General features: G+C 47.6%; 1 protein-coding gene across 5 annotated transcripts; it reads left to right on the top strand.

Annotated features, from left to right (window-relative positions):
- Nucleotides 1-170,767: 170,767 nt before the first annotated feature.
- Nucleotides 170,768-945,045, top strand: TFDP1 (transcription factor Dp-1). 5 transcript variants are annotated; one of them, XM_069637131.1, is made up of 12 exons: nt 170,768-171,064; nt 172,867-172,951; nt 350,581-350,647; nt 381,258-381,364; nt 562,602-562,723; nt 582,307-582,472; nt 621,844-621,987; nt 748,828-748,896; nt 822,897-823,048; nt 872,038-872,204; nt 902,491-902,569; nt 943,792-945,045. In XM_069637131.1, exons 2-12 carry the CDS (start codon nt 172,940-172,942, stop codon nt 943,952-943,954), a joined length of 1,248 nt encoding a protein of 415 aa, XP_069493232.1. In that variant the 5' UTR covers nt 170,768-171,064; nt 172,867-172,939; the 3' UTR covers nt 943,955-945,045. The 5 variants fall into 5 exon arrangements, with proteins under 5 accessions (XP_069493232.1, XP_069493234.1, XP_069493233.1 ...); XM_069637133.1 differs by lacking the exon at nt 170,768-171,064 and adding an exon at nt 171,861-172,010; XM_069637132.1 differs by lacking the exon at nt 170,768-171,064 and adding an exon at nt 171,868-172,055.
- Nucleotides 945,046-984,925: the final 39,880 nt, after the last annotated feature.

The raw sequence follows: 984,925 nt of genomic DNA, 5'->3' as shown, positions 1-984,925 counted from the left end.
GAGGTGCTGGGTGCCTTTTGTGTGTGAGTGAAAGTATGTGCAAGCATATGCGTGTTGACTTTTGTGTCTGAATTGAATGATAAATAAAGCATTGTTTTTATGTTCTAGTGGAATTAAGTTTATGAAAGTTATGATGTGTCACTGGGTGCATGGCAGGCCGCCTGAAGATGTGTGGGGGCCCAATTGAATTTTAAAGATACGCCACCAGTCTTATGAAAGTTATAACAGAGCGTCAGCAATGGACTCTTGTGGTGTAGTAGTTTAGTGTTATCCCTAAGGGATTTAGGTTGTTGGACCGATGTACAAAATCACAGCGGAACTAACCGTAGTCATTTTCGCTGCAAATACGTTTTTACCTCAGTACAAAAAACCAAACCCATGTCCCCTCAAACCGCCAGTAAACCCATAAACCCCCGCCACTTACCTTTTCTCCATCCGCTGCCTCTCCTGTAACCTGCAGTGTCACATCCATCCCCTTAACGCGGGTTGAATCTGATGCTGCCACCAATCCTGAGGAAGCGGGGTACACCCCTGCAACCACTGCGCTTCATGTTCGGTATCTTCGGCTTCAATCTAATGCTAGTGACCGATCGGTCAAATATACCATGCAACCAAATTATTTTTAACAATTTGCCTGAAGCGATTCCCTCAGAGCCACCATCCGCCCTCCCTTCAGCCCACCCCTCTCCTTCAGTTGTCATGTCCCCCGTCCCCCAACATTTTCAGCAAAGTTACTCCACTGCTCAATATGATTTTTTTTTTTTAAATAATTTTGTTTAGGTTAACACTTGACATTACACATTCTCACTGCCTAGTATTGCAAAGTATGAATCTAAATGCATAATTTGGAGATATTTCTTTAGTTAGAATGCAGCCACTGCACCACATGTGGTCATACATTTCTTTACCCAGATTCCGTGACAATAGTCAGGCCCTGGGTCACTCGTTCGTTTTATTGTATTGAACCATGCTATAGAACTTTGATATGAAATGGCCTTTGTAAATTGACAGTGTAGTTGATCCTGCAGTGTACTTCTCGTTGCTTTGGATCTGCACCCAAACATTTTGGCGCCTTAGATGCAATTAAGAAGGGCCATTTGGGAACATATCTGAGTATCCATCCCTTTCCCAGGCGTTTCAAATTGTGGGCAGTCGGTACAATTAAAAATCCTGGATTTGTAGATCCCCCTAGAGAGTATGATTTAGTCATGTCTCCTAACTTCATGCGCGCTATACCTGGGTACCGCCTTCTCCATTTTTGAAAGACACAGCGACCCAGTATTATTGGCACATTGAGGAAATAGTATTGTAGCTTAGGGAGTGCTACCATCTTCAGTAGCACCACTCTGGCATCAACGAGATGGGCAACGTTGCCCCTGTTCCTAGTTTAGATTGTAGTGAATTTAGATATGCTGTCATGTTATTGTACAGTTTTAGGGTATAATTAAATACTGTTACACCCAGGTATTTTATAGATTGTTGGGCCCATTTTAAATTGCCCATGTTGCTTGGAGGGACTTTTTGGCTCGTTGGTGGGAGTATTTCAAATTGAGACCAGTTAACGGACAAGCCTGAGTGTTTACCAAATGTAGCTATACAAGACATTATTGGAGCCAAGTTATTCTACAGCATTGGGTCGTTCATAGATGCACATGTTGTTTGAATATTCCCCGTCATCAGGCTGGGAATCCTCTGTAAAATTAAAGCAGTTTGAATTTTAAAAGTTGTAGTCATTTTAATGTTTGCTTAGAGTTGTTTGGGGTCATCTTGCCGTATAGCTAATAGGCAGAGTCTCAATGAGCTCCACTCCTAGATGCAATCTTCAGATTGTTTACTGCCGATCAAGTGTTGGGAGTCCTCTTCTTTATTCAATGTTTTACGATACTCGGAAAATTACAAAAAAATATGACTTCACAGGAACTCCTGGTACTTTGCTTTTTGGGAACACAGGACACCTAGGAAGGGTGGTTCCTTGCTCCACTATAGCTGATCCAAAGGTGAATAAAAGCCCTTTCAAGACACGCTCTCTTGCCATCTAAAAAGAATATCTATGTTGAGAATCGGCAGGAAGAAGGCTTATATTGCCTGTAACCTAGCCACAATGTTAACTTGTGTTCCATCTGCCATTTGTTTTCTGACAAAACCCTCAACAATTGACACAGAAGGTTAGTGGCTTAACTGAATGAGGGGATAGTGGCTGTGGATTTGACTTCTTGCAGGAATCATCCTTTTCTCTGCCACAGTAGGCCCCAAGAGCGTACTCCCTCTTCTAAGAGGATGAGATCCCACGAGAAGGCTTCCTGTGGAAAAAGGGTGAAGCAAGGGCATTCCACCCATGCTCTGACTTGCCTGGAAAAGGCATGCATACCACCAAACTGATCTCATAAGAAGCTTCAATTAACGATAGCTGTGGCGCCTGCTTGATCGATGACCCCTTTCACCTTGCTTTCGGCATCAATGGCTCACCTTTCATCCATAAAACATTGTCGACAGAGCTTACTTGACCAACTGTCCTGCTGACGCCTTCCTCGCAATGACCCATAAACATAAATATTCGTACACCAATCCATTGACAATGGTCACATTGGCGATCAAGACCACTTCTACGATCACAGTAACTTTGTTGACTGTAAAAACCCTGTTGACATTGATGATGGTCTTGTCAGTGACTACATCTTTGGCTGTCTCAACAGCATCTACAGATAATGTCTCTTGCCCATGGAAAGCACTGTTGTCTCCTATTCCAGATCCTTCCCACGTGCCTCCGGAGGACATTTTAGAGCATGTCATCGATACCGATTTTGAGGGTTTGGAAGCTATTTTTTCAGAAGTTAAGGAGGAGGAAGACCTCTCATTGCTTCTGGCTCAACCACTTCCACAGCCACCTCGGACACCAAGAGCTCCTCAGCTGGTGTCTGCTACGAGTTAACAAGAAACCCACTATTTATCAATGGCTATCTTGTTCACTTTTGCAGAAACAGGTGTCGGAGTTGCAGTCTATCCCCAGTCATCCCAACCGTTCCACCTATACTGAATCTGCCGCCTCTTCTGCCTCATTACAGCAGCTACATTGCTCCAGTGTCCCCTCTTCTGCTTACAGAGCTCTCCGAATCTGAATCGGAAGACAACACCTCTCAAGAGGGGGGTATTCACTCACACGGCTACCACGGATGAGTTTGACGACTTGGTCCTGGTGGATGGTGAGCCTGATGACCCCACTCCCCCACCCCCAATCAAGGATTCCTGACAAAATTAGGATATTTCATGCCATCATGTCAACAGCTACCAAGATGTTTGACCTGCTTCCTACCCATCAAAGGAAAGAAGGTTTCCTGTATAAACACAGGGAACAGGCTTAAAGACTGCTGTTTGCATTCCTATATTGGGCGGCATCTCATGGGATGGTCTTCTGACCATGAAGAAACCTGTTCATTGTCCCTTCTAAGAAGGACAGGTTTAAAAAGGACCAGCCATCTGGCAATGCCCCTACATGTCTACATACCCAACCAAGCCCAGATTCTGTAGTTTCTGCAGCAGCTCGTAAACGCTCCGCCACACTTTGTGTGCTGTGATTGCAGAGTATGGAAGGGTGACAACTATATGCTTTTAGAAAGTGCATTGTGTCCACAGATGCCACCACCATCAAGGGTGCAAACTCTTTGGCTTTCCTATCCCTCTATGACCGGGAATTGTGGTAGGAGATGTGTCCCATGATAGACTTCTTGCCGGATGACAAGAAAGAAGAAGCCTTCAAATGCTTTAATAAGAAAGAAGCTGCATCAGATCATGCAGTATCAGCAGCCGTTGGCACTGGCTTTCGCCAGATGGTGGATTTTGTAGTTCTGTGCCGTCAGGACTGGCTCAAGGCTACTAAATTCCATCCGGATGTTCAAGCGAAGATTGTTGACAATGCCCTTCAGTGATGAGCATCTCTTCGGGAAAAAAGGTATGACACCCTCCAGGTCATCAAGACTGACACAGACAGGGGAGGAGACAAGATGGCAGACAGGATGGTTGCGCCTTCATGAAGCTCCAGACGGAGGTGGCAGGGATAGTGCCTTCCTGGGTCGGCTGAACCTACCTGAAGGGTGGAATGACACTGCAGATGAAAGCGCTCCAATACGGCAGCCCTATACTTGGTGCCAAGCTGAGGGCTTGGCATAACTGCATGTGGCGAGACGGCGTGGCTTTAAGGGTCCCGGGCACCATCTTGGCCTGGTGGGAGTTCTGTGTACACGGAGGAGGGAACGCAGAGCTGCAGGGGGAGCCAGGTGATGAGAGGTGCACTAGGCCCTAGTAGCAGCAGCAGAGTTGGGCATCCTCAGAATGGCGACCTACTGCCGAAGCAGCAAGATGAAGGATAACTTGCGAGGCAGGGAACCCAGCAGGACCCTGCCGGAATGGAACACAGAGCACTCGCAGAGAGATGATGCCCCAACCAACAAGCCCTGAGAGATACTGAGAGGGTAAGCAATAAACATAATTGCATGACACAACAATGTCTGCACCCTCCTACATGGGAAATCACACTGATGGTGACAAGGGAGAAATTAAGGAGGAAGAATGCGAGACCATGTTAATGGGAAATAACCTCCCACAATAGTGTGAGGTAGGAGGAGGGACCCCCGCTGACTGCACCATACCCGAGATTGCGTGACTGTGACCCCTGGAACCTATCCCACAGATGGGCAGCCAATAAGTAATGTTGGGCTTATTAGGGATACAGCCCCTACATTGCAATGTGTGCTGGAGTGGCTTGACGATCACAAAAAGTCTGACCAATTAAAGCCTCAACAATCTGCAAGAGGAGTTGATTCCGTAAAGAAGGCAGAAGGCGAGCGGTGGGAAGGCAGTGTCAATGCGAAAGGTTACTAGGCGCTGTGCAAAACGCTGAAAGGCAGCATCCACAAACATGTTTAATCCCAGCAAACACTGGACCATGTGAGGATGGCACAGTCACAAAGTTCCAGCCCTGGGGTAAGTACCCCTGTTACTTTTACCAAAGAAGACCTAAAGGACTGTCTGCAGACCCTACAAGACAATCGTGCACGTGAAATGACGGACCTCAATGCGTGAGTAGTGAAGAGAGGGAAAGAACTAAAAAAAGAAATTAACACGCTGGGAGACCAAGTAAGCAAAATGGACCAGACAGTGAGTGAGATTGTGCACCGGACACCTATTACTACAGAAGAAATAGAATGTCTGGAGACTGCAGTGAATTACCTAGACACTAAATGCAAAGACCTTGAAAACAGGTCAAGTGGAGAATCATCCTCAAGTTTGAAAATAGACAAAGCGCATAAGGTGGGACCTGGTAGACCCTGGGAGCGAAGTGAAATACCTGGAAACATTCTATTTAAACCACATGATTATGTGCTAAAGGAAAAGATGTTACGAGCACACAGGAAAGAGTTCCAAGAGACTTCAAAGGCTCAAAAATAAAGCTGTTCCAGGAAGTATCAAGCATCACACTCCAAAAGAGGCACCACCTAAAGCCAATAGCTGACGAGCTTAACGAGGGAATTCAATATAAAGGTACGTTCCCCAAAGGGATACAATTCAAATGGAATAAACAAATGCTCAATGACTTCGAGAAAGGCGGTAAACTGCGAACAATTGGGAACTCGGAGCAGCAGACACCGTCGAGCCATAAGAAAATCCCAAATCTTACGACAAGCATGTGGTCCATGAAGACAAGCAAAATAAGAAAGAACACCAAAAACACATGAAGAATTGCATGATAAACCTTGTGACAAACCAAAGATGATTGGCAAACCACTAACCGCCGTACTGCTGAAATCACAAAGAGAAAGTAAAAAAATACAGAAAGTCTCCATATCAAATAATGTCTTCAGCCCCATAGAGGAGATGAAAGATGATAATCGGCAACCTATGAAAATAGTCTTTAAAGAAGTTATTGACTAATGCCGCTGGGTTGGACATTTTGTGGAGGAGCACCGGCTCAGAATGAGCGGGTCTGCAAACCCAGCAGGAACACCTTGTAATATATTTAAGAGGAATGGGGAGGGTATGGTGAGGGAGGGGTGTTGATCCAGCAAGGCAGAGTACCCCAGAATGGGTGGAGGTGCATAAGGTAACTTTGATTAAGCTGTAAGAATGTTTAAAATAATATCTCTGAATATTAGATGGCAATCGCACCACATGCACAACGCTTTGAGCACTACATCTTTAAGATTCAGGGCAATTCTTGTGAATGCATTGCCACGCCATAAGTCTCTTTTTGATGAGACATTTTGTCCTCAAAATATTTTGAATCTATCTTCAATCTTATCTATTGAATTGAAAAACAAATTGAGTGGTACATATACCAAATCAATTGTGACATCTAAAACTGCACCTCCTGAAGAACCGCTTAACATTGCAGGCGGGGAAATGCCTGTCGGGGTTCAGAGTTTCACATTACTCCCAGTAAGGAGCATATTACTTTTGATCCAACTGAACTCTCAGTGAAATTAACTGAGGTTTAGAGGTTCATGTATTTGAACGTACCTATGTCACTCCTAGTAAGGAGCACATCATCTTTGATCCAATTGAATTATCAGTGAATTAAACTGATGTATCAAACTATTTAGTTGTGTTCATTATTCAGACTGTCACCATATGATTTCAGGTTATAGCGCAACTTGGGACATTCATTCTTTTTAAGCTGAATATTAGAGGGCTAAACTCTCTGAATAAGTGAATGACAATGTTTCACCTGTTCAAAGACCTCAATACAGAATTTGCCCTGATTCAAGAAACTCACCATCTGAGCAAAGATAAAAGTTGGCTCAGAAACCGAGAATATTTGCTACAGTTCTTGGCAACAGTGCTGTTAAAGTCGGCCGGGGTGGCAATCATTTGCAGGACATCTTAGGGGTTGGAAGTCTTGGACTCTCTAGTAGAGCCAGAGGGAAGTTTGTAGCTGTAGCTGGTAAGATAGGAGTCCTTACCCTGATCTCGATGTATGCCCGAAACACGAAGCAAATCTAGCTTTTACAGAACCTAATGCCGATGCAGGCCCGTTTTGCAAAAGGGGAAATTATACTAGTTGGGGATCTGAACATACTCATGGAAAAACTCATTGAAAACTCTGAGGGTGACTGCGCACAGGGGGCGCAGGCTTCAGCAGCGCTTAGCAAGACCTACCCAATGCACGCCTATTTGATACATGTAGTGAAACACATGGAGACGCACTGGATTTTTCGTTCCTCTCCCGATTACATAGAACACAAACTAGAATCGACTAGTTCTCTGCCTCACACACGCTGATGGCTGCAATTTCAGAGTGGCACATGAGAGATATTACAATCTCAGACCACGGCCCAGTCAGCATGCAACTCACTATCGAAATCCTTCCCAGCACATGCCTTGCATGGTCTGTCCTCAACATGTACTCGGAGACTGGATAATTAAAGAGGAAGCAGTGACACAAATAAAGGAATACTTTGATAATAACCTGCCATCCGACACAACATTTAACAATAAGTGGGATGTGTTTAAAATGGTTATTAAAGGAAACGTCATGCTTTGAGTACTGTAAGGGTGCAGAAGGAAGAGATTGACACACAGGTGGCATGATTGTTGGCATAAACGTTCATTATCTCAAAATATAAAGAGAGAACCTAGGTTTCCCGTTCTCTGTGGAGTATACCTCTGGTACCTCTAGGAGTTTGGGAAATAGGGCTCTGCCTAGAATTCCCTGAGCAATCTTCTTGTTGGTTTTAACGTGGTAAGTAGGTTTACCATTATTCTGGAGTAAAATCGTAATATCTCCTCTACAATCTGGGTCCACCACCCCAGCCATTACTTCCAGTCCATGTTTCAAAGCAAGCCTCGTTTTGGAGAGCAATCAGATGTATGTACCCTTGGGGGCTGCCAACACTGGGTATAAATTGTCGTTCTCCAGGCTCTATGGTTATAGCATGGCTACTGGAGAGTTCCAACCCTATTGACTCTGTGGTAGCAATGGATGGGGTAATGGCTCTGTCACTGAGTTTTGTGAATTTAAGCATCCCCCAGTGTGTGTCAACTAGGCCGGATCGAACTCCTGATACCATGTGCATGGGTGCAGAAGGCGTAGACTGACACACAGGTGGCATGATTGTTGGCATACACTTTAATTATCGCAAAAAATAAAGAAAAAAAACCTAGCCTTCCCCAACTCTTAGAGGGGTTGCCCTGCCTCAACTTAAAATACTACGGTTGCTGTCAGAATTAATAGTCCACCACCCTGTGTCAAAACCCTGCTTCTGTCCCTTAAACTAAACTAAAAAGGTAGTGGATCCTCTGGACAGCGGACCACTGTTACGACTGTTAGGCAGAATCTTTACCCGGGTGGGGGGGGGACTGACTCCCTTCCCCAGGTTTCAATTCCTTTTCAAAGCACAACACAAAGTTTCCCAGTTGCAGTGCACAAAAGTAGCAAAGTTCAAGTTCACAATGTAAAGTTCCAGCTCTAACATCAACATTCCTTACTGCCCATAGTTGTCTTCACTATTGGGTTCCTGCAGAATGCCTCCCTTCTCCAGGTGTCTTGCTCTTAGATATTCCACAATGCCAGGGGGATGTCTCCCTTCCCCTGATTAAAACCCACACAAAAGGCAAAGTTAAAAACAGTTCTCTTGGTCAGATAAAGGGAATGGTTTTCTTATCCAGGTGACAACACAAAAGGCAAAGTTACACACAACTGGGGAAATGACTCCCTTGCCCTGGTCTTGATTACCAGGAGAATGACTCCCTTCTTCTTGTATCTTGACTCTAGGATTTGTACCACCTTGTTTACTAGGAGAATGCCTACCTTCTCTTAGTATCTTGACAGTTACATGCAACCAGGGGCAAGGACTCCCTTCCCCTGGTCTTTATTCCCAGGAGAAGTACTCCCTTCTCCTTGTATCTTTCAGTCATCAGCACAGTTCCAGATCACCAGGGGGAATGACTCCCTTTCCCTGGTCTCTCACTCATTTGAGTTATACACAGTTCTTAACTTCTCTTCTTTGATTGGACTCACTTGGTGTCTTCCCTTTACTAAGTAAGTAGTGTAACGAGGAAGATGACGCCTGCTGTATGTGGATTACGGTTCCCTGACCCTGGCTTCTCTTGCTGCTCAGTTTGGCCCACTTGGTTCAGTCTCCTACCAAGTGGGACCATTAGGAAGATAATTTACTTCATGATTTGGATCCCAGACTCTGGGTTCTCTCTCTGGTTCAGTACTGTTGGCTCGCTCTCCCACCAACTACTGATGCAAGGGAGATGTCTTGCTTCTCAGTGTGGGTCCTTGACCCCCGTTTCCCTCCTTTGCATGCTCAGATTCCTGGGTTCGCTCTCGCACCAGGTACTGTTGCGAGAGAAATTGCTCACTTCTCGTTGTGGGTCCCAGACCCCTCTCTGGTGGTCAGTAGTTTTTGTGACGCCACTGGGTCGAGGAAGCTCTCCTATTCTGGAGAGCCTTCTTGTTGCCGGCCATGTATCCCTGTTACTGGGGTTGGGTAGCTCTCTCATCCTTCCTGGGATTGGGCGTCCTCACGGCAGCAACATCATTCCTTCTCGTTGGCTGCTCGGGTCTGCAGTTGTCATGACCCTCGCCCAAAACCCCCTCTGGCAAACTGGACTTATTCTCGAAGATTGCCCATTTTATTCCTGTCAAAGGCCTCCCAGATGCAGCCACTTTAGCAAAAGTGTTCCTGGAGGGTGTAGTTAAGCTACATGGCTTCCCTTCGGTTCTGGTCTCTGATCGAGGCAGCCAGTTTGTTTCAAACTTCTGGAAAAAATGTGCAATGGCGCAGATCGACGTTTGGCTATCTACCAGTCACCATCCCCAAACGGACGGCCAAACCGAGAGAACCAATCAGACACTCGAGCAACATTTACGGTGCATGCTGCACCACGAACAAAGGAATTGGAAAGACCTACTATGGATAGCCGAATATGCATATAACAATTCTTTGCATTCAAGTACGGGACAAATGCCATTCTATACCCTTTATGGCAGACATGCATTTACCTCTGAACTAGACCTTCCAGCCAGTTTGGAAATGCCAGTGGTAAAGACTCTACACACAACCATTACTCAGGCTTTCAAAAGGGCAAAGGAACACCTTATTCATGCTAAAGAAAAACAAGAGATTCGCCGACCAACACCGGAAAAAGGCCCCTGATTATCAAGTAGGAGACAAGGTTTGGTTAGCCGCTAAATTCGTACCCATCAAGGGAACCCGGACCTTTCATCCCAGATTCTTAGGACCCTATACCATTAAGGCAATTATCAACCCAGCAGCCGTGAAACTGGATTTATCACCTAATCTACACATCCACCCGGTATTCCATGTGTCCCTCCTGAAACCAATGCAACCTGGCACACGGATTGGGACACCACCTAAGCCCATACTTGTTGACGGAGAACCAGACTTCGAAGTCAAAGATATCTTGGACTCTAAATACTCTAGGACCAAGCTATATTATCTCGTTGATTGGAAAGGATTTGGACCACAAGATAGATCCTGGGAGCCCAGTGAGAATATCCACGCACCATGTCTAATCAGGAAATTCCATCGGAACTTCCCAACCAAACCTGGGCCAGACAGAAGGAACACCATGGGAGGGGCCTTAGGGGGGAGTGCTGTCACGACCTTCGGCCAAAACCCCCTCTGGCAAACCCATTGGCCAGGTGGAGTCAGGACTTGGGCCTCTAGAGCCAGTTCGCCGCGCTGAAGCTCCGCATACCTAAGGGAGAAAAAGGAGACATTTTAAACCAAGAAAGGCATGCAGGATAGCAACAAAACTAAAAAACAGCAATAAGACCTACCTGAACAATATGAAACGGGCCGGCATCAGTGAAGTAACTGGACCGCACTCGCCCATGAAAGACAACGCGTCCCTGCAAAGAAGGCAGGACGGAGAGCACGCCTAATTCTACCACAAGGTGAGGAGAGGGCGCCAGAGGGACTGAAATCCTACGGGGGTGGAGGGAGGATACCTACCCCAGTCGGTCAGTCTTGAACACAGTCCTCTGTATTTTCAGGCAGAACCTTCCCCGCAGACCACATTAGGGCAAAGCTGAGAAGCATACCAGCGAGTAACCCGGCTGGGTGGCGTCCCTGTGGATATCAGGTGAGCGTAACAGCGGTTCTCTTCTCTGCTTCCAGGTTTCTTTGGCCATGCCAACACATGATTCCTCATTAATAGCGGGGAGATTGCCTCTTGCGTGAACTCCTCAGGACCTTGACGGCTCTTGCCCTTGTCCACCACTCTGCATGGTTCTTCTCTCTTGCATGCGATTTGAAACTCCCTGGTTCGTTGTGCGCTGTAGGAGAAGACGCCAAGTCCTTTTTCCATTTCCTTTTTTTCTCCACCCTAGCGCAACATCCACACCTGCACTGATAGCTGTCAAGTCAATCGCTACTCCCCCTAGCGGCAACCCAATACTAGGGTCAGACAAATCCTTGGGGCTCTTGAGGATCTTCTTCGTCCCAGTACCTTCCACTTTACAGATATTACAAAAGTACATGGACCCATCCTGATCATGGGAGGGTGTTTTACCATAGGGGACTGAGGGAGTGTGTAGGATAAAGGTGGAGCGTGTATATATTGCATTCTCCCGAGATGTTCTCCCTTGTCCACAGTTGGGAGGTCTCCTCCCATGAGAGCCTCCTGCTGAATACCACCCCCAGGGGGTCTATTGGGTTGCGGCCTCACCAACATGTCCTCATGGGAAGAGTCTCCCCTCTGGGAAGAAGTGACAAATTCTCTGGATTTGTCGCCGTACCCACCTGCACAGGGTAAAAAGGAGCAAACATGAGAAATTATTGCTAATTGAGAATTATTGCTAGAGCTAAAGGACCTGGAAATACAATTTAAATAAAATGGATCACTTCAAAAGCCTCAGAAAGATAACTAACAGCAAAGAAACCAACTAAATACACTAGCAAGCAGTAGAACAGCATGAACGCTCCTAAACCTTAAGCATACGTACTACGAGAAAGCAAATAAATCTGATTAACTCTTGGCTCAAGCTCTCAAAGCAAAGCAGGCTCAGGTGCGGATTAAAATGCTAAAGGGAGCTAGGGGCTCTCTGATGCATGATAGTGAGGGCATAGTAGAAACCCTACGGATATTTTACAAAAGATTTTACACTAAAGAAGGGTCAGATGACGCACTAAGTCATAACTAAACTGAGGAGGTAAAATTGGAGCATATCACAGAAAGTCAGAAGGAGTTATTGGATAGGCCCATAGCCTTGGAGGAGATTATACTAGCCGTAAAGTCTCTAAAAATCAACCAAGCCCTGGGTTTGGACAGATTGACGGGCCAATTTCATAATGTGTTCTGCAGGGAACTGCAATAGCACATAACAGCACTTCCTGTCATCAGGTAAAATCACAGACAGCATGAACCAAGCCATAATAAGTGTAATACCAAAACTGGGCAAGGATCCCGAGAACTGCGGTTGTATCAATCTATAGCTCTGTTAAACCTAGATGAAAATATTTTGGTAAAAATATTGGCGATGCGGCTGGAGCCGATACTACTGCATTTTATCCACCCGGACCAGGCTGGGTTTGTGGCAGGGAGCCAAACCATCGACAATGTCAGGAAATTGGTCCATTGGATTGACAAGACAAGGAGATTTCAGGGTGAACCGCCCTATTGCTGGTACTGGATGCTGAAAAAGCTTTCGACAGGGTTAACTGGACCTTCCTGGAGGTGGTTTTAACAGACTCAGGGTTTGGACTCAACATTATAAAGTGGATCTCTTCAATCTATGTGGAACCCACGGCCAGTGTGATGGCAACTTGAATACTATCGGCCCCTCTGCGATTAAGTAGAGGCACTAGGCAGGGCTGCCCGTGCTCCCACCTAATCTTTGCGTTAGTTATGAAGCCATTCGCTAGGAAAATCAGAGCAGGCACAAGGATACATGGGATCAAGTTTGGTCAATAGCTTTATTTGCAGACAGTGGTATACTCTTCACTGTTTCTAATTATCTTCTCATTGATCGTTATTCTAAGCTTTCTTCTTATACTCTTAGGTCTTTCCGCTGCCTTCGACACTGTTGACCACACTATCCTTCTCTCGTTGCTTAATCATAGCTTTCGTGGGTCTTTTGAACTGGTTTCGTTCTTATATCTCTGCTCAAACTTTTTCTGTCTCCTGGCATAGCAAGTCCTCCTCTACCCACCCTCTCACCTATGGTATACCTCAAGGTTCTGTCTGTGGTAGTCTACTTTTTAAAAAAATCTCTACACTATCCCGCTTGCTTCTATAATTTCTTCCTTCAGGATATCCCATCTTTATATGGATGATTCCCAAATTTTTCCATCCTTCTTTGCCTTTATTCCTACTCTCCCATCTACCATTTCGTCATATCTCCTTGCGATCCAAGCTTGGATGACTATGCTCTATGTTCACGTAAAATCATAAAAAACTGAGATCATCTTCCATGCTTCTACAATTCTCTGCCCTCTTCCTTCTCCTTCTATTTCCTTTCTTCCATCCTCAATTGTACACTCGCCTACGGCCCGCAAATTTGGGCATTATGTTCGACTCTTCTCTGTCTTTCTCTGCCCATATCTCTGCCACTTTACGGTCCTGTCATTTTCAACTATACACTATTCAACAGTCCGGTCCATTCCTCACCACTCAAACTACTAAGTCTTTACTCTCGTCTCTTGTATTCGCTGGTCTTTTCTACTTCTTTACTATGTTTCTCGGTCTCACTGCCTATCGACTTGCCCCTCTCTGTTCAATCTAAAATTCCTCTGCTTGTTTACTTCTTAATTTATCTCCCCGTCATTCTATTTCTTCTGCATTACTTTTCCTCTGTTGGCTTTCTTTTCACTTGCTTATTATATAATTTTATTTGTGTTGTTTTTAAATGTCTCTACGTTCTTGCCCCACCTTAACTCTCCTTACTTATCTCCCCTCTCCTATCTCCTTGTATTCCCCCTCTTGTCCTCTCAGGTCTCAGTCCCAACTCCTCCTAGTCATCCTCCGTCCCTGCTGTGCTTCATCTTGCTTTTGTTCTTTTTTCCTTCTAGCCCCTAAATCTTGTAATGCCCTGCCTTCATCCATTCTATCTCTACTTTCCCCCTTTTCAAGGTTCGCCTCAGAGAACATCTGCTCTCTGCCTGATCATGACGTCTTGATGTGCTTTAAATTTGATGTACTGTTTTTATATATTTGTTCAGCGCTTTGGAGTAAAGCACTGTAAAACTACAATAAAATACCAAATCCTACCAATTAGGAATCCAGGGGCCTTAGTATCACTGCTGCAAGAAGAGCTGGGGAAATATGGGACAGCCTTGGTCTTCCGAGTCAACCACAATAAGTCTGAGATCTTAAATTTGACCACACCCACAGTCAAGAGGGCAGCTTTACAGACTGCATACTTTGAGAAACCAGAGGGTATTTCACCCGCTAGTCCCCAGGGATCTCTCTATCTGGTGGATCAAGGCCCTTGGGGTGGACCAGTGCGGGAGGATCATCTGGGTGAGGGGGCCTTTGGGTAGTGGGGGTGAGATAGCCGATGGTGAGACACAGTATTCCCCCTTTTTTGTTCATCTACCCCATCCTAATTTTTAGGGTTTTCTGAAGTACCAACTCCCCCCACCCCTTTTTTTTACACAAACACTGGGCCGAGGAAGGAGGTGACTGAGTAACCAGACTAACTCTCTCGCATCGTACGGGACATGTCCCGTTAATCGGGTCAGGCACTTAACCCTAAATGCATACACCTGATACCAATTAGCTCTCCACACACAAATAAAAGGCAACCTCTAAAGAGACACTCTGAGCAAGGCGGAACACAAGAACAAGCAGAACTTCCGGGATGAAGGCACACCTACTGGAGCAGAGCAACAGACCAATGGACGAGAGTAGCGGGCCGAAAACCCCAAGGCTTCCCTATTGGAGTTCGTTGGCTCCGACAGGCCGCGGAAGACGCGTGGAGAAGGCCAGATCCCACAGGTGATAATTGCATTGTTTCAAGGACGCCAGCTACCCTTCCAGGTGAACGGCAGAGTTGGGGAGGCAAGGTCAAGCCTGTGGTGCTAACCTTGACTTGAAAATCAGAAAGTGCCAAACAAGAAAGAAGCGCACACGGGCAGTGATTTTGCAAGCGACCTGAGAGACCGGTGTGTGTTAAAGTGAAAGAAGTAGCAACATCATATAACAATTGAAAGCTGCACACGTGTTGATGAAACGCGAAGAAAGGCAGACCTTTGAGTGAACTTAAAAGTGAGATACAGCTGCAAGATAAGTGATACTTAGTAACAGAGTTGTCCGGTGAAAGGAAATAGCCCGTTCGAAAGTCTCTGTGAAAGGTGCATTGTTGGAAGCTAAAGGGCGAACAAACCGCAAGAGTGAAAGTAAATGGTGAACGTTGAATCGAAGTGGTCCTGCGGTGGTCTATAAAGAAAATGACGCCCATTCAAAAGACTGACATCCAGAAGTGGTACAAACCCGATTGAGGTAGACCCGATATATTCTCCTTGGGGGAGGGAGCCCCCTTGCAACTTAGTTAACTGTATCGTGAGAGGTCAGAGCCTGGCAGAGGGAGACATACGAGAGCTGTGTGACGAAATGTCAGAGCCCTGCAGTTGGGGACCTCTGTAAACGTTTTGGTTAAAACATTATTTTGAAAGCCAGAGAAAGGAACTTTAAACATGGAAAGCCAGACAGGCTTCGATCCACGGTTGTGAACTGTGTTGAAAGTTGAGCCAGATTGTGTCATCTTGCCTGCAAGGATCGCTTTACCTCGTGAGACCTAACGTGGGGAGGAGAGCTGGTTCAGCCACATTATCATTTGAACACAGACTTTTCCTTTTTGCACTTTTTGTACAGGAGCTAGGGCAGGCATTACAATTTTGTTAGTATAGTTCCTTTTGATTTGACAGACTCCATTAAGACTGTTTTGTTTATCGTTTGATGGTCGAGAATACTCCCATCTTAGATATAGGGCAGAATAGGAGTTTCTCCAACCCCAACATTATCAATAAAGGTTTTTCAAATTGTATCATTATGTGTCAATACTTGTGATACCATGCCTTCCCTAAAATACCCATCGAAAAGGGCGAAAACTATTCTTAAATACCTAGGAGTGTGACTATCGGCTAACATCGGCAAATTCTATGATTTAAACTGTCAAGAAGTCCTTACCCAAGTTACAGGGGATACGTCTAGATGGGGAAAACTCACTCTCGTGGTTCGGCAGAAAACACAATCTAAATGAATGTACACTCCCCACCTCCTATATTTATTGCAGGCATTGCTGACCAATGTCCCCAGATGAGAATTGGGTAGGCTGCAAAGGGACATCACAAAATTTATCTGGAGGGGAAAAAAGAGCAGAATCCAGTGGTCAAATTGGACAGGAGCGGTGTTCCTATACTTTCTTTTTTTAAAGGTTTTACTGTTCCTATACTTTTATTTTAAAAAGAAAATGTTCCGGAATGGTTTGGTTTTAAAATAAAAGTGTAGGAAGGAGTTGAAACTTGCACTTTAGTGCACTGCACTGAAGATTCCCTTAAACAGGAGGTGTGTTTGTTTGGGGGTTTGGATTGTGCATGGGAGTGGCGTGGCGATGGGGTTTGTGGGGAGCAGGGGGAGGCCAGCAGGGAGCATAGTTACACTACTTCTTTTCGTACATTTCGACCACTGGCAGAATCTCTAAATCAATTTTGGTGGCAGAAACAAACAAGGGAGGGTTACAAGATCCAGACATACTGTGGCACGGCACCTACGAATGCTAGGACAATGTTGTCGAGCAGATTCACTGAAGCAGTGGTGGACAATGGACAATGCAGTGGGAGGGATCCCATTGTGGAGAGCCCTCTGGTTGCCTAAACAAGCAAGACCTGCTCCTCAGTACATTAACCCAGTAACACAATCTAAACTACATGCATGGAACAAGCTGGCGGTGACAAAGGGTCTAATTACCTTTCCCTCGCCATTTGCACCGTTTCACATGTCAACCCAGACTTTACCCTTAGTGTTGGATAAAGGTGCCCTCTGGGGCTATAGGGACAATAGAGGGTGGTGCATCTCAGATTTATTCCATAACGGTGTAGTCACAATATTTTGTTATTGTTAACAGGAATTTCCCTCAAGGGAACCAGACCTCTTCCAGTACTATCAGATCAGACATTGGGCCATGAGTAAAGAAATAAGGGATGCAGCAAAAGACAATTGACACATTTTGAAAAATGAATTTTTAGTAGAACATCAACGAAAGGGTTGATATCCAGATTATACCGCATTTTTCTAAGCGCTAGTGGCGAAAAGAAGTGGACCTACATGAAGGCATGGGAGAAGAACCCTAGATAGGGAGATTACAGATAATGAATGGGAGGAGACCAGGACCAGAACGAAGAATGTCTCCTCAGCAATTCAGCTTCAAGAGCCAGCCTACAAAGTTGTGGCAGGTTATACCTGACCCCGCACAAATTAACAAAATGTGTCCTGTGGTGCAAGGAAATTGTGGGAGGGAATGTGGTGGGGATGCCCCAAGTTAAAAACCTTTTTGGGAAAAGGTTATATTATACATAACACAGGTATTGGGGCACGCCTTCCCTTTTGATCCAGAATTGGCGATACCTGGGATCCCGACTGAGAAAATATCCCTGCTATTTAATAGACAGGGGAAGGCGATAACCCTGATGTTGTTAGCGGCTAAACATATTCTGATCTCGAAATGGAGGGGACTGGATGTGCCACACATAAACCTCTGGTGGACCAAACTATGGAACACGCTGCGTCTATAGGCAACTGTTGTTCGATGACTAAAATGAATGTTGAAATGTAATAAAATGTTTTTGAGACAAAAAAAAAGTCTGACACGCACACTGCTCAATCTTTGGTTACCTTGGAGCAGCGGCAGCAGTCCTTTAATTCCTGAAAATCACTGTTTTCCATGACATCTCGTGATTACAGGCTGATCTAATCACAATGGTTATGTGATCTTTTGCTAAAATAAATTACTTTGAGCTAATTTACTTCGAAAGCATTTCTTCGAAATGTTTCTTCTAATTTATTTATTTTTATATTTGGGGGGTCCCCCCAAACCCTCCTTCCAATTCACTGCCACCCCTGTCCCAAACCCCTTCTCACTCATCATTGTGTGCGTTTAAACAACTGGATACCATCACAATCATATAGTTCCAGCACCTCCACAGATAATTTCAGAGGAAAATCTCAGTTCTATGGGGACAGCCAGCGATGTCGAGATTACACCCAGGTGAGAGGTCAACCCAGTAAATGTGCCTGACCAGTACGCAAGTCCACTCTTCCACACCCCTGTGGGTGGGCGTCTCTCCCATTTCCTTGACACATCATCACCACAGACGGTTGGGTGCTCTCATTACTCTGACATGGCCACACCATAGAATTCCTGCAACAACCGCCCAATGTTCCTCCCTCCACAAAGGTGGAGAAACCTCTTTTAACGCTGCAATGCAAAGTCCACACCCTCCTTTCCAAAGGAGCAGTAGAGCACGTCTCTCACCCAATGGGGTCACAGCATTTACTCGAGCTATTCCCTCCAAAGAAAAAAACCAGAATGTTGGAGACCAATATTGGAGCTTTGTCTCTTGAACAAGTTTGTTTGATCCCACACTTTCAAGATGGCCACTCTCTAACACATCCTTGGTCAGCTGCAACAACGGGATTTCTTGTCATTGCTGGATTTGGAGGATGCATTCTCTCACACCCCTATTCATCGTTGCCACAAGCAATTGCTCAGATTTACTGTGGCAGGAATACGCTATCAGTTCTAGGCCCTACCCTTCGACCTCAGATCTGTGCCTAGCTCCTGTAGTGGCTCACCTCCGTCGCTCGGGGGCCCATGTGTATCCATAGCTAGACGATTGGTTAGTCGGCCCCGTCCCTTCCTCATGCCCTAAAACACACCAAAGAAACAATCAGCTGATTATCCCCACTGGGATTCTCCATCAATCACAGCAAATCCTGCTTGGCTCCTTCTAGCACATGCTGTTCAAGGGAGTACAATTGAGCATATTGTCTTGCACCGCTACCCTGTCAGTCAACAGGGTCAAGTCCATTCTTGTGAAAACCCACCTGTTCTCTCGGGAGCAGGACACGGTCTGCAAACTGAAGTCTCTCTTGGGAATGATGTCCTCGTTTATGCGTTCCCTCTGGTTACAGTCCTCTAAAGGGTCCTCCATGCTTTTAGACCACATCAGTGCAAACTGATTTTAGTGGCTCCAGCCTGGCTGAGACAGTTCAGGTTTTCGGAGTTCCTCAGTCTCTTGTTGGCACCTCCCATCAGACTGCCTCCAGTCTTCAACCTCCTGTCCAGGGACAAGAGAGCGGCCCTGCACCACAATCTGTCCTCCCTCAATCTGATGGCCAGGTCCTGCTTCCTAGAATTTGGACAGGTCCCCATGCCACAGGACTGCAGAGACATTTTTGCTAAGGCTTGTGCTCCTTCTACGGTCACTTGCTATAATTGAAAGTGGAAGCATTTCACGACTTGGTGTACCAACAACAATCCCTTTTGCTTTATGCCTCATGTCTTTCTGCCTTAGCTATTGGAATTGGCCTGCGGTGGTCTTGCACATTCCTCTATTAAAGTTCATCTAGCTGACTTCAAGATGGCTGCCGACGCAAGGTAAACGTGTCGGCAGCCGCTCTCCAAGGCCGAAGCATAACAGTGTGCAATCCACCACCCCAAACCAGCGTAAAGGTGCCAGGAGAGAGTGTTACCGAACAGAGGAGAAAATACAATTTCAGACGACATATTTCGGAGAATTCAGTCGGGGAACCAGCAGAGCGAGCGGGGGAGAGGGGGGGGCTGAAACAGCCTGTCTCCAAGCCTGCAGTGCCAAGGAACTCCTTCCTTGGCACTGCAGCGGGAGGAACAACGAGCGGTCCGCAGCTGTGTGCGTACTCCAAGAGCCCCCGGGAGAACAGTGTTTGGCTGCCCCGTCTCTGAGCTCTCAGAAATAAGGAGACTGCAACGAAGCGGGAGAAGTGGAGACCCAAAGTCCAGCCCACAGCAGCAAATGGACCCCAGCGGGCCCAAGGAGAGCAGCGCACAGTTGCCCCTTTCCTCCATAACTGGAGAAAGGAGGCTGGGTGGGAGGGCGTGCCCCCTTTGGGGGGTGTCGGAGGAGAACTGAGTCCCCCAGGGGAATGTACTGGCACGTGCGGGGGCTGACCCACCATCCAGCAGTGCAGAGAGCATGACGAGACTAGCACCTTACGTCTCAGCCAGGCACCAGCAGCATTGGGAGCAGGGTGCGCCTCTGGGTAGGAACCAAGAGACCCCAAGCTGAAAGAGCCAAGGGCCCAGGAGTAGCAAGGACCCAGTGCCCTAGCCTTGTGGGAGGAGCTCTCCACCCATGAGGGAGTCCAGAGGATATGGACAGGTGCATGTGAAGGACCCCGATTTCCCGTGAGCACCAGTTGATGTGCGTGTAGCCCCGAGTGGAGGAGAGGAATTGCAGGCCTCCGGACAGTGACATGCCCCCAGCAGAGTCGAAGACAGCAACCTCGGCTCCCAACAGGGACTGGGGATCGGGAGAGGGGGAGCCCCTTCCAGCAGAAGGAGCTGCGGGACCCCTCACCGGGCGAGGAGCAACCCTGCAGTAGCAGGGAGGGGGGCGGAAGGCACATGGAAGCAAGAACAATCACCTGGCAGAGGTTGAACATTCCCCCCCCCCCCCCCGCTAGCCGGACCCCTGGCATAACACCAGGCATGGGAGAGACCTCCAGGAAGTTAACTAGGGGGAAACAACCTGGGGCCTTCAGATCCCCAACAGGGAGAGATTTATAGTCTGCAGACCAACGGGGCGGAGGAGTACAGATCCCGCAGCAGAAGAGCTTGGCTGAAGTTGCAAAGCCCGGCCCAGATAGAAGGCAAGGAATTGGCACCAGGGCCCTGGTGAAAAGATTAGGGGGGGACCCCCCGCCCTCTCAGGACAGTCTCGGAGGGCCCCCACCACCAGAATAGGGGAGGGCCATTTGGGATCCCCCATGCCAAAGATATTCCCGGGAGTTATGGACACTGGAACAAAGGGACGGATGTCAAAGGCAAAGACTCAGTCTTCGAGGCAGTTACAAGCAACCACAGAGTTGGTGGGCACCATCCCCACTATATGGGCAATGCCAGGAGGGGAGAAGGAGAGCCAAAACATGGCTGAGCAGGGGGGGCTGGAGCGGGGGAGCCTATATCCCGACAAGACCTCCACACGGACATGCTAACCATCTAGACCTCGCTCATGAAGGCTTTTCAGGAACAGTTTTAACTTATGAGGTCGGACTTGAACGCAGCCCTGGCACAAATGAAGCTAGAGGTGGGACAATTAGGGAAGAGAACAGACCTTCTGGAGCGGGGCCTTCAAGAAGTCTATAAGGACACCACAGCTAACAGTGAGGCCATTGATCGGCTGAATGTGGCCACCTTGTACTTGGAAAGGCAGTTGGAAGACATGGAAAATAGATCCAGAAGGATCAACATCAGAATTAGGAATCTGCCAGTCAGTAGTGGACAAGGAATTGAAGGCAGGAAGATCTTTGTGGATATACTCGGACGTAGGTCCGGAGGCAATCGAACTGGACAGAATCCACAGAACAGGACGAAAGCCACAGGGAGCTTGCGATAGGCCAAGGGATGTCTTGAAGACATGGAAAATAGATCCAGAAGGATCAACATCAGAATTAGGAATCTGCCAGTCAGTAGTGGACAAGGACTTGAAGGCAGGAAGATCTTTGTGGATATACTCGGACGTAGGTCCGGAGGCAATCGAACTGGACAGAATCCACAGAACAGGACGAAAGCCACAGGGAGCTTGCGGTAGGCCAAGGGATGTCTTGGCACCCTCTAGCCCGGAGCTTGAGATCAGGGAGACCTGGGAGGCGTCTGGATGGAAGAGAGAAGAGTGGAAAAGATGGCAGCTAGATACGGGAGGCAGGGAGCAGGGGAGACATAACCCTTCAAGTGGGCAACGCATAATGGAAGAGGGCTTTACACTCCTCTTAAGAGGAAAAGGTTGGAGTAGTTTATTAAGGGAACAGTCCCAGATGTCCTGGCGTTACAGGAGACGCATCTCCTGAAGAGGGATCAGACCAGGCTCAAATTGCAGGGTTAACTCACAATTTATCATGCCACAGGCCCCACCAAGACGCAGGGAGTGGGTGGTGTTGGCGATTGAGAATGGTATGGATCTCAAAATGAAGGACACTGAAGCAGAAAGAGGCAAGCTACATACTTGTAGCAGGTGAACTCGGGGGAGGCGACATATACTCTGGCCTCCGTCTACGCAACCAACACAGGGTAGGAGGCATTCTTGAGGGAATTCCTGGCAATAATGGAGGGATTTGCAAAACTCCACATAATTATTGTGATTGAATTCAACTTGGTGTGCACCCGGGAAGGGGATAGATTAGCATCCTGGCATACACAATCAAGGGCAGTAGCCTCATCCTCACTCAAGGACTGGTTTGACTAGTTGGGACTATGGGATGTTTGGAGGGGAGTGAAGGGGGACGCAGCAGGTACACGTTCCTGTCCAGTGTCCATGGTACACAATCCTGCGTCGACTATATATCGACTATATATATATATATGGGTTTCGGCCCACCTCTTGGGAGCTATGGGGGGGCCCTTCGGTATAGCGGACCACGAAGTAGTAACAATGAAACTGCATCTTGCAGGATGCAAGAAAAGGATCTGGGGCTGGAAGTTGCCGGGGGAACTAACCAGATACACAGTTATTAGAGAGGAGATCGGAGAGTTTTTTGCGCTGAACAAGGCAGCCGACACGGGAGAGTGTGTCAGATGAAATGCCTTCAATGCGACAATAAGGGCAGAATATGTAGCCCCTGAGGCACAAAGGGAGAGGCAATTGAAATTACTCGAGACCCAACTAGAGAGAGAAGTGGAGGAGGCAAGGTGTTGAGCAGGCATGACACCCTCAAAGAAAAAGATTAAGTGATATAGACGGGCGTTAGGCCAGCCCAATGTACTCAGGACCAAAAGAGTGGAGGGAGCATTACTTTTCGCACGGCACACATTTTATGCAAAAGCCAACAAGGTGGACGCAGTCCTCGCTCGAAGGCTTAAGGGCGCGGCAGGGGACAATACCATTATAGCTATAAGTGACGAACAGGGGACCCGCCACTCCAACACGGAGGGAATCCAGAAATGCTTTGCTGCCTTTTACACTGACCTTTACAAGACTCTGGCCCACAAAGCCAGTGCCGAATAAAATTTCTGGAGGGGATTCAACTTTCCTCCCTGGGAAATACTTGGAAGAGAGGTCCCTCAGGAAGAGGTGCTTAGGGTAATAGTAGCCTCCCTCCTAATAAGGCGCCGGGTCCAGACAGATTTACGGCGACATTTTACAAAACATATGCAGGAGTACTGACCCCATAGCCATCCAGTTTATTTAATCACTTTTGGGAGACAGGAAGGATAACTTTCATCCCCAAACCCAACAAGGACAGCACAAGGTGCACATCTTACAGGCCAATAGCATTGATAAATGTTGATGCTAAAATACTAAAATCCTGGCCAATAGACAAGAGGCATACCTTCCGAGCTTGATCCACCATGACCAAGCGGGATTTTTACTAGGGAGGCAGACGTTTGACAACATCAGGCGAGTTTCACACTTACTGGAGAAGGCCCACAAGTCTGGGTTGCCATCGATTCGCCTATCCATGGATGCCGAAAAGGCTTTCAACAGGACGGAGTGGCCCTTTTTGTTTAGAGTGATGGAAAGGGTGGGGGGGATTTTCTCTGGATGGTACAGGCCAACTATAAGACACCCAAGGCATTCCTCATTATCAACGGGTCCACGTCCCAGAATATCCAAGTAAGCAGGGGTATCCCCTCTGCCCCCTGCTCTATGCAATATATTTAGAATCATTACTACAGGCCCTGAGGGATTCTTGGGAGGTGCACGTGGTACCCTTTGGAAGGGTCCAACATAAAGTAGCTGTATTTGCAGACAACATGCTCTTAGCACTAACAAAGCCAAGGGAGTCGTTGGGGGTGTGTAGGAGGCTACTAGAGAGCTTTGTGGAGGCCTCCGGGATTAAAATCAACATTAAGAAATCCAAATGTCACAGTGAGGGGAAGGGAGGTACCGGAACTGAAAGCAGCATCGCCTTTTTCGTGGAAGTCAGAAGGAATAAAATATTTGGGAGTTTGGATCAAGTCACAATTCTCGGGTTGGTATGTGGCCAATTAATTACCTGTTCATGCTCCCAGCGATAAAATTAGACCTGCAAAAATGCAAGACCCTCAGGGTCTCATGGGTGGGTAGAATGGTGGCAATTAAGATAGTGACGCTCCCGAGGCTATTCCTGTTCCAAACAATACCGACAGCGTTGTCAAACAGCTTCTTCAAGAAAAGGAGAAAGTTGATGAGTGAATTCATATGGGTGGGGTAGAGGCTGAGCCCTTTTGACATCCCAGAGGAGGGAAGGAGGGGTGGCGCTCCCCGACATTTGGCTGTATTATGAGGCGGCCCAGATGTGTATTATACCCGGGTTGGGTCGTTTCTTCCACCACTGCAAGTGTCTCACTTTTGGACATCTGCAGGGTGGCTACATGTAGGCCTATTGGCACCATCACAAGGTTCTATTGCGTGGACGTGCAGGAGTCCAGGGTCGGCCAAGCAGTGCTTCGCCATCTGTTCAGATAGGACGAGTTATTCCTGAAGGTGAGCCTGTTTCCTTTGTAAACACCTGTTCTTCTGTATCTTTCGTAGAGTCACATGCAACCCTCCCACATACCCAGCTATTGCTCTTCTTGGAACTTTCACATGTGCTATGCCAGGGGTCCCCAACCTTTTGTTAGCAATGAGCAACATCTGCGTGTCAGCATTATGCTTGTTCACAGTTTTGAATCACTGCTGCTGCAATATTAGTTTCTGTACATTCTACATTCTGGAGTCACTATCACTACTTCAGCTTTGTCCCTGCGCACTTTCGCTAGGGTTCTGGAGATCATTGCGAAGGGGGGGAATGCGTAATGAATGTCCTGCCCCCAAAACTGAAGGAACGCGTCCGTCCCCGATGCCTCCGGGTCTAATCTCCAGCTGAAGTAGTTTCTCAGGTGCGCATTCAGTCTGGAGGCAAAAAGATCCGTGTGCAGCGGTCCCCACTTGTGCTGTGTTTTGTCGACAACTGATTTGTGTAGCCTCCAGTCGCTGGAATCTACCAGATAGTGAGAATTCCAATCGGCTACAGTATTCTTTGCTCCCGGAAGGTTTTCCGCTCTGACTGCTATGTTCTTGCTCAGGCAAAAGTCCTTGGCAATCTCCACTAACATCTTGGATTTTGTCCCCCTTAGCTTGTTGATATACCTCTCTGCGGAGATATTGTCCATGCAAAGCAGAATGCAGCATTTTGCTCTACCCCTGGAAAAAGCTTTCACAGCGAAAGATCCTGCCAGTAATTCCAGGCAATTGATATGTAGCTCCAGCTCTTCTGGAGACCACTTTCCTCCTGTCTCGGTGCTCCCGCACCTGGCCCCCCAGCCGGACCTGCTGGCGTCTGACTCAATAATGAGCTTGTGCCTGTCTCCGAAGATAGCCCTGCCGTTCCATGCTTCCATATTGCTCAGCCACCAACAGAGCTCCGCTCTACTGTCCTCGTCTAGGGGAACTTGATGGTGATAGTGCCATCCTTTCTGAAGGTTCCTGATCTTGAGCCTCTGAAGAGCTTGATAGTGTAACGGTCCGGGGAAGATCGGCTGAATCGAAGCTGCTAGAAGCCCCACTATCCTGGCCAGATTCCGAAGCGAAATAAACTGACTCCCCAGAGCTGATTTCAGCTCCTTCTTGATAACTTTTATCTTGGCATTCGGCAAGGCCAATATAGCCTTTTTTGTGTCTATAACCAAACCTAGAAACTCAAGGTTCCTGGTTGGGACTAGGACTGACTTCTCCTTGCTGATCAGAAAACCTAGACTGGATATAAAGGCGGTCGACCACTGAACCTGTCCCTGAAGTATTTCCTTGCTCTCTGCCATCAGCAGGATGTTGTCTAAATATATAATCATCCATATGCCCTGTTCTCTCATCGCGGAAGCTATGGGTCTCATTATCTTCGTAAAAGCCCAAGGCGCTAACGCCAGCCCGAAAGGCAATGTCTTGAACTGCCAAATCTCTTTTTTCCACTCGAATCGTAGAAAGTGACGGCATGCTCGCAGTACTGGAATTGTGAGGTATGCGTCTTTTAAATCTAGCCGAGCTAGCCAGTCGTCTTTCCTTAGGAGGTCCGCCAATAAATGCATTCCCTCCATCTTGAAGTGCCTGTAAACCAGCCACCCATTCAATTCCTTTAAATTGATAACTGGTCTCACCTTTCCTTTGCGGTGCACTAAGAACATGTTGCTCAGAAAACCCCCTGTCTGCGACTGCGCTCTCTATCGCCTGCTTTTGCGCTAACATCTCTAACTCTGCATTCAACAGACTCCTCTCTTCCCCTGAGGTGTGCATGCGCTGCGGGGGGCGTGGGCTGCTTTGGTTCCCCTACGAAGTCTAGCATAAAGCCCTGAACTGACAGAAGCACCCACGCGTCTGCTGATACTGCGCTCCAATTGTCCATAAAAAGTAATGTTCTCCCGCCTACGAGGGGATAACTCGCTGCGTTTCTCCTCACCTGAAGGGCTATTCTGGTGTTTGAAGTATCCCCTTCCGCGGCGTCCTCTAACACCTCTCCCTCTGCTCGGGAAGAATGAGTCATGTTGGCGCGACTCCCAGTATTGGGCTCTGGGGCCCTGAGGTCTCCTGCTAAAGTTGTTGCGGCCGGACGAGCGACCTCTGTTACGACCGGCCCCTGCAAAAACTTGCGTAGGGAAAACTTTCCTGATTGATGATTGTGCTCTCTCCAGCGCGGTGTAGGTCCCTACGAACCTGTTCATCTCTTTGACGAACGTATCGCCAAATAGAAGGCCTTGCGCCCCCTCTCCTGCCTCGTAGGAGGCTAAGTCTCCCAATTTATTATCAATCTTTAAGAGCGCGGACCTGCGTCGTTCTGCTGAAATGGCGGTGTTCGCATTTCCCAAGAGGCAAACTGCTCTCTGAGCCCAGCCCGCTAAGACATACGGGTCTACTGGTTCTGAGGTGTCCTTTGCCCTCTCCGGGAGGTCCATGATTTTTGCTAACGGCCCAGATAGGTCCAGCACCTTATCCTGACAGGATCGCCATGCACGATCCATCCCTCTCCTTGTGCCCTTTCCTGGTTTTGTAATGAAAGTCAGCATTTTAGGATCAAGCTCCGGGGTCTCCGCCACTTTCCCTGTGAGCTCTGGCCTGGGACACTCAGATTGCAATCTGAACCTTATCTCCTTCTCCAATGGCTTCCTTAATTTCTGGGACATGTACAGAACCACTTTAGGGGATGGTGTCCAGTCAGTAGATCGTGGATGTCTGATGCCTTCCGGCTCAAACATATCCGACATGTCCTCCTCGGGGGCATCCTCCACCAGGCTGGCAGTTTTATCTGTCTCTCTTACTCTCTCTTTTCCCTGAATGCTCTCTGACAGACTCCTCACCTCTTCCTCGTCATATTCGTCTGAGAAAACCAGTGTAACCCCTGTGTTTTTCGCCCCTGGGGTAGGGCGTACGAGGCTGGGCAGTGCTGATCTAGAGAGGAACGCGTCCCTCAGCCTGTCAAAGGCGTCAGCTGCATCTAGGGCTTTTTCTCTCTTACCCATGTCAGAGCCCGGGGGGTAGAAGAGTGCTTCCTCTTCCGGGCTGCTTTACACCCCCTGTGATCTTTTTGTAGAGGCTTGGTGGTGGAGGTCCCCTCTCCAGGTTCAACATTCTTGCCAGCACTAGTGCCCAATATTTCTTCCAGGACTTGAAGCCTGTCCTGAATAGGCTGAAGACCTTTTTAAAGCTGTGCGGGAGGTCAAATTCCTCTTCCTGCAGCTCTTGCTCTTGGTCGCAGTACTCCTGCCTGTAATCTTCTTCCCTGTCACAGGCCATGTCTGCTAACCTGAGCTGAGAGTCTTACTGCTTGTTGCTAGCAGCTGTTTAGTTGAATTGTTCACAGGGAAAACAGCACACGAGCGAGCACACTGCCGTGTGCTTTTCAAATACTTTTTTTTTTTTAAGCCTCTAAAGTAGCTTCTGCAAGCAAGAGCGCGCTCTCCGTGTGATCGGGTCTTGTTTTGCCATAGCGGCCGCGTAACGTTTGAAAAAAGAACGTTGCGCGATGAAATGTGTAGTCTGCGCATGCGCGGAGCCTCTAATGAGCTCTCATGCGTTTCCGCCTCTAAGGGGAATACGCGCTTTTGCGCACTTTTTCATTAACGAGGGAATGGGATCCCTGATGCGAGCAAGATGACTCGCGGGAAACCCATTCCCTCGAACACACCAGTCTGACGCCGAGAATCCCCACCGCGGTCGTTCGAAACGAAAGGTTTCACGCTCCGTGATCTACGCGGCTGAATAACACACGCTGCGCTCGCACGCTGAAATAAACATTTTCTACACGCTGGCTGATAAAACCCATGCCAGTCTACTGATTGCTATATCTATAACAATAAGTGTCAAGCTAAACTCAGTTATTGTATAAAAGTCAGCAAACATGAGATGAGGAACACTTAACTGTCGAGCAGCAAAAAAGAAGAGGAAAGGACCTAGGGGCACTAGACTTTGTACTTACCCAAGGGCTATCATTGGTGGACAGAAGAGAGGGTAAGGACTACAGAGCCTCTAGGACTCTTGGGAGAGGGAGTTTATATATACGCCCTTCATGTTTTGTTTTTTCAATTTTTTCAAGCCCTTTGGGCATATGTAAAAAAAAAAATATATATATAAGGTTTAAAAGTGAAAGTTTTGAATTGCTGTTGAGCAGTGGAATAAAGAAGAAAAGCATAATGCTCGCCTCAGGGCTTGTAATAGAATTAACAGTAATCTCATCCAGGTGTAAATCTAGTCCAGGCCATTCAATATAGCCTTAAACATCATTCGACATTAAACTTTTATAGAAATACAATCGTTAGTAAATTAAGTGGCAAACAGTGCATTTTTAGGCACTAGACCAGCAAAATTAATCAAAAACATTGCAGGATGAAACAAAATATGTGAGTGCTTGGAGTTCTCTCCCAGGAAATGTTCAAGAGATTAAACGGCAAATGTATTTTAAGCACGTTTCAACAGTAACATTTACTCCAAATTAGAACACCCTGGTGGCGTTTCCACACACCCGATTGACTAATCTGCGGGCTGTAAAAAAAATGTATAGCCTGCAGATATAATGTAGCCCGGAATATTTAATTACCCGATAACTCTGCTGCAGAGTTGATTGCTGCCATAGCTGCTGCTGCTTCCCTGTCACGACTGTGTCCATTTCCGCACCTGCACTGGCAACAGTTAACTTCTTCGCGTTGCCATGCATGCGTGCCTAACGTGGCCCCTTTAAAGCATTAAAAAAGATCCTACCTGAGAGTGAGTGTCTTGTTGAAAGACATATTGCTAGGAAATTGCATTTTTGTTTCTTGCATACGTAGACATGTTTCACGTTTTTAATACAGTCCATTAAAAACACCTTATGGCATACTTTGCGTTTCCAGGCTCCAGTCCAAGGGGCCAAGCTGTCAGCAGCAAAAACAGTAGTTTGGGTTTTTAACCTGCTACATTTATTCCGATTCTATGATGGGTTTTTTCAGCTTTCAGAATGGTATGTGGGATTTCTGTAGGTGTATTGTTATGGTGGCTAACCGTGGCTAATCTATGCCCAACAAGTACTGGCAAAGTCAACCATCCTGATTACAAACATCACACAGGGATGCAACGAGCAGAAAACAAAGCTCCATTGAAAAAGGTAAATTTATCTTCTAAAACTTTTAACCCCAACAGGAAACATCTACTAGATTTTATTTAAACCTTATTTATATACTTATATAAATATGTTTACACAGATTTCTTGCAGTAACAATATTTGTACATTCTGGCGTTCAATGCAGGCCAGTATCTCGCTTGCCTTGATGTGATTTTTCAGGCCCCTCACATTCTAACTCGTGCACCTAATCTCTGCCCCTCTAATCGTCGTGTTTTTGGTTGCAATGTGTGTAAGCGCAAATATAGTGGAATAATGATGCCAAGTGTTATTTGAACAACTGTTCCACAACTGAACTCCCCTTACCTTCACCACAACCCCAGCTAATGTGGTGCAATACTCTAACATCTTCAATTACAAACAACTAGTAACTATGCAATTTTGCTTAAAGGGGAAAATGGTAGGTAGTGCCCATCGCCAAGCCATTTAGCAAACATTATGACAATTGCGTAGCTATCTCGGATAAAACGACCCCTATCAAAAAGGCAGACATTTTTAGAAATTGAGGGTACATACGTTGATCTGGTGTAATTTAGCATACAGAATTGATAGTGGTATATCTATCAAATTGTAGTCTGCTGGTATCTGCAATTTTTTTTAATGAAGTGGACAGCCTCTTTGGGTGCAGCGAAGACGTATCATTCAGCTGAAAACGATGTAGCCGGAAACCACATTGCATATTTAATGTTTATTTCGCAGAGAAGCTTCTGGACACCTAGTAATGATCTATGTTCCTTTTATACTGCATTGGAAAAATCAGGGTACAAAAACACCTTACTGTTTCGTATGCGTGTTCTGTTTTGTCTCTAGCATATCGCAGTACCAGATCACTATCTCGTTAGTTGAGGATGGAAGCTATGATAGGTCGAGGAGGGGCTCCGGCTTCAATTTGTTTGTCATAGCTTGCTGTGCTCTTCAACTGTAAAGTGTCGGAACAAGGTAGGATTGCTGAGAATCCTTTTGAGTAGGCTTGCAACAAAGTGTTCCACTTCCTTGCCCGACTCATTTTCAGGCGCTTCTACAATTCTGATATTATTGCGTCGGGAGCCCGATTGTATATCCTCTCTCTTATCCTGCACAGTTTAAGGTTTCTGCTTAGACTGTCAAGTGCCAAACAGATAGCCAGGAGGTCATCTTCTGCTCACCGAAGCCTTGTTTCAGTTTCTGTAATCCAAGCAGTTTCTTTACCAAACTTGGCCTTTAGAGCATTTATACTGTCTGTGATATCTAGTTTAGTATTGCTCGAGGAAAAAAACAGCTTGCATTCTCCTTATTTATTTATTTTTGCATGTGTAGAATGCACCAAGCCCGTCTAGGTGCTGGTTACAGTAAGCAGAACTTGGCAGTGATTACAGAAGCAAGATTAGTAGAGCATGTTGTTACATTGTCCATGTGTTGGTAAAAAAGAACAAACAACTGTACAGGAATCAATTGAAAGCTGACATGAGATTATAAATGTAGTCGGAAGCGCCAGGTTTGGAGACATTTATGGAAGGTCCAGAAAGAAGGTTCCCACCTCTGTAGCAACTGTTGCATATCTGGGGTGGTGGCGGCACCCATCTGTTGTGGTTATTCTTTTTTTTTTTTTTTTTGCTATTGTTGCTAAATTAGTTGCCTTAAACATAGTTTTAATGAATGTATCTACATTGCTCTGCTCCTTGCCACATCCACGAGTCATATTAGCCCAACCATGATTTCTGCCAATGAACAGTTCACGCCTAGTTTACATAGGAGAGCAGACTTGTGCTATTCCACGTTTTTACTTTGCGGATTCAAGGTGCAAGCCCCTATATGTGCACAGGATCTCAATTAGCTTGTTAGTCTGTCTTCCTATAAAATGCCATATATTCCCCAGAAAGCTTGCTGCTTACTGGGTGCTGGTGTCTGGTTAGTGTTGTTACCTCTTGGTGTGACCACTGCACAGTGGTTTCAACGTGAACTTTCAGTGAGCTGTCATTCAGTAGGGTGTCAATGACTGACTTGGCAGTCATTCCCTGTGGATTGGCATAAGGGGATATGGGATTATGATCAGTAATCCCCACTTGCAACCTATTGCCTGAGGTCTCCAGAGTGAAGGGGCTAATAAAATTAGGCCTTGTTTCTGGTAACAATGAGTCTACTCCTAAAAGTGAACTCTGCTGGAGTAAGTGAATTCTTCTCTCACTTCTGTCAGACTGGTGACAGAGAGTGAGGCCCCTACATTGGTTTTCCTCTGGGGCCCCCATCATGGGCCAGAAGGAATGTGTGTTAGACCACAAAGGTAATATCCTGACACTAGGATGCATCACAAGGGGAATGTAACACACCAACTGTAGGAGGAAGAGCCTCACAACCTGAGTAACCTCCAACCTCTCAAGGTTTGCTCTGTGGGCTCACTTTGCAGTGACCCACCTTCCTTTTGAACCCTTTGCTTCACTGGAGGAGAATCCTCCAATTGGAAGCAGGCCTTTCCTCGTAGGCCTAACCATGATGGTTTCCTTTTCTGTTGGCCCATACTTCTTGTTCTCCTAGGACTCTCCCCTACCTGTATACTAGGCAGCCGAGGAGGCCCATAGGACTCAAGGTTTTCTGGGGGTCCCTCGTCCAAACTAGGAGTGGGGACACTTCCAACTACCTCAACATCAGTTGTGTAGGTAAGGCAGGAGGAATATTCTCTTTTCCTCTGCCTCTTTTTCCAACTCCACTGGCAATTGTTTTCCCCTAGGCCTATGCTTTCTCTTAGGCTTGGCTAAGACAGCCTGATTCTGAGGCATAGTGCTTGGAGGGTCTGGTGAGGGCCTGTCAGGACCTAAGTCTTGAAGACTCAACTCACCCAGCACTCTTCTAGGAACCATTCTCCTTACATTGACAGATGCCCTGACCATTTCTCTATTCACAGCTTGAATGAGAGGTGCTACTGGAACATTAAGAGGGGGCCTACCAGCCAACTGAGTATCCCCCAGAAGAACTCTTGCAAGAACCTGTGGGTTTACCGTGAAAGAAGCTACTTCAGTAGGACTGGGTCCAGTGTTCCTAACAGTAGAGGTAGTTACACCTACTACCTGAACACTATCCTCAACAGAATTATTACTATACAATAGGACTGGGATGGGAGCCAATGCTCCAGCACTACTAGTTTCCCACGAATCTAGAGAAACTTCAGACTCGTCCTCTGAGGGAATGTAGTCTAAAGGGAAGGACACCCCTGTCATCTCTTCTTCCTCATACTGAGAGAAGGACAGACTGGCAGAGTGGACCCCCAAGGTCTTACCCTTACATTTGTGGTCCCCCTTCCTGTGGTCACTTACTCCACAAGTGTAACAAGCCCCACTGGCACTTGACACACAGGGAGGCTAGGTATAACCACTTACCTTCTTGGGAGGGTTAGTCCCACTACCCTGATCTGATGACTTCCCCTTATTAAACTTTGTGTGGGCGTTCTTGGACCTAGTTTTATCAGTATCCCCACCCTCTTTCTCTTTCTGCTTCTTTCCCTCCTCCTGCTTACTGAAGCAGGCTTGTCCTTATGGGACACTCTATGTGAAATCCATAAGGCAGCAGCAATGGCTAGCCTCTTTGGATTTAACTCCTTTGAGTCAGCCAAATGCTACTTAAGCTCTGGGGAACAAGAGGCAAAAATATGTCCAAGCATGACCAAATTGATCAAACATTCAAAGGTGGTTACCTGATAGCCTTCTATCCAGCCACTCAAGTTGTTCAGAGAATCTGCAACAAAACCTACATAGGCCATACATTTTCTTTTTGTATTCTCTAAACCTCCTCAAGTATTGGGCAGGAGTCTTCCCAAACTTGAGGATCGGAGATTGCTTCAGTTTTACAAAGTCTAATCTATCAGCATTTGACATTTCCATAATGGCACCACAGCCAGAATGGGGCAGTCTGCTGATCAACCATGCAATCCTGTCAGCATCACTCACTCCTTGTACCTCACATGCATATTCAAAAGTTACAAGCCAGTCAATTATATCATTCTTTTCCTCATATATACTCAGGAGATCTTTAGGAAACCTAGGATGTGAAGAGGACCCAGAACCATCTCCAGATCCTCTGGAAGAACCTTGTGAAGCCTGAATCTTGGCAAGCTCCAGCTGGTGATATCTCTGCTTCTCAACCCTCTCAATTTCCAATTTGGCCATGGCAAACTCAAGTTCTTTTTCCTTGAACCTGAGGGTGTCTTTTCAAATTGAACAATGCCTCAGCATATGGTCAATTGTGAAAAGGTCAATTGTGACCCTTTAAATTCGGTCAAATTGTAAACGGACAATTTGGGTAATACCTTTCAAAATCCAAAATTTTAACAATTAACTCTGCTTTTAAGCCAGAGACTGTAAAGTCTCTCTCAACACATAACTTTCTCAATTGCTCCACATTTAAGGCACTCAAAGTGGTGAAGGTGATTGTTTCCATGCTATTCAGTATAGTAGGTGACTTATATCTACAAGGCAATCAAATATTAAAGTGTCTTGTGTAAGTATAATCTGGTCACACCATCAGTGATCTACACTGTGGTACCCAATACAGATCCTATTCAGATGTTATGTGGAGAGGGCCATCCCACCGCTGTACACCAATTTGTTAAGACTGATTTTCTATACTCTGGCCTGGTGGACAGATGTATAGAAGGACAACCTATATTGTGACAAGGACAACTCTGGGAAACTGTAGCCAACCCAATTTAGGTAGCAGTGACGGGTGGCCTAGGCTAATTTCTTCAGAGAGGTGAGAGTGTAAAGGGTCCACAATGAGGTCACACAATGGGAGTCACAAATTGCACTTAGACAGGATGTATAAAAATAGTTGTGTCATTATGGCCAACACACACTATAAGAAAATGAATACAAGCAGGTAGACCTCTAAACCAATAACATCAAACTAAATACATATATACATTCACAATACAAATCAAAATACTCCTGCAAAGGAATGAATAGATAAGTATCATACACACCAAGATCCACAGAGATCATCCCTAGCTAAAATTGTCCAACCCTAAGTTGTCTGGGGCCTTGTGCCCTATTGTTCAGGATACAGTTCCACGGAATTTAGGATGCAAGAAAAAATGTAGGTTGGGTCTCTGGGGTCTTTTGATGGGTTCTCAGAGTCAGGGTTCAATGTAGACAAGTGCCCAAAATTACCCCCAACAGTCAGAAGTCTTGACAAGGCAAGTAAAGGCAAAGCCAATAGTATAAGACATAGAATAATTATAAGCCCATTGACCTATAATGGGAGTATAGGGGTAAGTTAAAAGCTTTGTAACTTACCCCCCACTCTGAATCTTCCCAAGTCTTTGTAGAACAAAGGAAGGGTGTCCTGGCTTGCTTTTTCCACTGAAATCTGCGGTCCTTGATTTCTAGGGGTTGCAGGTTTGAGAATAACTCTGGTTGGGATCTTTTGCTGGTGCAAGGACTCTCAGTGAAGAAATGCAACAACAAACAATGCTGCACCCCTCTAGGTACTGGACACATGTCGGAAAAGCAGGTTTCGGAAGGTGCATGCAGCGCACAGCGATGCAACAGGACTCAGTAGCCGCGGTCGGTCTTTCCGGTCTTCTCGGGTCCTCTTGGTGCTAGGACGCCGACATTTCACAGAGGGTGATGTTCCAGTGGCAGCTGAGGGTGTGCCAAGTTTCAGGCAGAAACTCGGAACGACGACGAAGTTAACCCAGTAGCCCAAAAACAAAACTGGTCAGCCACAGGACGATTACCGGGCACTTCCGAAGACGGTTTTGTGCTGGGCACCGAGTAGATGTCAGCAATGGATGGTCCCTCCAGGGCTACCAAAGATCATGAGGCAGACAGGGTTCCACCAGAGCTGCAGCAGAAGTCGGTTGCCAGGCCTCCTTCAGTCAGGTTTCAGGTTTCTTTGCGGGTCTTCTCAGCTGGACAGAATACTTGGCTCCTTCAGGTTCGAATCTCCCACTAGCCAATAGCAGACCTAGCTCACACACACACACCCCACAGTGGTCCAATCGGAACCACTGGCGGGAACACTCATGCATACCACTCAGACACACAGAAACCAGGATGTGGATTAGAGTCAGAGGACCCAGCCCACATCCTGCCTGCAAACACACTGGCAGTCCTTAAGGATCTTCCTGGACTCTGAGGCCACAAAGAAGGCTAAACAACAAGATGCAAAAAGAATGGGCGAAAAACCTTGTGGCATGGCCATGTTTGACCAGCAGCCACAGTCAGTAGCCAAACGCAGTAAATGCAGTAAAGCTAAAACTAAATTCCCCATAAAATGGGGAAAAGTCGCTGCTGCCACCAGCCCATCTTTTAAGCACATCTAGATTAACCATAAAATCCTTTGAGTGTTAGTCTAGGGCAAAACAAAAATGCACCGCATTGTACTGCAGTGTAAGCTGCTTTGTGCAATGATAAAAAGTTACCACAAGTGATACAAAAGTAACCACAAGTTGCAACATAGTAACACAACTAAGGGAAACACTGTTTCCCAGTACTGATAGACTTAAGGACATATCAGTTACCCCATAACATGTGAGCAAAGGCCAGTATTGCAAAAAGTAGAGGTCAGATTCAAAATTAAAAGCAAAAGGTTTAGGGGTTCCATAAAGATGGAAGGAGCGGTGCAGTAAAGAGAATCTTTCCTAACACTCACCAGAAAGCCATTTGGCCACGAATTGTAGCTGTCTAGCGACAAAATATACTTCAAAGTTAGGCACCCTTATTCCCCCTTGTTCATACAAATTCTGAAGCTTCCACACTGCCACCCTGCACCTTGAATTATGCCACAAGAAGCTCCTACATATACTGTTCAGTCTTTTGAAGAACGTTTTCGGTATCGCAAACGGGACGTTTGCAAAATAATGAGAGAGTCTCGCACCACCATCTTCAGCAGCGCTGCTTGCCCCATCATGGATAATGGCAATCTGGCCCAGAATCACATACAGTTCTCAATTCTGTCTACTGCTCTCACTGTGTTCTGTGCGTGTTCTGTCCTGGGATCATGATAGATGTCCACACCCAGTTACCTAAACGTGTCTATCTCCCATTTAATGGTTAGTACCGGCACGTTGAGCACGTGCCTCGCAGCATATCCCCCCAGAGGGCACAGACTTGACTTCTGTGGGTTGATTGTTATGCCTGACAAAGCAGCATAGCGCTTCATCATGTCCAGGGTGTATTGCAGATTCGACTCGGAAGTACAGGAGCATGTCATCCGCGTACAATTAAATCAGATGCTGCCCCCCTGCACCCAGGTGTGACTATGCCAGCCTCTTTATACTCTTCCCGCAGGTAGACCGCTAGTGGCTCCAGTACTAAAATGAATAGCATCGGGGACCAGAGGCATCCTTGCCTCATGCCCTTACTTAACTGCCATTTCTCTGAGATGTTCACACCCGTTTTGACCCTTGCTGTTGGTTCATTACACAGCAACCTCACCCACTTGATATACGTGGGTCCCATACTGAACCGCTAATAGCCAAGGCTATCTGACCGAGACAAACGCCTTGACTGCATTGAGTGACGCCACCGCCAACTGTTGCTTGAAATCTATTATGTGGTGTAATCTCAGATTATTCGTGATATTTCGGTGTGGGACGTATCCTGTTTGGTCCGAGTGTATATGCCTGGCAATGGCCAGTTTGAGCCTGTTTGCCATTAAAGCTGTGAGAATCTTCCCGTCCTAATTTAGTAATGAGAGGTGCCTGTATGAGCCACAGTCCGTAACCGGCTTGTTCGGTTTAAGCAGGGGAACAATTATCGTCTCTATTAAGGATCCGGGGCAACCTGCCCGTGTCCAGCACCTCGTTCAGCATTGCTAATAGTGGAGCCAAGACTTCCGTCCTATATTCTTTTTAAAATTCACTGGGAAGCCCATCTGCCCCTGGGACTTTGCCTGTCGGTAATTCCTTTATCACATACTCTAGTTCTTCTAGAGTGATGGGACTTTCCAGTCTTTCTCTCTCATCCCCGTCTAGCCTGGGGAGCCTAATCTCTGACAGTGCTTCTTCTATCTCGGACATCTGACACTCTGAGGATTCTCCATATAGCTGCTTGTAATCATCATAAAAACATTTATTCACCCCATATTGTGTCTCACATAATTCACTGTCACTACCCACAATTGCTCTGATTGGTTCTCGTTTACTCTCATTTCTGTAAAGCCAGGCTAGCATGCGTCCTGGCTTATCACTTTCAGCATGCTGTCTCTCTACATACTTCCTGTAGCTCAATTTGCTAAGCCTGTTCCAGTGTTCTCGACATTCTTGCTGCAGACGGGACACCTCCTTGGCCTCTTCCAGGGACATATCTCCTAATTGCTCTATGGCCTCTAGTCTGTCTTCTGCTTTTTGGAGATCTTGTGTAATAACATCTTGCGTCCCTTTCGACTTTGCTATAGCCGCTCCTCTCACCACTACCTTGAAGGCCACTCCCAGTGTACCTGCTGATTCCACACTGCCTGTGTTATGCTCAAAATATTCCTTCACTTCTGTCCTCGCATGTTCCCGAAACCCACCATCTTCAAGTGCCTCGACCCTAAGTCTCCAAGTCGGGATCCTAGCCCAGGGGGAAATGAACTGCCACGCAACCAACAAGGGTGAATGATCTAAGAGGACTCTTGCTTTGTATTCAACCCTTATGACCTCGCCCAAAGCTTCTTTTCCCACAAACACATAATCTAACCTTGTATAGAGGTTATTGGAAGCCGTATAATGAGAGTAGACCCTGCCCTGTGGGTTAATCATCCGCCACACATCAACCAACTGGGATGCGTGTAATAGCGTGTTTAGAGCTTTAGCTGAAGGAGCTGGGTGGGTAAATCTACCATCCGATCTATCCATTGTAGGTTCCAGCATACAATTGAAATCCCCTCCCCAAATCAATGCACTATCCCCGTACAAGCCTATCAAGGGGTATAGGTATATAAAGTAGGTTGCTGTGTCGTGATTTGGACCATGCGTACTGATAACACCTATTTGCCTGTTTTCCACTATTCTCCGTAACACAATCATCCTGCCATTGTGTCCCGGAAGGTCTGAAGGACCTTGAATGGGACTGTCAGTGCCACCCATATTATGACCCCTCTGGAGTATGCTGAATAAATTGAGCCGAAAGTCACTCCCCCCACTTCCGTGCTAGGGTTTCTTATCTGTCCTTAGTGAGATGAGTTTCTTGTAGAAAGAGCAATATCTCTTTTTTAACGTCTCAAGTATGCCATTACCCTGTTTCTCTTAATATAGCTATTCAGGCCCCTGACGTTCCAGGTTACTATTTTAAGTTCCCCCATCCCATCCAAAAATGACTGCTCTCTTTCTCCACCCGTTGCATTTGATAGTCCACCCTGGTGCGTATCTGTAGGCAAACTCCCCTCTAACACTCCCCACTCCTGTCCCACCCCCTTCCCAACAATTGCCCAGTTCCATATTAGGTGCTCAGGCATCCCTGCGTCTTGCCCCTGTTACTGGTACAAGTACCAGAGTTCAGGTTGCAGCAGGAGGATACGTAACTGCTAGTATCCTAACTACTCTAATCTAGTTTGGGGTGTAGGCTGCTTCCTCCTTGTGCCGTCCTCGTGAGGACCAGCACCAGTGGTTCCTGCTTATTAAACATTTTTGTAACAGCAATTACAACTGTCCACTTTACAAACGTGCCCAATAATGTCTTATGGACGTGTATCCGCATGATTACAGATTGGTTAGGCGTAACGCTCCCGTTTGTCCATCTCGCCTCTCGGCTGAACGTCTGCCTGGTCCATCAGGTTCGCTTCATCCATCCATTTACTCGCTTCTTCTCGAGTCTCAAAGAAGATGTCTCAGCTTTTGTATAGGATTTTTAATTTGGCCGGATACAGCAGCATGTATTTGATGTTTGCATCCTGCAACCTTCTCTTGACTGCCGTATAGTTCATCCTCTGTTTCTGCACCAGGAATGTGTAATCTGTGTATGGAGTAATGTTAGCCAATGCTTTTCTAAACGTACCGCCCTTGCAAAAAAGAATTGAGGATTTTCTCCCGATCTTTATAGTTGAGTATCCAGGCTATTATTGTCTGAGGTTGAGCTCCAAGTGGTGGCCTTCTTGTCAGTGCTCCGTGCGCTCTCTCCACTGTGAAGCCTTGCGTGAGAGCCCCTGGACCTATTTCCTGCAGCAGCATAGTCTCAATGAAGTTTGTTGGGTTTGTGCCCTCCTCCCCTTCCGGGAGCCCAATAATTCTCACATTATTCCTTCTAGCCCGTCCTTCTGCTTCCTCCGCCCTGTTTTCCAGGTTCTGCATTTGTTGCTGTAATACAGAAACTTCCTTGGTATTCTCGCTGCAGGTGGTTTGTTTATTTGCACCTCCTTATCCAGCATGCCTGTATCAAGAACCTCACATCTTGTCTCAGGAGGTTTACGTCAATACTGATAGCGTCTATCTTCAACTACAATGAGGGCTTCCAGGCTGCTATGGCTTCCAAAATGTTCTGATCTCCGCTCACGGGGCTTCTGCTCCTTGGGTCACTGGGGCAGTCATCTTCGTACCGTCCACTGCTTGAGCAGGTTTGGCAACGACTCTATAGAGGATTGTCTCCCTTTGTTTTTGTTGGCTTTGGATGACATGGCTGCTTGAACAGTGTCACTGCACGCTTCGCCTAGTCGCATGTCAACCTATTTGTGTAGTCTTAGTCCCCTCTAGTGCGTTTTACAGCTGCTCCTGCTGGTAGTCTCTGTGAGGGCCTACTGCATCCCCATACCGTCCACCCAGTCGTTTTTGGTATCCATGCTTGTCTGCTGGATGCCCTGCTCTTCCCTTTGGCAATGTCCTTAGGCCACTTCACGAGAGGCCAACTTTCACTGTACTTGGTATTCCTTGGGCCTTTTTGGTGCATCACTCTTGTCTTCACTGGGTGTCGCCCCCTTGTCCCTGTGGCACCCTTTTCTGTATGCTACATAGAGCATCATGTTCAGCAGCCTACTTGATTGATTCAGGCTTTCCGGCCGTGCCACACTGGGTGCTAGTGCCTTATTTGTACTCACGGTGCCGGGGCTGGCATTATAACTTCTGTCATCCCCGCTCCAAGTGGGCGATGCACTCCCTTGATGGGGTAATGTACTCCCCTCACCAGGGTGAACCCGGGGAGCAGCTCATGCCCGGGCCTCTGCTCTGTAGCCTGTTCTGTGGCCGAAAGGCTTCTTCACCCTGTGGAGCAGGGTCTTCCGTCACCTGCCTGGCCTCCTTACTTTCATATGCACTGTGTAGAATGTTTAGCAGTGTTTCCATGCTGCTGGCTTATGATCCGGCTCAGATCTGTCTCCATCCACTTCCTTCGGTGTCGCACAGGCCCTAGTGGTCTTGCCGATCTGCTATGTGTTACGCTGCACTGTGCGCTTGCTTCCAGAGCCCCACCGGGCAGACCATACTGGATGCTGCATATGAGGCTTCTGTTGCTTCTTCTGCCTGTACTCCGTATGGTGGAGCAGACCCTGGTGGGAGCAGTAAACGTTATTGGGTTTGTAATGTGCTACGCACCCAGCACTGCGCTGCATAGGCCGGTTCAAAAGGTGGACCGCAGTGGAAACAGTGTAGTTATTGGTTCGGCACCTGTGATTTCTCCGGCGCTTTGCTACATGAAATAGAGCCAAGGCGGACCATGGTGGAAGCTGCTCTCTAGACAATTAATTGGTTTCTCCAGCATGGGGTCTGGCATGGATTCACATGCTCATGAATATTCCCCGTCGTCGGGCTGGGAATCCTCGGTAAAGAAAAAATCAGTATCAGTTTCGTTTCTGATCTGTCTTTTCGTAGTAGTAACCAATCACTGATCTCTGCGTCATACTGACCACAGCCAATGACTGCCCTCTACCTAAGCCCCGCCTCTGGCAGCCATCTTCAGATTTTTACTGCACGTTCAAGTGCTGGGATCCTCGTGCTATTGCTCTCGAGCGTTAGTGCTATTTTTCACGTTTTTTCTCAAAAAATGTCTTTTTTCGGTCAAAAGAGCCTCAAGCTCCACCATTTCTTCATCCGATCAACGGGGACCTGTGTCGGCTTCGTCTACGCCCCTCAAGGGTGAAGATTTCGTCGAGCCACGCTTTTGGAGGACTCCAGAAGTTTCTCAGGCCCATCTCGGACATGGCCCAGGAGAAGGGAAGCTCGACGCCCGGAAAGCTGTTCAGGGTCTGCCCTGGATGCCAGCTTCAGAATGTCTTTAAGGAGGACGAACACTCCCTTTGCCTTTACTACCTACATGAGGACAAGACGCACGTGGAGAAGGACTGTGCGTTTTGCGGCAATATGTCAGAGCGGACCATGAAGGACCGCCATCAACGTCTCGCCAACTGGCTGGAAGGAAAGAGCCCGTCAGGCGAGAAGAAGAAGAAGAAGTCTGAGCGGTCTTCTAAGACCTTTGAAGGCGCCCCGGCGACGGGGGTCCAACAGAAGGCCAAGCACCGCGAGTCCGCTGGCACCGGGAGCACTGAACGGTCGGGCTCTACGGGCACCAGGCAGGGCGCATCCTCCCCGGCACCATCAACCACGAGCCAACGCTCTGGCTCGGGTAAGAGGAAGGCCAAGCACCCGGCGAAGCTCCTGGAGAGACCCCGGTCGAGCTCGAAGGCCCCATCGGAGGGGGAGCGAGGCGGTGACCCTCCCCCCAAGGAGAAGGCGGTGAGTGCACCTAAGGTGGTGAAAGCCTTAATCCATCCGGCCAAGGCCTCTATCGAGACAGTCGCGGCGGCCCTGGCTCAGCCTGTGGAGGCTACACCAGTGGTGGCGACCTCGGGGCCCAGAGTCTCCCTGCCACCGCGGAGGGAGTCCTCTTTCATGCCCATCGACAGGACCCCCGTGAAACCTCTGACGGAGAAGAAAAGGGGGGGGCAGGAGGTCGTCGTGGATTCGGCCTCAACCTCTGAGGAAGAGCTGATCGAAGTCTTAAGCCACGGCGTTGGTGTGGAAGAAGACCAGCCCGTCGGGAGGGACCCCGACGTAGGAGACGACGAGAACGTCGAGGGTGCCGACAGGGCTCCTGACCGCCCGTCGGACTCCCCTCAACCAGTGCCGCAAGACAACTCGGCGGCCATTTTGTTGGCTATACAGTCCTTATGCTCGGAGATAAGGACGAGACTGCTGTTACCACCAACGGAGGAACCGCTCCCGACGGGGGACCCGGAACCAGGGCCTTCTGGGAGCCCTCCCCCTAAGAGAAGAAGGATTCATCCTCCACCTCCTTTTCAGCCATTGCGCCCTGTCCAGCCCTCCTCCCCGTCCACCACACGTGGGGATGATACGGGGACTGACACGGCCGCGACGGGTACAGACGACGAGGTTTACGACGAGGATCTCCTGTCGTCACCTCCCACCCGGGCTTCCCCGCCCGACGAGATTGGGTCGTTTCACTCCATGATCGCCAGGGCATCCGAGCTTTTCCAGCTCTGCATGGAAGAGAAGATGAAGGAAGGTTTCCTTTATCAACGGCGCGAGGCCAAGAGGAAGACGGTCCTCGCTGTACCTCTACTGGACGATATTTGGGATGAGGGCCTCGCCCTCCTCAAGAACCCATCCACGACGCCGGCTACAAGGGATCGGTACCAGAAGTAGTACCGGGTCCCGGACGCGGCCCCCTTGTGCCTTCGGGCACAGCCGACCCCAGACTCGGTCGTCTCTGCCGCGGCCAGGAAGAAAGCGGGGGGGGCGCGGCCTCTACGTCGGCCTCCCCGCCGGACGGCGAGGGAAAGAAATTAGACACAATGGGACGCAGAGTCATCTCGTCGGCAGCAACGACGATTAAGGCGGCCAACGCCTTGGCTATCGTAGCCCGCTACGACAGGGAGTTGTGGTACAAACTGGCCCCCCTGCTGGACTTCCTACCAGACGACAAGAGGGCAGAAGCCCTAGAGATCTTGCAGGAAGGAGAGGTGGCGTCGGACCACGCCATTACGATTGCGACGGACATCGCTGACACTGGATTTTGCCAGTTGGGCAACGGCGTGTGCCTTTGGCGGCGTGGATGGCTCAAGGCTACTGACTTTCATCAGGACGTGCAGACCAGAGTCTTGGACATGCCGTTCGACAGAAACAACCTGTTTGGGAAAACAGTGGACGATTCCCTTCAAGCCATCAAGGCGGACACGGAGACGGCCCGGGCTCTTGGGGTTCTCCAGCAACGGCAGCCACCCTTTCGGAGCGGCGGAGGCAAACAGGGTGCCTCCAAAGGTTCCAGCGGCGGATTTTCCACCTACCGTCAAGCGGCCCGTTCGTCGTCACAGGAAGCTTACAGGGGACGAGGCAAGTCAGGCGGACCCCGCTGTCGTCGCCAAGGAGGACAAGGTGGCAAAGCCTCGTCGAAGCAGGACTGAACCGGCCGTGGGGTCAGGCCCTCACCGAAGCACCCCTGTGGGAGGCCGGCTGGCGAGCTTCGTCAGCGTGTGGGAGTCCATCTCCACTGACCGTTGGGTGCTGGACGCCCTAGCTCAGGATCACGCGCTCGAGTTTCTAAAGAGGTGCCCGTGCGTCCCCCCTGTGGCCAGGAAAGAACATCACGTCCCTCAACTTCTCTTGGAGGTAAAGGCGATGCTCAAGAAGGGTGCCATCGAGCTCGTCCCAAAGAGGCTTCGGGGCTCCGGAGTTTACTCAAGATACTTCCTCGTCAAGAAGAAGACGGGAGGATGGCGTCCCATCCTGGACCTACGACGACTGAACAAATTCATCAAGGCACAGAAGTTCTGGATGGTCACCCTCCAACACGTCCTGGGTCAACTGGAGGAGGGCGATTTCCTGTCGTCGTTGGATTTGGAGGATGCCTACTTCCATATTCCCATCCTAAAGGGACACCGAAAGTTTCTCAGGTTCGTGGTCCAAGGGCGTCACTACCAGTTCAGAACCCTTCCCTTCGGATTGAGGTCGGCACCCAGGGTGTTCACCAAGTGCCTCGCACCGGTGGCGGCGCAACTGCGCCGAGAGGGGATCCACGTCTACCCCTACCTGGACGACTGGCTCATCCGAGCAAAGACGAAGGAGCTCGCCGTGGAGCACACGGCAAGGACCGTCCAACTACTCATGGACCTGGGATTCTCCATAAACTACGCCCAAGTCCCATCTGGTGCCCGCGCAAGATGCACTGTTTCTGGGAGCGAAGCTCGAAACAGTGTCGCTTCTGGCCTCTTCGTCGGAGGAAAGGACGAGGGCCATCTTGGGCAAGGAGCAGCGGATGTTGGTTGCGGACGCGGCCAGGGTGAGGTCCATCAAGTCCCTTCTCGGAATGATGTCTTCTTGCATTTATCTCATCCGCCTGTGCAGGCCCCGGATGCGCCCGTTGCAGGAGTTCCTGGACGCGCGCTGGATCCAGACAACGGGCAGCTTCGAGGAGAGGGATCACACTCGACGAGAGTTTCCGACGAGCGATCCGGTGGCGGGGCACCCGCACGCATCTGATGGCGGGCATGGACTTCCAGACCCCCGGGCACCAGGAGACAGTGACCACGGATGCCTTCCTGGAGGGGTGGAGAGCGCACACCGAAAATCTGCACGCGAGAGGCCTTTGGCTTCCGACGGAGAAGTCCCTCCATATCAACGTTCTGGAACTCTGTGCAGTGTTTTGGGCCCTCAGGTCCTTTCTTCCGTCCCTCAAGGGCAAGGTGGTGAGGATCTTCACCGGCAACACCACCACCATGTTCTACATCAGGAAGCAGGGCGGAAACCGGTCCCCAGCCCTGTCCAAGGAGGCGCAGGATCTGTGGCATTGGGCCGTCGCCCAAGGGATGTTTCTGGTGCCGTTTCATCTGGCAGGGATAAAAAACACCATCGCCGACTGGCTCAGCAGAGAGCTGCGCTCGTGCCACGAGTGGGAACTACGACAGGATCTAGTGGACCGCCTCTTCCGACGGTGAGGCACACCCCAGATCGATCTGTTTGCGAAGGCGACGAACTCCAAGTGCCGGAGGTTCGCCAGCAGGACTCCCCAGCCGAGGAGCATGGGCGATGCTTTCTCGTTCCCCTGGGAGGGCCTGTTTCTATACGCGTTCCCTCCATTGCCATTGTTGATCCGGCTCATCAACCAGCTCAAGAGGTCACGGTGCAGGATGATCCTCGTCGCACCTGCGTGGCCGAGGCAGATATGGTTCCCGGACCTTCTGGACTTGTCAGCGTCCCCGTCAATCAAGCTGCCAGTGGACACGGATCTTCTCTCCAGGGAAGGAGGCGCCATCCTCCATCACGACCCGAAGTCGCTGAACTTGCAGGCCTGGCTCCTGCGGCGTTAGAGTTTGGAGGATACGACATTCCGGCCGACTGCAGAGAGGTTCTTGCAAAGGCCAGGGTGTCCTCAACTCTTAAATGCTATGGACACAAATGGAAGAGGTTCTCTGTCTGGTGCCACGCACAGAAGATTAACCCTCTACGGATTACTGCCCCCCCCGGTACTGCCGTACCTTCTGACGCTGGCCAAGGCTGGACTGGCTCACGCGTCCATCAAGATTCATCTTGCTGCGATCTCCCGATACACCAGAACCACGGGGCGGACGTCTTTGTGGTCTCATCGTCTGGTGAAAGAATTCATGAAGGGACTGTTCAGATCGTTCCCGCCGGTGAAGGCTCCGGCTCCGGCGTGGGAGCTCAACATTGTGCTGACCAAGCTCATGGGACCTCCGTTCGAGCCTCTGCACTCGGCTCCGTTGAAGTTCTTGTCGTGGAAAACAGCGTTTCTTGTGGCCATCACCGCCGCACGAAGGGTGGGAGAGATCCAGGCCCTTTCCTGCAAGCCCCCGTACTTGACTTTTCACGACACGAGGGTAGTGCTCAGGACGCACCCCTCCTTCATGCCCAAGGTACCGTCGGACTTCCACCTCAACAAACCCTTGGTGTTGCCTATTTTCTTCCCGTCGCCTTCGTCGCTGGCCGAAAGGACTTTGCACTCGCTGGATGTGGCTAGAGCGCTGAAGTTTTACGTGGAGCGCACGAAGTGTTTTCGGAAGACGTCGCGACTTTTTGTGAACTTTGGACCTGTCAATCAGGGGAAGGCTCTCTCAAAGGCCTCCATTTCCAGATGGCTCTCCGGCTGTATCATGTACTGTCATCGGTTGGCAAACCGACCGCTGCCTGGCCGTCCGAGAGCCCATTCCACCAGAGCGATCGCAGCTACCACGGCGTTCCTATCTGGTGTGCCCTTGCTGGACATCTGCAGGGCTGCTACGTGGAGGTCGACGCACACCTTCACGAAATTCTACTGCGTCGATCGGGATTCCAGGGAGGAGTCCAGGGTCGGTCAAGCAGTGCTGCGCAATCTGTTCGCCTAAGGTGAGCCTGGTGAGGAGGTAAGAATTGCTTAATGTTGAGTTTGATGTAATGCTTAATGTTGAGCCTTTGCCACCTCCCGTGGTTGTGCATGTGTGTACTGCTATGTATTCTTTATTCATGAACATGTGAATCCATGCCAGACCCCATGCTGGAGAAGGAACAAGTTACTTACCTGTAACTGTTGTTCTCCAGCATGGGTCTGGCATGGATTCACATGCGAACCCTCCCGCCTACCCCTCTGCGGCTCTTCACTTGGTCATACTGCCACTTCACGTGCTTCCAAATCTGAAGATGGCTGCCAGAGGCGGGGCTTAGGTAGAGGGCAGTCATTGGCTGTGGTCAGTATGACGCAGAGATCAGTGATTGGTTACTACTACGAAAAGACAGATCAGAAACGAAACTGATACTGATTTTTTCTTTACCGAGGATTCCCAGCCTGACGACGGGGAATATTCATGAGCATGTGAATCCATGCCAGACCCATGCTGGAGAACAACAGTTACAGGTAAGTAACTTGTTCCTTCTCATTCCGCACAGCTGTGTAGGATGACTCCAGGGTGGACCACAGTGGGAGCAGTCTCCAAGGTATTTCTACTATTATGCCTATCTCTCTGCGCTCCGCTTCCTGGATTCTATGACGTATGTGCTGTCTGTATGGGCTCAGAACTTTGAGCTTTGCTAGCTTCTTCCAGCCCGCAGCCGCTTGCCGCAACATGGCTACCGCCTCACTGGACTTTCTGGTGAGCGCCTTCGTGGGCCAACCTGCCGGTGACTCGGGTATCGCCACTTGTCTTCCCTTGATTGTGTACCCTTCAGCACTTCGGTGAGGTTGAGTGTACAGCCGCATTGTATCTGCCGCCGTACCACCTGAATGCTTCCTTGGGATGCGAATCCTTATGTCTCCACCCACTTGTTGTGCACTGCTGCAGACTTTCTGTTGCCAAATAACAAGTAAATGTTCTGTTTCTCGCCCTCTTCATGGGCGATCATCAGCACGGCCTCTTCTTAATCACGGGCATCTGTCTCCATGCCACCAACATCTCTCGTGTTTGAAGTAACTTCCTAGGATCCTGCCAGATCTGCAGGAGCTCAGCGGAAACAGGACCTACTGCATGGCTCCTTAGCCATGCCTCCCGCCCGATAACAATCTTATACAGATTAGGCAGAGTTGAGAAGCAGATTTGCAAGAGCAGCTGTCGGACGCAGCTTGGAGCAGGACCATGGGGTATCACAAGAAAGGGTCCAGAAATGCGAAATTACAGCTGATCCAATTATATGTCACTGAAAGAGCCTATTTAACCCCAAATAAAATGTTAAAATTTAGTAATGCAACAGAACAAGCCTGTCCAAAATGTGGCCTGATCAACGCAGACCTCGTGCATATGTTTTGGGCCTGCGCAGACATATGCCGATATTGGGATTGAGTGGCTCATGCCCTAACTAAGGTTGGCTTGTTGCCAGACTAGGTCACCCCCAAGGAGTATTTGCTAGGAATTTTTCAGAGACCAAAACATGCGAGACATGTAAGTAAATTGAGAGACCCGAAATACATCTTGGTGAAGCGTAGGATAGCAATGGGGTGGAAAGCACGGAATGGCCCAGCAGTTGGTGTGTAGTTGCAGGACCTACAGAAATGGTCATTGGCAGAAACTTCAGTGTTGCAGGAAACATCCTGCCAAGGCCAAGAGGGGCAAAACATGGATTTAGTGGCCAGGAGGCTTATGTTACAGGAATTGACATCCCCTGCACACAAAGACACCCAGACTCGGGCACATGCGCCATAACAATCCGCGGAATAGAGATTATGGAGAAAGTTCAAGCAGCTTTACATACCATAGGTAGACATTACAAGTGGAGTAGGCTGGGGGGGAGGGATTTACGAGGGTGGGTAGGCAGGTTTGAGCAGACAAATAATGTGATGTATAATTGGAACTTATGCACAAAGTTTGTATGTTATTTTGTTGAAAATCAATAGAAACTGTTTTAAAAAAACAGTCTCTTACTGCAGAGGGCCTGTCTGTCGTAACACACAAATCTCAAAGGTCCATTCTTCTCAGGATTTTCATATGCAGAAGTTCTCGCTTTCAATGTTCATCATGGGTCTCCTTCCTTTAGGCCTGGACCCCTTTTACTGCAATGTTTACTCTTGGTCTCCCTCATTCGGGCTTGGACCATGGGTCTCCCTCGTTCGGGCTTGGACCATGGATCTCCCTGGTTCGGGCTCGGATCATGGATCTCCCTCATTCGGACTCAGATCACGGATCTGCCTCGTTCAGGCTTGGATCCCTTTAGCACAATATTCACATTTGGTCTCCCTCGTTCCGGCTCAGACCATACAATTTTACTTTCTACATTTTCCTCTTGATAGCAAAATCAAAGACTTTCAAATATGCAATGGGTTTTGCTTAAACCGTCGAAGGACCACTTTGATTCACTCACACAATGTTTGTATCAACCTTTTACTTTAGATTCTCACTTCTTGGTGGGATACCTTACAGAGACCTTCGATTGAGCGCCTTCGTGCTGTACCTTTGCTTCTCAAGTTCAGGTCTTCATTAATAGTTTAGCTTTACTCTTAGTCTTTCATCACACGCGTTTAACAATGGTCGTTCCTGCATTTGTTATACAATGTTGCCGCTTGCAACCTTGACTTCAACACAGACTGGTCTGGCATCGGACTCCCCAACTCACCAGCTGTGTTGATCTCTCTGGCACTAATTTGTTCTTGGAACCAAGGACGATACCGGGGCAGATGCTGATCCTGCCCATATTGGTCAGTTACGCAGGAGTGCCTCCGATATCTCTGACACGCAATGGAGGATTCTTCAGTCTGGTTTCCTGGCGTTACGCTTTGACTGTCGAAGGTTTCTTGAAAGTAACAGTTTCTTGCTGAAAAGATCAAGGGTATTTCCCTCATTGCAAACCCTTCGTGGTTTGCCGTCTTTCTCCACTCATTTATCCGTGTGGGGAAGTTTAATGTTAATCCGGCGTGAGTAATCACCAGTAATTGCCTGACCTCGCCTGACCATTGTAGTGGGACATGTCAGGTATACTGCTCAGGTGTTAGTCTGTTTTCTCCCAGAGCGGGTTGTCAGTGCGGAAGTGTTTGTGTAGTGAAAGGAGGAGAGGTAGAGTTCCCATGCATCCTACCTGGTAGGATAAGAAAGAGGTTTTTACAGAGGGAGGGATACCGCGTCTCGCATCCAGTGTCCCGCTCGCCGAACACCCCTCACCCAGGTGATCCTCCCACACTGGTCCACCCCCAGGAACTGGATCCATAAGTGATGGCGGTGTCCTCGCCACCTGGATGACAGACCCCTGGGGACCAGTGGGTGAGACACCTTCTACTTTTTCACAGATTCCAATATTTTCTCAACCAGCATAAGCTCCCTTTGTAACTGCAATTTCCGTTTTTCAGCCATAAGGACCCCCTTAAACCGTATATATGAGACAACTGACAATTTCCCTATATTCAGTGCCTCCTCCAGTTCCTGAATGGATATGAATGAACCCCCTGCCACAGCTGTGCCACCCTAGCTAACCCTGCATCCAACCATACCTGATATCCTGATGAGTTGAGAATCTCCTCTCTTATCCCTGGCGCCCACAAGTGGCTCATCAGAGACGGCCACATAGTAATCTCTTGAATTCCTACCCCGGTCGCTAAAGGTCCCAAATGACCCACAGGAAGGGATGATCCCAAATTCTGCATGGGATCTTTACCCTGGGGACCCACAACCATTCCCCAACTGTGGCTGGTCTGAGGTGAAGATTCTCCAGAGCAACCCATTGCCTGTCCCGTTCCTCCCATAGGTGGGGGACAAGAGACCTCACCTGTCCAGCCTTGTAGTTCCCAGCGAGGTCTGGGAAGCCAACGCCACCTCTGTCCTTAGGAAGAACCAATGTGTCATATGCTACCCAAGGTTTTTTCCCCTGCCACGAAAAGCGCAACATAGGCCTCTTCGCTTCCCTAAGCAAAGCCTCCGGAACCCAGATCGGAAGCATCTGGAAAAGATGCAAAACCCTAGGGAGGAATTTCATTTTCAAGGCGTTAAGACACCACATCCACGAAATAGTAAGCTTACCCCAATTAGCCATATCGCAGTATAAAGTTCCCAACCGGGTGGGGTAATTAGCCTCACATAAGTACTCCAATTCCTGGGTAATCACCACTCCAAGACAGCTCAGCGTCTCCAACTGTACTTCCATCCCCAGACCTTCCAATGCCCCGAGAGACCTAGCACCATCTTCATCAAACGGGAACAGAACTGATTTGGCTCTATTTACTTCAAAATCCGACAATGTTCCGAATTGGCCTATCTCCTCCAACACCCCTGGAATCGAGATATGTGGGTTACGCAAATGCAACAACACATTGTCTGCGCAAACCACCAACGTATACTTCGGTCCCCCCTACCTGCGGGGCGACCCTAAACCACTCTGCCAGTGGCTCCATTGACAAAGCAAATTAGAGGGGCGAGAGTGTGCACCCTTGCCGGGTCGCCCTTTGCCACATGAAGGCCCTCAAGTATCGTCCATTAACCGCCACACTTTCAGATTGGCCCGAGTACAATTCCCGAATACCCAACAGCATGTTTCTCCCAAACTCATACTTCTCCAAAACCCCATACAAAAAGGCCCACTCCGGCCTGTCGAAGGCCTTCTCCACATCAAGGGCCAAAGTGTCAGATTACCCCCCTTGTATCGAGCCATATCCATCAGGTGCAGAGTTTTCCGCCGTGTAGCCTCCCCTTAATAAACCGCTCTTGATCAGTATGGACCAAGCGCTGCATCAAATTCTTCAGCCCAGTGGTCAATACCTGTGTAAAGATGCATCTATGTGATGTTACCGAATTGAAATTGCAGAGAATACTTTTTTACCAAACCTTTTTTTATCAAACAAATATCAATTTGTAATGTTTTTATTTGGGGGGGGGTCCCCCAACCCAATCCCCCCCATTTCCCTGTGCTTCTAAACCATCCCCAAACTCCTCCTCACCCCTTTTCACTCCTTCGCCCCAAACTCCATATACATTTAAATAAATAATTCGATATTTTTTCGGTATTTCGGTTTCGGTAAAAAAGTTATTTTCCGTTTTATATTCAGTAACATCACTGGATACCGTAGAAATCTTTGCATCTAGATTAAGCAAAGATATCGGACGATACCCACTGCACATCCTATGATCCTTGCCCTCCTTTGGGATTACTGATAGCAAGGCGTGCCAAAGGTTTTGGGGGCCCTACCGTTCTCCAGAATATGATTAAACAACTTAACTAAGTAAGGGGAGAGGCAGTCTGCAAAACATTTATAAAACCCTGGTGTGAAACTGTCATCCCCAGGGGCTTTCCCCATCTGCAATCTCCGAATGGCCAAAAGGACCTCTTCGAGGCATACCAGAGCCTCCGTGGCTAGGTCCTCCTCTCCACTCAACCTTTCCCAGTCCAGCTCTCCCTCAGAGCTGTACAGTACCTCATAGTACCTAGTGAAGCCCTCTGCTATCCCCTCTGAGGATGCCTCCACTTGTCAGTCTGCCCCCTCAATCCCATCCACCCATCGCTCAGCCCTCTGTCCCCGCAAACACACCACCAAACTCCCATCTGCCTTTTCCCCCTTCTCATAGTACTTCTGTCTCGAAAATTGCAGTAGCCTCTCGACTATTCCAAATTCCAATGTCTTCAATTCCTCTCTCTTCACCCGTACTTCTCGGTTTAACCCCTCTCTCCCCTCCAAGCAGGACCGTATAGTTCCCTCCAACCGATGAATCTCCTCTCCCAACCAATCTTCTTACAAAAGCCACTCTCTTTTCCTTCTCGCCCCCTCACGAATCAACAACCCCGGCCATGTAGCCTTAGCTGCCTCCTACACCGTACAGAAGTCCACTTTCCCGGTATCGTTAATATCAAAATACTCTACAATGCCCCCCTGAAATCCTTGCTAAACTTTGCATCCTTCCAGAGGGAATCATTACATCTCCACAGGGAGTACCTACTCTGTAATCCCATATGGGATCCCATATGGGGGAACTCCATAGATACCACGTTATGGTCTGACCTACTAATGGGCACCACGTAGCAACTTTCTGCCCTGCTCAGCATTTCCCTTCCCACACAGACATTGGCTATTCTCGTATACATGCCATGTGTGGGGGGTGGGGAGGGCCCAGGGTCCAGCAGATGGCGTTGTCTCCATGCATCCACCATACCTGGTCCTCTCTAGGCTGGACTACTGCAACAGCCTCTTCCTCAATCTCCTCCTTTCCTCCCTACGCCCCCTTGAGCTAATCCAGAATAGGGCTGCAAGACTTTTCCTTGGCCTCAAGTCCAGGGACCGTATCTCTCCAGCCCTAAAATCACTCCACTGACTCCCGGGAGCCGCAAGGATCAAATTCAAGACCCTCTGCATCATCCACAAGGCTTTCTAGGGTCTGGGACCACGCTATCGCCAACTCACCCTCCCTAAATACTCCTCTGCTAGAGCCCTCCGCTCCTCTGAATCCAACTCTCTGCTTGTCAAACACTTCTCCGAGCAGAGAGTGGGAGGCAGGTCTCTTGCTTTGGCTGTGCCTCCCTTTGGAACAGCCTCCCTGCCCCTCGCAGACTCGCACCGACCTCCTTAAGTTCAGAAAAACTTCTCAAAACTCTGCTTTTCTCTACCTCTTTCCCTTCCTTGCTAATCACCCCAGGCCCTCTATCCAGTCGACACCAGCACCCTCCCCCCTCAGTACTCCCCCTGCGGGCACCCGCCTTGCGGCTGTGCATCCCACCTGTGGGATTCATCCACCCTAGCACTTAGCTGGAGACCTCCTCCCTTGTCATTTCCCGTCCGCCCCAACCAGCACTTGTCCATTCCTTGCTCCTCTTCCACCCGTCCCTATCTCCTGCACTTCTCTTCACTGCACTTGCACGTCCGAATGTCACAAGGCCTAGTAGGACCACAATTGTTTTACTGTTTTGCCAATATTATTTACTCCCCTTGCTCCCTACCCACTTTGCCTTGTGGCACCTGAAAACCCCATTTCTGTTGTATAGGCACCTAATAAATGCTCAATATATAAAATAAATAAATAAATACCAAACCTATCCAAACAGTCCCTCAGACACACTTTGCCCGCTCCAGACTGCCTCTCCCTTCCCCCCTAATCCCCACCTTCAATGTCCACCTATCCAACAAGGGTCCTGGCCACATATTGAAATCCCCTCCCAGAATAACAGGACCCCTTGCATCCTTAAACAACTGGACAAGTGGGTCCTCTAAGAAGGCTTTTTGCCTGGAGTTGGGGCAGTACACTGTGGCCAAAGACAGCCAAGCCCCACCCTTGGTTCCCAACACCAGGATGGCTGCCCCCCCCCCTTTTTCCTTCCAAACCTTGATATTATCCAATTCTACCTGTTTGTGTATCAAAATCCAAACCCCCCGCCCCCTTTCCGGACATCACTGGAGGCCCAATAACTACCACCAATCAACCCTGAGGGAATACGATGCTCCTCCTCAGCCAGCATCCTTGTCTCCTGCAACATTATCACATTCAGGCCTGATCTCTTAAGGAGTGCTTTGTTGGGGAGATCAACCCCTTCACATTCAAAGTTCCCATCACCAGGCAGTCGAACCGCCCGCCCCGCCCACTGTTTGTCAACACCACTGCCATTCCATCAACTGTTTCCGTGCACCCGAATTGCAGCTAACACATGCAACTTCACTGACAACCCCAACTTGTCCCTGCTTCCACCAAAGCCACCAGCCCACCCGCTCAGCACACTCAAACCAGGCCAGACCGGTACCCCTCGCACCTCTCCAAAGCCTCGAGACGCCCATCCAAAGCTGGGCCACCATGGGAAGATTCCTCCACAAGCTACCCCCCCAAAACAGACCTGTGCACCATAGCTCAAAATGAACGCATGCACCGTAAACCATTCAAGAAGTCAAAACAATAAAGGAACCCGAGGAGCACTCCCTGGGCAGTCACTTCACTGAGGAGGGAGTATTGAGTTTCCTAAATGTACGTCCATGAGAGACCCTCCTCCGTTGAGGCAGTTCCCCCAAACTCTCCTGCGCCACTATCTGATCACCTTCTCCAGTCCCGTCACCTTCACTATTCTTCTCTCCTTCTGAAAGGTGCCCTAGGACCTGCTAAGCTTCTGCCCCTTTGGTCCCCCAGTAATCCACTTCCTTAATCTCGAAAACCAGAGCAAAAAGGTAGGTCAACCTATAGCAGGTCCCACTGTAAGACAGCCAGGAGGTGAGAGGGTGGCAATCCCGGTGCCTGGCCAATGTAAAACTTGAAAGATCCTGGTATATCGGGATCAAGTACCCCTCATATTGAAATGTGCATAGCTGTTTCGGCCTCTCTAAAATCACGGCCATCCCAGTGTACCCTAAGTACATGACCAGCACTGATCTCTGCCCTTTGCCCCTGACCAAGTCTCCACGATGGGCTCACTCTGTTTCCACCTCCATTCCCCCTCGGCAAACAGGACATTGACCAGCCCCTTGACCTTTCGCACCACATCATTGGCAGATTCTCCCTGCTGCTCCTTGAGGCCGAAGACCCAGAGATTATTCCTTTGCTCCCTATTTTCGAGGTCGCCCATCTTCAACTGGTAGTCCTCGTCCCTGGACTCCCGATCAGACAGTATCCCCTCAAACTTCATTTAGACTACATCAGTACTGATTTGGTTGTTCTCCATTCCCTCAAACGTAGTCTCCAGCACTTCCACCCGACACCTCAGATCAGAACCTGAGGCCTGTAGCTCACTTGCAGTGCCTGTATCTCTTGCAAAATGTCCTTTATTTCCTTCTTTGTAGACAGGGCCTGCGTGCCTCCCCCGCTTCCCGTCTTGGAGGCCCATCCATATCTTACCCCTCCATAGCTTTGGCCTCAAACTGTTGCAAGCTCCCTCTGCTGTTTCTCACCCTGGCTGCCAGTGTTCCAGTCCACACTGTTCCTCTGCCGAGGAGGGAACAATACCTTGCAGTGTTCCCATGGCCAAGTGGCACCACAAAGAAATATTAAGCACCGGGCCAACACATCTCAAGGGCCCATCCTAGCACCTTGAATTTACTCCAACGAACCGGGAAGACCTCGCTGAAGACCTCGCTGGGATGGTCCTCCACTACCACGGACCGCAAAGGCAGTGCCTTGCTCACTGCCGTACCAAGTGTGCAGGAGCCAGTCCCTGGTTCCTTCCAGGTCCTTCACAGCTGTCCTTGCAACTTTACTTGGGCCCTAAAACCCCCTGGCACAGCAGGCGAGGGCTCACCACCAGAGCACTCCACCCCCACCTCTCCCTGGCTCATATCAGGCTCCACCGCACTCCAGGCCCCGGATTCCAGTCTTTGGGGCCATGAAAAAGGGCTATATTCCAAGGGGTAGATTCCCTCCAATAGGTACCAGGACTCACACCCCCTCGCCTTCCAGAGACCTACACTATTCCTCAGACTCCCCATCGGGGTCCTGGTCTGGGCTTCCACATGTCCAACGGCCATAGGGCCCAAATTCACTCCAAGGGTGTTGGCGGGAAACCCTCCGGTCTGCCACAAGCCCACCACACCCAGCCTCAGGCCCTAGCCATGCCACAGTCCCCGAATGGGGGCTCTCCAGAGCACACTGCTACCTCCCCTCACTGACAAGGGTGCTCCGACACACCGGCTCCACCTCATTTCCTGCGCATTACTCTGTTGAAGCACCTGGACCAAACTCTGCTGATCCCCCACATCCTGCAGCCACCGACGGACTCCTTCTTTATTGCGCTGTTTGGCAGCCGACAACCTGCGTGCTCCACAGCCTGTGTTCATGGCCGCACAGTTTCTCAGGGTGTGGGTGGACCGAGGATCGCCAGCCAAGTTCATTGTGGACGCAAGGGCACCCGTGCCCGCACTCACAGGTAGCCAGTGCTAACGGTCCCACAGCAGGCCAAAACTCCACAAAAGCCACTGCCGCCAGTCTATTGGAGCCAAAATTGCACCTGCTCCAATCCAGGCACTGCGGCACCACTTCACGCCACCTCAGGAGTTGCACCCCGGGGCGCTGCCTTACTCTCCACATTCTCACTCAGGTAGGCCTGCCTGGGGGAACGGGGAAGACGGAGCGCCATCAACACGCAGCCATGCTTGTCTGCTCCCGCTGGTGGTCTCCTCATCGGTTTTTAAATACACTATGCACCCACTCCTCAAGGGAGTTACCAAACAGCATCTTCCCTTCAAAAGAAATCTTCAGCACTGCCATTTTCTGATGCCCATCAGAATACCAATGCCGGAGATGCAATTGGTGGCCGCTGTATACCATGGATACATTGATTACCAGTTTACACCTGGGGAACAGAATTGCTTACAGTACGAAGTTTATGTACTTGTCAGAAATCACAATACACAATGCATACTACAATGACTAGTTTGCTCTAAATTATGCATATTGATTGTTTATTATTTGCAAATGCTGATTCAAAGCTAAGACTACGCTAAATCAATGAACTGTAATTGATATTTTTATGTTCTCTTTATTCTGTTCTTTTTTACACTGTTATCTTTTTGAAATTGTTAATGGATTTTATTTGCTTTAAGTGAAACAAATTGATACAGTAAACAAATTGATTTTCACTGACATAGTGTCACAAACTTGTTGATTATTGCTTCACTTTAGTTCAATGTGTTTTGTTGAATTTGGATAAATAGTATTGGAGCTATGGGTGGGGATTCGTAAATTCAAATACGTGGATCTTTAACTTTAGCGACCCAGAATAAGGATAGTCTGAACAATTTAACCTATCCACTATACTTATTGTTTTCTCCTTCAGAGAATACAGGGGTACACTTCTTTGTTGACCGGCTGTATACCACAGCCCCATCGTCACTGCTACCGCCTGGACCCCATCATAAGCCAGATCGAAGAGCAACTCCACCTGCGACTGCATAGTCTGCCGTGAGCAGTCATCCCCTTCCTCCACGAGCCTCGCCAACCGTTGAAAGCCATCCAGTTTAGTCTCTGCTGTGTCGGAGGCATACGTAGCCTCCCATATGCGCCCCAGCGCAGGACCTTTTCAAAGCAGAGTCTGCCTTCTTGTCTACCTGTTCACACACAGCCACCTCCTCGGCCGCTATGGTAGAGCGACCCAAAAAAACTCAACAGTATAGTACACATGTGGAGAGCCTGAGGAAGCGCCATATCCTACCCTTGTAAGGCGTAGAGTTTGGACATTAAATGAGGAACCACCACCCTCTACGGCTCCTGCCAGTACTTCATGACCTCCTCCTTAATCTCTGGCAGCAAAGCCAGCAGCACCTTGATCGTCTGCTTATTTTGCCAAGGAGGATGCTGGGCACCAGACACCATAGCAACAACTGGTAACGCCTGCTGAAACACCACGTAGTCTGCCACTGAGCAAGGACTGCAGGCAGCGCCTCCTTGTCCATCAGAGGGAGCACATGACTCACCTTCCGAAGAAGAGGAAGATGAGAGCTGCAGCCTGGACCACCTATCGGGTCTGGGCGGCCCTTCCTCAAAGCCGCCTCGTAAATGTGGACCAACTGCTAATCAGACGCCGTAGGAGTCTTCTCACTCTTTGAAGTGGTCTGCCGGAGCTTGTCCGGTAAGAAAGAGGTCTCCAGAGCTGCCCACCTCTTGAGGTCTGCCTCCAGGTCACTGAAGAGGGGGAGGAGGCGTGTTGGCTGCGTATAGGCCTTTAGGGTTTGCCGCTATGTGTACCCACAGCTATTTTATTGCATTTGCGTTCCACTCCAGTGGGCCAGCAGGTCAGAGGAGGTTCATTGTATTGTTAGACATTCCCACCCCAGGCTCCTGGATTTAGCAAAGTTTTTGTTTTTGTTTTTTTTAAAAAAAAATGTATTATTTTATAACAACACTCCAAACATTACAAACAATTAGGACTTCTGTGTTTAAGTTTCACAACGTTACATTACAGAATACACTCTTCTGTCCTCCCGCCTCCCACCCCTTTAACTCGAGCCCCTGTGTCCATGTCATCAGCCTGTTCATCTTCAGGCGTGTCTACTGCCAATATCTCTTCCGTGTCATCATCACTATGGTCGGCCTGGGAGGGGCCCGCCATTGAGGCCACTATTAGGGGTCTCACCTCTCCCCACCCCCCCCCCCCTGCTGACAGCTTCGTACCAGGCAGCCGTTTCTGCCTCTGCCCACTTCATGAGGTCAGCCCACGACATCTCTATTCTAGGTCTATGGGCTGCTTTCCAGCACATTGCAATTCTCCATTTGGCCAGGATGTAGGTCAGGTCCTTCATCTTACTAATGTGCCTAAGGTCACGTAGTCTGGGAAAGCCCCCAAGCATACATGCCCAAGCTGACTCCACCTTCAGCGTAATCCCTTTTCCTGCCAAACGTATCTTCAGTTCTGTCCAAAACCTTCCCACCTCCGGGCAAGCCCAAAACATGTGTAGCATCCCAGCTTCCTCATCCCCGCACCTAGGGCATTTCTGTGTCAACGGGCCACCAAACCTGGCAATTTTACTGGGGGTCAAATATTCTCTATGAGTGACATATAATTGAATCTGCTGGAGCCTCGCGTTTCGGGACACCTTCTTATGATACCTTTGGACTCTATCCCATTGCCCATCTGACATGGGTTCTTCCACCTCTTCTTCCCAATCTCGCCTCAGTTGGAGCAACTCCTTCCCCACTCTGGTCCCCAGTAGCTCATATATGTGGGATATTTCATGCCCACCCTCCGAGATGTCATACATCGTCTCGATGGTAGCATCAGGTTGTTTTCCGCAAGCACTGCAGCAGGCCACCTTTCTCGCACTCGTTTAATGATTGTGGAATAGGTGATGTGTTGGCCCTTATGCACCCCAGTGTCTTCTATTAGCCTCTGAAAGTCCAGTGCCTCCCCCCCCTGCCATATATCTCCAAGTGTAGCCAGGCCCATCGGTTCCCAGTATCTACAGACCCCTTTTATCATTTGGGAGTCCTCTCCGCATAGCGCCACTAGCGGCACCTGCATGGAGAACGGAGCTGGGTATCCCACAGTCTGCCATGCTCTATGCCACACCTCCCAGCCAAGCACCAGCAGCCTCGCCATTCCTAGTACCTTTTGGTTTAGGAACCACACTGTCTCTCTAAGAAAGTAGGGAGCAGGATCCTTACATAACAACCTGGTTTCAGCCGTTTCTTCTTCAGACAACCACAACCACCTGGCCACATATTGCAGCTGTCCCGCCAAGTAATACAACTCAAAATTACACGAGTTTTGTAATTTCCAGAGGGCTACCCTGTTCCTGGAGGTATGCTATATAAACCCCTGCACAGGCTGTGAAGCCTGGCAAAGAAGCGCTTGGGGATCACATATGGAATGTTTCCAAAAAAGTGTAACGGTCTGGGCAGGACTACCATCTTAATCAGAGCCGCTCTCCCCATCATAGCCCGGGGTAGTCTAGACCAAAATCCCATGTTATTTTTAATGCCTTCAACTGCCTTTTCTGTGTTGCGTTTTTGTTCTTCTCCTATCGTGTGGTATATGTCAATTCCCAGGTATAGGAACGTCTCGGTTTGCCAGGGTATTGGCAATACCGGTAGGCTCCTCGGTAGGGCACGTCTGTATCTCCCCAGGGGGAACATGCTGGATTTCTTGGGGTTCACTACTATGCCCGAGAGGGTAACGTATTGTTCCATCACCTCCAGGACATATTGTAGGTTCTCCTCTGGGAAGCGCAGATATAAAAGTATATCAGCATACAATGATCTAAGGTGCGAGCCTCCCGCAGTGTGGATCACTATCTCACCATATTGTTGTCTGAGGCATACTGCCAATGGCTCCAACGCTAGGATATATAGCATAGGCGACCAAGGGCAGCCCCGTCTGGTGCCCCTGCTGAGTTGCCATTTATCTGAGATAGTAGTGCCTGTTTTGACCATTGCGATTGGGGAACTATATAACATTTTAACCCACCTTAGGACCCCGGCCCCATTCCAAATTCTCTCAGAGTCCAAAGCAACCAAGGCCATCTCACTGAGTCGAAGGCCTTAACTGCATCCAGCGAGACGGTTGCCAATTCGCCAGGGTCCTTCTCTGTGTTGTCAATGATGTGGTGGAGTCTCCTCTGATTATCTGTTATATTCCTACCAGGGACGTAGCCTGTTTGGTCGGGGTGTATCAGTCTGCCGATGACTCGCTTAAGCATGTTTGCCAGCACTGCCGTGAGGATCTTGCTGTCCTGATTAAGCATCGATAGGGGTCTATATGACCCACAGTCTGTGCTTGGCTTACCTGGTTTTAAGAGCGGCATGATCACGCCTCCCGTAGGGACTCCAGCAGCCTACCGCGCTCAAACACCTCATTAAGGATGGCCAGCAGCGGGGGGAGCAGCTCTTGTTTGTATGTTTTGTAGAATTCGCTGGGGAGCCTGTCCGACCCCGGAGCTTTGCATGTGGGCAGGTGCTGGATCACTGTCTCTAGTTCTTCTGAGGTGATTGGGGCATCCAGGTCTGCCCGTTCCAGATCGTCTAGAGTTGGCAAGCCTATGTCTTCTAGTGTGTCCTGGATCTCTTGGTCCCTTTCTTCCCCTGCGTCCTCATAAAGACGTTTATAGTATCTAAGGAACTCTTCGTTTACTCCCTATTGGGTATACCAGTTCTGGCCTCCGTCCCCCCTAATTTCCCTGATCATTGGTTGTGATGTTTCGTTTTTATATAACCAGGCCAGCAATCTGCCCGGCTTGTCTCCTGCTGCATGCTGCCTTTTGACATATTTCTTATAGTTCAACTTGCATAATCTATCCCAGTGCACATTGCTGGCTTGTTGTAGCAGTCTCATCCTTGCCCCATCCTCCCGAGAGATGCCCCATCCTCCCGAGAGATGCCCCCTTACGCATTATGTCTTCCAACTCCCTCTCCGTTTCTTGCAACTCACGTTCTATCCCCCCCTGGAGCCCTCTGGATTTTGATATGGCTACGCCCCGCACCACAACTTTGAATGTCTCCCATACGGTTCCCACAGATTGGACGCTTCCGGTATTAATATCGAAGTACTCAGTGATCGCCTCCCTCAGGTCCTCCCGGAATCCCGAATCCTGCAGGGCCTCGGCTCTGAGCTTCCACGTCAGGATTCGCGCCCTAGGGGGTTGGTGTCACCACTCCAGGACTAACGGGGAGTGGTTCGAAAGCACTCTGGCCTTATATTCCGCACCCACCATTTCCCTTACTAACTCGGCAGCAGCAAACACATAATCCAGCCTTGTGTGCAGGTCATGTGGTGCCGCGTAGTGTGAGTACTGCCTGTCCGCCGGACAGCTGCCTCCAGACGTCTACGAATCCAAAATCTCTCAGCAGGGCCTGTAACGCCTTTGCGGTCGGGGTTGGTTTGTCTAGTTTACCATCTGACCTGTCCACTTTAGGATTCAATGTACAGTTAAAGTCCCCTCCCCATAGGATCGTGCCACCCAATTGGGGGCGAATTTTGACGTATAGAGTCCTAAAATAGGCCGCTGTATCTTGGTTAGGGGTGTATAAATTTATAATGCTCACTTCCCAGTTTTCCAGCATCCTCCGCACTACTAGCATTCTGCCTTCCGGGTCCCCCGTAGACTGAATCAGTTGAAATGGTTCATGCGGTGCCACCCATATGATAACTCCCCTTGCGTATGCTGAGTGTGTGGCTCCCGTGATGCTCCCTTTCCACTTTCTCTTGTCCACCTCCAGCTTCTCCCTAGTAAGGTGGGTTTCCTGTAGTCAATCCTCATCCTTCTTAGGTACATCATTACTTTGTTACGCTTCAGATAGCTATTAATGCCCCTCACATTCCAGGTGACCACTCTAAGGCTACCTGACGCCATTTATAAAGTATCCCGCTTCCCCTCCCAGTTTCCCTTCCCGCCTAATATAACTCAAAATTTGGCTCGCTCCCTTCCCAGTTCCAACAAACTCCTCCTCGCCCCCTTTCCCAACTTTAAACCACTGCACACAACCCCTTCCCTCCTCCCTCCCCTCCCAACCCCAACAAGTGCCCAGCTCCATCCCTGGATCTCAGCTTCCCTGCGTTTGGTCCTGCCCGGAATGCCGAGCCCAGGAACCCGGCAGGGTGTCACCAGGCTACCGGTGACCTAACTAAACTTCTCATTGTGGGGGTATGAAGGCAGGATCTGTAAGGCTCCCGCGCTATTATCAAGGTTTCTCCGTGCCAACGGATCATGCATACTTGTATGGCCCTAGCAACACCCGCCCAAAGGCTATGTCTTATACTATATTCAAGTCCCATTGTCTTAGGCTGTGACACCCTGGGTGCCACAGACATCCGTTATTTATCTACTCCTTCTCCTGTCTGGATACCCGATTCTTGGGGGTAGCTCTGCATGTCCAGCCACCCCATAGCGTCCTCTGGGGTTTCGAAAAACAAGGTTCTGTTCTTATGGAACACCTTCAGTTTTGCCGGGTAGATCAGCATATACTTGTGGCCTGTTTCACGCGATCTTCTTTTCACAGTCCCAAAGTTCATGCGTCTGCGCTGCACCTGCAAGGTGTAATTTGGGTATGCGTTTGTTTGCCGACCCCTTTTGTATTGTTCCTCCTTTCTGAAAGTGTTCAAGAATTCTTTCACAATCCCGGTAATTCACGATCTTGGCGATCACCGACGGCGGTCTCCTCATCAGGGCCTTGTGCGCTCTTTCCACAGCAAACCCCTGGGTCAACACTCCCCCGGTTATCTCCTGCAGCAGCATGGATTCAATGTACTCCGTGGGGTTGGGTCCCTCAGCTCCTTCCGGCAATCCAACGATACAGATATTATTTCTTCGGGCGCGTCCTTCTGCCTCCTCCGCCCTACTTTCCAGGTTCCCCACGCATTGCACTAGGGCGTGAAGTTCCGATTTGTGGGTTGCGCAGTCCGCTGTGTACGGGGCCACCTCTTTTTCGAGGTTCCCTATGCGTTCCGCCAGTGACCGGACATCTTGCCGGAGAAGATTCACCTCCTCCTGCACCGCCCCGACTTTGAGCTCTAGTGCCGCTTTCAATTCGGTCATGGCCAGTCCCACTTTGGTCTCCCTGGCCACTTTCAAGTCAGCAATCGCAGCAAGGATCTCCTGGTTTGTGCCTATAGTGGCTGTGCCCCCCACGGGGTTTTGTCTTTGCTGCTGGCTCCTTCTGCGCCCAGCGATGTTCTGGCGTATTCGTCGAGCTTGGGTTGCTTGCTCTTTGTTCTCAAAGGTTTATTGGTCATCGTGTGTGGCAAGAAGTGCGGGCAAGCCCCACCACTTTTGGCCCCCGGCCTTTCTACAGTTTTAGGCTGCTATTAGTGTTAGGGCCCAGCCAGGCTGTGTCAGGGGCGTCCTTAAGATGCCTGTTTTGTTCCCTGAGTGGCATGTGTACAGTGCTGCCCACGACCTCACACCGCACCTCGATACTCCGTGGGCCCCGTCGCCAACATCCCGACTTGGCAGGGTCTCATCCCATCCGCAAAGGTCCTCCTTTGCTGGCACACACGCCGGGCTCCACCTGTCCCGCCAGGACACGACGGGCCCAGTCTCCACTGCGTCTCGCCTGCCACCTTTCCCTGTGACGCAGCAGTCAATTTATATTGCCCTTTGTTCGCCGGCCGCCATTTTTTTCAGCCCAGAGACTCGGGCTCCCCAAATCTTCCAGCATCCGTTCCACACCCGTCACGCCACGGATCGGGCCCTTATTGCGCTCCATTCATGCCCCGATGTTCATTCATCCATAGGTGTGCGGCAGGCACATGTGGCAAAGATGAAGCACGTTCATATCCAAGGATCAGTGTCGGATCTGCGGGAGCCGTCCAAGAACACGTCCACTCACGCGGCCATGTAGCCACACCCCCGATTTAGCAAAGTTAATGGCAAAGCCGGCAACCTTTTCAAAGGAGTCAAGTTCTGCTAATGCCTTTGGCAAGGAAGATTGGCTATTAGTAAGTGAAAGCATTACATTGTCTCATAAAGAGATACTTTATAATGTTTGCCTTTTATTTCCACCCCTTCAATGGAGACGTTACAGTTTCGTTTGGCAAACAGCTCCATAATTAGGGCAAAGATTAATAATAATTTAGCATTTATATAGTGCTAAAAACCCTCAGGCAGCTGAGTGCTGCTTATTATTACCCACGGTGTGTGGTGCTCATTTATCGACCTCGAAAGGATAAAAGGCTGAGTTTGTCCCTGCCAGGATTCGAACCTGCGTCAGCAGGCTCTGCACAATTGTCAAAGCGAGCGCTCTGTGCTATCGGACCAGCTATCCCTGTCCTGTTCCGTTTTTGCCACTTCTACTAGATTAAGGGCCCGCCGAATATTGTCCCCAGTACTTCTCCCTAATATAAAGCCTGCTTGGTTGGCGCTAACAATTTCGGAGAGGACCTTCGTTAGTCTATTAGCCAACACTTTTGAGTAAATGTTCACATCAATATTAAGAAGCGATATGAGGCACATTCTCCTGGGTCTTTTCCTGGCTTTAACAGCAGAATAGTGGTGGATTCTTGCATGGAGGTGTTTGTGATACCTGTCTCCCTGAGTGAATTGAGGAGCTCCGTCATAGGACCCATGAGGGGGGCACTAAAGAGTTTGTAGAATTTGGGTGAGAAATCATCAGGTCTGGGGGCCATAACTTTCAAGGATTTTATTACTGACTCACCTTCCGCTGTGGTAATTGGGTGTTCCAGGGTTTCCCTAGCTACCTGTGAAAGGCCAGGAAGTGCGGCGTCTGCAATATATTGCTCCTGTTGCGATAATGATCTGGGAGTGGCTGACATAGTGTTGATTAAGTTTGACATTGCTAGTTGTAGCTTGGTTTCTTCTGAATATTGAGTCGAGCCATTTGAGTCTTTTAGGCCTGTAATCAAGTTCTCTGTTCAGGCTTTTGTTAGCTTCCTGACCAGGAATGCATTGGCCTTCATGTGGTTGGCATAATAGCTTTGCTTAGTTCGTATAAGAGTTTGGGCTGTTTCTTCTGCATAATGGGCTTCTAGTTTGTTGCGCACAATTCATAGGGTTCCAGCTGCTTTGGGAGACCAATCCTTCTTATGGTTTAGTTCAGCTGCCACTATTTTGTTTTCCAATATCTCTTTATTTTTGGATCGGCGCTTCCTGTAAATCACCGCCTGGGCTATCAGTTCCCCTCTGATAACTGTTTTCATTGCCTCCCACCTGGTGGCAACCGAAGTAGGACCTACATAGTTTTCTTTAAAGTAGTTATGAATGGCTTTGGTTAAAGCATCTCTGAGGGCCATATCGTTTAGGATTGGGTCATATAGGGACCACCAGGGTCTAGGAAGAGGGTCAGGGTTGTGAATTCAGGCCGGAAGGATGACAGGAGCATGATCTGAGATTATCTTTGTCCCAATCTCTACGGCATCGGTATACAGTAGGAGCTGGGGGCTGGTCAACAAAAGTTTGATGCCTGTGGAAGTGTGGTGTATGTGCGAAAAGAAGGAGAAGTGCCTTGTTTCCGGGTGTAAAACCTCCATGAGTCCACCACGCCCAGAGATTTGAAAAAGTGAACTAAGCTCAGGGCAATTTTGAAGTCGCTTGGTGCCAGCTGGTAGGATTTATCAACCTCTGGCTCAGGGACCCCATTGAAATCTCCTCCTATCACCACTTGGCCCTCCAGGAAAGGGAGCAATTTGGACTCCAAGTCTAACAAGAAAGCTTTCTGTCTCTCATTGGGAGCATAGACTGAGACCAGGGTATACAATTGTCCAAACAGCTTACCTTTGATGCCAACATATCATATTGCAGTGCCACCTTTTTTTGGAGCTGCTTGACGCCAGACACTGTCTTGGGAAGGCTCTTCTCCGTAGGCATGAAAAGTCTACTATGATCAGATGAGTTTGTTGGAGGAAAATGATTGAGCTGGCCAAATCCCCTGCGTCGGAGTGCTGATCTGCGTTTGTTGGAAGAGTTCAGGCCTTGGATGTTAAGAGTTATTAAGCAAAGCTTTTGGTGAAGCAGAGAGGCCTCCCGTGGTTCCATTTCGTCTGTCGGAGAAATAGGGTTCGGGTTCCTTTTGACGTTCAGCTGCCATCAAGTGCCCTGATCTCTATCCATTTCCGTTGCAACAGGGTTTTCAACTTTTATAAACCAATGTAGAACTTAAACTGAAGAACAAAAACAAAATCAAAACAGGACTGTAGGCCATATGGCAATTGAGTGCACACTCTAGGCTGGTGTATACCGTGTACAGTGCAAGCTCCCTCCATGTCGCATCATGAGGAGCCAAGGTGGGACTTACTGGAGAATGTGGCGGTGAAGCATTTGTTGGTGTGTCCGATGAGATTGATCATGTCTGCTGCGGCAAGAGCCCTGGTTTCCGTCCCTTTGCTATTTTCACCCAGGCATTTTGTCGAGGCTTCGGGACCTCCCCTGTCCCCCCGACAGGTGACGCATTTGTGAGGTCTTCCTCCAAGGTCAAGAGTCCTCCAGTCAGGATGCCCCAGCTTCCTCCAAGGAGTGTATTATTTGTGTCTGACCCTCGAAAGTGAATTGGACGGTTGCAGGGAATAACTAATGATATTTTATTTTCCGGGCCTGAAGCTTAAGGGACTTTCTGCCTTTGCACCGTAGCTGTTGCCAGGTCTTGGTAGATTTGTATTTGTGCCCCGTGGTAGGTTAAGTCACCTTGCAGCCGGCTCATAGTCATGATCTCCTGTTTAGTGAAGAAAAAGTGAGCGCGGGTAATCACGTCTGGTGGGTCCTTTGACAAGGCACCCATGCAGACCCACAGCCTGTGGGTGTGATCTAGTAGCAGTATTGCCTTATCACAGTACGGGAGGAGTGTCTGGAAGAGGTTGCTCACGTAGTCTTATAAGGCTTGGTCAGTGAGTGACATAGTTACCCCTCTGATCCTCACGTTAGTCCTGCGGGCGCTGTTTTTGATATCCTCTTGCTTGAGCATCATTCCTTAATTTTTCTCTTCCAGGGCCTGGCGTTTCCTTCGTAAGTCCGTCGGTTGCGTTACGTGATCCAGAGCCTGGCCTTCCATTTTGCTGACCACCTTAGAGGAGATTTCTGTCATGCAATGCCGGAATGCAGTTTTATACCTGACAGGAGCGATTGAATTTCATTTTTTGTTGCCCATTGCCCTGCCGGTCTCTCGGGCGAGTGAATCAAGGAGCGTCCAGCCTCAGGTTTTTTGCCTTTGTCATGCAGCTGTAGCAGGGTGGCTATATCTGCAGATCTGTGGGTTTTTTGCTGCTTAGACATTGCAGATGGAGTCAGAGTGACCAGCACAGGTCAGACAGTCCTAGGAACTCTGGACCTGTGAATGCAGCCTGTTTTCCCGCTACCCGGCGCTCTTCGGCACCTGCAGTGGGTAGGAGATATGGGGGAGCTGGATCATGGTTTATTTAGTCCTGATTTTAGGTCTGGAGTCCTGGTGCATGCGTGACGTTGCCAGGGCCAGCAGTTACTCCTACTTGCCACTGGTTTTATGCGTTTCTGAGTGCCCATTGGTTCTACCTCCTGGGTGAAAGAGGGAGGCAATCCCCGTCACGGCTGAGAGGAGGGGGAGCGGGAGGAGGTCTGGGCGTGTGTTCCCTGTGAGTCGCAAACATGCTTATAAGCCTCTCACTGTCGTCCCTCCATTGCTCCGGCGGGTGTGCTGCCGCACGTAATAAGTCCCTGAGCTCCTCCTCACTCTGATCCCCTGTTCTGGTGGATCCTCCCTCATGGAGCTTTCTGACCCTCTGATTCCCCCAACCCCGTCCAGCCTCCTCCTTACCCTCAGACCCGCCGCCTCCGTGGGCCAGGGCAGCCGTGAGGGCCTCGTTCTAATTCAGGGTGTTGGCAGAGACACTTCGTTGATGTAAGCGGGCGTAGCGGGATCTCAGTCCTCGTCCTTTGTTTCGGGCGCCATCTTGGGAGATGCTAATGGAGCCCGGCCCCAACTCTCATCAGCTGTCCCGGGGCTTGTAGCGCCGTCCCTCTCCACCACTCTCCCAAAACCGACTATGGGTATTCCACTGCTGGTTCCACCAGTTGGCGTTGGGAGCTAGGCTCCATGTTGCGCTAAGCTTTACAGGAACCTTGGGTTCTACGCGGAGGATCTCAGCGAAGCGGCCACATTTCTGGTGCTTGAAGCCACGCCCCCATATCTAAACTGTTTTAATTGTGCAAATGTTTTCTGCGTACCTTTGAACTGTGCATATGCAAATGTTACATAGCGATATGACAGTTGTAGACAAAGTTGCCAAAAAACACTCCTACCTACTTGTGAAGTGCCCGTCGGCTGTTTTGTTGTATCCGATAGCGGTATTCAGTGCCTGCTTCAGTTTCCCTTCATGCATCTCTGTGCATTTTTAAAGGCAGTCACCGGGGCTGCCTGTGACCGGGCCCCGGCTGCAGCATGAAGAGCCCTAAGCGGGAGCAATGCGCCGAAGTATGCAGGAGTAATGTTATAAGTAACAAAGGCTCAGGTCTGGGCCCCTCTTATCCAATGTCACCAAGAAGCACTGTCTTAGCAGCTTCCCAAGTCTAAAAGTGAACTCAATGAGAGAGTCCTTTTGATTTTCCCAGGAGTATCACCTAAATATAGAAATAGCCGCCCTTTTTCGCACACAAATCATGGGCGGGTCGCTGTTTGTGTAGTGACACAACTGTGACCAGAAAAGAGATTAGATGGTGCCCATTTAGGGGCCTGCCTGTGGTCCTGCGAGATATGATATGCTGTTGCTTGACCTGATTGTTGTTCCTTTTAGTGAGCTCAGATTTATAAATTTCACACAATCTCTGCTGCCCATCCATAAAGCATTATTTAATGGCTGTGGCGCTGCCCCGTGACGGGGCACGCACGCGGCAGCGTGACATTGCACGCCGCCGCATGTTGTATAAATTAACGGGGCGTTCCCGGCCGCGTCAGAGCGACTGGGAAGCCCGAACTGTAAGGACGTGTGCTCCTTACAGGGTGGGGGCTTATGGACATCGCGCGGGGGCGCTGCACACACACACACCCAACAGTAGCGACGAGTGGAGGCTGATGCCCGGACCCGGCGGTGAAACGATGCGCAATTTTTTCTTCCCTGAAACGGAACGAACAGTCGTTTCGTTTCATGCCTTGGCCGTGCGTCACACACGCGGCTGGCGGCCATTTTGTCTGAGGCCGTGGAACTTCAGTGAGCTCCGGTTTGGGCGGTGAGTGGCATCCAGGCTTAATTTTTGGATACACTCCTAGCAGGCAGTTATATCTGCATGCAATTTTGTAATTTTTCCAACATTTGGGATTCCTACGTTGAGTGTAAGCTAGGAGAGGGGCTATAATGGCTGGGCCTGCTTAGCACAATCCTCTTGTCTTGGCTCAATATTTGGGACTCCTACACCCACTGGGTGCTACTGCAGCGAGGAGGCAGGTGCTTCTTCATCCCCTTCATCATCAGGCTGCTGAGGACTCATCTTTATCATCAGGGTGGACTGCTGCAGTGGTGGACCCTTCGAGTTCCACCATCTTCCCCCGGATGAGCCTGTATTTGCCTGGGTGGGGCATCAAGAATGGTGGGTGATTGAGTTGCGGCCCCCAAAATCCAAAGAGGGGGTGCCTGTGCGCTCAAGCCCATGAGTGATTCGGAGGACCAGGACGGTGGTCAAGCAGCAGCTCAACAACAGGCCCCTCAGGCTCCGGTGCCTCCAGTGCAGCCACAGGTGGCTGCTCCACAACAACTCCCTCAAGCCCAGGTGGGTGGTCAAGCTCCAGTACCGCCCGTGGCACAGCCGATTGCTCAGCAAGGACCTCCCATCATGGCCCAAGCACTTGCCCATGCGGCCCTGCAGCCCATCCCCAGGTTTGAGGTGTCGGGCCCAACATCTAGCATTGGGCCCAGGTGGAAGAGGTGGGTTGACCGCCTTGACATGTACTTTAGGGCCGCACAGGTGACGGATGATAACAGCAGGGTGGCAACGATGCTATACTCGGCGGGGCCTTCGGTCCAGGACATTTTTGAGTCGCTTCCAGCAGGGGATGGCTCCAACGATGCAGCAAAGACTGCCCTCCAGGCTCACTTTCTGCCTCTTGCCAACTCGGACTATGAGAGATTTGTAATGCTGTCTGCCAAACAAAAGGAGGACGAAACGCTGGACACTTTCTATGGACGCCTGCGCCGCCTCTCCCTGGCATGCGCGTGGGGAGATGCGGAGGACATGATACGCACTATGCTGATCCAGGCCTGCTCCTCGGGCAAACTCAGGAGGCAAGTCCTGAGGGAGCCGGGAATCACCCTACCCTGCATCCTCAAGCTGGGCCGGTGCCTCAAGGTGGCGGAGGCTCGGGCAGCCAGGATGGAGGCGGGGTCCCGCTCAGTCAAGTCTGAGGAGGTGTGTGCCATGTGGCGGGGTGGCAGAGGATTGAGAAGGCCTGGGGCAGGACCCTGTGACAGAGCGGGAAGAGCAGGTGAATCTTGGCAGAAATGCAGATATGACCTTCCGCACCCAACTGAGTGTCCGGCGGCTGGAAGAATGTGTGATAGGTGCGGACTGCCTGACCATTTCTCAAGGGTGTGCAAGGCAGCCCTGCCCGTGATGGTGCCGAGAGGCCCAGCTCGGACCGGGTTTCAGCGCCAAAACCGACCACCAAACGTGGCCCAGGTGGACTAAGGTGGGGAAGATGCCCACGTGGAGGAGGCCGACGAGGAAGACGAAGAGAACATTTTCTTTGTCTCCAGTGTGGAGATCCTGAAGAGCAAGAACAGGAGACAACCGAGGTGCGTGGTGGAAGTCAATCAATCGCCAGTCCCGGTCCTGGTAGACACTGGAGCATCGGTCGATGTGATGGCCCGGGGGCATTATGATGCTCTGGACTCGCCCCCCAAGCTACTCACACCGAAAGCTCACATCTTTGCATTTGGGGGACTGGAACCAATCCCACTGGATGGTGCTTTCGTGGCAAAGGTGGAACTTGAGGGCTTGCATATCAAGGCCCGATTCTACGTAACGCCAGTAAGCAACAACACTCTCCTGAGCTGTGCCGCCGCTGAGGCTCTCGGAATTGCAGTTTCGCATATTCAGTGTACCTTGAGGACATTAATGATCTGCTCGACAAGTATGCCGCCCTCTTTAGTGGAATTGGACGGATGACTGGTGACCCGGTGAGGATGCATATAGATGACTCTGTGCAGACCATTGCCCTGAAACACCGCAGGGTGCCATTCCACCTCCGGGAGCAGGTGGACAGAGAACTGGATAACCTGGTGAGCCTCTGCATTATTGAGAAGGTGGAGGGACCGACTCCTTGGGTATCCCCGATTGTGGTGGCAAGGAAGCCCAAGCAACCTGACTCTGTCCGGATCTGTGTAGACATGAGGCTGCCCAACAAGGCCATCAAGAGGGAGCGGCATCTCACCCCCACCATCGATGACATTATTGCAGGGGTACAAGGGGCTCGTTTCTTTTCCAAGCTGGACCTCCGGGCGGGCTATCGTCAGGTAGTCCTCCACCCGGAATTGAGGTATATCACCACATTCACCACTCACCGGGGGTTATACCGCTACAAGAGACTGAGTTTCGGGGTGTCATCGGCAGCAGAGGTGTTTCAGAATATCATCCGAGGCGCCCTCGCAGATCTGGAGGGTGTGCTAAACATCAGCGATGATATCTTGGTGTTTGCAAGGACCGAGGTGGACCATCTGAGAAAGCTGGCGAAGACGTTTGAGAGACTGCAATCGCTAGGCCTCACCCTTCACCCCTGCCACTTACTTCACTTTACTTTCACTTTATCCCCACTTTGCTCTCACTTTACTTTTGCTTTCTTCACTTCAGCTCACCCTCTACTTACACTCTACTTACTTTGACTTTACTTTAACCTTTTGTTTTTTTAAACCCTCCTCCACCATCCACCACTTGACCCATGGCGCTTCAGAGGTTATGCCCCTGCTGCCTTCACATTTCTAGTGACTGCGCAGTCTCTTGTGGTTTCTGACAGCCCTTTCAGCCTGGATGCACCATGTACCTCCACTGCAACAGTTCCCCTGTAAAATTAAACAGAAAATGTAACAATGGTCATTCAAACATTCTTCCTGGTGTGGGTGGGCAGGCATCCATTGTCCTGAGCTGTAAATCCTGGCAAAGAGGGTGCCTCTGTGCGAGTGCTGCTTATATACACCCCTTCTGTGGGTTGGGCAAGCATCCCTTCCCTAGCCATTTCCTGTCCTTTCCCCCCAAGGGTTCTGGGGTTGACGACAAGGGGACCTTAAGAAGGCGCCCAGAAAACAGGGCAGCGTCCTCTTTCCTTCCCCCTGGATATTGCGGAGGGGTTGGGTGAAGGCCCGCGAAAAATGGGCCAATAGCCCGCGAAGAAGAAAGGGGGCGGGATTCTCGCAAAACGGAAGCACAAGCCTGCGAAAGGGCAAACAAAGGGAAGGGGCGAGCCAGGCAATATAAGTGGCTCAGCCAGCAGGCAGCATCTTAATTTTGCTGCATCGACGCTTGAAGGAGTCCGGGAGCTGTTTTTCTTTCTGCAAGCATCAGTGACCAGATTGTAATAAATGAAAGGAGGTCGATGCAACAACGTCGCGGTTGCAGATGGCGTACTTGATCAGGAGCTGCACCCTGCACCGGAGGATTCGGAAAGCGGATTGGGCAGTGCGTGTGCCCGAGAGGTCACTGTCCCAGAGGAAGCCACTTGGTTCCAGTCGTGGTGAAGTGTACAAAAGATAGTGAGTGTGCCGGTCGGGCCGCTGCCTGCGACAACACCAGCCTGCATACACTCGGAGTTTAGTGAGATTCGGAAACGCAGTGCGCATGCCGTGTAGGCCGCTGCCAGAGGGACGCTGGGCTGCAAGCATAGACAGCAACGCAGCAGTTGAAGGAGCCATCCTCGAGCAGGTCCTGCACTGGGGGATTTTTAAAAGCAGAGCGGGCAACGCATGTGCCAGAGAGGCCGCTGCATCATAAGGAGGCGCCCAGTTACAAACGTGGGGGGGTGTGATTAAAGCAGTGTGTGTGCCAGTCGGGCTGCTGTCTGGGAACACCGTTCTACATACAATCGTGGTATTGAAGCTAATCAACATTGGTCTGGAACACAAAAGCAGGAAATACTAATGATATCCACAGTAAGGCAGCCGCAATCCTTCTTTTACACGGCTGCAAGGAAATCTGATCTAGAGGAGGCAAAACGATAGACTTGGCAAACAAGGAAGCACGAACAATTACTTGAGCAGTGCATGTGGAGAAGGCTGCGTGTGCAGATCATTTCCGGGGCAAGTGATTTATGTTTCACAGTTCCAAAGGGCCTCAAGCACAAGCAAAGGATGTCGACACAAGAGGCTGGCACACCAGGAGGGAGCAGTGCAGAAAAAGACCTTGAACAATTTCTGCAAATGGCAAGGATGGCAGCAGCCAGACACAGGACCAACTGGCTGCAAAATGTTGCAACAGAGCTGGAAGGTGAAGTAGCTGGACCCTCAAACAACAGGTTGCACTCCCCATTGTTATTTCCTGCCTCTACACAGGAACTGGCTATGCAGGAGCTGATTGCAATGGGAGACTACACAGGAACTGGCTATGCAGGAGCTGATTGCAATGGGAGAAGAGGAGCCAGGGCCCAAGAGGAGGAGGACACTGATGGCGAAAGCTAAGGCAAAGGGGCAGCAAACAGAAGACAACAAGAAAAGAGGAGAAGCTGGGAAAACAGCTGGGGGGGGATAGAGGCAGAGGGAAGAAGCAGGGGCCTGTTGCCACCCCGGCAGCCCCTCCCATAGAGGTTCCAAGGGCAGGCTGCAGTGGACCCAGCACGCATTCAGCCAGCATGGCAAAAGGAGGCACCAGGGGGACCTGCATCCTTGGAGCAAGTGAAAGGTATTGTGATGCAGTGCTTGCAAGCATGGGGTGATGGGGTTAATGGGCAAATGCTGCGTGGGAATGTCAATGCTTTTAACCAAGTAGGGAGGAATTTTAAATATGTTCACCAACAGAGGAATGCGCAGAGAGGTGTGGTTATTGGGCCAGAAGGGGCTTCTGGGGCTGTGTGACAATGAGACAGGTAGGCGGCTTGATGAAAATCAAAATGGGTCTTTATTCAGACTATTTCAAAAAGGATAAAAGAAAATAAGCTTTAATCAACATTTTCTGCAGTGTCCGTTCTCTGTGCTTATTCTTCTTCTCTGATCCTTGCAGGGGATCTGGTAAGGACTTCTGGCAAGGCTTCTCCTCCTAGTCCTCATACACCCACCAGCCTTCGGCAGCTCCTGATGTCCTGTCTGGTTCGATCTGCAACAAAACCAAGAATGAACACACTCTCGCCTTCCAGGGTTGTCTTTATATAGGCGGAGTTTAACAGGCCAATCAGTGTTCACTTCCTCCTCTAGTCTATATAAACTCTCCCAAGCCCCGCTCCCTTTTCCCTTGAGGCATTGCAAGCTGTCTTTGACCTCGACCTCCACCCGCTCCCTGTTCCAGTCATCTCTGACCAGGTGAGTTTTTAGTTCATTCCTGGAATGGTTTTGGTGGGTCTCTGGGAGTCTCGTGTTTTTGTCCTGCTCTATTATGTTGTCGCAACGCTGTCTTTCATAATCCGCGGCTCCGCGGTTCTCAGTTGGGTTACAACTGCCGAGTACCCGCAGGTTTCCCATGCCGCGGCAGCCCCGCCTCTCCCTGCTCGCGGTTCCTTGACTTCTCTGCCGGCTGTCATAGTCGAACGTCGGCGTCTCTTCTAATTGTTAAACGAATCTTCACGAGATCGTGAGTTACCTCTGCTTCCTGTAGACCGTGGAGTTGAGGTTGCCAGTATGTCGATGGATGATGGCCGATGAATGGGTAACGCGAGAAATTAGCCCAATCCCCTCCTGGCGATATAACACAGGACGGCACTGAACCAACTCCCAACGCCACGGGTGGCACTTCTCAGAATTTGCGTGACGTCGGGACAGTGTTTCCACTGGCTGAGAAGGCTTGATGAATTCACCGATGATTACAGGGCTGAACTCAGGAACTTCCAAAAGGCAGTAAGGCACAGGTACCGGCAGGGCACAAGACAGGCAAAGGAAGGCAAACTGCAAGAAAGGCAGTACTGACAGGAGAGTCCCCACTACAACTAGGAACCCAGACAGGACCTACTCTACCCTAAACTAGGGATAGGCAAAGTATCAGAAATAAAGGGCAGAAAGAGTAGGAGGATCAGGAAGCAAGACGGGAATAAGGAGATGAGGCAGAACTAGGCAGAAAAGGTTAGAACAGGGAACTGGAGGGCTGGAAAACAAGCGCCAGGACTCCAGCAGCGCATACACAGTAACAACCGCGTTGAGACGCGTTGTCCCTGTGTATGCGGTGCCCTTTTATGGCCCGGGGTCAAATCGAGGCTTGGAGCGCATGTTCCGACACTGCGCATGCGCGGGACTGACGATCCGCGCATGCGCAGATCCTCGCAAGATGGCGGCGTCCACGGCGCCCATCCGAACCGCGGTTCTGCGTGAGGAGAGACGCCACCGCGGGTACAGTCTCCATGAAGGAGGAGACCGCTGCGGCCGTGGACCAGGGACCCCAGGACAGGTAAGTGGCGCCCGCGAGCGAGCGCGCGGCGTGACACTAATTCACATGAGTGCGACAATCTGAGTCTCGTGTGTCCGCCCGAAGGTTCCATGTCTTTCAGACCGCTGCCAGAATCGAACGTCGGCGTCTCTGCTACTTCGCAGAAAGGCTGCGTTCCGACTCTTCTGGGCCCGTCCTGGAGTTCCGTATTACAAGTCTCCGTCTGTGCTTTGGCTGGATTAGATGTCTTCTGACCCCACCATTCCCCAATAGGGTGGGTTTCTGGGTCTCGGGCCCCTCTGTGGTATAACTGACCCTCTTGACTGTTACATACACCCCCCGAAGCATCCAGCCGATCTGGCTGGTCAGGATTTCTGGATAGGTATCTGGAACTAATTGGAAAGCCGCTTGTCGGTGCACTGTTTCAAAACAAAATTCCTGTAGGGTCAAGAACCATCTCAATACTCGTTGGTTTGAGTCCTTGTGCGTGGCCAACCATTGGAGGGGAGCATGATCTGTAAAAACTGTAAACTTTCTTCCAGCCAGGTAATATCTGAGTGTCTCAATGGTCCATTTGATAGCTAGACACTCTTTCTCAACGGTAGAATACACCACTTCATATGGTAAGAGCTTGCGACTTATAAAGGCCATTGGCCGTAGATCAGTTTCACTCACTTGTGATAGTACGGCCCCTATTCCTACTCCTGATGCGTCAGATTGCACAAAAAACCTTTCTTGAAAATTGGGACACCTTAGAACAGGTTATTTTGATATTATCCGTTTCAGCTCTGTAAAGGCTTTACAAGCTTCTTCATCTTTAAGCAAGTCGCCTTTGTAGGAAGATTTGAGAGCCTCCGTCAGCGGGCTGGCAATGGAAGAAAACGAAGGTATGAAGCGCCGATAATATCCAATGAAGCCTAAAAAGGCTCTGATCTTCTTCTTATTGCTGGGCATAGGAAGTTTCTCTATTGCTTCAATTTTGTCCAACTGGGGTCGTATAACCCCGCCCCCGACCAGCTATCCCAGGTATCGAGTCTGATTGGCAGCCAGTAGAGTTTTCTTTGGGTTTATGTTAAGACCTGCTGATTGCAATGATTTTATTATGGATGATAGTTGATTCAGATGATCCTTCCAGTTTTTACTGTATACAACTATGTCATCCAGGTAGGCTGCACTGTATCCCTGTTACGAAATCCCCTCGCCTCGGTGCCTCCGCCGTATGGCAACGCTGGAGGTTACCATGGAGACTGGGACTCCCATTCTCACAGTCCCGATTCCGTGGAAGTCATGTGACTTCACTGTCACGTTTACGGCGGGATAGGCTCTGCCCCCCCTACACCTAAGAGGTGTTCAAAAGAAGCCCGCGGAGACCAGAAGGCTGCTTCTAATTAGCGTTACTTTACCGGACTTACTTACCTTGTGCTGATCTGTATATTGACCTTGGATTTCCTTCATCGACCCTTCTTTGCCTGTTCCTTGGATTTGTCGACTCGGCTTCTTCGACATTGGTCTCGTCCGTCTGCCGAACCCCTTGCCTCCGGGCCCCATTCTGCACTTACCTTCCGCTGGCTCCGCAGTGTATTTCCTTATCACAGCAATCCCTTCCAGCCTTGTGCAAGCGGTGCTGTGAACTCCCAGCCGCCCAGACCCTCCAGCCTTGCGCAAGTGGCGCTGTGAACTCCCAGCCGCCCAGACCCTCCAGCCTTGCGCAAGCGGCGCTGTGAACTCCCAGCCGCCCAGAAATCTCTATTCATCACGTTTCATAGCTGCCTAAGAAGAACTGCTGCCTTTCATCCCTAAAGTAAGACTGTTCTTTCTTTATCCATCTCCTTTGTCAGTACTGTTGTATATTCTTGGCTTGGGCATTTGTCTCAGGATTGAGATTCGAGTTACTGTGCCTGACCTGCTTTCCTTTGGATCAATTTATCTGGAATACTTCAACATCATAAGTGATTACTGTGCACCTGAACGCTATCCTGAACCAGTGCACCATCCCGGACCTAGTTGCACCCCTCGTGCCGTTCGGGGTAGTATCCCATACTAATTACCTATTTTTTATTTTATCCTGACGTTAATTTTCCTATCTCTAACTCTCTCCTATTAGGGTAAGCTGTCCAACTATATCCTGTACATTCTGGGATTCTGTACGGGCATAATTAAGGTTAACCCAACATTTTATTTTTTTTTCTCTTTCTTAGTAGTTGCCGCTCGACTACTCTTCTTGATACCTTTACCAAGCCTTATCAAGCCTCCCTTTCAGGTATTGTTCTCTCTTGCAAACACCGTACTTGTGTTGTGTTACCCAATCATTGCCTTGTAACAGTGTTTACTTTTTTCCACAGCTTGGTTTAGCGGTGTGGGTATCCCCGCTCTTTTGGGTAACCAATTCCTTTGCTTGTATTAACTGTTACGCTCACCTGACTCCCACGGAGGCGCTGACCTGGTTCGCGCTGCTGTGACCTTTTCTAAAGTGATGCACAGGGTTCGGAAGACGAACTGGACCGGGCCCCCAAATCTGGCTTGTCTGGCTCGCAGAAGTATCCTTCTGTAGGCGAAAATAGGGGATTAACTGTCTGCGGGGTAATGCAATCGGCATCCCACTTTCCCCTCTCACCCTCCTTGAAACCCTTCTGTGATTTCTCGTAGCGTCTCACCTTAGGGTCTGGAAGGACGAGCTCTCCATCCTGCTTCTGATGCAGGGGCCCGTTGGTATCCAGTTACTTCACTGGATTTTCGGATTGGTGAGAACCAAACCTGCTTGGCTTCCAGGTAAGTTTTTTGATAAGAGGTTCCCCTTGTGTCCATGCATTAATGTACTAATGCTAGTGTCTTTTTCCCCATAGGGGCCGGGGTCCGGAAATGCCAGGATGCGGTGCGGACCTGAAATGAAGAGGGAATGAATCAACAGGTAAGTCTTAACATGGAGATTTAGCTTTCCTTATTCCCTTCTCTCTCTCACCTTTTGTTCTGGTCTTTTTCTCCCTAGGCGCTGGGGCATGACTGCGAATCCGGATGATCGCTACTGAACATGGAGGCGCCCTGTAAAGGTGAGTGGAATGCGGCGCTGCAGCGATCGACACAATGAGCTTTTAAATAAGTCTTCCTTTTCAGGATTGTCGGCGAGATGTCTCCGGGATGCGGATTTAGCAGGTAAGGACTTTTCCTTCTTCTGTTCTCTTCTTCTCTTCCTTTGCAGGTGATCCAGGATGCTGGCAGGCGTGGCAGAAGTCAGGATGCAGGAGAAGACACGGTGAGCGTCCAGCTGCCAGATGCATAACAACGCGAAGCACGTGTGGCTGTTCGGGTGGGGTTTAAATAGCCTTGGAAGAAGTTCCAGGTATGTATCCTTCCTCCAATCAGGTATGTATCCTTCCCTGACCACGCCCGGATGGTAAATTAGTCCCACAGGTAAAGTAGTTCCTTTCAGGCCTCAAGGAGGCCGGGATCCTGCAGCATGGTCTGCATCAGGTAAGTGCACCCAAGTATTCCCATAATGAGCCTAGCGCCTATGGCGCCAGGACTGATGTCTTTTATGAGCCTGGCGCCATAGGCGCCAGGACACTGTCCAAAGGGCCCCTATATGGGGTTGCTGGGTCCTTCCTTGGGGACTGGATGTCCGCTTTTGGGGACGCCGGGCTTGAACCGGCTCCCCGGGAGCGGGCATCATGACATTAACTCTAACAACAAAGGGGTGTGTTGCATTAAAGAGCTCCTCAGGTTGAGGAGGTCTGGTTCTGGAGAGTTCAATATCTTGAACATACCAACTTAGACTGAAGGCTTACCGGAGCTGCTCCCTCTACCCTAGTGTCCAAAGGTCGAGCAACGCCCCGACCTGTTCAACTATCGGTGAGTAACAATCCCTTATGTGGAGCGAGAACCTGATTCATCAGTGATTGAAAAGTTGCTGGGGCTCCATGTAAACCACATAGTAGTACTGTAAATTGATATAGACCAGAAGGGGTAGAAAAAGCGGTTTTGATTTTATCTTCAGTCCTTAACAGAATCTGCCAATAACCCTTTGTCAGATCAATGGTACTAATATATTTAGCAGTGCCTAACTGTTCAATAAGTTAATCAATATGGGGCATGGGGTAGGCTTGGTATGTCGAGATGGAATTAAATTTTCTGTAGTCCATACAAAAGCGTATACACCCATCCGGTTTTGGGACCAGAATAATAGGGGATGACCAGTGGCTACATGATGGTTCAATTACCCCCAGTCTCAGCATCTCCTCCACTTCTGCTTGCACTGCATTCCTTTTTGACTCGGGCAATCGGTAAGGACGGATCCTTATGGTCTGTCCTGGTTCTGTTTCAATTTTGTGTTCTGTCCTGGTTCTGTTTCAATTTTGTGTTCTGCCAAGTGTGTTCTTCCTGGGTAGAAGGAAAGCACCTTACTTAAAGGCTCAAGGTGTTCCTTCAATTCTCTTTTTTCTTCTGTTTTGAGCTGTTTTACCCACTGAACTGAATTGAATGCAGGTTCCTGGGTCATTCTTGTGACAACCTGTATGGCTTTGTCCGTGTTCTTCCATTCCTTCAGCAAGTTTACGTGGTAATTCTGTGTTTTTTCCTTCCGATCCGGTTGATCCACCAAGTAGTTTACTGGACCTAATATTGCCTTTATTTTATATGGCCCCCTCCATTGGGCCAACATTTTGTTCTGGCTTGTGGGCAATAATACTAACACCTGGTCACCTATTTTAAACTGTCGAACTCTGGTGTTCCGATTGTAATATTTTTCTTGGGTCAACTGGGATCTTCCCAGGTTGGTTTGTGCCAGTTCCCTCATCCTAGTTAAATTATCCTGGTGTTCGATCACATAGTCTGTTAGGGTGGCAGGATGCTCTTGACCTTCCCATTCTTCTTTGGCAATGTCCAGTATTGTTTTCGGTTTATGTCCAAACAATAATTCAAAGGGTGAAAAACCTGTTGAAGATTGTGGAGTATCCCTTAATACCATTAGGACGCAGGGTATTGCTCTGTCCCAATTCTTTCTGGTAGGTGCCGTTACCTTCTTAAGCATTAGCTTAATGGTCTTGTTATAACGCTCTACTAAACCATCGGTTTGTGGATGGTAAACCGACGTACGGATTTGCTTTATTTGAAGCTGTTGACATACTCTTATCACTCCTGATACAAAATTTCGACCTTGATCCGTTACTATTTCTTATGGTATTCCAACCCTGGCAAAGAATGGAATCAATTGGTTGCATACTTGGATGGTAATTGTTCTTCTCATTGGAAACACTTCTGGATATCTTGTAGCATAGTCCACCACTACTAATAGATATTGGTATCCATGACTACAGGGTTCCAGTGGTCATACTATATCCATGCCAATCGTGAAGAATGGTTCTTTGATTAATGGCATAGGTATTAATGGGGCACGTCTTGGTTTGTTTGGGTTTGATTTTTGGCATGTGGGGCATTCATCACAATACTTTGCCACTTCCTTATCAACCCCTGGCCAGTAAAACCGTTTCAAGATTTTCTCTAGGGTTTTCTCTCTGGCCATGTGACCGCCTGTCTGGTCATCATGAGCCATCCCCAGGATAGACTTTCTGAAACTTGGTGGTACTAGAAGTTGCTCCATCTCCTGTTCATCAGGCTTTTTGTTAACCAGGTATAGAAGCTCCCGCCGTACTTTAAACCTCGGATAACTGCTTGTACTTTCTGGGTCTTTCATTGCTTGCTCAAGGACATGCCTTAAGGATGGGTCAGTTAGTGTTTTGCTTCTAAAAGAAACTATTTTATCTTCAGAAATCCAATTTACAAGTCCACTGAAACTCTCCACCCATCTCCGTTTCTCTTCTCTCACCTCTCTTCTGGTTTTCCTGGGTATTCTCTCACTATTCCCTTCAATATCAGTTTCTGAGAAAGGAGCTCTTTTTAAGTTGGGCAGGTCAGTCCCTATTAACACAGGAGCAGGTATATGAGGCATGATGGCTACCTCCATTGGTGTGTGAACCCCGTTAACCTCTATGTTTACTTCCTTGGAAGGTTAGGAATTTACATCCCCATGCACACATTTCACTGAAATATTTTGCTTCCCCTTTTTTCCCAAGACACTTACTTCTGGTCTGATGGCAGTTTGCTCGCTTCCACTGTCGACCAGGCCCTGTCGGGGTACACCGTCCACTGGAACTTCCACTGTATAGGGCTCTCTTCTCCTTCTAAACTCCCGGTTCTGTATTCAACCAATCTCCATAGGTTCTGGTTTGTTCTTCCTTGGGCAAAATCGAGCGATATGTCCCCACTCCCCACAATCATAACACTGGGGTTGCCTGCTGGAGATGGGCCATGTCGAACCTCTTGGATCCATCTTGGTTGGCTTTACATCTCCCGAATTCATGGGTCGAGGAAGTAAGGGTTTATTTCCTCCTTCTACAGGATTTATCCTGGCTCTACCTGCTTTTTGGAATGCTGTGGCAATGTCTATGGCTTCAGTGAGAGTGGGTCGATGGTGTTGTCGGACCCATCTTTGCATATTGCTTGGAAGAGCATTCACAAACTGCTCTAACTTCACTTTGTCCATGATTTCAGGTATAGTGCAGTTGGCTGGTTTTAACCATTTTTCGGTTAAGTTGTGTACCCGATAGTACAGTTGCCTCGGAGTTTCCCCATTGCGGAGTTTGGTTTCCCGAAGCTTCTGACGATATGCCTCCTCATCCACCCCCATCCTTTCTAGGATGGTTCTTTTTATGTCCGTGTAACTTGTGTCTCCTTTAGGGTTTGCCGCCTGGTAAGCCCCTTGCATTGAGCCTGTTAGCAAAGGAGTTATGAAGTGCCCCCATTTCTCTACCGGCCACTGGGAGTTTCTAGCGACCCGTTCGAAATTCGTAAAGAAATAACCTGGATCCTCACCGGCCTGGAATTTCTGTAGAATGTTGGCAGGGGCCAGCGTCATACCTCTATGAGCGACCACAGTTTCTGTCACTTTCTTAAGGGCATCCTGGGAGGCAGCTTGCAACTGTAAGGCTTGTTGTATGGCTTGTCGATCCGACTGGGCTTGATGTCCCTGCACCTGCAACAGTTGCTGAAGCTGTTGCTGTCCTTCTGCTAAGGCCTTGATGATATTCTCCATACCGTGTTTCAGGATCCCACTGCTGCCACCAAATTTGTGACAATGAGACAGGTAGGCAGCTTGATGAAAATTAAAATGGGTCTTTATTCAGACTATTTCAAAAAGGATAAAAGAAAATAAGCTTTAATCAAAATTTTCAGCAGTGTCTGTTCTCTGTGCTTATGCTTCTTCTCTGATCCTTGCAGGGGATCTGGTAAGGACTTCTGGCAAGGCTTCTCCTCCTAGTCCTCATACGCCCACCAGCCTTCGGCAGCTCCTGATGTCCTGTCTGGTTCGATCTGCAACAAAACCAAGAATGAACACACTCTCGCCTTCCAGGGTTGTCTTTATATAGGCGGAGTTTAACAGGCCAATCAGTGTTCACTTCCTCCTCTAGTCTATATAAACTCTCCCAAGCCCCGCCCCCTTTTCCCTTGAGGCATTCAAGCTGTCTTCGACCTCGACCTCCACCCGCTCCCTGTTCCAGTCATCTCTGACCAGGTGAGTTTTTAGTTCCTTCCTGGAATGGTTTTGGTGGGTCTCTGGGAGTCTCATGTTTTTGTCCTGCTCTATTATGTTGTCGCAACGCTGTCTTTCATAATCCGCGGCTCTGCGGTTCTCAGTTGGGTTACAACTGCCGAGTACCCGCAGGTTTCCCATGCCGCGGCAGCCCCGCCTCTCCCTGATCGCGGTTCCTTCACTTCTCTGCCGGCTGTCATAGTCGAACGTCGGCGTCTCTTCTAATTCACATGAGTGCGACAATCTGACTCTCGTGTGTCCGCCCAAAGGATCCATGTCTTTCAGACCGCTGCCAGAATCGAACGTTGGCGTCTCTGCTACTTCGCAGAAAGGCTGCGTTCCGACTCTTCTGGGCCCGTCCTGGAGTTCCATATTACAAGTCTCTGTCTGTGCTTTGGCTGGATTAGATGTCTCCTGACCCCACCAATCCCCAATCGGGTGGGTTTCTGGGTCTCAGGCCCCTCTGTGGTATAACTGACCCTCTTGACTGTTACAGGCTAGTACACCCGGGAAAGCGGGTATGGCGCGCCTGGCGAATTGCCACAAGGGGTAGTCACGCAGTTACAGCAAGTAACCACAATGGTGTCCGGCAGTCAGGGGCAACGGAAGATGTCGGGGAAATTATACCAATTATGGGAGAGGCATAGCAGGGTTCGCACCAGTGCAGGCAAAGGGAAATGCGTTAGTGCGGCATATCCCGATGTTGTACAAAGAAAGGATTTGGCAAAAGGAATTTATTGATATTTTCACATTGTTTGATTTGAAGCAAACAGGTCTTGACATGCGCTAAATTTCAGAGAAGGAAAGGGAGAAGAAAGACAGGGAGAAGGTGAAGGAGAAGACCCTTCAGAATTGGTTGGCAGGTTTCAGAGTGTTGGCTTCCATTATGGTACAAACATTCCCTGAGGATGCGGGTGCATTATGGACAAATGAACAATACATTCATGCCGCTTACTTAACTTATGGGGGTGATGCATGGTTAAGATATGACAAAGGTTTCCTTTAAAGATGCAGATTAGGCCCGCTATGTCATGGGATGAAGTGGATGTTGCAGGTTTCATTGAAAAGATGGTAGCAGCAAAAGAAGTTGGGGAAAGGGCCCAGGTTGAGAAACTTTATTATAAGAAAGAGAAATTGACATATGGGGACAGGAGGAGGGGATCCTTTCTCAGGCGTTCCTCTTGGAATAATAGATCCAGCTATCAACAGGGGGAGCAAGCGACATGCTGGAAATTTGAGCAAGGTTATTGCCCTTTCAGAAAAATCTGTAAATTCGAGCATGCATGCACCAAATGTTCAGGGACTCATAGCACGTTGTCATGTGATGGGGGGAAATATGTGTGCTAGCACAAAGCCAAAGGACAGTACAAAGCGAAATTGACACCTCATTACCTACACCCATACTCCTTGCCAAAATGACACCATTCCTAAACTTCTACCATAACAGTGCAGACGCAAAGCTAATTTGGGAGGGATTTAGAGGGGGGGATTGTAATCCCTGGTACTGGTTCAGTATGCAATATGGAGTCTGACAACTTGAAGTCAGCGCTAAAAATGATAGAGGTAGTGAAAATGAAAATTGCAAAAGAAGTTAGTCTAGGAAGGGTGGCCGGTCCATTCGCCACCCCCCACCCCTTGGAAAACTTTAAGGTATCACCCTTGGGATTGGTGCCCAAGAAACAGGAAGGGCAGTTTCGACTCATCCAGTACCTATCCTTCCCAGATGGACAATCAGTGAACGATGGCATCGCAGAGGAAAACTGTAGGGTGAATTACTACGCCTCCTTTGAGGATGCATTGGAGCTGATGAAGGCCCTGGGGAGAGGGGCACTAATGGGGAAAGCAGACATTGAATCCGCCTTCAGGCTATTACCAGTCAACAAAGGAAGCTATAATTTGCTTGGCTTCAAAGTTAATGGGCAGTATTATTATGACAAATGCTTGCTCATGGGTTGCTCAATTTCCCGTGCATACTTCGAAAAGTTTAGCACGTTTTTAGAATATGCACTAAAACAGAGTGCCGGGGAAGGGAAAGTGATGTATTATTTGGATGACTTTCTGTTCGTGGGCAGGAAAGGGCCAGAGGAATGTGGCACTTTAATGGACAAGTGCAAGGCATTGACACATGAGCTGGGAGTTCCCCTAGCCAAGGGAAAGACAGTTGGCCCACTCCGAGGCTAACATTCTTGAGAATTGAGATTGATTCAGAGGAAGGAATAACAAGGTTGCTAAGAGACAACGTGAAGAATCTAATGGACACTATGAATTGATTGAGGGTCAAGAACAAGGTGACATTGAGGGAGCTACAGTAATTGGCAGGGAAATTGAATTTCGCCGGTAAATTGATCCCAGCGAGCAGAGTGTTCACCAGGACCATTGAGCTAAAGACAGTGGGGCTGCAACATGCATCCCAACATGTCTGGCTAGGTGTGGAAGTAAAAGAGGATTTAAAGATGTGGGGTGATTTCCTGCATAGGTTTAATGTGGTTCTACTATGGAGGGAGCAGTGGGCAAGTAGTGAAAGTATGAGGCTTTTTACAGATGCATCAGGCGCTCACAGGTTTGGTGCAATACTGGGGAATGAATGGTGTGGGCATGCATGGCCGGCATCATGGCATGAAGAGGGCATAACCCGAGACATCACACTGCTGCAGTTGTTCCCCATTGTGGTTGCATTTCGATTATGGGAGATGTGACTGGCCAAAAAAAGGGATGATTCTGTGGTCAGATAACCCAGCAGTGGTACAGATCATAAACCAAGGCACATCTAGCAACTTAAGGGTATTGAGGTTGCTCAGAGAGCTTGCAACGAGCTTGCTCACTTTAAACTCTGAAGTAAGAGCGAGACACATACCGGGGGCAAGGAACGTAGGAGCTGACTCTCTCTCTCGTTTACAGTGGGGAAAGGTTCAGGGACAGCAGACCAGAGGCAAACGAGAGGATGACCCCATTCAAGGGCCAATGGTGGGGCATTATTAGGAAAATGTGAGCACACTGAACAGCACAGCATTGGCGCCAGGCACAGGAAGGCGATACAAAGCATGTTGGGAACGATTTCTGACTTTCAAGGAAGTTTTCCTGGCGGAGCATCAGGGGGGATCTCTGGGGCGTGTATTTATCGGCTGGGGCTGGCAGATTCAGAAAACCAGATCCTGGGTAGTGTACCGCCTAGCAGCAATAGCCCACTACCACAAGCTGGGAGGAAAGCCTGACCCGACTAAGGAACATTATGTCACAATGGCGATAAAGGGTTGGGCTAAACGCACAGAGAAGAAAGCTGATCACAGGTGCCCCATAGACATTTTGAAACTCCACAAGTTGATGGGGAATACTGCCAAAGACATGCCGGAGCGAATGTGAGGTGGTACTGTTCACGGCAGCATTCACCTTGGCCTTTTTTGGGGCGTTCAGAGTGAGCAAGTTGGTCCCAGAGAATAAGGAGGGCTGGGGTACAGGTTTTTTGACGCTGGAAGAGGTCATGATGGCAGGGGATCGGCAGGGGATCGGGCACAGATACACCTAAAAAAGTCTAAGATGGACCAAAAAGGGAAGGGGAGAACAATCGTACTCTGTGGCATTACGGAAAGCCCATGCTGTCCAGTAGCGGGTCTGGCTGCATACCTGAAAATAAGGCCGCCCGCAGGAGCAGGTACGCCTCTCTTTTTGCACAGGGATGGGATGGCACTGAGCAGGTATCAGTTCAAGAGCGTGATGGACATGGCGCTAAAGGACATGGGAGTAACAAAGGAGGTTTGCGGGACACACTTGGTCAGAATTGGGGCAGCCACATCAGCAGCAGTGCTGGGCATGAGGCCAGAATCAATAATGAGGATAGGGGGATGGAAGTCTAGCCGTTTTAAGACATATATAAGACTGGACAAAATGTGATGCTAATATGCCACCTTCTCATCTCTCCTCAAAAAACAGCAGTCGTATGGAGGAATTGGTCCGTTTGGGTGGTGGGTCATTCCTTTGTGACGACAAGGGCCAGGGATAAATGGACCCAGAGAGGGAGAGGTTGACTATAAGTTGGTTTGGTGCCACGGGGTGGCAGGGATGAAATGGGAGCAGCTGGAAGGGCGTGTGCAAAGGTTGTTGAGTGAACATCCCAGGCCCGACGTGCTAATGATTCATCTGGGTGGAAACAACCTCACAAGCCTAGGCAGAGGGGCACCAATGAGGGAAATGATGGACACCCTACAAAAATTGGCTTCTCAGTTAGGAGACACAGAGATCATGTGCTCTGAGGTTATACCAAGGCAAAAGTGGAGAGGAGCTGAATGTCATTCAGCTGTGCAAAAATCAAGAAGGAAGTTGAACGGGGCTATGGCCAGGTTTTGCAGGGCAGAGGTTTCACCCAGGTCAGGCACGGTTTGATCAACCTAAAGTCTTCACAGTATAATGAGAAGGATGGAGTGCACCTGTCTATGGCGGGCTTGGATTTGTTTTTCTGGAACTTGTTCACAAGGCTGCTGGAGCTATGAGCCATGGATGGGGGGAGCCTCGGAGGGCCGTGGACCCCTCAGTGGCGTGGTGGTGTTTGAGCAGCCAGTGACACTGTAGGTACTACAAACAAGCCACTGGAAAGCGGGAGTGGTTTTTCGCTCCTCTCGCGATCAGCGCTCCTCTGAGGCCGAGGGGCGCTGGAGGTACCTAAGAGGGCTTGGCTTCCCCGGGCAAAAATGGTCCTCCACCAGCCCAGGACCACTGCGAAGGGCAGGTGGGGCGTAGACAATAATGGTTGGGGGAGCTCTGGCTAGAGTGGACTGGTTTGGAAATTGGGGGAAGCAATGTGGAGATGGAGCAGTCGGCTGGTCGCCGCACTTGGAGAAGAACAATTTTACAAAGTTGTGTTTTGCTGTAATGACAAGCATGTCGTTTTTAGTAATGTGATAATAAACCTGCAGCATTTTATGCCAACAAAGGAACAAATGTCTCTATCTGCCCTTTTTTCGGAGTAAGGGGAGGTAAGGGTAGCCAATGGAAAAAGTGATGCTGTTGGTTTATTTATGGACAAATGCCCAGGTTATAGAGCTGACGACGAGGGGAGCTTAAGGAGGCGCCCAGATAACCGGGCAGCGTCCACCACCCAATGAACACCCACCTCACATTGCTCAGCGCATTACCTCCACGTCTACTCTTCCTCGTCCCAGTACTTACCTCATGAGGCCCCTGCCTCCGACACAGGACCTTCTTCTATTTCTTTAAATCCCTATAACTCCTCCCCCACATCCACGTCACTCAGTTTAATTTTTCCTGCCTCTGGCAGGTTGGACTTTTTCTTCCCGGTGCGGGGCACCGGGGAGCACCGATTGCTGGCCCCCTGGGGGGGGCTGTGTGGCGGGCCCCTCAGCTCCCTCAGGTGCGGCGCTGCTCCTGGGCCGCCTGCGGGGCTTGGGGTCACAATTGAGCTGGATTGCCTCGCTCGGTTCTTTGCTGGGCTCCAGACCGCAGCGTGAGCTTTGTGTACCGGGTCCTGCACGGCCCTGGGGAAGGTAAGGAGAGGGGAGAACTGGGCTTGATGTTTTTCCCCTCTCCTCCTGTTTTGGCCTTCTTGGTTCGACAGGCCGTTTCCTCGTGGTCCGTGTACACATCTTTATTGGAAATGATGGCAAGCACTTGGCGGTATGGGCTAGCCTTCCCTTTTGTTGTGAGGCCTCTCTGCTTCTTGTTGTGGGGTGACAGTGGCAGAGAGTCTTTGAGAGTGCGGGGGCTCTGTTCTGTCGCAGGCATGTCACATACCACCCGCTCCTCGGACACACACAGCCCAGGATGCACCGGATGTTAGCTGCATTCTCTGGGGGAAGGTACGGAGAGGGGAGGACTGTTCTTTATATTTTTCCCCTCTCCTGCTGGTATGGCCATCTTGACTCCTTCAACGGGCCGTTTCCTTGTGCTCTGTGTACACATCTTTATTGGAAATCATGGCAAGCACTTGGCAGTATGGGATAGCCTTCCCTTTTTTGTTGTGAGGCCTCTCTGCTTCTTGTCGTGGGGTGACAGTTGCAGAGAGTCTTTGAAAGTGTGGGGGCTCTGTACTGTCACAGGCATGTCACATACCACCCGCTCCTCAGAGACACACAGCCCAGGATGCACCAGATGTTGGCTGCATTCTTTGCGTGCTGCCTGTAAATATGGCGCAGATTTGGACACGTCTGCAAGCGGCCGGAAGGGTACCGGCCTGGCATAGTCTACACATCGGGTTCGAGTCTTAGCGGTGCTGACTCTGTCCTTCATCCTTCCTAGACGACGCATTGGAACCATTTAGAGCATGGGGATACCAGCTACTGGATACAGGGCTGAAGCCACCTCTCAGTCATGTGGCGAGTTAGTGGTGTGTTTGGGTCTGTGCTAGCTATGGACGCAGACTCCTTGTCCTGTCCTCTTCCTCTGAACTGCCCGAGGGAAGGTCAAAGGAGTTGATTTTCTTTTCCCTTGTCCGGCATGGAATTATGGAAAATGCATCATGGAAGTAACGGCCAAGCAGGGGGTTCCCAGTGTCTCTTATTTTAGGGCCTAGGTCCTCTGGTGATAAGGTGTGTCTTTCACGCCTCCTCTCAGACTTGTGGGAAGTGATAGGGCACATGGTGGCACATGTCTGTGCTTAGAGGGGTTCTCAGAGCCCCTGGTGCCGGTGGAGGGGGATGTCACTTCAGTGGGATTTCCAGTATAGGCATACCCCAGGTAGGGGGTTGCCTTTGATATCTGCTATCCGGGATGGATTGCTTTGTCCCGCTTTGTGACAGTACTCTGCCCTTTTGATGCCAACCTGGTGGCTCCTCTGTCGGCTGAGGGGGGCCATGGTCTGCTGCACTTCTGGGCTGTCCTGTATCTTCCTTTTGATAGGTTGGATCTTTTTGTGGGCTGACAAGCATGCTGTTATATTGTGGCGCAGGCCTGCTTCAACGTCCTGTGATTTTCCTCTGGTGCTAGTGCAATGACTGGCGGTTTTTCTCTGGCTCCTCGTCTTTATCTTCTCGAGGATGTATGGGACCGGTGGGGTTTGGCTTCCTGGGTAATGGGCTCCTTCCGGAGAGGGGTATCAGTTGCTGTTCCTGTCTCCTCCTGTCCAGGTTTGCATGGTTAGGACTTTGGTACCTAGCTCGCGGTCCAAGTAGTTGGCCATGGGATCCGTTCTCTCCGAACGGTTGTTGTGGGTTACCATCTTGCCCGTTCCTCTCTGTTCAGGGTCAAGTTTTCTACTTGCGGGTGTTCCTTGTCCCTATGCCTTCTAGGATGTGTCACCTGCTTATGGGTGTCAAGGCCCTGCACTGCTTGTCCGGACGTCTGGGGAGGGCATACTCTGGATGTTGTGCATGGGGGCGCATGCTGGGCTGGGTTCTCAGAAGGCAGTATGTCTTGGCTTGCCTGTTGCTGCAGTTACAGGGCACGTGGCGTCTTGCGTGTCTTCGGTTACGTCCCCTGGTGTCTTAAACTCTCTCCCACTGGCTCCCGACATCTTGGCTTTCGTAGTTTTGTTTTCAGTGTCCCCAGCACTGCGAGTCTCCCTGCTATGGTGGCGGGGGGGGGGGGTGCATGGTCCCTTCCTCCTATGGCCTCTCTTACTATCGACGTCAACAGAAAGGGTCTACATTGGGGGTCCTCTCAGCTCAATGGTTGTGAGATCTGGGGAGAGCCGGCGATCATCCAATTGGCAAGAGTTGTGCCATTGTCCAAGCTCTGGTGTACTTCGAAAAGTTGCTGGATGGTCGGCGTTTTTTGGTCTGATCGGACAATACGACGGCCTTGGCATATGTCAACTGCAAAAGGGGTTCTGGCCGCTCCTTGAATGCTCTGGCAGCGCTGATAGGCACCTGGGAGAAATCTCATCTGGTGTCTCTGGTGACCTCATGTATCAGAAGGGTGGACAATGTTCAAGCGGATCGTCTCAGACGCCGGTTTTCACTCCTCTGCGGAACTGGTCCTGTTGGCCCAGGTCTTTGCGGTGATCTGTGTCAGATTAGGGTCCTCGGTTGCAGGAGCCTTGGGGCACTCCACATGTGATTGGGATAGGGTCCGCAGCCGCGGTGGGGGTGAAGACCTTAGTCGACCTGTCAGACAAAAATGACTGGATCCACTTAGTGGCATTCTGAGAGAATGCAGTAGCCGAGGAGAGGTGTTGAGTGAGGATCTGGTGGTCAACCAGATCGAAGGCAGAAGATAGATCCAACAAGAGCAAAATGGACAGTTTTCCCTTATCTTTGGCATCATCCATTTGGATTTTTAGATCCAAGAGGGCAGTTTCAGTCCCGTGCCTTGGTCTAAAGCCGGATTGTCGCAGGCCTAGGAGGTTGTTGTCTTCCAAATGTTGTTGTATTTGGAGGTAGGCAACCCTGTCTAAGATTTTGAGGAGAAATGGGACTGCGGTGATGGGCCTGTAATTTGTGGGGACTTTGGGGTCTAGGTTGGGTTTTTTGAGCAGGGGTAGGACCCACGCTTCTTTAAGGTTATTGGGGACCACTGAGTTTTTGAAGGAAGCATTGATCAAGGAGGTGATGAGAGGGGCTAACTCATTAGCCCCGTCTTTGATGACGGATGCGGGACAAACGTCACCTTTGCAGTTGGATGGTTTGAGACTGGCGATTATCTTGATTACTTCCTCTTCTGCGCTATCTGATTTAGAGCTAGTTCTAGGGTATTGTATAGGTCTACAAGGGCTGATGGGTTGTCATTTTGCATAGGTAGATTAGTTTTACTGATAGGCACGAGAAGAGGTCTAAGGTTCTCTATAGTGATGTTACGGTTATTTCTGGAGATTATTTGAGGTAACCTAGTGAGTAGTGTGGTAGATGGTATGGATCTGGGTAGAGAGAAGGTAATAAGGTGGTGGTCAGTCCAAGCACAAGGAGTGATGTCGGTCAGTGAGAGGTTGCAGTTGGCGTCTGCAAGCCAGTCCAAGGATCTTCCTTTTGTATGTGTAGGTTTATTAATGTGTTGAGTGAGGCCTAGATGAGTAATGGTGTCATTAATGGAGGTGGCCTGATTGTCATTGGGGTCATTAAGTCCCAAGTTGAAGTCGCCCATAATGATGATTTGAGATTTAGGTTTCAGGTTGGTAGTGAGTAAGAGAGAGAGATCTTCTTCAAAGGTGGAGGGGGGTCGTGGAGGTCTGTATATAATGTGGAGAAGGATAGTTTGGGTGTCAGATAATGGGAGTTTGGCGGATAGGAGTTCGGCTGAAGGTAGGGTTGTGCTAGTTACTTCTCTGATGTTTAGGGTGGATTTCGCAATAATTGCTATTCCTCCTCCTATTCCATTTTTTCTGTCAGCTATGACGATGGTGTAGTTATCCGGGGTGGCTAGAGCTATTGTGGGACCGGCTGCTAGGTGGAGCCATGTCTCCGTGATAGCGATAGTCTAGGTTGTTGGTGGAGATAATGTCGGCGACATCAGTAGTGTGGGCTACCAATGAGCGTGCGTTGATGAGAGCTCCCTTGATGGAGATCAGTGGAAGGTTGACTTTCGTGTGTGGTGGTGGGTGAGGTGTTGCGGGCTTGTGACTTGGTCGAGGGTCAGTAAGTGAGGTGTGCTGCATGAGATTCCTAGCCTGATTAGTGAGCATTCTGGTGAGTTTTACATCAGGATTAGTGCGATGGCTGAGTCTAGCGTTTCTAATCATGGTCGGTGGGGCTGCGTTCAAGAAGGTGGTAGAGGGTACAACAAGGCGAGAAGCTAATCTTGTATTTCTAAGAGGTGTGGGACAGGGTATTAAGGGTGTAGGTGGGCTGGCAAATCTGTTTATCCAGTCCGCTGGAGATAGTAAGTCTGGGTAAAGTGGTGTGGTTGTGTAGGCACAGTTCTGAAGTGAGATATTCTGGAACAGGGGGAGGAGAGTAGCTATTGTTAGAGTGGCACCTCTAAGTGAGGCCATCATGGGTAACTTGGCTCTGGAGATAGAGGCAGTGAGGTGCATAAATTATTAGCAAGAATAGTTTGTACGTTCAGCTAACGTGTGTGGACACTAGTTAGGCGTTTCAATGGCAATAACAAGGGTTTTCTCTGCAAGAGATGTGTATGGCTGCCGCCTTGGCTGGTATAGGCATTTTCATCAGCCGCTATGGGTTGAGTTTCTCCCACTCGGGAGTTGGTTCCTTCGTGGTTGGTGTTTTGTCTGTGGGAATGTGAATTAAGAGTTATTGTGGGTGTGTTTTGCTGCACTGTTTTTTGCTCTGTGTCTCGTTGGGACCTTTTCCCCGTTGCTGTTTTGGTATACCTCATGAAGTAAGTACTGGGACGAGGAAGAGTGGACGTGGAGGTAATGCTCTGATTAATTACTGGTAATCTTCATTACTCCTAGTCCTACTCTTCCTCGTCACAGTACTGACGACCCTCCTCACCCTTCCTGCGGGGAAGGTCCCATGCTCTGGCTTGGTAATATGAAATTGAGTGACGTGGATGTTGGGGAGGAGTTATAGGGATTTAAAGAAATAGAAGAAGGTCCTGTGTCAGAAGCAGGGGCCTCATGAGGTAAGTACTGTGACGAGTAAGAGTAGGACTAGGAGTAATGGAGATTATCGGTAGGTAATCCGAGCATTAATAACGTTGAAATGTGAAATTAACATGGGGAACTATCGCAAACACGCTGCTGCGCTGAGAGTGCCTTACCACCGAATGACAGACAAAGGTTCACGTCATACCTCTGGGCGTTTTACAATACGTTTTTTGACAAACCCCTCCATTCAACAAATCAGCAGTTAGAGTTCTGGAGAAGTAATTTCTGTTTTTCCTGGTGGTGGCCATTTTAAAGACAGGCAAATGTAATAACAATAATACACGCTAGGAATAATGGGCGGAGCCAAAAGAGACTCCGCCTGAGCCTGGAAGTGCCGCGTCGCGCGCAGTCCCGCGTTTCTGATGTGTCAGTTCTGTTGTTGTCACGTGCGCTTTAGCTACAGAAGGTTAAATGAGGCGGCTTTTTCACCAAAGGCGCGTTTCCGCCACAGTGGAGTAATAGGATATGAAGCTTTGCACGCAACTGTGATGGATCGAAGTTTGATCATTAGATGAAGCCTTCCTTTAAGATCGACACAGTAGAACGCAGAAATAGTCTGTGTGGTGCAAAACGGAATTCCTCCTAAATGTAGAGGCCAGGCAAGCATTTGTGGCATGGCTTCGTTGGAAGGTTGTGAGAAAATTGGGCTCCCGTTAGGGTGGAAATGCTTGTGCTTTAGTTGGTATTACGGTCGTCGCTCTCACATTTTGTATTTCCTTTTTATACTGCCCACCTCATGACCGTAGTCGTTTTAAAGGACCAGCACTTGTTAGTTTAGTTGCGAATTGTCACCCAGTCCTGGGTGTCCGCTCAGAGTGTGGTTGGTGGGGGTGAAAAGAAAAGGGGGACAAGGAGCGAGCGGATGAGTGGCAAAAGTCAATGAGACCATTCCATACGCGGGCTTTTGTGTAGATGCATGTACTAGCTGCCACGTGGCGGTGGCTCCCTACCATATGTGAAACCTTAAGCTTACCGGTCTTTGTATGCTAAAGTAGCATCATTGTTCATATATATTGTATTAACTTTTAGGAAACAATTGTCAAATGACATGAGCCCAACGATGTCATACGAATAACGCAATAATATAGTGATAAGGCAAAGTAAAACCACTATAAAAATATACGTGCAAACATTGGAAATCACCGACGCTAGATGTACCTGTAAAGGAGTAGTAAGTGCATTTGGCAAACTGTTTTGTTCTCCCAGACTTGCTTCATATTCTTGTAGGGCATTAAATGCGTGTAGGTAGGTAAAAGACACACCAATGTCCATGCCTCTGCAGTGTAAAAATATGATATAGGTGTCTCCATATTCAAGCTGGCGAGTCAAACCCAAGTCACATGTTCAGGATGTACATACAAAATATCTTTTATGTTGTATGATATGGCATTTGTATAGAACCTCCTGCCATTGGTATGACGATGTGGGGTGAAGTGAACGCCCTTGGAAGACCCAAGTCCAAAATGTGAGATTTGAAGGATGAATTCTAGAATGTGTGTGTGCATTTTCTGCCAGCACAAAGGTAGGTATAGTGACTCATGCAAATCTGGATAGTGGATGGGTGCTGTGATAGACTGTCAGGAGGGTAGGCGAGTCGAGACTGGTTATGTGCACAGCTGTTCCACATTTTTCGCGGGACTCGGCTGCATTCTAATGGCACTGGTGATGTGTTGTGCAGTTGAGTAGTGATTTTGGCACATGAGTGCGGGTGGCCGTGCCCCGAGAGGGATACAACCATGTGCTTTGTGATGGAGTGCTATATGTATCAGTGAGTCAAGGCTGATATCTAGTTACAATGATGTTATGCAGATCATATTATATGGATTGGCTGGAATCCATTCTGTGTGGGCTAGGTACTTTCTTGTTGGGAGTGGCTCATTCAGTGCTCCCACCTTCCTTTAAGGGGCTGGTAGTATACCCAATGCAGAAGGGAAGAGCCAGGTCTTGAGAGCCTTCTCGTAAAGCAAGGTGATCCTCTGTGGGGCAGATGCTAAATGGAATTGAGTTCCAGATGATGGGAGCTTGAATGGAGAATGAAAATCCCCCTGTTCTGGTTAATTTTGCTACTGGGATGACTAAGAGGACAGCTATGCCTGACTTTGGGTTTTTGGTGGCCCAGTAGGGTGTGAGTTTGTGTTGTAGACATTCTGGTCCTGTGTTGTGCAGTGTTCTGTAGGGTTATGCACATTGCCTTCAAGTTGGATCGTCCCTCGATCAGCAGCCAGTGAAGGACACAGAGTGCTGTGTGATGTGTTCTCTAGGGCATAGGACAAGAAGGAGCCTCACTGCAGTGCTTTGACCCGTTGGACTTTTCTGAGTTGTTATGAAAGGGGCCCCAGGTCTAGGGTGTTAGCATAGTCTAAGCGTGAAAGGACGATAGCCACAATCGCAGTGACTGGGAAGGTCAGGTAAGGGAAGATACATTGGAGAATGCATAGGTGTAGGTAGCTGGATTTTGTCACTGAGTTGATGTGATGGGATAGTGTCAGACCTGAGTCTATAGTGCATCCAAGGTTTTTACTGTGTTGGAGGTAGAGGGGGTGGGCTTAGAGAGAGAGAGAGAGAGAGAGGGAGAGGCCAAGTGGTGGTTTGGGGGAAGAGGGCAGTCTTCCCGCAGTTGATTTCAGATTTTCCAGGGTTGAGAAGAGGTGGTTATCAGTCATCCAGTGGTCGATTTCTGTTTGGCATGATGCAAGATCCGGGGAGGTGGAGGAAGGGTATTTTGGGATCTTGAAGTTCGTTTGGGTGCCATCTCTGTAGTTGTAGCAAGACAGGCCATATGAGCGGGGAGGGGTCTCAGCTTGAGGTTAAAAAGCAGAGGGGAAGGAGAGGTGCCCTCTGTTACTCCATGAGTAACGGGATGGGGAGTCGAGGAGAAGGGAGGCATGTGTATTATTTGGGATCTGTTGGAGAAGGAGGAAATCCACTTCAGAGCTGTGTCCCTTATGTCGAGAGAGTGCAGTCTGTCTGTGAGGGTGCCATGGTCAATGGTGTTGAAGGCTGCCAATAGGTCTGAGGTTCTTTTGAGATTGTCCCAGATGGAGACTAGGCACAAGTCAGTTCCTCTTAGGGGTCTGAAGCTGCATTAGCTTGGTGTAGGCTGTGATTAGTTTAGCTATGAAGCGGTTGTTCGAGATAGGTCTGTTGTTGGATGGTAGAAGGGTGGTGGAGGATGGGTTTTTGAGCAGGGGTTTGATGTGCAAGGTCTTGAAGACTGCCGGGAAAGTGCCTGAGGTAAGACATGAGTTAATAATGGATCTGGTGATGTTGCTGTTACAGGTTGAGGCTAGGATTTCTTTTAGAAGAGTAGAAGGACGGGGGTCTCCTGAGGGGTGGCTATTAGCTAGCAGCTTTAGAAATTCAGGCTGGGGAAGGGGAGAGAAGCAGGAGAAGAGCGAGTAAGTGGAGGGCAGGTCTGAGAGCCTGTTTGTGGATGCTGGGGAGTGGTGTGAGAGCAAAGCTATTTTAGTAACAATGGCAGGGTTTCTTTCCAGGGCTATGTTCTGGAAGTGGTCTGAGAGAGAGAGAGTCACAGAGTGCTTGGGTGCGTGAGGGGCGGGGGGGCGCTCGTGCAAAAGGGACCTTCAATTCGGAGTTAATCTTGTGGAGTTCCCTACAGGTGTTTGGGGCCTTGGGGATTCCATTCCAGTAAAATTGTTTTTCTTGCCTTGCGTATTTCTGCCTGCTAGGCTTTGAGCTGTTGGTAGAAGACTATTCTACGGCGACGTATCTGTCCACCATCTGCATTCTAGGTTGTGGTTATGGGATTTGAGAGCTGAGGTTAACCATCTGAGGAAGGGTCTGTGTGTGTTAGAGAAGAGTTTGAAAGGGGTGAGTGGGCTAAGAGCTTCTGAGAGCCATTGGTAAAAGTGGCAGATGGAGAACTGACCCAACAGGAGTTGTATGGAGAGCAGGGAAGCAAGCAAGCAGTCTTCCAGGCCTGGAGTTACTTTGCCTTTGTTCCTTAGAGGGGAGTGGGTGTGAGGCCCAGGGAATTTCGGGAAGGGTGGGTGGTCTACGGTTGAGAGAGTGAATAAGATGGCTGCATGGTCTGTCAAGACTAGTGTGCAAAGCGAGAGGGTGATCAGTTCAGGAGAGCTGAAAATTGAGTCTAAGGTGTGGCCTACACAGTGGCTATGATATGATGTGGCATTTATAATGCGCCTGTACACAAGTGTATCTAGGCGTGACAAGACAAGGAGGGGGGAACAAAGGGAGGACACAAACTATCTTGCTAGGCCTTGTTTCATTCAGATCACGCAAGTGCAGGGAAGAGGGAAGGGGAGAAGTGCAGTTAACTCACAAGTGCAGCCAGCGGGTGGCTCATAAGTGCAGAGAGAATGGACTGTAGGATTGCAGATACAGACCCTTAAGTGCTGGAGGGCCCAGAGGCAGTGCAAGGACAACTGGATATGCAGGAGCCTGGGCCTGAGTGCAGAGGATGACCAGTGTGCGGAGCAGTTGGGTGCATCAGCAGGGGAGCGGAAGAGAACACGGAAATGAAAAGGAAGGTCTTGAGTTTCTTCCGGAGGTGGTTCTCCTTAAGTTTGAGAGAGGCAGGGAGGCTGTTCCAGAGGGAAGCCCCAGCTGCGGAGATAGTTCTGCCCCCAACTCTGCTTGGAGAAGCATCTGACCCTCAGAGAGTTGGAGATGGATGAGCGGAGAGCTCGAGAAGGATGATGTTTTGGAAGAGAAGGTTGGAGGTAGAGCGGCCCCAGCGAGCCTTGTGGATGATGCAGAGGGTCTTGAACTTGATCCTTGCAGCCACAGGGAGCCAGTGAAGAGATTTCCGAGCTGAGAGATAAGATCCCTGGGCTTAAGGCCAAGCACAAGACTTGCAGTCCTGTTCTGGATAAGTTGTAAAGGTCGAAGAGTAGAGGCAGTAAGAGTTAGAAAGAGGCTGTTGCAATAGTCCAGACTAGAAAGGACCAGAGCTCTGGAGACGGTGAGCTTGTGGGGGAAAGTGAGAAAAGGAAGAATACCTCTGAGGAGGTGCAGCTGATAATTTTACTTCTTAAGAGACATCAGAGATGTGGGGAGAGAAGGAGAGGGTGGAGTCGAAGATGACACCAAGGTTCTTAGCCTCACAGGAAGGAGCATGAAGAGGACCCAGAGTGGGCGGCCAGGCAGAGAGGAAAGGCGGGAGCGGGTGTCCCAATGAGGAGGATCTCCGGCTTACTGGCATTAAGGCAGATATCATTGGCGGCAAACCATTCCTGAATTGCGGCCAGTCTGGTATGAGAGAAGAAGCAGAGGTGGCTGAGGGGAGCCTGAAAGAGAGCTGAATGTCGCCTGCATAACCTTGAAAATTGGAGCAGAAAGTAGCAATGCGGTAGGCAAGAGGTGCCAGGTAGTGGTTGAAGAGTCGGGAGAGAGGTTAGACCCCTGCGGAACACCACAAGTAGAGGAAAGACCCCAGTTGCATATGCAGTCCTGATACTAGTTTTCAGGTGTAGGGATTTCAGGTTGTCCAGAATGTGTTGTGTCATGGGTTTGTATGGGACATCAAAGCAGATAATGAAGTCTCGTAGCAATGTGAGGGAGGGTTGAGGGCCCATGATGGCAGCTAAAGAGTCGTTGAGATTGTCTGCAAAGTTTCTGTTGTAGCTCGGGGGTCTATATACAAGAATGGCGCTGCAAGTGTGTGGGGGTGAGGCAGAATGTTACTAGGAGTGATTTGTAGTCAGTTGCAGGCTTGTTCCTCAGAGTGCGAAATGGAGCGGAAGGTTATGTATAGGATAGCAATGCCACTGCTGGTTCTGTTATTCACAACAAGAGTGTAGCGGGAGGGAAGGGCTCGTTTGCAGTGGGCCGGAAGTCTGGGGAGAACCAGGTTTCGGTGATGACGCTGTCAAGGCCTTCAGAAGAAATGAGGTAGTAAGTGTGGCGTTTTTTGTGTGCAATGGATTTGGTATTGATCAGGATGTACGTTAGTCCGTTGCTATGTTGAGTGTTTGATGCAAAGGGAAGAGGACTCTGTGGGGGACATGGGAGTTGGTGGCTGATGGGTGGTGGTTGGAAGTAAGTGTGGGAGAGGGCTGGAGCTATCATAGTTTCCGGGGATAGGGTGTGCTGTGTGTGTGTGAGTGCGAGAGAGAGAGAGAGAAGAGAGCTCACGAGGTCAGAGTCCTCTGGGTATTAGCGGGGGTCGTGACTTATAGTGGTGGGAGTGTGTGTGAGGGGTGAGAACTAGAGATCTTGTTCTGGGGTTTGAAGGGGGATGTGGATACTGAGTTGAGGGGGGGATGGGAGGGTATGCAGAGCTGCGACTGGGGGATTAATGCGTGTTTCTTTTTGTGGGGGAGAGGTCAGGTGAAAGTCTTCTAGGGTCATTGTGAGTCAGAGTTTTGACTTCTAGAGGAGCAACGCAGTACCAGGCATGGTTTTTAGCTGGTTGAGGAGAGATTTCACTGGGTTGGGTGGCGCGGGGGAGTCTGTGAGTATATATGTGTGGGGAAATCATGGGTTTGGAAGAGAGAGAGGGTGAGGTGTGTAGTATAGAATGCACCCGGGTAGGACAGTGTCTGTTTTTTTTAGGAGATTCTGGGGGGCACAGGGCATGTGTGGGAGGGTTGGCTGAGCGGGGGGGGGGGTTGTGGCTAGGATTGCCCAGGCAGAGGTTAGCGATGCAAAGTGTGGGTCATGGTGGCGTGGTTGAGAGGAAGGATTGCATGAGGGGGTGGTGGTAGGAAGGTCCATAGAGGGAGGGGTCTGGTTGAGAGAAGGGAGAAGGGCAGGTGGCCTGGGTAATTCAGGTGGGAGGCCTGTATGAGTGAAAGGGGGGGTCTGGGATGGCAGGGGGAGGGTTGTGGTCTCAAGGCGGGTAAGGATGAGGGTGGGCTCTGGGCGAGGTAGCGAGGGAGTTACTTCTGCCCCTCAATACGCCTCTATCTTTGGAGCTGCTAAGCATGACTGGGGACCTGCGCCCTCGGCCTTATGGGAGGGAAGTGTAGGGATGCGGGAGCAGAAAACCAACTTGAGTCAAGAGAGATCTGTACTAGAGGGCTTGGACATGCAGGCAGATCTCTAATAGTAGCCTACTAGGCAACTGCAGTGAGGTGGAGTCGGGCGGAATATGGGCTGCTAGCCCAGTGCCTAAATCAGTGAGGAAGAAAGCCAGAGTGCTGGAACGGACCAACAGTGAGATTCAAAATGCAAGCCCACAATACCCCTGTGGAAAAATGCAGAGCAGTGGCACAAAACAGCAGCTAGACTACAATTGCAAACCCACAACACCCCCCTATGGAAAAATGCACAGTAGTAGCACAAAACAGCAGCTAGATTAAAAATGCAAACCCACGACAGTATCCCTGTGGAAAAATGCAGAGCAGTGGCACAAAACAGCTAGATTAAAAATGCAAACCCACAACAGTATCCCTGTGGAAGAAAGGCAGAGTAGTAGCACAAGATAGCAGCTAGATTCTAAATGCAAACCCACCACAATACACCTTTGGAAAAATGCAGAGTAGTAGTTCAAAACAACCACAAGATTAAAAATGCAAACTCACAACCATATCCCTGTGGAAACAAAATTATATCTCCTACCCGGTTGTCGCTTCAGACAGCAGTTGAAGCTTGGCAGGACTTGGGCATCCAGGGTGAATAGACAAACGGGGATGGAAGGTGACTCAGACCGTGCTCTTTGCCTGAGCCCTTATCCAGCTGCCTGGGCAAGGCTGCCCTAGTGTCTGGCTTTGTGTCACTTGGGGCCTGAGTAGGCCAATCCACTGCAAGAAGGAGGAGATGGGGGAAGAGGATGGGAGGCGAGCAGGAAGGGGTTAAGGGTACGGGGGAAACGCAGATTGCACTTTACACACCAGAATTATTTTAAGGGAAGCCCAAAACTGGGTATTGCTTTCTGTATTTGTGACTGGGAATGGATGGGAGCTGAGCAGCACTCACTTTCTGTTCTGTGAGAAAGGTATGTATGATTAGAAGAATGACATCGTAGGTGGGCTTACAACTTTTGAGTAGGCTTGTGAGGTGCAAGAAGTAGGTGAGCAGGACAAGATTGCTTGACCACCCCGTTCTGGCTGCAAGGCTATTATAAGAATGTCAAATGCTGACCGAATGGACTTTGACAACTCCTGCCCAATACTTGAAGAGGTTCAGAGAGTACAAGTAAAAGGATAATCATACTTGGGTGTCTTTTGTTACAGATAAATTGGAAAAACCTCAGTGGCTGGCTAGAAGTCACAATGTAACTACTATTGAAGGCATGACCAATCTGGTCATGCTGCAATGTATGTGTGCCTATTGTCCCCCCGATCTTAAGCAGCATTTGGCAGATTCTAAGGAGTTAGATCCTAAAAAGCTGGAAGTTGCTGCTGATGGATTAAGTTACTTACCTGTAAATCCTGTTCCCCGGCATTGGTTTCTTTCATGGATTCACATGCTCCCGAATACTCCCCGTTGTCCGTCTGTGAATCCTCAGCAACACCAAAGCAGTTCACCTTCCAATTCCCCAACTACCTGTCATGCCCGATTGCCTGTTATGCTGGTAGGATGGCTCAGTGGGTTACACACTTGTTGCTGTGATCTGTGTTTGATCTGCAGGTCGCTGGTTCGGATCCTGACTAGGCCAACTGCGCCTTTCATCCTTCCGAGGTCAATAAATGAGTACAAATTTCGATTGGGTGATAATAGTAATGTGTGTAAATGTCCTATGTAAAGTGCTTTAGATCAAAGGGCTATATACAATTTTTTTTTATTATTATCCAAAATACCTTCAGTTATCCCTCTGTAAATACCTCACTTCTCGAGCTCTTCGCTCCTCTACCTCTAACTCCCTCCGGGTCAATCGTTTTTCAAAGAAACGAGCTGGGGGTAGATCTCTATCTTCCGCTGGGGCCTCCCTCCAGAACAGCCTCCCTGCCACTCTAAAACTTGAGGAGAACCATCTCCGGTTCTGGATACACCTCAAAACCTTCCTCTTTGCTTCTGCCTTCGCTCCCCTTCTCCCCTACTGATCTGCTCTCTCTTGATTCTGTGCCCCTGGCCACCCTCTGTCCCCTGGGCCCAGGTACCTGCCCACCCTGCCACCTTCCTGCACTGCCTCCTGGCCACCCCTTGCACTGGGGACTGTGTCTGTACCCATACAGCACTCCCTGCCTTTTTCTTCTTTTTCTGCACTTATTCAGACTTACCCAGTCTGCTGCCTTAAACACAGCACTTGCCACTTGCTGGCTGCACTACCACAATTTGCCTCCATTTTTATTTATTTATTTATTTATTTGCGCTCCTCGCCTCTGCACTTTCCGCTCTCCCCTTTCATGCACTTTTTCCCTTTTCCCTTTCCCATTAACTTGCACATTCTCAATGTCAATGGGCCTAGTAAGATCGTTTTTATGTTGTGCTCTGTTCTCCCCTGTTCCCTTCCCTTGCCGCGCTCTGAAACACTTGTGTACGAGAGCGATACAAATAAAATATCATATCATACCAATTATTACTTCAGTGCTCCATTAGTCACCCTGGCTGACACTGCCCAGCCCTGCCCTGGATCACACTACCAACAGCAAACCAGACCATGAATCTAATATGTGGTATGTTACATAGTTTGTGATTAATCTGAAACTTGGATTCATTTAATTGTGGAATAATGTATGACCCCAATATTTTAATGGGTCTGAATTGGGGCGGGTGGCCACTGAACAGGCAACACTTAGTAGTTTTGCTTGTCATTTAATCAGAGCTTGAAGGCAGGACTTTAGATCATAGCAATCTCCCCCAGGCAAACTTGCCTTGCTCCCTGTTAATATGTTACACCACAGACTCTAATATACAAATAGCATGCTTTCCACACAGCACCTCAATAAGAGAAGTCCTTATTGTGAATATCTAACTCCTGGTCTGGTCACCCTTCCAGCTGACACACATTACACGTTGTATCATTGTACCTCTTGGTTCTACTTTCCCACTTTATCAGTACTTCTGCACATTCCAACTCCTCATCACACCTTATTGTGACCCAGGCCAAGACATTGCACCTTGCCATCTGTTTTAGAGGATCGGTTCAGGAGAGATATGCCAGCAGCCTGCGGTATGATCATTAGCACAATATAGCAACTGATTTGTTTTTATTCAATGAAAATTAAACGTCTTTTACTGAGAAACGGTATACAAAGGACATATTGTTAGCTAGAACAGTCTCTTTGTAGGGTGCTTTACCTGAGGCTGATGCAGCGTAATACTCCAGAGATCTCCCTTGTATGAGAATGTGATCTTGAAGCCAGTCGCTTTCAGAATGGTCTTAATTTCCGGGGGGCCCGGAGTTCAATTGATGGGGAGAGCATGGATGGTGAAGGAGTGGAAAGTAGCACAGGGGGATTGGAGGTCAGCTATTTTGAGGATGGTTTGGGAGCATATAATGTAAGGCAAGGAGTAGCAGGATACATAAGCAGCCGACTGGGGAAGCATTAGCCCAAGGATACATTTAAACACAAATAATAGGGAGTGATTTTGCATTGTTAGAAACTTACTGAAGGTTGTGCACTTATGTGGATGAAGATCGTGGGCGTTGTAGTGAGAACGGGTAATGACGTTTAGTACTTTGTTAAGAGGAAAGAAGGGAAATCTCATGAGAAAGCTGGAGCATTACTCCAGCCTTTTGAGGACCAGGGAGTTGAGGAAGGCATGGTATCAACAGCAGACACAATAGATGCAAGTTTCAAAAACCTTTATTTTGTATTTGATTAGGTTGGGAGAATGCCTAACTGGCCCTACCTCTAGAATGGGAGTAGTCCCAATCATTAAACAATTAAAAAACAAGTCCAAGTCAGTCTGGTCAAAATAAAAAGGCCTACATTAAAAAAAATAAAAACAAACCTTGCCCTCGTTCTCAAATGACAAATGTGTAAGGGGGATATAAAAAGGAAATATAGTATCTTAAAAGAAATATCAGACTGTCTTGGGTAACAACTCTTACCCACGTTCAATAGGACAGGGTCTCAAGAGTTTCTTAAAAGTATAGGTGGATGGCACAGTTCCATCAGTCTGGCACACTTTGGCTTACTGCTACAATTAAACCCTTCAGGCTTGGGCTTCAAGCTTTTTACAGTTCAATAAGTTCTTTAGGCCTCGTCTGCCTTGCCACAAATGCGCAATTCAACTCTTGATTTTTAGTGAACCACCATTCAACACAGGCTTCCCTCCGCCAGGCTCAAGCCTGTCTCTCTTTTCACACTTAACATTCACTTTACCACAGCTCAGCACAGGCTTCCCTCCGGTGGGCTCAAGCCTGTCTTTCTCTTTGTGGAAATTCCCTTCCCCGTGTTTAGTTTCATTGACCTTTTATCCGTCGAAGATTTTCAAAACTACAAGGATTTTACGTAGACCTCTGCATGACCACTTCAACCTCTCTTTAAACAATTTGACAGTCTTCATCAACTCACAACACCAATGCTTCTTGCTACTTGTAGTTTATTGGAATTATTATTTCTTTACTTTGCCCTCTTGGCGTGCTTAAAGTTCATACTTTGCCCTCTTGGCGTATTTAAAGTTCATATAGATCGCTTTTCACTCAATCAACTCTCATTCGGGGTTGCAGTTACTTTCTTAACTTCGTTTCCTGTTTTATTGACTTTAGACATTTCACAGAGACTTTTAAATGTGCGATTCCGCCTAGTAGGACCACTCTGTTACTTTGTATACTTTCATCACAATTCAACAATTGTCTTTTCCATTATGAGTTTTATCAGCACACAAGCAACCTTCAACTCTTGTTACAGTTACTTTTGCTTTTAACACAAACCGGGCCTTTGTTGCCTTCAATAACTGACTGGTCGTGTTAATTGGGTTTCTTTCTTCCTTCAATGCCTTTCATGTAGCAGTCAAGGCTGTTACCTCCTCTGCTCCTCCCCAACTTTGCCGTTCAATCGCGAGGGTAGCGGCCCGCCTTGAAGTACTTTGAAAGTGTATCCTTTCACTCGGTTTCAGTCTTTCAAGTAGGGAATTCTGAACCTGGCTCTCTGCAACAGTCGATCAGCCCCTTGGCCTTCCAACCCCGATAGCCTGGTTCGCATAAGCCCTGGAAGCGCTGCTCCTTCTCGTACCCATCCTCGCTCACAGTGTGCCTGTGCCAGCCTTCTTTTATCCTGACAGGGAGTGTTAACAAGTGGCAAGTGTGTGTAGTTAGATTTACGTGCCTAACTCTGCCTGGTCTTATTAAAGGGACAGTGCCATTGCAAGTCACTAGAGGTATTCTTGCTGGCCTCATTCCTAATTTTCGTCGGCTCAATGGTGTTGTCAGTGTGAAGTGGGAAGGAATTATGGGAGCTGTAGTTTCCCATAAAATAGGTGGGGTTAGAGGGGTTGTGGAAAAAGGGGATGCCATGTTTCACCATTGGGTGCTTTTCCCCCACTTACCAAGGACCCCCTACCCAGGTGATCCTTCCGCTCTTGTCCACCACCAGTGTTGGGATCCAAAGGCGATGGCCTTTCCGTGGCCACCTGAGTACGAGATGCCCAGGCACTAGGTTGTGAAGCACCCTTTGGTTTTTCACAGTGGTGATGAATGATGTGGTAGAGCGAAAGGTGAGATTGGGATGGCTTTCATGGAATTTCTCGAAGTTAAGTCTGCAACTGTAGAAATGGAAGCGGTAAACTGCTGGAGTGTCCAGCTGCTGTAGGTGAGACTGATTGCATGCTTTGGGGGATGGGTTAAGGAGGCCTTAGGGAAAGGATATAGGAAAGGGGAGAGGCAGGGTGGCATTGGCTGCCTTGGAGCTCAGTATTAGGCAATGCTGCACTATCCAGTAATGGATAGCAGAGTGGCGGTTGGTGATGCCAGTGGACAACTCTGTGGTAAAGAAGATTAGGCCATCCTCTGCAAAGAGAGGATATTTGAAGCCAAAATAAGAGATGAGTTTGCAGAGAGAGGAGGTGTCGATTTTGAAGAGTTGGGCACCACCATCGCACCGTTTTGTGACCATTACCGGGAGGAGGGCCCAGTGTTCCAGTAGATGGTAAAGAAGCAGTCTGGCATGTAGGATGAGAATGGGAGGCTGCAAAAGGGTAAGATAACTTTCTCCGACTGTGTACAACATCATGCAATCTTACCTTTAAACAACTCAGTCCTACACCAGGAAATGGGGGAAACCAATGCATGTAAAAGAGTCGGACTCTAACTTTTTGACACTATATTGTTTAATGAATTGCCTGCCTGTTTGCTGATTGTGAAGCGGCTGAGGAGCAGAGTTATTATCCATAAGAATCTGGTGAAAAATACAATTGTTTGCAATGCTAATTCTTCTGCCGAAATCTCTGGATTAGCAAGATATTTTGTAGGGGAAGGAATGCTCAAAAAGGAGCAACCTAGTGCCATACCTGGTAGGGTTGGCAGATTTCCTTTAATGTACTGGTGGTGTTAAGGCTGTTTCCAAGCTCCCCCTGCTTTGGAATCTAGTGGAACTACAGATTAGGGAAATGAAATATTATCGGTTTGATTTGCTTTGTACACTTCATCCAACTCTATTGCTCTAGGCACCTAAGTGGGGGTTTGGACCTGTCTGCTTACAGATTTCAGGGGGAGTGATAAGGTTTAGAGACCTGCACTTATTGTCATTACGCTGTTTTTCATGTCATCTAGGATGCTGGTCCATGGGCGGGGAGCTATTTCAGTGAAACATCCATCACGCTATACTTATGAGGGATTCCCGGTATATACACATAAGCAATAGATGTGTACGAGACACAGACCCTCGCCAGACTCAAAAGCACCATCTCTAAATAATTGGGGCTGTCTCCCTCTAGACTCTTGCAGTTTCTAAACTGACCCAAGCACAAGAGCAGAATACATATAACGTGCTACACATTAACAATGAGTTTGTGTCTTTTTTTTATGAAAAGGCGCAATTGGTAATCTCCCCTCATTATGGGTATCCAGTGATTCCCTCGAATACATAGCATTGAATGCAAAAGCCTTGGAAAAAAATCCATCGAAAAAATGAATTGTTTTGGTAGGTAAAGGTTTTTTTTAATTAAAATGGGTTTTAAGGGATAAAAAAACAGGGGTTAGGGGGCCCCCATTAAAAAAATAGAAAAAAAATCATTTTTCGATGCATTTTTTTTTCCAGGCTTTTGCATTCGATGCTCTGGATGTCGAGGCTATCACTAGGAACCCTCATGATGATAAACTGTGATATAGAGAAAGTCTATCTGGCTTGTACTTGTATAGGTGAATTTGAGATGATTATTTTGTTCATTTAGCCATTCAATTAAAGTCTTGGCCTCCTCCTGTGGACCTTCCCAGATCAAGATGTCATTAATATCGCACTTCCATGCTTTAACATATTTCTCAGAGCGATTCAAGTCTGAATAGATCTTAGCTTTTTCAGAACCTTCGACATACATGTTGGCTAAACTGGACGCCATAGTGGTGCCCATCAATGTCCCTTCTACCTGATGGTATGTAATCCCCATAAATTCGAAATAACTCTGGCTCAATATTAACTCAATGCTCCATAGAAGGAAGGAATTAGGAACTGGATCAGTATCCGTTCTATTCCATAGTACTTCCTTTATCACCTCCAAGGTTGCTGTCTGGCGAATTCTAGTATACAATGAGACAATGTCAAGACCAATAAGCAGATTGCTTTTAGGATCGAATTCGAATTTATAAATGCTTGACATTGGGCAAATAAGTCACTTGGCTGTGGTTCACGCATGGGATAGTGTGGTTTTATTAATGACATATTTTGGGTGACAAGAAGTGATGTGTATTGTGAAGAGGCGCCTTGATGTGGTTCTGGTCTCCAGTGATTGAAGAGAGATGATGGATTTATGGGCAATTTTTAAAATTGTTATATAAAAAATAAAGTTTATTTTTTTAATGTTAATGTGTAGCACCTTACATGTATTTTGCCCTTGTGCTTAGATCAATTTAGAAACTGCAGGAGTCCAGAGGGATGGAGCCCCAATTATTTAGAGAAAGTTAAACATCCATCTCCATGGCATTTGTACATAGCTTGAGCATGGCCTGCCGATTGGTGGTCTTTGCCCATAGGGTTCTTTTTGGGAGGTGGGATTTGACTTTTTATTGGATGTAAGATTGGTGCTGTGTGGGCATTTGTGTGTGAGGCACAGTATTTTGAGGCAGATCTTGGCTTGCCATGAGAGGCTGAAAGTCATACACTGCCACTCTCTCACTGAATCTTTAATTTTTCTGTAACTGTTTTATCATCCCTTACTTACCATTGTTAGTCCTAATTGCATGACTTGTCAGAGAAGCAAATACTGTTGTTACCACCTTAGAGAGGTAGAGGCGAAAAACGGGGGGAGAACTGACAGCAAGGGTAAAAAAGAAGATTCAGAGAAGAGACCATGCGAGATAGAGTAAGAAGAGACAGAAGAAGGAATGGAGACAGAACGGGCTGAGAGAACTGGCAGGGTAGGAGAGACATATCTGAAGTCGAAAAGAGAAGGAATAAGAGGCAGAGAGGAGAGACTAGAATGGAAAGAAAGAATGGACTAATCACAAGTGATGGAGGTTCAAGAGACAGAATGGGTGAGGGTGAATAGATTCAATAGACAACGTGAGACATGAAGGACAGGGTGTGCAGAGACTGGCTTGGAGGGACGATGAGAAACAAAACTAGAGTAGGGCAATAGGAGATCAGAGGGGCTTTACTCAATGAGGGGAAGGGCCAAGAGGCCATAGCAGGAGTGTTACACATATACAAATGACAGGGAGCAAACTGAAAGGAGTTGTGGCCATAGAAAATAATTTTGAGGGTTGAGAGAGAATACAAGAGGCAGAAGTTGCAGAACAGGATAAGAAAACGGATAGATGAAAAGAGAGAAAAGATAAAATGTGGGAGAAGAGAGACTGTAAATAGAACAAAGTTGCAGATCAAGGGTGATACAGAACCAGGTGATAGAATGAGAGATGAAGAGACCGAGTTGGGGGTTAGGAGGAGGCAAGAGGTGGAATTTAAAAGAGACAACAAGAAACCAATTTAAAGAGATGGAAAGGACAGAGAAGTAGGACAAGGCAGGAGAGCATGTGGGAGGGAGAGGTTAGGATCGAGAAAGCAAGGACAGAAAGGAAGATTGTAACAAACAATAAGAAGAGATTGAGAAGACAAGAGTACAAGCAGAAAGGTAAGAGAGCGGGTAAAATTGAATCAGGACAGGAAAGGAAGGAGATAGAACAGGTTCAAGAGAGCAAAAAACGGAAAGAAAGAATAGGAGAAAGAGTTAAGAATGAAAGAATGCGAGAAAAGCTGGAAGGTATGAAAGCGGGATCAATAGACAACCAGGCAGTGGCAATGAATTAAAAACAAGAAATTAGATGTAACGATATGAGGGAGACTGGCTGTACTACACAGTGTAAGTCCCATCCTTTTTGTTTATTGTTTATGGTTTTAAAAAAAACTTTACAAAAATTCACAGCACAATAAAAGCAATACAAGTCATAACACATTTTTCTCATGATATTTATGAGCATAAAGCATACAATAACATTTCAATCAGCATAGAAGAATACTTAGAAAATAAAAACACCATCTTTCTAACTAGCAAAATAAAGCAAGGTGAAAAAAATCGAACAGTAGAAGCATCAATCTGAGTTGAGTCAAAAAAAGAAAGGTACCAATATCTAAGTCCCATCCTTAGCTAATAGTGTACTGCTGTCTGGTTGGGAACTATGCTTCTCCCTACCCCTCCTTGTGTAATGAAACTTGGGACACAATGATTCTGGAACAGGCCTTTGTTTCAACCCTTCTGCCACACAAACCTTTCAACTCCCTGATTTGAATGTGTCTCTCTTACTAAATGCCTCATGTGGACTTCAGTGTAACGGCTCCACCAAATCTCTGCTTTCACACACCTTGAGGACAGCACAGATTGAGAGCTATGTATGAGCATGTGGGTAATTGGTCTCTTGGCAGACAAAAGCTCCAAATTACCACCTGTGTGGGCAGGTGGTCTGTGTAAAGCTATGCTTCACACACACAATTTCCAGAGACCTCATTGACAAGAGAGACTTGACTTCAAAACTTTTTTCTCAAGTGGCATGAAAACGTTTGGAGACCACTGAAATAATACCAGGCTGAAATTATTTTCCTGGTAATATGTCTGCAAAGGTTGACTGTGGATGCCCTCTCCTCTCTGTGTGGGTCACAGCCAAAATATTTGAGTTGATGTAATACTTGGGACATGGTACCCTCGCCTTTCTCTTACTACCCCATATAAGTGATGGTCTCCTTCAGGTTTGTAGAACTCTGGGGACAAATCCCTAGATATGGAGGTAGACACTGTCCTGAAGATCGGATCGAAAAAACTGCTGCAACATGAATGCTTCGAATAACTCTCCTGACTGCGTAGCTGTGCCTGTTGACCACTGGACTGGACTTCCCTCTACTTGGATAAGACCAAGGACTGTACCAACTTCTTTTGACCCACCAGGATATATCTTGTTTCAGGCCTTGAACAAATTGCCCTTAAGAAGTCTTGTTTGCCTACTCTCTCTGCTGAACAGTCAAAGAAGCGGTGAGGACACCAGAACAGAGAAGTACTGGTTGTTGAACAATTTCTAAAACCTTCATTGTTCTCAGACTGAACTTTGAAACCAAATAAAAAACCCGAAATGCTTGCACTGCCAGGAACACCCACCTTACCGGATGTGTCGTGTCTGGTGTTGTCTAGCAACATTCGCTGACCTGATTTACTCTACCAACAGAGTGATCTGCACCAAATTGTAGTTCCAGCACTTTGCTTTGAATTGGTTCCAGCTGTTCCCTTTGCTTTAAAATCCATTTTCAGGACCTCCCTGGTGCCACTGGAACCTCTGCTCCCCTGGAACACCCCATATGCATATTCTGACCTTAAATGGATCAAGCAAAGCGACTGACATCTACATTTGTAAACCATCAACAATGTTTGACAATCCTTTTAAGAGCATTTGGTACCCCAAAACTTGACACTCTGTTCAGAAGAGCCCAAGTGGTTGCAATAGCAAGTGCTGTCCTCCCCTCGCCTCCATTCCTACCATGCAGTGTCAGTGTTCTTGACCATTCAGAATTCTGTTCATCTCCTCTGCGTTATTTAGTTGGAGATCTATATTGAGGTTGAGTAACAATTGGCCCAGTGGTTTCTTTGGAGCTCTCATTTCTGAACGCTGACTGTGCTGATACCCGTTGAACCTAAATTTGGCTCTTATGCTATGGTTAACCAGATCCTTGAGAGGAGCTATCAAATGCTTCGTCTTATGAATTTGGGTCTTTCTGGATTTTATTGTATCCTAAACTGTACATGAAGATATACCTGCCTGCAATGTGATATAAAGTATATACAATCTCTGCAGAGTTCTAAACCATTAGGAGTTGGGAGCTATTTGCCTCCTGCTTGTAGCCTGGAAGAATATAGTTAGCTTGACGCAATTGACTACTAGGCGCTAATAAATAATGGATGAATAATTCTGTTCTATATATACAAAATGCATGATGGTGATGTTTTCAACTTTGTACTGGAAGCTACTATGCATAGTCTTTGAGCGGGATTCTTTTTTCCAGTTTGATACATTGCAATTTTTCAAACATTCTCGTAAAAACGTTCGCGTTTTACCCCCAGTGGTATGAAGTATCCAGACTTTCTTGCATGCTTGCTGCATCTATGAACTTGAGATAACACAACTTGACATTTTCTGTAGCAAAAATACATTTTGGATTGTGCCAGGCAATATTCCTATGCATTTCATACCAAAATGTGCACTCGCTACTCTCCATTGGCTATAGAAAATTGACCTTTTTGTGCATAATAAATGGTGTGCTCGGTGCAAGTATAAAACTGAGAGGTAGGGTTACTTTTTATCCCGGGCTCATAGCTTGCAATTTCAAAATTCTTCTTTTATGCAATATTGCATCTGTGTTGGAAGTTGAACAAATATTCCCCATGATCATATTTAATGAGCTCTGTGTTTTTAAACCTGTTAAATTGTTTAATAGGGGAAACCTGCTTCTACTTACCAAGAATCTACTTTTGGACATTTGGAAACCTCACTGTTAGGTGGTGATCCGCGCATAATACAAAGTAGACACGCTCATTCACTTTCTTTTTTTGAAAATCAAATCTTTGTTGTCATTTTAGCATTTTAGATCCATCAACAATATCACCAACTTGTACAATATATGAGTTACGTTTACCCTCCCTCTCCACCAACTTCTTTCCCTCCCCCTGTATGCAGTGCAATAGACTCCTATGTTACTTCCCCACAGCCAGGAATTTCCTACTTATTCACACATTTCTATCCCCATGGGTAAGCTATCAACCATATTTTTTGAAGAAGGGCAGCCATATTCCTTCTATGTCTGACTCGTCTCGTCTATGAGATGTCAGGTATTCCATGTCGTGGATGGACCTTGCTTTTTGGACCCATTCCTTCTCTGTGGGCACACTCCCCCCTCTTCCATTGTTGGGCTATGCAGCATCTCACTGCCACCAACAGGGTGTGGACCATGTGATCCTCCTCCAGCCCTCCCTCTCCCACAACTGTCCTGCCCTGGAGAGCGCCGCTTCGTACCACTGTTGGAACCTCAGGGGGTCTGTGATGTGATTCGTATAGGTGGTGCCCAAATACAGCTAAGGGGAGAGGGCCAAGTTGACCACCATCGGGTGACACTTCCCTCATGCCAGATTGACCAGAACACGTCTAAGATGGAATGTGTCAATATTCACCTAGGGATTTCACTTTATGGAATCCACATCCACTCCTCCAGCGTTACCGGCCGTAGGATGGCATTGTCCATATGGACCCACTGCTTCTTTGTTCTGGGGTCTAGGTGGTCTACCATAATCCGCATTTGGGCTGCTCTGTAGTATGCTCAAAGGTCTGGTAATCCCACTCCACCGTCACCTTTTGCTAACAAGAGCACACTGAGTTACTCTGGGTTTCGCTTCTGCCCAGAGAAACCGTAAGAGGGCCTTCTGAACCGTGGCCAGGAAGTTGGCCGGCACTGTCGTGGGGAGCATTTGGAAGAGGAACAGCCACGTGGGGAGGACCGTCATCTTGATACAGTTTAGCCGTGCCATCCAGGATAGGCCAATCCTACCCCAATGCTGCAGGTCCTCCTTTATCGTATTCCACAGGGGGGGATAGTTCTTCGCAAATGAATTCTCGGGTTCCCTCGTAATTTCTATCCCTGGGTAGTGAAAGCCCTCCGGCTGCGTCCAAAATCCCCATTTACCTATCCAGTCGATGTCCGCCTGTTCCCAGTTTCCCATTAGGAAGGCCACTGATTTGGAGAGGTTGAACCAGAAACCCGACTGTTCCCCGTATTCCTTCATCCCCTTTAGGAGGGGTGGCACCAATGACTGTGGGCTATTGAGGTAGAGCAGCACATTGTCTGCAAAGAGGCTTGCTTTATACCTGTTTCCTCTTATGTGAACTCCGGTGTCCCTGGACTGTCTCAGGCTTATTACCCATGGCTCCATCACCAGGGCATACAGCGGTGGGACAGGGGGCACCCCTGTCTTGTCCCTCTGTGGAGCCCTATCATCCTAGACATGTTCCCATTAACCGTGTCTCCTGCCCTTGGATTATGATATAGGGCCATTATCCATACCATCAACCGCTCTCCCATTCCTATCTCCTCCAGCACCCCTTCCATGAATGACCAGTTCACCCTATCGAACGACTTTTCGGCATCCAGGGTGAGGACCAGGGCCCCCGCTCTTTGTGTTATTGGGTCATATAGGATGTGTAGGGTATTTCTTGGCTCATCAGATCTGTGCTTATTTTGAATGAACCCTGTTTGGTCTGGGTGTATGAGGCTAGGGAGGTGTACCTCCAAGCGGGATGCCAGAATCCTCGTAAAAATCTTTGCGTCCAAGTTGATCAAAAATATGGGCCTATATGAGGCGCAGTCCGTTTTGTCCTTACCTTGCTTGTGGATCACAGTTATGAGTACCTCCCAGAAGGTCTGGGGTATGTCCTCTGCCCATTTTATGGACTTAAGGACCTTCGCCAGAGGCCCTGCTACGCTATCCTGAAACTGCTTGTAGAAGCCTGCTGTGTAGCCAGCTTCCCTGGGTACCTTTCCCGTTTTCAGCTGACCTATTGATCTCTTAACTGCTTCTTGTGTTATTTCCGCTTTGAGTATGGATTTCCCCTCTGTCTTGAGGCGGGGTATGGGGAGCCTGCCCAGGTATTCCTTGATCGCCCTTCCTTGAAGATTTACTGGTTGGGAGTATAGTGCTTCATAGAAGTCTGCAAAGCAGTCTGGGATGTGGTCCTCAGATCCAAGTGTCACCATGTTCTCGTCCCTTAACCGGTGGACCCGCCTGTCTCCCCTACATTCCTTGACTCTATTTGCCAGCACTTTTGTTTGGTGTATCATCTTCTTTGCCACTTCCCCTATCAAGGGCAAGTGTAATTCTTGCCTCTTGTCCCTCATTGTAGCCAGTAAATCTTCTCTGTATACTCCCGGTCTTGTCAACCTCGTCCTCATGTATCGTAACTGTTCCTGTATCTTCCCCTCCATCAGTGCCCTTTCTGAGTTTTTTTCGGGCCCCTTCTGCTAAGAGTATGCCCCTCGTCGCCTTGGCTGCCTCCCAAAACCGTCTTTGAGTTTGTCTCCCCTGTGTTGTTCAATGCAAAATATTGGGTGAATTTCGTCTGGAGGAAGTTCCTGAATACTGAGTCCTTAAGGAGGCCATCGCTGTACCTCCAACGTGGGCGTTCCCTTCTTCCAACCACCAGTTTGTTGTAACCCTCTTATGGTCAGACCATGTCACTGTTTCCACCTCCCCTTGTTGCCTGTCTGGTGTGCGCCCCTTTATCAAGTCCTGCCACCCCAATACCAGGTCTGTGCTTTGCCCATTTCCTCCCCCATTAAACAACTCAGACAGTAACATGACAACGGCCCCAAACTCTTCCTTCTCAACTATATGTACTGTGTTAGGGAGAATTCTCTGGTAAGGCTAATTTCCCAAACCTAGTGAGTCCCCCAGCAGCTTTGCTGGATTTTTGGGGTTTAATTTTTTCTCCTGCTAAGAGTGAGACTCTTTTTCTCCCACTCTTAGGGCCTCATTACACGGTATGCGGTAACCATGGCGCTATTAGCGCCATGGTTGTCGCCGGTATTTTGCCGTGTCCGCCTTGGTGGATGGTGGAATTACCGCCCTACTCCAAGGTGAACGGGGCGGTAATTCCCCATTCACCAAGGCACTTCCCCATTCCCATTTTTGCCCCCATATGGCTCAATGGGAATGGGGAAGGAGCTAATTACGGTACCACAAATTGCAGTACTGTAATTAGCAACAAGGACCCTTTGCGGGCACGTTCCTTAACGGCTGGTAAAACCAGCCGTTGAGGTCGGGTCTCGCAAAGGGACCTCGTAGTAAGGCGGTAAGGGTTTACCGGTACCGGTGCCCTTACCGGTACCGGTAAACCCTTACCGCATTCCGTGTAATGAGGCCCTTAGTCATGATTTGAGAATGTCCTTTGACTTTGAAATGTGTTTTATGGGCTATGGGGTCTTTTACTCCATAGGGCTTCATGTGTTTTTGGTAAGTGTGTTACACAGAACCCTCAGTCAGTAACACAGGGGTGATAGTGACCCCTAAACATAGACTCCATACCCTGGGACTGACTACTGTCTCCCAGGGCATGTAAAGTCACCATTGACTTTACTTGTCTTAAATTGTGAACAGAACCAGTACAAACCATCATATTGTGGAAGTACTGGTAGGGGTAATTCGATTGCCCCTGGGTCTGTTTTCCAAGGGGGCACTGTCCAGTCCCCCCTTGTCGAGTTTCTGGCTGGTGGCAGTGGTTACCACGCAAAATATTCCACCGGAATATTTCCTATGGGATTTTCCCATTCATTTTAAACGCACAACTTTTTTTGATGCAATGTTGAAGATACCGCTGGGTTATTTATTTAATATTTATTCCCCGGTTGGGTCTTTTTGCCAGGACTCGGTTTTAAAATGGCGTTTGTGTTCGCCTCTGAAACTCCAACCCAAGTCGAGCCCTTTGTTCCACTTTTGGCAGGCTTCTGCACAGAAGCCTCTAAAAGTGGTGCCACTCTGTCTGGGTCTACAGGATGTGTGGGAGGGGGGGATAGGCACCCTGGACTGAGTTGCCTTGGCAACTCCAGTCACACTCTTGTGTGATTGGGCCAGTGGTGAGCCGCCCGGAACCAGCGGGAAGTCCTCCATTTGAGTTGAGACAGTGCTGAGTGCATTGTGTGAGGGAGGTGTTCCATTGCATCAATAACCCTAAGGGAAGTGAGTTTTTTAAGTCACAATCAGCCACTTAGCCATCACTCACACAAGTGTACTTTTAGGAAAGCCACTTTAAAGATGTTTTGGGAAACAAAAAAGCAGGGCTTTGGGGACTGGAACTTCAGAAGTCGCCACAGTACCTAAAGAATCCGAAGAGGGGAGAAGCTGAGCCATCTACAACGACGACACCACCGGTGGAGCCCTGCTGTACGAAACTCACCACTTTCCCGACGACAGAGGAGATCTTCTTCCAGGAGAGTCTTCTTCCCCTTGAACTGGTGGGACCAACCAGTTCGCCTTTTTCGCCTTCCTGGATCGTCTCGTGGTCGAATCGCCCGTGCCCAGCACTCCGGCGGCCGGATAGCCACGCTTCACCACTACCGCGAATAAAAGGGTAGTACCTTTTAACCTGGAAACTCTGCGGCTGGTTTCTTCCCTGGCAGTGCAACGACCTCCAGCTTTCCTCCACGTCGGGATCTTCTCTTCCCCAGGACGAAGCTCCGACTTGCACCCGCTGCCAGGAACAACTGCCCCTGCTGGAGCTTTCTCACCCTTTTAGGTACTGTGTCCCGCCTGGTCTCCCTTGCAACAGACTGTCCAAGGTGTCCCGTAAATCCTTGTCTCTCTATCCTGGGGTGACCTCGGACCTGTTAACCTTACCGTTCTAACTTCATCCAACCTCTTTTGACTTTTCTGCAAAGACTTTGAGTGCATTTCCACTGTGATGTCTTGGGCACATTTCCCCTTGCTCTCTCCAAGAGTCCAAGAGTGGGCCTGGCCTCTGAACTTTTTGCTCTACAGTAGACCCTGCCTTTCTTGACTTGCTGTGGTTTCTTAAAAGTGTTGGTACTGTGTTATTTTCCTATTCTGCCTTTTCCCTCCCTTTTTAAACAAATTATTGGAGTGCCATCTACGGTTATGTGCCCACCTCTGTTTTTCTAAATAAGTGGTGTCTTAACCTAGACTTGTCAAATAATTAATTAGGGAGGTGTATATACTTCTAGTGACTGTGTTTGAACTTGCTTGACATATTAGTACCAGCATATTTTTACAAGTGTGTTTTTAAATAAATCATTATATACTTTTATACCAAAGCTCTGGTCAGTGTTTGCTTGTGCTACTGTATTTTTAGCCCTATTGTGTATACTCTATATACTACCTAACTCTTCTTGAGAGAAGTCTGACTGCTCAGCCACAGCTACCAGGTAAATCTGGGTGGTACAGACTGCTACCAATTGGGTTTACTGCTAACACCTGTAGTCTTAAACTTTTTGCAGTGCTCCCTAAGGGAACTGCACAGGTTTCTGCCTAACAACTGCACCCCTCCCTTGCTTCACCTGCCCCCTTCCGCCATAAGCTCAACTTTAAACCATATAATGGAGTCTTGCACCCTGGGCTCCTTGAGCCTCCTGGGTTGATCAATTAGCATCAAAGCAACTTGTATCCCTTCAGGTCGCCTCAGGTCTGGGAGGTGGGGTGTTGAGCTTCGGAAATTTCCTGGCCCCATGTGTTTTGCGCCTTTCATGATCCATCTTTGGGCCTCTAAGTTCACGTCTTTTGAATGGCTCAACCTCTCGTCCATCCCCTGTTGATCCTGAGGGCGTCCTATGAAGTCCTCTTGGCCCTCTTGATGTCTTCCTCGTGCACCAACTGATATCTCGGGAGGATAGCTCAGCGGCATTGGGCCTGCCTTGGAAGCAAGACGACACGGAGCAACACAGGTCCGATCCCTGTGTCCGCACTTAGAAACCTCTGGGTATTAATTTATTAATAGATAGAATTAGCTTCCCTGCTTGGCTTTGTGTGTGATTGTGCGATTTTAATTTGACAGTTATACACAGCGCCTTATTCATTGGTATACACTGTAATCAACCTGCCTACACATTTGTTACACCATAGCCCTTCTTGCTCTTATACAGCTTAAGGCTTCAGACTTTATCTTAGCATATCTTACCCAACTAGCGACTGTGCCGCCATAAGATGTGTTCCCCAGGAGATTTTCTACCTCTCCTCACACTGTTCTTAATCCTAGCTTGTATTAATAGAAATCTGTTATCCCCTCTCCAACTCGTAGACTATAACTCCACAATGACACAGATACAAAGCCTTGTATTGCTCAACCCTAATGATCATATGGGTCTACAACAGCATCTCCTATACGACAGCCATCCATGTAACACCACCTCTAGAAATGTTAGACTACGCTCGTGACTCACCAAACTATACGAACCATTAGCCAGAACTCTCACTACCTCTAACCGTAGGAAGATCACTCCTGTAATCCTACACAAGAGTGCTGGAAGCCTTCACAACCTCCCACAGAGGTTACATACTGGACTTACTCACTCTATGACCACAACCCAACCCAAAGGCACCCTTATAACCACTATCCCTCACATTAAAGGTGCTTTAATTAATGCTGCATCCATGGTAGCTCATGCCATAGAGATCTCAGACCTTATCCAAACTGAAAACGTAGACTTCTTGGCCGCCACCGAATCCTGGTTACACGCCGCTGCAGGTCCAGGTCTTATGTTAGCAATTCCTATTGGATACACCATTCTAAGAGCGGATAGAAGCGATGCATGTGGAGGAGGCAAAGCCTTGATTGTCAAATCAAGTCTGACTAGCACCATCTAATGATATCAATTCATGCGAAAGTCTTACAGCCAAATTATCGATCAACAACTCTCAGACCCTAACGATTCATTTGATATATAGGCCGCCAGCCCTATTGGAACCTTTGAGGAGGATATTTCAACTATCCTTTCCAAAATCTTAAAACACTCCACACAAGTTGTTCTCCTTGGTGACCTCAACTTGGGTTTCAACGACCCCAAAGACCTTTGTGCAACTAGCGTGGCTAACATTTTCACTGAATTAGGCATTTTCAAAAGAGTACTCCAACCAACCCATAACAAAGGGAGAATACTTGATTGGGTAGCGGATTATAACTGTAATGTCTCCATTTCATCTATCCCCCCCCCAGATCTGGACTGAACACCATCTCATAATTTTCACCCTCGCAACTAATAGAGTTACCTCCACTCATTCCCAGCGGGCCCCACCTATTCCAACAAGGAGCAAAAAAAACATAACCCCGATAATCTTCTTCCCTTGATTTTACTTAAACTTAACTCGTTACCAGAAACCTTAGCCCTGAAGTCCTGGTGAATGAGTTCAATAAATCAATGTCCACAGCTCTTGACTTAATCGCACCGCTTAAAATGAGACAAAGTAAACCCAAAGCCCACCTCAACTCCTGGTTTACACCTCACCTGAAAACACTCCGTACCAAAAAAGACAATACGAGATCGCATGGAGACTACACCCATCTGATGCAAACAAAAACAACCTCAAGGATATAGCTAGAATCTACAAAAAAGAAATACTGGTGGCTAAGCGGGAAACCTACAATAACAGAATATCCCAAGCCAACTCTAGTATAAAGGAACTTTTTGTCATCCTGAAAGAAATAAAATCTCCTATCCCAGTGCCGGATAACTGTGTAAAAGATAAAGACTGGTGCTCTAATATACAGCAAGCTCTGGCCAACAAAGTCTCAACTCTTCAGGCCAAAATCGCTAAGAAAAAAGACTCTCTAACCCAAACCTCCACACCCAAAACTCGTCTCCAAAGTGTCCATTACTGAGACAGAAAAAATTATCCTATTGCTCAAACCATCAAACTGTCAAGGAGACCAATGTCCAGCCCAACTAATAAAGGATGCAGCTAGAGACCTATACCCTTTCATTTAAAAACTCATGAATGCCTCCTTTGCCACGGGATCTATACCTAGAAACCTCAAAGAATCCTGGGTGCTCCCTTTACTCAAAAAACAGATGCTAGACCCTTCCATTCCTACCAACTACCGCCCAATCACTACAGTACCCTTTCTATTAAAAATCAAAGACAAAGCGGCTTACCTACAAATTCAAAAACATCTGGAAACGAACCACTTGTTAGATGCACGCCACTCTGGTTTCCGACCCCAGCACGGGACTGAAACGGCCTTAATAGACCTCAAGGCACAGATTGGTGAGCTTAGGGATAAAGGGAAATTGGCGCTACTCCTCCTTCTGGACTTATCTGCTGCATTTGACCTGGTTGATCACAAGGTTTTATGCAGGCACCTTGATCTGGCTGCCCACTTTTCTGAAGAAGCCATAGCTTGGAAACAATCCTTTCTTAATAACAGGATCATGAGAGTCTTCTCTCCCTCGGCAGCGGCAGACCCCATCCCTATTACATGCGGAGTGCCCCAGGGCTCCTGCGTCTCACCCACCCTATACAATACTTTCACCAAGCCCCTTTCGATGATCTGGACTCTCTCGGTATCACCTACACTAACTATGCAGATGATACCCAGATTCTCCTACCTCTTACTGGTGATTATGACAAGGATTTGGCCTTGATGCACTGGGTGTATCTCATCATTCAGGCATAGATTGCCACCCATGGACTATGTCTGAATGACGGTAAGGCCGAGATCATCATCCTGGGCACATCCACTACCCTTAAACTGGGACCTAATTACTCCACCTTCAACATTGACAATAACCTGATTACCACTGCTCATGAGGTAAAAACCTTAGGTTTTTATCTTGATTCTACCTTATCCGTCAATAAACAAGTTAATGCGATGGCGTCCGCCACTGCTTACACTTGCAAATTGATTAGAGCAGATAAACCCTTCTTGTCTAACAGTTGTATTACCTTGGCCAGAGTACTTATTCTCTCAAAGTTGGATTATTGTAACTCTCTCTACATCGAGGCAAAACTATCATTAAGAGAATCCAACTCCTTCAGAATAATGCGCTCGGAGCAGCATTAGGTATCTCCAAGAGTGACCACATCTCTGATACCAGAAGAGCTAACAACTGGCTGTCGACACATGAGAAAATCCAACTAAAAGTTGCCTCACTTGTACATGAATGTCTAAACAATGCCGCACCCTGCTATCTCTCTGATAGACTCAGCAGAAAATGTTTTACCAGACCCACTAGGTCTGCAAACTCCAACTAGATCACATTACCCCGATTCAATCTTGCCAGAGTTGGGGGATGCAGCTTCCAGGTCAAAGCAGCTCAACTCTGGAACTCCCTACCTAACTCTCTGCGATCAGATCAACCCTACCTTACATTCCGACAGAACCTCATAAAATGGATCAAAGACCATGACTTTTAAGGACAGTCCCTACACCTACCTTGATTGCTCCTCCCTGGCTATCCTTGTCCGGCCATATTGTATATCTGTATACTTATACATACTTATTGACCCACAGGATCCTTGTGCAACTATGATTGATTCTTCTCTTGACTACCCCTGTCTTGCCTCCTTATATACATATACAAACTCCTTGACCCACAAGGACTTGTAGGGTCCCCTCTTAGTGCCTACTAGTGCCTACCTTTGGCACCACATGTATATATGATTTTGAGTTGTTTTGCTTGTATAATTATGGTTCCGTTCGTGTATTTAAACTGTTTATGTAACTAAGCTGTAATATGTCTTATGCAATGCGCCCTAATACCCTTGGGTCTGGTGCGCAATATAAGTAATAAAACAAACAAACAAAACATAAATAACCTATCATATCCCCCCCAATTCGAATAGGAGTGCAAAGGGGTATGCCCACCTGTATTGCACCCCTTTTTCCTGTAGCCACCGTGTTAGTGGGGGGCCACATTTCTTGCGTCTCAAGAGGGTTTGTGCTGAGAGGTCCTGAAAGATAGTCACTTTAGAGTACTTGTAGTCGATCACACCCAATCTTCTTGTTTTGTCCCAGATATCGGCCTTGTCTCTGTAATAGTGCAGATTTGCGAGCACTGATCGTGGTCCCCTGGCACCACCTCCTGCCCTGTGAACCCGGTCCAAAGCCACTTGTTCACCTTCTTTGGCCCCCTGGACCATCCTTATTATTTCTTGAATTTTTCTTTCAATTCCTGCCCCGGATTCCCCCTCTTTTTCTTCCAGTCCAAAAAAGCGGAGGTTGTTGCGCCTCTCTTGGTTCTCTATATTGTCCACTTTGAGCCCTATGTCAAACTCTCTCCTTTCAGTGTCCCTGAAGCGAAACTCTTATCTGGGATTCCAGGGCCCCTGACGAGGCTTGATTCGCTTACACCCCTTACACTCGTTCTTCCAGGGTGACTACCTTTGAGGATAGATCTGCCACTTTTGCTCCAATGTGCATTCCGTGGATTTCCTCTAGTATCATTTGGATGTCACTTTTTATGGCCTCGATTTCCATGGCACCCTCCCTCCGCCTTTGACCCCTCCGTCTGGGTACTGGAACTGCGAGAGAACTGTCTTCCAGCTCATTCACTTGGTGGGGATTTAGTGTTGCAGGGTTACCTCTGTGGCTTTCCCTCCTTGCTTCTCTTTCTTCTTTTTGTTTCCCCGGGCGGTGCACTTACCACACCAGAGTGTGGTGGGATTTGGAGAGACCTTCTCCATCCACTCCGTTTGCAGGGTCTTCCTTAGTGCACTTTCACTGACTACTGTCCGGTACTGGCCTCACTGTGCTGTTACGCTGCCCAGTGATCCCTATTGCATTGATCCCGGGGCTCGGAATCCGCTACAAAATCACTGTTACATAGGACAGGGACCGGGCTACTTAATGAGGCATCCATCTTGCCTGCGCCCGCTGGCGGCTTTCCATTGACTTTCTTTGAATTGTGTATACGATAACTTTGGGCACTCCCTGGCAAACTATCACATCGCTATTGAGTAATTCATAAGGAGTCCTCTATCAGGTCTTTAAAAGCATATTGTGTCATAACTTTGTATTTATACTTAAACATTGCTCTCATCTCTGGTGAGAATTAGATTTGTGGATGCTTTGTACAAGCCCATTGTTCCCAAAAGTTAGCAACTGCTCTCTGGGCCATGCCAGAGGCCAGCAGGTACTTTTATCTCCCACTCATCAAATCTTTATTTTGATCTTGGTCTGTGTGTGGTTGTGGTCCTTCCTTTATTCACAATGTTAAAATGTTGTTAACCTATCTGTTTGGGTCTCTGTAGCCGTGTGGGAGTTACAGAGGGAATAACGTATAGGTTTTTACAGTTCTCACAATTCTTTTATTCAGGGTAGAAATACAGGATTTGGGGAAAATTAAAGACTGGGTAGCAAACAACTGCCCAAGGACTTGGCTTCTCCTGCCCATGGCTTGCAGTTCATATCTGGATCCTTCTCTTGTCTTCGGGTTTCCCAAACCCGGTTGTGGATGTTTCAAAATGGGGACCCTCTAGAGTCCACGGGCTGTAGCTTGGAGAATGTCTCGGGGGGGTTAAGCATATGGGTAGAAGAAAAGCTGCATTTTCCATCTCAGGGACCAGCTCCTCCAGCAGCCAGCCAGGCAGCAGGGTTTGGGATATACCTATTGGGTGACTGCCTCCCTGCACTAGGGTCTTGGTCCAGAGTTTACTCCCCTCCTCTTTGTCACTGCTGTAACCTACCTTTTCCTCAAGGAGGCAGCACTGGCTTGTTCCTCCTGCCTCTACAATCTGCCCTGTAGTGCACAAAGAATTCTCTTGTGCCTCTGGCTATGTTTTCGCTGTTCAACAAGAATACCACCAAGCGCGCACAATATACGCCCCGCGAAACCTTACTTACTCCCAAAGTACGAGACACAGAAAGTGAAAAACTCATAACCTGTGTAACTACCTTTGGCCCAAATACCACTAAACTTAAATCCATCATTAAGAAATTTTGGCCATTGGTACAATTGAGTCTTCCGAATGCACCTACACCAAGAATGGCCCTTAAGAGAGGCAAGAACCTGAAGGATATGTTGACCCATGCCAGGTTAAACAAAAAATCCCAAAGGACAAAACTGTGGAATATGAGGGAAATAATGGGCCATCACCCATGTGGTACATGTAATGTTTGTAAATTCACAAAAAAAACGACATCATTTCAAATAGAGGACAAGGAATGGAAGATCAGACACTTTTCCAATTGCAAAACTACCAATGTAATATACATCATCGAATGCCCCTGTGGGCTCAGGTATGTTGGCCAAACTCAGAGACAGGCCAACAAGAGAATTGGTGAACATCGCTCCAGGATTCGATGCCGAGTTCATTCAGCACCATTAGTGTCTCACTACATGGAATACCAACATAGTGTAGATGACATACTATGGTGGGTTGCTGATACAGTGGTTAATACCACCAATGCTTCTAACGCCCTTAACTACAAGGAATCATGGTGGATCTTCAAACTCAAAACCATTACAAAGGGCTTTAATGAAGCCATACCAACCACCTATGGCTGAACAGGGATATTCCCCTACCTAGTGTTCCACCTAGGCCTAACAACAGTACTTTAACACCTTATTCCGACATTCCAAGGTCAGCCTCACATAGCCTCTTCTGTTATATCAGAAACTCTTCATACTAGATGTGCTGTCACATATCTAGTAGTGCCCATTAGGCTACCGACAACCACCCAGGGGCTCTATATATATCTGCACTTTGTGATTAATATTAACAACAAGCGACTACAAGAATAATGTCTATCCCAATGAGTTGTGAATTTGTTTCCGCCAAATTTGTATTTCACTTTTGATACAGTATATTTTATTGTCACCTTGTTTATATGTGGTACTAGCCAACTCAATTACGCCCTTGACTCCTCAACGTGCATCTCTCATTACACATGCACCCGTCCCTGTGAACACTTGTCAATTGTTGCACTTCCAATGTGTCCTTTATCCTTCCCTCCCCTCTTCTTTTCCTCCGTCCTATGAACCATGAGACGACAAAATAACATCTAAGAAGTAGGAAGTACCTACCCGCACACACGGTCCAAATATACAACCTAAAACAATACGAGGGGTCGCGGCCAAGCGTACAGTAGCTAGTTCCGTTACGGGTGCCATGACAACCCATAGACACCGCACTAAGTACGCATGCGCAGAGACTAAAACAGAGGTTCCCTGCGCAAGCGTACTATATGGACAATGTTACAGCTTTGTCTCCCTTTTCCATGCGCAGAAACTAAAACAGAGGTTCCCTGCACATGCGCACTGTATAAACAGAGCTTTAGCTTCTCTTCTTTGGTATGCAGCTACGTGAGCCGCCGCATCCGTAGCAGCCTTACAGCGCACGACACCACAGGTGAGAGACCCATGGAAGTTAGACCATGTGGGGATCAGGAACGCCAAATTCTGACCCTATGTTCCTGGCCCCACTAGCTGATCTTCACCAGCAATCAGAACACACGAGCTGTGCAACAAACGTGCGCTTTCAGCCGCACGTGTGGATTTCTTGTATTTCGCCACCCCCACTAATCAGTTGCCGTCCTATTTTACTTTATTGTTTTTAACAGGGTTACTGAATAAATCAATAGAACGGCCCACAGCTGTCCACAGTACCCTGTTACCGGCTATGTGACTGCCCTTCCAAATCCTGATATCTAATACCAAGGCATCGTGTATACAGGACTGCCTTCGCGTAGAATGCAGCACAACAGTTTCTGCGGGCTCAACACCAAGATACCCCAGGTTCTGCATGGTCACTCTGTATACTTATTTTAACAGCACCCAGAGTATGTTAAATCTCAACATATGACTGAGAGACACTTTTTCTGTCTCCCTGTCTCCTTTCCAGTATCTGTAGTAACCAAACAATCCACGCACAACTCTCGAATTACCAGATATCTGATGTTGGAGAGCCTAACAGTATTCCCCGCCTCCATCTACGTGAAGCCACCTTTAGAACCCTGTACTTTTTTCAGGTTAGTACCTAAGTGTCCAGCAAGCACTAGGACAACTCCACTGTTGTACCTATATTGGTTCTGATTAATTTTTTAAAGCATGCAGGTCAAACTACCTACAGACTCAGCTTTCTTTTTAGATGTACTCTGTAGTAAGTCTGCCCTTGAATTTTACTTAGAATCTTCTTTATTTTTTCCCCTCCTTTTCTCCACACACAGGGGAGACCAAGTCAAGGCCCAAGAAGAAGGCTTATTGCCGAAACGTCACGGGGCTACATAATTTTGTGGGCTACATTCCCACAGTCCCGTCTCATAACCTGATTTGATTCCTGACGTTGACCAACGACTAGGTCCCTGTCTTCTCTAGAGCTTACAAACACCATACAGTCTTGATTATATGTTTTATTCAAGACACGAACAAACAATATTAATGGTGATTTTGTATATCACATTTGTTACACTCTTTTAGTGCATTTGTTGAATGTTTGTCACAACCATGTTTGTCACTCACTCTTTCTTTTTTCCAATGCATTTGTAAAACAAAATGAATGTATTCTGATTTAAGATGCATATTATGAAATAGCATTTTCTACACTTATTTTTGTAAAAACCTTAAAAGCATAAAATATGTTATGTACCTACTAGCACTAGCAGAATAATAAAAGTATGCTATGATGCATTTCCATAAGGGTCTATTTCTTGCTCATCTTTTAAGAAAACCTATGACAGTCAGTTAAATAATATAACCACTGTCATAATTAGCATGCAAAGAAATTCAGCCTTTACCATACAGGTAAATGGACCTAAAGTAAGTGGCAGGACGCCCCCCCACTTGTTTCAAACAAGAGGAGTGAAGCAGGGATGTCTTTTTGCCCGTTTTCTTTTCTGCCTTTTTGTGAATACGGTTGGAGCAGTTTTAGAGGCATCAGATGATGCTCCACGCATAGAATGGGAACCAGTTCCTTTGCTATTATTAGTAGATGATTATGTGCTTCTACCCAGGGCAGCAATTGCCTTACAATCTTAACCTCTGCATGTTGACCAATATTATGAATGAAATTATCTCAACAAAGCATACATTGAACACAGTGATTTTTGTTCAGCATAGGAAAGGCAAAAAGCCAAGGGAATTTTTTTTCTGGCTGCAAAACCCCTGGAACAGGTTGACTAATACCTGTATCTAGGACCGACCATTTCATCCACCACAAATTGTAGACGGCATGGGGTCTCCGCAGTTCAGAAAGTGGAAGCTGCTGGAAATGTGTGAGGTGGAGCACATACAGGGTGTCCTGCAGACCGCAGGCAATGCCAAAGCAGCCACCAACATCAGGAATAACGGGAATACTGCGGATTCAGCATCCCACGATGATACAGGTGTGTTATCAAATTTGCCAGCCTGGTTTTGTTTCATCGGTACACAGAAGAAGAGCCACACTGCCCGATCGAGGCATTCTCTGCAACCCCAAACCTCATTCAGAGTTCAATTTCAGACACCTGGAACAACGAGTGGAGAGCAGGAGAAGGAGAAAGCCAGACACTTGCTGCAAGCAAACCGAGGGACCATGCGGGTAGGTCAGCGGAAGCAGGAAAACTCTATCTCGTTGCATGCAGGGAAAGAGCCCTGTAATGAAACACTGCGGAGTGGGGTGCCACCCTGGCGGCTGAATCTGAGATTCAATTTGCAAAATGTTTGTCTTGGGTTGATTAAGATATGTATAAAGTAGCACTGCCCTCTATGACAAAGACAATTCCCTGGAGAAAAAGGCTTGCATTTGGACGGATTTGCATACTGTGAGAAACCTGAAGGTGTCTCCCTAGCTAGTCCCCGGGGATCTGTCATCCAGGCGGCCAGGACATGGCCATAGCTATTGGATCCAGTTCCTGGGGGTGGACCAGTGAGGGAGTATCACCTGGATGGGGTGTCGGTGGGAGAGGAACACAGACGGATGAGACAGAGTATCCCCCTTCTTCTGATACCTTTTCCCCATCCTACCACATAGAATATTCCAAAACACTGCTACCCCCCCTTTTCGGACACAAACACTTTCGCACAACATGAAATGCAACGCACTAACACCAGAGCAGTTTACCTGACATGTCCCAATACAAGGGTCAGGCAAAGTCAGGTATTTGACCAGAATCACACACACCTGATGGCTCTTTCCCTTCCCCACAGGGATAAAAGGTGGAGCATGAGAGCACAGGACAAGCAAGGCAGACCACACGATGTGAGAGCTAACTCAGCACAGCAGTTCAAGAGGGGGAGAAAGACGGCGCAGACTGAGAAGGTGGCAAGGAGAGAAGCAACCTTGCCCTTTCCGACCAAGGCCCGTGAAACATCTGCAGAAGGAATTATAAGACCGCGAACAATAGCCAGCATGTGTTGCAGCAGGTGTTTATGGTACATGAGACCCTCCTCCACTGATAACCAAGCCGAGGAGAGACTCTGTGATACCAACCTTGACCCGAAGGAGAAGAAAGCCAAGTGGTTCATCACAGCCAGTGAGTCGAGGGAAGATCCGAAAAGAAACTGAACTGTGTTGAACGATAAATAGCCAATGGCTAATTTGATCTTTCGAGAACCTTAAAGATACTATTGGTGAAAGAGGGGGCAAGCCAGCAACAGAAGAGGCCTGCAACACGTGGGTGCTCACGCAGGAAACCCTGTGTGATTACCCCATGGTAGAGACTACCGCAACCAGAAGGCCTCGGGTGAAAGTGGACATACAGTGGTCTTGTAAAATCCTCTGTACCTTCGAAAGTCTTTGACCGACAGATAATTGAGTAAGCAAAAAGAATCCTGCATGGTGAAAGTTAGTACATGAACAGTGTGTTGACAGATATGACCCCGACGTAGGGATGTTCACAGTGAAATTGTGAACCCAAAGGAGGGAGGTTAGCGTTTGAAAAGGAGACTGAACCCGGAAGAGGGAGATCCAGGGGTGGAAAGTCACCACTCAAAGTTCATTGAGAAAGGAATTGTTTGATTGATTTGTTGAATACAACTTGAGAGGTACCTGCGCCCGGAAGAGGGGGACCCAAGGGTGAAGCCGTCACCCAAATTGTATGTGGAACAGAACTTTGTGTTTGTTTGTTGAATGCATCAGGCCCTCAAAGGAGGGAAGACTTTTTATTGGAAAGAGACTTAACCATCAAAGAACCTGATAGCTGGTGCAGAACTGTCGACTCATGCTGGGAAGGCTTGAGTGTGTGCTGTGCTCAGGAAATCCACCTTGTCCCGTGCTCAAAACGTGGAGATGGGAGACACTGTCAATCGCATCCTGGCTTATTATTTTGTGAACACTTCTTTCTTTTTTGAGAACACTATCCCACACTTCTTTTTGTATTTAGAGTAAGGATTGGCAATAGGTTTTCTTAGTATAGGACCTTTTATTTTGACATGACGCCACAGGGACTGCCTTATTTTTCATTTGATGGTCGACGCTTGCTTCCATCTTAGATTTAGGTTTTGGTTATACGTTTTTCCACCCTGTATTTATAGTTCAATGAACACCCTTGAACTGTGATCACTTCTGTCTGTCTTTACTGTTGCCACCATGAGTTCTTTACATATGGTGTCAGGTGTGGGATGTGACACAATTGAAACTTAGATTTAGGTTAGCCATTTTTCCAATGTGCATTTATAACTGAACTGTGATCACTTGTCAAGGCGTGGTTGTCGCGTGCGGTGTGAATACCTCTGTCCCCAAGTACCAGTAAGGGAGAGTGAATGCACTCACTGACCGATCTTTAGGGCCACAGGTGGCTGGAACAGTGGCACTGGGTCTCCAAGGCTGAAAGGAAAACAGAGCAGACATGTGAAGATATAAGTGCAAGTGTATCAATGACCACCTACCTAGTGGGAGACTGTGGCTGGCATGGAGATGGGAGAAGAGGAGCAGGGTTCCCGCAGTGCAGCAGTCCACAACCCACCCTAATGTGGTGCAGGGCAGATAGCGAGGTTCCAGTGGCCAGGGGCTCCATCGGGTGGGAGTGGAAGGAGCAGCCCCCAGCAACAGAGACAACCAGTTCCTCAAGGAATGAAGAAACCAAGTATAGCGTTCAGTGGGCAGTTCCAAAGCAATCTGTTAGGCAGTCCAGGGTCAAAACCAGGAGGAGAGCGGTTCAATGGGAATTTAAAAAACGCAATCCATTAGGCATTCCAAGGTCAATACCGGGTGGTCAATCCAATAGAACATATCTGTGGGGAAATCCAAAGGGTACGTGATCCAAGAGCAGAAACAATGCTCAAAAAGCCAGGAATTCCAGAAAAAAGGGCAACAGCAAAACCAAACAATCCAGAACGCCACACACACCTGCAAAAGCACAGCTGCGAAGCAACATGTGCTGTAACGTGAGCGTATTTTTGTGGTCACCGAGGTAACCACGTACGTGACGTCACATGATCCCTGGAAGTGACTGCAGGTGACCTCCGGGTGTCCTGCAGTCGCCATGGCAACCTCCATTGGAAACGCAGCTTGAACCGCACACGTGATGGTCTCTGGTGCGTCCTCCGATGCCTGGCTTGAATAATGGTGCTGAAAGGGACTACAGCGGGACCAGCATGAACACAGAGTCGGCGGGTGGCTGTGTGATAGGAGGTAAGCCGACTTCGTGATTGCGACATTGTAAACAAGGTGGATCTGAGCCTGGCAGAGGGGGATCTACAGTAACGATCATGATATAAAAGTAATCTGAGCCTGGCTGAGGGGCATCCAATCACCTGAATTCAGTACTTCTAAGAGGAAATTAACTTTGTGTTTTGTTTTGATACATCACACCCTCTGAATCAAGAGACTTTGATAAGTAAAGAGACTTGGACACAGAAGGCCCTGATGCTGGTAATGGAACTGTATCATCATGCCGAAGAAGCCAGAGTGTGTGCTTTGTTCGCTTGAACCGCCTTGTCCTGTTCTGAAAACGTGGTGAAGGGAGGCCAACGGCCTGAACATCCTGACATATCATTTTGTGAACACTTCTTTCTTTTTCATGAACAGTACCCAACACTATTTGTATTTAGCGGTAAGGACTGGCATTTGTTTTTTTTTTAGTATAGGTCGTTTTATTCTGACTGCACTCCACTAGGACTACATTATTATTATTTGCTGGAAGTAGCTTGCTCCCATCTGTAGATTTAGAATAAAATAGGCGTTTATCTCTCCTTTGAAGTCCAATAAACATCATTGAACTGTGGTCACTTGTGTCTTACTAGAGCGCCAGGGGACCACTCCGGTGGTGATAGTGCGTGGTAAAAATGTCCTTTAACATTAACATTGATACCTTGCCTTCCTTTCACTAAAGAGTCAAGACCCCCTCACAAGACCTTTATATTGTTGACCCTTCCCACCTAGGAATTCAAGGATCACTGGATGACCAATACAATCAGTAAAGAGAAATGGTGGATAGGTAGTCATAAACTGGATACTGTCCAAGACTATAGATACTTGGGAGTTAATATCAACACATCTTCAGGAGAACTAACTTACAAATTAGATGTGTTGAATAAAATGAATAAATTAACAGCCCAAGCTAAGGTTCTATCATGAGTACATTGCAAATGTACTTGTAAACAATTATTGATTTTTTTATGTCCAAAAAGTAATCCCAGTAATCACCTACGGCACTCATATTAAAAAGCCATCAGATCAGCCTAAGTGGAATTACCTAGAAGGTACATTTTGGGAATTGGGTTTGGGATTTCCAAGCAGCACCCCAATGTTGGTCATTCGTTTTGAGCTTGGCTTAACATCATTGCAAACAGTGGTAGATGGGCAGATGTTGGCTTTATACAGAAAATGCTTGTTACAGGATTATCACAAAAAGACATTAATCCCCAGATTAGCAGCTGCTGCCTTTAACAGCCATGCCAATAATTATCTTACTTTTTGGAAGGATCATTGCCTCTTACTACTGCTTAAATACGATAATGAAGAACAATTATTGCCAGAGAATCCAGACTGTGCCAAACGGAAGTTATATCAATCCCAATGCATTAATTTATGGGACTAATGTCAAAGATACTGTATAATGAAATCTGGCTGCTTTGTTGTCAAAGCGAGGAGACAACGTCCAAAATATCTATAAAATTTCCTGATCCTGCTTATTGGAATGCTATATTACGAATGCGTTTAGACCCTTGGCCCATCAAAAGTGTTTTAGCAATTTGATCTAAGGCTCGTTTACAAAACAACAGCTGCCACTTTTGCAATGATGTTTTAGCAGGCGAATCATTCATGCACCTTCTTACCCAATGCCCATCTTTGGCTCAGCCCATGAAAGAAGGTTTTTATACATTTTTTGGCGGATTTAACTTACTCTCATTTACTGAAATGTGGTCTACAATATTTAATGCTGAGCATATCTCCTTGAACATAGCAACAGTATCCTTTTTAAATAATTTGAAACTTTGAGAAACAAAATCACTTTATTGCACTTTTAACTTGATCTTAATTGTCTTAAAAGATGTTGCTTGTTTTAACTGCATTTGTTAAATGTGATAATTGTGTGTCTTTGTTGTGTGTTCTTTTGTATGACTTTTAATAGTTTGGAACTAATTGAATTTTTTACAGTGTAATAATATGGTATGTATTCATGTTTTGAAAAGGTTAACATGTTTAAAAAAATAAAGTATAATTGAATTGAGAATACAATCAAACTCAGGATTAGTTTTATGCCTATGACCCTGACATTTACATTATGCCGTCCGCAGATTACCAACATCAGCCTGTGGCTGACTCTCCCATCGACAACCAGCTCCAACACAATGAGCTGCTACTCAAAGCTGCACAGCATTTCAAAATAGATACACAAGAGGATCAACATGACACAGACTTTGTAGACGACATTCTGGGAGATGAAAGAAATCATTAACCGAGTTTATCCCTATTCTACAGTCATTTCATAGATGCATCTAGCCATCTCTACTTACGCCTAACCTAACGAGAGCGGTTAATCCCTGCATCGAAAACATATTCAAACCTGCGCCAACAGACCCCTTTTATATTAGAGGTCATCTTAAACCTGACTCTTTATTAGTAACAACAACTAGAAAAAGGGCAGGCACTCACTTGGCTTCCACAGAGGCACCTCCAGACAAGAAGAGTACAGAAATCTACACTCTTGGCAGGAAAGTTGCATCGTCCGCTGCATATCAAAGACAAATTGCAATTTATAACTGCCATGTGTGGGATTCCATCCAACAGCAAAGCGATGCTGTCCCTGAGCCCTTACAATCTCAGTTCATTAACACCATCTCCGAAAGGAAAACAGGTTGCAAGCTGCATCCTAAAAAATAATCTGGATGCAACTGATAATGCTGGACGCACCGTAATCAAACGTCATGCTTCAAGACAGTCAGGTTTTAAACTTGAAACGCCAGCCACACTTCTAAATACGCCAATAGAACCAAATGTACTGTTTGGCAAAGCAGTAGAGGATGCACTAAAAAATGCAAAACAAGAGCATGAGCCTCCAAAATACCAAGGCCGAATAACTAACAAGCCCTTTGTCCAGCAAGGGGCGTTCAACACCCAGCTTTTTTTTTGTGGACAAGGTTACCCACGATCCATGGGTTGTGACCAAGGCCAGTCCTCATCCTGGGATAACACTCTGGGTCAGTCAACTGGATACCCAATTAAGAGAAGTATACAATGTCTAGAAGTAGAGGTAGAGCCTGCGCCACTAGAGGATCCCCTGACGCCTCAATTCTGGTTCCCTCCCATGCAACTACAGTTGGAGGTCGAATTTGTCAATTCACCCGCGCATGGGAGGGGATCACATCCGACAAGTAGGTGTTGCCCACCGTGGCAGGGGGATATTGCATTGAGCTTCTGGAAACCCCTCCCACCCGCCCCCCCAAATCATCTGCTAAAACGTCAGAAGATGACGGCACAAGATAAACTAATTCTGCTACAAGAAGTAAAGTCCCTACTGGAAAAAGGTGCAATAGAGGTAGTCCCAGCAAACCAGGTAAACAAGGGTATCTATTCAATGTACTTCCTTGTGCCCAAGAAAGACTTAACTATGTGTCCTGTACTAGACTTGCGCCCAGCAAACACATATGTCAAACCTCAAACGTTTCACATGACAGCGCTACACGAAGTAATTCCTCTGTTAAAACAGTGGATTTCAGGGCAGCACTGGATATGAAAGATGCATACTTTCATATTTCAATGTTCCCAGCGCACAGAAAATATTTGTGCTTCAAAATAGCGGGTGAACATTACCAAGTCAGTGTACTCCCCTTTGGCATTTCATCAGCTCGAAGAGTGTTCACAAAGGTATTAGCAGTAGTGCCAGCGCACCTATGCAGAGAATCAGTCCCAGTGTACCCTTATCGGGACGACTGGCTAATAACAGGAGAGTCACCCCAAATATGCATACTCAACACCCAAAGAACAATCAATCTGTTGTTCGAATTAGGGTTCTCCATCAGTGAGAAAAAAAATCAAGATCCATCCCCAGTCAGGTAAAACAATTCCTAGGAGCCATTATAAAGACTTAAGGGGAGCTAGTCTTCCCCTCAAACGAGAGAGTACACAATATGCTATTTCAAGTACCTCAATGCGCCTGCTTGGGATGATGCTTGATGCATTTATCTGGTTCCACACGAGCGGCTGTGCATGCACCCAATGTGAGAGTGGCTAGAGAAACAATGGTCTTAGGCAAGCGGTCAGTGGGACGTTTTAGTGGTTGTTTTCGCTAACCTTAATATAAGCTCTACGCTGACAGACAAAAGACAACATGTTAAAAGGGAAACCTTTTCGCTACCCACCAGTACAAGCCACTCTCACAACAGATGCCTCACTCTCAGGATGGGGAGCTCATTACCTCCATCATACTGCACACAGCGTGGGGACACAAACAACAGCCAAAAACCACATAAACCTACTAGAATTGCTAGCAATCCTCAAAGCACTACAAGCTTTTCAACAACACCTAGTGGGACAAACAGTGCAAGTCCTCACAGACAGTACCACTGCCATGTTATATCTAAACAAACAGGCAGGGAGACACTCTCTAAGTCTGTCCAAGTTATCCCAAAAGATATAGAAGTGGTTGTTCAAACGAAACATGTTCCTGGTATCACAACATGTTCCAGGGGAACACAATGCTCTAGCAGACACACTGAGCAGAAGTCTACAACCACCTGCAGAACACGAGTGGCAAATTCACAAAGATATTTTACACAATCTCTTCACCCAATGGGGGGGGGCATCCACCTCTAGATTTGTTCGCAAAAAAAGCAACACGAACAATACCCAGACTTCGCATCTAAAAGTTTCCTCAACCAGGATCCAAGGGGAACGCCATGTGGATGAGTTGGGAAGGGAAATTTGCCTATGCTTTTCCACCGATACCACTCCTGAACAAGATAGTGCACAAGATGTACCAAGAATAAGTCACAATAATCCGAATTGCTCCAATGTGGGCACGACAACCATGGTTTCCACACCTACACAAATTAGCAATGTGCAAACCAATCAATCTTCCATGCCCTTTCAACATGCTGTCCCAACACAAAGGGGCAACATTACTTCCATATGTTCAAACTATGAACTTGGCAGCTTGGGTCCAGAGTCATAGAATTTGGGCAATTAAATCTTCCACAAAGGTGTATGGATATCCTCAAAGAAGCACGGAAATGTAACACTAGACACTGTTATTTTAACAAGTGGAAAAGATTTGTCATTTGGTACAGGTCATGCAACCTATATCCAATTGACTACTCACCATCTCACATACATCACTATATACTTTATCTACTAGACTCAGGTTTAGTATTTAATTCCATTAAAGTATACTTAGCGCCTCAATCTGCTTACGCTATGTCTCAAAACAAAGTGTCATGGTGGAAAGTACAAGTGATCAAAGCATTCGTGGAAGAAGTAAAAATACTATACCCTCCCATTTCGAATCCTCCACCAGGTTGGGACCTTAATATTGTTCTCACAAAACTCATGGGTCCACCCTTTGAGCTGATGCACAAAGCTAGCCTAATATATTTAACTTACAAGACTGCCTTTCTGGTAGATATCATTTCGATAAGAAGGGTCAGTGAACTACAAGCACTTTCAGTACAAGGCCCTTTCATTATCATCCATAATGACAAGGTGGTTCTGTCACGCGATGCGTTCCCGGCTGGCGTCTGTGACCCCGAGTACGTCTCTCGACTTCCTGAGTCCTATCACGCTCAGCAGCTACATGCACTCGACGGTCTAGTCTTTCTCCATTCGAGTACACAAAGCGCTACTTAACAATGCCTCCCTTTTAGTCCTACGCGTTGCAACTGCTCACGGTCAGCTGTGCTCCCTTGCTGCCACGGTTTTGCTATACGCTGTTGTTTTGCTCCTCTGAGCATTCGCTATCTACTTTCCTCTTCCTTTTCCTACCTCCCCTTTTTCTTGGTTCCAGTCCTCTCTTGGTTCCTCTGCTTTCAGTTTCGGGGCTCTCCCGGTTTGCCTCCTCCTGCAAACTGCTCCGGCAGTTCGTGCATCCAGCTTCCTTCAACTTTCTTCTGGAGTGTTTCTCTTGTCATCCTCCGGTACTACTATTTCCATTCTGGGTCTCCCGCTTCTTCCATCCTCCGAACCCAGCATCCATCAGGAGACCTGCCGGATCCTTATCTTCAGTGGGTTTTTTTTGCCAGTACTTGGCTTTTCTTCCCCTTTCTGTCCCCCCGGGGAGGGGGTCACGGCCAGGGCGTTTTTACCCGCTCTCACTGTGGCTTCCTCTTACGGGAGACTCAAGCAGCAAAGAAAAAAAGAAAAGGATTACCAAGCGAATCGATCTCTCAGCCCCGTGGAGGAGGACTCAGATACTCCAGGTGAGGAGTTAGAGGAGGGAAGTGGGGATACCAACATAACATCAGGGAAACCGGTTGACAGGTTCTTAGAACACATCCTAGGTTTTCACCAAAATTAATATCTAAGTTCCATGTTAACCTATCTATTGAACTTCCTACCTTTTTCCAAAATCCATCAAATTCAGCTGGAAAAAACCTCCATACACTAGATCTAAGGAGGGCGGTCTTGTACTAGATAAACAAAACTAAACCACTAAGGAAACCAGATCAACTCTTTGTTTCCATACTGACTGGCAGAGAATGAGATCATATTTCTAAAACACAATGGGCCTCATTAAGAGGTGGGCGGTAACGGATTACCGGCACCGGTAAGGGCAGCGGTGCCGGTAATCCCTTACCGCCCTACTACGAGTTCCCATTGCGGGTCCTTCTTTAACGCCTGTTTTTTTCAGACGTTAAGGACGGGACCCGCAAAAAGGGACTCTAGAGCTAATAACGGTACCGCAATTTGCGGTACCATTATTAGCGCCTTCCCCATTCCCATTGAGCCCTATAGGGGCTCAAATGGGAATGGGGAATGGCCATGGTGAATGGGGAATTACCGGTCCCGCCAACCTTGGAATGGACCGGTAATTGCTCCATTCACCAGGGCGGAGTCGGAATGAGTTTGGAGGCAGCCATGGCACCATGGCCACCTCCAACCTCGTAATGAGGCCCAATCTCCAGATGGATAGTCAAATGCATACAAATTTGCTACTCACTATCAAAAAAGACTTTAGGTTTTACACCAAGAGCTTACTCTACACGAAGCACAGGAGCTACTTCAGCATTTATTGCAAATGTTCCTTTAGACGCAAATTGCAAAGCAACTACTTGAAGTTCCATTTATACTTTTAATCAGCATTATTGCATAGACACACACTCTAAATTAGATTCACAGGTGGGACAAGCTTTATTAAAACATCTATTTGCGCTGTACCTTCTCACAACCCACCACCTTCTCCAGGTACTGCTTGCTAATCTATGCATAGCATGTGATCTAAGCAGATCTACAAGCCTCAGAAGGCATACATTACTCACCATAATCGAATTTCTGATGCTTGTATCTGCTTAGATTCACATACGCTCTCCCTTCCTCCCCTCCTAGAGTTTAAAGGTGCATAGATGTTTCTCTAACTTTACTTTTCAACTTCATCTGACTTTTACTCACGCTAACACTTAATTCTCCCTCATGTCAGACACAAAACAATCAGAGGGACTTTGAAGCATGAAGGACCATGTGTACGGTAGACGTCCCTTTTAGAGTTTCGAAAAATAATCATGTAATACTCTGTGACTGCCACTAGATGTGGGCCCATACATAGCATGTGAATCTAATACAAAAAAGGTCCCCAGTTGGGGAACTCCCATCCTCTGCACACTATCATGCATGTGCATAATGCCAAACTGTTCAGGGGGATGGTAGGAGATTCCTGTTATTCAATAATTTTCAATATAATATTTGTGGTTAATTAACTGTTGCTTGACACAGTGTACGCTCTACATCAATTTTGCAAAAGGTATTTATTAAGGCCCAACGCCTTTTGAGGTTTTCCTTTGTCTTCATCAGGGGCATAGTTCACATGATTTCTATAAAAAACATGAAATAATGCATTTTTAATATAATGTTGAACGATTTGTCCTTCTTCATAAGCCTCATTACCAATCAATCAATCTTAAATGCTCATCAGTATTAGTTCAATAGCATATAACCTGTGCTAATAGTATCAGATTAACATACAATGGCTACGCACAGGATTATAATCAATCTAAGAGATCATGTGCATTCAATGACATCTGTGCATGTGTGGCGTAATTACAACAAACACAAGTACCCTTGTTATTGACAGTGGTGCAACGAACATTGTGCTAGCCAAGTTACAAGATCACATTCAGATAATTTAAGTAGCATCCCAGTATCATCAGAGGATTATTTCACCAATAATTAAAATAATAATTATAGTGTCATGCTGACTTTAGTGCTCTGTTACACTAAACAAGCAGCTGGCTCGATTGTATGCTTTACTCTTCGGTATCTTGCTGGGAAGGAACTCCTTATCTGTGGTGGTACGAATATTACATCAATGTCTGGACTCTTATTAAATTATAAGATAAAGAATATCCAAAAGAGGATCATCATTAAAATGATGCCTACCCTGGGTATTAGAATGTAATTCCTGCTGTTTTATGCCAATATTGATCAATCCCTGGGACTTCTGCGTCCTGATACGCTCTGGAGAAAAAAGTTATGCAGATCTAAAATTTGTATCTCCAAGTGATGGTTACTTCATGGGTTTCAGTCAGTTAAGGGCTATACTAATCAGTAGTAAGTTTTAAAGAAGAGTAACATGCCATCTTCTTGTAAGAATATCACGAAGCAAGGCACTTCAGAAAATGGCAGCTTTAAATATAAATGTGATGGCGTTGTGATGACATCATCACGTTTGACGTGCGTGACGTTATTCGTGTAAACATTGTGTTGTCACAAATTGAAAAAACTGCACGTTGTTAGTCTTGCTTGGAAAAAAGGGGGGGGGTTCCATATTAAACTCAATTCCTAAAACGGAATGGGCTAAAGGGTCTTGTAAACTGGGAACGATAAATAAAAAAGTTCTCATTAGGTAAACAGGATAACTTACATGACTGACTGCGGTCACAAAAGAAAGAAATTATAAAAATAATAATTGATAAAATCATCAGAAATGTAAATTCAATAAACAGTGTCTTATCCAGGTGACCAAATCAGCTAGCCAATGGAAATCAAAAAGTGGGTGACCAAGTGTAGGTGACCAAGTGAAACCTGGGACTCCTATAATGGCCCAATTTGTTTATAGAAAAAAATCTAAGGAAAGGTTAAAGGTGGATCCACCAAACTAAACTGTATTCCAAATCAAATGTTATCAGTCATGTTTCCTAGTTAGTAATATGGATTTACAAAGGGCAAAGTCCAGGTAAAAAACGGTCTTAACCCTGGCTTTGCCCAAGCTCACATTCTTAGTCTAAGTAGAAACTATATTATGATTCAAGAACCAATGTTGTATATGGATCCTTACTTGTGCAATATGTCCATTGAAGTACTGCTGTCTCCATCCCTCATCACAATAATTCCCATACAGTTTCTACGCATTCAGAATCATATGTGATCAATCAATTAGCCTAGTTAGTATTATGGATTTATAAATGACTAGGTCAAAAGCTGTCTTCACACAAGCTCACATTCTTAGTCTTAATACAAACTGCATTTTGAGACAAGAACAAATGTTATTTAAGGCTCCCCAGTGGAATGTTGGTTATACATATGTCCATTAAAGTACCGCTGTCTCCATCTCTCATCCTAATCATTCAAATATCCTTTCTCTGCATTCAGATAACCACTGCCGTATGGAGGCGTGTGGCATGTCTTAACCCAAGCTCACATTTTAAAGCAGGAAAATTAGCGACTACATGTTAATATGAGAAACATTGTTGTATATCGATCCCAAATGGATGTTAACTATACATGCCCTCTTATAAGCTACTGCTGTCTCTAATGAGTTTATAGTCTCTCCTCATGATCATACATGTGTAGTTTCCAAGTATATAGAAATGTTATGCTATATTAGTTCTAGGGTTTGGTTGGCCATGTGTGGCTCTATAGGAATGGGCCCAAGTAGAATTCCTCATTCTTCCTAATGGAGTCATTCAGTCAAGTTTGTGAATCCAAAAGAGTTCTCTCCTACAGTCTTTTCGCTAGATCTCCTCCCCTTTGAAGGAGATGTAATACTTCTAAAATAATGCATCTAAGATGTGCTATAGTATGTCTATGGTCTCTGAAGTGTCTATATGCTGGTGATTTAATTTTGCTGTCCTCAAATTCGACTTGTGTTCTGTCCATCGCTCTTTGGCTTTCCGCGTAGTCTTACCCACATAGTACATACCACAAGGACATCTTAAGGCATATATAACGTTCTTGTTGTCACAAGTTGCGTAGTCATGAAGATGTATTTTTTTGCCTGTATGTGGGTGTCTGATGTATTCTCCTTTGATCAGGTTGGAGCAGTGTTGGCAATTAAGGCAGGCGAATGCCCCACACTTGCGTTTTTTCCAGGAAGGTCTGTAGAGGTTGCTTAGGTTTTTCATCCCTTATCAGGGTCCCTCAGATTTCTCCCTCTTATATGCCATCATGGGTGGCTCTGGAAAGAGGTGGTGTACATTGGGATCAAGTTTCATCAAGTTCCAATTTTTGTTGATGATTTTTTTAATTAGCTAACTCTGTGAAGAGGATTTGAGTGGGTGGATCAGTCTGGTATTATCCTTTTTGTTTTGTCCTTTAAGAAGAGACTCTCTTTTCAATGGTCCAATTCTTGTTATCGCCTTTTCCAAGATTTCATCCGGGAAGCCCCTTTCTGAGAATCTCAATTTCATATTCTCATATTCTTTTTGTAGAAGTTCTGTGTTGGATATAATTATTTTTAATTTCAAGAATTGATTGAAGGGTAAATTCTCTTTTAGATGTTTTGGAGGAAAACTGTTGAAATGTAAGTTATTATTAATGTCAGTAGGTTTTCTGTAGATGGTCGTAAGTAATTCTGTCCCTGGGTAGTTAATGGCCACATCGAGGAAGTGGATGTCAGAGTACCTATTTCCAAGGTAAATTTAATTCTGTCATGACAAGAATTCAGATATTCAAAGAATTCCAGAAGTTCTTCTTTAGTGCACTCCCAAAACCCAAATATATAGGCGATATATCGTTTCCAGAATTAGATTTTGGTAGCCCGTGGTTTTTTGTCCAGTACGTATGTTTTTTCCAGTTGGTACATAAATATGTTTACATAAGATGGTGCGACTGAAGAGCCCATAGATGGAATTGTCCGTCATACCTTAAATAATTATCATACAAAATCAGGTTGATCAATTGTATTGCAAAAACTTTATGAATCTGGGTAGTCCTGTTCCAAAAGGAACCATTCCAGAGTGTTGATACCTTCACCATGGGGAATCGATTTGTATAGACTGTTCATGTCCAGAGTAAAGAGGATCAATGCCGGGTTTGTGAGCTGTAATTCATCCAACAATTGTAGGAAATTATCTGTATCCTTCAGATATGTAGTTGTGGACTGTACCAAAGGTTGCAAAGCTGTGTCCAGATAGATAGCTAACGGGTGAAATACACTTTCAGTGCCTGCCACAATTGGTCGGAATATTAGATTGTTGGAATTTTTATGAATTTTAGGAAGTGCACAGAACACAGGTGTAACTGGAAATTTCCTTAATAAGAATTCACTTGTGTGTTTTGTTATCCAATCTGATTCCAGTGCTTTGTTTACGGTATCAGTGATCAACTCTTTTATTGAGGTGAGTGGATCATTATCCAGAGTAAGGTAGGATCTGGGGTCCATCAGTAACTCTAGGCAACCTCAATGGCACAGAGAGGTGTCCATATTCACCAACGCCCCCCCTTTGTCTGCCGGTTTCATAGTGATGGTGCTATCTTCAGCAAGTTCTTTAAGAATTTTGAATTGGTGTCTCCTTATGTTTCCTCTCTGCTGTGTGCTGTACTTGATTCTCCTCCGTTCCTTTGTAGTTTTCAGTTTGAACATATTTATAACGGGGTGATTAACTTGAGGATGGAAAGTACTCTTATGCTTCATCTCTAAAAATCCATCGTAGACAGTCTCTCCAGTGTATCTGGTAAGGTGTCAAAAAATGCCTTGAGTTCCATATTATGAATTAGTTTGAATAAATTGATTTCTTCCTCAAAACAAGTGGTGGTGTTAGCTGGAATAAAGGACAAACCTAAGTTCAGTGTCTCCATTTGTGTGGTAGATAACTGTTTAGATGAGATATTCAGTACTATGGAGTCCTTTATTATTTCCTTGGTTTTGGATTTCTTTTGACCTCTTCTGCTCTTCCCCCTTATGAAAAAGGCACCATGATGTTTGTTGAAGTACTTGGTTATTGGGGTACAGTTTCTTTCGCTAAGGTGCTCACTGTGATAAGGGTATTTGCAATATCAGTACTTTCCCCTTCATCACTTGTGATCTCACTGCTGTCCATATTGTCCTTATTGGGTGCTTGTCTTGGTGGTCTAGACAGTTTGTCTGGTGGTGTTGTAAAAATCCTGCCACGTATAAACTATATATCTTGCATAATCAAGTGTGTCTCTACGAAATGTTCTAATCTTACGTTGTTCTATGTCCTTTTTGTAAGAATCCAATTTTTTATTGGTATCATCCAATATCTTTTTGAGATCGTCACTTGATTTGAGGATTGAAAGCTGTTCTTGTATTTCTTCAAGCTCTTGGTTGATGTTAGATAATGATTTGGCCAATTCTTCGATTGGGAGTAGTATCATGGTTGAACAAGCATTTATTAAAAAAATGTTTCCCAATGTTTTACAAATTCTTGATTCTCTTTACAGAGTGTTGGGTGCAGATATACTCTTAGACCTCTTGGGATTCTCTTGGATTTATGGTACTGTGCTAGCGTGGTTGCATTTAATTGCTGAGAAATCTCTTTACGGATCAATATTTCCAATTTGGTTATAAGTCTCTCTGGGTTGTCATCAACCAGTGCTTCTCTATCTAGGTCTGTAAACAGACCCAGGATTCTTGTTGCCTCGTCTTCACTAAATGCTAGGGTAGTAGCTGATTTGTTTGTCAGTGAATTCATTTTGGACAAATACCTGCTTTAGTTTTCGGATGCAGTCTGTATTTCATTATGCCAACCCAATGAAGGGTCACTAATAAATCTATGACGATATACCCTGCACTCCTATTATGAGGATAGGTTAGTACTGAATTGAAGTAAATGGGGTAAAAGTGTGATTTATGATCGTGTATTCTTATTTCAGGTGCAGAGGAGAAAGGTCAACCCTGGCATATGGGTTGAAAAACTAATACAATACAAAAAGGTTCCCTAGTTGGGGAACTCCCGTCCTCTGCACACTATGATGGGCATAAAGCCAAACTGTTCAGAGGGATGGTAGGGGATTATTGTTATTCAATAATTTCCAATATAATATTCGTGGTTAATTAGCTGTTGCTTAACACAGTGTACGCTCTGCAAAATCAATTTTGCAAAAGGTATTTATTAAAGCCCAACGCATTTTCAAGATTTTCCTTTCTCTTCATCAGGGGCATAGTTCACATGATTTCTAGAAAAAACATGAAATAATGTATTTTTAATATAATGTTGAAGGAGGCAAAGAGAAACATCAGGACACTGACCCAGAGACGAGTGCTACACAACTATTCCCTGCAACTGGGATCAATTCCAGAGAGGGAAATTCACCCAGAAGGGGAGCTACGACATTGCCGCAGAGATACTGCCATGAACCGTCACAGGGACAGAGAGCGAGCGAGCCCGCTGACATGCGCGTCAATGCCACAGACCTTGCTTACCTGCCAAAAGGACCATAGAGGCCCAGACCACTTGGTATTGAGCAGGGAGGAGGGCCCATCCTTGCCTAAGAATTCCTGGGGACCCCAGGGAATGGGGTCCCTGCGAACAAAAATATGAACATTGACCTTTATGGGCTGCCAGCTTCAATAAGCAACGAGCCTGCTACAGAGAAATTGGGTGGGGCTTATCCCCCTACTTATGCCTTATTAAGCATCATCCATAAGCACAATGGACGATCTACTCTTCCCTAAGCACGATGGGCGATCTACTTATAGCTATCTTACCGAGTGAGCGATCTACTCAACAAGTAGCTGCCAAACACAACCTATGAAAAAGTAAAGGATATACTGGTGTTAGAGCAGTTTATAGACCCTCCACTCCCTTACTTGCAGATGGTCATGTGGCAGCTTCAAAAACCCACTCTTGAGGAGGCTATGCAGGCCGCAAATGCACCTCAAAGAGCAACGTATGCCGAGAGCGTAGTGGAGCCCCTAAAAATCCAACTGACCCAAGAACATACGGGTGGGGATGAGAGGAGAGTCTGTCATTTAGGAGGCCTGGTTCTACAATTTCAAATCCCATCGAGTCTAAGCCCAAAGCTCACAGAAATCAGGACCCCCAGCCCGTCCAGAGTTGATGAGGTATTATGCATGCAGAAAGCAGGTCACTTAACCCGATTTTCCAGAAAAGCAGAAAAAGGAACCAATGACCTTGGGCTCCTCCAAACCAGAACCAAGTCAGACCTAGGACCCAAAGAGTACACTCAATGGACCAAGAAGGATCATGACCCCCCGAAGACCCTACAGATCTGCTCTCTGAAGAAGAGGAGAATCCAGAATCAGGAGCCTGGGCAGTTTGTACCACTTGCAAAACCGACTCTTATGTTCCATCTGTCGGTCCATGTTCATAGCATCCACCCCAACTTCTACTGAATTCCTGGAGAAAGAGAACACCCATTCAAGCAGACCTAGTGGAGAAAGACGATTTATACGCTAGGCAATTAACCTAAATTGTTTGTGTATATGGAGGCATGGATCTCCACGGCCAAGCTAACGTTACTCTTCACGTATTGCAACAAGAGGTTACTATGCCCATGATCATCATGCCCAGGTTACGCGAAAAAGTTCTAATAGACACGGACTTCCCACTCTTCAATACATGTCTGAGTGGTTCAGGGGTCCAGACCATCTTATCATGCATGTGGGAATCAGCCAGTCAGCAACAAGGGAGGGTTCAGGAAGAAAGGGGTGAAGTGTGTGACAAGGCAAGTATTCTGGTTTCTTTGCAGGAGATTGGAGGATGAGGGAGAAATTCAGAGCTAGCCCCAACTCTGAGGGCAGGCTCACCTTTGTTCTGAAATCTTTCTGTACAGACCCCTGTTAACTCAACTCATGCCATTGCTTGCTATTCTTCTCTTGTTTTTTTTAAAATACCATGGCCGAGCCACAAGACAAGGAAACGCATCAGGATTTGTAACCAGAGAACAGAGATACAAAACCATTAGTCCACAACAGGAATCGACCACAGAGAGAGAACAATTCGCCTAGAATCGGAGCTCTGACATGACTGCAGAGACGCTGCCATGATCTTCAACAGGGAGAAAGAAAGAGGAAGTCTGATACCACATATAGCAACACCTCAGACCTCCCGAAAGTGCAGAAAAGAACAGAGGCCTGTGCACGCCCACCCTACCCCGAGACCATCAGGGACCTAAAGGGGGGGACTGCCCCTGCCCCCAAATGGTCTTACTGGGAGACCCCCAGAGCTGGGTCCCCGAACACAAACATGAACATGGACATTTCCAAGCTGCCAGCTTCAATACTTGGTGAGCCTGTGCAGAGAAAGGGGGTGGGGCTTAGCCCCCTACTTATGACATTTCACTACACACATGAACCGGGTGGGGAACACAGGGCCTGATTGGACATGGAAAAAGGACCAACCCTGGCAGATAGAGTGAGATATAAACAGCAAACAGGAAGCTGTGAGTGTGGCATTTTCGGGTGAGGTCAGGGGTTGAGGTGGACGATGGCCAAGAGACCAGCAGGAGTGACAGAGTGTGGACGCGATTTGTGGAACAGGTGTGGTATTCTCTAGGGAGTAAAAGTGGGTCTGCAGTGTGAGTGAGCATGATTGTGTGGTGAGTGTGTTAGACAAGGTAGTGTAAGAGTGATTGTGAAGAGTTTGTTATTGAGCGAAAGGAGGGTGCTAGAGTAGTGAAGGAACAGGTAGTAGTTTGAAAGGAGGAGGATGGATTTGGAGGAAGAATTTGGTGTTTGGAGAGAGGAGAACAGAGAAGGAGGTAGGATCGGAAGGAGGATTAACATCAAAGGGTGCAAGCAAGACCAAGGGGGAGTGAAAACATCGAAAGGAATAGAAGAGTGGTGGAAGGAGTGAGGTGGAGGGGACAGGAGAAAAGAGTTGTAAAGGGAGCACTGAGAGTATTAGATTAGGCCAAGCACAGACCTCCATAAACGATCCTCATTCCTCTCTAGCCATTTATTGATTGTAGGAGATAACAACTCAAGTCCATACATTATTTTCTGAACATCTTTCTGTTTATAGAAATGTAGTAGAGGAAACATGGAAAAGCAACATAATCCCGTGATAATCAATTTCATTTGTATTAGCAATGCTTTTCATTTCACAATAACCATTTTTTTTTACCATGGAAATACTAGATTTTGTAGCATATGCATAGCCAAGATAAACTACAGCTGCCACCTTTGGTATTCTCAGACTATTTATAATCCATGTAAAATTGGTTCTTTTGTGTTTTCTTTTATTATACACCAGTATACGTGATTTATTTGGGTCGACCTCTCTGTAATTCTCTTTAACATATTTACCCACCACGTCTAGGGATCTCTGTAGGCAAATTGGTGTTTGATCAAAAAGATTTATTGTTAGCTGTCTCCACAAGGGATACCAAGAAATGGGAGTTTGTTGCAGGAGGCCCACCACACAAAAGAGTTAAGAGATACAGGGAAAATCAAGTGGCAGCTAAATTCTGGATCGACCATTTCTCATCTCTATATTAGGGGCAAGCGACTAGGCATGTAGGTGAAACCCGTTGTTCTGCAATACGGCTTACCCTGAAGGAGGTGGAGATGGCAGTTGACCAACAGTCACACAAACGTGCCCCAGATGCGGTCCCTGCAGACTTGTATATGGGTGTAATGGATCTGTGGGTCCCCCTCTTGGCAGCCTGCTTTAACTCCTTCTTGGAACAGGCATTTTTCCACAATCTTGTAAATGCGCAATCATCAATCTCATTTTTAAAAAGGGAGACCATGGAAGCCGTTTGTCTTACCAGTCAATTTAACTGCTTGACACCTCCTTCAAGGTTTTTGGCTGCATCGTATTACAACATGTTGAGGACTAGATTCTAACTAGCCACTTTCTCTCAGAAGTCCAATATGGCTTCAGGCCCGGTCTGGGTACTCGTGATCAAGACCTTAACTTGTATTTGGTAGGGGCATCCTCTGTCTTCGGCAGGGGTGAATCAATTTACTTGGCTTTTATGGACCTAAGCACAGCTTTCGACAAGGTGTACAGAGCTTTTCTGTGGCGAGTGCTTGGGTCCATGTGCTGCCCAGCCGAGTTATTAAAGGTTTTACAAATAATCCATGAGGACACCATGGCTTGTGTCCGCTTTGGGGAACAGGGCCAATGCACATAAACTCACTGTCTCCAGACCTCTGGTCCTCTTAAGGCTGGACTACTGCAACATCCTCTTTCTAAATCTTTCTGCCTCTACTCTCTGTCCTCTACAATTTATCCAGAACAGGACTGCAAGACTTGTCCTTGGCCTCAAGCCCAGGGATCGTATCTCTCCAGCTCTAAAATATCTTCATTGGCTCCCAGTGGCAGCAAGGATCAAGTTCAAGACCCTCTGCATTGTCCACAAGGCTTTCTGGGGCCTGGGTCCGCACTACCTCCAACTCTCGAGCTCTCCGCTCATCCACCTCCAACTCTCTGAGGGTCAGCAGCTTTTCCAAGAAGAGATTTGGGGCAGATCTCTTTCTTCGGCTGGGGCCTCCCTCTGGAACAGCCTCCCTGTCTCTCTCAAACTTGAGCAGAACTATCTTCGGATCCGGAAGCAGCTCAAGACCTTACTCTTCGATTCCGCTTTCTCTCTTCCTCTCCCCTGCTGATGACTCATCTGTTCCACGCACTGGTCACCTGGCCACCCTCTGAATTTTCACCTCGCACTGCCTTCGTGCCCCTCTCCCTCAGCACTTGTGATCTGTATCTGTAACCCTACAGTGCCCTATCTCTGCAATTATGAGCCACCCGCTGGCTGCACCCTCTGATTACCTGCACTTAGCCACACGCTGGCTGCACTCTGTTACCTGCACTTCTCCATCCCCCTCCCTTTTGCACTTCTCCACCGCCGTCCCTTTTTTGCACTTCTCTCCTCCCCTGTCCCTGCAATTGGGTTTACATCCTGTACAAAATTATTGTGGACACAAACACAGATTACTCTTGGTTGGGTGCCAAAGCACGCCCATTATTCGCGTATGCCGATGATATGGTTCTTATTGCTCGGACATTGAAAGCCCTTCAGAAGCTTATAAATGTTTATACCAATTTCATAACTGTCTTAAAGCTAACAGTAAACACGAGTAAGTCGGCAGTAATGGCATCGGATAACTGGAGGGGGGTGGCCCATGTCCAAATACAAGGCATCAAAATGAAACAATCACTGGGGGTATTTCAAAATTCATGAAGATGTGTCATGGCCAACCTTTGAATCTAATTATGGAAGTTTATCGCGCACAAGTTAAGGCAGCTACAAACTATGGGCAGGCGCCGTGGGGGAATGAAAACCCACTGGCCAATGAGGTGATTGAGAACAACTTCCTGAAAAAGTTACTGAGGTTTCCTAACTATGTGGTGCATGTTGAATTGGGTAAAGCTCACTTTGGAGACAATTAATACGAAGTGACTTTTTTGTACTGGCTTTGCATTTGCTCAAACCCAAGAGGCCTTCTGACCCACAAAATCATCAGAACCCCGTTGCAGAGTTCTTTTTGGCACAAAGTACCTTGGCTGAAATGGATCTCTGAGTGTCTGAGACAGGTGAATGTCCCAAATCCACAGTGTCCTGCTCAATTGTTATCTGCTGTTGAGAGCAGAATTACAAGCGGGCCTTTCGCTCCCTAATCTCAACAAATTGAGAGTCAAAATGGGCTTTCCCTTGAATCTAACAGGAAACACTTACCCTTCACGAAACTGGACACAATACAGCCCTATTTGACACATAGCAATAAACCTTTAGATCGATGGGCATTGACTAGGGTGATTCTGCTGCAGAGAGATAACAAAAGGAAATGGCAGGGTTCTGAGCAGACTTTGACCTGTCCGGGCTCCAGTGGTGCGAAAGAAGATCTTCTACATTTTGTGTTGTTCTGCCTTGTTATAATGACATCAGAAAACAAACCATTATTCCACTTACAAGAGGAGCTCATTTTACTGAGTGCCGCCGGGCTCTCATATTTTTGTTACAAGCTGAACCTGTGGTGGTTGCTTGGTGTTCTTTAGAATACCTGAGGAAGGCATGGTACAGAAGAAAACATATTGCGTACGCCTTGACATAAAAAGTTTTAAACTGAGTGTACTTTTAATATTGATGACTGTTTTATGCATCTGTAGTATATGGAGTTTTATGTGTTTTTTGTACATGGAGTTTTATTCTATTTGACTGTGTATATTTGTATGTTTTGTTTGCGTTTATGGATTTAATCCAAATAAACTTTAAGAAATAAACAAAGAATAATATCATCCGCATATAATAGCCAACCGCCTGCCAGAGACGCCAGAAGTAATAAAATATTATTTATTATTATTTAAGTGGGGGCAAAGTATTAAGTGTATCCAAGTTCTTCGCAATATCAGAGATCTATAATTTGAATAGGGTGGGGGCAAGCACACAACCTTATCTAACCCCAAACTCAATTTCCCCTATGGCAGCTCCTGCAGCATTTAACCTGACACTTATGCACATGTGGTGGTATAACAGTCTAATCATACTTAAGAGACCTTCAGGAATATCCCAGAGTTGAAGTTTCTGCCACAATCGCTGCCAATCAACTCTATAAAAAGTTGCAGACATATTGAGGAAAGCCACATACAAAGGCCTATTTTTCATAGGATGGGCCTTTTCAGCCATTAAGGTAAATGAGTCCCATCCACATTGTTTCCAAAAACCTGTTTGCCTTACATCAAGAATATGCTGTCTTTCTGCCCATTCCGTAAGATCTTTTAAAACAAAAACAAAAAAAAGAAGAACCACTCCCAGCCTCCACATCCCTTTTCATTGAAGATACATAATACATTTACCATGCATTTTTCATAATGTGTATAATAGAGTACAATCATCCAAAAGATATCAATCAGAAATGTACTTATTTTATCCTGCGTCCAGTTTAATCCTTGTCAAGACTTGGGAAACCACCCCAAATTCTATCAAAAAGCTTCTCCTTTTGCTGCATTGACAACACCACTCTTTCTATCCCACACAAAGAGTACATTTGCTCCATCTACATTTCCACTGTGGGGTACGTAGCTGTTTTCCACTGACGAAGAATATTTTTTTTGCCACTAAAGAGGGTCTTAAAATCCAAGTCCTGTGATGATAGTCTAAATCATCCAAATCTGTATCCTCGCCCAAAATCAAGGTTGCAAAGTTAAACTCATTTTCCTTTTTTAAGACTCTGTTCATCACCTCTATTATTCCCTTCCAAAATGCTCTTACTTTATGGCCTTCCCAAAACATATGTTCTGATGAGCCACGTGCAAAACCACAATTCCAACATGCTTCTGCAGAACTCTAACCCTGTCAATACATACGTTCAGCAGTCCAAAATACTCTGTTCAATTTTGTTTTCCTCCTTTTTATTTCTCGTTTAAATTAGACATATAGAATTAGCATGGAGCTTAAGGGGTGAAATGGGGGGTCTTCGGATTGTTTTAAAATGTATTATGATGTTTATGGTTGAGTCATTTTCAGTACTTTGTATTATATGTTTGTATGATGGTAAATTGAATAAACTAGTTTAAAAAAAAGATCTTTCAAAACAAGAGACGATGCAAAGATCTTGCTCATGGAGTTAATAAGGGTTTTAGGGCGATAGCTGGAGGGCTCACTTTTGATACCTTTCTTGTAAATAGGCACTACTACAGCCGACTGCCATGACACTGGAATTTTGGTGAATGTGACTATTTCTAACAAAAGGGAATACAAGAAGTTTGCCCATAACTCTGAATCATTTTTCAGCACTAGATTGGATCCAGGCCACATGCTCTTGAATTGTTCTGTTTCATTATTTGATCTTTAATATTGTGATAGACAACGCTGGAAACTGGAATGTGGTAAAATAAAATAAATCCTTTAATTCAGGAATCAGCTTGATGGGTACAACTTCACAAGATTAACTCAATATGTCCTTACATTCAGGCAAGTTGTCCCTCCTTGAGGATGTCTTCTTCCTCCTGGGTTGAATTGACCAAGGCTTCTAATAGGCCCAGGGGTATTTCCTTTCTTCGTTTGAAACGTGTGTCTCCTACAAGAATCAGAGACAGAATGCTACTTAGTAACAAATTGGCGGGTCTTTATAGGAATGCCTCACACCTCTCACCAATCACGGTTTCTGTTGCTGTTGGGGTGAAATATTGTAGCCCTGCCCCCTTCCTGAACCACGGATTCCCAGGGCCACCATAGCCCACCGCTGTTGCCACCGTGGTACCAAGCAAATCCGTTTCCTATGTACTTACACCCATCTGGCGGCTGGGGGTGTGACGTCTTTGCGGTGAGCACAGAGGATGTTCTCCGAGTAAGTGTGGTCGTCTTCCGCTTCGGTCCCAAAGCAGACCAGGTCCTGTTCCCCTTCTTTTGTGCTTGAGGATGTGGGCTCAGTACCTGCTTCCGTCCCTTGACTGGTAATGCTACTTTGTCAACCCGCTGACTGCTGCTTTCCTCGCGTCGTTGCTCCCTCTCCTGGCTGTGCAGTGTGCTCTATTGTTATCAACAGCCGAAAAAAACACTCTGGCATGGTGTCAAGTCACTCTGACCCAGGGACACCCTGTCACAAATACCATGTAAATCCCATTGAATCATCCACACTTAATTTCTTCCATAGGGATGAGTGGACTTTCGATTTTATATAAGGCAAATATATTAGAAAAATATGCAAGCCAGAGCTCTTCAGCTATCCCATAATGCTGCATAGATTTCTGTTTTTCCATTGCCTCATTCAAAATCCACCAAATGCGTTGGCTATCATGCTGTGCGCATTTTAGTAATCAGAGTATTTGTAAGGCAGCATCCCAAATCCCATTCAATCACTAACAACTGGATAGAGTAGGGACAGTTAGAAAGTCCCTGAGAGAGGTTAGACAGCCAGCATTTACATAATCATATTCATCAGAAGCCAGCTTGTAGACAGTAGTATCAACATTCGGTAGAACTAACCACGGGTTAGGGAGTATGGTCATAACAAAACGAGAGAGAGACAAAGAGACACACAGACACTGACGGAGACACAGATGGACACAGAGGCAGCGACAAATGGCTCTAGGGCCCACAAGAGGAATATTTGATAAAACCTGACCCATCTGTGCGATGTTGAGTGATTCTTGTCCAATTCATGACAATATAGAGACAAAAACACACACCGCTTATAAATAATCACACACTGAGCTTCAAGGTGATATGCACCTTGAAGCTCAGTGTGTGACTGGAGAGTTGGCCATAGGCTTTTGATACTGATTTAGACGACTTGGCTAGGGATTGTGAACATTATTATGTTCCTTTATTCTAAAGTTAGAGAGGTTAATCCTTTTTATGGTTTGCTGCTCTGACAACTCAATAAAGGTGTCTCATACAAAATTGAAACCTCTGTGTCTTGCCCTAAAGGTATATCAGGCCTGCCCAGTGCCACACATTGAGTGTGACACTCACACATTTCTATGCACTCTCACATTCCAGCAAGCCAAGGAAAATGCCATAGGATAGATGGCAGAGCAGATGCAACATTAAACCTAGATATAAACATACATGTCAACCTTTTTCGGCAACTGGGAGGGAGATTTTCCCACAGAAAGTGGGAGAATTAATTTTCCCCACAAAATAGCAACAAATTTGTTTTTAAAAATTGGGTGTCTCCCACCTAAATCAAGATGGTTGGCATGTATGTATATAGCTCATACTCGTACTATATGCAGATTATAAGCAGTCTCTCCTTCTACAAGATTCGCCTCCATAGTCCTCTTCCCCTATCCCTACACCCAGAAAACATGCTGCTCTCTGCCATTCACTGCATTACCTTCAGCTGGTGCTATCAAGCTTCTTTGACATTGCCAATATACAATCTGAAATTCTGGCACTCTGCCATACCTTTGCAATGTTGACAGTAACTCCCAACTGCTTAACCTTCATAGTGTTGACAATTACCTGCCTCAAAGCATGCTCTAGTGAGGGAGGGCTTTTCTATTTAACACAAAGGGTGGTTCATTAGAATCAGTCAGTCACTATGGAGTAGTATTTGTCGATTTCTAGCTTATCAAGGGACACAAGGCAACTGCCAGTTGCCAGACATCTAGTGTTTGTGTGACACTTAAGTACTTGAATGCACTCTTCTGCATCCAAAGGAAAATGACACATATAGGAGAGGTATCAAACAAGTGTATAGGAATACCTTGATGAAATGCTCGTTTTCAAGATAACTGCTGTTCATCTGTAAGCTTTCTGAAAAAATTGCCGTAACACGGGTGATTTCTTTTTTTTTAAGGTAAATTTATTGCAGATGGGCCCACCAGAGCCAACACGCCTAACATTCAACTGCTAATCGCCGTGTTCCAGTTTCACGAGCCTGATAGAACTTTCAACACAGCTCATGAACCTGGAACGCAAGGCAAAAGTAAACAAAAATGAATCATTATATATCTCCCTCCCCCAGAACAGAAACTAAAACCCAAAGAAATAAACATAACAAAATATAGCATATACGAACATAACAAGAACTAAAAGAAATTCATCTGTGAGGTTTTCACTGAACAAAATCCCTCAACCAACTCGGTTTGCATGCAAGTCTCTTTGGGTCATCACTGTTAGTCACTTTAGAACTTGTACTTGAGGCATCACTATCATCCACCTTACGTGTGATTGTCACATCACTCACAACCTGAGCTTCCTCACACCTTTATCCCTCACTGTCTCAGCTCTTGCCAAACTGCCCTGAGACCACACTTTGCCTCCTTCCAAGATGACAACGCTTCCACGCACAGCAGCAATTCTCTTTGCGCCAATGAATTTATTATCTACACACTTTTGTGAAAACCTGGGGTTCTTCACTAACACCCAGTCTCCAACTTTCCACTCCCTACTCTTCACACACTCTCTCCTGTCAAATGACTATTGATTTTCTGCCCCTGTTCTATAAGTCTCATAATAGCGCTTCTATCCACTACAACTGCCCCTGCCAATCCTAGCCAACCGGGACAAAGCTTAGTTCCTGGCTCCCTACCCTTGAGTGACACAAAGGGAGACACTTTTGTAGTGGAATGAGGAGTAGTTGAATAACTCCACATCTTGTGATTTAATACATCTCTCCAGGACTGTCCAGTACGCATCGCAAGCTGAATACCTCCCTTGATATACCAGTTGACCCTCTCAACCAATCCATTTGCCCGTGGATGACAAAATGCTGTTCTAATGTGTTTAATGCCATATCCCTCTATGAATGTCTTCATAAACTGGGAAACAAACTGCACACCATTGTCTGACCCTAATTCAGAAGGACAACCCTCCCTGGGAAATACTTTTTCTAAGAAAGAAACTAAATCTCTAGCTGTCACTTCCCTGGTTGCTTCCCACTCCACCCATTTGGAATGAAAATCAACAAGAACAAAAATGTACTTGAACCCATCACCCAAACCCGCCACGGTCCCAAAATATCCACAGCCAGTTTCTGCCACGGTTGAACTTGCACAGTATTAGGAATCAAAGGTACCTCTCGCACAACCTTATTTTTATCACTCAGTTGACATGCATTACAATTTGTTACAAATTCTTCAGCCATCCTATCCATCTGGTGCCACCAGTAACTATGTCTCACTCTCCTCTTGGTAGCTCCTTCACCCAGATGGCCTTGATGTGCCAGTTCTAACAAAACCATTCTCACCCCTTCTGGCGGAACAATACAGCCCCCCCTTCCCAGTCTGCTTCCCACCATACTTAATTCTTCTCTGACTTCCCACCAGGTCTCAAACTTCTTCTCAAGAACCTCCTTTTCGGGCCACCCGTCCAGAGTCCACTGCTTAATAAGTTTAAGATCCTGATCTACAAGCTCAGCTTGTTCCCATTCCCTTCAGTCCACACTGACTAGCTCGGCAACAACACACTCTTCACAATCCTGAGCTTGTCCTGGTTGGCCCCGATCCAAAGGCATTCTTGACAGACAATCTGCCACCAAGTTCTTCTTTCCTGGCATAAAGCTAACATCAACATTGTACAACTGGAGACCAAGACCCCATCTGCTTATCCTTGAAGATCCCACAGGCCATCTGCCACTATCAAGCAACTCTACCAAGGGTTTGTGGTCTGACCTTACAATGAACCTTCTTCCCCACAGAAAGTATTTAAAATGATTGACAGCGTAGAACATGGCCAACGCTTCTCGCTCTATAACTGAATAATTCTTTTCGGCTCCTTTGAGGGTCCTAGAGGCAAACGCTATAACTCTCCCAACCTTATTGGTATCATATTGTATTAAAGTGGCTCCTATGCCCAACATGATGGCATCAACCACTAGTACAGTTCGGTCAATGGCATCAAATTTCTCAATGGAAGGAGCTTGTATAATTCCTTGTTTAATCTTTCTAAATGCTTCCTCACATTGCGTGGACCACTGAAACTTCACACCCTTTCTCAATAAAGCCCTTATAGGAGTGAATATGCTAGCAAAATCCTTCACGGACCTGTGGTAATACTCTGATAACCCAAGAAATTACCTAACTTGATCATTATCTGAAGGACATGCAGCTCTCTCGATGGCATGCACGAGACTCAATTTAGGTTTGATACCTTGACTCGACACAACATGACCTAGGTACTAAACACTGTCTACAGTTTACACTTACTCCTCCTTACTGTTAGTCCAGCCTCCCGCAACCTTGATAGTACAACTCTCAACAACTGATCATGTTCCTCACAAGACTCAGCGAATACCAAGATATTCGGAAAACCATCCATCACTGTCTCCATCACTCTCTGAGAGACCTCTGCCGCCGATGCCACACCAAACGGCATCCTGCAATATCTAAATGTCCCTTCAGTGGTGATGAAAGCAGTCAGATGTTGACACTCCTCTGAGAGTGGAACTTGGTGGTAAGCTTGCGAGAAGTCAATCACTGAAAAGTTTTTCGCCTTGCTCAACGTAGCCAGCTTTTCACTGATTATGGGCAGGGGATGATGGTCTACCAAAATGTTCTTATTAAGATCCCTCAAGTCCACACAGTCTTATGTCTCTGCTGGATTTTGTAGCTACGACAATTGGCGACAACCACTCTGATCGTTCCACCCTTTCTATGATGCCCCTCTGGAGTAAAGTTTCAATCTCTGCCTTTACTTTGTCTTTAAGGTTCTGTGGGACAGGTCTGACTTTATGTACTTTTGGGACAGCACCTTTCTTTAACTTGATTTCATGCTCATAGCCTCTCAATCTCCCAAAGTCCTCTGTAAACACATTTGGGAACTCCTTTTCCCAAAGGTCCCTCACTTCTGCAGTCGTGACCGGGAACTCCGCATTGGCTTGTATTCTTATCCCCAACAACTTCTGCTCGCTCCATCCTAAAAGCGATGATCCTTCTCTTGTGACAAAAATTTCAGTTTGCAACTCCTCCCCTTAAACTTTATGGTAGCAGGACACTTCCCTAAAACATCTATCTTGACGTTGCTGTATGCATATGGTTCAATGTCAGGTTGCTTCAGATGCTCCATCTTGCCATTTACACAGTTCTCAAATGTCTGTCTAGACATTATTGTCCACGGGGAACAACTGTCCACTTTCATGGTGACTACTCTGCCATTACCATAAAGACGTCAATAGGCCCTTTTTCTCCTTTTGACACGTCTCCAATTTCCAGGACGTGTTTAACTTGCACACGTTGAAATTCAACAACATTTTCTTCCTGTTCAGGACATCTTGTATTTGTCTCAATACTTTCTACTGAAGAATTCTCCTTGCAAACTCTGGCAAAATGCCCCTTCTTTTTGCACTTAAGACAATTGGCATTTCGGACAGGACAAAACGGATTTGAAGAGACATGTCAAGTACTGCCAGACTTAAAACACTTTAAACTTTTCCCAGGGTTGAACTTCTTGCCACTTCTGACTGCTGCAACTTCATGGACTTGTTTCTCTGCCTTCATACTCGCCATATACTTGGATGTTTCTTCCATTCCTCTCGCCACTTCTACTGCTTGTTCAAGAGATAGGTCCTTTGATAGTAACTTTTCATGTACCCTACTGTTGTTTGTGCAGCATACAAGCTGATCACGAATGAGAGAATCGGCCAAAGGTCCAAACTCACACGGATGGCTCAGGGTCCGTAGTGCGGCAATAAGGATTTCAACTGGTTCCTGAAGCTCTTGGCCCTTTGAAAAGAACTTATGTCTCTCGAAGGTAACGTTCTTCATTGGCTCAAAGTGTAGTTGTAATTTCCTGATTGCTACTGAAAACTGATCTTCGTCCCCTTGTCCTACCTCCGTAGGTTCTGACAAGCCATCAAAGACACTGCATCCTTCAGTTCCCAAATTGTGCAATAATACAGCCTCCTTCCTGGCTGGAGCAAACTTATCCCCCCTATGGCAATTAAGTAAGTGTCAAATAGCTTCTTCCACTTGTCCCATCTGATGATTGGCTTACCAGGTTCTGCCAGAAAAGGTGGGGGGGGGGAGACATGCTGACAGCTGCCATTGTTGCTAATTTTGTAGCACAAAATTATATAAGTACGTTAAACTCTTTGAACTGATGATAAATCAGGTTAGTGCTGGAAACAGGTGTGCAGTCATAATGTCGAAAATAAAAAGTTGAATGCCAAAAATGTCGAAAAAAGAATGTCGAAAAAAAAAAGTCGAATCTATTATTTTTTTATTTATATGTATTTTTTGGGTTTGGTAAGAATAAAAAATGGGTAAAATAAAAAAAATAAAAAAGGGGGGTTAAGGGAATCCCCCCATTTCGAATAAAAAAATTATTGAAAAAAAAAGTTACTTTTTTTTAAACTTTTTTTTTCTACATTATGACTTTCGACATTTTTGTTTTCGACCAAATGACTATAAACCCTGGAAACATGCAATCTGACTGTAATTTCACTTGGTGTCTCCTTTGCTGTACTCCCTCTACTATATTCACTATCCTTTTTGTTCAGGGTTCTCTTCGCATTGAGCCTTCCTTGCCTTAATATGGATGTAAACCCAGACCAGGTTGAATGCTCTTTAAAGAAAACAGTTGCTCCTTGTTTATATGCAAAAGTAACTGGTATGTGGTAGTGCCCCTCTACACAGCTTTATACGGTAGGGGAGAGCAATACAAACCATGGGTGTGACTGGGCCAGCCCACAGAAAGCAGGAAGTTGGCTGGCACTCCTCTCACCAGGTATCCGTCGGCCGCTGCAACGCCCAGCGGAAGGGCAGAGCGGCTAATCTGTTCACAGGTCGTGGACCGACCTAGACTGGAAACGTCCCCTTTCTGCGCTGCTTCTAAAACTCCATGTAACACGGAGCAGCACCTTTCTGCCAGCCGGAGCTGACACGGACAGAATTCAGTCAGCTGGCCACTGCGACACCTTGTGGAGAGGCGGAGCGGCCCCTCCTTTCGTCGCACTCCTTGGCCGGCTCCCAGCTGACAGACTGTAGGCGATGTGCTCCGCTGCCCGGATGACAGGAACCGACGTGCGGCAGGCCCGCCTGGGCACCTCATCGCTAATGAAAAGATTGGCGTAACACGGGTGATTTCTTTTTTTTAAGGTAAGTTTATTGCAGACGGGCCCACCAGAGCCAACACGCCCAACAGTCAACTGCTAATCTCTGTGTTCCAGTTTCACGAGCCTCATAGAACTTTCAACACAGCTCGTGAAACTGGAATGCAAGGCAAAAGCAAACAAACATGAATCATTACACTTTCCTTCTCCAAAATGTTCTTTTTAAGTCCTTTTCTGAAATTGGGGATTCCCATGCTCATGACTACTGGAACAAACTTAGCAACTCTCTGCCACATTCTGGGCGACTGTGTTGGCATTAGGATTTTACTGCCAAAGCCCGTTTACGTGTCACCCAGAATGTCACACAAATAAATATGGAACTATAAAACAGATGTACATTGCAAATATGTAGATGTCACACATGCACAACACAACCAGAAAACAAGTTTTCAGTTTGCGTATGTCTGACATATAAATGTTTGGAATAGACTTATGAGTGACATACCAATATTTTGTGTGTGACATTTTGAGTGACACTTAAAGAGGTGTGGGCAGTAGAACCCTGATGTTAGCAACCTGAACATAATGTGGCAGAGAGAGGCTGGTTTGCTGGATTTGAGGCAGTAGGCATGCGAAGTGGGTTCCCTAAAATACAGATAAGGAATGGGAAAGGACATCTCAGAGAAGGAAAATGTACTGATGGAACGGAAGGGTCTTGAGCATGTTGCCATCTTGTCTTGTGCCCCATGATTGGTGCAAGTCCACTCAATGGTGGCAGAAATAGGTCATTCTCTGGACCTCATCAAGAGCGACAAATGTTGAGAAGGACCAGCCAATAAGGGACCAATCTCTGTCAGGTGACCAAACCTTACTCTGATTAATCATCCTTTAACCAATAATAGGGCATAGGGCCGGTAGAAACGGCATCCTGGGAGAACACTAGCACCTCCTTAAACAGAAAATCCCTCCCTTGGGCAAGCTCCCAGGCAGGTAATTGTCAGAACTATGAAGGCTGAGCACTAAGCAGTAACTGGCAACAATGTAAAGGTGTGGTAGAACTGACAGGTTTTCAGTTTGGGTATGTTTGACAATGGCTAATCCCCCACACTAACGTGAGATGGGGGTTTAGATTCTATTAAAGACTGTCACGCACTCCACTCCCTCTGGGGGGTCCCATTCCTCATCCCCGTGCCCCGAACACCCCTTGCCCTGTTGCCCGGTTCCGGGACTCACAGGTTGTCTCTTCGCCCCAGTTGCCACGGCGCCGACTGGAGACGTCGACCTCCCTGGTGTCTTCCGTAGCGGCTGCTAGACCGACTTCTTCCGCGTCACATGACCGCTGCCTTCCGCTCACGTGTTTCTGGACTACACTCACGTGATGCGCTCGCGGGTCAGGTGACTGGGAGGAATTAGCAGGACCAGTATTTAAACGGCTCTGTTGCGGGACTTTGGTGCTTCACAGCTGTTTCTTCGGATTCCTGTACGACGCTACATACCTTTTGTTTCACACCTTTTGGATCTTGACCTCGGATTTGTTTCACGGACTGGCAACGGATAACCCTTGGCTTTGATACTTGCTTTCGGATCATTGTTACAACCACGGACTGCTTCACGGACTCCTTCTACGTTCCGCCCTGCTTGTGCGGATTCTGGCATCAGGTGGGCCTGGCACTTGCAACCTTGCTGGGATACTCACATTCTGGAAGAACAGCTTTGCTGGGTCTCGGAACCTTCCCATAGGTTTAACCGCCACTCCACAGACACCTTTTGGTAAGACCGTTCCACTTACTTGTTGATTGGTTGTTGATACTGTTTTGGCTTGACACTTAACCGGTGTTTCCTTTACAGTGGTTCGGGGTTCCACGAGTACTGCAGTTCCGGAAAGAACACCTCCCACCTGTGGCCTCAAAGGCGGCACAGAGAGTGACTCTGATTCTCTCTGTGCTGCACTTGTGGACAGAGGACTCTTCTGCTACACGACAGTCAAGACACAACAGACTGTGAAGCCATCCTGTCGTGTAGCTATGGAGGGAGCTGCGGATGACCCCTTGACCACTATGGTTCAGGCCATAACCGTGTTACGTGCGGACATGGCCCCAGCTAATACAGCCATTCACCAACGCTTGGATACCATCTAGAGTGCTAGACACCCTCTACCCTCAGATGCTGAGTTTGGGGATACCCCACCAGGCCCCTCGCCCGTCCAACCTCCCGTTCCACCCCTTCCTAATCCTGTCCCCGTAGTTCTGCCCTCTCCTTTTCCTTTGGCTGCCCCTGAGAGGTATCATGGGGATCCCGGCAAGTTTAGAACCTTCTTGAATCAATGCAAATTGCATTTTTTGTGTAGACCCATGGCTTTTCCAGACTCCACCTCTAAGGCAGCTTTTACTCTTTCTCATTTTGCAGGCACTGCTGCTGCCTGGGCCAATCCACTCCTGGAAAATAACAACCCAGCCCTTTACGACTTTGATTTGTTGGTCACTGAGATGTCACGAGTGTTCGATACGCGCCATAAGGTCCAGTCCCGAAACCTGGAACTCCTGGACCTGGGGCAGGGTAGGGGGTCTTTGATCGAATACATTACTAAGTTTAATCAGCTTGCAGCCAAGACTTCCTAGCCTAAATCCAAAAAAGCTGTTGTGTATTATCGCGGCTTAAACAATGCCATGAAGGATGCCCTTGCGGTTGTTCCCTCATTACCGACCTCTTACCATGATCTAGTCGATTTAACTCTACAATTGGACGCTAGACGTTCTGAACGTAGGGCTGAGGCCGGTCTCCTGCACACCACTGTCCCATCTCCTTCCACCTCGGCCCCCTCAAACACCAGTTCCGAACCCATGCAAATCGGGGGCATCAGGAGCCCGATCACACCCATAGAAAGGGAACTTAGGAGGGTGGACAATGCTTGCTATTATTGTGGTCTACCTGGCCATTACGTGAAAGAGTGTCCTCGTCGCCCCCAAGCTAAAACCATTGGGTTTTCGGAGTGCTCGACCCTAGACTCGGGGACCGGGTTGAGCGCTCCCTGTCATACCCCGAACCCTGTGTTTGCTTTCGGCCGCATCAGACCCATATATGTGCAGGCTATTCGACAACCCACACCTGACATCTCACACCCAGTTACAATTTTTATAGATTCCGGGGCTACAGGTAACTATATGGATATCACACTGGCCCAAACCCTGAACCTACTTCTGCTAGCCAAAACCCGCCCGGAACCAGTACAAGCAGTGGATGGGACTGCTCTGGTTTCCGGACCAATCAGACAGCAGACCGCCCGATGCTCTTGACCATACAGGCTATACACAGGGAGACCCTGAGTTTCGATCTCATCTCAATGCCCCAGTTCGGTGTAATTTTGGGAATACCTTGGCTACGGGAGCACAACCCCTTAATTGACTGGAGGGTTCGCTGCATTTCGAATCCGATCTCTGTCAACATTTCTGTCTAACCGCAGCCACCACTATTGAGACACCCGCTCAAGCATTGGGGGTCATGGCTTAATTATCTCTAGAGGATTCCCTTGCCCCCTCCACAGAACACCACGTGGTTGGACTTGTCTCCACACTCATTCCGGCCCAATATCAAGACTATCTAGAAGTGTTTGACCATGGTTCATCAGAAGTTTTACCGCCACATCGCCCATACGACTGCCCAATAGATCTGGTTCCGGACAGCACTATGCCCACAGGTCGTATCTACTCCTTGTCTCCTACTGAAGATCTAGTCCTCAAAGAATACATTCAAAAGTCCCTCTGTCTGGGCCAGATATGTCCTTCTAAATCCCCTGTGGTGAGTCCCATTTCCTTTGTCCACAAGAAGGAGGGTGACTTACGCCCTTGTGTGGACTATCGCAGACTCAATGCCATCACCAAGAAAGACCGCTACCCCATTCCACTAATCACACCCCTATTGGACCGTCTCACACATGCCACTGTCTTTACCAAATTAGACCTCCGCGGTGCCTATGATCTGGTTTGTGTGCGTTCCGGGGACGAATGGAAGACCGCCTTTTGTACTCGCTATGGCTTGTATGAGTATACGGTCATGCCGTTCGGTTTGTGCAACGCTCCGGCCACGTTCCAGAGGTTCATGAACGATATCTATTCTGACATCCTGGACGTTTTTGTGGTGGCCTACTTGGATGACATCCTGATATTCTCCCAGACCATGAAGGACCACGTACAGCACGTCAGGGAAGTATTGTCTCGCCTACGGACGCACTCCTTGTTTGCCAAACCCAAGAAGTGCCAGTTCCATGCCGATTCCGTAGAGTTTCTTGGTTTTCACATCTCGTCGGGAGGGCTAGCCATGAACAATTCCAAGGTTCGCGCAGTGCTGGATTGGCCGGTCCCCGATTCTTTGAAGGCACTCCAGTCTTTCCTTGGTTTCCCTAACTTTTACAGGCGATTTATCTCCAGGTTTTCTTCTTTGGTGGCTCCCCTCACTTCTCTGACTAGCCCTCGCACACCTTTTCTATGGACGGACACACATAAACAGGCCTTTGAGGCTTTAAAGACAGCATTCACTACTGCTCCCATCTTACAGCACCCAGACCCAGAACTGCCTTTCATAGTGGAAGCTGATGCTTCATCCTTTGCCTTAGGTGCTGTATTGTCACAGACTTGCCCTACTTCAGGTCGCCTTCACCCTGTGGCCTTCCATTCCCGTAAATTCACAGATGCTGAATCTCACTATACCGTGACCGAAAAGGAACTACTGGCGGTCATGGATGCCTTCCGCGTTTGGAGGCATCACCGCTTGGGTGCTAAGCACCATGTCACGGTTTATTCTGATCACCAGAATTTACAAGACCTGGCTTCTCTGAAGTGTATCAACAGCAGGCAGGTCAGGTGGCATCTCTTCTTTGCGACCTTCGACTTTGTGATCAAACATTGCCTGGGTAATACCCATGGTAAAGCCGATGCCTTATCACGTTCCCCTGGGGGGGTGGCCTTGCCGACGTTTCCAGACACCCTTCTGGACGTCGGCAAAGTGGTTTGTTTGTGTACTCCAACTCAGCCCTTACTTGACGCGATACGGGGTTGGGTTACTTCACACCCAGGCCAGTTGTCCGATTGGGATTTGGTGGTTCACGATGGTCTCCCCTTTGTTTCTGATCGTCTATTCATGCCTACGGTAGACACCCGCAACATGGCCTTGGAATGGTCCCACGACGCCCCGGTTCATGGTCATCCTGGGCAGAAACGCACTTTGGCGCTGCTGAGAAGGTGGTGCTGGTGGCCGTCTATGAGAAAGGATGTTGAATCTTACATCAACGCATGTGCAGTTTGCGCACAGTGTAAGCACCGTAGGGGTCGCCCTGTGGGTCTCTTACTTCCTTTACCTGTTCCTCCCAAACGTGGCACACCCTGACCATGGATTTTGTCACTGACCTACCCCGGATCCGGGGCTTCGATACCTTGTGGGTGGTCATCGATTCCTTTTCCAAGATGGCTCGTTTTATCCCTTGTAAGGGCATTCCCTCGGCGCCTACACTGGCCCGGTTGTTCTTTGAGAATGTCTTTTGTCTTTTCGGGCTTCCCTCGGTTCTCATCTCGGACAGGGGTTCGCAATTCACTTCACGTTTCTGGCGGGCCCTGACTAGGTTGCTCGGGATGGACGTTTGTTTCTCCTCAGCATATCACCCTGAGACGGACAGTCAGACCGAGCGACTGAACCAGACACTGGAGCAGTATTTACGTTGTCTGACCCTACAGCTGCAGTCTTCCTGGTTGAGCGTACTGCATCCTGCGGAATTCGCGTACAACAACGCTGTCCATTCTTCCACTGGTTTCTCTCCATTCTACGTGCTTTATGGTCAGCACCCTCGTGTTTTGCCCTTCACGGATTTGCCCACTTCTGCCAATCCAGCTGCCCTTGCATGCGTTAGGGACCTGGCCTCCGTTCACGCTCGGGTGTCGACTCATCTTGTCGAAGCCCAGGCGTCCATGAAGGCGCAGGCGGACAGGAAACGGGTGATGGCCCCGTTGTATACTGTGGGATCCCGCGTTTGGTTATCCACCCGACATCTGCACTTGGTGGTTTGTCGCAAGCTTCTACCTCGCTTTGTGGGTCCCTATACGATTACTTGTGTTATCAATCCTGTGTCATATCGACTAGCTCTCCCAGGTTCCTGGCGGCTTCACCCTGTTTTCCATGTTTCTCTGCTCAAGCCCTGTCCCGCTCCCACACGGCTTCGCTCTCCTGGGGCCCCGGTGTCTCTATCCACTCCGGATGTTTTTGAGGTCTCTGCCATTCTGGGTTCCCGTATCTCTAGGGGCGTCTCCAGTACCTTGTTGATTGGTCCAGGTATGGCCCCGAGGAGCGGTCCTGGGTCCCGGCTACTGATGTCCAGGCTCCCCGTTTGGTGGCACGGTTTCATAAGGACCATCCCTCGTGCCCACGGGGCCGTGGGCCTTTGGGGGGGGGGGGCTCTGTCACGCACTCCACTCCCTCTGGGGGTCCCATTCCTCATCCCCGTGCCCCGAACACCCCTCGCCCGGTTCCGGGACTCACAGGTTTTCTCTTCGCCCCAGTTGTCACGGCGCCGACTGCCACAAAGCTTGGGTCGGCATGCTCTTTGCACGTGGAGACGTCGACCTCCCTGGCATCTTCCGTGGCGGCTGCTAGACCGACTTCTTCAACGTCACATGACCGCCGCCTTGCGCTCACGTGTTTCTGGACTACACTCGCGTGATGCGCTCGCGGGTCAGGTGACTGGGAGGAATTAGCAGCGCCAGTATTTAAACGGCTCTGTTGCGGGGCTTCGGTGCTTCACAGCTGTTTCTTCGGATTCCTGTACGACGCTACATACCTTTTGTTTCACACATTTTGGATCTTGACCTCGGATTTGTTTCACGGACTGGCAACGGATAACCCTTGGCTTTGATACTTGCTTTCGGATCATTGTTACGACCACGGACTGCTTCACAGACTCCTTCTACGTTCCGCCCTGCTTGTGCGCATTCTGGCATCAGGTGGGCCTGGCACTTGCAACCTTGCTGGGATACTCACATTCTGGAAGAACAGCTTTGCTGGGTCTCGGAACCTTCCCATAGGTTTAACCGCCACTCCACAGACACCTTTTGGTAAAACCGTTCCACTTACTTGTTGATTGGTTGTTGATACTGTTTTGGCTTGACACTTAACCGGTGTTTCCTTTACAGTGGTCCGGGGTTCCACGAGTACTGCAGTTCCGGAAAGAACATCTCCCACCTGTGGCCTCAAAGGCGGCACAGAGAGTGACTCTGATTCTCTCTGTGCAGCACTTGTGGACAGAGGACTCTTCGGCTACACGACAGTCAAGACACAACAAAGACGAGGAGACGAGTATTATGGATTACAATCTTTACTCTGAAACCACAGCAGCAAAGAAAAAAACTTTTACAAACAAAAAAGTTGTAAAGAACAGAACTAATTGGAGTTCAATGTCAATGTAAGGGAGCTCCCCAATCCATCATGGAGGACAGGTCATGCCCTGCAGGAGACCAATGAGCAGGGACCCTTCCTTATATAAGTCCATTACTCTAAACCCAACTCCTATTTCTTTGCTGCTGACACCACAGCTAAGTTACTCCTTTTTGTTGTGTCTTGCATGTTAGTCAGTAGTGGGCCTTAGTAGTACAATAGGCCTTAAAAATGTGTAAATATGATGCATTTCTTCATTTTTATTGGGTTCCTCTATCATGTGAGGAATATTTATGGTTTTGTCATTGTATCTGGAAAGGTTGTGTGCGGCCGTTAGTTTTGCTAATGTGTTTTCTTTTCACAATGTAGCGCTCGCGCTGGTATGCCTCTGGCTATTAAGCCTGTTTTGATAATGTTTTCTAATGTTTATTTAGCCCACACGCGCTGGGCTAATGGAAACTTCTGCTTCTTTCCAGGCGCGCGCGCGGGCTTCTTTGATGAATTACTGTCCTGGGGATTCCAGGTGCTGAATGCTGGGCCTGCCTGCCCTGTGTGGTCTCATAGGAAGCTACTGTTTCAGACACGGTGCACACAGACACTTGGGAATACTAGGTCTGGTCCATGAGAAGCTTCTGCTTCAGTCCCGGCGCGTGGACCCATTTCATTTCAATTTCTTTGAGCGTATTTACAAAGCTAGTGTCCGGGGCACAGCCAGTAAGCTTTGTGATTTGTACCTGAAAGGTTGGGGGTTTGAGCCAATCCTCCTACTTTAAAATTCTGAAAGTGTTATGAAATAAAAATTATAATTTTAAAAGGGGCGCACAGCCCTCTTTTTGTTGGTAAAGCTCTTTCAGTGAGCATATCTACAGCGTGCAGCTGTAACCTCCTTTTAATTTGAAACGCCTCTACGTTGATCAGGAGTGTGGCTCACAGTTACAAGATGTGGAGTGCGTGGTACGAGAGCTTCGCTGGATTTGTCTTCATCGTTTATCATCTGATCTGTGCAGTGGACTTCTCATTCAAGACAGCTACAGAAAGAGGAGTTGGATTTAGAGTAATGGACTTATATAAGGAAGGGTCCCTGCTCATTGGTCTCCTGCAGGGCATGACCCATACATGCCAACATTCAGATGCACGTGGGAGGGAGATTTCCCCAGGGAAATAGGGATATGCATATTTCCCCATAGGAATGCATTGGGGCTACAGTTATTTTAGGCAGGAGAGTGTGAAAAATAGCAATATTTTTCACCTAAAAATCGGGAGTCTCCCGCCTAAATCGGGTGGGTTGGCATGTATGCATGACCTGTCCTCCATGATGGATTGGGGAGCTCCCTTACATTGACCTCTATTTAGTTCTGTTCTTTACAACTTTTTTGTTTGTAAACGTTTTTTTCTTTGCTGCTGTGGTTTCAGAGTAAAGATTGTAATGCATAATATGAGCCCCCCTGTCTTGTCATAGAATTACATGCCTATAACATAGCTCTCAACCTTTTTCGATGCAAAGGCGGGTGAAATCACCCGATTTTCTGTTTGGTGGGTGAGAGGCCCATTGAAATGAATGGGCGTGCACGAGGCTTGGCGGGTGACTCACCTGTTTACAAGGCGGGTGACACCCGCCAAAAGCGGGTGAGTTGAGAGCTATGCCTATAATGGATTTATAGTGGCATCTCATAGCTCTCAACTCACCCGCTTTTGGCGGGTGTCACCCGCCTTGTTAAGCTATGAATCACCCGCCAAGCCTCCTGCACGCCCATTCATTTCAATGGGCCTTTCACCTGCCAAAAACACAATCGGGTGTTTTCACCCGCCTTTGCTACACAAATGGTTGAGAGCTATGGGCATATTCATGTTTTTTTATATGAGATTTTGAGTGATGCATGCGGGGCTTGGTTGAAGAAGCCGGGTGCCAACAGCTAATGTGGTTGAAAGCAGAAAGCAGCTGGTTTCTGGGTGTTAAGGGCCGTAGAAAAGAGCAGGGAGACTGCCGATAAGGGCTATGGAGGACATTGTGCAGAAGGAAAGATTGCTGATTAACAACAGATATGTTTAGCATGAGCTACACCTCTTGAAGGTATAAGATAGCCTCTAGAACCCCTCCAATGCGTGTCATTTTCCTTGACTTGCTGGAATGTGTGAGAGTGCATAAAAATGAATGTCACATTAGATGAGTGACATTTGACTCTGTTATATTATTGTATGAGGTTTATGGAATGAAACACATAGCTCTCTGATCTTATGAAAGTGCCCTGTGCCAATTTAATAAGCTGTCTGAACGTATTACATTCTCCCGTCTTCTGTTGCTCTGATCATGCTGTCACCGCATTAACTCCAAGATGTCGCAGCAAATAAGCTGCTCGTTTTCAGCGTTTATATTTGTCTGCTCTACAGTGTAGCATACAAAGTAATGAAATGAGGATGGGTGTAGTTAAATGTGCCTTTAGTTTATTAGAATACGATGCTAGTGACAGGTTTTCCAGAGTTACTTGTCTGCGTTGCTTAGGAATCGATCGAAAATACACCGTCCTAACATGGCTACCGCGTTCGCTCCATGAAAGGCGCAGACTATGGGTAGAAGGTTGTGCCAGTAACCCCGTCATTCGCGGCGGCGCGCCTGGACTCTGTGCTGGAGGCGTGGCCTTCGCGGCCGGCGCGCTCAGATGTCGCGTTGGGCGCAGCCAATCGGGGGCGGGCTGAGCAGACGCCGCCAAGCTCGGTTTCTCGCAGGTGACGGCGGCTGCCAGAAGGAGACCCGTAGAGGAAGCGGCAGTCAGTGACTGGTGTGAAAAAGTGAAGCAAGCATCATTTCTTCTCCTTGAAAACAAATGACAACGGGTTGAGCACAGCGACTTGGCAACCTTGTTACTGTAACCAGAAAAGGCAGCAAGTGCTGTGGCAGATCCGTGCAGCGATGGAGGTCAGGGGGCCTCCCTGCAAGCACTAGCTTAGCACAGTCCGTGGTGAGTGTGCGGCAGAGGAGCTGATTTTGAACGCCTATCGTTTGTCAGTGAATTCAATGCGTAAAGGACACTAGACGTTTGGAATGCCTTGGAGTCCGTCTACTATACTTGAGTTACTTGAGGAAAGTGCACATTAGCACACAGAAGAGTGGGTAGATTCTTATTACACCGGTAGGTGGTCTGGCTTCCCCTAACCGGTCTCTGACATGCCTTCTATTGGGCTACGTCTTGGGTCTCCCACCATGGGTGGAGCTGTCAAACTGCAGACTCTCTTTGACCCAGCTGCCTGCCAGCTTCGCAAGGGGTACATGAAGAGGGAGGGAAGAGTATGAAACTTGCTTCCAGGCTGTGCTGGTGCACTTTTCCAAGTGGTAGTGCTGAAACTATTAATGGATATCTAACGGGTCTAATGCTTTTATCTCAGCTTGGCATCCAAGGTCTCGGATGCTGGGGACTCTTCTGTCGCCCTTTAGTATGCAGGCACGCATAATATTAAACCTGCCCTCTCCAAGAGGCAGTTTATTGTACGGTGGTTTTGTAAAAGTATCGCGTTTTTAAGCAGGTCGTGTTGGGGATATTGCAGCATACTTGCTTATGTGTGGTGGAAAGATAACGAACTGTCGCCTTGTTCTTAATCTGCATTGGGGGTTAACACAGCATACCTTTTTTGTGGGGGAGAGCAGATTTAAACTTTGAAATAACTCAAATCATGGTTTCTGGGAGCATGGTACTCCTTGGTGGCTATGCACGGGGCTGGCAAGCCTCTCGCATCGTGCTCGCTCACAGGGAGCCGCCTGCTCCTGCACGGAGCAGGACAGCTGTCCACGGTCTTGCGTTATCCAGTCGGCACCCCCGGAGCGACAGTCCATTCTCCTCCTGGTAGTCTGTCTCTGCGGTGCACCGGGGGTGGTGTCTGCTTCCTGCATAGCACCGAGGCCGCTGGCATGTAAGTGTGCCAGACGGGCTGCGGGTGTGTTGCATGCGGGAAGAGGTAAAATGGCTGCCCCGATCCCTGATTGTTTTTGTTTCGGTGACCGGGGCCACCCGTCCGAGCGGATTGTATGTGAGTCTGTGCTCGGCTGGTGACTCTTTTCACCCCAGTTGTTCTTGCAGCCCCGAGGTCTTGGGTGCTCTTTCTGTAGCCCCCGACCTCTGAGCTTCCTTGACGTGACCCATATGCGCGGCGATGAGTCTGCACGAATTCTCCCCGGGGTCTTCAGCTCGCTGCTCTGGGTGCTGAGCATCGCGGCCCAGATCCCCCTTGGTTTACAGAACTCGCCTGTTAGCTACCCTCCTCCCGCCGTTCGGTGTTTAGGACGGGCTACGGGAAGATGGGGGCAGGGGTTCTCCACCAGTCCAGTTCTACTCGACCACAAGCCGGACCCGATTGGTTCCGTCTTTCACTGCAGGCCATGAAATCTCTTCCTGGAGTTTATCAACAGCGCGACCTGTGTGGTGGTAATGTACTCTTCGGAGGGAGCATGAAGTAATCCAGGCCAGGCAGACTACCCCGCCCTCGGGGTGCATATGCACAAGACGGGCCCCTGCCCCCGCATACTGACAACTGTGTCAAATTCTGCTCCCAACAACTTTCTCCTCGCCTCCCCTCGGGACATGCGCGTAAACAAAGGGCACATTGTTAGTGCTACAACGAGGCCTGACAGGTGGGACCCTCTGTTACCCCTGCACGCCTCTTACCTACAATTAGACGTGACTTTGTATTGTTTTAAAGTAATTTAATAACGAGTTCTCTCTGTATCCGGCAATGTATTTCATGTTTGTTTTTTTATCTTTTATATTAGGTCATCAAAGTTGCTACAACCTTCTTCACCAGAAATTGATTCCATATAGTACAGCTTCCAAGAATCCAATAACATGGCAAAAGATGTGAGTATTGGCACTATCATGTCATGTCTTTGTAATACAGGAAAACCTTCATCATCAATCGTCTGACGGCGCCATTCTCACAGCTTCTGGTAGAGTATGTATATCTACAGACTAGCAATGCCACCACAAGAAAAGTTGTTTCCACAGTACAGTTAGGGAGGCATGTTAAGTTCAGTATGAAACGGTGAAACAGACAAATTGTTGCTGTACTGAAAAAAATATTTCTTCAATTTGATTTGCAGGTTCGTTTAAATCCCACTGCAACGTTGCATTTTTTTTAAGCATTGGGGCATGCATTTTAAGCTTGTAGTACCACAAACCACTACAGAAGTTTGAGGATTTTTATCTTGCGCTTCACCACCACTGAGCAATGTTGCATTACAAGTTTCCACTAAAGGTAGTAGAAGACAGTGCCTTTAATCAGATTCATACATTCTTCTTTTTTTTTAATTGTAAATTTGGTACTTTGAACATGCAAACTTTAATTACATTGTTTGCCAGTTTTATTCCATTTGAATCCACACCTTCTCTTCCATATTACAATTGCAAAGAAAACAAGTAAAGTAAGAGATTGTTAAGGTAAAGGTGAAAAGAAAACTTTCTCGCTGATGCAGCCTAGTTACTTGTAAAAAAGTTCATCAATCAAGAGCAGGTCCAAGTAGTTGACTATTGCACAAGTCAACATTACATTTTTCCCACCGAGGATTGTAAACCATCAGTCTTCCATGTTGAGGTTTACTGGGGCATATTTGCCTAAGTAGAATGTTCTTTGGGTTTTTAATTCCACACATTCAATTATTAAATGTTTGCATGACTCTACATTTGCGTTGAAGAATCTGCATTGATCATCTTCCGTATCTTTGGCATGCATCTTGTGGAGGAGCTCCTTGTTCCTCAAGGCATTCAGCCTCCATTTCAAAAACTTGTCTCGGTGGTATCTCGAGGTATTGTTTTAAGTAGGAGGGGGGTGAATCTAGACGATTCGCTACTCGACCCAGACAGACCGCTGAAGCTAGATTGTTGTAGCATTCTTGGTTCAAGATCCATTGCCATTGTTTTATTTTTTTCTTTGCAATTTGAGGGTGACTTAAGTGTGTCCATTTTAATGTCTGCACATACTAGTAAAGCTTTAAGTTTTGCTGCCCAGTCTTTGACCAAAACACTCTGTTGCTCTAATCCGAAATTACTGAAAATTTTGTATGCCTGCTCGGGAGTGCTTAGACTCATCTTCCTGAGCAGTGACATTGACTTCCATAGCACTGTTCCTTGCATTGAGTCTAGGGCAAGTTCATTTCTGATCTTAATGATGGAGATGTATTTGGGGAGCTTTAGGACTTTTCACCAAAATAGGCCTTCTAAATGGGGCCAAATTTTGTGATTCAAGTTCCAGGCTGCTTCCGCACCATAAGTTAAGGCTGGCACGACTTTCAGTTGAAAAAAAACTCACGTACAGGGAGTAGCGAAAAGTTGCCATATACCCTGTGTAGTTTTGTGGCTTGAAGCGGAAATGTGGTAGTTCGGTGTATTAGATCCTGCGACCACCCCCATTCATTAAAACCCACATTTAACTCTACATTTAACTATCACTATTCATTTACATCATTGCCCAGAGAAGAAACCCAGTTCAGTGAACACATTTAAGTCTCGGGTTACAATATTAACTACACTAAATAATCACTTCTAAAGATATGAACTAATCGCTATAGACTTGCCTGATTTTAAATAGAAGTACATCAGATATCAATCTGGGGAGGTCATAAGTCCTAGGAGCCATATTCAAATGCAATATTCCCAAACATGCTGATCTCCAAGTCGATGCTCCGTTTCCCTCGTAGGGTTTTGCAAGCCTAAAGTGAAGTTCATATACATGTATTAAAGACAATTTTTGTAGATGCTAAAAAAAACTTTTGGCAAGGCAACACTCCCACCCTGTCTTTCCAAATAATCTTCTGCTCTTGCGAATGTGTGTCTCAAGGAATACCTTAGGGAGTTGTAAGAGAAGGGTGCTCCAGACAACAAACACATTTTAAAATTGATTTGGGATGATTACTGCGCACACATAGTCCTGATATTGTAAGCTATAAACTACCTTGCATGAGGTGCTGGGAATTTGTTTGGCAACGAAATACCCGAGGCACATTTCGCAAGCAATAATTCCCCAGGTCTTGTTAATTTTCGGTCTTTTCAATGTATGGACATTGGCTCAACTATTATATTTGATTGCACAGCATTTGGTGCATTCTTAATTGCCGGGTCAAATCGTTATATAACATTTGGTATGTTTTAGCTGTGAAGTACTTCAGACACAGCTGCGATTGAAAACTGCCTCACACTGGGGAAGTCATTGCAACCATTTGCCATTTGAAAAAAGTATCAGTGTGGAAATGGCAAGGTCTTTTTTCCACCTGGATTGAGGGAGTGGTGACGAGGGAGGCAGAGAGGATGTTACATTTTCAATAAACAAGCGCTAGATGAGAACACCTTTACCCACTTGCCTAATGTTCTCCGTAGTTGCTGTGGAAGCCGGCCGGCCGGCAGTGGATGTTCGAGGCTGAGGACTCTGGGTAGGATGAGGAAAACATTCCTGCCAAATGGAGGTAAACTGGAAATATGCTGATGGCCCGTTATTCCTGAGCGTTGTGGTACGCTAGCCAAATGGCCTGCAACAGACATGTTCACTCCCTCCCAAGGAATGAGAGATTTTGAAGAGCTGAACAGTGACAAGAATCTGAAGGCTGCAGGGAGGGATTAAGGAGCAGTAGAAAAACTGCATATTGGAAACTGGAAGCATTACATAGTCCTAGCTAGTGCTTTAACTGGCCTGCACACTCGGGCTGGGCTTTGGGGGGGGGGGAACGTGGCTTGGCACAGGGTCGGTGCTTCAATTAAGAGGCAGCACTTACATCACCTGAATGCTGCATATTGGGCCATGCCCCGTAAGAGCCCCAGCTCAATTGTGCAAAAGGACAAGAGCCGTGGCATAATAGGCACCGTTCAGGTTGGGTAAGTGTTTCCTTGTCGTTAAATTGCATCGCTGACCCCCTGACAGCCGCCTTTCACTGCAGAGGGTGATGATCCCTGCATCTCTAATGAAAGGGGTGCCTGGAAGGGGGTTGGAGATGCAATGGAAAGCTAGGCTTTTTTGTTTGTAAAGCCTGAAGTTCTACCTTGCGTCTTTACAATAAAAAGTCTTGCCTTTTAATTGTCTCCCCGCCCATGCCACTTGCCAAACTCCTTTTTCATTAAAGGTGCAGGGAGGTCGGCTATACAATGGCAACACTTGCTTACACGAGCGTCAAGACTTTCCAAAAAAAGCCTTGCCACTACCAGCCTTGTGGGCTGGGGTTAGCAAGGGACTTCGGGGGCCCAGTCTCAAATGCAATTTTCGTATCTTGCTGGGGCTCTGCCCCGGCTACCCAGAGCCTACTTATAGCCCTGGTCCCAGCCATTGTTATCACAGTCCTTACGGTATGATTTGAAGGCTAAATTGAAAGTAGGATTCTCCGATCCTGCATTAGTCATCAATATTTTTTGTATTGCCTCGTCACTAGCATGTGACTTATAAGACCCAGCCAATCCCTCACTACTTAATACTAAACTGTCTCTGCAAAGGTTGAGTGAGGTGGACTGTGACACAGAACACTAGAACTCGGTGTTATGAAGATTAGTGCTAAGTAATTGGGCCATTGCTGCCCTAGTCATTCTTTATTATATGTGGCTCTACCAAGCAGTATCCCTGAGACTTCTATCAGAACATAGCTTGAATTAAAACCAGGAATGCGGTGGTGAACAATGGGCAGAACTGCCCTGCAGTCGCAGGATGTCCATATCCATCATTATATAGTGGAAACCGTCACAGTAATTGTTCCCCCATCTGTCAACAAATTTATTTGTGCGAAGAATCCAAAACACTGCTCACGGCGTCAACCATCAGCAAGCATTGGTAAGAGCAGCCCGCTAAAGCTGTCTGCCCAGGGGAAAAAAGTTATTGGCTCTTTTTCATATCCCAAACAAATGTTAAACTGATTGCAGAAATGAGTTGGAGTGTTGCAAAGAAATGCAGCCCAAGGTATGTGGAGAATCTGAAGCACTCCATGGGTATTGTTCCCGGGTGCTAGAAGGGACTACTTGCAAGATATGGAAATGGACGTAATGTTTAGATATAGGGAAGGGCAGCAAATAAGCGGGTCGCCAACACCTTTAACAAGACCACGTCACTAAGACTGAGGCTTGTACTGGCCTACCAAGCAGCTGCAATGTAGCCAAAAGTGCTATCTTCACTTGAAGCCGCTGGCATAGTTCTTGTACACTGCAAGGCCCTAAGGAGGCCCTAAAATTGGACCATGATCGATGATGCCAAATACTGCAGAGTTGTGAGGCCACATGATATATGATAAGGCATTTGTAACGCGCCTATACACAAGTGTTTCAAGGCGCGACGAGGCAGGGAGGGGGGAACAAGGGGAGACCGACAACGATCCTACTGGGCCAGGTGTCATTCAGATCGCGCAAGTGCATGGGTAGGGGGGGGGACGGGGAAATGGAAATGGAAAGGGAAAGGGAGAGGGGAAAGTGCAGTACAGGGTTAGTAATGAACAAGATAAATAAGGGCCAGCTGGTGGCAAGTGCAAGATAAGTGCAGACAAGTGCTGAGAAGGGGGGCTGTAGGGATACAGAGACAGTCCCGCAGTGCAGGGGTTGCCAGGAAGGCAGTGCAGGGGTGAGTGGCTGGGCCAAGGACCGAGATTGGTGAGTGGCCCAGTTGCTGATTCAGTACAGTTTCAGTGATTTAGCAGGGGAGAGGGAGAGAGAAAGCCGAAGCAAAGAGGAAGGTTTTGAGGTGCTTCCGGAACCGGAGATGGTTCTCCAAGTTTCAGGGAGGCAGGAAGGCTGTTCCAGAGGGAGGCCCCAGCTGCGGAGAGAGATCTCCCCCCAACTCGTTGCTTGGAGAAGCGGCTGACCCGGAGGGAGTTGGAGGCGGAAGAGCGAAGTGCTCAAGAAGGAAGATATTTAGGAAGGGAGAGTTGAAGGTAATTTGGCCCCAGGCCCCAGAAGGCCTTGTGGACAATGCAGAGGGTTTTGAACTTAATCCTCGCAGCCACAGGGAGCCAGTTTAGCGATTTCAGTCCTGGAGAGATACGGTCCCTGGGCTTGAGGCCAAGGACAAGTCTCGCAGTCCTGTTCTGGATGAGTTGCAGAGGGCGGAGAGTAGAGGCAGGCAGATTTAGATAGAGGCTGTTACAGTAGTCCAGCTTCGAGAGAACCAGGGCTCTGGAGACAGTGAGCTTCTGGGGGAAGGAGAGGAAAGGAAGGATACCTCTGAGGAGGTGCAGCTGGTAGTGTGACTTCTTAGAAACGTCAGAGATGTGAGGAGAGAAGGAGAGTGTGGAGTCGAAGATGACCCCGAGGTTTTTTGCCTTACAGGTAGGAGCAGGAAGAGGGCCAAGAGAGGCCGGCCGGAGAGCTGCAGGGAAGGAGGGAGTGGGTGTGCCGATGAGTAGAATCTCGGTCTTACTGGCATTAAGACAGAGGTCGTTGGCGCACACCATTCCTGGATAGCAGAAAGACAGTCAGAGATGAGGGAAGGAGAAGAAGAGGCAGAGGGTAGCCTGAAAATGAGCTGGGTATCATCCGCATAGCACTGAAAGTTGGGGCAGAGAGCAGCGATGAATGTTATGTTGATTTATACTATGCACCGCTACCATTTGCATGGTCTCCAGGCACTGTAATGGCACTGTAAGAAAGTGGTTGGGGTAGGATAGGGAAGGAAGAGGGATAGGATAGAGGTTTTGATCTTCTGTTGATGCTTGCAGAACCAGGAGGAACCAAGCCTTTGTGTCGGCTTTCTGAGTGTGCTTTGACTGGGTGCATTGGGCTTGTTGTGTAGCGTCCAGTGTCTCGGTTGTTGGCTTGTGGCTGTTCGTTCTTGTGCCGGATGTGTGGCTTGTGTTTTTTGTGTGTAAAATGGCTAGCCATTTTGGTCATGTGTAGTATGTGGGATATATGCCGGAGAGGAGCAGGGGGTGGTTGGTAGTAGGTAGTGTGTGGTTGTTTTTTGTTGGTACCAGGATCCATACTGTCCCATGATTGGCTTGTGTCCGAGTATGAGCAGTGGGAGGTGCCAGTGCTTCTCTGTGCATTGAAAAGCCACGTTTTCAGAAAGTTGGGTGATCTTCTGTCCTTATTTCGGTAAAGAGTTCCATAGTTTTGCTATCAAGCAAGAGCATGCGGTTCCTGTGAATTTCCTTTTCTCGTAGTGTTTCGATTTGGAAGTTATTGTCCGATCCTAGGTTTCTTCCTGGTTGGTAGCGGTTGATTTTGGCTTGGAGAAATTTGGCTCCGTGCAGTGATCTGTGAGTGATGCAGAGGGCTTTGAAGTTAAGGCGTGTGTTTAATTTTTTATTTTTTTTATTTATTTGACTGGAAGCCAATGTAGACTTCTCAGGGTTGGGGGCTCTTCTGTTTAGTCTGAGGAGTAGTCTTGCTGCAATATTTAGGATGTGTTGGAGTTTTTTTGTGAGCCGTTATGGCATTCCATGGTAGAGGCTGTTTGCGTAGTCTAGTCTCGATAATACCAAGGAGATGATTGTGAGAAGGTTAGGTATGGGAGTAGCCCTCTAATTAGTTGGAGGTAGAAGCATTTCTTTGCTATTGCGTTGACTTGTGGTTCTAGTGAGAGTCTGTCCATGAGTATTCACTGGTTTTTTTGCCACGGAAGATGCCTTGCATGGTGGCTTCCTCGGTTTGTGTGCCGCATGTTTTGGTCAGGTTTAGTTGAGATTGTTGACTGCCATCCAGGTGCATATGTCTGTGAGGCATTTGGCGGTGTTTGGGTCTTGGGCGGGGGTGATCTTGAAGATGAGTTTGGTATTGTCTGCATAGTTTGTAGGTGGTCAGTCCATGGGTTTGAATGATTTTCATTAGGCGGGTCATGTACAAGAGGCATGGAGAGATGCTAGATGTTTGCGGTATGCCGAAGCTAATGGTTTTGGTGTTAAATTTAAACGGCTGTATGTATGTTTCGGTTGATGCGGAAAGATATTAGCCATTGTGAACAGGCCCTTTTATGGCGCATTCCTATAGTTCCTGGTTTAAGATTGTGTGTCTAATTGTGTCGAAGGTGGCTGATGTGTAGTAGCATGAGGGCTAATGGGGTGCTGTTCCCTATTTTAGGGTTTTCCATACGGATAGAAGCTGACTTGTGAGTTGTCCTATATGGTTGAGTAGTATTTTGTAGATGTGGTTCTCAAGTATATTCGCTGGGTGTGGTAGGATAGACATAGGTCTTAAGTTGGTGGGGTCTTAAGCATTTCCTGTTTGCTTTTTTTGTAAATGTTTTCATTTTTTTTAAAAACATTTTTTTTTTTTAGGATGGGCTTGATGTGTGCTGGTATGAAAGTTTTAGGTACTATTCATGTGTTTAGGGATAGGTTCACTAGTACCTGGAAAATGAGGATATGAGGCTGGTGGACTATTTCTTTGAAGATGCCTGGTGGGCATGGGTCGCTAGAGGATCCAGAGAAGTTGGTGTCTTTTTTTTTAAAATTTTTTAAAAATTATTCTTTTTTTTTATCATTTTGTTGAAAGTTTTCATTTGTAGGTTCGAGAGTTGTGCTGGTTTCTAGTGGTTCCAGATTTGTGTTTATTGTTGCACGGCTTGCGTCGATGGTCTGGTTGAGTTGCTTCTATTTTGGTGCTAAGGTAGTTAGTAATGTTATCACATAGGGGTTGTGATGACACAACATATTTGAACAATGTTGGGTTTTTGATTTCCTTGATGATTTTGAATAGTTTTTTGTGGGTTTGATGCCAAATGGATTCTTGTGGTGTAGTATTCTCTTTTTGCTTTTAGGACTGTTAATTTGTACATTTGGTGGTGTCGCTACTTTTTTGTCCGATTGGTTGTAATGATCCTCCATTGTTTTTCCAGTTTGTGTTTTATTATTTGTTTGGCGTTCGTCTGTGAACCACTTTCTGTGCAGTAATCTTTAAGAGTTTCGCAGGTGCTAGTTGTCTAGGGCCTTTTTCTTCCACTGCGTCTAGAGTCCTTCTGTTTAGCTCACAGATGTTTGGTTTATTCCATTGGGTCTGTTGGGGGTTTCTGGTCAAGACTCTTCCACTTTCTTTTGTTAGTAGCTTGAAGTACTGCGTTCTGGGCATTATGTGGTTTGGGATTTTGATGGTGCATGGGTGGTGATCACTCCGTATGATCGGTAACGGGGGGCGGTGATCTAGAGTCCATCTCTGCAGAAAATTGCATCCAAGGCATAAATTAGTTTTCAAAAATTGATTAGTAGAGTTTGCTACTTTCTTGATTACTAATAGAATAGGTTTGTTTGCTAATGTACTAATATTTTTGTAACTAGAAGTTATTTGTACCCAAGACATAAAAGGAGCAACAATACAGCAGGTTTGTGTACCACTGAAGTTAGACATTAGTGAGGAGTCGGGCCTTGCAAATTCTTTATTTCGCTAGACTTGCAGGTCGTGTAATTTAGGTTAGCTACTCGACCTAAGAGCAATGCCCTCAACCCATGACAAAAGATGAGAAATGTAAACGCGATTCCTTGTTTGGTACGCTGCTGCCAGCCATGCACAGTAAAACATTTGACGTTTATTACAATCAAAATAAATGTTAAATAAGTTTCAAACAGCCCCTGCAAATGGTATTCGCCCTTCATAAAATCTACTCGACTATGCGAGTGGGCGAAAATACGGCACGTCATGGATGAGCGTCTATAAAATGTAAAAGTTTAGCTGCATGAATTGACACAGATATGATAAAGGCTCTGATAAGTTTGGCTACTGCTCTCCTGCAGGTGCTAAAATATAATGCAATCGTATAGCAAAGCGAGCTCCGCAGGTTAACTACAGTGTATGGTAGTGCAGTAGGTCTGTAGACATACAAACTAGATGCAACTATTGATCACTATTTTGTGTAAACATCTAGTTGGCTTTGTGTATTCAATATGCAAGAGGAAAGAGTACAAGACTAAGCAGAGTGGGTGGCTAAGCAGGCAAAGAACAGGGCAAACTAAGAAAATTGTGGCTGTCAGTAGCTGGTACAAAGCAACAGCATGACAAGATAGAATGTCAGGGAGTATAGGAGCACCATTTGCTGCAACCAACAAGTTACAGAACTAGCTTTGCCATCAAAAGCATTTTGTCGTGTGATCATGTACATATTCAGGAGTATTCGCTCGTCAATTTGATCCCTCCCCCCAACAAAATGAAATATAGTTGACACTGAGATGTAGATACTCTAACCTAAACTTTACTGTAAAGCATGGAGATGAGTGTTTTACAACATCAGTACTGTAATTATGCGTTATCTAATGAACTACTTAAGTTTAGGCTTGGAATTGCATGACTTTCTTTTAAAAACAAAGTTAAAACATACTGGTATTTGCCAGACCGGCTATAATTGGCTTAATAAAATTATCATCCGGATTTACTTCTGGATTGCAATTATTTGAAAAAGTAAAATACATTCTTGCCTAGAACTTCCACACAGGCCTTTTGCACAAGAGTGGAGGAGATGATTATGCACTCTTTCTCCATTAGCCCCTTTGAACTTACAGAGAACGGATAATAGCTAGCGTTGCTACACAAGAGTCAATTTTGATTAGCAAACCTACAGAATTGGATAGCAAATTGCGACTGCTTAATCTTTGCCTTGGTGTCCAAGGTGTGTCTAGCACAGCGGGTGGTTCCGTTTGCTATTTGTTTAAAGTGGAGGGTTTCCAGCAGGGTGCTGAGGGAGTTGGCTGTGTTTTCATTTTCCCTTTCGAGCCAGATTTTGAATAATTCTGTTGTTGTGATAATTGGAAAGGTTGGCAATGTCGTCCGTGAGCTTCGTTGCAAAGGTGGGGTTGTAGGATGGCGGACTGTAGTTCGGGAAGAACATTAGGTAGACTTTGTCACTGTGCTTGGTGTTGATTAGGAGCGATCAGTCTGTTATCTCGGTTGGTGGGAGTTCGGTTGGTGGTAGTGGTGTGGTTCAGATGTGCACTATTTCGTTTTCCAACCTCCTCTTGGGTGTTCTCTGTTGGAATGTATTAGTTTGAAGTTGTCTTGTATGGGTCAGTGGGCAATAGTTTTGTAATTGCCAGTACGCATGTTTCTGAATTCAAAAGTCAAGCCTATATGGAGGGTCCTGGCACACATATTGCTGACTGAGGGTAAAAAGTAGAGAACTGGAAGAGCTCCACTCATGGCAACCCTGGCGACGTTCAGCATTACCGGAAGCCAATATAGTCAAATAAGGTTCTTGGTTAATTATGCTTGTAACAGGGGGAAATGCCAAAGTCTTTCTAACATTAATATCTGCAAAAAAGGTGGTTTGGATTGGGAGTTTTTATGTCGGAATGTGAGCCCTTGTCCCCAAAAACAGTCGCTCCTAGTGACGTCCCAGATGCCCATTATCTGTTCATTTTGACAAAAGTCACACTATATGCGACAGCCCAATGCTGAAGCCGTTGCCATCATCAGACTGATGTGGTGCAATTGTAGGCGAAGTCCAATGAGGTTCTGAGCAGGAATAGACTGGCTCTCCCACAATGCAAGGGGAACTCTTTTTGCCCTTCTATATAAATGGCTCCGAAAGGGGAACATGAGCACTGGGTGAATTCCAAAATATTCACCTTTCCTCCGCAAATCTGTAGTATCAAGTGGCAAAGGTGACCTGGGGGTTGGGAGGGTGGAGGCAACAGGTCCATCCCAAAGCTTTAACTCTCTTCTCCTGAACTCTTTAGGGTGAATAGACTAGAATCTATATTATACAATTGTCTTTGCATTGCTCCTACTAGGCGGGATATGTAGCTTGTGGAATAACAAACACGTCAGGAGGAGTGAGAAAGTTAGGTAGTACATCCTAACTCTGTTCCTATAGGGGTCAGAAGGGTTCTGGGATAATGCGGTACGCGAGGCACAAAAAACCAAGCAAGGCATGTTGCCATCAATAAATACATTACTATGACTCCAATTACTGATCATGTGGGCACAACCAGCTGAGCACTTAAATACAAAATATCTTTACCCCCTTATTGTTCGAAACTAGAACTATTTAATTTCTGAGTTCAATAGCCTAGCTTTTAACCGGGTACGTTTTACTTACTCTGCAGTACTGTATAATTATGAAAATGAAGATAAATGAATGGACGCTGTCAACCATTCAGTGCCCTACATGACTGGAAGCTGCTGCTCCCTCTCTGCATGTAACCGGAAAGTCTTCTACCACCTAATTTCTTTCTGAGCTACTAAATTGATTTTTTTTTTTACTCTTCTGGCCACATTGGCTCCTGATCCTCTCCCTCCCGACCTATGAACAATCAGTTTATGTATTAGACCAAGTAGTGCCACTCTGGGGGATGGCTTATTGCAGACTCTCGTCCAGCAGTGGACCTGTTGTATGGGCTGTCCTTCTCCTCTGACTGCCTGTGCAGAGACTGCTGCTGAGCTGATCCTCGCTGCCAAGACTTTCTTTGGCATTTCAGATGATCATGGGCGGCGAAAGAGGAGCATTAAAATTGCCAAGGGCATTCATTGCTGTGCCCTTCAATTTTTGGATAAGATGGAACTGATATCGGAGAACTATTATCCAGTGGGGGTAGGTGGGGTATTGGCAGTGTTCCTTGCCCTGAAGTGGTTGCAACTTGTCCACTGTGGTCCCATATCCCTTAGCCCGCGCCCTCTCCCGCTGCTGTGCTCAGACTTCTGTGGGGCAGTGACTCTTCTTTTTTATGCGTCTTTCCCGTTTGGAGTGTCGTGCTCTGTGCGTTCTTTGACCTGGGCTTCTCGGTTTTTCAGCACAACTGTGGCCTCCTGAAAGTAAAGACACACATTGGTCAGTATCCGGATCACATTGAAAGGCTGGAGAGAAGGGCCTGTGAACACTCACTCACATGGCAATGGGTGACAGGAATTGGGTCCCACTCTACTGCCGGAGTCTGCCTCAGGGGTATGACCAGCTCTGGGTTCCTCCCTGGTAAACCTCCATCACTCTACTGAGGGTTCCTGGCCTCCCTTAACAATGCCAGGTTACTGACATTGTCACATGTACGACTATGGTCCCATTAATAGCATAATTCTGGTGCAGATGATCATTTGGAATTTCACCCACCTGCCTGTGAGGTGGACTGATGGATGAAATCTTGTTAGACTGTCGCTATGCATTATTTTTTTTAAACATTTCTTTATTAACTTATTCGCACAACAAAACAATACAAACCAAACAAGCAGTGCAACCTTCAACCTCTTCATTATACATCCATCATTTCTAGTCACTGCTCCCGCCCTCCCCCCCAACCCTACCGTACGAGTCTATTTCTTTTAACATTCCGTTTCGGCATCCTATGGCACGGTCTCCCCTTCTACAGCATCTGCCAGTTCCTCAATTGACCCAAACAACTCGGCTATCAAAAGTTTCCAGGCCATCAGGGACTCGGTCCCCCCCCGCCCTCCCTGCGTTACTAGCCTCTTGCCACACCATGGTTTCAGCCCATTTTTGTAAATCTTTCCACCACACCTCCACATTTGGCATATGGCAGGTCTTCCAACCCATGGCAATTCTCCTTTTTGCAAGCACATAAGCCAGGTCCTTCAGTTTACTCACATGCTTGAGCTTCCGTGATCTTGGGAACTCCCCCAACAAACAGACCCACACTGTGTCCACTACAATCTTAACCCCTTTTTTCTCCAGCTTCTCTTTTACTGCACTCCAGAAACGTTCAATGACCGGGCATGACCAGAACATATGAACCATGCCTGCGTTCTCCTCATCACATTTGGGGCATGCCTGCCGTCCTGCGTTCTCAAACCTCGATATCCTCCCAGGTGTCATGTATGCCCTATGCGTAACATATAGTTGTAACTGTTTCAGTTTCGCATTCCTAGACACCTTCTTATGATACCCCTGCACCCTTTCCCACATCCCACCCGTCATCGGGGCACCAACTTCTATTTCCCAGTCCCTCCTCAACTGCGTGGCTTCCTTCCCCACTTTAGACATCAACATTTCATATATTCTGGAAATATCATGACCCCCTTCTGCTATGTCATATATCGTATCGTATCTATGGTGGCATCTGGTTCCTCCTCCAACAATGTTTCAGGCCATATTCTCTTAATTCGCTGCACCATTCTGTAATATGTAATGTACTGGCCCTCGTGCAACCCAGTTTCTTCTTGCAGCTCCTTGAAAGTAATACTAGAGCCCTCCCGCCAGATGTCTCCCATTGTTGCCACCCCAACCAGTTCCCAGTGGCTCCTGATTGTCATTCTTAGCTGCACATCTGCCCCCGTTCATACAACCAGTGGCATCTGCGGAGAGCATGGGGACGGGTTCTCCATCATCTGGCATGCCCTGCGCCATATCTTCCACCCTAATAGCAGCATTTTAGGGCGCCCCGTCATTTCCGCCCTGGGCGCCCACATCAATTCTTTCAGGTAAAATGGTGCACATTCTCGCCCAAACAGCCTAGATTCCGAGGTTTCCTCATCAAAAAGCCATTTGGCGACGTATTGCAATTGACTTGCCACATAATACACCTTATAATTGGGCAGTTTTATCCCACCTTTTTCATGGAAATTCTGTAGCTTCCATAATGCCACTCTATTCCGCGTGCCATGCTACAAAAAGTCCCTACACATGCTATTAAGTTTGGTGAAGACCTTCTTAGGGATCATGTACGGTATATTCCCAAAATAGTGCAAAAGCCTTGGCAGAACCACCATCTTTAGCATTGCTTCCTGGCCCATCATTGCTAAGGGTAACCTGGCCCAGAATTGTATGCCCTTCTCAATTTTTGTAATAGCTACTTCAGTGTTGCACCTATGCTCCTCTTCTACATTATGGTATATGTTGATTCCCAGATACCGAAATGTACTGACCACCCATGGTACCTGTAATACAGGCAATTGCGCAACTGGGATCCCTATGTACCTCCCCAATGGGAACATGCTGGACCTCTGGGGGTTCACTGCTATACCGGACAACCGAGCGAATCTCCATCACTTCCAGGATGTACTGGAGATTCTCTTCTGGGTATCGCAAATACAGCAGAAACAAGATAAGTTCCCAATTAAGGAACTCCCGTCCCCTGCACACTTTCCAATGTCTGGAAAACCAGACAAACAATTAGTTTGTATTCTAAACAGTGTTTCTAATAATATCTTTTGAAACCATTGCATTAAACCAAACTTAAGAAGGTCAATTATTAAAGAAATCAACCTTCAGGCAAAGTAGGTCACAAGAACCAAAATTAATATTTATTCTTGATGTTGAAACTGTGGATGGCCCAACGTGTATTGAGTGGTACAACACTTCATCTGGGGGGAAATAAAAAATTCTAAGGAAAGATATGTACAAAATTTACATTAGTGATATTTTTCATTAACAACAATTTTGCAAAACAAGTCGTTTCTACAAACTTCAACTGGTATACAGGATAATTGAATGAGCATAGTTAACAGTAGATATCCAAAGTTCTGGGTACATTGATGTAACAAAATAACATGTTTTAACTGGACAGCTACCATAACATTTCTATTAGAACAAAAGCAGTAGATCGGTGTCATGGGATTACTTTATAAACTGTGCTGTGCACAAGGGTGACTATATGATCATGGAATAGATATAACCAGTGTGGACTAAAGAGTAACAGCAGATAGAAGTAGCTCTAACCTTGTGAATTTAGGAAAATATCTTCAAGCGAAGAGGTAGTAGGTCCGGGGAGAGTATCCCAGGTAATCGATGAGACAGTACAAGATGAGTATTGTCAACAGACTCATATCTGTAAAAGAGGAGCGAGTATCAGAAGCTAGTAAGAGGGTGCAGGAAGAGAACTACGGCTAAAAAAATAATAATCAACTTACAACTGATGGCTATCTATCTGGACACTGAATAATCGTTATAGCCATGGTAAATAATAGACCTTGTGACTCTTGATATGAGTTGTTTTTAGATTAATATCCTTGATCCTTCGCCCCTCTTTTATGTGCCACCAGATCCAATATGGACTCTAATACATTCCAGGCACATCATTCATTCATGCATGCATGCGGTGCTTATCACTATATACTACTCTAATAATTAAATAACGGTCGCTTTATTGACCAATTACAGCGGTCCTACACTACAAAGTCCTCACTATTCTAACAGAACACTCTTGTGGTCTGTGCACTGGATATCCTCTGGTACATTCAACGAGTACCACCTTCTTCCCCCTACAGGGGCCTCTTTTTAGCTGGTTAAAATAACAGCAAGCTGTTTTTTTTACCATACCTCGATTTTGATCTCCCTCTCCGAAAACATTATTAGGTTGTTTCTTTGGGAGCCTTTTCTAGGCTGCTCAGTGTTTTTATGTTCCTCTGTTCACATTAACTCTCCGTGACACGGATGCCATGCTTTGGCGCCGTTCACACCATTAGCAAGATTGGCCTTGTCTCCAGCCGAACTAGAAGTACTTTGCTTTCCTGCATCTTTTTCACGGGCCTTTATACTCAACTCTGAGGTCCCATGTGCCTTGTAGGGATCGCAAGTTCGCCGTCTCGGGTTTGTTTACACATTACGTCATGCACGCGTTAACGTGATGACATCATGTTACCAACATCCCGGGCCTCCATTACTCTGCCTCACACTTTTCCGCAACAATTAGTCGCTTTGTGACAGTGACAATAGTTCCACTATTGTGATGTCTTCCCCAGATAATACTTATGGCGCTATTGTTAAACAGGTAAGATCTTCCCTACCAAAGGTATTCTTGATATGCACAGGAGCCCTCTCTGTGCAGTACCTCCTTCCCACTAAGTCCTGCACCTCTTTAGCTATTCTTCCCAATTTCTTTCCCGCTAAGATTTTTTCCACTCTTCCCAGTTATTTCTTTTAGTGACAGTGGATACCTGCTGAACATTTGAAAAAGATATTGGCTACAATCTGGGTTTTTCAAGCTACCTCCTTGGACCACCAGGATCCTTGGGAACTATACCATGGCTATAACGATTATTCCGTGTCCAGATAGATCGCCATCAGTTGTAAGTTGATTATTATTTTTTTAGCTGTAGTTTTCTCTTCCTGCACCCTCTTACTAGCTTCTGATACTCGCTCCTTTTGTACAGATATGAGTCTGTTGACAATACTCTTGTACTGTCTCATCGATTACCTGGGGTACTCTCCCCGGACCTACTACCTCTTCTTCGCTTGAAGATATTTTACTAAATTCACAAGGTTAGAGCTACTTCTATCTGCTGTTACTCTTTAGTCCACACTGGTTATATGTATTCCATGATCATATAGTCACCCTTGTGCACAGCACAGTTTATAAAGTAATCCCATGACACCGATCTACTGCTTTTATTCTAATAGAAATGTTATGGTAGCTGTCCAGTTAAACATGTGGATATCTACTGTTAACTATGCTCATTCAATTAGCCTGTATACCAGTTGAAGTTTGTAGAAACGACTTGTTTTGCAAAATTGTTGTTAATGAAAAATATCACTGTAATGTAAATTTTGTACATATCTTTTCTTAGAATTTTTGATTTCCCCCAGATGAAGTGTTGTACCACTCGAAACGCGTTGGGCCATCCACAGTTTCAACATCAAGAATAAATATTAATTTTCGTTCTTGTGACCTACTTTGCCTGAATGTTGATTTCTTTAATAATTGACCTTCTTAAGTTTGGTTTAATGCAATGGTTTCAAAAGATATTATTAGAAACACTGTTTAGAATACAAACTAATTGTTGGTCTGGTTTTCCAGACATTGGAAAGTGTGCAGGGGACGGGAGTTCCTTAATTGGGAACTTATCTTGTTTGTTATTACTCTGTGCAACCTAGGTGTCAAGGTTGCCTATCTCTCCTCTGCACCTCATATCTATTTTCTATTTTCCTTAAATTTCCTACTTGGACAATAATCCAATACACTATTACCCACATTAATAGGGTGTGCCATATCTGTCCAATTTTCTCCTATCGCAAATACAGCAACATGTCATCAGCGTACAGAGAAATCGGATGTCTCTCCCCCTCTACCTCAATGCCTATGATGTCATATTGCTGTCTGAAGTATATTGCAAGAGGTTCCAGGGCCAATATGTAGAGCATTGGGGACCACAGACATCCCTGCCTGGCGCCCCTGCTGAGCTGCCACTTTCCCGATATCACAGACCCTGTCTTAACCCTAGCCAACGGTTCGCTATACAATATCTTTGCCCACCTTACATATCCAGGCCCTAACCCATAACACTCCAGGGCCGCAAGCAACCAGGGCCATTTAACTGAATCAAAGGCCTTTATTGCGTCTAAAGACACAATCGCCATATCCTCATCATTTTCGCCACCACTCAACAATTCTATGGAGCCGTCTATGGTTATTGGTAATATTTCTGTTTGGGACTTAGCCGTCTGATTTGGGTGTATAAGTTTGCTAATGACCTTCAGTCTATTTGCTAGGACAGCTGTGAATATCTTGCTGTCTTGATTCAGCATCGACAAGGGTCTGTACGAGCCGCAATTGTGCCCAGGTTTGTTGGGTTTGGGGAGCGGTATTTTGACGGCCTCTCTCAATGATTCGGGCAAGCATCCCGTCTCAAATACTTCGTTTAGCATTTCTAGCAATGGGGGAAGGACCTCCTCCGCATACACTTTATAAAACTCACTCGGGAGTCCATCGGTCCCCGGGGTCTTGCTAGTGAGCAGCTGCCTCACCACCTCCCCTAGCTCTTCTAAGGTAATTGGTGCATTTATTTCCTCTTTCTTCCTCACTTATCTTTGGCAATCCTATGTCCTCCAACGCTTCTCTTATCATGGCACAACTACTTCCACCATCATCTCCATATAATACCCTATAATAGTCCATAAATGTTTGATTGACTCCCTCTTGGGTGTCTACTACGCTACCGTCCTCTCTCTATGGTCCTGATTATGTCTCGGAGTTTCATTCTTAGATAGCCACGCCAAAAGTCTTCCCGGCTTCTCACCACCCACATGCTGTCTCTCTACATATTTTTTATAATTGAGGTTACATAATCTGTCCCAGTATTCTGCACATTATTGCTGTAGCTTGAGTGTCCATTCCACCTTCTCTGCTGTATCATCCCCGCCCCTCAAAGCTTCCTCCAGTTTCCCTTCCGTCTCCCGTAGGTCAGCTAGAATCCCACCTTGTAGGCCCTTGGATTTTGCTATGGCTACTCCCCTCATCACTACTTTAAAGGCCTCCCACAGTGTACCCGCCGAATGCACACTCCCAGTGTTTGTTTCAAAATAATTCACAATCTCCTCCCTCAAGTCCTCCCTAAAGAAGGGGGGTCTCAGCGCTTCCGCTCGTAGACGCCATGTCGGGATCCTCGCTCTGGGGGGTGGGGGGGGGGCAGTATTGCCATACAAGAATCGGGGGCGAGTGGTCCGAAAGGACCCTTGCCTTGTACTCTCTTTTGCGTGATCTCTGCTATCATTTCAGGCGAGGTAAAGACAGGAGTATTGTCTCTCCTGGGGGTGGTTCACTCTCCATGCACCTTCCAAGCCAAAGTCCATCAGCAATGCCTGTAGCGTCATAGCCGCAGGGGCAGGTCTATCCATCTTCCCATCCGATCTGTCCACCCTTGGGTTCAGTACACAGTTGAAGTCCCCTCCCCAGATCATCGCGCTTCCCATACATGCGCTCAAATTATTACATAATGTTCTAAAGTACGCCGCTGTGTTCTTGTTCGGGGCATACGTGTTGACTATACTTATCTCACTATTTTCCACCAGTCCCCTCAATATAACCAATCCACCGTCCGTCTCAGCTATCACTTGCAATCGCTGGAAAGGGACATGTGGCGCCACCCAAATAAGCACTCCTCTCGCATAAGCAGAGTATGATGAGCCCACAATCACTCCCTTCCATTTCCCAACTATTTTATCCATTCTTTCTCGTGTGAGGTGGATTTCCTGCAAAGGTGCAATATCTATTTTTTGCCTACGCAGGTACAACATAACTTTGTTCCTCTTTAAGTAGCTGTTGAGCCCCCGTACGTTCCATGTGACTATTTTAAGGTCCATGGCTTGTTCGAATTCCATTCCACCTCCCACAGGTGCAGTCTACCACTAAATTCAATTCCAATCCGCATTAGACTCAACTCCCCTTAACCAAAAACACCCTAAACTCCCCATATCCCCCCCCACCTCCCATCCCTGTCCCAACTTCACTCCCCTTAACTGTTGCCCAGCTCCATCCCTGGATCTCAGGCTCCCCCGCATCTAGCCCTTTCCGGCCTTTGCCTGTACTCGAAGCTCTGCAGGGTCATGCCGCACTAGTGGCTAGCCTACTACTACAACTCTAAATCGGGGGGCAGGGGGTAGGGTGCTTCACATTGCTGCTCCTATTCGCTTCAGTTTAAATAAGCATAGCTACCCAATATACGCATGTTTACTTATTGCTATATTCCAGTCCTTAAAGTTTGTTCGGGACAATAGTATCTTAACAATATGTTAGCCATATTTGGTCACACCCAACAATATCAGTCTTCGTCTATGCACCACTAAGGTACTCGCGCTGCGCCTTATAAGTATGCATTCAGTGTACCAGTCATTTATCGTGTATTACTTGCGCCTGCTCAAAGTCTTGTTCCGGGCAACCCTGCAGGTCCAGCCATGTTGTTGCTTCTTCTGGAGAATCAAAAAAATGCATTTTGCTCTTGTGCACCACCTTCAATCTTGCAGGGTACCGAAGCATGTACTTTATGCCAGCCGCGCGTAGCCTCCTTTTGATTGTCACGTAGCTGTACCGTTGCCTCTGGACCAACATTGTATAGGCAGGATACGCTGTGACAATGTTCGAGGCCCTTTCAATTGTCCCTCCTTTTCGAAAGTACTCCAGTATCTTCTCGCGATCTTTATAATTCAATATTTTGGCGATGATCGTTCGGGGAGAGGCTCCGGGCCTAGGCTTCCACATAAGGGCTGTGTGTGTGCGCTCCACTGCAAACCCCTATTTCCTGCAAGAGTAGATTCTCAATCTAGTCTGTCAGGTCCTGTCCCTCCACTCCCTCCGGCAGTCCCACCACACGGATATTGTTCCTCCTCGCTCTCCCTTCTGCCTCCTCCGCCCGAGTCTCCAGATTAGCTACCTGTTTGAGTACGTGGATCTCATTTAAGTTGCTGGTGTCCGTGTTGATTTTCACCGCTCTTTCCAAGCTGCTCGTTCTCTCCGCCAGCCACCTGACGTCTTGCCTCAGCAAGGTAACTTCTATGCCTACTGCGTCTATTTTAGCCTCCAGAGAAGTGCGCCGGTCCGAAATCGCTGTCCCCCATGAATCTCGCAGCTCCATTATGGCCGCAAGTATCTGATGATTGTCAGTCGCTGCAGCGCTCTCCCCGGTGCCATCAAGACTTTAGACGTTATGGCCGCTGGAGATAGTTGCGTTTCGGCAAATGCCTCCATCGTGGATTGCTTATTCTTGTTTTTACTCACAGCCCCTCGCCCCGTCATCTTGCAGCCTCAGTTATGCACTCAAGGTTGACTGGCCACAAATGTGCAATCCTACTTTTCTATATAAACTCGGCACCCGTGTACCTCCCCAGGTATGGGGCAACCGTCCTAGTGGAGCCCTGCGTTGGCTTATGTGTGCTAAGCTCCAAGTTCAGAGTGGGTTGTGCCCTCCCACATATCAAACGTCTCGCTGCATCTTAGTGACCACGCTCCCCCTTGGTATAGTCGCCTATCCTGCAACGCACCACCGACTGAGGCCCCGGCTGCTCAAGCCCGCTGTGCACGCCTTAGTTTGCTTGGTGACGACCACTATTCACTTCTTGTGCTTCTCGTAGACCACTGGTCATCCTAGCTCTCCATAGTACCGGCGGCTCCCCTTATTCTTTCCACATTGCTACCAGAGGCGCAATGGCGCTTCCATTGGGGCCTATTCATTCAGTTCCCCAGTTAATGCGTTCCAATGGCCAGTATATGCATCATAGGGTCACCCTGACTGGTCTTTTCGCCGTTCTCAGCATCCCGGGAAGGGGCCCTGCCCCACACTGTCCACCCCAATAGGAGTTCTCTTCCTTTGACGAGCACAGCAGGGGGGGGAGGGGGCACACCACCAGTTGCAGCTGTTATTGTCCGCCTGTATTCAGGGGCAGTTTCCCACTCCTTAGTAGGTTAGCCTGTCTTCAGGCGTTGGTTAAGTGTTATTAATTTACTGCAATGATCCCTAAAATATGTCACTTGGTGTGTGGGGTTTCGTTTGCCCCCTCTCCCGGGGATCGTAAGCTGCAATCACAGATTCCAGGCAGCTTCCAGCTCCCCCTCCCCCTGGCCTGTTTGTGCGCGCACTGGAGCCCCTTGTGAATGCACCTCACCTCGTATACAACTGTCGCCCGCTCGCGCGGGTGTCCCTCTGCCAGCGATGCTCTCCCAGCGCGCATGCACTCTGCTGTTCCTGCTCCGGGGGGGGGGGGGGACACGGGATGCGCTCCCGCGCCTCCCGATCTGCTTAGGTGTTGGGACCGCAGCCTTTCTGGTGCACGCACGGCAGCGAGCCACCTCGCTATGCTCGTTGTGCTGTGCAATCCTGCTTACGAACTCCTCCGTGCGCCTCAGGAGCTCGGGCTCGGCACCAGTTTCTGATTCCAGGCTCATATGCTCTGGTATCCCGGCCGCACGTCTGCCTTCTTCCATGAGCCTATTGCGCTTCCGTCCGCAGCCCGTTAGTCTTCTTTCCCGTTGCCGTCTTGAGACCCTTTGTTACTGCGCCGCCACCATCTTGCATTTGTTGCTGTTCTTAACACTGCTGGGATCCACACGGCAGATCTTCTGTTTGCGTGGCGCGATTTGCTAATTGATGTGCACACCTTTCTCCCTGCTCTTTCACTCGTCCATACAGATATTTTGGTGTGACGGTCCTCCGCCGTTTAATTTGCGTTTCCAGGATCGTCTGAATGGATCTCGGAGCTCTGTGAAGATGCAGTCTACTCCATGGCTGCCTTGCCAACCCCCCCCCCGCTATGCATTTTAAGGAATAAATACATGCGCTTAAGTTATTTAAGTTGGAGAGTTTGTGTTGGTACACCCACAAAGGATGTATACTGCTCAACTGAAATGACATGGGGCAGCGAGTGGTGTACTTGTCAGCTTAATTAACTGGTGACCCAGAAGGAGTCCGACTACATTGGGTCTTAGTTGATGAAGTTTATTTAAATAAAAAGAAATATGCCCTATAGCTATGAGAGTAATTCCTTACCTAGCAAAACTAAGGTGAAAGGTGCACGTCAAGTTCAAAGTAAGTCTCCTAACCAAATTCTAAAAAACCAACTGGCCCTACCACTTTAGAAGGCACCCAACTAAATGGAAAAAGGGGGGGCTTGCACACTAGCCTCGGTATGGGCTTCTGCCTGGCCCGACTTGCAGTGAACTTGTTCAGTCTTTAAGTGTCTTTAGAACCTCAGGATATAGTTTTTCCAGGCTTCACACAGATGCGTATAAATAATAATTATCTTCATTATGGGTATCAGTCTTCCCTTTTTCAGAGCGAAAACTTGCTTGGTTTTTCTCCCATTTTTATTTCAAATGTCCAAATCCCCCCCCCGGGATTACTCAAGAAGACACTTGGATCCCTCCCACCTTTGTGGCATTGGGACTCCTCCAAAGTCCTGTGGTTCTCGGGTGTGTGTCTTGTGTCTCAATGATGGTATTTAATTTATGTTGTCGGCTTGTTCAGGTATTGCAGTTTCCGTGGCCTTTTACATTTGGCTAGCTATGCTGCCGAACATTCACCCTCCTTTCACTCTATTCCCCTGTAGCCTTGTCTGCTATTCCAGTCTCACTATGCAGTGGTTGTATATTTTTCACACTGTTTCTGTGGGGCTGTGCACCTGTTAGCTTCTCAAGTTCCCTTGATTTTTGGCAGCTATTCCAGCTGTAGCCTACAATGTTTCTCTTTTTCACTCTGTTGTTCATACCTTTGTCGGTACTCTGAAACCAACCTCTGCAAATTGATGACTGCCATGTTCCCGTCTGTATTTTCCTCTGCGTAACAGGTGGAGCTCAGGGTCCGAAGCTCGTCTCTTGTCTTGGCGTTGATTGCTGGGCACCTGGCCCACCACTGCCCTTCAGTGGTCACTCCACCAGAGAATGGTTGTCTTCCCGCCTTGTCTCCTCACAACCTCCTGCTCCGTCAAAGCATCCCGTCCAGCTAGTGGGTCTCCCCTTGTTTACCCCACCGCTGGCCCCAGTCTTGAAATGGCTGCAACGCCCTAGGACGTCGTTACTGCGCTCTGTGCAGCGGTTCTTCTTGCTACCTCGGAGTCTCTTCTCCATTCAGTCCGTTCTCTCCTTATGCACATCATTGGAATTAATGGAATTGTATCCGTCTTCTGTAACCATGGCATTTGGATGACTTATAGAGTTACCTGAAGCCAATAGTCAAATAAGGTTCTTTGGCATTTCCTGTTACAAACCTAATTAAACAAACAAAGCCTTTCCAACATCCATATATGCAGAAAGGGTGATTTGGATTGGTAGTTCCCTGTTGGAATGGTGGTCTTTGTCTCCAAGAGCAGAGTCTGTCCCAACGAGCTCCCACTTGACCAAGCCCCTGAGGAGGCTCTTGCGTAGCGGGCTCACCTCCCTAGTGTCGCAGCGTGTGGCTCCCCTCTGGGGAGAAGTGACGAATTGTCCCGCTTCATCACATAAGTTAATGTGTAAAGATCCTGCACAAGCCCACACATAATTGGGGGGGGGAACATATTCCTAATGGTATTTAGCCCCAGTGACTTAATATGTCACCATTGGGTATTTAAATGTGGACGGTCTAGAGATTGACAATCCAACTAATTGGAGCATTTTCTGTCATTAAGAGGGTTGAGCGTGACAATCACCCATTGCTTTTGGGGATGAGTGAGCACCTGTGGGTGGTGCACAGCGGTAGATTAGCTGGACCTGGGTAGAGTGCACGCCACCTACAAAATTGTGGGACATGCCAGGAAAAAGTGGGGAGGGATGGATCTTGGGGCAGTCCTACAATCAGTTTATGAAATCATCCAATTGTTGGATGATTGTGCGAGGGTTGACTTGGGTGATGCCGTGTCCTTGATCTCCCTCCATGAGGAAATGATGGTGCTGGTGGGACTGTTTTTCTAAGCCTGCAAAAGCTTTGCACAGTCTCCCAGAGAAAGCTACCCCTTGGCGATCAAGAATATAGGTCGGCCTAGGGGAGGCTTATAGCATTGGTGAAGCATCCTCTGTCTCAAATGGGTGGGGAGGTTTGGCTGGCAAGATGGGAATATCGTAGGTTGCTGAAGGACAAGAAGTGGGCGGCATGAGGACTCGAGGAGAGCATTAGGCAGAGGATTCAAAGGGCTTCCCGGTACTGATGGGAGCAGGCTGTAGATGGGAGTCAAAATCTCCTGCACGGAACAATCCCAGAGCAAATATGCGTAGAGTACTATGGTAGCCTATATCGTGCAGAAGGGGCAGCTTTTACAAGTACTAGCTCTACCAGAGCGATGCTACTGGGAGAGGGTATAATCTGGCCCAGCTGATATTCCAATAAAGAGGTGGAGAACGCACTAATAAGTCAAAAGGCGGGCAAAGCTCCTGGCTTGGATAGGGTCCCAATAGATTTCTATAAGTGAGTTGCATTTTCTGAAGGTTTAAGCACTCACTCGATCAAAGTCTATGCCTGCGGCTGGTGTGTGACAAATATGCTGTCCTTAGAAAGATCCGTGTTCATGCAGTTTTTGTAGATTTGCGAACTGCTTTAGATACTGTTCCAAGACTTCGTCTAGGGGAGTTGTTAAAGGAACTCTGCATTCTGGGTGCACTTTTGTCTGCAATCCAGAGCCTATATACAGGTAATAACGCAGTGGTCCGGAATGGTGTCCGCCAGGTGTGTGTGTTGGCTCCCAAACTGTTCTGTATTTTTATCAATACTGTTTTAAAGGAGCTTTTGGGTGCACAAACTGAAGCCCCATCCCTGGCGGGCTTAAACTGCCAACTTAGCTGTTTGCGGATGATGCAGTTCTTTTATCTTGAGCACCTGCTGGTGCACGCAAGCAGCTGGACATTCATGTTCCTTTTTGCAAGAGGAATGGGCTCTCTGAACAGTCAATAACTTACAACACTGATGTCGGGAGAAAGCCGATGGGCATTCGACTTAACTTGGACGAGGGAGCAATTGAGCAAATCACTAACTACGACTATCGTGGGGGGGGGTGGGGAGTCATAGCATCCTGTGGTTGGTCACTCCATATGGAGAAGGCTAAGATCACGTTGGTTGGGTATTGTGGGGTGGTACGTGTCTATTTGAAGGCATATAAAGCGCAGGCACGACAAGCTGCATTGTATGGGGCGGATCTTTGGGGCAGGTGAATGTCCACCACCTAACGGTTGTGGAGAATGAATACTTGAAAAATATACTTGGGTTGCCTACTAACACACCAAATACACCAGTGTTGCTAGAGACTAATATGCAGGGAATCGAGACGATCTGCCAGCTGCGACCAGTGCTCTATTGGGTCTGTTTATGGACAAAGAAAAATCTTTGCAAATTAAAGAGGCATTGCTGGATGTATTGTCGCAGCAAGGGAGTACCTCCCTGAAGGGGGTTATCCATGTCAAGGATATGTTTGGGGGGGGGGCGAGGGGGTGGTAGGGTCTTGGGTACTATTGGTCTACCCCATCTGTCATGCTAGATGTCTCAATCCATTGTAAAGAGCGCTGCATGGGCTAAGGCGGAGGGAGACATCTTGCTGAAATCCCAGACCTCTGACTCGCTGGCCCGTTATCTTGCTGTTATAAAAACAGGCAGGCTGTGAACTACTTGGATTATGTTCCACCAAGCAGGAAGAAGACTTGTACTTAAAGTTTCGTCTTGGAATCTTGCCCACTGCCACACTCTTACATAAGTGGAATAGGGAAGTCTCCCCAAAATGCATTTTGTGCAATGAACCTGTTGAAGACCTGCAACATTGTTTTTCTTTTGCCCCGGGTCTAAGCCCCGGAGGAAATGCTTTTTGAAGCTGCTTTTTGTAAACGGTGGCCGTAGGTCAATTCCTGAAGCCATGGCTATGTGCTTGGATTCTGCTGATTTTCTTGATGTCTTTGCAACCAGTAGATACCTAGCGTGGGCATGGAGAGTACGCCTAAAGAAGCCAAAAGAGCTTGTATAGCCCCTTTTGGAGGTAGTGCAGTGAGGCTGTGAAATGCATGCCGTCTTTTTATTAGACTGTATTTTTGACGAACTTCTAAGTTGCTGATTTTAATTATTGTATTTATGCATTGTTGCTTTTGACTTTTTGTCGCAAGAAAGCCCCTGACCTGAACAATCCATCTCTTGGCTAACATACTCCTACACAAGGGAGATGAACAATGTTGACTGTCACTAATTTCTGGATCGAAACCCAATTGTAATCCTTCTAGTAATCTTTAAATATACATCTGCAATGTTTCTCGCTAGAAAGTGTCTTTTGGCTTGTGGTTCCAAAATAGAGCCACATTTGGGCACTTTGAATTTCCCAGATTGCCCAAACTACACAAGCCACATTAGACAATGTTAAGAATGTTCACTGGTGAAGGTGAATGTTCACTGTTGAAGGTGGATTAATTGATTCTTATGATTCCCTTATGTGCCTGCTAGTTTCTTAGTATCCTTAAGTGGCTTTCCTTAATTGGTACACTAAGGATTGCAAGAAAATGAAATCCCTTTTTATTAAAAACTGTAAAGGATCCAATAAGAAACCAGGACAGATTGGCTAAGCTCAGACTGCTTTATAAAAGAACACTAAAACAAGCAAAAACCTAATTGATGCAGAAGGATTGGCAACACTTAGAAGCAGCTGCTAGAAATGGAAACAAATTCTGAAAGATTTTATCCAGGTGGCTGGGGGTAGCCCATAATGCTGATAATATATTACCACTGGTTTAGTGGGTTAGTCATTTTCCCAGCTAGATCTCCCTCTTGCCTTAAAGGAATGGTCCGGTCAGAAATATTATTGTCCCTATGGTTCGGCCATGTGTTTTTAACCATGCGTTGATCGATCGTACAAACATTTCCTTTGCACCTTACCAGAGTTTTCGTCTTTGGAACACAAGCGAAATCGGGCAGCAGGGCGCGGCCATCTTGTGATAATCTTATCACTTGCCGCTTCGCCCCTGGGTGAACTGCCTTTGTGGCACTAAATCATATCCCCCTACCCCGGAGCCTGACCTCACCAAATCATTGATATTCTCTGCCTCTCTTCGTGACATTACTGGGCAGCGTAGCCAAACGCGTCCAGTCGCCACCTACGCAACTTGACGCAGAACCCGGAAAACAACACTCCTCGTCTCACAACACAGCGTGTCACAATTCGGAATATGAAACTGTACTTTAAAAGGAAACAGCAATACTGTACAATTGGTAAAGTACATTTATTTCACATTAAAGGTTTCGAGAACATTTGGCGATTGACATATTCAATCAAAATGGAACTTTTTTTTCTTTGCTCTCGATCCGCAAATGTTTGAGTCACACGCTGCTCCTTTTTGGTACACAGGGTGTTCGTTTTGGGTAAATGGAGCACTTTGGTCGCACAGTGAATTGCAAGGCTGGTGCATCAACTCGGCACTAGACCACCGTAAAGGTTATGTTGCTCCTAATCGATGGTACAGCGTAAGGGCCTTGGCGATCGTCCCAAAAAAGTCAAATCAATCCAGTGATGACATGTAGCTGCAGCTGGCAGTTGAAGAAACCGTCGGTTGGGGTTTGGAATAGATGACAATCGCAGAATGGCAGGATGTACCTGTTTGCAAAACATAAAAATAGAAATGTGTCTCAGTAGCCGATCTTTATTCCAATTAATCATTTTATTTATTAGCGCTGAGGTGACACAATGTGAACCGAGAGAACGCAACATGGAATCTCAAAGTACTCCGCTATTTGCTTTCGAGGATAGTGCAATGGAGTATGTTCAGCTCTAAACGTAATGCGTAAAATGAGGCAACAATTCGAGGTGCACAATGTAATCTATTAGCGTTGAAACAAGGGGGAACCGAGTGGTGGTCTACATGCGTGTCGATGCTGGACTGCACATGTGCCCGGTAGGAAGACCAGCACACAAAGGTTGTACTTGCACTTCATTGCAATATGCCACACAGAACGAACAAGTACAATGTAACCCAGCAATAACGGTCAGCTATTTGTATTTGGACTAGTTCTGGTATAAAATCGTCTAAAGAGAAACTTATGTAATATTCGGCATTTCCATTCGCTTGGCGTAATGCAGACCGTAACGCAGACTGTTTGTGTCAACGATTTTTCATAAACTTAACTTACATGTAACTAGGTCAAGTTTTGGAATGTACAACCTTATCATATCTTATGTTATTACACTCCTCCTTCAATCCCTTTCAGAATGGTCCCTGTCTCTCAAGGTAAAAAAAAACAATAGAACCTTATACTGTGGGTGCGACGCATGGGCCTCCCCAGCTCCCAAGCAAAACATTCAAAGCTGGTGACCTTCACTTGCAATGAACATACATTCTTAGTTTGCAACATCCCGTGTCAACGCATCCATGAGAACTGGAATTTCGAAGCACGGCCCTGGAGGAAAAAATTGGTTGCTGTTGCTGTTCGTGGCGCTGCTGAGGGGTAGGGGAAACTTGCCAATGACAGAATGCGCCCTACTCCAAAATTGTAGTCGATGAAAGACAAAAACGGAGTCAGTGTGTCTAGTAATAGCCCCACCTCTGCTTATCTCACGGCCTCCTACCCCCCTGGCATGTTTTCAGTCAGTACTTCTTGCGTGCCTAGTATCTTAAATAGCCTAGGTCTCATCCCTTTTGTGTGACAAGCAGATATTCAGCTGTTTGGGGAACTGTATGGCAAGGCAACTGCCAAAACCCAAAGATTCTTACACTGTTATCCATCGGGCACTAACACGATAAATGAAGGTCCCACAGTAGCTTCACTAAACTGTGAAATGTGAAAGCAGTGTTACATTGTATGTCAATAGGAATAATTGTACTATTTTAATAAAAAAGGACTAAGAGGATAGAAGAACTGCGTACTTTATTTGGACACTTTATAAAAATATTTTTGGCAAAAATAAAAACAGATAGTAATCATTTGTACCGGGATTTCAACTTTTCAACGATCTCTGCTTTGGGTGGACATGGCTTGTTGGCAATGTTTTTTGGCAATGTATGTGTGATCTGAACAGATTTGCGTGCAATTCCATGAGTATGCATCTCTACGACATTAATAATAAGATATTTAACAAAATCTAATTCCATTTCCTCATACTGGTTTGACCACCTATTTTATGCTGCTTTTCGTTAAGGCCATAGTAAGTTTCCTGCAGTCCTAGATTGTTCACGGCCTACATTCTCAGTATGCGCTAATACCGCTAGTAATGTCCTATATTTCATCCCTCCGATGCCGAAATGCAATCTCTTTGGCCTGTACTTTAGGCACATATTGTGGAACACCTCCAAATCTCCTGTGTGACAGAATTCTGTGAGTCCCTTCAGATCTCTTGATAGTTTGGTAAAACACAATCTTCTCAAGGGCTTTGTGTGGAGGTGAAGATGGAATCAACCACTTCTTCATCCGTGGCTGCTCCGGGGACAAAGGGCCATGTTCACATTGGTGGAAATGTTGGTTTTCTGTCCAGTGGTGAACGTTGGAACAGTGGTGCATTAGTGACCGCCATTTTTCCAGTACAATTTCCACAGACCATCACATGTTTTGGTGCTCCACCAAAGATGGTTGCTGAAAGACTGGGACCACTGTGAATACTTTCCAAACATTTTTTTCTTTCCCTGCAGCAGATATTTTTTGATTGATTTAGCAACATGCCATAAATCAAATTGATGTTTAATATTTGGAAACTGCTCTCTCATTGTCGTGGCTATTGAAATGTGTCTGTCCGTGGCTATGAGGTTGATTTGCATTCCTCTCGATTGTAGATCTTCCAGTGATTTTATAAAACCCAAGTTTCTCCAAGGCCACTGAGGATTTACATTCGGACATCTGTACGACCACCGAACTCAACATTTTCTTACTTTCCATGTCCTGAAAGTGGTATGTGCAGTACTTGGCAGAAAATCCGGGGCTGTCGCACTGTCCATCACCGACTAGCCTGAACCGTTTGTCGGAGAATGTACTTTGAATAGACAATTGTTCAATTTTCCAAGCTTCATTAATGGCAGGGAATAGTTGATATTTGTAGTACTATGTTTTAGAAATGGAGTCCCACAAACTGACAGACTGGATAACTTCCTGAAACTAGAGCCACTGAAAAGTAAAGCTGCTGCACGCAGTAGATTGCCAGCTGGCAGTTTCCCCAGCATCGGTTGAGCGGACTATGAAAATGTTTTATGTAACTTTTGACAGGTGGCATGTATTTTGAGGTTTCTGCCTTGTTAGACGAGTCACATTCACCAATGGCTTCCCACATACTTCCCCTCTCACTGAATGCACACATTTCAGCATCTTTATAATCTCCATCAAGCTGCTGTCAAATACTATGTATTTGGCCTCCTTTATTAGACTGTCATCCTGCCTCACTGTTTTGGATTGAACCGTTGTGGACAAATCAGCCAAACTGGACATACTATAGTTGAGACTGCCTTTGATAGTGGAGGGGGGATGGATGGGCCTGGGGCGTGCAGACAAGGCACTGGAACACTGCTGAATGGAGACACACTTGATTCACTTAAAAACTGAAACAACCATTGATTAAAAATGTTTTATTTTGTTTCTTATTTTGATGGCACAAAACTACTACGCATTGTAAAGGTCTGGTTGCAGCACAGCGAGGGAAAATCCCCTGTACTGACCGTTGTCAGTGGGGAAAGTTTCTCTAATGGCACCAACGACACAGGCGGGTATTACTCGAGCGCGGTGTCCAAGCCTCCCATAAAGCCACCATGTAAAAGAACGATATGCCACCAACCGGTACCACCGACTATTACTAGAGATTACAAGACTAAATTGATATGACAATGATATATTGAAGTTACGAGAATATAGGAGACCCCAATGAAATAGTAGTGGCCTAACTGACATCACAATCGGAGTATACTTACTCGTTACTTGGATTACGAGGGCGATCTGTTGCGCGAAGTTCGTGCATAAGCAACATCAAAATCCTCAACACGGACCGTGTGAGGCAGGCTGCCCTGAAGTCTGGCAGCTCGGTAACGCATTGCGGCCGTGGCTCGCCTTGCGATATGTAGGACAAGCATCCAGAGTTTCTCGGCAGCAGCAGTTCTCCTCCTCGGTTGGCATTAGCGCGCACCGATTGCAGGTACCCCAGGTGGAAACACCGTCCATGCGACTAGGCCCAGGCTCTTAATCTGTTGAGTCGTCCTCCCAACTGTCGTCCGAAGCCCCATTGTTTCCGCATCTTTCTCTTTCCAGTAATTCCTCCTCGGAATACTCTGGCTCGTACTGGTAGGGCATTATTGTTGCCATTGTGTGGTAAACAAACGAAAATAATTTATAGCAATGCTACTGCTATCTGTTCACACGGGCTACAAGCAACGAGGGTAGCTGAACAGAGCACAAACGAGTCAAAGAATGCTCAAAGAAATACAGTGAGGAATGGAATAGAAAATCTGCTGTTGTGTGTTGTGAAATGGTCTGTTTATACTTATTGACTAAAGAGGCGTCCTGCCATTTCCATGGCGACACTTCATTAGCTGAAGCGCAGAGACTGTTGACACGAGACGTGCTTTAGCATTGTGAAATGGGCGGTTTGCGTCTAGTGTTGTCAGGCTCAGAGGCGGGGGGATATGATTTAGTGCTGCAAAGGAAGTTCACCCAGGGCGTTGCGGCAAGTGATAAGATTATCACAAGACGGCCGCGCCCTGTTGCCTGCTCGCTTGTGTTCAAAAGACAAACTCCAGTAAGGTGCATAGGAAATGTTTGTACGATTCAACGTATGGTTAAAAACACATGGCCGAACCATAGGGACACTAATATTTCTGACCGCACCATTCCTGTAACAAGAAATTCTGGGTGGGTTTGTCATTACAACCCATGCACAGCCCTCCTCCGAACAAACGCTGATGCATTTACCGTTAACTGTGTCCTGCACTTTGCACCCTCGGACTGGGGTGCAGAGCACCAGTCCCAGATTTGATTTAATTCGATGAATTCAAATATAACCACTCATTTGGGTACCCATATTTACTAAGATCTTCAATGCAATAATAGCTAATAATTTAATCCATGTAGTTGCAAGGAATCTGTGATAATACACATCTTTCAAAAAGTGAAAGAATGGATCCAGGATGCTATCCAGCTTCGTTACTTGATTCCTTAGCATAATGGCTGGATAGGGTGAACTTTAACCGGTCTAATAGACTGTGCATTACTAATATTGGTTCTATGGGATCTTTTGGAATATTAAAGGCTGCGCACCAAAATACTTTATAAATTGTATTTTTCCTCGCGGCAGATTTGGATACTATTGTGTGGCAGAGGCACGACAATTCGATTTAGAAATGCCTCCGTAGTGTAACCTTTTTGTTTTCACACAAGACTGTTTTATCTGACACCACTAATATCTTCTCTGAGGAACAGTTTGGATTCAGAAATGGAATGGGGAATGTCAAAGGCCGATTTTGGACAAATATGTCCTGGGGTATGGCTGCCCGATTCACCTGGACCTGAGTTTGGCATTCAATAATGTGAACCGGCATAAATTGTGGTCTATTTTGCATTGCCTGGTCTGCCTTGGCCACTCTTAAGCCTGTTAATTTCACTACATAACCTTGCTGCTAAGGTGAGATTGGACCGCAAGGTTACCACATCATTCAGAGTATTGCATCGAGTAAGTTAAGGGGGTGTGTTGGCCCCATTATTGTTTAATCTCTACATCAATACATTGTCATTTGATCTAAATAAACTAACAAAGGACATGCCCAGAATAGAAGGCAAAATAGCTAATGGCTCTCCTGTTTTACGCGGATGCCGTCGTCATACTGGCCCGCATACCAATCACCTTCCAAAACTCATAAATTGATAGGTTTGCTATATGGCTCCTCAATCTGTTTTGAATGCACAAAAGTCTAACCTTGTGTGGGTAAGCCTGCTGGTAACGTACATTGTATCACAGCATCTGGTTGCAAATTAAAGTGGGGTACTAAATACTTGGGAATTTATATTTAATAAAACAATGAATTGGAGTGACCACATAAACTTGCTCGAGCAATTTAAGCTATTATCTTTGAGAGGGACATGGGCTGTCATTTGCACTGTGCAACACATGGACTAACTGGTCTACAGCAATTCTGGCATCACAAACCTCATTAAGGGAGACCTATACAAGAGAACCAATTTATACAATCCCACTGTCTATAACCCGTCCCAGTCGCACTCTATTTAATTTTTTATTTTTTGTCTGAGCTTTTAGTTTTTGTGAACTGTTTTATTTTGTATTTTTAAGCAATAAACCCTGTGCCGTGGGGGGGGGCATTACCGGTCAGGTAACGTACCGGGGCCTATAGTTACAGGCCCGAGCGAATGCCCTGGGGCATGCATTACCTGACTCGATAATCCCCCCTGACCCCCCCCCCAATACCCTGTTCTGAGACTTCTTATTGGCTGAGAGGCAATCCCCCTTCCCGGCGGGTACTAATATGATGGTTTTTAATCTCTGAAATAAGGATTCGCTGACAGGTGGCTTGTCGGTCAATTGTAGAAATAACACACCACCTGATCATGTTGGTCATTTGTTAGACATGTAAAAACTCGATCATATCAAATGGCTAAATTAGGGTTTTGTTATGAAAGCATAGCTATTTCAGCAGCTGTGATTGGCTGGCTTTTATTTAGGCTTACAGAAAATTGCCCTCAAACATCATTCTTCCAAAGGGAAAGGTTTTGGAGGCATGCACTGGTCTTTTGATATAAACTTGAATCGAAGTTGTGACCCATTATTGTCGTCATTCCTTTTAATTCAGAGAATGTGTATGTAATCTTACTTTGCCGAGCAAATCTCAAATGAAGATCTGCATCAACAAAGGGAAGACTGAAATGGAATTGGATCACTGAATGTTCTGTTCTTTAGATCTGTGCTGACAGTAAATGTGTTTCAGTTTTAGATGCATTTTATTGACCAAATAGATGGAACTAACTGCTAAATGAAGTTGGTCATAACTGTCGAATACCAATTTCCTATTGTATACAAATGGGACTAGTAGTGAAGGTCACCTGTAATTCTTGAGTCAAATCTATTTGACCACTTTAAGGCATGCCAACCTCAAAGATTAACAGCACAGGGTGTTGGCTAGATAGCTTTAAATTATTATCTAGGAATTCTTCTGGCCAGTTTTCCACTAAGTGTTCAACGATTACCCTTTTCTCTAGATCGCCTTAGGTTTTACTTGTCTGCAGCAGACGCTTGAAAAACTAACTTCAGATACAAATTAAACAGAATGTTTAATTTGAATGTTTTTTTTCTTTCTGTAAAATATGTATTTTCAAAGCATTAGCTGCTTCAAGCTACGATTAGCTAAACTAACAACACTTCAAAAAATCAATTTGCCATTGAGTTACTATTTATTTATTTACTCACGGTATAGCAAACCCCTTCAAGTGCAGCAAGCGTATGGAGGAAAGTGTTTGAGATGAGAGCAAAGGATGGAGATGAGTCTGAGTAAATCAGGAAGGTGACCTTACAAAGAGCAAGGGTTTTACCTCAACATAGCATTCTCGTATGTACTTCCAAACCAACATTCAAGCTGTCCCTGAAAGAATCGCACCCTGACTGGGGGGGATTGGGTTGTGGGGGAGGAGACTGGGTGGGCGGGGGGTGGTGAGTGGGACTGGGTGGGCGGTGGCCTGTTGGGGTGCTCTTCCTAGGCGGTGCACCACTGGCCACCTTTCTTATAGGTATAGCAGAGAATGTCCCTCATCGCCAGATTTCACATTCAATGTATCGTGCTTTCAAATAAAACCCCAAAATGTGCCAAAGAAAAAGTGAGACTAGACTTGTGATTAGATCACGTCTCTTCTGCATCCATATAGCATTGAACGTTGGGGCAGAGAGCAGCAATGCGGTGGGCAAGAAGTGCCAATAAGAGAAGTTGTGTAATAAAACAAAGAAAGATATGCAGATTCTTTGTCAGAAACTTCCAGCGCGTTGTTATTCATGATGTTGAAAACATTTGATTAGTGACTTAAAGCAACTTTGCTTTGCATCTCAAGAGAGTAGACATCATGGATATAAATCGATGTTTAAATGGGCGCTTTGTGCTGCTCACTTTTAACTATCACAAATTTGCTTAGATAGAATTGTGAATACTAGCATGCCTAGACTTGGATAGAATTGTGAATATTGGCCTGTGTCGCATCTGGATAGGAGTTTGAATATTGGCATGCCCACGCTTGGACAGAATTGTGAATATTAGCATGCTCACACTTGGATAGAATCTGTGAATGTTGGTATGTCCACACTTGGATAGAATCTGTGAATGTTGGCATGTCCAGACTTGGATAGAATCTGTGAATGTTGGCATGTCCACACTTGGATAGAATTGTGAATGTTGGCATGTCGCGCTTGGATAGAATCGTGATTACTAGCATGTCCAGACTTGGATGGAACTGTGAATGTTAGCATGCTAAAGGTCAGGAAACCCACTAACCAATATAAGCTCAAACTCTCCATACTTCTCTCTCAAAAACTCACACAACCATCTCTCGCACAACAAGCCGCACGCACTTCACAACACTGCAACAACACATAAGCCGGAGCAACAGCACACGCGGACTGACTCCGATCCAACACCCGCACCAAAACTCAGTATCTGGTGTATACCGAGCTGAAGTTGCCAACAGAACACCACTCCTCTCACTGTCCTACTCCCTCTTCACCTTACTAACGCATCCCACCTTATCCACAAATCCGCCAGAGTGCCTGGGGACCAATTCCGTTGGTGACGGTGCGCGGTACAAATACCTTAACATTTAACATCTGTGGAAAACAATACTGCCAGGGGATTTTTTGGTAGCGTGCACTGTTGTGTTAATTGGGCCTTCAGGGTGAGGGGCGAGGGGGAGAGTCGGATTAAGGCAGCTTCCTTTGCCGTCGGGTGTTCCCCGCCTTCATTTGGCGCTGCTTGTTCGTTTTTTTCCGGCTGGTTCAATGCTGGTATTCTAGCCTACGATATCTGTGGCACTTTGGAAATACATTTGGAATACATCTTCTGAACTCTCTTGGAGGACCGTTGATGCCCAGGAGTGTCGCTCAGCTTTCACTAGTCTTGTAGTGGGCCGCAGTGTTTTGCTTCTCCCCGATTTATTCTTGCGTATTTACGAAAGAGGAATTGGAAACTGGGACGCCAAAAACTGCGTGGTTTTTTTAAAAAATATTTTTGATATTTTGACATTGATATTGTGACTGCTTTTGTGACATCTTAAAGTTGCTATCTATCTCGTAGCAATCTCATATCACCCACTTGACACAGCGTCTGTCTGTGTGCTCGGGACTTGTGTGCTTCCTGCTTCCTACTTTTCCTTTCCTTTGTGGACTCCTGGTTGACTCCTTGTTGACTATTGATTGTCGCCCCATTGTGCTGCCCATGCATTAACTTAATCCGCGTTTTTCACATGTTGCATTATTGCATGTGTCTTTATTTGGCTGAAAGGGTTATATTATTATTACGTTAGGTCACATTATTTTACTAAGCACACACGCACCCATATGTGTGAAGCCGCTTTTGTAGAAAGATAGACCTGCCTTACGAGAATACCTAAACCGGGGATCACACATGAAAAGCGATTGCAGGATCTGATATGGCGAGGGGGGAACATAAATTTGCGTTGTGAGGATGGGAGGGCTATCATTGTATGCGGCTTTATCAACTAAACGGAGCATTTTAAAATCAACACAGCCAGCAACCGTAAAGTTACATGTGAGTTTTCGCTTTATAATAGTTATTGATCAGGACTATTTGAGTGTGCTCCAGAATGTTTCTCTACTAACCTGCTTCTAAAAAAAAAAGGGCTGCGAGGTTCTCCTCTCCCTCTTTTTCCTTGTGTGACGGGTTATTTCCTCTCTAGGGCGTTGCAAGATTGAACTTCCCCAGAGTTAAGGAGTGCTTCTCACCCAGGCAGTGTGCAATATTGAGCACATTTAATTGATTTTTGTTGTCTGTGGGGCTGCGAGGATGGGGTTGCTCCCCTCTCCGCACATTTTTGGAAAATTGCACACAGTTTTGTTTGTCTCCTTGCGGGTCATGTATATATTTCATTTGATCTTTGTACATTATGTATTGTGTAACTTTTTTTTAGAATACTATATGCAGTGTTGCATTTATCTATGGGCCCTGCTGATGACTGAAGCCTTTAATGCGTGCCTAACCTCAGGGCATTATCCACCGTTGTGGAAGACGGCAACCATCTTTCCCATTTTCAAAAAGGGGGACATCGCTAAACTTTATCGCCCCATTTCTCTGTATGACAGTGTATCAAATGTTTGGTTGGGTGTTGGGCCACATAGACTGTTGGCTTACTGAGAGGGATATCTTAACGGATATGCAATTTGATTTCCGCCCTGGTTTGGGCACCATGGAGCAGGTGCTAAGCCTGTACCTACTGGCATCAAACTTTTTCTGTAAGGGCGAGGTAGTCTACCTTGCGTTCATGGGCTTGATCACAGCTTTTGATAAAGTTGATCGTGCAAAGCTGTGGGCCGTGCTTGTGTCCATGGTCTGTCCTGTGGATATTCTGGAAGTGTTTTGCCGCAGATCCACTCGAACACCAAAGATAATGTTTGGTTTTGGACCAGTGGGGAGGTGCACCGAGTGGTTTGACATCCTATTGGGCGTAGGTCAGGGGTGTGTATTGGCCCCCATACACTTCACTCTGTACATCAATGGGCTGTTGCAGGCTTTGTTGAACAATGCTGTGGACCTTCTGTGAGTGGGGGGGCATTCCCCCCCCCATTCAGACAGTGCTTTTGGCCAGAACTCCCAGGGCATTATAGGCCTTGGTGGACGCTTATGCCTCTTTCATGACCAGCCTAGGTCTATAAATCAGTGCTGTAAAATCGGCGGCCATGAGTTGTAATGGAGGTAGGAAGTCCATCAAGATGCGCCCCATAATCTGTAAGGGGAATGTGATCCCGAAGGTGACGGAGTATGACTATTTGGGTGTCAGATTCTGAGTCTCTAACAAGTGAGGGGCATATAACAGTCCCTGAAAATGTGTCAATACCTGGGGGGTGGGGGGGTCTCCTGTTTCTTGACTAAATGTAAAGGTCAACACCTGGTACACCATGCAAGTCAAGGCAGCCTCTCTTTATGGAGCAGGCTAAGGAAAATCGTTACTTCAAAAGGTTATTGGGAATCCCTGGTTCTTCTTGTGCCTCAGTGCACCAGGAATTGGGGGACAACCTTTTTGGAGGACGATTGGGCAGCTGCCCCAAGCATGTTATGACTAAGAATTTGGGGCAACACCAATGCCTCGTTGTGCCACTTTATAATAAAGGCAACCCTGAGCAAGGATCTGTGGCATTAAATACCTTGGCTAAATCAGTCAAAGAGCTGATATGTAAGGCAAAACTTGTGGTCATGCCTCCCGCCACCAGGATGTTACAAACTAAGGAAGTAAGTTCCGCCAAAGAAGCAATAACACGGAAAATTGTGGCTATACGCGCCAATATAACACTGGTGTCTCAGGCGGATGGTCACCATCAGCACGTAAGTGCGATGTCCACTCTACAGCCGTATCTTGTCTGGGCCAGGGTAGGCCATCAACGCTGGCTCATTACAAGGGCTTGTTTTGATTGCTTACGCCTGAGAGGCAATACGGCATATTGGGCAGGATACCCGGATGATCCAAGTTGTCAGTCTGTGGTGCCCCATCGGAAAATTTGACCCACATTTTTTGTCCAGGGCATGGGGTCATCAGAGAGCGGACTATATTGCAAGTCCTAAGACTCACAGATTTGCCCCAATACAGGCCAGCCATGCCTTTTTTAATTAAGGGCAGAAACGAAATTGTCAGCTTGGGCCCTGTTGTATTTGAAGGATGCAATTATAGAAGGGTGTTTTTGAAAAGGCAAGTGGGCAAATTTTAATTATAATTATTATAAATGTGTATTCAACAGCAACTTTTTTCAGTGAAGGTTTTAAAATGTATTGAATATCTTTGTATTTTAAATGCACCAATGAATTATGCTTCACTGATATTCATTAAACACATACATATAAAATATTTTATTATTCGAATAAACATTCACAAACAACTAGTGGGTTTTGTATAGTGTTTTTGTTGCTGGTTATTATTGTACATGGTGTTTTTAATTGAAGTGTGAGATATATAGCCTGCGGTAGTGGCCATGTAGTTATGGTTAAGTTGCTAAACCTATAGGAAGAGCACTTTTTGGGCGGCTTATAACTTCGCTCCCCCTGGACGAACCCTCACCAAACGTTGCAAAATACGCGTATGGACCACTCTGAATTTCTTTTCAAAGTTTGGTCTAGGAGGAGCAAAGTTATAGGCGGGTGGGGGGGGGGGGGGGGGAGGCCCAAAATTTTTTTTTTCCCCCATAGAGAGAGAAAATTTGCTCACGCCTACAGCCCAAACGGCTGGATGGATTTTTACCAAATTTGCGGCGGCTTGGTCCGGAAAGCGTGCTTTTGTAAATTTGGTGGAAATCCATCCAGTATTTTTTATTATTTCTGTTTAATTTTTTTTAAACGACCAAAAAGTAGGTCTAAAAAAATTAGTGATATCTATGTTCGCTCGGCGGACATGACACCGATTGGATAATCAGCTTGTCATGTCCACGGACATACAAGTCCGCTGATGGGTTGGGGTGAAGCATGAGGTGCGTCACATTCTTTCGATGTACCTGCCATATTGGATCCACGGACAGCGTGGCGTGCAAGTGATCATGAATCTAATTTTGGGTAGTTGGCTAAAGTGGCTGAAATACTGTATTTTGTTTTAGGTGGGAGAAGGCCGTGATGTGTTCACGGTGTCCGCGGTCATCGCAGTTGTCCCTGGATCTACTTAACCCTGTGCGCACTACTGGCTATTTTACTTTAGTATGATGTTGGTTTTGGGTCGTTAACAGAGCATTGAGTGAAGAGTGTATGTATTGAGGAGTTTGTGCGTTGGTTCTAATTGTTTTAGAATGTTTTTATAGTGGATAGGTTTTGAGGTGGATGCGTTTGTTTTTGGGTTGCGGTCATTTGGTAGGTGTTTGCTTCTATGGGTGTGTTATGCTGCAGTGCTTGTGGTGTTTGTGGCCAGGGCTTAGAGTCTTCGGCCATGCACCAAAGACTCTAGGCCCTGGCCACAACCACCGCAGCATAACACACACATGCTAACAAACATTTGGACTGTGGTATGTGGGCTGCTTAGTGGATATGTTTTCAAACGTGTGTGTACTGGTTGGCAGTAGTGTAATAGTGTTTATAGGATAATGAGATGTGTGTTTGTTGGATTGTGTTCAGAATGTTGGTATTGAAGACTCTAGGCATTTTGGGTTGTATTTATTGGTGAGGTGTTCGTTTTCATGGCTGTGTTATGTTGCGGTGTGTTTGAGTCTAATTATTATATACTTACTGTTTCCTTTGAGGCTGTATGTAGAGTTTGGCCAGGCCATGCAGTCAAGATTGTAGGGTTAGGGTTTGGCAACAAGTACTGCAGAATAAGATACCCATGGAAGCAAACATTTTGTATTGTGGTCTATGGTCAGGTGTTTGCTTGAATGGTTGTGTTATGCTGTGGTGTTTGAGTCCAATCATTATATACTTACTGTTTGACTTTTTGTGGTTGTATGCAGTTTTTACATGACATGGGTAATTGGAGCAGACATCTGTGATAAAACAAAAGATCACATGTTAGTGTAGGTAGTTTATAATGAGTTATTGCATTGCATAGTAGACATTTCTGTATTTTGTCGACCCTCATAGTTAGTACTTTATAGTTCAAACCACTGTACTGTGCAATTTGCTCAGTTCCTGTGTTTGTTCATTAAATCATTGGGTCTGTGGGAAAACAATCCATGCTGGATTTTAAAGAAAAACCTTAATATATTTCTTTGGTTGATTTCAATGGGAGGAATTGAATGGATATATGGTTTTTGATTTGGAAGTGGTGGTAGTATTGTTGCAATTATATAGCAGTTGGTGTATTCTAATTATTTCTTGTTCCATTTTAGTGGTATTCATCTATCTGTTTCCTTGTTGCAGAAATTTGGGGCAGTTGGATACCTGTTGGCGTATTGTAACTGTTTATAGCTTTGAAGTTTTGTTGATGTTCATACACAGATTAGTTGTTAAATTTTGGTTTTAAGAATATTAAATAAGCATTTACAAGATTTGCTGGTAATCTGTTTTAGAGTAATGGTAGTATCATTACATTTGAACTTTCCACAATTCTTTTTTTATATATGCAGTGTAGTGACCTGCATTGGTTGTGGCTCCTGCGTGGTAGTTTATACCTATTGTTGTGAAGGTTTTCTTACCAAGTGATCCTTGTCCATGTGTGAATCCAGTCAGCTTGCAGTTGTTTTTGGTACCATCTGCATTGCAACGTAAAAGCATTGCTATTACATGTTTACTATGTGTCTGTATTTGTAAGGTGGAGCGATTATCTGAATTGCAGGTAGTGCATAATCTGCCATGCTTTGCATGTTGTATAAGTTGCTGAAATGGAATGGAATCACAATTTGGTATGGATACATACACAAAGCGCTCATTGGGGATTTCTTCTTGTGTAACATTGTTGCAGAGAGTGCAGGTATGTTTCCACATGTATGAAATCTGAAAGATTTCATTTATATGTATTTTTGTTTTCCAATACTTTTAGTAAATGCATTAGACATTCTTGTGGATCTTCTTGTGAGTTTATAGTGAATTTGACCATTCCAGCACAGTAGTCCAATTCCTGCCTTATTCCAGAAACACTGTTGTCAGGATTGTTGGTTGCATTTCTGTGAAGGGCTAACATTTGCAAACGCAATTGGTCTGTCGTGTGTAAGTTAATGTTGTCGTCAATTGGTGGCAATTGGAATAGAATATTGATTGCTACATTTGCATAGCAATTTACACCAGTTATATTTGTAAATTTGAATGGGCATGACAGTTCTGTGTCCAAGTCATTTGTTCGTAGTGCACATTGTTTCTTTGAAGAGGTAGTTGACTTTGTGCACTAGATCCTTCATTGGTTGTGGTCCTTGATGAAGTATTTTCTTTTTTTCTTATTTTAGATTTGATTGATTTTGAACAAACCAATTCACATTATATAGTACATAAGTATTAGCTCGTGGTTACATTACGAGAGCAGAGCTTTTAGCATTGTTATACTTTCATTATTAAACGTGTCTTCATTTTCTGGATGTAACAATTAACAAAAATCCTTGCCTCGCTCACCTCTCTCCCCTCTGTTGGTCGAGCAGACGTCTTACAAATATTGTATATGTGTGGGGAAAAAGTGGTCATAGTACTACTGATGTGATGGTTTCTCAGTTGGGAGATCTGAGCTGTCTTCCTAGGTCATCTGTTGATTCCTCCGACTTGCAGTAAGTTCCTGGGGGTTTGTCAGGTTTGGACTTTGAAGTTGTTGCGAGTTGTTTATTTTTGAAGTTCATCCATAGTCTTGCATTGTGAAGCTTTGTTGTGCAGAGAGGCTGTGATCATTTCCATTATGTAGATATTGGAAGCTATATTGATCCACTCGTTTTTTCCGGGGACAATTGTGGATTTCCATTTCATTACCAGTAGGGCACGAGCCGCCAGTATTAGTTGGGGGGCCAGTCCTTTGATTCTAATCCAGTCGTCTTCATTCCTCTCCAGTCCAAATAGGATCAAGTGAGATCGGCAGCTCTTTGTATGCCATCTATTTCTTTGATCCACCCCAGGACCTCATCCCAGAAAACCTTTGTGCGGTCAACTCCACCACATGTGCCAGTAGTCTATTTCCCCACATTTTCTCCAGCATCTTGGACTCATTGTTTGGGACATTTTAGAGAGCCTGGGTGGATCATATTGCCACCTGTGTAGTAATTTAACGGCGTGAAGTTTGTATTGGCTAGATGTGGATGTTTTGGATGCTGCCTGACACATTATTTCCCACTGATCAGGGCTTATCTCGTCCCCTATGTCTTTTTCCCATCTACTTCTCAAAAGGTCCGTAGATCCATCTCCTGCCTCTATAAGTTCTTTGTACATTGCGGATATCGGGCCCTACATTTCAGATTTGGAGTCTAGGAGTTTTTCAAATGGGGTAAGGTCTCTCTTCAATTTGTCCTTCAATTCAGGTTTCGTTAGAACGCCTTTTATCTGTATGTATTGGAAGGTGGACAGTGGGCCTATTCCTAGGGCCTCAGTCAGTTCCGGGAGTGGGATGAAAGTCTTTTTTGCTGCAATTGCCCCACCCTTTCCAGGCTCGCCTCATACCATGATTGGAACCTTCCTACATTTGGAATGTGGTCGTTTATGCCAGGGCACCATAGATGGCTGAGCTGAGATGGCCAAGTGGTAATCTTGCGCATTTATTTGCCTATTCGCCATATACTCCATATGGTGCTTAATATTGGGTGGCCTTTGAGTCTACGCTGAAGTTTTTTGTGCGGGGCCCATAGCCACTCTGATACCGTAGCTGGTGACAAAAATGGTTGTCCATTTGAATCCATTGAAGATTTTTGTGGTCTCGTAGTTGTGGGATTAGAATGCGTAGTTGGGTGGCTTTATAATAATTTTGTAGGTCCGGGAGCCCTACACCGCCTTTGCCTTTGGGAAGTGTTAGTGTGTTGTATGGGATTCTCGCCTTCTTCCCCTGCCAGAAGAACCGTACCATAAACCTTTTGGCTTCAATGAAGAATCCTTTTGGTATTTCAACAGGTAGCATTTGGAAGAGATTCAGGAACTGGGGGTGGGGGGGTATACCATTTTAACAGCATTAATACGTCCTAACCAGAAGATCGTGAGTTTGTTCCACTTATTTAGATCAGCAGCGAATCGAGAAGGGGAGGGAAATTGGCCTCATATAGGTCGGTCAGAGTTTTGGTCATCTGTATGCCTAAATATTTCAATGTGGAATGTTCAATCTTGAGGCCTAGTGGGAGGAATCTGGTTTCGTTTTCTTCTTTGGATCCCTGAAGGGGAAATAGTATTGATTTAGTCTTATTCACTTTGAACCCAGAGAGTTGCCCATAATCTTGTAATAGATGAAGGGCACAGGGGATGGATATGCAAGGGTAGGGAAGGAGAGTCAGGGGGGAGAGTGGAGAAGGGCTTTCAGGGAGGAGCGGAAAGATGGGTATGTGGGTGAGGAGCAGATCGGGAGAGGTAGGACGTTCCAGTGGAGGGGGGGGGCCAAGAGTTGGAAGGAGCGGAAGCGTGAGGAGGCACAAGGTGCAGGGGGTACAATAAGGTATAGGTCAGCTGAGCGGAGAGAGCGGGAGGGTGAGTAGAATGAGAAGAGCGAGGAAAGATGGGTGGGGGGGTGAGGTCATAGAGAGATTTGTAGACAAGGCAGAGGAATTGGAATTTCAGTTGTGAGGAATGGGAGCCAGCCGAGATGGGAGAGTGAGGTAGATAGTCTCGAGGGCCGAGGAGGCATACGAGTACGGATGGAGGAGTGGTAGATGGATTTTAAGGGGGACAGATGGGAGATAGGGATGCCAAAGAGAAGAGAGAAGCGGTAGAAGAGACGGGAGAAAACTATGATGCACAATGTTTAGGGTTTCTCCCTTCTTTGGGAATTACCATTCAGTGCTCTTTTGAAGGAGTCTGGGGCTTCTCCTGTCTCTAGTGTCTCGTTAAATAATTCCATCATAAATGGTGTTAGCTGCTTATTAAAGGTTTTGTAAAATCTTGCCGGATAGCCATCTTCCCCCTGGAGATTTGCCTACGGTTAACCTTTTAATAGCATCTTGGACTTCCTGTTCAATTATTGGGGAGTCTAGCGGAGTCGGATTCTGAATGTTATTTTGGGCATGTTCATTGGGGATAGGTAGGAGTCTAATTGGCCGGGGATCGATTCTGAGGTAAATAGGGTTTCAAAAAAGTTGGCAAAAAACTCTGGGATGGTGTGAGGAGTGTCGTGGATGGGTTGCCCTCCATTATTTCTTCTACCTTGCGCTCTGACCTTTGTTCTCGAAGTCTGGTGGCTAATATTGCATCGGCCTTGTCCCCTTTTTCGTAAAGTTTCTGTTTAAGGAATCGTAATTTACGCACTACTTGTTCATGCTCCAACAGTCGTAATTCCTCCCTTTTCTGTTGTGCTGTGTTAATTTTATGAGGATCTACCCCCGGCTCCTTTCTTATGTCCCCTTCCAATTGACATTGTGTTCTTTCATCTTTCGCTCCCTCTTCTTAGAGGACCCTTCACATATTATTCATTGATTTCAGTCTCCATTTCTGTTTTGAAAACGGCATCTTTCCCGAGGCTCTCATTACACCGCCATTTCCCTCCCGTGACAGGTAGGTCTACCCAGTTAATGTCTGCCAGGACCATGTCATGATCTGACCATGTTATCAGAATTTTTTGTGTGCGTTGTGGTGTCAAGGAGATCCCTTGTGAGGAATACATAATCAATACGGGTGAGTGTGTTGTAAGGGCTAGAATAAAAAGTGTATCCTCTATCCGTGGGGTGCAAGATTCTCCACACATCCTTCATTTCGTATATGTTCATTATGTCTAAGAGTTCAGTGCGATTGCCTTTATTCTGGTTCCTCGTTTCGGGGTTACCTGGTTTCCAGTCTTTGGCCGAATCTGCCCACTGTTTAAAGTTGCCTGCCGGAATAATATGACCGAAGCTTCCAACATTATTTTAGGGATTGTTTTCTCAAATTTGGCTTGTCTGGTGTTGGAGGGGGGGGGGGGGGAGTATACCGTAGCAATTAACTTTACCTTTGCAATTTTCCCCATTATCAGAAGAGCACGTCCTCCCACATCAGACCATGTCTTGTCTACCTCAAAGTTAATTCCCTTCTTAAGCAGGATTCCCACACCTCCTTTCCTGAGTGGCCCAGAGCCCCAGAATTCCAGCCCTCCTCGCTTCCCAAGAATGCATTGTTCCTCACCCTTTGCAAACTTTGTCCCCTGCAAGAGAAGGATGTCAATTTTGGATCTTCGAAATTCTCTAGCTACCAGTGACCTCTTGGTTGGTGAGTTCAGGCCTTTCACATTGATTGTCCCTACTGTAAGGGAGTCCCTCCCCTTCAGCTTGTCGGGTGATGCCATTGTTGGTCTTTGTTGGGCAGTTGATTGTGAGCAAACAATCTTCTGGTCATGGAACAAAGTCCCACAATGTCTTTAGTGTTTCGGATTAACTCGGATGTTGCTGATACCTTTTCCCAATGTCTATTCCCCCCTTCCCTTCCCCTCCCTCCCTGAGTTGGTGGCGTTCGATTGAACCTGGGTGGTTACTTTGGTCCTGCATCGAAACACCTATGGGGACCGTTACTTCACGTCCCGTTACTTCACGTCCCCTTGCTTAATATAACATCTCAATCTTAATTGAGCCCCCTATGCCCCCCCATGTTTGTGTCTTGACCTTGTTAACAAAAAGGTTTTTTGTCCAATCAGGTCTCTATCTTTTACATTGAAATAGATGTCATCTTACCAATATTCGTGGATGATAAATTGTCTGCCTCCGGGGAGACGTTGCCTCTTCGGTATTTTCTCGAGCCCTTCATGCGTCTTCTCCTGGGACCTTGTATGCGCCATCCTCTGTCCTCTCGTTGTGGCCCTTCCCGGTTATCATCTTCTGAGCGTGGTCCAAGTAGGTCTGAGATGTATGTTTTGATTTCCTTTTCCGAGCTCAGCTTTATTTTGTTGCCTTCGTATTCAAATGAGAGGGAGAAGGGGTAGCCCCATCTGTATCTTATGTCTTTTTCTTTCAGATGCCTTGTAAGGGGTCCGCACACCCGCTGGAGTGCAAGCATCAAGGATGATAGGTCTTGATATATTGAGATCTGAGCACCTCCCAGAGTGATCGTGTCGCTGTTCCTTGCCATTTCAAGGACCCTGGCCTTATCTTGGAAGCAATGGAATCAGGCGAGCACCGATCTCGGTCTGCCCGGGGGGCCTCCGGCTCTATGTATTCTTTCGGTTTTGGGTTCATCAATGGCATCCTCATCGACTAGGAGTTTGATATCATATAAGGTGTTTCTCAGGTCGTTCTCCATCTAATACCCCCCCCCACCTCCCCCCACCCCCCTTCTCGTTCCGGATTCAAAAAATATGTATGTTCCGTCTTTCCCGGTTTTCCAAGTCATTGAGCTTAAGTGTAAAGTCTTCTTCCCATTGTCCTGGTTCCGTCATCCTCTGGTCGAGCTGTGCCTCTAGGGTGTCTATGGAGGCTTGGTTATTCTCCAATCCTTCCTGCCTTTCTTCCATGCTGTCTAGGCAATTTGTGATCTAGTCTATTTTGCATCCAATGTTGGCCCCCAAGTTCTTTATTTCTCCTAGTAAGGCAGCAATGTCCCCTTTTGGTAGCCGCTGATGCACTTGTCGTAGTGTCTGTTTGCCATGTTGAGTTCGCTGGCCCCAGCGGGCAAAGAGGCGTAGGCGAATGGAGCTAATTTCTCTGTTATACTCATGGGGTCCCGGAGATCTCGGCGGTGGTGTTGGTTCAGAACTAGGCCAGTATCGTAGATCTTGTATGGGAGCCGTTTTGCCGGGTTGGTTCTTCAATTCCGCTTTTCTATGTGCACCGCAGTAGTTGCTTGAGGGGTAAGCTGTTGTGTGCTCAGGCCCCTGGGGTTAGGGCTTTTCCTGTTGTGTTCTCTGTATGGCGGAGGTTAGCGACTTCTTGAAACTTGGGCTGTGTTGAGTTGGGTCTCCCTCTTTGCTGCTTGTTGGGGCCAGGCGGGAGGGTGTAGTATGGAAATGTTTAAGTTCGCGGAGAGGTGTTTGCAAAAGGATTCACTTTGCCTGCCCCGACTGTATCTGTGACCTATGTCTGTAGCCTCTTATTTGTCTCGAGGGGTGTCATAGGCGATTCATTTCATGAAGACCTTTTGTTGACTCAGGTCTTGCAGGGAGAACCTTCTGGTAGGCTTTTGCCTTCGTTGAGCGGAGCACCGCGTGTATTACGCCGGTGTGCCCCGTTCAGTGTTCGCCTGGTTGGGGGTGTCGGATGCCGGGCCCGATCTTTATGGAGTGAGGGGGGAGCACTCAGACACTACGTGTCGCCCGCCCTACCTTGTGGTATGCAGGGCTAGGGACCCTGCGGCTGTTATCTCATCTCTTTTTGGGCACTTCACCCCTGGGGACAGCTTGTGGCACAAAATGCTAATCGTTGGCTCTGGCTGCAGTGGACTGAGTGTTCAGGGCTGTGGGGTCCACGCTGAACAACCCGCCCTCCTTGGTACTATGCCCATCACTTAGTGTTGTCCTCCTGGGTTCAGCGCCGGTGGATGGGTGTTGAGATTTCCTGTGGGGCCAGTCCTCACTCTGTGTAGGGTTAGTTTGTTTGTATTAACTTGTATTTTGCACCATGTGCACTTGAGCAGTGTGTAGATTGGCGAGAATAGTACTGGCCTGTAGGGCCACAGCAGGTCCGGGGCATCGCGTGACTGTCTGGTGCCCTGGCAGGTGCTTTGCGAGTGGTCCGTGGAGGCGCTGGGACTTGAAGGCGAGGTGGACCCAATATGTGCGCCTGCTCCCAGGGGGCAGCAACGCCTTCTCCGCGTTCCAGAGGAGTGATCCCTGATTCGTTGATGCTGCAGCGGGGGTAAGGGGTGCCTGGGGACACAGAGGACGTCGCCCAGGCTTGGGTTACAAGTCCACTTCTGGCGTGGGGCCTTGGGCTGCTTAGTTTGCCTCGCCCAGGTCCAAGCCTTGGGCGGGCCTCCTTGGAGAGCCGGAGAGCGCAACATGCGTCGGCTGCTAGGAGTGGGGCGAGCAGTGCGCGGCTGGGGCACTCGCCTCTTCTGTTTGTTGGGGCACTGGAGTCTCCGCTTCAAGTCTCTCGTTCGCAGAGAGTAGAGGCAGTGCACCGTTGTGCTTGAGGGGCTCCTGGGGGTATTTTCTTTCGGCGGGGTTGCCCTTGTGTTCAGGCGGTTTCACTTTCAGGTTAACCAGCCTGGCAAGGCCATTCTGTGTCGTGTCGATTTTCTGGCATCTCCTCTGCCGATTTTCTTCGCAATTTCTCCCAGTTGGAGGGGGTTGGTATTCCCACGGTTGCTGTTTCTTTTTCACCTATTTGGGGGTCCTGTAAGTGGGGCCTCAGTCCACTTTTCGGGGGTCTAGGAACGGAGCTCACGCAGAGAGCATTGTCTCTGCACCCCCTGGTGGCCAATCGTATTAGCTTCTTTTAATTTCTTTGGAGAAATTGCTGTGAGATCCTGCATAATTTGAGTCTGAAGTAGTTTGCTTTTACAAACTTTAGCTTTTTGAGGAACAGGATAGGTTTTTAGATAGGGGCGTAGAGTGAACGCAGTCTATTGTATTCTAGAATGCAAGGGCTATCAGCATTTACTTTACTTGCATCAAAGTTGATTAGAAATAGTCCAAGTGTACGTAAGCGTGATAGTGCTATATAGCTCATGCCTGCTTTTAAACCATTCACACATATATCCACCAATCAGCTAACAAACGCTACATATAGCCTATCAACATATTAAACTTCCACAAACCAACTGCCACTAAACAATGTTCTACAAATCGTTTGCCTCTGCATTTCCTATACTTATACCAACAAATTGTGCATAGTGCTCCTATAAATTCACATATGCATTGTGTAGTTAGAGAAATGCATACGTGAAAGGGGCAGTACGGATGGGCAAGTTGTCATGGGAGCCCATTAGGGAAGTGCCAAGGGATGCCAAAGTGGAAGGCGTCTAGCTAACTGCTGGGGCAGAGAAGTACCAAGGGCGGGGCTACATCCTAACCATAACATCCCTTTTTAAAAAAGTTTTTTTTCTGTGAATTAAATAGGTTTTTATAAGTGAACATGTTTCATAATGTTACATCACTATATTAGTTAATAACTCGTTTTTCATATATGCAAGAACTATAAACCACCTGTAACAAACATATTTATTGCAAAACGTACTTAAATGTGTCATTATTAGCAGTGCATGATAGGGATGCAAGTCATTGTTCAGTTGCCTAGGGCATGAGGCCAGCACCACCAAACCACCCCCTTTATCCACTGCACCTACCCAGCATCCTAGTTCAGTGTTCACTATACCCTCATATTGTGACCAATGACCAGTGCTCATAGCTTGCATGGCCAGTCTCCACAATCCATGGGGAATGGTCTTCGGCCATACCACCCTGCCCAATAGGCAAATCAGAGTAGACCTTTGTCCTTGCCGAGGGCCAGGCCCACTGTCCATGGCAGAAAGGGTATATCCCTATTTTGTGTAAATGCATTTCATCCTTTTTTTCTAAAAATTAAAACTTAGGACAGATCTGGAAGTGCACTGGCATGGAGTGCGTGGAATGAAGTGGCTGTATTTGGTAACTTTGTGCTACTTTGGTGACAGTGTTATCCAGGCATTATTATTCATTGTGGAGGGAACAGTTTAGGACATGTCTCTGGAATCTCTTTGCAATTTGCAATGAAAGAATGACTTGGGGGAAGTCATGGACATGTTTCCAAACTCCTGAGTAATTTTTTTCTCATATTGCACGAGACAAATGTGGCTGTGTTCTTCATTTGGCCCACAAATGGAGAAAGCGAGGGGCAACAAGGCTGTTTGTGCCTTTTGGCATGTCCTCTTTTCACAATGAAAATATTATGCTTCGTAGTACACTAATTTTTCGCAGAGATGGAGGTCATCTTACTTATGCTGGCAATCAGATTTTTCTGATATATAATGCATGCTTGTGGAATCTTCTTAGATCACATGCTGTGCATAGGCTGACATCTAGTGGAAGCTGCAGAGTATTAGTTTGTTTTCCGAAACTCGAAAATGGGCGTCGACACAGGGCGTGCCAGTAATACTATCCCTAGTGTGACGTCCACTGTACCCATGATCCCTCACGCGTCTAGGACCCTCAGATTGTTTTTTTCCGCCATGCTGGTCGGAAGCACTGAGCGGAGTTCCCGGACTTAGTCAGATTTTGCTAATATTGTTATATATTTCCCCATTTATTCCACCTCTACGTCGAGTCTCCGAACATCGACACTCGACGCTGGATCAGAGAAAATTCAACCGTCGGACTACAGCGACGGATTTGGGCCTCGGAAGGCCTCTGGCCTCGGCCCGGGCCTCGGAAATCCTCTAGACTCGGCCCTGCAAGTAGGGAGAGTGGGGGGTGGCACATATCCTACACTCTGTTTAATATAGGTACATTACTTATATTCCTACACTCCCAGCCCGCTGCCATAGGGTGCGTATGGAGGGTACCCCTTTCAATTATGCCCCAAGTGCAACCCCAAGTATCCTTGGGCTGACAGATGCGCCACGTGTAACCTCTGCTTGCCGAGGGACCACCCCGAGGCGAATTGCAGAGCGTGCAGTCGGTTTAAACCGAAGACCCTTAAGGACCGTTCGACAAAGCGTTGGGCCCACCACGCCAGGCGACAAGAGGCCATGGCCGCGGAGGGTGCCTTCAGCGTTGGCAGCGACGCTGTACTTTCGGACGGCGAGGGCAATGTGGCGTCGATGGACAGCCAAGCGCAAGTCCCTGCCCTCGGAAGGTTGTCCGGCAGGGCAGCTATGGGGAAGACCCCCGGCGACACGAGCGCTACCCACACCACTTCCAGCAAACAGAAGTCCAACCGAGGCTCGACGCGCATGTCGAGTTCTCGGCAAGAGGCACGTAGAGAACGGTCCACCGAGTCGGTGTCCTCTGGGCGTTCGCGTTCGAGATCGCCTCATGACACCAAGCAAGTCTCCACTGTTGCTAAAAGTGCCTCGCTCCCCTTAGTGACTGAGGTTCGGTCGTCGGAGGACGACGCCGACCTCTACCCCCAAGCCACACTCCAGGAGTCGGTGTCTGCAGGCAGCGGCAAGGCTGCTACCGAATCCCTCTCCAGAGACAGGGACTCTACCCCCGAATTTCGACGCCAGGCATCGAAAAGCTCTGATAGGGCCCAAAAGACGGGGGAAGCACTCTTCCACCCACGGGGAGGGGGGGGAAACAACAAAATAAGCAGTCCCAGCCTACTTCCTCTCCAAAACTACATTCTACTCCACCTCAACAGACGGACAAGTCTCAGACCCCTGTCCTTAAGGCTCCTGTTCAGGCCAGTAGGTCTAGCCAGGATAAAACGGAGAAAGCACTCCAGGAAAGAGTTATTCCCAGTTCAAAGGAATGGTCCAGTGAGGACATAGACAGAGTAATGTCAAGGATGTCATCATTGGCAGATTTCTATGCCAATAACCCGGAACACTTTCTCTCTTATACACCAGAAGGGTCAACTCCCTCAGGCTCAAAGGATCCAATACCCCCAAGTAGGAAGTCCCGGGGTGAAGCACCAACTCTAGCCTCAAACCCCTTCTATATACAGCCTTATTCTCAATACCAGGAAGATCCATCCTTTGTTGAGGATCCAGACGTGGGCATGGAGGAGGAAGAAGAAGAAGAAGAAGAGACACCCAAGGTGCTCAGGAAGAAAGGGACTTTGCAGAGGAACTGGTGGGAGAGCGGAGACCTGTTGCTCAGGTCTTCCCTATCCTTAAATCAATACAAAGGAGGATAGACCCTTCACTTAACCCCAATCTCACTAGGGCAGTAAACCCCAGAATTGAAAAGCTTTTCAGGGCAGCCCAATCTGACCCTCTATACATAAGGGGACATCTCGAACCGGACTCCCTGGTTGTTACAAACACCCTTAAGAGGGCGGGAACACCCTTGTCATCGTCCGAAGCTCCCCCTGACAAGGAGAGCAAGAAGATTTATGACTTGGGCAGGAAAGTTGCCTCCACTTCCGCCTACCAGGCAAGGATTGCAAACTCCACCACCCTGCTGGATAGTTACAGGTGCCATCAATGGGAAGAAGTCGTGGCTCTCATAGACTCCGCCCCAGAACCCTTAAAAAGCCAATTGGCACGAGTTTCGGCAGAGGGGGGAGCCGTGTCAGGTTGCATTTTAAAATCAACCTTTGATGCCGCGGATAACGCCGGCAGATTAATTGCTGAAAGCGCGGTCATCAAGAGGCATGCTTGGCTACGGCAGTCTGGTTTCAAGGCCGAGACCCAAGCATCATTGATAGATAAGCCGGTGGAGCCGGATCTATTGTTTGGAAAGGCGGTCGAGGACGCACTAAAGAATGCCAAGGACGAGTACGAGACACTCAAGTCCCTAGGGCAACTAACCAACAAACCCCCTAACCAGAGAGGGAATGGCAATTTTCGTCGGCCTCGCGGACAAAACTCCCAAAGAGGCTCAAACTATTCCCAAGGCCAGGCTACTACATGGAACACAAACCAGCAGTCTACCCAGAATTATGGCAGGGGTAACAAGAGGTTGTGGTAGGGGTAGAGGCAGTCCCAATAAAGGAGGGGGCACGCCTCCACAAAAACAGTGACGCTCCGTTTTGGGTCCCTTCTCACGCATCCCCAGTAGGGGGACGCATTTCTATCTTCACCCAAGCTTGGGAAGGGATCACATCAGACAGATGGGTGCTTTCCACAGTGTCCGCAGGATACTGCATAGAACTCCAAGAGCGTCCCCGAAACCACCCTCCACGAAAAAGAATACACTCCTTAGACCACCAGAAGATCCTACTCGAAGAGATCGAAATTCTTCTTGCAAAGAACGCAATAGAACGCGTCCCGGGACACCAGGTAAATAAGGGTATTTATTCAACTTACTTCCTTGTGCCAAAAAAAGATTTGACAATGCGCCCAGTATTGGATTTACGGCCTGCAAACAAGTATGTCAAGCCCCAAAAATTTCGCATGACTACTCTCCAAGAGGTAATTCCCCTCCTAAAGGGGAATTACATGGCAACATTGGATATGAAAGATGCCTATTTTCATATTTCCATGTTCACAGCGCACAGAAAATATCTGTGCTTCAAGGTGGACAGTCAGCACTACCAGTTCAAGGTACTGCCCTTCGGGATAGCCTCGGCTCCAAGGGTATTCACCAAGGTACTGGCGGTGGCGGCGGCACACCTACGCAGGGAGGCACTCCCAGTGTACCCTTATCTGGACGACTGGCTCATCACGGGGGAGACCCCAGTAATTTGCACTACAAACATTCAAAGAACTATCGACGACCTCTTCGAATTGGGCTTCTCCATAAACGAGAAAAAATCAAGTCTGGTGCCCAGCACCTCCAAACAGTTACTAGGAGCTGTTCTAAATAATCAAGAGGGGTTGGCTTTTCCTTCAGAGGAAAGAATTCGGAATATACTACTGCAAATTCCGCAATATCAAACCGGTCGCCAGATAACAGTACGCAAAGCAATGCGTTTGGTGGGCATGATGGCGTCATGTATTTACCTGGTCCCCCACGCGCGCCTGTGCATGCGTCCCATGCAAGAATGGTTGGCGAAACTGTGGTCTCAGGCAAGTGGTCAGTGGGACGATCTAGTGGTCGTTTCGCCAACACTTGTACAAAGCCTCCACTGGTGGACAAGAGACAATCTATCCAAGGGGAAACCCTTTTACGATCCCGAGATACAGGCGGTAGTTACGACGGACGCATGCCTGACAGGATGGGGAGCTCACCATCTCCACCACACAGCTCAGGGTCTCTGGTCTCACACAGTGGCCAAGAATCACATCAACCTGCTAGAGCTTCAGGCAGTTTTCAGAGCACTTCAACTGTTCGAGCCCCACCTGTTGAACCTGTCGGTACAGATCCGGACGGACGGCACGACAGCCATGTTCTACCTGAACAAGCAAGGAGGGACTCGTTCGCCAAATCTGTCCGGACTTGCCCAGAAAATTTGGATATGAGCACTCAGACGGAACATCTTTCTGTCATCTCAACATGTTCCATGGGATCTCAATTCTCTAGCGGACGCTTTGAGCAGAGATCCCCTCCCGGAGGAACACGAATGGTGTCTACACAGAGATATCGTAGAAGATCTCTTCTCTCAGTGGGGTTTCCCCACTATAGACCTATTCGCCACAAGTGGAAACAGACAGTGCCCAGGATTCGCATCCAGGTTTCCCCAACCAGACTCCCTGGGGAACGCCCTGTGGATGAACTGGTCAGGGATGTTTGCGTACGCTTTTCCACCAACTCCTCATCAGGAAGGTGGTGAACAAGATGAACAGAGTCGATGACGCTCGTCCTAGTTGCTCCCATGTGGGCGAGACAGCCATGGTTTCCACACCTACGCAGACTCTCGGTGTGCGATCCCATCAAACTCCCGGGCTGGTACAACTTTTTGTCCCAGCACCAAGGTCAGAAGGTGCATCCTCAACCCAACTCCATGAACCTAGCAGCACGGCTCCTGAGGTCATAGAGTTTGGACATCTCAATTTACCACAGAGGTGTATGGACATCCTAAAAGAGTCTAGGAAACCGAACACGAGGCATTGCTACTTCGACAAATGGAAGAGATTCGTTATCTGGTGCCAGTATAAACAAATCAACCCAGTTGATTGCACTCCTTCCACAATCGTGACATACATGCTCCACCTGCTGGACGCAGGGTTGGTTTTCAACTCACTAAAGGTACACCTGGCAGCACTGTCAGCGTACACCACCTCACATAGCAAGGTGTTGTGGTGGAAGGTACCCGTGGTTAAAGCCTTCATGGAGGGAGTAAAGAGACTTCATCTGCCTATATCTAACCCACCACCAGGATGGGACCTGAACGTGGTGCTATCTAAACTCGTGGGCCCCCCCATTCGAGCCCATGCATAAGACAAGTCTCAAACACCTGACCTATAAGACTGCATTCTTAGTAGCCATTACATCCGTAAGAAGGGTCAGTGAAATTCAGGCTCTGTCAGTGCAGGATCCTTTCTTTACTATTCATAAGGATAAGCTGGTTTTACGGATGCATCCCTAGGTTCTCACCTAAGTTTATTTCCAAATTCCATGTAAACCAGTCCATCGAGCTTCCGGCTTTCTTCCAAAACCCACAAAGCTCGGCTGAGGTTAAACTACACACCCTAGATGTGCATAGGGCAGTCCTTTACTACGTAAACAAGACCAGACCGCTTAGGAAAACCGATCATCTGTTTGTCTCCGTAGCCACAGGCAAAGAGGGAGATCGCGTCTCTAAGGGTGCCATCTCAAAGTGGATTGTCAACTGTATCCAGCTGTGTTACTCTTTCTGACAAAGCTTTGCCTTTTACGCCCAGAGCCCACTCGACAAGAGGCATTGGGGCCACTCTGGCTTTCATTGCAAATGTTCCCCTTGACACCATTTGCAAAGCAGCTACTTGGAGCTCTATTCACATTTTTACTCAGCACTACTGCATTGACACCCATTCCAAGACAGATACTCAAGTGGGACAAGCGGTTCTTATTTGCTCATGACCCTTCTCAAATCCCACCTCCTTCGAACACTGCTCGCTAATCTATGCACAGCATGTGATGTAAGCAGATTCCATAAGCCTCAGAAGGGATACATTACTCACCGTAATCGTATTTCTGATGCTTGTATCTGCTTAGATTCACATGCGACCCACCCTTCCTCCCCTCTGAGAGAAGGCGCATGGATGCTTGTAGTCTTAGCTATCTGCTTGGATCATCTGTACTCCAGCTACTCCATGTCAGAAAAAATACAATCTGAGGGTCCTAGACGCGTGAGGGATCATGGGTACAGTGGATGTCACACTAGGGATAGTATTACTGGCACGCCCTGTGTGGACGCCCAATTTTCGAGTTTCGAAAAACAAATACTCCACAGCTTCCAGTAGATGTCGGCCTCTGCACAGCATGTGAATCTAAGCAGATACAAGCATCAGAAATACGATTACGGTGAGTAATATATCATATATATCTCAAAATGCATTACAACCCTTTTTGAAATTCTAGCAATTGAAGTTTTTGAAACGCAAAAAAACACCACTCCCTCACCCTCCCCCCCTAGAAAAGAGTGCAATGGTTTTGATAGCGCAGCATCACAAATATTTGTAATTTCCCCAGAAGGCCTGTCTGGCCTTCTAAAAATGCTGCGAGCCCTGCAGCATTTCATTGGCACTTCTATTTTTGAACTGATTTTTTTTAATTTTCTTTTATTTTCTTGGGTTTTAGTTGTCATGTCTGAAAAGCCAAAAAAAATACAAGACACAAGGAAAGGAAGGGCCAGCAACCACTGGGATAAGAAAGGGCAGGTGGCGAGAGGAAGGTGTACTGTGGACCTTATTCGGGTAGTGGGCAGCCCTTCTCATGCTCCCGGACCACAGCCTCGAAAGCACTTCGAAGGCTCCCCCCTGCAGAGTACATCTTTGCAGTACATGCACAATACTGTGACCCTCAAAAGGTAAGAGGTGTACAGCATCACCTATGGCCTGTGAGGCAGCTGAAGGGATGCGCTGCCCCACAGGAGTGCCTCTTGTGGTGGCAGGAGCAGAAACTGAGGATGCTGCAGAGGAACTCAACCTGCTACGTTTATCGCAGGGTACAACCTTAAGAATAGCCCCACCGTGGAATGAACTTGGGTGCCGCTTCATTTAGGTAGTACCGTAGCTCTACAAACCTGGTTTGCTACGACTCTGCACCAACTGGCACTGAGTGCAGCGCACCTTGTTTGCACAAGCTTTCGGTACTCCAAGAGTGGCAAACAACCTCCACAACCAAGATTCACGGTGAGTGCTAGTATTAGCGACTTCCACTATCTCATCCTCTTCATCCTCCTCTGCATCCTCACGCCTGTTACCCTCTCCAGGCCCGCGGGGAGGTGGTTGTGGTGGTGGAGGGGTTGGCGGCGGTGCTGAGGCAGAAGTAGCTGCAGCAGCCATGAGTGCCATCTTCAATGGTGTCAGGAGGCACAGCAAAGGTAGCAATTTGCAGAATATAAAACTCAGCAGTGTCTGTCCTGGAACTCCAAAAACAGAATGACAAGCAGCTCTGGGGTGTGGCCTTTTATTGGGGTGCTGGGGAGCTGTCCACGAACACTTCGAACACCAAAAAGGGTTCAAAAAGTATGCAGATCTCGTTAGGTACATGGTCTGGGACATGTGCAAGGTTGTGAAGTTAGGAAAATACCTTGCATTGCTCAAAGAAGCACTTTCTTGATGTTCGGGAGCCCGGACTGTGTTCGCGAAGAAGGACCCACGCTTAGCGTGGGTGCGTTCACATGATGTTGCGGACATGTTCACAAATGGGATGGGTGTCCGTAGGGCACCAAATGCGTGGAGTCAGTTGTACACATGTGTGCGAGTGTTCTACGGACAGTGTTCGTGCCCCCAAAATAATTAAAAGTGAGCCACACTTGCAGCAGACAATTATGGACAGGCGCAAGGTTCGTAGTACCCATGGGTGCGATACGCATGCGTGCTGGTGTTCTATGGACAGTATTCAGGTCCCCGAACTAATTAAATGTGCATCACAACTTTGCGGACAGGCTGTGTTCTACGGACATATTCATTCTGATTGCAGACAATGCGAACAGGGGGAATGGGGTGTTCTTAGGACACCTTATTTTGAATAATAGCAGACAGGATTTTGTCCTGCGGACACCTCCATTTTGATAACAGTACAGACAGGCATAGTGTCCTTGGGACACCCCCATTTTGGTTAATTGCGGACATCCCGGACAACCGCGCTGTCCACGGACACCCTAACAGCCTTTTTGAAAAAAGAAAGAGGAATATAGTAACGGAATGCATAACATTTTATTATTGTATAAAAATGATGAAAGGGATGGGGGAAGCAGAAATTGATACAAATACAGGGGAATTAAGGGTTTGTACATGTAGGGGAGGAAGAGATTGAAGTCTCATCACGTTTTTCGTGATGGGGATTTTTTGGGGATGGTTGGCTGGGACATGGAGAAGGGGTACAGGTACATGTGGGACAGTGATATTTAATTTTTTCCATGATCTGGTTCTCTACAAAGTTTTTAAAAATAATGAAATTGATCATTAATTGATCAATTGTTTGCTCTAAACGCTGCAAATGATTTTCCAGTGTCTATTTCAGTATTCTTATTGGCTGTATGTTCTGTTAAAAAAAAAGTGTCAAGTACACATAAAATGTTTAATTGGCTTATTTAGAAAGTGTACAGTCTACCATTAGTATCACTGTTCTCACTCATTTCGTCCTGAGAAATTATCTTCTACCCATTCCAAAGTACTAGACCTTTGTGTTACACTTAAATATAGGAATTAATGTAGTGTACTTACCAGTTTGTTTTTTAGTTTGCTGTTACTGCTTTGTAGGTGTGCTGTTGTGTGGTGCAGTTTCTGTGAGGTCATTCTGCTGGAGGCATGTTTTTTTGGTGTGTTACATATGCTATCTAATTGGACTGTTGGTGTCTTAGATATACAGTTTGCACTTTATTTTTTAATGTTATTTATTTATATGCTGCTCTTTGAACATGTTTAGTGTTTTTATTGCATGACCGAACAATGTAAGATACCGCCTGAGTTTTTGGATAGTGTTGATGTTGACCGAGTCCATCTGCGGACGTGTGCACGGTCTGCAGACATCAGAACCACTAGCATAGGACAAGGGGGTTCAGTATGTTCTGTTAAATTTATTTAAACTAAAATAATCCAACTAAAAACCTATGAAATTCAGTGAAAAAACGTTGTTAAAGGGACTTTGTAAAACCGAAAAACCCTAGAAATTTGCTAGTAAGCTAAGCCACCGTAACTCGCGCCACCACCATGCACTGCGAAGACTAATACCCATGACATCACAAATGACATTACATATGCATTTAGTTTTTATGTGCCGTCTCTACAAGGATTTTTTAAAAATAATTTTGGCCTAAAAAGGTAAAAAAATCATTGGAAGAACTATCACTTGCCAGATAGTTATTAGGTCATTCATTGCTATAAACATTGTTACTGACTTCTTTCCAGTACATGAATTAACTTGTATAGAGCTGCAATATTCAATACCTTATTAATTTGGATAGTAAAATGATGAATCCTTTTATTTAGCATTTTGTGCACTGACAAATATACTAAGTACCTAACAATGCCTTCTTTACTGCATAATTGTAGTAGTACACATAAAAAGACCACAATGCTTAGAAATAGGAGTATATAAAAGGACAAGCAAAAAGAGCAGAATTACAAGAAGTGTTCATAACCTGCCTATTTAAGTTCATGAACAGACATGATTGCTGTGTCTCAAAGCTGTTTATTCACTCATATTTGTCTTGTATAATGTGAGTGAATTCTAAGGAAAGTAGTTTAAGTACATAAAAGAAGAGTAAGGTATACAAACATAGTATCTTTTGCATTTTTACTTCCTGACTGTTATTGAAAAAAAACACCTGCCCTACATATGTTGGTGAACAAAAAAGAAGGTGCAGTAAGATATGTCAGGAATGACATTTGTGATATCATCTTTGATGTCGTGGGTATTAGTTTTAGCAGTGCATGATGGTGGCGCGAGTTATGGTTGCTTAGTTTACCATAACTGGCGAATTTCACTTTTTTCCCACTGAATTTCATGTTTTATTTATTTTAATTGTTTTTGCAATATACTCATTTTATTAAACAGAATTTTCTTTAGCATGTTTTTACCAATTCTACATCATAATGGAGACTCAAATGGAAATACATCTGAAAATATGTTTTAACAGTTTGAGAAGGATCAGTGTGTTCTTGGTTGCACAGTGCATGAGTGTAATCCATGTTCGAAGTCCATTTTAGTTTGTATGAAATTAACCTGTTATTTAATATGAAAATTTCCGGGAAAAAAAACCCCCCTGGGACTACACCACCATTCCTGATGCACAAGTGGTCTATGCTCGAAGTCTTTTAGTCTTTTCCAAAGATGTCTTATTTTTTCATAGAAATGTTTATTGGCATTTATAACAACTGAACAAAATAACCTTTACCCCGCCCACCCTCTCCCAAAAATACCTGCCCTCCCACCCCCACAGGTCTTGGTGCATCGCTACATCTCTCTTAGGTTCTGTCTTTTGTTAAAGTCATTACATCGCCCGTCTCTCACCGCCTCTCTCCCATGTTGCTGGGCAGCCCAAGTTCCACCATATGGAGCTACTCAGGATCCTGAGACCTCCCAATTCATTCCTTCCCCCCTCCCCACCCCGCACCCAATCCCCGGCCCCACCTTAGGCCAATCCCAGAAGCTTCAGGCCGCCCTGGAGCCTCTTTTAAGAAATTTTAAAACCAAGTCCCAGTCCAAAAGAAACTGCTGGTGTTCTCCTCTTAGCTATTATGTCACCTTCTCCAGAGCCGCTAGCCTCCAAATCCTTCCTACCCATTCATGCTCTGTGGGCGCTTCCTTTGCCTTCCATTTCTGTGCTATTAACTGTGCCCCTGCCATCACCAAGATCACATACCTTCTTTCGGGCCTTCGTCTGCATCTTGTCCAGAGTACCATCCAGCCCCAAGAGAAACAGCCCAGTGTCTATACCTCCAACAATAGCAATGCCCATCGTATCCTGCACCGCCTCACGAATCTTGTCCCAAAACGGGGCAATCTTCGGGCATTGCCAACAGACGTGTCTCCAGGAGCCCTCATCCCCAAAACCCCTCCAACACAAAGCGGTCTTGGACCGAATATTTTAGCTACCCTGTATGGGGTAAGGTGTCTTTGATAGATCAACTTCACCCACATTTCTTGGATTTGTAAGGAGTTTGTCTACTTGGGAGTAGACACCCATAGGGATTGCCACTGCTCCAGTGCTATTGATTGCCTGGTTTCTTTTTCCCAATTGACCATAAAGCCCCTCTTGCCCGCCACTTCCCCTTCCTTGACCAACCTATACAAGTCACCCACAAGGTATCTGTCCCCCGCTTTAGTAGCCACATATTTCTCAAATTGAGTAAAGTCACTTGTGGCTGCCCCTTTTATAGCTGGATGCAGGGCCCAATGAAATGTCATGTTTTTTTATCCTATCTATCCTATCTATCTATCTATCTCTGCTTGGATCACATGCTTTGCGTAGGCCGACATCTAGTGGAAGCTGCGGAGTATTCGTTTTTTTTTTGAAACTCGAAAATGGGCATCGACACAGGGCGTGCCAGTAATACTATCCCTAGTGTGACGTCCACTGTACCCATGAAGCCTCATGCGTGTAGGACCCTCAGATTGTTTTTTTCCGCCATACTTGACGGAAGCATTCCGCGGAGTTCCCTGGCTTTCAGCCATATTTTGCTAAAAATCAATAATATTTACCAGTTTATTCCACTCCCACTTTATTCCTAATGGCAGCGACGCCGTACTTTTGGATGGCGAGGGCAACGAGGCGTCAAAAGACGCCCACGCGCAATCCCCGACCTCGGAAGGTTGTCCGGCAGGGCAGTTATGGGGAACACACCCGGCGACACGAGCGCTACCCACACAACTTCCACACCGAAGTCCAACCGAGACTCGACTCGCGTGTCGGGTTCTTGGAAAGAGGCACACAAAGAGCGGTCCACCGAATCGGTGTCCTCGGGGCGTTCCCAGTCAAGATCGCCTCACGACACCAGGCAACCATCCACAGGTGCCAACATTGCCTCACTCACCAAAGTTATGGTGGAAGGCTTGTCAGAAGATGAAGCCGACCGCCAGCCCCAGGCCGCTCACCAAGACTCGGCGTCAGCACACCGTTCGGCAGCTGCTTCTGAATCCCGACGCCAGGCGTTGAAAAGCTCTGAGAGGGTGAAAACACCGGGGAAACCCTCTTCCACTCAGGGGGAAGGGGGGGGGAACAGCAGAAGAAACCATCCCACCCTTCTTCTGCACCACAGTTACATAAAGACAGTGCTAAGTCTTCTGAGAAACGGCTAGCCAAGACCCCTGCACAAGCCCATAGGAACCCTCTCAAGAAAAGGTCATGTCTAGAATGTCCTCCCTAGCAGACTTCTAGTCCAAAAACCAGAATACTTCCTCTCCTATACCCCTGATGGGGCTACTCCCTCAGGGTCTAGGGACCCGCAGCACCCTGGTAAGAAACCTCGGTTTGAGACCCCAAAGCAAGGTCGGTCTTCAGACCCTTTTTACATGCAGCCTTACACACAGTATAGTGAGGATCCAGACTTGGTAACATTGGACGACCAAACTAGGGCGGACTATTATGAGTCGTCGTCGTCGTCTTCACTAAAGCGGCAGAACACTTCCGCATAGACATTCAAGGGGCACAGGAGGAGAGGGACTTTGCTGAAGAACTAGTAGGAGAAAAGAAACCCATTGCTCAGGCCATTCCAATTCTCAAGTCCATTCAACGGAGAATTGATCCTTCCCTTCTCAATCCTAACCTCACCAGGGCAGTAAACCCCAGAATTGAAAAATTGTTCAGGGCAGCCAAATCAGACCAGCTTTACATAAGGGGGAAACTGAAGCCTGACTCCCTGGTAGTTACTAATACCCGGAAGAGGGCGGGAATGCCTCTCATCATCTGAGGCTCCCCCCGACAAGGAGAGCAAGAAAATCTACGGGTTGGGAAGGAAGGTAGCCTCCACTTCCTCGTACCAGGCAAGGATTGCCAACTCCACCACTCTGCTGGCTAGCTACAACTGCCACCAGTGGGAGCAAGTAGCTGCCCTCATCGACTCCGCAACGGAACCCTTAAAAGGCCAGCTGGCGTCAGAGGGGAGAGGCGTGTCCAGTTGCCTCCTTAAGGCAACCTTTGATGCCTCAGATAACGCCGGCAGGCTAAAAGCAGAGAGCGCTGTCATTAAGAGGCATGCTTGGTTAAGACAGTCAGGGTTTAAACCCGAGACACAAGCATCCCTAATTGACATGCCGGTGGAGCCTAATCTACTGTTCGGCAAAGCGGTAGAGGACGCATTAAAGAATGCCAAAGATGAGTATGAGACCCTGAAATCCCTGGGACAGTTGACCAACAAGCCCCCTAATCAGAGGCAATAGTAATTTTCATCGCCCACGCGGCCAAAATTCACAAAGAGGCTCCAACTATTCACAGGGACAGGGTACATCATGGAGTAACAACCAGCAGGGTACATCATGGGGTAACAACCAGCAGTCTACCCAGTTACAGCAGAGGAAACAAGAGGGGCCGTGGTAAGGGTAGAGGCAGCCCCAGCAGAGGCGGCACGCCTCCCGCAAAACGGTGACGCCGCGTTCAGGGTCCCTTCTCACGCATCCCCAGTAGGGGGACGCATTACCAACTTCACCCAAGCCTGGGAAGGGATCACATCAGACAGATGGGTGCTGTCTACAGGATACTGCATAGAACTACTCGAGCGTCCCCCGAAACCACCCTCCACGTCAAATACATTCCTCAGACCACCAGAAGATCCTCCTCGAGGAGTTCGTCCATTTTCTAGCAAAGGGCGCGATAGAACTCGTCCCGGGCAACCAGGTAAAAAAGGGTATTTATTCAACTTACTTCCTTGTGCCAAAAAAAGATCTGACAATGCACCCAGTATTAGACTTATGCCCTGCAAACAAGTGTCATGCCCCAAAGGTTTTGCATGACTACTCTCCAAGAGGTAATCCCCCTCCTAAAAAAGGGGAATTACATGGCAACATTGGACATGAAAGATGCATATTGTCATATTTCCATGTTCCCAGCGCACAGAAGATTCTTGAGTTTAAAGGTGGACAGTCAGCACTACCAGTTCAAGGTGCTGCCCTTCGGTATAGCCTCGGCTCCAAGGGTATTCAGCAACGTACTGGCCCTGGCGGCGGCACACCTACGTAGGGAGACAATCCCAGTGTACCCTTACCTGGACGACTGGCTCATCACGGGGGAGACCCCAGTAATTTGCAGAACAAACATTCAGAGAAAGATCAACCTCGAATTGGGTTTCCCCATAAACTAGAAAAAAATCAAGCCTGGTGCCAAGCACCTCCAAACAGTTTCTAGGAGCTGTCCTAGACACTTAAGAGGGGTTGGCCTTGCCATCAGGTGAAAGAATTCGGAATCTACTACTGCAAATTCCTCTATCAGCCTGGTCGCCAGATAAGGGTGCGCAAAGCGATGCGTTTGCTAGGCATGATGGCGTCATGTATTTACCTGGTGCCCCACGCGCCTGCGACCCATGCAAGAATGGTTGGCGAACCAGTGGTCTCAGGCAAGTGGTCAGTGGGACGATCTAGTGGTCGTTTCACCAAACCTTGTACAAAGTCTTCTCTGGTGGACCAGAGAGAACCGGTCAAAGGGGAAACCCTTTTACGATCCAGAGGTACAGGCTGTAGTCACTACGGACATCATTATACAATATGTACTAAATGCCTCTTAGATGTGACCTTGATTCTCCTTGAAACACATTACCAAATCTACACACTGAATATCACATAGGTATGTTTGTATGGCACCACTTGCCTGGGGAGTCAAAAGTAAAGGTGGGGAGCTCACCTCCTTCACCACACAGCTCAGGGTCTCTGGTCTCACACAGTGGCCAAGAATCATATCAATCTGCTAGAGCTTCTGGCAGTATTCAGAGCGCTTCAAGCATTCGAGCCCCACCTGTTGAACCTGTCAGTGCAGATCCTGACAGCACTACAGCAATGTTTTACCTAAACAAACAGGGAGGGACTTGTTCGCCAAATCTGTCCAAGCTTGCCCAGAAAAGTTGGAGATGGGCACTGAAACTGGACATTTACCTGTCATCTCAACATGTTCCGGGAATCTCAATTTGCTAGCAGACGCTTTAAGCAGAGATCCCCTCCTAAGAGAACACGGATGGTGTCTGCTCAAAGAAGTCGTACAAGACGCCTTCTCAGAGTAGAGTTTCCCCACTACAGACCTATTCGCCACAAGCGAAAACAGGCAATGCCCAGAATTCGCATCCAGGTTCCCCCAGCCAGACTCCAAGGGGAACGCCCTGTGGATGAACTAGTCAGGAATGTTTGCCTACGCTTTTCCACCGACCCTTCTCATGAGGAAAGTGGTCAACAAGATGCACAGGGAATCAATGACGCTCATCCTAGTTGCTCCCATGTGGGCGAGGCAACCGTGGTTCCCACACCTACGCAGACTAGCGGTGTGCGAACCCATCAGGCTCCCGTGCTGGTACAACCTACTGTCCCAGCACCAAGGACAAACAGTGCACCCTCAACCCACCTCAAAGAACTTGGCAGCATGGCTCCTGAAGTCAGAGTTTGGACATCTCAATTTACCACAGAGATGTATGGACATCCTAAAGGAATCTAGGAAACCTAACACGAGGCTCTGTTACTTTGATAAATGGAAGTGATTTGTTATCTGGTGCCAGAATAAGCAAATCAACCCAGTTGATTGCACTCCTTCCAATATTGTCACTTACATGCTCCACCTGCTGGATGCAGGCCTGGTATTTAACTCAAGAAAAGGTACATCTGGCAGCGCTGTCAGCCCACACCACTTCACTACAAGGTTTCGTGGTGGAAAGTACCAGTGGTTAAAGCCTTCATGGAAGGGGTAAAGAGACTCCAACCTCCAATTACTAACCTACCACCTGGTTGGGACCTTAATGTGGTGCTTGCTAAGCTCATGGGCCCACCATTTGAACCCATGCATAAAGCCAGTCTCAAACACCCGACCTATAAAACTGCCTTCTTAGTAGCCATTACATCCATAAGTAGGGTCAGTGAAATTCAGGCTCTGTCAGTGCAGGATCCTTTCTTTACTGTTCATAAAGATAAACAGGTTCTACGAACACACCCTAGGTTCTCACCTAAGTTTATTTCAACGTTGACCAGTCCATCGAACTTCCGGCCTTCTTCCAAGAACCCAAAAGCTCTGCTGAGGTGAAACTACACTCTAGATGTGCGAAGAGCGGTCCTCTACTATGTAGACAAGACCAGACCGCTATGGAAAACAGACCAACTGTTTGTCTCCGTAGCTACAGGCAGAGAAGGAGATCGCGTTTCTAAATTGTATCTGTTACTCCCTTTCTGAAAAAACTCTGCCTTTTACGCCAAGAGCCCACTCTACAAGAGGCTTTGGGGCCACTCTGGCTTTCATTGCAAATGTACCCCTTGACACCATTTGCAAAGCAGCTACTTGGCGCTCTATTCACACCTTACTCAGCACCACTGCATTGACGCTCATTCCAAGACAGATACCCAAGTGGGGCAAGCGGTTCTAAGAAATCGGTTTGCTCAGGACCCTTCTCGCATCCCACCACCTTCTTTCTAATACTGCTCGCTAATCTATGCACAGCATGTGATCTAAGCAGATTATACAAGCCTCAGTAGGGATACATTACTCACCGTAACCGTGTTTCTGATGCTTGTATCTGCTTAGATTCACATGCGACCCGCCCTTTCTCCCCTCTGAGAGAAGGCGCATGGATGCTTGTAGTCGTATCTTCTTATCTATCTGCTTGGATAATCTGTACTCGCGCAACTCCTCATGTCAGAACAAATACAATCTGAGGGTCCTACACGCGTGAGGGATCATGGCTACAGTGGACGTCACACTAGGGATAGTATTACTGGCACGCCCTGTGTCGACGTCCATTTTTGAGTTTCGAAAAACAAACTGTAATACTCTGCAGCTTCCACTAGATGTCAGCCTATGCACAGCATGTGAATCTAAGCAGATGCAAGCATCAGAAATACGATTACTGTGAGTAATGTATCCCATCTATATCTATACTTGATTGGGCATTCTTTTATTTTGGGCTGTTATACTTCAATGTTTGACTACTGAACCACATTCACACCGCTCTTGAAAGAATAGCTTTCCGTCTTCGAATTTAAAAAAAAAGAAATATATCTATACATCTCCAACAATACATGGTTCCAGTACATTAAACATAAACCTGCCTGTTTTTACCTTTGATATGTTTGCTCCTGGTTTTTGAAGTGTTAGAGGTGAGTAGGCACTTAAACCTATGTGTGACAAATTGAATTCTGCCCTGCATGAGTACAAGGATGAGAAGATGGGTTGTTTGCCAGGAGTTGCTTTGGGGAGCCAAAGGTAGCTCCTAATAACTGTTGGTGTCAAGTTAACCAGGATCTTTTAGGCTACAAAAAGGAGCCAACTATTTCCAGCTCCCATCAATTTCAAATCTTGCACCATTCGACTGCTTCTAATGGGCAAGGATCCTTCCATTTTTTTTTTCTTTTTCCCCTGACTTTGTGACATGATTTGGATGCAGCTGACAAAACCTACCTATAGGCATTCGATGGTGGATTCTCATCAAACTTCTCAAACATCACGGATCGCCCCAGAGGGTACTCTTCAGGAAGATTACCCCACCCTATTGCCTAACAAAGCATGGCAAATTTGTAGATGTTTGTAAAAATGTCCCTCTATCAATCTATACATCACTGTAAATAAGACTGTTACTATCCAGTCATTAACCACAATAGCCCAACCTTGTTAATACCCTATTGAGCCCAGCCTCTCACCCTTTGGCTCTGCAACAATCAATTGCCCCAAATTGGCATTCTCAATGTCTGCTGGTTTTTCCATCCAGTCATGCCCGTTTTCGTTTGCCATATATTAAGCACCAGTGTACTCCAAGGGATTGTAATTGGCAACTGTTGACCTGGACCAGAAAGCATCTCCTGGGTATCTGGCATCAGCCGTCAGACGGGAGCTGCTTCTTGTGAACCAGGAGCTAGGTTGTATCTAACACTTAGTCAAGGTGCAACATCTCATTATACAATATGTACTAAATGCCTCTTAGATGTGACCTTGATTCTCCTTGAAACACATTACCAAATCTACACACTGAATATCACATAGGTACGTTTGTATGGCACCACTTGCCTGGGGAGTCAAAAGTAAAGTAACTCCTGGTAGCTGTTTTTTTAAGCTAAACAGGCTCCCCTTTGCTATAAGTTGGCCCTAAATGGCTTCCAGCCATTTCGAACCATACCCCCCAATTTAACTGTTGGGTCTGCTCCAAAGAACCCACGCCTCTGCTCTATTCTGATGGCTGGATTATTTTCGTCCAGAAAGAACCATTCGTTAGCAGCCACAAACTGGATCTCTCAAATATTTGTGCAAAGTAGGCAGATTAAGCCTTATAGCGTTTCCAGCACTATTCTGGGCACTGCACAACCCCAGAAAAATGTACAAATACCCCTCCCTAATTGGTCAGTGTTGTAAGGGGATGTTAGATAGTATAAAGTGAGGACATTTTGGAAAAGTGTTAATTTTACGTACCCTCTTAACCATTAATGACCACGGTAGATTAGAGCATCTTTTCACATCCAATATGAATTTGGTCACCAGAGGGTTCCATTGACCCTGGTCATCAGTGATTCGTGCAGCAACTTTTTCCAGTCTATAAATACACCCCCCCCCCCCCCCACCTCCCCAAAACCCATTTTGTTAAGCAGGGACCAAAGGGACGGCCATTCGATTGGGCCTAAGACCTTAATAGCTTCCAGGTGCATTATGATCGGCTGCTTCGATGGGGACCCTGCCATTGCTGCTGCAGCAAAGGGTCTGCATGAATTCCATTTAGTTATCTGTCCAGCATAATTCTGATCCGGATGGATCAACTGAAGGAGAATGGTTAACATTTGGTTAGTACGCACTTTAGTCAAGAGTTTAAGCTTTGTTGAATAGGGAAAAGAGGTCTATGACTCGTATCTGTCTCTAGAGTTCCCGTTCTTTTGGATACCCACTATTGTGGACTCCTTTATGCCCCGTCCCGAGACAATTTCCTCTCCTCCCTGCACCTCTTGAACATGCTCGAGTGGTGGCTCCTCTAGATTTCCACCAGGAAAAAGTTCTGATAAGCATCTGTTGAATGCTGCGTTCTACCTCTGCTCTCAACCCCTCCACCCCTTTAGAGGTTCTTTCACCCCCCTTCTCTGTTCATACTTCATGCTAGAAGTTTACCATTACTGTCCCCATACATTTAAATATTTCCCCTTCTCGTTCAGTTCAAATTCTTAGCCTGTTTTAGGGAGCCAGCTGTACCCTCTCTCAGGTGCCCTCACCAAATTCCAGGTGCCCAGGTTTTCTTGCACACATAGCTATTCAACCTTAGCTTCCATGTTTCCAGTTCCTGGTGCCTCTCCTTCTTTCCTCTCATCTACATCCTGGCCTTCCCCTTTAAAACTGTCCTCTATGCATCCCACAGGGTCCCAACACTATCGACCGAGCCCTCATTCTCCTGTAGGAATGTTGTCATCTTACGTAAACTGTTACGTCCCGTCGTCCGCAAATGGGAGGCATTGAAGGTGCCACAGAATTTACAACCCCAATGTAGCTGGAATCCATGAATGATTTGACGGACCTCTAGGGAGGACTATCATTCCCTTAACTCTATGTACTGCCCCCACCTCCCCCTTATAGGCATTAATGTGTAGTCCAATCGTGAGAACAAGCGTTGGACCTCCCAAATGGAATGAAAAATTACTGCCTTGCTACTCCCTTTGCACACTTATCGGTCTCATCAAGCCCACCCAGTCAGCCTTGTGGCGGCTTGGCTTCAAGGATCGAATCCTTTATCGCCACCATTAACTCCCCCGACTGGGGGTCGGGGGGGGTTGGGGATACTCCTTATTAAGCATAATCTGCTCTTGGCCAATTGGCCAAGAGACACAAATGTAACCACTTTGGCAAAGCTGAGAAACAAATTGCCTTTCTAACCGTAATGGCAACTCTCCTAGATACCTTTTTGTAAATCCTTTATAAAACCCCTTTGTGTACACATTCCTCCCCAAGACAGTTGGTTCCTAAAATGCATTTGCTGCAACAAGACTACAAAGGGGTTGTGTTGCCGCAGGAACTGAAATATCGCCTCCCTCAAACACTGAACTTGGCGGCCTGGCTCCTGAGTTCATAGTTAGGTGATCTGCAACTCTCTCAGAGATGTATGGACATACTCGGAGGCAAGGAAACCTAATACACAATGTTGTTGTTCCAAAAGCGTTTTGTCACCCGGTGCAATTCTAAGAGCATCAACCCCATTGACTGCTCTCCTACCCATATTGTTTCGTACCGGACTCATTTACTAGACTCGGGCCTGGTTTTTAACTCTCTAAAGGTTCACTTAGCTGCTCTTTCAGCCTATACTACGTCACAACAGGTGTTGTGGTGGAAGATACCAGTTATTAAGGCTTTCATGGAGGGAGTAGAATTCACCCTCCCATTTCTAACCCGGCGACCAGATGGGACCTAAATGTGGTGGTAACTATATTTATGGGGTTGCCGTTTGAGCGCACGCATAAAGCAAGGATCTCACCTACAAGACTGCCTTGAGTCAGTGAAGTACAGGCCCTCTCAGTTCTAGACCCCTTTGTTACGGTTCAGCGATAAGGTGGTTCTGCGCACTCACCCTAGGTTTGCGCCTAAATTAATTTCATGGGAGAAAGAAGCATGCACACACTGGATGTACGCAGGGCAGTCATGTTCTACATGGAAACTCGACCACTAAGAAAAACAAATCCGTTTTTCGTTTCAGTGGCAGCAGGTAGAGTGGGCGAGCCTGTCTCCAAATCGAGGTGGATTGTCAAATGCATCACACTGTTACCCTCTTGCTAAGAGAACTGCCCTTCAAGCCTAGAGCACACTCTGCTCAAGGCACAGGGGCTTCCATAGCATTCATTGCAAATGTTCCCCTAGAGTCCATTTGCAAAACGGCAACCTGGAGTTCTGTACACACCTTTACAAAACACTATTGCCTAGACACTCATTCTAAGTCTGATTCTCAGGTGGGAAAAGCAGTACTAATACCTCTTTTCGCTACTGTTCTTTCTCACAACCTAAGCAGATTAACAAGCATCAGAAGACCTGCATTACTTACCGTAAAAGCATTTCTGACTATCTGCTTAGAGTCACATGCTCCCACCGTTCCTCCCGGCTCGGATTGAAGGAACATAGACGTCTACTGCTTTTCTCTTTTCTGTACTCAGTCACGATAATCATAAGGCTCCCTCGCGGCAGAAAAAATACAATTAGAGGGACTTCAACACGTGAGGTATTTTGGTACTCTACATGTTAGGATCACGATTCTCGAAAGACAAGATGCAATACTCCATGGTTACCACTGTATGTCGGTCTATATGCACAGTATGTGAATCTATAAGCAGATACAATCATCAGAAATGCTTTTACAATCAGTAATGCATATCATATGCCCTTTCGTCTCCTTTCAAGGTGGGCCATACAGCTTTAAGCGCCAGATGATCAAGTTTCTTTTTCAATGCTAAAGGTGAGGGCGGGCCGTTTTAGTCAGAGCTTCTGTCCCATACCAGGTCCCATGCTATGTTCAGATACCCCATCAGAATAACTTCACCCTGGGCAAACTGTTATAATTTAGCTAGTACAGATTTAAAAAAACAAAACTTTCAGCCCAGTGTTTGGGGCATATGAAGAAGCAAATGTTATTGGTCCCCTTCGTACTAAAAGAAAAAGAAACCAACCCTCCTTATCAGCTTGTGTTTCCGTAATCGTAACCTGCGTGTGCGTTCTAAGGGCTATCAACACTACTGCTGACTTGCCCTTTGAGTTCGGGAAATGATTTAGTTTCAACTAAAGGCGATCTTGATGCTTAATATGCATTTCCTGTAGGGCAATAAGGTCAGGCTGATGTACATTTTAATACCCGTTCCAACTTCCTGCTCAACCGGGAATTGAGCCCCCTAATATTAAGCGTTAAGCATCTGAATGTAGCAGTATATTATTAGAAAGCTATCTTTGAACACCCTCTGAAAGTCAAACCTTTATAAACCTCAGATTGTCTTCCCATGTAACATCCCCCATTCCCCATTCCCCATTCCCCTCTCCCTGGTGTAGGCCATCCTTACTACTCTCTCCACGTAATCCGTCCTCAGAGATTACCTATCCTCTAAGCCAGGAATATGTGCAGGGTATACTAAAACACTCTGGATGAGTCTGTTTTGGAACCCAGGAAAAGCTACAACTGTGTCCCTTCTACACAAATAACATTCTTGTTCTCAGTGCACTTTTTTTTATTTCACCTTAACACTTCCTTCTGAGCTAATCCATCTCGCCTTGCCCAGTCAGCATGGTGGTGGTTTCTCCGGTGGGGGTGGCGCCTTTTGGACTTTTGCTCTCAACGTTGGACAGTTGTCCATTCCTAGTGTCTTTGACCACAGGGGAGTGCGTGCCAAGGAAGCAACTCCCTGATCCGCTTGATCTTCCTGATCGAGATGTAGAATCCGCACTCCCTCCTCCTCGTTAGTGATGGTGTTTCTCTACCAACGTAAAAAAGTCCAAATGGGAAGTAGCTTCCCATTTGGACTTTCTTACGTGGGAATGGAAACATCAAATATTGCTGGACTTCCCTCACATCTCTCTTTGCTTTTGCAGTGTGTGTGGGGAGATATCCTGAGATATCCTGATGCAATTGAATCTCGTTCCTGTTGATTTGTGTTGCTTTTCTGGCTTCCCGTAAAATCTGTTTCTTCGGAGGGTAACATGCCAACGCTACCAGGGTGTCCTAGATTAAGTAGCAGGATCTTGGCGCTTCAGATCCATGCTGTGAATTCTGTCTATATGTATAGCTATCTCTACTTTCGCCTTAAATCTTGAGACTCCTGCAACTTCCTCTTTCAAGCGTGAATCAATCACTGCCTCTGCAATATTTTGTATGCGGATATTGGATCTTCTCGACCTGTTCTACAGATCCTCACATTGCATCTCTACGTTGAAATGCCCCTTGCCAACTGATCAAGAAGCTCTGCTGATTGCATATATTCCTGGTCTAAGTCTTGGAGTGCCTTCTCATTGCTGTCTGGTCTTTCTTTGAGAGACGCAATATCTTTATGTATATCTACTTATGCAGATTTAAATTCTATAGTAAAGTTCTCTTAGGAAGGAAGACAATTTATGCTGGAATTCTTGGAAGCACCGTTCCACATTGTCCTTTGAGGACACCATATCGATCCGTCTGTTCCTCTAGCAGCTCACTTTGGTTTTCACGTTGTTTCTGGAGACCCTCCAATCGTAGCCAACAAGTTCTGATAGGGTTCTCCTTATGGGTTGATGGAAGTTTGGGAGGGCGGTCACTTCTTTCCTCCTTGGGTCGTGGCATTGACCAAGTACACCCGTGTGATCAGACCCTATAAATATTGTTTCTACCTAGAAGTCCTGTTAACTTCACCTGTGCTTTCAAAGGTCAAACCTTCCTGAAGATATTCGATGCAGAAATTGTAGAGGGGAAGTTTTCCCTGCTGCCCCCAATGTGCAGTATATCAGCACTGGAAGTTGCCCCTTCTCCATCCAGATATTTACCATGCCCATGAACATAGCCACACCTACAGCAAGATATACAGTAATAACCTACAAAGGTCTGTCTATAAGGCAGTCTGTATGTTATGTCGGTCGCTGCAACATATTCACACGACCTTTTGCAGGCATGTTTCCTCCTCCCAAATGTTCTCACTGTGAACGCATACTATTCCAATTGGGCTGAGCTGTGTTGCCCAGATTAGAGAAGCAAAACTGAAGCCCTTCAGTCAACCGGGCAAAAGTCTAAGGAGAACTACGTTCCACAACATCACCAGAGATTAGTCCATCGAGCCGCAGAATCGTGTTGGCTCTAATTATGCTCACCGCATATTCAACAATGAGGCGGGGACACTCGGTAGCGCATCGCAGTACCTCGGTCCCCTGTGTTGGCTCCTTGTTCCTCGCACCAGCCCACACTGCCCAGGGAAATCACTTGGGGCAGAGAAATAAACTTGTGCTTTGTGTTGGACAATGTGTTTTTTTTCCCCTGCCCTTCTACAGTTTGCAACTCTGCTCAAGCAAGGCACAGCGCTATGCAATAGGGGGAGGCAGTTGTAAATTGCACTCTGCTTTGCAAAACTGATACCTTTAGAGTGCAGGGCTGCTTCATTGTCCCTCAGCGCGTCGGACAATATCTCCAACTTCTTACCCCCGACTTGGAATGCAGGAAGGGATCACAATCGCCCACTCTTTTGCCTGAGGGGTCAGGCAGAATGCAAGTCCACAGTGGGGGGGGGGGATCCTCCGATATCCCTAAACCCAACAGTTGACGTGCCCAGCCTGTAATCTGTGTAGTCACCGCCTCAGGCCTCGATACCTTGCAGGAACAAATATAGTCTCTTCACCTCTTTCCTTTTACTCAAAGCGCAGGCGGAATCAAACAGCTGCTTGATCAGACTCTAAAGGGGACCGGGCGTGGTTCAGATAGAAAACCACCATAAAGTCTTCTCGCTGTATTTTCCAAGGTGCCCTTCTCGGTAACAGCTTGCCGCTCATGTCCGATGCAATTATCTGCTGAATGTTATGTTGATTGCGCCGATTTAAAGCTCTAAATAACGTGCCTTCACTGTTTGGTGGCCATTTTGGAACCCCTTGGGTGCTCTTTCCATTTGATTTTTCGATTGGTCCCTGGTGAGTGTAGGAAGACCTTTTGTGAAATAGCAGGGTGTCCATCACATTACTCCCAATGTGTAGTGACTGAGCAGTCAGGAGCGGGTTAACTGGTACGATTCATCCCAGCCCATACACATTTCGCATATACTGAACAAATATATATACATAGTCATTTGTTGTTAGAATAAGGACAGTCATATACATCCTGCAATAATACACTTCTAAAGCAAGCAAACAAGAATATAACCCAGTAATGGGCTATCTGCTAATTCTATCTCATTCTTAAAAGCGCAATATATATAATGGATTTCCCAAATGGGAAAGTACTAATTTTATATAGTCGATAGAAGTAGGGAGAAAAAAATTGTTCATCCAGAGGGCCAACAAACAGTAGTAGCTGAAATTAGAAAAACACTAATGGGCCTAAATGGGTGCCAGTACATTGGTTTCAAATGACAATATTTTATGTCATCACAACCCAGTGAGTCCATAATGTGCTATGGGAAAGGGTGAACGTTTGTAGTCTTCAAAAATATATATGGAACCCATGTTGCCATCTACAATTGTGCTTTGTTATTGAAACCCCAGAACCCAAAAGTTAGACTAGAGTAAATGTTGGTGTCAAGGTGCATGATATATTTTTTTTTCCTCACTTTGGAGAAGTTTTGAATCTTTACAAATATTTTTCTCATAGCAATCAACAGGACCAACCCAATAGGCCTGACACTTATGGGGGACCGTTGGTTATGTCAACGGACAAAGCAGACCCCTGAGAAGGGAACATAATATAGGATTGGGGTCTAAGGATCTGGAGACAGGCACTCCTGTTGCTGGCTGAGTTTAATTTGTCCTAGGAAGACCTGGTGAATGGATGAGTATGGATTTTAGGTTGGGCAAGTGTCAGTTGGAAGGTCCAGTTCATGCAGATCAAACCCACAACACAGCAGACTTGGAGAAGGTAAACCCAGTGAGGACATGCAGATGACCCACGAGGCAAAGTAGACCACAGTGAAACGAGACCACAGTAGGTCCTATCAAGGGCCACAGGTCTGCCCTGGGATGAAGGAGGATACAGCTAGCCAGCAAATGGTCCTACTGCTGAGGCAGGGGATGTGGGTGGCCTAGGAGGTTCTACAACAGCACTGAAGTGGTGTAGCATCACGCTACTCTGACTTGGGCCAGGAGGATGTTACCAGTAACATTGCAGGCAAAAAATATTCCAGCAAAGACCACAAGTAATACCATTAGGTAAGAGTGGATTAGTTTCAGGAAAACCCCAACAAGGACTTTCCAAATCCAGGAGAATTGGGGGACAAAGGATCAAGGGGCACAGACAGTTTGGGTACACTAAGACCCTTGACAGCACCAGTATTGGAGTTTCAGGTGGGAATCTGAGCCATGTTCCGGGTCTCCCATCATTAACTCATTACTCTGGTTGCCTTAAGCTAGCACACCGATCCTGCTCCAGGCAGCAGACGGTTTTGGGAGTCGAGCGAGCCAGACTGACTCTAAGTTAGCCCTAAAAACTGCCAAACAAACAGCACTTTCACAAAGGATGAGGAGTGGGATGTCTGGGCAAACCTAAACTGAAAATGCCATTGTGGGCCGACACCAGCAAAACTTCAATTTTGGCCGTGCTCCCAAGCCCACTCAAACAAATGGGCCGCAAAACAAAATGGGCTGGGTGCAGGGATTAAAAAGCCATAAACCAGCCAGTGCTCCAAGATTTTGAAGTGGGAATTTTACTCCCCCCCCCCCCATTACTTAGGGAGTAAAAAAGTACCATTTCCAATGTGGTTCTGTAATAAAAATGTTGCACCCATTTCTTAATGCACATTGAAAAATACATTTTACCACTTCAGGTCAAGCAGGTGTTAATAGTAATTTATTCCTTTGGCACTACATGTGCTACTGAGACAAATGTATCCACTGGGCTTTGCGTGAAAGCGGAGCCAGTTTCATGTGTATTTTCTGTTTATTATTGGAGTATTTTGTTTTTCTTTGTTGGGAGTTTTTGACTATTTATAGGGAACACAAGTTGCTGATGGGCCCTTTCTGTAGAGCGGTTGCCACCCCAATGTCTACCATATAGGTGCATTGGCCTACTAAAGTGGTTGAGGGTCAACAACCCTGGAGTAGCCAAAACTGAATTGCAGTTGCCACCAGCCTACTCCACAATACTTTATGTTTGATAGTCATCCTGGAACCACAATCGGGTGCTTAAAGACCCCTGCTCGGCTACTAAGGACAGCACACCAGAAAACAAGAAAAATAGGAGCAGAGGTGTTCGAATGGAAAACCATGGAAGCTGCCAAAAAACGTAGGGGACCAAAGAAGTTGTAAGCAAGAATTCCAAAAAAGGCAGTCTCCAGCCCATCCTAACCATTTGCTTTCTTTTCTTCAATCATTATCTCGCACACATTCCCAGATCTGTCGATAATTACTTCACCTTGCTATTCCGCGTTCCCATATCAAGAAAACAAGGGTGTGGCTTGATCTCTGTTGCCTTCTACGTACCTACTGGCCTGTATATGTCTAGCAAATATGAGCATCAAAGGATAGAAATAGATGAGTTGGTGCATAGTTCGAGTATATAGCCGGTTCAACTTTGTGGAACTGCAAGTCCAGTGACATTACAATAGTCTATCGATAGTGTGATCAAGCAATGTTTGGCACACTTTAAATACGTATTAATAAATCAAATGTCACTTTTTACGCCAACCATTCTTCCAGCTCCACACATAATCGGATTAGTTCATGAACGGAAAACTGTTTGAGGAAAACCCCCTCGAGCAGGAGCCTTAGTGCATTGCTGTACACCATTTCATAGAAACCATCATGTTCTTTTTAGTCAAATGCATTTCTTGGAGGATATTAATATTTACCCTATCTAAATGAATATCGACTTTGCATTAATACTTTTCATAATCTAGACTCCTTGCATTCCATGTTGGCATCCAAACGTTTTTACCAGTTTCCCACCTTTACTTTAGATCCACTACTGCTACATTGGGTACAAATCCACAGCCCCCTTCACTTCCCGTATTTTGCTTTGCAACTTTATGCTGCATGTGTGTTTCCCCTCATGTTTATCAAAGGGCCTGCCATCCCTGGTTTCTGTGTAGTGCTGGTGTGCAACCCTCAAACATGCCTCCCCCGCCCCCCCCTCCTCTCCCAAATCTGCTACCTCTTCTCTCATATGAAGTAAAATTCCCCGACACAAATATTCATTTTGATTTTTCACACCTGGGCACACAATGCACCACAGCTGCTCTTGGGTGTCTGCTCCTACGAGAAGAGCAGCATTAGTCATCCAAAGTAAATTTCTTTAACATTTTTATTTGTATTTTTAAACAATACATATCCATGTTAAGTTCACCCCCATTGGTCCATGGTACTTCTCTCTACTCCTGTAAGTGTCTCCACCTTAACATTGGCGAGTTTTATGTCACATGTGCGTGTCTGGGTCCTTCAATGGCCCCTTTCCCATCCTGGTTTGAGGTTGTCACACCAGCCCTAAAAGGTGCATTCTCCTTTGGCACCAGGACCCTCTGGGCCCTCACTGTAAGTACTCCACCAACCCCGACCAGTCTGTTGGGTAGATTTCTGATGGACCCCTTGCAGAGAGTAGTTTACCATTCGAGCACTGCACAATTCCATATTTTTCCATCCCACTCATGTTCCATCGTGGGTTCCTTAGACTTCCACTTTTGTGCTAGTGCCAGTACCCATGCCATCAGGATGAACTATATTTTGCGCTCCACTTTCGAGGTTAATTCTTCCAGTGCACCATCCAGGCCTATCAGTGTCAAGCCTCTATTGCCTCTACTCTTTACCCCCAAGATTTGTTCGATTGCCTCCTGTATCAACCCCCCAGTACTCTTGTACACGGGGACAATCCCACCATATGTGGCACCATGTTCCCTCCATCCTGCATTCCCTCCAGCAGTGCTTGGATTCCCGGGGATACATTTTGTGGAGTATTACTGGGGTAAGTGCCACTGTAGGATCAGTTTTACCCGTATTTCCTGGATCTGGAGTGACCTCGTAAGCTTGGGTATGTTCATCCATAATTTTGTCAAGTCTGTTTTCTCTATTGGGTGTCCTGTGATCGTGTCCCACCATCCCCCTTTTTTGTGTGCATATATTGTCACTACTAGCCACCTGTCCCCGGGGTCTGTGGTCGGATATTTCTCAAAGGAAGTTAAATTGTGCGTCGCCACCTCTTTCATAATGGAGTGCTGGAGCCAGTGCCTTATTTGGGTAGATCTAAAGCACTCCCCTTCTCTGACCCCGAAGTCTGCCTTACATTGGTTGAAAGACTTCACCTGTGATCCCTCGAACATGTCTCTGATCTTTTGCCACCCCCATCCTGCCATTTACTGAAAGCCTTCCCTCTCCACTCGGGGTAAACTGTGCATTGACAAAGATCGGTGTTAGCGGGGACGGGTAGGAGGTGATGTGGGCGCGTTTTAATAGATTTGTCCCAGGAATCCCTGACTAGAGAGTATTGTTACTATACATTTTGGCCGATCTCTCTGCCTTGGGCTTCCATAGTACCTCTTCCAAATTCTCACCTGCCAATACCATATCCAATGGTGCCCAAATCTTGTCCTGATCGCCCTTCTGCCATTCTCTAATCACTCTAATTTGCGCAGCCAGGTAATAAGCTTTAAAGTCTGGCTCTCCCAGCCCCCTCTATTTTTGGGCATAGCCGTTACCTTTTTCGATATCCTCGGTCTCCTGTTGTGCCAAACAAATCAACTTGTATGTTTTTGGATAACCCTAAATAGGGAGGTGGGTACATGCTTTGGGAGAGCCGAGAAGTAGTAAAACACTTGGGGGTGGGGGGAGGGGGGAGAGAGAGAGAGAGAAGTATGGCCCTCTTTAGCACGTTTATTCTGTCTAGCCATGTTATGGACAAAGGACCCCAGTCGATCAGTTTGCTCTTAATGGATTCTAGCAGGGGCGGATAATTTCCCATGTAAAGCCCTCATGTTGTTTTTGCTAGTTTGATTCCTAGATACGTTAGTTTTCTCGACCCATCTGTACAAGGAGCCCCTTTTGAGTTCAAGATTTACTTCCTGTGGGATTGTCAAATTTAATATTTCGGGCTTGTGTGTTTATTTGTATTCCTGCCACGGCCCTGAATTGCTGCATTTTTGTCTATTGCCCTTAGGGAGGTCTCCGGGTGAGTGATAGTAACATGTCTGCAAATGCTGCCATTTTATTTCTCTTCCCAAATGGCACGCCTGCTATTTTATCGTTGGCTTTAAGTGTTAACGCATGAAGCAGGGGTGACTAGGGGCAGCCTTGTGTTGTGCCACGCTGAACTAAAACTGGCTCTGTTAATTGGCCATTTATGGCTAATCGCAGCAGAGGGTGTTGGTAGCTAGCTTTAACCTTAGCCAAGAGTTTGTCCCCAAAGCCCATCTTTTCAGGTTGTGAACAAGAACCCCCACTCAACCCTATCAAAAGCTTTCTCAGCTGCCAGAGCTATGAGGAGACCCGGAATTTCTTTCCCATTAGCCTTTTCCATGAGGTGCGCAATCCTTCTGATGTCGCTGGTTTGTCGACTCCCTAATGAAATGTGACTGGTCTGTTTGAACAATTTGTGGGAAGATTTGGTCAGGTCTAATTGCTAATGTTTTTGTGTAAAATATGGCATCTACATTAAGGCGATTGGCTGGTATGAGCCGTACGCTGTTGGATCTTTTCCCTTTTTTGGGGATAAGGACCACTTTTGCCTCTTCCTTGATTTGTGTAATGGCCTCCCGGAGCTAAATCCGTTAAATTAGGGTGGTTAGGTATGGTAATAGGGTTTCTCTGTGCGTCTTCTAGAATATGTGGTGAATCCGTCCGGACCTGGGGTCTTATTGGAGGGCAATGCTTTTATTGCCACCACGATTTCCTTGATGGTTGTCTTGTTCTAGGGATTCCCTCTCTTGCTTGGTTATACATGGGAGGCTAATATCCATGTATCCTTCTTGTGCGTGTGACAACAGGTTGTCCGAGCTGTAGAGCTCGATGTAATATCTGAAAAACTCTTTTAATGTCTGTATTTTCAAACTGTATTTTTAATATAGTTTTAGCCTTCTCCTCTTCTCTGCATCCTGGCTAGTAACCTCTGACTTTTTTTTTCCTTTTATGTAATACTTCAGTTTAAAGGATGGTAGGGTATGTTCCACCGCCCGAGCTTGTATTAGGTCTAGTTGGCCTCTTATTGTCCTGTATTCCCACCTTGTATCCCTGCTCGCCGCCTGATCCCATCCGAGTCATTCTCTTTGAGCTTCTCCAAGTTAATTTCCTCGCCCTGTCTCTTCGTGCCTTAATGGCTATAGTTATCCCCCTTATTGTCGCCTTAAACACGTCCCACCACCTTGTCTGCGGCGATGTATATCTGCAGCTTTATCCTCCTCAAAAACCCACTATCCCTTCCGTAATCTCGTGTCAGTTTATCCTTAAACAGGAACTCGGGGTATCTACATTTTTATACACCTGGGGGACCTTGTTTTCTTTTCATTGTTAGTCTTTTGGGGGCATGATCTGACTGTATTATTGTGCCCACACTTATCCCTTTTATCCGACCTAGATGCCCACACATAGTCTATCTGGAGTGTGAGCTGTGGATGCGAGGCTAGATAATGTACCCATTCTTATCCCCCTCTATCTCTTTCCATATGTCAACTAAAGCTAGATTTCGTATTTTCTCCTTGAGCTCTCCCGAGGATTTCCCGTGTGTGCTTAAGCCCTTTTTGCTTCTGTCACCTGCAGGGTCCCACGCCATGTTGAAGTCTCCCCTTTGGATAATGGGGGGCCTTTGCACATTTCTGTAGTCTGTTCAGAGCTTTTTGAATGCATCCTGTACTGAATTGGGAGCATATATCGTGGCAACCATATAGCCATCGCCCTTTAGGGTCATCACTAGGTATGTTCCTTGGCCATCCCTGTCGGTTTCTGTGACTGTAAGGTCAAGATCATTTCTCATGGCAAGGAGTACCCCCACCTTTCTTGCTAGCATGTGTTGATTGGTAGATTCGGCGAAACACCAAATTCATATCCTGTCTCTATCCCGGATGTGAACGTGTGTTTCCTGGAAAGCTATTATGTCCGGTCGTTCCCGTTTCAGGAATCTTATGATTAGTTAATTTGTTTTTTTTTTCCTTTTGACTGGGGAGTTTAATCCGTTGACATTAAGGGATATGAGTGTGAGTTTGTTGTCGCTAGCCATTGTCACATGGGTGTTCCTATGTTTTGTTACCTCCTGATGGACCCTTGTCTGTACCCCCCACCACTCCCATCACCCCTCATCTGGGTGGATTAAACCAGCCTCTAACCCCCCCCCCCTATTCAGTGTCTTGAGGATTGAAACCTTCACTTCTCCCAGATTGATCCTCAGCAGGTTCTCCTGAACCCATTCCAAGATCACCTTTCCCCTCCATCCCAGGACCATCTATATAAACCCTGTTGCTGTTTGCCTTCCCCAAGCTTGGGCAGTTTGTGTGCCCCTGTATTTATTGCTGCTTGGTCAGTCAGCGTTCTTTGCAGGACAAATTTCCTTCTGTTGCTTTCCAGCAGTAGGGCCTTTTAAATGTGGCTGTTATCCCCCTCTCTTGGATCGTTTGAGTCTCACTGTCTACCCTTCCCAGGGTTTATGGCTGCTTTGTCCGTCTGAGGCATGCCCTTGAGGTTGGTCCTCATCTTAAATCCCCAGAAGTCTTGTTCCCTCTTCATAGGATGTGATTCTGTGTTGCTTCCCCTGCGAGTCGAAGAGTAAGCCAAGTGGGAGCATCAGTCTGTAACTGACGTGTTTGCCTCTTAGGACTGACGGGACTGGAGCCATTCTTTTCCTCTTGCTAAGGGTTAACTGGGCTAAATTCTGGAAAAGATGCATTGCTGTCCCATTGTAGGTTATTTGTTTCATCTTCCTTGCTTTTAGGAGTATCGTTTCTTTAATTGCGTTTTCATGAAGGGCTGCCAAGACATCCCTTGGCCTCGCCCCTGGCTCTTGCCTGTGGGGTCCCACCCTATGAATCCTGTCAAATTTTATTTCTGGTGCGTCTTCTGCTTCCAAGAGGTCGGCAAAAATGCTTCTGACCACTGCGTCGAGATCCTTGTCCTGGACCTCGTCGGGGAGACATTAGTCGGATGTTTGATCTCCTGGATCTATTTTCCAGGCCTTTGGCCTGGAGCTCGAGATTGTGATTCGCCGTTGCCAGGCTCTCCAGCTGGGTGTTGGATCTCCTTGCATCTTCTGTCAGCTCTTGGATCGCTCTTTCGTTAATGTCCTCTTTCTTCTTCCATTTTGTTCTCGTTTTATTTCATGCAGGCCCCCCGCTAGATCCTCTCGTATGTCCATCTGATTTTTAACTATTAGCTATTTTGTCCTCAGTCATTGAAGTCCTGCTTGAGAAGTGTTTGTGTTACTGGCACTGGCTGGTCTTGCGGAGGCCTTTCTCCTTTTGCTGGTTGAACTTTGTAACTCCCCAGGGTAATTAAGTTAGCATCTCTAGCCCAGATCTTTTGCAGTGCTCCTTCCTGATTTCTTCCTAGCTCCTTTTAATGGGGTTGGTGGTTCTTCCCCCTGGACTTCGATATGTTTGAGCGTAGATCTCTATGCCGCTATGAGGGTGGGCCCCCTCCTCTGCTGGGGTGCTTGTGCTGCCTTCTTCCTGCCCCCGATCCCGGGTGGATGATTGTTTGGGGTGTGCCTCCCCTTTGATGATTAGCATTTGTCAGACCCACTTCCGTGGCCTCTGGGCCTGTTCCACGGCCCCCGGGCAGGTGACATGTGTGTCCTCGATTCGCGGGTCCTCGGTCAGCAATTTGCCTCCCTGCCGGGGATCACAATAATGGTGCGGGTGGGGGGGAGGAGGTGAGAGGATTAGGCTGTGCTCCCCCGCTCGAGGACTAATCGGCGGGGCGTTCTTCCCTGTTTGTCCTGATTGTATTCTGGGGAAGGGATGTCCTGTGCTGGGCCTTCCCGGGTGCCTGTACGGCCCTAAACCGGGCCCCTCTCCTTCTCTGCCTGTCCCCTCTCACCTCTGTGCCCGGGGTGGGTGGCATTCCCTCCGGTCTCCTTCACACGGGCTGCGGATGTCGGGGCCATCGGTAGCTCCACTGTCACTCTTACTGCAAAGGGGCCTCACACGAGTTTACCGCTCTCCTGTTTCCTTCGGTCCTCCTTCTCGTTTAGGTCCCGATGGGTTGTTCAGTGTGCCAGGGTGGGGTGGATCACCTTTGAGCGCGCTGGTTTCTTCATCCGGTGCTGAATCAGTGCGGCTCCTCCACAGGTGCCCGGCGTCAGTAACTGTCTTTGCAGTCATGAGGTGTTCCGCTGTGCAAGCCTCCCCCTCGCTCAGAGCCAGCTCTCCTGCTCGAAGTTGTGTCCTGGGGGCCACTCAGTTCCGCCTCGGTCCACTCCCCCCAACATGAGGGACGTGAATCCAGCTCTTAACAGCTTCCTCCGCTCTCTACAGCACCTGGGGTGGGCGGTGAAGGCTACTGATTAAAGGCATGGTCTAGTAAAATTCTTTTATTGTCCCTACGGGTCGACCATGTTTTAAGCTCAAGTGGCTCGATTTTAGAAAACTTTCCTATGGACCTTACCCGAGTTTTCGTCCATTAAACGCACGCGAAAACAGGCACCAGGGAGCCGCCATTTTGTGATAATCCTATCACTTGCCGCATCGCCCTGGCTGACCTGCTTTTGCGGCACTAAATCAATTCCCCCGCTCCCGAGTCTGACATTATCAAAACATTCATATTCCCCGCCTCTCTGACGTTACTGTGCTGCGTAGGCAAACGCGCCCAGTCGTCTTCTACGCGACTTCACACAGCACCCGGAAACCAACACAGACCATCTCACAACAAAGCGCGCCACAATTCGGAATGTGAAACTGTACTTTAAAATCAAACAGCAACACGGTACATTTGGTAAAATACATTTATTTGACATTAAATGTTTAGAGAATATTCAGCAATTGCCATATGAACTCCGAAAGCCGTTTATTTTCTTTTATCTGTATCCGCAATGGTACACAGGGTGTTGCTTTTCGTTAAAAGAAGCACTTTGGAAGCACGGTGAACCGCAAGGCTGTTCCATCAACTAGGCACTCGTCCATCGTAAGGGCATGTAGGCCCTTGGCGATCGTCCCATAAAATTGTCGGTGTGCTCCAGTTGTTGACACGAAGCTGCAGGTGTCTCACGAAGAAACCGTCTGCTGGTGTCTCAAACTGATGGCAGTAGCAGAAGGGGAGCAAATACCTGTTATGAAAACAAAAAAATTATAATTAGTCTCACCAGCCGATCTTCATTAATATTACTCATTTTATTTATTACAGCCGATCGGAAACTATTTGCTTGCAAGGATAGTTCAATGGAGTATGTTCGGCTCTAAAATCAATGCGAAAAGTAACGAAACAAATCGAGGCGAACACACAATTATAAACGACAGTCTACATGCGTGAGGAATGACGATATGGCATTTGTAACGCGCCTATACTCAAGTGTTTCAAGGCGCGACGAGGCAGGTGGGGAACAAGGGCAGACGGACAACGATCCTACTAGGCCAGGTGTCTTTCTGATCGCGCATGGGGAAGGGGGGAGGGGAAGTAAAAGTGCTGTACATGGTTAGTCGAATACAAGATAAATGATGGGGCCAGCTGGTGGCAAGTGCAAGGTAAATGCCGGGAGAAGGGGCTTAAGGATACAGAGACAGTCCCGTAGTGCAGGTAGGCAGTGCAGGGAAAAGTGGCTGGGCCAAGGACCAAGATCGGTGAGACCAGTGGACCTGCATGCCCATGTGCCCACTACGAACACGTTTTTCTTGCTTTTCCTAGCTCTTCATTTATTCATGCATCCATTCATTGAATCTTCATTCCGGTATAAAAGCGTATAAAGATTTACTCACATATTTGAAATTTCCATTGTGTCCCTTCGTAATGCAGTCTGTAAAACGGACCGTGCTCTTGACAACGATTTTTCGTATACTGAACTAAAATGAAACTCTGTCTAGTTCCTGAATTTTCTGCCTTATCGTCTCTTACGTTATTGCGCACCCCCTTCAAATGTAGTTCTTTCGGCATGGTCCCTGTCTCAAAAAACAATAGACCCTTATACTTCCAGTGCGACTTGTGGGCCTCTTCTGGGCGCGAGCTGAAAATCAAAGCCGCTGTCCTTCGCATTCTTTATTTACAACATCACGTAGTAAAGGCATCTGTTAGAACTTGAAGTTTAGAATCCCTCTATGTAGTGCGCCTCAAAGAGCAAATGCGAACTGGCTTCTCTCCCAAATGCCACGGCCCGCTTGGCGCGTTCTAAGTCCCCCAATTATGTCCCCGTTGTCTGCGAGCTTTGCAGCCCAAATGGAGACATTTAATTTTTGGCAGAAGGTCAGGGAAAGTATAAAGTACCACAGGAGTGAGTTAAAAGTGAGATTTATTGTTTTATTATTTGCAATACGCAAGCCTCCCCTCCGTTAACAGTGCGCAGCATTTACATGAGATGAGACATGAGAAAAATATATACATACACATATATGAGGTGAATAGAGAGAATTCAAAGATGACACCCAGCTTATTCGCCACCCATGATGGTGAAGGTAGGGGTTAGGGTTACAGGTACACTGTACAATAACATTTATTTACAAAAAGACAATCGTATTGCAATTATTTAAACCCGGATTTGTACTTCACAACCAGCTGTGCTTCGGGTGGGCATGGCACAGTTGCAATGTTCGGTGGCAATGGATCACTGCTCTGCACAGAAACGTCCAAAATTCCAGATCTGTGCTTCTCTAACACAGCAACAATAAGGCCTTTCACAAAGTCGAACTGCATTTCATCATTGACTGGTTTGATCACCCATTGCTTACTTCGTTTTGAAAACCCCTTAGTGTAGCGAGGCATCCTTACTTTACCCCTAGTCCTAGATTGTTCACGTCCGACATTGGTGTTATGGGCCAAGACCGCTAGTAGAGTGCAATGTTTCATGCCCCGATAGCTAAAATGCAAGCGCTTTGGCCTGTACTTTAGGCACATATTGTGGAACACCTCCAAATCTCCTGTGTGACAGAATTCTGTCAGTCCTCTCAAATCTCTTGATAGTTTTGTCGAAAACAATCTTCTCAATGGCTGTGTGTGTGTCGGTGAAGATGGATTCAACCACTTCTTCTTCCGTGCCTCCTCTGGGGACAAAGGGCCATGTTCACATTGGTGGAAATGTTGATTTTCTGTCCAGCGGTGAACGTTGGTACAGTGGTGCATCAGTGACCGCCATTTTTCAAGTAGTATTTCCACTGACCCTTCACAAGTTTTTGAGCTCCACCAAAGGTGGTTGTTGATAGAATGGGACCACTGCAAAATACTTTCAAAACCTTTTTTTTTTTTTTTCTTTTCCTGCAGCTGAGATTTTCTTACTGATTGATTTAGCAAGATGCCATACGTCAAATTGATGATTAATATGTGGGAACTGCTCTCTCATTGTCTTGGCAATTGAAACGTGTCTGTCCGTGGCTATGAGGTCGATGTGCATTCCCCTTGATTGTAGATATTTCACTGATTTTATAAATCCTAGTTTCTCCATGGCCACCGAACTCACAATCTTCTTACTATCCATGTCCTGAAAGTGGTAGGTGCAGTACTTGGCAGAAAATCCAGGGCTGTCGCACTGTCCATCGCCGGCTAGCCTGAATCGTTTGCCTTTGAATGTACTTGCTAGAGACAATTGTTCAATTTTCCAAGCATCACTAATGGCCGGAAACAGATAATCACGTTGGTATATGTAGTACAGCGATTTAGAAATGAAATGGGAGTCCCACAAACTGAAAGAAAGCCTCTAACTTTCTAAAACTGGAGCCACTAAAAAGTGATGCAGCTGCACACAATAGATTGCCTGCTGGCATTTTCCCCAGCATCGTTTGTGCAGACCATGAGAACCTATGATTTAATCTACAGGCGGCATTTATTTTGACGTTACTGCCTTTTATTTGACGAGTCACATTAATCAATGGCTTCCCACATACTTTCCATCTAACGGAATGCACACATTTCAGCATGCTTATAATTTCCATCAAACAACTGTCGAATACAATGTATTTGCTCTCTTTCATTAGACTGTCATCCTGCGTCAACGTTGTTTCGGCCTGTGACGTTGTGGAGATTTCAACACATTGGAAAGTAATATCGCTGATATCAAGTTCTGATGCGTCTATGGATGCTGCGACTGGTTCATTCTGTCATTTTGACATCTATTAATTCAACATTGATGGGAGAACACAACAATGTCGACAGGTTTTTGGGTGGCAAATTTTTGGCGGGTGTAGATTGTGTAAATTGATCTGCAACTACTTCAGAGCTATCTTCAATACATTCAATAACATCTTGTGGTGGTGCGGTCGCACTGTAGCAATGGTCCAATGCAACTTTGCTGTATTCTCCAAACAGTTAGTTCATGTTCTGGCCATTGAACATGAGCATCTCGAGCCTGAACACGCCTCGCCTCAATTAATAGTTCCTCCATAGTGTACATGGTCTGGAAAGCAACATCTCTCATTCGCTTCACTGTCTGTGTATGTATAGTTCTGACACCCACGGGTAACTGGAGGAGAGATTGGAAAAGGGATGTTCAGTTTAAACACAAGATAAAGTGTAGTCCAATTGACTGGAAAAAAACATAAAATAGTCCCTAGCACAAACTGTTTGTAACCTTCTTTTTTTTTTTGTTTTTTTTTCTTTGCAACTTTTTTGACTCGACCTTCAACATCTGCACGCTGTAGCTTCGATTCGTTTCCGCATGTCCTCCCTTCCTCTTGCGCTGCAACGATTTTCTGCATCCGCATAGACAGCACGGAATGAGGATCCATCGTCTCCCTGAAACATAGTACTTTCCTTATTATGTATCAAAATATTGTTAGCATAAAACACACGTGAGGACGAACACACAGGTACATCTCGATAGCCAAACACGATTTAAACATTGTGTGCAACAATCAAATGACAAGTATTCGACCAGTGATGATCTATTTCGATGGAGCTGTCAGTATCCATACCTCTGGCTCTGCATGGACTGCCATGAATGGTTGTATTGGAGAGGAGGCAACAGCATCTCCCTGAACACAGTACTTGCATTAGTATGGTTTTCAATATTGGAAACATAACACACACTTGGGGTCGACTGCACAGGTACATATAAAGAGAACCACAAATGATGTATTGTCTAAAAGAATCAAGGAAAATCTAAATATGATCACATTTCATCGACTTATTTCTCCGATTTATTTACATCTGCATCATCTAAATGGGATGTTGTGATTGTAGTGGAAGCTCCGTCGTCTCCCTGAAACACAGCACTTGCATTAATAGGGAAGAAAGTATAGCAAATGGAATCACGTTATATGATCACGCATGATGGAGCTGTCAGTATCCATACCCCGTGCTGCTGAAGAATATCTATGGATGTTGCAAATGTAGTGCGCACTTCCGAAAGCTGTTGCGCCGATTCGTATACGCATGGCCCGCTTCCACTTCCCCTGAAATTACTTGAATGTCGGGCTCTGCATCAAGTGCAGGGGTTGACGCTCCATCAACTGCCTGAAACATAGTACTTGCATTAGTGAGGATTACAATGGTGAAAACATAACACACACCTGGGGTCGACAGCACAGGTACATATCAACGGCTAACCACGAATGAAACATTGCGTAGAACAATCAAACGACAAGAATTCCAGCTCTGACGATGACGCTCGATGGAGCTGTCAGTATCCATACCCTCCTGCTGGTGAAGAACATCTAGAAATGTTGTAGATGTGGCAGACGCTTCAGCATCTCCCTGAAAGACCGTACTTGCATTACTATGGATAACACTAATTATAACTGAAAACGAACACCAGTGGACGACAACTAAGGTGTATATCAATTGGAAAGCACTAACCAAACATTCGGTAAAATAATTACACAATAGAATAAAACTTTTTTTTTTTTTATAACTGTTTATTGAGTTTAAACAACAAAGCATTAAGAAACGAACATGAATGAGACATGAATCATTGTTATACACATGTTTGAAGGCAATTGGCCACAATAACAGCACGCGTGGGCCCACTGGGTCGAGGACCGCAAGACATCAATAGGACAAGGCAGGCAAACAATGCTGGCAGTGTTGGTGATGAGCCCCCACTCGCTGGTCTCATTGAGCAACTAGCCACTTACCCCATATTTTTTCAAATTTGCGGGGGCAGCCCCTTGCATTATAGATCCGGCGCTATAAGGTTGCGCACCTGTCCAACTCGTTACTCCAACGGTTCAGGTTCAGTGGGTCGGCAGATCCCCAGTTGGCCGCAATAAGTCTTTTGCCTGCCCCCAGCGCAATTGTGAAAAAACATTTTCCCATATTTAGACAGGTCCACTTCACCCCCGATGCCCAGGAGTACCATCTTGGAATCCCTAGGGATTGGTGTCGCTAGAGCGGCTGAGATTGTGTCAACACAGTCCCCCCCCAGAAGGCCTGTATCGCCTGGCATTCCCATATCATATGGTAGAAGGTGGCAGGTTCAGTTTTGCATCTAACACATGTCCCGTCTACTACACCCCCCCCATCTGGCCATTGCAGTGCGTGAGTGGTATGAGAGATGGAGGATCCTCAACTGTATTAGCCTAAGCTTGGATTCTATACCAATTTCTCTGGGGGACATTAACCCCTCCACCCAATCTTCAGGTTCCAGGGGACCCACATCTCTTTCCCACTTTGCCTTTAGCCCGTCGAGCTGTGCAGCCCCGAATGAGTTAAGTGCCTGATGGAGAGGAGAAGTGACCTTAGAAGAGATGTGCTGCGGGAGAATGTTGGTCTCAATGGGAGAGCAGGGGGGGGTATGATAGTTGTGTCGGGGAATTGGGTTCGGATGGCGTGGGATAGTTGCGCGTGCCGGAACCGGTCCATGGGTGCCAGGTTGGATTGTTCTTGCATGGTCTCAAAACTTAGGAGGCGACCCCCTTGAAGCACGTGTGCTAGTGGGTGTATTCCTTTTGTCTGCCAATGACCAAAGGGGCCCATTTTCACTAGTTCTGGGAGCAGCGCATTGTGCCATATGGGTTGTCAGTGTTGGCTGTCCTTCCCAGCCGATTACTTTGTGTGCTGCCCGCCAGGCGCGACGGATGTGGTGGGTCATTTTGGGCAGCGCCGGGAGTTGATCGTGGGTGGCGTAGAGGATTTGCAGCGGTGTTAGCGGGGCCATGGTCTCTAGCTCAATACGGGTATGTGGCAATGTGGGGTCTGCGTGCATCCAGTCATTCACTACTCCCATCTGTGTGGCCAGGTAATGGGTGTGTATGCAGGGTAAACCGATGCCTCCCTCCCACACCGATCTCTGGAGTGTGTCAAGGGCCATCCTGGATTGTTTCCCACCCCATAGCAGTGTGCGCAGGTTCTTGTCTGAGTGCAAAGGTTTCTCGGGGGATGGGGAATGGGGCGTTCTGGAGGACATATAACAATCTGGGAAGGGTTATCATTTTGAATAGCGCGGCTCGGCCCATTAGCGATAGGGGAAGAGATTGCCAATGGGGGGTGTCTCTGTTGAACCGCTCAATTACTGGTTGTAGATTAAGTTGGGGGAAACCCATCAAGCATCGGGTCAAGCCGTATACCCAGGTATTTAAATTCCCTGATGGAGACATGATATGTGCAGGTCTCCGGGATCGCAGACTCGCTGCCCTGAATCGGGAAGAAGATGGTTTTGGCATCATTAACCTTCAGGCCTGCAAAGTACTGGTATTCCCTGAGTATGAGGGAGACCGCCGGGCACGAGATGCTCGGGTTACTGAGATATATGAGCAGGTCATCCGCATAGAGCGAAAGGCGGTCTTCTCCCCCTCCTGGCCAAGCGAAACTGGTCCAGTTGGTATTAGCTCTAAGCTCAATCGCTAGTGGCTCGATGGCCAGGAGGAACAGGAGTGGGGATAGCGGGCATCCCTGTCTCGTGCCCCAACCCAAGGGAAATGATTTGGAGGACCTGCCGTTCACCCTCACCGTGGCCTCTGGGGATGCATATAGAAGTTTTACCCAAGATATAAATGTCTGCCCCAGGTTCATCCTAGCCATGATCTCCCACAGAGCATCCCACCCCACAGCGTCAAACGCCTTTTCGAAGTCCACCGCCAGGAGGGCGAGTGGGGCTGGTATTGCCTTTGCCCTGGACAGCGCCAATTGGACTCTGCGTAAGTTCATTCGAGTCGATTTATTGGGCATGAAACCACATTGGTCCGGGTGGACGAGGGTCTCAATCACCTGCAGTAGTCTGTTAGCGAGCGTTTTGGCGAGAACCTTCGCTTCGCCGTTGATCAGGGAAATCGGACAATAGGAGGCGCATTCCTCCGGGGGTTTCCCAGGCTTGTGTATGACAACTATGCATGCCTTCCTGAGGTCTGGTGGGAGTGCTCCTAGTTTTCTGCTGCGTAGAAACATGCGATGCATGTGGGTAGGTAGCCTGCCGCCGAGGCATTTCCACGTTTCTGTTGGGAACCCATTGGGGCCCGGGGTTTTCCCGGGTTGGAGTTGTGCCAGCGCTTCTTGGACCTCAGTATCGGTGATGTCAGCATTCAGCAGATCGGACTGGTGTTGTGGGAGTGTCGGAATCTCGATTTGGTCGAGGTAGCGAGAGTGGTCCACTGGTGGATTCCCAGTGAGAGGGGTATAGAGGTTTTTGTAATAGGTGGCGAATGCCTCGACAATATCAGAGTCTTCTGTCAACAGTGTTCCATCCGGAGATCTGATCGCCCTTACGTGTCCCCTGCTTTGTGTGCGTCTCTCCAACCAGGCCAAAGTCTTGTTAGCTTTGTCGCCCCGTTCATATATTTGGCTCCGGACTAATTGGTGGGCAGTTCGTGCGTTGTCTAGGGACAAATTACTGAGGGCGTCTTGCGCTGTGGGCGTCGCTTCCTTTGCTTCTTGGGTGTTTTATATGAGGATTTGTCGTTCACACTCAAACGCGTGCTTCTGCTTCCCTGACCTTCTGGACTTGACGTTGTTGGTAGGCGGAAACCACGGAAATTGCCTCCCCTCGTAGGACTGTTTTGTACGCCTCCCAAATCGAAATCTGGTAGTCCACTGAGCCCTCATTGAGTTCGAAATATTCCGTTGTCTTCCTTTCTAGCTCCTCCGCAATTTCAGGAAGACCCAGATGGTATGCATTTAGGCGCCAATTACGATCCGGACGGCAGAAGGTTTTCTTAACAGTTAGAAGGAGCGGGGAGTGGTCCGAAATTCCTCTTGCGAGGAATGCAGCGTCGAGAAGCCTGTGGATTATGTTGCGGGGGGTGAAGACGTAATCAATCCTGGCGAACGATTTGTGGACCCCCGAATAGGAGAACCCTGCCTCGTCTCCATGAAGTGAGCGCCATGTGTCCACCAATCCCGAGGCCTCGGCGAACGTGGCGAGCGGTGTGGGTGTGGGGCGTGTTCCAGCTCTCCTATAGGTTCTATCGACTGCGATGTCCATTACTTCATTAAAGTCCCCTCCAAGCACCCACGTATCAGCCTCTTCCTCCAGGAGCAGGCTCTGTAGTTTGGAGAGCAGTTCTTTTGTCAGCGTAGGGGGGGGGCATAGATTGCTGCCAGGCCCACTTCTCGCCCCAGATGTCCGCCAGCAACAATACATAGCGGCCCCGGGGGTCTGCCCTGATCTTCCTGACCTGGAGGGGGACACTCTTGTGAACTAGTATCATCGTACCCCTAGCACCTTTCGTGAATCCGGCATGGTAGACATTCGAGTAGTTGGATCTTTTGAAAAAGTTGGTGTTTGTGCCTATCAAGTGTTTCATTTAAGAGGGCAATGTCCGGCGAGTGCCGGTTTAGGTACTGGAGCACCAGTCTCCGCTTAATGCTGGAGCCAAGGCCATTGACATTCCAGGACAGTATTGTCACCTTGTTGGGGTTCTTCCTGTCTTCGTGAGTCTACTTGTTGGGGTGGCTGGGAGGATTAGTGGCAGTTGCGCTTTTTCCGGGGGCGCGTGTCGATTTCCTCTCAGGGGAGACGTCCAGGGTTTGCCTCGCATTGGAGTGCCTGAAGACTGGCAGACAATTGTGTCCACGGTCCTGGCCCAGAACAGTGTTTGTCTACCTTGCCTGCGCTCGTCGGATTCTAGCTTTCTTTTCTCGTGATTCCGTTTCCTTGAGTCTCCAACTCCCCCCACCCTGTACCCCCCCCCCCCCCCCCCCCCTCCCCCCAAAACTGGGAGCACCTGTCGCCCAAACATTGAACTTATAACTTGGTAAACTTAAACTTCGTCGGAATGACCCGAACTAGGGTGGTAACCCCTGTGGAGCTACCTGGACTGTGCTTGAGACTGCAGTGCCTAGGCGGCCGCAGTGGTGTCATTTCCGTGGTATCCCGTAGCAGATTCAATTCTGTGATGCCCAGGCCTCATACGTTCTCCGTGGTATTTCTGGTGGGGCGCCGCGGTGAGTCGGTTTCCGGGTCTATCGGAGTGAGAGGTGGCGAGTTCTGCCCGGGCTTGCGGGCGGACGGTACAGGGGGCGAGCGTCGGGCCGCAGGCCCATTGAGGATCTGTGTTTCGAGCCAATCCCATGCTTCTTTGGGGTTGTGGAATAGGTGGGTCGTGCCCTCGTAGTGGACCTTGAGCATCGCCGGGAAGAAGAGGGCGAACTTGATTGACAGAGCGAAGTTTCTTCTTGACAGAGTCAAACGACTGACGAGCCTTCTGGACCTCTTTGGTATAGTCCGGGTAAAACCCCACTTTGTAGCCGTTGTATGTGATTGGGCCAGAGGTCAGTGCCATCTGTAGAATAGCGTCCCGGTCCCGGTAGTTGAGGAGGCGCGCAGTTATAGTTCGCCCGGTGGGTACCCTATGTGCTCTTTCAATAGAGAAGAATTTCGACAGTTTCTTGGGGACGAATATGTGAGTCAGCTAGTCTTCCAGGAAAAGTTCGACACTGGGGCCTTCCTCTTTCTCCGGGATCCCAAGAATCCTGAGGTTATTGCGGTGTGCCCTGCCCTCACTGTCTTCGGCTCAGTATTCAAGTTGGTTGACTTTTTGGGCAATTATGGCGACTTGTTGTTCCAGCTGGCGTACGTTGTCTTCTGTGTCTGACACTCTTTGTTCCGCTTCTCCAACCCTAGACGATAAGTTGCGGAGATCTTGGCGTAGGAGAGACACTTCCATGGAGACTCCACCTATTTTGAGTTCCAGCGATGTTCTCGAGTCCCCAATTGCCTTCATTAAGTCATTCAGGGAGAATTGGGGGTCCTAAGTTTCCACTCTCTCCTGCTTCCGCCAAGTTTTGTGTCCCCTGGCGAGGGGGGGCCTCCACTGTGTAAGAGTCTATTTTACTCTGCAGGGTCTGTCTCTTGGCCTTGGCCTTGCCCATGGCCGAGTCGGTAGTTTGTGCGAGGATTTGGGCCCGGGTGGGTCTTGTGGGTGCCCAGCGGGGATTGACGTGGAAACCAAGGTGGGGTGTGCTTGCTGGGCGTCTCTTTCGCCTCTGTCTTCGCTCCCGGGCCTCGGCGGGGCAATGTGGATTGGTGAGAGCCGATCCCCTGTTCTGGCTGGTCTGGTGCGCTAGTTGGAGGGTCAGGAGTCCGCTGGCGGGGGGATGTGTCCGTAGTTGCTTCCTTTTGAGGAGGAGCGTAGTCTCTGAGTATGGGCCTCTCCTCGGGAGCTGCCGGACGTGTGGGGAGGAGGGGTGCCGCGTGGGCGGGACTCAGCCCCGTGGTGGTGGTGCCCCGTGAGGGTCGTTCTGCTGCGTGTCTTCCCTGGTTGCGGTCGTTGCACCGCAGGGGAGAAGAGCGTCTGGGGGGGCCTGCCGTGGGCAGGGGGAGGCTCAGTTGTTTGTGGAGAGAGATGCCTCCCGCCGCTGCTCTTCGAATTCGGCTCTGCTGCGCGTAAGCCACGTGGGGAGAGCCGTATTACCGTTGTCCCCAGGGTATAAGGGGCTGTGGGGGGGAGATATGGCGATTCCCCCGTCTCACTCACACGCGTACCTGATTGTTGCTGGGCCCGTGTGCAGCGTATCGTCCATCAGCAGGGGAGCCCAGCACACGGTCCTTCTTGTTGTGCTACGGCTCGACCCCGCGCGTTGCAGTCTCGCTGATGGGGGGGGGGGGGCCTCGATCTCCAGGGGGGGAGGTAGATGATGGGGGCCTGGGCCCCGAGCAAATATGCAGGTTGGCGTCCGAGGAGGGGGTATGGTGTGTTATAACACCCGCCCCTCACTAATGCCTCCCGGGTCCGCTCACTTGCAGCGCTGCCTGGGCCCGGAAGGGTGTCGTCGCTAATGGCCTCGGTTGCTGCGGGTCTCGCCCTCTGCTGATTTCACCAGGGTCGGGCAGGTGCAGGGACCGCCACTGGTTCTCCGGTTGTATCGACGGTTCCCTGCCGGGTCTTGCGGTCCGCCCAGCCGAGCGTATGCCTTCCGTCTCCGCTTCCAGAGTCTCCAGCGTTCGCCATGTCGCGAAGTGGCGGAGGGACGGGCGGTCGCTTCACCCGCGCCACAATGGCCGCGGATCGCCTGCCTGTCGAGTACAGGCCGATCCTCGCACCCCCTGCTCCGATTCGTCACGGGGATGCAGCGACTGCTTCCTTGTCGTGTCCGCCACCTCCTATGTGCCGCTGGGGTGTTTCTATTCAGCAGAAGAGGGATAAATTGCAGGATATATGCAGCCGCCGCCAGGAGCTGGTGCGATTAGGTCCGCATGCGTCGCGCGCGCATGCACAGTCCCCCTAGAATAAAACTATTACTTGACATGCATAAAACAAGTCTGTAGCGGATTAGCCTATTAAGATTACCTGATACGCGCTAGAAGTGGTTGATAACTGCGACCACGTCAAGGATGTAGAATGTTCTTGCTTCAGATTCAAGTGATAGTCAAGAAGTTGTAAAGGTAAATTAATGATTGATAATGAAATGCCAATATTAAAAATAGCCATGTAAGGCGACAGAATACTTGAAAAATGCTCAATACAGCACAGTTCCCTGTTCCCATATATATACATTGCGTTTGTGGGTTATGAAATCGAAAAATAATATATTGTTAAATTTCATTATTCAAAAAACTATACACTCATATCAATATCAAAATTATTACAAGGGATAGAACACCTACAATATCAATTAATCCATTCGGCTACCTACACACTACCGCAAGGCCTAAAGCTAAATCCGGACACTTGACTCACCGGTGGCGGAATGTGGACGAATACAGTGGGAATAGCGTTTTCGAGCAATTTCCGTGTCGTTTGCCGTTTATTCTTCTTTGTTACCCAAGATGTTGTGTACATGTCCAAGGAAAAGTGCCGGCTGCAGATGCGGTATCGATCACCCCTCTTGTCCTGTTAGACTTGTTGGACTCTACTTTCCAGCTCATCCAGTGGATATCTGCAATGTCTGACCCATTCTCTTATTCGATCAACAGTTTTCGGGAATACATGCATTGTAGTGACTTCAGATTTTGCATGGGTCTTTGAAGGGCAACCACTAATCGCACAGGCAGGCATTGTTGATAAATCTGAAAAGTAAATATCGACATTATTATACAATCTTCAAGAATAAAGATTTGATACAAAAGTAAATGAATCATACAATGATCAATGCAAGGTTTGTTTTGGTCGCAGGAACTATACCAGTTCATTATGTGCGGCTTAGTATTTGCAGAAATTGCAGAAATGTATAAATGATGTGACTAAAATCTGAACATGATACTCGTCCCTTGGATGTTCTGTCTTGCACGAGAAGGAAACATGCTTACAGTATTGTCATGATGCCTGCCCCCGGGAAGCCAGACCAGGCCCAGCAACCCCGGAAACAGGCATCATGCCATTTGAAGAATGCCCAAAAACCCCAGTTAGGGGCTGTTTGGGTGCAGGCCTGGCACCATGGGCGCCAGGCTCATTACAGAAAACTTAACTAATGCAGACCATGCTGCATACTCACCTGGTGCAGACCATGCTGCACGAAGCCACAAGCCAAATGGGGCTTAGGAGGGACTATTTTTCCTAAGGGACTACTTTTTTCTCGGGTGGGGGCTGTGGAAGAATACTTACCTGGGACTTCTTCCTAGGCTATTTAAACCACGCCCGGACAGCCACACGTGCTTCGCGTTATTCTGCATTCAGCAGCGTAACGCTCACCGTGCCTCCAGCATCTTCCAGTCTTCAGCCACGCCCGCTCAGTCCTGGACCACCTGGAAACGAAAAGAAAGGAGAAGAGGTTCAAACTTGAAACCTTACCTGAATTCTTGATCCATCGCGCCATCTATCTTGAAGGAGTCATCGCACGCGCATCGTCACGCACCTCGCAGCGCCGCGCTGCACTCACCATCCAGTGCAGCTTTTCCTCACTCCCATCGCAGACTCTGCATTTCCACACCGCTCTCCGATATCTAAGGGGACAAGAAAAGCCAGGTGAGCACGGGAATGCAAAAGGGCAATACAAGCTACCCCCAAAGACTTACCGGATTACCACGGAGGGTACTCGCCTCATCTCGGGTCGGCGCAGTTAACTCTGCATCACCGCCGCACCCCGACCCCTAAGGGTAAACCACTGGACATTACAAGCAACCCCCCAAAGACTTGCCTGATTTACCGCAGGGGGTACTCACCTCATCTCGGGTCGGCGCAGTTAATTCTGCATCATCGCCGTACCCCGGCCCCAAAGGGGAAAACCACTATAGACTTACCTGACTCTCACCAACTGCCCTTTGGACTCTTCGTGGTGGTTAAGTCGGCAACCTACAAGGAATCGGAAAGAGTGAAGATCAGACATTTGAACTCTTACAAACTATTGGATCCTAGAGTCAATACTGGAACTCACCAATTTCTCCACGCCAGTGAAGTAACTGGTCATCTACGCGCCCCTGCGCTCGATGCAGGATGGAGAGCCCACCTTTCTAAACCATCAGGTGAGAACAAGAGGGAACATCGGGAGTGGAAGGTGGGTTAACGCTCGAATTACGGGAGGTTAATTCCCTTTCTCCTTTGCAGAAAGATATTCATACGAGCCGACAAACGAAGTAAGTGGGGGTGTCCAGTCAGTCATCTCGGCTCTACGTGGCACCAGACCGACGTCCCCGTGGGAACCAGGTGAGCGTAACAAGTATAGACTGGACCCCCGAAGGATGCAATTCGATGACAATAGACACAGATGAAAATAAATAGATCTATTGATAGCATAGCAATGGAAACTCAAGTCAATAGCAATGAGACCAATGAACATAGCACTATTGTGTACTCTACTCGCAAATAGATGGAAATTTAAAAATCTGCGAAATATGACTAGGATACATGGCCTTACCTTGACCAACAAACAGTTGGATTCAGCAAGCAGAGCAGTATGTTGCAGGAGAATAGGTGGGTGGCCACAGGTAGCACACTGATGGGTTTGCTCTAAGCGGTCACAGAAGTTCACAGATCGCACGACGACGAGCAGATTAGTGTAGATCTCAGTGGTTGCCAGGTAGCACGTTCAGGAGTTGACTTGCAAAGCACAAAGATGTTCTCGTGAGACATATCAAGTGGTTTATAAAGTATTTGAATCAGGGGTGTGTTTGTGAATGAATGACGTATGTATGTCGTGGTATTAGGGGGGCGGGCTGCTTTAAGGGGGAGGCCTGGCTGGAGACACGGGGTCTGAGGAGGCCATGTGAGCAATGGCCCCTTGGCATGGAATACCTTTTGAAGTGTACATGCAGTTTGGCACCTTGGCCTTTCGCGCCCCTGACAGCCCCCCATGCCAGCCCTCATCCACTGGCGCGAACCGCCTTTGATAGTATATCGTTGCTTATCAATAACAAATGCCACATACCGGAGATTCTTGTGAGCACAGACCCACACTTCAACCGGTGTATTATAGTGGTCAAGACCCTAAGGCCTGTATAATCCAATGGTAATTGTTAGTATAGATGTGTGACTTTTGTAGAGACATAACCTACTGAAAGACTTTGAACAAGTGTTATATAGTGCATGCATTATCGAGAATATGTTATGTTAGCTTAGATAGATGGTGACCACTCTGCTTCACAGCGACCAGACCTTCACCCATTCGGAGCACAGATGTCTGACGTCCATCCTTGAATGGAGACACACTTGATTCATTTAAAAAAATCGAAACGACCGTTGTTAAAATATATGTGGTGTTTTATTTTGTATCTTACTTTCATGACAGAAAAATACAAGACTTTAAAGATTATACAGGTCAGGTTGCAGCACAGGGATAAAATCCCCTGTACTGACCGCTGTCACTCGGGAACGTTTCTCTAAAGGCATGAACGGCACAGGCGGGTATCACTCGTCGAACGCGGAGCCACCATGTAAAGAAACGATAGGCCACCAGCCTGTACCAGCTGTGAAAAGGAATGAAACAAACTGTTTTTAAATGACCAAGATAAGTTTAATAAACGTTTGTTGTCAATGACAATTCTTGTAACTAATGGCATTCTGCACGGACAAATGCTATCTAGACAATGCACACTATTGAACGACTTACATGCGTTACAATGATATGTAGATGTAATTTTGGATATAGTAGAAGAACATGAAATAGGAGTGGCATGACAAGCAGAGTATACTTACTCGTTACTCGGATTACGAGGACGAACAGTTGCGCGAAGTTCGTGCATAAGCACCATCATTCTTCTCAACACGGCCCGTGTGAGGCAGGCTGCCCTGAAGTCTGGCAGCTTGGTAATGCATTGCGGTCATGGATTGCCTTCCGAAATGTAGGCCAGGCATCCCGAGTTTTCTCGGCAGCAGGAGTTCTCCTCCTCGGTTGGCATTAGCTCGCACCGATTGCATGTGCACCAGGTGGAGACGCCGTCCATGCGACTAGGCCCAGGCTCTTCATCTGTTGATTCGTCCTGCCAACTGCCGTCCGAATCCCCATAGTTTTCGCGTGCTTCCCTTTCCAGTAGTTCCTCCTTGGTATACTCGGGCTCGTACATGTAGGGCATTATTGTAGCCATTGTGTGGTAAACAAAGTAAAATAACTTACCGAGATGGTACAGGTGTTCACACGGGCTACAAGCGGCGATGGTAGCTGAACAGAGCACAGAAACGAGTCACAAAATACTCTTAAGTAACACAGAGAGAAATGGAATCGAAAATCTGCTGCTGTGTTGTGAAACGGTCTGTTTATACTTATTGAGGAAAGAGGCGTCCTGCCATTTCCATGGCGACACGTCATTAGCTGAAGCACAGCGAATGTTGACACATGACGAGCTTTGGCGTTGGGAAATGGGCGGTACGAGTCTGCTGATGACAGGCTCACGGGGGGGAATTGATTTAGTGCCGCAGAAGCAGGTCCGCCAGGGCGATGCGGCAAGTGATAGGATTATCACAAAATGGCGGCTCCCTGGTGCCTGTTTTCGCGTGCGTTTAATGGATGAAAACTCGGGTAAGGTCCATAGGAAAGTTTTCTAAAATCGAGCCACTTAGGCTTAAAAAAACTTGGCCGACCCGTAGGGACAATAACATTTTTTACTAGACCATGCTTAAGGCTCCATTGGTCCCGATGTTCAGGAGAGCATTGTATATGGTGCTCTCCACCTGGCGGCCATCTTGGAATTCCAAAGGAAATTTCTTAAAGTAAACCACCATCTTACGATCATCAATGTTTTCATATGTGCAACCGGTGCATCACATTCATCATATCACAGTTCAGAGTGTTCCACAACACATTTCACCCTGTAACGTGTCACTGGTCACAAAGTTCATATAGTTGTGTGTATGTCTGAGCAGCCACTCCAATATCTTTTGGCATGCTTTGTTTTGCTGTATGCTTGCACTATACTCTATTGTACATGCTCTGCCCTGCTTTGCAATGTTATGCCCACTTAGGTTTGGCCAGGCACACTCTAATGTCATGCAATGGTTTTAAGCCATAGTAACATGTGTTTTATTTGTTTGCTGTGTGGGGTTTACAACTCTAAATGCATTTTAACAGGAATTCGCCTGATTTTTGTTTTTTCCCACTTATATTTTTGTGAGTTGACGCCCCGCCCCCACCCCCTTTTGGGAGTTTGAGAGGACATCATGCCAGTTGCATTTAGCTAGCTGATTAGGTCATGTCAATTGATGTGATGTTTATTGCGTAGTTTTGCTTTTGTCTGCTGTTAAAGTCCCTTAAAGCAGTCATAAGGCGGCATGTAACACTACCCTAAACATAAAGATAAACAGGACGGGAAGGTTAGACCCGGAAATGTAATCTGGTAATCGGGCTTTGCACCCCTGTTTTGACCAAATACTCGCATGCTGCCATCTTTTATCCGGGCAAGGTAACTGCAGCTCAGGTCAAGGAAAAATCAAAGGCTATATTAAACACTTGTGTAGGAGTGGGATACAAATAAAATATATCACATTATGCATATTAAATACCATTAGCACTCCGCCTAAGAGGATCTATGACTCGCACTGCTGTAAAATTTCCCATAAAGGTGCCAGTACGCGCCAGGAACAACCCAGAAGCCTGGCCCTGGGGTGGTTTCTCCCAAGGCAGCCATGGTTGAAAACGTACCCTCATTTAATTGCTCTTATTTCCTTCCAGGTCTATATAACCTGGCTGAGTCCTCTGGGACCAAATAAAATGACTTTGCCCTGTTTTCTTGTTCATAGTTTAAACATGCCCAGGTTCATAATGACACCCTGGAGCTGTGAAAGGCTCTCAAACGTCTGACAGCCGGTGAGCCAATGGCGTGTTTACTTAAACATTTTAGCACAATCGTAGGTACCAAGAGAGACTACTTTGGTGTGTTGGTACCAAAGTGTCAGAACATACATGAAAATCAAGGGATTTTTGTCAGGGAGTGTCGAAAGGTGAATTCGCGTTTCTGATTAAAACTCCTGCTTAATGTTCTTAGGATTTACAAGTGTACAAACGTGCCCAGATCATCATTTCTCTTGCCCGCAAATCTGTTTTTGAGGCACATTCACATATGTTTAACCTCTATTATCTCCACATTGGTTGGCTTGGGAGCTTTTCGGTACTGATCTTTGGATGCACCGGTGTTCAGGTTTGTTGGCCTGGGACCTGAAACTCCCCAGCCTGCCTTACCTGCTCTTCCGTCGTTTGATGTGGCTTTACTGCAGCATAAAGCACTGTACATAGCGTGCCATAGCCTTGTTACAGTTCAACCATAATAGTATAACATGAGAAATAGTATAACCAGTAACTTTCGCTTCCTGTAGTCCCGTGAATGGTCGCACATCCACCTTTTACATACTTTAATTTACATAGTCTAATTAAAGTAAACTGTATACGCAGCTATATTTTCTCACTATAGAAGGCAGAGTATTAATCTCCAAGTAAGGCACTACCTCGTTTCACCTTGAAATAAAACAGTCTAGCATGACTTTACAATAGGAAACTCTTAACTAAGCCTGTTTTTCTTTTCACCCATTAGTATAGCTGGAATCAACCGGTTTCTTGACGGTATTTGTAAAAACTGAAATATAGGCCTCCTGTTGGTTTTCCCGTGCTGTCTGGCGTACATGGTAGGCTGGTGGAAGTGCAAACTGATGTGAGATTTCACTTTAAAACAGTCTAAATATCTCTGCAGATGTGGCTCAGGTTAACAATCGTAAGCACAGAACCAGCAGTTTCATTTGTAATATCCATTTTGCTTAATCAAGTTTTGCTTGATGTGCAAGTTCTGTTTGTGCACTACTTTTTTTTAGCAAATAGGTGTGTGTGTGTGTGTGCGCGCACCCACACAAGGAGAAAAATAGGAGATTAATTTGATCTTTGGCATGACTCTCCAGTTGGCAGGAAAAACATGTAAATGCTATTTGTGGTAAAGATGTGAATGAAGCTTGTGAGTTACCCACTTCCATCTGGGCCTTGTGTGATTCTGAAGTTTGACCTGGGCTGAAAAGTATATAAGGTCCCAGGCAAATGAGCCACACAACTTCCAGGATTGCCCAAACGCACTCTAGTCTCTCAAGCATCCGACAATGCATGCTGTACTAATTTATAATTCTCCAAATCTGGATTGGAAACGGAACCCATTTATGTCCTAAAGTCTTGTTAGCTGCTCCCTCGCTTTTGCAGAATCCTGGTTAACTTAACAGGACTGACATGCATCCATGTTATCACAAAACATTCACCCCTGCTACATTCCTTCCCCGCCACCTGTGTTTGTAGCATCTATTTCCCGCTTTCTCATTATTTCCCATGCGCTCATTTTCTTTCTTCCAACATTGGTCCTCCACTACCAAGTTCTTATTTTAAGTGCAGATATCCCAAAAAGTGAACTGGGAAAACTAGCATAATAAAGACACCGCGACTAGATTTGATGCTGCTCATTTACCATCTGTCTGTACAGTTGTAATAATGTTGCCTGCCCATTGGTTAGAAATGCCAGTGCACAACAGGGCTATCCACGGTGCATTCCTGTATCTAACCTGCTGTCATGGTGCCCCATTAGTCTCCTTAGCCTACTGCCAAGGCGGCTGATGCCGGCTGACTTTCTCATTACCAGGCTGGTGTGGAAGCAAACGAACGCCAAACCATGTCAGTTCAGTTAAACGGACATTTTATTTGTTTAATTACAATGCAAAGAAGCAATCTGACAGAGTAGCCCTGTCAAAGAATGAACTCCCAAGTGAATAAAACTCAATCTTTGTTTTTCTCTTAGACTAATACTTTAGGAGTTTCTTGTTGCCCCATTAAGGTAATTAATCTCACAACCGTGTATTAGTTCTTACTTCTAAAACCATATTCCATCTCATACCTGCACACCTGTGCTCCGTGATGAGACCACGTTGTCCTTAATCAACCTTCTCACTCGTCTTATCCCAACTGAGCGTAAAGTTTCTGACACTTATCCAATCATGCCACCAATTGGCATATTATATGTCCGACATTCATCATTGATGGTTAAATTTTTTTAAATTTTTATTAATGTTTTTAAAAACGTTTCAACTTTTCACTCCTTGTCCCTGAACATCTCATTACCTACATTACAACGTACATCCATCCCTCCCTCCACCCTCCCCCCGTGGAACAGTCTCCTCCTGCTATCCATTGTTCTCCTAGTCGTGGTATGTGGACAATTTGTTCATTTGTTATCAGTCAATGGTTTTGGCCGCCTGATTGAGGCACAATCTGACATGCATTATGGGCTTACTGTGGTGAGACTCCTCTAAAATGTAAGTTAGCCTTTTCTGGACGTGGTCAGCAAGCCATTAAAGTATATTTATTCATGAATCCAACCCATAGCAGTTAATTTGTTGCAGATTTTCCATGGAGGGCTGTCGTTATCCTATCCATTGTACAGATAATGGTGGCAACATTGATTCTTTCTTTCCCGGAACCTTAGCTCCTTTCCATTGCATCAGACGGCAAGCCTGTGCAGCCAGTAGCAGCAGCGCTGCCACCCCTGTCCTTTTCCTGCGGTCCTGCTCATACTCCTCCAACCCAAATAGTATGAGGAAAGGTCCATTAGTACATTGGATCCCGTCCAGTTCCCTGATCCATCCCATGACTTCATTCCAAAACACCTTAATAGGAGGGCACCCCCACCACATATGCCAATAATCCGCCCTCTCACCGCATTGGCGCCAGTACAGGGGGCTTGTTGACTGGAACATTTTTGATAATCTATACGGGTCAAATTGCCATCTGTGTAGTAGCTTGATGGCATGCAGTTTGTACTGGCTCGCGATTGATCTTTGCAAAGCGCCTTTGCATATTTCCCCCACGGGTCGGGATCTATTTCTGATCCGAGATCCCATTGTCATCTGAGCCTCAGATTTATAGTTGACCCCTTCCCAGAATCTATCAAAGCTCTGAACATGGCAGAAATATGGCCCTTAGACTCTCCTTTTGTCTAGAAGCTCTTCAAATGGGGTAAGATCTCTATGGATTTTCTTTCCATTTGTCCCTCATACAGATTCCTTTAAGCTGAAGGGAAATATCGGTAGGGGACCTATGCCCAATGCCTCCTAGTTCTACTAAAGTTGCCCTCCCTCCAGAGTTCACCCTTTCTCTCGAGACCCGCTTCAAACCAAGATTGGAATCTTTCGTGATTAGGGATGTCTTCTCGAACCCCAGGTGTCCAGATATGATTCGGGGTGGGGGGTCTGGTGGGGAAGACGGCCATGAAGTGACCCCCCCCCCCCCCGCATGTCAATCCCTTCCCGCCAGATTTCCCATCTGGTGCCCAATGTCGGGTGGTCCCTAACTCTGCTTATGAGCTTGCATCTCGGGACCCATAGCCATTCTGCAACCGTGGCTGAGGTTGTCTAAGTCTATCCATTGAAGTCCTTTCTGCCCTCTCGGATGGGGGATAAGAAGTCTTGGCTGCACCGCCTCGTATTACTTCTGTGGGTCCGGCAGGCCCACCCCACCCTTGTCTTTGGGCAATGTTAGGACCTCGTATGATACTCTAGCCTTCTTCCCTTGCCACAGAAACCTCAGGATTGCCCTTTTTACCTCACCAAAGGAGGGTTTCGGAAGTCGAATCGGGAGCATTTGGAATGGTTAGAAGAATCTGGGCAGATACACCATCTTCACAGCTTTCAGTCTCCTAAGCCAGGACATAGTGAGTTTTTGCCATTTTTCTAGATTTCCCCGGAAGCTTGAGAGAAGACGAGGAAAGTTGGCATCGTATATGGTGTCTAGGTCACAAGATTACTTCCCAGATAACTGAGGGTGTCACCTCCAATCATTAGGCCCACTGGGGCAAATCTACCAATCTCCCCCTCTCCCCCTTGTCAGGTTTCTGCAGTGGAAATAAAATTGACTTGGCCCTATTGATCTTGAAGCCAGACAGCTCCCCTGTACAGTTCAATCATGAGGATTGCTCTAGGTATGGATGTCAGAGGTTTCTTTGTGTAAAAGCAGGTTGTCCGCATATCGGGCCAATTTGTATTCTCTCCTGCCCACCCTAAATCCCTCTACCTGTATGTCTCCTCGAAGTCTCTGGGCCAGGGGCTCAAGGGAGAGGGCAAACAATATCACAGAGAGGGGGCAACCTTGCCACATTCCTGTACCTAGGTCGAACCATCAGGAATAATCCCCATTAAGTTACCGACGATTTGGGGGACGTATACACTGCCTTCATTCCCCTTCTAAACCTAGCACCTAGTCTCACTTTGCCCAGTACCGCCTCCAGGAAACTCCATTCCACCCTATCGAACGCCTTCTCTGCGTCTACTGAGGAGGACCGGACCCCTTTCAATGTTTCGTGGCTTGTGGATCAAATGCAATGTCCGCACCCTATCAGAGTGTATCAAACGAGTATTTCAAGTCTTGCTGCAAGTACCATTGTGTAAATATTGGCGTCAATGTTTAGTAGTGGTATGGAGGCCTTCCCTGTGATCCCCTGCCATGTTGCCTTTTCTGCTTCCCACACCGTCGTCCTTGGTATCTCTCCCGTATTGTTAGTTTTGAAGTATTCCCTTATTTCTCTCTCCATCTCAGTTCGAAAGACCCGATCTTTCCACAATGACTTGTTACATTTCCACTTTGATCCCTTGTGCGGGAGGCCCAGTTCAAATCAACCGTGACATGTCCTGATCGGAATATGTGATCGGCGAGATCAGAGCCCATTGCCACCTCCCACAGGCCGCCTGTGACGTATAAATTGTCTATCCTTGTGAAGGTACCATGGGGTGCCTAGTAAAAGGTTAAAAGGTGTACCTTTTCTCATTCTGGTTAACACTCTGCCATGCATCATGTAGCCCTTAGACCTAGCATTTTCATGATCCCTTCTTGAACTTCATCTAATGGGTCTCGCTTTTCAGGGTTACCCACTTGCTGGTCTAGTTTAACATCTGCACAGAGGGTCTAGGTCTACCGCCATTTCTTCTTCAGTGCACCTATCGACCCGGCAGCCAGTCCTGTAATTCAGTACACACGTCACCACTTATCTTCTACTTGAAGATCCCGTTCCTAACCTTTCTGCCCCCTGACTCCTCCATAAAGGCATCCGATACTGCCCGGTTAACATCACCAAGCCGAGTTCAGACCACCAGCGGAGAACGGATACCTCTTGGTCCCTTCCTAAAACACCCTCATTAACATTCAGCCCCTTCCGTTCCTTCCCCAAAAGTCAGACCCCCCAAACTCCCACATTTCTCACACTGAATGCACCCCATTAGCAGATGCACCACAAGAACCGCAAAGGTCCAGGATGCCTCCTGGTCCCCATTCCCAAGTACCTGGATTCTCTAGAACCGCTCCCGCCCAATGTTATTGTAACCATTTGAGGTCCGGGCGTCAACACTTAATGCAGTGTTTATGCGGCCATATTTCCTTAGGTCCAGTGACTCTCTCCAGAGTGCCCCGGGCCTAACCTGCTTCTAGCACTTCTGGAGATTAACATGTGGTTCTGCACCATCAACTTCCAGCTTTGTAAGGGGAACCACACTCCCTTAGGTCGGTGTGCCGATGCTCCTTGGGTCTTTCAAGCATCCATCCCTGGGGAGGCATTCATCTTACTGTATTTCCTGGAGCCTGGTATGAGTCTCCTTCTCGGTCCTTGAATACGCCACTGTCCGTTGTCATCTCGCCTTCTGTCTTGGTTCTGCCCATTTTCCCGGTTGTCCAAAAGCTCAGCAAATCAGTTTTTTGTCCCTCTCCGTTCTCAGCCTCTCTTTGCGTCCTTCCAATTCAAATGTAAGAGAGAATGGGTAGCCCCATTTATAGCGGACTCCTTGTTCCTTTAGCCACTTTGTGAGGGCCATGCACATCTGTCTCAGGGCCAGGGTTAGTGATGACAGGGTTAGTGGAAGATCGTCACTCTCGCTGCATCAAGGGTAACTGGACCACTGCGTTTTGCTTCTTCCAAGATTCCAGCCTTGTCGCGGTAGTTGTGGAAACGGACTAGTACAGTCTTCAGGCCTCCATCCCCTGCTTTATGTATCCTTTCAATCTTTGGTTCATCAATGGCGTCCTCTTCGAAATAAGAGCTTCATGATTTCATGGAGCGTCCTTTTCTTGTCCTGTTCACTCCTTTTCTATCACAGATGCCAAAAAGTCTTACGTTGTTCCGCTGTTCGTGATTTTTCAAATCGTCCATCTTTCGGCGGAATTCCTCTTCCTGGGTCTCTATTTCAGTTATTCTCTGATCCATCTGCATCTCAACAGTGCTCACCGAGGTCTGATTGTTTTCAACTCCTTTGAGTGTCTCCTCCATTTTGTCCATCCTCTGGGTGATTGTCGACCTTCCCGCCAATGTCCGCCCTCATGTTCTTGATTTCTTCCAGCAAGGCTGCCACGTCTCCCTTGGTTGCCGCAGCATCAGTCCCGGAGTTCGCCATGATACCGGTGCATGTGCGTCGCCCCCTGCTCTCTCCTTGTAGCGCCTTCACCTTTTCAGATAGTTCAACGCCCTCAGTGCGGCGGGACAATCTGCAGTCTGGCTTCTTCGCGTTCTTAGGGTCCGTTCCACTGTCCCTGTGGCTGGCACACGCCCCTATGTCGGGGGTCCACCCCACACTAAGGTCGCCAAGCTCGAAGGTTGGCGGAGTCACTCCTCCAAGGAGTTTGTTTCTTTATTGGCATTTTATTATGATTACAACTTTAGTATGTCATAGTTAGCATGTTATTTGCAAGTCTACAGGCAACATGTAACACAAAAGCAACTTTCAAAGAAAAGAACATCATAAACTGTCCATGTGTTTGACAATATAGTCTGGTGTGAACAGTTCCAATGTAGGGGGAAGCGTGGGCGGCGAGGAGGGAGGAAGAGCGGGGGGGGGGCCCAACCTTGACCCCATGTGTATCTCGCCACAGACGCTGCTGTGGGTAATGAGTTCCAGTGACATCTGGGTGGACGTGTTCAAAGAAGCTTATCAGAGGGGTGAAACATGCTCCACGTTAGTTCCTTCCAGGCGTCCAGCGCCACACTTGAATCTTCAGTGGATCTGGCGACACTGCCCTCCCAAGCTTTAGTTTCGGAACCCACCCAACGCTCCAATTCTCTGTACCATGTGTTGTATTGTGGGCCACCAGGTAGTTTCCAGGCTATTGCAATGGTCCTTTTGGCTAGCACACATTATGTCCATGAGTTTCATTGTGTTTGAATTTGGCTAGCCTGGGCTAAGCTCCTAAGACATTCGCCGGGGGACCATTCATACCGGGACATGCGTGCCTCTTTGCAGGCCTGTTTTATTTTAGCCCATAGGCACTGCACCTTTGTGCATTCCCATAGCATATGGAAGAGGCCTGCCTTGTCGGTATTGCACCAAATGCAGTTAGGTTGCATTTGTTGAATCTTGCTATCCTGTGTGGTAGATATGTGCGGTATAGTACGTTCAGCTGGATTAGTCGGAACCTGGGATTCTTAGGAAATGTAAGAGCCCTGTCCCACTCCTTGGCGGTCATCACTAGCCTGAGATCTTCCTCCCACCTGGATTTCAATTTGGCGCTACGAGGGTTAGGGGATGTCAATTAGGTGGCCGTATATCTGGGACACTGGTTTCCACCCTCCCCCCCCAAGGTTGTATAGCAATGTCATGAAGGGATGTGTTTCGGGTTCCTCAGGCCAGGTTTCCCATTTGGCCCGCACTATTCTATGGATTTTTTTGGTACCATAAAAATTGTCCGCTGTGTATGCCATCCTCTGCCTGAGGCAAACTCTGGGAAAATGTCCTCGGTGTAGAAGTCTTTCCCAGAGTCTAATGCTCTTCAGATCGGCGTTAGTTTTGCATAGGTCTGAAATCATTGGGACTTCTGGGAAATATGGATGTTTTAGGCGCAAGAGCGTCTTGGATCTGTGCCATATTTTTCCTTCCCAAGGTAACGAAGAAAGGTGCTTCGCTCGGGAGGTGTTGGGGCGCCCAGATAATTTCTTTAGTTGTATCGGGGAAAACATGTGTTGTAGTAGGGCAGTCTCAGATGTGACTTCATCCGCTAGCCACTTAATCACAAAGCTAAATTGGGCCGCTAAATAATATTTCTCTAGGTTTAGGAGTTGGCTTCCGCCCTGTCTGTATGGTAGGACCAGTGTGGATAGTGCCACCCTGTCTGCCCTTCCCCCACAGGAACTCTCGGAATACTGCCTCAAGAAATCGAAAGAAGGGGGTATTGATGTAGTAGTGCACGTTTCGGAATCCATATAGAAATCTGGGAACGATCATTTTGATGATCGAAGCTCTACCAATCATTGACAAGGGAAGTTTAGACCAAAAGCCCATTGATTTGCACAGTGTGGGAAGCGCTGCCCTAATGTTGGTGGTTCTTGCCCCTCAAGTCTGCCAGGGGAAATGGCAGGATTTCGACTTGGTAAACTGTATTCCTGAGACCTTGGCATCGTTATCCAGGACTTCTAGCATTGTTGTTACATTAAGGTGTGGATCCCTGAAATATAGGAGATCATCCGCATAGAGGGAGATAATGTGATTTACCCCTCCAACCATATGCCTGCATCGAAGAATTGTTTCCTGAAGTAAATGGGTTCTAATCCCAGTATGTAAAGCATGGGGGATAACGGGTAACCCTGCCTGGTGCCCCTGCATATATCCCATGCTGCTGACACATTTCCTAGATTTCACCTCTGATCTTGGTAAAGTACTTTGACCCATCTAACAAACCAAAGCCAAGACATTCAAGGACTGCTATCAACCACTCCCAATATATAGAATCAAATGCCTTAATGGCATCTAAAGATAGTAGTTCGTACGAGCCTCTGTTTAAATTGGTTTGGGCTATTACATGCTGGAGTCTGCGTAGGTTCATAGTAGTGTTGCGATCCGGCGCAAATCCACTTTGGTCAGTATGTACTATTTCACCTCTAAGCCTGGAGAGCCTCTTAGCTAGTACTGTGGTTAGTATTGTTACATCGTAATTGAGCATTTCGAGTGGGCTGTAGGAGTCGCACTCGTCCGCAGGTTTATTGGGTTTGAGCATTGGAACCACAAGGGTCTCTCTCATGCTTTCGGGTAGGACCCCTTGTTCATATGCCTCCTAGAAGACCTTATGTAATAGGGGTGTCAAAGAAGATTTGTAGGTTTTGTAGAATTCTGAGGATAGCCCGTCACTGCCGGGAGCCTTGCAGGTGGCCAGGGATTTAATTGCCTCAGCTATATCTTCCTTGGTGATGTCTGCTTCTAGGTCTTCAGATTGTGCGGGAGATAGGACTGCCCAGACTATCTCTTCTAGCATGTCTGTGATCTTGTCCGGGGAAACCCAGTCTTCATGGGAGTACAGCTGAGCATAGAGTTTAAAGGTGTCTCTGAGTCTGGTGTATGGTGCCGTTATTGTCTTTCAGTGCAGAGGTTTGATGTCTAGGGTGTTCTTTTTTGCAGAGCCAGGCCAGTACGTGGCTCGGACTGTCTGCTTCCGTGTGTACCCTGGTGGTGTAATAAAATTTAGCGAGCCTTCCCCAAGCTTTTTTGCATTAATCTGAGCGTTCAAAGTTGATCTTCCCCCTGTTAGCTATCTAGGGAGGTGGATTATAGTCTCTCAATTTCTTTTTCCCGTTGCTCTATTTCCTTCTCCAATAGTTTCCTGATGCGTTGCCGCTTTTGCTATGATTTCTCCTCGTATTACTACTTTCATGGCATCCCATACCATACTCCTGTGTTTTACACTTCCCATGTTTACCTCGATATAGTTCTCTATGGAGTCCTGGAGTTCATCTCTGGATGCCAGATCTTTCAGAGCTTCTAAGGGTATTCGCCACATAGGGATTGGGGGGGGGTTCCATTGCACCACTAGGGGTGAATGGTCTGAAATGGATCTCCCTAGGTATTGCGCCCCTTCTATTTGGAATAAATGTTCCTTGCTTATAAAAACGTAATCTAGCCTAGTGTAGAGGCCATGTGGGGATGAAAAATACAACCCCTTTCCCCAGGGTGTAATTCTCGCCATGTGTCTACCAGTTCCAGTCGCTCCATCATGGTGTTTAGCGTGATTGTGGCTGCCGTTGGGCCCCTTGGTGAGGACCTATCTAGTTCCGGATTGTATACACAATTAAAATCTCCTCCCCAGATAAAGAGGCCGTTTCTGTATTGTGCAATTTTGGCATACATTGAGTTCAGGTGAGCTGGGATGTTATTGGGGAGATATGAGTTCACGATGCATAACTATTTGTTCAACATGTCCCCATATTATCATAAACCTGCCCTCTGGGTCCTTCTCTGTCTTTTAATTGGAAGGGGAGTTGGGGGTTAATCCAGTTGAAAACCCATCTAGCATATCTGGAATAGGTGGCCCCAAACCCCTGCCCACCCCAGTGTTCCCGTAATTTGGATTCCTCTGTACAATGGGTCTCTTGTAGTAGAGCTATTCCTACCCCCTTCCTGTGCAGGTAGGATTTGATTCTGTTCCTGCGGAGGGAAGTGCCCAATCCCCGTACATTCCATGTCATCAATGTCATCGCCTTGATTTTTGTTGCCATGGTGTTTCGGGGGAGGGGGGGGGGGGTTCCAAGGTTCCCAGTACCTCGACGGCAATGCCTGCAGCTGCGTTCAGGCAACAAGAATGCCCCACTGCCCCAAAGCCCAGCCCCAGCAAGCCCGCCCCTCCCCAAATCATTGCGTTGTCACTTGGAGACATCTTAACTGCGTTAACCTTCATTCCAGTGAATGAAAAAACAAAACCGAACAAAAAACTGCCCCCAGCAGTTGTTTCCAACAGGCAACGCTCAGGGGTTCCTGAGCCATTTGACGCGGCTAATGTGTCGGCAGCCGGCCTGCACGGGTTCCAGTGGGGTGGGTCGTAGCCAGTATACGTTTGGTTCCTTGAGCACCCGTCCAGTGTCGCTACCATTGGCAATACAGCGTTGGATGGTCTTAGTTGACCTGCATCGTGTCGGTGTGATATTGCACGGTATATCGTGTGGAGCTTGTTGTCTTCATCTCACGTCCGCTTTTCTTTTCATCTCGCGTCTGCTTTTGTTGGATTTTCTTTCTTCGGCTAGGTTATGTTCCAGCCACATGTTTGCTGCAGCTGGGGTCTCCAGAAATATTGCCTTTCCTTTATAGAGCACTTTGAGGCGTGATGGGTAGAGTAGCATGTATTTGAGGTGAAGTTTCCGTAACCTCGCCATCACTGGTACGAAAGTTTCTTGCGTGTTGCACTGTGGGGATGTAGTCTGGATACATGACAATCCTAGAGGAGTTTCTCCTAATCTCCCAGCCGAACCTTGAAAAACTTAGTGTTTCTCTGTCACGAAAGTTTAAGATTTTCGCGATCATTGTGCATGGGTATGATCTTGGTGGGGGCCGCTTTTGTAGGGAACAGTGGGCCCGCTCTACAGAGAATCCCTGGGAGAGTTTTCCTACCCCGATTTCTTGTTGCAACATAGTCTCTACGAATTCAGTTGGGTTCGATCATTCCATATCCTCCGGAATCCCTAGGATGCGAATATTGTTGCGACGGGCACGTCCTTCCGTATCTTCGGACCATGCCTCGAGTCGTGCCACCTTCATCTCCAGCTCTTGGACCCTTGCTTTCAAGTCTGAGGTCGTCTCGACAGTGTCTTGCAGGCCAGCTTCTGCCGTTGTCACTCTTTCAGCCAGGTTGCAGGCATCTTGGCGCATTAGCTGCAGATCTGATTTGACCTCTTCTATTTTGGTGTCAATAAATGTTCAAAGTTCTGCAGTGGCCTGCAGCACTTGCGCATCTTTGGGTTCTTCATCAGGGTTTGATGGTTCCCTATCAATACTGGCGTCGTGTTGCGGTTCTTTAGGCTTGACGGTTGTGAAGGAATCCATTATTGACGATTTTGGTTTGCTCTTGGAGGGGGAAATCTTTATTTGGGTCTCCCAAGTTATTAGGGTGGTTGTGGGGGTTCCCGTTGCCCAGTTAGCGGTGGTGTGACCAGTGGTAAATGGACCCTCCCTGGAGGGGAGCTCGTATTTAGGCCTTCAGGCGAGCAGATGATTCGCTACGTGGGTTCAGGTTGGCCCACCTCAATGCACTCTGCCAGTACGGGCTCCCAGGGTGGAGTGAGTTTGGTTCTGTCCGCTTTGTTCACTGTTCCGGCTTACACCATGGTTCTCACTGTGTTGGTTTCCGAGTGGTTTTCCACCACGTAGTCCTGGACAGGTGGCTCCTTCCAATTTGACGTGGTTGGATCATTAGTCTGTCTACAGGAGTGTGGAGCTGGGCGGTCAGGTGTGGATCAGCCAAATGTTTCACTTTGTGATTCAAGTAATGCGTTTTCGTCCCGTAGTGGCCTAGTCTTAAGTTACTCTATTACCACAGCCTCAGATAGTGCGATCGTTGTGAGTTTGGTTACTTATTCTAGCCAGGACCTATCTTTGGTCACGGTCCGCTTCGTGTTGCTGCGAATATGGCACAGATTGTTGCAGTGTTTAAAGATGTTTGCGGCCCCGGGGCGGCGGTTGGTATTGAATGGAGTTGAGGCCCCCATCGACAGCTGGTTAGGGCTGTGCTTGTGTCCTCTCCTGAGGCACTTGTGGCAGATGCTTAAGGGCTAGTGGTGGTAGCTGCTTTCGGTCGCCTTGAGCCAGGCCTCTGCGCTCACTGGTGATTGTTATGCCTTTTAGGTGCAGGGGCCTGGTGCTCCTTTGTGTGGCATGTGGCTGGTTGCTGAGTTATCCTAGCTTAAGCAGAGTTTCAGATGTCATTTTGCATTATATTTCCTGTGTGCCGCCGGGGGGGGTGCTGTGTGGCAGTGCTCCATCTATCTGTGAGCGTATCATTGGGCTCCACAGCGTTCCCTGCAGCATGCTCCAGTGTGTACCCAGCCCCACTGAGCAAGCTGTTCGTCCCCCCTCAGGGCAAGTGTCCGTGGAGCTAGCTGGTCCGACTGGTCTGGAGCCCAAAGTGTTAGTATAGATGGGGTGTCCAACGCAATCTCCCTTTTACTCACTGTTAGTCACAGGCCGCAGTTCTCGGCCCTTCGATCAGGGCAACTCTTCCTCCGCGCTGCGCCATGGTGTTGCACCTTATTTTGTCCTTCGTTCCTCCGCAGGTGCCGGCAAGTGGTCTCCCGCTGCCCCTCTCATCTTCTAGGACTTGTTCGGTCTGCCCAGCGCGGCTACCCACGAGCGAGTCGCGGGGCTCCGTCTTTCCTGGTATCCCTGCAGGGCGACTCGCCTTGTCTCCGGTATCCGCTCCCCATACTCGGTGTGGTTCAACCGGTAGCCCCAGCGCCCTGCCCCCGTCTCGCAGGGTTCGATGTTTCGCTGTTGCTCGGGGCCCCGGTGTGTTTTCTCCATCGCCGGTCTTGGAAGCAGCAGGTGCCTCTCACTGTTTGGGCAGCAAGGATATTGAATCCAGCAGTTCCCCCACACGTCTTAGCTGGATTCCTCTGTTCAGCCGAGCTGTCTCGCCGCCGTGGGTGGTTCTTAATTCACCGTTGCCATTTTGAGAGCCGCAGGGGCGCCTCTGTAGATGCTTTGTTCTCCCCTTTGCTAACTCCGATTTTATTCAGCGGCAGGACTGGGTGTAGGGGAAGGTTTCTTCCGTCTGTGGATGCAGGTTTTGTTGCTTAAATCGGCATTTGTACGCCATAGCACGATCAATTATGGGATCTCCGGTGGGAGCTCTGTAGGTTTCCGTCCTCACACCATGTGTGCTGGCCACACCCCCCTTGCTTGCTTCTGCCCCTCTAGTGGGTACTTGCCCATATATTGGGGGTTCTCCCCGCAGGGAAGCCGTTCAGGGTGGGGGGGGTTAATCGGTACCCACCCTTTCTGGCCGCTTGTCTCTCCTCTATATGCTCCGCCGATGCCTGGCTGCCGCTCCTCCTTGGGGCTTTTTCCTTCCAGGGGAACTGTTCAGCGTGAAACACTTGCTCCTCTCTTCCTGGGGTGCAATCTTAATTGCTTCTATTTTCCCTCTGGCCAAAGTCTCAGAGGCAGGCACACGCCCCAAGACTGGGGGACCAACCCTCTCACTGACCTGGGTTGCCATGTTGTCCTGATTGCCACTCTTGGAGATTGGGGGCTGACTGGGGGAATGGGTTGCCAGTGAACCGTAATTTCTCTGACTAGTCCTAATGGCGGTGTCCGCACTGCCCTCTATCCAGGTTCGAGGCGCTGTATACTGCCTCCGCGATGCGGCCCAAGATTACCTCTTGGACAACGCAATGTGGACCGGTCTGCGCTGTTCCTCCTTCTCTTTGAATAGGGTGGTGGCAGCAACAGCCACCTTGTTCCTTCGCCAATATCGGTCCGGGAAGCAAAGCTTCCTGTAAGCCCTGTCACTTCCTCGTCTGGGCGCGCCGCAGGCCAAGAGGCCGTCTGCTCCTCCTCTTTCACCACACAGAGCAGACCGGATTCTACTTTCACTTTCTCTGCGATATTCGTTGGGCCTGTTCTCGGTTTGCACGAGGATTATTATAATTCCCCCCCCCCCCCCCCCCTCCTCAATCTTGGGACAGTCAGTGCTGTCCTGTTTTCTCCGGTTTTCTCCGCTTGGTGGTGTGGGGGGGGGGGGTGCAAGTGGGGGCTCAATCAACTTTTCTGGACCTCGGGGTTAGAGGTCTACGCAGAGGCTTCCAGCTTCCCTGTGCCCCCTGGTGGCATCCGATGGTTCCATTTTTAATTGTCTTTTTAATGTGGCTGTTTATATGAAGCTTTCCCCCCCTTTGTTCAAACCACCACCACCCCTTGTACTTTTACAAAAGTACAGCAAAATACATTACATTTTATGTAAAGGTTTCAGAACTAGCCTCTCCCTAACCTGGAACACTGCGATCTGCTCTCCATTTTCATAACTATGCTGATGTTTTTCTAATCTCAATTAAAACAATTTCAATGTGCATCAGATGTTGTTTTTCCTGTATGCTAGGGGAGTTTCTTCCTTCCGTGGATTTTCTGTCAATCATATTTTCATTGGCTGGGCATGAATATGAACTGAATTATTTTTTATTTGTTTACACCTCCTACAGGGTCGGCCATATATTTTGGGTGCTAAAATATTGGATACCAACTGGTGTACCCACAGGGAATGTTGGGCTGTGCCTCCACCTTTACTGCAAATTGCAGAGTGTGTATAATGTGGCTGTTGTATATCCTTTCGAAGATGTGATTTTCCCTGTCTCCTATGTGACTTGCAATACATTTATTCTTTTCTCCAATTCTGAGATGCTCCTGATCTGGGGCAAAAGCTCAGGCAGGTTTTGGAAAAGATGAACTAGGGTAGTTAATTTAAATGTACTATAATGGCCAATACTTCCCTAACCACCTCTGCTGTCCAGGAGGCCATGTGCCACCCGCTGTTCACTGTGAAATAAAAATTGTGTGATGGTATCATTAACCCAAATGATATAGTTTATTTATATAGCGCCTATACAGAGTTTCAAAGCGATTCCCGACCAGGGAGGGAAGAAGGGAAAATACAAAAACATTCTTACAGGCCATGAATAACAAGAATGTGAAATTAACCATCGTACTCGGCCTAGCGACATTTCAGATAGTGCAAGTGCTAAGACACAGAAATAGGAATAGACCGGCGACTACCATACTAGGCCTGATGACATTTCTGGTAGATCCAGAGAATTAAACGAGGTGAGGGAGAGGATAGGAGAAAGGAGGGAGAGAAGCAAAACAAACCACTATCGTACTAGGCCTGACGACACTTCAGATACTGCTGGAGGGGAGAATAATAAGTAATGGGGTGGGGGCGGAGAGACAAACATTTGTTACTATCATACTAGGTCCAGGGACAATTCTGAGCGAGAGAATTAAAAATGTGAAAAGAGCAGCGAAGCAGAGGGGAGAGCGAAAACAGTTGCAGAGGTCAGTAAAACACATAATGTTGCTGGGAACAGAAAATGTAGGCGAGGATTTACGGTCTTACACCAAAATGCGACCCTTGCACCAAAACATTTGACAACAAAGGACAATTCTTTACTTTTATCCTTCCTCCAACATACCAGCCCACTACTTGCACTATTCCACCTGGAATGTGTTTGAGAACAAAAACCTGAAACTGTGGAGGCTCCATCGGCCAGCATTCCCACTGTTTCCCAATTCCTTCACTCAAGCGTTGGCACTGGGTTGCAGACTACTTTTCTCCACGGCCCTTTGGGAGTCTCATAAATCGTGATTGATTACTGAGTTCCATAGGTATCCATCCAAGAGTCCTAGCAGCATTTATTTGGTGGGAGCACATGCAGACATTCTCAATGTTCATTACATGCTGTTGGGGTTCACCCGGGCCCGCGGTGCTCTCCAAAGGCTAATCCTTTCCTGTGGGAATACTGGCAACTTGAACCGCGACATACCAACAGGGAGTGCCGATGACTTGGCTCACCGTGTCATCGATACACCAGCATTATGATGACTGGAGACACAGAAGACGCAGCGGGCCACAGTCCTTGATCCAGCATTGCGTCATGAAGGCAGGATGGGGATGCAGGTGACACCAAGGACCGCTTCATGACCTATGGGGCAATGGAGTGGCGGCGCACCGAGTGTTGCAGATAGGTACTTTCCTCTAATCCACCTGGTCTCGCTCCGGAAACAATGTTGTATAAATGTCTGTCGGAGAACAACCTAGTGTTCTTGCAACGGTTGCACATCAGGATTCTGGGGCAAGACATTTAGGGAACCAGGTATTTAGCCATTTTAGACTGTTGCCTGCTTTATGTTCAATCAGGTTTACAGTGGACTGCAGCAATATACCAGGTAAAGGGTTGAGTGGGGTTTGGGAAGGAGTCTGCTGTAGAAATGATTTCCAGACTTTGGTTGTATTACTACGTCTGCCTAAAGGTTTGTTTGTATTCTCTGCAGCTCCTGTGCCGATTTCTAAGAACTAGGGGGTGTGTCAAGTAGCCCTCCCGCCTGTGGGGGAATCCTTCTCCCAGCCCTTGGTGTCTGGGGGGGGCTCCTCCTGGGTGAGTGGTGTACGGGCTTCAGGACTTCAGAGGACTACCCTAAGGAACACTCTTCCTTGTCTAGCCTGACAGATTGTTAGAACCGTATTCCTCCTGAGTCATGGAGGCAGAACTGAGGCTTGGCTGCAGTAGTACACAAATGACAGGCAGTAGCCACCTCTCGTCAGGAAAATGCTGTGCTTTTTTCAGTCCATGACTGCCCTACAGTCTACAGTGGAGCATCTGGCAAAGCTTTTTCCTGGTCGCAACCCTTGGAGAACAGGTTTCTCATCCACAACCTCTTCAGTTTTTTGGGATGCGTATCGATTCTCATCCTGTTGTCACACCCGCTATGTGACCAAGCCCGGGCAGTATGACTAGTAGTCCTTCCCCTCCCATGCCTAAAAAATATGGAGGAGACCCAAGAGATGTCGAGGCATTTTTGTCCCAGTGATGTATACTTGAATAAACCCAATTGTATGCTGCCGATCAAGCCAAAGTGGACTTTATATTCTCCCCTTTTTGTCCATAATAGCCAGTTATTAAGACTATGATGGTTTCTTGGAATCTTTTCAGGCCATGTTTGACCGTCAGAATGCCGTTCAATCCCTCAGTCAAGAACTATTCAATATAAAACAGAGGACCCGAGACGTGCTTACCTACATTGCTTATTTTAAAGGGTTAGGAACTCAAATTGAATGGCCAGATGTCCAACTCACAATCTTCCATAAAGGGAGGACGTGAAAGATTCCCTATGCCAAGTAGTGGCACTACCAGATACCCTCAATGACTACATTGCTTAAGTTATCAGTCTTGAACAGCGATCAAGTGATGGGAAGAGAGAAAGGAGGAGATGGGAACACAGATTAGTCTTTTCTCTCGAAAGACCGCCTACCCCTTCCAACGGAATCAAACCAATGCAATTGGGTAGTATCTAGGGCAGATTTCCTCTGAGGAGAGGGAACATAGAAGATAATCTTTCTACTATGGCGAAACCTTATATCCGGCCTGTTTTTGCCCCCGAAGACGATCAGTATTGGAAACCAGTCTAACTGCCCTCAATAGGAATCTTCGAACGGGTGTGAACTCTCGGGAACGCTGCCTGTTACTTCAAGTCATTCCAATCATTTTTTCATTTCAGTTTATTTAAGATTTTAACACTTGGCATGGGAGAATGGAATCGCCCTGGTAGATACAGGTGCTACTGGTAATTTCATCTGTCTTGCCTTCGCACATAGGTAGAAACTGCCTTTGAGAACCAGAGCCAGTACTGAACCCATACTATCAGTTGATGGATTACCATTATCAGGACCCCTTTCTTTGCATACCCCGAATTTGGTAATGGAGCGTGCTACGTATCATGAATGTTTCATTTGATGCATTAGCAGCTCGACCATTTTCAGATACTACGTATTCACTGGTTAAAATACCACAATCCTTTGATAAATTGTAGGAACCAGAAACTCACCTTTCAATGAGGACAATGCCCTCTGTCCTGCTTCAAGTCCTTGCATCAGTTTTCTCGTGCAGAGAGGAAAAATCCCTCCAATATCCTCCCTACATGCCTTGGTCATGCCCCCACAGCTTCCTCCATAGTGTCGCAATGTATTTGACCCCAAGGAAGCCAATCAGCTACCACCCCAAATAGAATAAGATTGTCGTATTGAATTGTAGCCCAACTCTAAGATCTCATATGGGAGAACATATGCCCTTTCTGTGAAAAAATAAATAAAATCTGAAACAATATGTAAAGGATAATCTGGAGAAAGGCTTCATTAGGCAGTCTGTCTCCTGCCGGTGCTCCCATCATTTTCATACCTAAAACAGATTAGGCAAAACTCAGGCTTTGTATGGATTACAGGCAACTCGACGCCATTACTATAAAAAAAATCATTATCCCTTACCACTCATACAGTTCTTGATGGACCAGGCCTGAGAGTCATATTTACACGAAACCTGATCTGAAGGGTGCATACGGCAGAAGGGGATGAATGGAAGTCCGCATTCAGGACCCATTTTGGCCATTTTGAATATTTGATGATGCCCTTTGGGCTCTGGAAAGCCCCTGCTATATTCCAGCATTAACTTAACATATTTAGTGATCTTTTGGACATCTCAGTTGTCATATATAGATCATATATATTTTCATCTTCTCCCCTTTCTGAGACCCACAGACCTCCTGTACAAGAAGTTCTGGCACAATTTCATAAACAAGAGAACCTATTTGACCTGGTTTATGACTCTAGGAATGGACCCTAGGAACCATTTCTGCTATCCTGGAATGGCTGGCACCTTCTTTTGTAAAGCATTTGGAGATATTTAGGCGTTTCCAATGTTTACCACGGATTCATTCAAAGCTGTTCAGAACTATTAGTGCCTTTAACGAGGCTCCTAAAGAAAGATGTAAAATTTGAATGGGACCATGCCTCAGGCAATGATTTTGCTACTTTCAAGACCCTGTTTACCACATCTCCCATCTTAAGGTTACCTGATCTACCTTATATTCCGGAAACCGACCTCTAACTTGCCTTCGAAGCCATACTTCATAAGAACCAAGAGGCTAAGAGTGCCCATCCCATTGCATACTATTCCCATACCTTAACACTTGTGGGGAAATAATTTACACGATCTTTTAAAGAGTTTTTAGCCATAAAGGAAGTATTCCTGTATTGGAGCCGTTTGTTGGAAGGAGCCAGATCTACATGGACCACCGCAATTTAGGTTTTTTATAGACCTCTCAAGGCATTAATCAATGACAACATTTTTGCATTAATTTCTTGCATGTTTTTGATTTTCAGGTTACCTTCAAATCAGGAAAACAAAATGCCCAAGCTGGTTCCTTGTCTTGGGCTTACAAGGGTGATGTAGACAATATTCGCGGAATTCCTTTTTTGTCCCTCGACAGGTTGGTCTCCATTGTTAATCCCTTGACAATTTATCAAGAGACCCTGAAAAAGACCTATACCAGTCAAATGGGACACCTTCTTGAAATATAATTCCAATCACACAGAGAAACAGGGCCTATTGTTCCATGACTAAGAATTATGGTTACCTACAAGAAAGTCAATATACACTTTTGTATTGGTGTCATGATATCCCAGGAGTAGGCCATTTGGGTGTCAAGAAAACATTAGAAAAACTACGATACGCATGGTGGAAGACACTGTAGACAGACACCATGGATTATATCCTGGTATGTCGAATCTCTGCTCAAGCAAAGATGTTCAGAAAGAAACCCCAGGACTATTTTAACCTCTCCCGGCTTATCCATGGCATACCTGCTCTATGAATTTCATTCATGACCTCCCCGATGAAAAAGGTTATTCTGTGTTCTTAACTGTCGTGGAGTCTTACAACAAGATGGCTCATTTCATTGCCTTCAATGAGATATCTTCACTGAAGCTGGCTAATTGCTTTTTACAACATGTTATCTGCTTATGTGGTATTCTTAAGGTAATCATCACGGACAGAGGATCACAATTAGTTTCTCGGTTCTGGCGAGCTGTGAGTGAACAAATGGGAGTGCAGTTGAAATATTCTACTGCTTGCCACCCTCCGAGTGATTGAGTGAGTGAGCGAGCTAACTTGGTGTGATCGGGGATGGAGACACTTATCTTTAGCAGAATTTGCGTAGAGCGACTCATACCACATTTCCATCCAGGATATGCCGTTTCATTTATCATTGGATACATCCTTCCTCTATTTCTGTCACTCAACTCGGATGTCGCTGCTTCCAGAGTTTATAGCTGACATACAGGATGGATTGCTTAAGGTGAAAACATCTGTCTGCAGCCCAGAATCTGGTATGTAAATACGCTAATCAAAAACTAAGTCTAGCTCCTCCATTCCTTGTCAATGATTCAGTATGGTTATCAACTCTGCACATAGCTCTTCCTTCTTTCAGTAAGAAGCTCAAACTGTGGTTCAACAGTCTGTTTTTGGTGACTCGGTCTATTAATCCGGTGGCTGTGGAACTCCACTTCCAGCTCATTCCTGCGTCCATCCGGTTTTCCCCGTGTCCCTTCTGAAACCTGTCCGGAGTTCCTCCTTTATCCACTGCTCTGAATAGACCTCCAGCTGTGTCTCCTCGGTATGAGAACAAGGTCCCAACATATTGTGGATTTACGTTTCCTTCGACAGAAGTTGCATGATCTTGTTCATTGAAAGGGCTATAGGGTGGAGGACAAGTCATGGATGCCAGTCCAGGACGTTATGGCTCCTAGGCTGGTGTGGTCTCTTCATGACCAGAACCTTGGTAAGCCGGATGGGAGACCCCCTTGTTTCCTCCCAGGCTTGTGGGGTTCGGGCATGCCGTTGAGGTTCGCCATGCCCTGTGGTGTGATCCAAAGGCTAATCCTTTCCTGTGGGTGTACCGCGCCCTGGCGACTCAGTGCAGTCTCTTACCAACAGGGAGTGCCGATGATGCAGCACGAATCGTTGTCGCTACTCCACTGGGATACGCTGATTACGTGTTCTGCCCTGTCGGTTCTCCAACATTGCGCTCATCAATGCAAGTTGGGGATGCACGTGACGCTAAGTACCGTGTCGACACAGGGCCAATGGCATGGAGCCGCACAGAGCGTGGCCATGTGGATGGGTACTTTCCTCTAATCTGCATGGTTTTGTTCCAGCGTTCGCCACGAAAACAATCTTGTATAAACTTCAGTCGGAGTTCGACCCAGCGGTCTTGCAGCGGTCGCACACCATGATTCTGGCGGCAAGGCATTTAGGTAGGTATTTATTAATTTTAGACTACGTGTTGCCTGCTTTATGTTGAATCAAGTTTACGATGGACAGCAGCAGATACCAGGTAAAGGCTGGAGTCTGGTTTGGGAAGGAGTCTGCTGTATAAGTGATTTCCAGACTTTGGTTGTGTTGCTAACTCTGCCTAAAGGGTTGTTTGTATTCCCCGCTGCAGCTACTGTCCCAATCTCTGAGAACTTTGTGGGGGGGGTTGTGCATCAAGTAGCCCTGCCGCTGGGTGAGGGGGGGGGGGGGGGGGGAGTGCCTTCTCCCAGTATAGTCCTTTAATGTCTGGGGGGGGGCAGGCTAGTCCTCAGATCTAGAAACCTAGGCTAACTCCCATGGGATTATCTCAAGATATCAAACAGGGTTTAGGAGAGGTCTGGCAACCTCTTGAAATGGCCTCGTCATATATACAGTCAGCAGCGAAGAAATTTCCAGGGGTGGACATCCCTTGTTTGTGGCATGTCCCAGGTTTTTGATACTGTTAATTGGGACCGCCTCTGGGTGAAGCTGAGGGACTGCGGTATGCCTGATAATTCACTGGCAATGTTGATTAAAATCTATAACACAGATATGCAGGTCAGACTCCATAGATCTGGGCTCCTCTAAGCTGATTGCAATAACCAGGGGTGTTTGGCACGGCTGTTTATTAGCCCCTTTTTCGTTCTATCTTTTTTCATCCACTCCAGAGCAACATAGTTCCAAACCTTCCCAACCCATTCATGCTCTGTGGGAGGATCTTTCTGCTTCTATTTCTGTGCCACCAACATCACCGCCACCATCAAAATCACATCTGCCTTTCTTTGTGTTTTTGAGGGTAGGTTCCCCAGTACCCCACCCATCTCCCAACATGGCCCCACCAACATTGTCAAGGATCTTTAGAGACCAAGATCATATTAATTGCTGTGCGGACCATATCCCATAAAGGCAGTATAACTGATCATTCCCACCAGATATGTTTCCTAGACTCTATTTCCACACATCACCTCCAGCATAGCGCTGGTATGTCCGGGTAGTACCTGTGCAGTTGTTATGGGGGTGAGATGCCATTGAACCTATACCTTAACCCACCTCTCCTGAATTTGGACAGCTTGTGTAAGTTTGGGTATATCTGCCCACAGCTGAAACCACTGTCCCCCACCCCCCTCTAGCAGGTGCCCCACTGCGGATTCACTTTGAATCATGTAAGGCCATTCTGGGTTTTGCTGCCCTTCTGCAAATGTTCTATACATTGCTCCTACCAAGTGTTCATCTCCTTTGTTGGTTGTGACATACTTCTGAAAGGGGGCGAGTTCCCTAGTCACCACAGTTTTGATCGATGGGTTCGAAAGCCAGTGCCTCAATTGCCAATATCGGTACCTCTCACTCGCACCACCCCCAAATACTGCTTGCATTGGTCGAAGGATTGGATTTCCTCACCCACAAACATGTCCTTGCAATTTGACACCCAGCTGCTTCCCACCTGGCAATAGCCCTCTTTTCCTTCCCCACTGTAAACTTGGGGTTCCTAAATGAGCATGTCAGCATGGATGGGAAGGTAGTTGGGACCACCTGCCTCACCAAGGTATCCCAGGAGTCTCCCGTTAGGGCTGTTAAATGGCTTAAATACATATTCTCTGGTTGCCAAAGTACTCCTCCAATGGTGTTCCCACCACCGCCTTGTTCAGCCAACACAAGATTTTAGTGCGGCTGCCTGTGAACCACTCCCAAACCACTCTGAACCGCAAGATAATAAAGGCAGACGTTTGGCACCCCAACCCACCATTGCCTTTGAGGGCCGTTAGTAGTTTCATGGCTACCCTAGGTCTCTTATCGTTCCGGATGAATGTCCCCACCTGTTTTGGAGAGTCCTAAAGAAACTCGGCTACCACCACTGATAGGGCCATAAAGTGTTATAAAACCTGGGCACGATAACCAATTTTAGGACATTGACCCATTCGGACAATAGCCCTTTCACTTTCTCCAGCAGGGGTGTGTAATTATCTTGGCAGAGGGAATCTAGCGAGCTGGTGATCTGGACTCAGTATTTGCTGTATTCAGCCTACCTATAAGATAGAGCCCTGTAATTCCTGGTTCTTGGTGGGAAGGTTTAACAGTTCTGACTTGTGAGCATTCATCTTTAACCCTGTGACTGCCCAAAAGAGCCAAAGTTCCCTCTGAATCACTGGGAGTGTTGTGTCCGGCTCTGAGATAGTGAGGAACATGTCATCAGTAAAGACCATAACTTTGTGCTCTTTGCCGCAGAAGGAGATACCCTTGATGTCTAGAGTTGCCCTAATTCTTGCCAGAAGCGGCTCCAAATGGATCCCTTATAAAAGCAGGGAAAGCGGGCACCCCCGTTTGGTACCTCTTGATACTTGTGGCCTCCAGGCGAGATGTCAGTTAATCACCAGGCGAAGAGAGGGCATTTGCTGGTTGGCTCTGACTAGCGAGAGGAATTTAGACCCAGAGCCCATAACCTCCTTTGTGCATAAGCAAAACCACCATTAGACTTGGTAGAGTGCCTTCTTGGCATCTAATGCAAGCATGAATACGGGGGTCCTAGATTTATTGACCTTTTCTATTAGGTTGCACACCCACCTTATGTTGGCCTGCCTTTGCCCAATGAATCCCGACTGATCGGGACTGATCAGTTTGGGGAGAAATGTATCCATGCACTAAGCCAGCACCGTAGTATAAATTGCTGCATCAAGGTTAATGAGGGCTATAAGGCGCTATGCACTGTATAATGTAGCATCCTTACCAGGCTTTGGGAGTAATACAACCTTGGCTGCTTCCATTGATTAATTTGCCCATCTCTACCAAAGGAATTGTTGAACTGGACTAGCATAGAATCAGTGCTTCCTAAAGGGCTTATAAAAAATGGCTGAGAAGCCACCCAGACCCAGGAGTTTTCCCCAGTGGCAAGTAGGCAATCGCTGCCCTTACTTCATTGGGTGAAATGTCTTTAAGTTCTTCCTTTCCTCGGGTGTGATCTTCGGTAGGGGCATTGGGAGATACTCTGCCTGAGCACCTTTGCCGGTGGAGTCTTATCTATAAGGAGGTATAATATTCCATAAACGCAGACATGTCGGGACGAGAGGTGCTTTCCTTCCCCATCTTAATTTTGAGGATCATTCTCAACATCGCCACCTCCTTCCTGTCTTGGCAGGAGGCAATCCGCCTTATTTGCTTTCCAGTAATACCTCTACTGGATGTAGAGTAAAGAGCGCTCGGCGGACCTGGACTGTAGTATGTCTAGTTGGGCCCTTATTAGCCTATATTCTTTCCACAGTGTACTCCCTGCGTTGGCCACTATCTTAGCCATTACCTGCAATTGACTGTTGTCTATCCCCCTTACATTTATTTGCCCTCGTGGTGGGCTTAGATGCCTCCCACACAATATGGTCCAGTACTCACTCTGTTAAGTTGAAAGAATTCCTCTGTCTTACTCTTTAGGTCATCACATATAACTGTCCTTGAGCAGATGGTTGGGAAATTTCCATCGGCACAAGCCGGGATCGTGCCTCCCCATATTTATAGCCAGAGCAATGGGCGCATGGTCTGAAAGCGCAATTGCCCCCAGCTCCACCTCCAATAACTGCCCCAGGAGTGTGCTAGGGATCTAAGCATCATCTATCCTTGAGAAGGATCTGTGCATATGGCAGTAAAATGTATATCATTTTTCCCTGCCCCTCAGTTCCCTCCAACAATCCACCAGAGTCAGTTGGGACATGAACTCTTTCAATTTGCCCAAGGCATTCCCGGATTGTGAAACATCCTCGCACTCCTATCAGACCGTGGGTCCCACGCTAGAATAAAGACTCCCACAAATATTAAGTACCCAGTGGTGAACCTCTCCATCTTAGCCAGCATTGCCCATATAAATCCTACTTGACCTGTGTTTGGTGCGTAAATTGCTGCTATAGTGTATGTCCCATCTCCCAGCGGATCGATGCAGCCAGGTATCTGCCTTAGTTATCCACCTCAGTGGCAGTAACACATAAACCTGGTAGGTTCTGGGTGGCTTCAACACCCCCCCTGTCTTTCCCTGGCCATTGGATTGGAACAAATTACAATACCCTTTGAGGTTCAACTTCTGCCTGCCGGGCCTCTGTATATGTCTCCGTAAGGGCCACAATTTCAGGCTTTACCCCTCCCAAGAACTGCTCCACCTACCTCCTCTTGACCGGGGAGTTGAGCCCTCGGACATTGATGGTGGTAATGTGAAGCATCTCCCCTTTACTCATAACAATCATGAATTAAAGCTGCTCCTAATGCCGGATGCCCACTACCGGAGTCTCCTCTGGCCCCCCCCCCCCCACTCCTCAACCTACCCTTCCCAAGCCCTAACCCTTCTCTTGCCACCCAACTCTGGTCTGGCTCAACCAACCTGTAGCTCCCCTCGGCCCTACGTCCTGGGAGTTGAGCCCCTGTAATAACCCAGAGTAAACCTGTGTGCGTCCCCTGAGACCCATGTGGCTAAACCAAGATGGTACGCACCCCGCCCACGCCCCCAGTGCCTCCCATGTTTCCCTCCTCCCCCCAGACAGCATAATGCCTTTGCTTTAGTTCCCCCCCCTCCCCCACTCCCGTCAACATGGTGATCTTTGTCAGTGGCCCGAAGAGCCCCCCCCCCCCATCTATCCTCATCATGCGGGGATTTGGCTGGGTTGCAGGCCCCACGCTGGGACCGTTGTCCACTCCCAGTTTCTTTGATGGGCTCTCTCGCTGGCCTCCGTTCCTGTATGGGGGGCAGGGGGAGAGGGTTGCCTCCTCCTCTTCGATCTTTAGGCCTTCTTCGCAGGTAGTAACTGGTGTTGCTGCCACTCTAATTCGAATAACATCCATCTATAGCGCACCTCAGCCTGCACCAACGGACTGGTCATCCTTGGCTTCACAAGAGTGGCTTGTGCTAGATCCTGAAATAACTGGAGCTCTGACCCGCTCCACCTGAACCTCCTGGCGGCTGCCAATACCTTCTCCTTCTGACCATAATTGTGCAGAGCCACTACCACATCCCTGGGTCTAGCCCCTGGCTCTCCTCTTAGGCTCCACTCTGTGAATGTGGTTGTGCTGTATTCTTGACCCATCTTCCATATCCAGCAAGTCCGCAAACACCTGCTGTGCCCCCCCCCCCCCAAGGTCCTTATCTGCTATTTCTTCGTCTATGCCTTTTTTTCGTATGTTGGACCGTCGTGAGCAGTTCTCCAGGTCCTGGCTTTGAAATGCCAGGTTCTGGGTGTCCCTTGCTAACTTGATCAGCTCGTCTATCTTCTGGGTGTCCTCTACAATTTCCTGTATCGCATTCCCTGCCGTGTCGGATCGTTACTCTAGCTTCACTATGTTGCCTTTCACTTCCTTCAGCGTTTGGGCAAGCCCCCCCCCCCTGGATCAAGGTCAACTGGCACTGAAGTGTGTTCGAGATGTTGTCCTCAAAGTCATGGAAACACTGCCGAGAACCTCCTGGGTAACCAACTGACCCTTCACCGGGGTTGCCATGCCGTCAAGATTTCCCTCTGGAGGGGGCCCCTGTTTGCTCCATAGAGCCATCTCCTCCTTCCGGCAGAGTGTTGGCAGATTGCTCTCCTGTATTTTTTGGGCAGCTTTGGGGGCTGGCTGCGAGTCCTTATTTGTATTCTGACATTTTGCTGGCGGACTTAGTTTTTGTGGGGGGGGGCAAAGGGGGTTGATCCTCACCCCTCCCCCTGGTGCCTTGCAGCTCTGCTGGACCCCCGCCGGTGAACTGCCTCAGTATGTAAGGGGACCCACCCTGCCTCCCTGTTAGTCCCTTGTCTTCTGCTTGCCTGTCGTGTCGCTTCTTTCCTTAACGAGGCTGGGCAGGCCTCCAGCGTCACCGCTCCCTTAGGTCCCCTGGGGACCCAGACCAAGTCCAGCAACCCCGGAAGCAGGCATTGTTACCCCAAGCAAGCCAACAACCCCCGCTAGGGGCTATTTGGGTGCAGTCCTGGCGCCTAAGGCGCCAGGCTCATATGGAGTCAGTCCTGGCGCCATAGGCGCCAGGCTCATAGATTAAAACTTACCTGATGCAGACCATGCTGCAAGAGCTCCAAGCCAAACGAGGCTTGGAAGGGACTATTTTACCTAGGGACTATTTTTTTACTTGGGTGGGGCTGGGGAGGAATACTTACCTGGGACTACTTTGGAGGCTATTTAAACCACGCCCGAAGAGCAACACACGCTTCGTGTTGTTCTGCATCTAGCAGCGTAATGCTCACCGTGCCTGCAAGTCTGCATCCAGTCTTCTGCCACGCCCGCCTCGAGTTTGGAGCTCCTAGAAAAAGGGAGAAAGAAGGAGAAAAGGTTAGAACAAGAGCAATACCTTTGATCCTTACCTGAATTCCCGATCCATCGCGCCTTCGAACTGGAAGAAAGAAGTTATTTTATGCACGTCGCCTCGCCTCCTGCAGCGCCGCGCTGAACTCACCGGCCTTCGCAGCATCTTCACATTTCACTGCATCCTCCTGCATGTTCCCGCCGCACTCCGGCACCTAAGGAGAAGACAAGAACAGCAAGGTGAGCCAAGGAAATACAGAGGAATACCCCCCATAGACTTACCTGATTTGACCACCGGGGGTACTATTCTTCTTCACGGGTCGGCGCAGCTTCCACTGCATACTAGCCGAACCCCGCTTCCACTGCATACTAGCCGAACCCCGGCCCCTAAGGGGAAACCAAAGGACAGCAAGGTGAAACAAAAGACTTACCTAATTTTACCGCCGGAGGTATTATTCCCCGAGTGAATAAGGGAGAAAGCAACAGGTTACATATGGACATTATTTTATCGAACTGTGTTGGATAATACAAATCCTTACCAGAACATTACCGGTTGCCACGAGGAACTCTTCTGTAGGGTCAAGCTGCAACCTGCAAGGAATCGGACAAGAGTGAAAGTCAGGCATTTGAACTCTTACAAGCAACATACTTACGGCGTCTTGCCGGGAATATCGGAGTCAATATTGTCCTGGAACTCACCAATTCCTTCGAGCCAGTGAAGCAAATGGTTATCTACGTGCCCCTGCGCTCAATGCAGGATGGAGAGCTCATCTTTTCAAATCAGGTGAGACTATAAGAGGGGACATCCAAGGTGATCAGTGGGGAGAACAGCGGGGGGGGGGGGGGGGGAATTTACGCTCAACTCCACGGGTGGTTAATTCCCTTTCTCCACTTGCAGAAGATTATTCCTACGGGCCAAGCAAACGAAGCTAGGTGGGCCAGTCCGTCATCTCGGCCCTACGCGTCACATTGGTGGAGACCGTAGCAGTCCAGTCCAGATCGACGCCTCTGTGGGAGCCAGGTGAGCGTAACACAGAAGCCACTCCACCAGGGCCCAAAGCCTGTTTCCAGGCCTCAAAACCTTGTCAGGCGGCCCCAACCCTGTCACCACCGACTCCCCATCAACACGTGGGCTTCCCACACTTCAATGACCCTCGCTCATGCTGAGATCTGGCTGGGTAAAACACCACCCTGCTGTCCCAGGCCCATTCTGGGGCAAGCAGGTGGTTTCACTGGTAAGCCTGTCCTGTGATGGCATGGCCAAGGCTGTGGATCCACTGGGGCCTTTCACACTGCTCTGTTGCCTAGGCTCTAGACCAGGCGGTCTGTCACCTCCCAGCTGGCCCCAGACATCATCTGCGCCTGGCCACCACTGCACCCCTGTGGGCTGCATCTTCCTCAGTGCTCCAGGCAGGCCCCTGCCAATCCTGCTTCCTCACCTCCCACTCCAGCTGTGCCTCCTTTGGTCTGCTCTGCAGGATCAATGCCGCTCGCTCCTACATCTTCCTCCGGCCTGGGCCTCTATCCAGCTCCTCCACCCATTATGCTCACTGTGTAATCAGCTCTGAGACCATTTCTTGAACATTGGGAGGCCTGAGGGCACTGCTGCCACTTATTGCAGCTGGAGGGAAAGCGCCTCTTTATCACAAGGTGCGGCCGCTGGTGCTGCTTCTTCCCCTTTGCTCTACACTGGGCCCTCAGGGCGCCACTGTTGCCCGGCTTGCAGTGTGGCCATCCGTGGAATCGCTGTGCCTGTCACCCCAGGACCAGCGTTCTTTGTTTCGAGCACTGCAACCTGCCCCCTATACCCTGCAGTGCCGCTGCTGTTCCTACTGCGATGCTGGCTTTGCCTGGAGAGGATTTTCCCTCAACTTTATTTCGAATGGATCTTGTTCCGCCAACATATTCCTCATCTATGACATGTAATGTCCGCAGCAGAGCAGAGCTGTTGGCGGAACATGGAGTCGAAAGAATGTCACCAGTTGGTAAGTAACTTGTTCTTCTTCATTGTGTTTGGCCCTGGGGGGGGCAGTGGGAGCATTATGCTTATGCAGCGCTCCTCCCTGCGGCCATCTTGGAACAGTCTAATTACTTTTTTGTTAGGGAGAATACTCTCTTTACGCTGAATTTCCTAACCTAGTGACTCCCCCAGCAGCTTTGCTGGATTTCTGGAGTTTGTTTTTTTTTCTCCAGCCAAGAGTGAGCCTCATTTTCTCCCTCTTGGACATGATTTCTGGTGTTCCTTTGACTGCTAATGTGTTTTATGGGCTATGGGGTCCTTTACTCCATAGGGTCTCATGTGTTTTTTTCTATGTGTGTTACACAGCACCCTCCGTGCAGTAACACGGGGTGTCATAGTGACACCCCACCATAGACTCCATACCCTGGGACTGACTACTGTCTCCCAGGGCATGTAAGGTCACCATTGGCTTTACTAGTCCCAAATTATTAACGGAAACCAGTACAAACCATCATATTGTGGATGTACTGGTCGGGTCAATTCGATTGCCCCGGGGTCTGTTAGTCGAAGGGGCATGTCTTCGTCCCCCCTGATCGAGTTTTGGCTGGTGGCAGTGGTTACTACTTTTTATATTCGACCGCGAATATATTCCTATGGGATTTTCCCATTGTTCAAGGCTACCCACTTTAATTATTTAATTCTCATAGCCTCGATCATACCGCCGGTTTATTTATTTAATATTAATTCGCCGGTTGGTATTTTTTGCCAGGACTCGATTCTAAAATGGCGTTTGTGTTCTAAGTCGAGCCCTTTGTTCCACTTTTTGGCGGGCTTCTCCACAGAAGCCTCCAAAAGTGGTGCCACTCTGTCTGGGTACCACAGGGGGTGTGGGAGGGGGTTTAGGCACCCTGGACTGAGTTACCTTGGTAACTCAAGTCGCACTCTTGTGTGATTGGCCCAAGTGGTGAGCCGGCCGGCTCACCACTTAGCTTTTTTGATTGACAGCTAGGCTGAGTGAATGGGGTTGTGCTGCATAAAAGCAGGGCTTTGGGGACTGGAACTTCAGAAGTCGCCACAGGACCTGAGAATCCGACGAGGGAGAAGCTGAGCCGACCTACCACGACGACACCACCGGTGGAGGCCTGCGGAATCGACTCACCACTTCCCGACGACAGAGAAGATCTCCAGGCTGGAGAGGCTTCTTCCCCTGACTGGTGGGCACAACCAGTTTACCATCTTCTCTTCGCACCCCAGACCGGCTTGTGGTCGAATTGCCCGTGCCAAGCACCCGGCAACCAGGTAGCCACTTACCACTGGACCGCGAATAAAAGGACCGCTCGTTTTAACTGAGAACTCCACGGCTGGTTTCTTCCCTGGCAGTGCAACGGACTCCTGTCTTCCTCCCCGACGAGATCCTCTCTTCCCCCGGACGAAGCACCAACTTGCATCTGCTGCCAGGAACAACTGCCCCCGCTGGAGTATTCTCACCACTTTAAGGTACCGTGTCCGCCACGCCTCCCTTTCTAAAGATTGTTACAAGGTAATAATAATCCCTTAACCTTCTGGTCTGGGCTGGCCGCCTTGACCATCTAACTGGTCCCTTTCTTTGGTCCAACTCTTTTTGAACCTTTTCAAGACTTTTGTGCACTGCAACCGTGTGACCTTGGACACATTTCGTTCTGATCCTCTTAAAGTGGATCCGGCCTACTGAACCCTAACTTCACGGTTTTACTTTGCCTTCCTCTCTTGTTGTGTTCTTGTAAAAGTGTTGGGATATGTTTCAATTTATACTCTGCTTTTCTCTCCCTTTTTAAAACGAATTATTTGAGTGCCATCTGCGTTAAGCGCTCACCGTTGTCTGAAAATAAGTGGGGCTTTACTAAAGAATTGTCTAATTCTTTTAAGGGAGTGTATATCTTTTAGTGATCGTGTTTTTGAATTGCTTGCTATTAGTGCCGGTGTGTTTTTCTAGATGTGGTTTTAAATAAATAATTATCTCTTTTACACAAAGCCCTGGTCAGTGTTTACTTGTTCTACTGTGTTCTTTTGACCTATTGTGAATACTCTGTATACTGCGTAACTCTTCTTGAGGGAAGTCTGACTGCTCAGCCACAGCTACCAAGTGAATCTGTGTGGTACAGACTGCTACCAAGTGGGTTTACTGCCAAACACCTGTAGTCTTAAATCTTTTGCAGTAGTCCCAGAGGGAACTGCACAGGTTTCTGCCTAACACTTTTAATGAGCAGGAGAAGGCCTACACTCTGGCTTGTCAAATGGATGGCTTTTCGAACAATTTGGAATGGGAAGTTAGTGACATTTTGCTAGCCTTTTGGATGGATTTCAGATACTAGACATTCATCCGAGATGGTCCACTTATGTTCTGGGATAACCAGTCTGGCTGTTGCATACCACATGTGGAGATGTGCAGCTGCAGTGAGAGGACCCCCTAAAACAAGTTACATTGGGAGCGTAAGGAGTTTAAGTCGCACCTTAAACTCGAAGCATTTCAATGGGAGGGAATGGGCAGCGAACGTAGAGCATCAATATATCTATTGCATAGAAAGGACCTGCATAGTAAATACATTCAATGTAAGACCTGGACCCCCACTTATCTGTAGTTTCCCAATATCAGGGGGCAGCTAAATATTGATGTTCTGAAAGAGGAATGATGAACAGATTGCCAAGTGCATGGTTCTGTAATGCAAGGAATCGTAATTGATGGCATACCGTCTGTAGGCCACATGATTAGCCTAGGGTTCGGCCTATCTTTAACTGCAAAATACGACACATCAAATCACTTCTGTGACACGGTTTTGATCACTTTCATACTGTATTCATCATGACAGTATCTGATGCCGTTCATTTTGCCTGTGGGACTGGGCTGATTAAAGTAGGCAACACGGTGGCTAACATTTCTTGATACTTTTCATCAGAGATCCAGTTTGAGTGCGTAGCAATCATGGAGAGCTTGACCCATGGTCCTGTCGCCTGAGCCACGAAAAATACCAAATACCAGTGCATGTCACAAAACATGAGAACATCCCACAAATTGCCACACAATTGTCCTCCTATATCGGCAGCTTTTAACTTAAGCTGTGGTAGCCCTGCGTTGTCGTTACTATGCTTTGTTTCAAAGCTTTTTGTATTTGGGGCTAGATTTAGGATTTTTTTTATTTTAACATGGTCACCGGTCTCCGCCTCAGACCCTAACACTACCCTGGTCCAATATTTGTCTGTTAGCATCATAAAGACAACAGTCAGCCAAGTCGCAACCGTTTTATTTTTACTACTTTTTCCCCAAAAATCTTTTACAAAACTTTATTTAGATAACAGGCGGACAGGTTGCGTTGACGTTCATTCTTTCACATTAGTACAGTTATCCGCTTTCTTGCAGGTGACATTTTACAACTGTTTTTCCCTCACTTATTCCCAGAATGGTCCCCAGATATCCTTGGATCTACTCATTGCCATCCCTGTCCCACTATATGCCCTCCTCTTTCATGTACATAAGTCAACACTCTGAGCCATTAACGTATTGTTGATGCTGATTTGGATTTCCATTGTAGCCATATACACTTCTTCGCTATAACGCATCCCATGTTAAACAGTCTGCGGGTTTTGATATTGACCTTTCCGATATCTCCCAACAGGTTTTTAAGGGGAAGTCTGGTAGGGGTGGGGATCTCTGTAATTGTATGGAGTGCTCCGGCTATTTCTCTCCAGAATAGTAAAGCTTTGGGGCAACTCCAAAACATATGGATCATACCTGCTCACTGTGCCCCACATTTCATGGATTTGTCTGATGCGTCCTGGGAAATTGTGCCACCTTCGCTGGAGTGTAATGCAACCTATCAGTACTTCGAATTGTATGAGTCGAAGGCGGGCATTGAGAGAGACGTCCTTGGTTAGGCAGCAGAATCTCCGCCACTTGGTTTAGTCTATGCTTGTTGCAATGGCCCTCTCCCATTTTCCCTTTACTGTGTTGCGTTGTACCATATTGTCCTGTATCAGCCCATATAGCCTTGATCAGCCGCTTCCGCTCCTCTCATCGCACTATAGCCTCTATGCAATCAGAGGGCTCTGGTTTCCTTGGGAAACGATGGCCACCTCTTTCGCACTCCCGCCCACATTCTAAGATATTGCAACATTTTGACTAGATTATCTCCCAATGTTGCCTTGTATTCATCCTCTGTTACGAATTTGCCCTCTGGGTATAAATCTCCGAACTTCATTTCTTTGCCTGGGTCCCATGGGATTTCGACATCTATATCAAATGTTGGGGGGTGGCCTGGCAGTTCCATAAGGGAAATTTGCTACTGTATGGGGCGGGTATATCAAAGTGCTTAAATATTCAGTGCCACACATTTACTGTTGTGCATACCGGATCAAGTGTGCATGTGTCCATGTAGTGGTGGTCTAAAATAACCGATTTAAGGTCTGTCGGGGTGGCTCCGTAATGCGCTAGGGCTTGGTGTCGTGGACTGGTGCCCGCCTGGTACCAGGATCCTACATAATGAGCCTGTCAGCAAAGAGTACAGTTCAAAATCTAGCTAGTCGTCGCATCCCTCCAACCCCCCAGCCATATGGTTCAGTCAATGTTTTCCTGCTCATATGGGCCATCCCACCCTGCCAGACAAATTTTGTTGCCAGTGATCTGAGTTTCACAAAGAATTTACGCTCCAGCCATATTGGGATGGTGTTGTAGTATATTAGCTTGTGCACCACTACCATCTTAAGCAGTGAGACCATACCGTATACAGACATTGGAAATTTAGACCATACGTCTAATTTCACGGCAAGTGCATTAGAGGTATGCTTCGTAATTCTTTTCATACAACAGTTTCTGTGTTGGTGATATCTTCACCCCCAGATATTTTGGGCTAGTTTTAGCCAATTTGAATCCACATAAGTCTTCTGCCTTAGTAGTGCCATCTGTTAATGCGAATAACTCTGACTTTGTAGCATTGGTTATTATTATTATTTATTATTTACTCACCTTGAGTGGTTCATGAATTTGGCTACCTATTCCATGACTGGTTTAATATTTGATCCTGTGTTCCGCAAATATAAGGTGTCGCCATACAGGGAAATGTGTGGGGGTCCGCTAAATGTATCCCTCTGTGCCCGTCTCACCTGTCACGTGTGGGGTTCAATTGTTAGTGCAAACAGGAGGGGCGAGAAAGGGCAGCCCTGTCTGGTTCGCCTGGCCAGTGGAATTGGTCGATTTGTAAGACCTTTGGTACAGACTTGTCGTCGGGTTAATCGATTAACCACTGAAACGACTCCTCAATCCAAACCGCTTCAGCACAACAAATAAGTTTTCAGCGTCAAGCGAGGCCACCACCACAGATGCGTAGGGGTCTATCTATGTAATAAATCCCAAATAATCACCTGAAATTAAAGGCCATGGATGAAACCAGATTGGTTGGGATGCACGAGAAGGGACATGTATGGAAGGAGCCTAGTTGCCAAAACTTTGACCTGTATTTTTGCATCGGAATTAATCGACGACAATGGGCGATATGAGGCTACTTTCCTCGACGGTCTGCCCGGTTTCAACAACACTGTTATGATCGCCTCAGTCCTTGTTGGTGGGAGGTTGCAGTTTGTGTACGTTTCTTCCCATAACTTAAGTAGTTGTGGGGCGAGGATATCTTTATTTCTTATATAATTCCATTGTCGGCCCTTCTGGGCCCAGTGTTTTGCCTGAAGTGATGGCCTCTTATATTTCCTTCAGTGTAACCAGCTCATGGACTGCCTTGCAGGCTTCTTTGCCAATATTAGTGAGTGCTTTCTCTTAATACCAGTCTACCTCTTTCTTAGTACAGGTGTCTGTTCTAGCATATAGTTTCTTGTAGTACTTCTCAAATACTTTGTTAATCTCTTCTGTCTTTGATGAGAACTGCCCCTCCTCCCCCTCTATGCCTGTGATAATCTGTGCCCCTCTTGCCACGCACCACACCGGCCAGGTAACGGCCAGGCCGATGCTCCTCCCCATATCTACGGGCTTGGACCAGTTTCATCATAAGATGTGCCTCTTGATCCGCCGATTCGCAGAACTTCAGCAGATTTCCCTTGATAATTACCTGGAGGGCCCTGTCTCCCGTAGTTCCATAGTCATTTTCAAGCCTGCAAAGTTCCTGCTCTAAGTCCCCAACTCCTTAATGGCGTTCTTTCAAATCCCTGATTTGACCAAAAGTGTTGTGTCCCATAACCATACTTTGAATGTTTCCCGTATTGTGAGACCGTGCCCTCATTGGTTTTAAAAAACATATCCATCTCTTCATGTAAGGCTGACACCAATGTGGAGTCCAACATCTTCCATTGTAATCGGGGCTTTGGCATCGTGCTCAGTGAAATGCATGTTGCCACCTGGGAATGGTTTGACAGGGTATTTGGCAAGATCTTGCTGCCGCAGAGCTTGTACATCCATGTCGTTGACCTCAAACAGTAATTGATGCGGGGCATTGTCGTGAACCGATGAGTAATGTGTATTCGGTTTCTTCCGGGTGTTGTCTAAGTGTTTGAGCAGTCGCCATTACCCCACGTTGTTGTGTGCTAGACCCATCTTTAGATACAATGAGAATTGTATTGATGTCCTTATGATATGGGGAGAAGATTTCCAGTATTCTCGAAACCAGAGTGTAAAAAGCGGGGTCATCAATGTTTGGACAATGTCTTTACCAACATGATCTTTTCCCCTGCTAGTTCACCTCTGATGACTTATCCCCCTTAGTGCTCCACCTGGACGTCATCAGTACTGAAAGCAAGTGATTTATGTATCAATGTGAGTACTCCTCTCGCCTGAGATGACTAGGAGGTGTAGCATCGTCGTCGCCCCCACTTGGGTGCAAACTCATTGTGTGGAGCCCAGTAGATGTCTCCTGTAGAATCACAATTTTAGGGGAGTGTCTTTCAATGTACAGTAAGAGCTTTCTGGCTTTAATGGGGTTAGTAAGACCCTGCAAGTTCCATGAGATCAGCACTGTTGGATCACCCATTTGTTTCTTGTTTTCGCTCAGTAAGTGAGCCTGCATTGTGATGAATGCAGCTTGGCCCCATGGCAGTCTGTCAACCTTTCTGCCAACTTTTATGTAACACTTCTGTCTCTTTATCCCATCTGGCCATTCCCAACTGTGCGATTGGGGTTCTGCCCTGACCCCCACCCAATACCCCTCAACATCTACCCCAACTTGATGATGCACCCTTTGTGTAACCATTTAACTTCCCTGGGGCGCGTTGCTAACAGCTGCCATCACTTGGTCTGCCTGTTGAGTGCATCCGCACAGGTTTACAATTGGACCGTCTTTTCGTGCCAGTACATTTGTTATAAACAAACTGTTGCGTTAAGGATACAGTGGAGCCTCCCACTTAGTCCCCCATGTCTTCCAATCTCTCCCAGTGTTGGGCCTCGGTTCTGGTCTTCACCGCAGTCCAGCGGCGGAGGGGGAATGGACGCCTCCACGTAATGCATAGCATCTGCACGATTCTCAAAAAAGTGTGCTCTCCCTCTGTGCTGAATTTGCAGTTTTGCCGGAAACATTAAAGCATATGAGACACACCGTGCTCTCAGCAATCGCTTCACTGGGTCGTATGTTCTCCTCTGGGCTTGTATCCCGGCTGAAAAGTCTGGGTAAATGTGTATGTTTGCGTCCTATCGAAGTGTCCCTTGCTCTCTTGATAACTTCAGGATGAAGTCTCTGTCTCTATAATTAAGCATTTTGGCTATGATTGTGCATGGATGGGCGCCTGGTCTTGGTGCGAGGGGGCGGTGTGCACGCTCAACCAAGAAGTGTAGCAAAAGCACCGATACAAATAGGGTTTTCAGGAGTATTTCAATTAATGGTTCAATTGGACCCTTACATGCCGCATCGGGCACCCCCTACAATGACCACATTGCTTCCCCTTAGGCGCGACTCCAAATCTTCCCAATATAATATATTTCGTTTATATTGCGCTCATACACCAGTGTTTCAGAGCATGACGAGGCATGGGAGGGGAACAAGGGAGGACAAAAAACAATGATCTTACTAGGCCCTGTGACATTGAGAATGCGCAAGTGCAGGGGAGAGTGCAAGGGGCAGGGGTGGAATGCTAAGTGCTGAACACGTGATCAAAACAGGTAGTGCGGTCAGTGGGTGGTAAGTGCAAGAATAAGGCTCAGGCGGCGGGTATCTAATTAGGGCAGCAAGGGGACTGTAGGGTTGCAGATACAGACCCTAGTGCAATGGTTGCCAGAAGGCAGTGCGGGTATGCGGCTGGGTGGGCAGGGATCTTGGCCTGAAATCGGAGGGTAGCCAGGAGCACATTGCCGAGGCACAGATAGCAGGGGAGAGGAAGAGCAAAGCCAGAAGCAAAGAGAAAGGTCTTGCAGTGCTTCTGGAACCGAAGATGGTTCTCTTAAAGTTTCAGAGACGCAGGGAGGCTATTCCAGAGGGAGGCCCCAGCCGAAGATCTACCCCCAACTCGTTGCTTGGAGAATTGATTTGACCCTGAGGGAGTTGGAGGAGCAAAGGGCCAGAGTAGGAAGTTATTTCCGAAGGGAGAGTTGAAGGTATTGAGGAACCAGGCCCCAGGAGGCCTTGTGGATAATGCAAAGGGTCTTGAACGCAATCCTTGCAGCCAGTGGGAGCCAATGAAGAGATTTCAGGGCTGGAGAGATGGGATTCCCTGGGCTTGAGGCCAAGGACCAGTCTCGCAGTCCTGTTCTGGATGAGCTGCATAGGGCGAAGAGTAGTTGCAGGCAGATTTAGAAAGAGCCTGTTGCAGTAGTCCAGCCTAGAGGGAACCAGAGCTCTAGAGAAAGTGAGCTTCTGGGGGAAGGAGAGGAAAGGAAGAACACATCCTGAGGAGGTGCAGTTAGTAGTTTGACTTCTTAGAGACGTCGGAGATGTGTGGAGAAAAGGTAAGTGTGTAGTCAAAGATGACCGAGGTTCTTAGCCTCAAAGGTGGGAGCAGAGAGAGTGCCAAGGGAGGCCGACCAGAGAGTGGCAGGAAAGGAAGGTGCAGGTGTGCCGATGAGGAGGTTCTGTCTTACTGGCATTAAGGCAGATGTCGGCGGCACACCACTCCTGGATTGCAGACAGTCCGAGATGAGGGAGTGAGAAGAGGTGGCAGAGGAAAGTCTGAAAATGAGCGGCGTCATCCGCATAGCACTGAAAATGGAGCAGAGTAGAAATGCGGTGGGTGAGGGTGCCAGGTATTGGTTGAAAAGCCAGAGAGAGAGGTTAGACCCCTGGGGAACACCACAAGTGGAGAGTGAGGTAGAGGGAAGTAAGGACGGGGAGTCTGTTGGCGAGGAAAGAGATCGACCAGGTCACATGGCCTGATCAATGATACCCATGTTATCACAGAGGTGGTTGAGCAGGGTGACCTGGTTGACTGTGTCAAAGGTAGAGGAGAGATTGAGTAGGATGATGAAAACAGATGGGATATTAGAATCAAGGTTGGAAAGCAGGTCTTCACGGATGTCAGTAGAGCAGTTTCCGTGCTTCTGATAGCTCTGAAGCTAGACTGATGGTCTTGGAGACAGCCGACAGAATCAATGTGAAGATAAAGTGAGAGGCATTTAAGATTAATCCAGCTTAAAGTTCTATCTTTAAGCTGGTAATATTGCGGTTGAGTTGGCCCACCTTGCCAATTCTTGTCTCTGCTTTATTGATACGGCCGCTCTCCTTTTCTAACTTGGATTTAAGCGATTCTATGGTCTCAACGATGTCATCCAGTTTCACATTCACTGACATAATGGCCGATAGCAGGTGGTCCTCGCTGGCATTTTCAGTTGTTGCTTCCAGGCCGCTGCCCCAGGGTGGATCTGATGCTGCTTTTTAGGCAGGGACCTGGGAGCTAGTAAAGGAGTCCCTTGGGCCTTTATTTTTCTTTTCCTGCGCCTTTTGTCATGCTGTGCTGTTGCTTTTAAAGGGGGATGTTTCTGCAGGTACCCGAGGTAGTGACACTTTTCCACGGAGTTCGGCTTGGCTGTACGATGCAGAGGGGTTCTCTGTTGCATCGGAACCCCTCTGCGCAGCTCCTGCTTCTGATGTTGCTTGGATAGTGGTGTTGTATCTTTTGCAGTTGTTTATGTTCGGGCTGTGATCCTCACCAATGACCAGCGCGACTTGGGAAACTTGAAACTGAGGTGCAGACCCCTATGTTTGCCGGGTTCTGGCCTTCGGCAGGGGTGCAGTGTCTCAGATGTGTGCTCCTGGCCTGCCTTCCGACACCTTGTGTTTAAGATGTAATCTGTTTATGGATGCCTGCAATGCAACAATTGAGGAGCTCATTCTCGGGTATCTGTGGCACCCTGTCAATCTGGGAGCCCCACACCAATTTACTGCTGGCTATGTGAATGTGGGAGGTACAGGAGCGGTCTGTTCTGTGGGTGCCACCCCAGTCACTGTCATTTCGCCAAATTGCATAATGCACTTGTTGGGCAGTGTCTTCAAATTTCTGTCCCCTATAGTGTCTGCCCCATGTTATGGCCTCTATTGGATTGCCGACTTGTTTTGGCTTACACTGTGGTCCTGGCCACACCGAGTGACCTCCTGTGTGCTGTGTGTTGAATTGCCTTCTCTAAGCACCTCCTAAATTTCCTTGTTGTGCAAGGCCCCCACTCGCGGTGCGCTGAGGCTGGGTGAGGAGGTGCCCTGAACTGCCGTGGGTTGGCTTTTTTTTTTTTTTTTAATGCCTAGGGTGAACTGGAGACAGATTAGAGGGCTCCCTCTCGTTGTCTCCCTGTCTCCCTCCCGTCCCTTGCGCTCGCTCCCTCCCGTCCCTTGCGCTCGCTCCCTCCCGTCCCTTGCGCTCGCTCCCTCCCGTCCCTTGCGCTCGCTCCCTCCCGTCCCTTGCGCTCGCTCCCTCCCGTCCCTTGCGCTCGCTCCCTCCCGTCCCTCTCCCGCCGTCCCTTGCGCTCGCTCCCGCTCTCCCCCCTCCCGCCGTCCCTTGCGCTTGGTCGCGCTCTCGTAGTGTTCTTTTTCTTCTGCTAGTAAACAGTTTCACTGTTGTATTTTCAGTTGCAACCTTTGAACAAAAGCAGCTGCACTCGCTTCTTGCAGTGTCTGTCAAATGCCAGATTTGAGTGGAAATACTTTTTCAAGATGTTTAAGGGGATGGTCCTTGGTTCTGTTTGCAATTGTGAATTGTCACCCAATTCGTTCTTTTGGGGCAGTCCACTGGCGGCATTGCTATTAAATTGTTTCTTGCTGTGTTTAATTGGTATCCTGTACCTGACAGTGTTTCTGGCCAACCCCAGTGTTCAGTTAAACATTGGTACAACTCGGCTTGCAAGATTACTCCTATTGGCTGTTTCATAGCTGCCCAGTGTGAATGTGTCTTCTATGGACTGCTCTTGGTTTTGGCAATTAGGTGCTACGAATAATCCAAAACTATTGCATTGTAGTAGGAGGCTATGGCGTGAGAAGGGACCAATGGCTTGTGAGTGGTGTTCGGTTATTTACACCCCCCCCCCACCCAATTAACTGCCCATGCTAATCCCTATGGCCATGCCCAACCCCTACCTACCCTTTGCTGCCCAATAAACATCCTCCTGGAATCTTTGAACTAGCACTTAAAACGCACAAATCAAACTTTGGACTGCGTTTCTTTTAAACTGCCACAGTTCATGGCCTAATTTTAATTGTAAATTTGCTACTGCTGTAATAAAATGCATGAAGCAAGTGTGCCTTCCGCCCCTTGTTTTCTGTTATAAACGTCAACATTGTAGCTTGTGAACAGCTATCTGGGATTTTCCAGGCACTGATATCATATGCTCTGGAAATATCTCCATTTTCCAGCTTTTGCCTTCTTATTACCAGGTAGTGACCTGGGACATGCTTATCCAAGGTTTACACAAAAGCCAAAACAATTGACTTTGTCAATGCTTATTTTTCCTCATTTGTTTGAGTGCAGGTGGCCCCTGTAAAGCCACTGCATATCCACCATCTTGTGTTTCTGCATCTATCTCGTTGTGGCTTGTAGCTGTGCTGCTATGGGACCATACTGTGCTCATCTAGTGGAGACAAAAGGGCAAAAAGACTGTGCTGGTGTTTATCAGTTTCCTCTGCCTCCCCACTTGGGGAATATGCTGAAAGGCTTGCAAGGCAATTGCTGTGCTTGTAATGACACTGCAGGGTTTGCTGGATATGAAAATAGGATTAAGATACTACCTCGGGGGGGAAATGCGGAAGAGCTTAGCAGATCCAAGCAGCTGTTGGCCAATTATGGAACCATTAATACGGGTCTCTGCTTCCAAGCAGTCCATCTGTTTGGATAGTATCCAGCTGTAACCGAAAGCCAAAAAGCCTTTAATTACCTGGAAAACCCACATCCCATTTGACTAGATATAAGTCAACTTTCTGAGCCTTTGTTAGAGATATTCCTGTATCTAAAATCTGTAAGACGGAAACCTGGAGATTCATTCTTTCTTGGTGCACTACCTAGATTTGCATGCTGGAAGAGATGCTTAAGTGCGGCAGGCCTTACTGTGCATCCGGTTTGTCTAACCTCTTACATATAGTACTTCTTGTTTTTTCAGATGTATGCCTTTACTTCAGCATTCACTTCACCATACTTTCTCCATATCACATTTACATAGTCATCATACCTTTATTACAGGGGACGCCCCTTGTCTTTTCTAACCCATTCTTCCTCCTAATCACTTCTTGACTTCAACCCTAACTTCTCCTTCACCCTTACATTGCAGCTAACCTTATAATCCATTGCCACATTGACAATGTGAAAATGCAGACCAAGTTAAGGTAAGAATTAAATGTTTGACAAAGTGAATGTGCAAGATGCATGTGTTTGAGCGTTTTGGGCGAGGTAAAGAGTGAACACTGTTTTTAATTTCTTCGCTGTGTGCTTGGTAGTTAACCATTGTTTTGAGTCAATGAAGAAATAAGTTACTCATAAATCCAGGTCTTCATCCGGGAAATATAACCCTCCCACATTGCCTCAACAAACCAATCTTATACACTTCATTGAAACAAAGTTACACTTAAGTGTTAACTATCTCCAAATAGGTCTTTAACAAGAACATAATTCAAGATGCCAGCCTCTCCACGAAGGCCACGACGCCAAGGCTATCGTTTGTCAGAGCCTGTCAGAGCCGGGAGGACTGGGAGGCCTCCTCGTCTCCTTCGTCGGTCAGGCACTGTGGTCTTGGCTCTGCCCCCCCGGGCGTCTGCGCTGCCCTTTTGGGTGGACATAAGCCCACTGACCAGCGCGCGCACCCCGAAGTACATTCAAGTACTGTTTACTGTTCACGTGGCACGGGTCGCGGGGGCCTCCTTCATGGGGCAAACTTCCAGGGCAATACTGGCATAAGGCAGGCCCCTATTGAGAGGCTTTGGGGGTTGTTTTTGGAGCTCGTTTTTGGAGCTCGCCCTAACCTGGAAGAGAAAAGCTTTTTTTTCGGTGAGTGCCGTATTGACGGCTTTATGTTTAGTGAGTGTCATTTTGTGTGCATAATGGGGCATATTTGACTCGCTTCCTGTCTGTAATATACTTTGAATGTGTACTGCAATTGAGGTGGGTAATCTATGCACATAATAGGTACTGGAAAGTGCTGGATGCACTCTCTCCTCCATGAATCTGATGGAGTGCAAGATGGTTTTTGATTCTGTGCGGGCCAATTAAAATTGATGCATGTAGCTAGGTCTCATGCTTCCTTGGGATTGTGCCGCCACTGTCTTTAACTGCGTAAGACCATTCTCACTGTCTTCTTGCTGGAGTATGGTTGGTACACTCTGAAACGGAAAACTGGTAAAACCTATTCAAGTAACTAAAAAAAGTACTCTTTGGCAAAAACGTTTTTTTGTATTTAAAATGGATAGCCTGTCGGCGGAAGGTCCAGTCTGATCATTCCTCAAAAAATGGCTTTAACGGTGAAAGTGCACCAAATGAAGAACTGCCCCATGTAAAGGGCATGGTGACATGTATGGGGTGCTACCACCTCATCTCAGTAAGAAGAAAATACGGGGAACAAGCACTTTGAACTGTATGACTAACTGTTCGGGTAGTGCCTTTTCATCTCGGGTGGAAGACATTTTAGGATACAAGTACTCTTATTCAGGCCCGCTAGCTGCTCCCCTACAGAAGAGTTTGTCAAATGCATATGAGATTTCCCGTAGATACTCTGGGGCAAATAGAAGAAGCAGCAAAACCCAAAAGAGGGGCTGACACATCCCTTCTGGCGGACTTTGGGCAGAACTTGACAGAAGGGTCAGGCTGTCAAAGGAGCCATCTACACCTATTAGACCCAGAGTGGGGGGGGTTTTGATAATGTCCATCTACATGAACCCATTGAGGAGGCTCTATTCTCCCTCTGCCCGTTGGGTAAAAAAAAAAATTGACATTGGTTTCGGGGCTAAGGAGAAAGCCACAAACGGGGGATTTTGGGGGGCAGGGTGGTCCTGCGGCCAATCAGATAAAATCGTCCAGCCCAACTTCCCATACATCCTCCATATTTAATCAGTCTTTTGGAACTACTGATCCCCTTATAGGACCGCTATTTGAGGGCATCAATCAAAGAGGACGCGGCCACGACATATGCCACGTTTCCTGTATTAACCAGGATTCTGAAGGGCCACGAACGAACCCATCTAGATATCCAGGAACTCAGATCTATATTACTGGTTAATACAGAAAAGATCTGTAAAGTGGAGGGCTTCCACTTGGCAATGGAAAGATGTGCACTTCTGGGGGGGCATGTTAAACCACAAATTTGTATAGTCTCCCACGATCAGATAGTGCAGACAGATTGTGAGACGGAGATATGTCCTAAATCCTATGCAGAAGCCCTCACCCAGGGAAACGAGGACTCTTTGGCTGCTCTGTTGAGTGGTCTGGCAGAACTTAAAGTTCTGGTGTCCACTAATGGTACTCAGATTATGAATCTAAGGGAGAAGATCGAACTGGTTCACACAAACTTTACAAGATTGGATGAGATGCTAACAACTAGTGTAAGCATCTCAGAGGTTCCGATCAATGCGCCTGAAACGAATAGTCCATCTGCATTACTAAGGGCTCTAGGGGAGGGTGGGGAGCCTGATGGTGGTGAGGGGGGTGTCAAGAGATCGGATTCCTCCTTAGAATGTCCAACTAACCATAACCCACATCTATCTTGAAGAGAGAAAAAAATGAGGGCCAGGGCCATTAGGCGTAGGACGGCTAGGACTAACTGCGGTGTGTAAAATTGTGAAAGTATGAATTTACCGGCACTAAAGATACACAATTCCAATGCCAACTTGAAAGATATATGTGGATTGGCTGTTGAAGGTTGTATTGACCTGTTCCAACTTGATGATGAAAGCAAAAAAGCCCTAGAATTGAAAGTACTGGGGACCCCCAAAAAAGCTAATCAGGGAGCGCCTGACCCCCAAACTCAGTCCTTCAAGCTCAGCAAACTGTAGAAGGAGATTATGGGGAAGCATCTGATACCCTGAATGATGCCATGACCCACAAGGGAAAGGCACAGGCTCATAAACAACCGGAAAAAAAGTAGAAAATAAAACTAACAAGTCCAAGGAACTATAAATGGCCATAACGTATTGTACACTACAAAAAATGCCATAAAGAAAACAAACTGTAACAAAAAAGGAATGGTTGCAAACGATAAGATGGATAGCAAGCTCTTTTTCACCCCAAAAATTTAAAACTGCTCTTTTAGGAGTGAGGAGATCAAGAGCTCTTCACCAGCTCCCAAAATCTCTCCTTTAAAACAAGTAATTCAAAATTCTCCCCCCCCGTAGTGCTAGAGAAGACGAAAATTGAGAATGTAACCATGGAAATGCTTAGGGGAGTGGGGCACTCCGTTAATACAGGGGGAAAAACTTTGGGAGGGGAAGCCCACACATCTGAAAATGCGATGGGAAGGATTGCTTTGGGGGAAGCGTTGCAGCCCTCGATACCTAGCCTGGTTCCAAGTGAGGATATCAAAATGTTGGTTAAACAGGGCTTACAGAACCTGCTTGAAGACTCTAGGAGGGCAGGTGCTACAGCTTCAGGCACCCGTAATTGGATGGAAGCAAGGCTCCAAAGTAGTGGAAAAAAGGATAATTCAGAAGGAGTGACTGGGGACAATATTGCATTTGGACCTATTTATGATAGTGATACCAAAGGCACATACCCATCTAAGTCACCAACTGATACAGGGCTGGGGCGAGATAAAAAACCTCCTGACTCAGAACTCGGGAGGCCTTGCAGGGCATGGCAAGGAGGCAAAGGCTCCACCTTCTCACCATGCATTTGTAACCCAACCCTCCCAGGCATCCGCCAAAGTGCAGCAAAGTGAGAGGTGTGAGCAGTTGGAATTGAGACACAGCTCTGAAAAAAATACGTATGATAAGGCACCCAAAGCATGGATGAATTTGGTACAAGCTGCACATCATTATGAGGGGGGGAAAACAGTAAGATGCTTTTGACAGAGGTACGGGTATCCGGTAATGAACTGCAGAAAAAGGTGGAGAATAAAACCAGCTCTGAATACCTGTTGGGGGAGGAAAAATACAATTCCCATAACTCCACTAAACAAGCTACAAACAGGTGGCCTAATAGAATGGATTGGAGACATCCTGCCTTTACTGATTGCCCTAGCATTATGCTATACTCCATGTTCCCGCAAGGGGGTCTCACCTCACTCAATCGCCATAGAATACTAACTTTATTCAGCGAAATCCCAAGGCTTCCCATGATCTCTTCAGGTGATATTAAACTAGTTGATTTTATCCATCCCCTGAGACTTGACTGTTAGACTGGTATTTTTTTCCCAGGCTATCATGGATCTAGTCGCCTCAGAAATAGTCTATCCTCCCCTTTGGCTTTGATTTAGAACCATTTAATAATCAGCTTATTAGCCGAGGGGTTGAGGTAGAGGCAATTTATCCGGTGGATGTCAACCCCAACCCACACTTTGAGGGGGAGGAGGGTGTAATACGACAGAATCAAACCTCTGAGACTGACCTAAAATGGCTGGCTCAAACTCTGAGCGATTCATTAGCGAAGATTCAAGCGCTGAATGTGAAACTATAGCCTGTGCCATCATTTTCAGTGATTTCCTGGAATTCTCGAGGTAATAAAACTTTGAGGACGGAGTCTGACTGCTTATTCTTCCTTTCGGAGGCTAGTATTTTCTGTCTTCAGGAAACTTGGGCACTCTCTCTGCTGGTGTTAGATGGGTATAGCTTCCACCAAATTACAGTGGAAAAAAAGTCCAGGGGAAGGCCCTCGGGGAAGGGGGGGGCGTGGGGGTTTGCTTATTGCGGTACGCAACACCTTGCCCTTCAACTGCCTCAAGGTCTCTTCTCCACATAAAGGTTGCATTGCTATGTTATCACACTTCACTTGGCCAGTTACCGTCCGATACTTGTTGATTGTTAATGTTTGTTGGAGTCCTGAGTTCGATCTGAAGGAATTTATTAGTATGGTGGATGAAATTATACAGGAGTGTCAAATAGCATGTCAAACTCTTGAATATCATGGTCATGGGTGATTTCAATGCAGATGCGGGCACATGCTCCGATAACATGGGCTCGTTAAGGAAACAAGTACAGGGCCATCAGTGGAATGTTTTTCTGAGGAATTGGGGCCTAATTTGCGTACATGATTTCCTTAGTAAGGACATGATTGATTATACTTGGACTAATGGAACTGAATTTTCTACCATAGATTTTATTTTTGTAAGCACGTCTTTAAGTAACTTTTTACTTGATTTTGAAATGATTCCATCATTGGTCAGTGATCATAGTATCCTTAAATTGACCAGACAGGTTCAAACCATCCCTGTGTCCCATGAAGTATTTCCTCTGATGATGGAGATTAATTGTGCCGGGAATAGTATTAATTGGCACAGGGACAATGTTGAGAAAGTGAACAAGGTCTTTCTTGAGGATTATAACAAATATGACTGTGAAAAAAAGATCTTGATGTATGCACATTGGGAATTTAACGGCTATATTAAGGATGTTCTAGGGCCAAAAGGGATTCGGAGACCCAAGAAAATGGGTATTATTCATACTCACGTTTTCGATCCGGCTTTACATCAGCTTAAAAGGGATAGAAACCGTGAGATTCGGAGACTACAGAAGCTCCCGTTCACCCTACCTTTGGGAGAAATGATCAGAAAAGTGAAACATAAATGGACATCCAGGATACGTGCATTGAAAGCAAACATGGTACAGAGGGATGCAGAAAATGTACTTGAGACTTTGTCAAAAACCAACACAAGACACTTTTGGTCCCTCGTAAACGGAAGAGGTGATGTGCATGCAAGAGAACAAGGAGTGCATATCCTCGGCTGTCTGGGAGGGGCATTTTGGTTCTCTATATAAACCATTGGTTTCTAATTGGGTGGTTCTGGATGAGATTTCATCATGTCAGTGGAACGTCCCTTTTTCTTTACAGTATGTCCAAAGACTGATCTCTAGATGTTCGTCTTCTCGTGCACCTGGTCCAAATATGCTTGCCAATGTGGTCTTTAAAGGTAATATGACTCTGTAGGCCAAAATTCTGTATCTATTGTTTAAGAACATTGTTATAACTAGGGTTTTTCCAACTACTTGGCATGTCTTATGATGATCTGATTTATAAAAAAGGCGATAGGTCTATAACTAATTAGTGAGGATCTATCGCCCTACTTGACGCTGACTCTAAGGTACTTGCGTCTTTGGTCCTTGAACATATCCATGTTTGGATGGAGGAAGAGGCAGTATTGTCACCGCAGCAAATTGGGTTCAGGAAAGCGGTGGGGGTCTTCTATTAACCATCATGCAGCAACAGACCAGACCGAGGTAGCCAGCCTATGTACTTGGCGTCAATTGACCTTTGTTCAGCTTTAGATTTAGTTGACAGATCCACGCTATGGAGTAAAATGCTTGCCCTGGATATGCCTTTACAGCTCCTAGCTATCCTATATAATCTTAATGCAGAATCCAAAATAAGGGTACGTCTCAATACCGAGGGAACCCTTTCAGAGGAAATCATTACAGGAAACGGTCTTAGACAGGGGTGCATATTTGCGCCAACTGTTTTTAATTTGTACTTGTCAGATGTTGGACTGTGCCTGGAAGAGGCATTCTTTGCTGCACCAAAAGTAGAGGGTACTAGGATTGTGTGGACCGCATATGCAGACGACGTATTATTGTTTGACCTAACGCCTTTGGGCCTGCAACGAGTTTGGTCTTCCTTTAAGAAATACACAGTGGAAAATGCACTAGTCATAAATAAAAAAAAACCTTTATGCAATTGAGCTACAGGAAGAGGCTAACCAAATTTGCGTGTTTCTTGGGTCACACTAAACTTGCTATGTCATGCTTTCAGGTACCTAGGCTATCCAATTTTTGAGTGTAACCAGGACCAATCTATGCAATTATCTGGATAAAAAAATAACTCCATTGATCTCGCAACTATTAAAAATTGATAATAAATACGGGAAATTTTCGATGCTAACGTGCCTAAAAATGTACCGTAGCAAAACCATTGCCCAGTTTTGCTACGGGATGGAATTGGTCTTGGTTCAGGAGTGAATTTCAGAAATATGAGGCACGTTTGTTAAAGTCCCTGATCTGGTACCTCCCAAAGTGTGTTCCACTAGCGGCAATACGCTTCAAACTTGGGCTATACTCTCTCTCCAGTGTAATCCTTTGGCGTAGAGTATCGCTGCTTAGGAAACTGCTTGTGAGTAAGGAATCTACCCTGTATGGAATCCTTGGACGGTGCCTGGTTGCTGGTAAGGAATCCTCTGTGGTACTGCAGGATCTGGAAAAGGAGGCTCCTGAAGTTTTGGCATTAGTAGGGGTCTCCAAAGAACTGCTTATTAGCAATCCAAATAAGGTGAAGCTTCTTCTGCAATGTGCAGACTGGAATCGGACGGTGAACTTAATACAAAGCAAAAAACTATATGCACATCTGGTTGGTAACTATAAAAAAAATTGCTACCACAGAACCCTATCACAGAAGATTTCCCAGCAAAGGGCACGGACAGGAATTTGTGCGTTTTCGCTTTAATGTCCTGGCAACGGGCCAAATTATGAGCATAAGGCAATGTGTGTCTACTCCCATAGCTAAATGTCTATTCTCTGAACTAGACATCAGGGAAGTAACTCCAACATTTGCTGACACAATGTTCAGGATTAAGACCTGCACGTATTGAATATTTTATTAAGTATGTGCCTAACCCAGAGTTTGTTGATTCGGAAGCCCTCTGGAAAGATATGTTGCACGGCTCGAGGGTTAAACTACAATTGGCGGTAGTACGCTTTTTAAAAGTTAAATGCGATTTATAGGGGGGTAGCTCGGATAGAAATGATGGCTTCTTTTTATATTCAGTATTGCTTTGTCTTTTGTGGTTTAGTTTGTGTAAGTAATTTTTCCTTTGTTTGTAAAAACTAGGATTTGTTATATTGTATGTATTGGATTCTATGTAATGAAATTTTATGTAATGTAATTCTATGATCTGTTATCTGATTTCTATATTTTGTAAAGGTTACTATTTAGCCAAAACAAAAACAAAAAATCCTCAAAAAAAATTATAATTCAAGATGGGATCTGCTGTGATTCCTTAAAGGCGGTGTAACTTGTGTAGTTTCTGCTGCAAATGATGTCCGCCATTTCTCCCTTTTTGTTTATCTATGGAAATGGTTCTTGAAATGCAGTATAGGGCTACTGTTTTTTGTGGTTGGCAATTGAGCCAGATCCGCATTGTTAACGAGAAGTTTAATATTGTACATGCAAGAATGTTCTCTCCAGTTTAAAAACCTGCTTGAATACCGCACATTGGTGGAGATATTCAGTTTATGAATTAAATAAAGATAACCAGGATCAAATACTAGATTTTCAAGTAACTATTCCGTCCATCTGTTTCTACAGACCTTGGTGGTATTCTAATTCAGCCCAGTACACCTGTACATTTTTGTTCTCGCTGACTTGGCAACTGTAGGACCCTGGGATGAGCCCATAACCTTTTTCTTTCTACACCTGCCCCTTTTAATGCTCAGTCATCCTGCTTGCAAGACCCTAGCCTACTTGTTGCTCCAGAACAGGCTGCTTCTGCGGTGCTTTTGAAGGGCCTATGGTGACTGGATAAGAGCGCTCCAGTCCAGATACCACAGATGTCCGATGTCCTGCAGTCCTTAATGGTTTTACTCCCTCAATCTGGGATCCTCCTTTTGCTAAATTGTTTGCTACTTGCAACTACTCTCCTTGAGGCACGTAGTAATATCACCTTATCAAGCAGGGTGAATCAGCTTGCTTCCCACAAAAAGGCTAAAGCAGATGGTCTCTGGCACCCCAAGTTTATTACTGAAGGCAATGCCACATCATGCCATTCGAGATGGGACTTTTGCTCCCGATATTCTTTCAGTTCTAATGTATTTTTCCAAATTCAATGCACTGCTCAAGGAAAAAGGGAGAGCCTTCAAATGGGGAAATATCTAAAATGTCCAAAGACCCTCATTTTGGGACAGTGTGATTTGTAGTATTTTAGATCTACTTATCAGACTTTTGTCTGACCAAATGCAGATCTGAGCTGGAGTTCCCTCCTCTAAGATGTTTTAAATAAAAGTAAAAATAACTGCATCATTACTGTCTCATTCAAGGGTGCACAACAGATTTAGTTGGAGGGCCGAATATACCACACAAGTCCCATAGAGTGGGCCGCACTATCCATGGGAATGAGCATTTGGAATGGGCATCGGTGTGTAGATGAGTTTTTTTTGTTTTTTTTTGTTGGATAAAACATTTTTTATTGGTTTTACAAACTCTCAAAAGAAGCTACAAGAAGACAGACTTACATTCAACCATCTACAAACATATGTCGTGATCACGGCTATAATCATAAGAGTTGTCCACACAAACACTTCAGAGGATGATTTAGGTTACATACTGCGCCAGGCAACCGTCTTTATACTGTTTGTGAAGGGTATATTCTGTGTTCCATCTCTGCACATGTATTCATGTCAGTTGTCGATTTGGGCCAGGGTTGGAGAATCCGCGGCGCCCCATTTTTGCGCGATATTAAGTTTCATCAGTCCCGTTGCCGTAGATAAGAATAGTTTCTCCCATTTGTTTATGGTCTTCTCGTCGGGTATACAGAGTAGGAGTGACCTTGGCTCTAGCGGTATGGTGTGGGCAAGAATCCTAGTCAATTTGTTGCAGCATCTGCTCCAGAATATTTGAATGCGAGGGCATCCCCAAAGAATATGTATGAAGGTACTCGCCTCTTGGTGTCAGCAGAGGCTATTCGGGTTCGGAGCCCGTTCCCAACTGTGCAGTGCGCTTCTAGGGTAGTACACTCGGCGCTGTATTTTCAGCTGGATTAAGTGGATTCTAGAAGAGGGCAATCTCTCGTGGGTGCATTAACACCAGTATCCAGTCCTGTGGGCCCATAGCACCTACATCAGATTCCCATTTGGCTTTATGACTGCCGAATTCAGGAGTAGCGAAGGCAGATGTAGCGTTGTATAGAGTGGAAGTGAGCTTTGTGGGGATATGGCAGGGAATACGTTGCGTTCAATGGGTGTACATAAAGGTCCAATGGTGTCTGTCGGGATAGGTTTCCTAAGGGCATGGGACAGTTGCGTGTAATTGGTAGTGCTCTGTATTTGGAATTTGAAACTTTTGTTGCAGGACCTCAAACGAGAAGATATCGCCGTTTTCAAGAATGTCTCCCACTTTTTTCATCCCTGCCTGTGTCCATTTGGGCCATGGTTTAAGATTTCTTAGTTCTGCTAGGTTGCCATTGTGCCATAGGGGTTGTACTGTGGTTACCTTATTTCCCCACCCGATAAAGATGTGCCCGTTTCCACATTGCTGCGGTTGTTTGTAGGAAAGGTCTGTTGGTGGTGGGGGAGGTCATATATCAGGTGAAGTGGGTTTGTCTCGTGAATACCAGCTCGTCCAGCCCTAATGGGGGGGTAGTTCCCGATCCCCGTGTAGTAGGTCATTGAGCACCGCCATTTGAGACGCCCAGTAGTAGGTTTGAAGACGTGGTACCGCTATGCCCCCTTCCCAGATCGATCTCTGAAGTGTGGGTAAAGCTATGCAGGGTTGCGCCCCCCCCCCTGAACTCCCTCCCCCCTACGAATTCTCTAAGAAGGCATTCCGCGCGATCAAATTCGGTGACTGGGATCCTGAGCGGGGCGTTCTGTAACATATAAAGAAAACGTGGCAAGGTACTCATCTTAAAAAGCGCAGCTCTGCCCATGAGTGCTAAAGGGAGGAGTTTCCAATGTCGGGCATCATTTGCGAACAGGTCCATGATCGGTTTTAAATTATGGGTCGCGTGGTTCGGTCTCCCGAGACCCAGATCCCTAGGCATTGGAAGCCATCACTTTTAATTTTATACCGGCAGTCCTGGGGGATTGCGCACAGTCCACCCTTCACAGGGAAGAGAATAGATTTCCCCCGGTTAATTTTCAGTCTGCTGAACTCGCCAAAGTGCACAAGTATCTGTCACTGACGGGCAGGTCCGAACCGGGTCCCTCATATATATATATTAGTAAATCATCAACTTAAAGAGATGTCTTATCCTCGTTCCCCTCTGGCCATCTGAACCATCGGTGTGGAGATTTGAGTAAAAATTAAAACATGAGTTTTAAGATGGACTTTTTATTGATTACTTTTTTTACTCTAACACATGTATAGCCTTTTAAAGTGATTCCTGCTTTAATTTATTTGTATTCTATGACTGAAATCATGTTTTAAAGAGAAATAAAACGATCCAAAGACAGAAAATGGGCCACGGAGGCTTCCCACACCTGACGTGATAAACTGACGTTCTGGCAGGCAGCACTTTATCATTAAACTCATGTGACTTGGAGGGCCCTAAATGTCTTGAAGGGCTGCCTTTGGCCCACACGCTGCATGTGGTGCACCCACCCCTGGAATGCCATTGAAAATCCAAAGGGTGCAGTTACGTTGGTACAAAGCAATGGATGAGTCATGTGAAAATGTAAATCTTTTAGCTTGAAGTCAATAACTTATTTCAGTATTGTTTCAAGGGGATTGGGTCTTCCGACGTATTCCATATCTATGACGGTAATCACCACAGCTGTGCTGCTTCGGAAAATCTTTCTGCGTCCTGCATCGATGACGTCGATTCGCTGTCCTTGAGGGCCTCTGTCGAGCCGACGTCACTGGATGTTACAAGTAGGACGCACGACGCCCGTAGCCTCAGTTCCGTTTTTTCCGCAAACGTGTTCACTTCGGAGAGCTCGGGGCACCTCGACTCTTCTGAGATCTGTTCTAATTCGGTTCCTCAAACCTGTTCGTTTGTGAATATCAATGATGTCCTCGTCTTCTACCCCGTGGCCGGGTTTTAAGAAGTGTCGGGAATGCAGGTCCAAGATGTCGTCGACGGATTTGCACGTTGCTTGCCTCTGGTGCCTCGATGGGGACCACGACACGGATGACTGTGTGGACTGCCAGTCGCTTACTTCGAAGGCCTTGCGGGAGCGCAAGCAGAAGTTTTCTATAGGTATGGTGGTTAAGCCCCAGAAGTCAAAGTCCACCGGCCTTTTGACTGACGATTCGAGGGGCGACTCTCCGTGTCGTCGTCGTCGGGGTGGGGGGTTCTCGGTCCCGGAGTAGGTCCCGCCATTCCTCTGCCTCTTCGAGGCACTCACGGAAGCGCCTTCCTCATCCGAGGACTCCGCCTGTCGGCGGGTTGCTTGTCCCGACAAGCATTCCACTCCTGCCGAATGGGATTCCTTTCGGCAGGAGATGAGGTTGATTTTTCAGTCGCAGGTCTCCGGTCCGTCCGCGCCGTCGAAAGACGCTGCCCGACCGTGCTAGAGACACCACTCGCACGCCTTCGGGCTCGAGTGGACGTCGCTGTCTCCGGGCACCTTCGAGGTCCCGGTCGGACAAGGTTGGTCGCTCTAGACATCAGTTTCAGGTCCCGGTCCTCGACACCCTCAAGACAGTTGGAGCCTGTGAAGTCTACGAAGAAGACATCGATGCCTGCGGTGCCGAGGTCGTCGAGGGACTCTCTCGAGGCTCCGCCTCCGAGGAAGCCGTCGACACCATTGGCGCCCAGGCTGTCGAAGGACATGCTCGGGGTTCCGCCCTCGAGGACTGTGTTGAAGCTGTCGGTGCCACGCTCAACGACGATTGCATCGACTCCTTTCGAAGCTGTTTTGTCGGAGGTACCCCCTGGCACGGTGGAACCCCCTAGAAAGGCTCTGGCCAAGGATAAAAATGTCTTTGTCCCTTTTTCTGTGCCCTCATTCCAGCCTCTGGATTATATTTCTGAGGTGGATGAAGGGTCTGAGGAAGGCATGTTTCCTGAAGAGGTACCTTTTGTCTGGGCATAGCCAGATTGAAGACCTGCGGCAGTCATTGCACAATGCCAGTGGTCTGGACACCTCTCCGGAGGTGGAGTTCTGTAGGCCTGAGCCTGGCACCCATGCCGAGTCCTCGTAACGGAATACTTGGGGTGGTCTGCGCCACCAGTGGCTTTTCTGCAGGATGACCTGATTGATATCCTTGGCCAGAGTCCACCAACTGACCCGGTACTGCCATTCCATATGGCCTTGCAAAGAAGGGCGGCGGCGGCTTGGACTGCCCAGGAGAGTCTCCCGGCAGTGAGCAAGTCTTTGCCGCGAAAGTACCGTCCAGCCAGTAGCGACCCCTGCTACTTGACCACGCACCCCACTCCGGAGAGTTTGGTGGTGCAGGCGGCTATGGCCCCAACAAAGCAGGCGTCGTACCCTACCATCCCTCCTGACAGTGACGACAAGCATTTTGATGGCTGGGCCAAGAAATTGTTTTCTTCAGGGGGTATGGCTTTGGCCGTGTGTGCCTTGTCATGTTTCACACACACTCTGTGTAACTGTATTTCGTTAGCGGCTGATCATATTCCCGAAGGAGGAACAGGATGGCTTTCTTGCCATGGTGCAGGATGGCAAGGATGCCATGTGAGAGTCCGTTCAGTCAGCTCTGGACATGGCAGATTGTCAGCCGGTCCATGGCGGCGAGCACCGTAATACGCAGGTTTGCGTGGTTGCGGAAGTCTGGGTTTGCTCCTGATGTGCAAGCCCGGCTCCTCAACATGCCCTTTGATGGTGAACATCTTTTTGGTAGCAAGGCTGACGAGAGCCTTGAGGTTGCAGACCTCAAAAGCTGCAGCAAAGTCGTTGAGCGCTGCAGTTCGCCAACCTCTGCCTTTTCGTCCAAGGGGACAGCAGTGGAGGGGAGGTTCCTTTCGATATTACTCATACTTTAGTAAAGCGAGAGGAGCTGTATGTCAAAGGGGACACCGTAGGAGTGCCAGAGGTGGAAAACAGGGTACTTGAGGTGCCAAGGCCGCTTGGGCAGTTGCCTCTTTGCCCTCAGGCAATGCTGCAGCCGCTTCTGCTCAATCATGAGGCCATATCCCATGGTTCACCGGTTGGGGGAAGGCTGGCGCAGCATCTTGTAGAATGGCGTGCCATTACTTCAGATGTGTGGGTTCTGGAGATCATAACCCACGACTACTGTCTTCCCTTTCGGCAGAGGCCTCGCGACAATCCACCAGGGAATCTCTTTTGAAGAGTCTGGATCCGCTCCTTGCACAGGAAATTCAGTCCCTGCTGGAGAAAGGTGCCATAGAACTGGTGCCTGTAGCAGAGTGTAACAAGGGATGGTATTCCCCTTATTTTTTGATTTCGAAGAAAGACGGGGGATTGAGAACCATCATGGACTTGCACGGTTTGAACAAGCTCCTCAGGATGGACAAGTTCAAAATGGTTGCTCTCAAGTCCTCCAGGCCCTTCAACTTCAGGACTGGTTGGTGTCTCTCGACCTCAAGGACGCTTACTTTCATGTGCCGATCCATCCCAAGCACAAGAAGTACCCGAGGTTCGCGGTTGGCGACTCGCACTTTCAGTTTCGGGTCCTGCCGTTCGGATTGACCTCCGCCCTGAGGGTTTTCACCAAGCTCATGGTGGTGGTGGCATCGTATCTCGGGAAAGGGGATTCACGTCTACCCCTACCTGGACGATTGGTTGATCAGGGTGCGCTCTCTCGAGCAAGCCCTGGATCATCTGTCCGTCACCTACCACTCCCTCCACAAGCTGGTGTTCTCCCTCAACTTGAAGTCCCACTTGACGCCAACTCAGCAGCTCCAGTACATCGGAGCAGTGCTCGACACATCCCTGGGGCAGTTTTCCTTCCCAGGTGAGGGCTCTTCACATTCAGCAGATGGTACACAAGTTTCAACATGCCCAGAGTTTCCCGGCGTTCGAGTTCTTGAGGTTGCTCGGCTTCATGGCATCCTACATTCTTCTGGTGCCAGAGGCCCGGTTGCGGATGAGATCGCTGCAATGGGCTCTCAAGATGCAGTGGTCAGAGTCCTCGGGCAGGATGTCGGACCCCGTTCTGGTGCCACCCTCGGTCGCTCAGGCCCTTCTGTGGCGTGCCGACTAAGGCACTCTGATGAGGGGGGCTCCATTTTGGCTATCGTCGCCTCCTTCCAGGGCCGGAGGTGACGATCGTGACAGACACATCCCTCACGGGTTGGGGAGCCCATGCCAACGAGTTGAGTCAACGGTCGTTGGTCTCCGTTGGAGTCCAGACTCCATATCAATCTGTTGGAGCTGAGGGCTGTCAGGCTTGCCCTGAAGACTTTTCTGCCGACTGTGCCAGGAAAGAATGACCTGATTCTGACGGACAACACAGTGGCCATGCACTACCTCAACAAAAAGGGGGGGGCGGCAGGGTCACTTCCTCTGTGCGGGGAGGCGATGCAGCTCTGGTTCTGGGCCAAGCAGCAGGGAATTTCGATCTCGGCAGTTTATCTAGCCGAAGACGAAAACTAGACGGCGGACGCTCTGAGCAGGCAGAGCGCGATCTCTCACGAGTGGGAGTTGGCTCAGGAGATTCTCCTGGAGATCTTTGCCCTTTGGGGGACCCCTCAAGTGGATCTCTTCGCCTCCAGTGTCAACCGGAAGTGTGAAAGGTTCTGCTCGCGGGAATTTCCTCCAAGAGGAGCCTTAGGAGACGCGTTCGTGGTGGAGTGGTCCTTCCCACTGCTGTACGCGTTTCCTCCAGTCCCCGTCATCCCGCAAGTGCTGCGAAGGTTCGGTTCCCGAATGATCCTCATTGCTCCGGAATGGGCCAGGAGGACGTGGCACCCGGACCTTCTCGACTTGTCCATCTGCCCTCCACGTCATTTTCCCTACCAAGACTATCTGCTCTCACGGGAGGGGGAGGGTCAAATTCTCAGGTTCTCCATCCAGAGGTCAGATCCCTCAACCTTCACGCTTGGCTTCTGAAAGGTTGAGGTAGAAGGATTGGGACCTCCCTGAAGACGTGATGGAGGTGTTACTTTCGGCCAGACGAACGGCAACAAAGTCCCTGTACCGTTGGAGAAAGTTCTGTGACTGGTGCAGGGTTAGCAATGTGGATCCTTTTTCATGCGACATTCCTGTGGTTCTGTCTTTTTTGCTTTCTTTAGCCCACAAGGGCCTGCAGGTGGGTACCATTAAAGATTACCTGGCGGCGCTGTCCATATTTAAGCGCTCGTCTGAGGAGTGATCTTATTTCAAAATTCCTTTAGTTTCTCAGTTTTTGAAAGGGCTCACTAATGTATTCCCACCGTCACGTTTCCAGGTGCCCGGTTGGGATTTGAACCTTGTTCTAAAGTTCCTAATGGGTGCTCCATTCGAGCATTTACATTCTTGTCCTTTGAGACTGTTAACCCTTAAAACTGTATTTTTAGTTGCGGTCACTTCCGCTCGCAGAGTGAGTGAGTTACAGGCATTTTCAGTTAAGCCACCCTTTATTGTGTTTCAGAAGGACAGGGTTGTCCTTAGAGTTTGTCCTTCCTTTCTTCCAAAAGTGGTGTCGGAATTTCATTCAAGCCAGAAGGTCATTCTTCCAGCATTTTATCCTCCTCCGCATCCTGGTAAGGAAGAGGAGAGGCTCCATAGGTTGGATCCTAGGAGAGCTTTAAGTTTCTACATTTCACGCATGTCCCGGGTCAGAGTGGATGATCAGCTCTTTGTAGGTTACGCTGGAAGGCGTTTGGCACAAGCTGTTACTAAGCAGACTTTGTCTAGATGGATTATCTAGGCAATTTCTGAATGTTACCGCTTGGCAGGTAAGGACCCTCTGGTAGGCCTTGGGGCCCATTCTACCAGGGGTATGGCTGCCTCTACTGCCCTGCAGAGGGGTGTTCCTATTTGTAACATCTGTGAAGCAGCCACTTGGGCTTCGGTCCAAACTTTTGTACGACACTACTCCCTAGATTCTATCCATGGGCAGGATCTGGCCTTTGGGAAGGCAGTCCTTTACTCTGCAATTTGATTGGGCATTCTAAATTTCTATATTCGCAATTCTTTTTCCCCTCCTCCATACGTTGGTACTGCTTTGGGAGTCTGTCTTAGATATGGAATACGTCGGAGGACCCAATCCCCTCGAACAAGTTACTCTTACCTGGTAACGTTCTTTCGATGAGATGGTCCGACGACGTATTCCATATCGCTCCCATCCTGCCTACCCCGCTACAGAATTTCTTATGCGATTGCACCTTACATTTCCGCACGACTTTCTGTGGTCATACTGGCAGAAGATTGGTGCCACACATTCTGGGAAAAACTACAACTGAGGCTACGGGCGTTGTGCGCCCTACTTATAACATCCGGTGACGTCGGCTCGACGGAGGCCCTCGGACAGCGTATCGACGTTATCGATGCAGGACGCAGACGCCGAAAGATTTTCCAAAGCAGCACAACTGTGGGGATTACTGTCATAGATATGGAATACGTCGTCGGACCATCTCATCGAAAGAACGTTACCAGGTAAGAGTAACTTGTTCTTTTACGCATTAATTATTTACTTGCACACAGCCTAATATCTTTCATGTAGCCAACCCTACACAGTACCTTTGGCCAGGGGTATGGGTGCTCACAACTTTGTGGGAGGGCGGACTCCAACAGTGGCAGGTTCTGAATTGAGACTAGATGTCTGGAAGCAATAGGTTCCCAAACGCATTCCCCCCTCTCCACAAAGGGACCATGACTTGCTCCCATGAAGGGGCAAATGGGATATGACCTAGACCAGGCCTCTGGCTGCTACAGTGGCTGGGCCAAGGAAGCTTCGGTGTGTCCCTCCTTTTTCTTTTTGAAAAGCCCAACTGACAAATCGGACGTGTCTTTGGGAGTTCTGAACCCCTGGAATGAATCAGTTTATTTAACTTTATTTTAATTTTTGGACAGTTCCATGTAAGATGTAAAGCATCTTATGATACCAGAATGGCAAGTATCTGGGCATGTAACTTCTTGGGATTTTGGTTGAAATGGTGAAGGCATTTTAAAATATAGAAGTTTACAGTTCAGATATATTTAACTAATACATGTGTAGGCACATTTCCAGCCCTCCTCCTAGGAATCTAGTAAACCTCTGCATCTATTCTTTGCCATATTCAGTGTCTCTCAATTCCTTGCATTTGCCATTCTGTCAATAGTCGTAACTGTGGCTGTACTGGGGCGGGAGGGAGAGATTTTTTAGGAACTAGGGTATGTGTGATGCATGGGATTCCCAAGTGGTTACCCTTTCCATGAGGTTTGGAAGCGTGGAGAAGCCTAAATGCGAAAATGTAAATCTGGGCATTTATGTTTGTGATGACCATTCAGAATTGGGGTGCTCATAAATATGGTATACTCGTACCCCACTCCCAGGATGTAGTGTGAAACGTTAGAAATTCAGAACTTGAGTGTTTCCAAGCATCCTATAGAATGGCTGGCAGGGTGCGAGACTGCTCTTTTTAAAGCTAAATATGAAAAGTCATGAGTGCTTGTATACCGTCCTATCTTCTAGGGTGCCTGTTCAATTAAAATCAGCTGTAGATCGGGTGCTGACGGGCGTCCTTGTTAATGTCTGTGGAGGGCAAACATGGTGGTTTGTATATCCATAATGGAGTGGTCTGTTAATCTCGATTGGGCCTATGGGCAGTGCTCCACATAAGGTTTGGAAGTGGGAGTAGTTTATTCCCTATTTTTAAAGTTGGGAGTAAAATTATTTTGTAGGGAGAAAAAAAGCAAGCCAAATTCCCAATGAGAGTGTTTGTTTGTTTTATAAGAGTGAAACTGTTTTAACTCAAAAACAAATCTTTTTGTAATATTTATTTCGAATGGATTCCTCAGCATTGTCTCTAATATCCAGCTTCAGATTTATTGTTCGGCAGAGGGCGCTGTGCGTCAATGCATTTGACTCAATATCATCCTCGAGACGGAGAACCTCTAGGGACTTCATTGAAAGCATATATAGCACGCCCAGCACCCGTTGTCTTCAGTTCAGTTTTCTCGAGTCAGCTTATACTTCGAGATCCATGACGCGCTTCAGAAATTTCCCCGAAATATCTGAAAATGTCTTGGTCTTCGACACAGACTTCACTGAAGACCGGGTTTAATAAATTGTCAAGACTACGATGCCAAGATGTCACTGACTGATCCTCCTAGAGTATGCTTGTGGTGTTTCTGTGTGGAGCACAAGACCTCGACCTATTCAAAGTGTCAGTAGATGAACGGAAAAGCTCTGAAGGCGACTCCCCTCGACGAAAGAAGGCAAAAGGGTCCTGGTCAAGGAGTTACTTCCACCACTCATCGTTGAGGAAATCGAAGAGGCATCATAAATCGCTTACTTTGACGTCCTAGACAGACTCCTCTCCTGAGAGGACTACACCCTGTCCCATTTAGGCCTCCACTCCAGTCGAATGGGAAGCATTCAGGCAAGAAATGCTTAAGATATTCGGGAGCTAGAAACCCTCTAATCAGGCATGCCATGCTCCTACCCCGCCTTCTGAACCCAGTAAGGAAAGTGCTTGAGCCAAATCCCGCTCACCCTCGACGGGTTGTCTATGCCATCGAACCCTCCGGTGCCATCAACGTCAGATGTCTTCATCGAAGACATCAGCTCCACGAGCATCTGGCTCGACATTTTCAAGGCCTTCGACACCTTTATCAGGAAAGGATTTCTTTAAATCTGACATCCGAGGACAACTAGCTATCTGATAATGATGCACCCTTTGTTTTGCAGTATGGCACACCAAATATCCCTGAGTTTCATATTGGAGGAATCAAGACTGAAAGACCTGCATGAAAATTTGCAGTCATCTAGTGGAGTGGACACTCCACTGGAATTAGAATTTGAAAAGCCTGAGTTAGATGAGCATGCAGATGCCTCATACAGGCAGTTGAAGACCAAGGTAGTGGATTATCTGGGATGGAGCAGACTGCCCTCCCTTCTAAACAGGATGACCTTACAGATATCCTGGATAAAGGTCCTCAAAGGGATCCCACCTTACCCTTTTCATATTGCTCTTCAGAAGAGAGTAAGTACCAATTGGGATACACCGGAGTCCAGTCCGGCAGTAAATAAGAACCTGACCAGGAAATACTGTCTCGTAGTGACCCCAGCTTCTTATCGACCTATCCCAGAAAGTCTGGTGGTGCAGACAGCAACCAACGGGCAGCTTATCCGACCATCGAACAGGATAGGGATGATGAAAGGGTAGATGCCTGGTCAAGAAGTATTTTATGCTGGGAGCATGGCTCTTAAATCCACCAATGCCACATGTGCCTTGGCAAAGTTTACACACTCTATGGGACTGCATTTCTATGGCGTCTGAGCATATTACCGAAGGGGAGGTAAGACTGTTTCTTGGCCATTGTTAAGGATGGCAATGAAGCCATGTGCAAGTCTATTCAGTTGTGTTTGGATTCTGCTGACAGAGTCCCCGATGAAGAAATGGGAGATTTTGCTTTCGGCCAAGCCAGCAGTGAAGTCTTTGTACCGCTGCTGTTGGAACACATTTTGCAGCTGGTACAGGGACCAGTGTGCACCCTTTGCTATGCAAAACACCGGTGGTGGTCTACTTTCTGCCGTTCTTGGCCAATCTGGGGCTCCCGTTTGGGACCATTGAAGGTTATTTGGCAGTGCTTTCCATCTTCAATCGCTCATCTGAGGAAACGTCATATTTTAAGATACTTTTTGGTGATACACTTTCTGAAGGGACTCGCTAATGGGTTCCCTCCATTTCCCTTTCTAGTTCCCTTTTGGGACCGTAATCTGGCGTTAATTTTATGTGCGCACCGTTGGAACCACCCCGTTCATGTCCCTTAAGGTTACTAACGTTCAAGACCATCTTGTTGGTAGCACCAACATCAGCCAGTTGAGTGAGTGAGTTGCAGCCACTATTCTTTAAACAACTACAGTATTTCAGAAGGACAAGGTCGTCCTAAAAGCCAAGCTTTCATTTCTACCTAAGGTCCTTTCAGACTTTCATTTAGGACAAAAAATGTGTTACCCACTTTCTACCCTCCACCTCGTCCTGGCAAGGAGAGGTTACACAGGTACGATCCTCGGAGGGCTCTGAGCTTCTCCCTTTCAAGGTTGTCAAAACCTTGTCTGGGTGACCAACTATTCATAGGTTATATGGCTCATAGACTGTGGCAGGCTGTACCAAAGCAGACCTTATCCAGATGGATTATTCTAACTAGTTATGTAAATTACAGGCTAGCTGGCAAGGATCCTCCAGAAGGCTTGAGAGCCCATTCCACTAGGGACATGGCCATGTCTGCTCTGCAAAGAGGTGTTCCTATTAAAAACATTTGTGAGGCTCCTACTTGTTGTACAATACGCACTTTTACTAAGCATTACTACCTTGATTCTACCTTGAGTCAGGATGTTCATGGGAACCATCGATGGCAACATTTTTACACCCTCCACCAAAACAAACCCTGCTTTGTGAGTCTGTCAAAGATGAGGAATACGTGGGAGGACACAATCCATTTGAAGAACAAGTTACTTACCTCTGGTAATGTTCTTTCGACTGGATGTTCCTGCCATGTATTCCTCATAGTCCTCCCAACCTACCCCTTAGTAGAATTTCCCATGTTATTGCAGCTTTCGCTCCGTCTGAGCCTAGTATGGTCGAATCTGCGTTGAAGCGGATAGTTCTACTTGAGTAACTCGCAAAAACAGAACTGAAGCCAACAGGTGTTGCGTGTGCTATATATGCCTTTGGTTTACATCAATCATCTTCGAGGCAGAGGCCCTCGAGGGACATTGAGTCGACTGCATCGACGCAGTGCGCGCTGCTGAAATCTTTTTCCAAAGCAGCTAAGCTGGATATTGGAGATCTCAGGTGAATACGTGGGAGGAACATCCAGTCGAAAGAACGTTATCAGGGGTAAGTAACTTGTTCTTCTTTGCACTTTGTTATTAATGCACATGAAAAGATACAGGTTTACTTCTTCCTATCGGGCTGTTACAATAGTTTCTTCATGTTGTACTATGTGCACTACTGATCCAAACAAATTTAGGGAGCTGTGGGGGTGCAAGATTCTCGTGTCTTTTTCCTATTTTTGTTTGCTTGGAGTATTTGCCAATTTTTAGGTAGCAAAAGTGGCCTATAGACCTTATCTGTAGTAGTGACTACACGGTGTGACTAGCGATTTCAGAAAAAGTTGCAGGAGTTTGGGAACAATTAACATTTTTGCTAGAGAAACCCAGGAAGCCGTTGAGGCGGGTGTACCCACCAGTCTACTTTAGTTTCGATGTCCATTGGATTCCGATACTTTTTGGAGAGCATGATCTCATCTGTGAATACCACATTCCCTATATCAGTCTGTCACTTAATGCCCTTGAACCCTCCCTTGCTCGGTAGTCTTGGGAGTTAATGGTGGTAGCTCGAACTAGTCCTAGTGAATACGCAAGCTGAAGCACTGATTGACCAGTTTTGTATACCCCACATTATGGGAGGAAAGTTCCTCACCTGAACTAAATGTAAATATTTTCACAGAAGGGAAACCTGGGTTGTAGAGGGGTTTATACATGAATTCCCTTATTCTAATCGTCACAGATGGCCTTAATACACAAACTCCCGAAGATGGTTCAAGTGCTTTTTATTTTTCTTGAAAGGGTTGTCCTCTTGTGTAGAGCAGGAAAAGCCCCCCCTAATCCCCTGGTTAATATCTATTGATGGTTCACCCCCTACCGTCTAGTTTCTACTTTTTGGTTGTGATGGCTTAAAGCTAACCTCTATATCTATGCAATCTCCCTCTGGGACTTCTAGGTGTTATAGAAGAGCGCAGACCCCTAGTTGAATACCAGTAGTAAAATAAATTGAGTGATGCACTGAACACGTGTGTGAAGGGCATCATGATGTGGGAGATGGTGGCTCAGAGAGGGATTTTCTTGACAAAAGGACACCAGGAAAGTTTAACACCATGCCGTGACCTCTCCATTGTGCCCCTAGTGTTCATTATTTTTCCATAAATCTTAGTGGACTTTGCCCACTCCCATTTCTATTGGCACCATGCATTGTTGGTTGCCACTATTCGGGGTACACATGTGCGGCCAAAGTGCTGACTCTGGACATTTGACAAGCCCTGGGTGACTGAAGCAAGGCCACCAACTCGATGCCAACAAATCTTGCTGGTCCAAGCTGGATCACACAAAGGACTGTTCATCTGTGGCAGGTACTGTCAGACCTATACTCCTCGCCTGAGGAGGATGTAACCAGGGAGACGCCAGCACAGTCTTGTTTTACCTAGAAGTGATGGGTGATGCCCCACGGACATAAAGGGATGATCAGGCGATGGTGGCAAATTACTTTGCATCCATAAGGCTGCCTGGGGCCGGGCACTACGCTATCGACAATGACAACTTGCTCTCACTAAATACACTCACTCCAGATCTTTACTTTACTGTGGCACCAACTGTGTGTCAAGAACTACGCTAAACAGGACTTGTGGCTGATCCCTCTCCTCAGCAGTGTCCCTCCTATGGAACAGCCTCCCCCTTCCTCTTCGTCGTCAGCCGGATCTCTTCAAATTCCAGAAACTCAAGACTTTCCTTTTCACCTCCTCCCCCTCCGCCTTCCTCTGCTAAACCCAACAGTTGCTGAGATTGGTGACCAGGGCCCTTATGTGTGCTCTTGGGCCCTGGCCTCCCACACCCAATCGCCTTTGGCGTTTGCCTGCTCCCAGCACTTGCCTTGGCACCCACTGGCCTATGCCTCCGCAGGCCTGCACTTACATATTTATTCACAGCTGGCCCCTCACCTAGGCATTTACAGCTGCTCACTTCCCAGCACTTCCCTCTGGTTACAAGTGGCACTTACCCCCACTACTGCATCCCTTCTCTCTCTGTCCTTTTACGTTCTGAATGATCTCGAGGCCTAGTAGATCCGCCTCTATCTTTCAATTGTATATTTGTTTTCATTCCCATGTTCTCTCCCTGTTGCCCTGTGGGCGCTTTGAAACACAATTTATTTGATGTATAAGCGCCTTACAAATGCACAATAAAAAATAAATATCTAAATATTCTAGAGAAGGAGGAAAAGTGTGCTGTGTAAAACCTGGTAAGTGCTTTTTGAAGTTGAGGGGGTCAAGTGTCTGGAGCGCATTTTGAGGACTACATCTGGAGGGTGGGGGTGAGTTAGTAGGTTCGGACTTACTATAGTAAATCCTTTTGCTCACTTAGTTACCAGAAATTAAGACGATTCTTTTGTTTAGGATTACAGTGATCTGTTATGTCATTTATAATGCGTCTGTACACACGTTTCTAGGCGCCACAAGACAAGGGAAGACTGAGGGAGTACAATACAAACTGTTAGGTCTCGTTAAATTCAGATGGCGCAAGTGTGACTGCACCAAAGTGCAGGGGAGGAGTGGGATGGGGGTGTCGGGGGTGGGGAGGTGCATTTAGGAAAGCAATCCTCTGAGCAAGTGCAACCAGGGCAGCATGGCTCTGGGTAAGTGCAGGGAGGCAGCGGACTGAAGATCTTTACAGTTACAGCCCTAAGTGCTTGGTGGCCTGTAGGATACCTGGTACTTGTGCTCGGAGGGTAGCCAGGCAACCAGTTGGTGCGGCACAGGTAGCGAAGCCTTCTAACCCTCAGAGTTGGAGGTAGTTAAGTGAAGGGCTCCCGAAGGAAGGTGTTTTGGAAGAGGAGAGTTGGATGTAGTGTGGGCCCAGGCCCCAGAAAGCCTTGCGACGATGCAGTGAGACATGCTCTATGTTTGGGTTGGTTCTAAAGGGTTGCGTGGGTGTGATTCCAGACACACAAGCCCCACTCCATCTTCTTCCTTTCACACCTGATATGCATCTCCCTGTATCTCTCTACCAACCACCTTCCCTCAGTTACTCTCTTCTCGCCAACCCCCCCAGCTTCCTCCTCTGACCCTCTGTATCTCTACACCATACCTCCATCCTCCGTTGCCCCCCCCGACCACCACCACTACTCTTCTACCTTCTACTCAGCCACCCTCCTTTCATTATCCGTCACCTTCCACTTCCTTTTTCACGAACGCTCACCTTACATTAACACTCGAAACACTTTTTTCTCAAAACAACTCACCTTTTCTGAAAGTCGCGTCACTCCTATCCGCAGCCATGCCGGGATAGTGGCGGCCTTCGCTGAATGTTGGTGTCATGGGGTTGCACAACTGCGGAATCATGGGTACATTTTTGACTGTTTGAGGCCATGTCTGGAAGCGGTCCGCAGCTGCTCTGAGGTTCTGTGCTCTTGCGTTTCTCTTTCGCCACAATTTGTATATATCTTTTTATAATGGAGGCTCTGAGGATCTGCCTTGAACGTTGATTTTGAACTGGCCTGAAACGAGAAGAAACTGGCTAGCACCATACAGTGGCATGGGGCGGTTTAACAGTGGTATTGCCCATACAAGTATAGGCACTTCAGCAGGGGGCAGGAACTGGGGCCCTCCCAACTGCCACCATCCCACCACTGGGGTAGGAATGTTTCTGGCTTTTTAACTTTGCTAGTCCTCCCACCCCAGTCTGAGGGGTGTCTCCATCCCTCTAGACCTAGACCTGGTCTCTGTACAATGACAGTGTCCCATTAGATTCCGTAAGACAGTGGTGTGCAGCTGTTGGGGAAAGCGTTCTCTTTTGGCAACTTTCCCTTCATAGTTCCCATGGACCCCCCCCAATCTTTTTGCTTTGTTTTTTAACCTGTTCTTACTTTGAAGTGCAATGGGGATATTTTTGTATCACTCGCTTTTTTACACATGGGATTTTTGGTTACTTTTATATGTGCCTGAAGACAAGCTGAGGGCTGCAGATGACATTTTACCTTTTTTGTGTTATTTTTAGAGTGCAGATTCGTTTTTACCACGTATGGCTACCTTGTTCTGCCAAAATCAATTCTAGCTGTGTCCAGCTGCTACATGTGTTTTACAAAATCAAATCTAGCTGTTCCCAATTGCTGCACTGCGTTTCACCTTGTTCTGCCAAAATCTTTGCTAGTCCAGCTGCTACATGTCTTTGCACAGAGTTTTGCAAAATCGAATTTAGCTGTGCTTTGTGGCTGTGCAGTGCCTTCATTTGCGTTGTGTGCTACCCTCTGTCTAACTTCCCTGCCACTCTCCACACTCGCTCTGCCATCAAACACTCAACTGACATCTGCAACTTCCTCGGAATCATGGATCTTGATGTGCTCGCCATCCCGGAGACATGGTTCAAGGAGAAGCTCGGTCACAAGCTTTGACACACTCCTCCCTGAAGGCTACAAAATCCTCTGTCCCTAAGCTGAAGACGAAAGGTGGGGGAGTGGCGCTTATCTTCGCAGAATGGCCACCTGTGTCCATCATCCCTACTTAGACCTCCTTTTTTCGAGTGCCTAGTTTGTAGACTCATTCTCCCCTGAATCTTCTCTCACTTTGGCCACCTTCGATCGGCCACCATAACAGTCCACTCGCTTCCTCTCGGAATGGGCTGGCGTGGCCTCCTCTCTACTCTCCTCCTCCAACTTCTCCTGATGGGTGATCTCAACATCCATCTGGACTCACTCTGCAAGGGAATGGCCAATCCTGCAGCAGCCTCTTCCTCTGTCACACCCACCCAGGTCCTTTGCTCGGCCCTGCTGCACACTTCACCCAAGACATCCTTTCCTCCCTCTCTTCCACTCCACAGCATACACCAACACTGGAGTCACACTTAGCCCCCGCCCGCCCCCCCTCTTACCCTCTCCTCTCTCTCTCACCAGTCGCAAAGCCTGGTCTATGAAGGCTTCATCCAAGCAGGTGGCCCCCTGCCCCTCTAAACCCCATTAAGGACAATATTGACTCCCTTGGCTGATCTCTGCAATCTCTCCTTCTCCACTGGAGTTTTCCCTACCACCCTTAAGCACTGCCTTGTGCACCCTCTACTCGACAAACCGTCTGCCGACCTCTCCATTCTGGCAAACTACAGCTTATCTCCATCACTCCTTTCTTGTGCAAACACCTGGAGAAATTGGCTATCACTCAGTTCACCCTCCACACTGAATCTATTGGTTTCTTCCAAGACCGTCAGTCGGCTTTACAGCAACCAGAGGCATGGAAACTGCTCTTCTGAACACCCGTGAAGACCTGCTTTCAAACCTTGACACAAACACTCACTCTGTTAACCACAACCTCCTGATCGCACGTCTCCATGACACCCTGGGAATCGCAGGTCAGGCTCTGGCGTGGTTAATCTCCTTTCTCTCTGACCGCCCATCTCAGGTGGAACTCGGAGCCCTTCTCTCGACTATTGGTCTCCTAACTTGTGGCGTTCCCCAGGGGTCTAGTCTCTCCCCTGGTTCTTCAACGCCTATATGGCTGTCCTGTACGATTGCCACTTTCACCTCGAACCTCCAGTGTTACGCCGATGACACGCAACTATCCTTCAGGCTACCTTCAGCCTCCTTCTCACTCATATCCGACTGCCTGTCTGCTATTCAGTCATGGTGTGCTGCAAACGACCTCTGCCTCAACAGCAGTAAGACTGAGATCATTTGCACTGGGACCCCTGCTCCTGCTTTTCCACTTTCACTGTGACCGGCCTCCCTTGGCCCTGCACCCGCACCCACCTGTGAGGCAAAAAACTTCGGGGTCATCTTCAACTCCACTCTCTCCTCTCAGACCGCTCTAAATTCCTAACTATCAGCTACACCTCCTCAGAGGCACTCTACCTTTTCTCACTTCCCGCAGTGGCTCACTGTCTCCATAGCCTTGGTTCTGTCTAGGCTGGACTATTGCAACAGCCTCTTCAACCCTGCGTCCTCTGCAACTCATCCAGAACAGAGCCGCAAGACTTATCCTTCGCCTCAAGCCCAGGTACTGCATTCTCTCCAGCGCTGAAATCCCTTCACTGGCTCCCTGTGGCTGCAAGGATCAAGTTCACGACCCTCTGCACTGTCCACAAGGCTTTCTGAAGCCTGGGACCTACTTACCTGCAACGCTGCCTTCCTAAATACTGACCCTCACGAGCCCTCTGCTCCTCTACCTCCAACCTTCTGCAAGTGAGCTGGTTCTCCAAGCAGAGATTTGGAGGGAGATCCTTATCGTCAGCAAGTGCCTCCCCTCTGGAATAGCCTCTGTTGTCTTTAGCCTGACCTTTTTGAGTTCTGGAAATTCCTCAAGACCTTCCTCTTCTCTTCCTTCGCTTTCTCTCTACCTTGCTAACCTTGCTCTCCGCTCTCTCCATCTCTACCGCCTCTTCCCTACAGCTTGGTGACTGGCGGCCTGGTGTTCCTCAGTCTCATCGGTCCCGGGCACCCCTGCCAGTCCTCGCTCGCACCACTTGCCTCAGGGCCCTACAAAAACTGCACTTAGAAACAACCCAAGAGTTTCGCTCTCTGCCCTTACCCCAGTCTCCACCGACAGGGTGCACTTCGACCGTCCCCCCCAACCCCCTTTCCCCACTCTGTTACTGTCTGCACTTGCACGATCCAAATGCAACGTGCCCGAAGATAGTCTGTTCTCCCCGGTCTTCTCCCCTTTTGCACTGGTAAAACTGCAGAATCGCTGTCAGGCCTATTTGCTGTTTCAAATGTTAAATGTATTTTACGCACTTAGTCTGCCTGTGCAGACTATTATCGTCTCAGAATTTTAAGGGCTCTGAACGACAGTGTTCCCCCTTGTCCCCCCTCCTCCCCCGCCCCCGAGCGCTTTGAAACACTTTCCTGTGTATAGGCGCTATATAAATAAACGATGCAATACAAATGTGGCTAGTGCCCAAAAATGGCTGTGCCACGTGATTTTTGCTTTTTCCTTAACCATGTTGTAAGTTGGCCTTCTTTTGCCAGGTCAGGAAATCTATATTAGTTCATAAGCGTGAAGGATATTTTGCTATCACAAGTTATCCTGAGTTTTGCTCTCAAGAGCATTGTGTACTATATGCCCAGGTTGTGGGATTGTTTTACTAAAAAAATAAATTCCTATACTGATGGGCTAAAGTCTGCAGAATGAACAATGAATGGAAATGGAATCCCAGCCATTCTAACATGTATTCTCTTGATAAAGCCTTGCGTAAGCCTTTGGGGGTGGGGGCATGGGGCATGGGGAAGAAGGAAGGGTGTGGGTGAAACACGCGTCAGTGGCGGTTTGCTTGATACCTTGTTCCTTACATTTTTAAATATAAAGATGTGTATTAACTGGATTTCTTTTTTTTGTGCTTTGTCAGGGGACCCTGATGAATGCAGTTGCTGTTAATTGTAAGAAATAACCCCATTACTGAAACATTCATCCGATCAGTCCCACTAAGCAATTGACTTTTTGAATAGTGTCCTAATCTGGTCAACACAAGACGGTTAGGTGATGGTTTCATTAGTTAAAACCTCCTTTGAGCTGGGCTTAAGACTTCAGTCACTTTATTTTGATTCTAGGTCTCCTGGGCTGGATCAACCTCCGACATATTTCCTCTCGTTAATGGTGTTCCCCAAGGCTCAGTCCTTGGTCCATTTCGTTTTTCGCTCTACTTCTCCTTTTTCACAAGTTATTTAATCGTTCAATCTTTCTCACCACTTTTATGCGGACGACACTCCACTCTTCCTGAATGACAGAACTTTTGTTATTAAATGCTGCCCAAACTGAAGTACTTTTTTCCCACAAACCATATTCCTTCTCCTCGTCCTCCCTCTTTCTTTTCCTCCCTATTTGCTTTCTTATTGCTCCTCAGCTCATAACTTGGGGCTTACTTTGATTCTGACCTATCCTTCGCTCATATCGCCATCTTCCCGCGCTAGTTCTCATTTATAGAATATCTGTAAAGCTCGTCCTTTCTTGACTTTTGACAGAGCAAAACTCCTGATTCCCCCCCCGCAATCCTTTTTCCGATTTTTCTATTCAGTTTCTCTTTTTGGTCTTCCTTTCTCAGACCTTGCTCCACTGAAATCAGTTTTTAATGCTTCCATTTGCTGTCTTTATCTTCTCCTCCCACTTGATTAAATTGTCTCTTCTCTCTCCACTCTCGGCTGGCTCTTTCCATTCTAGTCTCAAATTTAACTTTTTATGTCTAGTTTTTAAATATCTTCACAATCTTGCACCTACTTATCTTTCCACACGTCTCATTTTATATCACTATTCTTTTCGCTCTGGCACAATTTCTCCTTGTAGCATTTCGTCCTCCCTGTGCTAGTTCCCGTTTTTGTTGTTTTACTTTGTGAGCTCCTCTTCATTGGAATTTTCATCTATATTCTCTCCGCTCTATTTCTTTATACACTTTATTTTGTTCCTCACTGAAGACCTATTTATTGCAAACTGATATACAAGGCTGATCTATTCTTGCTTGTATTTTCATTCAATTGTACTGTTTTTATTAATCTCTGTACAGCGCTTTGGATTAAAGCACTTTATAAATTCCAAATAAAATATAAAAATAATCGTCACACGGATTACACTGTGATAATCTGCTTGATCTGGATGGTTAGTCTGTGCTTGTTTGTACTGAAGCTCCAACCGTTCCCCAGCCAGTAAACTTCCTGGCATTCTTGTGGGCAGCCATCCATTTAGTTTTTTTGTTTTGTTTCAATTGTACTTTTCGGCAGCATAGACTAAAATAACAGTGGCGTTTTTTTTGGGGTCAAGGAACTGGATGTTTACTGCAGCAGTAGCTGGAATGCTTTAGGCGGAGGTCGGAGGTTAATGGTAACTAATCATTTGGATTATGGGTGCCCCAATTGGCAGATTTACAATTCCTGGATGTGCAGGATATTGCAATCCAAATAGACACAATTCTATTATTTTAGCGCACAGTGTTGTGCTGTTACTATGAAATGAAGCATAACATCCAACTGGAGTTATTGTCCACCCTGTCACTCATTCGTACCCACTCATGACACATCATACAAGCATCCCTCCTCAGAATGTAGACTTGCTTGTGATGAGTGAATTCGGCATGTCAAATCACTATCGGATTGTTGATGGCTCGTTATCTGTGCATGGACCAATTCCGACAGAATTGCGCCATTCCAGAAACCAGACACAGATGATACTGGAAGCACCACCACAGCAGAGGATGTCTGCAGGCATAAGGAGCAGCACATGTACTGTGGAACAATAGGAGGACTTGCACGCCCAACTGGTTTAACAATCGAAGTGTACCATTAGGAACTGTTGGGATGCCCAGTATACCCTGGTGATCCCAACGAGTGACCTTGTGTGGCTGGGAGTTGGGTGCTCTGTCTGTTCTGCACCAATCTACAGACCGGGGAATTTGCTACAACATGGTGGGCAGCTGTTATCCTTTCATGGGAAGGGCAATAAGACCCAGGTTGGAATCCCGTTTCTAATTTCCAGTGAAAGAATTGTCCCACCTGAGTGGTTCACTGGAATGCTTTGTCTCCTCCAAAGAGTGGCCAGCACCCCACCTCTGCTCACCTTGTGCAAGCTAGCTCAAGTGTCAGTTCAGCAGGCCCGTAGAGGTCCTATAGGATCAGCCTTGCCGAGCAGTTTCTGGCTTCAGTGATGCAACCCACTCGCACTCCCTCCAGACTCCCATAACTCCTTTTACAGCAGTGCCAGCATAATGGGCAGGATGTGACTGCATTAAGATTTGGTCGTAGGACTTGCTGGACTGAACGATGGAGCATGGATTGTGCAGGCTATTTCACAGGTGGCATAGCTTGACTAGTCTGGCCATCTTGCTGGCTGCTCAACAGCATCCACAAGCAGATACATTTAGTTTTCGAAATGTTTCGGGATTTTCATTTAATTGGTATTTTGTCAGGCTCCAACCCTCCCACCCCATCCATAATCGCTAGCTCTGCGTTCTTTTTCGCTTGGTTATTTTCATCTGTGAAGCAATATTTTAAAAACTGACTGGAGAAGGAATGTCAAATTGCCCATACCCCATGGACCCTTTCACATCAAAAGCCACCTGCACCCTGCTGGCCTTCTTTTAAGGCCTGTTCTTGCTGATCACAAAAACTTTTTTTTAGATGTAAAGGTTTTATTTTTATTGACTAAATGTTGCATTTCTTTAGCTTTAGTAAACTTTTTTGTTTACCTCTTCTTATTACAGTATTTTTGTGGGGCTACTGTTGATGTGATTCTCAAGTCGAATGTGTGATCAACTGTGATTTGGTTTGGAACTGGTAGAAAATCCATGCTTTTGAGTCTGATTGGGAATAGTTTGTCTGCTCCCAGCATTTCCTGCAGGAAGCTGCAGTTGGTTACTTTAGGCCACCGGGCACAACGTTATTTTCCTATCCTTAAACAGATTCCTGCACTAACTTTCTTGGTTCAAGTCTATTTTGCAGTTCTTATTGTGTGTGCACTTTTTATAATTTAAAAAGCGCTTTGCTGTTCACATTTTATGAGCATTTGTGGCATAAACAGTTTAATTTTCATACTACTAGTTACAACTCTCGTAACATCTGTTAAGAAAAAATGGATTAAAGTGCTATTTCCGGACATTGCGATTCTGTATTTTGTAGGCCTCCATGCCAAACTTTCAGCATTGAAACTATTTTTTGTTTCTAATAGGCTGCATTAATTGAAGCAAATGGCGAGCTGAAGGTGTTTATAGACCAAAATCTGAGTCCTGGGAAAGGTAAGAGTAATTGGTAAACCAGTTGGTGTTCTTGCTCGGGACCTGTGAAAGGTAGTTGTCTCCAGTTGAAATCTTGTTAATTTTTATCTTTTTATATTGATTGTGTAACAGTGTGAATATTTCAACCGGTGAAGCAAATTAACAGAATGGCCAAATGATATGCACTGTCTCCTCTTTAGTCAAGAGTTGTGGTGCACATGTGGCAATGTAATTTGGTAAGGATGGTGTATGAAGCCCATTCTTGATGTTCTTTCATTAAGAAATGTGCATTGGCCGCTTTGAGGGAGATGGGCTTTATGCTAGAACAAAAGTCCACATAACTTCTTGTTACACAAGAACATTTGACTGCTTGCTTTTCCCCAGAGGTTTTTTACAGGGAAGGGTCAAGCTCTGCTATCTTGTACCTTTCGGTAAAACAAACACTAAAAGTTTTGGCTTAGATCGCATTCATTGGCTTAGCGAATCTTCATTGTGCTGCGGTAGAACAGATTCAAGCCAGGAGAGTATTTATTCCCTGTAATGAAAAAATCCCCTTCCCTCAAAATGCAATCTGCTTTTTAAAAAATATTTGTGGTCAAGTGTTCAATGAAAGATGTGTACATTTGTATGACCTAATCATTGAAAGTAGTATGTTTTAATTGGAACAAACTTAGATACCCATGGTTATGTTTTTTGTGAGCAAATGCTTGCAGCTGTATAGGGGATTTGGCTCTGAAGCTTGACATTGCATACTGACGCAAGCATTAGAAGTGTTTGCTTCCGTTTTCATGTCATTTGAGGCGTCTTGAAAGCTGCCTCACAATATTCAGGCATGCTGAATCGATATTTCTAAATAATGCTTCTAACTCTTTGGAGAACAGATGCTTTCAACATCAGGTTCTCCTGAATCTGTACTATAGTTGAATCACTTCAGCAAGTGCATCACAGAGCATACTTTTAAGACGAGAAATGCACAGTAGACCCAGAGCTGTGACAATAGGATTGGGACCCCAATTACCATGAAAGTTCTTGCTGGCCCTGTTACTCTAAACCCACAAGACTATCCTATCTGTTTTTCTGTGTAAAGCCGCTTCAGATGTATAGATGTGGGAGATGCCTTCCAGAGGAATGAAGAAATAGCCTGTAAACCATTCTTTGCAGCTTCTTTGGGCACTGATCCGTCACCTCCTTGACACATACAACGCGAGAAGTGAAGTGCAACACATGCTTTGTTTAAATCACAAAATGCAAGTGGTCTAATTTGATTATTGCCTTTGTGGCTTTTTACAATAACGCTGAGGTGAAGATTAGCACAGTGTAGATCCCGGGTGATATTAAGACACTTCCCGATGTCTCTTGTAACGTGGCCTTTAAAGCTGGTGCCCTTATCACTATATATTGCAATCAGGAGACTAGTTTGTGGTATTCGTTTGATAAGTAACTACTTTGTGGTGTCTGCCTTTTCTGTTTGGATGGATGTCCATCCACTCATGAAAACATTTGTATTTTATTGTTTATTTAGCGCTTTACTCCAAAGCGCTTTACAGAACACCAACCAGAATACAGAAAACGTCAAACATTAGTCCTTCGAGCCAGATTTACACCACAACATTTCACAAATCACAATATTTACACCACAACTAAACACTGTTCGTAGGATAGACATTTAGAGAGCTGTTTAGCATTTGTTGGATACTTGGAGAAACACCCTTTTTGGGGGCTGTGTGTGTGACCGTCTTTATAGCCTGATTAATGTTGTTTGGTAGGCAGATGCTACAACACGCTATGGTGGGAAAGAAAGTAAGGAGCAAACCTGTTGGGTTTAAGGGTAATCCGGGTGCAAAAATTCTTGCACGCTACTAACCAGCCATATACTACTCGGCACCACAATTCTATACGTACGCTAGTTCTTACACTCCAAGAGTCAAATCGCACTAGCCCACGGCTCGTGAGTGCACATTTTACACCCAGAGGGCATTCCTATTGGTCTGATCAGTACGAGCATGGAGAGGGGTGAGGTAGAATAATGAGTTTCTAGATGCTACCGGGCAGACATCTGTAATGTGTATGACGATTCACGGGATCTCGTTATTTCTCCCCAGAGCTGAGCCTTTCCCTGTGAGGTTATGGAGGTGAGCCCACTAGACAGAAATCCCTCTAGGGGTGGCCAAAAGCGGTACCTCACAAGGAGAGACTTACCTGATGGGGATAAGGACGCCCGTACCGCAATAGAACTCCCTGGCCTTTGAGACTATGAAATCCTTGATCTTCAAGAACCAAACTGAAAGCATGTGTTTGATACTGCAGTATTCCCTCCTTTCCTCACTTAATATCACCAAGACGAGGAGGAGGAAAAGGAAGATAGTGATAAGTCATCCCCCAAAAGTACTGAGAAGAGGAAAATTGAAGGAGTGATACAAACGCCTTTTCCAAGGCTAGACCGTATTGAGAAGAGGTGGGCCCAAGGAGGCATGAAGAATACTCCATTGATGTAAAAGGAGGACTATGGCACTCCAGTGGGGAGGACCCAGCTACAGGACTTCAAAACCAAGAACGGACTTGAGGAAAGAACCCGCCATGAACCTGTCCGCCACAGGAGATTAATAACTGGGAACAAGGAAGTGTGCAGGAGAAGCTGGTCCTTGGCTGTGAGGGCACCCTTAAACAGTCGGTAGAACACTACGTAGTCGGACTGAGACCAACCTATGCAAAAGCTGGAGAAAGGCAAACTGGCGTGACCTCGGATGTGGACCATGCAGCGCTGCAACTACAGACGCTGAAAGTCCAAGAAGCCTGGTGAGCGAGGGGTGAGGAGGGGATTTTCCTCATCACAGTAGTTATGAGAAAGATACCAAGACTTTAGAGCTATTTCTTACACCTACTGTGATGATTACTCCCCAGGTAGAGTGCCTTGGGACTAATCTCCATAGTCCCAATAACTACAAGAGAGATCCAGGATGAAGATTGCTACGGGAGTAGTCTTCCCCTCTAGAGGGTTTGTGGAAACCGTTGCAAAGCCAAGGACATTACAGGAATGATCTCCCTTATTGTAGTAGACCAGAAGGAAAGTCCATGAATATATGTAACGCTAAAAAAGAATAACTGTTGGGCATTTATCCAAACCCAAAGAAGCCCCTGGGAGTAATTACAAGGGCTTATCAGAACTGTTACGAGGAACTATCGGACACTAGCCTTTAAGGCTGACCCGGTTGGACCAGCAGAAGGGAGTCCTTCTCCTGGCTTAATTTGTTTAATACATTTGTTTAGTGGTAGGGTCAGAGTAGGATAGTTTTAGACAGAGGACTGATTCTTTAGTTTGACAACCACCCCGATGACAAGCACCAGAGTTATAATTTAGTTAGGGCAAACCGTCTAGGTATAGGGAAAGATTGGTCCTTTTTAAAATAAAACCTTTAGTTTGAAATGCCACTGCTTTGTCTGTCCGACTCTTTATGGCATACAATATGTGCTATAGAGTATCACTCCCAAACTAAAGGTTCTGCGAGACCTTTATGCCCTCTCGATGAAGCTACATCCCTGAACAAAGCCAAGCTAGAGGGTGGAGATTATCGACTGACTGGTTTGCCGAAACACAAATAAGGATATCATTAGGAGCCTTTTGAGGGACGCTGTCATGGCGGATTCCTCGGCCAGATTTGTTTCCTTATGGAGCATCAGAGACCTATAATTCAAGCACTGTGCATGTAACTGTTGCGAGGGCACATGCTGGCAGGAACCTATCTAATAAGGCGGCACCTTAGGGTCCTTAAGTGCTGACTGGGTTGGGAAACCTTGAGGTTTTCACAGTACATCAAAATGATGAGTAACCGCATGGGTGTAGCAGCAATCCGTGGGCAGCAGGGGTGTCTCCACATGTTTTAGACTAAACTCCCATGGTCCCCCACAATTGGCTATGCTGGATAGGCCTGATGGGAGATATAGGCCAAAACATCTGCAGAGTCTAAGGTTCCAGGCTCGTGATATAGGTGGTGGCAGGCACATAGATTTTTTTTTTCTAGAATACAAGCACATGCAAGAGTGGTGGACGGTTTCTGAATTGAACGGTCATCTGGCAAGTAATAAGCTTCTATCGTCCCTGTGGATCTTTCGAACAAGAACCATCAACTGAAAATCCACTCTGGGTGTTGTATCTGTCCATTCTTCCAATCTAGTTTGGGAGTTGAGGGGTTTGGTAACAATTGTGCTGTTCACCATCTGGCCGTCTCTGGAGCAGAGCAGGGTTCAGCATAGAACAATGAGAGTTATATTAGCAGGAGACAGTAGAAACCATGTTTAGTCATGGTAGAGTTAGTCATGTGTAAAGCGGTAGCATCATGAAGTGCTGCCACATAGTGATTGTGTAAACACAAACCAGAGGATCTTCCTTATCTGCAAACCGGGCAGATGCATCTTTCGATTGAAGACAAGGTGGCAGACCTCCTGCCACTTGGTCCTGGCCTGAGCTGTGAAAAGCAATAGCACGGTGCAGGTGACTGTGTATTTGTGTCAAAAATATGAAAGCAATACCATCACATTAATCATAGTGGAGAGAAATGTTTCTGATTGGGTAGACTAAACACTGGTGCTTTATATACCTCGTCTTCAACCTTGGTAAATGCCTAGTCTACTTCTCCAGCATGGGGTCTGGCATCGATTCACATGCTCATGAATATTTCCTGTCAGGCTGGGAAATCTTGGTAAAAGAAAAGTTTCACTTTCACACTGTTTTTCTCTAAACAATCACTGAACTCTGGGTTGTACTTTCCCCAACCAATGACTGCCCACCCCTAAGCCCCTCCACTGCCAGCCATCTTCAGATTTTTACTGCACGTTCAAGTGTCGGGCGTCCTCTTGTTTTAATCTGAGTTTTTCTACGTTTTTGCCCTTTTTTCGATGAATTCTATTTTTGTCAAATGGAGCCCATGTGCTTTTTGTTCCTTTGACCGGCAAGTGGGAATCGTTTGTCGCCATATTTCATTGCCCCTCAAGGGCAAGACTCATCGAAGATTGCATAAGGCCACCGGGCCTACACCGCACGCCGGACCATGTCAGAGGACAAGGCGGGAAGCTCCCTCTTCAAGCGCTGCTCCAGCTGCGGATTGAGGAACGTGTTTGTAGAGGACAAACACCTCAGTACCTCTACTGTCTCCATCCGGGCAGCAGGGAAGCGGATTGCAAAGTATGCCTTGGGTTCTCAAAGCGGACAGTCAAGGATAGTCAGTGCCCTGTGTGGCAAGCAGGGGCATGCCTCACCCAGGACCGGCTGGTCCGAAGAGTGGGCTTCTAAGTCCTTTGAGGGCTCTCCATCCATGGGGGGCCGAAGACGAGACCAAGCACTGCGAGTCAGTTTCCGTCTGGGGTGCCGCACAAGCAGGTCGCTCAACAGGCAGAGCGTGCTCATCTTCAGTCTGCCTCCATCTCCAGTCATCGCTCCAGCTACTCCTCGAAGAAACCGGCTAACCTTGGGAAGCTGCGGGAGAAGACCAAGGCACAGGGAAAGGTCAGACCTGACCCTGAAAGTGGTCCAGGCGATCGAGCTGGTGGCGGCCGCTCTTACGAAGGCAGAAAGGGCTGACCCAGTCCAGGGGGCCCTGGCAGCGCCCAGAGTATTCTGGCAGAGAAGAAGCCGGAGAAAAGGATGCCATCCCTAAGCCCGTGACAGCCCGCTCAGGGTTCAAAAAAAGGGGGGGGGATGGAGGCCTCAACCGTGCTTCAGGGCACAGATTTTCATCCTCGGATGAGGAGAATCTGGGGTCTGTTCACACAGTCCGGAGGACGTGGGGGAACTATGACTGCGGAAACGCTGAAAGGGGTGGAAACGCTGAGGGGGACGATGGCTGGAATTCTGATGATCTGGGTGCTGGTCCCAGCAGCCCCCCCACCTCCACCCTAGGGATGTATCATTGGACATTCTCACAACCCTCCACACCCTGGTGTCGGAAATCCAGAAGAGGATGCCGACGACGCCTCCTGCCCTGGTGGCACTGGGCCCGCTGGCAAAAGGAAGCGGCACCCTACGTCGCTGTATCAGCCTCCGCACATGCCCCTCCCAAACCCCTAGGGATGATTGCTGACACGGCCGACGGCATTTCTCCGCCGCTGAGAGCTTCTCCCCCGGATGAAGTGGGATTGTTCATGACATGGTTGCCAGAGCATCTGACCTCTTTCAGCTGACGCCAGAAGAGACCAAGTCAATGGCGGGAAGCCAAAAGGAAGACATTCTGGCGGTGCCTCTCCTAGATGACGTTTGGGGACGAAGGCCTGGCGTTGATGAGAAACCTGGCCACGTGCCTGGCGAAGAGGGATAGGCTGGAGAAAAAGTACTAGCTGCTGCAGTCCGCACCCAAGTGCCTACTTTTGCAGCCTTCCCCGGACTCTGTGGTCTCTGCGGCGGCGAAGAAGATGTCCTCTAATCCCTCATCTTCAGCTTCCGTTCCCCCAGACAGTGAAGGGAAAGGTTGGATGTCATGGGTAGGAAAGAATCTACTCTGTGACAGCGGCGGCAGTCAAGGCAGCTAATGCGCTTCCAATCCTGGCCAGATGAGACGGGAAGGTGTGGTATAAAATGGCCAGCAAGCCTATCTAGCGTCGCAGGAGTTGGATAGCATCCAATAAACAGTCAATACTTTAGAAGAGCCATTTCCCAAATTTTTTGAATTGCCCCAAAATTAAAGGGCGGTAGTTACCAGACCGATTACTCAGAATACATCAAATTTGTACTTGGAAGGAAGATAAAACCTGTTCAGTGTCCCAGAGGGTTTTAATAATTGTGTAGATGGAACTCATTTCAGACAGTTATTATATTTGTAAGTTACTAGTCCCCATGAAGGCCTCACCTGACATTGTATCTCTGGGGGCATTATGCAGGAACGCCGACATTGGCATTGTTCTTGGCATGGCCATCTGATAAAGTGAAATGGCTCTGTTTCAAGGAACAGGCGCATCACTGCAAGAGTTTGAAAAATGTTTGGATCCTTTAACTTGTCCCTCAATATTATATCAGATGTTTTGCTTCTTCTATACTTTTCTCCAATACGCTAGTTGCAAAAGATTTTCTGTTCTCAGTATATGTATAATGGAGATTACAGGGAGGCTGAATTGGATGTGACCGTATGGTTGGTTCGAATAAATTCTCAGTCATTCTGCCTCTTTTAGCGAGGGCAATGGTGCAAAGCTATTTGAAAACTGTCTACCATGGGATTTGGGCACCACGAATGCAAAGAGAATAATGGGTGGAAACCTTGTCATCATGGTTTCTCACATTTTTGTATGTTATAATTTTCCAGATACAAAAACACTGAAGATGGAATGCCAGAATGTGATTGGATGAAGGATAAGAAATTAGATGAACTCTTAGAAAACACTCCAGGTCGTCTAAATGAGAGAACAGTCTCCTTCCAGAATTCGTTTTATTCTACTCCTGCTACACATCTTGTCATTAATTTACTCTGGATTAATCCCTTGCTCCTTTATACTTGTGTTCATGCAATACGTAGATTGTTTAATATTGAAATATCCCTTATTAGCTGCAAATGATAGTAGGGGGGATATCAAAATTATACCACTAAAGGTACAGCAGTGGTAGCAGAGCTATTGTAGCCTTTCAAAAATGTATAGAGGTAATGTTAGATGGCCGTGCCATTTTACATATGATATATTTTATTTGTATCGCGCTCGTGCACAAGGTTAGTTTTGTTTGAAAGAAAATGTAAGCATAAGTCGGGAGGGGGTGGGGTGGGGGCGGGCAGAATGCGACAGGGGTGTTTCCCCAAAGAAATGGGCTTGGTTGGCAAAATTGGGGTGCTGAGACTCAAAAGAAAAAAAGGAAACTATCCTTGGGTGCAGGTCTTTCGAAATATAAAAGGGCAACCTTTGAGGGTGTCCTTAGGCAAGAGATTAGCATAAAATAGTTATTGTATTGTGCCTTCAACCCCACCCCAATGTGTGCATGGTCAACCTATTTCGATTCACCTTCCTGCAGCCGCGGCATTGCATCCTACTTTATCGGAGACTTTGTAACCCTTCCTCCACCTTTTTCTTTGCTACTCATCTCATTGAAGATTTGGTTTGTTATGGCTCCTGGCTGCAGACAATCCGCAGTCTAATGCTGCAACTTCATATTATAGCTACCTACTCTCATACTAGGAACAGTTATATGTCATGCCATTTATAACGTGCCTGTGCGAGTGTTTCTAGGCGCGACAAGACAAGGGAGGACAAGACCATGATGTTACTAGGCCTTGTATCATTCAGATTGTGCAAGTGCGACAATGCAAAGTGCAGGGGGAAGACAGAAGACGGAAGTGTTGGGGAGAGGGAAGGAAGTGTAATCAGGGTAGCATTACTCAAGGTGCAGCTAGGGTAACGCGGCTCCGGGGAAGTGCAGGAGGCAGGGGACTGTAGGGTTACAGTTACTGCCCCTAAGAGCGCGGTGGGTCCGGAGGAGGTGCAGGGGAGACTGATCATTGAGGAGCCTGGTACCAGTGCGACACTGAGGGAAGCCAAGCAACCAGTTGGCGCAGCAGATAGATCGGGCAGCAGGGGAGAGAGCGAGAAAGAGAAGGAAGGCCTTCAGATGTTTCTGGAACTTTAGGTGGTCCTGCTCAAGTTTGAGAGGGGCATGGAGACCATTCCACAGGGTGGCACCTGCCGAGGAGAGACCTACCCCCACTCTCTGCCTGGAGAAGTGTCTGACCCTCAGAGTTAGAGGTAACTGAGCAAAGGGCTTGAGAAGTAAGATATTTTGCAAGGGTTGGATGTAGTGCGGGCCTTGGCCTCAAAGCCTTTTGGATGATGCAGAGAGTCTTGAACTTGATCCTTGCAGCCACTAGGATGCCAGTGGAGAGATTTCAGGGCTGTAGATATACAGTCCCTGGACTTAAGGCCGAGGGCAAGTCTTGCAGTCCTATTCTGGATTAGTTGCAGAGGGTGGAGAGTAAATAAAGGCAGATTAAGAGGCTCTTGCGTAGTCTAGCCTAGAAAGAACCAGGGCTTTGGATACAATGAGCTTCTGGAGGAAAGTGAGAAAATGAAGAATAACTCTGGAGGTTCAGCTGGTCGTGGGCCTCCTTCACAAGGTCCATGATGGGAGGAGAGTGGAGTCGAAGATGATGTTGGGGAGAATTCTCATAAATGGTTGATTTCCCCTTACCTGAGTCCCTCAGTGGCTTTGCTGGATTTCTAGGATTTATTTTTTTCACCTGGTAAGAGTGAGCCTTTTTTCCCACTCTTACATGTGTTTTGCTATGTGCGTTTCTACTTTTTGTGTGGTCTTGGGCACTGGAGCCTCACCTACTCCAAGGCACCACATTTTTCATGTGTTACACTGCACCTTCAGTGCAGTGACACAGGTTTGTCTTTTAGACTTCCCACCGACTCCATTTTCTGGGGCTGACTACAGTCCCCCAGAAAAGGGTAAAGTTGCCATTAACTTTACCTTAGTCACTTTAAACCACAGACCCAGTACACCCCATCTTCATGGAGTATTGGAAAGGGTTAATTCTTATCCCTTTTTGTCTGTGCCTCTTGGGGCATTGTTTCGCTACCTTTACATTAAGTCTTGGCTGGTGGCAGTGGTTTCTATCTTAACTTTTCTACCGCGATTATCTTATATAAAAGTGTTAATGTTTTAGGTTATTATATTAGCCTCAAACATAAACCCGCTTGACCAAATACATTTTAATTTGGCTCCGACCGGGTTTATTCGCCATTTCTTTTCGTTAGTCTTTCTCGTGTTTTACTCTGCACGCCAAACCAGGTTTGGTCCTTTTGTTCATGGCTTTTTTGCGTGCTTCCACACAGAAGCCCTCCTTTAGGTGCCTGAGAGTCTGGGTAGGCAGGATTTGAGGGAGTGGTTTTAGGACCCCTGCCATGGGTTCCCTTGGTAACCCAAGTCACACTCTTGTCTGATTGGCTAAGGGGACTGGCCTTGCCAGGCCAGCAACCCTGCTGTGTGATTGACAGCCAGGCTGTATGAATGGGGGAAAACTGCATAAAAAGCAGGTCTTTAGGACTGGAAGCAGAGAGTCACCACTGGAACGAAGGAACCAACGAGGAACTGGAAGAAGAGGACCCCTACAACAACTGAACCGCCCGGTTGAAGCCCTGCTGCAGGTCCAAATCTCCAGAATCCGATGACAGAGAAGATCCTCCAGGAAATGTCTTCCCTTGAGCTGGTGGGACCAACCAGTTAACCCAAACTGCAAGCCAGGACCCCTCCTCTGGTTGAATTCGCTGTACAGAGCTACAGTGGGCCGGATAGCCAGGAAGGTTGGACCCTGCTTGGGTTTTAAGGAGCACAGCTTTTATTTGTTGCTTTGCTCTGCTGGTTTCTTCCCTGGGTAGTGCAGGACACTTCAGTCTTCCTACTTCTGATCAGTCAATCGCTTCAGGAACCGTGAGCCTGCAGGAACTACCAGGAACTTCTGCCTCAGCTACAGCTCCTTCTCCGTTTTGAGGTACTGTGCAAATCTGGTTGTGCATTTTGTTCAGCCGCGGTGAAAGTGTTTGAAATCTTCCAATCGGAGGGCTTGTCCTTCTCTTCTCTTTAAACTAACTTTTCTACCAACCAACCTCGTCTGGAAACCGTGCCACAAACTTTACCGCAAACTACCCTGAACTGTATTATCTTGAGCAAAAGACTTTTGAACCATTGACTTTGTCCCTAATCCTTTTCTATCTGATTTTATCATTGTAGTTTCTTGTTCGCTTGCCCGGAGCACTTACCTGTTGCTGTGGATCCATTTCTGTTAACTTTTGTCTTTCCCTCCCTTTTAAATAGCTGGCGTGCCGTTTTGCTCCCACTTCGTTTTGTGACCTTAACTTGTCTGGAATTTAAGGGAAGAGGTGTGGTGTATTAAGTGTGTGATTTTTAGACTGCTTATAACAGTGTAATGTTACACAACTGAAGAGAGACATAAATGTATACTCTTTTACTTGAAAACCTTCAGTCAGTGTTTGCCTGAATCATAGTAATTGCTGTCCTTTGTTACTATTTGATACTGCTCACTTACTGTTGAGATAAGTCTGGCTGCTCTGCTACTGCTACCACTTTAACTGTGTAGTACAGGCTTGTTCCAAAGGTGAAATTGTGTTGTCACTTGTACTCTTATTTGTGTGTGGTGTTCCCAAAGGGTACTGTATATAATTCTGCCTAACAAATGACACCAAGGTTTTTTGCCTCACAGGAAGGGAGAAGGGCCCAAGAGGGTGGCCAGAGTGAGGGGAAAGCGGGAGCAGGTGTCCCAATGAGAAAAATATGTCTTACTGGGATTAAGGCAGAGCTCATTGGAGGTGCATCAATCCAGAATCACGGATGGACAGTCCGGAATGAGCAGGAGAGGAGGCTGAGGAGAGCCTGAAAGAGTAAAGCGTCATCCACATAACACAAAGTTGGTGCCGATGGTAGAGATCACGTGGGCCAAAGGGGCCAAGTGGATATTGAAGAGCCAATGTGAAAGGATAGAGCCCTGGGGAACATCACAGAAGTGGTTGAAAGGACCCAAGTTGGACCTGGGAGGGTTGGTCCAGGAGGAAGTTCAACTACTCCAGGGCCTGATCTGTGATGCCCAGCTTCTCATGGAGTCGATTGATCAGATTGGTGTGATTGACCGTGTCAAAAGCGGAGGAAACCTCAAGGAGTATGAGGACAGAAAGAAGGCTGGAATCAAGATTAGCGAGTGGATAGTCCCGGGTGTTCAGGAGAGTAGTTGCTGTGCTTCTGGCTACTCTGAAGCCAGACTGATGGTAATGGAAACAACAAACCGATTCCGTGTGGAGAGGAAGCTGGCAGATGGCCAGCTTTTGTAGAACACTGCCTGGAAAGAAGTGATACATATCGGGCGATTGTTTGCTGGACAGGTAGGATCAGCAGAAGGCTTTTTAAGGAGTGGGTGCACAAGGAGGAGAGAGGGGAAAGATCATGTGGCGAAAGAGGGAGTGCAGAAATCGGCCAAGGCAGGAGCGCGGTTGTCAATGTGGTCATTGATGGTTCTGGAGGAGCAGGGGAGCACCTGTTTGGACGTCAGGTGTCGTCTTAGAGAGAGGAGAAAGGAGGCCAGAGGGGGCCCGAGGGAGTTGCCCGAAGAGGGGGAGAACAGGATGTCCTGAGTTTTAGTGGTCAAGTGAGTTCAGGTCTCCTCAATTTTTGTGATTATATTCTTGGTTGAAAATGGTTTTAACGGTGCATCGCCTGCGTCTATTGTCTTAAACTTGTTTATTTCAGGTTTCACTTTCAGTTCACAGATCACTTCCAGATCGACGAAACGAAAACTCCATTTGCATAGGAATTTTGTTTAGTGTGCTAGCACTTTGAATCTTAGACAAATGAATAACCCAAACAGATCATGTAATTGTCGCTACAGTTTACTCTGCCGTTTCCATAAATGCGCTCCACATGTTCAACGTTTTGTTCGTGGGAGAAATGTTCACTAAAATGTTAATGGCACAACGTTTGTTAGTTATTAAATCTGTGTTTCTAAATCTGCACAAAGTTTGAGGTAATTCCAACACAAATCCAAGTGCTCTGACTGGATTTAAAATTCTCTTCTGCCACTAGATGGCAGTATCGTAGTAGTTCGGAACAACCAGTTTCTGTAAGGGACTATCTGTTAGGACTGCTCTGTAAGCATGGGGAATCTTTCCAAATGAGTATTTAGGACGGAAGGCGCTCTGCCGTGCACAATATATATACAGGTGGCTACGTAGTAGTGTTGTACAGCGGAGGAGGGGGTCGGAAGTGGACTTGCCTCACTTGTTTTAGTACTGCGTTTAGAACTTGCAGACTGTGTAAGGAATTTATTTTGAAAACAGAATTAGGCGTTGGAAGTTTCAATATGCGTGTCTAACGTCCGTCTCCAAATTTGAGGGGGTGCCCTACATGCAGATCCTCTAGCCAGTGAGCGCTCTACGAATTAACCGCGCGATAGGGATCTGAGCAGCCCACATCCGTAAATCCGGCCCGTAAATTCAATCTAAATCGCACGCACTCGCCCTACATCTTTCCACGATTGATGCATTGTGTCATTGCATAGGGTAATACTTAATCTCATATCGCTTAAAAGCGGGAGGAATATGGCATTTGGGATCATTTAACAAAAATTGTATTATCATTCATGTTTGTTTTTTGGGCGCAGTCATTGACCAGAATACATGGTGTTTCACTCCATGTTGTAAAAGACAATGAAATGGGGGAGAGCTGGGTAGCACTCGTTGCATTTTGTAGGGTGACCAGATTTTCAAGAAAAGCCAGGGCGGCCACCAACATAAATGAAGGACAAGCCGCTCACAACGTCCCCCAACGCGCATTTCAACCCTTCGCTAATCCAAACGCCTCCCCGCCCCTATTTCCAGGAAGGATCTTCTAAAGTGTGCGGTTTTAAATCGGGATTTATGCATGTTAATACAAAAGGAGCTACTGCTGTGTTCAGGGGTGCAACAAAACCTACATATCGGGGGGAGGGGGGGAGGGTGAGTGGTGGTGATGGGAGGGGCCAGTTCAGAAAATAGGTGGGGCAAACTTGGAGGCTCTGCACCCACTGTTCAAACCATGGTCTGGTGTGGGGTCCAACTATCAAATAGTATATTTTAAAGCACTTTATGCATAAAGGCAATGGAAGTCGTCGTTCTTAAAAGTAGCAGCATTAGTTTTAGTGCCTTCAATACCTTTTTCTGAACAAACACAGTAAAACTAACACCGCCAGTTTTCAGAGGTCAGTTTCGAGACAGGCTTCCCTTACCTCTCTGCCTAACACAATGCAAGTGCGCAGATCCAGGGGTGCACCTCGTCTAAAATTTAGGAAGGGGCTAACCCTTCAAATGTTGGGAGAGGTGCTAACTTCAGAGACAGTGGAGGAGTGGCAAACTTAATTGTGTTGGGGCATCCAACTTCTTTACTCATTGTAATGAGGCTATTCTAGTGCTTCAATGTTACAATCAGTTAACGCTGTCCTTTAAGTCCGAGAAGACCCTCTTCTTGAAGATTCCGAAGCTCCTAGAAAGTGTGAAAATGTCAGATGGTGGGCAATCGGTCTCAATATCATTGTATAACAGGACATAGCAGAGTCTGGGGCAGTACTCTGGACCGCCCAAGCAACTTCAGTGGGTGGGAGCAACAGGGGAGAAAATGTAATGTTGATTCTACCACAGTTCGCTGTACTAGAATCTCTGGTGGACTGACTTGCTGGCGAGACGCTCTGCCTGTCAAATCAAGTAATAACAGACTGGGGAAGTGCCAGTGCAGCAATAATGCACTTCTATGTGACCGTATTGGAACTACTAGCAGAGTAGTACCAGGGTACACCAATTTGTCCCTACACTTTTTAAAACGGTCCTATTTTTAAGGGTGTAAACGTAATCACATATAAGCACTCCAATTTTTGCAGTAAGTCGGGGTGAGATTACGTGATTTGCCCGGGACCACACACTTAAGTTAAACAGTGAAGCAGGGCTTTTAACCAACTCTGAAATTTGCGCGTAGCCACCTTCTTCCACGCTTTACTTGGAACAAATATTTAAGTTTTGGATGTCGAGGTCTGCAATAATACTGTCCTGTGGCTCTTACTAACAAAATACACAAATTGCATAGTTAAGTATCATGACATGTAGAAGTTTATAGCAGCATATTGACCCAAAATAATCTGTGTACCTTTTTTATTTTCCACATACTGAATGCAAAATTAGAAGATGCAAAAGGCAAAATATAAATTTACCCACTTTATTTTCAGCGCTTTGACACACAATAAAAGAAGTTGTATAATAAACTCACTTAGGTTTGGCGATTCGTCACAAACCTCCAGAGTGTTACCTATGGTTTTTAAGAACATTCAACTAAGGACATCAAAGCAAAATGTACTTTTTAATGGTATAAGATTTTTATTTTCACAGAAATAAGTAACATGAAATTCTGTTTATTTCAAATTCTTGTAAAGCGTTGCATGCCCACAGGCCTTGGAGCGCTACACAAAAACCAAAAACTTAGACACTATATAACAGTATAAAAATCTACACAATGTGTATACACCAAAGTGGACAACTAATATAAAGAAAAACGGAGTAAAGAAAAGAGGGCAAAAAAAGGGTGTCTATGAAACTTAAGCGCACAGTACTTAACATAGGTTACATAATTAGAACATTAGTCGTAAGTATCTAGGAAAGATCCCCATATGTCTATAGATTTTTCACGGTCTCCCAACTGCTTATAAGTAGCTCTCATATGTTCATGGGGTTAACCATTCTTCCACCTGCTCATCAATACAGAAGGAAGCAGAAGATTTCCATGTCCACAAGATAATTTATTTTTTGCAACCAGACCAGCCCAGAGTAGCCAGACTTTCTTACAAAATGGCACGTCCTCCAATGGAGACACATCTCCACGAATTAAGATTGATGCAGTCATTGCAATAGTGCAGCTTAAGACCAGGCCCAACCTCTCACGGACCCTTTCCCAAATGTCCCTTGTTTTTTTTGCAAGTCCAGAGTAAATAACAAGTACCTCAACTTTTTGCACTTCCAACATTGACTGTTCTCCAGTCCAATATGCTATAAAGAGAAATTTAGTCTGAGATGCTCTCAGGCCCGAATTCATGCTGACCAGCCGAACATTGCTACATTTCTACCAGCAGCCCTGATCGATTGCTTCACCTAGTTCTCCAGCCCAGATATTGGTTTACTCCGGGTCTCCTTTTACGATTGGAACACAGTATTACATACATTGTGACAGCTGGGTGTAGCGCACGGTTGCAAAGCTCCAATGCTGACCATGCAGCACTCTGTGATGGCAAATGTGCAGGGTCAATTTTGGTGGCAATGACTCCTTTCAATTTCCTGTCCTCTGCATATGCACTCATTTAAATCGGTCAGTGTAGACGTGCAAAGGGGATCCATCTCCCATCATCAATGAATTCTTTGATATATATGATTCCTCCCAAGAACCAGGATGGCCAGAAGAGGTACCTTCCCCATGGGAGGTTAAAGCTGGATTTACCCAAATAGAAGCGTCCTGGAACAGGACTTTGTTGCTTCCTCTTCGGCCCAACATGCTGCTCCAACACTCTTGCATGAAGGCTGTCAGTGGGTTCTAGATTTGAGATCGTCTTGTCACCGTCGTCAGCAAGGTTATAGGTTCCAGGTGGGAGACACTATTACTCTCCACCACAGTGTCATTCAGAAGATCTTGCTCTGATCCTACAGTCCGACAAAGATGTCTAGCAGTAAACACAAGATGATAGTCGGAGAAGTTCGACAGGTTCATACCTCCCTGTTTCAGTGTAAGCTGCATTTTCCATATAGCTAGCCTCTGAGGCTTGCTGTCTCATAAGAACGTTTGTATGTCTCATTTTTTAAAGATAATTCTGTGTCATGATGGGGAGCATCGAGATGATTTCCTGGCGCCATCTTAATTTTGATGCAGTTGATTTTGCCCCACAGCTATAGTTTCAAGAGTAACTGTCTATCCAAGTCACATTTAAGTTTGGGAATTATTTGTTCCTCTTGGGCAGTCTCATCACCTCCGGAGCAATCCATATTCCTAGGTATTTCATTTTCGCAGGCCACCAAGTAAAGTTAAAATGGCTACATGTGTGTTTCATACATCTGTTAATTGGGATAATCTCAGATTTGGTCCAATTCACCTTGTAACCAGATACATCAGAGAAGCGCTGAATATTATCCATTAAATCTGGAATGACAGAACTTGGGTCATGTAGGAACACCAGTAAATCACCTGCATATAGCCAAATGTTTTTACATACACCTTCTCCAATTGCATGTACATTAACATTGGATCTTAGCATCACTGGTAAGGGCTCGATCGCCAGAATTAACAGTAGCGGGGAAAGAGGGCGTAAACAGATCAGAAATGAAGCCATTTGTGAGTACACGGATTTGGATGTTTGTGTTTAAAAAGCCTCATCCACCTTGTAAAGTTTTGTCCGAATCCCATTCTCTCCAAACATCCAAATAGGAAGGGCCACTCAACTCAAAGGCTTTCTTGCGATCAAGCAAGACCACTGCAGTAGGGCTCATCTGTTTACTTCCACTATCAATAGCCAAGAGTAGCTGGCTCATAATCTGCCACCTATCTTCCCATCACGAAGCCCACTTGGTTATCATGTACTAGCGATGGCAGAAAAGGCTCTAATATGTTGGCCAATATCTTAGCCAGAAGCTTAAAATCTGTAGTAATCAGACTAATTGGTCTGTAATTCGCCCATCTGGTCAGGGATGTTTCTGTCTTTGTCAGAACAGTCACCAAGGTATGTCTCACAGTATCCGGTAGCAATTCTGTTTCAAATGATGAGGCATATACTTCAGAGTAGCTACGCAATCGGTTAACATCCGATAGAATTCAACTGGTAGACCATCAGAACCAGACGTTTTGCCTAAATGAAGCGTTGAGACTGCCTTGCGAACATCCTCCAATGTTATAGTATTCTCAAAGGATATGGCTTGGTCATTCGTCAGGCAAGGGAACTTCCACACAGTCTAGAAAGGTTTTAATTGTATTTTGTTCGCAAATAAATTCTGATTTGTGAGTTCTTCATAGTTCCCTTAAATATTTCATTTGTTTTTCTGATGAGTCACCATGTTGCCAGGTGTAGCTTTTATCGCTGTAATGCTTCGGTCACTTGCGGCAACCTTCAGTCTATGTGCAAGTAACCTACCAGCCTTTTCTCCATTTTCAAAACAGTTTTACTTCTGAATAAGGCGTATTTAATCTGGTCAGAAATTTTTTATTTGTATTTTTGTCCTCAGTTTAGATCTCACATCTTGGTCTTGACACATTGGTTATTGTTTTTCCAGTATTATGGCTTCTCCAGATAGTCTCTTCAATTCTTTCATTCTACTGTAAATTCCTGTTTTGGACATCAAGACATCACTTATAGCACTTCATTGCCTCCCAGACAGTTGACACAGCAATATCATCTGATCTAATAAGTGCATAAAATCCTCAATCTCCTTGTTAATACGCGTGTTCTGAAACAGTCGTATTCATTCTCCACTTGAAGGATTAGTTAGTGTATTGCAAAGAGGCACAATTATATTGGGGCATGATTAGAAACACAGATTCCTATTTCAGAGTTATAGCTGCTTGGCGTTACACACCCCGAGGTCAAGAAGAGATCAATACGTGAGTAAACATCATGACAAGCAGAGTGAACTGTAATCTCTTTCAGATGGATGCTCTAGACGCCAGATATCCGATAGGTGTAGTTCATCTGTCAAACTTTCAAGTGATCACTTACTCTTTTTGTATTCTCGAACCATCTCTGTTGGAGCGGTCAAGTAACTGGTCCAATACCATATTAAAGTCTCCCGCTAGGATAATAGAATCAACATTACAGTTTTGGATAAGTTGTGCAAGTTCATGGAAAAAATGGGATCATCTGTGTTGGCTGCATATGTATTACATAGTAATATCACATAGTCTTGTATCTTAACAGTGACGGACAATCCTCCCTTCCTCATCAGTCTTGCTGGCAAGATATCCAACTGTAGTTTATTTTTTTATTCGTATTGAGACACCCCTATTGTTGGATGAGAACGTTGAAAAGCAAGTCTGACCCACCCAGCTCCGCCTGAGTTTACTTGCCTCATCGTCAGTGAGGTGGGTCTCCTGAATCACAGGACATGGACCTTAAAGCAAGACATTACTTTGGCTCGTTTCACAGCATTTTTCATTCCATTCACATTCCATGAAAACATTTTCAAATGATTCACAAATCTTGAGCTCATGGTAGATGTCCAGCTTGAATGTGCTATTAACATAAAAGTAGTGTAAACTATAGGAACAAAAAAGGAAGTGGAAACGCCAAGCCCAAACTGGGCATGGATAACCAGAAAAACTAGTTGGTAGTTACAAAAAGATTAACCACTAATGGGAAACAGAGCAGTTTGAGAGCACAATATTGCCAAAAAATGTAAGTTATGTTCTACAGTCTCCACCAAGGAGAGATATAAACACACCAGTAATCGTCTTGGAATTGCAGAATGTATATGAAATCTGAATATATGGCTATTGTATAGAGGCACAATCGGAGTGGAGTTGTGCATCTAAAACCTAATCACATTGTACCATATTGCAACAATGTGCAGTGTTCCTCACCTCGGCCATATGACTCAAACATGGCTATGCAGAAAATAATCTCCAACCGACACCACATGTTCACTCCGGAAATGTAAACTAACAAGTCAGTAATATAGACCCATTTGCAGTCACATGGACAGATAGTTAAAAATAAAACACGGGTGGCTGCAGTACCCAATCCCAGGGCATAATTACTTCACGGGGTCGAGACAAGGCAGCGGAGGGTCGTGCCGCCTTATGCCCAGACAAAAGCACCTGTTGTGAAGGCTCTGTTTAGCCTCGCTCCAGAGTCAGTTCTCTTTAGAGCTGCTGCATATATTAGAATCAATTACGACTTAACCACCTAATCTGCCAAACTGTGTGTAATAATCGTCAGGGGACCTAACATCGTTGTTCCTGTAATGCACAAAGTTAATTAGCTGCACACATACATAGCCAAGTACTACTCAATTGTATCAGATACATTAAATAACCGCAAAACGTCAATGGCCAACTCTATGTACAGCCCAGGAAGTTCGTCGCCCTGGGCAGAACGTCTTAATTTGTTTCCGGGTGCAAAAGAGGAGTTTAGTTTACAAACCTGCTTTTGGTAAAGGCACCGAGCATGCTCGGATTTTAAAACAATACTCTGGGCAAACAGTGATCGCCTACCTGAGCCCGTTGCGGTCGTCCAAGAAAACCCCCTGCAAACTATGGGCAACCAAACCCATTACACGCAAGGCCAAATCAATGCAGGCATTCGCAGCGAAAAATGCTGTGTCCCAGGTAAACATAAGGCTCCGGAAAGCAGACAATAGCGAAAACACACAGAAGTCTGGGATACAGCCGATATAAGTTAATCCCCATGATCCTGTACAGACACCTCGACCCCGTCAAGTGCTCCTCCCTGTCCATGTCCCTCCACGCAGCCCGACGTCATAAAATCATACCTCCTGATAAACCTGTACATGTGTATCCATGGTAGTCATACAGCCTTACTTCTCCAAATCTCTATGGACTCAGAACCCTTGCATCAACTAGACAAACATTGCGTTTCAGTGATGCCAGACATACATCCTCTGCAATATTTTGAGATGTTTAAAACCCTTAATCAAGACATAACGCAAGAGATCAAATCAGAAATAAAATCCTCTAAGGACTCCCTTGCTCGCTCCATTGCGTATTTGAATACTCATTTAAGTGGTTTGGAGAAGAGTTAATGACCTAGAGAAGATGTCCTATGAACAGGGTCATGATTACAAGGGCCTTGCCAAGAGAACGCGAAGCATAGAGGACCAACTGGTAGAATTGGCTGTGAAGCAGGCAGATTGGGAAAATCTATCTAAGAAATAATATCCGCCTGCGTGGATTCCCGAGACAAATGGGGACCAAGATCTTGCAGAATATGTCAAACCTCTATTCAAATCTCTGCTAGGTCTTGAAGACTGTGATGAACTGATCCTGGACAGGACCCATCGAGTATACGCCTCATTCCAGCAAAGGAAAAATCTTTTGCCCGACATCCTTTCCAGGGTCCACTTGGGGTAAAGCCCCGGGGCCAGATGGCCTTCCAAATAAATTCTATAGAGCATTTAGGGCTGTGCCCTCCCCCTATCTAACAAAACCTTTAATGTGGCCTGGGTGGTGGACTCGGTGATTAAATCTATGGCTGAATCTGCCACAACGCTGATTTTGAAGCAAGGGAAGCATCCCGCAGATTGTGCATCTTATCAGCCTATCGCTCTGTTAAATACAGATGCAAAGCTTTTAGGTACAACCATCGCAGAGCGACTGGGGGGTGAGGGATACTCCCATCATTGATGGGGGGAAGGGCCACACCGGTTTCAAATGCAATCGCTCAACGTATGATAATGTTCGCTGAGCTATAGACTTAATTGCCTTGGCACCAAAGATCCTGGGGAGACTGTTCCTATTCTTTGATGCCCATCGGGCGTTTGATAGCATGTCTTGGGGTTATTTGGAGGCGGTGTTAGGTTTGGATTTGGCTTTGGCTTTTCAAAATTGATACTTTTGAATTTTCAAATCCCTTCCAGAGTCAGATTGAATGCAGGTTGGACCCCACTGATGGTTTTAGGCAAAGGTACTAGACAGGGCTGTCCTGTGTCCCCTGGCGATGGAACCCCTTGCCCAGCACATCAGGCTTCACCCAGAAATTCTTGGCTTCGAGATGGCGGGACAATGTCATAAAATAGCTTTATATGTAGACGATGTGCTCTGCTTTTAGAACGATTCTCCTAATTCTGTTCCTCCCCTTATGGAACCTTTGGCCTCTCTAGCTCGTATTTCGGGCTTTAATGTGAACCCAAAGAAATTGGTTGGAATGGCCCTCACAACCCCCCGCCCCCCCCCCCCCCAGGCTAGATGGCATTCAGGCAGTGTCCCATATCCCAAGGTCCCCCACCAGTATCTCCTATTTGGGAATAAAACTGAGCCTGACCTACCCAGGCCTTTTTAAAGCAAACATCCCTATCTTACTGAAAAGCTAAAGAGTGGCTACAGCGTTGGGACTCCCTGGAGATCTCGTGGCTGGGTCAAATAAGCACGGTGAAGGTCCCTTGTCCCGAAACTTCTCTATGCATTTCAATCCCTGCCAGTGCTCATTCCTGAGAATGAGCTCATAGATGCACAGAGAGATGGGTTGGTTCATCTGGAGAAGGAGAAAACCTAGAATTCCTGGTAAGATCCTTCCAAGAGGGAGGATGATGGGTGTGCTGGAACTCCCCTCAATTTCACGCTGCTACAGGGCGGCCCAAGTGGCACCGATGTTGTCCGGGGGAATCCAGGGGAATCTCCTAAATGGCAAGAGATTGAACAAGCGATGGCTCCATTTCTCCCCAAAGAGGCTCGGAAGTATCGGGATGAGTTGTTGCCCACTACGTTAGTCACGCTCCGCAGTTGGAATAGGGCATGCACACAGAGAGGTATCACATCAGGCCTGGGCCCATTGTCCCCCATTACTCTAAACCCAGCATTTACTCCGGGCCTTTGTGCTAGATCATATCAAAACTGGAGTCCAGACAAGCCCCTGAGATTGAGGGATCTGTATGTACATCACAAACCCCTGACGTTCCAAGAATGCAAAGAAACATTTGGGCTTTCAGAATCGGAGCGTTTCAAGTATATACAACTTGGACATTGGTTAACTAACAAGGACACTCGTCAAGCTGCCTCAGGAAACCCAATTGGTATAGAACTGCGAGTTCTAGAGGGCCAACAATCTCATAAATTACCCACTTACTGTAGACCTTTGGAGAATGCCCCTTTAGAGGAAAAACTCCCTACATGCTGGCCTGGGAAAGGGAATTGGGTCTGGAAATTTCGGAGGAGTCTTGGCTGTGGATCTGGCATGGGGCCCAGAAGAGCTCACAATGCATTTTTGTGAAAGGGAATGCTGTTAATGTCTGCTTTAGGTGGTACCTGCCTCCAAACAGGTTCCACTCAATGAATCTGGAACACCCTGATACTTGTTGGCATGGCTGTGGGGAAAGGGGAGATTTAGCCCATATGTGGTGGCACTGTCCAGTTATTCAAACGTTTTGGCTGGAGGTGCGGTCTAAAATTAAAGAAATTATGGGATCCCTGCTTTCCATGGACCCATGAGTATTAATATTGGGAGCCGCACCAGAAGATGGGTCCTTTCCAATGTCTGTGTACAGAGCAGCTCTGATTTCTCAGTTACTTATAACTGCTCGAGTTACAAGAGCCTGATTTTTGGAAGGCGTTGGAGGGACCACATGTGGCATACTAGTGGGTGAAGTGTGGGAGTTACTAGGCTTAGAGAAACTCTGAGCCATGCTCAAAGGGAAACGCCTGAAATTCATGAAGACTTGTGGCGGTCCAAATCTTAAAACATGTTTCAGTTAAGCAGAAGTTTTTTGAGAAGGGGGATAAGGCCCACACAATGCTAGCTAATCGACTAAGAAAACAAAGAGATGAGAGGGCAGTCCACAAAATCAACGACGAATTGGGCTCCCCTCTTACCGAACCACAAGATATAGTCAACCGTTTTGCCAGGTTTTATTCGGACCTGTACACAACAGAAGGAAACGAGCATACCCCGGCTATAGATCTATATTTACGCACGCTCCCCCGACCACAAATATCAGAGGATCACCTTGGAGCACTAAACAATCCGATCACCACCCTTGAAGTTAGTAGAGCAATTTCCAACTTGAAAGCGGGCTCAGCACCGGGACAAGATGGCTACACACCTGCCTTTTATAAAATCAATAGCACCTCCTTGACCCCTTTCCTTACCAAATTATTTAACTCGATCCTGGAAACGGGCCAAGCACCTAAATCATTCACTGAATCCACAATTATTGTCATTCCCAAAGAAAGTAAAGATCTCCTAGAATGCTCATCTTACCGCCCTATCTTGCTCATAAATGTAGACGCAAAGATCTACGCTGGCATTCTAGCAGCACGGCTAGCAATAGTTCTACCCCAGCAGATCCACACCGGTCAGGTCGGGTACATAAGGGGGAGACAGGGGGCAGATAACATAAGGAAAACCCTGGATCTCATGGCAACACTTAGAGAAGCAGGAGAAGGCCCTCTCCTCTTATCAATCGATGCCGAAAAGGCATTTGACCGCGTGGAGTGGCCCTTCCTGAGGGCAGTACTGCAGTGGGCCGGGCTGGGAAGCACATGGATCCAGGGAGCCAGAGCACTCTACCATTCTGCCCATGCTAAAGTATCCATCAATGGTGTCACCTCGGCATCATTCACGCCCACGCGAGGCACAAGACAGGGCTGCCCGCTGTCCCCCCTGATATACGCCCTAGTCATTGAACCACTCGCCCAATCCATAAGATTAAGCCCCCTGATACATGGAATCCCGCGGGGAGGAGAGGAATATAAACTAGCTATGTTTGCAGATGACATTCTGTTATACCTAACCAGACCTACAGAGTCCATTCCAGCCCTCTTTCGAGAATTATTTCGATATGGAGCCCTCTCGGGGTTCCGAGCCAACTTGCAGAAAACCATAGCAGTCCCCTTAAAACCCAATAGCGAATCGCTAGAACACCTAAAGGAGGACTGGGGGTTCCTGGTGCAACCTCACTCAGTGAAATATCTGGGCGTCAATATAACAGTTCCCATAACTGACCTCTTCGAAGCTAACTATGTCCCTCTGTGGAAAGCTATTCAAGCGGACGTACGGAGATGGACAAAGCTACCACTGTCCTGGGCTGCCCGTTTCACCTCTATAAAAATGAATGTCCTACCCCGTCTATTATTTCTATTCCAATCCCTCCCGGTAATTGTCCCGCAACCGTTCATGGCTGAAGTAAAACGAACGCTCCTAAGGTATCTGTGGGCCGATAAGAAACCCAGAATCCCTTATTCTACACTAATTCAATCTAAAGAGTCAGGCGGCATGGGGTACCCAGACTTAGAGGAATATTATAATGCATCCCAGCTCCGAGTCCTATCAGACCACCTTTGGGAAAACCCCGAAAAACAGTGGGTAGCCATAGAGAATGATATTTTTGCGCCGGTCACATTGGGAGAATGGATGTGGGTCCCGCCATCAGCAATGACCCGCAGAATAAAAGAACATCCAGTACTTAAAGTCTTGTGGTCCCTGTGGCGCCCCTCCCGGGTAATGAAAGGAGTCACCATGTGGCCATCTCCCCTCCGTTTTATCTGGGCCCCTCCCATTCGCGACCTCATACCAGAGGTGCAGCACTTTCAACCATGGCTCGATGCAGGATTGACAAGAGTGGGTCAGGTGTGGAAGGAGGGCAATTTTATCTCTTATGAAGAAGCACGAGAGCCGATGCGAGGTAACGAGGTGACCCCCATGTTATATTTACAACTGCGAAGCCCCCTGAACGATGTCAGATGGGGCACAAAGTTAAAACGCTCCCTCACTCCATTTGAGCAGATACTAAGTGTACCCCAAACAATGAAGGGCTTGATCTCACGTATGTACAAAGCCCTGCTCACGAGAAGATGTCCGAAACGTCCCCAATCTGAGACCAAGTGGGAACTAGAGTTGGGCCTTGCAGAACAACCAAAAGTCTGGGACACCATTCACAGAGCAGTGTGGTCATCATCCATATCAGTGCAATATAAAATGCACAATGCACGCTTGTTGGTAAGGTGGCACTATACCCCCCAAAGACTGTCGAAAATGTTTCATAGCACCTCTCCCCTTTGTTGGAGAGGTTGTGGAGAAACTAGCGATTATTGGCACCAATGGTGGGGCTGCCGGGAGGTGCAAACATACTGGAAGGAGGTCCTGGGCTGGATACATGACATAGAGGGAATACCTAGAAATTTAACTTCAATACTGGTCCTGTTTGGAATAGAACCAAATGAAGAAGACTCCAATGTAATACTCACACATATGCCCCGCAACCTACTCCTAGCAGCAAGGGTCTGTTTGACGATTAAGTGGAAATCCCCATCCCTGCCCACAAAGAATGAATGGGTTACCAAAGCACATGCTATTTATGAAATGGAAAACCTCACGGCAGCCATCCAGGAGTCTAAGAAAAATATTCACATGATATGGCTGCCCTTCTTAGAATTTTACTCGAAGCATCGGGACACCGTGAGACAGAGTAACATGAACACGCCACTGTGACCAACAAGACTTACACAGAAAACTGCCTCCGCCAGCCAGCTTGCCCGCGCAAGATAGCTAATAAAGTACAAGTCAGGGCATTAAGCCCAATTCGCAAACTCTACTACTAAAGTAGGAAGAAGTACCACACTTACTGTCAGTTAGGACATACATACATTGTTATTGGAGCGCTATTCGGGGGACGGTGGGGGGAGGAAGGGGAGGGGGCGGGGGAAGGGGGACAAGTATCAATTGTTTAGTTACATGCTTGTCAACTCCAAGTTACCTGTTTTCTTCGTTTTCATGCTCACTGATTCCAGGAGCACTTGGAGATGCATGCAAGAATGAAAAGTGTTGTGTATTACTTGGTACTTGTTGAAAATGGAAAAAAAAAATAAAGTAAATGTATAAAAAAAAAAACCTGTTTCAGAGCAGAAAACATATTTTCTTCAACCGCAACTCATGAAGCACTTTATGAACCCATGATATTAATGTTATAAGTTTAGGGACTACTGATTTTTTTTTTTTGTTGCCTTTAATGGTTATTGTCTTTCCTCTTTTGGTTTCTTGGTTCTCCTTCAATGACACTTTGATGAATTTTCCCTCCTATTACCTTTTTACCCACTGTTGAATAATGCATTTTGAGAAGTACTTATTGTGTTTATGAATTTGGAAAGGCATGGTGAAATACACTGTGAAGGAGTATGAATTGATATATTATGTCTTGTGAATTTAAATGTTGAAAACTAATAAAATATACAAATAAAATGCTGGGACTACGGGTACAAGATGTCCATCACAGATCTGTATGGTCTGGCTGTGGTGCCTCGGAAGGGTCATGACACGGATGCGTGCTCCAAGTGCCAGTTGATTTTAAAGGCCTTGCGGGAACGAAAGGGGAAACTCCAGGTAGGCAAGGTGTCCAAGCCCCATAAGTCCCTACCTGCTGGGCCTTCGACCGATGAGTTGAGAGGTGACTCTCCTCAGAGGAAGAAGGGCAAGCGTTGAAGGTCCAGGAGTGGTTCCTGTTACTCGTCCTTGTCGAAGTGCTCGGAGAAGGCACCGCCAGTCGCCTTCCTCGTTGCCTTCTTCAGGCGGCACCACCGAGTTGCTTATCCAAACATCGACTCCCGCTGAATGGGAAGATTTCCGCGTGAACATACTTTACAGTTTTTGACAAGCAGGCAAGGCCCGGGAACGGTCTTGGCCGGATACCCTCCCTCAAGCCTGGGTAAACGGCGCAATCCTCACCGGGAGCCTTCGAGGCCCTGTTCGGACAAGGTACATAAGGATCGCTCGACGTGAAGCGAGGTCACGGTCTTGGTCTCCATCGAAACCGTCCAAACTCTTGATGCCATCGAAGCCATCAGCACCACGTAATAGATAGTGTCTGTCGGGTCGTCCACTATGATGAGACCCTCTATGCCTTCGGAGTCGATGTCGTCAGCGCCAAAAATACCGGTGCAACCCCAGGTGACGGTGGAACCTTCTAAAAAGGTGGTGTCTAAGGCAAAGTTGTCTACTTTGAAGCCTCTGGCTGTGCTACCTGAGAAAAGGTGTACTCTGCCAAAGAAAGATTTAATCCCTCACCTCCATTTTTGAGGAGGAGGAACATTCTGATGGGGGGGGGGGCGGAGGATGATCCTTTTGATCTCCAGGTTGGGACCCCTAATGTGCCAGAATGCCTTATCTCGGAGGATAGTAGGATGCAGGATCTTTGTAATACCTTGCATAATGCAAGTGGCATTGACACTTCTCCTGAGCTGGAGTTCGGCAGTCCAGACCCTGAGGAGCATGCCGACTCCTCTTACCGACGACGCCTTATGTCGAGAGTTGTGGAGTATTTGGGCTGGTCCAGGCCTACTGTGCGCTATGATCAGGACAATCTTATGGACGTTTTGGATCAGGGTCCTCCTACAGATCCCATATTGCCATTGCATGTGGCACTGCAGAACATGGTGGCCAAAAATTGGGAAACCCCGGAGACTAATCCTGCGGTGAATAAGTCTCCGACTAGAAAATACCGCCCCTCCAGTAGCGACCCCAGCTATGTCATGTCGCCCCACTCCCCACTCCTCAGTCTGGTGGTCCAGGCAGCCGCAGCTACCTCAAACAGGCTGTGCACCCTACCATCCCTCTGGATTGGGGCGTTAAGCGCGTGGATGGATGGGCGCCCAAGATATTTTCAGCTGGGAGTATGGCATTGAAGGCAGCCAACTCCTTGTACCTTGGCAAGATTTTCGTACACTCTGTGGGATTGCAGATCTATGGCGGCTGAGCATATTGCCAAAGGGGAAGAAAGGGAGGGCTTCCTGGCTCTCCTTAAGGACGGGAAGGAAGCCATGTGTGAATCCCTTAAGTCTGGGTTGGATGTTACAGATCGTGTCAGCAGGTCCATGGCTACGAGCACCGTTCTAAGCAGATTTGCTTGGTTGTGGAAGTCTGGTTTTGCACCGCATGTGCAGGCTAGACCTTTGAACATGGGCCATTACTTCAGATGCCTGGGCTCTGGAAACAATAGCCCATGGGTACTGCCTTCCTTTTCTACAGAAGCCTCACAACAATCCACCGGGAGTACACTCTTTAGATCTGCTCCTTGTGCTGGAAATATTAACCCTGCTAGAGAAAGGCGCTATAGAACCAGTACCTGTATCGGAGTGGAACAAGGGCTGGTACTCCGCTTATTTTTTGATTCCCAAAAAGGACTGGGGACTGAGACCCATCTCGGATTTGAGATGACTGAAGAAGTTCCTTAGGAAGGACACATTCAAGATGGTCACTCTTTCTCAGATCCTTCAGGCCCTCCAACTTCCGGATTGGTTGGTGTCATTGGACTTTCAAGATGCTAAATTTCATGTGCCAATCCATCTCAAGTACAGGAAATACCTGAGATTCGCTATTGGCGGCTCCCAGTATCGGTTTTGGGTCCTGCCATTCTGGTTGACCTCTGCCCGAGGTTATTCACTAAATTGATGGTGGTAGTGGCAGAACATTTCGGGAGAGGGGGGAAATTCATGTCTACCCCTACCTGGACGTTTGGCTGCTCAGGGCTTGTTCTCCCGAACAAGCCTTGGATCATCTCAACGTTACCGGTCACTCCCTTCACAGACTGGGCTTCTCCCTCAATTTCAAGAAGTCCCATATGACACCTTCCCAACAGCTCCAGTACATCGGGGCTGTTTTAGACACGTCCTTGGGGGTGCTCGCCACCCAAGATGATGGCTCAGAACATTCTCCAGATGGTAACCAAATTTCAGAATACCCAGTGTCTGCTGGCCTTCTAATTCTTAGTATTAGTAATTGGCTGAGTAAGAGCCAAAATGTTGTCATATTCTGAGAACCATTTCCAGGCCCTCACAATTGGTGTCGATAGTGTGTTCCAAAATGCCCTTTAGATGGGGGTGGGGAGAGGGGGTAGATGGACCAGGCAAAGCCAGTAAAGCATATGTCTGGAGAGCGAAGATCTGCTCCTTTGTTCTCAGGGGGGCTGGGCAGAGGATGCACAGGTTGTGAACATGTTGAAGACTTAGTGGTGATTGTCGACAAGGTGGTCGAAGACTTGGTAGTCATTAACAGGAATATTGTCAGTGTGGTAGCAGTCGACAAAATGGGTTTGGTGGGCATTGCCTTTGTCAACTAGGAGGACGTAGTCGGCAAAGTTGTGAGGCTTTGTGGATGACGATTGCGTCTTGGCTGCTGAGAGGTTTGGCATAGTAGAACTTTCGCTCTATGGCCCAGTCTTAGTTTTCATAGATTAAGATGGGGATTTCATAGGTGAAGAGTAGGATTTTTTGCGGCAAAGCAGCCTTATCTGTTGGCGGAAGAGCTTTTCCCTTCCTTCACGTTTTCCCCACTGGGAGCCTCCTTGTTGGATCTCAAACTCTTGGAAGAAGCGAGCAAGCTCTGATGGCCTACTATGGCATAGTTGAAGCATGGCTTCTCACCGATGTCGAATCTGAGGCCAGTCCCTTCATCCAGCCATGCCATCAGGCTCCTGTGGTGGTAGTGGCACATGGTGCAGGAGTCGGTCACTATCCGGGTGTTGACAATGAGGTGACCTGTAGAACAGGCAATTTAAGTCCTTTGTAGGCCTGGATTCATCCATGGTGAGTAAAAGAGGAGACACCACATGATTAAACTCAGGGGGCCGAGGCATTGGTACACCATAGACCTGTACCTAGAAAGGTAGTACCAAATGGATGAACAACTTGTAAAACCCCAAAATAAGGGTACTTGGCTTAATCTTGCGAACGGTATGAAAGGCGAGTTTGCAGAATTCTTCTCATCATGGAGTGTAAGAGTAGGAGAGGACTTCCCACAATTGAACCCGTGGCAAGAATCTGGAGATGGTCTCCAGGGGTGAAGCTATGAGAGGCCGCTTATTGTTTAGAGGGTAAAAACACTGAGTGAACAACGTGACTGCAGTTTTCTTTTCTTAATTTACTAAATTAAACTGTTCTAATATCATTGAGGATTCCCAGCCTGCCAACTGGAAATTCTAAACGCATGTTAAGATGCCAATGAGAACAAGAGTTATAGGTAAGTAATTCCTTATTGAATCAAGCATGCAGCCCTTTTAACACTGACCTCTGTCAAATATAAAGATCTGTGGTCCTTATTGAATTCCCTAAATGCTCTTTGATTCTCTTGAGATTAACTAGAAGATAAAATAGTAGTTCGCCAGTATTTGTTTAGGCGAAGCAAAAGAACTCCCCCCCCCCCCCCCCCCCCCAAGTCTTCAAAATTGTGCATGTGGTGCAATTGCATCTGTGCAAAGTTCTTAATAATTTGTTTGAGCACTCAAGGAAAAGGAATTGAGCTCATTTGACCAAAGTCAGAAAATGTATGGCCTTGGGGCTTGCCTACTATGCAGTCTAAACAGTTTTTGCATAGTGCAACTTCTGCCATATTTTAGCCCTTTGTTGCTATTTCACCGGAAGGGTTTAATATTTACCATGTTTTCATTTCAGGTGGCATATCCTTAGTAACAGTTCATTCATCTGCAGCCAATACTGTTGGAAAGCAGCTCCTTCCAAAAACATTTGGACAGTCTAATGTTAATATTGCACCACAAGTGGTAAGTGAGTTCTAAACTTAGCTTTTTAATTTCCCCCAAAAAGTTTGGTAAGTCATTTTTACTTTTGGCTTTGACGTGGTGTTTAAGCGCCAACAACATTAAGTGGACATGAATGTATTGGGGTACAGATGGAACGTGAGAAGGATTTACAGCTTGTAGGCAGTGTTTAACCTTTTACATACTCATCGACTTCCAGTGGCCCTGTTAATCCCTATGAGCACCCCCACTCACGATCTGCCACTCACCGATCGATGAGCTAGCTCTTTCATGCTGTAACATCAAACTTTGTGCTATGTAGGAACTGCCATTGTTATTTCTAAGTCGTCTGAGTTAATTGCTCAATTGCAATTGGAATTGCGCTCCTTGTGTAACGTCTTCGTGTGCCTTCAGCCACTTGATAAATAAGCAATATTTATGTACTTGCGTCTGTTTTTTGCACTGAAGTCTTGTTAAAAACCAGGACTGGCAATCCTACAGTTTTGGCTTGTGTATACGTATTAGATGAGCATTTGCCAGACAGTGGTTTTGTATGCTAGGTACTTTTGCCATTTTCCACATGGTGCCATTGTATGGCCAGGTTGCACATTTATAGTAGTGCATGGCAAATGGCTACACAAGCCCAAACTGTTAGATTAGCCACTGCTGGTTTGAAATGTTATAGAATCACTTTGCACAAAAAGGCGTGTGTTCTATACATGAGGCAACTTTGTGTTCGAAAATGACGTGCTGGTTCCACTTTAAACTTGTTTATTTACAAAGGTTTGTGGAATAAGGTAGCCTGTCTCAATACTCGGTATCTATACATCTGTATAAGCCCATGTTATTGTATTTCTGTTTCTGACTCGTTCATGTTGCTCATACCAGTTATCCCGTTTTTGTTTTCACAAGCCACTCTTAGGTGCTGGTCATTCTGGCACCTTTTTGCTGTTGCCATGGAACGTGAAGTGGCTTGAGACCTCACTTTCCTGCAGGAATTAAACTGCTTTGCGCTCGTTGTGTATACCATTTTAACTAAACCAACTCCTTTGCACACTGGTACGTACCTGTGGTGATCATACACCCACAAGCTGCCGATTCCCTGACATTAATCACCCAACAGGCCAGTACAGTCCACCTACATGAGTAATATTATCTAAACACACATTCATGCAGTGTTACAATGAGGAATACTTAGTTTTGTTGTATAACGATATGCACTTTCTGAAACTGCTGAAAATGAAAGAATTCTAGGAAAAAACATGTGGTCAACAGATGTCCACTTATATTTTGAGCCCAATTGTTCAGTGTGTTGCAGTTTTCCTGATGAATCGTTGGTGCTTGTACGACCTGCCCTAAAAAATACATTTGCTTGTGCACCCTTTCTTTACTCACTTTGATTAATTGTACCACATTCACGCAGAGCTAATTCAGAGTGCCCAAGAGTACTTCTACATTTTTTTCTTTAAAAACACAAACTATTTGGAGGCAACTGTCAGCACAAAAGGAATTACTATAATAAAGTAAGTGGAAAAGGACCCCAATAAATCCAAATATATCATATGACCCAACCCACTGAGCAGATATCAAAACGACAGAGATCAATGTTGGAACACATTAAACCTTTATATTTAAAAAAAAAAGAAAAAACCTGTAACACATATTGCGGTACAAGGGTAAGGAAAACTTAGAAACCAAACCTTGACATCTTGTAATAAAATTAGACTTCTAATTTCTCCCCAAGATCCAACCTCCCAGCAGAGTAACTGCCCAAAAGATCTCCAACACGCTTCCCCCAAAACAAATCACATCAGAGCAACCCATGATACCCCTCAACTAGACATGTTTTGCTACCTCATTCTTGTGTAAACTTTAATTTCTTGCTTTTGTAGTCCGTATTCAGACATACTTGAACTGCACAGTAGCTTGTACCTCCATATTGGATAACTTCTTATCGTTTAGGATCCTCTTTCTATATAGTCTTCTGAATCTGATCCGGGTAAACCAGTACACCACTTGCACCGAGGAAAACCTTCCTTAATTGCCTCCTGCAGTCCCATTTCTCATGTCCTTGGGATGGAGCATCACACCGAGTTCCTTTATTGGATTCCTTCATAGATCTGTAAGCCCTCTTCATTATTGGGTGGTTAGGCATTATTGCTGTTCTTGACAAATAAGCCAAAAAAGTCTGTGTTAGTGATTAGTTCCTCTATCAGGGCACTCGGAGGAATTCCTGTAAGTGTTGTGCCCCACTCCTGGCATGCTTTAGTATTTCTTGCTTATGGTTAAAATACTTTGGGTAGCACACTATTTGAAAAACTCTGCACCCTCTATAGAGCCTCTTCTGAGCTGTGCTGATGAAGTACCTTTAAGTTGCTGTGTGGTCATTCAGATCCCTCTCCACTCCTACTGTTGGCCAGGAATTCAAATGTGCTCTCAACCCCTGTGATTGCCACTTGCACATTTCCTATGTTTTGTATTGACGTGGATGGTGGTGTAGCAGAAAAGTGTCTTTTTGATCTGCAATTTCAGATTATTCTGTATTCCAAAGTCATCCTCTCATTGTAGTACATCTGCTGGAACAGTCCTGGCTCTTAAATGCTTCTGTCCTGTCCTGTTTTCTTCACTTGCCACATACCTTCAGCACCACTAGCTCAGACCAAAATCTCAGGAATGTTTGGGATATTGTCTGATGACCAGTATTCTAACTGATCTGAAATTGATCAGGGGTCTGGATTAATTATATGTCCCTCCTACCCCCCTCTCCACAGGGCATATTGAATGAATCTTTCTCTCTTTCCCTCTTTCTCTCTTTCTCTTTCCCCCTCTTTCTCTCCCTTCCCCCTCTTTCTCTCCCTTCCCCCTCTTTCTCTCTCTTCCCCCTCTTTCTCTCTCTTCCCCCTCTTTCTCTCTCTTCCCCCTCTTTCTCTCTTCCCCCTCTTTCTCTCTCTTCCCCCTCTTTCTCTCTCTTCCCCCTCTTTCTCTCTTTCCCCCTCTTTCTCTCTTTCCCCCTCTTTCTCTCTTTCCCCCTCTTTCTCTCTTCCCCCTCTTTCTCTCTTCCCCCTCTTTCTCTCTTCCCCCTCTTTCTCTCTTCCCCCTCTTTCTCTCTTCCCCCTCTTTCTCTCTTCCCCCTCTTTCTCTCTTCCCCCTCTTTCTCTCTTCCCCCTCTTTCTCTCTTCCCCCTCTTTCTCTCTTCCCCCTCTTTCTCTCTTTCCCCCTCTTTCTCTCTTTCCCCCTCTTTCTCTCTTTCCCCCTCTTTCTCTCTTTCCCCCTCTTTCTCTCTTTCCCCCTCTCTCTCTCTTTCCCCCTCTCTCTCTTCCCCCTCTTTCTCTCTTTCCCCCTCTTTCTCTCTTTCCCCCTCTTTCTCTCTTTCTCTTTCTCTCTCTTTCTTTCTCTTTCTCTCTCTCTTTCTCTTTCTCGGGGAGTGGTCATTACAAAATGTACATTTGCACCCCATTCCCTGGTCACCCTTGTAGTAAAGCAATGTCCATACTTGATTTAGGTTGCTTATAAGTAAGTTTACTTCCAGTTCTTCAGTTACATGTCACAGGACATAAAGACATAAGATAGATACTAAGATAGATAGATCACCGGCACCCATCACCCAGGGAGGGAGGGATCAACTGACCCATAAACAGAACACTCAGCACAGCATTCTCTCACTCGTACATCAACATTCCACTTGGTACTTGCATGACATTGCAGTACCAAGTGGCTGGCTCAGGCAGTGCCTGAAGAGTGTGACATAACACATCTCCCTCCTTACCGAAACGTCTACACAAACAATAAGCACTTTACATATAGGCAAGTTACATTATCATCCACCATACAGCTTCACAAGAAATCCCACAGCTATGCAATCCCAAACTTCACCTACATATCCAGGTCACCCTCAATACCAACACAAATCACCTGTCTATCCCTGCCACTGATAAACTCTAGACTCTCACCCTAGACACATGCCAGCCTACACACCAGGCTAAAGCTACCCTACAAACCAAACACTCGCTAACATAACATATATCCTTCCGCCCGCCCCTGCCACAAGCGAGCCTCCAGGCTGTCACCCTGAAGCATGGCTTGTGATCCTGGCGCAATACTAGACATCCAGGAAAACAGAATCACCATACCTATTGAGAGAATTCATAAAACCGCTAACCACTGCTGAAATATCACCACTATGCCTACATCCCAAATATACAAACAAATGCAACAAAAGGACTGGGCCAGAATAGCCCATCTCAACCACACCAAGATAAACAGATCCTACAACAACTCGAAGATACTGGCCAGGCATCTCCAAGACCACCAACAAAACGGTGGGTTTACTAAACGCTCAACTCAATGGCAGCACTGACCAGTCCCATAATCCTGATCTTGGGGTACCTTGGCCTGGATTAACATATAACACAAAAAGAAAACCACTACAAGGCAACTCTTCATCTTGGACAACATATTTCCGTTTAGCCAATGTTACCACCAGAGGGCGTCCCCAACCAGTACAACAGCTAATTCTAAGATAACCACTACCACATCTTCATCCAACAAAACCACCTGTCCATTTCAGGTAAGAGTTGACTTCTTCTAACAGTGCACTACCACCATTCCTAAGATCTTCCTAAAATCACCCGACCACAACTCCCACTCACCTTAGTGCACTTCTCCACTCACTCCTGCACCTGAAAGGGCGCTACCCCCAGGATTTACCTCACACGTCCCCATAACCAAAGGAGGACTTTACTCACCATGCTTAAGTAAACAAAGGCGCTACCTCCGTATACAATATACCAAAATCCACAACTACTATGGATCCTACCTCCCAGCAACACTTAGTCATCTTAAAACAAGTGTCCCTTGCCAACCAATTGACACCTAAATGAGGCGCTACCTCAATACCGTCAATTTAAATAAAAGCGCTTCCTCCTTCTCATGGGGCGCTACCTAATACACATATTTAAGCAAAAGCGCTACCCCATCTCGACACAGATGGACGGTAATCCTAACTGTCCTAACTCCTAACCTACCAAACAGATTAATGACCCAAAGTCATTTGAACATGAACTAAGCTCACATCATTCATAACCAGATGCATATCCATCAGGTTTACTTATTCACAGTCAACCTTATGTACAATGTATGAACCACAAATGACATTTCTTTAGGCTTGGTGATTTAACATAAACATTTCCTACATAGTTCTTTTGCTTAACCATGTTTTGCATTAATCCTAAATGCAAAATATTTCCTACATAGTTCTTTTGCTCGTCCATGTCCTGCATTAATTCTAAATGTCTAAAAGTCCAAAACTCTTTGAACCTAAAAATCCTCAATAAATTACACTAGCTCATTCACACACAAAGAGCTCCACACGGTATCACATTGCATTTAATTATGCACCTTTCAGTAAACTGTGTAAAAAGTCCATAAACCTGCAAATATTAAAGAAATGGTTAAATTCTAACTGCAGTGACTTAACCCATTTCATACACACTCTCACCAGACCAGCATTTCTCATACAACAGTTTTCACCAAAGCCCACACTAATACTCGGTACAACAGCCAACATTGCATTAATTAAGTTCTTAAGTTAACTCGCCCAAAAACCAGTGTTTCACATACAGCGGTTTCCACTAAAGCTCACGATAATGCTCAGTTGTAACACCAATGAAGCATTAAGCAGCAATGCATTAGTTAAGTTCTTGTCCTAAATGCAAAACGAAATGAACTCCATCTCAACATGCATTTAAGCATTATACAGTCTCATACAAGTAGCATTGTACAACAATTTTACCAACATGTTGGCCGCTGCATAGCGCCTCAGTAGTGAGGCGGAGCGGCGTTACCTGCACCCGACCTCATGAGCAAAAGATGCCTTCCACAGTACTTCGCCACGTCGCCCGCTACATCGTACCCCTCACGGGTGGAGGATGTTTGCTGCATACCGAGCAGTACAGCGTTCCTCCCCACACAGTAAAAAGAGCGCGTTCCCGAAACGCGGGATCGCTTCTCCCTTCCTAGTCTCCGTTCCATCCAAATCCAATTTAAACTCCTGTGCTCCTCCAGTGCTCTCTAGTAGACCAACAGTCTGTTGAGCTCCTGTGCTTTCTGCTCTACGCGCTGTTTCTTCACGCACCACTGAAAAGAGATCCGCTCAAACTCCCCAAGGACTGATTATCCGTGCACTGAACAGTCTCGGGAAACATACTTGGCACATATATATTACGTCCATTGTCCTTCCGTTATGAGGCACATAAAGAAGTAATTATCCTTCCTTTACTTCATTTCTGTTTATGGGACCCTTCATTGCGTGCACACAAAGGAAAGGCTTCACTTCAAATTAAAAGGGACCCTTCCATCTTATTGGCGAGCCTTTCATTACTTCTGCAGTCCCTTGAAGTTCCTTATGGCTACAGACACTTCACTCCTGTAGAAAACAGGCTGCTGGTCTGTTCATATAAGTCCTGAGACACTTTTCTTAAATGGACCACCTCTTCTTTTGTCCCACAATCGACCATTCTAGGGCCACCCTTGTTGCTTGGACCCCTTAGACTTCTCATGCCCCGGGACCCTTCACTCCCAAGGCAATGGGCTGAAGGACCAGCACTCCCAATGCAACGGGCTGCTGATCCAATCTGCTATGGTCCTCGCTATGGTGGTCCTTCTCCCTCTCCTCCCTTGTCCGCCCTGGGTGATGGGTATGCTTACTTGGGGGCGGTGATGTCTTCTTCTTTCCTTGGTCCTGTTGGTTCCTGCACCCCCCCCGCAGCAGGTCTCTGCAGTCACCTTTCCAGCTTTCCTTTCTCCAGGGTTCCTCTTCCAGAGATCCTCGCCATTGTAGTAAAGCAATGTCCATACTTGAGTTAGGTTGCTTATAAGTAAGTTTACTCCAGTTCTTCAGTTACATGTCACAGGACATAAAGACATAAGATAGATCACCGGCACCCATCACCCAGGGAGGGAGGGACCAACTGACCCATAAACAGAACACTCAGCACAGCCTTCTCTCACTCATACATCAACATTCCACTTGGTACTTGCATGACATCACAGTACCAAGTGGCTAGCTCAGCTGGCTCAGGCAGTGCTTGAAGTGTGACATGACATAACCCTGCTGCCTACCCCAAACATGGAGAGGCCTGTTTAAATTTTGCCCGTCCTGTAACAAAAAATATACGTGGATTGATAAGCACAGAGTGATCAACCTCCGTCTTAATCGAGACCACGACGAGACTCTGAGTCTGTAAATTGCTTCGACCAAAACCCTTAAGGACCCAGGACAAAACATTGGGCCCACCACGCCATGCAGGCAGAGGCCGCCATGGGCGTGGAGGAGGACTCCACGCCGGCAGCGACACTGTCCTTTCGGGCGGCGAGGGTGACTGGGGAGGGGTAGGGGGGGAGGGACATCCTCGTTCGTCAGTGCTAGCCCACGACCCTAGTAGACAGGCCGGCGGCTCTGTTGTGGGGATGACACCCGGCGGCAAAGGCACTACACTTTCCACCACCAAAGACATAAACCCACAGCGATGTCTCACACACGCTGAGAGTCGGCATCTAGGGGCAAAACTATGGATTCGCTGTCCTCTGGGCACTCAGTCTCGACTGCCTCATGACAGGCCCCATAAGACCAAGGACGCCAAGCGCAAGACCTTTTCTACTGACCGCAAGACGCCGGTAAAGCCCTTCCAGTGCCGAAACTCGACCCACACCTAGGGGGACGCCTAAAGAGTCAGGACTGTAACATTTAATAAAGAAACGTGTCCCCAAGGGTCTAACTAAGGTTTCTAGTTCTAAAAGGTCATCCACAAAGAGCACTGATCACAATGATAAGCATAAAGACAGGGTTTCTTCCCATAAGGATAAGAATAAAAGCCTTCAGGTCAAAAGTAAGGACAAACGCTTAGTAAAGAGCCACAAAAAAGCATGATGAGATCCCAGCAGAGGACATTTCTCAAGAACCTGATCAAATCCTGATAGAAGTAGAGGAGGGAGACAGTAACTTGCCAACACCCTCCACTCCTGCCATTACCTCCCCTGGGGTCATCCCAACCTCTGCCAACTGGTCTGCCAAGGACATAGTTATGAGCAGTATGTCTTTCTTTGCGAACTTCTTTGAAGAACACCCTCAGGCTCTTGAAAGTTTAAAAATAGACCATCTATCACTAGGGCATCCAGTTCCAAGACCATACCTGTATCTTCTCAGCCCCGCACATCTTCCCAACCTCCAGGAAAGATCTCTGCCGAGATTTGATGCACCATCCACTAAAGTAATGCATCTCCACTGGTCTTTATGACCTACCTGCAGAGCCGTAAGAGTATCTATCTAGACCAGGATACATACTATGATGAGGATGACGTTGGGGATAGGACTATAATGATGATGAATCTGTGGTCTTTGCGATTTACTCTCCAGTCCCACAAGACCCTGCTTTACCCGATTCCCCTGTGGATAACCAGCTCTTGTTTAACGATCTCCTACTCAAGGCTGCTGACCATTTTGGCATTGACACAAACCCAGCATGACAAGGATTTCGTTGAGAACATCCTGGGGGACAAGAAGGCTGTCACCCAATTTATACCCTTGCTAAAATCAGTGCAGGGAAGGATTCAACCTTCCCTAGAGATGCCCAACCAAACTAGGGCAGTGAATCTGAGAATAGAAACTATTCCGGCTGGGACCCTCTGACCCCTGGTACATAACGGGGCAGCTCAAACTGGATTTACTGGTAGTCCCTATCACCCGAAAGAGCGGGCACTCCCTTGGCCTCTTCCGAAGTTGCCCCAGGCAAAGAGCAAAATGCTCTACACAATGGGGAGGAAGATAGCATCTTCTGCAGCGTATCAAGCCAGAATCGCTAACAATTCTACTCTGTTGGCAAGTTACGATTGCACAAAATGGGAAGAGATTATGGCCCTGGTAGATTCAGCTCCAGAACCCCTTAAATCAAGATTGGCCTTTTAGCGGCCGAAGGTAGAGCTACTGCCAGCAATCTACTTAAAAACATGTTAGACGCTGCAGATAACGCCGGACGCATTATTGCAGAAGGCACCATCCTAGAGCGCCATGCCTGGCTTTGTCAGTCTGGTTTTAAGTTGGCAACATAGGCTCCCCTGCTCAACATGCCAATAGAACCCAATGTTTTATTTGGCAAACCAGTAGAAGATGCGCTGAAGTCAGCAAAGGAAGACTAAGACTCTCAAGTCCCTTGGCCAGCTTACAAATGAGCAGTCTGAACAAAGAGGGGGGGGGGGTAACAATTTTCGCAGTTTTCGTGGCCAAAATTCTCAGAGGCTCCGGGTATGGTCGGAACCAGAGCTCCTCATGGAATAACAACCAACGAGCGTCCCAAGGTTATCCTAGAGGCCAACCCAGAGGGGGCGGTCGGGGTAGAAGGAACCCCTTCCAAACAATGACACCCCACTACAGGTCCCCTCCCATGCCTCCGCAGTCGGGGGACGAATTGCAAACTTCACCCATGCATGGGAGGGGATAACCACAGACAAGTGGGTGTTATCTACAGTAGTAGGATGTTATTGCATCAAACTCCTGGGGATGCCATCAAATCTTCCTCTGCGGCAGAAAAGGTCATCAAGAGAAGAACAGCTCCTCTTGATGGAAGAAATCACGGCACTACTCCTCAAGGAGGCCATTGAGATTGTGCCGAACAACGAGGTAAGCAAGGGTATCTATTCAACATACTTCCTTCCAAAAAAAAGATCTAACCATGCACCCAGTATTATGTGCCCTGCAAACAAATGTCAAGCCACAAAAATTCTGCATAACAGCAATACAAGAGGTAATTCCACTGTTAAAACAGGCGGATTACATGGCAACTTTGGACATGAAAGATGCTTATTTTCATATTTCAATGTTCCACGCGCACATAAGGTTCTTGCGCTTCAAAGTAGCAGAACACTATTAATCCCGAAGGGTAGCACCTTGAATAGCCTCAGCTCCAAGGGTATTCACCAAAGTAATATTGGTTGTAGCAGCACACCTATGAAGGGAGGCTATTAGTGTACCCCTGCCTGGACGACTGGCTGATCACAGGAGAAATTTACCAGCTTTGCAAGATAAACACGCAAAGAACTATAAACCTTATTTTCCATTTGGGCTTCTCGATAAACGAGAAAAAGTAAAGTCTGGTACCAGATACATCAAAACAGTTCCTAGGAGCTGTTGTAGATACAAAGACAGGCTTAGCCTTCCCATCGATGGAAGATGATGCAGAACATGCTTTGGCAAAAATCCCAGTATCGAGCCAGTCTCCAGATAAGCGTATGCAAAGCGATGCGTTTACTAGGCATGATGGCTTCATGCATTTATCTGGTTCCACACGCACGCCTGCGCATGCGACCAATACAGGAATGGTTGGCGAAACAATGGTCTCAGGCAAGTGGTCAGTGGGACGATCTAGTGGTTGTTTCGCGTACTCTAGTTCAAAACCTATATTGGTGGTCGAGAAAATTTAATGAAAGGGGAAACCCTTCACGAACCGGAAGCGCTAGCGATCGTCGCAACAGACTAGTCACTTTCCGGATGGGGGGCGGCCCATTACCTTCACCACTCAGCATACGGTCTCTGGACATAAGTCACGGCACAGAACCATATCAACCTACTTGAACTATTAGCAGTCTTGATGGCTCTACAAGCTTTCGAAGGGCATCTCACAAACCAGTCAGTCCAAGTCCTAACAGACCACACCACTGCCATGTTTTATATAAAAAAACGGGGGTACCCACTCTCCAAATCTGTCCAGGTTAGCTCAGAAAATATGGAGGTGGGCACTCGGACGAGGGATGTCCCTGTCCTCCCAACATGTTCCAGGGGTACTCAACACTCTAGCAGACTTATCAGCAGAGATCCACTGCCAGAAGAACACGAGTGGCAACTACTAGCACACGTTGTAGACCACATCTTCTCTCAATGGAGTTACCCTACTCTAGACTTGCTACGCCCTATGGATGAGCTGGTCGCGGAAATTTGCTTACGCTTCCCCACTACCCCCCCCCCGACACCATTGATCAGCAGAATAGTGAACAAGATACAGAGAACAGATGACGTTCATCCTAGTTGCTCCTATGTGGGTGAGACAACCATGGTACCCACATATGCGCAAGCTGGCGATGTGCGATTCCCATCAAGCTCCCGTACCATATCAACATGTTAAGCCAACACAGGTGGACAACGGTACACCCACACTCCATGAGCTTGGCAGCATGGCTCCTGAAGCCATAGAGTTCGGGTACCTTAATCTTCCACACAAATAAACCCCATAGAATGTACCCCATCACACATTCTAAATTATATGCTCCACTTTTTGGATTCAGGGTTAGACCTTAACTCTATAAAGGACCACCTAGCAGCTTTATCAGCTTACACCACCTCTCAAAGTAAAGTCTAGTGGTGGAAAGTGCCAGTCATTAAAGTATTTTCTGGAGGGAGCAAAGAGACTCCACCCTCCAATCCCCGCCAGGCTGGGATCTCAGTGTAGTACTGCCGAAGCTCATGGAACCCCTCTTTGAGCTTTGCACTAAGTTAGTCTTAAACACATTACCTACAAGACTGCCTTCTTAGTGTCTATTACTTACATAATTACGAGTCAGCGAACTCCAAACATTCACTGCTGGAACCTTTCTTTATTATCAATAGACACATTTGTTTTACAGACTCATCCTAGGTTTTCACCTAAATTCAATTCCAAATTACCAATCCATTGAGCTTCCAGCCAATTTCAGAAGCCAACTAGCTCGGCTGACGTTAAACTCTACAAACTAGATGTGAGGAGAGCGGTTCTCTACTACGTAGATCAAACCAGACCACTTAGGAAAACTGATCAACTCTTGGTCTCCATAGCTACAGGCAGAGAAGAACACATTTAAAAAAACACTATCGCCAGCTGGAAAGTCAAATGTATACAATTATGCTATTTGTAATCAGACAAGACACTGCCTTTTACACCCCGGGCCCACTCCACGCGGAGCACCGGGGCTACTTTAGCCTTTATTGCAAATGTCCCCCTAGACAGCATTTGCAAGGCAGCTACATGGAGCTCAGTACATACCTTCCCTCAGCACTACTGCATTGACGCACATTCCAAGACCGATACACAGGTGGGACAAGCGGTTCAAAAACATCTATTTGCCGCTGCTCCTTCTCATGACTCCCACCTTCTCATAACATTTCTTGCTAATCTATGCATAGCATATGATCTAAGCAGATTCCACAAGCCTGAGAAGGGGTATATAACTCACCGTAATCGTATTTCTGATGCTTGTATCTGCTTAGTTTCACATGCGCCCACCCTTCCTCCCTTGGGAGAAGGTGCATTGATATGAGCTTTCTGTATATATATCTTCTTGGATACAACTGTACTCGCATGACACTTCATGCAACCTCATGTCAGAACAAAACAATCTGAGGGACCTCGACGCGTGAGGGATCATGGGTACAGTGGACCTCACACTAGGGATAGTATTACTGGCACGCCCTGTCGACGTCCCTTTTCGAAATTTGAAAACTGTAATACTCTGCAGCTTCCCCTAGATGTCGTCCTATGCATAGCATGTGAATCTAAGCAGATACAAGCATCAGAAATGCGGTTACGGTGAATAAAGTATCATAGATATATCTATCTCATAATAGGATTCTTCAGTCTGAGCGAGATGGTGACTGAATAGAGGGTCTGTTATAAGACTTCAATCTCCCTTTTTATGATCACAAGGTAGTAGAGAAAAGAAATCGGGCGGCTTGAGAAGATAATGCACCATGGTAACTGACTTTGATACACTTGGGCGCATAAAACAAGACTGGCTAAAACAGCATAAAGGTATAAAATTCGGGGATGGTGTTCCTGTTACTCTGGGCTCTTTGAATACCTGACGATTAGTTCATTAATCTTATGGATGAAAGCAGAATAAAATCCAGACTAATCCTATAGAGGAATCAAGTTGGGTGGAATATTAACGTAAATTTGGGACTAATTCCTGATGCAAAATTTATTTGGACTTAACCAACCTGCGCAAAATTTATTTGGACTATACCAACCTACCTATTTGGCATGGGTGCTTTACAAACCTGTTTATTGAGAATAACATTTTAAAATTGAAGCACTCTCGCGCAATGGGATCGAATGGACTGTCCAACTTTACTCTCATGGAATCCTGCCCTGTCAGCAGCGTTCTTCTTTCCCTTGTTTGTTCACGTGTGTGAAAGGCTGACTCCCTGACTCATGGCGTAAGAGCGATCTAGAGATCGACTAAAACCTAGCAATTATCATCCCATGGCTTTGCTTGCTGTGACAAGTAAAATGTTAGCGTATCTCATTCTAGATGAATTGGATGAAGGGGATTCTAGAAAGGGGTCTGAACAATGCTGAATGGCCCCTTGCTAAAAACGATTATTGGTCGGAGGTGGGAGTTGAGGGGGGAGGGTTTGTTTTTGCTTCTGTCGATTTATCTGCAGCTTCTAACCGCACAGTCAGTGGAATTAAATGTTGGAGCTTTGAATGAAGCTTTGGTTAATTGTCCTATATAAAGAATATTAAACTTCAGAACACAGGATTCATTGCCCATGTACTTGAAAAAAATATCCTGATGCCAGGTATAGATGAGCCTATGTGCGTTTTTGCTTATGTGCGTGATTTAATTGACTTTCTACGCTAGTGGGGCCCCACGCAGAAGTCTAAAACAAATTGATAGACGTCACCTATGTAAACAAATGGATGTTTTAGAAACAGGAAAGCACCCCAATATTGAGTGTGAAAATACATTCAACTTGGTGCAAGGTTGTATACATTTGTTTATGGTGTCTACTTCTGAATGGTAATCAAACACTTGTTGCATTAATTTGCTTTTTATCTTCACTATATGAACTTGTAGGTGAAAATGTATGTTTTTTATGCTTGTATAATTGTAAGATATTTTTATTCTAGATAATGTAAGATATTTATATGGACTATTTGTGTATTGTTGTATGGGGATGTTTGATATTATTGTGAGGCTGAAGGTTTTAATTGTAAACCATATATACTTTAAAAAGAGCCAGAATCCACACCAGGCATCAATATGCAGTACGGTAAAATATGCATTAAAATTGCGGGTTCCCTGTAGTTAAAAAGAGCCAGAATCCACACCAGGCATCAATATGCAGTACGGTAAAATATGCATTAAAATTGCGGGTTCCCTGTAGTGTGGGTGGGAAACTGTGCTGCAGACTGAAGGTGCATCCATCCCCAACACCTCGATATGTTACGTGAGATCTTTCCCCAGTAAATCAATGAGTGAGGCTAGGCCCACCCATTCAGGAGCTGTAAATATCTGCAGCAGGCTTGTTCACGCTGGTTGGATATCTACACTGTGAAATCAATCTCAAAGGCTGGTTCCTCCCACTGCTTTTGAACTTCACCCATGCCAGACTCTCTCCTGCACCTCTGGGCTCTAACATTGCTGCACCCTGTGCTGCGTTTCCACAGCATAGTGGTGGAAATTAAGTTTGAGGGGTGGGGCAAATCAGAGACCATATTTGTGCCATCATGAGTGCGTTTTCCACTTCGCACCTGCACATCTACGCTGGGTGGTCCCACGCCTGCCAGTAATGGCCCAGGCCATAGCAAGGTCAGATTGTCTGACTCTGAGGAGCTTTGAACGTCTGCCATCTTGGGCTCCTTCCATAACCCATACCCCTGCCACTTCAAGCACATTTTTTAAAAATTCTTCAGCAGTGATTCTCTTGTGCCTTCATGCTCGCACGCATTTCTTGCTTCATTTAGCTGTGGCTGGATGCATTTCAGGTACTGCAGAACTGTTATCCCTACTTTTGGATACTGTGGTTGATCGGTCCTCAGAGACCAGTATTCAAAAGACATAGAAACTGTCCATAACTCTTTACTACATGCAGTCATGTTATCAAAGAGCCCTTGTAAAGGAATTTCCATAGTCTACATTTGAGCGTGCTGAACTGCAATCAGTTCAGAACATTTTGAATAGTCGTTCCTGATGGTCTATCAGTCTAGAGGTGGGGGGCTACACTGAAAGCGCAAATTCTGCTCGGTCCAAAGAAAGAGAAAAGTTAGAATCTGCCACAATAGACCATTCTTGAAAGGTTCACAATGTTAAAGGTATTTATATAGCGCACCGTCACCAACAGATGTCTTTTGGCGCTAAGGCGGATCTGTAACCAGAGGGTGGGGGGGTTTGGTTAGTTGTGTGAAGAGGGAGTAGAAAAGTGAGAAGAGTGGTCTACTGTTGGTGGCTTCAGTTCAGATTTCACTGTGCGCTGAGCTTTGGTGTAAGTTTCGTATTGGAGCAAGACCTCGTATGCTGTTATTGCAGGTTGTGTTGTGTTGTGTTTTGTTGCGGTGTGGTGAAGTCTGTGCGGTTTGCTGGGCGAGAGATGGTTATGTTGGTTTTTGGGTGAGTTAAGGAAGCAGAGATTTGAGGTTGGGTTAGTGGGTTGTATGTCCAGGTTCTTGCTGATCTTGTTTTATTTAGGTGGCATATCTCTGGGCACTAGCTGGTTATGATTCTTGGCCATCTATCCGTTAGGTTAGATGTCGCGGTGCGTCAGTGTGTTCCTGGTTGTGTTGTATAAATCTTAGTTTGGTGGGGCTGGTTATGTCTAGTCTTCCCCTTATGGTGCTGTGGTTTGGCCTCACCCTATATTCCCTCACTGTCTATTTTGCAAGTAGTCTGCTGGGTTTGGGACTGATTGCCAAGGGTGCTGTTGATAAGTCTTTTGGTCTTCCGTCATGGTTTAGCTGTGTTTTTGGTCATTAGTGTCGTCCTGTTATGGTAACTGTGTTTGTAGTTTGATACGTCGTAGATTGTCTTCCTTCGGTTCTGCATGTAGTTGATCGATTGTTAGGGTTTGCGATCAGCGTTTTCACTCATTGTTAGTGTGTGTTTGTGTGTGTGTGTGTGTGTGTGTGTGTGTGTGCGCTCATGTGGGCGTTCATCTAGTTATGCAATGAAGAGCCACGATTTGAGCAGTTTCCTCAATAGTAGGTGGTTTCTTGAGTTGCATATGTTCTTCGGTAAGTTCCATATTTTTGGCGCGACATGAGAGAAAGTGAGTTTTCTCTTGTTGTAGGGTTTTTGCTCCTGGCGAATGCCGTTGCTTGATCTGAGCGGTCTTGTTGGATGATGGTATAATTTGTCTCTCAGGAATTTGTATTGGCATTTTGCATAACTTTTAACAGTAACAATTGGTACAGCCCCATGGCTGATCACTGCACCTTCAATTTATCCCCCTCTCTTGCCTTCACCCTCCCCCTTCCACCATCACGTCTCATAAATTGAGTATTCCAGGGCCTCGTTAAGTCAGCATTTGCCTTTAGGCGAAACGTTGCTTAGTGATCACCGTCGTCTCTCTGGTGCTTGGGTCTTTGCATAATGATGTTTTTCAGACATTCACATAACTAGTCTACCCCGTGCTGGTTTGACACTCCCCTCCCTCCTTGCTTTCCTCTCCACCCTTGCCCCGCACACAGCCTCCCCCTTTTTCGCTTTGGTCCTATAATTTCTAGGTTTTAATTTACTTCCCATCCCCATGATTGCCTCACCCCCCTCCCAAGCTGTTCGGAACGTACCCTGATCATTGTTGACCATTGCCGTCAATTTGTCCATAAGAAACATGTGTTTCAGTTTGTTCTGCCACTCCTTTTTGCTTGGGGTCACCCGGCTTTTCCATTTTTGTGCCAATGCAACCCTCCCCGTCCTTAGCATAGTTTCCCACATCCTGGGGTACCTATACACGACCGAATCACTTGGTGGAAGGCCTAGCAATATCGTTAGTGGGTCCTGTGCCAGTAGTTCCCCTGTGACCTCTTCCAACCATCCCCTCAGGTCCCCCCCAGTATCTCTGTACCTGCGGCCAGTGCCACCACATGTGACCCCTTGTACCCACTTGGCCGCATCCCCTCGGGCACATTGGTGAAACCCCCACAAACATCTTTGACAATCTTAGCGGGTCTATGTGCCATCCCTGTAGGACTTTTAGGTTGTGTTCCATATCTGCCGTGAATGGGTTTCCATGGAAGGCTATTTTTGTGACCCCCTTCCGTGCCTCCTCAGTGAGGACCTCATCTGCCAGTTCATTCCAATAGTGACAGAACCCTCTCCTCTCTGTGAGGTCGTTGGCGTTCAGTATTTTGACACAGTTTAGACACCATCTCTCTCCTAGAGTCTGTTCAAGCTAATAGTTTACTGAAAGGGGTTAATGTTCTCGCTAGCTTTTGCTCCCATTTTTGGTCACATAGGATGCCCTCCAGCCAGAGGGATTCAAATATGGAAATCGTTCCTGGGCCCAGGGCCTCTACCACATCCTCATATGGCAAAAATTAGCCATCCCTAAACAGTTGGCCCACCCTCTCCATGCCTTTGTCCGGCCAGTGCTGCACATTTCTGAATCCCTTGTTCCCCAGCCTGATTACCGGGCCCCACAGGGATGCCAATGGGCAGTGCCATGTCGTGAGGTGATCGGTGTGTTTCCCCTCCCTCCATATGGACCAGAGCACCCCTAGGGTTGGGTGGTGTAATCTAATCGGAATGGTTTTTCGCTGTGCCCATAGAAGGTCCCGCACTTTGAGAGGATGTGTCCAGATCCTCTAGGTAGGTCAATACGTATTTTTGCCGTCTTTCATGTGCTCAAGGAGTATCCGCAACTGGGCTGCCCGGAAGTAGAGGCGGAAGTCTGGTAACCAAACCCCCCTTCCTCCCGCGGAGGACTAAGTGATGTTCTCTTGGTCCTCTGAGCTTTCCCCTACCAGATAAAGGGTTGGACTGCTTTCTGAAGCTCACTAAAGGTCTGGTCTGGGACTTTCGAGCGGAGGGACATGAAAGAGAGAGCAGTCTCGACAGGATGTTCATCTTCACCGCTGTCATGCGTCCATAACACGACAGAATCCTATTGGCCCATCGCTTTATATCCTTCTTGACCTCCGCCACTATGGGGTCATAGTTGGCCGATGTCATTTTCGTGAGGTCCCTAGTAAGGTGTATACCGAGGTAGCGCATAGAGATTTTTTCTACGTTAATACCTAGGAAGCTGTTTAAGGGGTCTAGTGTCTGGTCCTGGGCCCTGATGGGGAGCAGGATGGATTTTGATTAATTTTTAGTACCAAGAATTTACCAAAGGTTTCTATTAAAGAGAGGAGGGGGGGGGGGCATTAGTGAGGCTGCACCAGGTATCCCAGGATGTCGTCTGCAAATAGCGAGAGCTTGAATTCCACCTCGCCCCTCTGTATACCCTTAATACCCGGGTGCATTCTAACGGCTATGGGGAAGGGTTCCATTGTAAGGGCGTACATTAGCAGGGAAAGGGGGCACGTCTGCCTTGTACCCCTCGAAAGTTTAAACTTGGCAGAGAGCTCTCCATTCACCTGGATCTTTGCTGTGGGGGCCTTATACATAGCAGCTATCCAGTCTCGTATGTTCCCCAAATCCCATCTTTCGGAGGAGTAGCATCATGTATCGCCACTCGACTTTCGAACGCTTTCGATGAATCTATTGAAAGCAAGCTTGCATCTAGATCAACTTTTATGCGTAGTGGATTAATCTATTGTCTTCCGAATATTATCAGAGCGATGTCGCCCCCTTATGAATCCTACCTGATCCCCATGGACTATCCTTTTACCGATAACCTTCGCCAGAATTTTGACATCTGTATTCAATGATAAAGGTCTGTAGGAGGAACATTTGGTGGGGTCTTTTTCCCTCATTAGGTTAGGAATAACCACTATAATTGCCCCCATCATTGTTTCGGGTAGGATGTCGCCCTTGAGGACCGCATTTAACTTTGGCAAGGTGGGGAGCGGAACCGCTTATAAAATTTCACAGTAAAACCATCTTCCCCTGGAGAGGTGCCTCCCTTCATTCCCTTGATGGCCAGAAGTATCTTCTCCGTTATCGGGGTTTCTAAATTCTCGGTTACTCATTATGCCAGCCAAGGGACTGGTATTGTTCTTAAGGAAGTCCTCTACCTGGGCGTTCTCACCTTCAAATTCCGACTCACATAATTTCTCGTACCTCCAGAAGGCTAGTCCTATGCTCTGGGTATCGTAACTCTGCGTCTGTTTTCGTAGCCCTCACCATCTTACTTTTCTGGGCTTCCCTAAGCTTCCATGCTAGAATTCTATCTGCTCCTGTCCCCCTTTTCGTAGTATTTTTGTTTATGTATCTGTTTTATTTAACAGATGTTCTTTTAGCTGCATCCTATATTGTTTGAGGGCTTTCACCTGGTCAGGAGAGATGTCACCATCCGGGCTTGGCCCGGTTGTAGTTCTATTTTCTCGCAGAGGGATTTTTCCTGTGCCTACCTTCCCTTTTTTTCTGGGCGCACATTTTAATGAGGATTCCCCGTATCATCGCTTTAAATGCGCCCCACAAGGTGTGTGGGACGACCTTCATCGTTCAGGGCAAAATACTATGTTCGCGGCCCACTTTTGCTGTCCCCTCGTCCTTAAGCAGGACATTGTTACACTTCCATCTCCCCTTTCTGTGTCAGCTCCACCCCCCCCAATAAGGTAGTTCTCACCAGGTCATGATCGGACCAGGGAACTGGGTCTACCCTGTGGTCTGTTACATAGGGGAGCAGAGTGTTCTCTATCAGGATGAAGTCTATTCTGCAAAAGGACTCATGGATCTTTGAGTTGTATGTAAGTGGCGGGTCACCCGTGATCGTGTTTGGGAGGGTGTCCTCCAGTCCCAGTTCCTGGTTAACCCTGTGGAAGCTTTGTTAGGTGGGGTCATTGGGTGACCGGGGTGCATGGTGCATCATCTTCTTCCTATCTCTCTGTGAATAGTCGGAGCTTGTCCCTCGCCTTCTCACAAAATTGTACCTGGGCTTCGTTGGGCCTGTATACCACCGCCAGGGTTAGCGGCGTACCGTGAGGTGTGCCCTTGGCGAATAAGTATCGGCCCTCCGGGTCTTTGAGTGAGGCCTTTATTTTAAAACCTATGCCCCTCACTAGCAAGATGGCAACTCCTCTCTTTTTGTATTTTAGCGAGGCGTATAGGACCTCCCCTATCCCTCACCCTCTTAAATTAGGTTATTTTCCTCTAGCCCAATCTGTCTCCTGCAGGAAGAAAAAGTCCAATCTCGCCTTTCGACACTCCCTACATTTTAGGGATCTCTTAGTCGGGGTGTTAAACGCTCGCATTCACTGAGTCCAATGCCAGCACAGGAAACTTATCCCGGTCGCTGTTTCTTTTATTAGTTTTCCCCCGTGTACCTGCCCATTGCCGTTCTCCCCCAGAGCGTTCGCCTTCAATCCTCTGCAGTGTGTTGGATACCCCAACCCTCTCCCCTTCCCCCCCTGAATTGTGCTGAAACCCCTCCCCCCTCCGGATGGAGCATGCCCCCACTGCCCCTCATTCTTACCTACAACTGTCCACCATAACTCCACTTAATCCCCCCTCCCCCTAGCCAGTTAATTCGACCATTCCCCTGGTACTTGGCCAGACCACCAAAGTGCCCACCATGCCGGGCTACTGTCAAATCGACTATTTCCATTGAGCCCCCATATCGTTTTCTCCCGACCTGGTTCACCCTTACTTGCTGTTCTCGTGGAGCGTGGTCATCTCTCGGTCCCATTTTCTGGGTCCCCTGTCCAGGCCTGGTCCAGTTCCCCACATCCTTCATGGCTACCTTGTCCAATATCCCTCTTCGGACAGGGGGGGGGGGAGTTTTAAGGGGGGGCTTGTGTGCAAGTGTTCAGTTATTTATTTTTTCATCTGGATCCTTGGATTCTCCTCCTGTCTTTCTCTCAGTCTCTCTATTTCACTTGCTGCTGCTTCCCCAGTGGGTCTTCTCTGCGCGTCTTCTACATAGTCTTGGATTGCTCCTTTAATGTCCTCCGTGACCAGTGTTCTCTGCCCCATGTATTCAAATCACAGGGAGAATGGGTACCCCCATCTGTATCTTACCCCTTTTTCCCTCAAACATTGGGTCAGGGGACGACAGTCTCAATTTAGCCAGTGTATACGCTGAGATGTCTTGTAAGATCGTTATCCTTTCATTGTATGTGATTTCCCGAGCTTTTCTGGCTTCCTCTAGCACCTTTTGCTTTTTCCGTGTAGTAGTCAAAGCGGACCAGGATAGATCAGGGGCCCATCTATCGTGGGTTCCGTAGTTGCCTTGTTCCCAAAGAGGAGGCAGATCACTTCTCTCAACACTCTACATATCTTTCCGTCTCCCCTTCCACCTCCGGGACCCCAAGAAATCAGGCTATTCCTCCTTCCTGTTCTCAAAATCATCAATTATCTGTGCTTTTTCCTCGTCCCTTTTCTCCAGAGCCGCCAGCCCCATATATCTGTTTCCTGGATGGCGATTGGGATTGAGCTGGAGCAGCCTGTCTTCTACTTAGTCCACCCTTTGGTCCATTTTTCTGCGCAATGTCTGACCGCATGTCCCTGATTTTCTGCAACACTGAGGCAAAGTCTTTTTCCATAGCTGAGGCTGTATTCGTTGTGTCCTTGGGCCGGTCCATCTCTCCTACTTGGTGTGGACTGACTTGGCTCTTTGTTGCCTCTTGAAATCTGTATTCGTGTAGGGCTTTTTTCCAGCTCATGCGGTCACCCTGTGTGCTGTGTAGGCGTGATGGTCACTGCCCGAGTGGTTCTACTGTGTTCTTCCAAGGCTCGGTCGCCTTAAAGTGTGTCCTGATTTCAGTCCTTGGGGTATGTTTTTCTTAGGTTGCTAGTACTTTCGATGGGGCCTTCCTGGGCGGGCACACGCACCGGACATGGTCTTGGGTGCCCATCTTGGCCTGGGCCTGTAGGAGGTTCACGTTCCATTTCCCTCTCCGGCTCAGGGGCCCTGCCTGCTTTCCTCAGGCCGCTCATGGACTTCCCCCTCCAATGGCAACATTAAGTCTGCTGAATGAGCGTTGTGTGCCTGTATTCACTTGGGGCGGGAGGGTTGCCTCCCCCGAAGGTTGCCGTTGTGTGCGGGTGGGCCTTGATTTTTGAAGGCTGCTTTACTGTAGCAGTCTACCGAGAGCTTGATCTGTCTTACGAAGGCAGGCTCACACCACTGGTTCGGCATCTGGAGGCCTACTCCTTGTTTAAGGGCAACCAGGTTGTTCCAGGTGCAGTTCCGTGTGTTCAAACTCCTGATCTCCTATGACACCTCCTTGGCTCCTGTGTGGAGCTTGTGGGCTGGGGAGGGATCGTCCCTTCTAACCCCCCCATCCCTCCACCCACCCCGACTTCGACCTTTCCTGCTCGTCGGAGACCGAGAGCTATGGATTTCCTATGGGATCCCTTGGCGGGCCCACGCCCCGGCGCCGGGTGTCACCACCAAGTGCTGTACAGAGGTCGGGGGGGGGGGTGCTTCCTGTCCATGTGGATACCTCTTGGATCTCCGTTCCGTTCGGGGAGCTCCTACGGGGTCAGGGTCTTCCCTCCCATTTGCCACAGCGGTTCTCTTTCCTTGCGGTTGGCGAGGTGTCTAGTTTGGCTGTGGAATACGGGGGAGGCCTCTCGATCCCCTGGTTCCAGTCCCTGGTTTAGGGGCGTCTGCTTGTCCTGCCACTTCTTGCTCTTGGAGGGTCTCCCTGTTGAGTCCTCTTGGCCTCCCCTTGTGTTCGATCTCTGCTGGGGAGGATCCCCCAGTGGCGGAATTGGGGTACCATGGGCTCCTTTTTTAGTCTTTCCTGGGTGGACACTTGCCCCAGACCTATGTTGGGGTATGACCTCACCGAGCCCTTTGAGAGATCAAGCGCCCCTCACCCCTGTTTGGTCTCTTGTTCCAGATAATTCCGATTAGTGGTGCCTTAACCCCTTTCTGGCCCTCCTCAGTGGTACACTTGTTTCCTTGTGGGGCGTATTATGGTCTGTGTAATGCCCCGCCTGTAGCTCTCTACGGGTCCCCAGCAGGGTCGCTTCACACTCCATGGTTCTGGGGCTTTTGGCAACCCCCGAGGTCCCACTCTAGCAAGGCGGCGCGTGACTCCCCTGTGGGAGTGTGCACGGCCTCTGAAGCGTTTGTGCCGGGAGCTCACTGCTACATTACGCCAACAGCCCCGTGGGTTGCCAAGGTCCCGCAGCTCCTCCTCTTCCCAGGCAGCGACTCAGTTCCTGCTCTTGCGGTCCTCGCACCTCATGCGGTCTCCCGCCTCATCCTACGCGGGGGCGTCTGATATTTTCTTTCTTTTCTTTTTTGGGCGTGTGCCATGGGGGTTCCCAACCCGGTGGTACCTGTACTCTGTACTCCTGTGAGGGGGAGGGTGTTTGGGTGGGGGGGGGGGAATCGGGTCCCTTTTCGCCCGGCCCAGCGGGAGCTCGGCGCTCAGGCAGCCATGTGCTGTGCGCCTCCTGGTGGCCTCCCTCTTCAGGGTATTTTGAGGAGCAATCTGGCTGCCGCATTTTGTATGCGTTGTATTTTTTTTAGGAGTCGTTCCGGCATACCCAAGTATAGGCTGTTGGCGTAATCAACTCTGGAAATGACAGTTAGTGTTTAGTTGGCAAATGATAGGAATGGTATGATCCTTTTTGCTGCACGCAGTAGAAAGAAGCATTTCTTTAGGGTAAGTTTGTTGTCCATCAGGACTTCCGGGTTTTTTACAGTCAATGGCAGGGCTGGGTTTGTACCAAGTTCCCTTGGCCATGGGATGTAGGGGTTGTGTCTTCCGTTTTTTGTGATGATCATTATTTCTGTTTTGCCTGGGTTGAGTTTGAGGTAGAGTTCATCCAGATGAATACATTACGAAGGTAGTTCTCGAGTGTTGGGTTTTCTTTTTGAGGGTCTTGTACTTTGAATACTATTTGTGTATCGTCGACATAGTTGTAGCAAGTGAGGCTGTGCCCTTTGATTTTGATCAGCAGAGAAAGGTAGATGTTGAATAATAGCAGGGAGAAGGATGTTGCTTGTGCTATGCCTCATGTGGATTCTCTTGATTTGAAAGGTTTCATCCATACAGTTTCTGTTAGGAAGGATTTGATTCATAGTAGGGCAGTGTCTGTTACTCCCAGTCCTTTTAGTCTTGCAATGAGGATGTTGTGACTAACTGTCAAATGCCGCTGAGAGGTCTAGAAGTATCAAGGCCGTACTGTTGGAGTCTGCGTTTGTTTTAAGGTCATCCCATATTGAGAGGAGAGCGGATTCTTTTCCCCCTCATTGACCTGAAACCAACTTGTGCATGAATCCTAACCTATAGATCGGTTCTACACAAAATATGAAATATTGTGGACCTATTGGAATATTCTTCAGTGTGATTTAAACATGTGAAACCTAATCGAGGAATCCCCTGCCCCCTTTTTGTATACATGAGAATTCCAAATGTCAGTTTAACGTGTTAAGGGACGACCATTTGAAATTGAAACCCACTATTTTTGAGATAGTTAAAAAAAAATATCAATGCCCATGCTTATGTTCTAGCTATTGTAATAATAAGCATGTACTTTTCACGCAAGCTGAGCAGTATGTATACTGTTATAACATTAAACGTTTAAGGGAATTTGTATTATCTGTGTTAAGACGCCATTGTTGCGAAATTTACATTAGACAAATGGGCAGAAAACCGAAGGGGCTTTTTCTGGAACAGAGGTCGGATATTGGGAATAAGTATCCCAAAATAAGTATTGCGTATTCCTACATAGATGGGTTATACACCAATAGAACTCGAGCCCATATTCTCATCAATGTGTTAAGTACCGAAAAGGACGTTCAAAGGGTTAACGACCTTTTCGGTACTTAAGACCTATTCTGAAGGTGGCGCATTCTTCCGAAGTCGGAAGGGAATGCGCCACTTTCGGAATACATGTGGCGGTTGCTAGTATGGGAAACCAAACTAGCAACCGCCACATTCGTAAACTAGCTTTTTGGAAGGCTATTCTTGTGGCACTCCGCCAGTTTAATGTGTGCTAAACTAGCGCACATATACAGTACCCTTTTGGTGGCGTTAAACTGGAGGAGTGCCACAAGAAGCCTTTTTTGGTGTAAATGAAAGTTTTCATATACACCCGTGTGTTGTATATAAACACTTCCATGTACACCAAAACAAGCAGCTTCAACATTGCTGCAACGTTGAAGCTGCTTGCTTTGGTGTACGGGAAAGTGTTCATATACAATACACAGGTGTATATGAACACTTTCATTTACACCAAACCGAGCGCTTCAACGTTGAAGCTGCTCGCTTTAAATGAGTGTTCGTATACACCATACGGGTGTATATGAACACTTTCCTATACACCAAAGTAAGCAGCTTCAACATCCTGCAATGTTGAAGCTGCTCACTTTGGTGTATAGGAACGTGTTCATACACACCTGTTATCGGCAGTACTTTTGTAAAATCACGAATGTCGTTATTTTACAAAAATGCTGGCGAGATTGGATTGCGCCCGTTACAACTAAGAACGGGTTCAATCCACACAGTGCACTGTTGTGCTCTACGAGGATGCCCAGGCCCACTTGAGAATATTAGTGGAGCCTGGGTGTCCTCTTTTGGCGCAGTGAATTGTGCTGTTTAGCACCTTCACTGCACAAAGTTCAGAATATGTAAAAGGACAAACCTATTATATATAACAAATATAGAAATATTAATCAATGTTAATGAAACTGTTTTTATCCGAGGACATGCCAACTCTGTGGGCTTAATGCATATATTGACTTGAATGTGTCTCTTGATTTGATTGAAACAAAGGATTGACAAATTGAAGGTCTTATCCTTTATAGGAAATTATTGTAGCTCATGAATGTACTTCTTGTTTAACTTGGTCATTTGTATTTGTGAGGATGGACCTCTGATCACCTTAACTCAAAGAAGTCCCACCTATTAAGCAAGTGCACGGTTGTCCGTAAAGGACGTTTATTTTACAAACGGCTGAGAGAAGCTAGGTTGGGCTGTGGAGTCAAACTAACCAGAGGCTCCTCGCACCATACAAGTTGACATATTTTATGTATTTTGCAATAGTTAAAACACTCCTACATATTTCATTACAAATCCCCCCCCCCCCCCAACTATTGGTCAAACCTATAAAAAGTGATCTCCTTTCATTCCCACGCTCTTTGGGCACATTTGTTTAACTACCATCCCCTTTCAACATTATATTTGCGCCGGCTCATATTTACAGCACACCCCTTTTTGGGGATCTTTCTGTGATAGGTCATGATGTCACATAATTACACATTCACACAAACCTAATTCATTACAAGTTCCGACTGACCGGGGACCTCTAACCCCAAACGTGATGCACATGATGCATTCCGTCCCCTTTCCTCCATACTGCATGGGGTGTCCCTTCCAAGGGACTGGGGACAGAACCGTTTTCACCAGAACAAACCTTCTTCCCCTTTAAATTTAGAGGTCGCGCAGGGGTGCAGCCCTGGGAGCATCCGCTGCCCTGACTCCACCGCCACACCTCAGTCCCATTTTCTGCATCGACTGGAACGGGCCGAATTCACCAGCGCTCCTGGGTTTGGCTTTGGCCATGTAATTCCACGTGCGGATACATCTTCTCTTTTTGTCTTTTTATCCTTCAGGTACTCGGTCCTAAGGCGTCACACTCCTCCCTGGTGCATGTCAACTTCTACAGGGTTCAGCAGGTGTCCATCCTGCGACGGGCTCTTTTCAAAAGACCCCCACGCCCTCTGTCTAAGTTGCCTGGACCCAGACCAGGGCTGGCAAGCTTGTACCACGTGCAACGCGCTCTCGGTCTCTGAAGAACAGACTAGCCAGGCAGAGGGAGCGCTTCCAGAGATTGCCTCCAGAGGACCTAAAGGACTTAGTCTATCATCGATCCACGCCCTAGGTAGGGCCGCTCTTTTCCAGCGCACCCTGCAAGGGAGACTCCTTCCCAAGGACTCACCCATGAGGGAGGGACCGCTCAGGTCCTCGTACCAGCACGAGTAACGAGGCTAAATCAGTTACCAGCTGAGGGGGGGTGGGGGGGGGGTCAGTGGATCCTCCCAGTGACAGTGTTGAGGGACCGGTAGGTTCTTTTACCGGGTCTTCACACGAGGGGCCATGCCCAAGTACCGGCATGTCTGAGGGGGTGCCTATACGCAGTTCTACTGGCAGGTCCGCAAGGGCGAAGTGCCTACCAGTCCCCGCCCTGAGGAACAGGGTAAGCCCCATAATACACACGAGTCCTGGATGGGGTGGGGCCCAGTGAGCTGAGCAACACGACAGACATGTGGAAGGCAGCTTGACAAAAGTGGCCGCCATGCCAAACATTCCGGACATTCGCCCGATACTGCACCAAGGCAGGGATCAGGTGGAGGAACGTGTCAAGGTGGGACTGGTGTCAACCAGGTATGTGGTCTACAGCCTACCCTTCATTTGTGCAGGGCAGGTTCCTGCTGCATCCGTATGGGCAGGGCATGCATGCTCCAGCGCCGCAGGCACCCATGGACCCTGTTCAGCCTCAGCCATCCTCTCTGGCCCCCAAACTGATGGTGCAGACGGTTCCGTACCAGCCTCCGCTGCAGGCTCTGGTCTCCCCTCCCCAGCCTTCGGCTCCCAGCACCCCTCTACTGGTGCCGGACCAACCAAACCCTCGGGTTGACACAGATGAGGAGGACCCCAACACCATTGTCAGCCAAGGCCTTCCATGAATGTCTTGCAGGGCTGGCAGAGTACTTGGGCCTTCCTCAACCAGAGGTTGAGCAACCAGCAGAGGTGGTCCTTGGCGAAGTCCACTCGCTACGTCCCGCAGCAAGAACGGGGATCCCGATGCAAAAGGATGTGGTCGCCTTGGCCAAGAAGGGCTGGCTCAAGCCCCACTTTGTCCAGCCGGTCAATCAATGCCTGGACGCCAGCTACAGACAGATGGAGGTTGATACTCTTACTATCGGCCCACCCTCAGCCGCACTCGTAGGGGATCGCTGCAGCATCACTATACTCCAAGCCTCAGTCCTCCTCAACCTCATTCTCTGCGGCACTGCTAGGTAAGGAAGATTTTGGAGGCGTATGGGAAGAAGCTGTATTCCAACACATCCCTGCATCTTCGTCAAGCCAACGCGGATGCCATGCTGGCAGCCGTGAACCAGAGGCTTTGGCTGGAAATTGCAGATTTCCTCCCAGAGCAGAGCCAGTCACGACTCAAGCCGGGACTGGCAGAGGCCAAGATGGTGGCACAAGGCATCATGGAGTCCACCGTGACAAAAAGGGGGGAGGGGGGAGGAGTAAGGGCTTTTTCCATCCCCCCATCCTCTGCAACAGCCTCAGAGGGAAAGGAGGCATGACTCGCCCCTCCGGTCCACGTGTCTGCAGTGGGGGGCAGGCTTGCTCTCCATGCACATTTTTGGTGCCAGAAATCCGCGGACCCCTGGATCCTCTCCGTAGTATCCACTGGGTACTGCCTCCCTATCCCAGCCTCTCCTCCCTCTTCACTTCCACAGATTCTGACACTTTTGGCAGAGAGCCGGTCGCTCGTCGAGAGCCTGGCAGTGGAGGAAGTCCCAGCCTCCCAGCGAGGCTTGGGCTTTAACTCCAGGATTTTCGCCATTCAGAAAAAGAGCCAGGCCGGCCTGAGTTGTGCTGGACCTTTCCACCCTCAACCTCTCCCTACCTCTACAAAAATTCAAGATGGGTGTGCCAACTTTGATAGCAGAGACATTGTGCAAGGGAGACTGGATGTGCTCCCTGGATCTGAAGGACGCATACTTGCACGTCCTGTACTGGCAGCCTCATCGTTCAGCCTAAACAGACTGACCTTGGGGCTGGGATACGTGCTCTGAGTTTTTCCTTCAGAGGACAAGATCGCACCCATCAAGAGGGCCACGGTGCACTTCCTCGGCAGAGAAATGACCTTGGCTTGGTGGTATTAACACCTACTGGGCACTTTGCAGCATCTTGGAACCAGGAGCGAGGCTTCCAGTCAGAAATGATCAATGTTCCTCTGTTGCTTCACCCGGACCTCGCATGGTGGTCCAGGGACAGCAACCTGCGGACGGGCAATCCTTTCCGGCAACCTACCCAAATCTATCTATCTATCTATCTATCTATCTATCTATCTATCTATCTATCTATCTATCTATCTATCTATCTATCTATCTATCTATCTATCTATCTATCTATCTATCTATCTATCTATCTATCTATCTATCTATCTATCTATCTATCTATCTATCTATCTATCTATCTATCTATCTATCTATCTATCTATCTATCTATCTATCTATCTATCTATCTATCTATCTATCTATCTATCTATCTATCTATCTATCTATCTATCTATCTATCTATCTATCTATCTATCTATCTATCTATCTATCTATCTATCTATCTATCTATCTATCTATCTATCTATCTATCTATCTATCTATCTATCTATCTATCTATCTATCTATCTATCTATCTATCTATCTATCTATCTATCTATCTATCTATCTATCTATCTATCTATCTATCTATCTATCTATCTATCTATCTATCTATCTATCTATCTATCTATCTATCTATCTATCTATCTATCTATCTATCTATCTATCTATCTATCTATCTATCTATCTATCTATCTATCTATCTATCTATCTATCTATCTATCTATCTATCTATCTATCTATCTATCTATCTATCTATCTATCTATCTATCTATCTATCTATCTATCTATCTATCTATCTATCTATCTATCTATCTATCTATCTATCTATCTATCTATCTATCTATCTATCTATCTATCTATCTATCTATCTATCTATCTATCTATCTATCTATCTATCTATCTATCTATCTATCTATCTATCTATCTATCTATCTATCTATCTATCTATCTATCTATCTATCTATCTATCTATCTATCTATCTATCTATCTATCTATCTATCTATCTATCTATCTATCTATCTATCTATCTATCTATCTATCTATCTATCTATCTATCTATCTATCTATCTATCTATCTATCTATCTATCTATCTATCTATCTATCTATCTATCTATCTATCTATCTATCTATCGTCAGCATGTGGAAATGGGCTCTGGAGAACATCTACCCCCCCCATATTTTCTGAGGACTTTTTTCAGGTGCCATTTTTTTGCCATTTGTAAGGATACCTCTGCAGGAGGTTGTAGTCTATATACATTTCCATACACCCATTCACAACCCGCACAAAGTATCTGGTTTGTAGTGGGGTAAACGCATTAATTCAGGGTACTATCCTTTGGCCTTAGGTTGGCACCCAGGACTTTATCCAAATGGCAGCACACCTCACAGGTGATGGCCGTCCCATTTTTCATATATAGTCTGGCTGTTCCAGACAGCCCTTACAAGATAGCAGTTCAGTCAATCCAGCACACGGTTCAAATTTAAGCCACTTGGCTTTCGTCATCTACTACAAAAAAATGCCCTCATTGCAACCTTTAAATGAGGCCGTTAAAACTGTTGGTCAATAGGTGGTTAGTAACCCAGGTTTGCTGTTAGGAAAATGTACTCATCATACCTGCTTTCCTTGGGCACCTACAGTGGTGGAACCACAAGAATAACCTTGTCAAAGGGGCACCGCTGCGACAACTGCACCACAGGGAGACATTCCTAATAGTTGCATCCCTGAAGGCCTGGGGCACATCTGAGAAAACTGACTGCAAAGGGGCATTGGTCTGAGGAAAAGGCACAGTTACAGATCAATGTCCTCCAACTGTAAGGTGGTTGCTTCAATCCTTCCTTCCATGTCTCAATGGAAAGCTAAAGGAATTCCTGGACAGTACAACATTGTATTATATAAGAAAACAAGGAGGGCATTAGCTCCAGGCAGCTGTCGCAGGAGGCGGGACAGCGATTGGCACTGGGACATTCTTTACATGCCTTTGCAAGCTAATCACCTTCCAGGAGCCCAAACAAAATATTGTACGACTTCAACGGGACCGCACGTCAGTGCCACAAATGGGAACTGCACAAAACGCTTTTAACAAGGGTGTACAAATGTTTGGGGACACCCAAAATAGATGAAATATCCAACTGAGAACAGGTTTGCCCAGAAGGGCTCAGTATGGGACGTGTTCTCCTTCCCATGCATGGCGATCACAGCCTACATGTTCCTACCAGTAATAGTGTGATGGAGAATGCCAGATAACCGTGCATGGTCCTACTCATAGCCCATGCAATCGTGATACTCTGACCTCCTACACATGTTGGTACGCTTGACACCAAGATCCGTTATCCAGGAGCGAAAACCACATCTACAAGCGCGACCATCCCTTGTCACTGGTGGCGAATGATTTTGCAGAATTTGGCCATGTAGACTTTAGACGGGTGCATGATCGCGCTGTAGGGGCCAAGGACTTGATCCACAACGTCCTACAGGTATGAATGGAAGCGCCTCTGTGTATGGTGTATACAGAAGGGGTTGCAGCCATTTTAAAGTACCTCATTGGACCCTACTGCACTTTCTGGCTTTGGTGAAGAATAGATGAACCTTTTCTTCAATAAAAGTTCATTTGACGGCGATATTGTGCTACGCTAAAAGGTAGCCCCCCCCCCCACTCCCTCTTCAGCCAGAGGATAATTCAACCTTTCATTTCATGAACCGCATATTCGATACCTTTCCAAAAGTCAGAGGTGCAGCCAACATGCTGCCTAAACAGTTCTCAACATGATCATGAAGCTGCCCTTTGAGCCACTCAAAAACCCATATAACAACATTCCATGGAACGTTGTTGGTGGCTATTACACTCGCAAGGTGTTTATAAATCCAGGCTCTAGTGATATATGGCATTGGCCAAGTTGTTCTGAAGATGGATTTTGTCCAAAAGATGGTGACTGATTTCCACAGGAACACACAGATTGTGCCACCTACATTTTTTTCAGAATCCTTCACCAGGGGAAATTGTCCTACACTCCCTGGATGTAAAACTGGCATTTAAATATTGCATAGACCGGATGAAAGGCTATTTCCAATCAACGTAACTGTTAATCACCTTTGGACATGCCAGCAAGGGAAAGGCAATTTTGAAACAAGTGATATCCAGATGCTTTTCACTAGAAATATCGTTCTACCATGCCAAGGCACATTGGCTTCTTCACAATAGAGCATACACACCCACTTTGCTAGAGCAGTGGCCACTTTGGCAGCCATGTGGGCAGGGATCCCACTGCAAGACATTTGCCAATCGGCTTCTTGGGCAGTGCTGCACACTTTTGCCAAGCACTATTGTTTGAACACTCAAATGAGCGCATGTGCTGGTGTGGGACGAACAGTGCTGAAGCACCCGTTTCAATAAGGTGAGCATTAACTACCTACATTGTACACAGGTGAAAATTGAGGCACTGCTTTCGAGGGGATTGGGTCCTCTGACGTATTCCATATCTGACAGTTATCACGACACCTGTGCTGCTTAGGAAAATCTTTCGGCTCCTGCGTTGATGACGTCGTCCTCGAGGACCTCCTCTGACGGCCGACATCACCAGATGTTATAAGTAGGACGCACAACGCCCATAGCCTCGGTTCAGTTTTTTCCGCGAATGTGTTCGCTTCGGAGATCTCGGCGCGCCTCGACTCTTTGGAGTTTCTGTTCTTTCGGTTCTTCGAAGCGGTTCGTTGTGAAGTTTATCGGGAGGTCTTCCTCTTGTTCCACCCCGTGTCCAGACTTCAAGACTTGTGGGGACTGCGGGTCCAAGATGTCGGTGACGGACTCGCATGACGCCTGCCTTTGGTGCCTCGGGGAGGCCCATGACACAGATGATTGTGTCGACTGCCAGTCGCTTACGTCCAAGGCCTTGCGGGAGCGTAAGAAGCTGTCGGTTGGTAAGGTGTCCAAGCCCCGGAAGGCGAGGTCCACTGGGCTTTCGACAGACGATTTGAGGGGCGACTCTCTGCATCGTCGTCGTAAGTCTGGGGGGCGGGGGGCCCGGTCCTGGAGTGGGTCCCACCACTCCTCTGCCTCTTTGAGGCACTCACGGAAGCGCCGTCATCGGTCACCTATCCTGTCCTTGTCCGAGGACTCCGCCCGTCGGCGGTTTGCTTATCCCACCAAGCATGCGACTCCGGAGGAATGGGCTTCCTTCGGTAAGGAAAGGTTGGCGATTCTTGAATCGCAGGGCACCGGTCCGTCCGTGCCTCCGAGTAGGGTCGGGCGTGACCGTACTAGAGACACCGCTTGTACGCCTTCGGGCTCGGGTGGTCGGCACGATTCGCGGGAAAGGTCCCGCTCGGATAAGGGGAATCGTTCTAGTCATGCCCGGTCCAGGTCCCGCTCCTCGACGCGCTCGAGACCGTGTGCACCTGTGCAGTCTTCGAAGATGTCGACGCCTATGGCGCCGAGGTCGAGGGACTCTCTCGAGGCTTTGCCTCCGAGGAATTTGTCGGCGCCCAGGCTGTCGAAGGACACGCTCGGGGCTCCGCCCTCGAGGCCTGTGTCGAAGCAGTCGATGCTGTTGGCGCCGCGCTTGACGTCGATGCCGATTCAGTCAATGCCTTTCGAGGCTGTTTTGTCAGAGGTACCCCGTGGCATGGTGGAACCCCCTAGAAAGGCTCTGACCAAAGCAAAGAATCTGTCCCCTATTCTGTGCCCACTTTCCACCATCTGGAATATATTTCTGTGGTGGATGAGGGTTCTGAAGATGGGTTGGTTCCTGATTCGGTGCCAGACGAGATTATCTCTGGTCATAGCCAGATTGAAGACCCGCATCAGTCACTGCACGACACCAGTGTTCTGGACACCTCTCCGGAGGTGGAGTTCTGTAGGCCTGAGCCTGGCACCCATGCTGAGTCCTCGTACCGGCACCTGATGTCGAGGGTCACAGAGTACTTGGAGTGGTCTGCTCCACCAGGGGATTTTCTGCAGGATGACCTGACGGATATCCTCGACGAAGGTCCACCAACTGACCCGGTACTGCCATTCCATATGGCTCTGCAAAGAAGGGTGGCGGCGGCTTGGACTGCTCCAGAGAGCCTCCCAGCAGTGGGCAAGTCTTTGCTACGAAAATACCGCCCAGCCAGTAGCGGCCCCTGCGACTTGACCACACACCACACTCTGGAGAGTTTGGTGGTGCAGGCGGCTACGGCCCCAGCAAAGCAGGCATTGTATCCTACCATCCCTCCTGATAGGGACGACAAGTGTTTTGATGGTTGGGCGAAGAAAGTGTTTTCTTCAGGGGGTATGGCTCTTCAGGCAGCCAACTCCGTATGTGCCTTGTCAGGTTTCACGCACACTCTGTGGAACTGTTTCCTTAGCGGCTGAAAATATTCCCGAAGGGGACGAACGGGATGGTTTTCTTGCTATGATACAGGACGGCAAGGATGCCATGTGAGGCCGATCAGTCGGGTCTGGACATGGCAGATTGCGTCAGCCGGTCCATGGCGGCAAGCACAGTAATAGGCAGGTTTGCGTGGTTGCGGAAGTCGGGGTTTGCTCCTGATGTGCAAGCCCGGCTCCTCAACATGCCCTTTGATGGTGTACATCTTTTTGGCAGCAAGGCTGACGAGAGCCTTGAGAGGTTGCAGAACTCAAAAGCTGCAGCGAAGTCGTTGAGCGCTGCAGTTCAACAATCTCCGCCTTTTCGTCCTAGGGGACAGAAATGGAGGGGAGGTTCCTTTTGTTATTAATCATCCTTTAGTAAAGAGATGGGAGCTGCTAGTCAAAGGGGCCACCGTAAGAGTGCCAGAGGTGTAAAACAAGGTACTCGAGGTGCCAAGGCCGCTCGGGTAGTTGCCTCTTTGCCCTCAGGCAACGCCGCAGCCGCTTCAGCTCAGTCATGAGGCCATGTCCCATGGTTCACCGGTTGGGGGAAGGCTGGGGCAACATCTTGTAGAATGGCATGCCATTACTTCAGATGTGTGGGTTCTGGAGATCATAGCCCACGGTTACTGTCTTCCCTTTCGGCAGAGGCCTCACGACAATCCACCAGGGAACCTCTTTGAAGAGTCCGGATCCGCTCCTTGCGCAGGAAATTCAAGCCCTGCTGGAGAAAGGCGCCATAGAACTGGTGCCTGTAGCGGAGAGGAACAAGGGATGGTATTCCCCTTTTATGATTTTGAAGAGACTGGGGGGGATTGAGACCCATCATGGACTTGCACGGTTTGAACAAACTCCTCAGGAAGGACAAGTTCAAGATCGTTACTCTTTCTCAATTCCTCCAGGCCCTTCAACTTCAGGACTGGTTGGTGTCTCTCGACCTCAAGGACGCTTTTTTTCATGTGCTGATCCATCCAAAGCACAAGTAGTACATGAGGTTCGCGGTTGGTGACTCGCACTTTCATTTTCGGGTCCTGCCGTTTGGATTGACCTCCACCCTGAGGGTCTTCACCAAGCTCATGGTAGTGGTGGCAGCGCATCTCAGGAAAGGGGATTCACGTCTACCCCTACCTGGATGATTGGTTGATCAGGGCGCGCTCTCCTGAGCAAGTCCTGGATCATCTGTCTGTCACCTGCCACTCACTCCACAAGCTGGGCTTCTCCCTCAACTTGAAGTCCCACTTGACGCCAACTCAGCGGCTCCAGTACATTGGAGCAGTGCTCGACATGTCCCTGGGGCAGTATTCCTCCCCAGGTGAGGGCTCGTCACATTCAACAGATGGTGCACAAGTTTGAACATGCCCAGCGTTCCAGTTCTTGGGGTTGCTCGGCCTCATGGCATCCTGCATTCTTCTTGTGCCAGAGGCTCGACTGCGGATGAGATCTTTGCAGTGGGCACTCAAGATGCAGTGGTCACAATCCTCCGGCAGGATGTCGGACCCCGTTCAGGTGCCGTCCTCGGTCTCCCAGGACCTTGTGTGGTGGGCCGTCGAAGGCGATCTGATGAAGGGGGCTCCGTTTTGGCTTCCCTGGCCGGAGGTGACGATCGTGACGGACGCATCCCTCACGGGATGGGGAGCTCATGCCAACGAGTTGACAGTCAGCGGTCGTTGGTCTCCGTCGGAGTCCAGACTCCATATCAATCTGTTGGAGCTGAGGGCCATCAGGCTTGCCCTGAAGGCTTTTCTGCCGACTGTGCGAGGAAAGACTGTCCTGGTTCTGACGGACAACACAGTGGCCATGCATTACCTCAATAAAAAGGGGATGGGGGCGGGTCACTTCCTCCTTGCAGGGAGGCAATGCAGCTCTGGTTCTGGGCCATCCAGCAGGAAGTTTCGATCTCGGCAGTCCATCTGGCTGGAGACGAAAACAAGACGGCGGACGTCTGAGCAGGCAGAGCCGATCTCTCACGAGTGGGAGCTGGCTCAGGAGATTTTCCTGGAGATCTTCGCCCTTTGGGGGAACCCCTCAAGTGGATCTCTTTGCCTCCAGTGTCAACCGGAAGTGCGACAGGTTCTGCTCGCGGGAATTTCCTCCAAGAGGAGCCTTAGGAGATGCGTTTGTGGTGGAGTGGTCCTTCCCACTGCTGTACGCGTTTCCTCCAGTCCCCGTCATCCCGCAAGTGCTGCGGAGGTTCGGTTCCCGGATGATCCTCATTGCTCCGGCATGGGCCCGGAGGACGTGGTACCCGGACCTTCTCGACTTGTCCATCTGCCCTCCACGTAGTCTTCCCTACCGAGACGATCTGCTCTCACGGGAGGGGGCGGGTCAGGTTCTCCATCAAGAGGTCCGATCCCTCAACCTTCACGCTTGGCTTCTGAAAGGGTGAGGTATAAGGATTGGGACCTCCCTGAAGACGTGATGGAGGTGTTGCTTTTGGCCAGACGGCCTGCAAAAAAGTCCCTGTACCGTTGACGTTGGAGAAAGTTCTGCGATTGGTGAAGGGTTACGAATGTGGATCCTTTTGCATGTGACATTCCTGTGGTTCTGTCTTTTTTGCTTTCTTTTGCCCACAGGGGCCTGCAAGTGGGTACCATTAAAGGTTACCTGGTGGCGCTGTCCATATTTAAGAACTCGTCTGAGGAGTGTTCCTATTTTAAAATTCCTTTCATTTCTCAGTTTCTGAAAGGGCTCACTAATGTGTTCCCTCCGTCACCTTTCCAGGTGCCCGGTTGGTATTTGAACCTTGTTCTCAAGTTTCTGATGGGTGCTCCATTTGAGCCTTTACATTCTTGACTGCTAACTCTTAAAACTGTATTTTTAGTTGCGGTCACTTCCGCTCGCAGAGTGAGTGAGTTACAGGCACTTTCAGTTAAGCCACCCTTCACTGTTTCATAAGGACAGGGTTGTCCTTTGAGTTCGTCCTTTTCTTCCGAAGGTGGTATCGGAATTTCATTTGGGCCAGAAGGTCATTCTTCCGGCATTTTATCCTCCACATCCTGGCAAGGACGAGGAGAGGCTCCATAGGTTAGTCCCTAGGAGAGCTTTAAGTTTCTACATTTCACGCATGTCCCGGGTCAGAGTGGACGATCAGCTCTTTATTGGTTACGCTGGAAGGCGTTTGGGACAAGCTGTCACTAAGCAGACTTTGTCTAGATTAATTATCTTGGCAATATCTGAATGTTACCGCTTGGCGGGTAAGGACACTCCGGTAGGCTTGCGGGCCCATTCTACTAGGGGTATGGCTGCCTCTACTGACCTGCAGAGGGGTGTTCCTATCCGTTACTTCTGTGAAGCAGCCACTTGGGCTTCGGTCCATACATTTGTACGTCACGACTCCCTAGATTCCATCCATGGGCAGGATCTGGCCTTTGGCAAGGCGGTCCTTTACTCTGCAATTTGATTGGACATTCTAAATTTGTATATTCTAAATTCTTTTCCCACCTTACGTTGGTACTGCTTTGTGAGTCTGTCATAGATATGGAATACGTCTGAGGACCCAATCCCCTCGAAGAATAAGTTACTCTCTTACCTGGTAACTTTCTTTCGATGGGATGTTCCGACAACGTATTCCATATCGCTCCCTCCCTGCCTACCCCCTACAGAATTTCTTTTGCGATTGCAGCTTACGTTTCCGCAAGGCTTTTTGTGGTCATACCGGCAGAAGATTGGTGCCACACGTTCCGGGGGAAAAAAAACTACAAGTGAGGCTACGGGCGTTGTGCGTCCTACTTATAACATCTGGTGACGTCGGCTGTCGGAGGAGGTCCTCGAGGACGGCGTATCGACATAATCGACGCAGGACGAGACCCCGAAAGATTTTCCAAAGCAGCACAGCTGTGGTAATTACTGTCATAGATATGGAATACGTCGTCGGACCATCCCATCGAAAGAACGTTACCAGGTAAGAGAGTAACTTGTTCAACTTGTTCTTTCAATCTATTCAATGTATGTGACCCTATGAATGATCCATTGATTTCGGAGTATGCTTCTTAAATTCCAGTTCTAGTGGCATTTGTGTCTTTCATAGCCGCATGCAAACTCTGGTAAAGGCGCCAACGGGTTTACATGTTATGTGCACTTGGCCTGGTTAGAATCTGAACATGGCTTCCAGTGGTGGAGCTGAGCACTCGTCCCATTGGCAGGAAGCAAATTGATCCAAAGGATTTAAAAGTAAGGAATTTCCTTCTGAGGGATCGCTTTTAGCAGCTCTTTAGCTCTTTCAACATCCAAAAAAATGTATATTCTTTATCCTTCCAGGTGACAGTTGGCTTGCATGGCCAGAGCATCCTCAATTTCACACATCAGGCGCAAACGGATTTCTTAAGTATATACACTTTTCTCCTCTGTTTATGGTGTCTGGTCTGGGAAGATGAGAATTGTGTGCTATTGGTACTCTTTCCCGGGTTTCAGGCATTTTGATAAGTGTTGAATTTACTGGAGATTCTGGAGGCTTGCCGATGGCATGTTTTAATTCTGTAGCATTTATCAACAAATATGGGAGGGTGCAAAATTGGCTAGTAATAATTGACCCTTGGCGGGTAAGAAATTGAGTGCTCTATGTGTAGAATTGAGGTGGCAAGGGACTTACTTTGGCTGGCTAGTAGCTTGCAACTGACATTTTTCCCCTTGAATATGGGATTAGTGTGCACTTCCATAGCCAACATTTCTGCCAGCCAAATGTAAGCAATGGTGGGTTATACCCTTCTACTCCGGCCTGGTACTCGAGTCTGCTTTCCATGGCTCAACTACCTTTTGATATCTTCCTCCAATTTCTTTGACACTTCATTTCAGGGACTACTTGAGAACACTATTGGTTTAGTTAATTTGCTCTCTGCTCCATCATAGAGGTTATTGTGTCCAGCATTGCCACTTTCTCAGTTCATCAAAATTATTCTCCAGTCGAGAGATTGACTTTTGATACGCCTTTATGCTGCTATCTCAGGATCCCTTGAACGCGACCCCTCCTGACTAGCCTGCCTACAGTATGGTGCAAATTGAATGGTACTTTAGTATCCAAAGGTGATGGACACTCCCGTCCCCTGCTCACTGTCTATATTTGGAAGACCAACTCAAAATTAGAATTAAAGATATTCTGAATAGCGAATACCAGATATTAGTGAAGTAATATTCAAAGAAAACTGTAGACCGCAAATTAAGACAAACATTTTACATTTCTAAAACCATACATGATTTAATCTACTGTAACAAAAAATAGTAAAGTTTAAGTACATAAATCTATAACCCAGCTCATGAAATATTCTAACATGTTATAATAATCGATTGTCCTATGTTTATCTGAATCAATTTACCTCTCTATGGCAAATGCCTTTCACCAAAAGCAAAATGGTCAATCTAAAAAGTTAAAGAAAATGTTTTAAAAGATCATGAACTGTCACTGTATAGTTAATCCAGCTACAATGAGACCAACTGCTTACCTCCCACAGTAGGAGGCTACCACTCGGGGGTACCCACAAAAGTAGTCAAACTGTAAAATATATGTAACAGTGTGTAAACATCTTGACTATCGGATGTATGAATAGAAGAGCCAAACATTCAGTGCATCTCGCCTTGGAATGCAACGAGGTCTAGAAAATCTCCAGATAAAGATAAACGTAATCCATATCAACACACATTAAATGGAGCACCAAAAAGGAATCCCTAATTTGATGAATTCGAGAATGAACATTTACCAAGATGATTACTTTGTGTGCGCAATGTTGCAATGATGAAGTGACGTTACATGGCATCAAAATGGCCGCTATATTAATGGTGATGTTTTGTGTGTGGCGTGCTAGATGTTGCAACGATTAAGAGGACCACTATGTTAACGGCATGCAAACCTAAAGATGTCCGTCCTAAAGATGGTAAACCGCGTAAGCATATCTTCAAATACAGTTAGTAAGCGAATCGAAATATGCGGTTACATGCATTTTAGGCTTAACATTCAGCAGAGCACTAAGTTATATACTGAGATCGATGCTAAAGAAATTCAATCTATCATGTGAACGATAAATCAAGACCTGAAGCAAATGCAAATAAAAATAAGCGTATGTTGTAAATTGAGAGATCATATTTTACAATCCAGTCCAGAGGCTAACAAGCTGGACATATGAAGGTACAGAGTCAAAAGGACCCATCTCCTATTCACTTTAAACGTTATAGGTGGTAATGTATGTCAAGCATTAGTGAACAACATCCAGAAGTTTAAAGTCAGGAAAACATCTTGGAAGTTCGGAAATGTTCTATATTCATGTAGCAAGTTCTCAACAGTAGAAACTACAATAAAGTGATGTATACATGCATATTTTAACAAGATGCACAAAAAGGTCTGGGATCCCCGCTACCGAGAATGAATACGCTAAAATAACCTGTTCTATGGCAAGGTGCCCACTCGGGAGGGTCTACAACCAAGTCAAGTTTTAGCCCACTGTACATTTCACAGAGGAGAAATATCCATTTGCATATCCGTCTTTGTCCCATGCACGAGGGAAGTCCAGACAGGCAATTTGCCTCTGAACATGAGTACCAACAGCAACCCCAGACTTGTGTTTCGGGCTAGTCTGGCCTCATCAGTGAGGTGAAGCTGTGCCTCTTAAGCAGTGAGCAACGGGGCCACGTCTGGATTACCCTGGGTAACTTAGGGTAACACCCACAGTTCCTAGAAATGCACAGATGTGCCTAGCATTTCGGTGCTGGACTGCCTTTGGGTGGGACAAAGACTGATATGCATATGGGTATGTCTCCTCTGTGAAATGTACAGTGAGCTAAAACATAGTTAAGATGCCCCTGGGGGCACTCCACCCAGGAACTGGTCAGTGGGCTGTGTTTGTGCTGGCAGAGGGACTCCCAGACCACCTTTTGCATATTTTAACAAGAGATCACTCTTATTACACAGTTGAGATGTGGTGTTGGAACGCATTTGTGTACCACAGTGAGGTGGGAACCCTACTCTCATCATGTCAGATGTTCTGGATCTACATCCTAAATTCCTTAGATCCATCAGAGATGAACGAGGATTTTAATCTAAGACCTTTTCATAAAAAAAGAAATTATTTCGAATGGGTTGTGTCCTCCCACGTATTCCTCATCTTTGATAAATCCACTTCCAGCTTGCTGGCCTCGGATTTTTTTTTTTCCACAGTAGGGTGCGCTGCGTGTCGAAGTCCCTCTAGTCCATGGGTGCACAACATACGGCCGCGAGGCACAAACACTTTCCTAATGGAGGGCGGCCCGCAAGCAGCATCGGCCGCCCTCCATTAGGAAAGTCTTTGTTGTCTTCCGGGCTGGGGTGGTGTCGGATCTGTATGAATGTTTGTTTTTGAGTGGTTGTGTATGTTGAGATAGGGGGGTAAGGGGGGTTTGGGTCTGTATGGGTGCATGCTTGAGAATGTGTGTGCTGAGTTGGGTGGTGGTGGGGGGGTTTGGGTTTGTATGTGTGCATGCTGTAGTGTGTGCTGAGTTGGGGGGTGAGGGTTCGGGTCTGTATGGGTGCATGCTTGAGAATGTGTATGCTGAGGAGGGGGTGGGGGGTTTGGGTCTGTATGGGTGCATGCTTGAGTGTGATGAGTTGGGGGTGTTAGGGGGGGTTTGGGTCTGTATGGGTGCATGCCTGACAGTGTCTGGGGCATAGTGTTTGGTTGGGGGTGAGGGGCCATGGGGGATAGTGTTTGGTTGGGGGTGGGAGCCATGGGGCGTAGTGTTTCACTCCAAGAGTGAACCCAATAATAAAGCTAAAACAGGCACAGTTAGGAGATGTACATCCTTTGCTTTTTTGAGGAAACCTGACTCAACGAAGGCCATACTCCTCTTGGGCAACCCAAACAGCAAACTATAGCAGTCCAAAATAACGGAATGTCCAATCATAGGTCAATAAAATATATATAATTAAATTAAACAGACGATCTACAATATCTAAATCGAAATACATTTTAACAGTGGAAAATGTGTAGTACAAAATGTAAGTTTGAAATGCAATCAAAATTGTTTCCCCTCAAAAACATTCTTTCCTTGTGTTTAAAACAAATTGGGGGTTGAAAAAGCCTCCTGCCACGCCCCGCCTACTGCCCCACCCCTGCTCTAGTCGGTGTCCCTCGAAGGCCTCCGTATAGACGCCGACGTCTGTTGCTCAGGTCCGTTTTTCGTGCTTTGTAAGCCTCAGACGCAACGCTCGCTTCCTCAGTAAAATTTTTGAAAATCTTTGAAAAACTTTGATTTCCTTAAAATCTTCAATTACTACGATGGCATCTTCGTCCGCTTAATCGACACTATGATCCGCTTAAAAAAATGTCAGGATTGTGGAAAAAAGATGCCGTTAACCGATCTGCACAGGATCTGCCTGTAGTGCCTGGGCTCGGAGCACCAGTGTTCTGAATGTGAGGAGTGTATGTCCATGATGGCGAAAGCCTTGGAGCGTTGGGGGGGTTGGGGGGTGGGGGGGGTGGAAGCTCGAAAAAGGTAAGACCGTTCAATCCTCTACCCGTTCAAAATTGTCCTCGGTTGAGACATTAGTCTCCTCGCCATCGGAGACAACATTCCCGCTCCAGATCTCAAAGTGGTTCTCACCACTCATCTAGATCCTTTTCATCTTCAAACTCTCCAGAAAGGGTCACCTGCCCCTCTAAAAACTGCTTTACAGCTCAGTGGGAGGAATTTTGCAAAAATGTTTTTTTTTTTTTTTTTTAAACTTTGTTTTATTAACATTTTCATAATATAACAAACAGGCTGGAAGCTTTACCATAGAATAAACATGTCATCAGCCCCCAAAATAAGAGAAAAGATGAAGAGCCCCTCCCCCCCGCCCTCCCAGAAAAGAACGAACCCTCCCCCCCATTAACTTGGATCCAGTAAAACCCCCTTCACAGGGAGATGCGTTGCAAACTTTGTGTGACCGGAGTTCGGGAAAAAAGCAAGAAGATTCCAACTGCGTGTTAGGCTGTATGTCGTCCAATCTCCCCCGGGACGTGAGTCCTCATTTCCATCCATGTTCCCTCCCCGAGCCTCAGTGGACCTCCCATCCCCAGATCTGCTGAACCCCGTACCAGTTAGCCTGAAAAGAGTTCATGTCATTGTTCATCATCGCTGTTAATTTGTCCATCAAGAACATGTTTTTAACCTTGTGTATCCAGTCCTCCTTTGTGGGCGTCTCCCTGCTCTTCCATTTCTGGGCCAATGCCACCCTCCCGGCCCTCAGCATTGTTTCCCACATTCTCGGGTATCTGTGTACCTCCGTATCCTCTGGGGGGAGGCCCAGCAGCACTGTTAGGGGATTATGGGGGAGCAATTCCTCCGTGACTTCAGCGATCCAACCCCTTACCCTCTCCCAGTATGTTTGCGCTTTCGGACAGTGCCACCACATGTGGCCCCTCGTGCCTGCTTGGTCGCATCCCCTCGGGCAGGCGGGGGATATTCCCGTGAACATTTTTGACAGTTTGACGGGATCTCTGTGCCACCCCTGTAGAATTTTAAAGTTGTGCTCCATGTCTGCAGTGAACAGGTTCCCGTGGAATGCTATTTTGAATATCCTCGACCAGGAGTCCTCCGAGATTTCTCCCCCGGCCAGCTCGTTCCAGAAAGTGCGGAACCCCCTCCTTCTCTCCAGGTTAACCGCGTTGAGGATTCTGTACATTGCAGATACCGCCCCCTTCCTGGAGGTTGCAGTATCGAGTAGTTTCTCAAAGGGGGTCAACTGCCTCTTTAGCCGCTGGCCCCATGATTGATCGCACAGGATACCCTTCAGGCGGAGGTACTCGAATATGGAGATTGTTTCCGGGCCGAGGGCGGTCTGCAAGTCCTCGTATGGTAGGAAATCTCCCTCTTTAAACAATTGTCCAGCCCATTCCATCCCCGAGTCCGACCAGGACTGTGCGTTACGGAACCCCTTGTTTCCCAGACTAAGTGGGTGGCCCCAAAGGTATGACATCGGGGACGGCCATGATGTCAGATGAGCCGTTTGGGGGCCCTCCCTCCATATTGCCCAGAGAACTCCCAGTGTTGGGTGGGATTTGAGTCTGTTCGGGATGAATTTAGGTGGGGCCCATAGGAGGTCGCGTACCTTAAGTGGGTGCGCATCCATGTCCTCCAGATACGCCCAGTATGTGCCCATCCCTTCCCTCATGTGTTCCAGGAGGACGCGCAATTGAGCGGCGCGGAAGTAGAGGTGAAAGTCTGGGAGCCCGAACCCCCCCTCCTCTCTAGGTAAGGTAAGAATGGCCTTCGCGGTTCTCGGGGTCCTACCCTGCCATACAAACTCGCGCACCGCATTCTGGAGGACCCTGAATGTTTGGTCGGGGACGTTGGTGGGGAGGGCGGTGAAAAGATATAGTAGGCGCGGGAGTATATTCATTTTCACTGCCGTCATGCGACCATACCAGGACAAGATCATGGAGCCCCATCTCCTTAAATCGGCGGTGACCTGTGACATAACAGGGTCGTAGTTGGCAGGGGCGAGTTTGTGCAGGTCCCTGGTCAGAAGGATCCCCAGGTATCGGATTGAGTTCTTCCCCACCGCTATTCCCCCCAAACTGTCCCGGGAGTCTAGTCCCGGGTCCCGAGTTCTCATGGGGAGGAGGACTGATTTAGATGTGTTGATCTTTAGACCTGAGAATCGCCCAAACGCGGACAACAGGGACAGGAGAGGGGGGAGTGAGGATCTTGGGTCCACCAGATAGGCCAAGATATCGTCTGCAAACAGGGAGAGCTTGAATTCTACATCGCCTCTCCTGATCCCCTTTATGTCTGGGTGTGATCTGATTGCTATTGCCAGGGGTTCCATAGTTAGGACATAGATCAACGGGGATAGTGGGCATCCCTGTCTTGTTCCTCGTGATAGGAGTGGGTCCGACAATCTACCATTCACTTGGACTCTGGCCTTTGGGGCCCTGTACAGTGCGGCCACCCAGTCCCTAATGTGGGTCCCGAAGCCCATCTTCTGGAGAGTGAGCTCCATAAACCTCCACTCGACCCTGTCGAATGCCTTTTCTGAGTCCAGGGAGAGGACGCTCGCGTCTAGATCCGACACCTGGGCGTAATGAAACAGGTCTATGGTCTTGCGAATATTATCTGAGCCCTGTCTCCCCCTAACAAACCCCACCTGGTCACCATGGACCAGCTTCGGTAGGACCCCCTCCACCCGGCTCCCGATGACCTTGGCCAGGATCTTAACATCGACGTTCAGCAGGGAGATCGGGCGGTAGGAGGAACACTCCGAAGGGTCTCTACCGTCCTTGGGGAGCACCACAATGATTGCCTCCATCATGGAGTCCGGGAGAGGGCCCCCCTCCAGGACCGCATTGAACACCCTGACCAGGTGGGGGGCGAGGGTCGACCGAAACCTTTTATAAAAGTACACTGAGTAGCCATCTTCGCCCGGGGAAGTGCCCACCTTCATGCCACTGATCGCTTGGTCCACCTCCTCCTCGGTCACCGGACCCTCCAACCCCTCCGCCATCTCCCTAGTCAGAGACGGGACCTGTATGGAGTTTAGGAATTCCTCAATCTCCCCCCCGTCCCCTCTGTACTCAGACGAGTATAGCCTTTCGTAGTATCGGCGGAAGGCCTCTCCAATGTGAGGAGTACCATGCCCCAGCTCCCCCACCTCGTTCTTCACTGCCTTCACCATTCTACTCTTCTGTACTTCCCTCAGCCTCCAAGCTAGGATCCTGTCCGCCCTGTCCCCCTTCTCATAATACTTTTGTTTGACCAGGTGGAGGCTTCTCTCTGTTTTGTGGAGGAGAAGGTCTTTTAGTTGGAGCCTATAGTCGTCCAGGGCTGCCACCCGGTCCCGGTCTAAGGGCTCCGTGGGGGAGCCTCCCGGTTGAAGTTGGGCAATTTTTCCCCTCAGATGCCTCTCCTGGGCTTCCCTTTCTCTTTTCCTCCGGGTTCCCAATTGGATCAGGACTCCCCGCAGGGTTGCTTTAAACGCGTCCCACAAGGTGTGTGTGCGCACCTCACCGTTGTCATTGAATTCAAAGAATTCTGTAATGGCGTCAAGGACCTCCTGGGCTAGGACCTCGTCCTTCAGGAGGGCATCGTTACATTTCCATCTTCCCCTGTGTTCATTAAAGCCCCCTCTCGCTATGGTGACTCGAACCAGGTCGTGGTCAGACCAGGGGACTGGGTCCACCCTATGGCCAGAGATAAATGGGTACAAGGTCTCATCCACCAGGACATAATCTATCCGGGAAAATGATGTGTGTACGGATGAGTAGTAAGTGAATATGGGGGTGTCCGTTCTAGGGGACGGGACCGTGTCCACCAGGCCCAGCTCCGAGTTGACCCTCTGGAAGCCCCGTGCCATGATCTCATCGAGTGCCCTGGGGGCCTGGGGGCCCGCTCGTTTCCTGTCCCGTATTGGGTCCAGGACCATGTTAAAATCCCCCCCCACCACCACCGTCCCATGGACAAAGCCTTTAAGTTTGTCCCTCACCTCTTCCCAGAACTGGATTTGGCCCTCATTTGGGCCGTAGACGACGGCTAGGGTAAGTGGGGCTCCCTGTAGGGATCCCCGCACCATCAGGTAGCGCCCCTCTGGGTCCTTCAGCACAGCCTCTTTCTCGAGCCCCACGTTCCTCGCTACCAAGATGGCCACCCCTCTCTTTTTGTTTTTGTGGGATGCACTGATGACCTCCCCAATACCTCCTCCCCGGATTTTGGGTTCCTTCCCCCGTGGCCAGTGGGTTTCCTGCAAGAAGAGGATGTCGAGGTTGGCCCTTCTGAGCTCTCTACAGACCAGGGATCTCTTTGTGGGCGTATTTAAGCCCCGTACATTGAGGGAGCCCACTCCCAGGGCAGGTAGACTATCAGCCATAGTCCCAGATTCCCTCCCTCTCGGTCATTACCCAAGTGACTCTTTCCTTTGCGCGCTCCCTTGGTTCTACTTTACGGATCTCTTCCCCCCCCCCCCCCCGGTGGGCCTAAAACACCCCAACTGCCCCCCGTGTCCCAACCGTGTCTGAACAACCCCCACTCCCGAATATACCCCCACCCCCCTCCCCGGCGTCCAGCCAATTAGTTCTGCCATTGCTGGCTTTTGGCCGAACCACCAGCCTGCCCACCTCGGCCAGGCATTTCACCCATAAAGCTCATCCCCTCGAGCCCCCAACGTTCCCCCCCGGTCGTAACCCGACCATGTGTCCCCTGTACTTGCTGTTCGTGGGGACGGTAGTAGTGGTAGACTCTCCGAATCTGCGCATATCCGTCCCGGATTCAGTAGGTTACCCCCGTTCTCAGTCCTCGGAGTCATGCCGTTCTCCCTCTTTTGCTGGAGATGGAGTGTTCATTTTCCGAAATTTCCTTGCGCCGGTGCGCCTTCTCCTCTCTCCGGATGGACCGGGGCTGGTCGTTCTGAGGTTTTCTGGTCCCACTGGACCTCTCCGGGGGTGCGGATCCGCTGTGTATTCTTGGATAGCGCTCCGGATGTCTTCTTCCGTGATCAGGGTTGAGCGTCGGCCCATGTATTCAAAGTTCAGGGAGAAGGGGTAGCCCCATCTATAACGCACGCCCTTTTCCTTGAATAGTAGTGTGAGGGGTCGGCATAGTCTGCGCTTGGCCAGCGTGTAGGAGGAAAGATCCTGGTATATTGAGACCTGGGCATTGTTGTAGGTGATTTCTCTGGTCTTTCGGGCCTCCTCCAGCACCTTTGTCTTCTCGGAGTAATAGTGGAATCGGACCAAGATTGACCGGGGGGCCCCCGTTCTGCCCCCTGCCCTATGCACTCTGTCGAATGTTGGCTCGGTTGTCATTGCCTCTGCAAATAGGAGGGTGATGATGTCCCTCACTATTCGGGTGACGTCCCTCTCCGTCTCCCCCTCCGCTTCAGGAACACCGAAAATTCTGAGGTTGTTCCGCCTCTCTCTGTTTTCAAAGTCATCCATCTGTCGGGCCCTTTCCTCGTCCCTCTTCTCCAGGGCTTCCAGCCTCATACATAGTTGTATGTCCTGGGCTGCTGTTGATGATTGGTTGGCCTCTACTTGTAATAGTCTATCTTCGACCTTGTCCACCCTCTGGTCCATTTTTTCAAATTTCTGGGCTATATCTGAACGCATGTCCCTGATTTCCTGCAAGATCGAGGCGAAGCCTCTTTCCATTGCTGCCGACGAGGGGGCCGCGTCTTCCTGTCGGGCCATGGTTTCCCTGGGGTCCGCGCTCATGTTGCCTCTGGGGGTCTCCTGGAAACGGTATCCCTGTAGGGCTTCCCGCCAGTTCATCTGATAGTCACCTGCAACTAGCAGTGTCGATCCCCACCTGCTCCGGGTCAGTGTCCGAACTCCCTCCGCGATTCAGATGGGGGCTTGGCTCTTTCCTGGGGGTTAGCCTTTGCTTGGGGGGGGGCGGGCACACGCCCCACCCGTTCCTGGGTGGGGGCCTCACACCCCTCTCGGTGTCCTCCGCCGTGATCCGGGGCTTCTTCTGGCCAACCCCGTAGGAGGGTGTCCCGTGCGGCCTGGGCCCGCGGGCGTGGAGGGCACCTCTGCCTCGGCGCCGCGCCCGAGGGCTCTTGTGGTGTGTGGGGGGGGGGCGGGCACACGCCCCACCAATGGCGGGTGGGGGCCTCTCACCCCGTCCGCCCCGAGTTCTTCTTTCCGCAGGGGGGGGGGCAGGGCGGAATCGATATGCCTCGGGGGTCCTCCCCGCGGTGTTCTTGGGGCGCGGGTGGTTGTCCCCACTCGCGCCGGCGGGGGGGGTGCAGGTCCGGGCCCCTCCGCGGCGCTGCCACTCACTCTTTTTGCCCCCCTCCTCCGGGACCCCGCGGTCCGCGGCGGCCCTATGGGGGCAGGGCCAGCGGGCGCGGAGGGCACCTCTGCCTCGGCGCCGCGCCCGAGGGCTCTTGTGGTGTGTGTGGGGGGGGGCGGGCACACGCCCCACCAACGGCGGGTGGGGGCCTCTCACCCCGTCCGCCCCGAGTTCTTCTTTCCGCAGGGGGGGGGGCGGGGCGGAATCGATATGCTTCGGGGGTCCTCCCCGTGGTGTTCTTGGGGCACGGGTGGTTGTCCCCACTCGCGCCGGCGGGGGGGGGGGGGGGGGCAGGCCCGGGCCCCTCCGCGCCACCGCCGCTCACTCTTCTCGCCCCCCTCCTCCGGGACCCCGCGGTCCGCGGCAGCCCGATGGGGGCGGGGGCGGCCGAGCGCCAGCCCCCTCCGCTCGAGCGGGTCCAGCCAAGGGGGCTCCGGGCCGGTCGCTGTGCCTCCGCTTCTCTGTTCCGGGTGATGGGGCGGGGGGGCCGCCGGGCCTTCTGGACCTCCGGATGCACGTCGCGGCGAGGGGGCCTCTGATGCGGTGCTCGCTCGGCCGCGTTCGCGCGTCCGGGCCGCGTCCTCTTCCGCTGGGGCCTTTCTCGGGGACCCCGGGGTCTGCGGACTCCGCTCTTTCTCCCGCAGGGCGCCCCGGGGGTACACTCGCTCCGTCCGCTGTCGGGCCCGCCGGGGGGGTCTCGGGGGGGCTCAAATCCCGCTGGACGCCTGGCTTCGGGGAGAGTAGCACGTTCAGGCAGCCATTGCCTGCGCGCCCCCTGGTGGCCTCCGCAAAAATGTTTTAAGGGTCTTCGGAATGCGGCCTTGTCCCCCTCGGAGATGCCTAGAGGTGATACCCTGGGTGAAAGACCCGAAAAAGAGAAACTCTGTGTTTACCTCGGCAAATAAAAACCTGCGAGCGCCATGAACCCTCGAAGACCCTTCGTATAAAACTGCGTCACCAAAGCCGCCATCGAAGGTGACTCCGACCTTAAGACTGTCATCGTCGTTGACGCCGATGAAAGAGGCCTTAGAAGTCTCATGTCCCGACCGCACCATCGGTACTCAGGGCGTCGAAGGATCCTTCAAAGATGTCGAAAGGGGCATCTATCATATCGACGACAATGAGTAGAATTCCGGTTCTCTCGACGACATCGAGACCATATTCCAGTAAATCGATGCCGTTTATAAGTTTGGCGAGATCTTTGACGTCTACATTGACAACTACAACCCTTTCTCAAGCAGTTTTGACCAATTTGGCTCCCTCATCTCTTGAAATGGGTTTTACCCCTTTCCCACGCTCTGACTACTTCAGAGCTTTGTCCTCTATGAGGAAGGAGAAGACTCTGATAATAAGAGGCCTTTTGGCTTACAAACTACAAGGGTTCCTATTCCAGAGGAACTAATATCTGAGGAAGTTAGATTGAGATCTTCAGGAATCTTTACAAGATGCCAGTGTCATAGATACTTCTCCAGAGGCTGACTTTGCCAGAGCAGAACCTGGAGAAGATGCAGAAATGTCTTGTAGATCACTTGTGGCAAGAATTATGGAGTTTATGGGGTGGTCACCACATGCACCCTCTTTCCAACAAGATGACTTAACAGACATCTTAGATAAAGGGTCTTAAGAAGACCCCATAGTCACTTTTCATACAGCATTGCAGAGGAAAATGGCTACAAATTGGGAAACACTGGAGGTTATCCCTGCAGTAAATAAAAAGCTCTCTGCGAAGTACAGAGTGTTGTCCTCAGACCCTGTATACTTAAGTATGCATCCAACCCCAGAGAGTTTAGTAGTGCAAGCTGCAACATCAAATAGTAAATCGGCATACCCCACTATACCACCAGATAGAGATGACAAAAAATGTGGTGCCATGTCTAAAAAGATCTTTTCGGCATGCAGCATGGCATTTAAGTCTAACGCCACTTGCACACTAGGGTGATTTAGCCACACACTTTGGGAGTGCGCTTTGATGACTGACCGTCTCCCTGAAGGGGAGGAACGAGACGCATTCTTGAATATAATGAAGGATGGGAAGGTTGCGATGTGAGTCCCTCCAAACCGGTCTCAAGACTGCTGACTGCATCAGCAGAGCCATGGCGGCGAGTACCACAATTCGCAGATTTGCGTGATTGCGCCAATCTGGTTTTAATCTTCATGTACAAGCCACACTTCTGAATATGCCATTTGATGGCACCTCACTATTTGGCAAGAAAGCTGATGACAGTTTGGAGAAATTGCAAACCTCCAAAGCGGCAGCCAAATCCCTTGGGGCTGCAATTCGTCAAACTCCAAATCTCCCACAGGTACGTCCTGGAGGGGGGGAAGCCCTTTCGTTTTTACTCCGCATTCGGAAAAGGCAGAGGGCAGACAGCTCAAAGGGGTCAGACGATTCAACCGTGGTGGACGGGTCAAAGGTACCAAGTCTACATCAGCAGGTGCTGCTTTACCCTCAGCATCTGCGTCAGCCGCTCGTAAAAGAGGTCTCTCCACACACCAGTAGGAGGCAGGTTAACTCAACATCTGACAGAATGGCAGGCTATTACGTCAGATGCTTGGGCATTGGAGACAATTGCCCCACGTTACTGCCTGCCTTTCCTGCACACTCCTCAGTCATCCACCGGGGAACAACTCGTTTCCAGACCTGCTCCTTATGCAGGAGATCTCGGACCACCTAGAGAAAGTTGCCATAGAACCGGTACCTGTAGCGGAGAGGTACAAGGGTTGGTAATCCCCTACTTCCTAATACCAAAGGACGGAGGATTGAGACCCATCTTGGACTTGTGGGGAATTGAACAAATTCCTCAGGAAGAACAAGTTCAAGATGGTAACCCTTTCTCAAATCCTTCAGGCCCTCCAGTTTCAGGATTGGTTGGTATCTCTGGACCTTCAGGATGCTTACTTTCATGTGCCAATCCATTACAAGCACAGGAAGTACCTGAGGTTCGTCATTGGCAGTTCTCACTATCAATTTCGGGTTCTGCCATTTGGGCTAACCTCCGTCCTGAGGGTTTTCACCAAGTTAATGGTGGTCGTGGCAGCAAGTCTGAGGGAAGGGATTCAGGTCTACCCCTACCTGGACGACTGGTTGATCAGAGCAGTGTCCCTGGAACAAGCTCAGATTCATCTAGATTGTTTGCCACTTCCTCCAAAATCTGATCTTCTGCCTCAACTTTTTAAAAACTTTATTTAATACTGGCAAAACATATCACAGGAATCATCACAGTATCACCAAGACAACAGAACATGTATGAATGAAGTGGGTATAGATTTGATTATAGCTTGCTAATCACATGGTATGGAAAAGAAGGGAGGAAGAGAGAAACAGTACATAGAGGGTTAGACATTGGTTCGACTGCTTCTTTCTTGTGAAACTTCCACGTTCTGTAGGTATGTTCTGAGGGGGCCCCCCTTATGTCCTTGGTTCTAGAGGTGGTTTGGATACCCCGTATATAGATCTCTCGACATTCCTGAGCGTTTATCAAGTCTCAGAGCCAGCCTTTGTGTGTGGGAGGGGTTTTGGATTTCCATCTCCTGAGAATGTTCCACTTGGCCACAGCTCCCCCCAACTGCAAAAAGTCTGCAGGTCCTTGCACATGCTTTCCCAATATCCCCCAGTAAGTATTTCAGCGGCGTAACCGGGATATGTGTATTCAGTATGTCGTTCAGTTTCTGCTACTTCCTCCCAGATCTGCCTAATTGGGGGGCACTCACAGTACATATGAATCGCGTTTGCAGCAATTGTGCCGCACTTGGGGCATGCCGTTTGCTTAGAGGGGTCAAATTGGACATCTTGCTAGGAGTGACATGCAGGTGGTTTTAAATTTTGAACTGGATAGGCCTGAAGTTGGAGCATTGTGAGATAGATTTGGTGTATCTGCAGTAGTTTGTCCAGTGTTGCACATCGATCTCAATGTTCAGGGGTCTCTCCCATTTGCTTTTCATCCCAATCTTGGATGGGTTGTTGCCTTGTACTATTCTGTATAACTTGTGTCAGGATGTCGGATAGGAATTTGTGCACAGGCGGTGCCATCGGGAATGACGGCTATTTCTTCATGCAGGCTGTCTTCAAACTCTGGTGTGGTGTTGTGAATAGTCCGACTCCCGCCCTGTTCTGGATCTCTGCAGCTGTAAGGGTTGGGGAGCCCATGCCAACGACTTAACCATCAGCGGTCGATGGTCTCCATCGGAGTCCAGACCACACATCAACCTATTAGAGCTGAGCGCAATCAGGCTAGCACTGAAAGCTTTCCTGGCATCAGTACAGGGCAAACATTTTCTGATAATGACGGACAACACAGTGGCCATGCACTACCTCCACAAAAGAGGAGGCGTAGGGTCACTGCCACTGTGCAGAGAGGCAATGAAGCTCTGGTTCTGGGCAATACAAGAAGGAATCTGTCGGCAGTTCACCTAGAGAGAACACAGCGGCGGTCACTCTGAGTAGGCAGACCAGTCTCTCGTGTGAACTAGCTCAGGAAGTCTTTCAAGAGATCTACACCCTTTGGGGAACCCCTCAGGTGGCTCTGTTCGCCACCATTGTCAACCGGAAGTGCGATCAGTATTGCTCAAGGGAATTTCCCACGTGAGGAGCTCTATGGGACGCGTTTGTGGTGGACTGGGAGTTTCCATTTCTGTACGAGTTTCCTCCAGTCCCCGTCATTCCTCAAGTGATCAGGAGGTTGAGAAGATTCCAGAAACCCATGATTCTAATTGCCCCGGATTGGGCAAGGAGAACATGGTACCCAGATCTTCTTCTAGACATGTCCATCTGTTCTGCTCTTAGTCTTCCCGGATATCAGGACTCTCAGCCTTCACGCTTGGTTTCTGAAAGGTTGAGATACAAAGATTGGGACCTTCCGGATGACGTAATTGAGGTGTTGCTTTCAGCCAGAAGGCCAGCAACTAAATCTTTATACCGCTGCCGTTGGAACAAATTATGCAGCTGGTGTAGAGATCAGGATATTGACCCTTTTTCATGTAGTACTTCCTATTATATTTTGTAAATTCAGGCCTTCAAGTTGGCACAATCAAGGGTTACCTCGCTGCGCTATCAATCTTTAAACGCACAGCTGAGGAACCTTCATATTTCAAGTTGCCTCTAGTCATTCAGTTTCTGAAAGGGTTGACTGTTTCCCCCTCCAACTCCTTTTCAAGTTCCCCTGTGGGATTTAAAGCTAGTCTTAAGATGTTTAATGGGTACTTCATTTGAACCTCTTAATTCCTGTCCATTAAGGTTTCTCACTCTGAAAACAGTCTTCCTAGTGGCTTTAACTTCTACCCGAAGAGTGAGTGATTTACAAGCTTTATCTTGCAAACCTCCACACAAAGATAAAGTAGTTCAAGTGAAGCCACATTTCCTCACAAAGGTTGTCTCAGAATTCCATATCACACAAAAAATAACCTTGCCTTCATTTTACCCTCTTCCTGACCCAGGGAAAGAGGAAGAGATTGCACAGGCTGGATCTAAGGTGTGCGTTGAGTTTTTACATTAAGACTTGCTAGGATTAGACAAGCAGATCAGTTGTTTGCGGGGTATGCAGGACATAAACTAGGTTTACCTATCACGAAACAGACCATCTCAAGATGGATAATACTGACTCAGAGTGCTATAAATTGGCAGGAAAAGATCCTCCTCAAAACCTATGGGCTCATTCATCCAGGTACATCGCAGTCTTGTCAGTGCTCCAAAGAGGAGTTACATTTAAAAACATATGTGCGGCTGCCACATGGTTGTCTGCACATACTTGCACCAAATTCTACAGTCTAGATCCTCAACTAGCCAGGAGACTACACTTGGGAAAGCTGTGTTGCACTCTGCATCTTTAAGAAATCATTTCGTTTTACTCGCCCCTCCTATTGCACATTACTGCTTTGGGAGTCTATCAAAGATGAGGAATACGTGGGAGGACACAATCCATTCGAAGAACAAGTTACTTACCAACTGTAACATTCTTTCAACTGGATGTTCCTCCCATGTATTCCTTATCGACCCTCCCATCCTGCCCTGCAGTGAAACTTCCCTTGTAGTTGCAGCCTATGCTCCTTCAAGGGTACTAACCATCTCATACTGAGCAAACACAGCACCTCAAAACGGAACTGAGCAACGGACGTTGCGCAAGACTTTATACCTATGGTGGCGTTGATACGGAGGCCTTTGAGGGACACCGAATCGAGGGACGTCGACTAGCAGCACCCTCTACTGTGGAAAATATATTCCAAGGCCAGCAAGCTGAAGTGGATTCATCAAAGATAAGGAATCCATGGGAGGAACATTCAGGCGAAAGAACGTTGCAGTTGGTAAGTAACTTGTTCAGCTGGATTACAGTACTGTGTAACGTAGGTTGCAAACTATTTGTTTTGCTGCTTGAAGCTTTCCTCTCTTGAATTCAAGGAGCTAGTCTTGACAGAAGCAAGCCTCTTGTCCTTTCTACAAGATATGCTTCACTCTTGAGTACTTTGCTGCAAAAAATCAGACAGATTGGTCTGAGTTTTCTCGTGATCGGGCTTCAGGTGAAAGGAAAGATGTGATCTGTAGTGCTCTATAGATTCTGGGGTTTGTGGGCTGATGGTTGAATCTAGGAGCTTTTTGATCAACTTTATTTATATTGCTAATTTCAGATCACTCAATCCCTAGGATGCAAATGTTGCCTCGTTCTCTTACTTGCAGATCATGTATGTAATCTGTAACTTGTTGGCAATAGGTTCTAGCAGCTAGATCTGACGGATTAGTCTGTCTTCCAAGTCCGACACCAGTTGTTCCACCCCGTTGGTGCACCCCAGTAGACCTTGCTTAGCTGAAATCCTCCCTCATATCTTGTTTAATGTAGTTTTTCTTTTGGTTTAGATTGGGTTGTAGATTGCAGAACGGTATACATAGCAACTTGAGTGGTGTCTGAGCCTGCCTCATAGGACTTGCCAGATATGTCCACATCAAACTCCAGAGGCTAGTTGCTTGTGCAGTTTGGGGTTGCTGCCTATTTTCCTCCATTGGAGGCTCCTTGTGCAGTCAGTACTAATCAGATGATTATAAATGTATGTGCATTGTATTGATGGTTGGCCAGAAGAGGTATCCTTCCATCTGTAGGTTGCAATGTGTTGATTCATTTATCTCTCTGCCCCTCTTTGATGCACCAAATTTGATTTTCCTTTAAAGAGCATGGCTGCTTAATATAAGCCGTTACCCCCCCCACCTACCCCCCCAACCGTTTCTTCAAAACCTGGTGTAGAAATGTTGTAGCAGGCAGCTTTCTTCCCCAAATAGTGGATAACATCAGCTATCTCCTTTTCATTTGGGCAACAGATCTCTGTTCAGCCCTGTATTGCCTGACTGATCGATGTAGATGACTCTGGGGGTTGATTCTGTAGAGGGAGGGCAGGACCCACCAAGACTTTAAACTGTTATTTTGAGTCCTAGTTCTCCTTTTAAAGAGTGTTTAGGGCTTGGCATCTCTTTCCCTCTGCAGTGCTTCCTTGCCCCTTGTTTCAGACCAGCAATCTGCCTCTGGATCTCTCCGCTCATCTGGAGCTCCCATTTGTGCTTCATGGGGAGGCGGACAGATTCACCTGGTCTACACTCGTGCTATGAGTGCCTTGTGCTTGCTAACATTCTTCAGTTTTGGCTTTCCTGCAGCTGACTGGGTATCTGAAGCCGTCAAACACCTTTTGCTTCAGAAAGCTGGCTACAGCAATCCTTTTTTTATTTTTCATTTTTTGCGAACCATTTTAATAAAATTTTCCATCAAACAAGTAAACGCACAATAACTTCAACATGAGCAAGCTAACCCTGCTAAAATTCAACAATAATTCAAACCCGACCCAACCCCAATCAACAAGGCTACAATATAAAGTCCAAACCTTATCTTATAACTTCTCTTTGCGACATGTGCTCCATCCAGATACAAATATAAAAAGCCCCATCCCCAATTTTCTGAAAAAGGGCTTCCTTTTTCTGCATTGTTAGAACCAGTGTTTCAATATTGCAAATTGAGAACATTTCTTCCAGCCAAGTCTGTCGGAATCAATTTCGCAATATTGTTTTTTTGCCACTAAAGCACCTTTCAAAATCCAGGTAATGTGATGGTGATTTAACTCTTCCAGCATCTTAGCTTCTCCTAGGATCAATGTCTCGGAGTCAAAATCCAAATCTCATTCACTATTCTATTCATCAATCCGATAATTCCTCTAAAAAAATCTCTCACCTTGTAACATTCCCAAAAAGTATGCTCCAATGTACCTGGAACGTGGCCACACCCCCAACCAAGTGTCCGGCAGAATCGAACCTTGCTTATGCATTCAAACCGGTTTCCAAAATACTCTGTCAAGATCTTCACTTGATGAGCACGGTCTCCTATATTTAATGACATCCTATTGATGTTTCCACACACAGCTTCCCATCTTCCTTGCGTCATTTCTTTATTTAGGCATGCTGTCAGGATCTTTTTTTTATATTGAATTCCCACTTAATAGGTTGTACATCTTAGATGCCATGTTCGCTTGAATGTCTATTGACTTAATATTCATTAAATCTGAATTGTCTAATTTTGGCAGATTAATTGCACGTTTCTAACTCCGGTAGTCACCATAAGTGCAGTCAGAAAAGTTGTATTCCTGCTACATACCTATTTGTCCAGAATATTGTCTTGTTTTATTTTAATTACAGAAGTCGGACATGTTTTAGACCTGGCCTTTCAATGCCTCTTTAAATGCCCTACGTGTAGTTCGTAGGAACTCGGTCAGAACGGAGTGGTTCCCAAAATCTTAATTTGAAGTTGGTAGGACTGCCTATGTGTTCAACAGACCAACTATGCTAGCCTCTGCTATTGCCCATGCATCCTCATCTACAATGAGTGGCATATGTGGCAAGGTACAAGCATGCTAATGCTCAAAGTTTGGGATGTTTAATAGCCCCCTCCCCCTTATTCTGTAGTTGTAGCTTCCATCGCTTCAGTCTATGTATGTTGTTATACCACAAAAATGATTAGACTATCCAACTTCAACGTCGATTTCTTCACTGGAAGAGATCCTACTCCTGACGTAGGTTGTCTTCGGTGTTCTCTTAATAGCATTTACCTTGCCTCCCAATGACACCTTAAGCGAACTCCAGCGCTCGATTTCCAATGTTATTGTTTGTATTATCAAGTCCATTTTTAGGCTCATGTCCTTGATATTCTTAGTGATCCAAATTCCTAAGTATTTCATCTTAACGGCACCATCTGAAGCCATAGCTCTTTATCAGCATTCCGCTGGTCGGGTGAGTACAAGGCAGAGCCTCCGATTTGGACCAGTTTATCTTCTAGTTTGAGACCGAACCAAATGCCTACATTTCTCCAGGGCCGTGATTGTTGTTGTAAGGTCACGGATAACCACTAGTAGATCGGCGTTCAAAGCTTTTGGCAAATTCCATTAAAGTTAATTCTAGTGATGTTATTGTCCGCTCTTATTGCCTCGGCCAGTGGTTCCATTCAATTCACAAAGAGCAAACGGGATAGCGGGCATCCTTGGCGCGTCCCACGCTGCAAGTCAAATTCTTCAGTTTGTGTTATTCTCTGCTGTGGGGTTTGTATAAAGCATTCTAATCCAACTCAAGTATTTAGTACTGAAATAAATGTTCTCCTTTGTTCACAGCAGAAACTCCCACATAACTCTATCGAAAGCTTTTTTTTCTAGGGACAAAGCCACTGAATCCATATGCAATTTTTGTTGTTCTTCCAAGGTAAGTAACAACTTTCACATGTTAGAAGCTGAAACTCTTCCTTTTATAAAAACCTGCTTGTTTTGGATGTTTTGCTCTCGGGAGAATCTTTTCCAAACTATTCACCAGGATTTGGGATAATATTTTGCTATCTAAATTAATTGGACTAATGGGTCTATAACAACTACCTGGTTCCAACTCCGGGCGACCTGGTTTCAGTATCAGGGATATTGTAGCATGTCTGAGCATAGGTAGTTAAATAGCCTGTTTTTTTTACAATTTGCAAACATGTCTCTGAGCAGACTTGGGACACTTTCGGGCATTCGATAAAACTCAACCGGTAGACCATCGGTACTGGTCATTTTCCTAAATGCAAGTTCCAAATTGTTCCAGTATCTAGAATTTCTTTCTCCTGTGATGCTTCTAATCTGCAAGTTTGATAATTGGTCTATCTGAGGTAGGTCAACTCTTTTGGATTCACTATATATTATCATGGAAGTGTTTAAATGGGTCATTTCTTTTCGATCCCAGGTCACCCCTTGATCCCCTTTTATTGCTCTGTTCGCCTCTTACCCTCAAACAATGAGCCAGCAATCGCCCACATTTCTCTCCTCCTTCATAATATCTACATTTAGTCCTGAAGATTGCAAACTCTGCTTTTTCACTTACAATTTGTTCAAATCATATTTCAACTTCATTAACCTCGTCTGTTTCCCTTTATCTGCCAAACCCATCGGCTCCTTTTCTAATTATTTAATTGAAACACTTGGTGTTCTCATTTCATAGTCTCTTTTTACTTCCAGACACTCATGGACACCCCTCGCATAACACACTTAAAACTCTCCCACACTGTATCAATCCCCACTTCACCATTCATATTTGCTTTAATATACTCTTCTGATTCCTTTGCTAAAATATTCCTCACTTCCTCCTCTCAAAACTGTGTTCATTCTCCAAATCTTTGTTTTGCCTAACGATTAATTGAGTTCCAATCTAATGGGTGCATGATTTGAAATGACAATACTCAATCTCACAACTTGTGTAGTTTTATGTCACCACCCTGAGGCCAACAGATTGTCTGTTCTTGAATAGATATTATATGCCCCTGAGTGGACAGTATACGCCTTCCCTGTTGCATGTTCCAGTCTCCAAACACATCTGTCAGTGTGAAATCCTGCATTAATAACTCCGCCTTTATCTTTTTTGTCCTTCCATCCCTTAAAATCTGACTACTTCTATCAAAAACTGGGTTCACTACCAGGTTAAAATCACCCCCTAGCAACAAATTCTCTTCCCCACCACCCCCCTATGTCTAATAGAAGGCGACCCAACGCTATTAATAAATGGCCCACTGTTCAAGTTAGGAGCATACATGTTACATATTGTGAAATCCAACTGTTGGATCTGGAGTGAAACTGATGGCCAGCAACCTTCCTTATCTTTCTTAGATTCTGTAATATTTCCAGGAAAGTTATTTTTAAACAATGTCGAAACTCCTCTTGAATTCGAAGAGTAGGTACATCTGCCCAGCCCAACACCTCTCAACCGGCTCCCTCTGCATCTGTTAAATGCGTCTCTTGTAATCAAATATCTGCTTTTAAATGCAAAACTGTTTTTTTTCCTTTTAATTGGGTTATTTAAGTTATTTATATTGCAGGACACAATATGCAAAGAATCAATAATATCTTTCACAGGAACTGCCATAACCACAGTAAAGTCCCTGGAGGAACTAAAAACCAAAAACTCTACAAAAAGGACAAAATAAAAAATCTTAACGAAAGAAAAACGTGTGAAATTAGAATTAACTAGACTGAACTTAAAAAACATACTCTAACTCGAGTCTAAACTGAGACCAGTTATTGTAACTGTATTCACCTTTACCTAACTGAGCATACCTCTCCCCATATCCCTAAAACAATGATTTTCTTTCAAAAAATCTATTAAAAAAAGCATTATTTTGATCTCTACTTGAAAAATCCTACTTTTCAGACTAATCTTTTTGCAAATGGGAATGCAAAATCATCAACTATATGCAATTGTAATATGTTCGCACGTTTCATATTCACCCTAGTTCTCATCTCTCCTCTATGTATGGAATAGTCTGCTTAGTTGGAGGATATAATGCATCTAATAAATCTGTAATCCCTTAACCCCACAGGGAGTCATCTAAAGTAGCCGGCACGTGAGGGTCAAAACCCTTAGGTTGAACAAACCAGTCTGCAAAATCTGCTTTGAAGGACCTAATACACATGTAATATTGTGATTGGATTTAAACGGTTCCAATCAGACACAACCACAAATGGGTACTAATGCTAGCCTATCTATACTGCTATGTATAGATGTCTTGATCTGCCTTTCTATTATGCATGCTTGGTGAATTCCAGAGCATATCCTCCAACAATGTTTTAAAAGAATTGAGGAATGTATACTATATAATACTCATGCCAATAATTATCTCCCTCAGCACGCAACACAATCTCCCGACAACCACCTTTCCCTTCACCTCGCTGTGTCAGCTTGATCAATGGCCATAAAATATCCTGTTTTAACCCCCTTTGGCAACTAAAATGGTTAATATGTAAGGACCTAAGCTCCCCAGGACATTGAAAACAAACTATCAACCTGATGCATTCACCTCAAGCGGGCCTCCAGTGGTGTCATTGCAGCAAACAATCAGTCATGTGTGCAAAAGCCTGATCTGTCTGCTTCCTGGGTGTTGGAGAAGCTGGTTGTCGTTTGACTGGCTGTCTACATCTTTGCTTTTTTCTTTCTGGGGGTGGTCGGGGGAGGAGCACCGCAGTGCCGAGGGGTAAGCCGCCTGGGCAACATTCTGAGGGACATTATTGGCTTCCACACGTTAATTGTAGGCTAGAACGCTGCGGTCTTCTGGGCTTCGGGCAGAAGCAAACACGGGGCACCGCATTATGTTTCTTTATTCATCCTTTGTCATTAGAACTACACACAAAAATCGGGCTTTGATTTTGGCTGCCCTTCCCCCTAAGGAGATGGACCTATTTATCATTTACCCACGTTACTGTGGTGAAGTCCTACATCCTCCCTCATAACATGGATCTGCTGCCTTGATTTAGTTCTGTCTGCTCCCCTCTCAATTGCCCTGGACGCATTGGCACCTGCTGCTCCCATTTTGGAAATATTCCGTAGGCTTAAGTCCGAACCTCTGACGGAGGGCACCGCCAACTGAATGTCAAGTTATTGGCCTCAGAAGGAGGATGTCCGCCCCCCTCTCCTTCTAAGATCTCTTCATAACGGATTTTTATGCAGGCTGCATGTCGTGCAGCGGCAATGCTGGCTCGTAAAGATCTGCAGATGGCATCCACCTCATTCGCAGCACTTCGATGTGACTGCACTCAGCCCCACTATCCCGCTTCTTAAATACAGGGATTTTTATTGGCCAAGTGCTCCGATTAAGGACTAATGAACCTCTGGAATTGGAAGACTTAATACAATACTCCCTCTATTATAATCGTACCTGATTGGTGTGGTGGTGCAATCTTGATACGCCATACCTCCGGTGCCGTACTAAATATTGCATCTCATAGGCTGCCATTTCACTGGTTGCTGCTCCGCGGCTGCTGACCCAGCGTGTTTAAAATCTGAAACCTAACCTCCGAACTCACGTTCTACATCCTCCCAGATCACCTAAACTACAAACCTCCTTCCGATCACTTCCTAAAAGCTAGAGGAAGGGATCTATAAAGACTCATTGTGCCTTAGAAAGCAAACAAAACATTAGTACGTTACAGCTTGTTTAAAATCTAAACGTGTCAGGATTCCAAGCTGTTGTACGACGCTATTTTGATGTGTAAATATCTAATTTAAAGTAACTTTAAATACATCAAACCAACTATTTAGGGTCTTTTAACCCCCGGAAAGTGTTTGTATATATCAAAAGGTACCTCAGTGAAATAACCTAAACTGTATATTAAATGCATTCAGTCACACACTCAAACCAACAGTTAGCCATAATCCCTGGAAAGCCTATAAAACCCTGGATTTCTATGGTCACCATAGCTAATAATCCATCTCTTTGCCTCTTCTGGATCCTCTGTCGTTTTACAGCAATCCTTACCACCATATGTTTCCCCGCCCATAGATAAGGGGAGGATGGCTGCCCCATCTATGAACACAACCGCTGGCCTCCGAGCCATGGTTGTGCAATGCGCTTCGGTGAGCCGTTGCAAAGCTGAATTAGCTGTCCCTTTTTGGGGCATCTCCTAGAAGCAGTGTTGGAAATTGTGTGCTGCTGGGGGGTTTTAAATTGTATTTAGAGAAGCAAATACCTGAATTAGTGGAACTCGGACGAAGCTGCTGCCTTGGCTCGAGCTCCACAGCCCCCTTTGACCATGTTTAAAAATCTGAATTCAAATTCCACGTAGGATATTATTTGAATAAAAATGACCAGGTGACAATGATGGGCTTTTTTCAGCATCTAATGTGACTGATTTTCGTTTTTTCTTTATTACTCTTGGGCATCATGACAAGGTGCACCACTGAGGATACTGTCAAATGTTTGACCCTCTATTATAAACCCTGTTTGATGAGCATCATCTAGAGGTGGCATGAGTTTATCTAATCTCGTGGTTAAGATCATCATATAGATTTTATTGCCGATATTTATTAGTGCAATTAGTCGATGGAAGCCACAGATCATTGGCTCTTAGGAATTACCATTATGTTGAGATGGTCGGGGAATTGTGCTTGCTGGTTAAATTAGTTATTTAGCGACCATTCAAGGGAGGAAGGTCTTGTAAGAAATGCTCCAGTTTGGCTGTCCGACTCTTGTTAGATTTGATAGCATTTCAGACTTTGAAGTCTTTCAGCCTCCTCCTGAGAGGGTATGCAGGTCTCTATCTCATTCGTGTGTAAATAGTGGTGTTGGCTACGTTCATATCAGTGGTATCCAGTGTGCAATCGATAATAGCTTCCAGTTGGTGTGCCTCATGTTAGCATAAGCAGCTTGTGATCTTTAATGCTGCAGTGCAGTGAGCTGCAACCTATGGCCATTAACAACTTACTTGCTTTAATTGTGTGAGAACATTTCCGTCTATAGTCGGTGCCTTCTCTGCCTTTTTTTGTTGTAAAGCAAATTCAGCTGCCCTCTAGTCACCTTAAGTTGATGGAGAATATGGCAGGAATTATTGCTTTTATGGGCATTCTATATGGTTTTCGAAACATGTTTTTCCATTTTCAACCCCTCCCCAGGGTCAATTTTTCAAGCAAGGTGTATGTTTTCTTAATTGGAGATTTACCACTGTTTTGGTGTGATCCTAGACTGATGAAACCTAGAGGGATAAATGGGATTAACTGTCATACAATATAGAGCCAGAGTGAAACACAAATCTTTAGGGTACCTCTGCACACACAAATATGGTAAACAAGATTAAATTTTTTGACACTCTAGGCAGATCCTACCATCTCTGTACTTCTCTTTAGCCAGCTAAAGTCTACGTAGATTGCCCTTCAGTTTACTGCACCCTTCTGCTCCTAGACACTCATGGACAGCCATTGATGGGGTTCTTCCACCAGCTGTTTATGAAAGTAAAACTCCTCTACAAAGTTCTGGTGTTGCTATATGAGGGGAATTTACCAGGGTCTTCCTGTGCTGATCACTACCAGTCTCCTCCCTGCCTGTACTCGACCTGCCCCCCTCCGTCTGTCCCTCCCTCACTCCCTCCCTCCCTCATTGACCTGAGCTTGTTCCTCCTCCCAAAATGGGTCCAACCCCTTCAAATCTGGGTACTTCTCCTAACCCCTCTTTAGGCTAGATATGCCCCTGGGAACCTTAATGTTCTTTCTTACTCCTTGCTGTCTCCTAGTATTTAGTAAGCTCCCTGTGTTGTCTCACTGCTGCCGCCACTTTGATTTTCCTTTTTTTTCCCACCCTCCTCCACCGACTTTGACTTCTGCCAGCACCCACTTTACTGTCAATCTAAAAATAATTTTCTCCAAACACCTCAGTTGGCTTACTCAAACTGTTCCCTCCACACACATCCCACAACCTCCAGCACTCGCACTTCCTTAGAGTGTGGTCTTGTATAGCCCTGTCTCCCCGTCCCTAGGCTGAGATTTGCGCATTTTACCAAATTGGTGGGTCTTAACTAGCACATCTGGGTGCATGAAGGGCCTGCATGGCTGGACCAAGCCTTCTAATGGCTGTGCTGCAATTGTAGATTAAACCTGTGCCTCTGTTCTGCTTTCCTTGGAGCCACAGGGCCTGTAGTGTTTCTTTTTCCATCGCCTCGCACCAGAGCCACCCTCCGTGAGGTAAGTCGACTTCTTCATAGCAGTGATTGATGGAGGAGGATCTACCACAACTACCAGTCTCGCTGCATCACCGGACCTCACCTCGTCTGCCGCCGAGTGGCACTCTACTACAATGCTGAAGCCTCACCCAGCCCCTTGCCTTGCTGTGCAGGCAAAGCAGTGGCAGTAATCTTAGATCATGGTGACATGTGCACTCTTCACTGGCTATTGGCTAATGATTATTGTCTCTCTGCTAGTAAGAAATTGTGTGCAGTTTGTATATAATTGAGGTGGCGTGTGACTTTTTATGGCTTGCTGGTAGCTTGCACCTTGAAGTCATTGCCTCTCAATTGGAAACTGCAACATGCACACACAAGCAATTCTCAAGATTCTGGACAAAGCCGCCTATAACCAAATTCAAAAGCATCTAGAACTACACAACCTCCTAGGAGAGAGACAATCGGGCTTCCGCCACTTACATGGAACCGAAACTGCCCTTATTGACTTGAAATCCCAAATTGACGAGCTGCGAGACAAAGGGAGAACAGTACTTCTGCTACTCCTTGACCTCTCAGCCGCCTTTGATTTGGTGGATCATAAAGTCCTCTGTAGTCACTTAGATTCTGCTGCCCATTTCTCCCCGGAAGCCATCAGATGGATTGAGTCATCTCTGAGTGAAAGAACGATGAGTATTCTCCACCTCAGCAGCGGCAGATCCCACCCCATCTCATGCGGTGTCCCCCAGGGCTCCTGCGTTTCTCCAACTCTATACAACATCTTCACCAAGCCCTTGTTTGATGACTTGGACCATCTCGGTATCACCTACACTAATTACGCAGATGATACACAGATCCTCCTCCTGCTTTCTGGGGATCATGCGAAGGACACGGAATTGGTGAACAAGGTATATCTTATCATCCAGACTTGGATAGCCACTCATGGCCTCTGGCTGAAAGATGATAAGACAGAGTTGATTATCCTGGGCACTCAAACTAATATCAAAAAACTAGGTCAGGAATTCTCCTCATTTAACATAGACGGGAATATCATCCAAGTGTCCAAGGACGTAAAAACCCTGGGATTCTATCTTGATTCTACCCTATCTCTTGACAAACAACTAAAATCCCTTGCCTCTTCCACGGCTTCCACGTGCAAATTAATAAGAGCCGGTAAACCTTTCCTTTCCAATAAGAGCTGCTTAATCTTGGCTAGAGCCTTAATACTCTCTAGGATTGACTACTGCAACGCTCTCTACACCGGAGCGAATAAAACTATAACGCAAAGACTACAAATATTACAAAATAATGCCCTGAGAGCAGCACTAGGCATAAACAAAAGATCCCACATCTCTGCCGCCAGACACTATCACAACTGGTTGACCACTGAGAACAAAATAACACTTAAGATGTTATCCCTGACCCACAAAGCCCTTAACTCCGCCCCCAAATACCTGATTGACAAATTCCACAGGAGAACATCCCTCAGACCGACTAGAGCTGTCAATTCCAACTGCCTGACAATACCGAACTTCAGACTTAATACGATCGGAGGTAATAGTTTTCAGGTAAAGGCTGCAAAGACCTGGAACTCACTACCACAAGACTTGATTTGTCTCACCCTACCCTCGCTTTAGAAAAAATGTCATCGAACTCCTCACCTCGACTGACCTCAGCTGACTTCACATGACCTATGTCACTTACAACCCTGATTGCCCTCAGTTGAACCTTGTATATTTGTAACTGTGTCCCATGTATATTTTGTAACTATCTGTGTCCTATGACCTCATGGTATTTTCGACTGTACATTCTGCCATGATGTAACCTGTAACGTGATTGACCTTTCTCGAATTTGTAAACTTTGTAACTACTGTATTTTATATTGCATGCTATGCTCCGATGTAACCTGTAAGCTTTGCATTTTCTTGCCTCTGCGCCCTGCTACCCCTGGGTCTGGCGCGCATAAAAAGTGAATAAACAAACAAACAATTCTGATAACAATTTCTGCTGATTGAATGTAAGGAAGTGGTTACTGTGCCCATGGCTGTTCAATGTTTAAATATTGCAGTTTCCCAGTTTAGTGGAAATGCCCAGCTGATAACTGTCCCACCTGGGCTGCTACCAAGTGCAGTTTTTGACCCCGAAAATGCCGCAGCTAGACCGGTGATATTGAACATTTGCTACTGGAATGTACGCCTCGTGTGCAAGACTGCTCTAGCTCAAACAAATACGAAGCCTTTTCCGCCCAAGTGCCCACACTTAACATGTTAGTTTCCAGGCTGGAAACTGGGACGCTGTAAAAACCACCTCAACCAGCTGCCTTCTTACTTGGACCACCGTCCTCGATTGGTGTTAGTTTGTCCAGCTTCTTTGACAACACTAATCTTTCTCAGGCTGGTGGCGATTTACTGATTTATTTATATATATATATATGCTTATATTGCGCCGGAGCACGCAGTCATTGGGGTGCAGAAAGAAAAGCTGCTTAAGGAGCCAGGAAGGTTGAAGTCGGAGCACCTTATTCAAACATTGTGGTTTTCAGATGAGCCAGGGAAGTAGATGCTGTCTAAAGCTATGCTTTTCTTTTGCCAGCCCTACTCTACCCTGCCCAGTTTACACTTTACCGCAACCGGTGTCTACCGGTATCAGTATATCCCTGGAGATGAGGCGTTATTGTCTAGTATCGCCTCCCTGCGACTGAAGCTCGCACTTGCACATTTATTTTCCTAGGTTGACACCTTTCATCCCAGGATAGATCTGTAATCATTTGATAGGTGCTGGGCTCCTCATCACAGATCACGTCATTCTTTTGTATGGCCTAATGGTGTAGTCTGTTACCTGCTCTACTTACCGGATAGTAAAATCCCTGAGCGTGCCACCCACAGCAGCAAGGCTCCCCATGAGCAGATTTGACAAGGAATGTATAATGCACGTGCAAATATTAGACCTTGAGCTTATAATGCATGTCTATTTTTAGTATTGTAATACGCTTTAAGATTTGATTGATGCTGGAGAATCCTTTCACTGAACGTTGATGCATGTTTTTCTAGCGACTGGCTATTGTAGCCTATATATTTTTTAATGCATCCTGGTTCAATTTGGGTGTAAACTGCTTTCATATTTGAAATTTTATAAACACATGTTTCGAATTTTAGAACAGCGATTTGTTGTTTCTGTAGGACAATTGCACGAATTTCCAAAATCTGCTAACCAGTAATCCTTGCAATATCAAATGTTTAGCATAATATTAAACCTGTTTAATAATGCCTATTAACTTTGCACTGCAAGACGGTTTGCAATTGCGTGTAACATGGATTGAGCAATTACCTTTGAGGTCATTCGGGTTTAAAGCAGATAATCCCTGCTCAGCAAGTAATCCGGTCTCGGCAAGTAGTGCATCTGTCTGGTTAAGGAAGGAACAAAAGGCTAGCCATCTGAAAAGAATTGAAACAAGATATATTTTTATCAACTTTCAGTTTCTAAAGGTTAAATGTTACTTGTCATTCTGAGATTCAGTATGGAAGATTTTGTACAAACTGGATCAACTACTTGTACTTTCTTTTTTTTTGCGTGTGTTTTAGCTTCTACAAATAAGCCTTTCGCAACCATACAAAAGACATTTGAAATAAAACGATCGTTCTGACATAATGCCACATAATGACCTCAGTAAAAGACTACATGCATCTAAAAATCGTCCACGTTTTTCAGAACAATTCTTTAAAAAGCATATAATGCCAAAATCCATTTCACCCAATTACCCCCACATCAGTCTAACCCAAAACATGTCGCTGAGCAATTCCAACCCCAAATACAGGACCCTATGGCCCGTAAACGCAACACATTGTAGGACTGTGTTTCAAGGTTTCCTCAGAATTCTCCCTACAAAATCTGCAATGTGAGTAACTGTTTACTCCTATGTTCCAAGGTTAGAAACTGATTCAATCAACCGCAGGTACACCCCAACATTTCTGGGCATGGGAACAAAGAAATATATTGCAGAATGTCATCTTTCCTTCATCTAAAATTAGCTTACTCTTTGTAGAGAGTGAACAAGTGGCCAGCAGTTTCCACCCAATCGGACACAATTTCTTTTTTACAAACATCCGAGTAGTTCTTAATTCTTCAGTCGACCAACCTATCAACTGCAAGGTGCTACACATTCTTAGTTTAAAATCCTTGAGCATAACTGCTGAATCTGAGGTTGAAATGTCAACAAGGTTTTTGTACAAAGAATTATCCGGGGGATTAAGTAACTTGGCGAACTCGGTTAACTTCCTCCACATAGCCCTTCCTGCTAGGAAACTCGTCGGAACTCCTGCCTGATGACTGCATTTGGCACGGAATTGGCTAAACCCAAGGTTTTTTCCACATCTTAACCAGCAAGGTGTTAAGATAAAGGCCCATATCGAAAAGTACAATGTCCAATCTGTAAAGAATAGTGGGTCCAACATTCAGCAAGTAAAATTTTTTTTTTTTAAACTTGTTTTTATTCAGCTCGACAACAGAGATACACAGTTAATACAAGCAAATCGTGAAATCAGTTTACAACCCACAACACAGAGGCATACCTATACAAAGCGTCAGATCTAAACAAAGCACAGGTGCATATAATCAGGGAAGACTTGCAGCCAGAGTGAGGACAGTATATACTTCAGAGAGCGTTACTGAGAGGAGTGTGGCGGAGAAGAGGTCTCCGAATCTGAGGCCAAGGCAGACATATAATCACGAAATCTGCACCAAATGTCACTTGGTCTTGAATGCGAGTGTTGTCGCCCCCCAGGCTTCCTCAGTATCATGTGCCCAGGTGACTGCCCGGAGCCACTGCATGTGTGGGTGCATTGGGGCGAAGCCAGCATAATACTATACAGCGAACCGCCAACATCAGACAAAGCCCTGCCAACTTCTTTGAATCACGTTTCAAACCGGGGAGGTCATGAAAAAGGCAGCGCATTGGAGAGGGGTCTATGGTGCAGTCTAATATGTCTGATATAGTGGAGCATACGTCTCGCCAATATTGTGTCAGGTGTGGGCAGTTCCAAATCATGTGTATGTAATCAGCCTGGTCAGTGCCGCATCTGGGACAATTAGGAGAGGTCTCATGAAACATACGATGCAGTCTAGTCGGTGTGTGGTGATACCTGTGTAACAACTTGAATTGCAGTAGTTTAAATCTGGAGTTATATGATACCTCTTGGGTACGTGCACACATACGGGCCCAACGCACATCGTCAATCTCAACTCCAAGATCTTCCTCCCACTTCATTTTAAGTTTAACAAATGAGGGGGCGGCCCTGGTCTGTATTAAATTAGAGTCTGGATACTTTCCCTCTGAAGGAATCGGATGCACAGAGTTCGGCTATCAAAGGTTCATCTGGTGGAACCGAAGGAAATTCGGGGAATTTAGTTTTTAGGACCTTCCTAAGTGAGGAGTATTGTAGCCATGCCGATGGTCTACGCTTGAGCGCCAGAGGGAGATCCGACCACTCCAGGAAATTGCCTCCCACAAAGACCTCACGAAGAGACAAACCTGCCATCGTCCAACGAGCGAGTATGGATTGAGGGATACAGGGGACATCAGGGAGGAAATTCTAGAGAGGCAGGTCACCGTGAAACGGGTCAGGGGTAGCAACCATGTTCCACATTTTAGTAAGAGCAAGGGTTGTGCTCAGCACAGGGTCTATAGAGTCGGGATCTGGCGGGGCTGGCTTAAGAATGAGGGAACCAATCGCACGCTCCTTAACCTTAAGTTTCTCAAGACGGACATGTGGAGGGGGATTCGATGTGCTGAACCAACAGGAAGCAAATTGGGACTGAGCCACTATCCAGTATCTAAGAAAGTCAGGGGCACCGAACCCACCCAGTTCCTTGGGAGTGGTGAGCGTGTTTAGTTTGAGTCGGACCGCTCCAGAGTGCCAGAGAAAGGAGTTGACAATGCCGCGAAGCGTCTTAAAGAATCCCTCGCCTGGCCACAGTGGAATGTTTGTGAAGCGGTATAGGAGTTGGGGCAAAACAATCATTTTTAGAATTCCTATTCTGCCAGCAAGGGAAATAGGGAGACGGGCCCAACTCGCGGTTTTGATGGTCAGAGCGGCTAGGTAATTCTGATAGTTATCAGCGCGTAGTTTCACAGCGTGGCGTGAGACCAGGACTCCCAAGTAGGTGAAAGTGGATTGGGACCAAGTAAGGCCCAACAGGTCGGAAGGTGGTTGTGTGCTATCCGTGAGTGGGAATATGGACGATTTAGAGCAGTTAACTTTAAGACCAGAGATATGTCCGAAGCGGGTGACATCATTGAGAATTGGAGCGAGGTTCGTTTCGGGAGAGCGGATGTAGAGCAGGGCATCGTCCGCGTATAGGGAAACAATGTCTGCTTGTCCCGCTGAGCGCAGGCCTCTGAGAGTGCGAATGGCGCATCATGTCGGCAAAGGGTTCAATTGCTATTGCAAAAATCAATGGGGAGAAAGGGCACCCCTGTCGCGTCCCTCTGGCTACCTGGAAGAGGGCGATACATCTATCCTCAGTGCGTACTCTTGCCACTGGGTTGGTGTATAGTAGTCTGACCCAGGACCGAAAATTGGGGCCAAATTTGCATTTTTCCATGACTCGCCACAGATACTCCCAGGACACCGAATCAAATGCCTTCTGCATATCTAGTGTGACTGCCACTGCTTGTGTTCGGGGATTAATTCTGTTGATCACGTTGAAAAGCCGTCTAAGGTTTAGTGATGTGGACCTACCTGGGACAAATCCCGCCTGATCAGGGTGTACGATATCAGGCATGAACACGGCCAGGCGGTTAGCCAGTAGTTTAGCAAATATTTTTACATCGCAGTTTATTAGCGAAATGGGGCGGTATGAGCCACACCGAATAGGTGGCTTACCCGGTTTAAGAAGGACAGTAATCATGGCCTCGCGGAGTGAAGGGGGAAGCGTGCCCATTTCGCAAGCCTCTTCCCACAGAGCCAGCAAGTGCGGCACCAGGATTGATTTATAACGCTTATAGAAGTCCATAGGGAGACCATCCGGGCCGGGGGCCTTCCCTGCAGCAAGTGACTCAATGGCCTTAGTCAGCTCCTCCGGCGTGAAGGGTCTGTCCAGGGAAACGGTGGCGTCGAAGGATAGGGCTGTAAGAGGGAGCTCCTCGAGGTAGCCGTCGATTTCTGAGACATGGGGTCCATCCACCTTCGAGTAGAGGGACGCATAGAATGTAAGAAACTCTGTGTTGATGTCTTGGGGCGAAGTGGCTAGTGTACCGTCGGATCTCTCTATTGCTGGGATGTTGGGCACTCCAAACTCGTGCCGAATTAACCTGGCCAGCACCCGGCCCGGCCGCTCGCCCTCCCCGTAGCGCCTAACTGCCTGAGGATTGTCAAGGAATTTAACTTCGCGCTCAGCAAGATTGCGGAATCTATCTAGTTCACGACCCAGTGATGCCAGTGCATCAGGGGAGTGGTCGTGTGTGTATTGGGTTTCCAATCTTGCGAGGGTCGACTCGCTGTCAGCGATGTCCTCACGGATATCCTTCAGGATGCCACTCCCCTTGGATAGGGCAATACCCCTGATATAGGCCTTGAATGATTCCCAAAGGGTAGCTCGGAGGGGGACTGAATCTATGTTGACCTCGAAAAACTCCTCAATAGATGACTCAAGTTCGGAGGCGAAGGTGTGGTCAAGGAGGGGCATAGGGTCTCATTCTCCACTGCCGTGACCTTTCGAGGTCATGTCCCCACTTCAGGGAAATGACCACCGGGGAGTGATCCGACAATGTTCTAGGTAGGATTGCCAGATGGGTAAGGCATCTAATCAGTATATCTGACAATAGCCATCTATCTATCCTAGAATGAGAATCGTGGACCGAGGAGTAGTAGGTATATGTGCGAGAGTCAGGGTGCATCAGTCGCCAGGCATCTGCTACCGCCAGCTGGGGGAGGGTTGTCAGGATTGTGTGAGCTGCCTTCGATAGCTGGCGAGGTCTGGAACCCGATCTATCTAAAGTGACATCCAAAATCGTGTTGAAGTCCCCGCCCCATATAATTGGGATCTGCGGGTAACTCTCAAGAAGCGATGCTAGGTTAAGAAAGAATTCAGGGTCGTCGATGTTAGGACCGTATATATTAAGGATAGCTACATTTTGATTCTGTAATGTACCAATGATGAGTACATATCTGCCGAGGGGGTCAATATGTGATTGGGAACAGCTAAATTTCAGGTTTCTGTGGATTAAGACGAGGACGCCTCTGCTCTGGGTGGAATAAGTTGTGTAATATCTCTGGGGTCCCCATTGCCTGGCAAACCTCTCACATTGTTTAGCACAAGCATGTGTTTCTTGTAAGCAAAGGATTTGTGTACCATGACGCTCCGCGTAGAGTTGTATTTGCCTCATCTTTTTGTAATTGCCCAGTCCCCTAACATTCCAGCTCATAAAAGTTATGTTGCTATCCACCATTAATATGGAGGGTATGTGTAGGTTGTGCTCTGCATATGAGGGTAGGTTCCGCAAACTGCAGCAAGAACCAACATACTATTCGATTTATACCTCTGTGTTGCAATGGTGAACCGTGCGTGATTCATCTGGTAGGCGTCGAGACTTTTTTAAACATAACTCCCCATCCACCCAGTACCCACCCACATCCCTCCCCAAACCTGAGGGATGAGTCCCAAACCCCCCCGCAACAGTAACAACTTCTCGGCATCAGCGCCTGGAGGGCTGTTAGCTGACCTAGCAGTGGCGCAACGGACTATAGAGGGTAAGCAAAGAATACATGCAGCTGGAGTCTCTAACAGGCAAAGTGAGGACCGTATGAGAAGCGAACATGATATTACCAACAAAAAGGAGACTCGATCATAACATATTAGTGCATTCCCACAATCGCTGAACATGACATTCGGTACATTTAGTGTATAATGCACCGCTAGGGTTCCAATAACCAATAAACATAGTGAGCAGATACCGCCCCGAGGGGCCATGGTTGAGAGGATGAATACAACAATAATAACATAGCAACGGGCTATCATGAATAAAGTGAAATACGGGCTGTTGCCGACCCGACCAACTCAGCAAGAAACTTCCAAGGCTGGACTGAAGATGATAAGGGGTTAGCCGGGAAAGTGTTCATCCAGGAATTTAGAAGCCGCCTCTGGGATCGTAAAGAAAAAGGTTTTGTTAGAGTGTTCGATGCGCAATTTTGCAGGGAACAGCATGGAGTACTTGACTCCTAGGTCTCGGAGTCTTCTCTTCACAGCCACAAATGTCTGACGTTCACGTTGCACCGCCACCGAGTAATCCGGGTAGAGGTGGATTCTGGCCGCTCCAAGGGTAAGGTCGCCCTTGATCCTGGCTGCCCGCAGAAGGGCATCACGGTCCCAAAAGTTCAGAATCCTAGCTATAATGGGCCGAGGAGGGGCGCCTGGTTTGGGTTTCGCTGTCAATGCTCGATGTGCTCTTTCAATAGTGAATTGTGGGGACAATTTAGGAGAGTCTAGGAGTGTCATGAGAATCCGTTCCAAGTAGTCTTCCATCGGTTTTGCAATATTGTCCTCCGGTATGCCAACTATACGCAAATTATTACGTCTCGAGCGAGACTCGAGGTCATCATTTTTCTTCTCCTCTACTGCCACACGGTTGGTTAGTGTGGAGACCTCGGCCCGCAGAGAGCCCAGCACATCCTCGGCAGCCCCCAGTCGAGTCTCGACCTCTGTTACTTGCCCATCCGTCTTTTCAATGTGGGCCTTTATGGAGGAAATTGACCCATTCATATCGTCTAGTTTGGTATGCAGAGTGGTGAAGCCATCACGGATGTACTCCAACAACTTTTGTGAGTCATCTGAAGTCGATGGGGCCGAGATGGAAAGGGGATCCTCAGTATCATCGGAGGGCGGCTTGGATGGCGTTTTAGCAAACATGTTTAACGAACTTTGTTTTTTCCCCGCACCGGCTCCCTTGGTCATGATTAAAACCGGAGAAGGATAGGGGTCCAAGAAGAAAATGCGTGAGCAAGTAGCGTAGCACCCGGTAGTTCGGGACGGTGGGTAAGTGCCAAGTGTCCCGCCTGTGATGTGAATTGCCCTCCAAAAAAAAAAAAAAAAATACCTGCTGCAGTAGGTTGAGTCCACAGCCGAGGAGCACAAGGATGGGGCACGGTTACCGGTGACGCCGTAACCCCTGCACCACACGGCCTTAAAACACTCCGGCCCGAGCTCTCCCCGACCCCAAAGCCCGCGAATATGTATTGCGGTGCTGATCCAGGTCCACAGGGCGGATCCGTCGATGAAGGTACTAGCGTAAATGCGGGCCGAGGCTGGCGGCGAATTGGAGGGGGGGGGGAGGGGAGGGAGAGCTCCCAGCTCGGTGAAAAGGAGTTTCAAGTGGGGAGGCAGCACCTGCCGGGGTCCAAGTGAACCAAAACAGGGTTGCACCACAGAGTCCGGAACTCGCGGGAAGCCCCGAACAGAGGTCTCCCAATGCGACGCTAATGATGGGCCCTGTAGTCCCACGCAGTCCTCCGTGGTATCTAGAGACCGGTAGGAGCTCACCGTCAGTAACCAGGCCCCCCTACCTTATTAAGGTAGTGTTCAGGAACGCTCCGGAGAGGGGGACATGGGTAGCCGTGGGTAGATGAACAAGCCCGCTGCGTAGTGCTGCGCAGTCCAAGGCGGAGGGAGCTAGCGGTCCCTGCTCCAGCCGTTAGCAAGTATCAGCACAGGGCAATCCGAGTCCCCCTGTTGGTCCGGTAGACCGGCTGCAGGGACGCCCTGCACGCCTCCGGGGCTTCAGCGCCTCTCCCACACAGAGGCCGCACACGCCGGGACGTCGAGTAGTGGCACGGATCTGCAACCCCCGGAGCTTTGCCTCGGGGAGAGCCAGGCGTCCGCGGCGCCGCGCCCCCAACAGCAACAGCAGGGCCCACGGATGGTCTACGGGTCTCAAATTCAGGATATCGGTAGACTGTCAGCTCATACCACCGCTGTAGTAATGATGGTTGGGAAAGCTGTATTTTAGCGGTCAAATTAGCAAAGATGTGCCCTCGTCGTCCGGAGCTTCACACTCAGGCGGCCATCTTGTTTCGGCGCAACAGCGCCCCCCCAGCAAGTAAAATTTGATCAAAGGCAGAATAGGAGAACGACGGTGAGTATCTTGTCTTCATTTTTGTAAGAAGAGGGGTAAATCTGCCTTTAATGCAAGATTTCCAAGCCTCCTTTTGAAAAGGTATTGGTCAAGTTGTACCCCAGATATCATCGATTGCACGCTTTCAGTGGCTGGTCACCTTCCAATTGAAGGATTTAGGGCACTGTTTAGTGGCAAAAATTATAACCTTAGATTTTTGTCTGTTTACCCTGAGATTGTTAACCGTGTATTGGTGAAAGAGGTTCAGCTTCCTATTAAGACCATTTGGAGTTTGTTGAACAGGACGATATCGTCCACAAAAGCACACCAGTTAAGGATCATTGGTCCAATTTTTATCGGAAACTTTACCTGCTCCCACAAACTATCCAAATGCGAACTATACAGATTGAACAGGGTGGTGGCCAAAACGCAACCCTGCCGAAGGCCCACAAAGGTGGGCACAGTCTGTTAAGGCCCCCTCCCTGCTCCTCCTGATCCTCAATGAAGAATCCCTATGTAACAGTGCCAAGAGTTGTACAGTTCTCAGGGGAATATTCCCATTGATAAGTTTCCTCCAAGATGTTCCTACTCAATGTGTTGAAAGAATTCGACATCTCAATGGATGCCATATAAACAGAACCAACAGCTCCTCTTTTCACCGCGCCAGCACTTGTGAAATTACCCGAGCGTTTGGGGTAGTCCCCATACCAGATCGGAACCCCACCTGATAACGAGAAATCAAGTTTAAGGAAGATATCTGTTGGGTGATGTCCCGAAGTAACAAGGATGAAAAGATTTTGCTTGATGCTTCCAACAAAGCAATTGGCTTGAAATGTGTGGGGTCTGTATTGTTTACACATTGGAATTATAATCGATTGCTGCCACGTCCAAGGCACCCTATGAGTCTGATAAATGTGTTTAAATAAAAATCTGGACCCAGGGCTCTTGATGCCTTCGATCGCCCTATGATATAGCATTTATAACGTGCCTATATACAAGTGTTTCAAGGCGTGACGAGGCAAGGGAGGGGAACAAGGGAGAGGGGGGAGGACATATAACGATCCTACTAGGCCAGGTGTCATTCAGATAGCGTGTGCGTGGGAAGGGAGTCGGGGAAAGTGCCGTACATGGGAATCGATAACAAGTAAAATAGCAGCCAGCATGTGGCAAGTGCATGAGTAAGTGCGGACATCAGCTATCGAGGTCTGGTGGGGGGGGGGGGGCACTGTAGGGATACAGGACAGTCCAAGTCCAGGGGTTTCCAGGTGGGCCGTGCTGGTGTGACGCTGGTGGGAGAGGGACCTGGGCCCGGAATCGGAGGGTGTCCAGGTAGTCAGTGCAGTGCCAGTATCAGCCAGGTCGTCGGCAGAGGAGAGAAAGCAGAGGCAAAGAGGTTTTGAGGAACCGGAGTTGGTTCTCAAGTTTAAGGGAGGCAGGCTGTTCCAGAGGGAGGCACCAGCCGAGGAGAGAGATGTACCACTGACTCGTTGCTTGGAGAAGCGACTGACCCTGAGGGGGTTGGAGGCAGATGAGCGAAGAGCTTGAGAAGGAAGATATTTAGGGTGAGCGAGTTGAAGGTATTGAGGCCCCAGAAGCCCTTGTGGACGATGCAAAGGGTTTTGAACTTAATCCTCGCAGCCACTGGGAGTCAGTGCAGAGATTTCAGTCCTGGAGAGATACGATTCCTGGGCTTGAGGCCAAGAACAAGTCTCGCAGTCCTGTTCTGGATGAGTTGCAAAGAGTAGAAGCAGGCAAATTTAGAAAGAGGCTGTTGCAATAGTCCGGCCTAGAGAGAAACGGAGCTCTGGACCCTGAGCTTCTGGGGGAAGGAGAGGAAAGGCAGAATACCTCCTGAGGAGGTGCAGCTGGTAGTGACTTCTTGGAGATGTGAGAGAGAAGGGAGTGTGGAGTCAAAGATGACCCGAGGTTTATGGCTTTGCAGGTGGAAACGGGAAGAGGACCAAGAGAGGCCGGCCAGGTAGCAACAGGAAAGGAAGGAGTGGATGTGCCGATGAGAATCTCCGTCTTACTGGCATTAAGGCAGAGGTAATTGGCGGCCCACCACTCCTGGATAGCACAGTCACAGATGAGGAGGAGGAGGCGGCAGAGGGTAGCCTGAAAATGAGCTGGGTGTCATCCGCATAGCACTGAAAGTTGGGGCACAGAGCGGCGATGCGGTGGGCAAGGAGTGCAAGGTATTGGTTGAACAGCCACGGAGAGAAGTTGGACCCCTGGGGGACACCACAGGTAGAGAAAAAAAGGTAGCAGAGAGGAAGGACCCAAGTTGGACCTGGCAGGGTTGATCAGAGAGGAAAGAAGTTGGCCACTCCAGAGCCTGACCAGTGATACCCATGTTATCACGGAGACGGTTGAGCAGGATGGCATGGTTGAAGGTGTCAAAGGCAGATGAGAGATCAAGCAGGATGAGGACACAAGGGGTGTTAGAGTCAAGGTTGGAGAGCAGATCTTCACGGGTGTTCAGGAGAGCAGTTTCTGTGCTTCTGGCAGCTCTGAAGCCAGACTGATGGTCGTGAAGACAACCAACAGATTCAGGATGGAGATTAAGCTGGGAGATGGCCAGTTTCTCCAGGAGCTTTCCCAGGAAGCGAGTGATAGAGATTGGTCGATAATTAGCCGGGCATGAGGGGTCGGCAGAGGGTTTCTCAAGAAGGGGTTGCACAAGGGATTGCTTCAGGAGTGGGGATGGGAAGACTCTGGTGGCGAAGGAGTGATTGCAGAAATCAACCAGGGCCGGAGCCAGGGAGTCGATGTGGTCCTTGATAGTTTTGGAGGAACAGGGGTGAACCTGTTTCAACAAGACTTTCATAGATCGGACTTGTCTAGAAACCTCGTCTGCTGAGAAAAGGGGAAAGAAATAGGAGGGAGGGGTGGCTGCAGAACAGCCAGAGGAAGAGCAGGGAGTAGGGGGAGGGAGGAGGTAGGAGGAGAGTGAGGACAGGATGTCTTGATTTTTAGAGACTAAATGAGAGGCCAGTGGCGTGCAGAGGGCCTGCGAAGGGATAGGAGAGGTAGAGACTGCGGCAGGATTGGCCAGTTCCTTGCAAATTTGAGAGTTCAGCTGAGTTGTTAAATGCTGCAGAGACGCAGGCTTGGCTATGAGCTCTCTTCTTGGTTAGGACAGAGAGCCGGTATTGCCTTTGCGGCAGACCAGTTTGTCAGAGAATGTACATGAAGCACGCCATTTCCTCTCGCCCATCCTGCACTTAGGTTTTAGGGTGACGAGGTCTGAATTGTACCAGGAGTTGCACTTGGCTTTGGGCTTCAGGCGGATTCTCATGACGGGGGCAAACCTATCCAGAGTATCGGAGATAACAGAGTGGAGCGTGGAGAGGGCTGTGTCAGGGTGAGTCAGCCAAAGGGTGAAGGGGGGGGGGGGGGGCTGAGAAGGTGGCAGCGAAAGCCTCAGCTGACACGCGCTTCAGTGGTTGGATTACCGAGGTGGCAGTGATGGAAGTGGCTTAGCCTGAGGGGTAGGGAGGGTGAGGTGGGAGGAGAGGAGACAGTGATCACTCCAGGAGAGAGGAGTGAAGAGAGGATCAGAGAGGGGAAGGTCTGAGGATATCAGAACATCCAGAGTGTGCCCTGCAGAGTGAGTCATGCCAGAGGGGAGAATGGTGAGTGAGATGGTTGCAGAGGTCACGAAAGAGTACAGAGGAAGGACAGGAGGCATCAGGTGGATGTTGAAATCTCGGAGAAGGAGTTTGAGTGGTTGAGGACAAGAGTGAGGAGGAGAGGTCCGCCCACTGAAGAGGAAGGAGATCTGACCAGGTGGCCGATAGATAGTAGCCACAGTAAGGGAATGGCTAGGTGAGAGAGAGCCTGCAGACGAGGTATTCAAAAGAGGAATACGCCTGCGTGGGAGTGAGAGGCAGGAATCCACTCAGGGAAGATCAGGGCAAGACCCCCTCCAGAACAGTTGGATCTGGGCGCTGAGGGGATCTTGTAGCCGTCAGGTTGGAGCGTGTCAAAGCTAGTGATGGAGCTGGCCGTGAACCATATCTCTGTGAGACAGAGTACGTCGAGGTCAAGTTCTTCCAGAAGGCCGCAGATATCAGAGGAGTGTTTGACAGCAGAGCGAGAGTTTAGAGTGGCAATATGGAGAAGGTTGCCAACCTTGAAGGACTTCCGCGGAGGGGTACAGATCAGAGGTACGCCCTTCGAAGGTGTAGAAGGAGCCCTAGAGGGGGCAGAGAGGGAAGGAGAAGGCAGGGTAGCCAAGGGGAAGGTGAGGAATCCACGGAAAGGGGGAGAGAGAGGGGACAGCAGGAGAAGAGGGGAAATTGATGAGGCGCGGGAAGCGTCTATCAAAGAGGTGAAGGTTGGCCTGTGGGCCTTGGACCAAGACAGTCCTGTTCGAGTAAACATTAATGATGACCTTAGAGGAATGGAAGGAGGCCAGGAGGACGTCCCAACAGGTGCCACCATTAATGGGAGAGAGCACAGAGACCATATGAAGGGTCCATAGGTCTGGCGAAGGAAAAACGAAGAGGATGTCAGTTAGTTTCCTTAGAGGAGGCACTGGTGTAGGTGTCAGCGATAGGGAGGCCTGGGTTGGAGACCAGGATGTCCTTTTTAAACTTCTTCCTACCAGATTTAGTGAGTGCAGGATATTCGATCGAGAAGCAGTTAGAGAAGATAGGAGAGACAGAGAGCACCATAGAGTAGGTGGGAGAGGAGAGGAGAGGAGAGAGGGGGAGGTGGTACTGGAGGAGGACACTAGAGTAGGCAGACAAGGAGCGAGAGGCAGGCAAGTTGAGCAATAGGACAAGATGACGACACTTGGGCTTACCGAGCTAACATATTGCACAGTTAGGACAGGAGAGAAGACGCAACAAAAATTGAGAATCCTGAATAGAGGGAGAAAGGCCTAGGTTTCACAATGCAATTTTAAATACTGCGACAGTGCATATTATAACAGGAGAAAAACACCTAAGTTAGTGGGTCTACTAGGTGGAGGCATTGAGCAGGGTGACAACTGGCGTCTCTCGTGTGACACCTGCAGACACAACCAGGAGCCGCCAATCTGGGAGCCGCCCCTTGCCTAGGGGCCCTTAGCCGAAAGGGGGCTGCCGGGCAGAGGACTACCCAGGAATGGTCAGCTAAGAGTGCCAGGCAACCAATCAGGACTGGGAAGGGGCTGGCTGGGAGGCGGGAGAGGGAACAAGGAAGTGGCTGAGTGGGTGGGTGGGGGAGGGAGGACAACGCGCTCAGAGCGCGAAAGACTCAAATTCCAAAGGAAAAATACAAAGAATGGCCTTCATCACATGGGCAGATACCCAAGTCACACTTGCGCGTGGAGAGGGCTGCCCATTCCACGTCCCCATTTGGCAAACTATATTTGTCTTTGAAGCAGGTTGTCCAGACATGCTCTGGTGTAGAGCACCCTGTTAACCAGTTAGGACCTTTCAATTTGCCTTTAATAGTCCAAAAATAGGCATGTTTGGAGGACGGCTTAGATTGCCGTAATATATTCCTCCACCTTTATTGATTTAATGTATCCCTTATAATCGGCTTATATCTCCTTTTTGTCCTGAACATGGTCTAATGCTGTGAAAGATTGAAATATCAAATCCTCCAGGGCTTTCCTTTTATTTCTTTGTGCCACTGCTATTCTACTATCATATGACTGACAATGCTTCTTGGTACCATTGTATTCACCCTTTTTTGCCAGTAACTACAGACAGTACTTCAAGGTGGAATTGTAGCTTTCCACTGAAAAGCGTTCAACTGTGCTGCCCTCCCTCCTAACAAGATAAAGTATGTCCACAAAATTCCTGCAAGTGGCAGAATTCCATTTAACCGTTGTGCAATCCCTTGCAGGCATAACAAAGCAGACCGCTGAAGCAGACCGCCCCACCCCGCCTGCAATCCACTTAAGCCCGTCTCCCTTCAGCAGTGTTCGGCCCTTTCCTGCATCACATACACACCCACTTTTCTAATTATTTATAGACCCCTTGATCGTTATCCTGAGAACATATGTGAGCACTGGAAGTCAACTCTTGATCGTGCTACCTGTTCTCCTGCTACCAACTACCCTGCTTGCTGAATCCAATTGTTAGTCAAGGTAAGTGCAGGTCACCTAATCATCTTTCTGATCTCAAATTCTATTTCGAACAAATGTACCCATTAGTGTAATGTTCATTCATCTCAATGACTTTACCATTGTCTACTGTTTAAAGTGTTCTGATCTCGATATAGGAAATTTCATCAGTTTCAATTGTAATAGAAGTGCATCTTTCTCGAACCATGTCTTTATGCATGTTTCCTTTTGATGTCTGAAAGTACATTCAACGGTTGAGTAACATGTTACGATTTACGTTGCGTCAATCAGTTCTGTATGAAAGGTATCCCGGTGTATATTGGACTACACTACACAGGTTTTGCTTCTTTGACCAAAACAAACATTGCGTAAAAAACTTTGATATAATTCCATCTATCTCATGCATTCAGTAGACGTTTTTTGTAATTATGTGTACTTTTTCATACAGATTTTTCAAGAATTCCTGCTTGTATGGTTTTCGGTTGCCGTTCTAGGAGCCATGTCCAAAGTAACGGCACTCATGTATAAATTCTTGAGGAATATTTATTTAATAAGAGACTCGGTTCGACATTGTGGATTTTCGGTGGACGAGCTTGAAAGTAGAGCCCAGGATGTCTTGGGAGACTCGAGGGACAATCTATTCCGCATCTGCAGCCTGCACTTTATCCCGGATATGTGCGACCAATCGCAGTACACAAAAAAGCATCGCCTCAGAACGTCTCATAAATTGCTTCCAAATGCAATTCCAACTCTATTCATGCATAGGCTGCCCCAGGTGAGTCCTGGTTGATGAATTGCATATATACCAGATTGAATTACTTTTTAACTATACCACATTTTAGTACACATGTCCCTGGTTTATGGAGCATCATAGAAAGTAATTATGACCATAGAAAACAATGCCATACTACCCTTCAAAAGAAGCATAATCTTTTCGTAATTGGTTGCTTGACATGTCAATTGTTTTTATTTTTGGAGAGCATTCTGACGGGAACACAGACCCTCGGAAGTGATGACACCACTGACACGTCCAGTATACCAATGGTGAGCCCTACAGACTTGCTGAAGTTCATGTTATCGACAGTTGGATCTTCCCACATATCTAATGCAAATCTAATTTTCCGTTTTACTAGTTTGACACAATTCACTGAAAATGAAGGAGCAAGAATCTGCATCCATTTCTTTTCCGGAGTCGTCAATCACTTTGAGCTCAAACTTGTGACGGGTGGAAATTCTACTTGAAAAATGGCGCTCATTGATGCACCACTGTTCCAACGTTCACTCATGTACAGAAAACCAACATCTTCACCAATGTGCACATGGACCTTTATCGGAGGAACTGGAACGCAAGAAGTGGTTGGTTCCATCTTCAACTCCACACAAAGCTCTTGAGAAGATTGTGTTTGATAAAACTCTTTCAAAAGACCTGAAGGGACTCACAGAATTCTGTCACACCAGAGATTTGGAGGTGTTCCACAATATGTGCCTAGAGTACAGGCCCAAGAGGTTGCATTTCGGCAAAGACGGTATGCAATATCGAACATTACTAGCTGCCGTATTACCGCATAACGAGAATCTGGGCAGAGAACAATTGAAAACTGCAGGAAACTTTGGAATGCTTCGTTACACAATGGCCTTTGCAAAACGAAGCAAAAAATGGGTTGCCAAGCCGATATACCAGGAAATGGAATTTGATTTTGTGAAAGAGCTCATTTTGAATGTTGGCCATGCATACTCATGGAATCGATCCTGATTTTGTTACTACGACACATACATTGCCACAAAACATTGCAAACAAGCCCTGTCAACCAAAAGAGAACCTTGTTGAACAGTTGACATCCCGGTATAAATGATTAGCAGCGGTGTGTATGTTCCACAATGTTTGTACATGACCAATGGAAATCTATTTAACTTGGATTGTATTAAGAAGTATTAAGCGTCCAAATTGTCTTTTCCAATGTATCCTCTGTCAATTCTTTTTGCAAGTGGTGCTTGTTGGAGGATGCCATACATCGTAACTGTGTTTTCCCCTTCCTGCTTTCGGCCTGCTTTTGTGGGTCCTTCACTGATCAGGGCATGGGAGGGTCAGATGGGTATCAGCATGAAAGCAACTGCAGGGTCTGTTGTCCAAATAGACCAAATAAAAACACGTCTCACTAAGGAATGAGACCTAAGCTAAATAACAAAGTTGGCATGCAAGAACTAATGACTGTAAGCAAAACACAGCATGATTGGGGGCTGTTGTTGTGAAATAGGTGCATTCTGACCTATATTTTTATGGGGGCATGTGTTAGGGGTTGTTGCTTTCAGATGCCTGATCAGAAGGGCTGATCCTTTATTTGCGACCTTTGGAGTCTTACGATTTCAAACACAATGGGATAGGTGTTAGTGTTACCAAAATATATGACCACTCTAGATTAGGTATATCGTAGGTGAATTGGAGGTGGTGCGGGGGTAGGGTCTGGTGACAAGATGCGTTCAAAGGGAATTGGGGTCATGGGTTCAGGGGACCGCGGCCTGGCAGGGAGGGTTTGGAGATGGCATGAGTCGGTCAGCAGAGATGGATGAGGCACTAAGGTTGGCGTGGAGCAGGCCTTGGTCTCTCATTCTTGGATGAGCACATTTTGTCAGGGCTCGATACTCGCAAAAATGAATAGTAGCATTTCCATGAGAACACGAGACGCGCTGAGCTGACAGAGGACAGAGGTGTTGGGGGCTGGCTGTGCGTGGCGCTGGGAGAACACATTTCGCCAGACGGCCTAGAAAAAGATGGCGTTTGGAAGGACACAAAATGGATTTCAGAGTATACACATTAGCACAGCGTTAATACACCTATATGAAACATGGGTGATGCAAATAGGTACAGGAGGGGTGATTGATATTTTATTTCTATCACACTCGTAAACCAGTGTTTCAGAGCACGGCAAGGGAGAACAGGGGAGAACAAAACAGTGATCTTACTAGGCCCAGTGACATTGAGAACGCGCAAGTGCATGGGAGAGGGGGGAGGGGAAAAGTGCATGGAAGGGGGAGAGGTGGAAAGTGCAAAGCAGAGGAGAAACAGATAAATAACAAATACAGGCAACAAACGGTGGTAATGCAGCCAGCAATTTGCAAGTGCTAGGTTTAAGGCAGCAGACAGGGTAGGTCTGATAAGTGCAGGAAGAAAAAGGGGGGGGCTGTATGGGTACAGATACAGACCCCAGTGCAAGGGGTGACCCGGAGGAGGTGCGGGAGGGTGGCAGGATGAGCAGATACCTGGGCCCAAAAGACAGAAGGTGGCCAGGTGCATGGTGCCAAGAGAGAACAGATCAGCAGGGGAGAGGGGGAGCGAAGGCAGAAGAAGAGGAAGGTCTTGAGGTGCTTCCGGAACCAGAGATGGTTCTCAAGTTTGAGTGGCAGGGAGGCTGTTCCAGAGGGAGGCCCCAGCCGAAGACGGAGATCTACCCCCAGCTCGTTTCTTAGAAAAACGACTGACCCTGAGTGAGTTGGAGGTAGAGGAGTGAAGAGCTCGAGAGGGGAGGTATATGCGGAGGGATAGCTGAAGGTATTTTGGACCCAAGCCCCAGAAAGCCTTGTGGACAATGCAGAGGGTTTTGAATAGCCAGTGGAGAGATTTCAGAGCTGTAGAGATACGATCCCAGGGCTTGAGGCCAAGGACAAGTCTCGCAGTCCTGTTCTGGATTAGTTGCAGAGGGCAGAGAGTAGAGGCAGGTAGATTAAAATAGAGGCTGTTACAATAGTCCAAGCTAGAGAGAATAGTAGCATTGTCTCCCACCTTAGCTTATACGTCATCTACCCGGTATGAGAATGGTGCAGGGGGCGGGATATACCGCCTCTCCAACTCTTTTTAGTGCATGAGAAGTTAAGTGGAGGTGGACGAGCACTTGGATTTATGACTGGTCAGTGTCTCGCGTTATCTGCAGAGCAGATTCCTCTGCGAAAACAGGGCGCATGCAGACGTGACAATGGGGAGGACTCTAACTGGAACTGTTGCCCTAAAATAACTAAATCACTATCCATATAGATGAGTAAAAAAGTATTTCACGATAGCGAGCACTTTTGGTGGATGCCAGCAAACAATTTGTTTATTTTTCGAACATAGTTGGAAAGCCAACTTGGACGGCTGGGCTAATCGCTCCCATGGAGTGAAGGTCACTCCCTGTGTTTGTTGCTTGTGGGCTGTTTTTTGATTTGTGGCTTTACGTCACCAAAAGGAAACTTGGCATACGCGCTCCAAAGAAGGCTCAATTGTTCATCCTTGGAAGAAAGGGAGGATTCGCTATGGATTGAAGGACGGGAGGTTTGTAATACCTGCAAAAATAAGGTTCACCGTTTTAAAACTGGCCAAAGAAACATGTAATTTAATTTCATGAAAACCGTTGTTCTGAGTGGACACTGCATTACGGCAAGAGAATGGAAACCCCAAATATAATATACGTTTTACTGAAGTTGGGGCACATTGGTTGGGGCATATTGTGACGACATGCAAACGCAACCTGTATGTATTTCTTTGTCCCGGGCACATGGGCAGTCCAGAACCGAAATGCATTGAGTCCACGTATGGGTTCCCACAGGTTCCACCCACGCCTAGTTTGTTGCTAATTTTCCGTTATGCCGTCTGTAGTGTTCGAATTCTTCAGTCAGTTTTCGCATTCCATTGCGAGCTAAACCTACTCCACAGCACTAACCTCTCAAGCACATTGTAGGCTCCAACTTTCCACAATGTTTTCTGTTTCCAATGTTTCTGGTTTGTGTTCATTATTAGGTTTCACCAGGTGCAGAATTAAAGGGTAAATGGATACGTTTTTTACAAAGAATGGCTACTGAAATGTATTTGTTTTCTACACAGCTACATCCTTCCTTGCTGCGAATGTCATCGATTCCAGATACCCAGTGATGGCTTCTTCAACAGGCAGTGGCAGATGAACCTAAATGGCTGGATCGCAATTACTTTTTTGTGGGACGTTCGCCCGGGACAGATCTGCCCTTTGGTGGTACCAGCAACTAGGAGCAACTGACTTCGTTTACGGTGGTCTAGCAAAAAGCTGATGCCGAAGCCTTGCGATTGAAGGTGCGTCCAATGCGCTTCTTCTACCGAAAGGAACACTGTGTGCCTCATGATAAAAATGTGATGTTTGAACACAACGAAATAAAAAATTTGGTTGAAAATGGAAATTGGCGGATGTTCTTGGAGCGTTTATTGTGAAATAAAAGCACATTATTAATTGCAAAGTATTGGTGTTTCCTTTAAAAGTAGGGTTTTCTAGTCCGATTTGGGACCCGCTGTGAGGGTGTGTTGATATTCCGGGTTCTGCGTCAACTAACGGTAAGACGTAGGAGATGATTGGGCACGTTTGTTATGTTTATTAAGTTTATATAGCGCTTTAATCCAAAGTGCTTTACAATAAAACAAGATACAATAATGGAAGAAGCAAGTTAACAATGAGACAAACCAGCGTAACAATATATAGAACAGTTTCCTTGGATATTGGAGCTGAAGGAAAGGTGAGAAGGAAGGAAGGAAGGAAGGAAGGAAGAGTGGGTAGAGAAGGGAAGGGGAACAAGATTCAACTATGTGATATAAGGTCAAGTGGATGTGCGAGGAAGGGAAGGGAAGGCAAGGTATGGGAACAGGGGAGGAGAGAAGGTAGGAGGTCAAGGGGAGTGAAGAAGGGCTTTCAAGGAGGTGCGGAAGGAGGTGTATGTGGGGGCGGAGCGCATAGAGAGGTAAGGTGTTCCAGTGTAGGGGGGCCAGGAGTTGAAAGGAACGGAAGTGAGAAGCGGCACAAGGAGACCGGGGTACAGTAAGTAAAAAGAGGTCAGCGGAGCAGAGAACGAGAGGGTGTAGGAGAGGAGAGAAGAGAGATGGGGGAAGCAAGGTCATGGAGAGATTTGAAGACCAAACGGGAAGAGAAATTTAAGTTGGGAGGGGGAAGGGAAGCCAGCCAAGTTGAGCGTTAGGAGGAAATAGAGTTGCGAGGGCCGAGGAGGCAGAGTACGGATGGAGGAGTGGTAGATGGATTTGAGGGAGGTCAAATGAGAGGCAGGCAGTCCAAAGAGGAGAGAAGAACAGAAGAGACGGGAGAAGATGAGGGAGGAGATTAAGAGTTTAGAAGCGTGTCTACGCTGCACACTAACATCATGAAAATAGGTGGAGAGTATTGCTAGGAATATTGATGTCAACCTCAGGGGCAGGCTATATGATTTAGTGCTGCGAAGGCAGTTCAACTTGGGGCGATTTGGCAACGGCTAAGATTAGCACAAGATGCCGCTCCCGCTGCCTGATTTCACATGTGTAAAAGTGTGGAAAACGAAGGTACAGTGCATAGGAAATGTGTTTACGATCGATCAGTTTGCTTAAAACCACATGCCCGAACGCTCGGGACAATATTTATGAGGGCACTATTCCTTTAAGCATCCGGTTTATTTTGCATTTGTATAGCGCCTTATATACCATTGGTATGGTCTGAAGGCGCTGGTAGGTTGAACGCCCTTGGGAACCGAAGTTCGGGTCAGAGAGAGTTCAAAGGTGCGAGTGCGCACTGATGTGTGCAGCTGGTGCGGAGTTCGTGTGGTAGCTGCTTCCTAGCGGTAGGTGTGGTGGTTGGGAGATCAGGGATATGTGTTCGCTCTGGCAGGATTTATCCAGACCGAGTGTGGCTGCGTTAGGCCTGAGGAGAACGCCTGGCTGGGGGGTGTGAAACCAGCAGTGATTACTTAGAGTGATGGGGAGTGAGCGATAGATGTTGATATGAGAACAGTTATACCGAATGGTGTCATAGTATCTGTGTTCTAGTTGAGTGGTGGTGTGAAGAAGAGAGTAAGCCTGGGGTGTGGTAAGATATGTCCTTTCAAATGTTCACTGCATTCCAGAGCATATGTACGTCATGCAATTCTATGCAATCAGGTCCAATCAGGTGAATTGGGTACACTACTAAATGCAATTGGGCACAACTTCTAAGGGCAGCTTTCCTCAGAGAGGCAATTGGGCAAACTTCTAAATGCAACTTTCTCAGAGAGGCTATTGGGCACAACTTCTAGATGCGATTGGGTACACTTCTAAATGCAACTTCTCAGAGAGACTATTGGGCACACTTCTAAATTCAATTTTCTCAGTGAGGCTATTGGGCGCAATTTATAAATGCGGTTGGGTACACTTCTAGATGCAATTGGGCACGCTTCTAAATGCAATTTTCTCAGAGGGACTATTGTTCACAACTTCTAAATGCAATTAGGTACGCTTCTAAATGCAATTGGGTACACTTCTAAATGCAACTTTCTCAGAGGCTGTTGGTCACAATTTCTAAATGCAATTAGGTACACTTCTAGATGCAATTGGGCGCACTTCTAAATGCAATTGGGTACACTTCTAAATACAACTTTCTCAGAGAGGCTATTGGTCACAACTTCTAAATGCAATTAGGTACACTTCTAGGTGCAATTGGGCGCTCTTCTAAATGCAACTTCCCACTCAGAGGCTTCCTTAGTTGAGTGGGGCGTTGATTGCCCTGTCCACACTTACTTATTGTTGGCTTCTTGCTTCTCCTGCAGATACCACCTGGAGCCGTCACTGTGGGGGCCGTCCCTTGCCTCAGGGTCCTTAGCCGATGGAGCTACCGGGCAGGGGGCTGCCCTGGGGGGGATTGGCTATGAATGGAGGTCCTCTTGACTGGACCAATGGGAGGGGGTCGGTGGGAACGGGAGGCGGGGGGGCCGGGAAAGGAAATGGATGCAGGGGAGAGTGGGAGGTAGATGGGTTGCTAGACCCGGAAGACGAGAGGGGAATTGCCCAATCACAGCCCGGGGGCGGGCTTGGAGGCGGGAGGGCGCGTGGGAAGCACGAGGAAGGGGGCTCAGGGGCTTCGGGTGAGCAAAAACTTTACTTTCAATAAACAAGGGCCGAATTACACGCACATTACCTTCAGGGCTGCCACGGATGGAAGTGGAGCTCGAGGGTGGACGCGGGTCGTTAGACCTAGCAAGCAAGGCCAGAAGCACCAATCAGAGGGTGGGGGAGGTCTGGGAGGCAGGAAGGAGGGGAAACCAGGAAGTGGGTGCGGTGAGGGAGCGGGTAGCGAGGAAGGGGGCTTCGGGTGAGCAAAAACTTTACTTTCAATATACAAGGGCCGAATTACACGCACATTACCTTCAGGGCTGCCACGGATGTTCATAAGCAATTTCCCGTTTTGTTCTGAAACAAGCTCCCACCCCATGGCCGTACAATGTATGTTGCACAGCTGTATCCAGGGGGACCACAGGTGTGCCCATTAGCTTGATGTACAGGGCTAAAGGACTACGCCACTACAGGAGTTTGAGTGATCCTAGCATCCGGATCAGGCAAGCCCTGAAGTACCGTGGCCACCGCGTCCGTAGTAGCTTCCTCCATAGAGCTTGTTGAATTTGTGTTTTTATAATAGGATTTTACAAGAACGTGTTAATCTACTCATGGCTGTTTTTTTCTTTATTCCCACACTCCAGAGAGCCTTATACTTGCAAGCTGTAATCACAAGTGAGGCAGGTTGCAGCGCTTGGTTGGTAACAAAGGCTTTCACTGTCCCATTGTCGGATAATGAGCCTATACATTTCTGCAGGTTCTTCTGCTTATTGAGATTTGGAGTCTTAGTTTTCTTTTATCCTGACCTTTTCTTTTTGTGCTGCCGCCAATAGTCTGAGCGCACATCCCTTTCCTTTCATGCTCTTGTTTATTCCTGCCTGGTCTACTGTTCTGCACTCCTTCTTGGCCTTTTTACTTGGCTCTTATACATTCCATCTTTAATGCTTCTATTAACCCGGGATGGGGGGGACGGAGGCTTGTGAGGCGCAGAGGGTGTGCTGGAGCTGTCTCGCTCCCCGGCGGCGGAGTGGGGCGAAGACACAGGCAGCTACAGACTTGACTGGACTGGCTCGCCAAGCGGCAGTGAGGTACGCGGGAGTAGGGCACTTGGAGCCTATAGGGGGCTGAGGCCGCGCCGTCCTCCCCGCTGTCCTTACATCGCTCCTGCACGGCTCCACCCGCACTCCACCATTGGGGCGCCCCCCCGTGCAGCGGACTGACTTCCCCGCGGGTGACTGCTGCTGGGGACCGGGACCGCGGCGGGCTGTTTGTCTGCCACACGATCTGCTTCATCGGAGCGAATCATTGGGGGCGAACTGGAACATAACGCTGGCATTTGGCCTCTCATTTAGACATTGTGCACATAAGGTAGGGTGGGCTGAGCCAGCATTATTAAGCTCTCTCGACTGGTTCTGGGTGCTGTTATGGCGGGGGGCATCAAGAATAAGCGAAAGGGCCAAATGGACGTTTTCACAAATGCTGCTACACATGATCGCGACAGTGACCCTAAGCGGCAATCCAGGTCTCCCACTCCAGACTCCCCTGATCAGGGTATGACCCCCATACATGGCTGCAATGAAGAAAGGATTTGCATCTATTAACACTAAGCTGGATGCTAAAGGGGATAACATAGCCTCTATCCGTGGAGACATCAGGAAGGTGAATTCCAGGGTCGCAGAGGCAGAGGACAGGGTATCCGCCCTGGAGGACACATCCACCTCACAGAATGCAGCCATAGAAAAACTTCAAAAAGGCGGTAAGCTTCTCCAAAATAAATGTGAGGACTTTGAATCACGTTCAAGACGGAACAGTATAAGGGTAGTCGGGTTGGCGTAACGTAAAACCGATGCCCCTATGGAGCAATTCGTGGAGGAGCTGCTCCGCTCGCTGTTCCCTGATGCACAGTTCTCTAAGCAATTTTTGGTCGAGAGGGCACACAGGGTGATCGCCCCTCACGCCGAAGCCTGACGCCCCCACCGCACACAGTTATAGCGCGACTGCTCAATTACAGGGACCTTGACCACATCCTACGTTTTGCGCGTGAACAGGGTCCTCTGTCCTACTACTCCAATCGCATCCATATATACCCTGATTTTACAACGGGGGTCCAAGCTGCACGTCGTTCATTTGAGCACGTAAAGAAGAAGCTGCGAGAGAGAAAGATAGTGTATGCAATACTGTTTCCCTCCAGGCTACGGATCCAGCATAAGAGCAAGACACCATTTTTTGTAACCCCTGAGGAGACTGTTGTATATTGAAAAGCACACCCCAGCGGTGCCAAGCGATACATGACCATGTGGGCCTGTACAGCTAATCACGGAAAAAGTCTGTCTACAAGCAGGACCGAAATGCAATAACAGTACACCTTTTGTAATCGTATTGAAGCTACTGCTCCGGAAAGGTTGACGGGCCGACCCGCCCCATTTTTGCAAAGTTGCAGCAAGTTTATTGGGATACACCGCCCGATTGGGGTGATTGTGAGGGTGGGGGGTGGAAAGAGAAGGGTCATGGATAACCTGCCTTTGTGGAATTGTATGTTTCCTGTCCAGAATGGTTATGTATATCAACCCGGTCCATGAGGTAAGGCGGGGAAGTTGTTCTTATCTCAAAGTTCAATGTTTATTTTGCAAAAAAACTGGCATTGTTGTATTGGGTGTGGGAACTGAACTGCCATCAGGGATGTAAACCCCTTTTGAATGTACACTTTACACAGCATCATAAAGAATGACTAGAAACGCCAAACTCCTTTCGAGGAAGGTGAGGGGTTTGGTTAATCCTATTAAAGCTCGAAAAGTTTTGGCCTATGCCAACAGACATAGAATTGATATCCTATTGATACAGGAAACTAATGCCACGAAGCGAGTAACGGATTTGTTTGCTCAAACTTGGGGCCCGCTGCTCTTTGCCACAGACTATTCCTCGCAATCAAGGGGAGTGATGACAATAATTCACCGTAGACTTGGATTAACTGTCTAAGTCCAAAGTGGATCCTGAGGGCAGATACATAATAATATGGGGAAGGTTGCAAGGCAAGATGTAATCATTGTTAATACATAAGGACCCAATATGGACTCCCCGCAATTCTACCTGTAAATACTTACATTGATAATGCCAACGGATGAAGCATGGGTGATATGGGGCGGCGATCTAAATACCATTCTTGACCCGGCAAAAGACAGGACCTCCACAGTCCAGCGTTCGGACTCCAAAGCTGCACTAACTATCAAACAGGCCATGTCCTTGATGCCTCTATCAGATGTATGGAGAGACCTGCATCCCTGTGATAGACTACACGTTCCACTCTCAGGTACACGGCTCGAGTTCCCGTATCGATTATTGGCTCTTCTCCATGGTTTGCATCTCGGAAACGAGGGAATGCACAATCCTTCCCCGGACATTGTCTGACCATTCCCCGATTGTTCTGGAGATGCAGATTGGAATACCCACAGTGTCCCGCGCACCTGGAAAATGCCTCCAGATATCCTACGAGACGACAAATTCTCAGAACTGCGGATTGAGGTGACAGATTTCTTTGACCGCTATCAAGATTCAGTCAGTTCGTGCTCCACAGTTTGGGAGGCCTTTAAAGTATGGTTAAGGGGGTACTTGATCTCCAACGTTCACGGCACACTGCAGGAAATTCGTCTACAACTATCCCGTACCGAGAAATACATTAAGGCAGCAGAGATGGCATACATGGACTCGCCAGGCCCACGAACCCTTGCTCCACTACATGACACCTTAGCGAATTTGCGACCCTCGCAGAACGTGAGGTCTGGTACATGGTACAACCAACCAAGGCCAGAAGATACGGTGAAGGTAAGCAGTGTGGCAAGATGTTAGCCAATTTAATAAGAACCGAATACAGATACCGACAGATCACCAGTATAACAGACAAGGAGGGCGCCAGGCATGTGCACCATCAGAGGGTGAACGAGGTATTCCAAAGGTTCTATATGGAGCTATACGCTAATGTGGACCAAGTCTCAACAGGCGAGATACAATATCTCGACTCATTCACTCTACCTACATTAGACCCAGACAAACAAGCCATTATCGATCTCCCCCTGAGCCTCGAAGACCATAAACAGGCAATCAAGGATCTTAAACCAGGAAGAGCTCCCGTGTCGGACGGCATGCCTGCAGACCTCTACAAGGCACTCCTAGGTGAAATTGCCCCCAAGCTGGCGGAAGTGTGGAAGTAATCTATGAAGAGGGGCTCAATGAGAGAAGCCATCATCACGGTTCTGTTAAAACCTCATAAACCCCCACAAGATCCTTCCTCCTACAGACCATTATCGCTAATTAATATGGATGCCAAAATCTATGCTAAGGCCTTAGCCAATACATTAAACCCATACATGACCAAATTAGTACACCCGGACCAGTCCGGCTTTATACCTGGCCAATCAACAGCCCTAAACCGGCTGAGATTCTTCGCTATAGCCTCTCAGATGGACCCCCAAGCAAAGGTAGTGGCGATACCGCTAGAGGCAGAAAAAGCATTTGATTCTTTTTTTATGGAAGTTTATGTATGCCATATTACACAAAATGGGATTTGGTCCTGAATTTCTCCAATCTATAAAGTTGCTGTATTGCAAGCCAATTGCCAAAGTGAGGACCAATAAGACAATGTCACCTGGCTTCGAGCTACAAAGGGCACCAAACAAGGCTGTCTTCTCTCCCCACTAATTTTCGATTTAACAATCGAAGGAATGGCGGCATACCTACGACACAAGCACTCCTGGAGAGGCATCCGGATAATGGGGATAAAACAGTTTATCTCACTCGACGCAGACGACACCATGATGTACCTTCGAAACCCTGCTATAAATCTTAAACCAGTTATTCAGGATGTTAAAGTCTACACTAAGTACTTCGGGGTACAAGATAAACCAAGCCAAGTCGGAAATCCTTTGTCTGACTCCACGAGTAGATCCGCATCCATGGAGGGCTTCCGATGGTCTTCAACCAACGCGAGATATTTAGGCATTGAAATGGCAACAAACAAACTCTTTACAATAATAACTATGCACCATTCGTAACACAGCTGGAACACAAGCTAAATGTCTGGTTGTATCTCCCTGCTTAAGATGGTGATTGTGCCGAAGCTACTATACTTGTTCAGTGGAATAACAATATGGCAGGAACTACATTTTTTGACACTCTACAAAGTAAGGTGACTAGCTACGTCTGGGGCGGGCTCACCCCTGAATGAGTTAGTCAAAGCTATGTGAGTTATGATACCAGAGGGCTGGCAGCTCCGGATTTTCTCCTATACATTACTCCGCACAGGCATACTTTGCCAAATTATGGTACAGCACCACAGACCAGTTTGCACATGTGCATGCCGAAAAGTTTGCGGCTTTGCCCTTCAATTTAAAGAGCATGATATTTGCCAGGGTTGCAGATGAGAAAATGTTAGCAGGCCCATTAACCTCAACAGTGCGAGCATGGGCATGGTTACTTAAGAGAGTGGGATGTGACACTCCGTATTGGCCACACCTGCCATTGTGGAATTACCCTGCACTTGAACCCACTATGGACAGTACCATTCTGAGAAGATGGGACCCAAGTATGGAGGCCAAAATAGGAGACCTTTTTCCCCGAAGGGAGATTCCTTACGGCTATGGCAATCCAAACCAGAACGGGCCCCGGCCTAATCACGATCTTGCAACATCAACAAATGAAAGCGGCATGCAGGAAAAAATGGCCATCCTTCCCGTACGCACCGCCAATACATAAATTCTCATCAGACATTCTAACTCAGGAAGATTTCACCAGCAACGTCTCTACTCTGTACAGAGCGATACAGCACAATACCCCATCCAAAAATGGCATGAGAATCAAATGGGAATGAAGATTACTGAACAATGGGTGAACTACTGCAGGTATACTAAATCCATCCCGCTATGCGCTAACTTTAGGTTGATACAGTTCAAAATCCTAAATCACCTGCATATTACTCCACACAAGGCAGCCAAATTCAACCCAGATAAACAAACCACATGCCCAAAGTGCGGTGTGGTAGCGGCCAATGTGATACACATGTACTGGGAGTGCCCTCCAATAAAGCGATTTTTGGGAAGAGATGGCAGCAACCATGAGTGAAATATTGAACATGCATATCCCAGCAACGCCTTTGAAATATTTATTGGGAGACATAGGCAAGGTCTCCACGAAGACTTGTAGACTATTTGCAGTAGGAGGAGAAGTGGTAAAAAGGAACATCCTGAGGAAATGGGAATCCAATACCCCTCCCACGCACAGACATTGGCTCAGAGACCTCATAAATGTTCAAGACAGTGAGGAAGCATATATCCGTGGCATACAAACTATCTCCAGGCCGAAAGACATTTGGGCCCCTCTTGGGGAATACCGGAAAAATGTAGAAGATGTACGTGATGATTAAACTGCTTAGAATTGTTGCAAGTTTTAAAAAACTTTTATATGGTGGTCCACTCTGATTTTTAATAACCCTGTACTCTGCTCTCTTCAATGACTCTCCTTTGGATCTCACTTTTTATACCCTTTTGGATGCATAGTTTTCATGGCCGGTAAACTCCTTTAACTCTCTGCCCTGATTTCATTCTGCGCTCTCCCTGAAATCACAATCCGTTTCTCTTATCTGACTTTATGTGCTCAATCTTGTTTTCATGCTCTTGATTTTCTACCATCCACATACTGGAATGAGTTCCCTTTTGCTGTCCGATCGCTTTTCTCTCCTCTTTCCCTCAGAAAATCTGCCTTTGGTCTCTTCATTATACATAATATGTATTCTTGTTGTACTGTCTTGTCTATGGAAAGCTTTTACATAACTTGAATACAAGTACGGCTTAACAGTTTGGACGCAATGGTCACCTGGTGGGGGGATTGGGCCATTTTTTAATATGGTTGGTCCCTTTTAGGTAATCAATTGTTTGGAAAGCTGCTCAGTGGATCCCAGCATTGTCAATGTTTGATTTGATTCGAATTTATAATATGCAAGCAAAATTGGTGCTTTGGTTACTTTAGAGGCTTTGTGTCGGCATAGGAGGAATAGCTATTCGAATAAGATTTAAAACATTTTTTTTATGACCCATCCAAGTGTCATGTCATTGGCACTATGAAAAGTGAAGGCATTTAAGTTTGGGGTCGTATACAGTTTTCTCTCCTAATTTTAGATTTAAGTGGCACTGTCATTAACAACTGACTGAAGGCGTAGAGTGGTCGCCTTTGGCTGTTGGAAAGTGGTGCTAGCTCTTGCGCAAAAATTGTGTGGCTGTGAACTGGAAGTCAATGTAACAGATGACCTAAAAGGCTTACGAGTTTTGATTTCTTTAGATCAGCGACCAGCCGAAATGCAACATTTTAGATACTCAAGTTTTGTTTTGAAGGCTGACAGCCACACGCATATTGTCACAAAAGAAAGTAGGTCAGGTCGATGCTGGACAAAACGCCACTATATAGAGGAGAATGAATCTATTTTTTGAACAGTTATTGTGTATTGAGAAGACAATGTCATTTTGAAAAACATATATAACATAACATACTGTCTAGTGAGACTAAAACCATTACAATGCAGTTTACTACATTTCAACAAATCCTACTTTGAAAAACCTCTGGTGATTTATAACAGATCCACCTTGTGTTGTCAAGGGTGTACATAGTGTTTGTGTGTAGTAACTGCAGATAAACATGGGATTAAACTTTCACAGGAGCCAAAACAATTGGGTTAGGTGGTATCAAAAGATACAGCCCCAAACACTGCATTTTCAATGCCCATCTCTTTGACACCCATAACATTCCAAAACTCATACATTGAGAGGCATGACACTCGCTTTGGCCCTTAGAAAGAAAAACCTGGCAGACATTGGGGCAAAACCAGCATCAAACAGTATCTGTAGGCTGAAGCACAGGAAATCACTCCTTTTAATAGCTGTACTGTGGCAGCAGTGGCTAATCGCCTGTGGAGGGAAATTGCAGACATCGTGCCCGACATCCTTAAGGACAAGCAAGCCTCATTCAAAGTGGGACTAGTTGAAGCGAAACATTATGGAAGTAGGCCACATTGACACGGCTAACAGAGTGATCTGTCTGGCAACAGACACGAGGCGCATGGCCTAAAGGCTACCAGTTCAACCCGGATGTCAGGATAGAATCCTGGACCTTCCCTTCGAAGGGGGTGATATTTTCCACTCCACAACTGATGAAGAGGAGCAGCTCTCAGACAGCCGAGTCACTGGCGATTCTTACCGAGCCAGCAGCAGAGCCTTTCTCACAGGCAGTCGCCCCTTGTTTGAGAGAGATCTTTTGGCGGTTTCTGCGGGTACCGTGTCTCCCAGTCAGCACTGGTGTACAACACCACAAAGCATCAAATGAGGGTTTCTTCCAGTCCCCCTCCCACTTTGACCAGAAGAAACAATGACCATTCTTTTCAGGTCCACAGCGCCCCAGTTGGAGTCAGGCTGGCCCTGCAGAGTCAGGCTTTGCAGGTCACGTTCACGGACGCATGGGTCATCTCAGTGGTGTCCTGGGGCTTCCGGTTACCTCTTCCTTCTTCGCTCGAGTTCTCCCGTTCTCCCACAATCACTCCTAGCAGAGATTCGCTCTCTTGCAGAGAGCGAGGCGGTAGGAGGTAGCCCCCCCCCCCCCAGCATGGCCAGGGCTTTTACTCCCGCATCTTTGCTATTCAAAAGAAGATAAAGGCGGGCCTGCAAGTGTTATATTTGTCTTGGTCTTCCCTGAATCTTTACCTTCCCCTGCAGAATTTTAAGATGGTGATGCCAGCGCTCCTAGATGAGACTGTGTGGGGGAGACTTGACGTACTACCTTGACACGTAGGAAGCTAATCTCCAAGTTCCTATTGTGCCGCCTCACCAGGCCTTCCTCATGTTCCGGGTCATGGGCCTGCATTTTCAGTAATTGTTACTCACCGGAGTGACTAACTTCTAGTCCATGGTTTAATTTCCTCCATACGTCCCACCATCCACCCCAGTAATAAGACCAGTGAGGTTGTTGAAGTGTAATCCTGCCGACGTGTTAAAAGGGGCCTGAGGTGTGGTGCTGGTGGGTGGGGTTAACGGAGCCTGTGCTCCCAGTACTGCGCCTCCACGTGCCAGTAAATTTAAAGGGAAATGTCATTTTCTAGTGGAAAAGGGGTTCCGTTCCCTTCCCTCGTGAGGGACGCCCATAATGGATGGAGGAAAGTGCACTATGAACTAGGAACTAGGAGTATGTTAGTCACTCCGGTAAGTAACACTTAATTTTGTCACTTACTCAAAATACCAAATTTCGAATGGTGCAAAAAAAAAGTGGAAACTTGGTTTGATGGGGATTGCAAAGATGGCAAAATAAATTGCTTGCCTATTTGAAAACACTGAGTACGTAAATAGAGGGCACAATGTTAAATTTGGTTAAAGAAAGACGCCGTCAAATTTTGGACTTCTGTCACAGACTTGAAAGGAGATGCATCTCTGCAGGCATGCATTACCCACTCACTCATCAACACAACATGCACACACAGGCATGTCTTGCTGTTTTTCTAACCCTGATCGCCATTATTGATATATTTAAAACAGGCGATCAGAGCTCATTTCCCGGCTGCATTAGTTTTTGATTTTATATTTTCACCCCCGGTGCCATCAATGGTTTGCCTCAACCGCTTTGAATCATGGAACCTGCTTTCTAAGGTCTCCATGACTTCCAGTCGCTTCGAGCTACTCAGACACGGCAGTGCAGCTCCTCGGCGATCCACAGCCGCAGGACTTCCCACGCCAGCTTCTTTTTCACAGTAAGTTCCATTTTATGCATCTCAGTTCGCCCACAGTCTGAGTACTTTATATCGTTTATAACTCAGCCTTTCAGTTGATGTCTTTCTTTTGCCAACAGGCCCGCCCTCATTACGTGCCACACTCTTTGCAGGCATATTCTGCACTACTGGCAACCGTGACAAACTTTTACTGTTGCACACATGCATCCAGCATGGGAAATGCCCCCCTTCTCAATGCGAGTGCTGCTTGCTGCCCGCGCAGACTACTTTTCTAACCAAGACTCCGGCCATATTTGATGCCCTCTCAAGAATCTATACTGTCCATAGGACGTTTTTCAGCTGCATCCGTACTCGCGCTACTTTTTTCAACCAGCACAAACTATTGGTAAGACATCCTGAACAGCTAGTGCATTGGACCTTTAATGTCCCCGGGCTGTTATCTTGCCTCAGCATTTTTAAATATTTCATGACTCAATTAGACGTTATCTGGAAATTGATTTCCTTTTTTGGTGGTTTTCCCTTTTTTTTGCTGCCTTTTTCCTTTTCCCTTTTGCCCCCCTCCCTACTTTTTCATTTCTGGACCCTCTAGCCCTCCCATTTGTGGACCCTTCAGTGATCCGAGCTGAGTACTGAGAGACCCAGTTTTCGCAGCCCCAAAAGGAAGTTTGTCGCCAGCAAACCGAAAGGCTAACTAGTCTGCATACCCCTGTGCAACATACAGGGTGAGTATTATGCAGGTCCCCCTATCCCTTAACCTATGGTACCATCTTTACTCCAAAAAATGTTTAAACCTTGGTAGGAAATACGGTTTACATGCTGGAAAAAGATTACATTGACTAAATACATATATCTGCCTCCTTTTTGTCTCCCGGACACTTTCTAGGTCCGTCTTGCCCTGAGGAAGGCTCCAAAATATATGCCAACAAAGATGGCAATAGCCGAAACGTGTCTTCAGTATTTTGCCTAATTGAAAGCTTTATATGAGCAATACTGAAACAAACATTTCTTTGCTTAAAACTGGCACGTTGGCAGATTACGAAACATGATCACATATTGATCGTGATACACGCACAGTTGAGAAATCTCTGAGAATAGACAGTCTATAACAGAATATTTTGTATTTTAATTTTTTGTATCCATTTTTGTTTTCTCCTTTTCTTATAATGCCTCTGATATTTTACTGCTGAATATGATCTAATCTCTTCGACTCTGTTTTTCATGTTTTGAGAAATGCTGCTTTCTGTTTGAATAATTTTTTTCAAGCCTTGTTCAATTCACTGTACTTGGTTTTTGAAATCCTTGTATATTTCTTTCTCATTAAATGGTTAATATTTTTCCAGCGGAATTTCTGGTACTTTCCTACTTGTGACTCTATATATGAGCACAAACACTTTTTGGTAAAAATAAGTAAAACTAGATCATTAATTTCTGTGTCTAAACTACAGTGTGGATTGCTCCTTTTTGTTTGGCATGCATTACCCCGACATGCGGCATATGCATTAGATCAGCCCCAATCTATTAATGGGAACAATGAGCTGGTACTTTGTCCCACACCTGTCACCAAACTGCACACACTTAGTATTTACCTTGAAAGAGGTGGATGAGGCGCTTGGGACACAGACGGCAAACCTGGACAAAATTCTTATTGATCTTTTTAAAAGTGAGCCTGTAATCTGGGTCCCAGTGCTAGCAACACTTTTCAATACCATTCTGGCCACAAATTAAATACTGGAGACCTGGAGTAGTGCTGAGATAGCCCCAATATTTAAAAAGGGGTATTGGTCGGAACCTTCCAACTACTGCCCGATCTCCCTTTTTTGGAGGCGGCGGGTAAAACTTTTGCCAAGATGGTGGTGCTCAAGAATCATCAAACCTGGGTCGATAATGTATGCCTGCTAAACCATCTGCAAGCAGGCTGCGAAGCCGGGATAAGTACCATAGAGCAACGTTTTTAGGCTGCATCATCCAGAAGCACCTATTCATAAAGAAGACCAAGAAGGATGCAGTGTTTATGAACCTGAAGACCGCTTTCAATAGCGTCCCAAGAGGTCTATTGTGAGAGGCACATTGGGCCAAACATCAACGAGAAAATCTGTCAAACCTGATATACAGCTCCTCTATACCAACAGCACTGCAGTGGTTTGCTGGAGTCTGTCACTAAATCCTTGGCAGTGGCAAGGGGGGTCTGACAAGATTGGGCCTTGCCCCCCCTGCTATTCTGCATTTATATAAATTCGATCATCTATGAACTTCATACCATCAAATCGGATCCCCCCAAGGTTGGGGTCGGGGGCGGTGATGAAGTCCCGCCCTTCTTTTCATGAACAACACAGTGCTGTTAACGACCCCTATGGTGCTGCGCCTGGCCTTGTCCTGTGACAGTAGCGCAAAGAACTCTGACTGGAGACTAATGCTAGTAAGACAGTCTATGATCTTCAGCCCCAGCAAGTCATTATCTGGCCATACGCTTCTCAACTAGTGAAAGCTGGGTTAACCAACTCTTAAAGGCTAAGGTCACCTTTGGGGCCCTGAAAGTACTATTTTGAGCATGGTGGGGGTGCAATCAAACCGGCCCGGCAGTTTACCAGGCACAGGCGAAGGCATCAGCCCTGTACGGGTCAGAAATTAGGCTATGCGAACACCTCGTCCCTCTCAGTAATTGAAAGGAAGTTCCTTGAGAGCATTTTACTACTGCCACAAAGTACCCCAAATGCAGCAGTACAAATGGAATGAGGTCAATATACTACTGGCAAAGGGAGGGGGGGAAACTGCAGTCTGGTTAAATACTGGGAGGCGCTTGATCATGTGTTGTCCTTGTAGGGTGGGCACATAATTCTTTGGTTCTTGTATGTGAAAAAATGGCTCATGATAATAGGGTTACGTGTCTATTGGGATGACCCGGTGTCAATACCCACAGATGCTAAGCTAACTGCTAAAACACAACCCTCTCTCTTCTCTACTCCTCTATTTCTGCTACTCTTGATACTCTTGCCCCCGTCATGAGGATCCGTTTGAAGTCCAAAGCCAAGTGCAAGTCTTGGTATGACACTGACCTTGCTACACTTAAACAGAAGTGTAGGTGGCTGAGAGGAAATGGAGGGCTTCTTGCTCATCCTCTGACAAACTGGCCTGCCGCCTGCTCCAAAGGCAATACCGACTTGCTGTCCACACTAAGAAGAGAGTCCACATACAAGCCTGCGTCTCTGCGGTTATAACAACTCGGCCGAACTTTTCAAAATCTGCAAGGAGCTGGCCAACCCTGCTGCAGTCTCCACCCCTCCTCTCTCCTCCCAGGATCTTTGCAATGCCCTTGCCTCTCACTTTATCTCTAAAACCCAGGATATCCTGTCCACCCTCTCTTCCGCTCCCCCTCCTCCTCCCTCTCCCTCTCCTTCTCAGCCTGCTGACCTTCCTTCAGCTACCCCTCATCTCCCTTTCTCCTCCTTTCCTCTTCTCTCCCCTGATGAGATATCTAGACAAGTCCGATCTATGAAAACCTCCTCAAAACAGGTCCTTCCCTGTTCCTATAAAACCATTAAGGACCACATTGAAACCCTTGCGCCAGCCCTTGCTGATTTCTGCAACCTCTCCATTGCATCTGGCTCTTTCCCCACCCCTCCTAAACACTCCCTTGTGCACCCTCTCCTCAAGAAATCCACTGCTGATCCGTCATGTCCGGGAAACTACTGCCCAATTTCCTTTACTCCCTTTTTGGGCAAGCTCCAGGAAAAGCTGGCCATCTCTCAGCTTAATCTCCATTCTGATTCTGTTGGCTCCCTCCATGACCACCAACCTGGCTTCAGAGCTGCCAGAAGTACGGAAACTGCTCTCCTGAACATCCGTGAAAACCTGCTCTCCAACCTCGATTCTAACATTCCCTCTGTCCTCATCCTACTTGACCGCTCCTCTGCGTTTCACACGGTCAACCATACCACTCTGCTCAATTGTCTTCGTGACAACCTCTGTATCACTGATCAGGCCCTGGCCTGGCTGACCTCTTTTCTCTTTGATCGACCCTCCCAGGTACAACTTGGGTCCTTCCTATCTTCGATCTCCCTCTCCACATGTGGTGTTCCCCAGGGGTCTATCCTCTCGCCTTGGCTTTTCAACCAATACCTGGCAACTCTCGCTTACTGCATCTCAATGTTCTGCTCCACTTTGTAGTGCTATGTTGACGACACCCAACTCATTTTCAGGCTTCCCTCAGCCTCCTCCTCTCCTTCCCTCATCTCAGATTGTCTAATCGCCATTCAAAATTGGTGTGCCGCCAATGATCTATGTCTAAATGCCAACAAGACTGAGATCCTCCTTATTGGTACACCATCTCCATCCTTTCCTCTCACTCTCTGGCCGGCCTCCCTTGGCCCTCCTCCCACCCCCACTTGCGCGGCTAAGAACCTTGGGGTTATCTTTGACTCTACACTTTCCTTCTCCGCACACATCTCTGATGTCTCCAAAAAATCAAACTTTTTACTTCACCTCCTTAGAGGTACTCTACCTTTCCTCTCCTTCCCTCAAAAGCTCAGTCTCCTAAAATCTGGTTCTTTCCAAACTGGATTACTGTAACAGCCTCTTCCTATATCTACCTGTCTCCCCTCTCCGCCCTCTACAGCTAATCCAGGACTGCGAGACTTGTCCTTGGCCTCAAGCCCTGGGATCGTATCTCTCCAGCCTTGAAATCCCTCCATTGGCTCCCAGTGGATGCAAGGATTAAATGTAAAACCCTCTGCAATGTCCAAGGCTTTCTGGGGCCTGGGTCCAATATACCTTCAACTATCCCTCCCGTAAATACCTCCCCTCTCGAGCCCTTCGCTCCTCTACTTCTAACGCCCTCAGGGTTAGTCGTTTTGCAAAAAAACGAGCTGCGGGTAGATCCCTGTCTTCGGCTGGTGCCTCCCTTTGGAACAGCCTCCCAGCCACCTTGAAACTTGAGGAAAAACATCTTTGGTTCCGGAAACCTCTCAAGACCTTCCTCTTTGCCTCTGCCCCCCTTCTCCCCTGTAGATATGTTTCTTCTCATGGCATTGTGCACCTGGCCACCCCCTGTTCTTTCAGGGCCAGGTATCTGCTCACCCTGCCACCCTCCTGCACTGCCTCCAGGCCACCATCTGCACTAGGGTTCTGTATCTGTACCCATACAGTCCCCCTCCCACGTTTCATCTTCACTTATCAGATATTCCTTTCTGACTAACTTTCACCTGCCACTTTCACAATGGTTTAAAGCCCTTATTTATTATTTATTATTTATTCTATTTAATATTTGTTTTTTTCTCTCCTCTGCTTTGCACTTTTCCCCCATTTTCCTTTCTCATGCACTTGCACTTTCTTATATGTCACTGGGCCTAGTAAGATCACTGTTTTTTTCTGTTTTTTTTTCTCTCCCTTGTTCCCCTCCCTTTTTGCCTAGTCGCGCTCTGAAGCACTTGTGTACGAGCGCGATATAAATAAAATATAATTTCATTTAATTTAAAATGGCCTATCTAGGGTGTAAGAGAAACAGAACGATTGTAATGTTCTCTGCACTGGCCAGTGGGCCTGAATATTTATATGCCAGGGTACAAGGAACACATCAACGTCCTTGTTCCCCCATACGCTGAAGCGTTATATATCAGATTTATAGTGGGGCTGCTTGCCCATGAGGACCCACACTAGCAACTGTGACAGAACACCCAAGTGAAAGTTGTATCTGTGTCACTGTGACCGAGAGGCATCACCTTTTTTGCTTTTGTGTGAGGGCCTTCGAGCTTTGAGGAGCAAATACTTAAAACATTTGTTCATACTGGTTAAAATTTCAACAACTAGGGAGGCTATGGAATTTTGGACTTCAAAACATTTGAATGCAGTATTTTTTTATTTTAAAGTACTTTCATCGGGCATGGCTAAAGAGGAACAAACTGTTAAGTGGCTAACTGGCAAGCACTGAATTTTGATGTATTGTGGAATCTAAGTGATTTGCCTGCGGCTGAAACTACCGCAGGCGCACCTTTCTCATGCAAACACACATACTCACACCCACACACCCATAACACCACCACCCTCAGCACACCCCCACCCCCAACATAAACCCCACTTAACTTCATCTTCACGCTGGGTTCCTGTGGCACCAGTTCTTTCACTTCCGTGATCGACAACTGGCACTGCATGGCTCTTTTCTTTTTTTTTAAACGGAAGGCTGCGGGTGTGTTCCCCCGCAACCCCTGCTCACTATACCATGAAGTATAGTGAGCGGGGCGATGCGGAGGACAAACCCACAGACCCCATTTTCTTTTACAATGCTACCACCAAAGGTTCAAACTTTTGGTGTTCGATCCTTTGGTGGTAGCATTTTTTAGAACTCTTGGTCATTGCGACCATTTAATGTCGGTAAAATTGTCCTATACAGTATTGTGCACTACATGTACTGGTAGTTTGTGACTTGTGTCTTAATGAGGTATTTTTTATGTCTCTACTGACGATAAGAATTGATTGTACCACTGAGCTTTTATGGATTTTTATCTCGTCATATCTGTTTTGTTTTGCAATTGTGTTTTGTACCGAATGGTTGATGCCGATTAAAGGCTTTACAACATTTCACTGAGCCCGGCACACAACCTTTTTACTACTCAAAATAGGAACATGTCCTTACGAGTTCAAGGGATTCCCTTTTGCACTCCTTTGCAGACAGAACATTCACGTCTACCCATATGTGACCGACTCCTATTCACATTGAGTTTCACCTTAACTGAAACCAAATCAAGCCTTTTTCTATCACAGCAAAAACAGTTTTTGGGAGGTTTATTAGATATGGAGCAAGCTATTACTTAACCATGTCAGGGAAAAGTCCATGCATTTTATCTATAAATCACTGTTTCCATGCAGGTGCCCAAATAACGGTAAGAATGGTAGTGAAACTGCTAGGTATGATAGCTTCATAAATCCACTCAGTGCCTCATGCAAGACTAAACGGATATAGAAAGGGTTACATTTCATGTTTTTTTAAAGAATGTCCTATTTTATTTTTGAGTCCTTGCATCCCCAGAAAAAAATACTGTTGGGCCCAACAATATTTTGCTTCTGCTACTTATAACATTAGAATATGTTCAGATTGCTCATAATTATTTAAACAAACTCTAGTCCTAGAATATGTAGAGAAAGTTCTGGATAGTGAAAGAAAATATTTCTTTTTTTTCATGCGATGCAACTGGATATTGTTTGAAATATGAATTTCAAAGAATGTAGGCCTACCCTGATGTAGCTTCAGTTGTTAAATGATCCTTTTGCAGTAGTCTTTTAAAAATTGAATTCTTCAATTATGCTGTTGCAATTGTGCTTTATAGATTTATTTTTCTGCACATCACACCATATTTGAGGAGCAATTTTTAGTGAATAGCTATTTTTAAAAGATGCTCTGTATGAAGCCTTTGCATGGGGCATGCATCCTAAAGTTTTGATAGTGCCGTCTTTGATCATTTTCACAACTCTGTATTGATTTCTGTGCAGCTGACTCTCCCCACTGCCAGTGTACTAGGCCTTCAGGTTAACAAGGGAAAATTAAATCCAGAAACTTGTTCAAGTAATGTACTTGGCCGACTATAGTCACACTAAAAGGACATTTGTCACCATTTGGAGTGGAGTTTGATATAGGTAGAAGAAATCTTAAATACCTTGTTCAAAATAGACATTTCTCTTTTCTGCGTGGTGATGTGTTCTAGGTGAATAGACCTTATAATAAAAAAAAATAAAGATTTCGATGGCAAGCTCTGTGACCGCACCGATCGGACCAGCAGTAGTGGTAAAGTAGGTATCAATTGTTTACCCCTTCATATTGAGCCCATATTCTGAGAATGTGACTTAAGACAGACATCTGGCATTACTACCTTCCATTTGAGACAGGTTAGTCTTGGTGCAAACCGGTTAGCTCATCTAGATGTACTACACCAACAAACCAGGAGGAATCCAATTAATTCTCTTGAAGGAGATCCAGCAGATCTGCCGGTGTTGTGTAGTTAGAAATATTATGTGCAGGATGTTCCATTAATAAGATGCTAGAAATGTCAGCGAAAACAATTTCAGAATGTTCCTTGAGCAAAAGTTATGCTGACCTCCCTTGCCCCTCATCCTGCTCCCACCTGTGAGGCTAAGAACCTCTGAGTCCTCTTCGACTCCACACTCCTTTTCTCCTCACATCTCTGACGTCTCTAAGAAGTTAAACTACCAACTATACCTCCTAAAAGGTATTCTTCCTTTCCTATCCTCCCCCCCCCCCAGAAGCTCTGTCTCTCTCTAGGCTGGACTACTGCAACAGCCTCTTTCTAAATCTGCCTGCTTCTACTCTCTGCAACTCAGCCAGAACAGGACTGAGACTTGTTCTTGGCCTCAATCCCAGGGATTGCATCTCTCCAGCACTAAAATCTCTATTGGCTCCAAGTGGCTGTGAGGATTACGTTCAAGACCCTCTGCATTGTCCACAAGGCCTTCTGGTGTCTGGGGCCTAAATACCTCCAACTCCCTTTTGTAAATACCTTCCTACTCAAGCTGTTTGCTCCTCCACCTCCAACTCTCTCAGGGTCAGTCGCTTTTCCACGCAACGAGTTGGTGGTAGATCTTTCCTCGGCTGGGGCTTCCCTCTGGAACAGACTCCTTGCCTCTCTGAAACTTGAGGAGAACCATCTCTGCTTCCGGAAGCACCTCAAGACCTTCCTCTTTGGTTCTGCCTTCTCTGTCCCTCTCCCCTGCTGATTTCCTGTCTGTTACTGCACTGGTCACCTGGCTACCCTCTGATTTCGGGCCCAGGTTCCTGCCTGGCCAGTGGTACACCTGCACGACCTACTGGCAAACCTTGCACTTGGTCTGTATCTGTAACCCTATAGTTCTTCCGCCCCCCCATCCCCCACCTTCACTTTTGGACACCTGCTATCTGCACTTACCCTTACCCTTGCACCTGCCACCTGCTGGCCGCACTTCTTGTTATTGTGTTGATCCCTTGTACAGCACTGCCCCCTTACCTCTCCCCGGCACTTCCTCAATCTCAATGTCACTTGGCCTTAGTAAGATCGTTGTCTGTCTTCCCTCTGTCCCCCCTCCCTTGCCTTGTTGCGCCTTGAAACACTTATGTATAGGCGCGTTATAATTCCATATCATATATCTGCAAAACATACACTCTGAATGCAATCTAAATGAAACCCTTTTTCCACAGTTCAAAAAGAAAAATGCCAAAACATTTTGCACAAGTTTTGGGATCAACTGCCATTGATGCTCCGGTCAGTTTTCTAATATCTTTCTCTTTGATTCTTCCTGATGCCATGAAAAATCCTGACACTGAAAGAATCAAATGACCGCATGAAACTTTTAAATTAGACTGTCCCACCAGTGGTGGTACAAAGTATATATGCTACAATGTAGACTGCTTATGCAGGGTGCCATGATTTGAATCCCCTGCATGCAAGAGCCTAACCTCCACCCCAAAGGCGGTCTAAATGCCCACCTGAGGCTGTGGGCAGGATTTACTGCAGAGAATAGTGCTTTGTAGGAGATAATGCTGTGACCGAAGCAAGGCTCTGGAGAATGTTCAGTCTATGCTCTTTAGTGCAAGAGAAACTCTATCCCTGAGCACCTGATAAACGTACTCTTGGCCAGCAATATTGTCGTGGGTCCACTTTTTGGGTTAATCTAGGGATCATTGCTCATTACCCTTTCATGATATTTTAGATGTTCACTTTCCTACACTTTTTCTTTCCTCAAACAAGTGTCTTGTAGAATAGTCTTTTATACGTCTAAATAGAAATGCATTAATAATGCTCTTACTCTTATTTAGCATGTATGTTTCTGATGTTAATCTGCTTAGAATCACGTGCTCTGCATAGTCCGACATCCAGTGGTCACTGCGGAGTATTGCATCTTGTTTTTGAAAGGGGACGTCTACATAGGCGTATCTGTAATACTATCCCTATAGTGACGTGTAGTGTACCCAACATTCCTCACACGTCGAGATCCCTCGGATTGTTTTTCTTTTTCCACCCAGAATACTGGTCGCCTTATGCGGAGCTCGTAAGAGACATTGCCATTACCATTTATTCGACCCTTGGCCGATTTGTCAGTTATTGTTTAATCCAACCGCCTCCAGCCTTCTTTCGACGGCCAAGCAACTTCCCCGCCGAGTCAAGATCTTCAACGGTGGTTTCGATGGAGGCGATCCTATCGGCGCTGCCGAACACATGGCCTAGCCTCGCCGGCCTACAAAGTAGGGAGAGTGGGGGTTGTTGTGGACATTTCTGTTTCTTCTAGAATGCCTGTCCTTTTCTCCCCCTTTCCTTTGGGGTCGTTATCACTTTTTACATCCTCAACTATGGAGAGGCTCCTTTTAGATTTTGCCCTCGTAACTGCAAATTCCTGTGGAAGGACAAGCATAAGCGATGTAACCGCTGCTTACCCCTCGACTACACCGAGGCCGGCTGTGCAGCCTGTAAATTCCTTTGTCCAAAAACTTTGAAGGATCGCAGGGTCAAAAGGTGGCCAGCCTACAGCATGTCGAAGGCTGATTCCTCACCCACGGCCGCCGCCAAATGTGACGAGGGGGCTAGTGATAACGCTACCTCCGTAACTGAGGATGTCGACCTCCCTATGGAGCGCTCTCGCTCCTCCGCATCTGTCCCCGGTCCTGAAAAGTTCGGTTCCAGCCCTACTTATGGGGATGTACACCCCGGCGACGCCGACGCACAAAAAAAAGTCAAATCTAAACACGACCCACAGCCATTCCTCGAATAAGTCGAAGAAGGCCCCAGCGCCAATGGAGACTCCGTATCTACCGGCAGCCTCCGCCGACCGAAAGGGTCGCCAGCCCTCCCGGAAGCCATATACGCACCTAGCGACTGGGCCATCAACTAAGGGTGCTACCACCAAAACGTCTGAAACGCCTCGTAAGAGAGCGTCCGTCGACGATGAGGTTCCAGCACCGCCGAAAACCATTCACAACCAATCATCGACGGACAAACTAGTCGTGGAAAGCTTAGCTAGAATAGTCTCCATGGACTCTCAGAAACGGGCGGCGAAAGAGTCACCGAAACCCGTTCACAAGGTCAGAGAGACGCCGAAATCTACAGTGGGTATGCCGGAACCTCCCCTCGCGTCGAAAGGAAAACCCAGAGATACGTCCCCAGTGCCGGGCCCACGAGAAGGGGTCTCAGAGGGCGACGGGGGTATATCCTCCACGCTACGGGAGAGAGCTCGACGCCTAGAGGCGGAGGAGCAGCCCTTTCCACCACTAGACCGTTCAGGGTTATCCCAGTGGACTAGGGAAAGATTTGAATTGTGTATGGACAGACTAGATCGGTTTGTGTCCACCTGAACACCTTACACCCAAAAGGCCAAGAGAGGTACACCATGAGGACCCTAGGGCCAAATATCCAAGACTCTTTGACCCACTTGAGGAAGAAATTGATACATATGACCTCACTGAAGAGGATCCACATTTTCAGGAAGATGAATTCCTAAATACTGAGGATCTACAAGACCCTGTAGGGGACTTTGAGGAAAACCCAGACATATGTGAACCACAGCTCGGCAGTCACCAGGGGCGTCTACAGACCCTGATGTTTTAGATCTGCCCTCTCCTCGGACCACACCGGTCAGAGACCCTTCACCTGTGGATGAGCAACCCTCTTTCAATGCAATGCTACGCAAGGCGGCAGCACATTTTGAAATTGATACAGGGGAAATTACCCCAGAAGTAGATTTTGTGGAGAAACTAAGGAAAAACCGCCTACTAGCCAAGCCATACCCCTTCTTGCCTCAGTCCAGAGACGCCTCGTTCCCTCTTTGTCTACACCTGCATTGGTTAGATGGGTCAACCCAAGAATAGAGAAGCTTTTTAGCCCCTCACCTTCGGATCCCTTATATATTAGGGGTCACTCCGTACCTGATTCCCTAGTAGTAACCACCACACGGAAAAGGGCGGGAGTTCTGCTATCTACTAGCGAAGCACCCCCAGACAAAGAGGGGAAGAAGCTTTATCCCTTGGGAAAAAGGATTACATCGTCGGCAGCTTTTTCCACGCGGATTGCCAACAATACTTTGTTGGCAAGCTATCCTAATGCCCAATGGAGATTATTGCGTGAAGACCTACAAGAAGCCCCTGAGCCCTTGTGAATCCGCTTGTTAGCCATTGTGACAGAAGGTACTCTGGTAAACCAAAGCATCATCAAGAATACCTTAGATGCTGTGGAAACGGCTGGCTGGTCACTAGTCCAGGGTGTACTTCTTAAGCGTCATGCTTGGCTCAAACTCTGGTTTCAAGCCAGAAACACAGACGTCCCTCATCAACAAACCCCTTGAAGACTCAAACTTGTTTGGCAAGGAGGTTGATGACGCACTGGAAACAGCTATGAAGGAACACGAAACTGTGAAGACTCTGGACCAAATCACAAGACCTCCTAATAAGAGAGGTTACGGCAACGGGCGCTTTTTTCGTGGCCAACGACAAAATCAACAACACTCCTCAGCCGGCAACTGGTCCTCCCCTCAGGGAAACAGTGGACAGTATGCTCAGAGAGGACAATGTCGTGGCGAGGGAAGAGGTCAGGGCTCCACTCCCATAGGCTCCCCGGCTACTAACACCATATGACCTGAAAGTTTGGGTCCCCTCCCATGCATCTCCAGTCGGTGGCCGGTTAACATTACCACAGACCGCTGGGTACTGTCAACAATAGCCCACGGTTACTGCATCGAATTCAGTCGGTCCCCTACATTCAGACCCCCAAGGGGAAGACTCCCATCACCAGAACACCTCTCCATCCTTCAGGAAGTCGAACTGCTGCTGGAAAAAGGAGCAATAGAGGTTATGCCTCTATCACAGGTAAAGGAGGGTATTTATTCAGTGTACTTCCTTGTAACCAAAAAGGATTTAACATGCGCCCTGTACTAGATCTGCGCTCAGCGAACATATTTGTAAAACCTCAGAAATTTTGTATGGTGACTTTGCAGGAGGTAATCCCCCCCCCCCCCCCCCGCTGCTCACACAGGGGGATTACATGGCAACACTGGACATGAAAGATGCATACTTGCATATTTCAATGTTGACAGCACACAGGAAATACCTCAGGTTCATGATAGAAGGCAAACACTATCAGTTCAAAGTGCTACCTTTCGGCATAGCTTCAGCACCAAGGGTATTCACGAAGGTACTGGCAGTGGCAGCCGCACACCTGCGCAGATTGTCCATTCCAATCTACCCTTACCTCGACGACTGGCTCATAACCAGGGATTCTTACGAGACCTGCTTCTCAAATACCCAAGACTGTAGACCTTTTGTTTCACCTTGGCTTCTCCATCAATGAAGAAGTTCAGTCTAGACCCCAGCCAAGTCGAGCAATTCCTAGGGGCTCTAATTCGAACAAAGGACGGCCTCGTCTTCCCCCTCCAACGATGGGGTCCAAAACATGCTGTTTCAGATCCCTCAATATGTAGCCGGTCGGGAGGTGACGGTACGCAAGGCCATGCGAATGCTAGGAATGATGGCGTCATGTATTTATTTGGTACCTCACGTGCGTCTGCCCATGCGCCTGATGCAAGAGTGGCTCAACAGCCAGTGGTGTCGGGCCAGCGGACAATGGGACGATCTAGCGGTGGTCTCGCAGGCCTTGGTTCTCTCGCTGCGATGGTGGTCGAAGGAAAACCTCGTGTTGGGGAAACCTTTCGCAACCCCCGCAGTGGAAGCCACTCTGACCACAGGATGGGGTGCTCACCTATCCCATCAGACTGCACACGGAATTGAGTGTGGCATCCAAACACACAAACTTACTGGAACTGCTGGCTGTCTTCAAAGCACTGAAGGCTTTCCAGACACACCTACAAGGGAAAACAGTGCTGATCCTCGCAGACGGCACCACGACCATGTACTACCTGAACAAGCAAGGGGGCACTCACTCTCCAGGACTGTCCAAGCTGTCCCAGAACTTCTGGAAGTGGGCTCTCAAAAACATGTTCCTGTTATCTCAATATGTACCAGGGGAACTCAATCTTCTGGCAGACGAACTCCGCAAAGACTTCCCGCTGAGTACGAATGGCGACTACAGACATCGTCGCCAACATTTTCGCAGAATGGGGCTGCCCAGAGATCGACCTGTTCGCAACTCTGGAGAACACCCAATGCCAAGATTACGCCTCCAGGTACCCCCAGAACCGCTCCAAGGTGAACGGTCTCTGGATAACCTGGTCAGGGAAATTTGTCTGCGCTCCCCCCCCCCCCCCTCAACAAGATGGTGCACAAGATGCACCAGGAACCAGTTACCATGATACTGGTGGCCCCCATGTGGGCCCGCCAGCCCTGGTTCGCTCATCTGATGGAGATGTCACTGCCTCCTCCAGTGAAACTACCCTGACTGTTCAGCATGCTGTCACAGGACAGGGGCCAAACGCTGCACCCATGCCCACAGACCCTCTACTTGGCAGCCTGGCTCCTGAAGTCCTAGAATTTGGTCATGTGCAGCTCCCTCAGAGATGCATGGACATTCTCAGAGAAGCAAGGAAACCGAATACTTGTTACTGCTACTCTAGCAAGTGGAAACGGTTCGTCATCTGGTGTAAGTCAAAGAGCATCAACCCTGTTGACTGCTCTCCCACACAGATTGTTCTATACCTGACTCACTTGTTGGACTCAGGTTTAGTCTTTAATTCGATTAAAGTTCCCCTAGCTGCACTCTCCGCCTACACTACGTCTCAACATAAGGTATCATGGTGGAAAGTTCTAGTTATTAAAGCCTTCATGGAGGGTGTGAATAGAATTCACCCTCCTATATCTAACCCAATTCCCGGATGGGACCTGAACGTTGTACTAACCAGGCTAATGGGCTCCCCCTTCGAGCCCATGCATAAAGCAACCCTTAAAGATCTCACTCTTAAGACTGCTTTCTTGATAGCTATCGCCTCCATTAGGAGAGTGAGTGAACTACAAGAGCTCTCTATATTAGATTCCTTTGTAACAGTTTACAAAGATAAGGTGGTTCTACGCACACACCCTAGGTTTGCACCGAAGTTCATTTCAAAATTTCATGTCAACCAGTCTATACAACTACCAACGTTCTTTCAAAACTCGTCAAACTTGGGAGAAAAGAGCCTGCACACACTGATGTGCGCAGAGCGGTCATGTTTTATATGGAAAGAACTAGACCAGTGAGAAAGACTAATCAGTTCTTTGTCTCAGTGGCGGCAGGCAGAGGAGATGCAGTTTCCAAATCCACTATATCTAGATGGATTGTCCAGTGCATCACTCTGTTTCTCTCTTGCTAAGAGAGAACTGCCCTTCAAGCCTAGAGCACATTCTACTCGAGGCACTGGGGCATCCATAGCATTCATTGCAAATGTTCCCCTTGAGTCCATTTGCAAAGCGGCAACCTGCAGTTCTGTGCACACCTTTACAAAACACTATTGTCTAGATGCCCATTCTAGATCTGATTCCCAGGTGGGACAAGCGGTACTAAGACATCTTTTCTGTAGTGTTCCTTCTCACAACCCACCTCCAACTCCGGGTACTGCTCGCTAGTCTATGCACAGCATGTGATTCTAAGCAGATTAACAAACACCAGAAGACATGCATTACTTACCGTAAAAGCATTTCTGATGGTTGTATCTGCTTAGATTCACATGCGCCCACCCTTCCTCCCCGCTTGGATGGAAGGAACATAGACGTCTTATTACTTCTCTCTTTTCTGTACTCACCCACGTTAGTCATAAGGCACCCTCATGGCAGAAAAAATAGAGGGACCTCGACACGTGAGGGATTTTGGGTACACTACACTACACGTCACTATAGGGATAGTATTACAGACACGCCTATGTTGACGTCCCCATTTCGACTTTCGAAAAACAAGATGCAATACTCCGCAGTGACCACTGGATGTCGGACTATGCACAGCATGTGAATCTAAGCAGATACAACCATAAGAAATGCTTTTACGGTAAGTAATGCATGTCATATTCTCTTTCAAAGGTAATATATACATATTAAAAAATAAAATGGTCCAGCTATTTACAGTTCATAATATTAGCATTAAAGTAGTGAAGTAGCTTCAACTGAGGCGGGACTGGGAGGAGGTGGTGGGAGAACCTATGCAGGATGGACAATGGGATAGGGCTCAACGGTATCATAAGGTGGTGTCCCGAAATGCGAAGCTACAGCAGATCCAGTTATGTCAATCTCAAGGCATACATGACCCCTAGCAAGATTGCCAGGTTTGGAGGTGAAAGCTGGTATGATGCACATATTTTGGGCATGTCCAGAGGTGGGTAGATTCTGGACAGAGGCTAAACTACGCCTGGCCCAAAAAGGGATCAGGCTGGAGGTGAAGTCAGTCTGGGCATGCATGCTGGGGGGTGGGGGGGGGGTTTGCCAGACCACGGAACCAGAAGCATATTAGTAAAATGAAAGACCTGGCCTACATCCTGGCCAAACGGAGAATTGCAATGAGCTGGAAAGCAGCTCAGACTCAGAATAGAGATGTGGTGGGCTGACCACCTGAAGTGGGCGGAGGCGGAGACGGCAGTTTGGTATGAGGCAATTGGGAGGGGAGGAGGAAGCGGGACCCTTGATAGCGTGGAGACAACTGGTGGCCACGATGGTGGGACCCTCCCAGGCTGGACTCAGTGAAGACGATACGAGTGATAACGATGAGGGAGACAAACCCGGAGGTACACAAGCAGGTGCATTGAAGTAGGGGCTCGAGTTAAAGGGGTGGGAGGGGGAAGGACTGTGACGCATAACATGTGAAAACAATGATGTGAAACTGATACGTGAATGTCATAAAAGTTTGTAAAGTTAACGAAAATAATAAAAATTATTAATAAAATAAAAATAAAGTAGTGAAGTAGAAGGCTCAAAATTGATTGGTTAAGCAGGAGGTAAAAGCAGCTACTGGGTATCTAGAATTAACTAGGAACCAGGAGCTACTAATGAACGGGGAGCTAGTACAGAGCATCCCATAAATCAAACTGCCACATTAGATGGAAATATATAATTTTGTCCATTATTTATGACCCTGTATATTTTAAATGTCTTATAGATGTATCCGGATGTTTATTTATAGAAGGTCCCAAATGCACATAAATGTGTGTTCTGCGTCAGTTGGTCTGGGGAGCTAAAGGGTAGCTCCTGGTAGCTATTGGTCCCAGCTAACCAGACTCTTCTAAGCTACAAGCCATAGCTAAATAGCTCCCCTCAATTTCAAACCTTGGCTAAGAACCGATCATCGTATTAGTCTAAAATGTTAAAGCTTCCTACTACCAATCACAAGTGTGTGTATATAGTGATTAGGGTGTCAAACAAGGAAGCTGACACAAAGGTGGCATACTGGTTGCTAAAAACATTGATTGATGGAAAAATCTTCACACTCCCTATCTACTAAAAGGTTTCCCTGCCTCAAACGTATACTAAAGGATCTGTCAGAATGTCCTTCTATCTCCACAGTCCTGTCACACCCTGCTTCTATCCCTTGCACTGTAACTAAAGAATAACACAGCAGCAAGTTCCTTCTCCAGGAGAATGACTCCCTTCTCCTGGTATTCGGCTGGTGTTCCCAAATGTTCTCTTGCAAAAGGATGCCAAGGGGAATGACTCGCCTTCCCCTGGCTTGTGGTTCCAGCAACACCTTTGTACTTAACTTTCAGAACCAGGTTAATGACACCCTTCTCCCGGTATTGGTCTGCACACTCCAATATAGTTCACATCAAAGCCAGGGTGAATGACCCTTTCCCTGGTGTTTGAGAGTTATTTTCTGTATCTTTCCTTTTGTTTATTTTGCTACTCTTTAACAGTATTGGTAAAGACAGAAATCCTCTTGAGGTTTCAGTGGACTTTTCCCTGCCACTGCGATGAAGATGCTTTCCTCGAATGCTCAATGCACTTCTGCTGGGGGTCCCAGACCCTTCTCTGGTAGTTGGTGGGCTTTTTGTTGCCACTGTGGTGAGGAAGTGCTCCTCAGATGCTAGTCACTCTTCCCAATAGTTTGATTGTGCATGCGTAGGGCAGACTAGAACGCGCATGGGGAAATGGAGCGCCCGGGTGGGACTGGAACGCGTGGAGCAGACCGAAGCGCATGAGTGTCGTGCGAACCGGATTGTGGAGCAGACTGGGATGCATGGCATGGATAGGAGCGCATGGAACTGCGTGGGGCAGACAGGAGGGCATGCGTGGGGCAGACAGGGACGCATGGAATAAATGCGCATAGAACGGACTGCAGCGCATAGAATGGCGTGACGTACATAGTATGGTTTGGAATGCAGGGAATGTTTGAAAGAGCATATAACCCATCATATCCCACCCCACGCTTACTCTTCTTTACACCACCACTCAACTAGAACAGATACTATGACACCATTCGGTATAACTGTTCTCATACCAACATCGGCCGCTCACTCCCCATCCTAAGTAAACACTGCTGGTTACACACCCCCCAGCCAGGCGGTCTCCTCATGCCTAATGCAGCCACATTCGGTCTGGATAATCCTGCCAGAACGAACACATACTCCTGATCCCTCAACCACCACACCCACCGCTAAGAAGCAGCTACTACACGAATACCGCACTAGCTGCACACATACCCGGTGCGCACACGAGCCTTTGACCCTCCCTACTGACCTGAACTTCGGTTCCCAAGGGCGTTCAACCTACCAGCGCCTTCAGACCATACCAATGGTATATAAGGCGCTATATAAATGCAAAATAACATAACTACTGTGCAAGAGGAGTGCTGCTTGAGCATGCCGCTCTTCCACCCCGTTCCCCTTCTGGGTCTCTTAGCTCTCGCTACAGTCTTTGGGGCTTCAGTGCATCACCAGGACTTAATCGGACTGGGGTCCATTTCTACGGCTCATCTGACTTCTCTCCTCTGCTGCACCGTGGCAGCTCCATTCTCTGTTGCACTACTCGGTCCAAATCTGTGTTCACTATGTTGCCCTTAACTGTGCCAATGAAAATGTCTACGCCGATTGCGGTGCAGGGATTAGATCACTTTGCCCCTCGAACCTCCAGCTCCCACCCCAATTACCTTTACCGCGGCACACTTATGTGTGCACCGCAGACTCCCTTGTACCCCTGCAGCGTCAGTTCCTCCCACTTACGTGGGGTGGTGCTGATGCCACAGGGTCCTTTTTTCTTTTTCCTGTCCCCCTCAAAACCAGACTCTCGTTACTGGGACCAAGGAGAATCTGGGGCATGCCTGCTCTGCTTGGGCGCAGTAATGAGGGTCGTGATTTTTGAAGGGCACAAATGTGCAGTTTTTGTACCAGCGACATTGCAGAGTCGCAGTAACGGTACGATTCCCTCGGACCTCATTTCCTGCTTTGTGCTAGAGTCCACTCTCCTGCAGCGATTCGCTGGGGTCGTCCACTCTTGTTTCCACACCTGTTGCGTCTCCTAGCAGGGCTTGATGAGCTCTTTAGTCTATCGTCTTTTTATACATTGTTGCCAGTCCTCCCTTGGCAGTTTGGCCAAGTCCTTTGTTCTTTTTGACAGCTTGATCTTCATGCCTCCTCGGGGCCACCACATACGAGTACTAGCATAGTCTGTAACCTTCATGTCTTCTGTGCTCTTCGTCGTAGTACTTTCTATGTTGGCTGTATTCCATGTACTACAATAATACATTGGTTTACTGTGGAGTGCAACGAGCTGTACCCCCAAGTAATCGTCCTTGTGTCTACAGGAGGAGTCCCTCCACCTGAGGTGGACTATTTGGTAGCAGCTGCAACTCCCTAGCCTCATGGTAAAGGGCTCCCCTTTCGGGAAAAGTGACGATATCTGGCGACTCGTTACAGTAGCCATTGGGGCCCATTAAAACAACTCATGCTCATGATTGTTATGTGGATTGGCAGACCAGGGGAACAGGTGAAGTTATACAGACCAACCAATGGCACAACCATTGGGTGGAAAGGGTTCAAAACTTTTAAAGTCCAGGGGTTCTAAGTGTAGGTAACTAAGAATGGAACACACTAAAATTGATCTGGAGCCATGGATCAAAAATTATTACAAGTAAACCTATTTCAGACACACTTGCAAATGATTCCAATCACCCTTTTATGTGCTTTGATGGATCCACTTATCCTGGCCAGAGAAGTACAAGAGGCAACACAGGTTATTTATGGACACTGTGCCGAAACTCAGTACTACCCTAAAATCAGTGTGTCACCGGCACAGGAAAGATTGAAAGGCTAACCTTGCAAAATACACCATGGTGACGCTTAATAGTCCAATCGAAAAGACAAATATTGAAAAAAGGAAAGAATTGTTTGTTTGAGCCACAAAATGAGTCTAAAAAATGTAAATTTGGAAAAATTGCCCAAGTAAGTGCCAATTTTTAAATGTATGAGCAGTTTACTGTCTGTTGTTGAAGGCATTTGAAAGGGTTGCTGCTTGTTCCCAGACAGCTTTAGGCCTAAAGACTACTTTAGCTTGGACCACCCGTAGAATCTACTTGCTTTATCTTACCCAGGTAGATAAAAATCTTGTGGCCCATCGCTGTCCTCGTGACCCTGCTCCTTTATGGTTCACTGCAGCGTTGCCTTCAGTGTAGGAACCTTTTGGCTACAGAAACTAGTTCTTTTTCAAGGTGATGTCCCATCCCTCTGTCCCTGTTAGGCGATCACATTCAACATAGTGCTATTCTTTAATTGGTAGGAACATTGAACTGCTTATCACATTTGAATTTAATCCGGTTTTACTAACTTGTCTGTTTCGACAAGATGGGCCTTTACTAAATGAACATAGACCTATTTTTTTCATAACCTTTCTAACGTCTGAATTTCCTAATTCAGCATTCAACCTTTTAGCATTTTTTTTTATCAATGTTGACAAACACTTGTATTTTTTTATTTCTGTAAACCAACATATTTGAGGATGTTTTTGAATTCTTTGTGCACACAAGTTGCTACATGCTCCTTTTTTTTAATTGTATTTGGTTTAGATTAAACCTTTACAATTGATATTATTAAAAGAGCAAGAAGGAAAAGATTTAATTAAAATGAAGGGGTTATAAAGTAATAAGCCTAAACGTTCTTCTTCCCACTTCAAATTGTAAAAGTATACAGAAAGAAAAAAGATTAAATACATTACTAATTTGTACAAAACTAGATTTACAAAATGTTGAAGCGTTTCAAAAAGCCTGCTAAAGCCAAACCTTCATGTACATTTTGTATCTTTAAACATTGTTTCCAGATGGCATCAGTACTGCATTCTAGTTCATATTTGAAGAAAGGTACCATATATTTATTCCTACACTTTGTAATTGTTTCACAGTCTAATACCAGATGCTTTGTTTCCGGTGCAAGATTACAAAATCTATACCCCATCTCATGATCTTTAAAATGCCCTCTCATAAACTTGACTTGCCGTCGCATTACACAACGCGCTGCCTCGAGTCCTATGTAGTGATCTCTGCCCATCCTTTAGTGGTCAGAGCCTCTTGCCAACATTGCTTAGAGTTCAACAACTAAGTAGCTATCTCAGCTAAGTTTGCATTATGATTGTAATTAATCAAGCAGTGAAAGAGCTGACTTAAAACAAATGTAATACCATAACTGTACTTAACTCGCTTTCCACTATTAACCCACAAATGTTCCTTACCTTGTATTCTGACATGCTTGTTACTTCATTAGCGATATACATGTAGCACCTACTATGTTTTAACATAGCTCTTCACATTAGCATGAACACATGCCAGCATTCATACTTATCAACTTTTTTGGCCTAAATGATACATTGATGTCTCTAGATTGCAATCGCATCTCACTGTATGTTCATATATATTTCTGAGGCTTGTGGAATCTGCTTGGATCACATGCTGTGCATAGGCCGACATCTAGTGGAAGCTGCGGAGTATTAGTTTGTTTTTTGAAACTCGAAAATGGGCGTCGACACAGGGCGTGCCAGTAATACTATCCCTAGTGTGACGTCCACTGTACCCAAGATCCCTCACGCGTCTAGGTTCCTCAGATTGTTTTTTTCCGCCATACTGGTTGGAAGCATTTTGTGGAGTCCCCTGGCCTTAGCCATACTTTTGCTAAATATTGATTAATTACATCCTTTCCCCATCCCAACGTCGACCTTCGACACTCGACGCCGGCTTTGAGAAGAAATCGACCGTCGGCTGCTGCACGACGGATTTGGGCCTCGGAAGGCCTCTGGCCTCGGCCCGGGCCTTGGAAGACCTCTGGCCTCGGCCCTGCAAGTAGGGAGAGTGGGGGGGTTGCACATACTCTACACTCTTGGTATATAGGTACACCTTATACATTTCCTACACTTACCAGCCCGCTGCCTCAAGGTGCGTATGGAGGGTACCCCTTTTCAATTCTGCCCCAAGTGCAATCGCAAATACCCTTGGGTCGACACACGCTACGTGCAATCTCTGCTTGCCGAGGGACCACCCGAAGCGAACTGCAGAGCGTGTAGTAGGTTTAAACCTAAGACACTTAAGGACCATTCGACGAAGCGTTGGGCCCACCACGCCAGGCAGGCGGCCATGACAGCGGAGGGCGCCTTCAGCGATGGTAGCGACGCCGTGCTTTCGGACGGCGAGGGCATTACGGCGTCGGAAGACAGCCGAGCGCAGGTCCCAGACCTCGGAAGGTCGTCCGACAGGGCGGCTATGGGGGAAGACCCCCGGCGACACAAGCACTTCACACACCACTCACACAACACACGAAGTCCAACCGAGACTCGATGACGTCGAGTTCTCGGAAAGAGGCACAAACAGAACGGTCCGAATCGGTGTCCTCTGGGCGTTCTCGATCGAGATCGCCGCATGACTCCAGGCAATCCTCCACTCTTGCCAAGAGTGCCTCGCTCCCTAGGATAACACAAGTTCGATCGTCTGAGGACGAAGACTACTTCCACCCCCAGGCCGCTCTCCAGGAGTCGGAGCCCGCAGACAAGATCAGTGCGGCCCCACGTTCGAAGGACAGGGACTCTACCCCCGATCCTCGATGCCAGGCGTCGAAAACCTCCGGAACCACAAAGGGACAGGGAAAACACTTTTCCACTCCCGGGGAGGGGGGAAAACAGCAGAAGCAGCCCCTGCACTCTTCCACACCTGTGAAACACTCCTCTCCTCCTAAACAAACAGACAAGACCAGGTCTGCTGATATTTCTAAAACCAGCAAATCTACTCAAGATAAATCTCCTAGACTTTCTGAGAGAGTCATTCCCAGTTCCAAAAATGGTCGAGTGATGACATAGATAGGGTCATGTCAAGGATGTCTTCTTTGGCAGACTTCTACGATAAAAATCCAGACCATTTCCTTTCATATAATCCACAAGGGGCTACACCCTCAGGCTCTAATGATCCTATCCCCCCCGAGTAAGAAGCCCCGGTTTGAGACACCGATGAGGTCTACAGACCCCTTCGAGGTACAACCATACTCACAGCCATACTCACTGTATCAAGGAGAGACTTCCTTTGGTGAGGACCAAGATTTTGGCATGATAGAAGAGCAAACCAGGACGGCTACTATGGGGATGATGAGGACCAGGAAGAGGAAGAGGAAGAACCTGAAACCTACAGAGTAGATTCCCCGGTAGAGAAGGAAGCCCCGGTTACCGACTCCCCTGTCGATAACCAACCCCTCCTGAACGAGGTTCTCGCACGAGCAGCAGAACATTTCCATATTGACACCCACGGCGTCCAGGAAGAGAGGGACTTCGCCGAGGAGTTAGTGGGAGAAAGGAGGCCTGTTGCCCAGACCATCCCGATCCTTAAGTCTATTCAGCGAAGAATAGACCCGTCCCTGGTGAACCCGAACCTCACCAGAGCATTCAATCCCAGAGTTGAAAAACTTTTCAGGGCAGCCCAGTCTGACCCTCTCTATATAAGAGGACATCTGAAGCCAGACTCCCTAGTTGTCACTAACACTCGTAAGAGGGCTGGAACACCCTTGTCATCGTCAAAGCTCCTCCAGACAAGGAGAGCAAAAAACTATATGGTTTCGGCAGGAAGGTAGCCTCAACATCCACCTATCGGGCAAGGATTGCAAACTCCACCACCCTGTTGGCCAGCTACAACTGCCATCAGTGGGAGAAGTCGCGGCACTCATAGCCTCTGCACCAGAACCCTTAAAGGGCCAGTTAGCACGAATTTCCGCAGAGGGTTAGAGCCGTGTCTGGTTGCATTTTAAAAGCAATGTTTGACGCCGCGGACAACGCAGGCAGATTGATAGCAGAAGGTACTGTTATCAAGAGACATGCGTGGTTATGGCAGTCTGGTTTTAAGGCAGAAACCCAGGCATCATTGTTGGACAAACCGGTGGAAGCCGATCTGTTGTTTGATAAGGTGGTCGAGGACGCACTGAAGAATGCCAAGGACGAATACGAGACACTCAAGTCCCTTGGCCAGTTAACCAATAAACCCCCTGACCAGAGAGGGAATAGTAATTTTCGTCGCCCACGCGGCCAAAATTCCCAGAGGATCAAACTATTCCCAGGGGCAGGGTACACAGTGGAACAACAGCCAACAGTCTACCCAGGGTTACGGCAGGGGTAATAGGAGGTGACGTGGTAAAGGCAGAGGCAGCCCCTGTAAAGGAGGCGGCACGCCTCCACCAAAGCAGTGACGCTCAGTTCAGGGTCCCTTCTCATGCAACCCCAGTAGGGGGACGCATTTCCAACTTCACCCAGGCTTGGGAAGGGATCACATTAGACAGATGGGTGCTGTCAACTGTATCCGCAGGGTACTGTATAGAACTACTGCAGGGTCCCCGGAACCATCCTCCACGACAAAGAGTACACTCTTTAGAACATCAGAAGATTCTCCTCGAGGAGATCGCCAATCTGCTAGCAAAGGACGCGATCGAACTCGTCCCGGGACACCAGGTAAACAAGGGTATTTATTCAACTTACTTCCTTGTGCCAAAAAAAATTTGACAATGCGCCCAGTATTGGACTTGCGGCCTGCCAACAAGTATGTCAAGCCCCAAACGTTTCGTATGACTACGCTGCAAGAGGTAATCCCCCCCCCCCCCTAAAAAAGGGGATTACATGGCAACCTTGGATATGAAAGATGCCTATTTTCATATTTCCATGTTCCCAGCGCACAGAAAGTACTTGCGCTTCAAGGTGGACAGTCGGCACTACCAGTTCAAGGTACTGCCCTTCAAGATAGCTTCGGCACCAAGGGTATTCACCAAGGTACTGGCGGTGGCGGCTGCACACCTACGCAGGGAGGCAATCCCGGTGTACCCTTATCTGGACGACTGGCTCATAACGGGGGAAACCCCAGTAATTTGCAGAACAAACATTCAAAGGACTATCGACCTCCTCCACGAGTTAGGTTTCTCAATCAACGAGAAAAAAGTCAAGCCTGGTGCCAAGCACCTCCAAAGAGTTCCTAGGAGCTATCCTAGATACTCAAGAGGGGTTGACCTTTCCTTCAGAGGAAAGAATTCGGAATATACTACTGCAAATTCCGCAATATCAGTCCGGTCACCAAATAACGGTACGCAAAGCAATGTGTTTGCTCGGCATGATGGCGTCATGTATTTACCTGGTCCCCCACTCGCGCATGCGTCCCATGCAGGAATGGTTGGCAAAACAGTCGTCTCAGGCAAGTGGTCAGTGGGACGATCTAGTGGTCGTTTCGCCAACACTAGTACAAAGCCTTCACTGGTGGACAAGAGAGAATCTTGCACAGGGAAAACCCTTTTACGATCCCGAAGTACAGGCAGTAGTCACTACCGATGCATGTCTGACGGGGTGGGGAGCTCACCATCTCCACCACACAGCTCAGGGTCTCTGGTCTCCCTCAGTGGCCAAGAACCACATCAACCTGCTGGAGCTTCTGGCAGTATTCAGAGCGCTTCAAGCGTTCGAGCCCCACCTACTAAACCTGTCAGTGCAAATCCGGACGGACAGCACAACAGCCATGTTCTACCTGAACAAGCAAGGAGGGACTCGTTCGCCAAATCTGTCTCATCACAACATGTTCCAGGGGAGCTCAATTCCCTAGTGGATGCTCTGAGCAGAGACTCACTCCCAGAGGAACACGAATGGGTTCTACACAGAGAGGTCGTAGAAGATATCTTCTCTCAGTGGGGTTTCCCCACTATAGACTTATTTGCCACAAGCGAAAACAGACAATGCCCAGGATTTGCATCCAGGTTCCCCCAACCAGACTCCCAGGGGAACGCCCTGTGGATGAACTGGTCAGGGATGTTTGCGTACGCTTTTCCACCAACTCCTAATCAGGAAGGTGGTCAACAAGATGAACCGAGAGTTGATGACGCTCGTCCTATTTGCTCCCATGTGGGCAAGACAACCGTGGTTCCCACACCTACGCAGGATGGCGTTGTGCGAAACTTCCAGCCTGGTACAACCTACTGTCCCAGCACCAAGGTCAAACAGTGCATCAGCAACCCAACTCAATGAACCTGGCAGCATGGCTCCTGAGGTCATAGAGTTTGGACATCTCAATTTGCCTCAGAGGTGTATGGACATCCTAAAGGAATCTAGGAAACCAAACACAAGGCACTGTTACTTTGACAAGTGGAAGAGATTTGTTATCTGGTGCCAGAGTAGACAAATCAACCCAGTTGATTGCACTCCTTCCACTATTGTTACATACATGCTCCACCTGCTAGATGCAGGGTTGGTTTTTAACTCACTGAAAGTACACCTGGCAGCCCCTGTCGGCATACACCACTTCCCATAACAAGGTCTCGTGGTGGAAAGTACCAGTAGTTAAAGCCTTCATGGAAGGAGTAAAGAGACTTCACCGTCCTATTTCAAACCCACCACCAGGGTGGGACCTTAATGTGGTACTATCTAAGCTCATGGGGCCCCCCTTTTCAAGCCCATGCATAAAAGCAGTCTCAAACAGCTGACTTATAAAACGGCCTTCTTAGTAGCTATTACTTCTATAAGAAGGGTCAGTGAAATTCAGGCTCTCAGTGCAGGATCCCTTCTTTACTGTCCATAAAGACAAACTGGTTTTACGCACACACCCTAGGTTCTCACCTAAGTTTATATCTAAATTCCACGTAAGCCAGTCCATCGAGCTTCCGGCTTTCTTCCAGGACCCTCAAAGCTCAGCTGAGGTGAAACTACACAACCTAGATGTGCGTAGGGCGGTCCTCTACTATGTAAATAAAACCAGACCGCTAAGAAAAACAGATCAACTGTTTGTCTCCGTAGCTACAGGCAGAGAGGGGGATCGCGTCTCTAAAGGTGCCATCTCGAAGTGGATTATTCACTGTATCCAGCTGTGTTACTCACTCTTTGAAAGAACTCTGCCTTTCACGCCAAGAGCCCACTCTACTAGAGGCATTGGGGCCACTCTGGTTTTCATTGCAAATGTACCCCTTGACACCATTTGCAAAGCAGCTACTTGGAGCTCTATTCACACTTTTACTCAGCGTTACTGCATTGACACCCATTCCAAGGCAGATACACAAGTGGGACAAGCGGTTCTAAGACACTTATTTGCTCATGACCCTTCTCACATCCCATCTCCTTCAGGTACTGCTCGCTAATCTATGCACAGCATGTGTTCTAAGCAGATTCCACAAGCCTCAGAAGGGATACATTACTCACCGTAACCGTATTTCTGATGCTTGCATCTGCTTAGATTCACATGCGACCCACCCTTCCTCCCCTCTGAGAGAAGGCGCATGGTTGCTTGTAGTCTTACCTTTCTATCTATCTGCTTGGATTATCTGTACTCGCCCTACTCCTCATGCTACCTCATGTCAGAAAAAATACAATCTGAGGATCCTAGACGCGCGAGGGATCTTGGGTACAGTGGAGGTCACACTATGGGTAGTATTACTGGTACGCCCTGTGTCGACGCCCATTTTCGAGTTTCGAAAAACAAACTGTAATACTCCGCAGCTTCCACTAGATGTCGGCCTATGCACAGCATGTGAATCTAAGCAGTTACAAGCATCAGAAATATGATTACGGTGAGTAATGTATCATATATATATATATATATCAGCCCCTAGACTGCGCTCTGCCTCATTATTGAGCTGGTGCTGTTGGGCTAGAGCGGGCTGGGCTCTAAAAATTGCAAAAGGGTGTCAGGAAAAAGGTACAGGTAGGCAGATGATCAACACCTCCAACTTTAGCCAAAACTTGCCCAAGCACTCACGACCATTTACTAAATTAAAAATAATTTTCCTTTATTTTATCAAAAGTTGTGCAAAACATCATAAAAAGCATACATAGCAATACCTGGTCAGACCAGGCATAAGGCACCACTCACCCCAACGGGTGGAAAAACGCCACACGTTCGACTCGCGAGGTTCCTCAGGCTTGTAGTTGTTCCCAACTAGTGTGTTCTCGTGTTTATATTAACTCCTAGGCCATGTCATGTGCTCCTCCCAACTGTTACTCAAGCATCACATGATACACAGTTAAAATTTTACTGAAAAAGAACTCTATGGTTCTGCATGACGGAAAATCTGCCATCTTGGAGTGACTAAGGTCTAATAGACCGTAAGTGTATATATATATATATATATGAAGATTAGATACTAAGTTATTTTAAATTTGAACTACCGCATGTAGATAGCAGAAACAGGGGGAGTCAAACATGCCATGCCTGAGCGAGAAATTATATCAACTTAATGACGAGATCTCACGCAATTGCAATATTTGTTGCCTCATCGCGCGAGAAACATTATCGGTGTGGCAAACAATCCGCATGAAGGGGTGAGTGCAGAAAAAACGAATACAGCCGAAACAGCCCAAAATCCGTAATACCAGCCCGCACAATGCATAAAAGGAAGGAATCTTCATCTATGTAGCAAGTGTACTCCATCAATGACGGGTTAGGCGCAATGCATGTTGGACCTACTAGTCCCTAACTCGCCAGAAAAGTGCAAGTGCATATTTTGGGGATTGAAGCGAATTCAGACAGAAATACAGAGGCCTTTCATCCCATATGGAGAAATACAGTACTATGAATAGATGATACCTCAGTGTATTGATAAAGTGCTAGTGCAAGATTAAAGCAGCATGATTTGAAGTTATTCGGACAAGCGTCTAAAGGTTATTTATGCTACTCTGAGAGCACTGAGATTCGACAAATAGCGAGCAGAGTTCTCCGTCTCTAAGGATACCCAGTCATCTGTGAGCATTATGACTTGAAAGACATATTGTGCAGAATTCTCTCTCTAGGGATAGCCCATATATCTCTGCCCACTTTCTCCCTATCTCCCAACACTATGCAAACGGCATACTAAAACTGGGCAGCATTTCACTGAGTGATCAATTATACCATCTTTAGAATAAAAAAAGCATTCCACCTGTCATGTAAAGTGACATGTGCATTTGGTTAATTCTTAAAGTGCAAAGTGATACATGTGTATATAAATTCATAGAAACATGGCTAAAAAGAAGAAACATCAGATCACTACATGTTAACCCAGCTTAAAATCAGTTTTAAAACACTGTCCATATGTTCTGTCCACATCAGAAACCAACCTGAATACATTATGGGGTTACTTTCTAAAATAAGTGGTATGCAGAATGAAAGTGTAACACAGATAACAGACATTGCACTGAAGTATGGAACAATCACTGATGTAAATAGCTTCTTGCACCTAATTAGTCATATAAAAAGACATATAACTCTGACTCCACATTTAAACCGTTTGGTTTTAAGGTATCAAACCTACAGATTAGTTTCGCTTCTAGTTGGCGCAATTTAAGTTCCCTATTGCCCAACCTGTTGTGGTATATGTGCTAAACCCACAAAACATCTCTGATGTATTTTTATTGTGTTTCTCACCAAAGTGTAGCGCTAAAGGGTATGTCTGATCTCCATTTTATATGGCTCTGTAATGTTGTAAAATACGCAGTTTTACCGGGCCAATAGTAGATCCTATGTAGTGTAGATCAAGGAATTTGGAGGTGTTTTCCAAAAGACTGCCAATTGAGGACACTATTGGGCATCCTTGAGGGTCTATTAGGGTTTTATGAATTTTAGGGTTGAAGTAGATTAGCGGATAAATTATCATAGTATTCTCTATTGGTGATCCCCAAAATTAATTTTGGGGATCACCAATAGAGAATATTATGAATTGCTATTCCATTGGTGTGAAGAAGAGTTGTTAAATGAGGAATACCACTTCTTGAAGAATGCTCACCCAATAACCCCGCTAATCTACTTCAACCCTGTGGCAAATGCTAAATGTGCAAATATGTCTCGAGAAATTCTCCAATCAGTGCCAATGGGCAAGAATGGAAGTATAAGCACAAAATAACCTGTTTTACAAAGTTTGTGGTATATGCCATAACATGCAGCTGTGGGTTACACTATATAGGATCTACTATTGGCCTGCTAAAACTGCGTATTTTACAACATTACAGAGCCATAAAAAATGGAGATCAGTCATACCCTTTAGCGCTACACTTTGGTGAGAAACACAATAAAAATGCATCCGAGATGAGTTTTGTGGGATTAGCACATATACCACAACACAACAGGTTGGGCAATAGGGAACTTAAATTGCGCCAACTAGAAGCCAAGCTAATCTGTAGGTTTAATACCTTAAAACCAAACGGTTTAAATGTGGACTCAGTTGTATGTCTTTATATGACTAATTAGGTGCAAGAAGCTATTTACATCAGTGATTGTTCCATACTTCAGTGCAATGTCTGTTATCTGTGTTACACTTTCCTTCTGCATACCACTTATTTTAGAAAGTAACCCCATAATGTATTCAGGTTGGTTTCTGATGTGGACAGAACTCATGGACAGTGTTTTAAAACTGATTTTAAGCCAGGTTAACATGTAGTGATCTGATGTTTCTTTTTTCTTTTTAGTTATGTTTCTATGAATTTATATACACATGTATCACTTTGCACTTTAAGAATTAACCAAATGCACATGTCACTTTACATGACAGGTGGAGTGCTTTTTTTTATTCTAAAGATGGTATAATTGATCACTCAGTGAAATACTGCCCAGTTTTAGTATGCCGTTTGCATAGTGTTGGGAGATAGGGAGAAAGTGGGCAGAGATATATGGGGTATCCCTAGAGAGAGAATTCTGCACGATATGTCTTTCAAGTCATAATGCTCACAGATGACTGGGTAACCTTCGAGACAGAGAGAACTCTGCTCGCTATTTCTGTTGAATCTCAGTGCTCAGAGTAGCATAAATAACCTTTAGACACTTGTCCGAATATCTTCAAATCATGCTGCTTTAATTTTGCACTAGCACTTTATCAATACGCTGAGGTATTATATATTCATAGTACTGTATTTCTCCATATGGGATGAAAGGAGTCTGTATTTCTGTCTGAATTCGCTTCAATCCCCAAAATATGCAATTGCACTTTTCTGGTGAGTTAGGGACTAGTAGGTTCAACATGCATTGCGCCTAACCCGTCATTGATTGAGTACACTTGCTACATAGATGAAGATTCCCTTCCTTTTATGCATTGTGCGGGCTGGCATTACTGATATTGGGCTGTAGCCGCTGTATTAGTTTTTTCTGCACTCACCCCTTCATGCGGATTGTTTGCCACACCGAGAATGTTTCTCGCGCGGTGAGGCAACAAATATTGCAATTGCGCACTGGCGCGAGATCTCGTCATTAAGTTGATATAATTTTTTCTCGCTCAGGCATGGCATGTTTGACTCCCCCTGTTTCTGCTATCTACACGAGCTAGTTCAAATTTAAAATAACTTAGTATCTAATCTTCATATATTTACACTTACGGTCTATTAGACCTTAGTCACTCCAAGATGGCGGATTTTCCGTCATGCAGAACCATAGAGTTCTTTTTCAGTAAAATTTGAACTGTGTATCATGTGACGCGTGAGTAACAGTTGGGAGGAGCACATGACATGGCCTATGAGTTAATATAAACACGAGAACACACTAGCTGGGAACAACTACAAGCCTGAGGAAGCTCGCAAGTCCAGTGGAACACGTGGCGTTTTTCCACCCGTTGGGGTGAGTGGTGCCTTATGCCTGGTCTGACCAGGTATTGCTATGTATGCTTTTTATGATGTTTTGCACAACTTTTGATAAAATAAAGGAAAATAATTTTTAACTTCGTAAATGGTCATGAGTGCTTGGGCAAGTTTTGGCTAAAGTTGGAGGTGGTGGTCATCTGCCTACCTGTACCTTTTTCCTGACACTGATGCATCTGTAACACTGTACAGCTTTATTCGGCCTCACTACCACTGCTATCCGCAGTAAACTATACATTCATTTATTCTCATTGCATCCATTACTATCGACTTTACGCACTGTATGCAGACGGTATGTATTACTTTTAAATCCATTCAGCCTACTAGCAACTACTAATATCCGACTAGACCTAGCTACATCACTATGTTGAATATTGATTTCTCCAAGTACTGCCCATCTTTCTATTCTTTGTAATATTACCTGACTATAGGGCTGCCCATACTATTTATCCCACCATACAGTCCTCTGTGTCTCCACACCGGCTTGTATAACACAGCGCTATAATACATTGCATAGCTTGTGGACGCCCACGCAGTTGCAGTGTTAAACTGCGTAAAACCAGCCTGTGCGGCAATATGCACGCCACCCTGCCAACTATAGTCGCTCTAGGCTTCCTATTGGCACTAAACTTTTTAACTAATTCATTGAAACTATCTACCACACCACTACCTAATTGTTACACGGTATCTAACACGACAAAATCTCCAACCTCTATGCCTACACTCCCCTCTCTGGACAACATGGCCCATGAACATCTGCCTACTAAATCAACTCACCCCCAGGGAATACCCAATCCTAACACACCTTGTAAAACTGCATCTAGAAATAACAGGCTCCGTTCTTGACTGCCTGAAATATTTGAACCCCATGTCAGCTCAAAGGCTATCATAGACTCCCAAAGAAAGAGCCGACCAAATGGACAACCCATGATAACTAAAAAGCTTCCCAGCCCTTCCTACATTAAACGCCAAAAACCCAAGCCTCACCTTGGCTCACAAGCCGCTAGAACCACTAACAGCAGTTCACCCCTCACCTCTCCAGACAGCTCTTCTTCCAGCCTTAAGGGAGCCCTAATAAATGCGAGATCTCTAATTGCACACGCAACAGATATATCCAACCTCCTTGTGGCAGAAAATTACGACTTCTTGGCCATTACCGAATCCTGGCTACATGATGCAGCAGGTCCGGCCCTTATGCTAGCAGTCCCGGACGATTACTTCATAGTAAGAGCAGACGGAGGTAAAACACGAGTAGGAGGTATAGCTCTGATTGCCAAATGTAATCTATTAGATTAGCCCCCTCGTTGGACTTCAAATCTTGTGAATTACTCACTGCCAACTCCCAAACACTTTACATCTTGTATACAGACCTCCAGGTCCTATTGGCTCCTTTCAGGAAGACATCTCCACCTTAGTCTTGGATAACTTAAACATCTCCCAAGTCATTTTGCTAGGGGATTTGAATCTAGGCTTCAGTGACCTTGAAGACAAACAAGCAACCACTACGGCCAACATCCTGACAGAACTGTTTCACCCAGAGTGAACTCACCGACGCACAATAAAGGGAGAATACTCGACTGGGTGGCGGATCACAATTGCAATGCCCTGATCACCGCCATTACCCCCCTAGTCTGGACTGACCACTACCTCCTGTCCTTTACATTGGCAACGAAAAGGCCTACTGTTAAGCCAAGCTTACTTGCCCCACCAACACTAACTAGGAATAAAAAGAATATTACGGTGTCCAAACTCCTACCTCACATCCTTCCCACTCTCTACCTGACAACATGGAGCCTAACTCGTTAGCCGATGAATATAACAAAATCATAATTACAAGTCTCGACACCATTGCACTGTTAAAACGGAGACATAGTAAACCTAAAAAAAAAGTTACATTCCTGGTTCACCCCACACTTGAAAAAATTGAGAAATGATGAGAGAAAATGCGAAATCTCTTGGAGATTGCTACCCTCTGCTGAAAACAAAACTAACTTAATCAACGTATTTCAATATAAAAAAAGATATTTTTGGCAAAACAAGACACTTGGAACGATAGAATCCTGCAAGCCAACTCAAGTATGAAGGAATTAATTGTAATTCTAAAAGAATTAGAGGCACCTGTACCAGTACAGGACAGCTGTGTTAAAGACAAAACCTGGTGCTCTAACATCCAGAATGCACTAGTCCATAAAGTCTCCACTCTTCACGACAAAATTACACAAAAGAGAGCCTCCCTAATACCCATGACCTCACCTAATAACTCCTTGCCCTCCCACAAGCCCCCACTCGGTTTCAGCTTCTCTAAAATTTCTATTCTCGAGGTTGGAAAGGTTATACTCTCCCTCAAACCTTCAAATTGCCAGGGTTACCACTGCCCAGCACAACTTATCAAGGATGCTGCAAGGGACCTAGCCCCCTTCATCTCTAAGCTTACTAATGGCTCTTTCGCCTCAGGAACCATCCCAAGCAACCTCCGTCTTGGGTACACCCTCTACTTAAAAAAACACTATAGACCCAACCATACCAACTAGCGACAGGCCGATCACTACAGTGCCATTCCTTCTTAAAATCTTAGACAAGGTGGCATATCTTCAAATACAGAAATATTTGGAGCTTAACCAACTCCTAGAAACCCGCCTATCAGGTTTTCGCCCTCAACATGGTACGGAAACTGCACTTATCGACCTCAAGGTCCAAATTAATGAGCTTGGAGACAAAGGTAACTCTGCTTTGCTTCTGCTTCTTGACCTCTCGGCAGCATTTGTCATGGTGGACCCCCAGGTACTATGCAGTCACTTGTACTCAGCAGTCCATTTCTCTAATGAGGCCATAGTTTGGCTACAATCATTCCTCAGTAACAGAACTATGAGAGTCTTCTCCACCTGAGCAGCGGCAGACCCCATCACCTGTGGGGTGCCAGAGGGATCATGTGTCTCACCAACTCTAAAATATATTTACCAAGCCCCTTTTCGATGATCTGGACCATCTTGGTATCACCTACACCAATTATGCAGATGATATGCAGATCCTCCTACCACTTACTGGGGATTATGCTATGGATTTGGCCATGGTAAACGGAGTTCATCATCATTCAGGCATGGATGGCTACTCAGTCTCTGCCTGAATGATGACAAAACTGAGCTAATCATCCTGGGAACTACACCCAACCTCAAACGTAGTACCGAACATACCTCCTTCATCATTGACGGCAACCTTATCAAAGTTGCCCAAGAGGTAAAAACTCTAGGTTTCTACCTCCGATTCCACTCGCATTTACCAAGCAAGTAAACCCATTGGCATCCTCCACTTCATATACATGCAAATTAATCAGAGTTGGCAAACCGTTCCTCTCTACGAACAGCCGCATCATCCTGCCCAGAGCCCTCATCTTGTCCAAATTGGACTACTGTAATGCCCTTTACATTGGTGCCAATAAACACATTGTCAAGCGAATCCAGACACTCCAGAATAATGCTCTCAGTGCTGCTCTTAGTATAACAAGGAAAGAGCACATCTATGAGACTAGGGCACATAACTGGGTATCCACCAGTGATAAAATCCAACTGAAAACAGCTTCACTTACCTTTTTTTAAATGCCTAAATAATGAGGCGCCATGCTACCTTATCAAGAGAATTACTAGAAAAACCTCAAGTAGGCCCATAAGAACAATTAATGCGAACTTCCTATCTGTGCACAGCTTTGGAACTCCTTGCCACCCATTTGTGAGCCGACCAAACATTCACTAAATTTAGGCAGAATCTCATCTGGCTTAAAAATAAGGACCAGTAAGTTACTTGCCTTTTACCCTTCCGGTCTGTAAATAGATCCTGACTGTTTCTAATGTATGTCCTGTTTGCTTAGAGTTCTCCATACATTACATGCACCTATACACTCACTAAGCACTGACTATTTTGTATATTTTATGACCTGTATGCTTATGCCTAAACATGCCTTATGTCTATGTTCCTGCTTCGATTTGTCTTCTTGCAGTAGATGCAGCTAGGTACCTACACTGTATCTATTATATTATGTATTTTCATAACCTATATATATTTGCCATTTGTAACTCAAGCTGTAAGACTTCTTGTACCTCTGCACCCTGATACTCTCTGGTCTGGTGTGCATTATAAATAAACAAAACATGATTTCTTTAGTCAAAAACGGATTCCGGCGTAGCCTAAGTAGCAGCCCCCTAAAGTAACGATTAGGAAATTGTGTTATAATATTGAGAGTTCCTCAGCATTTGTGCTCGTGAGCAAGATGGCTCATAGATGTGTAGGAATGAAAGGCATCTATTGTCATCCAATCATAGTCGAACAAAGATAGTTTTAACCTTCAGGGGGTTACTGATTAGGGTCGCCAGGTTGGAGACTATTCTTATCAGAATAGCTTTGCATCTACTCCGGAAAAGCCCTGGGGTAGTCAGATTTACCTTTGGGGTCTTGTACGACAAGGAAGGAACCTCCATGCGTCTGGTTTAGGGAACCTGGTCGGGGAGCCATAAGTTTGGAAAACAATGTTAAGCACTACTCAACCCATGCTTTTATTGAAATGGCCCCAAGTTTGTGCCTTATAGCCGCCAGTGGTACTGCATTCGGAACACCGAGGATCTTTCTCCACAATTTGCACTCAAGCGATCCAGTGAGTTGGCTATTGTTTCTTTATGCAGTTCCAAACCATACATTATTTTGGGGCCAATTTTGCCTTAAAAAACATGGCAGGCTTGATCAAAAATCTCCCAAACTTGCAGTCTATTTTCATTATCTGGCACTGTAGCTGCGCTGCCTTATGAAGCGGAATGTCTAGCCCCGTTTAATGCCGTTTATAAGCCCCAAAATGAAACCCCAGTTACACAACCCTTAGGCTATTTTTTATCGGAGTCCCTTCAATGTTCCAAATGGTGTGGCTGCTTTTTGTACCTTTCCATGTAAATGCAAGTATTTCTGTTGTCGTGGGGTTGATTGTAAGACCATTATCCCTGGCGTACCCTGCAAATACTTTGAAAGTCTGCAGACCGACCTTCATTAGATCAAATATCAGAAAGTCATACGCATAGGCTAGCCATGCTGTTTTCTACACCCCTACCTTTGGGGGACTAGACCGCCATCGTTCAAGCAATTTTCCACATCAGACATTTATTGGTTTAAATAACCATGGAGCCAGGACTCATCCTTACCTGGCCCTCTTATACGAAAAGATTTTCTTACGGAGATCCCCTTTTTGGTTCAATCGTACCTGGATTCCACATTTTGTTGTAGACCCCACTTCAAAGCCTGAGAAACCCTGCCGTCATGCGCCAACTAGTCAGTTTAGCCCATAACCTATTTCGTTCAACGCTATCAAAAGCGGCAGACGTATCAATTGATGCCATATGGGTACATCCCTCTGACACCTTCCAAGAGGCTTCCTGGATGCACTTAACTGCAAGGCCATTAATGTTGGTAGAGTGGCCTTTACGATAACCTGTATGCAGTTAGTTCAAAGGATGGTGTCGATGCCCATTGGTCTAGATGGGTCAACAAAAATGCCGAAAAGATCTTGCAGTCGGCGTCGATCAGGGAGATTGGCCTATAATTTTTTTGGGTCGGACCTGCTGCTGCACTTTAAGATGGGGATGACATGTGCCGTACTCTAAGAAGGAGTAAGTGTTGATGATATCCAGGAATTCTAAATGGAGTACATGAGCGCAGTTTAATTGGTCGGCCTTTAGAGTAGTATTAGTCAGGCCGTTAGGAGCTGCTGCACGTGATTATTTACATTTTTTCAGAAGGGCATGAATGGAGGAGATCTCCAATTCTAGCAACCACATCCATGTCTGTTACTAGATATGGACCGGAGTCAGTCATGGTAATACATTTCGGGTTCCCAAATCTATTTTCAAAGAAAGTAATCCACTCCGATTCTAGAATGGAGTTTCGTTCAATTACCGCATAGTTAGGGTCCTGACCGTTAGTGAGTGACCAAAAAGCACTTAATTTAGAGTTTTATCAAGATCCCCAGCATAGTGCATTTTGCTGTAGTAGCAGACTTTTGATAGACTTGCAGTAGTTCCTGTACCTCTGCTTAATTTTCTTAATGAGATTTACACAAACCAATACATCTGTATTCTGAGCCTTAGTTTGTCTAATCTCCCTTCTCATTTTAGTATTTTCCATAGCCAGAGTAACAGTGCAGAGGTCTGGCCGGTTTATAGCGCTTAGTACCAAAGTGAGATTGCACCCCTGCAATTAGCTCATCCATGTACCTCTGAATTACAGTCACATTGAAATTGTTAATTTTCCAATCAAGTGTGGTTGTATTCATAATTACATCTAGGTTATAATTCAGGAGATGGATGTTAGCATCTGACCAGCGGACTGCATTGCCTCTGGTAGAAGCTACAATGTTTGGTTCAATTCTGTATTCTCTACTGATTATTACAATATCAAAACCTGCTGTCAATATGCAGTGACCGGTCCAAGCATTCTTAAACCATGAATACAGAACACAACAATTAAGCAGTCGTCAACATAAATGTAATCCAGTAGCGAAGAGCTACACCATCTGTGCCAGTTTTCCTTATTTGGTTCACTTGATGAATTACCCACTAAAGGCTGTAACCCCGAGGGCTCCCAGACACAAATACCATGATCTTCCGGCTTCACTCTTTGCGGTCAAAATCTTATCGCTGAGAGCGTTGTATATTTCCCAAGGAGTACCTTGAAATAGGCAGTTGGCATTAAGATACCCACAACAATGGTTCTAGCATTTGGACAGAGGGCCACTCATCAATTTATTCACACACTTGCACAAAACAATGTATCTCTGAGATTCCTTTATGCCAATAGATGTTAATAAGCAGTATCTTTAGTTTATTATCATAGGAGGTAAGCTCCTGTCATTGCACCAAAGGGTGGTTTATCTGAGGTGGACCCAGTCAGACCTAGCACGCTATCTACTGCAATCAGCAAGCCCCTCGATCTTCCCCCTTTACTAGGTTTTGCTGATTGAGTCAATAGTTGAAAGCCATTGAAAGCAGGTGCAATTTCCCTCTGTCAACTTGGCTAAACACTCTGGGTTTGTAAACAGATGGCTGCTTCCCCTAGTATTCCAAAATTTGACAGACAAGTTAATGTTTCTAAACCCCGTTCCCACACAATTTAGTTGTTTAAGGCACTGAGTTGAGGTAACTGCAGCCCAGTCGATTTTACTTTCAGACAGCATGCCTTCCACCATTCCGAGTCTACTGGTCTCATTCCTACCGGAGCACACCACTATTCACAAATTTTCTCTGAACCCCATAGAACCTCCATCTTCCAATTTTATAGGGCTGATTTCAAAACCTAGATCAAGGAGATGTAATTGTTGTGAAAGGACACATTTTTACTATGGGGGTTTGGAGGGGGGGAATTGGGACAGATAATGCAAGTATCCGGGTGAGCTCTATCCGGAAAGGCAACTGTCTAGATTAGAGGAGCTTAACAAGCCAAGGGCAGACATTTCTGCAAAAATCAAAAGAATATTGGATCCGTTAAGGCAGACTGGAAAAACTTTACCAAGTACTGATGTCATCTTCAGTCTAAGGTCCCGCTTGCTCCCAACCAAATCATTCATACGCCCTTTCTTGATGGTTTGCATTCTCACCCACCTCTCTCGCCGACCCTCAAGCATGTTGTAAAATGCTATATATACCCTGTTTAAAGGCAGGCCACTCAGAAGAGTGATCCAGTGTAACATAGCTGGTCGGTACATGCAAGCGTTGTAACAGATCATTAACACCCAAGGCCACTAAAGGGTACATATTCGGGGTCAGATCTTATGATCTGTGCATCAATAGCATCTGGTTCAGATGATAAAACGATCTTTCCTTGATGTAGGTCTACTGATTTCTGATCTGCCTTAACATATCCTTGTTTGTAAAGCAAATGGATCTCAAGGAGTCTCTTCCGCTGGACAAATTCTCCACTTGACCATCAAATTGACCTGCATGGACACATTGCCTACGCAGCAGCCACCCACTTTACTTTGCCTCCCCAGCCTGGTTTTTCATGATTGGGCTAATAAAGGAAGAGGATGGTGACTTCTCCATTCTGGCCGGGAGCCTCTGCACGTAGGCATGATTTACAGGAGCAGTCCCAGCCCCCCGCTGTCCAACCTTTGGGAAGCCTAAAAGATTTTCCCAGTAGTGCACGGTACTGCATGTGTGTCTGGTTTCACATTAATTTTAATTGGTTTTAGGGGATCAAGAGAATCAATGGGGAGTGGGTCAGTTTCTGTTAGTCTGTTTTGATTTTGATCTTCCCCATATCAGACAGAACGCCCTCTTCAATAAGAGGGGATATACTATTCTTAAAGAATGGTTTATAGTTGTCTGATACTTTGTCGTGCCATTCGTAGCAGAGGTCTATTGTTGGGCCCGAGTTGTTTTCCTTGCAGTAGGACATTTGCAATTGGCTCTTCAATGGCCTCAATGGGTCTCGGCGAAGCCTCGTCACCAACAAATTCAGCTTGCACCGGTACACAGTTCTTCTGTTGAGTCAATCGTCACTGCATCCATTTTGTTTGGCAGAGGGGCAGATATATTGGATATATGCCCTAACTGAGGCTCTGGGGGATGACTATTGCCGGGAATGTGATCAATGGCAGTAGAAATATTATTGTCTGAGATTTCAATTATTTATCTCCTCTCCATTCACTGTTAGTTGATGGAGCCCCTTGGGGGACCGCCAGATCACATATCCGGCTCCCATAGGTTGGAAGCACAACTCAGATTCTATAAGGTCAAGTTTACAATTTACCTCGATCAGAGAATTTGATGACTTCACCTTGGCCCAGTTATCATAGAGATACACAAAAGAACTCTGTACCATGCTGAGGGCAAAGACTGTCAGGTGCGTCAGTCGAATTCTCTCATCAATTTCCCTGAGTGTATGATGCATAGCTGGGTTTTCATGTTGCTCGTCCTCTGTCGGCGAGTGGTCTGTGTCAATCTTTGCATGGCCTTCGGGATCATGGTTGATGGTATATCTGTCAATTAGATTGGTAAGGTCCGCCGGTTAGCCATGCGCTTATGCAGGTTTGTTCCACACTGTCAACAGTTTCAAACTGCATCTGTTCTCGAATAGTTTCATGTTCTAGAGCTTGGTCTGCATATTCAATAATGCTAATATCAGTGCAGTATCTATGTCCGCCTAGATTTTTTTGTGCAGACATAACTGAATGGTCTAGCATGGCTTTTCCTCTGACCACAGGTAATGCTTTTATTTCAATACTTGTTGTGGTTTTGGCGAAACGTTGATCAAGGAAATGCTGGCCCGAGATGGGCCAGAGGACAGGGTTCACTTTCAGGGTTTTGAATGAGGCCAAAGATGTGTTGATTGTATTCTTGCTGGTTTCTTGTTTTTGTGTTAATGGTATTTTCTCTGTAATTGTTAATTTAGCAGGATTAAACTGATCGTCCATGTTTAGTTTCATTTGAGGAACTAGGTAGTCTGCGGTTATTGTTTCACAAACTGCCTGTACAGACGTTACAGTACTGCTAATAAGTGGGGAGAACCGACATAACGATGTCATAACCTGTGGTGTTTGTAGCGCCTGGTTATCACAAAATGATGAGACAATGTCCCGCAGTTCAGCCTGTTCCAGAGCTGATGCGGGGTCCATTTGTAACTCTTGGACCGCCTGACTACGCCGGCCAGCTCGCATGATGACACTGCAGTTCCTGCCCACCTGGACTTGCTTCGCTGGTACTCTACTTAGTGTGTTTTTCTAACCGCTAAGCAACCCTAGTGCAGATCGTAAATCACCTGTGAAGATTTGCAGTTAATCCAGATGTTAAAGGATATTTGTACCGCGCACTATCACCTTCGGAGTGGTCCTCTGGCGGCTCTGAAAGAGGGAGAGGGGTGGGGCGAGTTAGTGGGAAAGAGCTGGAAATGTGCGAGATAGCAGTGATGTGCTGTTGGCGGCCTCAGCCCGGTGGGTCCGTTGGCTGGGCTTGGGCTATTTTACGGTCAGTAGTTGTCGTGTGCTGTTGTGCAAGTCTGTGTGGTTTGTTTTGTTGTTGTAGTGAAGTTTGTGCGGATTGCTGCGTTTTAGGCTTGTGGTTGTTTGGTTAGAATTTGAGAGGTGTATGCAGAGGGATGAAATTGTTAGTGGATTGGTTATTTGGCATTGCTGTTCTTTCAATGATGTCTAGGTGTGATGGTTGCTGCCATTCACCATTCCATCGGAGTGTGGCGGTCGCTAACCTTCAACATTCTGTCCGGATGTGAGGCAGGCCGGTGATCACGATTCCAATTAAAGTGCTGCACTAATCATTCAGTTTAATTTAACTGTTCTAACATTTGCACTTCTATTTAGGTGCGATGCAGGCCCAGGTTAAGAATTTCATCTAAGTATGGTACATGCCAACATCGCGGACCGAAAGGATTTGTCGGCACAGGCGTGTCTGCTAAGGTAGAATGTGCTCTAGGCTTGAAGGGCAGTTCTCTTAGCAAGAGTGTAACATAGTGTGATGCAAATGATCAAAGGGAACAACGTCCCAACAGTCTCTGGTCAACGCCGTCAGTAAGGATAATTAAGAACACACACTAACACCGTCTTGTAAGCACACCAGAAGCTTTCAGATATATCAGCAAGTCACCCAGATCAAAGGGAACAATGTCCCTGCAGTCTATTGGAAGGTTTTCTTTATTAGCTCATTATGTAGCAAAGGCACGCTAAACACCTGCGTGCGTGATAGTTTTATGTGTTCTAACAGTTTTCAGATTTTCAGATTAACAGATTTCGCTGGTCAGAGGGAAAGAAAATGCATGTTTTTAAAACTTGCTCTGCAATCCATGAAATCGCGAATGCAGCCAATTGGGGGAAATGCTGATTACCATTCATAATTGCAAGGGCTCTTGTACTCGTCCAGAGTTCCAAAGCTGCTGATGTAATGTAGCCACACCATAGCAGCCTGAATCACTTTGCTTTCCTTTTTTATGGTGGGGTATTGGGGTACTGCTGTAGAGCCTGCTAGCTCAACAGTTAAACAAAAACTGGAGAGTAGCAGTAGCACGTAGTGTTGCACGAAATACTGCAGACTGAATCACTTTCCCTCCCACTGTTGCTTCGGCAATCATCTTCTTCATGCCATATACATTTGTTTTCTAAACGCCTTAAGCTTTTTGATTTCCAGTGAGCAACAACCTTTCCCAAATCTCCCCCACAACTTGCACTGGAGATGAAAGTTAACAAACATTTACCAACATGATGAGAAATGACCACACACCCCACCTACCCATCCACAACTCAACCCCTTTGCTTGATGGTCAAAGCAAATCCTTCTAAAATCTATAAATGGGTAGAAAATATGTAGAAAATCTGTAGATTGTTGTTCGTAGTCCTTCCAGTATCTTACTGTGGTTAAGGTATTGTTCCACTCCCTCACCACCATATAATGCCTTTCATTGTTCCTTATAGCAGAATTAGAAACTAGTCTTCCTCAAAGTTCCCGAATGAAACTTGCAACCAAAATGTAATTTGTTCCATTTGACCCCCTCCAACCTGCCCTTGTTGGAAGGCACTCCCTTTTATTTATTTTTTTAAGAACCAGCTTAAACGGGCTCTAGCCAAAGCTAGCATGCAGTGCACCATATGCGGCAGGTAGTGCAAACCGTAGTCCTTGGGTTGGAGGGCAAAAAAGAAAGATGGGTTCTTGGGTCTGTTCCCTCACAGCCTCTGTTCTCTGATAAAACCATGACAATAGCTTTCCACCGCTCTACCAAATGTGCCAATATTTACCATTCTCGACACACTTCCTCCTTCTTTTTACCAGTTTCTATTGCTTTGAAAGGGTAACTTTAGCCAACACTTCACCTACCTTTAACCTTAACCCATCTGTGAGAGGGAATCCTAAATCTGCTGCCAACTTGCTTTACACTGTCTCTGGCCTCTCCCCTCTAAGCAGACCTTGTATACTCTGGAGATTAACCCCTTTGTGCCTATTTGATTGCCTTAAAAGATTTTGAAGGAAATCCTCTTGCGCAACACTTCTTTCCACTTTTCCTTCAAAAGAACCCCTTTCAAGTCGAGAAACTAAACAGATAGCTATGCTATCCCAAGCTGCTCTTCAGCCTTCGAATGTTGATACATTTTCCATGTCTCCAGAGCTGTTCATCCTGCTCTACAACTGCTTCACCCATTCCTAATTACTTAGCTTTATCACTAAACTTGGCTAAAGGGAGCAGGCCAGGTTGTAATCACCCCATGTAATCTAGAGTCTTCCCACACCCGCCAACAAAGGCCCATCACAGTGAGAATTCTAGGTTTTGCATCTTTGGACCAGTATGCATTAGCTCACTGTAATTGGGCAGCGTGTGGTTTTCGAGGGAAACCCATTGCTTCCCAGGGGTGTTCCTGAGATCTGAACCATTTTGAGCAACTAGGGGGGAGGGAAACAGATGCAGCCTTACAAAGCCTAGGGATACAACCCTAAAAGTGAATTTCAGAGTCCATTACATTGCAACAAACCTACTTGAGCTGTTTGTTCAAACACATTTCTTAGATTCCCTTGGAGGGTATAGGAGTGCATGCTCAAGGAGATATATTTGTACAGGAGGAGTGGGAGAACAGTAGTCTTTCAATGAGGAATTCAAAGGTGATAGTCTGGGTCAAGACAATCTACACATGTAATTTATAAGATGACACTCCACCTTGGCAGAAGCAATCCTCGACGCAGACTTTAACGGTAACCTGCTGATGCAGAAAATAAACGTGCAGTCTCATGTAGATGGGGCTCTCCCTCAAGATCAAGATGGGGGTAGAACATTCTCTAGCCGAGGTGGATCACATTGATTCTGCTTTTAAAACCCACGGTACATCACTGGGATTAACGCAGGATGAGGTCATCGAATACCCTGTGGATTCACAGGAGGACATAGAGCCTCCACTTTTTGATTACCCGACATTTGAAGAGCTACTGAAGAGAACTGCAGCTCAGTTTGCAAAATAGGCAGCAGAAAATGGAAGACAAATATTTTTTTTTTAAACTTTTTTATTGACTTGACAGCACAACAAAAAAACCAGAGGATGCCACAAGGCACCAGCGCAATTTCCAAACAGTACGAGCAATAAACAATATGCATTGCGTGAATATAGCATATCAATAACCAGCAATATACAGAGTGTTAATAACATGCCCCGGAACAGAATGCCACCTAGGAGGAACCACCAGTGGAGGTAGAGGAGGAGGTGGAGGGTGAAGTCATGGCAGAGATATAGTCGCAGAATCTCGGCCAGATGTTCCTCGGCCTGGAGTGGGGATGCTGCATAGCACTCCAGGACTGGTAATGTATCGTGAGCCCATGTGACCGATCTGAGCCATTGGGTATAGGTGGGCGCTCTAGGGCGGAGCCAACAGAGTAATATACAGCGGACTGCCAGTAGCATGCAGAGGCCTGCCAATTTCCTGACATCACGGGGCAACCATGGGAGGTCATGGAATAGGCAGTGCAGTGGAGTGGGGGTTATTGGGTGTTCTAGAATGTCAGATAGTGTAGAGCAAATGTCTAGCCAAAATTGGGATAAATGGGGGCTTAGCCACAACATGTGCATATAAGAGGCCTGATCTGCGCCGCACCTAGGACAAGTGGGTGGGTTGGCAGGAAACATGCGGTGGAGTCTCGTGGGCGTATGATGGTACCTGTGTAGGACTTTAAACTGAATGAGTTTAAATTTAGTGTTGTAGGAAACCTCGTGGGTCCGAGCGCACATCCGTGCCCACCTCTCGTCAGTGATCTCGGTACCAAGGTCCTCCCCCCATCTGCGTCTCAGCTCGGTAAAGTGGGGGGCTGCTCTTGTCTGCAATAAGGAGTAGAGCCTCGACACTTTACCTCTGAAGGAGAGATAGGAGCAGAGCTCCTCCACAATAGGTTCATCGGTGGGCAAGGCGGGGAAGTCTGGATAAGTGGACTTGAGATGTGCTCGAAGCGAAGAATACTGTAGCCACACCGAGGGTCGGCGCCTGAGTAGGGGGGGAGGTCAGACCATTCCATGAAGTTCCCTTGTTCAAAGACATTGCGTAAGGTCAGGAAGCCAGCAGAGGCCCAGCGGGCGACCACCGAGAGTGGGATGTGTGGAACATCAGGAAGGAAGTTCCACAAAGGCAGATCCCCGTGGAACGGGCGGGGTGTGCCGACCATGGACCAGAGTTTAGTCAGTGCCAGGGATGTACAAGCCACCGGATTCGCCGAGTTTAACGCAGGGGGGATTGGCTGGAGGACCAGGGACCCGATCACTTGGTCACAGACAGCTAACTTCTCAAGGCGAACATTAGATCAGTGGTGTTGAACCAGAATGCAGCGAACTGCGATTGGGCCACCACCCAGTATCTGATAAAATCGGGTGCGCTAAAGCTGCCCAACGCGTTAGGGGCAGATAGTGTAGTCAATTTGAGCCGGACGGCCCCAGAGTGCCAGAGGAAGGCGTTACATATGGTGCATAGTGTTTGGAAAAAGGTATCCCCTGGCCACAGGGGCAGATTGGTGAAACGATAGCAATTGAGGTAATACAATCATTTTGAGTATGCCTATCCTGCCTGCTAGCGAGAGGGGAAGCTTAGTCCAGCTTGAGGATTTAGTCGCAAGGGTAGTTAAGTAGGTATGATAATTGTTGTTACGTAGCTGTGACGTGTGCCGGGAGACCACCGCCCCTAGGTAGGTGAAGCTAGAGGAAGCCCAGGTGAACCCATGTAGATCCGGAGGGGGTTGTGTCGAGTCCGTGAGTGGGAATAATGTAGACTTGGAGCAATTGACCGTCAAACCGGATATGTCCCCAAATCGAGCCACGTCTGTCAGTATAGGTAAGAGATTAACTTCAGGGGATCGAACAAACAGCAGGGTATCATCAGCATAAAGGGAGATTATGTCAGTCTGGCCGTTAGTGCGCAGCCCTCTGTGCGAGTGTGACTGTCGAATCATGTCAGCGAAGGGTTACATGGCAATAGCAAAAATGAGTGGGGAAAAGGGGCATCCCTGGCGTGTTCCTCTAAATATCTGAAAGGGGGAAGAGCATCTGTCTTCGGTACGAATCTTGGCCGACTGGGCAGTGTAAAGGAGCTTTATCCAGGAGCGGAGGTTGGGGCCAAACTTACATTTCTCGAGGACGCACCACAGGTATTTCCAAGAGACTGAATCAAATGCCTTTTGCATGTCTAATGTGGCCGCCACTGCGTGTGTGGCCGGGTCGATTCTGTTGAGTACATTAAAGGGTCGCCGTAAATTTAGGGAGGTGGATCTGCCAGGGACGAAGCCAGCTTGGTCTGGATGAACAATGTGGGACATATACGGTCCCAAGCGGTTGGCAAGTAGTTTGGCAAATATTTTAATATCGCTATTAATCAACGAGAGGGGTCGGTAGGAGCTACACTGCGTAGGGGCTTTACCAGGTTTGAGGAGCAGCGTAATCAATGCCTCACGGAGAGATGGCGGAAGTATGCCCATGTCGCACGACTCCTCCCACAAGGCCAGCAGGTGCGGCGCTAGTTGGGCTTTGTATAGTTTACAGAAATCCATTGGGAGCCCATCGGGGCCGGGAGCCTTCCCCGCTGCCAGTGACTCAATGGCCTCCACGATTTCCTCTAGGGTAAAGGGCCTCTCAAGGAAGGCACTAGTGTCGGCTGATAGGACTGATAACGGGAGGTTCTCTAAGTAGGAATTGATTTCAGAAATCTGGGAGGTGTCAACCTCCGAGTACAGGGAAGTGTAGAATGTGAGGAACTCGGAATTGATATCTTGAGGGGAGGTGGCGAGTGTGCCATCTGGTCTAGCAATGGCCGGTATGTTGGGGGCACCAAGTTCGCGGCGTAGCAGCCTAGCCAACATTCTGCCGGGGCGCTCACCCTCGCCGTGTTTCCTCGCCAAACGAGGGGAGTCCAGGAACTTAACCTTGCGTTCAGCAAGGCCACGGAACCTGTCTAGCTCAGAGCCCAGACTCGCCAAGGTAGCCGGGGAGTGATCTACAGCGTATTGGGATTCATAAGCAGTTTGGGCCGATTCACTGGTGGCGATGTCAGCACGGATGCTCTTAAGGATGCCACTGCTCTTAGAGATGGCGACGACTCTAGTGTGTGCCTTAAAGGCTTCCCATAGCACAGCATGCGTAGAGATAGAATGTAAGTTAATCTCGAAATATTCTTCAATAGAGGATTCAAGCTCGGAGGCAAAGACCTGGTCGAGAAGCAGCTGAGGACTCATCCTCCACTGTCTTGTTTTGTTGGCGTCTGATCCCCAGTTTAACGAAATTAGCACTGGTGAGTGGTCCGACAGTGTCCTGGGGAGAATGGCCAAACGAGTAACGCATCTAATCAGTAAGTCTGTGACCAGCCATCTATCCATTCTAGAGTGGGAATTGTGCACTGAGGAGTAAAAGGAGTAAGTACGGTCATCGGGATACATTAGGCGCCAAGCGTCCACTAGTGCCAAGCGGGGGAGCGAAGTAAAGATAGAGTAGGCCCCCCTAGACAGTTGACGAGGGCGAGACCCGGACCTATCCAATGAGACATCTAATATCGTATTGAAATCCCCACCCCATAAAATAGGAATCGGGGGGTAGCTCTCAAGTAAAGTGGCTAGGTGATGGTAGAAGTCGGGGTCGTCGACGTTGGGACCGTATATGTTCAGAATGATTATCTCCTGACGTTGTAATATACCTGTGATGAGTACAAATCTTCCAAGTGGATCTATGTGAGTGATGACAGGAGAACTTTAGACTACTATGTATTAGGATGAGGGTGCCTCGACTCTGAGTGGAATAATTAATGTAGTACCTCTGTGGGCCCCATTGTCTGGCGAATCGTTCACATTGCTCTGAGCGAGCGTGGGTTTCCTGAAGACAAAGGATCGTTGCCCCGTGGCGTTCGGCGTGGAGCTGGATCTGCCGCATCTTCTTATAATTGCCTAGTCCCCTGACATTCCAGCTCATAAAGGTCAGAGAAGTATCAGCCATATTCATATGAGTGGCAGTGGAATAAACAAAGGTGGATTCCAGGGTCGTGAAAAGTGTGTACCTTGGGTGTATGCGGTCGGTTGACTGCGTATATGAATTGCTTGGGTGCTGTGCCTGCGGGGCCTCCGTAGGCTGTCAAGACATTTTTAAACCAGAACGTTCCCTTTCAACCCCTCCGCCCACATCCCTCCCCCAATCAGAGGGACGAAACCCGAACAAAACCAGAACAAACATAAACTGTTAGGCATCAGCGCCTGGGGCACTGTCAGCAGCCGGGCGATGGCAGCCGGACTGGGGAGAGCATAAGGAGGTTTATACTACGTAGTAGGTCAAGGTGCAGCATTTATAGTGTGCAGGTTACATCGGGGCAAAAATCCATAGGCAAGGGCCCACGGGGAAATAGGATGGGGCCATGCGCCCCGACACAGCGCCAAAAGAGTCAGGTATAGTCATGGTTAGAGAGGGTCCAGTGTGTCGAAATTTGATATGGAAATGGGTGGGCTGAGAAACCAGGGTAGCTTCGGGCCGTGAGTCCAACCCGAACCAGGCAGTATGATCTATGATGCAACAGTATGGTAAAGAAACATCACCTATATGGAGAGGTAAAGGGGCAACAGAAGCAGCCTGTGCAGTAGCAGGCTACGATGAACAGTGCCCATAGTAAGGGAGGGAGCGCCGTGGCGGTCCGATCCCGCAGCCCAGGTATACTAATAGGCGATGAAACATGCGAGTCATATTAACATTGCTTAGATCAGCCAGGTATGTGTTCATCTATAAACTTCGAAGCCTCTTCGGGGATTGTAAAGAAATACGTTTGGTTGGAGTGTTCAATCCTCAGTTTGGCGGCGAAAAGCATGGAGTACTTGACTCCTAAGTCTCGGAGTCTCTTCTTCACCGCAAGGAAGGTTTTACGCTCTTGTTGAACAGCCACCGAGTAATCCGGATACAAGTGTATTCTAGCCGCCCCCAGATGCAATTCCCCCTTGGCCCTGGCCGCCCGGAGCAGGGTATCACGATCGCGGAAGTTGAGGATTCTGGCTATGATGGGGCAAGGCGGGGCACCAGGCCTGGGTTTGGCGGATAAGGATCGGTGGGCTCTCTCCAATGCAAATTGTGCCGAAAGCTTGGGGTTATCCAGCAGCGTCAGGAGGGTGCATTCCACATAATCCTCCATGGGCTCTCGGATGTTGTCCTTCGGTATTCCAACAATGCGGAGGTTATTCCTCCTGGAGCGGGATTCGAGGTCATAGTTTTTCTTTTCGACCACAGAGACCCGGCTGGTCAAGGCGGTTACAGCGGTGCGCAGAGAGGTCAGGTCGTCCTCTGTGGTGCCAACCCTCATCTCAATCTCAGCGACCCTGCTGTCCGTCCTCTCAATGTGGGCCTTTATTGATGAGATGGTCCCATTCATATCGTCTAACTTAGTATGGAGTGTCGTGAAGCCCTCTCGCATGTACTCCAGCATTTTCTGCGAGTCGTCAGAGGTGGAGGGTGCAGTGGTCGTCAGCGATTCCTCCGGAGGGTCGGATAGTGGCCAGAAGGGGGTCTTAGTGAACATGTTTAGTGAGCTTTGCTTCCTATTAGAGCCGGCTCCCTTAGTCATGGCGGAAAGCAGAGATATGAGTTCAGAAGAGCTATTAATTGAGCAGTGAGAGCGCAGTCGTGAGGAATCCAGAGCAAGCGGTTCACTGCGGGGAGGGAGAGAGCAAGCAGACAACGTTCCTGTACTGTAGATTGGGTGCTTCACTGCGAGGGGGGGGGGGGGGGCGAGCAGACAATTTCCCCGCGGCCGGTGGGAGGGCATTCAGCAGTGGTACAGGCAGGCAACCGGTGCAGGTCTGAGGGACCCGGGGAGTACACAGAGACAACAGTATCAGTGCTCGAGATGGCTCCCCACACAGCCCAGCCAGGCACGCCGTCGTGTATGGTAGAAGTGAATGGTAGGAGCAGCATGAAGTCAGCCAGTAGGTACCAAGTTATGCGCCCCTTAGTTGCCGAGGGCAGACGCAGGCAGGGCCGCGCCAGGGGGCAGGAAACAGTCCAACCCCGGGCTGGGCGCGTGAGACCCAGAAGTGGTGGTATGGGACCAGGGGGGTGGCCCGCCCGGAGCAGAGAGATGGTGGTTGGCGGGATCACGCCAATAGGGCTGCCACGTTGGTGCTGGGCGGCAAGAACTCCGGGAAGCCGAAGGTTTGTGGTGCTGGTGATCGCAGGCCTGGTGCAGCACGCCGGTTCAAGTAGCAGGAGATAGGGGGGATGGCAGCGGTGCGGTACGGTGTAGGCCCCCAGCCGCAGCGTGTGTCCCCACAGATCCGGGGGGGTGAATAATACCAGGAGAGGTATCACCAGCGTGGGGGGGGGGGGGGCACAGTGCCCAAAGCGCCGCCGCGTAGAAGTATGGCGGCATGTGAGGAGTGCCTGTAGTGCGCGGGGTTGGCGACCCGGGATCACCGGGGCTAATAACACAAATCCCCCCGCGACCCCTACCTTGCCGTGGGTGGAGTTCCGTGGGAGGGGGGGGCGACGGAGGGAGAGCAGGTGAGCAGGCTGAGGGGGGGACGACCCCCGGCAATGACTGTCCCCCGCCGTGTGAGAGTAGGAAGCGGGAGACTCCAGGGCCTCCAGGCACCAAGGAGTCAGCAGGCGGAGGTGACCGTGCGGCTCCGGTGGTGTGCAGGAGCTTGATCTGGAGTGCGCCGGGCGGGTCCACCGGCCGCAGCGGCACGGTCCGCCCCGAAGGCTCCGATGCCCCTCCCCCACAGCGGCCCGCAGCGCCGCGCTCCCCGGTGTCGGAGTAAGCCGCAGTCGGGCTAGACACCCGCGGCCCCAGTCCGGTGCACAGTAGGTAAGCAGGCAAGCAGGATGTGGGAGAGAGGTCCCGGAGCGAAGTCTTCGTCACCCTCCGAGTGACTCCAGGGGGCAGGGGACTCCGGGATCTATAGGCTCAAACGAAGTTAACGGGCGGAGATGGTTGCCAGTCTCAGCGGATTCCTTGGCAGCGTACAAGGGGCTTGGTCCGGGGGAATGCCGGGTGAATCCGCCAGTCGCGGCGGCTCGGCCCCCTCGGAAGGTTCTTGACGCCCCTCCCCCACAGCGGCCCGCAGCGCCGTGCTCTCTGGTGTCAGAGAGCTGCAGTCCCTGGAGCCGCGGCGCGGCTTGAGAATGTCACCAGCAGCCCTAGTTAGAGCGGGGCTCACAGCACTGCCCCCCGGGGGGAGCACAGGTCCAGAAGTCGGCAGAGCTGTAGTATGGAGGTTCACCCAGAAGCGCCGTCAGTGCAGAGCAGATCAGTAGTATTTTAAAGGCACTTTTCCAAGTTTGTGCACTCTCCCAGTCCGGAGCTCTGAGATCAGGCGGCCATCTTGTTTCGGCGCAACAGCGCCCCCCCGGAAGACAAATATTTTGAGTACCAACATTTTGAACTAAAGTCAAACCGTTTATACCCGTTATGCTTTTAGTTAAAAAATCAAAGCTTCTTTGTAATATCCAGTCACAATCAAGGTGGTTAAAACGTCTATTGAAAGAAAAAAAGAAAAAATATATATATATATATTTCCGAGGCTTGTGGAATCTGCTTAGATCACATGCTGTGCATAGGCCGACATCTAGAGGAAGTTGCGGAGTATTAGTTTGTTTTTCGAAACTCGAAAATGGGCGTCGACACAGGGCATGCCAGTAATACTATCCTTAGTGCGACGTCCACTGTACCCATGATCCCTCACGCGTCTAGGACCCTCAGATTGTTTTTTTCCGCCATACTGGTTGGAAGCATCCAGCGGCGTTCCCCTGCCTTAGCCATAATTTTGCTAAATATCGTAATATTTCACCATTTTCTCCACCCCAAGTCGAGTCACCAACCTTCGACACTCGACGCCGGCGGAGTAGAAAAACAACCGTCGAGAGCTGCACGACGGAATTGGGCCTCGGAAGGCCGCTGGCCTCGGCCCTGCAAGTAGTGAGAGTGGGGGGTGGTACATACTCTACACACTATATAAAGGCATTTCTTATATATTCCTACACACAAGCCCGTTGCCACAGGGTGCGTATTGAGGGTACCCTTTTCCAATTCTGCCCTAAGTGCCACCGCAAGTACCCTTGGGTTGACAGACACGCCACGTGTAATCTCTGCTTGCCGAGGGACCACCCCGATGCCAACTGCAGAGCATGTAGTCGGTTTAAACCGAAAACCCTTTAGGACCGTTCAACCAAACGTTGGGCCCACCACGCCAGGCAACAAGAGGCCATGGCAGCGGAGGGCGCCTTCAGCGACGACGTGCTTTCGGACGGCTAGGGCAATGTGGCGTTGAGACAGACAAGCGCAAGTCTCCGACCTCGGAAGGTTTTCCGGCAGGGCAGCTATGGGGAAAAACCCCAGCGACAAAAGCGCTACCCACAGCACTTCCACCAAACACGCAAAGTCTCACTGAGACTCGATGCGCAAGTCGAGTTCTCGGAAAGATGCACACAGAGAACGGTCCACCGAATCGGTGTCCTCTGGGCGTTCTCGATCGCGGCATGACTCCAGACAGCCATCCACTGTTGCCGAAAGGGCCTCGCTCCCTAAGCTAACAGAGGTTCGATCGTCGGAAGACGAAGCCGACCGCTATCCCCAGGCCCCACTAGAGGAGTCGGCGTCAGCAGACCGCGTGACGGCTGTTCCCGAGTCCCGACCTCCACACTCTAGAGATAGGGATACTACCCCTGAACCTCGACGCCAGACGTCGAAAAGCTCCGAAGGGGCGAAAACACCGGGGAAACATTCTTCCTCCCACGGGGAGGGGTGGGAACCAACAAAAGCATTCTTAACCTTCTACACCACAGAAGCAGTCAGACAGGTCAGTCTTCTACTCCACAAAAACACAGACAAGTCTCAGCCTTCTGTCATTTTACCCAAGACCCCTGCACAAGGCCATAGGTCCAGTCAAGATAGAGCTGGGAATTACTCTTTCCTGGGAGAGTTTCCCTGTTTTAAGGAATGGTCTATTGACGACAGACAGTTATGTCTAGAATGTCAGCCTTGGCAGACTTCTATGCCAAGAATCCTGAGCACTTCCTCTCCTATACCCCTGATGGGGCTACACCCTCAGGCTCAAGGGACCCGATACCCCCAAGTAAGAAGTCCCGGGTTGAAACACCATCACAAGGTCGGTCTTCGGACCCTTTCTGTATACAGCCCTACACCTCAATATAATGAGGATCCACTTTTTATTGATGATCCAGATTTGGGCACATTGGGAGACAAAACTGGGACGGGCTACTATGGGGGTGACGAGGACGACGACCCAGAAACTTACAGGGTAGACTCCCCAGTAGACAAAGAGCCCCCGGTTACCGACTTCCCTGTCGACAACCAACCTCTCTTGAATGGAGTTTTGTCCAGAGCGGCAGGACACTTCCACATTGACACCCAGGGAGCACAGGAAGAGAGGGACTTTGCCGAAGAATTAGTGGGAGAAAGGAGACCTGTTGCCCAGGCCATCCCTATCCTCAAATCTATACAAAGGAGAATAGACCCTTCCCTTGTAAATCCTAACCTCACCAGGGCGGTAAAATCCAGGATCGAAAAACTATTCAGGACAGCCTAATCAGACCCGCTGTACATAAGGGGGCATCTGAAACCGGACTCCCTGGTAGTGAGAAACACCCGGAAAAGGGCGGGAATGCCCCTATAATCGTCTGAAGCTCCTCCCGACAAGGAGAGCAAAAATATTTATGGTTTGGGTAGATAAGTAGCCTCCACTTCCGCCTACCAGGCAAGGATTGCCAACTCCACCACCCTACTGGCGAGTTACAACTGCCACCAGTGTGAAGAAGTCGCGGCACTCATCGACTCCGCCCCAGAACCCTTATAAAAGCCAGTTGGCAAGGGTTGCGTCGGAGGGAAGAGCTGTGTCCGGTTTCATCTTAAAAGCAACCTTTGATGCCGCGGATAACGCCGGCAGATTGATAGCAGAGAGCACTGTTATCAAAAGACATGCTTGGTTAAGGCAATCTGGGTTCAAACCCGAGACCCAAGCATCGTTAATAGACAAACCGGTGGAGCCTGATCTACTGTTTGGCAAGGCGGTAGAGGACGCGCTAAAAAATGCCAAGGATGAGTACGAGACTCTTAAATCCCTGGGCCAATTAACCAACAAACCCCCGAATCAAAGGGGAATGGCAATTTTCATCGCCCACGCGGCCAAAATTCCCAGAAGCTCCCACTACTCCTAGGGGCAGGGTACACCATGGAACAACCAGCAGTCTACCCAGGGTTATGGCAGGGGTAACAAGAGGTTGTGGTAAGGGTAGAGGCAGCCCAGTAGAGGCGGCGGCACGCCTCCCCAAAACAGTGATGTTCCGTTCAGGGTCCCTTCTCACGCATCCCCAGTAGGGGGACACATTTCCAACTTCACCCAAGCTTGGGAAGGGATCACATCAGACAGATGGGTGCTGTACACAGTGTCCGCAGGATGCTGCATAGAACTGTTAGAGAGTCCCCGAAACCACCCTCCACGACAAAAAGTACACTCATTAGACCACCAGAAGATCCTCCTCGAAGAAATCGCCAATCTTCTACCAAAGGACGCAATAGAACTCGTCCCGGGACACCAGGTAAACAAGGGTATTTATTCAACTTACTTCCTTGTGCCAAAAAAGGAATGCGCCCAGTATTGGATTTACGGCCTGCAAACAAGTATGTCATGCCCCCAAAGTTTCGCATGACTACTCTCCAAGAGGTAATACCCCTCCTAAAAAAGGGGGATAACATGGCAACATTGGACATGAAAGATGCCTATTTTCATATTTCCATGTTCCCAGCGCACAGAAGATGCTTGCGCTTCAAGGTGGACAGTCAGCACTACCAGTTCAAGGTGCTGCCCTTCGGGATAGCCTTGGCTCCAAGGGTATTCACCAAGGTACTGGCGGTGGCGGCGGCACACCTACGCAGGTAGGCAATCCCAGTGTACCCTTACCTGGACGACTGGCTCATCACGGGGGAGACCCCAGTAATTTGCAGAACAAACATTCAAAGAACGATCAACTTCCTCTTCGAATTAGTTTTCTCCATAAACGAGAAAGTCAAGTCTGGTGCCAAGCATCTCACAACAGTTCCTAGGAGCTGTCCTAAACACACCAGAGGGGTTGGCCTTTCCATCAGAGGAAAGAATTCTAAATATACTGCTGCAAATTCCGCAATATCAGGCCGGTCGCCAGATAACGGTACGCAAAGCAATGCGTTTGCTGGGCATGATGGCGTCATGTATTTACCTGGTCCCCCACGCGCGCCCGTGCATGCGTCCCATGCAAGAATGGTTGACGAAACAGTGGTCTCAGGTAAGTGGTCAGTGGGACGATCTAGTGGTCGTTTCGCCAACACTTGTACAAAGCCTTCACTGGTGGACAAGAGAAAATCTGTCCAAGGGGGAACCCTTTTACGATCCCGAGATACAGGCGGTAGTCACAACGGACGCATGCCTGTCAGAGTGGGGAGCACACCATCTCCACCACACAGCTCAGGGTCTCTGGTCATACTCGGTGGCCAGGAATCCTATCAACCTGATAGAGCTTCTGGCAGTATTCAGAGCGCTCCAAGCGTTTGAGCTCTACCTGTTGAACCGGTCAGTGCAGATCCGGACGGACAGCACTACAGCCATGTTTTACCTGAACAAGCAAGGGGGGACTCGTTCGCCAAATCTGTCCAAGCTTGCCCCGAAGATTTGGATTTGAGTACTCGGACGGAACATCTTCCTGTCATCTCAACATGTTCCAGGGATCTCAATTCTCTGGCGGACGCCTTGCGCAGAGATCCCCTCCCAGAGGAACACGAATGGTGTCTACACAGAGAAATCGTAGAAGATCTCTTCTCTCAGTGGGGTTTCCCCACTATTGACCTATTCGCCACAAGCGAAAACACAGTGCCCAGGATTCGCATCCAGGTTCCCCCAGCCAGGCCCTCAGGGGAACGCCCTGTGGATGAACTGGTCAGGGATGTTTGCGTACACTGTTCCACCAACACCTCTAATCAGAAAGGTGTTCAACAAGATGAACAGAGAATCGATGATGTTCGTCCTAGTTGCTCCCATGTGGGTGAGACAACCGTGGTTCCCACACTTACGCAGACTAGCAGTGTGTGAACCCATCAAACTCCGGGGCTGGCACAACCTACTGTCCCAGCACCAAGGTCAGAAAGTGCATCCTCATCCCAACTCAATGAACCTGGCAGCATGGCTCCTGAGGTCATAGAGTTTGGACATCTCAATTTACTGCAGAGATGTATGGACATCCTAAGAGAATCTAGGAAGCCAAACACGAGGCACTGCTACTTTGACAAATGGAAAATAATTGTTATCTGGTGCCAGAATAAGCAAATCAACCCAGTTGATTGCACTCCTTGCACTATTGTCACATTCATGCTCCACCTGCTGGACGGGGTGGAAAGTACCAGTTGTTAAAGCCTTCATGGAAGGAGTAAAGAGACTTCACCCTCCAATTTCTAACCCACCACCAGGATGGGACCTTAATGTGGTGCTATCTAAACTCATGGGCCCCCCATTCGAGCCCATGCCTAAAAGCAGTCTCAAACACCTGACTTGTAAGACGGCCTTCTTAGTAGCAATTACATCTATAAGAAGGGTCAGCGAAATTCAGGCTCTGTTAGTGCAGGATCCTTTCTTTACGATTAATAAAGATAAACTGGTTTTACGTACACACGCTAGGTTCTCAACTAAGTTTATTTCTAAATTCCACATGAACCAGTCCATCAAGCTTCCGGCTTTCTTCCAAGACCCTCAAAGCTCGGCTGAGGTGAAACTACACACCCTAGATGTGCGTAGGGCGATCCTATACTATGTAAACAAAACCAGACCGCTAAGGAAAACAGACCAACTGTTTGTCTCCGTAGCTACAGGCAAAGAGGGAGATTGCGTCTCTAAAGGTGCCATCTCTAAGTGGATTATAAATTGTATCTAGCTGTGTTACTCCCTTTCTGAAAAAACTCTGCCTTTCACGCCAAGAGCCCACTCTACAAGAGGCATTGGGGCCACTCTGTCTTTCATTGCAAATGTACCCCTTGACACCATTTGCAAAGCGGCTACTTGGAGCTCTATTCACACTTTTACTCCGCATTACTGCATTGACATTCATTCCAAGACAAATACTTAAGTGGGACAAGCGGTTCTAAGACATTTATTTGCTCATGACCCTTCTCACATCCCACCTCCTTCTAACACTGCTCGCTAATCTATGCACAGCATGTGATCTAAGCAGATTCCACAAGCCTCAGAAGGGATACATTACTCACCATAATCGTATTTCTGATGCTTGTAGCTGCTTAGATTCACATGCGACCCACCCTTCCTCCCCTCTGAGAGAAGGCGCATGGATGCTTGTAGTCTTATCTTTCTATCTGCATGGATAATATGTACTCGCGCTACTCGTCATGCTACCTCATGTCTTTAAAAATACAATCTGAGGGTCCTAGATGCGTGAGGGATCATGGGTACAGTGGACGTCACACTAGGGATACTATTACTGGCACGCCCTGTGTCGACGCCCATTTTCGAGTTTCGAAAAACAAACTAATACTCTGCAGCTTCCACTAGATGTCGGCCTATGCACAGCAGGTGAATCTAAGCAGATACAAGCATCAGAAATACGATTACGATGAGTAATGTATCCCATATCCCCTCCCCTCCACCCCCCACAGATTATATGCTTATGTAAGAGCAGCTGATAGGATTTTGGTGATCATAACTACATGAAAGAACTAATGCACCAAACATTACAAGTGAGGCAACACTGATGGAGAAACAGATGATTATTTGACCAAATGTATGCAAGAGTGTAACAGAGGGTGATGCATTGTACGATCCATCTAGATATAGTGGATTTTGAAACTGCATCTCCTTCTCTTCCTGCTGCCACCCAGACAAAGAACTGATTAGTCTTCCTCAGTGGTCTAGTTCTTTCCATATAAAACATAACAGTCCTACGCACATCCAGCGTATGCAGGTTTTTTCTCCCAAGTTTGAAGGGTTCTGAAAGAACGTTGGTAGTTCTATAGACTGGTTCACATGGAACTTAGAAATGAATTTAGTTGCAAACCTAGGGTATGTGCGTAGAACCACGTTATCTTTGTGATCTGTTGCAAAGATGTCTAGAATAGATGGCGCTTGTAGTTCACTTACTCTCCTGGTGAAGGTGATGGCTATTAAAACATGGTGGTTGATTAACATTTCCATTGCCAGTGCATCTACATTTGTAAGTGGATCTGATCCGACACAGTGGGATGCCATGCAAGAATGAGTAAGGGAAATGCCAGAGAATTTCGGGGCAAGAGCACAAAGCGTTGTCAAGGAAGGGCAGATGGCTGCCAGCGTGGTCTTTCAAGCGCAGTCTAAATGTGGTGGAAACAGCTGGCTTACGGATGGCTCACGCATCAATCTTTTACCGTTACTCCTGACTTAGTTACAGGGTCCAGGCTAGAAAGATATAGTTATTAATAATAAACTGCAAAATCCTGGTTGGGAAGTCAGAAGGAGCCGTAGAAAAAGCAAAACATAACATCAGGGCACCTCGAGAGCAGTCAGACAATTCGCAAGCCTTGGTTCCTTTTTAGCAGAGGCATGACTTGGAAGGTAATACAGATTGCAGGTGCATGAAAATCCACAAACCACGTATCAAGGAGGTGTATGGCCTCAACTTCACCTTGGACGCACACCCAAGCCTATCGTCAAACCTTACCAAGCACATTACAGACCATATTGTAGCGGACGTGGCAGACCATGTGATACAAGAAGTACCCTTAAAGACTGCAAACATGCATGGCGAGGGAATAACATCTGACAAATGACTGATAGAGATACAAGGACACAGTATTTCAAGAATGACCTTAAATCATACCAGCAAGAAATTACTGCACAGCATCAGAACATCAAAAGTGTTTAGAAGATATATTAGAACTACTAGAAATGTGTGGTTCCCCTTCTGGGAGCAATCTGGGAATATGCTCCATTTTTTTCCCAAAAAGGAAGGCTGTATGAGATCTCACTTAGGCTTGCATGCTGCAAACCAATTCAAGTCTAAACACTTCTTCAAAATGACAGTATTGCCAGTGATTACTTGGAAGCCCTGGACATAAGGTGCATACTTTCATTCTTTAGTCAGAAAAACAACCCATAAAAGCTCATGCACAGAAAATAATCATGAAAACATACATATAATCCATCAGAATGGATGTTCCTAAAAGCACAATATGTACATTATACACACTAAAATCATCATTCTTATGACCCCAATCGTATTTCAAGTAAAATAGATGAATGAACAAGCCGTGCTCAAGGTGGCTAGAAATAACCTATGCATACTAGGTAAAATAAACAAAATATTTTAAAAAAAAAGCATCTGGAAATACAGTACTTATCAATCCAGACAGCAATTAATCAAGAGAATTAAAATGCAAAAATCCAGGTTCAGTTAAGGCAACTTAAATTGCTCCTGTATCGATCCGCATAACCAAAACATAGTCTTACAAAAAGCTCTTCTTTGGTCAGGCAGTACAAACTTTCTTCTGGCTAGTGCTTGTTTTAAGAACTGCAATAGGCCCCAACTAACCCTCCGGTTATCTGCCCATAGTAGATGCATCCATGCCGACATTGTGTGAATTGCCCTCATCTCAGAATGGGCACTAAAGTTCTGGCTCTTATAGCTTTATATACAGGGCAAAATACTAAATACAAAAGGTCCTCTGCTGTCACAACAAAAGGGGCAACTTTTTCTCTACCTAATTGTTAGACCAGCGGGACAAGGTTGTTCTTGAGGGTAGACCATTAAATCTCGCCCTAATTTTAAGAATTCTTTTGTGTCATTTCCCCAAAGCAAGTACTTTGTGTTTTATCAATCGCGATAATGGCCAAGCTTCTGTTGATGCCCTTTTGAATTTCACAAGCTTCCGAGCCATTCCAACATCTGCATTTTTAAGCAAGATACTGCAGAACGATTCAACAAAGATGGCCATAACACACAGGTCTCAGCATATAGCTTTAGCAGTTTTTTAACATTAGACAGGGGATTTCCTATGCATCCCTGTTGCTTAAAATGTGTAAATAGATTTTGTCAGGACAGCTTTAGGGTTTGTCCTAAACCAAAGCAAGACTGGTTCAGCTGCCAAGTAGTCTTCCAGGTGAGACCTACCCAGTTCAAGGTGGGTAACATAATTCATTGCTGATCGTGGTAGCCCTAAATAGTCTTTAAAAAGGCATTCTCAATTACCTATATCGCATGCATAATTTCAGGTTCCACGGTCCCCAAAAGCAGCTTTGATTCAAGTTGGGCAAAATTTCAGTTGAAGATTCTTCCTTTTGCAGAACTCCGCACCCCCCCCCCCCGCGAGGTTTCTAATATATACTTTTTGTATTCTCAAAGGTTTTAGCTGTTGTAGCTGTATATCTGCAACGACCTGGCTATCCACCTTTACCCATAATCTAGACGACTGGTTAACTGGAACCAACGCACAATAGTGCTTTAAAAGTGCACAAGCAACAATTGGATTACTCTTTGAAACATAATCAAATTTACAACCAGTACATAAAAAGCTGTTCCTCTTGGCACAAGTATAGACCCACGAGGAACTAGCCTTCCCTTCTCAGAGCAAGCACGTCAAGCACAGAATCCCCTTTATTTCAATAAGGGACGATACAGGTTTAGTCCTGAATCGACTATGCATGTCTATGTATTTTTATACTTTGATAAGGCTACACATAATGCCTTTTCAGCAATGGCTCAACACTTAGTTCATGGCAACAGGTGATTGAGAGATCAAGTGGCGCCAATACTGGGTTAGAAGGGATTTGCAATGTTGGAATGCATGCAAACTGTTATTCTCTGTTTGGAAGTCCTCCTGTGCAGCTATCTCCCTATAGGGGTGGGAGCATATTTTAATCCTGTCCACTGAATGAAGTTGTGCAACTGAGTCTTGTTTGTCCATCAACATTTTAGGACTAAAGGCAATACAGAAAGTTTTACTCTGCTTCCAGATAGAAATGTAACACAAGAGCATCCTAAGGATGGACAACTGTGATGTTTTACATAAGCAAGCAAGAGGGAACGCATTCCATAATACTTTACAAAATGGCACAGCGGATTTGGAAATGGTGCATACACAAACATTTGGATACTCTACCAGTAGGTCCCAGTAGTGGACAATTACCTGGTAGGCCACCGTGGCAGACATTTGCTACAGGAACACAAGTGGGAGCTCAACATAAAATCACTACGATTCTTTTACAGAATTGGGTAATTCTTTAGATCTATTTGCAACAAATGCATATGAAAATGTCCCAATTTTTATTGAAGTACCCTAAAGTGGGATCCCTGGGCAATGCCATATGTTTATTTGGATGGATACTTGTTTAGTCCTCACCACTCCCCTAATGCACAGGATAATAAGACTGCAACTAGTGAGCAAAACTCTGTAGCCGTTAAACTTCCAATCAAACTGACACCATTGCATGCATTGCTAACTCAGCAGGATGAGCTTCTTTCTCATCCATACTCCCACAAACAGAACCTCGCAGCTTGGCTCCTGTCGTCATCTAACTTGGCCACCTAAACCTACCCCAAAATACATTCTAATGAGGATAACCGACCCAATGTGCACACATGCTTTTACCAGTAGAAAAGATTTGTCTGGTGTCACTGTCAATCCTATAGATTGCACACGTTCGGAGATGGTCATGTATCTACTAGACTCTGGTCTAGTATTCCACTTGCAGCTTGCAGTACACCTCAGCAAAACCTGTAGTGGATTGTTGGAGCCATCGTGGGAAGGCTAAACGCAAACACCACTACTTGCACCTTTCTGGGGTTGAAACCATGTTCTACACAGGCAAATGTTGCCACCATTTGAATCCATTCACAAGAGTACATTAAAGCGCCTTACTTGCAAGGTTGCGTTTTTTAGTGTTATTTTAATGAGAAGCTCTGGCGATTTACAAGCACTCTCATTAGAAGTACTCTTGTGAGTGAAGTGCTGTGAGCAAAGAGTTTGCTGTTTGGGCTGGTGTTCGGTGGAAGCTCATTATGATCTATGCTCACTCTGATTTGCTGAGGAAGTTATATTTCAAGGTACTTTTATTTGGACATCTCCATATGGAAGAAATTCATGTTAACTTTCCATCTATTGTGGAAGTATCTCAAGTGAAGTGGTTCAGGATACTGTTTGGGTCTGCTAGAAGTAATTAAGTTCTTTTCATCAAACTACGCCTGATGGATGTTGGAAATATCTCTGAACCTGCAGATCACGAACAAAGTCAGTTCAAGAAGGAAATCGGCACACTGAGCAGTGCTATAATGCCTATCGCTTTTTAAATGCTGAATTCAGCATTTTCAGTGTGACTACACGTTTTCCTTATTGGTTGCCAGGTAGTGATAGAGGTATCATTAAATTACCACAATTAATTGGACAGTGTTTATAGATTTTTCTGTTTCACTTGTTCTGTATATTTTAGTTTTGCTATAAAGATGCCAGTCAGTACACGTAAAAAACATACATCTGAGCATCAATAGAAAGAAAGCTGCAAAACCTCATGCTAAAACGAGCAAAGTTAACCTTCTCCAGCATGGGTCTGGCATGGATTCACATGCTCATGAATATTCCCCGTCGTCAGGCCGGGAATCCTCGGTATAGAAAAAATCAGTATCAGTTTCGTTTCTGATCTGTCTTTCTCAGTAGTAACCAATCACTGGTCTCTGGGTCATACTGCCCCCAGCCAATGACTGCCCTCTCCCTAAGCCCCGCCCCTGGCAGCCATCCTCAGATTTTTACCGCACGTTCAAGTGTTGGGAGTCCTCGTGCTTAGCTCTCGAGCTTTTGCTGCGTTTTTGCGCTTTTTCAGGAGGTTTTCTCGTTTTTTTCAGTTAAATAGAGCCTCAAGCTCCACCATTTCTACTTCCGATCAACGGGGATCCGTTTCGGAGTTTCTACGCCCCTCAAGGGTGAAGATTTCGTCGAGTTACGCTTTTGGAGGATTCCAGAAGTTCCGAGGCCTACCCCGGACATGGCCCAGGATAAAGGGAGCTCGACGCCCAGGAAGCTATTCAGGGATGCCAGCTTCAGAACGTTTTCAAGGAGGACGAGCATTCGTTATGCCTCTATTGTCTCCATGAGGACAAGGCGCACAAGGAAAAGTACTGCGCGTTTTGTGGGAACATGTCGGAGCGGACCATGAAGGATCGCCACCTCCGTCTCGCCAACTGGCTGGAAGGTAAGAGCCCGCTAGACGAGAAGAAGAAGTCCGAGCGGTCTTCTAAGTCCTGTGAGGGTGCTCCGGCGACAGGGGCCCAACAAAAGGCTAAGCACCGCGAGTCCGCGTGCACCGGGAGCGCCGAACGGTCGGGCTCCTTGGCTGCCAGGCAGGGCGCACCCTCCCTGGCGCCATCGACCATGAGCCAACGCTCTGGCTCGGTTAAGAGGAAGTCCGAGAACCCGGCGAAGCCTCTGGAGAAGCCCCGGTCGTTTCCGAAGATTCCGGCAGAGGGGGAGCGAGGCTCGGACCCTTCCCCCAAGGTGAAGGCCCCAGGCGTACAGAAGGTGACGTTGGCCTTAATTCACCCTGCTAAGACCTCGATTGAGGATGTCGCCGCGGCCCTGGCTCAGCCTGTGGAGGCTACGCCAGTGGAGGCGCCCTCAGGTACCAGAGTCTCCCTGCCACCGCGGAGGGGGGGGAGTCTTTCAGGCCCATCGAGAAGACCCCCACGAAGTCCTTGTTGGAAAGGGGGGTGTTGGCCGTCGTGGATAAGGACACGACCTCTGAAGAGGAGCTCATCCAAGTCGTGGTGGAGGCCCAGCCCATCGGGAGGGATCCCGAAGAGGGCGACGGTGACGTAGACGAGGCTCCTCAAGGACACCTCGGCGGCCATTTGTCACCCATCCAGTCCTTATGCTCGGAGATGAGGACTAGGTTGCCCCTTCCCCCGACGGGGGTGCCTGAGCCAGACCCGACGGAGGAACCGGAGCCAGGACCTTCGGGGAGCCCACCGCTTAAGAGGACAACGCATCCTAGGCCTCCTCTCCCACCTCAACGGCCTTCTCTGCCTTCCCCCGGTCCACTACCCACGGGGTTGATGCAGGCATGGACACGACTACGATGGGTACGGATGACGACGGAGGCGACGACCGGACGTGTCCCCTGTCGCCCCCCTGCCCGGGCGTCCCCGCCCGACGAGATTGGATGCTTCCATGCAATGATCTCCAGGGCATATGAGCTCTTCCAGCTCTGCCCCGAGGAAAAGGAGGAGGGGTTCCTTTACCAGCGGCGCGAGGCTAAAAGGAAGACGGTCCTCGCCGTACCGCTTCTTGATGACATCTGGGATGAGGGGCTCACCCTCCTCAAGAACCCTGCCACGGCTCCTGCGAAGAGGGACCGGTACGAGAAGTAGTACCGGGTCCCCGACGCTGCCCCCTTGTGCCTTAGGGCGCAACCTACCCCGGACTCGGTCGTTTCGGCGGCGGCCAAGAAGAAAGCGGGTGGGGCATCGGCCTCGACTTCAACCTCCCCTCCGGACTGCGAGGGTAGGAAGCTGGATGCGATGGGACGACGGGTCATCTCATCTGCAGCGACGACCATCAAGGCGGCCAACGCCCTGGCTATCGTAGCCCGCTACGACAGGGCGTTGTGGTTCAAGATCGCCCCTCTGTTGGACTTCCTTCCGATTGCCAAGAGGGCTGAGGCCCTGGAAATCTTGCAGGAAGGTGAGATTGCCTCGGACCACGCCATTACGGTGGCTACGGACACCGCCGACACCGTTTTCCGTCAGTTGGGCAACAGCGTTTGCCTGAGACGACGAGGATGGCTCAAGGCGACGGATTTCCGCCAGGACGTTCAGACCAAGGATTTGGACATGCCCTTCGATGGGAACAACCTTTTTGGCAAGGCGGTTGATGAATCCCTTCAGGCGATCAAGACGGACACTCCGGCCGGTGCACTGGGTGTGCTCCAACAGCGACGGCCGTCCTTTCTGAGCTCCGGAGGCAGACAGGGTGTCTCCAAGGGAGCCGTCGTCGCCAAGGTGGTCAAGGAGGCAAAGCGGCCTCCAAGCAAGATTGAACCGTCCGTCGGGTCGGGCTCCCACCGAAGCACCCCGGTGGGAGGCCGGCTGACGAAGTTCGTCGGCGTGTGGGAGTCCATCTCCACCGACCGTTGGGTGCAGGACGCCCTCGCCCTGGGGCACGCCCTCGAGTTCCAGAAGTGCCCCCGCATTCCTCCCGTGGCCAGGAAGGAAAATCACGTCCCTCAACTACTGTTGGAAGTACGGGCGATGCTCAGGAAAGGTGCCATCGAGCTCGTCCTGAAGAGGCTTCGGGGCTTCGGGGCTCTGGAGTTTACTCAAGATACTTCCTCGTGAAGAAGACAGGAGGATGGCGTCCCATCCTGGACCTGCGACGACTAAACAAATACATCAAGGCACAGAAGTTCCGGATGGTCACCCTCCAGCACGTGCTGGGACAGCTGGAGGAGGGCGATTTCCTGTCGTCGTTGGACTTGGAGGATGCTTACTTCCACATCCCTATTCTAAAGAGGCACCGAAAGTTCCTCAGGTTCGTGGTCAAAGCGCGGCACTACCAGTTAAAGGCCCTCCCGTTCGGATTAAAATCGGTGCCCAGGGTGTTCACCATGTGCCTAGCACCGGTGGCGACGCGGCTGCGCCTGCAGGGGATCCACGTCTACCCCTACCTGGACGACTGGCTCATACGGGCAAGGACAAGGGAGCTCGCCGTGGAACACACTGCGAAGTCTGTCCAGCTGTTCACAGACCTGGGGGTTCTCCATCAACTTTCCAAAATCCCACCTGGTCCCGTCACAGGTCGCCCTGTTTCTGGGAGCACAGCTCGACATAGTGGCGCGGCGGGCCTCACGGTCGGAGGAAAGGATAAGGACCATCCTACGAAAGGTGCAACGTCTACTGGCCACGGACGTGGCCAGAGTGAGGTCTATCAAGTCCCTCCTCGGAATGATGTCCTCCTGCATTTATCTGGTGCCCCACTGCAGACTTTGTATGCGTCCCTTGCAAGAATTCCTCGACGCCCACTGGATCCAGACGACAGGCAGCTTCGAGGACAGGATCCCGCTCGATGAAGCGTTCCGTCAGGCGATACGATGGTGGGGTGTCCGCGCTCATCTGACAGCGGGAACAGGCTTCCTAGCCCCGGACGGTGACGACGGATGCCTCCCTGGAAGGTTGGGGAGCGCACACTGGGGGTCTCCACGCGAGAGGCCTTTGGTGCTCGGAGAAGACTCTCCACATCAACATCTTGGAGCTCCGCGCAGTGTTCTGGGCCCTCAGGTCCTTCCTTCCGTCCCTCAAGGGCAAGGTGGTGAGGATCTTCACCGACAACACCGCCACGATGTTTTACATTCGGAAGCAGGGCGGAACCAGATCCCCTGCCCTGTCCAAGGAAGCCTAGGATCTGTGGCATTGGGCCGTCGCCCAAGGGATGTTTCCGGTACCCTTTCATCTGGCAGGGATAAAAACACCATCGCCGACTCACTCAGCAGGGAGCTGCGCTCGTGCCACGAGTGGGAACTGCGCCAGGATCAAGTGGACCGACGATGGGGCGAACCCCAGATCGATCTCTTTGCGACGGCGACGACCTCCAAGTGCCGGAGGTTTGCCAGCAGGTTTCCCCAACCGAGGAGCATGGGCGATGCTTTCTCGTTCCCCTGGGACGGCCTGTTCCTTTATGCATTCCCGCCGTTGCCACTCCGGCTCGTCAACCAGCTCAAGAGGTCCTGGTGCAGGATGATCCTCGTCGCACCGGCGTGGCCGAGACGGATCTGGTTCCCAGACCTTCTGGACTTGTCAGCGTCCACACCAGTCAAGCTGCCGACGGACGCAGATCTTCTCTCCAGAGAAGGAGGCGCCATTCTTCATCACGAAACAGTCGCTGTACTTGCAGGCCTGGCTCCTGCAGCACTAGAGTTTGGAGGATACAACATCCCGGCCGACTGCAGAGAGGTTCTTGCAAAGGCCAGGGCATCCTCAACTCTCAAGTGCTATGGACACAAATGGAAGAGGTTCTCTCTGGTGCCGTGCACAGAAGATTAACCCTCTGCGGATTACGGCCCCTCAAGTATTGCTGTACCTACTGTCTTTGGCCAAGGCTGGCCTATCTCACGCTTCCATCAAGGTACATCTGGCTGCCGTCTCACGTTACACCAGAACTACAGGATGGCGTCCTTGTGGTCTCATCGTCTGGTGAAGGAATTTATGAAAGGACTGTTCCGATCATTCCCGCCGGTGAAGGCCCCTGCCCCGGCGTGGGAGCTCAACGTGGTGCTAACTAGGCTCATGGGGGGGCCCCATTCGAGCCTATGCATTCAGTGCCGTTGAAGTTTCTGTCGTGGAAGACAGCATTCCTCATGGCCATCACCTCTGCACGACGAGTGGGAGAGATCCAGGCACTGTCTTGCAAGCCTCCATAGTTGACTTTTCACGACACGAGGGTGGTGCTGAGGACGCACCCCTCTTTCATGCCCAAGGTGCCGTCGGACTTCCACCTCAACAAACCCTTGGTGTTGCCAGTTTTCTTCCCGTCGCCTTCGTCGCCGACTGCGAGGACTCTGCACTCGCTGGATGTAGCTAGAGCGCTGAAGTTCTACGTGGACCGCACAAAGAGTTTTTGGAAGACTTCACAGCTATTCGTGAACTTTGGGTCTGTGAATCAAGGGAAGGCTCTCTCGAAGACTTCCATTTCCAGATGGCTCTCCGGCTGCATCATGCATTGTCACCGGTTGGCAAACCGACCGCTGCCCGGCCGTCAGAGCCCATTCGACCAGAGCGATCGCTGCTACCACGGCGCTCCTGTCTGGTGTGCCCCTGCTGGACATCTGCAGGGCTGCTACGTGGAGGTCGACGCGCACCTTCACAAGATTCTACTCCGTCGATCGGGACTCCAGGGTCGGCCAAGCAGTGCTGCGCAACCTGTTCGCTTAAGGTGAGCCTGGTGAGGAGGTAAGAGATGCTTAATGTTGAGTTGTTGTATTGCTTAATGTTGAGCCTGTTGCCACCTCCCGTGGTTGTGCATTTGTATACTGCTATGTATTCTTCGAGGGGATTGGGTCCTCCGACGTATTCCATATCTGACAGGTAATCACCACAGCTGTGCTGCTTCGGAAACTTTTGTCTGCGTCCTGCGTCGATGCGCCATCATCAGACATCCGACGTCATCCGATGTGATAAGTAGGACGCACGACGCCCGTCGCCTCAATTCCGTTTTTTCCGTGAACGTGTTGCTTCGTGAATCTCGGTTAACGCCTCGACTCTTTGGAGTTCTGTTCTTCTCGGTTCTTCGAACCTGTTTGTTTTTGTGAGAAAATCCTTCGTGTGAAGATGTCTTCTACTTAGTCTTCGACCCCGCGTCTGGGCTTCAAGAAGTGCAGGGAGTGTGGGTCCAAGATGTCGGTGATGGACTCGCACGACGCCTGCCTCTGGTGCCTCCGGTAGGCCCACTACACGGATGACTATCGACTGCCAGTCGCTCACGTCCAAAGCCTTACGTGAACGTAAGAAGAAATTGTCGGTAGGTCGGGTGTCCAAGCCCCGGACGTCGAAGTCTGCGGGGCTTTCGACGGATGATTCGAGAGGTGACTCTCCGTGTCGTCGTCGGAAGTCTCGTGGGTCTCCTTCTTGGAGTCGGTCTCGCCACTCCTCGGCCTCTTCGAGGCATTCTCAGAAGCGCAGGCAGCGGTCGTCTTCCATGTCCTCTTCTGAGGACTCTGCCCGGCACGTCGCTTACCCCACCAGCCGTGCGACGCCGGAGGAATGGGCTTCCTTCGGGAAGAAAATGCTGGCGATTCTCACGTCGCAGGGTACTATGCCGTCCGCGCCCCCGAGTGGGGTCTTCCGTGAGAGGTCGAGAGACACCGCTCGCAAGAGTGGTCGGCACGAGTCACGGGAGAGGTCCCGTTCGGACAAGGGGACCCGTTCCAGGTCCCGGTCCTCGACACGTTCGAGACAGTGTGCACCTGTGATGTCTTCAAGGAAGACGTCGACGTTTGAGGCGTCGAGGGCGTCGACGGGCTTTCTCGAGGCTCCGGCTCCGAAGAAGTCGTCGAAGCCCTCGCCTCTCAGGTCGTCGAAAGACACGGTCAGAGCTCCGGCTTCGAGGAGTGTGTCGACGCTGTCTATGCTGGCGGCGCTGCAACTGACCCCGACGCCGATTTACACGACTATCCTCTCGGTGCCGATGCCTGTTCTCTCGACGCCGGCGCCGATTCACTCGACGTCCTCTACGCCTTTCGAGGCCGGGGTGTCGGAGGTACCCTGTGGCACGGGGGAAACCCCTAGGAAGGCTCTGGTTAAGAGCAAGCCCTCTCGGGTGCCTTCTTTTCGCCACTTGGAATATATTTCGGAGGTGGATGAGGATTCTGATGGCCTGGTTCCTAGTCAGGTTCCAGATGAAATTGTCTCGGGCCATAGTCAGTTTGACGATTTGAGGCAGTCACTGCATGATGCCAGTGGACTGGACACCTCTCCGGAGGTGGAGTTTTGTAGGCCTGAGCCTGGCTCTCATGCCGATTCCTCGTACCGGCGCCTTATGGCTAAGGTTTCCAAGTACTTGGGATGGTCTGCTCCCCCAGGGGAGTTTGTGCAGGATGATCTCACGGACATCCTTGATGTTGGTCCCCCAACTGACCCGGTACTGCCGTTTCATATGGCTCTACAGAGAAGGGTGGCGGCGGCTTGGACTGCTCCGGAGAGTCTCCCGGCGGTGGGCAGGTCCTTGTCGCGAAAATACCGTCCAGCCAGTAGCGACCCCTGCTACTTGACCAGGCACCCCACTCCGGAGAGTTTGGTGGTGCAGGCGGCCACGGCCACGACAAAGCAGGCGTCGTACCCTACCATCCCTCCTGATGGGGACGACAAAACATTTTGATGGCTGGGCGAAGAAAGTGTTTTCTTCTGTTGGTATGGCGCTTCAGGCGGCCAACTCCATTTGTGCCTTGTCTCGTTTCACACACTCTCTGTGGAACTGTGTTGCCTTAGCGGCTGAACATATTCCCGAAGGGGACGAACGGGATGGTTTCCTTGCTATGGTCCAGGATGGTAAGGATGCCATGTGTGAGTCCGTTCAGTCGGGTTTGGACATGGCTGAATGCGTCAGCAGGTCCATGGCGGTGAGCACCGTGATACGCAGGTTTGCGTGGTTGCGGAAGTCGGGGTTTGCTCCTGATATGTAGTCCCGGCTCCTCAACATGCCCTTTGATGGTGAACACTTTTTTGGCAGCAAGGCTGACGAGAGCCTTGAGGTTGCAGACCTCCAAAGCTGCAGCGAAGTCGCTGGGCTCTGCAGTTCGCCAACCTCCGCCTTTTCATCCTAGGGGACAGCAATGGAGGGGTGGTTCCTTTCGCTATTACTCTTCCTTCAATAAAGCGAGAGGAGCTGGCAGTCAAAGAGGCCAACGCAGGGGTACCAGAGGTGGACGACAGGGTACCCGTGTTGCCAAGGCCGCTCGGGCAGTTGCCTCTTTGCCCTCAGGTAACGCCGCAGCCGCTACCACTCAGTCATGAGGCCATGTCCCATGGTTCGCCGGTTGGGGGAAGGCTGGCGCAGCATCTTGTAGAGTGGCGTGCCATTACTTCAGATGTGTGGGTTCTGGAGATCATAACCCACGGCTAATGTCTTCCCTTTCGGCAGAGGCCTCGCGACAATCCACCGGGGAACCTCTTTGCAGAGTCTGGATCCGCTCCTTGCACAGGAAATTCAAGCCCTGCTGGAGAAAGGTGCCATAGAACTGGTGCCTGTAGCGGAGAGGAACATGGGTTGGTATTCCCCTTATTTTTTGATTTCGAAGAAAGACGGGGGATTGAGACCCATCATGGACTTGCGCGGTTTGAACAAACTCCTCAGGAAGGACAAGTTCAAGATGGTTACTCTCTCTCAAGTCCTCCAGGCCCTTCAGCTTCAGGACTGGTTGGTGTCACTCGACCTCAAGGATGCTTCCTTCCATGTGCCGATCCATCCCAAGCACAAGAAGTACCTGAGGTTCGCGGTTGGCGACTTGCACTTTCAGTTTCGGATCCTGCCGTTCGGATTGACCTCCGCCCCGAGGGTTTTCAACAAGCTCATGGTGGTGGTGGCAGCGCATCTCAGGCAAGGGGGGGATTCACGTCTACCCCTACCTGGACGATTGGTTGATCAGGGAGAGCTCTCCCGAGCAAGTCCTGGATCATCTGTCCGTCACCTGCCACTCCCTTCACAGGCTGGGCTTCTCCCTCAATTTAAAGAAGTCTCATTTGACGCCAACACAGCGGCTCCAGTACATCGGAGCAGTGCTCGACACTTCCCTGGGGCAGTGTTTTCCTCCCCAGGTGAGGGCTCTTCACATTCAGCAGATGGTGCACAAGTTTCAGCATGCCCAGAAGCTCCCAGCGTTCGAGTTCTTGAGGTTGCTCGGCCTCATGGCATCCTGCATTCTTCTGGTGCCAGAGGCTCGCCTGCGGATGAGATCTTTGCAGTGGGCACTCAAGATGCAATGGTCGCAGTCCTCCGGCAGGATGTCGGACCCGGTTCAGGTGCCGCCCTCGGTCGCCCGGGACCTTCTGTGGTGGGCCGTCGAAGGCAACTTGATGAAAGGGGCTCCATTTTGGATTCCCTGGCCGGATGTGACTATCGTGACGGATGCATCCCTCACGGGATGGGGAGCTCATGCCAACGAGCTGACAGTCAGCGGTCGTTGGTCTCTGTCGGAGTCCAGACTCCATATCAATCTGTTGGAGCTGAGGGCCGTCAGGCTAGCCCTGAAGGCTTTTCTGCCGACTGTGCGAGGAAAGAATGTCCTGATCCTGACGGACAACACAGTGGCCATGCACTACCTCAACAAAAATGGGGGGGGGGGGGGCAGGGTCACTTCCTCTGTGCAGGGAGGCGATGCAGCTAGAGTTCTGGGCCATCCAGCAGTAAGTTTCGATCTCGGCAGTTCGTCTGGCCGGAGACAAAAACCTGAAGGCGGACGCTCTGAGCAGGCAGAGCACGATCTCTCACGAGTGGGAGTTGGCTCAGGAGATTCTCCTGGAGATCTTCGCCCTTTGGGGGACCCCTCAAGTGGATCTCTTCGCCTCCAGTGTCAACCGGAAGTGCGAGAGGTTCTGCTCGCGGGAATTTCCTCCAAAAGGAGCCTTAGGAGACACGTTCGTGGTGGAGTGGTCATTTCCGCTGCTGTACGCGTTCCCTCCAGTCCCCGTCATCCAGCTAGTGCTGCAGAGGTTACGGAAGTTCGGTTCCCGGATGATCCTCATTGCTCCGGCGTGGGCTCGGAGGACGTGGTACCCGGACCTTCTCGACTTGTCCATCTGCCCTCCACGTCGTCTTCCCTACCGAGACAATCTGCTCTCACGGGAGGGGGGGTCAGGGTCTCCATCCAGAGGTCAGATCCCTCAACCTTCACGCTTGGCTTCTGAAAGGTTGAGGTATAAGGATTGGGACCTCCCTGAAGACGTGATGGAGGTGTTGCTCTCGGCCCGTCGGCCAGCAACAAAGTCTCTGTACCGTTGCCATTGGCGTAAGTTCTGCGACTGGTGCAGAGTTCAGAATGTGGATCCTTTTGCATGTGACATCCCCATGGTTCTGTCCTTTTTACTTTCTTTGGCCCACAGGGGCTTGCAAGTGGGTACCATTAAAGGTTACCTGGCGGCGCTGTCCATCTTTAAGCGCTCGTCTGAAGAGTGTTCCTACTTTAAAATACCTTTAATTTCACAGTTTCTGAAAGGGCTCACTAATGTGTTCCCTCCCTCCACCTTTCCTGGTGCCCGGTTGGGATTTAAACCTTGTTCTTAAGTTTCTTATGGGTGTTCCGTTTGAGCCTTTGCATTCTTGCCCTTTGAGGCTGTTAACTCTGAAAACTGTTTTTGGTTGCGGTGGCTTTACAGGCACTTTCAGTTAAGCCACCCTTCACTGTATTTCACAAGGATAGGGTTGTCCTTAGAGTTCGTCCTTCTTTTCTTCCGAAGGTGGTTTCGGAATTTCATTTGGCCCAGAAGGTTGTCCTTCCGGCATTCTATCCTCCTCTGCATCATGGTAAGGAAGAGGAGAGGCTCCATAGGCTTGATCCTAGGAGAGCTTTAAGCTTTTATGTTTCACGCATGTCCCGGGTCAGAGTGGACGATCAACTCTTTATTGGTTACGCTGGAAAGCGTTTGGGACAGGCTGAGACGAAACAGACTTTGTCTCGCTGGATTATTTTGGCCATCTCGGAGTGTTACCACTTGGCGGGCCCATTCTACCAGGGGTATGGCTGCATCTACTGCCCTGCAGAGGGGTGTTCCTATTCGCAACATCTGTGATGCAGCCACCTGGGCTTCTGTACATACATTTGTGCGTCACTATTCCCTCGATTCCATCCGAGGACAGGATCTGGCCTTTGGCAAGGCGGTCCTTTGCTCTGCTATTTGATTAGAATCAAAATTTAGAATTGCCAAATTCTTTCCCTCCTCCTTGCTCTGGTACTGCTTTGGGAGTCTGTCATAGATATGGAATACGTCGGAGGACCCAATCCCCTCGAAGAACAAGTTACTTTCTTACCTGGTAACGTTCTTTCGATGGGATGGTCCGACTTATTCCATATCGCTCCCTCCCTGCCTTCCCCGCTGCAGAATTTCTTTTGCGATTGCAGCTTACGTTCCGCAAGGCTTTGTGTCTGTCTGGCAGTTGACTAATGTCACACGTTCTGGGGGAAAAAACAACTGAGGCTACAGGCGTCGTGCGTCCTACTTATCACATCGAATGACGTCGGAGGAGGTCCTCGAAGACGGCGCATCGACGCAGACGCCGAAAAAAGTTTCCAAAGCAGCACAGCTGTGGTGATTACCTGTCATAGATATGGAATACGTCGTCGGACCATCCCATCGAAAGAACGTTACCAGGTAAGAAAGTAACTTGTCGTTTTATTCATGAGCATGGGAATCCATGCCAGACCCCATGCTGGAGAAGGAACAAGTTACTTACCTGTAACTGTTGTTCTCCAGCATGGGTCTGGCATGGATTCACATGCGAACCCTCCCACCTACCCCTCTGCAGCTCTTCACTTGTTCATACTGCCACTTGGCGTGCTACCAAATCTGAGGATGGCTGCCAGAGAAGGGGCTTAGGGAGAGGGCAGTCATTGGCTGGGGGCAGTATGACCCAGAGATCAGTGATTGGTTACTACTAAGAAAGACAGATCAGACACGAAACTGATACTGATTTTTTTCTTTACCGAGGATTCCCAGCCTGACGGGGAATATTCAGGAGCATGTGAATCCATGCCAGACCCATGCTGGAGAACAACAGTTACAGGTAAGTAACTTGTTCCTTTCCTCCAACATTTCCCCCTCCTCCACCCTCCCTCAGTTCCCACCCCCTCCCAGATCCAAGAGGTCAACTAAAAGCATAGCTTCGACATTTGAAACAGAACCACAATGCTTGTTAATTCGGCCTGGTTACCCAGGTAGGTCTTTGAACAAGTGTCTCAAAATGGCCTCTCAAAAGGATAGGTGCGCCAACACTCACAAGTCTTCACAGGTCCGATTCTTCCTGTGGGTGAATTATGCCCAGTAGTTCCATAGCCTTTGGGCACCAGGCACGGCGAGCTCCCGCTTTTAGATACGACAGCAAGTTGGCCCAGTCCGACATGAACCACATGTGGAGCCCCTGAATAGAGTAGGTGAGCCACTCCATGGCCACCAATGACCACAGCTTCGCAACCCATTCATGTTCCTGTGGAGGGTCCTTCGATTTCCACCTCCGTGCTAGGACCAATGCAGCCGGCAACATCATGTACAGTTTGCGGTCCGCTCTAGTAGACAGGGTTGTCGGCATCCCGTTAAGGTCTAATAAGTCCCGCCCTCTGTTATGAACCCTGCTTGACGCCCAACACCTGGACAATCGCACGCTGTCCCTCAGACCAAAAGGGATCAATTTTTGGGTACTCCCACCAAATATGATCCCAGGAGCCCATTGCGCCGCACTCCCTCCAGAACCATGATACAGTAGGGTATATTTTATTTATCCTGAAAGGGTTGGGTGCCACCTCAACATCAGTTTCAGCCAGATCTCCCGAATTTGAATGGATCTTGCAAGTTTCGGGTTCTGAGACCACAGTTTATCACATTCCTGTTCCTCTATATCCGTCCCAACATCCTGCGCCCATTTGACCATATATTTCCTGGACTGCAAAGTTTGTAAATGGATGACATCACCCCCTTGTCTCCCGTGTCTGTGTCTAAATACTTTTCGAACTGGGTTTGAACTGGGTGAGGAACTGGGTGAGGGAACGAGAACCCGCCTGCTTCACCAACGGCTGGGAGATCCAGTGCCTGATCTGGAGATACGAAAACCTCTGCTTCTCCCCCAGGCCAAAGTCCTTCTTACACTGCTCAAATTGTTTCACCTCGCCTGCCACCAACATATCCTGCACCATCCGGCAGCCCCCCTTAAACCAAGGATCGAAGGTTGGCGCATTGGTGGCCGCTGGAGTGAATTGTGGGTTACCATGTAGGGGCGTATACGGGGATGGGAAGGTAGTAATATGCGCCCTATTAATGGCTTCATCCCAAGCATCCTCTGTAGTTGACGTATCGCTGCAATACATTCTGGATGGCTTATCATGCCTCCTCATCCACAGAACCCCTTCAAGGTCCTTTCCCACCACCGCACTAGCCATCGGCCTCCACACCTTCCCTCTGTCATTTCTTTGCCAATCTCTGATGATCCTAATCTGTGCTGCCAGATAGTATACCCTAATGTCCGGCTCCCCTACTCCTCCACTCCCGACCCCCCTCCCCCCCCCAACACCCCAGCCCCGTTCAGACAGAGCTTTCATAATGGATGCCGCCACCCTCGGGCGCTTTCGGTTCCAGACAAAGTGGCTGGTTATTATTTGGAAGGGCCTTAACGTCGCCAGGACTCAAACCGGGAGGGCTGCGAAATGATATGAGCAGAGGCAAGATTGCCATCTTTAAGGCATTGATGCTACCCAACCACGAGATTTCGAGGGGGCCCCAATCGACCAGTTTCGATTTCACCTTCTGAAGGAGCGGAGGATAGTTTGCTGTGTACAAATCCCCGATGGTCCTGGTCAGATAGATTCCCAGATACTTTAGCGAAGTGTCAACCCATCTATAGCTATAAGCCTTCCTGTGGTCTTGGACCGCGCAGGCTGACAAGGTGAGAGGTAGTGCTTCAAATTTGTGGACATTGATTTTTAGCCCTGCTACTTGGTTGAACCTGTTAAATTCTCTCGCCACTGCCTGCAAGGAGGTGATTGGATGGGTCAGTGACGATATCATGTCGTCTGCGGAGGCAGCGATCTTGTGAACCTCACCGCCAAACGGGACTCCCTCTATATCTTCAGCCTCTCGTACCATCTCCAGGAACAGTTTCAGGTGAAGGGCGTAGAGGAGCGGTGACATCGGGCAGCCCTGCTTAGTGCCCCTTCCGACCCAAACCAGAGCTGATATTTGACAGTTTATTGCCAGCCGTATTACCGGGCTTTGGTAATTTGCCCTTACTCGCGCAATGAAACCTGGGCCAAACCCCATTCTGCCCATAGCTGCAAATAGGAATCCCCACTCTACCCGGTCAAAAGCCTTCCTGGCGTCGATCGCCAGGAGAAGGGCCAGGATATTCCTTTTCTGTGTCTTTTTGACCAGTTGTGCCATTCTTCTGACATTGTCCGATGTTTGTCTGCCTCTAATAAAACCCACCTGGTCACTATGAATTAGTTTGGGGAGGATGGTTTCAAGGCGATCGGCCAGAACCTTAGTATGAATTTCCTCAGATCGTTTTGGCCCATAAAACAGCCCAAAGAATGCCACTTTGGCATACTATCAAAAGCAGCCTTTAGGTCCACAAGGATCCCGTACAAGTTGGTTTTTAGTCATTCTTAGTTTGAATGACTTGGTGGAACCTAAAACCCTCCTCAACTGTGCTTTTTCTAGCTTGGAAGCTGACTTGTAGGTGTCTTGGTAGTTTCTTGAAGCCATGCCGTTAAGCGCTGTAGAAAGACCTTCACAATTTTTTTTCCTGCTGCTTCCAACAGTGAAATGGGCCGGTAAATGCCCATTCTTATGGCACTTGCCACTTCTTCTACTGTTAGGACTAGATGATTTTTGCACTCAGATACCCCTACTGCAGTAGTGTTACACTTCAGGCTTCCCCGCAGGCATCCTTGCCGAATACAACTTCTTTACAGGCCCCTCTATGGTCCAGGTACAAGCTACCATGGCGTCTGTACAAACGTCGACACATTCCAGGTCACCTGACACGTCTTGTACGTGGAAGACGTACAGCAAGCAATGCCCCTCTTACGACTATAAAACCACTGTCTTCCAAGGGGCTCGTTGCTGCTAATTAGCGTTACCAGCTACTCGCGGTTTCGTCCGTTTCCTCTTCGTGTCTTCCTACACGAATCCTTATCTGAACTCCTGGTTTTGACCCTTTGCCTGACTTTTGGATTGCCTCGTCTCCTCCTTCATTACTGTCGTGCTCATCTGGTCGTTGGACTCGGAATGCTACTGGATACGCCTCTCTTCTGTGTCTTGCGGTTCTTTCCTGGTTGCCACTCTGCACTTCAATTTTGCTGTCTACCATTCGGATCATCTCAACAGTTATTCAACTATACTCGTGTACTCGGGTACATACCTATTGTCTTCCATGGATATTGTCTTCTGTTGGATTCTGGGACATTGAGTGACTTTTCTGTGAGATTGCTGTTAAGTGCATATGAACGCCCTCCTGAACTGCACCAACCCGGCACTAGTGCGTCCCTTGTGCCGTTCGGGGTTACTTACCTATACTAACTTCCCTGTTTGTTATTTTCTCCTGTCGTCTTCAGAATCCTGGACTCCTCTTACTCCATTTCTTTATTCAGGTCAGTTTATCAATTCTATATCTATAGTGGGAACCGATACTGATTTAGTTCAATTACACTCATTTGTGTTATTCTTTGTAGATCATCCCGGGGAAACTCAACTCAACTCCACTCCAATACCTATCTAGGTAGTTGTCCAATCATTCCAACTGTTCTAATCACTTGTATAATATCAACACTGTCTAATATCTTGGTATTCTTTTGCAGCATTGGTATTGGCAGTGTGTGTTCTCCCCGCTCTTTTACTCAATTGACACCTCTGTCTGTTCTAACTGAAACGGCAGAGAGGTACATTGTGGAAAAGAGCCCCTCTTTGAGGAAGCCTGAGTATTGTACTCAGGGGAGCTGGGATGGAAGGCTGAATTTGGAATCTTATACCACCAACATCTCCAAGGTCATTTTCTCTGCATCTTCGGCCTATTTGGAGTGGTGAGTAACAAGTAGGTTGTGCATCCATCGTCAATGGTACCTCTATGCCCCTGGATGGATGACAATATAAGGTCTCAAAGCGATTACACCACCTAGCTGAGGTTATACTTTCAGGAGCACTGACATCCCCCTTTAAATCAGAATCAGTGATCAGCCTCCAGAAGCCTACGTGATCCTTGTATTGGACACAGTCCTGGATAGCTGCCCATCTACTCTGCATTTACAGGCTATGGTATTCTTGTATGATGCCCTCAATAACTGAAGTTTTAGCTTGTCTACCCCCTCAAATAAGTAATCAAAGCCCACTTTGCTGCTCTACAATCTTTGTCAAACCAGGTTCATTTTTCTGGCCCCTTTTTCTATTTCGCTTTATTGGGGCTTACTACAAATGCCCAACAGCCTCCTGCATGGTAACAAAGTGCTTACATATACAATACAGCGTGGTAATTGGGTCCCACATTCTTTCAATTTGTCCCAGAATTTTACCATACAGGTGCGGACCAATGTCTGCAGGTTAACATTCACCCATTTGACAGCGTCTTGCATGGCCATTGACTGTCATGCCAACTGCTCTAGCCGATTTTACAGAATACGATTGTACGAAGATCTTAAGGGTAAGCATGATGGGTCTATGGTCACTTTCCAAGAGCTCCATGACCTCAAACCCCTCCACTTTATGCCAATCAGATAACAAGACCAGTACATCTTCTTTCTAGAAGAACCATTAGGGCCGTAATATGTACCTTTTTCGGTTTGGTGGTTAGCAAACCGTCCATAGCAACACGTCAGGCCGACATTATGAATTCTCTCACCAGCTCCAAGGTCTGTGTGGGCTCTCCCCTTGGAGGTTGCCACAACTTCAGAGATTGCAAGGCCTCGTCCTGGTTGCCCCATAGGTCTTCCCGAGATCTGGCCATTTCCAACAAACTGATAGTCACCCAGGGCAATGCTGTGATTTATTTCCCTGGTAGACATCTGCAGCCGCTCTACTACATTACACATGGACAGCACAGAGTTGTTGCTTGATTTATCCTTCAGCCTGTTGTATACATTAGTGACCTTCCCCGATTTGATAGGGTGAGCTCCAGTAGAAGCAAGACTTGGGACCCTTTGTTTAGCCCTCATGGGCCTTGGGTGGGGCTTAACATGAAAGACCTCATAGCCCTGAATCACTACTTCCTCCATGTCCCAAGTTTCCAGGAAGATGATGCCGATGTTGTATGACTGTATAAAACCCACCCATTGCCCCATCTTCAAGATGCTTAGTTAGGCCTGCTATATTCCAAGACAATAACCTAACATAGTCCAGCCTTTGGCGACTTGGGTGGGGTATCCCCCTGAGCCATAAATGTGCTCTTGGGCTTTGAGTCACCTTAAATGCACTTTAACCTTTTCATCTGATTGTAAGGGTTTTGTTATACCATCGTTTTTTTTCGGCTCATTTTGCCCATTTTGGCCGTACAATTTTCTTTTCCGGTGCCATGGCCAGTGGCCACTGCCTTCTTTGCCCACTGTATATATAGATTATTTTGAAAACCTATTTTTATTATTTTCAAATGATATATCAACCACGACAACTTCATTTTTCAACACTCCCTTGCCCCCCTCCATAAGAGCCGCTCCCCCTTCTCCTCCCAGGATAATGTTCATGATGTGAATGTCCAAAATTCTTATTTTGTTTGGGCACCATTGAGCCATATAGTCTGATTGTAAATACGCTAGCACTGATCCCCATTCCTTCAGTCGTTTAAAACGCTACCAAGCCATTTTGAACCCCTGACCTCACTGTAGAGATATATCCTTTTTTTATGTAACTTTTTCCCCATAGCAGCGGTTATACTAAATACTGATCGAAGGGATTTAAAAACGCAACATATAAGGCACACGGTGCTGCAGAAATTGTTTAAAACCGTCACTTAAATGCAGACAATATTATACACTTTCATAAGGTAGTCCTTTGACACAGCCAGTCGGCAGTTATGGATATATGACAAAGTAAGCATCTTTTGAGAGCTACCAAGCAGACCTCGTGGGGATGGAAATGTTAAAGGGGGTGACCTTACAAATTCATAGTTTTCATTGTTTCACGGTTACAGATGATACACACAATGTGTGAAAGTATAGAGATGCAGATGTGCTCTACCAGGTCCCAATTGTCCCTCACTGCTGTGCTGCTTTGCCGTGGACACGGGCTGCACACCACGGCAAAGGCATTTTATTAATGATGCTTTTATGGGTTGGATGGTTTTCATTGTTGTAAGTAACCTATATTTATCAACTGATCTCATAGGGGGGTGATGATACTGAAGGAAATTAATGAATGCATGGCTTTCCATTGCTTTGCAATGTTCTGTAATCTACTTAAGAAAATATGAATAAAACAAGTAATTAAGTATTTGTTTTTCAAGATTTGTGGAGCCGCCATAAAGTGATGTGTATGATTAATGTTTAACAATTAATAAAATGACGTATGTTTTTGTTTAACTATAGGTTATTGGTACTCCCCAGAGGCCCTCGGCACCAAATACAATCCTCGTAGGAAGTCCTCACACGCCGAATACACATTTTGTGTCACAGAACCAGCCATCGGACTCCTCACCTTGGTCTGCTGGGTGAGCAATATTAATCTTCGTACCTCAAATCTGGTGATGGTTTAAACGGTATATAGTTGCTTAAGCATGTTTGTAATGAATGTTTCATTGTCAATAAGGAGATGAAGACAGTTGTGTTTAAAGTATTGTTTGGAAGCGAAAGCACGCAAGTCCTCTGTGCACATTTATCACTACATCCTAAAATCCGCAGATTAAAAGCTTCTTAATGGCAATGGAACTGTCCTGGATATCAGATTGTGGTTGCAGAGGGACTGCACTTGTTGTAAATTCCCTTCTGTCTGTAATACTCGCTTAGGTTTTTGGCACCCAGTTATTCGATGCGTGGTACAAATAAAGAAACTAAACTAAAATGTATTAACTCATTAAAATGGAAAATTAAGAGTGTAGTACTGCATAGAGGGCATACATAAATGGCTACAACTGTGCACATTTGCACGACTTCATTGATATTTGTAATATCAATAAAACACATTGTACTTGTGCTGCAATAAAATGCCCTGCATCTTGGAGAGCAACCTCCCATACATTTGTTCACCATCCTTAATATGCCCAATATCTACTCTGTATAGAACATAACACAAACCACACTGCACCTGAGAGGTTTTAGCCACAATTTTATGTTTCATTATTTACTGGCCTTTTTTTGGTGCCTCAAGGGGGGGGCGGAGGGAATGGGGGAAATAAGGAGGCAGATGCACGAGTTAAGAATTCATATATATTGATGCGTTCAGGTCAGAGTAAGTGCCGAGGGAGATTGGCAAATGGCATTGGTGTGCTAGGAGAAAATATGGTCAATGAAGTGCTGAGTGAAAAGAGGTAAAGCTCATTTGGCTAAAGCGATACATCATGGCATGTGAGATTGAGCATTTGAGGCACACTGTGTAGGGGGCAGGGCGACAGGAAAACTGAAACTGGGCTAACATGTAACAGCCTGCGCAGGCAGATGAAATACTCTGCTCTCTGGCAGGATCAAGAGTTCACCAGGCAGGTGTAGCAAGTAGGGTTATTTTTTTTCCTGAAGTTTGAGACAGTTTTCATACTGTAATTCTGATGAGGGAGCTCCACGAACAAATGCTACCTGCACTAATCTAGCATTTCTCCGGTGCTACTTCCTGACCAGGATAGGGAGTTTATTTTGTCACTCAGGGTCTTACTTGGATTGCAGGTGGCATTTGAGGTGGTTGGAGAGTTATTCCTGTGCCAGGACAAGAAGACCCTTGTGGATAAGGCAAAGAGGCAAAGTAGATCCTTTATCTAAGGGTAGCCATGTGACAAGCCATTCGGGCAGGTTTGATGTTGCACATTTACATATTCTAGATCTGCCTACAGTTTTTTGTATCAAATGGAGGGTGTTGATGAGGCATTTTTAGAGGCCACTGTACACGTCTAGCCTTCCCAAGACCATAGCCCTTGTAACCTCCACTTCATGGTGCATAGTCAATAACTGCACAATTTGCTGCCGGATGTGCAGGTGGAAAGGACTGGCTTTGGTATGCTCACGAATTGGAGGGGCCGGGGGATGCTCATGCCAATGAACAATATGATTTTGCTGCTTTCAGGCACAAGTAGTTGTCTACTGTCCAGTCCTGGATGGAGAGCAGCATGCACAGTCTGTCATGCGAAGTTGACCGTCACCAGTTACAGCTCAACCAATAATGATGTACTCTATACACACTTGCATTCTCTTCCAGATAAAGAACATGGTGTACAGAATCTAACACTCCATTTGAAAAGATCATTCTTGAGAGCTGGGTTCAAACCTCTCCTCTGTTGCCCTGCCTAATTTAAAATGAGCTGACGGCTTTGGTTAGTCCACACCCCTCCCCCACAGCAACATATTCTGATCATTGGAAGAACGATCTCTAGTACTCTATGGCAAGCCTGCTGATGCCAGTCACCCTGACACAGCCACAGGTTTCTATTGCCAATGTATACTAGCATAATGTTGTAAAATGCAATATGCTAATTAGTGGAGTCATAAAAATAAAATGCCTGCACTTTGGTTAAGAAATGAAATTGACTACGTAAAACCTGTAGGTATTGCTTTTATTTTTAGGACATGGAGCGGTCATTGACCAAATCAGCACATGAGGTATCAGACTACATTTGGAATGAATACAATTCCCTTTCAAGTTAAAAAGGGGAGGACGGTGGGTTTGATTGCCCCCAGAATGTGCTTGGTGTTAGAAAAATTGTGATAATTGTTGACAAGGATCAAACTTCTAGCTTGCCAGACCGTAGTGCTAACCACTGGCCTACCACTGCTCTAGCAATGATGCGTGCCTGAGCACATGACCCTTTTCAGCCCAAGACACCTGCCTGTCACTCATATTAGTAGTTTCTGCCATTGCGCCTACTAGAAATGCAGAGTAACCTGGCTGGCAAGTGGTGCCATTTATTAAGGCTACTGAGCCTGCTGTTCAACACTTGCTCCACTTGAAACACAATGAAAGTGACTGTGTGGGCAGGGAATGGATGAGCAGCAGCTAACATCTGAAACAATGCCAAACTCCATATTGCTGCAGGGACGCAATGTTTTGGTTATTCTGATTTGACATATTGGGACAAGAACAAATGCTGTTTGCGGAGTATTAATAGCCTGGAAAAGTGCATCAGTGAACCCGGGAAGTTGTCTTATATTGGAGAAGACTGTAGAAAGTGGTGTGTGTTGGGAACGATTTCTCTTCGAGCAACTTTCCCTCCATAGTTCTAGGACCACCACACTCTTTTGCTTTTGTTTCTGAACATCTCCTGACTTTTTACAGGAAAGTAAAGCATTCAGCTTAAAAGCCGATACATTGTTTCCCTTTGGACATTTACACTTTTGTAACTTTTTAACATTGCACACCGCATCTTGCAAAGCAGTGAAATGGGTATAGTTTTGTATCACCCTAGCTTTTAACACTTGGGATTTTTATTTACTGTGTGCCTAAAGACTAGCTGCTGACAGCAATATTTTTACTACATTTCCATTGTGCATGTGATCTACCGCATATTTCTAATAAACTCGGCTTGTGCCCTAAAATGGCACACACCCCTCATGGTGAAACGATAGTGCCTTGTGTGTTTTATCAGCCACATCTCAGATTTTGCAGAAAAAGCTGTAGCAGTAGCCAGATGGAACATCTGTTTATGGTGACTAAGCAATATGTCCATCTGTTCCACTTATCTGGAGTTATTTGGGAACTGTATATAGCATTTTTCTCATCCCGGAGGGTGGGTTCGTTGTATCACTGGGAAAGACTAAAGGCTACATCCTGGGCTTCTGTCCCAATGCCTGAACCTTTTATCAGGAGGGGGTCATCTGAGTGTCAAGGTACCCAACGAGACAAGCTGTCCTGTGTCTCATTGTACAGTGCACTGATTACTGGCAGCCTTGGTTTGATCATAGTGGGATAGAGCCCTTAACTGAAAGTTATCCCTTCTAGGATAACTTGTGTACATCCAGTTTGAAGTCAAATGACCAGACTTCGCTCCTACGCGAGTTACACTACTATGGATGTTGCCTTATACATGGTTCACAATGCCTGGGAGCCATTTAGTTACTGCATCTACTCTACAAGAGCCTGGTTGCCTTAAAACCATATTAGATGGCCAGAATTATAGCCCCTCGTCGCGGATAGTCAGGGAACTTACTTTACGAATCAAGAAGGCGGGCGTCTGTTCTCTAGCGTTTTCGCCATCGCCATGGCAACCAAGCGCTGGCATCGGAACACCGTGGAGGGGAATCTGCAGACCTCCGAGTCCTAGGTAAGAATACTTTTACGGAGTGAACAACCATCCATCAATAGATGTATGGATAGGAACTAGTCACTGAAAGTGCTGTTTTGTTGCATGCGTTTCAGCTTCAGCACGCGCTTTGCCGTGCATTCTTATTCACTCGGCAGAACACGTATATTCTCTTTTTGAACATCTGGGCAGATTAAGGAAAGACGTGTGGACCAAACTAAAGCATAAGGTGAGATACTTGGCACATTCCTACTATGTAATGTTTGCTGTACAATTCCAAATTAAAGCGCTGACTTTGACTATGCACGGTTACTTTCAGTCAGTCATTCTCCACCAGAAGACGAACGGCTTTAACTACTTACTTAGAATACCATTGTCTGAGGATCTCCTTGATAGACTCTTCCACAAGACACTCAGTGGGGTTAGAGTACCGCAGAGGCATTCATTATTATTAGCTTCGAGAATTTTAGATTACCCATGGAGAAAAGGAGCACCGCAGTTTGAAGGAAAGGTACATATACGTCAAAGATGGGCATTCTAAAGGGAAGTGACTTGTGGTGCACTGAGGTCAATGTAGTATGTTAGCATATGGTGATGACAATTTGTATCATCACAGCATGTGTTTACATTATTGGGAGCTCCAGGCTGGAAAGACATGTGAGGGTTTTACCTAATTTAGACTTGTATCCTTTGTAGATACGTAGACATCCGTGTTTTGTGAGGGGTGGATCCACATCCCTTGTATGTTTGCTAGAAAAGGTATTGATGCAGTTGGATAATACCTGATTGACCCATATCAAATGTGTTCGACAGAGTACTTTTAAGATGTGATGTGTATCGAGGTTAACAAGCATCCTTAGTGCATCTCTACAGGGCAGCTCTACACAAAATTGTACTTCCAACGAGGGAAATGGGTTGCAGCACTTGTATTCACACCATCAGAGGTGACGCCTTACAGGACACCTGAACTACGAATTCTAATCCTGTTCCTTGGGGACCTCCTTCGTCAGACTGGTTGCCACTGAAGAAGAGTACGTTGCTGAAGTACCAACATCTTCTTGTATAAAAGTCCAGTTAGGCTCAAGAAGAGAGAAAGTCTCGAAACTAGTCCGCCGTAGATATTGGACACCTGTATATCTTTATATAAAAAAAATGGTGTATTCATTAAATATTTCTCTTTTTATTCTATAAAGATTGTCTTTATGAGCATTGTGTATGCAAACATTTTGTATAACTGTTTTTTCATTACTCTACGTTTCGAAATGCTTCTTTAACCGTCTTATGACGGTAGATAACAGTGTGCAGGAAAAAGGAATGGGAGCAGAGGAAAGATAATGGAGAAGAGGGGCAAGGGGAAAAGATAACTGGGAACGGGAGAATGTTTAAAGGCAAGTTACGAAGGCGAAGAATTTATAAGCTGAAACAAAGGGCTAAATGAGGGGGAGGTGGTGGTAGCGGCCATAAACCCATAATTGAGGATCAAGTCATGAAAAATGCAAGATTGGATTGAGGCAGATTCTTGGGAGTCTCAGTCCATCCTGGACCATAAAGCTAATGAGGCAAAGGATTGAGTAAAAAGATGTTTCTACTGAGATTTGAGCGTGCAGAGGGAAAGATGCGGAATACAGGCTAGGGGGCGACTGTTCAAGGTGATATGAAGGTTGAGGATGGCCAAGTGGCCACATCTGTGTGATTTTAGAGTAGATTAGGGTAAAAAGTCTGACATAGAAGGTGGATGACCTTGAGCAGGATTAATTTGATGGCGGAAAGAGTTCATGTGTGCTAAGGAAATTAGAGGTCGATGGGAATTTTGGCGACACAAGTAGAGGTTAGTTTCTGAGCTGGAAAGCAAAGTGCAAAAACCATTGTTCAAACTGGATGATATTCAAAATCGCTAGAGGAAGTACAATCAGTGCTATTTCAGGATTCCAGAGAAGGACTGGTGGAATGTTGATGTGGAAAGGACAGTGCAGGAAATTGTTCATTTCTAAAACCATTAAAATTAACGATGGGCAGGGCGCACCGTGGAGGTAGGGTGGAAGGGGATTACTTTGCAGAGAAAATGAGAAAACCAAATGCGTTTTGAAGTCGGACTTTAAAGTACAAGAACTGCAAGATTGGCAAATTCTCGGATTGGTCTTACTTTAACTTGTTGAGGCGCAAACCATGCATACATTTAATACAATGATTGCCTGACAAGAATGGTCAGATATAGTTGGCGATAAAGCTTAGTTCTTCGACTGAGATTGTGTAAGAGTATAGTTTGGTAACCGCAAATGACAGTGTTGAATGGGTCAAGAAGTGAGGTGGGTCTCGGGGAGGATAGATGCTCAACATGAAAAAGGCCCAAGATAAGGAAAGGAAGGTACTGGGAGAATGAGAATGGAGTCAGGGAAATTCAAAAAGTTGTTCTCTCCTACGAAATGAGACTAGACTTTAAGAACATGTAAAGGAGGTGGTGGAGTGTTCTGGAAAGGAGCTGTTTACTAAGGTCGGTCTTGACCCAAATTGTTTTTCATGGTGATTGTGATGAATCAAAGATTGTGGGCCGTGGGAAGAGTGGATGGAAGAAGAGGATGGAGAAAGGGGAGGTAAAAGGAATAAAGGGAGGGGTAAAAGAATAAGAAAAATAAAAGGGGGAAGCAGAGGGGTTAGTACATGGGCCAAATGAAAAAGGGAAGGAAAAAACAAGAGCAGGGTAAAGATGGAAGGGAAATTAGGAAAAGGGGTTACGAAAGAGAAAAATAGGCAAATGAGGCAAGTAAAGAATGGGGGGAGGGGACGTAACCTATCTGGAAGGAATGGAAATGGAAGAAAAGAGTGGGACATATAAGGGGGTAGAACAAGGAAGTAGATGGATAAGTAAGGGAAGGAAAAGGGCGTAAAGAAAATGGTGAATGGGAGAAGGCTCGGTAGTAAACGGACTTAAGGAACAATCCGTGGGATCTGGTAAGGATGAAGTGAGTATGGGGGCATGGACCAAAGGCAATGATTCAAGGTGCAAAGATTGATAGCTTTTCTTCAAGTTGTAGTGGGAAGAGTACTGGGGTCATCATTGGCAGGGGACGGGGGAGGAAGTTAATTGTCATGTATTGGGCTTAAATCTGTCCCTTTTTATTGGGTCTTGTTTGGGTGGGTTGAAGTGAGTTTACTGGAAGCAGGCAGTTTGACTGCATAGTGGTTTGACCTGAGCAAGTGGAAATAGTTTGAGATCAAACACAAAGGCTAGGTTTGGGGTGATGGCTTCTGTTTGAAAAAGGAGTGGGAAAGAGTTGGCGAGTTTTTCGGTTTAAGTTCCTTTTTTGTAGTCCATGTATCTTGGGGTGTCTGCTGCTTCCGCTCTTAAACAAGATCCTGCAGGGATTGGCTAAAAAAGGGTTGCAACAAATCTTCTGGCTAGGCATCCTAAACTTAACAGGACTTGCCACTTAAAAAGATCTCTGCTTAAGGATTTTATGAGAACAGGGTTATATATATTGTGCATTCAGGAGACGCACCTTGTGACAGAAAAGGGGGGCGGTAGACAGAATATACTATGCATCTGGTTAAAGGCAGAAACTGGGAGTAGCGATTAGGATCAGACTGACCTTTTGAAATGGGCAATGTTAAAGGTGATAGAGGAGTTGCATAGCTATTCATCAAGGGAAGCCTTTGACAAGGGCCTGATTTTATTTCCTGAATTTAGGCCGAGTCTTGTTTTGGGGAAAGATGAACCAACTCTTGGGTAGATGTGTATGGCATTTTGATGGTAGGAGGGGGACTACAAATAATGGACTAGGCAAGGTCAGTGGAAATGCGCTCAGAGGAAGGACTGTATTGGGTTTGGGTAGCTAAACAAAGGCCTGTGCTTGTTTGACTCCCTAGAGGGAATGTAAAAGCGATGGGGGAGGGGGGAGTATGTTATACTCAATGGTCCATGATTAGTTTGCACAAGTTGACCCAGTGTGTGTTGATCGTTAATTGCTATCTTGTATAATGGAGGCAGATCCAGTATACGCCCTGAACAGACTTATTCAATCAGGATTTGTCAAGTGATGGAAAAAGGGGGAGATAGTTGTCATTATTCCCTATTGAAAGGGCCAACACTGAGCCTGTTGTAGATGGGATACGTGTATCTTTCCATTTAATGATAATGGAGGAATCCCCATGCCCATATTGTGGGAACGATTCAACCAATTATAAAGGTCTTTTGATGAAAATGAGGACCGACAAAGAGGCCAGCCTTGAGGAGGCTATTAAAGACCTACAGAGGAAAATGGAGGCCGCGGTAGAAGGTGCTGTACTGGTTAAGAAAATTACAATGCACACGTCAAAACTGTTTAGCGCTTTTAGCCCACAAAGCTGAATGGAAGGTGGAGGGTTCTGAAGCAAAAGCATTGAGAAGAGCCTGACTGCTGAACAGAGTGTGGTGTCCAAGTTGAGAGGTCAGAGCATGCTGTGGTTTGAAGTGTCAGCAGCATGGGTGGGCAATTGGTGTAGGACATAAAATTGTGGCGCAGTTTGGGAACTACTACAAAACCCTGTTTGCTTCAGAGCACTGCGAGATGGAAGTGGGGGGCATTCATAAATATCTGACCGAGCTCCATGTTTCACATTTGGGATATAAGTAAGTGCATAGAGTGCAAATTCTTGAGCAGGCAGATTTCATTGTTACAGGCATTGCTAGATTGGGAAATCCCCAGGAGGAGGATGGCTTTACCATTCATTTCATGCATACCTAGGGCCAGTCCTTTGAAGACTCTTAAATGTTTTGGAAGGCTAAGCAGTTCACTCTTGATCTCAGATTCTGAGTGATGTAGGGACCCAAGAATGTGTGGGCCCTATAGACCAATTTCCATCTTGCACCTTGATATTACGTTTTTGGGAAAGAGATTGTGGAATAGGATAGTGTTACCTATGTTGGCTCAAGTGGACCAGGTAGGTATCATCCCGGGACAAGAGGTGGGCCACATTAGGCAGACACTTGACCTGAGATACTGGGCGCAGTGTGAAGGAGGAAATGCTAATTTAATTAAATACCTAGTCGCTGATAAAGTTCAATCGCATTGGATGGTCCTTCTTTGAAGCAGTCTTTTGAAAGTAGAGTGGGTGCAAGTTTTAGGAAGTGGGTCGATTTGCTCTACCGTCTTTCGATGGGCATAGTATAGATTGGGGTCTTGACTAATTTTTTACTGTCTTGCTGGACGTGTCGGAGATGCCTCCTTTCACCCCTTTTATTTGCATTGGTTCTAGAACAGTTGTCCTGCGCGTTCTGCCAGAACCCAAACATGAAGGGGTTGCAATGTGAGGGACAGACTTTAAAACGTAATTATTTGACCATTATGCGCTTTCTGCCCCTGACCAATTCGGAAGTCTCTTGTGACGATGACTGAATTGGCTTCATATGGTACAATTTTGGGGTTCTTTAAAAAAATATTAAATCTTTCATCCTATACGGGGGATTTGAAAATAAACCAGAGTTCACTAATACAGGATGGATGAAACTGGACGAGAACTCAAAGGTATTTTTGAATATGGGTACCTAGAGACTGAAGCACTTAACCCACATTTTGGCCCTCTACTACAGACGCCGAAGGGAGACAAGTTGAAGCAGGCTTTCCATTTCCCTGCTGGGGATGATGACCGTGATTACAAATTAAATTGTAACTGAGCCTCCTATTCCTCTTTTCGACCCAGATACCGCAGTCTTTCTTTAGATGAACGCTTTTGGAATAGGGAAGTTCACAAGGCAAGTAAACTTCTATGGATTGGTAGGGCAATGCTTTCTCTCCCTAGGGTCATGTTTGGATTCTCTTGTACGGTTATTACAAAACAGCTTGGCTGCACATTTTCTTGGCACATATTAAATGATTTAGGGACTTATTGAACCCTTTTGGGAAACTTATGCACCCAAAAAGTGAGACTAGCTGTACTCATCAAAGGCATTTATCCTGTGCAGAAGGTGTGTGCCCCCTGTCTTGGGAGTTATCTGGTAAATTTGGTTGTAAGATGGGACAAACAAATTAGTGGCAATCACTTTTGCGTTTATACTGCAACATCATACATTTGTGGAAACTAGAAATTCAGCCTTACCGCAAATGGTTTAATATAGCTTTGTAGAGCGTGCATCAACTTCTGAAGTTGATGGGAACAAATGTAACCTTATGGGTGGTTACAGAGATGTTAGGTAGTGAGAGCTTAGGGATCTTCAAATACCTCTGTATCAAGGGGTCCAATTATGGTCTATATATACAAGGATCAAAGTGGTCCAAGACCTGACACCGTTCAAGAAGATACTTAATACCATTAAGGGAAGGAAAGGGTGATCTCCAAACTATGCAGGGTTATTTTAATAAATGGAGTGGAAGACCAACCAAATTTAAGGACATTCTTGGAGAGGGATTTCGGAAGGGAACACACCCAGATGAGTTGTAGACTAAAATGTACAACAAAGCATTTAATTGAAATCGACTTCTGCTATGAGGCTGTGTTTCAAAATTAGTCATAGATGCATATAGACCAGCTAGACTTTCTAAAATGTTTCAGGCATCTTACCTGGAGTGCCCCAGGGAGTTGTGGTAGATAGTGGGCATACTTTGATATTTGGTAGAGTGCCACACAATTCATATTTATTGGGAGGGACTTCTGATTTGGATAAAGGGCATAGTTAATGCACCACTGTAGATAATTACTTTATTTGGGGTTTTGCTAAAAGGAGATGAGCTGCATAGGGTACCTAAGTTATGGGGTGTATTGCTTAGGGCAGGCAGACTTGCGTTGGCTCAAACATAGTGGAAAACCTACTTTCTCAGATAAGGGAAGACTGGTTGCTAAAGGTATTGTCTTTCTGATGGAAACATTACATACATGTTCATGATTATATGGCGCCCTTTACTCAAGCGTGGGTGGACTTCTTGGAACAACATTCCAAATACTTGCGCACATGCGCCCAATTCAGAGTAATATGACTTCTTTTCTGGTACACTAGAGGGGGAAACGATGGTTGGTGGAATATTGCTGTATGAGGGGAGAGAAAGTGGGGTGTCATGTGGCCCCCAAATGTAGAGATTAGGAGAAAATTAGATGACTAGGGGTACACTGGTCCTTTTTGTTTTGTTAATCGTCATTTGAAGAATTCCATCTCTGGTAGATGAATGGCAGTGTTTTGGGAAGGCAAATCTAGAAGATCTGTCTTTATAATAACTCCGAACTGTTTAGTTGGGGAGTTTTAGCAATAAGGAGATAGCTTGTTTGTGTGTTTATTGGAAGACAAATGTTCAAGGTTAACTTTGAGGGATAGCTTGGCGGGGCCTCGGGCAGTGGGGTAGGAGAGGTTGACCTCTTGCTTTATTATAGGACTGGATAGGGAGATGGTGCCACATGATACACCCACAATTAACACTCCTGCTGACTGAGGGGGGTTGTCATCTGTGTAATATTGATATAGCCCCTTTGTTTTATCTAATGGTTCAAAATTTGAATAAAGTACATTTAAAAGTTTCACAAGCCCTGTTGAACCATTGTTGGCAGTCTTCCCTTATGTTCAGATAAAGAAATGGCATGGCCATGTATGATCATGTCTCTTCAGAGGCAATGCTCAAAGCATGGCAAAGGCATCTGTGTGCATGGAAAGTTGAGAACCGATTTAGGGGCTCAGACACTGAATTCATGAGCCGGAGGTGGTCTTAAGAATGATTTTTCTTTTGGCAACTCTCCCCATCGACTTGCGCTTCCATCACTTCCACAACTGCTATCCACTGGGGTGCACTTGGTACCCCCTTTGGTCACGAGTGTAGAGACTACCAACACTTGCTTTTTCACTTACTTTTGAATGGCAGTAAAAGCCACATTACTTGGAGTGCAGCAGAGATACTTCATTTTTCTTTTCTCGAAGGTGACTTTTACTTGTTTTCAGAGCAGATTGGTGTTTTTTTTTTTCAGAGTGCACTATCGGGCACTCTTTTAACCTCAATAATGCCTTTTTGCTTGCCACATACTCCACATTGCTGTGCCTCTTGGTATAAACCATGTTTGCATCTGTTGGCTTCATCGCCTTCCTCTCAGCTCAATCGGACTGTTTTGATATAGCCTTATTAGGCCTTGAATCTTCCTGAGAGTCTTGCAAGAAGGCCAGGAGTCTCTCCTTGGTAGTGCTGGCCTGGCAATAAAGGGGGAGGGTGGGTATTCAGCAACACTCATTCTAGCCACGGTTATGTATTGTTGTGGTGGAGGTGTGGGGTAGCTGGCTGCCCACCATAATATAGTACAGCCCCTACCTATTTGAATGATGAACTATTGGAGGGCTGTGGGTCTCCTTGGCTTGAATTTAGGATAAGTGCAGGGGATCTTTTGCCATTTCTCAATTGACCCTGGGCTTCAAGTATCTGAAGCTGAATGGACACCGAAGAACAGTTTAGACTCAGATTGGCAAAGCCAACAATCACTGTGAAGCTCTGTTTAAGCTGTTGGAGAGACGTGAATGGCGTGCCTCTCAAACGATCCTTTAGTCATGGTGGTTTTTACTTTTCTCCCTGAATTTTGAAGAGCAATACAGTCTGCTACTGGCCTGCAACCTCCTGAGACTTGAGGGCAACGCTGCATGGAGAATGTCTAACCTTAAGAATTCAAACTTTACTTGCATACTCTCTGCTTCTCAGGAACCCAACATCCTGCTGCTGTTCTGCTCCATGAGGAAAGGGCTGCATCGGCCTGAAATCCAACCCACTGTGCTGAGGGGCTGCTGACCTGGTCTTTGGCCTCCACCAGGTCTTCTCACGTCTCTTGCTCTGAAGGGTCATCCTCCACATGGTCGCCATATCGATAGTTATTTACCTGATGTGGGGTCTCAAGTGCCTGATCCAACAGTCGAAGGAGGACATGAACCTGCTACCCCTTAACCTGCTGTAGCTGAACTGCTGCTGTCCCTAGCAATTTTCCATCAAAGCATTTTTGTATAAGTTAAGGTACAGACAGGCAATATTTCATCTATTTGATCCCTGTCCCCATTAAATAATATTGGGTGTTCAGCCTCCTTTTTTAAAAGTAGTTACCTCAAAGCTATAAATCCCTTTTTTACTGTTTCACTGTATATCAACTCCTAACAAAACACCACCCGACCACCAGTAAAGACAAATCTGACCTACCGCCTAGGAATGTCCACCCCACCACCAATCTTAACATATACACCCTTCCAACTGCTATACGCCCGAGCCCAACACCCCCCCGCCACTATGCTCATCAAGTACAGCAAACTGGACCACAATATCCAAGGCCCCCTAATACAAGCCAGATTCCTCCCGGCCCATGACCTAGACATCGCAGATATCACCTCACATAATCTCGATTTCCTAGCCATCCAAGAATCCTGACTCCATGCAGCAGCAGACCCAGCCCTTGCCCTAGCCGTGCCAGACAACTACGCAATCTGCAGGATGGACAGACCTTGGGCCAAAGGTGGAGGGGTAGCCATTATAGCAAACAAAAAAAAAAAAACTTGAACATGAAACACCAAACACGCCTATCCCATCGGGAGAATTACTTTCAGTAAAAATGACCGTCTCCCACTAACTCCTTGAATATCCACCTCCTCTACAGACCCCCAGGGCCTGTACTCACTTTTGAAAATGATGGAACACAAATCCTCTCCTCCTAACTCTAAACCCAAATCACAAACCATTATCCTGGCTGATTTCAATCTGGGTTTAAACAACCCCTAGACAAAAATGCACTATCCCTTGCCAATGCTATTTCAGCACTTGGCTACTCACAACATATCCAAAACCCTACACATGCGAAAGGCTACATCCTAGACTGGTTTGCGGATGTCAACTGCAAGTCGGCCATTACTTCGAACTCTGCCTGCCTGTGGTCTGACCACCATCTTTTAAATTTTAATATTGATACCAAGCTAAGCCGCCCCAACCACCCGCAGCTGGCCCCGGCCGCTACGTCAAACAAACAAAACATCACAGCTAATAACCACCTACCCCTTATGCAACCCATCTTAACACAACAAAACATGGGAAACAATGACCCTACAAAAATGACAAAAGTACAACAAAATGGAACTTGCAGCCATAGACGACAAATTAGCTCCTCTTGCCTTAAGCAAAGCTGAACAACCAGCTCATCTAAATGGGTGGTTCACTCCTACACTAAAAGCATTAAGAAATGCTAGCAGAAAAGCAGAATCCCATTTGAATAAATATCCAACTGAACTAAATAAACAAGAATTCACCAGAGCCGCACTTGTATACTAACAAGAAGTCCTTCTGACAAAAAGTACTCTGTACAATGAAAGAATTGCCAAGGCCAATTAAAAAACAAAGGAACAATTTTCTATCCTCTGAGAATTAGAACCCCTGGTCCCCCGAGTAGAAAGTCTCAACAGGCAAACTGGTGCCTGAATATTCAGAATGCCCTCCAAGAAAAAATCATACTACAAAGTGAAGCAGAAAACCTTTAGTCAAACCAACAGTTCTTTCCAGCAAGCATGTTCATGCCTTGGCTAACAATAAAGGGCCACAATTTGAATTTACAAAGGTCACCAACTCTGAAGTCCTCCAAATCATCTGAAGCCTAAAACCTTCAAGGTGCCAAGGCGACCCGCAACCCGGCAAGTCATCAAAGATTGTGCCCCTTAACCCACCCCATTCATCACTAATCTTATCAATGCCTCGTTCAAAAACAACTGCGTCCCGACCGACCTTAATGCTTGGGTGGAACCACTCCAAAAAAAAACTTTCAGATCAAACATACCCACAAACTACTGCCCAATAACAGTACCCTTTCTACTGAAAAAACTAGACAGGGTATCCTACCTTCAAATACAAAACTATCTGGAAGCTAATGACCTCCTTGGGTTACGACAGCCAAGATTCTGCCCAAAACGCACAACGGAAACAGCCCTTTTGGATCTAAAAATCCAAATGGACGATCTAAAAGATAGAGAAGTTGGCACTACTTTTCCTCCTTGACATCTCGGCTGCATTTGATCTTGTTGACCACAATATCCTCTGAAAACATTTGGTCTCAGCAGCACATTTCTCCTCAAATGCCACCAAATGCATAGTCATTTCTAAATGACAGAACAATGAGTCTTCGCTTCTAAGGCTGAAAATACACCTACCGCTGTATTATGTGGAGTACCTCAAGGATTGTGTGTATCTCCAACATTATATAACATCTTCACTAAACCTTTATTCAACCGTCGTAATGATTTGGGTGTCACCTACGTGAACTATGCAGATGACTCCCAAATCCTCATCCCTCTCACTGGGGACCATGCTACCGACACTGCCACACTCAACACCATCTAACCATCCAAGCATGGATGGCTCTACATGGTCTATGCCTGAACGACAAAACAGAGTTGTTCCTTATAGGATCAGAACTCCGGCTATTCAAACTAAACTACGCCTTTTAACACTTTAATATTGATGGTAACTCCATTAAGGTCTCCAATGAGGTAAATACCCTTGGATTTTACCAGGACTCATCGCTCACCCTCTCGAAACAAGTAAATGCCACCGCATCAGCTACAGCTTACACTTGCAAACTCATCAATGCCTGCAGACCATTTTTGTCACCTGACGGTTGCATTACCTTGGCTAGAGCCCTCATCCTGACTCGACTAGATCGCTGCAATGCCCTCTATGCCAGCACCAAGTTGACATCTGAAAACTCCAGGTGCTGCAAAACAGCGCCTTTCGAGCCGCATTGAACATCCCTAGAACCACACACACCTTCAACTAGACAGAATCTTCATTGGCTGCCGGTACAAGAACGGATTATGTTCAAAACTCACTTTGATACACAAGTGTCTTCACAGGTCGGCCCCCTTATACCTATCAGACAAAATATCGAAACCTCTTCCTTTAAGACCCACAAGAGCATCCTGCATGTACCTCCTCGCCACACCAAGATTTAAGCTCCAGAAAGTGGTTGGCAGTAGTTTCCCTACGATTGCCAGTAAACAGTGGAATACTCTGCCAGTCAAACTCTGGGGCAAGATTCCTTCTGGCTCTTCCGTAAACAATTAAACTGCTCTTCACACAGTCTGGGCAACTATGTCTCTGTATATATTGTACTTCCACAAGTCCCTTGGGGACCCTCTCATGTAACTATGTAAATAATGTATTACCTGTACGGATTATTGTGTTGGATTTTGTATAATACGTAACTATGTAAACCACTGTAACATTACCTGCAAGAAAAGCGCCCAGATGTCCTTGGGTTAGGCGCGCTATATAAATAACTAAATAAGTGTACAATTTTCAACACAGGAAAACTAATTTCCTAAGATGTAGCCCAACTGCTTAGTCTTGTTACCAGGTGGGTTATTGGGCTGCCCTTTATTGTGCAGAATGTTTATGGGTCTACTGGGTTGGATTTCCAGAGCGCTCTACACTGGTAGTGGTTGTGAAAAAAGACCCATCAACTTGCTATCCCGGATTGGGTAACCCGAGTTTGATTGGTGCACCTAGCATTTTGCATTTCTGGCAAAGTTTTGGAACCATTGCTCAGCTGACAACCCTAACTCTTCACACAAGTCGAAGCACAGAGAGGATCTCTGCACGATTGCTGCAACAAGCATTGGCCAAGCCAACTTCTGTAATACAGTGCTATGACTTTGAACCAGGAGAAGCATACTTGAGAATTTCCCCTTCCCCACCTTAAGCCAGTGGTTGTTTTTCATTGTTCTTTGGCACACTCCTGTCTTTTGTCAGACCCACACATCTGTGTGCCCTATCTTGAACCTGGACACCGAGCTACTCTGCCTGCTTCTTCCATGTGCTGTGCAAAGTTAAATGGCATTTTCATGGCTCTGCTCTTTATGGGCACCAAACTGAGTTAGCCCCCCAGAGTGAACTCCTTCACAACCATCCCTGTTGCATCACCTTAAGTCTGCTCATCGGCCAGTTTAGTTGTCTGGCCTTCTCCAGCATAGTGACAATTTATGCAGAGGCCTTCCTTGCACCCTTGACCCCTGGGCCTTCTTTACTGCATTAATTGGCATGAGTAGTCTTCCTCATGACTTGGCTTACCAGGGGTTACTGGTGTGCTTTGTGAGATCATCCTGGGCTTGCTTGCGTACCTTGTTTGCCCACCTTTTCAGCACAGCGTAAAACACTATTGGGCACAAAGTTTTTACCTACAACCATCTCATGCTTTGTCTTTGATGGAAACTTGGTGTAGGAATCTGCTCTAGGATCCCATTTGCCTGGTTGGTGGTTGTCCTTTTCTTCAGAAACCAGTAATTACTTTAAAGAAGTTCTTTAAAGGCCCTTCTCCCCAGGGTGGGTGGGAACTCTGGGAACCCTCCCCCTTTGTGGCTAGGGAAGTGAGCCTGCTCAGCAAGACCCTCCCTAAGGTTCTGTGCAAATGGGACCTCACTGGGAGAATTTTCCACTAGAATATTGTGGAAGAGCTACAAGAATTAATCAAGGAGATAGCCAGAGACTATTATAGAAGATTGTGTTGTGAAACAAGAACAAGAAAGAGACAGTGAAAATACTACCAGATGATAACGGAATACATGGATAATTAATGCATTCTCCTGGCCTTGTTTAGGTTGGTTGTATTTGTGGTAGGTTCAGGTAGAATTAATTTGGACAGAGGACATTATTTTCTTTGAGACATCCTGATGACAGACGAGCAGCTTTTAGTTTCTTTCGGATGGGAAGAAAAAACCCTTTTAGCAGTAGGGAAATATAGGCTGACTTTTTATACGTTTGTTAAAAGCAAGTTAGAATGTCCTGAACATGTCAGACTCCTCCTGACCCGCCACACTTGGTGTCGAAAGTGGGATGTTAACCAACTGATGGAAGTTGGGGACCTGTGCTGTTCACCAAATTAAGCCCCAAAGCCCCTACTGTGGCTACTCAATCCATACATTTTGACTGAAAAAGTAGAGCATCTTGATTCCACCATGGAAGAGGTGCTTGAAGCCCACATGACTTACTTTTGCTCCCCACAAATGTACCTATATTAGCCTAGCCAAAGTCTATATTAGCATGGAGATATGGATTGGAGGTGATGGCGGACATCATAGATCCTGACTTTAGGGGATACATCAAAATGTATACTACACAATCATAGGAATAATCCCTGTACAGTGAAAGAGGGAGAGGAAATAGCACAAAACGCTGGAAAATTCCCTATTTCCAATACCACAAGAGGGAAAAGTGCTCAAAGAAAGAGAAGGGTACAAGAGGGTTTGGCGAAGCGGACATCCCCATAGTGGAGACCAACCAAGATGAAGCAGATAGAGATCCTGCCTCTACTATACCTGGCATTTGCATAGATAAATGACCCCGTCCTCACAGAGGCACTTGCTAGGTTACTCGCGGAGGAAGCTGGATGCAGCCAGGCACGTCTTTTTTTTTTTTTTCTTTCTTCCTAAAGGGTTTGCTCTATCTGGGTGATGTAACCAGAGATGGCTTATCCTGAAACCATCTAAGAATTATTGTTAGTTGTCCCATTCACATTTGACAGTTCTCATAGGTAAAACCCAGAGTTGGTAATGCTTAGTTTCTGCTGCCCAGGAGTTTTCGCCGATTTAAAAAAAACATTTTTACATGTTATGTCAATACTGCAGCAGCTCCAGTCCTTGTCGCCCCTTGCAACCCTTCTCAATCATTCACTTTTGCTAGAATAGTGATGGACATAGTAGCTCCACTCGAAACATCGAAGTTAGGAAACCAATTTATTCCAAGTGATTTGGACTATACCACCCAATATCCTGATGCATTTCCCATTAGCAATAACACTACCCAAAAGTTATTAAAACATTGATTACCCTTTTTGTCCTGGGTATCATTTCCGAAGGAGATCCTTACTGATGACCAAGGCACTACATTCATGTCCCGCCTAATGCAAGATGTAAAGTAGTTACTTAACATCAAAACCCTACGAACGTTGGTCTACCATCCCCACACAAATGGTTTGGTAGAACGGTTCAATCAGACGTTTATTTAGATAATTGATCTGCTTGCCTTGTAGGAAATTAACTTACACTTAGCATATCTGGTAAAATCTTGTGTTTTTAACATACTATTCAAAAAGGAAACGTGAAGGGCTGTTACATGTGTCCATGTTTCCCCGAAGAAAAATATTTGAGCTGCTTACTGAGAGGGAATCCAGTTTAATGGTGTTAGTGCATTTTATGCCAATTGTTTTACAATGCCCCTTGAGGATAGGGTCACAAAAGGCAGTAGCGAGGTTACCCAGTGAAGACTTGTTTGGGAAAAGAGCACATAGGACTCCTGATGAGGGGCTGTTATCAAAATCTCTTGCTCCGAATTCTCCTTTCCTAGCTAAAATACAGTATTACAAATCTTGAAAATCTCCCATATGCAAATGAGGTAGAAGGCTACAGAAAATGATTCTATGCACATTGGGCTGCAATAGAAAGGGATTGGCTAGATAACGCTTGATGTCAAATTGGATACAAGATTTTTAATTAGGTAAGGGAATTGGTATCGGGACCTAGAAGTTCTGTGCTGCTGTCAACTTAATTTTTCTGCATGTGTGATCTTGTATTTAAGCGGTTTTGTGGGCCACCTATCAGCCTCCAACTTAAAATGTGTGAGCCATTTTCTTCCTTTATAAATGTTGTCCACAATTGGCATACCTACATGCCTTTACTGGTTTTAAAAGCAGGCAACTTTTGAAGGCTTTGCAGTGCTCATAATCTGGCATTTTCTTTTCTAAATGAATGCACTCGGAACAGAATATGGTAAGGCTTGCCAACATGGATCTGCCTTGTGACATCTTAAAATAGTAGTAGATTTACTCTTAAGGTTTTAAATTCAAATAAATGCTTGTACCTTCCTGGGATGTTTTCTAGTACTTATTTTCCTTTTATTTTGTAGGAAAAGAAGTAAAAAAGGTGAAAAAAATGGTAAGGGTTTGAGACATTTCTCAATGAAGGTCTGTGAAAAGGTACGGAAGAAAGGAACAACTTCATACAATGAGGTGGCAGATGAATTGGTAGCTGAGTTCAGTACAATAGATACCCATATTTCACCAAATGAGTCGGTAAGTAGATTGTGGCATTGCCCCATCTATCACCTTGAACCTTGGAAAGTAGCTTTAAATTCAATTGCCTAACTGACATTTGTTGACCCTTATGCATTTATCAGTTTTCTACTGTGATGTAGCTGTCTGTTATATTTATTTTAATAAGATTTTGTACTGTCCATTGACAATATTGTGTTCTTGCAGTGCAAAGTATTCTTTGGATAGTGGCAAATCCCCTTCCAGGGGTAACCAAATTATGGTCCATGGGGGACCGGAAGAGGGCTAAGAAGTTAAGCAGTAGTAGGGTAGAACCCATTTGAAAGGCAGAAGGGTGTGCAGGGGTTTTCGTGTCCCTGTGTAATAGTTGGTAATGGGTACAACTGAGGGCTGATCATTGAAAGTAGGAATAAAAGCTGCCCGCAAGACTTAACATTTTCCATGAATCAGTTTTCCAGTACATTGTTGCGTGGTACTGGAATTAGTGTGTGGTTGTGATATGGGCTCTACTCAAGCATCCCTTGGTGTGATTGTTTCTTCACCAGATCTTTATTAAATGTCCCACAACCGGGCCGCTGAGCTGACAGCCAACAGGCAGAACCTATAGTTGGCAGCCTACATGTGAATGCAGGGAACCCAACTGGGAATTGTGGACATTGAGAACAGAAAGAAGGGAGAAGCCAGATCCTTCAAGAGCCATGCCTGCATTGTGCAACTGGTCAGAAGGACAACACACTCTTGGAGGACATTTTAAGTAAGGTTGGAAATTAATAAAGTAAACCTTTCTGATGCTTGTTAATCTGCTTAGAATCAAATGCTGTGCATATAGTCAGACATCCAGTGATAACCGCAGAGCATTGCATCTTGTCTTTCGATGATCGAAAGGGGACGTCAACATGGGCGTGCCTGTAACACTATGCCTAACGTGACATGTAGTGTACCCAAGATCCCTCACGCGTCGAGGTCCCTCAGATTGTTTTTTTCCACCCAGCTAACTGGTCGCCTTAATGCAGAGCTTATATTCTTGACCTTCGGTCGTTTGTTCTTATTGTCACTCCTCTCAACGGTTGATTCCTGTGCCCCCACCGAAGACTGCGGACTACGGATCTTTGATAGCTGTTGATCCGGTCGGTGCTGCCGACCACGTGGCCGGGCCTTCTGGCCGGCCTGTACAGTAGGGAGAGTGGGGTCGGGGTGGTCATATTCTTTTCAAGAATGCCTTTCCTTTTCCCTCTTTGTTCCATTGGGTTTGTCGTTGCCATCACAATCCTGTGCTGTGGACAGGACTCATTTAGATTTTGTCCCTCCTGTAAGGCAAAGTATCCGAGGAAAGACTAGCACCGTCAGTGCAATAGTGTCTTCCCCTCGACCACTACGAGGCGTCCTGTGCGGCCTTGAAGCTCCTCCGTCCCAAAACTCTTAAGGAGCGGCATTTGAAGCAGTGGACGGCCTACCGTATGTCGCAGGCCAAGTGTAATTCTCCCACCGCCACGTGTGACAAGGTTTGTGATGACCAAGCCTCCACTTTGGAAGCCATTGACCCAACGGCGGAGAGTTCTCGCTCTGCAGCGTCCATCCCCGGCCCGATAGGCACAACAAGAATCCTGCTATGGGGACTGTACATCCCGGCGACAGGGACAGGCACCCGATCCCCACACAAAGCACACAACCCACGGTTCTGCTTCAGTGGTCCAGTTGAAGTGCGCCAAAGCACCAACGGGCATGTTCAATATTTCTGCAGTGTCTGCTGATCGGCAGTCCTCCCCACAACCGCAGCATGCCTCCTGGAAGTCCAAGAAATAAGGGTGCTAGCACCAAAACGCACACGGCCGTCGAGACACATCAGAAGAAAGCGCTGACGCCGCTTAAGGCCCTGGTTACGCTGAAAACCACTGCATAGCCACTGGCTATATCTACACACCTCCCTGTAACCCCTGTAACCTTGAGCATCAGTGATAGTATCGCGAGGATCGCTTCGGTGGTGAAACTTAAAGAACAGTCGAATGATATATCGAAACAGAAGGCACAGCCTAAAGACGCATCTAAAGACATGTAACGACGGCCGGAGCCTCAGAGAACTGAGAGCCCTTTGTCTTTATTCAAGACTTAACAAAAATCTTGACGTTCTAGAGCAGAAAATAGTCAAGAAGACCCCTTTCCTCCCCTGGACTCCTCTGGTTCATCATGCACCAGAGAGAAGTTTGAGGGTTGCATGAACAGATTGGAGAAGTTTGTTGAATTCTCAGAGGTTTTCTCCCAAGAGGCCTTGTGAGGAGCTTCCTTATACGCATATGGCCAAGTTTCAGAGGACCTTTGAGTATCTTCATGAAGAGAATGTTTAACCTTACTGATGATGATCCTTTAAATCCCTATGTACAGGCTGATGATCCCTTTGGGCAGCCTACTGATGATCCTGCTGATCTCATGGAGGGTTGGGAAGACAACCATCCGGTTGATTAACTTTGGCGTCCCCTACTCCTACCCTGGAGCCTGACACTGTGTATGGATTCCCCTCCTACCACGCCAGTCCGTCAGGCCTCACCTGTGGATGATCAGATGCCATTTAACGCTATCTTAAAGAAGGCGGCTGAAGATATCCAAATCGCCACAAAGGAGGCAGTGCCAGATTTTGATTTTGTAGAACACCTACTGAAGGAAAAGCTTCCTGCCAGTCGGGCCATTCCGTTACTGGACTCTTATCAAGATACGTCTAGCTCCTTCATTGTGAACACCAGCTCAGACCAGGGCAGTTAATCCCAGAGTAGAGAAGTTGTTTCGCCCTTCTCCTACTGATCCTCTTTACATTAGGGGGCATGCCACTACGGACTCCCTGGTAGTTACGACAACGAGAAAGCGGGCAGGTTTCCCCCTGTCTACGGGTGAGGCACCGCCTGATAAAGAATGCAAAAAGTTGTATGCACTGGGAAAAAGGGTTACAACTGCTGCTGCATTCACCACTCTGTTGGCTAGCTAATCAGATGTACAGTGGAACCTGCTGCAAGAGGGCCTTCAAGAGGTCCCAGAACCGGTGCAGGCTCGGTTGCTCGCGATTGTATCGGAAGGCAAGCAAGTGAACCACAACTTTCTTAAACCCTTTGGACACTGCAGAAACAGCGTGAAGGACATTGGCTCAGGATACCCCACTAAAACGGCACGCCTGGTTGTGGAACTTCGAGTTTAAGCCTGAAACCCAGCAGCCTTAATAAACATGCCGGTTGAGGAGACCGACTTGTTCGGCAAAGCAGGGGACGAAGCACTTGAGACAGCTAAAAAGGAACATAAGACTCAAGACGTCAAACCAGATTACCCAAAGGCCTTCACAACGGAGAGGGGGCGGCGCTTGTCGTCCCTTTCGTGGGCAATCACCCTCCCCCTCTAAACCAGTATGTTTCAGCGCACAGAAAATACCTAAGGTCCATGATGGGGGACAAGCACGATCCGTTCAAAGTACTCCCCTTCGGCATTGCCTCAGCACCAAGGGTGTTTACGAAGGTACTGGCAGTGTCAGCGGCACACCTGCGCAGGGACTCTGTCCCAGTTTACCCTTACCTTGATGACTGGCTCATAATGGGGGATTCCTACAGAACATGCCTGTCCAGCACTCAAATGACGATAGATCTCTTATTCAGCCTAGGATTCTTCATCAAAGAGAAGAAATCCAGCCTAGACCCCAGTCAAGTCAAGCAGTTTCTAGGGGCTCTAATTTGGACAGAAGACGGCCTAGTCTTTCGCTCAAACGAGACGTTTCAAAACATGCGGTTTCAGATCCCTCATTATGTAGCCGGTCGAGAGGTGACGGCACGCAAAGCCAGGCGACTGTTGGGGATGATGACGTCCTGCATTTACTTAGTTCCTCACGCACGTCTGCCCATGCGTTCCATGCAAGAGTGGCTCAACAGCCAGTGGTGTCAGGCCAGTGTACAATGGGACGATCTAGTGGTTGTCTCGCCAGCCCTCGTTCTCTTTTCTGGTTGTGGGGGAAAAAACCTCTTGAAGGGAAAACTTCACCATCCCCGCAGTAGAAGCTACTCTCACGACGGACGCATCTCTCACAGGCTACGGGGTGCTCACCTGCTTCAGCAGGCGGCATACGGTGTGTGGTCCCCAGAAGTAGCATCCAACCACATAAATCTGTTGGAGCCGTTAACCGTATTCAAAGCACTGAAAGCTTTTCAGACACAGCTGCAGGGGAAGGCGGTCCTGATCCTCCAACAGCACCACAGCCATGTACTACCTGAACAAGCAAAGGGGCACACTCTCCATGGCTATCCAAGCTGTCCCAGAACATTTGGAAACGGGCTCTCAAACACAGAATGTTCCTGTTGTCCCAACATGTTCCAGGGGAACTTAATCTTCTGACAGACGTGCTCAGCAGAGACTTCCCATTGCCCGAAGAGTACGGATGGCGACTACACAAAGACATGTCTCCAACGTTTTGGCACAATAGGGCTTCCCAGAGGTCAACATGTTCCCAACTCAATGCCAAGATTACGCTTCCAGGTACCCCCAGAACCGATCCAAGGGGAACGGTCTCTGGATAACATGGTCAGGGAAATTTGTTTATGGCCTTCCCCCCACCCCGCCCTCTGAACCCCCAACCGAACTGACCTTCAAAAACAAGATGGTGCACAATATGCAGCAGGAACCGGTCATCATGATATTGAGCCTGCCAACCCTGGTTCTCTTATCTTATAATGTTCCCATCTTCTACAATGAAACTGCCTTGCCCATACAACATGTGATCTCAGGACAAGGGGCAAATACTGCACCCATGCCCGCAAACTCTAAACTTAGCGGCCTGGCTCCTGAGGTCATAGTTTGGGCATCTCCAACTTCCTCAGAGATACATGGACATACTTAGGGAAGCGAGGAACCCTAACACCCGATATTGCTACTCCAGTAACTGGAAGCGCTTCGTTATCTGGTGCAATTCCAAGGGCATAAATCCCATTGACTGATCCCCTACACACATTGTATTGTACATGACTCACTTACTAGACTCGTGCCTGGTTTTTAATTCCCTAAAAGTTCACTTTGCTGCGCTCTCAGCCTACACTACGTCACAACAGATGTGGTGGAAAATTTACAGTTAGTAAGGCTCTCATAGAAGGGGGTTAAAAGGATTCATCCCCCATTTCTAACCCGGCTCCCGTATGGGACCTAAATGTGGTGTTGACTAGACTTATGGGGTCTCCTTTTGATCATATGCGTAAGGCAAGTCTCATGAACCTTACCTATAAGACAGCCTTCCTAATAGCTATCATTTCTATTAGAAAAGTTAGTGAATAGGCCCTTTCAGTTCTAGACCCTTTCGTTATAGTCCACACAGATAAGGTGGTTCTGCGCACTCGCCCTCGATTTTCACCTACGTTTATTTCTAAGTTCCATGTGAACCAATCAATCGAACTGCTGACTTTCTTCCAGATCCCCACTAACGTGGCCGAAAGAAGCCTACACACATTAGATGTGCGCAGGGCAGTCATGTTTTACCTGGAAATAACTAAACCAGTAAAAGACAAACCAGTTTTTCGTTTCAGTGGCAGCTGGTAGATAAGGATACCCTGTCTCTAAATCAGCCATCTCAAGGTGGATTGTCAATTGCATCACACTTTCTCTCTCTTGCTAAGAGAACTGCCCTTCAAGCCTAGAGCACACTACTCGAGGCACTGGGGCTTCCATAGCATTCATTACTTATTTTCCCCTAGAGTCCATATACAAAGGGCCAACCTGGAGTTCTGTACACACCTTTACAAAACACTATTGCCTATACTCATTCTAGGTCTGATTCTCAGCTGGGACAAGCAGTACTAAGACCTCTTTTCACTACTGTTCCTTCTCACAACCCACCCTCCACTCCAGGTACTGCTCGCTAGTCTATGCACAGCATGTGATTCTAAGCAGATTAACAAGCATCAGAAGACATGCATTACTTACAATCATCAGAAATTCTATTATGGTATCTGCTTACGTTCACATGTGCCCACCCTTCCTCCCCGCTCGGGTGGTAGGAACATAGACGTCTTAGTACTTTCACTCTTTTGTACTCGCTCACTATAGTCATTAGGCTACCTCGTGGCTGAAAAAATACAATCTGAGGGACCTCGACTCGTGAGGGTTCTTGGGTACACTAAACGTCAAGTTAGGGATAGTATTACAGGCATGCCCATGCCGACGTCCCCTTTCGATCCTCGAAAGACGAGATGCTCTGCGATTACCACTGGATGTTGGACTGTATGCACAGCATGTGAATCTAAGCAGATACAATCATCAGCAATGCCATTATGGTAAGTAATGCATGTCATATTCCAGGGTTCATTGCCTTTGCGGATTTCTGTTTTTCTTTTACTCCAGGTATTCTCGTTCATTAAGGTTGAGCATGGGTTTTCTCACTTTAATGCAACTCCCTCTTTCGGAACATTGTTCTTTCCTTGTATTAAGAGTTCACTTTTAGTAAACTTATTGTATTTCTACTTTCATCCCGTCCAGTGAAGTCTAGTTCTTTTCCCAAACTCAGTTCATTTGTAACCGTGGCAATCCACTTGTGTTAAATTTTGTGCTCATTTCATCAGAATACTTATATACTAACTCCTCTTTCGACTGGATTGTGTCCTAACACATATTCCTCATCTTATATCTTCCAGCTTCAGATTTTTGGCAGAGGGCAATGTGCGTCGATGCGGTAGACTTGATGTCCCTCGAGGGCTTCCACCTCGAAGTTGACATCATAGTCGATAGGGGTGTGTGTATGTATATATATATATCTATCTGAGGCTTGTGGAATCTGCTTAGATCACATGCTGTGCATAGGCCGACATCTAGTGGAAGCTGCAGAGTATGTTTGTTTTTTGAAACTCGAAAATGGGCGTCGACACAGGGCGTGCCAGTAATACTATCCCTAGTGTGACGTCCACTGTACCCAAGATCCCTCACGCGTCTAGGATCCTCAGATTTTTTTTTTTCTGCCATACTGGTCGGAAGCATTTTGCGGAGTCCCCTGGCCTTAGCCATACTTTTGCTAAAATATTTAAAATATTAATCTATTGACATCCTTCCCCACCCCAACGTCGAACTTTGACACTCGACGCCGGCTGGCGATGAAATCGACCGTCGGCTGCTGCACGACGGATTTGGGCCTCGGAAGGCCTCTGGCCTCGGCCCGGGCCTTGGAAAGCCTCTGGCCTCGGCCCTGCAAGTAGGGAGAGTGGGGGGTTGTACATACTCTACACTCTTGGTATATAGGTACATCTTATACATTTCCTCAAGGTGCGTATGGAGGGTACCCCTTTTCAATTCTGCCCCAAGTGCAATCGCAAATACCCTTGGGTCGACAGGCACGCCACGTGCAATCTCTGCTTGCCGAGGGACCACCCGAAGCGAACTGCAGAGCGTGTAGTAGGTTTAAACCTAAGACACATAAGGACCTTTCGACGAAGCGTTGGGCCCACCACGCCAGGCAGGCGGCCATGGCAACGGAGGGCGCCTTCAGCGACGCAGTACTTTCGGACGGAGAGGGCATTATGGCGTTGAAAGACAGCAGAGCGCAGATCCCCGACCTCCGAAGGTCGTCCGGCAGGGCGGCTATGGGGAAGACCCCGGCGACACAAGTGCTTCACACACTACACACACTAAGACCAACCGAGACTCGACGACGTCGAGTTCTCGGGAAGAGGCACAAACAGAACGGTCCGATTCGGTGTCCTCTGGGCGCTCACGATCAAGATCGCTGCATGACTCCAGGAAATCATCCACACTTGCCAAGAGTGCCTCGCTCCCTAGGCTAACAGAAGTTCGGAAGACACACTTCCACCCCCAGGCCGCGCTCCAGGAGTCGGAGCCAGCAGTCAAAATCAGCGAGGCCCCACGCTCGAAGGACAGGGACCCCACCCCCGATCCTCGACGCCAGGCGTCGAAAACCTCCGGAGCCACTAAAGGACAGGGAAAACATTTTTCCACTCACGGGGAGGGGGCAAAATAGCAGAAGAAGCAGCCTTTGCACTCTTCCACTCCTGTGAAACACACCACTCCCCCTAAACAGACAGACAAAACCAGGCCTGCTGATATGTCTAAAACCAGCAAATCTACTCAAGATAAATCCCATAGACTTTCTGAGAGTCATTCCCAGTTCCAGAAAATGGTCGAGTGAAGACATAGATAGGGTCATGTCAAGGATGACTTCTTTGGATGATTTTTATGATAAAAATCCAGAACATTTCCTCTCGTATGAACCACAAGTGGCGACACCCTCAGGCTCTAATGATCCTATCCCCCACCCCCCCCCCCTGAGTAAAAAGCCCCGGTTTGAAACACCGATGAGGTCAGACCCCTTCGAGGTACAACCATACTCAAGACCATACTCACTGTATCAAGGAGAGGCTTCCTTTGGTGAGGACCAAGAATTTGGCATGGTAGAAGAGCAAACCGGGACGGGCTACTATGGGGATGAGGAGGACCTGGAAGAGGAAGAGGAAGACCCGGAAACATACAGAGTAGATTCCCCAGTAGAGAACGAAGCCCCGGTTACCGACTCCCCGGTCGATAACCAACCCCTCCTAAACGAGGTTCTTGCACGCGCAGCAGAACGTTTCCATATTGACACCCACGGTGTCCAGGAGGAGAGGGACTTCGCAGAAGAGTTAGTGGGAGAAAGGAGGCCTGTTGCCCAGACCATCCCTATCCTGAAGTCCATTCAGCGAAGAATAGACCCGTCCCTTGTGAATCCGAACCTCATCAGAGCAGTCAATCCCAGGGTTGAAAAACTTTTCAGGGCGGCCCAGTCTGACCCTCTCTATATAAGAGGACATCTGAAGCCAGACTGCCTAGTAGTCACCAACACTCGTAAGAGGGCTGGAACACCCTTGTCATGGTCTGAAGCTCCTCCCGACAAGGAGAGCAAAAAACTATACGGTTTCGGCAGGAAAGTAGCCTCAACGTCCGCCTATCAAGCAAGGATTGCAAACTCCACCACCCTGTTGGCCAGCTACAACTACCATCAGTGGGAAGAAGTCGCGGCACTCATAGCCTCTGCTTCTGAACCTTTAAAGGGCCAGTTAGCTCGGATTTACGCAGAGGGTAGAGCCGTGTCTGGTTGCATTTTGGAAGCAACCTTCGATGCCGCGGACAACGCAGGCAGATTGATAGCAGAAGGCACTGTTATCAAAAGACATGCGTGGTTACGGCAGTCTGGTTTTAAGGCAGAAACCCAGGCATCAATGTTGGACAAACCGGTGGAAACCGATCTGTTTGGTAAGGCGGTCGAGGACGTACTGAAGAATGCCAAGGACGAATACGAAACACTCAAGTCCCTTGGCCAGTTAACCAATATACCCCGTAACCAGAGAGGGAATAGTAATTTTTGTCGCCCACGCGGCCAAAATTCCCAGAGAGGATCTAACTATTCCCAGGGACAGGGTACACAGTGGAACAACAACCAACAGTCTACCCAGGGTTACGGCAGGGGTAATAGGAGAGGTCGTGGTAAAGGCAGAGGCAGCCCCAGCAAGGGAGGCGGCACGCCTCCACCAAAGCAGTGACGCTCAGTTCAGGGTCCCTTCTCACGCAACCCCAGTAGGGGGACGCATTTCCAACTTCACCCAGGCATGGGAAGGGATCAAATCAGACAGATGGGTGCTGTCAACAGTATCCACAGAATATTGTATAGAGCTACTGCAGCGTCCCCAGAACCATCCTCCACAACAAAGAGTACACTCTTTAGAACATCAGAAGATTCTCCTCGAGGAGATCGCCATTCTGCTACAAAAGGACGCGATAGAACTCGTCCTGGGACACCAGGTAAACAAGGGTATTTATTCAACTTACTTCCTTGTGCCAAAGAAAGATTTGACAATGCGCCCAGTATTGGACTTACGGCCTGCCAACAAGTATGTCAAGCCCCAAAAGTTTCGTATGACCACGCTACAAGAGGTAATCCCCCTCCTAAAAAGGGGGGATTACATGGCAATGATGGATATTAAAGAAGCTTATTTTCATATTTCCATGTTCCCAGCGCACAAAGTATTTGCGCTTCAAGGTGGACAGTCGACACTACCAATTCAAGGTACTGCCCTTCGGGATAGCTTCGGCACCAAGGGTATTCACCAAGGTACTGGCGGTGGCGGTTGCACACCTACGCAGGGAGGCAATCCCAGTGTACCCTTATCTGGACGACTGGCTCATAACGGGGGAAACCCCAGGAATTTGCAGGACAAACATTCAAAGGACTATCGACCTCCTCCACGAGTTAGGCTTCTCAATCAACGAGAAAAAGTCAAGCCTGGTGCCAAGCACCTCCAAACAATTCCTAGGAGCAATCCTAGATACTCAAGCGGGGTTGACCTTTCCTTCAGAAGAAAGAATTCGGAATACACTACTGCAAATTCCGCATTATCAGTCCGGTCAACAAATAACGGTACGCAAAGCAATGCGTTTACTGGGCATGATGGCGTCGTGTATTTACCTGGTCCCCCACGCGCCCCTGCGCATGCGTCCCATGCAGGAATGGTTGACGAAACAGTGGTCTCAGGCAAGTGGTCAGTGGGACGATCTAGTGGTCGTTTCGCCAACACTGGTAACAAGCCTTCACTGGTGGACAAGAGAGAATCTCGCACAGGGGAAACCCTTTTACGATCCTGAAGTACAGGCAGTAGTCACTACAGATGCATGTCTGACAGGGTGGGGAGCTCACCATCTCCACCACACAGCTCAGGGTCTCTGGTCTCACTCAGTGGCCAAGAACCACATCAACCTGCTAGAGCTTCTGGCAGTATTCAGAGCGCCTCAGGCGTTCGAGCCCCACCTACTAAACCTGTCAGTGCAAATCCGGACGGACAGCACAACAGCCATGTTCTACCTGAACAAGCAAGGAGGGACTCGCTCGTCAAATCTGTCCAAGCTTGCCCAGAAAATCTGGATATGGGCACTCAGACGGAACATCTTCCTGTCATCACAACATGTTCCAGGTGAGCTCAATTCCCTAGCGGATGCTCTGAGCAGAGACTCCCTCCCAGAGGAAGACGAATGGGTTCTACACAGAGAGGTCGTAGAAGATATCTTCTCTCAGTGGGGTTTCCCCACTATAGACTTATTCGCCACAAGCGAAAACAGACCATGCCCAGGATTCGCATCCAGGTTCCCCCAACCAGACTCCCAGGGGAACGCCCTGTGGATGAACTGGTCAGGGATGTTTGCGTACGCTTTTCCACCAACTCCTCATCAGGAAAGTGGTGAACAAGATGAACAGAGTCGATGACGCTCGTCCTAGTTGCTCCCATGTGGGCAAGACAACCGTGGTTCCCACACCTACACACCTTCCAGCCCAGCACCAAGGTCAAACAGTGCACCAGCAACCCAACTCAATGAACCTGGCAGCATGGCTCCTGAGGTCATAGTTTGGACATCTCAATTTGCCACAGAGGTGTATGGACATCCTAAAGGAATCTAGGAAACCAAACACAAGGCACTGTTACTTTGACAAGTTGAAGAGGTTTGTTATCTGGTGCCAGAGTAGACAAATCAACCCGGTTGATTGCACACCTTCCACTATTGTTACATACATGCTCCACCTGCTAGATGCAGGATTGGTTTTTAACTCACTGAAAGTACACCTGGCAGCCCTGTCGGCTTACACCACTTCCCATAGCAAGGTTTCGTGGTGGAAGGTACCAGTAGTTAAAGCCTTCATGGAAGGAGTAAAAAGACTTCACCCTCCTATTTCAAACCCACCACCAGGGTGGGACCTTAATGTGGTGCTAGCCAAGCTCATGGGCCCTCCTTTCGAACCCATGCATAAAAGCAGTCTCAAACAGCTGACTTATAAAACGGCCTTCTTAGTAGCTATTACTTCTAGAAGAAGGGTCAGTGAAATTCAGGCTCTGTCAGTGCAGGATCCCTTCTTTACTGTCCATAAAGACAAACTGGTTTTACGCACACACCCTAGATTCTCACTTAAATTTATATCAAAATTCCATGTAAACCAGTCCATCAAGCTTCCGGCTTTCTTCCAGGACCCGCAAAGCTCGGCTGAGGTGGAACTACACACCCTAGATGTGCGTAGGGCAGTCCTCTACTATGTAAATAAAACCAGACCGCTAAGAAAAACAGATCAACTGTTTGTTTCCGTAGCTACTGGCAGAGGGGGATTGCGTCTCTAAAGGTGCCATCTCGAAGTGGATTATTAACTGTATCCAGCTGTGTTACTCTCTGAAAGAACTCTGCCTTTCACGCCAAGAGCCCACTCTACTAGAGGCATTGGGGCCACTCTGGCTTTCATTGCAAATGTACCCCTTGACACCATTTGCAAAGCAGCTACTTGGAGCTCTATTCACACTTTTACTCAGCATTACTGCATTGACACCCATTCCAAGGCAGATACACAAGTGGGACAAGCGGTTCTAAGACACTTATTTGCTCATGACCCTTCTCACATCCCACCTCCTTCAGGTACTGCTCGCTAATCTATGCACAGCATGTGATCTAAGCAGATTCCACAAGCCTCAGAAGGGATACATTACTCACCGTGATCGCATTTCTGATGCTTGTATCTGCTTAGATTCACATGCGACCCACCCTTCCTCCCCTCTGAGAGAAGGCGCATGATTGCTTGTAGTCTTACTTTTCTGTCTATCTGCTTGGATTATCTGTACTCGCGCTACTCCTCATGCTACCTCATGTCAGAAAAAATACAATCCGAGGATCCTAGACGCGTGGGGGATCTTGGGTACAGTGGATGTCACACTAACAATAGTATACTGGCACGCCCTGTGTCGACGCCCATTTTCGAGTTTCGCAAAACAAACTGTAATACTCCGCAGCTTCCACTAGATGTCGGCCTATGCACAGCATGTGAATCTAAGCAGATACAAGCATCAGAAATACGATTACGGTGAGTAATGTATCTAACGCTCACCTGGTTCCCACGGAGGCGCAGATCCTGGCTGGACAGTTGCTGTGTCTTCAATTGAGAAGCGCAGGACTCGGATGGTTCTCTGGACCGGACCTCCTCTTATAGAATGTCTGACTTGTAGAGTAAGGTGTCTGCAGGCGGAAGAAAAAGGGATTAATGGCTGGTTGTTGGTTGGGCTTCTCCTCCTTATTCGTTTTTTCCCTGAGGCTGCCCAAAGTCTGAATGAGCTCTCACCTTAGATATGTAAATGCTGGGCTCTCCATCCTGCGACTGATGCAGGGGCGCTGGGTTCCAGTTACTTCACTGGGATTGCTTTAAGACTCTTGTAGCCTCAGAGGCTTTAAAGCTGCTGAAGAAGCGATGCCGTCGTTTTCTGCACGAGCGGATGCTGGTTGGTTTGTAAAGTTCGAGAGCACCTTTTAATGAAGTCTTTGCCTTTGTTTCTTAGGTGCCGAAATGCTATATGCTGAGCATACGCATGCACGTAAGTATGAAGGTCCGTGCACGTGGAGGAGCATGTAAGTAATATGCTTGCTGACAGGTTTATTCGCACCTCTTAATGTCTTTCTTGATTTGCAGGTGCGGAGATGCAGCAGAAGAGGAGATGGCGAGGAGCGCACAGCTCCGGTAAGTGAAAATATAATTGTGTCCAATTTCCCCTTTTTTTGAACTAACCGGAGTTCTTTGTCTTGCAGGTAGAGGCCGCGGGATTCGGGAGATGCCGTGGATTCAGGTAAGTAAGCGCGGCTGATAAAACGTTGCCCTTTGCTAACCTGATGTTCCTTTGCTGACAGGTGCGGCCGGAGACTGGATCCCTGGATGGTAAGTGAAGATCTGACTTGTTTTCACAGGCTGGAGCAGAAGATATCACTAGAAGACTGGAGCTGACTCGGTGAGCGTCCTGCTGCAGATGCAGAATAACGCGAAGCACATTCTTCCAATCGGGTGTGGTTTAAATAGTGTTGTGGTGATTAGGTGTCTTCCTCCTCAGCCTCGCCCAAGAGAAAAGAGTTCCTGTGTTCCAGAGTCAAGGAGTGATGCCAGCCCCACCCAGGTAAGAAAGTAGTTCCAGATTGGAAAAATAGTCCCACCCAGCAGAAGGCTGGAGCTTCATTTTGCCAGGACTTGTGAAGGTGAGTATGCAGCATGGTCTGCTACAGGTAAGTCCACCCAAGCACCTTTACCCAAAGTATGAGCCCGGCACCTCTGGCGCCGGGACCAGTGATTCTTATGAGCCTGGCGCCAACGGCGCCAGGACGTGGTCCAGAGGGCCCCGATAGGGGTCGGTTGGGACCAGGGGCGGGGGTTGTGAGCCTGCTTCCGGGGATGTTGGGCTTGTCCTGACTCCTTGGAAACAGTGCTCATGACAGTATCCCATATAAATATATCAATCGCGCGCATCCCCCATTGGCTTCAGTTATGTTTTTCCCCAATAGCATTTGCTATGTGAATTATGCCGCACTTTTTTGTGTGAGAACTTCCTTCAAGCAATGTCCTAGTCTTCAACCCCGAAGACCGGGTTCAAGAACTGCTACAACTGTGGCGCCAAGATGTCTCTCACGGACCCCCATCGGATGCGTCTGTGGTGCCTTGGCATTGAACATAAAACGGTGGACTGTAAATCCGGTCAGTCGATGGGTAAGGCTTTGCAAGAGCTTTAAGGGAAACTAGCGGCGGGTAGGACCCCCTTCGATGACTACATCAAAACGCTGATCGTCAAGGTGACTCTCCTCGAAGGAAGAGATTAAAGAAACAATCACGTTGAGGTCTCTCTTATCAAGGGCCAAGTCCTTCCATGGCTGTGTCAAAGGCAAAATCGAAGGAAAGTGTCAAGGCCATCGACACCTATAGCATTGACGAAAGAGTAGTCCACACTGTTTGTGCCAAAGCCATCAGCACCCTTACCTTCGCAACCTAAAGAGATAAAGAATCATCAAGCCTTTACCGAAAAAGGACCTTTTCAAGTCTTTATCGTGTATCTGAGGATTACGAACACTCAGACAATGACACTTCACCATTTGGATTGCAACAGGACACACCAAACATTCCAGATAGTTAAATTTGGATTATTCCAAAATTAAACCATCTGTGTGAGAATCTGAAAACTGATAGTGGGGTCGACACCTCACCGGAAATGGAATTTGACAAGCCAGACCGAGCAGACCATGCTGGTGCCTCTTATAGGTAATTTATAGTCGATTTTCTGGGATGGGGCAGACCTGCACCACCGTTTGAGCAAGAGGATAAAGGTCCACAAAAGGATACAACACTTCCTTTTCATATAGTTCTCCAGAAAAGGGTCATGGCTCATTGCGAGGTTCTCGATTCCAGTCCAGCAAACACAGTAGTGATCCTACCTACTTATCTAGACTCCTGACAGTCTGGTTGTTCAAGTAGCATCTACAAAGCAGGTGGCATACCCTAACATCCGACCCAGATGGGGTCGATAAACGTTTTGATGCCTGGGCAAGAAAGGTATTTTCTGCCTGAAGCTTGGGCCTCAAGTCTGCTGATGCCACTTGCCCCCCTAGCAAAATTCACGTTCTCCCTGTGGGACTGTGTAGCTATGGCAGCTGATCATATTCCCGAAGAAAAACATCTTTTTGAACATTGTAAGAGACAAGGAAGCTATGTGCGAATCTCTGCAATCAGGATTGGACCCAGCTGAAAGTATCAGCAGAGCCAATGCGGCAAACAGAGTAATAAGCAGGTTTGTGTGGTTGAGAAAGTCAGGATTTGCACCGGACATGCAGTCCAGGCTCCTCAACATGCCCTTTGACGGTGCCTAGCTTTTTGGCAGCAAGGCTGGTAAAAGCCTACAGAAGCTGCAAACCTCGAAAGCGGCAGCCAAATCCCTTGGAGCCTACATCAGACAGCCACAACCCTCTTACTCCAGTGGATCATCTTGGAGGGGGTAATCCCTTTCGACTCTACTCAGTTGGAAGGGCGAGAGAACTCGCTAGTCAAAGGCATCGGAGAAGATTCCCTGATGGTGGACGAGGGAGAGGTGCAAAGGTCTGCCCAAGCAACAACTAGTTTAGCATCAGCAGCTGCTTCAGCTGCATCAAAACCTCTGAGGCCTTGACCCACAAGACCTCGGTGGGAGGACCCCCTTCATCTGCAAGAATGGCATTACTTCAGATGCGTGGGCATTGCAAACAGTGGCCCACGGTTACTGCCTCCCCTTTCTAAAAAGCCTTCAGTACCCTCCACCTGGGAGCCACTCTTTCAATGTTCCAGATCCTGTTACAGAACGGTGCTATAGAACCAGTACCTGTAACGGAGAGTAACAAAGGGTGGTACTCTCCCTATTTTCTAATCCCCACGAAGGACGGAGCATTAAGACCCATCTTGGACTTTGATTTGCTTGAACCAGTTCAAGGGACAAGTTCAAGATGGTCACATTTTCTTAGATTCTTCAGGCCCTCCAGCTCCAGGATGGTGTCATTGGACCTTCAGGATGCTTACTTTCATGCGCCAATCCATTTGAAGCACTGAAAGTACTAGAGTTTCGCCATTGGCAATTCTCATACATTTCAAGTTCTGCCTCCAGCCTGATGGTTTGCACAAAGCTGATGATGGTGGCAGTGAGTCTTAGGAGAGGGGGATTTTATATCTACCCCTACCTGGACGATTGGCTGATCAGGGCTTGTTCTCCCGAACAGACCCTTGAACACCTCTGCATAACTTGCCACTCTCTCCAGACTGTGCTTCTCCCTGATTAACAAGTCGTCCCACATGATGCATCTCAGAATCCAGTCCATTGGAGCAATCCTGGATGCATCCTTGGAGGGGGGCAGGGGAGAGCCTTGCCACCCGAGGTGAGGGATCAACTTCTGGACATGGTCACAAAATTCCAGAGGGCCCAGGTTGCTCAGTTTTTTTGCATTCTGCATGTTCCTGGTGCCAGTCGTTTGCCTGAGAATCAAGTCCCTTCAATGGGTTCTCAGAAAACAGTGGGCCCAATTCTCTGACGAATGCCGGACCTACTTCAGGTTCCGAGCATAGTTGCACAGGACCTCCTGTGGTGGGCCTGCAAGGACAACTTTCTAAAGGGAGAACACTTCTGGCAACCATGGCCGGAAATAACATTAGTGACGGACACCTCACTCAAGGGGTAGGGAGCCCACACCAACGATCTGACAATCAGTGGCCATTCGTCTCCATCAGGGTCCAAACTACACATCAATCCTTTGGAGCTGAGGGCTATCGGACTTGAGCTGAAAGCCTTTGCCCCCTGTAAGGGGAAAGAATGTCCTGATAATGACTGATATCACAGTGGCCATGTACTACCACAACAAGAGGAGGCGTAGGTTCACTTGCCACTGTGCAGAGAGGTGATGCAGCTCTGGTTCTGGGCAATTCAAGAAGGAGGCTCCCTATCAGCAGCTCACCTAGCTGGAGAGGAGAACACAGCGGCAGAAGCTCTGAGCAGGCAGAGCAATCTCCCATGAGTGGGAACTAGCTCAGGAATACCTTCAAGAGATCTCCACCCTTTGGGGAACCCCTCAAGTGGATTGGTTTGCGACCAGTGTCAACCAGAAGTGCGAACTGTTGTGCTCCAGGCAATTTTCTCCAAGGGGAGCTCTAGGAGAAGCGTTCGTAGTTGACTGGGAGTTATGACTCCTGTACGCATTTCCTCCAGTCCCAGTCATTCCTCATGTGAACAGCAGATTGAGAAAGTTCGTGAAATCCATGATCTTGATTGCTCTTGATTGGGCCAGGAAGATGTGGTACGTGGACCTTCTGGACATGTCCATCTGCCCTTCAATGCTTCTTCTGCAAGGAGAGGACCTTCTCTCGCGAGAGGAGGGTAGTGTTCTTCATCCAGAGGTCAAGACACTCAACCTTCATACATGGTTTCTGAGAGGTTGAGATGTAAGGATTGGGACCTCCCGGGTGACTTGATGGAGATTTTGCTTTCGCCCAGAAGGCCAGCCACAAAATCCTTGTACCACTGCCGTTGGAAAACATTCTGCAGCTGGTGTAGGGAAAATAATGTGGACGCTTTTCAATATAAAATACCCAAGTTATGTTTGGCTAATCTGGGGATCCAGCTTGGGACCATTAAGGGATACTTGGCAGCGCTTTCAATCTTCAAGCGCACCTTGATCATACCGTTTCTTAAGGGGCTCACTAATGTGTTCACTCCTAAACCTTTTCAAGTCCCAATTTGGAATCTTAATCTGGTATTAAAATTCCTGATGTGTGCTCCTTTTTGAGCCACTTAACTCATGTCATTTAAGACTGCTTACGTTTAAAACCATTCTGTTGTGTTAACAGCCCGCAGGGTGAGTGAATTGCAGGCCCTATTTAGTAAGCCTCCATTTACCATTTTGTTACAAGGATAAGGTTGTCCTTGGGGTTAAACCTTCTTTTTTACTTAAGATTGTGACAATTCCATTTAGCCCAGAGAATTGTGCTTCCAACTTTCTATCCACCGCCTCACCCTTGCAAGGAAGATAAAAGGCTACATAGGTCCGGACCAAGAAGAGCCTTGAGCTTTTACATTTCTCGGATGACAAAGATATGCTGGCATGACCAACTATTTATCTGCTATACTGGCTACAAACTGGGACTTCCAGTTACTAAAACTTTATCCAGATGGATAATACTAGCCATTTCTGAATGCTACTGATTGGCCGGTAGAGATCCCCAGAAGGCTTTAGAGTCCACTCCACAATGGGCATGGCAACATTTTCCCCTCTCCAAACAGGGGTGCCTATAAAAGACATTTGTGCGGCAGCCACTTGATCTACCATCCACACTTTCACAAAGCATTACTGTCTGGACTCCTCCTCTAGCCAGGAGTCTGGGAGGTGATTGGACATGTGTAGGGTGTGTGTGTGTGCATGCATTTGTAATTATTAGTGGAGAGCTGAGTGGTTAGCAGGGCAGGTTATTGGGTTTGTGTAGGCCATGGCTTGGTGGGTCCTGGCAGGAGTGCATCCAGGCATAATGCATGAGGTTTTGTTGGAAGGTAGCATTGAGTGATGGTTGTTGGGCGTCGGACTGCTGGTGAGGGACGTCTGTGTGGGTTTCGGTGGAGGCTTTGTTGCCACTGTGCTCTACTGCGTCAATCTGTAAAGGCAGCACTGTTCGGTTTTGAAGGAGCAGAGGAAGGCAAGCAACAATGTGTAGGTTGGGGTTTAGTAGGGGCCCATACACTTACAGTATGTTATAGCCAAAGTGAACAGCCGCCCATCTAGAGGCAGTTATTTAGGGCACTCAATTACAATTTCAGGGCAACATAACTAATATTTTGCGGTGTCACAGCTAGATACAGCAGCACAGCTGTTCGAGTCACAACCACAAAGCAGAAATTTGGGTCCATTAAAGGCAGCTGCAGAATGTGAAATCTGGTATGAGGTGAGCGGTAAACAGGACTATACAACTTCGTGACTGTGTGGGGTCCCAGGCTGCTTTTCTTTAGTCCCACTCCTCTGGAACACTCACAAATTCGCCCAGGAAATGGCTCAATCTCGGCGGGAAGCAATTGTCATTCAGAAACTGACACGATGCCCGCTCTGGCTATTTCTTTCTCACTCGTAACTGATGCTGGTAATTCTGCATGAGGAAGGCGTAAAAACATACGGTCGCTGCGTGTGCTATATATACAGACGATTACAATGACGTCGACCGCATCAACGCAGAGCACCCTCTGCGGAAAAGGTTTCTGAAGCTGCAAGATCTATCGTAAGATGAGGAATACATGGGAGGATCATCCAGTCGAAAGAAGGTTACCCGGGGTAAGTAACTTGTTGGTCTTATTCATACTTAGAAGAGGTATTCGTTCTATATTGTATTCTGTTATTCTTCCTGTTAACTTCACTATTCTTAGGAAATGGTCGTGGCCTTGGTTAGATTACTTCATTGTACTTGCGAGCCGCTGCCCCTCGCCTGCGGTTTTCACCCTTGTTTGGGTTTCCATGCAGCCCTACAGGAAAGGGGTGTATCATCCACTTTTCTCCCTGAAAATTGGCAAATACTCCTAAAAATAGGGAGTAGAAATACTCCCAACAAAAAGTAGGAAAACGACATGCCCCTTCTTTCACCCTCACAGCTCCGTGGATATGTTTGGACCAGAAGTGCACGTAGTACAGCAGGAAGAAACTACTATTTTATCTGACTGATGTAAACATGTATCTTTATTATGTCCACTTGTGCAAAGAAATACGTATTAAAAAAACATTTGTTTTTCAGTTTAAATATTTTTGCTCGCTTACAAAACACTCTGGTAATTGGACTTACATTTTTATTCACATAAAAATCATTTCACTCCAAACTTAAAAAAAATGGGGAGTAGAATACTCACACTTCCAAATCTTATCTGGAGCACTGTTTCCACGGTATCTCACAGGGAGCTCTATCGCTTGAAGCGGCTTCCCTCTGATGGTCTCGGCTTTGTTGCATGAGCCAGCTGGCCACCCTGACTCTCATAGGGTCACGCCCCCAACAATACTCCTACTTCCTGTCACCTTCGTCCATCCTTGTGGGCGTCACCAGGCAAGGGGAAGGTACTGGAAACGTTGGCAATGAAAAAAGGCAGCTTCCCCTTTAAATTTAGTGTAGCGGTTGGCCCTGGGTGTGGGACTGCCCACTAGCCCCTCCCTCCGGTGCCTCACTGCAGTTGCTTTTTCTTCTCGCATGGGAACAGACCAGGCATTTTTAATTTTGGTGTTGTGACCACACCCTAACTACCTTTCTTTTCTTGATTCATTCAGCACCCTTTGGTGCCTCGCCTCCTCTGCGCATGTCAGTCACTGGAGGCTTCACCAGGTGCGCCTCATGCAACAACTGTTCCTTCCTGGCGTCAAACCCCCCACGCTTTCTGGAGTGCCTGAGGCCCGATCACCGCTGGGGACACTTGCGCGGCGTGCAGCTACCTCGCTCTGGTCTTTGTAGAATCGCCTTTCTCGCTAGAGGGAGATCTTTCATTCTTCTCGTCTAGGGCATCTCAAGGACTTTGTTGATAACGCGTCATGCCACAGTTAGCTAAGCCATTTATTTTCCAAGGCACCCCACCACAGATTCATTCCCCAGCTGGGAGGGGCGACGCTGGCCCTGTTAGTGGAGGCAGGCCTGAGGCCGGCAAGGCTACTGGCCACCATGCCAGGACAGCGTAAAACCTCACAAGATGGCAGCCAAGGACGTGGCAGAACAAACACCCTCAGCCATCTTTTTAGGCCCAGACTTAAGGCCACCTGTGACAATCTGAATAGACTTCTCAGATGGGGGGGGGGGATAGGGGAGGGCGGCAGCCCTCTTTCAGCAGGTGTTGGTTCTGGCCCCCAGGCGACTGGTCGCACCACGGATATCTGTACACCAGGCAGCCATTTGGGTACCCCTCGCAGGTCCATTAACATACTGAACCTGTAGGAGACTGTGGTTCGTTGGACCAGGTTCCGATGCCCCCTTCGTGTCCTGGCCAAGCAGTTTGCGAAGAGAAGTCTCTTCCTGATGATTATGAAATCGCAACAGATGCCGGGGCTCTTGAAGGACCTCATCAAAGATGTGCTGCTGCAGATGTTGCCTCCCAGGCCACCCCCTTTTGAGCCTTCGTCTCAACCACCAGGGGGTCCCAATCCCCCAGTTGTTAGTGGTTTCGCCCCTGCTCCCGGCGTCGGCTCCATCTCCCACTCTACCCCTGCCATTTCCACCTCCTCTACCCCACCTTCACAGGCGCCTCCAATGGCAGCTCCAGCCCCACTTGACGCAGACAATTATGGGGCGAGGGGTTTTCCTCTGGTTTCGCTCTCAGTAGCCCCGGACGCACCAGCTCAGGCACAGGATGAGTGCGCCAATGATGACGTGGACGAGGTGTCTACCTCGGTCAAGGCTTTCCACAACCACTGCAGGGCCTGGCGGAATTCTTGTCGGTACTGCAACCAGAAGTGGTTCAGCAGGAACCAGGGGTGTACTAGCAGAGTTTCTGAGAAAAGCACAGGGGTAATACTCTCCCGTCCTCTTTCCTCCATCCTGTTCCCTTTCCTACACTTTTGTGGTTGTCCTCCAACATGGGATGGTACCGGAACCTTTGGCAGTGAGAAATTGAGCTTCCCGCTTAAACTGAGTGTAGCGCATGGGGTGCGGGCCAAGGTGTGGGAAAGCCTGCCTAGGCCCTGCCCTCCATGCCTCATCTCAGTCCTTTCTTTCTGCAGTGTTGGTCCTGGCAGCTAGGCGCAGAGACTTAACTTTCTGCTTGCTCCCTGTTTTATTTTTCAATCTGCTTCACCTCCCTTCGGTGCCTCGCCTCTTCCCGGCATGTCGGCTGCAGGAGAATTCACGAGATGTGTCTCCTGCGACCGCACGTTCCTCTGCCTGTGGCCTGACCACTGCTGGGACGTGTGCATGGCTTGCTGTGCTCTTGGTCACCGGGCATTGACTATTTTCACGTTTGAGGGAGGTCTTCCACGCTTCTCTTCCAGGTCATCTTAGAGTTCGTCTCCAGGACCCCATGGCAAGACACGGTAGGCTCTTTGTTTAGCACAGAGACTCCTTCCATAAGCAAGGGTACCTTGGATTCTACTTCTGGAAGACCCGAGGCCACTAAGGCTACCGGCTCACAAACCGGCTCAGCTCTACCGAGCAGTCCACGGAGGGGCGATCAAGTTAATTGTCCTCTTTTGCCCTAGTTACCAAGGAATTGTGTTCTACCTCCAAGAGTCAGTCTTTACCACGATCCAACACGATTACCAGCTTTGTTGCTGAGGGCACACAGCTTCCAGAGCCGCCTCAGTGGTCATGAGTTGGGGTGACTCGACTACTGGCCAGCAGGCAGAGGGCTGGAGGCCTACCAGAGCGATCTGAGGTCGACGCTTCTGCATCAAGGGCTAAGGCACGCTCTCCCATGTCTGAGCCTGCACGTGGCACAGGGCCTTCGCGCCCACACGCCCAGGGCTGGCCTACCCGTTCCCTTGCCCATTGAGTGGGCCATGCAAGAAGGTTCCATTCCCATTCCCTCAGGAAGCAGCAGCAGCAGACTTTGGTTTAGGTGGTTGGTCTCTGCAGGGGTACATCTACCCATTGCAGCCTTACAGCCACACGCTTCAGGTGTTCAATCCGCAGCAGAGCCTCGGTGCTGTGGAGGACCAGCCCTCTCGAGATCCGGCGACTTAAGAGGACTGCTTCGTCGAGCGCTTCCGCCGCCTCATGCGTTCCCTGCAGATGACTGGGCTCCTCAAGGATATAGTCAAGGAATTGATTCCACAGGTCTTGCCTTCTAGGCCTCCACCTATGGGCCCCCCACTGGTGCCGTTGCCTGTCCCAACCCCAGTCCAGGCCCTGCTGGTTATCCAGACCTCACCTCCTGTACCAGAATGCCTCCCCTTCAGCACCCATTGGATCTGTCTTCGGGTCTGGATCGAGGGGGACTCCGCTGGATCCTGTGTTCCAGAGGCCTGGACTTCCCGCCGTCTGGAGAAAAAAAGGGGGGAGGCGGCAACCGCGGTGATGACTACACTCAGGATGATGAACCTTCATCTGTAAAGGTCTTTCATGACCGCCTGCATGGCCTTGCAGAGTAATTGGGGTTCCCCCAGCCAAAGGAAGGCCCACAGGAGTTGGCGTGCTAGCAGAGGTTTTGGGCAAGCGCACCACGGGCTGCTCTGGCATTCCGCTCCAGATGGATGTCCTGCAAGTGGCAAGGAACGTCTGGGAGAAGCCTGGGCCAACACCCTGATGAACAAGAAACTAGACTGGGAACGAGTCCTCCTGGCCATCCACCCCAGCCTCACTCTTCAGTGGTGGCTGCAGCCTCACTGTATTCTAAACCATAGTCGTCTGACTCTGCCAGAGTCACCACCAGTTGTCTGTCCAAAGGTCCTTGAGTCTTTTGGTAAACTGTGCTACATCATCTTGGAGCTGCATTTGTGTCTGCCTAATGCCAATCCCCTACTTGCTGCAGCAAACCAGAAACTCTGGCGAGAGCTCGGGGAGTTTCAGAAACTTCCCGAGCTCTTGCCACAGTTTCTGCCTGACCTCATGGAGTCTTTGGTCTCCCATATCGACACAGCCAGTATAGGGCTATGTCTGGGTGTTGAGATGAGGACAGCATGGATGCATGCCACTAAATTTTCATCGGATGTGCAAGAGTGGATCCTGGATCTTCGCTTTGAGGGCTTGGACCTCTTCCATTCGTCCACCAATGAAGAGTTGGCTTAGAAGACCTTTATGCAAACTGCCAAGTCCTTGGTTGTCCTGACTAAGCCAGGGCAGAAGTCCTTCCCTCAGTCTCTGTGCAGGTCTGACTTCAAACCCTGTGCTTTCACTGGCTTCAAGGGGTTTCGGGACCACGCCACAAGTCGCCCAGTCACCACAGGTGGGAGCAGCAAACGACTTTGCATGTTTTTTTCCGCTCCCCCCTCCTCTGCTCCCGCCTCGGATGCCAAGAAGCAGTGACGTCACGGTCCGGGAACACAGCTCGCCTGTAGGGGGCTGTCTGGCTCTATTCCAGGACAGCCTGAACTATTATTTCAAGAGTTCTTGGATCCTTTCTATAGTCGCCACTGGCTTCAGTCTTCCTTTTCCCTCTACCATCCTCTCAACGTCAGATAGGGTCCCCGTCCCTTTTACGGGAGAGACTTTTTCCTTTGTAGATGCAGGCGGTTGAACTGGTTCCTCAGTCAGACGGGCTCCATCTTCTGCTCCAGGATTTGTGCGGTACCCAAGAACAACCAGGCTGGCCTGAGGGTAGTCCTGAATCTGTCATTTCTCAACCTGTCTTTACCGCTCCAAAATTACTCCCACGAACATAGCAGAATTTCTGTGCGCAGGGGACTGGATGTGTTACCTAGACCTGGAGGATGTGTATCTTCATGTCCCCATCTATCGGCTGCATCAGAAGTTTCTTCAGTTCACGATTATGGCGTACCACTTCCAGCACAAGTTTGACATTCGGTCCCTGTTCACGAAGCAGATGAATGCGGTGGCTGCTCTCCTCCACCTGGACGGTCAACACTTGTACCCTTACTTGGGCGACTGGCTGGTCGGGTCCAGCTCTCCCGTGGGGGCAGTGCACTCATGCTGGTGGATGTTCTTCACCAGCTAGGTGTTCCCTCAACAGACGAAAGCAACAGCTGGCCTCCGCCCAGGATTTGATCTTCCTTGGAGTGCACTGGGACTCGGCCGCGCAGCAGGTGTTCCCCACGTACAAGAGGCTCCTTTCCCTCCACAAGGTGATGGGGCACTTTCTGGCCAACTCTGCATGGTGGACGAGTTGGATAGCACTGGGGCAATGCGCTGGTCTTGAAAGTAAGACCACGCAGAGCAACAGAGCTTTGAATCCCGGATCCACGTTTGTATACCGTACCAGAGTTCGGTGTCTGGCATGTACCAACAAACGAATAAAATAAATGGTGGTTCCAGCACCTCCTGGGGCTGATGGCTTCCTGCGTACTCGGTGTGCCCTCCACAAGATGAAATGCCACCAGCTCCATCTAGCAGCCAATTGGGACCAGGAGACGGGGGTCTCATTTGGACAGGATTCCCAATACCCCCGTCCCCCTCCAAGATCTTTGCTGGTGGGTAATGGACTGCAGTGTGGCAGTGGGAGCCTCCTTTACCTGGTCGGAGCCCACTCTGGTGGTGACGATGGATTCCTCTTTCGGTTTGGGGGGGGTGAGGCGGGCGGCTAGCCTGGAGGGCTACTCTATTCATGTTCCAGGGTAAAACCCTCCTGCATATCAATTTGCTCGAGCTCAGGGCAGTGGGCCTGGCGCTCAAGACTTTGCTGCCCCGCATCAGGCACAGGGTGGTTCTGGTCAGGACAGACCATGCCACGACAATGTTTTACCTGAAGAAGCAGGGTGGGGGGAATTGGGGCACCCGGACAGGCTGGCCCTAGCAGTCTGGTTCCTGACCAGCTGAGACTACAGCATGCTCGGTTTTCAGATGAGAACTAGGGCAGCATACAGGAGGCGTCTACACGATCCCATTGTAAGAGCATGTGGACTAGGTAGTGCCAGTGGGCTTGCAACAAGGGGCTGGATCCATCGCCTGCTCCCTGAACGACATACTGACATTCTCCGAACATCTGTCTCATTGTGGGGTTCAGGTGGATACCTGCCCGCACCCATTTGGTGGCCATTGGGGCCTACAAGAATTCCCAAGAGCACGTTTTTTCAGCAGCCAACCCAGTGGTTAAGGTCCACGTCAAGGGGTTGTCCAGGCTTTTTCCTCTAGTGCATATGCCGCTACCAGTCTGGGACCTCAATGTGGTTCTTGTGGTGTTGCAGACCAAGCCCTTTGAGCCGATGGCCTCGGTGGACATCCGGCTGTTGACACTAAACACAGTACTATTGGTGGCGCTCACCTCTGCACGCATGATCTGCGAGCTAAAGGTATTGTCATGTGAGCCCTTCACGTTTCATAACGACAAGGTCATCTTGCGCACTCAACATTTTTTGCCCAAGGTGGTCTCTCTATTCCATTTGAATCAGGAAATCTGCTTGTCAGTGTTATTCCTGAACCTGTGGTCGGAGGCAAAAGGGTCCTTGGACCTCAAGAGAGTCCTTTAAATTTAGTGTAAAATCAATTTTTTTTCTGCCAAAGGTTCTGGTACCATCCCCATGTTGGGGGACGTCCACAAGGATGGAGGAAAGGGGACTATGAGTACTCTAATCACTACGGTGAGTAACATTACTCTTTCAGTTGAACAAGAGACTTGATGAATGCATTAGACAGCTGGAGAGAGAACATACTCTGTTAGCCGCTCACCCCCAACCTCACTCCTATGTTTTGGCAACAGCATCCATGTTTTCTAAACCTTACGGCTCAGCTGCTGCTGTGTCTACCACCCGCTGTTTGTCCAGGTAGGACAAGCTTCTTGTGTCCTTTGGGAAAAGGGCTTACCTGAATAAAGGCTTGCATCTCAAGCAGTTCAACGACAATGCTATCCTTGCTGCGGAAAACCAGAAGTTGTGGCGGCATTTCAGAGACTTCCTATCTAGTCTTCCTTTGGATAGCCAGGCCGCCTTTAAGGTGGGTTTAGCAGAGGCGCGGACAGTTGCGCAGGATTTTCTGGAGTCCATGGTCTCACACATCAACACGGCTAGCAGGGGCATATGTCTCAGTTTAGAAATGCGGAGAACCATTTGGATGCTTGCAACCAGGCTCTCGGTTGATGTACACGACCAGCCTCAACCTCCCCTTCGAGGGCTCTGCATTATTCCACTAGTCGACCAACAAATTTGCAAAAAAGAAAATGTCTGCACAGATGGCGAAGTCTTTGGCTATCCTAAGCAAGCCGGGACTCAAACCTTTTCCCCAATGTCAGAGTAGGTCTGACTCCAAGCCAAGATCATTTGGCAGGTTCAAGGGGTTTCAGGAGCAGAGAGCGCACCAACGGGACAGGTCACGGAGCACACATGGAAGGAAACGGCGCACCATGCATGGCTGCTTCTGCTACTCCTCCTCCACGCCTGCCTCTGACAATAACAAGCAGTGGGGTGCAGGTTTAGGACCACAGTTCTCCTGTTTGTGAACAATTGGAGGTGATTTTTCTAGAATCCCTGGATTCTGTTAGTGGTGTCGATAGGGTTTATTCTTCCTTCTCCCCCCCTTTTATTTTTGTTCTCACCGTTGCAGATAGGGTCTCCCGCTCTAATAAGGGAGATTTTACAGTTGTGGAACATGCAGGCATTGGAACCGGTGCTTCCTCTTGACAGGGTATCCGGATATTAGTCCAGGATTTTTGGAGTGCCCAAGAACAGCCAGGCTTTCCTCCATCTTTCTTTCCTCAATATTTTGCTCCCCCTCGAGTGCTACAAGTTGATAGTGCCAGCTCGCATATCAGTCTCTGTGCGCAGGAGACTGGATCTGTTCCTTGGACCTAAAAGATGCTGATCTACATGTCCCCATCTTTCAGCCGCATCAAACTTCTGCAGTTAACAATTATGTTGCACCACTTCCAATACAAGGTGTTAGGGAGAATTCCCAAATGTGCTAATTCCCTCCATCTTAGAGACCCCCAGAAACTTTGCTGGATTTTGAGGACTTGATTTTTTTAAAAAAAAATTTTTTTATTTTTTTACCTGGAGCGAGTGAGAATCTTTTTCCCCACTCTCTCCTGTATTTTAATGTGATTTTGTCTGTTTCTTTTGGTTGTTGAGTCTGACAAACTCCATAGGCATCATCTTTTACATTGTCACACAGCACCTTCAGTGCAGTGGCACAGGGAAGTCTTTCAGATTTCCCAAAGGTTGAAATACCTTCTCTGGGATATACCGTTTCCCAGAGCAGTAAAGTGAAATTGACTTTACTTACCATTGTAACTTTCTAGACCCAGCACACCCTATCTTACAAGAGGGTGCTTGAGGGGTTACCTAGTATCCCCTTTGTCTAGCGTCTCATGTAACATGTTTTTGTTACCCTTTTCTCACAGAATGGTTGGTGGCAGTGGTTTCGTTTTAACTACCATGGTGTGCATTTACCGCGTGCTGCGTTCGCAGCTGTAGTAAAGCACCCAAGGGTGCCATTTTTGTCAAAATGGCCCTGGTCTTCTTTTTTTGCCATTTCCTTGTGGAAAGGTCCTTCTTGAGATTTACTGTGTGTGCCAAACCAGGTTTGGTCTCGTTGTTCACTTTGCCTTTGGCGGGATTCACAAGTGAAGCCCGCCTCTAGGTCCAGGATGTCTGGGGTAGGCAGGAAGTGAATGAGGTGCTTGAAACTCCCTGTGCTTAGTCTCCTAGGAGACCCAAATGCACTCTGTGGTGATTGGCCAGCTGGCTCTCCGGTAAGGATAGCCATCCTGCTGGGTGACTGACGTCTAGGAAGGAATGAATGGGAGAGAACTGAATAAAAGGTGAGGCTTTTGGCTTGGAAGGCAGAGTCGACCACTGGACAAAGGAACCGAAGAACTTGAAGATGACGCCTGATGCAACTCCTGGATCATTGGTTTGCTTGGTGAAGCCCTGCTGCTGTGCTGAAATCCCAAATTCATATGGACCGAGAAGCCCCTGCAAGGACTGCTTCTCCCTTTTTTAGTTGGTGGGACCAATCTACTCCAAAGTAAGCCACCTGGACATCCTTCTCGGAGCTGGGTGAATTTCCACAGATTTGCTGCTGGAAACCATATAGCCAGGGAGAGGAATACCAGATTGTTTGTCTTGCTTTTCAATGGGCCTAGAGCTCCGAGAAGATCCTCCAGAAGCGGGACTGACTGAGCCCGAGCCCCCTCAACAGTGTGTGGGACCCCAGAAGCAAGGAAAGTCCATCTCGATAGCCAGGAACCAGTGTTGCTATTTGGGGTAGAGGTGAGGAGCTGAAACACTGAACAGGCACTAAATTGAAGATTGGCTGTTGCGAGCGGTGACCGTCCTATTGCAGTGCAGGAGTCCCCAGAAGTCCTCCCTCTTGTCCCCACGACTGAGGCGCAGGAACAGTGAGAGCTGCAGAGCTGCACAGGGAAACTAAGTCATCTGCTGCACTTTTCTTCATTCTAAAGGTACTGTAAAGTCTGAGAGAACTTACCTCTTACTGTAGAGTTGCTTGCATCTTCTACTACTCACACGTCTGATCAGCTGGTGGCCCTACAGTTGATTCTTCTTTTCTTCAAAGACTTCTAAAACACTGTACAAAGACGTTCTACTTACCTACAAAGAAGTGCTTCAGCTCATATAGACTTTTGCCTATTGACTTTGGCTTAACCTCTTTTCACTGAATTACTCTTATTGGGGGATCTGAAAGTATTTGCCTGCTTAAGAATATTTGTGTTCTCGTGTATGTTCTAAATATTCTTCCTTTTGACTTATTACTATATGATTCTAAAGGCAACAGTGATCTATTAATGTCCCCAGCACCTTAGCAACTGAAGTCACCGGAGTATGTAGCTAGTGTCTGGGCCATCCCAAAAGGGTATATACTGATTTAGAGATATAGAGTGTGTGTATTTCATGAAGTGTATTTGAATGTTACTGTTATATTGCTCCCTTCTGAAAAAGGCATATTCTAACTGACTGATAAATAAATTAATAATTGTTTATTCAAGAAACCTTGAGTGCAAGAGTTTATTTGGATACTTGTAACTGTCTTTACAGGAGCCTGGCTGCTCAACACGCTACAAAAACTGTGTAGTACAGACATGTACCAAAGGTTGGGTTTCCTATAGCTGTAGTCCGAGTTGTTTGTAGTGTTCCCAGAGGCTACTGCATACAAAGTTTGCCTAACGCAAGGTGCTCCTGTTTGGCCTCAATGCGGCCCCTTGTGTGTTCACTAAACTGATGAACGCGGTGGTTGGCCGCCTTTGGTTGGAGGCCACTACTACCCTTATCTGGACGACTGGCTGGTGAGAGCCAGCTCTCCAGAGGGAGCCCTCCACTCCTGCCAGAGGTTGGCAGATATGCTCTACCAGCTGGGTTTCTCCAACCAAAAGAAGTTGCAGCTTTACCCCTTGCAGGACTTCTTGTTTCTGGGGGTCAAGTGGGTCACAATGACTGACCGAGGGTCTTCCCCATGCCCGTCAGGTTGAAGTGTCTCCGGAAGGCGGTACGCCACTTCTTGTCGAATGGGGCAACCTCAGCGTGGTGGTTCTTACCACTTGTTGGGGATCATGGCCTTTTAGTGTCCGAAAAATCCAGTATGCCAGACTCAAAATGAGGCGCATTCCACTGCATTTAGTGTCATTTAGACAGACCTAGAATCATGAGTTTTCATGCAGGCCAATGATCAGCCTAAGGAGACCCTGCAGGAGACACCATTTCTCTAGTTTTGACAGTGTCTAGCTCAGTCGACTCTATCAAAAGCTGCCAAGAGATCAATAGAAGCCACATACGTGCATGAATTACGCTCTGCATGGGTCCTCTCCTGGAACTTTGACTTCACCACTGATCTTTGTTGAATTCCCCCTGCAAAAACCAGTTTGGAATCTATCCAATCTCCCTGTCGACATGGCCCAGTCCTCCAACTGTCATAGCAGGACCGCGGAGAAGATTTTCTTTCCACATCTAGGAGGGTGATTGGCCTGGAACTTTTAGGGTCCAGCTTGTACCCTTTCTTATAAATTGGGACAAGTATCGATCTTCCTTCAGGACCTCATTTTTAAGGCAATTCGGCCTGGGGGCCACTGAAGTCTTTGATTTCTTTATCATGCCACAAAATGCTTTGGTATCGGGTTTTATAATCCAGTTGCCACATTCAATTTCTACTTGGATTTCTAGAAAACAGGTCCTCTAAATGCTTTACCCACACACTCGCTGAGACTGCTTTCAGTTGACCAAGAGGCTGGGGGATTCAGTGAATTCACTGTAGCCCAGAAGGAACAGGCATCTTTTAATCGCAATTTTAAGTATTCCTGCATCTCCTTGTAAAAGGGTAGCTCTATAATTTACAATTGCAAGTTTTACATGAGTGGCTGTTGGCAGTGGTTTCACTTATGACTTTTAGTCTTTATTACTCGCAGGCTGTTAATGCACAGAAGGGCTACACTTTTTCTAAAATGCTGGCCTCCTTTTTTCGCCATTTCTTGTATGCTTGCTGTTTCTAAAGTCTTCCCCTGCCATTCTAGGCAGTAACAACAGAAGTGGATGTTTTGTCTTGGGTGGGAATTCTGTGGATTCCCCGCCCAGGCTCCAGAGTGTCTGGAAAGGCAGCAAGTGAGGGAGGAGTCAAACTCTGCAGCCCTTGGTCTTCCACATTGCCTGAAAGGAAACTACTCCCAGTGGGGGAGGTGACTGTCCTGATTGGACAGCCAGACCGGCCCTTGCTATAAAATGTAGGGAGAGAATGCAGAGGTTGTGCTGTAGTTTCTGATAAAAACTCTGAATCTAGAAGCTGCTTGACAAGTCGACCATTGGAGCTGAAACCGAAGAGGAGGAAGAGGAAGAAATTGCGGCCGTATAGATTTCCAGCTACCAGAGAGCCTGCTGTGTAACCAGAGCCTGCTGTTATTTCCTTCCAAACAACCTGGGGATCCCAAAAAGGATGAGCCTGAACGAGAGCCTGGTGATATCCACTAGACTCCAGACTTGCATTTTGAGCCATTCCACATTGTGCTGCGACCTTACGGGCTGCAATACCCTGGGACCTCAATTGTGCGGTGCAGTCTTCCGAATCGAGCGAACACTTGGGTGACATCCTGCAGGACCTCCAGAGATGTGAATAGTCAAAGTCCCCTCAACAGAGTGCTGGACCTTGCAAGTGACGTGAATCCGACCAGCGACATTCCGTCTTCTGAAAAGGGTGCCAAAACCAGAGCCGCATCCCGCTGTGAAGAAACTCTTTTCTAGAGCCTTCTCGTTGATCCCATCTGCAGAAGCACTTCCAGTGTCCTGCCTTCAGTCTTCATGACAAGGAATTCAGCGACCAGGTTTTTAGCTGCAGATCCTGAAGTCCCCCACCACCCTCCCGTTGCAACCTCTTCTGTGCTGATTAAACCATGCCTAGAGCCTTCACTGTGGTCACTGCTGCAAAAGCCCTTCCAGTGTCCTGTCTTCATGGTAAAGGAGTTCATCAACCGAGTTTTTGGCTGCAGATCCTGAATTTTTCTTGCTGCTCTCTTCTTCCGTGGTAAGGTACTGTGTTGGCTGGAGTATTTACTTACAGAAATCACACAGGCTTAAGGTAAAGCTTTGGGGTGTTTTCTGGGATTGGGAGTCCCCTCAGGTTCACCCACTGCTGGGATCCTCATCGGGTGTCTACTCAGAAGTCCCTGGACCCTAACTAACTTTAAAGTGAAATATACTTGTTTGAGCAGTCTTCCACATGATCGCTGACTTTTGCCTGCAACAGAAGTTTCTCAGCCTGCCTACTATTGGCACCTAGGCCAGTAGGGTTCCTCTTCTGCTACTGAGTGAACTCATGCAATAGAATAGCGGTGGACTGGATAAGTGAAGATTTTTGTCTTGAAAAGAATAACAAGTGTTTGAGAAGTACGTACTTGTGAAAGAGTTGGTAACTGTAACTGAGAGAACAGTTATACAAGTTCTTACTTACCTTGATTGTGTGTTGGTGCCATTCTGAAAAGTGTATATATAAGGTTATTTTTCTCACCTGTGAATTGGTTGTGCCTTTTTCACTTTACTATTCCTGTTAGGATATAAATGTATGAGTGCCCCAATTGGGTCTTGCTTTCCCTAACTTGCTGCATAGCCTGTTTAGAATAAGTCACCTTGGGTTTTACCTACCTAGATTAACATTGAGTCATTCATAAAGTGGAACATTGGATTTTGCTTTCCCTGGTCTGTTTTATACAGATGCTAAAACAGTCTTAGATGTATGCCTACCTTTAAGTTGCTGGTAGCTCCTTTAAAAAGTATATAGGTTTTACTTACCTTGAGTTAGCTGTGTGCCAGCCTAAAATAGGTTGGAGTTATTGCTTACCTCAATCTGTGTTCCACTGATCTGAAAAACAACTGTAATAGTACATTACATTAGGTTTTACCTGCCTAGAATAGATGTGTGCCATTCTTAGTGTTCTTTAGGTGTCGCTAGCTGACCTTGGTCTGCCTGGTGCAATCCTAAATTAGTGTAACAAGTTCTTGCTTATCTTAGTCTGTGTTCCACTGAGCTAATAAAAGAACGAATTGAGTATTACACCAAAAGGTCTTACTCACCTAGTAGAACTGTTTGATCATAAATGTAGTTATAGGTATAACTGTTCCTTGAATCTGTGTTCCACTATTAAGAAAAGTATCCTGTTTGTGGGGACTTCTGCCGGGGGGGCGGGGATGGGGGAGTGCAGCGGGCTACGGAATAGAATGGGTCGCTTTTTACTAATCTTGGCAAAATGCCGATTGGCGATTGCATGGAAATCCCCCCAGGGCCTGGCAATCCAACTATGGAGGAAGGATGTGAGGAGATGGGGGGGTTGGCGGAGGTGACAGTATTGCAGAACTTGAGGAGAATGTAGGGGAGAACGATTCATTGGTCCCAACGGTTGAATGATCTGGCAAAGGATAATGACTTGCGCCCGCCATGAACAATTGGTTGCGGTGAAGGAGCTATGATGAGGGGGGGAATTCGAGGCTAGAGTTGAGGGATGGATTGTCCCTGACCTTACGGGATTAAGAGAGTCTGGTGTCTGACTGCTGTGCCTGGTGGGAGGCGGAAAAACGGTGCCTTATTTGGGTGGGGCGGGGGAGGGAAGGATGGGGACGGAGGGCTGAGTTTTGACATTTAGGGGAAGGGAGTTTGGGGATTAGGGAGGGAGGGTATGGGAGTTTGGGAATTGTTATAACGAACTGTTAATGGAGTGTTCTACAGAAGGAGGGGAGTTGGAGCGGGACTTGTTGAATTGTCTCCTTTTTTGTTGGAAATCAATACACAGTTTAAAAAAAAAAAGAAAAGTATCCTGGTAACAGGGTTTGTTGATCATCTGGTTTCTTTGCTGAGTGTTACTGCGTAACTGACAGGGTCTACTACCCTTGTTTTACTGAAAGTAATCAAAGTAATATATGGTTTTACTCCCCATGAATAGGTGTGGCCTATACCAAATGTGTTTGAGCTCTGACTTCCCTATAATTACTGTTGGATTTTCTGAACCACATCTATGCTTTGGTCTGTGTACTTTAAGAATAGTATTTTTATAATTGTGGTTAAATATAATGTGATAGTACCTATTTACTTCATATTCATCTTGGCTTACTTTGAAATAAACCCTTTATGTTTACAATACATAGTGTTTCAGTATTTCTTTGGAGCATATGTATGCTACAATTACTTTGTACCAAGCTACAGCTCTCTCTCCCTCCTAAAATAAGCCTGGCTACTCTGTCTACACTACCATATACTCGGGTGGTACAGCCTTACACAAAGGGTGGTGTCTTGTACTGTCTTATTTGAATGGTTTTACTAATCCCTTAGTTGGACTTCAGAAAAACTGTCCTAACACAGATTAATTCTGATGGCCCCCTCACTGGCTGTCGAGTGCGTGGTTTTTGGACCTCCTGCAGCTCAAGACACAGGCCCTGTCCATCTTTCAGTCCTCAGCAAGTGCTTCCTCAAGCAACAGCACAGGTCAGTGGGGCACCCAGATCTGGGCAAGCTGGCACCCTCGGCCTGGCTCCTGATCAGCTAAGGCTTTGCCCAACGTAATTCTCAGCGAGCAATTGGAACATTATCCATGAGTTCAGGAAGGCTTCCACTTGTTCTTGTTAGGCAGAAACCTGTGCAGTTCCCTTAGGGACCACTGCAAAAGATTTAAAACTACAGGTGTTGGCAGTAAACACACTTGGTAGCAGTCTGTACCACCCAGATTTATCTGGTAGCTGTGGCTGAGCAGTCGGACTTCCCTCAAGAAGAGTTAGGCAGTATGCAAAGTATACACAATAGGCACTCAGATACAACAATACAAGCAAACACCGACCAGAGCTTTGGTATCAAAGTATATAATTATTTACTTAAAAACACACTGAAACACTCCAGCACTCTTGTTGTAAAATATTCTAAACACAGTTACTATTGTAATATATACACCCCTTTTTCCTTATCAGATAAGTCACAGTAAAACACCACTTATTTTCATACAGAGGTGAGCGCTTAACTAGATGGCACTCCAATAAGTTTGTGAGAAAGAGAGGTAAAAAGACAGAATATGGAAAGGTACACCACTCTAAGGTTCAGGAATACTGTTAGCAAGGCAGAAGAGCAAAAGTCACTGGTGAACCAAAGTCCACAGGCTGGGCCCACTCTAAGAGAGCAGAGCACAAATGCGCCCAAGATCACACAGTTACTCTAGGCTTAGAAAGTCTTGCAGAGAGTTCAGAAAGAGTTTAGAGAGGCTTAGGAAAGTTTAGCCAGGGTGTCCCAGGCTAAACCAGGTTCGAAAGCTGGGGGCTAAATCTACCCCGTACAGTCGGTAGCAAGGGAAGCCAGGCGGGACACGGTACCTTAAGTGGGAAGGATCCTCCAGCGGTGGCAGTTGTTCCTGGCAGTGGGTGCAAGTCGCGTCATTGTCCAGGGGAAGAGAAGATCTCGACTTGGAGGAAAGATGAAGGTCGTTGCACTACCAGGGAAGAAACCAGCTGCAGAGTTTTCCGGTTAAAGGTGGTAACTTTGTTTCGCAGTCGTGGTAAAACGTGGTATCCCGGTTGCCGGGGTGCTTGGCACAGGCAAGGCGGCCACGAGGTACGTTGGGAAGGCGAAAAGACGGTGAAACTGGTTATCCCCACCAGTCAAAGGAAGAAGACTTTCCGGCCGGAGATCTCCTCTGTCGTTGGGAAAAAGTGGTGAGACGGTCCAGCAGAGCTCCACCGGTGGTGGTGTCGTGGCAGGTCGGCTCAGCTTATCCCTTGTCGGATTCTTAGGTCCTGTGGCGACTTCTGAAGTTCCAGTCCCCAAAGCCCTGCTTTTATGCAGCAAACCCCCATTCACTCAGCCTAGCTGTCACTCAAACATGCTAAGTGATGAGCCGGCCGGCTCACCACTTGGGCCAATCAGGATGGAGTGCGACTTGAGTTGCCTAGGCAACTCAGTCCAGGGTGCCTAAATTCCCCTCCACCCCTCCTAAGTACCCCAGACAGAGTGGCACCACTTTGGAGGGCTTCTGTGGAGAAGCCCGCCAAAAAGTGGAACAAAGGGCTCGACTTGGGTTGGAGTCACAGAAGAGAACACAAACGCCATTTTAGAATCAAGTTTTGGCAAAAAATACCAACCGGAGAATTAATATTTATTAAATAAACAGGCGATATGTTCGAGGCTACCGTAAATAATTAAATAAAGATAGTAGCCTAAAACAATGGGAAATCCCATAGGAAAATATTTGCGGTTGAATATAAAAAGTAGTATCCACTGCCACCAGCCAAAACTCGATCGGGGGGACGGAGACGTGCCCCCTCGACTAACAGACCCTGGGGCAATCGAATTGCCCCAGCCAGTACATCCACAATATGATGGTTTGTACTGGTTCTGTTCAGAATTTAAGACTAGTAAAGTCAATGGTGACTTTACATGCCCTGGGAGACAGTAGTCAGTCCCAGGTTATGGAGTCTATACTGGGGGTCACTATGACACCCCTGTGTCACTGCACTGAGGGTGCTGTGTAACACACATCACAAAAACACATGAAGCCCTATGGAGTAAAAGACCCCATAGCCCATTAAACACATCTAGATTCAAAGAAACGCACTCAAATCATGCCCAAGAGTGAGGGTAAAAGAGTCTCACTCTTGGCAGGAGAAAAAAATAAACCCCAAAAATCCAGCAAAGCTGCTGGGGGGACTCACTAGGTTAGGAAATTCAGCCTAAACACAGAATTCTCCCTAACAGTTCCCAATACAAAGCTAAGTGGTTGAGTTTCTGCCATTGGGCCGAGGAGGTGGGTGTGACCCCCTCACTTTTCCCTACACTACGTTCTCTGGTTTTCAGCACATCTGGCCTGCTCTGGGGGTCCAAGTGGATACTTGCCGCACTTATCTACTGTCCATCAAGGATTACAAAAACTCAGAGGATGACACTTTCTCAGCAGCCAACCTGGTGGTCAAGGCGTACCTCAAGGGCTTAACAAGATTGGTCACGCTGGTGCACTGGCCCCATTGTATGAAACTCCAATGTGGTGTTGGTGGCCTTGCAGCATAAGCCTTTTTAACCAATGGCTTCAGCCGACATCAAGTGGGTAACGCGCAAGACGGTTCTGCTGGTGGCGCCCACCTTGGCACATAGTGTTAGTGAGCTGCAGGCACTGTCAAGTGAGACTTTCACTGTGTTTCACAATAAGGAGATTTTGCGGGTCATCCCAAATTCCTGCCCAAGGTGGTCTTGTGCTTTCATCTGAATCAGATGTCTTCTGGTGTTCTTCCCTAGTCTACAGTCTGATGTGGAAATAGCATTCCATTCCTTGGATCTGCCGATGGTGTTTAAGTTTTACCACTCCTTTTCAAAACAATTCAGAAGGTCGGAGGAGCTGTTGTAAAGTTTGTTGGCTCTGCCCCGGGTACCCAAGCATCCAAGGCCTCCTTCGCCTGCTGGATGGTCCCGGCTATTTGGTAGCCCTACGTGGCCACAGGCAAAATGTTGCCCCCAAGTATCTATGCACATAAGGTCCAAAGCGACGGCCGTAGCTTTCCAAAGGCACGCCTCCTGGGAGGTAATCGGCAAGGCAGCGACTTAAACCATGCCATCCGTGTTCTGCAAACACTACTTTCTGGACACCAGTTCCAGGAGGCATGCAGAGTTTGTACAGGCGGTTCTCCGGAACCTCTTTGCCCCCAGTTAAATTGTCAGCTACACCCAGTTCTCTTGTTTCAGTGAAATCGTCCACAAGAATGGAGGAAAGGGGACGGGACGTATGAGTAATCAGTTACTCCCCATAGTCACTAGAGCACTCGTAGTCCTTTTTCCCTTTCCTCCATACGTCCCACCCTCCTATGCCAGAAGCTAACATAACAGCATATTCAGGTTTACAAGCTTCCGATGTCAGAAGGGGACGGAGGGGCCAGTGGGCGGTACCATGCTCACAGCCACTCCCCCGGCGCGCCATACTTAATTTAATTGGGACGCTCCCTTTGTTTGCTGCCAAATGGTCCGGTACCAACCCCATGCCTGCGGATGCCCACAAGGATGGAGGAAAGGGGATTTAGGACTAGGAGTACTCTAGTCACTGCAGAGTAACTTTCATTTCTTCTCCTCTCAGGCTCTCTGGTATGCTGACAGTTCAGTGTTCGTTCTCCTTGCTTCCCAGCAAATTTGGAATGTACAGGTTGGGTGTTTCGAGATGGCTCTGCCTCTTCCCAGGCTCACATCCGCAGAGAACCTCCCCTGCATGGAGACTTACTGCTCTCTTGGTCTTTGTTCTCTACATGACACACATTCTCATTTCAATCCACTTGTCTCAGTGGATTGGTTACTTTTCCTTAAAGACACATTTTCTCTCGAATATCATCCCTCACATGGTGGGGGCTCCCTCTTGGGAAGCGGGGATAAATTCATTCACTTTGTTCCAAAAATGGCACTTGGTGATTAATTGATCCCTGTTGGGTGCTGTGGCACAGTGACGGAAGTAATTGAGTAGGCTGCCAGATCATCCTAGTTTGTACTCCAGTAAACCCATGAAATCCTTATCATGCGTTCTGAAGATATAGTGGGAATCAAAAAACAGGTTTTATCTAGAGTTGCTGATCTATGCTCTGATTTCTGTGGAAAGGCTAATGGTATGTTGTCATTTACGCTATATTAGAGATCTTGTACACTGCGCAAAATCACTATAGTGATCTCAAAGCACCAAAGCTTGTCTGGAATAGTGTATATGGGTGTATGTTGGGGGTTGTCACCTGTATTTTACCACATAATATCAGTACAAAATGTAAGTAAGTAAATGCTGCATGGACAATTTGTGTGGTTAAAACACATGGAACAGCCCTCGATTCATTTAGCTTCAGCCAAAGCAGATCTTGGATCAAAATTCGGAGGGTACATTCTAAGATGTATGAACAATGGAATGTTCACATGAGGGCAGTTTCAGAAAGATAAATGTGTATTACAAAAGTATTGTGTGTCTTTGTGATGTTCTCCATTTGCGCAAGCGATCCCATGGAGCGTTGCTTAATAATTCTGTTTATGGCAGGCATACGACCAGAAAAACATAAGACGGCGTGTCTACGATGCCTTAAATGTGCTTATGGCAATGAACATAATCTCTAAAGAAAAGAAAGAAATTAAATGGATTGGTCTGCCTACTAATTCTGCTCAGGAATGTCAAAATTTGGAGGTAAGATTAATAGATGTGTGCTTGTTGAGAAGTTACTGTTTTAATAAGCATTAGTACCCAGTGGAGGAGGGGGGTGTGAACGCAGCCTCCCTGCCAATGAAGAGGCTCGGAACCGGGGCATTACCAAGCGATGATCCCACCGCCCTGAGCTGCCTCAGGGCTGGAACACGCCATCTTCCCCGCCGGGAACAAGGTAAGAGCGCCCCTCCTTCCTCCTTGGCTCCTCTCTCCACAGATTCCTCCCTCCCCATTCCTTTTTGCCTTTTTGGATCCTTTTTGGGAGAGGACATGCAGGAACACTTGTCCCCAGCGTGTCTGCTCCCGATTTGTGACACGCCACCATGGAAAGGAAGAAGGGACTATGTTAAGTCCCTTCGCCCTTTTTTTTTTTTTTAAACTGGTTTCAATGGCCACCATGCAAAGGTAGAACAGACTTAGTTTCCCCTTCCTTGACAGCCATTTTTTAAAATGTATTTTCAGTTGCAAAACGCTCTGACAATTGCTTTTAGTACCCTGGTCTTTCGAGGTGGGGTACTAATAGCAATAAGCCCCTCGCACGGGCGGCATTGCCACTTCAGGTAATGCCCCCGGGCCTTTAACTATGTGCCCGAGGCATTACCTGAAGTGGTAATGCCCCCCTCCTCCCTTTGACCCCCGCTTTGGGCTTCTTGCTGAAGTAGCTCATTAAAATTTGTGATCGTTCTTTTGAAACTGTTTTTAGACTTTCCCCTGTGCTGGTTTCTACTTTCACCTTGTTGCCTATTGAAAGCAGTCTGAGATTGAGTATTGGGTCCAGGGGCTGATGGCGCAGCCACTCAAGTTGCTTCACCCTGCTAGGCACCTATAAACCTATGCATTAAGCCTGATTTGACCTACATGTGTGGCTCCACCACTGTCCCATACTGTTTCCTCATGTCCTGTCTTTTTGGAACGCGCTCTGATGCCCGTGGGCTGCAGCGCTATACAAATAAAATAGTTTACAAACCATTATGGTTGGCGGAGTATGTTTTGTTTATAGTGCGCGCCAGACCCAAGAGTATCAGGGCACAAGTCATAAGAATACGTTAGGCTTGGTTACTTATGGGGAAAAAGAAGTACATAGCAGGATCAGATAAAAACATATACATTTACATGAAGGAATAATTACAAAGCTCACTATGTACATAGTAATAAGAGTCAAAAATGCACAAAATTACACAATAAGAATGAGCAGAAAGGCCACTAGGTGCATCACATCAAGTACAGAGTATAGCAAAAATGTTTAAACTGGCATCTGCGTGATAGGCCGCTGCGGCAATTTACTTGTCATCCTCTTTCAACCAATTGGTCATGTTCTGTCTGAATTTAGTAAAGCTTTGGTCTTCTCTTGAGGGGGCAAGGAGTTCCACAGTTGTGCTGCATTAACTGGGAAGCTGGATCCCCCAATGGTGGAAAGTTTAAAACGTGGTACAAGGAGACAGTTGGAATTGGCTGATCTGGTAGGTCTGTGGGATGTTTTTCTGGTTATCCTATCCATTAAGCAAGGCAATGCTTTAATATTTAGACATTTGTGGATGAGGGTGGCCATTTTGAGACGAATTTTGTCAAAAGTAGATGACCATTTGTGTTGTCTCCTGGTGGAGGAAATATGTTCCTTTCTTGTTATATTTAGTGCTGCTCTCAAAGCGTTATTCCGAAGAACCTGTATTTTTTGGATGATGTTTGCTCGCACCAATGTACAGGGCATTACAATAATCCAATTTGGAGACTGAGCGCTCTGGAGAGAATTAGACAGCTGTTCGTGGAGACAAATTGTTTGCCTGCTCTTATTAGTTTGCATGTATATTCAGAAGATGCCAGGGAATTTACTTGTTTTGTAAAGGTTAGAGTGGCATCTAGATAGAAGCCTAGGGTCTTCACCTCATTGGCTACTTTGATAGCATTGCCGTCAATGGTGAAGTATGCATAATCCAGATTTCATTTGGACAAGTGGGCCGTGGTGCCTAGGATGATGAGCTGTGTTTTATCATCGTTCAGGCAGCGTCCATGGGTGGCCATCCATGACTGAACGATGCCATAAATTCTATTCACCAAAGCCAGGTCCCTGGCATAATCTCTGCTAAGAGGTAGGAGGATTGGACTATCGTCTGCATAATTTGTGTAGGCAATACCCAAATGGTCCATTACGTCAAAGAGGGGCTTGTTGAATACATTATAGAGGGTCGGCGAGATGCAGGATCCCTGGGGTACACCACAAGTAATGGGGATAGGATCTGCTGATGCTGAGGGTGAGAAGACTCTCATAGTCCTATTGCTCAGGAATGACTATCATATTATGGCTTCCTTCGACAAATGGACTGCTGAGTCAAAGTGGCTGCATAGGACCCTATGGTCTACCAAGTCAAATGCAGCCGAGAGGTCTAGGAGGAGGAGTAGAGCTAGTTGACCCTTATCTCTGAGTTCATCTATTTGGGGCTTAAGATCGATTAGGTCTGTTTCCGTGCCTTGTTGAGGACGGAAACCGGATTGGCGAGATCCTAGTAAGAGGTTGTATTCCAGAAAAATCTGGATTTTAATGTATGCCACTTTATCTAAGATTTTTAAGAGGAATGGCAGTCGTTATATGCCTGTAGTTAGTAGGTATAGTCGGATCAAGGGTTTGCTTCTTAGGGTGGGGGGGGGGGGGGGGGGGGAGTACCCATGATTGTTTCAGATTACTGGGGACGGTATCTGATGTGAATGAAGCATTAATGAGTTTAGAGATGAAGGGTGCAAGTTCTCTAGCAGCATCCTTGATAAGTTGTGCTGGACATTGGTCACCCTTAAAATTAGATGGTTTCAGACCAAGTATGACCTTCTCCACCTCTATAACAGATACTTTAGAGAAGCTGAAACAAGTTTCTTGTTTGCAGTGTGGCAACGGCACATTGTTTGGTGTGGACAGAGGTGCTAGTGAGGCTTTCTTTTGGGCAATCTTGGTTTGTAGATTAGAGACTTTGTTGGTTAATGCGTGCTGAATGTCAGTGCACCAGATTTTGTCTTTAGTACAGTTTTCTTGCAGTAAAATGGGTGTTTCTAGTTCTTTTAAAGATTTTGAACAGTTCTTTAGTGCTGGATTTATCCTGTGATATTCTGTTATTATACGTCTCCTGTTTAGCCTGGAGGATGTCTTATATTGAGTTGAGATATTGATGAGGTTTGTTTTATTTTCTGCTTAGTGTAGGAGTCTCAAAGCAGTTTCTGCCTTAATTTGAGAGGGGCAATATCATCAAAGGCAGTGGTCATGACTTTATTATATTCTTCAACTACAGAGTTAGGGTCCATGTTATAAGGTAAGGAGTTGAGGTTGGGTAGGATGTAAGGAAGTAATTTGTCTACTGTAATATTTTTTTTGTTCCTCGTTAAAGTAGATGGGGCAAGCAGTGTAGTCTGAACTATAGCCGACATAGTTGCCAATGTGAATGATTGAAGATAGTGGTCATTCCAAATTTGAGGGGATATGGTAGTGATGGAAACATTAGTTGTATTCGGCAATCCAATCAAGGGTTTGTCCTTTGTAGGTAGGTTAACTTTCTGGGTGAAGCCAAGTTCGTTCAGAATATTAGCAATGGCAGTGGATTGGAGATCCTTAGTATCGATAAAAGCCAAGTTAAAATTACCTAACACTAGGGTTTGAGAAGTATTTTTTTAGGTTGTTTTATGGAGACATGGAAATATCTTCAGAGACGGTTCCTATCGGGCCTGGTGGTCTATAGATGAGATGAATATTCAGAGTTTGGGAGTAGGAAGTAGGTATTTTGACTGATGGGCATTTGCAAGATTTCAGAGTAGGTGAAGTGGCTTATCTCTTGGAAAGGTTAGTTTTAGCAATAATTGCCATGCCTCCTCCTCGAGAGACATGTCTATTTGCTCTCAGGATTGTATAATCGTCGGGCACTGCAAGAGAGAGGGCAGGGCCTGCGGCATCATGCAACCAGGATTCTGTAATGGTCAAGAAGTCAAGGTTATCTGCTAGGATGATGTCAGATATCTCAGTCGTGTGTGCGACTAGGGATCTTGCATTTATTAGGGCCCCTTTAAGGTTTGGTAGAGGGGTTTCTGACACATATGGTAAATTGGATCGAGAAGTGTCTTTACTAATATGCATGGCAGAATTAGGTTTAGGTCTTTTGGAATTAGTCAGGCCTATATTTGACTCTGTAGATACTTTATGGGGTAGGCTCATTATTAAGTGGTTTAGTCTATCTTTAGTCTATCTACTTGTTTGACTGGTATTTCATACAGTTTGGATAAGCGTGCACGCAGTCTACTATTTCTATCAGCGGTATTACATGGGGTCTGTGGGATGGAAGGTCCTTGCTGTGGGCTAAGCTTATGAGAGGATGTAGCTGTTACGATGGGAAGAGTAGCTATACTATTTAAAGTCGTCATAGATGAGGATATAGTGGTGAAAATGCGGGCAGGTGTTAGTGTAATGGTGGGGAGGGCAATGTGCAGCGTTAGCCACACTACATTTAGTATAGTACCTAGTAACTGTCTATTAGGACTTGATAAACTTGTGTAATGAGTTTTGGGAGGGGGGGTTGGTGTGTAATGTTTTGTTTGTAGTTGTGTTTGTGTGCAAGTGTTTGTGTTGTCATGGTTTAATTAAAATATGTGGGCGGACTTGATGTTGAAAGTTATTGTTCACTGACAGTTGTTGTTTGGTAAAGAAAGTGTTATGTAAACGGTTATTTTTATGACCCCGCCAACATGTTTTGATGTTATTGATGGTTTAAAAATTAAATAAAGATGAAAAAAAGAATTGCAGCACAGTGTAGTGGTAGAGTAAAGTGGCCCTTTACTCTGGATAAATGTTAGTCTGTTCTCCACCAATAGTTTGAACATGAAGGTTCCACAAAATATTGCAGTAACTCCCACCTACCCAGCTATCTGCTAATTTTCCAGTAGGAGTTTCCCAGTTGAAAAGTAAGGTTCAGGCTTAAGTAGGTCACCCATTTCAATTTTAACATTTGTTCAAGGCAGATGTTTAAGAGTAGCATTTAGTTAAAATTCGGGTTAAGACACTCTTATTCAGGTGAAATATCCTGCTGAATGCTAGGCTTAACATAAGCATCAATCACTTCCTGGTCGTCCTGCAACTCATCAAAATCTTTCACAATTTAACTGATTCTCTAAAGTCTTACCATGATCTAGGATGGGCCAACTCGTTGATCAATTTTCCTGCTTACTGAATTGCATGACGTGTTGGCAATTAAATGGTGTTAGTCTCCATAACAGTTAATTGGAAGTGTGCAGTGAAGAGAACTCTATTTGTGAAACTTGATTGGAATCTGATGTAGGGTATAAGGAAACTGGAATCATTCAGATAGACCCTTTACCCTCTGAAAGACAATGAGTCTGGGGCCAGTCATATGTCTATGATAGAAGGCATGTCTTGCTTTGTGGATAAGCTCGAACGGACCCAGACCCACATTGACGGGCATGCTAAATCAGTTACATTTCGAATGGATTGTGTCCTCAAACGTATTCATCATCTGACATGTAATGTCCACAGCTGTGCTGCTTTGGAGAAAAGAATTCGGCAGTGGGCGCCCTGCATCGATGTTGTCGGGTCGATGTCCCTCGAAGGCCTCCATTGAGTGTGACTTCATCTGATATAAGTAGCACACGCAGCGCCCGTAGCCTCAGTTCTGTTTTTTCTGCAAACTTCGCGGTTACTGTGAAGTTACTGTATTATGTCTTCTAACCTGAAGACCCCGTGGTCTGGTTTCAAGAAATGTCGGGCTGCAGATCCAAGATGTTGATCAGACCTGCATCCAATTTGTTGCCTTGGCGAGGGCCACAATACAGATGACGGTTCAAAGTGCCAGTTGTTGACTGCCAAGGCCTTGCAGGAATGAAAGGGAAAATTGAAGGTAGGCAGGGTGTCCAAGCCACGTAAATCTAAGTCGGTGGGTCTTTCGACCGACGAGTCGAGAGGGGACTCTCCTCGTTGGAAGAAGTCCAAGCGGTCCAGGTCCTGCAGTGGTTCGCGCCACTAATCTTCGTCAAGGCGGTCCAGGAAGCAGTGTCATCGTTCGCCTTCCTTCCTCCTCTTCGGATGGCGCCTCACTGAAAAGGGTGACCTGCCCCACCAAATCCTTGATCCCGGGGAAGTGGGATGCTTTCCGGGTGCAAATGTTGCAGCTATTTCAGTAGCAGGGCACAGTTCTGTCTGTGCCTTCTGACGAAGCCGGCAGGGAACGGTCTCGGACGGATAATCGCGTGCCTTCGGGCCCGGGTGGATGGCGTGATAAACATTGCAAGCCTTCGAGGTCCTGTATGGGATAGGCATGGGTGATCACCGGAGATGTACCAGGTCCAGGTCACTGTCTTTGTCTCTGGCCAAGCCGGCAAAGCCTGCAAAATCATCAAAGCCTTTGAAGACGTCAACACCATGCCTGTCGGGTCCTTGCCCCCGGTCAGGCCCCCAAAGCCATCGACGCAGACAGCTTCAATGCCATCTGGGCGGAATTTACCGGTGGAGGTCCCTGTGACTGTGGACCCTCCAAGGAAGGCTACTTTTAAATCTGAAGCCTGTTGCTGAAAAGAGGTTTACTCCTCTCCCAAGGAAGGACTTCTTTAAGTCCCTCCAGGACATTTATGAGGACGAAGAAAGGTCCGATGAGGAGGTTCGCTCTTTTGGTCTTCCGTATGGGACACCTGGTGTTCCGGACTGTCATTTCTGAAGAGTCGGATGGAGGATCTGTCAGTCTTTGCATGATGCCAGTGGCCTTGACACTTCCCCTGAGAGAGTTCGGCAAGCCAGATCCGGGGGATCATGCCGACACTTCTTATCGGACACTAATGTTGATAGTTGTGGATTACCTAGGTTGGTCCAGGCCTCTGGTGCAGTTTGACCAAGATGATCTTACAGGTATTTTGGATCTGGGTTTGTCCACTGACCTGGTATGCCATTTCATGTGGCGTTGCAAAAGAGTGTGGCTGCTACTTGGAACGCCCTGAAGACTATTCTGGCAGTGAAAAAGTCATTAACTAAGAAATACCGCCCATCCAGTAGCAACCCCGGCTACCTGTCCACACTCCACTCCGGAGAGTATGATGGTGCAAGCGACTACGGCCACCTCGAACCAGGCAGCGTACCCTACCATCCCTCCTGATCGGGACGATAAGCGCATGGATGGATGGGCATGCAAGTTATTTTCTGCTCGGAGTATGGCGTTGAAATCTGCCAACTCCACCTGTGCCTTAGCAACGTTTTTGCAGACTCTGTGGAATTGCATCTCTTTAGCGGCCAAGCATATTCCCAAAGGGGAAGAAAAGGATGGCTTTTTAGCTATTGTGTAGGATGGCAAGGATGCCATGTGTGAATCCCTTCAGTCTGGGTTGGACACTGCAGATAGTGTCAGCAGGTCCATGGCTAGGAGCACCGTGATGCGCAGGTTTGCATGGTTTCGGATGTCCAGATTTGCACCATGTGTGCAGGCTAGTATTCTCAACATGCCTTTGACGGGTCTCATCTGTTTGGCAGCAAAGCTGACGAGAGCCTTGAAGTTGCAGACCTCCAAAGCAGCTGCCAAATCTTTGGGTGCAGCTGTTAGACAACCTCCGCCTTTTCGTCCAAGGGGACAGCAATGGAGGGGTGGTTCTTTTCGCTACTACTCATTTGGAAGGGCGAGAGGGGATGGCCAGTCAAAAGGGCCAACGTACGTTTTCTCATGGTGTACGAGGTAGAGGTGTCAAAGCTGCTCAAGCAGCAGCCTCTTTGCCATCTGGTGCTGCCGCTTCAAAACCGCTTGCAGGCCTTGACTCATTGTTCACCAGTAGGGGGCAGGCTGTCTCAGCATCTAGAAGAGTGGCAAGCCATTTCTTCAGATGCGTGGGCTATGGGTACAGTCGCTCACGGCTACTGCCTTCCTTTTCTGCAACAGCCTCAAAACAATCAACCTGGGAAGCACTCTCTGAAGGTTCCGGATCCGCTCCTTGTGCAGGAGATTTTTTACCCTGCTAGAGAAAAGCGCTATAGAACCAGTGCCTGTGGCGGAGAGTAACAAGGATTGGTATTCACGGTATTTTTTTTATTCTCAAGAAGGATGGAGGACTGATACACATCTGTCACGACCCTTGACCCAAAACCCCACTGGCATGCCCACATGTCAGGTAGGGTCAGGACTCTGGGTTCCATTGGGGCTTCAGGAGCCTTGCACTATCTTCCAGGACTCTCTTGGAGTCAGTCCTGGCACCTTGGGCGCCAGGCTCATGTTCAGAATGGGAAACATCCTTGAAGGGACTACTTTTCTTTGGGGCCTGCAGCCAACATGGAGGCACCCACACAGTCTAGTTCCTAGAACCAGACTGTGCGTTAGTGTTTTGGGGTGTGGTAGCCGGGGACTACTTTACCTGGACTACTCTTCGAGAGGGATAAACCACACCCAAGTTACAGAACACGCTTCACGTTATTCTGCAGCCAGCAGCGTGACGCTCACCGGGTCCAGTGTCCTGATACTGGCGATCCTTGAAACAACGGACCTGCAGAGGAGACAACATCATTATTAGACTCTACTTACCTGCGAATTCCATCCTGCCTCTGCCCGACTTTTGTCCATGCTTCTGCTGCTCGCGGTTATTCATCCAGCCATTGGCATCTTCGGGAAACCGCGAACGCACCGGAACGAAGCAACCTGGAGGGGGAGAGAGAAAGACCACGTTAAAACAAGTTACTTACGGTGCAAGCCTCAGTCACCACGAGAACCTCACCTGGTTGGGCATCTCTAGGCCGGCATCGTTCTGGAACACCTCGCACACCAGAAAGACCATGACCTGAAAAGGAAGAAAGAGTACAGGTTAGCAAGTAAAAGGCAAAACAGCGCCGCACTTGCCTACCAAATCGTAGTACGCTCTTGCGTCCTCCATTCCGGCAGGAGCTCGATCCAAGCTGCACACACCGAACCTCCGCTCATCTAAGGGGGTAAAGAAAAGACATTAACCACAAGAAAGGAAGGCAAGGACATGTAAAGACTGCTACAGTAAGTCCTACCTTTAAAGACATTTGAATGGGCTTGCACCAGTGAAGTAATTCGGTCTCTCAAGCCCGCAGAAGCCTACACACCCCTGCAAAGAAGGCAGGACGGAGAGCACGCCAGTCATCACAACAAGGTGCGGAGACGGCCACCAGGTCGGACCCAGGACAGGTGGGTGGAGACTTACTTGATCTTAAATCCAGTCCTCCTTTGCTTTCAGTCCTGACTTCCATTGAAGGCACCACCCGGGATCGGGAAGGGGTCCAGGGCGAATCCAGCAACGAGGGCGGAGTGGCGTCCCCGTGGATACCAGGTGAGCGTAACACATCTTGGACTTACGATGCTTGGACAAGTTGAAGATGGTCACTTTCTCAGATCCTCCAGGCCCCCCAGCTTCAGGATTGGTTGGCGTCATTGGACCTGCAGGATGCTTATTTGCATGTGCCAATCCATCTCAAGCACAGGAAATACCAGAGGTTCGCAGTTGGCGGCTTGCACTATCAGTTTTGGGTCCTGCATTCGGGTTGACCTCCGCCCAAGTGTCTTCACAAAGCTTGTGGTGGTGGTGGCAGCGCATCTCAGAAGGAGGGGGGGGGATTCACATCTACCCCTGCCTGGACGATTGGCAAATCAGGGCGTCTTCTCCCGAACAAGCCTTGGATCATCTCCGCTTCACCTGCCATTTCCTTCACAAACTGGGCTTCTCCCTCAATTTCCAGAAGTCGCACATGACACCTTCCCAACAGCTCCAGTACATTGGGTTGTGTTGGACACGTCCTAGGGATGTGCTCGCCAACCAAGGTGAGGGCTCAACAAATTCTACAGATGGTCACCAAATCTCAACAAGCCAGACTCTTCCGGCTTTCAAATTCTGAAAGTTGCTTGGCCTCATGGCATTCTGCATTTTTCTGGTGCCAGAGGCTAGACTGAGAATGCGATTTCTTCAGTGGGCTCTCCGGACTCAATGGTCCCAGTTCTCGGGCCAGATGTCGGATCTCCTTCATGTTCTGGTCAAGGTCTCGAACGATCTTCAGTGGTGGGCCAGCGAGGACAATCTCATGAAAGGGGAGCCTTTTTGGCAACTGTGGCCAGATGTAACAGTAGTGACGGTCGCTTCCCTCACAGGGTGAGGAGCTCATGCCAATGATCTAACTAACCCTGCCTCACCTGTATTCTCACCACTGTATGTTTGGAAATAACAGCAAATGTATGAAAATATGCTTCTATGCAAATCTGTGTATCTGTATATTCACTGTATGCCTGTAACAAGTAAGACTTCTTTAGCGCCACGATGCCCCCGGGCAGATGTGCGCTCTATAAATCCAAATAAATAAATAAAAATAAATAAATCTAACCATCAGCGGGCGTTGGTCTCCATCCGAGTCCAAACTATTCATCAATCTTTTGGAGCTGAGAGCAATCAGGCTAGCTCTGAAGGCTTTCCTGCCATCTGTGCAGGGGAAGAATGTCCTGATAATGACGGACAGCACGGTGGCCATGCATTACCTCAACAAAAGAGGTAGTGTATGGTCACTACCTCTGTGCAGGGAGGCAATGCAGCTCTGGTTCTGGGCAATTCAAGAGGGAATCTCCCTAGCGGCGGTTCATCTGGCCGGAGAGAAGAACACAGCGCCGGACGCTCTGAGCAGGCAGAGCAGTCTCCCACGAGTGGGAACTAGCTCAGGAAGGCCTTCAAGAGATCTTTACCCTTTGGGGAACCACACAGGTGGACCTGTTCGTGACTGGTGCCAACTGGAAGTGCAAAAGGTACTGCTCGGGGGAATTTGCTCCGAGAGGAGCTCTAGGAGGTGCGTTTGTTGTGGATTGGTTATTCCCGCTACTGTACACGTTTCCTCCGATCCTTGTCATTCCTCAAGCTCACAGGAGGTTATGACGGTTCGGGACCTGCATGCTCCTCGTTGCTCTGTATTGAGCCAGGAGAGTGTGGTACCCGGACATTCTATACATGTCCATCTGTCCTCCAATACGTGAAACCCCCCCCTCCCCCAAGAGAGGATCTTCTCTGACGAGAGGAAGGTCTTGTTCTCATCCAGAGGTCAAGACACTCACCCTTCACGCATGGTTTTTGGAAGGTTGAGATATATAAGGATTGGGACATCCCGGATGACGTGATGGAGGTGTTGCTTTCGACCTGGTGGCCAGCAACAAAGTCCCTGTACCATTTGGCGTATGTTTTGCGACTGGTGCAGAGGAAAGAATGTTGATCCTTTTCAGTGCTAGATTCTGGAGGTTTTCTCCTTGCTTTCTTTGCCCCAAGGGGTCTTTAGGTGGCAACCATTAAAGGTTACCTGGCAGCGCTTTGCATCTTTTAAGATTCCACTGATCACCCAGTTTCTGAAAGGGCTCTCAAATGTTTTACCGCCGTCGCCTTTTCAGGTGCCGGCCTGGTTTCTTACGAGTGCTCCGTTTGAACCTTTGCACTCTTGTCTGTTGAGATTGTTGACATTTAAGACTGTTTTCTTGGTTGCAGTTACCTCTGCTCGAATAGTGAGCGAGTTGCAGGCACTTTCTTCTAAGCCACCCTTTACTTTGTTCCATAAGGATAGGGTTGTATTGAGAGTACGTCCGTCCTTCCTAACTAAGGTATTAAGTCAAAAGGTGGAGCTACCTGCCTTCTATCCTCCTCCTCCTCATCCTAGTAAGGATGAGGAGAGACTCCATAGGTTGGATCCTAGGAGGGAATTGAGCTTTTATCTTTCTAGAATGTCCAGAGTCCGAGTGGACGACCAGCTCTCTGTGGGGTATACTAGATACTGATTATGCCAGGCTGTTTCTAAGCAGACCTTGTCTAGGTGGATCATCCTCACTATTTCTAAATGCCGCAGGTTGGCTGGCAAGGCCCCTCCTGAGGGCTTGCGGGCTCATTCCGCCAGGGGCATCGCTACATCGACCGCCCTGCAGAGGGGTGTACCGGTAAAAACATCTGTGATGCTGCAACGTGGTTTTTCATGCACACGTTTGTTAAGCATTATTCCCTGGATACTTCCCATGGTCAGGATGTTGCCTTTGGCAAGGCAGTGCTTTACTCTGCCATTTAATTGGGTATGTCTAAATTCTTATCCGACTTCACTCATGGATACTGCTATGGGAGTCTGTTATAGATGAGGAATACGTTGGAGAACACAATCCATTCGAAGAACAAGTTACTTAGCAACTGGTAACGTTCTTTCGACTGGATGTTTCTCCAATGTATTCCTCATCGCCCTCCCAGCCTACCCCTCTTTGCCATGCCATTACAGCTTTCGTTCCTAAGTGCAGTCGATGCTGTATTATGGGCACGTGTGCCACATGTTGTGGGGTGGGGGGGGACATGAACTGAGGCTACGTGCGCCGTGTGTGCTACTTATAACATCTGATGACGTCTCCCTTTGACGGAGGCCTTCGAAGGACATCGACCCAATGCCATTGACGCAGGGCGACCTCTGCTGAGAAATTCTGAAGCAGCACAGCTCTGGACATTACATGTCATAGATTAGGAATAAGTTGGAGGAACATCCAGTCGAAAGAACGTTACCAGTTGGTAAGTAACTTGTGTTTCTCATTCAAACTGGTCTCTCTAGTAGATACTCTATCCACAGTTAACAATAGAAACGTGACTACCTTATCAAACAACTCACTCTTCTGTGATGTTTCCCTCTTGGGTAAAACAATCTTACATCTTACTATACCTAAATAAACCCTTGAACTCACAAATCCCAGCTAATTATCTCCTATTGCTACCCTTTTTATTGTACAATTCTGTAGAAGAGGAGCCTCGGAGATACCTGCCTTCAGTAATGCACACCGACTGTTTCATAACCAACAATTAGGGTTCCTGCTCTCTTGGACGTTTCACCCCCTCACCGACTCCTCTTTCATGAGAGAGGAACTACTTCAGTACCTTACACCAACTTTTCTGCAAGCCTTCTCCTCTTATACCTTTCATCTGCTTTTTATACTGTCAATCATGCCACCCCTCTTAACTACCTTTAGAACCTCCTTTGGTATAATGAAGAAGCCTTGGAGTGGGTCTCGTCCATCCTCCTTAAACAAGTGACTCCGCTCCAGTCCGACTCCATGCTTTTAACTGTAGTCTTCCCCAAACTGTTCTCTGCACTATAGTGCCAACCTCCCTCCTCTTGCTGGTCCTCTCTCACTTCTGCACTTTTCAGTCCTATGCAGATCAACAAATTGCCCTCAGCTCAGAAGCACACCCCATCATAGCACCCAGCTTTATTTTCTCCTTCCCTCACGTCCAAGCATGCATGTTCAATAACAAAGTTTTTATCACAGTGAAGACCAAGTCCTTTGTCAGTCTTACTATTCCTTCCTTCTGTTATGGCATGACCCGACACATTCCTCGAGCTGAAGCTGTGTCTGGCTCTTTGGGATAGTTGCACTCTGTAAAGGAGAGGGTTAGGTTTGGCAGTACAGGTATAACTAGTGTATCTGGCACAAAACCTCAGAGGAACAACTTAAAATGTGTTGGTATTTTATGCAGTAAGCAACTAGAACCATGTACCTCAGAGAATTGTTAGGGAGAATTCTCATAAATGTGCTAATTCCCTTCACCTTAGAGACCTCCAGCAACTTTGCTGGATTTTGAGGACTTGTTTTGTTTTTTCCTGGAGAGTGACCCTTTTTTCCCACACATGTTTTGAGATGTGTTTTACACTTGTGTTTCTTTTGGTTATGGAGTCTAACCAACTCCATGGGCATCATCTTTTCATTTGTGTCTCACAGCACCCTCAGTGCAGTGACACAGGGAAACCTTTCCAGGCTTTCCCAAGGTTTAAATACATTCTCTGGGATAAACTACTGTTTCCCTAGAGTAAGTAAAGTGAAATTGACTTTACTAGTCTTCCTAGAACCAGCACACCATATCTTACAATCGAGTGCTAGAGGGGTTACTTGGTATCCCCTGTGTCTAGATACTCATGTAGCAGTCAAATGCTATCCTTTCCTCTCAGAATGGCTGGTGGCAGTGGTTTTACAACAAATTTGTGGAAAGGCCCCTCTTAGAGTTTTGCTCTGCGCGCCGAACCAGGTTTGGTGTTTGTTCATTTGCCTGTGGCGGGCTTCAGGAGTGAAGACCGCCTCTGGCGCCCGAGTGTCTGGTGTGGGCAGGAAGTGAGGGAGGTGCCCGAAACTCCCTGTGCTTAGTCTTCTAGGAGACCCAAATGCACTCTGTGGTGATTGGCTGGCTGACTGTCCTGCAAGGACTTGCCACCCTCCTGGGTGAGTTACAGCTAGGCTGGAATGAATGGGAGAGAACTGAATAAAAGGCGAGTCTCTTGGCTTGGAAGGCAGTCGACCACTGGAACGAAAGAAACGAAGACGAGCTTGAAGAGGATGGCTGCTGCAACTCCTGGACCGTTGGTTTGCCCGGTGAAGCCCTGCTGCAGGTCCGAATCTCCAAGTTCACCAACAGAGAAGCCCTGCAAGAACGACTTCTCCCTTTAAGTTTGTAGGACCGATCAACTCGACACTAAGCCACCTGAATACCAATCTTGGAGCTGGTTGTATTTTCCTCAGAGTGCTGCAGGAAACCGAATAACAAGTGAGAGGGATACCAGCTTGTGTGCTTGACTACAGCTACCGGAATTGAAGATTTGCCAGTTGACAGCTTTTTGACCAGTGCAGTGCCGGTGTCCCCCCGACGTCCTCCCTCTTGTCCCCACGACGGAGGCCCAGGAACAGCGGGCTCTGCAAGAACTGCCAGGAACAGAGGTCATCCGCTGCTTCTTTTTCTTCATTTGTAAAGGTACTGTAAAACCAGACTGAGTACTTGCCTCTCGCAGTGAAAGTGCTTGAAACTTTCCCAATTCACAGGCCTAATCAGCTTGTGACCCAGCATGGTTCTGATTGCTGCAAACTATTCCTCAGAACTTTTGCAGATACTTTTTCCATTTATCTACCAGAATTGCTTTATCCTATCCAAGACTTTAGCCCATTGACTTTGGCCTAGCCTATTGAATTGACTCTTCTGGTGAACTCTAAATATTTTAACTGTCTAGGAATAACTGTAACCTTTCATGTTCTAATAATCTTTGCCTTTTACTCCTCTTGAAACATATTACTGAAATAGTGTTGAAGTGTATTTGTGTGATCTATAATTGCCTTTTTATGAATCTTTTATAACTGACAGATACATTAATACGTATTTATTAAAGAAATCTTGAGTGTAAGAGTTTACTTGAACACTTGTGATTGTAGACCTCTGTGTAACATTGCTGCTCACATTACCCTCTTGAGATAAGCCTGGCTGCTCTGGTCCGCTACCAAAACTGTGTAGTACAGACTTCTACTAAAGGTTGGTTTGGCTAACCTGGAGTTTTTCTATAAACCTTGTCCTGGACCTATTTCCTCAAACCCTAAATAAATCTTAATTTATAAACTTTCTTATTAATGAAAACCCTAGCTTTTGTGTGCATCATCCCTTTGCTCAAATGAGAATATTCATTTGCACAGAATTTCAGAAAATTTTTCTGCACAGTTCGTTGTTGAATTGTATTTCAAGTGCATTTTATGATAAAGATTGAGTGAAGCATGAACTTCAAATTAAAATATTTGCATTCTCCTTTTTCACTAACTATTTTCCTTAAACAGTAAAGCATAACTTATCTTGCATCAGTAGTTCTAAGCTAAACGTTTAAGGCGGTGTAGGGAAACGAACTAATTTTGCTGAAAGCTATGTTTATCTTTCTTTAAGCATTCATTTCAAACACATTAGCACTCAAAAATATAAAAACATGTTTTCCATATTTTATGGTGTTTATCATACAATGGAAATTAAGTCCCTTCCTGATTGCAGAAGTTGAAGAGTTAAACACGGTTCTGCTTTTTGCTATACGTGATCCAATGGCATAATTTACCACTAAACATCCAATAGGTAATCCATGGAAAAAAACTCCAATGCGTTTTTATTAAAAATTTTGACAACATCCAGACCAAGGGTATCACAACATTAGTACAGCATAATGGTGAGAGAGCAACTACAGTATGCAGAATATAGTGATCACATCTTGCTCATATTTGTCAAACAACCAGGTCTTGGCTAGTTTTTTCAAACGGAGTAGGATTGCTTGTTGTGGATATGAGCAGGTAGTGTGTTCCAGAGTGTAGGAGCTGGCTCCACCAGCTCTCTTTCTCTGTGAAGTCCTAGAATTGGATCTGAGCTTGCGTGTAGGTGTAATTTGGGTGATGCAATTGTTGATGTACTGGGGGCATCTTTGTGCACACAATGGTGGGTAATGGAGAGAGTTTGAAATTCTACCCAAGCTTTGACAGGCAACCAATAAGCTTCTCGTCTGGCATCACAGATGTGGTGCAAGCATTTGATGCCAAGGGCAGAGTGAAGTGCTTTGTTTTGGAGTAGTTCGAGTTTTGACATGTTGGCGTTTGAGGTGCCCATAAGGACATTACAGTAATCCAGTTTTACGAGGATTAACGCTTGTGCAAAAGATGCGGTAGCAAAATCTGTGATGGGTGCAAGTGTAGGTGCACAGACAGAGCTTCACAATGTGGGCTGGGCAGGATTGCCTTTACAATGGACTGTGGCTTCTGCTTGCTCAGGTGTAACTTGGTAGAATGAAGAAGAGGTGGTGTTCGTAGCTCGTGCGCCAAAGCGGGGAGGGGTTAACTGTCAGGCACCAGAAACTTCCTTGAAAGCAGGGCCTTTTTAGCATTGATCTCGGATACTAGGGACTTGAAACACTTGTGTATAGGAGCGTTATGAATCCCATATCGTTGCAATTTTGTGGGCATCTTGAATTGCAGTACACCAGGCTTTGTCGGCCCGAATACTGACAATAGGAGGAATGGGTAATTCCAGCTTCCGGTGTATTGCAAATATTTTTCTGTTGGAACCAGCATTGGCAATTCCTTCATTATCCGGTGTATTGCAAATATTTTTCTGTTGGAACCAGCATTGGCAATTCCTTCATTATAGCTGTTGGATTTCCAAGAGAAGACCGCTTTCTTATAGGTTAGAGCCATGGTGGCGAGGGCCTGACAGTTACACTAAGTTTTTTGTTGACGCAGGTGATTCCTCCTCCCGTCCCCCCAATCCTCCCCATTTCCCACCCCCTGTGTAAAAGGAGCAGATTCTCAGAGAACCAGGAGTACTTAGTATTATCAGGTTTATAAGGTTGTGGCGTTTTTGATTTGAGTCGGGTGTAAGTCAAGGGCCTGGAGCAGACAGGGGTGGTATTCGATAGCCAAATCTTGGTGGGGAAAGGCTGGGTGCTGGTGCATAGGTTCTAAAAGCTGTAAGGAGGGAAGTTTTCTGGTCTTCATGCTTCAATTTCTGAGTTGCGGACTAAAATGGGGTTCGGAGGCAAAGGCAGGATTTTGTGGAGCTTAGTAAGGGAGGAGGTAAATGTATGTTAAAGCGGTCGTACCAGGCTGGTAGTGTTGGCATTGGCTGTGAGAATCCAGCGCGTCCCTTTAGAGTGGGTCAGAGTGGAGAGAAGTCGCAAAGAGCAGCTGACGGTGCAACATCTTTAGGGTCTGAGGCATCATTGAAACCAAAGTTGACATCTTTCAATATGATACATTTAGTAGCAGGTTCCATAAGGGGTGTGATCAAGAGCGGGATGTCATGATCTGCGGTCCTTTTGGGTTTTCTATATATTAAGTGTGTTGCATGTGGTTTGATGGGGGAGGCGCAGTCAGTGGTCAATTAAAGAGGAGCATTTCATACACTGGGGTAGATGGCAGGTCCTGATTTGTAGATACAAGGGCAACTACTCCTCCTGGCGCTTCAGTGCAGTAGGATCTGTACATGATAAATTTAGGTGGACTGGCCAGGGAGAGGAATGGTCCAGGGGGCATCATGGAGCAGGACTCTGTATTGGCTAGGATGTCTAGCTGCAACTCCAAAAGGTGGTCATGGATTTCCACTGCAGGTGCTCACATTGTTTAGGGTGCATTTAGGTAACTGTAGGTTGCCGGGTGGTAGAGCTCTTGGGAGTGTTATTTAGCGCTTGCTGTGTCTTGGAGAGAAGTAGTGTAATGGGAGTTGTGGTCCAGGTCGTAGATCTGGGACCTATTGGCGAGGACAAGAGGGAGGCAGGGTTACCACAGCATGTTCTCTAGTGAAACCTGTGTAGGCGCAGTTTATCTAGGCAGGGGGTTCAGTGGCCTGAACATTGGTGACCGACAATGGGTATTGAGCCCCACATGAGCTGGGCAGGTCAGTGTTGGCCAGGTCTCGGGGATCGGCCAAGCTGCAGGTGGTGCTCCTGGGTATAGGAGTGAGACGTTGCCCGGCTGTGCGGTTTACGCATAAGCTGAGTGCTGGGGTGAGGGAGGAATAGAGGGGGTGTTCAGCCAGGAGGTGCTCCTCAGCTAGTGCCAATACCAGGAGTGGTGGGAGGTGCTCACGGAAGAGATTGGCACAATCCGGCTGGTGGGATTCCCTTGGCTGGTCCCAAAGGGGCTGTATGCTATGGTGTGGTGAGGCACAATCCATTCAAGGGTGGGTAGGAACATGATGGGAGAGCAGGTCAGAGGTGCAGGCGTAATTGTTAGTCAGGCATTTCAGGGCCAATATGCAGCGAGGGAGATGCAGCAAAATCCTTAAGGCAAAGTGCCGCTTGAAGTTCAAATGCAGTATGTATTACAGGCATTTGGGGGCCAATATGCAATAAGGGAGAAGGCCGCTGTTTGCAAAATCATGACAATATGAGGCATAACAGTCCATATTACCTTTGCGAGATGCAGAAGGACACAAGGGCGTGCAAGGGCAAGTTTTCACTGCTGGTAAATCTGCACGTGGAAGGAAGGGCACAGTGTGGCTAGTCATTCAGGCATTGGCTCCTGACAAAGGAGTCTGCTCTACTGGTGGACCAAATATGTGATCTGCAAGTTTGGCTGGCGTGGACTGTGCGGTCCAGTGCTGTGTTTGCTTTGGGCACAGTTCAGGCCGTGTAAGTGTCCGTGGGAGATGCCAGTCAACTGATGAAGTGAGTTGGTGGGGGGAGTGGAGTGCGGGCACAGATATGGGTAACATCCCAGAGCGAGGCATGTTGAGATCTTGAGGGGGCAGGAAAGACTTGTATAGTACCTGGTCTCGCAAGCTGTATCCAGACAGTTCCGTGAACACCAGGGTGCTGAAGGGTTCAGCACTAAGTGGTAGTCGGGACCTTCAAGGGAGCTTACGGGAGGGCCTACGAGAGAATCCATGGGTGCGAGGAGGTGGCCACTGCACCTCTTACTTGATGTAGAACCATAGTTGGCGGGAAGGCTGGGTCACTGCAATAACGGAAAATGGGCGGACAATGGTCGCTGCAGTAACGGAACATGGACGGACAATGGAGTATCCAGAGCAGTATTTCCTTCGGCAATCCCGGCAAGACAGGATAACATGGGCGTGAGTGGCCTTATAGCCGGGCCTTATAGCCGGGCCTTCAAGCTGGGCCGGCTTCAGTTGGTTCGGAATAGTGTACGATTCACAATGAATCAAATTGAGAATATAACACTCTGGAATTGACTACCTGCACCAATCCGTATCCAATAGATGAATTGTGAATCCATGAAGAACACAACTGTCCGAAAAATGCAATTCATAAAAATGAGTGCACTAAATATACAACATAATACAGGGCAGAGTATTCCATTCACATTTCCGCATTAAAAAGTTAAGATCCAAAAAAACAAGCTAAGCCAGCCATCTGAACTACGGTCAAGCAAAGACAGCCCTCCTCTGCCATGTGAAGCAACAGTCGTCTTCCTGTTGTCTCAGTTAACTATCTGCCTCTTTAATATAATTTTGCAGATCGCAGACAGTACCACCTGTAGGGACTGAAAAGATTTGGTGAAAGCATCCTAAATGTGATGCAGTCTACTCATAGATGTATCAATGGGCACAATGCCAATATTCTGATCTGTTAGCACAACTCAACAGTTGCAGCACAGAGGCTTTTACAGAACGTGTTTGCATCATTGGGATTCAAGCCTGTTATGCTTTTTTCCAGACCAGTGTTGCAGATGCATTATCCCACTGACCAATCTCTGCTAACAGAACGCTCTAAAGAGTTTTTCAGATGGAAGCAGGATCCCAGCGCAAATTACACCATCATTGGCAGAAAGTTACTAGCCATTTGTTTACTTTTATTAACGGCAACTCAGTCATGTGGCTACATTAAGGGCCCTATAACATGGCTGCGTATGCCTTTCACAGAAGATCAGGCTATTTTTCAAAGTCGATCAGCTCGGGAATATTATACAGAAAGGTCAGTGATGTTAAAATGCTACTCTAGCTTCAACATGGCATTGAAACGTATTGGACTGGAGGTATATGGAAATTAATTTAGGGTCACAAACAGGATTTTTTTAACGAACAATTTATTCTGGCTTAAGGAAGGAACTAAAAAAAAAGAGGTGGAGTTAATTAATAATCATGCCTGTGGTTTGAAGGAGAGATTATTTTGGACACTGACATATTTGACTGTTGGGCATTTTATTTCCAAGAAATAACATTATTTCACAACTGCCCTTAAGTAATGGCGAACTAAGTCTACAGTGCTGAGGTAAAATTATTTATGGCCGGTTCAAATTTTAGTAGCAAAATCCAAATTAGTTCCTAATGATGTAATGAGGTAGGTTTGGTAAATAGTTAACGCAAAATCTATCTTGCATGCAGACGTTCAGTTTCAAGATAGTCTAACATTTAACCAGATCAGTGCAGTTATGTGTCTGGCATAAGCTAAAATAGCAGCATTAATATTGGTTTAATTGTCAAGACAGCAGAACATCTGTTAATGTCTGATCAGAGATTGACATTTGACATGCAATTAGTTTCTTTCAGCCAGTATCTTATCTCCCTTCCCCCGTTGAGACCACCTCATTAGACTCCTACCTCCTAATACCTTGTTGAACAATTCATACATTCCAAGGTGTTGGCTCAACTCTTCATGGGTCTTCTTTATTTCATGCGCCTTTGAGGTGCTTCTGGTTTTCTTTTTTTACACGGGAAAATGACATTTGGCTAGGAGGAATAAACTGTACGCTTCTAATCAGAGTGACAACTAATATGACTCTGTGAGAGAGAAGCTCATAGTGAATCATTGGAACCTGTCAAACAGGACCTCAAAGACCACCTGGAGAAGTTGTATTGGTGACGTAGCTACAGTTTTACGGATATGGGCAATGATGTTGGTGATGTTGCGTAGTTTGGGTTACATGTTTCACATTCGAGGGGATTGGGTCCTCCGACGTATTCCATATGTATGACAGGTAATCACCACAGCTGTGCTGCTTCGGAAACTTTTTTCGGCGTCTGCGTCAATGACGTCGATGCGCCGTCATCGAGGACCTCCGACGTCATCCGATGTGATAAGTAGGACGCACGACGCCCGTAGTCTCAGTTCCGTTTTTTTCCGCGAACGTGTTGCCTCGTGAATCTCGGTTATGCCTCGACTCTTTGGAGTTCTGTTCTTCTCGGTTCTTCGAACCTGTTCGTTTTTGTGCGAAAATCCTTCGTAAGAAGATGTCTTCTACTTCGTCTTCGACCCCGCGTCCGGGCTTCAAGAACTGCGGGGAGTGTGGGTCCAAGATGTCGGTGACAGACTCGCACGACGCCTGCCTCTGGTGCCTCGGGGAGGCCCACGACACGGATTACTGTATCGACTGCCAATCGCTCACGTCCAAAGCCTTACAGGAACGTAAGAAGAAGTTGTCGGTAGGTCGGGTGTCCAAGCCCCGGAAGTCGAAGTCTGCAGGGCTTTCGACGGATGATTTGAGAGGTGACTCTCTGCGTCGTCGTCGGAAGTCTCGTGGGTCTCCTTCTAGGAGTCTGTCTCGCCACTCCTCGGCCTCTTCGAGGCATTCTCGGAAGCACCGACAGCGGTCGTCTTCCAGGTCCTCTTCTGGTGACTCTGCCAGGCACGTCGCTTACCCCACCAGCCGGGCGACGCCGGAAGAATGGGCTTCCTTCGGGAAGAAAATGCTGGCGATTCTCGAGTCGCAGGATACTAAGCCGTCCGCGCCCCCGAATGGGGTCGGCGGTGAGGTCGAGACACCGCTCGCAAGAGTGGTCAGCACGAGTCACGGGAGAGGTCCCGTTCGGACAAGGAGACACATTCTCGACGTACCCGTTCCAGGTCCTGGTCCTCGACATGTTCGAGACAGTGTGCACCTGTGATGTCTTCGAGGAAGACATCGATGCCTGAGGCGTCGAGGGCGTCACAGACTTTCTCGAGGCTCCGACTCCGAGGAAGTTGTCGAAGCCGTCGACGCTCAGGTCGTCGAAGGACACGCTCGGAGCTCCGGCTTCAAGGAGTGTCGACGCCGTTGATGCTGGCAGCGCTGCATCTGACGTCGACGATCTACTCGACGCCGATCCTCTCGGCGCCGATGCCTGTTCTCTCGACGCCGGCGCCGATTCACTCAACGCCTTTCGAAGCTGGGGTGTCGGAGGTACACCGTGGCATGGGGGAACCCCCTAGAAAGGCTCTGGTTAAGAGCAAGCACTCTCGGGTGCCTTCTTTTCGCCACCTGGAATATATTTCAGAGGTGGATGAGGATTCTGATGGCCTGGTTCCTAGTCAGGTTCCAGATGAGATTTTCTCGGGCCATAGCCAATTTGACGATTTGAGGCAGTCGCTGCATGATGCCAGTGACTGCCTCTCCGGAGGTGGAGTTTTGTAGGCCTGAGCAAGGCTCTCATGCCGATTCCTCGTACCGGCGCCTTATGGCTAGGGTCTCCGAGTACTTGGGATGGTCTGCTCCCCCAGGGGAGTTTGTGCAGGATGATCTCACGGACATCCTTGATGTTGGTCCCCCAACTGACCCGGTACTGCCGTTTCATATGGCTCTACAGAGAAGGGTGGCGGCGGCTTGGACTGCTCCAGAGAGTCTCCCGGCGGTAGGCAGGTCCTTGTCGTGAAAATACCGTCCAGCCAGTAGTGACCCCTGCTACTTGACCAGGCACCCCACTCCAGAGAGTTTGGTGGTGCAGGCGGCCACGGCAAAACAGGCGTCATACCCTACCATCCCTCCTGATAGGGACGACAAACGTTTTGACGGCTGGGCGAAGAAAGTGTTTTCTTCTGGGGGTATGGTGCTTTAGGCGGCCAACTCCATATGTGCCTTGTCTCGTTTCACACACACTCTGTGGAACTGTGTTGCGTTAGCGGCTGAACATATTCCCGAAGGGGACGAACGGGATGGTTTCCTTGCTATGGTCCCGGATGCTAAGGATGCCATGTGAGTCCGTTCAGTCGGGTTTGGACATGGCTGAATGCGTCAGCAGGTACATGGCGGCGAGCACCGTGATACGCAGGTTTGCGTGGTTGCGGAAGTCGGGGTTTGCTCCTGATGTGCAGTCCCGGCTCCTCAACATGCCCTTTGACGGTGAACACCTTTTTGGCAGCAAGGCTGACGAGAGCCTTGAGAGGTTGCAGACCTCCAAAGCTGCAGCGAAGTCGTTGGGTGCTGCAGTTCGCCAACCTCCGCCTTTTCGTTCTAGGGGACAGCAATGGAGGGGTGGTTCCTTTCGCTATTACTCGTCCTTCAGTAAAGCGAGAGGAGCTGGCCCTCAAAGAGGCCAACGCAGGGGTACCAGAGGTGGACGACAGGGTACCCGTGGTGCCAAGGCCGCTCGGGCAGTTGCCTCTTTGCCCTCAGGTAACGCCGCAGCCGCTCCCACTCAGTCATGAGGCCATGTCCCATGGTTCGCCGGTTGGGGGAAGGCTGGCGCAGCATCTTGTAGAGTGGCGTGCCATTACTTCAGATGTGTGGGTTCTGGAGATCATAACCCACGACTACTGTCTTCCCTTTCGGCAGAGGCCTCACGACAATCCACCAGGGAACCTCTCTTTGAAGAGTCCTGATCCGCTCCTTGCGCAGGAAATTCAAGCCCTGCTGGAGAAAGGCGCCATAGAACTGGTGCCTGTAGCGGAGAGGAACAAGGGATGGTATTCCCCTTATTTTTTGATTTCAAAGAAAGACGGGGGATTGAGACCCATCATGGACTTGCGCGGTTTAAACAAACTCCTCAGAAAGGACAAGTTCAAGATGGTTACTCTCTCTCAAGTCCTCCAGGCCCTTCAGCTTCAGGACTGGTTGGTGTCTCTCGACCTCAAGGATGCTTACTTCCATGTGCCGATCCATCCCAAGCACAAGAAGTACCTGAGGGTTGCGGTTGGCAACTCGCACTTTCAGTTTCGGGTCCTGCCGTTCGGATTGACCTCCGCCCCGAGGGTTTTCTCCAAGCTAATGGTGGTGGTGGCAGCGCATCTCAGGCAAGGGGGGGGATTCACGTCTACCCCTACCTGGACGATTGGTTGATCAGGGGGAGCTCTCCCAACAAGTCCTGGATCATCTGTCCATCACCTCAACTCCCTTCACAGGCTGGGCTTCTCCCTCAATTTAAAGAAGTCCCATTTGACGCCAACACAGCGGCTCCAGTACATCGGAGCAGTGCTCGACACTTCCCTGGGGCAGTGTTTTCCTCCCCAGGTGAGGGCTCTTCACATTCAGCAGATGGTGCACAAGTTTCAGCATGCCCAGATGCTCCCAACGTTCGAGTTCTTGAGGTTGCTCGGCCTCATGGCATCCTGCATTCTACTGGTGCCAGAGGCTCGCCTGCGGATGAGATCTTTGCAGTGGGCACTCAAGATGCAATGGTCGCAGTCCTCCGGCAGGATGTCGGACCCTGTTCAGGTGCTGCCCTCGGTCGCCCAGGACCTTCTGTGGTGGGCCGTCGAAGGCAACTTGATGAAGGGGGCTCCGTTTTGGCTTCCCTGGCCAGAGGTGACGATCGTGACGGATGCATCCCTCACGGGATGGGGAGCTCATGCCAACGAGCTGACAGTCAGCAGTCGTTGGTCTCCGTCGGAGTCCAGACTCCATATCAATCTGTTGGAGCTGAGGGCCGTCAGGCTAGCCCTGAAGTCTTTTCTGCCGACTGTGCGATGAAAGAATGTCCTGATCTTGACGGACAACACAGTGGCCATGCACTACCTCAACAAAATGGGGGGGGCAGGGTCACTTCCTCTGTGCAGGGAGGCGATGCAGCTCGAGTTCTGGGCCATCCAGCAGGAGGTTTCGATCTCGGCAGTTCATCTGGCCAGAGACGAAAATGTGACGGCGGACGCTCTGAGCAGGCAGAGCACGATCTCTCACGAGTGGGAGTTGGCCCAGGAGATTCTCCTGGAGATCTTCACCCTTTGGGGGACCCCTCAAGTGGATCTCTTCGCCTCCAGTGTCAACCGGAAGTGCGAGAGGTTCTGCTCGCGGGAATTTCCTCCAAAAGGAGCCTTAGGAGACGCGTTTGTGGTGGAGTGGTCATTCCCACTGCAATACGAGTTTCCTCCAGTCCCCGTCATCCCGCAAGTGCTGCGGAGGTTACGGAAGATCGGTTCCCGGATGATCCTCATTGCTCCGGCATGGGCTTGGAGGACGTGGTACCCGGACCTTCTCGACTTGTCCATCTGTCCTCCACGTCGTCTTCCCTACCGAGACGATCTGCTCTCACGGGAGGGGGGTCAGGTTCTCCATCCAGAGGTCAGATCCCTTAACCTTCACGCTTGGCTTCTGAAAGGTTGAGGTGTAAGGATTGGGACCTCCCTGAAGACGTGATGGAGGTGTTGCTCTCGGCCCGACGGCCAGCAACAAAGTCTGTGTGCCGTTGGCATAAGTTCTGCGACTGGTGCAGAGTTCAGAATGTGGATCCTTTTGCATGTGACATCCCCATGGTTCTGTCCTATTTACTTTCTTTGGCCCACAGGGGCTTGCAAGTGGGTACCATTATAGGTTACCTGGTGGCGCTGTCCATCTTTAAGCGCTCTTCTGAAGTGTTCCTACTTTAAAATCTCTTTAATTTCAGTTTCTGAAAGGGCTCACTAATGTGTTTCCTTCGTCACCTTTCCTAGTGCCCGGTTGGGATTTAAACCTTGTTCTTAAATTTCTTATGGGTGCTCCGTTTGAGCCTTTACATTCTTGCCCTTTGAGGCTGTTGACTCTGAAAACTGTGTTTTTAGTTGCGGTTACTTCCACTCGCAGAGTGAGTGGCTGAGTTACAGGCACTTTCAGTTAAGCCACCCTTCACTGTATTTCACAAGGACAGGGTTGTCCTTGGAGTTCGTCCTTCTTTTCTTCTGATACTGCTTTGGGAGTCTGTCATAGATGTGGAATACGTCGGAGGACCCAATCCCCTCGAAGAACAAGTTACTTTCTTACCTGGTAACGTTCTTTGGATGGGATGGTCCGACGATGTATTCCATATCGCTCCTTCCCTACCTTCCCCGCTGCAGAATTTCTTTTGCGATTGCAGCTTACGTTCCGCAAGGCTTTGTGTCTGAATGGCAGTAGAATAATGTCATACGTTCTTGGGGAAAAAACTACAACTGAGGCTACGGGCGTCGTGCGTCCTACTTATCACATCGGAGGAGGTCCTCGACGATGGCGCATCGACGCAGGACGCAGATGCCGAAAAAAGTTTCCGAAGCAGCACAGCTGTGGTGATTACCTGTCATAGATATGGAATACATCGTCGGACCATCCCATCGAAAGAACGTTACCAGGTAAGAAAGTAACTTGTTCTTCTGATCCAACAAGAGTGCAAGCACCTGCTTTAGAGACCATTTTTATTTTGCAGAACCATGACTGATCAATGAAAGGGACATAGTATGATTAGCTAACTTCTCCAGCAGTAGGGACAGCTTGGAGAGTTCACCCCAAGCCACCCCAATTCTATATCCCATGCCTTCAATGAATGCTTCCCAAGCAGAATGCTTTTTTCTGGGGCCTGATGGAAATTTTGAAGTATGTCTGGTAACCAGTGGGATATGTTACAACCCAATTCATGGGCAACCAGGTAGAATGTACCCTACAGATTAAATTGGTGCAGCTGTATGTAGCATATATGGATTAGATGAAAGTGACACCCTTGTCAAAGGTAACATTGTTCTCCAGCATGGGGTCTGTCATGGATTCACATGCTCATGAATATTCCCCGTCAGGCCGGGAATCCTTGGTATAGAAAAAATCAGTATCAGTTTCTTTTCTGATCTGTCTTTCTTAGTGGTAACCAATCACTGGTCTCTGGGTCATTGTTAGGCAGAAACCTGTGCAGTGCCCTTAGGGAACACTGCAAAAGATATAAGACTACAGGGGTTGGCAGTAAACCCACTTGGTAGCAGTCTGTACCACCCAGATTTACCTGGTAGCTGTGGCTGAGCAGTCAGACTTCCCTCAAGAAGAGTTGGGCAGTATGCAAAGTATACACAATAGGCACTTGGACACAATAATACAAGCAAACACTGACCAGAGCTTTGGTATCAAAGTATATAATTATTTATTTAAAAACACACTGAAACACTCCAGCACTCTTTTTTAAAAATATTCTAAACACAGTTACTATTGTAATATATACACCCCTTTTTCCTGATCAGATAAGTCACAGTAAAACACCACTTATTTTCATACAGAGGCGAGCGCTTAACTAGATGGCACTCCAATAAGTTTGTGAGAAAGGGAGGGAAAAAGACAGAATATGAAAAGGTACACCACTCTAAGGTTCAGGAACACTGTTAGCAAGGCAGAAGAGCAAAAGTCACTGGTGAGCCAAAGTCCAAAGGCTGGGCCCACTCTTAGAGAGAGCAGAGCACAAATGCGCCCAAGATCAGTTACACTAGGCTTAGAAAGTCTTGCAGAGGGTTCAAAAAGAGTTTAGATAGGCTTTAGGAAAGTTTAGCCAGGGTGTCCCAGGCTAACCTAGGTTCGAAAGCCGGGGGCTAAATCTACCCCGTACCGTCGGTAGCAAGGGAAGCCAGGCGGGACACGGTACCGTAAGTGCGAAGGATCCTCCAGCGGTTGCAGTTGTTCCTGGCAGTGGGTGCAAGTCGCGTCGTCGTCCAGAGGAAGAGAAGATCTCGACTTGGAGGAAAGATGAAGGTCGTTGCACTACCAGGTAAGAAACCAGCCGTGGAGTTTTCCGGTTAAAGATGGTACCTTTGTTTCGCGGTCATGGTAAAACGTGGTATCCCGTTTGCCGGGGTGCTTGGCACAATCAAGGCGGCCACGAGGTACGTCGGGAAGGCGAAAAGACGGTGAAACTGGTTATCCCCACCAGTCAAAGGAAGAAGACTCTCCGGCGGGAGATCTCCTCTGTCGTTGGGAAAAGTGGTGAGACGGTCCAGCAGGGCTCCACCGGTGGTGGTGTCGTGGCAGGTCGGCTCAGCTTCTCCCTTGTCAGATTCTTAGGTCCTGTGGCGACTTCTGAAGTTCCAGCCCTGCTTTTATGCTTTTCCAACCCCCATTCACTCAGCCTAGCTGTCACTCAAACATGCTAAGTGGTGAGCCGGCCGGCTCACCACTTGGGCCAATCAGGTCGGAGTGCGACTTGAGTTGCTTAGGCAACTCAGTCCAGGGTGCCTAAATTCCCCTCCACCCCTCTTTAGTACCCCAGACAGAGTGGCACCACTTTGGAGGGCTTCTGTGGAGAAGCCTGCCAAAAAGTGGAACAAAGGGCTCGACTTGGGTTGGAGTCACAGAAGAGAACACAAACGCCATTTTAGAAACAAGTTTTGGCAAAAAATACCAACCCGAGAATTAATATTAAATAAACCGGCGGTATGTTCGAGGCTACTGTAAATAATTAAATAGCCTAAAACAATGGGAAATCCCATAGGAAAATATTTGCGGTTGAATATAAAAAGTAGTATCCACTGCCACCAGCCAAAATTCGATCAGGGGGGACGGAGACGTGCCCCCTCGACTAACAGTCCCTAGGGCAATTGAATTGCCCCAGCCAGTACGTCCACAATATGATGGTTTGTACTGGTTCTGTTCAGAATTTAAGACTAGTAAAGTCAATGGTGACTTTACATGCCCTGAGAGACAGTAGTCAGTCCCAGGGTATGGAGTCTATACTAGGGGGTCACTATGACACCCCTGTGTCACTGCACTGAGGGTGCTGTGTAACACACATCACAAACACATGAAGCCCGATGGAGTAAAAGACCCCATAGCCCATTAAACACATCTAGATTCAAAGAAACGCACTCAAATCATGCCCAAGAGTGAGGGTAAAAGAGTCTCACTCTTGGCAGGAGAAAAAAATAAACCCCAAAAATCCAGCAAAGCTGCTGGGGGACTCGCTAGGTTAGGATATTCAGCCTAAACACAGAATTCTCCCTAAAAGTCATACTGCCCCCAGCCAATGACTGCCCTCTCCCTAAGTCCCGCCTCTGGCAGCCATCCTCAGATTTTTACCGCACGTTCAAGTGTTGGGAGTCCTCGTGCTGTAGCTCTCGAGCTTTTGCTGCGTTTTCCCGCTTTTTCAGGAGATTTTTCTAATTTTTCGGTTAAATAGAGCCTCAAGCTCCACCATTTTTACATCCGATCAACGGGGACCCGTTTTGGAGTTTTCTATGCCCCTTAAGGGTGAAGGTCTACCCCGGACATGGCCCAGGAGAAAGGAAGCTTGACGCCCAGGAAGCTTTTCAGGACCTGCCCTGGATGCCAGCTTCAGAAGGTGTTCAAGGAGGACGAGCATTAGTTATGTCTCTACTGTCTCCATGAGGACAAGACGCACATGGAGAAGGACTGTGCGTTTTGTGGGAACATGTCGGAGCGGACCATGAAGGATCGCCACCTCCGTCTCGCCAACTGGCTGGAAGGGAAGAGCCCGTCAGGCGAGAAGAAGAAAAAGTCTGAGCGGTCTCCTAAGTCCTGTGAGGGCGCCCCGGCGACGGGGGCCCAACAAAAGGCCAAGCACCGCGAGTCCGCGGGCACCGGGAACGCCGAACGGTCAGGCTCCTTGGCTGCCAGGCAGGGCGCATCCTCCCCGGCGCCATCAACCACGAGCCAACGCTCTGGCTCAGGTAAGAGGAAGTCCGAGAACCTGGTGAAGCTTCTGGAGAGGCCCCGGTCGATCTCGAAGATTCCGGCAGAGGTGGAGCGAGGCTCGGACCCTCCCCCCAAGGTGAAAGCCCCAGGCGTACAGAAGGTGACGATGGCCTTAATTCACCCTGCTAAGACCTCGATTGAGGATGTCAAAGCGGCCCTGGCTCAGCCTGTGGAGTCTACCTCAGGATCCAGAGTCTCCCAGCCACCGCAGAGGGGGGGGGGGGGGGGGGTCTTTCAGGCCCATTGAGAAGACCCCCACGAAGTCCCCTTTGGAAAAGGAGGGGGCGGGGCAGGTGGCCATCATGGATACAGACATGACCTCTGAAGAGCTCATCGAAGTCGTGGAGGAGGCCCAGCCCATCGGGAGGGATCCCGACGAGGGCGACGACGAGAGCGACTGTCGCCGACGAGGTTCCTCCAGAGCCCTCGCGCCCGTCGTTTCCGGTGCCGCAGGACACTTCGGCGGCCATTTTGTCAGCGATTCAGTCCTTATGCTCGGAGATGAGGACAAGGTTGCCCCTCCCCCGATGGAGGTACCTGAGCCAGACCCAACGGGGGAACCGGAGCTGGGACCTTCGGAAAGTCCACCGCATAAGAACATAAGAAGAGGACGACGCATCCTCCGCCACCTCTCCCACATCTGCGGCCTGCTCTGCCTCCCTCAATCCCCCCTCACCCCCCGGTCTACTACCCACATGGATGATACAGGCACAGACACGGCTACGATAGGTACAGTTGACGACGGGACGTGTCCCCCCTCGCCCCCTGCTCGGGCGTCCCCGCCCGACGAAATTGGATCAATCCATGACATGATTTCCAGGGCATCCGAGCTCTTCCAGCTCTGCCCAGAAGAGAAGGAAGGGTTCCTTTACCAACGGCGCGAGGCTAAAAGGAAGACGGTCCTCGCCGTACCACTTCTTGATGACATCTGGGATGAGGGGCACACCCTCCTCAAGAACCCTGCCACGGCGCCTGCAAAGAGGGACCGGTACGAGGAGAAGTACCGGGTCACTGACGATGCCCCCTTGTGCCTTCGGGCGCAATCTACTCCGGATTGGGTCGTCTCGGCAGCGGCAAATAAGAAAGATGGGGGGGGGGGGGGGGCATCGGCCTCGACATCAACTTCCCCGCCGGACGGCGAGGGCAGGAAGCTGGACACGATGGGACGGGGTCATCTCATCCGCAGCGACGACTATCAAGGCGGCCAACTCTCTGGCTATCGTAGCCCGCTACGACAGGGAGTTGTGGTTCAAAATCGCCACTCTATTGGACCACAACTCCCTTGAGGGAACTCTATTGAGAGCAGATCGTCTCGGTAGGGAAGGAGCTGAGGTCCTTGAAATCTTACAGGAAGGTGAGATTGCTTCGGATCACGCCATCACGGTGGCAACGGACATCGCCGACACCGTTTTCCGTCAGTTGGGCAACAGCGTTTGCCTGAGATGACGAGGATGGCTCAAGGCGTCAGATTTCCGCCAGGACGTACAAACCAAAGTTTTGGACATGCCCTTCGATAGGAACAACCTGTTTGGGAAGGCGGTTGATGAGTCCCTCCAGGCCATCAAGACGGACACGGAGACTGCCCGGGCACTGGGAGTGCTCCAACGATGACGGCCGTCCTTTCGGAGCTCCGGAGGCAGACAAGGTGCCGCCAAGGGATCCGGCAGTGGCTCCTCGACGTACCGGCATGCGGCAAGATCGTCGTCTCAGGAGGCCTACATGGGACGCGGCAAGTCAGGTGGTGCCCGTCGCCGTCGACAGGGAGGTCGAGGAGGCAAGGCGGCCTCCAAACAAGATTGAACCGACCTGCCGAAGCACCCCGGTGGGAGGCCAGCTGGTGAGGTTCGTCAGCGTGTGGGAGTCCATCACCACCGACCGTTGGGTGCTGGACGCCCTGGCCCAAGGGCACGCCCTCGAGTTCCAGAAGAAGTGCCCTTGCGTTCCACCCTTGGCCAGGAAGGAAAATCACGTCCCTCAACTACTGTTGGAAGTAAGGGCGATGCTCAAGAGTGCCATCAAGCTCGTCCCAAAGAGACTTCGGGGCTCCGGAGTTTACTCAAGCTACTTCCTCGTAAAGAAGACAGGAGGATGGCGTCCCATCCTGCACCTGCGACGACTGAACAAGTACATCAAGGCACAGAAGTTCCGGATGGTCACCCTCCAGCACGTGCTGGGACAGCTGGAGGAGGGCGATTTCCTGTCGTCGTTGGACTTGGAGGATGCGTACTTCCACATCCCCATTCTAAAAAGACACCGAAAGTTCCTCAGGTTCGTGGTCCAAGGGCGGCACTACCAGTTCAAGGCCCTCCCGTTCGGATTGAAGTTGGCACCCAGGGTGTTCACCAAGTGCCTCGCACCGGTGGCGGCGCGGCTGCGCCTGCAGGAGATCCAGGTCTACCGATACCTGGACAACTTGCTCAAGGACAAGGGAGCTCACCGTGGAGCACCGTGGAGCACACTGCGAAGACCGTCCAGCTGCTCACGGACCTGGGGTTCTCCATCTTTCCAAAATCCCACCTGGTCCCGTCGCAAGTCGCCCTGTTTCTAGGAGCCAAGCTCGGCACAGTGGCGCGGCTGGCCTCGCCATCGGAGGAAAGGACCAGGACCATCCTGGGCAAGGTACAGTGTCTGCTGGCCACGGACATGGCCAGGGTAAGATCTATCAAGTCCCTCCTCTGGATGATGTCCACCTGCATTTATCTGGTGCGCCTTTGCAGGCTTTGGATGCGTCCCTTACAAGAGTTCCTCGACGCCCGCTGGGTCCAGTCGACGGGTGGCTTCGAGGACAGGATCCCACTCAATGAGACGTTCCGTCAGGCGATCCGGTGGTGGGGTACCCGCTCTCAACTGTCGACGGGCACAGACTTTCAGACCCCAGCTCACCAGGTGACGGTGACGACGGATGCCTCCCTGGAAGGTTGGGGAGCGCACTCCGGAGATCTTCACGCGAGGGGCCTTTGGCTCCCGGAGGAGAAGTCACTCCACATCAACATCCTGGAGCTCCGCGCAGTGTTCTGGGCCCTCAGGTCTTTTCTTCCGTCCCTCAAGAGCAAGGTGGTGAGGATCTTCACCGACAACACCACCATGATGTTCTACATCCGGAAGCGGGGCGGAACCAGATCCCCTGCCCTATCCAAGGAAGCCCAGGATCTGTGGCATTGGGCCGTCGCCCAAGGGATGTTTCTGGTGCCTTTTCATCTGGCAGGAATAAAAAACACCATCGCCGACTCTCTCAGCAGAGAGCTGCGCTTGTGCCACGATTGGGAACTACGCCAGGATCAAGTGGATCGACTATTCTGACGATGGGGCGAACCCCAGATCGATCTCTTCGCGACGGCGACGAACTCACAAGTGCCGGTGGTTCGCCAGCAGGTTCCCCCAGCCGAGGAGCATGGGCGATGCTTTCTCGTTCCCCTGGGACGGCCCATTTCTTTATGCGTTCCCTCCGCTGCCGTTGCTGCTCCGGCTCATCAACCAGCTCAAGAGGTCCCAGTGCAGGATGATCCTCGTCGCACCGGTGTGGCCGAGACAGATCTGGTTCCCGGACCTTCTGGACTTGTCAGCGTCCACACCAGTCAAGCTGCCGACGGACGCGGATCTTCTCTCCAGAGAAGGAGGCGCCATTCTTCATCACAACCCAGAGTCGCTGAACTTGCAGGCCTGGCTCCTGCAGCACTAGAGTTTGGAGGGTACGGCATCCCAGCCGACTGCAAAGAGGTTCTTGCAAAGGCCAGGACGTCCTCAACTCTCAAGTGCTAAGGACATAAATGGAAGAGGTTCTTGGTCTGGTGCCGTGCACAGAAGTTTAACCCTCTGCGGATTACGGCCCCTCAAGTATTGCCATACCTACTGTCATTGGCCGAGGCTGGACTAGCTCACGCTTCCATCAAGATGCATCTGGCCGCCATCTCGCGATACACCAGAACTACAGGACGGGCGTCCTTGTGGTCTCATCGGCTGGTGAAGGAATTTATGAAAGGATTGTTCCGATCATTCCCGCCGGTGAAGGCCCCTGCCCCGGCGTCGGAGCTCAACGTGGTGCTGACCAGGCTCATGGGGGGCCCCATTTGAGCCTATGCATTCGGCACCGTTGAAGTTTCTGTCATGGAAGACAGCATTTCTCGTGGCGATCACCTCCGCACGACGAGTGGGAGAGATCCAGGCCCTATTTTGTGCTTTGTTGCTGGTTGCTTCCCCTTTTGCCAGCGACGTAGGGGGTACCCATCTATTGCATTGTCCTAGCTTGCAAGCCACCATTCTTGACTTTTCACGACACAAGGGTGGTGCTGAGGAAGCACCCCTCCTTCATGCCCAAGGTGCCGTCGGACTTCCACCTCAACGAACCCTTGATGTTGCCAGTTTTCTTCCCGTCGCCTTCGTCGCCGGCTGAGAGGACTCTGCACTCGCTGGACATAGCTAGAGCGCTGAAGTTCTACGTGGACCGCACTAAAGAGTTTTCGGAAGACATCACAGCTGTTTGTAAACTTTGGACCTGTGAATCAAGGGAAGGCTCTCTCGAAGGCTTCCATTTACAGATGGCTCTCCGGCTGCATCATGCACTGTCACCGGTTGGCAAACCGACCGCTGCCCAGCCGTCCGAGAGCCCACTCGACCAGAGCGATTGCTGCTACCACGGTGTTCCACGGCGTTCCTATCTGGTGTGCCCCTGCTCGACATCTGCAGGGCTGCGACGTGGAGGTCGACACACACCTTCATGAGATTCTACTGCGTCGATCGGGACTCCTGGGAGGAGTCTAGGGTCGGCCAAGCAGTGCTGCGCAACCTGTTTGCTGACGGTGAGCCTGGTGAGGAGGTAAGAGATGCTTAATGTTGACTTTTTTTTGTATTGCTTAATGTTGAGCCTGTTGCCACCTCCCGTGTTTGTGCATGTGTATACTGCTATGTATTCTTATATTCATGAGCATGTGAATCCATGCCAGACACCATGCTGGAGAAGGAACAAGTTACTTACCTGTAACTGTTGTTCTCCAGCATGGGTCTGGCATGGATTCTCATGCAAAACCCTCCCAACCTACCCATCTGCGGCTCTTCACTTGGTCATACTGCCACTTTACGTGCTACCAAATCTGAGGATAGCTGCCAGAGGCGGGGCTTAGGGAGAGGGCAGTCATTGGCTGGGGGCAGTATGACCCAGAGACACGTGATTGGTTACTACTAAGAAAGACGGATCAGAAATGAAACTGATACTGATTTTTTTCTATACCGAGGATTCCCGGCCTGACTGGGAATATTCATGAGCATGTGAATCCATGCCAGACCCATGCTGGAGAACAACAGTTACAGGTAAGTAACTTGTTCCTTAATGGTTATACTGGAACTTGTAGACTATCCACTATTTCCATTGAATTTGGAGCCCTGGTCTGTATAACCAAGAAGTCCTGTATGGGGAAGCAGAAAAGTTTATCGAAACAGATTTTCTTTGAAGCTGATCACAGGAGTGGACATCTGGAGGGCCAGTAAATCCAATCTGGGAATAACCAATGCAGCGTTTGAGGGCCTCTGGTTCCAAGAAACGATCTAAGATCACTGCAAACATCACAATTAAACAGAACAGATGCTACATTTAGCCCTGAGACCAGATCATGAGGTAGACGAGCACAGACTTGGCAGCCCACTCTAGGTGGTGCTCCAGGGCCTTGTGACTAATGGCAGAGGTATTGATAGGATCTACAGTAGTGGTAAAACACAGGAACAAAACTGTACTGCATGGTTCTGAAAAGGTCTTACTGGAGGCACAGTGCTACAGATATTTGAAAGAAAGTCGGACTTCTGGAAGCATAATTGAATGGGGCAAGGATGCAGTCAACCAGTTCAAAGTAGCATTTATCTGAACAAAGATAAACTGGAGTAGAGTATAATCAAAGGCAACCATAAAAGTCTACTTATCAGTAGAAAACCAACAGAGGGTTGATCCTATCTTTCCTCATGGTCACTCGCACCGTCACCATGCCGACTTATAATCACATGCTTGAGTAGCAACTGGAAAAGTCACTGTGGGTGTGGCTTGGTGCTCACAATGGCGGCTGCCTTTTGAAAGTGAGCCGTGGCCCTGGATGTAGACTTAGCAAGAAGATTGTCCCGACTCTGTACTTTCATTAACTGGAGCAGCCAACAAGAGGCGCTGGGGCCCGCCTTTCAGGCCACGTCCCTCTTAACTGCCTGTTCTGAGTGCAGCCCACCTTGAACAGCTGATCTGTGGACCCTGCAATGGCCCTTCCCAACACCAGCTGTGGCCAGTGAATGCAGTGTGGAGGGTGCAGCGTTTCAGCAGTGCTGCGTCCAAGCACCCTAAAGGGAAGGACACGTTGAAGGAGGTTTACCCATCACAGGGACACACTGTACCTTCAGCTACCTGGCAGTGGACTCATTGCGGCTCACTGCTGTGTAGACCTGATCCTGGAGGGTTCATCATAGCAGGACTGCTGGGAACTGATGGAGGCTGTAGCCCAGTCACATGCCAGAGCACGATCCCATGATTGGCTGGCATGCTGCAATCCCTGAGTGGCACTCTGTTCTCTCAGAACTCATTTCTAGTCTGGACCCCTCTCTGCCTCCACCACCTCAACTGGGGCTTGCCTCAGCCCTTCAGTTAGAAGGTCATGCTGTAGAGCAGACTAGTGTAACAACCATATACCGCTAGTAAACCAGACAGCCACATCACTGAGGTTCTGCAGTACAAACTCCCATGGCCATGTCTTCACAGTACAAGAAGGCGTGCCTCAACGGAGCAGAAGCCTGGAGGTTTCTTTACACGACATACCTTCACTATCGGCTGGAGACCTGTGTTAACAATTCTCCACGATTAATCGGCACCCCCCCTGTTTTGAACCAGTGAGGCACCTTCTTTGTTCCATAGCTGTCGCACTGACTATACTTCCCACGTGAATTAGTCTATACTGCGTTTAGATCCGAGTCCTTACATAATCATCAAAAGGACTTAAACCATCTTTACAATTTACAACTCTAGATTAGTCTGATTTTGAAAGACTCTCAAACGGAATCAGGAATCCCAAATCAGGAGAAGTTCTGTCAATTTTGGCAGCAGAGGAACTTAAACATGAACTGGTAGTTACAGCGCAAATCTCTAACTCACCAATATCAAACTCCCGAGCTACCAAATTGGATCTTCAATGCCTTCTTGCCGATTTTAAGAAAAGCACAAGTTGTGTGGTGAAAGGTTATAAAAAGTGACATCTGTGGACAACAAATTGTAGAAGCGGAACTGCAAGTTGATGAGATAGAACACTTGTCTCCGTCCAGGCTTACAAATTCTGCTGTCTTGAACAGAATGGAGGCACTGGTAACATTATGAAAGTCCTTACTAGCAAAGCAGCATCTAGAAAACCGCTTAAGGAGAAATAATCTCCACATTCAAGCATTGTTCAGGGTCTCGAATGTTGAATACAGGATCTTTTTGGAAAACCTCTGCGATCAACATTCGAAGAACTGATCTGATAAGGCCATAAACATTGTGTCTTTCAAAAAAGATAGGCCTGCTGCCGGATGTCCGTTCCGTGATCCACTGTTTTCAATTAAGACACAATTCTGAGAGGAGCTGATCGATTTATCAGGACTTTGTAGTCTCCACCTTTGCCAAAAGCTGTTTTCTTTGCAAGGTCACCTCACATTGTCAAGCAAAAGGGATACAATACTGCAAGAATCCTCCCAGCATACCAACATCCTCAGAAGAACCACTGCTGTCGAAAAAAGCTGCTGGAAGAACGCCCTACTGGATGGATTATTTGCAAAAGCTTATTTTTGGGACCAAGCTGCTGCTCCTTGTGCAAGTTTGGTGCAAATCCGTCCAGCGGTTTGGCAAAGATTTGTCTGTAACCGCGAACCCCCCTCTCAAGCTACCTAAACCATCCTTTTCCTCCTTGAAGAAATTACACCAAAATTCACAACAATTCAGAATTGGCTGTATACTTTTTTTTGCAACGTTTTGTGAGGCTTTGTCAAACCGCGCCAAACATAGAAGCCATCCAAAAATGGCACTTCTAGGAGTTGAGCAACTTAAGCATAATTACAGGATCTCTACTGCAGACCCTCTATTAGATGTATCTGAAAAGAGCTTAAATTTGCCAGAAAGATTGGGCAAAGCCACCTTAACTACTAGTTTCTTGTTGTACAGAATATGACCACAATCATGACAGATTTACACTGACCTCAGATCACTCATGTATGTTAAAATATGTTTGGGTCACTCATGTTTCATATGGCCTGCAGCCTTGACCTCTGTATGTGTTGCATAGTTTCTTGAGGTCTCACTAGCTTTGGGCCTTGGTCGTGGCTTCTGTACACGTTGCACTAATAGCTTTTCTTTTGGGCCTAATAGCCCTGACCATCACACCATTCATTTGTTATCAAACATCCATTTTCCCCTGCCTAGTAGATGTAGGCATTGCAGATGTTGAACCTTTTTTCAAACTACTTATTCCTGCGATAATTTCACATCAATTCCAATAACAGAAATTCCTGGGCTAGTATGTCGGTTCTCGGATTCCCAAGGTAACAGTAAACGCTTGTTGTTAGTTTTCCATGTCCTCACAGGCAATCAACATGTGTTCACCCTTCTTTTTTCCAGCTCCTCTCGCTCCATTCAATTCCTTTTCGCCTTCCTAACCTCTCCCATTACCCCGTATCACTTGTCTCTTCTTGTGACACACATTTTATTTTCCGAGCACGTCTTGCAGCGTTGCAGCTATTTTTTTTATCTAATGTTTATTTTTTTATAAATGTTTTTATTGCCATTTGTCAAGTGTACAGATCAGATGCATGTTAGCATTGTTATCTTGCCTTCTTTTCCTTTAAACTGTCAACAATTAAACAACAAACATTAACTGTCTTCATTCTTCCAAGTATGCCTCCATTCTGTTTATTGGACATGGGGGAGTGGGTCTATAGCAGCCTTTTGCATTATGGGGGGGGGGGGGGTAGTAGTGTGCAAGGATTTCTAGCATCATGTCCTCTTATGGTGTGTTAAATCAATCACATTTTTCCCCCTTCGATCTCAGGGTGGCATAGCATCAAATGGGAGAAACATGTCTCTTATCAGTGCTTTCCATGCCTCGTATGTGGTGCTTGCTTCTCCCTCCCCTCCAGTGAGGCTTGTTCCCCAGGTTTCCGTTTCCGCTGCAGCCCATCGTTTTATTTCCCTGCCCCATGTGGCAAATTGTGGGCTACCCTCTGATTACCATGGCATTGCTATTGTCCTTTTTGCCAGCACACACCATGTCCATGAGCTTCGCTACGTGTTTACATTTACTTAGCCTGGGGTATGTGCCCAGGAGGCAATCCTTCGGCGACCAATCATATCTTTTAACTCCAGCTTTTTCACAAGCACCTTCTATTTTTGCCCAAAAGATCGCCACTTTCTCACATTCCCAAAACCTATGCCTCAAGCCAGCTCCCTCTCGACCACACCATGGGCATGTTGACCTTGTTTGCTTGTTGAAGCCTGCCACCTGAAGTGGGGGTCATAAACGTTCCGTATAGGAGGTTTATCTGTATAAGTCGGAACCTAGTGTTCCTAGACACTTCTTTAGGGTTCAACAGTGCCCTCTCCCATTCTTTGTCAGTAATGGCTTCCCCTAGGTATTTTTCCCAACTGGTCCTGAGTGCCGCGCCCTGGGGGTAGGTCCTATCCATTCACTCAGGTTGTACAGTTCTGACAGCAGGGGGGTCGCCTCTGGTTCCTGTGACCACTCAGCCCATTTCCCTTTGGCCGCTTGCCTTATTTGTTGGTACCATAGAAATGGTCCTTTTGGTAGCCCCTCTTTTTCATGCAGTGACACTAGTTCCCTGAAAGTGCTATCCTCATACATGTCTCCCCAAGTGTACAACCCCAGTCTTTCCCAGTGTCTCATGACAGGGAGGTCGGTTTCTACCTTGCCTACATCTGCCATAATTGGAATATCGGGTGCATAGGGTTGGCTCAGTTGTTGCACAGTTTTGGCTCTGTTCCATACCCTCCTTCCTAATCCTAGCAGCATGGGGATCCATGCATGGGAAGTTAGCGGGATCCATAGGATTTCTTTTAGTAGTGCTGGGGCTATTAAGTGTTGTAAAAGCCCTGGATCGGGTGTGGTCTCACCCGACAACCATTTGGCCAGGTGGCTGAGTTGCGCTGCCAAGTAATACTTTTCCAAGTCTGAGAGTTGCATGCCCCCTTCTTTATAAGTTAGTGTCAGTGTGGCTAGTGATAGTTTATGGCAGGATTCCCCCCCATAGGAACTCTCTAAGCAGGGCCTCGATTGTGTGAAAAAAAAGTTGACCTGATATAGTAGCAAACGTTTGAAAGTAGTATAAGAATCTCGGTAGGATGTTAATTTTTGTAATTGATGCTCTACCCATCAATGAGATGGGCAGTTTGGACCAGAACGTCAATGAATTGCGCAGGCCTTTTATCACAGCCACAGTGTTGTGTTTGTGCGTTAGTTCTGGCGTGTGCCTAATTTTGACCCCTAGATATTTGAATGTGTCTAGTTGCCACTGTACTCCCACCCTCGGTAGGTCTTCGATTTGTTTTATATTCCTTAGACCCGCTAGCGGGAATATGCAGGACTTCTGCCTACTGAAGTGTTTCCAAGAATAGCGTGCATAGTTATCTAGCACATCTTCTACAGTTGGGGCGTTGTTTTGGGGATCCCTTAGGTAGAGCAGGACGTCATCGGCATACAGTGAGATCACATGCTATCTCCTGCCCACACGTATCCCTGCATCCCAAAACTGTTGTCTTATGTAGATTGCGATTCTTTCCAGCCCCAGAATGTAAAGCATGGGTGATAGTGGGCAGCCCAGCTTAGTGCCTCTCCTCATGTCCCCGGTTGACATGAACTGACTGAACTGTTCCGTTCGTTTTGACCCTAGCTGTTGGGTCCCTGTATAGTACTGTTATCCATCTAACAAAACCTTCCCCAAACCCAAATTTTCTCATTGCCTCCATCAGCCATTCCCAATATATGGCTCGAATGCTTTGATGGCGTCGAGTGACATCACCGCCAAATGCTCTTCGTCCTCGCTCGTCTGTGCCATAATATGTTGTAATCTACGTAGGTTAGCCGTTGTGTTGCGGCCAGGCACAAAGCCGTTATGATCTTCATGTACAAGGCTCCCTATTACTCTAGATAGTCTTTTGGCCAGTATGGTGGTTAATATCTTAATGTCATAATTGAGCCTGGCCAAAGGCCGATGTGAATCGCAATCCTCTGCTGGTTTGTTTGGTTTAAAGATCGGGACTATTAAGGTTTTCCTCATGCTTTTTTTTGGCAAGATTCCCTCCTCGTATGCCTCCATGAACACTTTGTGTAGCAGTGGGGTCAGGGACGGTTCATATTGTATTGTTTATTTGTTTATAGAGCGCGCCTGGCCGTTAAGCAACTGGGCGCTTGCAGTGAAATAAATCTTGGGTTATAGGTACATAAGTCTGTTACATTTCTTAGGTTACATTTCTTAGGTTACAGTATCATATATTACAGGCTCGTATGTCGAGCATTAATTACAAGGCATTTTTACTTACAAGAGATGTTACATTTATCAGAATCGTTTGTGTAGCACTGTCAGATGACTTACAGTATAGATAAGTTAGTTAGTGTTTGCAATGAATATAAATAGTTTTTGGTATAGTTGGGGCATTTAGCGGTCGTTATTTTTAAGCCAGAGTTTAGCGTTGGCTTTGAACACATGGAAGGAGGGGGTGGCTCTAAGTGCATCTGGGATGGAGTTCCAGAGCTGCGCTGCTCGAACCAGCAAGCTAGACCCACCAGTTCTTTTTAGTTTAAAGTTAGGGACTTTGATGCTATTTGAGAGGGCCTTTCTGATGGGACGTTCAGAAGTATGCTTTATGAATTTTTCTGACAGGTATGCAGGAGCTTTGTTGTTCAGACAGTTATGTGTAATGGTCAGGGTTTTGAGTTTGATATGGTCATTGATGGCCAGCCATTTGACGGCTCTTCTGTGGGTAGATATGTGTTGTCCTTTGGGTATGCCTAGGGCTGTTCTGAGGGCATTGTTCTGCAGGGTTTGGAGTTTGTGTTCTGTTTACTGGTGCCTAGGTACAGTGCATTACAGCAATCTAATTTGGAGAGGATGAGGGCTCGCGCAATGGTGGTGCAGCTATCTGTCGAAAGGTATGGTTTGCAGGCATGGATGAGTTTGCAGGTGTAGCTGGTTGCTGAGGCTGTAGCATTTACTTGCTTGTCGAGGGTGAGAGCTGAGTCTAGGTAGAAGCCTAAGGTTTTTACTTCTTTGGCTACCTTTATTTTGATGTCATTGATCGTGATGGAATTGTAAAGCTGAGGTAGTTTGTTCAGTTTATTGTTAGAACCAATGATTAAGAGCGCTCGGTCTTATCGTCAAGGCATAGGCCTTGAGTGGCCATCCAGGTTTGGATGATTTGGTAAATTTTGTTTGAGTCTGGTGTCTTTTTCATAGTCGCCTTGGATTGGGATAAGGATTTGGGCATCATCGGCGTAATTGGTATATGAGACCCCTAGCTTGTCCAATGCATCAGAGAGTCTTTGTAAAAATATTGTATAGCGTGGGGGGAAACACATGACCCTTGAGAAACTCCGCAGGTGATGGGGACTGGATCCGCTGCTGATGAAGGAGAGAAGACTCTTATAGTTCTCTGGTCCAGGAATGAATTTATCCATGCCTGTGTTTTTGTGGAGAAGTTGGCTGCCGATTTGAGGTGATTGCACAGTACCTTGTGATCTACCAGGTCGAAAGCAGCTGATAGGTCTAGGAGTAGGAGAATAGACACATCTCCTCTGTCTTTACGCTCGTCTAGCTGGATTTTAAGATCAAGGAGAGCCGTTTTGGTTCCATGTCTAGGTCTAAATCCAAATTGTCTTGACCCTAGTAGATTGTTGCTCTCCAGATAGTCTTGGATCTGAAGGTATGCGGCTTTATCTAAAATTTTAAGGATGAACGGGACAGTAGTTATTGGCCTATAGTTGAGACGTTGGGGTCCAGGTTAACTTTTTTTAGTAGAGGTAGTATCCATGCGTCTTTAAGGTTTGTTGGCACAGAGCATGATTTAAATGAGGAGTTAATGAATGATGTGACGAAGGGGGCTAGTTCATGTGCAGCCTCTTTAATAATTGGGGCTGGACAGGTATCCCCGAGGCATCGGGACGGTTTCAAGGACAAGATGTTCTTAGTTTCTGCAGTAGAGATGGCTCTAAAGCTAAATTGGTTAGGGGTTTAGTTTGGTTAGTGGCAAGTTCCTGGAGGATGGTTTCTTGCGTGGAGAGGGTGATGTTGTGGAGGTCAGATTTTTTAGCTCGTATTTTGTCTTGTAGCATTGTGATTTTGTTGCATAGGGCTTTTTGAATGTTAGTGCACCAGACTTTGTCTTTGATGCAAGAGTCTATGGGTGCAATTGGGGATTCTAATTCTCTCAGAATGGAGATTTCCCTGGTGTTCGAATTGGCTTTTTTGATTCTGTCATTGAAGGTCTCTTTTTTAGCCTGAATGATTTGTTTTTTGTAGCTGTTAGAGAGGGCAGTAAGAAGGTCTTTGTTGTGAAAGGAGGGTTTTTTTCTCCAGCAGGCTTCTGCATGTCGTTTCTCTTTGCGTAAGGCTTTTAGCGCAGGTGTGAACCAGGTGTTCTGATGGGCAATAGGTTTTGATTTAGTGGGTTTCAGCGGCGCAATGGCGTCAATCGCCGAGTTGATGGTGTTATTGTACAGGTCGACTAGATCGTTGGGGTTAGAGAACTGGCTGGAGTGATTAGTGATGGGTTGGAGCTGGGGGAAAAGGTTAGCGAGTGTTCTATATTTTTTGCAACGGGTGAGGGCAGGTGGAGAATGAAGTTTGGTAGATTTAGGTTGTGGGACGTCCGAGATAGTCAAGGAGATCAGATGGTGATCTGTCCAGATACAGGGTTCAATTGCCGTTATGAGGGAGATGCAATTAATGTCTACGATCCAGTCAGTGTGCGGCCTTTAGAATGAGTAGGGCCGTTATTTCGAATAGTGAGGCCTGCGTCCTCAATAGTGTTAGCTATAGTGGAGGCATTAGTGTCTTTTGGGTCTTTGTATCCTACGTTGAGATCGCCTAATAGGAAGATTTGTGTTCCCAGTTTGGCATTAGTATTTAGTAGGGTGGTTAAGTCCTCTTCAAAGCTGCCTAGTGGACCAGGGGGTCTGTAGATCAGGTGTATTGTGATAGTACGTGTGGCCGAGATTTATAGTTTAAGCGAGAGTAGTTCAGCTGACGGCATAGTGAGGCTGTCTATTTCTTTGATAGTGAGATTGGCTCTGGAAATAAAAGCTATGCCTCCTCCTTTGGAGGTTTCCCTGTCTTTTTTCTGAAGATGGTGAAGTTGAGGGGTATGGCTATCATGAGGGCAGGGCCAGCGGCTTTGTGAAGCCATGTTTCGGTAACTGCTAGGAAGTCAAGTTGGTTACAGGTGATATCAGCAATTTCCGAGGCGTGAGCTATTAGGGATCTGGCGTTGATAAGACCACCCTGGAGGTTTTGAGTTGTTTGTGTATTATTGCTAGTGTGGACCTTGTTAGGCAGAGTTTCAGAGGAATTGGTGCAAAGAGTTAGATTGCAGCTAGGTTTCCTTGTGTGCCTGATTCGGCTGGTGTGTTTGAGCTCCTTCTTAGCGTGGCTAAAGGGTATGTGAGTGCTAGGTGGTTTGGGAAGTCTGTAGCCTAGTCTGAGGTTCCGTAGTTTGGTGGGGTAGGCTTGGCTCTGTAGGGCCTGGGATAGGGGGGCAGGCTGTTTGGATAGTCTAGTACCTAGTCTAGAGTTCCTTAGTCCGGTGGGACAAGCCTGATTCAGCTGGGTCCAGGTCGGGGGAGCATTCTGTTTAGGTGGTGGCTGTGTGTACATCTTTCTGATGGGTTGCCTTTCTGTAGTCGGAATGTGGCGAGGAGCTGTTGTAAAAGCTAAGGCAGAAAGTGTAGAGTATGGCTAGGTAGGCAATGGATGTGTTGGGTGTGAAGGATGTCATAATGGTGTTAGTTAGCCGGTTATCTTGTGGTAGTCAGAAGTTTTAGTATTCTAGAAATCTAAGTGTGTAGAGTACAGATAGGTTTGCCTAGATTCTAGATTCACTATAATGATTAGAATACATGACTTGTGAGTTGTTAACAACTGGCATGCGTCCAGAAGGTCTAGAATGGGTCACCGGGTGACCTATTAGCGACCATAAGGCACAACATAGATCAAATACAGAAGGGAACAAGTTCAAATACATAGATCAGACATACCTAGGTTCAATCTTGGCAGATAGAGCCATAAATGCAGTCGATTTAAAAATGCAGAGATGGAAGGTGCAGGTGTGGTAGGTTAGACGAGTGGGCATTACTCACAACCTCATAAGAGACGGGCGGGGGGGTGGCCCTGGGCTCTGGTCAACTCAGGACAGTCTCTGGACAGTTGTTGGCCTTGCCTTCAGGGCCTTTCCAGGAAGGGCCGGCTTACACCTCCCGGTGCCTGATCGGTGGAGAAGTAGGGTGGAACAGCCAATCATCCGGCGCCTCTGCTCGGGAGAGGAATCGGAGGAGGGAAGGCTTCAGAAGGCACGGGCAGCCATCTTGGAATGGCTTCCACCTCGTGTCTTGCAATGGCGCTCATATGGTTGTGGCTAAGTCAGAGGGAGAGCCACAGCTTTACTGCAAATGCACTGTGCAGCAAGCGCAAGCGTATATGCGTTATAAAACGTATATGCGTTATAAAATTCTGGGGGAAGGCCCATCGCTTCCCGGGGCTTTGCAGGTGGCCAGGGATCTGATGGCCTCCGTCATCTTCTGGGGGTCATTGTTTAGTCTAGTGCCTCTCTCTGTGCCGTGTCTAATTTTGGTAGTTCTATCTCTTTCAATGAGTCACGGATGTCTGTCAGCGATATTGCGGTGTCGTGTGCATACAGCTTGGTGTAGAAGGCTGCAAAAGTGTTATTTATTGATGATTGTGTCCTGTGTAATACCCCATCCTCTTCCCTAATTGCAGTTGTATGTCTTGGCTGTTCCCTTTTGCATAGCCATGATAAGAGTCTGCCAGGTTTATCTCCCTCTGTGTTCTTGTGGTACGTGTCATGTAGTCAAATTTAGAGAGCCGCCTCCACTCTTCATGGCATTTGGTTCTAGCTTCAGCGAGTTTTGCCTCTTCTCTGGTTCCCAGGTTGTTGTTCTCCACCCACTTTCTTTCCTCTACCCGCTTCCCTAGTTCCCCCTTTAACATTTTCCTAATGCCTCCCGCTCCCGCTATAACCTCGCCCCGGATAGTCGTCCCACCCACCCGCCTCCCTCCCCGCCACCCCGCCTTCCTGTAATGGGCCCATTGCTTCTGTCGTGAGGTGAGTTTCTTGGAGTAAAGCTATGTCTACCTTTTTTCTATGTAGATATGACTTGATTCTGTTCCTTCGTAGATAAGTGCCCATCCCTCTTACATTCCAGGTCATTACTTTAAGTTGTGGTGCCATTGCATACTGTGTGCCCACCCCTGGTCAGCGTCCCATGTCGCATCCCATGCCCCAAGTGGTCCCCGGTGGAAACCACTTCTTCCAGATCATAATTCCCTGTTTCCCAATCATGGTTTTTGCCTGCGTCCTCCCCACCCCCTCCTTTGTTTCGCATCTTGAAGACGTTAAGGCTGCAAAGGCAGTAAGGACGGTTAACGGGAGCCCTGTGGTCTCTCCATTCTCTGGCCCATGCTCGCCACACCCATAGAGCAGTTCACGTGAAGACGTTATAACATTAAAAACAAAAAACAAACCAAGCAAACTCGGCCAGCTTCTGCCCCATTCTAGCAGTGCCCGGACGCCCCTGCACTTTTTGGGCCCATCCGGGTCGTTGGGTGCGAGTGTCTTTGTGCTGGCAACAGGCCTGCACTTAATGTTTCGTGGGTTAGATCTCGGCTCCGGTCAAGTGGTCTAGCGGGCTTCCGACCGATTCAGATGTATGTTTGTGTTGCAGCAAGCGTCAAGGTTAGTTTATCCAATCCACCGTTCCTCTTGGCAGGTGGCCCAGCTGATTCAGGGCCTGCCCTGCCATTAGCCCATTTACGTTCAAGTGACTGCTACCTCCCCGTTAGCCAAGTTATTATGCTCCAGCCACATATTGGCTGCCGCCAGAGTTTCAAGAAACACTGCTCGCCCTTTATAATAGATCACCTTCAGTCTGGATGGGTACATCAACATGTACTTTAGATTCAGCTGTCTCAGTCTGGCCTTAATTGGTATGAAGGAGTTTCTTGCACGTTGAACTGCGGATGTATAGTCTGGGTAGATGGCTATTTTAGAATTCTCTTATTTCTCCTCCTTCCCTGGAGTGCAGTAGTATGACCTCTCTGGCGCCAAAGTTTAAAATTTTGGCGATCATTGGCCGTGGGTGTTATCCCGGTGGGGGGTTTCCTCTGGAGGGATCTATGGGCCCGTTCCACTGCAAAGCCTTGTGACAGTCGACCTGCACCAATTTCTTGTTGTAGCAGTGTCTCCACAAACCCAGTAGGATCTTGGCCTTCCATCCCTTCCGGGATCCCCAGCAGTCATACGTTATTGCAGCGGGTCTGCCCTTTCGCCTCCTCTGACCTGGCCTCCAGTGTTGTCACTTTATTCTCAAGTACTTGTACCCTAGCCTTCAAGTCTATGGTCGCAGTTGTCTCCTGTAGGCCAACTTCCGTATTGGTGTCTCTCTCTGGCAAGTTGCATGCGTCTTGGTGCATCAGCTGCATGTCTGACTTGACTTTGTCTGTTTTTGTGTTGAAAAATGACCGCAGTCCCGCTATGGCCTTCTAGGGCCTTCCCGGTTCCCCTCCTATGGGGTTTGTTCGTCAGGCGCTGTCGTGTGCCGCAGCTCGCGGTTTGATTGCGGCGAAGGAGTCCATGATAGTCACTTTGTTCTTTTTTTATTTGATGGACATGGTCCTCCCGCCCGGGCGTGTGGTGGTTGCTGGTCGGGGCAGTTCTCGCGGCCCCCAATACCTTTGCTGGGTTGGTGCTGCTTGGGGTGTTGTGATGACTATGCGCCCTCTCAGCAGTTTCGTATTGTGCGGTATGCTCGTTGCGCCGCTGCACAGCTGCTGCTAATCCAGCCCAGTTGCCTGCGTCTTTGGAGCAGCTGCTTGTTCTCCTTACTGTGCTATTCAGAGTTGCCTGGTTGTAGCCTTCCTAGTTAGCCTTCCTAGTTACGCAGGCCTCGGAGTGTTGGTTTTGTTTTTTTTCTCCCCTGCGCCTTAGTGTTGGGGAATCCGTCTGCCAAGGTGCTGTGCTCTTTGGTTGAGGTGAGCTTTCTAGAGTATCCCTTTGGCTGGCCGGCTGGACCTCTTGTTTTCATCCAGCAGTGCCCCCCAGGATGCCCAGTGTGTCAGGGCGGGTATTTTTCTTCCTTTGCCTCTTTGTTCCTGGTGGGCAGTGTTGGAGGTTGTGTCCGGCGCGCCGCCTGTTGCAGGTTTATTCGGGTGGTGGGTGGCAGTTTATTGTAGCTTTTAAAAAAAAAAAAATTGTATTTTATTTTGGGGGGCTGGTAGATCTCGTCGCCTCTGCTATGCGGGTGTGCCCCAGCTCTGCTGCTTTTTGCTGTTTGTCAACAGCCACCCAGCCCCTGTGGCACGTTGAGGTCCCCGGGCCGCCCTGTTCGCCTGCCCGTTCTGTCTATGGGGCTGCTGGTGGTGGCATTAGCGCTCCCGGCACAGGGACGCTGTTCTGGTTCCCCCCGCAGCCTACCTCGGTCTACGGTCGTTGCAGGTCTCTCCCATCGGGACTCATATATCCAGCGCCATCCCCTTTAGTTGGTCTCTACTCGCTTTGTAGCCGCTGGGCTTCCCGCTGGGTCTCCACCTCTTCAGAGCCACGTATCTGCGCCACTGCTCCGCGGCCCGCCGGCGTCCACGTTTCTCCACTCGTTTCTTCTGCTGTTGGTGGCACTTCTTCTTCGGGGCAGCTCTTCTCCTCATGTTGCCTTGCCACGGCGGTCTCGGGTCTCTCCAGGAGCAGCGGGAGTACTCTTCTTTGTGATCCGCCTGCCCCTCCCCCTCACCATTGGCTGGGTGTTGCGGGCTTTGCCATTTTGCCTGCCAGAGGGGCTCAGGTTTGGGGGGCCGCTATTGCCTTTTCCCGACTCAGTTTCTCTTTGGGTTTTCTGTGCCGGCCAGTGAAAGCACTTCCCCCAGTCTTGGTGGCAGTTTCTGGCAGGATTTAACGCATTTGTGTGCAATTAAAGGATCGCAAAGAAGGATCCCAGTCGGAGCTCACCCCAAAGACGACCTCACGCCATGAACTCAGCCCATGCCCCCTCGCAGTGTTGCAGCTATAATCGTGAGAGTCCTGCTGTCTTCCCCTGATAAAAACAAAGTTCTACCCGGAACTGGCTTCCCAACCCACCTCCAAATCCCCAACTCACATGGTGTCGTCTTTCCCACTCCCAACCTCTAGCCTGATGAGATTGCTATAGGTTTTTAGGCAGTGCTGTGGTACAAAACGGGTGTTCCCATAGGAGTGACTACATAAAGAGTTGAGCCTGTTTCTGACATCTAACATTAGGCTCGAAGGTCATGGAGGAGTCCATTCGAAAGTTTGATGGCATCCTTTTTCCTCCTCCAAATAGCGTTTTGAGTTCTTTAATTTGTGGCTTTTCCTAGCAATACTATAGGAATCCCTTGCACTGTCCAAAAACCAACCCAGGCTGTTTTCCCACTAAGGGCCCGATTCACAGAACATGTTCCTATGGGATTGCGCCATTATAAAACACTTCCCATGAATCGGGCCCTAAGGCTGTTCAAAGACTTCTATATAGGCAAATTAATGCGAATAGGATAAAGTGTTTGTTTTCTTTTTTTTTTGGTATCTTAACTTCAATTATTTAACATTGTGCCCAACATTTGCAGTTTGGGGGGGGTGGGATGCCTTAACAAACCTTTTGTTAAGTCTCATCCAAATCTATCCAGAAAGTCGGAAGTTATTAGCCTTTCTGTGCAAACCACCAAGTCAGATAGAAATGTTTTAAGGCACAGGGGGCCACCTTGTTTGCTGTACAATATTTCAAAAACTACTGGATGGATTCACCCCAAACCAGTCAAGGAAATTAAGTCCATGCATTGTGGCCAAATTCCACATCTGCCCAGCGGTTTTCACGCTACGGCTGTTCAAAAACTGCACTTGTACTCTATGAAAAAATTAATTGTCTGAAAACTGTAAAACTGTGGTTTTTGTTTTCTTAACTTTTTCATTTTGGATTTGAAACCTATTCGGGTAACATATACAGTGGACTTGGCAAAAGGCTGTGCTCCTTGCTTGTGGGCCCAAAAGACAAATTTAGTGGCCTTGGCCACCTAGTGGGTCTATGCCGGTAAAATAGCTCAGCGGGTTGAGCACTCGATGCTGCGATCTGAGCGTGATCTGCAGGCTCCAATCCCAGCAAGGCCACCTCATCCTTTCATCCTTCCGAGGTCGATAAATGAGTACCAATATCGGTTGGATGATATTGTATGTAAATATGTGCCCTGTAAAGCGCTTTGGATTAAGGCGCTATATAAATAACATATCATTATCCTTAAAAGAAACCTATTTGGGGGACATGTACAGTGGACAAGGCTTTATAAAAAAAAAACTGGTACAAGAAAACCCTTAAAATTCATTGAAACAACTTTAAAGTGCAGTTAAGTTGACCAGAATGAACGCAACACAAAACCCTTGAAATTCTGTGTGAAGTCTTGGCCAGCTTAACTTGGCACGCTCCCATTGGTATGTCTTTGTGAATCCTTTCTTATAATGTTTTGTGTTCATGGACTTTGCAACATGTGATCTGTGGTTGTGATTAGGTTGACTGTAAAAAAAGAAAGAATAGCAGTCTACTTGATTAGTGTAGAAAAACTATTCTGTAAAATGGGTTAAAAAAAATAACTCAAGATTGCTTGTGAAAAACTAAGGGTTATTGGTAAGGAGTAAATATACCTAATCCTTACCCTTTGTTCATTGTAAGATAGTAAGCTGTTGGTGAAGCTGGAACTCAGCTGGAACTAAGCTGGAACTAAGCTGTTGGTGAGCTGGAGCTCAGTTTGCAAAGCACATCCACAGAGGGACAAGAGGAGGTGGTTGAGGGATTTTTCTGTGGAAGCCTCTAAAGGAGCATACATAACCTCCATTTCAAATACAAGCTCAATGGAAATGGTGGTTCTATGCTGTCCAGATACTCTACATAACCTTTTTATCTTATCTCAATAGGACTGCGCAAAAAAGCTGTTGTAGATTTTTTCTATGCCTTTTTCTGCATCCTAGATATATATTTCTGAGGCTTGTGGAGCTGCTTAGAATCGCATGCTTTGCATAGGCCGACATCTAATGGAAGCTGTGCATATTGCACATGAGGTTTTCGAAGTTCAAAAAGGGATGTCGACAGGGCGTGTCTGTAATTCTATCGCTGGTGAGACAGCCACTTTACAACTAATCACCCCCGTGTCGAGGTCCCTCAGATTTATTTTTTGCCACCACCGTGGATAGTTTCATTGCGGCAGAGTCCTCTAGCAAAAGCTACTTTGGAGTTAATACGACTTATTTAATTTCCCGGTTACCGTTCGAAGCATCTTCTCGACGTTCGTTCCGACAACTAACTTTCGGCCCATCACCGGTGGAAGAGCGGGGGGCGACTGATCCTTTCTAACGAGAAGGCCTGGGCCCAGTCCCAGTCTCTACTGTTATTGTCTCGTTGCCTTTTCATTGACAATTTCACCATGGAGCGTACTCAATTTAAATGTTGCCCTAAGTGCAATTCCTGTGGAAAGACACACATAGTGTAAACACTGCCTTCCCCGCAATCACTTAGAGTCCTGCTGTGAATTTTGCAAGCTCTTTATGCGGAAAAATCTCAGAGCAGCTGAACAAACTGGTGGGCGGCACACGCTGTGATGCCTGAGTCTGAGACGGCTATGGGACGGAGTCAGATCCCAAAGGCCAAAGCAGCAGAGGCTCCAATTCAGAGCCCAAAACATAACTAGGGAACCCCCCAGCTCCTATGCACTTGTCCCCAGCCTCAAAAGGCAGTTGCAGGGTGCTGCTATAGGGAAAGCATCTGGCGACGACCGCACACGCCTACACGCAAGCACATACTCCACGGCCATTCCTTAGGCGAACCGTTAAAGGAAGGCTGCACGGCGACTGTAGCCACATCTCGACCGCGCTTACCACAAGGCGTTCAAGATGGTGATCCGATAATGAGCCGGCATAAACCCCTTTTGACTGATCAGGCGGAGATGCCAAAACAGCCTCAAAAACATAAAATGCATCTGTCAGAAAAACACCACAATAAACATTTTCATAAGAAACAGACCCCAGGTGCCTCAGACTATGAAGAAGCAGAGTCACCGCTTTCTTCATCCCTACAGAAGAGTCTGAGGGAGAGCTCTACGGATGCCCCTACAGCTACCCCAGATGTAGTGTTCCCATTGGCAGTAACACCAAGAACTGGAACATGGGCTTGAGAGATTTGAGAAGACCATGGCTAAGGTGCCATTCTTTGTTGTTTTTATGCACCAGTTCCCTATCGAACAATACTGTGGATACGTTTTGGGAGCCCAGGGGATCTACTCGGGCCCCATCACCCTTTGCCACCCACTCTAACCATACCATCATGTCAATTGATGCCTCTCAACATGGTGACCCAGCATGAAGACCTCTAATCAAACAAATCAGGACATTGGATATGTGGATCAGGATGATCCTGATAATTACCTATAGGACCAAGATGATCCGGATGTCACTATTGTAGATCCAACTGATGCCACGGCAGTCGCGAATGGTCTCATCTCACCCATAGCTGACCTGCTGAAAAAAACAGCTCACCGTTTCGGCATACAGAGGAAACCACCCCTGAGGTACCTGATTTTGTAGATGACATTCTCAATGAGAAAAAAAATCAATGTCATGCTGTTCCCTTCAATCTATCAAAGAATCTCTGTCGACTTCCTCACTCACTAAGGCAGTGAACCTAAGGGTGGAAAAAAAAATCTTTAAACCATCGTCATCCGTCAGAGGACATAGCCAGATTCAGTGGTAGTCCCTACCACCAGGAAGAGAGCTAGTGTTCCTCTCTCCACCTCAGAGGCGCCCCCTTATGAAGAATGTAAACTATTTACACTTTGGACAAGCGTATCACTACCTCTGGCACATTTAGGACCAGAATAACAAACCCTACTTTGCTCGCCAGCAACAGCACCCAGTGGGATGAGGTAATCAAAGGCCTAGACTCCGTGACCAGAACCTACAAAGTCACACTTGCTTAAAGTCACCTGCAATTCGAAAGGATACAACCCAGGACGATGTTGGTTTATGGGCTGGCTACCTGATGTGCAATTTCGCATCCCTTTGGCCCAGGAATGAATCCTTGATGACAGTGTAGTTTGTGGGGCGCTCACTATATAGAGATTCTTCATCTTGAGGGAATAATTCAAATTGAGTTGTGAATTTAACACAAAGTGATTACAGTAACATCAATTTCCCAATTTGCAATTGACCATTCTGAGTGAATACGGAATTTCCCTTGAAGACGACTCCGGTCAAAACAAGTAGGCTGACCTTGTGGCGAACTAAATCTATACATATTTTTTTGTTGCAATATCTGCAGTAATTTTGTTCATCAATCATTTTGTGTTAATTTAATAGTACCAGCAGAGTGCCATGAGCCAAATCTGTAAACCATTTTTAGCACACTGCAGGTTTTTGTAGGTGGACCTACACTCAGATTAGACGACGCTAGCCACGCTTTGAGTGAGTGATTACAGCGCACTCTAACAGGGTTCTCACCCATGCCCACTCATACTTTGCTTATGTTGAGAGTAAAATTGTTTTTTAGGGAGTAAAAATATAATTCCATTTCCCAATGGGAATATTTTATAAGCGAGTAAACCGGTTTTAACTGGGAAACAGAAATGTTTTGCACCTAGTTATTCATGCAAAATGATACAGGTTTACTTTTTGCTGTCAGGCAGAAATAATAGCAAGGTCTTCCTGTGGTACTGCATGCACTGCTGGTCCAAACCTATTCATGGAACTGTTTGAGTGAAAGTGGTGGCACATGGTCCTATGCGTTTGTTTCCCATTTTTTGTTGGAATACTTGCCGGTTTTTCATTTTTGTATTTGCCTTTTTTTTGTGAGTAAAAGTGGCCAATACACACCTTATATGTAGGGCTGGTTGCAGGAAGTCCTTCCACTACTAAAACAGGGGGATCACATGGCAACATTGGACATGAAGGAAGCATACATTTATATTTCAATATTGCCAGTGCAAAAAAAATACCTAAGATTCAAATTGGGGGACAAGCGCTACCAATTCAGAGTGCTGCTATTCGGCATTGCATCAGCACCCAGGGTGTTTCGAAAGGTCCTAGCAGCAGTAGCCACCCACTTGCGAATACAGTCCTTTCCAGTGTACCCTTACTTGGATGACTGGCTAATTACTGGAAACACACCTCAAAGGTGTCTACAAAACGCGCAACAGACAATCAACCTTTTGTTCCAATTAGGCTTTTCCATAAACGAAAAGTCAAGTCTAGTGGCCAGCAAAACAGTTTCTAGGGGCACTAATCAAGACAAACAATGGTTTTGTCTTTCCCCTCTGAGGAGAGGTTCCAAAAGATGCTGTTCCAAACACCTCAGTATGTATTCGGTCATTAAGTGACAGTAAGAAAGATAACGTCTGCTAGGAATTATGGCTTCCTGCATCTAGCTAGTGCCACACGCCAGACTGCACATGCATCCAATGCAAGAGTGGTTAGCTAAACAATGGTTGCAAACAAGTGGGTTGTCGAAAGATCTAGTGGCGGTGTTGCAACCTCTGTTTCAATCGCTACAGTGGTGGTCCAGAAACAATCTGTTAAAGGGAAAACCTTTCAACACCCCAGCAATCGAAGCCACTCTTAAGCGTCAATGACAGGATGGGGAGCTCACTTCCTCCATCACACTGCTCACAGGGTGTGGACGCAAGCACTAAGAAACTTAACCTTCTGGAACCTCTAGCCGTCCTTAAAGCACCCCAAGACTCAGTTGGCACACAACATTCCTAGTCTTAACAGACAGTACCATAGCCATATTTTATAGAAACAAACAAGGGTGTTGGGAGGTGGAGGGGGGGGGTGGGGGAGTTCACTCTCCAGGGCTGTCCAAACTAGCCCACAACATTTGGCTGTGGGCACTAAAGCACGTTTCTAGTGGCAGGCACATGTTCCAGTGGAACTCAATTCTCTGGCCGACGTGCTAAGCAGAAGTACAATGCTGCCCTCAGAACACAAGTGGCAACTAAACAGATGTGCTAGACAACGTCTTCTCAAACTGTGGGTTCCCAGAAAGGGACCTCTTCACAACACAGGAGAACGCACAATGCCTAGATTACACATACAGGTTACCCCAGACAGGTTCCAAAGGGAATGCACTACTAAGAAATTGGTCAGGGAGATTTGCGTACGCCTCTTAACAAAATAGTCCACAAGCTACACCGAAACAAGTAACACTGATCCTAATAGCTCCAGTGTGGGCACGACAAACTTGGTTCTCCCCCTTCAAATTATGTTCCTGTGTCCTCCCATGAAAATACCTTTCCAGACAATCTGTTCACTCCGATTCAAGGGACAACGCTACACCCATGCTCTCAGGCGTTGAACTTGGCAGCTTGGCTCCTGAGGACATAGAATTTAGTCACCTGAACCTAGACCATAGGTGCATGGAAATCTTCAGAGGCACGTAAACCTAACACATGACACTGCTATTTTGACAAATCGAAGCAATTTGTGTTATGGTGCAAAACATGGTCTCTCAATACAACTGACTGTTCACCGTCTAACATACACTATCTTCTATATCTGGTAGACTCAGGATTAGCCTTTAACTCACTAAAGGTACACCTAGCGGTTCTCTCTGCTTACACCACATATCAAAGGATACATTCGTGGTGGAAGTTGCCAGTAGTTAAACCATTAATGGAGGGTGTTAAAAACACTGATACCCTCTAGTTTCTAATCCTATTCCTGGCTCAGACCTATATATTGTACTTGCAAGACTCATGGGTGCCCTGTTCGAGCCTATGTACAAAGCCAGCCTTAAACATCGGACATATAAAACAGCCTTTCATATATCCATTACCTCAATCAGAAAGGTCAGGGAACAGGCTCTAAGTATGAGACCCCTTTGTGATTATAAACAAAGACAAAGTAGTGCTACACACGCACCCTCGATTTTCACCGAAATGTATATCTAAATTTCATGTAAACTAGACCATAGAACAGCCTGCATTTTTCCAAAACCCAACAAATGCAGCTGAAAACACCCTTCAAAAAGCAGTGGTCTTCAAACTTTTTAGGACTGGGCCCCCCCCCCCCCTCCCACTCTGAACAATATGTAGGCAGGCCGCCCCCCCAAAATGCCACATGGACAGTAAGTCCAAATGGCTATGAACTATTGCGTGCCATCACCGCACTCTACTCCCAGTATAGTCCCTGGGCTCCCCTACCTGCTCCCATCAGTCTCTTGGCTCCTTCATCTCTCTTACCCAGTCCCTGGGCTCTCCCCACCCTGCTCCCACCACTATCCCATGGCTCCCGGCCATCCTGCTCCCCAACAGTCTCTGGGCTCCCTCACCCTGCCCCCAGCACAGTCCCAGGACCAGTGGTGGGTGTATTTTTTTAAATGGAGAGGCATATATATTTCCCCCAGATATACCATAGCGACCGAGCACAGCGAGGAAGCCTGAACCAAACAAGGGGCTTCGCATGGTTTACTCCCCTGGAATTGTTTTTTAAATCATGGGTTCAAATGTTGCGTTTTAGAGCATACTTTAAAACAAATTGGGTAAAAAGCCAAACAGTTTGCAATTTGCGCTGGGGGAACAGGAGGCATACATATTTTTTTACTGGACATCTGATAATGTCCAGTAAAGAAATACCACCCCTGTCCCCTTGGCGCCATATTGCCTCAGAAGGAGAGCCGATTTTGTCAGGTGGGTAGGGGGATTGTGCAACAAAGGCATTTCTAAAATGCCTTTGTACAACCCTCCTCCCTCACTTGCCAAAATCAGCTTCACACACCAACACAAAAACACACACAGCAATCACTGTTATTCACACAAACACCATCACCATACCCTCGCTCCTAACACAAGCATGCACGCATCCATGAACAGGAATCGGGAAGCAAGAGCCACCACTACAAGCTGCTCTGTCTGTATGTGTGAGGAGGCGCAGGAGCTTGCACATACAGACATGCAGTTCCCCAGCCAGCATTTCCAAAGAGCTATGCAAGGCTGGCGAAGCAAAACGCCCCCAGCCTTACATGGCTCATTGAGCATGTAAGGCTGGGGAACTGATCTGCAATGCCGGAACCAAACATGCAAAATGCTAGTGTGGTCCAGTTTTTTGGGTAAAAATGTGCCACTTTTTTTGGCCAATGTGGGCCAGTTTGATTTACTTCACTATGCAGCTAGTATTTTTGACCGTTGTTGCTGAATAAATATTCTTTAAATATCACAATTTGCTAACATTTCAGCAAAAAACACCCCCTTGGTACTATTCAAACAGTCTGTCACTAAAGGCTTGAAATGCCATTTGAAACTGTAAGCCACTTTTTCATTGGTGCCCGATACCGTGTTATGTTTCAGTCTCACCATGTGAGCCGCCCCCACAGTTTGAAGACCTCTGCTCTAGCTGTACATAGAGCTTTCATGTTCTACCTTCAAAAGACTAAACCTAACACGAAAACAGATCGTATTTTTGTATCCTTAGCCACTGGAAGAGAAGGGGGACACCCTATCTCTAAGGCAGCAAATGGATTGTCCTACTGCATCCAACTTTGCTATTTTCTTGCTAAGAGAATGTTGCCATTTAAGCCTAGAGCACACAACTCGAGGCACAGGAGCAACTCTAGCTTTCATAGCAAAAGTGTGCCCCTGGATGTCATTTGCAAGGCTGCCACTGGAGTTCAGTACACACAGGTGGTACAAGCAGTGTTGAAACATGTTTTTGCAGCGCTACCTTCAAACAACCCACCTCCTTCTACAAGTACTGCTTGCTAATCTATGAAAAGCATGTGATTCTAAGCAGATCCACAAGCCTCAGAAGGAATACATCACTCACCGTTATCGGATTTCTCATGCTTGTATCTGCTTAGATTCACATGTGCCCACCCTTCCTCCCCTCTTGGAGTTGAAGGTTCTTGGGAGGGGGGGGGGGACATTGATCTTTCACACTTCATGGTCTCTATTTACACTCCACGTTTATACACCCTCTTGTCAAACAAATAATCTGGGGGATTTTGCCGCCTGGGCGGGGGTAGGGGGTTAAATTACACGCCATGTCGAAATCCCTTTTCAAACTTTGAAAACTTCATGTGCAATACTCTGAGGCTTCTACTAGATGTCGACCATATGCAAAGCATGTGAATCTAAGCACATACAAGAATCAGAAATAAGATTACGGTGCATATAATGTATCCCATATATAGCTCTAACGTGGTTCCTGTTGTGTTTTTGTTTATGCTCATTGAAGAGTCTATGCTTAAGGTCTGCAATCACACTTTTAATATGCCTAATTGATGGTAGGAAAATACTTAAAAACTAGAACTCCCTTTTCTTCACCATGGGGTCTGCCATTGATTCACATGCTCATGAATATTCCCCGTCCGGCTGGGAATCCTTGGTAAAAGAAAAAATAGTTTCACTTTAAAATTGTATTTCTCCTCTAAACCAATCACTGTCCTCTGGGTCATACTGCCCCCATGTAACGACTGTCATCTCCCTAAGCTCCACCCCTGGTGGCCATCTTCAGATTATTACTGCACACTTCAATGTTGGGAGTGCTCGAAGTTGCTCTCCGAGCTAATTGTGAGGTTTTTGTAAGATCTTTTGCAAAATAATTAGAATTTGACCGATTTTTGCTTCATAGTCTTCGACAAAGGATAGAGACCGGCAGCATGGCTCCGCTACCAGCAAAGATCTTCATCCACTGTTGGATCATTGCAGTTTCGAGAAGGCCCGGCTTGGATCATCGAAGTTTCGAAAAGGCCTGGCCTTGGGGCCTACTTCATGCCCTTTCAGCATGGCTGAGAAGGAAGACCACAGCCTCTTCAAACTCTGCACGAAGTGTGATTTAAGAAACCTCTTCGTAGAAGATCGACACCATAAATGCTTGTACTGCCTGCATCCGTACCACGATGAAGAGGGATGCAAGGTGTGCCGTGGTTTCTCGAAGAAAACCAAGAAAGACAGATACAGCAGTCTGTCAGCATGGCTCAAGGCAAGCAAGGCCTCTGATGCAGCCTCAGGGCAGAGTCGAGCCTCATCCAGGACCGGCCGGTCCGAGCAGCATTCTCCCTCTGGCAGGAGGTTGAGATCCTTTTGAGGCCAACCCACTTGCAGGGGTTCAAGAGAAGGCCAAACTCTGTGATGCTAACTCTGCTGGTTCGCCGCTGATGCGGGTCAAGATTCTGACAACAGGCGTTGGCCATCAACATCATTCTCCACAGTCAGCCTGCCAGTGAAGGCGTCTTTGAAGAGAAAGTTGCAAACCCGTCAAAACAGGGAAAAGTCCAGGGAGGACTAGTCGAAGCCAGCTAAGGCTACAACCAAGGCCAAGTCAACTGGGTCGACGACTGCACAGTCAACGAAGGCAGCCACAAGCACTTTGTTGTCGAAGTCAACAATGGCCATCGCAGCTATGAAAGAAAGCGGGTCCAGGAAAGAAGTGGCGGACGCCCAGCAGGTCTCCTTGCTCCCTTGGCGAGATATGGCTATGGAAGCAGCAGCAAAGGAAACAGTACCTGGGGAGATCAGGTGGCCGCTTCGGCCCAACAGCCTCCTAAAATGGAGCGGGAAGTGGTACCACCTGTGGAGCCTCGCAGGTATGCGGACCGGCAGGCTACAGAGAATAGACAGGAGCAGATCTACTCTAGTACCAACAAGGATAAAGTTTCTCACAAGGGGTTCTATTCAGACCATGGAGTGCGAGGACCTGAGGGAGGACCTAGTCACTGATGCAGAAGACGGCTCATTAGCCTGGATCCTACTCTGTTGGCCTATTGTACCCCTAGACCTAGGGATCTGTCTCTGGACATTCTATCCACCCGGCACACACTGGTCACCAAAATCCAACAAAGGATGCCACCGTCGGGGCCGGCACGTCCAGAGTTGGCTAAACTCCACCCCCCAGGGAAGAGGAAGTCTGAGCGGGCGCGGGCCCTCAGCATCATCCGATCCCGCCACCACCACCTTGTTATGACAAGACTTACTGGAGCTCGGGGGATTCACACACGGACACCTCAGCTACTGGTACCAACGAGGGCGCCTATTTCATTGCGGCGGACAGGGAGATTCCGCATGCGGACGAGCCCCATAGGGCCTCCCCTCCGGACGAAGTTGGATCTTTTCATTCGGTCAACTTGAGGGCCTTGCAACTGTTTCAGTTAGTCCCAGAGGAGACAAAGGAGGATTTCCTGTACGAATGGCGGGAGTCAAGGAGGAAGACCACCATGACCGTTCACTTCCTAGACGACATTTGGGAAGAGGGCCCATCCCTAATGAAGAATCAAAGTACTGCCCGACCAAACGGGACAGATTGGAAAAGTACAGGGTATCCGACTCGGCGTCCAGGTGCCTAAGTTCTCAGCCTTTGCCGGATTTTGGTGGATTCGGCCACAGCTAGGCAAACGCTTGAACAGTCATCGGCAGCCATCGTACCGCCGGACTAGCGATGGCCAAGGGGATAATTTACACAGCAGCCTCTACCATCAAGGCAGCGAATGTCCTAGCCTTCTTGTGCCGTTATGACCGGGAACTCTGGCACAAGCTGGGCCCTATCCTGGACTACCTACCCGAAGATGAGAAGGTCGAGGCACTGGAACTCTTTCAGGAAGGTGAAGTGGTCTCGGATCACGCCATCATGGTAGCGGTAGGCATTGCAGACACAGCTTTTCGCCAAATGCTTTTTGCCATATGGGGAACAGGGTGTCCCTTGACTGTCAAGATTGGTTGAAGGCTACAAACGTTTGCCAGAACGTTCAGACAAAGGTGCTGGTTATGCTGTTTGACAGGGAAAACCTCTTAGAAAAGGCAGTCAACAAGTCTTTGCAGGCGATGAAGACTGGCACGGAGACGGCACGTTCCCTGGGAACTTTGCAGAAGCGACAGTCCTTGTCCTTTCGCTACTCCAGAGAAAAGCCAGGAAGAGCTTCGAAGGGTTATAGTACCCCTTAGAGGCAGCCCTTGCGCTTTTCCACTCAAGCGTACAGGGGGTGGTCTCAAGGCAGCGGAGGTTAGGGGAAGCGCCGTCCACCAGGCAGAACACCTCCCCCCCAACAGGCCAGAACCGGCCGTGGTTCCAGGGCCGCACTTACACACCCCAGTGGGAGGCTGGCTGGTGAAGTTAGTTGGCACGTGGGAAAAGATCACCACGGACAGATTGATGCTGGACACTCTCAGACAGGGGCACACTTTGTGTTCCAACTCAAGTGTCGTCGTGTCCCTTCGATACACGGGCCGCAGCTTCTGCTGGAGGTGTGGTCCATGTTGCGGAAAGGGGCAATAGAGCCTGTCCCCCACAGACTCTGGGGATCCAGAGTATATTCCAGATACTTTATTATTCGAAACAAGACAAAGGGGGTGGAGTCCGATTCTGGATCTACGTCATCGCAAGTACTTAGTCTCAAAAGTGCCGGAGGGTCACCTTGCAGCACATGCTCGGCCAGCTGGAACAGGGAGATTTTCTGACGACGTTGGACCTGGCAGATGCCTACTTCCACATCCCCATTCACAAAAAGCACTGCTAGTTCCTGAGATTCGTAGTTCAGGGTCAGCAGTAACAGTTAAAGGCTTTTGCCTCGCGGCCTGAAGTCGTCCCAACAGTGTTTACAAAGTGCCTGGCCCCAGTGGTGGCACATCTTCGTCTGCAGGGCATCCACGTATAGCCCTACCTAGATGACTGGCTAGTGCGTGCTCGCTCGCAGTCCCCGGCAAGCGAGGACCATATGTCTGCTGACCGTGCTGAGGTTCTCCATAAACTAACCAAAGTCTTGCATGAAGCCATCTCTGGACGCTCTATTCCTAGGTGGACGACTCAACACAGTGACGTGCTTAGGATTTCTCTCGGAGGAGAGGGTGAAAACCATATAAGTCAAGGTACATCGTTTGTCATCGGCCAAGGCATTGACGGTGCGATTCATCATGTCTCTTCTGGGCATGTTGTCCTCCTATATAAACCGCATTCGCCTCTGCAGACTACGCATGAGACCGCTCCAGGATTACCTGGATGCGAGGTGGATGCAAGTGTTGGAAATTTATGGACAATATCTATCAATGAAGAGTTCCGTCGGCTGATAGGCTGGTGGGGTGTTCAGCAGCATCTTGTCCAGGAAGCTCCATTTCAGGTTCCTCCTTATCAGGAGACTGTCAACACAGACGCCTCTCTAGAGGGATTGGGAGCCCACATGGGAAAGTTGCACGCCAGTGGCCTCTAGCAACTGGAGGAAAAGGACCTACACATAAACGTCCTGGAACTTTGGCCTGCATTATGGGCCCTCGAGTCTTTTCTGCCGCCATTGAAGGACAAGGTGGTGAGGATCTTCAAACAACACCACAACCATGTTCTACATCTGGAAACAGCAGGGACCCTGTCTCCGGCACTCTCCAAAGAGGCCCAGGACTTGTGGCAGTGGGCCGTTCGTCAAGGCATGTTCCTCCTTCTGTTTCACCTGGCAGAAGTCAAGAACACCATAGTGGACTTGCTCAGCAGGGAACTGTGTTCTTGTTACAAGTGGGAGATTTGCCAAGACCAAGTGGATCTGCTGTAGGGGCTGACCCAGATCGATCTCTTCACGGATGTAAACACCAAGTGCCAGAGGTTCACTGGCAGGTTTCCTCATCCGAGGAGCTTGGGAGATGCGTGCTCTTTCCTGTGGGAGGGACAGTTCCTATACACCTTCGTTGTTTCCACTCCTACGTGTGATCAACACACTCGGACAATGCCATTGCCGGATATACTTTTTGCCCCGGCGTGTCCGAGGCAGATCTGGTATCCAGACTTAATACGCCTGTCGGTGGCCCTGTCCTTCAGGCTACCGCTGTCCCCAGACATTCTCGCCAGAGGGAGGGGGCCGATTCTGATTCACAACCCAGAGTCTCTGAACCTGAGGGCATGGCTACTGCAGCCCTAAAGTTTGGAGGTTATGCATTACCTGTGGAATGTAAGGACATCCTGGCCATGGCCAGAGCCCTGTCAACGTTGAAGTGCTACGGACATAAATGGAAACGCTTCTCTGTGTGGTGCCAGACTCCGAAGATTACACCTCCTGCGTGTCACGGCTGTGCAATTTCTTTCATACTTGCTTTTCTTGGCAAAAGCAGGACTGGCTCACGCCTCTATCAAGGTGCATCTTGCCTCCATATCCAGGTACACCAGGTCTCCCGGCAGGCCTTCACTGTGGTCTCACAGGCTTGTCAAGGAGTTCCTTAAGGGGCTCTTCAGGACTTACCCGCCAGTGAATATTCCTACCCCGGTGGGGGAGCTCAATGTTGTGTTAACTAAGCTCATGGGATCGCCCTTCGAACCTATGCATCAGGCTCCGCTCAAGTTTCTCTCGTGGAAGACTGCTTTCCTTGTGGCTTTCACCTCGGCCAGGCGGGTCGGGGAGATTCAGGCCCTGTCTTGCAAGCCGCCTTACTTGTATTTACACCCTTTAAAGGTGGTACTGCGTACGCATCCCACCTTTTATGCCAAAAGTAGCTTTGGAATTCCACCTCAACAAACATTTGGTGTTGCCTGTTTTCTTTCCGGATCCGTCGTTCGTCTGCGAGAGAGAGCCTTGCATTAGCTGGATTTGATTGTGCCTTGAAATTCTACGTGGCACGTACAAAGGATTTTCCGAAGACTTCTCAGTTGTTCGTCAACTTTGGACCTGTAAATCAGAGAGATGCCTTGTCGAAGACTATGTCCAGGTGGCTCTCCGGCTGCATCATGCACTATCATCGACTGGCTAGCAGGCTGCTGCCAGGTCGTCAGAGAGCCCACTCCACCAGAGCCATCACAGCTACAACAGTGTTGCTCTCTAGTGTGCCCCTGCTCGACATCTGCAGAGCTGCTATGTGGAGGCCCATGCACACCTTGACATGTTTCTGTGTCGACAGGGATTCCAGGTAGGAGTCCTGAGGCGGCCAAGCGGGGCTACGCAACTGGTTTGTTTGAGGGGAGTCTGTTCCAGAGGCGAGTGTTGTGGCTTCTTTTGAGCCTTGCCACCTGCCATGGTTGTGTATATGTACTGCTGTGTAATTGTTGTTCATGAACATGTGAATCCATGCCAGACGCCATACTGGAGAAGGTTTGTTACTTACCTGTAACTATTGGGTCCTCCGACGTATTCCATATCTGACGGGTAATGTCCACAGCTGTGCTGCTTCGGAAAATTTTCTGCGTCGATGCGCCGTCTCCGAGGACCTCCTCCGACGGCCAACGTCACCCGATGTGATAAGTAGGACGCCCGACGCCCGACGCCTGTAGTCTCAGTTCTGTTTTTTCCGCAAACTTGTTCACTTCGTGAATCTGGGTACGCCTCGACTCTTTGGAGTTTGTTGTATTCTTCTCGGTTCTTTGAACCTGTTCGGTTTTTGTGAAAAAGCCTGTTCGCGATGATGTCTACCTCGTCTTCCACCCCGCGTCCGGGCTTTAAGAAATGTGGGGACTGTGGGTCCAAGATGTCGGTCACAGACTCGCACGACGCCTGCCTCTGGTGCCTCGGGGAAGTCCACGATACGGACGACTGTGTCGACTGCCAGTCTCTCACGGCCAAGGACTTGCGGGAGCGCAAGAAGTTGTCAGTAGGTCGGGTGTCTAAGCCCCGGAAGTCGAGGTCTACGGGGCTTTCGACGGATGACTCGAGAGGCGACTCTCCGCGTCGTCGGAAGTCCAGTGGGTCTCGTTCCAGGAGTCGGTCTCGCCACTCCTTTGCCTCTTCGAGGCATTCCCGGAAGCGCCGGCATCTGTCGCCTTCCCTGTCCTCTTCTGAGGACTCCGCCCGTCGCTTATCCCACCATGCAAGCGGCACCGGAGGAATGGGTTTCCTTCGGGAAGAAAATGTTGGCGATTCTCGAATCGCATGGCACCGGTCCCTCCATTCCTCCGAGTGGGGTCGGTCGGCACCGGTCGAGACACCGCTCGTACGCCTTCGGGCTCAGGTGGTCGGCACGGCTCGCGGGAGTGGTCCCGCTCGGACAAGGGTAGCCGTTCTCGCGATGCCCGTTCCAGGTCCCGGTCCTCGACGCGCTCGAGACCGTGTGATCCTGTGCCGTCTTCGAGGAAGACGTCGACGCCTGTGTTGCGCCGAGGTAGTCGACTATCTCTCTCGAGGCTCTGCCTCCGAGGGGGTCGTCGACGCTGTCGGCGCCTAGGTCGTCGAGAGACACGCTTGGAGCTCCGGCTTCGAGGCCTTTGTCGACGCCGTCGATGCTGGTGGCGCTGCAGCTGACGTTGACGCCGATTCTCCCAGCGCCTATTCGTTCAGCGCCCTCGACGCCTTTCGAGGCGGTGGTGTCGGAGGGGCCCCGTGGCACAGGGGAAGCCCCTAGAAAGGCTCTGGCTAAGGTCAGGCATAGCTTTGGTCCCCAGGTGTCTTCCTCTCACCGCCTGGAGTACATTTCAGAGGGTGATGAAGGCTCTGATGAAGGCTTGGTTCCGGTTACAGTGCCAGATGAACTTCTCTCGAGCTATAGCCAGTTTGATGACCTGAGGCAGTCACTGCGTGATGCCAGTGGACTGGACACCTCTCCGGAGGTGGAGTTTTGTAGGGCGGAGCCTGGCACTCGTGCCGATTCTTTGTACAGGCGCCTTATGTCTCAGGTCACCGAGTACTTGGGATGGTCGGCTCCCCCAGGGGAGTTTGTTCAGGATGAGCTCGCGGACATCCTTGATCTTGGTCCCCCCACTGACCCGGTACTGCCATTTCATATGGATCTGCAGAGAAGGGTGGCGGCTTGGACTGCTCCAGAGAGTCTCCCGGCAGTGGGCAAGTGAAAATACCGTCCAGCCAGTAGCGACCCCTGCTACTTGTCCAGGCACCCCACTCTGGAGAATTTGGTGGTGCAGGTGGCTACGGCCCCGGCATAGCAGGCGCCGTACCCTACTATCCCTCCGGATAGGGACAAACGTTTTGATGGCTGGGTAAAGAAAGTGTTTTCTTCTGGGGGTATGGCGCTTCAGGCCGACAACTCCGTATTTGCCTTGTCTCGTTTCACACACACTCTGTGGAACGGTGTTGCATTAGCGGGTGAACATATTCCCGAAGGGGACGAACGGGATGGTTTCCTTGCTATGGTTCAGGATGGCAAGGATGCCATGTGTGAGGCCGTTCAGTCGGGTTTGGACATAGCAGATTGTGTCAGCCGGTCCATGGTGGCGAGCACCGTAATTCGCAGGTTTGCGTGGTTGCGGAAGTCTGGGTTCGCTCCTGATGTGCAGTCCCGGCTCCTCAACATGCCCTTTGACGGTGAACATCTTTTTGGCAGCAAGGCTGACGAGAGCCTTGAGTGGTTGCAGACCTCCAAAGCTGCAGCAAAGTTGTTGGGCGCTGCAGTTCGACAACCTACGCCTTTTCGTCCTAGGGGACAACAATGGAGGGGAGGTTCCTTTCGCTATTACTCGTCCTTCAGTAAAGCGAGAGGAGGCCACTGTAAGAGTGCCAGAGGTGGAAAACGGGGTACTCTAGGTTCCAAGGCTGCTCGGGCAGTTGCCTCTTTGCCCTCAGGCAACGCCGCAGCCGCTACCACTCAGTCAAGAGGCCAGGTCCCATGGTTTGCTGTTTGGGGGGAAGGCTGGCACAGCATCTTGTAGAGTGGTGTGCCATTGCTTCAGATGTGTGGGTCCTGGAGATCATAACCCACGGCTACTGTCTTCCTTTTCAGCAGAGGCCTCACGACAATCCACCTGGGAACTTCTTTGAAGAGTCCGGATCCGCCCCTTGTGCAGGAAATTCAAGCCCTGCTGGAGAAAGGCGCCATAGAACTGGTGCCTGTAGCGGAGAAGAACAAGGGATGGTATTCCCCTTATTTTTTGATTTTGAAGAAAGACAGGGGATTGACCCTTCATGGACTTGCACGGTTTGAACAAACTCCTCAGGAAGGACAAGTTCAAGATGGTTACTCTCTCTCGTCCTCCAGGCCCTTCAACTTCAGGACTGGTTGGTGTGTCTCGACCTCAAGGAAGCTTACTTCCATGTGCCGATCCATCCCAAGCACAAGAAGTACCTGAGGTTCGCGTTGGCGACTCGCACTTTCAGTTTCGGATCCTGCCGTTTGGATTGACCTCCACCCGAGGGTTTTCACCAAGCTCATGGTGGTGGTAGAGCATCTCAGGAAAGGGGGATTCACGTCTACCCCACCTGGACGATTGGTTGATCAGGGGGAGCTCTCCCGAGCAAGTCCTGGATCATCTGTCCGTCACCTGCCACTCCCTTCACAAGCTGGGCTTCTCCCTCAATTTAAAGAAGTCCCATTTGACGCCAACACAGCGGCTCCAGTACACCAGAGCAGTGCTCGACAAATCCCTGGGGCTGTTTTCCTCCCCAGGTGAGGGCTCTTCACATTCAGCAGATGGTGCACAAGTTTCAACTTGCCCTGACTCTCCCAGCGTCCGAGTTCATGAGACTGCTCGGCCTCATGGCATCCTGCATTCTTCTGGTGCCAGAGGCCAGGTTGCGGATGAGATCTTTGCAATGGGCACTCAAGCTCCAGTGGTCTCAGTCCTCCGGCAGGATGTCGGACCCTGTTCAGGTGCCGCCCTCGGTCACCCAGGATCTTCTGTACTGGGCCGTCGAAGGCAATCTGATGAAGGGGGCCCCATTTTGGCTGCCCTGGCCGGAGGTGACGATCGCGAAGGACGCATCCCTCACGGGATGCGCTCATGCCAACGAGTTGACAGACAGTGGTCGTTGGTCTCCGTCGGAGTCCAGACTCCATATCAATCTGTCGGAGCTGAGGGCCGTCAGGCTAGCCCTGAAGGCTTTTCTGCCGACTGTGCGAGGAAAGAGTGTCCTGATTCTAACGGACAACACGGTGGCCATGCACTACCTCAACAAAAAAGGGGGGGGGGGCAGGGTCACTTCCTCTGTGCAGGGAGGCGATGCAGCTCGAGTTCTGGGCCATCCAGCAGGAAGTTTCGATCTCGGCAGTCCATCTGGCCGGAGACGACAACGAGACGGCGGACACTCTGAGCAGGCAGAGCACGATCTCTCACGAGTGGGAGCTGGCTCAGGAGATTCTCCTGGAGATCATCACCCTTTGGGGGACCCCTCAAGTGGATCTCTTCGTCTCCAGTGTCAACCGGAAGTGCGAGCGGTTCTGCTTGCGGGAATTTGCTCCAAAAGGAGCTTTAGGAGACACGTTTGTGGTGGAGTGGTCATTCCCACTGCTGTACGTGTTTCCTCCAGTCCCCGTCATCCCGCAAGTGCTGCGGAGGTTACGGAAGTTCGGTTCCCGGATGATCCTCATTGCTCCGGCGTGGGCTCGGAGGACGTGGTACCCAGACCTTCTCAACTTGTCCATCTGCCCTCCACGTCGTCTTCCCTACCGAGACGATCTGCTCTCACGGGAGGGGGGGGGGTCAGGTTCTCCATCCAGAGGTCAGATCCCTCAACCTTCACGCTTGGCTTCTGAAAGGTTGAGGTATAAGGATTGGGACCTCCCTGAAGACGTGATGGAGGTGTTGCTCTCGGCCCGAAGGCCTGCAACAAAGTCTCTGTAGCGTTGGCGTAAGTTCTGCGACTGGTGCACAGTTCAGAATGTGGATCCTTTTGCATGCGATATCCCCATGGTTCTGTCCTTTTTACTTTCTTTGGCCCACAGGGGCTTGCAAGTGGGTACCATTAAAGGTTACCTGGCGGCACTGTCCATCTTTAAGCGCTCGTCTGAAGAGTGTTCCTACTTTAAAATCCCTTTAATTTCACAGTTTCTGAAAGGGCTCACTAATTTGTTCCCTCCGTCACCTTTCCTGGTGCCCGGTTGGGATTTAAACCTTGTTCTTAAGTTTCTTATGGGTGCTCCGTTTGAGCCTTTACATTCTTGCCCTTTGAAGCTGTTAACTCTGAACACTGTGTTTTTGTTTGCGGTTACTTCCGCTCGCAGAGTGAGTGAGTTACAGGCACTTTCAGTTAAGCCACCCTTCACTGTATTTCACAAGGACAGGGTTGTCCTTAGAGTTCGTCCTTCTTTTCTTCCGATGGTAGTGACGGAATTTCATTTGGCCCAGAAGGTTATTCTTCCGGCATTCTATCCTCCTCCGCATCCTGGTAAGGAAGAGGAGAGGCTCCATAGGCTGGATCCTAGGAGAGCTTTAAGCTTTTATGTTTTACGCATGTCCCGGGTCAGAGTGGACGATCAGCTCTTTATTGGTTACGCTGGAAAGCGTTTGGGACAAGCTGTGACGAAACAGACTTTGTCTTGCTGGATTATTTTGTGCGCTCCCCACTCTTCCAGGGAGGCATCCGTGGTCCGTCTCCTGGTGGGCTGGGGTCTGGAAGTCCATGCCCGCCGTCAGATGCGCGCGGGTGCCCCACCACCGTATCGCTCGTCGGAAACTCTCGTCGAGCTTGATCCTTTCCTCGAAGCTGCCCGTCGTCTGGATCCAGCGCGCATCCAGGAATTCTTGCAACGGGCGCATCCGGAGCCTGCACATGGGAATGAGGTAGATGCAGGAAGACATCATCCCGAGGAGGGACTTGATGGACCTCACTTTGGCCGCGTCGGCCACCAACATCCGTTGCACCTTGCCCAAGATGGTCCTGGTCCTCTCCTCCGACGGGGAGGCCAGAAGGGACACTGTGTCGAGCCTCGCTCCCAGAAACAGTGCGACTTGCGCGGGCACCAGGTGGGATTTGGCGTAGTTCACGGAGAATCCCAGGTCCGTGAGGAGTTGGACGGCCCTTGCCGTGTGGACCACGGCGAGCTCCCTTGTCTTGGCGCGGATGAGCCAGTCGTCCAGGTAGGGGTAGACGTGAATCCCCTCGCGGCGCAGCTGCGCCGCCACCGGTGCGAGGCACTTGGTGAATACCCTGGGTGCCGACCGTAGTCCGAAGGGAAGGGCTTTGAACTGGTAATGACGCCCTTGGACCACGAATCTGAGGAATTTTCGGTGCCCCTTTAGGATGGGAATGTGGAAGTAGGCATCCTCCAAATCCAACGACGATAGGAAGTCTCCTTCCTCCAGCTGACCCAGGACGTGCTGGAGGGTGACCATCCGGAACTTCTGCGCCTTGATGAACTTGTTCAGACGTCGCAGGTCTAGGATGGGGCGCCATCCTCCCGTCTTCTTCTTCACGAGGAAGTATCGCGAGTAGACTCCGGAGCCCCGAAGCCTCTTTGGGACGAGTTTGATGGCGCCCTTTCTGAGCATCGCCTTTACCTCCAGGAGAAGTTGAGGGACGTGAAGTTCTTTCCTGGCCACGGGGGGGACGCGCGGGCACCTTCTTTGAAACTCGAGCGCGTGGCCCCGGGCCAGGGCGTCCAGCACCCAACGGTCGGTGGAGATGGACTCCCACACGCTGACGAAGCCCGCCAGCCGGCCTCCCACCGGGGTGCTTCGGTGGGGGCCCGACCCCACGGCCGGTTCAATCCTGCTTGGATGCGGCCTTGCCGCCTTGACCTCCTTGGCGACGACGGCGGGGTCCGCTAGACTTGCCTCGTCCTCTGTAGGCCTCTTGCGACGACGAGCGGGCCGCTTGACGGTAGGAAGCGAAACCGCCGCCGGAACCTTTGGAGGCGCCCTTGCCTCCGCCGCTCTGAAAGGGCGTTCGTCGTTGCTGCAGGACTCCAAGGGCCCGGGCCGTCTCAGTATCCGCCTTGATGGCCTGAAGGGAATCGTCCACAGTCTTCCCAAACAGGTTGTTCCCGTCGAAGGGCATGTCCAGGACTCTGGTCTGGACGTCCTGCCGAAAGTCCGTAGCTTTGAGCCATCCACGACGTCGAAGGCAAACGCCGTTGCCCAGCTGGCGGAACCCAGTGTCGGCGATGTCCGTCGCCACGGTGATGGCGTGGTCCGACGCCACCTCACCTTCCTGCAGGATCTCAAGGGCCTCCGCCCTCTTGTCGTCCGGCAGAAAATCCAGCAGGGGAGCTATCTTGTACCAGAGCTCCCTGTCGTAGCGGGCCACGATAGCCAAGGCGTTGGCCGCTTTAATCGTCGTCGCTGCCGACGAGATGACTCTACGTCCCATAGCATCCAATTTCTTTCCCTCGCCGTCCGGCGGGGAAGTCGATGTGGAGGCCGCACCCCCCCCCCCGCTTTCTTCCTGGCTGCCGCGGAGACGACGGAGTCCGGGGTAGGCTGCGCCCGGAGGCATAGGGGGGCCGTGTCCGGGACCCGGTACTTTTTCTCGTACCGGTCTCTTCTAGCTGGCGTCGTGGAAGGGTTCTTGAGGAGGGAAAGGCCCTCATCCCAAATGTCGTCCAACAGAGGCACTGCGAGGACCGTCTTCCTCTTGGCCTCGCGCCGCTGATAAAGGAAGCCTTCCTTTTTCTTCTCCTCAGGGCAGAGTTGGAAAAGCTCGGAAGCCCTGGAGATCATGGAGTGGAAAGATCCGATCTCGTCGGGCGGAGAAGCCCTGGTGGGAGGCGACGACGGAAAATCCTCGTCGTATGCCTCGTCGTCCGTACCCGTCGCTGCCGTGTCAGTCCCCGTATCATCCCCTCGGGTGGACGGGGAGGAGGGCTGGACGGGGCGCGACGGTTGAAAAGGAGGTGGTGGATGGATCCTTCTTTTCTTGGTAGGGGGAACACCAGAAGGTCCCGGTTCTGGATCCCCCGACGGGAGAGGTTCCTCCGTCGGTAACGGTAGCCTCGTCCTTATCTCGGAGCATAAGGACTGTATGGCCAACAAAATGGCCGCCGAGTTGTCTTGCGGCGCTGGCAGAGGGGAATCCGACGGGCGAGCAGGGGCCCCGTCGGTATCCTCGACGATGTCGTCGTCGTCACCTGCGTCGGGGTCCATTCCGACGGGCTGGCCTTCTTCCACACCTAGGCCGTGGCTTAAGACCTCGATCAGCTCCTCTTCTGAGGTTGAGGCCGAATCTACGACGACGCCCTGCCCCCCCTTCTTCTTCCCCACGGAGGGTTTCACGGGGGTCCTATCGATGGGCACAAATGAAGACTCCCTCCGAGGAGGCAGGGAGATTCTGGGCCCTGAGGTCGCCACCACTGGTGCAGCCACCACAGGCTGAGCCAGGGCCGCCGCGACCGTTTCGATAGAGGGCTTGGTCGGATGGATCAAGGCCTTCACCACCTTAGGTGCGCTCACCGCCTTATCCTTGAGGGAGGGGGCACTGCCACGCTCCTCCTCTGCCTTAGAGCTCGACCGGGGCCTCTCCAGGAGCTTCGCCGGGTGCTCGGCCTTCCTCTTACCCGACCCAGAGCGTTGGCTCGTGGTTGATGGTGCCGGGGAGGGTGCGCCCTGCCTGGCGCCCGTAGAGCCCGACCGTTCGGCGCTCCCGGTGCCAGCGGACTCGCGGTGCTTGGCCTTATGTTGGGCCCCCGTCGCCGGGGCGCCCTCAAAGGTCTTAGAAGACCGCTCGGATTTCTTCTTCTTCTCGCCAGACGGGCTCTTACCCTCCAGCCAGTTGGCGAGACGTTGATGGCGGTCCTTCATGGTCCGTTCCGACATGTTGCCGCAAAACGCACAGTCCTTCTCCACGTGCGTCTTGTCCTCATGAAGGCAGTAAAGGCAGAAAGAGTGTTCGTCCTCCTTGAAGACGTTCTGCAGCTGGCATCCAGGGCAGACCCTGAACAGCTTTCCGGGCGTCGAGCTTCCCTTCTCCTGGGCCATCTCCGAGACCGGGCCTGAGAAGCTTCTGGAGTCCTCCGAAGTGTAGCTCGACGAATCTTCACCCTTGAGGGGCACAGATGAATCCGACACGGGTCCCCGTTGATCGGATGTAGGATCGGTGGAGCTTGAGGCTCTTTTGACCGAAAGAATCGAAGTTTTTTGTGAAAAAGCGCGAAAAATAGCACTAACGCTCGAGAGCAATAGCACGAGGATCCCAACACATGAACGTGCGGTAAAAATCTGAAGATGGCTGCCAGAGGCGGTGCTTAGGTAGAGGGCAGTCATTGGCTGTGGTCAGTATGACGCAGAGACCAGTGATTGGTTATTACTACGAAAGACAGATCAGAAACGAAACTGATACTGGTTTTTTCTTTACCGAGGATTCCCAGCCTGACGACGGGGAATATTCATGAGCATGTGAATCCATGCCAGACCCATGCTGGAGAACAACAGTTACAGGTAAGTAACTTGTTCCATCTCGGAGTGTTACCGCTTGGCGGGTAAGGACCCACCGGCTGGCTTGCGGGCCCATTCTACCAGGGGTATGGCTGCATCTACTGCCCTGCAGAGGGGTGTTTCTATTCGCAACATCTGTGATGCAGCCACCTGGGCTTCAGTACATACATTTGTACGTCACTATTCCCTCGATTCCATCCGAGGACAGGACCTGGCCTTTGGCAAGGCGGTCCTTTGCTCTGCTATTTGATTGGCAATTCTAAATTTTGATTCTAAATTCTTTCCCCTCCTCCTTGCTCTAGTACTGCTTTGGGAGTCTGTCATAGATATGGAATACGTCGGAGGACCCAATCCCCTCGAAGAACAAGTTACTTTCTTACCTGGTAACGTTCTTTCGATGGGATGGTCAGACGACGTATTCCATTTCGCTCCCTCCCTGCCTTCCCCGCTGCAGAATTTCTTTTGCGATTGCAGCTTACGTTCCGCAAGCCTTTGTCTGACTGGCAGTTGACTAATGTCACACGTCCTGGGGGAAAAAACTACAACTGAGGCTACGGGCGTCGTTCGTCCTACTTATCACATCGGATGACGTCGGCGGAGGTCCTCGACGACGGCTCATCGACGCAGACGCCGAAAAAGTTTCCGAAGCAGCACAGCTGCGGTGATTACATGTCATAGATATGGAATACGTCGTCGGACCATCCCATCGAAAGAACGTTACCAGGTAAGAAAGTAACTTGTTCATTGATGGTAATATCATAAAGGTAGCCAAAGAAGTAAAAACCTTGGGTTTTTACATTGACTCCTCGCTAAACATACAGAAACAGGTCAGTGCAATTACCTCAACCACAGCCTACATCTGCAAGCTTATCCATGCCTGCAAACCCTTTCTCTCTACCAAAAGCTGCACTACCTTAGCCACTGCCTTAGCTCTATACAAAATCGACTACAGCAATGCCCTCTGCTTAGGGACTAACACATACACCCTAAAAAGCTCCAGATTTTGCAGAACAATGCATTGAGAAGAGCCTTGAGTATACCGCAAAGGCTACAAATCTCCTCAATGAGACGATACACCAAGTGGCTTTCTGTTAAAGAAAGAATACAACTAAAAACAGCTTCCTTGACATACATATGTCTCCACAATACAGCCCCCCCTTACCTTACAGAAAAATGTACTAAGCATATCCCCTCCCGAGCCAGGAGATCCTCCAACTCTGGTTACCTCAAAGTCCCAAGGTACAAACTTTAAAAAGCCGGTAACAGTAGCTTCCCAGTTATAGCTGCCCAATTGTGGAACTCCCTACCTTCCACACAAAGAGGTCCAGTCCCTTCAGAAATTCAAGAAAGACCTGAAATACTGGCTCATTGCCAATGATGCACCCTACTAGACCTGTCCAGCCCTAGGCTCTGTCGTGATCAAACTTACCACAACCGACCTTTATGCATATTGCCCAGTGTATATATTGCCAAATCTGGCAACTGTATGCCCATAGTCTACACTGTTACTGTCATTTTCTGTATTCTGCCTAATGAGTAGTGATGACCTCATGCCTATGTATCCTCTGTAATATTTTTCTTCATGCCCTGAAGCCTCTAATATTATTCTTTGCCAATGTATGTTCTGCCTAATATATGTATAAACGTGAATGTATACCAAGGTACCTACTGTAATATTCTCCCACACCCATTACTGAATATTTCCACTGTGTAACTAAGAACCTGCATATCCTGGTAATGCGCCCAGTTACCCCGGAGTTGGAGCGCGATATAAATAATAAACAAATACAAATAGTGTAGGCAATCACGTGACCAATATATAAATATTATTCTTATGGTATTGCGTACGGACCTAGCTTCCGGAACCAGCAATGCTTTACAAGTCATAAGGGAAATGTGTTAGGGCAGTTTTACTAAAGTCCACTGTGTAGGTAGACTTTATAAAACTATCCCAATGGTTTGTAGATCCCCAACTTAGTATCAGTCTGTACTATTAATGGAACCTTGGAAGAGTGGCAGAGCAGTCGGGCTCATCATAAGAGGAAGATGTGAACTGTAGCCATGTACACTGAATCTAGTTAGTAATTGTATTGCTCGCCAAGAGTGCACGAACAGTTATTTATCACCAGTACATTTGCAGAGCAAATACTTTGAACGCAGGTAGACGGAGCAATAACTCACAACCAGACACACAGTTAGCAAAGTAATGAGCACTTATACGGCTATTTATTCATACCTAAGAAGCAACAAGTGATAAAACATAAATAAATCACAGAAAAAATAGAGAATTCAAGAGAAAATAAATCACTATGGGCGTAACTGAATCACTCATCTCGCCAGAAGCGGCTGGAAGACCCCGGTAACAGCCAGGCAGAGAGCACAACAGCACAAGGCGTCCCCCCTTCCGACTGATGTCTGTGTTTTTTTTCCACCTGACCTTTCCAGAGCTCCGCATATATGCCCTCCTCAAAAAGGGGCAGCAATTTCTCGAACCTTCTGGCATTAGCGCTTGCGCATTGCTAAGTGACCGTTGGTTGCTGGCCGGGTCAACCGACAGTAACCCCAAGGAGCAAAGCTTCCCTCTTCTAAAGCACCACGGAAAACAATACCATAACTCATCCTGAGCAAGACATAAAACCATTTTTTTTATATCTGGTGCCAGCCAGCACCTGTGGATCCCAGCAGCTTTCCCAACAGTGTCCTTGACTGAGGCCTGCATACCAGGCACAGCAACAAATAACATTGAAAGCATGTTTTTTTAGCAAAGCAAGTGCAGTTTTCAAAGAGCTATAATGGATATTTATTCCATGCCTCAGAGTGCCCCTAGAATGCACTGCGCATCAGCGCCATGTTTTAGCTCAAGCATCACAATCCACCCTTTAATATTTATCTTCCATAGCCCAGTGATAGAGGAGCTGGTCTCTGAATCCGACGAAACATCAGAACCAAGTTGGGAATACATTGAATACAACAACCACCAATTATTATAATAGCCAAAATAATACAAATGCAAGCAAAGGCATAACGCAGTGTACCCCCAATGTCCGGAATCCATGAAAATAACCAATCCCACCAATTCCCAGAATGATCCTGAGACACTTGGGAAATTAGGTCCCTCAAACCTCTAATATGACTTTCAATGGATCGTGAATGTTCACTTAGATTGAAACACATACCTTCAACTGCGTTACAGCCCAAATTATGTTTCAGCAAGAAATAATCAATGGCAGCCCTGTTTTGCAAAGTTGCTTTTCTAATAACTTTGCTATCAAGGAGCAACTCTTCTAATGCTTGATAAGTATGATTAAGTCCTTTTACCACTAAACATGATAGTGTAATTAAATATTTGTAACCCCGAGCAGCTAAACCCCAGACTCCCACTAATGAAAGGGCTAATGCTAGAACTTCTGCCTCTGATAACAAATGCACATGTGAATCACAATCTGGGGATAAACCCACAGATTCAAAGGTTGACCTTTTGCTTCGAGACATTGCTGGGTGTAAAGGGAACATCATTAGCCCTAATCGAGTTAAGGCACATGGACCTCCGGAAATGTTAGCTGGAATGTAAGTGTATGTGATGTTGCCACCTGAGAAGAGCCATCCTGTTGGAAGTTTTACGTGATTCATATGACTGGCAGCTATCACTGTATGATTGCAAGACATAGTATTATTCACACTGGTACATGTGCTTGATACTCGTGAACACAACCTTTTCTCAAATGCAGTTTGATTTTTCTGTTTGGTTAAATTCAGCTGTTGGCATTTGCCAATTTCTTTTACATTGCAGGTCATAAAGTAACACATATCGCCTTGAGTTATATTGTATGTTATAATACCTGTCAAGTTTCTCCACTTGCGATCTGTTTCTTGGCAAAACCTGCAGTAATCAGACTGCAAATGATTGTCTGAAATCGGAATCCCGAACCAAAGAATCATTGTGCGTGACGCCGAAAATGTGCTTTAGAACCGGAACTGCCGTCGGTACCGCTACTAAACATGTAGTCAGCAAAGCTTCTGCATGTTGCACGTCAGTAAGGCAAAAGTGTGTAATGTTGAGTACTTGCTGTGCCAAATATGTCCACATATTCTCTGTTTGAGTAATAATTGGGGAATATTTTCGCCATCCTAAAGACATCTGTTGTATAGCTGGCATCAACGTTGTTTGCGTTTGCACCTGACGAGATTTTCGCTTTCCACAAATCCATTTCTGCGGTCTGGCTTTTCGGCATCGGCATAGGGCTGCTTTTGGACATCATTGCTCATCATCAGTTTCCCATGTATCGCTGGCACAGATGCGACATGTTTCGTGGGAAGCAGCATGCCGTTTGACCCTCCCAAACGGAGTCCATTTATCCCACAATTACACCAGCCAGACACAGGATCTAGAAGGCAAACCCAGAAAAGAGATCAGTGTTGAAAATCACCCTCTTAGGTAACATTTGTCTGCGGGCACATACTGCCATTTCTTTCTACCGGGCTCCATCATTAAGACTACCTGGTCTTTGCCTAATGCAATAACATCTGCGGGCAGTGGTGGGCCACTTGGTCTTTCAACCCACACCTTTGCACCCGGTACCATACTGTCAGAGCCAAAACCACAATCCCCACGGGTAGTTAACACTGTTGGAGGCTCTCCCTTCTTAATCGTGGACAACTTAACAGGAATAATAATCAACTGGGCCACCCGATCGCCCTTATGGATCGGTAACACTTGGTCACCACTATTCATCAAGATGACTTTGATCTTGCTTTGGTAATCGGCATCAATGACCCCTACCAGCACTTGAACTCCCTTCAATGCTAGGCCAGATCTATGGGCAATCCATCCCATATGCTCTGGAGGAATTTGTACCCCAATCACAACAATTCCTCTCGGGTCTAATCTGATTTCCTCATGAGAATGCAAGTCTACCCATGCTCACTCTGGAGTCGCCCGATAGGGAGCTAAAGAACCCGGGATAATTTCCCAGTACAATAGGGTCTCTCTGACTGAGTTGGGTTGAATCTGTAAAGCAGGAGCCATTTGCTGCATCAAAGGAGTTTCATGATTATTCACAGGCCTATTGTTTGACACTTGCACCGCATCAAACACACAATCACGCCAGCCTGCTAAACTGCCATCTCCAGATTTGCACAGCTGTTCTTTCAACAAACTATTGATTTGCTCAATTAATCCTGAAGCTGCAGGGTAATAGGGCACATGGTAGAGCCATTCATTTTTTTCCTGACAATATTCCTGAATTAATTTGCCTTTGAAGTGTGACCCATTGTCACTTTGAATCTGCAAAGGCACCCCGTAATGCAATGTGATCTGATCCACCAACTTAATGGTGTTCAGTTGTGTGGCACGTTTGCACGGTAAAACCATCATGTATCCAGAGTATGTATCCACGATAGTGCATGCATACTGACAGCCTTTACTGATTGGCAGGGGACCGATGTAATCAATCTGCCAAATTTGACCTGGTAATTTTCCTCTTCGCAACATTCCCTGGACAATCTGAGGGATAGGCCTGTGCTGTTGGTGTTGGCACACTGGACATTGCAAAATTATTGTTTTCACTACCTATAAAGGAATACTAATTCCTCGAGCTTGTGCCCACCTGGTGGTAGCCTTTTCTCCAAGGTGCCCACTTTTCTGGTGAGCCCACTTGGCCAAACCCTCCAAATAGTCTACCTGAGCCTCTGCATCCACAGATGAAATCTTGGTGTGCATCTGCAACAGAATTAAACCAACGTTCTAATGAATCTGCTGCACAATGCGCATCCACATGATACACAGTGACTTCACTTTGTGTTAACATTTCAGCAAGATCTTGCCAGTTATTTTCCCCACAACTCTTTTGAATGAATCATCCACCCATTCTTTTGCAAGGTTGGCAGCCACACCGCCAATCCATTCGCCACTGACCATGAATCTGTGTACAAATGACATCGATCCGGGATCTCTTGTTTGAATGCTTGATAAACTGCGTAAAGTTCTGCAAACTGACTGCTCTTCCCTTTCCCTGACGTTGTCAAAATCTTTTTTGTCTTGGTATTGTAAGACACCGCTTTCCAGTATCGCTCGGTTCCCACATATCGGCACGAGCCATCTGTAAACCAGGCATGTTCTGTCTGCTCTCCGGTCAGATCGCCATAAGGTACTCCCCATTTCACGGGAGACTCGCATTTTTCAGACACTTCCGGTGGTATGTTATGAGGGTGGTATGTGGCCACTTGCTCATGTAATTTGGCAACCCCACCCTTCCCTGATTTAGCTCTGTCTTGAATGTACCATTTCCATTTGATTATGCTGGCTTCTTGCGCATGGCCTATTCTGTGTGTTTTAGGAGAGCTCAGCACCCATTGCATAATCGGGATTTAACCCTTTCCAGTACTCCATGTAAGATGTGGGTTGTACTGGGTCTGTAGTTAAGTGACTGTAAAGTTAATGGCAACTTTACCTGTTTCTGTGGGACAGTAGTCGGCCCCAGAAAAAGGAGTCATTGGGAAGTCTGACAACCTGGTGTTACTACACTGAAGGTGCTGTGTAACACAAACAACCAACAAGTTGGGCTCATGGAGTGGTGTGCTCCAAAGTCCAAGATCACACAACAAGCAGAAATGCACATGACAAAACACTGGTAAGAGTAGGAAAAAGAGGCACACTCTTACCAAGAGGAAAATAAACTCCAGAAATCCAGCAAAGCTGCTGGGGGGACTCAGGTGAGGGAAATTAGCCATAGAATGAGATTTCGCCCCAACACTCCGCTTTTGCCGCAGCGTCATCAAACTACTCGACTGAATCAATGACCAGACGCCGCCTTCACAGGCCTCTTTGGGCTTCAGCCCTTAAAGTAGGGAAAGAGGGGGAGGGGGTCTTTCATACGGTCTTCTTTTAGAGAATGCATATTCTGCCACCCCTTTTCCTTTTTCCTCGCCTAACTGCACTTTTCTGTTTATAATGGACAAAACACCTTTAATATTTTTCCCGAACTGCCATCGAAATTCCTGTCGAAAGACATGCACCGAGTATGCAATTACTGTCTCTTTAGGGGGCGGGGGGAATCACCCTGAAAAGCTTTGCAAGTCTTGCAAACTGCTACACCTGAAAACTGTCAAAAATCGGCGTACAAAGCGCTTGGCCATCCACGCAATGCACGCCAAAGCCTCCATCAACGTGACGGAGGACTCCAGCGAGGGCAGTATTGGCGACCTTGGTGATGGCGACTGGGGTTCGTCAGAACCCCATGTGTGGGCCCCCGACTCCAATAAGCAGGCCTGCGGCTCTGTGACGAGTCTGCACCCGGCGGCCATAGCACACTTGAGTCCAAGAACATTAAGCACTTAGCCCACGGCCTCATTCGACTAAATCGTCGAGCGTCGAGGCTCAATCAGTGTCGGTAGAAAAGGCCTATAGATTTTCCCTGTCCTCTGGGCCATCGATTATGCTTTCGCCTCATGACAGGCTTCCGAAACCGGCACCCATCGTCTGTTTGGACACTGCGCACAAAAAGGCCCTGCATGCTGAAAAACGGTGGCGAAAGGAGCATCAGCGTCGTCTACATGTACGCTGGAAATTGAGGAACTAAAGAAAAAAAATGTCCCTGCTACCATGTTAAAAACAGTCACCGAAAAAGTCACACCTTTGTCATCCAAAAGCTTTTAGGTTACGGATTATTCCTCCCCTGTAGATAAACTCTCAGGGGCTATGCATCACAAGGACCAGGCACCCTCCCAAGCCACCCATACCAGGTCAGGCTTCCCACCTTCATGTGACTATACCCCTGAAAAATTTAACAATTATAAAAAGGTCATGCTTTGACTTCATAGACAAGCATCTAGAAGAACCAACGTTCCTTAGATGCCTCACAGCCAGGGGCTTCAAAACATCAACCCCCCCTGCCAAAAAACCTTGTCTTGACCCATAGCCTAGCACATCTGCCCTAGGCCCTCTGGCTTCCACCAACCAAGACCCCTCTCAGGACATGTATGGTGTGGATCTCTCGGGTTCACAAGACCCCGGCACTCAAGGGAACCTATACAGTCAGGTTCAGCACTACGACGACGATATTTAAGTCATCCAGTCTCCTGACCAAGACCAGCCTGTGGCAGATTCTCACATATGAATTACTGCTGAACGGTGCTCAACACTTTGAGGCACAAGTAGACAATGACTTTGTGGGGGACATTCTGGGAGACAGGAAGTCTGCTATTCAGTTTATCCCACTGTTAGTTTGTGCAAAGATGTATGCAGCTCTCCCTACTCGCGCCTAACCTCACAAAGGCGGTTGACTTCAGAATCGAGAAATTATTCAGGCCAGTGCCCACAGACTCTGTATATTAGGGGTCAGCTAAAATCTGATTCACTAGTAGTTACCACTACCAGAAAGAGGGCTAGCACTCCTTTGGTGTCAGCTGAAGCCCTGCCAAACAAAGAAAGCAAATCTACACTTTCGGAAGGATGGTTGCCTCCTCAGTGGCATATCAAGCTAGAATCACAAACACTACAGTCCTGTCTAGTTATGGCTGCCACAATTGCGATGGCTTTGAGCACCAGGTTGAAGTGGTTCTAGAACCCCTAAAATCGCAATTGTTAAGCACTATAGCAGAGGGCAAGCAGGTATCAAACTGCATCCTCAAATAATCTTGATGCAGCAGACAATGCAGGCCGCATCATCACAGAAGGCATGCTCATCAAGTTGCACGCCTGGCTCAGTCTGGTTTTAAGCTAGAAACTCGGGCCAACCTCCTTAACATGCCGGTGGTGCCTAATGTACTTTTCAGTAACGCTGTCGAACACGCCATCAAGAGCGCAAAAGTGGAGTATGACACTCGCAAATCCCTTGGCCAGTTAACAAACAAGCCCTACGTACAGTGGTGCTCCTCAAACTCTAGAAGGTTTCGGGGTCTGGGCTCTCGACGCTCTTCCGGATACATTCAGGGCAGACAGTCTTCAACTTGGGGCCCATCGCAAGGACAATCTTCCTCTTCTGGCTTTCAGAGGAAATAAAAAAATCTAGGGGAAGAGGCGGAACCTCACCTGGGAGAGGCTCAACCTGTCACAAACGACGCACCGCTGCAGGTCCCCTCCCATGCCACTCCAGTAGGAGGTCGAATTTCACCTTACCCACGTATGGGAGGGAATAACGTCAGACAAGTGGTTGTTGTCCACTGTCAGGCAGGTTTTGCATCAAACTGTTACAAAAGCCACCCAACCGCCCGCCAAGACCCAAAGATGACACCAGAAGAGTGGTGCATACTGTTAAAAGAATTAAAGACAGTGCTGGAGAAGGACGCCATGGAGATCGTCCCAGAAAATCGGGTAAACAAGGGTATTTATTCAACGTACGTACTTGTGACAAGAAAGACCTTTGCATGCGCCCAGTACTAGATCTGCGCCCAGAGCATAAATGTCAGCCGCAAAAGTTTCACGTGACCCTGCTTCAAGAGGTAATGCCCACCCAAACCCCTTTCAGGAAATACCTGCGGTTCCAGATAGCCCTCCCAGCCCCTCACTATGGACCCCCGCTTTTTGGCCTATGTCATTGAGCCCCCTGCCCTGTCCAGTGGACAAAGTGAAGAATTTGGGGGTTATTCTGTCCGCCTCGCTATCCATGTCAAACCAGGTTTCAGCAGTCTGTCAATCCGCCCACCACCAGATTAGGGTACTTAAGAGGGTCCTCCCTATGATCCCAGAAGTTATGCGCCCTCACGTGGTGGCTGCATTAGTCCTTTCACGGTTGGACTATTGCAACTCCCTGTACCTTTCTCAGCCGGTGGGCCTTCTCCAACGACTTCAACGTATGCAGAACCTGGCAGCTAGACTAGCCACTGGTTCTCCTTATGGCGCGCATATCTCGCCAGTGCTCCACCAACTCCACTGGCTTCCAGTGGCTCAGCGAGTTAAGTTCAAGTCGCTGTGTATTGTCCACCGGGCAATTCAGGGTCTAGGAGCTGAATTCCTTCAAACCAAATTTCTCCGATCTATCCCGGAACGTTATATCTGCTCCTCGACCAACAATCTACTTGTGGTTCCCAGGTACAACCGGGAAAGACTCGGTGGCAGAGCTTTTTCCATTGCTGCGGCCAAGCTGTGGAACACCCTTCCATTGCTACTCAAGTCTACCTCTAATCAACTGGCCTTCAGGAAAGCTCTGAAAACCACTCTGTTCTAGTTCTTTGGCTTTTCACTGATTTTCTAGTTCGGTAGCTTCCTCACCAGCGCCATGATGCCTTTGGGTGACCGTGCGCTCTACAAGTCCAGGTAACATAACATAGCGGGAGTTCACCACCAGTTCAGGGTACTCCCCTTCGGCATCGCCTCAGCGCCAAAAGTATTCACAAAGTTGCTTGCAGTAGTGGCAGCACACCTGCGCATAGTCAATCCCATTATACCCTTATCTGGACAACTTGCTAATCACTGTTGAATCTCAAATTTGCAAACAAAATACACCACAGACGATAATACCTTCTTTTCAATTTGGGCTTCTCCATCAACGAAAAGAAATAGCCTGGTCCCCAGCCAAATAAAACCATTTCTGTGAGTAATTCTAAAGGCAAAAGAGGAGCTGGCTTTCCTGTCGAACGAGGGAGTACAAAACATGCTGTTGCAGGTACCTCATGGTTGCCATATAACTGTAGGCAAAGCAATGCCCTTGCTCACGATGATCGCCTCATGCATTCTCTTGGTTCCACACATGTGCCTGCGCATGCACTCAATGCAGGAATGGTTAGCGAAACAATGGTTTCAGACAAGTGGTCAGTTGGACGATCTAATGGTTGTTTTGTTAACCTTGGTACAAGCTCTTCGCTGGTGGTCCAGGGGCAACCTGCTAAAAGGAAAACCCTTCTGTGTTCCACCAACACAAGCGATCCTAACTACACATGACTCGCACGCCGGATGTGCGGCTCACTTCCTCCACCACCCAGCCCTACGGCCAGTGGACACGTACTACAGCCCAAAGACTCATCAACTTCCTGGAACATTTGGCAGTTCTCGAGGCTCTTCAAGCCGTTCAACAGCATTTTACAGGTCCGACACTGCAAGACTTTACAGACAGCACCACTGCCATGTAGGGGTGTCACGGTATTGGTTTTATGGCGGTATGATGACCTTCTTGTCAAATGACGGTATTTCATGGTTATCGCGGTATAGCAGGTGGGGTTAACTAATCTTTGCGAAAATATTTTTATGGTCATAAATTGTCAGCATTTTGAAACGTGTGTCTGCACATTTTTAGCTGATACTCCAGGAATCTAATGTGGCTGCAGATTTGGTCTTTTATGGCGCTAACTCGTTGATCGCCTTGAATGAAAAAGTGACTAGTGGATGTGTTAAAATGCACATTTTGAGCAATGAGCTTTCTGCTCAGTCACAGGTCATCGCTTTGAAAATCGGCCTTGACCTGCATTATTTTGTAACCACATGGCATGGGCATCATGACCCCTCGCTGCGATCAGTCATAAAAGTATGTTTTGATAACGCTTTATCCCATTAAAAGGAGAAATGTCACTCATGTAAGGTCTGAAAGCCCATGTCATTGTTTCTTTTGTCAAAATGTCATAGCCAACACACACTCCCCGAAAGGTTGCGTATTGATCAAATCACTATAGCTTGTTTACCATCTACCTGGTGTATTATAAAGGTCTGATGTTGGAGTCACCAGTGGCCATGTAATCCTAACAGTACAGCATTCAGTGGGCGCTGTTGATTTCTGGTTTCTTGTAATACATTTTCATTTACCTTCTTAAAGATAGTGGCACAAACTTTTTGAAAATGACAGTTAGAATACATATCGGCAGAAATATGGCCTAGATCACCACAGCCCCATCATTACCATTTTCCCTAGGTCTGAGCACATTAGGACCCTTGTCATGTGAGTTGAGACGGAGGAATGCTTTCATGGGTGGTGTCACAAATTGAGGATAGACCTGAGAAATAGCTCACCCCCATTGCTCTGGATACTTCAAATTGAATGTTGAATCTGTCCTGCCTACTTGATTACAGTGCCATGTGCAGAAGGCAGTTGAAGGATCAAGCGAAGCAACAACTCTAGTGCCAATGTGTAAATCTACATGGAGGACAGTTGGGGGGGGGCGGGGCGCAGTTTATATACTAGCACAAAGCACTGATGGGCCCAGTGTTCATACAGTCTACAGAGCTAACGTTTTTTGTGGACATGCATCAGAAGGGCATCCCCGACTCTACTGATCCGAGAAAGAGCGGTCACCGCATCAAAGCTGCATTTACTAATGTGGCCTCACTTTCCCCCTATGCTCTTGTCTGCCAAACGCCACATCCCACAGTGCAAGATCCAGAACGTGCAGCACTTGCTTATTGCAAAGTTAATCAATCCAATCATATCCCTATTCTAGGCACATTAAGAACCCTAAGACTCAGATCTAGAACCTCCAACCCTCCTCGAACTATCACTTTCACCAATAATGCTAACACAGAAGGCATACCCCTATTAAGAACCCAAGATAAACACTCCAAAAGTCCCATATAACGCTATAGAGACTACCAACATTCACCCACCCACCCCAACCCCCAGCCACACACCTCAAAGCAGCCCTCATCAATGCGCGCTCCATACCTGCTCATGCCACTGAAATTCATGACCTCATTATTGAGCAAGAACTTGACCCACTCATAGTGACAGAAACCTGGCTCCACCAAGCATCCGGCCCCTCGCTCTCCATTGCCATTCTCCCAGACTATACCATTCTTAGAACAGACAGAACAAAATCAGTAGGTGGAGGAGTAGCCATTATCTCTAAAGCCCACCTCAAATTAAGAACCAGCCCTATTGAGAGCCCAGGTGGCTATGAAGTCCTGCTAGCCAAACTAGCCACGGACCACAAAACCACAATAAACTTAATAACCATCTAAGGAGCACCTATCACTTTATCTCAACCAGAACTCGACATACCACTATTGTTAACGCCACTTATAAAACCAAACACAAAATGCTTAGTCCTAGGGGACCTGAATCTAGGATTTAACGACCCCCAAGACAACAAAGCAGATGCACTACACAGCGCACTTAAAGACATGGCTTTCACACAACTCGTGAACACCCCTACCCATATAAAAGGAAGGTCTCTAGATTGGATACTATATGTTAACACTATAGTATCCATAGACTCCATCTCCCCGGTACCATGGTCAGACCATCACTGCATAAACTTCACCATCCTGTGCAAAAATCCAGATTTACCCAAAACGGTTGTCGAAGAATCATATGTAACAAGAAACGTCCATAAACTCACAGCAGACAACATCAACCCACTATTAGCCAGAGCCCTCAATAACAAAATCATTAACGCCAAAGAACCTTGTGCCCTGGCAGACCTTTACCATAACTCTCTTACTAGTACAATTGAAGCCCAAGCACCTTGCGTTAACAAAACTAAACGTAAAGACAAAAAGTCCTCCTTCTGGTTCAACGAGGAACTAGTCTCTCTTAGACGAATCAAAAGATCGCTTGAACACCGCCTAAAGAAAAAACAGACCCCAGAAGCTCTGGAAGAATTTAACTCTGCAAACAAAATCTATAAATCAGCCATCATCGCCCATAAAGCAGATGCCTTTAACACAAGAATTAGTAATGCGTCCTCCGATAGCAAAGAGTTATTCACCATACTCAAGGAGTTGGAGAATCAGATCCCCATAATTAACCCAGTCAAACCAAGTAAAGAATGGTGCACCACAATCCAAGACGCCTTGGACACTAAGATTAAACTATTACAAAACAAAATTATCTCTAAAAGAAACCTCCTGTCCGAAAAACACTCCACAGCCAACCAGATCTCCACTACCTTAGAAAACACCGCCCCTCTCTTCAACTTCACACCAGTCTCTCATGATACAGTACTCAAGACTATAGCCAAACTTAAAGCGTCCAACTGCAAAGGAGATAACTTCCGAGCACACCTAATTAAACTCTGCGCCCCCACCCTCACGCCCATAATCACCAACTTTGTAAATGCCTCCTTCGCCACCAACCAGGTCCCAGGCAGCATTAAAGCGGCCTGGGTCACCCCCCTACTAAAAAAGCCCATGCTAGACCCACTAGTGCCTATTAACTACCGGCCCAAAACAACTGTCCCATTTTTACTTAAAATCATTGATAACATAGCTTATAACCAATTACAAACCCACCTAGAACAAAATAACCTGCTAGGAGCCAGACAATCAGGCTTTAGGCCTAATCATAGCACTGATACAGCCCTCTTGGATCTTAAAATCCAATTAGACTCCATCAGAGATTCAGGCAAACTAGCTACACTACTGCTACTGGACCTAGCAGCAGCATTCGACCGGGTAGATCATGACAAACTATGCAACACTCTAAAAAAAGATTTCAATCTTTCCAACAACGCCACATACTGGATCAAATCCTTTCTCAACGACCGTACTTCCAGAGTTGCCATTGGGAATTTTGCAGCAGACCCCATATTAGTGCCCATAGATGTCCCCCGGGATCCTGCCTATCCCCCACCCTCTATAATGTATACACCAAACTCTTATTCTCAGCCCTAGACGATATGCGTGTCATTTACACCAACTTCGCAGATGACACACAGATCCTCATCCCTATCTCAAGCGACTAGACCCAAGACACTCTCACCATTAATAAAGTTTATTCCATAATCCAAAACTGGATGGCCCTGAACAGTCTTTGCTTAAATGATGAGAAAACAGAGGTCCTCATTGTGGGCTCCCAAAAAAAGAATAAGCACCCTCCATCCGGACTACTCTCACATTAACATCGACGGTACCCGGATCCCAGTACTTTAAACAAGTCAAAACATTAGGTGTCTACATCGATGCCAACCTCTCCATGCATAAACAAATAGCAGCCCTCTCTTCGTCCACAGCTTACACAGCAAAACTTATTGCTCTCAGTCGCCAATTTCTCACCCCTGTAAATTGCATCACCTTGCTAGAGCCTTGATCCTAACAAAACTAGATTACTGTAACATCCTCTTCCTAGGAACTTCCAAAACCAACATAAACAAAATCCAACTACTACAGAATAAAGCCCTTGGAGCCGCTTTAGGGATAAAGAAATCAGAACATATATCCAACACTAGAAGAGAAAATCACTGGCTGCCTATTGAAGCAAGGATCATATTCAAAACCCTTAGCATCGTTTACAAATGTACCACCAACAAAGCACCCAGCTATCTCAACAACTCCATAAAAAAAAAAATGGCGGAGGCCACCAGGGGGCGCACAGGCAATGGCTGCCTGATTGTGCTGCTCCCGCCGTAGCAAGGCTGTAGCAGGGGATTGAGCCTCCCCGAAACCCCCCAGGTGGACAAAGCAGGACGGAGGGTCGCGAGGAACCTCCCGGGCACCCAACGAGCAAAGAAGGAGCGACGCTCGGGGGGGGGGGGGGGGCGGGGGGGGGGGGACCAGGGGGAGGGGGGCCCAGCGAGAACGAGACCCGTAGTGCCAGGCGGGGACGAGGCCGCTCCAAGCCTCGCGGCCATGGCGTCGAAGAAGCGTAGAAGAGCCCCAGGGAAGCCGCGCGCACACGGAGAGGGCTCCCTCCTCCCCCGCCTTCCTCGACGGATCCCTCGACCCGATCGAGCACTTGGTCCCGGGGTTCGGGGCGGATCGTGGGGGCCGGTTTGATCCGCACCACAGACCCACGCCCCTTCCCCCCCCTAGCCCCCTCCAACCCCCATCGATGGAAAGAAACCAGCGCTGGGAGGACCCACGCTGGTGACCCCTATGGGGAGGTGCGGGAACCCCAGAGCACCGGGGGGGGCGCCCGCAGCAGGACAGCTGGCCCCACGCCACAACGGAAAGAGCCCAGGCGAGGTTCTACTGTGCGGGCGAGACGGCTCTCGCCCGCACGCCGTGAAGAAGGAAGGCCCGGAGCGGGAAGATACATCTGGGACAGGCAAGTGTGGTGCCCCCCCCCCGGATTGAGCCCGTGGCCCCGCTCCCACGAGGAGAGTCTCGGCAGCTACGCACGGTCCCCGGGTGCGAGGCCCCCGCCAGACCTTGGTTGATAGTGTGCCTGCCCGGGGACGACATCGTTTCTCCTCCCCCCACCCCCCCACACTTGGGGACGAAGGTGTGGTGAATTGAGGGGGGGAGCCCACGTATCCTGTGGCCCATAAAGACCAGCGGCAGCCTAAGCGGAGTGCGGCCCCTTCGGCCCGGGTGTGTGGCCCCCGCCTGGAGACGGTGGGGCGTGTGCCCGCCCGGTGAAAACCCCCTGCAGCAGTGCACAACGGTAAGGGAGGGGCGCGCCTCGCCCGGGGGCCCCCTCCCCACCCGTCATCACGCCCCCGATCTGAGGGCCGCAGGGGGGGAACCACTGGCTAACCCAGGGGGGGAAGCCCGATGGACTGGCGGCAAACCCTACAGGAATTCCGCTTTCAGGAGATGGCGTCCAGCAAGAGAAGTCCAAGCCCCCCCCAAGGGACTTGCACAGTCGGAGACCCCAGGTCCCCCCACGTCTTCATGGAAAGAGGCTTTGCCTCCATATTACAGGAGATCAGGGACATGCGATCTGACATTGCACAGAAATTCGAAAAAATAGATCAAAGAGTGGACAAGGTCGAAGACAGACTGTTGCAGGTTGAGGCCAACCAGACATCGACGTCCCTAGAGATGGATCTAGGACTGAAGATAGCGCCCTGGAGAAAAGGGAGGAGGAAAGGTCCAGGCAGATGGACGACTTCGAAAATAGGGAAAGGAGGAACAATCTCTGAATTTTTGGGGTACCGGAACAGGAAGGGGAAACGGAGAGGGACATTACCCGCACGGTGAGACATCATCACCCTCCTCTTTGCCGAAGAAATGACCACGGAACCCACGTTCGATAGAGTCCACATGGCTGGGGGGAGAGCGGGGGGCCCCCGTTCTATCCTGGTCCGGTTCCACTATTACTCCGAAAAAACAAAGGTGTTGGAGGAAGCCAGGAAGGCTCGGGAGATCACCTACAACAACGCCCAGATTTCAATCTACCAAGATCTCTCCGCCTAAACCCTGGCCAAACGCAGGATGTGTCGCCCACTAACACTCCTGCTGAAAGAAAAGGGGGTCCGCTACCGCTGGGGCTATCCCTTCTCTTTGACCTTTGAGTACATGGGCTAGCGGTCAACTCTGACCACGGAAGACGACATACGAGGAGCCATCCAGGACTACATTGTGGACTCGGATCCCAGGAGGGCCCCGTCGGGGCCGGGGAGGGAGACCCCGGGGAGCCCGGGCCCGTCGAAAGACAGGAGGCGAAAAACTGGCGCAAGGAAATACAGGAAAATGAATACCCCATCGCCAGTCAAGGAGGGGGAGGGGAACGATCCCGAGGATTGAGACCTGGGGAAACCCACCGAGTCGTGTGGGATACACCGAAAAGCCAGCGGATTCACCATTAATAGCGTCCATACGAACAGCAAGTATGGGGGAGCCATGAGGGGGACGGCACGGCATGGAGGAAGGGGGGGCTCACAGAAACACTCTTTCCACAGAATGCCCGGCTGCAGCGGGTAAGCTGGTGGTTCGGCCAGTAGCCAGGGATGGCAGAACTATTTGGCCGGACGCCGGGGAAGGGGGAGGGGGGACTCGAAGTTGGGGTAGTTCAGTTACGGTTTAGGGAAGGGGGGCAGTTGGGGTCTTGTTCTTGGCCCACCCGGAGGGGAGGGGAGGGGGGAGTCGGGGGACGAAAAGTCGAACCAAGGGAGCACGCCAGGAAGAGCATGTTGAGAACGTTGACTGAGAGAAGAAGTCTTAGATTATGGCTGACAGTCTGCCCCCCCTGGGTGTGGGCTCCATAAATGTACGGGGCTTAAACACCCCCACAAAGAGATCCCTGGTCTGCAGGGAATTTAGAAGGGCCAACCTCGACTTTCTCTTTGTGCAAGAGACTCATTGGCCACGGGGTAACGAGCCCAAAATGCGGGGAGGATGAATAGGGGAGGTCTTCAGTGCTTCCCATAAAGGCAAAAAGAGAGGGGTTGCCATCTTAGTATCGAGGAATACAGGCTTCGAGAACGAGGCCACGCTGAAAGACCCAGAGGGCCGCTACCTGATGTTACGGGGGTCCCTTCAGGGGGCCCTGCTCACCCTAGCTGTAATCTATGCCCCAAATGAAGGCCAAACCCTATTTTGGGAAAAGGTAGGGGACAGACTCAAGCACTTTGTTCATGGTTCGGTGGTGGTGGGGGGGGGGGACTTCAACATGGTCCTGGACCCAACCCGGGACAGAAAACGCACAGGCCCGCAGCCCTCCAGGGCGTCGGATGAGACCATGGCGCGTAACTTCCAAGGGGTTAATCTAGACTTGGGACTGATGGACACGATCCCGATCCCCAGAACGAACACCCCCCCCCCCTTCACATATTACTCAGCTACCCACGCGTCGTTCTCCAGGATAGATTATATCTTGGTGGACGAGATCCTGCACCCATTTACCTCAGGCCATAGGGTTGACCCCATTCCCTGGTCCGACCACGACCTGGTCCGAATCACGATAGCAAGGGGAGGATTAAGCGAACGCAGGGGGAGGTGGAAGTGCAACGACTCCCTGTTAAAGGATGAGGTACTAGCCCAGGAAGTGCTTCAGGCCATCACAGATTTCTTTAACCTTAACGATAATGGGGAGGGAGGGGTGCATACCGTATGGGATGCCTTTAAGGCCACCCTACGAGGAGTCCTGATCAAAATGGGAGCCCAGAAAAAGAGGGAGAGGGAGGCCCAGGAAAGACTACTGAAGGAGAAAATAGCCCAACTCCAACCGGGGGGGCTCCCCACGGTCCCCTTGGACCGAGGCCAGGTGGTCGCCCTGGAGGACTGTAGACTCCAGCTGAGGGACCTCCTCCTTCACCAGACAGAGAAGCCTTCAATTGGTCAAACAAAAGTATTACGAAAAAGGGGACAGGGCGGACAGGATTTTAGCTTGGAAGCTGAGGGAGGTACAGAGAAGCAGATTAGTGAAAGCAGTGAGGAGCGTGGGGGGGGAGAATAGGTTACGACACAACCCACATTGGGGAGGCCTTCTGCCAATACTATGAGAAATTATACTCGTCCAAATTCAACTGGAGGGAGGCGGAGATTGAGTGGTTTCTGAACTCAATACAGATCCCGGCCCTATCACGGGAGATGGCGGAGGGGTTGGAGGGCCCGGTGACGGAGGAGGAGGTGGAGCGCGTGATCAGAGGGATGAAAGGGGGTACTTCCCCCGGCGAGGATGGCTACTCGGTCTATTTTTATAAGAGGTTCTGCTCAACCCTATCCCCCTACTTGGTTAGGGTATTCAACGCAGTGCTGGAAGGGGGACCCCTCCCGGACTCCATAATGGAGGCGATAATAGTGGTGCTCCCCAAGGACGGTAGGGACCCCTCGGAGTGCTCCTCCTACCGCCCAATTTCTTTGCTGAACACCGATGTAAAGATCCTGGCTAAGGTGATCGGGGGGCGAATGGAGGGGATCCTGCCAAAACTGGTCCACGGAGACCAGGTGGGGTTCATTAGGGGGAGACAGGGCCCTGATATCTGAAAAACCATAGACTTGTTCCACTACGCCCAGGTGTCGGACCTAGACGCGTGCGTCTTGTCGCTCCACTCGGAAAAGGCATTCGACAGGGTGGAGTGGAGATTCATGGAACTCACCCTCCAGAAAATGGGCTTTGGGTCACACATCATGGGTTGGGTGGCGGCGCTATATAGGGCTCCAAAGGCCAGGGTTCAGGTGAATGGCAGGCTGTCAGAGCCCTTCCCCCTCTCGCGGGGAACGCGGCAGGGTTGCTCGCTCTACCCCCTCATCTATGTCCTCACCATGGAACCCCTGGCCATAGTGGTCAGAGCACACCCAGACATCAAGGGGATCCAGAGAGGCAAAGTAGAATTTAAACTCTCCCTGTTTGCCGATGACATCCTGGCCTACCTGGTGGACCCGGGATCCTCGCTCCCCCCCTCCCCCCATGTCCCTGATGGCTGCATATGGTCGCCTCTCGGGGCTCAGGATCAATGCCTCTAAATCAGTCCTGCTCCCCATGAGAACGAGGGACCCGGCCCTGGACCCCCTGACCAGCCTGGGAGGGATAAAAGTGGGGAGGGCTTCCATCCGATACCTGGGCGTCCTCCTCACCCGAGACCTCTCCAGCCTCACCCCAGCTAACTATTAGCCCGTAATGGCAAAGGTCACTGCGGATCTGAGGAGATGCGGGTCAATGATCCTGTCCTGGTAAGGCCGTATGACGGCTGGGAAGATGAACATACTCCCGCACTTACTATATCTCTTCACTGCCCTCCCAACCTGTGCTCCCGACCAAACCTTCAGGGTCCTTCAGAATGCGGTGCGTTAGTTTATATGGCAGGGTAGGACCCCGAGGACAGCAAGAGCAATCCTGACCCTTCCGAGGGAGGAGGGAGGGTTCGGGCTGCCGGACTTCCAACTCTATTTTCGCGTTGCCCAGTTGCGCGTACTTCTCGAACACATGAAGGAGGGGATGGGTACATACTGGACGTACTTGGAGGACATTGACGCCCACCCACTCAAGGTCAGGGACCTCCTGTGGGCCCCAAGCAAGTTCATTCCGAATAGACTAAAATCACACCCAACGTTGGGAGTCCTCTGGTCGATCTGGCGGGAAAGCCCCCAGACGGCGCATCTAACGTCATGGCCATCACCGATGTCATCGCTCTGGGGTCACCCCCTCAGACTGGGAAGCAGGGGGTTCCGCAACGCTCAATCCTGGTCCGATTCGGGGATGGAATGGGCTGGGCAAATGTTCAAGGAGGGGGAATTCCGCCCCTATGAGGAAATGAGAAGCCCTGGGGCGGGGGACCCTCTCCATTTTCGAATATCTCCGCCTGAAGGGGATTTTATGCGACCAATCCTGGGGACAGAATTTGAAAAGACAGTTGACCCCCTTCGAAAAACTTGTGGACACAGCGACCTCCAGGAAGGGGGCGGTATCAGGGATGTATAGAATATTGAACACTGTCAACCTGGGGGCGAGGAGGAGGTTCCGTACCTTCTGGAACGATTTGGCGGGGGAGGAGATCTGAGGACGTCTGGGCAAGGATATTTAAGATAGCTTTCCATGGGAACTTATTCACAGCGGACATGGAACACAATTTCAAGATCTTGCAGGGGTGGCACAGGGATCCTGTGAAGTTGGCGAAAATGTTCACGGGAGTGTCCCCCGCATGTCCAAGGGGGTGTGATCAGGTCGGCACAAGAGGTCACATGTGGTGGCACTGCCCGAAAGTCCCGACATACTGGGCAGAGGTACGGGGCTGGATCGCTGAAGTTACTGAGGAACTACTCCCCCAGAACCCCCTAACAATGTTGCTGGGCCTCCCCCCAGAGGACACAGACATATCCAGATACCCAAGGATGTGGGAAACCATGTTGAGGGCGGGGAGGGTGGCCCTGGCACAAAAACGGAAGAGCCCGGAGACCCCATCGAAGGAGGTCTGGTTGAAAAAGGTCAAGAACATGTTTCTGATGGACAAACTAACGGCAATGATGAATAACAAGTTGGGCACATTCCAAGCGAACTGGTTCGGGGTACAGCAGACCTGGGGATGGGACGTTCATTGACCCACGAGGAGGAGAGAAGGAGGGATCGGGCGCCCACAGCCCGGGGTATGGTGGACGATGTACAGCCACAAACGTAGTCAACGTTCAACTTTTTTCTCGTGCTCCGGACAAATAAAGCTCACGCAGCGGCTCCCCAAATAAGGAGACCCATCTGGGTCAAAGTTTCAGGGGGGGGGTTCTGTTTGGGGAGGGGAGGGGGAGCGTTGTTGGGCCAGCTATTTGTATATCTTTTGGAATTTGCCTTGAGCCCTTTTGTGATATTATAAAAAATGCTAATAAAACAAAGTTTAAAAAAAAAAAATGGCATGCAGGTCGCTGAGATTTAATAATCTGGCCCTCTTAGAAGTTCCTCCATACAAATATAGCAGCGCAGGAGGAAGTAGTTTCAAAGTTCTAGCCCCTTCGCACTGGAACGCCCTACCTCTGAGCATCAAAAATGAGGAATCATTACGAAAATTCAAAAAAGCTCTGAAAACCTGGTTATTCAATAAATATTAACCGCCCAAGCCCTACCCTCCCATGACCAACTACACTGCTCAGGACAACCGCAGTGCTGCAAACAGGTCCGGAACATAAGGGTAAGGACTATCTCACCAATTGGAATCTGACATATGACCACATATTCTCTTGTAACGTTTGCATAAAAAATGTATTATTGCTTTGTAACTGTAACATTGTTTAATAATTGACTACCTTCTGTATCTTTCGCCGTGATACCCCAGGGTCTGGGTGAGTAACAAATGTAATAAATAAAATAAACAATAAATAAAATAAATTGCAGCCTTTCCAAATCAGATTGAAAAGCTCACTTAATAGCCGCAGGCCCTAAAACGGTATACCGTTATAAACAACGTGACTGTTATTATATTTCAGTTAAGCTGTTCACAGTATCTAGAACGGTACACTGTTCTACCCCTAATGTATATATGTGTGTGTATATATGTGTATGTGTTGCCTCCTTCACCCGACAGCTCCTGCTCTGTGGCTCAAGCGTAGCATACCTTATGCTTCCAGACTTCTCAAACTGCACCTCCAGCAGTTTATTTGTTCTGCAGCCTGCTCTCCTTCGGTGTCCTGACTGTCAGGAGAAGTTAGTCTCTTTCTCTCCAGGTGTTTTTAAATGTCCCGGCACCTGTTAGCATTTTCCAACAACAAGAGCACAGTGTTTGCTTTCTGGTTCTAGTGATCTTCATTACTCCTGTCCTCTTCATCTGTTTTATCAAGCAAAGAGGAATGTAAATGCATTTGGTGATGACTGGAGGTTCTACACCCACACTACAGTATTCCATACAGGAATAGGGAGGCAAGTGGGTGTTACCGGAGGCTAAAAGAAATGTGGAAATGCCTGCCATGACCGAACGAGTCTACTCCGCCTCCCCGGGGGTTGTCTTCCCTCATGTGGTCCTCCTACAGATAGCCACCCCCAGGGTCAGAGTCGGGTAGCTTCGGCCTTTCCATGGCCACATAAGGGAGATTCCCCCAATGAAGTAGCAACAACCTCGCTCTGTTCGTCACAATAGTTACAATTCAACTTGAAGGGCAACATCCAAAGGAAATGGAGGCACTATTTTGGTCTACTTTGCATATAAAACAAGATGGCCTTTTAGCAGAACATGATTGGCCCAGGCTATATGTTCAGCAAAGCCTTAAGGGAGAAGGAGTACTTTAACCGGCTTTTTCAGATGAAGTTGGGGGGGGGGGGGGGATGCACTGAACTCCTATGCAGCCTTAAACAAGAATGCTATAGGACATGGGAGACTGCCCTCCACATAAAATGCCAGCGTTTGCAACACCCCAAGCTTCAGTCAATATCCAATCAAAGCACAGGTTATACCACATTTGAAAAAAAAATTGCGGATCAGCTAGTAGACCAAGGGGTTCTTATAGAACCGGCAAGCCCCTACAATATAGCATTACTTCCAGTATCTATGCCAGATTGTTCATATCAGCTGCTAATTGGCTTTAGGATTTTAAATGCCAATATACGCAGAGGCTATGCAGAACATGCATAGTTCAGGCCTTTTGAATAACATACAGAGATACAAATATAAGACTGTATTGGATTTGTTCACACCTTTTGGATTCAGAGAGCTTAACATACACAGCTATAACATTTAGGGGTAAACTGTTTTGCTTCACAAAACTACCATAGGGGTACAAAAGCAGTCCTGGGCTATTCTCTAGTAGAATACAATCCCTCTTAGAAGGCATAGTGGCATGCTGGACCTATGTGGATGACTTGCACAGCACAGATGACTTGCACAGCACAGATGACTTGCACAGCACAGATGACTTGCACAGCACAGATGACTTGCACAGCACAGATGACTTGCACAGCACAGATGACTTGCACAGCACAGATGACTTGCACAGCACAGATGACTTGCACAGCACAGATGACTTGAATGAACACTTGAGAAAGTGGACTTAATCATTAGGACACCAGCAGCTAAAGGCTACATTCGAAGGGATTGTGTCCTCCGACGTATTCCTCATCTTAGATATATCCTTCCAGCTCTGCTGGCCTCGGAAAATTTTTTCTCTAGAGGGCGCTGCGCGTCGATGTCCCTCGACAGCCGCTGTATCGACGCTCGACGTCATCCTGCCTATAAAGGCCGCGCGCAGCGTCCGTTGCTCAGTTCCGTTTTTCCGCGCTTACTCGGTGCCTCGGAATACCGTTGCTCAGTTCTTAGTCAGATTAATCCTATTTACCTCGAGTTATTCGATCCGTACTCGATGGCTTCCTCGTCGGAACCGACAACTCCTCGATCCGGCTTCAAAAAATGTCGAGATTGTGGGAAAAAGATGTCGTTGACCGATCCTCACAGAAATTGTCTGTGGTGCTTGGGAGCTGAACACCATTGTTCGGAATGCGAGGACTGTATGTCCATGACAGCTAAGGCCCTGAAGGAGCGTAGGGGAAGCTGGAGAAAGGTAAGACTTTTAAAGTTTCTTCTTCGTCGACGAAGTCGAGACATTCGTCTCCTCGTCACCATTCGCGCTCCAGGTCTCGGAGTGGGTCTCATCACTCCTCGAGATCGAAGCACTCGAAGAGGAGACGTCGAAGATCCCCTTCTCCGTCTTCCTCTTCCTCTGTTTCGCCAAAAAGAATCCCTTGCCCCACGAAACATAGTTCCCGGGCTGAATGGGAGGAATTCCGAAAAAATATGATGAGCGTCTTCGAGAAAGTGGCCTCGACCCCCTCGAAGACTGCCGAGAGCGATGCTCTGGTCAAAAACGCCGCGAGTCGCAGTAACCGGCGAAAGAAACCTCTCGAGCGCGTCTCGAACCCTCGAGCAGGACTATGACCTCCAAACCTTCCTCGAAGGTTCCGTCGACGTCGATGTCTTCGACGCCGTTGTCGAAGGGACCTTTGACACACGGGTCTGTCGACTCGACGCCGGCCTCGACACCGGCGTCGACGCCAAGAAAAGTCACGGTGACCACACATCCAGTGACTATCCCCAGGCCCTCGACGTCGATGGCGTCGATATTGTCGAGTAGAATTCCAATTCTGTCAAGGTCCTCGAGGCCTCCACCTCTGTTTTCGACGCCACGCTCGAAGCCGTCGGCGTCATCGACGTTTTCGAGGCCAATAATGACAAGTTCGGCACCCTCTGCCTTGGAAATGGGATTTACTCCCTTTATGAGTTCAGAACAATTGAGAACTATATCCTCAATTTTAGAAGAGGGTGATTTGTCTGAACAAGACACATTTGAGTTACAGGGACCTGTAACCCCAGTTAGAGAGGAATTTTCCTCTGAAGAGCGCAGATTAAAGGATCTTCATGATTCTTTACATGAGGCAAGTGGGTTAGACACTTCCCCTGAGGTGGATTTTGCTAAGCCAGACCCGGGGGAACATGCTGAAACCCCCTACAGAGCCTTAATGGCCAGGATTACAGAGTTCATGGGGTGGTCTGCACCTTCACAATCTTTCCAGCAAGATGACCTCACGGATATTCTCGACAAAGGCCCACAAGAGGATCCTGTGGTGCCCTTTCATAAAGCTCTTCAGAGAAAGATCATGACAAACTGGGAAACCCCAGATGTAATACCAGCAGTAAATAAAAAACTGTCTGCAAAGTACAGGGTATCTTCCACAGACCCAGAGTTTTTGTCTAAACATCCATCCCCAGAAAGTCTGGTGGTACAAGCAGCATCCTCTACCGATGTCAAGACGGCTTATCCTACAGTCCCACAGGACAGGGACGATAAAAAATATGATGCTATGGCAAAGAAAGTCTTTTCAGCATGTAGCATGGCATTAAAGTCTGTTAATGCTACTTGCACCCTTGCTAGGTTCAGCCATACACTTTGGGAGTGTGCTTCTACAGCGGCTGACTGCATCCCGGAGGGAGAAGAAAGGGATGCGTTCCTGAATATTATACAGGACGGTAAAGACGCTATGTGCGAATCCCTCCAGACGGGCATTGATTCGGCTGACAGTATCAGCAGAGCAATGGCGGCAAGTACATCAACCAGGAGATTCGCTTGGTTGAGAAAGTCGGGTTTTGCCCCAGATGTGCAAGCCAGGCTCTTGAACATGCCATTCGATGGCTCTTCTTTGTTCGGGAAAAAGGCGGATGACAGTTTAGAGAAACTGCAAACTTCAAAAGCTGCAGCAAAATCCCTAGGAGCTGCAATCCGTCAGACTCCTTTTCGTCCCACAGGAACCTCTGCGAGGGGCAAGTCCTTTCGCTTCTACTCCGCATTCGGAAAAGGTAGAGGACGACTGGCTCAAAGGGGTCAAAGAAGAACTACCCGAGGTGGACGGGGTAGATATTCTAAAGCCGCAGCAACAGCAGGTGCCTCTTTACCATCGGCATCTGCATCAGCCGCCCCAAAACCACTCTGAGGACTCCCCTCACAGGACACCTGTAGGAGGCAGGTTGACTCAACATCTGACGGTATGGCAGGCTATCACGTCAGATGCTTGGGCATTGGAAACAGTCACCCAAGGTTACTGCCTGCCTTTCCTACGTATACCTCAGTCATCCACCGGGGATCAGCTCTCAGAAAGCTCCAGATCCGCTCCTCTTGCAGGAAATTTTGGACCTGCTAGAGAAAGGTGCCATAGAACCGGTACCTGTAGCAGAGAGGGACAAGGGCTGGTACTCCCCTTACTTTCTCATTCCGAAGAAAGACGGAGGACTGAGACCCATCTTGGACTTGCGAGAATTGAACAAATTCCTCAGAAAAGACAAATTCAAGATGGTCACTCTTTCTCAGATCCTCCAGGCCCTTCAGTTTCAGAACTGGTTGGTATCTCTGGACCTTCAGGACGCTTATTTCCATGTGCCTATCCATCTCAAACACAGGAAATACCTGAGGTTCACAATTGGCAACTCTCACTATCAATTTCGAGTACTGCCATTTGGGCTGACCTCCGCCCCGAGGGTCTTCAACAAGTTAATGTCGGTAGTGGCTGCAAGTCTAAGGAGGGAAGGGATTCACGTCTACCCCTACCTGGACGATTGGCTGATCAGGGCTGTTTCTCCGGAGCAAGCTCAGATCCAGCTAAATCACGTGTGCCATTTCCTTCACAGACTGGGCTTCTCCCTCCATTTAAAGAAGTCACAAATGATACCATCGCAGAGACTCCAGTTCATAGGAGCGATCCTGGATACTTCCCTGGGAAAAGCCTCGCCACCAGAGGTGAGGGCTCAAGATATTCTACAGATGGTTACCAAGTTCCAACATGCCCAACGTCTCCCAGCCTTCGACTTTTTGAGGTTGCTAGGCCTCATGGCATCCTGCATTTTCCTTGTGCCAGAGGCTCGCCTGAGAATGAGATCCCTCCAGTGGGCACTGAGGACTCAGTGGTCACAATTCTCAGGGAGAATGACAGATCTTCTTCAGGTTCCCGGCAGGGTGGCTCGAGACCTTCAATGGTGGGCCTGTCAGGAGAACATTCTGAAAGGAGAACAGTTTTGGCAACCCTGGCCTGAGATAACAGTAGTCACGGATGCCTCACTCATGGGGTGGGGAGCCCACGCCAACGACTTGACCATCAGCGGTTGTTGGTCTCCATCGGAGTCCAGACTACACATCAACCTGTTAGAGTTGAGAGCCATCAGACTTGCGTTGAAGGCTTTCCTGCCAGCTGTACAAGGGAAGAACGTCCTGATAATGACGGACAACACGGTGGCCATGCATTACCTCAACAAAAGAGGAGGCGTAGGATCACTACCCCTGTGCAGAGAGGCGATGCAGCTCTGGTTTTGGGCAATCCAAGAAGGAATCTCTCTATCGGCAGTTCACCTAGCCGGGGAGAAGAACTTGACAGCGGACGCTCTGAGCAGGCAGAACAGTCTCCCACGAGTGGGAGCTAGCTCAGGAAGTCCTTCAAGAGATCTTCGCCCTTTGGGGAACCCCTCAGGTAGATCTGTTCGCCACCAGCCTAAACAGGAAATGCGACCTGTTCTGCTCAAGGGAATTTCCTCCGAGAGGAGCTCTGGGAGACGCGTACATAGTGGACTGGGAGTTTCCGCTTCTGTACGCGTTCCCACCGGTCCCTGTCATTCCTCAAATGATCAGGAGGTTGAGAAGATTCCGGCGAACTATGATCCTAATTGCCCCGGATTGGGCCAGGAGAACGTGGTACCCGGACCTTCTAGACTTGTCCATCTGCCCTCCAGTTCGACTTCCTCTCAGAGAGAACCTACTCTCACAGAAGGGAGGTCAGGTTCTCCATCCAGACATCAAAACCCTCAACTTCACGCTTGGCTTCTGAACGGCTGAGGTACAAGGATTGGGACCTCCCTGATGATGTTATGGAGGTGTTGCTTTCGGCAAGGAGGCCAGCAACAAAGTCTTTATACCGCTGCCGTTGGAACAGATTTTGCAGCTGGTGTAGAGAACAGAATATCGACCCATTTTCATGTGGTACACCAATGGTTTTGTCCTTCCTACTATATTTGGCAAATTCAGGCCTTCAAGTTGGCACCATTAAGGGCTATCTCGCAGCGCTATCTATCTTTAAGCGTACTGCGGAAGAACCATCCTATTTCAAATTACCCTTGGTAATACAGTTTCTAAAGGGGTTAACCAATGTTTATCCCCCAAGACCATTCCAAGTTCCCCTATGGGATTTAAACTTAGTACTAACTTTCCTGATGGGTACACCTTTCGAACCTCTCCATTCTTGTTCGTTAAGATTCCTTACCCTTAAAACTGTTTTATTAATAGCACTTACATCTGCTAGAAGGGTGAGCGAATTACAAGCTCTTTCTTGTAAACCCCCTCATACAATCTTTCACAAAGACAAAGTTGTCCTGCAAGTGAAGCCTAATTTCCTCCCAAAGGTGGTTTCTGAATTCCATATCACTCAGAAGATTACCCTACCATCTTTCTATCCTCCTCCTCACCCGGGGAAAGAGGAAGAGAGGTTACACAGACTAGACCCTAGGAGGGTTTTAAGTTTTTACATTAGTAGACTAGCCAGGATAAGACGGGCAGACCAGCTGTTTGTAGGTTACGCAGGTCACCAGCTGGGGTTACCAATAACTAAGCAGACCATTTCCAGATGGATCATTCTAGCCATTCTGGAATGTTATAAACTGGCAGGGAAAGAGCCCCCTCAAAACCTTAGGGCTCATTCGACCAGAGGTATTGCAGCTTCATCGGCCCTCAAAAGAGGCGTGCCGGTTAAAGACATATGTGCGGCCGCTACATGGTCGTCTGTCCATACCTTTACACGTTTTTACAATCTGGATTCCTCCTCCAGTCAAGAGACTAGGTTTGGAAGGGCTGTACTGCATTCTATTCATCAATAGAAGACAGCGTGAAGTCAGTACTCCCTCCTCCGAATATAGAATACTGCTATGGGAGCCTATCTAAGATGAGGAATACGTCGGAGGACACAATCCCTTCGAAGAACAAGTTACTTCTTACCTTGTAACGTTCTTTCGACGGGATGTTCCTCCGACGTATTCCTCATCGACCCTCCCATCCATCCCTGCAGTTCTACTTCCCTTGTTGTTGCAGTTTACGCTCCTTCAGGGGGATTAGTCTAGTCCAGACAGTAATACTGTGGGCTACAAAACGGAACTGAGCAACGGACGCTGCGCGCGGCCTTTATAGGCAGGATGACGTCGAGCGTCGATACGGCGGCTGTCGAGGGACATCGACTCGAGGGACGTCGACGCGCAGCGCCCTCTAGAGAAAAAATTTTCCGAGGCCAGCAGAGCTGGAAGGATGTATCTAAGATGAGGAATACGTCGGAGGAACATCCCGTCGAAAGAACGTTACAAGGTAAGAAGTAACTTGTTCTTTTCAATTTCAAGAAATCTAAAATCGCCCATACATATTTCTGGGGTTTTCATTATCTGATGGGATAAGGGGACTTGTTCCACAAATCCTAGTGACATGTGCACACTTGCAAAGCCCACACACAAGCAGTTAAATTGGCTTTAAGTTCCAGGCGCTCATACATGGCAGATTATGCAGCATTAGTGAAACCATTATGACTTATTGAAGCCAATTTTCTGTCCAACAGACTGTAAGGAAGAGCACACACACATCCTGCCCCATGTCTACCAACAGATGACTCAAAGTAGTCCTTTTCAGGACCAACACAGATAAGGACTTAGAATTGACACTATTTCCTGGTTCAAAGGCTTTTACATATGTAGTATGTAACCATGGGGAGGAAACACCCATAGCATATCATTCACATATCTATACAGTTCCAGAGCTGAAATGTCCTCCAAAAGAACTGATTCTTGCTCGGTACAAATATTAGTGCGAAAGGGAATGCACCTTAGCCGCAAACAATCTTGCAAATAAACACAGTTCATGGAATAATGGGGGATTGTGACAAGTGGGATAGGGTTCAACATAAGCAAACTGTATATCAATGTAATGGTTTGCTGAGATGTAATTTGGAAAAAATCTAATCAAAATGGCTTTATAACAAAAAACGCTGTTTGTGCCGTTAGAAGCAGCTACACGGTCTAGTATTGTAAATGCGAAGGCACTACACTCCGAATGGGTTCAATGTGCCACGACGCAGACAGCACAAGACCTAAAATATCACTATAAACCATAACTGCAACAAATGTATGAACTAGGATGGTCTCTACAACCAGAGGCAGATGCAGCAGTGCCAGACATCCCACTTTAGATGTTTGCAAATGTACAATACTGTGATGGAAGTGCCGTTTCAGCAATTGGGAATCGGCTTCAATTCTGCTGTCAGTGCTGCTGTGAAAGGACACTTCAACCATAACAATGAATTTCAACAACAGGATACGCAAGCAAAATATTTAGGTGATGCATCCGCTTAGGTTGGTGAATTACAAGGCCTCCTCATGGCAAGGAAACAAATTGATCCACATAAGCCTACTCTAATTGTCTGATTCAGACCAGGTAGTACGAGAACAGGTCACAGTAAAGGGGTCTGACCATAAATAGCAAGTAGTTCCATATCTTTGCAGACAACAGTGGACAATTACCGAAAATGACCAGTAAGCTCGCTAATAAGCGCAACAGTGGCTTTTGAATGCATGTATGATGGACAACATAGGTTCACTGACCTCCTTCGACAAGTACAAATATGTTAGTCGTGGTGGATTCATGCATAAGATTCACTTGGTTAATTCTCCAGAAGAAAGCCGATTGTAAGGAGGTCATAAAGGGTTTGCTGTCCTTAGTAGATATGACAGGATGGAAATTACGCCAAGCTGACAAAGGGCCAGCCTTTGAGGCTCTGTCAATCTGTGGTTGCACTCTGCTTTTCTCTGACCCGTTTTGCCCACAATGGAGCCAGTGGGATAGTAAAGCAAGCCTGGACTAAATACACCCTTTCTTGTGTTGGTAATTTGGTGAATCATGAAACCTACAGTAAATCGTAACTTAAATAACCTACCTCGCCTTTCTCAATGTGAGGGTAAAGCACCTTATGAGTTGCTGTTTGGCACTCCTATGTATATGCCAGACTTACAAAATCCTTGTAGTTCTCTCCAGGCCCGACCATCGGCTCCTCATAAATCTTCTGAGTGACTCCATCCATGTATCTTCTGAGTGACTCCATCCATGGTGATGAAGTATTTCCACAGCATTAAGATCAAAACAAATCGGGCTACCTTGAAATCTGAAGACTACGTCCTGGAAAAGTTTCAGAACAAAGAAGCACTTGGCCCATGTTACAGACCTCCCGTGAAAGTACTGAAACATACTGGCTCATGAACAGCACCAGCCCTGCCTCCCGAGAAAGGTACTCGTCAACCGTCTGTCGACTACCTTAAGCCATATCCAGATGGTTACCCCCTTGTTCCCAAGGCAGGAGACTCTGTCATGAACAACTTGACCAGCAGGCAAGAATAGAACATGACATTAGCGATAACTCCGGAATCCTATGAGACTGTCTATTTTTGCAGGATCTGATGAGCCAGAAACAAGGCTATAGAAGTAAAGTCAAGCGCAAGGTCCAGCCGATGGAATTCTGACCGTCTTAAGTGCACCAAGAGCTGTAAATGTCTTGTTGGAGCAGTGATCCGGTTCTACACCTTGCTGTGGATACGTCTTCTCACATTTTGTCTTATTCACTTTGGGAATTTTTTTATTCCCAATTGAGATCCCCAATGATCAGCAGATAGTTGAACAGAACACGTTTAGCTGGAGAACATATACTACGTAAGCGGGAGAGGCAGGCGGCTGATTGGGGGTGGGGGGTGGAGTCTCATCCCAAATCAGCATATACCCATTAAAGTTAGGGTAATTCTGGACACGCCTGTATAAAACCTACAGTGGCCATAGTATGCAACTCCAGGTACATACACGATCAGTGATGGATTAATCTCGGATAGTGATGCAGATCTGAGAGACAAGTCTTAGTTACTTACCTGTAATTGTATTTCTCCAGCATTGGTATCTTTCATAGATTCAGATGCTTGAATATTCCCCGTCGTCAGACTGGGAATCCTCGGTGATAAATTAAATAATAATAATAAAAATTTTCTTTTTTTTTTTAAATATATATATATATATACACTGCCACCTAGCAGTGCATGTACATAGCCCATTATAGCCTATGAACCTCTCCATTATGTAGTCCCTCCACCTCACTTTGGTCCTTTATGGCCCCAGCCAATGAGGTGGCAGGGCTTAAGCTCCGCCCCCGGCAGCCATCTTCAGATTTTGAACCGTAGAGATTACAGTATGATGGATGCCGAGCATAGGAGCAGCCTCTCGGGGGAGGCGGGCGGGCGCATGTGAATCTATGAAAGATACCAATGCTGGAGAAATACAGTTACAGGTAAGTAACTAAGACTTCTCCAGCATTGGATCTTTCATAGATTCAGATGCTTGAATAGAATACCAAGCAGTTAAAACATGCCACCATTATGAACAGATATGCATAATTACAGAAAAACATATTTCTGATCAAACCTTTACCATGCAGCAACACAACGGTTACATATTTCGGGAAAGGTGGGAAAGGAGGCTGGTCCTACCTTATACAAAGAGATGGCGGAGCACTGCCTCTCCAACTGCAGTTTCTTTGTTGGTATCTTCAGTCAGGCAGTAGTGTTTCGCGAAAGTATGCAGAGTGCTCCACGTGGCAGCTCTGCATATGTCTTTCAAGGCCACCCCTGCGTGGAATGCTGTTGACGCCGCCCTTCCTCTGGTGGAGTGCGCAGACGGCGGTCTAGTTAAAGAGTCGCCTTTCAACTGATGACAGTGGGTGATGCAGGACGATACCCAGCGTGCCAGGCTTTGTTTGGATATATGTTGGCCCTTGGTACGGCCAGAGAAGGAAATGAATAGCCGGTTTGAGGAGCGGAACTCCTTGGTTCTTTGCAAGTAAAACTTCAACACCCTAGAAACGTCTAGAGAGTGTAATGTCCTTTCCGCTTCCGAAGCGTGATTCTGGAAGAAGGTTGGTAAAACAATGCGCTCAGTGAACGACATCTCCGAAAGTACCTTGGGGAGGAACTTAGGGTGAGGCCTTAAGATGACGCGGTCCTTCTGGAACAAGGTAAACGGAGGTTCCGAAGACAAAGCTTGTAACTCACTGATCCTTCTGGCCGATGTGATGGCTACCAGGAAGGATGTCTTCCAGGACAAGAATTTCATATCGCATCTATGTATGGGCTCGAAGAGAGGTTGCATGAGGGCTGTTAAGACGGTGTTGAGGCTCCAGTCCGGAACTGGTGTAGGTGTAGGCGGATAAGTACGCATCAGTCCTTTCAGGAAGATCTTGATCGCTGGTAAGGAGAGTAAGGCTTGCGTCTCCGCGGTTACTGTGTAGGCCGCTGTGGCTGACAGATGGACCTTGATAGAGGACAGTGAGAGCCCTGATTTAGCCAGGTGCAACAAGTAAGGCAGAATTTGATCAACCGAGGCCGTGAGGGGATCGATCGCAGAGGTCTCGCACCATTTGGAAAACCTAGTTCATTTTCTGGTGTAGGTGAGTTGCGTGGACGGGGCTCTAGCGGCCCTGATGATATCCCAGCATTCTGATGGTAACTTTAGGTGCATCAGTTTACGCTGCTCAGGAACCATGCTTTGAGGGACAGGCTCCTCGGGTTGTGGTGGAGGACCTTGCGGTTCTGTTGTCAGTAGATATTGATGTGATTTGAGACGAATCGGGGTTTTGCAGGATAGATGTCTCAGCGTCGGGTACCAGACTTGCCGTGCCCAATCGGGTGCAATAAGAATCGAGGAACAATCCTGTTCTTTCACCCTGCGAAGTACCCTCGACATGAGGGGAATGGGTGGGAAGACGTAGAGGAGCTTCCCCGACCAATCCACTGAGAATGCGTCTCCCAGCGATTGGTGCTCGGGGTATCTTGATGCAAATATCTTGCATTTCTTGTTGTTCCTGGTGGCAAAAAGGTCGATCTGTGGATGGCCCCATAAGGCAAATATCCGTCGGGTTTCTCTGTCGTCCAACTCCCACTCGTGTGACGCTGTGTATTCTCTGCTTAATCTGTCCGCTAGGACATTGTCCACTCCTGGAAGGTGGTCTGCCCTGATCTGTATCCCGTAGCGCAAGGCCCATGCCCATAGCTGTTGGGCTTCTTGCGACAGAATCTGAGACCTCGTGCCTCCCTGCTTGTTTGTATAGTGCATGGAGGTCGTGTTGTCTGTCTGGACTGTAAGAACTTGACCAGCTATAACCGGTAGGAAGGCTTTCAGCGCCAACCTTACGGCCCTGAGCTCCAACACGTTGATGTGGAGCTGGGACTCTTGTGCCGACCAAGATCCCTTGGTTTGGAGGTCCGCAAGATGAGCGCCCCAGCCTGATAAGGAAGCGTCCGTCCGCAGCAGGAGGGTCGATGTCGGTGCTTGAAACGGCATTCCCTGTAGAAGATTCCTCGGAGCGTTCCACCATCGAAGGGCCTTGTGCAACGTCGATGGAATCTGGACAATGTCTTCCCAGCATCCGAAAGCTTGTTTCCATTGGTGGTCCAGAGCTTCCTGAACTGGCCTCATGCGAAGCCTGCAGGTATGAGGAATATGCATGATGACATCATGCCCAATAGGGATTTGTAAGAGCGTACAGATGTCTCTTTCTGTAGGAAGTTCGAAGTTAAGCGTAGAATCGCTGCTATTCTCTCTGTGGATGGTCTCACTCTGGGAATGCTGGAGTCGAGCTCGGCTCCCAGGAAGAGAGCTACCTTGCTGGGAACGAGGCAGGACTTCGTCTGGTTGATGGAGAAATCTAACTCTTTTAGGAGGTTGACCGTCCTCGACACTGCCGAACGAGCCTTTGCAGCTGAACTTGCCTTTATCAGCCAATCGTCCAGGTATGGAAAAACGTCCGTTCCTGCTCTCCTGAGACTTGCCGCTACCGGTGCCAGGCATTTCGTGAAAACTCTTGGCGCCGATTTTAGACCGAACGGAAGCACTTGAAACTGAAAGTGGAGCCCTCCCACTGTGAACCTGAGGAACTGCCTGTGTGCTGGATGGATCGGAATGTGGAAGTATGCATCCTCCAAGTCTAAAGTGGCCAAGAAGTCGTGCTTGTTTAACCAAGGTAGCACCCCTTGTAGAGCTACCATCTTGAAAGTTATGCGCTTGATGAACTTGTTGAGAGCCCTCAGGTCCAAGATGGGCCTCCATTGACCGTTTTTCTTTCTGACGAGGAAGAATCGGGAGTAGAAACCTTTTCCCCTCTGAGAATAGGGTACTGGTTCTACTGCTGCCTTCTGGAGCAGTTTTTTCACTTCGGACATGACCTGTCCTAGCATATGCACTCTGCGGGGAGTTGGAGGCAGGGAAGGAGGTTGGTCCAGAAATTCCAAGGTGTGACCCTTTCGGATCACCTGTAACACCCATTTGTCCGATGTAATTGACCGCCAGCGCTGGAAAAACTGGCTCACCCTTCCCCCCCCCACAGGGTGTGGCGAAGGGGGGGGGGGGGAGATTGGTCGTCAGTTCTGCTTGCCTTGCGACTTCCCTTGGGCGAAGCCACGTCTGCCTCTATGGGCGTATCTGTTTGATGACTGATATTTATTGCCTTGGTACGTGCCGCCTTGTGCTTTTTGACCATAGGAGGAACGACTGTATCCCCTGAACTTGGAAGATGAACCTCTAAAGGGACGAAAAGACCGGTGGTCCTTACTTTTGTCCTTTAAAGAACTGATGGCTCTGGCTGTGTCAGTGTCTGTCTTGATTGCCTTCAAATGGTCGTCTATCTTTTTCCCAAAGAGATCTTGGCCGTCAAATGGCATGTCTAGTATCTGCGCCTGAACTTCAGGTCTAAAGTTAGTAGCCTTCATCCAGGCCTGCCTTCTGAGCACTGTGCCGTGCGCCATCTGCCTGAAGCCTGATTCGGCCACATCAACTGATGCGTCGATCATCTGATCCGATGTTGCTTCACCATCCGCGATTATGGATTTTGCCTCCTCCTGGAGCTCCGGTGGTAATTGTTTCGCCAAGTTAGACATGCGGAGCCAAAGCTCGCGATCGAATCTTGCGGTCATGGCCAGTGCATTACCCGCTCTGATTGTAAGTGATGCAGAAGATGATACTTTCCTGCCCATGGCTTCCAATTTACGTCCGTCCTTATCCGGTGGTGCCGACAACGGTGAGGAGGGGTTGGCGAGTTTCTTTCTAGCCGCCACTGTAATAACTGAGTCCGGTTTAGTATGACCCCTTAAACAAAGCGGTGCTGAATCCGGAGCTTTATATTTCTTTTCTGGCCTGGACACCAACGCCGGAGTCGATAAGGGCGTAGATAGGATCTTGGATCCGGAATCCCAGATGGTATCGAGGAGGGGAATTGTGGTCACTGTCCTCCTTCGTTTGTCCCTGTGCTCATAGAGCACTGATTGCCTTTCCTCCGAAGAAACCTGAATTTTAAACAGTTCTGCGGCTTTACCTATTATGGTATGGAAAGAGACGAGATCATCCGGTGGTGAGGCCTTGCCCGGCGAGTCTCTCCTCCTGGGCTTCTCGACGACGTAGTCATCCCAATCACTGGGTGCGTTTGGCTCCTGAGTAATTTCTCCTTCTTCTGGTTCCGAAAATTCACCAAAAGGATCCTCCTGCCAGTCTGATACCGAGATGGTGGACGGTACCATGGTGGGATCTACGTCCGGAGATCGCGGTCTGTGCGATGACTGTGGTGACGGGACTCTTGTAGGTGAAGCACTGTGGGTGCTGCTCCTCGGTCTTCGAACAGGTGATCTCATCCGTTTTTGCGGTCTACTCCTGTAAGAAGAGCAACCCGATGTGCCTGGAATCGGGGATGACTCTCTAGGAATGGGATTAATCGGAATTTGCTTCTCCCTTTGCCGTTTGTAAAATTCTTCTACAATCCTCTGCACGGATAACATGAGCACCGGGTCATGAGGATATTCGGATTCTCCCGTGGACGGGTGCCAAGGAGGGCTGTATTGTTTCGGTAAGGGACCGATGGACTCTTCCACCACTTCCGCATCGGAGAATTCTTCCTGAAGAATTATATCCGGAAGTTCTGCCATGTGCCCCAAAGGCGAAAATTGCTGCACCAGAGGTTCAGTTACAGTATTCTTCTCAATGATATTGCTTGTAATGACAGGAGCTTCAAGAGTGAGAGGCAGTAATTCCTCTAACTGCCGAAATTTGCGGTGCCTCTGAAGGCGTTATGGATGATGTTATCCCTGTCGACGACTGAGATTGTCCCGTCGACGAAGGCTTCGCTGTCGACTGAGATTTTCCCGTCGACGAGGGATTCGCTGTCGACTGAGATTTTCCCGTCGACTGACATTTTCCCGTCGACGAGGGCTTCGTTGACGAATGTGGAGTGTGTTCCGTGGACGACTGCGTCATGGACGAATGCTTCGTGGACGAGTGGTGTTTCTTGCTCGTCGACGATTGCTTCGCGGTCGATATGTCCGATGACGATGATCTAACTGTCGACGATGTCTTAAGCGTCGTCGATGCTGGTTTCGTCGACGGTATGGCCGATGACGGGCCTTTACCTTTCCCTTCATTCGTGGGCGGTTTAACCGTCGACGACTGCCCCCCCCCCCCCCCGTTTTTTGCAAACTCCTCCTTACCTCTGGAGGCAGATTTTGCTGACTTTTTCTGGCTTGACAGGTCAGCTGGAGGCAGAAAGGGTTTTCTTTTTGGATTTGGGAGAGAAACTCCTTTCCACTGAAGAGGCCCTTCTCTTTGAAGTTTGCCTCTCAGATGGAGTGCTGGATTGGACAGGAGCTGTTCTGACAGACTCTTCGTCCGAAGATTGATCCCTGGATTCCAGGTATGAAAGGAGTCTTCTATGCCTGTCATGAAGGGTCTTGGTGGAAAAAGTTTTACAAATCTCGCATTTTTTAATGTCATGTGGGTACAGACAATAAATGCAATGCTCGTGGGGGTCCTTGTAGTAAACCAATTTCTTCTTGCACCTCGTGCAGTCCCTGAACAGGGAAGGCTTCCTGACAGCCTGAGGTGCCTCCATTTCTGAAGAGAAGTTCAGTCGACGATTTTGAGAGGAAAACAAGTTTTGCCACCAAGGTTAATTGGAAAGAAAGCCCCTAAGAAGGGGGACAAGATGGAATATATTTTACAAATATATTCCACACAAAAGTAGAAAGAATTTGAAAAAAGCTCAGAGAGCTTGAGGATTCCCTGTGTCTGATAGACTGCGGTGAAAAATCTGAAGATGGCTGCCGGGGGCGGAGCTTAAGCCCTGCCACCTCATTGGCTCGGGCCATAAAGGACCAAAGTGAGGTGGAGGGACTACATAATGGAGTGGCTCATAGGCTATAATGGGCTATGGGCTATGTACATGCACTGCTAGGTGACAGTATATATATATATATATATATATATATATATATATATATATATATATATATATATATATATATATATATATATATATATATATATATATATATATATATATATATATATATAAAATTTTTATTATTTAATTTATCACCGAGGATTCCCAGTCTGACGACGGGGAATATTCAAGCATCTGAATCTATGAAAGATCCAATGCTGGAGAAATATAGGAACCTGTTGAGAGCCAAGATAGAAGCTTTTGCTTAAGGAGCACTGTTAGATCCTGAAGATGATCTAGAAAGGTTAGATGACCTGGCAGACCATTTATGTTTTGTGAAATATTTAGACGCCTTTCTTTTTTTACAAACAAAATCCAGTGCAGTGGCCAAAGAGAATCAGCTGTGCGCATTGTCCTGTTCCTCTTTTTAATTCGACCCTAGAGTTTAAGGCCCATTTTCCTTATGTACCAAAGCGCCAGGTGGAGGGAGATATTAAAGCGCTGAATTAATTTAAATTTCCCCATGCCACCTGCAAGCAGTCAGTTTGTGTTCAACACATTCTGTTGTATGATAAAACATTCTATGCCACAATAACGGAGAAAACATGGTAAGAAAAAGTCCCTCTTAACATGACCTGGTGTTGTGGGAGTCAACCTTTACAATCACATGGAACAAGCACTCTAGATCTAGCAAGTAGAAATCCACAATTAATGTACTTCCTCATGCTCTTACATCCTGTCCCCTTTTCTCCATACTTGTGGGTGTCCCCAGACATGGGGACGGTACCAGAGCCTTAGTCGGTGAAAAAGTGAGCGTCCTCTTTAAATTTAAAGCACGCAGGGACCGACCACTAGTCCGGCCCTCCGCCTCACCCCAGTCCCTTTTGACGCTTGGGTGGGAGCAGAATTGCCAGCTTGCGTGGGCATTATTTTTCAATACCATGCCCTTCCCCATTTTATCTTTTGATTTCACATCCCTTTGGTGTCTTGCCTCCCCCGGAGCATGTCGGTCACAGGAGGCTTCCCGAGGTGCGCATCGTACAACTGTTACTTTGCGGCATTGGACCCCGATGCCCTCTGTTTAGAGTACCTGGGGCCCGATCACGCTGCACAGCGTGCGTCTCACTTGCGCCATGGTCTTTAAAGACTAGGCTATCTCGCTGGAGGGAGATCTTCCATACGTCACCTACAAACCATCTCGAGGACCTCATGCCAAGGTAATCTCTCCATGAGAAGGCACCTCAGCACAGACTCCTTCCTGGGGTTGCCAGCTGGGAGGGTGTGACTCGGACCCTGGGACCGGTGGTAGGTCGGGGCCCATTAAGGCTACCGGCCCCTGTACCGAGGGGCCCAGGGGCTCTCCTGGGCTTGCCACTGGGATGCATACTAGCCCTGTTACTGCACTGGGGTGCGAGGGGCTTTCAGGCTTTGTTTCCAGGCACAAGCCTGAGGTGCAGTACCCTGCTATGACGACCAGTTCTACAGCTGTGGGCAAACAGCCTTCTGGAGCTTTTAAGGTGAGCGGGGGACAAGTACACTACTAGTCAGCTGACTGAGGGCTTACAGCCTACCGGAGCCCGCTCGAGATCAGTGAAAACTCTTCAGGGTCTGATCGTAAAACAGTCTGCTACAATGTCGGACCCCACATGGCAGCCCAGGCCTTCATGCCTTACTCCTCAGGGTGTGGCTCAAAGCAAAATGGCAGACTAACACGCGGCAGAACCTGCAGACACAGTAACAATTTTAGACAGATTTCAGGCCTCCCGCGGCTCCCTCTCCTTTGGAGTGGACAGCTTGGGGGTGGGGGGAGAGGAGGGACTAGCCTGTGTGCTTCCAGGCTCGACTCCTGTCAGCAGGATTCAGGTAACTGGTCTCCCCAAGGGTACGTGCATACCAGCCAGTCTTTCGGGTACTCTGTACAGGTCTGTAGGTGTGCAGAACTGAAGGGAAGGCCCAGCGCGTCAGAAGGCCTGGGGTCCTCCTTGTCTATGCACCCACCCGGCAGCGTGCAAGCATAGGTTCTTTGAGCGATTCCTCCTTATGTGGCTGCAGCAGATGGCTAGGTTCCCGAAGGAGCTCATCAAGGATGTACTCCCTCAGCTGTTGTCTTCCAAGCTGCCCCCGCTGGGGCTTCCGCCTCTTCCACCTGGGCTTCCAGTCCCTCAACTGCTGGCGGCTGCGCAACCACTTCTAGTGCCTGCTCCGCTTCCTCGTCCACCACAGCACTGCCACTTCCTCCACCGCTCCCACCTGTACTGCAGTCTTATCTGGTGCCGGATCAGCCTCTGGAGGGCGCAAACCAGAGGCAGGGAGGGGCCCTCTGGTGGCTTTCCAATAGGACTCCCCTCCTCCTTTGCAGGGCAATGGGGACAACTATGCAGAGGAGGATGAGGCCTTGGTCAAGGCCTTTCACGACTGTCGTCCGGGCCTGGCTGAATTTCTGGTGGTGCCTCAGCCAGAACAGGCGCAACAGGAACCAGGTGTCCTAGCATAGGTCCTGGCCCTTCAGGCAACCATGCACTCAGACATCCCTTTGCAGAAGGACATCTTTGGAAGAGGCTTGATGGCCGCTTTAGTCTCCTGGAGAGTGAACATATGCTGCTCTCAACTCACCCACAGCCTTGTGACTGCCGCTGACATGTACTTGAAACCCTCAAGTTTGTCCGTGGCTGGCTCTACCAGTTGCTTGTCCAAGGAGGACACGGTTCTCTTGTCCTCTTTGGGAAGAGGACCTACCTCAATGCGGGTCTGCACCTCCGGCAGTCTTAACGCTGACGCCGTACTCAGTGATGCGAATCTAAAGTTGTGGAGGGAAAAGGGGGATATCCTCCGTAGCTTGCTGCTGGATAGGCAGGCTGCATTTAAAGCGGGTTTGGCAGAGGCATGCACAGTGCGCAGTATCTCCTGGAGTCCACGATCTCCCCCAATCGATGCTGTCAGCAGGGAGTTAAGCCATGGCTTAGAAATGAGAAAATCCTGGGTGCATGCAACCAGGGTTTTAGTTGATGTGCAGGACAGAATCCTCAACCTCTCTTTCGAGGGCTCAGACTTCTTCCACTCGTCCACGGATGACAAGTTAACTAAAAAGAAAACGTCCATACAGATGGCAAAGTCTCTGGCAATCCTTACAAAGCCAGGACCCATGCCTTTCCTCCAAGGTCACGGTAGGTCAGACTCCAAACCAAGCACTTTTTGGCGGATTCAAGGGGTTTTGTGATTGGAGAGCTCGGCAGCTGGACAGGTCTCCGAGCGAGCGCAGAAAGAAGCAATAGTGGACAACACAGTAACCGTTGCTGCAGATGGTAGCCTATGTTAAGGGAGATCTTACACATGCATGCAGGTGCGATGGAGCTGGTCTCTTCCATCCAGGGGCTCTGGATATTCCAGGTTTTTTTTTTTTGCAGTGCCCAATAATGATGGTCTGGAGAGTTGGCCAGAGCTGTTTTATTTTTTCTTTTATTTTTTTTCTTTCAGCCACCCACTTTTAGTTTGCTGTAGTCACCTTGCGTGGTACAGTTATGCCCAGCCGTCTGTCCCGAGCCTGCTGGGCCCAGAGAACCAAGCTGCTCCTCACTGGTGCCCATTAAGGCCGAAACATGTCTGCAGATGCTTGTGGTCTTGCGCAGACGGTATGTGACCTAGCAGTTTGGACTGGACTGTCCCTTACTCATACGTCCCCTCTCCCCTTTCTCCATCGTTGTGGGCGTCCCCCAATATGGGGATGGTACTAGAACCTTCGGCAGCGAATAATTGAGCTTCCCCTTTAAATTTAGGACAGGGTGTGGGGACGCCCCCGAGACCCCACCCTCTGGCGCCTCACCTCATCCCCTTTTCCGCATGGAAAGTCAGACCTGGCACCAAGGCGCAGAAACCTTTTCAGCTTTTCGTGTGCTTCTGGTTCTTTGGTTTTTTAATCTTCTTACCTCCCTTTGGTGCCTTGCTCCCCAGCGCATGTTGGCTGCAGGAGACTTTACGAGATGTGAATACTGCAATCGCTCGTTGCCTGCCTTGGACCCCATGCACTCTGTCTTGAGTGTCTGGGGCCCGACCACCACTGCGACTCGTGCGCAGCTTGCAGAGCTCTCGGTCACTGGGCCTTGAATAGTCTTTCCCGCTGGAGGGAGATGCTCCATTCTTTTCCACCAAGTCATCTTAATGATTTTGTTGCCAGGACCCCATGTCAAGACAAGTTAGGCCCTGCTTCTAGCAAGGCTCCTCAGCACGGAGACTAATTCCCGGAGGTTTCCTTTGTGAAGAGAGCTCTGAATTCTGGTTCTGGCAGACCCGAGGCCATAAGGTAACGGGCTCCCATGCCGTGGGGCTCTTCTGGGCGGTTACACATACTGGCAATCCAGATGGTGGTCCTCTTTTGCACCCTGGTGCAAGGGATCGTCTTGTTCTGCTACCAGGAGCCAGTTTGAAGCACGTACCAAAATGACTACCAGCTCCATAGCTGAGGGCGCCCAGCCTACCAGAGCCGCCTCAGAGGATGTTGCGCAGCGTGATTCAACTACCAGCTGAGGGCTCACAGCCTACCGGAGGCATCTCTGAGGGCGTCTCCTGCTTCAGGGTCTTGGGGGCCCTTCCATGACTGAGCCAGCACGTGGGACAGGGCCTGCGCGCCCTTCCTCCCCAGGGCATGGCACCTGGCCTAAAGATGGCAGACAAGCATGCAACCGAGCCTGCCAGGACGGTGGCCATCTTGGATTCAGATTTAGGGCATCTCCCGGGTCCTTCACCTGTTGAGTGTCCTGCATGCCGGTTCCAGTCCCCTTCCCTGAGGAAGTGGTGGCGAGCCTTATGGTACAGGCCGATGGTCTCTGCAGGGTTCCATTTACCCCTCTCAGCCTTACGGTTACACACCACATGCTCCTAGGCACTTCGATCAGGAAAGGCGGCACAGCTCGGCTGAGGGCTGTGCCCCTCGCGATCCAGCAGCATGTGAGGATCGCTTCTTCAAGCACTTCCTCCTCCTCACAATTGACTGGGCTCCTCGAAGGCATCGTTAAGGAGGTGATCCCACAGGTCGTGCCTCCTAGGCCCCCCTCCTCTGGGCCCTCCGGCAGTGCCAGTGCTGTAGCCCGTTCCTCCACTGGTCCAGGCCTTGTCGGTACTTCTGAACCGCCCTCCTCCTGTACCACCAACACTGCAACCTCCCCCGCAGTTGCCTGTTGATACCCAGCCACCTTCGGGTAAAGATCGGGGTGGGGACCCCTCTGGCTCCTGTGTCTCAGGACCCAGACTCCCCTGAGTCTGGAAAAAGGGGTGGGGGATGATGGCGATGACGCACAGGACGAAGAGCCTTCAGCATCAGTGAAGGCGTTTTATGAAAGTCTTCAGGGCCTTGCAGAATATTTGGTGGTCCCCCAGCCAGAGCAGACCCCATGGGAGTCACGGAGGTTGAGGGGTGTGGGGGGGAGAGAGGTGTTGGTCGCGATTCTGGCCTAGCGTGCCACGAGCCGTTCAGGCATTCCCCTCCAGAAAGATGTTCTGTTCATGGCAAGGAAGGTCTGGCAGAAGCCCAGGGCCAACGCCAAGAAGAACAAGAAGTTGGGCAGCTGGTTTAGGTTTTTGGATGGGAAACCAGTTGTCCTGGCCTCCCACCCTCAGCCTCGCTATTCAGTCGTTGCAGCGGCTTCCTTGTATTCCAAGCCTTCGTCCTGGGCAGGGGCTGCCGCCAGTTGCCTTTCCAAAGAGGATAACGCCCTTGTGTCTTTTGACAGCCGTTGCTATATCAATGGCAGCTGCACCCTCCTCGCTGCAACGAACCAGTAGCTGTAACGAGGGATTGCAGAGTTCCTGCCTGATCTCTCCTTGGGGAAACTGGCCTCCTTCAAGTCCAGTCTCGCGGAGGCCCATGTAGTTGCACAGGACCTCATGGAGTCTTCGGACTCCCTCATCTACACAGCCAGCAGAGGCCTGTGCCTGGGGGTCGAGATGAGATGGACGGCATGAAATTCTTCTTTGATGTTCCGGAGAGGATCCTGAAACTTCCTTTTGAGGGGACAGAACTTTTTCATTCCTCCACGGATGACCAGCTGATGAAAAAGAAGACCCTGACACAGACTGCTAAGTCCTTGGCCATCCTGAATAAACCAGGGCAGAAGTCCCTCCCTCGGACCTAGAGCAGTAACGACTTCAAACCCTGTTCCTTCAGCGGCTTCAAGGGATTCCGTGACCGTGGTGCGCACAGATCAGACTGGTCCCCCAGTGACCACAGGAGGAAGCAGCAGAGGACAATACATGTTTTTTTTTTTTTTCTGCTCCCCGTCCTCTGCTCCTGCCTCAAATGCCAAGAAGCTATGACGTAATGGTCCGAGAACACAGCTGCCTGTAGGGTACCAGCTGGCTGTATTAATGCAGCTGGAAGCACTGTTTCAAGAATCGTTGGATTCTTTTGATGGTCTCCACAGGCTTCATTAGCCCTCTTCCTTTTCCTCTACCTTCTTCTCCTCCCCTGCTTCAGATGGGGTCCTTGACTCTTTTACAGGAGATCCTCTTTTGGACATGCAGGCGGTGGAGCCGGTTCCTCAGTCAGACAGGGGCTCTGCCTTCCACCTCTCTTTTACTGCTCGAACGCTTGAAGATTAACACCCCAGTGCACCTAGGAGTCTCGATACGCAGGGGACTGGATGTGTTCCCTAGACCTCAAGCATCCATACCTTCATGTCCCCATCTGCCAGCCGCATGCGCTTCATGATTGTCGCACCACTTCCAGTACAGGGTGCTGTCATTCAGCCGCTCGTTTGTTCACAAAGCTGATGAATGCGGTGGTGGGTCTCCTTCGCATGGAGGGCCACCACTTATACCCCTATTTGGATGGCTGGTGAGAGCCAGCTCACCCGATGTGGCGGTGCACTGCCACAACTGGCAGACGGTCTTCACCAGCTGGGGTTCTTCCTCAACCGGCGGAAGAAGCAACTGGCTCTCGGCCAGGACATGGTGTTCCTTGGAGTGTGCTGGGACACAGCCGTGCAGCGGGTGTTCCCCACGCCCGAGAGGCTCCTGTCCCTCAGCAAGGCGATTGGGCACTTTCTGGCATATTTGACCTCAGCATGGTGGATCCAGACCTTCTGGGCCTGGTGGCATCATGCATGCTCACAGTTGGGCATGCCTGCCTCAAGATGAGATGACTCCGGCTCCACCTGGCGACCAACTGGGACCAGGAAACGGGTCGCTGTCAGACAGAATTCCTATTGCCCTGTGCCTCATACCGGATCTTCACTGGTCGCTGTTGGACTGCAATGTTGCAGTTGGGAGTCCACTTCACCCTGCCAGCGTCCACTTTGGTGATGACTGATTCCTCCCTCTTGGTCTGGGGGCTACTCTGCAGGGCTACTCAATTCATGTTGCATGGTTCAGGGCTGGCTCTTGGGGACTTTTTACCACTCATTAGTTATAAAGCGGTTCTGGTTAGGACAGAAAATGACATGACAATCTTTTACTTGAACAAGCAGGGTGGCATTTGTTCCCTCCTCCTGTGCATGGAGGCGGTGTCGATTTGGGAATGGGCCCTGTTGGAGGAGATTTGGATCTTCCTGGTCCATCTCCAAGGGGTCAACAATGCAGAAGGAGATCAACTCAGCCACCTGGGCTTCAACACCTATGAATGGGAGTTACACATCAACTGCGCGTTGCCCCTGTTCCAGAGATGGGGGGGCGGGAGTGGAGGCGGGGGAGGTTTGGCTCTGGACTTATTTGCGTCTCCGTTGAATTCCAAGCACCCCGGCTTACTTCATGAGCAGGATGGGGGATCTCTGGCGGATGTGTTCCAGCTCTGCTGGCACTGCTGCATGTGCTATGTGTTTCCTCCTCGGTTGCTCCAGAGGACTCTGCAAATTCCAGGCCTCGGGCTGCAGCCTCATCCCAATTTTCCCCCCACTGGCCATTGAGCGCATGGTTGTCAGAACTGATGCAGCTGTGATCCCAGGATCCAGGCTTCCTGATGCAGCACAGCGGGGCAGTGGAGCACCCACACCCAGCCAGGCTGGCCCTAGCAGCCTGGCTCATGACCAGCTGAGACTGCATCATGCCCAGTTCTCCGACGATAACTGGAACATAGTACAGGAGGCCAGCAGGCCGTTGATGCGATCTCAGAACAAGAGCAAGTGGGTTACATTCTGTCACTGGACTCAAAACAAGGGGCTGGACAGCCCTCACCTGCTGCCTGGACGACATGCTGGCTTTTCCCGCACATCTTGATTATTCTGGCATTCAGGTCGATACCTGCTGCACTCATTTGTCGGCCTTTGGGGCCTACAAGAATTCCCCAGAACATGTTTTTTCAGCGGCCAACCATGTGGTGAAAGCACACCTCAAGGTGTTCTCCAGGCTCTTTCCTCCAGTCCATTGGCCTCACCCAGTCTGGTACCTCAACGTGTTTCTTGGGGCTTTGCAGCGCAAGCCCTTTAAGCCGATGGCCTCGGTGGACATCAGTTTGGTGACACTCAAGGCAGTGATCTTGTTGCTCACTTCGGTGCACAGGGTCAGAGAGCTGCGGTCTTGCAAGCCCTTCACTACTTTTCAGAACGACAAGGTAATCTTGTGCACTCGTCCAAACCTCATGCCCAAGGTGGTCTCTCCATTCCATTTGAATCAGGAAATGTGCCTGCCGGTGTTCTCTCCGAACCCTCAGTCAGAGGCTGAAAGGGCCTTGCATTCCTTGGACCTTGGACCTAAAGAGTGCTCCAGTTCTATCTCTCCAGGACGAAACCCTTCATGAAGTCCCAGAATGTGTTCATCAAGTTCAGGGGCTTGTCTCTCGGCACCCAGGCTTACGAAGCTTCTATCGCCCGTTGGACGGTCGAGGCCATTTCAGAGGCGTATACGCCCACGGGTATGCTGGTCCCCGCGGGGATCCTTGCCCATGCGGTCAAAGCAAAAGCTACAGCTGTCACCTTTCAGAGACATGCTTCTTGGAATGTCATCAGCAGGGCGGCTACTTTTGCCACTCCTTCTGCCTTATGTAAGCACTATTCCCTGGTTGCCAGGTCCAGGCGGGATGCAGAGTTCGGTCGGGCGGTTCTGAAGAACCTTTTTGACTTCGTCTTAAGTATGAGACAGTTTGTCACAGCACCACCCAATGATATGATAAGTTATTTATAATGTGCTTAATACCCAGAGGTTTCTAAGCTCAGACCCGGGGATCGAACTTGTGGTGCTCTGTGTCGTCTTGCTTCCAAGGCCAGCACGTTGCCCCTGAGCTATCTCATGGTCTTGTTCAGCTGAATCGCCCACAAGGATGGAGCAAAGGGGGACAGGACGTAGAAGTAATAAGTTACTCACTGTAGTGGCTAGATTACTCGGCCCCCCTTAATCCATACGTCCCACCCACCTTCCCCTGCTTGTATGGCAGGGACTAAAATATTCTGCGTAGCCAGGTGTTCAAGCACCTGGTGTGTTCAAAGGGGACTGAGGTGAGGTTCAGCAGGCCGGGGACTCGCGAGGGGGTAGCTTTCCACGCCCGGGGCTGCACCCTGTGCGCTGTACTAAATATAAAGGGGATGCTCAGTTATTTGCAGCCAAAGGTTCCCGGTCCAGTCCCCATGATGGGTGTGACACCCACAAGGATGCAGGAAAGGGGATTTAAGGAATCTGTGCACTCTCACTACAGTGTGTAACTTTAATTTTGTGGTGGGGCCAAGCCTGATTTGCACATGGCCTTTCCCCTTTTATGGCTTGGTAGGCTGAATATCTATGCAAGGCATAAAATAAGCAGTCGCATAGCAATTTGCTATGCAATTGTCGGTTTTCTGAAGCTAGGTATTTAAGTTACCCTGTTCAATGAAGGCCCAGCTCACCCTACATACCGCTGAAAAATACAATTGTGCTACAACTCTTACCCCGGTCTCTCGCCGTCCTCTTCTCTGTTCACTGCGAGTTCAAAGGGGCTAATGGAGAGTGCAGCAGTAACCCTTTTCTCTAATCTTAAGTGCCAAAGATCTGTGTGGTTGTGCTAGTTTTTTAACTAGACCTAATTAGAATGATACCTTTATTACACTCACTATATCATGTCTGGCAAAGACCAGTATGTGTTAACTTGATTATCTTCATTTCTTGGACAGTGTAATTCCATTCCTAAAAATGTAAATTGTTACATAATGCATAGTTACAGTATTGCTATACAACTGTAGTCTCCAAGCTTTACAGTAAAATGTAGGTTAATGCATCTAAATATCATAATTTCAACTGTTTTTAATTTAATTGCTGAAGATGCATCACATTGACTAGTGAACACTTTTCAAAATGTACATGCTCATTGTATACATCTGTGCAACTGGTGCTCTACTCATGAGCTGATCCCACACTCGCTGGCATTCTATCTTATCACCCTGTTTCTATATGCCAGCTACACTGAAAGGGAGATGGCTGAAAATTGCAATATTCCACCAAATGTTTCTAGTTCTCTGCCTGTTGCACCATCCACTCTGATTAGTCTTACTTGCTTTCCTCTTACATAATGAATGCACAAAGCTAACGAGATGTTTACACAAAGTAGTGATCAATAGCTCCATCCACTCTGTACATCTACAAATCTTCTACAGTCCCATACACTGTGCTTGACAATGCCACACGCTGTAGTTGGCCTCCAGGGTTCGCTTTGCTCTGATTATGATTGCATTATATATTTGCACCTGCGTTGGAATGCTGACCAAACTCTTTTCAGAGCCTTTTTTATCATGTCTATTTGTGATTTTCATTAAGCTGATTGGCATGGGACGGATGCATTTCTTAGGTCGAGTAGATAAACTAAGTTACTCAACCTGCAGGTCTAGCAGAATTTGAAAGAATTTGCCAGGCCTTACTCGTCTCACTAACTTACTTCAGCGGTAAACAATGCTATATTGCTAATTTTAGGTTTTGCGCACAAATGTCTGTTTACATTAAAAATAATAGTACAATATTGCTAATCAAATAAGTTGGGTTGCTAATCAAGACAATTTTAATTAGCAGAGTTTGCTAATCAATTTTTGAAAACTAATATATGCGTTGTGATGGTCTGGAGGATTGCCCAGAGTTGTGCTTGTGCCTATGATTTTTTTCAACACCATCCAGCAACATTTGGTTTTTATGTATTGCATTGGGGAACATGACGAAGTACTGTGGATCCTGCTAGCCCATACATCCAAAGGCCCTCCAGACCTGTGCCACCACTTACCTCCACAAAGGTGTCAAAAGGACACCATTAAAATCGCTGACATTGGATCCTTCATTGAAGGTGGCCAGTTCCTTTAGTAATGTCCATGAGGAGGAAGACCCTTCATCTATGGAAAGCAGCAGTACAGGAAGAGGTCCCGCAGAAGCCTGGCTCTGTTCTTTCAGTGGTCCGTGACCTGGCAAAACAGCAGAGACCTGCTCCTTCTGGGCCATGGTATTTGTGTGGTCACCCAATGCCAGAGTCTAGCAGTCCAAGCCTCCAGGGTGATGTCAGTCTGCGACGTCCCTTTCTTCTCTCGGATAGGGAGAGCAATGAGTTGGATGCTTGAGGCTGAACGATTTTCACCTCTGGCCTCCTCACACTTGAGTTGGGAATAGCACTTGTGGTTTAGCTAAAATAAACACACACCTTCCGGCCATGATCTGAGGCGGGCGATTAAATTGCTGCTACAGGAAATGACTGCACATTGGCACCACACCTGCTGGCTTTTGCAGAACTTTTTCCTTCCTAAACCTCACAAAGTCCCAGACGTTGCATCCCAGTCGCTAGAGTTCATCGGAGCAATACTGGACTCGCTGAACTCCTGTCTCAAGCAAGGTGTCTCAGGACCTTATGTGGCAGTCATTTTATGCTAGCTTACTGAAGGAGAGCCCCTGAGACCACCCTTGCCCCGACTGAGCATCGGAACTCCCCTCTCTGGGGTCATGCTCGGAATCTGGAACTGAAGCCTAGTGGCAATTCAGCCCATTTGGTGTGGTTCAGTTGAAGAAAGAACAGACGGCCTGGCTCTTTCAGCGACACTGTGGTGTGACCTATGTTCTGACTATCTTGCGCACACCTTATCCATATAATGTACTGTGGCCATTATTACTAATGTTTTCTTGGTGAATTAAGTTCTCTGCATCCAGTGCTCCAGATAAGATTTTGAGGTGAGAATATTTCACTCCCTATTTTTAAACTTTGAGAGTAAATGTGATTTTCAGAGTGTAAAAATGACTTTTCTCTTTTGCAAGAGTAAAATGTATGACATCCATAGTTTTCGCACACGCCGGCTGGAAATCATTACTATGCGGCACCTTTCTACATTGCGACAGAATACACCTTTCATTATTTCTTTAAGGTCTGGCCATTTGAGCTCTCCTGTATATATTTCAATGTTGAAAACACAAAAACCTAGCCAATTACATAGTAAAGCAAACCTGAAGTGCATTGTGTTTTGAGGTTCGATAGCAGAATTGTCTTTTGATGTTTAATGAAAGTCCTCATTTCCTGGAGCTATTACTACATAATGGTATGCCAATGTTATGATCCAACAGTGCAGGGGGCAAGGACTCCATGCTAAATTCTAAATCTAATCTCATGGTCAAATGTTTATTTGTATAGCGCTTTTGGCAAAGCACTGTACATAGAGCATATTTATCATAATTATCCTCAGACTGAAGTCTGTACTCCTTTATCAATCTCGAAAGGATGAAAGGCTGAGTTGGCCTTGACGGGATTCGAACCTGCAACCTACAGATCAGGTACAGATCACAGCAGCAAGTGCTCAACCGGCTGAGCTATCTTATTGGATAACATCCTTCAGCGGTCAGTTAACAGAGTATCGACTGAGGTATAATAATCAGTGCCTAGATGTTGGACGAACCATGTATGAAGCTCTACATAAAGTTAAATACCTATCTGGATTATCATAGGGACAGCTTTTGCTGAGTTGTTCTATTTCAATTACAAATGTAACTCATTTGTTTGTTTTTGAACAGCACTTGCACTTCCTGGAGAGTCAGGTTTTGGATGTTTTAATTGTAGTCTTGAAGATTTGAGAGGCTAGAACACCTGTGTTGGTGTAATGACAATCACTCACCCATGAGCAAAGACTCTGCTGTCACGGACCATTTATAGTAATGTACCCCATTGACTGCAAGATTAGGTGGATGCAAACTAGACTGTGCATAGTCAGTTTTACAGTTTTTATAGTTGGAATGTAAATTAAAAGTATAAAAATGATCTGCCTCTGCATGATTATGCAGACAGCACTGGAACGCTGAAAAATACAATTGTGAAATACTGGTTTGCTTTCACTGGAAAAAAGCATAATTTGTTACTAAATATTAATTCTCAATTGAAACTTAGTTTTCCATCTTATTAATAATGCAATCCTAAAATGCTAGGAAAATATGTACAGTGCTGTTTGCTCCATGAGCAGTAACACAGCAGAAGTTGAATGGAAATAAACCATTCCTTTGATCGGTGTGCAGTTTCTTTTTTTGAAAGGCTTCGGAGAAATGCATTCTGTTTCAGAGGCTTTTATCCATGGCATGGCTTGCAATTCCATCCATGTAGATCTAAATCAAAAGAAGCGTTCTGGTTTGTGTCAAGTAACCTGACCTTTGCACTGCCCTCTGCTCTAAACGTGTGTAAATGTACACAGGAAAATTAAAAAAAGCTGTTGTATTGCCAAGATTTTCGTGCGTAAAAAGGCCTTGTACGCACCTTATCTGGAGGCCTGTGTGTATCATTGTTTTTCCCTGTGACATTTACAGCTTGTTGTTGCTCCCAATCAGTGTTTGTGCTATAAAAATGTTTAATATACTTGTTGGGGTGCCCGTTGGTTAATGCGACTGTGCAGCTTTTGGTCCCTGCCAAGGCTCTGGCGCACATCAACCGGCTTACTTTCCTTTAATGTGCTTTCTAATGGATTAGTCCTTTCTCCCACAAATTCCTAATCCTCCTCCCACCCAGCCTCTCTTGGTAGATAACTCGTACACCTGCCATTCTAGGGTCCCTTGGCTGCTGACTGCTAGGGGAAACGAACTGAGGTCATGGGACATATCTGGCTCCATATGTGATGGTCCTGAGCTATGACTGGCTCGAGGGACATAACTGTCGAGCTGTGCCACCTGTGGCTGAAAGTTTCCATAGAAGTTTCCATCTAGTCCTTGATGAGATGGATCTGTGGAATCTGGTAATCCATCCGAAATAACGTTACCAAGAGGTAAGTAATTTGTTCTTTCATGCATTCTCTTTACATTTCCTAATATTGGATGCATTGATGTGAAACTTCATTCATAGATGTCAGTTGGAAGTAATTGGCAGATTTGCGATTCCTGTCTTGAGTCAAAAGGTTGCAATCCTAAGGCATATTTAATACTGGAGTGGAATACTTTACCTGTAACATTGGTTCTCCAATATGGGTGTCTTCCTCTGTCTTGGCACCTACCTGCTTTCCACCCCATCCACACATCCTCTCTGCTTCCAATTTTTCTTTTATTCTTCATGGGACTATGGTCTGGAAACTTCAGCCAGGGGCACAATGTCGGCTTCTTGATAAGCCTGCAGGCCCTGAGAAGATTACAGTGGTGATTTGGTGCAGTTAAAATGTTTTGCTACTTAAGATATAATTGCCTCTCAAAAACGTGCAAATTTGTGCCACAGGTACTTGGTGACAGAACTCCAGTGGAAAACTACAATGTGGGAATTTGGTATTTTAATAGAGCTTTGGCATTTTAATAGAACTTTGGTTGTGAGAGACCATGTGCTTTGAAAAATTCTAAAGCAGACACACTACCTTAAGTGTTGTTACTCTTGATTGTATGCTTACGTATGCCAAGAAAGGACACCGATCTTCTGATTGTCTAAAGTTAGTATAGTAGTGAATGGCTGTTAATGTTATACATTTAAAAACACGAATTTTAGGTATAAAATCCTGGGCTTAAGTTCAATACAATAAGATTGTTTATAATCTGCTCAGTTAATTTACAAAGCCATTTTCTTTTCAAGGTTGAGAAGCAAAGAAGACTTGAGCGAATAAAGCAAAAACAATCTCAGTTACAAGAACTTATTTTGCAGGTAATGTTCTGAGAATTACTTCTACTTCGCCCTAGCATAATGTCTTCAATATTGGGGTGCTCTTAACTCCACTTTGTCTATCTTCCCTGCATATGCGATAAAGAAAAATTGGCATGACACAACACCCTTGCACCAGTGTTGCTAATCAGTTTTTTTATTGTCAGTTTATTAAAGTAGTATCCAATTGCTACAGAGCTGAGACATTAAGATTTAAAATCTGTACACTCAATGTATTGAAAAATCAGCACAAACATCTCGGGGAAACTGCCTCACCAATTGCCTCTTTATACTGATGTCACATATTAGCACAAGTCAAGAGGATGAACATCTGCAAGAACAATACTCAGTCCTGAAGCTGGTGATTGAGGATGTGTGAAGCTATTGGTACCATCCATAGTCTCTGCGCTCCCCCCCCCCCCAACTTCCTACCACACTGACATAGAAGTTGATGTATCTTCTGCAAAAGCAAATGTTGATGGCATGTGTTATAGTTGTGATACGGCTTGACTGTTTTGGAGATGCCAGACCAAGTTTATTCCCTTTTCTTTTTAGAAGACTGGTTGCGCTCATTAGTCTGCACTTGTTAGGGAAACACTAAGGGCCTGATTCATGGAAGTGTTTAATAATGGCGCAATCCCATAGGAAATTGTTTTGTGAATCAGGCCCCAAGTGTTAATATCTTGAATGGAGAAGACTATCTGGTGGTTTTGCCTGCAGCCCTACATATAAGGGGTGTAGTGGCCACTTTTACTCCCTAAAAATTGCCAAATACTCCCAAAAAAGAAAAATTGGGAGTAACAATACTGCCAACAACAAATGGGAAACTGATGCATACAAGCTTTTCTCTTTGCCCTTAACCACACACCTCCATGGATATCTTTGGACCAGTAATTCATAGGAACAAGCTCCTATTATTATTGCCTGATACGAAGCTGTAAACATGTATCTTTTAATTATGCATAACTAAGTGCAAATAAATATTTTTTTGAAATACTTTTTGAAATATTTAAAACATATTTTACTAGTTTATGAAAAATACTCTGGTTGGCAATGGGACTTATTTCAGACTCCCTAAAAATCATTTTTCTCCTAACTTTAAAAAATAAAGGGTATAATAATCCAGCTTCCAAATTGTATCCAGCCCACTTTTTGTCAATTTTTGTGCATGCCATGTTTAGGGCTGTGCTAACAAACAACCCATGATTTGACGTGGGATCTGTCACATGAGCAACCATATGCCCATTTACGATTTCCGCTATCTTAATATGAACATTGAGTTGCTGAACAGCTTTACACCTATATGAAATAGAAATCCCTTCTGCCCCACTGTGTTGCAAAGATTTTAATTTTTATTTGTAGGCAGCAGTATACAGCAATCACACATGTCAGAGCGCAATACACGGTCAGCACACTAACTAGTCTCAATTCTTATGAAAGACAATGGCACAATACAGAAGGAATGAACAATAAGTTATAAAACACATTGACATATCAACTCACGCTCACTCGATCCCAGGGGAATCTGATCTGGACACACTCTCAGCTTGGTTGATAAGGAACTGTTGAAAGCGGACCATATGGTCTTGATGCCAGAGTGCGCCGGGAGCATAGTAAGGTATACTCCTACGTCCCGTCCCCTTTCCTCCATACTTATGGGACATCTCTCCGTCCTGTGGGACGGGTACCGGAGCACTTTTGTAAAAAGCATCCAAAATGTTTTTTTTCGAAAATGTGTCCCTCCTCGCTTTCCTGCGCGGGGCCCGGCACGGAGCCACGCGCATCGCCCACCAGTCCTTTTCTCCGCACGATCGGGGCTGGACGCAATTGCATCCTCGGAAGATTTTCTTCCTGTTTTTCCCTCTCTGGCTCTCGCTGGCGTTCGTTTACTAGTCTGTCTTTTAAATTAGATTTTCCAGACTGTTCATCGTGTCACCGTCGCTTCGCGAGGGCGGATCCCCATCCTCTTTGTTTAGAGTGTTTGGGTCCGGAACACCGTTGGGACTCCTGTTTTTACTGTGACTCCCTTTCGGTCCGGGCTCTTCAACGTCGGTTGGAGTGGTGGGAGGAGGTGTTCGGACGGACTCCTCCTTCGCATTTTCAGGCGTTCATCGATGAGAAGAAAAAACGCCCAGTAAATTCTTTGATTTTCAGAGCACCCCGGCCGGGGGATACCTTCCCGGGTTCCTCTCAAGCCGGGAGGGGCGTTGATAGCTCTGTTACCGGGGTTCGCCCTGAGGTGCCTGTCGGGCCTAATAATTGTACTGGAGTTTTCTCCGAGGGTCTCCGTAAGGGGCCTGTGATCACTGGAGTACCTCCTGTGGGGGGGCTGTGTGTAGACCCAGTTCTGAGTTGTGGGGTAGCGGAGCTTGCTCTGAGGCCGTTCTTTCGGCTTCCCTCAAAAACAAAACCGGGGTACGCCCCGAGGTCTTGGCTGGGTTTGAGGTTACCGAACGCATGTTCGAGACCCGTGCCGATAAGGCTTCTACCGGGCCTAGGTCCGAGGTCCCTCGTACAGAGGCTAAGGCTACCAACAGCTCTGAGGGGCCGGGCAAGGTCCTGTTGGTGACAGTGCCCCGTTCCCGCGGTGACACCAGATCTGTTGAGGGGGCAAAGAAGATTCTTTTTTTTATCGGCAGTGCCAAGGCTCTTCCTTCGAAGGCTCAGTTGGCGGTTGGTATGTCGCAGAAACATTCCAGGCCTCATAGTACCGGCTCTGCCGAGGTTCCTTACGTTAAGGCTAAAATTAAGACCCCTGATCCATCAACAGGGACCCCTGCCTCACTTCCTCACATGCCGCAGTTCCCCTCAGATGAGGACAAAATGGCGGCTGTTCCCGCCATGACCATGGCGGCCATTTTAGGTACTACCCCTACAACTACGCCATCGGCCCCTGGTGTAGGGTTCGGTCCTTCGGGTGAACCTAAGGTCCCTTGTGCGCATCCTTACCGGCCGGTTTATGATTGGAACGCCCAGATGCCTCTTCCGCACAATGTTTCGTTGCCCGTGGGGGCGGCTCCCTTGATTTATGTGGATACATCGGTGGAGGCGCCTGTGTGGCACCCTTCCCCGTTGCGTCCCTCTATTTGTCCACCTCATGAGAGGCCTCCTCAGGTTCCGAAACAATTTCCTGAGGACACCTTTTTCGGTAAATTTCAAGCGCTTATGAGCTCCGACCCCATGAGGGAATATTTCAAGGGGCTTTCAAGGAGATTTGTCCACCTGCGCCTCCGGCTTCACCCGTTCCGTCGGTGGTTCCGCCAGCGCCTCCCTTGCCCGTGGTGCATCCCCCTGCTCTTCCACCTGTGCCAACATTGTCCCCAGTGGACAAGGCAGTGCCTGACTCGGCTCAGCAAGAGCCAGACCTGTCAGATGGCCCTCAAGGCGATCAGGACAACGAGGACCTGCCCCGCTCTACCAGAGCTTTCCATGACCGGGCACTGGACATGAGCTTCTTGGATGTTCCGGTGCCCGAGGCACCTGCCCCGCAGGAGGGTGTGCTTTCTGGGGCGTTCACCTTGTCTCCTTTGGAGCGTACTGGCCTGTTCTTGCAGAAGGACGTTCTGGACGAGGTCCGAAGAGTCTGGGAAAAGCCACACTCGGGACTTTTTGTAAATAAAAAGATTGACGCGAGGTACAGGATCGTCTTGTCCGCCTCCCTCCTCCACAGTGGTGGGTGCGGCCACGTTGCAATCCAGACGTGCAGCTTCCTCCTCCGCGACGGCAACTCAGGTCTTGGGAAAGGAGGACAAGCTCCTGGACTCCCTAGGGAGGAAAATCTTTGCAATTCGGCCTTGCAGCTCAGGCAGGCCAATGCAGAATTGATTTTGGCGGGATCTAACATGCGGATGTGGAGAGGTCTGTCGGAATTTGAGGAGCATATTCTGGTCGAGAAGCTGGAGGATTTCAGAGGAGGCCTTTCCTATGCCAGGGTCTTGACCCAGGATCTCCTGGAGGCTGCGGCCCATCACGTAGACACCTCGGCTCGGGGTCTGATGCTAGGGGTTGATACCTCGCGTCAAGCATGGCTGCATGCCACTAAGGTCTCGAAGGAGGTGCAAGACAAGGTCCTTGACCTTCCATTTGATGGTAAGGAGCTTTTTCACTCTTCTACCGATGTAGAGCTCACCAAAACCAAAGACAGCACTCAGACGGCCAAATCATTGTCTGTTCTGGTTAAGCCTCCCTTCAAGACTCAAAGGCCGTTGTCGCAAGGTCGACCTTCCTCTGGTTTTAGGGACTTCCTCGACCGCAAAAATCGCAGAGTGGATACTCCTGTGGGGAATAACCGCCGTAGACAACAGAGTATGCAGTATTTCTCCCGCTCCTCAGCCTCCTCATCAGCTTCAGGTGGGACCGCCACCGATAAACCTGCCAAATGAGGGGGTTCCGCACTCGCACGAGACCTCGGTGGGAGGACGCATTGCGTCTCATTGGGAGGCGTGGCAGACCATCATGGAAGACAGATGGGTCTTGTCAGTCTCTCCAGCGGGCATCCGCTTACCTTTACCCCCTACCCCACCCCTTAACCCTCCTTTTCAGCTGTCGGGCTCACCCTCCCTCAAGGCCGAGGTTCAGAAACTTCTGCTCCTCTGAGCTGTGGAACCCGTTCCCCTTGGGGAGCAAGGCGAGGGCTTCTACTCCCGGCTGTTTACGGTGCCCAAGCCCAACCAGGCTGGCCTGCGCACCATCCTAGACCTTTCCCAGTTCAATCTTTCTTTACCCCAAGAGAAATTCAAGATGATCGCACCCGGCCAGATTCGCTCCTCGTTGCAGGCGGGCGATTGGCTCAGCATGGTGGATCTTCAGGATGCGTACATGCATATCCTGATTTGGAACCCACACAGGAGATACCTCAGTTTCTCTTTGGGAGAGGAGCACTTCCAGTTTCGGGTGCTTCCTTTTGGCCTCAGTTCGGCGCTGCTTGTCTTCACGAAGATGTTGGTGATCGCGGCCCATCTTCGTCTCCAGGGTATCGATGTGTATCCCTATTTGGACGACTGGCTCCTACGCAGCCCTTGCTCGTTGGCAGCTGCGGGCAACCTCCAGTCTCCTTCAGCTCCTGTTCCATCTTGGGCTGTCGGTGAACTGGCGGAAATCCTCCATGACGGTCTCACAGGACCTGACTTTCCTGGGTTTTCTTTGGAACACGATAGACTGCCAAGTATATCTGACCGGGGACAGAATGGCGGATCTGTTGGCCACGTGTCAGATGTTTACGCAGTCGGAGAGCATGTCGACCTGGTGGTTCCAGAGGCTTCTGGGCCTCATGGCCTCGTGTGTGCTGGCTCTCCCTCTTGCTCGTCTGAAAATGAGACGGACGCAGATGGCTCTTTGGAGTTCCTGGCGGCAGGCTGTGGACCCGGATTCCAAACGGATAATGATTCCGGATTCCATGAGTGGACCTGGACTGGTGGTCATCTCTCAGCAACCTGTCAGTGGGCGTGGGGTTCCAGGACCCAGCCCCCATTGTGACTATCACGACAGACTCCTCCCTTTTCGGATGGGGTGCGACGTTAGATCTTCAGGTCTCGGACCTCTGGTCACCTCAGGACAAGCTCCTGCACATAAATGAATTGGAGCTTCTGGCGATTTTTCTGGCGCTCAAGGCGTTCAGACCTCTCATTGTCAACAAGGTGGTCCGCATAAGAACGGACAATGTGGTGTCGATGTACTACATAAACTAGCAAGGGGGAATGAAGTCTCCCCCTCTCGTGGGTCTGTCCATTCAGATTTGGGAGTGGGCCGTGCTTCATGGGGTTTGGCTGCTTGCAGTGCACATCCCGGGCCGGCTGAATGTCACTGCGGTTGCCCTCAGCCGGCGGACAGTGGTCAGCTACGAGTGGGAGTTGAAGGCGGAGATCCTCTCATGGATTTTCTAGCGTTGGGGCACACCGGAGGTGGACCTCTTCGCCACGGCGTAAAACAAGACGCTTCCTCAGTACGCCTCCAGAGGGGGGCTGGGAGCCTCCTCTCTGGGGGACGCACTCGAGATCCCATGGCACAACATGAGAGCTTACGCCTTCCCGCCTCTTCCTCTGGTTCATCGAGCAATTTGGAAGTTGAAGAGTTCTGTCAACTGTTCTCTTCTACTGATAGCTCCGTGGTGGCCGCCCAGGTTTTGGTTCTCAGAACTTCAACACCTGTCGGTGTGTCCGGCGATCAGGTTACCAGTAACTCCCGATCTTCACCAAGGGGAACAGCAGATGTGGCAGCCCTCCCCACAGTCGCTCAACTTTGCGGCATGGTGCCTGAGTTCACGGCTCTAGAGCCTTTGGGTTTGTCTGCGGATAACATGCGCATTATCCAGGCAGCCAGGAAACCCTCAACCAGATCCCAATACAAGAGTAAATGGCTCAGGTTCTGTCATTGGTGTTTGGAGAAAGAATTGGACCTGAGGGTGGCGACGATTGACAGTGCTCTCCTATGTCTCCTCCCTAGCAGAGTCAGGGGTTCATGTCTTGTCCTGCAGGATTTATCTCTCGGCGATTTCCGCCTACCTCTCTACAGACTGGTGTTCTTATTCGTTAACTAACCCAGTGGTGAGGAGACATTTTGCTGGTTTGACACGCCTCTACCCTCCGGTTCGTAGTGTGCACCCGCCTTGGGACCTAAATGTAGTCCTGACGGCGCTGAGCCATAAACCCTTTGAACCAATGGCTACGGTTGACCTAAAGTACGTGTCCTGGAAAGTGTCCTTTCTGGTCGCTGTTACGTCAGCGAGGAGAGTGAGTGAGCTCCAGGCATTGTCGGTGGAGCATCCTTTCTTGGTCTTTCACAGGGACAAGGTAGTCCTTTGGACAAACCCAGCTTTCCTACCAAAGGTAGTGACCGAATTCCATCTGAATCAGTCGATTTCCCTTCCGGTCTTTTTTCCGAACCCTGCCTCAGAGGCAGGAAGGGTTCAACACTGCCTGGATTTCCGAAGAGCTCTTAAGTTCTACCTGGACAGGACTGCCGAGCTTCTGAGCTCTTCCCAACTGTTTGTGACCTTCGGTAAACCCCAGAGCAGGCCGGCGTCTAAGGCATCCATTTCAAGATGGATTGCTGCCTGTATCACGGAATCTTTCACCGTCCAAAAGCTGAAACCTCCTAAGGGTATCCATGCACATAAGGTGCGAGGCAAGACAGCTGCGGTTGCTTTTCAGAAGTATGTTCCCTGGGAGTCCATCGCTAGAGCGGCTACTTGGGCCTCCCCATCTGCTTTCTGTAAGCATTACTGCCTCGATGTGAGCTCTAGGGCTGATGCTCAGTTCGGCCAGGCTGTGCTGAAGAACCTGTTTCAGTAAGGGGTATTCCAATCCACCCATAGTTCCTGTAAGGAGTGCTTGGGAATCTCCCATAAGTATGGAGGAAAGGGTACGGGACGTAGGAGTATTACCAGGTTACTCACTGTAGTGACCACCTTACTCCTAGTCCCCTTTCCTCCATACGCCCGCCCGCCGTCCCCTCTAATAAGGTTCCTCTGTTATTGCTAATGGGTCTTGGACCCTGCAATGGTAAAGGACTGATGGGCGATGCGTGGGGCGGAGCCAAGGTGGGCGGGGTTACTGCCGCGTGCCGGGCCCAGCGCAGGAAAGAGAGGGACGACACATTTTTGAAAAAAAATGTTTTGGATGCTTTTTACAAAAGTGCTCCGGTCCTGTCCCACAGGACGGAGAGATGTCCCATAAGTATGGAGGAAAGGGGACTAGGAGTAAGGTGGTAACTACGGTGAGTAATCTGGTAATTATTCTTCGCAAGTCTTGGGACCAAGCAAAGGCACTAAGCCACTTTCTGAAAAGTTGGGGGTCAGGGGGAGGGGCACTTCCAGCTCCTAAGCACACATTTCTTGGCAACCATACAGCCACTCGTCTAGTGTCATCCAAACTCGACACACCGAACCAAATTACCAGCGGGCTGGGATCAACCACTGCCCCGATAATTTCAGTGAGAGCCTTCAATAACGCTTCCCAGAAATCTCCCAGTGCGGGACATGTCTGTGTTGCACAGACTGAACACGTTTGAGAAAACTAATGAGTGATGGGACTAAAATAGCCTTAATGATTCTGTGTGCTATTTGGGACTCTACCATAGTGAGGTTTCATGGGTCTAAAAAAGAAAAAAAGTTAATTGAAGATGCTCCTTAAAATGCTCAGATTAACATTTATGGGATATTGATAGGAAAAGATTTTTTTTTAACAATGTTCATGCACTCGCACTCACATGTGGACATTACTTGCTATCAATGACTCCCCAGGGTTGGAATGAAGGTGGAACTAAATTTACTTGATTCTAGAAAAAGATCTGCTTCCAAGACCCCTCCCTTCACTAAACCTTTCGTGGTTCGGCGAATGGTCTCTAATTGAAACAAAATAACAACAAATCGAGGATCAAAGAGTCCACAAAGTACTGAAATTAGTAAGCAAGTCTGATGAATTAACGGGTGATTTAAAGCCAAGATTTATCTTTTTTTTTATCATATAAACAGAAAACTAAGGGGTTAGGTTCAAATGTTGAATGTAGTTTGATGAGAGATCAATAGAACAAATGAAGCTCTGCTACAGAACTGTGCTCCTCACTCATTTCCTTTTAGTGACTATGTCTTTGAGGTATGTGTTTGCATTTCCTTGGCTTGCTTCTGCAGTTGTTTGTATATTCATTCTTCTCCAGCAAAACCGACACTGCTTTGTGTTGTCTAGATGTGGGCCAGGCATCAGATACTTGGAGATAATTTACAGGATGGGCTTGGGCCCAGAGCTGTCCTGTCTATCCCCTTGGTAGGCTGTCGGACCTCATTTGTTGATGCTTCTCCACCCAGATAGTCTCACTCTGCATTTTGGTCTCCAAGCTTCTTTATTTTGCCTCTTTGGCCACCGTCTTTGTCTTTTCTTTTATTTAAAGCCTTCAGTTCTTCCTTCTGTTCTGGCTACTTTCTTTCCATCCTCTGCAATCTAATGCTCCAGCCTGCACCACCTCCACCTTTCCATTTCCTGCTCTTGTCTTCTTAATCAACTCTACCTTTGAAGTCAGTCCCTTTCTAACATCCTTTCTGGTATTGCAAGCTTCTTACTTTATTCTTATTGTCTCTTCCTTTTGCCTTCTTGTCACTTCGTCCCTGTGACTTTTTGCACCTACTTGTGCTCCCCTCACTTTCTCTACTTGCAGCTCCTCTTCCCCATCACTCCTCCTACTTAGCAGCTCATTTCTGCTCCTTGCTCCCTTCTCCCCTGCACTTCCACTTCCCCCTCCTATCACTTGCTATCCTCTCCTTTTCCTTGCTATTCCACCACATGCTCTACTCTCACCTCAACTCCTGGATGCTCACGCTGTTTCCACTGCTCTTCTGTAGTCTGGCCAACCAATACACAGCTCTGCAACCTGAGAGCTCTTTAGTGCTGTCCGCCAACTTTGATGCTTTTTCATTGATGTGATATTTTATTTATAGCGCGCCTATACACATTTCAAGGCATGCCGAGGCAGGGGAGGGGAGCAAGGGAGGACCAGACAATGCTCTTACTTGGCCCAGTCATCTTGTGATTGTGCAAGTGCAGGGGAGAGGAAAGGGGAAAAGTGCTGGGGCAAGGGGAGGAGGAGCAAGTGCAGGACATAAGATCTAAACATCGAACAACAAGAAGTGCAGCCTGCAGGTGGCAGTGCAAGGTTAAGTGCAGAACAGCAAGTTATAGTGCAGGTAAGGGGACTGTAGGGTTACATATACAGCCCCAAGTGCAGGGTTGCCAGGGGGCAGTGCAGGTGTGCAACTGGGAGGGCAGGGACCTGGGGCCATGGTTCAGAGGGTAGCCAGGTAACCAGTGCAGTAACAGACCGGAGATCAGCGGGGAAGAGGGAGAGAGAAGGCAGAAGCAAAGAGAAAAGTGTTGATCTGCTTCCGGAACCAGAGATGGTTCTGCTTGTCATTGCTGCTCTTTAAGCTGTGCTGTTGCATGCTGTGGGGTTCTAGTTTGTAAACCGTGGTTGAACCCAGGCTTTGCTTGTGCATGTCAGCTGCCTCAAACTCCAGTGGCCCTGGTTTACCAGGGTCGCTGTCTTTTTGCAGTTATTGCACAGTGCTCAATTAAAGAATTTCATAAATTTGGCATGAATCCATGGCTGTGGTCACACAGGCTTCATGGTTTACTGTTTCAAGCCTTATTTTAGTGTACTCCTTCATAAATAATGAATCCTTTTTAAAAAGGGACCTATGGTAGCTTTCATGGAACTGCCCACCCACCCCATGGGCTGCTAGGAGCCATAGGCAGAAAAGACTGGGACTAGACTACAGAGCTTGGGGGGGGGGGTGAACAGAGGGGAGATGATCCTGGGCTACATAAATGAGTGGGTAGTGGTCATACCCTGTTATCCCAAGACCTGGTACTTTGTCTCAAAAGGCTTGTTTTACTGCCTCCCACTATTCAGTTTACCACAATAGTGTTCCCATTTTTTTCATGCTTTATCTGTCGTAGCACACATGTAAGTTGGCCGTAAAAATTATTCTGCAGGTAGGAAGGGTGCATATTAAAGCTGTGTTGGTCTTGGAACAACCACTGCGAGAGCAGAACAGTATTAAAATACCATCTTGCAGTGAAAGTCACTCGCAGTACCAGCAGTGGATGTACTTGCTATACTTTCACAACATCAATTGTCCAGTTTGTGAGATTTCTTGTACCTGAACGGTGTAGAGCAAAGCCTCTGTACTTGCTTTGTGAAGTATGCCATCAGGAATGTTATGCATCTTGTAAGCAAGTACTTCAATAATCTAGAAAAAGGTTACCAGTGCTTGTTTTGTCCTCCAATTTGGAAAGGGGCTTGTCCTATAGGCCTTAGCCATGTACAGACTGCTCCTGACATAAGAAAGAGGTGAAACGTCCATGTTAAAAACATAATCCTTTCTAAACACTAAATTTCTATCGAAGATTGTGGGGTTGCTGGCCCCATCCTTGCAGGGGAGGGTGGTCCTCTACCATAATCTTTGACACAGTAACACTTTCAAGTTGGTAGTTGGAATGCAGACTTATTTATGTGCTTCATGTTCTGAGGATACGAGGCAGAGCTCTGCTGTTGCTCTTGTCACACAGTACCTTTCATTACCTTGAAAATTGATCATGGGGGTCTACAGTTGCATTGCCTAATGGTGATCGGCAGGACCACTGTGCAGTGAAGTCCCATTGATTCATGTGGTAGTTCAAGAGAACAGATGGGATAGCCAAGCAGGTAGGAGGGATTGTTTGAGTCTGTTCAAACACTAGAATCCCAGTGGCTTTAGGAAAGCTTGTGTACCTTTTTGTCAATCATCAGAAATTATAACCTTGGTGTTGTATTAATAACATTTGTTGAGTAAAGACCGCAGGTGGCATACCCTGCCGGTCTTGAATGTTCTAATGGACTCTTTCCTCTCATGAATTCCTAATCTATGATCTCTCTATCCCAGTGCAGCTTTTCCCCCCAAACGTTTCTGCTGTCTGGAATTCAGGGAGGAGGCAGCAAGGCTCTGAGGCTCTGCTCTATGCCTCTAAGCACCTTGCGCCGTACACGACGTCTGTGTTAGGACATATATTGGCACTGTGGCCTTTTTTGTCTGCGCACTGTTCGCTACCTTGGGGACACGCTTGTAGAGCTGCTATTTTTCTAAAAATCCGTCAGTCACCCAGCTTCAGCCGTGTACGTGTTGCGGCTGGCAGATGTTCTCGGCTCTGCACCGGATTGATCTTTCTGCTTGGGAGAGGACCATGTCACCCAATATTATGGATCATTCCAGTCATGCATCAAATGGCTCACTGGGTAAGGGAGGGTAAGATGTACACATTCATTGACAAAGTGAAGGGTGAGGCTCAGCGGTCTAGGTTGCACAACACTTATGACAAGAACAAGCAGCTCCACAGGGAAAAGCAGCATCATCGGAAGCGGTCCTACTCCTCGAGTGAGTTCTCGCACCAACCTAGTCTTCCTCTTCAAAGAATAGCCACTGCTCTAGGGAATCCCCTCTGCTTCAGACGCAGTTAACATGTTCCGATCCAATTCTCCACGTTGAAGGAATGGGGCAACTTCCGCCTGAAGATGTTGGGCATCTTCGTCAAGGTGCCAGCAGCTCAGAGCTCAGGCCTGGGCCAGACGAAGGTCTCTGTGCCGACATGCCCCGCCTATGGGAGCGGCGGACTTGGCTATGTTGGCACCGATGGGCGTTGTGGACACTGTTGCTCCACAGGAATATGTCCCACTCCCAAGAGACACCTTTATGTCAAAGATTGTCAACACACATGACAAATAGTCTCATTTGGGCTTCAACCCATGTGTTAGAGGGAGGTGTGAGGGATTTGGGATTTCCCAGAATTATGTGGGGCCTGGCGGAGGACCTGCTAAGACCCAGTGGCCTTGACACCTACCTCCCCAAAGATGGACATTTTGCCAGCTCCCACTCCAGGAAAGCCTCAAACCGCCTTCCACCGTTTGATGGCGAAGGCAGACAGTACTCTGTGACGATCTGCTCTGTCCACATCCAAGGTTCAGTACTAACTTTCTGAGATTCTGAATGTTATCCCAAAGAAAGATCCTCCTGTTCTTCACTGTGGCAGTGAAGAAACCCCCCCCCCCCCCCAATCCCCCTCCTATATTGGATGTCTAGGGAAACCTTCCTCAGTTCCGGCAGTGGACGGGGATCTGACGAGGAAACGGTTAAATGACTTCCAGTTTCCTGTCTCTTCAACCGTACAGGGGAGTACAAGGTTTGGCGCATTGGGGCAAGAAGGTGTTTGCATTGGGCAGTCTTGCACTGCTGGCGTGAATGCCGCTCACGCCATAACAAATTTGTCCTTCAGCCTTTGGATGGCGGTGGCGAAGTACATCCCAGAAGGAGCAATGAGGTATGATTTGCAGTCCTTGGTCTCTGATGGATTGGAGGTTGCACATCAGATGCTATAATCGGGACTGAACATGGCAGGCTGTGTGGATGGGTCCATGGCCACTAACGCAGTGGTCAGGCACCATTCGTGGGGCTGAGAATGTCTGGTTTGCAGCCAAAGTCCAGACCAGGCTTTTGGGCTTTCCTTTCCACGGCCAAAGCCCTTTTGGAGCGAACGATGACTCCCTCCAGAGGAGGTGCGGTCCAAGGCAGCTGACAAGTCCTTGGGGCTAACGATGCAACAGTCTTTTGCACAGCCGTCGTCTCAGGGTAGGGATTTTGCCCCTATCCCACCTTTGCCCCAGAAAGAGGGCAGAGCAAACGCTTTCCGATAAGTAACGATGGGGTACCCAGCAGGGTGTTGTTGCAGTGGTCACTGTCCCCACCACACCCCAGGGAGCACATCAACTTGCTGGATTTGAGGGCATTCAGGTTGACCCTGGTTGCTTTCCTCCCCTCTGTAAAACACAAGACTGTGTTGATCCTGACTGGCAACACAGTGGCGATTTACTACCTCCACAAATTAGGTGGTGTTGGGAGTTCTTGCCTCTGTGTAGAGAAGTAAATGCGACTGTGGTTCTAGGCTATGGAAAACAGGCTCTTTGAGCAGACAGACTTCAGCCTCCTACGAGTGAGCTCTGCCAGGAATGTCTGGGGGAGATCTCGGTTTAGGGGACTCCTCAAGTGGAACTCTTTGCCTCCAGTGTCAACAGGAAGTGCGAGTTCCGCTCCAGGGAATTTCCTCGCCTGAGAGCTCTGGCAGACGCTTTGATTGTAGAATGGTTTTCAGACCGCCTTTGTGCATTACCGGTCATTCCGCTGGTTCTCAGGACATTGCGCCTATTTGGAACCATGATGATCCTGATTGCTCCGGACTGGGACCTAAGACCGTGGTATCCGTAGATGCCCTCCCTGGCGTATTTTGAGGAGAGTCGACTTGCTCTCCCTCTCGGAGAGCGTGTCATGCACCACACCATGGCACTACGATGAAACCAGTGATTGCGAACCTTATTGCCAACAAGGGAAGACTATTCCAGTCCCCAAAATCCGACATGGCACATTTCCTCCACTACTGACATTCATGTGCCACACTGAGTAGCATGTGACAAAGTAATACCAGTTGCAGGTGCTGGTAGTACTGGGACGAGGAGGCCACACGAGGTGGTGCTGGACTATATGCAACGTTCTAGTTGTTGCAGAACAGGGGAAACCCGTCCATCAATAAAACACTGAAAACAGAGCTAATGTGGTTGGAGTAGTGGCAGTAGCCGTTGTAGCAGCAGTAGTGATGGTTGTTGTAATAGTGGATGTTAAGGAAAAAGCATTGGAAGCAATTGCTGTATCGTAATAAGAAAGCAAGGAAACATTGTAGCCCGAAGGGAGACCCTCTAAGAAGTTTTAATAGAGGACTCTGCGGCCCGGGTACATTATCGCGAGTGGAAAAAGAGCAGTTTGCTCCATGGTGTGATCGAAGGAGGTGAAGAAGAAACATTGTATCGCGCTTAGAAAGCGAACAGGTTGTCGGGAGGGAACAATAAACCATACAGATACATAGTGGCACATGGCAGAGAAAGATGAACACCACTTTTTAGAGGCGAAGTATTCCATGGGCTGCCGTTCTGAGGGAAGGCAGGGAAAAGCGGGCAAAATTGCAGAAAAGGAGCCGCGTCAACTTGGTTGCACTGGGAAATCAAAGTAAGTGAAATACATGCCGGTATGTCTTTACTGAAACCAGTGGAAAACTGCGAGAGTCTGCTAAAAACCAAGGCTTCTTTCGGTAGTGCCGCCTTTGGTTTTTATATCTTGCAGGAGGTGCTGTCTGGTCAGGGAGTTGAGAATACAAACCCTGCAGCAAGAGAAGCTGGCATACTCATACTGTGTCCCTTCAACCCTCTGCTGCAGGCCGGTAGCAAAGTGTACGACACCAACCTGCAAATCCCCTGCAGGTACAAGGGGAAAGCAGCTTTGACAGCTGGTGCCTGCGATGCTGGGAGAACAACCTGGGCATTCCTGTGAAGCGGAGCGGGCAAGCAAACATATTGCTCTTGTTTTATAAAACCCTTCCGTGCATTCAGAATATACATTGGAACACTTCCCAAGAGGAACCACTAAGAGGCATAAACAATAGTTTGCTCTCTGCATAACTATATTGCTAATTGACCCTTGCCATTGAAGTGTAACCAAACTCGCACATGATCTGACTCACCTCCCATGTTGCTGCTGTACATGTACCACCGCTCTGTGTTAAATTAATATTGTTGGCCAACTTGAGCTACCACACCTAACCTGGTGCTTGGTTAACATAGCGACCACCCTAGTCGCCTGACAACTTCCACTCAAGAACACCTGAGACTACTGTTCGTCCGTAACCTCAATCTGTACTCCATTTCATGAACTATCAGCCTATGTGACAACTCATTATGTTAAATTGTATGCACTTGCAGCACCCAAGATCCTAACTGAACTTTAGCTAGACACACACAGGCTAGCCAAGCTCATGCCTACCTTAAATATCGTGCATATTCGAACTATATTCAGCTCCCTATTGCCACGAAAGCCTTGAGTAATGACTTTCTACCACTTAACGTTAACCTCTTTACCACACCTAGCAGGCATAGCATCTCCCTATCTATGTCTCTGACAATACCCTTGTAGACAGACGACATACCACCGTTGGTTTTACTTCCCGCTTGCCTTCCAACAACATCCAAAACCATTCGTCCCATGCCACCTGTACCTCGCAGCTCACATCCTCTCGCACCTGCCCAATCTATATGCCATGAAACCTACACCTAACCAAACTTGTCCTACAAAAATCAGCAATCTAAGACTTGATTCTGGCCAATTCTGTCCACACACATTCCTAAACAAAACACAAGTGCCAAAGGCTTAACCATTACCAATCGCTCAACTGTAAGAACCAAAGCAGTCCTTTCTACCAATAGTATTTCTAACAATGCACCTTCCTCTAGTGAAACTACAACTAACATGACAACCTTGCTGCATAACCCTACCACTCTGATCAAGGTTGCTCTGATAAATGCCAGATCCTTACTAGCCCACGTACTCTACATTTCAGATATCATAACCTCTAATGACTTGGACTTTTTAGCCATAAGGGAGACTTTACTCCGGGGCCTTCCCTTGACATTCCAGAGGGGTACTCCATCACACAACTAGATAGCCCTTAAAAGGCGGCGGCATCGCTTGGATTGCCAAAACACTAGGCATTAGGCCTATACCTAACCAAACATTCGCCTGGGGGCAATTATTACCTGTTAAATTACCTCTTGCAGCCTCCCGAACGCTCACCATCCACCTCCTATACAGACCTCCTGGGCCACTTCCACCTTTTTTAAAGACAATACTCCTCACTAATAAGACCAAACCTAGCTCGCAGATCCTACTACTAGGCGACTTCAACCTAGATTTTTAAGACTAAAGACGATAAAGCGCTAGCCTAACACTACCTCAGAGTTTGGCTTTACACATTGCTTTACCAAACCTACACACAGTAAAGGTAGGATATTAGACTGACGGGCCTACCTCAACTGCGACATCAATATTCTATCCAAGACACCATGTTCCTGGTCGGACCACCACCTCATCTCATTGACTATAAAGGAAGATAATCATACAAGTCACCTAATGCCTCTTGCTCCACCCACGTGCAGCGGGAATAACGTAACATAACTGCAGAGAAATTACTCCCCTTACTTCAGCCAATCACTGACCCTTCACCTACTAATTCTGACTCTACTGATGTAGTTGACTTATACAACTCTACCTTACTTAATGCCATTAATACTATTGCACAGCTAAAAATGCACAAAGCCAAACCATGTGCGCATCTAAACTCCTGGTTTACCCCACACCTTAGAACCTTATGCAAAATTAAGAGAAATGCAGAATCCGTATGGAAGAACTTCCCTTCAGCCCCTAACAAAAATAAATTCCTAATAGCATCTACCAACTACAAAGAAGCTTTTCTCTAATCTAAAAAAACGCATACAACCAACAAATCTGTAAAGCAAAATCCAGTACAAAACAATTATTCAACATATTTAGGGAGATGGAATCGCACTCCTCCACGCCAGACACCTGTACCAAAGAGACTACATGGCGTACCAACATTCAGAAAGCCTTACTCGATAAAATAATGATGCTACAAGCTAACATAGAATCTAAAAATCTCTGCCTCTCCCAGGACATAGACCAACCCTCAGCCTTTACACTACAGCCTGACAATTATGAGCTATTCCATGTCTCGCCTCTCCATCAAGGAGGTTGAGGATATAATCTTGCATCTGAAACCTTCAAGATGCCAGGGAGACATATGCCCTGCTCCTATCATCAAAGAGGTTGCTAAGGGACTGGCTCCCTTCACCACCCTAATTAAAGCCTATTTTGAAACAAGCATAATCACAACCAACCTGAAAGATGCATGGCTCCTTCCATTACTAAAGAAAACCACCCTAGACCCTAACATCCCCACGAACTTTAGACCAATTACAACAGTACAATTTCTCCTGAAAATCCTGGACAGGGCTGCCTATCTGCAGATCCAGGAACATCTCGAGAAAAACAAACTCAGACAATCTGGTTTCAGACCTGGACACGGTACGCAAACAACCTTGATTAACCTATAGACACAAATGGACAACCTAAAAGACAACGGCAAACTAACCCTCCTACTACTATTAGACCTCTCAGCTGCCTTCGACTTAGTAAATCATAGTCTTATGTAACCACCTCAACAGCGGACATTTTTCGGACAAAGCTAACGCCTGGATACAGTCTTTCTTAAATAACAGATCTATGAGGTTCTTTGCACCCTCAGCTGAGCCAGCACTAGTCACTTGTGGCGTTCCACAAGGTTTCTGTATGTCACCAACGCTCTGTTAACAAAGCCTCTTTTTGGTGATCTTCACTATTTGGGTGTCACCTACGCTAACTGCGCGGATGACACCCAAATACTCCTCCCCATCACCGGTGACCACAACACGGACTCTAGTGCTTAATGACATTTACCTCATTATACTAGCATGGGTGGCGAAGCATGGTCTGCCTCAACGACAAGAAACAGTTACTCCTCTTAGGATCCCAAACAAGACTCAAGACTAGACGAACAGTTCACATCCTTCATCATTGACAGCAATTACGCAAAGGTTTCCAAGAACGTGAAAACGCTAGGCAGCTATCTGTACTCCGCTCTCAGCCTGATATTAACGCAGCGGCTTCCTCCACTGCCTAGATCTGCAAGTTAATTAATGCCTGCAGACCAGTTTTATCGACAACTAACTGTATATCTATTGGCAGAGCATTAGTTCTCTCAAAATTAGGTTATTGCAATGCGCTTTACTTAGGCGCTAACCAGCGTAACCTAAAAAACTGCAAGTAATTCAAAATAATGCACTTAAAGTAGCGCTGAACCTCCCAAGGGCTCACCATACCTATTGTTAGGAAGAATTCTCTGTTTAGGCTGAATTTCCTAACCTAGTGAGTCCCCCAGCAGCTTTGCTGGATTTTTGGGGTTTATTTTTTTCTCCTGCCAAGAGTGAGACTCTTTTACCCTCACTCTTGGACATGACTTGAGAGTGTTTCTGTGACTTGCTATGTGCTTATGGGCTAGGGGGTAATTTTCCCCATAGGCCATCATTGGTTTTTGAATGTGTGTTACACAGCACCCTCAGTGCAGTAGCACAGGGGTGTCCTAGAGACCCCCAAACATAGACTCCACACCCTGGGACTGACTACTGTCTCTCTGGGTCTGTAAAGTTACCATTGACTTTACTAGTCTTAACTTAGGAACTTAACCAGTACAAACCATCTTACTGTGGAAGTACTGGTAGGGGCAATTAGATTGCCCCTGGGTCTGTTGTCGAGGGGGTACTGTCCCGTCCCCCCTCGCCGAGTTCTGGCTGGTGGCAGTGGATACCACGGAAATATTCCACCAGAATATTTCCCAATGGGATTTCCCATTGTTTTTAATGCACCACTTTTTGGTGCAATGTTAAAGATACCGCCGGGTTATTAATTTAATATAAATTCACCGGTTGGGATTTTTTGCCAGAACTCGCCGCCAAAATGGCGTCTAGGTTCACTTCAGTAACCCTGAACCCGAGTCGAGCCTTTGTTCCACTTTTGGCGGGCTTCTGCACAGAAGCCCTCCAAAGTGGTGCCATTCTGTCTGGGTACCACAGGGGGTGTGGGAGGGGGTTTAGGCACCCTGGACTGAGTTGCCTTGCCAACTCATGTCGCACTCTAGTGTGATTGGCCCAAGTGGTGAGCCACCCCGCTCACCACTTAGCATGTTTGAGTGACAGCTAGGCTGTATGAATGGGGGTTTGCTGCATAAAAGCAGGGTTTTTGGGACTGGTTCTTCAGAAGTCGCCACAGGACCTAAGAAGCCGAAGAGGGAGAAGCCGAGCCGACCTGCCAAGACGACACCACCGGTGAAGCCATGCAGAACTGTCTCACCACTTTTCCCGACGACAGAGATCATCTCCCGCCGGAGAGTCTTCTTCCCTTAACTGGTGGGGACAACCAGTTGCTGCCTTCTTTTCGCCGTCCCGAAGCATCTCGTGGCCGCCTTGCCTGCGCCAAGCACCCTGGCAACCGGGATACCACTTTTTACCTCAACCGCGAAAGAGGGGTAAAAATCCTTTGTGACCGGAAAACTCCACGGCTGGTCTCTTCCCTGGTAGTGCAACGATCTGCAGCTTTCCTCCACGTCGGGATCACCTCTTCCCCTGGACGGCACCGCGACTTACACCCACTACCAGGAACAACTACCACCGCTGGAGGATCCTTCCCACTTTTAAAGGTACTGTGTTCCGCCCGGCCTCCCTTGCCACCGATTGTACGGGGTAGATTTAGCCCTCGGCTCTCGAACCTGGGTAGGTCTGGGACACCCTAACTAAACTTTCCAGAACCGTAGTAAAACCTTTTTCTCTCACCTGCAAAGACTGATGACATTGTGTGATCTTGGGCACATTTTTCGCCTGGCTCCCTCTAAAGCGGGCCCCGAACTAATTCTCCTTGTTCCACCATTGACTGTCTTTGCTAACCTTATGTGAAAAGTGTTTTACCTTACTGCTCTCTTTATTTCTGCCTTTTCCCTCCCTTTTGTTAATACTTGTTGGAGTGTCATCTAACGTTAAGCGCTCACCTCTGTTTGGAAATAAGTGGGGTTAACTTAGAATTGTCCAACAAATGATTAGGGATGTACATATGAGTAATAGTAACTGTGTTTGACTTTCTTATCTTTTCTATCGTGCTAGTGTAATTTATGAGTGTACCTTTAATAAATAAGTCTATACTTTTACACCTAGCTCTGGTCAGTATTTGCTTGTGCTACTGTGCCTCTGTACCTATTATGTATCCTCTGTATACTGCCTAACTCTTCTTGAGGGAAGTCTGACTGCTCAGCCACAGCTACCACAGTGAATCTGTGTGGTACAGACTGCTACCAAGTGGGTTTACTGCCAACACCTGTAGACTTAAATCTTTTGCAGTGGTCCCAGAGGGAACTGCACAGGTTTCTGCCTAACACCTATGAAATAAGACGAAATACACAGTGGCTCTGTCAACTAGAGGATTGCGTTGAAAACCCTTTCACTCACACACAAGTGCCTTGCCAAACTCGCACCTAATTACTTAACTGACAAATTCTCCCGAAATACTTCTGACTGACCAACAAGATCCTCACAAGCACACTGCCTAAAGATCTGTAGGTTTAAGGTCCAGAAGACTGGAGGCAGTAGTTTCCCTGTGCTAGCATCAAATTTTGCCTTTGGTGGGCTTCAGCCCTGAAGCCCCGCCTCTGGCTCCAGTGTGTATGGAAAAGGCAGGATGTGAGGGAGGTGCCCGAAACGCCTCTGTCCTTTGTCTCTAGGAATGCCTGAAAGCAATCACTTCTGATTGGCTGGCTGTCCTTTCAGGACAGCCACCCTGTTTGATTGACAGCCTGGGCTGTGCATGAATGGGAGAAACCTGCTTAAAAGGAGAGGCTTTTGGGACTAGTCAGTCTACCCCTGGAAGAAACACCTGATGAAACATCAACAAAGCTTGCTACATCCTTGTGGACCTATGAATTGCCTGGTGAAGCCCTGCTGCTGTGTTGAAACTCCTTTTTCTAATCGACAAGAGAAGCTCCGAAAGGGATAACTTCTTTGCTTGGGTTAGTGGGACCAACTAACCCCGAGGCGAACTCCACTGGACCATCTTCCCCGATTGACTGTACTACTTCGCTGCTACAGGAACCGTGTGCCAGGGGCCGAGCAATCTGTAGTCGAGTGAAAGGTCAGAAATCCGGACAGAAGCTCCAGGAATCTCCTAAGGACCCTCCAGAAGCAGGACGACCCGAACTTGAGTACCCTCACCAGAGTGCAAGACCCAAGGAGTGAAGGAAGCCCAACCGGTATCTGAGATCCGCAGTGTTGCTGTTTACTGCACGCTGAAACCGCAAAGTGATGTAGAACTGAAAAGAGCCCGTAACTGTCGACCTCCAAATTGCTGCTGCAGGAGCTCTCAGACGTTGTCCTCAGAGGCTCAGGAACCCAGGGTCTGCACCGCTGCAACAGGACAGAATACTGTTAGACCACTCCTTCAAGCCAGAGGTACTGTTGAGGCTTGGGGTACTTACCTCATTGTCTCTTTAGCTGTGCTCTTCTCAGTTGAGACTTGCATTGGCTTACTTTTGTTTGGAGTTGATTCCAACTCTGCTTTTCACAGTCTTCACAGCTTGTGACTCTACAAGTAATTTCTACAAACTCTAATTTAGTGCGAGACTTTTTAATCTAAGTGCCTCAGCTCCATAGACTGTGCTCCAATTTGGCTGTCCTGGCTCCCTGCAGACTCTTATAGTTCATTGACTTTGATATTCCTGTCCCTCGTACGTGGTAACTTGTTTAGACTGTTATTTCTGGGAAAGGCTTGTCTAGACTTCATTGGAATATTTAAGTATACTTGCATGCCCTGAGAACCGGTTTAACCTTTTCCTTCCTTAAACTTTGCATATTCTGAGGTTGCAGAAAGGAAAGGTTAAACTAGTGTGAGATATATAGCGTGCTTGTAGAATCTGCTTGCATCATGTGCTGTGCATAGGCCGACATCTAGTGAAAGCTGCGGAGTATTAGTTTGTTTTACGAAACTCGAAAATGGGCGTCGACAAAGGGCGTGCCAGTAATACTATCCCTAGTGTGACGTCCACTGTACCCATGATCCCTCAAGCGTGTAGGACCCTCAGATTTTTTGTTTTTTCACCATACTTGATGGAAGCATTCCGTGGAGTTCCCTGGCTTTCAGCCATATTTTGCTAAAAATCATGATATTTCCCCGTTTCTTCCACTCCCACGTCGAATCATCGAGGTTCAAAGTTCGATGCCGGCCCGGAGAAGAAACAACCGTTGAGAGCTGCACGACGGACTTTGTGCCTCGGAAGGCCGCTGGCCTCGGCCTGGGCCTTGCAAGTAGGGAGAGTGGGGGGTTGTAACATACTCTACACTTGTATATATTTTCCTACACACACTAGCCCGCTGCCACAGGGTGCGTATGGAGGGTACCCCTTTCGAATTCTGCCCCAAGTGCAACCGCAAGTATCCTTGGATTGACAAACTCGCCACCTGTAACCTCTGCTTGCCGAGGGACCACCCGGAGGCGAACTGCAGAGCGTCTAGCCGGTTCAAGGCTAAGACACTTAAGGACTGCTCGACCAAACGTTGGGCCCACCATGCCAGGCAACGCAAGGCCATGGAAGCGGAGGGCACCTTCAGTGATGGCAGCGATGCCATACTTTTGGACGGCGAGGGCAACGAGGTGCTGAAAGACTCCCAAGCGCAAGTCCCCGACCTCGGAAGGCTATCCGGCAGGGCAGTTATGGGGAACACACCCGGCGACACGAGCGCTACCCACACCACTTCCACACCTAAGCACTCAAAGTCCAACCGAGACTCTACGCGCTTGTCACGTTCTCGGAAAGAGGCACACAAAGAGCGGTCCACCAAATCAGTGTGTTCTGGGCGGTCTCGTCAAGATCGGCTCACGTCACCAGGCAACCATCCACAGATGCCAAAAGTGTGTCACTCACAAAAGTTATGGAGGTAGGCTCGTCGGAGGATGAAGCAGAGCGCCAGCCCCAGTCCGCTCACCAAGAGTCTGCATCAGCTAGGCGTCAAAGCTCTGAGAGGGTGAAAACACCAGGGAAACACTCTTACACTCGGGGGCAAGGGGGGGAAACAGCAGAAGAAACCATCCCACCCTTCTTCTGCACCGCAGTTACATAAAGACAGTGCTAAGTATTCTGAGAAACAGTCAAGTCATAGAAGGGGAACCCTCTCAAAGGGTCATTCCAAGCTCCAAAAAATGGACCAGTGACGATCTAGACAGGGTTATGTCTAGCATGTCCTCCCTAGCAGACTTCTACACCAAAAACCCAGAACACTTCCTCTGCTATACCCCTGACGGGGCTACTCCCTCAGGGTCTATGGACCCGCAGCCCCCTGGTAAGAAACCTCGGTTTGAGACCCCAACGCAAGGTCGGTCTTCAGACCCTTTTTACATTCAGCCTTACGCCCAGTATAGTGAGGATCCACTACAGGATGAGGATCCAGACTTGGTAACGTTGGACGACCAAACTGGGGTGGACTATTATGGGGATGACGAGGACCAAGAGGAGGAGAAAGATGACCCAGAAGTCTACAGAATAGACTCCCCGGTAGGCAAAGAACCTCAAGTTACCGACTCTCCAATCGACAACCAGCCCCTCCTAAATGAGGTCTTCACTAAAGCGGCAGGACACTTCTGCATAGACACTCACGGGGCACTGGAGGAGAGGGACTTGGCTGAGGAACTAGTAGGAGAAAGAAAACCCATTGCTCAGGCCATTCCAAGTCTCAAGTCCATTCAACGGAGAATTGATCCTTCCCTTCTCAATCCTAACCTCACCAGGACAGTAAACCCCAGAGTCGAAAAATTGTTCAGGGCAGCCCAATCAGACCCGCTTTACATAAGGGGGCAACTGAAGCCCGATTCCCTGGTAGTTACTAATACCCGAAAGAGGGCGGGAATGCCTCTATCATCTGAGGCTCCCCCCGACAAGGGAGCAAGAAAATCTACGGGTTGGTAAGGGAGGTAGCCTCCACTTCCGCTTATCAGGCAAGGATTGCCAACTCCAGCACTCTGCTGGCTAGCTACAACTGCCACCAGTGGGAGCAAGTAGCTGCCCTTATCGACTCTGCACCGGAACCCTTAAAGGGCCAGCTGGCGTCAGAGGGGAGAGCCGTGTCCGGTTGCATTCTTAAGGCAACCTTTGATGCCGCAGATAACGCCGGCAGGCTAATAGCAGAGAGCACTGTCATTAAGAGGCATGCTTGGTTAAGACAGTCAGGGTTTAAACCCGAGACACAAGCATCCCTAATCGAAATGCCGGTGGAACCTAATCTACCGTTTGGCAAAGCGGTAGAGGATGCATTAAAGAATGCCAAAGATGTGTATGAGACTCTGAAATCCCTGGGACAGTTGACCAACAAGCCCCCTAATCAAAGGGGCAATAGTAATTTTCGTCGCCCACGGGGCCAAAAATCACAAAGAGGCTCCAACTATTCACAGGGGCAGGATACATCATGGGGTAACAACCAGCAGTCTACCCTGAGTTACAGCAGAGGAAACGAGAGGGGCCGTGGTAAGGGTAGAGGCGGCCCCAGCAGAGGTGGCACGCCTCCCGCAAAACAATGACGCAGCGTTCAGGGTCCCTTCTCACGCATCCCCAGTAGGGGGACGCATTACCAACTTGACCCAAGCTTGAGAAGGGATCACATCAGACAGATGGGTGCTGTCCAGTGTCTGCAGGATACTGCATAGAACTACTCGAGCGTCCCCAAAACCACCCTCCACGTCGAAAAATACGTTCCTCGGACCACCAGAAGATCTTCCTCGAGGAGATTGTCAATCTTCTAGCAAAGGACGTGATGGAACTTGTCCCGGGCAACCAGGTAAACAAGGGTATTTATTCAACTTACTTCCTTGTGCCAAAAAAAGATCTGACAATGCGCCAAGTATTAGACTTAGGCCCTGCAAACAAGTATGTCAAGCCACAAATGTTTTGCATGACTACTCTCCAAGAGGTAATCCCCCTCCTAAAAAAGGGGATTACATGGCATCATTGGACAGGAAAGATGCCTATTTTCATATTTCCATGTTCCCAGCGCTCAGATTCTTGCGTTTCAAGGTGGACAGTCAGCACTACCAGTTCAAGGTGATGCCCTTCGGTATAGCCTTGGCTCCAAGAGTATTCACCACGGTACTGGTGACGGCACACCTACGCCGGGAGCTAATCCCAGTGTACCCTTACCTGGACGACTGGCTCATCACAGGGGAGACCCCAGTAATTTGCAGATCAAACATTCAGAGAACGATCGACCTCCTCTTCGAATTGGGTTTCTCCATAAACGAGAAAAAAATCAAGCCTGGTGCCAAGCACCTCCAAACAGTTCCTAGGAGCTGTCCTAGACGCTCAAGAGGGGTTGGCCTTTCCATCAGAGGAAAGAATTCAGAATCTACTACTGCAAATTTCTCTATCAGCCCGGTCGCCAGATAAGGGTGCGCAAAGCGATGCGTTTGCTAGGCATGATGGCGTCATGTATTTACCTGGTGCCCCACGTGCGCCTGCGACCCATGCAAGAATGGTTGGCAAAACAGTGGTCTCAGGCAAGTGGTCAGTGGGACGATCTAGTGGTCGTTTCGCCAACACTTGTACAAAGGCTTCACTGGTGGACAAGAGAGAACCTGTCAAAGGGGAAACCCTTTTACGATCCAGAGGTACAGGTTGTAGTCACTACAGACGCATCCCTGCCAGGGTGGGGAGCTCACCTCCTTCACCACACAGCTCATGGTCTCTGGTCTCACACAGTGGCCAAGAATCATATCAATCTGCTAGTGCTTCTGGCAGTATTCAGAGCGCTTCAAGCGTTCGAGCCCCACCTGTTGAACCTGTCGGTGCAGAGCCTAACAGACAGCACTACGGGGATGTTTTACCTAAACAGGGAGGGACTCGTTTGCCAAATCTGTCCAAGCTTGCCCAGAAAATTTGGAGATGGGCACTGAAACTGGACATTTACCTGTCATCTCAACATGTTCCAGGGGATCTCAATTCGCTAGCGGACGCTTTAAGCAGAGATCCCCTCCCAAGAGAACACAAATGGTGTCTACTCAAAGAAGTCGTACAAGACATCATCTCACAGCTGAGTCTCCGCACTACAGACCTATTCACCACAAGCGAAAACAGGCAGTGCCCAGAATTCGCATCCAGGTTCCCCCAGCCAGACTCCAAGGGGAACGCCCTGTGGATGAACTAGTCAGGAATGTTTGCCTAAGCTTTTCCACCAACCCCTCTCATGAGGATGGTGGTCAACCAGATGCACAGGGAATCAATGACCCTCATATTAGTTGCTCCATGTGGGCGAGGCAACCGTGGTTCCCACACCTAGGCAGACTAGCGGTGTGCGAACCCATCAGGCTTCTGTGCTGGTACAACCTACTGTCCCAGCACCAAGGACAAACGGTGCACCCTCAACCCAACTCGATGAACCTGGCAGCATGGGTCCTGAAGTCAGAGTTTGGACATCTCAACTTACCACAGAGATGTATGGACATCCTAAAGGAATCTAGGAAACCTAACACGAGGCACTGTTTGGTAAATGGAAAAGATTTGTTATCTGGTGTCAGAATAAGCAAATCAACCCAGTTGATTGCACTCCTTCCAATATTGTCACTTACGTGCTCGATGCAAGCATGGTATTTAACTCACTAAAGGTACATCTGGCAGCGCTGTCAGCCTACACCACTTCCCACTACAAGCTTTCATGGTGGAAAGTACCATTGGTTAAAGCCTTCATGGAAGGGGTAAAGCGACTCCACCCTCCAATTTCTAACCCACCACCTGGTTGGGACCTTAATGTGGTGCTTGCTAAGCTGATGGGCCCAACATTTGAACTCACGCATAAAGCCAGTCTCAAACACCTGACCTATAAAACTGCGTTCTTAGTAGCCATTGCATCCATAAGAAGGGCCATTGAAATTCAGGCTGTCAGTGCATGCTCCTTTCTTTACTGTTCATAAGGATAACTGGTTCTACGAACACACCCTAGGTTCTCACCTAAGTTTATTTCTAAATTCCACGTTAACTAGGCTTTCATTGCAAATGTACCCCTTGACACCATTTGAAAGCAGCTTCTTGAAGCTCTATTCACACTTTTACTCAGCACTACTGCATTGACACTCATTCCAAGACAGATACTCAAGTGGGACAAGCGGTTCTAAAACATCTGTTTGCTCAGGACTCTTCTCACATCCCACCTCCTTCTAACACTGCTCGCTAATCTATGCTCAGCATGTGATCTAACCAGATTCCACAAGCCTCAGAATGGATACATTGCTCACCGTAATCGTATTTCTGATGCTTGTATCTGCTTAGATTCTCAGGCGACCTGCCCTTCCTCCCCTCTGAGAGAAGGTGCATTGATGCTTGTAGTCTTATCTTCCCATCTATCTGTTTGGATAATCTGTACTCGTGCTACTCCTCATGCTCATGTCAGAAAAAATACAATCTGAGGGTCCTACACGCGTGAGGGATCATGGGTACAGTGGACGTCACACTAGGGATAGTATTACTGGCACGCCCTGCGTCGATGCCCATTTTTGAGTTTCGAAAACAAACTGTAATACTCTGCAGCTTCCACTAGATGTCGGCCTATGCACAGCACGTGAATCTAAGCAGATACAAGCATCAGAAATATGATTACGGTGAGTAATGTATCCCATATGCCATTACTGTCCTTGTGAATGAAGTCCCCTCCGTGTGTATGAAGTGTTAAACCGCATCTCTAAAGAGTATCCACTAACTTAATTGATTCTGGAAAGTATTTTGACGTATATTCAGTGTTACCTACCTTGCCCTTTTTAAAGAACGCTTATTTAAGAACTGATGTTAAATAACTATTTTTAACTAAAACCTTGAGTGTAAGTGTTGCTTGTATTTACGAATTTCATGGCTACAGCTTTACAGTTCACATTTATCCCTCTGGCTGCTCAGTCACACTACCAACTTGTGTAGTATAGACCGATACGAAAAGGTGGGTTACCTAATGCCAAGGAGATAAGTGTTTTGTATTCTCAGTGTTACTATACCAATTCTTACCCGAGAGCTCCCTCCTCCGATGCCAAGAAAGTGACGTCTAGGTCGGAGAACACAGCTCCCCAGTAGGGGGCCGACTGGCTCTTTTCTTGGACAGCTCGAAGCATCTTTTCAGGAACCTTTGTATCCCATTGATGGTCTCCATGGGCTTCAGTCTTCCTCTTCCTTTTCCTCTACCATCCTCGCCTCCTCTTCGCCAGCTTGGGTCACCGGCTCTCTTACAGGAGTTCCTTTCGCTGTTGGAGATGCAGGCGGTGGAACTGGTTCCTCAGTCACATGGGCTCTGGTTTCTACTCCAGGATTTTTGCAGTACCCAGGCTGGCCTTAGGGTAGTACTGGACCTATCATTGCTAAATGTCTTTACTGCTCAAACACTAAGAAAATCACCCCAACGCACCTATCAGTCTGTGTGCAGGGGACTGGGTGTGTTGCCTACAGCTCAAGGATGCGTACCTGCATATCCCCATATACCATGCGCTTCTTTTCTGCCTGAACTCGGCCCCTCGTGTCTTCACGAAGTTGATGAATGCAGTGGTGGGTTTTCGCCTAGAGGGCCATCACCTGTACCCTTATCTGGACGACTGGCTGATGGTCGGGTCACCCGAGGGGGTGGTGCACTCCTGCCAGAGATTGGCCAGTGTTCATCAACTGGGGTTTGCCCTTAACCACAGGAAGTCAGTTGTGCCTCTCCCAGGATCTGGTCTTCATAGGGGTGCTTTGGAACACAGCCGTTCAGCGGGTGTTTCCCACGCCCTAGAGGCTCCACTCCCTTCGTCAGACCATGGGGCAGTTTCTGGGGAACACAACCACCTTGGCATGGTAATTTCACCACCTTCTGGGGCTGATGGCACCCTGTGTGCTCACGGTGCAGCACGCTCACCTCAAAATGAGGGGTCTCCAGCTCCACCTGGCGGCCAATTGGGATCAGGAGACGAAGCTGTCGAACAGGATCCCAATACTCCTGCTTGTCCTACCTAATCTTGGCTGGTGGTTGATGGATGGAAATGTTTCCATGACAGCCCCTTCACCTGACCGGAGCCTACGCTGGTGGTGACGGACTCCTCTTTCGAGCTAGGGGGGCTACTCTGGAGGGCTACACGATGCATTGCCCAGAGCGGAATCACTCCTGCATATCAAGCTGCTCAAGTTCCGGGCCGTGGGCCTGGCACTGAAGTCTTTTCTGCCCCTCCTCAGAGATGGGTCTGGTACCATTTACCACCCTTCTCTTCATGGAGGCAGTATTGATCTGGGAATGTTCCCTGACGGCAGGGATTTGGATTTCGGCATTCCATCTCTTGGGGGACAGCAATGCAGAAGCGGACCAGCTTTGCTGCTTTAGATCCCACACATATAAGTGGGAGACACACATACACACACTCTCACACTCACACTTCCAACATTGGGGGTTCGCGGACCTGGACTTGTTAGCATCTCCTCAGAATTCCAAGTGCCTCAGTTTGGCTTCATGGGTAGGTCGGTGGTCTCTGGGAGATGCCTTGCAGATCTGTTGGCACGGCTGCAGGTGTTATGCACCCCACCCCCACCCCCTGCTTCCACGGACCCTCTGAAAATTCTGGGCTTCAATAGACTGCACCCTCATCCTGATTGCCCCCCACTGGCCTTCCAGAGCTTGGTTTTCAGATCTGCCACAGTTGCGCTTCCAGGGGCCCGTCCATCTTCCTATCGCCAACAGGGGCTTCCTGACGCAGCAGGGCAGGGCGGTGGAACATCCCGGCCAGGCTGGCACTGGCAGCCTGGTTCCTGACCCGTTAAGTCTTCAGGATGCGCAATTTTCGGATGACAACTGGGACATCATTCAACAGGGCAAGGGGCTCTCTACTCTATCCCAGTATACAAGCAAATGGACTAGGTTCTGCCATGGAGTTTGTGACAAGGGTCTGGATCCTGTCACTTGTCCTCTGAACAACATTTTGTCCTATTTGGCACGCCTGGGTCGTGCTGGAGTGCAGGTGGGTACTTACTGCACCTATTTGGCAGCCATTGGGGCTTAGAAGAATTCCCCTGTGCATGTGTTTTCGGCAGCTAGCCCGGTGGTTAAGGCCCACCTCAAGGGGCTGTCGAGGCCCTTTCCTCGGGTGCACAGGCCCCACCCGGTCTGGGACCTCAATGTGTTTCTCGCGGCTTTGCAGCGCAAACCTTTTGAGCTGATGGGCTCTGTGGACATCCAGCTAGTGACACAAAAAAAATCTTTTGCTGGTGGCTCTCATCTTTGCACGCAGGGTCAGCAAGCTGCAGGCGTTGTCTTGATGCAAACCCTTCACCGCGACAAGGTCCTCTTGCGCACTCGCCCAAACTTCTTGCCCGAGGTGGTCTCTCAATTTCATCTGAATCGAGAGATCTGCCTGCCAGTGTTCTTCCTGATCCCGCAGTCAAGGAGAGAGGGCCCCTTGTTTTTTGGACCGAAAGCGGGTCCTCAAGTGTTGCCTCTCTCAGACAAAAAACGTCATGAAGTCTGAGGCACTGTTACTTTCGGGGTCTCCTCCCCCGGCTCTCAGGCTTCCAAGTCTTTGATCGCCTGTATGATGGTTCAGGCCATTTCAGATGCCTAGACGGCCATGGGCAAACCAGTTCTGGTGGGGATTCATGCCCATGCGCTGAAGGCTAAGGCAATGGCTGTCGCGTTGCAGAGACCTACTTCTTGGGATGTCGTCAGCAAAGCGGATACCTGGGCCACTCGATCGGCTTTCTGCAAGCATTATTCCATGGACACGAACTCCGGGTGTGAAGCTGAATTCGACGAGGTGGTTCTGAGGAACCGGTTTGCTTATAGTAATTTTTCATCACTCCGGTCTTTCTCGTTGTAGTACTTTGGTATAATTTGCCAGATGGAACACTGATGTCAGTATTAGATGGTTGTAAGGGTTCAATACCACAATATGCCATGCCAGTCTGAACTTAGGGGAGGGTTATGTCTGGAGGAGTTGAAAGGTGGATACTGGGTTTCTTGTGACAAGTCTATCTCCCTCACATGTGATCCTCCCTCGGGCAGCCACGCCCAGGTTCTGAATCTGGTAGCGGCTGCCCTTCCCTAGTCCTATGGGAAGAGTTTCCCAGAGACGGTGTGGTGGTATTGCTGGATTTATCACACCTGTTCTAGCCATAGGTACAAAACCTAAGCACCTCAAACATGCCCTGCAGCGCAGTGGTTTTCTTTCGGTTTAAGGTAGTTTGTCACTTAGTTTCTTGTTCTATCTCTGTATAGCATCCTCTAGCATTAGCAGTTGGTGGCCTCCATGAAAGAATAGGGTTCCTTTGAGTTTGATAATCAGTTTTTGTATACGAAGACCCTAAAACATCTGGTGGGAAGTGCCTGCCCAGGGGGATTGAATTGGAGAGAAAAAGAGATTGAAGAACTAAGGCGTAAGTTGCTTCTTGAAACGATATAGATCACAATTATTCTATCGCCCTGAACAGAAAAACGTTTACTACCGGCAGATTTTAAATAAAATCTGGGTCGCACTGCCAGTGTTGGGAAAGACCAAAGGTTCTAGTTGACTTGAAAACATTGCTTCTCAAAGCCAGATACCTATGCCAGTCTAGTATCGGTCAAGAATTCGAAATGCCCAAACAATCGAAGTTGTCTCATTACATACTGTCTGCTTAATTTGCTACTGCACACTAGAGGCTTTGTAGCTGCATTTTGCGTTGTGTCCGACCTTGCAGATGTATATTGGGTAAGTTGAAAGAAGTTAAACATTGGGATTGTGTGATGGTGAACTTTGAGGATGCAATATTGAAGGTTCACGTAGGTTTCCATTTATGTAGAAGTTGTAAGTAAAGTACAATCGGGTATGTTTTATTTTTGTCTTATAGGTGATTTCTAACTTTAATGCAATTTTACCTTGCAGTTTTAGTGGGTAACGTATTAATTTAACAGTTTTGATGTGTAGCACAAAGGGCTCGTCCCCAAAATGTGGACTTTGCTACTGTTCATGAGCAGTTATTTGGTCCTCCACCTCTCAATTGCTTTGAAGCATGTTGCCAATAAAGCATTCACCTGTCCCAGCACAGGCTTCATGTGAATGTGCAGTATTGGATTGCAGACCCGTGGAGATGCCTTACCATTGTAAAATGAGAAGGTTAGCCCTACAAATAAAATGTCACTCTTGCATCATAGTGCTTTTTTCATTCTTTGAAGCTACCTTCCCCTTTAAACGGTCGAAACGGAGAAAAAAGGACATCCTATCCTAAGCATCACCCATCCTGTTTCAGTATCTTTTGAAGTGTCTTTATTTGTGGTTCTGGAGTATCTTCCATAATGTGGCACCTAATAAAACGCCAAATAAAGAAAACGAATTGAGGCACAGTGCCCGTTGTCACAGAAAGCAGTCCGAGTGCTTGTGTTTCACTTGTTATAGAGCGTTTGTTTATTTGTTGGTTTCACTGCAGTACTTTCAGTATCAGTCTGCTAAAGGGCTATTGTTTAGCCCAGCGCCCTGCATTTGACTGCCCACTTGTTCTGTCTGTAATGCTTTGTAGTTGTCATCCGATTAAGAAGTGTAGTGTTTCATTTTCAGGCGTCTCTAATGCCATCTGTACTGTTTGAAGGAGTTATTGGCATTAAGCGTTTCAGGACTTTCCTTTAGTTTTTACAGGCGAGGTTTTTCAAATAATAGTTTTGTAAGAGATGTTCTACAACAAGGGTGCCTGTATCACTTACTATAGTAAAGAGGTCTGGGAGACCAGCTACTCCATTTTTCGAGAGGCTTGCTCTCTAGAGTGGACTTGGAAGAGAACAATCACCCCACTGATATGTTTGTGACATCACAAACCTTGAAAGAACTTAGTTTCGAAGGGATTGTGTCCTCCGACGTATTCCTTATCTTAGATAGAAATCCTTCAGCTTTGCTGGCCTCGGAAAATTTTTTCGCCAGAGGGCGCTGCGCGTCGATGATCGCCGAGTCGATGACCCTCGACGGCCTCCGTGCCGACGTCGACGTCATCCTGCCTATAAAGGCCGCGCGCAGCGTCCGTTGCTCAGTTCCGTTTTTCCGCGCTTCGTTGTGCCTCGGAACACTGTTGCTCAGTTCTCGTCAAGATAACGTATATAATAACTACTATTTACCTCGATATCGATGGCATCCTCCTCCGACCCGACGACCCCTCGGTCCGGTTTCAAAAAGTGCCGAGACTGCGGGAAGAAAATGTCGTTGACGGACCCTCACAGGGTCTGTTTGTGGTGTCTGGGAATCACGCACCAGAGTTCGGAGTGTGAGGAATGCCTTTCCATGACGGCGAAAGCCTTGAAGGAGCGTAGGGGGAAGCTCGAGAGAGGTAGGTCAACTTTAACTTCCTCGAAAGCTTCTTCGGTAGAGTCGAGACGTTCGTCTCCTCACCATAAAAAACACTCTCGATCTAGATCACGAAGTGGCTCCCACCACTCGTCGACATCGAGACACTCGAAGAAGAGACGTAGGAGATCCCCTTCGTCATCTTCGTCGAGTTCTCCTGAGAGAGTTCATTGCCCCACAAAACGCAGCTCGCAAGCTGAGTGGGAGGAATTCAGGAAAAAGATGCTAAGCGTCTTCGAGAAAGCGGCCTCGTCCCCCTCGAAGACAGCTGAGGGTGATACCCCGGGTAAAAAACCCAAAAAATCTAAACGCCGCGAGTCGCAGTACCCGGCGGAAAAGTCAACCCGAAAGCGCCTCGAGCCATCGGGAGATAAAGCATCATCGACGCCATCGTCGAAAACTCCTTCGAAACAGAGGTCGGCGCCATCGACGCCGTTGTCGAAGGATTCATCGGCGCATCAGTCGATCGAGTCGACGCCGACGTCGACGCCGATATCGACGCCGGTGAAGGAAATAACCACGGCTACTCCACAGCCAACGGTTAGACAAAAGACCTCCGACTCGACGCCGAGAACGTCGACGTCGTTCTCGAGCAGGACTCCGATCCTTTCGAGTTCTTCGAGGCCTAGTACACATTTCTCGACGCTTTTCACGGCGCCTTCGAGTACTTTCACGTCGGTGTCGACGACATCGACGTTTTCAAGGCCTGTGATGATGGCTCCTTCTGCATTGGAAATGGGGTTTATACCATTCCAAAAACCAATGTATCCCCCTTTAACCTCGATTTTTGAGGAAAGGGAGGATTCAGACCAAGATATTGATTTACAGAGGACCACATCACCAGAGCCAGAGACTTTCGCCTCTGAGGAAGGAAGATTAAAAAATCTTCAGGATGCACTTCAGGAAGCTAGTGGCTTGGACACTTCTCCTGAAGCAGAATTTATCAAACCAGACCCAGGAGAACATGCGGAGACTCCATATAGAGCTCTGATGTCTAGAATCATAGAATTTATGGGTTGGTCTGCACCTTCTCCTGCCTTTCAGCAGGATGACCTCACTGACATACTGGACAAGGGCCCACAGGAGGATCCTGTGGTTCCATTTCACTCTGCTCTACAGAGAAGGATTTTGACAAACTGGGAAACGCCAGAAATTATCCCGGTAGTAAATAAAAAACTGTCAACAAAATACAGGGTGGCTAGTTCTGACCCTGAATATTTGTCAAAACACCCTACTCCTGAGAGCTTGGTTGTACAGGCTGCAACCTCATCAGGCAGCACATCTGCATACCCCACTGCTCCGCAGGATAGGGATGACAAAAAGTATGATGCCATGGCTAAGAAGGTTTTTTCTGCCTGTAGCATGGCGTTAAAGTCTATTAACGCGACCTGTACGCTCGCTAGGTTCAGCCACACCCTTTGGGAGTGCGCTTCATCAGCGGCTGACTGCCTCCAAGAAGGAGAGGAAAGGGACGCATTTTTAAACATCATCAGGGATGGTAAAGATGCGATGTGCGAGACCCTACAAACTGGCCTAGATTCTGCTGACAGTATCAGCAGGGCCATGGCGGCAAGTACCACAATCCGCAGGCATGCGTGGTTGAGGAAGTCTGGTTTTGCCTCTGACGTGCAGACCAGGCTTTTGAATATGCCCTTTGACGGTTCTACCCTCTTTGGAAAGAAGGCGGATGACAGTTTGGAGAAACTGCAAACGTCCAAGGCAGCAGCCAAGTCATTGGGAGCTGCTATCCGTCAGAATACCTTTCGTCCTTCGGGATCATCGTGGAGAGGACGGTCCTTTCGTTACTATTCCTCATATGGAAGGGGCAGGGGACGACCGGCTCAAAGAGGCCAAGGAAGATTTACCCGTGGTGGACGGGGTAGGGGAAAGAAAGCCGCACCCGCAGGAGCAGGAGCCACTTTACCTTCGGCAACTGCATCAGCCGCTTCAAAACCACTCTGAGGTCTCCCCTCACAGAACACCAGTAGGGGGCAGGTTAACTCACCATCTGACGGAATGGCAGGCTATTACGTCAGATGCTTGGGCTCTGGAGACAGTGGCCCAAGGTTACTGCCTGCCCTTCCTACATATCCCTCAGAGTCATCCACCGGGGAACAACCCTTTGAAGCTTCCAGATCCGCTCCTCTTGCAGGAGGTTTTAGACCTGCTAGAGAAAGGTGCCATAGAACTGGTACCTGTAGCGGAAAGGAACAAGGGTTGGTACTCCCCCTACTTCATAATACCGAAGAAGGACGGAGGACTGAGACCCATCTTAGACTTACGGGAATTGAACAAATTCCTCCGAAAGGACAAGTTCAAGATGGTGACTCTCTCTCAGATCCTTCAGGCCCTCCAGCTTCAGGACTGGTTGGTATCTCTAGACCTCCAGGACGCTTATTTCCATGTGCCGATCCATCCCAGGCACAGGAGATACCTGAGGTTCGCAATTGGCAGCTCTCATTATCAATTTCGAGTTCTGCCATTTGGGCTAACCTCCGCCCCGAGGGTCTTTACCAAGCTAATGTCGGTTGTGGCTGCAAGTCTAAGGAGGGAAGGGATTCATGTCTACCCTTACCTAGACGATTGGTTGATCAGAGCTGTATCTTCGGAACAGGCTCAGAGACAACTAGATTATGTTTGCCACTTCCTTCACAAGCTGGGCTTCTCCCTCAATTTAAAGAAGTCACAGATGATACCATCACAGAGACTCCAATTCATTGGAGCAGTCCTGGACACTTCCCTGGGAAAAGCCTTGCCACCAGAGGTGAGGGCTCGAGATATTCTGCAGATGGTCATCAGATTTCAGAATGCCCAATATCTCCCAGCCTACGACTTTCTGAGGTTGCTAGGCCTCATGGCATCCTGCATATTCCTCGTGCCGGAGGCTCGCCTGAGAATGAGATCCCTCCAGTGGGCACTGAGAACTCAGTGGTCACAGTTCTCAGGAAGGATGACAGATCTCCTTCGGATCCCGGTCAAAGTAGCCCGAGACCTTCAGTGGTGGGCCTGTCGGGAGAACATCCTGAAAGGAGAAATGTTTTGGCAACCATGGCCGGAGATAACAGTAGTCACGGATGCCTCACTCACGGGGTGGGGAGCTCACGCCAACGACTTGACCATCAGCGGTCGTTGGTCTCCATCGGAGTCCAAACTACATATCAACCTGTTGGAGCTGAGAGCCATCAGACTAGCGCTGAAGGCTTTTCTGCCGTCTGTACGGGGAAGAAACGTCCTAATAATGACGGACAATACAGTGGCCATGCACTACCTCAACAAAAGAGGAGGCGTAGGCTCACTACCACTGTGCAGAGAGGCGATGCAGCTCTGGTTTTGGGCAATTCAGGAAGGAATCTCTCTATCGGCAATTCACCTAGCCGGAGAGAAGAACTTGACAGCGGACGCTCTGAGCAGGCAGAGCACAGTCTCTCACGAGTGGGAGATAGCTCAGGAAGTCCTTCAAGAGATCTTCGCCCTTTGGGGAACCCCTCAAGTGGATCTGTTCGCCACCAGTATCAACAGGAAGTGCGACAGATTTTGCTCAAGGGAATTTCCCCCGAGAGGAGCTCTAGGAGATGCGTTCGTAGTGGACTGGGAGTTCCCACTTCTGTACGCGTTCCCTCCGGTCCCTGTCATTCCTCAAATGATCAGGAGGTTGAGAAGGTTTCGGAAGACCATGATCCTAATTGCCCCGGATTGGGCCAGGAGAACGTGGTACCCGGACCTTCTAGACATGTCCATCTGCCCTCCAATTCGACTGCCATACAGAGAGGATCTTCTCTCGCAGAAGGAAGGTCAGGTTCTCCATCCAGCCATCAAGACCCTCAACCTTCACGCTTGGTGTCTGAAAGGTTGAGGTACAAGGATTGGGACCTTCCGGATGATGTTATGGAGGTGTTGCTTTCGGCCAGAAGGCCGGCAACTAAAACTCTATACCGCTGCCGTTGGAACAAATTTTGCAGCTGGTGCAGAGAAAAGAATATTGAACCCTTTTCTTGTGGTACACCTATGGTGTTGTCATTCTTACTTTACCTGGCTAATTCAGGCCTACAGGTTGGCACAATTAAGGGCTATCTCGCAGCGCTATCAATCTTTAAGCGCACTGCAGAGGAGCCTTCATACTTCAAAATTCCATTGGTAATACAATACCTAAAAGGATTAACTAATGTTTATCCCCCGAAACCTTTTCAAGTTCCCTTATGGGATTTAAACCTAATTTTAAACTTCCTAAAGGGTGCCCCTTTTGAACCACTACACTCTTGTTCATTGAAGCTTCTCACCCTCAAAACTGTTTTGCTAATAGCATTGACATCTGCTAGAAGGGTTAGCGAGTTGCAAGCCTTATCGTGTAAACCTCCACATACAATCTTTTACAAGGACAAAGTTGTTCTTCAGGTGAAGCCTAACTTCCTCCCGAAGGTAGTCTCGGAGTTTCACATCACTCAGAAGATTATATTACCTTCTTTCTACCCTCCTCCTCATCCGGGGAAGGAGGAAGAGAGACTGCACAGGCTGGACCCTAAGCGAGCCTTGAGCTTCTATATCAGCAGATTGGCTAAGATCAGACAAGCAGACCAACTCTTTGTAGGTTATGCAGGACATAAGTTGGGCCTTCCAATAACAAAACAAACCATCTCCAGATGGATTATTTTAGCCATTCTGGAGTGCTACAAATTGGCAGGAAAGGAGCCTCCTCAAAATCTAAGGGCTCATTCTACCAGGGGTATCGCAACATCCTCAGCCCTTCAAAGAGGGGTGCCAATTCGAGATATATGTGCGGCTGCCACATGGTCGTCCGCACATACATTTACCAAATTCTATAGCCTGGATTCCTCCTCTAGTCAAGAAACTAGATTCGGCAAGGCTGTGTTACACTCTGTCCATTCTGGAAGGGTAACATAACTTTTATTACTCCCGCCTCCAGTCACAATACCACTGCTATGGGAGTCTATCTAAGATAAGGAATACGTCGGAGGACACAATCCCTTCGAAGAACTAGTTACTCTTACCTTGTAACGTTCTTTCGATGGGATGTTCCTCCGACGTATTCCTTATCGACCCTCCCATCCATCCCCGCAGTATGACTTCCTGTGGGTTTGCAGCCTATGCTCCTTCAAGGTGATTAGTCTAATCCAAAAACATTACTGGGGACTACAAAACGGAACTGAGCAACGGACGCTGCGCGCGGCCTTTATAGGCAGGATGACGTCGACGTCGGCACGGAGGCCGTCGAGGGTCATCGACTCGGCGATCATCGACGCGCAGCGCCCTCTGGCGAAAAAATTTTCCGAGGCCAGCAAAGCTGAAGGATTTCTATCTAAGATAAGGAATACGTCGGAGGAACATCCCATCGAAAGAACGTTACAAGGTAAGAGTAACTAGTTCTTCTAGGAGCTACAATTATCTGAAATACAATCCAAACCTTCACCTTTTCTATTTTCCCAATTTAGACTTTTCAGTTTCCATCTTTTTTGTTATTTCAATTGTGAAATAACCTATTGTGTTAGAATGGTTCATAAAAACACGATTAGACTTAATATTTTAATTCTAATTGTCACAGATGTCGTCAAGAACACATCAACTCTAGTAGATCGTTGAAGGGTTTTTATTAAAATGATCGTGAAGGGGCTCCTTGTGGGCTGTCTATTCTCTCCTGGAAAGTTCCCTCCCTAGTACAGGTGTCCATAAACCCCAAGATGACCAGAAGAGATCCATAACCCCTGCTGTCAATTAGCTGCCTGGCTGATCGTGATGGGCTAAAGTCAAAAGCCGTTTCTATCTTACTTCCTCAGGTATTTAAATGTATGTGGCTCCTAGCGCCACAGTAAGAGTTATCAAGTAAAGGTGCCTCACCCATAGTTCGTTGGTTCTTTAACTTGCACTATCGTGTACTCCTTGCCCTGATGTTATTTCCTCCCTTTCCTTGACTCTCTCCCCTCTTTCCGTGTGTCCCTCTGCGGTTTTATTCTACTCAACCCTTCTTGGCACTTTGCTTCTTTTCTCCCTTCTCTAACCTTCTACTCTACACTCGCCTTCTCACTCAGTCATCCTCTTTTCACTATCCTAGTAACCTTCTTATTCAACCGAACAACCCACAATGCCTTGATTTCCAGGGCCCATTTAATCAGCCCCCCACTTAAATTGGTCCTCTTAGAGCTGGTGCCCCTGTGCCAACTGCTGGCTTCCTTTTCTCCTGGGGCTGGGTTATTCGTATAGGAGCGCACATAACGGACTTTTAGCCTTGCCTGCTCAGTATAGTCAATTTCATAGTTCATATCAAGGCTAAAATGAGCGTCTAGATTGCTGGTTTGATATGGGGACCACTTTGCAGTCCGACATGGTACAATCAACTTAACAGTTCGTGTTGCATGGAGCGTCAGAATTGCTAGTTTTAATGTGCAGTTCGCTCCATTGTCTTGCACTTTGACAGTTCTTGGTTGGTTTCCTCTACCGCCAGGCCTTCTGGGTAATGTGGTCCTATTACTATGGCACAAACGGAAAAAGGCTGGCCAACATTGCGCACATCCTATATGGGGCAAGAAAAGGTGGTACTTAGTTCAGAGGTAGAAAGGACAGACTGAACCCCTGGACTCCCACACACAACTTCTGAGGCGTGACTGGCTCTGGTAAGCCCCCTGCCTCGGGTGGAGAAGGGATGGGTCTCTAATCCGATCACATAATGTTCATAAGTTTACAAGCCAACTTGGTTATCTCTTAAGTTATCACACACAAAGATTCTAGGTTCTCCTGCTATATCATGATTTCTTGTATGACTTAACGTTCCTTATGTATTTCATGAACTTAGTTTATTTTGGAGTTGCCAACATAATTTGAGTTGTCCTTATTTTTTTGTAAAATAACTATATACGTCTGGATGCTCTTGCAATATACTTCACTATTAAGGCCATGGGAATTAAGGTCACTTCTACCTGATTATGCATAGTATAAGTTTCACTTGCTCTAGTAGTTCTCACCCCCCTTTTGCGTTCCAGATTTCTCAGGGTTGCAAATGACCTTTTTTGCTCCTTAACTATTTCTAGGCACCTCTTGCCTGAGTGCCTCAGAAGGCTTTCAGTACTTTCTTGGTGAAATTTATTTTCCATTGTCTTCGTATTTATTAGTCTAGTGCTTGTCATGTTTTCAATGACTTGGTTGAGTTTTCCTCCAGACGTCCATGGATGTTGTGCATTAAATTATCTTGCATGACTTTTCGGTGCCTCTAAACTCCAAAGGCTTGTATCAACTTCTCAGTGCCTCATGTGGTCATCGGGGCCTTAACAGCTTTCTTGACTTGCTCGTCTCGGCGCTCTTGGGTAAAGTACACTAGAACAATTTACAACTCCCCTTTGCTCCATCTGCCAGAACTTGGTTACCAGTCTCCCTCCTCTAGCCCAGAGCAATGACCAACGCTACATCGCTATGGCCTGCCTTTTATAGCCCCGGAGTCTGCCTCTCCAGGCAAACTTTATCCTGTAACAAGACACCCGCCTCTGTTTTTCCAAGACTCAGTCAATGCAATCCTTTATCCAGTGGAACCTCACTGTGCTAAGCTTTTTTTGTAATTTAAAGCAAATGTTAATTACATCACTTTACCATTATGTAGTGTCACTGAATACATGTATTTTTCAAATTATTGGTTATTTCAATTGGTCTAGCACTTTACATTTCCAGTATCCTGTCAGCCTACCACATTTGTTTTGAAGCCAACCGTGGATGGTGTCAAAGTGGCGGGTGCTTCAGCCTGCAGGGAAGGATGGACCTGCTGCTGCCTGCCTATCTTCGTGCTGCGGTTACAGAGTTGCCTAGCCCCTCCCACTTTTCCATTTAAACACCCGACCTTCCCTGCGAGGGTGAATCTTGTGTGGATCCAGGGTGCGGGTGTTTCTGTCCTCGGGGTGTTTTACCGGGAGATGCTGCTTCGAGCTGAACTAGCGGTCTGCACTCGAGGCCAATTACTTAACCAGAGATCTGATATAAGGACGCCTAATGCAGCAAAAAACATTGCATCCCGCGGATATGAGCTGGCAATGAGGGGGGGGGGAGAAGACGCATCATTGCATTTTCCCTGTGTTGTCATACTGGTTTGCTGGGGGCTGGGCGTTGGATATTGGGCGCATACCCTTTCGGTACAATATGATTTATAGAGACTGCGAAAATGCAGAGAATCGTTTTGAAATGCTCTCTAATCTTCCACTAATTCTACCCATTACTTTGCCTATTAAGTCCATCATGCCTCTGCCTTCTCTCAAACAGAAAATTCTTACGGTGAGGAGGTAAATGCCTACTGCGCCCCCTCTGTCTATCATTGGACCCAGAAAAGAATGGGCATAATGCCTGTGAAACTTCTGTGGGGGAGGCTTATGATCCCTGTGAGCCTGGATCCATTGGGGGGGGGGGGTTGCTATTTCTCAAAGGAGGTAATCAACGCTGCACAAGAAATGTACTCTTGGATTAATCTGTCGAGCATGGAGTTGTTTGATCTTCTCTATGCTGATGTAATTCTTACCAGGGAAGTACGCCCCTGGGGCCAACGGGAATCTTATGACTTATTTGCATTCTGGATGAATTGCATGTTACTGTTTTTCTGTTATGTTGTACTTTTATGGCCTCACGGCCAAAATAAAGTTCAAATGACTGATTTGTTTTGAGTTTGCATTCAATAAGCATCTTCTTTTTTGTTGCGTGAAATGTTAATTTTGTGAATACATGTATATGAATTCTTTTCTGGGGCTTATGGATTTTTAGAATCTTAATGTTCTGCATAGTCTACCAACTAGTAGTTGGTGTGGAGTTTTGCAAGTCTTCAACACAATCACTGTCGACTTTTCTTCCACGCCTTTATTGTGTACAAACCACTGGGAGGGGGGGGTGGAGGCGGGGGGAGCTAGCAGGCAATGTAAGGGGCATATACTTGAGCAAGCATTGCAGGTAGCTGCACACAAAATACAAGGTTTTAGATGTCGGCATCCATCTTCTATTTTCAGTTAACTGCACAAAGATTATTACTGTAAGTGTTGCTAATTGTAGAAGTAGAAACAGCTTTTAAGGAAGAGTTGAGGAACCCGCATATAAAAGGTTAACACGATTGAGATTCCCGCCAGCACTTTTAAAAATAAAAAATTAGCGCTGTTGGGAATTACATATTTAAGGCAATACTAAGTGGGCTTAATTAGTTTTCATATATGGATCTACTCCCTCAGACTACAAATTAATCATTAAAGCCCACTTAAAACTAATTCACACGACTCAATTTAGCTAAAGTACTGATGTCACTACCTAATAAGCAAAGGATGCTGTGAGATCGAGGAACTTTAGGATCAATGTCTAGCTTGAGGAAGCATGTCTGTTTGAATAAATATTTCATTTCCACTGAGTTCTTATACAATCCTTGAACATTCTTGAGAATACTACTAGTCCCGCAGGTAGATTTTCGAAGTTTTCATACTCTACCTATAGAAATGCGCTCACCCCATTTTCACTGGTACCAAATTAAGCTTTTTCTCTCAAATGGTGCTTATCACAATAAGCACGTTTAATTTTTGAGCAAGGCAAGCCACACAAAGGGAAACTTTGCCATTTACTGCAAACCGTTTGATTCAATTAAATGCCAAATAACACACCATACGTTTTAAACATCCCCTACCATTTAACTGTTGCTCTACCTCAATGAAATCTCCTCAGTCGGTGAAGAGTTTATAAGCCCCGTTTTATTAACCTTAATGTTGACATTGCTAAAGTCTGTAGGCTTTACCTTTTCATAGGCAATGACCTTAACGCTTTCTTAAAGATTTTTCCTCCCCACTGGTTTCCATTTAATTTTTGTTTGTTTGCAAGTCTTTGGTCTGTGCTCTTCCCTACTCCATGCGTATTTCATGAGTTGCGCTTTCTCCCATTCTGAACACATTGCATTCATGTTTTCCATTTTTACAGTTAGTGATTTTATATAGTGCTCTTTATATCCAGAAATGATTTGTAAATGCGTGCACCTAGCTCAACAAATTGCTGTGTTGTGGGGCTGGTGACAATTGGGCTAGGGTATTATTGCTAGTCAATGTTGCTTTGCACTTAAATGTCGATAGGGGCAGCTCTATAAAGGATCCATAAATAACATGTGAATTCTACCCACATTGCTCCTGCCATACCTTCAGATTTCTTTCTGTCATTGGTTTTGATCATGGAGATTACTTCAAATCTTTTCATGCAGTAATTGTGGTTTTCTTGTGACTGCTAGGGTCTGGTCGTATAAAGATTACAAATTGACGTTTTAGATTCTTGTGTTTTCAATGCCTTCAATTAATGGAAAAAAGGGTTTTTCCACTTTAACATGTTTACAGACTGGGTAAATGCAGGGTCTGCAACCAGTGACGGCCACAGCACTGAGAGGAGACAATTGTCAGTCGTCTAGAAAGTTAAACGCAAGACACTGAAAACGTGCCAGGAATCGCCCTGGCCAACATACTGTATGGAGACCGATCGAACCGAGACTGCATAATAGTCACAGATCGCTCGCGGAATACTCAGAGAAGGTTCAAACGTTTGTGAGCTTTTCAGTAGGGCGCTGCGCCGTCCACCTCATATAAGTGCACCAATGTAGTCTTAACACAGGCATCCATATTCCCCAGATTAGTACATAATGTCGGTTTCTCCTTAGTGTCCAAGATCTGCCTTTGCTATAAGAGACAGCCTAAAGGCAAATGCCTAATCAGCCTAAGCTCCCTCTGGGACTTTCTATATTACCCTATCAATTAATTAGTCGACTAAAAAAGACTCTAGGGTATGCCTTTCAAACCAGCTGCCTGACTCTGCCACCTTCGTATCACTCCAATGTGCTGCTTTCCCACTTTCTGATGTCCTCTCACTCCTACCGCCATCCTTTGATGTTAAAACTCCCAGCTCCGCTTCACTTCTACAGGTCAGACGGAAGGACTGGCAAGAAGGAGAAAACCATCACGATTAAGGCTAGACCAGTGAAAGACATGAGTTGGGAAGGAAAGACCAGGAGTAAAAGAGGGTGTGGGGGGCAGTGTGTAATGCCATTTGAGCCAGGAGGAGGTGGGTAGAAAAGGTTCTTGCCAGTGAGGTCGCCAAGATGATCAAAAGAATGAGAGCCTAGAATTGGAAGGCTGCACAGGAGAGGGGGCCCAAAGAGGAGCTAAACCCAACGTATCTTGACTAAATCAGTTAAGGTTTTTGCGGTCTAGGGAACAGAGTAGTTGGGCTCAGGCCTACAAACCCTAGAGAAGCAGCTAGATGAGGAAAGAAACAGACTAACGGAGCGCGATTCTCTCAATCTGATGGGTTTGGAAATCCTGCCAATGTTATATTGATTTATACCATGCACCACTGCCATTTGCATGGCCTCTAGTCTCACTTGGCTCTGTAAGAAAGTGGGAGGGATTAGTGGAGAAGAGGGGCAGGATAGTGGTTGTGCTCCTCTTTTGATGCTTGCAGAACCAGGAGAAACTGGAGTATGTGCGTGTCGGCTTTCTGAGTGGGATTTGTTTATTAATTTGTAGGGTGCACCAAACCCTTATGTAACTGGGCGCAGCAGAATACAAAGGATACTTAAAGCTTAGTTACATAGTTTAGAAAGGTAATGTACAATGCATATATGCATTGTATAATCAGGTGGTCAAATGAGGTTAATTACATCATTACAGGAGTCTGGATCAAATACAGTAAGCCTGGTACAGGGGTACAATAAAGTGCAAGAGAAGGTTCAGAGGCTAGAGCAAATAGGTTAGTCGTAATGGTCATTGGATCATAGCCAGTTAAGGGTTTTATGTCTGAAGATATAGTAGGACTGGTTTGTTCTGAGATCAAGTGGGAGTGCAATCCAATGCTGGGCAGCTTTTACCGGAAAGCTGTTTCCACCGTTTTTTTAAAAACCTGAATCTAGGTATTTGTAGGCAGTGGGAGTAAGCCGCTCTGGAGGGGAGGGTTGATGTTCTTCCATAAGGTAAGGTGGGGCTGCACTTGAAAGTTAGCGAGACTGTTTTTGGAGGGATCCTATCACTGGTTTTTAGCCAGTGGTGGTCTCTTCTCATATTTGATAACGTGTTCTCTGGTAGGTAGGTTTAGGGCATGTTCTAAGGGCATTGTTTTGCAGTGTGTGGATTTTGTTAGTGATGTATTTATTGGCTCCTAGATAGATATAGGGTGTTACAATAATCAAGTTTAGATAGTATGAGGGCATTGGCTAGGACAATGAAACTAGTTTGTGTTAGGAATGGCCTGCATGATCTAATAAGTTTAAGGTATAGGCGTTAGATGAAGCCAGAGAGCACCTGTTTTCTCAAAGTTGGAGTAGAGTCAAGGTAAAAACCTAACGTCTTCACTACTGTGATTATATTGCCATTGATGTTGAAGCAGAGTAATTTGTCGAGTTTTTTCTTTAAATATTAGTAGCAGAGCCAAGAATCGGGATCTGTTTGTCATTCAGGCAGAGGCCATGAGTTGCCATCCATGCCTGAATGAGGAGGTATATTTCATTTACCAAGGCCGTACCAGAGACAAAATTGCCCGAAAAGGGAATGAGGATCTGGGTGTCATCTGCGTAATTCGTGTAGGTGACACCCAGTCTGTCCAATTTGTCAAATAGGGGCTTGGTAAATATATTATACATAGTTGGCGAGACACAAGAGCCTTGTTGAACGCCACATGTTGTCTGGATTGGGTCTGCTGATGTAGAGAAAACTCATGTTTTGTCATGTGCTTGGGTCCGGAGGGGTAACGTCCAGTGTCTGTTTTTTTTTTTTTTCCTGTGGCGGGTGTGTGTTTTTGTGTGTAGTATTGCTGGCCCTTTTGGATGTGTGTAGAACGTGGTAGGTATGCAGGAGAAAAGACCGGAGCAGGGGGGAATGGTTAATGGGTTTTGGCTCATGGTGTGGGGTTTTGTTTGTTCCACAATCCGTACTGTCCCATGTTTGTTTTGGGTCCGAGGTGTGATTTATGGGGAGCACATTTTTAGGCTTGTCTTTTTGAATTGGATAGCCAGGTTTTCAGTTTTCTCAAAGTTGGGTGATCTTCTGTCCTCATTTCCTCAGGTATCGAGTTCTATAGTTTGTCAAACAGGAGAATGTGGTTCCTCCGAATTTCCTTTTTCTCGCAGTGTTTAATTTCTGTTTGGACGTTGTTGCTCGAACTTGGGTTTCTTGCTGGTTGGTAGCGGTTGATTTTGGCATGGAGAAATTTGACTCCTTGTCTGTGTAGTTATTTGTGGGCAATGCAGAGGGCTTTTAAGTTCACTGGAACCCAGCGTATGATTCTCACTGCTGGTGTGATGTGGTCTCTTCAGTTTAGTCTCAAGTTGTCTTGCTGCAAGATTTTGGATGTGTTTTTGTGAGGCGGCTGTTTGCGTAGTCTAGTCTTGATAATACAAAGAAGATGATTGCAGTGAGGGTTCTGTGTTGGAAGAGAGGTAGGGGAGTGTCCCTCTAATTATTCGCAGGGGATAAAAGCATTTCGAAGGGATTGGTTACTCCGACGTATTCCACATCTGAAAGGTAATCACCACAGCTGTGATGCTTCGGAAACTTTTCAGCTCCTGCGTTGATGACGTTGATACGCTGTCGAGGGCCTCCGTCGAGCCAATGTCACTAGATGTTAGAAGTAGGACACACGACGCCCGTAGCCTCAGTTCCTTTTTTTCCACGAACGTGTTCGCTTCGGAGATCTCAGCGCGCCTCGGTTCTTTGGAGTACTTCCATCGGTTCTTTGAACTTGTTTGTTTGTGAAGATATCATGTCTTCGTCTTCTACCCCGCGGCCGGGTTTCAAGAGGTGTCAGCCCTGCGGTTCAAAGATGTCGCTGACGGACCCGCACAATGCCTGCCTTTGGTGCCTTGGTGAGTACCACACCACGGATGATTGTGACGATTGCCAGTCGTTAACATCGAAGGCCTTGCGGGAGCAAAAGAAGAAGCTTTCTGTCGTTAGGGTGTCCAAGCCCCGAAAGTCGAAATCCGCTGCAATTTCGACCGATTATCCGAGAGGCGACGTTCTGCGTCGTTGGTGTAAGTCCGGGGGGGGGGGGGTCTCGGCCCCAGGGACTCCACCCATCGGCGGGTTGTTTGTACCACCAAGCATTCTTCTCCTGCGGAATGGGATGCATTTCGTACAGAGATGCCAATTTTCCAATCGCAGGGCTCCGTTCCGTCCGTGCCTTCGAAAGAAGCTGGCAGGGAACGTGCTAGGGCCACCGCTCGCATGCCTTCTGGCTCGGGCGGTCGGCGCAATCATCGGGAGCCTTGGAGGTCCCGATCGGACAAGGTGGATCGCTCTAGCCATGCCTGCTCCAGGTCCCGGTCCTCGACGCCCTCGAGACTGGTGGATCCTGAGGTCTTCTAAGAAGACGTTGACGCCATCGTTGCCATGTCGGTCGAGGGACTCTCTCTCGAGGCTCCGCCTCAGAGGAAGTCATCGGAGATGAGGCCATCGAAGGACACGCTCAGGGCTCCGCCCTCGAGGCCTGTGTCGAAGCCATCGGCGCCGCGCTTGACGTCAAATCCGTTGACGCCTTTTGTGGAGGCTTTACCGGAGGTACCCCTTGTGTCGGTGGAAACTCAGAGGAAGGCTCTGAAGAAGTCGGTAAGACCTATATTTGAGCCTTTTTCTGTGCCCCCTTCCAGGGATTTATTCCAGCCTCTGGATTATATTTCTGAGCTGGAGGAAGGGTCTGAAGAAGGTTTGGTTACTGATGACCTGTTATCTGGTCATAGCGATTAGGAAGACCTGCGTCAGTCTTTGCACAACGCCAGTGGTCTTGATACCTCCCTGAGGTTGAGTTTGGCGGGCCTGAGCCTGGTACGCATGCTGAATCTTCGTACAGGCAACTCATGTCGAGGGTGACTGAGTACTTGGGGTGGTCTGCGCTACCAGTGGATTTTCTGCAGGATGACCTGACGGATATCCTTGACCAAGGTCCACCCACTGACCTGGTGCTGCCATTTCCTATGGCTTTACAGAGAATGGTGGCGGCGGCGGCTTGGACTGCTCCGGAGAGTCTCCTGGCAGTGAGCAAGTTTTTGCCGAAAAAATACCGTCCAGCCAGTAGAGACCCCCTGCTACTTGACTACGCACCCCACTCCAGAGAGTTTGGTGGTGCAGGCGGCTACGGCCCCAGCAAAGCAGGCGTCGTACCCTACCATCCCTCCTGATAGGGACAAGCGTTTTGATGGCTGGGCAAAGTGTTGTTCAGTGGCTATGGCTTTACAGGCAGTGTGTGTGCCTTAGCACATTTCACTCACACTCTGAAATTGTGTGTCTTTGGCGGCTGAACATATTTACGAAGGGGAGGAACGGGATGGTTTTCTTGCTCTCGTTCAGGATGGCAAGGATGCCATGTGTGAATCCGTTCAGTCGGGTCTGGACATGGCAGATTGTGTCAGCCTTTGCGGCGAGCACAGTAATGCGCAGGTTTGCGTGGTTGTGGAAGTCGGGGTTTGTTCCTGACGGACAAGCCCGGCTTCTCAACATGCCCTTTGATGGTGAACATCTTTTTGTCAGCAAGGCTAACGAGAGCCTTGAAAGGTTGCAGACCTCCAAAGCTGCAGCGAAGTCGTTGAGTGCTGCAGTTCGCCAACCTCCGCCTTTTCGTTCTAGGAGACAGCAATGGAGGGGGGAGGCTCCTTCGATACTACTCTTCCTTAGGTAGATCGAGGGGAGCTGCAAGTCAAAGGAGCCACCGTAGGAATGCCAGAGGTGGAAAACAAGGTACTCAAGGTGCCAAGGCCGCTCCGGCAGTTGCCTCTTTGCCCTCAGGCACTGCAGCAGTCACTTCAGCAGTCACTTCAGCACAGTCACGAGGCCATGTCCCATGGTTCGCCAGTTGGGGGGGAGGGGGGGAGGCTGGCACAGCACCTTGTATAATGGCATGCCATTACTTCAGATGTGTGTTCTGGAGATCATAGCCCACGGCTACTGTCTTCCTTTCCGGCAGAGGCCTGTCGACAATCCACCAGGGAATCTCTCTTTGAGGAGTCCGGATCCGCTCCTGGCACAGGAAATCAAATCCCTGCTGGAGAAAGGCGCCATAGAACTGTTGCCTGTAGCGGAGAGGAACAAGGGTTGGTATTCCCCATATTTTTTGATCCCGAAAAAAGACTGGGGATTGAGACCCATCATGGACTTGCGTGGCTTGAACAAGCTCCTCAAGAAGGACAAGTTTGAGATGGTTACTGTTTCTCAAGTCCTCCAGGTCCTTCAACTTCAGGCCTGGTTGGTGTCTCTCAACCTCAAGGATGCTTACTTTCATGTGTCCATTCATCCCAAGCACAAGTACCTGAGGTTCGCGGTTGGTGATTCGCATTTTCTGTTTCGGGTCCTGCCGTTCGGATTGACCTCGCCCTGAGGGCCTTCACCCAGCTCATGTTGGTGGTGGCAGCGTATCTCAGGAAAGGGGGGGGATTCAAGTTTACCCCTACTGGACGATTGGTTGATCAGGGCGTGCTCTCCCTAGCAAGTCCTGCATCATGTCAGTCACCTGCCACTCCCTTCACAAGCTGGGCTTCTCCCTCAACTTAAAGAAGTCCTACTTGACACCTACCCAGGGGCTCCAGTACATCGGAGCAGTGTTCGACACATGCCTGGGGCAGAGGTGGCCTACCCAGGTGAGGGCTCATCACATTTTGCAGATGGTGCACAAGTTTCAACATGCCCAGAGTCTCCCGGCGTTCGAGTTCTTGAGATTCCTCGGCCTCATGGCATCCTGCATTCTTCTGGTGCCAGAGGCCAGGTTGCAGATGAGATCTCTGCAATGAGCTCTCAAGCTCCAGTGGTCGCAGGCCTCCGGCAGAATGTCGGATCCTGTTCAGGTGCCGGCCTCGGTCGCCCAGGATCATCTGTGGTGGGCCGGCAAAGGCAATCTGATGAAGCGGGCTCCATTTTGGCTACCCTGACCGGAGGTAACTATCGTGACGGACGCGTCCCTCAGGGATGGGGAGCTCATGGCAACGAGTTGACAGTCAGCAGTCATTGGTCTCCGTTGGAGTCCAGACTCCATATCAATCTGTTGGAGCTGAGAGCATCAGGCTAGCCCTGAAGGCTTTTCTGCCATCTGTGCGAGGGGAAGAATGACCTGATTCTGATGGACAACAGTGGCCATGCACTACTTCAACAAAAAGGGGGTGAGGGGCAGGGTCTCTCCCTCTGTGTAGAGAGGCGATGCAGCTCTGGTTCTGGGCCATCCAGCAGGAAATTTCGATCTCGGCAGTCCATCTGGCCTGAGACGAAAACGTGGCGGCGGACGCTCTGAGCAGGCAGAGCACGGTCTCTCGTGAGTGGGAGCTGGCTCAGGAGATGCTCCTGGAGATCTTTGTCCTTTGGGGGATCCCACAAGTGGATCTCTTCACCACCAGTGCCAACCGGAAGTGCGAAAGATTCTGCTCGTGGGAATTTCCTCCAAGAGAAGCCCTAGGGGACGCGTTCGTAGTGGAGTGGTCATTCCCACTGCTGTACGCGTTTCCGCCAGTCCCTGTCATTCCGCAAGTGCTACGGAAGTTACGGAGTTTTGATTCCCGGATGATCCTCATTGCTCCGGCATGGGCCCGGAGAACATGGTACCCGGACCTTCTCGACATGTCCATCTGCCCTCCATGCCGTTTTCCCTACCAAGATGATCTGCTCACGGGAGGGGGGGGGTCAGGTTCTCCAACCAGAGGTCAAGTCCCTCATCCTTAATGCTTGGCTTCTGAAAGGTTAAGGTATAAGGATTGGGACCTTCTTGAAGACATGATGGAGGTGTTGCTTTCGGCCAGAAGCACCGCAATAAAGTCCCTGTAGCGTTGCTGTTGGAGAAAGTTCTGCGACTGGTGCAGGGTTGAGAATGTGGATCCTTTTTCATGTGCCATTCCTGTGGTTCTGTTTTTTTTTGCTTTCTTTAGGGCCTGCAAGTGGGTACCATTAAGGGTTACCTGGTGGCGCTGTCCATATTTAAGCACTCGTCTGAGGAGTGTTCTTATTTTAAGATTCCTTTGATTTCCCAGGGCTCACTAATGTGTTTCCGCGGTCACCTTTCCAGGTGCCCGGTTGGTATTTGAACCTGGTTCTAAAATTCCTCATGTGAGCTCCGTTTGAGCCTTTACATTCTAGCCCTTTGAGACTGTTGACCTTGAAAACTGTATTTTTAGTTGCGGTCACTTCCGCTCGCAGAGGTGTGAGTTGCAGGCACTTTAAGACACCCTTCACACTGTTCCATAAGGAAAGGGTTGGCCTTAGGGTTCTTCCGAAAGTTGTCAGAATTTCATTTAAACCAGAAGGTTGTTCTTCCGGCGTTCTATCCTCTTCCGCATCCTGGTAAGGAAGAGGAGAGGCTCCATAGGTTGGATCCTAGGAGAGCTTTAAGTTTCTACATCTCGCGCATGTCCCAGGTCAGAGTTGACGATCAGCTCTTTATTGGATACGCTGAAAGGCGTTTGGGACAAGCTGTTACTTTGTCTAGATGGATTATCTTGACAATTTCTGAATGTTACCGCTTGGCGGGTAAGGACCCTCCGGTAGGATTACGGGCCCATTCTACTAGGGGTGTGGCTGCCTCTACTGCTCTGTAGAGGGGTGTTCCCATTCGTAACATTTGTGAAGCAGCCACATGGGCCTCTGTCCATACTTTTGTCAAACACTACTCCTTGGATTCTATCCATGGGCAAGATCTGGCCTTTGGCAAGGCAGTCCTCTATTCTGCAATTTAATTGGGCATTCTAAAATTCTTTCCCACCTCCTTACGTTGGTACTGCTTTGGGAGTCTGTCATAGATGTGGAATACGTCGGAGGAACCAATCCCTTCGAAGAACAAGTTACTTTCTTACCTGGTAACGTTCTTTCGATGGGATGTTCAGACGACGTATTCCACATCGCTCCCTCCCTACCTGCCCCTCTACAGAATTTCTTATGCGATTGCAGCTTTCATTTCCGCAAGGCTTTTTGTAGTCATTCTGACAGAAGATTGGTGCCACACGTTCTGGGGGAAAAAACTACAACTGAGGCTACGGGCGTCGTGCGTCCTACTTATAGCATCCGGTGACGTCAGCTCGAGGGAGGCCCTCGAAGACAGCGTGTCGACGTCATCGACTTAGGACGCAGACGCCGAATATTTTCCAAAGCAGCACAGCTGTGGTGATTACCTGTCATAGATGTGGTATACGTCGTCGCAACATCCCATCGAAAGAACGTTACCAGGTAAGACCGTAACTTGTTCTTCTTTGCTATTGTGTTGACTTGTGGTTCTGGAGAAAGCCTGTTGTCCATGAGTTTTACCTGTTTTTTTTTAATCACTGACGATCTCTCTTGTTAGGTTCCCATGCACGGTGGCCAGCTCAGGTGTCACATTGTCTTCTGGCAGTAGATTTGGGGGGGGGGGGCACATTATTTCTGTTTAGGCTGGTTTAGTTTGAGATGGTTGTCATCAAGGTGTATGCCTGAGGCATTGGTTGAGGGTGTTATTTGAGTCTTGGGTTGAGGTTGTCTTAAATAGGAGTTTGAGATTGTCTGTGTATTTGTAGGCGGTCAGTCCATGGGTTTGATTAAGTTTTCATTAGGGGGGGACATGTAGAAAGGAGTGTGGGGAGGTTTCATACTCAATAATACTTGCTCACCTGAGAGAAAAAGGGAATATGAGCAGGCTAGCTTATTCAGATCTGGTGGCCCTGGAAAGCCAATCACAGGAAAATGCAAATCGGGCGGCGACTTGTGAAGCTAACTGGGAACCTAGACCAGCAGGTACCCTGGAGCCCACGAGAAAGCCTAATCTGTAGCACAATCCTGTAACATTGTTCTGACTGAGAAGACTGGCAGGATCATCATACAAGTGACTCTATTGACTCCAAAGACATTGCCAATACAATGTGATAGGATTGCCGTGGCCTGAAAATAGACTCAAGTACAGACTGGGAAGAGACTGTCAACGTCCGGTAGAACACCCATGTCTTTTAGACCACCAGAGGGCAACGTTTGCCCAGAAGACTGCATTGTTAACTGGTTTCAGGAGTGCAGACCGAACAAACTGTAAGAAAAAGTAATGGATCAAGGCTCCCTAGATCAGGGGCTCTGAAAACTAGTAAAGACCCTGAGAGGCAGACACTCTGTCTGATCCATTCCCTGCAACTGCTCCATTCACCCTGCCTTCACATTCCTTTAGTGACTCATCCTGTTTTTGTTTTACCTTGCTCCTTCCTCAACCCCTGATTTCCTAAAAAATAACCTCTGGTTTGCGTAACATTCTTTGCTTAGCATTGCTAACGGGGTTGTCTTCATACTGGGAGGGTTGTCTTCATACTGGGAGGGTTGTTTCATGACGTTTCTGCTTGCAAACTGCCATTACATTTTTGTCAGCCTTGCTACCAATTCACCTTCCTTGTGTGACTGCCTTTGAGAATACATTTGTTGATGCTGTAGTAGGAGCCTTCACAAACGTAGTGTTGCTCTAGTGTGGATATGGATTTGAGCTTTGGTGTTTTACCAGACGTTTGCAAAGCGTTTCTTGTAAAACAAAGCTCATCTTTAGGTTAGAGTAAACGTTTTTGCTGCCGTTATCTATTGCAAAGTGTTAGTTTTGTGGGAGCGACATTTATAAGCACTAGAAGAAACTTGGAATGGCATACAGTGAGCCTGGAATTAACTAATTAAACAATTCAGTCGAAATATATTTTCATTAATGTCACTGCTTTGAGGTTAAGGGAGATGGTAATTTAGTATTTCGTGGAAAACGTATATGTGGCTTTATATGTTCCACAGTTGTTCCACACTCTGTACGTGTTTAAAAGTTCATGTTTAAAAAAGACTGGTGGTATAGTCGCTGAGTTTGTGAAAAGAAATAGGATAGAGAAATGTATTTTTTTAAAAAACCTAACTTGATATTGTCGAATCTGAACTAGTGCTGCTATAGTGGAGCTGGGCCAGCTGTTGGGGTTGCTTACATGGCTGTGAACAATAAGTGTACACCATTTGTGGCAACACAAAACTGAAAAAGGGCACGTTACCTTTGGTATTTAAAGGTGCATGAAATAAACTGGTATACTAATGTGTAATATGAGGAATTGAGGAATTGTACTTGGTATTTGCACCGCTTGCTTCTCAAAATGCTCTTAAATTCAGCAGGAGTGACAGTGATGTGATAAGCTACAGTGTCCAAGTAAAACGGACTGTTCTTGAACTGGAAAATGACTAGTCCCCAAACAGGGAAAATGGTTGTAAAATGAAGTGCAACTAAAATAACATTAGTATAACTTCTCCAGCATTAGATCTTCCGTAGATAGACATGCTGTGAATGTTCACCATTGTTGGGCTGAGAATCCTCAGTAACAGAGCAGTTTCATTTTAAACTGAAAGACTCAGTCACTTTAGTGCTCTATTATAATTGTGTCATGCTTCCCACAGCCAAATAGAAAGGGCTCAGTTGGCTCCAGCCCAGTAGGCTAGCTTCAGATTTTGACAGCAACGTTATTGTGTTGGGTGTCCTCCACTTCGCTCTACTAAATTAGATTAATAAAGGCTCATGAAAACATAACTTTACAAAGTGTTCGTCTGATCAAGTGACGACCTAAAGACGACTGCCCAGCGTTGTTTCCAGCTAGTCGGCGGTTTCCCTCCCCATGGTAGCCCAGTCTTCCATATCCTCCTATTTGGGCCTACTAAAATGTCTGAGGTCAGGAGAAAGTCTTTTTAAGGCCTGCACACGATGTGACCTAGAGAATGTCTTCGTGGAAGACTGCCAAGAGAAGTGCCTATATTGTCTACATTGTGAGAAACCAGAAAGTGTCTCACCTGCTAGTCCCTGGGGATCTGTCATCTAGGTGGCCAGGTCACGGCCATCGCTTTTGGATCCAGTTCCTGAGGGTGGACCAGTGCGGGAGGATCACCTGGGTGACTGGTCTTCAGGGAGTGGAAGTGGGACGCCGGATGGCGAGACGCTGTATCCCCTTTCTTGTAATACCTTTACCCTATCCTACCAGGTAGAATACTTGGGAACTGAACAGCCCCCCGCCGCCCATCCTTTTTGTACACAAACACTTCCTTACAGACGGTTCACTGTGAGAGAAAACCGAATAACACCTGATGCTGTATACCTGACATGTCCCAATACAATGGTCAGGCAGGGTCAGGCAATTACTGATCATTAAACACACACACACACACACACACACACACACTCTCCTGAGTTCATCACATGTCCCCGTGTGGATAAAAGACGGAGCATGAAAGCCCACTCTGAGCGAGGCAAAGCACACGAGGAAGCAGCAGTTCCGAGATGGCAGTTTAACATTTGGCAAAAGACTGCAAGACCGAAGAGGGTTGCAAGGAGGGAAGTGCCTTTGACCTTTTCAACGAAAGACAGTTCATGCATTAACCCGCAAGAATAAGAAGCTTAAGACCAGAAATCAAGGCTGGAGAATCCTGCATTGCCTGAGGCACTGAGGGCTCTCCCACGTCGATAGTTAAGGCGTGGAGAAGCATTTGCCGCAATAGTGCTGTCCTTGGCTCCTACAACAAAGCACCAGTGAAGTCAACACAGCCACTGAGTTGCGGAGTCTGATACCAGACTGGTCTGTTGAAGCCAATGTTGTAAGCATCAATATTGTATAGTGAAAACTGAAGAGAACAGTGTATGAACTTATGTGGCAAGCAACGCAGATATAATTAAACAGCAGATGAGTGATTGAAATTTGAAGCCAAGATACAATACTGTACACAGTAGTCCGGTACCTGGTGGGTGCTCATTCGAAAGTCTGTTGGGTATCCAGCTGAAAGGTGGTAAATGTGAAAAGTGATAAAGAATTGTGAAATGGAAATGGTCCTGCTACCGGTCAAGCACAAGCAAAACCCTTTGCACATTTGAAAGTAATTGAGGAAAAAGTCTATGAAGTTGATCTGAGCCTGGTTGAGGGGAATTCGAGGTGAATAGTGAATCACCTAAGAAATTGAGCAATTGTGAAAATCTGAAAACGGAAAAGAGTGTATTTATTTGTCGTATCAGTCCCTTTGAATAAATGGACTTTGAAACACAGAGACTTGGGCCCAGAAGACCCTGTTTGCTAATATTGAACTGTATCCTCGTGCTAGAGAAGCCAGAGACTGTGCTAAGCTAGAGTGTGCCGCTGTATCCTGTGCTGAAAACGCAGGGAAGGGAGGCCCACTGCCTGAACATCTTGACACATTTTGTGAATACTTCTTTCTTTTACATGACATTGTTTCCCACACGATTTGTATTTAGCTGTAAGGATTGGCAATAGGTTTATTAGTATTGGTCCTTTTATTTTGAGAAGACACCACTAGGACTGCGTTATTTGATTGTCATAGCTTGCTCCCATCTGTAGATTTAGGATTAGAAGGGCGTTTTTTCAAACCCTTTTTAAGTGCAATAAACACCCTTGAACTGGTTCACTTGTCTGTCTTACCGTTCATACCATGTCTTCCTTACAACATCCACAGCACATCATAGAGTGTGCGATTTGCCAATCATTCTCAAATAAGACTCTGCAGGGTAGTAATGTGCTACTGATAGCCTAACTCGACGATGAAGGTGGACTCTCCGACTCTGCTTCTGTACAAAGTCATGCTTCACTAAGACAGGGTAGGTCTATGCAGCGAACCACCTATAGATTGCACGAGGAACCATCAAAAAGCAGAAAAAGGGCACATCCAGCTCCCCACTTCAGGTGCCTCGTCGCAGACTACACCACCAGCCAGAAAGTCACAGAAATCCTCATCCACAGTCTATGTACGGTAGGCCAGTTTCATTGTTGAAGGTCAAAGGTCCTACACTAACATTAGCAACGCCAACCATACCATCCATGACCACACCGCTGAGAAGACCTAGTCGTCGTTGGCCACGAAGACCTCCTCGACAGCAAAAACCTCATTGTCGATTACCTCTAAATCTTCATTGATGCCTGTAATAACCTGCCTCGCCGACCAGAACTGCTGCACCTGCTTCAACGGTTGGACACCATCGTCGACGGTCACAAAATCCTCAGACTTAATCTACTACGTCCTCAACTATAAATGTTGCTTCTGTAACACTTCTGCAGCTGAAATCCTCAGCTTTCGGTGTTCTCCCACAACCATCGTCTGGCCCTTGGCACTAACACAGCTGCAGCCATGTAATCCCTGGTGACCTCCCTCAAGGAGAAACATTTTCTGTTTCCACAGAAGGGGAGTTCAACCCTACCAGCCAAGATTTGGAGATGCCCCCGCCAAAGGAAACACCTCTACTGGTTCCACAATCCGACTACACTGGCCAATAGACTTCTCTCTGGACATACTAGCCACTTTTGTTTTACAGTTAAATCCAAGGCTCCCAGGCCAATATACACCATCCCAGATAATGTTGGTTCTGCGGCCGGGACCTAGTGGAATTCCTGTGCCCCTTCTCCCCATGAGAGAGGCACTATCCTGCTCCCTCCTACCTCCGCAAGGGACGACCAACCTCTCCAAAAGCCCCTGCAATTGTCGGACACAGACACTGATGGGACTGACCCTCAAGATTAGGTATCCACCGTACCACAGACAGATGATTTTTATATATATTATTCCAGGTGATGGTGAACCAGAGGAAGCTCCTACTAGAGACTCCCTGCCAGATGAGATTGGATCGTTTGAAGCCCTGATGGGTAGAGCTACAAGATGTTTGCTTTGGATATTTAATAACAAAAGGAGGATAGCCTCCTTCATCAAAGACGCAAGCAGCACAGAAAATCTATCTTGGCTATACCTTTGTTAGACAATGTTTGGGAGGATGGGCTTCTCACTATGACAAACCAGTCCACAGCGCCTCATAAAAAGGAAAGATTCGGCAAGTACAGGGTCCCAGACAATGCTCACCTGCGAACACAAACACCTGACTCTGTATTTTCTACAGCAGTAAGGTAACTGTCCACAAATCCCTTTTCCTTTGGCTCAGTTTTTCTGGATCAAGAGGGTAAACGCCTGGACGCCTTCATGCCTTCACTAAGAGTGTATTCACTGCTGCTGCCAACACCATTAAGGCCGCTAATGCAATGGCCATACTGTTATGCTCACCTGGTCTCTGAGGGGACGTTTGGGCACGGTTGCAGCCTTCTCTGGAAGTGGATGACCCCTGTCGGGCTTCTTCCCCTGCATATATGCTGTGGGCTGCGACAATTGGTGACACTGCTCCTGCGTGGATATGAGAGATCGTAAGAATGCTGCTATGATGCTGTTGTCTCTCTCTAACCCTTCTTCCCAAAGTAGGCTGCGCATGCGCCGACCCATATAGGCTCACCTGTTGATTAATGATGGTACAGTCCTCATTCAGGGAAATCCCATTTTCTTAGGACTTTTCGAGAATATGTCCTACTAGTCTCCATCCTATAAGACACCAGCTTACAGCTCTTCTTACACCTACCGGAATAAATCCCAGTACTATAGGGGCAACCAATGCTGCTGCAGATCCTCACAATCCAGGGGACAATTGTCAAAGCAGCCCTGACTTCGTGCCCTCCATTTCAGCACCCCAGTGGGAGTAAGACTATCACAATTCGTCGAGGAGTGAAAAAACTTCACTGTCGAAGAATGGGTGCTATCCCCCATCCAGTAGGGACATACGCTAGAGTTTATCAAGCGTCCACCTACCATCCCCACAGTCAAGAAAGCAGAGAAACTGCATCTACTGCAACAGTCTGTTCACTTCTATCCAAGGGAGCCATACAGTGAGTCCCACACTACTCTAGATACTTCCTGGTAAGAAAAAAGTCAGTGGGTCGGAGGCTGATTTTAAATCTCGGGTTATTAAATCACACTGCAGCAGGTGCTATCAGAATTATAGCACCTAAACTACCTGGCGTCTCTACACCTGAAAGACTCTACTTTCACATCACTATTCATGTGTCACTGCTTTTAACTACGCTTTGTTGTCACAGGACATCATCATCAATTCAAGGTGCTGCCATTTGGCCTCCGATCAGCCCCACAGGTGTTTACCAAATGCCTTGCCCCAGTAGTAGCACTTTTCCGCAGAGGGGGCCCACGCATTGACCCCTATCGACGACTGGTTGGCGAGAGCCACGTCGTATGCCAAGGCAGCACACAGCACCTCCCATTCTTTCTGCAATCCCTAGGGTTCTCCAATCGTCCAAAGTCACGTCTTTTTCCTTCTCAGTATGCTCTATACCTGTTGGTCATCTCGACACCCTTTCTTGCACAAACTCGTCACAGTAGAGAATATCTACCCTCCTCACCAAGGTCCCACACCTGCGCCCCAGGCGGTATCTGTCTGCAGCTACAAGTCCGTGTTGGGCATGTCATCCTGCATCCCTCTGTTGCCTCACTGCTGGCTCAGCATGCAGCCCCTAGAAGAGTTTCTAAACGCTCCCTGGAAACGGGTGTTGCGGTCCTGCCAGGACCAAATCCAGCTGAACCCACGCTTTAGAAATCTGCGCTGGTTCTCAAAGCTCACTTGATCCAGGGCACCACCTTTCATCTGCCTGTTCACCAAGTCACAGTGATGAGACACTACACTGGAGGGCTGGAGCGCACATTCAGACGGTCTGCATACCAGAGGCCTTTTGATAGAGGAAGAGCAAGATCTGCATATCCGCTTCCTGGAACTGGGTGCAGGCCTTTAGGCACCAAAGCCATTCCTTCCAAGAGTCAGCGGGAAGGTGGGGCAGAGTTTTTACGGACACCACCACAATCTTCTATATACGCAGCAGGGAGGAACAAGATCTCCCTCCTTGTTGGAAGCAGAGTCTCTGTGGCACTGGGCGTTGAAACCTCTTCACCTCCCAGGGATACAAAATACCACTGCGGATTCCCTCAGCAAGGAACTATGCAGCTGTTGCGAGTGGAAGTTGCAGGAGGAACGGCTCCAACAGGTTTCCCCCTCTCTGGGGAACCCCAGACACAGAATTATTTGCCACCTACCACAACAAGAAGCGTTGCAGAGCATTTGCCAGCAGGTTTCCACAACCAGAGAGCCTGGAATATGCCTTCACGTTTCCATTGAAAGGGAAGTCTTGCTTTTCCTTCCCGCCAATTCCTCTGGTAGCATGGGTCCTATGTGTTTTCAGACATCAGTGCAAATTGAATCATCGAAGTGGCCCCTGCATGGCAAAACAGTTCTGGTACTCCAGCCTTCTTGAACTCTCCTCCGCTACTCACCTGGTGAAACCTTATCCTAATCGCAATCTGCTATCCAGGAACAAAGGGGAAGTTCACCACCACGATCCAGCCTCCTTCAACCAGACGGTCTTGCTCCTGTGTTCCTAGAATTTGGCTCTATTGCGCTACCTCAAGACTTCACAGAAATTCTGGCATTGGTTTAAGCCCCATCTAGACTTACTTGTTGCATCAACAAATGGAAAAGGTTTAAAATATGGTGCAAAACCAATAAACTGGATTAATTTACAATTCAACCAGCCAACATCCTGCTATATCGGTTATCTCTGGCACGCACCTCGATTATGGTGCATTTAATAGCGATCTCAAGATGCCCCCGTTCTCATGCAGCACCTTCTCTTTGGTCTCACCGCTTAGTCAGAGAGTTCCTCAAAGGGCTTTTTCCATTTTGTTTCCCCAATCCAACAACAGCCGCCTGCAAGCTCAATGTGGTCCTTTTCATCCTAATGCAACCCCCACTTGAGCCAACGCATAAAGCCCTGCTCAAATTCCTATTGTGGAAGACTGCATTCTAGTGGCCATCACCTCCACCGGTCGGGTTGGAGAAATGCAAGCAATTCTCATGCAAAGCACCCCATCTATCCTTCCACAAATCTAAGGTGGTTCTGCATACCAATTCTGTTTGTGCCCAAGGTGGCATCCTCATTTCATCTCAATCTACCCATTGTATTACTAGTCATTTTTGGGATCGCTGAGCTTTAAAATGACATTACCTGCACCGAATGATTGCGGCAGACTTTGCAGGGGTTAGTCGCGTTTGGACCATCTGGAACTGGGAAAGCACTGTCAAAATCTTCTATTGCCAGGTGGGTTTCCTCCTGTATCACCTACCATCAGCAGGTGGGCAGACCTCTCCCTGGCAAGCCCAAGGCCCAGTCCACCATATTGGTAGCCGCCGCTACGGCATTCCTCTCTGGCGTCCAACTTCTGGACCATCTGCAAAGCAGCGACATGAAGATTGCTGCACACATTCACTAAGTTCTACTGCGTTGATCGAGTTTCAGCCGCTGAATCTAGAGTCGGCCAAGCAGTACTGTGACCTGTTTGCGTGCGGTTAGCGCCTTCTGTGGTAGCTTTTGCTACAAGGAGCTTGCCTCCACCCTTTATGGTTATATGGTAATGTTTGTATTCTATTCACAGCATGTGAATCAATGAAGGATCAAATGTGGGAGGAACTAGTTACTTACCTATAACTTGTATCTTTCACATAAAACCCTCCCGGTTACCCCTCTTGGCTCGTCTTGGTTCATACTGCCAATACCCCTATGTCCCGTCACCTTTCTTCCATACTGCATGGGCGTCCCTCGCTAGGGATGAGAGATGGAACCTTTTTTAACCAGAAAAAAACCTTCCCCTTCAAATTTAGAGGCGTTAGGGGGCGCAGCCCTGGGAGCATGCGCTCCCCTGACTCCGCCCACCAGCGCCATTCCTCAGTCCCCTTTTCAGCATCGACGGGAACGTGCTGATTTTCACCAGCGCTCCTGGTTTTGGCTTTGGCAATGTGAACCATGTGCTCTTCCCTGGATACTTTCCTCTGTCTGTCTTCTTTTATCAATCAGGCACTGGGTCCTCTGGCGCCACACTCCTCCCTGGCACACGTTGACTTCAGCGGGCTTCAACAGGTGTCCAGCCTGCGAGGGGCTCTTCTCTACATCCAATCCCCATGCTCTTTGCCTCTGCTGCCTTGGCCCTGACCGCGACTGGGAGGGTTGTACTATGAGCAACGCTCTTACATGCTTTGAAGAACAGGCTAGCTAGGTGGAGGGAGCTCTTCGAGAAGTCGCCTGCAGAGGACTTGAAGGACTTAGTCAGACATAAGTCAAGGCCCAAGAGGACCGCTTTTTTCCAGCACACCCCACAAGGGTGACTCCTTCCCAAGGAAACACCAGAGCGGGAGGAAGCTTTCAGGGTCTCACACCAGCACAAGTACCGAGGCTAGCTTAGCTTCCGGCCGCCATGCCGAGGGGTCCGTAGACACTGCTGAGGGACCAGGACCGCAAAGTTCTTTTACCGGGTGTACACCCGAGGGGCTACGCCCTTGCACCTGTAATATGTCCAAAGGGGCGCCTGCACACAGCACTACCGGTGAACTGCCGAGGGCGACATGCATACCAGGCCTCGGCCTGAGGTGCAGCGTAGGTCTCATGATCCACCGCCAAGAATCCTGGAGGAGGCCGGGCCCAGTGAGCCAAGCGCCACAATTTAGGCACGTGGCACACAGCTTGAGGAACAGAGCAGGTGGGAGAACGAGTTACAAGGTGGGACTGGTGTCAATCAGGTACGTGGCATACAGCTTATCCATCAGCATTGCAGGGGACGTTTAACCCACAACAGTCCGAATTTGCACCAGCAGCCGCTCGTCAACATCGCCTGCCATCCGACCGGCTTGCAAGGACATGTTCTTTGAAAAGTTCCTCACTCTTGAGATCTCCTCATATGGGGGCCATTCTTGGGGATGTGATCAGGGACATGCTCCCTCCAGCCCCTACGCCTGCGCTTAGTCATTCCTCCTATGGCTCCAGCGCAGCAGGCCCCAGTGCAGCCCCTGCTGCCCGTGCCGGCACCTTTTGATTCTGGCTCCGCTGCTTCCCACAGTTAAGGCAGTTCTGCACCAACCTCCGCTGCAGCCTCCGGCTCCGGTCTGCACACCTCAGCCCTCAGTGCCCAGCACTCCTCCATCTGCTCTGGACCAGCTCAGACGCCCTGGTGGACACAGATGAGGAAGAAGACCCTGACACATCAGCCAAGGCCTTCCACGAACGACTTGTGGGTCTGGCAGAGAACTTGGGCCTTCCTCAACGTCGAACAACCAGAGTCAGGGGTACTTGCCAAGGTCCTCACTCTATGCTCCGCAGCTAGAACGTTGTCGCCTTGGCCAAGAAGGGGCACAAGCCCCACTCGGCCCAGCCGGTCAATCGGCGCCTCAACGACAAGTATAGGCAAATGGAGGGGGGGATCCACTCTTGCTGTCGGCACACCCTCAACCGCCCTCTTCTGTGAATGTTGCGGCGTCACTCTACTCAAAGCCTCAATCGTCCTCTGCGCTGCTACGACAAGGGGCGGGCATTCAGCACGTTCCACAGCTTCCAAGAACTGAGGTCCAGACAGCCTGACTGTTCTCAGTCAGCACCGGCACAAACAACAAAAGTGGGGAGCAAGGGCTTTTTTTTTCAGTTCCCCTCCTTGTCAACTGTCTCCGAGGGAAAGAAGCATGACGTGCCCCTTCAGATCCACGTTTCTCCGGTGGGGGGCAGACTTGCCCTTCATGCACAGTTTTGGCGTTAGAAGTTCGCGGACCCCTGGAACCTATCCGTAGTTTCCACGGGGTACTGCCTACCGATCCCTTCCTCTCCTGCCTCCCCCCCCCTCCACTCCCACAGATTGGGACGCAACTCTGTTGGTGGAAATTCAGTCGCTTGTGAAGAGCCAAGCAGTGGAAGAAGTCCCAGCCTCCCAGAGAGGATTGGGCTTCTACTCCAGGATTTTCACCATACAAAAGGAGAACTAGACTGGCCCTGAGAGGAGTTTTTAGACCTTTCCACCCTCAACTTCTCCCTCCCTCTTCAAAAATTCAAGATGGTTACGCCAGCACTCATTGCAGAGACATTGTGCAGCGGAGACTAAGTGCTCCCTGGATATGAAGGATGCTTATCTACACGTCCCCATTTAGCAGCCACATTGCTCCTCAATTCTGGATCATGAGCTGCCATTGCCAATTCAGATTCTACCCTGTGGCCTCATTTCAGCCCCCAGGGTATTTACCAGGCTCATGAATGCAGTGACAGCCCTCCACAGGGCCCAGGGCCACCAAGTCTACCCGTACCTGGACTGGCTCGTCAGAGCAGGATCTCCGGAGGCGATACATCGCACTTCCTCCACTCTTATGATCACACTCCACAAGCTGGGATTTTCATTCAACCTCCAGTCTCAGCTGCAGCCTACGCAGAGCCTCACCTTTCGGGGCCTCATATGAAACACAAGCTCTGGTACAGTTTTCCCCTCGGACGACAAAATCACGGCCATCAAGAGGGCCACTACTCTCATCCTCACCCGAGAAGTGACCTCGGCCTGGTGGTACCAACATTAGGTATCATGGCAGCGGTCCTACTTGCCGTACCCCACATGAGACTCAAGATGAGGAGGTTACAGCTTCACTTTCTCAGCCTCATGGAATCAGGAGCGGGTCCCAATCTGAGCTTGTGAGCATTCCTCCTCCTCCACCCACACCTCACATGGTGGTCCAGGGACTGCAACCTGCGGACGGGCAAGCCCTTCCGGCAGCTGGCCCCGCAGGTCACCAATCACCACGGATTCCTCCCTGGAAGGCTGGGGGGCCACTCTGGACAACTAGTGTCCATGGAGTCTTGACCCTGCAGGAGCAAGAGTCTTGTATCAACTGGCTGGAACTGAAAGCCATCTGGCTAGCTCGCAAAGCTTTCCTTCCGCTTATTAGAGGCAAGGTCATCCTCATCCAGACAGACTACTCCACAAGCATGTACAATGTCAACAAGCAGGGTGGTACCAGATCCCCCTCCACTGTGCAGCCTAGCTTTTCCTGATCTACAGGTCACCATGCTAGGAGTATAGTTTCAGATTGCATAGCAGGCTAAGCGTACATTTCATCGTGACACGGGCTACAGATTGTCACTTTTTCCTTTCTCCATTCCCCTTTTAGAGGAATCCACCTCCAACAAGAGGTACTAATTCTCCTGGCTATGAAGGCCTTAAGCCTCTCCCCACCGCAGAAAGGTTGGGGCTTTTATTCAAGGCTAGTAACTATTCCAAAGAACAACCAGGCAGCCCCACAAAACTTTGATGGACCTTTTCTTCTCCCGTGCCTCCTTTCTTACACGAGAAAAATTCAAGATGTTTGTTCAGATCTGTTTCTCCCTAGCAAAAGGAGACTGACTTTGTTCAGTGAACCTGAAGAACGCTCAGTTTAATGTTATTTGGCCTCTCCATTAAAGGTTCCTTTGTCACTGGGAGATTCATACTTCTAGTACACGGTGTTGTCTTTCTGCCTCAATACACCTCTAAGGTCTTCCACAAAGCATATGTCCGCAAGCTCACCTCTGTTTGAAAAGCATTCACATTTATTTAATTTTAATTGTATTGTTTATGGTGCGCACCTAGCTCGAGCAGCAGCGTCCTTTACAACAGGAGGGGAGCTAGAATTGGGCTTGGCTTTTTACACAATAGCTCCGTACTGTTGGTGTAGAGAGAAATTTGTATTCCTCCGGCAGGTATTGTTGAAAGATCCTAGACTTCAGTGGAAGTGGAGGATGGTGGGGGGCATTTTGAGCATCTACTGAGAGAATTCAGGTGTTCGGGCGTGCAGTAGGAGGACTGCTTCAGAGTCTTCTCTTCATGGGCTAGCTTTGACCCCGGTGCAAGAGCCTCCATAGGTGTGGAGTTTAGTCACCAACTGTTTTGGTGTTAAATTTGAAACTGGTTTGTGGATGATAAATGCACTTTTTTATATCCTGGTGGGCAGAGTGTGCAAGTGAAACGTGCAGTGTTGGAGAGATCTAGTCGAATTTGCAGACACCTGTAATGAGACGGGCAGCAGCGTGGTGGGCTGCTTTGAGATGGGGTTGGTGTGCAGCTGGAACCTCACTAAGGAGGGCATTGCTTCCATCGATGTGAGATAACGAGGGCTTGGACCACTTTACAGAATTCGCTGAGGGGAATTCAGGGTCATTTTTATCTTTATTTTTTTCATAGGCTGTATATCTCTAGCCATGCGGTTTGTGCCTTTTTTTTTTCTTTTCTTGCTGTGTGCTTTGGAAAGGCAAGGCTACTGTCAACCATGAAGCCCAGAGATTTGGCAGAGTTTGACATGTGAGGGACGAATTCTTCCAGGCACATGCCATCCAGACGTTGTTGACCTAGTTGTTTGGTGGGGGGAGCGATGAGGACAAATTCGGTTTTGGTCTGGTTCAGTTTGTGCTTTTACCAGTGTTTAGATGACTGCCTCCTGAAGGCTCCCTTGTTGGAGGCGGCTTCAACGTCACTTCACATATTGTTCGATGTGTTCTTCAGATCAGGGCTTTCACTCCACCAGAATAAATCACAACTTTGCTAGGCTGAAAAGAAGGTGGAGGAAGCTTCCTCTCGCATGCTCTTGTGAGCAACTGGAACCAGTCTGCTATGCTAGCCAGCCCTGAAATTATATACCAAGATCTCATCTGGTGGGACAAGTAGCAGAATCTAGTGAGTAGCATGCTGTGTTAACATCCTCTTGTGACGGGTGGCAACAGACTGCTCCCTTCTGGCTAGTGGTGACCCTTAGGGATGCGCTATTTGGTCTGTCTCTGATCAGGCAGATCACATCAATATTCTCAAGCTCAAAGCCGTATTCCGGGCCTAAACACATTCCCTCCATTTTGGTCAGGGTTGTTAATCCAAGCGCATTATGACTTTTATGTTCCATGAAGTTGGAGGAGAGGGTAACCAGATCACTCAAATTATGCAGGCTGACGGTGGAGATCTGGGAGTGGGCCCTCTGTCATTGCATCTTCCTCTAAGCTATTCATTTAGCAGGTGTATACATCGTGTAATTGAACAGCACAAGCAAATTTCAGATCGGTCCATCCTTTTGTTCTGGATCAAATTTCAGCAGTGGTGTACTGTCGGGCAAAATGTTTGCCTTGTGACTAAGGAAAAGTGACTTTCATTTGAGGGATAAAGCTGGTGGGGGGGGGCTTGGGAAGCATCTCAATACTTGCTCCATTGGGGATACTCACTCTTTGGTCCAACAGATCACTTTGTGCTCGCAGATTCCGTTGCTACACGTTTTTGACCTAGTGCAGATCCCCCTGAAATGCCTCAGATTCTGATGACGCTGCTCTGACCTTCCAGGACCTGGTTCTTGGACCTATTGTCGGTACCTTGAATATCTGTTTTTCCCAGTGTACTGTTGAATTGGACTCAGCAGGGTTGAGGTGGAGATGAGCATGGTGGGGGCCAGCTTCTTCTCTCTCTCCCCTCAATCGCTGTTAACGCTCAGGAATCTGGGCCTCCTGAAGGGGCATTTAATCATTTTTGCAGGCGGAAAGCACTCAACACTATCATTAAAGTAAATTTTGAGGTTTTGTTACTGAGCTAGCTAGATAAAGTTCTTTATTTTAGCTCTTAATTACGGGAATTCAACATAGTCCACTCTTGCTGTATTTATTTGGCTGCTCACTTGGCATGGTGAAACTCCTGAGCGCTCCTTTTTTAACCTCTAATTCTGCCATCCATCGGCGCTTTCCTTCTTCTGCATCTCTTACTGCCAGTTAGGTCTTTGCACCATATGTGGCACCTCAGTATGGTATTATAGGCTATTTCACATAAACCATTTAAGCATATGGCTTCAGCTGACATTTAAGCTAATTATGTAGAAAGTTGCTTTGCACCTCCCCCCAACTTTCTTCACAAGGTCATGTCCTTGCATCAATCTTTTTCCCTAATCCGCAATCTTAGACAACTGCACTCATTGGGTGTAAATATGGCTCACCAGTTCTATCTGCACATGAGTAAAGCCTTTCTAACATTTGGAGGCTCCCATCACGGTAGAAAAGCTTCCAAACCATTGAGTGCAAGATGGTTTGTCTCTTGCATTTCTGAATCATATTAGAAGAATGGCAAGGTTGCTCCTTCTCCCGGGTATTCAGGCCCATGCTGTCGCAGCAAAGGACACGGCAGTGGCATGGTTTGCCAAAGCTGCCACCTTGGTCATCATGCACAAGCATTCTAAAACTATTACTGCATGGACACTAGATCGGATGTTGGGTTCGGTCAGGCTGTTCTCCAAAATCATTTGTATGGTTTCTTCCTACCAGGGTCACAAGTGCTTTGTGTTCTCTTAGGACTATGGAGGAAAGTGGACAGTACGTAGGCATGAGTTAGTATCCGCATACAATTTTGAGAAAAATAAACAAATGGTAGTGTTCGAATTTCGGCTGTACCAACATTACGTACAGCTTAAAATTTCAAACAGTTGTACCATACGTGACCATTATAGTGAACAAGGGAAGCAGGTGTTGTGCGCTCCCCTTACCCCCACGTCCCCTTGTTAGCTATAATGGCATCAGTGGGTGCAGGGTGTCCCCCACAAAAGACCCTGCAGCGCCAGTTTACATCCACATAAGTTAAGGGAATAGGCGTTGCAAGGAGTCGGCGGCACACAGCAAAATGTGCTACCAAAAGGTGTGGGGGGAGAGGGGGATGGGGAGTGGATGTTGCCAGAAATGTCAGCGGGGTAAAAAACAAGTCATTTTCGTTCAAATAACTTCAGTTTCATCTCCCTCTGACAGTTCACTTTATTTTTGAATGTACATCAGTTAGTCCCCATAGTGACTACTGTAGCCCTAGACCGGAGTCCCTTTCCACCATATGCCTGCCTTCCATGACCAAGTTAGATAGCCCGTCTTTTGGTTCAGGGGTGGTGGGGGTTGAGACTGACTGAGGGGCAGGTAAGGAATATTTGAGGACTAAGTGTGTGTGGGCTCGACCCCCAAAGTTTTGAATTTGGGTGAAATTCTTATTGTGCAGATGCACTGAGCGTGGACTCTCTGTACAGTAGTAAGTCCAGGGAGTCCTTTATTAGCTTAAGTCTCCTTTCGAGGGCGCCTTTAGTTTTACTAAAGTCCACAATGTAATCTTGCTTCTGAGGCTTGTGCATGCTTTGGAAAGTTGATGTGGTAGAACAGCACCCGCTTGTACCAAAACATACCGTCAAGGGTTATGAATGTGGTGATATTCCCTGAAATGGAATGTAGCTTTACTTGATGGTGCACAAAGGCTAGTTCTAGAAAAACAGTATCGAGGTCTACACATAACTTTATCAGATTGGTGCACTGCTTGGATACCACTAATACTCATTCTGATGCTTTTACTGCTTCCATTGAGTGCAGATTCTGCAATTTCCTTAGCTCTGCCCAGTTCCATGTGATAATGTTCCTGCAAAAATGTCACCATGCAAGAATGGCACTGTTTTTTTGCGGAGACATTATTAGGTACATGCAGGTTTTAAAGGGAGCGGGGAACACCCCTGCTCCCATTTACCCCATATATTGGCTCCATTATATAATGTCGCCTATGCCGTTTCCCGACGACTGACGGCAGAGGGTATCAAGTAATATTGTCCCCGTACATTAGTCATTTTCTGAAACTCATGGGCACATTTCTTGGGGGTTGCAGTTTGTCTGCAAACAACCCTTTAAAAGTTTCCTTCACTGATTGGCTCGTTATTGGGTAACCTGAAACCTTGTCTAACTAGGAACAAACGGAACATCGCAGCTGAGGCTATACCTTTGGTAGTCCCAATACTCAATGCACTATCTGCCACAAATGACCTGAATCTATTGGTTGGCACCTACGATTCCATGACCAAAGCCATAGACCCCATTGCCCCGTTAAAACTGCGCAAAGGTAAACCTAGAGCACATCTAAACCCGTGGTTCACTCCTGAACTTAAAATACTACGCTCAGAAAAAAGAAAACTTGAGACACTCTGGAAAATGACCCCCTCTACAGAAAATAGTTAACCTAACCAACATCACAGCCATATATAAAAGCGAGATAATCTGCACCAAAAAAGAAACTTTCAACGTCCGAATAAACCAGGCAGGTTCCAGCACCAGAGAATTATTCAACATCTTAAAGGAATTAGAAAACCCTAATCCACCTGCAGACACATGCACCAAGGACAAACCTTGGTGCACAAGCATTCAGAATGCTCTCTCCTACAAAATCACAGGGCTCCAGACTAAAATAGCTGACAAACGACTCCAATTTACCTTTGTCAATCACTCCATTGCAATCTTGCCATCGACCGCACACCTCAACTCGGGTTTCAAATTCAGCAATGTAACCATACCTGACGTACAAAAAAATTAGTGTCACTGAAACCATTTAACTGTAAAGGTGACAGTTGCCCAGCTCAGATCATAAAAGATTCAGCTAGAGATTTATCTCCCTTATTAACAAACTAATAAACTTCATTTGCCAGTAACTCAGTCCCAAGTAACCTGAAACAATCTTGAGTTCTCCCATTACTCAAGAAACAAACATTAGATCAGTCTATACCCACTAATTATAGACACATTACCACAGTCCCATTCTTGCTGAAAATCTTAGAGTTGCATACCTGCAAATTCAAGACTATCTGGAGACAAACCAACTACTGAGAACTCTTCAATCTGGTTTTAGCCCCCAACATGGAACAGAAACTGCTCTTGTCGATCTTAAAAGCCAGATCGACGAAATAAAAGACAAAGGCAGAGTTGCCAGCCTACTTGTCTTAGACTTATCGCCAGCCTTTGATCTGGTTGACCATAAAATCTTATGCGACCACCTATTGTCGGCAGCACACTTTCCCACTCTGCTGTCACGTGGATCCAATCATTCCTCGCAAACGGAACCATGCGTGTCTTCTCACCCACAGATGCGGCCAATCCGATCCCCATCACCTGTGGTGTCCCACAAGGCTCCTGCGTATCGCCCACTTTGTACAATCTTTCCAAAGCCCCTATTTGATAAACTGGACCATCTGGGTGTCACCTACACAAACTATGCAGACGCCAGCCTGATACTCCTAACATTATCACGCTCATATGACATAGATGTTTGTCGGATTAACGAAGTCTACACGATCATTCAGGCATGGATGGCCACTGCCTGAATGATAAGACTGAGCTGCTCCTAGTTGGCTCACCTAACAACCTGTCGAAACTGAGTCCCAACTACAGCAGCATCCTCATTGATGGGGAATAACATTCCCATAGCCAAAAATGTAAAAACTCTTGGTTTCTACCTCGATGCCAATACCAATCTAACCAAACCGGTTAATATGACTGCTTCAGCCACCGCCTACACTTGCAAGCGGATCAGGGCTTGCAGACCGCTACTGTCCTCCAATAGTTGCCTCATACTGGCCACAGCTGTCTAAACTGGACTACTGCAATGAATGGCCTTATACGTAAGAGCTAACAAATCCATAATCCACAAACTACAGGTTATGCAAAATAATGCGCCTATAGCTGCATTAAATATACCAAGAAGAGAGCACATTTCGGCAACTAGGAAGCTTTGCAAATGGCTTTCCATACAAGAAAAAATGGGTTTAAAAACCATCTGCCTCACCTACAAAGCTCTGAACCACCAAGCCCCACCATACCCCAAGGACAAATTCACTCCGAAACGGTCAGCCAGAATCACTAGATCTACCAACACTTCCTGCCTGGTGGTGCCCATATCCAACCTAAAAAGAGCTGGCGGGACCAATTTCCTGGTTCTAGCCGCCCAATTATGGCATACACTCCCACAGGACATTAATACTAACCCAACCTTTGAAAAATTCAGAAGTCGCATCATATGGTTACTGAATAAAAAGTAACTACACTTACCCTACATCTAACATCACACTGTAATACTATCCCCTTATGTATAGCTCTCCCTCCCTGTTTCACATCCCATACCTGTCAATGCTCCCTACCTACCCTGTATCCATTTGTTATGTTGAATCTATCATCTGCAATATGTATGTATAAACTGAATCTGTATATATAAACCATCATGTAACCACGATCTTCACCTCAAGCGCCCAGATACCCCTGGGTCAGGCACGCTATATATATAAAACAAACAAACTTGGTTCATAGTGGCCAAGCATGATACACATTCTACTTTAAATGGAACGCTTTACACATTTCTGATTTTCTTGTAAACATCCTGTAATGTCTTTGTTATGCTCCACCCTCATAAGCATTATGCCGTAGCCCTTTTTCTGAAAGGTTTGCGACCATACCTTGTCAGCACTAGTATACTCTGACCAAGAGTCTATTAAGAGCTCCTAATTTATATATTTCCATGCATACGACAGTCCCCATTTTAATTCTGGGATTTGTAGTTGCACATATAAAATGGAAAAAACAAACTAAAGGTACCCTAATTCCAAAAGAAACATTGATTAGATGGCTTTCTCATGCACACAAATGGGGAACTTAAACATTCTGATCACCTCTCAATCCCCTTCTTTCTGCATGAGGATTCTGTTCCTCTTAGAAACGTTTACCTCACTCTGAGAAAGTGGCTCCCTCTGACACTCATGCACATTCTGGCTCATTTATGACATTTCCCTTTGAATAATTTCTTGTGAAGTGCCCCCGCAACCACTCTACCTGCACTCGGTGGTATGCACAAGGCTCTTGCGTGCATTAGCTGAATGTTAGCCACTCCCAGCCTGGAACATTGCTTTACCACATGATTCTTTGCTCAGTCCTAGAACGCATTCTTCAACTGGAGGTTTACTTTACTGTTCTCAAACTCTATTCCCTTGCTCCTCTTTTGTGTGTAGTGAACACCTTGCCCTTCCTGGTTCTCGACGCTCTCATGTAGCACTTTTTACACAGGGTAGCGTAGATTCCATCTTTGTTGTTGCCAAGTCAACCACCTGATTGTGTATGGGATCACCATTGGTCCAAATCTCCTCCCTAACCCGATGACACTTTGAGCATATATTGATCCCCTATATGATCACATTTGAGTCTCGAGATGCACTTGTTATCTAGTTCCTGCGACCCCAAAATAGCCTTCAAATCTGTCTTCAGCATTGTGCTCCCTTGTCCTAATAGTCTTTCTCCAATACTATGCTAGTTTCCTTTTCATAATGCATGTCCAGCTTTTTTATGGTGACTTCATACATAATTAAGTTGCCACTCAATCCTCCATTTTCGTAATCCTCTCCAAGAGTGTTCTACCTAGGCCCTGGAAGATACTTGAGAATGGAGAGCCCCTCTAATCCAAGACACTAACATTTTGGACCATGTACTGCTAGCCCAAAATCCTGGAGGTCCTTCCATATTTACCAATTAACATAGGTAGACAGAAGTGATTGAATGAACAAAGGAGATACTAGAATACTTGACATGGCGCACTTGGAAATACACAAGGGACTACCAGGGCCATCAAGACCAATACAAACATTTATTAAGGTCTGCATAGCAAATTAACACTATGTTCTGCACTTTCCTGAAGAGTGGTTGTCTTTGTATTTGGCCTGATACGATCATTGTCTTAATTTCTGCTTGAACCCTTAGCAGTAGGGGTTAAAAACAGGTCCCACAGATGGAGATATTTGCCCAGCCTTCACAAGCCTGCTTCAACTAAATCCTTTTGAATCTCGCCTCCCTCCAGAACTCCCTACCTTGGGGTTCTGCATGTTCTTGGTGAGAGATGGAGGGGATAGATTGGGGGTGGTGGTGGAAGCAGATGGTGGAAATAAAGTTGACAGTTGTAAACCCACCAATGTGAATATACAATGACCAGAGGGCTAAAACAATAACGATTATTGCAGTAGACAAATATTGTATTTTTTATTTGTGATTAGTTCTTCATGGCCTAGAATGTTAAGCAGCTTTTGTTGATTTCATGAAAACATTTTTTCTGCATGCCTTTTAAATGTTTAATCAGCAGGTGCACAATTAAACACTAACATGTACCTCTTTTAGCAAATTGCCTTTAAAAATTTGGTTCAGAGGAATCGTCAGACAGAGCATCAGACGAATAAGCCCCCTCCCTCGAATTCAGTCATACATTTGCCATTTATCATTGTGAACACCAGCAAAAAGACTGTGATAGACTGCAGCATTTCGAATGACAAGTAAGTCACAGTATATCTTATTAAGGTAGCATTGTGTTTTGCATTTATTTGATGTTCTAATAGTTCATCTCTGTAATAAAAAAATAGGAAATGAACAAAGTAGGTAAAGTTGAGCAAGAAGATCGGTTGCCATGAGGCGCAAACATTGAAGACTACGATGGTCATGCATTCTATGTTGTACGTTTTTTTTGTTTCTAAAATGAGTAGTAGTACAGTAGGAAATTGCAGATACTGGTATTAGGTGGCAGGATGTAGCTGGTGAGGAACACTAATGTAAAAAACACAAATGAGCAAGGTCATGGAAATCTAACTGCTGAAAATAGAGCAATTGAATCCTAGATTTGTCAACATGACTTGGTGGACACAGAATTACAAAAAAGTCTGTATACTGCAGTTCGGATTTAATTTGTGTGCAACACTTGAATTTATAAAGCAAAGGACATTCAACATTAAAACATACACGTTATAGTACACAAGTTAAACAATTCAAATGACAAATATTTGAAATACCAAATTCTTTTGCTTATACATTCTCTCGAGGTTCCTTGGGAAGGAAACTCGAGAACTTAGTGGAGTAATAGTCAGGTAATCAGCACATTTGTGTGGGAACAATCTAGAATTTCAGTAGTTAGATTTCCATGACATTGCTCATTTGTGTTTTTTATATAAATGTACCTACCTGGGCAGAGCAAGGCATTAACCAGGCGCCCCGTTCAATACTTGTAGCTGGTGAGGGACAAATGTATGTGGAGTTGTGGAGGAAAATGGTTTGGGGGATATGGCTATGCAAGACTATCCGATATTCATAAAATAGTCTATTGTTACAGCATTGTATTAAAATTAACAAGCAAGCAGCCGTTAACAGCGAATGCCTGCAAAATATCAAATAACTAGATTTCGATATTTAAAAAATTTGCCTGAGGGGGTAGTTTAGGAACTGTTTACAACTTGAGCATTAGGGAATTACAGTAGTTGGGTTTGAACACCCAGGAAACTTCAAACCTTGGTGAATTGAAGTCTGTGACGGAATGTTCCTGTTGTCGGAGTTGCTAGAAAGTATTTGCTGGCAGTAAATGATGGTTGAGAACATATATTATTAGAAACCTGTTTTATCTTAACATTGCATTGGGATAGATTAAATGAGCGCTTTCATTAAGCGTAATAGTTCAGTTTGGGTCTGACAATGCAGCTGTCCTATAGTTGATCTCCATGGTCTTTCTCAATTAAAACTGCATGTCCTCCCTAAAGGACCATGACTCATCTATGAAGAAGAGTATACATAAATATTTCTCTTAGGTGCTTCACTGACACCAAAATCATGTCCTGGTCTATTGCATACTCCCACATTTTAGCCTATCTTTAACCTGTGATGTATTACATTGGAAGTTCAGTATAGTTTGAACTAAGAGTGTACTCTGACATGTTTTTCGAATGGCTATGAATGTCCCTTGCAGTTTTGGTAAATGTGCAAAAGCATGAACCATGTCTTATGTTAATTGTAGGCATTTCTTCTGCTGCTAAAAGTTTGCAAATGTTCCTCAACACAATTATTGAGCTAAATGCGAATACCGGACCTGCTGCCTTTTGGACTTGCAAAACATTTACTCAAGCATTAGATTCTTCATAGGTTTTGAATAGTCCAACTGCGGATGCTAAACTTTGATAAGGTAGCAGTTACTGTAATGATCCTACACACAAGACAATAAAGCAGTGAAGCCAAAGGTAAGAAAAGATACCACCCCTGTGATTGCACTTTTTATTATGCTTTAAACTGAAGCATGCAACTGCTTCTCCTGATTGAAGCTTAATTCAAACTTGTCTATTGTACGTAAACGGGGATTGCTGTTAGAAAGTCTGGAGGGATAGTGAAGTGACTACCTAAAATGTTGATTTTTGGGGTATATCTTTTAATCCCAGGTTGAAGATTACTTTAGTCAACGTTTAACTGCAATGTAGGGTAAGGGACTCTTGTAGGTGTTTGACAGTCGAAGGATGGGAATAGGCAACCTGCAGGACCTGTTATTATACTGCTTTTAGACACACGTTTCAGGCTAAGCACCTGACAGAAGGATGGGGGTGGAGCCTGGGTCTATTGGACTCGCAATATAAAGTGGTCTTTGGTGTCCTCAAAGGAGAGCTACACATTGCCTGGCCAGAAGTGATCTTGAGTCTCAACTGAAGCAAGCTTAAAAAAAAATCCTTCGCTTTAAGAAAGATTTTCTAGCGCTAGATAAGGCTTATTCATTTGACAGAAATATTTGTTTGCCTCTGACTGTCACTTATGACATTTGGGGCTCAGTTTTAGTGAATGGCAGGTACTAATTGGGGAGCTTTTTTTTTCTTTTCTCTGCCCTTTTACCTTTATTCCATACAGTGAATGTTCTTAATGCATTATCTCCACCTTGGATTATGGTGATAGTTCGTACTTCCACACCTAACGCAGTACTGGAGCTAAATAATGGTTTACAAAAATATGATATTAATCCTTACAAGATTGACTGATATGACTTTTAAATATGGATATCCGAAAAGAGAACAAAGAGAAAAATGAACCCAAAGGTTGTGAGAATTTGATGGACGTATCACTGACTGCAGATGGTGACTTGGGTCCAACCAACGGCGGGACCAGACAGCCATGATGGAAAGTTACCATAAAACTGACTGGGTTGCTGTGCACCAGTTGAAGCAATGCCCCTACAGGTAGAAGGAAGGCTAATGCTGGTGATTTTAATGGCATCAGAGAAAAGCAGATGGTCCTATATGCAAATACTAGGACCAGTCGGGAGAGTACATCAGACTCTCTGATCTGGAGCAGGGTCATAAACTGCAAGACTCCACTTCTGTCTTCAACGTCGAAGGACACCAACATTGGATTATCCTGTGATGTTGAATCCATGTACTTCTACATAGCATGGGCAGCAGCGCTAGAAAGCAGGTCAATAAACCAGGGGCAACGGGGGACTTTAGTGGGTCTCAGATTCAGAGAGGCGCACAGTACTAGACAAAAATCACGCCCACTATCTATACGAAGCAAAGGCAAGTTTGCAGACCATTACAACAATGTGGCAGTATGTCTTTCAACTTCACTAGTTCATTCTGCCGTTGCCTGCAGACTCCACCTTGCTTTCACAGTGAGCCTCCGACCTGTCTTGGGCCTACACTGGGTACCCCAGTCCAAAGTAAGAAACCACAATCCCTCTTGGTGTCCTAGATCAGCACACATAAGGCAACACATGGCAGTGTGTATTCAGAATCTATTCTGCACACGAACGTATACCAGAGTCCAGTCTGAGCTCATTTTATTTATTGTACCTTTGGTAGGTGCTTATACAACAAGTAAATTGTTTCAAATCGCCCTCAGGGCAACAGGGAGGAAACGTGGACTTAAAAACTATTTATACATTGGAGTTTAAAGATGAACCTACAAGGCTTTGTGAGTATTCAGAACATGCAAGTGCAGAGAGAAGAGGGGATGAGGAAGTGGGGATGTTAAGTGCTGGACTGTCCATGCTTGTGGGTGAGCAGCAGATGTAAGTGCCCAGTATAGTAAGTGCTGGGGAGCGTTGAGCTGCAATAAGTAGGTAAGTGCAGGCCTACAGTGCATAGGCCAGTGGGTGCGGAGGCAAGTGCTGTGTGTAGGCAGAGGTTGAGTTGATTGGGTGTGGGGGGGAGGGGCAGGGCCCAAAGCACACAGTGGCCTTGCCACCAATCGCAGCGACTACGAGATTAGAAGAGGAGGGTAGGAGGAGGTGAAAAGGAAAGTCTTGATGCGTTTCCAGAATTTGAGGTCCGGCTCAAGATGAAGAGGAAGGAGGCTTTTCCATAAGAGGGAGCCAGCTGACGAAAGATCTGTTTAGCGAAACGCTTTACACAGTTGGTACCAGAGGAACATGGAGGTCTAGAGGGAGAGTAGCCTTGTGGCTGATGCAGAGGGATTTGCATTTAATCTGTGCAGCAACCGGGAGAATCCAGCTATTACCTTTTCAGCTAAATAGGCCTGCTCTACTAAGTCATGCATGAATCATTAGTCTTGTTCTTAACATTGTGGGTTCACTCACCTCCAGAGGCACAATGCTCCAAATCTTTCCATCCCCATTCCTCTGTTTAGACGTTCAGAAACCATTCAGCTTCTGCGTGCAGGAACAGTCTGGTTTTGTGAAATCTGAACAGGGATTCAATCAGCTATTGTCTGTGGGGTAGGCAAAACTTGCCCCAGCACCCCTTTGATCACATTTTGAAATGTATGTGCATCATTTGTCTCGTCCTTATTCTGTGAGGTTGGTACCATCAGCAAGGAAAACCCTTCCTGCATGTTCACTGCCCTGCTATCTGTCCTGACTGGAGCCAAGGGACTGCGACATAGCCTTTAAAAAAAGTTGTATTGAAGCTTATTGCAGTTATTGGCAGATTCTGCAGTTAATTTGTGCTTTATATTAAAAGAATTGAGCCAACCATTAACTATTTTAACAAAGGCTGCTTAAATACATAATAGTACAGACTTTGTAAGGAATAAAATGGGTTACTACCCTGTTCCAGTGCATTCTTGAGGCACTTTCCCTTGGACGTGCTGCATATGCAGACACACCACTATTTTACAGGAAAGCATAAACACATGACATCAGATGGCCAGTTAGCACTAGTTCCTAAATACTCAGTGTAACAGGAATTGAATCGGCTTCCTAGAATTTCCCAGATAAATGCCTGTTGAAACACTCTGCCTACAGAAATCGAGGGTAAATATCACATGTCCTGGATGCCATTAAAACTGCACTGCTGCCAGAGGATTTGTAAAGGGTTCTGTCAGTCCCAGCCCTCGCTCTGTGGGTCACACCACCGGCTCAACTGCTTTGCAGTTAGACTTGTTTGGAGGTTTTGATGGCGGCTGGGACTACGTGACCCAGCAGCCTCAGTTGCGTGCAGGATGGCAGTATGCAATGACGTCAGGCCAGAAGCCCTTCTGCACATCGTGTTTTTCTTAGTTTTTTAAATGCATTTATTTTTTATTTTTTTAGGCCAATGACGCTTGACAAGCCTTCAGGAAGTTGCGTCTGTTTCATATATATCTGCATCAGTTTTTTCTGTTTTGTGCCTGGTCTACCTTGACCACCGGGCCTGCCTTTTGTACGAGTCACTTGAACTGTAACCTGCTTTTCATGGTTGATTACCCTGTGCTCGACCATGATAGCATGAAATCCTTACGTATGTACCTGTGGAACTGTTGCTTGCTTCTCATTGTCTACACAGTGCCTGGCCCGGACTGTCAGTCTTGCCCCTGTGAGAGTTCTGTGGTACTACATTAGAGTGCGCCCTCGTGCTGCCCGGGAGCCCCCTGCAGATCTTATTCTTTTGCGTAGTTGTGCCCAGTGCTCCAGATAAGATTTTGAGGTGAGAGTATTTTACTCCCCATTTTTAAACTTTGAGAGTAAATGTGATTTTCAGAGAGTAAAAATGACTTCTCTTTTGCAAGAGAGTAAAATGTATGCGACATCCATACAGTTTTTGCACACGGCGGCTGGAAATCATTACTATGCGGCAGCTTTCTGAATTGTGACAGAATACACCTTTCATAATTACTCTAAGGTCTGGCCATTTGATCTCTCCTGTATATATTTCAATGTTGAAAACACAATAACCTAGCCAATAACATAATAAATCAAACCTGAATTGCATTGTGTTTTGAGGTTAGATAGCAGAACTGTCTTTTGATGTTTAATGAAAGTCCTCATTTTCTGGAGCTATTACTACATAATGGTATGCCAATGTTATGATCCAACAGTGCTGGTGGGCAAGGACTCCATGCTAAATTCTAGATCTAATCTCATGGTCAAATGTTTGTTTATATAGTGCTTTTGGCAAAGCACTGTACATAGAGCATATTTATCACAATTATCACCAAAGTCGTTGCTCCTTTATCGATCTCGAAAGGATGAAAGGCTGAGTTGGCCTTGCCAGGATTGAAACCTGCAACCTACAGATCAGCTACAGATCACAACAGCGAGTGTTCTACCGGCTGAGCTATCTTATTGGCTAACATCCTTCAGTGGTCAGTTAATGGAGTATCGACTGAGGTATAATAATCACGGTGCCTAGATGTTGGACAAACCATGTATGAAGCTCTACATAAAGTTAAATACCTATCTGGATTATCATAGGGACAGTTTTAGCTGAGTTTCAATTACAAATGTAACTAATTTGTTTGTTTTTGAACAGCACTTGCACTTCCTCGAGAGTCAGGTTTTGGATGTTTTAATTGTAGTCTTGAAGATTTGAGAGGCTAGAACACCTGTGTTGGTGTAATGACAATCACTCACCCTTGAGCAAAGACTCTGCTGTCACGGACCATTTATAGTAATGTACCCCATTGACTGCAAAATTGGGTGGATGCAAACTAGACCGTGCATAGTCATAATTTTACACACAGCTTTTACAGTTAGAATGTAAATTAAAAGTGTAAAAATGATCTGCCTCTGCATGATTATGCAGACAGCACAGGAACTCTGAAAAATAAAATTGTGAAATACTGGTTTGCTTTCACTGGAAAAGAAGCATAATTTGTTACTAAATGTTAATTCTCAATTCAAACTTAGTTTTCCATCTTATTAATAATGCAATCCTAAAATGCTAGGAAAATAAATATGCACATTGCTGTTTGCTCCATGAGCAGTAACACAGCAGAAGCTGAATGTAAATAAACCATTCCTTTAATCAGTGTGCAGTTTCTTTTTTTGAAAGGCTTCAGATAAATACATTCTGTTTCAGAGGCTTTTATCCATGGCATTTGCAAATTACATCCATGTAGATATAAATCAAAAGAAGCATTCTGGTTTGTGTCAAGTAACCTGACTTTTGCACTGCCCTCTGCTGTAAACTTGTGTGTAAATGTACACAGGAAAATAAAAAAGCTGTCCTATTTCCAAGATTTTCATGCGTAAAAAGGCCTAGTACACACCTTATCTGTTGGCCTGCTTGTGCCATTTGGGGAGATTCTCCCTATTGTACTTTCCTTGATTCTGTGTACCACTCTGACCCCTCCCCCCCCCCGCCCTCTCCTTGCCTATATTCTCTACAAGTACTCTCCACACCCGGTCCTCCAAGACATTTTTGGTTTTTCTCGGCACTCAGTTTCATACGCAGAGAAATCCGGTGCAACCGTCTGTCGAAAGAGTGGGGGAGTTGCTCTCCAAGGCGGGCAGGTGGGGCCCTGGAACTACAGTCTCGGTACAGAGTTGCATGTCTCTTCTCAGGTCCATGGCATGCTGCATTCCGCTCATCGGCAATTGTCGACTGTTCATGAGGCCCATGCAGGAGTCATCTCCCGGGGTCTGGTGGAGGCCTGAGGTCGTGGAAGGGCTCGGAGAACCTCGTGCGGGGCATGCCCCCAGTGGAGCGAGACCTATTGTTGACAATAGTGACGGGCGCTTCCCAGGTGGGATGGGGGTACACCTCGAACAGTTTCAGGGCCGATCGTCCCTACAAGAAGCGTTGTTGCACATCAACGGGTTGCAGTTGAGGGCGGTGCATTGAGCTCTGAAGTAGTTTCTACCTCTCATTCAGGGTGCAGTGGTTCGTATTTTGACGGACAACACTACCACAATGTTTTATCTTCGCAAGCAAGGTGGCACACACTCCGGCCTGTCTCGAGAGGCTAAGGTGGTCTGGCAGTGGCCCATCCCAGGATTCAGATCACTGCATTCCGTTTACCAGGGGTTCAGAATATGCAGGCGGATGCTCTCAGCAGAGACGTGGGTCAGTTGCACAAATGGAAGCTGAAGGAGCTGCGGTTCTTCAAGAAATGGTGTCTTCCCCCGCTGGACTTGTTCGCCAATGCTGGACAACAAGCAGTGATGCTGGACAACAAGCAGTGCCCTCTCTTTGCCAGCAGGGTGGCTCACCTGGAATCGTAAGGGGGGGTACCTTCTCGTTCCTGTGGACGGGCCTTTTTGCGTATGCGTTTCCTCCTTTTTCTCTGATTCGGAGATCGACCCAGTTGGTGCGCAAGTACCAGTGCAGGGTAATCTTGGTGGCCTCTGTCTGGCCCAGGCAGACTTGGTTCTCGGATCTCCTTCACCTCGCGTTGGAAGGACCACCTCATCTCGGGTCAGAGCCGGATCTGCTATCACAGGACGACTGAAAGGTATGGTATCATGACCTGGCGTTACTCAGCATGGCAACGTGATGACCGTTCCGGGTTTGGACATCTAGGAATATCCTCTGCTACTGGTGAAGGGGGGGGCAGGGGGGGGACGGGGGCGCCTGCCGTTGTCGTTGATCAAGTTGCATTTGACTGCCATCTCCAGGTTCACAAGACCGCGCAACTCTACTCCTCTGTTCAATAACTGGTTGGTCAAGCATTTCCTTAAAGGACTTTTTAGGACATTTCCCCCGGAGAAGAAGTTTGCTCCGGTATGGAGTCTCAATGTGGTACTCTCAGCTCTCATGAAGCCGCCGTTTGAACCTATGTCGACGGCGTCATTGAAGTTCCTCGCGTGGAAAGTTGCTTTTCTGGTGGCTATTACTTCTGCCAGGAGGATGTCGGAACTTCAGGCTCTGGTCATTGACCCGCCGTATCTGCGAATTCATGTGGGACAAAGTTATCCTGTCTACTAATCCTAACTTTATCTCTAAAGTTCCTTCAGAGTTTCACAAAAACTCTACTATTGCCTTGCCTACTTTCTTTGCTAAGGCTACCACTCTGGCGGAAAGAGCGCTACATTCCTTGGACATCAAGAGGGTGTTGAGGTTTTATCGCGACCAGCAAAATAGACATGCACAAAACCCAAAGAACGGAGCCCACGACAAACCATAAGACATTATGAGAAATGGCCACAACAGGAGGACACTAAACACTGATCACATACTCAGACCGAGACGTAAGCCCTTAAACGACTCATCCACAGCCTCCCGGCCTGTACCATATCCAATCTCCCAGCAGACACATTCAGGTAGAAAGTATTGGAAGAGGATACCACAACACCTGCTCCAACACCCAAGGAGAATAGACACCCAACACCACATTACTCCATCAGAATTAGAACACTTAGAGAGCGTTAGAATAGAACAGCGAGCGTGTCGCACCAAAACCTAAACTCCTACCATCTTGATGGGATTGTGAAGGATAGCAGGTGCCACACTTGGACAGAATTTTAAATGTTAGCATGTTAATCATATAACCCACTAACCAAAAAAAAACCCAACATTTCTGCATACTGATCTCACTCAAAAATCTCATGCAACCATCTCTCGCACAACAGCCCGCACGCACTTCACAAAACCACAACAACACATGTTGCACCACCAGAACACGAGGACTGACATCGATCCGATACCCGCACCAAAGCTCAGCACCCGGTGTATACCGAGTTGAAGCTGCCAACAGAACACCACTCCTCTCACTATCCTACTCCCTCTTCACCTTACTAACCCATCCCACCTTCTCGTTTGCAGATCCGCCAGAGCGCCTGGGGACCTGGTTCGCGGTACAAATATCTTTAACATTTAACATACTCCAGTCTTCAGGAAGTAGAGACCACTGTTTGTGGCTTTTGGTCCCTCCATCAAGGGGCAGTCAATTTCCAAGCAAGGACTTTCCCGTTTGGTCTCCTCTACAATTTCCTTTTGCCATGGGAAGGCTGCCAAGCCTTTGACGGGCACTCCTAAGGCCCACTCTAGGAGATCCACAGCGTCGTCTGCAGCGCTGTGGGCCGGTATACCGCTCAGTGACATTTGCCAGGCTGCATCTTGGGCGGTGCTGCATACCTTCTCCAGACACTGTCTGGTACAGCAGCATGTTTAAGATGTGCAGGGGGGACGGGCGGTCCTCCAATGCCTGTTTCAATAAGTTGGGCCCCGCAGCTTCCGGAGTTTTGTGCTCTGTCTCTTGCTGGTTTTGTTATCATGCATATTGAGTGATGTTCATTGTGTTACTGACTGTGGCCTGGGGTTGGTTTGCCTACTGCTATGTAATCTATTCACAGCATGTCAATCTATGAAAGATCCAATGCTGGAGAAGGGAGTAGTTTCTTACCTGTAACTCCATTTCTCCAGCGTTGGTATCTTTTATGGATTCACATGCACCTGCCGGCCGCATCTGCAGGCAAACCTTGGAACGGGTTTCCTCTACTTTGGATGTTAAAATCTGGAGGGCAGCTGAAGGAAAGGGGCGGGGCTATTTATACCAGAGGTCCTATTGCTGTAGCCTAAAGCACCCAAAAGGACATTGATAGGACACTGTGTGTCGAAGTTTACCATAGGAAAACGCTATGTTAAAGTTACTGAGGTTTCCCAGCCTGACGATGGGAAATATTCACAGCATGTGAATCCATGAAAGATACCAACGCCTGAGAAATGGAGTTACAGGTAAGAAACTACTCCCTTACAACATCCATATAGGACACCACACATTATTTTCGATGTGCATCATTAATAGGTCAGCAGCTGGTTTGGCCACACAATACCTTGTACAAGTGTGCACAGCCAGAAATGGGGACATGCAGAAACTGAATTCCAAGGTGCGACAAGGACTAGTTCACAATGTGTAAACCTGATTTTGGTTGCCAAATCTGCTACAAAAGTGGGTGGAGTTCATAATTTGAACTCGACATTCATGAATTATTCCAGGAAGATGTCCTTCCAAAGTGTTTCCAGCTGGCATATACAGAACCTGAATTGTTCTACATTTCGCATTAGCATTTTTTATGCAATTCAAACTGGAATCCCTTTGAAGTAAATGAGCAGTTATCAAAATAACTCTACCTCCCCCAGGCCTGGTGGCAGTTTCATTAAACATAGGCAAAGCCATATCTTGTTTGGTATTGTGGCCAGTGTAAATCTACAGTTCTACTGGCCTAAACTCTTTTGTCATCTTATTGTCGGCTCTGTTTCTAGACCCATTCCTCTGACAGACCTGCATGTTATCGCTTTGGGACTGAGCTTCACCCAAAACAAATACTTGGTGCAGCCCTTTCCCCTTTGGTTTTGTGTTCCCGGGGCAACAGGATCTTCCCCCATCGCGGGTCGGGAGGATACTTTTGCATCAAAGGATAGCGGTGGGCCAAAAGGAAATTACACCAGGGTGGTAATTGCTTCCGTTACTTTGACTGGCAGATAGAAGAGGTGGAATTACAGTAGCCCAGAAGAGGAATACAGTCCAGAGAAGGGTCCCACAAACTTGGCATATTAGGTCAATTACACGCCCTGAGCCCATGCCCCACTTCATGCAGATAAAGAATTCTGTCACTGACATTACTAGTCCAAATAATCTGCATAGAGCAGCCAGACATTTTTCTGGCTCGAGTTCTCTTTTGCTTGTTTCTTGCAGTACCACAAGATCCAGAAGCCAACACTACTGCATTCGAGACACCGACACAAAGGGAGACAGAGACTGACCAAGAGTCTTCCACTGGTGGTAGGATCCAGGTCACCAGCACAAACACCAGAGACCCAGGGCAGATGAAAGGTATCCAGTTTGGCAACTCAAGACAAAACTGGGCCGCCAGTATGAACACCTGCAAGTGGAAAGCTGGCAGGGCCAAGGGAGACTTTTCCAAGTGCGGCTTATTGTAAACTACCCCCTGCAGAAAGGCTAGATTTAGATTGCCCAGATGGGACAGGTGGCACAGAAGACAGTGCGAAGGAGACAGTCGGGAAAGGCTGGGTTACAAAATCCCTGCTTAGGGGCATGAGTGAATGGTGTTCGGGTGAGGTTAGATGAAGTAGTGGTGGACCAAGAGACTAGATCGAAGGTGGAGTGGAGTTTGTACAGGTTTTGGATACGAGTGCAGTTAAGTTATTTTATGTGGGAGTGATGCCAAGTGTGAGAAACTGAAGGGGTGGTTTTGAAAGTGTATGGCAGAGAGAGTGAGTAGGGGGTGAATGTAGATGTAAGATGTGCATGAAAGAGCTTGAGTGAAGGAGGGGGCAGAGAGAGATGAAGTTCGTGTAGTGGGAGGAAGTTGGAGAGTAGGTGGCAGTAGTTGGAGGATAGTGTGTGAAGATAGGAGGGACAGAAGAGATGTGTGTGTGTGTGTGTGTGTGTGTGTGTGGGGGAACACCAGAGGGACAGACGAGAAGGGTAGAGGGGACCTAGAAAGACAAGTAGTTGGAGAGGGTGAGGTATTGTGAAGGGAGAACAGGGTTGAGGGAAGGATGGATAGATCTGGGAATAGAAACCAGAGTCAGTGTGGGCGAATAGGCACCATCTTGACTATAATTGATGATTGTGTGGGGAAACCCATATTGCAGGAAGTTCTTCAAAAGTCCTGGAGGCAGTAAGACAACGGCTGGGATCAACTATCGTTAGTTTTCATCGAACTCTGCTGGAGGGATAGTGAAGCTTGGGCTAGGGTCGGGGGAAGCCCATGGGAGGTCGTAGGCCTAGACGGGTAATCCCCTTAGACTTGCCTGCAATCTGCCAAACTAGTTCCCATAGTTTAAGATCCGACAATAAAATTCCTTGAGCACCTCCTGGAGTCTGGAGGAGTTGGTCATGTGTCAATTTGTACAAGCAGACATTGAAGATCTTTCACAGATAAAACGTTCTCCAGTGCAAAATAATCTGAGATGCGTGCTGAGCTTCAGCTGTTAATTAACAACCAACATTTTCAAATTAACAAGTGTGATGTTTTTCGCCAAGAAATGTGGATATGGCTGTGTAGTCCTCATATAGATGCTTGAATATGTGGCTAACCTGTAAAACCTGCATATTTAAAACGTCCTGGCTAACGGTCCCTCGAGCCATGGGCCTTGCAATGTTCAATGATTTCTATGGGTACCTCGCGGATGGGGGCCAGTAGTTTGGTCTCATGTCACAATAGTCCAAATATCTCCAGCAAAATGTGCAAATTAAATTGGTCTTTGCTAATGAAAAAGTGCACTATTCAAATGTGCATTTGTCTTTAATCAAAATAATTTCCCCCCCTTCACTGCCAGGCTCAAAAACATCCATGGGGACGTTGCCCACACTTTGAAAAAAGTGGGCAGACATTGTCCATCAGCATCTACTCAAGTGTGCCCTTGCAGGCATATTGTAAACTCACCAGATTAGGCGATTAGCTACCCTTTTTCTCCTAGAAATATTATTTGAAAACCCTTATGACACAATTGACCTGATCTTCACAAACACACATTTGCTTCCTTTTTATCAGCCACGTGTTTTATGCATTGCATGCATAAATAACCAGCAGCAACCGGCTTTCACGAAGATGATCATCAGCATGTAGCCGGGGTACCAAAATGTTACTGTCCCCCAAAGAGGGGCCTGGCACACAAAGGTTGCTATGATAGTGGGCTGAATCCCATGATTCAAACCCTGGTTCCAAGGAAGTTCACAGCTGTATGGACCCGCCTACCTTCTTCCCCTCCCTCTCCTTGTCTCCTACTTCGCCTCCAATGTATCTGTTGAATACAGCGCCTCTCTGCTCCGCCATGGTTATGTAAGAGGTTCTGCAAACATAGATGCCATGCAAATGGAAGGCAGGGCTCTGCAGAGTATTTTAAAAGCAGGGGTTTGAGTGCTTGCTGCAAGCCATTCTTTCAAATTGCTCTCTGCACCCACAGGACGTGAACCAGGGTGTGATTGGCAAAATCACCTGCTCCGTGGGCATCACTGGCCGGTGGCTGTGCTGGGGCAAACTTTGCTGGAGCCCTGTAATTTGAGTTGGCAAACTGGAAATGTTTACAAAAATAGTTTAAACGATTGAAAAGCCAATAAGAAAACCACTGTATTTGTCCACACATTCATCTTCCCTTAGTGAAAGTGACTTCCGTTGAAGATCCGTAGTTTGAAAGTCGCTCGATCAATTTGCACCAAATAAGAAACCAGTTGGGCACAAAGCATCCCACGTATTCCTTTATTTTTGTGTAAATATATCGGTTTGTTTTTTAAGAATTCAATAGAGAAGGGGTTTAAAACAGTTATGTATACCCCACAGTGTATTGCACCAGTGAGGCTTTTCAGAAATGAAAACCTGCCATTTTTGATACTGATATTAGTAATTACCACAGGAATGCCACAGCAATCTAAAACAGAAAACTGTTCGAAACAATATTTGGAGGGGCGAGGGTGGTGGTAGGGAGTGGGGAAAAAGTGTAGTAGGTCAATTGTAGGGGAGCATACTGTGTGATTCACGGAAACATTGCAATACTTGTTGGGGAGAGGGGAATGGGTCACAGGAGCCAGGGAGTGAAAGAGTATAAATTAGTGGTTTTGGGAGGATTTGCTGTTGGGCAGAGGAGGGCCCTAGAGAGTATGGCGGGCACATGGAGAAGCAGTGTGGGTGCAGGAAGACTTAGAAATTAAAACAAATGATTACTGGGTTCATTAGTGTGGCAATAGAAGGTGACCTAAATGTGATTGCGATTTGTTGATTACTTCAAGGTTTTTCCAAGGAATTTCCGGAAAGGGTGGGACAGGCTTAATGGTTGGAGGATCTGGTTAGCTATCAGGCACAGTGAAAGGGGCCATGACCATATAATATAAATTTAATAAAATACAAAAATACATATGCTTGGGCCGTGGCCAGTGGACTTTAATCTTTTATAATTGGTGCCACGTGGACAGTGGGACCTGGAGAAAATATATCATAACAAAGAATTGCAATTCAGTGAAAAAAATTAATTTTAAGACTGCTAAAATAGATCAGATTAATCTCCAACAAAACACTTCAAATTCGGCAGATGGGGGTAGTGACTATAATCTTAAATTGATCGTTGCTACTAACATCTGCTGAATTTATTGGGCTTTGTTGCACTTTGCACAGTCTTAACTAAACACACACACACCACTGTGCCAACACTAATCGCACAATCGCATCAGCCCACCAAATAGCTTACTCGGTTTTGCTTTGACCAGTCTTTTAGAGGCAATACTGGAAAGGTGAGCCAGATTCATTGTTCAACCCGTGACTGGCTGCATTTGCTATCTCAAGCTTAAACATAAATGGGCATGGCGAACAGCCTCAGTCGAGGTGGACATGCAGTTGGTGCTGCCTAAAACATACCAGCCTTTGACAGGTTTGCCCATGCCAGGACTAACACTGCCCCATTCCTTCCCGACTCTGAGCAGCCCAGTTGTGTGTTTCTCTTGCCTGCTTGCATCTCATTTGCAGTGCCCCATTTGCATCTTTCCAACTGGAATGCCTGGGTGCAACTTCTGAATTGCATGCTTTTTTGAGAAAGATCACTAAACGGAAACGAATTGGGCGTTGCAAATGTGAATTCATAAGCTGCTCTACTATTCCAAGAGCTTCATTTTTCCTATGCCTTATGAAGTTTTATGAAGATTACAAATCCTTCCAGATTGTCATTTGTGGTTCAACACTGTTTTCGGCATACACCCATTCATTTTCCGATGGAGAAAAAGGTGCTTCCTGTTAACATCTCTAGTGTGAAAGCCACTGTACAGATTGGCACCAAATGAGAAACGACTTGGGCGCAAGACACTGTAGATGCGCCTTTTTTGGTTTTTGGGTAAAAATGTGCAGTAGGTAATTTAAAAAGTGACACAGAAGGTGCACCCCTGACACTAAATGGCTTTTATATGTAGCATGGCGCATTTCAGTACTGTGGCTTTTCAAAAATATCTGCCAATGTTTCCCCTCATTCAAGCAATTAACGCAGTAAACTTGAGGGGAGGCCAAAATAGGCATGCGCTTGAAATTATATTTTAAAGAGGAAATGTGGTGGTTTTAGATCTGGGTACAGGTGAGCAGGGAAGGGGGAGGGATTGTGGGTACAACGCACGTCACTATAGGGATAGTGTTACAGACACGCCTTGTCAACGTCCCCTTTTCGACTACGAAAAACAAAATGCAATACTCCGCAGTGACCACTGGATGTCGGACCTATGCACAGCATGTGAATCTAAGCAGATACAACCATCAGAAATGCTTTTACTGTAAGTAATGTATTGTCATATAAGGTGGTGGACCCAGAAAGGGGCTAGTGTACAGATGAACAATTGCAGTAGCGAAGGAGCCGACTTCTGAATTTGTCGAGCTCTGTCCCATTCCTGCGGTAAATTGAAACTGCCATCTTGTTTTTATCATATACGCGCTGTTTTTGCTTTATTTCACAGTAAAATTGGGTACATTGACGCAAGAAAGGGAGAGTCCCCAAAAATTATTTTCGCATTGTATGCTAAATTGCGTTTACTCGTCATTTTCACCGTTTGAAAAATAGGAATCATGCCTGCAGATTGTTTTGCATAATCACTTAAAATTCGAATGGATTCCACATGCTTTCATCAGATAACATGTGCAGGCTGATTACACGATTATTTCATAAGGCGGCCGTCGCCCATGGTAGGCGTTAATCATTTTAATGAAGGGGGCTATTGGCCTTGGTTGTCCTTTAGCCTATTTGGTGCAATGTCAACAGTGGGTGCTGGCCAAGGCGATGTAATATGAGCCACGGCCAAAGGGTGTGTGAATTGACGACCATCTTAACCTTAACTCTGCATCTCCCTCAGTTGTTCTGCCCATAAGCACATACATGATATCACGGCAGGGATAAATGATCCAAATATGACACATGGGTGAAACCAATGGGAGAGAGGAGTGTCCCTTCCCACACCCGACAATTTTTGGAAGTTTTGTTGTGATGGTTCGGCTCACCTTATTTCTCATAACTGAAGTTTTTTTAACGGATTGGTCAGTCGACAAGCGGGCCAGTACGCTGTGCCTTTAGGTATTATTGCGCCGGTTATTTTAAACTGGGTGTATTGTACCCCGTTCATTTAATTAAGTTTAGTCAATATTAAGTCCATGATTGTGATTCAAACCAGGGTCTTTGTTCCTAGGCCACACACATACTCACAAATCCTCATCTAAATATGCCTAAAATTAGCATGCAACTTCATATTCCCTCCAAAGCAATAGCTCAATAAGTTTGGAGTTTTAAAGGTGTGGACCTTTTTATATGCTTTTTCAACGTTATTTGAAAATCTATTGTTTTTTTTTTGGTTGTTGATACATTTTCTGAAAGGCAAAGGCTAGTTGGTTCTGTGCCATTTCTTCCATTAGGAAAGGCCAATTGAATGAACTCATCATATTTAATTTTACAATATGTTCACTTCTCATGCAGTAGCTTCTCTTTGTGTATGTTAGATTCCCCCTGCCGTGGATATTATTTGCACTTGGATAGTTAATTTCAAGCATGTCACTTGTATGCAAGTTTTTATGTGCATGGGTGAGAGTCCAGAGAATTTCCTACCGAGGGGACTGCAAAAATTGTGCACCATTTCTTATTTACAGCTTTAATAAGCCAATAATGCAGGTATGTTCTTGGTTAGTGGTGGCTATATATATATATATATATATATCTATCCGTACTCGGCTGATGCAATTTATCAGTGTAGGTTGCCCTCTGCTGTCCAGATGGCAAAGTGTGCCTCTGTGGGCCCATCCACTTCAACAACAGCTGTCATTTTAATAAACAGAATGCCATGGTTCTACGTGGTTGCCTTCACCTTCCGCTATCGCAAACATTCGGAATAATTTCAATTTACTTCTTTCCACCCCCACTTCTCTTCACACAGGGCACAGCGGTTCCAGTGTCATGAACAGTTAATTGCTGGCTCAACGTTTCAGTCTCTAAAGAGCGAAACGCTGTAGGACAAATGCCTCCTCGCTAGCTAAAACTGAAAGTAGGTGCTGTAATTATGCTACTACGCAATCTTATTCAATCATGGGGACTCTGCAATGGAACAAGGCTGACAATTATGCATCTACAAACCTGCACCATAGAGGCCTGTGTAGTTCTTATACCGCACATACCTCTCATTCAATCTGATGCAAATATGCCTGTCAAATTCAAAAGAAGACCGTTACCTATACATTTAGCCTTTTCAATGACCATTAAGTCACAGGGACCTACCCCACCTTCAGGGAAGTGATCAGTGGTAATTTTGATATTTAAGAACAGGGACAGAAGTGACCTTATGAATTACTGACAGATTTTGACCTTTAAAATATGCTAGAATCGTGTTACGTCGGGAACGGCTAGTATAAATATAAATTGCAATCGAATAATGTGCTGAACGATATCCCCCTGTACACCAACATCCCTTTTTCCTGTCCTGTACCTCAGGATTCATTCCGGTTTCATTCTTCTTTTTTGTTTTATCCTTTCTAAGTTTGGAAATTGGAAGATGTTGATGGGTTTGTGCATGTAGTTTGAAAGGGCATGGGCCTGACCTTGTTATCCTTTTGTTGCCAATCGCCAGGAGTCGAACTGAATTGTTGGGACAGCTACTGGTATTGTGGCTTATAGATGTTTGTAAATCAGGCCAATTTACCCTTTACCTGTAACTATTTAAAATAAACACTTTGCCAGACTTCTCACATTTAGTAGCAAAGGTCATGAGTTTACGTTTTTCTGAGGAAAAATACAAGCTTGTCGATTAGTTTTATAATGTGGACTTAATCCATCAAGCAGCAATTGTAGAAACTTGTACACAAAGGGAACCATAACAATGGGCCTCATTACAAGTTTGGTGGTAGTTCGACAGTAATTCCACAAATCTACTGCCACTTAGTCCCACGTTACATACCGTGGGATTACAAGTGGCAGTATAAGCCCCATTTTCTGAGTCCATAGGACTCCATGGAGATTTGAGAGGAGGTATTTGCGCTTTGGTCCTTCTGATGAAATTTGGCAGTAGGGTAGCAAATTCACCTCCAGCTTTTAAGAAAATCCTACATTCCACTGCCAAGCTAGTTGTATTGCATTACGGGATTGCGTCAGTAACTGAATTACTGCCACGTTACCACAGTTTTTCCCCACACCGCCATACTTGTAATGAGGCCCAATGTGAGTTATATTGCACAGGTATACTAATCACCCTGAAAGGTACTGTATCATTGGAAATCTAGCATTGGGAAAGCCAATAGGTCTCGCTTTTGTGACTGGGAGCGGGGATCTCATCCCAAAGAATCGCACTGAGTCTTACTGAAAAGTTGAAGGTGTTTATTACCCAAAAAATTGTCAGAATAGCTGGCGATATCAAGGTCATTGGCTTGCTGGGTCCTTTGGGGGTTGGCGCTAGGGCTGACCCTTTCCTCGCTCGCCTTCCCTGGACCGGAGTCCTGCCTCCCGACCCCAGACGTCCCTACCGAGTTGTTAGTATCTCAACGATTGGTAACCCCGATCTGTCTTTCACTTCCCTACATCTCGGGTGTTTACCCTCAGAAGTTGGCTATCTGACTCCCAAGGGCACTTCTAGCTTTTACACTCCTATTCCTGCATATGGTGCCTTCTCTCGCTCAGCATCGCTCTCACTACTTTCAGACCCTCTTGTTCCTGACACTTCGCTATACTGGTCATTTGCGCTGTTCTCCTCCCACCACGTCACTGTCCCTCCAAAGTATCACTCCGCCTACCTACCTACCTACCTCCATCCTTCAATCTTACTTCCTTTCTCCTATTCCTATTACCACTTGTATCTGCAACTGTTATACACAGTTGTCCCTCCTTCTCCCACCTCCCTCTCTACTCCACTGTCTCCTGTTGTGCCTCTTGTCCCGCTCTACCTCTCCTACTCTTTACTCTGCTACTACCACCACCTCTCCACTACCGCTGTCCTCAAGGGATATGGTGCCCTGCTCACCCCTCTATTACGGACTACCACGCTAGCAGTTCTGTCCTTCTCTTATTACTCCTGCCACCTTCTATTTTTACTCCCTACTACCAACTCCGCCACTACCTCTGCTCTACTCCACTCCTCCTACTCTTACTCTCCTACTTCCACTCTTCTCTCTCTCACACACAAACACTCCACAGACCCCCTCATCAATCATTTCTGCTTTCGCCTCCTCTGGCCTCTTGGATGTCCTTCTCCACCGCCTATCCTCGCCCAACTAACCCACACTTGCACACTCAAACACATCTCCTTAAATACCCCACCCCTTGCAGGATTGGCTACTCACCCTGTCCAGTCACTTACCTGGCTCAATGGGTAGCAGGGGAAGTGCTTAGGGAGGCTTTAAAAAGGGCTTGTAAGCCCTGCCCCCTTTTCTGGAAGCATCTCCGGCAAGGAAAGTGAAAGAGTTTGAGGAACTGGAATCCCTGTGTTATAAGGCCTTCTGATAAGCCTTCTTTCAATCTTAATGTCTCTGGTAAGCTGGTGGGAACCTCATTAATAAGGCCTCCTTTTCTGTATGGCGTGTTGATTCCTGGAGATTTTGCTGCACTCCTCTCTCGCATGGCCAGTGTCGGGCTGTTGGCTGTCTACTGCGCCAAAGTATGAATTGCTGCTGCGTGGTGGCTTCCCGCTGCTGCTTTACCCCATCCGTGCTTGCCATCATAGGTAAGTTGGGGAGGGGGGTCTGTGCACACTCGCGCCAACACCAGGGAATGTTTGGGATGGACACACCCTCCCCTGACACGGCCTGTAATCAGTCCTTGTCGCACTTTATAAATGAAGAGCATAGGATTTCCTTGTAATGATCCCACTGGACAAAAAGTCTTAAATTTGTCAAGTGCAAAGCTGGACCTATTGGCTTTGCCAGCTGTTATTGTAGATTTCCCAATACTTCCATGTCAAAATATTGTGTGATAAGAAATGACCGGCGCTGACAGTTTCTGGTGGAATGTTGACCCTCTAGTTCTATAGTAGAACTCTGTGAGCGATACGCAAGGAAGTGCTGCCTGCTGTCACTATTCACTTTAGCCATAGAGCGACTGGTCTGCCTCTCAAGAGCATGTAGCCAGGGATGTACTGATTATGTACAGAAAAAAATAGTATCAAATGCTTATGATCTGCTGATCTATCGGAATAGCAGACTAAACGCATCGGTCCGGTGTAGACTAATAGTTCCGGGAGGTTACCTGGCCGTAAGAATAATTTGTTCATATCGGAAATACTGCCCATTACCCCAAATACCGAGCCAGTAGGGAATAATTGGGAGTTCAGATGATGCCAGAGTGAAGTTTGATATTCTGGCATAAGTATTCGAGGGACGTATCCACACTGTATGGAAGGAACTTACCCGGCTGTTAGTTGAGCTTGAAAAAAGTATTAAAATTGCCATTGTCAGTGATGTAAAGACACTATCCCCATTTAAAAATAGTCCTCTTAATACCTTTGCTGTATATCAGTTTGAATGTACCTATTAAGGTACCAGGGATATGTTTTCACAAATTGAGGGCGGGGTATATTGACTTGGTTGGGCAAGAAGCAATCAGTGAAGTGTCAACATTGCCTTTAAGCAACAGTGATACTAGATTTGGAAGTTCATTTTATATCCCAAATAAGTTCTATAATCACATGCTGTGGCACTGTTTGAAGCACAACACATGGCAATAGTCGTGATTGACACGTAAAAACAGTTAAAGTAGCAATCCATGCACTCCTATTTAAGAAATGTATATCAACAGTACCAGATTGTGGTGATGACCTAGATTGGCAGGATCTGGAGTCTAGTCGGAGCTAGCATTTGTGTATAGGTGCATTATAAATGCCATATATCATATTATTTCATTTGTCAGACTGATCTGTTTGAGGAAGGCACATTTAATATGTTTGACCGATACAAGGACCTGTGTGGAGATTAGGTCTTGTGATCTTTTCAGACTGTGGGGCCAGTGGCCAATGTGATCCCTTTTCAGAGTGCTGCACCAGACCACACACTAACAGCAGAAACAACTAAGTATGCAATCCAAATTTTGGACAATTCCTCAGAGAACAGGGGTAGTGGCCTGGTATAATGGTAATGAGAATCCATTGTGTATTTTTTGTGATGCACCGAAGGAAGCCCTGGCCTATGAGAGATCACACACTTCAACCAGGCTTGTGGGGCCATGGATTCCTTCAGTATGAATCTGCTTTATCAGTTATGGGCAGATTCTCTGTGTGGGCTAGGTGTTAGGCAAAGTTTGAATTCAGTACCCTCTGGGAACACTACAAACAACTATGACTAAATGTATAGGCAACCCCACCTTTGGTATAAGCTTGTACTACAGTTTTGGTAGCGTGTTGAGCAGCCAGGCTTATCTCAAGAGGGGAAATGTGAGCTGTAGTGGAGTTACACAAAGATTCACAGTTACAGGCGTTCAAATAAACTCTTACACTCAAGGTTTCTTGCTTAAACAATTAATGTATTTATCCGTCAGTTATAAAGCCTTCTTCAGAAGGGAGCAATAGAATAGTAACACACAAATATACTTCAATACTGTACACTCTGAGTTTCTGGATCAGTGACTTCAGTAACAAGGGTGCTGGGGAAATGAATAACTTACTGTTGGCATACAGAATATTCTTTAAAAAGTAAGTAAAAGGCAAAAGTTATTAGAATACAAATAGTCATAAGCAGGGCAAATACTTTCTGATCGCTCTGAGAAGATTCATTCAATTCAACAGGCTAAGCCAAAGACAAGAGGCCAAAGTCTTTGTATAGGATGCAGCACTTTAGGTAAGTACATGGAAAAGTCTTTGTAGGAGTCTTTGAGAACAAGAAGAATCAAATATAGGGCCACAAGCTGATTAGACTTGTGAGTTGCAGAAGTTACAAGCACTTTCCACAGTAAGAGGTAAGTTCTTAGGCTAGTTTTTACAGTAGCTTAGTAAAGAAGAAAAAGATGCAGCTGAAGACTTCTGTTCCTGTACAGCTCTGCAGATCTCACTGTTCCGGGCCTCTGTCGTGGGGACAATAGGGAGGAAGTCGGGGGACTCCTTCACTGGCAACAGGCAAACTTTACTTTCAGTGGCTGTTTCGCGTTTCAGCTCCTTGTGGTACAGCAAATAGCAATAAGTGTGGTTCCGGGCTGTCAATGTGGACTTTCTTCACATCTGAAGTCCTGCACTCAACTGAGGTGGGGGTTGGGTGGGGGGGATTTTGGTCAGGCTTGGTCAGTCCTGCTTTGTGGGAGACCGGAGGATTTTCCAAAAGCTTTAGGCCAGCTTACAAGCAACGCACACAATCTGGTGTCCCTCTTCCTGGCTCAACGGTTTTCTGCAGCAACTCCGAGGAAATTCAACCAGCTTCGAGATGGCTATCCAGGTGGCTTACTTGGGAGTTGGTTGGTCCTACCAACTCAGAGGGAGAAGTCGTCCTTTGCAGGGCTTCTCTGTTGATGCAAACTTGGCGATTCAGACCTGCAGCAGGGCTTCACTGTAACGCTCACCTGATTCCCGCAGAGGCGCCGGTCTTGACTGGGTGAATGCCGTATCTTCAAAGGTGATGTGTAACACACGGTTGGCTCTTTGGGCTGGACCTCTGTGCACTGTATGTCTGACTCGAAAAGTAAGATGTCTGCAGATAGAAAATATGGGATTAATGAACTGGGGTTATTGGGTGCCTCTCTCCTCTTCCCTTTCTCTTCTCCTGTAGAACCTCAAAGGTTAACACCCTCACCTTAGGTAAGTGAACGTCGAGCTCTCCATCTGCCTCGGGGCAGGGTGCCGTAACCAGCTTCTTCACTGGATAAGGGTGCAGGCCTCTTGACCTCAGAGGACTGCTGTCCGTCGTTAACTGCACGAACGGTAAGTTCTGGGCACTTCAAATGTCTTAAGTCTTTTGAAATGATATCTCTTGTTTTGCAGGGTTCCGGCGATGGCGGATGGCGGCTGATTAGAGTTGAGGATCGAACCCGCGTGAGGAATAGAAGCGCCTGGAAGCACGTAAGTAAGCGCTTGTAGCCTGCTTCACGATGCGCACAAACTGTCCCTTTTATCTTGCAGGTACAAGTTCGGAGCTTTAGAGAAGCTTAAGGGTGCTGGAATACCCACTGGATTCGGCGTGGGAAGGAGTAATGGCACGTGAGTAATCAAGTTACCCAATGTCTTTAAACGCACCTTCTTTTGTCTTTCAGATGCGGGATGCAGCGGCGAAGGCCTCCGGAGCGTGCGAAGAGCTGGTAAGCTTTTGTCTTTCAGATGCCGGAATGCAGTGCGAAGACCTCCGGAGCATGCGAAGAGTAGGTAAGCCTTTGTCTTTCAGATGCCGGAATGCAGCGCGAGGCGTTGGTGACAGCCGATGGACCAGGTAAGAGATGCGCTGCCACTGAAGACCGTAGTGCTAACCTGTTCTTTCTTTGTCTTTACAGGTGCTGCTGAAGACTGGATTCCAGGATGGTAAGCCTTTGTTCCCTTAGGCCCAGGATCAGAAGCAGAAGACACGATGAGCGTTCTGCTGCAGAGAATGCAGAATAACGCAAAGCAAGATTCATCCATCGGGTGTGGTTTAAATAGCCTCCTGTAGTGCTTAGGTGTCTCCTTCGACAGCCACGCCTAAGAAAAGAGTTCCTGCTTTCCAGAAGAGTTCCAGTGTTCTGAACCTAGGGAGTGGCTCCTGCCCCACCCAACAGGAAAAGTAGTCCCAAACAGAAGAGGATCAGGGGTTCAACTGGCAGGTAAGTAAGCAGCATGGTCTGCTGCAGGTAAATCCACCCAAGCATTATGAGCCCGGCGCTTCCAGCGCTGGGACTGGGCATCTTTATGAGCCTGGTGCCACTGGTGCCAGGACAGGGTCCAAAAGGTCCGAATTGGGACTGGCTGGCACTCGGAACCGGGGTTATGGGTCTGCTTCCAAGGGAGTCGGGCAAGTCCTGATCTTTTGGAAGCAGAGATCATGACATTCACCAGGCAAACCAATGGTCCAGGAGTTGTAGCAACATTCCTCTTCAAGCTCTTCTTCGGTTCCTTCGTCCAGTGGTCGACTCTGCCGTCCAAGCCACGAGACTCGCCTTTTAGTAAGTTCTCTCCCATTCATTCCAGCCTAACTACCACTCACCCAGCAGGGTGGCTGTCCTTGCCAGACAGTCAGCCAGCCAATCACCACCTAGTGCATTTGGGTCTCCTTGGAGACTAAGCACAGGGAGTTCTGGGCACCTCCCTCACTTCCTGCCTACCCAAGACACTCTGGAGCCAGAGGCAGGTTTCACTCCTGAAGCCCGCCACGGGCAAATGAACAAAGGGACCAAACCTCGCTTGGCGCGCACAGAAAAACCCAAACGACGTTTCCATAAAGAAATGGCGAAAAAAGACCGGGAACCGTTTTAACAAAGGAGGCTCAGGCGCCATATTGAAAAACATGGCCCCCGCGATTTAACGTTACCGGAGCTGGGAACAGTTCGTGTTCAGGGTAAATCATGGTAGTTCATTGTAAAACCACTGCCACCAGCCATTCTGAGAGGAAAGTGTAGCATTTCACTGTTACGTGAGTAACTAGACATAGGGGGTACTAGGCAACCCCTCCAGCACTCTATTGAATGATAGGGTGTGCTGGCTCTAGAACTTTACAGGACTAAGTGAAGTCAATTTCCCTTCACTGTTCTGGGAAACAGTAGTTGATCCTAGAGAAGGTATTTAAACCTTGGTAAATCTGAAGGACTTCCCTGTGGCACTGCACTGAAGGTGCTTTGTGACACAATTGTAAAAGATGCCTATGGAGTTGGTTAGACTCCATAACAAAGGAACACAGTGTATGAACTCACATCAAAATACATGATAGAGTGGGGAAGAGGGCTCTCACACTCTCCAGGAAAAAAAAATGAAGTCCTCAAAATCCAGCAAAGTTGCTGGGGGTCTCGAAGGTAGAGGGAAATAGCACATTTTTGAGAATTCTCCCTAACACTCGTCCACCACGACTAAGGGACAGGAGGATTTAATCCACCCCTCGATGAATCTCCCTGCTCCAGTCGGCCATACTTTCTGGAGAGACCATCAACATTTTGGTGATTACACGCTGACCTGTGTTCAATGGTAAAATCAAACCCCTGTAGGCCGATTGACCATCTTAACAATTTAGGATTCTACTCCTTCATCTACATTAACCATCTCAAGGGTTAGTGATCTGTTTGAATCACAAAAGTAGAACCATATAAGCATGGTCTAAGCTTTTTCAAAGACCACACAATGGCAAAACATTCTCGTTCTATGGTTGCCCACCTTGTTTCAGGTGCCTTCAGCTTTCTGCTGATGAGCCAGATTGGGTGTTCCCTGCCTTTCTCATCCAGCTGACTCAGAACTGTGCCTATACCTGTATTGGAAGCATCTCTGTACAATAAACTATTGGCTGTAGTCGGGAGCTCTTAAGAATGGAGCTTGACAAAGGGCTTTCTTAGTGTACTCCTCATTTCACCAAACCTTCTGGGGGAATTTGGGTGAGGTCACATTGAAGGGAGAAGCTATGGTCCCATAGTTCTCTGTGAAGTTCCGATAATAACCAGTGAGGTCTAGGAAGGCTCTCACTTGGGTTTGAGTAGTAGGGGTGGCCCAGTCTTGTACAGCTTGTACTTTGCTAGGCAATGGCCTTATTTCACCTCCTCCTACTTCATGTCCAAGGTAGACCACTTTACTCTGACCAATTTGACACTTACTTGCCTTTATGGTCAGATTGGCCTGCTCAAGATCCTGCAATACATATCCCAAGTGGTCAATAGGCTCCAAGTAAGGCTGAACACTGCAATTTGATCCAAGTATGCCATGCAGAAGTCCTCCATCGCATTCAGAACATGATTCACTATCCTTTGGAATGTAGCAGGTGCATTTTTTAATCCAAAAGGCATAACCTTAAACTGGTGGAGGCCTGCTGGATTCGAAAATGTAGTTTTCTCCTTGGCATGGTCTGAGCTATTTGCCAATAGCCTGAGGTTAGGTCAAATGTACTGAGGTACTTGGCTGAACCAAGCTTGTCCACCAGTTCATTTGTCCTCTGTAAAGGATGGGCATCCGTCTTTGTGACTGCATTAAGGGCTCATTAGTCCCCACAGAATCTCAACTCTGGATCCTGCCTTTGGTACTAGCACAACTGGACTAGACAAAGGACTTGTAGATGGCTTTATTACCCCGAGAACAAGCATCTTGTTGACCTCTTCCTTTATGTGGGTCTTACATGGTCTGACATTCTGTAACCTCTGCTTTTAACAGGTAAACGGTCACCAGTGAGAATATCATGCTGGCCCCAAAGGGTCAAGCCTGGTGATAGTAAAAACAGAGGGGCAAACTGATTTAACAGAGCTTTGCACTCCTCCTGTTTCCCAGTGTCAGATCAGAAGAGAGCTTGACCCTTTCTATCTTTCCATCTAAAGATTGTCCCCTGAGAAGGTCGGGTAGAGGCTCACTCTCCTCCTGATCAGAGGCTAGAAGCAAAGCTACCAGGTCTGGTCTAGAGACATAGGCCTTTAGTCAGTTGGTGTGAAAGACCCTGGGGGCCTCCTTAGGATTGCCTAAATCCACCAAATAATTGACCTCCAAGTTTTCCCACAACCTTGAAGGGTCCAATCCATTTGTCCTGTAAGGCCCTCTGCCTTGTAGGTACCATAACAAGAACTAGCTGGTCCTGAGTAAACTCAACCATGTCTGGTCATGCCAATGCTTCACCAGATCCTGACCTGCTTTCAAGTTTTCTGAAGCTTCTGTCATCATTTGTGTCATTTTCCTTCGGAGACCTAACACATAGTCAGTGACGCTCACTGGCTTGTAGGAAGGAGCACTCTCCAACCCTTCTTTGATTAGGTCCAATGGACCTCTAACCAGAGGACCATAGAGAAGCTGAAAGGAACTAAATCCAACCCCTTCTTGAGGGACTTCTCTCTAAGCAAAGAGAAGGCATGGCAGTAGAAGGTCCCACTTTCATCTGAGGGGTATTTCTAAAGCACCTATCATGTTCTTCATAGTTCTATTAAACCTCTCTACCAACCCATTCGTCTGGGGATGGTAGGAAGTTGAGAACTTGTAGGTCACTACAGTTTTTCCACATGGCGTGCATGTAGTGGGACATAAAATTGGATCCACTGTCAGATACCCTCCTTAGGAAAACCTACTCTGGTAAAATTTACCAAGTAGGGCCTTAGCAACTGCCTGAGCAGTAACAGTCCTCATAGGTATAGCTTCAGGATACCTGGTAGCATGGTCTACCATAACCAATATAAATTGGTTGCCTGAAGATTTGGGACGGTCTAAGGGAACAACAATATCGATTCCTACCCTCTCAAAAGGAACTCCCACCACTGGGAGGAACACTAAAGTTGCCACATTCTTGGCTCCACTCTTGCCAGACGTCTGACAAGTGTGACAGCTCCTACAGAATTGATCTACATCAGACCCCAATTTAGGCCAGTAGGAAAACAGATAAATCCTTGCCTTGTTCTTCTTAAAACCTAAGTGACCAGCTAAAGGAATCTCATGGGCTAACTGTAGCAACTGAGGTCTCACCTCCTGGGGCACAACAAGTCTCCTGTAGTGTTCTGGGGTAGACTCAGTAGGTTCACTGTAGAGAAGGCCATCCTCCCAGTATAACCTGTGCTTCCCTGGCTCTTGCCCTTCCAGCTGGGAAGCTGCCTGTTGGCGAAGTCCTTCAAGAGTAGGACACACTCTTTGACCTCTGCTGAAATCTGCCCTACAGGGGCCACCTTCTGCCAGTAAAAACTGCAGCCCAAGATGGTCTTTTGGATCCAGATCTCCAACAGGGCAAAGGTCTTCTTCCAGCTATGAATCTTCAGCAGCTGATTCAACCTCTCCTGGTTGGTTCTCACACTTGGCCTCAGCTGGTGGAGTAGTCACAGGTGTGAGTTTGGGCTGTCCTCTCTGGGATGTCCTTGTTAGATGCACAGGAGTACTATCTTGTTTCCTGAGACCGTGGGTATCCCCTTTGTCTCCTTCTTGGAAATAGAAGTTGGCTTCTCCTGTGGAATGGGTGTTATAGGTTCTTCTGTAACAACCTACTGAGTCATTTAAAGTGAGCTCTCTGGCCGTCCTTGTCTGCTCCTGCTTCCTTTAACTGAGAGGCCTGGGGGTGCTTGATACAACTCAGTCTTTAAGTCATTCCCCAGCAGGACTCTCCCAGGCACCTCACTTTGTACACTAACAGGTATCTGACAGTCATGTTGCACTGGATGAGAGCTGGTAGTATTGGAGCCATCTGGATAGGGCCTCCAGCAAGCTTAGTGGGACCTTTGGGTGCCTTAGCAACATCCTCGGGTTTGAAGAAGTGTTAATCTACCACTGTGATGCTGGCCCCAGTGTCTCTAATGGGTGGGTTCTCCTAGCCATTTACAAGTACACTGTCCTTGTAGTATTCTTTGGTGTTATCTGGTATAGAGTTGTACACATCTGTATTATGCTGTCCCCACAGACACAAACCCTGGCAGAGACTCCAATGGGGGCTTCAGCCAATAGTTGAAAGTTTCCACTTGCCATATGTACTTCTCCCTCAAGGATGAAGGCCAAGGAGGTTGTGTGGACCCCTGAAGGTTTATCCTTGCATCTGGGATCCCCTTTCACATGGTCAGTTTGACCCACAAGCATAACATTTTCTAAATGTTTTGATAAATGGGGGTTTCTGCTGACATCCCTCTGGTTTGGCACCAGAGGTTTCACTAGACTGACCTGGTTTCCCATGTGGCTTACCCTTTTTCTGTTTGTGGCCCTCTTTTGAATTGGAGGTTTTAGAATTCTGACATCTTTCTTTTGCTGCTTCCCCTCATCCTTTTTGAGTGGCCCCAGAATCCTTGCGAGTAGCCCTGTTGGCAACCCACAAGTCATCAGCTTTTGCTAGCTTCTTGGGATCAATCTCTTTAGAGTCAGCCAAATGCTGTCTCCGTATAGGAGAGCAGGCATCAAAAATAGATTCTAACAAACCGATTTCTCATTCCTTCAAAAGAGTTCACTCTGTAACCCTTAACCAAACCATCTAAGTTTTTCAAACATTCACACACACAGGTAGCACAAGGGGTACCATCCGTTTTTTTGAGGGTCTAAACCTCTTAAGGCACTGGGAAGGAGTTTTCCCAAATCTAGCTATCAAAGCTAGCTTCACATTTTCATACTCCAATCTTTCAAGTTCCACAACCTCCTTTACAGCATCAGTTGCAACCTGGGGGAGCCTAGACAAAAGTCAAGGAATCAACTGATTCCCTGTGAAACCCTGAATCCCATAGTTCCATTCAAAAGCACCCAACAAATCCAAAATATCAAGTTTCACCTCATACATACTCACAGCTTCCTTAGGCATGCAAGGTCTCTTATGACTGGAAGACCTAGAAGACTCTGGGATAGAAACATTTTCAAGAGACCATTTCTTTATTTTAAGAGCATGTTGTAATTCCATTTCCCTTAGTTTGAGATCATGTTTGGCTTCAGCTTGGATTTGTAATCTTTCAAACTAACTCAAGTCAATTTTTTCAAGAGACACAAATTATGTACTCAGTACTGGACCTGGTAGGGTCCCTGTTTCTAAAGGTTGAGGCTTAAGGGCCTGTTGAGGTAAAGAGGAGCTCACATCCTGAGACTCCTATAACTCTTCTTACTCTTCAATAGCATTAGAGTTAGATTCTGAATAATCATCCTCATCATTTTCCACATTTCCTGGATTAGTAGGTGTGACGGGCCTACTACCCATACTTTGATTTTCTAACAATCTTGCAATACGTTCATTTTTCTTTCCTTTAACAGGGAGAGACCTGACTTTACACTTCTTTCAGTTGCTCTGTCAAAATGACCAGGGCTTGCTGTGTGAAGTTATCCATATCTGGCATGTTACAATTGCTTTTCTACTGAAGCTTAGCCATGTGAAGATTACTATTTGACCAAAGGTAAAGTAAACTCTAAATGTAACAACTCTACAATATATCCTCCCCGCCTGCAACCAGTGTTGGGCAATGTTTGAATGCAGTACCCTCTGGGAACACTGCAAACTATGACTACAGGTATAGGCACCCCAACCTTTGGTATACGCTTGTACTACACAGTTCTGGTAGCTTGTTGAGCAGCCAGGCTTATCTCAAAAGGGGAAATGTGAGCTTTAGTGGAGTTACACAAAGATTTAGTTACAGGTATTCAAATAAACTTAGTCAAGGTTTCTTGCATAAACAATGTATTTATCAGTCAGTTATAAAGCCTTCTTCTGAAGGGAACAATAGAATAGTAACACAAAAATATACTTCAATACTGTACACTCTGAATTTCTGGATCAGACAAGGCCCTTTTGGGATGGGCCACAGAATAACCTACACCCACAGGTGACTTCAGTAACAAGGATGCTGGGGACATTAATATCTTACTGTTGGCATGCAGAATACTCTTTAAAAAGTAAATAAAAGGCAAAAGTTATTAGAACACAAAAAATACAAATAGTTATAAGCAGGGCAAATACTTTCAGATAGCTCTGAGAAGAGTCATTCAATTCAATAGGCTAAGCCAAAGTGAAGAGGCCAAAGTCTTTGTATAGGATGCAGCACTTCCGAGAAGTAAATGGAAAAGTCTTTGCACAAGTTCTTGGGCGTCTTTGAGAACAAGAAGAATCAAATGTAGGACCACAAGCTGATTAGACTTGTGAGTTGCAGAAGTTACAAGCACTTTCCACAGTAAGAGGTAAGTTCTTTTAGGCTAGTTTTTACAGTACCTTAGTAAAGCAGAAAAAGATGCAACTGAAGACTTCTGTTCCTGTACAGCTCTGCAGATCTCACTGTTCATGGGCCTCTGTCGTGGGGACAAGAGGGAGGACGTTGGGGGACTTCTGTACTGTATTGTACCATCAAAGCTGGCAACCAGCAAACTTTACTTTCAATAGCTGTCGCGTTTTGCCTTCTTGCTGTACAACAAATAGCATTAAGCACAGTTTCTGGCTGTCCAGGTAGACTTTCCTCACATCTGAGATCCCACACTCGACTGAGGGGGGTCAGGCTTGGTCAGTCCTGCTTCGTGGGAGTCCGGAGGATCTTCCAAAAGCTTTATGCCATCACAAGCAACGCACACAATCTGGTGTCCCTGTCCCTGGCTCTACGGTTTCCTGCAGCAACTATGAGGAAATTCAACCAGCTCAGAGATGGGTGTCCAGGTGGCATATTTGGTAGTTGATTGGTCCTACCAACTCAAAGGGAGTAGTCGTCCTTTGCAGGGCTTCTCTGTCGATGCGAACTTGGAGATTCGGACCTGCAGCAGGGCTTCACCGGGCAAACCAACGGTCCAGGAGTTGCAGCAGCCGTCCTCTTCAAGCTCGTCTTCGGTACCTTCGTCCAGTGGTCGACTCTGCCATCCAAGCCAAGAGACTCACCTTTTATTAAGTTCTCTCCCATTCATTCCAGCCTAGCTGCCACTCACCCAGCAGTGTGGCTGCCCTTGCCGGACAGTCAGCCAGCCAATCACCACAGAGTGCATTTGGGTCTCATAGGAGACCAAGCACAGGGAGTTTCGGGCACCTCCCTCACTTCCTGCCTACCCCAGACACTCTGGAGCCAGAGGCGGGGTTTCACTCCTGAAGCCCGCCAAAGGCAATGAACAAAGAGACCAAACCTGGTTTGGCGCGGAGAGAAAAACACAAAGGACCGTTCCACAAAGAAATGGTGAAAAAAAAGACGACCGGGAACCGTTTTAACAAAGGAGGCTCAGGCGCCATCTTGAAAAACGATGGCTCCCGCAATTTAACGTTACCGGAGCTGCGAACAGTTAGTGGTCAAGGTAAAGCTTGGTAGTTCATTGTAAAACCACTGCCACTAGCCATTCTGAGAGGAAAGGGTAACATTTGACTGTCACATGAGTAACTAAACATAGGGGATACTAAGTAACCCCTCCAGCACTCTATTTTAAGATGGGGTGTGCTGGGTCTAGAACTTTACAGGACTAAGGGAGGTCAATTTCACTCCACTGTTCTGGGAAACAGTAGTTGATCCCAGATAAGGTATTTAAACCTTGGGAAATCTGAAAGACTTCCGTGTGGCACTGCACTGAAGATGCTTTGTGACACAATTGTAAAAGATGCCTATGGAGTTGGTTAGACTCCATAACAAAGAAACCTTGTATGAACGCACATCAAAATACATGAGAGTGGGGAAAAAGGCTCGCACTCTCTGCAGGAAAAAAAATCAAGTCGTCAAAATCCAGCAAAGTTGCTGGGGGTCTCTAAGGTAGAGGGAAATGGCACATTTTTGAGAATTCTCCCTAACACTAGGCTCTATTGTCATTTTTAAAGAATGTGCGATCTGTTGGGACACTTTTATTGAAATCTGCCTTCAAGTCTTTTCTTGTATTTCAAAAATATTCTATGGTTTGAAGGATGTTGAAATATTTTGGGATGATTTGTAATGTTGTTTTTATGGGAACCTTTTTTGTTCCCTAAATAAACCTTTTTACTGCTACTACAAAATAGTACAATGGAGAAAGGATGGAACAAGATCTAAAAGAACATGGAGAGAGAAGTCTGAGAATCGTTGTAGAGGAATATTTTGCATCGAGGAAATAAAGAATCATCAAATTACAGACAAAAATTGGTTTATTTTAAATTCTTGCATCAGATTTATATAACACTGATTAAAATGAAGAAATATGACCGGCAGTCTAGCACGGAATGCCCTAAAAGCAAATGGATACAGATGTGCATTTTGGCTAGTCATGCCTGAAAATAGCAACTTTGTGAAAGCAAGTCTTAAAGAAATTGCATGATATTATGGTGGTGGAGTTCCTAATCGCCTGTATCCAGAGCACAATGTGATTTCCTGCTTCACTTGTCACTCCTCCAGCAAAACCCTCAAGGGCGGTCATTGAAGGTTAATGACTTGGCTGGATGAGTCAGGATTTTCTTCCCAACAGACCCCAAGAGTTTAATTCCGTTTTCAAGGGGTTAGGGATCTCATGAAGACAGAAAGCTCTGTCCACTATACTATCGACTGCCTCTAAATCACCCCACAAAAACAATGCTTTGTCCACCTCACTAACTACAACCTCTTCTACAGTCTCAGCGATCGCTCAGTCAACGACAATTCTGTTGACTGACGATTTACAGTTCCATCAATGAAAACTGCTACGAGTGCAGTTTTCAAGGCTAAAACCTTTTCTTGTCAAAGTAAGCAGCCCTTGTTTACACTGATTCCATATTTCACAGTTATTCCTGGCACCTCACAGGTGCCGCTTGCCAGAATTTTGGAGCATGTGATCGACATGGATTTCGAGGGACTGCAAGGTGTTTTTTCCTTGGTCTTCCAAGACCGCTCTTCAAACACCCCCAATTATACAGCAACGTTTGACGCCCCATGCGTCAGTCCCTGTTCAACCTCACTCTGCTCCCGCTTCAGTAAAAATGTTGTCAAACTTATCAAACCTTGGTGTCGACACCAGTGTTCAGTTTGCCTCTTAAACCCATTGAGGTTCCACAAGACCGGCTTCTGGATCTGCCTGCACCTCCTAGGTCCCATGTCCCAGTTCAGGACCGTGAATTGGATGAAGACATCTCGTTACGGGATGCCACCCCTCCTTCAACAGATTAGTTTGATTACCTCATCCCTGCAGATGGTGAGCCCAAATGTCTTCCAGTCTTGGATTCCCCCCTGATGAAATCTGTACTTTCCAAACCATCATGTCCCAAGCTAGCGTGATGTTCTATTTGCTCCCCACAGAGCAAAGAAAAGATTTTGTATACCAGTTGAGGGAACAACCGAGAGACTGTCTTCTCAATGCCATTCCTGGCCGACATTTGAGAGAATGGTCCAGAAAATTTCAGACCATGAAGAACCCTTGACGGCCCCTCCTTAAGAGTACTGGCACAAAAAGAAATTCAAGGTGCTGGACAAAGCCCACAAATGCCTCTGTACGCTGCTCAGCCAGTACTGTTGGCAACAGCTTGCAAGCCCTCCCCTAACCACTCTTCTCTGTGCACAGTGTCACCATTTGAAGAATGGAGGCAACTAGACACCTTTGGGAAAACTGTGTCCAAAGCTGCCACCACAATTAAGTTGCTCAACTTTAGTGATACTGTGCCTTTACAACAAACTATGGTACAAGATGGGATCCATTCTTGAATTGCCAGATGAGACCTTCAAGCTTCTCCACGAAGGTGACGCAGCTTCAGACCAACCCATCTCTGTGGTGGTGGACATTGCTGACACCAGATTCCAGCAGATGGGAAACTGTGGTCCTACCCCAGCAAGGTTGGTTGAAGGCAACAGATGTTCAAGCAAAGGTGGTCAACATGCCCTTTGACCCAGGGTATAGCTTCATAAAGTAGATAACGCCTTAGTTATTAAGACGGACACTGCACAATCTTTGGGGACCCTGCAGCAAGTCAGTCTTTTTGGTCTGGGAAATCCCATTTCACCAGGATGTCACAGAACCTTCAGCCTTCCTATTGCCTGCAGTCCCATCATTCCACAACCTATGCCTCTGGAGACTCCTATAGAGGAAAGTCTCAATCATACAGAGGGAACCAGTGCTGCTGAGAGTCCTCCCAAGCAAGAGGATACTCTGGGTAAACGGGCCCGAATAGGCTGCATGTTAGGAAGAATTCTCTGTTTAGGCTGAATTTCCTAACCTAGTGAGTCCCCCAGCAGCTTTGCTGGATTTTTTGGGGTTTATTTTTTTCTCCTGCCAAGAGTGAGACTCTTTTACCCTCACTCTTGGACATGTTTGGAGTGTGTTTCTTTGGTTTGCCTTGTGTTGAATGGGCTATGGGGTCTTTTACTCCATAGGGCCTCATGTGTTTTTGTGAGATGGGTTACACAGCACCCTCAGTGCCGTAACCCAGGGGTGTCCTAGGGACCCCCCAACATAGACTCCATACCCTGGGACTGACTACTGTCTCCCAGGGTCTGTAAAGTCACCATTGACTTTACTAGTCTCAAATCCTGAACAGAACCAGTACAAACCATCATATTGTGGACGTACTGGCCGGGGCAATTCCATTGCCCCGGGGTCTGTTAGTCGAGGGGGCACGTCTCCGTCCCCCCTCATCGAGTTTTGGCTGGTGGCAGTGGAAACTACTTTTTATATTCAACCGCGAATATTTTCCTATGGGATTTTCCATTGTTTTAGGCTAATACCTTTATTTATTTATTTATTTATTTATTTACGGTAGCCTTGAACATACCGCCGGGTTATTTCTTTATTATTATAACTCCGGTTGGTAATTTTTGCCAAAACCTGATTCTAAAATGGCATTGGTGTTCACCTCTGTAACTCTGACCCAAAGTGGAGCCCTTTGTTCCACTTTTGGCGGGCTTCTCCACAGAAGCCCTCCAAAGTGGTGCCACTCTGTCTGGGGTACTTAGGAGGGGTGGAGGGGGATTTAGGCACCCTGGACTGAGTTACCTTGGTAACTCAAGTCGCACTCCGTCCTGATTGGCCCAAGTGGTGAGCCGGCCGGCTCACCACTTAGCATGTTTGAGTGACAGCTAGGCTGGGTGAATGGGGGTTTGCTGCATAAAAGCAGGGCTTTGGGGACTGGAACTTCAGAAGTCGCCACAGGACCTAAGAAGCCGAAGAGGGAGAAGCCGAGCCGACCTGCCGAGACGATACCACCGGTGAAGCCCTGCAGAACCGTCTCGCCACTTTTCCCGACGACAGAGGAGATCTCCCGCCAGAGAGTCTCCTTCCCTTAACTGGTGGAGACAACCAGTTGCTGCCTTCTTTTCGCCGTCCCGAAGCATCTCGTGGCCGCCTTGCCTGTGCCAAGCACCCTGGCAACCGGGATACCACTTTTTACCTCAACCGCGAAAGAGGGGTACAAATCCTTTGTGACCGGAAAACTCCACGGCTGGTCTCTTCCCTGGTAGTGCAACGATCTGCAGCTTTCCTCCACGCCGGGAGCACCTCTTCCCCTGGACGACGCCGCGACTCACACCCACTACCAGGAACAACTACCACCGCTGGAGGATCCTTTCCACTTTTAAAGGTACTGTGTTCCGCCCGGCCTCCCTTGCCACCGATTGTACGGGGTAGATTTAGCCTTCGGCTCTCGAACCTGGGTAGGTCTGGGACACCCTAACTAAACTTTCCAGAACCATAGTAAAACCTTTTTCTCTCACCTGCAAAGACTGATGACATTGTGTGATCTTGGGCACATTTTTCGCCTGGCTCCCTCTAAAGCGGGTCCCAAACTAATTCTCCTTGTTCCACCATTAACTGTCTTTGCTAACCTTATGTGAAAAGTGTTTTACCTTACTGCTCTCTTTATTTCTGCCTTTTCCCTCCCTTTTGGTAATACTTGTTGGAGTGTCATCTAACGTTAAGCGCTCACCTCTGTTTGGAAATAAGTGGGGGTAACTTAGAATTGTCCAACAAATGATTAGGGATGTACATATGAGTAATAGTAACTGTGTTTGACTTTCTTATCTTTTCTATTGTGCTAGTGTAATTTATGAGTGTACCTTTAATAAATAAGTCTATACTTTTACACCTAGCTCTGGTCAGTGTTTGCTTGTGCTACTGTGCCTCTGTACCTATTATGTATCCTCTGTATATTGCCTAACTCTTCTTGAGGGAAGTCTGACTGCTCAGCCACAGCTACCACAGTGAATCTGTGTGGTACAGACTGCTACCAAGTGGGTTTACTGCCAACACCTGTAGACTTAAATCTTTTGCAGTGGTCCCAGAGGGAACTGCACAGGTTTCTGCCTAACACTGCACAACCTCCCAAACACTTCCACATAATGGCGGGCACAGGACGCTGCTCCCACTCATCAAAATTGGGAAAATATCTCCACGGACAAGTGGATTCTACCCTTGCTCCGGTACAGCCTCACGCTAATATTCTGTATGCAACCATATGATAAACCTTGCTCTCCAAAGGTGACAAGACCTCCCCCGGAGCTGCAACTTGAATTACGTGCCCTCTTATCCAAAGGCACGATGGAAAGGATGCCTCGCACACAACTGGGTCAAGGAGTACACTCCAGATATTTCCTGGTGAAGAATGTCAGGCGGTTAGTTCCCCGTTCTGGACCTCCGCATCCTCAATACATTCATCTGGTCCCAAAACTTCTGTCTCATGTTACAACTTTTCCTGAGTCAGTTGCTGCAGGGTGATTTTCTTTCCTCCCTTGAACTGGGAGATGCTTACTTCCACATACCCATTCATTGCCACCACAGGATTCACGGTTACTGACCTCCCCTATATTGACGATTGGCTGGTCAGGGCACTGTCCCTTCCTCAAGCCCAACTACATAGCAAGACCATGATAACCTGATTGTCTTCGCACGGATGCTCCATAAATTACAAGAAGTGCTGCTTGCTTCCTTCTCGGCAGATGCGGTTTCTGGGAGTCCAGCGGAACACTTATGCAGTGTTCTCCATCTCTTGACAGAGTGATGGCAATTCTAGCAAAGACCAGCCTACTCTACAGGAAACTAGTGACATTGTTCCACGTCCTGAAATCTCATCTAGGGTTTTCTTCCGGTAGTCCTCTAATTCAGCACTGTCTGTTGCACATGAGGCCTGTTAAAGAATACCTAGATGCCCGCTGGAGAACTCATGTGCCTGGGATAAGGACCTCTTGTGCACCTTCCATAAAGCTCTTAGATGCCCTCCAATCTCACTCATGGTGCCCCTTTCTAGCCCCCAGCTCACCAAGTCACAGTGACCACTGATGCGTCCCTGGACAGTTGGGATGCACACTCCGGCAACTACTGCGCCAGAGGTCTCCTTCTCCAAGAAGGCGAACCACTCTACATATCAACGTCCTTGAATTGAGAGCTATGTTCAGGGCGCTGAAGACCCTCCAGCTCCACCTGCAAGGGAAAGTTTGGGTGTTTACGGGCAACACTGCTACCATGCTGTACATGATATATTGTATTTATCTCGCCCATACACAAGTGTTTCAGAGTGCGACGAGGCACGGTGGCGGGGGGGACGACAAAACAATGATCTTACTGGGCCCAGTGACATTGAGAACGTGCAGGGGAGAGGGAAGGGGGGAAAGTGCAAGGAGCAGGAGAGGAATGGATTGTGCTGAACACGAGATCAGAACAGGTAGTGCGTCAGCAGGTGGTAACTGCAAGAATAAGGCTCAGATAACGGGTGTCTAATAAGTGCAGGAAGGGGACTATAGGGTTGCAGATACCAGAGGGTAGCCAGGTGCCAAATGCCGAAGCAAACGGAGCTTGGGAGAGGAAGAGCAAATGCAGAAGCAAAGAGGAAGGTCTTGAGGTGCTTCCGGGTCTGAAGATGGTTCGCCTCAAGTTGCAGGGAGGCTGTTCCAGAGGGAGGCCCCATCTGAAGAAAGATCTACCCCAAACTTGTTTTTTGGAATTGCGACTGACCTTGAGGGAGTTGGAGGTGGAGAAGTGAAGATATAGAGTCGGAGGGTATTTCCGAAGCGAGAGTTGAAGGTATTGCGGACCCAGGCCCCAGAAGACCTTGTGGACAATGCAGATGGTCTTGAACTTAATACTCGCAGCCACTGGGAGCCGATGAAGAGATTTCAGGACTGGAGAGATGCGATCCCTGGGCTTGAGGCCAAGGACCAGTCTCGCAGTCCTGTTCTGGGTGAGCTGCAGAGGGCGGAGAGTAGTTGCATGCAGATTTAGAAAGAGGCTGTAGTCAAGCCTAGAGAGAACCAGAGCTCTAGAGACAGTGAGCTTCTGGGGGAAGGCGAGGAAAGGAAGAATACCTCTGAGGAGGTGCAGTTGGTAGTTTGACTTGTTAGAGAGGTCAGATTTGTGGAGAAAAGGAAAGCGTGGAGTCGGAGATGATCCTTAGGTTATTAGACTCTCAGGTAGGAGCAGGGGAGAGGGCCAAGCGAGGCAGGCCAAAGAGTGACAGGAAAGGAAGGTGCAGGTGTGCCGATGAGGAGGATCTGTCTTACTGGCATTAAGGCAGAGTTCGTTGGCAGCACACCACTCCTGGATTGCAGACAATCTGAGATGAGCGGGAGAAGAGGTGGCAGAGGGGAGCCTGAAAATGAGCTGAGTCATCTGCATAGTACAGAAAATTGGAGCAGATAGTAATGTGCTGGGTGAGGGGGTGCCAGGTATTGGTTGAAAAGCCAAGGAGAGGGGTTAGACCCCTGGAAACACCACAGGTGGAGAGTGAGGTAGGGGAAAGGAAGGACCCAAGTTGGGGAGGAGGAGGGAGGGCAGGAGGAAGGAAGGAAGGGAGGGAGGGAGAGAAAAAAAAATATATCTGGCGAAGGAACGACAAAGATACCCTTTTTGAGCTTCCTGCCAGACTTGGTGAGTAGGGAAGTTTAGTCAATGGAGAAGCTGGGAGAAACAGCGCGCCATGGGTGATGTCGAGGGAGGGTAAAGAGGAGAGAGGGGGGACAGGAAGGGAGTGAGAAAAGAGCAGATGGGTTGGGGGGGTGGAGCCGGACAGGAACGGAACAGCATGACCAGGTTGCACACTTCTGTCACTGGGCACAGCCAAAATCAAAAATACAGTACAGCACACAGGGGCACAGCTAAGTTCGAATTGGCAGCAAAAGATGAAATACAGTGCAGCCACAAGGGCACAACTAAATTCGAATTGGCAGCAAAGGATGAAAAACGGTACAGCAAAAGGCAGAGAGGGTGAGAAGTCCAGGAGAGGAGAGTGAAGTTAGGAAAAGTCAAGGGGGAGGAGCAGTTGAGGAGGCAACTTACCCATGGTCGTTCAAGTGTAGGTGTACAAACGTTCCGGTACCAACAGGAAGTGCAGGCGCGCCAGTCCCATTGAGCTGGTGGGGGGTGTAGGAGAACCTCTCAGAAGGCCCAGGGAGCAGACAGGGCTTTAGGAAGTGGGCCTTTGGAAAGGGGGCCGGCTAAAGACTGCTGATCCCCGATAGGCCAATTCGCTGGAGACCCAAACCAATCGGCAGCAGGCCGGTATGGAGTGGAGGACTCAGAGGTCCGTCGGTGTTGCTGGGCGACCATTGGCCATGATTGAATGCTGAGGAGGCCAACACAGCAAATGGCCCAACAAAGTACACACTCCCTTACTCGCGTGCAGGTCGCCTCAGGATGGGAGATGGGCAGACGTGAGGTGGTGTAATGGAATGCGCAGTGGAACTGGCGCATTCAGTAATAAAAAATAATTTTGCAAAAAAACATTTTTTTTCTTTTATCCCAAGTCTCAATCGTGTATTTCCTACCTCAGTGCAGGTGGTGATGGAAGCAGGGATTCTGCGAGAGGGAGCACCCTTAGGGTCTGTGGTTGCAGGGAGCCAGGTCCTCATGGCTCGGTAAGAGAAGCAGGATTGCACCCAAGCTGCACTCTCCGCAGAAGCTCAAACGCTGTGAAGGTGGGCTCTAGCTCACACAATGTACTTAATGCCATTCCATCTGCCAGGTATTCACAACTCAATTGCAGTTTCCCTTAGCAGGGACTACGCTCTTGCCACAAATGGGAACTCCACCTGACTTGGCTACCCTGAATCTGCCAAACCTGGTATGTGCCGAGCATGGACCTTTTCGCCACCAAGGAAAGTGTGAAGTGCCAGGCATTCATGAACAGATTCCCTTAACATGGAACCCCGCAGGATGCTTTCTCGTTTCTGTGGCTGAATGCCCCTTTATGCATTCCTGCAGTTTCCACGGATTCCGAAAGTCCTCAACTAATTCATACTGTGAACTTAACCTGGTGGTGCCGGCTTTGTCCAGACGGTTCTGGTTCTTGGAACTTAGCCTCTCATTGGTGTATTCCTTTCGATTTCCACTATTTTTCAACCATCTGTGCAGGGACCACAGAGCAGTCCTGCACCACGATCTGGCTTCTCTCAACCTAAAAGCCTGCCTACTGTTTCCCCGTAATTTGGACACATTCCTATACCTCTAGACTGCAGTAACCTTCTCATCAAAGAATGTGCACAACCTACAGTTTCATGCTATAACAGCAAGTGGAAGCAGTTTTGAACATGGTGTGCAACAAACCATGTTCATCGATTCAAGCCACAGGGCGTGCTGCTGTATCCATCACTGGCACACAGTGACCTGGCACATTTTACAACTAAGGCCCTCCTGGCCACTATAGCATTCATGCAACCTTGCTGTGGTCGCAGCGCCTAGACAAGGAATTCCTCAAAGGCCTTTTTTTGTGTTTCCACCTGTATGCATGCCCACCGCCACCTGGAAACTTGAATGTGGTTCCAAGCTCATACCCCGCCCCCCCTCCCCCTCCCCTTTCAGCCCTTACGCAAGGTGGATGAAACTTTCTTGTCCTGGAAAATGAAGTGACTGCAGTTTTAATATTTAAATCGAAACTGCTGTTACTGAAGATTCCCGGCCTGACAGTGAATTTTTATACATCATTTGTGAATCTATGGTTCCAAACCCATTGACGGACAAATCCCATCAACCAGCACCAAAGGACTTCAAAATCACGCTGGTCCTACTCCACCTCTTCAAAGCCTGCGAAATGGTAGACGTCTGGAGAGTTCTGAACCAACACACACGACTTCTCCTTCTCACAGGTGCACCGCATCTCCTCCCGTATTGACCTATTGCTTGTTAGCCCCCAGCTGATTTCCGTCCGACGACACATTAATAAAGGTAAAAGCGCTATCCAACCATGCCCCAGTAATCCTCACTTCCCGGGTGTATGACCCAGACCGTCCGAGCCCCCAATGGTCCCTTTACGATCCTTTACTAAACTATCTGTTGCTCCAGGACGCACGGACTACAGCTATCCACAACTACTTTGTAGAAAACCACACTGAAGACACGTCTACTGCCACAAGATAGGAAGCAATGAAGGCGGTCAAAAGGGGGGAGCTAATAGTCCACACAACAGCTTACTGAAAGTAACGCTCAAAGCTACAAGAAGCCCTGGAAAAAGATGTAGCAGAGGCAAAACTGCATAAAGGCTGGTCACCCAACGCGTCCCGAGTACTACATCTCGCCCGCAGCAAACTCGAAGGGCACTATGCGGAAGACACCGCTCAAATCCTCAGCAGAACCAAGCAATGTTACTATGCCAACAGTAACAAAACCAATACATTCTTAGTCAGGAAACTGGATAAGGGCCTCTCCCGGAACTGCATCACAGGCCTGAAGGACACTCAAGGGGTAACTCAATATGCTGAGGACACAGTTACAAATGGCAGTGGCACTTGCAAAGCACCATGACGGTTTCCCATCAATCAACAGACCAGCAAAAGCAGTATGTTGCGGAAGCCGCCCTTCCCCACCTCTCAGACACAGACGAGCCCTAGACGTGCCGATCTCATCTGAGGAAGTAGATGCAGTAATAAAGGCCCTGAAACCTAGAGCCCCCAGCCTGGATGGCTTCTCCCCCAAACTTTTTGAAAGCCCCCCTGTTAATGCCACTAACAGATCTCGTCACCTCATTCCGAGATATGGGAACAAGGACTCAATCGATGCAAGAATCTACCACAATACTTTTATTGAAACCTGGGAAAGATCCAAGAAACTGCGCCTCCTACGGACCTATATCGCTTCTGAACATAGATGCAAACATATACTGCAAGGTTCTGGCAAACAGACTGGCGAATACTCTCACACCTAATGGATATAGACCAGACTGGGTTCATTCTGGGAAGAGGTGCCAGGGATAATATCCGCCGAGCAATCGGCCTAGTCAAAGTGACATCAACAACGCATAGGGAGATGGCACTACTGTCCTTAGATGCCACTAAGGCCATCGAACAAATAGACTGGGCTTTTACAAAACTGATCCTGGAGGCATTCCGCTTCGGCCCTCTTTTCCGCAAAATGATACTGGCCAACTACAAATCCCTGAGAACATCTTTTAAAGTGAACCAGAGGGGCTCCACCCCAATTCCTCTCTTGTGTGGGACAAGGCAAGGATGTCCCCTCTACCCCCTTATTTTCGCTTTCATAATGGAACCTTTTGCCCAAAGAATTTGCAATAACCCGGCTATTAGGAGTAGACGTAAAAGGCAAACAATACAAGGGATCCCTATATGCGGACTATTTAATGGTCTCCCTCGTAGATAGTCTTTTCTCTAGCGGAATCCCTGGCCGAACTGGATCGATTCGAACTAGTGCCGGGCTTCTCCGTCAATTACCCCAAATCTGGGGCTTTAGCAATAGAAATGTCAGAGTACACTAAACGAGCTACGCCAAGTATGCCATCTAGCATGGAACACGAAAGCAATAAAATACTTGGGAGTACAAATCACAGCAACCCCTAGAGACCTCTACGCATAGAACTTCACTCTTCTGTTCAATGACCTAGAAGCAGACCTCAACAGATGGGCAGGCCAGAAAATCTCCCTACTAGGAAGAATCACGGCCTGCAAAATGAACCTTTTTGCCTAGATTCTTATGTTATATTATGTTATTTTGCATTTATATAGCGGCTTATATACCATTGGTATGGTCTGAAGGCGCTGGTAGGTTGAACACCCTTAGGAACAGAAGTTAAGATCAGTAGAGAGAGTCAAAGGTGCGTGTGAGCACCGGGTATGTGTGCAGCTGGTGCAGTATTTGTATAATAGCTGCTTCTTAGCGTTAGGTGTGGTGGTTGAGAGATCAGGAGTATGTGTTTGTTCTGGCAGGATTCATCCAGATCGAGCGTGGCTGCGTTAGGCCTGAGGAGAACGCCTGGCTGGGGGGGAGGGGGGGGGCGTAACCAGCAGTGTTTACTTAGAATGATGTGGAGTGAGCGGCGGATGTTGGTATGAGAACAGTTATACCGAATGGTGTCATAGTATCCCTGTGTTCTAGTTGAGTGGTGCTGTAAAGGAGAGAGTAAGCATGATGGTGTGATATGATGGGTTACATGATCTTTCCAAACGTTCTCTGCGTTTCAGACCATACTATATGATACTATATACGTCACGCAATTCTATGCGCTACAGTCGGTTCCATGCACTCCTATCCACTCCCTGCATCCCAATCTGCTCCACATACTGTTTCGCTCGACGCACTCATGGACTTCAGTCCGCCCCGCGCACTCCAGTCTGCCCTGCATGCTCCAGTCAGCTCCACGCATGCACTCTTGTCTGCTCCTAGCATGCATTCTTGTCTGCCCTATGCATGCACTCCTGTCCGCCACACGCACTCAAATGTGCTCTATTTACATTATATTTTTCATATATTAGGAGGTTTTATGCACTCCATCCACCTATTTCCCGTATCGTTCCCTGTATTCGAAGTTGTTTTATTCACCCCGTCCACATATTTCGCCCGTGACATCTTCATTCTTTATCCTTCCCATCAACCTATTTCACACGTTTCATCCATTTACGTCATCCGTTTCATCCACATACGGCACCTGATCCATCCCTATACGGCACCCATTCTATCCACATGTTAGCCGTTCCATCCACATATGTTCGCTGTTCCATCTACATACGTCACGCCCAGCATTAGTTTGATCCATATATGTGATCAATTCCATTCACATATATCATTTGTCCCATCCATATAGACTCCATCTACATACTTCCTTTGTTCTATCCGCTCTACGCATTCAGCAGCTCTGCGTACTCATCCATTTTACGCACTCATCAGTACTGCTTGGAATCTGGGCTCATTCGTTCTACGTACTCGTCCGCTCTACACAACTGGTCTATTATACCCGGCACGTCCGTTCCACTTTAGGCACTCATTCGCTCCAGGCACTCGTCCTCATTATGCCCTCACACACACTTATGCATTCTCCTGTTTTCCTCGCTCGTCCCCTCTACGCGCTCGGGCCCTCTACGCGCCCCATTTCACTCGTCTGCTTTATATACTTCTCGGCTCTAGACACTAGTCTATTCTATGCAGTCCTCCATTCTATACGTTCTTCCGCTCAGCTCATCCATCCCGTTCCGCTGATCCATCAGTTCCCCGCACTCATCCGTTCTACGCATTTATCGGCTCGGCATGTATTCCGCATTCATCCGTTTAACATGCTTATCCGTTCTGCGCACTCACCTGGTCTATGTAACTCCTCCGCTCTAGGCATTTGTCCGCTTTATCCCCTCGTATGCATCATACCTTCGTCTGCTCTATGCATTCACCCACCCTATGCAATCACGTGCTCCGCGCACTCGTCCGCTCCCTGAACTCACCAGCTCTCCACGCGCATCCGCTCTCCACACGCGTAAGCTCTCCACGGGCGTCCTCTCTCCACGCACTCGCCTGCTCCCCGCGCTCATCCAGTCCCTACGCATTTAACAGCAATATGCACTCATCAGCCTTATAAAGTCATTTGCTAATATGCAGTAATCCTGTTCTATCTATTCGGGCGCTCTGTACACTCGCATGCTCGACCCTGCCAGTGGAAATTCCTTTCAAACCACTCAAGCGCCTCCAAAAACTACTCTTCCCGTTTATATGGAAGAAAGGAAAGGCTCAAATCCCAAGGGCAGTAATGACTCAGGCAGCCAAATGGAGCGGAATGGGAGTGCCAAACCTGTGCCTCTATGTGGCAGCACAACTCACGAACACGGTGGCATGCTCACTCCCCACTCAAACCCCGAAATGGGGAATTATAGAACAAGCCAGGTGCCCTCTCCCATTGAGGTCCCTGCTGCATGCTTTAGGGCCAGCCCGCAGACACTGAACAGTCCTCTCCAATGAGAACCTCTTGGAAGGTCTGGGAATGGGCCTTACGAAAGAAAGGGATCCCTAAAGGGCTGAGCCCAAACTCTTCAGTCCTACTAAACCCAGACTTCACCCCAGGCCTAGTAGTGACCATCTTCAAAAATTGGAAACAAGGAATGCTTTAAGGGAACTCGCAGTTATACCAGGGTGGGGCCCCCCGTAACGTTTGAGGAATGCAATGCCAAATTCGCTCTACTGGAAACTGACAGGTTCGCATACACATGGATTCGCCACTGGATCTCTCAACCACAGATTAAATGGGAAGCTACTAGAACGTTGTGCCCCATAGAACTATGGCTGCAGTAGGGCTCCAGAAGAGGCCTTGTCTCAAGGCTATACAAACTGATGCAGGAAGACATGCTTGTCGTATGCCCCTGCTACATGGCCCAATGGGAAAAGGATCTGGCCCACCCGTTAGAAGACGCCACGTGGATAGATCTATGGACAAGCAACAATAAAGCCACCAGATGCATAACGAATAAAGAATGCGCACTTCAACTACTCTATAGGTGGTACCGCCTGGAGCGCCTCCATCACTTTAAGAGCTTGTGGAACCCTGAGTGCTGGAGACAGTGTGAGGTGCAGGGTACATACCTCCACATGGTGTGGGACTGCCACATAACCGTAAAATTCTGGGAAGAGGTGCTCCAGACCATTGAAGCAATTGCGCATTGCAGACTGCCAATGGACCCAGAGGTGATCCTGCTGGGAGCCCCGTTGGCAGACATCTACCTAAGGAATGGTCGGATGGTGACACTGGTAACCCAGCTCCTCTTGGCGGCGAAAATCACCATAGCCTGGAAGTGAGTCATGCGAGGGCCCTCTATTGGCACTATGGTGGTTAAAAGTTTGGGACATCTTGGTGACAGAAAAGATCACAGCTGTGAAAGAGGGAGGTCTACATTGCTTTAGACTGCTGGTCCCCCGTGCTGGAATAAGACTGAATTCCTGGCACTCACATTTAAACCAAAGCTGGCGGAGCAAACCCTACGGCCCTAGTGGAGGAGAGGCCTGAACCGCAGACTGATTGAAGGGCCATTAAGGGGAATAGGAGGGGCTGTGGTAATTATGTCAAAATTAAATACTGTCTTATCAGAAATTTCTGTAACCATTCTGTTACAACCGACCTTAAATTTGTTAAAACATTTTCTTTTAAAAAAACAATGCTGGAAAACAGGGTTTGCAGATAAGTAACTTATTTCATATTTGTACATGCATGCAGTGTACATCTCCCAAGTCTCATATGCATATGAAAAGTCACATGGGTCTGTTATAACAGGGTGTTTTCATACGTATTGTACATGTACGTAATGTACATCTTCTGTATGTACCGTTAGAGCATGTGGTGCACAAAGCGTGGCCTAGGAGTGTGTGGCGTAACGCCACAGATGTATGTGGCGTAAAAGTAGCATATGGGTTGTAAAGTCCTATGACATGCACATTTTCAGTACCTATGAAAACTCACATTTGTTGTGACTGTGAGTTCTCATATGTATACTAGTGTACATGTATGTTATTTACATCTTCTACACTTTGTCTACAGTTGGTATAAAAGATGCAGATTCATTTTGTGCTTACGTGGTAGGTAGATATCAGAATCTGCTTTTTCTTATTTAAGAGTTGTTTTTAGTTCATTAGATCCTGGAAACATGTAGGTGCTTGTCGAAAATTGAAGCAGGCATATTTTTTTTGGGCTCAATAGTTGTATTCATTTATTTCCCTGATGCAAAATACCATGTTAAAAGCTGCTCAAAACTCAATTTTTATTCTTTTAATTTTTTTAAATGTATAGAAGTATGCATGACAAATACAGTAATTTACAAAATTGGAGCAGGTGCCTCAGAAATTAACTTTCTGCATTTTTCTGAATTCTTTGTAGAAGGGTTAAAATGTTATAAATGTTTTCTGAAACTCCATAGACAATTTGACTTAAACTGAACTAGAACATCTGCTAGGGTGATTACATTGTGTGTGTGCGCAACACGCCACCGAGTAATCATTGCTGGAAGTTCACCTCCATTTCAGAGCCACATCAGCAAGGAATTGTGGGTATGCAAAATAGCCCAAATGCCAGCCTTTTGCTCCAGAAAATGGCCCCTGTCTTACTGGGGAAGTGCTACTTAACACATGGCATGATCAACCTGAGACAGACATTTCTCAAGATTACAGCCAACTGCATGCCTGGTTTCACTTGTATCATCCGTGTTATATAGTCTGACAGTCTTGTGGTTTGAGCTTTGGGGCTTGTTAAGCAAACACTAGCAATGTTCTACTATATAAGTAAACAAATTGTAACTCCTAATACTACTAACAAACCAAAAGAGTGTGGAATATGGAAAGCATGGGATTCTAAATGGCTATAATCTACAGCAAAACTATTACTGGGTAAGTAAAGTCTTTTTTTCAAACAAATTACTGGGCCTTCGTGCCTTATTTTAAACTAAGGTTTTGTAAGGTGTTAGAAACATTGGATTCAGCAATATTTAAGTGCTATAGGAAGGTACAGGTAAGATCCATCTGTTGCGCCTGGGTAGTTTGAGAATCTTTGAGGCATCAAATACCAGTCGCCGCATTTAATCTTAATTAAACTTATTTTATGTCAATTATGTTGAGGGACTGTAGAAATTAAAAGGTACTAAGTGGAAAAGCATATTAGAAGTTGGGGTTCCTTTTGGTCATTCTCTAAGTGTATATTAGCAGGCAGGTGCTTTTAGTTTTGTATTTATAGTAGACTATGCTCTCCCATGCTTGCTTAATGTAGATATTGTCTTTTTATTTTTCTTTATTCTATTACTAGGTTTGAATACCTTTTTAATTTTGACAATACCTTTGAAATCCACGATGACATAGAAGTATTAAAGCGAATGGGAATGGCTTGTGGGCTGGAATCTGGAAGTTGTTCTGCAGAAGATTTAAAAACGGCAAGGAGTTTGGTGCCCAAAGCTCTTGAACCCTATGTAACAGGTCTGTTTTTTGTAAGATATTGCATACCGTTGCATTTATGTATGTTGTGATAGTATTGATATTAACTTCTCTAACTGTTCCCAAAAAAGAAATGAAATTCAGTTTCTGAAATATCGAGAAACTGAAATACTGGCAAATGTTTGGGAATGATTGAAGGGTGTATTGATGCTTTTGCATGCCACATGCTTTGCTGAAGAAAAAGGTAATAATGAACAGTTACTGCATTCTATTTAATGACCTATTGAGATTATGATGTAATCTGCCTCTTTCTAAGCACACCATTTTGAGATGTATCTTTTTCTTTTGTCATTTCAATTGAATTTGTTTTACCTGTCACCAAAGAACATTTTAATTTGTATGTAATAAAGAAAATGATTTGTCTTTTGGTAGTCCTACTTTTGGACACTTGTGGTAGTGCAGGGTAAACTACCTTGGAAGGTTTTTCAAGGCATGTTTTACTTTTATTTGATGTGCCCTACCTAGGACCAGAGTGTGTTTGACCCCCAGCATCCATTAAAATATTTCTAAATAATATCCAATTACAATACTCTGATATAACATTGATTGTAGTGCGCTCACTAATTTGTATTTTTCCATATTCATTTAATTTTATGTGGGTGAAGTGACAATCTTATCTTCGAACGTCCAGAAGTTGAGCAGTTATGTTAAGGGATTTGAGTTTGGCCAAACCAACAGATCCTTATTTGATGAGACTCCTTCATGTTTGGAAGAACTGACAAAAATTGAAAGGAAATGGAACGGGAGAATCAGTGCCACAAACTTTTCTAAGTTTCAAGAGGTTTTTTAGTATGAATTGCCAAGAATGCAACTTTGGTAGTTGACAGAAATTTTGTGGGCCCAAACTGTCACCTATTACAGCCGATTGAGTAATCAGTAGGTATTGACACCTTTTTATAATCCAAACGCAGACGAGGATTCTTTAGAGGTGGCACCATAATATTGGCAGTAGATTGTAATTGTTCCCTCAACAAATGGATAAATCTCGGCCCCTAGAGTTGCTCATGAGCTAACATTGCAATCGCCATCTTGGGCTTTGCATAAATTGTATATAGTGTTTGTCTGGCGCACTGCGCATCGCTTGGACCATGACAATTCAGACTAATCCCCGGTTCATGGTGTCCACACAGTATTGATTATGTCTTTGCGTCTTGTGTATGTTTAAATGGGTTGTCTCCAACAGAATACTTTGCTAAAGTAATTTCTCACTGACTAGTGGGGTGTGCAGATGGGCCAAAACTACCCACAAATACCATTATGGAGATTACACACTGAATACTTAAAATATATTGCATACAAGAATCAATTGAAATGTATTTCATTAAAACCATGGGCTCACTAGACAACCTGGGTACCATTTTGTGTTCTTTCAAAGTAGTATTGTGCCGTCATTGCATATGCAGGGTGTCTAGTCAAAGGATTGAAAAAAAGGGTCGACAGGACAAAGGATCGACACCAAAGGGTCGACAGGACAAAGAATCGAATTTTTTCTAATTATATATATTTTTTTTTAGGTTTTCGTTTAGGTAAAAAAAAAAGGTTTTTGGCAAAAAAAAACGGGGGTGGGGAGGCACCCCCCCAAAAATAATCATTCCTTTTGGTTTTCGGTCCTTTGGTGTCGATCCTTTGGCCATTCAACCCTTTGGTTGTCGATCCTTTGACCTACAACCCATATGCAGGAACAGCGTCAGGAAAACTATGCATAACCAGCTAGTTAAATATGAAAGCCTAATCCGCTAACTCACCCCCGACCCCCTTTAGGACCTGAATAAAGTACTTTAAATATTTAGTGCATAAACTGCTGTTTGAACCTATATCAAGAAGAGATTTCAAACTGGTGGCTTGAAGACTGCCTTTTTGTTGGCAGTGAAGTCAGGCAGTGCCTCACAGCCATAGACCACCTTTCATACAGAAAAGCTGGTCCTTTGTGTGCACCAGGCCTTTTTTTCCCCAATCTTTCATTCCTTCTCACAGGCCAAGCATAGACTCTTAATGTTCACCATGCTCTGAAATGTTACCTGGACAGGACTAAGAGCTTTATAAAGGACGATAAGCTGTAGTGTTCTGCAGTTGCCGGCCCGGCAAGAAGGCTTCAGAGTCCTCTACAGCCCCATTGACTAGTTTACTGCAATTCCGAATCCTGGAACGTTTCTTGTAATGGCTGCAATTCTCCTGCTGTCTGGTCAAAAGCCATGACTGTTTTTTCAAGGCCATGTTCCCTGGTATGTAATAAGAAAATAAGTCACATGGGATTCCATTAGTCAATCAGTTTCTGGTGCCGCTGAGTAAGGTCATTGGCTCATAGGACCTTCATTCTACATAAAAAAAAAAAATATTCTAATGCGAAACCAGAGCGCACTCCACAAGGCTAATGGCTTTAAATAATTAGAATGTTTCTCAGACTAAATTCAAAACAAAACTCAGTTTGTTTCATGAAATATATGTATTTATATAACTAATTTTGTCAAATATGTATTTTTTAGTTCAATGACGTTCCTTCATACCAGCATTACATGAATGCATCAAATTGACAGCTATTTTGTGGAAAACCAAGATCTCATTTAACTTCCTTTCCATTTTTCCAACGAGTTTTGGATCTACCGTATCCTTCAGAAATCAATCCTACTGTCTTCCTAAAAAACAATTCAGTGAAAGGAAATGAATACTATTCCCATTTAGCCAACTTTCTAATGTCACTGGGTCAATTGCTAAACCTATGGCATTGTAATCACAAAAATGTACAACGGATCACTTGGCGTTTGCATCTCCAGTACCCTTTTAAGCTCCTACAAGTAGATATGAGTAATGGACCAACTTTCAAGTTATTACCGATGTAACCACATTTCTGTCATAAATAATTGTCTAGCAAGGTGCTTGCCCCATAACCAGGGACTGGTTCTCTATATTGTTAGACTTATTACCTTGGTCCAACCAATATTCTCGAGCAACGAGGCAGTGACTGAAAAATCAGCCAAGTGCCCTGCGCTCTGTATTTGAAGTCCAGAAATGGTGCCACGTTGTGTGATGTCGTGACGTGTGGCAAATCCTGGGACGGGAGATGCAAGCAGCCGTTTGGAGTGGTCGTTATGCATCAGATGCAAGTTCCTACCAACTTGTTATTTTTAACCATTCTCTCTACAGTAAATTGTAAATAAATCACTGTCCCCATCAATCCCATAATGCGGTATGCCAATGGGCATTTTCAAGTAATCGTATACTGAATCTACACTATTTCAAATACACTTGGTTCTGTCAATCTCTTTTGAGGTGAATGCCAAAGTTATATGATCAACATATTTTAAATCTTCCAAGCAAACATAAAACATCTCAAATGTGAGTATAAACCCTGTTGGGCCAACCCAACAAATTGATATGCTTGTTATATGGTGAGAGCCAAATAATCTTGATTCCACTTGTAGTTTGCATATAAACATTCTTTAATAGTATTCAAAAGATTTTACGAACTCTTCACGTGTTTCACCCTTTTGTTGTCAAAGGGATCATCAGGAGAGTATCTATTTCTTCACACTGTTCAATCTTGGTGTGTGCTGTCTTAAATTGTTTCTTCTTCATTTTTAAGAGATGCAGATCTATTCATGGTCCAGGTCTTTTCAGATTCTGGCCTTGTGTAATAGAGGTGTTAGCCAGTTTAGAGGGATCCGATTGTCCTCCTCTCTATCCAGCAGATATGATGCACCTACAAACTACAATAAGTCATTATGTTTGGATTCGCCCAATGGAATAAGTCCTTTTTGATTGCAATTGCTGTACACAAGCATAAAACATCCTTTTTATATTGGTAACAATCATAAATACAAAAATCTAATCAACAAGCCTTGCCATGGTCTTTCAGTGATGAAGAATATCCATCACTTAAGGATCCACTCACAATCTTAATCTCTCCCATTAGGATTCGTCACATGTTTAGACAACCACCTGGATGTCTGTTCGTCCCACACAAATATTTGCTCAAATATTTTCAATAAGGACTAGTCATGCAATAGACATCGATTACAAAAAGCTTGTAATCACCCCCCTCCCCCGTGTTTAGGGATGATTTGTTCCCAAATCGCAAACTGAATTTGTGCAACATTGTTAGCTGTTCCAAAATGCATTGATCACAGGTACCTTTGGTTATTCAATCTCACATTAGACTGATGCCCAGTTCCTTGTCTTCGCTTTACATGTAGTTATGCCCTTGTAGAACATACTGCATGGACTCGTCAAACCACAGACTACTTTCGTTGCATCACAAGTGCAAGAATGATTAGGCGGAATCTTTTGCCAGACTAGTTATGATGAGCATAATTTCCCTTAATACAATTACCAAAGTGTTGGCAATTGTTACAAGGGCAAGTGCCTACTGTCCTAGCAATAAACCATTAATTAGGAACATATCTGCTTTAACCAAATAGTTTCTCAGAGCATTGCTCTATTTATATGCAAATATATATATTTTTCTCCCCCCCCCCCACCCCCCTTGACTTAACTGTATTTTACCTGTTTTTTTACACGGTTGCATTTTTGGTCATTTGCTTCACTCTATTTAGCTCGACCTTGTCAACCCCTTTGTCAAGCCAATTGTTCCTTAAGTGATTTGTTTTGTTCGATACAGATTTTTTAAAATATATATATCATACATCCCTTATGCCCCTTCATTGTTTGTGTTCCAGATCAAGGCTTGTAATGAAATCTTCGACTGCAATGACTGGTTTTCGATTGGCCCCGTTCATTAGTATCATCCACCAATAATCCTCATCCATACTACAGTGTTCTGTGAACAGGTGGCTTAGATGTACTTTTTCGATTTAGTGCTCGACTCTTGCATTCAAGGAGTAGGTGTCTCAAGGTTTCCGGCATGTTAGTCTGGTCACAGAATCGACATCCATTTAATCTGGTTTCTTCTCGAACAGCGAGAATTTCGTTTCTTTTTAAAATGTTCAGTCGGGCTCTCATGAAGGTCGATCGTAATTTCTTGTTCGGAAATTTAAGTAGATAGCTTACTGGTTCATTGAGCTTTTGAATGTTAGCTGGCAAATGCCTTGCGGGTTTATATCTTATTGCTGAGTCCTGAGTTTTACGCCAGTTTTGTTCTTTTAGTTTCTTAGCTGTTTTCATGGATTAATGACTAGTTCCTCTTGCAAACTTCCAATTTCCTCGGGGCATGCCAGGTTTATATGCAAATCTGAAGGACATTTGCTGAGCGGAGGCTCCCTTCGCGTCCCCATGGGATGGACCCCACAAGTGGGCAATGGTACTATGGACTGGCAATACAGATATGTTAAACTTTTCCTTCTCTTCTGAATCTGTTAATCACTTATCTACTTGCCACAAGGAAGGGTGCAGGATGTTTGAGGGCATGTAAGGCACAGAGCAAACAGAAATGTTTACTCTGAAAGATGGGTTTCAGAATGGGGAACAATGGAAAATGACTCTACTTTTGAATTTAGACATGTCATACAACTGGTAATAAAGACTTGTTTTAATTGAGGACATAATTTGCCAAACCATTTCAGCTTAAACCAAACTACTGATATTCGCAGTGTATAAAAAGTTGATCAAAAGAGAAAAGCAAATAAAAAATATATATCTGTTTCCTCAACGAAAAGTTGAATTATTGATGGATTTTTGTTAGCCTTGAAAGTTGTATAAAAAAAAAAATGTTACACCAAAGTATTGTGCAAATGTATCAATTGTTGACCAAACAAGGTTGACCAAAACAGGTTGACCAAAACATTTTATATTAAAAAGATAACCGGTGGAGGCCACCAGGGGGTGCAGGCAAGATGGCTGCCTGGCCTTCGAGCTCCCCACATGGCCCCGGGAAATAAGCCACAAGACATGCCGTAACGCTTTACCAGCCCCGATTCCCAGCACAATCCGAGAAGGGGAACCACTGAGCAACAAGAGGGAGTTTGCCCGGAATCCGGAGGTGCCTCCGTTCTCCTGCCAGCTGACTGCGGACCGCGGCCTCCCCCACCCCCAGCGCTCTCTTGGAGGGCCCGGGAGGAGATCTGTGTGCAGACCAGTCCCGCTGAGAGAGGAGGAGCCGGCCCCTCTGCCCGCACTCGCCAGCGGACCAAATACTGCCAGGCACAACATTTCTGGGCGGTGTGGACCCCCCGAAGATCTTCTCTGCTCTCCAGCAGCCCGCCCCCCCCCCCCCCCCACTCCAGGAGAGGTGCGGTACATGGCAGCCGGCTGCAGAGGAACGGCGTGTGCAGCGACGGCGGCGCCCTCCCACACAGAGTACCCGAAGAGCGGTGCTCCCCCCATCACCTCAGGTACCATCAGCACGTTACGGCCTGGGCCGACCCGGGAGCTCGCCCGGGTCTCACCGCTGTGACCCGCACAACACCTCCACCACAGACAAGTTTCTCCTTGAAACGCAAATGGATACCAAAATTCAAGGAACTACAATGCCGCAAGGAAGACCACCTACTCAAGGATGATATGGAAAACCGGGAGAGGAGGAATAACTTGAATTTTCGGCCTCGAGGAGACCGAAGGTGAGACCCTGGTGGGACTGGAAAGTAAAATCCAAGACATCATCCGAATTGTCCTGGGATCCGACTCGGGTGAAACTGAGTCCACCGGGCTGGCGGCGGAGGCAGGGGCCCACATTCGGTCCTAGCAAGGTTTCACTATTACAGAGACAAGGCTAGTCTGCTGGAGAGGGTGAGAACTTTGCGTGACATTCAGCACGGCAATTCCAGAGTGACAATATACCAAGACCTCTCTGCCCTCACGCTCCAGATGAGAAAGAAATGCGGTTCCATCAACAGATGGTTGCAGGAAAAGGGAGTACGATATCGCTGGGGTCACCCATTCCACCTGGCGTTCGAATGGCAGGGCCAGAGATACCAACTAGTTACGGAAACAGACATTCAGAGGGCCACGGATGACCTTACAGGCGACCAAGCGGGATCGTCTGGTGACCAGAGTGGAACCCACAGAGATTGCGGCCGTGCCCCTCGGGCCCCCGACCTCTCTCAAGGGAAGCTGAAAGTCAAGGGCTCACGCAAATTTCGGAAGACCAGGCACCCCTCTACGGAGCGGGGGGACCCCACATGAGCGCTCGTCACTCAAGGCTTAATCGCCGTATCAAGGCCCGATTCAGGTCCTTCCACACTTTTTTGTAACCTCGAAGACCTCGCTGGGCGCAACATGTTTTTCCCATGGTTTACGGGGAGCTTGCTGTTCAAATGACTGGTCAGATTTGAAATGTTGCCCATTTTTGAGGCTGTTCTATGGTTCCATGGTGTCACACTTTGCGATTCTCCTCAGAGATCTGTTGGCAGCACGCGACCCTGCACTGTGACATGCTCCAAGAGGGATGAGAGTTGTCGATCACATGTCGGGGTCAGAGGGTTAATAAGGGAGGGGGCACCACCACCACATCCCCACTACCAACACCAATGGGCTGGCACGTAATGGAGAATGGCATGACACGAGGTGTCATACTGAAAATGTCTTTTCCCGGGGCCGGGGTAGCGACCCTGGTGGTTCGTTGCTAGCTACAGCCCCTCCTGGGGAGCAAGCGGCAAACGCCCCACAAGACGGGTAAAGGGGGGAGAGGGGGTGGAGTTTTTGATGGGGTTAAGGGGAAGGGGGTATTCCAGCTTGAGTTATGGACATCAATTTCGCAATGGGTTCTAGGCAGCAGACACTTAGAGGGGTTTACAGAGCACAAGATGAAAGATGACCATGATTGAAGGAAAGATAGGCATGCTGAATGTCAAGAGCCTCAACTCCCTGAACAAAAGGTCCCTTACGAGTAATTTGTTCCGCAAACAACGCTTAACGGTCCTTTTCCTACAGGAAACACGCTACAGGCAAGGAAAAGAGTCGAAAATAAAGGGGAAAGAGATTGGTAGTAACTACTGGGCCTCCCACAGGAGCTCAAAGAAGGAAGGTGTGGGTATTCTCCTTGGCAGGACGTTTCACCTCACGGAGTAGAAACCAAGAGGGGCTTTGGGGGTCGATTCCTGGGTATTGAGGGAACCTATGAGGGAGAGCGCATCATCCTGGCCACTTTATACGCACCCAACTCGGGACAAATATGCTTCCTTACCCAGATCTTTAATCTCATGGACGAATGGGCAGAGGGCGCCATTATACTGGTAGGGCGGGGGGGGGGGATTTCAACCTGATATCGGATCCCCGTCTAGATTGGTGGTCTGCGAATGGGGGGGGGGCACCCAAGGGGATTTCTAAAGATAACTTGGCCCTTCAGACCCTTCTGAGGGAAAACTATTGGGTGGACGCCTGTCGTAAAACACACCCAGGCCAAGGCTGATACACCTTTTTCTTGCCTCCGCACTGCACCTACACCAGAATTGACCTTTTGTTGATCTCCGAAGAAGGGTACGGGGTGGTGGAACAACCGAAGGTAGAAGCCATCACATGGTCCGATTACGAATTACTCATAGCCAATTGGTCTCTGCCCGTCTCCCCAAGATCTTCCCGATGGCGATGCAACGACACGCTCCTCAGAGACCCAGTATTCCGGGACTTTGAGGAAAGAAATATTGGCCTACTTCGAGACAAACGACACTGGGGAGACCGATATATCCATGGTATGGGAAGCTGCAAAGGCCACCTTTAGGGGTCTCCTTATCGCAGAAGGTTCAAGGAGTAAACGGGAAAGGGTTCTAATTGAAAAAAAAAATCTGTGCGGAGTTGAGCGGGTTATGAGCCAGGCTGGGGTGGACCGTGGGGCTCTTCTGAAGGAGATGCAAGGCAAAAGACAGGAACTCCACACGGTCCTTATAGAGGAAGTCCTTAAGAAAATGCGTTACACTAAGCAAAGGTACTACGAGCGGGGAGATGGGGTCGGGAGCCCTCTTGGCACAGAGAACCCGAGGTTGTAGAGCTGAGAGAGGAGTTGCTCATCTCAGGGATGCACAGGGCGGGACCCATAGAGGCCGGGAAGAAATTGTGGACTGTTTTGCTGACTACTATAGCAAACTCTACTCTAGGCAGGCAGGCGAATCACTAGATGACATCCGTACCTACTTGGCAGAACACCCCCTGCCTAAGCTGTCAGAAGCAGAGCTAGAGGCCCTGGAGGGGGAGATATCGGAGGTGGAGGTGGAGGGCGCCATAAAGAGATTGAAAGCGGGAAAGGCAGGGGGGGGTGACGGCTATACGGCGGACTTTTATAAGCAGACCCAATCTGTCCTGCTAAAACAATTAGCCAAATTATTTAACCAGATCAGGAACCGAGAGTCAATTCCACCGATGTTCTTACAGGTCCTCATCACTGTGATACCTAAACCCGGCAAGGACTAGATGGAATTCGGGTCCTACAGACCTATCTCGCTCCTAAACCTGGACGCCAAAATCTTTGCAAGAGTCCTGGCCTCCAGATTGGAACGCTGCCTTCCTCGCCTGATACATCCCGATCAGGCAGGGATCTGATAACATGCGGAAGACACTCCACATGCTCTCCTCCAGGGTGGTTCGGGTTGAGGGTGCACTCCTACTGGCCCTAGACGCGGAGAAAGCCTTTGACAGGGTCAGTTGGGCTTTTATGGGGGAGGTTCTCACGACTATGGGCATGGGCCCGAGGTGGCTGGGCTGGATGTCTGCACTCTAGTCCTCTCCCTCTGCCAGAGTAGTAACGAATGGGACCGAGTCGAGTGTTCACCCTCGAGCGCGGTACATGACTGGGGTGCCCACTATCCCCGTTAATCTGAGCACTCGTAATGGAACCATGGGCAATCTCGGTCCGCAACAACGAGGCCTTCGGGGGGGGGTGCGGGGATGTACAGATAGGAGAGACACATTGTAAAATCTGCCTCTTCGCAGACGATGCACTGCCTTACATTACAAAGCCGTCCCAGACGGTCCCCGTGATGCTACATGGTTTCTCACGTTACGGGGAATTGTCAGGGTACAAGGTCAACCTCGAAGTCGGTGGCATTCATAGGAGAAAACCTACCAGACCCAGAGATAGCCTATGTGTCACTTTACGGGAGGAGGGATTCCTGTATCTGGGGGGTCCAGGTGACACGCAACCCGAGGACCTTTACTCGGCCAACTCCCCCTGCCCTCCCCTCAGCAATCAGAAAAGACGTGGAAAGATGGGCGGGGTTGGGTCTCTCCTGGATGGCACGCCTTATTCTTAAAAAATTGTTATCCTCCCCAAGTTCCTATTCCTTTTCCAAATGCTCCCGGTGCTGATCCCAAAAACATTCTTTATAGAAACGAAGCGAGTCCTTCTCAACTTCCTCTGGTCGGGCAAAAAACATAGGATTTCTAACGAGGTAATGACCAGGCTGAAGGATGACAGAGGGGTGGGATACCCTGACCTAGAAACATACCATAGGGCTTCCTAGCTAAGGATTTTGCCCTTCCACTTTACCCCAGGTACGGAAAAACAATGGGTGGCCATGGACAATTGGGTTCTCGCGCCCGTCACAATGGAGGAGTGGCTCTAGGTCCCTAGGAAAAACATCTCTAGAAGTGTTCTGAACCACCCAGTCCTGAAAGTACTGTGGTCCTTGTGGAGGGAGGGAGGTTACTATCGCTGGCTCACGACCTGGCCCTCCCCATTGAGCTGTATCTGCCCCCCCACCCCCCACTCTTTAGCTAAGATAGCAGATCCAGCGGCATACCAAAAGTGGTTCGAGGCCGGCCTTAGCAGGACCGGCCACCTCTGGGTGGGGGGGCCCGTTCCTACCCTTGAGAGATCTGGAGGATGCCCTGGGAATAGGTACCCTGTCCCCCTTCCGTTATCTTCAACTCAAGGGAATTTTCACTGAACCATCGTGGGGAACACCCTCAGAAGGGACCTTACAGACTTCGAGAAACTTCTCCACCATCGTGGGGAACACCCTCAGAAGGGACCTTACAGACTTCGAGAAACTTTTCCTTTCTGCCAGGGGTTCCAAGGGGATAATATCTCGCCTCTACAAACTCCTCCTGTTTTACATCCCAAGAGACCCACCACCGGCACGCACGCAGTGGGGAAGGGACCTGGGAGAGGAAATCGACGACGAGAGATGGACAACAATGTGCAGGCGGGCCAACAGATCCACGGCCTCACTCCAATATCGCCACCAAGCCCTCAAGGTTTTACTTCGATGGCACTACCCCCCACAGAGGATTGCCAGAATGAGGCCAGGATACAACCCGCATTGCTGGAAATGTAAGACAGTGAGGGGGGGACTATATTCACATGTGGTGGGGGTGTCAATGGTCCAAAAGTAATGGGGGGAGGTGTTAACTTGGATGAACGGGGTTGACGGGGTTGAACGATCCTCCTGCCCCTGGCTTCTCCTCTTTGCAATAGACTCAGGTGACGGACAGGAAGACACCCACGACCATATGCTACAGATCATGTTGGTTGCGGCCAGGTGCTGCCTAGCACAGAAATGGAAAAATCCCGACATGCCAGGGGAAAAAGCATGGGTCACCAAAGTGCGGGCCATTTACGACATGTAATTCCTTACACATTTGCTTGACGAGGCGAAGTCAAACATTGAAGAGACGTGGTTGCCTTTCTTTGATAAATACGGGCGCCCTGCCTAACGTGATACACTCTGGCCGGGGGCCCCTCTCCCGGTGGAGATTAGTGGCCGCCCATTTACCCGACTGTGACCTTTCTGAAACTTGGCTCATGACTTTGGTGTGCTAAGTCATACATCACGGTAATACCGCTATGCTCTATAAGAACCCGTTAAACGGCAAATGAGAACTTGAACGGGGGGAGAGATGGGTGGGGGATATCAGGGGGGGAAGTGTTATAATTGTTTTTTTGTTATTCCATTTCCACGTATGTTCTGTGATGTTATAACACATGCGAAACTTAATTCAAAAAATGATTAAAAAAAAAAAAAGATAACCGGCAGAGTTCCCCCACAACACAACCCATGGAAACTAACCACCATTCCGTCTCTGCTCGCTGAACTTGGATTCAAAAATGCATGACGAATAACCCACAGGTATCTGAGAAACTACACCTTTTATTCTAATGGACATGGCAGCTACTCTAGACTGTTGGCTCCTCCCATACGACACTACACATCTCATCCGTAAATGTGACACACTGGCCTCTACTCTCTGACCACGTTCCCGCCCTACTTAACATCGAATTGTTAGAGGTCCCACACAGGAGGCCATCCTGGTGCCTTAATTTAAGGGCCCTGAGATGCCCAGACTTCCGTGAGCACCTAGAGGGAGATACAGACATGTTCTGGCAAACAAACCTATACCCAGCACAAAACTGCTGGGATGCATACAAGACAATAAGGGGACAATGTCTCTCACAATGTACTTCTAAATTAAAGAAGTGGGGGTGGGGGGCAGGAAAAACTGACGCATACAGGCTGCTGAAAAACCCCACGAACAACCCATAACCAACAAATGCTCGTGAAACTCAGGGGGCTCAGAGCAGATCTGAAACTGGTAACCTCTCACGCTCAGAAGTCCTTCACAAGCTGGTCACAAACATATTACTGCAAGGGTGATAGACCCTTACACCTTATGGCACTGGCCCTAAGCACCAGGCCAGCAACACAGATCGACTACGTTCGGGATCAAAATGGGGACATACTAGAAGGGGAGGAAAACATCAACTCGCGGTTCGCACAATTCTGTGGCGCACTCTAGGCAAAACAAACCCCAATTGCCCACCACCGTATTGATGACTTCTTGGCAACCATTAAGCTACCCAAATTAGGCCCAACCCACCTAGCTACATTGATCACCACAAACGAGATAGCCCGCGCAGTCCAATCCCTATCAGCAGGGAAAGCACCCGGCGCAGATGGGCTCCCCATCGACTTTTACAAAGCACTGACCGATCGCTTGGCGCCCCTTCTTGAGTCAGTGTTTGTGGGTGCAGGGACCAGCGGACGTTCACCATGCTCCATGCTGGCGGCCAATATAATAGTATTTCACAAAAAAGGACGTGACCCAAGAGACTGCAGGTCCTATCGGCCATCTCCCTCATCAACGCTGATTCTAATATTCTGGCAAAATGCCTAGCACAACGCATCAAAAGTCTGATCCTGCACCTCATCCATATTGACCAAAAACACTTTATCCATGGCAGACTCGCCAATGAAAATGTCTGCCGATTATTCCATGTTATAGCAGGGGGGGGGACTAATCTGGACACACATGGCTTCCCTACCGCATACACAAAGATGGTGAAGCTCCCATACACCAATCCAATGGCATCAGTAGGTACTAATTGCGTCACATAGACCCACTTCGCCCTACACTTGGGCACACAAAAGGATTCCCCGCTTCCCCCCCTCTATGCCCTAACCATAGAACCCCTGGCAGTAAAACTACAAGCTGACCCAGAATGGACGGTATCCTACGAGGCACAGAAGAACATAGTCTGCCTATAGGCGGATGATCTATTAATATACATTGGCAAGTACAAGTCCTCACTACCCAGACTATATCAACTATTACAAGATATTGGCCCCATGGCAAGCTACTTAATTAATTGGGCAAAGTCACATATCCTCCCCCTGAGACCCGACATTTCCTGGGATCCAGGAGGGGTGACCCCATTTAAATTACAGCTAAACTTTATCACATTTAGGTGTCAAAATCTGCCTGCCCTGAAAGATTCTTGGGTTAAACTATCCCCCAGTCTTGCAAAAAATTAAATCTGATCTCTGATGGGAATCACTACCTCTATCCCTCACCAGTAGAATCAACACCTTCAAAATTAATTTGCTACCCAAACTGAATTATTTAGCACTGATGCGACCCCTAGCCCTGACGGAGCTAATGTTCAAAGAGCTAGATATTAATACCTCAAGATCTATATGGTGGGGAAGAAAGCACAGCTTAAATATCAGATCCTTCAGGCCTCCAAAGCCGATGGTGGCCTGGCACTACCATCATGGTAGGACACTATTTGGCTGCCAATATTGGCTGGGCCAAACAGTGGTTGTATGCAGCGGAGCGGGCCCGTTGGAAATATATGGAACTAACTCTGCTGGTGCCACTCGCACATCGGAAGTCCTAGCGATCCCACCTACTAAGTTATCACACACAATCAAGAATCAGCCAATAGTAGGGCCAACGCTCGTGCAGTGGCACAGATTACGGTCCATACTGGGCTCATCAACCCAAGCGGCACCAAAATGGATCAGTGTGAGGGCAATCTTGTCCTATGGACTGAACTTTAAACTACACCATAACCAAGACACGACATGGCCGCACGTCTGGGTGATGGACCAATATGAAGAAAATTCCCCGATTAGCTTCACAGAAGCGCAGCAGGTCCTCTGTCTAGGGGAGGCAGGCTGGCTTCAATATAGGACCCTCATATCAGTAATCCGCAAACACCACAGACCAGACCCGACAGGAGTCTCTGACATCGGGTGAACTAGCAATGGAACAAAGCATAACATCATACCCACGTCTTTGCAACTTCTACACTATTTGCATAATATCGGTTGTAATCAAACGCTGGCATTCCAATGATCCGAATAACTGGGCATCGAGCCACAACCCAGCGACGCATACGATTTCTTTGAGGACATAACAGCAGTATCAGTGAGCATTCGGAATAGAGAGATCCTATTTTTAAAATGGTCCAACGGATGTACTACACACTCGGTAAACTATTTAGGATGGGCCTCATACACTCTGACATGCTGGCGATAATGTGGGGGTCTGGGCTCCATGGGTCACATTCTCGGGTCCTTTCCACGATTTGGTGCATTGTGGCGCACGATACACAGACAAATCGCCCAAATATATAGTGCCTTGGTCAAACTATCACCCGGTCTGAAGCTTTTCGGGGCACACAGGGAAGACTGCCACACAGGGAAGACTGCCACACGGATTCAATACAGCGCAAACTCACACATAATACTGTTTGCAGTCCAAAGTCCCTGATCCTCAGCTGTAAATCCACCAGACCACCCACCGAATCCACAAGACGGGCACTACTGGCAAAACTCTGCTTGATGGAATACAATGCCGCTCGCTTCTGGGAACTAGCTGACCCATTTATTTAACCTTGGCATATATCAAAGTTGCTCCACAAACACCCAGGCTCTCCCTAATGATTTACTGCCCAGAATTGACGAGGGAACCTGGGGGACTGAACAAATGCATCACCCACCGAGCAGACCTATACCTATGGCCTCCGACTTACCTTGGTCTTCTACGTACACCGTACACACTACCTAGGATAATATGGGAAGAGGCTGATGCTATAGGGTGGAATCTTATGGGTCCATCACTCACCACTGACAAGGGGAGATATCAGACAAATCAAACAAATACTGAGCGACTTGGATGGGGACCTGGGGGGTAAGACGATCCACGACCCTACGGGGGGGGAACGTCCTAAAGAACCTAATGCCATACAGACCATAAGAATTACAGGTGATTACAAAAAGCTTGCCACGAGATTGAATGAACAGCAATTATAGTGGGAAAGCATACAGCTTCAAAACATGAACTCCCTTCATTCTGCAAGTGTGGAGGTCTTAACCACAACAAGAGTAAACTGCTTAATGTAACACAAGCTCACTGCCTTTATTCAACTGTAATGATTTAAATATTCGTATAAAACACATACAAAGATATAACAAAAGAAAGTCTGTGCAGGACCACCATGACACATGCTTATATTGTCTGCACCAGGGCCACAATATTGACCTTTGCCCCATCTGCCAGTGTTTTTCTTCAAAGACTCGCAAGGATGGTGACTGCAGGTTGCTGACTTGGCTGGAGGAGGGTGCCGGGAGCCTCTGACTCGACCTCAGTCTGCAGTCCTGCCTCTACCAAAATCTATAGACCCATAGACGGTACTCCTTCATCTAAGAGGTCGAGATCACACGAAGAACATTCCCTGGGGAATAAACTTAGAAAGGGACACAAGTTGCACACTTGGACTGTTCCATCGTCGACTAATTAGTTGATGCTTATAATGCCACCCACTTCGTCGACGGCCCGGTCCATGACTGCTATGTCTATTGTCTTTGACACACTCGGAGAAGCGACATCCACATCTACTCTGTCCAGAAGCCACAGGCATAAATAGTCAAGAGCCTTGCCTAAGACTACCTCGTTGACGAGCCACAAACCAGCAAAAGCATCCACCTCCTTGTCGACGACTGCACTGTTGACGAATTTGCGGACAAAGCAAGTATTCTATTTTAAAACAGCAAGAGTTTCTCTGCCGCCGAGACAGTCGTCCGCACCATTGGTGCCCAAGTTGCAAGCTCTTGTTTGCCACGTTCCTCGGAGGCTAATGTGGACTGGGAACAGCCTCCAGCATTGTCTTTTCTGGGATGGCCCACACTAGCCAAGCCACTCTTCACTCTGGTGCCTTCTATGCCCACTGCTGTAGCACCAACTACCACATTAATTCAAATAGGTGAGATCTCGGATGAAGTCTCTCTGGGTGCTTTATTCTCAGACCACGAGCAAATCGGTGTGCATCCTGATCCTATCCTGCCAGTGCCATCATCCTCCTCCAATGCCTGCAGTTCCATCCACTTCAATACCTGCTGTCCCTTTAGGCACACCCGCTGAACCCTGGGACCTATTGCTCTATATTTTATCGACCTTGCAAACCCTGGTCACGGAACTAAAGCATAGTAGTCCTCCTCTGGCCCATAATAGGACCCATCTGGCATTACCTTCAAGAGGGGATTTAGTTCCACATCAGCCGGTTCCTCAGTTCTCCGTTCCAGTCGCTACTCTCACCGATACAGGTACTAGTGCTGACAACACTGACACAGCTACAGACACTCGGACGGATTACTATTTGGTACCAGTTGATGGGTAGACACTAGATCTATCCTCACGTGACTCAACTCCAGATAAAAAAGGCTGTTTTCATGCGCTCTTAACATATGCTGTTAAGCTATTTGAGCTGGTTACGGAGGACCAAAGGAAAAAGGGTTTCCCAATTAAAAGGCGAGAAGCTGACAGGAAGTCAATAATCGCAATCCCTATGCTAGATGACATCTGGTAAAATGGCCTTTTGTTGGTGATAAAATCCTATCTTGACGCCTGTTTAAAAAAAAAAATGATCACCTCGAGACGTAGTATAAGGTGACAGATGATGCTCCTAACTGCCCGGACTCTGTGGTATCGGCAGTTGTTCGATAAAGATCAGCCAACCCTTCTCCATGCATGGGACCCCTGATAAAGAGGGTAAGCAGCTGGACTCCTTTGGCAAAAGGGTAGTTTCCACGGCCACTAAAACCATCAAGGCAGCCAACTCATTAGCCATCCTCTCAGAATACAATCGAGTTTTTGGTACAAGATGGGTCCCATCTTGGATTTTCTGCCGGATAAGAGATGAGGCCCCAGCACTGTTGCACAAAGGGGAGGCCAGTTTGGACCACGCAGTTACTGTCGCATTACAAATTGTGGAGACCGGCTTTCACCAAATGGGGAACAGAGCTGTGCTCACACTCCAGGGATGGTTCAAGGCAACCAATTTTTGTACAGGGGTGCAATTTAAGGTGTTGGATATGCCATTTGATGGAGTAGACCTGGTTGGAAGGTGGACGAGACCCTACAGGCTATCAAGACCTAGGCATCCTGCAGCAGTGAAGACAGCCCTTCCGTTCTGGTAAGGGTCTTTACTCCCGAACCTCCGGAGATTGCAGGCCCTCCTACCGCCAGCCATACCATACCAGCTCGCAGGAGGCGTACATGGGGAGGTTGCAAGCATACAGAGGTACTCGGTGACAACGAAAATCTTCCCCGAGACTGCAAACCCCCAAACGGGCATGCCCAGCACCAGGATCCATGCCTTCACTTCACCCCAGTGGGAGACAAGTTGTTGCAATTTGTAGATCAGTGGGAAACCTCTCCGTCGACAAATAGGTGCCCATCATTCAACAGGGTCACACCCTTGAGTTTCTGCACAATTGCCCCTTAATCCCTCCCATAAAAAGAGAATTACAGCTACCACTTCTCCTACAAGAATTGAGGTCCCTTCTAAAGAAAGGAGCTATAGAAGCTATACTGTCACACCTCCAGGGCTCCAGAATGTACTTCAGATGCTTCCTGGTGAGAAGAAAGTCTGGTGCACGGAGACTGATCTTGGATCTCAGGCAGCTGAACAAGTTCCTAAAATCACAGAAGTTTCATATGGTCACGCTTCAACACATTCTCGAGCAACTAAAATGCAGACTTCCTCTCCGCTCTAGACTTGGAGAATTCTTGTTTCCACATTCCCATACGTCGCAAGCATAGATGCTTCCTTTTATTCGTAGTACAAAACAAGCATGATCAATTAATGGTTCTGCCTTTCGGCCTTAAATCAGCCCTAACAGTCTTGACAAAATGCCTAGCTCTGGTTGCTTCCCATCTCCGCCAAGCAGGCCTTTACACGTCTCTGTATCTGGACGACTGGCTAAGGTGACTGGCAACACACTGAAGAGATCATCCGAGGCCTGACTTCTTTGGGGGTTCTCCATCAACTTTCTGAAATAATCCGTATCACCATTTCAGAATGCTCTGGTCCTGGGTTCACGGCTTGACACCGTGGTATATCTTGCTACCCCCTTTGAGGAGAGGGTCAAAGCCATGCTCTAGAAGATTCAGCAACTATCCATATTACAGGTGACAGTCTACTCCATCAATTCTCTGCTGAGTATTATGTCCTCTTGCATCCCATTGGTTCCTCACTGTATGCTTCACATGAATCCTCTCCAAGAGATGCTGGAATTACATGATTGCCCTCACGCAATCTTTCCGCCAAACTCTCCAGTCGTGGAATCATTGTGCGCCTCACGCAGGGTGCTCCTTTTCGCCTCCCAGTTCATCGGGCCACAGTCACCACTGATGCTTCCCCTGGAGGGATGGGGGGCCCACATGGGCCAACACCACGCCACAGGCCTGTGGAAACAGAAGTAAAAGTCCTACACACATGTCTTGGAGCTCGGAGCAGTGGTGTGGGCCTTGAAATCATTCCAACCGCAACTCCCGAACAAGGTGGTTCACATCTTCACCGGCAATACCTCCAGTGTGTTTTATATCCAGAGAAGGGGCATTACCCGTGCACTGATGCGGTCCAAAGTGTTTCAAGCTATCTGGTACTGGGTGTTATACCAGAACATGTATCTCCTTTCTTTTCATCACCGGGGAGCCACATCACCATTGTGGATTCCCTCAGCAGGGGGCTACATTCATGCCATGAATGGGAGTGACATCAGAGATTAATTCTTCACATCTTCTCCCAATGTGGTCACCCTAAAATAGACTGTCACCTAGGGACAGAACTCCAATTGCCCCCAGTTTGCCAGCCAGCATCCTCAAGAAGGGAGTCTGCGGGACGCCTTCTCTATCCCATGGAAAAGTTGGTTGCTCTCTGCATTCCCTCCACTGCAAGTTCTAAACACTCAAATGGAGCCGCTGCAAGATGTTAGTCACCCTGGCATGGCCTCAACAAATCTGGTACTCTGACCTACTTCAGTGTTAGTCGCTCGTTTCCTTCAAACTGCCCCCTCTGTCGTACCTCCTCTCCAGAGACAAAGGATCAGTGCTGCATCCCGATCCAGCGTCCCTATCATTGAGTTCTTGACTCCTGCAGCCCAGTAATTCAGACACTTTGCATTACCTCTAGAATGCTGAGAGATTCTTGCAAATGCTAGGGCGCCCTATACATTATCTTGCTACAAGCACACATGGAAACATTCTACCATTTGATGTAAATCCCAGCAGCTAATCTCTCTTTGCATCAAAGCTGCACAAGTTTTGCCACATCTCCAGGCCCTGGCAAAGCTGGGACTAGCACACACATCCATTAAAGTACATTTAACAGCCATTTCTTGTTACTCGCAATACAGGCCGACCTTCCATATGGTCCCACAGTCTGGTTAAAGAATTCCTTAAGGGACTATTCTGTGTTTTTTCCTCCTATAAAAGCTCCAGCGTGGGAACTCAATGTGGTTCTTTCCAAGTTAATGGACCTTCCGTTAGAAACTGCAGCAGAGCCCAGTGAAGTTGTTGAATCATGGAAGACCGCTTTCTTGGTGGCCATTTGTCTGCCAGGTGTGTGGGTGAACTTTAAGCCCTCTCCTTTAAGCCGCCATACCTAGTTTTTCACCAATCCAAGGTAGTGCTCAGCACACATCCTTCCTTTATGCCAAAAGTTCAATAAGATATCCACTTGAATTAAGCTTTGCTTCTACGAGTTTTCTTTGGTGCTCCCACTTCAAATGCAGAAAGGGCCTTACACTTGCTGGATGTCACACTTATATTGCACACACAAAGGAGTTAAAAAAAAAAATCAGTTGTTTGTTTAGTTGGCACCTGTAGGCAAAGGCAATGCCCTGACAGACTTCCATTTCCAGTTGGCTCTCTGGCTACATTTCCCATTGCCACCAACTTACAAAAAGGCCCCTGCCAGAAAAGCCAAAGGTGTATTCCACCAGATACTTTTCTTCAACCACAGCGTTCCTGTCTGGTGTGCCTCTGCTTCACATATCTACAGACCTGCTACGTGGAGGTCTCTCCACACCTTAATGAGATTCTACTGCATTGATAGGGATTCCAGGGAGGAGTCCCATGTCAACCAGGCAGTGCTCTGCAACCTATTTGCATGAGGTGAGTGTTTAAGGTGAGTTCAATTGCTTCTGTAGAGCTGTACCGCCTCCTATTGGTTGTGTATGTACTGCTGTGTAATCTTGTTAGAGCATGTGAATTCATGAAAGATCCAATGCTGGAGAAGGAGTAAGTAGCTTGCCTCTAACGCCAGTTCTCCAACATTGGTATCTTTCATGGATTTGTATGCAACCCTCACGCCTACTCCTCTATGGCTCTCTTTGGTTCATATTGCCACATTATTTGCACTTCCAAATCTGAAAATGGCCAGGCGAGGACCGAAGGAGGACTAATGTTATTGGCTGGTGGGAGTATGACCAAAAGTGACAGTAATATGCTTTATAAGCGACAAGCCGCTTTAAAGCTAAACTGCTTTATTATTCGAGGATTCCCAGCTTAACGACGGTGGAATGTTAAAGAGCAATGCTGGAGAACAGGAGTCTCAGGTAAGTAACTTGTTGCTTTTTAGGAGCTTTTGCCAAAGCGCTGTACGTAAAAGAACAGTACAAATGATGTTCAATTAACAAGCCAAATGAACAACAATTAGGTCATGGTATAAAGTAGGTAGTTTTTAAGGTGAGAGCATAAAATAGCATAAGGGGATAGATCTGATATGTTTGGGCAAGTAAACAGCACAAAAATTAGATTCTGCACAAAGGGGCTTAGGAACAGTTAGTAGAAATATGACTCGTAGCAACGAGACCGAGAAGGAACATAAAAACCAATAAGCAAAGATAGGGCACAGCCAAACCGTGGAAACATTTAAAAGTAATGCAGAGGAAACTGAACTGTAAACAAAGATCTAAGGATAGCCAGCGTACAGAGTGAAGAGAAGGAGATATTGAAGTAAGAGGAGGGATAGTACAGAGTACGAATGGAGGAATTATTAATCGTAAAGGGGCAAGATGAGCAGCAGGAAGGCCAACAAGAAGACATGAACAATAGTCCAGGCGGGAAAAGATTAGTGAAGTGATATGTTTCCAGGGGTGAAAAATGAGACCGGAACGTGCTCTACATATATTATAAAGTTGAAAGCGACAGGAGCTTGTGAGATTAAAAATGTGTGGAAAATGAAAGTGATGAATAGAAAAGGACACCAGGGCTTGCAAAATCTACTAGCCCACTAGCATTGGCAAGTAGTTTTTATGAAGGGCGAGTATCATTTGCTTGATACTCGACCTTGCTGGAGAGTATGGGGATGTTAGAAAGTGTTCTTTTCTTTTACAGCAAACGCACTTTGTTTGCAGTACATGTCAAATACAAGTTTCACTGTGCTTGCTTGACAGTATTGCACCAAATATGAAGTGTGCTTATGGCGACATGCACCATTTTACAAAATGCACTGGTAAATATTTTCACCAGTCACCTTCGGGCAAGTGCATTTCTCTTAGGTAGAGTCTGTAAACGAAGGAACTCACCCTCCATGTCTAGTGGGATGTTTAAGAATTTGCAAGGCCATGGACACCTAGATTATGAGCTGTTGAGGTACGAGTCGGGCAGGGGGAAAGTTCCTGCAGAGGGAGGGGGGGGCAATAGGAAGATGAATGGCAGAAGAATTAAATAATTTGTCTTGGGGGCATTTCAGTGCAGACAATGAGACTGCGTCCAGGTTTGATGAGACAGGTGGAGGATAGCATGAAGTGTGTCTGAGAAAGCAAAAAAGAAATGGAGTTGGTAGTCATCTGCCTAGAAGGGCGAGGAGATCCCAAATGAGGAAATTAGAGAAGATAAAGGTAAAGTGTAAAGAGAAAAAAAGAGGGGACCCAGGACTAAGCCTTGAACCACATGAGCAAGGGAAAACGAAGGATAGATGGAGCCACCCCAAGAAACTGGGGAAGATCGATTGGATAGATTAGGGCTAGAACCAAGAAAGAGTGCGACCTGAGAAACTCAGACAGAAGAGTGGACAAGATTAAGATGCACCAGTGTCAAAAGCAGCAGAAGGATCAAGTGAAACGAGACTAAGAGTTAAGAGTGTCTAGTGGAAAAGAGAATAAGACGCACAAAGGAGGGCAGGGTCAGTAGAAAGAAATGGTCAGTATCAAGATTGAATTAAAGGGAGAAGAGTTGTGATCAAGATGGACAGAAACTTGAGAATAGACCATGTTCCAGGATTTTAGAGCAGTAAGGAAGTAATGGGATAGGGTGGTAGTTGGAGGGAGAATTGCTATCTTAAAGAGGGTTTTTTCAAAAGCAGACGGATCACCACACTCTTGAAATCATGAGGGAAGGAAGCAGAGGGGAGCGTGAGAATAATAAGAGATTATATAGTAATAAGGAGGAAAAGCCTAGTGAAGGCTGGAAGGAATGGCATCAGAGGGTAGAGGCAGTAGGGCGAGCCAGAGCATGAGAGGCAGCAGTTTCAAAATCTGTAAATGGGAGCGGAAAAAGGGGTGAGACAAAAGGTGGAGGCAGAGGATAAAGGAGGCACATAGTTGCTCAACATGAAGCAATTGGCAAAGTCAGAGGATGAAAGAGAAGATGAAATAGATGTAGCAGGGACAGGAGGATAAAGTATACGATTCAAAAGATGAAAAATACATGGAGGGTGAGAATATGTAATGAGATTGGATGGGTAATGTTTTTTTAGCAAGATGAAGATCAAAATCCTAGGACTAGTAAAGGGACAAAAGCAAGGAAAGGTCAGAGGGCGAATGGGATTTTTCCAGAGTCGCTTGACACGTCTAAAAGAAGAGTGAATATTGCGGAGCTCAGTAGATAATCAAGGTTGGGGAGGCTTGGCTGATGGACGAAAAGGGCGCAGAGAAGGAAGCAAGAGCGGCACAGAGCAGTTTTAGGAGTGGCAAGCCCTGTGTCGGTGGGAAGAGAGGTAAAGGAAGCAGGTGATGGGAGAGAAGAAACCAGCTAGGGAAGGAAGCCCAAGGTATGAAGATTATGGTAAAAAAACATTTGTGAAAAAAAGTGGAAACTGGGAGGGAAGGTGGAGAGAGAGCAGAAAGGTAACAAGAAAATGATCAGATGAGTAAAAAGGCCAAGCAGAGGCACCCAAGGCTGAGGAAATGGAGGAGAATACAGGATCAAGTGAGTAACCAGAAGGAGGAGATTGTATGCGTCGAGTAATACCAGAAAATTATGCAGAATGTATAGAAGATAATCGAGATTAAAATAGTCAAGTAGAAGGAACGAAGAAGACCGAGACGGCACAGCTGAACATAATACATTAAGCTCTGTACAGAAAGAAGTGTGTGTCCGGAGGGAGATAGATGATCAGTAATGCAATAGGATAAGGATGGGAAAAGGGGATGCAATGAAATTCAATGAAGGGGAATTGAGGCAGGGGATTTGGAAAAGGTAGCATAGTAAAAGATTGTAGCGTATGCTAGCTCCACACCCTCTATCGGATTGGCGAGGGGTGTGAGAAAAACTAGACGGTGGTGTTAGTCAGGCGTAAGTGATTCTATCAGAGATAGGTGTCCAAGTTTCAGTTGGGTATAGAAAGTGAAATTGCAAATTAAAAAAGGTGTCGTTTTATTTGCAAACGGAGCGTGCATTAAGAAGAGCAATGGAGATAGGAGGGTGTCTATCCCGAGTGGGAATGGGTACGAGATTGCTGGGGTTGCGAAAACCATTAGAAGAGCGAGATGGTAAGAGTTGACACATGCACCGGTATGGATGCAGCCTGGAAGGATATGGGAAAGTAAGATGTTGCCTTAAGTGAAAGGCACTCTTGGCCAAAAGATATTGTCTGGCTGGAGGGGCCCATCCTGACTGAGATGTAAAGATCATGGCAGGTGGAACTGAAGATGATCTTGCCTTTCAGCACTCCAGTCACGACGGGACAGACGGTGCCCTTAGAACGCCTGCCCTTTTGAAGATCAGCGCCCAGGGCTAGAACGCTCAGGAAACCTGTTAATGAGGGCAGCACCATTAGTCACATGATGGTGAGAGCGTCCACCGACAGCCCCTGCACAGTGAGGGTGGGTGGGGTGATGAGTGCCCGAGCCTGTGGTGGTGAAATGGCTAAGTGTTTCTCTGTGAGGCAGCGCCTCAGCCCAGATGACAAGGTCTTGAGCCAGGATACAGCAGGAGAATGCAGCTTTCAGGTACGTGACAACGGCTGAACAGCTGTGGCAGAGGTGTGCAGAAGATGCTACAGGCCCTGGCCTACTATTGGCTCAATATCCGCTCATGAAAATGGAGCCATTTATGAATAAAAATGAGCCAGGATTTGGCAGTCTCCAAGTGAACTATACTTAAAAGGTAACAATGGCTATTAAAGAATTCTGCTGGGGACAATGTGCGTTTTTCGAAACCAGTCATTGCTTCTCATCCTCAACACAGGAGTTTGGTCTTCCAAGCCTACCAAACTCTGGAGTGAGGCCAGGCTTCTACATTTCAAATATACATAAAAATTGTTGAACATTTTTCTGGCTAATTTGCCATGCTATAACAAGACACACTTACACAATCTAATCCTGTGAATTCTTTGATCGCGTAGCCAATCCAGCACATTGCAGGGTGGGGGGGGGGGGGTGGATGTTAATGTGGAGTATTTCAACAAACGGACTAGTGTAATGTAAGATCTTTATTGTACCACACCAGTTGTATGCCACATGGATAATTTGTTGTGCTAACTACAAGTCTTCTTGGCCGTATCTGTGATTGCTTCTTGGAGAAAACTGAAGCATGCTGACCCCTTGGTTCCCCATGTCCACCTCAGGGCTGCTCCAGAGCTCATTGCCCCCTTCCCTGACTGCATTCAACAGGTTTCTAGAGGCATCTGGAGACAGTGCAGTTAGTGCATACAAGCATTTCAGAAGACTCACCACAGAGGCGAGTACCATGAAAATGGTTTTTGACCCTACTCAAAGATACTGGACTAATCTAGTGGTAGAGTGGATTTCACAAGGACTGCACACATGTAAAATTATTCATAGCTCTCACCAAAATGTCTTTCAAAATTGGATTCATGTAAAAAGTCAAAATGCAGAGCTGTCCTTTATATTAACAGGACATAAGGCATCAGAAAGACAGGTCGATTATTTGACTTTTTCAGTGTTGGATATACCATCAGCAATGTAAGGATATAGAAATGTAAGTATATCGATCCAAGTAGCAGACAAACAGCTGATTAACCAGCCCAAGGTTCTTTCCATCAGTCTGACAGCGGCCCAATTTGCCCTCCTAGCAAATCTGCACTAGAGAATACCTGCCAAGCTCCAAAATGGAGTTCAGTTCCTACCTTCAAGAAGCACTTGTCTTAGGACGGTTTGTCTCACTTGTGAATCTGATCATTTGCGTTTCAATGAACATCTATTTAATACTATTCTCAGATCCTTGTTATGCTCTCGCCTGGCGGCTCTATCCCTGCTGGCGTTTGCCTCGCGGTCCTTTGCCACTAGGTCCGCACTGCTCCCACTTATCTCTGGAAAGGGTGTTCTGCTGCTCCAATGACTGCTGTCAAGGTTTCCGGCATTTTGGGGGTTCTGTGCCACAGGATGTGGTCCATCCATGAATACGTGGTCCTTCCATGAAAACGACGTGGCTTCCTCATCTGACGCGGTGCGCCATTGGGGACAGTGCAGTACATGGGATAATAGAATAAAATAAACCATAAATAAATAAATACGGCCAGCTTGTGGCAGATGCAAAGGTAAGTGCAGACATCGGGTATTAAGTGCTGGTCGGGGGACTGTAGGGATACAGAAAACAGTCCCCACGTGCAGGGGTTGCAAGGGAAGCAGTGCAGGTGTGCAACTGGCGGGGGAGGTGACCTGGGCCCAAGATAAGAAGGGTGGCCAGTGCAGAGGGTTTTGAACTTAACCCTCGCAGCCACTGGGAGCCAGTGCAGAGATTTCAGTCCTGGAGAGATACGATCCCTGGGATTGAGGCCAAGGACAAGTCTCGTAGTCCTTTTCTGGATGGGTTGAAGAGGGCAGAGAGTAGAAAGAGGTTGTTGCAATAGTCCAGCCTAGAGAGGTTCAGCTGGTAGTGCGACTTCTTAGACGTGTCAGATGTGAAGGGAGAAGGAGAGGGTGGAGTAGATGTCCCCAAGGTTTTTAGCTTTGCAGGTGGGAGCAGGAAGAGGGCCAAGAGAGGCGGCCAGAGAGTGACTGGGAGCGGGTGTGCTGATGAGGAGAATCGGTTTTACTGGCATTAAGGCAGAGATCATTGACGGCACACCACTCCTGGAGAGCAGACACAGTGAGAGATGAATGAAGGAGAAGAGGTGGCTGAAGGTAGTCTGAAAAGGAGCGGAGTGTCCGCATAGCACTGGAAGTTGGGGCATAGAGCGGCAATGCGTTGGGAAAAAGTGCCAGGTATTGGTTGAACAGCCAGGGAGAGAGGTTAGACCCCTGGGGTAATGCCACAGGTAGACAGGAGAGGAAGGACCCAAGTTGGCCCTGGGGGGGGGGGGTTGATCAGAGAGGAAAGAAGTCAGCCACGCCAGGGCCTGACCAGTGATACCCAGGTTATCACAGACGGTTGAGCATGATGGCATGGTTGACCGTGTCAAAGGCAGAAGAGGGAGAAAGTAAGATGAGGACACAGGGGGTGTTGGAATCAAGGTTTTCAGGAAGTTTGTCCAGGAAATGAGTGATGGAGATTGGGAGATAGTTAGCCGGGCAGGACGGATCAGTAGACGGTTTCTTGAGAAGGTGCACAAGGGGGTGCTTCAGGGGGTGAGGTGGGTGGAAAGACTCCAGTGGCGAAGGAGTGGTTGCAGAAGTCTGCTGGAGCCAGGGAGTCAATTTGGTCATTGATGGTTTTGGAGGAACAGGGATGTACCTGTTTTGACAAGACTCATCGATATGACTTGTCTAGAAACATTGTCTGGGGAGAACAGGAGAAAGGCAGAGAAGTGGGGTGGAGAGGTGGCCGAAGAAGGCCCAGAGGAAGAGCAGGGAGTAGAAGGAGAAGGGGGATAGGAACAGAGGACAGGATGTCATGAGTTAGAGATGAAATGAGAAGCCGGAGCCTGGCAGAGGAGAGGGCCTGGTAAGGGACAGGAGAGGTAGACTGCAGCAGGATTGGCCAGTTCCTTGCAGATTTTAGAGTTTGACCGAGTTGTTAGATGCCGCAGAGAGACAGGCTTGGATGTGAGCTCTTCTTGGTGCGGACAGGGAGCCGGTATTGCCTTTGGAGCAGGCGGCATGCCAGTTTGTCAGAGGATGTACCAGAAGCACGCCATTTCCTCTCAGCCACCCTGCACTTGCGTTTGAGGGTGATGAGGTCTGAGTCGTACTAGGAGTTGCACTTGGCTTTGGGCTTCAAGCAGATCCTCGTGACAGGGGCAAGAACATACAGTATAAGATATAGCAGAGTGGAGCATGGAAAGGGCCCTGTCAGGGTGAGAGTCAGCCAAAGGGGAGGGGAGGGTGAGAAAGTGGCGGCGAAAGCCTCAACTGACACGTGCTTCATGGGTCAGATGACCGAGAAGGTGGGTGGAACTGCTGGAGTTGGCTTGGCCTGAGGGGTAGAGAGGGGGAGCTGGGAGGAAAGGAGAGAGGAGGGATAGAAAGGGGAAGGTGTGAAGAGATCAGAACATCCATAGTATGCCCTGCAGAGTGAGTCGGGCCAGAGGGGAGAATGGGGAGAGAGCGAGTCGCAGAGGTCGCTAAAGAGCCCAGAGGAAGGACGAGAAGCATCCAGGTGTTACATTAGTCTCCAAGAAGGAGGATTTGAGTGGTCGAGACCAGGAGGGAAGAGGAGAGGTCCGCCCATTCAGAGAGGAAGGAGGAGATCTGACCAGGTGGCCGATAGTTGCCACATTAAGTGAATGACTAGAAGAGAGAATGCAGCCGAGGCATTTGAAAGAGGTGTAGGCCTGCATATGGATCACAGAGGCAGGAATCCACTCTGGGAAAATCAGGGCTACACCCCCTCCGGAACGCTTGGACCTGGGCGAGAAGAGGATCTTGTAGCCATCAGGCAGCCGAGTGTTCAAGCTCGTGACAGAGCTGGCTGTGAACCATGTCTTGAGACAGAGGACATAGAGGTCCAGTTCCTCCAGGAAGCGGCAGATGTCAGAGGAGTATTTGACAAGTAGAGTGAGAGTGGCAATATGGAGAAGGTTGCCACCATTGAAAGACTTCCGGCGAGGAGTATGAATCGGCGGTACACCCTGCAGAGGTGCAGAAGAGGCCTGAGGGAGGCGGGGGGGGGGGGGCAGAAGAGGAAGGAGAAGGGCAAGGTAGCCAAGGAGAAGACAGCAGCGGGAGGCAAGGAAGCTGTGGCTGGAAGAGGGGACAGCAGGAGAAGGAAGGAAATTGATGAGGCGCAGGAAGCGTCCATCAAAGAGAATGGTGACTGGAGGGCCTTGGACCAGGACAGTACCGTATAAGTAAACATTAATGATGACCTTAGAGGAGTGGAAGGAGGTCAGGAGGGCCTCCCATCGGGTGCCACCATTAATGGGAGAAGAGAGAGGCGAAAGCACAGACCATATGAAGAACCCATAGGTCTGGCGAAGGAACGACAAAGAGGATGTCGGTGATGGTTTGCCTACAGAAGGTACTTCTCCTGGACGATTCTGTTTCTTTCCTTGTTCTTTGTTTCCTTGGACTGTTTCTTGGCTTGCCACTTGATCTTCCAGCCTTGACTTATGCCCTTTCCCTCTCATGGCCTTGCTAGTCATTAGAAACCTGCCAGTGACTGACTTACAGCGGTACCCTGGTACAGTGCCCAGCACTGTCCTCGTACCACATTAATCGTAGGTACCCTTCTGTGGTACAGGGAGACCTACCCTACTCTCTACCTCAGAGGTTTTACCTATCGAACAGCAGGCATTGGATGGCATTCCTGTGTCTCTAAACACGTCCTGCCTACCCTGGTTCTCGCTGTGGCGCTTCCGGACAAGAGCTCCACCAGATGAGCTCAATAATACTAGACAGTCCTCTACCAAAAGGAAATGCTGCTAATCCACGCAAAGCATGTCACTTTAAAATAGATCCACAAGCTGAAAAGGTCAACATTACTTCCAACAATATTCTGGCATGTATCCGTTTTAGACTTGTATGCGACCAACATTTCTGTAAGTGGATGAATTGGAAAACACTAACTGGTGGTGAAATTTACACCAATTCCAAGCTATACCTGGATGCCATTTACATGAATGTGTGTGCATAAAATATGTATGGTGAAACAACTATGCAGAGCTCTAGAAATAACGCTAAAATAAAATCTGTCATTTATTTTTGGCCTTGGGTATTCGTAAAACTTCTGAGGTGGATACTAGACTGCAAGGAGCATTGTGGATAGAATGTGTACGTCCTACATGGATCCTTTTACTTATCCACTCTGGTCAATGAATGAAAGAGTTTACAAACAATGTTAATACTCTAGGGCAACCACTAGATGTGCATGTGACTCTAAAACATATACAAGCTGATAATACTGCTGCAGGTATATAGGGAATACATGTTCCCTATATAAGCTGTGGTGAAAATGGAGTCTTGTATTTGATACCTATGCTGGTAAAGGCCATCCTTCCGGTAGTGCTTTGGGATTTATTCACAGTAGTTCTTGGGCCCATGGCTTATGTCGCCACTATTCCTCCCTATTCTGAGTGTTTGTAGCTGCATTAAGGTGGTTTAAACATCTTTTTATTTGGTATTGATTAGAAGTACCCAGGTTGGGTTACAGGCATGATTAGACACATTACAAATATGCAATAGAATGTATCAAAGTTAGTATTGTAATCAGGCTTTCTATACTTTTTAAAATTATGCTAATTTCTTATTTTCAGAAATGGCTCAGGGATCAATCAGCAGTGTGTATGTGACGTCTTCTGGGTCAGCTACAAATGGCACGCGGTTTTCTTCTGGGTGAGCCAACTATCTACATATTTTACAATCTATGGTGATATAGTAAATGTTAATGTGGCTCGAATTTTCGATTCCCGGCCCTCATTTTATACAAGTGAGATCCCTTCCAAACAGAAGGGGTTGGAGACTTACAATAAAGGTTTAAAGATGGAAAACAAATTGCAGTGGATATGAGAAGTCTTGTGTCTGATGGTTTAAATCACCTGTCTCCTGCAAGTCCTTTACTTCGGGGTAGGGCGGCCACATAGTGTAATCTGCAATGGAGTACTCCCACAGTGTATACTGGGCCTTCCTATGAAGTGCTATGCTTTAATCAAAGATCTCTGTAGCCACACATACATTCATATAACCCAGTGAAGTCTTTGTTGAGACCGGTTTAGGCTGTGTTTGGCTTACCACTAAACTGGTATATTGCACTTGGTCTGGTGTATGAACACCTTAAATTCCAGGAGGAATGTCAGGAGGAAATGACACCCTTTACCATGCTTCTTTCTCAGTGTCCAACAACAGCAGCAGAAATGGCTCCCATTCCCCTGATTTCTTTCTCAGATTTTCTTAAGTGTGGGTCCCAGACCCCAGTTGGCAGACCTGGTTCTCTCCTTCACCAGGTGCTGCGATGAAGAGGGATGGTACTTCTCTTGCTTCTTGGATTACCTGGTTCCCTATCCTGCCAAGTATTTGTATAGTTTCTTCCCTTCCCGTGCTGTTCATACGATAGACCTTATTCACTATTCTGCCAGGCACCATCTATCACTTCACTCAGTGATGTGTAGATTATACTGCTTTCCGGGTCCCAGACCCTCCTTTCTCTGCTTTCCCTAAGCCTTCCTACTTGCCAACGTTCACTGTGGCACCCTATGCACTACAGCGACTACCTATCAACTCTCTGCTCCACCTCAGCAGTTGCTTCAGCAGGATACATTTTCAGATCATGGGCCTCTGTAGTCTTTATTCTCCAACCATAAGGAAGTGCATGAACAGCCTGTTACTCTTCCCAACATGCATGTACCACTCCCTCCTAAACAAAACCCTCTGCCATTTTCACTAACCCCACTGGGTGCTCCTCCTGCAGCCAGGGATCTTTCACTGTATATAATGTCCACCTTGAAAACCCTGGGGTCGAAACTCCAGCATAGTCTTCCTTCTCAAGACGGACCTCAGGAGTTCCCTTCGAGAGGGTTTGGAGGAATGACTCCAGCCATGTAGACCTCCGCCACAGTTCCCTCCATCGTTTTCCACCCTCACTGACACTGAGGAAGACTATCTCACTGAGCAGTTTTCAGACACTCATACCACAGATGATTTTGATGACCTTGTCTCAGGCGATAGCCAGCCAGCCTAGCTGCCGCCAAAAAATCCACCTATATAACAAAAAATGATCCACCATAGAGCTTTACTTGATTCACAATTGGTATATATATAGATGTTTCACCAGATATGCCGTTCTACACAGAGTATACTAAAACGCATATGTTACATAAGAGTAATAAACTGATCATCCAAGACCATAGTAATGAATTACAAATGTATAGCTCATTTTATTTACATGGTTCAGTTATTACCAATTATAAACTACTTCAACTGTTTGACACAAATTTAAATTGTGGAGATAGACCTAGAGGGTAGGAAGAACATGTCTGTGATCCGAAAAGTGTGAATGGCTATAATCTACGTCAAGTTTTACTCTATAGAAGAATAGTGCTAAAGTAAAATAAAAGACTAAGAATTAGTGATCTCTCTCTCTCTTTCTCTCTCTCTCTCTCTCTCACATGACGCGTGCAGCCAAACTTTTCAACCTTCTACCGAAAGAACAAAGGAAGGATAGATTTTCTTTTCCAGAGAGTGACGCTTCCAGGAAGTCTGTGGTATCCATTCCCGTGTTGGAGGATACCTGGAAGGATGGTCTTCTGTGGTCATGGAGAACCCCTTTTCAGCGTCACCTAACAGACTGCCTGGAGGAAAAGTATAGGGTACCAGATTCTGCTACAAAGTGCCTGCGCACTTAACTCTGCCCAGACTCTGTAGTCTCGGCACTAGCATGGAAACAGTCTGCCAATCCTTCTTCCCCCTGCATGGTGCCCTCTGACAAGGAGGTTAAGCAGCTCAACGCCTTCTGGAAGAGTGTTCTATCCACAGCCGTGACTGCCATCAAGGCGGCAAACTCTTTCAGCAATCCTCTGCTGGTTTGATTTTGAGCTTTGGTACAAGATGGTTCCATCCTGGCCTTTCTTCCAGATGAGCGGTACAAGGCAGTCGCGCTACTACATGAAGGTGAGGCTGCTTCAGACCGTCCGACCTCGCTGATAGATTTTCGGCAGATGGTTAACATGTCTATCCTGCAGCGCCAAGGATGGCTGAAGGCCACCAACTTCGACCAGAAGTTTAAACAAAGATGATCGATGCGCTCTTTGATACGGTGGACCTTTTTGGGGAAAAAGTGGACGAAACACTGCACACCATAAAACCAGATAGACACAGCTCATTCCCTGGGCACTGTCCAAGAATGCTGCTTGTCCTTTTGATCTGGGAAACCAAGGTTTTGGAGGACATCAAGGGAATACAGGTCCTCCTATTGCCCGCAAACATCCTGCGCAGGCTCCCAGGAGGGGTTACAAAGGAAGGTCCCAGGCATACGGTGGCAATGCAGTTTTTCTTTAAGGTTCCAGCTGCTAAACAGCCATGACCAGCCCCAGTACCCAACCTCCCCCTCAACCCCTGCGCTTACACACCCCATTAGGTGGGGGGCTGACAACTTCGTCACTGGGTGGGCAAACATCACCAACAAATGGGTGCTCAGCATCATTCGTCAGGGTTGTATCCTAGAATTCAGGGGAAAATGCACTTCCATTCCTCTCATATGGAACAAGGAGCAACACCCATCCTTCTCTCAGCAGGAGTCTCAAGCCCTTTAAAAACAAAAGGGGGATAGTTTGGGCGCTTGTCAGGGTTTAAGGTGAACGTAGGCAAATCAGTAATCTTCCCCTTTGCCCCAGACCCAGCCAGGAACATAGTAGAGCTAGAACCCCTGGGACTTTGAATCCAGACAGAGGGGGTGAAATACCTGGGTATCAACATTGTCAGACCCGATGGGGACCTGAGCCAGGTCAACTACCCTCCTTTGTTCGACAAGCTATGTACGGAAATGGAGGGGTGAACAGAGGGCAGATATCGTGGATGGGGAGAGTAAATGCAATCAAAATAAACCTCCTTCCCAGGGTCCCTTACTTGTTTCAAATGCTCCCAATTAATGCACCCAAAGAATATTTGGGGGTATCCAAGAAGCGTATACTGAGATTCCTATGGCAAGCAGAAACCCAGGGTGGCATATGAGACCCTCCCAAAGGAGAAAGGTGGAGTGGGCCTTCCCAACCTGCAGGTTTATTATAGGGCAACACAACTCGGGGCACTGGCCCCTCACCTAAAAGAAGATGCAGACATACATTTTTTTTTTTGGGAGAACATTAATATGCGCCCAGCAACCGTGGGCGATTGGTCCCGCTGGGTAGGCTCCTGAGGCGGATCAGAGAACACCCATTCCTTGGGACCATGTGGAAAGCCCTAGCCATGGGAAGTGAAAGGGAGAGAGTGACCACTTGGCCTTCTCAGATGAGTTATATTTGGGCTCCACCAGTCAGGGACGCTATCCCAGGCCATGAACACTATCCGACTTGGTTTGACGCAGGGCGGGCCAGCTGGTACAAGAGAACACGTTCATAAGTATCCAAAATCTAGAAGAAGCTCTGGGTATCGTGAACTGTCCCCAGTGCTGTTGGAACCCAGGGTAGGAGTGACTAGGGGTCAGGGACTTGGGTCCGGGGATAGGGGACGGACTCTGGGCACGACTTTGCAGAAGGGCCTTTAAAACCTCAATTTCTTGCCAATATAAAATGCATGCCATAAAATTGCTACACAGGTGGCAATATGACCCAGTCGCACTTTCTAGGATGTTCCCAGCTGTTGACCCCCACTGTTGGCACTGATGCAGGGAAGGAGCCAACTATTGGCATATGTGGTGGACATGCCACAAGGTACAGGTGTATTGGACAGAGGTGCTGGGTTGGATTAGGGATGCAGGAGCGGGATCTTTCATATTGGACCCGGTTCTGGTGCTATTTGGCCTGGAGAGGAGAGTCGAACAATGGGACAAGCTCCCACAGCGGGTGCACAGTCTACTTTTGGCGGCTAGAGCATGTAGAGCTAGACACTGGAAAAGGGATGATCTCCCTACGATGCGGGAATGGGCTGGGGTGGCCAAAGACATTGATTTGATGGAAAAAAATCATAGCCGCAGTCCATGGGAATAGCGCACTGGTAGAGACAGAATGGCTGCAATTTCTTAACACCTTTAATGATTCTGGGGGTATAGATTAGGGGGCCAAAGGAAAAATGACTCTGCCCCACTAGGTTCACACTTTGGAGAATGAGGCTACGCTCAGAGGGAGTCCACGCATAATAGACGTTATCGAGCCCGGTCGGGGCCTCCCACAGACGAGTGACGCGAGCACACTGATCTGTTCAATCCAGAGCTGCACCATTGTGGGGTGGTAGGGGGAGGAGAGGGAGGGCAGAGGAGGGAGGAGGGGTTCAAAATTCTGGGAACTATTGCAATTAGGTTTCAGGGGGTAAATACCCCACTGTTTGTTTTTGAAGGTTCTCTTTTATAAAATGGCAATAAAAATACATTTTAAAAAGGGGGGGGCAATAGAAGTCGTCCCATCGCACCTATGGGGCGCCAGAGTGTACTCCAGATACTTCATAGTCAGAAAGAGACCCATGCTGGATTTCAGGAAACTCAAGTGCCTAAAGACCCAAAAGTTTCACATGGTCACACTACGATGCATTCTAGACCAGCTGAAACAGAGACTACCTCTCTGTACTTGGAGCATGTGTATTTTCATATCCCCATTCATCGACGCACATGCTCCCTCCGCTTTGTAGTGTAAGTCGAGCACTATCAATTTGAGGCGCTACCCTTCATTCTAAAGACAATACCAGGGGTGTTCCCAAAATGCTTAGCTCCAGTGGCAGCCCACCCTCCGTGCTCTGGCATCTACGTCTACCCTGTAACGAATCAACCTCTGGGGCACCTGTGATCCAGAGATGAATATCGGTTTCTAAATCATCAATCAGCCTCACACCTCTAGTACACCAGAAGTGATCCAAACAGATTGGAAACGCAAGCAAATCCTAAACCTCATTGTCCAATGTTGGTAATGGGGAAGGAAGAGCAGGCTTATCTCTGAAAGATTGTTGATTGTCGGTTAGTTGCAACTCAGTAAAAATAAAATTATTACCCAATGATAATCGGGACCGTCCAGTCAAGGTTGTATACAAATATCTACTTTATTATCACAACAGACAGTTCTAGCACACTACAATATACAACCCACCCTGTAAAGGACTGCAGAGGACAGACTATTTCAAAGAAGGAAAAGGGATGCACTCCTGATACTGACAGGAGGATAGTCGGTATAGTAAATAATTGCAACAGTTCAAGGATACTTGGCTTCCGCACAAAGGGAGCTATGGGTCTTAATGTCTCTAGGGGCCTTCCGAGAAGGACCAGGGGGACAGAACCGCAATGTACCTTGTGATTGTGGATTTTCTTGGTGCTCAACAGGGTCAAGTCGTTTTCAGGGAGCTTTATTCTATAGACATATTTAATTGGGAACTGCTTTATTTTTAGAGGATTCCCAGCCTGATGACTGGGAATATTCAAACAGTGTGAATCTATGAAAGATACCATTGCTGGAGAGCAGGAGTTGCAGGTAAGTAACTTATTCCTTCCTGGATCCTTATCCCTGCTCCAAATCCTTATCCCTCCCCAGGCGCCCTATAATAATAATGATGGATCCAGGCTCCAGTGCACCGCTAAGGCCATGAGCTTTTTGTTGACGCCAGTCCTAGCATTTCAGAGCCCAAGAACCTTTTTGCCTAAAGACTCTGGACTTTGTTTTAGCCTTTTACTAGTTCAAATTCTTTCTTCCTCTATGCTTCATGGCATCCCATGAATTACCTTTAACAAAGTTCAATTGCTAATTGTTTTTTCCTCTAGCCTGTTGCTACTTCCCAAACGTGGCAGTCTGCCCCTCTACACCCATTGTCCCACTTGGCACTCCTCTTGTTAGACTCCAAGGAACGAACGGTCCACAACAACCATTGGGGCTGTGCTTTATGACAAGTTCGTAAGCAGCCCTTAGTCAAGATATATCCAATAAGAAGCTAGGCTTGGATTATGCAGGTAAAGTTATAGGAGGCAGGCTGGGGTCAACATCCAGTGATCCAAACATGCACTCTTGTAAACAAAATCAAAAGGGATTGGGGAGAAGCAATCCCAGGAGATAGCAGTCTTGCAATACAAGAGAGGCAAGCACAAAGAAAATATTTGATTTCCGGGGCAGCTACAAAAGCAAGTGGGCTATTTGAGGATACTGCAGTTATGCTGCTTCCATGTTTGGTGTTGCTGATGTTGAGCGTGCGCCTTGCTCGTTCCCCTTAGCAAGTTGGAAATGCCATGGGAATGTAGTGCCAAGGCCGAGCACACTGCAGAAGCGAGTGTCCATTTTACACTGAATGTCCTCTGGCAAGTCCCTCTCTGGCTTTCCGTATGGTGAGACAAGTGGTTGCCAGACTGCCATGTCTTTGGTAAGGGGCATCACATGGCAGGACTGTCTGCAGTGAGGGCTTAGTTGACGGATTGGCTTGCCAACAGAGGAAGCCCTTCTACAGATTGTCCCTTTTGACTTGTATTGTGGTCGTCATTTATATAGTGCTAATAGTATGGCATCAAAGCACTTAGCTGAATTTGTAAAGCACTCGTTCACCTGGGGTCATCGTGGCAGGAGACGACACACTGACAGATTACACAGAACCAAGACCTAAAAGGTGTTCAGTGTACGTCTAAATTAAAAATGATTTTGAATATGCCAACGGGCAGGAGGTAGGGCCTTCCACAATTTACCAGCAGCGACTGAGAAAGTGCAACCCCCTACCCTGGACAGGCAGAACTTGGGAACAAAAACTAGGCAGGCATTACCAGAACAGAGAGCCTGACCACGGAGGTATAGAACCAAATATATGGTGGGAACGCCCTCTGTGACCCAAGTCAATGTATGGCAAAACGTTTTAAGAGTAGACTTTAAGATGCGTATGTGTATTTGGCCGAGGTTAGGATTTAGGAGGGCACAAGGTTCCAGTGAACAGCCCAAGAGGTCAGGCATGTGGGTGGGTGCAGCGGTTGGTCCTGACACTGCGCTAGTGCAGGAGACTCGATGTATACCCAGCTAGATCGAATTTCTTGTAGGTTGTCACTGTTTTCTAATGGCAGAGGTGTTTTGGCAAGTGGGGTTTCAATGCAAAAAGTTATGTGACCAACTAGACTGAATTTATCTTAGCCATAGCTGGATTCTAGAGTGCGTGGATGTAAAGCCGTGTCTGCGGCAGATGTCCACAGAAGTGGTGCATTCATACATAACTTAAACTCGAAAGCGGTTTATCTTTGATGTGTTGGTGTCAGATTTTTTCCGGCACTATGGGTAGGCTACCCTCAAGTCTGTCAGGGCGATAGGCTGGTTGTCCAACAGCATTTTCTAGTAGGGGTAGGCATGCTACCTTGGAAAAGGACCAGGCTAATGGGATTCTTTGAGTGCAGTAGGCCAATAAATTAAATGGACATAGCTACTATGTGTTGTCTACTTCTAAAGATGCTAGCCAAGTAATCTAATAAGCACAATGTCAAGGGATACTTGCATGTAACCACTGTGTGTTTCAATGGCTAACCTAAGCAGCTGGAAGTGCAAAGGGGTTGCTGACAAGTATCTTGGAGCGCCATCGATGGGCTGAGCATTGTAGGCGTAATGCTCCAAGTGAACCACATGTGTTACTTGGATACAGTGCCAGCCACCCACATGTTTTGGCCCAGCCCTATGGCATATATTTGCAGATATTGAGGATCTCACCTATGATCTTCCCCGCCCCTAAAAAGGACAAACATCCAAGTGTCATGTTTTTTCTGATGCTTGTTAATCTGCTTAGAATCACATGCTGTGCATATAGTCCGACATCCAGTGGTCACCGCAGAGTATTGCATCTTGTCTTTCGAGAATCGAAAGGGGACGTCGACATGGGCGTGCCTGTGACACTATTCCTATCGTGACGTGTAGTGTACCCAAAATCCCTCCCGCGTCGAGGTCCCTCCGATTGTTTTTCTTCCGCCCAGCATACTGGTCGCCTTAAGGGGAACTTGTCCAGAGACATTGCCAATTGTTCCATCGACCTTTGGTCGAATATATTATAATCATATTTAAGATCACCCTAGCCGTCCTTCCTTTCGACGGCTGTTACGGATCTCTGCCGAAACCTCCCACGGATCTTCGACAGTGATCCAGTCGGCGCTGCAGACCACGTGGCCGGGCCTTCCAGCCCGGCTTATACAGTAGGGAGAGCAGGGTCGGGGTGGACATTTCTGTAAAATCTAAGAATGCCTTTCCCTTTCCTCCCTCTATCCTCTTTGGTCTTCGTCACTTTCCCTATCCTCTGCTATGGAGAGGACTCTATTTAGGTTTTGCCCCATTTGCAAGGGCAAATTTCCTTGTAGTGATCAGCATCGGTGTAACCGTTGCTTGCCCCTCCATCACAACGAAGGATGTGCGGCTTGCAAGCTCCTCCGTCCTAAAACAAGGAGCGCCGTGTCAAGCAGTGGGCAGCCTACGTCATGTCGAAGGCCGAGTCATCTCTCCCGCTGCTGCAACCGTTGAGTGCGACGAGGGCAGTGGTGATGAGCATACCTCTGACTTGGAGGTCGGAGCGCTCCCGCTCCGCGTCGTCTGTCCCCAGTCCCGCCAGGCCCTGCTATGGGCAATATACACCCCGGCGACAAAGACTAACATGTGCAAATCACTAAACACAACCCCTGGCCAGTCTTCGACGAGGTCTAAGAAAACCAATGCGCCAACTGACACACTGGAGGTTCCGGCCGTGCCCGCCGTCCGTCATGATTGGCAGCCCTCCCCGCATCCATATATGCGCCTAGCGATCGGGCACTTGAAAACAAAGGACACTACTCCCAATATTCCAAGTTCCGTCGAGACGCATCGCAGGAAGTCGTCCGCTGAGGACAAGGCCCCGGCTCCGCCAAACTACACAACCGCAGGTCAAGGCTACGCATCTCCCTTCTGCGGAGGACGTTGCCGAAAGCATTGTGAATTGTTTCGGCCGTCGCTCATTGGCGGCAGTCAAAGGATTTGCTGAGGCCTATGGAAAAGGCCAAGGATCCGTCGAAATCCAACGATGGTCAAAGGGGAATACCGGAACCCTCTGCCAAGCCTAAGGAGAAGCACAGGGACACACCACCTGTCAGTCCCCCGGGAGGAGCTTTCGGAAGGCAGAGGTGGTATTTCTTCGGCATCGAGATACAAAATCTCGATGTTTGGCGACAGAGGATAGTTTACAGGAGCCCTTTCCATCTCTAGACCTCTCTGGGTCTTCTGTTTGGACTAAAGAAAAAATTGAGAATTGTATGGAGAGGCTTGACAAGTTTGTTACGCTCTCGGAGCAATCCACCCCCATAAGACCACGGGAAGAAAGCCTTTTGGACCCTGTGACTAAATTTCCAAGACTTTGACCCCTCTCAGGAGGAGGATGTGTACACTTACGACCTCACTGAGGATGAAGTTCCTGCAGACACTCAGGATGAAGATCCTTTAATCGATCCTGAGGATATGCATGACCCCATAGAGGGGTGGGAAGAAACCCCGGATATGGGTGACCCTCAGCCTTGGCAGTCTCCAAACCCTTCACCAGAACCCGATGCCCTGTGTTTGGACTCCCCCAGACTACGCCCACTAGACAATCCTCTCCAGTGGACGATCAAATGACGTTTAACACCATGTTGCGCAAAGCAGCAGAACATGTCAAAATCGCCACCGATGAAGCTGTTCCTGAAGCTGACTTTGTGGAGGATATTCTTAAAGAGAAGCCACCGGCCAGCCAGGCTATCCCCCTCCAACTAGATTAAAAAGCGTCGGACTCCCTCGTTAGCAACACCTGTACTCACAAGAGCAGTTAATCCGAGGATAGAAAAGCCCCCCCCCCCCACTGATCCCCCTTTATATCAGAGGTCCCTCCACCCCAGACTCTCTGGTGGTGACCACTACATGGAAGAGGGCAGGGGTTCCCCTGTCAACCGGGGAGGCACCTCCTGACAGAGTGTAACAGACTCTGCGCCCTTTGAAAGAGGGTCACTGCCGCTGCAGCTTTTTCTACATGCATCGCTAACAATACCACCTTGTTAGCCAGCTACGCGGACGCTCAATGGGCCTTTTTTACAGGAAGGTATACAGGAGGTTCCTGAACCGCTACAGACTAGTCTTCTGGCCACGGTAACCGAGGGCAGACAAGTAAACCAAACTATACTTAAGAACACTTTGGATTCCGCTGAGACAGCGGGTCGATCTTGGCTCAGGGGACCCTCCTAAAAAGACATGCGTGGCTAAGAAATTCTGTGTTCAAGCCAGAAATGCAAGCGTTACTTATTAATAAACCCTTGAAGAGTCCAACCTATTTGGAAGAGTGGTCGACGAGGCTCTCGAGACCACAAAGGAGGAGCACGACACCCTGAAGACGCTAGATCAAATCACACAAAGACCCTCCAAAAGGTGAGGAGCTGGGTCCAGGTGCCTTTTTCGTGGCCAATGCTTCCCTCAACACCAATACACCTCAGGAAACGATTGGTCCTCTCCACAGGGAACCAGCGGATACACCACCCCGTATCACCAAAGGGGTCAGCCTTGTGGGAAAGGAAGGGGCTGGAACTCTACTCAAAATGACCCTAAGATTCAGGTCCTTTTCCATGCCTCCCTGGTCGTGGGGCCGGTTAACATCATTCCTTCAGGCATGGGAGGGGATAACTACAGACCAATGGGTACTGTATAGAGTTCAGCCGGTCCCCTACGTTCAGACATCCACGCGCAAGACTGATGCCAGACCATCTGCGTATCCTTCAAGAAGTGAAGACACTACAAGAAAAAGAAGCCATAGAGGTCGTACCTCTTTCACAGGTAAACAAAGGTATTTATTCAGTGTACTTTCTTGTACCCAAAAAGGTTCTCACATACGCCCTGTATTAGATTTGCACCCAGCGAACACATTTGTAAAGCCCCAAAAGTTCTGCATGGTCACTCTGCAGGAAGTACCCCTGCTCTCACAGGGGGATTATATGGCAACACTGGACATGAAAGATGCATGCTTTCATATTTCAATGTTGCCGGCGCACAAAAAATACCTCTGGTTCATGATACAAGACAAACACTATCAATTCAAAGTACTACCCTTCGGCATAGCCTCCGCACCAAGGGTCTTTACAAAGGTACTAGCAGTGGCAGCAGCACACCTGCGCAGGCAATCCATCCCGGCCTATTCTTACCTCGACGACTGGCTCATAACAGGGGACTCTTACGAAACCAGTCTGTCAAATACCCAAAGAACAATAGATATTTTATTCAGTCTAGGATTCTCCAACGAGAAAAAATCCAGCCTAGACCCCATTCAGGTCAAGCAGCTCCTAGGGGCTCTAATTCGAACAAAGGACGGCCTTGTCTTCCCCTACAACGAGAGGGTCCAAAACATGCTCTTTCAAATCCCTCAATATGTAGCCAGTCGAGAGGTGACGGTACAGAAGGCTATGCGACTGTTAGGAATGATGGCGTCATGTATTTACAATGCAGGAGTGGCTCAACAGCCAGTGATGTCAGGCCATTTGACAATGGAACGATCTAGTGGTTCTTGCCAGCCCTCGTTCTCTTGCTACGGTGGTGGTCGAGGGACAACCTCTTGAAGAGGAAATCCTTTAGCACCCCCACAGTGGAAGCCCCTCTAGCTACAGACTCATCTCTCACAGGGTGCAGGGTGGGGAGCTCACCTGCTTCAACAAACAGCGCACAGAGTTTAGTCGTCAGACATAGCATCCAACCACATAAACCTGTTGGAACTATTAGTATTCAAAGCACTGAAAGCTTTCCAGACACAACTGCAGGGAAAGATGGTCCTGATCCTCAGACAGCACCAATGCCCTGTACTATCTGAGCAAACAAGGTGGCACTCACTCTCCAGGGCTGTCCAAACTGTCCCAGAACATTTGGAAGTGGGCTCTCACACATGTTCACGTTGTCACATGTTCCAGGGGAACTCAATCTTCTGGCAGACGTACTCAGCAGAGATTTCCCACTACACATGGAGTACGAATGGCGATTACACAAAGACATCGTCTCTGTTCTCGCAGAATGGGGCTTCCTAGAGATCAACTTGTTCGCAACTCTGAACGCTCAATGGCAAAATTACGCCTCCATGTACCCCCAGAACCACGGACTCTGGATAACATGGTCAGGGACATTTGTTTATGCTCAACAAACCCCCACCCCACCCCCCCTACTCCCCTTATCAACAGGATAGTGCACAAGATGCACCAGGAACAAGTCACAATGATATTGGTGGCCCCGCTAACCCTGGTTCACTCATCTGCTGGAGATGACTCTTATCTCCTCCAATGAAACTGCCTTGCCCATACAACATGTTGTCGCAAGACAAAGGGGAGACTCTTCACCCATGCCCACAGACATTGAACTTAGCGGCCTGGCTCCTGAAGTCCTAGTTTGGGCACCTGCAACTCCCTCAGATGTATGGGAATGCTCAGGGAGGCAAGAAAACCTAACGCTCGCTATTGCTATTCCAGTAAATGGAAGCGGTTTGTCATCTGGTGCAACTCTAAGAGCATCAATCATATTGACTGCTCTCCCACACATTGTTTTGTACCAGAATCATTTACTTGACTCGGGCCTGGTCTTTAACTCTCTAATGGTTCACGTAGCTGCTCTTTCAGCCTACACTACATCACAACAGAAGGTGTCGTGGTGAAAGATGCTAGTTATTAAGGCTTTCATGGAGGGAGTAAAGAGAATTCACCCTCCCATTTCTAACCCGGCTCCCGGATGGGACCTAAACGTGGTGACTAGGCTTATGGGGTCTCCCTTCGAGCCCATGCATAGAGCGAGTCTTAAAGATCTCACCTACAAGACTGCTTTTTTAATAGCTATTACTTCCATTAGGAGAGGAAGTGAACCACAAGCGCTCTCCGTTTTAGACCCCTTTGTAACAGTTCAGAGATAAGGTGGTTCTGCACACTCACCCTAGGTTTGCGCCTAAATTAATTTCAAAGTTCCATGTGAACCAATCCAGTTATTTCAAAACCCTTCAAACATGGGAGAAAGAAGCCTGCACACACTTGATGTACGCAGAGCAGTCATGTTTTACATGGAAAGAACTCGACCACTAAGAAAGACAAATCAGTTTTTCGTTTGTGGCAGCAGGTGGCGAAGGAGACCCGGTCTCCAAATCCACTATCTCTAAGTGGATTGTCAAATGCATCACTCTGTTTCTCTCTTGCTAAGAGAGAACTGCCCTTCATGCCTAGAGCACATTCTACTCAAGGCACTGGGGCTTCCATAGCATTCATTGCAAATGTTTCCCTCGAGTCCATTTGCAAAGCGGCAACCTGGAGTTCTGTGCACAATCTTACAAAACACTATTGCCTAGACACTCATTCTAGGTCTGATTCTCAGGTGGGACAAGACATCTTTTCTCTACTGTTCCTTCTCACAACCCACCTCCCGGTACTGCTTGCTAGTATATGCACAGCATGTGATTTAGGCAGATTAACAAGCATCAGAAGACATGCATTACTTATTGTAAAAGCATTTCTGATGATTGTATCTGCTTAGATTCACATGTGCCCACCCTTCCTCCCCGCTCAGATGGAAGGAACATAGACGTCTTACTATTTCTCTTTCTGTACTCACGATGGTCATAGGATGGTGTTGCATTCCTCTCACTTTGCTGGCATTTCTCTTAGATACATTTCTGTACTTATCCACAATTGTTGCATTGACTTGTAAGACCTGTTCCTCCTTATTGGGGTCGAACCTAATCCACAATCTTTTTTGTTCGTGCCATCCAAGTAGCGTCATGCCTTTTTTGTGACATATATCCTTCCCTGGGCACACCTCCCTTTAAGTTCCAGTTTCGCCTCAAATTACCCCAATAACTCAATGTCAGTGGTCGAAGTGTACGAAAAGAAGTAGTGGAACTATGTTCCCTACTGGCTTGCACCGCCCGCTCCCATGCACAATACAAAACACATGCACTTGCTGTTTGAGGGCACGTCCAGCGCAGTGCACTGAAGTGCGAGTTTCAACTTCTTCCTACACTTTTATTTTAAAATGAAACCGTTCCGGAACACTTTCTATTTAAAATAAAAGTATAGGAAGAAGTTGAAACTTATTTAAAAGTAGTAGAGGAGCACCGCTCCCAACCACTGCTCAGTGTTGTCCTGATTATAACCCCCAGGGTTAATGTGTGGTACTAATAAATGCCTAACATCCCCATTCATCTCTTGTTCAAATACCATTGCAGACATCACAGTCTGCCATCATTGACACTTCTCTCCCATTTACAAGCACACTAGCAAGCGGGTGTTCACAATCCTCCTCCACCTCACCCTGTACGACATTCACAGTTCTGTTCTCTACAACACATTTTTCCTCATCTGATGATTTATGAACCTCCTCATCATTAACATATAGCACTTTCCTCTGCGATAACTGGTAATTTTTACAGCAGTTTGCTAAGTGACCACTTTTACATTTGGCACATGTGGCCCTTCTCCCTGGACAAGCCAACGATCTGGCAAAATGTGTGTTGCTGCCACACCTAAAACGCAATAGTTCATGTTCTCGATCATCTCTTCTCTCTCCCCTCCATTTATTAGTTCTGTCAAAGTTCACTGCAGATTGTTCTTTTCCCTTCTTGTTTCTCCCTTCTACCACGGCCATCGCTTCCACTCTGCTTTCACATTGGTCTTTTTCTGTAATTTTCGCCACACAAGCTAGCACGTGTTCCACTCTTTTTGCTATGTCCAACACTTCCTCTAACAAAGGCTTATCTTTCAGCCATAACTCTTCACAGATTTTGTTGCTACTGCAGTGAATCATAAATTGGTCGCGAATGTGTCATCAAACGCGTCCTTGAATTTGCACGTCAACGGCAAATGCCTTAGTGCCTTGACATACTCCTCCACACTTTCTCCTTGTTCTTGCTTGCGAACACCAAAATGATGTCTCTAATATTGTACTAGTCTTTGGATTAAAGAGCAGATCTAATTTTTTTAAAGCATTGTCCAAATCATTTACGTTGTCTCCATCCCCTTCCTCTGGTAAGGGAGATATGGTGTTGTAAATTCTTTGACCCTCATATCCCAGAAAGTGCATAAGTAAGGACACCTTCCTGTCTACAGTGTTCCCACGTGTGGCATTGATATAGTGTATGGACCCCTTTTTCCATTGAGACCATTTCACCTTTGGCCATCCAGGGAATGCCATGAAGACAGATGGTCCGGGAAGACCTGCCATTGCCATACTATATTATTGATCTGACGCACCACTTGCACTTGTTTTGTCCCGTTTGGTTGCACACTATGCCTTGTATAACTTGCTTGTTAGCCTGTTTGTCCTTATTGGATGCCTTTTTACAAGTAAACTATTCAGTGTATTCTGTGCTTCTTTGCAACTTATTGTGTTCAATTGGCAAGTTGTCCTCTTTTGGTATTATTCTGACTGCTTGCCCTTTAAGATCACTCAGGTAGGAGTTCCCACTCCTTTCTCACCAACCGTCTATTGAATTGTAAATATTATGGGTTTGTATGCGCTTGTTTGCCTCGTTTGATTGCATGTTCTTGTTTCTATGGTAACTTGATCCTACCCATGCGCGTTGCAGAGCCTGTCCTGTATTATTTGATACAAGTTTGCTCTGCACATGCGTCTGCCATTCCCGATGATTGTGCTCAGTTTTCCCGATGCGCGTTTCTGTTCCAACAGACTTTAATTTTTCACTCCGGATCAAAAGGATATCGAGATAAAGGACAACCCTGTCTGGTACCTCTTTGCAACAAACAAAAAGGGGTTCAAATAGTCATTCATATGTATAGAAGTCTTAGGATCAGAATATAGGAGTTTGACCAAGGACACAACCCCACTCCCTATACTATGCCTTCGAAGCGCTTCAAAAGACCTTATCGAACTGGATCAGGTTGGGGTTAAGGGAAGAAACGGATTATCGAATGCTAGATTGTTTATGGCTATTCTTCATATTATTAATAAAAAGAAACTATTATCCGACAGTTATAAGGCAATAACCCTGGCTGCTGAAAAAAGCATTTAATCTGATTGGGAGTATCTTTTTGAGGTGCTTGGATGGCATAGGGAGTGTTTGTTTCCCTGGACAAACTTGTATATTATGATCCTAAGACTTCTGTTTATATGATTGGCTAGATTTCTCCTTTTTCTTTCATTGCAAAAAGGTACCAGTTGCAGCTTATGCTGACGACATTTCGGTTCATTTTAAAAATCCAAGTGAAACCTTTCCCAACTTAATGGATACTATTAAAACATTAGTTTCTGGGTGCAAATTAAACCAGCACAAATCAGAAATGCTTCCACTCATTGTTTTGACTCAAACATGATTTTGTTGATTCCGTTTTTCAAGTGGCATCCTCTCTCCATTAAATACTTGGGACTCTCCATTGTACCCTCTTATGCAGCCTACAAGGGCTATGGGAATCCTTGCCCTCAACTCTCACTACTTTCCTCAATCTAGGTAGTAAGTGCAATCTCATGTAAATTGACTATTTACATGAGTTGTTTGGTCGATGACCACAACTCCAAGACCCTACACTAATTGGAGGAATGGGCTTGAATAATCAAATTTCATCATTTTAACCTATCACAACAATTCAAAGTTATCCAACTGATTGATGGAAATGTTTCTTTCTTTTCTTTTTTAGTTGTTGTTTTGATCAGGCTTGGTCAAAACAAAAATTGTTTTAATCATAAGACACCTATCCTGGAGGTGGTACTAATAAACTAAGACACCGACCCCCATGACATGTGCACTTACTACCTAGATTGAGGAAAGTAGTGAGAGTGCTGAGGGCAAGGATTCCCATACCCCTTGTAGGCGGCACACCATCGCCAACTAGGCACGGTTCTGCTATACTATGGGGGTATGAGTTATTCACCACAGGGCAAAAAAGTTAGCATTAGGGACTTAGATCTAGGTAAAAATATTTTTTTAATGAAATAGCTACTGTCTATTTTGTGTTAAAACTGTTTGGGCAAAGACAGATAGTTGAAGCCCTTTGACTCCCACTGTCATTACCCACCCTCTTATGCAGATAAAATTAAATACACAAACTTTACTAACAAGATTGCGTGATATTAGTGTCCGTGTTCCACGTTATATTTAACGTGGTGGGGTAGACGACAATCGATTAATATGATGATTGTACCAGTAGTTCTTTCCGTTTTATCTACAAATGCTTCATATCCCTTTAACGGCATCAGTTTTCAAATCTATCAACATCATCCTATTTGATTTCCTCTGGGGGTCATAAAAAAAGGAGAATCACTTGGTAAAGTTAAAAAAATCCATGTTTAGTTGAATTCCTGATTTCAAGTGTTATACGGCTTTCACACTAAATCAAGCTCAAAACTGGTTTCTCCTAAATGATTGACCATATGCCTATGCGTATGTGGTGAAACACTTATTCATACCCTTTTATATGAAAGATATAACCTATATTTTCAGTTGTTCTAATTCATCGTATTCCTGGCCAATTTATTTGTCATTTCCTATTTAATGGAATTCCTTTTCTATAAAATAGAGATGCCATCAAAAGCTATAATCCCCTTTCTTATGCTGTAATAAATATATATCCATAAATGGCAGACCAATATTATGGAAACTCTGGCTAAGTAAGGGAGTAGCCTACACTAATAAAATCAAAAATGGAAACCATTTTCTTACAGCTGTGGAATTTATAGTAAAATTTGCAATGAGTGACTTTACATCTGTATAACAACGAACAGGGTATAGCTGTTGTAGCCGTTGGTTTCCTTTGAACCATTAATAGGATAAGGCGTGATAACACAAAAACAACGGTTTTAGAGGAAAATGTATTTGGTTCATCAGAATTAATGAAGCAAAGAACTGGAAATCCAGTTCCACAAGCTCGAGTGCAAGGGGTGGAGGGAGGGAGGCAGATCCATTTTTGTTGATACAGAGCTATCCAGAACTGTGGATTAGATTCTGTAGCTGTCTTGTTGTGATTGGAAAGACCTGGGCTAGGTCAACTGTTCGTATTCCGTTTCATGTGTGAATCTTTAGGCCATGAGGGCTCTCATGACCTACATCAAATATCTCTACTGAAAGGAAAAAGATATTGAGACAACTGTTCCTGCGCACACCAAGATGGAAAGAGTGTGCTACTTTTAGAAGAGCTGCCCCTTACCTAATGGCCTCACAGCCTTTTTAGACTGCATTTCCATTTTTTGAACTCCAAGTAGCTCCAACTTTCTGTGACCTACAGGAATGATTAAAGATTCACACATGAAACGGGATACGAACAGTTGACCTAACCCCTACCTGGACGATCAGTTGATCAGGGCGAGCTCTCACGAGCAAGTCCTGGATCATCTGTCCGTCACCTGCCACTCCCTCAACTTAAAGAAGTACCACTTGACGCCAACTCAGCAGCTCTAGTACATCGGAGCAGTGCTCAACACTTCCCTGGGGTAGTGTGTTCCTCCCCAGGTGAGGGCTCTTCACATTCAGCAGATGGTACACACGTTTCGACATGCCCAGAGTCTCCTGGCGTTCGAGTTCTTGAGGCTGCTCGGCCTCATGGCATCCTGCATTCTTCTGGTGCCACAGGCCCGACTGCGGATGAGATCTTTGCAGTGGGCTCTCAAGATGCAGTGGTCACAGTCCTCCGGCAGGATGTCGGACCCTGTTCAGGTGCCACCCTCGGTCGCCCAGGACCTTCTGTGGTGGGCCGACAAAGGCAATCTGATGAGGGGGGCTACATTTTGGCTGCCCTGGCCAGAGGTGACGATCGTGACGGACGCATCCCTCACAGGATGGGGAGCTCATGCCAACGCGTTGACGGTCCAGACTCCATATCAATCTGTTGGAGCTGAGGGCCGTCGGGCTTGCCCTGAAGGCTTTTCTACCGACTGTGCGAGGAAAGAATGTCCTAATTCTGACGGACAACACAGTGGCCATGCACTATCTCAACAATAAGGGGTGGCAGGGTCACTTCCTCTGTGCAGGGAGATGTTGCAGCTCTGGTTCTGGGCCATCCAGCAGGAAATTTTGATCTCAGCAGTTCATCTGGCCGGAGACTAAAACGTGACGGCGGACGCTCTGAGCAGGCAGAGCGTGATCTCTCACGAGTGGGCGCTGGGTCAGGAGATTCTCCTGGAGATCTTCGCCCTTTGGGGGACCCCTCAAGTTGATCTCTTCGCCTCCAGTGTCAACCGGAAGTGCGAAAGGTTCTGCTCGCGGGAATTTCCTCCAAGAGGAGCCTTGGGAGACTCGTTGGTGGTCGAGTGGTCCTTCCCACTGCTGTACGCGTTTCCTCCAGCCCCTGTCATCCCGCAAGTGCTGCGGAGGTTCGGTTCCTGGAAGATCCTCATTGCTCCAGCATGGGCCGGGAGGACGTGGTACCCGGACCGTCTCGACTTGTCCATCTGCCCTCCACGTCGTCTTCCCTAACGAGACGATCTGCTGGCACGGGAGGGGGTCAGGTTCTCCATCCAGAGGTCCGGTCCCTCAACCTTCACGCTTGGTTTCTGAACGGTTGAGGTATAAGGATTGGGACCTCCCTGAAGACGTGATGGACGTGTTGCTTTTGGCCAGACTGCCGGCAACAAAGTCTCTGTACCGTTGCCATTGGAGAAAGTTCTGCGACTGGTGCAGGGTTAAGAATGTGGATCCTTTTTCATGCGACATTCCTGTCGTTCTGTATTTTTTGCTTTCTTTGGCCCACAAGGGCCTGCAAGTGGGTACCATTAAAGGTTACCTGGCCGCGCTGTCTATAATTAAGCGCTCGTCTGAGGAGTGTTCTTATTTTAAAATCCCTTTGATTTCTCAGTTCTGCAAGGGCTCACTAATGTGTTCCCTCCGTCACCTTTCCAGGTGCCCAGTTGGGATCTGAAACTTGTTCTCAAGTTTCTAATGGGTGCTCCATTTGAGCCTTTCCATTCTTGTCCTTTGAGACTGTTAACCCTTAAAACTGTATTTTTAGTTGCGGTCACTTCCGCTCGCAGAGTGAGTTACAGGCACTTTCAGTTAAGCCACCCTTGACTGTGTTTCATAAGGACAGGGTTGTCCTTAGAGTTAGTCCTTCCTTTCTTCGGAAGGTTGTGTCGGAATTTCATTTAAGCCAGAAGGTTATTCTTCCGGCATTTCATCCTCCTCCACATCCTGGTAAGGAAGAGGAGAGGCTCCATAGGCTGGATCCTAGGAGAGCTTTAAGCTTCTACATTTCACGCATGTCCCAGGTCAGAGTGGACGATCAACTCTCTATTGGTTACGCTGGAAGGTGGTTGGGACAAGCTTTTACTAAGCCGACTTTGTCTCTATGGATTATCTCGGCAATTTCTGAATGTTACCGCTTGGCGGGTAAGGATCCTCCGGTAGGCTTACAGGCCCATTCTACTAGGGGTATGGTTGCCTCCACTGCCCTGCAGAGTGGTGTTCCTATTCGTAACATCTGTGATGCAGCCACCTGGGCTTTGGTCCATACTTTTGTATTTCACTACTCCCTCGATTCTATCCATGGGCAGGATCTGGCCTTTGGCAAGGCGGTCCTTTACTCTGAAATTTGATTGGGCATTCTAAATTTGTATTTTCTAAATTCTTTTCCCACCTCCCTACGTTGGTAATGCTTTGGTAGTCTGTCATAGATATGGAATATGTCAGAGGACCCAATCCCTTCGAAGAACAAGTTACTCTCTTGCCTGGTACCGTTCTTTCGATGGGATGGTCCGACAACGTATTCCATATCGCTCCCTCCCTGCCTACCCCGCTACAGAATTTCTTATGCGATTGCAGCTTACGTTTCCGCAAGGCTTTCTGTGGTCATACTGGCAGTAGATTGGTGCTACACATTCTGGGAAAAAGCTACAACTGAGGCTACGGCCGTTATGCGTCCTACTTATAACATCCGGTGATGTCGGCTCGACGGAGGCCCTCGAGGACAGCGTATCGACGTCTTCGACGCAGAAAGATTTTCCGAAGCAACTCAGCTGTGGTGATTACTGTCATAGATATGGAATACGTTGTCGGACCATCCCATCGAAAGAACGTTACCAGGTAAGAGTAACTTGTTCGTCTCTGGCCATACTTATCAAAATGGCCACTGAACTGTTCATTCAGTCTTAGTCCCGCTAAGACAGGGGGTGCTCATTTGGCAGCTTCTGCAGGTTCCAGGACTGCAAAGACAGACAGCCGGTCAACACCGGAGAAAACACCACAAAACAGCTCATACAGTGTTCTTCCAGTCCCCCTCTGCAGCAGCCTCTGACCAGAAGAAACAATGACGTTCCGCGTCGGGTTCACAGCACACCAGTCAGGGGCAGGCTGAACCTGCACAGTCAGGCTTGGCGGGCAAAGTTTGTGGACGCCTAGGTCCTCCCAGTAATGTCCTTGGGCTTCTGCCTACCTCTTCCATCTCCTCCTGAGTTCCCCCTCCCCTTCCACAGATCGGCACACCATCACTCTTAGAAGAGATTCACTCCCTTGTCAAGAGCAAAGCGGCAGAGCAGGTCCCCCCCCCCCCCACACCCTCCCTCCTCCCCGCAGGGGCAGGGCTTTTACTCCTACATCTCTGCTAGCCAGAAGAACCACCAGGCAGGCCTGCGAGTGGTGTTAGATCTATCTTCCCTGAATCTTTACCTACCCTTGCAGAAACTCAAGATGGTGAAGCCAGCACTTATTGCTGAGACATTGTGTGGGGTGACTGGCTGTGTTCCCTTGACCTGAAGGACTCGTATCTCATGTTCCCATTGTGCAGCCTCCCCAGGACTGCATCAGGTTCTGGGTCATGGTTCTACATTTCCAGTACAAGGTGCTGCCCAGTCTTCACAGGGCTCATGAGTGTGGTGGCGGCTATCCTCAGATCGTAGGGGCTGCACGTCTACCTGTACCTCGGCGGCTGGCTAGTCGGGGTGGGGGCGGGGGTTCCTCTCCAGAGCAGGTAAGAGACTTGGCGGACAGACTCATTTCTACCCTATTCAATCTGGGGTTTTTGATCAACTACCAAAACTCTCAATTCACCCCTACTCAGACGCTAGTGTTTCTGGGCCTGTTGCGGGACACACAGCAGCAGAGGGTTTTCCCCATGGGACACAAGATGACAGCGATCCGATCGGCAGTCTCACTTTTCCGCAGCAGATCAATCACTGCAGCCTGGTGGTATCGACCCCTTCTGGGAGCTCTGGCAGCAACTGGCAATCCCTTACACCAGGCTCTGCATGAGGAGGCTCCAGCTACATTTCGTGGATTCCTGGGATCAGGAATTGGGCCATCAGGGGGCCCGTGATCTCCATTCCACAACACCTGGACCACAACCTCAGACCGTGGCACCAGGAGGACAATATTCCGGTGGGCAGACCCTTCCGTCTACTCCATATACCCCCCTCCACCATAGTAAACCATTACCAGGGATTCCTCACTCCACAGCTGAGGAGCCACCCTGGGAGCACCCTCTGTGCACGGTCTCTGTACCCCGACCGGCAGAATCGCATCAACTGGCTGTAGCTAATGGCCATTCTGTTGGTGCTCAGGTCCTTTCAACCGACCAAGGGCAGGTCGGTGTGCAGACAGACAATATGACCTGCATGTTCTAGATCAACAAACAGGGGGGCACCAGGTCCCTGCAACTGTGCACGTTGACCCTGGACATCTGGGAATCGGCTATCAGCCAGGGAGTGTTGCTCTCAGACGTCCACTATTCGGGGGAGTCCAGTCTGTAAAGGGACAGGCTCAGCCACCTGGCCGCCAACAATTGCGAATGGCAGCTGAACAGGAGAGTTCTCCAGGAAGTGTTCAGCAAACGGGGTCACCCGATCTCGGGAGGATGCCTTAACAGCAACGTACTCGCTTTGGAAGCTAAACGACACAGAGCAACACAGGTTCAATCCCCGGGTCCTTGCTTAGAAACCTCTGGGTATTATGCGTGTTATAAATAACCTAACCCAGCAACAGACCTATTTAGCGACCGCTTACAACCGGACGTGCCAACAGTTTGCGTCCTGGGGAGGAAGGGGACGCAACTATCTAGGAAACGCACTCCAGATACCCTGGGACGGGGTGTGGGCATATGCATTCCCACCCACACTGCTCATTCACAAGCTGGTGAGCAAAATCAGGAGCTCCAAGAACCTCAATCATCCTTGTGGTGCCACACTGGTTCTCGGACCTACGACAGATGTCACTTCAGATGGAGATTCTACTCCCCGCAACAGGCCCTCTATTAGCTCAACGGGGCGGCACAGTGCTACACCCCTCTCCAGAGAGGCTATCCCTAGCAGCCTGGTTCCTGAGCAGCTGACACTCCAGCACCTTCAGATGTCCTCCAACAATCTGGAGATCATCCAAAATGCCAGTAGCCAGGCTACACGAAAGCAGTACTAAAGTAAATGGACAAGATTCTGCTTTTGGGTTAAGGAACACAGTGTGATCCCGTTGACCTGCACCCTCGACCAGGTTTTATCATTCTCGGCCTATCTCGCCAAGTCGGACGTCCAGGCAGAACGTACCTGGCTGCTATCTGTGCGTACAGGAACTCCAACTCTCTTAACCTGTCTTCAGCCAATCCCGTAGTAAAGAAACACCTGATGGACCTAACCAGGTTGTACCCACCGATCAAGCACCCTCATCCCGTTTGGCACCTTAATGTAGTCCTAAGCGACATTGCGCACAAGCCATTTGAGCCCATGGCCATGGCAGGCATAAAGTTGGTCACTCTAAATGCAGCCCTTCTGGTTGGGCCCGAAGAGTGAGCGAGATCCAATCGCTAGTCGCCTCAGAGCCGTACACTGGATTTCACAAGGACAAGGTCGTGCTCTGCACGCACGCCACGTTTATCCCAAAGGTGGCAGCATCCTTCCATATCAACGAGGAGATTGTGCTTCCCACATTCTTCCTGAACCCCAAGGAGGATCTAGAAAAGATGCTCTATTCCCTGGATGTCAGAAGGGCGTTGGAATTCTGTCTAGGCAGGACGAAGGACATCCGCAAGCCCAACGCTCGGTTTGTGACCGTTGGAGGCTCTAGGCCTCGGCAGCAGGCATCCATAGCTTGATGGGTATGATCCAGGAAGCATACAAGGTGCAGCGCAAGGACCCGCCACAGGGCATGCAGGAGCATGCTGTAAGAGGTAAGGCGACAGCAGTTTCATTCCAGCGCCACGTTCTCTGGCACGTGATCAGCAGGGCGGCAACGTGGGCCACCCCTTCAGCTTTTTGCAAGCACTACTGCTTGGATACCGGTGCTAGGGCTGATACAGCGTTCGTCCAAGCAGTGCTACGTCATCTTTTTGCTTAGGTCAAGCTCTCCTCCCCAATGGCGTTATCAGTTGGAATCGCCCATACAGGATGGAGGAAGGGGGACGGGACGTAGGAGTAATTGAGTGTTACTCACCCGAGTGACTAATGTACTCCTAGTCCCCTTTCCTCCATACGTCCTAACCTCATCCCCTATAATAAGACCAGTGAGGTGGTTACTCTTATACAGCAGACGTGTCAAAAGGGGACGGAGGTGTGGCACTGGTGGGCGGGGTTAAGGAAGCCTGTGCTCCTGAGGCCGCGTGCCAGTAAATTTAAACGGGACATTTCTTTTCCTGGTGGAGAAAAGGTTTTGTTCCAATCCCTCGCGATGGATGCCCATACAGAATGGAGGAAAGGGTACTATGGACTAGGAATACGTTATTCACTCCAGTGAGTTACACTTTATGCATCGAGAATTTCTAACTCCATACACACTATGTAAAGCTTACATTTCTTATGATCTATGTTGGTCATGCCGGTTGGAGACTGGTTCATATAAACACATGTTCTATGAATGCTCTCTTTTGGTAACATTTTGGCATTGGGTATGGATGTTTCTCCAACAGATGTTTAAAACATCAATCCCACTAAGTGTTTACAATATCTTACTAGGTAGTCTAGCATTTAATGCAATGAAAATCAAACTAACGTGTTTTTGATTTATTCATTCTTATTGCAATTCGTTTGAGAGCATTGAATAGGAAGGAATTCCACAATTAGAGTTAAAGGCTGATGGAACAATGTATGTAGTGCCCATAGAATGGAGAAATGTATTGTAAATACTCCTCTTTCGGTCATACATGAAGTGATGTTTCTTCCTTCAGTACTTAAGCAGTGATAACTCATAAATTAAAACAGAAGTCTGTAGTTTAAATCCAATTTCTATTGTTGCAATTAGTCATAGCTCTAGCTCATTAATTCAATTGGAATGTTAATCGATCTTCAATACATATTATTTCATTTTGTGTACATGTCCCATCCTCCACTTCCATCTCTTTTGCTCTCATTTTCTCTGTCTGTTTTGTTTCCATGTCCTTTGATGTGCATCGGGTCAGATTTTCACAAACCATTAATATGTTCCATAATAGGTTTCAATAGGTTATAGTAGTAATACATCAACTAATTCAATTAGAATGTCTAACTAAAATCATTACTTACATCCTATTACTATGTTAATTTTGTTCTCAAATGTACTGTTTACTTAGTCCTTTTCTATATAATATTTATATCATTAAGATTGTACTGCAGTAGATATGTTTGATTTATTTTTGGATCTGAATAAAAAATGAAATGAACAAAAACACATTTGCTTTTCCCACATCCATCTTTAAAACAGCAATGAGTCTAAGATGAGGAATCCAGGGGAAGGCACAATCCATTAGAAGAGCAAATTGCTTACCCTGTTAATGTTGTTTTATGATGGATGTTCCTCCCATGGATTCCTCATCGCCCTCCCAGCATACCCCTCTGACTCTGAGCGAAATCTCATTTCTTCTCTCAATGTCATACATGGTTGCATTACTCTCCTCAAGGTGGCTGAGCACGGGGAGAGGAAAAACTAGGGACTGAATTAACTGGGCGTGGTGCAGCCATATGTACACCGTTGCGTCCAGATACCGGAATCGTAACTGTTGAGGCACATTGAGGCTGCACAGCCCCTCCGCCCGTTGAATGTTTTTTCTGAGACTGCAAAGCAGGATACAAATATATAATCTGAGGAATCCATAGGAGGAACATCCATCAGAAAGAACATAACCAGGGGTAATTTGTTCTCTCTTGCCATTTGACCAGTCTTTTTAATCTGCACAAGTAACTATGCACGTGACTCATCATTGGTCACTTACACACTTGATCCTTGGCTATGAGAAAAATAAATTGCACTTTGTAGTATCCATTTTTGTAAATATACATGCTGTTCAGTTTATATGGACCCGCACGGCTGCTCAGTAAAGGCTTCGTGCTTGGGCAATTGAGCTGTTCATGTCGGCAGCTGCTGACCCGTTCCAAGTCCACCATTGAGGATTGGTGAAGTAATGGTCTTAAAATGCCCTTTGCTGTCTGTGCACTGTTGATTTGAACAACTTCAAGGTATGTGTTTCGAATGGATTGTGTCCTCCAACGTATTACAAATCTTTGACATGTAATGTCCACAGCTGTGTACTTTGGACATTTTTCGGCAGAGAAGCGTGCCTCGTGTATTCCTCGTGAATGTCTTCTTCTTCGACCCCTCCGACTCCGCTGCAAGTCTAAGATGTCGATTACCAACCTGCATCGCATTCGTTTGTGGTGCTTGGGTGAGAGTCACGACAAAGACGACTGTTCCAAATGCCAGTCGCTCACTGGTAAGGCCTTGCACGACTGTAACGGAAAGCTTCAGGTAGGTAGGGGTTCTAAACCAGTAAGTCCCATAAATCTAAGTCCAACGATATGTCCACCGACTATTCGAGGGGCGTCGGAAGGAGTCCTGGGGGTCTCGGTCCCGGAGTGGATCCCACCATTCGTCCTTGTCTCTGCATTCTACGAAGCGCTGTCACCGGTTGCTTTCCCCATCCTCCTTGGAGGATGGAGCCGCGAGGAAAGTGGCTTGTCCAACAAAGTCCTTGACTCTGGAGGAATGGGCTGTCTTCAGGGAGCAGATGTTGGCGATTTTTCAATCGCAGGGCACAGTTCTGTCAGCGCCGTCTAATGAAGCCAGCAAGGAACGGTCTCGATCCGTAGCTGGTGCGCCTTTGGGCTCGGGTTCTCGGCCCAAGCCTCATTGGGAACCTTGGAGGTCCCGTTCAGACAAGGCTCAGGATGGTCGCAAGAGATGTGCTTCCAGGTCTCGGTCCTCGTCCCCAGCGAGACAGCAGAAACCTGCTTAAGGGCTCGAGGTTGGTGTCGGCGCCATGTCCGTCGGATACGGATGTCAAAGCTTTGCCTTTGTACCAGCCCTCGGCACTGTTGACGCCGGAGCAGTTGGCGCTCTCGACGCCGAAGCCATCGATGCCTTTGGGGCCTTTTGGCCGGGAATTGCCGTCGGAGGTCCCTGGTACGGTGGATCCTCCAAGGAAGGCTACTTCCAAGTCTGTAAGGCATGTTAAGGACTCCAAATCCTCGGCTGTCCCAAGACGGGACTTTTACCTCCCTCTGGATGACCTCTATGAGGAGGAGGAGAGGTCAGATTTAGATGTTGAGCCTGATGAGGTTCCAGTCTTTTTTCCAGAGATAGTCAATTGGAAGAGTTAAGGCAATCTCTTCATGATGCAAAAAGTGTCTAAACTTCAAGACACTCCCGTCCCCTGCACACCTTATAAGCTGAAATAAATAAGTCAAATTTCAAAATATTAACACTTTTATGTACAGACAGAATTATCAAACTGAAACATGAGTAACAACGTTTCAAAGGGATTGTGTCCTCCGACGTATTCCTTATCTTTGATATACGTTTCCAGCTTGCTGGCCTCGGACATTTTTTCTCTGTAGAGGGCGCTGCGCGTCGACGTCCGCCGAGTCGATGTCCCTCGACGGCCACCGTATCGGCGCCAACGTCACCATGCCCATAAATAGACACGCGCTGCGTCCGTTGCTCAGTTCTGTTTTTCTGCGCTTCGTGGGGCCTCGGAACATCGTTGCTCAGTTCAGTCAGGTTTATCTAAATCTATTTTGACGAATATTCCATATCATTCTCGATGGCTTCTTCATCAGAACCGACAACGCCACGATCCGGCTTCAAGAAATGTCGAGACTGCGGTAAAAAAATGTCAATAACGGATCCACACAGGGTCTGTTTATGGTGCTTGGGGTCCGAGCACCATTGTTCGGAGTGTGAGGACTGCATGTCCATGACGGCGAAAGCCCTGAAGGAGCGAAAGGGGAAGCTCGAGAGAGGTAAGTCAGCCAAAACCTCCTTGAAGGTTTCGTCGACCGAGGCATTCGTCTCCTCGCCGTCGAAAACACTCCCATTCGATATCTCGAAGCAGCTCCCACAATTCGTCGAGATCTAGACACTCAAAAAAGAGATGTTGAAGGTCCCATTCCTCGTCTTCGGTGTCCCCAGAAAGAGTTTCCTGTCCCACCAAACACAGTTCTCAAACTGAGTGGGAGGAATTCAGAAAGAAAATGTTAAGCGTCTTCGAGAACGCAGCCTCGACCCCCTCGAAGACAGCTGAGGGTGATACCCCGGGTGAAAAACCGAAAAAATCAAAACGCTGCGAGTCGCAGCACCCGGCGAAACATTCCACCCGAGAGCGCCATGAGCCATCGGGTAAGAAGGCACCATCTTCGCCGTCGTCGAGGGTTCCTTCGCCGCCGTCGTCGAAGATTCCCTCGACGCACGGATCGACGCCGTTGTCGAAGGTTTCCTCGACGCGTCGATCGACTCAACGCCATCGTCGACGCTGATGAAAGAGAGGACCAAGGCTCCACAGCCAACGGTGTTTTCAAGGGCTTCCGGCACGACACCGAGATCGTCATTGATGCCCTTGAGTAGGATCCTGATCCTCTCGAATTCTTCGAGGCCCCTTCCAGTTTTTTCGACGCCATTTTCTGCGCCTTCGAGGCCGGTTACATCGGCGTCGACGACTTCGACATTTTCTCATCCAATAACGATGAGTTTGGCTCCTTCAGCCCTAGAGATGGGCTTTACTCCATTTCAAAGATCAGAATACCCTGGTCTGTCTTCAATTTATGAAGAAAGAGAAGACTCTGACCAAGAAACTTTTGGTTTACAGAGATCCTCACTGCCTGCTGCAGAGGATTTCACCTCTGAAGAAAGGAGGCTTAAGGAACTACAGGACTCACTTCATGAGGCCAGTGGACTTGACGCTTCCCCAGAAGTGAAATTTGTAAAGCCAGACCCAGGGGAACATGCCGAAACACCATATAGAACCCTGATGGCAAGAATAATTGAGTTTATGGGTTGGTCTGCGCCTTCACCTGTTTTCCAACAGGATGATCTAACGGATATATTGGACAAAGGCCCACAGGAGGACCCGGTGGTCCCCTTCCATGCAGCCCTACAAAGAAAAATTGCATCCAATTGGGAGACTCCCGAAGTCATCCCAGCAGTCAATAAGACTGTCGACAACGTATAGAGTAGCGGCTGCTGACCCTGAATACCTGTCAAAACACCCGACCCCAGAGAGCCTGGTGGTTCAAGCGGCAACTTCATCCAGCAGTAGGACTGCTTACCCTACTGTCCCACAGGACAGGGATGACAAGAGGTACGACTCTATGGCAAAGAAAGTCTTCTCTGCCTGTAGTATGGCGTTGAAGTCCATCGCCACCTGTACGCTCGCCAGGTTCAGTCACACATTATGAGTGTGCTTCATCAGCGGCTGACTGCATACCTGATGGAGAGGAGAAGGAAGCCTTCCTTAACATCATGCACATGGCATCTTTGCCATCTTGAGAGTCTCTTCAAACTGGCATCGATTCCGCTGGCAGTATCAGCAGGGCCATAATACAACAATCCTCAGGCATGCGTGGTTGCGAAAGTCTGGCTTTGCTCCAGATGTACAGGCCAGACTTTTGAATATGCCCTTTGACAGCTCTTCGTTATTCGGAAAAAAGCCTGATGACAGTCTGGAAAAGTTACAGACTTCTAAAGCAGCAGCAAAATCCTTAGGAGCTGCTACCTGCCAAACTCCTTTTCACCCCTCAGGAACCTCTGGGAGAGGAAAGTCCTTTTGCTATTATTCCGCATTCGGAAAAGGCAGAGGACAGCAGGCTCAAAGAGGCCAAAGAAGATCCACCCGAGGTGGACGGGTCAAAGGTACAGTTGCCCAAGGTTACTGCCTACCCTTTCTACACATCCCTCAGAGTCATCCACCGGGGAACAGCTCCCGAAAAGTTCCAGATCCGCTCCTCTTGCAAGAAATTATGGACCTGCTAGAGAAAGGTGCCATAGAACCGGTACCTGTAGCGGACAGGAACAAGGGCTGGTACCCCCCCCTACTTTCTCATACCAAAGAAGGACGGAGGACTGAGACCCATCCTGGACTTAAGAGAATTGAACAAGTTCCTCAGGAAGGACAAGTTCAAGATGGTAACTCTCCCTCAGATCCTTCAGGCCCTCCAGCTCCAGGACTGGCTGGTATCTCTGGACCTTCAGGATGCTTATTTCCATGTGCCAATCCATCACAAGCACAGGAAATACCTGAGGTTCGCAATTGGCAACTCTCATTATCAATTTCAAGTTGTGCCATTTGGGCTGACCTCCACCCGAAGGTCTTCACCAAGCTGATGTCGGTAGTGGCGGCGAGTCTAAGGAGGGAAGGGATCCACGTCTATCCCTACCTGGACGATTGGCTGAACAGGGCCGGATCTTCGGAACAGGCCCGGACCCAGCTAGATTATGTCTGCCTCTTCCTTCACAGATTGGGCTTCTCCCTCAATTTAAAGAAGCCACAGATGATACCATCTCAGAGACTCCAGTTCATTGGAGCGGTCCTGGACACTTCCCTGGGAAAAGCCTCGCCACCAGAGGTGAGGGCTCAAGATATTCTACAGTTGGTCACAAAGTTTCAAAATGCCCAACGTCTCCCAGCCTTCGACTTTTTGAGGTTGCTAGGCCTCATGGCATCCTGCACCTTCCTTGTGCCAGAGGCTCGCCTGAGAATGAGATCTCTTCAGTGGGCACTGAGAAGTCAGTGGTCACAATTCTCAGGGAGAATGTCAGACCTCCTCCAGATTCCGGACAAGGTAGCCCACGACCTTCAGTGGTGGGCCTATTCAGAGAACATCTTGAAAGGAGAACTGTTTTGGCAACCATGGCCGGAGATAACAGTAGTCACAGACGCCTCGCTCACAGGGTGGGGAGCCCATGCCAACGACTTGACCATCAGCGGTCGTTGGTCTCCATCGGAGTCCAGACTACATAGCAACTTATTAGAGCTGAGAGCGATCAGACTAGCGCTGAAAGCTTTCCTGCCATCAGTACAGGGGAGAAATGTCCTGATAATGCCGGACAACACGGTGGCCATGCACTACCTCAACAAAAGGAGGCGTAGGATCACTACCACTGTGCAGAGAGGCAATGCAGCTCTGGTTTTGGGCAATTCGGGAAGGAATCTCTCTACCGGCAGTCCATCTAGCCAAAGAGAAGAATTTGACAGCGGACGCTCTGAGCAGGCAGAGCACAGTCTCCCACGAATGGGAGCTAGCTCAGGAAGTCCTCGAAGAGATCTTCGCCCTTTGGGGAACCCCTCTGGTGGATCTGTTCGCCACAAGCACCAACAGGAAGTGCGATCTGTTCTGTTCAAGGGAATTTCCCCGGAGAGGAGCTCTGGGAGACGCGTTCGTAGTGGACTGGGAGTTTCCACTCCTCTACGCGTTTCCACCAGTCCCTGTTATTCCTCAAATGATCAGGAGGTTGAGAAGTTTCCGGAAAACCATGATCCTAATTGCCCCGGACTGGGCCAGGAGAACGTGGTACCCGGACCTTCTAGATATGTCCATCTGTCCTACAATCCGTCTTCCACTCAAAGAGAATCTTCTCTCGCAGAAGGGAGGTCAGGTTCTCCATCCAGACATCAGAACCCTCAACCTTCACGCTTGGCTTCTGAAAGGTTGAGGTACAAGGATTGGGATCTCCCTGGTGACGTCATGGAGGTGTTGCTTTCGGCCAGAAGACCAGCAACAAAGTCTTTATACCGCTGCCGTTGGAACAAGTTTTGCAGCTGGTGTAGGGAAGAGAATATCGACCCTTTTTCATGCGATACACCAACGGTGCTATCGTTTCCACTCTACTTGGCAAACTCAGGCCTTCAAGTTGGCACTGTAAAAGGCTATCTCGCAGCGCTTTCTATCTTCAAGCGCACTGCGGAGGAACCATCGTATTTCAAAATTCCTCTAGTGGTACACTAGGGTCTGACTAATGTTTACCCTCCAAAACCATTCCAGGTTCCATTATGGGACTTTAAATTTAGTCTTAAACTTCTTAATGGGCACACCATTTGAGCCACTTCACTCTTGCACATTAAGATTTCTCACACTTAAAACTGTCCTACTTTTAGCACTGACATCGGCTAGGAGGGTGAGTGAGCTACAAGCTCTCTCCTGTTAACCCCCACATACAATCTTCCACAAGGACAAGGTTGTCCTCCAGGTGAAGCCTAATTTTCTCCCAAAGGTGGTTTCTGAATTCCATATTACTCAGAAAATTACCTTGCCTTCATTCTACCCTCCTCCCCATCCGGGGAAAGAGGAGGAAAGGCTACACAGGCTGGACCCTAGGCGAGCTCTCAGCTTTTACATCAGCAGAATGGCTAGAATCAGGCAAGCAGACCAGCTGTTTGTAGGATGCTCAGGTCACAAGTTGGACTACCCATAACAAAACAAACCATCTCCAGGTGGATTATCTTGGCCATCCTGGAATGTTATAGACTAGCAGGGAAAGAGCCACCCCAAAACCTCAGGGCTCATTCAACCAGGGGTATTGCAGCTTCTTCGGCTCTCCAGAGAGGGGTACCGGTCCGGGACATATGTGCGGCTGCCACATGGTCGTCCGCACATACATTCACAGAATTTTACAATCTGGATTCCTCCACTGCTCAAGAGACCAGATTTGGCAAAGCCGTATTACACTCGGTCCATCCCTAAAGGGATATATAACACCATCACGCCCTCCTGCAATTACATACCACTGCTATGGGAGTCTATGAAAGATAAGGAATACGTCGGAGGACACAATCCCTTCGAAGAACAAGTTACTTTCTTACCTGGTAACGTTCTTTCGACAGGATGTTCCTCCGTATTCCTTATCGCCCCTCCCATCCATCCCCGCAGTGATAACTTCCCTTGTGGTTGCAGCTTTCGCTCCTTCAAGGTTACTAACCAATTCAGGCATGTCTTTGTTGTATTACAAAACGGAACTGAGCAACGGACGCAGCGCGTGTCTATTTATGGGCATGGTGACGTCGGCACCGATACGGTGGCCGTCGAGGGACATCGACTCGGCGGATGTTGACGCGCAGCGCCCTCTACAGAGAAAAAATTTCCGAGGCCAGCAAGCTGGAAACGTATATCAAAGATGAGGAATACGTCGGAGGAACATCCCGTTGAAAGAACGTTACCAGGTAAGAAAGTAACTTGTTCATCTTCCTTTAAATCCAGCGAAAACAGATATCAACTGGCTTCTCATATGGCCAGCATGAAAAACAAATCAAAACAGAAAAAGAAGTAGACTCCCAATTTTGAAATACAGCTTCAAGCTCTACGCGTTTCGGGGAATATCCCCTTCTTCAGGAGCATAAGATCTGTAAATGTGTGTATATATATACAATTAGAAGACATCTCACTGGTCATTTAAAGTTTAAACTATCTAAACCTATTGTACAGAAGAACTTCATTCAGTGTTGGCTATACACATAAATACAACAGCAGTTCTGAATAACCTACACAAGTGGTTGTATATTCAGTGGTGCAGCTGGTATGACTCCAAACATAAATCTCAAAAATGGTAAAACGCATGTACCTCAAAATAAGAATGATGTCATAGAATAAAATCTTTGTGCACGACGTGCACAGAACCAGGATACCTGCAAATACTCCTGCCGTCCTCAACAAGTGGCATGAAATTACAGATCTCTGAAATACCAAGGCAAATCTATGAGTACCAATAACCTAAAATTAAATTACCACAACGTGATGTCTAAACAACTAATTCAAAAACACCTATACCATGTTACCCGTTTGGTCTGTGCAACTTAAACAATCACCAAAGTCCAAAACAACCTTGTGCCATCACCTCAATTTAAAACGAAAAAATTAGTGACAAAACACCCATGCTCCAAAGCAATCAAAGAATGTAAAAACCACACCTCCTCCATCATGAAATATTTACCTAAAACAAATTACTAGCCAACTCATTACATATTTAGGACGTCCTGTGTCCCACATCCAGTATGTAGCAATCTGCTGATTGTGGAAACGTATAATGCAACTAAAAAGACAAACACAATAGCATTTTAAAATATTACAACTCCTTTGCAAATGCAAACGTTAGGTAAAAAACTACAGCAAAGCAACTTAGACTTACCTCAAGGAGCAAACTTCTTCGCAAAAAAGATTAACGGCTCCTCTCCCATTCACACGTAACAGGTCCCAATCCACAATACTTCCTGACTCGTTTTAATACTAGTTCAGGGTGGTCACATGATGAAATCACGTGGCCCGCCGGCGCTCCGTAACCAAAGTCAAATGCAAATAGCTACCCACATCATTCTGAGTACACGGGTAATACCCAACATAACACGAAAGTAAAGAGGAAAAAAAACGAAAATAAAGGTAAATGTGCGCATCTTCAAAAAAAGGGGGGGGGGGGAATAAACATAAAGAAAAGACTCACTAAATACACACTTTTTTTTTTAAGTATGATAAATTTAAAAAAACAATATCCACCCATAAGCACCAGTAAATCACCGGGCACGTTTCAAAGTCACCAAAATAAACAAATTATCTACCAAATCATAAATGAAAATACAGAGTCACCCAAGTAAGCTACTTTTGTGCCATAACGGAGAAACTACAAAGATAGAAACTGAATACCTAAACTACATTTCAAAATATATAAACAAACCAACTACTGTTCAATACACCCCTGACGGAGCAACCAGTATGCAACACTGGGACACCACACACCACTTCTTACGACTTTAAACTCCTATCCATTTATGTATTTTCAAAAACCTGAACCATCATACCTGAACAACCATACCTGAGCACCTAGACAAAACAATTCAAAGAAAACTCCTCATTGAGCCCTCTTGGAGACAGAGACCCCAAGAGGTCAATCCAAAACATCTCTTTGAGCTAATATTCTCATGTAATTACCACCTCTCGGGGGTTTCTTCACCACCTCCAAAACATTAAACCTCATTTGTGCAATAGTGTGTCTAGACATATTAAAATGTCTGGCAACTGAAGATTTCTAATTTTTTTCACCGTATTTGAGATTTATTCTCAGTCCACCTTTCACGTGCTGATCTGGCTGTCTGACCAATATACATTAACCCACACGGGCACTTAATGCTGTAGATCACCCCTGTGGACCTACATGTAGCAACGTCTCTAAGCATAATCTTTCTGCCCGTATGCGGGTGAAGAATGTATTCACCTTTAGCCACATTATTACAATGACTACATGCCAAGCAAGTAAATGTTCCCTTTTTCTTAGTCACCAATGTTGTCTGAGTTTCCTTCGGACGGCTTTCAGCTCTCACAACGCTATCTCTAATGTTCCTACCTCTTCTATAAACCATCATTGGTGGTGTTGGGAAAAATTCCAGAAGTATAGGGTCGTGATGATGAATCGACCAATGTTTATGTATGATTCTTTTGGCATGCCAACTTTGTCGAGAACATTTTGAAATATGCAAAATTGTATCGGACTCCTTCTTAGCCTTAGGTGTAAGTAATTGCTCCCTTGTAATCTGGAGCGCCCTATTCTGCGTTTCATTCAAAAGTTGTGCTGGATACCCTCTTTCAGAGAATTTTTTTGATAGTGACTCACACTCAACTTTAAATTCATCAGAGTCCGTAACAATTCTCTTTGCAAAATCTGACTATATGGACAACTAGCCATCATTGGTTTCGGATGTAAACTCGCAAAGTGTAATAAATTATTAACATCAGTTGATTCATGAAAGAGAGATGTTTTAACCTGATTATTAACAATTTCTAACTGAACATCCAAAAAGTGTAGTTTGGGATCACCAATTTCTAAAGTAAATTTAATCCGTGAATGGACAGTGTTTAAATACTCACTCTTAGAGTTCACCTCTGGAGCCACACCACACACCAAAAATGTCGTCGATGTACCTTTTCCAAACAATTATCCTGCTGGACCATTCAACTTTATCTAAAACAAATTGCTTTTCAAACCAGTACATGTAAATGTTAGCATATGCAGGGGCCAGCGCTGACCCCATCGATGTTCCAGAAACTCGTGAGAAATATGAGTCTTGGTACCTAAAGTAACTGTTATGCAAAATAATCGTGATAAATTCAACCACCAACTGCGTATCACATCCTACATTTACAGACTGTAGTAGTAACCACTCTATTGCCTCAATTCCTTCCTGATGTGGAATCGCGGTGTACTAGCTACATACATCCATAGAAAACAAAATCTCTTCATGATGCCAGTGGCTTAGACACTTCTCCTGAGGTGGAATCTGACAAACCTGAGCCTGGGGCTCATGCTGAGTCGTCCTACAGGAGACTGATGGCTAGGGTCACAGAATATCTTAGTTGGTTCACTCCTCCTGAGGCCTTTGTTCAGGATGACTTGATGGATATTTTGGATCAAGGTCTGTCCTCAGACCCGGTGTTACCTTTTCACTTGACCTTGCAGAAAAGGGTGGCGGCTGCCTGGCAGACCCCGGAATCTCTTCCAGCAGTTTACAAATAGTTAACTAAAAAATACTGCCTTTCCAGTAGCGACCCCAGCTACCTTTCATCTCACCCCAGTCCCACGAGTTTGGTGGTTCAGGTGGCTACGGCGACCTCGAGGCAGGCGGCGTACCCTACCATCCCTGCGGTTAGGGATGACAAACGCTTCGACAGTTGGGCATGCCAGGTGTTTTCTGCAGGGAGTATGGCGCTGAAATCGGCCAACTCCACTAGATTTTCACACTGTGGAATTGTTTCTTTTGCGGCTGAGCATATTCCCGAGGGGGAGGAAAGGGATGGGTTTCTTGCTCTTGTGCAAGGATGCCATGTGTGAATCCCTTCATTCGTGTTTGGACACGGCCAACAGTGTTAGCCGGTCCATGGCTGCCAGCACCGTTATATGCAGATTAGCGTGGTTGTGGAAGTCTGGTTTTCCCCAGGTGTGCAAGCCCGTCTTTTGAAAAGGCCCTTTAATGGCGCGCATTTGTTTGGCAGCAAGGCTGACGAGAGCCTTGAGAGGTTGCAGACCTCAAAAGCTGCCGCGAAATATAAGTGCTGCTGGGCGTCAACCTCTGCCTTTTCGTCCTAGAGGACAGCAGTGGAGGGGAGGTTCTTTTTGTTACTGCTCCTCCTTTGGTAGAACGAGAGGAACCGCCAGTCAAAGGGGTCAGCGTAAAATCACCCGTGGTGGTCGGGGAAATGGAGGTGCCAAAGCCGCTCAGGCAGCTGCCTCTTTGCCTTCAAGCGCTGCCACAGCCGCTCCACAACAGTCATGAGGCCTTGTCCCATGGTTCTCTGGTTGGGGGCAGACTGTCTCAGCATTTCTAAGAATGGCAAGCTATTACTTCGGATGCGTGGGTTCTGGATAAAAAAAAAGCCCACCGCTACTGCCTTCCCTTCCTAAAACGGCCTCACGACAATCCACCAGGGAATCTCTTTGAAGCTTCCAGATGTGGTCCTTATGCAGGAAATCTTGACCGTGCTAGAGAAAGGCGCTATAGAACTGGTGCCTGTAGCGGAGAGGAACAAGGGATGGCATTCCCCTTATTTTTTGATTCCAAAGAAAGACTGGGCTTGAGACCCATCCTGGAATTGCGTTGGTTGAACAAACTTCTCAGGAAGGACAAGTTCAAGATGGTCACTCTTTCTCAAGTTCTCCAGGCCCTTCAACTTCAGGATTGGTTGGTGCCTCTGGACCTACAGGATGCTTACTTTCATGTGCCGATCCATCCCAAGCACAGAAAGTCCTGCCATTCGGATTGACCTCTGTCCCGAGGGTCTTCACCAAGCTAATGGTGGTGGTGGCAGGGTATCTCGGGCGAGAGGGGCTTCACGTCTACCCCTACCTGGACTGACTGATCCATGCGCGTTCTCCCGAGCAAGCATTGGATCACCTCGGTCTCACCTGCCGCTCCCTCCAGAGGCTGAGCTTCTCCCTCAAATTCAAGAAGTCTCATCTGACACCTTCCCAACAGCTCCAGTACTTCGGGCTGTGTTGGAAACGTCCTTAGGGGAAGTGCTGGCCTGCCAAGGTAAGGGCTCATCACATTGTGCAGATGGTGGACAAGTTTCAACCTGCCCTGAGTATCCCAGCTTTCGAATTCTTAAGGTTGCTCGGCCTCATGGCATCCTGCAATTTTCTGGTGCCAGAGGCCAGGATGAGGATGAGATCCCTGCAATGGGTTCTCAACATGCAGTGGTCGCAGTTCTCGGGCAAGATGTCTGATCCCGTTCATATTCCAATCTCGGTCTCCCAGGATCTTTTGAGGTGGGCCAACGAGGGGAACCTGATGAAGGTGGTGCCGTTTTGGCAACCATGGCCGGAGGTGACTGTAGTGACGGACGCTTCCCTCACAGGATGGGGAGCTCATGCCGAAGACTTGACCGCCAGCGGTCGTTGGTCTCCGCCTGAGTCCAAACTCCACATCAACCTGTAAGAGCTGAGGGCCATCAGGCTGGCCCTGAAGGCTTTTCTGCCGTCTGTGCGGGGGAAGAGATTCCAGTGGCCATGCATTACTTCAACAAAAAAGGGGGGTCACTCCCGTTGTGCAGAGAGGCAATGCAGCTCTGGTTCTGGGCAATCTAGCAGGGAATTTCGCGCTCAGTGGTTCATTTGGCCGGAGAGGACAATGCGGCGGCAGATTCTCTGAGCAGGCAGAGCACCATCTCTCACAAGTGGGAGTTTGCTCAGGAAGTCCTTCTGGAGATATTCGGCCTTTGGGGAACTCCTCAAGTGGATCTCTTCACCACTAGTGCCAACCGGTTGTGCGAGAGATTCTGCTAAAGGTCATTTCCTCCAAGAGGAGTCTTAGACGCATTGTTAGTGGATTGGTCATTCCCACTGCTGTACGTGTTTCCTCCAGTCCCCGTCATTCCTCAAGTGTTAAGGAGGTTACGGAGGTTCGGGTCCCACATGATCCTCATTGATCCGGATTGGGCTAGGAGAGCGTGGTACCTGGACCGCCCAGAAATGTCCATCTGTCTTCCACGCGCCATCTTCCCTACCGAGAGGACCTGCGCGCGCTCGCGTGCGAGAGGGGGGTGGTTAGGGGAGGGGGGAGTCCGGTTCTCTATCCAGAGGTCGGGACTCTCAATCTTCACGCTTGCTATCTGAAAGGTTGCGGTATAAGGATTGGGACCTCCCGGATGACGTGATGGAGGTGTTGCTTTCGGCCAGGAGGTCAGCAACAAAATCCCTGTAACATTGGCGTAAGTTTTGCGACTGGTGCAGAGGACAAAATGTTGATCCTTTTCAGTGTTCCATTCTTGTGGTGTTGTCTTTCTTGCTTTCTTTGGCCCACAGGGGCCTTCAAGTGGGGTACCATTAAGGGTTACCTGGGGCCCTGTCTATCTTCAAGCGCTTGTCTGAAGAATGTTCTTACTTTAAGATTCATTTGATTTCCCAATTTCTTAAAGGACTCACAAATGTGTTCCTGCTGTCCCCTTTCCAGGTGCTGGTTTGGGATCTGAATTTGGTTTTGAAATTCCTCATGGGTGCTCCGTTTGAACCTTTGCACTCTTGTCCTCTGAGATTATTGTCCTTCTAGACCGTGTTCTTGGTTGCGGTTACTTACGCTCGGAGAGTGAGTGAATTGCAGGCACTTTCATCTAAGCCGCCCTTCACTATGTTCCACAAGGATAGGGTTGTACTGAGGGTACGTCCTTCCTTTCTACCTAAGGTAGTGTCTGAATTTCATTTGAGCCAGAAAATGGTTCTTCTTTCTATCCTCCTCATCCTGGTAAGGAAGAGGAGCAACTCCATAGGTTGAACCCTAGGAGAGCTCCGAGCTTTATATTTCTAGGATGTCCAGGGTCAGAGTGGACGATCAATTCTTTGTGGGGTATGCTGGTCAACGATTGGGCGAGGCTGTTAAAAAACAGACCTTGTCCAGGTGGATTATCCTCACCATTACTGAATGTTACCGTTTGGCGGGAAAGGACCCTCCTGAAGTGTTGCAATCTCATTCCACTAGGGGTGGGGCTACTTCCACAGCCCTGCAGCGGGGAGTTCCTTTTAGGAATATTTGTGATGCAGCCCCATGGGCTTCTATCCACACATTTGTTAAACATTACTCCCTGGATACACTCCATTGTCAAGATATGGCCTTTGGTAAGGTGGTTCTTTATTCTGCCATCTGATTGGGTACTCTAAATTCTTTTCCCTCCCATTTTCTGGTACTGCTTTGGGAGTCTGTCCAAGATCTGGAATATGTTGGACACAATTCATTCCAAGAACAAGTTACTTACCAACTGGTAACGTTCTTTCGATTGGATGTTCCTCCAACGTATTCCATATCACCCTCCCAGCCTGCCCCTCTGGAGAATTTCCTATGAGATTGCAGCTTAAGTTTCTGCAAGGGTATGTGCAGTCAAGCAGGCATTGGATATGTGCATGCCACACGTTATGGAGGAAAAAACATAAACTGAGCATACGGGCGCTGTGCGTCCTATTTATAACATGCGTTGACGTCGCCCTCAACGGAGGCCTTCGAAGGACATCGACCCGACGCCATCGACACAGGACACCCTCTGCCGAAAAAGTTTCCGAAGTAGACCGCTGCGGACATTACTTGTCAAAGATGTGGAATACGTTGGAGGAACATCCAATCGAAAGAACGTTACCAGTTGGTAAGTAACTTGTTTTTCTGTGTTAAACGTTTGAAGACTGGCAAGGGCACCCAGGTGTATCGGTTTTCATGTATTTAATTTTACATGCACAATTTGTTTCTATTGATTTACATCCGAATTGTGCAGTAAGTAGTGCATCGAATACTACAAAAATACATAAAGCATAAACTGGACTTCCCTGTGGGCTAACAAGTCTTATTCTTGTCTTTTTTTGTTTTAAAGATCTAGTGACTTTTCCAACGGTGCAGATGGCATTTTGGCAACCAGCTCCAATGGCTCACAGTACAGTGGCTCCAGAGTTGAAACACCAGTTTCTTATGTTGGGGAAGAAGATGACGATGATGATGATGAAGACGACTTTAACGAAAATGATGAAGATGACTGATTTTTTTGTGGGGGGGATTTCTTTTGTTTTGTTTATTATATCGAAGTCCACAAGCTTCAGGAATACATTTGTGGGAGCACTATTTATTAACTTGTCCCACCCCCAAGGAAATATTTGAAGGCTTATGTGCTTCAAGATTGCACCGCAGATACGCAAGCAAGGGATGGTTCAGTGAGATTTTCTTTTTAATGTTGTGTGAATGTGTTTTGATACCAGTGTGAAGTCTGATCCTTCATTTAATTTTGTTAGTATTTTTATATGCGTGTAAAAGACAAGCTTTTGGGCCCTAGAAGCAACTGCTACATTTGCTTAAAAAAATACTTCATCTGCATTATTAAAAAGTCAAATACTGTCCTTCCGTGGAAAAAAAGAAGTGCACTGAATGGGCTGTCTTTATAGAATTTGTCTTTAGTAATGCCAGAATGAATTCTATCAAGGAAATGTAGAAGTAGTTTGTTTGAATCATGCAGTGTCCAAAGAAACTACGAAAAGTATATATGGATGAGACTACTTTGTACACATCAATACATCAGAAGTGTTCATGTATTCTCCCACAGGCTAGACCTAACATTGTGATTCAAGCAGTTATGTATGTTCTTTTCAGTGTTTCTGTTGGACGTATGAGTTTTCTTTCTGGCAAAGAGTTTACTGCCATGCTGGTGCAGCTATAAGGAGATGTCTTCAAGGTTTGGAATGATTTATTGCAAATGAAAAAAAATGCCTGATTTGTTACAGGCAAACTTTGAAACTTTTTATTATATAGTTGTTTACATTCTTATAAGTCTATCATTAAACAACATGAACTGAAACAAATGTTTTGTATTTGTTTCACAAGCATCTTCCTGTAATCTAATATAAAGTTCAAATTAAATAGAGAGAATGTTTTAACAGTTTTTTAACTCAAACTTTGTCAATCATTTTTAATAGTTATTTTTTTTATAAAAAAAAAGGTATTTCAGGACAGGTGTAGTGTCTAAATGTATTCACGAAATAACTGCACAAAATATTGTCAGCTGCCTGTTCCTAAGACAATAGTCTTTTTATTGAAATACAAATAAACCTTTCTGTAATATTTTATGGACTATACAGAAGCTAAATTGTTTAATGTGTTTCACTTTGGCACTGTTAGAGTTTATCAATAAAACACTTGCATTTTTATTTTTAAACAAATGCACATTCTTTCTAATGTATTTTCTCTCCTAGATTGACGAGCCTTTTTTCCATCTCCTAATTCTCATGTTGTCCAGTTTAAACATCCTTTTCTTTTCAATGTTCTGGAAACCAAAATTTGAATCTTGCCGCCATAACTACAATTGAGTGTGTTCAACAAAAGTTCTCTCTTCTTATGTAACGGGTGTAGCCAGCGCTTCCTATTTCTAGTTGAAAATGGTGCAAAACTAGCAAAGAACTGAAGCTAAACCAGTGCAGCCACAAATACCAATTTCAGCACCACTAGTGTGTGATCATTCTGACCCTTTCTCCCAACAGACTCTGCACTACATGCCGATCCTCGTGATTCAACAACCGGACCCACCCAATCGAAACCTGTCCTAACATTTCAGGCCTACACACACCCAAAGATTCATACATAGCTAATGTGTCTCTCCCAAATTCCCTCCCTCCCTGCCCTTCGCCCCCATTCATGCTAGTCCTCCCTTCTGAATGGTACTGGCATGTCTGATGATGGTACTATTACTGCTACTAGTCATGCTGCTTAGTTGCTCCTTCAGTACTACTTCTGGTACTTTTCCAACCACCAGTATTGCTTATTTTACTTCTAAAGTATTCATAGTATTAGGGCACTTGGTACTATAATCCTTTCTAGTATTCATAGTAGAACTAGTGAAACCTCTAGCAGTAGAACTATTGCTACTACTACCGCCCCAATAGTTGCAGTAGTGCCTGTGGCAGCAGAAATACTTTAAGTAGCGGTAGTATTATCAGAAGTAGGAGCAATAGTGTTCTGAAACAACAGGTACCCTTAATACTAAAAGTGTTGCAGTTTGTAGTACTACTAGTAGTTTCAATTGAAGTTCTTTGAGAACTGGATTACTGCTCAGCCCAAAATAGAGTTCAGGATGGTGTGAACAGACAGATGGCAGTATTTTTTTTAAAACGCTCCTCTGTTCAGTCACAACTAATAACATTAAGGCAGACAGTGACCCGCGTTAGTATCAACTAGGAAACTTAAAAGAAATATATATTTATTTTAAAAGGTGGTAGTCTAGATAGTATTTAAAGCAGCTGCTCCAAGGACTGCCACATTCTTGGGTCTGAATAGCGGATTAGGAGGTAAACTTACTGTGATAAAGGAACACTATATATTTTGTTTACACATAGATTGCGATTATGCTGCAGAAGAGTGCAAACTACAAGCCTTCTGGGCTAGCAGTAGTGGTCGAAGTTACTAGGTTCTTTGTCCTACAATTAGAAGTGATTTTTAGGTTCTCCCCAAAACAATAACATACCACATCTAATAGTTACAAGTAAAACATTGAAAAGGTTTAGTCTCAATCCACTACAGGACGCTAATGCAGAACTTCAAAATGGCATTAAATGGGAAGGAATTCTCTGGGTCATTAACCCAACAATTAAACATGTGCACTCTTTCAATAAACATGTGGTTTGAAAAAATTGAGTGCCACCAATTGCTCTTAAGTCGAGCAACACCAACATGTAAATAAATAGCTCGAAGATATTATACATTGTAAAATGAACATTACTTTTCCCCTAAAAGTCTCTTAATCCACCTGCATAAAAAACCTCTACTTTGTTTGTTCCATCTCATCCTTTCGGCAGAACTGGCATATTGCACCACAGTACTTCATGCCAAGCTCAACGACCTGAACATCCACTAAGCACAGACCTTATCTTGCCTAATTGACTCTGATCTCCAAAGACCATCCTACATGACAATAACGCTCAAAACTACGAGTCCTCAACCTTTATATGAAACTTGTCAAACGTAGGGTGTACCCAGCCCATGTCCTAATTGATTTGTACCAAAAGGTAGTTGTTACCCATACACTGAGTGAGTTTCTGTAATGATGTGCATGCATCAACACTAAAGCAAAAGTGTTGGAGTAAAGCGCTCTATAAATTTAATAAGTAGAAATAAATACAAATACAAAAGCAGTCTTGCTTTGCTACTTTTGGTCCTACTAGCCCAACCCTTTCTCTTGCGTGTTGTAAATGCTAGAAACCACGAACAGCTCAGCAGTTAGGCTATCTAAAACCTAATAATTCCTTTCTTTTACAAAGTTCTCTCCTTGATTGGTGCACCTGACAGCCCTCTCATGGCACAGATGACTAAACGTCTGCACTGATTTTCAGTCAAGCTAATAGATGTGTTCCTACCTCTGATTCCTCATCTTAGAAATGTATGCCCCAGCCTCATTCTATCCTCAAATGTTCTAAAGCAACAGGGGTCACACTTTGTTCCAGTTGGCATTGTTGGTGCCCATGACTCTTGATTCAACATCATGGGCGTTCTATATGGAGCTGGGTGCTCCCCCTGATCATGGTACTTGCTTTGGGGCTCCTCACACTGCTTCAGAATATCACTGATCTCAAGTAAATGTGGTTTTGTCAATACTAACCCCGCTACCCCAAAGGCCTTGGGCTTTAAATTCTTCATGAATTGCAGCAGAGTAGTATCGGCGATGTCTTGAGTCTGACGCTCAAGGTATACGCTGCATGTCTGGTAGCCTGCCATGACACTGAGGACTATAGCGCCTGCGATTACATGAAACCTAAGAACCTCCAGTACAGTATTGTGCTGCAAAGGTTTTCACTGCCCTTCATGAAAAGCAGGATGAAGACCCATTTGATGTACCTGTATTACAATCTGCTTTTTAAGAAGCGCCTCGTTACAGGGAGATCCAGAGAAATTCCATTTCAATGACCAAGAATAAAAAACTCTGCTGCTCCCCTCTCCTCTTCCTCGTCCTTCAGGTAGAGACACGGTCACTCAATTTTCAAGGGTGATGGTATCCCTGAGTAATTGCCATCTGCCAAATGGGTACTGTTGTTCCCAGCTCCTTCATTCAGGAGTGGTGGGTTAAGATGTGACAACTACTCCAGGGCCTACTGTACCCTCTGAAGCTGGTAGAAGTGCCTCTTGGCCCTGCATCTCTGCTTTCTGGCTCAGATCTGGCCCATGTGGTGGACACCGGACGGCATAGACATTGGGGGGGAAAATGCCCTGACGCAGATTTCCTCAGTTACAGCACCATTCTGCACACACTTGACTGGACTCGACCCTGGCTCCCAGAACCCTGTTTTTAAAAAAAAAAAAAAAAGGGTAAAATTGTCAACCAAGGGGAGGGCATTATCCCCATGTCGGTTGGAGCATGTGGCGAGTTGGGGGACTTTCATGAATATTATAGGCAGGATGTCCCCTCGGATTAATGTGATGCCAGGGGCGTGTGCACATTACTTGACATTGTGCAGACCTCTGATTATGGGAAGGACAGTGGCCATGGAAACCCTTGTTCGTTCTGCCCCTTCAAAGCTTCGGGATCCATATGACTTTGCAGATATCCTGGAACAATTTCCCTCTAGATCTAGAGTTGCTTTTAACCCTCTAAGCCTGTGTGGTTGATCACAGCTTCAGCCCTGTCAGAGGCCTATAAAAGTGGCATTGGCCTGCACCATAGATCAGGGCTCCTCTCCACGCATCCTACCTTGAGAGCCTGATGGTCCAGGCCTTCACTTCACCGGTCAATGGAAGCAAGTTTTCTATTTTTGCCCCCGGACAGGGAGAGCAGAATGCTGGTTACCCGGGGTTCAATGGTTTCTGTGGTGTCATCTCGGAGGCGGCAGAGAATCTGCCTGTTCCTGAGATGAAGAATGGTTTTAACTCTTGATGAAGAATGGCATGGAGGCCCAATGACAGTTATTACATTGAGACCTGGACATGGATGACTGTTGCCCATTCGATGAGCATTGAAAAAGTACTTAAGATGCACTGTTGGCTCAGACAAGCCATTTGACAGTGGCACTTTCCAGCAACCTTCTGACCTTTTCTCCAGAGGTCATTCATTTTGGTCTTTTCCTTCCTTTGACTGCAGAGATCGGGCACGGTCCAGCAAGCAAGCCCAGCAATGTGTTTGGCATCCTGTCGGCAGAGATGCCCAGAGGCGATACTACTACTTCCTCTACACCCCCCTCCATCACGTTGGTCCAAAACACCTTTAAGTTGCTTTGCCCATTCTTTGTTGATGGGAGGTTCCCCTGTATGTCGAGGATTAGCTTCACATCACCTCGGACCCCTGGGCCTTAAAGGTTGTCATAGGAATTCTGCCTCCCTCCCCTAGACTCTGATGTTGGAGAAAATACAGCAAATCCCAGAGAAGGCCACAATAGAATGTGTGCCTTCCTGAGACGTGAAGAGATTGCCATTCCTTTAGCTTTGTGGTGTCCAAATGACCATGGCATGCATCCCATTATTCAACATGGTCACTGTTGTCGAGATCCTGCAACTTTGGGGACTGGCTTGTCACTTGACCTTCAGCACGCATGCTTCGTGTGGTCCAGCCTAAGAACATGAATCATCTGAGGTTTGCGGTTGGGCACACCAATTATTAGTTTGTGGTCCTACCCTTTGTCCTTTCTTTAGCCCCAAGGGTTTTCACCATGCTGTTAGCTGTGTGGGTCACAACTTCAGAGAGACTGTAATCATGTCTGTCCTACTTGTAATTTTGGCTCATTTGGGCTCGCTCCTCAGAGTAGCCAGCCCTCGTGGCAGACACTTGCCATCTGCTGCACAGCGTTGGCTTCTCCCTCCACTTCAAAAAGTCCCAGATAATACCTTGATCACTCCAGTTCATGGGTACAGTTCTGGACATATGCTCAATGTCTTTCCACCTGTGGGCTGTGGATCACATCCTATACGAGGGTGCAGGTATTTCAAACTCCTTGTCCTGGCCACTGCCTTTTTGGGTGGCCTGCATTTTTGTGGCGCCAGAGGTGGAGTTGCACATCAGGTTGCTGCAGTGGCAGCTTGGCTGTCAATGGTCTATTCCAGGATGACATGGCAGACCTTTAAGAAGTCTTAATGTGTCCCATGACTGCCTATGTTAGTCCCACACAGAAAACCTGCTAAGAAATGCCTTTTCTTCATCCTTGGCCACAATTGGCAGTTGCACCTGCCTCCCTTAAAGGTTGTTGTTCACCTGGGCTATCTGACAGTGTTCGGATGGTGGTCCCCTGGCAAGGGAGTACACCAGTCTCCTGAAACTGCAAGCAAGCTGAACCTGGCTGCCTTTCATCTGCACACGTCAGCTGTGCACAGATTCTGACCGGCAACGCAGTGACTATGCATTACCCCAGGACTAGGTGGTGAGGTGCTACCTCTGCAACGGTGATTCTGAAGATCATTTGTCTGAAAGCATCCCACCAGGCTGGGGGAGGTAGGCGGGGTGGAGGGGTGGAGGAGAGAACCTTTTTTGCACACACCTTGAAGAGGCAGTCCTGTCTCCCACGAGTATGGGGTGTCAAAGTTTGGGACCAGATCTTCACTTGGTGTGGGACCCCTCACCTGGACTGATTTGCGTAAATACAATGTCAACCAAGAAATGCATGTTCTTCAGCATGGGGTCTGGCATGGATACACATGCTCATGAATATTCCCTGTCAGGCTGGGAGTCCTCCGTAAAAAGAAAGTTTCACCTTCACTTACTGTATTTCTCCTCTAAACCAAAACCAATCACTGTCCTCTGGGTCATACTGCCCGATCCAATGACAAACCTCTCCCTAAGCCCCTCCTCTGGCAGCCATATTCATATTTTTACCACACTGTTCAGTGTTGGAAGTACTCGAGTTTGCTCTGTGAGCTACTTCTATGTTTTTCGTGTTTTTACATGGAAAAGGTTCTATTTTTGTTCCGAAAGAGCCTGTGTGCTCTTCTCTCCATCTGCTGACAGTGGGGATCTGTTGGTGAATTTCAGCGCCCCTGAAGGGCAAAGATCATAGAAGTTTAGTCGAAGTTTCTAGAAGGCCATCGGGCCTACTTTGCACCCTCTGTCCGTGACCGAGGAGAAGGAGGAAGGAAGATCCCTCTTCAAGCCCTGCACCAAGTGCAGGCTACAAAACTTGTTTGTGAAGGACAAGCACCTGCAATGCCTCTATTGTCTTCATCCGGACCGCAGGGAAGGAGAGTGCGAGATCTGCATTGGCTTCTCCAAGAAGACTACGAAGGATAGCACAGTAGACTGGCGGTGTGGCTGAACGCCAAGGCCTCTGGCCCGTGCTCCGAGCAGGGTCAGGCCTCACCCAGGACCGGCTGGTCGAGGAGCAGTCTTTTGAGGGCGCCTTATCCGTGGGGGCCCAAGACCAGGCCAAGCACTCCATGTCCGGTTCCATCGGGGTCGCCGCACATGCGGGTCCTGCGATGGACATGGCGCAATCAACATCACCATCCACCTCCATCGCCAGCCAGCGATCGAGCGCCTCTTCGAAAAGGAAATTGTCCGATCCGGCTAGACTGCGGGAGAGGCCAGAGAAGCCAGGGACTGAGGAGAAAACCGCTGATCTGCCCAAGAAGGCCCAATTGGCTCAGGAGAACTTTGTCGACGTTAGAGCTGGTGGCATAGGCTCTCACGAAGGCTAAAAGGGCTGATCCCGTCAAGGTAACCCCCACAGCGCAGGTGGTTTCCCTGCCTTCGAGGCAGGAAGTCGCCACACTGACTGGCAAAGTCTGCTGGCACGCCGGAGAAGAGAATGCCGTCTCTGAGCCTGGCTCTGACCCCTCAGGGTGGCAAAAAAAGGGGGGGCAAGGAGGCATCCCGGACCAGCTCAAGGCCATGTCTCAGGCCATGGAAGTTTTGTCCACAAACTGAGGACCTGGATTCCTTACACACAGTCCACGAGGACGTGGAGGATGACGGTGCGGGGCCTAGTGTTCCGATCATGCCAGCTCAGCTGAGGGATGTATCGCTGGACATCCTGTCGACACACTGGTGTCGGAGATCCAGACGAGGATGCTGAGGGGGCCGGTGCCAACGGTCCCTCAGGCCCCTGACCAACCACAGACTAAGAGGAAGTGCCATCCAATGCCTCCATTTCAACCTCCACATCTTGCCCCCACTCCCTAGCACAGCCAGACACGTGTACAGCTATGGATACAGCCACGACGAGATCAGTGCGGGCAGCAGGCTCCCGCAGCCTAGGGTGTCCCCACCATACAAAGTAGGGTTGTTCCATTCCATGATCGCCAAAGCCTCCGAGCCGTTTCTGCTTGTAACAGAAGAAAAGCGGAAGGAGGGCTTCCTGTACCAGAGGCGCAAGGCCATGAGGAAGACTATCATGGCGGTGCCCCTCCTGGACGACATGTGGGAGGAGGGCCTGGCGCTCTTGAAGAACCCTTGCACGGCTCCAGCCAAGGGGTATGGGCTGGAGAAAAGGTACTGGGTACCGGAACCCACATCGAAGTGCCTGAGGTTGCAACCATCGACAGTTTCAGTAGGCGTGAGGAAACAGTCATCTAACCCGTACTCATCTTCAGTCCCTCCGGACAGCGAGGGTAAGAAGATGGACACCATGGGGAGGAAAGTGATTTACACTGCGGCGTTCACCATCAAGGCTGCCAACACACTGGCGATCCTAGCCGGGTATGATAGGGAGCTGTGGTAGAAGCTGGGTCTGATTTTTGGCATTCCTCCTGGACAACAAGAGGATTGAGGCGATCGTCCTCTTCCAGGAGGGAGAGGTAGCGTTGGATCACGCCATCACAGTAGTACTGGCTGTTGCAGACACAGGGTTCTGGCAGATGGGGTGGGGGGGTGTCTGCCTTTCTCACCAAGGCTGATTGCCTTTTTGACAGATAACCCTTTCGGGAAGGTTGTAGAGTAGTGCCTACAGGCCATCAAGACGGATACGGAGGTGGCCCGTTCCCTGGGCACCCTCCAGCAGCACCGCTCTTCCTTTCACTCCTCCAGAGGAGTCAGGCAGGTCTTCGAAAGGTTTCCCTTCCTTGTAACGTCAGCCTTTCAGATCTACGACCCAGGAAGCCCACAGAGGTAGTTTCCAAGCCTAAACTGGAGGAGGACCGCATCGCCAGCAGGGCAAAGTGCTGAAGCATGCCTGAACCGGCCAAGACGTCTGGTGCCCACCCATGCACCCCAGTGGGAGGCCGGCTGATGAGGTTCATCAGCGTATGGGACAAGATCACCACCGACAGATGGGTGCTGGATGCTCTTGCCCAAGGACATAGCCTGGAATTTCAACACAGGTGATAAACTCTGGATGACTTGTTCCGTCAGGCGATAAGGTGGAGGGGCATCCACTCCAATGTTGTCCGGGGCACAAGGTTTTAGAACCCTCCATTCCAGGAGACGGTCACCATGGACGCTTGCTTCCCTGGGAAGCTGGGGAGCCCACACGGGCATCTGCACGCCAGAGGCCTGTGGTGGCCGGAGGTAAAGGATCTCCAAATCAACATCCTGGAGCTACGGGCAGTGTTCTGGGCCCTCAAGTCATTCCTTCCGTCCCTAAATGGCAAGGTGGTGAGAGTCTTCACCGTCAACGGCACCAAAATGTTCTGCATCAGGAAGCGGGGGGGGGGTAGAGGGGGCGGTGGTTCATGGGCGCTCTGCAGGGAAGCGCACGACTTGTGGTGATGGGCCGTCGAACAATGCATGTTCCTTGTCCCCCTTCACCTAGCGCGAGTCGAACACTATTGCAGACTCCCTTAGCAGGGAGTTGCGCTCCTGCCACAAGTTGGAACTTCGGCAGGACCAGGTGGACCGCATCTCTGCCAAGTGGGGCAGGCCTCAGCTCAGATCGATCTGTTTGCGACGGCGACTGACTCCAAATGCCAGAAGTTCGCCAGCAGATTCCACCAGCCGAGGAGCCTGGGGGACGCATTCTCCTTCCTGTGGGAAGGGATGTTTCTGTACGCGTTTCTTCCGTTGCCTCTCCTGCTAGGTGTCATCAACCCACTCAGTGTCAGTGCAGGATGATACTCATCACCCTGCCGAGTCAGATTTGCTACCTAGACTGTTTCATCCTGTGTCCTCCGGTCAAGCTGCCATCTCTCCCGGATCCTCTCACCAGAAAAGGAGGCGCAATCCTGCATTACGACCCAAGATCCCTCAACCTGAGGGCTTGGATCCTGCAGCCCTAGAGTTTGGAGGATGAGTTGCCATCTCACTACAGGGAGGTCCTCGCCAGGGCATCGTCAATTTGAAGTGCTATGGTCACAAGTGGAAGTGTTTCGCTATGTGGTGCCGATCACAGAAGATTACCCCTCTGAGGGTCACGGCCCTGCAGATTCTTCCATACTTGATATCATTGGCCAAGGCTGCACTGGCGCACCCCTCGAACAAGGTACATCTGACGGCGATCTCTTGCTACACCCGGTCGACAGGAAGGGCCTCACTTTGGTCTCGTCAAGGAGTTCCTCCAAGGACGTTTTCGTTCTTTCCCGCCCTTGAAGGCTCCTCCACGTGTTTCTGAAGAGGCTGGTGGGGTGGGCCCCCTCCAAGCCTATGTATCAGGCCCCTCTCAAGTTACTCTCGTGGAAAGCAGCTTTCCTTGTGGCCATCACCTACGCCAGGAGGGCGGGTGAAATACAGGCCCTATCCTGCAAACGGCCATGCCTGACGTTCCACGAATTGAGGGTGGTGCTGTGGACGCACCCCTCTTTCATGCCGAAGGTTCTTTCGGAATTCCACCTTGAACCTTTGATGTTGCTGTTTTTTTTTTTTTTTTCCCCCGAAACCTTCGTCTCCGGCTGAGAGGGGCCTTGCACTCGCTGGACTTTGCTTGTGCCATGAAGTTTTATGTGCCATGCACAAAGTTTTCGAAAGACGTAACAGCTATTCGTGAACTTTAGTCCTGTGAACCATGGGAAGGCCTTGTCCAAGGCTTCCATCTCAAGGTGGCTCTCAAGCTATGTCATGCACTGTCATCGGTTGGCGAACAGATCGATGCCCGGCCATCCGAGAGCCCACTCCACCAGAGTGATCGCTGCGACTACGGCGTTCCTGGCTGGTATGCCCCTGCTGGACATCTGCAGGGCTGCTAGGTGGAGGTTCACGCACACCTTCATAAAGTTCTACTGTGTCAACAGGGATTCCAGGGAGGAGTCCAGAGTCAGGCCAAGCAGTACTATGCAACCTGTTCGCATGAGGGTGTCTGTTCCAGAGGAAAGGGTGAATTGCTTATGTTGACCCTTGCCACCTCCCATGGTTGTGTAATGTTTTACTGCTGTGTATTCGTTATTCATGAGCATGTGAATCCATGCCAGACCACATGGTGTAGAAGGAGCAATTTACTTACCTGTAACTATTGTTCTCCAGCATGGGTCTTTAATGGATTCACATGCGAACCCTCCCTCCGTCCCCTCTGCGGCTATTCTTGGTCATACTGCCATTTTACATGCTACAAAATCTGAAGATGGCGGCCAGAGGAGGGGCTTAAGGAGAGGACTGTCATTGGATGGGGACAGTGTGACCCAGAGGACAGTGATTGGTTTAGAGGAGAAATCCAGTGTGAAAGTGAAACTGTTTTTCTTTTTACTGAGGATTCTCAGTCTGCCGAGGGGAATATTCATGAGCATGTGAATTCATGCCAGACCCATGCTGGAGAACAATACTTGCATGTAAGTAACTTGTTCCTTTTCCTGCTCCAGGGAATATGCAGCACACAGAGCTCTGGGAGGTGCATTGATTGTAGCGAGGAACTTCAATCTTTTGCATTCCACAGGATTCCCGTTAAATCACTGGTTCTTGTGCGACTAGAGGTTTAGATGCATCATGTCCATCTCTCCTCTGGTGCATATGTCGATGAGCCTGCTCTCCCAGTCGGATGGCAGGGTTCTAAATCCAAGTCTCAGCCTTCATATGTGGCCTAGGGAGAGGCTGTGGTAGAAGTACCATCTGTCGGACATCCTGAATAAACGTGGTCATTAGTCCTGCCAAACAGCCCAAATATCATATATGCTTGCAAGTGGTGGAAGTTTTCTACTTTGTCCCATGTGCAGGGACCTGGACCCTTTCATCTGTCTGAATGCTGCAGTTTTATTTTCCTGTTTTTTCTGCTACCCGACTGCTATTTCGGTCTTCGAAAAGAACCCCTGAACACGTCTTATTCATTTCCATTCCTGTGCAATGTTTGCAGATGTTGTCCAACCAGTTGTCTCAAATCTGTTCCTGTGATTTAATCACATTTTGACTTGTTTATGGCTCAGTTTAAGCACTTGTATTTTTGTGCTTTTGGGGTGGATCACATTGAGGTGTTTAAAAGAAAATGCTGTATCACCAGCTTTTTGTTGGTTATTTGGGTATGCTGGGCCTTTGGTGTGCAGTACTAGTCCAGGGGCATAGTCTTCTCAGCATATCATTTTGGAGTGCTGCAATTTGAGAAGAAGGTTCTTGAAGGTTTCAAGGCCCACTCTACCAAAAGCACAGCAGCTACTTCTACTTTGCAGAAGGGTGTCTCGTATGAATATAGGTCAAACTGCTACATGGGCTTCCCTGCACTCCTTTGCCAGGGATTACTGCCGGAATTGTTTATATGGTAAGGATGTGCAGTGCTTCAGAGTTTCCTGGTGCAGGTGGGGGTTTCTCACTACTTACTGAGGGGTCGAAGATGAGAAATCTGTGGAAGGAAGAAAGGTATACAAAAAGAATTACTTGCCTCTTGGGAATGTTTTTTTCTGAGTAGTCCTTCCTCCCACAGATTATTCATTGTCCTTCCAACTGGCACCTAATTTCATGTTTATTTGTCTTTGGTTAATACAAACCTTTACACGTGTTAAAATGCAAATACATTTCATTAACATGTTAATAGCAAACATAGTAATACAATAGTCATTTTAAAACAAGAAAGTGCACTGTGAACCAAAAATATAACCGAGAACAAGTCATACCTTCAATGAGATCATATTAAATCCTCCCATAAAATGTGGGCGAACAAACATTTTAGTACCGTTTTGGAGTAAAATGTCTAATCAGGAGTGGCAAGTGAGAAAATGAGGGTCCATAACATGATTCAGTTATTGGGGAATTATTCAGTAGGTGGCCTTCTTCAATAAATAGAAGGCAGCACCTGATATAACAATATATTCGGCCGAAATAATTGCAGCCCAAAACGGATTCTCTTATCATAATCTAATGTATACTCCCTCACTATTTGGTTGCATTGAGAGAATATGTCTTGAAGTTTGAATACTGGTCCTGCATAGGCAACTTAACCTTTCCTTTCTAGGTATCCGTACCCAGTCCCCTGTGTGCTCCAAAGTAGGTCAAATGTTATAACCGAGGTCAATAATGCATCTTTTGATTTCTTTAGAGCAAATTTTAGTAAGGTAAGTACAAGGGGCCCCAGGTCTAAAGGCTTGCTTACTATATTCCTTATACATGATATTTTTAGATAAATAATCAATATTCATACAACTTTCATATTATTTTGCTTTCCCCTTAATGTTGATCATTCTATTAGACTTGAGTAAAGTCTCTCCCAAATCCATATTAAGTTGCTCAAGCAATTTCTTGACCGTTTCTTTCAGGTTAACTAGAAATAAAAGATTGCTGTTTTTATTATATTGTCCCGCCAAGAGTCCATAAATCGTTTTTTCTTGCGTCAGCATGATCGTAAAATAAAAGCAAATCTTTGTGTCAATCGTGTAGATCTAATTGATGTAATACCAAGCTCCATACAGAGTGCCGCCACAGGAACAGTATGTGGAACACTCAAAATGGTGCAGATAAGTTTTGCCTCAGTTTTCTCTAATTTTCTTTCTGGGATAGTTGATAGACCATAAACAATGCTAGGATCAATACTGTGTGTACACCTTTTAGAAGTTCTTCAATATTATAGCTGCCTTTCTTATACATAATGCTCCTAAGTAGAAGCCATTTTTTTAGGACCTTTTAGTCGTAGGTTAGTGCAATAAAAAATCAATGCAGGGAACATTCTTAATAGGGACACTCAGATAATTATAACTGTCTACCACCTCCAATTTGGTACCATTAATGTACCAGACTGGTATGCATGTTTTAGCTTTATGACCAAATATTAATATTTTAGTTTTTGAGCCATTAATCCAGAGATGGGTTTTTGTTGCATATTCAGCTAGTGCATATTGATGTGTAGTCCAATTAGGGTGCAATCCATAATATCAATATAGCTGATCCAAGGTGCTGCAGTAGTCCCAATAATTGAAGGAAAGTTACGGGCAGTCTTCATGTATTGGTCCATATCTGACAAATCTACATTTAATAATGTTGGGGTTAATACACGTCACTGTTTAATACCGGTTAGTAATAATGTCTGGTGTGAACACCTTTATTGACTTTAATCCTAACGGTAGTGTCAGAATAGAGCTGTGATATAGTGCAGGATCAATTCTCAATACTCATGTTTTTCCCATAAATGAGGTCTGGTTACTGTATCGAAGGCTTTGCTAAAGTCTATGAAGCACACGTATAATCGGTCATGTTTTTTCTGCTTAGAGGCAGTAATGAAGGAATTCAATAAACTAATTTTGGTCAGAGTATTCATGCCACTGCGAAGCCAGTTTGGAAAGGTGGTAAGATCGCATTTTCTCGAATCCATACATTTTACTTTTTCAGAATCAATGCAGCAAATACTTTCAAAATGGCATCTACCATTGCCAAAAGTAGATAGTTGCCATTATTTATATGGTGACCCCCCTTTAAAGACAGGCACGATAATAGATTTTTACAAACTGACTGGAATTATACCATGTCTTCGTATTTTCTTAAATATGTTTTTTAGTATGGATGGCCAAAGTGTGGATTATCCTTAAATACTTAGGAATAATATCCAACCCCATGGCTTGTGAGCTATTAATTGCTGTTAAAATGATATTGCCTGCATCAATTCCTTCAAAAAAAAAAAGTACTAGATGGGTAAATAAGGATAAGTGTTATTAACGATGGGACGATTCATATAATAAAGCTCTCATTGCTTGGGTCAAATCATTAATGTTAATTGAATTGGTTTCCATGTTTGACTGGGAGTGACTTAGTTCTAATCATATTCCAAAATCTTCAGGTTCAACAATTTAAAAATATGAATGCAGTTAGCATTCTTAACAAATGATTTATGTAAATTCAACCAATTTTCATGTCTTGTTGATGCCGATATTTTGTACTGGTGCTTTGCTTCTATAGTGTGTGAGGGGTCCTTATCAATAGTTCTACATTGGCGTCGGTAGAACTGCTTAGGCCCCTTAATCTCTCTATCAAAACATTCATCCTGTACACTGGTACCCTTGCACTGGACAATATTTAATTTGAAATGGATTTTCAATAACCTCATCATTTCACTCTAGTTCCAGTGGTTATCCTGAAACCAGGAATAGAGCAATGTACTATTCTTCTGAACAAACAAATTCAGTGTCTCCAAGTTTTTATTATTCCAAGTAATGGTGTTCCCTGTAAGGTTAACATGGATTGGTTCATTGTGTCATCCCATATTCTTGGAACGTTCTAAGCGACCACGTCAAGGCTGCATGGTCACTTAGTGTTGAAAGAGATCGTCATGGGATGACATCACTCCATAATTCCTGGTCCATATATACATAGTGCAGAGTAGATGTACTGATACCATTGCTCCATGTATTCCTAGTTAAGTTGGGAATACTTCCTTTATGATTGAGGCATGAAAAGTCCCAAGTGTAAAAAGAAACGTAGAGCCCATTTCGTCCCATGATCTTTTGTTAATTGCATATTGCTCGGACACCGCATACATTTTTCAGATCTTTCATTGAGTCCAAGAGGGGGGGCAATGCCTGTAGTTATTGCGTACAGTTGTCATACACTGCCCCTGGAAGTGCTGGCAAAAGTGGAAATACACGTAACATGGTGCTTCAGAGTTCCACAGTAACGCTCTAGTCTTTTTCCAACATGGCTGCCTACTGTTTATGTACGAAGATCTGGGATACAATCATTGCGTTGTATCGTCTATGGTTCCTACTTGGAGTTCTGTTTTGTTACCTGTGACTCGCTTCGGCTATCCAGCGCTCCGTTGCTACATTCTCTTTCTATTTTCCCCTCGCTCTGTTTTTTCTCTGTGCACTCAGGTGATTGTTCAGCTTATTGAGGTATAGTGGTCTGTATACTTTCGTTTCGCCCTTGCTTACTTATACACGCTACTTATCTATTTCTCTTTTGCCTTTCCTTCAGCTACCGAAGTCTGCGGACTCCGGTGGCTATTATTTCTGATCTTGCACGGCGCTCGTACATTCTTGCCTTTAAGTTTGGCGCCGTTGACACACTCTGTATTTCTGTCTCTTGCGACACCTTTCCTCCACCTTTGCCTTCGATACTCGGCATCCGCGAGAGTACTGTTTCTTTTCTTTGTTCCCTTTCTGTTTCTATGCTCCCGTTGTTCATCTCCTCCCTCAGAGCCATTTCCTTCTACCCCTTCTCTCTCAACGCCTTACCACTGGCTCATTACTTTTCACATACAGCATTCACTAACAATACTCATTACTCACTTACTGCTGTCCCTTTATCCTGTTGGGTTTACTTATCTGTTCTTAGCTGCATGTCTTCCATCCTTCTGCAGTATAAAGAAGGTAGTCGGCAGTCATGATTATTCTGAACTTCCTGTGGGACCACAATTCCCAGAATTCTCTTCTACGTTCCAAGACTTGGATTGTCAGTGTTCTATAACTCCATCTGAATACAGATTTTGGAACCAACTTCTATACTCCATCTACCAGGGTTTTTGTCAGCCAGGAGGCTTTTTCCCCTGGGACTTTTGGGTCCTGCTCCCTGGGGTTCAGCTGGTCTGGTTCAAACCTTTGGTCAAGGTGGCCTCCGAAGGAGCACGTCCTTATCTTCATCAGAAGGAGAAAAAACCTGCTGAACAAAGGAAACCACAAAGAAAGAAGGCTTCAGAAGCTTTGGACCGTTCAATAGAGGATACAGGTGAGGAGTGGTGTGGGGGTATTCACTCAGGAGTTTGACAAGTTGGCTCTATATATACCATAAATGATGTAACCTCCAGAGTTTTGGGGGCCAATTACTTGCTGCTGCAGTGTCCCCCTTCTCTGCCCCACCATGTTACAAAAAAATGCCAGTATTTTGAATATGACGAAGGATGAATACATTAGCAAGAATGTCCAAGTACAAGGTGTGAGGGGTTCCCGGAACCCCTCTGTAGGCAGGAGAACCAGTTGCCCATAAGGTGATTAGGCTCCCTGCTGTAAAGGACAAGGAAACCTAAAACATTAGCCAGACTGTCGGGATTGGGGGGTGAGGGGGTTAGGGGCGGAGAGGCTTCCTCTTTATGGAATTGTAGGTCTTGGCAGAACCTACATGTTGCCTATTGAAATCCATCAATTTCTTGGAAGAGCTCCTTTAAACCTTTCTTTCTAGGTAATATACTGGGCACCTAGCCTTTGACCTCTTAGTTGCATGAGGTCCTTGCAGAAAATTGTGCTGGACCCGGAAACTACATGAGGATTTTTCTGAAAACCTTGCATTGCATTTCTGCATAAGCTCATACTTTAGGAAAATGACGCTATATTAATGGATTCCTTACTACCATGGATTCCTCATATATGCTAATCCTTCTTTTTTTTTTTCCGCGACTGGCATGGTGCTCCTTGTGGTTCGCTACGCAAGTCTACGGACTAGGCCAAGGCCAAAACAAGAACTTCGCCTCGACCCAATTCCACCTTTGAGCATAGAAATCGAGGTGCCGGCACTGACTTCATCCATGATGGTGCCGGTCAGCACTGTGGACGCAGTCGAACCTCTGGAGTATGCTCCTCTTCCGTTTCACCCCTATATGTTGAAGTTGTGACATCTACGATGAGGTGGACCAGGTTCCTTTTAGAGGACTTTCTTGTGGAATTCTACGAGGAAGGGGTTGACCTCGGACCTTCAAGAGGCCAGTGGCTTAGATGCCTCCACTGAGCTGGATTTTCTCCCAGCCCTCACCCCCAAGTAAGCCTCGGGCCTCCTTTCAGAGTTTGATTGCATAGGTGGCTGATACCCTAGGGCTCTCAGCCCCGTCCATACTGAAGATTCAATTGGAATTAACAGGCATTCTGGACAATGGTACCAGGAAGGAAATGCTTTTGCCTTTCAGTTTGGGGGTAGAACCCCCTGCAGTGGATGTATGGGAGAAGCAGACTTTGGCAGTGGGCAGGAAACATCTGCCCCCCTGACCTGGTTTTCCTCTCCACTCGTGCCTCCCCAGTGAGCTTGTTGGTGCAGGCCGCAACTGCTGATGTGAAGTCGTCCTCATTCGCATCTCTTCCACCCGACAGGGAAAGTCAGACTGATTGATTAGGGGAAAGTCTGCTGTGGTGAACGCATCAGAACATATCCCTTGAGGAAGATGAGGGGCGACTTCCGGTCCATGGTGACAGACTGCAGGAAATCTTCCCTACAGATCTTTCAGTCTAGGTTGGACATGGCTGACTGCAGTAGTCGTCAGTGGCCACGAGTGTGGTGATCTAGCACCGCATATGAATGAGGACGTCTGGAATTGTGCATGATGTCCAGGCCAATCCACTGGACATGCCCTTTGATCGTCAAAATCGGTTCAAGGTGAAAGCTGATGACGCCCTACAGAAATGTCCGGCGTCAAAGGCCACGTTGATGTGTTGTGCCTAGCTGTGCATCGCCTTCCACATCCTCTGCAAGAGGCTGTGGGTTTCGTCCCTCAGGCTCCTACACCCCCCAAGAGGGTCATGGCCAGGGTGCCCCAGGAGCACGACTTTCCCTGTTGGGCACAGAATGGGTCAGAACTATGTCCAATGCTTGGGTCTTGAAGGTCATTCAACAGGGTTACTGTCTCGCTATCGTGCAGCATCCTCAGGACCACAGCCCTTCCACCGGCACCTTGCTTCTGGGTCCCTTCCTCTTAGAGGGGGTTTGTCAGTTTCTGTGCAATAGACCTTGTACTGCACTCGGAACGAGGCAAGAGATGGTATGCCACCTATTTTCTGGTGCAAGAGGAAGGGGGCTTGTGTCCCATTCTAAAACTGAGGCTTTTGAACGTGTTCCTGCGCAAGGATAAGTTAAAGATGGTTACACTAGCTCAGATCCTGCAAACTCTCGATTTACAGGACTGGTTGGTATGACTGGATGTTCGGGTTGCCTACTTCCATGTCCCTATTAATCAGAATCACAGAAGTATTTAACGTTCAAAGTAGGCCAACATCACTACCAATTCACAGTCCTGCCGTTTGGTCTTTCTTCGGCAGCAAGGGTTTTCACGAAGCTGCTAGCAATTGTGGCGACTCGTCTCAGGAGGGAAGGCATTCATGTCTTTCCCTACCTGAAAGAATGACTTGTCTGAGGTTGCTCCCCAGATCCATTGTCAGAGCATCTTCTCTGCACATTCACTATATTGCACATCTTGGACTTTTATCTTAATTTCAAAAAGTCTCCGGTTTCACTGTCCCATTCTGTGATTTATCCTGGCCGAGAACCGAGTGGCAAATGCCGTTCGGATGGTCCATGTCCTCCAATTTCAGTAACAAGTCCTGGCCTCGGCTTTCCTTTGCCTCCTGGGCATCCTGCAACCTAGTGTTGCCAGCGACGAGGCTGCGCATGAGAGCTCTTTAGTGACTTCTCTGTTGCCAATAGTCTGTTTTCTGGGCCACATGTTGGGCCTGTACAAGTCTCGGACCATGTGGCTCAAGATCTTGCAAGGTGGGAATCTTAGCTACTGAGAGGCTGAGATACAAGGAGTGGAACGTGTCTGATGTCCTTTCAGCTCAGAGACCAGCTACAAAGTCTATTTTTGCCTGCAGATGGCGTTCAATTTTGACTTGGTTTCTGGAGAGGGATCTGGACTCCTTATCCTGTCCATTAGCCTCTGTTCTGGAGTTTTGGTTGTCCTTGTCTCAAGCGGGCCTGCGGATTGGCACTGTTGAAAGGTATTTGTTTTATTTTGACTTTGAAGAGGTCCCTGAAATGGGGTTTGTTCTTTGCAGTCCCCACTGTCTTGCAGTTCTTCCAGGGTTTGTGTAATCAGGTTCCTACATGGCAGTTTTTTTGGTCCCAGCGTGGGATTTAAATTTGGTTTTGACTTTGCTTATGTGAGCTCCGTTTGAGCCCTCCATACATGTTCTATTAGACTGCACACCCTTGAGGTTATTTTCCTGGTTGCCATCACTTCCTCGAGACAGGTGAGTGGGCTCCAATGTTATGTGTTTTACAAAATAAAAGTATTATCTTTTATCGTTTTGAAATGAACACAGCAGAAAACAGTTGCCATTGCTTGATTAAACATGGTCAGTAGAGTATCTGGCAGATCAATGACGTAGCAGCAAAGAAAAGGATACATTCCATCATTCAACAGAACATAAGGCGAGAACAACCAAATAATACCCATTTATTCTCACCCACCCATCTTCTCCATAACTTTTGGGGGCTGCCCCTAGTGTGATAGACCGTCTTCCCCCGATAAATCGGTTCACTTCAGCCCTCCAACAGCTCACCCGAGGACATTCTGCTGCACCCCACAGTACTGCAATAGTCTTCTTAATCTGTCCATTGTTGTAGACAAGAACACTTTCTCATATCTATTAAACCCTGCTTCTCCCCATGTCCCGAGTGGCACCTGTTTCGGATCTAGGGAAACCTGAACCCTCTGCAGTGTGGGAGAGCTTATGCAAACCTTCCGCAAAAGACCTGGATCTGCATACAGCCCCATATCATATGGCTGAATGTGCCCCCCCATCCTTCCACACTTGAGACTGTGATCATAATCTGCTTTGCACCACTGGGCGAGTGCCGCTCTAGAATAATGCACAGAGTGAAGTATTTAGTATTGAATGAGTATTAGCCGGGCCGTTATCCCAATATCTCTTGGAAACATGACTGCATCTACCTATTCCTCAAGTTCCATTGCCCCAACATCCCTTTCCCAGCATTCTTTAAATCAGTCTTTAATCCCAAACACATTTAGTATCTGGTAGAGGTCACCTCATTAGCAATGCGTTCTGACAAATGATCGGCTTCATGGGAAGAGCCTTGTGGAATATCCAAGGATGGAAACCGGGACCCCATGGCATGCCCCAATTGAAGATGTCTGTACTCCCTGCCCAGTAATCTATTCCTAAATTGCAGCTCCCCAAAGTTTGGAACCATCCCTCCTGCACCACATCCCCCAGGGTTCGTATCCCGCTTTCCTCCCAACTATGGAAATGTCCAATTCGAGGGGATTGGTTCCTCCGACGTATTCCACATCTGATAGGTAATCACCACAGCTGTGCTGCTTCGGGAAATTTTCTGCGTCATGAGTCAATGACGTCGATACATTGCCCTAGAGGGCCTCTGTCGAGCCGACATCACCGGGTGTTACAAGTAGGGCGCACGACGCCCGTAGCCTCAGTTCCATTTTTTCTGCGAATGTGTTCGCTTCGGAGATCTCGGTGTGCCTCGGTTCTTCTGATTCTATCGGTTCGTCGAACTTGGTTTGTGAAGTTATCATGTCTTCTTCTTCTACCCCGCGATCGGGATTCAAGAAGTGTCGAAACTGCGGTTCCAAGATGTCACTTACGGACCCGCACAACGTCTGCCCCTTGTGCCTCTGGGAGGACCATGCCACTGATGACTGTGACGAATGCCAGTCTTTGACGTCAAAGGCCTTGCGGGAGCGAAAGAAGCTGTCGGTAGGTAGGGTTTCCAAGCACCGAAAGTTGAAATCCACTGGGCTTTCGACCGACTATTCGAGGGGCGACTCTCTGCATCGTCGGCGTAAATCCAGGGGAGGCACTCGCGGAAGCGCTGTCACCGGTCGCCTTCCTCGTCCGAGGACTCTGCCAGATGGCGGGTAGCTTGTCCTACCAAGCATTCCTCTCCTTCGGAATGGGACACATTTCGTAAAGTAATGATGGTGATTGTCGAGTCACAGGGCTCCATTCCGTCCACGCCGTCGAGAGAAGTCGGCAAGGAACGCGCTAGGGCCACCGTTCGCACACCTTTGGGCTCGGGCGATCGGCGCGATCACCGGGAACGTTCAAGGTCCGGTCGGACAAGGTGGATCGCTCTAGCCATGCCCGCTCCAGGTCCCGGTCCTCGACGCCCTCGAGACCGGTAGAGCCTGTGACGTCTAAGACGTCAACGCCATCGGTATCATGTCCGTCGAGGGACTCTCTCGAGGCTCCGCTTCCGAGGAAGTCATCGGCGCCGAGGCTGTCTAAGGACACGCTCGGGGCACCGCCCTCGAGGCCTGTGTCGAAGCCATCGGCACCACGCTCAACGTCGATGCTGACTTTGTCGACGCCGCCAATGCCTTTTATGGAGGCTTTACCGGTGGTACCCCGTGCATCGGTGGAAACTCCGAGGGAGGCCCTGAAGAAGTCAGTAAGGCCTGTATTTGAGCCTTTTTCTGTGCCCTCATCCAGGGATTTATTCCAGCCTCTGGATTACATCTCTGAGGTGGATGAAGGGTCTGAGGAAGGTTTGGTTCCTGATGAGCTGTTATCTGGTCATAGCCAGTTGGAAGACCTGCATCAGTCTTTGCACGCCGCCAGTGGTCTTGATACCTCCCTGGAGGTTGAGTTTGGCATTCCTGCGCCTGGTACGCATGCTGAATTTTCGTACAGGCGACTCGTGTCGAGGGTGACAGAGTACTTGGGGTGGTCTGCGCCACCAGTGGAGTTTCTGCAGGATGACCTGACGGATATCCTTGACCAAGGTCCGCCCACTGATCCGGTGCTGCCATTTCATATGGCTTTACAGACAAGGTTGGCAGCGGCTTGGACTGCTCCGGAGAGTCTCCCGGCAGTGAGCAAGTCGTTGCCGAAAAAATACCGTCCAGCCAGTAGCGACCGCTGCTACTTGACTACGCACCCCACTCCGGAGAGTTTGGTGGTGCAGGCGGCTACAGCCCCAGCAAAGCAGGCGTCGTACCCTACCATCCCTCCTGATAGGGACAACAAACGTTTTGATGGCTGGGTGAAGAAAATGTTTTCTTCAGGGGATATGGCTTTACAGGCAGCCAACTCCGTGTGTGCCTTAGCACGTTTCACTCTCACTCTGTGGAATTGTGTCTTTGGCGGCTGAACATATTCCCGAAGGCGAGGAACAGGATGGTTTCCTTGCCCTTGTTCAGGATGGCAAGGATGCCATGTGTGAATCCGCTCAGTCTGGTCTGGACATGGCAGACTATCAGCCGATCCATGGCGGCGAGCACCTTGATGCGCAGATTTGCCTGGTTGCGGAAGTCAGGGTTTGCTCCTGACGTGCAAGCCCGGCTTCTCAACATGCCCTTTGATGGTGAACATCTTTTTGGCAGCAAGGCTGACGAGAGTCTTGAGAGGTTGCAGACCTCCAAAGCTGCAGCGAAGTCACTGAGCGCTGCAGTTCGCCAACCTCTGCCTTTTCGTCCTAGGAGACAGCAATGGAGGGGAGGTTCCTTTCGATACTACTCTTCCTTTGGTAGATCGAGGGGAGTTGCAAGTCAAAGGGGCCACCGTAGGCGTACCGGAGGTGGAAAACGGGGTACTGGAGGTGCCAAGGCTGCTCGGCCAGTTGCTTCTTTGCCCTGGGGCACTGCCGCAGCCGCTTCAACTCAGTCATGAGGCCATGTCCCATGGTTCGCCGGTTGGGGTGGGGGGGGAAGGCTGGCGCAGCATCTTGTAAATGGCGTGCTATTACTTTAGATGTGTGGGTTCTGGAGATCATAGCCCACGGCTACCATCTTCCTTTCCGGCAGAGGCCTCACGACAATCCACCAGGGAATCTCTTTGAAGAGTACGGATCCGCTCCTTGCGCAGGAAATCCAATCCCTGCTGAAGAAAGGCACTCTAGAACTGGTGCCTGTAGCAGAGAGGAACAAGGGATGGGATTACCCATATTTTTTGATCCCGAAAAAAGACGGGGGATTGAGACCCATCATGGACTTGAGTGGTTTGAACAAGCTCTTCGGGAAGGACAAGTTCAAGATGGTTACTCTCTCAAGTCCTCCAGGCCCTTCAACTTCAGGACTGGTTGGTGTCTCTAGACCTCAAGGACGCCTACTTTCATGTGGTAATTCATCCCAAGCACAAGTACCTGAGGTTTACGGTTGACGACTCGCATTTTCAGTTTCGGGTCCTGCCGTTCGGATTGACCTCCGCCCCATGGGTCTTCACCAAGCTCATGGTGGTGGTGGCGGCAGCATATCTCAGCAAAGGGGGATTCATGTCTACCCCTACCTGGACGATTGGTTGATCAGGCGCGCTCTCCCGAGCAAGTCCTGGATCATCTGTCAGTCGCCTGCCACTCTCTTCACAAGCTGGGCTTCTCCCCAACTTAAAGAAGTCCCACTTGACATCTACCCAGCGGCTCCAGTACATTGGAGCAGTGCTCGACGCATCCCTGGGGCAGTGTTCGCCTCCCCAGGTGAGGGCTCATCACATTCTGCAGATGGTGCACAAGTTTCGACATGCCCATAGTCTCGCGCCGTTCCAGTTCTTGAGGTTGCTCAGTCTCATGGCATCCTGCATTTTTCTGGTGCCAGAGGCCAGGTTGCGGATGAGATCTCTGCAATGGGCTCTCAAGCTGCAGTGGTTGCAGTCCTCCGGCAGAATGTCAGACCCTGTTCAGGTGCCACCCTCGGTCGCCCAGGATCTTCTGTGGTGGGCCGTCGAAGGCAATCTGATGAAGGGGGTTCCATTTTGGCTACCCTGGCCGGAGGTGATGATCGTGATGGACGCATCCCTTACGGGATGGGGAGCTCATGCCAACGAGTTGACAGTCAGCGGTCATTGGTCTCCGTTGGAGTCCAGACTCCATATCAGTCGGAGCTGAGGCCTGTCAGGCTAGCCCTGAAGGCTTTTCTGCCGTCTGTGCGAGGGAAGAATTTCCTGATTCTGATGGACAATAGTGTCCATGCACTATCTCAATAAAAAGGGGGGGCAGGGTCTCTCTCTCTGTGCAGAGAGGTGATTCAGCTCTTGGCCATCCAGCAGGAAATTTCGTTCTCGGCAGTTCATCTGGCCGGAGACAAAAAAGGTGGCGGCAGACGCTCTGAGCAGGCAGAGCAGGGCCTCTCACGAGTGGGAGCTGGCTCAGGAGATTCTCCTGGAGATCTTTGCCCTTTGGGGGACTCCACCAGTGTCAACCAGAAGTGCGAAAGATTATGCTCGTGGGAATTTCCTCCAAGAGGAGCCTTAGGGGACACGTTCGTAGTGGAGTGGTCCTTCCCACTGCTGTATGCGTTTCCTCCAGTCCCCGTCATTCCGCAAGTATTGCGAAGGTTACGGAGGTTCCGTTACCGAATGATCCTCATTGCTCTGGCGTGTGCCAGGATAACATGGTACCCGGACCTTCTCGACATGTCCATCTGCTCTCCACGCCGTCTTCTCTACTGAGATGATTTGCTCTCATGGGAGGGAGGTCAGGTTCTCCATCCAGAGGTCAAGTCACTCAACCTTCATGCTTGGCTTCTGAAAGGTTGCGGTATAAGGATTGGGACCTCCCTGATGATGTGATGGAGGTGATGCTTTCGGCCAGAAGGCCTGCAACAAAGTCCCTGTACCGTTGCCGTTGGTGCAGCATTAAGAATGTGGATCCTTTTTTTGTGTGCCATTCCTATGGTTTTGTCTTTTTTGCTTTCATTAGTCCACAAGGGCCTGCAAGTGGGTACCATTAAAGGTTACCTGGCGGCGCTGTCCATATTTAAGCGCTCGTCTGAGGAGTGTTCTTATTTTAAGATTCCTTTGATTTCTCAGTTTCTGAGAGGGCTCACTAATGTGTTCCCACCGCCACCTTTCCAGGTGCCCGGTTGGGATTTGAACCTGGTTCTAAAATTCCTCATGGGAGCTCCGTTTGAGCCTTTACATTCTTGTCCTTTGAGACTGTTGACCTTTAAAACTATATTTTTAGTTGTGGTTACTTCCGCTCGCAGAGTGAGTTGCAGGCACTATCCGCCAAGCCACCCTTCACGGTGTTCCATAAGGACAGGGTTGTCCTTCGGGTTCGTTGTCCTTTTGTTCCAAAGGTTATGTCGGAATTTCATTTGAGCCACAAGGTCATTCTTCGGGGTTCTATCCTCCTCCGCATCCTGGTAAGGAACAGGAGAGGCTCCTTAGGTTGGATCCTAGGAGAGCGTTAAGCTTCTACATCTCATGCATGTCCCTGGTCAGAGTAGACGATCAGCTCTTTGTAGGATACGCTGGAAGGTGTTTGGGTCAAGCTGTTACTAAGCAGACCTTGTCCAGATGGATTATCTTGACCATCTCGGAATGCTACCCTCTGGTGATTAAGGACCCTCCGGTGGTTAAGGACCCTCCGGTAGGCTTGAGGACTCATTCTACTAGGGGAGTGGCTGCCTCCACTGCTTTGCAGAGGGATGTTCCCATTTGTAACATTTGTGAAGCAGCCACATGGGCCTCTGTCCCTACTTTTGTCAAACACTACTCTCTGGATACTGTCCATGGGCAAGATTTGGCCTTTGGTAAGGCAGTCCTCTATTCTGCAATTTGATTGGGCATTTTAAAATTCTAAATTCTTTTCCCACCTCCATACGTTGGTACTGCTTTGGGAGTCTGTCATAGATGTGAAATACGTCGGAGGAACCAAGCCCTTCGAAGAACAAGTTACTTTCTTACCTGGTAACGTTCTTTCGATGGGATGTTCTGATGACTTATTCCACATCGCTCCCTCCCGACCTACCCCTCTACATAATTTCTTATGCGGTTGCAGCTTTCGTTTCCGCAAGGCTTCCTGTAGTCATTCTGGCAGAAGATTGGTGCCACACATTCTGGGGAAAAAACTACAACTGAGGCTACGGGTGTCGTGCGTCTACTTATAACCTCCGGTGACCTCAGCTCGACGGAGGCCCTCGAGGACAGCGTATCGACGTCATCGACGCAGGATGCAGACACTGAACATTTTCTGAAGCAGCACAGCTGTGGTGATTATCTGTCATAGATGTGCAATACGTCATCGGAACATCCCATCGAGAGAATGTTACCAGGTAAGAAAGTAACTTGTTCTTTTTAATATCTCAGGCAAGAGTGAGTTGTGCCAAAGGGGTTGCTGTAAGGTCTGCTCCCCACCCCCTGCTGATATATTTGTGAGCTTCAGCCCCTTCCAGGCGGGTGTGTGGCAGCATTGGCGGGTGGGCTGTCCTCCCCTTCTCCCCTGTACACCATTTGTGTAGGTGGTATCCCTCACATCCATCCAGTCTCAATCACGATATGGGGCTGCCTATGGTCTCTATGCACGCTGTCATTCACTGCCCCAGCTGTGCTGCCCATTAGTACCACTAGAGGTCAGGCAGGCCACTTCCCCTACCGAGCACTGCAATGTTTTGACTACGATGCTTGGCTGTTTCCCACTCCATAACAACCCACGAAGGGTGGCCTTGATCTTGGCAAAGACCGGGTTGGGGATCGGGAGTGGCGCGTACTGTAGCACATACAGTAATCTGGGAAGGTTTACCCTCTTAAAAAGCACTGCCTTGCCCACGACGGTCAGCGGGAGAGGCTGGCAATGTACCATATCCCGTGTGAACCTGTCCAGCACCAGGAAAAGATTAAGTTGGAGAAAATCAGAGAGACATGGGCTCACCTCAATACCCAAATACTTGAGGCCATAGATAGAGATCGAACAAGGGCAGTCCTGTGGGATGGCCTCTATCCCCCACCCCCTCTGTATTGGGAAGAACAGTTTTTTGCCAATTTACCTTAAGCCCGCTGTACTCTTGATTGTCCATCAGTGTTTGTGAAACAGTTTGACTGGAGGTTGTGAGCCTGATCATGTAAATCAAGTCGGCGTATCGCGAGTATCTACTGAGCATCTAGTACAGCCAGTACATACCCATTACCTCTATCCCACCTCTCTAAACATGCTAGTATTTTCCCTGCTTTGTCCCCCGACCCGTGGACCTGATTGCACGTGGCTGAGTGTGCCGATTTAGCAGTGTCCAGGGTGACATTGCGAAGTGACTCATGTGCTGTAATTAGGGCCTTATGAGAAGCACGGGTCCCAGAAGTCAGACATTTATCGTTGGCATGGCGAGATGCCTGCTCAGCCAATTCCACCGCCTATGCATGCCTCTTACAATGTGCTGCCACAAGCAAAATTGCATCTCCTCTTAAGGCCACCTCATAGCCCTCCCACAGGGTGACCGGATTGTCTACGTCCCCTCATTGGTCTGTAAGTATTCTGCCGTAGTATTGGAAAAGAATCCAGGATTTCAGGGAAACCCAAATATGTGTTGAAATGCCACATCGCCATGGGCTTCGTTGTCCGCTTTTGAGCTCAATGAGGAATGGCGAATGGTCTGAAATCTGGCAACGTTTTTCACAGAAGTGGGATGAAAAAAATTACTGATATTGAGCCATGTAACCCAGAGAAGAGTCCCTGCGGTCTGATGCATGCAACAACCTCCACATGTCCAACCTGGCGGCGGCGAAGGACTGCAGCTTTGTGGGGAGAGTTGGGTTTCTCGTGACCATCTAGGTCCTATCCTGTCCCGGGTCCATGACCTCATTAAAGTCCACCACCACCCATGATTCACATTGGTCGTGTAGTATCAGCGACTGAAGGTCACTTAGCAATTAAAGCAGGGGCAGTGCATAGACCGCCACTATTGCAGAGGTCACACCCCATAGTTCTTCCTTAAGCAAGACCAAAGCGCCCGCGCTGGTCGAGCTGCACTTCTAGGAGCCAGAATGGGATGCTCTTGTGTATCGGTATTCACGTGCCCTCTGCCCCCTCGAGAAACCCATGTGAAAAGCAGACCTGTAATTGGATCTTTAAAAGAAAAGGTTCATTCTGTTACCGTCAGGTGAGCTTCAGTGCTAAGCCTGGTGTGTACCTGTTGAACTGTAGTACGAGCCTCCGCTTAATGATGGAGCACATCCCATTCACATTCCAAGGAGACTACCCACTCATGAATCATCAAACCAGAGAATTTGCTTCAAGATTCTGATAATGCATAGGTCACCCCTCCCAACCATGTGCAATCCCGAATTCCTTTTCCCTCCGCCCTATCTCATGGATATACCCAGCAAGACAACTAGCCCAGGAACAATCATGAAAACTTCCCCAACAATTCCCCACCCCGTACTTCCTCTGATCTAGAAGCTCTTGTCTACCCAAACCAGCATCGACCGGATACAGGAAAGCCTCTTCAGTCATGTGTGGGGTGACCATTATTGAAGCAGACGCAAGCCTGAATGCCCTCCCACGCACCCCAATCGAAAAGAGACCCCTGTATTTAAAAGGAAGGAGTGTCTCTTGGCTGGTACCTTCCCGGTAGCCAGCTCGGCCATTGCCTTCTGTTTCCGAAGCTTCCTCTAGTCCTCTCCACGGGTTGTGTCTCACACAGCACTGGGGACTCCCCCAATTACCTTTCTGGTTGTGGGTGTTCCCAAAGTGGCTTAGGCTCAGGTCTGGACAAGATCTGTGTTTTGAGCCAGGTTCGTGGATCCTTGGGGGTTGTGAAAAAGGTGGACTGTCCCATCATGTTACACCTTGATTTCAGTGGGGAAGAAGAGAGCATATTCAACGCCCAGCAAGATCAGTGCACCGGACAGCTGAGAGTTAACTCCTGAAGAGACACGGCGCAGTCGGCGGAACGAATCAAGGCTAAGCACTGGAGACAACCACTAAGACCCGGTGTAGCCACTGATCTCCACCTAATGGATGCAACACTGATCAGACGTGTGCCACACAAGCCACACAATTCTTTGTGCTGGAAGAGACGAGTCTATGACCCGTACCGCAGAGAAGGACGCTGCAACCTTCCCAAATTCGGAGTCCATTTAAAGTTGGAACGCCTCATTCACCTGATGCTGGCTGCTTGAATAAGGACCACGAGCAGAGTGAACGAGAGTGTCCTTTGGCGGACGTGTTAAGTTTACGTTCGCCCGACAGAATAATTTTAGAGCTCTCCACCATGGTGGGGGAACTACCGGATGAAGCTCTCGGACTAGGATTCCTTGGAATAACACACTGGAATCCCTGTGAAATCCACACACAGACCTTATTGCTTTTTGTAATCTGTTTTACGCAACATTTTTTGGATCACTGTCACGATGTTATGTTTGCCACTTTGATTCTGCCCCTGAAGAATTTCCAGGGAGTAAACCTGTGATAGGAAAGAAACATGTTGGCCTTGTTTTATATTAATGTTGAAATGTATTTTCGTGTGGATGAATGAATAACACTTCATGAGTGTGTATGACTGGTATGTCAATAGTGGGTGAACAAATCAATGAATAATCGTTATTGTATGATTATTTGTGCATGGGCCTGAACCATCTAGACCTTTCTTGCGTACGAGACAGAGTTGTGGAATTACGCTACCTCGGTCATGTACAGTGTGGTTTTTCTTTAATGTTTGTATTACACTTTTCCTCACTTTTGATTAAATCCATGAGAAGTTAATCTAATTGCTTGTGTATCAAACTGATATAATGCATATATGTTTGAAATCTCTTTTTAGCAAAAAAACAGAAACTTTGGGATATTTTCCACTTTGTTACCTTCATCATGTACCCCCGTCTCACCAGTGTTCTTCAGCTACGTTGCTGAAAGTCTGAAGCTGCTCTCCATGTTGGAACGTCTGCTGTGGCTCCAGTATTGGATGAGGCTTCTGCAGCCTCCAGAGTGCTCCAGGCTGCTGACACTGCCTCCAGGCACCCTGCATCTCTGTTCCAGCCGTCACCGCTGCAGACCCAGTTTGTGGCTTTTCCGTCTTTGCCGCCTGCTGGAAAAACAGCCCTGCAGGTGCACTGCCAGCTACGGGCACTTGCCAGCCTCTGTTGCTGGGCACCTGGCCTGCCATCCCGGCCACACTGCTGTTGCATCGTGCTCTGGTCATTGATGCAGTGGAGTAACTTTGTTGAAAATGTTGGTGGGGGCATGACATCTGAAGAAAAAGTGCCACAGCCAAATTAATAGGGACAAAATGGGGTGCCATGAAAGTTGGGGGGGGTGGGGACAAACGCCTCCGCCCCCCTCATCTCCGTAAAATTAGGCCCATGCATTGATGCTGGCTTCGGTGGTCTGCCAACCCCCAGCATCCGCGCTGTCAAGATGGCAGCCAGATGCTTATCAAATGGACGTTGTTGCAGGGTCTCTGGGTCTCCATTTCCCCCATAACAGAGCAAAATATAGCCCCTGCAAAAACATGAAACCGCCACTAGGATATGCTGTGGGACCAGGATTTTAACTGGAGGATAGCGGCGGCCTTGGAGGAGCAGCTGAGACCCACGTCTACATTGGCTCCTTGCACAACAGCGCCCCCAAGGTGTTACCTGTTAAACCGCCCTACTTGGTTTTCTCCAAGGAGAAGCTGGCTTTGAGAGCGAGGCCTCCTTTCTTCCAAAGGTGGTCTAGGATTTTCATGTCGCTCTCAAGATCAATCTTCCTGTGTCTTTCCTCCTCATCCTTCGAAGGCCAAGTAGCGATTCCATCGGCTGGACCTGGTGAGGGCTGTCAGCTACTGTGCTTCTGAGATGCGACCAGCTTTTTGTTGGTTATGCTGGTGCTCATGCTGGCAGGGCTGTCCCAAGAAGACCCTATTACGGTGGATAATTCTCTGCATCTCTGAATGCTATAATCTGGCTGGAAAGGATGTGCTGACTGTCTCAGAGCCCATTGTACCAGAGGAGTGGCTACCGCCTCTGCCCTGCAGAAGAGTCCCTGTCCTGCGCATCTGCCAAACGGCAGCGTGGCCATCTCTGCACACGGTTGCTAAACATTACTGCTTGGATTCCCTTTAGGGACAGGACGCCACTTTGGAAGGTCGGTCCTCGAGCTTTCAGTTCTCGGTTGTGTCCTTGCTCTCCTCCAGATTTTCGCACTGCTTTGGAAGTCACTCATAAATGAGGCATCCGTGGGAGGAAGGAATCCATTAGAAGGACCAATTCCTTGCCTCTTGGTAATGTTCTTTCTGTAGGATGTTCCTCCCATGGGTTCCTCATCTATGATCCTTTCCACAGTGCGGCTGCTCTTCTGATAATTTAGTGGAGTGTTTTTCCTCAATGTCACGTGACTATAGACCCTCCTATCTGTCGTACCGGTCCAACGCATATGCTGACTCAGACTGCTACTACAAGAGGAAGTTCCAGGCTTAGTGAGGAACTCCACAGAGGCCAATCCTCCAAGCAAGCCTGGCCAAGTCTAGACACTGCTCCTCCAATTTCATACCTCATTGGGATGTCATTTCTCCAATTTCATCGAACAGTGGGGCGCGAGTACCACCTTTGAATTGGTGTGGTCTTTAATCCAGCATGGACAGGCATTGGAATTTATCTGATGCCTGTCCTCCATTCCTCCCTTGTCAAAGGCTGAACAGGTTCCGATCCACCTGCGAGGCTAAGGTACTTATTCATGATACTTTTTCAGAAAGAAGTCTGGCGACTGGAGAACCATACTCTACCTGCGCATCCTCCACCAATTTGAAACCTTCAGGATGGTCCCGCTCCAGCACGACCATAACCAACTGCAGGAAGGACTGTTACTGTCATTCTCCAGCATGGGGTCTGGCATGGATTCACATGCTCATGAATATTCCCCTCGTCAGGCTGGGAATCCTCGGTAAAGAAAAATCAGTATCAGTTTCGTTTCTGATCTGTCTTTCGTAGTAGTAACCAATCGCTGATCTCTGCGTCATACTGACCACAGCCAATGACTGCCATCTCCCTAAGCCCCGCCTCTGGCAGCCATCTTCAGATTTTTACTGCACGTTCAAGTGTTGGGATCCTTGTGCTATTGCTCTCGAGCGTTAGTGCTTTTTTTGCGCTTTTTCTTAGGAAAATTTTCTCTTTTTCGGTCAAAAGAGCCTCAAGCTCCACTGTTTCTTTATCCGATCAACGGGGACCCGTGTCGGATTCTTCTACGCCCCTCAAGGGTGAAGATTTCGTCGAGCCACGCTTTTGGAGGACTCCAGAAGTTTCTCAGCCCCTTCTCGAGCATGGCCCAGGAGAAGGGAAGCTCGATGCCCGGAAAGCTGTTCAGGGTCTGCCCGGGATGCCAGCATCAGAATGTCTTTAAGGAGGACGAACACTCCCTTTGCCTTTACTGCCTGCATGAGGACAAGGCGCACGTGGAGAAGGACTGTGCGTTTTGCGGCAATATGTCGGAGGGGACCATGAAGGACCGCCATCTGCGTCTCACCAACTGGCTGGAAGGGAAGAGCCCGTCAGGCGAGAAGAAGAAGAAGTCCGAGCGGTCTTCTAAGACCTTTGAGGGCGCCCCGGCGACGGGGGTCCAACAGAAGGCCAAGCACCGCGAGTCCGCTGGCACCGGGAGCGCCGAACGGGCAGGGCGCATCCTCCCCGGCGCCATCAACCACGAGCCAACGCTCTGGCTCGGGTAAGAGGAAGGCCGAGCACCCGGCGAAGCTCCTGGAGAGACCCCGGTCGTGCTCCGAAGGCCCCATCGGAGGGGGAGCGAGGTGGTGACCCTCCCCCCAAGGAGAAGGCGGTGAGCGCACCTAAGGTGGTGAAAGCCTTGATCCATCCGGCCAAGGCCTCTATCGAGACAGTCGCGGCGGCCCTGGCTCAGCCTGTGGAGGCTACACCAGTGGTGGCGACCTCGGGGCCCAGAATCTCCCTGCCACCGCGGAGGGAGTCCTCTTTCATGCCCATCGACGGGACGCCCGTGAAACCTCCGACGGAGAAGAAAAAGGGAGGGGCAGATCGAAGTCTTAGGCCACGGCGCTGACGTGGAAGACCATCCTGTCGGGAGGGACCCCGACGTGGGAGACGACGAGAACTTCAAGGGTGCCGACGGGGCTCCTGATCGCCCATCGGAACCCCCTCAACCAGTGCCGCAAGAGAACTCGGCGGCCATTTTGTTGGCTAAACAGCACTTATGCTCGGAGATAAGGACGAGACTGCCGTTGCCACCAACGGAGGAACCGCTCACGACGGGGGACCCGGAGCCAGGCCCTTCTGGGAGCCCTCCTCTTAAGAGAAGGATGATTCATCCTCCACCTCCTTTTCAACCATCGCGCCCTACTCGGCCCTCCTCCCCGACACGTGGGGATGATACGGGGACTGACACAGCCGCGACGGGTACAGACGACGAGGTTTACGACGAGGATCTCCCGTCACCTCCCACCCGGGCTTCCCCACCCGACGAGATTGGATCGTTTCACGTCATGATCGCCAGGGCATGCAAGCTTTTCCAGCTCTGCCCGGAAGAGAAGGAAGGTTTCCTTTATCAACGGCGCGAGACCAAGAGGAAGATGGTCCTCGCTGTACCTCTACTGGACGATATCTGGGATGAGGGTCTCTCCCTCCTCAAGAACCCATCCACAACGCCGGCGAGAAGGGATCGGTACGAGAAGAAGTACCGGGTCCCGGACGCGGCCCCCTTGTGCCTTCGGGCACAGCCGACCTCGGACTCGGTCGTCTCCGCGGCGGCCAGGAAGAAAGCGGGGGGCGCGGCCTCTACGTCAACCTCCCGGCCGGACGGCGAGGGAAAGAAATTGGACACGATGGGACGCAGAGTCATCTCATCGGCAGCGACAACGATTAAGGCTGCCAACGCCTTGGGTATCGTAGCCCGCTACGACAGGGAGTTGTGGTAAAAACTCGCCCCCCTGCTGGACTTCCTACCAGACAAGAGGGCGGAGGCCCTAGAGATCTTGCATGAAGGAGAAGTGGCATCGGACCACGCCATTACGATAGCGACGGACATCGCTGACACTGGATTTCCCCAGTTGGGCAACGGTGTGTGCCTTAGGCGGCGTGGATGGCTCAAGGCTACTGACTTCCGTCAGGACGTGCAGACCAGAGTCTGGGACATGCCGTTCGACGGAAGCAACCTGTTTGGGAAAACAGTGGACGATTCCCTACAAGCCATCAAGGCGGACACGGAGACGGCTCGGGCTCTTGGTGTTCTCCAGCAACGACGGCCGCCCTTTCGGAGCGGCGGAGGCAAACAGGGTGCCTCCAAAGGTTCCAGCGGCAGATTTTCCACCGGATTTTCCACCGCTGTGGCCAGGAAGGAACATCACGTCCCTCAACTTCTCTTGGAGGTAAAGGCGATGCTCAAGAAGGGTGCCATTGAGCTCGTCCCAAAGAGGCTTCGGGGCTCCGGAGTTTACTCAAGATACTTCCTCGTGTAGAAGACGGGAGGATGGCGTCCCATCCTGGACCTACGACGACTGAACAAATTCATCAAGGCACAGAAGTTCCGGATGGTCACCCTCCAACACGTCCTGGGTCAACTGGAGGAGGGCGATTTCCTGTCGTCGTTGGATTTGGAGGATGCCTACTTCCATATCCCCATCCTAAAGGGACACCGAAAGTTTCTCAGATTCGTGGTCTAAGGGCGTCACTACCAGTTCAGAGCCCTTCCCTTCAGATTGAGGTTGGCACCCAGGGTGTTAACCAAGTGCCTCGCACAGGTGGCGGCGCGGCTGCGCCTAGAGGGGATCCACGTCTACCCCTACCTGGACGACTGGCTCATCCGAGCAAAAGCAAAGGAGCTCGCCGTGGAGCACACGGCAAGGACCGTCCAACTACTCACGGACCTGGGATTCTCCGTAAACTATGCCAAGTCCCACCTGTTGCCCGCGCAAGATGCACTGTTTCTGGGAGCGAAGCTCGACAGTGTCGCTTCTGGCATCTCCGTCGGAGGAAAGGACTAGGGCCATCTTGGGCAAGGTGCAGCGGATGCTGGTTGCGGACGTGGCCAGGGTGAGGTCCATCAAGTCCCTCCTCGGAATGATGGTCTTCTTGCATTTATCTCATCTGCCTGTGCATGCTCCAGATGCGCCTGTTGCAGGAGTTCCTGGACGCACGCTGGATCCAGACGACGGGCAGATTCGAGGACAGGATCGCACTCGACGAGAGTTTCCGACGAGCGATCCGGTGGTGGGGCACCCACGCGCATCTGACGGTGGGCATGGACTTCCAGACCGCGGGCCACCAGAGGACAGTGACCACGGATGTCTCCCTGGAGGGCTGGGGAGCGCACACCGAAAACCTGCACGCAAGGGGTCTTTGGCTGCCGGCGGAGAGGTCCCTCCATATCAACGTCCTGGAACTCCGTGCAGTGTTTTGGGCCCTCCGGTCCTTTCTTCTGTCCCTCAAGGGCAAGGTGGTGAGGATCTTCACCGACGACACCACCACCATGTTCTACATCAGGAAGCAGGGCGGTACCAGATCCCCAGCCCTGTCCAAGGAGGCACAGGATCTGTGGCATTGGGCCGTCGCCCAAGGGATGTTTCTGGTGCCGTTTCATCTGGCAGAAATAAAAAACACCATCGCCGACTCGCTCAGCAGAGAGCTGTGCTCGTGCCACGAGTGGGAACTATGACAGGATCTAGTGGACCGCCTCTTCCGACGGTGGGGCACACCCCAGATCAACCTGTTCGCGACGGCGACGAACTCCAAGTGCCAGAGGTTCGCCAGCAGGTTTCCCCAGCCGAGGAGCATGGGCGATGCTTTCTCGTTCCCTTCGGAGGGTCTGTTCCTATATGTGTTCCCTCCATTGCCGCTGCTGATCCGGCTCATCAACCAGCTCAAGAGGTCAAGGTGCAGGATGATCCTCGTCGCACCTGCGTGGCCGAGGCAGATATGGTTCCCGGACCTTCTGGACTTGTCAGCGTCCCCGTCAATCAAACTGCCAGTGGACGCGGATCTTCTCTCCAGGGAAGGAGACGCCATCCTCCATCACAACCCGAAGTCGCTGAACTTGCAGGCCTGGCTCCTGCAGCGTTAGAGTTTGGAGGTTACGACATATCGGCCGACTGCAGAGAGGTTCTTGCAAAGGCCAGGGCGTCCTCAGCTCTTAAATGCTACGGACACAAATGGAAGAGGTTCTCTGTCTGGTGCCACGCACAGAAGATTAACCCTCTACGGATTACGGCTCCCCAAGTACTGCCGTACCTGTTGACGCTGGCCAAGGCTGGACTGGCGCACGCTTCCATCAAGATTCATCTTGCTGCGATCTCCAGATACACCAGAACCACGGGACGGTCGTCTTTGTGGTCTCATAGTCTGGTGAAAGAATTCATGAAGGGACTGTTCAGATTGTTCCCGCCGGTGAAGGCCCCGGCCCCGGCGTGGGAGCTCAACGTGGTGCTGACCAAGCTCATGGGACCTCCGTTCGAGCCTCTGCACTCGCCTCCGTTGAAGTTCTTGTCATGGAAAACAGCGTTTCTTGTGGCCATCACCTCCGCACGACGGGTGGGAGAGATCCAGGCCCTTTCCTGCAAGCCCCCGTATTTGATTTTTCACGACACGAGAGTAGTGCTCAGGACGCACCCCTCCTTCATGCCCAAGGTGCCGTCGGACTTCCACCTCAACGAACGCTTGGTGTTGCCTGTTTTCTTCCCGTCGCCGGCTGAAAGGACTTTGCACTCGCTGGATGTGGCTAGAGCGCTGAAGTTGTACGTGGACCGCACGAAGAGTTTTCGGAAGACGTCACAACCTTTTGTGAACTTTGGACCTGTCAATCAGGGGAAGGCTCTCTCAAAGGCTTCCATTTCCAGATGGCTCTCCGGCTGTATCATGTACTGCCATCGGTTGGCAAACCGACCGCTGCCTGGTCGTCCGAGAGCCCATTCCACCAGAGCGATCGCAGCTACCACGGCGTTCCTATCTGGTGTGCCCTTGCTGGACATCTGCAGGGCTGCTACGTGGAGGTCGACGCACACCTTCACGAAATTCTACTGCGTCGATCGGGATTCCAGGGAGGAGTCCAGGGTCGGCCAAGCAGTGCTGCGCAACCTGTTCGCCTAAGGTGAGCCTGGTGAGGAGGTAAGAATTGCTTAATGTTGAGTTTTGATGTAATGCTTAATGTTGAGCCTTTGCCACCTCCCGTGGTTGTGCATGTGTGTACTGCTATGTATTTTTATTCACGAGCATGTGAATCCATGCCAGACCCCATGCTGGAGAAGGAACAAGTTACTTACCTGTAACTGTTGTTCTCCAGCATGGGTCTGGCATGGATTCACATGCGAACCCTCCTGCCTACCCCTCTGCGGCTCTTCACTTGGTCATACTGCCTCTTCACGTGCTACCAAATCTGAAGATGGCTGCCAGAGGCGAGGCTTAGGGAGATGGCAGTCATTGGCTGTGGTCAGTATGACGCAGAGATCAGTGATTGGTTACTACTACGAAAGACAGATCAGAAACGAAACTGATACTGATTTTTCTTTACCGAGGATTCCCAGCCTGACGACGGGGAATATTCATGAGCATGTGAATCCATGCCAGACCCATGCTGGAGAACAGTTACAGGTAAGTAACTTGTTCCTTGCTGGATCTGGAAGACTCATATTTTCACATATGAATTTGTGAATGGCACAGGCATTTGGTACGATTTTCCATAGCTGGATATCCAGTCCAGTTCAAGGCTTTACCCTTCAACCTAAAATCTGCCCCAACAGTGTCTGGTCCGAGTCTCTCCCACTGGTGCTTCTACTTAGAGGCCACGATTGGTTGCTTGTTATTGCTGGTGTTCTCTATCAACTATGCAAAGTCCTGTTTGTCTACTTCTCAACACGCTATGATCTTGGGATCTCGTCTGGACATGATGGCTTGCGTGGCTACCCCATCGGACGACAGAGTTAAGTCCTCATCTTACTTGATCCCTCTTCTGCCTTTGACACGGTCAACCATGCCATCCTGCTCAACCGTCTCTGTGATAACTGGGGTATCACTGATCAGGTCCAGGCTTGGCTGACCTCTTTCCTCTCTGATCGACCCTCCGAGGTCCAACTCTGGTCCCTCCTCTCCTCTATCTCTACCTGTGGTGTTCCCCAGGGGTCTAACCTCTCTCCCTGGTTGTTCAACCAATACCTGGCACTTCTTGCCCACCGCATTGCTGCGCTCTGCCCCAACTTTCAGTTTTATGCGGATGACACTCGGCTCATTTTCATGCTCCCTTAAGCCACCTCCTCTCCTTCTCTCATCTGACTGTTTGTCCGCCATCCAGGAGTGGTGTGCCGGCAATGGTCTCTGCCTCAATGCCAGTAAGACAGAGATTCTCCTCATTGGCACACCTGCTCCCTCCATTCCTGCCGCTCTGTCTGGCCTCTCTTGGCCCTCTTCCTGCCCTCAGCTGTGAGGCTAAAAACCTCAGTCATCTTCGACTCCACACTTTCCTTCTTTTCTCACATCTCTGACGTCTCTAAGAAGTCACACTACCAGCTGCACCTCCTCAGAGGTATTCTTCCTTTCCTCTCCAACCCCCCCCCCCCCCCAGAAGCCCACTGCCTCCAGAGCTCTGGTTCTCATCCAGGCTGGACTACAAAAACAGCCTCTTTCTAAATCTGCCTGCCTCTACTCTCTGCAACTCATCCAAAACAGGACTTTGAGACTTGTCCTTGGCCTCAAGCCCAGGGATCGTATCTCTCCAGGACTGAAATCTCGGCGCTGGCTCCCAGTGGCGGCGAGGATTAAGTTCAAAACCCTCCGCATTGTACACAAGGCCGCCTGGGGCCTGGGACCTCAATACCTTCAACTCTCTCTTCCTAAATATCTTCCTTCTCAAGCTCTTCGCTCATCCGCTTCCAACTCCCTCAGGGTTAGTCGCTTCTCCAAGCAGCCAGTTGGTGTTAGATCTTTCTTCTGCAGGGGCCTCCCTCTGGAACTTGAGGAGAACCATCTCTGGTTCTGGAAGCACCTCAAGACCTTCCTCTTTGCTTCTGCCTTCTCCCCTCCTCTCCCCTGCTGATCTCCTGGCTGATTCTGAAACTGCACCGGTTACCTGGCTACCTTCTGATCTCTGGCCCAGGTCCCCTCCCCACCAGTTGCACACCTGCATGCCCCCCCCCCACCTGGCAACCCTTGCACTCTGGGACTGTTTCTGTATCCCTATAGCCCCTACTAGCACTTGAAACCTGATTCTGCACTTACCCTTCCATTTGCCAGCAGCTGGCCGCACTTTTATTTATTGTCTTTATTGATTTTACTGTTATCCTATGTACTGCACTGCCCCCTCCCCCCACTCCCCTGCTCTTGCGCAGTCTCAATTTCACATGTCTGTCTTCCCTCGGTTTCCCCTCCCTTGCCTCGAAACACTTGTGTATAGGCGCGTCATAAATGCCATATCATCCTAATCATATCATCCTTGCAAAGGTGGTCCTGCTTTCACAGAAACCGTCTGAGTTAGTTTACAACATGAAATTGCTGCTGCCAATGAGGTAATCATGCACCCCCCCCCCGATCCAGCGCTGCAGGCTTTGGATGAGGCCTCTCCAGGAATTTCACAATGCCCGCTGGAAGCAAGCCTCCAGTTCTTGGGAGGACAGGTTTCATCTTAAATATCCTTTCTACGACACTAGGCTGGTGGATGGTTTGCTCCAACTTCACCCAGGGGGCACCCTTTCGACTACCGGATCACTAGGTCAAAGTCACCACATACTTGTCCCTGGAGGGGTGGGGAGCACACACAGGATGATTCCATGACAGAGGTCTCTGGTCACAGGAGGAGGAAAGGCTGCACATCAATGTCCTGGAATTGTGTGCTGTATTCTGGGCCCTCCAGTCCTTCTGTCCACAGCTTCAGGACTGTGTGGTTTCAGTGTTCACCGACAACACCACCACGGTTTGTCTGCAACCAAGGCATTCCACTGTTCTGTCAACAGAATCCTACGCCTTGTGAACATGGGCTCTAGCCCACAAAATGCTTCTCATCCCATTCCACCTGCCGGGGATGCACAACATGGTTGCATATTCCCTCGGCAGGGAACTTTTTCACAGTCGAGTTCACTGTATCGTCCGCAGGTGGGGCACTCTGGACGTCGACTTCTTTGCTACCGAGATGAACAAGAAGTGCCTGTCGCTTGCCGGAAGGTTCTGTCACGTAGGGAGCTTGAGACTCCTTCACCGTCCCTTGGGGTGGGAAGTTTTGCTAGGTATTTCCTCCATTCTCCAGCATTGGATCTTTCATGGATTCACATGCTTAGAATATTCCCCGTCGTCAGACTGGGACCCCTCGGTACACATATATAGCCTTTTCCTATAGGGAAGCTTCTGACACTTTTGTGTCCTATCTACGTCCTTTTAGGACCCGCCTACGCATCTCCGTAGGCCGTCCCAGTATAAGAGGCCCG

This window comes from Ambystoma mexicanum, chromosome 7p (genome assembly GCF_040938575.1).
Source record: "Ambystoma mexicanum isolate Mex_15411 chromosome 7p, UKY_AmexF1_1, whole genome shotgun sequence".
NCBI classification, from domain to species: Eukaryota; Metazoa; Chordata; class Amphibia; order Caudata; family Ambystomatidae; genus Ambystoma; species Ambystoma mexicanum.
This window is presented reverse-complemented; position numbering and strand designations above follow the sequence as displayed.

Bases quoted from the DNA above. Each gene is read 5' to 3' on its own strand.
- TFDP1 (XM_069637131.1), top strand. The intron at 748,897-822,896 runs GTAATGTTCTGA...TACCTCTTTTAG, and splicing joins TACAAGAACTTATTTTGCAG to CAAATTGCCTTTAAAAATTT. The intron at 872,205-902,490 runs GTCTGTTTTTTG...TCTTATTTTCAG, and splicing joins TCTTGAACCCTATGTAACAG to AAATGGCTCAGGGATCAATC.